The sequence below is a fragment of the Schistocerca nitens genome, chromosome 8 (assembly GCF_023898315.1).
Source record: "Schistocerca nitens isolate TAMUIC-IGC-003100 chromosome 8, iqSchNite1.1, whole genome shotgun sequence".
NCBI lineage: Eukaryota > Metazoa > Arthropoda > Insecta > Orthoptera > Acrididae > Schistocerca > Schistocerca nitens.
In genome coordinates, this window is record NC_064621.1 from 108,285,947 (window position 1) to 109,324,918 (window position 1,038,972).

The 1,038,972-nt window shown below is 40.5% G+C and overlaps 3 protein-coding genes and 1 non-coding gene across 22 annotated transcripts; 2 read left to right on the top strand and 2 right to left on the bottom strand.

The window, feature by feature from the left end:
- Positions 1 to 279,999: 279,999 nt before the first annotated feature.
- LOC126199076 (cytoplasmic dynein 1 intermediate chain) lies at positions 280,000 to 484,989 on the top strand. 15 transcript variants are annotated; one of them, XM_049935797.1, is made up of 15 exons: positions 280,000 to 280,162; positions 318,638 to 318,742; positions 320,988 to 321,208; positions 370,806 to 370,921; positions 384,465 to 384,527; positions 385,472 to 385,492; positions 421,011 to 421,058; positions 433,079 to 433,237; positions 435,612 to 435,768; positions 437,188 to 437,442; positions 439,104 to 439,221; positions 439,388 to 439,619; positions 451,502 to 451,827; positions 472,007 to 472,132; positions 484,262 to 484,989. In XM_049935797.1, the coding sequence occupies exons 2-15, from the start codon at positions 318,644 to 318,646 to the stop codon at positions 484,412 to 484,414; spliced, it is 2,094 nt and encodes a 697-aa protein (XP_049791754.1). In that variant the 5' UTR covers positions 280,000 to 280,162; positions 318,638 to 318,643; the 3' UTR covers positions 484,415 to 484,989. The 15 variants fall into 15 exon arrangements, with proteins under 15 accessions (XP_049791754.1, XP_049791757.1, XP_049791752.1 ...); XM_049935800.1 differs by having other exon boundaries at positions 384,495 to 384,527; XM_049935795.1 differs by lacking the exon at positions 385,472 to 385,492 and adding an exon at positions 411,679 to 411,744 and having other exon boundaries at positions 384,495 to 384,527.
- A 2,676-nt stretch (positions 484,990 to 487,665) lies between these two features.
- Positions 487,666 to 973,643, bottom strand: LOC126198697 (phosphatidylinositol phosphatase PTPRQ-like). 5 transcript variants are annotated; one of them, XM_049935193.1, is made up of 19 exons: positions 973,239 to 973,643; positions 904,901 to 905,209; positions 859,381 to 859,692; positions 798,024 to 798,335; positions 773,138 to 773,449; positions 725,634 to 725,945; positions 701,129 to 701,434; positions 686,994 to 687,290; positions 669,102 to 669,422; positions 661,630 to 661,785; positions 661,274 to 661,379; positions 660,950 to 661,182; positions 639,753 to 639,829; positions 619,017 to 619,151; positions 585,508 to 585,630; positions 550,275 to 550,426; positions 523,028 to 523,163; positions 489,369 to 489,435; positions 487,667 to 489,282 (listed from the first exon to the last, which is right to left on the bottom strand). In XM_049935193.1, exons 1-19 carry the CDS (start codon positions 973,396 to 973,398, stop codon positions 489,152 to 489,154), a joined length of 3,957 nt encoding a protein of 1,318 aa, XP_049791150.1. In that variant the 5' UTR covers positions 973,399 to 973,643; the 3' UTR covers positions 487,667 to 489,151. The 5 variants fall into 5 exon arrangements, with proteins under 5 accessions (XP_049791152.1, XP_049791153.1, XP_049791150.1 ...); XM_049935195.1 differs by lacking the exon at positions 725,634 to 725,945 and having other exon boundaries at positions 487,666 to 489,282; XM_049935196.1 differs by lacking the exon at positions 669,102 to 669,422 and having other exon boundaries at positions 487,666 to 489,282.
- Positions 776,319 to 776,393, bottom strand: Trnat-ugu (transfer RNA threonine (anticodon UGU)). The gene has a single exon. It is a non-coding gene; the product is annotated as a tRNA-Thr (tRNA).
- A 62,675-nt stretch (positions 973,644 to 1,036,318) lies between the features above and the next one.
- Positions 1,036,319 to 1,036,954, top strand: LOC126199430 (RNA-binding protein 25-like). Its single transcript, XM_049936347.1, has one exon. The coding sequence runs from the start codon at positions 1,036,319 to 1,036,321 to the stop codon at positions 1,036,952 to 1,036,954; it is 636 nt and encodes a 211-aa protein (XP_049792304.1).
- Positions 1,036,955 to 1,038,972: the final 2,018 nt, after the last annotated feature.

Here is a 1,038,972-nt window from a genome sequence, read left to right on the forward strand (position 1 = left end):
GACTCAGATCACAATATAGTAGTGATGAAGAGTAGGCTGAAGTTCAAGATATTAGTCAGGAAAAATCAATACGCAAAGAAGTGGGATACGGAAGTACTAAGGAATGACGAGATACGTTTGAAGTTCTCTAACGTTATAGATACAGCAATAAGGAATAGCGCAGTAGGCATTACAGTTGAAGAGGAATGGACATCTCTAAAAAGGGCCATCACAGAAGTTGGGAAGGAAAACATAGGTACAAAGAAGGTAGCTGTGAAGAAACCATGGGTAACAGAAGAAATACTTCAGATGATTGATGAAAGGAGGAAGTACAAACATGTTCCGGGAAAATCAGGAATACAGAAATAAAAGTCGCTGAGGAATTAAATAAATAGGAAGTGCAGGGAAGCTAAGACGAAATGGCTGCAGGAAAAATGTGAAGACATCGAAAAAGATATGATTGTCGGAAGGACAGACTCAGCATACAGGAAAGTCAAAACAACCTTTGGTGACATTAAAAGCAACGGTGGTAACATTAAGAGTGCAATGGGAATTCCACTGTTAAATGCATAGGAGAGAGCAGTTAGGTGGAAAGAATAAATTGAAAGCCTCTATGAGGGTGAAAATTGTCTGATGTGATAGAAGAAGAAACAGGAGTCGATTTAGAAGAGATAGGGGTTCCAGTATTAGAATCGGAATTTAAAAGAGCTTTGGAGAACTTACGGTCAAATAAAGCAGAAGGGATAGATAACATTCCATCAGAATTTCTAAAATCATTGGGGGAAGTGGCAACAAAACGATTATTCACGTTGGTGTGTAGAATATGAGTCTGGCGATATACCATCTGACTTTCGGAAAAGCATCATCCACACAATTCCGAAGACGGCAAGAGCTGACAAGTGCGAGAATTATCGCACAATCAGCTTAACAGCTCATGCATCGAAGCTGCTTACAAGAATAATATACAGAAGAATGGAAAAGAAAATTGAGAATGCGCTAGGTGACGATCAGTTTGGCTTTAGGAAAAGTAAAGGGACGAGAGAGGCAATTCTGACGTTACGGCTAATAATGGAAGCAAGGCTAAAGGAAAATCAAAACACTTTCATAGGATTTGTCGACCTGGAAAAAGCGTTCGACAATATAAAATGGTGCAAGCTGTTCGAGATTCAGAAAAAAGTAGGGGTAAGCTATAGGGACAGACGGGTCATATACAATATGTACAACAACCAAGAGGGAATAATAAGAGTGGACGATCAAGAACGAAGTGCTCCTATTAAGAACGGTGTAAGACAAGGCTGTAGCCTTTCGCCCCTACTCTTCAATCTGTACATTGAGGAAGCAATGATGGAAATAAAAGAAAGGTTCAGGATTGGAATTAAAATACAAGGTGAAAGGATATCAATGATACGATTCGCTGATGACATTGCTATCCTGAGTGAAAGTGAAGAAGAATTAAACGGAATGAACAGTCTAATGAGTACACAATATGGTTTGAGAGTAAATCGGAGAAAGACGAAGGTAATGAGAAGTAGTAGAAATGTGAACAGCGAGAAACTTAACATTAGGCTTGATGGTCACGAAGTCAATGAAGTTAAGGAATTCTGCTACCTAGGCAGTAAAATAACCAATGACGGACGGAGCAAGGCGGACATCAAAAGCAGACTCGCTATGGCAAAAAAGGCATTTCTAGCCAAGAGAAGTCTATTAATATCAAATACCGGCGTTAATTTGAGGAAGAAATTTCTGAGGATGTACGTCTCGAGTACAGCATTGTATGGTAGTGAAACATGGACTGTGGGAAAACCGGAACAGAAGAGAATCGAAGCATTTGAGATGTGGTGCTATAGAATGTTGAAAATTAGGTGGACTGATAAGGTATGGAATGAGGAGGTTCTACGCAGAATCGGAGAGGAAAGGAATATGTGGAAAACACTGATAAGGAGAAGGGACAGGATGATAGGTCATCTGCTAAGACATGAGGGAATGACTTCCATGGTACTAGAGGGAGCTGTAGAGGGCAAAAACTGTGGAGGAAGACAGAGATTGGAATACGTCAAGCAAATAATTGAGGACGTAGGTTGCAAGTGCTACTCTGAGATGAAGAGGTTAGCACAGTCAGTAGACAGTTGACCAAAAAAAGAAAAGAAAAGAAATCGAATGTCTCGCCAATATGCTGCTGATATGTTTGCACTATCGGTCGGAGGATGGCATTCACGTATCGTGCAGACCACCAACGGCCCCACATACTGCCACCCCGAAACAGCAGGGAACCTCGACCTTGCTGCACTCGCTGGACAGTGTGTCTAAGGCGTTGCGCCTGTCCGGGTTGCCTCCAAACACGTCTCCGACGATCGTCTGGTTGAAGGCATATGCGACATTCAATGGTGAAGAGAACGTGATGCCAATCCTGAGCGGTCCATTCGGCATGTTGCTGAGCCCATCTGTACCACGCTGCATGGTGTCGTGGTTGTAAAGATGGACTTCGCCACGAACTTGTGTATCATGCAGCCTACTGCGCACAGTTTGAGTCGCAACACGGCGTCCGGTGACCGCACGAAAAGCGTGCCGTCTGCAACGTGGCCTGAGAGAGGCATGTCATCGACAGTTCCTGTCTCTGTAGTCCTCCGTCCGAACGTCATCACTTTGGTTCACTCAGAGACACCTGGACACTTCCCTTGTTGATAGCTCTTCCTGGCACAAAGTAACAATGCGGACGCGATCGAACCGCGGTATTGACCGTCTAGGCGTGGCTGAACTACAGACAACACGAGCCTTGTACCTCCTTTCTGGTGGAATGACTGGAACTGATCGGCTGTCGGACCCCCTCCGTCTAATAGGCACTGCTCATGAGTGGTCGTTTACATCTTTGGGCGGGTTTAGTGACATTGCTGAACAGTCAAAGGGATTGCGTCTGTGATACAATATCCACAGTCAACGTCTATCTTCAGGAGTTCGGGGACCTGGTGTGAAGCAAAACTTTTTTTAATGTGTGTATTAACTCAGTCACTCGGTACTAAATTGTCACCCACATATGCATTACGTAACATTAGGGTCCTCTTTGCACTACAATTTGCGTCCTTACAAACACTGAATTATCTCCCTGTTCGACATTAACCCTCTATTGGATGACATTTTCCTTAGGAAACAAATGACAGTGAAAATAGTATCTGGGGGAATGGTCTGACACACAAAATAGTATGTAAGGGGTTGAACATCGAAGTTTTAATTTAATTTTGATTTGTTCAATATTTTAGGATTGTACCCACACGGCAACAAACAGAAAATATTAACTGACTATTAATCGTTCAGTTACAGAGACATGGAACATAACCTACTCTTTTATTGAACATCATTTTACATACCTTAAAAATCTAACTAAAAGTGATATAAGTGGCAGAAAAAATTCACTGTTTCAGCTGCTTTCACGAACGTTTACATACACATGACATTCAGCAAAGATTGTCGATTATCAACTGATTCTGATAACATACACTGAGGTGATAAAAATCATGGGATTCCTCCTAATACCGTGTCGGACTTGGTTCCTGGTGTAGAGCAACAACTCCACGTGGCATGAATTCAACAAATCGTTGGAAATCCACTGCAGGAATACCGATCCATGCTGCCTCTATAGCCGTCCATAACTGCGAAAGTGCTGCTGGTGCAGCATCCTGCGCACACACCGACCTCTCCATTATGAACCGTAAATGTTGAATGTGATTCATGCCGAGCTATCCAGGTGGCCAAACCAACTGCGAACTATTGGTGGCCCAGTGACAAGGCGCACTGTCTTCCGTAAAAATTCCGTCGTTTTCTGGACACATGAAGTCCATGAATGGCTGCAAATGGTCCCCAAGTAGCCGAACATAACCATTTCTGGTCAATCATAGGTTCAGATACACCAGATGGCCCAGTGTATTCGATGTAGTAGAGGTGGATCCCCTCCACGCCCACGCCGGCATGGTGGCCAACTCAATAGGTCAACTGCCATCTCTGCATAAGGGTTAGTTTTCACCAAAGTGAGGTGACACAGGATGTGGGTACTGCGATGTTTGCGTACGTCTGGTTAAGGTTAACCATTAATACGCGCTCATCTGGAGACAGATTGGGTCGAAGTCGAACGCAGGGTAGCGGTTTGAAGTGTGTGGTGTGCGTGCTGTAAGACCTTCGGTACACACACCATCAGATTATTTGACTTGTCGCTCTAACGAAGTAGGCGAGTGTCAGCAATATGTCTCGTAGTCTTATCGTGGCGTGTTTATCTTCTGCCGTCAGGTCAGATGATAGAAATGCCACTTGCACGCTTTGAGTAACAGAGTGACCAACTTTAAACAGAACTTGATTAATTTTTACACACATTGATTCAAATAATAAAAAGCATAGACATTACGTAACTTGATTCTGGATGCTGTTTACAACTGACAATCTGAAGTTCCTTTGGTCTTGGTACGTTAATCTTATTCTCACATATCTCTGATACTTGACAAAGTGTCTATTCATTTATCTTCATGGCTATGTACAGGAATATGGTAATCTTATTAGGTGCAGAACGAAACTTGGCTATAGACTGGTACAGACTAATGCAGACTGGTACAGACTGGTGCAGACAAATGCAGACTGACTAACCGGAGGTCTGTACACTCGTTATAATACCTCGTGCGTTCATGTATCACTGCACGAGTGTGATCCAGGAGGAGAAAAGGGTCTACGTTAGCGGCGATCTCATTGGCTGCGTTACATATAAATACGCGGATCGGCGGAAGCAGAATTTGCTCCGTCTCTAAGGCAGCGCCATATCGTAGTTTGGAGACGGCCGAGCGCTGCGCCTGCGCTGTTGTGCTTAGCGGGGCGCGCTCTAGTGGGAAAGTTGTGTACGTGCTGACTACGTGGAACTATGTACATAACAAAGAGCAGAGGAAAAAAAAGGTCAAAGGCAAGAGTCAAGGGAAAAAAACTTCTGCAATGGTTATGTCGGGTGGTAAGAGCAGTAGCGGATGTCTTGCTGCCTGCAATAGGTCGTGCAAGGGCAGGCTTTGTTAGTAGTGGGTATCATGCATGTCGAAACCTAAGACGTTGAGCAGTGGTGTTGGGGCTGCCGGTGTAGAGCTCTTGTTCAGCGTCAGCAACCTGCAACAGTTAGGTTTATTATCGTTTTTGTGTCCGATAGGTAATATATCAGATCGCATTGTAGGGTGATGTTGGCGAATTGTTTGTGCGTCAGTGGGCGAGCGCATCGGTTTCCCTGCTGTGTCTGTTGGTCGGCTCTAATAGCAGCTGGTAATTACCAGTCAGTGTTGCTGATATGCAGGGGCTTGCCGACGTTTATCGCTTGTTAGTGTATGTTAGTTTACTATAGGTGGCTATGCCCTAGCTAGTAGTGTCTAGCAGTGTCTATTCCATGTAATCATAGCCCACACAATTATGGAGCCACTACAAACTTACACAGTGCCTTGTTGAAAACTTAGGTTCATTGCTTCGTGGGTCTCCGCCACACTCGAACCCTTCCCTCACCAGGCCACGAATTTCCAGTCGTCTGGAGTCCAGCCGCTATGGTCACGAACCCAGCAGAGGGGCTACCGGCGATGTGCTCTTCGCAAAAGCACTCGCATCGGTCGTCTGCCGCCACAGCCCATGAAAGCCTAATTAAACATCGTATGTCCGGCATTGATTTCTGAGGTTGCAAACACTGGCAAACACTGCGGCTCTCAATCCTTAGGTGAAGTCCGTCGGCCACTGCGTTGTCCATAGTGAAAAATAGTGCCTGAAAATTGGTATTCTCGGTACACCCTTGACGCTGTAAATCTCGGAATACTAAATTCTTAACGATTTCAGAAACGTAATGTCTCATGAGTCTAGCTTCAAGAATCATTCCATGTTCGAGATCTGTTAATTGTCGTCGTGCGGCTGTAATCGCGTAGGGCACTTTCTCACATGAGTCACCTCAGTACAAATGACGGCTCCGTGAATGCACTGCCTTCTTATACCTTGTGTATGCGATAGTACCACCATCTGTTTATGTGGATATAGTTATCCGCTGACCCTTGTCACCTCAGCCTAATGAAGCTTGACACAGTCTAGCTCGATACAGCCAGACTGGGCTTCCAGACGGCAACATCCTGCACCTACAAGTAAGTAAGTGGTTTCCTTCACAATATACGTAAACTAGCGCTTTCTTGCCAAATGGAAAAACAATTCAATACAGGGTTAAGTTACTCGCAAACATCACTACGACAGTTATATAATGTACTCTGTTTGTACTTACACATTCTCTAGGACAGCCGGCCACCCAGGCTTCATGTATGACTTCCCTCTGGGTATAATTTTTCTGTTCTTCGAGTTGGAATTAACCAAAATTGTTTGCATCGTAGCTAATATTTACTTCAAAATACGATAACGAACGTGAGCCTTTGCTTGGCTCATGTTCCCGCCATCATGTATTTTACACCCTGTTTTAAATGTACTTCCACCTCACTTAATCTAAATTACTGGTGTCACTCAAAAAAACAATGGTCCAAATGGCTCTGAACACTATGTGACTTAACTTCTGAGGTCATCAGTCCCCTAGAACTTAGAACTACTTAAACCTAACTAACCTAAGGACATCACACACATCCATGCCAGAGGCAGGATTCGAACCTGCGACCGTAGCGGTCGCGCGGTTCCAGAGTGTAGCGCCTAGAACCGCTCGGCCACCTCTGCCGGCGGTGTCATTGAGTTGCTGTTTTGCCTGACCATGAGCGGCGCTAGCAGCGCCTATCAATATATCCCCTCTCGTAGTACCTTTGCTCGACTGCTATTACTTCCTGGTCGTTGTCTATCATAAGCCAGTTCGGGTCGCGAATTCGGGCTGCCAGTCAGTTGGAATATATCTGGAGCGCGGTCTGGACCTGCCAGTCGGGGAGTTGCCATGCGACACCAGTGCAGTCGGGTTGGAGCAGTGAGGTCTGCGTCGACATGGCTCGCCCGACCATTGCCGCCACGCATCACTTAAGCCGGGCCACCATCTTGGTGGATCGTCGGTCGGTCGTCCTACCGCGTTTTGGCTCGCCAATCGTTCATGAGTTGGCTGTGTGTGTGTGCATCGACTCCCGATTTGTCTTTGTGCGTGCTTAGTTATTGATGGGTATCGTTCAGGTCTTCGTGCAAGTGTTTGTTAGGTTGTGTGTGTAGTTGACGTTATTTCCACTGACGACTATTTTAGATGTTGTCGGCATTCTGAGGGCAGTCGGTCTGTTGGTGCTGACCAGGGAGGATATCTCCGTGCGGTGCAGTCGGCTGGGTCCTCTGGCGGTCCCTGCGCAGTGTCTGAGCGTATGTGGAGCTGTCCGATCGCTACGAGCTTCGTGGCTCACCGACCCAGGACATCAGTGGTGTGTTAAGTACCCAAGCCACGTCCGTTCATGTTGTGTCGTTCATTTCGGTGGTTCGCTGTTGGGGAGATTTTCCTGTGAGGAACACAAAGTGTTTGTAGTAGTGAAGTCGAGCCGCCGTGCGGTGGAATTAACTATATTGGTTCACTACAATTCAAGTGTACCAGCGGAATTTTCTGGGTTGTGGCCGTTAGTGTTCCGGTTACCTGCCCTGGCCACTAACGTAATTTCAGGCAGCGTCCTTTCCTCGCCTGTTGTCGCTGTCCAACATGGTGTGTAGTTTGGACAGCTTAATGTATATTTCATTGTGAATAATCACGCCCGTAACAGTTTGGTCTTTGAGTTTTTATGTACCGATTGGTGGCTAGCAAGTCGTTTGGTCGGTCGATCCGTGACTGTCTCTTGGTTGGGTTACCGACGGATCAAGTGTACATGGGCCCACCACCTGTCTCAGTTAATGTTTCGAGGGCAGCCCCCCCCCCCCCACCTCCCCTTTGGATGCGTCTGTGCCGTTTTCTATACTGTCCTTTTCATGTGTTTTTAATGGTCTGTTGGTAATCTATTATAGCCAATGCTTTAAAAGAATAAAAATTTTATTGTGTTTTATGTAAATCAATTAATATAAATCAATTGTCGGCTTTCAGCCGCCTAGAAACGTATTCTTAAATTTAGTTATTGTCGTTGCAATGCTTTTTAATTTAGTGTGCGTTTGGCAATTGAAAACTTAAAGTATAAGGTATTTTTTAATTTTTGGAAAATCAGCTGTAGGCCTCCAGCCGCTTAAAGCCTTATTCTCATTATTTCCCCTTAAGCGAAAACATTGCGGCCTTCTGCCTTAAAAGATTATGGTGATATATCTTAAAATTTTGAAATTTAATTGTGGCCTTCAGCCGTTTGTATTGAACCTTGTATATGTCTGTTCTTTCCACTTTTGCCGTGAGGCTTTCCGCCTAGCTGTGATATATTTGCAATTTTAACTGCATGTCTTCAGTCACTTGAAATTTATCTTGTTGCTTTTAAGATTTCTTGTTTGGTGGCCTTCAGCCGTGCAACAATTGGACTTTGAAACTCGTAGTTGATAAGGTTCGGCTGTGTGCCGTTTTGGTTTAAGGGTGTTATTAAATTACAATAAATTACAATTTTGAAGTGAAACTCACCGCCATCTTCTTTGGCCCTTTTCACAATCCTAATCACCTGTTCTACTCAGCGGGTTAGCGGGCGTCTCAGAACGCAAAATGGAAGACCTTACGGAACGCACGTCCGGTAACGCCATTACGTTAGTTACAAATACCGGGAAAGACACACGCAGATCCGGTTGCGCAAACTGGGCGCTATTAGCTAGGTGCTCACGAAAAATTGCCGGCCGCGGTGGTCTAGCGGTTCTGGCGCTGCAGTCCGGAACCGCGGGATTGCTACGGTCGCAGGTTCGAATCCTGCCTCGGGCATGGGTGTGTGTGACGTCCTTGGGTTAGTTAGGTTTAAGTAGTTCTAAGTTCTAGGGGACTTATGACCTAAGATGTTGAGTCCCATAGTGCTCAGAGCCATTTGAACCATCACGAAAAATTTTCGAGAAGCCGTCCCTTTTGGCTCATGCTCTGTGGATGTCCTTTTTTCCGCTCGAACGCGAGCGCGCCGTACGCCAGAGAATGCCGACTCTCGCCACTGGCGTCGAGATCAAAGGCGGGCCGTGGAGTCTGGCGCCTGCGTGTGCGTCTGCGTGCCGGACCCACTCAGGGGGTAAATTAATCCGCGCTGATGACAATCTAACAGCCCACCTAGCGGCCGCTCGCTGCAGCCACGCGGCCAATTAGAGGGGCGGCGCGAGCCACCCAGCCCACGCGGCGGCAGCTGGACCAACGCACAACGCACGCACGCACGCACATATACTAAAACTGTGCTCTCAGAGACTCACACACCTGCACGAACGCAGCGCTCCCGCACTGATTTACGTCGAGTCCGTAAACTTTCCCATGCATAAGGGAGCCTTAAACTGGACATTTGTTTATGCACAGCGTGTTCAAAAAAAGTGTCGAATACTTGGAGAGGTAGTGGTACTCATCGAAACAAGAAAAATAAGTCCAATAAACATGGGTCAGGAAACGCATACTCTCCGATATAAACACATGTTTATAGGAAAGGTTTTTGGCGCTCCGTCAAATGCGTCGTCAGGTTGTTATGATATCTTCTCACGGTACTCTATCTACCATTAGGTGAAACTTCCTGACAGATTAAAACCGTGTGCCGGACCGAGACTCGAACTCGGGACCAGGTCCCAGTTCCCGAGTTCGAGTCTCGGTCCGGCACACAGTTTTAATATTCCAGGAAGTTTCATATCAGCGTACACTCCGCTCCAGAGTGAAAATCTCATTCTGGTACCATTAGGTGGTCTGCAGTCAGTTGCATGGTTCGAGTCGTGTTGTAGGCTACGTCAGTTTTCGTCGTGTTTGTATGCTTTATTGTACAGAAATGTCAACACTGGCGGCGTATCGTGGTGTTTTACCTTCTTCCAAACGCTGATCCACTTAGGAGTTTATTGTTATTTGTCTACGTACAAAGTGGTGTAGTACCTTTACATTTTCTCTCTTCCACCACTTGTTAGCTATGGAATCCTACTGCTCGACGAGTGAAATGGCGGATCTGATATTCTGCTATGATTCAGCAAATGGACAAAGCCTGAGAGCTCGTGTCTTCTAGGCTGAAAAACATGCACAGCGCAGAGTCTCCTTCAGTAAGCTGTTCGGCAGCCTTTTCCACCGTCTGACGGACACAGGTTCCTTTGTACCCCGGAAGACATAGTAGAAGGCCCCGCTCAGCCCGCACGCCTGGTTGGAGGAGCATAAGCAATGGTCAGTGGAATAAATCCCTCGGCCCAGTTTGCGACAGTTATCAGCAGCAGAAGCCACGTCTCATTGCCTTATCTGTTGGGTACTTCGTGAACAATTTCCTGCATCTATGTCATCTACAGCGTGTTCAGTCCCTAAGGCTACAGCATCATCATGGCAGATGGCTGTTGCAGTAGTGTGCCGCAGATCCAACGTTACATGCAAGATTTTATTTACCGGTGAGGCAGGGTTGACAAGAGATTTGTTGTGAATTTCCATAACCAGCATGTATGGGCAGACGAAAATCCCCAAGTAATCCAGGTCAGAGGGCATAGCAGCGATTTTCAGTCAAGGCATGGGCAGGCGTACTTGGCGACACCTTAAAAGTGCTATGCTAACACCCCCGCCCCCCTCTGAACGATGGACCTTGTCGTTGGTGGGGAGAGGCTTGCATGTCTCAGCGATATAGATAGCCACATCGTAGGTACAGCCACAACAGAGGAGTATGTGTTGAGAGGCCAGACAAACGTGTGGCTCCTGAAGAGGCGCCACACCCTTCCCAGTAGATGCAGGGGCGACACTCTGCATGCTTCACTGATCTTGTCCTGCAAAACCAATCAAAATGGCCTTGCTGTCTGGCACTGCGAACAGCTGAAAGCAAGGGGAAACTACAGCTGTAATTTTTCGCGATGGCATACAGCTTTACTGCATAGTTAAATGACGATGGCGTCCTCTTGGGTAAAATATTCCGGAGGTAAAATAGTTCCCCATTTGGATCTCCGGGCGGGGACTCTGGAGGACGTCATTATCAGGAGAAACAAAACTGGCGTTCTACGGATCGGAGTGTGGCATGTCAGATCCCTTAATCGGGCGGGTAGGTAAGATAATTTAAAAAGGGAAATGAATAGGTTAAAGTTAGATATAGTGGGAATTAGGAAGTTTGGTGGCTGGAAGAACTTCTGGTCGTGTCAATACAGGGTTATAATAACAAAATCAGATATGGGTAATACAGGAGCAGGTTTAGTAATGTATAAAAAAATAGGAACACGGATAAGCTACTGCGAACAGCATAATGAACGCATTATTGTAGCCAAGATAGACACAAAGCCCACACGCACCACAATAGTACAATTTTATACGTCAACTAGTTCCGCAGATGAAGAGGAGATTGAGGAACTGAATGATGAGATGAAACAAATTATTCATGCAGTTAAAGGAGACGACTGGCGACAGGAAGGGCATCCGGTCACCCCATAAATTAACCTTGCCAAATCAAACATAACCATGCTCCGACCCTGCGGAAGTGCGGGACAGAGGCACAAGGACAGAGAGAGTTAAGGGAGACGAAAATTTAATACTGATCAAGGAATGGAATTCGATAGTAGGAAAAGAAAGAGAAGGAAAAGTAATAGGGGACTAATGGACTGGGGGGAAAGGAATGAAAGAGAAAGCCGCCTGGTAGAATTTTGCACAGAGCACAACTTAATCGTAACTAACACTTGTTTTAAGAATCACGAAAGAAGATTGTATACGGGAAGAGATATGGAGCAACTGGAAAGTTTCAGATAGATTATATAATGGTGAGACAGAGATTTAGGAAACAGGTTTTATATTGCAAGACATTTCCAGGGGCAGACGTCGTCTCTGACCACAATATATTGCTTATGAACTGTAGACTAAAATTGAAGAGGCTGCAAAACGGTAGGAATTTAAGGAGATGGGACCTGGATGAACTGAAAGAAGCATAGATTGTAGAGTTTCAGAGGGAACATTAGGAAACGATTGACAAAAACAGTGGAAAGGAATACATTAGAAGTAGAATGGGTAGCTTTAAGAGATGAAACAGTGAAGGCAGCAGGGATTAAGTAGGTAAAAAGACGAGGGCTAGTAGAAATCCTCCGGTAACACAAGAGATACTGAATTTAATTGATAAAAGAAGAAAATATAAAAATGCAGTATATCAAGCAGGCGAAAAGGAATACAATCTTCTAAAAAATGAGATTGACAGGAAGTGCAAAATGGCTAAGCAGCAATGGCTAGAGGACAAATGTAAGGATTTAGAAGCATATAACTCTAGGGGTAAGTTAGATGCCACCTACAGAAAAATTAGAGAGACCTTTGGAGAAAAGAGAACCACTTATATGAATATCAAGAGCACATATGGAACACCAGTTCCAACCAAAGAACGGAAAGCACAAAGGTGGAAGGAGTATATAGAGAGTATATACAAGGGCGATGTTTTTATGTAAATGGAAGAGGACGTAGATGAACGTGAGATGGGATATGTGATGCTGCTTGAAGAATTTGACAGAGCACTGAAAGACCTAAGTCGAAACAAATCCACGGGAGTAGATAACATTCCATTAGAGCTACTGATAGCGTTGGGAGAGCCAGCCACGACAGAACTCTTCAATCTGGTGAGCAATATGTATGAGGCAGGCGAAATAATAATTCCAATTCAAAAGAAAGCAGGTGCTGAAAGGTGTGAAAATTACGCAACTATCAGTTCAATAAGTCACAGTTGCAAATACTAACACGAATTCTTTACGGACGAATGGAAAAGCAGGTTGGAACCGACTTTGGGGAAGATCCATTTGGAGTCCATTGAAATGTAGGAACACGCGAGGCAGTACTGACCCTACGACTTATCTTAGATATTTTCAGGAAAGGCAAACCATCGTTTATAGAATTTGTGCACTTTGAGAAAGCTTTTGACAATTTTGACTGGAATACTCCCTTTCAAATTCTGAAGGTGCAGGGGTAAAATACAGGAAGCGACAGGCTATCTACAACTTGTACAGAAATCAGATGGCAGATATAAGAGTCGAGGAGCACGAAAGAGAAGCAATGATTGAGAAGGGAGTGAGACAGGGTTGTAGCCTATTCCCAATGTTATTCAATCAGTATATTGAGCAAGCAGTAAAGGAAACCAAAAAAAAAAATGCAGTAGAAATTAAAATCCACGGAGAAGAAATAAAAACCTTGAGGTTTGACAATGAGATTGTAATTCTTTCAGACACAGCAAAAGACTAGGAAGAGCAGTTGAACGGAATGGACAGTGTCTTGAAAAGAGGATATAAGAAGAACATCAACAAAAGCGAAACGAGGTTATGCTGAGGAAATTAGAGTAGGAAATGAGACACTTAATGTAGTATATGAGTTTTGCTATTTGGGCAGCAAAATAACTGATGTTGGTCGAAGTAGAGAGGATATAAAATGTAGGCTGGCTATGGCAAGTAAAGCATTTTACATAGAAAAAGAATTTTTTTAACATCGAATATAGATGTAAGTGATGGGAATGATGGGAAGTCTTTTCTGAAGATATTTGTCTGGAGTGTGGCGATGTACGGAAGTGAAGGATGGGCGACAGTTAGGCAAAAAGAGAATAGAAGCTTTTGAAATGTAGTGCTACAGAAGAATGCTGAAGGTTATATGGGTAGATCACATAAGTAACGAGGAGGCACTGAATAGAACTGGGGAGAAGAGGAATTTGTTGGCTCTGAGCACTATGCGACTTAACTTCAGAGGTCATCAGTCGCCTAGAACTTAGAAGAGGAATTTGTGGCACAATTTGACTAGGAGAAGGGATCGGTTGGTAGGACACATCCTGAGGCATCAAGGGATTACCAATTTAGTACTGGAGGGAAGCGCAGAGGGTAAAAATCTTACAAAAAGACCAAGAGATGAATACCCCAAGCAAATTCAGAGGGATGTAGGTTCCAGTAGTTAGTCGGAGATGGAGAGGCACGTACAGGATAGAGTAGCATGGATTGATGTATAAAACCAGTCACTGGACTGAAGACCACAATAACAACACGTGATACCACAAAAGTTAAGTGGGACACATTATCTGGACTTTCTCATTAATGTATTGGCTATCTTGCTGGAGTCTGTGCCACTGCAGCAACGAATACAAATGTGGTTCATGCATGATGGCGCACCAACACACGTTCGTCATAATGTGCGCGAACGCCTAATGCAGACATTTCAGGACGATTGAATTGGTTGTGGTGGTGAGGGAGGGGGGGGGCACACCTCTCCGTGCTCGTTCCCCAGACCTCAATCCCCTAGACTTTTGGCTATCGGAACACTTGAAGGAATTAGTCTACGGCACGCTAATCAACAATAGACGGACACTCTAGGATCGCGTCTTCTATTCGTGACAGCAGGTATTACAACAACCGGGTATACTTTAAATGGTGTATCATTCCTTATGCCAAAGAGCAGAGGGGCGCACTGTCATGAATGGACGCCTCGTTGAACACCTCCTGTAAGCACGTGTTTGTTGTAGAAAGTGTGCATTTTCGGACTGTGTTTATTGGTATTATTTTGATTGTTTCGATGAGCACTACCATCTCGCATGGTGGTTGACACCTGTTTGATCAGCCTGTATAGGGGAAAGTGGAGCAAAACCGAGTTCCTTAACTTCTTATACATTACTATCAGTGAGTGAAAATTTTGCGAATCAAGTTGTTCACATCGCTTATACTTCGAAAGCATGGTACTAGTTCTCTTTCAGGTTAAAATAAAATACCTCAGCATTAAAATTAAAACCTCGTTTGGAGCAAGATATTCACATTTCCTTCACCTTTGTGGTAAAATGATATACCCATATAAATGCATGGTAAAAACTTAAAAACAAGAAAAAGTTTTATTCTACTGCAAAAAATATATGAGAATATTTAGATATCCTTAAAAATACTACCAAGGAATATCGTAAATCTATTTTGTTGTGACCAAACGAAACTACTTTCTATAAATATGAAGATGGTATCTGTTCTTTCGGACAGATGCCATCTTCTTATATATATATATATATATATATATATATATATATATATATATATATATATATATATATATATATAATCTTCTTCTGTGCGGATGCACAAACAGATCCCGAACTCTTATGGGTAATGAGTATAATGGGCAGGGGCACTGTGAATATAGTGCGGGACAATAAATTGGGAATGTAGGTCTGATGGGGGGCGTGGCAGAGAGAAGACCCTGCAGTCGCACTATCCTCTGTGTCCTCGGTGGCTAAGATAGAGCGTCTGCTATGTAAGCAGAAGATCCCAGCTTCGAGTCCCCGTCGGGGCACACATTTTCAACTGTACCTGTTGACATATCAACGACAGCTAGGGGTACTCATTTCATTGTAATTTCAGAAACTACTTACGTCCGTCCATAACTGTCGGTTCTTTGATTGCTCTGAAAGATGGCTTATCAAGCTGGAACACACTATAGACCGGCAGCACACCCGTGGATATTTTGATTATCAAATACGCCGGGAGAGACTCAAGAATCGTGCCCGTTGGACACTATAGACCGGCAGCACACCCGTGGATATTTTGACTATCAAATACGCCGGGAGAAACTCAAGAATCACAGCTACCATATAGTTTCATTTGATTGACCTATGTCTGGGTTTTAGGCAGGATCTCCCATTTCATACGATGCTGAGGTGTTATTTCAGTACAGTTGGAGAGCCTTTCCAGTTTTGTTTGTGTTTAGTGGAAACACCAGTCAGGATGAAGCGTGAATGGGATCTGGATTGAGGAGGGAAGTGCTGTAGTCCACGCAGTTGTGCAATGCCACTATGGCAGTGTGGTGTAGTGGTTACCGAATCTGCCTCGTGAGCGAGAGGTTACATACATGTATATCGTAGCTATTTGAAACCTTGTGAAACCTTAGTTTCATTTGATTAAAGCACCAATACCTGGACTTCAGGCAGGATCCCTCGTTTCATTCGAAGCTGAGGTGCTATTGCAAAACAGCTGGAGAACCTCTGCAATGCTGTTCGAGTTTTGGGGAGTAAGGAGTGGGATGAGGAGCGAATGGGAATTTGAACTGAGTAGGGAGGCGTGCTATGGCAGTACGTGTGGTGTGTTCAAAGCTACTGCGCCAGATCGTCGTAGCGGTTAACACGTCTGCTGAGTGAGCAGGAGATCCAGCCTTGGTACAACTTTACATTTGTCGCTTCAGCCTGCATATACAAAACTGCAACGCGATATGTGACAGGTTACAGGTTTTAATCATCACGTCTAGAAATTCAAGGCGCAGTCATCAATCTGGGTGTGGCGTAATTCCTTATATACTCGCCCTTCAATGTCACGTTTTTCTCAACGATGGATGACTTTGTTGTAGAAGCTTGAATATTGACTGGTTAGGAAACGTTTCTCTTTGAAAATTATCTCGTTGTATATTTTTGAATTCGGAGAATTTTGGTCGACGGAGAAGTGTATCAGGATGGCCGAGGATTTTAAAGCTAACGTTCTAGAGAAGAGAGCATCCAGTTTCGAGCTGCAATCCGGCACAAATTTCCAAATCGCATCATAGATTAATTTCAGTGCTCTCATGTGGCCACCGTCCGAAAAATTTCCCTGCATATTGACATTCGCGGTCACTGTATCATAATAGTGCGTGGTGCCTGTACTGTTCTACAGAACAGACACCACAAACATGTACAGGGTGTTTCAGTAAGAGCGTGCAAAAATTTAACAGCACATACAGGATGCTCCACTGAACAGTTTCAGGTAGGGAACCTGGAGTCGAAGATGACAGCTTACGGAGATAATAAGAATACGACTAAAAGCACATTACTGTGTACTTTTTTATTTACATTAGTTACAGTTAACTGCAAATACCATCAGTGACACAATGAACGTACCATTTCTACTGTACCTTACAAAATGTGCAGAGTCTGACGGCCATCAACCTCAATGCAAGCATGACATGGGCAAATAAGAATCTGACGAGCCCTGACAAATGTCCTTCGTGTGTTTTTCCAATCACATCACAGGCAGCTACAATTCTGGCAGCTAATTCAATCTCTGTATCAAATGGGGTCTCATACACCAGTGCCTTTTGTTATCCCCTTAGCAAATAATCAAGGAGATTCAGGTCAGGTGACCTCGAAGGCCATGGAATAGGACCCCCCCTTCCAATCCAACGACCGGGAAATGCAGGACTGAAATGGTTGCGGGCATCCACACTGAAGTGAATCGGTGCACCGTCACAAGGAATCCACATCCTCTCATGAACAGCCAAGAGCACGTTCTCCAACAGCTCAGGTAGAACTCTTTGCACGTACCCCAAGTACAGGCAGCCATTCAGACTTCCTAGTAATGAGGCGCGTCCACTTTGTTTTCTTGCAGGAAATAAAAATTTTACATGTAAATAAACAGCACAGTACATGTAAACCTCTACGCATGTTAGTTGTAAGCCGGCCGCTGTGGACGAGCGGTTCTAGGCGCTTCAGTCCTGAACCGCGCTGCTGCTACGGTCGCAGGTTCGAATCCTTCCTCGGGCATGGATGTGTGTGATGTCCTTAGGTTAGTTAGGTTTAAGTAGTTCTAAATCTAGGGGACTGATGACCTCCTTAGATGTTAAGTTATATAGTGCTTAGAGCCTTTTGAACCATTTGTTACCTGTAAATAAGCTGGAAAACAGTATTGTTAGGCAAAGCGATAGACAAGTTTACCTCCATATCTCCTTAAGGTGGCTTCTCCGACCCCAGGTTCTCTACCTCAAATTGTTCGGTGGAGCATTCTATATGTCCTGTTTCATTTTTGCACGCTCTTACAGAAACACCCTGTATATGTTAGATTCTGAATTGCCTGCCACGCAAAGGTTTTCTCATGCGACGAATGATGAGGAAGTTACTGAGTGCCATATCACGAGAATACGGGGAGGGCCGAGAGAGGAACTATAACCAAAAATTTAATAGCCCAAATACTCAGATGGGAAATTGTTTAGAAGCGTAGTAGGTATTGGTGGCGAGGTACAGTGAGCAGCAGGTTGGTATAGCGCATGCGCATCCTGTGATAGTGATGTGGTGCTGGGCGTAGTGTAGAGGTGTCGTCTCATGATCGAACCCTCTGCCGGTTCCACTGGCGCGTTAGTGTTTCTCCTGGTCCACGGCATAGACAATCTTATCCCTCAAGTGAGGTTGGGTTCAGGGTCCATCTGGACCTGGTCCCCAAATCCGCATTGCAGCTCAGAAAATGACTTCTTCATACGTTTCACAGTAGGTGCAGGGCGCAAGGGTGCAGCAGGGAGCGATGGCGGCAGTTGATGGAAATCTCCGCCAGGCGGCATCTGTTGTTGGAGGGCAGCGGCATGGGCGGCGGAGGGGGTGGGGAGGGGGGTGCAGGAGGGGCAAGAAGTCTGTCAACGCTTTATCCTTTGCTGTCATATGCAATTACTTCTGCAGCTGCAGTTTAAACGTCCTCTTGAACGGTTCACCTACAGTTCGGATGTAAGATGAAACGGTGAAGTCGCAGGTGTTGCTTTCTGTTCTTGCAGCAGGAAAATATAATTTGGGTAGACGTAGATTGTGGGCTGTGATATGAAACAATGTTACGATGTGTATTTCAGCTGTGTTGGACGCTTTGAAGGACACAAATAAAAGTTAGTCCAGGTTCGAGTGGGTCTTGCGCACTGAGGCTTCCCTACAAACTTAATTATTTATGCAGACAGTTAATCCATTCCGGGAATAGAGAATCTCGACGTTTTATGTCAGTTATCGACATCGAGACTGGCAAGGTATCCGTACCAGAGATTTTAGTACTGTCGAGAATGTTTTAATTCCAAGTTTAAAGTTGGAGAACAAATGACAAAACAACTTTTTTTCGTGTAATATTGTTACAAATTAATTATTTTCTGATTTTTTACTTTAATTGTACTAGGAAACTGTTCTTCTTGCCAAATTTCATTATTGTAGATCAAGAGGAAGTAACCTACAGGTTGTGGTGACAGTTTGAGAATATTGAAATATGTCACGTAAATGGATGTAACTTTTGATTGCGGTTACATAGAAGCTTCACTTTTTTACACCTTAGATCTTGATATGTTGCATAAATTTCAACTTGATATGTCTACCCCACCGTAGACCTTAATATGTGCCATAAATTTCAACTTGATATGTCTACCCCACCGTAGACCTTAATATGTGACTTAAATTTCAACTTGATATGTCTACCCCACCGTAGACCTTAATATGTGACATAAATTTCAACTTGATATGTCTACCCCACCGTAGACCTTAATATGTGACATAAGTTTCAACTTGATATGTCTACCCATTCCTGACAAAAATGGGGTCTTAACAGACGAACGGACGGACGGACGGACTGACATGCAGACAGAAGGATAACAAAGTGATGATATAAGGGGTCCGTTTTTATCGACTGAGATGGGACCCTAAAAACCGACCGAGGGTTATTGGCTTACAGTGTTTGCGTTCACCTATCGACCATTTCACAATTACTTATTTTATTTTCGCTTCTGCCAACAATTCAGATTTTTCTACAATTTATCTAGTGGACTGGAAATTTACTTCCACTGCTTATCATGTCGTGTCTGATGTTAGGGCTGGGCAGTTCTTTTTATGTTGTGATCTTTGGACCTGTACATTTGTGTAAAATCTGCTTAAGGTAAAATTCAGAATAAATCCTCCAAGGTGGGCACTACTAATTCCCTGGACCATCCTCCCCAAATTCGAACGTAAGTTTCACCTTTAATGAAGCAGTTGACGATGGGACGTTAAAATCTAACATATTCCCTTTCTGTTGTGCTCCATATCTCAACATTCGGGATTATACTGAGTAATGATAACTGTAATAAGACAATATTTCAGATATTAGCTTACCCATATGTTCTGATTGTTACAGTAACTTGAATGTACTCTAGGCTGTATGTTATATGACATTATTTCGAATACTACCAATAAACTCCACAAACCATAGACCTTGCTGCTATGAGTGGCTTGTACCTGAAAGATACAGATGGCTGTACCATAGGTGCAACTTCTTAGGAACGAAGTGGGGATGTTTATCGAGAGCTCAGGCTGACATATGGTTCCTGAAGAGCCGCAGCAGCCTATTCAATAGTTGCATGGACAACAATCTGGGAGATTGACTGATCTCGCCTTGTTATGTTAAGCAGTATGTCCATGGAGTATTAGTACTGTGAAAGGCTGCAACCAAGGGTACATGGAGCTCTGCTGTGTCCCTTACTGACGGTGGCACCCTCTTGGGTAAAGACTTCACTAAAAAAAAAAAAGCACTTCCTGAGACACTGAGGAATGATCATTTTGGTAACAGAGGGAAGTGTAGAGGGTAGGAACTAAAGAGAGAGACCAAGTCTAGACTACAGTTAGCAGGTGTTTATAGTGACCCTAATTCAGTAGTTATGCAGAGATAGACAGGTTTGCACAGGATAGACGAATGTGGGGATCTGCATTAAACCAGTCATCCGACGAAAGATAATAGAAACAACGCCACCAAAATCTCTACTATTTTTTTTTCTTTTTGTGACTGGTTCCATGTCACACAACACGAATTTCTTTATAATGTAACCTCCTCATCTCAGAGCAGAACTTGCACCATACATCGTCCTCAGTTATTTGTTGGCCTACTCCAAGCTCTGTCTTCCGCTACAGTTTCACCCCCTACACTTCCCTCTAGTACTATGGAAGTTCTTAACATATTTTTCTATCATCCTACCCCTTCTTGTTGTTAGTGTTCCCCATAAGTTCTCTTCTCTGCCGACTGCGTGGAGAACCTCTTCACTCATTATCTTATCTGTCATTTAATTTTCAACATTCTTCTGTAGTACCACATCTCAAACGCTTCGACTCTCTTCTCTTCCAGTTTCTCCAAGGACCATGATTAACAACTGTAGAATATTGTGCTCCAGATGTACTTTCTCAGAAATTTCTTCCTCAGATCAAGGCCGATGTTTGATGCAAGTAGTCTTCCCTTGGCCAGGAATTCCCTGCTAGCCTATTTCACGGGCTCGCTTTTCTTCTTAGCGGTCGACGATCTGCCACATACCATGAGCTATTGCAACAATGTTAAATTCGCAGCACAGGCCCACACCACTGAACAGTTCCACAGACAAATTTTAATCAATTTCCAGGTCCAATTCTAGCGGTCTGTCAATGGCGTAAGCTTGTTGGTATCAATACCTTTTGAAATATTTGTGACTATAAAATCGCCTTATCACGGTCTTTTTGATATCTTTGTTGATATAGTAACCCACCGACATTCACTTCATGTGAAAAATGCGCTGTAATTATCTCTGGTCTATCAGTATTTATTTGTGGAAAAGTTCATAATAAATCTGCTAATAATGATTACAATTGGGCTGCGCTATTTGTCTTAGTTAATGCTTTAACTTTTGAATATTATTGATCAGAGTTCTTTACTTAATGCGATACCATTTTTATATTAATATTGTATGCAGCGTAAGTTATTACATTCAGAGATATTAGCATTGTCGCCAGTATCACAGACATACATTAGTAGACTGGCAGTACCGTGTTCGGTATCATTGACGTCACGATAAGGACTGCTGGCTGCAGCTGCGCCGCAGCACGGAGCGTCATTCGCTCTGCGAACGTCGAGGAGTGCAGACGCATAGCGCTGGGTGTCTCGCTGGGCGTTGGCTTGCTACGTTTACCTGTATTAACGTGCCACTTTAGAATCGCAATATGGCGACGAGCGCAAAGGACGTGTCAACAGCTGTTTGCTTACTGATAAAATAGTCGTAAGAAATGGGGATAATCTGATATAGCTACGCTGCCGTTAGAATTTCTACTTAATGGTCAATACATGCGTCGTGTTTGGCAGTAATTTTTCGTGCAGCAGAAATAAGATACGAGTAAAGGAACATCCCTCATTGCAAACATAACTAGAAACATCTTCCATATTTTTTTGCTTTTTACTGTATGTAAGCCTAAATAATTACATTACAGTTTGTCTTATCTGAAAAGCCGACAACATTTGAATAGTTCACATATATTTTACGGGATTTAATCAGTGTAGTATTAACACACGTAGGTTAATAACGTGATTTTAACATGTCGGTGCCGGCCAGAGCGGCCGAGCGGTTCTAGGCGCTTCAGTCCGGAACCGGGTGACCGCTACGGTCGCAGGTTCGAATTCTGCTTCGGGCATGGATGTGTGTGATGTCCTTAGGTAAGTTAGGTTTAAGTAGCTCTAAGTTCTAGGGAACTGATGACCTCAGGTGTTAAGTCCCATAATGCTCAGAGCCATTTAACCTGTTGGTCAACTTCAGATTTTCTTCGAATCGCATATTCATTGTGAAAGGCTCCTATAAGTAGAACGTGCTATTTGTGGTTGATAACAAGTGTCTTTATTCAGCTGAATGTTATTACTATAATTACAGTCTGCTTTAAATGTGTGTATATGCAACCTGATGTTCTTCTCTCGATACGATTCTAACCTGTACGCAAATATTTGCTTAGCTGCAGAACTTATTAAGACCATCTCGTGAAGTTTAAAAAGTCTTTTCGTTCCAGAAAATCGCAGTGGTACTATTAGCAAACTCCCTGTCGCCACTATCTTACCTCACCAAGCGTCATGCATCAGTAAAAGATGCATCTTTACCAGCCTAGTAATGTATATCTGTGGTCAGTATTAGCTTCGCGATTATGGCAAAGATTGTTTCTGTCTTGTGAATACGAACTGTAACTCGAATACTGGGTTTAACATTTACCTTATAATTATCCACATCGGAAGGGATATAAAGTTCGTTTAGTCTTAGAAAGATTTTAAGTAGCTCAGTTTTGTTCAAACTGCCATGAAATAAAGTTCACAAATCTCAAGTACGTAATATCGGTACACCAGAGATGTTACTATCTTTTATTTAAGCTTGAAATGCGTAATAAACGAAAATTCAACGCTTCAACGCTTCGTATGACTGACATACAACTTACTTTTCAAATCATTCAGTCACAAACAATCTTAAAGTAAAGCTCCAAAAATCTTCAAAATTATAATGTTATTTAAGAGCTTTATTACAACAATCGTTACACCTCAGCAGTATTTCCGCGCATTAAGTGTGAACCACTAACATGTACAGATCTCATCTGGTTGTGGCTAAATCTGAACGTGAACTGTTTCCTTTCGTTACAATTTACAATGATTTATTTCATTTGTTTCAATTATGACGTAGGGTCGTGCTAGTCGCTTCAGGAGGTCTTCTTTGGAAACAGGCTGTCGTTCTGACGTCAGCGGTGACCAGCAGAGAGGGCATCTGGACGACTGGAAGACTGATCCTTCCGCTACTGTCACGTGCCACGCCCGAACCATGAAGCAGAAAAGGGAACAAACATCTCTTACAGTATCATATTACAAAACACAATACATAAGATCTTTTCATTTCAACATCATTAGGAAACTTATGGCTACCTACAAGCCATGTGTTGCATGGCAGAGATTGCTCGATAGTACAGTGCACTAACCAATGTATTATCACACCATGCTGATCTCTTTTCTGTACTTCTTTCAACACCCGACACGTGTTATTTTGTTTCCAGGGTAGCAGGTTTCCTTAACTTCGTGCTGCATAATTTTGAAGTTAATTTTGTCACTAATATCACTTCTACCACTCCACACCACTTTCCTCTTTCATTGGTTTACTCTCAATGCATATTCTGTTCTTATTTATTTTTCGTGACATTCAATACGTTCTGTAATTCTTCTTCACTTTAGCTGATAATAACTTAGTCATAGACTCATCTTATCATTGACATCCTTTCAACCTGAATCTTCATCCTATTGTTGAACCTTTAATTTATCTCCATTGTATCTTGAAACTTCCTGGCAGATTAAAATTGTGTGCCGGACCGAGACTCGAACTCGGGAACTTTGCCTTCCGCGGGCAAGAGCTCTACCATCAGAGCTACCCAAGCACAACTAACGCCCCGTCCTCACAGCCTCACTAGAGCACTGGCCGCGGAAGGCAAAGGTCCTGAGTTCGAGTCTCGGTCCGGCACACAGTTTTAATCTGCCAGGAAGTTTCATATCAGCGCACACTCCGCTGCAGAGTGAAAATCTCATTCTGGAAACATCCGCTATTTCTTCTTATATGGAGAGATTCAACATTAGGGCAAAAAGATTCTTGTTTATTGTTATATTAACCGTCTTTCGATATTGCTTAACCCTATTTCTCTCAATATTTAGAACATCTTGTATCATTTTACATTGTCGAACGCTTTCTCCGGAGCAGGAGATCCTATGAACATGTCTTGCTTCCATTGTCAACTGAAAAGTCAGAAATGCGTCTATTCTGCCCTTATTTTTCCGAGAGACAAGCTGAGCGTCATATAACATCCTCTGTTCCTTTCTCATTCTTATGTTTATTACTCTTGTGAGCAACATGGATGCGTTAACCATTGATCTGATTGTACGACAGTTCTCGCGGTAATCTGCCGTCGCTCATCTTGTTGGTATGTCCCCCCAGACTCACACAATCTGTATATCTAAAAGCTGCTATAACACTGTAGTTCCGACCATTTAGTAATCGTCTGGTCTAAAAGCTGTGTGGCACAACTGAAAGAATCTTTTGTGGTATACGACGGCGACGGTCTCGTAACCTCTATCTCTAGCCGTATTCCTCGGAGCAGCAGCAGCTGGCTGCCGCCACGTCGCCGCCGTCTACGTCGCTCTAGCCAGCGCTAATGAGGACTCCCGCACGCCCCAGGCGTGTCGGATCTCACTTCTAAGCCGTCCTCTCACAGGACGTGTAGATGTACGTGGGCGAGGAGCTGGTGACGTCATAGCGTGCAGTTCTACTCCACTACATCTCGAAGCGTGAAACGAACAATCTGGTATGTCAGATTTTTGCCACGTGGAGGAGAATACGGCCAATGAGATGCAGCGTCGGATTTAAGTCACAAGCAGTACTTATACGACGCCATATTGTATTTAGTTGCTCTACATTTGGTGGCTTTTATTATTATAGAGCATGTGGTAAGAACATAAACTGCTTCAGAGCATCAGCATATTGAGGATCACAGGAAACTGTGTCATTTTAGGCACGATTTGTTACAATAAAATGAAAGAAAACTAGTAGTTTAAATTTCCCATATTTGATGCTTTTAGTATTATAACTTGTGTGCTATGACTGTATATCGTTTCATTGCTAAAACACAACATAATCTATCACATGCACATCCTTCTAGCTGCAGTTTGTCATAGTTAAATTTCAAACAATGACATTTTAAAGTATAGCCATTACGCAGTCTACACCATATGAGTGAGGGGCTCCAGCTGTGACAAAGCTATAGCGTAGTTAACAGAATCGTGGAAAGTAAAGAAAAGATAGCAGGTTTGTGTGAAGATATTTCCAAATTTTTTCACATGTTTTCTAAAAGTTTCTAGGTCTTCCTTATTAATGTAATAGTCCACCTGCAGCTGAGAGGTGCAAGCACAGTAGCTGAGCGTGTTTTGTCAGAGAACTGACCATCCTCTGTAATAGAAAAAGAGTCAAGTTTTTATTGACAGAACGAAATAGCTGTCATGTAACATCTGCACAGAACTTCTATCGACAAAGATACTGGCAAATACACGTGGTCAGCACGGCTGACTGCTATGCGGGTGAGCTGGGTTCGATTGCCAGTACGGCTAGGGATTTTTCCTTTGTGGAAGGACAGGTACGGAGTGTACTCAGCGCGTGAGGCCAACTGGGGAGCTACCTGACCGATCAGAAGCGGTTTCAAGGTCGAGGAGTCAGACAACAACTGGGAGTGTGGTGAGCTGACCACGTGTCCCACCATACAGCATCTGATGACGCCATTAGCAGAGGATGACACGATGGTCAGCTGAGCCCAATTGGCCCATCTAGAGCCAGAACGCGGAATTTTACCTCGTTAACGTTATTAAATTAACATAAGTATCACGACAGTCCAACGTTATTTATTACAAATAACGTATTTGCTGAAATTATTGTCAAGTGAGCCAACGACTGGTATGCTTTCCCAGTGGCCACATATCTTGACCGCCGTTTTCTGTCAGAAGGCAAACACAAGCTACAAACAGAAAGCTTTCATATTATGGAACTTTGTGTAAAACATACGGGGTTATTCAGCTGCCCCTATCAGTGGGTTTTATGCATCCCTCAAAGCTTTCAAATATCACGTACACGACTTCCATACTCTCCTACTAGCTATGTGCGAACTGTTAGTCCTAGAGAAAAAATGAACTGGACTTTTTTGTAGGAAGTTTAGTGTGGTTTAATTTTATGCTGGGATGCGAATTCGCTGGAGGCCACAATTTTCGAGTTATTCAGGAAAGACGTTTCTTGAAAGTTATCTTTGTACGTTTTCCTTGAGTAACTGGAAAACTATGGCCTCTAGGAGAAACGCATTCCATACAACGCTAATTACAATGAATTTCCTTCAAAAAGGGCCTGTTCATTTTTTTCTGTGAGCTAATAGTTTGTGCACAGCGCGCGACAAAATATGAAAATCTTGCATGCGATATTTGAACTCACTGCTGGTTGCACAAAACCCAGCTGCAGGGGCCGCTGAATCACGCTGTACACTGACGTGTCAAAAATCATAGGATACCTCCTAATATTGTGTCGGATCTCATTTTGCTCCGTGTAGAGCAACAGTTCGGTGTGGCATGGACTCAACAAGTCGTTGGAAGCCCCTGCAAAAATACTGATCCATGACGCACTTACAGCCGACCATAACTGCGAGAGAGTTGCCAGTGCAGGATTTTGTGGATGAACTGACCTCTAGATTATATCTTATAAATGTTCGATGGAATTCATGTCGGGCGATCTGGAAGGCCAAATCGTTCGCTCGCATTGTCCAGAATGTTCTTCAAAAGTAATTGCGAACAATTGTGGTCTGACGACATGTTGGATTGTCAGTCATAAAAATTCCATCGTAGTTTGCGAGCATGTAGTCTATGAATACCTGAAAATGGTCTCTAAGTAGCCGGACATAACCATTCCCAGTGAATGATCAATTCTTTTGGAACAGAGGGACTAGCCCATTTCATGTAAACTCACCCCTGCTTACACAGTGCCTTGTCAACAACTTGAGCCCATGTCTTCGCGGGGTCTGCGCCACGCTCGAACAATACCATCAGCTCTTACCAACTGAAACCGAGACTCATCTGATCTGACTAGGCCACGATTTTCCAGTAATTTAGGGTCCACTCGATATGGCCACGAGTCCAAGAGAGATGCTGCAGACGATGTCGTGCTTTTAGCAGAGGCATTCTCGTAGGGCGTCTGCTGCCATAGCCCATTGATATCAAATCTCACCGCGCTGTCCTAGTGGATACGTTCGTCGCACGTCCCACGTTGATTTTTGTAGTGTTCCTGGTCTGTTAGCAGTGAGAACGTTATGCAAAACGCTACTCTCGGTCGTTAAGCGTGGGCCGTCGGTTACTGCGTTGCCCGTGGTGAGAGGTAACGCCTGGTATTCTCGGCACACTCTTGACACAATGGATCTCGGACTACTGAATTCGCAAACGACTTCCGAAATGGAATGTTCCATGCGTCTAGCTCCAACTTCCATTATGCGTTCCAAGTCTGTTAACTCCTGTCGTGTGATCATAATCACGGACACCTTTTGAAATGAATCACCTAAGTACAAGCGACAGCCCCGCCAATGACTGCGCTTTCATACCTTGTGTATGCTAGATTTCTAGCATATGTATATGTACGTGTCGCTATCCCATGACTTCTATCTCTCTATCTCCGTCTCTCTCTCTCTTTTCCACCTCAGAGTGCATACCTATCTGTTGATTTCTATAGACTGCCTCAAGTTTGTGTCTCACCGTTAAATATCTTTTTCAGTGATGGTGAGCGATTTAGAAAAAAAATTCTTCTTCTATTCGAATGAAATTACGAAATGAATCCCAGTACTGAGATCTGTTTGAAATACGCTACCTTAGAGTGGTGGTAGTTCGTACAACATCGAGAATATGAATATTACGCATGCGAAAACTGATATTACACACAATATTTTAACTGTATTAAATTTAGAAGCGATAATGAATTGGAGATTCAACTGAATTAACGAATATCTCCTAAGACTACTTCTCCAAGTTAGTTGCAGACCATTTTGTAGTACTAGTAACTTGCTGTTCAAGCCATCAGCGAGTTGAGAATCATCTTGGTTATCTTTTCCGCCCTTCTTCGACCACCACTAATGGGTTAATGCAGCTAATTCTGGTCCTCAAACTTCCACTTTTCATTTTTTTAAAGAAACGAAAGCAGCTGTACTTCATAGATTTAACTACCGCGAACACAAATATCAAGGTTAAAATTGTCTCCTTGCTCGGGTTTACAAGTAAATAAGGTGTTTACATTTCACACTTATGGTACTCCATAAGAGCTACACGCAAAGGCATTATGACAAGGGATCAAATGGTTCCAATGGCGCTAAGCACTATGGGGCTTAACATCTCAGAACTACTTAGAACTACTTAAACCTAACTAACCTGAGGACATCACACACATCCATGCCCGAGGTAGGATTCGAACCTGCGACTGCAGCAGCAGCGCGCTTCCGGACTGAAGTGCCTAGAACCGCTCGGCCACAGCTGCCGGCGACAAGGGATCCTCTGCCGTAAGTGAGTGAAGTCGTGCTCCCAGTACAATGTGGTAATACCGCTTTACACCACGAGTCATGTACGCAACATCCAATCAAGTGAGCATTGTCGAATGTAGAAGCCAGAAACTAAACTAAAGCCCTCCAGAACAGCCTATGAAGGCCCAACGGTACCGACTGGCCACCGTGTCATCCTCAGCCCACAGGCGTCACTAGATGTGGATAGGGAGTGGCATGTGGTCAGCACACCGCTCTCCCAGCCGTATGTCAGTTTCAGAGGGCGGACCCGCACCTTCTCTGTGAAGCAGCCTGGGAAGCGCTGAGTGCAGCCCGCTTGCCAACAGCGCTCGGCAGACCGGATCGTCACTCATCAGGACTTTGCGCTGGAAATTTTCTGGCTACGGGCGTAAACAGAATATGGTAATTGGAGTGCTATATGTGGAGCCGTTCTGTCGGCTATTCCGTGGAGTTCACCAACCATTTCTCCAAAATGTCCCAAACAATAGCACAGCCATGGCACCAAGCTGGCGCATTCCTGCCCGATATATGAGGCTTTAGAGAGAAAACCACACCCAGCCATTGTAAGAATAGTGATCGTCCGTCGCTCTGGCTCCTGAGACATAACATCAGAAGAGAAAGCCTCCAGTCATGGACGAGGACTGCTTCCCCAATTCCCAGCTACCGAATATTCCTCCCGCCTCCTGACCGTTAGCTGATCTTGTGAGCGGTTGGCCTCCTCACAGTCCAAAACTCCCCGTTCATCTCCAACGTAAAACGAACAGAATTATGATATGCATGCAACCTACACCTAATCATGTACATGCCGGTACATAGAACCTGGTTACCTAGTTTGGATGACAATGTACCAGGGTAGTGAAAGGATATTAACTTGCATCTACACAAATTCAAATTTCTGAAATGCAAGATAGGCTGGTTTAGTGGCCCTTAATAAGTTACGAAGATTGCAGAAAGTCTGCCGTCTTGCATTTCATTCCACTACTCGAATTTTGTTCACTAGCAAGAGCGCAGCTACCTTGAAGGTGCCTTCTAGATTTTGTGGACAAACGCAGTGGCATCTTCCACACGATCTCTACTTTTGCAATTCATGTTGATTCCTACACTCTGATGAGCCAAAACGTTGTGACCTCCTCCGTAATAACTCACTGGTAGACCTTTCGATCGCAGTAGAGGAGTGGTTCTGCGTTCCCTGGATATCCTCTGTATATTTCCTGATGTATCTGGCACTAGAAGTGCACGCAAAGGTCGCGCATTTCCCGTAAATTACGTGCCGGTAATCTGTGGGCGCGAACCTTCCGCCGGATAGCGTCCCAGATATACTCGTATTCTATTGGTTTCTGTTCAGTCCAATCTGGTGGCCAAGATCCCAACGTGGGTTGAGTATCATGCTCCTAAAGATCTGGTAGTCTTCCTAAGCCCTTTCCGATATGCTAGAAGTTAACACATGCACTGGTCTCCAAAATTAAAGCAACAAAACCGAAATTTTGCAAGGTTGCATTTGTTTTGCCACAAAACAGTATACACAGGTGATACTAAAGCAGAAACAATGTAAAGAGTGCAAAACGTAAACAACTGCAGCAGGCATAACGGAAGACAAAAATGTTTCTCGTTTTTTTTTTCCAACATAATGGAGTTGCACACACATTCAGACAACTGATAAATGTGCTCAGTATGGGGTATCTTCGGTCTTCGGTCCTGGGTTCGATCCCCGCCACTGCCTAAATTTTGATAATCAGCATTGGTGGCCGAAGACTTCCGGCATAAGAAGTCAACCTCATTCTGCCAACGGCCTTGTCAAAGAGGGCGGAGGAGCGGATAGAGGTTCAGGGCACTCTCTTGTCCTAGGGGTGGGAAATTGCCCGGATAGAGGTTCAGGGCACTCTCTTGTCCTAGGGGTGGGAAATTGCCCCTAAAGGCGGAAGAATCAGCAATGATCAACGACATGAGGATGCAGAAGGCAATGGAAACCACAGCATTAAAGACACTTAACGTGTATCCATAGGACATGTGGCCTGTAATTGAAGAAGTGTCATGATGATCTCTCCATTGGCAAAAGATTCCGGAATAGTCCCCCATTCGGATCTCCGGGACTGCCAAGGGGGAGGTTACCATGAGAAAAAGATTGAATAATCAACGAAAGGATAACGTTCTACGAGTCGGGGCGTGGAATGTCAGAAGCTTGAACGTGGTGGGGAAACTAGAAAATGTGAAAAGGGAAATGCAAAGGATCAATCTAGATATAGTAGGGGTCAGTGAAGTGAAGTGGAAGGAAGACAAGGATTTCTGGTCAGATGAGTAGCGGGTAATATCAACAGCAGCAGAAAATTGTATAACAGGTGTAGGATTCGTTATGAATAGGAAGGTAGGGCAGAGGGTGTGTTACTGTGAACAGTTCAGTGACCGGGTTGTTCTAATCAGAATCGACAGCAGACCAACACCGACAACGATAGTTCAGGTATACATGCCGACGTCGCAAGCTGAAGATGAACAGATAGAGAAAGTCTATGAGGATATTGGAAGGGTAATGCAGTATGTAAAGGGGGATGAAAATCTAATAGTCATGGGCGACTGGAATGCGGTTGTAGGGGAAGGAGTAGAAGAAAAGGTTACAGGAGAATATGGGCTTGGGACAAGGAATGAAAGAGGAGAAAGACTAATTGAGTTCTGTAACAAGTTTCAGCTAGTAATAGCGAATACCCTGTTCAAGAATCACAAGAGGAGGACGTATACTTGGAAAAGGCCGGGAGATACGGGAAGATTTCAATTAGATTACATTATGGTCAGACAGAGATTCCGAAATCAGATACTGGATTGTAAGGCGTACCCAGGAGCAGATATAGACTCAGATCACAATATAGTAGTGATGAAGAACAGGCTTAAGTTCAAGACATTAGTCAGGAAGAATCAATACGCAAAGAAGTGGGATACGGAAGTACTAAGGAATGACGAGATACGTTTGAAGTTCTCTAAAGCTATAGATACAGCAATAAGGAATAGCGCAGTAGGCAGTACAGTTGAAGAGGAATGGACATCTCTAAAAAGAGCCATCGCAGAAGTTGGGAAGGAAAACATAGGTACAAAGAAGGTAGCTGCGAAGAAACCATGGGTAACAGAAGAAATACTTCAGTTGATTGATGAAAGGAGGAAGTACAAACATGTTCCGGGAAAATCAGGAATACAGAAATAAAAGTCGCTGAGGAATTAAATAAATAGGAAGTGCAGGGAAGCTAAGACGAAATGGCTGCAGGAAAAATGTGAAGACATCGAAAAAGATATGATTGTCGGAAGGACAGACTCAGCATACAGGAAAGTCAAAACAACCTTTGGTGACATTAAAAGCAACGGTGGTAACATTAAGAGTGCAACGGGAATTCCACTGTTAAATGCAAAGGAGAGAGCAGATAGGTGGAAAGAATACATTGAAAGCCTCTATGAGGGTGAAGATTTGTCTGATGTGATAGAAGAAGAAACAGGAGTCGATTTAGAAGAGATAGGGGTTCCAGTATTAGAATCGGAATTTAAAAGAGCTTTGGAGAACTTACGGTCAAATAAGGCAGAAGGGATAGATAACATTCCATCAGAATTTCTAAAATCATTGGGGGAAGTGGCAACAAAACGACTATTCACGTTGGTGTGTAGAATGTATGAGTCTGGCGATATACCATCTGACTTTCGGAAAAGCATCATCCACACAATTCCGAAGACGGCAAGAGCTGTCAAGTGCGAGAATTATCGCACAATCAACTTAACAGCTCATGCATCGAAGCTGCTTACAAGAATAATATAAAGAAGAATGGAAAAGAAAATTGAGAATGCGCTAGGTGACGATCAGTTTGGCTTTAGGAAAAGTAAAGGGACGAGAGAGGTAATTCTGACGTTACGGCTAATAATGGAAGCAAGGCTAAAGAAAAATCAAGACACTTTCGTAGGATTTGTCGACCTGGAAAAAGCGTTCGACAATATAAAATGGTGCAAGCTGTTCGAGATTCTGAAAAAAGTAGGAGTAAGCTATAGGGAGAGACGGGTCATATACAATATGTACAACAACCAAGAGGGAATAATAAGAGTGGACGATCAAGAACGAAGTGATCGTATTAAGAAGGGTGTAAGACAAGGCTGTAGCCTTTCGCCCCTACTCTTCAATCTGTACATCGAGGAAGCAATGATGGAAATAAAAGAAAGGTTCAGGAGTGGAATTAAAACACAAGGTGAAAGGATATCAATGATACGATTCGCTGATGACATTGCTATCCTGAGTGAAAGTGAAGAAGAATTAAATGATCTGCTGAACGGAATGAACAGTCTAATGAGTACACAGTATGGTTTGAGAGTAAATCGGAGAAAGACGAAGGTAATGAGAAGTAGTAGAAATGAGAACAGTGAGAAACTTAACATCAGGATTGATGGTCACGAAGTCAATGTAGTTAAGGAATTCTGCTACCTAGGCAGTAAAATAATCAATGACGAACGGAACAAGGAGGACATCAAAAGCAGACTCGCTATGGCAAAAAAGGCATTTCTGGCCAAGAGAAGTCTATTAATATCAAATACCGGCATTAATTTGAGGAAGAAATTTCTGAGGATGTACGTCTGGAGTACAGCATAGTATGGTAGTGAAACATGGACTGTGGGAAAACAGGAACAGAAGAGAATCGAAGAATTTGAGGTGGTGCTATAGACGAATATTGAAAATTAGGTGGACTGATAAGGTCAGGAATGAGGAGGTTCTACGCAGAATCGGAGAGGAAAGGAATATGTGGAAAACACTGATAAGGAGAAGGGACAGGATGATAGGACATCTGCTAAGACATGAGGGAATGACTTCCATGGTACTAGAGGGAGCTGTAGAGGGCAAAAACTGTAGAGGAAGACAGAGATTGGAATACGTCAAGCAAATAATTGAGGACGTAGGTTGCAAGTGCTACTCTGAGATGAAGAGGTTAGCACAGGAAAGGAATTCGTGGCGGGCCGCATCAAACCAGTCAGTAGACTGATGACCAAAAAAAATAAAATGGGGTGTGACCACCTCTGGCAGCAACACAGTCCTGACAATAACGTGAGAATGATGTCATCAATCTCATGTTGAGGCAATGACGCCCATTCTTCCTGCAGAGCTACTCGCAAGTCTTATGGAGTGGTTGGTGGATGCTGACGTGATTAAACGCATCTCCGGAGTGCATGTCAGACGTGCTCTATGGGATTCAAATAGAAAGAGCGAGCAGGCCACACCATGCGTTCAATATCTTCTGTTTCGAAGAAAACAAAACCATCCGTGCTCTATGATGTCGAGCATTATTGTCCAACAATACAAAGTCTGGGCCCACAGCAGCTCGCAACAACCACATTGAGGCCCCAAGATCGCTTTACGATACCTCACAGCAGTTAAACTTCAGTGATTCAGCCGTACGATTTCATGAAGAGCTGTCCGAGTGGTCATCACAATCCCAGCACATACCATTAGGGATTCTCCTTGATACCGCTCTCTTATCACAGTGTTTGGGTCCCGAAACGCTATTCCATTTTCCCTCCGGTTGAGAATCCGTCGAGAATCTCTGTACAGACCAAATCGGGACTCATCTGTGAAAACAACATTGGCCGACTGTTCGACCGTCCAGATGCCATGTTGACGACTCCATTCTAGACGCTCTCCTCTGTGAAGATGCGTCGGAGGCAAACATACAGAAAGTCTCCGACAATAAAGGCTACTTTGCCGACGCCTTCACTACACCGTTTGCCTCGATACAACGCGTCCAGTGGATGCTGCGAGGTCAGGTCCCAGTTGATATGCAGTACTAAGGCGGTACCGTCGTTCCCTTACAGCCACATAACGGTCCTCTCTTCCTGATTTCACCTGGATCTTTGGGACACAGTTTCGGTCTCTGCAAACTGTCGCCACATCTGAGAAAAAACAGAACGATTCACATTAAGCAATAGGGCCACATCAGTTTGCGACAGTCCTGGTTCATTATTCCTATGGCTTACCACTGCAGAGAGTCTTCTCTGTGTCATGCTGCACGTCTGACTGCGTACACAGTGATTGTGGATGTGGGAGTATCCAACATATACTACCCTTTTTACCTTGGCTGAATTTGTTTTTTTGTCCTATGAAGTAGGACCAAGTGGAATTACATTTAACCTTACTAGCACTGGCGGAGTCTCATACGAAGGCCACATTTGGCGGCGTTTACACTGTAACAGCTCATTCCGGCTGCCCACTTTTAACTTGGGTATCTGGCTACTAACATTGAAGCCGGCCGAAGTGGCCGTGCGGTTAAAGGCGCTGCAGTCTGGAACCGCAAGACCGCTACGGTCGCAGGTTCGAATCCTGCCTCGGACGTGGATGTTTGTGATGTCCTTAGGTTAGTTAGGTTTAACTTGTTCTAAGTTCTAGGGGACTAATGACCTCAGCAGTTGAGTCCCATAGTGCTCAGAGCCATTACTAACATTGAAACCTTCCCGTCTCCTCTATATCTCTTTTATTACGCAACCTTCCCTTCTACAATAACCTATGAAACCTTCCCTTAGGATTTCTATCTCTTGCTTAATAATAACAAATGAAATCTTCCCTTTGAAATTAATCCTCTTTCTCAATTTTCGCATACAAATTTAAATGCTGCTTATTGAAAGTGATTTTCTGATTATTTCGACGAAACATAGAATGTGTCGTCGTCGTGAGCCTCAGTCGTTACCTGCAATAACCCAAAACTGTTCCTTACCTTTTTTACTGTTACTGTATCGCCATCTGACTGCTACATCGAACTGCGACACGAATACACTTACACTGTTTTACTGTACTCTATTAGCTGCTCGTGGGCTGTAATGATAAGTGGCTGTATTTATTACCAAAGCTGACATTATTCTTTAATAGCAAAGCTGACGTTATTCTTTAATTAATTTGACTGAAGTTACATAATTCATAGTTAAACTTTTTCTTGACAACAATAAAATTTTAAAAATTTTACGTCGATGGTTTTTGGGATGGATTATAATCAGTAATGCAATATTGCTGGCAAAAATTAATTATATTCTGTATAAAATGATTTTACAAACGTTCAAATGGGACTTACTCTTTACAATAATCTTACAACTAGCATTGAGCAAACATACCTTCAGTAGTCTTCAGTTTCTCAAAAAAATAATTCAATAATATTAGTTCCTCTTATGATAATAGTTAGCTAATGTCTCTGTACATCCGTTTACAATCTCTTGTAAATCATAGCTGGTGGCTGGCAGGCACACCGCTCCTCTCAACCTCTCGCTTCAGACCTGCTACCGACTCGCTTCACTTCTCGCCTACTACTGACTTCCTACGAATACTGAAGTACGGCCACTCCCGCCAACAATGCTTTCTGGTGCAGACAATCCCTGCTACCGTTACAAAATGTATCAATGCGTGGTCTTTCCCGCTCTTTTCTTAAAATGTATCCATACGCGGTCTCTCCCGCCCTTTTTAAAATTATATCAATGTGCGGTCTCTCCTGCCAACAATACTTTGGTTCAGACATTCCCCGCTACCACAATTATTTCCAACATGACTAATATTAATTATTCCTACTTAATCCTATTAATAAAATCTAAAAATCTTTCATAAATTGTGGTTTGACAATAGACAATAGAAATATACACGTCTTACAACATGTTCCGAAAACGTCGTTTGTATATCCAACTGTTTGTCACGTAAAAGACGTGTGGGTTTTAACACTGTACCGCGCTTTCTGTTAGTTTATCACTGCTGTTGATGACGAGTGCTAACAGAAGGCTTGCCATATCTTCAACCGAATATTTTGGTACATATATTATTCGTTTGTTAACGAATACAAAATCTCTCACAATCGCCTAGTATTTCTCAATTTCTTTTATCTCACCTAAATATTAATAAAAAACTACTTAAGTAATTGTATAACTTGTACACAACATTTTTTTTCTCCCGGTTTATACGTATTTTGTTTGGTTGTGTCGTATCCAAAGGCAACGTCATCTGCAGAGCACTAATAAATTTTCCTCTGCAACCGCACGCGTCCAGCAAACATGAAATCGGATTCCCACCATTACGTCTTTATTTACGAGACTCCATTCGGTCTCTACGAGCAGCTCTCGTCGCAGTTTCTTCCAGGAGTTTGCACTCCTCGAGAAGGCCCGCGAAGGAAAACCAGCGCTGCGAAATCGCACGCATGCTGCGTATACATCATTGTTTACTGCCTCAGGAGGGCTTTCCGCCGCACAGAGGCATCACTGTGTCTGCACCTATACTCCTCGCCAAGGAGCGGTGGAGAATATCCTTTCCCTTCTCGCTTGTCGAAACACTTCCGCGTCGAATTCATTTGACATTTTCTCGAAATTTCGATGATGGCACGTGTTTCACAAAAATTCGACGATGTCGTTAGTTGCAATATTAATTTATTAGCGTGAGCTACACTCCTGGTAGAGGATAAATATTCAGAGTTTTATTACTAAGTAGTTTTCATTCTTACTGGGACAGTATGATATCCTGGAATTTGTCCAATGTACTGAGAAAAACACTAAAGCCTCTCTCAGAGCCAGGTCTAATTCTAACTTTGTTTTTGCGTTAACTATATTCCTATTTTCTGTTCTAAGAATTATTGCATTCTATTAATTTTCCATGTTATGTTCTTTCAGATACTGGGGAGCTATACCTTGTCGTTATTTCTGTTTGCGTTTTCTTTAGAAAACCGCATGTAATGAGTGAAGCAGGCTTTGAGAATGTGAAGAGACGGAAATATTGTATTGTGGTGCCCTCCTCCAGTACTTTTTTAGTGAAATTTGGGTGATCAGTCCTAGTTTGCCCTGTTCTGGCGATTAATTTAATAAATATTGTTGAGCGGGGATTTCAACAGGATGGCTGTAGTTCACTTCGTTTCCTTTTCCGGATCCCAGTCGACCTGATACGGTTAGGTATACTCTTGGATTCAATTTATATAATTTCAAATACTTCCTTGCTACCTGGTACATGTGCGTAGATTTCGTTGTAAAATTTTTAGACCTTTTGGCAGATTCAATAAGTAAGAAGCTGTTAGCTTATTCAATACATTCAGTCTTCTCTTATTTCTGTTACGTTTCCGCATTTGTTAGCACTTTTTACCGAACTTTTTGCCTCAGGTTTTGTTACTCTATAATGTTTCTGTAATGGTAACCGAGTTGTTGCAGAATCATAATCTGATACAAATTTTGCAATCCTTTTTGGTCAAAGGAGACCATTCGCCGAAAAGCAGACGTGTTGAATCGTCGATAGGCACACACAAAAAGACAGACAACATGCTTACCTCCCACATCAAAGAAACTAACCACTTCCTTCACAGACCCTCCATCATTCCCATCCCATTACCTCCTGGATCTCTGCTCCCCACTGTTGATGCCACCGCCCTATACACCAACACCCCTCAAGCCTAATGCCTGCCACTATCTGACTACTTCTCACACATCTTTCGGACTCTAAACCCATTACCTAGTTCTTTATACATCTTACTAACTTTCTCCTGATTCAAATCTACTTTTCCTTTGAAGGTAAGGTATACAAACAAACCCGTGGTACAGTGATGGGCAACCATACGGCACCCTCCTATGGCAACCCGTTTATGGGCCATATAGACACAAAATTCCATACCCTTGGTCTGGTTAAAGATGATTGATGATATCTTCATGCTACGGATTCAGGGCCTTGGCATCCTATTTTCATTCTTTCATAACCGTAACACCTTCTTTCCTATCTTCTTAACCTGGTCCTAGAACCAATGTGCCGCCTTCTTGACGTTGACCTCCAGCTCTCTGATGACTCCATCCACACCTCTGTCCAAATTAAAGCCACTAACCATCAGCAGTACCTGAATTTCGACAGTTACCATACCAAAAAAGTCCCTCGCACACAGTCATGGACTATGAATCTGCAGTGACGAGAATATCCTTGCCCACTAGCTGAAAATTCAATGAAGGTCTTTACAGACAGGACCTACCAACTAAACACACTCCACAAACAGATTTCCCATGACATGTCCTCACACACACATAATCGTCCCACTGCCCCATTCCCCATTCAAGAATCAGCTACGTAGAAGTGCCATCCTTGGCACCCAGTGTCACATTGAACTGGACCAACTGAACCATCATGGCCTGAAATGAGGGACATCCTACCCAATATCCTCTTCACCCCTCTAAAAGTGGTGTTCCGCCACCCTCCCAACCTACACAACATTCTAGTCAATCCTTTTGCTAGTCCCACTCATAACCTCTTGCTACGCCGGCCGAAGTGGCCGTGCGGTTAAAGGCGCTGCAGTCTGGAACCGCGAGACCGCTACGGTCGCAGGTTCGAATCCTGCCTCGGGCATGGATGTTTGTGATGTCCTTAGGTTAGTTAGGTTTAACTAGTTCTAAGTTCTAGGGGACTAATGACCTCAGCAGTTGAGTCCCATAGTGCTCAGAGCCATTTGAACCATTTGAACCTCTTGCTACAGGGATCATATCCTTGTGGTAGACCAACGTGCAAGACTTGACCAGTCCAGACACCCAGCACTTTCTACTCCAGTCCTGTCACTGCATCTGATGCCAAGCAACCTATGAAAGCAGCCATATCATATATCAAGTGCGTTGCAAACAATGTCGGTATGCCTATCAATCAATGTCCAGCAGGTGAATGGCCACTGCCATACTGTTGCCGAGAATAAAGTTGACCACCCAATGCCACAACGTGCAGCTGAGCACAAAAAGCTGAATTTCAGTGGCTGCTTCACAACTTGAGTCATCTAGATCAACCCCTCCACCAGCAGCTTCTCTGAACTGCACAGATGGGAGTTATCCTTGCAACATATCCTTCACTCTCGTAATCGTCCTGGTGTCCATCCCGGGATCCCACTGTCGTCACACTCTGCACCCAGCAGTTTCGCCTTCCTCTGTCCTGTAACCCTCTCCTAATTCACGTTCCCACGTTACTGTCACCGTGCACCATTCCAAATCGTCTTTGACAACAGTGCTTCTCATATGCCTAACCAGGAACCTGTCACCCCTCCCTCTTGCATTCCTAACTGAAAAAACGACTCCCTCCGAGCCAGTAGCCACTGATCCCTAATCTCTTTCCCTGCTTTCCGTCATTCTCTCCATCTACTCATACCCGACACAGCCCCCACCACAAACCCCACCACAACCCAGTCCACGAGCCAAAATGTAGCACTGGCGTCGTTCGAGCAGCTGGCTCGACGTAAGGGCATTGGTGTGTGTGCGAGCGTTTTTTACCCTAGCTCGGAAAAGGATACTGTGAAAGCTAGGAAGCTTTCTTATTTTTTGTTTGTGCCTGTCAACGATTTACCACTTCTTTTTCTCAGTGAGTGGTCTCCCTTATTCCGAAAATCTATCAAACTTTTGATTGTTTCAGCATGTTTGAAGGCATCAGAACCGGTGTGTAGCAAGGACGTAACCAGGATTTTGCCAAAGGGAAAGCGGGCGAGGGGAAGGGGGGGGGGGGGGGGCAGGCGTGCGATTTATTAAAGAGGACCTTAAAAAAGTTAAAAAGATGACCAAAAACGATCTCGGAGTTTTTCCCAAGCGGAGATATAAATTGTTGCTTAGAAGTGCTGTATTTTAACAAACCGCTAAGAAGCAATAACGTTTCACCCTCCAAGGTCAGGCTACACTCTTCTTCCTTCGGTCCGGATTTGAGCTGAGGAAGTGATAAGGAACGGACGAGCTCTAGTTTTTGAGACACCTTGATTATTACCGACAGGGCTTTTGGAATAAACACATGGTGGCAAAAATGCAAAGGTTCAGAACTATTCAACCTTACACTTTCCCAAATTTCTTCATTTAAGTAAGCATATCTCATTTCTTGCCATGTAATAAAGATCATTTCTTGCATTAAAGAATATCCTGGCAGACAAATGCGTATCCTAAATGAGAAGAGTTTAGATTACTGGTACTACTTATTTATCATATGGCTTTTAGTGCTCGTAGTCTCCAAAGAGATGCTCGGCACACCTTCGATGTAGCTTTTTCCATTTAAGCAGAATTTAAGGGAAAGGAAATATTACAGGAGAGAAAGGTATTCGAAAGGAATTTCCTGTGGCTGTAGTAACTGACTATCCCCAGAATTCATCTAAACTGAAAATGGAAGACCACAGAAAACCATGTTCACTGTTGGTGGTGGATGGATTCAAACCACCTCAGCGGCCCAACACGCAGGACTGTCCCAAGTCGGCGGGGAATTTGGAAAAACTAGTAGTTGTATATTGTTTTGAAAAAAGACAAAATACATCACAGCAAGAGGCTGGATTCGGACATTGCATGTTTTTCCTTTAATTGTGCATGTTTAGTCATTTGATGGTGCACAAATGCATGCACATTTTAGGATTTAGTTGTTCATGGAATTGTTCGCTTTAGTTATTGTAGTATTTCAAGATCATAAATAGATTTAGGACAAATTCAGGCAGCCCACTGAAAAAATCTCTTTGAAACGAACGAACTGAAGAATGTGCTGTCATCGCATACCCCTCCGCTCCAATAAATCTATCCCCATCGTTCCGTGTTGTTACTGGTTCTCATAACTGAGTGTCGCCCGGGACATTCAGAGTGGGCGATATTTTGTCGTTTGGGCTGCTAATTGTAGGATATTGAGAAATTTTTTTTAAAGAAATGTAACCATCCCCATTTGGGCGATATTTTTGTTGATCACAAATCCAACTGTATTTTTATGCACTGGTTTTAATTTAATATTATTTGCAATGATATTCATTGCTCTGCTGCCTTGTTAAATACTGCAACCCCAAAGTTGCACCAACCTCCAAATCACTAATACAGTGCTAAAGGTACCTAGGCAATTACTGTCGTGCTTACATATTTTTAACTTACAATAATGGTAGCGGATGAATCAAAATCGGTTTTCCTTTTCTTTCTTGTTGCAAACTTATCCGTAATTAGAAACTATCATAGCAGCACACAGCACAGAAACAAACGGAAGCACTTACATTAAATTTAACTGCGAGTAAGAGCTGAACTAATTAACAATACAACAACTGAGACTGAACAAGACCAACAACAGGTCATGGTAAGAATAGGTATGAATGTATAGATAGTTTAAACCTATCGTTGGCCTTGCTGAGTATCGACAGTGAGCATTCCTTTTTCATTGTATGACTAAAAATGAAAAAGCCTTTAATTTTCACTGCACAGCCAATAAGTCGTGTTTCATTACATTTAGGTTACAGGGAGGTCCAGACACCCTGGAACCTCCCCCCGCCCTTTCCTTTGGCTACAGCCTGGCATGTACGTAGATATAAAAATGACATGCAACCTATGTACACCTGCAGTCACAGTGTTTATCAAATGAATAATTGAACATAAATTTCTTATCTTTCAAACTGAGGAAAATGGTGCAGCATTGGAGCAGCTGCGCTCGTATTGAGGAGGAGCGAGTTTCAAATCGCCCGTGTGGATAGGCAGGTTCACATTGTCTGTGGTTAAGCTGAATCACTTAAGATGACTTCCAGGATGGTTCCTTTGATAAGATCGCGGACGCTTATCCGCTCCATCTTTACCCAGTCCCAGCTAGTGCTTTCTACTGAGGTACCTCACCGTCGAGAATGTACGACCCTTATCCTTCTTCATTTCTTCGTGTCTTTCAAAAAACTTGAAGACATTTCTAAAACAAGTTCTAAGCGATGTAAAAAATTTTGAATAACCAGTTGTTTCTAAGCTATGTTAAAGTTCTCCCCCTAGGAGCCATGGACCTTGCTGTCAGTGGGGTGGTTTGCGTGCCTCAGCGATACAGACAGCCATACTGTAAGTACAACTACGTTGGAGGGTTTTTTGTTGAGAGGCCAGACAAACGTGTGGTTTCTGTACAGCAGCAACAGTCTTTTAAGTAGTTTCACGGGAAACAGGCTGGATGACTGACTGATCGGGCCTTGCAACATCAACTAAACCGGCCCTGCTGTGCTGGTACTGCGAACGGTTGAAAGCAAGGGGAAGCTACAGCCGTAATTTTTCCCGAGGGCATGCAGCTCTACTGGATAGTTAAATGATGACAGCGTCTACTTCGATAAAACATTACAGATATAAACTAGTCCCCCAATCAGATCTCCAGATGGGGACTACTCAGGAGGATGTCGTCATAAAGAGGAACAAAACTGGCATTCTACGGATCGGAGCGTGGAATGTCACATCCTTTAATTGGTCAGGTAGGTTAGGAAATTTGAAAAGGGAAATGCGTAGGCTGCAGTCATATACTGTGGGAATTTGTGAAGTTCTTGGAGGCAGGAACAGGACTTTTGGTCATGTGAATACAGGGTTTTAAATATAAAATTAAATGGGTGTAATGCAGGCGTGATTGTAATAATGAATAAGGAATTACAAATGCGGATAAGCTACCACAGCCAATGTATTATCGTAGCCAAGATAGACACCAAGCACATGCTTACCACAGTAGCACAAGTTTATATGTTCCGGAGACGATAAACAGGTTGAAGAAATGTAGGATAAGTAGTTAAAGGAGACGAAAATTTAATTATGATGGAGGACTGGAATTCGACAGTAGGAAAAGGAAGAGAAGGAAAAATAGTAAGTGACTGGGGGAAAGGGATGGAAGACGAACCCGCCTAATAGAATTTTGTACAGAGCGTATTTTAATCTTCGCTAAACCTTGTTTTAAGAATCATAAAAGAAGGTTATATGTGTTGAAGAGACCTGGAGACACCAAAAGGCTTCAGATTGGTTATAGAATGGTTAGACAAAGACTTAGGAAGCAGATTTTAAATTGTAAGATATTTCCAGCGGCAGATGTGGAATCTGAACACAGTTTATTGGTTATGGACTCTAGATTAAAACTGAAGAAACTGCAAAAAGTTAGGAAATGAAGGAGATGGGATATGGACAATTTGAAAGAACCAGAGGCTGTCGAGACTTTCAGAGAGATCATCAAACAACAGCTGACTAGAACAGGAGAAAGTAATACAGTACAAGACGAATGGGTAGCCTTAACAGATGAAATACCGATTGCAGCAAAGGATCAAATTGGTAAAGATGACAAGGCTTAGTACAAAACCATAGTTGACACAAGGGATATTGAATTTAATTGATGAAAGGAGGATAATTAAAAATACAGAAAATGAAGCAGGCGAAAGGAGATACAAACGTTTAAAAAAAGAGATTGACAGGAAGTGCAAAATGGCTAAGCAGGGATAGCCAGAGGACAAATGTGGGGATTTAGAAGCATATTTCACCACTAGGGGAAAGACAGATACCGCTTACAGGAAGATTAAGGAGACCTTTGGAGAAAACATATTCAGCTGTATGAATATCAAGGGCTCAGATGGAAAACTACGAGGGCTATTCCGAAAGTAAGGTCCGATCGGTCACGAAATGGAAACAACTATGAAAATCCGATAAAGCTTTGCACAGATGTGTTGGGTAGTGTCTCTAGTATAACCCCAGTTAGCATCACGTCGCTCTTCTCATTTCTGAGCTCGCAGTGAGTGCGTAAAGATGTCTAGAAAATAGTGTCTGCCGCCAAGTACGGGGGCCTGGTGAGAAATTTTCCCTGAAGCTATGCAGCTAACATTACATAACTGTCGTGCTGTTTCGTCTTCAAGACAATTCTCAGCCGCATTCTGCAGGGGCAATGAAGATGCTCCTGCATCGTTTTCAAATGGAAATGTGAGATTACCCACAATACAGCCCGTAATTGTCTCCCTCTGAGTTTCAGCTCAGTTCACATGAACCGCTGGTTATGAAGACAACATTTCGGCACAAGACAACGAGCCGTAGGCCAGCGTAGAGAATTGGCGGAGAGCACTGGCGGCTGTCTTCTATAGCGAGGGTATGGGAAAGTTGGTACAACGCTACGATACACGTCTAAGTCGGGTCGGCGACTATGGAGATAAGTAGCTGCAAGGTGTATCTAACTGTTGCAAATAAAACATTTTTGATTTTTACCGTGGTTTCCATTTCGCGACCTATCGGACCTTACTTTCGGAATAGCCCTCGTAGTTCTAAGCTAAGAAGGGAAAGCTGAAAGATTAAAGGAATTATAGAGGGTCTATACAAGGGGAACAAACTTGAAGGCAATATTATAGGAAGGGAAGTGGGCGTAGCTGAAGATGGGGTGGGATATATGATACTGCCAGAAGAATTTGACAGACCTCAGAAAGATATGACTCGAAACAAGGCCGCAGCGATAAACTATATTTAGTCAGCACTACTGATAGCCTTGCGAGAGCCTGCTATGACAAAACTTTTCCATCTGACGTGCAAGATGTATGAAACAAGCGAAACAACATGACTTGAAGAAGAATGTAGTATAATTTCAATTCGAAAGAAAGCAATTGCTTACAGGTGTGAAAATTATGGAACCATCAGTTTAATAAGTCATGCCTGCAAAATACTAACACGAATTCTTTTCAGAATAATCGAAAAACACATAGAAGCCGACCTCAGGGAAGGTCAGTTTTCTGGTACCGCGCGCCGCGTAATTTGAATCCGCGCCAGACGTCATGGACGTCGAAGACCCATTGAGGTCGCTGCACCGCAAGCAGTAAGCAGTGGCGGCGCGCGCCTTCTGGCCCGCTTTTAGTGTGGGGGCGCCACAGTGGGTCCGAGCGACCAATAGCGGCGCCCCCGAGAGCGTACTTAAGCGCCGGCCACTCGCTCAGCCAGCCCCACCTCCCCTCTCTTTGCCCCCTTCTCTCCCCCGAGTGCCGGCCGAAGTGGCCGTGCGGTTAAAGGCGCTGCAGTCTGGAACCGCAAGACCGCTACGGTCGCAGGTTCGAATCCTGCCTCGGGCATGGATGTTTGTGATGTCCTTAGGTTAGTTAGGTTTAACTAGTTCAAAGTTCTAGGGGACTAATGACCTCAGCAGTTGAGTCCCATAGTGCTCAGAGCCATTTGAACCATTTTTTTTCTCCCCCGAGTCCTTTTACATTTCCCTCCTCTGCCTCCTCTGCCTCCTCTCATTCCCTCTCGCGTCTGCCCTTCTCCCCTTTTTATTAGTCCTCTCCCTCCTTGGTTCCCCCCCCCCTTTTTCGTTTTTTCCTCTCCTCCCTCCTTGTTTTTCCCCCTACTCCAGGTCCCCCCCCTTCTGCCTTGGATTGGGAGTGCCATCTTTGTGCCGCCATTTTCGTGCAGTGTTTTACGGTGTGGTTTTCCAGTTAGTGCTCCGTGTTGTGTCTTTTGGGAAGTGTAGCGAACAGCCATCATACTGTCGCTGGGTGTGCTTTTTTATCTCTTGCGAACAGAAACCAGACTGTCGCCATGTTTTTTAATGGTGTGTCTACTATGTTACTTGTCTGATTCCTGTGTATTTTAACATTGCCAACCCTTTTTGCTTTCTGTTTTAACTTTCCGCATTTTTACGCCATTTTACACTTTAAGTCACGATTTTATCGCCTGTTTTTCCTTGTTTCTTTCTTCTTCTTCTTCCTTTTTTTAAAAAAAAGTCTGTAGGCTGTAGAACAGCGTAGTAAGCTGCTGCCAGCCCGCCCCATTCGGGGGGAACTGAAAATCAATAAAGAAAAAGAAAAAAAAATCTCAGCCAATACACCGATATCCTTTCCCGCATCCCCGTCACCCGCTTTGGCCCTAATGGCTCCCTCCCGCCAACCCCAACCCCCGCGTCGCCCGCCGACCCTCACCGCCGTGATCACTACTCGACTTAGTCCGACGATCATGGAGGAGGAGGTGTTGGCGGGGCTCAAGGTGCATCCCCATCTGGAGGTGCGTGCAGTTCGTCGCATCCACAAGTCCGCCGGTCCCACCCGCCTTATGCAGGTTTTTTCCGAACACGCCCCCTCCATAGACCATCTCCTGAAGCAGGGTGCTCTCCTCTTTAACCAACGTTACAAAGTTGAACCCTCCCATTCCCCTCCTCAATCCCACCACTGCCAGAGGTGTTTGCGGTACAACGCACACCCAACATCTGAGTGCTGCGAGGCCCCTGCCTGCTTCACTGTGAGAAAGCACACTTCCTATGGCAGTACCCCAACCTCCAGTCCCCTCCTATAACACCTGTAACCTCCCTCATCCTACATACTCCCAAAAATGTAAGGCCTGACCCCCTCCTACCACTCCTGAACTCACCGTCCCTGTCCACCCTCTGGACGCCCCCACCCCTCCTGGCAATTCGCCCCCCCCCCTCCTACCGCTGAGGACATCATCAGATTTCTTACCATCGTACTCCAAAATGTTCACCATTTCCAGCGCCCCCACACCCTCCAACAGATATCCCTCGCCACCCATTCTGTCTTCCACCTTAAAATGTATGCCACCTACTCCCACAACCCGGCCCATTTCACCTTTTCCCATCGTTTAAATCCTTCTCATGGTGCAACAGCACCGTATCCTGTTCAACAACATCCCCTCCCTTCCCTTCCTGCACACCCTTGCCACCCACCACGTGCATTCCTCCAACCCCACCACACCATCCACACTTCACCCTACCTCCTTCACCGCTCTGATAATCCCCTCCCGATAGCATGTGGCGGAGTTGCCATTGGTCACCACCGCCAGATCCCAGTTCGCTCCAACCTCTCCTTCCCGACCCTACTGAACACCTCATCCTTAGTCTCTTCTTCCCTGACCTTACCGTCACCTGCGCCAGCATCTATGTCCGCCCTCACGCCCCTATTCCTTTTGACTTCCACTCCCTCACTGTCCGTACCTTCTCCTCCTACGTGATCGCCGCTGACCTCAACATCCATAGTCATTCCACCACCCAGTTATGGCGGTGGCATCGGTTCCTCTCCTCCCTCCAAGGTGACCTCGTCCCCATTCCCCAGCTCACCCGCCCCGAATCCAACTCCCGATGTCATCCTCTCCTCCCCTAACCTCCTTGGCCGCATAGCGGTGGATGTCCTGGACCCCATTGGTAGCGACCATCTCCCTGTCCTCCTCACCGCTTCAGACGCTCGTCGCACCCGCCCCGACCCTCGTAATGACCCTCCCCCGAAGTATGTCCATGATTATTCCCGTGCCGACTGGAATGTCTACCGGGATACCCTCTCCACCCAGGTCACCCCTTCACCTACCACCACCCTGATGATATTACCCATGCCGCCTCCTTTCTCCAGCAGACCTTGACTGAGGCCGTGGAGGCCACGTCCCTACTGTCACCATCTACCCCCACCATCCTACCTTACCCCCACAGGCCGTCCTCCTCCTCCATGAGTCCCGCCGTCTCTACCGTGCCTTCCTCCACACGCGTGACCTGGACACATTACGACGCCACCGGCAACTCCAGCGACACATCCAAAACTTGCTCGCGGCTAAGAAGTGCCGGGACTGGCGACAGACATGCACCTGTTTAAATGCTACCCTTCCTATAAACTCGTCAAAGTTCTGGTCAGCCTTCCGTCGCCTTGCCGGAACTAAACCCTCCCCCTACTATCCTCTTCTCCATGATGATCACCCCTTCCCTGACACCCTTAGTAAGGCAAATCACTTTGCCTCCTACCTCTCTGATGTCTTTTCCATCCCCAACGATCCCCAGTTCGATTACTCCCTCTTCCCGGATGTCCGCGATCGAACTGACACCTCTGTCCCTCCCCTCGTACCTGGTTTCCAGTACTTGGACAACATTGCAGACATGGAACTCAATGCCCCTATCACTACACAGGATCTCATTGCTACACTCCGCACAAAACGCAACACCGCTCCTGGTCACGATCGTGTCACCTACCGCCACCTTCGTGAAGCTGCTGTCTCTTTCCTCTCCACCCTGGCCAGGCTCTACAATGTAGTCCTCTCCACCGGCTACTACCCCAACCTGTGGAAAACCTCCCATATCCTGATGTTCCTTAAACCCGGTAAACCGCTGTCCGCCGTCTCCTCCTACCATCCCATCACCCTTACCTCGGTCTTCAGCAAGGTCCTGGAATCCATCCTCACCCGACACATCCACCAGCATCTCCGCCAGGACCGCCTCCTTCCCATTACCCAGTGTGGCTTTCGGCCGTTCTTCTCTTCCAATGACCTTCTCCTTCACCTCACTCATCTCCTTTCCGAACAGCACAATTCCTGTCGCTCCCCTATCTTCCTCTCCCCGGACCTCGAACGTGCCTATGATCGTGTATGGCATTCCGGCCTCCTCTTCAAGCTCCAAACCTTCGCCCTTCCCATTAACTACGTCCGTCTGATCGGCTCCTTTCTCTCCCAACATCCTTCCTACGTCACCATCCATAACACAGATTCCTACACCTATTTTCCCTCCGCCGGTGTGCCCCAAGGCTCGGTCGTCTCCCCCCTTCTGTACCTTTTGTATACGGCGGACATGCCGCCGCCGTCAACCCCCGTCCACCTTCTCCAGTTTGCCGTTGACACCGCCTTCCTTGCCCTTGCCCCCACACTGCAGCGTTCCCAACACCTTCTCCAATCCCATCTTGACAGGTTCACTGCTTGGTGCAACCAGTGGTTGCTTAAGGTCAATCCCTCCAAAACCCAGGCGATCATTGTAGGCAAACCTACCCCTTCCTTCCACCCCCTCGATTTCTATCTAACCATCTATGGCCGTCCTATCTCCCTCAGCCCCACCCTTAAGTACCTTGGCGTCACCCTCGACCGTCGCCTCTCCTGGACCCCCATCTCCCGACAATGCAAGCCAAGGCACGCTCCTGACTCCATCTCCTCAAGCTCCTTTCCGGCCGTACATGGGCTCTGGACCCCTCCACCATACTCCACACCTATAAATCCCTCATCCGCCCTATCCTCTGTTACGCCCATCCTGCCTGGATCTCCGCCCCCCTACCTTTTACAAATCCTTTCAGATCCTTGAACGCCATGCTCTCCGCCTCACGTATCGCATCCGTCTCCCCTCCCCCACGCGGATCCTGTACGACCTAATTCCGTTCCCCCACCTACTCCTTTTCCTCGAACGGAAATGAATCCTCTACACCTTCCGTAAACTCGATCCTCCTCACCCGCTTGTCTCACCCTTCCTCTCCCACCCCCGCCCACTGCCGCACCTGTATTCCCACGTCCCACCTGCTCTCCATCTCTCCACCCTCCTTATCCTCTCCCAAGGTAGCTTCCGCCAGCTCCCCCTCCCTGATGATGCCCACCTCCCCTCCATATACCCCTCCTACCAACTTTGATCCTCCCCTCCCACTTTCTGTGTTTTTTCCTTTGGGCACCCACCCTCCCTTCTCTCCTCCTTCCCTCCCTCCTCCCTTTCTTCTCACTCTTCCCCCGGGCTTCCCCTACCCCTGTCCCTCTACTCCTTCTCCCATCTCCTCTGACATTGGCATCTTTGCTCTCCCCTCTCCCTCTCCCTCTCCCTCCCCCTCTTGGCAGGTCCCCGGACTCGCACACGTGAACATTCGCGCGCCGGAGATCATCGCCAACTGTTTCTCGCGTGTGCCGTTGTGTTTTGTGTTTAGTGTTCACCATCACACTCCATCGTTCACATGTGCCATCGACATCATCAGTGTTTGTGCGTCGTGTCAACAGTTTGTAGTGTGGATTATCGTAGAGTGTGAACGGCTCCGTGGTTTTGTGTTTATGTGTCTACCGTTTTATTACCCGCCATTCTGTAAATCATGTGTATTCCTTATGTTTTTTCTCATTGTCTATTCTACGGCAGAAGAGCAGCGTAGAATGCTGCTGCCAGCCTGCCTGTTGTACAGGTTTTAAAATCACAATAAAGAAAAAAAAAGTTCAGCCAGTCAGTCTAATCTCGCTTACGTCGGTTTACACCTCACTTGCGCAAGACTGCTTTCTTCCTGGTTCGTGTACGAGTTTGTTTCCTTGTGATTCTGTTGTTCGGTCTTGTCGTATTCGTTCTGTCCTACGTTGCCCGTGTCCGTCCTCTTTCGTTGTGTTGTTGTCTGCGGGCCTCTCCGCGGATCCCGCCGCGCCGTCGTCAGTGCTACCCCGCGACCGTCCTGGTCGCAGTTACAAGTTTAGATTCAGGAGAAATGTAGGAACACGCGAGTCAATACTGACCCTAAGACTTATCTTCGAAGACAGGTTAAGAAGCCTGCAGCACTTGCTGTGACACCGCTGGCTGTAGTCCCCTCACAAGTGTCGCTCGTCGCTATCCCGGAATGAAAAATGGTTCAAATGGCTCTGAGAACTATGGGACTTAACAGCTATGGTCATCAGTCCCCTAGAACTTAGAACTACTTAAACCTAACTAACCTAAGAACAACACACAACACCCAGTCATCACGAGAACGCTACCGCGAGACCTATCCCGGAATGAGTGACAAAATAAAGCACACTAAGGCATTCAAAGTCTTCTCTGGTTTCGACAGTCGCCTTGTTGTTTAACTGGTGTAGTTCTTGTTTACTATCTCACTGTATAGCCGCTTCGTCTGTCGTGCCATTCGTACTGGTGAGGCCTTGTCATTCGTAAGCTCTGTGAAAACTTGCACAGTTGCTTAATGTTTTGCAGTAAAACATATGGACTGTCTCGAGAAGCTATTACAATACCATTATGCCATATTTTCGAAATAACATCTGACTATACCGAAGTTTCTATGTCGAGCATATTACAAGCGCAGAAAGAAAATCAGAACACGGGTATACTGTCTGCCCCCTGGCAAAATGCGTGGGTCACAACAACGTGTGAGGCGCAACATGAGTATTAGATGAATAAGTTTTTCAGTTTGAAGTACAATTAAGACAGAAAAACGAGAATAATTACGATAGCTACTCAAAAAGATAGCCGCCCAATTAATTCCCCTCGCTCTTAGTTTGTTGTAATCCGTTTGGCGCCAATGCATCCGCATATTATTTACAACTAATCTTCAATCTCAAATATTAGTTAGAGGAATGGGATGGAAGCTCATTAGTATATACTTTCGGTATATGAGCCTTTTGTCAATTCAGCGGCTGCCTGTGCTGTAGCTTCGAAGCACAAGCTCTCTTCTCGTAATGTGAGCCCACTCAAGAAACTTATCAGCTTTGGAAATACATTCTCCCCGTAGGCTAGTTTAGTTGTCCCAATTGTAGCAACAACACAGAATACGTTTAGCAATTCGGTAATTGTCAACTTACTTTCTGGTGTGGAATAGAATTATCTTGCTAAATTGTCTTATATTTCTTGCGATTTTACATGTACCTAATTACATTTATTTAAAGTGTGACATCGAATTACCAAATTTATGTTTTTGAAAAAATTATTTTTTTGTACCAGTAGTTGTACAGTTGTAATTCTTCTCCACCGATTTCGATACTGGCTACTATCTCCACAGGAGGTAATAATTTACGTCAGTTGGTGTACATCAGTTCATTATTATCTCCTGCGAAAATGGTAGCCAGTAGCGAAGCAGGTGGAAAATAAATAAAACTGTGCAACTGTTCGAAATACATATCAGCTGCACATAACCACTCAAAGGAATCTTTAAGTTTTTGAGTTCAGGAAGTTCATACGATGAAAAACCTATCTAATTTCGTTTTTTATGTTATGAATTAAGTCTCAGATATCATTCAGGCCTTCAGACAGCAGTGACTGACACAGTTCACCCTGTAAAATGGTGGCTGCATTATCAGCCGGCTCCAGTCTCGAACGAGACAAGCTTTTTACATCTGCTGTGACAGAGCTACAAGGAACTAGATAAAAACAAAAAAGGAAACCTTCTCCATCGAATGATTTCTCACTACATTCACTAACCAGCAGATCTAAAGGTGAGGAACCTGTGGTATTGCAGAACTGATAACTTGGTAAGCAGTTTTTTTTTTTTTTTTTGCTTCTGTCAACATAATCTTAGTTTTTTCTTTAATACGTAATTTTATAGGCGAAACTGTGACACTAGTTAAATTGTAAATGGGTTTCTTTGTTTATAGTATCACATTTTCATCGATACGACGTGGACCAACAATGCTACTTCAGTGTGACACAGGACTGCATATGATATTTTACTTATTCATGACAATTGTGACATGGTCATGTTACAGATATTTTATTTTCAATTAAGAGAGTCTGTATTCATTTGGTTATCACGTGGTAATTGCCGGCCGAAGTGGCCGTGCGGTTAAAGGCGCTGCAGTCTGGAACCGCAAGACCGCTCCGGTCGCAGGTTCGAATCCTGCCTCGGGCATGGATGTTTGTGATGTCCTTAGGTTAGTTAGGTTTAACTAGTTCTAAGTTCTAGGGGACTAATGACCTCAGCAGTTGAGTCCCATAGTGCTCAGAGCCATTTGAACCATTTTTGACGTGGTAATTAATTTGTATTAATATATCACTTATTTTATACCTTTTTCTGTGGTCTGCTGAACACACCAGATAAACATAAAACAAATATCAATCAACGGTATATGAATCACATTATTTAAAACCCTCTGACAATGCTCGGGTGAAACCTGCTAGATCATAGTTAAAACTGTCTTCAAGCCAAGTTTAAAGCGCATTTTCGTCAGCGAAAGAATTTTCTCGATGGCGATACTGGTACAATATTAGAAGAGTAAGTGTGGTGGGAGATGACTTCCCAACCCAGCTTCTGCATAGCTTCATTTGACAAATCAGGTAAGTGAAGGTGGGTCTTATATCCGGTAGGAAAACTTGATGCAGTCGTCTTGCTTTTCTTATACTGCGACCATAAGGCGTAAAAGTTGTTGGCAACAAATTCCAAGTGCGACAGAAGCGCATTTGGTATGTAGCTCATTAGAAAAAACACTTACTTTCTGTCACCACACCATTAGTCTTTTTGTTCCAGCTCCGAAGAAATGTGATCAGCCTACAGAATGCCTTCCTCCCTTTCTTTGGAATTAGGAAAAATAAAATATACCGAGTTTGGGCTGACACAGTATTCAATACATTTTCTGACCAGCCAATAAAATTAGACTCTTTCTGTGCCCAGTGAAAAGACAGCCCTCACCTCGGAGTTCCAAAAATGTATAAAAAAGGTTTTGTGATTGTAATAGAAGCTACAGTGGTCACTCAATACGAACGGTTTCAGAACGCTGCACAGAGCAATGACTCCACATAACATATCGTGATTTCCAAAATCTGCTGTTGAAAAAACGCAGATTCCTGAACAAACATACGATTATATTTGAAGAAACGGAGAAGCAGGGGCTTTAGATACGTATTGCAACACATTTCTTTTCTCGGACAGTTTCAGTTGAAAAAAATTCATAATTTGTCGTGGGATACCATGGAACATTCCTGCTTGAGGTACTATAGTTTCATGATGTTCCGATAGGCAGCGCGTCATACACAGGCTTCAAAATGACGTCTGTTATGGTTGTGCGTTCCAAGCAGAGACCTGTCATTGAGCTTCTTTCGACGGAAAACCAGAGCATTTTGAAGATATTCGTAGGTGCTTGCAGACTAAGCAGAGAACAAAAGCACGGTGAGTCGCTGGGCGAGACGTCTGTCATCATCGCAACAAGGTCGCGCAAACCAGTCTGATCTCCCGCGTGCCGGTGGGCCGCGCGTAGCTGTTACTTCTGCAGTGTTGGAACGTGTGGACATTATCATCCGAGTTGATCAATGGATCACAAACAGATGCCTCGCTGCTCAACTGGAGGTCTCTGTTGTAATGCTGACACACTCATTCACTAGTTGAGGTACTCAAATGTGTGTGCATACGAGTACTGTGTTCCTCGCTGCCTAGCAAAAGACCATAAGGACCAACGAAGGACCATCTGTGCGGAATTACTAGAGCGTTATTAGGCTGATTAAGACAGTTTTATGTCGAACATAGGCACAGGCGATGACACAGGGATTCTTCAATTCGAGCCGGAAATAAAAAGGGCAGTCTATGGAGTGGCGCCACATCACCTCTCCTCCGAAGTAGAAGTTCAAAGATGCACCCTCACCTGGTAAAGTTGCACTGAAGCGCCAAACAAATTGGCATAGTCATGCGTATTCAAATACAGAGATACGTAACAGGCAGAATACGGCGCTGCGGTCGGCAACGCCTTTATAAGAAAAGTGTCTGGCGGAATTGTTAAATCGGTCACTGCTGCTACAATGGCAAGTTATCAAGATTTAAGTGAGTTTGAACGTGGTGTTATAGTCGGCGTACGAACGATGGGACATAGCATCTCCGACGTGGCGATGAGGTGGGGATTTTCCCATACGACCATTTCACGAGTGTACCGTGTATATCAGGTTCAAAAATGGTTCAAATGGCTCTGAGCACTATGGGACTCAACTGCTGACGTCATCAGTCCCCTATAACTTAGAACTACTTAAACCTAACCAACCTAAGGACATCACACACATCCATGCCCGAGGAAGGATTCGAACATGCGACCGTAGCGGTCTTGCGGTTCGAGACTGTAGCGCCTAGAACCACTCGGCCACTCCGACAGGCTGTATATCAGGAATCCGGTAAATGTAAATGTTGTGTGACTAGGGCCTCCCGTCGGGTAGACGGTTCGCCGGATGCAAGTCTTCCGAGTTGACGCCACTTCGGCGACTTGCGCGTCGTAGGAATGCGGAAAAACATCAAATCTCCGACATCGCTGCGGCCGGAAAAATATCTTGCAATAACGGGACCAACGACGACTGAAGAGAATCGTTCACCATGACAGAACTGCAACTCTACCGCAAATAACTGCAGATTTCAATGCTGAGCCATCAACAAGTGTCAGCATGAAAAACATTCAACGAAACATCATCGACATGGGCTTTCGGAGCCGAAGGCCCACTCGTGTACCCTTGATGAAGGCTTTACGCCTCGCCTGGGCCCGTCAACATCGACTCTGGATTGTTGATGACCGGAAACATGTTGCTTGGTCGGACGAGTCTCATTTCAAATTGCATCAAGCAATTGGACGTGAACGGGTATGGAGACAAGCTCATGAATCGATGGACCCTGCGTGTCAGCAGTGGACTGTTCAGGCTGGTGGAGGCTCTTTAATGGTGTGGGGCGTGAACAGCTGGAGTAATATGGGACCCATGATACGTCTAGATACAGCTGTGACAGTAGACACGTGCGTAAACATCCTGTCTCATCACCTGCATCTATTCATGTCCATTGTGCATTCCGACGGACTTGAGCAATTCTAGCAGGACAGTGCGACACCCCACGTCCAGAATTGCTACAGTGTTTCCGGGAGCACTCTTCTGAGTTTAAACACTTCCGCTGGCCACCAAACTCCCCAGACATAAACATTATTGAGCATATCTGGGATGCCTTGCAACGTGCTGTTCAGAAGAGATATCCATCCCCTCGAACTCTTACGGATTTATGAACAGGATTCGTGGTGTCAGTTCCCTCCAGCACTACTTCAGACATTAGTCGAGTGCATGAGACGTCGTGTTGCGGCACTTCTGCGTGCGCACGATATTAGGCAGATGTACCACTTTCTTCGGCTGTTGAGAGTATGACAGTCTTCTGGGTCTGAACGGGTTATACTGTCTGATATCCTCCCTCATGGTGCAACGACGAATTGTTAGGCGTAGGGGACTGTACTTCATCATCCGACCTACAGGCCGGACCCTCACCTTTGGGAACCCTGAATAAAAACAACTTGCTTTCGGAAAACAAAGTCCTGTATGACATATTGAACGCCCCTCGCATTATCGCAGCCCTTTACTTATAGGGATTCTGTCATCAAAGAAGCCGATGAGATCAAAGTGTGTAAAAAAAAAAGACTTCAACTGGAACAGTTTCTGCACCCTTTGTCGTGCTTGCTGCTTGAAGTCAACAGAAAAATCTGCTAAGTCATCCACCAACCAACGAAATCTGCATTGCAATTAATGATATTTAGTCACAGACATGTACATAAACTCTGCTGACATATCGAAGTTCTATAACTTCTTCCCTAATCTTTTATTGTGTCGTTACTTTATGGATTTCAGATTACAAGTTGCGACTGCTGAACGTGAAAAAATCGGCTACGAAATTTATTTTCATAGAATTCCCTCAAACAAAACAAAAACAACAAAAGTATTATGTGGCAATGATAGAGAAAGAACTGAGTTTCAGATGAACGTTACTGGCGTTCACAAAATTCCAGCTAGTAATTGACAGCAGAGCTTCTAACCCACGTGTGTGACGACTTCAGCACTCGAAAAACTCGCTCAAGCTCACTGTCAGGACTCCGGCATACCCAGCGGCTCAAAGTAGTTTCCCGTGTTTTGACATCCCCTGATGCCCGTCAGAGAGTTGGGGATTTGCATTACGGCAGGCGTGTGCAAATGCGCCACTGCCGGTGCGGGCGCCCGTGAGTGCCCACACTGCTTGCTGTCAGCCAGCACTTCCCCCTCCACCTCTCTGCTGACGTCAGTCGTTTGCTAGCGACGCGCACGCGACAAAACTAAAATCGATCTAATCCCTGCGCTTCAATCCGCAGTGAGAAAAAGATTTTGATTGAAACACATGCGCCGGCCGGACTGGCCGAGCGGTTCTGGCGCTACAGTGTGGAGCCGCGAGACCGCTGCGGTCGCAGGTTCGAATCCTGCCTCGGGCAGGGATGTGTGTGATGTCCTTAGGTTAGTTAGGTTTAAGTAGTTCTAAGTTCTAGGGGACTGATGATCTCAGAAGTTAAGTCCCATAGTGCTCAGAACCATTTGAAACACATACCGGCGATCAGTGTCTGTTTTATAATGCTCTTTTATCGGCGTGGAAGTAGTACAATGTGAAGCGACATTTTGAACTGCTTAAGAAGAAATTTATGATCACTTTGCGTACTGAGGAAAGGAAGACCATACTCCTAGCGTCAAAACAGGAAAGAGAGAAAGATAAAAGTTCGTATAGTTATACGTCATTTCATGGAAATATTTCTCTCATTATTTATAGACAATTACGCAATTTTGCCCTCGATTTTGCCTCTTCCTTGTAACGTATCTACAGGAAGAGAACCACGTCATCTGCAGTGATGCTACAGTAAGAATAAGCTATCACATAGCTCTTAAAGTAGCCAAAACACATCGTCCCTTCAGCGATCTAGAATTTGTGAAATCGTGTTTTGTTGATGCCGCAACGATCTTGTGTCCTGAGACTCTTCCAGCGCTGGAAACAGTTCTTCTTTTACGGAGAACCGTTTGCAGACGCATCGAAGACGAAGCACACTACGTGGAAACGCCACTGAAAGATAAGACTAAACACGATTCTTTTTTTATGAAAGCGTGCATGTGACGGATGTTTGCTTCGATTGCTGTTCTCGCGAGAGATGTTGACGCTGAGTTCAACTTGATGGAGCAGCTGCTTGATTAAGTGCCAACGCACGATACAGCTACAGTCGACGACTTAATTTCTTGCTTAGGAAACGTTATTAACACAATGACCTTTGTTGGGAAAACTTTCGTTGAATGCAACACATCGAGCTGCTACAAGAGTTGGTCAAAGCACTGGTGAAAATAGAAATTAACACTTTTCAGTAAATTTACTTGCATTAGGGTAGTAGATGTCTGATAAAAAAAGTATCTACTCTGCTTATTACTTTATGTCTTTGTAGCATTTGTGAGCAGAAAATTCCGTATTTTTTTCCTTTTCTGTTGATCGCTGTACTGCCCTTCTTCCCCCTCCCCGTGCCCCGTTCTCTGCTGAACTGAATGGCAGTATTTGGAATGTTTAGTAGCGCTTATAATTGCTATCAAACTATACAATGGATTACTCAGAGGCGGTGCAAAACTCATTACTACATTAGGCTGTGAAAAGATTATTTTTTCTTTCTTTCTTTATCACTGTGATGTGTCTCTATCGAACTGTATGCAGACATTCGCCTTTCTGTTGTTGTGATCTGAACGTATGTACCTGCCTTTAGTTTTTCGAACGAAGGTGGAATGATACACTCAAGCTCAGAAGAAAGCGGATCATTAAGTACGAGCTGGTGAAAAAGAAAAAAAAGTTGAAAGTAAATTTCAGTCAGAGAGGAACATAGGCACACAACTCGCGTGTTTTGGAATGTAATAACTAGGTACCGTGCAACAGGCGAGGCCTTGTGCTACGAAATGGCGCATAAAAGCATACGCACTAGCGTAAGTTTATTTACTGTTCTTCACGACAGCATCATCATTATAAGCTAACTATTTTTACTTTTTCATTCGATGGCATTTTTGTGTGACACACGATCGGTCTTTAAGAATACTGTCGTTGAATGCAACAAATGCAACTCCTACAATGATTGCTCAAATACTTTGCACACATATTGTAAGTATAAAAGCGTCGTCGTACTGAAATAATTACGACGCCGCAAAAAACACGAACGTGGCTCCAAACTCGGGCGTCAGCTGCCGGTTGTCTATTATCGGCGGCCTTAAGTCCTGTTCGCGAGAAAGAGAATGCGAGCTGCCCGTGCATCGTGTCCGCAGAGCAATACTCATGGCGGCGAGAAGCTCGCGCGCCCAGCCCTGCACTGAGGGCTCGCGAAAGCGTAGCGGGTAGCGTTCCGCTTACCGGAGACGACCTACAGATGCTGGTATTCCTTATCTGCTCAAAACGTGTCGTTTAAACGCAATCACTCCGTAATTTTGTTAGCAAATCGTAGATATACTGAGCGCTGCCTATATGTGGCGAGAGCACAGAACAGTATCGATAGGCGAGTACATATCAAGAATGTGTAAATGATTGGCAACCACCCGCCAGGTTAGCCGAGAGCGCTAACGGGCTGCTTCCTGGACTCGGGTAGGCGCGCCGGCCTTGGATCGCATCCGCCCAGCGGATTAAATGACGACGGCCGGTGTGTTGGCCAGACTGGATGTAGTTTTTAGGCGGTTTTCCCTATCCCCCTAGGTGAATACCGGGCTGGTCCCCACGTCCCACCTCAGTTACACGTCTCGCAGACATCTGACCACTTTCGCATTATTCCCTGCATTACACTAGTCAGACGCTTGGGGAACACTAATTTCGTCCTGGGGGGTACGGGGTGGCTGCGCTAAGGGCATCTGGCCACCCCTTCCACTAACATTGCCACATCCGATTAACCATGCGGACCCCCAGCGTATCTGTGGGAAAAAAGGCACAAGCAAAAGAAAAGAAAGGACTGGCAACCCCTATTGTGCCAAAACTACAGAAAATTATTGATTCAGGGTAGAAAAAATATAAAATTCCTCAGTTGGTGAAAAACAAACTCGAAAGTCAGCTATTTTAGTTATTTACAGCATTTCAATTTAAACTGTTAAATTCCACACAGCAATAGTACACTATGTTACAAACAGTTATATGTATTGAACATCATCATGCACAGTTTCTGGTTGGTCATCTTTGCCTATTCTGAAACCAACCAATTTAAAGTTAACTGCAGCATATTCTTAGTGGTCGTCCTGTTCTTATTCTGCTCGTACACTTGGGCCTGTAATTTTAGGTTTTCCTTAGTAATCATACGTAAAAGATGGTCATCCCATTGCTTTCTGTACAGTGTAACCTTTCACACTCTTCCTAATATATATAGGTTTTCTCTTATCTCACTGTTACTCTTATTATGTTCTAATTTGTAGCCTGCCAAAGGTTTTAGAATTCTGATTTCTGCTGCTTCAATTCTCTATAATTGTTTGGTGTTTAAAGTCCCTACTTTGGATCCGTAGGGAGGTAGAGTCACAGTATTATAGAATTTAAGTACTGTCTTTTCTCCATGAGCGTTCTCTTGGTCGTTTCTAAGATGCGTAAGGACGTTTGTAGTTACTTTCCAGGATCGTTATTATGAATGCAAGGTATATCACAGCCTAGGTACACTGAAGAGAAAAAAATCTAGCACAGTTACCTAATATCGTGTAGAGCCACCGCGAACACGCAGAAGTGCTGCAGTACGTCGTGGCATCGACTAGAGTAATGTCTGAAGTAGTGCTGGGGGGAACAGGCACCATGAATCCTGTAGGTCTGTCCATAAGCGTACGAGGGGGTGGAGATCTTTTCCGAACAGCTCGTTGCAAGCATCCCAGATGTGCTCATGTATGGGGAATTTGGTGTCCAGCGGAAGCGTTTAAATTCAGAAGAGTGTTCCTGGAGCCACTCTGTAGCAATTATCCACGTGTGGGACGTTGCATTGTCCTGCTGGAATTGACCCATTCTGTCGGAATGGACGATGGACATGAATGGATGCAGGTGATCAGTCAGGATGTTTACGTACGTATCACCTGTCAGCGTCGTACCTAGACGTATCAGAGGTCCCATATCATTCGAACTGCACATGTCCCACACCATCACAGAGCCTCCACCAACTTGAACAGTCTTCTGCTGACATGCAGGATCCATGGACTCATGAGGTTGTCTCCATACCCGTACACGTCCATCCGCTCGATACAATTTGAAACGAGACTTGTCTGACCAGGCAACATCTTTCCAGCCATCAACTGTCCAATGATGGGCCCAGGCGAGGCGTAAAGTCTTGTGAGGTTCTGTCATCAAGGGTACACGAGCGGACCTTAAAACGTAACCAGTTCGAGAAGTCCAGCTCCAACGTCAAATCTAACCTAACTTCTCATACCATCTCCATTCACCAGATCTAACGTAACAATCCCACCAATTCAGCTTTACGTTTCTGGAGGTGATAACTTCGCTGCATAGTCTTGGGTCACTACCAAATGTACACAAATTAATCTGTTGACAACACTTGTTTATCTGTCACAAGTTTACAGGCACCGGAACACACCAGCTACTCCTCCAACTGCACTCCGCCCTCTTATCCTTTGGACAAGGTGTATTTATACATCTTTTAACAATTATGTTCTTTGACATTATGATGTTATTTCATGTTTGATGTTACAATTGCAATAAGTTAATCCAACAAAAACTAACATTACACAGTTTAGTAGAAAATATAACGAGTATAATGATAATATGTGTTTCAGAAATTAACGATCTTTTACAAGTGCAATTTCGAAATATACGTACAGTTATCAATTAAGTTCTTAATCAAAATATCCACGAGTGTACTGCCGGTCTACAGTGTACAACGGGCACAATATTTCGGCGATCATCAGGTGAACTGACGGACTGAGCTCCGGTGAACGTGCCGACACGGAGATCCGTACACTATGGCTGCTCAGGGGGAACTGGGTTCGGTCGCGGCGGCGGCCGATTTAAATACCCTCCGCCCGCGGCGCGCTCACTCCGCCGTCCGCGTCCCGCGCCACGGTCGCGCGGTGAAACAGATTGCGACGGCGTATGAGATGACGTCGGTGTGATGGCTCTGTCCGCCGTGGTCGTCACAACTATATATTTGCACGATTTACTCTTGATTAACCCAATCGCTGGTTCCTAAGCCTTGCTAAGATTATAGCCACAGTCACGGTTTATGAGGTCGTCATTGGTGCGAATTTCGATGGCCTCTCTAACAACGCTGTCCCAGTATCTCGACGTCTGTACCAGAATCCTCGTGCGTTCATACTCCATAGCGTGATTTTCCGGCAAACAATGTTCAGCGACCGCCGACTTGGTCGGATACATCAGTCGAGTGTGCCTCTGGTGTTCACGGCATCGATCCTCGACGGTACGCATCGTCTGACCAATATACGACTTGCCACATTGACACGGAATCTGGTACACGCCGCCCTTCCTCAAACCGAGGTCATCTTTGGCGCTCCCCACCAGTGCACGAGTTTTATTCGGAGGACAAAACACAGTTCCGACCCGGTGTTTCTTCAAAATGCGGGCGATTTTCCCCGAGAGTGCGCCTGTATATGGGATAAACGCAGTGCCTACCTCCTCCCTCGTGATTTCATCCATCTCCACAGGTTGTGCTGTAGTGGGTGGGCAGAGAGCACGTTGAATCTGCCACTCTGAGTGTGGTGTCACCGCTAGACACCACACTTGCTAGGTGGTAACTTAAATCGGCCGCGGTCCTGTAGTACATGTCGGACCCGCGTGTCGCCACTGTGTATTCGCAAACGTAGCGCCACCACAGGGCAGGTCACAAGACACGGACTTGACCTCGCCCCAGTTGTACGGACGACATAGCTTGCGACAAGACGTATCACGTCTTCCTCTCATTTGCCGAGAGACAGATTAAATAGCCTTCAGCTAGTCCATCGCTACTACCTAGCAAGGCGCCATGTATATCATTGCTAATTGCTTACTACTATGCAAGAGATGTATTTCAACAAGAAGAACATCATTAAAAGTTAAGTAGATGACAATCTCTCTTCTTTTCTTTATAGTTTTTCATCCAGTCTCCTGTTTCAGAATTTACGCCCGTCTGCGTTAGTTTCGCGTGCACCTAGCCACTCATTGTGTCGAGACCTTAGGGAATCGACACAACACTGAGTACCCATTTTTTCGAAATACAGTTCTCAGATGTTCCAATTCCTCGGGTAGACTCTCTGCGTCAGAGATAGTGCGCGCCCCATGTACTAGAGTTTTAAGCACCCCATTCCTCTGTGAAGGGTGGTGGCAGCTGTCTGCGTGCAAATACAGATCAGTGTGCGTTGTCTTCGGATACACCCCATGGCCTAGGGTGCCGTCAGGCCTTCTCTTGACCAAGACGTCAAGGAAAGGTAGTTTACCCTCCGTTTCAGTCTCCATAGTGAATTTGATGTTGGGGTGTGTGGAGTTTAGATGTGTAAGGAAGTCAAGGAGTTTATCCATACCATGTGGCCAGATGACGAACGTGTATGGATACACTCCACACAAATACTTTCAGAAACGACTTCCTGACACTTAAATCTATACTCGATGTTAACAAATTTCTCTTCTTCAGAAACGCTTTCCTCGCCATTGACAGTCCACGTTTAATATCCTCTCTACTTCGACCATCATCAGTTATTTTGCTCCCCAAATAGCAAAACTCCTTTACTACTTTAAGTGTCTCATTTCCTAATCTAATTCCCTCAGCATAGCCCGATTTAATTTGACTACATTCCATTATCCTCGTTTTGCTTTTGTTGATGTTCATCTTATATCCTCCTTTCAAGACATTCCATTCAACTGCTCTTCGAAGTCCTTTGGTGTCTCTGACAGAATTACAATGTCATCGGCGAACCTTAAAATTTTTATTTCCTCTCCATGGATTTTAATACCTACTCCGAATTTTTCTTTTGTTTCCTTTACTGCTTGCTCAATATACAGATTGAATAACATCGGGGAGAGGCTACAACCCTCACTCCCTTCCCCAACCACTGCTACCCTTTCATGTCCCTCGACTCTTATAACTGCCATCTGCTTTCTGTACAAATTGTAAATAGCCTTTCGCTCCCTGTATTTTACCCCTGCCACCTTTAGAATTTGAAAGAGAGTATTCCAGTCAACATTGTCAAAAGCTTTCTCTAAGTCTACAAATGCTAAAAACGTAGGTTTGCGTTTCCTTAATCTAGCTTCTAAGATAAGTCGTAGGGTCAGTATTGCCCCACGTGATCCCATATTTCTACGGAATCCAAACTGATCTTCCCCGAGGTCGGCTTCTACCAGTTTCTCCATTCGTCTCTAAAGAATTCGCGTTAGTGTTTTGCAGCCGTGACTTATTAAACTGATAGTTCGCTAATTTTCACATCTGTCAACAACTGCTTTCTTTGGGATTGGAATTATTATATTCTTCTTGATGTAGGAGGGTATTTCGCCTGTTTCATACATTTTGCTCACCAGATGGTAGAGATTTCTCAGGACTGGCTCTCCCAAGGTTGTCAGTAGTCCTAATGAAATGTTGTTTACTCCTGGGACCTTGTTTCGACTCAGGTCTTTCAGTTCTCTGTCAAACTCATCACGCAGTATCATATCTCCCATTTCATCTTCATCTACATCCTCTTCCATTTCCATAATATTGTCCTCAAGTACATCACCCTGGTATATATATACCCTATATACTCCTTCCACCTTTCTGCTTTCCCTTCTTTGGTTAGAACTGGGTTTCCATCTGAGCTCTTGATATTGATACAACTGGTTCTCTTTTCTCCAAAGGCCTCTTTAATTTTCCTGTAGGCAGTATCTATCTTATCCCTAGTGATATAAGCCTCTACATCCTTACATTTGTTCTCTAGCCATGCCTGCATAGCCATTTTGCACTTCCTGTCGACCTCATTTTTGAGACGTTTGTATTCCTTTTTGCCTGATTCATTTACTGAATTTGAATATCTTTACGTAGTTTAATTAACTATGCGATTTTATGAATCAATTTTGAGCTGGTAATATTTCTACAATATCAAAATTACAATTCAAATGTTCAAATTGACTTTTTACAGCATTTGAAGGCTGAAATGCGGAATAATTACGTTCATCACAAAATCTTTAGATCATGTTACAAAAGATGAATGAATCGTCTTTCTGAATAAAGTTATGTCTCCAGTTTAAACGAATCTTCTCTAGTTTTCGTAATATGTGGACATTGCACTGAATTTCTCTGTAGAATGTTCCGGAAATATTAATTACTAGTTTAATTACTGATTTTTAGTTGGTGATTTCCATTAGAATATGTTGTCCTGACTTGCAAAGACACATAAATGTTAAGCTTTTCCAAAATTAATTAGCGTTATGGAAAACAATGAATTTCCCTAATTGAATTATAATTGCAAAAGTGAATGAAAAAGGTTGCTAACGTTTATACACTGTTGACACTAATTCCTGAAGTTATTCTTTCTCTTTAAAACATCCCTAAATTCATATCAAAGTGATAATGACTTATCCAAACTGTACATTACTTTACCTGATTACGAACATACATTAATTGGTCTGTGACACAGTTTAACATTTTCGTTACAACTATTTCACTCTGTTGCACTAAGTGACCTTAGTCACTAAGTGTCCTTATACACTACCCACATCTGTTTTAGCGTGTATCGCATACTACGAAACCTGCTGTATTGGGTTCTCCACATGATCCAATACAGCCTGTTTCGTTACAACTTTCGGCTCCGAAAGCCCATATCGATGGCGTTCCGTTGAAAGGTTTGCACGCTGACACTTGTTACTGGCCCAGCGTTGAAATCTGCAGTAATTTGCGGGAGAGTTGCACTTCTGTCAAGTTGAACGATTCGCTTCAATCGTCGTTGGTCCCATTCTTGCAGGATCTTTTTCCGGCCGCAGCGACGTCGGAGATCTTATGTTTTACCGAATTCGTGATATTCACGGTACACTCGTGAAATGGTCGAACGGGAAAATCCCCACTTCAGCGCTACCTCGGAGATAATGTGGCCCATCACTCGTGCACCGACAGGAACATCACGATCACACTCACTTAAATCTTGATAACCTGCCACTGAATCAGCAGTAACCGATCTAACAACTGCGCCAGACACTTTTTGTCTTATATAGGCGTTGCCGACCGCAGCGCTGGTGTTTTGCCAGTTCACATATCTCTGTATTTTAATACCCATAAATATAACAATTTCTTTTGCGCTGCAATATATTGGAGTAAATGGACTTGTTCCAATATGTTATTCTCAGTTGTGATATTACGTGTAAGATGTTCTTTTCTACAAAAGGCCTTAACTTTAATTTCCTTTGTTCATGCGGTTAAATTACATTGTTTCGCCGTCACACATAAAGACAATACAGCTCGTTGTAGATTGTGTTACGTATCCGCCAATTTAACCTGGTCATCCGAAAAGGAAGTGTACAGCTGGGCAGGCAGGAATCTATGTGTACTGACAAGCAATTTTATTATATTATAGACGGTTTTTTCAAGAAGGGTGCTTTTACGTCCAAGATACTTGCTTACGTCATTGCCAACGGCATTATCTCGTTCCATATAATGTTTACCGTCAAATGAAAGAAGTCAAGTAGCGCCTAGCGAAGCTGGTACATGGTGGATAGCCCCCCCGCCCCGTACGACACGTGCTTTTGGTAATTTTCCTTTCACATTTCCGGCAAAGGAAGGAGGGGTTGTCAAGTTCCGTATCACTAGTGCTGGCGCCAATGTGCTGCATTAAATTCCTCGGCAGTGTCTCATGGAGTTTGAACATGTGACTCTGTTGTGGTGATCCCCCTGCCGGATGGGAACGTTAAGCTCTGCGGCTCCCTTGACAGTATTCGAGAGGAGTACGTGTCGGCACCAGGTTTCACCCTCTCCATTCTCTCAATATTATACACCTCAAGCACGACACCACGGTACACTCACACACACACACACACACACACACACACACACATTACAGTCATCTGCATGTATCAGGTGTACTTATCACACAAGTATCATACTTTGCGAAGGAATGGTGCCAGCATACTCGAAGAATAGAAAACATCTTCCCAATTAGTTAGCTGAGCATATCCCTCGGGGTTTCCCAGCCATTCATGCCATACGACTTAACTGTTTTTTCACTTTGGACATTATAAACGTTTTACGTATGAGGAATAAAAGCAAAGCAATTATCATGGAGATGGGTTTAAACATCACAAAGCATCATTACATACGCCCTGTATGGTGAAACTAAATAAGGCTAAAGATTGTTCTTAGATGTATTTGTGATTTACATTTTGTAAAAAATGAGTAAGACAGATCAACTATTTACAATGTGTGTACTCTACATTTTATAACTGTAATATAGAAACCTAAAGATATAGGTGAGAAACTTAACATTGGAATCACCATCCGGAATAGCAACCATCACATAGAGCGCAAAAAAATAAAAAAGTAGAAGAAGTCAGCAGGTTCTAGCTTAGTTTTTTAAAAGAAAACAAGTGTGCGAGTGACATTCCCTCACTCGTTTTCTTTAAAAATATTTATCCAAATCGTGATGATTTCTTCTACTATCGTCCAAATTTCATATCTAGCTTATTTTTATTAAAAAACGTGTATTTTATTATGAAATACATAAAAAATTAAGAGGAAAGAATAGTTTTCTTATTGTGTTCACTTATCATAAAAATTATCTTCCTTATAATAAAGGTGAATAAATAAGAATGGGTTTAAGTGTTCTATTCCTTATTCAAAATTTTCCTAATTCTTTCTCCTTTATCAGCCATGAGATTGTTAAGAATTGTCGATTGTTAACGATTATTTGATACACTCTTACATACAATTCTACCACATTCACATAAAACTTTCATTTTCATTTATTTAGTTTTACATTCCTTACAAACGCTGCATTATCCACTTATTCGGTGTTTTATCTTTATAAAATATAGAGAGATTTGTAATCTATTAAAATTCTCGCTTAAAATTCTGTGCAGTGTCTTGTATGTCAAATTCTTTCTACCATACATCACTGTATACACAAGTGTGCCATTTGGAATTTTATCATTAAAAGTGGCACAAAGTTTCATAGTTGTCTTCTGGCTTGAAACAATATTTTTTTCTAGGAATCATGCTAATCACAAATATAAGGTAGTTCATTGCGAAATTATAAGGAGTTATGTCAGTGTCTGCTTTGGGTAGTATAACTTGCTTGAAATCGAGATTTGCATCATAAGCTTTCAGAAAATTATTTTGAAGATTAAAATTTCCTTTGGGTATATATTCTGTAACTTAACATGACTGAATAATGAAGAGTCAAGTAAAGACTGAATAATGAAGAATCAAGTAACTAATTATAATTTTTATTTTTACGATTTGTCTGAAATGTAACAAGTACGAAATATGGCATATTTGAATTCTGTAGAGGTACAGAAATTTGTAGTATATAACTGAAAAATCTTATTACCACTTAGTCCTTTAACTTATACCTCAAGAAAATGATCAGTATGCATTATAAACATTCCATCAGGTAGAATAAAATTTATATTAATTAACTCAAATGGAATAATTTCAGGAACGTCTTTACCAACAGTCATTTTATTGGCTTCAACAGTTTATCCACACTATCCAAGCATGGGCCCATAGCTATAATTTATATCCATATATAACTTTACATAACTCTGAATAGTAACTCTGTTTAAAATTACATCTGCTGTGATGTTTATATTAGGTTTTTTTGTATGAACAACTTTTTCTAAATTTTTTAAACTACACTGACCAAAAAGGAATTTTGATTGTTTCTCCATCACACTATAATTTATTATTTTTCAATGTAATATTTGCAGTTAAAAAGATGAATAAAAACCAACAAAACATTACTATAGCTGTCTTGTTTGGGTACAGAATCTTTTCTTCAGAACACATAATTTACCATTCAAGTGAAATAGATGACTCATTTATATGAATGAAATTTATTTAATTAAATGAAATCTGATTCAGAGCCAAAAATTATAATTCCTGAAAAGTAATCAAGACATAAGCACAAAAAACCTTTACCAAATTCTATTTGATGTGGAATCATATAACCAAGCGGTTGTGGGAAAATGACATTGATGATTGGAAGTTATATTCTAGCACCCAAACGGTTGAGTTGGAATAAAATTAATCATTTGTACATTTATTCCAAAAGCTTAGATCAACCGAAATACTCGGAATATATGCAAATTTGTTAAAAAATTTAAGATAAGCATAAAGAAAAAATTGCTACTTTTACTGAAAATAATGATCAAATTATTCCATTAGATCGATGTCAAAACAATTCAGTTGTTTTTGATGACTTCATGCTTGAAAATCAAGATAGAGAATATTTTGCAAGAGGTAAACATAAAGGCCTACCCCCATGAACCATGGACCTAGCCGTTGGTGGGGAGGCTTGCATGCCTCAGTGATTCAGATGGCTGTACCGTAGGTGCAACCACAATGGAGTGGTATCTGTTGAGAGGCCAGACAAATGTGTGGTTCATGAAGAGGGGCAGCAGCTTTTTCAGTAGTTGCAGGGGCAACAGTCTGGATGATTGACTGATCTGGCCTTCTAACGCAAACCAAAACGGCCTTGCTGTGCTGATACTGTGAACAGCTGAAAGCAAGGGGAAACTACAGCCGTAATTTTTTCCGAGCGCATGCAGCTTTACTGTATGGTCCTCTTCGGTAAAATATTCTGGAGGGTAAAATAGTCCCCCATTCAGTCTCCGGGCGGGGACTATTCAGGATGACGTCGTTATCAGGAGAAAGAAAACTGGCGTTCTACGAATTGTAGCGTGGAATGTAAGATCCCTTAATCGGGCAGGTAGGTTAGAAAATTTAAAAAGGGAAATTGATAGGTTAAAGTTAGATATAGTGGAAATTAGTGAAGTTCGGTGGCAGGAGGAACAAGACTTTTGGTCAGGTGAATACAGGGTTATAAATACAAAATCAAATAGGGGTAATGCAGGAGTAGGTTTAATAATGAATAAAAAAATAGGAGTGCGGGTAAGCTACTACAAACAGCATAGTGAACACATTATTATGGCCAAGATAGACACGAAGCCCATGCCTACTACAGTAGTACAAGTTCATATGCCAACTGGCTCTGCAGATGAAGAAATTGAAGAAATGTATGATGAGATAAAAGAAATTATTCAGGCAGTGAAGGGAGACGAAAAGTTAATAGAAATTCGAGAGTATGAAAATGGAGAGAAGGAAACATAGTGGGCGAATATGCATTGGGGGAGAGAAATGAAAGAGGAAGCCATCTGGTAGATTTTTGCACAGAGCATAACTTAATCATAGCTAACACTTGGTTCAAGAATCATAAAAGAAGGTTGTGTACATGGAAGAATCCTGGAGATATTAGAAGTTATCAGATAGATTATATAATGGTAAGACAGAGATTTAGGAACCAGGCTTTAAACTGTAAGACATTTCCAGGGGCAGATGTGGACTCTGACCGCAATCTATTGGTTAGGAACTGTAGATTAAAACTGAAGAAACTGCAAAAAGGTGGGAATTTAAGGAGATGGGACCTGGATAAACTGACTAAACCAGAGGTTGTACAGAGTTTCAGGGAGATCATAAGGGAACAATTGACAGGAATGGGGGAAAGAAATACAGTAGAAGAGGAATGGGTAGCTTTGAGGGATGAAGTAGTGAAGGCGGCAGAGAATCAAGTAGGTAAAAAGACAATGTCTAGTAGAAATCCTTGAGTAACAGAAGAAATATTGAATTTAATTGATGAAAGGAGAAAATATAAAAACGCAGTAAATGAACCAGGCAAAAAGGAATACAAACGTCTCAAAAATGAGATTGGCAGGAAGTGCAAAATAGCTAAGCAGGAATGGCTGGAGGACAAATGTAAGGATGTAGAGGATTATATCACTAGGGGTAAGATAGATACTGCCTACAGGAAAATTAAAGAGACCTTTGGAGAAAAGAGAGCCACTTGTATGAATATCAAGAGCTCAGATGGAAACCCAGTCCTAACCAAAGAAGGGAAAGCGGAAAGGTGGAAGGAGTATATAGAGGGTCTATACAAGGGCGATGTACTTGAGGACAATATTATGGAAATTGAAGAGGATGTAGATGAAATGGGAGACACGATACTCCGTGAAGTGTTTGACAGAGCACTGAAAGACCTTAGTCGAAACAAGGCCCCGGGAGTAGACAGCATTCCGTTGGAACTACTGACGGCCTTGGGAGAGCCAGTCCTGACAAAACTCTACCATCTGGTGAGCAAGATGTATGAGACAGGTGAAATACCCTCAGACTTCAAGAAGAATATAATAATTCCAATCCCAAACAAAGCAGGTGTTGACAGATGTGAAAATTACCAAACTATCAGTTTAATAAGTCACTGCTGCAAAATACTAACGCGAATTCTTTACAGACGAATGGAAAAACTGGTAGAAGCCAACCTCAGGGAAGATCAGTTTGGATTCCATAGAAATGTTGGAACACATGAGGCAATACTGACCCTATGAATTATCTTAGAAGCTAGATTAAGGAAAGGCAAACCTACGTTTCTAGCATTTGTAGACTTAGAGAAAGCTTTTGACAATGTTGACTGGAATACTCTCTTTCAAATTCTAAAGATGGCAGGGGTAGAATACAGGAAGTGAAAGGCTATTTACAATTTGAACAGAAACCAGATGGCAGTTATAAGAGTCGAGGGGCATCAAAGGGAAGCAGCGGTTGGGAAGGGAGTGAGACAGGGTTGTAGCCTGTCCCTGATGTTATTCAATCTGTATATTGAGCAAGCAGTAAAGGAAACAAAAGAAAAATTCGTAGGTGTTAAAATCCATGGAGAAGAAATAAAAATGTTGAGGTTCGCCGAAGAGATTGTAATTCTGTCAGGGACAGCAAAGGATTTGGAAGAGCAGTTGAATGGAATGGATAGTGTCTTGAAAGGAGGATATAAGATGAACATCAACAAAAGCAAAAAGAGGATAATGGAATGTAGTCGAATTAAGTCAGGTGATGCTGAGGGAATTAGATTAGGAAATGAGACACTTAAAGTAGTAAAGGAGTTTTGCTATTTTGGGACCAAAATAACTGATGATGGTCGAAGTAGAGAGGATAATCTGTAGACTGGCAATGGCAAGGAAAGCGTTTCTGAAGAAGAGAAATTTGTTAACATCGAGTATAGATTTAAGTGTAAGGAAGTCATTTCTGAAAGTATTTGTATGGAGTGCAGCCATGTATGAAAGTGAAACATGGACGATAAATAGTTTGGACAAGAAGAGAATAGAAGCATTCGAAATGTGGTGCTACAGAAGAATGCTGAAGATTAGATTGGTGGATCACATAACTAATGAGGAGGTATTGAATAGAAGTGGGGAGGAGTTTGTGGCACAACTTGACAAGAAGAAGGGAACGGTTGGTAGGACATGTTCTGAGGCATTAGGGCATCACAAATTTAGCATTGGAGGGCAGTGTGGAGAGTAAAAATCGTAGAGGGAGACCAAGAGATCAATACACTAAGCAGATTCAGAAGGATGTAGGTTGCAGTAAGTACTGGGAGATGAAGAAGCTTGCACAGGATAGAGTATGATGGAGAGCTACATCAAACCAGTCTCAGGACTGAAGACAACAACAACAGGGATGGCAAGTAAGAAACTTGTTGTAACATTGCCAGAGAACAACGCATTGATTCAGTTGTCAACCTGAGTAGATTTTATCAACTAGCAATTTATTTCCAAAGAAATTTAAAATTAGAAATAGTTGATAAGGAACAACTTGCTATACAATTAGAAGAAGAGAAATCTAAGAACATATAATTAAGATAGAAAATGGGTAAATGTAACTGTCAGTTTCATATACAATATGTCATCTGAAAATTTCTATATAGACATGAAACTGATGATTGATTACTTTGATATGAGTGATTATCCAACAGATAATATTTACGGTATTCCACAAGTAAACAAGTGTTCTAGGAAAAATGTAAGACAAATGTAATGGAAGAATTATGCAGTTTGAGATCAAAAAAATATGCTTAAAAACTGGGTTACAATGAATAGGAAATCAAAAGGGGTGAAAAAATGTTGTGAAAAATAGAATAAGCATAGAAGATTATTTGTTTAACAACAGAGAACAATGCAAAACTATTAATTTGACTGGAAGTGAAAAATTTGAAAGCTACAAAGAAAGAATTGATTTCTCATGATAATAAATGATAATATCTGGAAAATATAATCGATACATTACCATGCGAAGATTACACAGTCTAAGACAGCATAAGCAATAGCTTTACACATTGTAAAAAATTTAATAAAATTTTTCTTATATAAATGGAAAGATTTCTGAGAAAGTCCCACAATGTAAGATATATTAACTTGTTTAGAAACATTATGCTTTATATAGTATTACTGGTTGTGAATATTCACCTATCAAATATCGATAAAAATATGTTTGTAACTCAATAATGAATCTAAAATTAATTTACCTAATAGATATTTAAAAATAATTAATAAGTGGGGTCTACAATTTTATGAGGAAGAGAATGTTGGAATGAGATATACAAATAACGATAAAGAATTTCATGATTTGGAATGACTGTGAAATTTTTTTAAAAAAATTATTTATTCTTGTTAAATTTTTTAATCATTAAATTGACATTACCATAAGCTGAAGCAGTATCGTAATGGTTCAAACAAAAATGTTATTGAATTTTTTTATCCTTAGAAAATTGCAACCATTCATAGAGAACAACATACAGGAGTACCCAGCTGGCTTTTGCCCAAACTGATCGGCAATATATCACTGCCACGCGGGATTAGCTGAGCGGTCTTCGGCGCTGCAGTCATGGACTGTGCGGTTGGCCCCAGTGGAGGTTCGAGTCCTCCATCGGGCATGGGTGTGCGTGTTTGTCCTTAAGATAATTTAGGTTAAGTAGTGTGTAAGCTTAGGGACTGATGAGCTTAGTAGTTAAGTCCCATAAGACTTCACACACACATTTGAACAATTCATCACGTTTTCACACTAAGACAATTGTTTGAAAAACACTGGGAATATGATAAAGATATCTACAGCCCATTTGTCGACTTTCATCATGCATATGACAGCATCCACAGGAATAGCCTATACAATGCAATGCATGACTTCAGAATCCCTGAGAAGCTGGTGAAAATGGTGCAAGCTTGTGTGGAAGTGTCAAAGGCAGCAGTACATTTCCAAGGAGCCACATCAGAAAAATTCCAGATTGAGACAGGCCTCAGACAAGGGGATACTCTCTCATGTGATCTGTTCAGTGTCATTTTGGAGAAAGTAATGAAAGAGTGTAGGGAACGGGAGTGGGCTGGAGTACAGATGGATGGTAACTTGAATTGTCTCGCATATGCAGATGACACAGTACTACTAAGTGAATCAAAGCATGAGTTTAAAGGAATGTACCAGAAAATGGACAGTTATGCACAGAGGGTAGAGCTCAAAGTGAATCAAGGCAAAACAAAGTTAATACAATTAGGAAGAAGACAAGAGCAGGAAGAATATCTTGAGATAGGTAGCAAGAGATTCAAGAGAATACACCACTTCAAATACTTGGGATATTGGTTTGCCATAGACAACAACATAAAAATAGACATCAAGGAAAGTATAGCAGTGGGAATAAAATGCATGCATTCCCTCAGAGAGACGCTCGGATCTAAATCGATCTCAGTGAACACTAAGATGAAAATTTACAACACAGTGATATGCCTAGCACTAATGTACAGTTCTGAAACATGGAGCATGACTAAGCAAGAAAAGGAAAAACCATTCATATTTGAAACAAGAGTAATCAGAAATACACTCCTGGAAATGGAAAAAAGAACACATTGACACCGGTGTGTCAGACCCACCATACTTGCTCCGGACACTGCGAGAGGGCTGTACAAGCAATGATCACACGGAGGCACAGCGGACACACCAGGAACCGCGGTGTTGGCCGTCGAATGGCGCTAGCTGCGCAGCATTTGTGCACCGCCGCCGTCAGTGTCAGCCAGTTTGCCGTGGCATACGGAGCTCCATCGCAGTCTTTAACACTGGTAGCATGCCGCGACAGCGTGGACGTGAACCGTATGTGCAGTTGACGGACTTTGAGCGAGGGCGTATAGTGGGCATGCGGGAGGCCGGGTGGACGTACCGCCGAATTGCTCAACACGTGGGGCGTGAGGTCTCCACAGTACATCGATGTTGTCGCCAGTGGTCGGCGGAAGGTGCACGTGCCCGTCGACCTGAGACCGGACTGCAGCGACGCACGGATGCACGCCAAGACCATAGGATCCTACGCAGTGCCGTAGGGGACCGCACCGCCACTTCCCAGCAAATTAGGGACACTGTTGCTCCTGGGGTATCGGCGAGGACCATTCGCAACCGTCTCCATGAAGCTGGGCTACGGTCCCGCACACCGTTAGGCCGTCTTCCGCTCACGCCCCAACATCGTGCAGCCCGCCTCCAGTGGTGTCGCGACAGGCGTGAATGGAGGGACGAATGGAGACGTGTCGTCTTCAGCGATGAGAGTCGCTTCTGCCTTGGTGCCAATGATGGTCGTATGCGTGTTTGGCGCCGTGCAGGTGAGCGCCACAATCAGGACTGCATACGACCGAGGCACACAGGGCCAACACCCGGCATCATGGTGTGGGGAGCGATCTCATACACTGGCCGTACACCACTGGAGATCGTCGAGGGGACACTGAATAGTGCACGGTACATCCAAACCGTCATCGAACCCATCGTTCTACCATTCCTAGACCGGCAAGGGAACTTGCTGTTCCAACAGGACAATGCACGTCCGCATGTATCCCGTGCCACCCAACGTGCTCTAGAAGGTGTAAGTCGACTACCCTGGCCAGCAAGATCTCCGGATCTGTCCCCCATTGAGCATGTTTGGGACTGGATGAAGCGTCGTCTCACGCGGTCTGCACGTCCAGCACGAACGCTGGTCCAACTGAGGCGCCAGGTGGAAATGGCATGGCAAGCCGTTCCACAGGACTACATCCAGCATCTCTACGATCGTCTCCATGGGAGAATAGCAGCCTGCATTGCTGCGAAAGGTGGATATACACTGTACTAGTGCCGACATTGTGCATGCTCTGTTGCCTGTGTCTATGTGCCTGTGGTTCTGTCAGTGTGATCATGTGCTGTATCTGACCCCAGGAATGTTTCAATAAAGTTTCCCCTTCCTGGGACAATGAATTCACGGTGTTCTTATTTCAATTTCCAGGAGTGTATATGGGCACCAGTTTTAGATAACGGAGAATGGAGGAGGAGGAAAAACGAGGAAATTTACTATCTGATGCGACAACCAACTATCCTACAGAAGATAAAGAGCAAAAGAATACAATGGGTGGGCCATGTAGCCCATATGCCAGATGGAAGGCAGGCGAAGACGGCACGAGAGGGGAAAGCAAACACCAAACGCCCCATTGGACGACCAAGGCAGCCCTGGGGATTGAAGACACTGGGAGGAACCGAGCATAAAACAGGAAGGAATAGAGGCAGTTTGTGGAAGCTGCACGTGGTCTGCAGGGCCTGTGCTGGCTGGATATCTGTTTATCTATAAAGATAAATATAAGACACATGGATATTGTACTACATGTAAAGAATTTAAAAATAAATACATGAAAATGAAAATTATATGTGAATATATATGTGAGCATGTAAAAGTACGCTGAAAGAATGTGAGCAATAAATAATTCATAAAATTCCTGATTCCTTCTTCTTGTCTGATAAAGAAGGAATCGGGAAAACAATGGGTAAAGAATAGAACATACAAAAACTGTTTTTATTTATTTTCACCTTTTTATAAAACGATAATTTCGTTCATAATAAGTGAATGTAATGAGAAGAGTATTAATTCCTGAGAATGCAGCCTTTCTCGGCGTATTCCACTGATGCATTTTCTCGTGTTATCAGCCTAGTGGTGGCGTCGGCTTGTTGTAACGTTTCGATGAGTTTTGTGCCCATCATCTTCTGAAGATGATGGGTATGAAACTCATCGAAACGTTCCTACAAGACGACGCCACAAGTTGGCTGATAACCCGAGAAGAATTCATCAATATTAATTCCTCATAATTTTCTATGTGTTTTATAACAAAATATACGTTTTTTAATGAAAATAAGTGAATGAGATCTGAAATTTGAACGATAAGCGAATAAATCAGCAGGTTCTGGGAATTTTTTAAAAGAAAACGAGTGAGCTACTTGCTCACTTTCTTTTAAAAAATTAGACTCGAACCTGATGATTTCTACTTCCTAAAAAGTACCATAAACTCTATTTTATTTTATATGTCTGGGAACAAAGCCTGTAGAATTATAATACAGGATGGGGCAAATACAAGTGGCTCAGAGAAAAGGTCCAGGTGGCGGATTCGTCCGCATGGATGACATGATATGCCGGCCTCTTGCAACAAGTGACATGTTGATTCGGTAGGATGAAACAGACACATTTTCTGGCGTTCGGCCACATCTGAAAATGTGGTTTTTGACTTGTGCAAACAGATCCTGTCTGACACTATTTTCGGACTAAGCATTCCAAGACACTCTTTGCTGGCACTTTGACACCATCAAACTTCTCAGTGAGCAACTAACCACGCCTTTTCCACAACTTTGTTGTCACGTAGCTTTCCACAGCGAACACACAATGCTCAGCTGTGAGTACCATGGGCCTCTTTGGATTGCTCCACTCCCACTGACACAGCTTGCACCATGCTCTGTAATGGCATGGATCACATGCCATGTATCCATGTGATATGCACATCAAGGGTGTGGTTGTATGCATACATACACATTCAGTCATATCAATTTCTCTCAGTCACTTTCCTTTGCTCCATCCTGTATCAGTTTCGTAACCTTAGTACAAGACAGTAGATGTTATTAACATTATTTTATTGAAATTATCAATAACATTGGAGTTTATTTCATTTGAAAGTTTTCTTTCAGTTGTTAAAATGGACAGACTGGCTACTCGTTCTTGAGACATCACAGAGGAAAGATGATTTTTTATTACTTTCAGTTTATAAAAACGTCTGTCGCATGGAGCGACTGAGACACAGATGGTCAAAAAGTGTTGGGTTATAAGCAGAACTTAAAACTACCATAGGCTAAAGTAGACTATCAAAAGTAAGCATAGACTACAGAAGTTTTCCTAGTAGCTTTTGTCAGTTAAAATCGTATCTGTGCATTAGGGGTGTTACACCATAACCATCACATTCGTTATGCATACGATTAGTGTCTTACCAGATTCCTGTAAAAATGGAAGCGTTGAACTACCTGGAAACGAGTGAGGATTTGTAAAGCACCGAATACATTTGTTCTATGTAGTTATCCTCCTGTCTGTTACTTAAAACTAGACAGTATATGTAGCAAACTGGAACTGCCGATGTTTGTCAGTTTTTGTTCGAAAATTGTTGATTTGTAGCATGAAACAGAAGTATGTTGTAGTAAAAAAGAACAAAACAATACACATTTATCATAGGCGTAGAATAAGATATGTCCTCAACAAAATGTTTAGAAAAAACTCAAAACAAAAATATATTATTCATCACTTCAATATTTTCTCGAACTTATGTAAGACATGTTTCTGTTATTCATAAACAATTTTCATTGTGCATGTGAACTGAACTTGCACCAAAAGTAATTGCTTTGTTCCTCCAAGAGTGCAGATGTTACTTGATCAACTAATTTTTAATAATTATAAAACGTGATTTATATTCTGTTAGGGATGTAGAATGTAGAATGTATAATGGACTAACACTGAATGATGTGCTGTTCTAATTATGTACAAAACAAAACAAAAAACAGACATCGTCAGCTTCCAGTTTCTCTCTTACACGTTCATATATGTTTCTTTCCCTAACAATGTTACTGATAATACTAGTAATCCTACCATTTATTACGCCATTTATGTAGTGTTCCAAAACTGCTGAACTGTATTTTTCGCAGAGCGCAATCCTAAGTAATGTACAGAGTAATGATTCATAGATTCCCACTTAATTACAAATTGAAGGATTTCTTCCACTTTTCGTCTAATAGTAACGTACACTCTCGTGTCAGCTGCATGTAGAGGCCTATGTTACCTTTCTACTTCCTGCAACATCTGCTCTTTATCAAACTCATACATTTTTACCAGATTTTCTAGTAATACAGCAAGAGCGTCATCAGAAGGTTCAAGCATAAACTTCGTTTCATCAATTTGTAAAATTCGGTTGTATCCTTCATGACCTTGTATCACTGTGACAACGTCCGCCTCGATATGTGAGTGGTCAGTGCAATGCAATACCATGCAAAGGGGCCCAGTTTCGATTCCCGGTTGGGTCGAAGATTTTCTATGCTCGGGGAGTGGGTGTTGTGTTGTCTTCATCATATCATCCTCATCGACACGCAAGTCGCCGAAGTGGCGTCAACTAAAAAGACTTGCACCAGGTGAATGGTCTACCCGATGGGAGGCCCTAGTCACATGACTTTTTTTTTAATTGTGACAATTCTTATCCAGTTTTATGAGGTAGTTCGCGTATTATTGTTTTTTTACCCTCTTTCTTTCTCACTGGTCAGTACTAATATTCATATGATTGTATTTTACAGTGCCAAAAGTAACATTTTCTGTAACTGTAGTTCGTTCCACCACTAAAACCCCATTCAGGGTTTTTAAGTGGAGATTCCTTAATACAGAGTCATTTCTGGAAACTGTAGATATTGCTGGACTAAACTTAGTTCCTCCAGTATCATGTGCCAAAAGTTGATGTAGGTCAAAAAGTTAGTCACATATAGCTGGAAGGAGCAAACTTGTCGTAGACTTAGCATCACAGTTTACCATGGATGTATCTTGCATATCTACCAAAGCGATCACCATAACTTCCACGTTTTCTTTTATGATTGTAGATGAATTCTGCTACTCCAGTATCAGACAATCATTGTAAACGTTTTCCTGTTTTTTTTTTCTCTCAAGTTATTTCCATCTATATGCAGAAGACGAGAAAAATGAATATAAACTTCAACACAGTTCCAAAACTGGTGATGCTAGGTGGTGCTAGGGGGAGCACATTAGAATGCATTAACTCCATAATAATTTGTGGAATGACTAGCAGAGGGGCTGAACAGAGCTGTTGGACTGACGTTTTCAAATTTTTCATTGTACTCCTCCATGTACTCCTCCATTGTACTGACGTGGTATTGTCGAACCTCTGAGCTCCAAACAGCGCAGTGTCACCCATATTTTTCCAGCTCTTGTTGTGTATCCGCTGCAGCCTTTCCTGGCATAATAAAAAATCTAAGAACGATTTTTGAACTTTCACAGTGTTATCCTCAGTACAGAGTGTGCGAAAATTTCTGTTACAAACTCTTAGAAATTTTAGAGGGGAGTAAGTACATAATATCTTGAACAGGAACCCATGTCTGGAAATGTACTGTTTCTGTTCTACGATGGTTTCAATTCAGATGTTTAACTCATTCACTTCTGCTTGAGGAATTCAATTAGGCGTGACGCAGTACACCTATTTGGTAACAATTCGGAAAGAAACATAATGAGACATCCATTTATCATTTAAGCAAATTTGTTTGTATTAATACTTAAACATTATGTGTTTACATTATTCCAAAACGAAAAGAACTCAGCATACTGCACATATAGAATTGTAATGTTGCATTACACCAGCTCCTCGATGTGGCGACCACTAACGTTGTTACAGATATTGAACCTACGGAACATGTTCTGGTACACACGCTCCATCCCACCTTGTATTTCTTGTTACCAGTGCAGCTGACAGAACTCGTCCCAGCAGACCTTCCTCTGTCTCTACAGGAACCTCGGAAATTAAACGTTGCATATGAGCCCAGCAGAAGCAGTCTATAGGAGTTAAAACCGGCTATCGCGGAGGCCAAGCAGTTGGACCAGCTGGGTCTATCCATACCATCTGCTGAGGTGACTCTGAACCGCACGCGAGGTGGTTAACCATCGTACCGGCGGACGTTCAGTGGCACAGCTTCCAAGAGTGGATCCAATACGTTTTGTTGGAATGTCAGATGTGCAGAACCCGTTAGCGTGAGTGGAAGCAGACGTGGATGCATTACACAACTGAACTGAAACCGTCATAGAACAGAAACGGAACGTTTCCAGGCGATGGTTGCTATTCAAAATATTATGTACTGACTCCCCTCTACAAGTCCAAGAAGTTTATAACGGTTATTTCCGAACACCCTGCGGTTACGTAAATGTACTTATAATACACCTCTGTACGTGGTACAGGTATCTAAATATAGAATAATTGCGCCTAGCTGACAAATAGTTATCTTCATCAACACACGTGCTCCACAAACTGCGTATGGTGTATGGCACATCGTACAGCTACTAGTCATTTCCTTTCCTGTTGAATTCGTACACAGAGCGAGAGAAAAAGGATTGCCTACATGTTTCTGTACAAGCCCCGATTTCTCTTGTCTTCATGGACTTTACGCGAAATGTACGTCAGCTTCAAATTCTTATCGTTCTACAATTTTTAAATTTCGTACAACATTTTACAAAAATTTTTAAAATTCTGATCACACCCATTGACTGTTGCCATGGGCTGATGAACACTGGACACATTTTTTCCTTGTTTGGAATTTTATTAAAAATAGTGTGGTTCAGGTGGGCCTGGAGGCTACACATGGCCCACCCCACAAAGCGTCCCATCCCCCTCCACCCCCGCCCCCCACCCCGCAACCTCCATGACAGGTCCGCAACTGGGAGTCACCGAAAGAAGATTCCACTAGTTGAGTATCGCCCAGACTACTACATGTGTAGATTAGCCTTCCTGCATTGTTTGTACTAGGCGTGCCTACGGTTTTGTACTATATTTTGATGTACACTTAGATGACAAAAGTAATGGGTCATCTCCTAATATCGTGCCAGACCTGCTTTAACCCAGCGTAGTGCAGCAGCTTGATGTGGCATGGACACAACAAGTCGTTGGAAGTCCTATGCAGAAATACTGAGCCATGTTGCCTCTATAGCCGTCTATAACTGTGAAAGTGTGGCCAATGCAGGACTCTGTACTAACTGACATCTCGATTACGTTCGATAAATATTCTATAAGGTTCATGTCGAGCAATCTAAGTGACCAAATCAATCGCCTTAACTGTCCATAATATTCTTCAAACCAATTGTGAACAACTGTGACACGGGCGGGGTATTGTCATATTATAAAAATTCCATCGTGGTTTCGAAAAATGAAGTCCATGAATGGGTCAGGTGGTCTTCAAGCAACTGAACATAACCATTTGCACTCAGTGATCTGTTCAGCTGCACCAGAGGACCTACTCCATTTCATGCAAACATAGCCCACACCATTATGGAGCCACCACCAGTTTGTACAGTGCCCTCCATGCCTTCGTCGGGACTGCACAACACTTGATCAAGTCAGGTGGCGCACGACTGTTCAAACCCGCGGCCGGGCATCCTGATTTACGTTTTCCGTGATTTCCCAAAACCGCTTCTGGCAAATGGCGGGATGGTTCTTTCTAAGGACACTGCTGACTTCCTACCCCATCCTTCCCTAATCGATGGGACCGATTACCTCGCTGTTTCGTTCCTTCCTCCCAAACAACCAACCAACCAACTGCGACACTCGAACCCTACCATCAGCTATTACCAATTGAAATCGGGACTCCGGTTTTCCAGTTGTCTAGGGTCAAGCCGATATGGTAAATGGTCCAGGAGAGGGGCTGTGGCCCATTTAGTGCTGTTAGCAAAGGCACTCGCGCCAGTCGTTTGCTGCTGTAGCCCATAACGCCAAATTTCGCCGCACTACCCTAACGGATACTTTCGTCGTACTCCCACATTGATTTGAGCGTTTATTTCAAGTAGTGTTGTTTGTCTGTCAACACTGACAACTCTACGCCAAACGCCGCCGCTCTCGGTCGTTAAGTGAAGTTCGTTGGCCACTGTGGTAAATGTGGTGAGAGGTAATGGCTGAAATTTGGTAGTCTCGGCACACTCTTGACACCGTCGATCTCGGATTATTGAATTCACTAACGATTTCCGAATTGGTATGTCCCATTCGTCTAGCTCCAATTATCATCCCGCATTAAAAGACTGTTAATTCCCTTCGTATGGACATAATCACGTTGGAAACCTTTTCACATGAATCACCTGAGTACAAATGACAGCTCCAGAAATGCACTGCCCTTCTATACCTTGTCTACACGATACTACCCCCAGCTGTGCATACCGCTGTCCCAGAACTTTTGTCACCTCAGTGTAATTCTCTGGGTTCTATCAACTTAGCGGACGTCACAAAATTGAAGTAAATATTAAAGATGAGAGACGGCAAACAGAAAGCGAATTCTGCAATGTTGTCATACATGAGTTCGTTGGGTTGAAGCCTGTTTCACAGTGCGATGTGCTCACAGGAAGAACAAACAAAAATTGACTTAAGGTTTTCAGAATGTCCTCATCAGTGTTGCCTATATAATCTGTGAAACATATGAAAAATAAACAAGCAAACAATCATACTTTTTTTAGATTTTATTCATCTTCCCATCTATGGGCTCTAAATGTCATAGAGCCATTTTTATTGTCCAAGTACCAATCCCTCCCAGGAAGGGTTTGAATTTTTCATCGTAATTACAATCAGAATTTGCCTGAAGCTGTCACTAAGACCCTGACAGATCTGCTTCCTATTAATTTGGGTAGTCATTCTGCTTGACTCTCTTCTGAGAACAAGAGAAAGTGTTTGAAGCGTCCTTCTGAAGTAGCTTTGTTTGCTTTCTTCATATAAACACCTGGTATTTCCTTTAGTTGTTCAGTGCCTCTTACTGATCTCGTAATTGCCATATATGATGTGGGAATATTATCACTGTCTTTTGGAGATATTCTGAGGGGATACTAATGTCCTCAAGTAGATCAGAAAGCAGTGTAACGTTGCGCACCAACTCGGCACTTGACAGTCTTTTCTGCAATCCCCTAAACTCTTCCCTTGCATTGGATTTTCTAATCATGTCATTAGAATATGAATTAAAATGAGTATTGAAAGCCTGGTAGGACTTCTATGCTGCTTGCACTGATCTAAAATTTGAGGTCACACAATCCACTCAGAATACTTTAGGATGCCTTCTGAAGTTCTGCATCTAATTTTTGTGCAACAGTTGACAGCTCATGTTGATTCCTTGAAGACTGATGATACAATGCACACAGCTCTTTAAAAAAAAAAAATGATTCACACCAGGAAACTCTTCATCTGCATCTGCATCAGCAACATATAATTCAATTCTGTGCTACAAACAGCGCCATTTGAACAGTTCATTGCACTTGTTCTTGTGTCTTCTAAAACATCTGAATTCCTACATAGCCTTACAATAGCACCATCACTGCATGCACAAATCAAATTATCAAAAAAACAGTGCTTTGGGAGATATTTTTTAGTGAGTGATATCCAATAAGTTGCATCATTAATGGCCTGAAATACATTAAGAAAAAAGTGACTGTGAAGCCATGTATGTAGATTCATCAATGAATATAGAGATCCTAGAATTCTTTAATATTATGCACGAACAGAGCTATATCGTCATAGTATCTCAAGTCCACAATGCTTTCTATCATTTTACTATGCAGTACTTTGCCGATTTCGAGACCATTTTGAATTCGCAAATTCACAAGATTGTGAAATTGTAAATATGCTTTGTTAAGTTTTGCTATAAAACATGTAGTAGTAGTATATTCATGTAGGTTCTGGTGCAAAGAGCATCCTTGAGTCAAATTTCAGGTTCACAAACCCAGAACTTCATTTTGCAGTTACCCCAACTAAAAATACAAGTTCCCCATATCGAAAAATTTTAAAAAAGTTAAAAAGTACAATGGAGAAAAACATGATGAACAAAGTTGAGCTGTTTAAGAACAGAAAATTATTGTAAAGAAAATCCAAATTTCTTTAAAAGAAAAATCAAAATTTTTAAAAACTTATTCAAACTTGATAACATGAATTGGGTGATCTTTATTTACGTTTTACCTAGATAAACAAAATGTAATTTTACAAGATTATCTAATTTATCATCATCATTTTTAAAGTTTTAATATACTGAATGAGCAGAGTAATTTTATATTTCTCATCTAAAAGTGATTAAATTTTTTCTCCAAGTTTTGATGGTAAAATTTCAGCTTTTCAAGTAATATAAGATTTATGTTTTTTTTTTAATTCTGATAACTTAGTGAACACTTCTGAACATCCGTTATTGTAGTTGTTAACTTCACTTAATAGATTTTCAGGGCTACCATTCACTGATATTTTTATTTATATAGAAAAAGATTTAAAGAATGAAAAAATTTAAAAAAAACAAGTACGAAAAGCAAAGAACATGTTCACCAAACGCTTCCATTTGGAAAACATTTTCATTTTTTGACGAACTCAAACTTTCAGTTTAACAATTTTCAGTATGAATTCTATGTTGTGAATCGTACATTAAATTCTTTTTGCCATACATAATAACAAATGCAGTTGTATCATTTGGAATATTTTCATTAAAGAATGCACATTATTCCATTATTATTTTTTGAGTTCTTATAGATATATTAATTATATAAATTGGATAATTTTGAACAAAATTGAAAAGTCTTACAGTTACATAAATATGTAATCGAGTTATTCTTTTAAAATCGTGGAAAGCATCATAAGCCTTCAAAAAGTTATTTGGCGGATCAAGAATCCACAATTTTTGTGGAAAACCCTCGTTTCTTCCATTGTTAACATCGATATTTTGTAATTTTACATGATGGAACAAAGAAGAAACAAGCATTTGATTATTTTTTTCGATTAGTTAGGAAAGCAATAAAAATAAAGTAAGGTGTATCAAATTCTGTTGAGTTATAGTAATTAGTGATATCTAGCTCGAAATTACTTTCTTCCTTGTAATCCTGCAAATTCATTTGTTTGAAGTATGAAGAAAGAAGTTGGAGTTTATGGATTTTTAAGTCTTTCTTCTTCTAGTTCTAGTGAAAATTCTGGTTCATATTTAACATCAGGAACACGAATTTCCATACTTTTCTCGACGATTTTACCTTCTTTTAGAAGAGTAGAATTATCATTTCAGCAATCCAACGAAGAACAGAATCTTCTTGGTCTTTCCTTGAACTCTAGGTAAAAATTACAATTACATTACCTTCAAACATAATTTCTTTATAATCTTTACGAAAACCACCAAATAATACTAGTGGATAAAGAACATCATTTTGTTTACTTTTAATTTTTCCATTGTTAAAAATATGACCTTCCATATTAAATTTATTCAAAAGAGAAAAAGTGAAGTGAATAAGAGCTGAAGAAGAAATAAAAGGGTGTTCAACTCTAGACAAATAATTGTTTCCTTTTTTGATTGTAATAACATCAAACAACTTTAAGACACAATTGTCAATCATTTTAATGTTTGATTTTCCATCATGTGCAGGAAAATCAGTTCCATATGTATGAACAACATCAAAAGTCATATAAAGCTGCGACCAATTAGGATGAACAAGGCCATCACCAATATTAATAATAATTTCAGTCTCCTTTTTGGGGAGATTTAGATTATTTTTAGTCTTCTCATCCTTAGGAAGTAGGTAAAATTGATAACTCTCGATTTGGTTTGTGATTTATAAAAGAAAAAATTTATTAGTTCATTTTTAAAACAACCATTACGAAAGCACCATTGAAGTCCATCAAGTTATCATTTTCATCACTTACAGTTATCTCTAAATTTTGAATTTTATTGGAAATTGGAAACTTCATAGGATGATTTTGGTCATAAATTATTGCACCTCCTCCAACTTCAGAATTTATTTAAATGAAGAAAGAATATTAGTTACTCAATGAAAATGATCATTGTGTTCAACAAATATAACATCAGCGAAATTAAAATTTACATTTGTTAACTCAAATGAATTATTGTACAGCATCTTTAGTGACAATTTTGATTAGGCTCAATAACTTGATTATTATATCCTAGCACACTTGCAATATTATTTTCTTTTATATGTTATATTTTCTTATCACATTCGGACATGTCCGAAAGAACTGATATCATCTTAGTATATATATAGTTAAGGCTCACCGGCTACTTGACCATCTTCTTCTTATGTGCAAATGCACAAACAGTGCCCGAACTCTTATGGGAATTGGCAACGTGCGATGAGTAATGAGTATAATGAAGGGTGCACTACAAATGTAGTGCGAGACAATATGTTGAGAATGTGGGTTTCGTGGGAGGTGTGTCAGAGATAAATCTCTGAAGTCGCACTATCCTTTGTGTCCTCGGTGGCTCAGATGGATAGAGTGTCTGCCATGTAAGCAGGAGATCCCGGGTTCGAATCTCGGTCAGGGCAGACGTTTTTATCTGTCGCCGTTGATGTATGTCAATGCCTGTAAGCAGCTAAGGGTGTTCATTTCATTGTAACTCATTAAGTATTCCGCAAAAATGATATGTGCTATTTTTAAATTTACTAAGTGTACGTTTTTGAAAATAAACTTGTTAAGGATTTTCAGTCATTAGAGCCACAAATTAACAGTGAATTAACTGCACTAATTGAAGATCTTCAGTCAAAAATCATAGATTTTTAATCTTCAGTAGATCGAAAAATAAATAATGTAACCAAACAATTTCATAAACAGTTCAATAAAATTTTTAAAGTAGCTATATAACATATTAATTTTAAAAATAGAATAATTGTTAATATCAATGATCCAGTTGATGTTATGAATTCAGTTAGCAAAAGATATTGGAAACAAGGCTTTTAGGACCTAAACAACGATATGTAATTGGCTAACTATTGAGCAGTGGTAAAAAAAAAGCTGTTTGAAGAGCACGCCGCAGTTCGTTGTGTGAAGCAGTCGCCCTCTGTTTCTGGCAGTGGCGCTGCTGTGGCAATTGCAGCTTTGGTGTCTTCCTCTGGTGGGAAAGCGGAAAGGTTGCCTGTTCACGTGCATTTAAGGGGCGCTATGAGCTCGCCAGTCGGTCTGTCAGAGTGAGGCTAGGTCAGTCTCCCGTCACCAGTTGCTGGTCTGTCTCTCGTTTGCATTTGTGGGGCAGTTAGTGTCTGTCTGTCGTCGGAGTGCGAGTATGTCTGTAGTTTGGATCAAACTTTAAGCCAGAAAATGAGAGTCTTGCCACTCCGCCAGTAACAGAACTCAGCTAATGGTCGCCCGGTCACGGCTGAGTTCCTGCGCCTGAGTCTGTGCGTTAGGCTGCCAGTCTGCTGGAGTTGCTCGGGCAACGGTCATTGGCGGTTTGATCGGTCGGTGATTAAATGTGTTAATGTTCTTGATGAATCGCTAGTAAATCAATTCTTTAAGAAAAAATTTTGAAAGTAAATTCACAGTTCAACTACGTTTTAAAATTATTATTCCAAGAAAGATATTGAGAATGTGTTATGAGATTATTTTTCCAAAACAGATTTAAATCCATACTTGAACTATGTAAGTAATCTTAAAGAGGAAGTATATGATAAACAAATAATTGAATTTACTTTTATGACTGGAGGTGAACAAAAAAAGCCGACTTTACAAAGGGATATATACCAGCAATAGATAAGCTGACAGAGAGCGTTATTAAGAACAATAGTAAACACAGAGTTATTTTATTTTACATTCACACATCGACTCTCAGTCGCTGTCGAATATTTAGCAGTATCGTCTAGTTTATGTAAAGTAATTCTGACCCATAATGTAAGAGATTGACAATCAAATCTGTTTTCCTTAATTATTTGTTACTGTAAATTCATGTTTTTGTACATTACTGTAAACTGAGTCATTCACATCGACTTATTTCAATGTACACTGCACTGGACAAATTCGCACTCATGCACAAGTGCAGTAACCTGATGCGAGACATTTCGCATTACACTTTCTGTCCAGTCATTACTTTATGATCAGATTGTTCAGTGATTTCAGTGAATTTATAACCATTTAATCACTCTTATTGTCTTAATTTAGTATAGCTACATTGAACACAGATCTCCTGATGAAATCGAGACGTAACTTGTTGTATTAATATTATTGTAATTTTATAGCTGTCAATGTTTTTTGTTAAGTGTGTCTGCACGTATGTGTGCAGATTTAGGTCATCTCCTGTCAGCATGGCAGCAGTAAGACAAAGCCACATATTAGGTCAGTGTAAACATTCCTCCATACCTGAATTACTTTGATGTAACAGTATCAGGTATGGAGGTAATATTTGCCGGCCGAAGTGGCCGTGCGGTTAAAGGCGCTTCAGTCTGGAACCGCGTGACCGCTACGGTCGCAGGTTCGAATCCTGCCTCGGGCATGGATGTTTGTGATGTCCTTAGGTTAGTTAGGTTTAACTAGTTCTAAGTTCTAGGGGACTAATGACCTCAGCAGTTGAGTCCCATAGTGCTCAGAGCCATTTGAACCATTTGGAGGTAATATTTCAAGACAGTTAGAACTTCGTTAATCAATCCTTCATACGTGTATCGACGAAGTCGCTACGGAGATAACAAGGAGTGTCCCACTAACGTACGTAAGGTGGTCATAGCTACATATGCTTTGTTGAATCACGCCATACGGAGACACGTCTTGCAACGAACACGACTCGGAACACACTGCAGTCTTTGGTCAAGCCACAGATATTCCACTTACAGTACGTAAGCGATATGTATCGTGTGAGTGGTTAGAACAGTATCAAAACGCGCAACAGCTGTATTCCAGAGTATGTAAGACGAGAGGTAAATTCAAACATCTTAAGTCGATCAAATCTGACCACCACAAGCGTGGATCCCCAAATCGTGTACCAAGCACGTCGTAACTCTTCACATCTGTGCCTGCCATCAGAGAAGAAGTAATGGACTTCCAACGGCATTCTATGTTATCCCGCAGCACTCGTAGGTGACAGCAGACAGACTAGAGAATTACAATCCCAAGCGTAGGCTGCCATTATCACCACAAATCAAGCGGCTTCGTATGGGCCATGCAGCGTCCGTGGAGAACGGATTTCCGATTAATGGCATCGCATTGTGATTAGTGACAAATCAGTATTCTGCCCTACCATGTATGATCTTCGCCGCAGCATACGACGGTTACTTGGGCACAGGTTCCACCTTTCCAATGTTTTGGACAGGCACAACGGCGTTACTGGTGGCGTTGTAGTTTTCCGCCCCTGGTAGCTGAGTGGTCAGCGCGACAGACTGTCAATCCTACGGGCCGGGATCGATTCCCAGCTGGGTTGGAGATTTTCTCCGCTCAGGGACTGGGTGTTGTGTTGTCCTAATCATCATCGTTTCATCCCCATCGACGCGCAAGCCGCCAAATTGGCGTCAGATCGAAAGACTTCGTCACACATTTTTTTTATTTTAACAGGCCAATACTATTCTTCATAAGGGACATGTGTCTACAAAAAGTTAGCGTGATGGTGAAGTACTTCTGTGGCCAGCGACAATGCCACATCTGTCTCCGATAGAATATGAATGGAACCAGCTCGGACGTGAAGCCTGTCTCAGTGCCATCGACCAGGATATCATGGATCAGTCACAGCAGTCGTGAGCTAAGTTGCTTCAAAAGAGACTACAACATCGTTACGACACCCTCCATAACCGAATCAGTACGTGTACCCAGTCCAGAGAGGGTGTAACGTCATACATTATTGGGCTACTAACGCCTAATTCTTTATAAATTTGACTGTATTTTGTAGTCACTGTAATACCGCTGCACAACCTCTGAAACTGCGAGATTCCAGTTTGTTTCCCCCTTGCCTTCTGCGTGCTTCACTATTTCTGTCAGACTGTGTAGCTAGGAAGTACTCTCCGCCATGCGCTGTACAGAGCCTTGTTGTACAAGATTGTGAGTCACGTGCCTCATCTGCTTTTCCTCCTCGGTGAAAAGCTCCACGTTTTTAAACTGTATCTGTAATCATAAATAAAGCACGTGTGTACCAGTTACTGGACACGTACTGGGCTATGAAATGACAAATCTTAGTGGTAAAGTCTACAAGGACGAGCAGGTTTAAGGTGTAACACAACACATTATCCTGTACAATGACATTCCACTATTGCTGGAGCGGTTTCCGTTACGCACTGTTGGTTGATTAAAAGTCAGTAATTATCAGGGCCATAGTAAGAAACGCCTGGTATCATTGCTGAAAGATCTTTATAACAGTCACACTGCAACCATTAAGGTGGATGGTGTAGTCTTAGAGTTTATCGATGTGACAAATGCAGCCAGGCAAGGTTGTATACCGCCACTACGGCTGTACAACATCTACGCGGAGTATGTCGTCAGAGAGGAACTGGATGGCTGGGACGGCAAAATTTCATTTGGTGGCAGGAAAATAACAATCTTCGCTTTGCAGACGATACTAACTTCATTGCAGGAAATAAGGAGGAACTTAGTGATATGGTCTCCAGAATGATAACTAATACACTCCTGTAATTGAAATAAGAACACCGTGAATTCATTGTCCCAGGAAGGGGAAACTTTATTGACACATTCCTGGGGTCAGATACATCACATGATCACACTGACAGAACCACAGGCACATAGACACAGGCAACAGAGCATGCACAATGTCGGCACTAGTACAGTGTATATCCACCTTTCGCAGCAATGCAGGCTGCTATTCTCCCATGGAGACGATCGTAGAGATGCTGGATGTAGTCCTGTGGAACGGCTTGCCATGCCATTTCCACCTGGCGCCTCAGTTGGACCAGCGTTCGTGCTGGACGTGCAGACCGCGTGAGACGACGCTTCATCCAGTCCCAAACATGCTCAATGGGGGACAGATCCGGAGATCTTGCTGGCCAGGGTAGTTGACTTACACCTTCTAGAGCACGTTTGGTGGCACGGGATACATGCGGACGTGCATTGTCCTGTTGGAACAGCAAGTTCCCTTGCCGGTCTAGGAATGGTAGAACGATGGGTTCGATGACGGTTTGGATGTACCGTGCACTATTCAGTGTCCCCTCGACGATCACCAGTGGTGTACGGCCAGTGTAGGAGATCGCTCCCCACACCATGATGCCGGGTGTTGGCCCTGTGTGCCTCGGTCGTATGCAGTCCTGATTGTGGCGCTCACCTGCACGGCGCCAAACACGCATACGACCATCATTGGCACCAAGGCAGAAGCGACTCTCATCGCTGAAGACGACACGTCTCCATTCGTCCCTCCATTCACGCCTGTCGCGACACCACTGGAGGCGGGCTGCACGATGTTGGGGCGTGAGCGGAAGACGGCCTAACGGTGTGCGGGACCGTAGCCCAGCGAATGGTCCTCGCCGATACCCCAGGAGCAACAGTGTCCCTAATTTGCTGGGAAATGGCGGTGCGGTCCCCTACGGCACTGCGTAGGATCCTACGGTCTTGGCGTGCATCCGTGCGTCGCTGCGGTCCGGTCCCAGGTCGACGGGCACGTGCACCTTCCGCCGACCACTGGCGACAACATCGATGTACTGTGGAGACCTCACGCCCCACGTGTTGAGCAATTCGGCGGTACGTCCACCCGGCCTCCCGCATGCCCACTATACGCCCTCGCTCAAAGTCCGTCATCTGCACATACGGTTCACGTCCACGCTGTCGCGGCATGCTACCAGTGTTAAAGACTGCGATGGAGCTCCGTATGCCACGGCAAACTGGCTGACACTGACGGCGGCGGTGCACAAATGCTGCGCAGCTAGCGCAATTCGACAGCCAACACCGCGGTTCCTGGTGTGTCCGCTGTGCCGTGCGTGTGATCATTGCTTGTACAGCCCTCTCGCAGTGTCCGGAGCAAGTATGGTGGGTCTGACACACCGGTGTCAATGTGTTCTTTTTTCCATTTCCAGGAGTGTAGTTACGTTTCGATCTAGAGGTAAATATGAAGAAAAGCAAACTAATGGTTATTAATCGCCAAGGTTTAGATCAAATTCAAATTACAGGATGCTTAAAGGATATGAAAATCGTGAATGATTGTGTATATCAACGATCTCTATCAGTAACACAAAAAATAAATAAAACGAAGAATCGTCCTTGGCCGGGCCGCAAACTCACTAAAATCTGGCAGAACTGGGCAGTATCGAAAACAGTCAAGATGCACCTGGTGCAATCGTCAGTGTTTCCTGTGTACGACTGCGATACCTGGACTGTGAAAGCTGGTGACAAGAGCCGAACTGACGCCTTCGAGATGTGGTGTTGGCGGAAGATGTTACGTGCACCATGCACATAAAAAAGGACCAATGCTTCCATTATAGAAGAACTTAGCATCGCAAGAACTCTTTCCGTGTCAGCCAAACATACTTCCAGTTCGTTGGGCACATTTTCAGAACAGAAGAGAGTAATTTAGAAAAAAAAGAAATTAATCTGACAAGGCAATATCGAAGGCAGAAGCCCACGAGAGGGAGCAGCAAGCAGATGGTTGGATCAAGGAAAGAAGACTGTCAGACTACCCCTTCATATTACATTAAGAAGAGCTGAAGATCGCTGTGGACGGAGACGTCTAGTCGATGATTCAGTTAGTTAAGAAATTAATGAAGAAATACATTAAGTGACTAATGACGATGAGTGTGTTAGGGGAATACAAAACTTTACAACTTCAATTGTGTACGAAGCTAAATGTGAAATCTGAACAACACTCTTAGTTCTACCATCTACAGATAATAATGATGTTGAAAGCATGCAGTAAGTGAATAGAGTAGGGAAGAAAAAAATTAACTGTACCAGATTGCGACACCACCCGTGAGTTTGTTAATTGGGAATTTTGATTTATTCAATTGGAAATCAGATCTTGCGCGAGTAAATCGCAGTGATACGTAGCAGACTTAAGATTCAGAGACTTGCTAACAATTTATTCAACAAATACCAAGAAAAGAATTTTTATATAACTCTAAATTTTGAAAGTCGGATAAGAAATAGCATGTGCTAGTGCTCCAATGCTATCATATGAACGAATGGAGGTACCGTTCTCTCCAACAGCTCAGAATTTACTTAATGGTAGGGTTTGGACTGGCGTGGGCACACCAAGAGGAAGCTGCACTAACACAGCCGACTACACATCAGCCAGAATCTCACGCTCTAATCAAAATAAGAAATAGGTAACATTACGAAACGAATCAATAACACGACCCTAAATTGTGTCACCTGTATCACTAAACAGCTAAAACGGTGATCCGGTCCCAGTTCCAGGAAGCCTATATAATAGTTTCCAGGAACAACCAGGTTTATTTTCAGTGCTCGACATAATATTGACCCGAATTTGAAAATTTAAAATGGTTTCATAATCCCCTCATATTAAGAAATATAATGTTACTCCAAAAGTTTAACACAATAACTCAACTATTAAAGCTGGAAACTATGTATCTGTCTTAAGGTAGCGTAATCCACAGTGTGCAAATTTCGCAGACTATATTCATCCAGTAATAGAGTCTGAAGGCATCTAGCAACTTGGAACGAACTTCAGACATGGCTTCAAATCTTTTCGAACATTTTTATTGCCCCCTCCTCACGATAATAAATGGAAAGAAGTTTATCACTTACTACATTTTGACTGTTCATGCAGTACAACTTCGGCGTCAAGAATGACATTTTAATTGTTACATCTTTATTATTAATTCTATTAGCGACACATTTTGCAGCCTGTATTCACTTACACCACTGAAAGTACCTGCAAAGTACGACGTCTCGTTCAGGAGATACGAACTCAGAAACATTCAGATCTGGGGGGAAACTAACTTTTCTCAGAACGGAACGCCAATTAATTACGGTTTACGCCTCCCACCGTAAGGGTTTTACTTGCGGAACGTGAAATATTTACTACACTGACTCATTTGTAAAGCAATCAGACGCTTGAAGCAGTATTATACGAGGTGTTCAAAAAGTCTCTCCGCAGTACCGTATGATTGTTAACCGCGCGTGCCGTAAGCTGCAGTGAATATACGGAAATGAAACTCAGTGAAATACAAGTTATTAATTTATTGAATATTCATTTTTACTTAAAATTTTTCACATTAAATGTTGAGAGTGTCCCTCCTGTTATTGAATACACAATTCAATTCGTCTAAACTTGTTTCCAAACACAAGCTGTAACATTTCCTCTGTAACAGAAGCAGTGAAAGTGGATATTGTAGTTTTCAATTCATCGATGGATTTTGGACGGTTTTTATAGGCAGTTGCTTTCGCTGCACCCCAGAAGAAAAAAAATCAGGTGGTGTTAGGTCAGGCGATCGTAGAGACGAAAGTCCCCGTGAAATCATGCCCTCACCAAAAACATCAGCAAGCAGTGACACTGAATCGCTTGTTGTATGCGCGATTTCACCATCTTGTCGAAAATAACCTTTCAGTATTTCACGTAACACAAGTTCTCCTGTGAATGGGTACAGAATATCACTGCAGTATCGTTGTGCGTTTACTGATCCGTTGAAAAATATGAGACCCACAATCCGACGTCTAGAAACTGCAATCCAAACTCCTATTTTCACAGAATGAAGTGGTTCCTCATGAATACACAATGGATATGCAGTACTCCACATACGAGAATTTTGCGAGTTCATGTACCCGGATAAATGAAACCAAGCCTCATCAGTGAAAATCGTTTCATTAAGAATATCCCTTCCGTTTTGTTGAACGAAATTTTTGAACCATTGACAAGAATGCAGTCTCTTGCCATGATCAGTATTTTTCAGTTCTTGCACCACTGTCACTTTGTACGGGCAGTTCTAATTTTTTCCGTACAGCTGTGTGGGCCGTTCCGACACTAACATCGATTTCCTGGGCGAGTTTTCTTACTAACTTGTTCGAACTCATGGACATTTTATCGGAAATATCGAGTAGTTTGTCCTCAGACAAAACGCTAGGACGACCACTTCTCGGTGCATCTGTCACTGAACCTGTACTTCGAAATTCGTTAGTTAAATCTCGCACAGTATCGCGGTGTGGGAGTGTTGTCTCCTGCAAAACAGAATTAAATGTTTGACGAACTGAAACTGTGTATATACCGCCGCTTTGAACACTTGTTCGACTAAAAACACACGTTCTTCAATGGTTAGCATTTTAATAGTGACAAAAACGAAACAAACGAACAAAGGAACTAAACTTAAACGTTCACGTCAGCCAACTTACTATCTAGAAATAAATACAGGGGATGTAACAACCAGCGACCTCGTATTGGATGGAGCTCATAAAGTCGAGAGAAAAAGGGGAAGGAAAAATGAACAGATAGAGAGGAGGAAGGAGGAGATGGACACAGGTATGGTGAGAAAGGAGCAGATGGGCACAAAGGCCAGAATATGGACAGAAAGTGGAGGAGATGGCGAGAGAGAGAGGGAAGCGGAAAAGATGGACAGAGACAAGGGGGAAGGGGGTGACAGACAGAGAGAGGGGGTGGAGGAAATGGACAGAGAAAGGAAAGAGAAGGAGCTGGACAAAAGGAGGAGAAGACGGACAGCGATATGGAGAGGAGAAGATGTAAAGAGAAAGGAGGAGGAAATAAAGGGGGGGAGGAGGAAACAGAAATCGAGGGGTTGAGGTGATTATACAGGGGGAAGGATGAGATGGACTTAAAGGAGGAGGAGAAGGACGAGATAGAGCAGAAGGAGAAGATGGACAGTGTGTGAGAAGCATACGGATGGAGCAAAAGTAGATGAACAGAGAAAGGGAAAAGGAGATGGACGGAGAGAGGGAGAGGACGAGATGAACAGAGAGATGGTAGGAGGAGGGGATAGACAGAGAGAGAGAGACTAGAAAATAGAGAAAGGAAAGAGATGGCCAGAGAGGGGGGACAGGAGGAGATGGACAGAGAAAAGATAGAGGAGGCGGACAGAGAGTGGAGGGAAAAGGAAATGGACAGTGAGTCAGGGAGCAGGGCAGAGATTGGGAAGGATTAGGTGGACACACTGAGGGAGAAAAGAAGGATAGGGAGGGGGTGAGAAGGAGAGGGATAGAGAAGGGAGCGATGAGTAGATGAACGAGTAATAGATCAGAACCTGGGCAACACCATGTTGCTATACAATGACACACACCAAGGATACTACTGACGGTGGCTGAGATAAACGAAACAGTGGAATGTTGGGAGAGTCCACTTGAATGGAAGTAACCCAGGCAGGCGAACAATCATACAGCATGGGCGGCTAACAATCATACGGCACTGTGGAGAGACTTTTTGAACAGCCCGTACATGGGAGTGCGCATCTTTAAAGAACCAGTCGTCGTTTTTAGCAAATTATTAATTACTTAAAAATGAATAGCGCCTTTCATCAAGCTTGGGACACATTTAAGTTTTCTGTGGTTTTCCTAAATCGCTTAAGTCGGGTGTCGGGATGGTTCCTTTGAAAACGACTGATCATTTTGCTTATCCCCGTCCTGTCTCATTTTATGCTCCGTTTCTAACGACGTCTTTGTCGACGGTGAGTCCTGCCCAAATCTACTTCTCTCTTTTTTTTTATTTATTTCCCAGCGATAAGAAAGCCTGTAGGGAGAGGAGACCAGATACATCGCGAGCTCTTTGTGACCGACACCCATTATCTCTTCCTCGCTCGTGGGGAGCGAGTGAGCTGTACACGGCCAGCAGGTTGACCCCTGAGGCCGGGTCGTGGCCGCCGCCGTAATCACACGGGCGCCCGGTTGGCTGGTTACCTGCCCTGCCGGTAACGCCGCAGCTGATTGGCGGGCACCGCGGCGTGATACGCGCTGATTGGTAACGTGACCATATTCGTGGAACACCGCGCCTTCGCCAATATAGCGAGTCTTAATTATGTGCAAACATAACGGTGTTGACATCAGATGCTCCGTGGCGATATCCGCCGCGTCTTTCATAACGACGTGTTTCGGTAGCGTCTACACCAACACTATACCAAACAAATTTCATGCTTTGAAACGTGGATGAAATTAATGGCTTGATTAACAAATACTTTGGACACCAGCTACCAGAATCGCTTGTTGGTCAAAAATACTTTCGGAAACGACCATGCTTATATGACATTAATTAGCGTGAAAAGCTTAGAAGGTGTTGCAATTTGTGAACATAAAAATTCGATTAAATAAAAACAAAAAAATCTCTGCAGGACTTACGGTCTGCGCGAACGATGCAGGGGGCTCTACGCTAGTGTAGATATAAATGTAGAAGTAGGTGAAGTGTACCAGGATTTAATTGGCAGTTTTTCTGAATCTGTGAAAAAGGGCACGTCCGCTTCCCCACTTCTTCCTTGTTCAGCTACACTTGTAATCCGTCATTAATGATTTTTGACGCCACGAAACGCTTATTTCTTTTCATTTCTTTCTTGTGTAACGTAGTCAAACTGCATAAACTTCGTCGTTTGGATCTGTCGTTAGCCTCTACCACAAAGGCAGAAAAATACCGCTGCGATTAGAAATAACGTACAGAGTGTAATGTTGTGAAATCGGTGAGTGATACCGCCACGCAGTAACCGGACTGCAGAACAGCAGAGCGCAGCGCCCGTGGTGGACCGTAAGTTCTTTAAATGACTTTGGCAACCTCTCAGCGCTCTGAAATGCCCCTTCGGACAGGCGTAAGAGCTTTCAGGCAAACTTTACCTGTCTCCCTTTTCGTACCAGCTACGCAGAACTCTGTCTACAGGATCAAGTAAAAATATAATAACAACGCAAAGAAAAAGGGTATTGTGGAAGCGATTCAGCTTTATGAGCGAGGTAGTACTCCCCTAGTTAATGGTTCCTTATGCCAGATGACAGAGGTTAAAGGCTGCTTTAGGTTTCTCTTAGATCTTCTACACTACCTCTGAGAAAATCTGGTCTTTTACACTTTACAAAACTGTCTTCAGTCTCCGTTCCTCTCGATGTCCACTGTAATTATCGCTTCGTCTATAGTAGCGCTGCGGCTTAATGTTACATCCATACATATTGTACAAATTATAAATGTTGATGTATGCGTGTATGAATGTTCCACATCTCCTCCTAAACCAGCGGATTGATTACAGCCGAATTTGGTACATATATCATTTACTGTCTGGAAGGAGCTAATGTGGAGGTAAGAACCATCAACCTCTCAAAAGGTCGTAGATGGTCCTGAAAAAGATGCACACATCACGACGCTCAAACAGCCAGATTGTATCAATCCACTATTTGAGAGTGAGAGCACTTAAGGAGTTACAACCAACTTTACGCATAATTTATACCTTTACAAGACTTTTTCTCGTTGACGCCCCCCCCCCCCCCACACACACACACACACACACAAAACAATAAAAACTCTCTTACTACTTTTTCGCTGTTTACGTAGTAAAACTGCCGCGTCGGAGATGATCTTTTAATTTATTACTCCTTCACTGCTAACTCTATTCGCAGCACATTCCGCATTAGGTATCCACATATACCACTGGATGTACCTCCAAAATTTGCCATTGTAGAACACATAGTTTAGCAGATATAGCGTCATTAACATTGAGCGGCGTGGAAACGATATTGCACGGCCGAATTCGCTCGAGATTCAGGTGAAATGCGTGTACAAGTATTGGCGAAACATCTTAATTATATGTGGAACATACACACATCAAAAAACGTTTTGCATCACCACGGTTCCCAGAACTCCTGAAGATAGACGTTGACTGTGGATATTGTATCACAGACACAGTTCCTTCGGCTGTTCAGAGATGTCACTAAACCCACCCAACGATGTAAACAACCATGCATGAGCAGCGCCTATTACACGGAGGGGGTCCGACAGCTGATCCGTTCGTAATTCCACCGGGAAGGAAATACGCGGTTCGTGTTGTCTGTACTTCAACCATGCCTAGATGGTCAATACCGCAGTTCTATTGCGTCCGCATTGTTACTTTTTGCCAGGAAGCGCTCCCAACAAGGGAATTGTCCAGGCGTCTCGGAGTGAACCAAAGCGATGTTGTTCGGACATGGAGGAGATACAGAGAGACAGGAACTGTCGATGACATGCCTGGCTCAGGTCGCCCAAGGGCTACTACTGCAGTGGATGACCTCTACCTACGGATTATGGCTTGGAGGAAACCTGACAGCAACGCCACCATGTTGAATAATGCTTTTCGTGCAGCCACAGGACGTCGTGTTACGTCTAAAACTGTGCGCAATAGGCTGCATGATGCGCAACTTCACTCCCGACGTCCATGGCGAGGTCCATCTTTGCAGCCACGACACCATGATGCGCGGTACAGATGTATGCAACAACATGCCGAATGGACCGCTCAGGATTGGGATCTCGGTTTCTTCACCGATGAGTGTCGCATATACCTTCAACCAGACAATCGTCGGAGACGTGTTTGGAGGCAACCCGGTCAGGCTGAACGCCTTAGACACAATGCCCAGCGAGTGCAGCAAGGTGGAGGAGGTTCCCTACTGTTTTGGGGTGGCATTATATGGGCCCGACGTACGCCGCTGGTGGTCATGGAAGGCGCCGTAACGGCTGTTCGATACGTAAATGCCATCCTCCGATCGACAGTGCAACCGTATCGGCAACATATTGGAGAGGCATTCGTCTTTATGGATGACCATTTGCGCCCCCATCGTGCACATATTGTGAATGACTACCTTCAGGATAACGACATCGCTCGACTAGGGTTGCCAGCATGTTCTCCAGACATGAACCCTATCGCACACGCCTGGGATCGATTGAAAAGAGTTGTTTATGGACGGCATGACCCACCAGCCACTCTGAGGGATCTACGCCGAATCGCAGTTGATGAGTGGGACAATCTGGACCAACAGTGCCTTGATGAGCTTTTGGATAATATGCCATGACGATAACAGGTATGCATCAATGAAGAGGACGTGCTACAGCATATTAGAAGTACCAGTGTGTACAGCAATCTGGACCACCACTTGGTACAAGATGCAATGTGTGGTTTTTATGAGCAATAGAAAGGGTGTATATGATGTTTATGTTGTACCTCTACTCGAGTTTTCCGTACACTCTCGGAAACGAGGTGATGCAAAACTTCGTTCGTGTATATGACATGAGAGAAGGGGGTAACGCCACGAGTACAAAGTTCCTTCTAAATCCCTGGATCAATTTCAGCCAACTTACTATCTCAAAACAAATACTAGGGAAGTAACAACCAGCGACTTCGTATGCGATGGGGCTCATAAAGTCGAGAGAGACAGGGGGAGGAAGAAATGGACAGATAGAGGAAAAAGATGGGGCAGATGGGCAGAGAGAGAAATGGAGGAATATGGACAGAAAGTGAAGAGGAGGAGATGGCAAGAGAGAGGGGAGCGAAAAAGATGGACAGAGAAAGGGGGAAGGAGGTGACAGAGAGAGGGGGTGGAGGAAATGGACAGAGAAAGGAAAGAGGAGGAGCTGGACAGAGGGACGAGAAGACAGATAGCGAGAAGGGGAGGAGAAGATGTAAAGAGGAAGGAGGAGTAAATAGAGGGGGGAGGAGGAAACATGTGAGGGATTGAGGTGATGATAGAGGGGGAAGGATGAGATGGACTTAAAGGAGGAGAAGGAGGAGATAGAGCAGAAGGATAAGACGGACAGAGTGTGAGGAACATATGGACAGAGGGAGGAAAAGTAGATGAACAGAGAAAGGGAAGAGGAGATGGACGGAGTGAGAGGACGAGATGAACAGAGATATGGTAGGAGGAGGGGATAGACAGACAGAGAGAGAGACTAGAAAATGAACAGAGAAAGGGAAGAGATGGACAGAGAGTGGGGAGAGGAGGAGATGGACAGAGAAAAGATAGATGAGGTGGGCAAAGTGGAGGGAAAAATAAATGGACAGTGAGATGGGGAATAGGGCAGGGAAGGATTAGGTGGATAAGAAGATGGATAGGGAGAGGGTGAGAAGGTGAGGGACAGAGAGAGGAGCGATGAGTAGGTGAACGAGTAATAGAAGATCAGAATGAATACATATCTGGGCAACACCATGTTGCTATAAAATAAAGGCCGCGCGGCTCCCCCGTCGGAGGTTCGAATCCTCCCTCGGGCATGGGTGTGTGTGTTGTCCTAAGCGTAACTTAGTTTAAGTTAGATTAATTAGTGCATAAGACTAGGGACCGATGACCTTAGCAGTTTGGTCCCATAGTCCTTACCACAAATTACCAACTTTTATAAAACAAAAATCTGCCTCGTGAGAACAGTACAGCAGTCAATCTTACCGTGCTACACATTTAATTAAAGAACAAAGAGAACACACGAATATCTGCTAAAGTTCTGAATGGTTTGCCGTGCAGTCGACTCTGCAGAATCGCATTCATTAGCTGACGCTAAGCGATGCGTTCACGAGTAATTTAACCACAAGGATGTGGCCGCTATCAGCTAACAGCGCTCGGCTTAACGGAACATTAAGTCATAATAGCGACACCAAGTAGTTCCCAACGAAAACTCCTATTAAGGTCAATACCGATCGTAACAATACACACGTAAGTTGATAAAAACAGTAAATGAATAAAAGATAAGCGGCATTGTTAGTCTGTCAGGCTTCTGATACACTCAAGTTTATTACGCAACACTGTTATTAGTGTACATTAATCTCTTATCTGCGTGATGTACAATCGTCGTTGATGACCAGTCATTCAGTTGCATCATGTTAGTAGCTATTGACCCTACATCCTGAGATAACTCAGCAGCGCCCTCTTCATCCCCGTGTGGTATATGTCTCCGTCTTGCGGTTCCTATGGATGAGTAATTCTGCAGCATAGTGCAGCTATGGATGATGATTCAAATGAAAGGAAGGTAAAAACAATGCTTGCACTTTCTTAGCTATCACGAATATCGCGAATGTCTCGTTCAGTTTAATATGATACTCGTCTTTTTTTTCTTGTGCAAAGGTTTTATTTTTGTTGCAGTTGCTTGATTACATATTGCTACCAAAATATAAATGAGATATACTCGTAAATAAAATAATTAAATAAAAACGATAGAAGGCGGAGCTCTAAGAAGAATAATTTCGAGGAGGCAGGATACGATCCTAGGACTCTCTGCACGCAAGGCACAAACAGTCCAATTACGTCCGTTTCCATGATATCCCATGAAGTACTAAATTATATCAAAGGTGGGTGTATGAATCCGTTGCTGAGCGATGGATTTTTTTTTATCAATCCAAGTGTTCCAAAACGTTTGATATTTCAGGTTAGCAACGAATATCCGGGCCGTCAGCCATAATCGCATACCTTAGGACTGACTACCCTAAAAACTGGTGCAGATGAGACGGAGGTGATGACGAATGTGAAGACGATACTGTGAGGCAACTTTCACAGCCAGCGGTTACTTTAAAAAATAGCTGACACTGCACTGTAATGAAGTCAGTCATTGCTTTGCATTTGAACTGAAATGAATTGTTTTGGTTGCTAGGCTAGAAATACTTCACTTACTGCAATGTTAGGAATACAGCGAATCACACTGTGTACGTATTTAATCATATATATTTGGTGTGACGTCGCGTGTGCTGGACTGCTGTTGAAATGGCTCGTCAATATTTTATAAAGTTTTAGTCTTCATTTACTTACTTCAAAGTTTATTTGTGTTAATATTTGTAGTTTGTTGTTGTTGTGGTCTTCAGTCCTGAGACTGGTTTGATGCAGCTCTCCATGCTACTCTATCCTGTCCAAGCTTCTTCATCTCCCAGTACTTACTGCAACCTACATCCTTCTGAATCTGCTTAGTGTATTCATCTCTTGGTCTCCCTCTACGATTTTTACCCTCCACGCTGCCCTCCAATGCTAAATTTGTGATGCCTCAAAACATGTCCTACCAACCGATCCCTTCTTCTAGTCAAGTTGTGCCACAAACTTCTCTTCTCCCCAATCCTATTCAATACCTCCTCATTAGTTATGTGATCTACCCATCTAATCATCAGCATTCTTCTGTAGCACCACATTTCGAAAGCTTCTATTCTCCGCCGGCCGCGGTGGTCTCGCGGTTCTAGGCGCGCAGTCCGGAACCGTGGGACTGCTACGGTCGCAGGTTCGAATCCTGCCTCGGGCATGGATGTGTGTGATGTCCTTAGGTTAGTTAGGTTTAAGTAGTTCTAAGTTCTAGGGGACTGATGACCTTAGAAGTTAAGTCCCATAATGCTCAGAGCCTTCTATTCTCTTATTGTCCAAACTAGTTATCGTCCATGTTTCACTTCCATACATGGCTACACTCCATACAAATACTTTCAGAAACGACTTCCTGACGCTTAAATCTATACTCGATGTTAACAAATTTTTCTTCTTCAGAAACGCTTTCCTTGCTATTGCTAGTCTACATTTTATATCCTCTCCACTTCGACCATCATCAGTTATTTGTAGTAAAAGTACCTTATTACTGGAATTTCATTAATCTCAGTCTTTCTTCCTGTGTTATTGACTCGAGCGGTCTGTTATTCGTGAGTGTGCTTACGTCGTTCGTCCAAGCCTCACGTCTCAGTAGTGTGTTTACATTTTGTGGTGTGCAGTTGCAGCTGCAGCGATTATGAAGCTAAATACTGAGGAAGTTATTTGTGCTTTATAATACAGTTATTAAATTTAATAGTTTTCAGCGGTGTTTCATGCTGTTTGTGGCGAAATGACGATTTAATAAACTTTCGGAAACGTTCGCTCGCTGTGTTTTTTAGAGTTTTCTGTGCGATGAAGTCGTTTAGTAATTTTCGTGCTTTAGTTTTCAGCTGACGTTTCTTATTCTTTATAGTGAAATATTTCAGTAAAATTTTCATTCAGTTTTTTAACTTCGTTGAGTCTTCCAGTGGCTGCTTGAATTTGTGGTTTTAGCTAATAATTTTGTGAAGTCTTGTTGGTATTGGTATTAGTTGTGGTAAAGTAGTATTAATACAAGTAGTTGCTTTCTTAGTAGACAGAGAACTTCGAGACTGCTATTGTTAGTCATATAAATGGTTCCACTGGTGTAACCGAACTTAGATAACGTGTACAGTTTTTATTTTTTTTTCTTCAGCGACTGTAAAATTTTACCATGAGTGAGAAGTTTGGGCTCTATCGTAAATTTGTGAGTAGTGGGTTACGGTGTGAGATTTGTTCAAAGCATTTTCATTGAGGGGAATGCAGTTGGGAAGCCAGTGGGCATTCTAGCGAGATCCTCTCCTGGGAATGCAGAGTCTGTAGTAGAAAGAGGAGCAGGAGCGTAAGATCCATGCCCATCAGGTGCAGTTACAACGTGCAAAGGAGGAATTATATAGGTTGATGGTGAAGGGTGCTGGGGAATGGGAACTGGCAGTTGGCAAGAAGGCTGCTAGGGGGATGAGGTATTCCGAGAGTTATACTTTGCGTATATGCAATAGATTTGGCCAACTGACAGAGGTGAGTGGAGAGGGCCTTCTTGTAGGTGTAGGGAACATGCAGCAGTCCTCAGCAGTTAGGAGTCCTAGGTCAGTTGCAAAATCTAACAGAAAGAAGAATGTTCTGCTGCTAGGTAGTTCGCACGTAGAGGTGTGGGCCAGCAGTTACAGGAAGTGTTGGGAAGTGGATACCAGGTCACCAGCATTGTGAAGCCTAGTGCACGGCTGGCTCAGGTGACTGTAAGCATAGGAGAGTTATGCAGGAATTTTACGAAGGAGGATCAGATAGAGATAGTGGATGGGGCAGGGAACGGTCTTGAGAGGGAAGGAGAAGTTATGTAGGTGGTGACCTACTAAAGGTAGCTACTTAAACTAATGTGCATTTCGTGCAACTGTTTCAGCGTCATGATCGGCCTCATCTTAATGCGTCTGTCAGGTGCGTTGACATGAGGATGGAGAAGGGCCGCGCGGGGTTAGCCGAGCAGTCTAAGGCGCGGCTGGTCCCGGCGAAGGTTCGAGTCGTTTCCTCGGGCATGGGTGTGTGTGTTTGTCCTTAGGATAATTTAGGTTATGTAGTGTGTAAGCTTAGGGACTGATGACTTTAGCAGCTAAGTCCCATAAGATTTCACACATACATTTTTGATGGAGAAGGCGCTGATGGCAGAGGGCATGGGTCACATTTCAGTGGTGCCAGCTGGGTCTATCAGTATATCGGGTTTCACTAGGCATGGCCTGCACCTCAATAGGTATGGGAAGGGGAGACTGTGTGACAGTGTAGTGGGTGGTGGTGGGGTCACTCATGGAAAAATTCCTGCAGTAGTTGGCGTTAGAGCTACACCTTTTATAGATTGAAGTCAGCTGATTGGTATACCTGCTTAAAGGAAGTCCCTGTAATTAAGGGCTCACCTTCAAAGGATGATATGTTTCCAAGTAGAGAAGGAATTAGTATATTTCATCCAAATATAAGAGGTATTAGAGATAAAGTTAGTGAACTGCTCACAGATGCTGACTGTGAAATTATTGGTATATCGGAGCACCACATAAATAATTTTACAATTCAGAGGCTTCCTCTACAAGGATACAGATTAGCTGGCTGTTTTTCAAGGAGTTCCTTATGTGGTGGGTGAGTGACTATGTACGTAAAAAGCAGTATTCCATTTGAGTCCATAGACATATCACAGCACTGCACTGAACAGATAATTGAATTGATTGGCGACTCCATAGTGTCCTGTGCACTACGACCAGATAATGGGTATACTTGGAAGGATAGACAGCATTGGTCGTATATTTTTGTTTATTATCGCGAAATCGAATTTCGGTCACTTAGTGACCATCTTCAGTGCTGTAATATATAACTTAAATTAGTAAGCACTGGTGTCAATAAGCTTACGGCGATCACATAGACTCATAGTCTATGTGATCGCCGTAAGCTTATTGACACCAGTGCTTACTAATTTAAGTTATATATTACAGCACTAGACTATGAGTCTATGTGATCGCCGTAAGCTTATTGAAACCAGTGCTTACTAATTTAAGTTATATATTACAGCACTGAAGATGGTCAATAAGTGACCGAAAATCGATTTTGCGATAATAAACAAAAATATACGACCAATGCTGTCTATCCTTCCAAGATAATTGAATGTTGTGCAGGGGCTGTTGAATTTAGTGAAACTAAACTTCTAATTGTTGTTGTTTATAGGTCCCCTAACTCTAACATCAGAGCATTTCTGCTCAAGCTAGAGAGGATTCTTGATTCACTTATAGGAAGTACCAGAAATAAGTTGTGTGTGGTGACTTCAATATAAATTTTACATATGATGGTGCAAGAAAAAGGATGTTGATTGATCTCCTAAATTCATATGATCTGATGCAGACTGTGTTTTTTACCAACTAGAGTGCAGGGGAACAGTAGCATAGCCATAGACCATTTTTTTATTCATTCTTCATTACTAGATAGGCATTCTGCTAGCAAAAGGGTGAATGGCTTTCAGACCTTGATGCAAAAAATTTTAACACTAAAAGGCTTTTGTATTCAAACAAATGTCACATACAATTACAAACTATGAAGGAAAGTTAATCCAACAGCAACAGAGAGTTTTTTAAACCTCGAAAAGGAACAAGAGTGGCAGGGTGTTTATAGTGCCGATAACATAGATGATAAATATAATGCTTTCCTTAACACATTTCTGATACTCTTTAATAGTTGCTACCAATTAGAACGTTCTAAACGGGGTACTAGCAGTAAAAGGCAGCCCGGGTGTTTGACTAGTGGGATAAGAATATCATGTACAAAGCGGGAATTATATTAAAATGTTAGAAGAAGTCACAATCAAGCTATACAAGCTACAGTAGACGATTACAAACAGTACTGTAAGGTGCTTAAAAATGTTATTAGGAAGGCAGAGAGTATGTGGTATGCAAATAGAATAGCTAATTCACAGGATAAAATTAAAACCATACAGTCAGTTGTGAAGGAAGTGTCTGGTCAGCAGCACAAGGTCGGCTACATAAAGTCAGTTCGTAGTAAAAATATTTCTGTTACTGATAAATCGGATATATGTACAGTATTTAACAATAATTTTCTGAGCATTGCTGGTGAATTAAATAAAAATTTAGTTTCTACAGGGAATCATAAAACTCTCTTGGCAAATGCCTTTCCGAGATTGAAATACTCCTCTATGATACAGACAAGGGGGAGATTAAATCAATAATTAAATCACTGAAGACTAAGGATTCTCGTGGATATTATGGAGTGCCTAGCTGAATATTAAAGTACCGTGCTGCACATGTTAGCCCTGTATTTAGCCATATTTGTAATTTTTCCCTTAGGAATGGTCAGTTTCCTGAACAATTAAAGTACTCAGTAGTAAAGCCACTTTATAAAAAGGGAAAAAGGGACAATTTTAGACCTAGTCCTATGCCATCAGTGTTTGCTAAAGTTATTGAAAAGGCTGTGTATGTAAGGATAATTAATAATTTTATATCACACGATTTGCTATCAAATGTATATTTCGGCTTTAGAAGTAATTTAACACCTCAAAATGCTATATTCTCTTTTCTCTGTGAGGTACTGGATGGGCTAAACAAAAGGTTTCGAACGCTTGGCATATTTTTTTATTTAACTAGGGCATTTGATTGTGTTGATCAGAAAATATTGCTCCAGAAGTTGGACCATTACAGAACACGGGGAGTAGCTCACAATTGGTTCACCTCTTACTTTAGCAACAGACTGGAAAAGTTCATCATTCACAGCGTTGAGAATGGCTGTGATATGGGGTCTAAGTAGGACAAGGTTAGTGGAGGCCACTCCTGTTCCTTGTTTATATAAATGATATGCCCTCTAGTGTTACGATAACTCTAAAATATTTCTGTTCGCTGATGACACCAGCTTGGTAGTAAAGGACGTTGTGTGCAACATTGGCTCGGTTTCAAATAGTGCAGTTCATGATCTGTTCATGGCTTGTACAAAATAAACTAACGCTAGATCATAGTAAGAGTTTTTTACAGTTTCTAACACACAATCCAACAAAACCTGACGCTTTAATTTCACAGAATGGACGTATGATTAGTGAAACTGAACATTTCAAATTTCTAGGTGTTCAGATAGATAGTAAGCTGTTGTGGAAAGCCCACGTTCAGGATCCTGTTCAAAGACTTAATGCTGCCATTTTTTCTATTCGGACAGTATCTGAAGTGAGTGGTCGTTCGACACGAAAATTAGTCTACGTTGCTTATTTTCATTCCCTTATGTCGTATGGTTTTATAGTTTGGAGTAAGTCTTCCCAGTGTAAAAGGATATTTTTGGCTCAGGAACGGGTGGTTCGGGCAATAAGTGGTGTAAGTTCACGAACCTCGTGTCGACCCTTATTGTCATTTCTTGTTAACAGTATCAGCTTATTCCCAAGAATAAGCAGCTTTCACTCAATAAATACTAGGCAGAAATCAAACATGTATTTGGATCGGACTTCCTTAACTCTTGTGCAGAAAGGTGTGCAATATACTGCTGCATCCAGTTTCAATAAGTTACCACTAGAATTCAAAAATCTTAACAGTAATCCACGCGCTTTCAAATCGAAACTGAAGAGTTTCCTCATGGGTTACTCCTTCTATTATGTCGAGGAGTTCCTTGAAAAATTAAGCTGATTCTTGTTGTATTATTGATCGCGTTTACTTAAACTTATGCCTTGACTTTTTTCGGGTTTATGAACATTTTATTTTTATTTGTTATTATTTTTATGCTGTAATTTCATGTATTGACATGTTCCACGACCTTGGAGATTTGCTCCTCAATTAGGTCCTACGGAACTTGACGTGTAAATGAATGAAACCAACTGTTTCGATTTTTCTAACTTTTAAGATTTTATGAAGTATGCGCAAAATGATAAAGGAATTGTGGTTACATAATATACATTAACTGTTCAGTGAGGCGAAGTTTCAAACCGAAGAGTTATAATCGATCGTTACACTGTGGATGCCTGAACTCGGAAACGTCTGAAGCGCATTCTTGTGAGGCACTTGTAACACTTTACCTTAGTTTGTGCTTTCCGTGTGTCATGTTCAAAGGTAGGGGGGTCGCAGAACTCGCATACAGACAAATCTTCCTGCCAGTGGGCGATTAACACACACTTTCATGTTATGGTAGGGTGTGCTGCTCTTTCGTAATACCATACGAATGTTGTAGTTCATCTCTTCACCGGGAGATCGTAGCAGACATAAGCCACCAACCTGCAGCATGCACGCAGTATTTCTCTCTGTGAACATTCGCGACAGTATTTTGTTTAACTTCAAGGCATCTGGACGTCTTTTAACTCACCTCATCAAAAGCAGTCATTGGTTGTCGCTTTCCTTCGCCCCACCCGTTCTTTCTTTCTCTCTCTCTCTCTCTCTCTCTCTCTCTCTCTCGCTCTCGCTCTTTCTCTCTCTCCCTTGGAAAAATATACAATATGTCATAAGTGTATATGGCATCACAAAATATTAACACTTTGCTTTAATTTTCTCAGCTCACTTTCGCTGCTAGCTTCAGACAGTCTGTGGCGAAAGGTAGACACACCCGACGGAAGAAAATCACTAAATGAGAACTGAGAACAAGAGTTACGTTACAAGTCACACTCATTGTCCGTAAATTACTGTAGCGACCTGTACATGACATAGCAGAGAGCTATCGGGTGAGAGAAGAAGGAAGACGGAAAACAAAGACTGTACAGAAGTAGGTTGAATCGATATTTAGGTGTGCGTCCCAGTAGCTTTTGTATAGACCCGGACTGGAAATCTGCTTTCAACAGATAGCATGAAAAACTAATTTAGAAGCATAACTTAGACAAAGAAATATTGCTGTAAAAGAAAAATAGAAAGCCTTTGTAAAATCTTGAAATACCACGCCAGACGAGGACAAAGTCGCCGATGCTGGACTGCCTGAAGATGTAACAGGAAAAGTAATTACATACGATACAGCGTTGCCAAAATAACGCTGGCCCAGAAAATATTTCATGCACCTAAGATGGATAATCCATCATCAGCCAATTTCACGAATTATTAACACGCTAGAGCGGACTGGCTGCTTGAACATCAAAAAGAGGGCAAGAAAGAAGACTGCAACTCACAGAGAACACGAAGGAGAACACGTGCTCTAAATGGACATTATGCTGGTTCTTTTAGAAAAGGTACCACTGGATATCGACAGTATGTGTGGCTGCAAGACGACGGTTGTCCAGCTCACTTAACCAACCTTGCAAAGAAAATACTGAATGAGAACTTCCCTGGATGTTGGACAGAACGAAATCCTGTTGTTAAATGGCCTGCGAGATCCCCCGATTTGACTCCTCTCTGTTTCTTTCTTTGGGAAGCAATCAAAGATGCAGTCTATGAGGATACCCCAACGCCACCACAAAATACGTGTCGTCGAAACGTTAGAGCTTGGTGTACCATATCACCAACTGTGGACACATATAGTCATCGTTCTTTCGAACGGCGATTGCAAAATTGCCTTTCAGTCCAGGGTCAACAGTTTGAACTCATGCTTAAATAAAGGATAAAGTTATCTTTTTTGGAAGACAATATTCATTTTACGTGATTTGGTTGGTTACCAAATCATTGTTTGTAAATTGTTTATTTCATTTGCGTGTGTACGAAACCGCATTGCAATGTCAAGTAAGTCGACAGTGAGTATTGGACGTAGGTGGTAATACTGTCGTTACGCTCTTTCGTTCAGCGTGAAACGACGTATCGTTAAGAAGAATATTTATTTAGCGGTGTACAGGTGGTCACCAAAGTATTTTTAATAAAATATTTAGTTCAACGAATATATACCATATGATATAATTTAGAGCAGTGTAGATAGTTATCCGACAGCATGTATTTTATCTCGAAGATGCACACAGCAAAAGATAGGTCAAATCTTCATTCTAATATTTGCATATGTAATACAGCAGTTGCTTTTTGCAGTGTATAATACCTCTTTGTTTTTGAAGAATGAACAGTTGATTTCTCCTTTTCAGCTCAAGTAAATCTGGGAAGACATATAAATGTATAATAGTTTTCCGAAACCCTTTGTGATACGCTAGTTTCTAGACTATGTTGTATTTCAATATATAACATTCGTAGGTGAACCTGCATCTAGACCGTAAGTTGGTTCAAGGGGAAGTAAGGCTTTACTCCCGTAGTGCAGGTCTTCCTTATTGCATACAACAGCGCAGCCCGGTCCGAGACGCCTGCTCGGCAGTGTTTGCAGCGCGAATGCTGTTCCCGGCTACCGTGTTCTCACATCCTAGGACATTTCTCGAATTTTTTACGACAACTTTCAATTTCAACATTAATAAACACTGTATCATTGGAATTGTCTTCTCAAGAGCCATAAAATGCAGGTACCAAAAGTAAAAGTTTCATTAGAAAAAACGTAGTTCCTTCAATATCTCCGTTAATACCAGCGAGACAGAAATATACGTGCCCCTCAACATTCTACCATTTCCCGAAAACCGCGTTTGCTTATGTATAACCGTTCACGAAATAAAAGGAGAGTTACGTCTTACGTGACTCACTCTGTTTGTACACTACTGGCCTCTAAAATTGCTACACCAAGAAGAAATGCAGATGATAAACGGGTATTCATTGGACAGATATATTGTACTAGAACTGACATGTGATTACATTTGAACGCAATTTGGGTGCATAGATCCTGAGAAATCAGTACCCAGAACAACCATCTCTGGCCATAATAACAGCCCTGATACGCCTGGGCATTGAGTCAAACAGAGCTTGGATGGCGTGTACAGGTATAGCTGCGCATGCAGCTTCAACACGATACCACAGTTCATCGAGAATAGTGACTGGCGTATTGTGACGAGCCAGCTGCTCGGCCACCATTGACCAGACGTTTTCAATTGGTGAGAGATCTGGAGAATGTGCTGGCCAGGGCAGCAGTAGAACATTTTCTGTATCCAGAAAGGCCAGTACAGGACCTGCAACATGCTCGCGCATTATCCTGCTGAAATGTATGGTTTAGCAGGGATCTAATGAAGGGTACAGCCACGGGTCGTAACACATCTGAAATGTAACGTCCACTGTTCAAAGTGCCGTCAATGCGAACAAGAGGTGACCGAGACGTGTAACCACTGCCACCCCACACCATCACGCCGGGTGAAACGCCAGTATGGTAATGACGAATACACGCTTCCAATGTGCGTTCACCGCGATGTCGCCAAACACGGATGCGACCATCATGATGCTGTAAACAGAACCTGGATTCATCCGAAAAAATGACTTTTTGCCATTCGTGCACCCAGGTTCGTCGTTGAGTACTCCATCGCAGGCGCTCCTGTCTGTGATGCAGCGTCAAGGGTAATAGCAGCCATGGTCTCAGAGCTGATAGTCCATGCTGCTGCAAACGTCGTCGAACTGTACGTGCAGATGGTTGTTGTCTTGCAAACGTCCCCATCTGTTGACTCATGGATCGAGACGTGGCTGCACGATGCGTTACAGCCATGCGGATAAGATACCTGTCACCTCGACTGCTAGTGATACGAGGCCGTTGGGATCCAGCACGGCGTTCCGTATTACCCTCCTGAACCTACCGATTCCATATTCTGCTAACAGTCATTGGATCTCGACCAACGCGAACAGCAATGTCGCGATACGATAAACCGCCATCACGATAGGCTACAATCCGACTTACACGAGGCATCACAACAACGTTTCACCAGGCAACGCCGGTCAACTGCTTTCTGTGTATGAGAAATCGGTTGGAAACTTTCCTCATGTCAGCACGTTGTAGGTGTCACCACCGGCGCCAACCTTGTGTGAATGCTCTGAAAAGCTAATCATTTGGATATCACAGCATCTTTTTCCTGTCGGTTAAATTTCGCGTCTATAGCACGTCATCTTCGTGGTGTAGCAATTTTAATGGCCAGTAGTGTATATTCAAATTTCCCATCTAAGTTTCGTACAATGAAATATCACTAACACGTTCCAAAATGGCACGGATTTCTAGCAAATTACTCGCTACTTACGAGTTTGTTGCCCACGTGGACGGGCCTGCGTCCTGACCGACTGCGGGGAACAGTGCGGCCAGCTAGAGGTTCCCACACAGTCACAGGTTGACTGCTCTATCTGCGGCAGTCCCACTAAGAAAAAAAGATTACAGAAATCGGTAGCAATGACTGAAGTAAACAGGCCGGTGTGGCCGAACGGTTCTAGGCGCTTCAGTCTGGAACCGTGCGACCGCTACGGTCGCAGGTTCGAATCCTGCCACGGCATGGATGTGTGTGGTGTCCTTAGGTTAGTTAGGTTTAAGTAGTTCTAAGTTCTAGGGGACGGATGATCTCATATGTTAAGTCCCACAGTGCTCAGATCCATTTGAACATTTTTTTTATTTTTTTTATTTTTTTACTTAAGTAAACAGCAGTCCTCTCACTTACGCGATGGTTCGCATAGTCGCACTATGCAAATCTCCGTTTATAATCGCTGTACTACATGAATGAACGTTTTCATTGTATGTTTTGTCAGTATTGATGCTGTGAAATTATGAGAGTTTTTTGGTGTTGTAGTTCTTAAATCAATGGCAATTTTTGGACGAATGCTTTCCAAATGATGTATTCTTCCGAAATGTAATTTTTTGAATGTTACGTTAATTAAATTAACTCACTAATGTATACAAATTATTATTAGTATTATTAGTATTTTAAAACAGGTTATATATTTTCTTCTTCTTCATATTATTATTATTATTACAATTATTATTGACTTCGTCATCGTAAATATCTGTGGCACGCTAAAGTGGTGGTGACGCTAAATTACTTATGGGTGGGCGCGGGGGAGGGGGGGGGGGGTGAAGGAGGGCACGGACGAAGGGAGATTGTAACTGGGGCTCCCCCTCCTGCAGAACTTAACTCTGGATTCACGCATGAGAATGCACCAATCAACCAGAACACTATGACCGCCTGTCTAATAACCGGCGTGTCCACATTTCGTGCGGATAACAGCGGCGACGCGTCGTCGCATGGAACCAGTGGGGCCTTCTAAGGTCGCTGGACGGAGTTGGCACCACATCTGCTCACAAAAGTCACCTAATTACCGTAAATTCTGGGGAGGGGGTGATGAGATGTGACGGCATGTTAAATCACATCCCAGATGTGTTGGATCCGATTCATATCTGGTGTGTTGGTGGCCCATCGTCCCCTGGAAGACGACGGATTCGCGCCCTCCGTCGACTTTATGAAGAACTTATAGGGATTCATTAGATCATGCAAGACTCTGCCATTGCGCCAAGGTCCAGTACCGACGGTCACGTGTCCATTCCAGTTATAGTTGACGATGTAGTGGTGTTAATATTGGCACATGTATGGGTCTTCGACTGCGGAAACCCATCGTTAGGAGTGTTCGGTGCACTGTGTACTCTGCCCAGCATCAAAGTCTGACGTTAGGCCCGCCACAGTTCGCCGCCTCTCCTGTTTCACCTGTCTGGCCAGCCTACGGCGTCCGACATCTGTAGTGAAGGACGGCCGGCCAACCCAGTGATGTCTGGACGTGGTTTCACATTCGTTTCGCCACGGATAAGACATACACCACAGAGCCCCTCGAACAGCCAACAAATCGCGCAGTTTCCGACATGTGCGAGCCGAGCTCCGGGCCATCACTCACTGTCTGCCGTCGGTCAGACTTCAATAGATCGCGCACCTTCCCCATTCTCCGCACGGACAGCACGCTCACTGATGCTACAACCACCGTGCGTGTGCCTGACTACAAGTCAGGTGACGCTGCTGTCGCCTGGACGCGTTTATATCGATAGTAGGCTGGTGGTGATAATGTTCCCGTTGATCAGTACATACGGGAAGCAAATGCCTGCAGCGTTAGAGACGTCTTCTGTTTAGTCGTTCTGAATAAGAAAAAAATCCACAGACCACAGCAATCAAAGAGTTAGACTTGGTGCTAAAATCAAATCTAAACAAGAGGAGCTCTGGTATTTCTACTTTCAGTATTGACCTTTTGAACTCTTCACAGCAGTTATTCTGTGTGTATGCTAGCAAGACACGCCGAGTGTCACAGCTATCCAAAGAAGACATAGTCCTTGTGATATTCAGTACAGGGTACCGTAATGATTCCAATAACTACAGATGTATAAATCTGCTCAACGTATTTTAGAAAATATATGGTAAAATACCAGAGACAAAGGCTGAAGCACGGTAGCGTTGGAATGACTTATCATTGACGAACAGCACAGTTTCAAGAAATGTAAGTCTTGAACAAATTTCGAATTCTTCTTAGAATATCGTCTCTTTGAGGCTCCATTAGTTTATTGGCGGTTCCTCGGAAAACTAAAGAAAAAGTATTTTTACTGCATTTTCACCATCACCAGCGGACCAAAACCCAACCAAGCTTTCCAAGATAGCTATGCACAGCAATAGGCTGAAATTTTTGCGATGTATTCCGAAGACCTCAATCTCGAGAAACCTTGAAATTTTTCTTGGTGTTCTTACCCTTTCCCAGGTACAGAGGTTCAAAGCTACCCTATTCGTACACATAAAATATTCACCTAAAAATTAAATGAATTGATTAATAACGATTGCATCCGTGATCACCCTGTGAATTACTTAAAATGACGGGTATGGCCGTGAATGAATGAATGAATGATGCATTTACATAAATACATTCCTGAGAAAACCCCAAAAAAGAGTTTTACAACATTTTTCGTCTTCAGTAGCGGACCAAATCCCAGCTGCGGTTTCCAAGAGTGCTGTGCAGAGCAAATAACTGAAATTTTTACGGTACATACCTAAGATCCAGATTTCGAGCTACCTTGAGAACTTTTGTGATATTTTATACGTTGCCAAGATACAGGGGTACAAAGTTACGCTAGCTGTACAAGTAAAATACACACGTAAAAATTATGAAATAAAACTTTTATCCATTATGGGTGAAATAAACTGAAGATTGATGATGAAGTCTACATCTGTGATATCCCTTGATGTAAACTGTTGTGTATGCGCATGATGAACGAATGAATGATGCATTTGCGTAAATAGTGCGGCTGCAAGTCGCCAAAATGGTACTACCCGTAGGTTTAAATAATTGTTGAAAACATAATGTTTTGGTACCAAATCCCAGTCGTGGATTCCAAGATGCCTATGCACAGTAAATGGATAAACTTCTTGCGATATATTCCTAAGATTCAAATCTCGAACAGACTTGAAAATTTTCTCGATGTCTTATGTCCGATTCCGAGATACAAGGTTTGAAGTAACCCTCCTTGTGCACTTAAAATACTCAAGTAACTTGCGGTGTGAGGCCTAAACGTAGTTTATAAAGTGACACAGGGTGGAAAAATATGATGTAAAGTGTGTCCGGCATCCTAAGCACAAAAAGAAAAATATGATGTAAAGTGTGTCCGGTATCCTCAGCACAAAAAAGATATTACTTTCCCTTTTTTAAAATTCTCTGACTGAATATTGGAGAACCAGCTGCCCCATTTTACTTTCCTCCGAAACTTTAAAATTTTTCGCAAATATATTGGAACGCGCACATATTCGCGGTTTTTATGCTGAGAGAGAGATACGCAAAATAGCAGGAGAAAGACAGAGATGTTATACACACATCAAAAAAAAAAAAAAAAATAATGCATCACTCCAGTTCCAGAACTCCTGAAGATAGACGTTGACTGTGGTTATTGTACCACAGACCCAGTCCCTTTGACTGTTCACCAATGTCACTAAACCCGCCCAAAGATGTAAACAACCATGCATGAGCAGCGCCTATTATACGGAGGGGGTCCATCAGCCGATCAGTTCCAGTCATTCCACCGGGAAGGACGTATGCAGCTCGTGTTGCCTGTAGTGCAACTATGCCTAGACGGTCAATAGCGCGGTTCGATCGCGTCCGCATTATTACTTTGTGCCAGGAGGGGCTCTCAACAAGGGAAGTGTTCAGGCGTCTCGGAGTGCACCAAAGCGATGTTGTTCGGACATGGAGGAGATACAGAGAGACAGGAACTGTCGATGACATGCCTCGTTCTGGTCGCCCAAGGGCTACTACTGCAGTGGATGACCGCTACATACGGATTATAATGCAGCCACAGGAAGTCGTGTTACGACTCAAACGGTGCGCAACAGGCTGCATGCTGCGCAACTTCGCTTCCGACTTCCATTGCGAGGTCCATCTTTGCAACCACGACACCATGAAGCGCGGTACAAATAGGCCCAATAACATGCCGAATGGACCGCTCAGGATTGGAATAACTTTCTCTTTACCGATGAGTGTCCCATATGCCTTCAACCAGACAATCGTCGTGTTTGTAGGCAACCCGGTCAGGTTGAACGCCTTAGACACACCGTCCAGCCAGTGCAGCAACATGGAGGTTCCCTACTGTTTTGGGGTGGCATTATGTAGGGCCGACGTTCGCGCTGGTGGTCATGGGAGGCACCCTAATGGCTGTACGATACGTAAATGCCATCCTCCGATCGATAGTGCAACCATATCGGTAGCATATTAGCGAGGCGTTCGTCTTCATGGACGACAATTCGCGCCCCCATCGTCCACATCTTGTGAATGACTTCCTTCAGGATAACGACATCGCTCGACTAGAGTGGTCAGCATGTTCTCTAGACGTGAACCCTATCGAACATGCCTGGGATGGATTGAAAAGGGCTGTTTAAGGACGACGTGACCTACCAACCACTCTGAGGGATCTACGCCGAATCGCCGTTGAGGAGTGGGACAATCTGGACCAACAGTGCCTTGATGAACCTGTGGATAGTATGCCACGACGAATACAGGCATGCATCAATGCAAGAGGACGTGCTACTGCGTATTACAGGTACCGGCGTGTACAGCAATCTGGACCACCACCTCTGAAGGTCTCGCTGTATGGTGGTACAATATGCAATGTGTGGTTTTCATGGGCAATAAAAATGGTGTAAATGATGTTTATATTGATCTCTATTCCAATTCTGGAACTCTCGGAACCGATATGACGCAAAACTTTTTTTGATGTGTGTATATACTTGAAGATAGTAGATAGTGGTTGTGATATAGAAAGAGCGAATGAGACAATGGCAGTGTGAGAGAAACAGAGGGACACAGTGGCAGTGGAACATAGTAGACAGCGAGAGAACAGCGCTGACATAAGAATGAAGGAGACAGTGCCAGTGGGAGAGGAACAGAGAGAAGGAGAAAGTGGAAGAGGGTGAGAGCCATTGATAAAGAGAGACAGAGTCTAAGACAATGACAGCGAGGAAGAGAGAGATAGTGACAGTAAGAAAAAAACAGCAGCAGTGGGAAGGAAGAAATGAGACGGTGGCAATAAGAGAGAACAAGAGGGAGACAGTGATAGTAAAGCAGACAGTAGTAGTAGGACGGAACGAATTCGATTGTGGCTGTGAGACAGGAGACAGAACCACAAAGAAATAATGACAATGAGCTGAGCCCAATGAGTGAATGAGAATGGGCAATGGGGCATGGATGGGCATGAGAGACTTCAGCCATGTCTACTGAGTGTGAGAGAGTTACAGGTAGGACAGCTTGCGGGAGTGAAGTAAACTTCATTTTAAAAAGAGCGCGAATATGTTCGCATGGCAAAACTTTTGTAAAATTTTTAAAGACGCTGATGAAGGTAGAATGAGGCAGTTGACAACCCACTTTTCACTCAGAGTCTTTTAATGAAGAGGAGCATATTCGCCTTTCCTGTGCTGCGATAGGAACATCTTTCCGCTGATCAAAAAAATGCCCAGCCGAATAACTGCTTGCATAAGCGTTATTGACTTGCTCAATTTGTGAAGCTCTTTCTCTTGAATAAATCATCCACTTTTTCTGAAGTTGTAATCATTTTTTGTCTGTGATAACTCCTTTGTGGTGCACCGTTTCACTTAAGAGTGTACTTTACCTTGCATAATACGAGTAAGCCTAATTACGTGTTTTGAAAACCATGCATTTTCTTTGCCTCATCTCACAACTCGTTCTCGGCGTCGTCTTTCCATTCACATCGCAGTTATTCTTACTGTAATGTGACACTTTTCAACAAAATACTTCTCTCAGATCTCGAGGAACTCCTCGTTAAGAAAGAAGAAGTGCTATTTTCAATTGTATTTCTTTTTTCATGCCCCAAGTTCCTTTGTCTGAGGAGAGTGAGCTGAATGCCTTAAGAAGACTCAGTGCAATACTCTCCAGCAACTGTACTCATTTCCTTTTTCTCGAGTCCAGTGTCGAGTATTAGAAATTGTACCTGAGAAAATTTTGTGCTTATTTTCGGTGTGAAATGTCTTCTATTGTTTTGGTGCTTATTCGGTGTGAGCTATGTTCAGTTCATAGACCACATTTCGCCGCGCCGGTTCTCGTAATTTGTCCCACAAACTACATTATCTCTTCCCAGCTTAACACCGAATTTAATTAGCGAAGCAATTACGGCTGCAGGGTCCGTAGCGGATAGTTAAAACAGCCTAGTGGCGATCTCTGCTGCCGTCACCTCACCGCGCTCAGCGCATTTAACACAACCAATCACAGTGCAGTAGGTGGAACAAATGCAACGTGCTTGTTTATACACGCAGCTAAGTCGATAAGGCAGCTCCCTGAAGCGGCGAAAATGTCTTGTGGACCTCAGAGCATTGGAAACGTTGCCTAGGAAAATCTACTATTGTGAATATACTACAAACAAGAGTTTTCACCAAAGGCATTTACCTCCCTTCCACAAGTCCTTCAGTCCCGCGTAACTTCCCTCCGCAACTCAGCTAAGCTTCGTCTTTAATGCTCTCGATGCCGACGATACGTTCAACCCAACTTCTCTGTTCGCAAAACTCCTCTGCAGCGCCTGGTTCCTCTCGGTCCCTGAATGCGCCACTCTTCACAATCGAGCAAATAATAGGATTGTGTTATTTATAGCTCTACTAAGTCCGTATTTCACAGTATTTTTACATCGCCCAGGCAGAGTTAGCCGTTACTATCAAATTATTATTAAATATGATTTTTAATTTTTATTATTTTAATTATATTCCACTTAGTTACTGTTGCTTTACAACCATTGTTCCTATACAGGGTGAGTCACCTAACGTTACCGCTGGATATATTTCGTAAACCACATCAAATACTGACGAACCGATTCCACAGACCGAACGTGAGGAGAGGGGCTAGTGTAATTGTTCAATACAAACCATACAAAAATGCACGGAAGTATGTTTTTTAACACAAACCTATGTTTTTTAAATGGAACATATAAACAAATACGTAATCAGTGCCGTTTGTTGCATTGTAAAATGTTAATTACATCCGGAGATATTGTAACCTAAAGTTGACGCTTGAAACCTCCGACGTTCAGTTGCGTGTTGTAACAAACACGGGCCACGGTCGGCGAGCAGCATCTGCAGGGACATGTTTACGACGACGACCGTGTTTACGAGTGTGGCTGTAGTGCACTGTTGTGGTTTGGTCTAGTTGTCGCAGTGTCCGCCTGTAGCACTTGCTGCTATTGTTATTCTGCATTCGTCTCCGCACGCAGACCAGCTGTAGTACATTGTGTTACCAGACGTCTGTGATAGCGTAGTGTTGTAGGAACTGTGACCATGGTGTATTCGAACTCTGAAAAGGCGGAGATGGTACTCATCTATGGCGCGTGTCGACGAAATGCAGCTGAAGCCCGCAGGGTGTATGCAGAACGGTACCCGGACAGAGAGCATCCAACGTGCCGCACATTGCAAAACATCTACCGCCAACTGTATGCAACAGGTATGGTCATAGCACGCGAACGGGTCCGTAACAGGCCCGTCACAGGAGAAGCTGGTGCAGTTGGTGTGTTAGGTGCTGTCGCCATGAACCCACACATGAGTACACGGGACATTGCGAGAGCCGGTGGACTGAGTCAAAGTAGTGTCATGCGCATACTGCATCGTCACCGCTTTCACCCGTTTCATGTGTCGCTACATCAGCAATTACATGGTGATGACTTTAATCATCGAGTGCAATTCTGTCAATGGGCATTAACAGAGAATGCGTTGCAGTTCTACCTGTTTACCGATGAAGCGGGTTTCACAAATCACGGGGCAGTGAATCTACGGAACATGTATTACTGGTCCGTGGACAATCCTCGCTGGCTCAGACAGGTAGAGCGACAGCGACCGTGGACTGTAAATGTATGGTGCGGAATCATTGGCGACCACCTCATTGGTCCTCACTTCATTGCAGGGGCCCAAACAGCTGCAACATACATCGCGTTTCTACAGAATGATCTGCCAACGTTGCTCGAAAATGTCCCACTAGACACGCGTCGACGTTGAAAGGTGGCTACACCGAGCCACAGCGCCAGAGATCGCGCTAGAGAGTATTGTTCCGCCGCCTCCACTGGCAGTGATTATTGAGATGTCGTAGTGGGCAGTGCTTGGGGAAAGCTCGTGGTAGTCAGTGCTTGTTCAGAACTCGTGGTAGGCAGTGATTATTGAGAACTCGTAGTGGGCAGTGCTTTGGGAGAACTCGTGGTAGTCAGTGCTGAGATGTCGTAGTGAGGAGTGTTTGTTGAGATGAGCTAGTAGGCAGTGCTTGCTGAGATGTGATACTGAAAAGTTCTTGTTGAGATGTGATAGTAGCGAGTCGGTGTGGAGAGATTGTAATGTCTAGAGTGCTTTTCATCAATATAAATTAAGGTAACAAACTACTTTTCTTTTCTTTCTCATTATTTCAATGTCCTGAATAATGCGTCATTACAGGTTCAGTCAACAAAGCATCTGGCGTGTGTTCTTGTATTAGAGTGTAATTCTGGGTTTTTTGCGCAATTATAGTATTTCTAATTTTCTTTTATCACGTCAGTATAATTGGTATTTAAAAATTCTTGTCTTGTTGAAGAAGAACCGTGCCAGATGTGCGTTGAGTCATACTTCCACATACAGAACAGTTACACTTGTGCTTTGGTTTCGTAGGTTTTATAGTTGCTGGGGACTTAATTAATTAATTGTGTTAATGAAAATTTCCATTTCATTCTTTGTTGTTGTTCTATGCAGTCATATTGCGCAATAATACTAGTCAGGGCCAACCGTTTACGAGACTTCGTAATCGGACAGTCAGCTACAAAAAATTAAAATTATTTTCATTTCATTTAATTAAGCCCCCATGCACGTGGCGACCGCTGCTTCGGATCGTCCCTTGGAATTCTTCTGATTGTAAAAATAGTGGACAGTATTGTTGTAGTAATTTGTAGTTTAGTAATTGTAGTCTATTTTGCATGTGTAGATTTGGTAATTGTCATTCTTCTAATGGTATTTATTTTGCAAAATTTCATTTCTGTTGTCTTGTCTACGGGTTTGACAATTAGTGAAATTATTTCAATTGTTCGATTAATCGTGTTTGAGGGAAACATTTCGTGTGAATGGTATTGTTGGAGATAAAGTGTCATTGTGTGTAATTTTCATATAGTGACGAGTTTTGTATGTTTTGTAAATGATTACGTGGTCAATGAAAAAGGCAAAAATGATGGATAGTCAGAATGACGAAATTGTTGACATGGCGAACTCGCCAACACAGGACAACAGTATGATGGATAATGAAGTTGAAAACAATTTAAGAAGTCGGGAAAATAGTCCGGAACCATTTCAAAATTTTTCTCAATCAGAAAATTCACAGAATACGAGATTAACGATAGAAGATTCTGAAATAGTATCGAACACAGATAGCTTTACAGCTATGACGAAGGAAACTGGTTTTGCGGGAAATGTTAGGGGCGAAAAGAATTTTGAAACAGTTAATATGGAGCAGTTGATGAGTGCAATATTAAATTTGGGATCTCGGTTAGACTCACAAGGATCTGAATTAAAAACACGGTTAGACTCACAGGGATCACAATTAGGAACAATTACAGCTGGTATGGGAACAATGGAAACACGGTTAGACTCACTGGGATCACAAATAGGAACAATTAAAACCGAGATGGGAACTTTGGGATCTGAACTAAAAACAGTGGGATCACAAATAGGAACATGTTTTGTGTTCTCGTATTATGACGTTCTTAGATAATACAAATCTCCTTCATCATAACCAACATGGATTCCGCAAACAGAGATCATGTGAAACCCAGCTCGCCCTATTTGCCCAAGAAATTCACAGTGCCGTAGACACTGGCGAGCAGATTGATGCCGTATTCCTGGACTTCAGGAAGGCATTTGATACGGTTCCGCACTTACGTTTAGTGAAAAAAATACGTGCTTACGGAATATCGGACCAGGTTTGTGATTGGATTCAGGATTTCCTAGAAGAAAGAACACAACATGTCATTCTTAACGGTTCAAAATCTGCAGATGTAGAGGTAATTTCGGGAGTACCGCAAGGAAGCGTGATAGGACCTTTATTGTTTACAATATACATAAATGACTTAGTTGACAACATCGGTAGCTCCGTGAGGCTATTTGCAGATGACACGGTTGTCTACAAGAAAGTAGCAACATCAGAAGACTCGTACGTACTCCAGGAAGACCTGCAGAGGATTAATGAATGGTGCGACAGCTGGCAGCTTTCCCTAAATGTAGATAAATGTAATATAATGCGCATACATAGGGGCAGAAATCCATTCCAGTACGATTATGCCATAGGTGGTAAATCATTGGAAGCGGTAACGACCGTAAAATACTTAGGAGTTACTATCCGGAGCGATCTGAAGTGGAATGATCACATAAAACAAATAGTGGGAAAAGCAGGCGCCAGGTTGAGATTCATAGGAAGAATTCTAAGAAAATGTGACTCATCGACGAAAGAAGTAGCTTACAAAACGCTTGTTCGTCCGATTCTTGAGTATTGCTCATCAGTATGGGACCCTTACCAGGTTGGATTAATAGAAGAGATAGAAATGATCCAGCGAAAAGCAGCGCGATTCGTCATGGGGACATTTAGTCAGCGCGAGAGCGTTACGGAGATGCTGAACAAGGTCCAGTGGCAGACACTTCAAGAAAGGCGTTACGCAATACGGAGAGGTTTATTATCGAAATTACGAGAGAGCACATTCCGGGAAGAGATGGGCAACATATTACTACCGCCCACATATATCTCGCGTAATGATCACAACGAAAAGATCCGAGAAATTAGAGCAAATACGGAGACTTACAAGCAGTCGTTCTTCCCACGCACAATTCGTGAATGGAACAGGGAAGGGGGGATCAGATAGTGGTACAATAAGTACCCTCCGCCACACACCGTAAGGTGGCTCGCGGAGTATAGATGTAGATGTAGAATTAAAACAGAGATGGAAACAATGGAAACACGGTTAGACTCACGAATAGGGACATGTTTCAAAAATATGAAAGATGAGTTAAAGAAAGAAATCAGAGAAGAAGTGCAACCGATTTTGAATTCTCACAATAATAGATTAATTGCAGTAGAGATTAGGCAAAGGGAACAGGATAGAGAACAGGAAGAAAGAGATCGCGCGATAGTACAAAAATTTTCAGAGTTAAATTTACAACGTGCACACGATAAGGAAGAAATATTTGAGAGAATCGAGGAATCCGTACCAAATGACAGAATAAATAACCTAACACAACAATATGAACAGTTAACTACCAAATGTGTTAATACTGAAACCCGAGTCGCGACACTTACGGAAGACGTAAATAAACAGAAAGAAAAAATAGGTGACTTATCGGAAAGAGTTGAGGAGATTTCAGATAAATTGACAAGTCTTAGTTTACATGGGGACAGAGATTCGGATGATACAGCTCCATTACCATTTGCAGAAACCGAAGAGTACCAGAACATAAATAAGCATGTTGAAAATCAGGGAAAATTTAATGAACGCGTTAAAAAGGAATTTGAGGCATTACGAATGCAAGTCAAACAAACTGAAGGCGAAATCGTAGGAAAAGACAGTAGAAGAAATTTAGAATCACAGATAGCAGAGGGGTTTCAAGAAAGTAATTTGTTTCATTTACGGGATGCAACAAGAGAGCGCCAGGCGCGCGAACTTGACAATAATCGACATTGGGACAGGGACAGACGCGGTAGGTCTTTGTCGCCACGAGGAGAAAACTTTGACTATAACCACTTTTTGACTGTTCGGAAACTTAAGATCTTTCGCAATTCTAAGAATGACATACTTCCATGTTCATGGCTAGATCAATTTACGTACGCACTTCCGCCAAATTTGCCACTAAGTCACAAACTGAAATTTATGTGCAGCTATTAATGTCCTCAGGGGATTCACTACACTAAGTGAATATGTGCCGTAGCGAGCATAGGGCCCCGAGCTGTAGTGGTGCTATTTCCCTTTTAGTTTTCTGCACCGCTGCCTACTCTTTCACTATTCTTTGCATCGATAAAAACAACTCTTCTACTATCCATCTATCTAGACAGTAAGTAAACAATAACTGGATATGACGATTTTACCCAAAAGTGACTTCGGACATTACTATTTGGACTTACTGTACCTTCAGCAGCATTCATTCGTAGTTTAAAAGAAATTTTACCTGTTTATCTTCGTGACAATATTACTTCATATGTTGACGACATTCTTATTGCTAAACGTTCTTGGAGTGAGCACAACAAAATTTTGGATTCATTATTACGTATTTTTGCAAGAGTTGGCATTACTGAGAACTTGGAAAAATCTGAATTTGGTCGTTCTCAGGTGAAATTTCTCGGTCACATTATTTCTACAGAAGGTATTCTTCCCGATCCAGAGAAGTTAGACGCTATTCGTAATTATGCTGTTCCTACCACAAAACGTGATGTTCGTAGTTTCCTTGGTGTCTGTAATTTTCTTAGACGCTTTGTTAGATTGGATGATTTGGCCACACCTCGTTTACACATTTCAGTTATGCACATTTTGGTCCCAGAAAATGCTTTCATAAATTACGAGAAAATTGCTACTTCAGTAATATGGAAAAACGTATTCGATCTGTTCTTGCCAAATGCAAATTATGTCAAAAGGCTAAGCCTCCAACGATTTCTCACAGAGCACCGTTGTTTCCTATCATTCCAGCGAAATTAAAGGACATGGCTGCAGTCGATTTGTTCGGTCCAGTGGTTCGTTCTACTAATGGTTTTGCGTACATTTTCGTAGCAGTGGAATTAACATAAAAATATGTGTGTTTTACACCTTTACGCAAAGCAACAGCTCGTTCAGTATCTAATGCTTTCATCAAACATTTTCTTAAAGAAGTTGGTCATGTTGATAAGGTTATATCAGATAATGGATCACAGTTTCTCTCTAAAATTTGGCTTCGTACTCTACGGCGTCGTAAGATTAAACCAATTTTTATTTCACTTTTTCACCCTCAATCTAATGCTTCAGAGAGATGGATGAAGGAAATCAATAAATTGTGTCGACTTTATTGTCATCAGAATCACAGAACTTGGGATCAGTATCTTCATATTTTTCAAAACATTCTGAATGAACTTCCTAATGACTCAACTTCTTTACCGCCTCTATTGATATTAAAAAATAAAGTACCAACAAATCGCATTTCTGAAATCGTTCCTTTTCCGCCTTCACGGAAACTGCGGCATTCTGAAGTTGTCAACCTGGCTCTACGAAATATTGCGTCTGCGGCTGCAAGAAGAGAGAAATCAGCTAAACGTCCTGGTCGTTTAAAAATCTTGTCAGTTGGTCAAAAGGTGTTAATTAAGTCTCACCGTTTGTCTCATAAAGGAAAAGGCTTATGTCGCAAATTTTTTCTGCTTTATAACGGTCCATATAGGATTCGCAAAATTATTCATGATAACACTGTTGAAGTAGAAACTCTTAAATCTCGGCGCTCTAAGGGAATACATCATATATCGAACGTAAAAATTTTTGTGGAATGACATACTTTAGAGAAACTAACAGCTACATGTAAACATGCAGAGAATACAAGGATACCGCGCCGTGTTCTGGCGGCGGCGCGTACTCAAAGCAACAGTGAAGTCTGCGCGCCGCGCAAGGCAGTCGTTGACCGCAAACAATCACTTTCTACGTCACGCGCCTACAGCTGATCGAGCGCTCAGTGCGAATGCACTGACAGACGTAAACAAATACACAGTCTAATTTCTCCGACTAAATTCTGTATAAAGCTATGGTGACTTTATAAATTATGTTATTAACGTTCAGTATTTTTCAGGATACGGTTGTGTAAAATATTTAAGACCTTCAGGTAAATTCTGTGCGTGTCCGACGTTAAGACGACTTGCTATGGAGAAAATTTCAGGAAGAATGTAATTTCGAAGAAAAAAAAGTAATAAACTAAAAAGGGTAACTATTAATTGAGTTTATTTTTCAGGTAACATATTTCCACTTAGGTACGTACTTTAGACGTAATTTGATGCTTGCGATTACGTGACTCATACTTTGTGCTAAATTTCATGTTCTATGAATTTACTTGTGAAGCGACGTGCTTGTGTACATTTACTGATTTTGACGATGATTGATTAATGAACAGGCTTGTTATTTGTATATATTATGCATCGCTTGGCTGCACTGCTTTTTCACTGATGTCATATTTTTCTATTATGTGCCTGCTGTGCTTATTTATTTAAATTATAATTGTCACCTGATTAATTGTGCTGACTGTAGTTAGGTATGTAGGTTACACTTTGTGATTTATCTGCTTGGGCCTTCATGTTTACTTATTAAGATTACATATGAACATTTATTTGCTTATGCTGAATGATGCTAATGACTTGTTTATTACGTAAGATATATGTTTGCTGCTGTGCGTATGGATTGCATATTTACACACTTCTGTTTTGTTGTCATAACTACTCTTTAATTTAGAATATAGAAATGCTGATATACTGTGTACGAACATAGAGTTTAGGTTACACTGTGGTATTAATTATAGATTGTTTGCTTGGCAGAGCCTCGTTGTAGGGATTGTGCTGCATCCACTTGTTGACATTCTGTTCTCTACTGGTATATTGTCGCGCTATTGCATGTTTTGCTTACGCTCAGTGCCTTATATTTTTAAGATAAGAAAATGAACTGCTATAATTCTACGAACGACATTAGTACGAGAAACTTCATAGAAGTCACATGAGCCGGAGGTTTTATGGAAGCTGTATAAATTTATGCTAATAGGAAGGAAGCTAACGACATGACATACCAAAACTAGGTTTAGACCATTGAGAGTTATTACACTGCATTCTTCGTGAGCAATTGAAATAGGAAATGACACTTGACACAAAAAATACTCCACATGTTTGCTTCTGCCATGATTCTTGAAGTGGTGTACACACTGTGAAATATTATGATCATTAACACTTCGTAATCGTACTTAATTACTGAGAGTTATTCGAACTAAGTCTGTTAGAGGTCATGTACGCATTTCTTTTATTTAATGATGGACAAGGTAACCAAAATGTATTTTATGAGGCATAATGAGTAGAAGATTTGGGTCAGATGAATTACACAGAGGTTGTGTGTGGAACCTGTGTCTTCGGATTGTATGGGATGCTGAATTGAAGTTGCACTAGGATTTTGTCTGTACTTGTTCGAGGAGACTGACTAGAGGAAAGAGTTGTTATGGAAGTGAAATGATATTGGCAATGAGGTTTATATATATCGACGTATTGAAGAGGTATGATTGAGGTATTGAGATTATGTGAAGTTGATGATTATTGGAGTTTTCGTGGACAAGAGGTAAGGTAAATGATATTGATGATCGACGTATTGAAGAGGTATTATTGAAGTATTGAGATTATGTGATGCTGATGATTATTGGAGTTTTGGTGGATAAGAGGTGAAGTAAGTGAGGAGCATATTTTTTTGTTGGTCTATATGGAACAAGGAGGATAAAGATGGCAGACTAGAACACTCAAGTAGAAGGAAGATTGTCTACACACACACTTTGTTAAATCACTAAGCAGTATATACTTTTTTTTTTTTTTTGGAGAGAGGAAGTAATTGCATATCTTGGCTCACTGACAGTTGTTCAGCAACCGTACAATTTGATCTGGCTTGGCAAACATTGGTCTTGACATGATGACTATGACGCTGACTAACTATTATTGACTGTTATACATTGCTGCCACTACTACTTGATACACATGATGAACATAAAATTTTGACAGAATTGCATTTACACAGTTAACACTATTCAATTACACAGTAGCACTAATGTGGATGAAATATGAGTGAGTGTTTTTTGTGTGTTTTCCTTTCCCTATCCCAAATTGGTACCAACCTATCTCCTAAATAATATTTTACTTGTTGTTGTGGCTTGCACTGACACCCATAAAAATTATAGGTTTACTGATATTTGTGTATTTGTAATATTTAATATGACAATTATCTGATATCATTTGTGTGTTTATTATGATTTGTATGTTTAGTGTAAAAGCATTGTATGTGTATTCAAACTATTGTTCATGCCTGAACTGTCTGATTAGTGATGGTGCTGCACTTTTCAACATGATGTGTGACATTTAGTCATGTTTAATTTCTGCTGATGAACAGTGTGATTAGTGAAACTGAATATTATGGACTGCAGTCAGCACCTGTTGAACATTGCTGGGTGCCACTGATGGACTGTTTCTACTGAAAAGATGTCACCTGTTGCTGACTGCACCTGCTCAACATTGCTGGGTGCCACTGATGGACTGCTTCTACTGAAAAGATGTCACCTGTTGATGTCTGCACCTGCTCAACATTGCTGGGTGCCACTAATGGAACTGCTTATACTGTAATGGTGTTACTTGTTGATGTCTGCACCTGCTCAACATTGCTGGGTGCCACTGATGGACTGCTTCTACTGAAAAGATGTCACCTGTTGATGTCTGCACCTGCTCAACATTACTGGGTGCCACTGATGGACTGCTTCTACTGAAATAATGTTACTTGTTGGTATTTGCACCTGTTGACCATTGCTGGGTGCTACTGCTGGAACTGTCAACTGCTTATTCTTGAGCTATGGAAAGCGTTTATGTGAATATTTGTATAAACTGATTTTTTGTGTATTACTGTTGTGAAAAGTTATGAGACTCTTACCTGCACATATTCGTCATTGCTGACGCTATTGATTGAACTGTTTAACCACATAATACTTGTGTAAACTATTATGTAAAGTCACATGTATGAAAGAATTTGTATTGCTTACTGTATTCTATATATTAGGTTATTGAAAGGTCAGTGCAAAGCCAAAATTTTATCTAGTTATATGATATTTACGCATTAATATTATCTTTTATTTTTGTCTGTATTTTTTTTGACGAATTTGGTGGTATTTTCACCACCAATGCTGGCAAAAATACCATCAAATTCTAGCCCGTGGAGGAAGGGCATATGAAAGGTGGCTACACTGAACCACAGCGCCAGAGATCGCGTTAGAGAGTATTGTTCCGCCGCCTCCACTGGCAGTGATTATTGAGATGTCGTAGTGGGCAGTGCTTGGGGAGAGCTCGTGGTAGTCAGTGCTTGTTCAGAACTCGTGGTAGGCAGTGATTATTGAGAACTCGTAGTGGGCAGTGCTTTGGGAGAACTCGTGGTAGTCAGTGCTGAGATGTCGTAGTGAGGAGTGTTTGTTGAGATGAGCTAGTAGGCAGTGCTTGCTGAGATGTGATACTGAAAAGTTCTTGTTGAGATGTGATAGTAGCGAGTCGGTGTGGAGAGATCGTAATGTCTAGAGTGCTTTTCATCAATATAAATTAAGGTAACAAACTACTTTTCTTTTCTTTCTCATTATTTCAATGTCCTGAATAATGCGTCATTACAGGTTCAGTCAACAAAGCATCTGGCATGTGTTCTTGTATTAGAGTGTAATTCTGGGTTTTTTGCGCAATTATAGTATTTCTAATTTTCTTTTATCACGTCAGTATAATTGGTATTTAAAAATTCTTGTCTTGTTGAAGAAGAACCGTGCCAGATGTGCGTTGAGTCATACTTCCACATACAGAACAGTTACACTTGTGCTTTGGTTTCGTAGGTTTTATAGTTGCTGGGGACTTAATTAATTAATTGTGTTAATGAAAATTTCCATTTCATTCTTTGTTGTTGTTCTATGCAGTCAGATTGCGCAATAATACTAGTCAGGGCCAACCGTTTACGAGACTTCGTAATCGGACAGACAGCTACAAAAAATTAAAATTATTTTCATTTCATTTAATTAAGCCCCCATGCAACGTATGTGGTATCAGCATGATGGTGCACCTGCACATTCCGCAATTAACACTAGGATGATCCTTGACAGGATGTTCGACGGGCGTTTCATAGGACGTGGAGGACGCATAAATTGGCCAGCACGTTCTCCTGATCTTACACCTCAGGACTTCTTTCTGTGGGGTACGTTAAAGGAGAATGTGTACCGTGATGTGCCTACAACCCCAGAGGATATGAAACAACGTACTGTGGCAGCCTGCAGCGACATTACACCAGATGTACTGCGGCGTGTACGACATTCATTACGCCAGAGATTCCAATTGTGTGCAGCAAATGATGGCCACCACATTGAACGTCTATTGGCCTGACATGTCGGGACACACTCTATTCCACTCCGTAATTGAAAACGGAAACCACGTGTGTACGTGTATCTCACCCCTCATGGTAATGTACATGTGCGTCAGTGAAAAAGACCAATAAAAAGGTGTTAGCATGTGGACGTAATGTGCTGTTCCAGTCTCTTCTGTACCTAAGGTCCATCACCGTTCCCTTTGGATCCCTACGTAATTCGGTGCTCTCCGATACACACGATTGAACAGCAGAGGAGTGGTACTCAAGCGTCAACTTTAGGTTACAATATCTCCGGATGTAATTAACATTTTACAATGCAACAATCGACACTGATTACGTATTTGTTTATATGTTCAGATGTGCAAACAAAACTACCGGGGTTCCGTTTAAAAAAACGTAGGTTTGTGTTAAAAAACATACTTCCGTGCATTTTTTTATGGTTTGTATTAACCAATTACTCTAGCCCCTCTCCTCACGTTCGGCCTGTGGAATCGATTCGTCAGTATTTGATATGGTTTACGAAATATATCCAGCGGTAATGTTCGGTCACTCACCCTGTATACAGGGCGTGGTGAGTAACTTTTTCACCTCAAGTTACTCTTCACTCGTTAAATACATTTGCAATCTTTTTTTCACCTGGATTAGCAATGAGCAGGGACCCATGGAACAAACGGCGATGCCTTCTTGCAATTTCTTTGACAACCGAGATAAAGTCATCAAATTTATTTTTTCTAGGTACTACGCTATTTTTGCAGCCAAGGTAGCAGCTCTCGACGAAACAAATTCAGTGATACAACTTTTGTAGACATAAGAAGAAATCACGGAGTAAAAATGCACTGAATAAAGGAATTTACTACTGTCATTTGCAGACACTAAAAGGCCCACCATCCAGAAGTGTGCGCCGCTCTCCAAGGAAACTTGCGCCGCCGAGGCGATAGGTACGTGATGTTTATGCTACTCTCGAAGCTTTTTCTTCGTTCTTGCTCTCCGTTTCTATCTACCATCTTATTTTTATATGATTTTGTTTGAGGCCATGTGAACAATCTTAAGTTTTGGCGTTTTAGTGACAAAAGAGTAGGATATCAGTGAGAGTTCCTGCCAACTTTGACGTTGAGTTACATGTTACACTGATAAAGACAGCTGGTATCAGCTTACCCACTTGGTTCCTTGGTGCCCCCATAACCTCTGCCTCTCGAGAACCATCAGGGACTAACGGAGGCAATCATCCAGGCAACTGTGTCACATGAAATAAGAACGACAGTAGTCCCCTCTCCCCCTCCCCTCCGCTTCTTTCTGGACCAATGAGAAACAAGCACCCCTCCACACCTTCATCTTCTATAACGAGGACACTTGAGTGGGAGAGGTTCCCCTGGAGCTGGACAGCATGGGGAGAGGTTGTAGGCTGTATCCATATGCTAATAACAATTACGTTAAGTCACATCACTTTGGTTCTGTTTGATAGTACAAGTTTAATATTATGTCATTTGAGACACCAGCAGAGACCACACCCAAGCAGACATCTGTTTGTTAATAACTATTTAGTATTATATTGGACTGGCAGAGAACATATCAAGGCTGATATTTAAGTACCCTCAATTTTGCGTACTTTCCCCAATTTTATACATTTTGCTCAAGATCTACACCACTGTCGCTGACGTTAAATAGAAATCATGATACCTTCAGGCAATGGCAAGGCAGCATGTTACTGAATTAGTTATCACTAACATTTAAGCTCACCTCCAGAACTCAGTTTTTTAAAACTGGGACACCCGGGAGGTGGGCAGAAAAGGTAGATGTTGTGGGCTGTGTCTGTTTGTTAATAACAATTTCATATTGCAGCACTAGAGACACCTGCAGACTCAACGCCCAGGCAGACATGTAGGTACTCTTATTCTTTCAAATTTTATGTATTTTTCCATATTTTTTACACATTTTCCTCAATTATACGTATTTTTCACCCACTTTCATATTTTTAGCTAGTTTTCCACAACTTCACATGTTTTTTCCAAATACACAAGATCTGCCGTACTCTTCCCGACGTCACGTCGACATCTGATGCTCTCAGCCAACCACAGTGCAGCATTGTCATGACTGATGTATCACTTCTAAGACACCACTCTATTACTAGAATGTGTGTGACATCGTAGTGTTAGAAATTAAAACAGTCGTAGTAATAATGATGTCAGTTCTATAAACGATACCCATTTCTAACCAAAGTTATTGTAAACCCCCACTGCTTTACTACATTGTGTGACATCATAGTAAAATTCTGATGCTTCCATCACAGGATACTGTATTTGCAGCACAGCACTAGAAAGCAGACCTCCATAGAGGTGAGCGGTAACTGGAACAACCCCGTGCAGGGTGGCGCTCCCCTCAGACTCCAACATGCTGGAGTGTAGATGCGAACAACGATGCTTGGATGAAGGTTGCGGACACATTACCCAGCAATGGATAAAAAAGTTGCTGTATAATCATCTCCAGCCAGGTGGCTAACATTGCTGCTATATCAGTTCTGCCTGAGAGGTCTCCCACCCACAGTATTAACAGCAAAAAGGTCCCAAGTCAACAGTGGAAATGTCACAGTGTGCTGCAAATACACACCTAGATTACGAGGAACTCCTCCTTTGCATTGGCTGGATAATATTGCTAGGGTATGGAACTCATCATGCAGCTGTGGCCACCAGGTAATTCCCCTGGGCAACCTTGATCAATTCCCAGTGGTTCCGCAGGGGAGAGGGAGTGGAGGCACCAAGGATATTCCAAGTGTGTTACCTGTCACCAGGTGGCCTGGCCTTATCAGTGTAATCTGACACTCAAGGTCAAGGTGCGCATAACTCTCACTGATAGTCTACTAGTGCTGAAATAATTATTGCTGAAATAATATTGATGTATCTTGCCTTACATGTATTTGAGGATCGAAATGTGTAGAATATAGGATCTACAATTTTCTGTTTTGGAACATTTATGAATATTCTGTGTTACTTATGCACCGAACTTAGCCTTATATATCTTCGAAAATCGTAATTTATAGAACATATTGCCAGAACATTCATAAAAAAATCTAGAAAATTTTGTCTTACTCGTCTACACAGCTTCTACTCACATTTTCAAACGCTCTCGGTCTTCTCCTAAGTTTACACTGTGTGACTAATAGATTATATTTCGCCACACACTGTCGCCAACCGCACCCAGCTACACACAGCCACTGCTGCTGAACCTTATTAGCGATAAGAGACCAAATGCTATTAATCACCACAGTCACGAATGGGTCGCTGCAGGTGATTGGGAGAAAGTTGTTATCGAACACATATTCCACGTTTATACATTGACGAGCGAAATATTACGACCGCTGCCCACCGAAATACTCAGTGCCACCTTGTGGGTTCGTGGCGTGGCGTGGAAAGTATATAACTGGAGCAGAGACGAATGGGGAATCTTTCCAGCGACAGTACGTGTCGCGAACAGGGAAGTTCCCTGCGATAAACGACTTTGGTGAAAGGTAGATTGTTATGGCCCAGCACCTGGAAACGAACATCTCGTAGACGGCAAGGCTGATCGTCTGTTTGTGTGCAGCTGTCGTGCGCATATACGCATCTGTGGAACGTGGTTGAAGGACTGCGAAACCGCGAGCGAGAGACGAGGTGTTGGACGTCCAAGACGTATCACAGAACGTGCAAGTCAAAGCTTGTCCACTCTGTGAAGCAGGATAGGCGACCATATGTGGCAGATCTGACGAGAGAGGGCAGTGCTGGTGCTGGTACAAGTGTTTCGGAGCACACCGTTCAGGGTATATTGTTGAACTTGGTGATCCGCAACAGAAGGCTCTTCGTGTTTCCAAGTTGACACAGCGACATCGCCGATCACGACTGCAATGAGCAGCTGATTTTCAAGATTGAACCGCGTATCGATGGAAACTTGTCCCTTTGTTGGGTGAACCACATTTATTGTTACACTAGATCGATGGTCGTGCCCGCATACGCCGCCATCTGAGCGAACGGCTGTAGAAAATTGCACCGCTTAGAGGATTCCGGAAGGAAGAAGCAGTGTTATGCTGTGGGAGACATTCACACGGCTTCCATAAGACCCGTGGTGGTAATCAAATGCTCCTCACAGCTGTGGATTACGTGTACATTATTGCGAAGCATCTTCGTCCCTTCACGCTTTAATGTCTTCCCAGATGGTGACAGCACCTTCTAGCAGGATAACTGCCAGTGTCATAAGGTCAGTAGCATGATACAGTTTCTAGAGTGACAGGAGTGAACGCACGGTGATGTGTTGGCCACCGATTCCGCCCGATCTGATCCCAATGCGACGCAACTGGGACGTTACTGGGCGCCAGCCTCGCACACAACAACCGCTGTCCAGTAATGTACGGGAAGTGAGTGACCTAAGCGTGGACAGCTGGTGTCGCATGTCTCCGGAAACATGTTAAGTACTTCTCGAATTCCTGCCACGCAAAACCACGACGTGTTGCTTTCCAAAGCTGGACTAACAGGCTACTAAGAAGAGCTGATAGGCCGTGGTCTCCAGAAGGATCTATGAAGATTTTAAGAATGGTGAAAGCGTCTTCATTCACCCCCCCCCCCCCCCATGATAAGAAGCTGCTTTGTAAAACAGAAGCGAACCCACCTAGACTTCATCGATTACCCAAAGTGCATAAACCTGAGGTTCCGTTGAGGCCAATTGTCAGCGCTATAAGCGGACCAACACACGAGTTGCCTCATTGCTGCAACCTTATGTTGGTAGAACGGAGAGTCATATCAAAAATTCAGCTCGTTTCACTGACAAAGGAAATGAGCGTGGGCCCGGATGGTATCTTCGTCAGTTTTGATATTGTTATTTACCATGATTCCGGTAAACGAAGCTATCTTATGCATAGCGGATACTTTTTCTACCGATACTGTGGCATTATTCCGACACTGCCTCACCACAACCTACTTTCAATACAATAGTGACTTTTATGAACAGATTGACGGGGTGGCGATGGGCAGTCCTCTTAGTCCTGCTGTGGCTAACTTGTTTATGGAGACTTTTGAACAACGGGCGTTGCAGACTGCCAGTAAGAGACCAGCCAGATGGTATCGCTATGCCGATGACACGTTCGTAGTATGGACACACGGAGTAGAGGAGTTGGATGCCTTCCTGACACATTTAAACAGCGTTAATCCGAAAATCCGATTTACTATGGAGAGGGAGAGTAATGGGCAATTGAATTTCCTGGATGTGTCAGTGATTAAACGACAGGACGGCACGTTGGCCATAAGGTGTATAGGAAGCCCTCACATACTGATCGTTATCTGCATAAAGATTCAAACGACCACCCTAGACAAAAAAGAGGTGTAATGGAAACTTTGATAGACAGGGCGTACAAAACTTGTGAACCTGTTTATTTAAAAGATGAGACTGGACATCTACGGCCAACTTTCGTGAAGAATGGCTATTCCAGCAAGGATACAGATCGAGCACTTCGCTGTAGGCAGAGAATCAGGAGCAACGATGAACAACAGTCGCCCAATGGCAAAGTTTTTCTTCCGTTCATTAGTAAGGTCACAGATCGTATTGGGTAAGTTTTAAGCAAGTATGGGATGGAAACTATTTTCATACCCACCAGGAAAATAAAAGAATATTTAAGATCGGCTAAAGATGCACGACACTGGGGGTATATAAAATTCTTTGTAGTTGTGTACAGCTTTATATCGGCACCACAAAGGAAAGTCTGAACACCCGTCTTGTTGAACATAAGAGGAATTGCCGCCTAGGTCACACGGATAAATCGGCCGTAGCGGAAAATGTTTATCAGGAAGGTGATCATGAAATAAAATTCAGCGAGACGAGCGTCATATCTAAAACCTCGCATTATTATGCACGCATGTAGAGAGAGTCTATCGAGACTGATAAACACCGTAATAATTTTAACAGAAAAGGCGAAGGTGTATAAAATTTGGATAGCGTTGCACCGCAGGCGTGACGATCGATTACATTCAATGGAGAATGTTGGCATTACCAGAGACAATCTCATAGCCGACGTCACGTCATGGACAGTGGCGCCCTCTGTACTGCCTATATAATTAGCGCTTCCACGAGTTCTCTTCGCAGTTCGCCACTTTATCTCGGAGGATGTTTCCCGTAGTCGGAGATGAAACGTGATGGGAAAGTTTTATACATCGACCACGGCCTATCAGCCCGGAAGTTTTAAGTGAAGACAAAACCCGCCCTGAAAGATTACATTGTATACTAAGAGGGTTGTTAAAATGTTTTGGGACGTCTGCGTATTACAATGTGAAGAAAAATGTACTGAGTGGTGCATGTTGTTATTGAAACGTGCCAATGACCATTGTCACTTTTTGCTCTTTGACTTATTGCTTGTAACACAAATTAAAAACTTGGACCATTTGATGAGTCACTTAAAACAGTAATATTTGTCAATATTATCTTTCACAGCTGCATCACGTAATACACAAAAGCTCTGATTTATGCCAACCACTGTTAAAAAATACAGGGGAAACTTACTTCTTCGTACAGTAGATGGCACCATATAAGTACTTTCGAATTAAATTATGGCAAAAGCGACGTATTATAGAGTGTTTCGTGTGACGTCTGGGCTGTAAAAGTAAGGAACGGCCAATGGCTCAAACAGAAATAGGTCCCACTGTTTACCACTGCTCTAGCTGATACGCGATGCGTCGACGGCTGCTTATGGAAGCTTCCCCCCGTTACTACCAAATGGGTATATACAAAATAGGCTCTGAGCACTATGGGACTCAACTGCCGAGGTCATAAGTCCCCTAGAACTTAGAACTACTTAAACCTAACTAACCTAAGGACAACACGCACATCCATGCCCGAGACAGGATTCGAACCTGCGACCGTAGCGGTCGCGCGGTTCCAGACTGTAGCGCCAGAAGCGCTCGGCCACCAGCGGCCGGCATACAAAATAGGTTCGACCACATAAAATTCGTGATAAGAGCACAAGTCATACGACGCGTTTCGAGAGCAGGCTGTCATCTCCAGATGAGATACAGAAAACCTTTAAAACCTATTAATAATTTCACTATGTAATAAATAGTAAAACCGTCGGACTGAGCAGTTCCCGCCTTACTACAGACTCAGTTCTCTTCATATTCTGCTCACATTGCTGTGTCCTTCATCGGCATGCTCACTGCAAAACTTTGCTCGGCTTCCTTCAAATGCCGTGGCGCTACTAAGCACTGCACTGGATTGTGTGCCGTATCTTGGCAATGATTTACATTATTTTTGCAGAAATAATCTTTAGGGAGAGACTCTGACGCTAGCGGGCTGTGAAAAACAGTTGTTAGGAAGGCACTTTTATATTATTTTGGTTTCAAAACAAATAGTGTGTTTGTAAAGGACTTGGCCGTTGTGAATGTTATTGAAGCGTTTCCAGAATAGATTCGTTTTACTGCGGAAATATGTCACAATATCTGATAGACATTGTTTCCCTTTCTTTAAAGAAATTATGTTAGAGAGCCGCGTCGAAGAAGAAGATTCAGTCGTGGTGAAAACACCTGAACGGAATATGAATTCGTACGGGGACTCTGCTTTTCCAACACTTTTCAGGTGTCGTTGCCAACCGTGTGTATTGGAACTGTGCAGTGGGAAGCAGTAGGTAGTTCGCAGCCTTACAGCGGTAAGCTGACAGGTAACGGGCAGAAAGAGAGAGCCGAACGTCGCTTGGCGGGGATGTGAAAAAAAAGTACTTCGTCTTCCGTTTCTCGAAAAATCTGGCTTTTCGAGCATTTGCTGAGGCATGCATTTCACAATTATTGATGTAGGTATTAGTGATCACGCAGGAGAATCGTACGAACATACCGTCGTTGAGCAATCGCACAAACTTCCATGTCTAGAACATAGAAATAAGCATTCTTGCTGTAGAGAAACAGGTGAAAGAGTTGATAGCAAGTAAGTCGCTAGGCCCTGATGGAATGGTTTTACAAACAGAATTTCCCCTTGCTTAGTTTGGATTTAACGTGGCTCTATCGCCCAGAGCAATGTCCCAAGCGGCTGGAAAAAAGAGCAGGTGAGTCCTGTATATTCTACAGAATTCTTGACGGTATTCTCAGTTCGAATACAATAAATTTCCTTGAGAGGGAAAAGCTTCTGTCCACAAATCAGGACTGTTTTAGAAAGTATCGGTCGTGAGAAACCCTGCGCTTTTCCCACATGGGATCCTGCGAATCACAGATGAAAGGCAACAGGCGGATTCCATATTCCTAGATTTCCATAAATCACATGACACGGTTCACAATGGAGACTGTTAACGAAGGTACAAGCACGCAGAATAAGTTGCCAAGTATGTGAGTGGCTCGAAGACTCTTTAAGTAACAGCACCTACCTACTACGTTGCCCTCGATGGCAAGTGTTCATCAGAGACAAGGGTGTCGTCAGGTGTGCCCCAGGAAAGTGTGACAGGACCGCTGTATACGTAAATGATCTGGCGGACACAGTAAGCAGCAGTCTTCGGGGTTGTTTGCTGATGGTGTAATATATGGGAAGGACTGTGGCCGTTGAGTGTTTGTAGGAGAAGACAAGATGACGTAGACAAAAATTCTAGTTGGTACTATAAATGTCAGCTAGCTCTAAATGTAGAAAACTGCAAGTTAATGCATATGAGTAGGAAAGATAAACCCGTAATGTTCGCTTACAGCATTAGTAGCTTTCTGCTCGACAGTCACGTCGATTAAATATCGAGGCGTAACGTAGCAAAGCAATATGAAATTTAAAGGAGTTCAGTAAGACAATAGCGCGACCAGCTGCTGAATACTGCTCAAATGTTTGGGATATGCACCATGTTGGATTAAAGCAAGACATCGAAGCAGTCCTAAGGCATAAGGACCACGAAGTTAAGATTAGAGACATCAGGGCTTGTACAGAGGCGTATAGACAGTCGTTATTCTCTCTCTCTCTATTTGCGAATGGAACAGGAGAAGAAATGGCTCGTAGTGGTGGCTTCCGCAGTAAATATTAGATGTAGATGTATTACTGTTAGCGATGTTAGGATACGCTTGGCAGTGACATTTCGTTATTTTCTCGGAGCTGGCATATTCGTTGAATGGTCCTGATATTTCAGGCACTGTCTTAAGGGGGCTTCCAACAATCCTCAGCAGATTTCCTCGTTTTTTCTTCTAGAGTTCTTTGACACGTGTCTCTAGAATATTACAGAATACTAACGGTACCGGGGAACTTAATGATATGCGCTTTAATTGCTTCTGCGTGCTAACCCTACACACGTGACCATAAATTCTCTAAGAGGAGTTAGAACGGAAATTTTTTTTTCACATTTTCGGATTTTTATCTCATTTCAAAATTTGCAATTTTTCGAATAAAATGTCATATATATCACTTATAAACTCACATGGGAAGTATTTTATTTTTTAAATATAATCTACACCAGTTGAAAATGCTAACATTTTTACGTGCATTACTTCAAGATCTAAGAAAGTCGGTAGCTTTTTATATAGAAGGCTGCAGATTGCTGTGTTATAAAGGTTAAATTACGTGTCTGTATTGGTAGCACTGTCAAAAACAGCATCGTATCGTTTCATAGTATCTCGAAGTGCTAACGTTTTTCCGAGGAAAAGTGTCGAATAGATTGGTACATCTCTCAAAAAGTAAAGTATGACGACAAAACGGTTTTTAAGAAACGTGGGTTTCATGGTAATAGATTTTCGAATAAAGGGAAACAGTGCGTTCAGCATGTGGCTTCTGAAGTTATAGACAATGAAATACAGGCAAACTCGTGCTTCGAAGATTAAGATAAAACGTTGTGATACACAGTTTTCTCAAAACGGAAATGATGTAAATGGTAGGGTAGGCTATATTTATATAGATTTACACATCCTAACAAGTGTTAGGTGAATAAGTGAGTTGTGAAATACGTGGAGGGCATTAGCTAGTTTACATGAAGACAGTGAGGTATCAAATGATCTAGCCAGGAAACTTATCATTAATTGTGCCAGTTGTAAATATTGTCACATAGAAGAATGTGTAATTAGATGAATGACGACCACTAACTTATCTTAACGAAGGCTTATTCAGCACTTGGACATACAACAGCGCGGAGCGAACTGCCTCCGGCCAGAACACGTACAGTATATATACGGCTACAGAACATTCCAGTGCAATGATTCTTGACATTTGTGGATACTTCTAGAATGTACTCGAACCTAATATAGAAATTAAAATTGCACAGTCCAGGTTATAATGTCGTGTGACTAGGGCCTCCTAACGGGCAGACCGTTCGCTGGGTGTAAGTCTTTCGACTTGACCCCACTTCGGTGTGGATGAAATGATGATGATTAGGGCAACACAATACCCAGTCCCTGAGCGGAGAAAATCTCCGACCCAGCCGGGAATCGAACCCGGGCCCTTAGGATAGACATTCTGTCGCGCTGACCACTCAGCTACCGGGGGCGGACACAGTCCAGGTGAGTTCTGAACTCACGACCCTCCATGCAACAGTTTAGTATCATAACCACTACACCACGGTGCTACTCAGCTTCTTCTGCGACATTGCTCCCTCCTTTAGAGAACGGCGTCTCGGTGTTGCGTCCTCCTAGTCCGGGAACGACTCATCGGTCCTGCATACTCCGACTCCTATCGACTGATTCTCGCGCAGGCGGTGATCTTCTTAGAACTTCTTTTGCCGCTACGCTCTTCGTCACCTTTCCGCTTGTTGCCTGTCGCTGGAGCTTCGAATTTACCCTGGGTTGCAGGATCCTTATAGGGCTTCATTCGAAGAACGTGGACCGTAACTCTTATCTTTCGTCGTCTTGTGTCGAGGTCGAAATCTTCACCTTAATAAGTAACATCAGACAACTGTCTTACAACTTTATAAGGTCCAAAGTAGCGCCTGAGGAGCTTCTCAGAGAGACCAACCTTCGGAACAGGAGTGAAGATCCAGACGAGGTCACCAGGCTGGTAGACAACAGGGCGGTGGCTCGCGTCATACCTTCGGCGATCGTTTTCTTGAGCCTGCAGCGTGCGGAGTCGAGCTAACTGCCGAGCTTCCTCAGCTCTGGTTAACACCTGGCCGATGTAGTCGTCGTCCAAATCATCAGAATGTAACGGAAACACGGTGTCTATCGTCGTAGTCGCCTCACACCCATGCACCAGGAAAAATGGCGTAAATCCTGTGGTGTCCTGTTGGCGGTGTTGTAGGCAAACGTCACGAAAGGTAGCACCCCATCCCAGTTGCTCTGCTCAACATTGACGAACATTGATAGCATGTCGGCCAAAGTCTTATTAAGGCGTTCAGTAACCCCGTTAGTGTGCGGATGGTAGGCAGTCGTCATGTGATGAGTAATGTTGCACCGACGGTTTATCTCTGTGACAAGATTCGATTGAAAAACTTTCCCTCGATCCGTAAATAACGACCTTGGGGCACCGTGTTTTAATACCGTATCTTCCACGGTGAATTTGGCTACCTCCGATGCTTTGGCTGATTTCACGGCTTTTGTTATGGCATAGCGTGCCAGATAATCAAATTGCTCTGAGCACTATGCGACTTAACTTCTGAGGTCATCAGTCGCCTAGAACTAATTAAACCTAACTAATCTAAAGACATCACACACATCCATGGTCGAGGCAGGATTCGAACCTGCGACCATAGCGGTCGCTCGGCTCCAGACTGTAGCGCCTAGAACCGCACGGCCACTCGGGCCGGCGTCAGATAATCAGTGCAAACAATAATCCATTTATTGCCACTAGCAGACGGATATCGTCTGAGGAGGTCAATCCCAACACGCTGGAAAGGCGTTTCGGCTGGTGGAATTGGTATGAGTCGGCCAGGTGGTTTCTGAGGAACTGCCTTTCTCCTCTGGCACTCTGGACAGTGCAACACATAGTGACAGATACTCCTAAATAAACCTGGCCAGAAAAATCTCTTGCGGATTCTATCGTATGTCTTAATAAATCCTAAATGTCCTTCCTCAGGTGTGTCATGGAATTTCAGTAGAACATTTAAACGCATGTGTTTAGGAATCACTGGTAGCCACCTCTTTCCAAACGGATCAAAGTTTTTCTTGCAAAGTAATCCATTAACTACCTTAAATTGTCCGTTCACATCCTCTGACCGATTTAAGGCACGCATAATTTGAGATATAGGCGTCCTTCTTCTGCTCAGCAGACAGATCCTGGAGTGCAGCGAGAGAGTCACTACCTTCATCGAAGTCTTGATGTCTTGCACAGGGCTTCTTGAGAGACAGTCGGCATCTTTGTGTCTTCTTCCACTTTTGTACACTATGATAATGTCATGCTCTTGAAGACGTAGTGCCCACATGGCGAGTCGTCCTGTTGGGTCATCAGGACCTATCAACCAACAAAGTGAATAATGGTCTGCAACAACTGTGAATGGCCTTCCATAGAGATACTGTCGAAATATGCACGTGGCCCAGATCACAACAAGACATTCTGTAGCAGAGTAGTTTCTTGCGGCTTTTGAAGTGACCTAAAAGCATAGGCTATAACCTTTTCTTTTCCATCCGAAATCTGCAGCAGAACAGCACCGATCCCATACCCGCTGGCATCTGTGTGTGGTTCTGTAGGTGCTCTCTCATCATACAGACCAAGTACAGGGTAAGTTGTAAGAGTTTTTCACAGCACATCGAAAGGATCTTGTTGAGCACCACCCCAGATAAATTTAGCATCAGCTTTTAACTACTCTTGGAGTGGCCTGGTTTTGATACAAAAGTCTTTAATAAAACGACGGCAATAAGAACATAATCCGAGGAAGCTTCTCACATCTCTAATACTTTTAGGAATAGGAAATTCCATTATAGATACCTTTTCTGGGTCTGACCGCACACGTTCGTTTGACACAAGGTGCCCAAGTATTTTGATTTCCTTTGCTCCAAAGAGACACTTGGATTGAGTTTCAGTCCGCCTTGTTGGAGACACTTAAGAACGGCCCTCGTATTTTTATATGTTCATCAAATGTCATCTGAATAACAAAGACACATCGTCCACTTCATGTGCCTTAGAAGATTATCCACCATCCGTTCAAAAGTTGCTGGTGCATTATACAAACCAAACGGCGTTACCTTAAACTCATACAGGCCGTCAGGGGTGATGAACGCAGTTTTCTCACGATCATCCTCATCTACTTCGATTTGCCAGTATCCTCAGTACATGTCCGTGGTTGAGGAAAACTTAGCCCCCTTCAGACAATCTAGTGTATCGACAATTCGTGGATGAGGGTAAACGTGCCTTTTAGTTATCTTATTAAGTTTCCTGTAATCAACACAAAAGCGCCAACTGCCATCCTTCTTCCAGACGAGGACCACTGGTGACGACCATGGGCTCTACGAAGGCTGATGATGTCTTTCTTCTTCATTTTCTCTACCTGGTCGCGAATTATTCAACGTTCTGTTACTGACACACTGTATGCTCTCTGGCTTCTTGGTTGATGGTCCCCAGTGCTAATCCGGTGCTTCACCGTCGATTTGCCTAATCTGCTCTTCACCTGTGGATCGAAGCATTCAGAGAACTCTTGAAGAATGGCAAGTAGCTTCTTCAGTGAGATCTGGTGATAGTCGAGCTAGAAGATCTTGTCACGTAGTGGTAGCGCTAATTTTGCCCACAGACTCGGCATGGGAGGTTTCTACGCTCTGTTCTTCAATTAACAACTCAGCGTTTGCTACGCACATGCGTCTTGGAAGGATATGCTGTTCTCGGCGACAATTAACTATCCACAATACACCGACTCCGTTCTTAAATGAGATGACAGAGGCTGGGATGACCAAGCTATTCTTCAGTGGTATGCTTCTCTTACATTCCACTACAAGATCCATGGGTTGATGCATGGCATGACACATGACAGTTACCTTTCTAGCGCTGACTGCAGGAATTATCACTTCATCCATCACACACAGTCTCCACACACTTGGAGGCGCATCTTCCTGTCCACAGTATATCATCTCGTCTAGCATAATCTACGAGCGACCACAAATTGCCTGAGAAGCTTTCAAGAACTCCCATCCGAGAATGACATCATGACTATTGTAAGACGATGAATTCTAAGAGCTGTGTATGGCCACTTATACCCACACGAATGGTACATCTTCCTGTAGGTTTTACATATTTCCCATTACTCCAGCAGAGATATTTTGCTATCGACGAATACGGTTTTCTGCAACTGGCGACGGTACTTCACCGAAATGACTGACCATGATGCTCCAGAGTCCACAAGAGCTTGGGCTGGTCGGCCATCCATGAGGATATCGACGTAGTTTGCTATCATTTTGTAGTGATCGAAGGCGGATGATTTTTCTCTTCGGCGGCCAAACCCCCAAGGAATGTCCCACCCTTTAGTTTTCCAGGTTGCAGCGGCTAGGTGATCAATAGGAGCTTCTAAACGGCGATGGAGACCTCGATCGGCGTGTTGGGGAGCGTCCTCTCCAGCGGCTAGCTTGCGGCGACGGTGGCCTACGTCGTCCTGCACCCACATCTTCTTGTTCATTTTCGTCGCCTCGGAGTTGGCGTCGGCTAACTTCGGTCTGCTGTCTTCTGGCGCGGCCGTCATCAAATATCCGCCACCTTTCTCGACAATAGCGCACCTCATGTCCTGGTGGTCCGTAGTGGAAACATACTGGTTGGTTATCCTGGGTCCTCCAGACGTCAGTCTTCCTTGGTGCCCAAACAGGTTCCTCATGCGGCATTGTAGGAACGTAACACCACCTGGGTCTCGACTTTTTCACAGTTTTTAAGGGAAATGAAGGACGAGAGATTGGGTTCAATGTCTGTTCCACTTCCTCCCTTATGACCTCTTGAAGCGTCTCGGTTTTCTGCTCGCCGTGCAATCCAAGTGCCTTCTGAGCGTCCTCTCTCACTATCTGAAGAAGAACACTTGTGAAATCAGTTGCTTCCTCCATCACACACATCGATACGACGTTTGGAAGCCGCTCAAACTTCTTGCGTGTAATTTTTTTTAGATGCATTGTCTCAATATACTGGCACCATTTTATAAAGTCGTCTGTTGTCGAAACCTCCTTCAGGAGTAGGGCTTGATACAAGTCCTCCGCAACACCCTTCATGAGATATGCAATCTTATCTTCCTCCTTCATTATAAGATGCACTACTTTACACAGCTCCAAGACGTCTTGAATGTAGAATGCTGTAGTTTCTCCTGGACGCTGTGCCCTGCACTTTAATTTATCTTCTACCTCGCACTTCTGTCGTTGTGCGTCGCCGAAATACTTGCGCAGTTCCGCCTGGAATACTTCCCAGCTTGTGAACTTCTCCTCGTTGTTCTCATACCATTGCTTGGCACTGCCCCCTAAATAGAAAAATACGTTAGCCAAACACACGGTGTCATCCCATTTGTTGTCCGCCCCGATAGCTGAGTAGTCAGCGTGACGGATTGCCGTCATACGGGTCCTAGTTCGATTCCCGGCTGGGTCAGGGAATTTTCTCCGGTCAAGGACTTGTGTTGTCTGCATCATCATTTCATCCCCATTCGGCGCGCAGGTCGCCCAATAAAATAAAGCCTGCACCAAGGCGGCCGGACCTGCCCCGCAAGGGGCATCCCGGCCAATGACGCCAAACGCACATTTCCATTTCCATCCCATTTGTTAAATTTGGCTATACGCTCATATACCATCAGCCACTTGTCTGGATCTTGGCCATCGTCACCAGAGAACCTGGACGGATGTCTCATGTGGTATCACACAGTTGCTATCATCGTAACGTTCTCTTCTTCTTCTGTCTCCGACAGATTGCGATCTGTTGAATATGGCTCGAATTTGGGTTTCTCGCCACGTAAACGGCGGCTCTGTCGTGGCCTCAGAGGAGCCACAGTGTCGTCGATAATGTGCGCTATCACAATTTCCAATACCCAGCGTCTCCACCAGAATAATGTCACGAAGAAGAAGGTGTAATTAGATGACTGATGAACACAAACTCCACTTAACAGAACTGTCTCCGACCAGAACACATACGGTATATACATAGTTACAGAACATTCCAATACAATAATTCTTGACATTTTAGGATACTTCTAGAATGTACTCCAATCGAATATAGAAATTAAAACTGTACGGTCCAAGTGAGTTTTGAACTCACGACCCTCCATGCCACAGTTTAGTATCATAACCACTACACCACGGTGCTGGTCAGCTTATTCTGTGAGATATACTCATTCATTTTGGAATTACGATAAGTGTAAAGATAATTATTTTGAAGTAAATGTTAGGTCGTTTTATGGATTGAGATCTATCGACAAAGGACACATTGCAACAGAAACATTGTGTGCCGTTATAAATGTGCCACGCACACCTTGTAAAATCGACAAGTATGCAGGATTTATCGGAGCTGCTGTGGAATCTGTTGCATGTGAGACAACGAAGTGCGCTGCAAACGAAGTTGTTGAAATAAATTGTGGTATGACTTACATACCGGTAGATTCTGCTGGCACTTGGCAGAAGCGCGGCTACAGTTCTAAGAATTCTGTTGCTATGTTGACCAGTGTGCACACGGCAAAGGTAATAGATTTCCAGATTTTAACAAAACATTGTTATAAGTGTAAATCAGGGAATGAAGAAGGGCATATCTGTGACAGAAATTATGAAGGAACAAGAGGTGGTATGGAGGCCTCTGCAGCTATTGAAATTTTTAGTCGATCTGTGAACGAAATGGGAGTGTGTTACACTAAGTTCTTAGATGATGGAGAGTGAAGAGCGTATAACAGTGTAGTAGCCACTCAGCCTTATGGCGAGAAGATTACCACAAGACTACAATGTGTTGGTCATGTTCAGAAGAGGGTGGGCACCAGGTTGAGAAAGTTGAAACGAAGTTTGAGAGACAAGAAACTTTCTTATGGTAAAACCATAAGAGGCAGGCTGATGGACAAAATGACTGATGAACTACAGCAGTATTATCGGATGGCCATTAGAAATAATATTGACTATTTGTTGCAAATGAAGCAGGCAGTATGGGCTACCTTCTTCCACAGGCCGTCAACTGATGAAAAACTAGTACACCACCTTTGCCCTCCTGGACCTGATTCATGGTGCAATTACCGCAATGCCCAGTACTCAAACAGTTCATACAGCCATAAACATTCCATGGATATCATAAAATCTATTTACAGAGACCTGGCAAATCCTGAATTACTGAATAAGTGTCTGCATGGTCAGACTCAAAATCCCAATGAGTCGTTGTATATGGACTCGCTTACCTAAAAGTGTTTTTGTTGGAATGAAGACACTAAAGTGGTGGGTCGTTGATGCTGTTATTGCTTTTAATGATGGAAACATTGGTAGGATGAAAGTGCTACAGCATATGGGAATTATGCATCAGAGAATTTTAACGGATGGACAAGGTTCTCATTGAGCAGCAGATTATGCAGCACAGTTGGCCACTAAGGAGTCCAGAAAGAAGAAAAGAAGAAAAAACTTGTAAAAAGATCAAGAGGATGATACACAGTATGGTGTAGGGTGCTTCTGAGTGACTAAAATTAAAAAATGAAGCATATATTAAGTGAGTTACAGTCTGTTGAAACTTTAGAAGCCGTTCCTGAAAATGTACATTTTCTGTTGCATTTTTCCATAAATCTCAGAGACCACTTCGATTAGAGAATTCAAATTTTCAGGGAGTAATAACATACATATCCTGAGTCTACTGAACTAAAAGAACATAACGTTATGTGTAATTAAAATTATTTAGGATAACGTATAAAAAATAAATAAAATTTTAACCGTGTAATTACAAATTGTATTTCAGAAAGCAGTGACTTAAATGCAATTATTGTATTTCAATTTTCCTTCTTCCCTTACCTAATATACTGATGGAAAAAAAGCGCAACACCAAAAACTAATTAATGGAGAGTAATAAAATTTCTGAAATACATTTCACTAGGTAACATATTTAAGTGATTACCATGCAAGAGCCGGCCGCTGTGGCGGAGCGGAGCGGTTCTAGGCGTTCGAGTCCGGAACCGCGCTGCTGCTACGGTCGCAGGTTCGAATCCTGCCTCGGACATGGATGTATGTGATGTCCTTAGGTTAGGTTTAAGTAATTCTAAGTCTAGGGGGACTGATGACCTCAGATATTAAGTCCTATAGAGCTTAGAGCCATTTGAACAATTTTACCATGCAAGATCACAGATTAATGTAAGCGTGGTACATTAATTACAGGTCTAACAGCCAGAATTTTGAGTGCAAACATGCAGACGTGCATCGATTGTGTTACACAGTTATAGGATGTTAGTTTGTGGAATGGAGTTTCATGCCTGTTGCATTTGGTCGATCAATACAGGTACAGTAAATGCTGGATGTGGACGACGGTGGAGTTGTCGTCCGATGATGTCCAACATGCGCTCGATTGGACACAGATCTGGTAATCTAGCAAGCCAATACGACATATCTGTAGTCTGTGGAGCATATTGGGTTACAACAGTGGTATGTGGATGAGCGTCATCCTGCTGTAAAACACCTCCTGGAAAGCAAGAATGGAAACACAACACGTCGAATCATCAGACTGACGTACAAATTTGCAGTCAGGGTGCGTGGGATAAGTACGAGAGTGCTCTGTCCTGCTGTCATTCGAAATCGCGCCCCAGACCTTACTCCTGGTGTATGTCCAGTGTGTCCAGCATGCGAGCAGGTTTGTGCAGGCCTTCAACTGGCCTCCTTCTGATCGACACACGGCAGTCACTGGTACTGAGGTGGAACCAAATTTCATTAGAAAAAAAAAACACAGACCTCCACCCTGCCCTCCACTGAGCCCTCTATTATGGCGGTCGTTTGGGGCCAGTGGAGTACAAACCACAGGGCGTCTCGAAGCAACTGATTTGCAACACTTCGTTGTGTCACTGTGGTGTCAAGTGCTGCTCAGAACACGGTGGGTTTCCCTGTCGGCAATAACACGTGACCGTCTGCATCACGGTCTTCTTGTGACTGTACATGCTCGTGACGACCGCTGCCAGCAATAGTGAACAGTGGCTACACTTCTGCTAAGTTTTTCTGCAGAACCACAGAACGAACATCCAGATTCTCGTAGCCCTATTACACGACCTCATACAAACTCAGTGAGGTGTTGACAATGGCGTCTTTGTCGCCTTAAAGGCATTCTTGACTGACATCAGCTCACCGCGTTCAGTCTGAAAGGTAACCATTGCCCACGACGGTTATAGTGTGTATTTAAAGGAAACCTGCTTTGAATTCTCAAAGCCGGGCGAAGTGGCCGTGCGGTTAAAGGCGCTGCAGTCTGGAACCGCAAGACCGCTACGGTTGCAGGTTCGAATCCTGCCTCGGGCATGGATGTTTGTGATGATGTCCTTAGGTTAGTTAGGTTTAACTAGTTCTAAGTTCTAGGGGACTAATGACCTCAGCAGTTGAGTCCCATAGTGCTCAGAGCCATTTGAACCATTTTTTGAATTCTCAAAGTGGTGCTGCTAGCGCCACTCATATGCGACTTGTGCGAAATCTGAATAGACATCGTCTTTCAGATGCAGAAACACGCCACCAACTTTGCACAACTCCTTTTTGATGTTGCAATTCTTTTTCGTCAGTCTACAACAGCAACGTAAAATATTCAGATAAATTACCTCTCACTGAATCCACTGATATGGGTACTTTTAAAATCGTGCAGGTCTCTGAAATGCAATTTATTTGAAGGTGTGCTGTAGTGATGAACTGGACACTGATGTAAAAAATGTTTTATTTATTGCTATAACATTAAAATATTTCTGAAAAAGAGGAATTCGTTAACATCTAATATAAATTTAAATGATGGAGGAGGGGGGGGGGGTCTGGGCACTAACGTAAACAAATGTTTTATTTATTGCTATTACATTAAGATATTTCTGAAAAAGAGGAATTTGTTAACATCTAATATAAATTTAAATGATAGGAAGTCTTTTTAAGTTGTTTTTCTAGAGTATAATTTTGAATGGAAATGAAATGTGGACGATAGTCAATTCCAGTAAGAAGAGAATAGAAGCTTTTGAATTGTGGTGCTATAGAAGAATGTTGAAGATTAGATGGCCAGAGCAAATAGCAGATGGCAAGGTACTGAGCCGAATTAGGCAAAAAAGAAATTTGTGACACCAGTTGACTAAAGGAAGGTATCAGTTGAAAGAAAATTTCCTGAGGCATCAAGGACTTGTCAGTTTACTAATGGAAGTAAGCTCAGGAAATAAAAAATGTAGAGAGAGATCAAGGCTTGAATACAGTAACCAGATTCAGGTGGACATAGACTAAAATTATTATTCAGAGATCAAGAGGTTAGCACAGTGTAGAGTAGTGTGGAGAGATGCATGAAACCATTCTTCGGATTTGAGACAACAGCTACAACACATTATTATTATTATTATTATTATTATTATTATTATTAAAATCCTAAACGTCTGTAACAAGTTAAAATTGGATATAATGCCAGGAGGCAGGGAGGGGATAGGAAGTCTGTGAACATGTATAACATACAGTGTAAGTAGCCTACATACTGAATGACGACTGCAAAAACTGTGGAGACATCGCCGTGATGCCCCTCCCCATCCTTCCAACAGAGACCACAAGAATGAAGCAGATTTTGAAAATCATTTCAAATCACAAACACGGTGTGACCTCTCCCGGCATCAAACTCGAGACCGCATCTGTGTAATTAGTCATACAGTATGGCGACAGTGTGAAAATCCACTATTGCTTTCGCAGGTAAGCTCCTAGCAGAGAGGTAGCCGTCGTTCTTCTGCAACATGTTATGAAGTGATATGTATGTATTCAGTGTGAGGCAGCTGATAGGATACAATCGGTGCGAGAAAATACGTGGAAGTGTAGTTGAAAAGCGGCAAGCCATTCAGCTCGTCTCTTCGCATTTATTTACTTTGTGTAATGCGACTGGAAGGGAGGAGAGTTACTTTAATTGGATTACTGAGATTTCAGTGACTGTAAACCGGAAATATTTCCACAATCCAATAAATTAGAAGTGATGAAGGAAACAAATTGCATTCATAGTAATTGAAACATTACAACTTTGCCATTTACGAAACATTCATGGCATTTATCATCTTTAAAAAATTACATCTTTTAAATGGCGTCCTCTTGTACGAATACATTCGTGAAATCTACTGGTGAGATTCCTCATTGACCGCTGCAACATCTCAGCTGGAATACTGTGAGCTGCATCCCGAATTCTCTGTTGTAACACATCCAGCGTTCTTTGCTCTTGACGTAGCCCCACAAGAAAACGTCATAAACGGATAAATCTGGCGATCTAGGGGGCCAGGGAATTTTACCGAATCGTGAGATCACACGGTTGCCAAACTTCTCGAACATATGCGCTTGATTGCCGTATAGTGTGTGATACCGCTCCGTCATGTTGAAATCAGGCTTCTTGAACGTTTGGAAACTTATTCATGCAGTTGTAACGAAAGTTCGTAAAATCTCCACGTAACGATCGGCATTGACAGTTATTGTGTTTCCCTGTTCATTTGCGAAAAAGTACTGTCCGATAATCCCATGTGATGAAACACCACACCATGCTGTCACTTTACTAGAGTGTAAAGGACGTTCATGGACGTCATTAGGATTTCTGTTCGCCCAGTAACGGTAGTTCTGTTTAATCACAAAAACCGTGACATGAAAATGTGCTTCATCTGACATCCACAACTATCTTATAAATTCATCGTCATTGTTTATTTTTGTTATCATTTGTTGACATAACCCTAATCGTAACTGGTAATCGTTGTTGCACCATCTGTAGTTTGTACGGATGAAATTTTAAATGAAGATGAAGAATTCTGCGAACACTCTCCCGGGACATTCCAACCACTGCTGCTTTCTTATGAACTGAAAGCCTCGGGCTCCGTAAGACAGACTTGCGTACAACATCAAATGTTCGCTGGAGAACGCACACTTCTTGGTCGTCCTGTTGGTTTCTTCTTGAGGGCAGATTCATTCTCTTCAAAGTATTTAATCCAACATTTTACCGCTCACTTATTTGTTACATAGTTTAATTCTTAATTTCTTTGCGTGTTTTCGGTACTTGCAATGTTTAATTCATAAATTCGGGCATATTATAGTATTTGAGAGTGCAGCATCGCGTTTTAGTACCTGAATAGTGTAAAATCGCGTAGTCGTCTGTCTTCTGTTTTTCTTTTGAACGGCCAGTGTCGGTTGGTCACAGCCAGTGTGCTCCCTGCCGCCGTTGGATAAGCAGCTGCAGCAGCAAGTCGTATACTCTTAGCTCACTTATTTGTTACATAGTTTAATTCTTAATTTCTTTGCGTGTTTTTGGTACTTGCATTGTTTAATTCATAAATTTCTGGCGTATTATAGTATTTGAGAGTGTAGCATCGCGTTTTAGTACCTGAATAGTGCAAAATCGCGTAGTCTCCTTCCACCGCCGAGGAGTGTGTCAGCAGTGCGCAAGTAACAGCATTACTGCATCTATTAGCCAATCTTGTATTTTCATAACCCACTAAATTTTGTGTCGAATTGTTTGTGCTCTCTGTAGATTAGTTCAGACGTTCTTTGCACAACAGTTTTTAGCATGGATAGGGACTGCAAGCGGTTTCAGGCTCTGTCTCCGGCTGATACTGATCTTCGGCCGGACATGGCTGCTTGTCCTGTTCCAGAGGTTGCCCCTCAGTCTGCAAGATACGGGCGGTCGCAGAGGGTGGGCTTACTGGTAGTTGGGAGCTCCAACGTCAGGCGCGTAATGGGGCCCCTTAGGGATATGGCAGCAAGAGAGGGGAAGAAAACCAATGTGCACTCCGTGTGCATGCCGGGGGGAGTCATTCCAGATGTGGAAAGGGTCCTTCCAGATGCCATGAAGGGTACAGGGTGCACCGATCTGCAGGTGGTCGCTCATGTCAGCACCAATGATGTGTGTCACTATGGACTGGAGGAAATCCTCTCTGGCTTCCGGCGGCTATCTGATTTGGTGAAGACTGCCAGTCTCGCTAGCGGGATGAAAGCAGAGCTCAACATCTGCAGGATCGTCGACAGGACTGACTGCGGACCTTTGGAACAGAGCCGAGTGGAGGGTCTGAATCAGAGGCTGAGACGGTTCTGCGACCGTGTGGGCTGCAGATTCCTCGACTTGCGCCATAGGGTGGTGGGGTTTCGGGTTCCGCTGGATAGGTCAGGAGTCCACTACACGCAGCAAGCGGCTACACGGGTAGCAGGGGTTGTGTGGCGTGGACTGGAAGGTTTTTTACGTTAGATGCCATGGGCAAGTACAGAAAGGGCAACAGTCACAAAGAGTGCGGGGCAAAGTCAGGACATGCGGGGACCAAGCAGCAATCGGTATTGTAATTATAAACTGTCGAAGCTGCATTGGTAAAGTACTGGAACTTTAAGCGCTGATAGAAAGCACCGAAGCTGAAATCGTTAAAGGTACAGAAAGCTTGCTGAAGCCAGAGATAAATTCTGCCGAAATTTTTACAAAGGCGCAGACGGTGTTTAGAAAGGATAGATTGCATGCAACCGGTGGTGGAGTGTTCGTCGCTGTTAGTAGTAGTTTATCCTGTAGTGAAGTAGAAGTGGATAGTTCCTGTGAATTATTATGGGTGGAGGTTACACTTAACAACCGAGCTAGGTTAATAGTTGGCTCCTTTTACCGACCTCCCGACTCAGCAGCATTAGTGGCAGAACAACTGAAAGAAAATTTGGAATACATTTCACACAAATTTTCTCAGCATGTTATACTCTTAGGTGGAGATTTCAATTTACCACATATAGACTGGGACACTCAGATGTTTAGGACGGGTGGTAGGGACAGAGGATCGAGTGACATTATACTGAGTGCACAGTCCGAAAATTACCTCGAGCAATTAAACAGAGAACCGACTCATGGAGATAACATCTTGGACCTACTGATAACAAACAGACCCGAACTTTTCGACTCTGTAAGTGCAGAACAGGGAATCAGTGATCATAAGGCCGTTGCAGCATCCCTGAATATGGAAGTTAATAGGAATATAAAAAAAGGGAGGAAGGTTTATCTGTTTAGCAAGAGTAATAGAAGGCAGATTTCAGACTACCTAACAGATCAAAACGAACATTTCTGTTCCGACACTGACAATGTTGAGTGTTTATGGAAAAAGTTCAAGGCAATCGTAAAATGCGATTTGGACAGGTACGTGCCGAGTAAAACTGTGAGGGACGGGAAAAACCCACCGTGGTTCAACAACAAAGTTAGGAAACTACTGCGAAAGCAAAGAGAGCTTCACTCCAAGTTTAAACGCAGCCAAAACCTCTCAGACACACAGAAGCTAAACGATGTCAAAGTTAGCGTAAGGAGGGCTATGCGTGAAGCGTTCAGTGAATTCGAAAGTAAAATTCTATGTACCGACTTGACGGAAAATCCTAGAAAGTTCTGGTCTTACGTTAAATCAGTAAGTGTCTCGAAACAGCATATCCAGACACTCCGGGATGATGATGGCATTGAAACAGAGGATGACACGCGTAAAGCTGAAATACTAAACACCTTTTTCCAAAGCTGTTTCACAGAGGAAGACTGCACTGCAGTTCCTTCTCTAAATCCTCGCACAAACGAAAAAATGGCTGACATCCAAATAAGTGTCCAAGGAATAGAAAAACAACTGAAATCACTCAACAGAGGAAAGTCCACTGGACCTGACGGGATACCAATTCGATTCTACACAGAGTACGCGAAAGAACTTACCCACCATCGAACAGCCGTGTACCGCAAGCCTCTAGAGGAACGTAAGGTTCCAAATGATTGGAAAAGAGCACAGGTAGTCCCAGTCTTCAAGAAGGGTCGTCGAGCAGATGCGCAAAACTATAGACCTATATCACTGACGTTGATCTGTTGTAGAATACTAGAACATGTTTTTTGCTCGAGTATCATGTCGTTTTTGGAAACCCAAAATCTACTCTGTAGGAATCAACATGGATTCCGGAAACAGCGATCGTGTGAGACCCAACTCGCTTTATTTGTTCATGAGACTCAGAAAATATTAGATACAGGGTCCCAGGTAGATGCTATTTTCTTTGACTTCCGGAAGGCGTGCGATACAGTTCCGCACTGTCGCCCGATGAACAAAGTAAGAGCCTACGGAATATCAGACAAGCTTTGTGGCTGGATTGAAGAGTTTTTAGCAAACAGAACACAGCATGTTGTTATCAATGGAGAGACGTCTACAGACGTTAAGGTAACCTCTGGCGTGCCACAGGGGAGTGTTATGGGACCATTGCTTTTCACAATATATATAAATGACCTAGTAGATAGTGTCGGAAGTTCCATGCGGCTTTTCGCGGATGATGCTGTAGTATACAGAGAAGTTGCAGCATTAGAAAATTGTAGCGAAATGCAGGAATATCTGCAGCGGATAGGCACTTGGTGCAGGGAGAGGCAACTGACCCTTAACATAGACAAATGTAATGTATTGCGAATACATAGAAAGAAGATCCTTTATTGTATGATTATATGATAGCGGAACAAACACTGGTAGCAGTTACTTCTGTAAAATATCTGGGAGTATGCGTGCGGAACGATTTGAAGTGGAATGATCATATAAAATTAATTGTTGGTAAGGCGGGTACCAGGATGAGATTCATTGGGAGAGTGCTTAGAAAATGTAGTCCATCAACAAAGGAGGTGGCTTACAAAACACTCGTTCGACCTATACTTGAGTATTGCTCATCAGTGTGGGATCCGTACCAGATCGGGTTGACGGAGGAGATAGAGAAGATCCAAAGAAGAGCGGCGCGTTTCGTCACAGGGTTATTTGGTAACCGTGATAGCGTTACGGAGATGTTTAGCAAACTCAAGTGGCAGACTCTGCAAGAGAGGCGCTCTGCATCGCGGTGTAGCTTGCTCGCCAGGTTTTCGAGAGGTTGCGTTTCTGGATGAGGTATCGAATATATTGCTTCCCCCTACTTATACCTCCCGAGGAGATCACGAATGTAAAATTAGAGAGATTCGAGCGCGCACGGAGGCTTTCCGGCAGTCGTTCTTCCCACGAACCATACGCGACTGGAACAGGAAACGGAGGTAATGACAATGGCACGTAAAGTGCCCTCCGCCACACACCGTTGGGTGGCTTGCGGAGTATAAATGTAGATGTAGATGTGTTTCGACGGAACGACATCATGACGACCTAAATTATAAAAACTTCGAAACTCCCTCTGCGTCGCTACGAAACTCATTGTTTTTATAAAACATTTTTATGTCTAACGCACGCTGTTGTCCATTCACTGATCCATTATTACTGAAATGGCGGAGTATTTACTGACTAACTGTCACGCACCCGCAGAGCTGCGATCTGACCATTGCTGCCACTACTCATTTCAAACATTCCCGTTATCTGGCACTGACTATATACATTTGCTTTTATGAGCAAGCTTTGGATATTAGGAATGCTATGGATATGAGACAGATAACTTTTAGCGAGGCTGAACAGAATGATCCCTGGAGTTGAGGGCATGCAGGTTTTCACAGAACTCTGGGTAGGAGAGCAGCAGGAGAAGCCATCTGGCCTTGTCGAGGAGAAAGACGCATCGCCGAGTGGTGTGCTGGCACAGGGTCTATTCTGCGATTTATAGCATGGCTCCACTGTGGATGGCTGAGATAAGAGCACTAGTTCTACAGGATGGAAGTCTGTCAGCGAGTGGTAGGTGCAAAGATGATGTTAGGAGAAATACCTCAGCAGAGTAAAATCTCCCAGATTTCCAAAAAAACAAGGGAAAAGAGCTCTGACGTACTATAGATTCAGAGGTTACAGCATAGTTGTCTATTAGCCTCATGGACATTTTTTTAACATTTCTCAGTTTCTGTAATATGGTGCTAGCCGGTAGTTGTGAGAGCACCGATTTGTGTGATGGGAGTGATGTCAGAAGGACGTAACATTTAGCGGCAAGTTTTTTTCTCTTTTTTCTTTTTTTATGGAGAAGAAAAGGAAATTCGATTCATTAGCTTATTGACGTTTCGCCCTTTCTTGGTGGGATATTTTGTTAAAGACTCGTGGTTCGACGTTCGAGTTTTGTTGGCAGGGAGAACGGAACAAGCAGTTTTCTACACATTGAAAAAAAAAAAAAACGTTGAGACTTCATCGTGGGACTTGGAGGTGAACGGATTGGCGCTTCCGGGCCGCCCTCTCAACTGGCGGAGCTACCTGGTGTCCCATGTCCCAGTCCTCAGCCGACCGACAGTAACGCCGAATTTCAAGGCTGCGCAGTGCGTTGTCTCACTCTGGCGTATTAGGAGGATGAAGAGTTTTTAATTCAGATTCATGATATGTTTCACTGTCTCATGTTCGCCAGTGCATCGTCATATCTTTGGTTCTTGATTCAGACAATGCTCTGTTTTCGTTGTGTTCTTCAGTCCTAAGGCTGGTTTGATGTAGCTCTCCTTAATACTCTAGCCTGTGCTAGTCTCTTCATCCCCGAATAATTACTGGAGCCTACATCTTTCTGTATCTACTTACTGTATTCATCTATTGTTCTCCGCACTAGCCCTCCAGTACTAAATTGGAGAGCCCTTGATGCCTTAGAATGTGTTCAGCCAACTGATCCCTTCTGTTTGGTCAAGTAGTACCACAAATCCCTTGTCTCCTCAGTTGTATTCAGTGCCTCCTCATTAGTTACGTGGTCAACCCATTTAACTTTCAGAATTCTTCCGTAGCAACATAATTCGAAAGCTTCTGTTCTCTTTTTATTTCAACTGTTTATCGTCCATGTTTCGTTTCCATTCATGGCTACAAAATCAAAATGTTCAAACGTGTTTGAAATCTTATGGGATTTAACTGCTAATGTCATCAGTCCCTAAGCTTACACACTAACTAACCTAAATTATCCTAAGGACAAACACACACACCCATGCCCGAGGGAGGACTCGAACCTCCGCCGGGACCAGCCGCATCATGGCTACACTCCACACAAATACCTTAAGAGAAGACTTCTTAGCCCTTGCATCTATATTCGATGTTAACAAATTTCTCTTCTTGCCATAGCCAGCCTACATTTTATATCCTCCCAACGTTTCTAACAATGATTGTCAGTGATTCTTCTACACCACAGACTTATCGTTTCGGAAAACCTTGTGAAATGCTGTAGCTATAGGCATCTTTATATAACTTAGGCTTCTTCGGTTGCCAGTCTGTTCATGGGAAATTGCAGTTTTCTTGGCGCGGCAGCGGCTTCTGAATTGCGCTGGAGAACACACTGGTGAGTATTAGCATTTTTTGCTGATTATTTGTGTTCCCATCCAAAATAATTTTCTCAGTCTATCGAAACCATGTTTGTAATTTTCAGAGTCAACCTAAAGATAATGTTATATGAATCAAAAAAATTTTGCGAATAAATCATTGCAGACCCTGGATTTTATCGTAAGAAATATTTAATTCCAGGTTTTTGTGTCAAAAATGTGTCAGTCATACTAATACCAACAACAACAAAAATGTATTTTGTGCATACTAGCGAAATATATATGCAATTTAGGCATTAAACTAAGCTAACTTTGAAACATTGAGCGGCTGTCTGTAAAATAAGTGGTTTGCTTCCTGACAAATTTAATTCCTGGGGCTCTGAACTCTCTGAAATTCAACCTATCAGTTTTATTAAAGTGGCAGTTTTAGAATCTTGCACCTTCTTGGATGCATTTTTGCAGTCAAATCAGTCGTCTGACGTGAAAATTCACGGTGGCTGAGAGAAGTGTATAGACAACAAACTTGGTCTGTCAACCTGTTGTGAGAGTTTTTCTAGAACTCACCCTTATTAAAATGTCCCAGGCAGTTATGCCATGGTCGCATGAATTCCAGGAGATGGAAAGTGCCTCCCCAACCTCCCTTGTTCGTCCTCCCCCCTCCGCTCCTTGCCTATTCCTTGTGGGCGCCTATGAAGCGGCCCCATCTGCGGAGGATATTTTCGAAGACAGCTGTAGATGTTTTGAAGGTCCAGTGAACAGCCCGGCTTGCCTCTGACTGAAGTAAAATTCGTTTCCGTATTCTGCCGCGCAGGGGCGTGACGTCATATGTTTTGAAAACTCGAGCGCATTTGACAGCTGTCGGTTACTGTCGTCCGCTGCTGTTGCCTCGTCACAGTGCTAGACTGGTACACATGTCCTCCGGCACCGGAATGCAGATAGGGTTCATTTTCACACACTCCTCCTTCCGATTAAAATTACTGAGGTGTTAAATAAACTCTATGGCCGCTCTACAGAGCCTTTTATAGTATCCGCTTGTGACTGGCAGTGTATAAGTGTTACCATATCGAATCTGTTAGTCTCCTGGCTGATCAATCTGTTTCTTCCCTTCCGCAGTTTCCTTTCTGCTATTCTGGTTGTTTCTCGATTGTTCGTTTAGCAGTACCCACGTACATGTATTCGACCTACAAGGAGAACAATAAATTCCAGCTTTTTCCATAAGCTGCGGACATCCTTGGCCATCTTTAGATGGTTCTGCATCTTCCAGGTGGGTTTGTAGATTATAGCGATATTCCCTTTCATTAAAATTTTTCTTATGCGGGCAGTAACATCCTCAATAAGCGGCAGGAAACCTTTGGATTGCACTGACGCCTGTACAACGCTACGATCGTTTCGTGCCTGTCGTAAAGCTCTATTTATTTTAGTGGATAAATATCCACTCTTCAACAATACGTTGGAAAGTTCTTTCAATTACTCGTCGAGCGGCTTCGGTTCACAGGTGTTCCTCGGTCCATCCGCTAAAATTTTTGTAACATCTCGCTTTTGTCGTCGGTGGTGATTTGAATCACGTTGTAGGGAACAGCCGCGGGTGTGGGTTCCCCTAAGAACCGTGTGGTTCTAGTTACAATTTTCTTTTCTGAAGACTAACACACTAGGAAAATGTAATCATGGCCTACTTCCTCTGGCTGAAGTCAACCTGTGGATTAATCTCATAGAGATGTCCATGAAAACGACCTAGTTCCTCTACGCCATGTCTCAAAACACAAATGTATCACCTATTCCGTTTTTTGTTGGCAGTTACTAATGCCTGTTCTTCGAATTTCGATTTTAATAAGAAACTTATCCAACTACGTCACAATAGCCCGGAATAGCTTAATAAGTGTGACATTTCCGACCGTGAAATCTTAGATTTTACGTATTTCAATTCCACCATTGGTCCTTGTCTTATTTAAGAAACTGTAAATAACCACAAATATCTACACTTCCTAAAAGATATGCTGCAGCAGTTATTGAAAGACATACCACTTGATCTAACGAAACCAAAATGGTATCAAAATGACCGGCGCTACACCCATTTCGCATCTTAAAACATTTGCACATCTGTGGAGCAGTCGCTCGGGAAACACAAATTAGGCAGCATGTTCGCCAGACTTAGAACACGTCGTCGTCTAAAATTAAAACAAAAGGCAAAGGAAAATACCGACGATTCCCAAAAGGCATGGAATAGTACGGATCTGTGTTGCGCTAAGTCCAGGAGATATTCGGTTTGCAGTATTCTGTGTGGAATCTCAATATACTAAGTACCACTGCTCAAGGTCAACATTTCGATCACATGATTTGACAGTCATTCATGAGTCATGTATTTGCTTGTTTTTGGAGCAGTAGAGAAGACAACGGTAACACCTCTTCTCCTTGTATCGGGACAGTAGTTAGCAGTGCTGTTACCCGATCCGATCAGAATGATTGGGACACCTCTATGTAACGCGGAATTGACCGTTAGGTATCACGAGAGACGAACCCGCAATTATAAAAGGAGGCGAGGAGTGTTGTGTTGTCAACACAGAAGCAGCGACAGAAGAACAGGTATGGCAGGAGAGCTCAGTGGGCTAGCCACTGCGCGTCACGAGAGGAACAGATACCTTAGGGAACTTTCAACCCTTCAAAAGCGGGCCAAGTAGACTGTTGCTTATGTGCTTATGAAATGGAAATGCGAAGGATCAGCCACAACTAAAACGAGACCAGGAAGACTCCATGTATTTACGGCAAGGGACCGTCGAGGTTTGCGGAAGGTGGTTGCAAAAAGTCGTATGAAATCAGCGGAAGGAATCGCCTCGAGTTTGAAATCCCTGTCAGCAGTACAGATGGCACAATGACTGAGCGTGGGGATTGAAAAAGAATGGGGGACAGCGGTCCAGTACCTCCTTATAAGCCACACATTTCTGTTTCTTTTTTTTTTTATTTATTTTGTGGTAAGTTCCTATGGGACTAAACTGCTGAGGTCATCGTTCCCTAGGCTTACACACATCTTAATGTAACTTAAACTAACTTACGCTAAGGGCAGCATACACACCCATGCCCGAGGGAGGACTCGAACCTCCGACAGGGGGAGCCAAGCGAACCGTGGCAAGACCCCCAAACCACGCGGCTACCCCGCGCGGCACATTTATGTAGTGAATGTTGCGTGACGCTTGAGATGGTGTAAAGAGCGACGCTAATTAACAGTAGATGACTGAAATGCGTGATTTGGAGTGATGAACCAAGCTGTACCTGTGGCAATGCGATGAAAGAGTTTGGGTTTGGCAAAATCCGGGAGTACGTTACCTGCCGTCGTATGGTTAGAACACAGTATGTTGTCCTCGACGACGACTGTTCATTAGAAAGTAGGGTATCGCCAGGAATGATCCAGGAAACTGTGGTAGGACCGCTGTTATTTTCTGCACACGTTAATGGTCTGGTGGACAGGATAAGCTGCAGTCCGCTGCTGCTTGCTGGTGATGCTGTGGTATGGGAAGGTGTCGTCGGTGAGGTACTGTAGGAGGATACAAGATGACTTAGACAAAATTTCTAGTTGGTGTCATGAATGGCAGCTAGGTCTAAACGTAGAAAAGAAGTAATGCAAATGAATAGATAAACAAACCCATTATATTGGAATACATGTTAGCAGCGTGCTGCTTGCACGATCACGTTGATTAAACATCTGGGCGTAACGTTTCAAAGTATTAGGTCTACAACTTTGCTTCCGCCGTTTTGCAATAGACGGCAGTAGCGGCAAGTGGGGTCCAGGTGGTTGGTCATAGGTGTGATACAATAAGCTTAGGCATCTGTAAACATAATGCCATAAAATATTAGTCGATTTCTGATTGCATCATGAGGTTATTCTCGATTGCGTCAGCTTACGTACCCATTTCTCGCCATTTGAGGGAAGTTTCAATTTTCTGCTTTAACATGAATAAATCTGCTGGTGTGGCTCTTAAAATGCTGGGTAAGACCAATGGTGAGGGAACTATTAGTGGAAGAACGCGAGAACGTTTTCGTAGTTACTGAAACAGACGAAGACAGTCACAGGACATCATTATCGAGAGCAATTGATGCGTTCGAGCCCAGTACTGAAACACAAACGGCCACAGTACAGCAATAGACACGTAAAGGTAATTTTGCAGAAGGTTAGTGCTCGACCCCATGTCGCAAAACCCGTCAAAATATACATGGAAACGTTGAAATGAGAAGTCCTATCCCTCCCGCCGTATCCTCCATACGTTGCTCTCTCTGACTACCACCTTTCTCGATCAGTGGCATACAGTCTGGCTGACCAGCACTTTCAATCATATGAACAAGTGCAAAACTGAATCGATTCCTGGAATCCCCACAAAAGACGCCCAGTTCTTCCGCCACAGGATTCATATGGTATCCGACAGATGGGAGAATGCAGTGGCCAGCGATGGGCACTACTATGAATCATAATTTTTTTGTAAGTTTTTCACAATAAAGCCCCGAAATTCTAGAAAAAACGGCGGAAACAAAGTTGTAGACCTAGTAATATGAAATGGAGTGATCATGTAAGGACTGAGGTAAGGAAGATGAATGCCAGACTTCAGTTTCTTGGGACAATTTTAGGAAAATTTGATTCATCTGTAAAGGAGGTTGCTCATAGGACACTAGTGCGACCCATTGTTGGGTACTGTTCGAATATTTGGGTTAAGCACCAGGTCGGAGTAAAGGGAGACGTTTAAACAATTCAGAGGCGGACTGCTACATTTGTTACCGGTAGATTTAAACTACATGCAAGTATTACGGAGATGCTGCGGAAACTCAGATGGGAGTTACTGGGGGGGAAAGCGAAATTCTTTTCAAGAAACACTATTGAGGTAATTTAGAGTATTGGCATTTGAGGCTGACTGCAGAACGATTCTACTGCCGCCATAGTACGTTTCACGTAAGATTCATCAGTACAAGATTAGATAGATTAGGGCTTGTACGGAGGCATATAGACAGTCGTTTCTCCCTCTGTTTGCGAGTGGAACAGAAAAGGAAACGAGTAGCAGTGTACAGGGTTCCCTCCACCATGCACCGTACGGTGCAGGTGTAGGTGTGTAGTGCCAACAAGGACGTACTAAGAACATGGTGTTACGGCATGAGGGGCTTTTTCGTTGGTAGGGCGTGGTCCCCATCTTGTGCTGGAGAAAACGTTACCAGCAGAAGGATACGAAAACATGTTATAGCATAGTGTACTGCGTACAGTAGAGTAGCAGTTCGAACACGCTCATTTCGTGTATCAGCATGGCAATTCACCCTGTCATAAAACTGCATCTGTGAGGCAATGGTTTGTGGACAATAACGTTCCTGAAATTTACTGGCTTGCCTTCAGTGCTGACATGAACCCAATGGAATAACTTTGAGATCAGTCAGAACGTCCTCTTATCTCCAGACCCCCCACAGCTCTTTAGAAATAATGTGAAGGAATCCTGTAGGAATCACAAACAATTCCAGAGATTCTTCAAAAAGTTTATTAACAAAATCAAGAAACACTGCTTGTCTACTCCGACGAATAATAATACAAACTGACAGGTGAAAGTCGCTGGCTGATGGCCATAGTTTAGAAACAAAGAAGTAGGTCTCACAGAAGGTAGGTCTCGTCGAAGTTACCTTGAAGCAAAGTTCAACTAAACATTCAGTTCTTCCACCAAGGCGCAGAGTTAAAGTAACACAAAAATTTTTTAAGTTTTCCGTCTAGGCATGGTCTTACGGATTCCTTGGAAAAGTCTCTGTCACTGTACTACAAGAACAATTTGAGCCAAGTTTTACGACATCCACAGCCATGTAGACAAAACCGTCAGCAGCGACACGGCAACGCAGGACGTTGTCTGTAGCTCTGGAAACTGATCGGCTGTGGAGACGGTGGTGTCTGCATGGACTGGATGTCCAAACTGGAGTCCTGGCTCAGAGACAGCTGGTGGTCGATGGACGCGCGCCTTCCTAAATGCTCTACAGCGGCAAGACATCTTGGGATCTATTTTCGACCACGTGTATTGCGGAAGCAAGTAGGTTCCCGAGACCCGCCAAGTTGAAACCCAGGAAATCTGCTTTTCGGTCAATATTACCTGCAAGCGGTCAGCTCCTGAAGCTGCGACTTATGATGTGTTGTCGACATTGCAGGTGTAACATCACATGTCGACCTTCACCCGCACCTCCGCACCCCTGGAATGGCCACAGAGGCGAAAGCTAATCTTGATGTCTCCCATCCGCTCTGGGTCCTAGTGGGTGGGTGGAGAGGGGTCCAGAATGACGTCCACTTCCACTGGCGTTAGTTCTGCAGGTGTGGGCTGTCCGTGGAACTGGATGATGATTATAGTTGAGGTGAACTTGTGTTGATTCGGTGTGGCTTATCCTCGGTCTCCACGTCTGGAAAAAATGTGAAATCCTTCCATGTCTGGAGTTTTTCGTTTGAGGGGTCGCTTTGGGTTTTTATGTTTTCGGCAGACCATACAAGTCGTCATGGTGATATCGGCCATGTTCCTGCCGAGGAATTTTGTTACCGTTGCAGAGAGCCACTGTTGGCGTCCCTGAGAAAAAACAAGGGCCCAAACAAGATCTTGAAACAGTGGTAATTGGTCTTTCAGGACAGTTGCTCATTGAGTGACAAATGGCTAAAAGTTGTGACCTATGAGGTCGACCATATATGTTATCTCATGGCGAGCCTCCATCTTGCAGAGAGGTACGAAATGGAGCTAGGAACAAGTTCAGGGATTCGTCTAGAGAGTGATTACGAAGTTTTTATGTTTGATTCTTGAACTTGTGGTTCCCTTAGGACATTGGAAGACGGATGGAACGGTGCTGTATGTTTTAACTGTATGCCACTCTTTTCACAAAAGGACGTAAATTTGCCTGAAGTGAGTTGTGACCCATCGTCAGTTAAGATCTCTGGAAGCCCTGAAAATCTTTTTGTCAGGAAAACCTGAACTTGCATCAATAGCTATGAGACAGGTAAGACCCAAGAAAGGTCCAGTAAAGTCTAGGTGTAGTCTCGCCCATGGTGTGTAAGTGTCTGACCATGGGAAGAATTGGTGTAGTGATTTGGTCTCCTTGCTCTGGCAGGTGGCACAAACCACAACCATCTGCACAATAGCGGTATTGATACCCCACTAGTACACATGCTGGGGAGCCAACCGTATGGTAAGGACCACCCCCAGTGCCCCTCATGGAGTAAGGTCAGCATCCATTGTCGTGTAGTTACGACGGAGTAGCCACCATGACAATCAGCATCCATGGTCTAGGGTTGATGTCTTTGATTAGTAATCAAAACTTCCTGAGTTCTAATCCTGCCATCGCTTAGATTTGGAATAAAAATAATCAGCATTGGTGGCCAGAGACTTCCAGAGTAAGAAGTCGCCTTCATTCTCCCAATTGCCTTGTCAAAGAGGGCAGAGGAGCGGAGTGTGTTTCAGAGCCATGTCTTGCCTGTGGGGTGGGAAACTGCCATGTGGATGAATCAGCGATGATCAACGACATGAGAATTCAGAATTCAGAATACTTGTAGGGGAACCTGCGTCTATTTGCAGTCTGAGTGGCACGTTATCAATGTGGATCGTCAGGGAGATACTGTTTGCGGTGGTTGGGAACACCGATTCTATATATGTCTGGGGGAAATTCGTCTCTGGTCACCATTTCACTTTCTATTCGATCAGTCATGTTTTAGTCCAGCAAAATTTTTGTGCGGCAAGTGACAGACTTCTTTTAGTTCAATTATTCTGAGCCGTAAGGGGCGATCTGTGAGACTTCTTTTAGTTCAATTATTCTGAGCCGTAAGGGGCGATCTGTGGTAATACACTACAGAAGATAAACTTCTTTGCCAAGATCGTTAATAATACGCTTTACTCTCAAGAACAGCTTTTTGTAATATGTGTTACAATCTTAGATCTGGGAAACATTTACACATTGTGAACACATGCAAAACAATTGTAAAAATGTAAAAGAAAAAACCAGAAACACAACATACCTTGATAGACAGGTTATTGCATATTTCTTAAAATAGCAGTAACAGACCAGAAGACTCATGCATCAGCGTGTCAAAAGTAAAAAAGTATATACGCAGCTATTCACAACACACATCTGTCTTATGTCACTCACAACATAGCACGTCATTGCAGCCAGGGCACCACTAGATTGGTAGGTGGTAATAAGTAAAGGATAGACGTCGACGACGGGACCGAAATGTGTCGCTAGTGTAACAAGTACATTCATTCTTACAATAATTTATGTGATTACATTCCAGTGTGCTACATAAAACGAGGACGAAAATAAATATAACCACATGTTTACAAAATTATTGGTAATAACTAATTATGGCACACTCTAGAAAATTAATATTATAGTGTGAATTACACAATGTACCTATGAAAAAGTTCACTGTATATTTGGAACGGTTACCGCAAACTGATAAAAAATACATTATTTAACACAGGATTTATCAGTTCACAAAATACACAGACACATACATACAAAGCTACCATATTATTTGTAAAAAAAAAAACTTTAAAAAATTACAAATCTTAAAAAAGGAGGGGTAGAAATTACAATCTTGGGCTTCTACAATGCCATTAAAGTAGCGGTGTAAGCTGTGTTTACATCTAAATTAATGCCAATGTACTCACATGTTAACACAGCGAAAATTTTATTACAAAGTGCGAAACGTAATTATTAGCAGGGCCACACAAAGTCATTGGGGTCATTTGGGTTTCTATCATGCCATTTATGTAGTGGTGTAAACTATGGTTACGTCAAAAGTAACAATGCTGTACTAAGTAGTAACACAGTAAAAGATTTAAGTTTTTTTAACGATGCGGAGATATAGTTATCATTAGGTCCTACACATGCGTTCTGGGTAAACCATCCACGCTGCAGAAAAAGCCTGAGTGAAACCATGTGAGCCCAAAAGAAATAATTACAGCAATAATGGTAACACCGTTAGTTCAGCGTGGTGCCAGTAGATCGAGGATGTGATCACCTACAGTTTGTCCATGGGCTGTAGTTACATGACGGTGTGAAAGGTGATAACGTCGAAGACCTCTGAAGGCAGGTTTTAAAAAATTATCGCCAAATAATTACTGTTTGCAGAAGCAAAAATTATTGTTATTCTTCTAAAAGTTTATTAACAAAATCAAGAAACACTGTTTGTCTACTCCGACGAATAGTAATACAAACTGTTAGATGAAAGTATCTGGCTGAAGGCACTAGTTTAAAAACAAACAAGTTGGTCACAGAGAATGCAAAAGCTAGGTCTCATTGATACTATTTTGAAGCAGTTCAGCTACACGTTCGGTTCTTCCTACAAGGCACGGACGAAGTTAAAGTTCAACAAAAAGCTTTAACTTTTCGATCTAGAACAGTGTTAAAGTTTCCTTGAAACAGTCCACAGTCAACGTACTACAAGAATAATTTGCGCCAAGTTTTACGACATCCACAACCACGAAGAAGGTCTACCAGCGGCATTGCTGCGATCTAGTAGGTAGTCCGCAGTAGTGGCGGCTGGTTGGCGGTGGAGACGGTGGTGCCTGCATGGCCTGGACCTCTAAACTGGAGTCCAGGCTAGCAGCCAATCGGTGACGGAGGGCTGTGCGCCGGCCTAAACAATGTCCAGCAGCAGATTATCTTGGGATCTGGAAAATTGGAAATTGGTGGTCAGATCTTATGGGACCAAACTGCTGAGGTCATCAGTCCCTAAGCTTACACACTACTTAATCTAAGTTAAACTAACGCTCGCTAGCGCCAAAGAAACTAGTATAACCGTGAGTATTCAAATACAGAGATACGTAAACTGGCAGAGTACGGCACTGAGGTCGGAAACGCCTATATAAGACAACAAGTGTTTGGCGCAGCTGTTAGATCGGTTACTGCTGCTACAATGGCACGTTATCAAGATTTAAGTGAGTTTGAACGTGGTGTTATAGTCGGCGGCCGAGCGATGGGACACAGTATCTCCGAGGTAGCGATAAGGTGGGGATTTTCCTGTAAGACCATTTGACGAGTGTACCGTGAATATCAGGAATCTGGTAAAACATCAAATCTCCAACATCGTTGTGGCCGGAAAAAGATCCTAAGAGAACGGGGTGACTGTGCATTATGTGTGAAATCGGGTGACAACAGTGTTTATCTAACACATGCCTCAGTTATGAAGTTATACGATCTGAACACTCCCATACGTCTTGCACCCCAGAAAGAATCTTTGGCTGCCTAGCATAGACTCTGCATACAATGATGTTGTAAACTCCCTACGTGTGCATAGTGTACATGTTGAAGATCTGAAGCAACACCCTTGTTGGCACATGAATGCTGAACCTAAAGAGAAACAGATTAAATGTGTGTGTGAAAACCCCCTGAGTACTGTGAGGCATCTAGTGGCTTGAGTGAGATGCGTGCTGAATTTATTGCATGTCAAAAAGCTTTATTTGGCAAATACAGTACAGGTGCGAAGAAGAAGATACATACAGATTGTAATCATATTCCTGAAAAACTGCACCCTATTTATGATATTTAAATAAATAAATAATTTATGTATATATAACCTCAAACCGTGTTTGTGTTTTGTTTCATACCTCTCTCATTATAGTCAAAGTATTACAATTATTAATTTTTTTAATGCTATACCAGTTATTGAGATGATGATTGATCAAGTTACTCTTCATGGGTAAAATACATAGCTGTTTTCTCTGTGTATTAAGTATAGCTCAGTCGGTTAAGTGATGAAACTAAGGTGGTTACACATTTATTATTATCCTTTCCAATGTATCATTCTATATATGTCAACTACTTGCCTGTACCTGGCGTAGTTAATATCATGGCAGGGTGGGTGAAACATCCTCATCAAAAGGACTTTGTTGTCGATGACTGGTCCTGTGAACACGCGAAAGACGACCTGAAGAAGGACAAGAGGAACGGAATTCTCCTTCCTGATAATATACGAGCAATTATTGTAAGTCCACCCAATTGTGGGAAGACTAATGTCGTCATGACTCTGCTAACACATGTAGATGGAGTCCGATTTGAGCATGTTTGTGTATTCTCAAAAACACTGTTTCAACCCGAGTATCAGCTATTACAGGAGGTATGGTGCGGTGTAGATGGCGTTACATACACGTCATTCAGTGAAATCGGTGATATACCTCCACCTGAAAATTCAAAGCCAAACATAGTCTTTATAACTGACGATGTTGCTGTTGGAAACCAAGACCAAATTCGAAAATATTTCTGTTTCGGCCGTCATATGGGTGCTGATGTATTTTATCTATGCCAAACATATTCCAGAATCCCGAAGCAGTTGGTCAGGGATAATGCAAACCTCATTATAGCCTTCAAACAAGACAATCTGAATTTAAAACACATTTACCAGGCACATGTCGGTACTGACATGTCGTTCCATGATTTTGTAAAGATATGTGCTGATTGCTGGAATCATTCACAGTATGGGTTTCTCGTTATTGATAAAACAAGAAAACTCAGTGATAGTAGGTACAGACGAAACTTTCAAGAGTTTTTGCATATATAGCACGGTAAGAGAGGTTAGTACATCAGTATATGCTGCACCATGGACAAATTCGCGCTTATGTCTAGCTCTCAACCCGAGAGAATGGGAGTTAGTTGTTGTTGAGAAGAGGGAGCAGGTACATAGTAAGAGGGAGAAGAAAATGACCGGATATATAAAGCCTCACGCCGTCGAGATGTCTGATAAGTATACACCGAGATGTCGACGAAGCAGAAAGTTATTCAAGGGCGGGAAGCAGTTCGTGAGAAATTACGGTTGCTGAGGTTAGGGCATATGGATCGACAGCAAACACTAAGAGAGACCTTCAAGCCGGTTACTGAATCTCTCCGACAGCTCTCAGCAAAAACAAAAACACACGATAACGAGGGTGTTGCCACTGACGAATTCATTATCCGTCACAATCCCGGTCAGATAGATAGAACATTCGGCGTTAGCAGGCGAAGACCGTACATGTTGGGTAACCATCCTATAACTGTAATTGATGACACAACACAGATTGGTGAAAGACGGTTTGAGAGAACACCCAGCTTAATGAATCTTATTTTCCTAAGACCTACCAAAAAACCTATAAATTATTCAGTTAATGATAGGGAAACATACCGTGAAATACTGCACATGACTGATGTACATAAGATCACGAAAAGCCTGAGCAACAAGAAATATAAAACCAATACTTGAAGGCGAAAACAACAACAGCAGCAGCAGCAACGGTGATGGCGTTGACATTGAGCATAAAGCAGTGAACAATCGAATCCTGCAGTATATATATATATATATTATGACGACCCCAACGAGCTAATAGATCGACTACGGCTGCTCATGGCATCAGCTGCTGCAGATAATACAGCTCATTCGAATGAGGTTGTTTCAATAATCTCTGAGCTTAGAGAGAGAGAGGCATCATCGAATAAGTATGGATACAGTAGTTCGAGAACCACACGAACCAGCAGGCAAAACATACCGTCGCAGGCATTTTATGATTAAAGGTTTGGATGACTTATGGCAAGCTGATCTTGTAGATATGAGAGAATATTCATATGAGAATAATGGATTCAAATATATTTTAATGGTTATTGATACATGCTCCAAATTTTCCTGGGCATTACCTGCCAAAACAAAAACGAGCAGAAATGTCGCTGATGTTTTTGGGAATTTGCTACAGACAGGGACGAAACGATTGCCAGATAACCTCCAAACCGACCACGGTGGGGAGTTCTACAATAGGTATTTCAAGACCGTGATGCAGCGGTACGGAATACATCACTACTCAACATTCATTCACCTGAAGGCAATTATCGTGGAGCGTCTGAACAGAACAATAAAAGGTCGAATGTGGATGAGTTTCAACCTTCGCGGCTCATACATATAGACAGATATCCTCCCAGAAATAATTGCTCAGTATAATCGAACCAAACATACCACAATAAAAATGAGACCAACCGATGTTCGTGATAATGGACTCATGGATACGGTGTACTACCGCATTAAGATGCTGGATCCACGCAGGCAAAAATTTAATGTAAGTGATTTGGTGCTTATCTCAAAACGCAAGACGGCATTTGAGAAATCATACCTACCGAACTGGTCAACTGAGATATTTACAGTTTCAAAGGTGCAAACAACGAATCCTAGAACTTATATATTGAAGCTTAGTAAAGGTGAAATATTGCAGACTGCTTCTACACCAAGGAGTTGCAGAAAAGCTCAGAACCGGATGTTTTCCTCGTGGAGAGAGTCATAGGCCATCGTGGAAATAAAGCACTAGTCAAATGGCTTGGTTTTCCTGCTACTGATGCCGACGATTTGCTATATAATGGGCGCGAATAGTCCACAATCATCGCAGTAGCATAACATGCGTGCTAGGAGACGCATTAGAGGTGGTGGTGGTATTGTAGACACACTACCAGTGGCATTACACATCCCAGGGTATAACTACTGTGGACCTGGGACAAGGCTTCAGAAACGCTTGGCGTGAGGTGATACAGGGGCTAATCTGCTCGACGAAGCATGTATGGAACACGACACTGCATACGCTGCAAATAAAGATCTGTCAAGTCGTCACATTGCAGATAGAATTTTAGCCGATAAGGTTAAGGCGATACGGAGAAGAAAGGATATTGGTATAGGTCAACGTATCGCAACAACTGCAGTTGATACAATCATGCGTGGAAAAATTAAGTTGTGTTTAGGAGTGACGAATTTCAAGCAAGTTATGAATGCTGCACGTTGTGCACTTAACAAGAAGAAGGACAAGGTCGAGAAGCAGGGCTGTTTGAAGAACTGTATCCTGACGGCAATGTATGCAGCTAAAAATGCACAGAAGCAGAAAGATGCAGGAAGGAGAAGAATAAGAAGAAGAGGACCTCGTGGTGAACACTGGATGGCTGTACTGAATCAAACTGTTTAAATAAAAACTTATGTCCAACACTGGTGGAGTCCAACAAATCCCTTGGAGGAGGTGGCGGTCAGGTGACTTAGTTTAGTGGAGGTGATCCAACTACCCTTTCTTTCCTGCCATTTTCTTAGGTTAGTAGAGGTGTGTTGCGTTATCATGATGGAATTTGAACTTCCCACCATTTTCTGGGGGAGGGGAGGGGAGGGGAGGGGAGGGGAGGGAGGTTGGGTTAGTGGAGGTACTCCAGTTGACCTATCTTCCCACAAAAATCCGCCATCTTGAATGACGTCATGACCGCAATCTTGGATGACGTCACAGACGCCATTTTGGATGACGTCATCAGATGACGTCAGTTTATAACGTCATCGCCGCCATCTTGGTACTTTGGGACCATACCCCCCTTGCCCCAATACTAACCTCATGAATCCATGGACCCTGCATGTCACTAGGGGACTATTCAACCTGGTGGAGGGCGTGTGCAGTTGGAGTGATGTGGGACCCCTTATACGTCTAGATATGACCCTAACATGTGACATGTACGTAAGCATCCTGTCTGATCACCTGCATCCATTCATGTCCATTATGCATTCCGACGGACTTGGGTGATTCCAGCAGGGCAATGCGATATCGCACACGTCCAGAATTGCTACAGAGTGGCTCCAGGAACGTTCTTCTGAGTTTAAACACTTCCGCTGGCCACCAAACTCCCCAGATATGAACATTATTGAGCATATCTGCGATGCCTTGCAACATGTTGTTCGGAAGAGACCTCCACCCACTCGTACTCTGACGGATTTATGGACAGCCTTGCAGGATACATGGTGTCTATTTCTTTCAGCACTACTTTAGACTTTAGTCGAGTCCATGCCATGTCGTGCTGCGGCACTTCTGCTTGCTCACGGGGGCCCTTCACGATATTAGGTAGGTGTACTAGTTTCTTTGACTTTTCAGTGCAGTAGTTATTCGTTCCGTTTGTATTTTGTGTGGTCTATCGAGCTGCTTAACCCATATAAACTATGTGAATGGCTGTGACAAGTGTTTCTATTGAACCGTGCTATGCTAGCGCCTGTGATGTGAGTACAGAATGAAGAGGGAGGGGTGAAACGTAAAAATCTTTAGAGTAATATGCGGTGCTTAGAGCTATTGTTCCATTGGCGTATCGCCATCAGCAGTGCCACATGCTCTTTCCTTATGAGATCCTCATAATAAGTTTGTTATTTAATCTGGATGCAATGTGCAGTTTGTAAACAAGAGCCACCACGCCACCATCCGCCCCCCTCCCCTCTTCCTACACTGGTTGTGACCCTAAATATAAAAACAAAAAGTCTTTTTGCAATTCAGCACCCCTAACCTGATTTGATATTTTGACACAGTTATTACTGATTATAAACTGTCTCATAAAAAGTATACAGACACCCTAGTGGAGATTAACATGCCATATGTCCATCCTTCACATTTATGATGGCTTGAACTTCAATGAACTGTGTGCGTATGGAGGAATGGCAGCCCATTCTTCCTCAAGAGCCGCAACCAGAGAAGATAGTGATGTTGGAAATTGGGGCCTGGAGCGAAGCACACTTTCTGACTCACCCCACTAGGTTCAGGTCGGTCCTCCGGGCATGCAAGTCAATTTCAGCAATGTGGTTGTCCACAAACCACTGCCTCGCAGGTACTGCTTGATGACATGGAGTACTGTCACGCTGATACAGTTATCGTCTTCGAACAGTTCCTCTACCGCACGCAGAACACAGTGCTGTAACATGTCTTCATGTCCCTCTGCATTTCCTAAGTGCAATTAAGGAATCGCGCCCTAACAACACCCGCTTACTGTAACACTGCCTCCTCCATACTTCGCTGTTGGCACTATACACGATGCCAAGTAATGTTCCCCAGACATTCGCCAATCTCAGAGCCTTCTGTCCGACTGCCACAGGGTGCAGTGCGGTTCATCATTACAAGTCAATAGTTTACAGTCGTCCGCTCAACATCGATTACAGAAAGGCGCAGCATACGAGGAGCTGCCCGACCATTATCCCCCGTTCTTCTCAACTCCCTACGCACAGTCATTGTCCCAGCTGGACGTCTGTCTGGTCTTGTTCCTTTGCGATTCCACTTCAAAACCAGATCGCCGACAGTCGTCTGGGAAAGCTCTAGAAGAGTTGGATCATCCCTTATGAATTCATTACTCAGGTGACAGGCCTCTCTACTGACAAAACAGTATCCCCCGTTTCCTTTTATTCGGGCGGTTTCGCTTCTTGTGACGTCTAATGGTAAGTTCTGCATTACATAGTAGTATCCAGATAGTTCTGATCAGAGAATGCACTTAGGGGTCGTGTCACAAAATATTCTTAAATTTTCAAATGATTTCAGCTGCAGCAGTATGGAACTCCAATGACCTATTTGTGTCACCGCCATTGATGTTATAAATTTTTCTTTGCTCTCACGAGAGCTTAATACTTTTACAGCTTCTTCTCCTGTTGTAAACAAAAGAATACACCACTCGAAAGTTATGGAGAATAAAATCGCAACTTTTGGCTGGAATACAGAAGCGGAATAAGAGGGAAAGATGGGCGAGCAGCGGCTGCCGCGTCCACATTCGCTTTCGGGCTGCCTGGAGTTCGTCTCCCGTCCCCCTAGTGCGGCGATATTGCATTCTGTTGTCTGAGAGTCGGATCCCTGCTGTTCTTTTCACGATCTCCAGACGCGGGCGGCGGCCCTGCGTCCGCAATTGTCTTCGCGTCTGCCCACTGCTTTCCGCATCACTGTGAGCCAGCATCCTGATGACTGTCAAACGTATATGGTTCGGAACTGTTGCTACTCTTGCGTAACTCTTGTGTTCTGTTGCACTACTGCAAATGAATTACCGTCGCCAATGATCGAAGCTGCCACGGCAGTCACTATTCAGTTCTTCTTCACAAAGTTCTTCTCGGTTTTACTTGGTGACATTCTTCATTTCTGCCTATTTTGCTCCTTTATTTTTACCCAGTGTTATGATCCGTACACGCATGCGGCAACAGCTTACTCTAATGTTTTCGAAAAACCATCTGCTTCTTATGTTTTCTGTTTGTTTGTTATGACTTTAGCATTCTAAACAGTTAAAATACAATAGATATATATTATACTACACTATTAATTTTTCATAATTCTTTCTGGATTAATTTCAAATATTAAAGTAGGCACTACACCACATACATTCACAACGCTTCAGCAAAGTTAAAAACACACTAAAATTTTTCTTTATGCTGTTAAAAGTGTCTTTGAAATTCTCTTGCAGTTTTGTACTGATGTTTAAAAAGTCTAGTTACTTAAGCTGATTTCTGATAAATATACACATGTATATGAAGATAACGATAAAACGTAATATGTAATAGAGTGTACTGTTTCTTTAAAACTTCAATTAAAATTTTTGTATTTATATATCGATAAAAGAATCAAATACCGATTATTACCAGTATCATCCTTTCGATTCTAGTAATTTTGCAGACGGTGCTTTTAACTCTCCCTGCAGCAACATAAATAAACCTTAAAACATAAACGTTCCATTGTTTGTTTCATATTTTTCCCATCCCTCGAAGATCAGAGCGAATAAAGCGCAAAACATTGCTTGTAATTATGGTTCAATGAAATATTACCCTGTTTCTTCTTAACTAATTTGGATTTATTTCTGAGAGTTTTCTCTGCTGACCACCACAATTTGCTGCAGGGCACAGTAATCTACATATAAGAATAAAGTTCTTCCATTTACTCGTAACAAACAGTAATCTTAAATATTTCAGCCAATGGATACCATGGCCGATTGTCAAATATGATGACTGGATAGATCTCGAATATTTCAGCCTTAATTTTCAAGTATAAATTACATTTTGCGAGAAAGACTTAACTGTTGTGATCAAGCATTCAATGGTTAGTAAACCATCTTTAGAGCTGAGCTTTCCATTTTCATATACAGCGATCTTCAGATTTATAAAGTACAATGACCTTGAAAGAGATCAAAAGTTTTTCGTTGTGCTCTTTAGTTCGAAGATTGTGCCGGCCGGTGTGGCCGTGAGGTTCTAGGCGCTTCAGTTTGGAACCGCGTGACCGCTACGTTCGCAGGTTCGAATCCTGCCTCAGGCATGGATGTGTGTGATGTCCTTAGGTTAGTTAGGTTTAAGTAGTTCTAAGTTCTAGGGGACTGATGACCATAGATGTTAAGTCCCATAGTGCTCAGAGCCGTTTCAACCATTTCGAAGATTGTTTTGCTGCAGGTCTGCACATCAGTCTCTTCATATCTGCGTACCTGCTGCACCCTACAAAAACTTGAACCTGCTTACAGTACTGAAGCTTTGGTCTCTATACACAAGTTTTACTTCGCACACTTCCTTACATTAGTATACTAACTGTTAATGCGTCAAATTGTGTCCCATCAATCAATACTCTTATTTACATGTAAAGTGTGCCACAAATATTTTTTTTCTCAGGCATTTGATTCAGTACCTCCTCACTAGTTACTCGAGCTACACACGTAATCTTCAACATCCTCCATTAGACCACATTTCAAAAGCTTCTATTCTCTCGTCGCCAGCGTTGTTTACTATCTACGTTATACTCCCACATACTGCCACATCTCTCGTTCAGAAAAGTATTTCTTACTATTTCTAATAGCATTTTTTTATTCTTATGCCACCTGCTGTCATTTTTCTGCTTATAAATCAAAATAGCTCTAGTCCTGAGAATGTCTCATGTCCTTATCTAATTCTCTTCGCATCGTCTGATTTTTAATTAGACTATGTTCCATTAGCCTAGTTTTACTGCTGTTGGTGTTTATCTTGTAGCTTCTTGCTATGACACTATCCATTTCATTCATTTGCCAACTATGAAAGAAAAAAGCCTTCAAGTTTTTGTTTTTTCTGCCCAATCTTTAGTTCCATTTCCCAATTTATCCTTGATTTTCTTTACTGGTTGCTCTGTGAGCAGATATAATAACTTGGCAGGTATGTTACAATATTGTGTGATGGAATTATTTTTGCTGTGAAACCAGGACTTCGTAGTTTGTATCAAACACATTCTTCAAGAATGTATCGGATCCATAGCGATATCGAGAGTAAAAAAAGACTTAGCAACGATATCTATGGGATAGAAATAAGAATGCTTTAAAAAATAATTCCGAGATTTCAGTTGATTGTGCCATCTAGCGTGTATACCTATAAGACAATAGTTCATGTACGACCTGAGTAACTGAATTAATTAATAATAACTGAATTTACTTTAAGTCATTTTATTTGTCTGTAGCAATGCTTGTAAATTTGATTGAAAAGCCATTCAACGTTAACATTAGTACACGGTAATTTTAAAGTATGTCAACACTTTACCTTTTCTGATTGACCACTATTTGATTATTCATTGTTTTTGCATACGTGCCGTAATGGAGGGCTAGGAAGTGAAAAAATGTTCTCAAAAAGTTTCGTTGATTTTTCTATACGCAGCGTCTATTTTTCCCGTAGCTGTACATGGTTCAACAACTTTGCATCTCTCCTTAACCCATTCCTGTTTTACCATTTCTCAGCCATTTTTTTTAGATATCTGTATTCTCTTTCGAAAGGAAATTAAATTAGGGTTAAAATTTCGAAGTCCGGACAGGGGCTTAGAACCGCTATCCTCCCGAGTGCTAGTCGGGTGCCTCACCTCTACAACAATCATCTCGTTCGCTCACCTGCTGTTGGGAAATGAGTCAGCGGACCGTGCAGCTCTCTTCCAATCGTTCCTGAAAGTTCTCGGTACCATTTCAAAGATTAGTTTTGTTGTGTCTAGACCATACAGCCTAGACACAATGCTGTAGCCGATAGGGCACGCAATGCTAACGCAGACGGGCGTGAAGTCTGGAACATGAGACTTATAAATGAATAAGAAGAAAAGTACGTAGATGCTTGTTACTTAACTTTTAATTAGTCCTTGGAATACATCTCTCTTGAATATTAGTAAGCTATAGGCACTGATACAAATGGCGCCTTGCTAGGTGGTCGCCAGTTAACTTAGCAGAGGGCTATTCTACTGTCTATCTCTCGGCAAATGAGAGCAAGGCTTAGCACGTCCAATCGCTAGCTATGTTGTCCGTACAACTGGGGACGAGGTCTCCTCAGTCTCTCGAGACCTGCCTTGTGGTGGCGCTAGGTTTGCAATCCCACAGTGGCGACACGCGGGTCCGACATGTACTACAGGACCGCGGCCGATTTAAGTTACCACCTAGCAAGTGTGGTGTCTAGCGGTGACACCACAAGTTTCATGACAATTTAACTTTAGCAGTTGCTGTTTTGCAGCCCCGTACAAAGAAAAAGCATCACGAGTTTTATTGTAAAACAGAGCGTTTTAAAAACAAAAAGTGACACATATTCCTATAAGAGGCAATATTGGTCAAAACTAGAAGAAAAGTTCCTATAATTATATGACCAGAAACTAACACCTAGTCAGATATGAGCCCGCTTTACTTGTGACGAGTAATGTGTAGTATTCGGTGGTGTAGGCAGTCTTACGGCTGCAGTTCACTGCGTATCTCTGAATGACTGTAATTTGCAGCCCACTGATGGTGGCGCTGATACGAGTCACAGCAGTGCAACGACCTGCTGCATCAAGCAGCTGAGGCTGTGGTGCTCGTGCGTCACGTCAGCAGAACGAGGCTGAGGACTCTGTCCAGTGACCAACAGTGCACTGCAGGCCTAGTACTCCACGAAGGAAATTACAGACACAGTATTCTGTTATGGGTTACCGCCGGCACTAAGCGCCAGACCCGTGAACTTTATGCCGAATGACATCCACAACGTGCCATCCCATCTGCAAGAACGTTCAGCAAGCTGTTGCAGCAGTTTCAGACACTGGATTGGTCGCAGCAAGCACAACAGACCGTGGTAAGCCTCACACAGTTCTCACGCTGGGGAAGATGGAGAACCAGATATTGCTACGTGCAGAAGATGATCCTGAAACAAGTGCGAAAATAACTGGAGTTGTTGTAGATATCGACCATACTCTTATGTGGCCAGTCCTGCACGGGCTGTTGTCTTATCGGTATCACAGTATACAACGTGTGCGAGTAGGTCAGCAGAGCACCATGCGCAGTGGCTTCTACAACAGATTGCTGAAGATACACAGTTCATAACCCGCATTTTATTTAGGATGTGGTTGGATTCACAAGAGATGACATAGTAAGTCAACATCGGTTTAGAAAACATCGTTCCTGTGAAACACAACTAGCTCTTTATTCACATGAAGTGTTGAGTGCTACTGACAAGGGATTTCAGATCGATTCCGTATTTCTGGATTTCCGGAAGGCTTTTGGCACCGTACCACACAAGCGGCTCGTAGTGAAATTGCGTGCTTATGGAATATCGTCTCAGTTATGTGACTATGTGACTGGATTTCTGATTTCCTGTCAGAGAGCTCACAATTCGTAGTAATTGACGGAAAGGCATCGAGTAAAACAGAAGTGATTTCTGGCGTTCCCCAAGGTAGTGTTATAGGTCCTTTGCTGTTCCTTATCTATATAAACGATTTGGGATACAATATGAGCAGCCGTCTTCGGTTCTTTGCAGATGATGCCTTCGTTTATCGACTAATAAAGTCATCACAAGATGAAAACAAACTGCAAAACGATTTAGAAGATATATCGGAATGGTGCGAAAAGTGGAAGTTGATCCTAAATAACGAAAAGTGTGAGGTCGTCCACATGAGTGCTAAAACGAACTCGTTAAACTTCGGTTACACGTTATTCAGTCTAATCTAAAAGCCGTAAATTCAACTTAATACCTAGGTATTACAATTACGAACAATTTAAATTGGAAGGAACACACAGAAAATGTTGTGGGGAAGGCTAACCAAAGACTTCGTTTTACTGGCAGGACACTTAGAAAAGGTAACAGAGCTACTAAGGAGACTGCCTACACTACGCTTATCCGTCCTCTTTTAGAATACTGCTGCGCGGTGTGGGATCCTTACCAGATAGGACTGACGGAGTACATCGAAAAAGTTCAAAGAAAGGCGGCACGTTTTGTATTATCGCGAAATATGGGAGAGAGTGTCACAGAAATGATACAGGATTTGGGCTGGACATCATTAAAAGAAAGGGGTTTTTCGTTGCGACGGAATCTTCTCACGAAATTCCAGTCACCAACTTTCTCCTCCGATATTTTGTTGACACCGACCTACATAGGGAGGAACGATCACCACGATAAAATGGAAATCAGAGCTTTACGGAAAGATATAGGTGTTCATTCTTTTCGCGCGCTATACGAGATTGGAATAATAGAGAATTGTGAAGGTGGTTAGATGAACCCTATGCCAGGCACTCAAATGTGATTTGTAGAGTATCCATGTAGATGTAGATGTAGTTGTAGAAGTTACCACGATACGCTGATGTGGGCAGCCGAAAATGCTCCAACAACCATGATGGTAAGGCATCAGGGTCACTTCAGCATTTACGTATGAGCAGTGATTGTCGGTGACAGACTCAAAGGCCCATACATTTTACCGAACAGATTAGTATTATGATGACGACGAACGAATCGTCGCCATTGTGAATGGCTGGTGACCAATGCTAAATAGAAACACACACATCTCTTCTTTGCATATACAGCAGGTCTGTCAGTGAAGTCCTTAAGGAGCTGGCTGCATGGTCTGGATATACAACGACTAAAATAATTAGAAGTCGTTGGTAAAAAATAGTATATTGTACTTAACTGGTGGTACAGGAGTCTTCATAGTCAGGAGGAATATAATTACAAACAGAGAGCTATAGAGGCATCATATAGGCCATACTTTAACTAAACGCCTTGTTAGAGGTTGCTTCCTGTCAGCTGAAGGCTATACTACTTTCCTACTTGACGTTCCGAGCAAGAGTGGACGAGCGCACGCTAGAGACTTGCAAGCCGCGGAGCGGCGCTAGTCTCGACTCGCGGGTCCAGCGATACTAGTACGGTCCGCGGTCGATAACTGCAACCCCTAACGAGTGTGGTATCGAACGTTGATACCACAATTAGTAGGTGCTGTGTATCAACAATTTCTGCACGATTAATTACCAGCACTATTAAAGGACTCTGCCCTGACACAAAGACGACTGTGGTTTATGCACGGAATATCTCGCCATTTTCTGCGGATCGCGCTACGGTACTTGACCGCAACGTTTCGTGGGCAATGGTCTGGTCGAGGAGGTCTGCTGATGCGGCCTCTCAATTCATCGAACCTGAATCCATTGGACTTCTGGCAGTGGGAACATTTGAAGGTACTGGTGTATGCACGGGCGTGTGACTTGCACATTTGATGCAATCCTAAAGGAGCCAGGAATATTTAAAAGAGTGTGATGAAGGGCTTCTGTAGCACTACTTAACATTCTTTTCTAAACATTTTCTGTATACGTTTCTGACAGTCATTTAGAATAAAACATGTGCATGTTGTGCAACATAAAGTTGAGTTAACTTGAGTGGATCAGGCTTAATAAGCATGCTATGGCGACGCTGTCTGCAAACAGTTCCAGTGGCAGTTACCACTTCCGGTGAGATGCAGATGTTCTTGTCTGCACCTCTGACGCTCTTACTATTAGCAAACCCACGCTCGCTCAGCGGGCACAGGCGCGATTCATATTAACCGAGTAGTCCTGCGCCTGTACGAACCACTTCTGCTGTTGCGGGGTTGCCATGTTGTAGCGATAGCAGCCGGCCTCTCTCTGACCTCCTTCGGCGCTGTCGTCCCCCTTTCTGTTTCTTCACCTCTTAGTCCGCAAAAAGTCTTTGTATTCCACCAACTTCCTTTATATGGCACGTCTAGACCAATCAGCCAAAACATTATGATCTCTGCGCAACGCGATGCCGCTTGGTGGCGTTGCGGGCACATGACGTGATAACAAAAGTATGTAAGAGGAGCAGACACGGACAGGAGAGCACCCTTTCGAAAGTATGGGCTGCAAACGGTGAAATCAATTGAGATAAGCAATTTTGGCACCGGGAAGATTACTATCATTCAGATCCTGTGAAGGAGTATCTCAAAAACGGCAAAGGTGGTCGAATGTTCACATGCTACTGTCGTGAGGTAGAAGGACAATGAAATTACCACTATGGACTAAATAGTTGGACGTCCACAACTCTTCACACGATGTGGGGAGTAGGATAGATAGTGATCTGTGGCATCTCTGCCAAAAGACCACAATGCTGGTGCACACACAGGTATTTCGGAGCACACCTTTCATCATACATCACTGAACACGGAGCTCCGTAGCAGACCGCCCCCACGCATTCACATGTTGACACAGCGACATCGTCAGTTACGATCACAATGGGCTTGTCGCCATCGGGATATGACCGTCGATCAATGGAAACTTGTCGGCTCTTCGGGTGAATCACCATTTTGGTCGTCGGCCAGAGTGGCCGAGCGGTTCTAGGCGCTACAGTCTGGAACCGCGAGACCACTACGGTCGCAAGTTCGAATCCTGCTTCGGGCATGGATGTGTGTGATGTCCTTAGGTTAGTTAGATTTAAGTAGTTCTACGTTCTAGGGTACTGATGACCTCAGAAGTTCCATAGTGCTCAGAGCCATTTCAACCATTGTGGTCATCTCCACAAACGCCGTCATCAAGATGCAGCACGAAATGGACGCAGGCTGGTTGGAGCAGTATAATGCTACGGGAGACATTCTCCTGCCCTTACATGGGACCTGTGGTAGTAATCGAAGACACGCTGACAAAAAAATGGCTCTGAGCACTATGGGACTCAACTTCTGAGCTCATCAGTCCCCTAGACTTAGAACTACTTAAACCTAAGGACATCACAAACAACCATGCCCGAGGCAGGATTCGAACCTGCGACCGTAGCAGCAGAGCTGTTCCGGACTGGAGCGCCTAGAACCGCTCGGCCACCACGGCCGGCACACGCTGACAGCAGTGGACCACCTGTATCCCTACTTGCTTGATGTCTTCCCCGACGCTGATGTCGCCTTTCAACAGTATAATTGTCCATGTCTTGGGGCCAGAACCGTGCTACAGTGGTTTGGGGAGCATTTTAGTGAACTCGTGTTGATGTCTCGGCAACCAAATTCAGCCGATGTACGTCCTACAGAACCCATCTGGGTCGCTATCGTGCACTGTCACCGCGAACACAAATCAGTGACCGATTATTTACGCGAATAACATGACCTGTGCGTAGAAATCTAATGCCACATACCTTCACAAACCTACAAGAAACTGTCATATCCTTGATATTCAGAATCAGTGATGAATTTCGTTCCAAAGATGGACAAATAAGCTATTAAGCTAGTGGTCATAATGTTTTGGCTCATCAGTGTTTATGATTAACCCATTAAATCGGGGTACAATCCCAGTTGCAGATTGCCTGTCTAATGGCTTTCAGAGACAATAAAAACATAATTTTCTATATTTTTATAATTATTGACCGAATTAAAAAATTACCATCATGTTATAATCTACTCATAGAGAGGCACAGCATTATGTTAACATAGTAATTACAGTTACAAACTTTATTTACATTTTGAGGCAGCGCAAATTACGGCGCGCAAATTACCCAGATTATATTCATCTACTATTTGAGATAAGATGACTTAGCGACTTGCAACTAACTTCACGCAAATTTCAAACCTTTTCATAACTTTTCCTCAGTGACTTCTCTTATAAAATAATGAAAAATACATTTTATCACTTACTATGTTTACGTGTCCATGTAGTAGTAGAACTTCAGCATCCGGAACAACTTCGTTACTTCTATCTCAATGCGCAACACATTTTACAGCCGGTAACAGCATACACCACTGAATGCACAGGTCGGCTAGAATTAAACTATCGCTACTAGAGTGTGTCCCCAAGTCAAACGAGTGATCGTAGAACAACGAAACTTTGTGGTAACATTTGTAATGACATGAGCGAGAGAAATAACGAATAAATCATCGAAAGAAACACACTTTAATTTCCACATGAGACTGTAACATTTGTTAATTGGTGCCATGCTGACGCTCCAGGTTGCACATGTTGCTCGGTGTGACGACCATCTACACCCACGATACACTAGAGATTCGTCCACTGCTGCCCGAGGCAACAATGGACCGTGGAACGTTCAATTGTCGTGGCACAGCTCGTGCACTGCTTGAACATTGCACATCGTGTCCAGCGTTCTCATTCTTGGCAACAGTAACTTCTTCGAACAGTTTGTGGCGCATGTGGGTGACAGTCTCTCCCAGTAGTGATTTCCAAGTCGCTAGTTAATTCAAACTTCCCAATCATGTTCTCCAATCCCGGCGCGGAGAGAGAACCTCTCAACATTCCTTTAATGCATCCATACTCGAAAAAGCAACAGCGCTATTGCTGTTGTTTTCATGAAACAAATGAACGAGTAAAGCCCTGCTCACCTTGTCCAGATACATGTTGACTGCCTGCAGCTGTGAAGCACACTGGTGCTTGTGCTTCGACCTCACGTCCCCTAGAGAGCCTGCATAGGGAGAGAGTGGCCATAGGTGAAGTTGCTCGTGGTTGGTTGATTAGCTTTGGCGCCATTTTTCTGCCAAACGTCTCTCGCGCTTCCTATGTTCGCCGTGCTTTTGAGTTGAACTGAAGTTCAGAGGACTTTTGGAAACGATTAAAAGGTATTTGAATTATTGAGAGACTTGTTATGCGTTGTGCATGAGTGTTCGATTTAGTTGTACATCGTTTTTAGTACGCAATTAGCGTTTGCGATCTTAAATACGAGTTGAAATAATGAAGTGTTTTGTGATGAAATCGCTAGGCCTATTCGTAGTAAATAATTGTAGGTACTCTTGAAGACAGCTTTTAATAGGCCTACTTACTGTGGGGTAGAAGGGATACGATAGTTTTATTATTTGGTCGTTATTACAGTAGCCTACATTTAACATTATCTGATTTTTGTAATCTTTTTCGTTTGTTATCTACGATAGGTATTCAATATATATATGAAAGAAAGTCGTAAGCAGTTGTTCACTTGTGACACGCAAAAAGTTTGAAGACGTGACAAGAAGTACTAATATGTCTCACACTTTTTGCATGTACAGGTAAACAACTGCTTACGACTTTCATTCATCTGACTTAATACAGGTACGTTAAATCTTTAGCGTTATGCACTTCCGATACAACACAAATGCTATACACTATATTTTTTTATATTTACGTTTCTTTCATTGCAATATGTCTAGTAAACGAACTTTAAAGGAGATAAATGCAAGCAACGAATAATTTTTACAGCCACTGTATCAAATTTTCCTGTGCTGTACGTAGTAGGCTACTATGAGTATATTATAGCTGTAAAGAAAGACATTTACCGAATGATTCCGCCATATTGTCTTGTGCTTTTGATTCGGTGAGTGTGTACTCTACTACTGGCCATTCAAAAGTCCCGCCCCCAGTTTGGCATAAAAATGGCCGCCGTATCGTCCGGTTGGCCACACTCTCCCTATACAGGCTCTCTAACGTCCTCGTACAAGTACCAACACCTAACAGCAAGTCATGACACTAACAACGCTAACAACGCAAATATTGCAGCGCACAGTCTGAACGCGATTCCTGTTAAGTTGGGTACAGATGGGGTAAAATACTTGTCCATCTACACTCGCTGAAGTAAAGGAAGTTTAATTCTAACCTCCAAAATTATGCCACTGTACGACACATTTGAGGGCGTGATGAAAAGTAATGCCTCCGAAATTTTTATGCGAATACTGTAAAAGCCTTTTAAATAGAACAAACGTTGTTAACAATCTACATATTTATTCTTGACGTCTACATATTTGAAGCGCTCTGCCACTGGAGGACTACGAACTGTAGCATGTAACGTAATTGTGTCGGTACTTGAAAAAGAGAGTGCCGTAATCGTGTTTCAAATTTGAAGAGTCCGTTTACACATGGAGCATCCTCTCCTTCAGCAGGAGAATGCCAGGCTACACACGAGCGCTGCGACATCTTCAAAAATACAGGCATCCTCCATACAGTCCAGACTCGGTCAATCCGATTTTCATTCGTTTTCAGAACATAAAGAACACCCTCGAGGAAATCACAGAGGTAAGATAGGCGCTCTGTTAACAAACTCAAACACACTACGGTGACGGTGTCAATAAATTTGTCTCTCATTGGGAGTAATTTGTTCATTGCCTGAGTGACCATGATGAGACATAAATATGTAGACATAAAGAATAAAAATGTAATATTTGTTTTATTCAAAATGCAGTAAGAGGATTAACGTAAGATATTCGGAGGCGTTACTTTTCATCACGCCTTCGTACTTCAAGAGATATGACATAATAAATAATGAGATGGGTGAAAAACTAGCTTTTCATACTTATTAAAATGCTAAATTCTCATAAGTTCATGAGTGAATAATACAAAACGAATAAAAGCAACATAATTCGGGTTTTACATTGTCAGCCGTGAAAGGTGGGAAGTCATGAGGGCTTGCCTCCTTTCATTTTAATTACAGTTATGACTTTTAATAAAGTGGATTAACACAGACTGCTGTCCGATTTCTTTACGAGATGTAAATAAACTTCCTCTTCCTATATTTTATCGATGGTACCTCCACAGTTTGAAAGACTGACAAAAGCTTTCTTTAAATCTATAATTCTATAAATGTAGCCTTTCTTTAGTGGATCTTCTAAGTAACGTCGTGATATCACCATTGCCTCACATATTCCCAAATTTATCCAGAACCACAACCGAACTTCCTCGAGATCGGATTGTATTAGTTTAAACATTCTTCTGTAATTCATCCGTAGTAGTATTTTTCAGCCATCACGTGTTAGTCTGACCCTGTAATATTCATACCTGTCGGCATCTGCCTACTTTGGAATTATAATTATAAGACTGGGCGTATTTCGCCTGTCTCATACATCTTGCATAACAGGTGGCATAGCTTGTCATGATTTGTTCTCTCAAGGATTTCATAAATTGTGAATTATTTTCGTTAGCTCCAGAGCATTTATTTTTAATGAAGTCTTTGAGGGCTAAATCAGATTATTCTCGCAGTATCATACCTCCCACCTCATCTTCCCTTTCCATAAACTTGCGCCGGCCAGTGTGCCCGAGCGGTTCTAGGCGCTTCAGTCTGGAACCACGCGACTGCTATGGTCGCAAGTTCGAATCCTGCATCGCGCATGAATGTGTGTGATGTCCTTAGGTTAGTTAGGTTTAAATAGGCCTAAGTTCTAGGGGACTGATGACCTCAGATGTTAAGTCCCATAGTGCTTAGGGCTATTTGAACCATAATATTGCCTTCAAGTTCGTTTCCATAGTGTAGCCCTTGTATACATATCTTCCACATTTCAGCGTTTCCTTCTTTATGGTAACTCTGTTAATTTGAGCAATGCGACTGCCGCTTATGGAAATTAATTCCCATTAAACCAAGTGGTAGATTCGTCTTCGTCTATGGAAACGGCTAGACGCAAGTTTCTTGCGCAATATTGTGTTATATAAACGTGATCGATGATCAATGTATGCAACAGGAGTTATTCCCCATGCTGAATTCCCTGTAACAGCCGCAGTATACTGACTTATTCTTATGGTTTTTTCTGCTCTTCTGTTTATGTACTTTTATTTTAACAGTACATTGAAAAACAAATAACGTATTATCAATGTTCGTTCTTGCCCAGGAGAGGATTAACATGTATGGACTCCAGATCCTGACTAGAGGGAGAGATATAAATTTTATACTATCAGTTTTTAAGTTTGTGAAAACTTCACCACATTTATCGTGAAATTTTCTAGTAAGTACGCTAATAAAAGCGCTGTTGAGCATTTACAACCACTTATTTCGTGCTGCCTCCTTTTCGAAACGCTTCAACATCAAACATGCAATACATCAAAAAACGACTGTCTTTCTGCACAACAGAGAGCCTAAGTACATATATAATCGTAACTAACATAAAAAGACTCATGCGGATAAAATAAACGTAATTTATAATTACATGAATTTTTTTCTCCTTCTTGAAGGCAAACGTTCACTAATACTGTCAAATACACTCCAACTCGAAGAAATTCCTGTGAGTTTCTCTGTATAATTTCCTTTATAATGAATATTCATCTACTCTGTCACACTTCTCAAGTGACGCAATTAAATTTCGCGCTGTTGGTTTAAATCCGTAGACCTTGGACGCCATGCCAGTGAAACCCCATACCAAACTAGACACTAAAGAATAAATCTCAATTTCCCACTGACGCCAAGTCTTTAAAGGGTGATTCCTTGTTAACTTGAATGGGGAGGGAACCAGACGTGCCCTTTTCATAAGACTATCCTGGCAGTCGATTTTCCTTCTTCAACGCTCAGGAAACTTAAAACCGCTGGCTGGGGGAGATTTGACACCATTCCTCCAGAAACCAAACCAATTGGCTCTGAATGGCTCTGAGCACTATGGGACTTAACTTCTGAGGTCATCATTCCCCTAGAACTTAGAACTACTTAAACCTAACTAACCTAAGGCCATCACACACATCCATGCCCGAGGCAGGGTTCGAACTTGCGACCGTAGCGGTCGCGCGGTTCCAGACTGAAGCGCCTAGAACCGCTCGGCCACACAGGCCGGCCCCAAACCAATTCTTTCAGTCTCTGTGTCACAACATTTGATTCAATCCAGTTGTTTACAGTCATAGATTTAATACGATGCTTCACTTTGTAATGCGCTCACGGTATCTTTATAAGGAATTTGTCAGCCGTGCCCTGATCTGAGTGTATAAACATCGTATTAAGTCCAGCATAGCCGTATGGACCGCTAATAAGCACGTAGTCATTATAGAAGTTAATTTGATTACAGAAATAGTTCTAAACTCTAGGAACACGTCATGATTTCTCTATACGCAGAGGAATTAAGGTCGTAGCGTTACTGAATGCCTGAGGTGTGACGGCGGTCTTTCTATGCACAGCGACACTAGTCTTAACGTATAGTACAATTGCAACTCTTTAAGATTTTTCTGAGACGCATAAAGATGTGGCGAAGCCTCTGCAGTTGCCCAGTCCAATCTAGCCCCGCACAAAAGAAGAGAGTTTCATTAGAGAAAAATCTTGTTTTCAATCAAAGATGCGCACTGCATACGTAATGTTAACTTCATCGATAGTATTACTCAGCCCCGGATCTACGATGTTTCCGAACAGGGCAAATACATGCTAATGGCGCAACCTCTCCCCAACCCCCCCCCCCCCCCCCCCCGAAATATGACGCAAAAGACTTAAAAAACATTAATTTTTCTTAAAAATATTCATTTCGTAGCCAAATCTTTCTGAGATAAGTTTGATGTGTAAAAACATATATGTTCGAAGGAATGTAAGACATATTATTTCGTCTTAAGTGTGACAAAGTGCAGTGCCACGCCCTCTTCACATAGCATTCTTCTATAGCACCTCACTGTATTTCGCTCTGTGGAATTCAAACGTGAATATTTTGTAATGGAAGTCAACAAAACTATACTCAGGACAGCGGAAATTAAAATGTCCTATGGTGCCTCTCGTGCTCCCAGTCGGCCAGTTTGACATCCCATCGCCCCCTTCAAAAAAATCAGAATTCATACTGGGTGGAGTTATTTGTGACCGAGAGAATAAGAACTCTACAGAAAATTTACACTCTTTATTGCGTATTAGCTAATAACTTTCTCTGTTTTGTGACACAAAATTCAATATAGGAAACATAAGAGCAGTAAAGACAAGATACAAGCAAGACAGCACACATTTCTTCAATCCTTAGGTCCAAACATTTTTTTCTCTCTAGTCTTCCTACAGCTTTACTAACTATGGTTTCCTTTCTGCGAAAGAATCTGTTACCCCATCACAGTTCGTCAAACGGCTTGCAACACGAAAATCAAAATGTCGTGGTCTAATACTGAAAAAGCTGTTAATACAAATAGTACCACAGGCTGGAGTGGTTTCTCGATTTGATTACGTCTATTTTGTCACTGCCTGCAACATACATCGAAACAGGCCTTTCTAGTATGGCGGCAATTGCAACACATGCCAAATAAGCGAGACTGTTTTGGCACAAATGGTAATTTTTATCTACCTCGTTAATATATTAGTAAATAACACGATAGAATATAATTTACTAAGTATCAATGCCTATTAGCCCTATTACGAGGTGCATTCAAGTTTTAAGGCCTCCGATTTTTTTTCTAATTAACTACTCACCCGAAATCGATGAAACTGGCGTTACTTCTCGACGTAATCGCCCTGCAGACGTACACATTTTCACAACGCTGACGCCATGATTCCATGGCAGCGGCGAAGGCTTCTTTAGGAGTCTGTTTTGACCACTGGAAAATCGCTGAGGCAATAGCAGCACGGCTGGTGAATGTGCGGCCACGGAAAGCGTCTTTCATTGTTGGAAAAAGCCAAAAGTCACTAGGAGCCAGGTCAGGTGAGTAGGGAGCATGAGGAATCACTTCAAAGTTGTTATCACGAAGAAACTGTTGCGTAACGTTAGCTCGATGTGCGGGTGCGTTGTCTTGGTGAAACAGCACACGGGCAGCCCTTCCTGGACGTTTTTGTTGCAGTGCAGGAAGGAATTTGTTCTTCAAAGCACCTGTTACCGTAGTGCCCTTTGGAACGCAATGGGTCAGGATTACGCCCTCGCTGTCGCAGAACATGGACACCATCATTTTTTCAGCAATGGCGGTTACCCGAAATTTTTTTGGTGGCGGTGAATCTGTGTGTTTCCATTGAGCTGACTGGCGCTTTGTTTCTGGATTGAAAAATGGCATCCACGTCTCATAAATTGTCACAACCGACGAAAAGAAAGTCCCATTCATGCTGTCGTTGCGCGTCAACATTGCTTGGCAACATGCCACACTGGCAGCTGTGTGGTCGTCCGTCAGCATTCGTGGCACCCACCTGGATGACACTTTTCGCATTTTCAGGTCGTCATGCAGGATTGTGTGCACACAACCCACAGGAATGCCAACTCTGGAGGCGATCTGTTCAACAGTCATTCGGCGATCCCCCAAAACAATTCTCTCCACTTTCTCGATCATGTCGTCAGACCGGCTTGTGCGAGCCCGAGGTTGTTTTGGTTTGTTGTCACACGATGTTCTGCCTTCATTAAACTGTTGTACCCACGAATGCACTTTCGACACATCCATAACTCCATCACAACATGTCTCCTTCTATTGTCGATGAATTTCAATTCGTTTCACAACATGCAAATTCAGAAAACGAATGATTGCACGCTGTTCAAGTAAGGAAAACGTCGCCATTTTAAGTATTTAAAACAGTTCTCATTCTCGCCGCTGGCGGTAAAATTCCATCTGCCGTACGGTGCTGCCATCTCTGGGACGTATTGACAATGAACGCGGCCTCATTTTAAAACAATGCGCATGTTTCTATCTCTTCCCCATCCGGAGAAAAAAAATCGGAGGCCTTAGAACTTGAATGCACCTTGTACAACTAATAAGTTTTATGTTAAGCAACAGTTTGAGATTTAATTCATACACTCCAGTTTCTCAAACATAAGACCGAAAAGTAATAGTACGAAATTTTTATACAAATTTGGAATAGTCATATTCTTTCATATAATTTTTGTGATGTACCTATTTCTTCTCTTTCCTCATTGTGACAAAGAATATTGTCATCACTAATTCTGTAACTATTCCTGCCATGGTAAAAACTTATTCTCCCATTAACTTCACTAATCCTGCCAGAATCACCAGTTTAGTTATCCTGCATTTATTCTACAGTTAGGCATTATTATGTGTTCTACGTGTTTTCCGCGCTATTCCTAGAATAGGACTTAAACGTCTACCAACTTGGGACTGTACAACTGGCCCTTAGTAGTGTAGAGATCCTGTAAAAATTTTCTGTCAAAATTTCATTTTCTTCGATACACTGAGAAGACTGATATGTCTTTCTTATTTGTTATTCCTGTTAGTCGTTTCTGGTAGTCTGAATCTATTGATTTCGCTTGTAATTATAACAACGCTGATCATTCGCACACCCAGTCACCTTCATAAACAAACAATGAGTGATTGGCATTCACCCGTTCGGGTTTCTTCGGCTCACCCCAAATAGCCCCGTCCCCCTTTTGTTTTTGGAAAAGGTTTTTTATTTCTAGATGCGACGGGAATTGCCGTGACAGAGATATGATGTAAACTATGCACGCATTCAAAAATCAACTTATGATTCAAAAATCAACTTACGATTCAAAAATCAACTTATGATCAACTTCAAAAATCAACTTCTTTCTGAAATCAACCTAGAATGTGTTCAGAAATGTTCAAAAATCATTAGGTATGCGTTTCAAAATCAGTTGAATAATGCTGGTAGACAGACCAACGTGCGTTGGATACTCTCGACGCTTTGTGAAACAAGGTTTTCCTCTTCAAGAATATGAATTTGTCGCTTCCTGAAATTGCCACTCGGGGCAAATACCACGGTTTGCCACCCACCCCCCACCCACCCCCCCACCCCCCTAATCCGGGCCTGGTATTACTTTGTATAAGTAACTTGTTAAAGCTGTTAAATATTTTAAGAAAAGCATTTTCATAGACATCCGTCTTTATTCCTCACCGGTTTCGGTTTTTAAAATTATCATCACTGAAAGACTGAAAAACAGAAAACAGCAAAACATACGTACTTTACATAGACGAAAGGAACGAAAAACATATGAACTGTGCTTATCTCCATCAAAATCATGCCCATCACTTACAAACCAGTACACCCGGGGGGGGGGGGGGGGTGTCATGAATGCATATTACTCGAGTAAGGCTTATTAGCATGCCAAGTACATCGATATCTCACAGTGGTACGTAAAATACACATACAGTATGTGATCAAAAGTATTCGGACACCTGGCTGAAAATGACTTACAAGTTCGTGGCGCTCTCCGTCGGTAATGCTGGAATTCAAAATGTTGTTGGCCCACCCTTAGCCTTGATGACAGCTTCCACTCTCGCAGGCATACGTTCAAACAGGTGCTGGAAGGTTTCTTGGGGAATGGCAGCTCATTCTTCACGGAGTGCTGCACTGAGGAGAGGTACCGATGTCGGTCGGTGAGGTCTGGCACGAAGTCGGCGTTCCAAAACATCCCAAAGGTGTTCCATAGAATTCAGGTCAGGACTGTGTGCAGGTCAGTCCATTACAGGGATGTTATTGTCGTGTAACCACTCTGCCACACCCGTGACAGGGCGTGAATTGTTAACAGCTCGATCGTGTTGAAAGATGCAATCGCCATCCCCGAATTGCTCTTCAACAGTGGGAAGCAAGAACGTGCTTAAAACATCAATGTAGGCCTGTGCTGTGACAGTGCCACGCAAGACAGCATGGGGTGCAAGCCCCTCCATGAAAGACACGACGACACCATAACACCACCGCCACGCTGGCAGATGACGTTCACGTTGCATTCGCCATAGCCACACCCTGCCATCGGATCGGCACATTGTGTATCGTGATTCGTCACTCCACACAACGTTTTTCCACCATTCAGTCGTCCAAATGTTTACGCAGCTTGCACCAAGAGAGGCGTTCTTTGACACCGGTGTGATGTGTGGCTTATGAGCAGCCGCTCGGCCATGAAATCCAAATTTTCTCACTTCCAGTTTAACTGTCACAATACTTGCCGTGGATCGTGATGCAGTTTGGAATTCCTGTATGATGGTCTGGATAGATGTCTGCCTATTACACATTACGACCCTCTTCAACTGTCGGCGGTCTCTGTCAGTCAACAGACGAGTCCGCAGCTCGTGGTCGTGTGGTAGCGTTCTCGCTTCCCACGCCCGGGGTCCCGGGTTCGATTCCCGGCGGGGTCAGGGATTTTCTCTGCCTCGTGATGACTGGATGTTGTGCGATGTCCTTAGGTTAGTTAGGTTTAAGTAGTTCTAAGTTCTAGGGGACTGATGACCATAGATGTTAAGTCCCATAGTGCTCAGAGCCATTTGAACCATTTTCAACAGACGAGGTCGGCCTGTACGCTTTTGTGCTGTACGCGTCCCTTCAAGTTTCCACTTCACTATCATATCGGAAACAGTGGACCTAGGGAGTTTTAGGAGTGTGGAAATCTCGCGTACTGACGTATGGCACAAGTGGCACCCAATCACCTGACCACGTTCGAAGTCCGTGAGTTCCGCGGAGCGCCCAATTCTGCTCTCTCACGATGTCTAACTAATGACTACTGAGGTCGCTGATATGGAGTACCTGGCAGTAGGTGGCAGCTCAATGCACCTAATATGAAAAACGTATGTTTTTTTGGGGTGTCCGGATACTTTTGATCACACAGTTTAATATAGGTAATGTTATAAATCACACTGTCAGATTACGTAAAGACCATTGACAGTTAACAGATGAATATCGTCAAAGGCACATGTAAGCTAATTTCACCGAAGAGTCCAGTATTAAAGAGTAAAAGCGATGAAGTTCTCTAATGCAGTCATTGAAAGAAGTTAGAGAGTACAACTGAAACAAGACTAGTTGAAAATTGGCAATATGTTGTGGTTACTATCAACAAACGATACATCCACTGGATCAGTTTATACAGGGTGAGACAACTAACGTTACCGCTGGATATATTTCGTAAACCACATCAAATACTGACCGATTCCACAAACCGAAAGTGAGTAGAGGGGCTAGTGTAATTGTTTAATACAAACCATACAAAAATGCACGGAAGTATGCTTTTTAACACAAACCTACGTTTTTTTTAATGGAACCACGTTAGTTTTGTTAGCACATCTGAACATATAAACAAATACGTAATCAGTGCCGTTTGTTGCATATTAAAATGTTAATTACATCCGGAGATATTGTAACCTAAAGTTGACGCTTGAAACCTCCGACGTTCAGTTGCGCGTTGTAACAAACACGAGCAAAGGTCGGCGAGTAGCATCTCCAGGGACATGTTTACGATGACGACCATGTTTACGGGTGTGGCTGTAGTGCACTGTTGTGGTTTGGTGTAGCTGTCGCAGTGTCCGCATGTAGCGCTTGCTGCTATTGTTATTCTGCATTCGCCTCCGCAATCAGACCAACTGTAGTACACCGTGTTACCAGACGTCTGTGGCAGTGTAGTGTTGTAGGAACTGTGACCATGGTGTATTCGAACTCTGAAAAGGCGGAGATGATACTCATCTATGGCGAGTGTCGACGAAATGCAGCTGAAGCCTGCAGGGTGTATGCAGAACGGTACCCGGACAGAGAGCATCCAACGTGCCGCACATTGCAAAACATCTACCGCCAACTGTATGCAACAGATATGGTCATAGCACGCGAACGGGTCCGTAACAGGCCCCTCACAGGAGGAGCGGGTGCAGTTGGTGTGTTAGGTGCTGTCGCCATGAACCCACACATGAGTACACGGGACATTGCGAGAGCCGGTGGACTGGGTCAAAGTAGTGTCATGCGCATACTGCATCGGCACCGCTTTCACCCGTTTCATGTGTCACTACATCAGCAATTACATGGTGGTGACTTTAATCATCGAGTGCAATTCTGTCAATTGGCATTAACAGAGAATTCGTTGCAGTTCTGCCTGTTTACCGATGAAGCGGGTTTCACAAACCACGGGGCAGTGAATCTACGGAACATGCATTACTGGTCCGTGGACAATCCTCGCTGGCTCAGACAGGTAGAGCGACAGCGACCATGGACTGTAAATGTATGGTGCGGAATCATTGGCGACCACCTCATTGGTCCTCACTTCATTGCAGGGGCCCAAACAGCTGCAACATACATCGCGTTTCTACAGAATGGTGCACCTGCACATTCCACAATTAACACTAGGCTGACCCTTGACAGGATGTTCTACGGACGTTTCATAGGGCGTGGAGGACGCATAAATTGGCCAGCACGTTCTCCTGATCTTACACCTCTGGACTTCTTTTTGTGGGGTACGTTAAAGGAGAATGTGTACCGTGATGTGCCTACAACCCCAGAGGATATGAAACAACGTATTGTGGCAGCCTGCGTCGACATTACACCAGATGTACTGCGGCGTGTACGCCAGATATTGCAATTGTGTGCAGCAAATGATGGCCACCACATTGAACATCTATTGTCCTGACATGTCGGGACACACTCTATTCCACTCCGTAATTGAAAACGGAAACCACGTGTGTACGTGTACCTCACCCCTCATGGTAATGTACATGTGCGTCAGTGAAAAAGACCAATAAAATGGGTGTTAGCATGTGGACGTAATGTGCTGTTCCAGTCTTTTCTGTACCTAAGGTCCATCACTGTTCCCTTTGGATCCCTACGTAATTCGGTGCTCTCCGATACCGATACACACGATCGAACAGCGGAGGAGTGGTACTCAAGCGTCAACTTTAGGTTACAATATCTCCGGATGTAATTAACATTTTACAATGCAACAAACGGCACTGATTACGTATTTGTTTATATGTTCAGATGTGCTAACAAAACTACCGGGGTTCCATTAAAAAAAACGTAGGTTTGTGTTAAAAAACATACTTCCGTGCATTTTTTAATGGTTTGTATTAACCAATTACACTAGCCCCTCTCCTCACGTTCGGTCTGTGGAATAGATTCGTTAGTATTTGATGTGGTTTACGAAATATATCCAGCGGTAATGTTAGGTAACTCACCCTGTGTATTTCTAAGTGCAAGCTCTCCCATTGAGTATATCATAAGGAGTACAATCCTAAATGAGGAATCATCCTAAAAGTGACAACCAAAGAGATCGTAAATCGTAAAAATACATATACATATACGAATACATATTTTTGGTATAATAATAAAATTATATAAAACACGTTTGTAGACAGTAATTACAATCAGTTATAGTAATGATTCTAAAGATTGTGAAAATCAATAAAGTTCGGAACCATTCTGTTAAATTTCAGCTGCCGACACGCCATTGCGACACTAGTTTCTGGTGTGCTAGTTGATCTGGCGCCACAACAGGTAGTCGCACCACGCCACTGGCTGCAAGAAGCAGGAACTATCTTCAAAGCCACCTCCAGTAAACTTGACTATAGGAAGATATTTCACTTGGAGTCGTGCGAGTTTACAAAACCACGGAGAAGGTGTAGTTGGTAGCAGTGCGGGAGTTACCGCCATTTTGTAGTAAGTTGTAAGTAGGCTGTTTAAGTTTTTATGTTGGTAACGCCACGTAGCGCTCTGTATGAAAATCACTGACTGTACTGCTTGCAGTCTGTGGCTAGTTGGCACTGTTGGAATATTTACTATTGTAGTGGTGGGCAGTTGGATGTGAACAGCGCGTAGCATTGCGCAGTTGGAGGTGAGCCGCCAGCAGTGGTGGATGTGGGGAGAGAGATGGCAGAATTTTGAGAGCGGACGATCTGGACGTGTGAATAGTTTGTTCTCCATAAAAAGCTTTCATTTGCTAACTATGCCTATCAGTAGTTAGTGCCTTCGTAGTTAGAATCTTTTATTTAGCTGGCAGTATTGGCGCTCGCTGTATTGCAGTAGTTCGAGTAACGAAGATTTTTGTGAGGTAAGTGATTTATGAAAGGTATAGGTTATTGTCAGTCAGGGCCATTCTTTTGTGGGGATTGTTGAAAGTCAGACTGCGTTGCGCTAAAACTATTGTGTGTCAGTTTAGTGTTGATCAGAATAAGTAAAGAGAGAAATGTCTGAGTACGTTCAGTTTTGCTCGGCTATTTGAAAAACAAATAACGTAAGAGATTTACCAGCACTGTCATTCTTAATTTTTCTAAAGAGATGTTTCAAAGTTAACTGGCTCCCGTCATCTTGGAAGCGACCTTGTGCTTCAGCCAGTCACTTTTAGTTAGGATGCTCGGAATAGGTCCCTCATGGCAACTTCGGTAGTTCTTATTACGAGATTACTCCGCTTCTTCCGAGAGCAGCCGGTTCCATGATTTCATCAATGCTGACTTAGTAAGTATTGTTGCGCTGCCTCTGGCTTTGCTTTTCATCATCAACTTCTCGTGGCTAATCACGTTCTTTCTAATTATTTAATACCAACATTCATCCTCAATCCCCCAAATACCACTCTCGAAGGACTGAACGAGTTATCGTTCGTTCCTTGTAGTTTTTCCATATATTTTTCTTGTCCTACAACAGGAACGCTTGGTGCCAGGTAATCCTAGACTGTGGACTGATTTCTTCCCAGCTGTGTAACAACAATACCTGGCATTTATTCTGTTGTAGATGAATAATATACTTAGATTTATTTAAATTTGATGCCTATTACAGATCCGTAGTTTTCCCACTGCCCCTTTATTCACTAGGTTAGTAATTCTGGCAGTTAAAAAATTTTCATTAAGTGATTGATGTGATATCTCCATGGTCATAGGACAGAAGACTGTCAGGTGTGGATTCCTCTATCCGCTTGACACATGGCTGACCTATTCTTTTAAAAAATAAAAATAAGAAAATTCCTTGTATCATTCTTCCCAAAACATTTGTTCCAACACTTTAAGTAACTCAGTTTACAGCATGAGGAAGAACCAGCTCAATACTCAGTTCTGCAACATAATATCGAACAACCTGCATCTGACGGTAAGCGGTGATATAACCCCGGATGCCGGACTTAATTTCGACACAGACCTGCCTTCCAATACTGTGTGAAGTCCGGCCGCACAGTCTCGATCTGTTAAACCCCTCGCCTATATTACATCTGCAAATGCTCTGCACTCCCATTTGTAAGCCGACTGAACCCTACATCACTACAATCACACTTCGAAATGCGTCGGTACACCAATAAGTAAAGAACAAACTAGTCTGGTAAAACCAGCAATATTATCGAGGCTTTATGTCCTCCTGTTACGCTAGTGCACAGAATTCACAGTATTTATGCAACATGGACAACAGCACTCATCAGAATTCTGGAAGTTTGCGTGACTGAAACTAATTCCGGCTGACAACACAATTTCTTTACAGACGAGTGGAAAAACTAGTAGAAGCCGACCTTGGGGAAGATCAGTTTGGATTCCGTAGAAATATTGGAACACGTGAGGCAATACTGACCTTACGACTTATCTTAGAAGCTAGATTAAGGAAAGGCATTTGTAGACTTAGAGAAAGCTTTTGACAATGTTGACTGGAATACTCTCTTTCAAATTCTAAAGATGGCAGGGGTAGAATACAGGACGTGAAAGGCTATTTACAATTTGAACAGAAACCAGATGGCAGTTATAAGAGTCGAGGGGCATCAAAGGGAAGCAGCGGTTGGGAAGGGAGTGAGACAGGGTTGTAGCATGTCCCCGATGTTATTCAATCTGTATATTGAGCAAGCAGTAAAGGAAACAAAAGAAAAATTCGGAGTAGGTATTAAAATCCATGGAGAAGAAATAAAAACTTTGAGGTTTGCCGATGACATTGTAATTCTGTCAGAGACAGAAAAGGACTTGGAAGAGCAGTTGATCGGAATGGATAGTGTCTTGAAAGGAGGATGTAAGATGAACATCAACAAAAGCAAAACGAGGATCATGGAATGTAGTCGAATTAAGTCGGGTGATGCTGAGGAAATTAGATTAGGAAATGAGACACTTAAAGTAGTAAAAGAGTTTTGCTATTTGGGGAGCAAAATTACTGATGATGGTAGAAGTAGAGAGGATATAAAATGTAGACTGGCAATGGCAAGGAAAGCGTTTCTGAAGAAGAGAAATTTGTTAACATCGAGTATAGATTTAACTGTCAGGAAGTCGTTTCTGAAAGTATTTGTATGGAGTGTAGCCATTGTTGTGTCTAGACAAGACAGCCTACACACAACGAGAGGAAGCCGAAAGGCACGCGCTTAAACTCACGCAGGCTGGCGTGAGGTCTGAAACAGGATACGTAATGAATGCTATAAAGAAAAGTAGGTAGCTTCTGGAATACTTAACTTTAATCCACATTTGTAGAACATCGCTCTTGATGATACATTAATAGAATCTCAATATCAATTGAATACGGCGCCTTGCTAGGTCGTAGCAAATGTAGCTGAAGGCTATGCTAACTATCGTCTCGGCAAATGAGAGCGTATTTGTCAGTGAACCATTCCTTGCAAAGTCGGCTGTACAACTGGGGCGAGTGCCAGGACGTCTCTCTAGACCTGTCGTGTGGTGGCGCTTGGTCTGGTATCACTGACTGGCGACACGCGGGTCCGGCGTATACTAATGGACCGCGGCCGATTTAAAGGCTACCACCTAGCAAGTGTGGTGTCTGGCGGTGACACCACAGCCATGTATGGAAGTGAAACATGGACGATAAATAGTTTGGACAAGAAGAGAATGGAAGCTTTTGAAATGTGGTGCTACAGAAGAATGCTGAAGATTAGATGGGTAGATCACATAACTAATGAGGAGGTATTGAATAGGACTGGGGAGAAGAGAAAATTGTGGCACAACTTGACTAGAAGAAGGGATTGGTTGGTAGGACATGTTCTGAGACATCAAGGGATCACCAATTTAGTATTGGAGGGCAGCGTGGAGGGTAAAAATCGTAGAGGGAGACCAAGAGATGAATACACTAAGCAGATTCAGAAGGATGTAGGTTGCAGTAGTTACTGGGAGATGAAGAAGCTTGCACAGGATAGAGTAGCATGGAGAGCTGCATCAAACCAGTCTCAGGACTGAAGACCACAACAACAACAACATATATCAATAGCATTACTTTGCTACTATGTTTGACGGGACTTATACACGTTCCGCCAGGATAGTTCTGGAATCCGCCGGCAATAAGACACACGATTTCTCCAGAACGCAATCTACACTAACCCCTTCAAATTTGAAGTACGCGGGACAGTACGATTTTTGCGGGCAAAACGTCTGAATTGCTTGTAAATTCACCGTTAAGTTCTGGCTTCGCAAATTCAATATTGTGTCCAGTTGTAGTGAAATTGTGCCAACAATTCAACCTGTCCTCAAGCCTGTAGCGAAAGGATATCATCTTTAATGTGAATCTGGAACCATGGTGCAATTGCACGTTCTTTACTTGGTGTAACGAGAGGTGTATATATGTTTGCGACAAAAACCTTCGTCTGCAGTGGCTATCGAACCGATACCTTAAGTATAACAAGGTACCATCAGTCCACTTGACCATCGGGCTACATAAGCGTCCATGGAACTATTTTGATTCGATGCAGATGGGCCACTGTTGTTGTTGTTGTTGTTGTTGTCGTGGTGGTGGTGGTCTTCAGTCCAGAGACTGGTTTGATGCACCTCTCCATGTTACTCTATTCTGTGCAAGCCACTTCATCTCCGAGTAACTACTGCAACGTACATCCTTCTGAATCTGCTCTACGATTTTAACCGCCCACGCTTTCCTGCAGTACTAAACTGGTGATCCCTTCATGTGTGTGTCCTACCAACCGATCGCTTCTTCTAGTCAGGTTGTACTATCTATTTCTCTTTTCCCCAATACTATTCAGCAGCTCCTCATTGGTTACGTGATCTTCAGGATTCTTCCGTAGCACCACATTTCTAAAGCCTCAAAGCCTCTATTCTCTTCTTGTCTAAACTGCTTATCGTCAATGTTTCACTGCCACACAAATACTTTCAGTCCATATTTTATACACTCCCTGCTTCAACCACTATTTTGCTTGCCGAATAGCAAAACTCATTTACTACTCTGTGTCTCATTCCTAATCTAATTCCCTCAGCATCGCCTGATTTAATTCGACTACATTCCATTATCTCGTTTTCCTTTTGTTGATGTTCATCTTATATCCTCCTTTCAAGACCTTGTCCATTCCATTCAACTGCTGTTCCAAGTCCTTAGCTGTCTCTGACAGAATTACAATGTCATCCGCAAACCTCAAAGTATTTATTTCTTCTCCCTGTGCTTTAGTTTCTACTCCAATTTTTTTCTTTTGTTTCCTTTACTGCTTCCTCAACATACAGATCGAATAACATCGTGGATAGGCTACAACCTTGTCTCACTCCCTTGTCAACTACTGCATCCCTTTCATGTCCCTCGACTCTTATAACTGCCATCTGGTTCCTGTACAAATTGTACGTAAATAGCACTTCGCTCCCTGTATTTTACCCCTGCCACCTTTAGAATTTGAAAGAGAGTATTCCAGTCAACATTGCCAAAATCTTTCTCTAAGTCTACAAAGGCTATAAACCTAGGTTTATCTTTCCTTAAGCTATCTTCTATGAGAAGTCGTAGGGTCAGAATTGCCTCGCGTGTTCCTACATTTCTCCGGAATCCAAACTGATCTTCCCTGAGGTCGGCTTCTACCAGTTTTTCCATTCTTCTGTAAAGGATTCGTGTTAGTATTGTGCAACCGTCACTTATTAAATGGGTGGAAATTCTGCCTCCCTGACTCCATGAAACGGATTCCAAACTGCTCAATACATTCATTTCCTTGTTCGATCGAATCATCGCTGACCAGTTGTCTCAGCTGCCCTGAGCGCACATTTGACTTGATTTTGTAACCACTGAAATAAAATCAGATAACAGCCACATACACAAACCGGCAACTCTGTAAAACATGGAAGATTCCACAGGAAGTGTTGGCTACCACGTAAGCTACTCATGGTAAATGCCACATAGTGCAGAACAAAAGCTGAGTTACTTAATCCACTTCTTCCGTAACTTTTTAAACCACAACTTCTCTTTCTTTTAACAGTATCAGTCAGAGATATCACTCTTTTAACAGCTCAGAGATAATTTACTTTATTTTCTAACCCGCCAGGAATAGCAAAACCTTGGAAAAACATTTCCGTGGAAGAGCTCGTGGCGGCCTATCCCGTGCGCAACGATTTCTGCTCCTCTGGCCTATGGCCGCCTGGCGAAAGCCGGTGTCAGCCCAGGTGATTGCGACGCGTCGAGCCTTGAGCCTATGGTCTACAGCGCACGTTTCTTCAGTTACGTTGGCAAACATATGATTATTTAACAATGTAATTTGGTTTTCGCGCGAATATCTTGGATAAATCGAGTGTACACCATGCAGTAACAACAACGCTAGAAACACTGAATCGCCAAAAAAACTGGTATAGGCATACGTTTTCAAATACAGATACATGTAAACAGCAGAATACGGTGCTGCGGTCATCAACGCCTATATAATACAGCAAGTGTCTGGCGCAGTTGTTAGATCGGTTACTGCTGCTACAATGGCAGGTTATCAAGATTCAAGTGAGTTTGGACGTGGTGTTATAGTCGGCGTATGAGCGATGGGACATAGCATGGAGACAACCTCATGAATCCATGCACCCTGCATGTCAGCAGGGTGGCACATACGTGAGCATCCTGCCTGACCACCTACATCCATTCATGTGTATTATGCATTCCGACGGGCAATTCCAGCAGGACACTGCGACACCCCAAATGTCCAGAATTGCTACAGAGTGGCTCCAGGAATACTCTTCTGAGCTTAAACTCTTCCGCTGGCCACCAAACGCTCCAGATTAGAACATTATTGAGCATATCTGCGGTGCCTTGCTGTTCAGAAGAGATCTACACCCCCTCGTACTCTTACGGATTTATGGACAGACCTGCAGGATTCATGGTGTCAGTTCCCTCCAGCACTACTTCAGACATTAGTCGAGTCCATGCCACGTTGTGGTGCGGCACTTCTGCCTTCTCGCGGGGGCGCTACACGATAATACGAAGGTGTAGCAGTGTCTTTGGGTCTTCAGTGCAGTATTCACGCAGCATGTGACATGGGGACAATAAGCATGTAATCTACGATTTACCCAACAAGAGTGGGTTGGTGCATAACTTCGGGGTTATTTTGTTTGGCGTGCTGGTACGCTGGTTGCTGTGAATGTTTTCATCAATATAATTTTGATTTATAGTATTGTTCTTGCGATAACATCTTGAATGTTACATATTTGAAAGTTGTGAGAAGCGTTGCTTATGGTTTAGAAAATTGAGTGTTAAACGAAAAACGTTTAACATTTGTGACATTTTATTTCACTTTGTATTTAATATAGGCGTGGTGGCAGCGGAGGAAGATTGGACACTTGGGCTGTGTGTATGGTTGGTGCTATCGAAGAAATCGCGTCATAAAATAGCCCTTTTCGCCAGTGCTAGTCTGCTTTTCATGTCACCTTGTTCCGTCCATCATGGGTTCTTTCACACCTTACTTTACATCTTCTCTGTGACCATCAATCCTAATGTTACGTTTCTCACTGTTCTCATTTCTGCTGCTTCTCATCACTTTCGTCTTTCTTCGATTTACTCTCGATCCATAACCTGTACTAAGTAGACTGTCCATTCCATTCAGTAGATCTTGTAATTCTTCCCCATTTTCACTCAGGATAGCAATATCATCAGTAGTCATCAGTAGATCTTATCATTGTCGTCCTTTCACCTTGAATTTTAATCCACTCCTGAACCCTTCTTTTACTTCTATCACTACTTCTTCGACATATGCACTTATCAGTAGGGGAGAAAGGCTACATCCCTGTCATGCACCCTCGAGTTTTAGCGAATTGCAATGCTCATGTGGGTATTACTGACTAGGGTATGACCAATTATGGATGCCGGACTTGAAGTACAACAGCAAGCCCTCTTACTTGGTTGTGTAGTGGTAGGTACAACTATTTCTGATCTTTCCTATCTTCGTTTTGCTCTTTTCTTAAAGTTTAACACACGTTTGCAATTTGCTACTTCTAATTTCGTGTATTTTTGTTATTATATATGAGTTCACAGATTCCAGGTAAAACAAACAGTAATGGAGCGGACAAAAAGAATTCCACATAGCCCCACGTTCAAGTAGTGCTGCATGGGTAACAGTGCCTGTGGTCTCAAATGAGTGGCACAAGCTTCTTGCACGTTGGGGGCCGTGAGTACCAGCAAAGAGGACTGTGTGGAACACGGCGACCTGAATAAGCTTTATCAAACGGCAGGCCCTAGGGCACAACGCAACTTTCAGAAAAAAAGTGTCTAGTGATCATATTAGTGCTCTCTCAACAGATAGTAACTTAAGCAAATTAAGAATTACAATTAAAAAGTTTTATAATTGTTATTTAATAAAAATTCTAAATACCACGTAATGTTACAGTGTATCTGCACATTAGTATTTCGTGTCACAGGCCGTCTCATATATCCCAGTCTTTGGCCTGAGCGTAAATTGTGATGGTTAATTTTAGATGAGATTTCTCGGGAATTTCGTGTGATTAACATATCTTTCATAGAAGCTTTTTCCATTTGACGTAGTTGGCTCCACACTATATTTCAAGGGTTCCTAGCAACTAACACAGCATGTGGTACATAGATTGACGACATAGTAGTCACTAAGACGTCTGCCTGGTGTACCTGCAGAACTTGAATTCTCTTTTCAATTTTGCATTTATCTCATTTTCTTTCCGTCCAAATGCAGTAAAAAAAGTAACAAACGGCAGCACATAGCTTGGAAACAAGAAGGACTTCGTCAGAAGTTATGCAGTTTAATATTCTACTTACACCTTCTATAATTAAATGACGATGCGAGTGCAAGTATAAATGGTTTTGAAGCTAGGGACAGTGAACAAATTTTGTGCCAGTGAGATGAGTTGTTTCATTTTCCTTCGTCATAGTTCTCAGCAAAGTTCCGAGATTTCATGTCTGTGTGTGTCTTTATTTAACAGAAGAACTGACTGCATCATTTGAAAGGTTATAATAATAATAACTGTTTCTATCAACTAATTAGGAATGTTGTTGCCATGCTGCTGCAGATAATATGATTTCTTTCTCTCAGCGCTAAATATATCGCTGTGTTTATGACGTTAATCTTTCTAAAGCTTAAGCAGTTGGCATGTGAATAGTTACTTGCTTAGTTTTAACTTGTCGTAAGGTATTGACTGATGTGTCTCATTTTCTAACGGGGAATCTAACCATAAATGTGAAGAATTTCGCATGTAGACTAGATGCCACCTGAAATGACTTGGGCGGCCCTTGTTAGCTAATCAATTTCATAATTTATTGCGTTATCAGAGATTCATTTGAAGTTAAGGTTATAATAGTCATTAACACTCCGTTTAAGCAAGCACCACTTTATATCTGAAGGGCTCGTGAAATTAAGCAATCAGTCGTTGCTGTTGTCAAAAGACGACGTGGAATTTTACTGAGTTGAATGTCTGTGGAGACGAAGAAGGGAAGCTGCATGTCGACGTCACAACTCGTCTCAGACGCCACCCTCTTCAGAGCAGAACGCCTGAGAAAAGAAACGCTGGTCATTGTTGTGAGTGCAATCTAAATGATAAACTGCGGTCGCCCGCATCTCGTGGTCGTGCGGTAGCGTTCTCGCTTCCCACGCCCGGGTTCCCGGGTTCGATTCCCGGCGGGGTCAGGGATTTTCTCTGCCTCGTGATGGCTGGGTGTTGTGTGATGTCCTTAGGTTAGTTAGGGTTAAGTAGTTCTAAGTTCTAGGGGACTGATGACCTTAGATGTTAAGTCCCATAGTGCTCAGAGCCATAAACTGCGGTCAGAGTTAACACAGTGGTCTCTAGAGAGCAGTTACATAACTCGTGAATCACGCAATGCACAGCACTCGCTGTAACGCGTAAATAACATTAAAACGGTCAGCTGGAGAGAAATATGCGAGATGAAAAATGGTTACCTGGTGGTAACACAACATTTACAAGTGCATTCTACGACAGCTGAATTAGTGCTAAAACGTATTCCGTAGCAAAATGACAAAATCTGACATAGTAATTACTTCCTCTTTTTTTCTCCAGATATACGACTTAAAAATGACCCGCCTCCAGTGACTGGCTTTTGTGTCTGGTTCTACCACCCTTGGTCCCTCGTTGTGCACTATAGTGGTTGTGTGGTGGAAGCTGTTGTGACTGTGAAGATATGGTTGTTTGAAATGGTGATGGTCACCCGAATATCTTCTATCTCTTTCGCATGAATATAATTGTTCTATAAAGTTTTTGAGACTGTACGAACTTTGTCGAATGTAAACTAATGTCTTCTAATGTTCTAGAATATTCTCGAATGTTCTAGAAACGGCACGTATCGAACTGATCCGCACTCCGAGAAAATCACCAGAACCGATGAGATGTGCAACGTGGTGAAAACAGAGGGACAACTCAGTGGAAGATTGTTCACGCTTATAGCGAGAAACTACGTAAAGAAAGAGAGGATGAGTGAGCCAGCAAATTTAGCAAAAAAAAAAAAAAGTCGACGAATGCAAAATAGATATTGCCTTACCGTAGCAGTGTCCGTGCGGGCGGAGAGGTTTGTGTGTTCATGGGGAAGCTGACGGCTATGCCGGATGTAGCGTAACTGCTGAGGGAGTCTGCCAAGACGGGCAGGTCTCAGCAGATGAACCAGGCGAAGTACGTCCCACAATGCCACATCTCTTGTCTCATCTCTTTCCATAGTCCCTGACACCCTAGGACCCAACGGCGAAGCGGACGTACAGGACTGTTTCACACCTGAGATTCCCGACTGTCGCATACCAGACAAACTAGGTGTGAGGGCGCTCCTCTACTGCCCTTGAGCTCTCGGCTGTTCGTTGCAGTTCTGGCGTCTGAGATCACATGCCTCATACTCGTGTGCTGTGATGAAGGGTTACAGAATCGTAGTGACTTTGCTATTTCCTCGCAGGTTGAGATCCAAGTCACACGAATGTCAATTTCTCCTGCCATTTTCCTTAAAGTCTAGCGGCGTTGGGGAAAGGACGGCGGTAGCACGCTTGAGTGAGGCTGCAAACTACTACTCTGGGCTTCCACACCGGTGGCAGGTATGTGACGGCCGCCTTCCTGAGAAAGCGTGTGACTATTCTGGCATCCGGTCCTGCGCCTGCGACTGGGCAGGTCTATTTAGGAAGCACCGTCCACCCTGAATAGGGGACGCCTTAGAAAAAGTGCTAGTAACACTTATACCTGTCTGGGATTACGTACCCAGGAGGTCACTCCTAATTTGTGGTCGAAAACAAAGAAAGAACAACACACTGTGATATTGGAGAGTGGAATATCAGGATTCTTCGGGACTTAAATGCTAACTGACCAGAAAGAAGAACAGGTCTCTTCGCCCACGAACTAGCTGGATTTGATATAGTCGTTGCTGACTTAAGCGAAACCAGACTATCTGGTGAAGAACACATCAGTGGGGCTAGTTTGGGTACACCTATTTCAAGAAAGGATAGGATACAGGAGAACCACGCACCCATGGTGTAGGATTTACAGCAAAAACAAAAATAATGAAACAACACCGATTAACGCCTATCGCTGGCAATGAAAGATTTATGATTCTTCTAATCCCCCTCGCTGGAGATAGCTTCGTCACCCTCGTCTCTGCCTATGCTCCCACTTTAGACAGCGAGCATAATAGACAGTTCTACCACTGAGCGATGTTCTCGTAATGATACCTACTGAAGATAATTGTTGTTACTTGGTTACTTGGCGACCTCAGTGCTATAGTGGGAAGAGATAATCGTTTTTTGGAGAAACGTCAATCAAGTTGTTGAAAATTGCAATGCAATGGGCTGCTGCATCTGGGACTCTGTGCTAATCACGAGCTTTCTACGCTGAGATGATAAAAGTCATGGGACACCTCCTAATATCGTGTCGGATCTCCTTTTTTCCTCCCTAGTGTAACAACTCGACGTGGCACGGACTCACCAAGCCTTTGGCAGTACCCTTAACAAGTATTCAGTCGTACTTCCTCCGCAGCCATCCATAACTGCGAAAGTGATGCCGGTGCTGGATTTTGTGCACGAACTGACTGTCGATTATATCCCATAAATGCTGATGTGTCGGCAGCTGGGCCAACACCTTGTAGATAGAGGTGGCTTAAAGGGCACGCGACATTAACGCAGACGGGCGTGGAGTACTGGAACAGGATACGTAATTAATGCTATGAAGAAAAGACGGAGCTTCTCATATACTTATCTTTAATGTCTTCTTGTACATCTCTATGGTGAACACAAGTGAGACTCTAATTACTAATGGCGCCTTGCTAGTTCGTAGCCATTAACTTAGCTGAAGGCTATTCTGTCTCTCGGCTAATGAGAGAGAAAGGCTTCGTACGTCTAGTCGCTAGCGCTGTCGTCCATACAACTGGGGTGAGTTCGAGTCAGTCTCTCGAGACCTGCCTTGTGGTGGCGCTAGGTTTGCGATCACACAGTGGCGACACGCGGGTCCGACATGTACTACAGGACCGCGGCCGATTTAAGCTACCACCTAGCACGTGTGGTGTCTGGCTGTGACACCACATTCCTCCCCCGCAAATCGGCGAACGGTCGTGAGATAAGGCTTCCGCCCGCCGTGGGGAGGACCCCATGTTGACGTATGCGATGAGGTGGGGAGCCTAACAACAGGCGAGTCTGTGCCACCCGCACCCGGCCATTCGGTCCGAGGGGAGCTAGGAAACGCCTGAAAACCTAGTCCAGGGTGCACGTCAACATGCGGTGTATGCGCCCGTAAAGAGACAGGAGGGGCCGAAGGGTCGACCTCCATGTGGTCGGAGAATCCGACGCGCGATGACGACATCTGGTCCGGAGCGGGCAAGAGTTCCATGGCGGAGGACAGCTGGTCACGGGAAGCGATCGGCGGCGCGTGACCCAGGGAGGCGCTTGGCGGCTGCAGCGAAGCGTCCACTGCGGGCGGCGCCGGAGGCGGCAGGGGCGGCTGCGGCGACTGCGGCGGCGGCGCGACGCCATGAGGCAAAATGGAAGGCAGCGTCGGTAACACCTGGGGATGAGGCGAGCCAGTAGATGGGTCCCCAGGGTGCTGACCTGACGGCTCCGTCGCTGACAGCAGACGGGGAGCGGCAGAACCCGGGCGACGACAGAGGCGCAGCTGATTGAGATGCCGACGCACCTCACCAGAGGCCCCCAAAACCAAATACATCGCGCGGCCGAGGCAGCGAAGAATGCGCCCTGCGAGCCAACGCCGTGAACCGCGATAGGTGCGATAGAAAACAACGTCGCCAGGAGCAAAAGTAGGAGTCTGCCGCTGCACAGGAACCTGATGCGGCGGATGCAGCAAAGACATCAAGGTTCGATGAGAACGACCATGGAGCAACTCAGCCGGCGAGCGACCATCGCGGGGCTGAGAGTGATACGAGGACAAAAAGAGCAATAATGCGTCCTCCCGAGAATGCGACTCTTTCAATTTCAACATCTGTGACTTGAAAGTCCGGACCAATCGTTCCGCGGCACCGTTTGACTGAGGCGAAAACGGCGCGGACGTCAGATGTTGAATACCATTGGCCTTGCAGAAGGACTGAAATTCTGCAGACGTGAATTGTGGGCCATTGTCGGAAACAATAGTCTGCGGAAGACCTTCAATGCAAAAGATAGCAGACAAGGCTTGGATTGTGGCAGAAGACGTCGTGGAAGACATCCGGACAACAAAAGGAAAATTACTGAAAGCATCGACCACAACCAACCAATGAGCATTCCAGAATGGACCAGCAAAATCGATGTGCAAGCGTTGCCAAGGGGAAGTGGCTTTCGGCCATGCAAAGAATTTCCGCGGCGGTGCGGATTGTTGTTCAGCACACGCCACACAAGAGGAGCACATATTCGTAACCGCAGCATCGATTCCAAACCACGTACAGTGCTGACGAGCAAGTTATTTCGTACGCACTATACCCCAATGTCCGTGGTGAAGAAGCCCGAAGACAGAGGACTGTAACGAACGTGGGACCACGACTCGGGACTGATCATTATCAGAACGCAACAACAAAACACCACGTCGTACAAAAAGTCTCTCCTTGTGAGCAAAAAATCGGCGAACCAGCGGATCCTCGATCCGCGACTTGGACAAGGGCCATTGCGTAGCAACAAAACGCAAAACAGTAGCAAGGACAGGGTCAGCAGCTGTGGCTGTAGCTACACGACGAAAATCAATCGGAAACGATGCGACCACGTCATCGGTTTCCGCATCAATGAACATGCAAGCAAGTTCGGAAGAATCGAATGCTTTATCCGCAGCAACAGGCAAACGGGACAACGCATCAGCGTTTCCGTGCTTAGCAGTGGACCGATACAAGATATCGTAGCGGTACTGCGAGAGGAAAAGAGACCAGCGAATGAATTTCTGCGCCGTACGCGGAGGTACCGGCTTGTTCGGATGAAAAAGCGATGTCAAAGGTTTGTGGTCCGTGATGATGGTAAAGTGACGACCATACAAGAAATCGTGAAACTTAGTAACACCAAACACGAGAGGTAAAGCCTCTTTCTCTATCTGGGAATAATTTCTTTGCGCAGATGAGAGCAATTTTGACGCAAAGGCAATAGGGCGATCATGCAATCCATCTTTGTGCGCAAGCACAGCACCGATCCCGAAATCCGATGCATCTACCATCAACAAAAGGGGTTTGCGGGGATAGAATGGCGTAAGGCAAGTATTTGAAAGTAACGCCGATTTCAACTGGCGAAAGGCGCGTTCGCATTCCGTCGTCCAGACGAACGGAACACCTTTACAGCGTAAGCGATGAAGCGGAGCTGAAATGGAAGAAGCATTGCGCAGAAATTTATGATAATAATTTATTTTACCCAGCACACTCTGCAGTTGCTTCAAGTTCTGTGGTGACGGCAAATCCTGTATGGCACGGAGGTGCTCTGGACTCGGATGGATGCCCTGGGCATTTATGACATGTCCCAGGTACTGTAAGTCACGAGCAAAAAACACACATTTGTCCTGCCTCAAGCGAAGACCATTTTGTCGCAAGACCTGAAATAATGTTCGGAGATTTTGCAAATGTTCGGCTTCTGTCTTTCCGGAGATCACAATATCGTCCAGATAGTTCGCAGCAGTAGGGACCGACGCACAAACAGTTTGTAAATGTTGCTGAAACAATGCAGGGGCGGATGCACACCCGAAAGGCAGTCTTTTGAAGCGATACAAGCCAAGATGCGTGTTTACCACCAAGACGCGCTGGGATTCTTTGTCCACAGGTATTTGCAAGTACGCATCTGCTAGGTCCAACTTTGAAAAATATTTTCCCGGGCACAGTTTGTCAAAAAGATCTTCCGGGCGGGGCAAAGGAAAAGTAGCAGTTACTAGTTGTGGATTCACAGTTGCCTTGAAGTCCACACAAAGTCTCAATTTTCCGGAAGGTTTTGGCAAAATTACTAAGGGTGAGGCCCAGAGAGAAGCCTGCACACGTTCAATGACACCTTGAGATTCTAAATCGTGTAATGTTCTCGCGACCTCATCACGCAATGCGTGGGGAACATTGCGCGCTCTGAAAAACTTCGGTTGCGCGTTTGCTTTCAGTTCCAAATGTGCTTCATAGTTCTTAGCGCAACCAAGGCCCGGTGCAAAAACGTCCGCAAATTCCTCACATAGACTAGAAACACTGGCGGAAGGCACAGTCTGATTCACTGATAGGACCTGATTTACGATTGACATGTTAAACAACTGAAATAAATCTAAACCAAACAAGTTCACTGCAGTAGAAGAACGAAGAACGTAAAATGACACAAGTTTTGTTTGTCCCTTGTATGTTTCAAGAAGGCTGCACTGTCCTAACACTGGTATTTTCTGGCCTGAGTAACTACTGAGCTGAACATTTGCGGCACGCAACGGAGGTTTGCCCAGTTGGTTGTACGTGTCGTGATTGAGCAATGAAACTGCAGCTCCGGTATCGAGCTGTAATGGTATCACTTTGCCTGCAAAGTCTAAGTCTACAAAAAGTTTATTGTCCTGCTGACGACAAAAGCGACTGTTTTGTGCAACTGGAACAGACACTGGGACAGAATCACGTGCGACGTGACGGGACTTCTGTCGACGTCGACGCACACTTTTTGTGGAATGAACACTGTCACCGGACGGGGTGGAATGAACTACATGAATATCCATGGGCGAAGGTTCACGAGCCTGAGTTTCCTTGGTTCGATTCCGGCGCGAAGCAAAGGGCCTGGAATTGGTGTGAGTGTCTGATCTGAGCTTTTTCTGGCAAACACTTTGGACATGTCCTTTCTTATGACAGTAAAAGCAAATAGCTTGGCGTGACGGGCAATTTTCACGCGAATGTCTAGTTGCACACCGCGGGCATGATTTCACTGCATTAGCTTGCTTACGCGGCGCACGTGTTTGCGAGCTAGGCTGCCGCTGCGCTGACTGGCGCGAGGGCCGCCTAGCGTCCCGTGCAGCGGGCCCGGCGGGCCGGTTAATGTGACACACTGCTGGCGAAGTTTCAAACGAGGCCTGAGCAAAGTCAAGTGTGTCTTGCCTGTCCAATATTTCTATCACCTGTTGAAGGGAGGGATTAACTAGTTTCAAAATCTGTTCCCGTATGCGAACATCAGAAACGTTCTGTGCAATGGCATCACGCACCATAGTATCTGAATAAGGAAGTCCACATTCGCATTCAAACGCACACTCCCTAGTAAGTCCTTGCAATGTTGCAACCCACTCCCTATTAGTCTGACCGGCCGTACGTTTTGTACCAAAGAACGTATACCTTTTTGCAACGACATTTACTGTTTCCTTGAAATAGGCATCTAAAGCAGACAAAAGTTCTTCGTAGGACAGAGTTGCGACGTCGCGCCGGGGAAACAACTTCACTATCACTCGGTAGGTGGACACACCGACACAAGAAAGCAAAAACGGCTGCCGCTCATTAACTTGAATTCTGTAGGCGGCGAGGTGGAAGCTGAACTGGCGGGACCACTCCTGCCAGGACTCTTGGGTTGCGTCAAAGGGTCTGAATTGAGGTGCAACAGCATGTTGTGGCGGCGGTAGCGATGAAGCGGCGGCGGCCGCATCGGTGTGCAGCGCACGTTGACCCTTGACGAGCTGTCCAAGAGCATCCAATAACGCCTGCGTCTGCTGATTCTGCAAGCGATAAAATTCGGACAGTACATCTGGAGATTGTGGCGAAGCCATGACACAAAGAAATTAGGGCAAAGTAAAACACAAGATCCGTTGTAGACTCGTCGCCATGTGATGTGTCGGCAGCTGGGCCAACACCTTGTAGATAGAGGTGGCTTAAAGGGCACGCGAGACTAACGCAGACGGGCGTGAAGTACTGGAACAGGATACGTAATTAATGCTATGAAGAAAAGACGGAGCTTCTCATATACTTATCTTTAATGTCTTCTTGTACATCTCTATGGTGAACACAAGTGAGACTCTAATTACAATCACTGTAAGGCTAATGGCGCCTTGCTAGTTCGTAGCCATTAACTTAGCTGAAGGCTATTCTGTCTCTCGGCTAATGAGAGAGAAAGGCTTCGTACGTCTAGTCGCTAGCGCTGTCGTCCGTACAACTGGGCTGAGTTCGAGTCAGTCTCTTGAGACCTGCCTTGTGGTGGCGCTAGGTTTGCGATCACACAGTGGCGACACGCGGGTCCGACATGTACTACAGGACCGCGGCCGATTTAAGCTACCACCTAGCACGTGTGGTGTCTGGCTGTGACACCACAAATGCTCTACGCGGTTCATGTGGGGCGATCTGGGTGACTAAATCATTCGCTCTAATTGTCGAGAAAGTTCTTCAAACCAATCGCTAACAATTGTGGCCCAGTGACGTGGAGCATTGCCATCCATCAGACTTCCATCGTTGTTTGGGAACATGAATGTCAGCAAGTGGTCCCCAAGTAACTGAATATGGACCAGAGGATCCAGCGCATTCCGTTATGGAGCCACCACCAGCTTGCACAGTGCCATGTTGACAACCCGTGTCCATGTCTTTGTGGGGTCTGCGCCACACTCGGACGCTACCATCAGTTCTTACAAACTGAAATCGGGACTCATCTGACCAAGTCACGGTTTTCCAGTCGTCTAGGGTCAAACTTATAAGGACACGAGCCCAGGAGAGGCGTTGCAGCCGATATCGTGCTGTTAGCAAAGGCACTCGCGTCGGTCGTCTGCCAAATTTCGTCGTATTGTCGTAACAGACACGTTCCTCTTACGTCCCACGTTGATTTCTGAGTTATTTCGCGCAGTGTTGCTTGTCTGTTGACACTGACAACTCTATGCAAACGCCGCTTCTCTCGTTCGTTGAGTGAATGCCGTCGGCCCTTGTCTGTGATGAGAGGTAATGCCTCAGATTTGGTATTCTCGGTACACTCTTGACAATGTGTGAATTCCCTTGTGGTGGTCAATCCACCCTAATCAGGCAATTGCTGTTGAGCGGGAAGGCCGGGCCACATAAGCAACATTCACAGTTGATAACAACAACACTTTTATTAAACTTTTCTTTAGGAAATAAAATTTTATCTTTAAAATTTTTATCATAAGGTAAGTTAGCAAAGAATCCTTACAAGTACGGGAAAGCGCCCTATTCAAACAACAACATTAATCTTTAAACAGGCATTAAGTGATTCACAAGTAAATTAAATTCTGTACACAGTGAAGCTCGCAAAAGGAGACTACAATAATGAGATAAAGTTTAACCAATCATGGATATCACAAAATATTTTTTTAGATAAAATACAAACAGATACACCCCTTCGTTACAGATTTTCAAAACAAGTGACGCCACATAGGTACGGGCTAATTCAAGTAGCAGAAGGCGGGCCCACTGGACCCAGACCAGAGGCGGCCAGACCCAGAACCTACAACAAGCGGGCGAGCTGGACAGGGTGCCTTACACAGTACACTATAACACACTGGAAAAAAGGTCTTAGAGCCCGTGCTACTATACAATTTCATAGAAATGGGGGGTGGGGACGAACATTGAAATAAAATAGTCAAGGGTGAATCATTAACTAATGCCCTTGACGTAACGTTAAAGGACGAGGGCGAATAGCATAATACCAAGTCAGCTTAGGAATTTAAACTACACTAGTAGGTTAACATATGCTCACTGAAACTGGGGAGCTCATTTAAATTACCCCTCAACAGGATACTGATAAACAATCAAGTAAGGCTACCATTTCACTGTTTATGAGTGAACAAGTAATGCAATTAGATAACACAGAACGTACAAAAAAATGGCTCTGAGCACTATGGGACTCAACTGCTGAGGTCATTAGTCCCCTAGAACTTAGAACTAGTTAAACCTAACTAACCTAAGGACATCACAAACATCCATGTCCGAGGCAGGATTCGAACTGCGACCGTAGCGGTCTTGCGGTTCCAGGCTGCAGCGCCTTTAACCGCACGGCCACTTCGGCCGGCTCAGAACGTACAGATTCAATGTTAAGCCTGTGCTTTGAACCAACTATAACAACGTCCACACAGCTCAGGCTACCAGGAAAAACATTACAGTTTCATCATACTGGCTTATGCCGTCCGTCACTCCGAACAGCAATAGTACCAATTAATACACCTCGCTTACTCGGACTGTATCACATCACAAAATCCAGATAAACCTTTAACCAAACACAATAACACGTTTTTACTTAAACAGCACTAAATAGAGGGGACCTTTTGGTTGGCAAGACAACAGTTTCCAGTCATGGTGCCGATACTTGGGAAGCAAGGATCAGTATAAGATGCGCACCAATAATATGACAAGCAATTCTCACCAAATCTTTTATGAAATCCTTTACAGATACAAATCAGGGCCGCACGACTCGATTCGGATAATGTGGCCGAGTCCAGTTCCCCACTACAAGCCAGGTTCGGTTTTGCAAACGTGTCAAACACACCGCAACCTCTGCGTCGTGCCCCGGCCTGCTCAACCACGCTCTGCAGCTGTCCCTCTCGAGCGCCACACGCCCGTCGCGGCCAAAAGCCACGTCAAACTGCCGAGCCCAAAGATAACACCATGCTGACCCGATCGATCAATCGATATGAGTCGACACGGCTCATCCCTAACGATTTCCAAAACGGAATGTCCCATGTGTCTATCTCCAACTACCATTCTGCGTCCAGTGTCTGTTAAGTCCCGTCGTGAGGCCACAATCACGGCCGGAAGCTTTTCACATGAAGCACCGGAGTGCATATGACAGCTCTGCCGATGCACTGTACTTTTATACCCTGTGTACGCGACACTACCGCCATCTGTATATGAGCGTATCACTATCCTATGTCTTCTCAGTGTATCACCAACACACAATTTCGCTTATATAATCGTTATAACACTATATGGATGCATCTGCGCTCCAAACCCTGGCATCTCATTGGCTATTTCATCACACTGCAGCGTGACAAGAAAGAAGTTCTCATCACAAAACCGGCTCGAAATATTTACGATTGCTGGACTGGTCACAGACTGCTGTTCAGCCATATGAGGATCCTTATCCATCGTAAACCACGATCCTACTCCTCAAATCCTACCAGCAGAAAATTCAACATCAACAGCCTGCAGAATGAAACTGTTCGCTCTCTCTTGAAAACATCGACTTGACACAACAGATGTTAAACAAGAACCGACCACTTCAAAAAACAACATCAAAAAGACTGCTGAGGAGCTCACTGGTTTCGACTTAAAGAAAACTAATGACTGGCTTGATGACAATAATGAAATGATTAAGAATCTCATAAGTGTTAAAAGGGATGCCTAGCCTTGCTCGAGGTCCAGACTCCAAAGAAGAGAAACACGCTTTCAAGGGATAAAGCAAAAATGTCAAACAAATAAGAATAATCAGGAACAACTGGTGGCAACCAAAAGTAAGGAACTCCAGTTTCTCAGATGCCAGGTACTCGTGGAGTGTTTACGTTGGAATGAAAGAAATATATGGACATGTTCATTCCTGATTAAGAACCCTAACAGTCGCCGATAGTACGACCAGGCTCACTGACGGTCAGGACGTCTTGAATCACTGGTAAGAGCACTTTAGCTCACTCTATCCTTACTGACAGTCAGGACATACTGAATCGCCGGAAAGAGCATTTCAACTCAAACTGTAGATCCACTGCTACAGGTGACGACTTTTCCACAACGTCCAACCAAGTTCCGATAGCAGTCTGACTGATATTTCATGAGTTCAGCAAGGCTCTAGATAGTATGAAACCTAGAATAGCATCGAGATCTGATAACATCCTCCTTAAGATCATTCAGAGTGGTGGGTTGCCTCTAAAAACAAGACTCTTCTTCCTATTTGTGGAAAACCTGTAAGGTGCCAACTGGCATGAAGAACTCCACAGCCGTCATCATCTTTTAAAAAGGCGACCGAAGCATATGTGGTAATTAGCGTGACATATTCCTGCTCTCCATGGCTGGTAAAATTCTAGCTAGAATGCTGCTGAATCGCCACCAGACTCTTTCCGAGAGTGTACTTCTTGAATCTCAGTGCGGATTTCCCCCTCCAGGAGAACGATTGATATGATCTTCCGTATAGGACAACTGCAGGAGAAGTGCAGGGAACAACAAACCTTTACTGTTTGTGTTCTATGACGTAGAAAAGGGTTTCGATACAGTGCCCCGGCAAGCTATGTGGAAGGTCTTGAAAGGTTTTGGTTGCCCTGAACACTATGTTCGACTGACACGTCCATGATGACATGTCTTGGCAATGAAAGATCTGACGAATTCCTTACTACTGATGGGTCCAAACAACGATATGTCCTCGCGCCAACGTTTTTTGCTCTGCATCTAGCAACTATGATTTATGAGGCATCTCTGTAAACAATGCAAGAACAGTTCTGACGTGCAGATTTGGCGGAGGGTCATCTAATCAGTCCAGAATGCTTTCTAAGAGGTTCACAAGTCTCACTTAGGTATCTGTACTGTGGTACCCCGACGACAATTCTTCTTCAGCTCACACACCCGCAGAGCTTCAGCTGCCCGTAAACTGTTTCAGTACCGCATACAAACGGATTGGCCTCACCACCAACATCCAACAAACAAGGGTACTCGCACAGCCAGCTCCCGGAGCAGCCTTCCCAGATTCCAATACCTCTGTTTCCAGCGCGCCTTTTGAACAAGTAGGTCACCACCTCTACCTAGGAACTATATTACCAACTAACTGTTCATCGGAAAAGAACGATGAGGACAATATTCATGCTACACATGTTGCTTGTGGACGTCTCCTACAGCGGGTCTTCGTGAATAAAGATACGAATCCTATCAACAAAAATGGTGGTATTGCTTCTATGGTTGCGAAACCTGGACGCTATATCGTCGTGTACTTCGGAAACTAGAACATTATGAACATCAAATAGAATGGCTACGTGACAAACACTACTGTTCTTGAGAAGACAAAGATGTACAGTATAGATGACACAGTTAGTGGTCCCAACTTATATGGACTGGACATGTCCAGAGGATGCAAAACAACAGACTTCTTGGTTCAAATGGCTCTGAGCACAGTGCGACTTAACTTCTGAGGTCATCAGTCGCCTAGAACTTAGAACTAATTAAACCTAACTAACCGAAGGACATCACACACAACCATGCCCGAGGCAGGATTCGAACCTGCGACCGTAGCGGTCGCTCGGCTCCAGACTGTAGCGCCTAGAACCGCACGGCCACTCCGGCCGGCCACAGACTTCTTCAACAAACTTTTTGCGGTTAAGTGAGCACAGGAAGAAGCCCCAGTGGTATTCCTCTGAAGCGCTATAAGTACCAATTCAAGAAGAATCTTAAGAGTCGAAGCATTGAGCCGAGTAATAGGAGCCCGGCACAGAAGATCGCAATCGCTGGCGCACTACTACTTCAGGTGCTGTCTAACAGTTTCAGCAGAAACGTCGGAGGCAGGAAAATGAAAAACGTCAGAGATACCAACTTCGGCAGGTTCAGCAACGCCGTCCACCTTCTCTTATGTGTAACCTATGACGCTGCATCTTTCGTACCATGATTGGTCTGCTAAGCCATCAAATGCATCTCCATACCTGAAGTGCGAAGCAGTAACATAAATGAAGGATAAGAATTAAAACTCGAATACGAGTATCAACCGACGACGAGGACCAGGAGAAGAAGAAATATTTAAATCCATTGATATGATGTTGAACCAATGCGAAAGCGTAAACTACTCATAATAATCCCTAAGTTCCATTAATGTTCTCGGTATTTTGTTGGAGAAAAGTTCATAATGGCGTCAGAAATATCATCTGGAAAAGAAAATGGCTAGCCTGTATTCATATCACGAGTTTCGCTCTTTTCAAGTAACGATTCAGCTTTAAAAGCCTCCAATTTCAGACAAGATTAAGGTACAGTTTGACAGGGAAAGAATTTAGGACGACGCAAATAGTCGGTCATTAAGACAAACAGTGTGGACTGTCTTGCTTTGACTTATATACATACTTTGGTGTGCTTTCCGTTCCCCGCTTTGTCTTTATGTACTTAATTCGCATAACGTGTGCTTTTTTGTGCTGTATGCGCTCCATCCATAATTTAATAGTGTTTTGTGTTATTTAATTGTGGCTCGACGTTCCCACAAGTGGTGATCCCGACAGGACCATGGCAGACGACAAACACATAACACTGCCTCTTCAGGGCAGTTGTGCACATCAGAGGCTGCTATTACCGTTCCACGGTGTGTGTTAAATTTCGGGCACGCCGGGCAGTTCGAGTAATATGCAGATCGCGGACAATGCACTAACAAGCTGCATCGCGTCTTCTGCGCAGCATGGAAAATTCGTCGCCCCACCCACACGCCTCGAGAACCCGATCTACGGTTCCAGTTCATAGAACTCTCTTTTGAAGCCTACAATGTCTCGACGACAATTTGCAAGTTCTAGGGGACTGATGACCTCAGAAGTTAAGTCCCATAGTGCTCAGAGCCATTTGAACCATTTTGTTATTGTCCGACGTTCTGCCCAACACGCCACAACAGAAATAATATACACACATTAAGAACACAGTGCTTCGCCTGTTGTGCAAACGGACACACCTTCACATACAAGTTTTACAGCGTAGAAAATGAGGAAGAGATTGCACGAAAGAACTAATCAGTTTGAGTTTTACTTTCGGTAAGTTGAGGTGCATTGATTCTACTCCACTTACCACAAAGTACACTCTGTAACCTGAAGAAGGTGGGTCCACAATTCTTGCATCATTTGTCCTTTGAATGATTACATTTATTTATAATACAAGTGACAGCACAAAATGTAATACAGTAACCACCAAATATCTCTGAACACAAGAGGTTATTAGATGGAAATAAGCCTTTGAAAATTTAACCACAGATTGACATGACTAAACTTGTAATTCTTGCTGCCCCAAGGAATCAGTGCCAGCAACAAATAAAAAATGAATCATAATAAAACCTTCTTAATCAATAAAAAAGAAAGAGAAAACTTATGCACCATCTTCTTCAACAGTCACATTTATTTAGGTAAGAATTGGTCATTTAGAATAAACATGCAATCATGGCAGATGTGACAGACTTTCTTACGTTCGTAGAACGGATACAATGACAAACTGAGCACAAACAAAGAATAGCGAGCTATAATTAAAAATAGAAATCTAAGGAAATGGCTACCGGAAAGGAAATTACATTGACTCAAATGGCTCTGAGCACTATGGGACTTAACATCTATGGTCATCAGTCCTCTAGAACTTAGAACTACTTAAACCTAACTAACCTAAAGACAACACACATCCATGCCTGCGGCAGAATTTGAACCTGCGGCCGTAGCGGTCGCGCGGTTCCAGACTGTAGCGCCTAGAACTGGTCGGCCACACCGGCTGGCCGGAAATTACATTAAAATTTTCAGCGCACCAAGTATGTACGCAAATATTTGAACAGGCAAAGGAACTACCTCAAACTTTGATTAGAACATCGCCCACATATAGCCCTTTAGGCAGAATATTTACAAGCTAATGCAAGTACATCAGAGCCATAAAAACGAAAAGGCGAGACTTAACTTAAAGAAGGGCAAGCTGCTAAGGTGAACAGCCCCGCTATAGCAATAGCGGCGGACGCGCCTCAAACACAGCCGGGTGGCACGTACAGGGTCGCAACAGCAACAGGACCTCGTGGCCGGAAGCCGCCGAAATGTCGGGCTCGCACTTCGCAAGGCTGAGGCGACGCTAAAACACACCACAGAAATACAAATTACGCGAACAGCAATCGCCACCTTCTTAAGAGATCTGTAATGTCTCTTTCTGCTATAAGTTATATGCACTCCGTCTTCAGGCCACAAGTGGCCCATCGGGACCATCCGACCGCCGTATCATCCTCAGATGAGGATGCGGATAGGAGGGCCGTGTGGTCAGCACACCGCTCTCCCGGTCGTTATGATGGTTTTATTTGACCGGAGTCGCTACTATTCGGTCGATTAGCTCCTCAATTGGCATCACGAGGCTGAGTGCACCCCGAAAAATGGCAACAGCGCATGGCGGCTGGATGGTCACCCATCCAAGCGCCGGCCACGCCCGACAGTGCTTAACTTCGGTGATCTCACGGGAACCGGTGTATCCACTGCGGCAAGGCCGTTGCCATAAGTTATATGAGGATTCTATTAAGTTCGTGAAGTTAAATTTCGTAACGCTTTCTTTCATAAAACCTCGTAAGAAACAATTACAAATAAGCAATACTATATTTGCAGGTTGCCAAATTAAACTTTAAATGCTGAATGAAAACGAGCGCCAGACTCGCTACAAATAATATCAGATGGGTTAGCGTAGTAAAATTTATGCAAAGACGCTCCTGACCTATAATAAATTGCATCACTGAAAATAGGCACTTTATGATAAAATAAATCTTGTGATTTCATGCTAATTAATTTTGATAGTATTTTTAAATAAGTTCTTCTGCTCCGGATTAGTCGTATTTCCTGTGGAAATAAAAAGTTTAAATGCGCCGCGTAATGGCGGCCAACTTTCTCAGTCAAAGATGATCGCAGCTAGGTCCGCAGCAGCTGCAAAAAATGCTACACAAACTCTTGCGTTATAACAAATGTGGCCTGGGTTCCTTGAAGGATTACTCTGCACTCCAGATTAGCTTATTATATTTTTGTAACTCTTTCACACATCAATTACGTTCTAGTAATTAAACGAGAGCAACACAAAAGCTGTCGCAATACAATCGAACCTTCTGCGCTCAAACAATAGCTAAGACACAATAAAACATCAGAAGACTAAGTTCATTGTCTTCCAGTCCCTTTATAATGTACCAAAGATTATAGTGTTCAGTTCTTTAGTTTACACATATGATCTTCAATCACGGAGAATAATATCTTTTTTCTACTATCAGAATCCATAAATTGTCTTTAAAGTTATTTCATCACTTTGTCCGTATTACAATTTAGGCATTTAAGTTCACACAATATTATGCATGTATAGTTCTTTTGTCGTTATTTATATTGTTAACGTCAAATATATGGAAAGGGACACTATAGATCACGGCTATAAGCCCAAAAAATCGGTAACAAAATAAGTAGCAAATATTACTCCCAAGAAATTGCCTAAAGGAACAGATCTTACATCACTGGCAAGGGAATATAGAAATATAATAGTTAACGTCTCCTCAAACAAATTAGGTAAACTTAATACAAAAGCCGTCCGTTGTGGCCGAGCGGTTCTAGGCCCTTCAGTTCGGAACCGTGCTTTGGTAGCTCAGATGGTAGAGCACTTGCACGCGAAAGGCAAAGGTCCCGAGTTCGAGTCTTGGTCCAGCACACAGTTTTAATCTGCCAGGAAGTTTCATATCAGTGCACACTCCGCTGCAGACTGAAAATCTCATTCTGGCAACATGCCCCCGGCTGTGGCTAAACCATGTCTCCGCAATATCCTTTCTTCCAGGACTGCTAGTTCTGCAGGGTTCGCAGAAGAGTTTGCAACACCATATCTCTAATACTCTACTGATTTATTTTGCTTTTGTTTTATTTAATGTTACATCGATGAGCTTCTGTAAATGTTGTTTGATTGAATCGATAACACAAAATTGTATACTCTTTTCCTTGTAAAAACGTTGATGTCATGGTTGATTCTATGCAATGTAGTATATCTGTCATTTAAATTCTTTGCCTCAATTGGAGGGAGACAAAACTTACTGTATACATTTGGAATGTGGGTGAATAATTTTTTTGTAGAAATACTAATATGTGCAAATGTTCTGTTTTATATAAATTTTCGTTTGCTGTTATGTACATTGCTGACCTTCACTTAGGGTTCTTAGTTATTTTGTATGTTAAAGGTATAGTGGTTCCACTTGGGAACAGAACTGTGTAGCGCGCGCAAATTGTGGTTGGCCTAGGTAGAAAAGGTGGAACCAACAGTCAGTCGGGGACGAGCTACCAAACTGTGCACTACCATGTAAAAGTTGTATATTGTGCTAGTTCCGAGAGAGGCTTTTTCTGCCACTTTCCAATGCCTCGGATGGATGGATAAATAGCTGGAACGATTCTGGAATTGGTATCCATCATCGCCACCAAGGAGGGACAGAGTCCAGCAATTCTGCCTGCATATCCACCTACCAAGATACAGTTGCCACCACATTGCGCAATCACTGTAACGTAATACTATAATAATGTACAGTGAAGGATCAGCTTCTTGGATGTGTTAGTGTGCTCAAATATAATATAAGGTAACTTATAATTGAATTTATGTAACTACCTTGATTTTTTCCCTATCACAACACCTCTCAGGTTCCTCTCCATTTGAACTATGATTACCGAGTGTCCTAGTTTGTGGAAAAATTGAAAGCCTCCCAGTAATGGAAACAGTCTAATTTAAAGTTTTGTGGAGTATCAAAGTCATCTATTTAATCATTTGCTTGAAAGTAGAAGACTGTGGTAATAAAGACAATTTGCTGTTTCTTTTAAAGATTAAAAGTTCTTAAAACTGAGGCTTATAAAGTTTTGCTTAGTTAATGATCATAGTGCTGCCTGTAGTAAATTTTAAAAAGGTGAGTCAGGTTCTTGTAAATTTGTCAACATTGTGTCTCACTGTAGCAAAAGTCGTGAAATGCATTTACGGAAGGTTATATACTCGTTTGCTATGTGTTTATCTCTCTTGTGTATTGGAAGTGCATATTAATAGTATAACAGGATCCGCAGTTTGTCTATTGTGTTAATGCAAGGTAACAGGTAACGGGAAGACCACTATCTATGAAAACATTAATTTCTTTATTCAAAAGACAGTGAGAAGTAACATGTTAGTGAATTTCATCAAACTTTCATTTTAAATAGTAAAGTATGTAACTGAGAGAGACTTAACCTGTGACCAGCTCATAATTTTGCAATGAACTACATTTACAATTTTATGTCAGCTAGGAAAATGTTTGAAAGGTAGTACTGAACCTATGTCCAATTTGTGATTCTACAGTGTGTATTAACAGTAATGTTATAAAGACCATACAGTTTGAATAAGCCCTGAAAGTAATAGTGTGTTTCGTCATCTGTTATATTTATACAAATAGTCTGTCCTGCTCTGTCAGCTTCCAATCTTAACCGTGAACATATGCAGGTGTCAGTGTTCATTGCACTCGCGTGTGGCAAAATATAAGTTGTGTTTATCCGTTAAAGTTACTCATACCTACTTTCTTAAACAAGAACGTTAATCTTTTTCTTGCCTAATTAGGCTGGCGACCGTTTTCATTATTCTTTAAACAGTGTAGCTAGGTAAAACATTATTTGTTACTTTTGAACAATTACGTAATTCCGACTTTCACTTCCGATAAGCCACCTTCGTTAGGTACAACGCGGTCAATATAACAAAATTCCTCTCAGAGGGTAACACCTCTGCTTCTTCATACTATAATTACTAGAATAAGAATAATTTCTTCATACGAACTGCCTTAGGCTTTGAGATTATGCTATAGTAGTAGCAGAAGGTAGTGTTATAAGTTTCTGTGAAGTTTGGAAGATAGGAGACGAGGTACTGGCAGAAATGAAGCTGTGACGACGGGTCGTGAGTCGTGCTTGGGTAGCTCAGATGGCACAGTCACCTTTCGGCACGCTAGCGGCACGGGCGTCTGGTTTACGTCCTCGCCACGCAGCGCGCTCGCGGAGTTGTTTACGTGATTCTGCCGTCTTAGCGCGCTATATTTCTTTCGACAGAGAATGGCTTATGCCCGAACAAAAGCACTAGAGATCGAACAGTTTATCAGAGATGAAGTCAAGATTGATGGCAACGATCTAGTTGGCATCCACCTGTCTACAGTGAGCAGCTTGGTATACGTGAAATTGGTTAGCGAAGACGTATGTGACAAAATTCTAAGTGCAACTCGAAGTGGTCGTAAGTTCCGTTACTCTGATGGACACATCGGTGGAACATGTGGGACCGGGATTGCGGGTGATACGTGTATTTGAACTCCCTTTCGAGGTGCCTTCAGAGGTAGTGGTATCTGCATTCCGCCCATATGGCAAGGTGATTAGTCATAGAGCTGAAAAGTGGGTTCAGTTCACTACCTAAGCGGTTCTCAATGGAGTACGACAGATCCGCATAGAGCTAACCAAACATGTGCCGTCCTACTTAATTATTATTTATGATGGCCAGCCGAAGACATGCTCGGGATGTGGCAAAGAAGGACACATCCGTTCCAGCTGTCTGCAACGCAGAATCACACAGTTACCGCCTGGGGAACTGCCGGCCACGACCGCTTCGACAACGCTACCGCTGACGTATATCGAAGTTGTCCATAACGACCCCCGACCGCGGTCACTACTGGCTCCTACTACTGCCACATCGTCGTCTCCGGTAATGCCTCAGGCTGTTGCGGAAGGACCGAAGCCTTTGCCTCCTCCTCCCGACATCTGCATTGGTGTGCAATCTCTAGGACAGGGGACGGCCCTTGACTCCATGGTTGTGCCTACCGACGCTTTTGTACCAGAACATCTGGATCCCCAGGTGTCTTCGGACACTGAAGATACGTGCGCAAGCAACGGTCGCCGAAGAGACGTCGGAAACGGCGGATCGCTCCGTCTGACACCTGCAGGACGCAGTCTCAAGACGATGAGGATCTCACCTATCAAGATGTTGCCCCGATGGACGACTCCGTGGTGGATGCACCTGTCTGCACCCCGTCGGAGGTACAACCATCTTTGCATTCACCAGACGCTGTACCTATGGACGTTGAACAGCAGCTGAGCCAGCAGCACTCTTCCACCGCCGACGTGACGCCGCCTTCGGACTCCATAGGTACTCCACCGGACACACACCATCCACGCACATTTGCGTGGTCTGACGATGTAGAGGACGAAACACCCACCGTTGAGACAGCAGCGAATGCTGCTGCTCCAGCCCACGACTGCTAATCGACAAGGTTGCTGGATGGGGATGTGCAGCCTACTGAGACAACAGTCCTGTTCGCTGCTGCTCTTCGTGCCTCCATGAGCGTCCCAGTAGTCCCACTTCCACGACAAGCTTACAGGATTGGCTCCATCACTGTCAACACCACTGGCACCCCTGTAAAACTACAATTGCTCCGTGAAATGTTGTGGGGGTCGGACCTCGATGTTGTCCTTTTGCAGGAAGTTCGCATGGTGACGTTTCCTAATATCTATGGCTATGTGTCCTACCCCACGCCGTGTGCTGACGGAGGCAGTGAGACAGCTATTCTTTTAAAGGAAGGCATTGAGGTAGACGACGTGATTTACCTACCATCGGCTAGGGGTCTTGCTGTGACTTTCCACGGTGTCCGAGTCATCAATGTTTACGCTCCCTCGGGCATGGTCAAGCGACGGGAACAATCGCGATTATATTCAGAACAGATCGCTCCTTTGTTTGTAGGCCGCTACGACCATGTTATTCTTGGCGGCGACTTCAATTGTCCCAGGACCAACATCCCCATTTCACCACACGCCAGGAACTCAAGCTTCTCGTGCATGAACTGAACCTCAGTGATACTAGGTTCCGCGTGCATGGTGATCGGCCTGGATATACGTAAGTCACCAGCCACTCAGCAGGACGTATTGACCGTGTCTACGTTTCCCAAGGAATCGTAACTGCCACGCTTGACGCTGAGTTATGGCCTACCGCCTTTCCCACCATATCGCCTACATTTGCACTGTTTCACTCCAGGGGCAGAAGGTGTGGCGCGGTCGAGGCCTGTGGAAGCGGAATGTCCCCCATCTCAAGGATCCGGGACGCAGGCAGGTCGTAGAAACGACGTGGAACAACTGTGTGAGCCGCCTTCCAGCGTATTCTTCAACACTCCGGTGTTGGCTCGACTGCACCAAGCCTGCTTTACGTCCTTCGATGATGAATTACGGTCGTGACAAAATGCTGCGGCAACGACATACCATGGACTACTATTTCACAATTCTCCGGGAGCTCTCAAGCCATGCCCCCTCTGTTCAAAGTCAGGTTGAAATTTAACGTATTAAGGCGAAGATAATTTCTCTTATGCGTCACCACTTTGAAGGCGCAATAGTACGCGCGAGATGTCTCGATTCTGTACTAGGAGAGCCCCCGTCCATGCATCATACTATCCGAGAGAAGCAGCGGTGTCGGAGAAAGCTGGTCAACGTCCTCGACATGCCAGATGGTCGTCGATTGACGTCCCAGAATGACATCGTAAAAGCCTTTGTGGATCACTACAACCATTTCTATGCAGCAGAGGACCAGAACATAGCGGTAACGACTGATGTCCTCTGTTCCTTGACGGTTACCCTGGATGAGGCTGCTGCGGAGATTCTCACAGCGACAATTACGGCTGATGACGTCGCCAATGCTCTTCATAAAAGTGCGGCAAATAAAGCCCCAGGTCCAGATGAGTTCCCGCTGGAGTTTTACCGCACATTCCACGGCATCATGTGCTCATGCTGGACTGCGATGTATGAAGAATTGATGAACCCTGACCTTCCCCTTCCATCCGAATTCGTAGAAGACTTGCTTATCCAGGTCCCCAAGCCACCGAGAGGTTGGGGAGGTGGGCATTATCGGCCGTTGACCATATTAAATTTTGACTTCAAGATTTTTACCCGGATTCTTGCCACTCGCCTTCAGCACGTCATTCCTCAAGTCATCTCTCTGGATCAAACGTGCTTTGGTGGTGACAGTAACATTCAGGTGGCACTCAGCCATTACCGTGACGTCATAGCACTGGCCACGACCTGCCGCCGTCGTGGTGCCTTAGTGACAGTGGACTTCGACCACGCCTTTGACAGTCATGCCTTTCTAGAAAACGTACTCCGAAGGATGGCCTTTCCCCACAGGTTTATACACATCGTCTTGCGGCTCCTCCGACGTGCCACGTCGCGAGTGCTGGTCAATGGGCGTGAGGCGGGCCCTATTAATGTCATGCGGTCGCTCCGTCAAGGATGTCAGCTGCCGATGTTGCTTTGCACCATCGCCCTTGAGCTACTGTTACACGGTTTGAAGGGGCGGCTCACAGGGATACTGATGAGGGGGAATGCTTTCATCTGCCATGCCATTGCAGATGACGTGGTGTTTTTGGTTCTATCGGTGGATGAAGTGCGAGAGGCACTGGCATGAATCAACCTGTACGGGACTGCTGTGGGCAGCCGTGTGAACCTAACGAAATCTAGTGCTATGTCCGTCGGTAGAGGTCTTCCAGCAGAGAGTATGAGAGCTCAAATGTTTGGGGATCGCCTTCACGCGTGATATACAGCGCACGATCTCATTCAACTATAAACACCTGCTTCAAGCTATCCGCACGAACGTTCGTGGCAACCTCCTGAGAGCATTGGACATGTTACAAAGGGTGGATTTTGCTAACACTGATCCAGTCTCGCGACTACCCCATTTACCACAGATTTTACCGATGCCAAAGACAATGGCACACAGACTTCAGGCGGCGATCAGCTACTTTGTAAGCACGGGTCTTATCTTCAAAGTCCGCTACGACACGCTGATACTTCCTCCTCGAGATGGCGGCCTCAGCCTTGTCAACGTCCAAGCGGGAGCAGCTGCCCTTTATGTAAGTACGACGGTTAAATCATGGACCCGCCGACGAACCGGATTATCGAGAAGCCTGATTGACGAACTGGCCCCTCCCTCTCGAGTGGCACCTGTTGCAGTAGCCCATATTTCTTCCTCGCTCTCACATGTTAGGACCTTTTTCATCGAAAACAGTTATGTCCATGCCAACTTGCCTAGTACCAGAACCCCTACCGCACGTGATGTTTACCACTTCATGATGAGAAATCATACTCGGAATGTTGTGGAAAGTCGACATCCTGCGATCGCATGGCTGAGGTTTGGCGTTCTGTGCACCACATCCTCCTCGACACGAGCGCTCGAGCCGCCTGGTTGAGCCGTGGAAAAAAAAATCCTGTTTTCAAGAGCGCGCCGCAGCGCGTTGTGTGAAGCAGTCGCCCTCCGTTCCTGGTGGTGGTGGCACTGTGTCAATCGCAGCTTTGGTGTCTCCTTCTGGCGGAAAAGGGGAAAGGTTGCCTGTTCACGTGCATTTAAGGGGCGCTATCACCTCGCCAGGCGGTCAGTCTGTCAGTCGCGAAGAGTCTGGTCAGTTGATCAGCCAAGTCAGTCTGGGTCTGTCTCTCGTCCGCATTGGTGAGGCGGTTAGTGTCTGTCTCTCGTCCGGAGTGCTAGTATGTGTTAGGCCGCCAGTCTGCTCGAGTTTGCTCAGGCAATGGGCATTGGCGGTTGGATCGATCGGTTGGTCGGTCGTGCACTGGGACACAAGATGACTTGTCCGTCTTGAGCGTCGGCGCGTGTGAGGTCGCCACGTCAGTCCAGTGGGTCGCGCCGTGTAGAGAGGGGTGGTGGCTTCGCGGCCCACATGAGAGCAACAGGAGCCAACCCACGACATCGGGCTGGCCGGTGCGAGCTGCGGCGACGTGAGACGGGAGATCGGCGCACCTTCCTGCGTCCGTTGAAATGGCTGGCAGCGGACGGTTTGGGAGAGCGTTTTGGGGGTGCTGCGCCAGGTCTTCGCCAGAAATCGCAGTTATTAGAAGTTAAGTGATTCGTGATATGTTGTTTCAGTGACTTGTTAAATTCTACTTGTTTTCTTGGATAGTCTCTCGTCCCCAGCTTGCTCGTTTGTCTCTCGTCCGCATTTGGTAGGCAGTTAGTGTCTGTCTGTCTGTCTGTCTGTCGGTCTGCCGTACGTTAATAAATGCCTCTGTCACGTTTGTCGGATTCGGTGTTAACGAATTTATTGCTTAAGGTGTAAAGGCCGAATTCCTTAAATATGTTTTTATCTTGCCTATCATCTTGAATGGTGGTATATGTGTAATGTAGAGCATGTTTGTACATTTTATGTAAGACTGCATTTCATGGGTTTTTATTTAAATGGTCATTTTAGTATATAAAGTTGCCAACCTTCCACCGTAAGAGTTCTTTTAAAAACAAGTTGCACTTTCGGTGTCAAATAATTTTTAATGTGGGTGTTTCCTACATTCTCCATCCCTTTTACGGGGTGCATAGTTTATGTGTTTGTGTGAGTTGTTAAAATTGTTAGTTTAAAGTAATCTGGTGTGTTGCAGATTTGCACCAGTGTAGTCTTTCAGAGGTTGTTGTGAGCGGTCGTGACTACGGCCGTGTTAAAAGGGAGCGGCAAGTCCTCGGCCCGAAAGCTCATACTATTTAAAAAAATGTTATTTCTGCCTCTGAATAAATTGTAACTTGATATTTACAAGGTGCTTTCTGATTATAATTTTAAATCTGTTTTAAAAAAAAGGGGCTTTTAGGAATAAAATTTCCATTTACTAAAAAAAATTTAATTTGTTTCATCAGTTACCAATTGGCAACTACTTCCACGCTTACATAGTGTGATTAAATGTGTTAATGTTCTTGATGAATCGCTAGTAAGTAAGGTAAATTCTTAAGAAAAGGCTTTGAAAGTAAATTCACGGTTCACTGGTCTCTGGTCATTAATGGAAAATACATGACACAGCTTCGTCTACATTCCATAAAAATGACAGATTCGCCGCTGTGTCCTCGTTGTCATACACTTGATAGGGACGAACATCGACCGATGTGTAGATCTTCTGCAGAGGTGTGGCAGCTGATGCAGAAGATGCTTGACTTTCTTCTACGTACGGCTCCTCATGTCATTACAACGATATCTCTTCTGTTCCCAGATGAGACAAATGTCCCATGTACGAAGACCAGTGCTGTGATCTGGATAAAAGGTCTCTCGATCTCTTATTTGTTCTGTGAATGTGATAAGAGTGTTCTTGAGTTTTGGACGTTCCTGCAAGATCGCTTTACTTTTCTCGTGCACTATCCGTGATACCGTCAGTACTATACCAACTTTTTGGGTAGTGCCTTCTTCGATCCCCCCCTGCAGCTGGAGTGTCCCAGGTATGAGAAGGTGATTTCAGAGAGATTGTTTAATACCAGGACTCGGTCCAGTGTACCGGCAAATGCAATATTCTTAGTGAAGACGTGCCTGGAACATGCCTGACTGCCTTGGGATTCAGAGTGCGTCTGCCCACAAGTTGACGGGACGTGGATACCATTTTTTCTGTTCTGCCAGGAGGGCGTTTTCTTTAATTTCTATAATTCCGTTTTTATTTTGTTTGTTATTGATGGTAATTGCACATAACTGTTTTTCGCCTGGAGGGCGTTCTATGTGATCTCAACAAATACGTATAAAAAACAATAAAAAATAGTAAATAAATAAATTAGTATGATACATGATCTGAAAACAGAAAAAACCCTGATATCGAAAAAGTATGCTTATTTACATTTTCAATAAATATTTTTATTTTATTTTATGCAGAAGGCCCTCATTTATTTTAGATTTTAGAACACCAGAGACTAAAAAAAAAGATGGTGGAGCACTTGACCGCAAAAGGTAAAGGTCCGGAGTTCGAGTCTTGGTCCACCACACAGTTTTAATCTGCCAGGATGTTTCATATCAGCACACATTCCGCTGCCGAGTGAAAATCTCATTCTGGAGGAAGAAACAGGTTTGCAACAAATTGTTAAGTGTTTAATCTCTTATGAACCAACGCTACGCAACCTAGGCCACACCGAAAGCTTTCGTGCTCTATGAGACATGAAACGGATACTTATTGCATCACAGGAAGAATTAATAAGCTTTGCAGACGCCATATCACTCCGTCGCGCGAAACGAGACTGGTTTAATGCAGTTGGCACCGCATGAAAACAATATTCGATACCCCTGACCAGACTGGCGCTGCTCGTTGGGACAACACTTTAAACCGAGCCACAGCTCTTTCCAAGCCAAATCACAAGAGTCTCATACGTCAACAGGTCCATCTTGAACACAAAACATGTATCCAGCGGCCGACCTCTACTTCACTATACTGGAAAGTTCTATGGAGCGCCGCTTCTCTACGGCGCTACCATCTGCTGATTATTAAATAAACCTGGTCATTGTACCCATTCTTCAACCCTTATTACGACCTAAGTCATTTTTGTGGCTCAAATGGCTCTGAGCACTATAGGACTTAACATCTGTGGTCATCAGTCCCCTAGAACCTAGATCTACTTAAACCGAACTAACCTAAGGACAGCACACACATCCATGCCCGAGGCAGGATTCGAACCTGCGACCGTAGCAGTCGCACGGTTCCGGACTGCGCGCCTAGAACCGCTAGACCACCGCGGCCGGCAGTCATTTTTGTGGAAAATTTTATACGCTTGATTAACACGTGATTTAAGGTCTTAATGGTGTTTCATTTCTTGAAGACTGATGTACAGGTTCCTTTGACTTCTGTTATAGACAAGAGCGCCCTCCTTCTGCTTAGACTTTGTGAGCCTCTAGGCACGCTAGCGCTCGCTGCTTCTTACTAAGTGAAATCTTTTGTAGTCAACCTATCAATCTGTTGGTGTTAGTCATAATATGTCTCGTGGGTTTTTAATATGCTACTCATGATGCGAATCTTCGCATTTTTACGTTACTTTTTAACTGCATGACAATAGTATTTAAAATTTTAAAGTTTATAGTCTGTTTATTACTTTACATTTATTGTTACTAATCTGCTGTTAATTGTGATCCTAACCTGGTAATCACTAAATTCTTCCCCTGAGGAGCTCGGCATTCGTTTGCCGAGTACGGGCTTGGCGACCCGCGAGTTCCTGAGTTAGGGAGTGGTAAGCGCCGCTAGTCCTCTGTCACTGTAAGCTCTGGGCATGCTTCAGCGACCACATTTCAGTGCATCAGTAGCACGTTGTGTGTCACAGGGAAAGAGAATCTTGACAGCCCAGATGGCGAGGACAGTAAAAGCCTGTATAAAAAATCCCGCAATCTCAAGGTGTGCTGCTCGCTGATGAGATGCACGGACGTTGAGGAGGAACAGTCGTTAGCGGGCAACTTTTGGAGGACCTGCTGCACCCGAGTTGTGTAATGCTTACCTAGGCACGCGGGGCTCTGTCTAGGTGCACTTTTATGTCCTTAGCAGCTTGTGAGACCAGCATGGATCCTTCAAAATCTTCTCTTCCTTCTCCCAGCGGAAAGGGTGGGCCGCTTGTAGGTACCAATATCCAGTCAAACCAGGGGGCTCATGTAGCCAGTCCTCCAGACTTGAGCATTACACAGACTCTGTCAGTACCGACTAACAGAACGCACGCTGTTGACCAGAATGTGTTTCTCATAATGAATCATAAAGAGGAGAGTTTCGGGAAAGTTTCACCTTTTTATATACAGAAAGGTTTAGGGAGAATACCTGGAAGTTTAAAATCTGTCAAACGCTTGCGGAATGGTACCCTGTTGGTAGAAACATCCAATTCCCAACATATGAAGAACGTACTGAAAGCTCAGTACCTCGGGGAGTTCGCAATAGAAAGTGAACTGCACAACCCCTTAAACTACAGCACAGGTATTGTGACTTGCATGGATCTTGTTGACATTCTCAAAAAGTACTGAAAGCTGAGTGATCACAGGAAGGTATCGTTGATATACAGAACGTAAGGAAATAGGTGGATGACGATCTCGTGAAATCGGACTCATTTATACAGACTTTCAGTAGCTCAAAACTTCCAGAAAATGCAAGGCTGGTTTCCTTCACATCTGCGTGCGGCATTATTTTCCTAACCTAATGCGCTGTTTACATGCCAGGTCTTTGGGTAACACCTCAAGTTGGAAAGGGAGCAGCCACTTGTTGTCAAGTATGGTAATCCCAACCATGAAGGTGTTGGTTGTTTATCTCCAAAGTGTGTAAACTGCTCTGGCAATCACCGTGTCTGGAGTAGAGACTGCAGTGTCTTTCTCGAAGAAAGGAAGATACAGGAAATGAAAGTAACTAAATGTGTGTCGTATGGAGAGGCCATGCAACCCCCCAAGTTTGCTATCTCACTTGTGTCTGCTCTTAAACAACCAGTTCAGAAGACTGAGGCTACTACTCAAATGGAGGATGCTAGTTTTAGCAGTAGCACCTGCGTTTACCAGTACACTTGTCCTGCTGAAATTCCTTCAAAGCCTACATTTCCTCCCAAAACATCAGAGAAGTCTGGCCCGACCACGGCAAAAAATGTAAGACCAAGCGTCCACCACTGACGGGTTTGGGAAGAAAATAGTCTGACGATGTCGACGTGATACTATCTGACGTCTTCCTTGACTCTTTGGTAGAGCTAATGGACCTTGATGTCGGACTGAACCATTTATCTCGCCCCAAGACTGAGCCCCAACCCATTACGAGCTCCCCTCCCCAGCAGAAAGACAGGGTGAAAGCGCAACCCTAGTGACAGATGGCTCCCATATTACAGAGAAATGTTAATGGGTTCAGGACACATGTGGACGACCTGAAACAGCTAGTGCAGGAACGCCCCTGTGCCTCTGTTTACAAGAAACACATATTAAGCTACTGATATTCCTGTGCTATGTGGTTATACCCTTCAATGAAAGGATGACCTGACTGGGGACAGACCCAAGGGAGGTGCTGCTGTGTTTGTCAGTAATGTACATCACTTCTCCGCTCTCCCGCTTTCTGACCTGCAAGCAGTTGCTGTCGAAATTCACGGATGTCGGAGGTCCACTGCTTGCTCTCTGTATCTTCCTCTGCGAGATGCAGTGGCTTCTGAGGCTCTGATAGATCTTGTGGAACAACTCCCATGACTATTCCTCCTGCTGGGAGACTTCAGTTCCCATCATGTTTAGTGGGAACAAACCTTTAATTGTTCTCAATGTACGTTTTGGAGAGCCTGATGACGTCTCACGGGCTGTGCATCCTCAACACAGGTATTCAGACTCATTTCTATACTGCTACAGGGGTATTCTCGGCCATCGAGCTGGCGGGTGTGGCGAGTGGTTCTAGGAGCTTCAGTCTGGAACCGCGCGACCGCTGCAGTCGCAGGTTCGAATCCTGCCTCGGGAATGGATGTGTGTGATGTCCTTAGGTTAGTTAGGTTTAAGTACTTCTAAGTTCTAGGGGACTGATGACCTCAGATGTTAAGTCCCATAGTGATCAGAGCCGTTTGAACCATTTTCGGCCATCGACCTCTCTTTCTGGTCTCTAGCCCTCACAGACTCTATTCAATGGCAGTTCATTAATGACCTACATTCCAGTGACTACTTCCCAATCCGCACTGACCTATTGGAGCGTTACCTGAAAAGAAGCCACCAACATGGATGGTCAATAGGGCTAACTGGACACTGTTCAGCCAGCTGCCTGTGTTTGAACATCGCAACAGCGTCCAGAAATGGGAGGACCACATCATTATAGTGATCCATCATGCCGCTGACTTATCAATCCTAAATTCTTTGGGTCATCTTAGAAGGCTACCTGTAGCTTGGTGGACGTAAGAGTGCCATTTAGCAATCTGGGACTGGAGCGTGGTTCTTTGACGATTTAAATGCCACCCTGCAGCAGACAACCTCATAGCCTTTCGAGTCGTGAGGGCCAAGGCTCGATGTGTAATTAAGGTGAGCAAGAAAAGGTCATGGCAACCGCTCCTGGACTCTGTCAACTGTTCCACTTGTTCTACAAAAGTATGGGAAGCCATCTGAAGGATTTCCAGTAAACACAGTCGTTTACCAATATAGCAGTGCAGAAACAGTGGTGTCTCCAGACAACGCCCAGAGACAACGCTCAGTCGCTGGCAGAGCATTTTTCATATACGATTGCCTATTCCAGCCAGGATCTGGCGTTTCGTCTTTACTGTTGCTGTGGAGAGGGGCAAATTGGACTGCAGATCCAACAGTTCTGAGGCCTACAACTTCCCTTTCTCTGTGTGGGAGCTGGAATCTGCCCAGTCTAAGACTCGTGACAATGCAACTAGTCACGACCAAATCAGGTAACGAATGCTTTGACATCTGCTAGCAGTGTCGAAAAAAATCCTTCTCGACGGTTTTAATCTTATATAGCAGGCAGGTCACTTTCGCAGCTCCTGGAGAGAGGCAATTTTGATACCTCTCCTCAAACCAGGAAAGGACTGCACATGTCCCAGTAGTTATCCGAATGTTGCTTAACGAGCTATGTAGGAAAGACACTGGAGCAACAGGTTATCTATCGTCTGGTCTGGCTGTTAGAGACCAGGCAACTCCTTAGCCGTTCTCGGCGTGGATCCCTGGGACTTCGGTCCACTGTCGACATTCTGACCCTGCTAGAGGCTGCTGTTCAGCAGGGTTTTTCTACATAAACATCATTGTATCAGCATAATGTTCGATATCAGTACAACTTACGATGCTACTTGGAGACATAGTATTCTTGCACAATTGCATCAGAGAGGCTGTCGTGGCCACCTCCTCATCTTCATACGATCTTTCCTGTCTCAGCAGTTTTTTAGAACCAGAGATGGTGACACGCTGTCCCATCGTTTTGAACAGAATAATGGTGTCCCTATGGGCAGCATTTTTAGTATTATCTTCTTTGCCACAACCATAAACGGTATTATGTCTACGGTAACGAGTCCTTTACAGTGCTCCTTATTTGTGGACGATTTTACTGTTTTCTGTTCCTCCTCCAGCGTTGCAACAACGAGCCGTCAGATGAAACTTAATTACGAAGGTTAGAGGAGTGGACCACACAGACGGATCTTCAGATTTCTGCAGGTAAGTGAGTATGTGTTCATTTTAATCGATGCCGTCGTATTTTTAATTTATCTGCCTTGCTTATGAAGGACACCTTTCTACATTTTAGTGACTCGGTGAGGTTCCTGGGCCTCATTTGTGGCTCAACATTGTCGTGGTTCCCACACCTGAGAGACCTGAAAGTCAGATCTCTCAGAAAACTAAACATCATCAAGCGCCTTATCCACAGGTCTTGGGCATTGTACAGGGCGCGTCTGCTCAGGTTTTATAGGGCTTTCGTGGGTTCGCAACTTGAGTATGGGTGCACGGCATATGGATCGGCGAGGCCTTCTTATTTGAAAATAACTGACGCTGTCCACTATGAAGAGATTGGACTGACCATGGATGAAAATCAGTCCTATATCAAGTCTCTGTGCTGAGGCTGGGGAACCGTCACTCGCCATACGGCAGCAGCTCTCCATGGTGCGTCAGGCATGTAAGTCCCCTCGCAGCTCCAACTTCACTCGCGTACCATACTGTTGATCATCTGCCTCTGGAACACCTTTTCTCCAATCGTCCACGAGCCATAATGCCTTTTTGCGATCCGTGTGCTATGTGTGCTGGAGTCACTCGGTGTGGTGCAAGTACGACCTCAAATCCAGAGTTTTAATCGCTTGCCACCCTGCTTATTCGAGAGGCCCAGAGTAATTTTAGATTTGGTGCAGTACAGGAGACATTGCACTCCTGCTTCTGTTTTCCGTATGATACTATTTGACATTTTATCTGAGCACCACAACTATGTAGCTGTCTGTACGGATGGGTTGAAACAAGGGGACTCTGTGGGTTGCTCTGTTGTTTTTCCAGATTGTGTCCTCCAGATCCGGCTGCCTTTACGCAGAATTATATGCTGTTTTTCGGGCTCTGGAGCAGATGAGACGTTCTTCCAGTGGTAAATTTCTTAGCTCTTCCGATTCTCTGAGTGACCACCACTCTCTGCAACGTTTGTATTCAGCGGATAAAGTAGTCCAGAATATTCAGGATGCCCTCCTCCAACTACAACGACTGGGGAAGGAGGTGTCTTTCTGCTGGGTACCAGGGCACATGGGTATTGTGGGGAATGAAAGGGCGGACCTAGCTCTCAGGGAGGTGGGTCGTGATAGCTATTTCAGTGTGCCATCCCCCTGTATGCTATCACCTCGCTATTGAGGTACAAAATCATGCATCGATGGGAAGACGAGTCGCTGGAAGTTACTTAAAGTCACATCGACGCGACGAGGTCCTCCTAATTCGTTTACACCTAGGCCAGAGAACTATAACGCATGGCATCTTGCTTCAGTCAAAGGACCGTCGAATGTGTGAATCTAGTGGCGTACATGTCACAGTGGGTCATATTTTATTGGACTATGTTTTGTTTTCCGGCTACCGAGTCGCGGTGTATTTGCAGCCGTATCTGCCCTCTATTTTAGGTAACGTTCAAACTAATGTGGTTCGAGTTTTAAAGTTTTGTGAACTATCCGACATTCGTTCCAAGATTTAAGTGGAATGGTTTTAATGTGTTCACACGGTGACTGGCTCACCCATGTTTTTTGTACGTGGTCAGCCAGTCACATTTCCCTGTGCCTATCATTTTGCTCCTCTGTCGTTCTGCTCGTCTCTTCATGTCCCATATAGCTCATTTTAGTATTTCTTCGTTGTCTTGGCGCATATATTAACATTTTCGCTATTTTATCCAAATTAGTTTTCTTAAATGTCTGTAAGGACGCTGATAACCTCGCCGTTGAGCACCCATAGGCTCCAAACACAACAGAAACAACTAAGTTCTTATTCTGTACCAATTTTTTGTAGGACTCTATTGTCCAGAGTTTGCTTGACGATTGCTTTCTGAAGATGGCAAATTAATTTGTGGCAACTAATCAAGAAGTTAATTTAGTAAAAATCTGTTCAGCTGACGACTGATTATTTCTATTCTTACAATGTGCTTCACAGCTGCTGACTGACAGAAATGAATAAAAATACAGTATGACTTAGTCACTGTACACGAAGACTTAATGACAATAACATCCTTTTCTAAAATGATCAGAACTCTGCAAATCTTACTATACAATACACATGAGCTTCTGCTGCATATCAATACTCTACATACCATTATTCAGTTAGGCCTACAACAAAACTCAGTCCTAACATACCATCCATCCAAATGATTTATCTCATTTGGGAATTCACTTTATGTCATTTTTATTTAGTTACTCAATTACATTTGTCGCGTTCCACAGGCATGCTGCATACATAGTTATCATTATCAGTTACTTGTACCAGCTGCTAATGTGAGTGTTACCTGTTACATGCGTTCCCAGTTGCTTGGTCTACAACTCAGAAATACGTTCAAATGGTTCAAATGGATCTTGAGTACCATGAGATTTAACATCTGAGGCCATCAGTCCCCTAGAACTTAGAACTACTTAAACCTAACCAATCTAAGGACATCGCACACATTCGTGCCCGAGGCAGGATTCGAACCTGCGACCGTAGAGGTCGCGCGGTTCCAGACTGAAGCGCCTAGAACCGCTCAGCCACAGCGGCTGGCCAGAAATACGTACTCTGGCAAACTTGTGACATTGTAATACTCGGCTAAGATCGCCAAACGCACAGCACCATGCATTTTAATGAATTTCAATTCTGTATACATAACAGTTACTACATGTGTCCTACATTATCACTCAACACTGGGATGAGGAACTGTAAACTTCCATTATTCCTAGAGAAAACTCTTAATCCTCCTTGTTCTCGTATTGTTCTGACAGTGCACGAACCTTGGTTCGTCCCTATCAACTTGCTGTATTACGTTCACCAGCCCACTACAGTGTTTTTGATTTGTTATCAACCCATTGTCACGTCTCAGACGTTTTAGGTCGCTTTAGTGGAGAGTGGTCTTTTGTTCAACACTTCTTTGTGCGATATTATCGCCCCTACTATTAAGCTCTCAACAAATTTAGTTTATACCCATAACGATAGCCTTTTGTACCTACCTGAAGCGCCACCCTTGCCACAACTACATAATTTTCTGACGTTATGCAACACGTCTCCGAGTTACCTCTTAGAATCCATCAATACACTCCTAGCCGAGAAGCAGGGACAAATTTATCTTGATCGTGTTACCGCACACCTTGCCGAATGGCACACTCAAAATTATTCCAATTGTGTGGTCATTCCGAGCGTTACGTCTGTGCCTTTATCTCTACTTGTCATTGGCTTTATTGTATTGATCTTATACAAATACGGCTACCGTAAATCACGTGAGCCAGCAGTGCTGATGAATATCTGGGTTAAAAATGTCACTTCATAGGCATGGGTCTCCTTTAGGTTGGGATACGAATTATGTTTCTAGTAATTAGTCCAGTTCTGCTGCAGGTCTAATCAGACGAGATTTGTCATGTGAAAACCTTCATCTATTTGTTAACTTTAAATATCAAGTATTTAATAACTAACATGAGTTAATTCATTTCTTTTTAATCACGCCCTTAATGGCAAAGTGATGTACTTCCGCACACCCACACCTCGGTGACAACTGGCCAGTGCGCTAACTCTGACAACGTCGCACATTTGGGAAGTAGCTTTTTAAACAAAATTGTTAAGGAAGACGCTTCAAGAAGTAATGCTTGTGAACATGATTTATTGCAGTACTGAAACTCTGTACTGCTTCCCCTAATATGTTTTTAACATTTGATTTACACAGTCCATTAGGGTAAGTCCCCTTTTCTTAAAACATTAAATGTTGACCAACTTCCATGGAGCTACATCAACAGTTATACATTTCTTGATCATCAAAGTTGATGTAAATCAATTAACGATCCGTACATGACTCTCACGGAAGGGGGAGGTAATTGTGCAGCCCAAAGTGGTGTTAAGTGGACCACACCCCGCCTATCTAACCCATGTTAATTTAGGTCAGTATTTGACCGATTTCTGAAAAAACTATTTGATGCAGGACCTTAATATTTTTACTGTATGTTACATGATGCTAATAGAGTCAACTGTACTAAAATCTACTTTATCGATTTTATAGTTTTTGAGAAATCCTTTTTTAAATTTATTAACAAAAAATATTAAGTTTTTATGCAGAAAATATTTTTTGTGAACTTCCTAATCGGGGAATATTAATGAATGTAGTACCAGAGGTGGCTTTTTATGTTATGCAGAGTCTCCGAAAATTTGATTCATTTATCTACGATAGTTTCTGATATAATGAGGCATATATAGTGAAAATTTTAGTTTGCGGAAAATTGACTTTAAAGAAAAACTTTTTAAATTTGTTACTTACAGTTAATTAAAACTGTCCTGCTGCATATGATGGCCCTTCTTTGGCCTCTAGCAGGTCTTCCAGCTTCTTTTTCACCTTCCTGGATGTTTGTCTTGCTTTCTTGGCCATATTAGATGCAGACCTGAATGAGATTTTCACTCTGCAGCGTAGTGTGCGCTGATGTGAAACTTCCTGGCAGTTTAAAACTGTGTGCCGGACCGAACCTCGAACTCGGGACCTTTGCCATTCGCGGGCAAGTGCTCTACCATCTGAGCTACCCAAGCACGACTCACGCCCCCTCCTCACAGCTTTACTTCTGCCAGTACCTCGTCTCGTTTAAGTTTGAAAGGTAGGAGACGAGGTACTGGCAGAAGTAAATCTGTGAGGACGGGGCATTAGAGACGTGCTTGGGTAGCTTCGATGGTAGCCGGCACGGTATCTCAGCGTGTTCGGTCAGAGGGCTGTGTGCTCTCTGTAATAAAAAAAAACTGAGTCAAGGATTCAACGATCAACTTGAACGGATGTCTTGTGACATCCGCCCAGACCAAACGCAACGAACTATATCGAAAAAAAAGAAGAAGATGGTAGAACACTTGCCCGCGAAAGGCAAAAGTCCCGAGCTCGAGTCTCGGTCCGGCACACCGTTTTAATCTGCCAGGAAGTTTCAGATGCTGACCTGACTGCATCGGCTATTCCCATTTTACTGCAGTGTTGCAGACCAGTGATCATATTTTCACCAGGATTAATTCCCAGTTTTTTCAGTACCCAACACTTTCCAATATTACCACAATTGAATGTAATAACAGCATCATGAACTCCTAGTTTCATTGTATGCATGCCTACAAATACAGTTTTAGGAAGGCGGTTCCAAATTATGCTGTTGAAATATTCATTTGGGTTCTGTTTCTGCCCATGCAGACATTTCCTAAGAAGGTCAGGATGAGCCAAGTCTCTGAAAACAGGTTTAATTGCTGTAATAACAGCAGCAGGAAGAGAATGCTGGTGAGAATAAGATTCTCCACTTGCCTGAGCCCTATTGTATTTGCACCACGAATTTTCTCCTGATGGACACAATCCATGCCATGCCTTATCATCTGTAGATGACTTACGGAAGAATATGGCCCAAACATCTCTCTTCATTGCCTCCAGATTTTCTTTATTTCTTCTAATTGCCTGCCCATAGTATACCTGCAAGTTTTCTATAACAACTACTGGCAATCACACTTGAACAAAACTAACCGCATGTTGAAAGCGTGTTGTTTACAAACAGCGGAAACAAAAGAATACCGACCGTTGAGTTCCAAGGGTAGGCAACACACTCGGGAGTAAAAACAAAATCCCTAACGTGCAATGTAGGGGATGCAAAGATCTAAAATATATGCAAAAAATTGGGTGACAGAAAAGTGGGCGTGGCACATAAACATACGTGGTAGGAAAATGCTCTTTAAATGTTCTAAAAAATTTTTTTCAGCAAAATCCTTTTCAGAATACTTAAATAAAACCTTAATCTAACGAAATATGATGAAAATCGAAAATCGATTTTTTTCGACCTGAACCACCGTGTGGTCCCCTTAAGGGTAAGAAAGAGAATTATTTTCTTTTTCAAGTTTTGCGATATTTTTCTTGTGACTACCATTGCGTCTCAGTGGTGTGGTGTTACATACGCAGCTCTGCAACATTGGGGATGGATCCCACGGTCGGTTCCGCTGAGCTAGGGACCTGTCCACGGAGCTGCTGAGCGAGTAACGCTTTCAGAAGGTTCAAAGCCGATGGCAGAGCAGAGATAAGTGGCGTGGCGTATGCAGGTTGGCCGGCCATACAGCGGCCACAGCTCTCTTGTCTACCAGCAGCCCTCCTACCCTACGGACGTCTTCGCCTGCTGCTCCTATTGAGGGCGGAATCCTCTCCACCATTATGCGCGGTTCTCTCTGCGATCGTAACAGACGATAGATCAAATGTACCCCGTGGAATAGGAGAAGGAGGATAAATCTTCATTTTTTGGGATCTCTCTTTTTCATTCCAAATGCTTAACTGAACAGGATCAGTCCTGTTCAAATAACTTACGGGTTTGCTACCGGGTGACGTCGTCGACCATCGCCGATATTTCGACAGGAGCACACCCTGTCATCCTCAAGGCACAACTGCAAGGAGGAAGCAGTGTGCCTGGAAATTTAATACCTCGGTTCACAGAGGAGAAACAAGGAAGATACCACACACAGAACAAGTAACCGCAGATTCAACACACAACCAAAGACGACCAAAATCAAAAATATCGATAGTGACTAATTAATCAACAGGTGAGGTAGCACATCTGTTTTTTGATGAGAGACAGAGCCGGATTCCAAGCAGTATTTAAACAAAATCCACCATCTATGTTTATAAGGTTGCTTGATAGTTTGAGTTCAACTGCTTCCTTAATAACACTATCCCAATAGCTGGACGTGCAAGCCGGAATCTCCGTGTTGTTGTATTCCATAGGATGACTGGTGTCGAGGCAATATTCTGCAGTAGCGGCTTTGCTCGGCTGTTGTAAGCGTGTGTGACGCTTATGTTCAATACACCGGTTTTCCACAGTCCTGATTGTCTGACCAATATATGACGTACCACAACTGCAAGGAATACGATAGACACCAGCCTTGCGCAAACCAAGATCATCTTTTACGGACGCCAACAGGGCCTTAATCTTAGATGGTGGTCGAAAAACACGTAAGACTTCGAGTGAATTATTTGGCCATCCACATCGCCCGGCATGAATCCCATCGAACAATTATGGGACACAATCGAGGAGTCAATTCCCGTACGAAATCCTGCTCCGGCAACACTTTCTCAATTATGGAGAGATAGCATGGCTCAATATTTCTGGGGTGGACTTCCAACGACTTGTTGAGTCCGTGCTACGTCGAGTTGCTGCGCAACGCCTGGCAAGAAGAGCTCCAACACGATATTGAGAGGTATTCCATGACTTTTGACACCTTACTGGTAGTGTACATCAGGTCTCATTTCCACGACAAACAATGTCCTAAGATACGGCACATTTGCGTTGGCTGTGACTAAAATTACATTTTTTCAGAGGAGACATTCCTTTTTCTTCTGGAATATTCTTGACCTTGGGAGTTTATCGCATTGGAGCACTGGGCATCATCGGAATAAAAAACGTCCTTAGGTCACATATTTTTATCCATTATTTTATCTGTTGACTCGAAATTAACATCAGTTTTTATGCTGTTATTTAAGCCCGTCGTTTCCGGTTTTTCACTGTAAATATGTTGTGTTTTTTTAAGCAGTTAATTACAGTTTCAGTTGTGATGCCACCTTTTAGTTTGCTCCAACTTTTCCATTTTGTAGCACTGTCTTTTATGACAGTTTATTTTCTTTTACTATGTCTGCAGTGGTTTTAGTCAGTTCGTTTTTTGTTTCGTTACAGTAGAATTCCTTCTGCCTCGCCGCTTGTTCGCTTCCTTCCAGTCTCTATTTATGCATTCTGTAGAGTTTACATCTATCAGCTTGTTTACGCCTGTATTTGGTTTGGTTTCAATGATGGATTTTGTTTCACTGAGGCACTCGTTGAGCTGGATGCCATTGCAGCGATATTTGGATCTTCACCAAAGTTATTTCTCGTTAGAAAATTACCGCTTCGTGGTTTCGAAGCCTGTTTACAACTGTCTTGATTGGTGATAGTGGTAGGTGCTGCTTCTCTGATGCACTCCAGTCTAGCGTTTGGATTTTGCCTCAGATAAGCGATATTTGCGTGTTCAGTGTTGGCCATAATACACGACACATTATTGTCAACAACTTCTGTTGTTGTTGTGGTCTTCAGTCCTGAGACTGATTTGATGCAGCTCTCCATCCTACTCTATACTGTGCAAGCTGCTTCATCTCCCAGTACGTACTGCAGCCTACATCCTTTTGAATCTGCTTAGTGTATTCAGCTCTTGGTCTCCCTCTACGATTATTACCCTCCACGCTGCCCTCCAATGCTAAACTGGTGATCCCTTGATGCCTCAGAACATGTCCTACCAACCGATCCCTTCTTCTAGTCAAGTTGTACCACAAACTCCTCTTCTCCCCAATTCTATTCAATACCTCCTCATTAGTTATGTGATCTACCCATCTCATCTTCAGCATTCTTCTGTAACACCACATTTCGAAAGCTTCTATTCTCTTCTTTTCCAAACTATTTATCGTCCATGTTTCACTTACATACATGGCTACACTCCATAAAAATACTTTCAAAAATGACTTCCTGACAATTAAATCTATACTCGATTTTAACAAATTTCTCTTCTTCAGAAACGCTTTCCTTGCCATTGCCATTCTACATTTTATATCCTCTCTACTTCGACCATCATCAGTTATTTTGTTCCCCAAATAGAAAAACTCATTTACTACTTTAAGTGTCTCATTTCCTAATCTAATTCCCTCAGCATCACCCGATTTAATTCGACTACATTCCATTATCCTCGTTTTGCTTTTGTTGATGTTCATCTTATACCCTCCTTTCAAGACACTGTCCATTCCGTTAAACTCCTCTTCCAAGTCCTTTGCTGTCTCTGACAGACCTCATAGTTTTTATTTCTTCTTCGTGGATTTTAATACCTACTCCGAATTTTTCTTTTGTTTCCTTTACTGCTTGCTCAATATACAGATTGAATAACATTTGGAAGAGGCTACGACCCTGTCTCACTCCCTTCCCAACCACTGCTTCCCTTTCGTGCCCCTCGATTCTTATAACTGCCATCTGCTTTCTGTAAAAATTGTAAATAGCCTTTCGCTCGCTGTATTTTACCCCTGCCACCTTCAGAATTTGAAAGAGAGTATTCCAGTCAACATTGTCAAAAGCTTTCTCTAAGTCTGCAAGTGCTATAAATGTAGGTTTGCCTTTTCTTAATCTAGCTTCTAAGATAAGTCGTAAGGTCAGTATTGCCTCACGTGTTCCAATATTTATACGAAATCCAAACTGATCTCCCCCGAGGTCGGCTCCTACCAGGTTTACCATTCGTCTGTAAAGAATTCGTGTTAGTATTTTGCAGCCGTGACTTATTAAACTGATAGTTCGGTAATTTTCACATCTGTCAACACCTGCTTTCTTTGGGATTGGAATTATTATATTCTTCTTGAAGTCTGAGGGTATTTCGCCTGTTTCATACATTTTGCTCACCAGATGGTAGAGTTTTGTCAGGACTGGCTCTCCCAAGGCCGTCAGTAGTTCTAATGGAATATTGTCTACACCCGGGGTCTTGTTCCGACTTAGGTCTTTCAGTGCTCTGTCAAACTCTTCGCGCAGTATCATATCTCCCATTTCATCTTCATCTACCTCCTCTTCCATTTCCATAATATTGCCCTGATGTACATCGCCCTTGTATAGACCCTCTATATACTCCTTCCACCTTTCTGCTTTCCCTTCTTTGCTTAGAGCTGGGTTTCCATCTGAGCTGTTGATATTCATGCAAGTGGTTCTCTTTTCTCCAAAGGTCTCTCTAATTTTCCTGTAGGCATTGTCTATCTTACCCCTAGTGAGATAAGTCTCTACATCCTTACATTTGTCCTCTAGCCAACCCTGCTTAGCCATTTTGCACTTCCTGTCGATCTCATTTTTGAGACGCTTGTATTCCTTTTTGCCTGCTTCATTTACTGCATTTTTATATTTTCTTCTTTCATCAATTAAATTCAATATTTCTTCTGTTACCCAAGGATTTCTACTAGTCCTTGTCTTTTTACCTACTTGATCCTCTGCTGCCTTCACTACTTCATCCCTCAAAGCTACCCACTCTTCTTCTACTGTATTTCTTTCCCCCATTCTTGTCAATTGTTCCCTTATGCTCTCCCTGAAACTCTGTTCAACCTCTGGTTTAGTCAGTGTATCCAGGTCCGATCTCCTTAAATTTCCACCTTTTTGTAGTTTCTTCAATTTTAATCTACAGTTCATAACCAATAGATTGTGGTCAGAGTCCACATCTGCCCCTGGAAATGTCTTACAATTTAAAACCTGGTTCCTAAATCTCTGTCCTACCATTGTATAATCTGTCTGAAACCTGTCAGTATCTCCATGCTTCTTCCATGTAAACAATCTTCTTTTATGATTCTTGAACCAAGTGTTAGCTATGATTAAGTTATGCTCTGTGCAAAATTCTACCAGGCGGCTTCCTCTTTCATTTCTTCCCCCCAATCCATATTCACCTACTACGTTTCCTTCTCTCCCTTTTCCTACTACCGAATTCCAGTCACCCATGACTACTAAATTTTCGTCTCCCTTCACTTTCTGAATAATTTCTTTTATCTCATCATACATTTCTTCAATTTCTTCGTCATCTGCAGAGCTAGTTGGCATATAAACTTGTACTACCGTAGTAGGCGTGGGCTTCGTGTCTATCTTGGCCACAATAAGGCGTTCATTATGCTGTTTGTACTAGCTTACCCGCACTCCTATTTTTTTATTCATTATTAAACCTACTCCTGCCTTATTCCTATTTGATTTTGTATTTATAACCCTGTATTCACCTGACCAAAAGTCTTGTTCCTCCTGCCACCGGCCCGCATCTCGTGGTCGTGCGGTAGCGTTCTCGCTTCCCACGCCCGGGTTCCCGGGTTCGATTCCCGGCGGGGTCAGGGATTTTCTCTGCCTCGTGATGGCTGGGTGTTGTGTGCTGTCCTTAGGTTAGTTAGGTTTAAGTAGTTCTAAGTTCTAGGGGACTTATGACCACAGCAGTTGGGTCCCATAGTGCTCAGAGCCATTTGAACCATTTGAACCTCCTGCCACCAAACTTCACTAATTCCCACTATATCTAACTTTAACCTATCCATTTCCCTTTTTAAATTTTCTAATCTACTTGCCCGATTAAGGGATCTGACATTCCACGCTCGGGTTCGTAGAACGCAGTTTTCTTTCTCCTGATAATGACGTCCTCCTGAGTAGTCCCCGCCCGGAGATCCGCATGGGGGACTATTTTACCTCCGGAATATTTTTGTCTTTCCACGTTCTTCGGAGGTTGAGACGCTTCTTCAGTTTGCGGTAACATTTGTGACCTATAGTTTATAACAGTCACAGTATCTACTTTTCGTTTTGTTTGTTTGTCATGACAGGTAAGTTATTCACTATTTTAGTAACGTTACTCACTAACGCAACTAAATCAGTGTCATCTTGTCGTCGAGCGCATTAAATTTGGTTATGTTTTTTTTTGTATTAGCGCCTTCTGAGATTTCATCATCTAACCTTAGTTCATAGTTTCCACAATTGTACTATATTTTAATCGAATTTTTCAGCATTTTACAACGCGATATTTACTGTTGATGAGGTCTACACATTCAGTGTGAAACGATTTACCGCATCAGGGACGACAACAAACTCTAAATTCCTTAGCTCTAACATACTTTCACTGCACGCCATCAAAAGCAGACCAAAAAGCAACACAGAGTCGGATTCCGTATTACCACAATATCTATCTCCTTACACAGTGATACGAGTCAATTTCTGCTCTCTCTCCAACCACCGATATCGGAACAATCTCAGCTTGACTCCATACCGTCTCGCACGTAGCCACTCGTGCACCTGAGACGGATGACCTCGAGTCCCACGTCACTTCAAACTAATTGTGAGATTTAAAGTAAGTACAATGCTTGACAATTGCTAAAGAGCAACTTACACTTGCTAAGCAACAATTGCAAACAGTCGACAATTGCCACGGAACACATGTCGAATGACAGTAAAAGGAAATGTACAGGATGGGACAGCGAAGCCAGTGCACGAACGCTGTGTATGCATTCGTTGGTTCATTTAGTACAGTATCCGACGAAGGTTGTTGTGGAACCAACAAGTGCGACATTTCGTGTGACATGACAGCATATATGCAAAACATCATTCAAGTGATTACGATCGTGGATGAGCAGTTGGGCTGCTAGAAGCTGGTCGGAGTGTCACTACTGTGGCCATAGTAATAGGTGCGTCCAAAACTGCCATCTCGCGACTGAAAAAAGCCACTGAAGGTGAAAGTGCTAGGCGAAAGCATCCCGGTAGCCGTAGACTCGCCGCCACACCGCACAGGGTCGATACGTAGCCCTAGTGGTGAAAAGTAACAGTGCAATGTAGACTAGCCTCCCCGTGGTGCACCCTGGGCAACGTGATTTTTTATCACGGCTATATAGTCTACAAATCTGGCTGCTGGACCTGTGAGGATTTCCCAGCTTTACATAATCAGCACAGACATGAACGCGAATACCCGAAACAACGGTTCCTCTCAGAACCCGTTGACCAAGGACATTGGAGATGTCCTTAAAATCCTACAACTCAACGTAGAAGGAATGAGTAGAGCTAAATCTGACTACCTAATTAAAGTCCTGGACAACCATTCAGTGGATGCTGTCTTGCTCCAGGAAACACATTGCGCCGACGAAAAGCAGTTGAAAAATAGATGTAAACTTCCAGGCTATTCCCTTGCTGCAGCAACTTACCACGCTAACTATGGCACTGCCACCTACTTTAAAAACAACACTGACCAGGTCCACGATATAAAAACACACACTGACCCAAGCGCCTACGTCATAAGAACGTAAATTGCTGATATTGAAGTCATCAACCTCTATAAACCCCCAACTCAGTCATGGAATGACTCTGCTATTTCCAACATACAACATCCTACAGTGATAATGGGCGATTTCAACAGCCACAGTACCCAGTGGGGATATAACAACACCAATGAGGATGGGGAGGAAGTAATGAAATGGGCGGACATAGAAGACGTCTTCTTGATCCATGATCTAAAGGATAAAGGGACTTTCCACTCGGCTAGATGGAAAAGAGACTACAACCCCGATCTGTGCTTTGTTTCCAGAGACGCCAAAAAGCTACTATTACGATGCAATAAACAGATCTTGCCTGATTTTCGTCGTAGCCAGCACAGGCCCGTCCTGCTGCATGTCGGTATACAGATTCCAATAGTGAGATCTACACCTAAACCTCGATGGAATTTTGGCAAAGCCAACTGGGAAGCCTTTACCGCCGAAATGGACCACAACATCCAATGGATCCCACCCGCATCGAAGAACTACAACCGCTTTGTGGGATTACTCCTAGCCATTGCCAAAAAACACATTCCCAGAGGCTACAGGAAAACTTATATTCCCGGCTGCAGCCAAGAATGCATAGACCTATATAATGCATATTCGCAAAACAACGATCCTGAAATTGCGGACGAGCTTCTTCAATGCCTGGACTCAGCAAGACGAGAAAAGTGGCACACTCTCAAGCACTCCAGCAAGAAAGCCTGATGCCTTCTTAAAAACCTAGGTGAAAGCTCCATTAAAACCTGTATGGGTGGCAACATACACCCCAAAGAGGTAGCAAACAGAATAGTTAACCTTACGAGAAAAACACCACGCAGCAACAAGGATAAGACTATGAAAGTAAAGAAAGAACTGAGAACCAAGCTCCGACAATCCACACCCGAAAACAATTTCTCAAAAACCTTTACCATCCTAGAGATCACAGAAGCACTGAAAGAAATGAAAATGGGTAAAGCGGCTGGTTTAGATGATGTCTACCGCGAGTTCTTACGGCACCTAGGACCTCGAGCCCTACTGTGGCTAACTCAGTTTTACAATGACATCCAACGATCGGAAACACTACCACCACTATTTAAACAAACCAAGATCGTCGCCATTCTTAAGCCTGGCAAAGATGGAAAGCTCCCAGAGGACTATAGACCTATAGCTCTTCTAAGTGTATGCTACAAACTATTGGAGAGACTTATTCTCAACAGAATAAAACCCATTGCCGAGAATTTCATTCCTATTGAACAAGCCGGATTTAGACCCGGTCGGAGCTGCTGTGATCAAGTATTATCTCTTACCACACATATTGAGAGTGGATTTCAAAGGAAGGAAAAGGCAGCCGCCGTGTTCATAGATCTATCGTCAGCATATGACACAGTGTGGAGGGAGGCAATGATTCTTAAACTCCAACGCATTATTCCTTGCAAGAAAACGGCTACCCTAATCAACAATATCCTTTCAAATAGATTTTTTGAAGTACACCTAGATGGAGAGATAAGCAAGAAATATAGGTTAAATGATGGCCTGCCCCAAGGATCCGTGCTAGCTCCATTACTTTTTAATATATATACATCAGACCTACCAGAGACATCTTCTAAGAAGTTTATCTATGCAGACGATATTGCTCTCACATATCAACATCAAGACTTCCTCAATTCCGAAAGAATCATTGAGGAAGACCTTATCAAAATGGATGAATATTTCGAAACATGGAGGCTCAGACCTAATACTTCTAAAACCCAAGTCTCCTGTTTCCACCTCAACAACAGACAGGCAAACTATGCACCCCACATAGAGTTCAGAGGCCAGCTGCTTAACTACAATCCCCTCCCAAAGTATCTGGGAATTGCATTGGACCGATCTCTGACGTACAAGGAGCACTTATACAAATGCGCATCAAAAATCAAAACCAGAAATAATGTCCTACACAAACTCACTGGAAGTAGCTGGGGAGCAAGCGCCACAGTTCTCAGAACATCTGCTCTCGCACTAGTATATTCGGTGGCTGAATACTGCGCTCCGGTCTGACTAAACAGCACTCATACAGCAACGGTGGACACCCAGCTAAACGACACCATGAGGCTCATCTCAGGCACTATTAAACCGACGCCCCACCAATGGCTCCCGGTACTGGCTAACATAGCCCCACCTCATCAAGGCGAAGATCTGCACTGAAAAGGGAATGGCAAAAGTGCGCTAACAACCGTGACCTACCCTTACACGAAGACTGCAAGAATCCCAGCCACAGGCTCAAGTCCCGTAAGCCATCATGGAGATTAGGGCAACAGCTGATCGAGGACAACTATGATATCGACGAAGCCTGGCGTCGGGAATGGGATATGTCTAACCCTGATCACCTTAACTTAGTCTCGGACCCAACCGTACGGCCCGAGGGCTTCGGTCTTCCCAGAAAATCTTGGACAACTTTAAATCGTAGCCGAACAGGCTATGGTAGATGTAATTACTGGAAGCACAAATGGGGACAGACTGACTCACCCAACTGCGACTGTGGGAATCCACAAACTGTACATCATATCGCAATGGACTGCCCTACAAGGAGATTCCCTGGCACAATGCAGGAGCTGCACCTCCTGGAGGGAGATGCTTCTGGCTGGCTGAGGGGCTTGGACATACAACCATGAGTCTGGTCTTCTCTTCTCCTTCTGAAAAACCTATTACTAGATACTATTACTATAATTTCTATGTATTTTTGTGTATTTTGTGTTTTACTTCCTTTTTTAGATCTAATAATTGTTTGTTGCCTGTAACATTGACCATTCATTGGTTTTATACGTTGTTTGTGTTACTACTTACTTACTGCTGTATTCTATTAGCCATACGAAATATATATATCTCCCAGAAGATCGCTGCAGACTTTGCAGTCACTATCAGTACACGTGTCCCTGCCAGAACCATCTCATGGCGATTAAATCAGGCTGCATTGTAAGCTCGGAAGTCTGTTAAATGCATCCCACTTCAACCAACCCATCATCGAGAAAGAGTTTGTTAGTGTAGCAAGCATATTGGTTGCGATCAGCAGCAGTGGCCCAGAGTGGTGGTCTCCAAGATAAGTGACTTTGGCCACCAGTTAGTGGGGGAAGAGAGGGGAACTTGTTACACACAACAGAATGTTAATGAATGTCATCAGTATGACCTAGGCGTTATGATGTGAGCAGGCAATAGGCACAATGGCCGAACACCGCTTCGTATCTTTGCATAAAGTACCATTACAGCACAGCAGTATTGTAGGGTGTTTCTTCTGGATAATGTCAATTTGTTTAGGGGTGTGGTAGGTGCCGACTTCCTGTTTATGGACAACAATGCCCGCCCATATAAGACCGCTGATGCGTCGGACATACTGTAAAGTGAAGATACTGAATGTATGGGATGGCTTGCGTATTTCATGGACGTAAACATAGCGCGTGTCTGGGGTGTTCCTGGCAGACGTGTTTCTCAACAAATACCACCTCCACAGAACTGCAAGAACTGAAAACCGCCTTGAGAGAGAAATGGGACAATGTCCACTAACGGTTCCCCAACAGTTTGGTAGCCATCATTAATAATAGGTGCAAAATGTGCATTAGTGACGAGGGAGAGCATCTTCCTTACAGATAGTCCCTTAATTATCTTTAAGCTGGTAGTATGACCTGCGTCTAACATGAACGTTATTTATGTATATCTTTCTCCCATATAGTGAAATCTGCACCATTTTTCGTTATAAATTTACCGCTCCACCTCTGTTACATATGTCATTTCCATCAATCCCTGTGATTATTCCTGTCCTACAATGTCTCTGTTCCTTAGCAATTTTCAAGCCGTGTACGTTGTGACCCACATCGGGGTATGACAAATAACACAATAAATTCCAGACCACAACTGATACCTAATGAACAGTCTGTGTTACAGAGTTACCAGTACAACATATTTTTGGACAAGTTTGTGAAGTTGTATCAGCAGTTATCCCACTGAAGGAAGTGCTAATAACTACCGAATGGAATCGAGTACCATGCCAGAACTATGAGTACCCTAGGATTATAGCGAAGAGGATTTTGACATCGAGTCTTTTTAAAAAGAACGTCAAGTTGAAAAACCTTATAGCTTACAACAAGATGAACGCAATCGCTAATCACTTTCTCAGAACACAATAAAGAAACACTTATAAGTCTCACTGAAAGAAATACACCACATAGAATGGTTTTGTCCTTGGTCAATGCACTGAAAAATAAGAAAACCTATGTGTCCTAAGACTCCACAGAACTGGACTGATGAATTCACTAACCTCTCTTTCTCTGCCAGAATAAGAAAACACCTCCACAACACGAAGTACATCTGGCACATCAACAGATCATGATACAATTCACCACGCCATGATTGCCAACATCTCCCATCAGTACATGATTTTCTGGTTAAGCCTTTCAACATCGTCTGGATAGAAATAAAGTTCTGAGAACATTGGTCGGTACTATCATTATGCCATTTGTTTAGAAAAAAGAAAAAAAGAAAAGTTCAGTCAGACTACACTGTACAAATCGATTGCACTGTGGTCCAGAATGACCAAAACGTTTAAATTCTCCTGAAACAAAGCCAGGTAAGACGGCCAGAACTCAACAAACTGTTACTACAAACATAATTCGGCTTTTGGAAATCTAGTTGCACTCTTGATAAATTGATCATATTAACTACAGACATACAAAGCACCTTTCGGCTAAAGAGTGGTCTAACTGCCCTACCTAGACATATCTGGGGATAATTATAATGACATCATGCCAGTCATAATCCACATACTGAACAATCTAACTGTTTCAAATCTGTTCCTCTCATACACAAACAAGATTACTTCATCATTGAACTCTGTACACCAGTAAGCAGAATAATGAAATATATGGACCTTGCACTGAAACAAACGGTCTACCTGAAAGAGGAACACAAGCTATTTATATTTATAGAAATATTCAGCACAAATATTAACGTTTTGTGGTATATGCGCAATAAACATATTACAGGATCGGGAAGGTGACTGAGGTAGTTTAAATAACCTCTTCATGGAAAATGAATAGTGGACTCTCTTTACTCCAGGAAAGTCAGTATTAGTGGTTTTAACAAGGAAGCAAAGGACCTATGATCATCCAGAACTGCTAATTTGTCCATCTGACTTTCCCGTTCACTCATTTGCTACATTTTTAGGGCTGTGTTTTGACAGTAGACCCCACATTTAATACAAATCAGACAAGGCTGAAATAGGCATGAATAGACCTTGGTCATTTAAATGACTGTGATAGGTCCCAATGACTTTAAAAAGAACAATGATAAGTTTTTATTGCACTTATGTAATAATTTATGGAAATACTCTGAATAATGTGTTAAAGTAATTAGATAGCACAAAATGTACATTAATTCGAATAAAACAAGGGGAATGATGTCAAGACACAATAAAGCTTGTGTCTCGTAAAAACAATGAAATCGTAGGCCAACAGAAAAGAGGGACATCACAGAAGTCATTTTGTTCCACCATCGATTCACTATACAGATTTTATCGCCATAATCCAAAAAAACTGCATATCAAGAATGGAACTTAGAATAGGATATAAAACATCGACACAAAGGGAGACAGTATGATGGTGTACAACCAATAGGTTTATAATTGCAATGAGACTCGCTCATGGCTGTCATCTGGATCATTTACACAGAATAAGAACCAGAAACTTAATAAGACATATGTAAATCGATAGTAACAAAGCTGACCTGAATCATGTGATATTATCATGCAACAAGCTGCATCAAGCATGATTGCCAACATCTCCCATCAGTACATGATTTTCTGGTTAAGCCTTTCAACATCGTCTGGATAGAAATAAACTTCTGAGAACATTGGTCGGTGCTATCATTATGCGATTTGTTTTTTTTTTTTAAAAAAAAGGAAAAGTTCAGTCAGACTACACTGTACAAATCGATTGCACTGTGGTCCAGAATGACCAAAACGTTTAAATTCTCCTGAAACAAAGCCAGGTAAGATGGCCAGAACTCAACAAACTGTTACTACAAACATAATTCGGCTTTTGGAAATCTAGTTGCACTCTTGATAAATTGATCATATTAACTACAGACATACAAAGCACCTTTCGGCTACAGAGTGGTCTAACTGCCCTACCTAGACATATCAGGGGATAATTATAATGACATCATGCCAGTCATAATCCACATACTGAACAATCTAACTGTTTCAAATCTGTTCCTCTCATACACAAACAAGATTACTTCATCACTGAACTCTGTACACCAGTAAGCAGAATAATGAAATATATGGACCTTGCACTGAAACAAACGGTCTACCTGAAAGAGGAACACAAGCTATTTATATTTATAGAAATATTCAGCACAAATATTAACGTTTTGTGGTATATGCACAATAAACATATTACAGGATCGGGAAGGTGACTGAGGTAGTTTAAATAACCTCTTCATGGAAAATGAATAGTGGACTCTCTTTACTCCAGGAAAGTCAGTATTAGTGGTTTTAACAAGGAAGCAAAGGACCTATGATCATCCAGAACTGCTAATTTGTCCATCTGACTTTCCCATTCACTCATTTGCTACATTTTTAGGGCTGTGTTTTGACAGTAGACCCCACATTTAATACAAATCAGACAAGGCTGAAATAGGCATGAATAGACCTTGGTCATTTAAATGACTGTGATAGGTCCCAATGACTTTAAAAAGAGCAATGATAAGTTTTTATTGCACTTATGTAATAATTTATGGAAATACTCTGAATAATGTGTTAAAGTAATTAGATAGCACAAAATGTACATTAATTCGAATAAAACAAGGGGAATGATGTCAAGACACAATAAAGCTTGTGTCTCGTAAAAACAATGAAATCGTAGGCCAACAGAAAAGAGGGACATCACAGAAGTCATTTTGTTCCACCATCGATTCACTATACAGATTTTATCGCCATAATCCAAAAAAACTGCATATCAAGAATGGAACTTAGAATAGGATATAAAACATCGACACAAAGGGAGACAGTATGATGGTGTATAACCAATAGGTTTATAATTGCAATGAGACTGGCTCATGGCTGTCATCTGGATCATTTACACAGAATAAGAACCAGAAACTTAATAAGACATATGTAAATCGATAGTAACAAAGCTGACCTGAATCATGTGATATTATCATGCAACAAGCTGCATCAAGCATTCATTGTGTTTTATAATATACTAATTTAATTAGAAGTGTCATTGTCTGCAAGCAGCCAACCTCCTGTGCACAGTTTTCAAGCGCTAAAAAGATAGACAGTGGTGTAGTTTTTGAAAGCAGCAGATATATGCATTTGAGATGGCCAAGAGTAAAATATAAATTGACTGGCTACTGATTTTGCATGGAATGGTTTAAGTAATATGTTGTCAGTATTGTTCAAAATTCGTAAACGTATTGACTATTTTCACATACACAGATTATTGGTGTCAGATGATCTTTCTCATTATTGGGAAGGTCATCGATATATAATTCTCATATAATCAGGATTTTGTAGACCTTGTATAAAATGTCAGTACTCTCTGGTGAATCAGTACCAAACTATCTACAACCCCCACTGGACAACACTTAGTTCAACAATGTTTTTAGTACTCTCAGGTGTTTTATAAATGAATAAGTTAGATTGTTCTGTGTATTTACGTTCACTAGTGAGGTATGGAATCAATTTTTGTAGAAACTCGCCTTACAGAGACGGTATTTTCAGAATACAGAAGCATGTTGTAAGAATCATATCTAATGTTAATTCTAGAACGTCCTGGGGAAATACCTCTTACTTTGACAACTACTTCACAATATACCTATATTCTTTCATGTCCTATCTCATTACAAATATTTCTCTTTTCTCAAGAAACAACGAAAAGCAGAAATATAATGCTAAGACCAAACACAACCTACATGAAGGCTTCAAGAAGTTAACATTGGTACAAAAAGGAGCTGTACTCGTGGGTACCCACATATTCAGTAATCTACCATAACACTTGAAATGCCACATAGATAATGTGGTGGAGATTAAGGCTCAGTTACACGACTTTCTGTTGGGTAACTTCTTCTATTCCATGAAATACTGTCTTCATAGAAATTATCAAATTAAGTGCTTTAGTTTATTTCATAATTATGATTGGCAATGTAATACAACAGCCTTTCTTGAAGTCATTTAATTGTGTTGCACTAAAATTAAATGTAGGTCATCTTTGACTTTGTGAAAGTAGGATACTAAGATGTAGTGGAACCACTACTGAATGATGTACGACATGGTTATACACGAATTTTTTACTGCATAGAGCGAATTTACAGAGCTTCTATACCCTTATAACGTCAAGAACGCACTCTAGGGCAGATTGCACCAACGTCGATTAAAAGTTAACTGCAGTTGTGTCAGCATTTAACCCTGGTCAAGGTCAAATTAGATTGCATGAACGTCAGTTAAACGAGGGAGTTGATCATGGTTAATCTGACCAAGGTCGCAGGCTCACTTATCTTGAACTGATCGTGGTTAAAGTATAGTATGGTGACCGTATAATCAACTCTAACAAATGACTTCAACTGGAAAATGTGTCATATCTTTTATACTTCTGATCTCTAACGTCCCTCTGGGTCTTAGCGCCTTTTTCTGCTAACATTCCGATTTTGTGCTCTTGTAACTGTGCTTGTAATAAAAGGGTACAGTGTTATCCAGGGTGTTTTCATCAATCACGCCATTGCATTAAGCAATCATACAGTGCTGATCCTGATCAGAACAATAAATGTTGACGCTACTGGATAATGGAAGGATAAAACGAGAGGATGACGCCAACGGGCTACCTCCACACTCCAACGCCAGTATATGTACCGATGCCCCACAACAACAACAGCAACAGCATCTATTATAGCCAACAGTGCAAGCTAGGATAGCACAACACATGAAACTACCTGCGTGCTGGACGTCCAGACCAGAACTTTCGTTCTTACATGCAGAAAATCGGTAATTGTCATATCACACCTAAATGAATCGCAAATAATTATTGCTGAAGTGGTTTTTCCTTCCCGCAGCTACAGGGAATTAAAAAACTGTCTCATAAGAAACTTTATCCCCTCTCTGAAGCTCAGGTTGAAGACGTCATTGGCAGACAACTGCCTACACAACATATTATCATGTCAACTACTATGTGAACTTCGCCCACTAGCAGGGCAAGAGTTAATGCCAGAGTATGCTATGGCTTAAAAGATTCCCTGAAAACATGAGAATCATTGTGGCTGCAGACAAGAAATGTACCTTTGCACGTGCTCGCAGAAAGAGCAAAAGCAATGGTGGCATGCATGGCACTCAATGCAAGCAACGCTACAGATGGAATTATTTTGGCTACGGGCCCTGGACTAAGCATGTCGGAAATAAGTGAGTGCAGTCACCCCATATCAAGCGTCATGAGCGAGGTGCAAGCTATTATAACAGGATAGTTAGCAGAGATAGTTCACAGTTCAGCTGTACTGTTGGCATCACTGCATAACAAACAGCATCGACGAGAATCCAGGGCCAGCAACGGATGTCAGGGAGGTTACATGTAATATGACAAACGATTGCAAACAAACAGATGCTCATGGTCTTGGTTTAAACAAAAATTCGGCGATAAAGCTAGCAAATGCTCCACACCATGTCAGTACCCAAACACATTCGAAGACCTCTGAAGGATGCTCCAGGACCTCACTTACAAACATTAAGTCGCCCACAAAAGTAAGTCATTTGTTTATTTATTGCACCTTCTGCGCTACGTTTACAGGATATGTCTGCAAACGGTTATGTCCATGGAGTACACCCAAGCATGCAACGCAAAACGATGTTACGTTAATGTCGTCATCTCAGCGTCCGTCAAGCGTACATGTGGCAGAACCAAACATAATTTCTGAATGGGATATTATGCTGAGCTGAAAAAGTCATGGGATACCTCCCAATACCGTGTCGGACCTCCTTTTACCCAGTGTAGTACAGCAACTTGACATGGCATGGACTCAACAAGTCACTAGATGTCCCCTGCAGAAATATTGAGCCGTGCTGTCTCTATAGCCATACATAATTACGAAAGCATTGCCAGTGCAGGACTTTGTGCACAAACTGACTTCTCAATTAGGTCCCATAAATGTTCAATGGTTTTCATGTCAAGTGAACTGCATGGCCAAATCATTTGCACAAATTGTCCAGACTGTTCTTCAAATCAATTGCAAACGATTGAGGCCCAGTGACATGACACGTTGTCATCCATAAAAATTCTATCATCATTTGGAAACATGTAGCCAAACATAACAATTTCCAGTGAATGATGGTTTCAGTTGGCCAGAGGAGCCAGTCCATTCCATGTGAAAACAACCCACACCATTATGGAGCCACCACCAGCTTGCACATTGCCTTGTTGACAACTTGGGTCATGGCTTCATGGAATCTGTACCACCCAAGAAACCTACCGTCAGTCTTTACCAATTGAAATTTGGACTCATCTGACCTGGCCACAGTTCCAGTCATCTAGGGTCCAACTGACATGGTCATAAGCCCAGGAAAGGCGCTGCAGGCGATGTTGTGCTGTTAGCAAAGCACTTGAATCAATCGTCTGCTGCCATAGCCCATTAACGCCAATTGTGCCACAATGTCCTAATGGATATGTTCGCTGTACATCCTACACTGATATCTGCAGTTATTTCACTCAGTGTTGCCTATCTATTAGCAATGACAACTATACGCAAATTCCGCTGCTCTTGGTCGTTATGAGAAGGCTGTTAGCCACTGTGCTGTCTCTCATAAGAAGTAATGTCTGAAATTTGGTAGTCTTGGCACGCTCTTGACACTTTGGATCTTGGAATATTGGATTCCCTAACGATTTCCGAGATATAATGTCCGATGCATCTAGCTCTGATTACCATTCTGTGTTCAATGTCAGTTAATTCCCGTCATGCAGCCATAAGCACATCAGAAACTTTTTCACATGAAACACCTGAGTAAAAATTATATCTCTGGCAACATATTGCCTTTTTGTACCTTTTGTAGGTGAGACTACTGCCATCTGTATGTGTGTGTATCACTATCCTATGACTTCTGTCACTTCAGCATATGTTGCACATACTTGAAGCAACAGGCGAGGAGCTCGGCATCTCCGACCCAGTAGCTGGTATAGAAGTAATATGCACAAGGTCCCATCACATCACAGCAACACTAGCTTATGAAAACGTCAGCTTTGAGGAGCTCTTCTTTTATGGACACTATTATGATCTGAGGGTAGGATTCACAACCTTGACGGCCAGGTAAAGTAGCTGTTCATAATAGATAGTTGCTCTAAAAATAAGTTTTTGGTAGATATGGGATCAGATGTCAGTGTCTTAGCTAAAGCATTGTTCCAACTGGACATTTAACAGCAGCAAATAACTCAGTAATCAAAGGGTATGGAAGCAAATCGTTAGTGTTAAATCTTGGCTTTCAAGAGCACATGACATGCAACTTATTGAAATTGGTATAACCGAGGCAGTTCTAGGCGCTGCTTTTTTGCACAACTTTGACCTTGCAGGAGACATTAAGAGAGGTTTACTGCAGAAAGCAAAAGTCATGGCAGTGGACGAATGCGATGAATGGCACAGCATACTACAAAAATTTCGGGGCATCCTATCAAGAGCAAAGGCAGGGGCAAATGTATGACTCAATACACAACTTTTCATTTTCACCACACAAGGGCAGCAAGTAGCGGCCAAACCACGGTGTCTCACACATGGAAAATCTGTGGCAGTTTAGCAAGATGTGGAGTGGCACATGCACGAGGGTGTGACAATGACATCATATAGTCAATGGGCGTCGCCTCTACGTATGGTCAAGAAACGAGACGGCACATGGAAGTTGTGCAGAGACTATCGACTTTTAAATTCCAGAACTGTCCAGAATAGATATCCTACTCCACATTTCATGGATGTGAACAATTCAATGGCAGACGTGCATTTTTTCAGTATTATTGATTGCACACAGGTGTATTCACAGGTTCCTGTGAACCCATTGGACACTGACAAAACGGTGGTCACCACACCTTCTGCTTTATTTAAGTATTGTTACGTGTTCTTTGGGCTGACAAACACTGCTTGAACATGGCGGCGGTTTATTCATCAGGTGCTCCATGGTTAGAATTTTATTTTTGCTATATGGATGCCATTCTTATTTTTCCAGAGTCTCGGAAGGAGGAATAAAAGTCCCTCACAAAGTTTCTCACAACTCCAAGATGCTGGCATGGTGGACAATTGAGACAAATGTGTTTTTTGTCAGAACAAAGTAAAGTTCCTCAGTTTTTGAGATATCAGCAAACATGTTCAGTCTACTGACAGATCGTATCTCAGCCATACAACAGGTTCTATTTCCTACAACATTCAAAGACTTAAGGCTGTTTCTTAGAATGCTTAGTTATTATCACTGGCGCCTTCCCTAGGCAGCGATGTTATTGGAACCGTTAATAGAATTACTCAAGGCCAAACATACAGCTGGTGCAAGAAAGGTTCCTTGGAGCGATGAGCTGGTATTGGCATTCGACAGAGTAAAGAAGTATGCTACGAAGACAGTACTGCATGTATGCCATCAGATTAATGCGCCACTAGCCACTATGATAGACGCCAGCCAGAGATGTGCGCAAGTGGCATTTTAGCCACTTTTCGATTGCACTTGACAGCCTCTCTCGTCTTTGTTTTCCCTGTTGCTCACACTCATACAGAAGGCGTGGAGTATCATAGACATGGAACTTTTTGCGGTATGCGCAGCTACCTGTGACTTCAGAGATTCAATTACATGCCACACTTCCACTGTTAACATGAACCATGCACTGATAACGTCGACCCTTCACAAGGAAACTCCAAAAGGCCGAAATTCCTCAGACATGCAGATTTTCTTTCACATGTCGCCATGGATGTCCATCACATTAGTGATAGCAAGAACATTGTGGCCCATTGCTTATCATGATGATGTGCACATGCAACAGTGGTAAAATGGAACCACATTGCCCACACACAGACTCTTGACCCAGAATAAAAAATGAATAGTGAGAAAATGGACGCTCGAGTCTGACACTCAAGTGTGTAAACAAGTCAGTAGAAGATTTAATATTATGGTGTCACGCCATACACAATATGACGTGTTAATTCCCAGAAATTTACGCTGATCAGTTTTCTTGGTGTTCCCTGGCTTTTTACACCCAGGAGTGAGAGCTACAGTGCAACTGCTGAGGAGGAAGATTGTGTGGCCTGGATGGAATAAAGACAGCCACAAGTGGGCACAACACGTGAGAGACGTCAAAAGTACAAGATGAAAAGACACATTGCTGACCCCACAGGAAACATCATCATGCCTCGGCAAAACTTGGTCACATTCATGTGGATTTGGTAGCGCCAGTACCTTACTCATACAGCTACTGCTATTTAGTTACTGCAATGGATCAGTTTACGAGATGGCCGAAAGTACTTCTGGTTGCAGATATCACTGCTGCAACACTGGTCAAGACAGTACTCAGTGGATGAATAGCAAGATTTGGAGCACTGCACACTATTACAGTTGACAGAGGCAAATGGTATGAGGCGGCATTATTCTAAGAATTCCTTCAGCTCTGAGGGTGCAACCACATTCATACAGAACGGTGGAGAGATTCCATTGTGTTCTGAAGGTGGCATTGATGTGCAGTCAGGATACGTGGGTGGACAATCTACCACTGGTCCTGGTAGGATCGAGATAATCAGTCAACGAAGGCTCAGGACACACTTCCGCTAAATTAGTCTATGGTGAAAGCAGAACTGCTATCTGACCAACTGACGGATCTTTCTGCAACACCGGAAATTTCAGAGTGCCATTTACATGAAACGATCGCTCTAAGCCTCATGGGGGTGGCCCATTTTTGTGCATAATGAGTTGCTCAGCTCCTCCTATTTGTGGTTTCACGATGACTCAGTCCATCCTCCACTTACATCGCCCTATACAAGTCCATTTCCAGTTGTACAACGCCGCCTCCTCACGTTCAGGGTACAGCGCAATGACCAGGAGGTGATGGTCTCCATTGAGTGTCTTAAATCGGTGCTCCTGCAAATGGACGAGACAAACACCACTACTAGTAAACATTTTCACTGCGCTCAAATCTTTCTGCCAGTCCGCACATGGCCGACTACCAACAACAGTAGCACCAGCCCATGCAGTGAATGACAGCCACAGCCACCAGAAGTACCAATGTCGAGTGGTAAAACACCGTTTTCCTGACATTCCAGGGAATCTAGGTTTTAAATAAAGGGAGGGAGGCTGGTGTGGCGACTGAACAATCACCTGTAACAAATGACTTCATCTGGGAAGTTTGTCATCTCTATTTTATTTTTGATATCTGATGTTATTTTGGGTTTTATCATCTTTTTCTGTTAATGTTCTGATTTTGTACCCTTGTCACTGGCACTGCATCAAGCTCGCCGTTGCATTAAGCACTGCTGCAAAAGCAAATACGTATCGTATTATTATGGCAGATGGCATAGAAGATGATACATATTTTATCTTGACCACATAAATCGTCACCACAACCATATTAGTGTACTTGTGGAAAGGGTACATCCTTTCGAAGGTTACAGGGACAGGAAATTTGAAGAGACATTTCGTCTTCCAAAAGAAATGTTTGATGGCTATAAGGTCGAGTCAACGAGAGGTTGGAATTTCCTACTTATCGAAATAATCCTGCCTTGCCCATGAACAGACTTCTTATGAAATTAAGGGCATATGCAACTGGTGCATTAAATATACTCGTAGTTATTGTTGCCAGTACTAATGTACAAAGTAGAACTGTGCAAATAATAAGTGCTGTATCGGTGGTCATAGCAGCAAATATCTCCACAACACATTAAATTTCTTCTGTGATATGTAGTTTCAGAGTATTGGGTGGATTTCCTTAAGTCATTGGTACAGAGATTTCAGTGTTACTGCGCAATCATTCTATCAAAAGTGTGTGGTTTTGATACAATTTTTCGAACTTAAACATCAAACAATAACATTTCCAGATACAGCCTTTACACAGTGTATACCGATTCGGAGAGATGTCTGCCCTGTTTAAGCTGTAGCCCAACAAAGAATAAAGTTCATTCACTCTTCAAGACCAGCTTTTTCTCATGGTTTTTGAGGTAACTAGAATTTGACCTCTTTGGTAATAAAGAAATATGAACATTATAATCAAGTAACCGTAAATAGATCAATGTCAAATAACATCTGAAATACGTGAAAAAAATGATAGCAGCATGAGCTGTGACGTGGTAAGTAGCAGGTTTATGTCCACCTCCACCCAATTTTTTTTTCATCCTCAGTTTCCTAAAATATTCTGAGTCTTTCTTCTTAATGTAATAGCGGTATTACATGGACTAGTCGATGTACAGTATTGTAAATAATGCATCTGATGTAATTCTTGTTGCAAAGGCCAGCGTCTCGAATCTTACCACTGTGGGCAGAAATCTTAATGTAACAGTCAGTCTTTGTCAGAAAGTAAGCACAAGTTACACACGAAGTTTTTGTTAATGTAGAACTTCGTGTAAAATATCTATATAGTACGTATCTCTTGGTTTTATGGACCGCCTCGTGTTTGTATCTTGCCAGTAAACATCTTTTTCAGTGATGATGGGCTGTTTCGAAAAAATCTCCTCTTCCATTCAAAGGAAATTACGAATCGAAATTCGATCTTGAAATCTATGTGATAAAGTATGTTACTTCAGAGTGATGATAGTCAATCCAACAATGGGAATATAGGTATTATGCATGTACAAAGTGACATTAGACACTACACATAGTTCAACTACATTCAATTTAAAACTGATAACAGGATTAATATTCAGTTGAGCTAATGAATAACTTCTACTGCTATATATATCCCTCAGACCATTGTACATCACTATTTACAGTTCATGCCATCAATGAGAGTCTTGAATCTCCTTAACACTGCACCAGTCCACTTTTCTTTTCCTTTTCTTTTTTGCATTCTAAAATTTTTGCGTTACTGCCAACCAGCTATAAAATCATTTAAGTTTCAAATTTTGATAAATGTTATTCATAGCGCAATAACTATACCCTCGTTATGATAACAATCTGAAAAGCACACGTAAATACCACAGGCAGTAATTATCATCATCTTTGCATGTATAACAGACGATTTTCTTGGTAATGCAAGGAGTTAATCAAGGTCAAATTCCAAGTTAAGGCCGATTCACACTGGCCATCACATCACACAACGTCATCTCGCATTAAAACATTCTGCAGTGCATTTCAAATGGCGGCATTCACAATTAGATTAGATTAGTACTTGTTCCATAGATCATGAATACGACACTTCGTAATGATGAGGAACATGTCAGGTTAATAAAAGGTGTCTATACAAGATATTACATTACACAAAATATTACATGACACTTAATATTTTTAATTTTTTCTTTTTTTGTGGGGTTGGGGAAATTACCCACTTATTATATCCAAAAATTCATGTAATGAGTAGAAGGAGTTGCCATTAAGAAATTCTTTTAATTTCCTTTTAAATGCTATATGGCTATCTGTTAGACTTTTGATGCTATTAGGTAAGTGACCAAAGACTTTTGTGGCAGCATAATTTACCCCCTTCTGAGGCAAAGTTAGATTTAACCTTGAGTAGTGAATATCATCCTTTCTCCTAGTGTTGTAGCCATGTACACTGCTATTACTTTTGAATTCGTTCGGATTGTTAATAACAAATTTCATAAGTGAATATGTATATTGTGAGTCTACAGTGAAGATCTCTAGCTCTTTAAATAAGTGTCTGCAGGATGATCTTGGATGAGCTCCAGCAATTATTCTGATTACTCGCTTTTGTGCAATGAACACTCTTTTACTCAATGATGAGTTACCCCAGAATATGATGCCACAGGAAAGCAGAGAATGAAAATAGGCATGGTAAGCTAATTTACTCAGATGTATATCGCCAAAATTTGTAATGACCCTAATAGCATAAGCAGCTGAACTCAAACGTTTCAGCAGATCATCAGTGTGTTTTTTCCAGTTCAACCCCTCATCAATGCATACACCTAGAAATTTTGAATATTCTACCTTAGATACCGATTTCTGATCGAAGTCTAAATTTATCAATGGTGTCATTCCATTTATTGTGTGGAACTGTATATACTGTGTTTTGTCAAAGTTTAATGAGCCGTCCATCGCGTCACATCACATCCACATCTACATAGACAGCTATCCTCTGCAAAGCACCGTGAGATGCATGGCAGATGATATGTCCCACTATGCCAGTTATTATGGTTTCTTCCTGTTCCATTCACATATGGAGTGTGAGAACAATGTCTGAATGTCTCTGTGCATGCAGTAATTATTCTAATCTTACTTTCAAGGTTTGTATGCGAGTGATATATAGAGGATTGTAGTATATTCCTAGAGTCATCATATAAAGCCAGTTCTTGAAACTTTGTGAATAGATTTTCTCAGAATAATTTACATCTGTCTTCAAGCGTCTGCACTTCAGTATCTTCAGCATCTCTGTGACACTCTCTCAAGGATTAAACAAACCTGTGACCATTCATCCTGCCCTTCTCTGTATATGTTTATTATCCCCTGTTAGTCCTGCTTGGTATAGGTCCACACACCTTAGCAATATTCTAAAACATGTCACACGAGTGATTTGTAAGCAATCTCCTTTGTATACTGAATGTACTTCCCCCAGAAGTCTACCAATAAACCAAAGACCTGCTTTACCCACAACTGAGCCTATGTGGTCATTCCCTTTCTCATCCCTATGAAGCATTACTCCCACATATTTGTATGAGTTTGCCGATTCCAACAGTGACATTGATATTATAGTCATAGAATACTAAGTTTCTTCGTTCTGTGAAGCACACAATTTAACATTTCTGAATATTTGAAGCAAGTTGCCAATCTTTGCACCATTTTGAAATCTTATTGAGATCAGACTGAGTGTTAAGGTGGTTTCTTTCAGAGAGTACTTCATTATAAATAACTCCATCATCTGCAAAATGTCTGAGGTTACTATTAATATTGTCTACAAGGTCATTAACATACAACATGAACAGCAAGGGTCCTAATCCACTTCTGTGGAGCACACCTGAAGTTACTTCTACATCTACAAAGACTCTCCATCCAAGATAACATGCTGCGACCTTCCTTCCAAAAAGTCCTTAATCCATTCACTGATTTCACTTTGTACCTAATATATCTGTACTTTTGACAATAGGAGTGGTACTGAGTCACATGCTTTTCGGAAATCAAGAAATACTGCATCTGCCTGACTACTCTGAGCCAAAGCTCTCAGTATGTCATGTGAGAAAAGTATGAGTGAGGGTTCCACATGACCGATGTTTCTGGCACCCATGCCAGTTGGCAATAAGGAGGTCTTCTGTCCAAGATCCTTCATTATTTTTAAGCTCAGAATATGTTCTAATATTCTAAGAAAAATCAGTGTCAAGGATATTGGATGGTAGTTTTGTGAATCACTTCTACTACCCTTCTTGTAGACAGATGTGACCTGTTCCTATTTCCAAGAAGTGGGCACAATTTTTTCTTTGAGATTACAGTTAGAAGAGGGTCTAACTCAGCCACAAGTTCCCTATAGAATCTGACAGGGATTCAATAGGGCCCTGTAGCTTTGTCCAATTTCAACGATTTCAGCTTCATTTGTCTCATTACTGTTCAGGTGTTTCTCAGCACCACTGACACTAATACTTTTTTCATTAATCATTTCAGTGGTACAGGGATTAATTTGGGGCAATTCTCCTCAGTGTTTCTTTCTAAAGGAAAATTTTGAAATGGAGTTAAACATTTCAGCTTCTGCTTTGCTACTCTCAGTTTCAGTTTTTGTCTTATTCGCTAGGGACTGGGAACTTTGGTGCAACTAACACCCTTTTTGTGTGACCGTAATTTGTTTGGGTTTTGTGAAACTTCATGGCACTGACAAGGATTCTTGGGAAAAAGTTTTGAGGGCTGATATTCTGACAGACATCTCCATATTTTGTTATGTCGTATTTTTCGTGCCTGATATCAATTGTTTGTTGTTCATTATTTTTGTAATTTGTTACAAATTGTTTCATTTCGTTCTTTCTTTTGTTAAAATTTATAGTTTTCTAATGAATGACAAAATATTAACGAAGCAGTCAGGTAGCTGTCCAAATTGTACTACGTGAGGGTTTAAATTACTTGTCATCTACTACATTTATAAAGTAGATTTTTGTACATACTGCATTTAATATTTTAAAATGAAACTGATTGCATTACAGCTGCAAGTTGAAGTGAAAAGAGAAGTCTGGATAGATTCAGACTGATTAGCAAATGCAATTTATTTTTATGTCATCAGGCTTTTGTAATGTTTTATAAAAAAAAAATACACTGAATCCTTAACACACTGCAGCAGTGGAAAAATGCTTTTGTTGTGAAGTACACATCAAGTAACATATTAGAGCTGTTTGTATAAATGTGTGTTTGTGGTAGTCTTATTTATTGTTATGTAGCTCTTAGGATTGTGTTTCAAACAGTTTTGCAGGGATCAGTGATCAATATTTATGGGGTTTCACTATCTAACCCCAGTACAATTAAGACACTTGAACTATAAAAAGTCAAATACAAGATACAAAGCAAAATTTAAATCTTGAAAGGAAAAGTGTTGAGGGAGATATGACTACTGCACAAAAATTTGCACTGGACTGGCAACTAAACTCAACCTTAAACAAACAAATTTTTATGCGATATAATGGCACCTCATAGCACTATGTTTCTTTTAGTAATTCTGGATGCAATTTAATCTAACAAAGGAAAAACAACTGGTGCTTCGACTTTCTAAAATATTTATAAAATGCAGATTACTCTTCCTCGAGCTTCTTGTATATTGTGAGAAATTTCCTGGCTGTACCACATAATGACGTTTTTCAGACCTACACTCTTTTTTGCATTGTTTTGCACTTCTGTGTTCATTCTATACTATATAAGCTATTCCTAGAAGCTGCATGCCATCTCAGTCGAATAAATGTCATTTTTGTAGAAATTTGGACTCCAAAATCTGTGTATATAAGTTAATGCATTGTATATGTGCACTTCACGCATTACAAAAATTGAAAATTCCCCTGGAAACAAACGGTTGATGGTGCCATGATGGACAGTGTAAATTAACCTTTAGCTGAACACATTTTGCTACCTGGTGTTTAACATTGATACAGTGCAGAGACAGTTTAATCATAAATAAGCCTTAACAATGATCACGGGACCGTCAGATATCTTTTAATCGACGATGGTGCAGTCAGCCACTGTACTTTATTCGTCATAAGTATAAACTTGCTGTAACAGACTCAAACATGATGATTTGTAGCAGCTGTAGCACACATACACTGGTGTTACTGCACACTTGGAATTAGGTCCTACTAATGTTGTAGGTATCTACTATGTTACTGAAAGTTAAACTTTAAGATATTCTAATGAGTTAAGAGCCACTTCCTATCTATGTAGTTTTTATTTTAAAAATAGCATATGGCTGTAGCCTCTGTAAACGCTAGTAGTGAAGTGAGTGTCATAGTGTTAATACTTTCTGTTAAAACAGCTGACACTGCTTCCTGCTCTGTAGTGAAAAAGTCCATGGAATACTGTTAAAAATGGCGAGAAGCGGGGTGTTCCGAATTTTTTTCACAAATTTACACTTAAAATAACTTCTGAAATTTTCTGATGATGTTTGGAAAGTAAAACTAAGATGTTATTGTAAACAATACACTTGGCTTAATAGGTAGTGTTGAAGAATAACAAGTGGGTATTTTGCACATCACTGAATCGAATCCCAGTTTGATTCTATATTTTTTCGTGTTTTTTTTCGTTCAGTTCGAATACTTTCATAACTTAAAAACAAAAATTCTTGAATATATGCTACCTAACGTGAATCACCTAAAAGATGCACCGCAAATATTGTGAAAATGAAGCGCTATTGATGTGCAGTTTTCAAGAATGGGCTGGTAGTCAGGACTTGCAATGTTAACCAATAAACGGATTGTAATAATACTTAGAAAGTGTATTTTTTGCGCAAACATACACTTTTTTGAAATGGAGCGATGCCTACTGACATAACACACTCAAAGTAGGGTAAGTTAGAATGTCAGTGGTGTTTTTTGCAAGATTCTAGTGTGAGGCGTTTACGAAATACCGTATTTTGAAAAGGTTACATGCTGACACTCGTTTCTACCATCCAACCCGCATAGTTGCTAGGTATGATGTTGTTATGTTTGCTTATTGTCTACTTGTGTGTAATTGTGTGTTTCTTGCATTGCAACTTGCTAGTCACTTAGTGTGTGACAGCCCAGGCAGTAGTTCATGAGCTGACAGTGGGATTTCCCAATACAGAAAAAGCCGACATTCTCATGGTGTGTGAAGAGTGTAGGAAGAATGCAGTTTGTTCCTGTACGATGTATGCAGCAAGATATCCGAATAGAAGTCAACCATCTCAGCAGTTATTTATCAATCTCTAAAACCAGTTGTTTGAAAGTGATAGTGGAACACCTAGACAACGTGACAGAAGGGAACAAGTGACGACAGAAGAAGAGCAAATTAATATCCTTGCTCCTGTTGCAGTTGATACATACATTAGATCCAGCCCAATGACACAAGGAAGTGGCATGGGTTGGGCAAGTGTCCTATGCTTTCTCCATCGACATAGGTTCCATTCCTATCATATTTTTCATCTAGAGCTGCATGGAAACGATTATGAGAATCATGTTAACTTCTGTACATGGGCATTAAGGCAAGATTCTCCAGATGTATCTTGTTTAGTAATTAAGCCACATTTACCAATCATGGTCAGGTAAACGGCTGAAACATGCATTATTAGTCTGTTGAAAATCCCCATTGGCTTCGTCAGATGGAATGTCAGCATCCATGGAATGCCAACGTGTGGTGTTGTATAGTGAACTATCAGCCATAGGCCCATTTTTATAGAGGAATACTAAACACGTTCAAGTATCACAGCATCCTAACAGACCATCTTCCATGGGCGGTAGAAGACGTTCCTCTTCAGACTGGGATTAACATGTGGTATCAATGTGATGGCTGTCTAGCCCACAGTGCACGAAGTACTACAGCATATCTTCACGAATTGTTTCCAAATCGTTGGATTGGACGCAGAGGACATGTACCTCGGCCAACTCATTCCTCGCATTTGACGCCTGTAGACTTTTTTTCTGTAGCGAAAGCTGAAAGAGGCTGTCTACAACGATATACCTACTACACCCAATGGTATGCAACTATGTATTACTGTAGCTTGCTCGGACTTCTCGACTGAATATGCAGCAGTCTTCCCACACCAGGCTGGAAGCGTAAATCGCTGCTGTTGGTGGTTAATTTGTACATAACCTGTGATGGTCAGATGGTCATTTGTCTCGTTACTGGCCGGAAGCCTCATAACTTGAGTATAAAGCTATGTTGTTCTTTTGTGTGTGCTACACCAGGTATTGTACAAGTTTTAGTGTGGGAACATGAAAATACGCTATCTCGTAAACGACTCGCGCTACAAGCAAATTCAGATGGTTAAAATAGCTCTAAGCACTATGGGACTTAAAATCTGAGATCATCAGCCCCTAGACTTAGAACTACTTAAACCTAACTAACGTAAGGACAACACACACATCCATGCCCGAGGCAGGATTCGAACCTGCGACGGTAGAAGCAGCGTGGTTCTGAACTGAAACGCCTAGAACCGCTCTGCCACAGCGGCCGGCGCGCTACAATCCTGCAATAAACACCACTGATATTCTAATTTACTCTATTTTTATACTGGTAATGTCAGCAGGCATTGTTTCATTAAAAACTGTATGTTTGCACAAAAAATACCTTTTCTAAGTATTATTACAATCTGTTGATTGGCTAACAACACAAGTCCCTGATTACGAAACTATTCTGTGAAAATTGCACATCAATAACACTTTCCATTTGTGCAATATTTGCATTGCAAGTTAGAGGTGATTACCCCTGTATATCACGTGCAAAATTCTAGATTTCATTGCAAATATAAGTATCCATTTATCGATATTTTATAAAAGATTGTTGATAAAGGTAGTTTAAACTAAGAAAAGATTACCAATTAAATTTTTAGAACAAGAATGAAAAATGAAGTATCCTTTGTTTTATACCAAAGATGTGATCTCGTACAATCTAGAGTGATAAGCGTTGAAGAAACGTGTAAAACAATAATTTTCGCAGGATCGAGCAAACCGTACAAACGCTGCATTTTTGAACTAGCTACCGTACCACTGCAATATGCACCCAACAGAACTGATCTAGGGGTCATTCCATATCAAATCACCCAATAAAAAATAAATTTTACACCCACCTCTATAGATTTTCATGAAATTTGGCTCAAATGGTTCTAATACCATCCTGACAACACCTGCAAATTTTTTTTGCTGTATCTCTTATAATTTTTTTAAATAAATTTTTAAAGTTTTTATGTTTTGCTTTTTCCGAACCTTCGGAAATGGTAAATTTAATTTGTATTCAAAACTTTAAAATTGCTTATCTTAAAAACTCTTTTAGATAACATCATGAATTTTTGCAGCAAGTTTATTTATTATACATATTTGAAGATAAAAATGATACTATTAAAATATATTAATATTTTCTATGAAAAAATATATATATGTAATTTTTTCTTTTTTTTTAAATAGATGTTTTGTTTTATAAGAATTGCAATATCTAGAGTCTCAGACCTGATAGAATGCTCAAATTTGTTTTAATTTACTCTTAAACATATAGGCTACTTGATAAAACAAAAATAATGATGGTTTTTAACATGTTTATTAATTATAGTAGATTACATTAGAATTATGTGCAAAGATAGTGTACTTACGACACTTATGTATAACCCAACTTATTGCTTGAAACATTGAATTTTTTGAGTAATTTTGTCTTTTTAATAATTCAAACGGTTTTTCCACTTCATCCAAGAGCTTTCAGTTTTTTTGATACAGTCTTTTTTGAAGTAATACATTCTTCCAGTGCCACTTGATTGAGGTGCGTCTACTACACAGACTATGTGCTCCAAAGGCACTATGCAAGAATCTTCTCTTTCAGGCCAATTAAATGATCCAGCTGGTCCTGAAGGATGTAGAAATAGAATTTCTGCATCTTCTTCATCATTGAATATTGTTTTTACCAGTCCAAAGTACCAGTTACCATCATAATTTGCAGCCACATAGCTATTTATGGATGGTTCAACACGAACCCAATCAGAAGAAGAATGGAAAGAAAAGACTAAGGAGGGTTTTACACTATCTGTAGTCCTTCTAATTTCAGGGTTGTTTGTTGGAAGTGGTTTAAAGTTATGAAAACTTCTTGTTCCAGGAATGGTTCGCATTGCTGAAAAACGTTTTTCTAGTTTTAACCATAGCAAATCAGTTTCTTTGTTGTCAATAAAGTGAAAATGAATGTTTTCAATATTTTTTTCACAAAATTTGTACACATCGATTGCTGTCATTATTTGTTCTTCATCTGAAAGCTGTAGACTGGCTTTCCTTAAAATTCTTTAAATAGTTCCTCCTAGGCCATCACAAATTGACTTCCCATGACTCGTTGCAAAAAAAGAGTGTTGGGCCTTCAAATTAAAGTCTCTCAAGTGTTTAGTCAAATTTTTAAAACTGTTTCTATGTTTGTACTGCCCAGCACAACCATCTGTAAAGCAGTGAACTGAGTCAATGTCAGTATGATGTAATGACAGCCGCTTTGTAATTTCTTTTTCTACAAAGTTAACAAAACTAGTGTCATGTTCTTGGTCATCTAATAAAACAGTGGTTGGAAACAAAAACATTGTTTTCCTCATTTCTTAGAAAAACTCCAACTGGGTGTAGAGTACAACCACCTCTATTCCAGTGGTAGCTTTGGATCTCATTTTCTACAACATAGGAATAGTTTTCACTGAAATCCATCACAATAATTGCTGTTTTGGGTGGTGGGTCTTCTTTCAATCTTTTAAAGGCTGCTGATTGGGATTTTGCTATAAACGAGTGTGGGGTGAGCTTTTCCAATGACCTAACCAATAAAGAAATGTAGTCTTCAACAATGATAGACTGTTTGATCATTTCTGCCCTGTCTGTGTTAACTCACTGACTGATTACAATTTCTTCTTCTAAATCATAATCTTCACTTAGTTTTTCAGTTAAGTACTCACTTAGTGCAGTATTTGCAGGACAGCAGCCGCAATGATGTAGCATGCAGTTTTGGTGTTCTGCGTTGCACACAAGCATCTTAATTAGGTCTTTATAAGCTTCTTCAATTTTCACAGCATCCACTAATAGTTTAACATTCTGGTGGATTCTGCATACACATACAGTGTGTGTGCCTGCAGCACCATTTAGGTCTTAAGAAACAAAATTTTGAAAATCCTACTTCTACCTCGGTATTCTCCCATTTGAAAGAGTAATAGAGTTCTCTCAAGTTACACAAAATGAGTCTTTTTTGCATGTACACATTTTTTTGAACACTTACTTTGTCTTTTGTTTCAGGTAGCACTCTGGAACTTTCATCCTTTTCATAAATATCTGTTACAAGTCTTACTGTATTTTCAGAAAGAGTTTTACCTTTTTTTGGACCAGGAGTTTCCAAAATACCCTTTTCAGATTTTAGCTTTCTAGCTTGTCGCACCATGTACTCACTTACATTAAATTCTTTCATCACTTTATTTCGACTCCAAGAATCTGGAGCCAAGGTCAGAATCTGGATTTTTCTAGACCTCCCAACAGATGAAATCTTCTCTTTCATAAGAGAAATCATTACATCAAAATCCTTTGCTTTCTCAACCACACTTGTATCTTCTTCATCATCATCAGAACTTGGTGTATCATATTTTAATTCTTTTGAAACCGCCTTTTTTGTCCTTTTAAAATAAGACCCTTTACTTTGTTCCGACAAGCCATGAAGCTTTATTGGTGATAAACCTAAATTATCAAGAGCAATGTTTGTTTGTACGAGGGATTCATTTCTGGATTCCAGTGATTCTAATTCAACCATGACTTCATCATCTGTTTCACTTTCATTGACTCCAACTCTTAACTTTTCCCCACAAAAGTTATGTCATGTTGAGCAAAGCTTTTGTCCAGGTTTCATGCTAATATTTTTTGTCAGTAATTGTTTAGAAAGATCCAAGCCTACACTTCTTAACGATTTTTGATGGGCTTTTTGTGTTTTTTTAGTGGGTCTACACATGTTGTTTGATACTTTTCAAAAACATTTATAAAGTAGTAGCTGTGGTGTGATTAATTCCAGATCCTAAGTGGATCAAATCTTTTTCTTCCTCACTCAATTCAGATATCGGTTGTAACTTTTTTGAAGGTGTGTAGGTTGTTTGGAAACAGTCAGATTTTTTAAATAACCCTACGCTACAGGTTTGAATATCTGACATACTGATTTCACTTATGGTCTGATTACTGTTCTGGTTACTTTTATAGGATATTGGAAAAGAATCTCTGTAAACTAAGTAACAGTACTTACTGAAAGTTCGAATAAACTTAATAAAATACTATCCAAGCAGTATTTAACACTGTAATAATTTTTTACTTCAAAACACAGGAGTAACAAAACAAAATCCAAGCGTACATTGTTACTCCAAGAAGACAAAAACTTATTTTCGGTGTCTAAGTCACTTGGTACTTTTTATTTTTAAAATATAATTAATATTATTTTAAAAATTTGATAACTATTAAACACCACATAATTTTTCTTTTATCTAATAGCCTATACAATTAAGGGTATTTTAAAACAAATTTGAGCTTTCTATCAGGTCTGAGACTCTAGATATTGCAGTTTTTGTAAAACTAAACATCCGTTAGCTAAAAAAATTGTAATTTTTTTCATTTGGAAGATTTTAATATATCTTTATGGTATTTTTTTAAACATTTAGATATAATACACAAACTTATTCCAAAATTTCATACTGATATCTTGAGTATTCTTTAGTATACAGATTTTTTTTAGTTGTGAGGACACGTTTAAGTTACGATTTCCGACTGCTGAAACAACGCCAAATCTAAAAACTTTAAAAATTTATAAAAAAACTATAAGAGATAAGGCAAAAAATTGTTACAAGTGCTTTCAGGATGATAAAAGAAGTAATTGTACCAAGTTTCATCAAAATCTGACATGGTTGGTGTCAAGGCCTGGGTGACTTGACATGGAATGACCCCTAGATCCAAGTTACAGAAGTTGTCGCGAGAAATAACAAGACATTTAAGCTGCCAAACTTACTTGAACTAATGCATCAAGCTTCGCACTCGTCAAGTCTGAATGCTCAAGGGATGAAGAACAGCACTTAATAAAACAAGAGCAGAAAATGTAGCGCTTGGGCGGCTTTATGGATTCTGTTGTTGGTCACCTCGTTATCAACATAGCAAATGACAGTTCCAGTACTTAAATGGATTCTTTGGATTCGAATATGGAAGAACTTCAGAGATTACCAGATGACTAATTGTCCCTAAGAAACATATTGCCGAAGTCTTACCGTATGTTCTTTCATTCTTCTACTTACAAACTGAATGGCATTCGAAGTTATATTATTTCGCTGCTCGTCTGTCTCTGCTTCTTTTTTTTTTTTTTCAGGGCTCCTCTCCCTGGGACGTCAGAGAGGTTTCGACCTCTCCATGTTCCCACAACTTTTTCCTTATCCCAGAACTCTTGTCCAGGATCCATGGAATATAACTAATGTAACGTACTGTCGGTTGCTTCATTGATCATTGATTCCTTTGATCCATGCGAGAGCGTCAAGGAAATCTGAAAAATTTGAACTTGCAAACGCTTGAAGATTGCCGTCAGCGAAAATATATTTACAGATTATCATATATTTAAAAAGTATTAAGCATCCTATCTAGGAACGTACTACAGCACCCCCAACGTATCCCGTCCATAGATTGCAAAGACGATGTTAGACCATTGACACAGTGCACAGACTTAAGTAATTATTCATCCCGCACACCTTAAGCCAATAGAACAGGACGAACGCTCATATGTGTGACAAGGGGAAAAACCCTTCGCCATGCATGTCACAGTGGTTTTCAGCTGTGGTTGTAGATGTAAATTTCCTTGACCTGCCTCAATCGGAAAACCGCAAGTCTATACCTATATACGACACCACATACTGCATGCGTAATCCAAAGATGTTTCCATTACCAAAGATAATGATGTCTATAGGCATGGGCGTAGAGTATTGATTTCCGAGCGTGACAGGTTGCGAAGTACGTATATGAACTAAGTTTTTGCGTGGTGTGTTGCAGAAGATATTTAAAACACAAGAAGCAGTTTTTCAATATAACGAACTGGACGACAGGGGTATCTTACTTAAAAAGGTAATATTAATTTTGTTACGGTTTTTTAACAGGCACTGACCATGATGAGAAATTGTTTGTGACAGATACATCCATTATAATAGCTGTTGTGTCACTGGTGTGAACATTGGGAACCCTTCTGGCGTTTTTGATTTATTCGCATTTCAGTAGATTCAGCTATGTTATTTTCGAGTGATACTTTCAGGACACGTGTATCTCGAGGATAGCCAACAGTGAATACTGCTTCCCTACTACAAAGGCCTATGTCAGTCTTGAAAATCAAGTTTCGTGTTTTATAGGAAAAATATTGTATTTTATTTGTCGTGTACATCATCAACACCTTATGATGTATCTGCCTTAAAAAAAATGCGGAGCTAGGTTCATCAACTTATATGGTCTGTGTTGTGTTATTAAAATAACTTTCATTAATATTTTTTCAAATTTGTAAAAGCTACTAGTAGTGAAATACGTAGCACCCAATTTTCATTAGAAATATGCAATTGAGGGGGGCTTTGGACAACCATTGATTAGTTTGCAGACCACTGACTCTCTGTACAAATGGGTTTTGCAATTCTGTTAGAATTTTCCACAATACCTATATTTCTAAACATTGAAGATTCATTGTTTATTTGTGAGATTAGGAATGCAAAACTTCTATCAGCATAGGGCCTATAGTTTGTAACATTTTATGTAGCTTTTCCAGAAGCCGATGCAGACTCTGATTATGATTTATTGGATATGAAATGGAGATTAAAGATGAATTTCAGTAAGGTAGGAAACTAAGAAAATGGGACCTAGATACATTGAATCCAGAGAACGACTGAAATTCTTGAAGTTATCAGAGATAAAACACAGAGAGCGAAATTTATAAAACTGAGCAGAAACCAGATATCAGTAAAAAGATACAACGCGAAAAAATGTTAATACAAAATCCTTGGTTTGGTAACATACTGATCTATAACATACACTTCGAGGTCTAGGGTACAATGAAAAACGATAGTTTGATAGGGTTTTGACAAAGCAACGTCAAACACTTAAGTTGATCTGGTAGTAGTTGAGAATGTAGTGAGACTAGATTGCAGCCTATCCCCCATATTATTCAAAGTGTGCACAGAGCAAACAGTAAAGGAGTAGAGGAAGCCAAGGAAAATTTGGGAACGAAATTAAAGTTCATGGAGAATAAATAAGTTTTAAGGCTTTCCAATGACATAATTCTGTCAGTGATGGCAAAAGATTCAGAACATCTGTTGAATGGAATGCATAGTGTCGTGAAGGGAGATTACAAGATAGGAGATTCCATGGTGACTGAAGTTACATTCACAAATCGGTGTTTTATGACGTTGACATGTAGTAAAAAAGTTCCATTAGATTTCCATATTGTGGAACGATTGAAGTTGAGGTGCAGCAGCAGTAAAGTATTGGTTTTTAAATTGTGAGGCAGGTTCATCTGACCAGATCTAAACTACGTTCACATTTTCAGGTAGAGTTGACAGTATCTTGCTAATGTATGCAATCATGGTATCTTTGGAATGGGTTATGTTGTCTGAAACACCCAATGGGGTGATGGGAACCTGAATGCCACAGTGACAGTGAAAAACTAACTGGTGCTTGTGCCCAATGTGCACTTTCCACCTCATCTTGATAAACACGTGTAATTTTCAGCAAAATCATTATGCAGCAATGCAAAATCTTTAGAATCTTTGCTCAAAACCATTTCTTTTTTTCTGATAACAAGGTGCAAACTGAGCTCTTTTTGTAGCAGTGAAGGAGAAAATGAGGAAATGATGTATTTCACTATATCAGCTGTACAGCCTTCTTCTTGGGCTTTAATAATTTTAGAGCTGTTTCCTTCCATCTTCCAAACATACCATAAATACACAAATTCCAGCTCGTCAATTTTATATGATGTGTTGAAACTCCACAATTCTGACATGTGTTACATTCATTCTGCCAACAAAGCTCACTGGGTCGCTGGAATATTATCATTTTTCTTATAAAGGCTACTGATAGGTAATTTTTGTGATATTTACACTAACATATGTTGTGGGGTAGTTTGCTACTGGTGGCCATACTTCTACAAACTTAAATTTTCCAATTTCAACTTAAGGGTGTTTCTGTTTGAATGCCTCATGTGTTTCCATGATGGAGATAAGTGACAGATACGAACTGTCTTTCTCATTATTTTCTCTAATCACTGTTGTGTCCTTCCTGCCAGGTGACTGGTGACTAATGCCATCACAACAGTGGAAACCAGTTACCAAGTCTGTAGTTTCAGAACTAAGGCCTCGATTTTGGGAGTGCTGCCATGAGTGGGTCTTTCAGACTTTCCATCTGATGGATTTCCACACAAGTCAATGAACAGCTCACAACCATGACTTTGCGTCATGGTGAAGATGGCAAGAAACGATTGGCTTGAGCCATTGTTTTACCTAGAGCACTATGTTTATTTTTACTAAGTTTTTACTAGATTGCTGATCTTGCATGTCAGTATGTTTTCTAACTCCCCCCCCCCCCCTAGTTTTAGCTCTTCTTTCTTCTAATAAGTCATTGCTTACGTTGACACAACTTTGGAAATTTTTGTTTCTGCTCCTGTTGACTTTTCTAGCATCTTCCAGGTGCTTCTTCATAAATTCTCCATATTTTGTTTCACTCTGTAACTCTTCCTATCTCCTTTTGTCTTTGTGCTGCTGTTAAGGTCATCCTATTCTTTTGACCTTAAAAAAATATATATATATATATAAACACAGATGTTGTGACTTACCGAACGAAAGTGCTGGCAGGTCGATAGACACACAAACATACACACGAAATTCAAGCTTTCGCAACAAACTGTTGCCTCATCAGGAAAGAGGGAAGGAGAGGGAAAGACAAAAGGATGTGGGTTTTAAGGGAGAGGGTAAGGAGTCATTCCAATCCCGGGAGCGGAAAGACTTACCTTAGGGGGAAAAAAAGGACAGGTATACACTCGCACACACGCACATATACAGACACAAGCAGACATATTTAAAGACAAAGGGTTTGGGCAGAGATGTCAGTCGAGGCGGAAGTGAAGAGGCAAAGATGATGTTGAATGACAGGTGAGGTATGAGTGGCGGAAACTTGAAATTAGCGGAGATTGAGGCCTGGTGGGTAACGGGAAGAGAGGATATATTGAAGAGCAAGTTCCCATCTCCGGAGTTCGGATAGGTTGGTGTTGGTGGGAAGTATCCAGATAACCCGGACGGTGTAACACTGTGCCAAGATGTGCTGGCCGTGCACCAAGGCATGTTTAGCCACAGGGTGATTCTCATTACCAACAAACACTGTCTGCCTGTGTCCATTCATGCGAATGGACAGTTTGTTGCTGGTCATTCCCACATAGAATGCATCACAGTGTAGGCAGGTCAGTTGGTAAATCACGTGGGTGCTTTCACATGTGGCTCTGCCTTTGATCGTGTACTCCTTCCGGGTTACAGGACTGGAGTAGGTGGTGGTGGGAGGGTGCATGGGACAGGTTTTACACCGGGGGCGGTTACAAGGATAGGAGCCAGAGGGTAGGGAAGGTAGTTTGGGGATTTCATAGGGATGAACTAACAGGTTACGAAGGTTAGGTGGACGGCGGAAAGACACTCTTGGTGGAGTGGGGAGGATTTCATGAAGGATGGATCTCATTTCAGGGCAGGAACCTCAAATCCTGAGGATTTCATGAAGGATGGATCTCATTTCAGGGCAGGAACCTCAAATCCTGCCCTGAAATGAGATCCATCCTTCATGAAATCCTCCCCACTCCACCAAGAGTGTCTTTCCGCCGTCCACTTAACCTTCGTAACCTGTTAGTTCATCCCTATGAAATCCCCAAACTACCTTCCCTACCCTCTGGCTCCTATCCTTGTAACCGCCCCCGGTGTAAAACCTGTCCCATGCACCCTCCCACCACCACCTACTCCAGTCCTGTAACCCGGAAGGAGTACACGATCAAAGGCAGAGCCACATGTGAAAGCACCCACGTGATTTACCAACTGACCTGCCTACACTGTGATGCATTCTATGTGGGAATGACCAGCAACAAACTGTCCATTCGCATGAATGGACACAGGCAGACAGTGTTTGTTGGTAATGAGGATCACCCTGTGGCTAAACATGCCTTGGTGCACGGCCAGCACATCTTGGCACAGTGTTACACCGTCCGGGTTATCTGGATACTTCCCACCAACACCAACCTATCCGAACTCCGGAGATGGGAACTTGCTCTTCAATATATCCTCTCTTCCCGTTACCCACCAGGCCTCAATCTCCGCTAATTTCAAGTTGCCGCCACTCATACCTCACCTGTCATTCAACATCATCTTTGCCTCTTCACTTCCGCCTCGACTGACATCTCTGCCCAAACCCTTTGTCTTTAAATATGTCTGCTTGTGTCTGTATATGTGTGGATGGATATGTGCGTGTGTGCGAGTGTATACCTGTCCTTTTTTTCCCCCTAAGGTAAGTCTTTCCGCTCCCGGGATTGGAATGACTCCTTACCCTCTCCCTTAAAACCCACATCCTTTCATCTTTCACTCTCCTTCCCCTCTTTCCTGATGAGGCAACAGTTTATTGCGAAAGCTTGAATTTTGTGTGTGTGTTTGTGTCTGTTTGTGTGTCTATCGACCTGCCAGCGCTTTCGTTTGGTAAGTCACATCATCTTTGTTTTTAGAGAGATTATATATGTAATAGAGGGAAACATTCCACGTATATATTATTTATATTATTATATATTATTTATTTATTTCCCACGTGGAATGTTCCCCTCTATTACATAGATAGTCTGTCTTATATAAGACTCAGATTACGTGACTCACATTACACATTTAATTTTCTGTTTTTACAATATTGGTTGAAATTGAAAAAAATTTAATACTGAAATTAGCTACACATTCACACAAAGAAATAAATTACTGAATGAGGTAAAGTTAGCTCTAACATTCCTCTTAATATAAAAACTTAATTACGTGAAAGTGACTCATGTTACACGAAAGTTCATGCTGTTGTATTATATTATCATAAACTATGATTTACCTACTTCAGTTTTATGCTTTTTATGCTATGCATTAGGGTATGTAACTATAATAAAAATGATATACTAATTCTTACCTGCAAATTAGTTGAAACATAGGTCCAGAATCTCGCCTAATTCAGACTCTAGTCACATGGAAAATAAGTGACATAATAAAAATGGCTACAAATTATTGAGGGAAAGCAATGATGGGCAACGAACTGTTTTTGCCATACAGTAAAAAGTCTAGCCTTTTCAACAATTTGTAAGAAATAGCTAATTTTAAACTTATAAAAAAATCATAAGTGTGTCCTACTTTACATGATGTATCCCAGATGATAAACAAAATTAAAATTAGGTAATGAAAGCTGAATTAAATCGGAAGATATTGAAGAGATGACATTAGAAAATGAAACACTAAAGGTAATAGATAAGTTTAGCTATTTGTGCAACAAAATAATTGATGATGACTGAAATGAATAGGATATAAAACACACATGTGACTACAAGCTGCGTTACTGAAAACAGATTTCAATTAACATTAAACATAAATGCAAAGTGGCAGAAAGTATTTTCTAAAGTGGAGAAAAATTGTCACAAAATTTTTTACCCTGGATAGTTGATGCCAGTAGAAACCAAAATTACTAATGCTATGTAGGTCAAAAATGCACAATTTTTAAACTACGGAAACTTGGCGCCATGCAATCCAATTGGCCACGGGATTGCCCTGTTACTGGATGCTCTGGACGACACGGATGCTTTCCTGCTGGAGATCGCAATGTATCCAAGGCGGCCTGCATGCTCAGTGGTAGTGTGCCAACTTTCCACTCTGGGGGCCTGGAAGTGAATACGCTGGGGTCCTGGCACATTCATTGTAGTTTCTGTTAGTGTGCATACAGAAAGTGTTTTACAAATTGTCGGTCTTGAAAAGGACCTTTTTTGTAGCTACAACGTTGTTTACTTACAGCAGGTACTCAAATTGGCGACCCTCTGTCGCGACACAACCTTGGTAATGTCAAATTGTGTTCTGCCGCACTCTTTAAAAGATTCCTGGCATTGCCCTGATGTGATTGGTGACATGTTGATTGCAATCCATTAATTCCTCTTCGCTTCTAGGTGCTTTGTGTCTGGGTGGGTGAAGTAGAACCTTGAAGAATCCCCACAGGAAAAAGTCCCATGGCATGAGGTCTGGTGATCGCAGGCACCATGTCCTATGAGCATCTCTGCCAATTACCGGACCATTGAATTGTTTAGTTAAATATCTGCGCACAGCATGACTGTTATGTGTGGGTGCCCCATCATGCTGCAACCACATGCGTAGCTGTATGTCCAGCAGCCCGGGTAGAGTTTCTTGCAAAAAGTGAAGGTAATTTGCCCCAGTAAGTCGACAAGGTAAATGGACTGGTCCAATCAGATGATCACCCACAATGTCTGCCAAAATGTTGAGGGGAAAATCATTCCTGGTGTCCGTGGACATATGTGACGTGAGGACTTCCCCTTGCTCAGTAAAGAATGTTTAGAGTGTTGTAAAGGCTGTCCCAATGGAAGGTGCACTCATCGGTAAACAACAAAATGGCAGGGAAGTCCGGATCTTGTGCAACGTGTTGCAGAAACCACTGGCAAAACCCTAGCCTGTGTTCATAGTCCGCCATAGGACTTAGGTCTTGGACAGGGTGGAAACTACTAAATTGATGCTCTCTGTCATCCCTCAGAACCTCCCAGACTAACTGAAGAGTGACCCCCATGTCATGTCCAACTGCTCAAGTACTTGTCGTAGGTGCTTCCTCAAAGTGCCCAAGCACCTCTTCAAATGCAGCATCTCGTCGTGTTTGAGGTCTTCCAGAATCACCATGACATCCTGCTAATGAGCCTGTTTCACCAAGTCACTGGTGAATTGCTGTAAACGTTTGTGGGTGTGGGTGGCATGTTGCTGGGTACCGTTCCTCATACAATGGCCAATTTTCATGCGCATTATTGTTGGCTAGTCCATAAACAAAAACCATATCTCGTTGTTCTTCAGACGAATACTGTGCCACCATGCTTACTGTACGACTAAATTGCAGGAGATGTGAGTGTGCTCCGGATGTCATTTAATTATTGTTGTTGGTAGTTTAGACCATTTTTATATTAGACATATGTATGTCTAGTGGAAATGGTGAGGTTACTGTTCTGGTTAATACTTCTTAAAAATGGCAATTGTGGTGACAGACTGATGTGTAGCATAGCCTGAGATCGAGATTAAGATGGAAGGTGATTGTGATTTGGCGAGACTACTGTTTTGCTAATATTTTCATTTTGTTAGTGATACCCTCAATCCAGCATTTATTGTGATTCATACCTCTATGTCGATGTCATTGGTCTGTCAGAATATATCGTGTATGTTATTAACCATATTTTTCCTACATTGAGACTTTTAGTACTAAAAGATAAAAAAATTGGAACATCAGTGTTTCTAATATTTAGCCTTCTGAATGTAATACAATCTTCTTAGTTTGATGGTAAAGAATTAAATACTACTTTTTCCTTGGTTAAATATTTCTTGTGTTCCAGACTTGGAGTTCGTGTGTGACTCTACTCTACTTGTTGCATTTGGTAAAAGTTACATAGTGGTCCCTCATTGTATTTTATTTTTAGTAGTTCTTGAGCCGTATATGTATATAATATCCATAAAAGTACTTTTGGGACTGTCTCGTTGTCCAAATTAGTTTTATGAATTTACATTAGCTACAATTTTAGCTTGAATAATGAAAAATACATTAAATATTGCACAGACTTAGACACCAGGCTACTGTACATATCACTCTGTTACCAATAACATTTCACATTCTCTAGCTTTGCCAATTCAACCAAGTAATCACTTTACAACATAACCTATAACTCGGGCACACTACACCCTAGTGTGTCACTGGAGCTAATATTTCAGGGCACATCCACTGTCAGTCATTAACTGTGCTGTGTTTCTGATTACCATCACTGAAATTTACTGTAGGTTTGACAGTTGTGTAATGTGAGTGAGGGAAAGAGTCAAATTTACAAAACCTTTTCGGCCTGTATCAAATTTTTGAAAAAAAAAGAAAAAAAAAAAGACAAAAATGGGCTAAGAAAGGTCAGTGGGGTTGGAAAAGTAATTAAATAGTATGAAGTGACTGGATGGATAGCAAAAGAATCAGAGGAGTGAAAATGATGTGGAGAATTTCGATAAACTAAGTAGTTCAAAACCAAGCTTCCAGTTTACCAAAACTGGAAGTTTACAGTCATTGTCTACTACCAATTTTTATATAATGGCAGTGAGACATGTATCTATAATGCAAAAACTACTGTATTTAGTAACTGAGGGTCGCAGTGAAGAGATGTGTACTGCAAATTGTTCAGAAAGGCAAGAAAACAGCAAAAGTATTGAATAGACTTGAGTGGAAGACATATTTATTGCTGAAATGAAACAAAGTGGAGTTGAGCAGGGCATGTAGTTGATGAATAATGGATTGTTGAGGAGCCAAGAAAGTGTATTTGGTTGAGTCCATGAAATGAAAAAAAAAAAAGGCTGAAGCAACTACCTAATGGAATATGGGTGGATGCTATGAGGAAATATACAGGTACATATGTTGCAGATAATAATGCATGAAGTAGTCCTTAATCATACTGTGGCTTACAATGATGAAAGTATTGACTCATTTGCTCAAGTAAATGTGTCTGTAATGTCATGAAGAACCTACTAGCAAAATTCGTGGATCCAGTGGGATCCCTTTAGCGCCAGCTTTACCACAGAGTTGGTGCTAGAACAGAGAATATCATAAGTCGATGTATAATCACAGTTATCTAAGAGTAGTTTCTCTTTGTGAAACTGTGTGTATGATAGTTGAAGGAATTAGAAGAGATTGCTCACTGACCTAACCGTATTACTGGCCATGAGTGAAGCATTAACAGAATTGGTTAAAGTCGTTAAATTATGATAAAATGCAGTGTGTGGAGGAATATTATATGGTGTCTAAGACACTACTGAACCCACATTCAAGAGCAGCACATGTAATATTTATTTATTTTCCATGTCCATATTAACTAAAAGTTAATAGATAATTTTACAGTAAATATTAAAGAGAATATCAGTGAATTGGTTCAATGGTTATGTAGACCAAATGTGGTAATTATCATTCATCTGTGTCTTCCTTCTTTCCTAGGAATTAGATAATGAATCCAGAGTTCAGTTGTAGTTGCCATTGAAACGGGTCAGACGCATTCACTTTCTAGTCCACCATTAGCGTATCCGATGTATGGAAGCTTTAATCTGTCATTACAAGCAAATCTATACAGTGGTATATGCAATTATAATGTAAATATGATGGGGAAATTATCATTCAAGGTCACATAACAGGGAACTGTTGTGAGAAAAAAGATATTCAACAAATCAAAGCAAAATGGGAAACTCTTCAGTGCTTTGTCAGTTTTGTCAAAATATGAGCTTTCTTTTCTCAGACCTCTAAGGTAGGCAAAATTATTTACAGGGACTTAATTAAACAAAATTTGCTATAAATGTTTGTCTCCGTGATATGGTTCTCCCTGTGATAAGAACAAAACTAATTTTCTCCCCGTATTCAAGGTATTGACCAGTCTCCACCAACCTCATCATTGATGGGATGTTAAGCTCAGATTTTTCTTCTTATCTACCTTCCTAAATATGCAATGAAAATGGAGGTTTGTGTATTGTTATATTTATTACAATTTATATTCTCTGTAGAGGCTCGTGCAACATCCAAGTGACCTGCTCGCACTAATAGATCTAAGGAATGTGTGTGCCATACGTAAAAAAGTAGATTAATTGTACCAAGAATTGAAATGGTGTTGAGTCCTAAACTGTTTTAAAGTATTTTGTAGGTGATATAAATGTGGTTTTTGATTTTATGGTGATAGTGCCCTCCTGCCTGCCCAAAATCTTGATTGTGGCTGCAGTCTAGCTCAAGGTCTGTTGCTTTTGGAGGTAACAGTCTGGTCATGAGTAAACAGTCAACGAATGTGGATGTGAAATATAGATACAGATTCACTCATAGAGTAGTCAGAAGTCTATGCAGCAACATTTGCTTCAAATTTAATGTCGTTCTGCTGAAGTCTGAAGCATATTTTGTTACTGCTTCAGTCATTTCTGATATCAAAAAGCATCTGACTTCATATTTTACACTTTTATTTATCAATGTAACCAAAATTATTAAATTTAAAATTATGGTATTATGTAATAGAGAAATCCCCAGTGAGTGTCTTGGTACATGTGGGGTACATATGTTGTACATCAAAATTTTTAATGTCATTGACAACTCTGAAAAGTATTTTGTATTATTTTTTTTATTGTACATTTTTGGCAGGCCTTTGTTCTTAACATCCATTTCAGATATTGTTGGTGACTTTTGTGTCAGCAGAAGAGAACTTTATTTTTCCATTGAGAGTATAGAGTCACTTTTTTTAGTCTCACTGGGTTTTTGTTCATACTATAATACCATGAGCTGTAAAGTGAAACATTTTTCAGTGAATGAAAGAGCTCATCCCTCTTTGTGGCACTTGGCACTTACTCATTATTGCAACTGAACAAATAACACAGCATGAGATGTGCCTATTTTAAGATTTGACTCTAGTTTTCAAATGCCGTGACAGAGCACTTACGCATGTCATTTGAAACTTGAGTACTTTGTAATTACATACCAGTATCATTAAGCAGGTGGGACATAGTTGATGATCAAATATGTAACTAAACTGTACATTGTGAGTTCTAAAATTTTGGGTAAGTATGCATCAATTTGTATGTTACCTGCTAAGATACCTGCTAAGACCTTCTGATCAGTTGGAAATTGTCATTTCTCCCCAGATTTGCTTTCAGTAGCGCATTATAGCCATCTCATTATGAAATAATAGTATTTTACTTTTTTATGCCCACATGTAATTATCTACATAAGACTACATTTTTGACACTGTTACAACATTAAATTATAAACAACTTGTGGGATTACACTTCGGTATGCGTATGGAGGTCAGTCTTTTTACAGATGAATCCATGAGTGTCTTTAAGTATGGTTGTGTAAATCTTGCACCTATTTCCCTGTTTACATTTTCCTGTAGGTATTTTCACTCAGATGCATGTATAGTATAGTAGTGCTGTATGGCATCATACATGCGTAAACAGAAGCAGAACACTGACTGTAATTCTTTTGTGTCAAAATTACTTTCAAGAGTACCGGTTATGGTGAGAGACTGATCTGTAGTGCAATGTGAGGTCTAGGTTATGTTAGGTAACAGTGCGGTTACAAAATGGCAAAGCCAAAGTGAATACAAACTTTTCAATGTGGTTACACATATCTGTAGTGTAAGTCGAGATCTAGGTTAAGTTGAAGGGTGATAGTTGGCTTGTGGTTTGGCGAAACAGTGTTGAACATTTCAGTTAAACCAGGTTTTTTTACCTTTGATAAACCAGAGTCCCAATGCCACAGAATTATATATTATCTTGTAAATATATCAAGCAAGCAGTAAATGTTGTTGGATCTCAGCTGCTTGTTAACTGTGTAATTGTTTATCCCCGTAACACCAAATTTAGTATCAATACTTTGATAATAGTGTAACAATCAGTTAGTTCAAACTTACAAACATTTGAAATGGCAGTTTTCATTTTTCTAAGACTGGAATATTATCAGCATTAAAGGAAAAATTGAATATGTTCTGCAGATATTTGGGTCATCATCATTATGCTGTAGCTCTGTCAACATTTAAGTGTAGAATGTCAGGGTAAGAATTGTGATACGCACTCTCTTCTTATATTTTTCATGTGCAGTATTTATATAATATATACTAAAATTCTCATTGGAGATGATGTTTTATATAACACACGCATTTATAAATTTGCACAACAATTACTGTTATTGGATGAGGAATTCTGTCTTGTGCAAGACACCTTTGGAGTTTTGTTTTACCCGGACATGTTTCAGCTCATTTAGTGCTGGCTTCAGGGGTTACTTTATTTAATTTCTGTAAAATGTTATTACATATTAACTTTTAGCGAAAACATTTGGTGCAAAATATTTACATTTGTGAATGAAGTGGCTGTTGTCAAATATTATACATGGTTTGTTTACAGATCATATTCGAAATATGTATCACTGGGCTGATGCATTTTATGTTTTTTACAAATCTCTAAAGTTCTAGTTTTATAGCTTACTGGGAAAAAGTGGCATTAGTTTACATCCCTTGCATGAAGCTATTGGCTACTGAATGTTCATGTTGCTAGCTGTAAGTCTGCTACACAAGGAGCCGGACACAATAACATCAAAGCCGTAAGAAACGCGCAAAATAACACAACACACATTCATTTTTGTTCAGAAATGCGTAGTAAACAAATATAAAAATAACATTTTGCAGTTTGACAATGACAAGTTGTAGATTGTAATATGTAATAACAATTTTACAGGAAGGATAGCCACAGAAGAAAGCACAAAAACTGCGGAAACATGTCTGGGTAAAACAAAACTTCAACCTTTGAACTGACTTCATCCAGTTTTCTTAGCAAGCATGGAAATAAGAACTGCAACACCACAAGATGATGATTATTATGATTATTTATTTAAACAATTTTGTTAAATATGGAGCAAATGTTATCAACAATGGACTTGGATCTCAGATAACACTGTTTATCAGTTGGTTATCACAGTATTTATTTCATATTCTCAATTATTGGCTTCACCAACTCGCAACCAGATTGTCACCTTCCAAACGATCTCTGACGTGGGTTATGCTGACTGTCTTAAAACAAGGGTTTGAAGGATAGCAGCAACACTTAATGCTCTCCAACCAGTAAGATCATTTAAAGAAGCACCTGGGACAGAATTTCTTAAATTCCATGTAAAACTGTATTCATTTTATTACTTCTGCAGATAAGTAAAGTTTTCCTGAATCTTAAGATAGGTACAAGCACTGTTGTGCTGTACGAGGAATGATCCTATTGGAGGTGGTATGCCGTTGCTCTCCCCCAACCTTTGAACTGACTTACCCAGCTGGTCATAGGGGGACCCACAGTTTACATTAAACTCTGAAACCTATTGCCTCTTGGCATCTTTGCTGTGTACAAATCATTGTCAGAGGTGACAAACAATTAGTGACTATGTGAGGATTGAATTGTAGACTTTGATTCATAGTCTATCACTTTACACTTAGCTGCCAACTACTTTTGGAAAAAATAGCTCCACAAATAGTCTTGACATTTGTAATATTATGCTAAACTATAAAAATTTGTTGACTCAGTCCTTCTAATGTGTTGTAAACGATTTTCCCTATATGAACACACATTATCATATATGATATTTCAGGCAACTTCCTCATATGAGTGTAATATTTACTGCTGCAGCAAAAGAATGTAAAAGTTCAAACCAAAGGCCATAAAGTAAGGAACATGTGTATTGTGCAAACCTTCGTAATTTAAAGACTGGGTACTGTAACTTGTGCAGCTGTGTGCTTGGTTTTCTAGCAGCATTGCTTTACAATCTGTGTATAAATTCATTAAAAGAACGCCTTTACTGCTGCAATATATTACTACTATAATTTGTTGCAGACTCGGTGTTCTCTGATTTTGGGCTTTGCATTCGCTACTTTTCCACTTTTTCCACACATTTCTTTGTCCTACTTTATTTTCAAAACTGAAAAGTCTTATTCTCAGTGTAAATACTGTTTCCCAGTGTCATTTGTTGCTTGTGTTTGTGATTCAGATGCTAAAACAAGCACTAAAAGGAAATATTTTAACTTTCAAAAAGCTTTTAGGTTATTGACAGTGGTGTGCAGAGTGAACTGATAGGGCATTGTTTGCATGTAATTGTAGTGTTTATTTCTTTTCTTTTTTTTCTTTTTACCATGAGAAGTCATAACTCGTGATACTTCATGTTATTTTCCAAAAGTAAAATGCTACAGTGTAACAGACAAAGATTACTTCTACGTCTCCTTTTTTACCATCTGTTGTTCAGATCCACATGGAACCATTATTTTTTATTTCATTTGTTTACTTTACCTATAAATTACATCCCTCATTGGGCTAAGAATTCTTTTGTAAGTGCCTGCTGAGTATGGAGCTTCAAGCAATTGCAGTGAGCACAGGTCCCCAACCTATTGCAGCACCTACTTCCTTCCTTGCAGTGCAAGCTCACATCTCAGACTACCCTTCCTACTTCTATTTCTTTCTCTTGCTGGCAGCTTTTGATATTGACTGGCTATTTCCACAGGTTCCGCTTTATTTCATTGACAACTTCGTTCATTTCTCTTGCAACACTTTTTGGGGAAATAATTTTGGTCCACTTCTGGCTTTCACATCCATGTTCAAATTTTTTGCTGTAGTGTGGACTGACTATGGAAGAACATATTAAATAGTGCCCAGTGCCTACAGTGTGAACTACTCTCAGCACACAGTAACTGTGTAGACTCATATATGCATTTACAAGCCAGTGTGGTAGCCAGTCTAATGTTCTGGGGTCTTATTTACCCTTTAAGTTTAACCCCCTGACAGTACAGGGATTACACTTGTTGCATGTGCTGCTATCTCCCCACACATACCAGGAGGAGATGGCCATCTTTCTGGGGCATCAGAACTCCTGGCTGTGGTCATCCGGCCAGATGACCTTTCGCTGCAGTTGGATCCCCTTCTTGTCATCTGGGCCTGTGGGGAGAACCCTTGGTCAGAGTAGATGGTGTCAGGGTGACATTACGTAGATGAAACACATCAATTGAACCAACACAAGGCCATTTGGATTTGGAGTCGTAGCCTCTGTGTTTCAGGGCTGCTCAATCTTCATCCAACCCATGCCTACAGCAGACATGCCATCGCAAGAATTTCGGCCATAAAAAGTTGCGAAGGAGGAGGAGGAGGAGGAGGAGGAGGAGGAGGAGGAGGAGAACAGTTGGGAGGAGGCTACTCTGGTGACCCTGTAATTGCCAGACCCCCCCCCCACACACACACACACACACACATTCTGAGCCATAGTCTGGTGACAGGCAGTGGTCCTGGGACTTAACCAGTCATCTCAGGGCCAGGTCACCTGTAATATGATGACCCAATGGAACTATAATAGACATTACCACCACCTGCCAGAACTGCAACAACTGGTTTCCTCTTATTCTGCAGCCTGTATTGCCCCCCAAGAAACTCTCTGTGGTGACCATTCCCCATTTCTTTGTAGTTAATGTGCATTCTATCGGAATTGTACTGGCCCTGGGCAGGCAACTGCAAAGGGCTGTACATTGATTCACGCAGATGACATCAGTGAGTGGGTTCCCCTACATGCCACACTGAAAATAATAGTGGTGTGAGTGCAAAATACCACAGCAATCACAATTTGCAATATTTATTTACCTCCAGGCAGGGCACTTACTCCCATTTAGATGACCACCTGAATCCAACAGCTGTCCCTGCCACTTGGGGATTTGTGCACATCACTCCCTGTGGGGAAGTAACAGTTGGTCTGATAGGGGCCTTCTAATTGACCAGCTTCTTTCCAATCTAAATCTCTGTCACCTCAGTGCCACACATGCCATCTTTTCAGCTATTGATTTAATGCTCTTTGTGACAGTGGCCACTTCCTGATATCGTAACTTTATCACAGCAAGACAAACCAATTACCTCAATGGGCTCTTCGAAGAGTCAACTGGCAGTTATATACATGTCATCTTTACTCGCTGTCTGTCAAATTGCATATACGAGATTGTGGGAGACATCTCCTGATGTAATCACCCGTGCCACTAGAACTGCTTTTTCTTTTCCCACAGGAATGCAATACTACCGGCCAGTCCCATAGTGAACCCAGTACACTGCGACAGCTTTCAGCATTGCTGTAGGGTCTGGCAACATTTCAAGCAGCATCCTTCACAGGCTGCCCTCATCATAAAAGAGTGCTGGAAGTGCTATGTCTCCTCCTTACGAATGTGTACTGAGATGACTATTAGTCATGGGATATCAGTATGCACATACACTGCTCGTGATAGAATCGTGTACATGAGGTATAAAAGGTGAGTGCCTTGGCAGAGGTATCATTCGTAAAAAGGTTTCAGATGCAATTATGGCTGTATATCAGGAATTAACAGACTTTGAATGTGGAATGGTAGTTTGAGCTAGACATAGAGGACATTCCATTTCAGATACTTAGGGAATTCAGTACTTTGAGATCCACGGTTTCAAGAGTGAGCTTAGAACACCTGTCATCATGGACAACACAGTGGCTTACTGCCTTCACTTAATGACCGAGAACAGTGGTGTTTGTGCAGAGTTGTCAGTCCTAACAAACAAGCAGCATTGCATGAAGTAACCATAGAAATCAATGTGGGAAATACAGTGAATGTATCAATTAGGACATTGCTGCGAAATTTGATGTACGATCAACTTATCAGTTAGGAGACTGCTGCAAAATTTGGTGTGAATGGGCTACAGTAGCTAATGACTTACACGAGTGCCTTTGCTAACAGTAAAACATCACCTGCAGTGCTTCTCCAGGACTCATGACCATATTGGTTGTGCCCTAGATGATGGGAAAACCATGGCCTGGTCAGATGAGTAATGATTTCAGGTGGTAAGAGCTGATGGTAGGGTTGAAGTGTGGCGCACACCCCACGAAGCCATGGACCTGAGTTGTCAACAAGCACTGTGCAAGCCAGTGATGGCTCCATGATGATGATGGCTGTGTTTACATGGAATAGACTGGGTCTTCTGGTCCAACTGAACCAACCATTGATTGGACCCCTTTTTTTGGTGGCGATTAATGGTCTTGCAGCTGCGGTGGGCTCATCGGTCTGTTCCTCTCTATATGCCGATGACTTTTGTCTTTATTACAGTTCCCCAAGCATCAGTGACACTGAATGGCAGCTGCAGGGAGCTATCCGTAAGGCACGTTTTTGGGCATCCAACCATGGTTTTCAGTTCTCATCCTCTAAGACCCGAGTGATGTATTTCTGTCGTCGTCGAATGGTCCACCTCCATCCAGAGCTCTACCTTGCCAATGAACTCCTTTGTATTGAGGAGATGCATCGCTTTCTTGACATGCTGTTTGAAGCTCAGCTCACTTGGACACCTCATCATCATGAGCTTAAACAATGGTGCTGGCGGCACCTCAACCTACTTCGCTGCTTCAGCCGCACCATTTGGGGGGGCTGCATGAACAAACCTCCTACAGCTCTATAAGGCCTTAGTCCAGTTCCGTCTCGACTACGGGAGCGTGGTGTACGACTCAGCAGCACCTTCAACGTTGCAGATCCTCGACCCGATTCTCCATTGTGGCGTCAGACTGGCGACAGGTGCCTTCCGCACTAGTCCGTTGACTAGCCTTCTTGTAGAAGCCGGAATCCCTCCCCTACGATTCCACTGACAACAGTTGCTTGCGTCATACATCGCCCGCATCCATGCCTTGCCCGACCACCCAAACCGCAGGTTCCTTTCTCCACCTTCTGCACTCCCCTCCCCACGGCAGCGGCCTAGGTCGGGTCTCCCAATTGCAGTCCACATTCGTTACCTTCTCTCGTCACTAGAGTCCTTTCCCCTTCCTCCATCCTTCCGGCCCTCTTCTTCTACCCCTCCTTGGTCCCTCCCTCGCTTGCGGCTTTGCTTGGATTTGTCCTGTGACTCAAAGTCCTCCGTTCCACCTGCCAGTGTTCGTCAACAATTCATGGCTCTTTTTGCCTCGTTTCGCAATGCAGATGTAGTTTACACCGATGGTTCTGTGGTCGATGGACACACTGGGTTTTCTTTCATCCACGGCGATTACATTGAGCAGCATTCCCTAGGGTCATTCCATGTTAAAGAGACTTTGTGACAAAAAAATTAAAATGACAATATTACAAATATAACCTTAAAAATGCCAAGTTAAAAGTACATTTGTTCATTACAAAATAATCATGAACATGAAAAAATTAAATTTCTACCTTCACTAAGCGTTTAAAGTGCACTACTCTATGGCACCACAGAGAGGTATGTTTTATGCTATTTCCAGATGAGTATTAGTTGTGTTATCTATGGCTGATTGTTCTATTGTTGCAAAGAATATTGAAGTCAACATTGTTATAGCTCATAATAATTCGTTTTGTTGAAGTAAGCTAATTGCATTTCTTTATTTTGTTAGTTTTATAATATATATGCAGCTTGTAACTCCCGTAACAAAAAAGATACAAAAGTTTAATTTGTAATCTAGTAAATTTGTTCTGTACAATACCTTTCTGTAAAAGTGAGGTTATGCACATGTTTTACAATATCATACCATTACATGGCATTTTGAAATCTTATTTAACACTCTTAGAGCTGTTACGGGTGTTACTAATTTTTGTTTCGGATGTTACTTAACACACGTAACTTGAATTGAAAGGTTTAATGCCACCTTCATCTTTAGTAGGTCTAGGCCCTACATTTAAATTATAACCAAAGGGTATTATTATGAATGAAAAAAATTTTTTTAATTATGTTTATTACATATGAAAACAGTTTTAAGCATGAAAACTAAAATTTTTATTCCTCTGCATACATTTCTTTAAGCACTACACCTACATTATAAAAGTTAATTAGAGCATTAACCTGACTCAACTGACATTCTCCTAAAATGTTAATTAAGCCCAAAATTCTTTAGATTACATATAGTTTATGTTTTCCATTCTAACTTTTCCAAGAACAACAATATTTCTAACCTAAGTTTTAAATTTTATATAGGCCCAGTAAACTGCTTATTGAGGCAAATTCTAGTCATTCATAAGAGCCTATGTTTAACAATGTACTGTGCTGGGCAGTTCAAAAACAAATATACTCTGTCCAATCTATGTTATTTTGAGAGAGACTTTGGACTGACAGTTCAGTGGAATTTTTTGCCAGTTCACATGGTAAAGGAGCCATGGATGGCATTGGAGGTGCACTGAAGAGGAGCATGTGTACAGCTGTTAGATCTAGGAAAATTATTATTAACAACACAATTGACTGTTATGACTACACTCTGAAGAATTTTTCTAAAATTAAGGTATTATGGGTTGATAACATAACAGTGGAGCATAACAGTCCTATTTTGGATGAAAGGTGGAAAATTTTACAAGGGATTCCTCAAATTCAGGGCTGCCGTCACTTGTGGCCTTATAACACAACTGATTTGCTGGTTTCAAAAACAGCAGAAACATTAATGACAAGGGTGTCAGTATTTATTACTGAGGAGGCCAAAGTTAAAACATTACATGCAAAAAGATGCATAAACTTCTATGAAGTGTGCAGTTCTGATGATTCTGATCAGGAGACTGTTTCACTATCTGAATCACAAGACAATATTGGAAGTGCTTGTGAGTTAAGCCTAACTAATAACATTGAAAAGTCTGATTTAAAATTTGGGTTATTTGTCTTGGTTGACATTCCAAGTGACAAAAAGAAGCCAACCCTATCCAAAATTCAATACTGTTACTTGGGAATCTGCCAGTTTTTAAACCTATCAATAATAAGAAAACATTTTTGTCATAAATTTGTTAGGCCTACAAAATGAGGTAAATGTAAGTAACGATATCTTGGCCTAGTTGTGCTTTAAAACTGTAACAACATTTTTTGTGTAATAAATAGCTTTATCCTTCAAATATGTTTTCTTAAGTACATTCTTTTATTCCAAATAAACTATAATAATTCTTTTCTTTTTATGCAATTGTAAGAGGTAGATTTATTCCTTTAAGAATGAAATCTGATGCATCTATGTAACACCCGTAACATTTAATGTAACACCCGTAACAGCAAAAAATATATAAATACTGAGTTATGATGTCCAAAAAAATAAAAATTTATAATTCAAAATAAAATCTGGGGCAATACCTCTTAACTATATGTGACGGTAGTATCTGTTCCCGAAACAACAGTTACCGTGGATGACCATGCAGCTTTGCTAGAAACGAAATGATAATTAAATGGACACCCTAGCTGCAAACAGGCGTTGATGTACTTCATTGGGGACATGTTGAAAATGTGTGCCCCGACCAGGACTCGAACCCGGGATCTCCTGCTTACATGGCAGACGCTCTATCCATCTGAGCCACCGCGGACACAGAGGATAGTGCGTCTGCAGGGACTTATCCCTTGCACGCTCCCCGTGAGATCCACATTCCCAACATGTTCACACCACTAGTGCGTGGATGACCATGCAGCTTTGCTAGAAACGAAATGATAATTAAATGGACACTACGAATGTAGTGGTGTGGACATGTTGGGAATGTGGATCTCACGGGGAGCGTGCAAGGGATAAGTCCCTGCAGACGCACTATCCTCTGTGCCCGTGGTGGCTCAGATGGATAGAGCGTCTGCCATGTAAGCAGGAGATCCCGGGTTCGAGTCCCGGTCGGGGCACACATTTTCAACATGTCCCCAATGAAGTACATCAACGCCTGTTTGCAGATAGGGTGTCCAATTAATTATCATTTCGTTTCTAGGAAAGCTGCATGGTCATCCACGGTAACTGTTGTTTCGGGAACAGATACTACCGTCATGTATAGTTAAAATATGGCTTCCCGGCCATTGACCTTCTTGTGCGAACGCACACGCTATGCCCGAACTCGTACGGGACTTGGTGGATTAATCTGCCACGAGTAACGAGTATGATGGGCAAACATCTATTAGGCGCACTACGAATGTAGTGGTGTGGACATGTTGGGAATGTGGATCTCACGGGGAGCGTGCAAGGGATAAGTCCCTGCAGACGCACTATCCTCTGTGCCCGTGGTGGCTCAGATGGATAGAGCGTCTGCCATGTAAGCAGGAGATCCCGGGTTCGAGTCCCGGTCGGGGCACACATTTTCAACATGTCCCCAATGAAGTACATCAACGCCTGTTTGCAGATAGGGTGTCCAATTAATTATCATTTCGTTTCTAGGAAAGCTGCATGGTCATCCACGGTAACTGTTGTTTCGGGAACAGATACTACCGTCATGTATAGTTAAAATATGGCTTCCCGGCCATTGACCTTCTTGTGCGAACGCACACGCTATGCCCGAACTCGTACGGGACTTGGTGGATTAATCTGCCACGAGTAACGAGTATGATGGGCAAACATCTATTAGGCGCACTACGAATGTAGTGGTGTGGACATGTTGGGAATGTGGATCTCACGGGGAGCGTGCAAGGGATAAGTCCCTGCAGACGCACTATCCTCTGTGCCCGTGGTGGCTCAGATGGATAGATCGTCTGCCATGTAAGCAGGAGATCCCGGGTTCGAGTCCCGGTCGGGGCACACATTTTCAACATGTCCCCAATGAAGTACATCAACACCTGTTTGCAGCTAGGGTGTCCATTTAATTATCATTTCATACCTCTTAAGTTGTTTTACAAGAATAAAAGCTTCATCAAGTTTGCAGAAATTAGAGAATTCCCTAACTTATAAAAGGGGCCACGTCTACTTTTGGTAACACCCGTAACACTACTTTTTTGATTAATAATCAGGAGAACAATAAAACAATTCCAGTATCAACATTTATAACATGAAATATTATGTAAGCCTTAAGTTTTCAATATTAAATCCAATAAATATTTTTCCTTACATTATTTTTCCTGATTTTAAGGTGTGTACATGTAACTATGGAATTGCCCCCTACCTTGTGGGAGCAGTGTTTTCACTGTGGAACTGGTTGCTCTTTATCGTGCACTTGCTCACCTTTCCTCCTGTCCTGGGGAGTCATTTGTCACATGCAGTGACTCCCTGAGTGGATTGCAAGCACTCAACCAGTGTTTTTCTCGGGACCCTTTGGTGTGCGGTATTCAAGATGCTGTTTTTGCTGTCGCCGAGTGTTGTCGTTCAGTGACATTTGTGTAGACCCCAGGCCACATCGGCATTCCAGGAAACGAATGTCTCAATCGGTTGACCAAGCAGGCCACCACTTCACCACCCCTGGAACTTGGTCTCGTGGAAAGAGACCTCTGGTCAGCACTACATCGCAAGGTCCGCGATGTCTGGAGCTCTGAATGGTCTGTCTTGAACATGCAAAATAAGCTCCGTATGGTAAAGTTGTCCACGGCCATATGGAACTCATCCTTGAGGAGCACGTGTAGGGGCTCAGTTGTTCTCTGCCGTCGTTGAATTGGACATATGCAGTTGACCCACAGCTATCTCCTTCGCCGTGAGAACCCGCCCAAGTGTCGCTGTGATGCAGGGCTGACAATGGTCCATCTTCTGATGGACTGCCCCCTTTTAGCCCCCTTCCGGCAGTCCTTTAATTTACCAGCTGCACTTCCTTTAATTCTAGGTGACGATGCCTCTATAACTGACTCAGTTTTACGTTTTATCTGTGCAGCTGGGTTTTATCACTCACTCTAGTGTGGGCGCTCTCGCATGATTTCTCAGGCTACACCCACTCCAGCAACTTCTAATTTTGACGTGGATACCAAAATAGTGTCTTTTATGGTAACAAATTGTGTTGGTACCTCTATCAACACTTTCCAGCTGGAGGGTCTTCATTTGTAGTTGAGTGGTTGACCTTTTACCTGATTCATTAACCACTGTAGTCTGTTTTACTCTAGTCAACTATTTGCTCTGTTCCTTTTAAGTGTCCTCTATTTTGTGTTATTGCGGTTTTCATTTTAGCTCTGTACCCCTTGGTGTTCCTTCCCTCTGGGTGCAGAGGTTACGCTTTTACTGTATAGGCCTTTTACAAGTATGTGTGTTTGGAACAGGGGAATGATGACCTCGATGTTGAGCCCCCATAAAACCCCAAAACCAACCAACCAACCATTGATTGGAATTTTTATGAATGACAGTCCTCCATGTCCGTCTTTTGCGATTACTTTGAAGAACGTTCTGTACTGTTTGAGTGAGTGATTTGGCCATGCAGATCACCCAATACAAATCCCATCAAACGTTTATGGGACATAATTGAGAGGTCACTTGGTGCACAGAATCCTGCACCGGCAACACTTCTGTAATTATGGGCGGCTATGGAGGTGGCATGGCTCAGTATTTCTACAGGGGATTTCCAACAACTTGCTGATTCCATGTCACATAGTTTCTGCACTACACTGGACAAATGGATGTCTGACTCACTAGGGGATATTCCATGAATTTTGGCACACCGTACAAATGGATGTGTGACTCACTAGGGGATATTCCATGAATTTTGGCACCTCAGTGTATGCCTCTTTCTGACAGTTGTTTGCCAGTCTGTAGTCTTCTGGGCTACTAAAGATAAACAACTGTTGCACATCTCATCCTTCTGAGTGATCTTGTATCAAAGCATCATTTCTGACTGAGCATCTTGTGACCCACCATCTCACTTCCCGATAGTGAGTGTCCACATTTCCTATTCACCATCGATGGGCTAGTGACCTCTGTCAGGTCGCTGAAGTCATCCCTGCACCGTATATCAATAAGTTTTACATTTGGTATAGCTCCCACTCTGTAGCATCCTTTTCGTACCCGGCTACCTTTCTAATGCAGAAACAACAGGTTGACTGCACTCTTCTATATTTCACTCCCCCCCCCCCCCCCCCCCAACCTAGTTGTGTTACGTAATGAACCTTTCACTGACAGGGGACTGCTTGTGACTCTTGCCTCATCTCAGGATATGGCCCAAGGCACTGATTCAGTTCATAATCAGATGATCTAGCATCTGAATGTTACTAAAAGGCTTCATCTACTCGGGGTCTTCAATCGTAATTGTCTCCAAGGTGTTTTCCCTTCACAGTGGGGAGATACTATTATCGTCCAAATCCGTAAGCCAGGCAAAAACCCAACATCTGTTGACAGCTAATGATTGATTAGCCTCACTAGTGTTCTCTGCTACTAGCTTGAAAAGATGGTTGTCTGCAGACAATCCTGGGTTCTTGAACTTTGGGGCCTTTTGTCCCGCTATTAGTGTGATTTGCAGGGGTGGGGGCGGGGGGGTGGGGAGGAATATCCACAACTGACCGTTTAGGTAGGTTGGAAATGGCAAGCCGACAGGCGTTTTGTAAGCACCAACCCCTCATTGTAGTTTTGTGACCTACATAAAGCATAATGCACAGCCTGACACCGTTGCATTTTACGTACCTCCATGACAGGCTTTCGAGGCTCCGTGCCGATTTTTGTCATTTTTGTCCCACCAATTGTTCCAGGTTAGCGTTGGTACTTCACTCAGCATTACGCAGAACACCATGCTGAGTGTCCACATTTCCTATTCACCATCGATGGGTTAGTGACCTCTGTCAGGTCGCTGAAGTCATCCCTGCACCGTATATCAATGAGTTTTACATTTGGTATAGCTCCCACTCTGTAGCATTGGCTGAATGCCAGATTCAAGGTGTGACTGAACAGCAACTCCTAGGCGCCATGCAAAGGACCTCTGCTTGAGCCCTCTGCTGTGGTTTCCAACTGTCTCCTGCAAAAATGTGGGTCATCCATTTGGTGTCATAACACAGTCCACAATGATCTGGAATTCTACTTGTGTAACCAGCACAGGGATTTTGTTACCCAGTCCTGATGTTTGGGCCTCCTTTTTGATAAAAATCTGACTTGTTTGCCTTACATTAGTCAACTAAAGAGTAGCTGCACACGGAAGCTTAATGCCCTCTGTTCATTGCACACACCTCTTGGACTGCAAAATGTGCTACTCTCCTCTGTATGTACTAGGTCCCAATCACTGATGGAAGCTTCCCTCTTCAGCTCTGACAATACCAACTGTTGCTCACTTACAAGTGCCATCCGAGAACCTGCCCCTGATCTTTTCACATTCTTTATGTATAAAATGGTCGTTGACCCTCTAATACCCCGAATGGGATTACTAATTGGTATGTGCCTCACATGCCTCTGCCGGGACATCCATCTAACCTCCTTAGAATGTGTTGTTGCGGTTGCACCGCATTTTGAAAGCTTCTATTCTCCTTTTGTCTAAACTGTTTATCCTCCATGTTTCACTTCCATACATGGCTACACTCCAAATACCTTCAAAAAAGACTTACATCTATATTTGATGTTAAAAAATATCTCTTCTTCAGAAGTGCCTTTCTTGCCATTGCCTGTCCACATTTTGTATCCTCTCTACTTTGGCCATTGTCAGTTATTTTGCTGCCTAAATAGTGAAACCTACCTACTGCTTTGAGTGTCTTGTTTCCTATCTAATTCACTTAGCATTACCTTATACAATTCTGCTACATTCCATTATCATTTCAGTACACTACCCATTGCATTCAACTGCTCCTTCAAGTCTTTCGTTGTCTCTAACAGAATTGCAATCTCATTGGCAAACCTCGAAGTTCTTAATTATTCTCCCTGGACTTTAATTCCTACTCCAAATTTTTCTTCGGCTTCCTTTACTGCTTGCTCAGTGTACAGATTGAATAACATCGACGGTAGATTACAACCCTGTTTCACTCCCCTCTCAGCCACTGCTTCCCTTTCTTACCCCTCGGCTCATATAACTGCTGTCTGATTTCTACACAAGTTGTAAATAGCCTTTCACAACTTGTATTTTACCTCTGCTATTTTCACAATTTGAAAGACTGTTCCAGCCAATAATGTCAAAAGGTTTCTCTAAGTCTACAAATGCTATAAATGTAGATTTGCCTTTCCTTAACCTATCTCTTAAGATATGTCATGGGGTCAGTATTGCCTCACATGTTCCTACATTTCTCCAGAATCCAAACTGATCTTCCCCGAGGTCGGCGTCTACAAGTCTTTCCATTCTTGTGTAAAGAATTCGTGTTAGGATCTTGAAACCATGATTTACTAAACTGATAGTTTGGTAATTTTCACACCTGTAGGCAATTGCTTTTTTGGAATTGGAATTATTACATTCTTCTTGAAGACTGAGGGTAACTCGCCTGTTTGATACATCTTGCACATCAGATGGAAGAGTTTTGTCATGGCTGGTGCTCTCAAGGCTTTCAATAATTCTGATGGAATGTCATCTACTCCTTGGGTCTTGCTTTGACTTAGAGCTCTGAAAGTTCTGTCAAATTCTTCTCACAGTATATCATCTCCCATCTGATCTTCATCTACATCCTCTTTCCTTTCTATAATATTGCCTTCAAGTTCATCTCTCATGTAGAGACCCTCTATATACTGCTTCCACCATTCTCTACTACCTGCGGGTCCTGGGGTTAGAATATTCCTGCCTGACGTAAGAGGTGACTAAAAGGAGTCTCACACATTTCGGCCTTTATGTGATGGTCCCCTGTAGCGTTTGACATCCATTCTTCAAAATTTCCTCGAAGAACGAGCCAGTTGGGGAAGGGTGCTTCACATGGTGCATCTTGTCCATCATGCTCTGAGACCTATCGCATCCTTCGTCAACATGGATCTGCACTTCTGCTCATTCTCAACTGTTGGGCGAGGTCACCCTCCTGGGTGCGTATTTTTCCATCAGCTGTGCAGTACAGTTTTCTACACTGACAATGATAATGGACTTGTTTGGTTGGTTGCACCTGATATCCAGCATGGTAGCCAGTCTGTTGTGGTGGGGCCTCCATGTACCCTGTTGGTTGTAGCCCCTGACCACACACGGATCGCTCTGCTGATGACTGTGCCATTAACTCCCCATGTATGCAGCAGAGTAGATGCCCTTCACCCTGGGGCATTGGGACTCCCGGCAATGGCCATCCTGCCAGGTGGCGTTTGCTGCGGCTGGGTGGCGCCCATGGGGAGGGCTCCTGGTCAGAGTGGGTGGCATCAGAGTGGATGACATGTGATGAAACATAGTACATCCACCCTTGCTGGTGGTCAAACACCAGCAGTCTCTTAAGCGTTCATGGGCCCATTTCAACACAGAAGTGCGACCCTAAATCGGTCGCATCCCTGGCCACACCATGAGGGGAAAGTCAGGCTAAGGATGGCAGCAGCACTTATTCGGCCTGTTACCTCATATGTTCAAGAGCTGATGGGGAATCTTTCATGTCAATGAATTCTCAGTTTTTTGTTCAGCATTTATAGGACAAGTTTGGGGAGGTGGAGGGCTTGTCCAAAATGAGATCTGGGTCAGTCTTGATCAAAACAGCATCCTCTGCCCAGTCCCAGGCATTACTTGCTTGTGACAAGCTGGGGGATGGTTCTATAACTATCACGCCCCATAAGAGCTTAAATATGGTCCAGGGTGTCATATTTCACAGGGACCTTCTTTTGCAGTCTGACGATGAGCTGCGCACCAATTTAGTGGCGAGGTGTACATTTCATTCAGCGTGTCTACTGGGACCCGAGGGATAATCAGTTTGCCACTGGTGCCTTTATCTTGGCCTTAGAGGGTGATACATTACCCGAGAAGGTCAAGGTGATGGTCTACTGGTGTGATGTAAAACCCTCTATCCCTCCCCCAATGCAATGCTTTAAATGGTCGAAGTTCGGCCATATGTCTTCCTGCTGTACTTCCAGCACTGTCAGTCGAGATTGTGGATGCCCATCACATCCCAATACTCCATGTTCCCCGCCTCCCATCTGTGCCAACTGTGGAGAGCACCATTTGCCTTGCTAACCTGACTGCATGATTCTCCAGAAACAAAGAAAAATCATGGAGTACAAGACCCTGGACCAACTGACCTACACTGAGTCTAAGAAGAAATTTGAACGCCTACATCCTGTACAAATGACATCATCTTATGCTGCTGCTACAACAGTTCTAGCCCCATCAGCTCTGTCAACCCCAGTCACCTCTCAGAGCCAGAAGACTACACCTGCCCTCTTGATGGTGGTGGCACTTCCCTCCTTGTTGCTCCGGCACCACCTGCTTTGGGGGCAACAACCCCCACTCAACCTTCAGGGATATCAGTCCCCACTTCGGCACAAGAGAAGTGTAAGTCTTCTTCGGCTTCTCTCACTAGGAAGGGGTCCCTTGGGTCACTCCCTTCCCAGGTGTTTCTGCTAGTGGGAAAGATGGCACCCGCCAATGGCTGAAGAGCCCAAAAGCAGCTGGTCATAGAACTTCATGCTCGTCCTCAGTCCCGGATACTGAATCAGTGAAGTCCTCCCAGCCAGGGAAACCCAAGGAGCAGCGAGAGAAATCCAAAAAGATCATCTCCAAGACAAAGGGAATTGCGGTAGCACCCACTCCACCGCTACCAACAAGCTTTGCATCTGTGGATGAGGTGGAGATCTGGCGTCCGCTGAGGACCTAGGTCTCGCCGGACCCTCACACAATGGATATGGACTCTTCAGGCAATAAGTTGGTGGCAGCAGGTGACCCTGAAGTGTAAATTGCCTCATTGAATCTTCTATGCCTTCCCAGTCTCACGATGACATCATCCTCCAGTGGAATTGCGGCAGTTTTTCCACTGCCTAGCTGAGCTACGGCAACTGGTTAAGCTTTACACCTGCTTTCTGCATTGTCCTCCAGGAAACCTGGTTCCCAGCAATGCGGACCTGTGCCCTCCGTGGCTATAGGGGATATTACAGGAACTGTAGCGACTATAATTGAGTGTCAGGTGGAGTTTGCGTTAATGCCCTAAACTCAGTCTGTAGTGAAACTGTGCCCCTTCAAACCCCGCTTGAAGCAGTGGCTGTCAGAATGACGACGCAGGAAATAACTGTCTGCAATGTATATCTTCCTCCAGATGGTGCAGTACACCTGAATGTATTAGCTGCACTGATTGATCAGCTCCCTAAACCTTCCCTACTTTTGGGAGATTTTAATGCCCATAACCTGTTGTCAGGTGGCACCTTGCTTAATGGCCGAGGCAAAGATGTTGCAACTTAATTGCCTCAGTTCAACCTCTGCCTCTTAAATACTAGGGCCGTCACACATTTCAGTGTGGCTCATTGTAGTTACTCAGCCATTGATTTATCAATTTGCAGCCCAGGACTTCTCCCATGTATCCACTGGAGAGCACATGACAACCTGTGTGGTTGTGACTGCTTCCCCATCTTCCTGTCACTTCCCCGGAGTCAGCCACACAGATGCATGCCCAGATGGGTTTTAAACAAGGTGGACTGGGAAACTTTCACCTCTGCTGTCACCATTGAATCTCCCCCTTAGGGGAATGTTGATGTTATGGTTGAGCAGGTGACTACAACAATCCTTTCTGCGGCAGAAAATGTGATCCCTCGTTTTTTGGGGTGCCTCCGGCGAAAGGCAGTCCCTTGGTGGTTGCTGGAAGTCGCTGAAGCAATTAAGGAGCATCGGCGAGCTCTACAGTGCCAACCCTGGAGCACTTCATAGCCTTTAAATGACTCCGTGCCCGCGTTCGCCAACTTATCAGACGACGGAAGCAGGAGTGTTGCTAGAGATAAGTCTTCACCATTGGGTACCATACGTCGCCTTCCCAAGTCTGGACAAGGATCAAACATGTTTTCGGGTACCAGACCAACAGATGTTCGTGGTGTTAACATAAATGGCATGTTATCTACTGACACACTTCGCCTGGGCACTTCGCCCGGGCACTTTGCATCGTAGAATTACTCCCCAGCATTTTGCACTCTCAAACTGCGGCTGGAAGGAAAAGTCCTTGTTTACTGCATGCCACAGTGAATCCTATAATAATTTACAGAGTGGGAGCTCCTCAGTGCTCTTATTCATTGCCCCAACACTGCTCCTGGGCCAGATTGAATCCACAGTCAGATGATTAAACGTCTCATCTGACTATAAGCAACATCTCCTCATCATCTTCAACCGGATCTGGTGTGATGGCTTCTTTCCATCACAGTGGTGGGAGAGCAACATCATTCTGGTGCTCAAATCCAGTAAAAAGCCGCTTGATGTGGAAAGCTATCGGCCCATTAGCCTCACCAATGTTCTTTGTAAGCTGCTGTAACGTATGGTGTGTCGGCAGTTGGTTTGGGTCCTGGAGTCACGTGCCCTGCTGGCTCCATGTCAGAGCGGCTTCTGCCAGGGTCACTCTACCACTGATAATCTTGTGTCCCCTGAATCTGCCATCTAAACAGTCGTTTCCAAATGCCAACACCTGTTTGCCGTATTTTTTGATTTACATAAAGTGTATGACACTACCCGACGACGACATATCTTTGCCACATTATACGAGTGGGGTCCTCGAGGCCCACTCCAGATTTTTATCAAAATTTCCTGTTGCTTTATACTTTCAGTGTCCAAGTTGGTACCTCTCATAGTTCCCCACATATCCAGGGGAATGGGGTCCTTCAGAGCTCTGTATTGAGTGTATCTCTATTTTTAGTGGCTATTAATGGTCTAGCAGCAGCTGTAGGGCCATCCGTCTCACCTTCTCTGTATGCAGACGACTTTGCATATCGTACTGTTCCACCAGTACTGGTGTTGCTGAGCAGCGCCTTCAGGGAGCCATCAACAAGGCGCAGTCATGGGCTCTAGCCCCCGGTTTCCAGTTTTCAGCTGCAAAGTCATGTGTTATGCACTTCTGTCGGTGTCTTAGGGATGAGTCCGGTGACCAGTGTCCTGGTGGAGGCCGGAGTCCCTCCATTGCAGGTTAGGTGTACATAACTGCTGGTCAGTTTCGTTGCACTCGTTCGTAGTTCATCTGCACATCCGAATCACCGTCTCCTTTTCCCACCCACGGCGGTTCATCTCCCGCATCGGTCGCCCAGTTCAGGGCTTCCAATTGAAGTTCGTGTCCAATCCCTTCTTTTCGAACTGGAGTTCTTGCGTTTACCACCTCTATTTGAGGTTCATTTATGTACACCTCCATAGTGTACTGGAGCTACTTCTGAACCATTCACATGTTCACAAGGACTCAGTTAACCCCGCAGCTCTCTGCTGCCACTTCCTCTCGATTCTTGACATGTACCGAGGTCGTGAAGTGGTTTACACCGATGGCGCGATGGCTAATGATCATGTTGGCTTCGCATATGTCCATGGAGGACATATTGAACAGCTTTCCTTGCCCGATGGCTGCATTGTTGAACTGCCGAGCTGGTGGCTATATCTCGTGCTCTTGAGAACATCCTTTCATACCCGGGGGAGTCATTTCTTCTGTGTACTGACTCCTTGAGCAGCCTACAAGCTATCGACTAGTGTTAACCTCGTCATCCTTTGGTAGCGACCATCCGGGAGTCCATCTATGCCCTGGAACGGTCCAGTCATTCAGTGGTGTTTGTCTGGACCCCAGGTCATGTCGGAATCCCAGGCTACAAACTTGCTGACAGGCTTGCCAGTCAGGCTACAAGGAAACTGCTTATGGAGATTGGTTTCTCTGCAACTGATCTGTGTTCAGTACTATGCCACAAGGTTTTGCGGCTTTGGGATACAGAGTGGGATAACCTCAGTATGCACAACAAACTGTGTGCCATTAAGGAGACTACGAATGTGTTGAATACCTCCACGCGAGCCTCTCGGAGGGACTGTATGGTAATCTGTCGGCTCAGCATTGGCCACGCTTGGGTGACATACGGCTACGTCCTGCGCCATGATGACCCACCTCAGTGTCAGTGCGGCACCTGGCTGACAGTGGCCCATATCTTGGTGAGCTGTTCTTCTTTGGCTGCCCTGCGACGGACTCTTCAGTTAAGTTTTCGTGCATGTCTTTCGTCCCTTTGTGTTCTCCACTCCAATGCTTTTAGGCTGGATGTTTTAATGCATTGTAGGCCTGATGTTTTAATGTGTCACAGATTGGCTGGCTTTTCCTTTTTATTCTCATGGTCGACCAGCCACGTGTGTCTACTGCTAACAAAGGTCTTCATGGCCGAAAGCTTTAATTGTGTGAATCTTTTTATTGTGCCTATCACGACTCAGCATCTCCGCTATATGGTGAGTAGCAACTTTCCTTCTCTGGTATTGTTACATTCCATCTTGGATTTTCCATTGTTTGAACTAGCACTAAAGTAATAAATGTTCTTAATTTTTTCAATCTTTGTCTTTAAATATGCTATTAATTTTATTTGAAAGGCATGAACAGCAGTGGTTTCATGTTGGAGACAGTTGCTGGTCATACAAATGCTAATACTCTGACATTCTTCGTCCCCAAAATAGACATCAAATGGATGTGATGTGGCCTGCCTATTCTCCCAATGAAATCCTTGCACAGCATCTTGAACAACAAGAAAAATTCTCATCAAAGTCCATCAATATAATTAATTCATTTTCTGCAAGATTTCTTTTTAGCTGCTTGAGGTGTAAACTTCGGTGTTTTGACACAAAGTGATGGCTTCTTGAATTGGTAATTTTCAAAATTAGGGCCTCCATGAAATCAACAGTAATCTGACATGTCTCTAATGTATCTCTGTCAGTATGGACCCATTGCTTGTATTCTACTGATTCTTCAGGATTATAGTCTTTAAAAGCATCTTCATGAAAAGCCTCTAGTTGCATTTTTCCTGGACATTCCTCACAACCTGACATTGTTGCAGCATACAATCTTTTGATTCCAAACTGCATACAGCTTTTTTCATCAAATCCTTGTAGTCAAATTGGTTAGATGTTGCTTAAGCCATGATTAATTTGATGAATTGCTCATACACAACTGAATGTGATCCAGATGCACCAATTGTAGTACACCATTTCGGCCTGAGCTCACAATATTTTGAGAAGCTTAGTTGATTTCCATATTGTTTACTTTAAGCAATGAACATTTCTTTCAGGTTACAAGGGAGCAGGCGTTTCTGCTTGTGAATCTTTTCCCCATTTATTCTTACTGCAACACAATCCTTTTTGCTGGCACATAAATGAGAAAACTCATCATCTTCAAAAAAAGTGAGGACATTTTGTTTTACTTCCACACTGAGCTTTTTTCTTTTCAGTTTGCAGGTGTTGCCAAAATCCTATCTTTAGTTTCCTAGCCTTCTTCACCATTTTAGTTGAAACAGCAAATTCTTTAGCCGTTTTTTCAATAGTCCAGCTATTTCGGACCAGGGTCAAAATTTGAACTTTACTGCAATTATTTGAAGTCTGAAGCTTAATCTTAAGTTCTTCAATTAAGATGTCCATATCTTTACAGTTTTGGCACTCTTCTGTTTGTATTTGTGCAATATCTACTTGGCTCACACCAACAGCTGTGGCATTACCTTAGTAATGCTGTTTTGGGCTTTCAGAACTTTGCACTTTATGTATCCCATTGAATCCCTTTTGCTGATCCATTGAAGCTTTAATGGTGACTCACCAAGTGATGATAATGAAGTATTAGCAGTAAAGGAAGCATCAACAACATCTATATCTTCAGTGGATGATGATTCTTGCTTATCCTGGTGGGATGATTCTTTTTGGGCCACTTCATGTCTACATTAGGTACAAATTTTCTGGCCAGGTTTAAAAATTTCATTAGTCAGTAACTTCAGCCTATCTTACATAGCAATGGTTACTAGTGTTAAAGCCTTCTTGATTACAGGTTTTTCTTTACCAATCGGGTTGCAGCAAGTTTTCTGTAGGAATTAAAATTTTGTCATCATAAGGCATTATGGTAGGGACAAATTTGGGCAAATTCAGTAAAATCAACTCCAGACCTACATTGTAGAAGCTCTTTGTCCACCGGTGACTTTTCCATAACTGATTGTAGTTGACTTTTCCCGCAATAGAATAGTGATGACTTATGATATTAACTCCATCTGATCCACCAGAGTAGCAGAGTGCAAGGGTCTCGTGGTTCATTTTATACAATAGTTAATTACCCTATAGCAAGCATTTTTGAAAGCTCATGAATATTCTGGTTTGAAGAATAGCAGATTCAGATTTCTTTGTGTAAAAAATATCAAAACATATTGTTTTAGAGCTTACCTTCAGCTACAACGATTATTGATTATTCAATCACTCAGTATACAGCACTAAGATTGAACAATGTCAACACCAGCAATTACACTGCTCAGAAGACTGACACTGCGAAAACTGCCAATAATGAAAGCAGCAATTGAAAGTGGTGATTCAGCAATGTATCACTGCTGCAAGAATATAGCCGTACAAAAATATTGCTGCTTTATAATGTGAATGGAAAGTGGCTGACAATGCATATATGCACCACCATGCCTTGTAGGAGTAAAACATTCTAAAGCAAGATAGCTTTCCATCAAGATCTTCTAGATCTTATAATCTGAAGAGCATTTTCTAAGGTTTAACTATATTTGTATTCTATACTGGAAAATAATGTAAAAACACTTCTTATTAGCATAGTTACAACCCATAAACCAATGGCAAATCTTACTATTAAAAGACACTACAATTACACTTTTTTTAAAAAAATTTACTACTTCAAACTGTGTTAATTTTTGTATTTGTTGATAATTCATTTTCCCTACTTTTGATAGGTATTCTTACTCATCAATATGCAAGATCCAGAAATTAAACAATATAGCTTGGAATGCTTAAGCATGATCTTTCAAGCTGTTGCAAGGAGAAAGGATTGAACAAGACACAGTTGAGATACTGCCTCCCAAAAATACCCTAAAATTTGCACTTGGATAATTTTGACAAACTTTGCAGATGCATATCTTTTCATCTAGGCATCCAATCTTAATTCTGATCCAAGACATCAAAGGTAGGAATAACCCTTAGAAGTTATGATGTGATTGGTTCATATGAAAAGTAGCAGTGGTCGGTCAAACCTTAGCTCTCGGAATAGCATGATGAATTTTTTTTAGCCACTTTAGAGACTTGTATCTATATTTAGGTGTGGCTAAATCCCTAATTTTTGCCAAGGTGTGATTCAGTATAAAAAGTTGTCTATGTATATTAAAGCAAATGATCAAATGTCTGCTAGAACTTTTAGAAAAGCTTAGCAAACTTGGCACATTCGCACCTTTGTATGTGATGTGAAGATTAGTAGCCTCTTTAAAAGCCCCCAAAAATTCAACCACTGAAGATACTGGGTGAAAGTTGCTATATAACCATCAAAGACAATATAGAACCTTCACACCAAATTTAATTTGATTCGGAGAGGGTCGAGTTGGGATACTTTTTAATATTAGTCCCCTTGGCATGGAATGACCCCATAGGCTTTCGTGGGATAGTTTACGCCTATCCTAAAGAGTCTTCCAGTTCGGTTCCTTGCAGTATCTCTGTGACACTCTCCCATGGATTAAACAAACCTGTGACTATTTGTGCTGCCCTTCTCTGTATACGTTAAATATACCCTGTTAGTCCTATCTGGTGTGGGCCTCATACAGTTGAGCTATATTCTAGAACCGGTCGCACAAGTGATGTAATCAGTCTCCTTAATATATTGATTGCAGTTCCCCAATAGTCTAACAAAAATCTGAAGTCTACAATCTGCTTTATCCATGACTCAGCCAATGTGATCAACCCATTTCATATCCCTACAAAGTGTTACTGTAAGGTATTTGTATGAGTTGGCCAATTCCAGCAGTGACTAATTGTCATAGGATACTACATTTTCTTGTATTGTGAAGTGCACAATTTCACGTTTCTGAACATGGAAAGCAATTTGTTAGCCTCTGCACCATTTTGAATTCTTATGAAGAACTCACTGAATGTTTATGCAGTTTCTATAATATTGTCTGCGAAGTCATTAATACACTACATGTACAGCAAGGGTCCCAACACACTTCCCCGGGGTGCACCCAAAGTTACTTCTACATCTGATGATGAATCTCCATTGAAGATAACGTGCTGTGCCTTCCCTACCAAAAAGTTCTCAGTCTAGTCACAAATTTCACTTATTACCTCATATGATCATACTTTGGACAGTAAGTGTAGGTGTGGTACTGAGTAAAATGCTTTTCGGAAAACAAGAAATACAGCACCTACCTGATTGCCCTAATCCAAATCTTTCAGTTTGTCATGTGAGAAAGGTGTGAATTGGGTTTCACATGATCGATGTTTCTGAAATCCATGCTGGCTGGCATTGAGGAGGTCATTCCATTCAAGATAGCTCATTATGTTTGAGCTCGAATATTTTCTAAGATTCTACAACAAATCGATGTCAAGGATATAGAACGGTAGTTTAATGGATCACTTCTACTATCCATCTTACAGATGGGTGTGACGTGTGCCTTTTTCCAAGAACTGGGCACAGTTTTTTGTTCAAGGGATCTGCAACAGATTACATTTAGAAGAGGGGCTAACTCAGCCACAAATTCAGTATGGAATCTGACAGGGATTCTCTTCATGGACTAGCCGTAGATGAGTCCTGGGGTACAACTCTTTGGGCTCAATCCATATACAATACTTCTCCATACATTATTTCTCTGTTATGGCATCAGCATTGTCTTCAAAGTGCCATAGCCTCAATTCTACCACTCCTATGTACTTTTCATCGTCAGATGATGTTCCTAGCAGATGTCAGTAACTCCAAATGAACTACCCCTGGACTGAGAACCTTCTTGTTTAGTCCCTTAAACTTCCAATGAGCAGCAAACAAACAACTGTGAATTACTTACAGTGAGTGAGAGTATTGTTCCATTTGAGACCAAAGCTAATTCTTTTTCCCATTCTTGTGCGAAAGAGATTGGGGGAGGGGGGGTTCTTAATGATGTCACGTGATACAAGATGTTGAAAAGCCCTAACCCAAATCTAATCTTATTTTTAAATCTGACAAACAATTCAATTATAAAAGCAACAATTAATGTTTGTACTGATAATGATTGTCACAGGTGACAATATCCTGGTCAGTTATAGATTGCAAAAAACCTACTGTAGCAATCTAATTCATCTAGAAATTCTGATATATCGGGTGACCAAAAGCTGTGAGGCACATCTAGGTAACTCAGCGCGTCAGAGGAAAGCAAGAGTTTGGATTATTTCCTCAATGTATCAAATAATTTTGATCTGCTAGGGCCAGCATGCAGTCTGATCACATGTGAGAATGTTCATTCTGGAAATAATGCTTAGGCTCTGCCTGTGTCATTTCTCCAGTGTATTATTTCTTCCTGGTGTGCTAGTTCAGTGTAGTGTGCTGGAGAGCTTCTGAGGAGTTTGGACATCAGGCAATAAGTACTTACAGGTTTGAAGGTGGAAGGCATGACAGAATTCCTCTTTTTGGTAAGAGTATATTCTGCAGAAGGCAAGACTCCAGCTATGAGTAATGGTCTGGCAATCAATTTTAATTATTTGGAAGTTTCTGTAAGAAAATTTCTGTTGACCCAGTTGTTGTTGTACTCAAGCAAGGTGTTAAATTATCAGAAGAAATTCCCCCTCCCTCCCTCCCTCCCTCCCCCCCCCCCCCCCCACACACACACACACCTCCTTTCCCATATACTAGGACATGATGTACTGCAAAGTGAAAATTAAGATTCATACTTTCTCCAACAATGGGCAATGATTGAAAGAGAGAAAATTTTCTTCACATGTTCTTAAATAAATGTGCTTTACTTCATATATGAAAACAGTACATAGCAGTGTAGTATCTTTGTCTTCTCCTTACTTCCTGTGTAAAATGATTCCAACACATGGATGCCATCCAAAAAATGCAGTCATGCCCATTTTGTCCAAAATCTCTTACATTGTGTTGACTTGCAGGTGGCATGGCTAGCATTCTTTCTTCAATAGTCTTAAATGCTATAACTTCCAGAACAATACAGTTAAGATAAAAAACTCTTCTACTGAAGCACGCATCAAAAATATTATTTAAAGTTGACAAACAAGTATCTTGCAGAATCTGTTTCTGGTATCGCACTCGTCTGTCAGTACATTTACTCTAGTGGTGTTTGTGGTTAATAACAGGAGTGAATTTTAATAGATCTGCAATTCACAATACTAAAAGTATGAATAATGTCCAAATAGGTTATGTATCCCTATCTGTGATTGAGAATGGACGTTTATATTGTGATGCAAAAGTCAATAACAGGTTGCCACTAGACAACTAAGTAAAACTATTCCTCCTCCTAATTTAACAAAATATTTGGACTCAGTGATGTAAATTCATCTTATCTCTAATGTTAGTATAAAACAGGTTCTTTGATGGTGTAGACAGCTGCTGGCGGTCTTTCTACTGTTAGATAAATGTTTGGTATGAGGTATTAGATAAAATAAGTTGAGCTATAGAAGTGGAGGAGCAGTGGTTCCTTCAAACAATGCTGCTGGTAACTATAAATGTAAAACTTTGCCCATTCCACACTCTGAAGCCTCTTCAAGGTAGGATTTATGGAACATGATGTATGTACGTATGTATGTATGAATGAATGAATGAATGAATGAATGAATGAATGAATGAATGAATGAATGAATCATTACAACATGTGATAAGCTACTGATTTATTTAGGACACAGTTCCATATGCTAATGTTGTCTCAAAACATTTTGCTCTATCCCTGAAATGTCATTCTGTTGGTGGCAATAAAGCTGTACACCTCAGTGTACTTCAGACTCCACACCTTTTAGTGACCTCTATAGGTCTTAATAGTCTGTAATACTAAGTGGCAGCATTATATCCTTGGTAAGTGCCACAGTTAAAACTTAGATGTCTTTCAGTCTTCAGATTGTTTTTCAAAATTTTTCCAAACGTATTTAGTGAGGCACATCCTGTCTTGATCACTGTGTGATAGAGTATTTGACACTAGTGATTGATTTGGAGCGTCACAGTAATTGAATTAGCCGCCCACACTGTATTCACCCATAATTATGATTTATGTTTGTTGTTTGTACACTCATTGTGTTTTAGCATAAAAAAATAATTGCTGCTATTTGGAAAGTATCTAATTTATTTTATTCTTGCATATTATTTTTTGTTGTAGATCACAATGTCAGATCGTAAGGCGGAACTTGAGAGGAAGAAAGAGAAGCTGAGACTGATACGTGAAGAAAAAGAACGACGTCGGAGAGAAAAGGAACAAAAAGATGTAATTATTTGGGTTTTTTGCCTTTTCTGTTATATTTTTCTTAAACCACGATTCTGAGACATGTTGGAGTATAGTCATTAAAAAAATCAGGACATCTTATTGTATTTAAAATAACATGTACCTTTAGTAAATTACAAAGTTCTGAAAATAAATATAATATGTAAAGATAGTGATGTTAGAAAGGAAGCTTTGTTAAAGTTCATAGTCAGTATGTTACTATGTCACATTTTAAAAAACAAATTTCTGCAAATTCTCACAAGTTGTGATCAAGCCATTACAAGTGAACTGTTGTGTTGGTATCACGTTAAATATCTCATAGTTGAGGATCAGTTACAACAACACTACTGAAGACAGTTGTTATACTGAAGACGGTTTTTAAAAAATAAATGACAATAAACATATATCCTTTGCACATAAATACAATGAATTCTGATGCTACGTTGTTTGTTACTCCAGCCAAATTATGCTATCACATGCAACACCTAGCGATCTCCTTGCTGCCTTCTTTCAGTGTCCAATATTCTAATAAGGGTATGTGAGTTGGAATTGATATCTTCACAATTTTGTTCATTCATATGAGAATTCCTTTTAAAATAATTCATCATAGATTTGTCCTCATTCTTAATGTCTCTTCCCCTCACCCACCTGCTTCCAGATTTGTTCAGACAGTGGACTGAGTAAACAGAACATTCTGAAGAGTACTACCAGACTGTGACACCACCGAAAATGTTTTCTTGGAGATGAAAATATAAAGTGTGACTCAGTGACTTGACCCACAGCCCGAATCTATGATGACCTTGGAACACACTTATTTTTGTATGGTAGCAAGTGGCAGTAAATTGGGGGTCTGTTTTCCAGCTTGCAGAGTGAAAATGGTCATTGAAGTCTTGGGTGTCTCGGCAGTACATTAGGTGCTGAAGCCATGACACGCTATGTTGTTTCTGGGGCCCAAAACATTGTGAGAGATATATTCTCTTTACTGTTATTTTTTCTCTACAAATGAAACAAATCATTCCATAAAATTTTACTCAGTCTTTCAGCATTATTAGTATTTACAAATTCTCAGAGAATGGTGTAAGCTATTGGGAAGGATGGGTAATATACCAGTGCAACATATATGAACACCAAAAAGGAACAATAAGAATAGAATACAGAGAATGAGCAGCTCTTATTAAAAAGGATGCAAAAAAGGGATGCAGTCTTTATTCTCTACTCCTCAATCTCTACTTCGGAGAAGCAGTGATGAATTTAAAAGAAAGATTCAGGAATGGGATTAAAATTCAGGGTAAAAAGATATCAATGCTAAGATTCACTGATGACCTTACTGTTCTCAGTGAAAGTAAGGAGGAATTGCAGGACATAGTAAATGGAATGAACAGTTTACTGAGCACGGAATATGGATTGAGAGTGAAGAAAGAGGAGAGTAATGAGGAGTAGCAGAAATGACCTTAGAAACTTGCCATTGATATGGGGACCAGGAAGTAGATGAAGTTAAGAAATTATGCTACCTAGGAAATAAATTTAACACTTGATGGAGAGTGCAAGGAGGATATAAAAAGCAGACTAGCACAGACAAGAAGGAATTCCTGGCCAAAAGATGCCTCCTAGTATAGACCATCGGCCTTAATATGATGAAAACATTTATGAGGATGTACGTTTGGAGCACAGCATTGTTTGGAAGGAATCATGGACACTGGGAAAACCAGAGAAGAGGAGGATAGAAGTGTTTGGGATGTGGTGCTATAGAAGGATGTTTATAATTTAGCGGCCTGATTAGCAGTCCAGGTTCTCTGCAGAATCGGCAAGGAGAGAAACATGATAAGATGAGGGGTCAGAACGACAGTACATGTTAAGACATTGGGGAGTAACTTTCATGGTACTAGAGGGAGCTGTAGAGGGTAAAAACAGTAAGAGAAGACAGGTATTGGAATATGTCCATCAAATAACTGTGGGCATTGGGTGCAGGTGCCTCTGTGACATGAAGTGGTTGGCACAGGAGAGGAATTCAGGAATTCGTAAAGAGCTACATCAAACTAGTCAGAAGATGACACTCTTGAGCAGTAAATGAAGCTACATAATATGAAAATATCCTTATTACCTTGTATTCTTTAGTTTTCTCTTTTATGACCTAGTTAACAAGAGAGTCTGGCCTTGGTAGCCAGAGACAGTTGTCTGACCTTAAAGATGATGGTTTGCTTGATTACACCAAAGTAATTCAGGGTGAATTTTTATTTTTTTTTCTCAGGTCGAGGAAGCTGCTCTACGGACTGCTGTTGGAGGCCTGGGAATCGAAAAGGACCAACGAAAGGAACTGGATCAAATGTTGTCTTCACTAGGAGTGGCACCTGTCTCTGATGTTCTTTCCAGCCTTTCAAGCATCTCAAGCCTTACTTCTGAAACAGGAGGCTCCAACAATGCTCAAGACTCCTCCCAGCAAAATACAGCACCACCACCCACTTCTCACAGGTATCTCTCTCTCTCTCTCTCTCTCTCTCTCTATCTCTCTCTCTCTTTCTCTCTCTCTCTCCTCTCCCTCCCTCCCACCCTCCCTCCATGACTTAAGTCCTCAAGTCCCTATAGGTAAACTTTCAGAAACAACAAAGAACTACTGGCATTTGTTATATTACTGAAGTGAATATTGCACTAAATTATTGTATAGTACCTACAAGTAAATTACATAAAATTGTTGTTAAAGTACATGGATGACCTGGTATCCCTGTTCATGATCTTTTATAAAAAAGCAGGGTTTAGGTAATTTTTCAGATTAAGTTCAGTTGTGTATCTTATATAACAACATTCTGATATACACTGATGAGCCAAAACATTATGACCACCTACTCAAAAGTATGTTGATCCACCACTGGAATTTAATTCAGCAGTGATTCTTTGTCTGTGTGGCATGGATTTGACAAGTATTTCATAGGTTTCCAGAGGTTTGTGGCACCAGATGCCTACTCGCTTTCCATAATTTTTGGGTGGTTGGTTTGTGGATGTGCCTGATAGCATCCCAGTTTGGTTTCATTGGATTCAGATAAGCTGAATTTGATGCCAAAGACATCAGTGTGAGTACACTATAATGTTTATCAAATTATAGCAGCACGATTCTGGCCTTGTGGCATGGACAGTTATCATAATGGAAGATGCTATCACTGTTAAGGAACCCCCCAGGGGTCTTGCCACTCTTTGGCAGGTTTGTGCTTGGCTACCACGGGGCCCCAGCCTTTGCAGCACTTTTTCCCTTCTGCGCTGTATGTGTATCCTCTTGCTATTCTTCTTCCCCTTCCTTGGGAAACATGCCTTGGGGTATTATTGGGAATGTTCTGCATTCTGTTGCTGACCTGCGAACAGTCTTAACTTTCTTTTTGGTTCCCTTCCCCTTTCTTTGTTTCCCTTCTCCTCTCGTTCCTCCGCTTTGGCGTTTGAGGATCCTCTTTTTTCTTCTTCCTCCCTGCACGCTCCTGAAGGCTCTGAAGGTGACTGGGTAACGCGTAATTCCCAGCCCTGGGTCAACAGGTAGGGTTCGCACATACCCCTGGTACAGGCCAGGCCCGGGGAGGGGTGATTTCCTGAGCTGCAACCTTCCCAGATTGGCCATTGGTCCCTCTGTCAGGTGTTTGGGAGGTGTGGCCTGAGGTGTGAACAGTCACCAAAGGTGGGTGTGTCCCCCTTGTGAATGGGGCCCCAGTTGGAAGGAGCGCGCCATTGGAGACATTGGCAGTCATGGGGGATTTCCTCCTAATGAGTCAATCATCCTCTCCATCGATGTTGACGTATGAGGCTACTGATTAGAAGACCCTTCCCGCTGCACCGCGGTTGTGTGTGGTATCATGTACTGAAGACGGTTAGTCCTTCCCAGGTCAATCCATTTATTATTCAGAAAGGTGTTGATGCCATTGCTGGCCCTGTGAAATCCTGCTCTCATTTACGGAATGGCACTTTGCTTTTGGAGACGGCTTCTGATTCTCAAGCACAACTACTACTTTCTGCTTCGCTTGTCTACAGCTACCCTGTTCGTGTCGAGGCGCATAGAACTTTGAATTCTTCCTGTGGTGTAATTTACACCAGGCTGCTTGACCATCTAACCAAGGCTGAAATACAATCTTACCTCTCTGATGATGGGTGACATAGCTGTCCATTGTGTAATGAAAAGGCCGATTCCTCCTTGGTGCCCACCCGCACTCTTTTCCTCACCTTTAGTAGTGTGGTGCTGCTGTCCAAGATTAAAGCAGGCTATGAAATCATCACACTCTGGCCATAAATTCCGAATTCGATGCATTGCTACCAGTGTCATTGGTTCAGTCACACAAGAATGTCTTGTTGACACCCAGCCACATGCATAATCTGTGCCAGGGATTCACACGAGGGCAAATGTCCGCCTCCTCCCCATTGTATCAACTGCAATGGCGGACACGCCACCTCCTCCCGGGATTGTCTTGTGTGTCTAGATGAGCAGGCTGTTCAAGAGATTCGGGTAAAGGAAAAAGTGCCTTATGCAGTAGCTCGCAAGTTACTGGCTAGTCGCAAACCCTTTGTTCTTCCATCCTGCACCTATAGTTCAGTTCTTGTTACCCCTCGCTCCATGAAGGACATGGCCACACAGGCGCGCGCTCAAATTTGACTCTGAGGTTGTGAAGTCGCCCGGTGTCAAGGTAGCATCACCGTCCACCCTGTCATGCTGTCCAACAAACTGTCAAACTCTTGTCTAAAGGGGCGAAGCTACCCACTACACAACCGACAGGCAGGAAAGGACAAAATGAATACTCCCGAGAAGACTTCCTCCGTCCCTCCAGCCAAACAACACCCAAGTCTTCCTCTAACCAGAAGGGCTCAAAGAAGTCTGCTAAACACAAACGGTCTTCTCCTTCACCAACTCGAAGATCCTGCTCAACGGTGTCGCCACGTGGTCACTTAGTCCGGTTGGCCTCTGTCTCACTGGTGCGCACCACTAACCATTTTTCAGCGTTGGACTCTACAGACTGACCACACAAGCACAAGAGGATTTACGGCTGCTTCTAGCATCACTGCATCCCCTTGTACTCTGCCTTCAGGAAACAAAATTGCGCCTTCAAGACCACATTGAGCTTTCACATTACTTACCAATTGGTTTTGACCTTCCCCCTGAGGTCGGCATCCCATGTCATGGGGGCATTATGCTGCTCGTACAGGGTGACCTTCATAGTCAACCCATCTCCCTGACTACCCGTCTTCAAGCTGTTGTCGTTCACCTTTTCCTTCCCCACCTGACTTTCTCCCTCTGTACCATTTATGTACCTCCATCCTTCTATGTCACCAGGGCAGAATTCCTTCAGCTTATTGGGCAGCTACCTCCCCCACATTTTGCTGCTCGGTGACTTTAATGCACATCATCCCCTTTGGGGTTCTCCCAGGACTTGCCAGAGAGGTGCCCTGTTGGCTGACCTTCTTAACCAACTCAACCTCTTCTGCCTTAACATTGGAGCACCACTTTCCTTTCTGAGTCTTCGCTCACCTATTCCCATTTGGAACTATCCTTTTGCATGACCCAGCGTGCCCATCGTCTTGAGTGGCCCGTTCTTTCTGACACCGACTCGAGTGACCATTGCCCGTGTGCTGTCCTTTTGCTGACTCTTACCCCATCCATGTGCATGCCCAAATGGCAGCTTACTAAGGCTGACTGGCAGCATTACCCCTCCCTGGCAGCCTTCGCAGAACAAGATTTCCTCAGTTGTGATGACCAGGTGGACTACCTCACCAACATTATCCTTACTGCTGCAGAATGTTCCATTCCTCACACTTCCTCTTTATCACGTCATTTCCCAGTCCCTTGGTGGACTGAGGCATGCCGCGACACAATTCGTACACTGATATGTGCCCTCCATGTTTTTAACCGCCGCCCTAAGCTGTCAAACTGCATTCATTATAAACAGATAGGTGCAAAGTGTTGTCGAGTTCTTCGGGATAGCAAAAGAGCTAGTTGAATTTCATTCACTAGTTCTTTTAACAGTTCCACATCTTCCTTTGTCGTGTGGGCCAACCTCTGATGGCTCTCTGGAACCAAGGTCCATTCCCCCATTTCTGGCCTGACAGTAGGTGCTGATGTCATCGTGGATCCTGTCGCAATCTCCAACACCTTGGGCCACCATTTTGCGGAAGTTTAGAGTTCTTCCCACTATCAGCCTCCCTTCATCCATCGGAAACGAGTGGAGGAGGCTTGGGCAATCTCTCAGTTCATCCCGGTCCTCCGCCCCAGGGCCAGATGCTACCCACATTCAGATGTTGCAGTACCTCTCTCTTGCAGGCAAGCACTTTTTGCTTAACACATACAACCACATCTGGGCTGAGGGCACATTTCCTGGACCCTGGCATGAAGCCACCATCATACCCATACCTAAGCCCGGTAAGGACAAAAACCTTCCTTCTGGCTACTGCCCAATCTCTTGTACCAGCTGCGTTTGCAAGGTGATGGAACGTATGATTCATGTCCGGCTGGTATGGTGGCTCGAGTCTCGCCATTTACTTACGAATGCACAATGTGGATTTAGAGTGCAGCGTTCTGCAGTTGACCATCTCGTTACTCTGTCCACCCATGTCATGAATGGTTTTCTGTGGAAATCCCAGACTGTGGCTGTGTTTTTCGATTTGGAGAAGGCCTAAGACTCGTGCTGGAGAACTGGTATCTTCAATACTCTTTACATGTGGGTCTTCCATGGGCACCTGCCCTGTTTTCGTCGGGCATTTTTACAAGACCGAGTTTTCAAGGTGCATTTGGGTTCTGCCTTGTTGGACACCTTTATTCAGGAAAATGGTGTGCCTCATAGTTCCATCCTGAGTATCATCCTCTTTTCTATCGCCATTAACCCTATAAAGGCCTACCTCCCGCCGGGCGTCTCCGGCTCCCTTTTTGTCAATGATTTTTGCCATGTATTGCAATTCTCCACGTACCTGTCTCACTGAGCGGTGTCTTTAGTGCTGTCTTGATCATCTTCACTCCTGGAGATTCGATTATGGCTTTCACTTTTCTACTGATAAAACAGTCTGTATGAATTTCTGGTGGTGCAAATGGTTTCTCCCACGATCTCTACATCTTGGGCCTGTTGCCCTTCCATTCATTGACACTATGAAATCCCTGGGGATTATGCTCGATAGGAAACTCTCATGGTCCTCCCATGTCTCTTACCTGGCAGCCCATTATTCACAGTCTGTGTGTCCTACACAGCCTTCCCAATTGTGTCCTCTGCTCAGACTCTCAGCGCCCTCCAAAGTCTCTGTACGCTGCTCATCCCTTAGTGCAGCAGGTCCAGGAAAACTGTCACTTGCTCATCCTTGGTGGAGCCAATGTCATGTTTCTGTGGATCCGTGGTCATGTCGGTCTGCCACGAAATGAGGCTGCCGACACTGCTGCCAAGGCTGCAGTCCTCATACCTCAGACCGCAAGTACCTCTATTCCCTCCGATGATCTCTGCATTGCCATCTGTCAGGAAGTGGTGTCTCTTTGGCATCACCAGTGGTCCTCCCTTCACGGGAATAAGCTTCAGCTTATTAAGCCTCTCCCGGTGCCTTGAACAACCTCCTCTCACTCCTCCCGCTGGGAGGAGATTATTTTAACTCAGCTGCATATTGGGCACTGCCTTTTTAGCCATCGTCATTTGCTCAGTGGTGCTGCTCCACCACTTTGTACGCATTGTGCCCAAATTTTAACTGTCCACTACTTCCTGCTGGAATGCCCTTTTTTTTTTACCACTTTACGTTCTAGCTTGGGTTTTCCGTCTGATTTATCAGCCGTTTTATCGAATGACGCACAGGCTGTCAACCGCGTTTTACTTTTTATCTGCAGAAGCAATATGGTGAAGGCCATTTAATTTTTAGTTTTGGACTTCCATTTCTACATGGTGATTTTGTAAGCCCTTTTTCCACATGCATTGTTTAGCTGTCTCCTATTCTGTCCATTGGGACTGACATATTGTCGTTTCCCTTGTCTCTGTGTTTGTGTTCTATAGTTTTGACTTGGGCACAAATTACTGCAGTTGTTTTTTGGACACTAAAACAAAACAAAAATGTTGAGGAAGACATAAAGCATAAGGGGTTACAGGGGGTCCCCAGTAATGTTCATGTAGACCACAACTGTCAAGGTGCCTTCAATTACTACTGCATGCCCCATGAAATCTGATATGTTGGTGACTGTGCCAACACCTTGTAGATAGAGGAGGCCGAAATGCACGCTATCTAACGCAGACGGGCGTGAATTCTGGAACAGGATAAGTAGTGAATTCTAATAAGAAAAGTATGCAGCTCCTCTAATACTTAACTTTTATTTATCCTTGTTGCGAATACAGCATTCTTGATGAGACATTTCATACGATAACTATCAAACTATGTAAGGCTAATGGCGCCTTGCTAAGTCGTAGCCATTAACTTAGCTGAAGGCTATTCTACTGTCTCTCGGCAAATGAGAGCAAAGGCTTCGTCCGTATAGTCGCTAGCAACGTCGTCGTACAACTGGGGTGAGTTCTCGTACGCCTCTCGAGACCTGCCGTGTGGTGGCGCTCGGTCTGCGATCACACAGTGGCGACACGCGGGTCCGACATGTACTAATGGACCGCGGCCGATTTAAGCTACCACCTAGCAAGTGTGGTGTCTGGCTGTGACACCACATTCCTCCCCCGCAAATCGGCGAACGGTCATGTTATAAGGCTTCCGTCCGCCGTGGGGAGGACCCCATGTTGACGTATGCGATGAGGTGGGGAGCCTAACAACAGGCGAGGCTGTGCCACCCGCACCCGGCCATTCTGTCCGAGGGGAGCTAGGAAACGCCTGAAAACCTAGTCCAGGGTGCACGTCAACATGCGGTGTATGCGCCCGTAGAGAGACAGGAGGGGCCGAAGGGTCGACCTCCATGTGGTCGGGGCACCCGACGGGCTAAGACATCTGGTCCGGAGCGGGCAAGAGTTCCATGGTGGAGGACAGCTGGTCACGGGAAGCAAGCGGCGGCGCGTGACCCAGGGAGGCGCTGGGCTGCTGCAGCGAAGCGTCCACTGCGGGCAGCGCCGGCGGGAGAACAGGCGACGGCGGCGGCGCGTCGCCATGAGGCAAAATGGAAGGCAGCGTCGGTAACACCTGGGGATGAGGCGAGCCAGTAGATGGGTCCCCAGGGCGCTGACCGGACGGCACCGTCGCTGAAAGCAGACGGGGAGCGGCAGAACCCAGGCGACGACAGAGGCGCAGCTGATTGAGATGCCGACGCACCTCACCAGAGGCCCCCAAAACCAAATACATCGCGCGGCCGAGGCAGCGAAGAATGCGCCCTGCGAGCCAACGCCGTGAACCGCGATAGTTGCGATAGAAAGCAACGTCGCCAGGAGCAAAAGCAGTAGTCTGCCGCTGCACTGGAACCTGATGCGGCGGATGCAGCAAAGACATCAAGGTTCGATGAGGACGACCATGGAGCAACTCAGCCGGCGAGCGACCATCGCGGGGCTGAGAGCGATACGAAGACAAAAAGAGCAACAATGCGTCCTCCCTAGAATGCGACTCTTTCAACTTCAACATCTGTGACTTGAAAGTCCGGACCAACCGTTCAGCGGCACCGTTTGACTGAGGCGAAAACGGCGCGGATGTCAGATGTTGAATACCATTGGCCTTGCAGAATGACTGAAATTCTGCGGACATGAATTGTGGGCCATTGTCGGAAACAATAGTCTGGGGAAGACCTTCAATGCAAAAAATAGCGGACAACGCTTGGATGGTGGCAGATGACGTCGTGGAAGACATCCGGACAACAAATGGAAAATTACTGAAAGAATCGACAACAACCAACCATCGAGCATTCCAAAACGGACCAGCAAAATCGATGTGCAAGCGTTGCCAAGGGGAAGTGGCTGTCGGCCATGCAAAGAATTTCCGTGGCGGGGCGGATTGTTGTTCGGCACACGCCACGCAAGAAGAGCACATATTCGCAATCGCAGCATCGATTCCGAACCAAGTACAGTGCTGACGAGCAAGTTGTTTCGTACGCACTATACCCCAATGTCCATGGTGAACAAGCCGTAAGACAGAGGACTGTAACGAACGTGGGACCACGACTCTGGATTGATCATTATCCGAACGCAACAACAAAACACCACGTCGTACAAAAAGTCTCTCCTTGTGAGCAAAAAATCGGCGAACCAGCGGATCCTCGATCCGTGACTTTGACAAGGGCCATTGCGTAGCAACAAAACGCAAAACAGAAGCAAGGACAGGGTCAGCCGCTGTGGCTGTAGCGACACGACGAAAATCAATCGGAAACGATTCGACCACGTCATCGGTATCCGAATCAATGAACATGCAAGCAAGTTCGGAAGAATCGAATGCTTTATCCTCAGCAACAGGCAAACGGGACAACGCATCAGCGTTTCCGTGCTTAGCAGTGGACCGATACAAGATATCGTAGCGGTACTGCGAGAGGAAAAGAGACCAGCGAATGAATTTCTGCGCTGTACGTGGAGGTACAGGCGTGTTCGGATGAAAAAGCGATGTCAAAGGTTTGTGGTCTGTGATGATGGTAAAGTGACGACCATACAAGAAATCATGGAACTTAGTAACACCAAACACGAGAGCTAAAGCTTCTTTCTCTATCTGGGAATAATTGCGTTGCGCAGACGAGAGCAATTTGGAAGCAAAGGCAATAGGACGATCATGCGATCCATCTTTGTGCGCAAGCACAGCACCGATCCCGAAATCCGATGCATCGACCATCAACAAAAGGGGTTTCTGGGGATCGAATGGCGTAAGGCAAGTATTTGAAAGCAACGCCGATTTCAACTGGCGAAAGGCGCGTTCGCATTCCGTCGTCCAGACGAACGGAACACCTTTACGGCGTAAGCGATGAAGCGGAGCTGAAATGGAAGAGGCATGGGGAACATATTTATGGTAGTAATTAATTTTTCCTAACACACTCTGTAGCTGTTTCAAGTTCTGTGGCGAAGGCAAGTCCTGTATGGCAAGGAGGTGCTCCGGACTCGGATGTATGCCTTGGGCATTGATTACATGGCCCAGATACGGTAAGTCACGAGCAAAAAACACACATTTGTCCTTCCTCAAGCGAAGACCATTTTGTCGCAATACCTGAAATAACGTTCGTAGGTTGGCTAAATGTTCAGCTTCTGTCTTTCCGGAGATCACAATATCGTCCAGATAGTTCGCAGCAGTAGGGACCGACGCACAAACAGTTTGTAAATATTGCTGAAACAATGCAGGGGCGGATGCACACCCGAATGGCAGTCTTTTGAATCGGTACAATCCAAGATGCGTGTTAACCACCAAGACGCGCTGGGATTCTTCGTCCACTGGTATTTGCAAGTACGCATCTGCTAGGTCCAATGTCGAAAAGTATTTACCCGGGCACAGTTTATCAAAAAGATCTTCCGGGCGGGGCAAAGGAAAAGTTGCAGTCACAAGTTGTGGATTCACAGTTGCCTTGAAGTCCACGCAAAGTCTCAATTTTCCGGAAGGTTTTGGCAAAATTACTAAGGGTGAGGCCCAGAGAGAAGCCTGCACACGTTCAATGACACCTTGAGATTCTAAATCGTGTAATGTTCTTGCAACCTCATCACGCAATGCGTGGGGAACATTGCGCGCTCTGAAAAATTTCGGTTGCGCAGTTTCTTTCAGTTCCAAATGTGCTTCATAGTTCTTAGCGCAACCAAGGCCCGGTGCAAAAATGTCTGCAAATTCTTCACAAAGACTAGCAACACTGGCGGAAGGCACAGTCTGATTCACTGATAGGACCTGATTTACGATAGACATGTTAAACAATTGAAATAAATCTAAACCAAACAAGTTCACTGCCGTAGAAGAACGAAGAACGTAAAATGACACAAGTTTTGTTTGTCCCTTGTATGTGGCAAGAAGGCTGCACTGTCCTAACACAGGTATCTGCCGTCCTAAATAACTATTGAGCTGAACATTTGCGGCACGCAACGGAGGTTTGCCCAGTTGTTTGTACGTGTTTTGATTGAGCAATGAAAGTGCAGCTCCGGTATCGAGCTGGAATGGGATCACTTTGCCTCCAAAGTCTAAGTCTACAAAAAGTTTATTGTCCTGCTGACGACAAAAGCGACTTTCACGTGCAATTTGAACTGATACAGGTACAGAAGCACATGCGACTTTACGGGATTTCCGGCGACGTCGACGCGCACTTTTTGTGGGACGAACACAGTCACTGTTAGATAAAGTGGCACTGGACGGGGTGGAATTAACGACATGAATGTCCATGGGCGAAGGTCCACGAGCCTGATTGTCCCTGGTTCGATTCCGGCGCGAAGCAAAGGGCCTGGAATGGTTGTGATTGTCTGATCTTAGCTTTGTCTGGCAAACACTTTGAACATGTCCTTTCTTATGACAGTAAAAGCAAATAGCTTGGCGTGACGGGCAATGTTCACGCGAATGTCTAGTTGCACACCGCGGGCATGATTTTAGAACTGCATTGGCAGGCTTACGAGGCACACGTGTTTGCGAGCTAGGCTGCAGCTCTGCAGACGTGCGTGAGGGCCGTTTAGCGTCCCGCGCTGCACGCCCGGCGGGCCGGTCAATGCGACACACTGCTGGCGAAGTTTCAAATGATTCCTGAGCAAAGTCAAGTGTGTCTTGCCTATCCAATATGTCTATCACTTGTTGAAGGGAGGGATTAACTAGTTTCAAAATCTGTTCCCGTATGCGAACATCAGAAACGTTCTGTGCTATTGCATCACGCAAAATAGTATCTGAATACGGAAGTCCACATTCACATGCAAAATCACAATCCCTAGTAAGTCCTTGCAACGTTGCAACCCACTCCCTATTAGTCTGACCGGCCGTACGTTTGGTACGAAAGAACGTATACCTTTTTGCAACTGCATTAACTGTTTCTTTGAAATAGGCATCTAAAGCAGACAAAATTTCTTCGTAGGACAGAGTTGCTACGTCGCGTCGGGGAAACAATTTTACTATCACATGGTAGGTGGACACACCGACACAAGAAAGCAAAAACGGCTGCCGCTCATTACCTTGAATTCTGTAGGCGGCTAGATGGAAGCCAAACTGTCGAGACCATTCTTGCCAGGTCTCGTGGGTTGAATCAAAATTACGGAAGGACGGCGCAACGGCGTGTTGTGGCTGCGGTAGCGATGAAGCGGCGGCGGCCACATCGGTTGGCAGCGCACGTTGACCCTGGACGAGCTGTCCCAGGGCATCCAATAACGCCTGCGTCTGCTGATTCTGCAAGCGATAAAATTCGGACAGTACATCTGGCGAAGCCATGACACAAGTAAATGTAAGCAATCAGAAAGAACACTTTTCCCTTGCCGCCAATGATGTGTTGGTGACTGTGCCAACACCTTGTAGATAGAGGAGGCCGAAATGCACGCTATCCAACGCGGACGGGCGTGAATTCTGGAACAGGATAAGTAGTGAATTCTAATAAGAAAAGTATGCAGCTCCTCTAATACTTAACTTTTATTTATCCTTGTTGTGAATACAGCATTCTTGATGAGACATTTCATACGATAACTATCAAACTATGTAAGGCTAATGGCGCCTTGCTAAGTCGTAGCCATTAACTTAGCTGAAGGTTATTCTACTGTCTCTCGGCAAATGAGAGCAAAGGCTTCGTCCGTATAGTCGCTAGCAACGTCGTTGTACAACTGGGGTGAGTTCTCGTACGTCTCTCGAGACCTGCCGTGTGGTGGCTCTCGGTCTGCGATCACACAGTGGCGACACGCGGGTCCGACATGTACTAATGGACCGCGGCCGATTTAAGCTACCACCTAGCAAGTGTGGTGTCTGGCTGTGACACCACAAAATCCAAGGTGAATGTTCCCCATAACATATTATTGGTCCCACCAGCCTGAGTCTCGGGCACACTGAATGTTTCAGGCAGCCATTCTCCTGCATTATGGCATATCTGGACGTGACCATTACTGTGGTTTGACAATAAACAGTACTCATCCAACAAGGTGACACAATACATTGATTCAGGGTCCCATCTCGATGATCCCGTGCCCACTGTAACCATAATTGATGATGATATTGGGGTCCTTTGCTGCAAAACACCATGTTCAACACTGTGCACTGATTGGTGTGCTCCAAAATACTTGTGGCTGCACCAGCACTGTACTCTGTCATCAGATCTGCTACAGAACATCACCTATCCTGCTTTAGAGAGCAGGCTAGTCTCTGATCTATACTTTCCATGATTAGGTATGGATGTCCAACTTCGTCGTCGACTCATGGTTTCAGCAGTCTTTAACCACTTTCTGTAGATGCTCAAGACAGTAGTACATGAACAGCCAACCAGCTTCACCATTTCCAAGTTGATCACTTCCAGGCACTGTGTCACAACAATCTGGTTTTTATCAAAGTTGCTTAAGTCAGCTGATTTCTGCAGTTGCGCCACTTATCGTTGCTAGAATGATTCCCCATTCATATCTGCTCAGCTCATATACATCTCTTTGCATATCACTTGCCCTCATTACCACCAGGCAGCATACAACCTTATTTTGGTCAGCGGTCTTTATTTTTCAGCTCATCAGTGTATAAATGAATAATTTGCTTTGTCTTTTAGAAACCACATTCAGAATACATAGGACAATAAGTAACCAGAGGAAATAAATCTTAGTAAGCTGAAGTCTCTCTCTCTCTCTCTCTCTCGCACGCGCACATGTGAAAGCCCACTTTTATTTTGAATTCTGCATTAACAAACCTGAAAATGAATTCACTGTACTTTGTTGATCTTGCAATGACACCATCACAGACATAAATAGCAATAAGCAATTTTTCTGTTTTGCACTGGCAGATGTAAATTCTAGGATCTGCTGTTGAACAGATACATCCAGTTTTCTTCATGAATTGGTGAAACTTATTATTCCAGAAATGAGTTATTGCTTGAGCCCATGAAATGATTCTTTGTTACAATAGACAGAACCTGGCTGTTATTAAAACCTTCTGGTTGAATCATATATATTTGTGTGTCAAGATCACAATGCAGAAATGCGGTTCCAAAGTTAAACTGACCAAGCTTGAAGTGTCCTTAAGTTGCAATTGCTATTAAGGTACGAATAGCATGATAATGAGCAACAGAAGTTCTAGATTTGCTTATTTAGCTGTTGGCGTCACTTCATCTGTGCAATCTTTCACTGATTGTATCAATACCCGTTTTTATTGTGATATATTGTGCAATTTCAAACATTCACCAGTGCCATGATAATCTAGAGCTGTTATTGTCAAGTGTAGGCTTAAACTAAATTGTGCTCTTTTCAAGTCTTTGAGGAGAGTTGGCCTATCCTCATTTAAAACAACCTTTCTCTAATTTAATTGTGCAATTATGAGAGAAATATTTTAGTTTCAGAATTTTCGGACACTTACAAAACTATATTTTTGTCAGTTAGCTGTACAAGTGTTTAAAATATGTAATTTAATTCGTAGCAAATCAGCATTTATGGTTCACAGTTTAGCCAAAGTATACATCACACCCTGAATTTTATTGTATATAAACGCAAATAAAGATGTGTCTCTGAGAAATTTCAGAAGCTACCACTGTCCTTTGCATAATCTAAGAGTAATTTGTAAGTAATTGGCATTTGTGGTGTAGTTACTGTAGCAGATTTGCTAAGTAACACTTTGTGTTACATCTAGTATTCCCTTAAAGAGGAGTAGCTCTATATATTATCTGCATTTATCGTATATTAACTCTGTTTTTGAGTTTGCTAACAATAAAAAAATTTTAGGAAACAGTAATTTTTACCATAGGTTTATGGGCTTCCTAATATAAATCTTGTTTTGTGTATCTGCTTCAGGTATTATTGAGAATTAACAACTTTGCTCCAAATTGGTGTGTGGGAAGGGCTCCCAAGAGTCATGTACCTGTGATACGTGTACTAGAGATATCTCAAGTACTATCCTCTCCTGTGTATCCTGTCTCATCTGCAGAAGGTACAGGATCTATCATTACCTGTCTGCTTGACTGCAAGTGCCATGTCAGTGGTAATTCTAAGTGTCCCGTACAGTGTGGATGGGGACCAGGGAAAACTCAGGGTGCTATCTCAGTTCCCCTAACCAACAAGTTTGAGGTGCTGTCTTTCACTGAATTGTTTTGTCCTGTGTCAGGAGCAGGCAAATGCAGTAGTGTAGGGGTCTATTAATGTCGGCAATTTAAATGTACGGCAAACAATGGTCCACTTAGGGAAATCACAGCAAGGGACACGAAAGGACACCAGGTGCACTCTGTGTGTGTGCCTGGGGGGCCTAATTCAACATGTTGAAGAGGCTACTCCGGCAGCCATTGAAAGAACAGGGTGTAACCATCTGAAGATTATGGCACACATTGGAACAAACAATGCCTCTCGTCTGGGCTCTGAGGTCATTCTTGGGTCATTTCAGTGACTGGCAGGGAAGGTTGAGAAGACTAGCCTTGCACGTGGAGTTTTAACAAAGCTCACGATTTGCAATATTGTCCCCAGAACTGATTGTGGCCCTTTGGTTCTGAGTCAAGTGAAAGGAGTGAACCAGAGACTTCAAAGGTTCTGTGACAAGCTATGCTGTGACTTCCTGGACATGAGTGTGGGGTTGAGAAATGTAGGGTTCCCGAAGATAGGTCAGGTGTGCACTACACATCAGAGGCTGCTTCTCACTGTGTGTGTGGGCACACAAGGGTTTTTTAGTTAGATGACTCTCCATCCAATCCTTATCACAATAGCTGTAGGAAAAACAGAAGTATTAGTGTAAGATGGAAAGAAGTGCCTCCCACAGGTGAGAGTATTAAAATCATAATGGTAAATCGCCGAAGCATTCGTAACAAAGTGCCAGAGGTTGAAGCACTCATGAAAAGCTATGAAGCTCACATAATACTAGGAACAGAAAGCTGGTTGAAACCTGAAATTGATTGCAGTGAGATTTTTGGGGAAAATTTAAATGTGTGCCGAAAGGACTAGCAAGTGGATAATGGGGGTGGTGTATTTGTCACAGTAGACGAGAAACTCATATCCACCGAGACAGAAGTAGAAGCTACATGTGAGATTGTTTGGGCAAGACTCAGTATCAGGTGTGGGCATAAAATGATAATTTTATCTTTCTATCGCCACCAGACTCGTTCCTGATTTAACTGAAAACTTTAGAGAAAACCTCAGTTCACTTGTACATGTGTTCCCCAGTCATACTGTAATCATTGGTGGAGACTTTAATCATCCAACAGTTAATTGGGGAAAATTACAGTTTTGTTAATGGTGGCTCTGATAAGACTTCCGGTGAAACTTGACTAAATGCCATCTCTGAAAATTACCCAGAACAGACAGTTAGGAACCCCACTCATGATAGAAATATATTGTATCTAATGGCAACAAACAGACCTGACATCTTCAAGGATATCTGCATTAAAAGCATCAGTGACCATGATACAGTTGTAGCAACAATTACTACCAAAGTGCAAAGGACAACTAAAACAAGCAGAAAGATATATATGTTCAGTAAACTAGGTAAAAAATCAGTAATGTTATACCTCAGTGAGGAACTTGAAACTTTCAGCACAGGGTAGGAGTATGTAGATGAACTACGGCTCAGGTTTAAAAGAATAATTGACCATGCATTGAATAGATATGTACACAGTAAAACAGTTTATAATGGGAAGGCATCTCCGTAGTATAAAGTCTCTGTCAATAAACTTCTAAAGAAACAGAATTACTGCATAATAGATGTAAAACAAGGTGTAGGGCTAAGATAGAGAGGTGCTGAATGAAATGCATTTGGCTGTCAATAGGGTAATGTGTGTGCATTTAATGACTACTGTAACAGATTGTCAAATGACATTTCACAAGATACAAAGAAATTCTAGTCTTGTGTAAAGGCTGCTAGTGGCACCACAGCTAGTGTCCAGTCCCAAGTGAATGAGAAAGGAACTGAAATTGAGGGTAGCAAAGCAAAAGCTGAAATGCTTAACTCCATTTTCAAGTGTTCCTTTACAAATGAAAACTCAGGAGAATTGCCCCAATTTAATCCTCGTACTACCAAAAAGATGAATGAAATAGGTAATAGTGTTAGTGGTGTTGAGAAATAGCTGAAATTGTTAAAACTGAACAAAGCTCCAGGCCCTGATGGAATCCTTGTCAGATTCAATACTGAATTTGCAGCTGAGTTAGCCCCTCTCGTAACTGTAATCTATCATAGACCCTTGAACAAAAAACTGTATCCAGTTCTTGGAAAAAGGCACATGTCACACCGGCCTACAAGAAGGGTAGTAGAAGTGATCCACAAAACTACTGACCAGCACCTTTGACATAGATTTGTTGCAAAATCTTAAGATGTATTCCAAGCTCAAAATAATGAGGTATGACTACCTCAGAGCCACCCAGCACGGATTTCGAAAACATTGTTCGTATGAATCCCAACTCGCAAGCTTTGGATCAAGGCAACCAGGTAGGTGCAGTGTTTCTTAATTTCTGAAAAGTGTTCGACTCAGTACCACACCTACGCTTATTGTCATCATATTGGGTATCAAGTAAAATTTGTGACTGGATTGAGTACTTTCGGGTAGGGAGAACACAGCATGTTGTCTTGGATGGAGAGTTGTCATCAGACATAGAAGTAACTTTGTGTGTACCCTGGGAAGTGTGTTGGGACCCTTGCTGGTCATGTTGTGTATTAATGACCTTGCAGACAATATTAATAATAAAGGAGGGCTTTTTCTCCCCCCCCCCCCCCCCCCCCCGGATAATGCAGTTGTCTTTAATGAAGCACTATCTGATAGAAACAGCATAAATATTCAGTCATATCTTAATAAGGTTTCAAAGTGGTGCAAAGATTGGCAACTTGCTGTAAATGTTCAGAAATGTAAAATTTTGTATTTCATGAAATGGAAAAAAAATGTAGTATCCTATGACTAAAATATCAGTGAGGCACTGTTGGAATTGGCCAACTTGTGCAAATACATGCATGTAACACTTTGTAGGTGGTGGACTTCGGTTTATTCATGGAATACTTAGGAAGTGCAAGCAGTTTACAAAAGAGAATGCTTTCAAATAATTCGTGTGACTGGTCTTAGAATATTGCTCAAGTTTGTGGGAGCCATACTAGATAGCACTAACAAGGGATGTTGAATGTGTACAGAGAATGGCCGCACGAATGGTCACAGGTTTATTTAATCCATGGGAGTATGTCACAGATTGTGAAGGAACTGAATTGGAAGACTCCTGAAGATAGACGTAAACTATTAACAAAGTTTCAAGAACCAGCTTTAAATGGTTGCTATGGGGATATACGACGACCCCAATGTATTGCTCACATAGGGATTGTGAGGATAAGATTAGAATAATTGCTGCATGCACAGAGGCATTCAATCAATAATTCTTCCCGTGCACCATACACAGATGGAATAGAAAGAAACCACAGTAGGACATACCCTGTGCCATGCACCTCGAGGTGGTTTGCAGAGTGTAGCTGTAGATGCAAAGTTTCATTATAATAGAGTGCTGGAAATTGAGGCATTCCACGAACAATGAAGCACTGGCTTGAGGTGGCAGCTGTTGGACATGTATTCGGCAGAAGAGTATTGAGTGCTTCAAACCAAAAATGTTATAATTAGGCAAGCTTTTGGAGCCAATGGCACCTTCAGGGAGAAGTGTTGGAGGATGAGGAAGAGGGATGAAGGAAAAGGACTGAAGAGGTCTAGGAAAAGGGGTAGAGATGGGAAAGGTCACACAGAACCGTACGTCAGGGGAGGCTTATTGGACAGGTCACAATTGTCATGTTGTAGAGTGTGCTTTGCAACAGGATATTGTGTGTTGCCAGTATACATCCTCTGCCTGTGCCCATTCATCCTAATTGATAATTTGGTGGTAGTCATGCCGATGCAAAAGGCCAAACATTGTTTACATAACAGCTGGGATATGTGTTGTTTCACAGGTGGCTCTCCCTTTGATAGTACATCTTTTGCCAGTTACAAGGCTGGTCTAGGTGGCAGCAGGGGTGTGCATAGCATAGGACTTGTTTCACCACAGGCGCCAATTAGGTTCTTCCCCCTGACACCAGTTTCTCAGAACTCTGCAGGTGGGAACTACCGCTACATGCCCTTGGTTCTCGCCACCCAAAAGGCCTTAATTTACATTAATTTCTTCCATTTCAACATTTCTTCACAGTAACTACTCCTTTGTTCACTCCGTTTTAGTTCCAATTCTTTCATTTTCTTACCTGCCTATTTTCTGCTGTCCCCCTCCCACCTCTGTTACATACAATGCACTTAGCTTCTAACTCTTTTTCAACTCGTACAAGATGTTTTAGCAGCAATCTGTGTTGCATATTACCCTGTCTTCCACCTCTAAGCTATCAGGTTTTCAAATCTCATGTGGTGCAGTCCCAACAATCAGTTTTTCCTTCTCATCAAGTCTGGTAAGTCTCCTCTGACCGCAGCTCCGGGTAACTGCTCCGTGTGTTCTGCCGCTGCTTAGTGAACAACTTTTTATCCATCCTATTACATTATATTGTCAAAATTTATTGTTTTTGTTATATTAAATCAAAACTGTTGTTTGACTGTGTTCAACTGATTCCTTTGTCTGTTCCAAATGTTGGGGGTAGGGACATCCAAACTGCTAATATGTTACTGCTAAAATAATTGTTGTTGTTGCTTTTAAGTCAAGTTGAAACAGTAATTTTTAAGTGGCAATCATTAGATTGAAGCATAACCAATGTCTGTCTGTATCCACTGGGGATCATCACGTGTGTTATAGCCATCTGCATCTTTCGAAGATAAGTAGTGCTGTTTGCTACTGCCACTGTGATGGGCTGCTATATGTCCAGCAAGAATACAAACAATGTAGTGCTCATTTACAATTCTTGAAGACACTGACAATAGTAAAACATGGCAGTGCTTGAGAAGTGAATCACAGTATGAAATCTTGTGGGTTGCTAGATAGGTGGTGTGACTAATGCAGTGTCCTGTGATATGGCATTTTCAGCATTCTGCAGCATTTGTATGGATCGATAATTCAGGGGGAATTCCTTGAATTATGTATCACCCTGGTCAGTGTATTCGCAGCTAATTGATGATCAGTGGCATCTAATAGGATGTGACCTGCACACCAGTGACTGCATCCCAATTGATGCATCTTAAAGAACGGTGTTAGTTTGAGCTCTACACAGTCTAATAACCAAACACTTGTTAACATACCTTCGTGGATTCCTATATATAGATACACATCTCTTTTTGATGTCATGACTGAAGAAGTGAAATGGTGTGCTATATCATTCACATTAGTTGCAATAATGAACTAACACCTCCAAGAGTTTTTCTAGATGAATCTGCTGAGGAGAAAGTTCTTAGAAGTAGTTGAGAGGAAGTAATCGTGGCATCTCTCTCTCTCTCTCTCTCTCTCTCTCTCTCTCTCTCTCTCTCACACACACACACACACACACACACACACACACACACACACACAACTTTCCAGACATGTACTGTGGACATATTATTCTTCATCTGATATTTCAGCCAAGGAGATAGAGGTATAACAGATAAAATTATAGAACTTGGAGCAGAAGTCATAGCCCATGCTGCAACAATGCCACACCCAGGCAACAGATCTGGCCACTGAACTACATGATCAGTTCCTGTGTCATCAGGCCACAAGCCACAGACATCAGCCACAACTGACTGTTGCCCATGCTGGATTAGCAGCAGCAGCAGAGGCAGCATCAGGACTTGTGTGACACCATTCCTAGTGTCAGCACCTTGGACTGGCGGCAGTACCCTGGAGCCAACCTTCGAGGAACCACTTTGGTTTCGCTGATCTCTGCGTCATTAGCATGCAGTGCTCATTACGCCAGATGTCGTCAACCACCCCAATCCAGGTGTTTCCAAGTGACACTGAGACATTGCGCCTTCCACAACTGTCAGCACGTGGAAGCAGTATTTAACCATGGCCGCACCAGCATGTAAGTGTGTTTGGCCAGCTGGGCTGTGACATCCAGTCTGTGACGTCTGTTCCATCGCCATAACTCTGCTGCCTTCAGACTGCAAAAGAGGGACATTCGTCTATCTGCCCAGCCCGAACAGCCAACACCACACCAGCTGTTGCCTCCTCGGGATTGCTTGCCATCACCAGAGTCCAGCCAGCACTTAGGAGTTGGATTCTGGACAACATTGTGAACTTGTGCTATGCTGGCCAACACCACCTGCTGCCTTTTCTGCACCACAGCCAGGCCATGTGCAGCATCCGGACCATCCCTGAGTCTGCACACCATGTCAACACCCCACTGTGTAAGCAGATCACCTGTCTGTGTCTCCTGGCATTACCTCGCTGGCAGCTACAGTGCCGAATATTACGTGAAGAAGATACTGTGCTTGACTGACTGTACTAGCAGGATGAAATAATAAAGACTCATTGTTTTCCTTCACATGCCTTTCTATGGCCACTTCTGACCAGTTTCATTGTGAAATTCCAGCAAAATACATTACCATAGAGGCAATGAACAAATATTATACCCTCAGCTGCTGTCCACATCCACTATCTTTGGCATAGAACCCAACCCATGACTGACCAGATATTTTCCATATTACAGTTGGTGTATGGGTGTGTTTCAAGCCAATGCCCATAAACATTCGTCTTGTTACAAATTGTCAGGAAGGCTGTTGAAGGTAAAGATAATGGACAGCCAGAAGACCACAGTTCATAATTACCATACCATAGTTCATAATTATGTATAAGTGCCTTTCTTCAGAGGAAACGGAAGTGAGTGGAGATTCAACAGGGACAGTAACAGAAATGTGTAACTGCATGGACTTTTTTTTTTTTTCCCACTCGTGGAAACAGTACATGTTGTAGCCTTGTATCCATGTTGTTCAATATGCTTAGAGTAGACTCATTAGTAGAATTTGGCAAAGGCCCAAGAGCTGGACCTCTTATGTCTGAAGTTGCAAGCTAACCAGAAGCATGCCTTGTGTCCTGCTGCATGCCACATCACTCTGGCCTAAGGTCTCTCATACTGCACTACGAGTGCACTCTCATCTCAGTGCAGAATGTTGTTGCCATGGATTCATTGATGTCCCTAGTATTACTTAATTTGCTGGCCAATCTTGTCTTGTATAGGAATTTCACAGAAACTTATATAAAGCTTTCCAAATTATATCTTTGTGCTTCAGCTATTTTACTGTACTCCTCATTCTTACCACAGGTGTTGATTTTCTTATAGTTTACTAGCCCTTTTGCTTTGACTACAAAATAGTCATTCCACATTCTGCACTTCTTGTGTGTTCGATTACAAATTTTCAAGTGTAATGTATAATCTATTACAGATTTTAAATTACTTGCAGGTTTCATCTAGATATGTTTATTTCTTTGTGAGGAAAGTAGTCCTACAATCTTAATGAATGTGCTCCACAAAAATCAAACCACTTTTGGGCACTTTTGTTCTGTATTTCCTCCCCATATTTATGTATGACTTCACTATTTTTAGTATTTTTTGTGTGTGCATATTAAAATCTCCCATAAGGTATATATCTTTCTATCGATTAATGTCACTTACAACATCTATCAGGTCTTTATAAAAACCCACGTTTGATTATGTTATCAGCATCATACGCTACCTCATCATGGTACCAAATTCAACTTTTGCAGATGAAGTTCAGATGACAGCTGAACAGGTTTACAAGTGGTTCACAGCTAACAAATTTGAGTCTCAATCTCACAGAGACTGGTCTTGTAAAGTTCCAAAGCTGACTGACAATATTAGTGTGTATTTTCATGTTTTTGGGGCATAATTACTGTTATAAATAACTGAGCATTAGAGTTAGTGGTGAGTAGCATGCAATACAAGTTTGTCAGAATTGATGTATTTGTGAAATATTAGAAGAAATTTAATGGATCACTAGTACTAATGATTGATGAAAACCACCACAGCTGTATTAATATACATTTTCAATAATGATATTTATTGTGTCATGACCAGTTTTGTTCTTTTAGGACATTAGGTTGCAGACTTGTGCCAGTGAGAAGTCTGTTTGTGTCTAGTGCACACTGCACGCCATGTCACATGTACTTTCTGCTCACCATGCTCCTGTCAAGGGATCAATAGAATGTTCATGTGATCGTTGTCTCCGAGACTGTCTCTGATGTTACACATAACACCCCCTCCCCTTTATATCATGATGCTGGCACAACTCTGCAACCTGCTAATGTTATAAAAGAATTAAACTGGTTACAACACAATAACTGTGTATTATTACAGCTGTCATGGTTTCCTGTAATCATTAATAATCATATTGTGAGGTTTCAGACAAGCAAAAATGACCCTTTAGCCCCAAAAGTAGACATCGGTGGTTATATATTGAATGAAGGACATGGAGTAAAATTCCTTGAGGTCCAGCTGAATAACAAGTTAAAATGGAGTCAATGCACGGACAAGCTAATCAACAACTTCAGTTCAACATGTTATGCACATAGAAGCCTCTCTCATTGTGTTGACCTAAAGACAAGAACATTTGCTTATTTTTACTCTCTGTTGTCTTACCGAAGTATCTTCTGGGGAAGAGCATGTAAATTAAATCAGCAAGAATATAATGTAATGCACATTTCGCACAAGTCTTTAAGATCTTGAAATTCTTACTCACTTTGGAATAGATTTACTCTTTAATTATTTTCCCTGTTAATTGTAAAAGTCAGTTATAGCTGAACTGTGGTATACACAGTCACAGTACAAGAGACACAAATAGTTTGCATGTGGACTTTGCATCCTCGTTCATGTTTCACAAGAATGTCACGTACTCTGGTAGTAAGATTCATTTGAGCAGTTGCCAACAGGCCATGCGCATGCGCAGAGCTGAATTCACGTATGAGTAGTGCCTTCCTCCCGCTTCTGGCTACTTGAAGCATCACTGTTTGCCATATGAGCAGTAGCAGCAAGTAGCCAGATGCTACCCAGAAAAAATTTTCCGGTGCACCCAAGCTGCCAGATTCGCGCATGCGCAGAGCAAGCTTAGTTATAGATGGGGGGGGGTCTTTCTCCATGTGACCTGTGTATATGTTTCGTGATATTGTGGGTCTCTTCATTTATGGCTCCCATGTCAAATGAAAACAATACAGATTTCTTTGGCCGGGAGTCATCGAGTGAATTAATATACATTCTCATAATCATGAAATAAGTTAGTAGTTTCAATTTTCTGATTTTATATTATTTCCGTGTTATTAGCAATCGACCATTAATGTCTTTAATGAACCTATTTCTGTCTATTTTGTAGAGAAATTTGCTTCTATTAATTTTTTTCCACTGAGGCAGTTTGTTTATTTGAAACAAAGTGTTTCATTCCGCACTATTGGTTATTTTCAATTTCTTTCAATTTCAAATGCAAATTTTCATTTTATGAGAGGAATGACATTATACCAAAATAAAGAATAAAACATGAGAATACAGTACTGGACCTCCAAGACAATTGGTATCACGAAAACCACATAGAAAAGCTGAATATCAGGTACTTCAGACTGCATCTGGATATATAAATGTGCAATTAGAGTGGAATGAAGCATTTTAGTATGGTTTATGAAACTCCAATGCTTCTGGAGTAGTCTCTGATGTCCTGTTCCTTTTATGTCACTGTAAGATCTCTTAATGCTATATACATATGAACATACATAAACATTGACTTGAATCTGACTAAGTAGGCAAATTTGGTCAGTAGTTTTGAACTAAATACTTTGTTTTAAATATATTGACAACTTTAGCAGAATTTTAGAAATCTGCCTTGTGTGAGTTTTTTGATCACAAGGCACTTGTCTAGTACTTTCTCTAGGCCTGAAGTTATTTCTTAATTTGTGTTTACATCTTAAATTTATAGAATGCCATTCTACGCTAAATTGTAGACTGGCAGCATACCGTTTTTTATTGTTTTAACTCCCCACATGGATTTATATTTATTCCTAGAGTAGAATATAAACTGTCAGTTGTACAGTTTCTTTGCCTCACAGACAATCTTGTTAATTTTTTACACATTTTGAAATAGTCATGAAATTTATTCTCTCTTATTCTGGTGTAAGCTACACAAGAAACTTTTTTCCCAAGAAATTTGTATTCCATCCTACTAGCTTGTTGCAGTGCTGTATGGATGTGAACCTGATTGGTAATGCTACACAATAATATTGCAGAGTACAAATTAAAAACTGTCAGTCACCACATTGCAAAATGTTATGGTAATTTGAGCTGTGGAGTCTAATTTTGAAATGATATGCCAAGAGCTGCTTCCTTATTTGCATCCTTTATCTGGATGGGACATGATAAAACAATTGCTCTAAGGACAACTCTGTATGTCCTCTCAACAACCTGCCGCAGGGCTGCACATGGTCACATGATGCCCCACCACACACGAAATGCCACGCAGAAAAGCGTATGAGCAGAGCAAGCACCAAGTACAGACTGCCTACGTCATCGTAGCTGCGTATGCGCAGTACAGCCTGATGTCTAGCGCAGTCTGGTAACTGCTCAAACCAACCTAAGCTGTTCAACCAGCTCGCATCTAACAAAGGAAGAAATCGTGAATCCCAACTAATTCAAAAGAGAATTGAAAATGTACATCATTAACAACTCCTTTTACAAATTATCTGAATATCAAGATTCTATTAGTTACATGGCAAGTAGCCATGTGTGTTATATAGCTGTATGACAATTAGTAAGATACTGTAAGTCAAAACCAGTGTTTTAAGATGTGAAAATACATTCTTTTAACTATTGCTGTAAGGAAGTAGATATTAACACTAGCAATTCCAATGCTCTTTCCATAATGCACATTACCCATCCTACAAAAACCTTTATTTGTTGTTGACTTATATCAACACTATAGTTTTTAAAGACATATTGATATGTAAGTAGGGCCCAGAACCTGAAAAATACCTTTTTAGCTCACTCCTAACAGCATCAACACGCTTTCAGCAACATGTACTACCAATAGGGGAAGAGGGGGGTCTACTTTATGCATACTGAAAAAATTTAAAAAATGCAAATTTGGTTAATTGTTGGCTTTTACTCACAACATACTATTTAAAGAGATGCCGATGCGTAAGTGAGGTCCTCAACATCAAAATATTGAATATGACATTAATCTGGGAAGTAACACACTCCTAAGATTTAAATTTTGGGGTTAACTTTAACTGAAAACTTTTAGGAACATTATGGAATCTGGCAGACGAATTCAGCAAAAGCAGCAAACATTTTCTTCAGGATTTTAAAATATGAAATAACTGACTAGATTACACATCAAATGAATTCGCAATTGCAAATGAGGACTCTGGCAATGATGAGTTATTGCAAGGAGTTGGCTGCTGGAGTGGTGTTGGCTGCCCATGGTAGCAAACATGGAGAGGTCCCTCCTTCATGGTTTGGTGATGGCAGAGTTACAGTGATGGCACAGAGAGACATACTGGGCATCACTTATTTCACAGCTGGCTGAGCACACTGACTGCCTGGGAGGTCTGTGGTTGAATACTGCTTCCATGTGCTGACAGTTGTGGAAAGCATGACATTTTGGTGTAACTCAGAACCATGTGGGACAGGGAAATGGCTGGGGTTTTGATGAGGAAGTCAGTCAAGCCAGACCGGCTTCTCAAAGGATGGCCCAGGGTATTGATGGTGTCACAAAAGTCTTACTTCTGCTGAGGTAACTGTATATAATTCATGTTTCCATTCCTGGTTCAGCTTATCTTTGTCACCGTTTACATCTCTTTTCCTTATTGATTGTTCCAGCACTTGGGTCACAGCTGAGTGCCTATGTCTGCATCTGGACATTTTTCACCTCAGTTCACATTTTGAATCGACTAGTAGCTACATAATGTCACATTGTGGGAAAGAAATTGGGTTCAGGAAAGGTATCCTACTTGCATAAACTTGCTAGCATTCCCACTTAATGCTTACATTGTATATATCCAGTTATTAAAAAAAGAGGAGGTGGAGGAAGAGATAAAATTCCTGTAACAGTTGCTTTTCAGTTGCTCTCCTGTGCTCATAATACATTTTACGTCTCAGCCTGAGCTATTATTTTTTGGGCTACCTTCCTGCCGATAATTCGCCTATGAAAAGCATCACAAAACTCTGCTGTCACATTCTCCCATAATAACAAATTTTTAGAGACATCAGTGGTGGATTTAGTGCTATTATGTGCCCAGTATCCTGGCGAACCTAGAGCAGTTTAGTTGATGTCACATCTGTCAATCACCTTGCATCCATGTAGTGCCTCAGCATATTGCTGCTTTGGGTCAATCATGCACAGTGTAAAGACAGAAAATCTGGATCATTCAGTTCTGTTGTGACACTTGAACAACACTGTACAGCATCAGTGCTGAGCTTCCACTGGTTCCACCTACCTTATTGCTAAAACCGCTAGGTTCCAAATATGCACATATTCCACATAACCTGAGTCTGATCGAAAAGCGTCTCTAACCTCTTACCTAAACTATTAAAGTTCTCATTTTACCGTTCAAAAACAAAGCTTGTGATTACTTCAGCCTATTCCTCTAAGTACTCATGGTTTCCCACACCTAAACCAGGCACACTCCCGGCACTAGCTCGTGTAATGATCTATTTGATGCCAAACCCAACAAATTATATCACATGACTCAATGCATGGGGAAATGTCCTTGCAAATTACACTGCACTGGAATGTACTCAGTTGCAGTCTCTACTGAACTGAAGTGACAGTTCAGTCGTGACATGCCACAACGCTACCAGATGAATACATTATGTTTCACTTTTCGCCGTGCACTGCATCTGTGCTGCTTACAGTCAACAAATTTTTCTGATTTCGTTGTAGGATTGTCTTGTACCCAGGGAAATGAGAAATGATCCTGAGTTAAATATTCATTTTTGTTGGCCTAGTGGAAAAATAGCCATGTACCATCTCAGTAGTGCTCAATATAGCACAGGGAAACTAAAAATAAAGCATAAGAAAATACTGCTAGTGAAACATCATAGACAAAAGCAGTAATTGGAGTTCATTTAATTTGTTTGTGGAATAAAATTAAGATATACAACTACACAAAATTTCATAAGGTGGTTGGCTATAAAACATGTTTGTAAACCTGATTAGCGATTTGCTGGATCTAGTATTATATCAGATCCTTTTGGTATATAGCTGTGTACATACTTAGTTCTGAAAAGACAATACTCCACTTTGACTGTGAAAGAAATTACAGAGTGGATTACTCTGTTTCATAGCATAGTTTGTGGGTCACTGTTGGTTTTCTGGTTTTTTATGTGAGTTCTTAGTAGGGTGATTCACATTGTGCTGCACAGACAACATAGAGTGTACACCATCTTAAATCCATATAAAGTTACAAACCACATGAGTAGCTTGAACTATCTCACAAATTTTATTCATGTCACAATTTATTGATGCATCCAACTACTGGATATTCACCACTAACATACAAAAAGAACATTCTACAGACTTTCTTCCACTGGATAATCCATAGTTAAGTATAGCATATGCCTTTCATTAGTTAATTTTCCTTGAGGAGATAGTTCCAGTTATGTGTTTTTTGAGAAGGAAACACAGTCCTTATTTGGCAAAGATTTAGGTTCCAGCAGTGGAGGAGTGTCTGCTAACAATGCTTTACTGAAACAGTTTTCTTTAAATACTCTCTCATCACTCTTATAGTGATACTCCCATGCATCAGCTGATAAAAAATTATCCGTCTGCATGTAAAACCAGTAAACAAGGCTACGGACTGGAATTTTAAAATGTTTATCCCATTATAGCAGGAGCTTATGTGCTTTCCGACAAAGCTACCAACACTGTTTGGCGGATACCATACTTTGTACTGATGATCAGCTGTTTCATTCCAGAATTATTGAGTTGAAGTTGGTAAATATTCAGGCTGCTTATGTCCTCATATGGCCTCTGACATGCCTGACATAGTTCTTCAAATGATAGTGGGTCCCCAGAAAAATGAAAGGAAAGCTGGATACATGTTAAAATCCTTAAACTGAAGGCTGGAAAGGGCACCCACCATACATTGCTATCTGACAGTCAAAACTTCACAGGGTGAAAGAAGGCTGAATACAGAGACAGTTATTTTGGTGTAAGTGCCGACACCTACTAGTTTCTGAGAAAATGTTGCTCGAAGTTTCTTGTATATATTGACACTGTGAAATTATTGACTAAGAAGTAAGCATTTCAAATCTTATTAACAATGTATTTTATCATCACAAATCTTACGTAATCTCATATCAGCAGCAGTAAATGAAAATGAAAAATATATAAATTCAAGTATTTCAATTCTTACTTTCATACTTAAAGAGAACCTGTGTATTCACCATCACAATATATATCACAAAAACGTTCAAAGCATAAAAATTAGGAGCATCAGAAGCAACAAGCGAAAGCTTATATGCTGCGGTAACTTTGTTTAGTGTGTATCTTCTTGGAAAAGCAAGCTCGTTAACATTGCTAAACGTGTTGTGATCTGGCAATAATTTTGTGCCAAATCACCACATATATTGAATCATTTTCTTGAAAGCTGGAGCCTTCAGTGAATGATCATTTGTGGCATGTAATTTAATTTTATCACTGTCATTTGTGATTTGCTTGCACTATGCTGTGCAATGGCAATAGGGCACTTTGTAATCAGTGAACATAATTCTTCACCTGCCTGTAAACATACATGTCATAGGGTTAACACAACAGTATACACTTTAGTGAAATTAATTTTAACGAACCTGTTGGTATTCAGATTTATTGACATACAATGCAGTGTATAAGCTGCTTGTAAACCTTTTGGGATTTGAGATCATGGTGCAAGAAACTCTTATGTTCCTGATGTTTTGTCTAGGACGGCACTGGACATCCTCAGAGGCACTCCTCTGCTGAGTCTTGCCGACTGACCGATCTGACGTCTGAAAGAGACATCAATACTGTAGGAAAGATATTGGAACTACCAAGAGGAGTGTAAATACACAGCTAAAAGAGCATAAGTCTTTGCCAAGTAGGAAAACTTGAGAAATCAGCTATAGCAGAGCATGCTCTTCAGTCAGGAAACCACAAAGTGAAGTTTTCTGAAACAGAAATTTTATCTGCAATATCAAATTATTATCCATGACTATGTAGAGAAGCCATTGAAATTTATAATCATCAGGATAATTTTAATAGGAAAAGGAGGCAATGAAACCTAGATGCATATGGACAGCAGCTCTGCAGAATTGCTAGACATTTTTATCTTTGACAAGGTGACATTCAGTAGTTAAGTTTTATCTCTGACAAGGATTATCTCTGCTCATCATGTGCTACTTTGAACACGCCCCTCTTTCCTACAGTATTTGTGTCACTCTCAGACATCAGACTGGTCAGTTGGCAAGAGGAGCGAGTCTGAGGATATCCAGTGCAGGCCTTGGTAAAACATCAGGAACAGAAGAGTTCCTTGGACCATGACCTCACTCCCGAAATGTTTACCAGCAGCTATGTCATCTGGTCATGAAAGCCTTCATTCCATGATCATTGTATAAGGAAATTGAAGTATTAGAATGTATATCTTTTCATTTTTAATTAATGTTAAAAGGGTTATATAAGATTTGTGTTGATAAAATCTATTTTTAATAAGATTGGAAATACTTGTTTATTCTGTCAATAATTCCATTCTACATCATGATGTCACAAAAGGTATTAAAGTCACATACTTCTGCAGCAACAAAAGGTAAACAAAAAAATGATTGGATTTGAACATGGGGACCAAAAATTCAAATCTGTGCTACCAGCTACTATGCCACCACCTCACTTGGTTGTAAAACATGTGAGAAAACTCATAAAGTAGCATCAAAACTCAAATCATCACTTTCTCAGAAACTATCGAGTGTCTGCACTGAAGCTAAAATAGGTGTCCCTTTGTCTTGATCCTTCTGTCACCCTGCAAAATTTCATCAGTGTTTGAGTGTGGCCTATGGTGGGTTCCCTTTGTGAATTCACATGAGTGGAGCATTTGCAGAACATCAGCTGCACGGCAAACTGTTGAGAAACTCCTACATTTCTCTTATTGTTGACATGGCAATTTACCAGTTTGTTACAAAATAAGTAGCTTTTGCTTCTGTTTCTTTTTGCCGACACATTTCTCCTCCTTTCAACCAAGTTCGTGGCAGACTTACACCCTTTTGCAGTAATGTGACTCCAACTTGGTGACATCCAGATCACAATATATTTCAGTTATATCAATAGCAAAATCCCATTTCAAATTCGTTGCCTGCTGGAACATATGCCATTAATGTAGTATGTGAACAAAACGTGTTACTGAATGTTTTGTGAATGTAATGCAAACAAGAAAAAATTATACATATAATATATAGCTAACTCTTGCCGCTTAATCTGGGGTTCTCTAGTTTTTTAATGAAAATAACTTTTAACACAATGTTAATGTAAAATTTGTGTGTAACTGACCTTAAAAACCACAAACAAAAGAGAAACATGAGCTGCAATTGTGCATAGCACACGCCCATAGTGTGAATTGTGGTGTATCGTATCTTATTGTGGCAAAACATCAAAATATATCACTTATTTAGCTGAGACTGGAATGAGATATAGCTCTCCTTCCAGTGTGTTAAAAGCAATTTTGAAATATTAACTTTCGTTTTTTATGCAGAAATGTGACCTAAAATGCACCAAACATAACTGATCACTGGTCACATTTTTCACAGCAATCTTCTTGAAATATGTGGCGGTTCTTTCTTAGTTTTGAAACATCAAAGGAACTATAAGCAATATCAAAGAGAGCCAGTTCATTATCAAGCTGCGTATCAGACTATAAAGTGTGAAAGAATCATTACTTTTTTTAAATAGTTTCTAGAAACTGAGAAAGATTGCATGACGGAGAATGCATGCAAAACCCAGAATGGTGGTTTTTAATTTTTTACTCAAAAGGTCAAAGTTTTACTGCAAAACTAACTTGAGATGGATGGAGCTTTGCTTCATCTATATAAAACATTGATTAAAGCCAGATAACTTCCATCATGTGAAATAAGACAAGCTGCCACATTACTTCTGAGTACACCAAGTCACTACTTAATTGGGTGCTCTGCCGTAGGGATAAAAGAGTTATATGAATCCAGACTGGTGGACAAAGGGTAGTGAGGAAATGATGAAAGAGAAGAAACTATTATACAAGAAGTGGTTAAGCACACAGAATAGTCAGGGTAGAAGTAGTATGCAAGATGGAACAGAGAGGTTAGAAAAGAAATTTCAAGAGCAAAGCATGTAATGTGGGACAAAGTCTAAAGAGATCAATAGGTATATGGGAGGTATCAGTGTAAGAGATGCTTGGAAAATAATAGAACTCCTTAGAGCAGATAGAGTAGAAACAGCTAATGTTTCAATAATTAGTGTCCCTCCAGGGGACGCACATCTCTTGTGAGTAAGAGCTTGGTCACCACAGGCCCCAGCCCTTGCAGCACTACTTTTGTTTCTGTGCTGTGAGTCGTCTTTCTCCTATTCTTTTTCCCTCTCTACCTTTCCGCTGGATGGTCTTCTTGGTGCCGATTGTGCTTGGATCCGGTGTGTGTTTTGGACACCCAGTTTTACCTTCCAGCCTTCTACAATTTTTCATTATTAATTATATGTTCTCCTTATTGGACTTGATTTGCTGCCACTTTTCTAAATTGTTCAGAAGTGTGGGTCATACAGTAAAGCATATAGTCCACGTTCCGTACCTTTCTTTCTTGCAACGATATATACACCCAAAATCCATTGTGGTAGCCATTCCGTTGAGGGAGTTGTCAAATACCCGCATGGTGGTAGCCCCCAAAGGGATCGCACTGTCAGTGCCCGAGATGGAAACTCCCAATGCAAGCAAAGCAGTATGTGCCTGCCATGGCTGGGCCATGGGGACCCCAGCCAACTGTTCACTGCCAGGAAACTGTTGCTATGGTGCTCGTGGGCAGAGCCCCCATTCAGAGTGGGTGGTACATGGTGGAAGATTTGCACATGTAGTGAATTAAACTTTCTTCTGCTGGTGACCGCTTGACTTCAGCAGTCTTGTCTGAAGCCAAGACATATTACAGTATGGAGAAGGTAGACCTTGAAATGTTCCCTTCTCTGGCTGTGCCATGGGAGGAACATGGAGCTCAGACAAGGTGAGAAATACTCCCACCCAATACTTGGTTTGTTCTTGGATAAACGAGAATTCCTTCTTGACTTTGAAGTAAATGAAATGAAATGTCGTGTGGCTAGGGCCTCCCGTCGGGTAGACCGACTTTGGTAGGCGACTTTGAAGTCATTGTTCCTCATTGAACACCTCAAGGATGGGTTGGGGAAGTGAGAAATGGCTCCGTTCCACTTAAAATAGTTTCTCCTGCACAGTCACAGTACCTCCACTGCGACAAGCTGGCAGACATTCCAGTCACTTTATCCACTGCTAAAGGTCTGTATATGGCACAGCATATCATTTTCCATTAAAATCTCATTTGATAGATGGATGACAAGTTGCTGCTAGTTTGGGGGCAACAAGGTGTGCATTTTGTCCTCGTGTCCAGTGGGGACCAAATGACAGCAGAGTGGGTACTGGAGCCTCCATCTTGTCCTATAAAGGTGGCTTGTTGCCTAAGAAGCTAAACGCGATGGTGTATCACTGTAATGTCGAGCCTTACATTCCTCTTCCCATATGGTGCTACAAATGCATGTGATTTGAACACACCTTGGGTTGCAACACCAGCCATAACTGTAGAGACTGTGGCCAGCAGTTGCGCATGAACACCCATTGTGCCCCTCTCTCCATCTGTGTCAACTGTAGTGAGCACCATTCCCCCTGTTCACCAGACTACAACATTTCCAAATGAAAAAAGAGAATCCAGGAATATATAAGACCCTTGATCACCTCATATAAGCCGAGAGGCAATATGATCACCGAAATCCTACACATGTGGCAGAGATGTATGGTACTGCTATGACACCTTCATCCTATTTAGTGACTGTGCCATTGCCATCTGTGTCTTCTATGTCTGGCCCTTGTGGCTGCTCATCTACATCTGGTCCCCTAGTGTTTGTGTGTCATGCTCCTACTGCTTCTCCCACAACCCCTTTGGAAGCGACTGAGAACATCAGTCCCTAACCCCTAGTCAGAGAAGCAAACCCCTCCTCTGGCACCCCTTACCAGGAAGGGGTCCCTCAGAGATTGCCTTCCTAGGAAACTGCTAACCTGCAACTGGACACCAGCCTGTGGCTGAAGGAGCCACACTTTGCTGGTCGCAGTATTTCATGTTCCTCCTTTGTCCCAGAATCTGAAGCAGACAAGCCCTGACATGAGTCTAAATTGTCTAAGAACAAGGACAAGAAGAGTCCTCCAAAAACAGGGAGATTCTGGTGGCTCCTCATGCCACTGTATCCGAAGCAGCATTTTTTGTGGCCCCTATGGTCCCGGACACCCCCACCCCCCTAATGCATGCTGATTTGGAACAAATGGGTATTGGTATTGATGGTATATCTTCACAACCAGTGGCAGCAGGCAGCCTCAAGGGAGGTATGAGTGGCCTGTCTCTGCACATCCCCACAGGATACTTATAGTGTGATCTTCCAGTGGAACTATAGGATTTTTTTTTTTTCTGCCACTTGATAACGCTACATTGCCTTTTGTACGTTTCAAGTATTTTTTGCTTCATGCTCTAGGAAATTTGTTTCCTAACAATTGGGGCCACTGTCCTAGAATGTGGCTGTCAGGGCTTTTCAAGAATTACACTGTGAAAGTCTGTCGGGTGGTGTTTGCATGTATGGTCTAGATTCGATCTACAGCAAACACATGCCATTCAGCCCAACTTTGGAGGCTGTGGCAGTTTGTGTGAAGAATCCCTGAAATTTACCTTCTGTGACATCTCTCTCCCTCCCAATGAAGAAGTGTCCTAGAACATGTTGTCTGCACTGTTTTCTCATCCCCGCCCTCTTCCTATATTGGGTGAGTTTAATGGTTGCAACCCTCTGTGGTGTGTATCTACCACAGTAAAGCTGTCGAAAACGTGCTCACATAGTTTGATCATTGCCTCTTGAATACTGGTGTTTCCACAGACTTCAGTATGGCCCGTGGGTCTTATTCAGCCATTGATCTTTCCATTTGCTGCCTGGGTCTTCTCCCATCCATTCATTGTAAACCCCAATACCTGTGCAACAGTGATCATTTTGCCTCACTTGCCTGGATATCTACCCAGATGGGCTCTTTCCGATGATGATTCAGATGTTTTTGCTTTTGCCATCACTCTTCACACCTCGCCACATTGAGGTATCAGTGTGGTTGTCCAGAGCACAACTGCTGCCATTCCATATGCAGCTGATGCGGTGATCTGCTCTTCCTTGGGATACTGTTGTAGGAAGACATTACCCTGGTGGACCCTCGAAATCTCCATGGCCATTAGAGGTCACAGACAGGCTCTCAAGTGCCGTAAGCGACACCTGTGAATGGAACACCTCATTGCCATTAAATAGCTCCGTGCCCAAGTCCAGCACCTCCTAAAATGACAGAAACAAGAATGCTGGGAGTCATAAGTTGCTACCAATGAACCACATACCCATCCTTTGCAGGTTTGGGCAAAGATTGGACATCCCTATGGACACCAGTACTTCGCAGGTGAACCTGCTATCTCTGTGAATGGCGATGTTTACACTGAAACTTTTTGCTTTTAATTATACCTGAGCATCTGCATCAGAGAATTATTAGCCTGCATTTGTCCCCTCAAACAGTGGGTAGAGTGACTTCCTTTACCATTTACTACACTTCACCTGGAACTTTATAATGCTCCGTACAGCGAGTGGAAATTCCCTAGTGGCCTAGCCCTTTGCTCTGGTATGGCTCCAGCCTAGACTGCTTCCACAGCCAAATCCTCAGACACTTATCACTTATCAGTGGATTGCCAGTGTCACCTTCTTGCCCTTTTCAACTATATCTGGAGGGAGGGCGAGTTCCCGTCTCACTGGCAAAAAGCGTGTTCGTCGCAATACTGAAACTTGGGTCAACACCCCCTTGAGATGGACAGCTATCACACAATTGGCCTCACCCATGTTCGCTACAAGTTGCTCAAACATATGGGTGAGCCGATGGCTATGTTGGTACCCATGTCTCAAAGTCTTTTGGCTTCCTCCCAGGGCAGTTTTTGCCAAGGCTGTTCCAGTTCTTACATTTTGTCTGCCTGGAGTCTGCTGTTCAGTCTGTCTTTCCCCAGCCTCAACATCATATCATTGTAGTTTTCGATTTTTATAGGTCTTCGGACATCTCATGGTGTCACCACACCTTGTTACCCCTATGAGTGGGGTCTCCAGAGCCAAGTCCCTACTTTTGTTTGGAACTTCTTGTCAGAGTACTTTCTGGGTTCAAGTTGGTGCTTCCCACAGTACTCTCCATGCATTTGAGAATAGGGCCCCACAGGGCTGTGTACTGAGTATGCCCCTTCTTCCAGAGGCTGTCAATGGTCTAGCTGTAGCTATGGAGTCTACAGTGTCAACCTCCCCCATAGGTGAGGACTCTTTACTATTGCTCCTCAACTGTGAGTGTTTCTAGATGCTGGCTTCAGGATTTGCCCATAGCTTCTGGTTTCTCACCAAAAAAATGTGTTGTGGATTTCAGTTGCCACTGTACTGTCTGTCCCCAACTAGAACTCTTCCTTGATGACCAAAGGCTCAGTGTTGTGTAGTCTCATCATTTTTGGGATTGGTCTTTGATGCTTGGTTGACGTGGCTTGCCCATCTTCACCAATTTAAGTGAATCTGCTGGTCACATGTTAATATTCTTTGCTGTCTCAGTGACACCACCTGGGTTCCAGACAACTTTACACTTTTGAGGGTCTAAAAATCTCTGATCCTTCATCATTGTGGATGCAGGGCCTGATACACAATTGAGGTCCAACTTATGGCAGGTGCCTTTTAGACCATCCCTGTGAACAATCTACTCACTGAGGTTGGTGTCCCTCCCCTACAGATCGCCCTCCAGGGGACTTGCCACTCTTTGGTGAGTTCTGTGCTTGGCTACCGTGGGGTCTCAGTCTTTGCAACACCTCTTCCCGTTTTGTGCTGCATGTCTGTCCTTCTGCTGTCCTTTTCCCCCTCCCTTGGGGATCATGTCTCAGATATTTTTGGGATGTGTTCTGAAGTTTTAAATGCTTGACATGGGAACAGCCCCTCATCAGTTCTTTCTTTCTTTCTTCACTCTCCATCTCCTACCCTTCCTCCGCTTAAGCATTTGAGGTTCCTCTGTTTCTTCTTCCTCCCTGTGCATTCATCAAGGTCAACCGATGCATTTGACGCTAACAGGTGACTGGGTAACTTGTAATTCCCAGACATGGGTTGATAGGTAGATTTCGCACGGACTCCCTGATACAGACCAGGCCCAGGGAGGGGTGATTGGCTGAACAGTTACCTCCCAAAACTGCCAATTGGTCTCCCTGCCAGCAATTCAGGAGGTGTGACCTGGTCTGAACAATCACCTACGGCAGGTGAGCTTCCTTCTAAGGGGGGACCCCAGTTGGAAGGAGTGCACCATCGGAGATGCTGGCAATCATGAGGGTGTTCTCAAAATGACATCACCATCCCAGTCTACGTCTAATAAATGTAAATGTAAGTAGAATGAGGGTAAAGCTCCAATAAATCTCCCGGCTGGACCTCAGTTCTTCTTGGTATCACATACTGAAGGAGGTCAGTTCTTCGCTACAATTAATCTGTTTATTATTCAGAAAGATGATGCAGTTGCAGACCCTGTGAAATCCTGCTCTCATTTATGTAATGGAACTTTGCTTTTGGAGACCAATTGTGATTTTCAAACCCAACAGCTGTTTGCAGCTTCACTCCTCCACTGCTATCCTGTGTGTTGAGACCCATCGAACGCTGAATTCTTAGTGTGGTGTTATTTACGTTCAGCTGCTCGATGGTCTGACTGAGGAAGAAATCCAAACTTACCTCTCTAATCAGGGTGTCACTGCAGTCCATCAGGTAATGAAAAAGATTGATGTAACCTTAGTGCCTGCATGCACTCTTTTTCTCATGTTTGATAGAGTAGTGCTTCCATCAAAGATCAAAGCAGGCTATGAAGTCGTCATGGTCTGACCGTACATTCCAAGCGTGATGCATTGCTACCAGTGTCTATGTTACTACACTTGCATGTCCTGTAAAAACATGGCCAAATATGTTATTTGTGGTAGGGATGTTCACGGGGCAATTTCTCACTTTCTCCCCACTGTATCAACTGCATATGTTTCAAGTTTTCTCGTTTTCCCAGAAGATATCCGGATTTTGGGGTAGTCTTCCAGTTTTCCGGATGAACATTGTTTTTTTTTTTTTTTCCGAATTTTCAACTTCCAGGCTTGTTCCCGCCCTCTGCATTCATATCACATTCAGTTTTGACTTTTAATAATAGTTGCTATTCTGAGATGTGAAGTTTGAAATTCAACTGAAAGTCGACTGATAATATTATCGATAATCCCTTCTCGCAGAATATTGCAGCGCTTTTGTCATTAACTCTGTGTGTTCGAAACACCACTGGTGAAAGTCAATCACACATTCTATCTTTAATCACATCCCAGAGGTTATTGCTGCATATTCTTTGTGCTTCGAGTGCATGTTAATGGGAAAGTTTTGTTTATGCTTGCTTTTATACGGTGTTTGCTGTGGTTCTGCTATTCATGCAATTGTGTGATGAGTTTTTGTGCATTATAATGTTTTCGTGTTGAGTTCAAGTAAGGAACAATATCATCAGTCTTTCAGGGATGCTTATTCTGCTGAATTTTCGTGTATTATGCAATTGCATAAAGGTGAAACATTCACATTCTGTTCCATGTGTTCGTGTGATATAATTATTGCTTATGGAGGAAGAACTAAATTAATAAATCATATTAAATCTGTTAAACACGTCTCCAATATGAAAATGAAGAATAGCAGTAGGAAAATTGATTCATTTTGTACTACTCCCAGAGCTTACCGCGACATAATAAGAGCAGAATGTTTATTCACTTCACTTTTAATTGAACAAAATGTTTATTCACTTCACTTTTAATTGAACAAAATATCCTGTTAACTGCTGCTGATCATGCTGATGCTCTTTGTAAGAATATGTTTTCTGGTTCAGAAATCACAAAAAAGGTCGGTTGTGGTCGTACAAAGGCTTCACATATTTTGAAAGAAATGGCTACAGATTCAAGAAATGAACTCATTAGTTGCAAGCAACATAAACCATTTGCAACTGAACTGTAATGGTGACCATGTAGTCTCATCTCGAGAATGTCCTGTGTTTCTCAGTGAGTGGGCCATCCAAGAGATCCGGGTGAAGGTAAAAGTACATTACCCTGTCACTTGCAAGTTGTTGGCTAGTCAAAAGCTCTGCATTTACTTCACTTAAAACTTCCGGGCTGATAGGCCGTGGTTGAAGTATAAAACTGTCTCCTGACGTTTCGTCTCCGACTGCGGGAGACATCCTCGGAGGTAAAGCGGCGAACTGCAGTTCGCCACTTTACCTCCGAGGATGTCTCCCGCAGTCGGAGACGAAACGTCAGGAGACAGTTTTATACTTCGACCACGGCCTATCAGCCCGGAAGTTTTAAGTGAAGACAATACCGGCCGTGAAAGTTTACATTGTATGATCTCTGCATTTACTGTCTGGCACTTAGAGTACCGTTCTTGCTATGCCTTGATCAATGGAGGACATGGCCACGCAGACTTCCGACCTTAAATTCAGCACTACAGTTGTAAAATGGCCCAGTATCATGGTAGCATCCACACAGCCTCCTCCTCCTCCTCCTCCTCCGCCTCCTCCAGCTGCGCAACAAGCTACCAAATCTTCGCCCCAGTGGCGAAACCACCTGCTTCACAATTGGAGACTGGACAAAAGGAACACTTCCACAAAGACTTCTTACATCCCTCCAGCCAACAACCTGAGTCTTCATTAAACAAAAAAGGTGTCGCCATGTGGTATCCTCGCCTAGCCAACCTCCATTACACCAGTGCACACCCCTACCACTTATCGTTTTTCTGCCCTGGAATCCGCAAGCTAACCTATAGAGAATGCTAAAACCTCTATGGATCTCATGGAATAGCATCCACCAACCTCTGTAGCAGAGGGTCTTCGAAGGCTGGCAATCGGCAGCTACTAAGGTGACAACCCCTCATTTGTTCCCTCTCCTTTCCCCGTAATGACTCCTCCAATAGAATGTTCGCGGCATTAGATCCAACAAGGAACAATTACACCGGCTCTTGAAATTGCAGCATCCACTTGTTTTCTATCTCTAAGAAACAAAATTGCCTCCTCGTGACCTCTTCGATCTCTCACATTTCCCCCTGTTCTGCTTTGACTCTCCCCTCCCCTGATGACAGCATTCCATTTCTCTGGGGAGTCATGCTGCTCATCTGGAATGACGTTCATAGCCAGACTATCTCACTGAACACTCGGCTGCAAGCTGTTGCAGGCCACATTTTCCTTCCTCGCTCCAACTTTCTCTTTGTGTCTGCAGCTCTTGACTAAGTGCCTAGCATCGCTGCCTCTGGATCACAGGGTCCAGGATTTGATTCCCAGTTAGGTTGGAGATTTTCTCTGTCTGGGGACTGGGTGTTGTGTTGTTGTCATTATTTTATGATCATTTGAGGAAGTGATGAGACTGGACAGTGAGAAGTTTGGGAATTTGTATGTACACTGATAATCACACAGTTGAGCACCCCACAAACCAACCACCACCACCACCACTTTTCTCTTTGAAATGTCTACATTCCTGTCATTCAGTGTCAGCAGGGCAGACTTCCCTCAGCTTATTGGTCAACTCCCTCACCCCTTTTTGCTGCTTGGTGACACTAACCCCTTTGGGGTTCTTCCAGAATCTGTCCAGAGGTGCCCTCTTAACTAACCTTCTCCATCAACTTGACCTCATATGCTTTAACACTGAAACACCCATGTTCCTTTCTGACTCCATGAACACCTATTCCCATTTGGACCTCCCGTTCTGCACTGCCCAGCTTGCCCGTCATCTCGAGTGGTCTGTTCTCAGGGTGTATACACGCTGGGACAACTGGGAAATGCAGAAAAAACCCAGGAATTTTTTCATCCGGGAGAAAATCGGGAAAAACACTGAAATTTTTTAGAATTCCAGCAATTTTTCTTTGTTTTATTTTTCAGTTAAATTTTTGTAGTTTTGACTGGTAAGAACTGATACTGTGACAAAGAATTATACTGTATCCCGCTGCTGCAGAACAATACTGCTGCCATAAAACATAAACGAGACAAAAAAATTAAAATAAAACTGAAGTTGCAAAGGATATGCGCCATTTACAACAACAAAGCACAGTGCGCACAATAGCGTCTGCCAACAGCGAAGCATGTCAAAAGCTATAGGACGAAGACTATGCAGTTCATCATCACAACAAACTGCTTCCGATCACCGTAACGTCACAACTTTTCACATGTGGTTTGTTTGAAGAGTTGTTAGTGGGCTCATGCACGTGCACTGTTGAGTCACGTATGATCAGCACCTTCTACTGCGTCTGCCTACTTTTAGGAGTGTGAGCTGTATCAGCAGTACCAACAAGCAGCTAGATTTGCACAAGAGCAGAGCGGTCTGAGTTGTAGTGGGAAGGGTGAATAGTCTCCACTTTTAGTGATTTTGCTGTTTACTTTTATTTACAGCTTTCATGTTAAATGAAAACAAAATATAATTCTGTGGCCGGGAGCTATCAAGTGAATTAAAATAATTCACATAATTACAGAAGGCTAAAATATGTTATTAGTTTCAGTTTCTAATTTTATTTTATTTCCATGTTTTTGGTGGTCAAGCATTAATCGCCTTGCAGAACAATGAAGTTATGTTTTTTTCATCTGCTAAAGAAATTTGCCTTTTATTAGTCTTTTTCGCAGAGGCAGTAAATTTATTTGAAACGAAGCGTTTCATTCCACACCATTGGCTAGTTTCAACTATTTCCTAAATTTCAAGTGCACGTTTTCATCGTCTGGCACGTATGGCATTACGCCATAATAAAGAACCAAACGTGAGATAATACAGTGCCGGTACTCAAAGAAAATTTGCATGCCGAAAACTTTATATCAGGTTTAAGCCTAAATCTTTGTGAATCTGGACACACTTTAAGCCAAATTATGTAGTTTAGTATTATTTACGAAATTCTGATGTTTTCGCAGTATCATGTGAGGTCCTGTTTCATTTATGACGTAATGTAAGATTTCTTAATGCTATGCAAGATCTGTAAATGCTATATACATACGAACATACGGGCTTCCTACGTCATCACAGTTGCGCATGGCCAGCCTGTTTTCTGGTGTTGTCTGATAATTGGTGAAACGAATTCTAATAGCTCAGAGAAAGTATTGTGAATGATGGTTTGAAAAGCGTTACTTTTAAAGTAAATTTAATTTTATGCAAGGTCAATTATGTTACGTACGAGAATGTCCTTTGAATTTCTTAAATCACAGAGTGTTTGGCTCTCGTTTAAGCTTAACAATTCAGAGACCAAACATTTACGTCATTATTTAAAATTTTACTGGCACATTTGCATGATGAATCTTAAAGTGTCACACACACAAAGAAGACAAATACTATATGTGAAAGGTTAGCTTTTCATGTAGCTATACTATGTACATCAATTTATACCATTAATTTTTCCTATTTGTGTTAACGCTTCATAATAATGATGTTGCTATTGGCTGACGTCACATGCCCTGTTCTCTGAAGATCTGCTGTCATCGCCTGGCAAGATCACGTGATGTGAACTATGACTGGCTTAAAAGCATAGCAATCTCGATTTCACCAAAGTGCTGTGATTGGTGGAACTCGAATATATACTTTCATAATATGAAAATAGGCAGCGTCCAAGTTGCTGCACATAGAAGCTTCTCCCAAAACGTGTGTGTGCTGTGTGTTCGTTTTCTAAAGCGCCCGGAAGGTCTACGCCAGTCTGTAAAACCTAAACCATTCAAAGATTTATAAGTTTTACAGTTCCGAGGGAAAGTTTACTGTCAATTAAACAGGGAACAATTGTATTTTCACCCAGGACAAAGTGTACTTTTAACCGGGGAAAACCCGGCATATTTTTTTTCCCTTGTCCCCGTATACACCCTGGTTCTCTCTGACACATACTCGAGCAACCATTTGTTGTGTACTATCACTATCTGACTCCTGCCCCACAAACCCAATTGGCAGCTTTCTAAGTCCAGATGGAGGCTTTACTCCTCTCTGGTGATCTTTGACAAACAACATTTCTTCAGCTATGACACCCAGACAAACATTATCCTTACCACCATGGAACATTCCTTACCTCACACTACATCTTTACCGAGCTGTGTCCCAGTCCCTCGGTGGTGTGAGACGTGCCGTGATGTGATTCATGCATGGAGACGTGCTCTCTGCATTTTTAACCATCATCCTATGATTGGTGAACTGTATTCATTATAAACAGTTGCATACACAGTGTCATCACATTCCTGAGGATAGCAAAAAAAAGCTAGCTGGACTTCATTTACTAGTTCTTTGAACAATTTCAGTTCCTCTTCCGTCATGTGGGGCAACCTCCAACAGCTTTCTGGGATGAAGGCCCATTCCCCAATTTCGGGCCTGACTGTAGCAGATGTCATTGTAGACCCTATTGCTATCTCCAGTACCTTAGGCTGCTATTTTGTGGAGATTTTGAGCTCCAACTGCTATCACACCGACTTCCTCAATCGAAAACGAGTGGAGGCGGCTTGTACCATACCCTTGTCCTCGCAGAATCATGAATGCTGTGATGCTGCCTTTACTATGAGGGAGGTAGATCATACTATCTTCATCCTGATCTTCTGCCCGAGGGCCGGACAACGTTAACATTCAAATGTTGCAGCACCTTTCTGCTTTCTGTTGCAGGAAAGCAGTTTCTCCATCATACATACAATTTCATATTTGCAGATGGCGTGTTTCACAGGTGCTGGCATGAAACCACTGTCATACCCATACCTAAGTCCAGTAGGGACAAACATCTTCCTTCTGGCTACTGCCACATTTCTGTCACTAGCGGTGTTTGCAAGTTGATGGAAAATATGATTCGTGGCCAGTTGATATCATAGCTCGACTCTTGCAATCTACTAACCACTGCACAGTGTGGATTTCGATCGCACCATTCTGCAGTTGACCAACTCATCACTTTGTTAACCCATGTCTTGAACATAATAAAATGGAACACTTACAGCTGTCCTTAGGATGTCATTTATTATAATGGCTACCAGTTTCAATGCTTCAGTGCACTATCTTCAGGCCTTAGCTGACTCTGACAGGTTAACGCAACCCATATACACAGTTCATCAGTGGCCACCATCTATAACTGGGTTTCGTAGGCTACCTGTAGCAGCAGTGTTGTCTCTCCAACCAGGTATGGAGTTGGTAGGTGATGGTTGGAGAGACAACATTGTTGTTACAGGTAGTCTGATGAATCATGTATGCAGATTGTGTTAACCCCCTCAGTGCCAGCTAAAGACTGAAGATGTCCACTGAAGCACCGTAACTGGTACCACATAATAAATGACATCATAAGGACAGCTGTAAGTGTTCCATTTTATTACATAAGTGAACAGCCAAAGTCTCTCAAACTTCCAATCACAAGGATGGACATTCAAAAACATGTTGTGAACAGTTTTCTGCATAAATACTGAACTGGTTTTTGAGTTGGAGAAAGGACTGGTATCCTTTGTACTGTATACACGTTGGGCATCTGAGGCCACCTGCCTGTTTCATTCAGGAATTTTTTAAAGGCAGAGTTTTCAAGGTATGTGTGGGTTCGGCCTCATTGGACACATTTACCCAGAAAAACCCAGCATGTCAGGGGGTCTTTCCTGAGTGTCATTCTGTTTGCTGTAGCCATTAACCCTATTATGGCCTGTCTCCCACTGGGCCTGTCTGGCTCCCTTTTCTTCAACGACTTCGTGATCTATTGCAGTTCCCGATGGACTTGTCTACTTGAACAGCGTCTTCAGCGATGTCTCGATCATCTTTACTAATGAAACATTGACAATGGTTTTCACTTTTTGAAGGGCAAAACTGTTTGTATGAATTTATTGGTGCAGAATGGCTTTTTTCCACTGTCTTTATATCTTGGGCCTGTTACTCTTCTGTTTGCTGAATTGTTTGATGACTCACTTGACTGTCGTATGGGACTTGTCCTTCTCTGTAATCTCCCAGTTTGGTTTTGGCTGTTGCTCTGGCAGCTTAACTTAACGCTACCTGCCACATTCCTGATGGGTGGGAACCCTTTGCCACCTTGGCTTTGTGCAGTGGCCCGTGTTCATCATAGACTTCATTTGCTTTCTAAGGAAACTACTCCGGATTCAATCCATTGCTATAAGTTTCTCAACCTTCACACTCGACTTAGTGATAATACCTTCGTGTACACCGAAGGCTCAAAGACTGACCGTGGTGTTGGATGTGCCTTCGTCATTGCCACTAACAATTTTTGGTATTGGCTTCCAGAACACTGCTCAATATTTAGAGCAGAGCTTTTTTCCCTGTATCAGGCCACGCAGTACATCCAGTGACACAGGCTTTTTAATTATGTCATGTGCTCTGATTCTCTTAGTCACTTTCAGAGCCTCTGTGTGCTGTACACCGTCTATCGTTTAGTACAATGATCCAAGAGAGCTTCCACTTGCTCACCGTTGAGGAGGCCGCTGTGATGTTTATGTGGGTTCCTGTTCACTTCTGTCTGATGGGTAATGAGGCTACCGATGCTGCTGCCAAGACTGCAGTCCTCCTACCTTGACATGCTAACTTTCCCATTTTTTAAAGTGATCTCCATATTGCCGTCTGTTGGCAGGTGATCTCATTTTGGCATCACTACTGGTCTTCTCTTCAATAAAACAAGCTCCGGGGAATTAAACCTTTCCCACTGACTCGGCCAACTTCCTCTCGGCCCTCTCACTGTGAGGAGATAATTTTAGCTAGGTTGCTTATTGGGCACTGTTGTTTTTGCCATTGTCATTTGTTAGGAGGTGATCCCCCACCCCATGTGCTCATTGTCGTCAACCTTTGACTGTTCGCCAGCTCCTATCTGAATGCCCTTTTTATAACCTCCGTATGTTCTAGTGTATGTTTGCCATCTGAGCTATCAACTGTTCTAGCGAATAACGTACAGACTGTTGATGGCATTTTACTTTTTGTCCATCGTAGCAATGTGGCGAAGGAAATTTAATCTTTAGTTTGGGACCTCCATTGTCTCTACAGCGTATTTTATGGACCTTTATCCAAGAGGAAGTTCATGTTCATAGTTCTTTCCTTCCGTCGGTTGGGCTTAATGTGTAGTCTCTTTTAACTTCTTTTTGGTTTTAGTGTTCTAAAGTTATGGCATTGGTGCGTATTACCTCAGTTGTTTTTGTGCCCCAAAACAAAACAAAACAAAACAAAACAAAACAAAGCAAAACCTCTCTACTGTTGCTGAGCTGTGCAATACACCTTCAGTGCTACTCTGTGCATCCAAACTAACATGTCCGTTTTCCTGGTAGGGAGCTCTACCTCCCACAGTAGAGGCCAAGGTCTGGAGTCATGATTGTATTTCACATTGTGAGTGTCTGCTCTGAACCTAACTTGCCCAACTGTTGCCTCTCATCAAGGAGAAATCGCGTGCACTCTGATGGTGTGTACCACATTGTCAGATCTTTCTCGACCTCTCCTTCATGCTGAAAGACTCAATAAACCCTGTGGTTTTTCACTGCCTGTTCCCAGATGTTCTCAGCACATTTCTGTGCTTGGATATGGTATACACTGACAACTTTACAGATGACGGATAAACAAGTTTTGTCTACACGCATCCCAGATGCACTGAACTACACTCCCTGCCAAATACATGCAGTGCATTCACAGCAGAATTGTTAGCCATCTCTGGGGCCCACAGTCACCTTCGTTATTGCATTGGTGAGTCATTCTTAATCGGCAATAGCTCCTCGAGTAGTCTTCAGGCTGTTGACTAGTGCTTCACACCCATCGGGTGTGACTACCCAGTATCTCCTGTATGACCTCCACCACATTGGAAGGTCATTCGTCTTTGTATGGACCCCTGGACACATCGGGATCCCAGGGAATGATTGGAACTGGAGCTTTGGTCGACTCTACACAGACAATTGTCAGAGACTTGGAATTTGAATTGATGTGACCCTGTTTCTCTAAATAAACTATGAACGAGACCAGACTGTTTCAGTCCACCCTTCGCACCTCTCACAGGGAATCTACTGTCTTGTCAGCCTCACATCAGTCACACTTGGTCAATCTGTGGCCATATCCTCTGATGTGAGGATCCGCCCCACTGTCAGTGTGCTGCCCATCTCACTGTGGTGTCTAATTTGGCCGCCTTACGGTGAAATCTTAAACTTGTTGACATGATACCTCTGGTGCTAGTGAACGATGCCAAAGAGACTGAATTTGTTTTACATTTTACCTGTGAAAGTGATTTTTACTCCTTTCTGTGCTGTAAAGAATTTAGCCTCGTCGGCCATGTAGAGGGATTGTGGGGTACCCCATCACCTGCTTCAACCCGAGGGGTCCCATGGCTGCCCCATCTGGGTGGCCTAGCCTGAACCCTTCCCTTCCCAACTTTTCAATTCCTCTTATTCTTTTGCATCTGTCATCGGTTAATAGACTTGTCATCATTGTTCTCTTTCCTGAGAGCTTATCTTGTCTGTGTATCTAATTATCTTGCAGCAGTGGAGGGTGTGCCTGCAGTCGCGTAACATGTACCGGGGGCTAGCAACTACTTTCTCCGTGGGACAGCTCTTCCACCTTTACCCTTTTACCCCTTTCTAACTTCTAATTGCTTATATTTCTTGGTTTCCTTGATTCTCAGATGCAGTAAAATCCATTTGGATTTGTCCTTTGTGTCCTCCTCTCAGGGGACTGTTCCTGGCTTGACACACAAGATTATGGGATCAGTGATCTCAGGGCTTCGCCCCTTTAACCCCATCAGTCCATCCATCCAGTAATTAGTATTCAGTAATGGGTGTAGCCTTACCAAAAGATACCAAGTGTGAACAGATATGAGTACATACAGGCAGTGTATCAGCTGAAAGATGCAGATAATGTAAATGTGGAACCAGTGACACAGAATGAAGTAGAATGGACTTTAAAATGGATGAAACATAATAAATTCACTGGACCAGAAGATGTTCCAGCACTTGAGCCAGTGAATTACGGACCAAGCATTTTATGGAAAATGCCGGCATATTTCTTTAATCAACTGATCAGAGTGAAGAGCTACCAGGGGATTTTAGTATTTCTGTAATAAATTCCATTAAATAAAAAAGGGAGGGCAGACAGACAGGATGGGTAATAATTATGAGGCATCAGTGTAACAAACTTGATAGAAAGGTTGTATGACCAGATTTTGAGAAACTAAATCAGTGCAGAAATTGTAGACATTGAAGAACAGAGTGAGTTTAGAACTGCCTGATTGTGTATTTACAGTATATTCTCCCTGTGCCAGTTCATAGAAAAAAGATCTGATTAAAATTTGGAAACCCATTTAGTGTTAATAGATCTTAAAAAAGCGTATGACATACCACCAACCAAGCTATTCTGTTGCCTAGTAGAACTGGAGAAATAAATGCAGTAAAATGGGAATTCAGTTAGAAGACCAAAGTTTATATGCCATTTTATTCACAGACAACTAGGTGATGGTTGTGATTAATGAAGACATCTCCCATATAGTGAGAAAATTAATAAAAGAATGTAGCAAATGGGGACTGAAGTTGAACATCAAGATGACACAATACTTAATCATGGGAATGCAGTTGGTAGATCTTGAAATAGCAGACAATGTAACAACTGGTAGTTGAGAAACTTACAAATACCTAGGGAGTATAATTAGTAAAGACAGATCATGTGACGATGACTTGAGAAGTAGATTGAGCTTGAAAGGAGAGCAATATAAAAATTTATCTCCCTTTTATAATCCACAAAAATTGGTTTCAAAACAAAACTTAATATATGTAAAGGTATTATGGAGCCAATTACCTGGTGAAGAACTACAAGATGATTAAAGATGTAGAAATGGACTTTCTGAGATGAGCATCAAGGATCTCTCATGTGGAACATAGAATAAATGAGGATGTGCTGAAAGTAACACACAAGCAAGGTGGTACAAAGAATGAAATAGAATGCATATTTTATGGTTTAGACACTTCATAAGAATGGGACAAGAAAGAATACCCAAAAATATATTTGAAAATATAATGTAATTGGATAGATAAAAAAATGTACTTACCAAGAGGCTGCAGGAGAACAAATATGAATGTACACTGATAGACTGAAGGTGCAGAGGAGACCATGACTTGAAATGTATTCAAGAGATAGAAAAGAGTATAAGAAACAGAAATTTGATTATTGAAGACACTCAGACTGGTTATTGTTGAGGCTGAGATGAGTGATGTAACAGGACGCTTAGGACTCTTGCCACTATATATACTGAAAGATGTTAAGACAAAACAGTGCCCCTGAAGTAGACAGTATTCCGTCAGAACTACTGATATCCATGCAAGAGCCACATGACAAAACTATTCCACATGCTGTACAAGATGAATGAGACAGAGATCTACCCTCAGGTTTCAAGGAGACTGTAGTAATTCCAATTCCAAAGAAAGGAGTCGCTAACTGGTCTGAATATTACTGAGCTATTGGTTTAATAAGTCATGGTTGCAAAATACTGATGAAAATCACTTACAGAAGAATAGGAGAAGCTGATCTTGGTGAAGATCTGTTTGGATTCCAGAAAAATGTAGGAACACATGAGGCAATACTGATCCTGCAATTTATCTTAAGAGATAGGTTAAAGAAAGGCAAACTTACATTTATAGCATTTGTAGACTTGGACAAAACTTTTGACAAAATTGACTGGAAAGTACTTGTCAGAATTCTGAGGGTAGGAGGGGCAAATTACAGGGAGAAAAAGGTTATATGCAGTTTTACGTAAATGAGATGGTGGTTATGAGAGTCTAGGGGCGTGAATGGGAAGCAGTCATCGAAAAGGGAGTGTGACAGGGTTGTAGACAATCTCCAATGTTGTTCAATCTGTACACTGAGCAGTTGTAAAGGAAACCATAGAAAAATTTGGAAAAGGAATTAAAGTATAGGGAGCAAAAATAAAGTGTTTGAGGTTTGTCAATGACATTGTAATTCTGCAGACACAGCAAAGGACATGGAAGTGCTATTGAACAGAATGTACAGTGTCTTGAAAGGTGAATTAGATTAGGAAATGAGAAACTAAAATTGAATTTCAAATTTGAACAGTAAAATTACTGATAATGACCAAAGTAGAGAGGACATAAAATTTAGACCGCCAAGGCAAGATGAGTATTTATGAAGAAGAGAAATTTGATAACATTGAGTATGGATTTAAGTATTAGGAAGTCTTCCCTTTCAGTATTCATTTGGAGTGTAGCTTTGTACAGAACCACGATGTGAACAATAAACAGTTTGGACAAGAAGAAAATGGCAGCTTTTGAAATGTGATGCTACTGAAGAATGCTGAAGATTATTGAATGGATATATTGTGTTGCTAATGAGGAAGTACTGAATAGAATTGGAGAGAGAAGAAATCTGTAGCATAACTTGACTAAAATAGGGGTTCGGTTGATAGGTCATGTTGTGAGACATCAATGAATCATCAATTTACTATTGAAGGAAGTGTATAAGCATGTTCAAAGAAATGTGGGTTCCAAGAGGTACTCGGAGATGGAGAAGCTTGCACAGGATGGAGCAACATGAGGAGCTGCATGAAATCATCATCAGACTGAAGACCACAATAAGAGCGGCCTGATATTGTAGTATTATTATATGAACTGACAGTTTTGAGTATTTTATATGAATTGATAACTACAGTTGCTCTAACTTGTGACATATATTTATGATAAGACTAGAAAAAACAGAATAATAATAATAAGTTAGGTTATAATAATAATAATAATAATACACAGGACAAAAACTGAGGCATTTGAGATTAATGTTAATCTCAAATGCCTTGGTTATTGTCCTATTGCTCACTCAATATTGTTTTTGTCCTTGTGAATTATGATCTGTTTATAATACACATATATTATACATATGTAATGGAATAGACTCATAATATTCATTATGATTTGAAGCATAGATTAATTATTGTCATTACTCTTAGGAAACGGGTGCCGCAGTTGAGTGTTGTCAGTGTACAGAGCACGAACATTCCTCCTAAAGAGATCGTCACATATGCTAAGCAGACACAGACAGCACATACAGGGCATGAAAGAGACGGTGAGTTTGTGGCTTCTCATTGCTAATTTTTTGTTGCACATGCTATATTTTTATTCATTTATTTTCATTTGGCAACTTCAATAGCTTATTGGTAAAACACATGTTGCTTGCAATAACAAGTTTTGCAACAAGATTTTGATTTTTATAATCACAGCATTTGTTTCACGAGTGTGTACTGTACAAATAAGGCTTTGTGGAAGGAAGTCAACTGAATTGTGTGAGAAGAAAGATTTTTTTTTTTTTTTTTTTTTTTTTTTTTTGTGTGATGGAACTAATATACTTATTTGCTACATAGTGTCAACAATGCCATGGATAAAACATAAAAACAAGAGTATTGTGGGTTAGATCTAAAGATAAGAGAAAACTAGAAAGTTGATCTACTGAAATATAATCAGAAGGGTTAAAAAAGACAGACTTGGAGCAAAGAGTGAGAGTGAAGTACCCAAGACTAAAATTTGATCACACTAAATAAAAACAAATAAGAGAACTCAAAGTGCACAAAACTCATTAAATCCTTAATAATTTTTAGAACTGATTCTTCTTGTTCTGAATTGTTTTGCTTTGTCAGTTCGACATGTAATTGTTTTACTATGTAACTCATAATTCATATTAAAGGTACAAGAAGGTTAACCCTCTTTTTCTCCCTATCTCCTTAAGAGCCCATACACTCCCATTCTCCCTTCCCCAACAACATATCATATACCTTCATATTCCTCCTTGCTCCCTTCATTCTCTCTCATCAGTTTCAGTTGCACAGTTGCATGTGGTGAGTCAAACTGAGTTCAGGCACTAATCAGAATAATCATACAATGAAGGTTTTCATGACCAGATGTCTTAGCTGCTGTTGATTCTTCCAGGTTGCATGGCCGTGTTCCATGAAACTTTTTTCGTTCCTAATGTTTCATCCAGAGCTGTACTGGACACATTTATGTGATCACAGAGAGAATTCTTGTCAGAGATAGAATTTAACTACAACTGCCATCTGTAAAAAGTAAAACTATTAATCAATTCTGTAGACCCACAACCATATGTCACTAAGTCTAACATGTGTAAAATATGGGAATAATTTTAATAGACAAGAAGAATCCAAGAAACTCTGTGATACATGGACAGTAGATCTACAGAATTGATAGATAAGTTTTATCTTTGACAGACAACAGTCATTAGTTAAGTTGTATCTCTGCTGATCACATGTATACTGTTCTGTATTGATGACATTGATTTATTCATCCTCCAAAACAGGAAACCAGGAGGTAGGTGCATTGGTAGTGTTTAGGTTACATGAAGAAAACAGTAACAGAAGAATTTTGTGAATTGCAGATGCTGTGGGCAGCTGCCCTAGGATAAAAGTTTGTCCAGTGAATTACCTGGTAACTCCATTTGCCACCTAGGCACTGTTGCAACTTGCCACAGCCAACTGAAAACTCAAATTGGCATGTCTTAGCATATGCAGCAAGCATGATCCTTGCTCCTTATAAGTGCTACATCAGTGGACTGATGCAGGTTAGAGTGAGGTGGGAAATGAATAAAACTGCTGAGATAGTGGTCCCTAACTGCAAGAGAGAAGTATCCACCATAAGAATGGCACAAAATGATGCGAAACACTTGTTGCTAACCTTACAAGGGAGGACAGTGGCATTTAGCTGTCAGCTGAACACCGTTTCTGCCAAACAATGAGTTTGCTAATATGTAAAGGCCAGGAACAGTCCATCTAGAGACTATGAGAAGGTGAAGGATCCAAACATGTTTGTCTGGACACACCAAGGAGATGCAAAGCCAATTGCCAGATTGGTCGATGATAGTAAAGTACCAGTAGGGTTGGCGAGTCGACTGCAGAGTGGGAGAAGCATTGGGCTTCCAGAACCATTTTACAACCCCACATTTTCGTATTCAGAGTAGTCTTTAGTAATAATGTTCAGACACCAACTAGTTGCTAAATGCCAGCTCGGATAAGCTCCGTTTAATTCTCCTTTCTGGCTTGGAATGCTACTTTCTAATGTTTGCATTTTAAGATGCTTCTAGTGATTGCTATTTTTGCTAGTCAGACACTGACTTCTGTTGTAGCAACAGTCAACCCTTTACTTTTTCTCATGTTTGTAAATAGCCTTCAGTGGAATAGTCTAGTCCAAATGTAATAATTAATTACTATTCAAACCCTCGAGTTCTTCGAGTCTCATACAAGTATTCTTATCGAGTCCCAAAACCCACCTCTAAGTAGGTGACCTGTGGCAGTGTTTGCCACTGAACCGAGAAATCACCTGCCACAACTGGAAGTTCGTCACTCTCCGTTTGCTCCCTGACTGCTTGGAAATTGTACACTGAAGCGAACCCCCTCAAGTCCTCACACACTTCCTCTATTCTATGGCAGTACTACGTGATACTTGTGCCACACCCCTTTTATGTCTTTCTCCAACACCCGACCAATCGACAAGACTCAGTGTAACCGAGAGCTGCTCTGAAAATATCCAGTACAACTCGAGACAAAATGTTAGAAACAGAAAGATTTCATGGACCACAACCACACAACCCTGAAGAATCAACAGCAGCTAAACTGAATAATACACTGATTGAAAAAATTGCAACACCAAAAAAATTATTGAAGTAGAGCATGTTTGTTTGCGTAACATATTTAAGTGATTAACATTGTAAGATCACAGGCTAATGTAAGTGCAAAATAAGCCACTGAAAAGGTAAAATGCTGGTATTTTAGCAACTGGTGTAACCACCAAAATATTGCATTCAAGAATTCAAATGTGCATTTATTGTGTTGTACAAGTGCCGGTTGTCAGTTTGTGGGATGGAGTTCAATGCCTGTCGGTCGATACGGGGACGGTTAATGCTGTTTCTGGATGATGCAGGACTTGATGTTCAATGATATATCATATGTGCTCGATTGGAAACGGATCTGATAATCAAGCAGGCCGTGGCAACATGTCAACACACTTCAGAGCATTATTGGGCTACAACAGCGGTATGGGGGTGAGCATTATTCTGTTGGGGAAACACCCCGTGGAATACTGTTCATGAATAGCAACACAACAGGTCGAAGCACCAGATTCATGTACAGATTTTCAGTCAGGGTGCGTGGGATAACCACGAGAGTGCTCCCGCTGTCATACGAAATTACACCCCGGACCGTAACTCCAGGTGTAGGTCCAGTGTGTCTAGCATGCATACAGGTTGGTCGCAGGTCCTCGACTGGCCTCGTTCTAACGAACACGCGGCACATCAGTGCCCCGAGGCAGAAACAGCTTTCATCAAAAACACAACAGACTTTCATCGTACCCTCCAACGAACTACCACTTGACACCACCAAAGTTGCAAATAGCGGTGTTTGGAGGCAGTGGAATGTGTGATGCAGGGTATCTGTCTCAGAGCTGTCCTTGAAGAAACCAATTTGTAACAGTTGGTTGTGTCACTGAGGTGCCAACTGTTACTCAAACTGCTGCTGCAGATGCAGTGCGATGCACCAGAGCCGTATGCAGAACACAATGGTCTTCCCTCTTGGTAGAGCCACGTGTCCATCTGGAACCTGGTCTTCTCGTGACTGTACATTCCCGTGTTAACCACTGCCAGCAGTCATTTACTGTGGCTACAATACGTGCCAAGTCTTCCTGCAATATCACAGAAGGAACATCCAGTTTTTGGTAGTCCTATTACACAACAACATTCAAACTTGGTGAGGTGTTGATAATGCCATCTTTGTCACCTTAAAGGCATTCTTGACAAATGTCAACTGCAATACAAGTGCTGTTGTTATGCATTTGGCACGAGATTTGAATAGACATCATCTCTGATGTATAAACATGCTACCAACTTTCGCTTAAATTGCACAGGTCCTTCTTGGTGTTGTGATTTTTTTCTGTCAATGTGTGTTATTGTATCAATCAGGTTAATGAACAGGCTTTTAACAATAATTAGTTGAAACTTAAAAGCATAGACTACATTGACAGTAGATGAGAATCTTTTGTAAACAAATTATTTCACAAACTTGATGTTACTCTTTGTGCCTCCGATTTCCCTCTCTGCTATGTGTGTGGCATGTAGCTCATTTATATCACCTACATTCCCACCTGGCTGGTTGGAAGTACTATTTTTAAATGGGATTTGTTACCAGTAGCACAGTGGCAGCTGTGCTTGCAGGCAAGCCTTTCATACTGGGCTGGAACATGTGCAGTATAAATTATTTGGCTTATTTTGTAAAAAAGGTCTCATTTGATGGGAAAACACTAGGTCTGAAACAAAAATATTATGTTGTAAGTGAACATGTCACAACACATTATGTCCAGAAAAAAACCTATCCATATGACATAAATACATAAATAACCAAACAGTAATTGCCCTTATGACCATGCAGGAATGATCTAATTTGATAGAATTTACTTTCATGCATCAGTATCAAACTGTTTGTTCATATTTGTGTGCTTAATTCAGTTTGCAAGAACTGTTTTTGACGTTTCCGTGTTTCCTGTGTGTAAAGGGATAAGGACATTTTGTCTGCAGTCAATTCTGTCTTGTGTTACTTTTTAGCTGGAATAGGATGAGATAATAACTAATACCATAAAACTATTTTAATTTTTTTTCACTAAACATTGCTGGAACTTAAATAATTATTCTACAAATTCTCAGAAAGGCTATCCTAAAGCATGTAACAAGTTTGTGTTGCATGATACAATAAATAATCTGATGGTGTTATAATGTGTTTCTGTATTTTCTCCTTACCCCTAAAACTACAGTATATAATCTAACATATTTGATCTGATTAACTGCTCATATGATTGTTTTCCAGATTCTGATCTGCATTAAGATCTGAACAGTAACACTAACATTGACTTTTATTGCTTTGCTTAGAAGGTTATAATGAAACAGTGGAAATACTCCCAATGAATATATGCCTTTATCACAGTCTGCTGTAATTTTTGAAGTACAAGTTTCCCCATACATTCCGCATTTTTTTAAATATAATTGCAAAGTATTATAAGATTGTGGCTGTATATTTGTGTCATTATTGGTGTTTCCTGTCCTACTATTGTTTCATCTGTCATGCTAATGCTTTCCTTCTGTCAATCTGTGATGTCACCTTAGGATTTCTCTCTTGTTGTGTTTGTTGCTAACATTCCTCTTTCTCTACCTATTTGTAGTGCTTCATCACTGGTTGATTTTCTTTCAGTTTTTACTTTTCTTCTGTACATTTTTGAAGTATGTTAATATGTTGGTAGGATGGCATCAACGTATTGTTGCTAAGCTCATCATACATTAGGAGTATTGTCCTCTTACCCCAGTCAGCAAAGACTAAAAAAAGGTCAACTGGAGGAAAAATAATTAGTGTAGTCACAAATTTTTGTGGAGTCTTAGGAGGGAGTACCATGAGCACATATAAAAATCCTGACTGATAGAGTGGAGCATTGAAGTGAGATAGTCGGAGGGATTTAAAGGTCACTCTCTAATGTTTTTCTTCAATAACTCGAAAACTGCGTCCTCTAGCAAAGATGTTTCCCAGTACAAAATTAAAATACATTAAATTTCCTACAACAAAGATCTTATTTATTTTTTCTCTAGGACAAATACTTTGTGTTGCAGGGGATGGGATAATCATGAATTATTAAAAATATATTTTTAACAATATTACTATTTCTTTAAATGAAATTTCTTGAAAACAAATATTAAATGAACATACCACATCTAAGTGCAAGAGCCATATTTAGGGATACATTATGTTCTGAGGGTGTAAAAGTAACAGGGTGGGAGGGGGGGGGGGGGTAGAAGTCCAAGGGAATGTAGCTCACTGGATTGTGTTCTTGCACTTCCTTCTTTCATAGGTCTGCAAACTGGAGATCAAGCAGGTCATTATCTGCTGCACTGTCACAAGAGGCAGCTACAGGGTGTTTGACAAAGTTGTACTGTCCTACACAGTGCACCTTCTCGGTCACTGGCTATGCCATGCATAGACGTGTAGGGGGGACAGGGTTGATAATTTTCCACATAGAATGCTGATATGAGTTAGTAGTAATACTAGCACAAGAAACGCATACACTTCATTAAGTGGTTACCTTTTCACAATTTAAGTGAGCTGTTGTCTAAAAAAGCTCAACAACTGGTGCTGTCAATGTATTAAACGATGTCGATTTCATTGTTAGCGCTGTCACTGGCTGGAATACTTTTGACAGCATGAGGGGTATCAAATTCATCACCCCAGCCTCATCTCTCCCAATGTTTGGAGAGACCAATGGCATAAATTGTCTCACTCTGTGACAGAAGTAGGTCATTTAGGTGTTAGAACTTCAAATATTTCACCATAAGACAGGCAATGCATTACAGCAGATTACTGTTGGAGACTTGAATGTGATCAGTCCCATTCATCAAACGTACCCACACCGTTGTAGAAGATATATTGTGGGTGTATGATAAGTGGCTCCACTTAGTGCAGCCCACTCTAAAAGTGTCAGCAGTTCCTTAATGCACTGCAGTGTATCTATAGCACAGTTACGGGTGAAAGAAATTCGATAACTTCCTGGTCATTCATTAATTCACCTCCAAGTGACTAAAACACATTTACATGGCTTTATAACACACTGCATAGAAAGCAGCATTTACCAATCAGCATCATCACAGTTTACATAAAAGCTCACTTAACAACTGCAAGTAAGTACTCATTTAATAAACTAGAAATAACTTCACCTATAAACTCATGCACAGTATGGTTATTTTGGCTATTCATGTAACAGAACTGACAGATAATGCTGAGTAGGAATAGTTTGTCTGTAAACTGAGAACTGAGCAAGCGCTCATGCTGGAGGAAGTTGCCTTTCCCGGAAGAACCTTATAGCTGCCATACAGGATGACAAAGAATCTATTTCCCCCCATAACACTGTAGAACAGTGGGCAGAAATATATGTAATTTCTGTCCGTAAGTGTTACTCGTGTTAGTATTATTAGTAACTCATATCTGCATTCCATGTAGTTTTAACATACTGTATTTACTCGAATCTAAGCCGCACTTTTTTTTCGGTTTTTGTAATCCAAAAAACCACCTGCGGCTTAGAATAGAGTGCAAAGTAAGTGGAAGTTCTGAAAAAGGTTGGTAGGTGCCGCCACAACTAACTTCTGCCGTCTAATATATGTAGCACTACACGGGCATGCTTTGCAGGCACAAAGATAAATACTGGCGCCAAAACCTATGCGTCAGTAAATAAATTAAAAGAAAAGGTAGAAGAATGTAAACATTATGCCATGTATTCTTTCGTGTTTGCTGCTATCTCATTTAAATCCTGTCTGCCTAATAAACTACGAAACTAGAGTGAGACAACAGCAAACGCGGAAGAATATACATATAATGTCATGTTTATGTTTGTATTATTCTTATGCTGAACAGTGATACAGTCAGAAATGAAGCACGAATCTAAGATGACTCTAATTTCTGTGCAGAATGTAATGTACTAAAGAGGCACCTGCAAAGATTTTCAAACGGAGAAAAACGTTGGTTAACTCTCGTTCGGAACATCTTCTATCATACGCAGTATATTATTTGGTTCTTGTTGATCATTATCAAAGAAAGCAGCAGTGTAAGTAACAACAAATAGCAGTCTCTTGCCGTTGTTTCGCTTATGAGACAATTCCTCTCTTTTTTTTTTTTTTTTTTTTTATTTATTTATTGTAAGCCGCGGTAGCGCGTAAAAAAGCAAGCCATGCCATGAGCGGCGACAGGTCGTAAACATTCATTATCAGAATGCGATAAACAATGCATGACACAGTACAATAATGCATTTTCAGCTTAGAGTGACATAAACACCTATAACAAAGAGAACGGCACATATCAAATCAAAGCAAAATAAGCAATTGATTCAAACCAGATGAAGCACGTGAAAAAGGAAGGGTACCCGTATAAAAACGGACGGTGTGCCTGACACACAGCAATGGCTACTTGGTAAAGCTTAACTGTTAAGCTTAAGACTTGAACCAAACTACTGTAGCTGTATCTTCATCCATTCGACCTCAATTGTGTCTCGTGTTGCAATGGACCAACTTTGTTTCTATTTGGAGGGGCGGTCAAAACTTTTCTCTCACCTTGAATTTCGAGTCTCATTTTTCAGGTGCAGCTTAGATTCGAGTAAATACGGTACTTTGTGGTAAATACCCCCCACCTCCCCCATATATATCTGCCCAGAGTCACCAGTGATTCATAAGGCGGTCTAGCGGTTCTGGCGCTGCAGTCCGGAACCGCGGGACTGCTACGGTCGCAGGTTCGAATCCTGCCTCGGGCATGGGTGTGTGTGATGTCCTTAGGTTAGTTAGGTTTAAGTAGTTCTAAGTTCTAGGGGACTTATGACCTAAGATGTTGAGTCCCATAGTGCTCAGAGCCATTTTTTGATTCATAAGGCATATGGTGGAGGTTTGGTATATAGTTGCTTCTTGTGACATAGTGGAGTAGGCAGTGGGGAATCATCTACTTGATCTTCAGCTTGCAGACCTTTGAAGAAGAGAAATGCAAGAACACAACGTGATGGCCTGCCTTCCATTGCACTTCTATACCCACTCCCCAAACAATTTATTCCTAAATGTGAAATATGGCTTTACTGCCCTTAGATGTGATGCACACATTCAATATTTGTTTTTAATTTAGTTTATTTAAAGAAGACCATTAACTTTACACTGTTAAATCAGTATTTTTAATAGTCTTATTCTTCCATCATCTGCAATGTGGAAACTTAATGGTCCTAGAGAAAAAAAAATAGGAACTTATTTGTAGAAAATTATATATAGCTCAATTTTCTATCAGGAAATATTTTTACTGGAGGTCACAATTTTAGAGTTATTGAAGAAAAACATAGAAAAGTTACTTTTAAACACCTGCCACCCCAATGCACACATTCCGTCGATCAGGAATTTTAGTATGTTGTTCATAGTACGCGCTTCTACCATTGTACAAGAATTTGTCACTACACAAAGTTTTCCTCTAATTTTCCTTGATTAACTGACTATATAATGTATACAATCAGTGAGCTTGTAGATATGTGTACTTGAAAGTTTAAATGTAAGGTTTATAATGCGTCTTCTCTGTGAAAAAATACTTTACTGCGAGAACTATAGAAAATGACACTAACTGCATATGTAATAACTTATCACTTCAAAATTTGGTATGTAGAAGCTAATTTGTGCCATGTCCAATATCTTTTACTGGAAAACAAATTTGAGGGCAGAGGACCAGCATACGATCCTCCATATATAGCTGAACTGGTCTGAACAGTGTAACAGATGTGAATTGTGAACATTCTTGGGTAAGGCAGCAATTGCTTTGGTGCCTGTGGAGTGGCTAGCCATGTTCTGAACAACAGTTAAATATACTGTTACAACTACAGAATAGATGAGCTTATTGAAAATAATTCGGTCTCCATTTTTAAGTACATCGAAAAGTGTGAGGAAAAATGTAATCTTTCCCTGTTCTGCAGTTACCAACCCCATAGGCATTCATGATATTTCATGTTAAGACATTGACACCGTGTGTGTTTTTATTTCAAGACAGATGCTGTCTTGTTTTAATTTACTGGGTGTGTTGGTACATTAATGAAACCACATAAAGGTTGCACATTTTTCTTAGTAGGTATAGAGCCTCACATCTGTGATTGTACCCAGTACACCTTTCAACAGGAATAAAGGATGCCATTATGTGTTGAGCTTCCCACACCACTTTGTGGCTTGTGACACCCTGACAAAATGTAATACTTGTGCAGTGTTGCTTGATAAAGTCCAAGGGGACAAAATTAGGTAATCATCAATGAAATTAAGTGCTTGTTTTAAAGAAAGAAACCTTGTACAGGAAATGACTACTTTCAAGAAATTTTCTATATTCTTTCACATCAGGAAATTGCGTTGATACAGTCCTTTTTGCTGTGCACATTCAGTGTGTGGATATCATAGTAATCAGTTTTATTCTTGGGCTTCCCATCATGTTCATCATCAATAATAGTGTCACAAATGATTTGTAGCTTCTGGGGAAAGAGAGGACAGTGAGCTAATGTGGAACAATTTACACTGATTCTCAGCAGAACTGAACAAATTTCAGGCTAGCATTGTGGAAATACCTTCACTTATAGTCGTTAATAGGAAGTTTTAAATTATGATGCTTCGTAATGAAGGCATTGCTGTTTTTGTATGTGTTTTGTCATGTTATGCTGATACCCTTGTTATGATGAACATTTTTAGTTCCTTTAATACCAAATCACTATTTTCCATTTACCTTGTTAAATTTTTTTTTAACCCGCATTCCTTTTCAGACAATATTGCAAAATGCTTTAATTTGCATTCAACTTGGAATGAATTACTTCACTTTAATTGGGTATCACATATCACCTTGCTCATCCACTCTTTGTAAACACATTTAATGATCTGCATTTAAGGTGTTTGTACTTTTCAATCCTACATAAAATCCAATTTTAGTTTCTGTGTTCGGTTTCATGACACATTACTGAAATGTTTTGAGCTAGTGGGTTGTATCATTTGTGTGTATCACTTCAGTTACATTGTCCTGAATTGAAAGCAGTTCCATTATATAATGTGTTATATTTATAACACATAAATATATAAGGTGAACGAGGGGAAACTATTGCAGGAGAAAAGGTTGTTAGTTGCCAGGAGTTAATTTAAAGTTTACTTTTCTACAACCTTATGTGGTGCAAATCAGTGGAGTTGTAAGAAACACTGTTCTGAAATTTGGACAGAGTACCAAACGATTTGAACTCGGAGAAAGGGTTGGTAATATAATATTAGAGTTGTTAAAAGTATTTGATTTGGTGTCCAGAATCTATGAAAGAAAAGACTCAACTTTTTTCAGAAAAATAATACTGTATTAAGTGACGGGTGATGTGGAAAGTATTGACTCTCATCCTGACTTCACATTCTCGCACATTGCTGGCTAGAACAACAAGAAGAAGAAAAATTGAGAAGCACTAGACAAAAATCAAGTAGCAGCTCCTTGGGCCAAAGCCAGGATACCTTTGTGGATCTAAAGAGAAACTGCAGACAGTGTAAGATGTAATAGGATATTTCAACTTCTGACAATCTTTTAAATTCAAACAGAGGTGTAATATACCAAAGGAACAAGTAAACATGAGGTTTGTATGTAATCCCCATTGGATTGAACTTGATTGTCAAAGAAACAGCAAACAATCTAAAATAAAATTTCAGAATAGATGAAAGATGCAAAAGGAATGGTACTATCATTCAATTTTGTATTCAGCATATCTGTTCTCAACAAACCTAACAAAGATTTATTGAAGGAAATGCACAGTCTGCTTAGCAAAGATTTTGGGATAAAGGTGAAGAAAGTAGAGACCAATAGTGGGAAAGTATAAAGAAGAATAGTGACATCCTAAGCATCAAAACTGGAGGAGAAACAGTAGACACACTTAAAGATTTATTATGTCGGAGGAGCAAGATTTGTGTGATGTCAAAGCAAGGAAAAGTAACAGCCCTCTTTAGATAAATTGCTCTGTGGGTGCTGTGTATTGATGTGGAACTGAAAACATTTCAGAACAATGTGTCTGAAACAGCACAGTATGGAAGTGAAACTTAGATTTTAGGAAAATGATAAATAACCTGTGATAATTTAAAACATGATGTTATAGAAGTTTACTAAAAATTATGTGGCCAGGTAAAATGAAAAATGAAGAGCTCAACGAAGATTAATGAAGAAATATGTGTAAATGTCTTACAGGAAGAAACATTGGTTACTAGAATGTCTGCTATGGCAACTAATCATAGTTAACTTGAAACTGGGAGGGACAGTGGAATGAAAAACATAGAAGCAAACGAGAAGACATAAATCAGATTTTTATGGATATTGGCAGTAAAGAGGAAAGACTAGCACGAAACAGGAAGAGGGTGAAAAGAACACATCGAGGAAATAGTGACTACATGTCTGTCTGTCTTGAAAAGTTACCATAACCACTAATGCCTTATTAAGTGGTGTGTTGCTGCAAATTAGGAACAGAATTTTAATTATGAAGAGACTTTCAGGTTGTACAGACATACAACAGTGGCTATAGCTATAAGATAACTTATTAATGTTGTCATTTGTAGTTACTATTCACTTGTGAGTTGAGGGGCTATTTCTTGTGTATAGTTTAGGTATCATGTTGTAACTTTCTTGATTTTCTTACTTAATTGTTTTTCTAAATCACCACTATCTAATACTGAAACGCATTTGTAATTTTACCTTATGTGTATTTCATCTCTTCTTTCATTTATCTGTAACACTGATTGTTATAAGAATTCGTATCATCATCCTGGAATGCAGCCATATAGCACAACTTGTAGTAAGTTGAAATCTCTGTTGCCCATTCATTTTTCAGTTGATCTTCCTCAGAATTTTGATATCCCCATTCTATTCTAGATATTTTTCTTCATTTATCATCAGTCTTGGAGCACCGAAAGCACTTGCTTCAAGTGTACATCATTTTTGAAAAGCTTCTTGCAATTTACCCTGTAGTTGATTGTGTAATCAACATCTAATCAAACATTATTCACAAAAGTTATTGGAGTAATGAGTTGTACACAGAAAACAAATATCTGTGATTGTAACTTGTTCCAGTCTTTGTAGGTATTATACTTGTTGAATGTCTTTGTTACTGTTGATATAATAATTGTTTCGATTTACCTTTTCCAATAACTGGTTAGGAAAGTGTCTGCTTTGGCTATATGGGCTTCCAAACATGTAGCAGTGATATAAACGTGTTAGAAATTTGTCATAAGTCCAATTAATGGATTGAGCTTTTATTTCAAATTTAGTCTTCCTGGTATTGAAGGAATTGGATTGGAAATTTATACTAAACCTATTTCAATTCAAACATTAGTGGCATTTCTTCAACTACTCTAAGGTTATCACATTGTCTCTCTCTCTCTCTCTCTCTCTCTCTCTCTCTCTCTCTCTCTCTCTCCCCCCTCTCTCTCCCCCCTCTCTCTCCCCCTCTCTCTCTCCCCCTCTCTCTCTCCCCCCCTCTCTCTCCCCCCCTCTCTCCCCCTCTCTCCCCCCTCTCTCTCCCCCCCTCTCTCCCCCTCTCTCCCCCCCTCTCTCCCCCCTCTCTCTCCCCCCTCTCTCCCCCCCCTCTCTCTCCCCCCCCTCTCTCCCCCCCCCTCTCTCTCGTCTCTCTCTCCCCCCCCCTCTCTCTCTTTTTCTCTGTGTGTGTCTGTGTGTGTGGGTGTGTGGGCACACGCCCGCATATGTGCTTAGAAAAGAGCGCAAAAATGTAATTTGAAAAGAAGAGGAAGTGTCATTTCAGTTTTGTATCGGTGACTTGGTTTTTCAATAGTTATTATATGTAAAGTTGATCAGGTGCTCATAAGTAATGATGAGATAAAATTGATCTTTTTAATCTGTGACATAAATCTTGCTAGGTGATTTTTCTTTCAAATATTGCATCAGCACTGACACCATCCCAAAAGTGTGTTATATGTAGCACCATGTAGCCAAAGTGGACAGTAAGAATGTTAGGGAGAACATTATCCCATTGTGTTTCCTTTTGTTGTGCTTATTGTGCGTTCCTACAAGGATGGTCTGCGTCTTCTTCCCCACTCAAAGGCTACTATGAAGACTGGTGGCGACCACGAAAAGGTGGGTGTTAATGTTGGACATTGTTGATGGAAATGTTTAAATGGCTAGATGCTTTTAGTTTTAGATAATGGCACATGATGAACTGTGTATTATTTGCCGTTACAGGTTATAAAATTAAAAAAATAAAAAATTATCTTGACAACCTTTTGTGTGATGCCCGTGTTAATTTATTGTGAGAAACTGAAAAACTGTGTTGCTTTCTTATTAAATTCTTTAAGGATCCAGATTATCATACATGATAGTCATACATGCAAATTGCTAGCCATTTAAACAATTTTAAAATAGTAATAAAATTGTAAACCTGTTCCGTCTCAAACTGTATGTTGTGGCTTCATCCTAAAACATGTTGTGTATAACATTTCTATTCTTGAACTGATGCACACTAAAATTATCATGCACACATTTAAAGCTAACAAGCTTAAGTGTACCCATACTTGATAAATAACTGTCCTACAGGTAACCTCAATCTGAACTCTGTTCCATTTTGAAGTTAAGATTAGAGATTAAAAGAAAATTAGAGCTTTCGTTTCAGACCAGCTAAGTATCTACCTGTTTGGGAATACTTATCACATTTATAGCAGTATTTACGTGTGTTAAATAAAATTTCGTTGTTTGACCCTAAGCCCACACGCATGTAGTGCTGCCATGAGCAAAATGCTGCAAGAAACAACATTTTACAAAGTAAATTTGGGAAATAATTTGTTGGGCTGTTCATATTTCTCCTTCTTCCCCTGTTCGCACAGTACTTTTTAATGAGAGCATTTAAATAAATTTTATGGTGGCGAAAATAGTGATGATGTCCATGCTTGGCTTCTATCATGGTGTGGGACTAGGATCATTCGTTACCAATTGGTTATAAAGATACAAAACACAGATGTTCATCAGTATTATAAAAAAAAATTTTAGTACACTTGTTTGTTTTCTTTTTCCTGTCCCCCATCTAGCTCACGCATTCGACTATTACGGTAAGTTTTGAGAGTTGATTTTTTTTTTTTTTTTTGCTTTGGGTATTAGTAGTTTGCAGGGAATGTCAAATTTGTGTTAAACTTTAAATTTCGCTTTTGCCCCTATACTGCTCTGACCCATATCTGAGACAAACTGCAGCTTTAAGATTGCATACTATGAATGCTTTATGCAGTTACCTTTATGCAGATTGCTAAATTTCTCTCTTGTGTAAAATGATGTGTGTACACAGTTTGGCATTCCCGTAGCAAAATTATTCCAGAATTCAGTGTTTGCTCTCCACCCAAAAAGTGTGTCTAACATTAAATTACAAACTATAAATTGCATGTGTGAAATCATTACACAGGTCATGTAGGACACACAGTTGTGCCCATTGCAAACCTGTTGTACAGTCCTAATGCAGCTTTATTGAACTTCATGAGCCAACAGTATGGAATCCGGAAAGGATGGATTCTCATGCATGTCTGTCTGCATGTAATAAGTATTAAGTGGGTTGTTCATCGTATGAATTTTGCTGATATAAAAGCTTTTGTGAAAACGGGGTTCCCAGGATGTGCTGTATTACTTATGTAGACCAGTCAACATTGAGATCAGTGCTGCACATCATCTGAGAAAGTGTGTATTGCAGACATGTCTGCCAATTGATTCTAGTATCTTAAGATGTAATGTTCATATTTTATTTAGTTTCTTCTCCATCTTTATGTACTACAGTAGACAGTTGTGCCCTGAAGTGTTACTTCATCCATTCGTATTTAAACTTTGAAGTGATAAATACAGAAAATGCAGCACTTGTCACAAAGCCTCAGCATATTTCACTCTGTGTTGCCACACAATTTACAAATAATATATAAATTGTAAGCTTAATTAACACTCTAATGAATAACACAGTATTACATTTTTATGTTTTTTATTTAAAGAACACACACACACACACACACACACACCTTCCTCTTCAATTTGTAGACTGATAGTTTGTCCGTTCATTGGGAAATAAAGTGTCATCATGTTTTTCTTAATGTCACTATTGTGTTCTTTTATTCACTGATCACTCTTGTTTACATTACTATGGTTCTTGATGTAAAATTTGCAATAATTTTCGATACCAACGTACTTATCATTTATTGTATGTTAGTTGATGTTAGGGAAATGATTTATCTTAACTTAGACCTTCTCAGTGTTGAATTCTGTAATATACGTTTCAAATATGTATCTTGCAATTACTTTTTTTAGTTAATATGACTGATATACGTATTGTAATCATTTCCATTTTTCATGTAATTGTAGAGTCCATCAGTGAAATAATCTGAAGGACTTGGTGTACATAGATGATGCAAATAGCTATTGGTTGAAGTTTTCTGTTTTGTCAGATATTTCCCATTAAGTAAATAAAATTCAGGGAAATAAATTTATTACTGCCAGATAAACTGAGCTTCACTGAAAACTATCAGTTTATCAATAAAACCACATTGTACACCAATGATTTCTTTAAGTAAATTGTGTAGTTCTTCAGAATTGTGGTAAAAAATCAGTGCATTTCTTAATCTTAGTATAAAACTTATACAAGATTTGTTCATTGTGATGTCAGCATCCTTTTGTATATTGCCGTTACTGCACACTCTATAATAAGTACACAAGAAGTGTGAATAGCATACTATATGAAATTAGTAGACTTCAGTACTGTGCAGTAAAGATGAATATAAAGTTTTGTGCATTGGGTTTGGCAATTCTTGTTGAATTAATAGTAGATATTTTGTTCCAACAGCTTATCTACAAAATCTTTGTGTATTGAAAAAAATATAGGAACTCAGTAAAAGTAGAATGATTAGAAACCTCGTTTATGCAACATCATAATAATAATAACCAAAATAATTTAAAACACAGAGCTATATCTCACTTTGTATTTACATCAAGGTATTTACTGATATTTGGAAAAATACTGAAATCATTTCTGAATTTGTCCATTGTCCTGTTTACACATTGTCAGACATATCATAATACAAAACAAGGTTTAATGATGAAATTATGAGAGACCTAAATGTGCATAGGAGAGATGATAAGCACTGTAAAAGTGGCTGTATGACAAACATTCCAAATATAGATAAGCTGTTTTGTGGCTATCAGTCTCTATAGCTGAATCTTCATGTTGCAGTTCTTCAGAGGTATATGTTTAATGCTTAAATTATTTCAAATATCTCCAAAACTTGTTGCAGTGGCAGCCACTTCCCACATAAATAAAGTATAAAAAAGTGTTATTACTACTGTAGATTCCATGTTCCTAGATCTCTGAAAAGCATTTGACACAGTGCCTCACTGCACATAGTTAATGAAGGTCGGAGCATATGTAATGTCTTCTTAGAATGTGAATGGCTTGAAGATTTATGAAGTAATCCAGTGTGTTGTCCTTGACAGTGATTGTTCATCAGACAAGGATAGCATCAAGTGTGTCCCAGGGAAGTTTAATATGACTGTTCTTGTACTCCATAAACATAAATGATCTAAAAGGCAGGGTGAGCAGCAGTGTGCGACTGTTCGCAAATGATGCTGGAGTACATGGGGTGATTGACTATATGAGTACAGGGCGAGTTGGACACAACTTCTTTTTCGTGTGGCGAATGGCAGCTTGGTCTAAATGGAGAAAAATTCAAGTTAATGCAGATGAGGAGGAAAAACAATCCTGTAATGCTCAAATACAGTATTTGTGGTGTGTTGCTCGAAACTAACATATTGATTAAATATCTAGGTGTAATGTTGCAAAGCAATATCAAAGGAAATGAGCATGTAAAAATGGTAGCAGAGAAGACGAATGGCGACTTCCGTTTGTTGTGAGGATTTTAGGAAAGTGCTGCTCATCCATAAGAGACCTATACAGCCTACTTGAGCTATCCATTCTCAAGTACTGCAAAAGTGTTTGGGATCCCCATTGGGTGGGATCACAAAAAGACATCTAAGCAGTTCAGAGGCATGTTGCTGGATTTCTTACCGGTAGGCTCAATCAACACACGAGTGTTATAGACATGCTTAATGAACTCAAATGGGGATCCTTGGAGGAGTGCTATAGAAACAATTTAGAGGAGTGGTGTTTGTAGCTAACTGCACACTGATTGTGCTGCTGCCAATGTACATTTTGTGTAGGGACTGTGAAGACTAGAGAGAGTAGGACTCGTATGGAGGCATATAGTCAGTCATTTTTCCCTAACCCTATGTGCAAGTGGAATAGGAAATGGCTGGTTGTGTTACATGGTACCCTCCACCATACGCCACACAGTTGCATGTGGAGTATTGATTTAGATGTAGAAAGTGACTATTATAGAGCCACTGGAGTGCACAGAATCCAGGATGAGTCTTAGTTGCTCCGTTTGTTTTACATCTAGTTGCATTGTGAGCAGATTGTTACGATGGCCATTTCACTTTAGTTGTAACACAGTGTGTAACTGTTAGTAGAGGTACTATCTAGTTTGGAACTGAATCACATTGCCATTGTTATCCTACAGAACACCATAGTGGCTCCAGTTAAGATGCAGTTATGAGACACTGGACACATATTGGGGAGGACGGTGGTGTAAATTCACCTCCAGTCATCTCGGTTTGGAATTTCCACAATTTCCCTAAACTGCTTGAGATGGATGCTAAGATGGTTCTTTTGAAAGGACATTTTTGGTTTACTCGCCCAATCCAAGCTTGTTCTGCCTCTTTTCCTTCCCTTTTCCAGTAACATTCACAATTTACATTTTGTAGATGGTACTCAAAAGTACTGCAGAGGTCTTTGGACTTACTGTGGCTGTTGTGATAGGTTTCACTGGAACTCAATAGTGTTCTGCTTGCTCCACTTCCCCATGAATTGTCACACATCATCCTCCATCTAGTTGATTGTGTTTCACATTTTAATAAGTATTAGAAAGTGAAACTGTGCTACTGATTAAACTGAAAGTAAACCAGATTGAAAATGCAATTGTTTCTAAAAGGCATTAAATCACTGGCATAGATATTGAACTATCACACAAAGATTAGGACTTGTTTGTAGAGCTGTGAAGAAGCCAACGTCAGACACTCTTCATACATTTGCAAAATGATTCATTAATATTGTCATTTTCCCTTTTTTTTAACATGGTATTCTTTTAGCTTCATTTTCATTCTAAAGAAGTGAAAAAATTGTAATTCTCTTAGTAACTGCTGGTCTGCTGAATAAAGTGTGCCTACTGACCGAAATTCAGAAAACCGGAAAAATGATTTGTACAATATTGTTTCTAAAACAGTGTTATGTATACCTCACAAGGTACTGTATAGCACTTGATGAACAGTATTTTCAACCAGTATTTGAGATTTTCTGTCCTACCTCACTTGTTCATTGAACAAGGGAGAGTCGCTGTCAGCCTACCTGTGATACCTCAGTGCACCAAAGGTTTCTGCAGTTTTATTTGCTGAAGTGTGTACATTGCAGAAGAATTGCAGATGTGGCTGGAGGAGTGTTGGGAATGCCTGGGGAAGTGTACACTGCTGCATGACCTGTCAAAAGTTCATTATATACTTTCCACCACAAAGACTAATCTAAAGTCTTAGGCTTGAGGAAGCATTTTCTTTATAATGAATATTGCAGTGGTAGCTTAGTATAGTTAATAATATAATACTATAATAAAAGATTTGTGTCAGATCCTTTCCTCCTAAAAACTTATCACTTGTGATGTGTTAATCCATTTATGAAATGAAATTATTCACAAAACATTTCCTAAACAATTGAGAACCCCAGGAATACGTATGTAAAGGATGACAAGAATGACGAAATGTCATGTTCAATACAAAGTGAAAGAAGTGACATGCATATTTTTGCGTTACTCTCTGCGTTCTAATATATGGTTTATTTTTCCTCAGTTATTGGTTTATTGCAGCAACTCGCACCTAGTAATTCTATTTGTACTGCTCGAAATATACCAAAAGAAATGTCATCAATAGAGGAAAGCTGCTCACTTTTATTTTTATTCAGGAAAAGTCACAGAAATTCACCCAGAACCCTCAATAGAATTTGAGGGAAAATTTTATCTGTGGGGGCGTAACTCTGTGGAGTCACCTGGTACAATATTGCTGCCCTGAGGTAGTTCAATTAACCTCTCTGGACCTGCAGTTAATTTGCTCTGATCCACGCTTGTGACAACGTGCTTTGTACGTTGTAGGACAGCAAAAGATATTTGTATGGAATCATACGACCTTTTAGTTGGTATTATACATAACTAGTATCTTGAGTACCATACTTCCTACAGATCTATCCATGGACTTAAGTCTCAGGTGACATTTCCTGTGACTTTTCCTGTATCCTGAATGGCTGGAATGGAAGTACCTCTGTGTTTGTTTCCTCTATTCTACCAGGAGCCCCTCGATCAATAAGCTGCCAGTTTTATGTTAAGTATGTTCCCATAGAGTACAATTCATGTAAACAATGCAATATAATTATTCAGGCAGAGGCTTCTGTTTGTCTGGGCAATCTAACATTGAAAAAGTAGTATTCTGCATTCTGATAGTTGTATGTTGTTTCTCTAATTCGTTTATGCTCAGTAAGTTGTGTGCAGTCCTTTGTGCACTATGAGTGTTGCAAGATGTCTTCTTGATGTAGTAAGAGGACTAGTGAACATATTGTAATGAAATGCTATTAGCTTCTTGTTTCAGCAGGTGGATACTAACTGGTCTGCTGTTGTAATAATTTACTTTTAATTATTAGATAGTCTTTTGGCTTCAAAGTGTGAGAAATGTGTGCTTTCAGAACATTCAAGTGTTTTTATTAATTGCAAATGTGAATTAACTTCCCTTAAACTACAAATTTAGATCATTTACTTTCACTTGCTGGAATCTGTTATCTGTTGGTCTTTTGGAAACTGTTACCTAGTATTATAGTCAAAAAGGGCAAATTTTGGAAAGTTACGTGACTGAATATGACAATTACATTAAAAGTTATGAAAATAAATAAAATGACAAAAATGAACTAATGATTGTGTTGTAGTGTTATTGTTATTGTTATGAAAATGTAAGTAGAATTTATGTATGTGAAGGAATGGAAATAGTTAAAGCCATGGTATTAGTTTGTAGTCTGGTACTTCTTACTTGGAGCTAATCTTAGATTGCTTTAAATCTTTTTCCAAATACTAGTGATGCCACTACTATTTCTTTGAGTATTTAGAATGAATGTAGAGCTGCAATTATAAAAAAATATTTAGATAATTAATGTTGATGCAACACTTTTCATTTAAAAGTGTAAATAAGAAGTGTGTGTTTAATGTCTTATTTAGCAATTGCTAGAAGTCAGGCCCCAGCAAATAATATCCTGAATGTTTTTAGATTGTAATATATCCACTGAATAAGCCATGTGTGGAAATAGAAGATTATCATCAAGAAACTAAATGTAAAGTTCATCTAGTATCAAAATTATAGGTGTCTACAAACTGTTACAGTATTTCATTGATTACAGAGGGTATCCAGAACATAAGTACTGTCAGTGAAATAGAACTAAAGTTTGTTATAATGATGCATCATATTTTGTATTTGCATATTGAAGCACTTTCACCTTGTATGACAAATTGTTTGACAGCATTATTGTCTGCAAATATCTTGCCAGCAAGAAGAACTGCAGTGTGAAAAAAAATGTTACATCTTGTTTCTTGTTAAGCCTAGTTTACACGATGATACTAGGTTGCAGGCAACTGTGCTACTGGCCACTGCGCATGCGCGCTGCGCGTTTGCGCATTTCGTTGGTGAAACTAAACAGTTTCGGGGTGTTCCAGCTTTGGCGACACTAGTTGCATGAGTTTTGAGGTTATGTGAGTTCGTAGAGTGTAGACAAACTGAAATATGAAGTGGCGAATGGAGAATAATGTTCGCTTTTCTATATATATGCTTTGCATAGGTGTTTGTGAGATTTCAGTGATGCTGATTACAAAAATAAGCAACGTATTGCTGCTCCTGAGACCGTCACGTGTGATCAGAACATAGAAAGTTTGACAATATCTGAGCTGCAGTGCAAAATTTATTGAATTAGGAGCACATATACAAATGCATTAAGAAAAATAAAAGCAAATGTAATTCTAGCTGTAGAAATGCTCTTGTCTACAAGGCTAAAATCCCATCATTCGATTTGGCTGGCTCTTCTTCTTCTTCTTCTTCTTCTTCTTCTTCTTCTTCTTTTTCTTTTTTAAAAAGACTATTGTTGACAGGAGGGAAGGCTACACAAATCAAGAAGCTACATTCCTTATTCAATATTCATCTATTTAAAATGTCACAGCAGTGCTCCCCATTTGCATATGTTTGAATTTTGAAATATTGCCACTACAAATCTATCTTCAAGAGAGTAGTTTGCAAACCACTCTCTTCTTATTGCGGCCTGCTTCGAATAATTACTGCAGTTGATGTTAATAATCATTACTGTTAATAATTATTGTTGTTAATGAAAAAGCGTCATCACCAACTAAAACCACATCTTATAGCATGCCGAGTGTTCTCGATTGTAATGCATGCAATGTGATATGTAATTTCAGTTCTGGCGACGGTGCTTCCTGCATTACAATATCTTTATTCCTTATCACATAATTAACTCTTATTTAGGAGAAATGTGAACAGTTCTGGTGACATTCTAAGATGATTAAAAGAACTTCTTGGGTCTTCCATTACAAATTATTTCAGCAAGGATGCTGAGCAACCAAGCTGACATCTTTTCTTCGCCCAGTCACGAATTGAAACACGTTTTCTTATTTTTTTCCTTATGCAGCGATTCCACGTAACAAGCTTCAACTTCTTCACAACTTGTGCAATGTGCAGCTGCCAAAACTTTCATTTCAGACACGACTCAGGGACCCACAAAACGACGAAACTTAAGTGTATACTGGTTTTGCCATGTCTACAGTCAAATATGAAACCATTTGTGTGCAGCTCATTCTACGCAACTAGTGGCGCAACCCAATGTCGTCGTGTAAACTTGGCTTTGATATTGTGATACAGCTATGGTGCCTTGATACAACGAGTATGTCAACATGATAGTTATGTTGAGACATATTCAGAAGGTCTCCATGTAAACTTCGTGAGCTGTCTACTTCTGTTGCATTCTGTGTTGAGCAGTGGAACTTATGTTCTGGAATTTTTTCGTACCTTGCTGGGTGATAATGACGAGCTTACAAAAAGAGAGATGAAAGTGTTCTGCTAGTAGTGCAACAGTAAAGGTGTATGAACTTATCCATCAGAGCGTACTTATAGTGATTCGAAATTAAATGAGAGACCAACTTAACCATGGTCCATAATGCAACTGTAAAATTTAACTTTTGAAAATGTTACTGCCCCACTTTGTCATTTGCTCTTTCAACAGGTGTTTTATTGTGGAAACACAGTGAACAGTTAAATGTCGTGTTTAGCCAAAAACATCTGCCCTGATCTTTTTTGTTTGAATTTTCACTCATTTTTATCAGTGTACCACAGATGTTAGAATGCAGTATCAGGATATTTGTGTTTTACTTGCTTGAGGCAGACTTGTAGGGCTGTAGGAAAGTGTGTATGCTGCTGACTAATCAGCAGTCTCTCTTTATTGATTGGCGACTCCATGTCTCTCTTTAAATCAACTGTCCCTTGTGTTGGTTCACTGATCAATGAAAAGTAGTGTGAACTTGGAACATCCAAAATATTTTTATTATATTCGATAAAATATTCTCTGTATAAGACATATGCCATGAATGTGGGAAATCCACTCAGTCCTTCACATCGTTGAGAATCGTTGGTGTAAGGATGAGTGACATACTTGACTTCTCCAGAAAGGTAAGTCTAGAAGAAGAATGATGTGATAGTACTTCTGTTTACAAAGGAGATTAGTAACAGACTGAACCTTTGATTCAGTGTGAGGCATATTGCTTGATTAGAAATTGACAATATCAGGTTTCCTTTGGCTTCATTAAAGCATTTCAGAGCAATGATAGGAGTTTTCTTCAAAACTGCAACTGGTCAGTTGCATCAGCCTTGTGTAGTATGAAATTGTTCTCTTTTTCTAAGACCTGTACGATGGGATGTGAAACTCCCCAACTTGCTTCCCCTCTCACTGGACTAGTATTGTACATAAAAGATGATTTGGATTAATGTTCACAATTTGTATGCAATGGATGTTCAAACTATTTTTTGAAATAACCAGTTTTCCACTGTTAGTAGTGTCGTTTACTGATATAACTCATGAATGTTTTGGATGCCATCAGTAACTAACTCTATACTGGGTTTCTCAGGAGAGATGGTCTACATTCAGGGATATTACAGGGATGATCATTCGAAGAAAGAAGTTTAGTAAACATTGGCTCTAAAATGCATACATTACAAGCTACGAGCACTTTTTCATCCCCACCTGCAGGTCTGGGGGTTAGAATAGACCCGAGGTATTCCTGCCTGTCGTATAAGATGACTGAAAGGAGTTTCACATGTTTCAGCCTTTATGTGATGGTCCCCTGTAGGGTTTGAACTCCGTTCTTCAAAATTTTCCTGAAGAGCGAGCCAATGGAGAAGGGCACCTTACAAGGTGCATCGTGTCCGTCATGCATTGAGATCTGTAGCCCACTTTCTTGTCGTCGCATTGCAGTCCTGCCCATTCTCCATCTCTTGGGTGAGCACACCTTCCTGGTTGTGTTTTCCACCATGCACTATGCAGTGTCGATTTCTGCATCAACAATGACCATGGACTTCTTTGTAGCTGATATCCAGCACGGTAGCCAGGCTGTTGTGGTGCGGCCGCCATGTACCCTATTGGTTGAGCCTCTTGACCACACAGGGATCACTCTGCTGATGCCTGCGCCGTTAACTCCCCACATATACCAAGGGGTAGATGCCCATCCCCATGAGGCATCGGGACTCCCGGCAATGGCCATCCTGCCTGGTGGCCTTTGCTGCGGCTGGGTGGTGCCTGTGGGAAGAGCCCCTGGTCGGAGTGGGTGTCATCAGTGCAGATGACACACGATGAAGCTTAGTCTATCATCTCTTACTGGTGGTGAAACACCAGCAGTCTCTAAGCGATCACAAGCTCAATTCAAGAACTATGACCCCAAATCATTCCCCTCCCTGGCCACACCATGGGAGGAACGTCAGGCTAAGGATGGCATCTGATCTTATTCGCCCTGGTATCTTGTATGTTCGATAGCTGATTGGGAATCTTTCATGATGATGAAGCCTCAGTTTTTTGTTGAGTATTTAGAAGACAAGTTTGGGGAGGTGGAGGGCTTGTCCAAAATGAGATCTGGGTCAGTCTTGATCAAAACAGCATCCTCTGCCCAGTCACGGGAGTTACTCGCTTGTGACAAGCTGGGGGATGTTACTGTAACCATCACGCCCCATAAGAGCTTAAATATGGTCCAGGGTATCATATTTCACAGAGACCTTCTTTTGCAGTCCAACAATGAGATGTGCGCCAATTTAGAGTGGCGAGTTGTACATTTCATCCGGCATGTCTACTGCGATCTGAAGGATAATTAGGTTGCCACCGGTGCCCTCATCTTGGCCTTTGAAGGAGATACATTGCCCAAGAAGGTCAAGGTGATAGTCTACCGGTGTGATGTAAAGCCCTATATCCCTCCCCCAATGCGGTTCTTAAAGTGCTGGAAGTTCGACCATATGCCTCCCCGCTGTATTTCCAGCATCACATGCCGAGATTGCGGATGCCCACTACATCTCAATACTCCATGTGCCCCATCTCCCATCTGTGTCAACTGCTGTTAGCACCATTCACCTTGCTCACCTGACTGCAGTATTCTCCAGAAAGATAGGAAAATCGTGGAGTACAAGACCCTAGACATATTGACCTACACTGAGGCTAAGAGAAAATTTGGATGCCTGCATCCTGTGCGTATGACATGATCTTACGCCACTGCTACAACAGTTGGCACCATCAGCTCTGCCAACACAGGTCACCTCTCAGAGCCAGAAGACTACACCTGCCCCCTTGATGGTGGGTGGCATTTCACTCACTGTTGCTCTTGCACTATCTACTTCAGGAGCAACACCCCCCCTCCCCCCCCCAAACCATCGGGGACATCTGTCCCCACTTCTAAGCCAGAGAAGTGAGGGTCTTCTTCGGTTTCTTTCGCTAGGAATGGGTCCGTTGGGTCACTCCCTTCCCAGGTTTCTTCTAGTAGAAAAGACAACACCTGCCAGTGGCTAAAGAGTCCAAAAGCAGCTGGTCCTAGGGCTTCACACTCATCCTCAGTCCCAGAGGCTGAGCCAGTGAAGTCCTCCCAGCCAGTGAGATCCAAGGAGCAGTGAGAGAAATCCAAAAAGAAATCCCCGGAGATCAAGGAAGTTGCTTTGGCAACCACACCACTATTACCTACAAGCTCTGCAGCTGAGGATAGGGTGGAGATTTTGGAGGACCTAGATCTTGCGAGACCCTCAGACACAATGGATATAGACTGCTCAGGCAATAAATTGGTGGCAGCAGGTGACTCTTGAGGCATAAACTGCCTCATTGAATGTTACATGCCTTCCCAGTCTCAGAATGTCATCCTCCGGTGGAATTCCGGTGGTTTTTTCAACCGCCTGGCTGAGCTACGGCAACTGTTAAGCTTTACACTTGCTATCTGCATTGCCCTCCAGGAAACCTGGTTCCCAGCAGTGCGAACCCCTGCCCTCTGCAGGTATAAGGGATGTTACAGGAACCATAGCGACTATAATCAAGTGTCAGGTTGAGTTTGCGTTCATGTCCTAAACTCGGTCTGTAGTGAACATGTGCCCTTCAAACCCCTCTTGAAGCCATGGCTGTCAGAATAAGGATGTCAGAGGAAGTAACTGTCTGCAATGTATATCTTCCTCCAGATGGTGCAGTACCCTGAATGTATTAGCTGCATTGAATGATCAAATCCCTAAATCTTTCCCACTTCTGGGAGATTTTAATGCCCATAACCTGTTGTGGGTTGGTACCGTGCTTGCTGGTCGAGGCAGAGATGTCGAAACTTTACTGTTGCAATTCGACCTCTGCCTCTTAAATACTGGGGCCACCAGGCATTTCAGTGTGGTTCATCGTAGTTACTCGGCCATTGATTTATCAATTTGCGGCGCAGGACTTCTCCCATCTATCCACTGGAGAGCACATGACAACCTGTGTGGTAGTGACCACTTCCCCATCTTCCTGTCACTGCCCCAGCGTCAGGCACACTGGCGCCTGCCCAGACGGGCTTTGAACAAGGCGGGCTGGGGAACTTTCACCTCTGCTGGCACCGTTGAATCTCCCCCGCAAGGTAACATCAATGTGATGGTTGAGCAGTTGACTAGCACAATTGTTTCTGCGTCAGAAAATGCGATCCCTCGCTCTTTAGGATGCCAGAGGCATTAGGCAGATCCTTGGTGGTAACCGGTAGTCGCTGATGCAATTAAGGAGCATCGGTGACCTCTACAGCAGCATAAGCAGCACCCTTCCCTGAAGCACCTCATAGCCTTTAAATGGCTCCGTGCCCGTGTTTGCTACCTTATCAAACAACAGAAGAAGGAGTGTTGGGAGAGATAAGTCTCCACCATTGGGTGCCACACGGCACCTTTGCAAGTTTGTGCAAAGATCAAACGTCTTTTCGGGTACCACGCCCCAACAGCTGTCCCCGGTGTTACCATAAATGGCGAGTTATGTATCAATGCAAACGCGATTGCCAAACACTTTGTTGACCAATTTGCTCGAGCCTCTGCATTGTAGAATTACCTCCCAGCCTTCCACACACGCAAAAAGTGGCCGGAAGTGAAGTTCCTCTCGTTCACTACATGCTGCAGTGAATCCTATTAAGGCCCCATTTACAGAGTCATAGCTCCTCAGTGCCCTTGCAAATTGCCCCGACACAGCTCCTGGGCCTGATGACATCCACAGCCAGTTGATTAAACATCTCAAATCTGACTACAAGCGACATCTCGTCGTTTTCAACCAGCTCTGGTGCAATGGCGTCTTTCCATCGCAATGGCGGGAGAGCACCATCATTCTGGTGCTCAAATCCAGTAAAGACCCACTTGATCTGGATAGCTATCAGCTCATCAGCCTCACCAGCGTTCTTTGTAAGCTGCTCGAATGTATGGTATGCCGGCAGTTGGGTTGGGTCCTGGAGTCACGTGGCTTGCTGGTTCCATGTCAGGGCGGCTTCCACCAGGGTCGCTCTACCACTGATAATCTTGTGTCCATTGAGTCTGCCATCAGAACAGCCTTTTCCAGGCGGCAATACTTGATTGGCTTCTTTTTTGACTTACGTAAAGCATACGACACGGCTTGGCGACATCAAATCCTTGCCACATTGTATGAGGAGGGTCTCTGGGCCACTCCTGATTTTTATCCGAAACTTCCTGTGGCTCCGTACTTTCCTTACCCAAGTTGGTTACTCCCATAGTTCCATCCTTATCCAGGAGAATGGAGTCCTGCAGGGCTCTGTATTGAATGTGTGTGTATTTTTAGTGACCATTAACGGTCTAGCAGCAGCTGTCGGCCTTCTGTCTCACCTTCTCTGTATGCAGACAACTTCTGCATATCGTACTGCTGCTCCTGTGCTGTTGTTGCTGAGCAGCACCTCCAGGGAGCCATCCACAAGGCACAGTCATGGGCTCTAGCCCACGGCTTCCAGTTTTCAGCCACAAAGTCGTGTGTCATGCACTTCTGTCGGCATCGTACCGTTGATCCAGAACCCGCACTTAACCTTAACGACTATCCGCTCACTGTAGTGGAGACATATCAATTCCTAGGACTAGTTTTTGACGCTCGATTGACTTGGCTCTCTCGTCTTCGTCAGCTTAAGCAGAAGTGCTGGCAGCACGTCAATGCCCTCCGTTGCCTGGGCAACACCAATTGGGGTGCAGATTGCTGTACACTGCTGCAGCTCTACAGAGCCCTTGTCCAGTCCTGCATCGACTACAGGAGTGTGGTTTATGATTTGGCAGTGCCTTCAGCATTGCATTTACTTGACCCTGTGCACCACTGTGGGGTGTGATCAGCGACAGGAGCTTTTAGGACGAGTCCGGTGATCAGCGTACTGGTGGACGCTGGTGTCCCTCCACTGCAGATCATACGTGCGCAGCTGCTTGCCAGTTATGTGGTACACATTCATAGTTCCCCTGAACATCTGAATCACTGTCTCCTTTCCCCACCTGTGGTAGTCCATCTCTCACATCGGCAGCCCAGATTGGGGCTAACGATTGCGGTTCGCGTGCGGTCCCTTCTCTCTGAACTGGAGTCCTTCCCTTTACCACCTCTACTTGCAGTCCATTCACATACGCCTCCATGGTGTATGCCTCGGCCGCAGCTTCGTTTGGAGCTTTTGCATGGCCCTAAGGACTCTGTTAACCCCACCGCTCTCCGCTGTCACTTCCTTTCGATTCTTGATGTGTTCCGGGTCTCTGAAGTGGTTTACACCGACAGCTCAATGGCTGATGGTCACGTAGGCTTTGCATATGTTCATGGAAGACACATTGAGCAGATCTCCTTGCCAGTTGGCTGCAGTGTTTTCACTGCAGAGCTGGCGGCCATATCTCGTGCTCTTGAGTACATCCGCTCATGCCCTGGCAAGTCATTTCTCCTGTTTATTGACGCATTGAACAGCCTTCAAGCTATCGACCAGTGCTACCCTCGCCAGCCTCTGGTAACATCCATTTAGGAGTCCATCTATGCCCTGGAACAGTCCCACCATTCCATGGTGTTTGTGTGGACCCCAGGACATGTCGGAATCCCCGGAAACCGCTTCTGGATATAGGTATCTCTGAAGCTGACCTGCGTTCTGTCTTACACAGCAGGGTTTTCCGGCTTTGGGAGCCGGAGTGGCATAACAGCACACATAACAAACTGCATGTCATTAAGGAGACTAAGGATGTGTAGAAGTCTTCCATGCAGGCCTCTCGCAGGGAATCAGTTGTCCTCTGCCGGCTCTGCATTGGCCATACGTGGCTAACGCATGGTTACCTCTTCCATCGCGAGGACCCACCTCAGTGTTGCTGTGGCCTCCAAATGACAGTCGTCCACCTCTTGCTGGACTGCCCACTTTTACCCACTCTGCGGAAAACTTTTAACTTTCCCAGCACCCTGCCTTTGGTGTTGGGTGACAATGGCTCCACAGCAGCTTTAGTTTTACATTTTATCCATGAGAGAATGTTTTATACTTCAATGTAGGTTTTAGCGAATGTCCATTGTCCCTCTGTGTACTCCACGATAGTGCTTTTAGGGTGGAGGTTTTAATGTATTGCAGAGTGGCTGACTTTCCCTTTTTATTCTCGTGGTTGGCCATCCACTGTAATCTGCTTTCATGTTTTACTCTCTTCTGTTTCTAGCATATCTCTGTTGTTTTGTTGTCCTCTTTTGTTCCTTTTAGTGTTTGTTGCCTCCTCTTCATTCTTGTGGCTTTTCCTTTCTTTCCGTTTTGTGTTATATGTTTCATATGTTTTCTTCTCACACTTGTGGCATTGTTTTATTAGGAACAAGGGATCGATGACCTCGTAGTTTGATCCCTTCTGTCGTCTTTTAAACCAACCAAACAACTTATTCATCTTTGCTACTGTCAAACAATCTCTTGTACCGAACAAGTGCTCATAGCTCTTAAGATATGCAGTGTAGACCCCATGTTTACTCAACTTTTTCACTTCAAACGATTGTCCCTGTCATATCCCTGAATATCGACATTCCTCCTGAGACATGCTGTAATTAGTACTCATGTCTTCTGTCTTCCTTTCCTCCCTCCCTCCCTCCCTCCAAGCAGTGGGATCAACTTTTTGAAACTATCTGTATGGTGATGTAGGGTGAGCTCCCAAGTACGCTGCAACCATTCATCCTGGTTGGCCATCGTTTGTGAGTAACTGACGAGAAACAAAATTTTGCAATTTTGTTTGATCTCCACTGCTTTCAAATAGTAGTGTTATACAAATTGGTTGTGCAGCATAATGATTATTATACTAGCCTCATATGCAAAAGGATGTAATTTTGAATCTCATTAGGGACTTTGAAATCTTTGATTCTTAAATCTCTATTGAGATGATTTTGATCATTATTTTTATTCAGTAAAGTGGTTTAAATGTAATTGTTTTCTGTTCCTTTGTTATGTCATTTTAATTTCTGTATTAACTTTTTCGATTGCTCTCATTTTTAATGTCTGTGATTTGTTTTCCAGCTGAAATCTTTGTGCATATGAAGTTAATTATTTAAATATATTTATCTTTCACAATATTTAAACACTAGAAAATGCCAAGCTATCAGTTAAAAAACGAAAGACAAATAATTTGTCTATATGCACATTTGTGTCAAGAATGTAATTTTCATTACAAGATGTTCATTTCTTGGATAGTAACCAGCATACAAACATTTAAAAACATAAATACTTATTGCACAATGGAAAAAATAACACAGATGAAGATTTGAATGGAAAAAGGGATTACAAGTGCAGCAAAATTCAAGAAAAATGGGGAATATAAATAATGAATGCAATAACATGGATGGAAAATTAGACCATTAGTTGAATAAAAATAATTATCAGTCATTTCAGTACACATTTAAAAATATAAGATTTCAAACCGTCTAATGAGATTTGAACCCATAATCTTTTGCATATGAGGCTCATGTTATAACCTTTATGCTACACAACCAATTTGTAAAGCTGTAGAGCATCACGCAACATTCTGTTTTTTTTTTTTTTTTTTTTTTTTTTTTTTTTTTTTTTTTTTTTTTTTTTTTTTTTTTCCAAATGATGATTCCCACCAGGGTAAGTGGTTGCAGGGTGTAATAACTGGGACCGACATCACTAGACAGATAGTTTCAAAAAGTCAGTTCTGCCACTGGGGGGGGCCTTTTTCTTGTTAGCATGGAATTAAAATTTCTGTTCGATTCAAGATCCTTTTATTAGTCATACAGTTGTATCTCCTCACAGTTCTACACATTGAGGCAAGACTTTTTTGCTACATGTAAGGTGATATCTGTTCTTCAAATTGAAATCCAGTTATCCAAGTTTGTAATAAAATGTAATCTGCATAATATTGATAAATAATTAACCGTATTCAACTGAGAAATGTTGGACATGTATCAAAGGCCTATGTGATAGTAGTTGTGTGCAGGAAATTGAGGGAAGTATAGTGACACAAATGAGACACATTGTAAAAACTGACTTATTACCCTATTTTCCCAAAAGGCCTCAGATCATGCAGTCTTATTATCTCTATCTCTCATTATCACCAGTTGTTCCAGGAAGCCTGATGAATACATCTAATTCACCAATTATCAGTGAGTTTCACCGGACCCATTTTAAGCACTTAAAATTTTGAAACATCTCACTTGATTTTAGTAGATTTGTGAATCTTGACTGTTTTTGCCCTGTGCTTTCGCTATTTTCTGGTTATCTTTTCCTTGACATAGTGCTGTAAAACCATAGGTGAACAAATCACCTGCTTCAAAACTCCGAAGCACTTGTTAAAGAATAAGGACAAGAATGACAGTACATGGCTTGCTGGATCCTGTTCTAGCAGCTAGCATTTTCGCTGTATACTGACACGTCAACTGGGCAGATTGTTCCTATTTACCATGTTATCACAGATTCACATTTTTTCCTTTTACTTGAGTGTTTTTCCCTCCTACATTCTCTTTGTATGGTTCTTTACTTTCTAAAAATAAATTGTCAGATTCAGAAAGCCAACTACCTTATTAGTCCTTACAACACACAATCAACTGACCTGTAAATGAGTTTTACATAATTTCCTTTTTGTTGCATTTAGCCTCTCTTAATAGTTTTGGACATGTTAAAATTAAGTTCTGCGTTTTAATTTATCCTTGAATAAATGGGTGCAGAGTGCCCTAATTTGCTAACAGCTTGATCTGTCTATTGGAAAACTCTCATTACCATTCTCTGCTGAGTAATGAAATTATGATGAGGTATTACTCCAGCTTTAATTGCTGTTAATTTGCTTTTTGTGAAAGGCACCAGACAGCTTCTTTCTTTTTTCATATGCAGCATTTATGAATTTTTCAACAGACATTCAGAGTTCAGTAGGCATGTGTACATTGTAGATGTTTGAGACTTGAAAAGGCCTCTGGTACCATATAGTTTCATTTGATTAAAGCACCTGTGCCTGGGTTTCAGGCAGGATTCCCCATTTTGTTTGGTGCTGAGGTGCTATTCCGATACAATTGGAGAGCCTGTGCAATGCTGTTTGAGTTTTGGGGTAATACAAAATGGACTGCGACATGAATGAGAATTTGGATTGAGGAGGGAGGTGTGCTAGGGTAGTCCTCCAATTATTCAGAGCCACAGTACCAGAGTGTTGTAGTGCTTAGTACATCTGCCTAGTGGACAGAAGACCGACCCAGCTTTGGTACAAATTTTCATTCATCGCTTCAGTCTACATATTTATCTTCTTATTTTCTTTCTGGTCTGTCTGTCTAATCTTCAGCATTCTTCTGTCTTATCACATTTTGAATGCTAGTCTCTTCTCGTCTGAACTATTTATCATCTGTTCGTCACTTCTGTGTAATGTTACACTCCAGACAAATTTGTTAAGAAAATAATTCTCAATGTTTAAGTTTATATTCGAAGTTAACAAATTCCTCCTTTTCATGAATGCTTTCCTCTGCTACTACCAGTCTGCATTTTATGTCCTTTCTAACTCAGTCATCAATGAGTTAAAAGTATTTTGCTGCCCACACAGCAAAATGTATTGATTACTCTTAGTGTCTCAGTTTGTAATACAATTCCCGCAGAATTGTTCCTTTAATTTGAGTAAATTCTGTTACCCTTTTATAACTTTGTTGTTGTTGTTGTTGTTGTTGTTGTTGATGATGATGATGATGATGATGATGATGATGATCTTGTCACCTCTTATCAAGACTCTATTCATTCAGCTACTCTTTCCATGTTTTTTGCCATATATGAGAGAATTACAATGACATCATCAAACCACAAAGTTTTTACTTCTTCCTCCTTAAATTTAACCCCTTACCAAATTTCTCCTTTGTTTCCTTTACTAGATGCTCAGTGTACAGATTGAAGAGCATCAGGTAAAGGCTACAACCCTGTTCACTCCCATTTCAACCACTGGTTCCATTTTGTCCTGGGTCTTACCACACCATCCTAGTTTTCATACAATTTGTAGATTACCTTTCACTCTGAGTGTGTTATCTTTGCTATCTTTAGATTTTCAAATAGTGTATTCCAGTCAACATTGCCAAATTTTTTCTTTAAATCTTCAAATGCTATAAATTGATGATTGCCTTTCTTCAACCTATCTTCTAAGATGAGTCATAGGGTCAGTACTGCGTTGCATGTTCATACGTTTCTCTGGAACCCAAACTGATCTTCCCTGACGTTGCTTTCTACCAGTTTTCCCATTGTTCTGTATATAATACAGGTCTGTATTGTGCAAACACGATCTGTTAAATTGATGGTTCAATTGTAGTTGTTGCATTCTTCTTGAAGTCTGAGGGTATTTTTCCTGACTGATTGTGATTTGCGATTGATTTGTCTCGTAACGAACCTATGCTAATTACTCGATTAGAGTACAGGAGGAACGTCAAAATTTGGTTAATACAATTTTACTCATATAAAACTATAGTTAATAAGATTGAAGTGTTTTTAAACATTAACGTAACTCTCTCTTTTTTTTTTCTTTTGAAAATATACCTTTACATGTTCACATAACAAACAACTACATCCTGCTCAGATATTCAGTTCATTGTTCATGAAATCTTCAGCTTAGTAGCAGCCTCGCTAAAGAAGAGTATCGTGTAGAATTATTTTCAGTGAATCTAGGTTCATATTCAGAAGGTTCTTTGCTTTAAGTTTGTTGTAAATTTTCATTCCCTTATACTGAGGACCCTGAACATGTAAATTTAAATGATGTGCAGGGAGCATAAAATTTTCCTTATTGTTGTGCAATAAGTTCTGCTATACAAAAAATGATAGTACCGTAAATAATTTCAGATTTTTAAATAATTGATAGCATGACATCATTGGATGCACAGCACGTTTTAATAATTCATTTCTGTAATTTCAGTATGCACATTGAGTTGCTTGAACTTTCCCCCCCCCCCCCCCCCCCAAAAAAAAAAAAAAAAAAAAAAAAAAAAATACAGTACCTTATAACTGACTGGAAGTAGCTATGGAATGCAAATTTACTTGTGTCCATGTCAGTGGCATTTGCCAGTATTTGCGTTTCAGATACAAAACTAGAATTTGTTTACTAGGTATTCCATATGTTTATTCCAATTTAAATTCTTGTGTAGGTTTGATCAAAAAAATTTCACAGAATCAACTACTTCTAGATTTATTATTTTAATTCCCTAGTATGTTGACTGTTTTGTTCTGACCCAGATCACATGGGTTTTTTGGGATACTCAGGGTTAAAACCATGCTCTTCAATTAATACAGATTTGTCATCTGCAAATAAAATGGATGGGGTATTTAAGATGATTGATACGTCCTTGATGTAAAATTGAAACAAAATGAGTCCTAGGATATAACCTTGAGGGATACCTTGTGTCTTGCCATTCAGATCTTGTTTCGTGTTTCACCTATGATTTCTTCCTTGCTGCTGCCTCAAAGAGAATTTGCCCCTCCGTGTAGGAATACAGCTTTGTAGTTCCTGTTGGATTCGTCATTTGACATTTGTTCTGACCATAATATGTTACTGAGATATTTACTCAGTTATTGGGACTTGATTCCTGGATATACGTAAATTTTTGCATTTGGTTGTTCATTGTTTTTCAGCTACTGTTGCCGATAATGAACACTCGTCTTTGACAGTATTTTCTTCACTACTGCACTGATTATTTAATATCTTGTTTTATGCCACTTTTGTCCATTTATATTTGTTCATTGATTTACAGTCTTCAGTTTGCTCCAAAACTGCTACTCATTCTCTTGAGGAATGAGACATTGTATCACTCCACTGATTTTTGCGTCCTTGTCCGTTATTAATGTATTACTCATTTTCTTGTTTATTGTCTGCAACAATTGGTATTTTCACACAACTACAGTTTGTTTGATGCTTAATAATTGTATCTCACTTTTCAAGACGGCTATGTCTCTTAATAGCACTTTTATTATTTTGTCTTTCTGCTTCACTTCTGATGCTAAACAAGCATTTTCTTGTTCTAAGCAGTCAGAAAATGACCACTGAAATCTTCACTAATGAATTTTAAACATACTTTGGTGCATTGTTCATGTGACCAGAAGTTGCATTTAACACACAGAATTCCCTTAACTAGACATTTTTGGTACTTCTTACATGATGCACTGTTTATTTTATTCTTTTTCAGGAGTGATGCGACTCTGCCCTCTACACCCGGCACCATCTTGTTGTGCACCAGATGAAACAGTTTTGCAGTGGCTGGCTTTCCCAACTAACTAAATAAATGTGAGGGTATATCATCTGCTCCAGACACCTTGTCTCAACTTAGGTGTTTCAGCAGTCTGTCAAATTCTTCGTACAGTATCATACCTCCCATTTTGTGATCTACTTTCCTTTGTTTTCGTATAATATTGGCTTGAAGTTCATTTACTTTGTATAGCCCTTTGGGCTTTCCCTTGTTTACTTAGTACTGTGTTCGCATCTGAGCTCTTGATACCGATACAGTTGTTTCTCTCTTATCCAAAGGCCTCAGATTGTCATAAAAGTGGCATCTATCTTTCCCCTAGTCATGCATGCTTCTACAGTGTAGCATTTGTCCTCGAGCCAAAGTGGGTAACATTTTGAAACAGATTTTGTGTATCTTAATTGCTTAAACTTTTTAAGATGACAAATTTTGCACACTCTGTCTGTATCATTTTTAGACATCTGTTTTTTGTCTGCTTCATTTGCCGCATTTTTCTATTCTCACATTTTTTCAGTTAAATCCAGTGTTTCAGTTCTTATCGAAGAATGTCTACTAGACCTCATCTTTTTGCCTTGTTCACCCTTGCTCTCTTCTCTATTTCATCCTTCAAAACTACCCATTCATCTTCTATTGTATTCTTTTTCCCTGTTTAATTCAAATGTTGCCCAATGTTTCAAAGAAAACTCGCAGCAACTCCTGGGTCTTCCAGTTTATCCAGGCCTAATCTTGATTTCATACATTTCTGCAGTTTCTTCAGTTTTAATCTGTAGTTCATAACCAAAAAATTAAGATCAGTTGATTATCAGCCCTTGGAAATATTTTACAGTTTAAAATTTGGTTTTGAAACATATGTCTTACCATAATGTATCTGAAACATTCTGGTGTCTCTTAGACTCTTCCATGTATACAGTCCCAGAGTTGCACCAGACAGTGTCTCCTTTCATTCCCTTCCCCCAAATATTTTCTCCCATTTTTCTTTCCATTCCCACTTTTCAGTTTCAGTTCCCCAAAACAAATTTCCAAATCCCTTAAATTTTTTTATCCTCACCTGTAGATAAAGTTGGCATATAAGCTTTAAATATCATGTTCAGTGTTGATTTCATACATATCTAGGTGATAACAATGTGTTGAACATGCTGTTCATAATAATTTTTCCGCATTTCTGTTTTCTTTTTATTAGACCTACTTCTGTATTAATGCTGTTTGATTTTGTATTTATAACACTTGTGTTATACAAAGAAAGACCAGAGATCTTCTTTTTCCTGCCGCCACACTTCAGTAATTGTATCCATTGCCACTTTTAAATTCTCTAACTTACAAAGGGATCCAACATTCCACTCTGCAACACTGTCACTAGTTTTGTTTTCTGATGACATCATCTTTCTGGCTAGTTGCTGCCCTGGGGTATGCAATTATTAATCACCCATATAGTAGGACTTCACATCCTGGGTTATATAATAGTAAATAATATTGTGTATATTATATAATAATAAATAATATTGTGTATATTATATAATAATAAATAATGTGTTTAGATTCCCCTTGCTTTCACTCATTTACAGTACCAGCACAGCAAGGCCATGTTGGCTAACATTTCGAGGCCAGATCAATTATTCATCCAGATTTTTGCCCCTGCAACTACATAAAAAGGCTGCACCCTTCATAAGGAACAGCAGTAGTTTATTGCATAAAATTCCCATAAGTGATGAAAAACGAAGTTAACATCTGATGCGGAATATGTTAGCAAATTCTGGGTATCGTAGCTTGTGGTCTAGTGGTTGGCATCACTGCCTCTGAATTACAGGGCCCCATGTTCAATTCCCAGTAGGGTCAGAGATTTTCTACACTCGTGGACTGGGTGACTGTTTCCTAATCATTTCATCTCATCTTCATTGTCGCCAAAGTGATATTGTATCGAAAGGCATGCACCAGGTCACCGAACAACCCCTGATGGGGTCTCCCCGACAGAGCCATACTGTCATTTCAGTTTTCATTGTACATTTCTCCAATTGTACCCCATATTGTTGCAGCTGTGAAATGTGTACATATATATTCATGGTTACAGGTTTAAAAAAATTATTTAATATTTTTGTGTCCTGTTGTAAAATTTTCCACCACTAAACTTAATTATCTGTCTGGGATTAGGTTGTCAACATTGTCATTTGTATGTTAAGATCTTTCTGTAAGTGCAGTTTAGTAAGTTATGCTGACCTTTCCTAAGGGAGAAATCTCCAGCAATACATTACATTGGGCTTACTTAAATATGTTCTGGGTAGTGCCATCACTGCTTTTTCAACAATGTTATGAAAAGGAGAGAGTGCTGCTCACCCTATGGAGGAGATGTTAAGTTGCAGACAGGCACAACAAAAAGACTGCTATACATTTTAGCTTTTGGCTGAGAGGCTTTCTTGTGAAGTAGAAAGCACACTCACATGAGCACTGTCCCTGCTGCTGCAGCCGCTGCCTGTCTGCGACTCATTGTGTCCTCTATGTGGTGAGTAGCAATCTATGCTTTCCGTAACGTTGTTTTTACTTCATCCTGGACTTTCCATTGTTTGATTTTGTCTAACAGCTATATTTCAATTATTCAAAGAGAAATCTGAAAATTTTCATTTTAATTTGTAACTTGCACTTTTTACTGACCACATACGTCATTGAAATTTGTGTGGCTACACTGAATGTCATTTCTGTTCCCCATATTGGATGAATTACTCGTTAAAATGTCATCATAAACTAAACCATGAATCCTCTTCTAATATGCACACTGAGTTCTGATTACTGTTACTTGTGTGACAATACTTCTTTCCTGAGTATTCTGTTTTACCTAAATACTCTGCATAAACACATCAACAGATTAATATTGTATGATGTTTATATATTAAATGATATACTGTCACAGCTGATCATTTTCTTACTCTTGATTTGTCAGGATTGACTCAATCAATTTGCACCCTAATAACATTGTCTGTCCTTCTGTATTGAGTCATACACTACACTTAGTTGTTGCTCTTTCCAGTGCGCACACTGGTTTGATGCAGCACTCCATGCTAGTCCATCCTGTAGAAGTCTCTTGATCTCTCAATCTGCATCTATTTGAACCTGCTTACTGCATTCAAACTATAATCTCCCTCCATAATCTTCATCCTGCCCTCAATCACTTCTTTCCTTAGTCAAATTGACAATTCCTTGATGCTTAAGAATGCAACTGATCCCTTCTTTTAATCAGCTTGTGCCATAAATTTCTTTTTTCACCAGTTTGATCCAGTACCTTCTCATTAGATAATCAGTTTACTCACTTAATTGTCAGTATCCTTGTGTAGCACATTTCAGAAGCTTCTATTCTCTTCTTGTCTGAACTGCTTATCAACAACATTTCACATCCCTAAAATGCTACATTCAGGACAAATGCCTTCAGGAAAAACTTCCCAACGCTTAAATTTATGTTATATGATAGATTCCTCTTTTTCAGAAATGTTTTTCTTACTATCCAGTCTACAGTTTATATCCTCTCCACTTCGTCCATCATTCGTTATTTTGCTGCCCAAATAGCTGAACTTGTCACAACCTTTAGTGTGTCATTTCCTCATAAGAATCCATCAGTGTGTCTCAATTTGACCCAACTACATTCCTTTTCTCATGTTTTACGTTTTTTGTGTTCATCTTATAGTCACCTTTCAAGGCACTATCAATTCCATTCAGTGGCCCTTCAAAGCCATCTTCTGTCGCAGACAGAATTAAAATGTCTCCAGCATACCTCAAAGTATGGAAATAAATATAATGTGTCCGTTAATCACTGTAAATGAGTTCGTTCATAGAGAATTAATACACTTCAAGTTGGTGCTGTGTCTAATGTCCCCCATCATCCAGTCTCCACCTCACACCTGCCTGCACTGTCACACCATAAGAGTAGAAAGCTACGGAAAAAATGTTTATTTATATCTGAATGAAAATCGCCACATGCCAGTAACAAACATCATCTTGAAATTTTAAAAACTATGTTTAGATTGATGAGAGAAGGTGGTGATTTGTGGTTGCAAGAATGGTTTCTGTCTGGGGAATTCAGAAACACTTTTCGTTCTTCTGTTTACACGATAGTGTAAAAACTAGCCAATAACAGATTTCCTAGAGGAGAAGAAAGAGGTGGTGGTGGTGGTGGTGGCTTCTAAGTTGGATTTTATATACTGTCTCAGGTTCTTAACAGGCAGTCATACATGATATCATAAGGAAATTCAGTTTCACATATACTATAAGCGATCCCACTAACTGATTCCTTTCATTTAAAGTTACATTAAAGCCAGAAGTAAATCAATAGATTAGTAGTATAAATTTTCAGTTTTTACTGTCATGTGAAAAAGTAGAATAGTACAGATTATAAATGCAAGTACCACTGCCCTTACACAAAAAAAAAAGTCCCTAGCAATGGATTCATTACACTGAACAGATCTCAGAGGTAATACCTGTAAGTATTCAGATATTTTGCTCCAAGCATATAATAAAAAAGTCGATGCTTTAACTTACCCTTACCAGGTGTTCTCTCTGTTGTAGTTTGTAGTTGAATTCCCTGTCTTGCACACCAAGTAAAAATTGTTCTATTGAGAAATCAGAATTTCCGATATGTTCACTGTTATTTATCCATTGCTCTCTGCATAACCTCCACCAACTATGAATATAATAACAGTTGCAATGAGCCACTGTTACTTGATTCCTACTCCCTTTAGCACCAGAAATGATGCCAGTGTTTGCAGAGTATATCTCCAGTATTACATTGTTTGCTTTCTGCTGAGCCTACACACATTAGTGTCTTTGCTTTAATTTCCAGGCATATTTTGTTTTTTAATGATGGCTTAGTCTGATGATGTCCTATGTTCCTTTTGATTGATACAACAATTTTCTTGCAAGCTGACTGTGGAGGGTCTCCCCATCATCGTTGCCCACCTGTCTACCTGCGTTCTCTCCGTCTTCTCTGTACGTACTTTCCTGTAACTCTGTGAGCTTCTACCAAAACATTTTTGGCTTCTCATGAAAATAGCTACTGCTACAGCATATCTACATTTGTTGTCATTAAACCCAATGCTAGATCTGTAATGTTAGAAGTGGTTATGTAATATATTTGTACCTAACTGCATTGGTTAAAGCTCTAGTAAAACTGCACAGTAACCCCAAAAATGTGATTTTTTTTTCCTTGAGCAATATTGTATCAAAGATATAACAAAATAATCAGAATTTGAATTTTTCTTAAGATACACAGTTTTACAATTTCCCATTTGAAATTCTTTCGTACTTTCTTTTTAAGACTGTCACAATATTTTCTTTGGTTACATAGTTGGCACATAATTGAAACAGTTGGCTTTATCAACTACAGAATGGTGTAAAGTTTCTTTCATCATCCTCCTATATATTTTTTACATAATCAAAAACTCACAGTTATGGCAGGTGTTTAGTCATGAAAATTAAGCTTCATTGCTCTGAACCTAACCCATTGGTAAAGATTCTTTCCTGTTCTTATACCACTTAACCTCAAGCTCTATAAGGCAGTTACAGTAAAAACATACATATGAGTTTACCACTTGTTCATAATTAATGTGACTAGGTAATATAATTCATTCAGCATGCTGGTATACAGTCTAAAAATTTCAAAATTTAAACTGATGTCAGTATTCATTTAGTGAGCCAACTAGTTTTTACATGCCACAGCCATCAGCTCATAGTGAAGGTGGCTTTTCACTTCTTTTCTCAGGATGTACTCAGCATTACTTCTTTGATCATTATTAGCAGAACCATATTTATTTTTGAAATATGAAACACATTTTTATCTACATAGTTAATGGTGTAAATGCAAAAGTATTACAGTAACATCTTGAACTTCTCATTTGGAAGTTTCTTTTCTTAGTGTCACTTCCTGATAGTGTTGATTAAGTAGTGGATCTGTAGTGTCAAGCTCACTTAGTACTTAACAAGAGATCTTGTTTACAATATGAAAAAAAATATATAAAATTGAGTCTCTTGTACAACCCACCTTTACCAAAAGAAATTCTGAGAGTTTTTTGAAAAATTTTCTATTTGATCTGTTTCTTCTACAAGGAATAATTAAATTTTCTATGTTTAAACAATAAACTGAATTTTTGATCCTGCAGAATTATATTGTGTATAGCAAGTGTATGTATAATATAGACCATGTCAAAAACTACCAGTATAACTTATTTCCTAAGGATCAACCATTTTCATTACACCGACATCATTGCTTACGAAGAAATATGTACAAAATTAATTTAATAGGTATTCTTTAACACTGTATAATTCCTTTTGCACCAGCTAATTTTTTAGTTTCTTTGGGACTTGAGCATTGTGTATACTATCATGTAGATTTTTGCCCAGGCTTCTTAGTAACATGGCACTCGCATCCCAAGGTCCATTTTCAGTGACTGTCAATCACTGGGATGTGCTTCAGATTTGTTTTTCCTGTGGAAAATCCGAGATGGGATAACAATAGAACAGATTGCTACTCTCCAGCCAGAGGTGGTGTTGAGCAGCAAATGAGCAAATTGAAAGGAGACTGTTAAATATTATAATCGGAGTCCTCCATCAAATATGGAAGTGCGTGCACACACACACACACACACACACACACACACACACACACACACACACACACACACACAGCCAGTGTTATCTACAGGCGCTACAGCCTGACTGCCGTGAGCAGTGATAGTGGCCAGGGGTTGGTTGTGGGGGTTCAGGAGTGGTGTAGGCATGCAGTCAGGCCTCAGTGTCCAGAGACAACAGTAGTCGCACGTGTGTGTGTGTGTGTGTGTGTGTGTGTGTGTGTGTGTGTGTTTGTTTCTACATATGGAGGAGGACTTCATCTGATAGTTTAGGAGATCCTAACACTCTACTTTTAAATATGACTCCTCTGTTTGGTGCATAGCAGTCTGTCCTAATTCATATTGTAGTTTTGTGGTTTAATGTTTGCATTATGAATGATTGGAAGGGAATCAGCTCTATATAACATACTCCTCAAAGTGCACTCAGCATATCCTCACCCAACAGACAAACCACCATTAACAACTATGATATGTGCGTGAGAGACAGGAGAGATGTGGAGAATAGTCCAGGTCATTTGCATACAGTCTTATGATTAGGCACAAGCTGTATGCCACCATCTCTCCTACCCTTGCTGATCAAATACTGATGATGGAAAATTCTGTCCACTGCAGGATTCAAACCAGTCTAAGTCTAGTTCCAGAGCAGTTGCCCTTGTAGGCAACCATTCTTCAAGGGTGCGTTGATGTCTTCGCTATGAAGAGAATTCAAACATAGTATTAGATAATTTGTTGACTCAAATATCTCAATTGCTAACTATTCATTCTTTCCACTGACAGTGTGTGTCCTCTTTTTACTTCCCCTCATTATTAAATAAGATTGTTGCCTTCATGCATATTTTTGTAATTGACAATATATTTGTATAGGTGCTTTGCAATGGTGGGAAACAGCTTTGTGTGGTGATGGAAATTCCTTGATGTTATAGTGACTAATTTTATTCATTAAAGCTCATCATGGAATGTAATCTGCAGTACTTGTGACATAAGTGTAATCTGGATAATATGGTTTAATATATGGTACTAGTAGATCCTCAATGTACCATCTCCATCTCGCCAACATTAGTGCTTTGCTTCACTAAAAGCATCATTTTCCTGCAATGTCAGTACTGTAACACATAGTATTTAATTGTGCTTTAATAACTTTCATTTCCTATTAAGTATTGCTACACTGTGCAAAAGGATTGAAGGTTCATTTTTTTGAAACCCCGTAATAATCTTCCGTTGCAACACACAAGTTGAATTTTGGCTCAAAGGTGCCAACAATCTTACTCTGTAATGGTGCAGAAATGGGGTGCCCTGTGGCATCAGCCTCTGGGCTCGGTGATGCTTTAAACAGCATGGTGTTAACACATGCGGAGAAAATGCCAGAGCTCAGAAGTTCACATGAGGTGTAAGGTGGGTTAATGATGTCGTATTGACACCAAATTGCACCTCATTTCTGCCCAATGCCACTGTGGATGTGTCACGCGAAGGGAAAGTCATCACAGCCGCTCTTAACCCCATTTCACCCCTTCTTTTGATGTCTCTGTGATGGTTCGCCTGGAATTGAAATGAAAAGGCCTCATTGTGTCATACAGGGCATCGCTGAAACCTCCATGGGACATTCATTCCCACACATTTTGCTCTCAAAAATAACAGTTCACTGTGCAATGAGCAACAGGCAGATGTTCTTGACATCATTTGATACTGCTGACACCCTCGGTCATTTAAACCCTTCTCTGAGGATATTGTGGGGTTGTATCCCCATATAATGTGATTGTAGCACTTGGGAATGCAGCACTACAATTTTTGCTCTCATGTGTAGGTTGGAATCACTAGGGACTGTTTAAACCGTTCAACAAAATTTGAAACGTGATCTGAAGCAGTAAAGGGCACTTTTGCCTTTTCAACCCATCTTTGTGTCCTCCTGTAGCATGATTGCATGGGTGTGCAACATTAACATGTGCATCAATAAAATGACAGGGGGTCCACCTAAGACCACTCAGTTTGGCATCACCCCTGGTACCACCCACAGAACTTCCTTGAGCACATTACAAATGTAGCTGTCGGAAACCTTGACACCAATTCAGCCTGGTGGCAGCTGTATTGCGTGAGGGTTAAGCAACCCCTTCAGCATTCTAGAGTGCGGTTTGCCTACTTACGGCACTAGAACAGTCGGCAGGCTGAAATGGTGTCAGTTTTTGACAGCTACATTTGTAACGCACTCAATAAAGTTGCATGGGTGGCTCCAGAACAAACTGGCAGTTCTTAAAGGAATCCTTTGTCCTTTTATTGACATGCATTTAATAATTGTACACCCGTGTGATCACGCTACAGGAGGGCAAAAAATGGATGGCTGAAAAAGCAGAAGTACCCTTTACTACTTTGGATCATGTTCAAATTTTGACAAATGGTTTTGAAAGTCCTTAGTGGTTGCAGCCTGTACTTGAGATTGAAAATTGTGGATGTGATCATGTTCAATGGGTATGCAGCCCCACAGTTTTCTTAGAGAAAGGTCTAATCATCTGAGGGTGTAAGTAGTGTGAGAGGATGTCAAGGACATATCCCTGTTGCTCATCGCACTGCAAACTGTCTTTTTTGACTGTGAAATTTGTGGGAATCAATGCTGCAGGGCAAGGGATGGTTTCATTGACACCTATTATGCCACATCCTGAGGCCTTTTCAGGTCACGTCTGAGCAGTGAGCAGTGATGTGTCTGAAATGTTTTCCTCAGCCACCCATAACAAAACCATAAGATTTCAGTGGTGGCTTCATGGTTCTCACCTCCAACACTGAGATATCAAGAGAAGGGCTGAATTGTGCATAAAAGGAGTTGTGGTGACCCTCTCATCGTGTGACACATCACCCGTGGCATTGGGCAGAATTGTGGTGCCAATGTGACAACAACAACCAATCTTATAGCTCACATGAACTTCTGATCTGTGGCCTTTTTTCTCCCCTCGTGTCTACACCTTGCTGTTTGAAGCAATACTGAGCCCAAGGGTGACATCACAAGGTGCCATGATTTTGCCACCATCACAGAGGAAGGTTGCAGGACCTTTGGAGGAAATTTTGCACTTGCATAACGCAGTGGGAAGCAGTTATGGGGTTTCGCAAAAATTATTCTTTATTTGTTTTGTAAATAAAAAACATCTTCTCTTGCTGCACTGTATTTTATTCTCGCAGATGTTTTTCGCCTTTTTTCACTTTAATGCATCATCAGTAAGATATATAATGATACAGTTATGATACACTTTCGTTCTGATATGTATTATTCGTAGCTTACGAAACAATTCACTGCTTTAATTCTGTGCGTAGTGTATCTGTGGGTAGCTGTGTGATAAGACATGTCTGTTGACTTTTTTCTCTTCGGTTCTTGTACCTCCAACGTACCAGTGTAGCAGGCCCCCAATAATTTTTCTTACCTCAGTACCATATTCTTTTTGGGCTCTGATGTCTGCTTGGCTGCCGACTGTGTTTTGCCCACCTCCTGCTGCCACTGCATTCAGTGCTGCTCCTTTTCCTGCATGTGGGTACCTTCTACAAAAATTATGAGCTCCCTAGAGACATTATTGCCTATTTTTGTTGGCATTGTTATGCATACATAATGATTGAGGAAAAACAGGCATCCTTTGGTCTTGCACTAAAATCTGATTTAGACCTGATGGAGTCCAAACATGTGCCTGGCATCTCCTCATATCAGAATTGTCATACGTTAAGTGCAAACGCTGACATTCCAGGGCATAATTCTCAAGGTGTTTTTCATTGACCTACATCATTCACAAATCCATCACAGATGGGAACAGATATGAAGGAATTGCAAAATTATTTTTATCTATTTGGCAAACAGCTCTCCTCCACATGAAGTAACTGTAAATCCCATTCTGTTGCACCGAGATATCTGAGGATGTCTTGTTCTCCAGAATGTTCAAAGTTGTTAAATAAAAATGAGTGATACTGAAGCTTACCAAAACATCACATGGAGACATCTTTATTGCTGTTGTATATGCACTGTATGTGTTGTGTCTCCCACAAATGAGTACGCCTACATGTTTCTGACTAAGTTGTTGAGATGTGCTACCTTATAAAACGGCTAACGCAGTTCGTGTGGTGCGCAGTCCCCGTTGCAGCTTGCCCATCTCTCAGCTTTCATTGGCAATAAAAATTTTGTTTTCATTATTTGTTATAATGATAGCCCAAATCTAAACATTTTAAATGCTGTCAGTTTATCACTTACTACATTTTCGCTGTTCTTGCAAAGAAAACTTCACCATCTGGCATGACATTTTCATTTAGTACATTATTATTAACTCTTTTGTAGCACATTTTGCAGACAGTGTCTACACATACCACCGAATGTACTTGCGAAATTCTATCATTGTATGACACACAGTTCTAGAGATATGCCATAAACATTGAAATGTGTGAAAAACCAACTTTTGCTTAAAAAGGAGTGCAAATTACCCAAACTATACTCATCCAGTGTTCGGTGATGAAAACACTGGCTGACTTCCAATGAACATCAAACATAATTTCATACCTTTTCTAAACTTTTCCTCACTTGCAAAGAGGATGGGACACTCAATAGCGTTAAAAGAGAAGATTTCTGTTGTCTTGTGGCATGGTGTAATTGTTAAGATAAGGCCTTTGCATGCTGAGGATTGTGGTTTGAATCTCATCAAGTACCCTATTTTTATTTTTAAATCTATATCAAAATGACTTTAATCTTTATTTTTATTCATTTTATTGGTTTTAAAGTAACTTTTCATCTCTCTTCCTTTGTCACAGTTTAATCATCATATGGATTTTAACATTTGTTCCAATTTTTCTTTATATTGTTCTTTTTCCACTGGGAACTTTTATGAATATGAACTTAACTATATTTAAATATTTGAAAATGACGATCTATCAGTTTAAAAACAAAAGAAGAAATAGTCTATTTATAGTGACAGTGCAGTGGTGTAAAAAATGTGTTTTTCATTACAAGATGTACAATTTTTTGTGGGTGGTAATCATCATACAAACATTTAAAACATAGCCTAAATTCCTATTGCACTATAGACAAAATAACACAGATGACAATTCAAGTGGAAGAAGGGATTGTAAGTAAAACGAAAATCAAGAAAAATGAGTAATAGAAATAATGACTGCAGTAACATGAACAAAAAAATGGTGTGATGAAATAAATTGAAATTAATACATAAAATTAATTAAAACCATGTGACCAAAGATTTCAAGTGGAAAAGGAATGACAGGAAGAAAAATGAGAGCAAATGAATAAGCTGAAATGATGTGACAAAGGAATAGAAATATAAAATTACGTTTAAAGCAGTCAATAATGATCAAACTAATTTCAGTAAAAATTAAAAGAAAAATTAAGTACCTGACCAGACTTGAACATAGGCTTTCTCCAAATCAATGTCTTACCCTGTCGATTACACCATGCACCCAGTCAACATGATTGTAGTGTATTAATGGTATTGAGTGTCATGCAAAAATCTGAATTTTTCTTGTCAGTAACACAATTGAGGGCCTACCATGGTGAATGGCTGGAGGATGTAATAGCTGGGATATTAACCTACGTCACAGTATAGGCAGTTTCAAAAAGTCAATCCCATTGCTGTGGATCTCTCCTTGTTAGATGTGTAATGTCAAAAATTTAAGACATTATCTCATTTGCAAAGTAATCAGATGTCTGAAGCTGTTCTGTACTTCGGAGTTTGATTCTTTAAAGAATCTGGAGTTTACTAGTGCATACTTAATAAATCAAAATACCTAATCATAGAAGAACACTACATTATTTTCAGAGATTCTGCAAATAATATGGATTTCTCCATCAAATGTAATGAAATACTTTATCATTTTTGAGAACAAATTTTTATCAAGATACCTAAGAATTACTTGGAAATGAGTAGATATATGGAATTGTTAGTGCAGAATTTAAGGTACATATGAGAGTGTGTAATTGTGATAAACAGACCATGAACATTGCCCTGTTTATGTACTTAGGAGAAAAGTACTCCTCGTGCGCACGCGCAACCCTCCCCCCCCCCCCCCTCACACACATACACACGCACACAGAGAGAGAGAGAGAGAGAGAGAGAGAGAGAGAGACTAAAATAAAAGTATAGCAAGTTATCTTCGTTACCTACATGACTGGCTTCTACTCAGTGCTTATTCTTTTTCTTAGAAAGAGTACTTTGTCCTCAGATACATAATACCGTTCATTCCAAATTTTCCATCAATTTAAATTTGGGTTATTCCATTTCGTATGTATGGATGCAGATATTACAGCACTGATTTACTATACTGTTACACACATTTTAAAAAAGGCTATTCTAATGTTATTCTTAGTGACAGAACTATGAGAGCTAAGTGAGAAACAGTCATGTCAGAACCTGATAAGAAAGTAATTTGTAAATTTATAGTAGTACAAGATCAGACAACCATTCAAAAAATAGTATACAAGCATATAAAATTAAGATCATTGTTGTAACTCAGCTTTCACACACATCCTCCACGAAGAATGCATGCACTCTGTGATGGAGAACACGGGTTTAATATTTTACCTCGAATAAACACCAGGCTTTTATTTACCTATTGGTCACTCAAATCTTATCCAGTTATACCTTTTCTTATTGTTTGCTTAGAATTTTACATATTAAGACAAAAACCATTAATATATATAACAAATTCTCTTCTGAACTGCAAGTAGTTGTAAAAGAAAGTTGAATACATCTTTGCGTTAAATTTTTTCTAAGAATCTACTAAAAAATTGCAGAGTTATTTGTATAGTCAGCTTGCTAAATATTCATTTTCTATTACATATTAAGAATTACTGTCAAGTGAATTAGCATAGTGTGAACTATCGCATTAATTTAAGAGTATAAAATATAGAAAACATTGAGAATAGGAGTAGAGCTATTAGTTTTGACTCATTTAACAGAGAAACTAGTTTGGATGTTGACAGTATGAGGTGCTTGGCACATTACCTGCTAAATTCGAAAATCTTTTCACCGATTGAATGGCTTACTTGTGTTCTTCCCACATTTGTAACAAGCGTTGAGTTGTACACTCACTTAACCAATCAGTCTGCATGTTATTCTTGCTGGATTTAAAGATACCTGTCATTCAAATTTTTGTCTGCTGGCATTCATTTCTGCAAATTTCTTTTCCTCTTATCAAGCATTGTATATTTCACTTGCCCTTTTTTTTTCATTATGAATGTCAAAGAAATAATTACATCTTCCTGATACCACTGTTATGGAGCTGTAAAAAGATTTTATTGCAATTGTTCCATTTGCACCGTATTTTTGTGGTAACTTTAATGGAAGAAGTGATAATGCAGCTTTTGTAGAATGGTGTAAGACAGGAAGAAAACCACCTTTGGAAAGAGGGCTAGACGTTACACCCCATAGATTGCTTTTCTGGTCATGGGAATATGTGGATGACTTAGCACTGCAATTACTTAATCACTTTTGTTCCAGTAATACTAATGGGAAAGCATGATTTCATGCAGTTTGACAGCATGTGGTATAGATAGTCATGAGTGGCTTTTTTACAAAAACAAATGCATTGTGTCCTACTAAATTAAATTTTAACACTTCATGTTACAGTGGTATTGATATGATTTTTCTTTTTCATCCTTTCAAGACGAGTACAATCTAAATCCTGGTTTAGAATGGGAAGACGAATTCACAGGTAGGTCCCATAGGACATGAAACAGATTCAAAGCATGTGCACGACATTATGCTGCACGTGGAAGTATCACAGGCAAGACATAAGCTCAGCTGAGCAAAGCTGTATTGCTTAGATTGCTTATGAAGTCTCCTAAGTTAACTGCTGAAAGTGGTTGATCTCTGCAAGGAAAAGTCATCCTGTGCATTACAACATCTATTTGTAGGTACAAATCAGTTTTTCTTTAGTTTTTTGTGCCTTGTAACTCTGTGTTTGTCATGCTCCTTTCTTAAGTAACACAAATTTAAAGTATGCATCTGTCAAATGACAATGGGTTACCTTTTTTAGAGCTTCATTTATAAGCCTCCAAACTTTTTTTTGTTTTTGAGAGGTAAGGATTAATTTAACTGAGAGATAAGCAGTTGTGGAACAGTTGTCGACCACAACATTATAAAATATTAGTAACCCATTGACAAAAATCTGTACATAGAAAAAAAACATTCTGTTCAACCTTGTGAGGACAATCTGTTTAATTTTGTGGGCTGCTTGTAGCTGTTTATTTCCTGGTAGCCACATCAGTAGACATCTAACTGATACAAGGAGGTTATCTCATAATTACATGCTCAACATTGTACAGAGATGGAAGATAATGTAATGTATCAAATGAGGAATGAATGTACAGATGTCCAAATATTGATGGGTTTCTTGTTAATATTTCTCTACAGTGATGTAATGGTGTCACCATATTTCGGGTGATGTCACTAAGCTCTGTGGCAACCACACGGCTAACACAAAACTTCTATATGGAAAGATCAACTCTCGTGGCTTCTTAAAGATCCTCCACTTGCCCCCCCCCACCCCCCCCCCCCACCCCACTGAAGAGGAAAAGGTGTGAGGTAGTCCTTCACCTGATCCAGCACTGAAAAATGCAAAACCATCATTGTTAGCACATGCTTGGGACAATTAAATAATAGGAGAGGTCATGCAGAACTGATAAATAATTCTGTAATAGCAGAGATGAAAGCAGTTTCTAAAGAAGTTCAACAAATTGAAAACATTGTGTTGTATTAAACTATGCTGTATTTGAACTGGTAGGACACTGAAATTACATGAAAATAAAATTTGTGGTTCATATCTATTTTCTGAGCAGTAAACATCTGTTAGACAAAAGTAAAACTTCTTTCCCTGTCTGTCTTGTAAATGGGATACTTCAAAATATAGATTTAATCTCCCTACAATATCAGTGTTTATACTTTAAATGTTTCTTTCAGAATGCTTGTGCACTCTTTTTTTACTCACAGACACATTCCAAAACAGAAATCATTAGGATTTTCCTCTTAAACGTTCAATAACTGGTGAGTCAAGTTCAGATTATGCTCACTTTAAAGCCTATGTAGTCTCGGTTTCAAAAATTTGAATATAGCTACAATCAAAAGTATATTTCATACCAGACCCTCACTTACAGAATTATTTTGAAGGTATTAACATACTAGCATTGGGCAGTATCTGAAGAAACTTTTCAAAACCAATTTTTGTTGTTAATCATTTTTCAGTCCACTCATGAACTGCAGTTTGTCATATATTGTTAATATTGTCATACTCACAGCTTCTGCTGCTGGTTTCTTAGAACTAAAACTACAATTTTTAACATGTTTTATATTTGTGAATGTTGCCTCTAGCTTCTGCAGAAACTGGGGATTCATGACTACTTTGGTGTCATGCTGGTACTATTCAGCAATGCCTCTGCTGAACACCCGCCATGTCCTTCATTTTTCTACAGCACTGCTGTGGATTTTTAGCAGTCTGAGTACTGGTCTTTGTGTGTGTGTGTGTGTGTGTGTGTGTGTGTGTGTGTGTGTGTGTGTTTGCGCGTGTGCGTGTGCGCGTGCCGGCCGGAGTGGCCAAGCTGTTCTAGGCGCTACAGTCCGGAACCGCGTGACCGCTACGGTTGCGGGTTCGAATCCTGCCTCGCGCATGGATGTGTGTGATGTCCTTAGGTTAGTTAGGTTTAAGTAGTTCTAAGTTCTAGGGGACTTATGACCTCAGCAGTTGAGTCCCATAGTGCTCAGAGCCATTTGAACCATTTGTGTGTGTGTGTGTGTGTGTGTGTGTGTGTGTGTGATAAACTTTTGATTAAATTTCCAGTTTTTCCAATAAATTTTCAGTACATCAGAGTGCTGTTGTTTCTGAACTTCTGGCCAATTTGTTTCAGTTTATATATATCTAAAACCTATGAAAATGTATCTGTGTTCAAAATTTCATATTCTTTAATCTCTCTCTCTCTTTCAGAGAGCAATTTGCACCAGGAACATTTTTTGTGGTTGACATGTTCAAAAATTCTCTTGCAAATCCTGCTTCCATTATTCGAGCCATATAGCTGAAAAACATCATTCTAAGTTTCTCGTCATTACATTTAGTTGTTCAGTTTTCTTGTGCAGATCTTCACTACACGTGCTCTTGTATTCATTGTTGTGTTTTATTGGCCCCTGTACTTGTCTTAGGATTTTCCTCCCTTTCTTTTCCATCTTTTCTATTTCTCCTGTCTTAGTCAAATAACCTTATTATTGTAACATAGTGATCAAGATATTCAAATTTATTGACATAATTAATCAGTAATTTATGTGCATGAAATTTTGGAGCATCTTTTGTTTGTCAATATATTGTTTTTGCATAAGATATTTGAAGGCCTGTTTTCTCTGTAGTTCTTTTCAAAATGTTAATTTTCCTTTTTACCATTGCAATGTCTCGAGACAGTATTGCAAGATTGTTGGCAAAAACCAAACACTAAATCCTAAGATTCTACATCTATATCTACATCTACATGTCTACTCTGCAATTCACATTTAAGTGCTTGGCAGAGGGTTCATCGAACCACAATCATACTATCTCTCTACCATTCCACTCCCGAACAGCGCGCGGGAAAAACTAACACCTAAACCTTTCTGTTCAAGCTCTGATTTCTCTTGTTTTATTTTGATGATCATTCCTACCTATGTAGGTTGGGCTCAACAAAATATTTTCGCATTTGGAAGAGAAAGTTGGTGACTGAAATTTCGTAAATAGATCTCGCCGCGATGAAAAACGTCTTTGCTTTAATGATTCCATCCCAACTCGCGTATCATATCTGCCACACTCTCCCCCCTATTATGTGATAATACAAAATGAGCTGCCCTTTTTTTCACCCTTTCGATGTCCTCCATCAATCCCACCTGGTAAGGATCCCACACGCGTGGCAATATTCTAACAGAGGACGAACGAGTGTAGTGTAAGCTGTCTCTTTAGTGGACTTGTTGCATCTTCTAAGTGTCCTGCCAATGAAAGGCAACCTTTGGCTCGCCTTCCCCACAATATTATCTATGTGGTCTTTCCAACTGAAGTTGTTTGTGATTTTAACACCCAGATACTTAGTTGAATTGACAGACTTGATAATTGTACTATTTATCAAGTAATCAAATTCCAACGGATTTCTTTTGGAACTCATGTGGATCACCTCACACTTTTTGTTATTTAGCGTCAACTGCCACCTGCCACACCATATAGCAATCTTTTCTAAATCGCTTTGCAACTGATACTGGTCTTCGGATGACATTACTAGACGGTAAATTACAGCATCATCTGCGAACAACCTAAGAGAACTGCTCAGATTCACCCAGGTCATTTATATAGATTAGGAACAGCAGAGGTCCCAGGACGCGTTCCTGGGGAACGCCTGATATCACTTCAGTTTTACTCGATGATTTGCCATCTATTACTACGAACTGCGACCTTCCTGACAGGAAATCACGAATCCAGTCACACAACTGAGATGATACCCCATAGGCCCCCAGCTTGATTAGAAGTTGCTTGTGAGGAACGATGTCAAAAGCTTTCCGGAAATCCAGAAATACGGAATCAACCTGAGATCCCCTGTCGATAGCGGCCATTACTTCGTGCGAATAAAGAGCTAGCTGTGTTGCACAAGAACGATGTTTCCTGAAACCATGCTGATTACGTATCAATAGATCATTCCCTTCGAGGTGATTCATAATGTTTGAATACACTATACACTCCAAAACCCTACTGCAAACCGACGTCAATGATATAGCTGTGTAGTTCGATGGATTACTCCTACTACCCTTCTTAAACACTGGCGCGACCTGCGCAATTTTCCAATCTGTAGGTACAGATCTATCGGTGATCGAGCGGTTGTATATGGTTGCTAAGTAGGGAGCTATTGTTTTTATAGTTGAATTGCACCTGTCCGTTTACTCCATTCTCTGTGAGTAGTTCTTCCCATACTTGGATCATCTTTTCAAGAACACACTTGAATAAAATAGGGGATAGACCATCTCCCTGCCTAACACCTGTTCACATACCAAATAACTTTCATAATTTAACTGTTGTTGTCATTGTCTTTAGCCCAAAGACTGATTTGATTTGATACAGCTCTCCACACCACTTTATCCTGTTGGAACCTCTTCATCTACAAATGTGTATTGCAACTAGCATCCGTTTGAGCCTAATTTCTGCATTCATCCCATTGTCTCTCTTTTATAGTTTGGACATCCCCCCCCCCCTTCCCCACTCCATTCCCCATGAACTTCCATCTGTTACCAAACTGATCATTCCTTCACACCTCCAGATGTGTCATATCAACTAAGCCCTACTTTTTGTCATGTTGTGCCACAAACTCCTTTTTTCCCAGTTCAATTCTGTACCCTCTCATAAGTTAATGGATCCACCTGTTCAATTTTCGGCATTACTCTGTAGCACCACAGTTCAAAACTTTTTGTTCTGTTCTCATCTGAACTATATGACCTATAGATCAACTTCTGGTCTTTAAATATTTGTTGTTCAAGATTGTGCCTCTGTTCCTAAGATTTATTAAATATGTGCTAAAGATAGCTTTCTATTAACTATCATTATCCAGATTTGGAAATTATAGTGAATGCTCTGTATTTTTAAAAGAAAATGAGTTAATATTATATGTAAATTTCTCTTAGCATGGCATAGTGCAAATAACATTACAAAATAGTTTTGAGGAATGTACTGCAATGACATCCTTAAAGTAGCAGGATACTCATTAAAATTCATTTTTAACTTTCCTTATTTGGGAGACATTGGTTTGGATCCCTAGACAGCAATTAAGTTTGCCATGCCTACTTCATTGCTTGTTCAGCTGCATGAATCTCTGTTGCCAAGAGTATTGCTGCCTGCAGAAATTAAATGACAACAACGGCAAAGTAGTAGAAAAATTTATGAACATTAATAACTGTGTTGAAAATAAGAGAAAGAAGCACAAAGTAAAAACTGCTAAAAAATCTTTTAAAGGTAGGACAGTAATGAGTCTATTACTAAGAATTATGTAGGGATTGATTTTGGATGCCTGATACATTACAAATAATCAACAGAATGGTGAAATGCAAATAAAAGGTTGGAAAGTGGGAGGAGAGGTTGGCACAAGAGACAGTGGGACAGAGGCATCTGAAGTACTGCTTTTAGTAGAAAGAGCAAAACACACACACACACACACACACACACACACACACACACAGTATACGTCCTCTTTATCATCTTAACTCCATGCAGCATTTCAGGTATCCAAGGAATTATTTTCTAAATATATAGCTTTATGTACCCTTGCAGAGATAAACACCACTGAATATATTAAAATTAATTTTGTGATAATGAGTCAATTACTGATCTGACAGCATGCATTGTATTTGCTCTGGCTTAGCTGTGCTTGCCTGTGAGTTATTTTATGCTGCTTCTGTTCCTACAAAATCGAGATTTGTGCTAGGATGTAATTGCAAAATGTTTACTTTTTTACTCAGATAGTATTCAGATGGTTACCTATATTGTGTACCTTCATTAATATGTGTGCTGATTGTTGTTGTTGTGTTCCTGTGCTATTTCAGACTGTAATTATAATTTGTTTAAATAAACCAAACAGTTATGTTAACATAATATTGAAATTTTCCGTGCTTGAATGCCAACAATTTTGAAAATATTATGTATTAGAATTGTTGTTTTATGTTATTGCTGCACTTATGTTTCTAATTTTGTTCATGGTATATGTTAATTTGTGCCAGTACTGATTTCTCTGCTAGAATGATTTCTCACATCTCATTACAATAGTTCATTATTCTTTCCATGCATACCTGGGAACCCTTACCAGGAAATTACAGCAGTACTGTGTTTCCATGGACCTGATATTCATGCATGATCACCTATTATTAATTTTTTTTTATGGAATGTTATTTTCTCTCTTTACTATCAATCATTAATGCCATGCATGAGGATTTCCTCAGTATTAAATGCCACCCCATTCTGTGTTGATTGTTATACTTTTTGTACAAGCATGGCACTGAAAAGCGGGACAATCAGATCAGTTAAGTGATGGTAACAGAAGGATAAAATGGCATTCTGGTAATAGAAACACAGAAAGTGTAAACCCAAATGTTGTTTTGTTGTAATGGAGTAAAAGGACACAGAGAAGATAACATGAATATTATGAAACATGTAAACCAGCAGACATGTAACTAAATTTGTAAACTTGCCATTCTATTCATCTTTTTCTGGTGTCTGCTCGCTTCTGCTCTTAGCTCCACAATTTGAATAAAAGAATGAATTAATTCATGAAAATTTAGAATTTGGGTTTTCATTTTTATGAACTATTATTAAACTCAGTTTTCTATGTTATCTCTGATCGAGTCAGGCTTTATAGCTCCCATTGTTATTGTGATTTGTTTCTCATTTGTTAAAGCTCTGCATGATCCCAATGGCACTAGTATTCTCTGCATGTTAAAAATATGAGAATGAATAGAGTTTTTACAGCCTTTAAAATTTTTCATTTACTATTGATGCTGTAATATTTTGTTTCAATTATCTAACCAAGTTTATCTATTTAACAAAAAATTCATTTTGTATGGTCAGAGGGCACATCATTCCTTAGATCATTATTTTTCTGTTCCTATAATTGGCACAGTTTGATGTAGCAAGGCCATGGAACATTAATTATTATACATTATTTTAATTAGAAACATTTGAAAAATCGTGTCAGAAACAGTGGCAAATGAGTTTCTCGTACTGCTGTGTTGTCTCATGTGGGTAGCTTTTGCATGAAAGAAAGGAGCACATAGCATGATCGTAGGTTCTTCCTTTTTTGTCATTCCCCCTCCCCCAATCCACTTCCTGACTGCTTTTGTGTATCCTACCACAGCTTCATCTCCTGTGCCAATTTCAGAGAAGCACTTACACCCAATATCTTTGATTATGTTTGGATGTTTTCTAGCTTCTGTCTTCTCCAACAGTTTTTGCCCATTATGGCCACCTCTGCTACCATGGGAGTTATTCCCTGATGTCTTAACATATGTCCTGTTGTCCTATCCCATCTTGCTGTTAGTGTTTTCAACATATCCCTTTCCTCACCAATTCTTTGGAGAGCCTTCTCATTTCCTACCTATCACTCAACTCCATTTTCGTCGTCCTTGTATAACACTATTCAGACATTTGGATCCTCTTTTCTAGTTTTCCCACAGTCCACAATTCACATCCATACAGTGCTGTGTTCCATATGTACATGCTCAGAAATTTCTCACTGGAACTAAGGCATATAAAGAAGAATAATGTATTTGGTATTTTATTTTTTAATTTGACCATATTTCTGCAACAGTTTACATACAAATTTGGTTTTCATGTAATTGTTTTCTGCCCAACTTAAAAGAACAGATCATGGGTTTGTGATATTACTAGCAGTCCCAAAATGTTTAAAGGGAGGCTTTGTGCATAACATTTGGTACCCTTGTCTAGAATGCCACATACAAAGTGCACATTATTAATTTGCTTTTTGCATCAGCTTTTAGCTTTTTGATGTTGCACTTTCTCTCTGTTACTTGCTGATGCTTTCCGAACTAGTTGAATGTATTCATTTACATATAATCATCTGCCTCCAATTTTTTTGCATGCCTTCCGAATGTTCAACTGGACAACTGATCTAAAAATGTAGCAACATAATTATGACTAAGTAAAAGTAGAGCAAAATTTTCCTTTACTGCAGTTCTGAAGAAAAGAATTGTGCTGTATCCAATGTTTTGATAGCAAATTATGGCTTTTCCTCCCTTGATTTTTAAAGATCTTTCCACTAGCTATTTTCTCTATTGGCATAAATAAAACAACTTATTCTAGCATTTGTGTGTGTGTGTGTGTGTGTGTTTGAGAGAGAGAGAGAGAGAGAGAGAGAGAGAGAGAGAGAGAGAGAGAGAGAGAGGGAGGGAGGGAGAGTGAGTGTTGGTGCATGCATCTTAAATATACAAACATGCAGAAGACATTGCATGTGGTTGACAATATTTTAGATTAAAACTGAATGTTCATAGAAGCTGCATTATTCTGTACTACCACACATAATGCTTAAATTTTATGCTTATTTGCACGCACAAGTGTTGCAGTTTAACACTTTTTTTTAGTTTATCAGTGAAACCAGTATAGAGTTGCAGATCCGTTATCTAATTTTGGCAGTCTAAAACACACACATTCATTATATCAGTAGTTTCAGTGTAAGTCAGTTGGAAATTGTTCAGTAATAGGAAATTTGCAGCTGAAATGTTCAAGATACTTTAATTTTTTCAACATAAGTTTTATACAGAAATAGTCTTTAAAAATATTAAACAAATCTGATCTCCTTTTGCAGTAGTTAGTTTCTTTTGTCAGATGGATATATTAACCTATATTGAGTGTGAGCACCAGTTATTCTCTTTCAAAACAGTAAGAAGATAAATGTTTCTGTTTCACATTGCAAACTCATATGTGCGGCTTACTTTGAAGATGAATGTTTCTGGCTGTTGAATTTGCAGTGTAATGGTAGTATTTTCTATTATTGTTTATATAGCTACCTAATATTGGTAAAAATAAGATACCTGGTGGCCATACAAAACAAAAATTTATGAAATGGGTGGAGAGTACATCTGGCCCATGTTTCCATATTTGTAGCTTGTGTAAGATTTAATAAATATTTATTATTAGAATGCCGCTGTCTCAGATTTTTTAGGGATGTCTATGAATATTTGTTTAATCGCAATACCTACCTCTATCAGGATAAAGTTTTTAGTGTTACAGAATATTCATTTGACAATACAATCATACAGTAAAATCTTCTTTTATTTCACCGTGACATTTCACAGTGTGTCTGCAACATTTCAGAAAGCATATATATTCTCCTTCCGTTTTCTGCTGAAGTACTTGGATTAGTGGCACTTTGCCAGAAGACCTGAGGAAAGTATGTAGCCTCTCAAATGTCACAGACGCACTGAAGATTGATGTGGCAGGATATGTGAGCAAATTGTTGCATTGACGTGCTGCAAAAAATTCATTTATTTGTGTATGATATTGTTTAAATTGCAAACTTTGAGGGTAAATATTATAGTAAACATTTCAGCATTTAGGTTTTCAGAAAATGTAAGTCATTAAACCTTGATATTATAAACAACTACTGCTGAACTGTAAGTAAGATGTAGCCCTACCAATAATCAGTCTTGCTCTTCAAAAATAAACATACGGGAAGTAATAAGTGAAGAACACATTAGAATCTCTCCAACAATGGGAACTCCAGGTAGGAATATCAACAATGTTGGAAAAGACAGATTCCAAGAAGACATGTCAAGTTCCAATGAGGCATAATCAAAAGACACTCACATATAGCTTTTGGCTACTGCCTTTGTCAGTAAAACACACACACACACACACACACACTCATGCACATACAACCACCAACTCCAGTATCTCCCAGCCCGTGGCGATCGTGTCTCTGTCTGTGTGTGTGTGTGTGTGTGTGTGTGTGTGTGTGTGTGAGAGAGAGAGAGAGAGAGAGAGAGAGAGAGAGAGAGAGATTTGCTGAGAAAGGCTGTGGCCGAATGCTATATGTGCCTTTCAGTTGTGCCTGTCTGCGACTTGGTGCGTCTTCTTTACAATAAGCAGCAATCTGTCTTTTTCCTCCATTAGAATCTCTGTATATCTTGATGGTGATTGTGTGATTATTCAAATTCATCTGAAATGTGAACGGCTATAATATTTTGGGCAGCCTGTTATTTATCAAAGTGTTTAATTAAACACCACATCATATGATGCTTGTTTACTCTAGTACTCTCTAATGTAAAGGGAAAAAATCCATGCCAATGCTATTTGACATCTGTGATTGGCTGTAAATGGTATATAGTTATAGATTGGAAACATGGGCCATTCTGTAGCATAAAGTGGTGGTGGGATATTCTCCCTCCCCCTTTCCCGCCATACGCCCCTTTCCCCCCCTCTACCCCTTTTCCCCCCTCTGCCCCTTTTCCCCCCTCTGCCCCTTTTCCCCCCTCTGCCCCTTTTCCCCCCTCTGCCCCTTTTCCCCCCTCTGCCCCTTTTCCCCCCTCTGCCCCTTTTCCCCCCTCTGCCCCTTTTCCCCCCTCTGCCCCTTTTCCCCCCTCTGCCCCTTTTCCCCCCTCTGCCCCTTTTCCCCCCTCTGCCCCTTTTCCCCCCTCTGCCCCTTTTCCCCCCTCTGCCCCTTTTCCCCCCTCTGCCCCTTTTCGCCACTCTGCCCCTTTTCCCCCCTGCCCCTTTTCCCCCCTTTTCCCCCCTGCCCCTTTTCCCCCCTCTGCCACCGTTCCCCCCCCCTCTGCCACCGTTCCCCCCCCCTCTGCCACCGTTCCCCCCCCCTCTGCCACCGTCCCCCCCCTCTGCCACCGTACCCCCCCCTCTGCCACCGTTCCCCCCTCTGCCACCGTTCCCCCCTCTGCCACCGTTCCCCCCCCTCTGCCACCGTTCCCCCCCCTCTGCCACCGTTCCCCCCCCTCTGCCACCGTTCCCCCCCCTCTGCCACCGTTCCCCCCCCTCTGCCACCGTTCCCCCCCTCTGCCACCGTTCCCCCCCCTCTGCCACCGTTCCCCCCCCTCTGCCACCGTTCCCCCCCCTCTGCCACCGTTCCCCCCCCCTCTGCCACCGTTCCCCCCCCTCTGCCACCGTTCCCCCCCCTCTGCCACCGTTCCCCCCCCTCTGCCACCGTTCCCCCCCCTCTGCCACCGTTCCCCCCCCCTCTGCCACCGTTCCCCCCTCTGCCACCGTTCCCCCCCCTCTGCCACCGTTCCCCCCCCTCTGCCACCGTTCCCCCCCCTCTGCCACCGTTCCCCCCCCTCTGCCACCGTTCCCCCCCCTCTGCCACCGTTCCCCCCCTCTGCCACCGTTCCCCCCCCTCTGCCACCGTTCCCCCCCCCTCTGCCACCGTTCCCCCCCTCTGCCACCGTTCCCCCCCCTCTGCCACCGTTCCCCCCCCCCTCTGCCACCGTTCCCCCCCCCCTCTGCCACCGTTCCCCCCCCCCCCCTCTGCCACCGTTCCCCCCCCCCCCCCTCTGCCACCGTTCCCCCCCCCTCTGCCACAGTTCCCCCCCCATCTGCCACCGTTCCCCCCCCTCTGCCACCGCCCCCCCTCTGCCACCGTCCCCCCCCTCTGCCACCGTCCCCCCCCTCTGCCACCGTCCCCTCCCTCTGCCCCCTTTCCCCCCTCCTTCCCCCTCTGCCCCCTTTCCCCCCTCCTTCCCCCTCTGCCCCCTTTCCCCCCTCCTTCCCCCTCTGCCCCCTTTCCCCCCTCCTTCCCCCTCTGCCCCCTTTCCCCCCTCCTTCCCCCTCTGCCCCCTTTCCCCCCTCCTTCCCCCTCTGCCCCCTTTCCCCCCTCCTTCCCCCTCTGCCCCCTTTCCCCCCTCCTTCCCCCTCTGCCCCCTTTCCCCCCTCCTTCCCACTTCCATCCCACTCTGTCCCCCCCTTTGCTACCCCCTCTTCTCCCCTCTTCCCCCTCTTCCCCTTCTCTTCCCCCTCTTCCCCTTCTCTTCTCCCTCTTCCCCTTCTCTTCTCCCTCTTCCCCTTCTCTTCTCCCTCTTCCCCTCTCTTCCCCCCCTCTTCCCCCCCTCTTCCCCCCCTCTTCCCCCCCTCTTCCCCCCCTCTTCCCCCTGTGTGGTTGTGTGGTGAGGGGACTAGTATGGGCTGGAGAAGGCCAGGCTTATTCACCGCAGTTCTGACCTTTGACGATCCGCAAGCGGAAGACGAGGAGGGTTCGCTGCCGCATTTGGAAGGTGGAGGACTTTTCCAGAGCAAACTTCCACCAGGCATCCTTCCACACGGTCTGCCACGAGTGAAGGAAGTGCAGCCAGCAGTGACAAGCCTTGAGCACGAGGCAACCAAGCAGCAGGAACAAGGTTAGTGGCTATGATAATTTATTATTATTATTATTATTATTGTTGTTGTTGTTGTTGTTGTTGTTGTTGTTGATTCTTCACTTTCTCCAGCCGTATTTTATGATGAAATAAATCTCGGGTGAACAGCCTGATATCAGTGTACATAGGACACAATATTTCGGCACGTTGCCATCATCAGGTTCGCTGATGTACTGACCGGCGATGGGCAGGCACCAGGTATATATAGGACAATCCCCTTCCTGCTCCTCCCTCAGTCTCCTCCCTCAGGCGCTTTCTGTGAGTCAGTGCGGTCCGCACCCCGCACGCGGTCCAGGCACAATGTCCGTTCTCCTGCTGTCTGGGCGCTCCGTCCTAGGTCTTCTCGTTCAGGAGGGTCTGCTGGCACCACTCTCGTTATTCTTCCCTCCTCCCCCGAAGTCAGTACACTTTGGAAAATATCCTTTTTCTTCTTAATCCAGGTGATCGCGGGTTCCCATGCCTTGCTAAGGATGTAACCGCTGTCATGATTTAGTTGTGGCTCCCTTACTCTGATCTCTATGGCTTCTTTGATGACACAGTCCCAGTATTTGGAAATATGTGTCAGGACTTTGGTTTGGTCATAATCTATGCTTTTGAGCTCCGACGGGCAATGCTCAGCAATTGCCGACTTACTGGGCTGTTGCAGTCGAGTGTGCCGTTGATGTTCTCGGCATCGGTCCTCAATGGTACGAATGCTTTGACCCATGTATACACTACCGCATTGGCAAGGTATCTGATAAACCCCTGATTTACATAGACCAAGGTTGTCCTTGACACTACCAAGAAGGCTCTTGGTTTTTCTAGGAGGACGGAAGATGGTTTTCACTTGGAGTTTACATTAAATGCATCCAATTTTTCTGGATAAGGCCCCACAAAACGGAATAATAGCCAAGGCCGCCGCCTCCTGAGGTTCATCCTCAGTTTCCACCAGTGCTGCAGTTGTGGGATGTAGAGCCTTCCGATTTTACCATTCCTCCGAAACATGGTCTTCAGATGGTCCAATTCTTGTTGGAGACTGTCGCTGTCGGAGATGGTGAGAGCTCTGTGTACAAGAGTTTTGAGCATGCCATTTTTTGTGCTGGGTGGTGACAGCTATCCGCACGTAGGTACAAATCGATGTGCGTCTTCTTCCTATACATGCTGTGGCCCAAAGTGCCGTCAGCTCATCTTCTAATCAAAACATCTAGGGAAGGGAGCATCCCATCCGTTTCGATCTCCGTGGTGAACTTAATATTCTAGTGTCTGGAGTTGACATGTGTGAGGAAGTCTGCCAATTTATCTCTTTCATGTGGCCAGATAACGAAGTTATCATTCACATATCTAAAGAAACAGATGGGTTTGAGATGTGCTGATTCAAGAGCTTCCTCCTCGAAATGTTCCATGTTCATATTTGTGACAACGGGTGAGAGTGGACTCCCCATGGCTACTCCTTCTGTCTGCTGGTAGTATTCACCGTCAGCGCATGTCTGAAAAGGTTGGTGGTCTCTTCGTCAAATTTCTTGGGTGAACATCCTGGTACGAGTGTGCATAGGACACACTATTGTGGCACGTTTTCACTTTCTACATACCACCCTCACTTCCCGAGTTCGAAAAATGTAATGGAATAATTTATTAATGCTGAGTGTTGATGAGTGTTACATCAGCAACATTTAAAAAATGTTCAAAGAAAAGGTAATTTTTGTGTAAGAAGCTCATTACTTCAGGATATGGTGTTCATAAAGAGCATAGTTAAAGATATAAAACAGCAAAATTTGTAAAATGCAAAGAGTGTAAAGCATTCAGTCAAAAATGTGTCTGCAGAATGTTTCTTCAATTTCAGATGACATACCTGTTGACAAATTTGCAATCCTGATTTGTGCAAGAATTCATTGGCTAAATTTACTTCTGTAATCATGGAGAAGAGTTGTCTTTGCATTATCGTAGCTAATCTTGTGGTATGATACTTCTGTGAAGTTCTAACGCATCCTGGTAGCTAAACTCTTGGTAGCGTTGGTAAAGTAACAACTACCAAAAATATCATTTGGTGCCATTAGGGGGAAAAAAAATTCAGTCACGTACAACAAAGATAAGTTATGGGAAATTCAGGATTGCAACCCGTAGTAATCTGAATCTTGAACAATTCTTTTCAGTCCTTTCAGCAGATAAAATTGTCACACTGTCCAGTCTGAGTACTTCTCACTTACTTAAAAGGACATAACAAATGACATGGCCTTTCCCTTCATTGTATTTTTGTTAATAGCCTTGAGGTTTTAGTGATAAGGTAAGTGGTTTTCAACTAATGTTTGTTTTGGTATCAGCTGTTATTCTTAATTCTGAATAGTATTCATTGGTTTATTCAAATTATTTTGGTTTTTAGTGCGTGAATTGTCAGAAGAAGAGAAGCAAATGATAATACTTTCAGAAGACTTCCAAAGATTTTTTGATCGTTCTGCTCGTATAATGGAAAGAGCATTGTGTGAATCTGTAGACATATATACAGATTACACAGGTGTCACAGATAATGAAGAAGGAACGTAAGTATTCAGTAAAACTAATTTTAAATTTTACATGTTTTATGAAGAATGTGCATTTTCGGCTGTAACTCTATGTATGGCATTCTCATTAAATGATCATTTTGTAGAAAGATAATAAAACATGTAATTTAAAAGGTAGTGTAGTATGCAGACATCAAATTTTAGGTATTAACATGAATTTTTGAAATGTTTTCATGTTTCTTGCACATTACTGTAGACAAAGTGAGAAAAAGTACATTTTTAACTCTCTTCGAGACAAATGAGTGTCTACAGGAAACTTGCAACTGAAGCTCAGCTACAATGAACCATTCCTATCATTAGCCTTGTGATACAGAATACAAGTGACTTGTACACTTTGTATCGTCTGCTGCACATCTTGCTTACAAATATTGATGTGCAGCTGAGAATGGATCAATGAGACCTTAATCTTAATCTCAAAAGCAGCTACAGGGAAAAAATGAAGGATGAAAGGTATAGTTTGAAGAAATAATGAAAAAAGTGCCAAAGTGGGACAGATGCTCACAAGGAGAGGGAAATGTTGCAAAATGTAATGAGAACATGGTAGAAAATAAGAATATTTGAAAGAATGGAAATGGACATGTATAAGAAAACCTTTTGAAATTAAGATTTTGTGAATGGCAAAAGTCATATACATACTGGGAAATTCTCTTATCTCTGAAATTTCTAGTTGTTAAAGAACAACCTAGGTAACTGGGATGGTGAAACAAATGTCCAGATCCTTTCTGTTGTATACCAAAGGGTACTCAACAGCAAATTGTTGCATAGAAAACTCAATGGCCATACATTCTTACTGAAATGGTACTGGTGACCATGGATTTTCTACTTTTCATTATTTCAGTTAACAATTTCTGAGACTATTGAATTTCTTGCTTTGTAACCTTTTGCATTGCCTGTGATTATTATTGCATTGTTGGTACCATTTGAGATATTCGGCTGATTATGAAGGCAAAATCAAACATGAAAAGAATATGTTGCAACTCCATACTTTCTCTATGTGGTGGGTAGCAGACATGCTAAATGAAAACACAGCTAAAAATTTAATCTTTCAGACAAAAAATCCTCCTTCCAAATGGAAAATGGTCACACTTTCATACAAGTACAACTTGCACACATATAGCCACTGTCTCTGGCTGTTGTGGTGCTTGGAGACAGTGGCCGTGTGTGTGTGTGTGTGTGTGTGTGTGTTCTGTTTTCAAAGAACATTTTTTTTCTGAAAGCTTAAATATGTAGGAGTCTTTACATTGTGGCTTTCTATGATTCAGTGCTTCCTCTTATGTGGTGAGTAGCAGTCTGTCCTTTTCATAATATTGTTGATTATGAAGGCATTCTTTTGTAGTGTTGTTTTTAAAAATGTTCTATATGTATATTCACCTACAAAGCAGCAATCCTCATTTACAGGGATGAAAAATCTAACGCAAGGCTCTCCCTTAATCGCTGGTTCTACGATGAGCGTTGGTCTCGTAACAGATGTGTGACTTCAATGGACTGGTCCCCACAATTTCCAGAACTTCTTGTTGCAAGCTACCACAATAATGAAGATTCACCCAATGACCCAGATGGTGTATGCCTCATATGGAATACAAAATTCAAGAAAAGAACTCCTGAATACATATTCCACTGTCAGTCTCCAGTGATGTCATCTATTTTTGCAAGGTAATTTTAACTTGACCAACAAGTACCATTTTAGATGTTCTTAAAAAAAAAGTACAATAGAAATATAAAAATGTAACTGACAGTTGAGTTCCTTGTGAGAAGTATCAAACAACAGTTGATATATATAAGTGTTGTAGATTTTCTCTGGGTGCAGTACACATAAATTATCAACTTTCATCTCATTAAAATATGTTAATAGTTTTCATTCATTTAATTGACAAGTTGACATTGGCACTGTTTCACAACTGCTGGTAAAAAATCATATTGTTGCATAAATGTCAATGTATAGTTGCAGTTTCCATAAAACAAATTCTCAAGAATTTGTGATATGGAGGGAAGTGTCATCTAATCAATGTTGTTAAAAACCTCGTGTGTTTGGATCATAATGTGAAAATTGCCATCCGTTTATTAGAATATATGAACAAGTTTCAACATTCTTGCATCAGATGTTTTAACCCACACACCATACATTTCTACTACTTTGTGGTTTGTATTTCTCCCTGTGCCCTGTTTACTAAAATTCCATAAGAGATGGATAAATTGCTAACTTGAGCTTCTTTGAGCATTTGGAAGGGAGAAAGGGTATTAATTAACGTCCTGGGATAATGCGATGCATATAGCTAAACCTGCAGTCTGTCAACATAGTGGGGAATATGCTCACTTCTACACATGCTATGAATACCTCTGAAATAATTAATATAATAGAGGGAAACATTCCACGTGGGAAAAATATATCTAAAAACAAAGATGATGTGACTTACCAAACGAAAGCGCTGGCAGGTCGATAGACACACAAACAAACACAGACATACACACAAAATTCAAGCTTTCGCAACAAACTGTTGCCTCATCAGGAAAGAGGGAAGGAGAGGGAAAGACGAAAGGATGTGGGTTTTAAGGGAGAGGGTAAGGAGTCATTCCAATCCTGGGAGCGGAAAGACTTACCTTAGGGGGAAAAAAGGACGGGTATACACTCGCGCGCGCACACACACACACACACACACACACACACACACACACACACACACACACACACACACACACACACACATATACAGACACAAGCAGACATATTTAAAGACAAATATGTCTGCTTGTGTCTGTATCTGTGTGGATGGATATGTGTGTGTGTTCGCGAGTGTATACCCGTCCTTTCTTCCCCCTAAGGTAAGTCTTTCCACTCCCGGGATTGGAATGACTCCTTACCCTCTCCCTTAAAACCCACATCCTTTCGTCATTCCCTCTCCTTCCCTCTTTCCTGATGAGGCAACAGTTTGTTGCGAAAGCTTGAATTTTGTGTGTGTGTTTGTGTTTGTTTGTGTGTCTATCGACCTGCCAGCACTTTCGTTTGCTAAGTCACATCATCTCTGAAATAATTAATGTTTATTGGTGTAAAAGGGATGGACTAACGAAAAAACTAAAAGTAATTGCGATTTGTGATTTTCTGCCCATGTTTGTGAATCATTATTTAAACTCTGAGTAAATACAAATTTTTAAATGCTACTGGTTGCATACCTCTTTATTGCACATTTGTTTACCTTCCCTACTTCTCTCGTGGATACAGTGCTCATGTTACTTTAGAGACACAGGTACATTGCTACTTTAATCTACTTGTAACCCAATATTTACAATTAAAGTGATGAAACAATGTTTGATGCCAGATTCCATCCAAATCTCATTCTTGGGGGCACCTACTCTGGACAGATTGTGCTATGGGATAATCGTGTTCAGAAGAGGACACCAATTCAACGAACCCCATTGTCATCAGCAGCTCATACAGTGAGTTAGATTTTAAGTCATACCATTCTCAAACAATATTATCCTGTGTTGTAGAAGCCTAATAAAAATGGTGTACAGCTTATTGAATTATTCTGTATTTAATCTAAAATGCTGCAAACTCATTAAAACTGGCAAATACATAGGTCATTATTGTATTTTTTTCTAGCATCCTGTGTATTGTTTGAGTGTAGTAGGCACTCAGAATGCCCACAATCTCATCAGTGTGTCTACTGATGGAAGATTATGTTCTTGGAGTCTTGACATGCTGTCGAAGCCACAAGAAACACTGGAACTGCATCATAAGCAAGGAAAACCAGTTGCAGCTACTTGCCTTGCATTCCCACATGGTGATGTCAACAACTTTGTTGTTGGCAGTGAAGAAGGAGCAGTATATTCAGGTGAATTCCATTAATGTTATATTTACTAATATGTTCAGATAATTAATGTTGGATTTAATTGAAAGAGTAATGGTTTGATAATTTCTCAGCTGTGTTGCTAGATGTATCAGACAAATTACTTTTGTCAGGCATTAAAATATGAGCTAAACACATACTTTCCCTCAAATAAATTGTTTACATATGTTCCTTGTTCAGAGGAGAGGAAGGTACAGATGGGTGACAAGACTAGAATAGCTAGCAGCATGAGATGGGAACTGTCTCTGCAACATGTCCTTTATTCACATAACCCCCGTGGCCTCAACTCTCACTATTTCCATTACTCCACCTGCCTCTGTCCCCTTCCCTGCTCCCACTATAGCCTTCTGACCCCCAGACTCACCTCTGCTTCCCTTCCCCCTCCCCCCACCACCCACCATCATGTCTCCTGATGCTGCACTTCTTTGCCCTCATCCTGTCCTCACCAAGTTCCTGCATGTTCCAACAGGCATTACAGTGTCTTCCCCACATATAGTGCTATTTGTCCCCCTCCCTGTCCACACTTTTTCTGTATCTCTACTATCCACATCAGCAGAAATTGCTGCTCGCCCCAGTGGGCCACAGCACCTGAAGATGACAGTGGCATGTATGCATTAGTTCTGCACATATGAACCTGTGGTTGTACGTTTCTTCATCTGATGAATGACTGCCATCAAATGCCTCCTCCATGTAGGGATTAGCACACTCTATTTTACAGTTCACGTGAAAAAGGAGAACTACAGACAAAGAAATGGTCCATTCAGACACATGAAAATCTATGCTGCAATCTTTTACATGGAGAGAATACGACAGAACAAATGCACCATCGACATTTTAGCTGCTAAGACACACTTTAAGTGTTTCAAAAAAGTTTCTTACTAATGAAGGACTGCTAAAAGCAGTAGCTTGTACAGCCCTTTCTGCCTTGTGCACAAATCAGCAGAAGCAACCATGACAAAAGGCTACAATGCTGTGAAGAGTAAAATCCAGAGTACGCATACAGGAAATTGAAGTACCTAAACAATACCTAAAAGTAACATAATATTAATTTTTTGAGTAATTTCCAGTTCATATTGACAGTCTCACTGTCCAGGTGTGATTCGTAGAAAGATAATGGTAGAAGGAAAAAAAATAGTATCCCATAACAGTCAGTTCCCTTCAGTTGGGATGAATTTCTTGCAATGGAATATGTCGTATTCATATATCCTTTTATAGCAGTTCTTGGAACACACTACTTATGATAATTTTTGAGGGTTGTATAATTTGCTAACAACTAAACAGTTCCTTTTCTATTCACTACAGTTGTCACAAAAAGATATCGTGTCTGTTGAATGACGAAAACAAATGTTTTTCTTACACCATGCACGCTTGAGGAAAGTTAATGCATTCAGGCACTTCACAGTAATTATTAGTTTTATTTAGATATAATGAATGAAATAAGAAATGATCCTGGTCATTGTTCTACATATTGTCCCGCATACCAAGCATACTTGATCATTCATAAAACATAGTGATAATAAATGATAATGTAAAAATGACTGAATTTTAGGAATGCTGCTCCATTGATAAACCTTATATGTCAAAGAGCTGTTGCAAATTATATTGCCTGACAATTTCCTCATAATTGCATCCACTGTGCGGAACAGTTCTTCAACAAGAGATTGAATCACATTACGTGTTGCAGGTGGAATCTGCATTATTTCAGCAGCCTTTCCATCGCCCTCCTCAAAAACAGATTGTTGTTATTTCCAAACCATAAGTACAGCAAAAGTAAAGAATTGTTTTCTGCAATTAGTCAGTTACGATTTTTTTTTTTTTTTTTTTTTTTTGAACCAAGCAGTCCTTTTACAATTTTGTGTCCTAATTTGCCCTGAAGGTCCTAAAGAAGGTATAAAGATTGGGATACACTAATCCATTCATACTTGGCACTGGTGTTACTGAATGAAAATGTGTCACAGCGTTTATAGAGGGCACAACTAACTGCTTTTTTCCCCCCTGAAAGATAAAGTACAGTTTGCATGCAGATCTTTCATGAAATCCCCCTGCAGGTTCATCATGGTTTAGAATAGGTTCGAGGTATTCCTGCCTGTCGTAAGACTACAAGGAGTCTCACATGTTTCGGCCTTTATGTGATGGTCCCCTGTTGGGTTTAACCTCCATCTTTCTCAATATTCCGAAGAAGGAACCAATTGGGATAGGGCGCCTTACGTGGTGCATAGTGTCCATCGTGCATTGAGATCTTTAACGCACTTTCTCATCGTCGCATTGCAGTCTTGCTCATTCTCCATCTCTAGGGTGAGGACCCGTTCCTGGGTGCGTTTTCCACCATGCACTATGCATTGTCTCTTTCTGCACCGACGATGACCTGGACATCTTAGCACCTCATATCCAGCACGGTAGCCAGTCTTTTGTGGTGGGGCCGCCATGTACCCTGTTGGTTGTAACCTCCTGACAACACAGGGATCGCTCTGCTGACGCCTGCGCCGTTAACTCCCCACATATGCCATGGAGTAGATGCCCGTCTCCCTGGGGCATTGGGACTCCCGACGATTGCCAGCCTGACAGGTGGCCCTTGCTGAGGCTGGGTGGCACCCATGGGGAGGGCCCCCTGGTTGGAGTGGATGGCATCAGGGCGGATGACATGGCATGATACATAGTACGTCATCTCTTGCTGGTGGTCTAACTCCAATGCTAAGAAATATGACCCCAAATCATTCCCCTCCCTGGCCACACATTGGAGGAACGTGAGGCTAAGAATGGCAGTAAAGCTTATTCGCCCCGATACCTCGTATGTACAAGAGTTGGTGGAGAATCTTTTATATCTATGAAGCCTCAGTTTTTTGTGGACCATTAGGAGGACAAGATAGGGGAGGTGAAGGGCTTGTCCAAAATGCGCTTTGGGTCAGTCTTGATAAAAACAGCATCGTCTGCCCAGTCATGGGCTTTACTTGCTTGTGCCAAGTTGGGGCATGTTTCTGTTACCATCACACCCCATAAGACCTAAAATATGGTCCAGGGTATTATATTCAATGAGAATCTTCTTTTGCAGTCTGATGATGAGCTGCACACCAGTTTAGAGTGACGAGGTGTTCATTTCGTCCGGCATGTCCATCGGGGTCCGAGGGATAAATCAGGTTGCCACCGGTGCCTTCATCTTGGCCTTTGAGGGTGACACATTGCCCAAGAAGGTCAAGGTGATGGTCTACCGCTGTGACGTCAAGCCATATATCCCTCCCCCCATGCGGTGCTTTAAGTGCTGGAAGTTCGACCATATGTCTTCCCACTATTATTCCAGTGTCATGGGTCGAGATTGCGGACGTCCTTCACATCCCAATATCCCATGTGTCCCGCCTTCCATCTGTGTCAACTGCGGAGAGCATCATTCCCCTTGCTCACCAGACTGCAGGATTTTACAGAAAGAGAGGAAAATCATGGAATATAAGACTCTGGACCGACTGACCTGCACAGAGGTTAAGAGGAAATTTGAGCGCCTACATCCTGTGGCTATGACCTCCTCTTACGCTGCCGCTACGGGAACAGTTGTCGCCCATCACTTCCTTACATTCGTGTCGCCTCTCAGAACCAGAAGACTACACCTACCCCGTTGATGGTGGGGGGCACTTCCCTCCCTGTAGCTTCCGCACGACCTACTTCGGAGCAACACACGACTCCCGCCCTCCCCCCCCCCCCCCCCTCAACCAATCATCGGGGATATCAGTCTCCTCCTCCTCTTGCTAGGAGGGGTTCCCTTGGGTCACTCCCTTCCCAGGTTCCTTCTAGTGGGAAAGACGACACCCGCCAGTGGCCGAAGAGCTCAAAAGCAGCTGGTCGTAGGGCTTCACGCTCATCCTCAATCCCACAGACTGAATCAGTGATGCCCTCCCAGCAAGGGAAACCCAAGGAACGTCAAGAGAAATCCAAAACAAAGGTCCCCAACACCAAGGGAATTGCGGTGGCACCCACACCACCGCTACCTTCAAGCTCTGTGTCTGTGGATGAGGTGGAGATTCTGGCATCTGCTGAGGACCTAGATCTAGCCGGACCCTGAGACAAAATGGATACAGACTGTTCAGGCAAAAACGTCGGTGACAGCAGGAGACTCTGAGGCATAAACTGCCTCACTGAATGTTCCATGCCTTCTTAGTCTCGTGATGACATCATCCTCCAGTGGAATCACAGTGGTTTTTTCCACCGCCTGGCTGAGCTAAGGCAACTGGTTAAGCTTTACACCTGCTTTCTGCATTTCCTAGCAATGCGGACCCCTACCCTTCGCAGCTATAAGGGATACTACAGAAACTGTAGTGACTATAATCAAGTGTCAGGTGGAGTTTGCGTGTATGTCCTAAACTCAGTCTGTAGTGAAACTGTGCACCTTCAAACCCCTCTTGAAGCTGTGGTTGTCAGAATAAGGACAACACAGGAAATAACTGTCTGCAATGTATATCTTCCTCCAGATGGTGCAGTATCCCTGAATGTATTAACTGCACTGATTGATCAACTCCCTAAACCTTTCCTACTTTTGGGAGATTTTAATACCCATAACCCCTTGTAGGATGGTACAGTGCTTATTCGCTGAGGCAGAGATGTCGAAACTGTACTGTCTCAGTTCAACCTCTGCCTCTTAAATACTGAAGCCACCACACTTTCTAGTGTGGCTCATGATAGATACTCGGCCATTGATTTACCAATTTGCAGCCCAGGAACTCCCATATATCCACTGGAGAGCACATGATGACCTGTGTGGTTTTGACCACTTCCCCATCTTCCTGTCGCTGCCCTGGCATCGGGGCCACAGACACCTGCCCAAATGGGCTTTAAACAAGGTGGACTGGGAAACTTTCACCACTGCTGTCGCTGTTGAATCTCTCCCATATGATAACATCAATGTGATGGTTGAACAAGTGACTACAACAATCGTTTCTGTGGCAGAAAACACAATCCCTCTCTCTTTAGGGCGCCCCAAAGAAAGGCAGTCCCTCGGTTGCCAGAAGTTGCTGAAGCAGTTAAGGAGCGTCTGTGAGCTCTACAGTGGCAGAAGCGGCACCCTTTCCTAGAGCACCTCATAGCATTTAATCGGCTCTGTGCCCGCGTTCACCAGCTTATCAAACAATGGAAGCAGGAGAGTTGGGAGAGAGATGTCTCAACCATTGGGTGCCACACATCACCTTCCCAAGCCTGGGGAAAGATCAAACATGTTTTCAGGTCCCAGATCCCAACTAGTGTTCCCAGTGTTAACATAAATGGCATGTTACGTAACGATGCAAACGTGATTGCCGAGCACTTTGCTGAGAACTATGACTATGCTCAAGCCTCTGCGTCAGAGAATTACCCCTCAGCCTTTTGCACTCTCAAACACCAGCTGGAAGGGAAAGTACTCTCGTTCACTACACTCCACAGTGAATCCTATAATGCCCCATTTACCGAGTAGAAGCTGCTCAGTGCCCTTGCACATTGCCCCGACACTACTCCTGGGCCATATTGAATCGACAGTCAGATTAAACGTCTCTCGTCTGACTACAAGCGACATCTTCTCGTCATCTTCAACATGATCTGGTGAGATGGCGTCTCCATCGCAATGGCGGGAGAACACCCTCATTCTGGTGCTCAAACCCAGTAAAAACCCACTTGATGTAGATAGCTATCGGTCCATCAGCCTCACCAACGTTCTTTGTAAGCTGTTGGAATGTATGGTGTGTCGGCGGTTGGGTTGGGTCCTGGAGTCATGTGGCTACTGGCTCCATGTCAGGGCAGCTTCCACCAGGGTCGCTCTACCACTGATGATCGTGTGTCCCTCGAGTCTGCCATCTGAAAAATCCTTTTCCAGATGCTAACACGTGGTTGCCGTCTTTCCTGATTTATGAAAAGCAATATGACACCACCTGGCAACATCATATCCTTGCCACATTATACGAGTTGGGTCTCTGGGGCCCGCTCCCAATTTTTATTAAAAATTTCCTGTTGCTTCATACTTCCCATGTCCAAGTCAGTGCTTCCCATAGTTCCCCCACATCTAGGAGAATGGACTCCAGCACGGCTCTGTGTTGAGTGTGTGTCTATTCTTAGTGGCCATTAATGGTCTATCAGCAGCTGTAGGGCCGTCCGTCTCACCTTCTCTGTATGTAGAAAACTTCTGCATTTCATAATGCTCCACCAGTACTGGTGTTGCTGAGTGGCTCCTGCAGGGAGCCATCCACAAGGCGCAGTCATGGGCATGGTCTCTAGCCCACGGTTTCCAGTTTGCGGCCGCAAAGTTGTGCGTTATGCACTTCTGTTGGTGTCATACCGTTCATCCGGAGCCAGAACTTCACCTTAATAATGATCCTCTCACTGTAGTGGAGACATATCGATTCTTATGACTGGTTTTCGATAACCGATTGACTTGGCGTCCTCACCTTCGTGAGCTTAAGCGGACGTGCCCTCCGCTCCCTGAGCAACACCAGCTGGGATACAGATCACTCTATGCTGCTGCAGCTCTACAGAACCCTTGTTCAATCCACCTTGACTATGGGAGTCTGGTTTATGGTTCGGCAGCACCTTCAGCATTGCATTTACTTGACCCAGTGCACCTCTGTGGCATTCGCCTTGCGACAGGAGCTTTTAGGAAGAGTGTGGTGACCAGCGTCCTTGTGGAGGCTGGAGTCCCTCCATAGCAGGTTAGCCATGCGCAACTGCTGGCCAGTTATGTTGCACACGTTCGGAGTTCTCCTGCACATCCGAATCACCGTCTCCTTTTCCCACCCACGGCGGTTCGTCTCCCACAATGGTGGCCCAGGTCAGGCCTTCCAGTTGCAGTTTGTGTCCGACCACTTCTTTCTGAACTGGAGTCCTTGCCTTAACACCTATACTTGAGATCCATTCACGTACACTTCCATGGTGTACACCTAGGCCACGGTTTCGCCTGGAGCTTTCACATAGCCCTAAGGACTCAGTTAATCCCGCGGCTCTCCGCTGCCACTTCCTCTCAATTCTTGACATGTACTGAGGCCACGAAGTGGTTTACAGTGATGGATCAATGGCTGATGCTCACCTCAGCTTTGCGGATGTCCATGAAGGACATACTAAACAGCATTCTTTGCCTGATGGCTGCAGTGTTTCCACTTCTGAGCGCTGGTGGCTAAATCTCGTGCTCTTGAGCACTTCCATTCATGCCCTGGGGAGTCGTTTCTTCTGTGTACTGACTCCTTGAGCAGCCTACAAGCTATCGACCAGTGCTACCCTTGTCTTACTTTGGTGGCGACCATCAAGGAGTCCATCTATGCCCTGGAATAGTCCAGTCGTTCAGTGGTGTTTGTCTTGACCCCAGGTCATGTTGGAATCCCAGGCCACAAACATGCCGACAAGCTGGCCTAACAGGCTACGTGGAAACTACTTATGGAGATTGGCTTCTCGCAACTGACCTGCATTCAGTACTACGCCACAAGGTTTTGCGGCTTTGGGAGACAAAATTGTATAACCTCAGCATGCACAACTAAGTGTGTGTCATTAAGGAGACTACAATTGTGTGGCAGTCCTCCATGCTGGCCTCTCGCAGGACTGTGTGGTTCTCTGCCGGCTCTGCATTGGCCGTGCTTGGGTGACACGTGGCTACCCCTGCACCATGATAGCCCACCTCAGTGTTGGTGTGGCACCCGGTTAACAGTGGCCCACATCTTGGTGAGCTGTCTTTCTTTGGCTGCCCTGTGATGGACTCTTCAGTTACCAGACTTGTTGCCATTAATTTTAGCTGACAACGCCTCATTGGCTAATTTTTTTTATGTGTTATATGTGACGATGGGTTTTATTATTCTATATAAGTTTTAGTACATGTCCTTTGTCCCTTTGTGTTCTCCACTCTAATACTTTTAGGGTTGATGTTTTTGCTCTCTTGTTTTTATCCCATGTACATGTTTCTTGCTTCTCTCTGTGGTTTTCTTTTCCTGTTTTGTCCATGGTAGTGTTGGTTGTCCTTCAATCATTCTTCTGGTTCCTTCTTTCTCCTGTTATTGTGCTGTACATCTCCTTTCTTTTCCTTGTGTAATTATTTTACAAGGAACAAGGGGCCAATGACCTCCCAGTTTGGTTCGTCCCTCCCCCATCCTTTTAAACCATCCCCACCCCCTTTCACGAAACCCAATTGATCAGCGTTATACACAGTAGTTGCAGAGATAACAGTAAGCTTCACCTTCACATCATTTGTGAATTTCTCTTTAGTATTGCTTGTTAATGGTTCTCCTCTACATGTTTATTTGAACATGTAATTTTGCAACTTCCTGTACTATATCATTTTTGAACTCTGTTTAACCAGTAATTCTCCACTGATAATGGTGTGTAGTATCTGACAAGTTCCACCCCCCCCCCCCACCACCACCACCCCCACCCCCACCCCCCCCCCCTCTCTCTCTCTCTCTCTCTCTCTCTCTCTCTCTCTCTCTCTCTCTCTCGAACAAACACACAGATTTTCATTCACGAATTTATTTTGGTGACTAATTCTTACGTCATGTAATTCTTTCTTCCATTTATACACTCCATGCTAAGACTTTATGAAATGAAGCTAGCTTTGCAAACTGCTTAACTTTAAACATTTTCTCTCTCCTTTGTTCAATCAAAAATTTGAGTTTTTGTTGTCACTGAAAGCTATTACAGTACAAGTTTTCTTTGGGCTAGTAAGGTATCCTTGTTTTGGAACCTTGATGGCAAAATTATGATTGTTTGAACCACAATTCATGGAATTACCGGAACTGTTTCCTATTTTGTCCAATGTTTCCACACTTTTAACGAAATGTCAACATTGTTAGACTGACTGTCCAAGAAGTTCAGTAGGAAATAATACCTATGTAGGTTTTCAGGAGGGATAGGTGAGTTCAATTGTGTACCACATTATCACATTTCATCTTTGCAAAATTGAATACGTTAATTTGATTGCACATTTCTTAAAACTCGGGAACTTGCACAGATACAGATGCTGATAGCAGACACACATAAAGAAAGCACAGTGTATATCAATTGAATTTTATATCCACTGTTAACACTTATCAATAGCCGCGCGGGATTAGCCGTGCGGTCTGAGGCGCTGCAGGCGCTGCAGTCGCGGACTGTGCGGCTGGTCCCGGCGGAGGTTTGAGTCCTCCCTCGGGCATGGGTGTGTGTGTTTGTCCTTAGGATAATTTAGGTTAAGTAGTGTGTAAAGCCGTCGGCACACGGACCGTGCTGTCGAACGCTAACGTTGAGCGTGCCAAGTTCAACTTGCTGCTGAACGCTCAGGAACGATGCTACTTGTGCATACGGTACGTGGGCCCCAACGTCGTATACGCGATCGCAACGCGCTCCAGCGGCAGTTGAGGGATGTTTCTAGTTCGTAAATCACACTGTTTACTCAACGGACGCGCGTAAAATTCCCACGTTAGCTCTATTAAAGCGCACATTTCCTCCATCGCCCACGAAAAGTAAATTACCATGTCCAATCAATAAGGACACAGACTTGTCAAAGTTCCATTACAAACAGTGCAGTACAAATTTGGAATACTTCTCCACATAAGATAAACATTATTTCATCATTCCCACATTTTAGTAAAACCCCAAGGTCAGCCCTACTTGATCACTACCCAGTAGCAGAATCTTTGCGACATGTGAATTACGAAGCGTAAAAGAAAAAGGAACAAAGCTGTCCTGTATATTAAGCCAATCGAACAAAATCACCCCTCAAAAAAGGTGAATTTATATTTACGTAACATCAAATTATAGCATTTACTTATATTAAACTAATAATGGAGTATCGGAACCTAATAAAAACGCGAATGTTACGAAAAAAAATTGAGAGTGTTATGACGCGAACCACCGTCCCACCTAAAACTCATTGTTCTAAGATGCTACTCATTACGCTAATCCTACCACACAATCCTTGTGTGTAATTATATCGTATTAACCGTGCTATAAACTTTAATCGAACATTATTATGTTACTAATTGAAATTTAATTGTAACAAATTGTACCAAGGATAATACGTTTTGGGTGGATCTTCAGTGTGTTGCTGTCTTCAAATAGCCTTTTCTCATAATACGCAAGTTACAATAATTCTTTTGTAACGAATATGATGTTCCTCATTATTTTATTGGAACAAATCACACAACTAACAACGGATTTTCCAGTGATTCTCAATTTGCTGGTGCTCAGAAACGGCAAATATACATACGGGCCTGAAATGAATGCCAATATGGCGCCTCACAACTCTGTACTGAAGGGTGACGGCGTGCGTGTGACGTAGATGGCGTTGTGCCATCTCATTGGTTAACGCTCAGACGCACGCTCAGAACATCTGACATGCCAGATATTGCTCTGCACGTTCGGAAAGACTCCCGAACGTGCTATTCCATGCTATGACGTCAGAAACTCGGCACGCTCAACGCTCAACGTTCAGATGCACGGTCCGTGTGCCGACGGCTTAAGCTTAGGGACTGATGACCTTAGCAGTTAAGTCCCATAAGATTTAAAAAAAAAAAAAAAAAAAAATCTTATCAATACTGCAAAAGCATATGGTATCTTGTTGACTGTGGGTAGTAAGTGAATTACAGATATGAGTGACCAGTACTCACAATTGCGTTAGAGAATCTGAATTTTGCTACTATATCTGTTCATCGATTCTCTGTCAAACAAGGATATGCTCCGGCCATTTTGTACTTGGGCAGTCTGCTAGAATGCTGGTAGTGGTGCACAGTACTCCAACCATGTAGTGGGCTAAAAATTTGACATGTTTGAATATTAGAAAATCTTATAATGCATCTTAGCAGCTAAAATTTTGCAAGTGCTTATCTTTAGGTGTATTGTTCCCAAGTAAAAAGTTTCAGGGCATGTTTCGACATGTGTGATTGGACCATTTGATTGTAAGATTAATAAGGAAAAAGCGTTAAAGGGTCCAAACTCTGCCTTATGACCCACAACTCAGATGATAGCTTAACAGGCTTACAGTTGATTCACAACATACAGTTTGTTTTAATCTCACAGAAACACATTACACGATTTTTCTGAAGAAGAAAAAGCCAAGGTAATCTTTAGTTAGCATTAATACATCATGCAAGAAGAGAAACGTTACCAGATTGTACTTGCCAAAGTGAGTTCATTCCCATAACAAAATGGAATTAAAGTTTTATGAATTTCTCTCATGTATATGTTCATGCAGCTGGCAACCGTTGCAAACTACGATCAGAAGATGGTCGTTATCCACCGACATCAATAGTCTGATGACAATATGTGACCATTGACTGGAATTAAAGAATGAGATTGAATTTTTATGGTTTAATAAGTAAAATAAGGTAAAGGTGCCAGTCACCTATATTGGACCGATGTAAGGTGCATGTAAAGACATTACAGAAAACAGTATTCACACTGGCTTTTGAGCTCTGTATAGTTATGTGTGTAAATGTTCATGACTACCTGCCATATTCACTGTATTTCGTAAATAGGCTATCGTAATTAACAATTTTGTTCCACAATGTTTTAGTTCAGTTACTGTTTAATGCTAATGTTCTTTACATGTAATTATAATTTGACTTTGAAAGATATTTTACATACATCACTAAAACATTGCATTTTTAAAACTGTCTTCATATTTGCTAATGGAAAAAGACTGCTGAATAAACTGTGGTTGTAATTTTGTATCTTCTGTCTTATATTTATGTCCATGAAAGTTGTATCTTTATCACTGAAAAGGTAATTTACTAAAAATACATATTGGGATACTATTTGCTGAATAGCAAATAATGTAGTACTGTGTTCATATGAGAAAAAACTAGGTGGGGGGGGAGCATGACGTGCTTGCTATCGTTTGACTGTAATGTAGTATGACATGAGACTGTAACTAAGGAGCGATGAATTTAAAAAAAAATTCTTTTCAGCATGTCGGCATGGCAGTAAGGCTGGAGTTACAGAGTCCTATGAGGGTCATCAAGGGCCTGTTACGGGAATCTCTACTCATTCAGTGCAAGGAGGCATAGACTTCTCACATCTATTCCTGACCTCATCTTTTGACTGGACTGTCAAGTTATGGAGCCAGCAGGCAACAGAAGGGAAGGAAGGAAAGGACAGGAGACCATTGTACTCTTTTGAAGACAATGGTGATTATGTGTACGATGTTGCGTGGTCACCTATCCATCCAGCATTGTTTGCTACTGCTGATGGTACTGGTCGGCTGGATCTTTGGAATCTCAATCAGGACACAGAGGTAACTTCAGTGCTTTCAGCTCTGAAAACAGTAAACTGTTAATACATCTTGCTGTTTGATACAGATCTACTGAGCTTAAAGGCTGTGTAATGATCCCACTAACAATGACCATTCTCTTATGTAAGAAGAAACTCATAATGGAATAAAAATATCCCTATGTTTGAGGCCACGAAAGCTAGAAACATTTTGATGTGGAGATTGATTCAGGATGATGGTTTCAGTTTCATACTTTTATGTATCATGAGCTGGACATGAAAGGGGGCTGACGTAATCTAAATTTTGATACACTGATATGGCAGTCTATGATATTCCATTGTCTCTGTTTGGTTTCGTGACTTGCATCTTGGTGATAACTGAACTAATTCCACACCTGACAGTGTGTCTCTCATGTTACTAAGTTCCTTTCAGTTGATACATATTTTTAGTTCATCCAGTACTGATTGTAGAGGGAACGTAAACAGCTACTTTGCAATTCACCCCTCCCCCCACCCACCCACCCAATCCATTCATTTACTGAGAAGTCATCAACAACAACAGTCAATGAGGAAGATGCTGTTCTCTACTCCGCTAAAACTGTTTGTGTATTAAAATGAAGTCTGTAAACTTTCTTCAGTGATATTGGGAAAACATTCATTTCCATACTGTCCTTTTTATTCTCAATTCATCATCATCATCAGCCAATTCAATCATTAGATGATTTGGCTCTTCGAGTCGTGGATTCAGGTAGGCTTTCAGAAGTCTTCTCAATTAATGCAGGGTATTTTGCAGTTTCCGGATGCAGACATTGTATCCAGTGTGAACATTTGTATCTGTTAATTTTCCCACCTTTTTGCTAAAATTTTGTGTGGCAGAGAAACAACATAGTAAGTGGTGAAATTATATACTTCTCAACTACGGAATCGAAAGCTTGAAACATTCCTTTGTTTCTTCTCTGACTCAGGAAAGGAATCACTAACATAGTAGGAAAATGATTACCTTTTTCTTTGTATTGACCAGACATATAACTACTGTTCATTCCAAACAAGCATTGTACATATGTGACTTAGTGTCCGGAGACAATTAATGTGTGTGTAAGGTGGTAACCTATTTGTAGGTCGGGGTGAGGAAAGTGGAAACATGTAAGCAATACTCTGGAATTGGAGATCAGAAATGGAGTGAGTATAAATCTAATGGTGTGGGTTACATACATTAAAAATCAAAGCATGGCTGTTACCTCAGTGCTATAACAACTTCCTTTCTGCCATAGTTCTGCAAGTATGACAAGTCTAAGAACAGTAACACTGCAGTTTCTATATACTAGTCAAGTTGTTCTCTCTTACTAAAGTGTGCAAGAGTGTAAGGTTAATCATGAATTTCTATGATCAGTTGTTGGGGTCAGATGGCCTTTAATGATACTGAATAACTTTATTCACTGTAACCTTTCAGTGATTGTATTGGTATATAATAATCAAATGCCCTGTGATTGCATATGTAGCAGCAGTGATGCGAATCCTGGGTTATATTTGCAAATTTGTGTACTTGCTCTCCATTCTACACTAGTATAGCCTTCGTGTTTCCAAAAATGGATGCAGATGAGTTTCCAGTCAATAGGCAGGAACAGAGACTTGACACTTCAGACGTGAGAGCTGAGTCACAGAGCCTAAGGGCATGATGACTTCAGAGATGTCATAGGACCTGTTGGCAAGTTTAAAGTGAGTTAATAGAGCTCACTTCTGATCACTACTCTGGAACACATGGAGAAATTTCAAACAAAATTGGTATGAATGTAATTTGTCTCAAAAATAAGGAATCAGGAAAAGAACATATTATTCTGTAAGATAGCATTCCACATTCTAGATACCTTAAGTGGGTAGGTAGGTGCATTGGAGAGTTGTGAAAAAGGAGCAACATAGTTGAAGTTAGATATAGTGGGAATTAATGAAGATCGTTTGAAGTTATAGTAGGGATTAGTGAACTCGGGTGGCTGGAAGAAAAGGAATGAATGGTGAGATACGGTCAAGGGTCAGGTCAATACAGGGTTACCAAAACAAAATCAAATAGGCATAATACAGGAGTAGATCTAATAATGAAAAAGTGAATGGGCCTGTGAGAAAACTTCTATGAATAGTGTAGTGCACAAATCTTAGTATTGAAGGTAGAGGAAGCCAACTGTGCAGATGATGAGGATATTGAAAGAATGTATGACAAGATAAAAGGAACTCATAAAGTATTAAAGAGAGATGAAAATTTAGTTTTCATTGCGGCTAGAATTCAACAGTAGGGAAAGAACAAAAAGGAAAAATAGTAGGACATCATGCACAGGGAAGAGAAATGAAAGAAGCAGGCACCAGGGGCCGAACCGCACAATAACCCTGAAAGAGTGGTTCGGTGTGGGGCGGCAGAGGGGTGAAGTGGACTGCAGTAGTCGTCATGGGGTTGTGGACCACTGCGGCTGCGGCAGGAATGGAGCCTCTCCATTGTTCCTAGGCCCCCGGTTAACATACAATACAATACAGTATGTATGTAGTACAGGGAGGCAGTATAGAAGTTCGTAGCTGTCCTCATTTACGTGTATTGAGTTATAATTTAGAAGATAATATAAGAAGGTGAGTTGATCTCACTTCTTGATTATGTGGAAGAGTGAATGATAACGAGAAGGTAATTGTCAACACGTTTATCTGCAGTTTGTAAGGAGGCAAAGTCTGAGCCAAGGCATACGGATTCAGGTTACAGACCGGCGGGACCCTGATTAATAATATGTAAAGGCAACCAAATATTAAGTAAACAACATTCATTATATGTAAAATTAGTGTTCAGCCCAAGCCAACCTGATACACTTCAATGGGAATGCTGAAAGATGGAAAGAAAATGTAGAGGGTCTGTATGAGCAAAACAAATGGGAAGACAATATCATAGAAAGAAAAAAGGAAGTAAATGAATATCAGATGGGAGGTAAGATACTGCAAGAATAATTTACATGTGTCAAAAATGTAATTATTCCTGTATCTAAAAGAGAGATGCTAACAATGTTAATATTATTAAATCATCAGTTTAATAAGTCACAGCTGTGAAATTCTAAGAAGAATTAAGTACAGAAGAATGGAAAAACTTGTAGAAGTTATCTTGGGTTCTAGAGATGAGAGGAGTGCACTAGGCCATCCTGACCCTACAACTTATCTGAGAACTGGCGTGTTCACCAATCTCTGAGTATGAACTCACTCACAATCACGCCACAGCAGTGAGGGACCTACCAGCTCACAGCAACTAAACGGTGGGGAGGGAGGGGGGCTGGAAGCGTGGGAAGAATCAGAAGGACGTAGGCAGCTGTTGTCAGTGAGTCTATTCTGTGTTAATTCTTCATAGATGTATCACTTCATGCAGGCTTTTAAGACTATTGCATTGATTATAAATGATGATGAATTGAAATGTACATTTCTTTCAATTGATGACGTGAGGAATGTGGTGCAGCTAAGTATGAAGCGTGACATTTCTTACAATCAATGCAGACTTAAGTCAGTTTTGTTTTTAGATAAAGTTTAGATAGCCATTACTTGTATTTTGTGACTCTTTTAATCACACATTAAAAATTGAAATACTGTACAACTTGTACTGGAACCAGAGTGGAGTGGCAGGAATCAGTGGCCATGCAAGGGAAGCATTAGTTAAGAAGGTAGTGAGACAGTATTGTAGCCTCCCCATTTTTATTCAGTCTGTACATTATGCAAACAGTAGAGGAAATCAAAGAGAAATTTGGAAAGGGAACTAAAGAAGAAGAAATAAAAACATTATTTACACCATTTCTTTTAATGTAATATTGTCTACATGGCCTATTTGTGCAATTCTGTACATACACTCTGTATTTCATTTTTTTTTATTTTTAGTAAAAATTCTGCAGTTTGCCTTTGACAATGTAATTCTATCAGAAGTGGTAAAGGACTTGCAAGAACAGTTGAACTGAATGGATTGTCTGTTGAAAAAGAGGTTATAAAATGGATGTCAGTGTAAAACAAGGTTAACTGAATGTAGCTGAATCAAATCAGGTGATGCAGTAGAATTAGATTATTAAATGACAATCCAAACGTAGATGGGTTTTCCTGTTTGGGCAGCAAACCAACTGATAGTGTTCAAAGTAGATACAATATAAAATACAAACTGGCAATAACAAGAAAAGTGTTTCTGAAAATAAGAAATTTAACATGAATTCTTTTATGAAGGTAATTGTGTGGAATGCAGCTATGTACCGAAGTGAAATGTGTACAGTAAGTAGTTCAGACAGGAAGAGATTAGAAACTTCTGAAATGTGGTGCTACAGAAGAATTCTGAAGGTTAGATGCATAGACTTGATGAAATAACTGATGACAAGATGTTAAATGAAATTGAGAACAAAGAAATTTTTTGCTCAATCTCAGTAAAAGAAGATACCACTTGGTAGTACACATCCTGATGCATCAAGGAATTGTCAGTTTGATAATGGAATGAAGTATGGTGTCTAAAGAGTGTTGAGGGAAGCCAAAGCTTGACTGCACAATGCAGGTTCAGATGGATGTGGATTTTAGAAGTAATGCAGGGAAGAAGAGGCTTTCACAAGATACGGTAGTGTGAAGAGCTTACATCACACCAGTTTTCGGACCGAAGATGATGCAGCTATACTACCACCACCACCACTGTGTACAACAAAGTTGTAAATATCAGACCTCAATTCTTCTTTATCGTGTGCTGAACCAATCACTGTTCTTTTGCTTTTTATTCTTTTCATGGCATGAGAAATATCCTTGCTATAATGAATAATACCACACCCCATTAAACAAGTAAATCTGTGCAGATTTCTTTGTGGGATGATGGTGAAGCAATATCATGTCAAATAATATTAGTGCTGTGTAAATTCATTCATTCCGATTGCAAAAGTGCAGATGCCTTGGAATTTTGTTTCAAGAGATTTTATTCAAAGACAGGCCACATAATGCCACCCCCTGTTATTCATTTTCTGAAGACTGGTCGTAAGTTTTGAACTCTTCTGGCTATATCACATGACCACCAATGGTGTGTTGCTCCTTGCCAGAATGTTGGAAAAGTCTATTTTATTTTGTAGTATCAACAATACAAGGAAAAGATAGATCACTACTTACCTTAAAGGTGGTATGTTATGTTGCATACAGGCACAACAAAAATACACTTCCACATCAGCTTTTGGCCAAGGCCTTCATCAGAAAAGGAAACACGCACACATTCATTCACATTAGCAAGTGCACCTCACACATGCACAACCACCATCTCTGGCAGCTCAGACCACCATGCCATTCTGACCCAAGCTGCCGCCAGAGATGGCGGTTGTGTGAGCGTGATGTGTACTTGCTTGTGTGAATGAGTTTGTTTGTGTGTGTGTGGGTGTGGGGGGGGGGGGGGGGGGTGCGTGCGTTTCCTTTTCTGATTAAGGCTTTGGTCAAAAGCTAATGTGTAAGTGTCTTTCTGTTGTGCCTCTCTGCAACGTAACATATCAACTTTACAGGAAGTAGCAATCTGTTGATATTCCAACATGGAGTTCCCATTGTTAAATTTTACTTTCATTCTGTATTTGAATGTTATGTTTTGTTAGTAACTTACACACTGTAGGGCTTGCAGCATAATATATGTCAGAGTATGAATTTTATATTAAAACTGATGACAGTTAGCTGCTGAAGGGTTTATTGATTCTGTGCTGGAGGCCTATTTTGGCATTAGTGGCCTTGTGTAGTACAACTTACCATTAATATGAGCGGTACTGATACTTCCTACTTCATGGTAGGTTAGAAGATGTTTGACAGTTTTACTTAATGTCTTGTACAATAAAGCTGGTGGATCCTTTCCATCTGTTGTGTTCTTCTTCCCCTCCCCCAATATCTTCAGTATGATCTTGTATATAGTGTGTGCACAATACCTAACGTCATTATTTGTTACATTATTTTGTTTACTTATAACCCATTAACGTGGCTTTTTACCAGGAAACTGTGCTAATTACAAAATAACACTAATTTAAAACTTTGTTACCATTGTTCATTTGTAAACACTAATCTAAAACTGTGTTACCATTGATAATGTTGGAAGCTGAAGAAGTGAATTAAAATTTGTGCTGCGGCTGAGACTCGAACCCGGATCTTCTTGCTTACTAGGCAGATATGGTGACCAATACACCACCATAGCATTATGGTCAACATAGCTGCACGAACTACCCAAGTCAAATACCCTCCCTAACACAAACTTCAATTCACATCTCCCCTTATATTGTCACTATTACCAGGGCTCTCCAACACGGAATAGCACCCCAGCATTGGACGTAATGGGGAAGTGCTGTACTACATGTGATCGTATAGATCTTAAATTAAATTTTACCTGCCAGCCGCTGTGGCCGAGCAGTTCTAGGCACTTCAGTCTGGAAGCGCGTGACCGCTATGATCGCAGGTTCGAATCCTGCCTCCGGCATGGATGTTTGTGATGTCCTTAGATTAGTTAGGTTTAAGTAGTTCTAAGTTGTAGGGGACTGATGACCTCATATGTTAAGTCCCATAGTGCTCAGATCCATTTGAGCCATTTTTAAAATTTTCCCTGAGACATTTAAGTCTCTAATTTATCTATGATAACATTCATTTGTAAAGACATACTTGATCACTAACTTTCTGATGAAGTAGATAAACCATAGCAGTTATACAGCTAATATTAGCAAGATTTGTGCTCATTTGGTTTCACAGTAATTAATGTCCTTAGTTAACACATTGTTACTGGAATAGAATTCAACATTTACGCGAATCAAACAACATAATTTAATAGAGATTATTGTTTTATCTAAAAGTCCTTGATGAGAGAAATCTTACTGTACTATTAATGTACTCAGAAACATAAATTACCACTTTTACATCTATATCTACATCTATACTCTGCAAACCACTATAAGGTGCATGGCAGAGGGTACCGTATTTACTCGAATCTAAGCTGCACTTTTTTTCCGGTTTTTGTAATCCAAAACACCACCTGCGGCTTAGAATCGAGTGCAAAGCAAGGAAGTTCTGAAAAATGTTGATAGGTGCCGCCACAACTAACTTCTGCCGTCGAATATATGTAGTGCTACACAATGTGGGCACAAAGATAAATACTGGCGCCAAAACCTCTGCATCAGTAAATAAATTTAAAAAAAAGGTAGATGACGAGCTTTTTTTTTCTCCGCCCCGCGTTTCGACCACTGCATTTTCATACATTATCCAACGAAGTAAATACAAATTCCGTATTGTTCATCTTCGAATGTAGCTGAATTTCAATGTACTACGAAAATCCGACTGGCAAGACTGTTAGGGATGTTTGTCAATATGGCCAACTCTACGTTCAGAGTTTTTTCCTACCTGTGAGAAGAGATGGTTGCTAATAGGAACCTGATGAAACATGAATCACATGCAGTATTCTCTTCACCATAAGAATAATACGAATATAAACATTTTGCCATGTATTCTTTCGTGTTTGCTGCTATCTCATTTAAATCCTGTCTGCGTAATAAACTACGAAACCAGAGTGAAACAACAGCAAACGCGGAAGAATATACGTATCGTGTCATGTTTATATTCGTATTATTCTTATGCCTAATAGTGATACAGTCAGAAATGAAGCACGGCAACTGACTAGATTTTAAATGTAAGATGACTAATTTCTGTGCAGAATTTGATGTACTAAAGAAGCGGCCGCAAAGATTTTCAAACGGAGGAAAATTTTCACAAAACTCTCGTTCAGAACATGTTCTATCATATACATGTTCTATCATACGCATTTGTTTCTTGTTGATCATTATCAAAGAAAGCAGCAGTGTAAGTAACAACAAATAGCAGTCTCTTGCCATTGTTTCGCTAATGAGACGATTCCTCTTTTTTTTTTTTTTTTTTAGCGGTGGTAGTGCGCACAAAAGCAAGTCATGCCACGAGCGGTGACAGGCCGTAAACACGCACTATCAAAATGCGACAAACAATGCATTACACAGTACAGTAATGCATTTTCAGCTTAGAGTGACGTAAACACCTATAACAAAGAAAACGGCACTTATCAGACCAAAGCAAAATAAGCAATCGATTCAAACCAGACGAAGCACGTGAAAAAGGAAGGGTACCCGTATAAATACGGACGGAGCGCCTGACGCATAGCAATGGCTACCTGGTAAAGCTTAACTGCTAAGCTTACGACTCGAACCAAACTACTGTAGCTGTATCGTCTTTCATTCGACCTAAATTGTGTCTAATATTACAATGGACCAACTTTGTTTCGATTTGGAGGTGCGGCCTTAAACTTTTCTCTCCCCTTGAATTTCGAGTCTCAAATTTCAGGTGCGGCTTAGATTCGGGAAATTGTTTTTTTTCCTTTATTTCGAGTCTCATTTTTCAGGTGCGGCTTAGATTCGAGTGCGGCTTAGATTCGAGTAAATACGGTATGTTCCATTGTACCAGTTGCGTGTTCCATTCATGTACGAAGTGCAGGAAGAATGATTGTTTGAATGCCCCTGTGTGTGTGTGTGTGTGTGTGTGTGTGTGTGTGTGTGTGCACACCTGCAGTAATTATTCTAATCTTATCCTCGTGATCCCTGTGTGAGCAATATGTAGGAGCTGTTGTATATCCCTAAAGTAATCATTTAAAGCCTGTTGAAGCATTGTTAATAGACCTTCTTGGCATAGTTTATGTATGTCTTCAAGATCTGCCATTTCAATCCCTTCAGTAGAGACACATCCTCACCATCTTTAACCGCATTTGGAGCGAAGGCGTGTTCCCGTCGCAGTGGCGAGAGGGTCTTATTGTCCCCATCTTGAAACCCGGTGCGGACCCACTGGCGGTGGACAGCTATCGTCCCATTACCCTCACCAACATTTTGTGCAAATTGCTCGTACGTATGGTGGGGCGGCATTTGTGTTGGGTCCTTGAGTCGCGCGGTCTCCTCGCTCCATCCCAGGGTGGCTTCCGTTGGGGCCGGTCTGCAGCGGACAACTTGGTGCGGCTGGAATCTGCTATCCGTACGGCCTTTGCCCGACGTCAGCATCTCGTTGCTGTCTTTTTTGATCTGCGGAAGGCGTATGACACCACATGGAGGCATCACATCCTTGCTATGTTGCACGAGTGGGGTCTTCGTGGTCAGCTCCCGTCTTTTCTTCAAACCTTTTTATTGCGCCGCTCTTTCCGGGTGCAAGTGGGTGCCGCCTCTAGTTCATCTTATATACAGGAAAATGGGGTCCTGCAGGGCTCGGTGTTGAGCGTCTCCTTATTTCTAGTGGCCATTAATGGTCTGGCTGCAGCCGTGGGGTCATCGGTGTCTCCTTCTTTGTATGCCGACGACTTCTGCATCTCATTTAGCTACACGACTACGGGAATCACCGAACGCAGGCTGCAAGTAGCCGTTCGCAAGGCAGCATCATGGGCTCTGACTCATGGTTTTCAGTTCTCTGCAGCCAAGACTCGAGTTACGCACTTCTGCAGGCGTCGGACGGTCCACCCTCATCCTGAACTTCACCTCGACGGCCACCTGCTTGACGTGGTGGACACTTGCCGCTTCTTAGGACTCGACTTTGATGCCCGGCTCACATGGGTTCCTCATATTATTCAGCTGAAGCAAAAGTGCTGGCGGCACCTCAACGCCCTCCGCTGCCTGAGCCACACATCTTGGGGGCAGATCGCTGCACGCTGTTGCGATTATACAGAGCCCTTGTGCAGTCCAGGCTTGATTATGGGAGCCTGGCCTATGGGTCTGCATCACCCTCAGTGTTGAAGTTGGTAGACCCCATACACCACTGTGGGGTTCGGCTTGCAACTGGCGCTTTTCGTACGAGCCCCATGGATAGTCTACTGGTGGAGGCCGGGGTTCCCCCGCTGCGGATTCGCCGCCATCGACTGCTCGCCGACCTTGCTGTCCACGTGCATTGCTCGCCGGGCCATCCCAATCGTCGCCTGCTTTTCCCTGCCATGGTCCTCCATCTGCCCGAACGGCGACCTAGGTCTGGGCTTTCCATAGCTGTCCGTGTCCAGTCCCTGCTGTCGGAACTGGGGTCATTCCCTCTTCTGCCTCCCTTCTGGATCCGTGCACCTACGCCTCCCTGGTGTTTGCCCTGGCCGTCCGTCCGTCTGGACTTGGCACAGGGACCCAAGGACTCGGTTCCGCCTGTGGCCTTCCGTCACCATTTTCTTGCGCTCCTCGCCTCATTTTCGGGCTGTGAGACTGTCTACACTGATGGTTCCCTGGTTGATGGTAGCACTGCCTACGCTTTTGCTCACGCCGCCCATGTTGAGCAGCGCTCCTTGCCGGCTGGCTGCAGTATTTTTACTGCAGAGCTGGTGGCCATATTGCGCGCTCTTGAGCATATGCGTTTCTGCTCAGGTACGTCCATCGTCATCTGCAGTGACTCCCTGAGCAGCCTCCAGGGCATCGACCGCTGCTATACCTCTTCTCTTCTGGTGACCTCTATTCAGGTGTCTGTTTCTGCCATTACCCGTTCTGGTAGTTCGGTGGTCTTTGTTTGGACCCCAGGTCACGTTGGCATCCCGGGGAACGAACGTGTTGACAGGCTGGCCAAAGGGGCGATCGACGCCCCAGCTTTGGAGATCGGCCTCACAGCTCGCGATCAGCAGCTGGTGTTGCGCCGTAAGGTGCTTGGGATGTGGACTGCTGAGTGGCGTGGCATGACATCCCCAAATAAACTGCGGGCTGTCAAGGAGACGACCGGGCTTCTCACAGGGACTCTGTCATCCTGTGTCGCCTCCGCATCGGCCATACCTCCCTGACGCACGGCCATCTTTTGCGTCAGGAGGATCCTCCCCTGTGTCGGTGTGGGTCCCGGCTGACGGTCGCCCACATTTTGTTGGAGTGTCCCCGACTGCGCACCCTCCGGCAGTCTTTTAATCTCCCGGGCACTTTGCCTTTGGTTTTATGTGACGATGCCTCCATGGCTGACGACGTTTTAAATTTTATCCGTGGTAGTCCTTTTTATGGTTCTATTTAGGGAGGTCCTGCACCTTTCCCTTTCTGTGTCTTTTGTCCTTGCGTCTCTCAAAATTTGTTGCTGTTTTGTTGTGTAGTCGGATGGTTGACTCTTTCCCTTTTTTTGTTCTCGTGGTCAGTCAACCAGTCTCTGGCCATCTTCTTTTCTTCTGTTTCTTTCTGTCTGGTGTTCATCTGTACTCTTCTTGTCTGTAGTGTTTGTTGCTGTATTTGTGTTCTTTTAGTGCCTGGGGGGGGGGGTGTCTCCTCCCCCCTTTGGTTTTTACCTGCTCCGCAAATTTTCGGCTCGCCTGTTTTTGGAATGCGGGACTGATGACCTTAGCTGTTTAGTCCCCCTTAAGCATCCCAACAACCACCACATCAATCCCTTCAGTATCTCTGACAATCTCTTCTGAATTAAATAAACCTGTGACCGTTTGTGCTGCCCTTCTCTGTATACGTTCAATATCCCCTGTTAGTCCTAACTGGTACGGGCCCCACACATTTGAGCAATATTCTAGGGTGGGTCGCTCGAGTGATTTGTAAGCAATCTCTTTTGGAAACTGATTACACTTCCCCAGTATTCCACCAACAAACTGGAGTCTACCACCTGCTTCACCCACGTCCAAACCTATGTGATCATTCAATTTCATATCTCTACAAATTGTTACACCTAGGTATTTGTATGAGTTGGCCGATTCCAACAGTGACTCATTGATATTATAGTTGGCATAGGATAGTACATTTTTTTCATTTTTTGAAGTGCACAGTTTTACATTTCTGAACAGTTAGAGTGAGTTGCCAATCTTTGCACCATGTTGAAATCTTATCAAGATCTGACTGAATATTTATGCAGCTTCTCTCAGATAGTACTTCATTATAGGTAACTTCATCTGCAAAAAGCCTGATTTTAGTATTAATATTAAATCTTTAATTGTAATTGGTATAAACATAGTAAACAGCAATAGCTAACTTTACATGCAATTATTGCAAACTTACAAAAGAGGCAGGGTGGAAACCATTATTAGTCAAGCTGCAAAAGGTTATGGTAAAAGCATGTTGTTGTTGTTGTTGTTGTTGTTGTGGTCTTCAGTCCTGAGACTGGTTTGATGCAGCTCTCCATGCTACTCTATCCTGTGCAAGCTTCTTCATCTCCCAGTACCTACTGCAGCCTACATCCTTCTGAATCTGCTTAGTGTATTTATCTCTTCTTCTTCAGAAACACTTTCCTTGCCATTGCCAGTCTACATTTTATATTCTCTCTACTTTGACCATCATCAGTTATTTTGCTCCCCAAATAGCAAAACTCCTTTACTACTTTAAGTGTCTCATTTCCTAATCTAATTCCCTCAGCATCACCCGAATTAATTAGACTACATTCCATTATCCTCGTTTTGCTTTTGTTGATGTTCATCTTATATCTTTGAGGGATGAAGTAGTGAAGGCAGCAGAGGATCAAATAGGTAAAAAGACGAGGGCTAGTAGAAATCCTTGGGTAACTGAAGAAATATTGAATTTAATTGATGAAAGGAGAAAATATAAAAATGCAGTAAATGAAGCAGGCAAAAAGGAATACAAACGTCTCAAAAATGAGATCGACAGGAAGTGCAAAATGGCTAAGCAGGGATGGCTAGAGGACAAATGTAAGGATGTAGAGGCTTATCTCACTAGGGGTAAGATAGATACGGCCTACAGGAAAATTAAAGAGACCTTTGGAGATAAGAGAACCACTTGTATGAACGTCAAGAGCTCAGATGGAAACCCAGTTCTAAGCAAAGAAGGGAAAGCAGAAAGGTGGAAGGAGTATATAGAGGGTCTATACAAGGGCGATGTACTTGAGGACAATATTATGGAAATGGAAGAGGATGTAGATGAAGATGAAATGGGAGATACGATACTGCGTGAAGAGTTTGACAGAGCACTGAAAGACCTGAGTTGAAACAAGGCCCCCGGAGTAGACAACATTCCATTGGAACTACTGACGGCCTTGGGAGAGCCAGTCATGACAAAACTCTACCATCTGGTGAGCAAGATGTATTAAACAGGCGAAATACCCTCAGACTTCAAGAAGAATATAATAATTCCAATCCCAAAGAAAGCAGGTGTTGACAGATGTGAGAATTACCGAACAATCAGCTTAATAAGCCACAGCTGCAAAATACTAACACGAATTCTTTACAGACGAATGGAAAAACTAGTAGAAGCCGACCTCGGGGAAGATCAGTTTGGATTCTGTAGAAATACTGGAACACGTGAGGCAATACTGACCTTACGACTTATCTTAGAAGAAAGATTAAGGAAAGGCAAACCTATGTTTCTAGCATTTGTAGACTTAGAGAAAGCTTTTGACAATGTTCACTGAAATACTCTCTTTCAAATTCTAAAGGTGGCAGGGGTAAAATACAGGGAGCGAAAGGCTATTTACAATTTGTACAGAAACCAGATGGGAGGTTTAAGAGTCGAGGGACATGAAAGGGAAGCAGTGGTTGGAAAGGGAGTAAGACAGGGTTGCAGCCTTTCCCCGATGTTATTCAATCTGTATATTGAGCAAGCAATAAAGGAAACAAAAGAAAAATTCGGAGTAGGTATTAAAATCCATGGAGAAGAAATAAAAACTTTGAGGTTCATCGATGACATTGTAATTCTGTCAGAGACAGCAAAGGACTTGGAAGAGCTGTTGAACGGAATGGATGGTGTCTTGAAGGGAGGATATAAGATGAACATCAACAAAAGCAAAACAAGGATAATGGAATGTAGTCGAATAAGTCGGGTGATGTTGAGGGTATTAGATTAGGAAATGAGACACTTAAAGTAGTAAAGGAGTTTTGCTATTTGGGGAGCAAAATAACTGATGATGGTCGAAGTAGAGAGGATATAAAATGTAGACTGGCAATGGCAAGGAAAGCGTTTCTGAAGAAGAGAAATTTGTTAACATCGAGTATAGATTTAAGTGTCAGGAAGTCATTTCTGAAAGTATTTGTGTGGAGTGTAGCCATGTATGGAAGTGAAACATGGACGGTAAATAGTTTGGACAGGAGGAGAATGGAAGCTTTCGAAATGTGGTGTTACAGAAGAATGCTGAAGATTAGATGGGTAGATCACATAACTAATGAGGAGGTACTGAATAGGATTGGGGAGAAGAGGAGTTTGTGGCACAACTTGACCAGAAGAAGGGATCGGTTGGTAGGACATGTTCTGAGGCATCAAGGAATCACCAATTTAGTATTGGAGGGCAGCGTGGAGGGTAAAAATCGTAGGGGGAGACCAAGAGATGAATACACTAAGCAGATTCAGAAGGATGTAGGTTGCAGTAGGTACTGGGAGATGAAGAAGCTTGCACAGGATAGAGTAGCATGGAGAGCTGCATCAAACCAGTCTCAGGACTGAAGACCACAACAACAACAACATCTTATATCCTCCCTTCAAGACACTGTCCTTCCATTCAACTGCTCTTCCAAGTCCTTTGCTGTCTCTGACCGAATTACAATGTCATCGGCGAACCGCAAAGTTTTTATTTCTTCTCCATGGATTTTAATACCTACTCCAAATTTTTCTTTTGTTTCCTTCACTGCCTGCTCAATATACAGATTGAATAACATCGGGGATAGGCTACAACCCTGTCTCACTCCCTTCCCAACGGCTGCTTCCCTTTCATGCCCCTCGACTCTTATAACTCCCATCTGATTTCTGTACAAATTGTAAATAGCCTTTCGCTCCCTGTATTTTACCCCTGCCACCTTCAGAATTTGAAAGAGAGTATTCCAGTCAACATTGTCAAAATCTTTCTCTAAGTCTACAAATGCTAGAAACGTAGGTTTGCCTTTTCTTAATCTTGCTTCTAAGATAAGTCGTAGGGTCAGTATTGCCTCACGTGTTCCCATATTTCTACGGAATCCAAACTGATCTTCCCCGAGGTCGGCTTCTACCATTTTTTCCATTCGTCTGTAAAGAATTCGCGTTAGTACTTTGCATCTGTGACTTATTAAACTGATAGTTTGGTAATTTTCACATCTGTCAACGCCTGCTTTCTTTGGGATTGGAATTATTATATTCTTCTTGAAGTCTGAGGGTATTTCACCTGTCTCATACATTTTACTCACCAAATGGTAGACTCTTGTCATGACTGGCTCTCCCAAGGCCGTCAGTAGTTCTAATGGAATGTTGTCTACTCCCGGGGCCTTGTGTAGACTCAGATCTTTCAGTGCTCTGTCAAACTCTTCACGCAGTATCTTATCTCCCATTTCATCTTCATCTACATCCTCTTCCATTTCCATAATATTGTCCTCAAGTACATCGCCCTTGTATAAACCCTCTATATACTCCTTCCACCTTTCTGCTTTCCCTTCTTTGCTTAGAACTGGGTTTCCATCTGAGCTCTTGATATTCATACAAGTGGTCCTCTTTTCTGCAAAGGTCTCTTTAATTTTCCTGTAGGCAGTATCTATCTTACCCCTCATGTGATAAGCCTCTACACCCTTACATTTGTCCTTTAGCCATCCCTGCTTAGCCATTTTGCACTTCCTGTCGATCTCATTTTTGAGACGTTTGTATTCCTTCTTGCCTGTTTCATTTACTGCATTTTTTATATTTTCTTCTTTCATCAATTAAATTCAATATTTCTTCTGTCACCCAAGGATTTCTACTAGCTCTCGTCTTTTTACCTACTTTATCCTCTGCTGCCTTCACTTCTTCATCCCTCAAAGCTACCCATTCTTCTTCTACTGTATTTCTTTCCCCCATTCTTGTCAATTGTTCATTTATGCTCTCCCTGAATCTCTGTGCAACCTCTGGTTTTGTCAGATTATCCTGGTCCCATCTCCTTAAATTCCCGCCTTTTTGCAGTTTCTTCAGTTTTAATCTACAGGTCAGAACCAATAGATTGTGGTCAGAGTCCACATCTGCCCCTGGAAATGTCTTACAATTTAAAACCTGGTTCCTAAATCTCTGTCTTACCATTATATAATCTATCTGATACCTTTTAGTATCTCCAGGGTTCTTCCATGTGTACAACCTTCTTTCATGATTCTTAAACCAAGTGTTAGCTATGATTATGTTGTGCTCTGCGCAGAATTCTACCAGGCGGCTTCCTCTTTCATTTCTTAGCCAAAATCCATATTGACCTACTATGTTTCCTTCTCTCCCTTTTCCTACACTCGAATTCCAGTCACCCATGACAATTAAATATTTGTCTCCCTTCACAATCTGAATAATTTCTTTTATCTCATCGTACATTTCTTCATTTTCTTCGTCATCTGCAGAGCTAGTTGGCATATAGACTTGTACTACTGTCGTAGGCGTGGGCTTCGTGTCTATCTTGGCCACAATAATGTGTTCATTATGTTGTTTGTAGTAGCTTACCCTAACTCCTATTTTTTTATTCGTTATTAAACCTACTCCTACATTACTCCTATTTGATTTTGTATTTATAACCCTGTATTCACCTGACCAGAAGTCTTGTTCCTCCTGCCACCGAACTTCACTAATTCCCACTATATCTAACTTTAATCTATCCATTTCCCTTTTTAAATTTTCTAACCTGCCTGCCCGATTAAGGGATCTGACATTCCACGCTCCGATCCGTAGAACGCCAGTTTTCTTTCTCCTGATAACGACATCCTCTTGAGTAGTCCCCGCCCGGAAATCCGAATGGGGGTCTATTTTACCTCCGGAATATTTTACCCAAGAGGACGCCATCATCATTTATCCATACAGTAAAGCTGCACGCCCTCGGGAAATATTACGGCTGTAGTTTCCCCTTGATTTCAGCCGTTCGCAGTACCAGCACAGCAAGGCCGTTTTGGTTAGTCTTACAAGGCGAGATCAGTCAATCATCCAGACTGTTGCCCCTGCAACTACTGAAAAGTCTGCTGCCCCTCTTCAGGAACCATATGTTTGTCTGGCCTCTCAACAGATACCCCTCCATTGTGGTTGCACCTACGATAAGGCTATCTGTATTGCTGAGGCACGCAAGCCTCCCCACCAACGGCAAGGTCTATGGTTCATGGTGGGGGGGGGGGGGGCATCATTTGTGCCCAAAATGACTGGAAGTGTACTGCATACTGCAGATGATTTAGTATTAGTTACGAATCACAAAATGTATCGCCTTTTTCTAAATTCTGTAACTGAGAATACATTCAGTGACTGTTTTTAATGATTACCTGTGAACTGATAATTAATTTCATGAACTGTTAATCTTCTGTAATGTATTCTGCAAGCTGTGACAATAGAATTGGTATATGAACTGTGCTACTTCCAGTAGTTGCTTGCTTTGAACATCGTTTTCATACCAGACTACCTGTTAGATGTGAAAGACGTCATTTCAAGAGTATAATTGTGGGTCTGTCTTAAGTATTCGTCTGCAACATGTGAACTGTAGTGTTACTTCAGGTTTAGGTTACTGTGCTCAGTCAAGTTTTGGGATATCTACAGAGTGTAGAATGTAGCTAGCTGTTTTATCTGTACTGTAGTTAGAATGAATGAGAGTTGATCTAGTCATAAACCACAGGTTATTCAACAACCAAATGCAAATAAAGTTTTTAAATTGCATATCTGTTCTGAATCATATCCTCACCGCCAGCTTTGTTCCCATATCTAATGGGGCGCAGCTAGCGATGGCACATTTGTATAGGTAAATACAGTTACGCTATACTAGGTTTCCTTGATGTATATATGGCACATCTTTGTATGGTCATTTTTTGCTGTCTTTGTTTATTGTGAAATGTTATTGATTTCATGTAATTGTGACAGTTGGTTTGAAGTTTGACAGCTGTTTGACGTATTTCAAAGATGCTGTATGTTTACATTTATTTATATTTATCATAGATGATGTTTAGGTTATCTGCAGTTTTGTGTAACCTATAGTTGACAACCAAACTTCATCTATGATAAATATAAATAAATGTATACATATAGCATCTTTGAAGTGTGTCATACAGCTCTCAAACGTCAAACCAACTCTCAAAATTACATTAAACACATAATGTTTCACAATAGTTAAAGACAGCAAAAGACGACCACAAAAAGATGTGATATGTATGGACATCAAGAAAACCTAGACATAAGTGAATCTGTCAAACATCAGTTACCACCAAGTGGGCAAGATCTATACAGTTCATATTAATTGGAGGTTGTGCACAGGATAAAAAAAGGCAGTGCCTTGGCATGGCTATTATTTGTACTTGGATAATTCATGTGGAAAGATTTCCAGTGTGATTGTGGTCTCACATCAGGAATTAGCAAACTTTGAATGCAGAATGGTAGTTGGAGCTAGATGTATGGGACATTCCATTCCAAAAATTGTTAGGGAATTCAATATTCTGAGATCCATAGTGTCTACAGTACACCAAGAATAACAAATTTCAGGCATTACCTCTCACCACGGACAATGCAGTGGCAAACTGCCTTCATTTAACGACTGAGCACAGTGACGTTTGCATTGAGTTTTCAGTGCTGACATAAGCAACACTGCATGAAATGAGCATAGAAATCAATGTGGGATGTATGACAAATGTATCCATTAGGAAAATGTGGCAAAATTCGGCATTAATGGGCTATGGCAGCAGGCAACTGATGCAAGTGACTTTGCTGAGAGCATGACATCGCCTACAGAGATTTTCCTGGGCTCACGACCATATCATTTGGAGCCTAGACAGCTTGAAAACCATGGCCTGGTTAGATGAATCTCAGTTTCATTTGATAAGAGCTGATCGCGGGGTTAAAGTGGAGTGGAGACAACATTAAGCCATGGACCCAAGTTGTCAACAAAGCACTGTGCAAGCTGGGTGGTGGCTCCGTAGTAATGTGAGCTTTCTTAACAGCGAATGAACTGGATCCCCTCGCCCATCTGAACCGACCATTGACCGTTTGCAGCCATTCATGTTACTGAACAATGATGGAATTTTTATGAATGACAATATGCCATGTCACAGGGCCCAGTTCAAGTGAATGATTTGGCCACCTAGATCATCCAGCATGAATCCCATCAAACATTTGTGGGACGTTGTATTTTGGTTGAAAAGAGGGGAGTAATATCCAGAAATATTTAGGAGGAAGCATGGTTTTTTGTACACTTTTGGGGAAGTGTTTGTTATAAGAGTCACAGAGACCAATTGGTACTTTGAAGAACAATTTTGTGTACACAGTTTAAAATATAACATTTATCTGTCAACTCTTTTGTCATTTTCTTTGCATCAGATTGAAATGCAAGACAAACCAATTTAGCTATTGTGGCAGAAAAAAAAATTGTTGTAAAGCTTGAACTTTCATTGGTTACATCACTTATCATTACTAATGATTAACCATGTTTGTGTGTTTTTAAGAGTTTGTGGAGCAGTTTAGTCTCTGTATTCTGTGTGAGACTGTGGCCAAGTTTGTGTCAAACATGCATGCTGCCATTGCTGTAATGCACAATGTGTGTCTCTTCACACAGCAAAGGGGGGCGATTTTTGTTTTCATTTTCCAATACAGCACTGCCATGTTCAGCGGCTGTCACATGTAAAGGACAAGAATCTAGCTTTTAAGAAGCAGTACAATGGAAGATTGCATCTGTACACTCGATGTATTGTTCATTTTTATCAGTAAATGAAAATACAAAATGTGGTTTGCAGAAATTAATTACAATAAATTTAACTAAATGGATAATAATCATGTAAACATTTTCCTGTTGTGACAATGTAACATGTACGGTTTGTCTTTTTTTCTTATGTTCAATAACTGCATGTCTAATTAGCATTTACTGCTTATTTCCTCCTTTTTAATTCAATTAATTAAAGGAAATGAAATATTGTATGGCATTACTGGCCAGGAAACGCCATCCGGGGTTGTTGACCTCCTAGTCCAAGTCTGTCTGAAGCCACTTCGGTGACTTGAAATTCAATGATGATGAAATGATGTTGAGGACACTACAACACTGAGTCACTGGGTAAAATCTCCAGCAGTGCTGGGAGTTGAATCCTGGCCTCCCGCCTGGCAGTCAGGCACAGTGGCCACCCAGCTGTGTAGACAGACCATTATTTAAAATTATGATGCATGACTAACAAATTTATGTACTGAGAACCTCTTGTTTTTTTGGAATACAGTATGACAGTTGATGCATTTAGTGGTGTAGTATGAACCCTTGAGTCAGTTTTCAGTTTGAGCTGCTGGAAACTTTTCTGAATTGTAATCGACTGATTCACAACTATTTACAGTATTACTGTAAAGTAAAGAATAACTTTCTTTTTGCTCTTTCTGCAGGTACCCACAGCCAGTATTACAGTAGATGGAAATCCTGCTCTGAATCGTGTTTCTTGGACTCCATCTGGTTTGCATGTAACTGTTGGTGATGATATGGGAAAAATTTGGGTTTTTGATGTTGGTGAGGTAGGTATTTTGCAATATTTCTTTAAAACTTTGTTTGTAATTTAGGTTGTAGCTGCTCTATCTCCTAAATAGAGGTCTTCTTGTACACCTCCCCCAGACAACAACTAGGAGAAGAATAATAGCTCAAAAGCTAGGGTGCTTTTCTGGGTTTTTAAGTTTAGTTACATGTAACCAACCAGTCATCTGTAATTGAGTAGTTGACTGGCATAATTCTAATACAGCATCCACAGCATTATCCCTCTTCCATATATCAGGAAGTAACATTTTCTTCCACTTTACGTCATTTTTCTATCGGTTCTGCAGTCACTCTTATGGTCATAATGTTAATTCACACTCCCTGTTGTGTTAACACAATTATAAACTTTCCACCATTTATGTTTAAAGAAACAATATTGATGGGTAAAAAAGAAACCTATGTACATGGCATAAAATGATGGCAAGGCTTCCTTGAATCCTAGGCTGCCTAGTTCTGAATCAGTAGAACTCATTACACGTGGAAACAATTCAGGCTGCTACTGCTTTCTCTCTTAACACTGGCAACTTAACAATAACTATACTATGTGTAGCAGTGTTCATCGCCATGTTAATGCTAGCGAACTAACCGTTGTGTTGAATGTAAGTCCAATCAGAAGGAAACTTAGCAATGATAGACAAGCAATGCTAGCACCTCTTCCGGACAGTGTTCGAAGAAGTTTGAACAATTTCACGTCTGGTGCCCTTGTTGAGATACATGAGGTTTGTTGGGAGATAATGTTGTGAGAAATAAAATAACTCTAATTTGCAGGGAGATGTTATGAAGTCGTGTAGGGAGTAAAATTACTGGGTGATTCCCTGCCCCTTCCTCCTTCACAAACTCCTTTGCTGTTGCTTTTGTCCATCGCGTTAATAAGCTGCCTTGTATTGTGTGTGCAATTCAATGCCCTACTCTTTTAAGAAGAAGCTGAAGTGCTTCTTTATGTCATCCCCATTATGTTTCCACAAAAATTAAATTATATCACCAATTTTCCATCTGTCAAATAGTAAAGCCAATGCTCCTATCTTCTCCCAGTTATGCGTCTTTCTATTTCCCTTCCTCCAAGTCACACTGCCTTCTCTTATCCTTATATTCATTAACTGTGTGTTAGCCCATCTCTCTCTCTCTCTCTCTCTCTCTCTCTCTCTCTCTCTCTCTCCCTCCCCCTCCCTCCCTCTCCCTCTCCCTCTCCCCCTCCCCCCTCCCCATCTTCCACCCTTTTCCCCATTGCTGCTAGCTCTCATAATTAAAAACGTACTTTGCCATAATTTCTAATTATTGTTGTACTTATCAGGTACTAATAGAAACTGTGTGTGTGTGGGAGGGGCGGGGTGGGGAGGGGGGAGTGGCGGTGGGGGCGCAATTTTTATTTTCTAAATGGATTATAACATGTATATCACAATATATAAGAATAATGGAAATTACTGGAAGGAACAATATGTAAAATAAGGGAAAAATAAACACTTGTTCTATGGAGCATAGAAACACATAACATAAAACAGTACTGACCCAGGCTTTCAAGCTCTTACAGACCCTTGAGTGTACGTTTGGGTGTCTTTGTTATTGTGTGTGAGAATGTGTGTACTTTTACTATAAAGGAGCAAGAGTTTGAAAGCCTGTCCTGATACATGTTACATCGAATGCCTGGTTAGATATGAGAGAGGCCTGATGGCCCTAATCTTGCCAAGTTAAATAAATAAATAAATATGTAGGCACCATATGTCAGAATCTTCTAACTGCATTGGATTTCTGCTAAATTTTTGCCAAATACAGCTGTGAATATAAGAAAGAAATATATTTCTGCAATGTAAGAACAGATATATTGCCACTTAATGTAAAGAAGACACGTCAAGTTGCAGAGAGGCACGATCAAAAGACACGCACATGAAGCGTCCAGCCATAGCTTTCATCAGTAAAGACACACACACACACACACACACACACACACACACACACACACGCAAAGCAAGCACGCCTCATGCACACATGACCGCCAACTCCAACATATGGAACCAGAATGCAACGTCATGGGGGATGCAAGCAGCAGTCGGGAGAGAACAGAGAAGGGAAAGGGATAGTAGTGTGTGTGTGTGTGTGTGTGTGTGTGTGTGTGTGTGTGTGTGTGTGTGTGTTTGTGTTTACTGACAAATGGTGTGGCTGAAAGCTTCATGTGAGTGTCTTCAATCATGCCTGTCTGCAATTTGACATGTCCTATTTACGGTAAGTAGCAATCTTATCTTTTACTACATTGTTGGTATTCCTACCTGGAGTTTGCATTGTTTCAAATATATTTCTGCTATAGATGTAACATCAAAACTTTGGAATATATTTATGAGCTAGAAAACAAGTTAGAAAGGTATTCCGCAGAAGAAATTGAAATAAGTTAACAATTCTGATTTTTTTTTTGGAAGGAAAGTGGAAACTGTAACATGTTTGTTAAATATGAAATACATATAAAACAGAGGGTTTCCAATTAAAGGTCAATACAATTACTAAAATGGCTGATGTTTTATGAAATATATATTTAAAAAGTAATTCTCCGCCATTACATTTTCAAGTTCTTAGAAAAGTGTAAAAGGATTTCTGTATTCTCATTAGTATATGATTTTCATCATAAGTAATTTGAATATAAGTGGCTTCAATATATATTAATTTTGAATGATTCGTGTAAATTGTAATTCAACTATTTTTATACCTCGATGTGACTAAAGTGAAATGTTTATTAAATGTCGTGCATATTTGAATCACATTTTGTCATTGTAGAACACAAATTTCATTTGTATAATACTCGATCAGTGAATCTGGGTGCAAAATATAAATTATTCAAAGTATTCTTGGCTGAGATATACATATTGGCGGATAAGTGCTAAATCATAAATTGCAATACATTTGGCACACAAAAATTGTCAGATTTTGTGAAGTGTGGGCATACTAACAGAAAATGAGTCCATGTCTACAGCTATCAACCTGTACACACATGTATCCTTGTAGGAGCTCACAATGCACTGAAAGGCAGAAATCTGCATCTTCGGTAGGGTCACAAACAGAAGGTACGGAGCTTGGCCAGCTTTCGAAATGCACTTCCTTTTTCTAGCATGTAGTAAAAACATGCACACAGACACCCACACAGTCACTCACATGCACACGCCTGTTGCCCTACATTGTGCTGAGCACATTGTAGTCAAGCTCCATACCTCTTGTTTATGTGCCTATCGGCGATGCAGTGCTTCTGCCTTTTGGTGAGTCATCTCCTTTATGCCTAAACCATTCATGATTTTCAATCAGAGCTTGCTAATGTTTTTGTTGAAGTTGATAAAATGTATTGCCAATGAAAAATGATAAATTACCTTTATAACAAGAACAGGGGCTTCTTTTTTCTTTCGAGTCACCAACTCTTCGTAGATCTATAACTTTTGTAATATATGTCTTATAATGGTGCTTCCCATACAGTTTGCCTTTAGGTTGATACTATGACCTTACTTAGCCCTTAATTTACCATTATCAAGTAAACTTCACATAACAAAAGTTCCAACAGCAGATGCTTTTTTGTACTGGAACTCAGTCCTTAGACTGTCCAGACAGAGGGATAAGGAACAGAACAGATTCAGAAACATCAAGATGTTAAAAAGGTAGTGCTGGAGAGAGTCCAGGGATGAGTAAGTTGACTGTACAGCACAAAAAAGATGATGATAAAGTGCAATCCATAATCTCAAGAAATTCTGTTTCTGGTGAATATGTTCAATATAATGAACAGTTTTAATGTTGCCTCCCATATTTACATCTCTCCTGTAAATGAGTTTTCCTCAGATACAAAGAGACCGAACGGCTGGGCAGTACTTATCTTTAAGAGGTAAAATTCCAGTACTTCAGTAGACATATTTAAAAGAATACTACAGCACATGAGGTCATCCATTATACACACAGTATTGTTATAATAGATCTTTGTTTCTCCTTATCCTCACAACAGATGAGTCACTTTCTTCCTGGGTTCTGTGTGGTCTCCCCCCTCCATTCCCACCTTTCCGTATGTAACACTCTCTTGCCTTTTTTTTTTTTTTTTTTTTCAGTAGTATAGTAGAACTGGAATTCACGTCCTGAAGGTAAGAACCAGTCATTCTGCCTCTTTATGATTTTGTACGCTACTCCCAAATACAAATGTCTGATGGATATGTTGTTTACATATTTTGGCAGTGTGTAGGATCTGTGAAGAAAAAATATTTGAAACTGGTTTCTACTGATTATTGTGAGGATGGATGCGTGTGCACCCACACACTTACATATACACACACCCTTCTTTATGAGACAGAACGAGCAGACTGGGTGAGACACTGGGAAGCAAGTTCAGATCATTTTTTAGTGTCATAGAATAATTTGGAAATGATAAGGGAAGTATTATTTAAAGGGTTAAATGAATTAAAAAATATTCTGGAAAATATTATCAGATAAAGGGGGGTGGCGGGTTCGGCTATCCAAACAGTCACCGTAGCTAAAGAAGAAAAAATCTAACAATAATACGTAGCTGGGATTTAATAAACCGCCTGAATTGCATTCAATCTATTTATTTGTTCTACTAAAAATTTCAAATTTTGGGGTTTGGGGTATAAATGGACCAAACTACGGGGTAAGCAGTCGTATCTGATTATTGAGCATGTGTGTATAGCATACAGAATCAGCTATATGACATGTGTTATGTGTACAATACTATTATGCTTGTAGTAGAATGTGCCATGCTGAAAAAAAAAAAAACAGAAAGGTACCACTCAAGAAGAGGTACAACAACCAATTGATCATGCAAAGATCAGCTAACTGTTAAATGCAGAATTTCCAGCTGATATGCTTTGTATGAGCAAGGCATCTAGTATTAAGAGCATAACAATACCAGATATAAGCTGTGTGCTGTATTATTAAGTTCAAGTTATATCCAGCTAACTCGAAACAGTTGGGTCTCTCCCACCCTAGCAGTCTGAGAGAACTGGTCTTCCTGTCTAACCATCACCAACCTCTCACAGTCTCCTAGGCCTTTTACAGTTTTTGTAAGTAAATTTTCCTTGTTATACATATTGTATATAAGACCGGATGACAGTCTGGAGTAGCAGTAATATCTTTTGTGGGACACTGCATAGAGTTAGGATTAAATATGAGAGAACAGATAACTTAATTTTGTTCATCGATAAATAATAAACATTAAATAACTGTATATCATCACTTTCTTATAAATTAAATGATATAAGTACCATATGCCACTTACTGACATACTGCAGTGCCTGAAGGCGTGAGTGGGGCTGCCAGACTACAACCGGCTAACAATGTGGGCCATATGTCAAACTCACTGCATCTCCACAGCCACTTGGTTTTTGGTGAGGATGTCGCACCAGTCAGCTGCGAGTATCAAAATCCTTACAGTAATTCTTGAAAATAGCCTTCATATACACACAGGAAAAATAGTTCAGCCACTTTGCACCATATATTTATGAATTAAGTAAACCAATCTTCCTTGCAAATCAATGTATGCAATAGTGGAAAAAGTAATCAAGACCTCTACAGTAGTTGTGTGAGACTACCTTCATATATAGGTAGAAGAAAGTAGTAGCGGCTTTGATAATGAGCCCACAACCTTTTGGTTCTCAGGCACACACTAGACCATCAGGACCGACTCATATTCTGCTCAAGCTTTGCTGCTGTCTGGAGTTGTGGTGACTGTAATGCTAGATGGTAATGCCATCATTTCCACAGCAGCAGCAGACTTTAATTCATGATAGTTTGGCCAATTTCGATGAAAAATTTATAAGTTATATATGTGAACCTTCCTCAAGAATCAATCGTTTGCAAAACTCAAAAAGTAATTAAAATGCCATCTCTTGGCAATATAACTTGCGACATTTTTGTATCCTGTTTTTGAATATTTGATTTTACAATAGAATTGCATCCATGGTCTAGGAATAGTGTCTTTGATTAGAAATCAAAATGTCACCAGTCCTGGGTTCAAAAATGGCCTCTGCTTAAATTTTGAATAAAAATCAGAATTGGTGGCTCAAAACTTCCAGCGTTAGAAGTCACCCTCTTTCTGACAATGGCCTTGGCAAAGAGAGTAGATGAGTGGACAAGTTAAGAGTACTCTGCTGCCCATGGGGTGTGAAACTGCCCCTAAAGGTGGAATAATCAGCAATGATCAATGGCATGAGGTCGCAGAAGGCAATGGAAACCACTGCATTAAAGGCACGTAATGTGTATACACAGAACATATGTCCTGTGATTGAAAGAGTGTCATGGCGATCCCTCTAATGGCAAAATATTCCCGAATAGTCCCCCATTCATATCTCTGGGAGGGACTGCCATGGGGGAGGTAGCTGTGAGGAAAAGATTGAATAACCAATGAAAGGATAACATATTACGAGTCAGGGTGTGGAATGTCAAATGCTTAAAAGTGGCAGGGGAGTTAGAAAATCTGAAAAGGGAAATGCAAAGGCTCGATCTAGATATAGTAGTGGTCAGTGAAGTGAAATGGAACAAAGACAAGGATTTCTGGTCAGATGAATATAGGGTAATATCAACAGCAGCAGAAAATGGTACAACAGCAGTAAGATTCATCATGAATAGGAAAGTAGGGCAGAGAGTATGTTATTGTGAACGATTCAGTGATAGGGTTGTTCTCATCAGAATCAAGAAAATGATAGTTCAGGTATACATGATGATGACTTCCCAAGCTGAAGATGACGAGATAGAGAAATTACATGAGGATACTGAACAGGTAATGCAATGCATAAAGGCAAATGAAAATCTTATGGTCTTCAGGAACTGGAATGCTGTTGTAGGGGAAGGAATAGAAAAAGGGTTTATGGGAAAATATGGGCTTGCTGCTAGCAATAAGAGAGGAGAAAGACTAATAGATTTGTGTAATAAATTTCAGCTAGTAATAGCGAATACTCTGTTTAGGAATCACAAGAGGAGGTGGTATACTTGGAAAAGGCTGAGAGGTATGAGAAGAGTTCAGTTAGATTACATCATGGTCAGACAGATTCAGAAATCAGGTACTGATTGTAAGGCATACCCACGAGCAGATATAGATCCAGATCACAATTTAGTAGTGAGGAAGAGTAGCTGAAGTTTGAGATTAGTCATGAAGAATCAATACGCAAAGAAGTGGGATATGGAAGTACTAAGGAATGAAGAGATACATTTGAAGTTCTCTGAGGCAATAAGGAATACCTCAATGGGCACTACAGATGAAGAAGAATGGACATCTCTAAAAAGGGAAGAAACAGAAGTTGGGAAGAAGAACATAGGTACAGAGAAGATAACCGCGAAAGAACCACGGGTAACTGAAGAAATACTTTAGTTGGTTGATGGAAGAAGGAAGTACAAAAATAGTCAGGGAAATTTGGGAATATAGATATGCAAGTCACAGAGAATGAATGATACATATAGGAAGTGCAGGAAGCTAAGATGAAATTGCTGCATGAAAAACATGAAGAAATTGAAAAAGAAATGGTTGTTCAAAGATCTGACTCAGCATATAGACAAGTCAAAACAAACTTCAGTGAAATTAAAAGCAAGGGTAGTAGCATTAAGAACGTAATGGAAATTCACTGTTAAATGCAGATGAGAGTGGATAGGTGGAAAGAGTACATTGAAGGCCTCTGAGGGGAAAGATTGCTCTGATGTGATAGAAGAAGAAATAAGATTAGATTTAGAAGAGATAGGGTCTCCAGTATTAGAATATGTATTTGAAAGAGCTTTTTAAGACTTTAGATCAAATAAGGCAGAACGGATAGATAGCATTGCATCAGAATTTCGAAAATCAATGGGGGAAGTAGCATCACAACAACCATCTGTGTTGGTGTATAGAACATATGAATCTGGCTATATACCACCTGACTTTTGGAAAAATATCACCTGCACAGTTCTGAAGACTGCAAGAGCTGACAAATATGAGAATCAGCGTAACAGTTCATGAACCAAAGTGGCTGACAAGAAAAATATACAGATGACTGGAAAAGACAATTGATTATGAGTTAGATGATGATCAGTTTGGCTTTAGGAAAGGTAAATGCACCAGAGAGACAATTCTGACATTTTGTTGATAATAGAAGCAAGACTAAAGTAAAATCAAGGCACCTTCATAGGATTTGTCAACCTGGAAAAAGTGTTTGACAGTGTCAAATGGCGCAAGATGTTCCAAATTCTGAGGACAATAGGGGTAAGCTATACGGGGAGAGACAGGTAATATACAATGTGTACAAGAGCCAAGAGGGAATAATAAGAGTGGAAGACCAAGAATGAAGTGCTCAGATTAAAAAGGATGTAGGACAGGAATGTAGTCTTTCGCCCCTACTGTCCAATGTATACACAGAAGAAGCAATGATGGAAATAAAAGAGAGGTCCAGGAGTGGAATTAAAATTCAAGGTGAAAGGATTCAGTGATACGATTCACTGATGACACTGTTATCCTCAGTGAAAGTGAAGAACAATTACATGGTCTGCTGAATGGAAAGAACGGTCTAATGAGTATAGAATAGTGATTAAGAGTAAATTGAAGAAAGACAAAAGTAATGAGAACAGTGAGAAACTTAACATCAGGAGTTGATGGTCACAGAGTGAATGAAGTTGAGGAATTCTGCTACCTAGGGGCAAAATAACCAATGGTGGATGGAGCAAGGAGGACATCAAAAGCAGACAAGCAATGGCAAGAAGGGTATATGTAATCAAGAGAAATCTACTGGTATCAAACTTAGGCCTTAATTTGAGGAAAAGATTTATGAGAATGTACGTTTGAAGCATGGCATTGTATGATAGTGAATCGAGGTCCGTGGGAAAACCGAAACAGAAGAGAATAAAAGCATTTGAGATGTGGTGCTACAGACAAACTTTGAAAAGTAGGTGGATGGTAAGGTGATGAATGAGGTGGTTCTGCGCACGATCAGAAAGGAGAGGAATATGTGGAAAACACTGACAAGAAAAAAGGCGGGGGTAACAGGATATCTATTAAGACATCAGGGAATATCTTCCATAATACTAGAGGGTGCTATAGAGGGTAAAAACTGTAGAGGAAGACAGAGACTGGAATACATCCAGCAAATAATTGAGGATGTAGGTTGCAAGTGTTAGACTGAGATGAAGAGGTTGGCATAAGAGAGGAATACGTGGCGGGCTGCATCAAACCAGTCAGAAGACTGGTGACTCAAAAAAAAATTGACACAAGATGTTTTAAATCAGCAAACAACGTTCTCCGAAAGCGTTTACTCTGAGTGAAGTCCACTGATTTTATTTAATTTAATAGTGTTTTGTGATAAATTAAATATGTATGTGTCTGTATCCATTTCTTCACCCAAATATTTTCTGAACTTTGTTTTTAGTGCCTACTCTGTTTTTAGCTGTGACACAGTAAGCTTCCACTTGCCTGTCTCATGATACCTCTATTGGAAACACTACTGGAAATATGCGGAGCAAATTCCTGGAATTAACTTGTTGAAGCGACTTGCAGAAGTAAACTTGTACAAGTCCTAATGTAAACATGTCAGAAAGTGCTCGTAGAAGTTACTTGTTTGTTGACACATGACTCAAGTTTCATAAAATTGAGTAGGTATGCTGTCCTAGGAAAAAAAACCAGGATTCCCATTTTACAGGTAATTATTGCATCCAACAGTACAAAACTGCTGGCACTTACCCGTGTAATTCAGGAGCGGCCAAGATTTCAGCTCATAACCCATGCCCTGCAATAAGTACCATAGTGCTCAGTCTTGCTGCACATTTCCCCCACTGCCACGCCACACTGAGAGAGTGGGAGGAGGGGGGAGGGGGGAAATTCTGAACACACTGCATTTAAATGTCAGTGCAGTCGCACTGCATATGACTTGTCCCCCTGAGGGTCTGGGGGTTAGAATAGGCACGAGATATTCCTGCCTGTTGTACGAGGAGACTAAAAGGAGTTTCACATGTTTCGGCCTTTATGTGACGGTCCCCTGTAGGGTTTTACCTCCATTCTTCAAAATTTTCCCGAAGAGCAAGCCAATTGGGGAAGGGCACCTTGCAAGGTGCATCGTGCCAATCCTGCATTGAGATGTTTAGCCCACTTTCTCATTGTTGCATTGCAGTCCTGCCCATTCTCCATCTCTTGGGCAAGGACACCTTCCTGGGTGCGTTTTCCACAATGCACTATGCAGTGTCGATTTCTGCGTCGACGATGACCATGCACTTCTTTGCAGCTGATATTCAGCACGGTAGCCAGTCCGTTGTGGTGGGGCTGCCATGTACACTCTTGGTTGTAGCCCCCTGACCACGCAGGGAATGCTCTGCTGATGCTTGCGCCTTTAACTCCCCATGTATGTCAAGGAGTAGATGCCCATCCCCCTGGGGCATTGGGACTCCCTGCAATGGCTATCCTGCCAGGTAGCCTTTGCTGCGGCTGGGTGGTGCTGTGGGGAGCCCCCCTGGTCGGAGTGGGTGGCATGAGGGCGGATGACATGTGACGAAGCATTGCCCATCATCTCTTGCTGGTGGTGAAACACCAGCAGTCTCTAAGTGATCACGAGCTCAATTCAACGCACAGAAGTACAACCCCAAATCATTCCCCTCCCTGGCCACACCGTGGGAGGAACTTCAGGCTAAGGATGGCAGCAGATCTTATTTGCCCTGGTACCTTGTATGTATGAGAGCTGATGAGGAATCTTTCATGACAATTAAGCCTCAGTTTGTTGTTGAGCATTTAGAGGACAAGTTCAGGGAGGTGGAGGGCTTGACCTAAATGAGATCTGTATCAGTCTTGATCAAAACAGCATCCTCTCCCCAGTTACGGGAGTTACTCGCTTGTGACAAGCTGGGGGATGTTTCTGCATGGTGTTGTAATATCATTTCATGTCTTATGTGACTATATAATATGTACTGAGAATCCTCATTCCCCTCTTCTGTCAGTCCCATTCATTTTTAAAGACTTGTGCAAGATACATCACGAGACTGCCTCTTTGCAAACATCTACTAGTTCAATGAACGTCCTTGATTTCACAAACAAATAGTGAAGCATAAATTGTACTGGCACCATGATTTTGCTGAACTGAAGAGAGTTGTGCTGACCAAAAAATGCCACACTGCAATAGTAAATGAAATTTCATGCTGTACTGAGTACTTCGGAGAAGGACGAGCAAAGCCAATACAGGTGGAGTCTTGGCTCAAAGCGAATAATTAGACTTTTTCTGTCACTCATATCACTCCATCACTCTCTGATAAGTGATTCAGTCCACAGATATGAGCTTTTCAAAATTATGTAATAGATAATTTGAAAAATACACATGCAGAAGATTGCTGAAATATTTTCAGTGGTTAATATACAGACCTATGTAATTGAATTCTGGAAAATCTGAAATGGGATAAAAACAATACAAAACTCTTCAATTTTGATTTGTTGCTCATAACCAATAAATTAAAGTCAGTCACTTATTTGCCTTTGTAAATATATATTTGGATTCCAAAATATGTCTGACCATTACGCAGTATACCTGAAAACTGTAGAATCTCAAGGTCTCTTCCACATATGTAGTAGTTGTTCATGGTTCTTAAACCAAGTGTTAACAGAGGTTAAATTATACTCTGTATAAAATTCTATCAGGTGGCCTCCCCTTTCTTTTCTTTCCCTCAATGAATGTTCTATTGCATAGCAAGAAAGTGGCTCTTGATGACATAGCTATCACCAGTTGTTGTTCTCCTGTGCTGAATTCACACTTATTTGCAGCATTTTAGACCCTCCATTCATTGTTAGAATCCACAATATTTGATAGTAACTCCTGTCATTGTAGTGGCACTCAGTGCAGTTTTTCCTGAACCAAGATACTTACAGTACATCCTTTACACTGCGGCATGTGAAAGACCCTGAGCTTGCAAGACTTCAGAACGAGGCATTCCTCCGTGCATCTGGTGTCTGGCGAACGGAGTCTGGCTGTGATCAAAAGCATTGATTGCATAGGGGTGTTCTCACTCCAAGATAGCATCTCTAATACAGTTGCTCATGTGGATACAAGTAGCTGGCAAATTATTTATTTATTTTGGGGGGGGGGGAGCAGATATTTTAATCACTTCCATTGTGTTAATATATAACATATTAACTAAAGACTTTTTTTCAATTACAGCAATTGGCACAACCACGTCTTGATGAATGGAGCAAATTTGTTTATACACTGCAAGAATTACGCAATAATCAAGCTGATGATGATATTGACAAATTGAGTGTCAACTCCGGTCCAGGGAGCCTGTCCTCGCTGTCATCTTCTCCACTCCGTTGAGGAAGTCGGGAGTTATTTTGTTCCCAGAATGTTTTTTAAAAAAATTCAACAAGGGGCACCTATATGTGTAATTTTCTGTCTACATTATTTGTATAATAGCTTTATTTGTAATGATTTTTGTGTTGTGTGATTGTGGGCGTAAAGCCATGGGCAGATAATGATGTCATGCTGCATTTAGCAACTATTTAATGAACATATGCACAAAGTGCAAAATTTGGCATAACACACTAAATTTAGTAGTAGCATGAAATCGCAGCCCTATCAGTCCACAGTTCAGGAAAACTTCATTGCTAAACTCATAACTTTCATTCATTTCAGTTTTTATGGTGCATCTGACAGGAAAACAGTAATTTTGGCTTTCTCAATTCAACTTTCTGGGTGGAGGGGCTGCATAATATTACTCCAGTATTTTGATATTTTGCAGTATTAAGATATAAGGTTTATGAAGGACATTCAACTAATTTGCAAGCTTAAAAGAAATGTAAGCTACTACACTTAGGGAAGAAATGAAATATGAAATTTATGTCTGTACTTACTACCAGTATGCTTGCTGCCCAGGCTTGTAAATTCCTTTTTTTTTTTTTATAAACAAAGTACCGTGAATGGGCCATTATTGTAAATATCTCGAGAATGTATATATAATGCTGTGATATTTATTGATTATAATATTTTCACCTACTCTTAAATAATTTGATACCTTAGCAATGACTATTGCTTCAATGTTTTCATATTACATAATTTATTAAATAATTTAATTTTCTTTAAGTAATTTTTGTAAATTTTCAAGACGGTAGTCTTGGCTTAAGTTGTGATTCATGTTTTTTCATTACCATAAAAGCCACGTTGCTTTTTGTATCATTTATTGATATACTTTAAACTTATTTTTCATACCTTGTCTTTCAGAAGCTATTTCTCACTCCTTGTAAAATGACATAAGTTGTAAATATTCTGTATGTATCGTGCATTTGCCCATGCTATCAGGTCTTACCAAATAAAGAGTTTGAAACAAAGAACTATTCTCCTTTATAAATTTATTTATTGGAAAATTTAGAGGAGAAAATGAAACATTAATCACAAAAGCGTTTCCCTCATAATTATATGCACTGGAAAATACACAGTTTCCTTTTTTGGAAGATATATAATGCTCTCTTCCACTGTATTCACTTGTTTCATGTGATGCTCGAGTACATTATATTATTTGGTAGCATGGAAAGTGTTTCCAATTATTAGTAATGGTATGGGTATGGTGTAAGAAAACATGAGCAGTGGTAATGTCATCACTTTCACTTTTATGTGTGTGTATCAGTAGTACTAAATGCTTCGCTTTCTGAAGGTAAGTAGTAAATTGCAGTTCTGTCTTGTATTTATTAGTTTTCTCAACAGAATTTTTCTTGTAGAAAACACACATACTGTCAATTTTTAGTGTGTTTGATAAGGACATCGGTATGGATGTAGCCATCATAGAAATGGAGATTAATGCCCAGAGAAGTGACATGTTGAGTGAGGAGGATCATGTGTAGAAGATAGGAGAGATGTTAAGGCTGTGTAGGAGTGAGGTTAGTGGTCTTGGTCTCTGGGGTCCATATCATGAAGATACCTTTAGTGAACCTAAACCAGACACGAGTTTTGGATTTATGGATTGCTACGAAGGTTTCCTGTAGATGGCCAATAAAGAAGTTGGCATAGGAGGGTACTGTAAGGGTGTGTGTGATTGTGCCATGATTTGTTTTTGTACCTTTCCCTCAGATTTGATTGTGAATAAGATATGAGGTAGTGAATATAGAATAGGAAGGACACTGAGAGAGGTTGCCTTCAATAAATGTTATGCTCTTAACATGGAACATGTTAGTGCATGGGAAGGTAGAGTAAATGGTGACAAATAGAGTCCAAGTGGTAGTGGGGTGGTGATGAATATGTTATCAGTAAATACACATTTTTTCAGGTATATAGCATTTTTAAATTAAGAGAGAGCTTTTGACAATGTTAATTGGAATACACTGATATTCTAAAAATGCCAGGGATAAAATACAGGGAGCAAAAATTATTTACCAATTGTACAGAAACAAGACTGCAAGTAAGACTCCAGTGACATGAAAGGAAGCAGTGGTTGAGAAGGAAGTGAAGTGGGGCTGTAGTCTGTCTCCAATGCTATTCAGTCTGCACATTGAGCAAGCAGTAAAAGAAACAAAGCAAAAATTTGTGGGGGGGAATTAAAGTTCAAGGGACTGAAATAAAAACTTTGAGATTTTCCAATAACATTGCAATTCTGTCTGAGGCAATGAATGTGTTGGAAGAGCAGTTGTGTGGAATATGTAGTATTCTGAGAAGAGGTTATAAGATGATAGGAAATGAGATAGTAAATGAGTTTTGCTGTTTTGTAGTGAGATAACTGATAATGGCTTAAGTACATAGAATATACAGTGCAGGCTGGCTACAGCAGTGAAACCATTTCTAGATTTCTTAATATTCTCTGCACTTTGCACACACTTTGACTATTGTCAGTTCTCTTTCAATAGCAATGAAAGCATGTCTGATAAATGGGTGTTTGTTTGCATCTAATATATATTTAACTGATAGGAACACTTTGTGAAGGTATGTATTTGGGGTTTCGCTTTGTAGGGAAGTGAAACATGAACAGTAATGAGCTGAGTCAAGAAGAGAATGCTTGTGAAATTTAGTGCTACAGAAGAATGCTGAAAATTGGATGGTTGGCCGGAGTAGCTACTGAGGAGGTACAGAATCAAACTGGAGAAAAAAGAAATTTATGATACAAGTTGCGTAAAAGAAGGAATTGATTGATTTGGCACATCCTGCAGCATCAAGAAATCATCAGTTTGTTAATAGAGGGTAGTGATTTTGTGTGTGTGTGTGTGTGTGTGTGTGTGTGTGTGTGTGTGTTGGTACAGATAAACTGTAGTGGGAGACCATGAGATGAGTGTAGTAAGCATGTTCAAATAGATGTAGGTTTCAGTAGTTATTCAGAGATGAAGAGGCTTGTCTCCAATGCTAATAAGGTAGTGTGGAGAGATGAAAACCAGCATTTATACAAGACCACAGCAAGAAAAATTAGTTGTAATCGCAACAGTTATTAATTGTGACTGCTGTCTGTTTTGTCTTGTTGCTGTTGTACTATTCACATGATTGCTGGTGTTGTTACTGTGAGTGTCTTGTGTCAAATCAGTATCTTATTAGGTTACAGCTTGTAAAGGAAGGGATGTCAAAATATCAAACATAATCCTGTAATGCAAGAATTTTAATTAACTGTAATACATGCTAGTGGCAGTCATTTCCTGTCACTGAGATTCTGGATGAAAGTCATTATTTTTTAATTGTTTCTTTGTTTCAACCAATCAGTGATACATATTCCTAAAGATACTTTCGGATAGTGAGATGTGTGTTGGTAATGGGTAAAGACCAGCACAGATGAAGATATTGGTGGGCATAATCACTTTGTAGGTGAAATACACATGGTGTTATTCATGAATCATTTGAGTACATCTTGAATAATTTCTTTGTGACTAAAGATTAAAAGATATTGCCAGAGTACTATTTTCATTTATTTACATTAGATGAAATTGATGTATATGAATGCATGAAACACTCTCAGAGTACAGTTTGAGTATCAGATATGATATAAAAATTTCAGTGGGTATCCACATTCTCCTTAAATATATTTACAAACACACTTGACACAATCATTATTATAGCGATAAAATGAGATGACATAACATTATTTATGATTAATGTACACAGGACTAATCCTGTATTTAACAGTTATTGTGCAGCATGAGATGTCGACTTGTAACACAATACAATCAACTTCACAATGTGACAAAACCCACAGCATATTTCACAAAATTTGTTGCAGTAATCATGAATATTAAAACTTGGAGTAAGTGTCAAGAACACAACATGCTGTGGTGTATTAAAATTTAGTCCACACTAATCTGTAAATTCACATTTCACAGGTTTATGTTAAGAGATACATCTGCAGAATGCGAAAAAATGGAAAATCAAAATCCTGTACTTTAAAATGCCACAATTAAAACCAAACAACAAAAAGTTGCATGTTGTTGTTAGATGCACAAAGAAATGAGTTTAAATCTGTTGTAATTAACATTCAAGTGAGACCATCTGTTAATACAAAACCAGTTATTAAATTCAATGGTGTGGACATCAAAATGTTCAAATAATTCAGGCCACATGGAAGCCTAGCCTAATAAATTTTGCATACGTAATGGTTTAAAATAGTTATCAAAATTACAATGAACACCAATACAATTCAGATACAAATCAGGAACTTTCAGATAGCATTTTATTTACATGCGAAGAATTTTTTCTACTGTATGTAAAGTGAACACAGGGTTATTTTTGAGCTGTTCTTGTTATGAGAACATAAACATCTCCAACTAACATATATCACACTGATATTTTTTTATAAATTTTGTCAGGTAGGGTGCTCTATTTCTCTAAATAACTATATTATCATCTGAGCAAGAGCTATTGAAGCCAGTTACAAATCAATTCAGTTGGGAAAAGAAATATTATCACTTCCAAATCATTTTTGTCACCTTTGTAAATTGAGGATATAGTGTGTTTCCTTTTTGCTAGCACTTGTTCATCTTAGCTCTCATTTATGATTGATGCTTGAAAATCATGAGATCAAATTTCATGTAATTAATTCAGTTCATATTTTGTAAGCACAATACACAGCATTAAATAATGTTCAACAATAAATTACAGTTCATATTCATTTTCAGTTATATTCGATTTTGCATTCAGCATCCTTGAACTGTCGTGGACTGTAGCATTTAGAGCAGGGCCTGCAGATTCATAGATTGGTTCCAGTGAACTTGTAGAAGTTTTGTCTAAACAAAATAACCGCACACACCACATTAAAAAAATTCAATTTTTTTCATAATTAACCATTATCAAACAATTTAATAATATTTACCATGTTTTGGATATGCTGTATTCGCTAACGCATCCCTCATGCACTTATAGATGTATGCATACTGAGCCTGTAAAGAAACCCAAGTAAATCTGTTAGTAACATTCCAACTAGTGCCCTACGTAAAGAAGTGACCGAAGATCATATCGAAATATGACAGTAAGACAGATATTACACTTACAGAATACAAATGCTGAAAATACAATCGTGTCGTACCTCAGTAGGCATCAACTTCTCAGAATATAGATTTTGTTCTCTGTCATCTTATTTGAAGTAAACAGAAAACACTACATATTAAGAGGCAAGGTAAATCTTGTAACATAAGATGTCAACATAGGCGCACTAGTGATACCAACATTGAAACCACTACAGGTGATTATGTATAAATTTAAATGAATCAAAGTAACACATTTGCCAAGTAAAAAGGTAGTTGCCTTGATAAACATGGTGACTGTTGTACACATTGTTGTGGACTTTTCAACAGCAGGCTGACAAGTACATGGCGTCCGGCCTCACAGCATGTTAAAAAGCTACCAACATGATCAATTTCAGTGACTAGAAATCAGTTGTAAAGCTTTGTTTCTGAGCACAAAGTTTGAGAATTAGAAATGGAAACTGATATAAGAATCACAGGGTGACAACACCAAAAATTAAACCTTGAAATTTCCAAAAGGATAGTGATAAGAGGTAATACTAAGGGTAACATCTAGAAAGAATAAATGTTATTAACAACACTTTTGTAAATGTTGTTGCAACATTAATTGGTGTGAATGTTGAAGGCGTTTCTTAAGCTTTACTAATGATGAGAAGAAATTACCTATTAGTAGGATAGGTGAATGGTTGATTTGGTTTATTGAGGGAGTTCTAGAGAAGAGAAGCTCGCCTGCAAAGGAGACCACCTTTGGAACAATAGTACAACCCATTCTTGAGTACTGCTCAAATGTTTGGGATCACCACCAGGTCAGATTAAAGGAAGCAATTCAGAAGTGTGCTGCTATGTTTCTTATTGGTTTATTCGATCAACGCAGATAACAGATGTTTCATGAACTCAAATGGGAATTCTTGGAGGAAAGGCAACTTTCTTTTTGTGAAGCTTTATTGAGAAAATTTAAATAACAAGCAATTGCAGCTGACTGCAGAAACGGAAACTGTTGTCAATGTTCATTTTGTTTAAGGGCCGTGAAGACTAAAAGAGAAATTAGGATTCAAACACAGACAGGAAAGGAAATAACTGCTAGTGCTACATGGTTCTCTCTGCCATACACCACATTGTGGCGTGTAGAGTATGTATGTAGATGTAGATTATTCAGTTGTAACTGCAAATGAATATTTTTTCCCCCTCTGGGAAATCTCTAATATTACAGTTGAATATAGCATATGACCACGCCCAGTCTAATACAGTCATTAACAAAAAAACCTACTTCTGTAGTATTGGCTGGATTATCAGTGCATTACAGATTTGTCAAAAACAGATTATCTGAATAAAATAGTGATAAAATGTTGTAAATGATTTCACCAAATGATAAAAGGCCAATACACACAAATCTGCTGCTGAATCAAAAACTAGAATATACCTTACATCTTCATCATATTGAAAAGTCATCTACAACAGACTGGTGAAATCAGTTTCTGAGTAAACAATTTCATTTTTGTAATTCTGACAGCTGCATGTAAACACAGTTACTCATAATCTCCGTTATACTATCCTCATATGCTGATGTGATATGTATAAACTGTGTACAAATTGTCCAAAACCTGCAATTATCAAAATTATACACATGTGAGGGGAATCCTATTTTGAATGCATTGAGATAAGAAAGATTGTCACAATTAAATCTTTTGACCATTGGCCTTCATCAACAATAGACACATGCATGCGCGTGCACACCGACATGCAACTGCAAATGTGTGTGTGTGTGTGTGTGTGTGTGTGTTGACAACAGCCAATGGCTGAAAAGCTTTACTTTGAGAGTCTTTTCGTTGTACCTATCTACGACTCAGCATCTCCGCTATATGGTGACTAGCAACTTTCCTTCTCATAATATTGTTACATTTCATCCTAGATTTTCCATTGTTTGAGATAAGAAACTATGATTCAAATTGAAAATTTAATTTTTTGGTTACATAACTAAACCGTATAGCAGCAAGTTAAGTTCATAGAAAATATGTGAAGTGGGGAATGCTAGTCTCAATGCATGCATTACTGTGTTGCATAAAATTTTGGCACATTCTCTGAACTTTGGAGATAAAGAATCTGAGATGGCGGGGCCAGATTAAAAGAATGAGGGAAGAGTGGCTACCAAGAAGGACTCTGAAATGGATGGAATCTAGAAGAAAACCAACTGGAAGACCATGAACAAAATGGAGAGGTCTACAAAGCGACAAAATTGTCTATAGTAGAATGTGTGTGAAAGGAGAAGATTGGAAGAGGCTTTGTAAAAACCTGCTTAAGAAAAAATGTTTTGGGAAGAAGAGGAATTAAGTTCTTGTATATTGGTAGATACATGTCTGCAGTCCTCATACACACAGATATCTCCACAGCACAGTAACAGAGCTTGCAGTTACAGAAGTCAAAACAAAATGGCACAGCCCATTGATAAAGTGGAGATGTGTTGTGCTATTTTGTATTGGTGTTACAGTAGTATGGTGTGGGGATTTCAGTATGTACCAAGACTGCAGATGTACCTACCAACAGACCAAAGAAAATGACATGCTGGCCATGGAGATGAAGTGATTGATTGACTCATATATAAAATATAAAAGGACTTAATCAATCACATGAGCATTTTATTTCACAATGCAGTATTAACTACTTTCAACCAACCAGTGGTCACCTTCTGTCTGGTAGTAGATAAAAAGAGGAGATAAAGAATCATTATAAAATCTTGCAGGTAAAATTGATATATTTAAAAAGAATAAAATAATTCCTTTTAGGCATAAGGTGTAATTTTATTCTTGGCTTTCACAGCACTACATCCTACTGCAAAATTTGCTAAATACCTGTCTGCAAGTTCCTGTGCCAAACACTTCATCACCTTTGACAGTTAGTCATGAATTATGAACAGTGAGGACACACAATGTACCATCTACAATTGTATCATTCTTTTTCAAGGTAGTGCCATCGATGCCAATATGGCAAGCAATATATGATAAATAAGCAGTTTACAAGCATACGCCTCACACACATTGCTTGTTCACAATCCCATAGGCATGTTCACAATCCCACACTGCCTGAAATACTCATTTCTGTCCATTGGTCCATGATTTCAAAACACCCAGTTTACAATAAATGATTAACAGACACACAATAATATTTAATGCCTTGAAATTGTATTTAAAGTAAGTCTGACAAGAACTTCTAATATTGCATTCATTTATTATCATTATTGTCACTGTTATGACATGTTTAATACTTGGTAATTTGTTGGATTGATGATGGACTGTGTTCACATATAGAGGTAATATCTTATTCTCGTAACATGATTTAACAGGAGCTCAGTCTTTAAATATTAAAGAACACAGCAATAACAATAACATTTTGTGAATGGACATAAACTGAAAAAATAAAGCAATTTTAATTGTAGGTATAACAAACAAAAACAGATAAAATTAAAGAAATTAATTTCTGGTTTCAGAAGGCATAACAGAAATGAGTTTTGAGACTGAATGAGAGGAAGAAAAATATTAGCAGACTTCAGTATCATCTCCAGTTTGAGAATCCTGTAAAAGAACAAATTATGACTTACAGACAACAATTATCACACACACTGCACTCTTCTGATGTTTCATTAGTCCACCCTGAAATTGATCCCATCCAGTTAAAAATTTAGGACAGATAACACAAAAGCTTAGTTCAGGATCTCTTCCACATATTTATTTCTATTTGCTTTGAACAAATTGAACTTATATAGTTGTGATATTAGACCACATAGAAAATTATAAGTGTTTTCAAGGAAAAATTCTTTTTATTTAGCTTTAAATAGTTTATTATTGTAATTTATGATTACTTGAAAGTGAGTTAAAAATTTTGGTGGTATTGTCTTTTACTCCATTCTGAACTAGAGACAAATTCTTCATATCAGAGTGTGGGTCATGTTTCTTTCTAGAGTTATGACTGTGGTATGTTTCATATGTATGGTAGTGAGATGGATTGTTAGTTATAAAGTTCGCTATTGATACATGTACTGTGAAGTTGTGGACAGTATCCTTCAAAAAGGCTATGCTAAGTAGTTTTTGGAGGCACTTCATGCATCATTTCAATGACATTTTTCTTTATGGTAAATACTTTTTTGATGCTTGTCAGTTGCCCCATGAGATGATTAAATAATAAATGAGTGACTGGAAATAGCCAAAATACTCTGATTTTGAAATAATGATATCTCTGACTGAAAATTATCCTGATGATAAATCCTGCTAAACACAACTATTTCAAGATTTGCAGTATGTGATGTTCCAGCCAAGTCTGTGAACTGTTTGGTCACCTAAGAATTTTGAACAACATATGCTCTGTACCTCCTGGCCTTTGCGTGCAATAAAAATCTGTGAGCTTTTGCGGGCAGAACTGAATTTGATGTAGTTTGTTTTGCTGAGGTTTATACCTAGTGAATGTACTGTGAACCAGTTCAGAATATATACAAGCAATTGGTAGGATAATTTATTGTCAATCACAGTGCACACATCATGTCAAATGTTGTGAAGTTGCTTGCTTTGTTGGAGGACAAAGGTAGATCATTAATGTACATAAAAAATAATAGTGGACCAATGGCAGATCTTTGTGAGACTCCATAATATACCTTTCCTGTCTATTTGGTGTTTACATAGAAAACTACCTTTTGCTACCTGCACTGTATATAAGATTTTAGCCATTTACTCACTTTTCTCCTGTTTCCTTTGTGACTCACTTTCTCAAAAAGTTTTGTGGGATCGACACAGTCAGATGCTTTTGGAAGATCACAGAAAATACCAAATGGCTATGTGTTTTTGTCAATCATTCACCGAGCGAGGTGGCACAGTGGTTAGCACCCACTGGACTCACATTCGGGAGGAAGACAGTTTAATCCCACGTCCAGCCATCCTGATTAGGTTTTCCGTGATTTCCCTAAATCACTCCAGGTAAATGCCGGGATGGTTCCTTTGAAAGGGCATGGCTGACTTCCTTCCCCATCCTTCCCTAATCCGATGAGACCAATGAGCTCACAGTTTGGTCTCTTCCCACAAACAATCCAACCCCCAACCCTCTAGGCATTCAAATCATCATCTGTGAATGTGAATATGACTTCCAGTGCAGAAATACTTTTTCGAAGTCCACATTGATTTTTTCTAATAAAGTTGAAGCTGTCATTGATACGTCTAGTGCCTGGCAAGTAACAATTTTTCAACGACTTTAGATAATGCTATCAAGAGGTAGATTGAACAATAATTTGTAACATCTGCAGCATAACAATTTTCATAAATAGGCTTACAATCTGTCAGGAAGGACACCTTGATTCCCGGAGCACTGAATATATGTGCTGGAATTTTGGTTAATAGATTACAGCAGGCTTTTACCAACATCCTCAAAATATTGGTTAAACCTATTGATCTTTTGTTTTTTAAAGTACTGATGATTTTTCTCACTTCAGTTACTGTTATGGGGGACAATTTATTTCAGGAATTACCCTTTTCTAAAGAGGCTTGTCCCTCCCTTTGTATTATATACATTGTTATTTTCAATGTTTATAAAAATGTCTTGAGTTCTATTTCGATGGGAAGCACCAGTCTCATTCCATTATTATACCCCCCCCCCCCCTCCCCACCCACCTATATATAAAGAAATGCATACTTACTGTGTTATGGACATACACAACATACATGACATAACAACAACATAGCTCATAGTAATTGTTCAAAGTGATGACTGCCAGTCTCAATGCATGTGTGGTGCCTCTGGTGTAAAGTGCTATATCTTTGGACCCAATGATCTTTGATTTGCTTTGTCTATGTCTTCTCTGCATGGTACATTTGTACAGCCATGTTGTATTTGCCTTGTTCTTTGCTTAAATAAATGTTCATTCGACAGCTAAAGTGTGTTATTACCAATCTACAACCCATGATACCCACAGTGGTGCCCCAGACATCATCGTCGTATATTCGGAAATTATTTTGTGCTTCTTTTCATCTTTAATGGACTTTGTGTGCCAGTCGACATTGTCTTCGGAACAATGGATATACCAGTGTCATTTTGTGCTAATGTTTCGCTCCCTATTAACTGTGCTTACATATTTACTAGTGTACCTAATGTGCATTTAGTTAAAAGTGAACAATTACCTGGGCCCAGCCATGCCAGCAGCCACTTAACCGTAACCGGCCCAGAATGGCCACTATCAAGTGCAACTACGCAGCAACGGCTGCTACACGGACAGTGCACACCGCTTAGTGCCATTGTGAATGATAATTGAGTGAAGGACGTTGTGGTTCACCCCTCAGCTAAGCAGTCACCTTCAGTTTGGTCTGATGTGCCAACAAAGTTCAAGAACTGTAATTTAAACATTCATGTGCATAGGGTCATACTTTCTTATATGCCTGACGTCATAGCTCTGCCCCCACACGCCATCTCAGCGAAACCGGTTGCCTTGACTGCGCCCGTTTCTGTGACCATTGCTCTGTGGTCACACCACGATCGCCTGCAGCTCACTTTCGTAATGGCAACGGCTGTTCCACCCGCGCCAGTTACCAGATCAGCCCCTCCATGACTGCACTGCGACTGCCTTCTGGCCGCTGTTACAACAGCACCAGCCGTTACACCCATGCCGTGTTCGTCTTTGGGCGTACAGTTGACACACATCATGCCGTCGGTTGCACCGCTCTCTCTCCACATTGTGTGCTGCTTGCGGCTGACCCCCCCCCCCCCCCCACACACACACAGACCGCAGACGACACATCATCCACCAATACTGCATTCCTGGTGTCAGGGGCTTCCTACCCCCCTCACACAGATCTTTGCCTCCCAGTGCTGCATCAACATGTGTAAACCAGCAGGTTTCCTAAGCTGCCTGTGTTGCTAAAGGACAACCTTAAGACTTGGTTCGGATTGGTGGATCACCTACTGGATATCTGCAGGATTTCAGATGATAACCCACGTTTCATCTGCCTGGTGAGCCACCTCCATGCTCATCCAGACCTCATCAGTGATCTGCTCCTCTCACTGCCCACCTTGCCCAAGTATTTAATGGCGAAAACGTTGCTCATCAAACACCTTTCTCACACACCAGCGGAGGTTATCCACCACATCGTCAATGATGAGCACCTCGATGACCACTCACCTTCGCAGCTTTGGTGGCATATTTGTGCATTAATTGATGATCAAGCACTACCAGACACCACACTGTGGACCTTGTGGATAGTCAAACTCCTGTTGGACCTACAACTTCACCTGCTATCTCACATAGCTGACCCTCTCGAGGTTTGTCTACGTATGGCTGATCGGGCGTACACAATCATTTCTCACCGACACCGCCTGTCATGGACAACATTGCCATCACCTTCAGTTGGCATGCCTGCACCTTCAGTTCCACATCCTGCCAGCAGGGGTCAGCGTACATGTCTCAGAAGCTCAGCGGCCTGTCAGGAGCTGCCTGCTGCCAGCCTACAGAAGGTACTGCCTGCGACCTCCCGACAGCAGCCGACCTCACCCGAGCAGCAGCCCGAGCAGTCTCAGGTAACGATGCATCCCCCACCCATTCGACGACGCCTCACGTCCAAGCTTACCCACTATACTGGTACCATGCTACTTATGGGGGTGCTGCTCGCATCTGCCGCATGCCTTGTTCATACCCAAACGATTCCGGCAGGCACATTTAGGCGCCACGTCCTGCCGTGATTGTCCATGGCGCCTACCGTCCGACACCACACTACTTGCCTCAACGGTGCGATGCCTCTACTTCTCAGATCTGTCATCGGGCACTAGCTGTCTTGTCGACACTGGTGCCGACTTCAACATTATCACAGCCAAGCATGCAGTCAACATGCTTTCTCCTGCTAACTTCGCTTTTATCACAGCAATCACTCCCCTATTGCAGTCCTTGGCTCCATCAAGATGTCACTTCACCTATCACCATACGCCACATTTCCTTGGACCTTCCACGTCGCCGATGTGGATGAACCTGTGATCAGGGTGGACTTTCTACATCATTTCAAACTTTTGCCAGACCTGCAGGCCGCAACGCTCCACCATGCATCTGGTTCTACGCATGTGCGGGGACTACAGGTCTCTTAATGCTCAGACAATTATCAATAACTATCCCATTCCTCATATCCAGCATTTCACGCAATTACTGCATGGCTCTAAGTTCCTCTCTGTCTTAGATTGTTCAAAGGTGTATCACCAAATTCCTATGCATCTGCCGGATATCCTGAAGACAGCCATCATCACACCCTTTGGCCTATTTGAATACTGTTACATGCCTTAAGGCTTGAAAAACGCTGCACAGACATGGCAACAGTTCATTGATTTAATTTTGCTTCCTCTGCCTTTCCCATTTGCTTATTTGGACAACATTCTGATTTTTTGCTCATCTGCCAAGGAGCACCAGTTTCATCTCAATACAGTTCGTTTGGCTCTCAAGGCCAATGGTGTGGTGATCAACCACGAAAAATCTCAACTCTGTTCTACATCAATTACACCCCTTGGCCATACAGTCTCAACCGATGGCCTCTGACCAACGTATTCTCATATCGAAACCATTCTCGCACTACCTCTTCCTGAGGATTATGCTCAACTCCATCGTTTTCTGGGTATGGTAAACATTTATCTACACCATATTCTCAAGCTGCCTCCATCCAATGGGTCCTTACTGACGCCCTCTCTGGTAAAAAATACCACAGGGAAGCGAAAGTTGGACTGGACTAAGCCCACACTCGATGCATTTGATAATCTGAAAACCGCCATCATGAAAGCAGTCACTCTCACCCACCACGACCACGAGGCCCATATTTCTATTATGACCGATGCTAGCGAGTCAGCTGTGGGCACTGTCTTACAACAGCACACCACGGACTCCACCCAACCACTCCGTTTTGTTTCGAAAAAACTAACCAGGAGACAGTGTAAATGGTTGGCTTTCGACCGCGAGCTTCTCATGGTTTACGAGGCAGTCAAACACTTCCAGAGCAGCCTGCAGGGGCACCCTTTCAGTATCTACTACCACAAACCTCTCGTTGACGCAATATGCAACTCAGCGAAGGACCTCCAACCACGACACTTCTGGCACGTGGGCTTTATTTACAAACATTCCTTGGATGCTTGTTACATCCACAGTGTGGAAAATGTAGCTGACTCTCTATCTCGTATCTCGGTGCTCTCCACACCCTTGAACGTAGATGACCTCGCACGACTCCAAACTGAAGACGCAGATGCACAGCGATTGCTTTCGGACAGCGAGTCGTTGTTCATTATCAAACCTCTTGCCCTGCACAGGTCAAAGACCCCTGCCCTCTGCGATGTTTCTGTGGGCTTCCACCGCCCCTTGCTGCCGTCCGCTCTTTGGCGCGGGATTTTTGATGCTTTACACAACCTGGCCCACCCTGGAATGCAAGCAATGACAAGACTAGTCACTGAACGTTTCGTCTGGCCTGACGTGCAGCATGATTGCCGCTCCTGGACCCGCACTTATGTCCCTTGCCAACATAGCAAAGTGGACAGACACATGCAGCCACCTTTAGGACAGTTTGACATCCCCAGGGGTCACTTTCGGCACGTGCACATTGATGTGATCGGTCCCCTCCCCCTTCTGAGGGGTGCAAATACATTTGTCTATGATTGACCATGTAACCCGTTGGGATGAGGCAGTCCCTCCCGTTGGGATGAGGCAGTCCCTCTGGTCAACATTACGGCAGAGGCCATAGCTCATGCTTTCTTATCGGTGTGGGTCATGAGATATGGCTGCCCCCTTTCACTTACTAGGGATCGGGGATGACAATTCTAGTCCACGCTTTTCACTCGACTGTGAGAGCTGTGTGGAGTAGCAAAATTTCACACTACTGCCTATCACCTACAGGTGATGGCACCGAACTCTAAAAGCTGCACTCATGTGCCACGCGGGCTTTGGTCTGAGGCACTTCCTTGGTCTTATTCGGCATCTGTTCTGCTCACAAGGAGGACCTGAATGCTTCGCTGGCCGAGGTCTTGTATGGAGAACCCCTTCTCCTGCCAGCTGAATTCACCGAGGGCACACCCCCGACTGGTGCAATCGATCTTCTGGCCCTTGAAGAACGAGTGCATGCACACGTCGTCCGCCTTCAACCACCTCTGCCTCATGCTCATTTCATGCCACCGGTGTCTGTACACAAAGACCTGGTTTGGTGTTTGGTTTGTGGGGGTTGAATGGACCAGACAACAAAGGCCATCGGTCCACAAAGACCTGGCATCATGCAAATTTGTAATGCTGTGCGACGACTCCGTACGAGTGGCCTTGCAACCACCTTACTCAGGTCCGCACCACATCTTATGCCGCAGAGTGAGTACTTCCGTGATACTTCTCAATGGACAACCCAATACGGTTGCAGTTAATTGATAAAAACTGGCATGGTCCCTCTCCAAACCACATTCTGACGCCTCTGGAATGCCTGCCATTGCTGCCGCCTCACCCGCTGATGCCGCTGATGTAGCCTCCAGCAATGCTCCACCACCTGTATAGCAGTCCAACACATGTGACCATGTCAGCGCGGTTCCCTAGGTGCTCACTTCTCACGCTGGACGCTGCCTTCACCTGCCATACTGCCACGAAGATTTTGTGTTCAAGAGAGAAAACTTTACCCTGCCATGCTCCGCACTGCCGAGGGAGGGTGGGGGGTGTCTCTGTGGTACCTCTGGCATAAAGCGCCATATCTTTGTTGGACCTGATGATCTTTGATTTGCTATGTCTATGTCTTTTCTGCATGCTACGTTTGTACAGCCATGCTGTATTCTCCTTGTTCTGTGCTTAAATAAATGTTCATTCGACAGCTAAAGTGTGTTATTACCAATCTAGGACCCATAACACCCACACATGTATTGCAATGCAGCATGCAGGTCTGCAGCAGTCTTGCAAAGATTCTGGGTGTCGGTTGCAACACTGGAACAGGAAGCGGGTGATAAACAGCATACACACCTGACCAACAAATGGGCATACTATACACAATGTAGCTCATAGCATTGTGTCCTGTGATGATTGCATGCATCACACCGGCACAATAACTTGTGCCTCACGCACAGCACTAACTGTGGTATCAGTTGTCTATTGCATCAGACAACTTGTGATGTGTCCACATGGTGAGATGTGTTACTGTGCACAGTGCATGATGCATAGTCAAAGATGGAACATTACTCATCACAAGAGTTGGTACACCAGCAGAAGGATGTAGTGCCTGTAAAGCAGTATGAATATATAGAGAACACATATCCAACAGTCATCATCCTAAATGGAAGAAGTTCATCTCCATTGATATCAACTTGTGAGTGATGTGGTCTTTTGCACCAGACAGAGTTGCCACCAAAGACATGTTCAAACATCAGACTTTGAGGACATGGTGTTGGGTTAGTAGCTGATCACACAGCAACAGGCACCCATCAACTCACCTGTGAAATGCACACTTCGAAGGCTACAGTGTGGGGAGTACTGGTGGAACAGGTATTACACCCCTAACATAAAGTGCGTGTGCAAGCACTGAGACCAACCGATTTTCAGTCTTCTGTTCACTTCTGTCAATGGATTTTCCACCACACTGCTGTAGTGCCAAACTTTGAACAGTTTGTATTGCACACAGATGAGGCCTCATTCATCCATGACGATGTTTTCAACGGCTGCACCAGCCATGTCGGGAGTGAGGACAATCCCCATTCCACCCACATTGGACCCCACGAACAATGATTCTCTGTCAGTGTATAGACGGACATTGTACAAGATCACCTAATAGAACCATATTTGCTGTCTTCTCTTTTGACTGGTCAACATTACCTGGTATTACTGCAAGATGTGCTTCCACAGTTCTTGGAGACTGTACTGCTAGTTGTTCATGAAAGGGTGCGGTTTCAGCATGATGGAGCTCCAGCTAACTTTGATGTTAATGTTAGTGAAAACCTGAACAGCATGTACCCTCTTCTTTGGGTTGGAAGGGGAGATCTTGCCCATTGGCAAGTGTGATTGTTGGATATCACATGTCTGAACTTTTTTTTCTCTGGGCTTACATCAAGATTATGGTGTATGAAACCCCCACAGAAATGGATTAATACCTGCTTGCTAGCGTCCAAGCTGCCCGTCTCTTGGTACAGCAGACACTAGGGATCTATGAAAGAGTGTGGGAAACTTCATGCTCTGTTGCCATGCATGCTTTGAGACTGGCGGTCATCACTTCTCAACTATTACTATGAGCTACATTGTCATTATTCAGTGTACACTGTGTATGTCTGTAACATAATAAATATGCATTTCTTAGGATTTGTTCCCTATATCAGTATAATTGATTGTGGACCCACTATCACTTATTTCTGTTTGAGCCAAAAGATTTCAGACACCCTGTATGTTTTATGTACATTTAGAGGCAGTAGGCTATTAATAGTCTTATCTTAAATCTTATTGTCATCAGACTAGATGTAACCAAAATTCTGAGTGAGCTAAGTATGTTCTTAATTTCTTTAAATGATGATACAGTACTAGTACCTTAGTGGTATACACTTTGCATAAAGGCAATTACCCCAAGCTGATGGTGCCAATCTTCTGAGCTACTTTTAATTTATTAAGTGTTTGCCACCTTACTGCAAGGCGGTTTTTCATAACTAAATCTGTATGTTATTTAACTAATTTCACAGTTTATCATTAAGCTGTAGAAACAAGTTGTGTGTAGCAGGCCATTACTAAGAATTGAAGAGATTGTGGAATCTGAGTTGAGTAGAAAAAGAAAGAGTTTAGTGCTAAGATCAGCTAATAAGCTATCTTTAGCTGATTTATACAGGAACTAAGGCACAGATTAGTTAACCAAGGTCTCCTGGATTGCTGCTTAATTTGGGTAGGATTCTCACTGATGGCGTGTCAGTTGCTGATATTGTGAGATGGGGATATGAGAGATGTGACCTACACCTTAACAGAAGGGGGACAGGTAGATTAGCTGAACTGATAGTTGAAAACATATAGGAGGAGTCGGACACCAATAGTAAAATTGTTGTCATTACAAATGTGAAAGGTAAGACTCTTTAGGCTAAAAATCTCATTCAGATTGACTACAAATATAGTACAGATAAACACTGTGTTGCACACAAAATCAGCTCGTTTACTGTGGTGCATCACAATGTTAAAGGACTAAAAAAATAAAGTTAATGAATTTCTTGTCTGTCAACATTGATGTGTTAATGTTAGATTAGATTAGATTAGATTTACTTTCATTCCAATTGATCCATAGTGAGGAGGTCCTCCAGGATGTGGAACATGTCAGAAAAACAACAATACATGACAAATATTTACAACTAAAACAAATAAGCTAATGTACCATTCCACAGGTCCCAAGTGGAATGATCGTCATTTTTTAATGAACACTAAGAGTCATTTTACAAATACTAATACACTGAATTTAAAATAAAAAAGTTTTTTATTTATTTATAAGGTAATACAACTACTGTAATACTTATTTACAATGAACACATTACTGCACTGAAATGGTGCAGAAGTTAGATTATACTAACACACACACACACACACACACACACAAATTTTCAATGAACACATGACTGCACTGAAATTGTGCAGAAGTTATGTTGTACTTATATACAAATCAGTTGGTTTTACTAAGAAATTCATCAATGGAGTAGAAGGAGTTGGCCACCAATAAATCCTTTAGGCTTCTCTTAAACTGAATTTCATTGGTTGTTAAGCTTTTTATGACTGCTGGCAAGTTATTGAAAATGTGTGTTCCTGAATAATGCACACCTTTTTGTACAAGACTAAGTGACTTTAAATCCTTGTGAAGATTATTCTTATTTCTAGTATTGTTTCCATGAATTGAGCTGTTGGTTTGAAAAAGTGATATATTTTTAATGACAAATTTCATTAAGGAATAAATATATTGGGAAGCAGTAGTTAGTATCCCTAGTTCCCTAAACAGGCTTCTGCAGGATGTTCTTGAGTTCACACCACATATAACTCTCACTGCACGTTTTTGTGCTCGGAAAACTTTAGCTTGGCTTGATGAATTACCCCAAAAAATAATCCCATATGACATTATGGAATGAAAGTAAGCATAGTATGCCAGCTTTTTCATTTTTATATCCCCTATGTCTGACAAAATTCACATTGCAAACAGAGATTTGTTAAGACGCTTCAGAAGTTCTGTGGTGTGCTCCTCCCAGTTGAATTTATTATCAAGCTGTAATCCCAAGAATTTAACACTGTCCACTTCTTCTATCTTCCTGTCATCGTATGTTAGACATATACTCTTGGGACACCCCTTACAAGTTCTGAACTGCATGTAGTGTGTTTTTTCAAAGTTTAGTGACAAAGAATTGGCTAGGAACCAGTGATTAATGTCCACAAATATTTTATTGGCTGATCTTTCTAAGACTACATTTGACTTGCTATTTATTGCAATGTTTGTATCATCGGCAAACAAAACAAACTTGGCATCTGGTAATGTTACTGATGAAAGGTCATTGATATACACAAGAAAAAGTAAGGGCCCCAAAATGGAACCTTGTGGGACCCCACATGTAATTAGTTCCCAGTTGGATGAGGCCTGATAGCTTGATACATGTCTCTTTCCTAATAACACCCTTTGTTTCCTGCCAGAGATATAAGATTTGAACCATTTTGCAGCATTTCCTGTTATACTATAATATTCTAGTTTACTTAAAAGGATATTGTGATTTGCACAGTCAAATGCCTTTGACAGATCACAAAATATACCACAAAATATACCAGTCTATGTCTATAGGAGCACTGTGTAAACAGAATAATCTGTATTTTAATCACAATGTACCATAAACTATCAGCCTACTTCTGTATGGAAACATGGAACAAATTGTAATATGTATTAAAACTAACATGGATTTCAAATCTATTGAAACTATTAGTTTCTACTTAGACCAACAATTAGAACATATGATTGTGAAATGTTGCTACCAGAAAAGTCATTTATAATTATGTTTAAAAATAAAGAAGAAAATTGAGTCATTATCATGCCACCACCTAGTGGACAAAAGAAATTAAATGAGAATCCATTGAGAATTTAGTATCAATTTACCAAAAAATTCACATGAAAGAAATTATTTGTATATATTATTAACACTTATAACTTGTTAGTTATTTGTATGCACTGTGAATGTAAGTTACACAGTTTGTTAATGTCTTCAGAAATGCCATTTTTGACAGTGTTATGTCGATTTGAAAATGGGTCTCTGCCTGAAACTAGTCATTGAAAGAAAAATAAAGTTTTTGCCACTTGGACTGGTTTTTCGTTCTGTTGACTTATAACCTGAGTCACAATGTTAGTATGGCACACAATTTCACAGGCAAGCAGTACATTAACAGACAAGATATTTTTTAGTGAATATTTACTCAATGATATAAATGTTTATCAGGTAGTGAATGGCCACTCCGATTATGCTGCACAGCTACCTGTAGTTAGTAAATTAGCTCATCACAGTGAAATGGCATCATGGAAAACAGTAAAGATTTGTCAGTCTACATCTACATACATACTCCATAAACCACAGTATGGTGCATGATGGAGGGTACCTTGTACCACTACTAATCATTTCCTTTCCTGTTCCACTAACAAATGAGGTCTAACTTCTTCATTTTTGTGGCCCTTCTGTGAAATTTAAGTTGGCAGCAGCAGAATCATTCTGGAGTCAGGTTCAGATGTCAGTTCTCTAGATTTTCTCAATAGTGTTCCATAAAAATAATGTCATCTCCCCTGCAGGGATTCCTACTTGAATTCATGAAACATCTCCATAACACTTGCATGTTGATCAAACCTACCGGTAACAAATATAGTAGCTTGCCTTCAAATTACTTCAATGTCTTCCTTTAACCTGATCTAGAAGGGATCCCAAACACCCAAGCAGTACTTAATAATGGGTCATTCTAGCATTTTATACATGGTTTCCTTTACAGATGAGCTGTACGTCCCTAAAATTCTCCCAATAAACTGAAGTCAACCCTTCACCTTCCCTACTACCATTCTTACACGCTTGTTCCATTTCATATCACTTTGCAAAGTTATGCCTTGACATTTAATTGACAAAAAATAATTGACATGACTATGTCAAGCAACACACTACTAATACTGTATTCAAACATTACAGGATTGTTTTTCCTATTCATCTGTATTAACTTACATTTTTCTACATTTAGAGTAAGTTGCTATTCATCACACCAACCAGAAATTTTGTCTAAGTCATCTTGTATCCTAGTGCATCACTCATAGATGACACCTTCCCGTCCACCACAGCGTCATTGGCAAACAGGCACAGATTGCTATGTACCCTGTCCATTAGATGATTTGTGAATACAGGCTGTCTCAAACCTACTGGATCAAATTGAAATAGGTGATAGTGAGTCCACGGCTGTTTATATTGAGATAGGGAACCAATTGTTGAAAATGGAAATTTATTGAGTTTTGACATATCAGCAATAACAACAACATAGCTCATAGTAATTGTTCAAAATGATGACTGTGATTCACATATGCATGCATGGCAACAGGACATGAAGTTCTGCCACACTGTCTCCAAGTCCCCCGGTGTCTGTTGTACCAGAAGACTGGCAGCTTGTGCCCTAGCAAGCAGAACTTCATCTGTTTCTGTGGGGGTTTCATACACCAACATCTCGATGGAACCACAGAGGAAAAAATCTAGAGGTGTGAGATCCAGCAGTCGCACTGACAATTGGACAGGACTTCCCCTTCCCATCCAATGAAGGGGGTAGGTGTTATTCAGGTGCTCATGGACATTAACCTCTAAGTCGGATAGTGCACTATCACGATGAAACCATATCTTTTCCCAGACAACGAGGGGTACAGTTTCCAAGAACTGTGGCAGCACATCTCACAGGAAAACCAGCTAATGTTGACCAGTCAAAAGAGGAGACAGCAAATATGGTCATATTAGATGATCTTGCACAATGCCTGGGCATACATTGAAAGAGAATTTTTGTAGGTGGCCACCGATGTGGGTTGAGTGGGGACTGTCTTCACTCCAGGCATGGCTGTTACAGCTGTTGAAAACACTATCGCGGAAGAATGAAGCTTCATCCATGAGCAATACAAACTGTACAAAGTTTGGCAATACAAACTCTACAAATTTCAGCTCTACAGCAATGTGATGGACAATCCATCGACAAAAGTGAACACAGGGCTCAAAATCCATTGGTCCCAGTGCTTCCACACATTCTTTATGACAGGGCATAATACCTGTTCCACTAGTATTCTGCACACTGTATCCTTCAAAGTGTGCATTTCACAGGCAAGTTGATGGGTATTGCTGGATGATCACCTGCACAATCCAACACCATGTCCTCAAAGTCTGGTGTTTCAACATGTCTTTGGTGGGAACCTTGGCTGGCTCTCTGTGGTATGAATGATCGCATCTCTCATAAGTTTGTATGTATGGAGATAAATTTCTTCTAATTAGGATGATGCCTGTTGGGAAAGTGTTCTCTGTACATTCTTATTGCTTTACATGCACTACATCCTGCTGCATCATACATTAAATCCATGTATACCAACTCTTGTGATGAGTAATGTTTTATCTTTGACTATGCATCACGCACTATACACAGAAACACACCTCACCATAGTCACATCATAAGCTGTGTGATGCAATGAACAATTGACACCAGGGATAGTGGTGTGTAAATGACATTAGTGTGATTCATACAGTCACCACATATCACGCCTGCTATGGGCCCAGTTACGTACAGTATGCCTGTTTGGTGGTCTGTTCATCACCTGCTGCCATTCCGGTGTACAACAGGCACGTGGAATATTTGTGAGAGTGCAGCAGAACTGCCTGCCCCCTACCAATTCATGCACTCAGACTGGCAGTCATTATTTTGAACAATCACTATGAGCTGTATTGTCAATATGTGGTGTAAGCTGTGTACATCCATAACATAGTAAATATGCATTTCTGACCATTGGTTCCCTATCTCAATATAATAGGTTGTGGACCTACTATCCCCTTTTTCAATTTGATTTGAAAGACTTCAGATGCCCAATCTGTCCATACACACAGTTAAATGTAAATATGCATTATCTTTTCATAGTAGTATCAGAGTGTTATTGCAGGATTCACTGTAGTCATATAACACCAATGGACATTCTGAAAGTTCTAAGACATTGGTGAAACTTTCTGAAAATTTAACCTTGAGTCTTCTGAATGCTTCAAGTAATAGGTACCACATACAAAATCACAAATATATGAGGCGTTGTTTCCATCACAACATGGTCGTGAGGACAAAGACAATGTAAGTGACATTCCATTGTTGATACCAAAGTAATCTCTGGTCACAGTACTACATGTATTAAATCTGTGTGATTCCATTACTTCTTTGACAGCAATTCACTTTCTTGATGAAGAAAGTGGTGGCCATTCATGAAAGCTCATATTTCCATTGAGAATGAATGTGACAGGTGTATGGAGAACAATTTATGCAACAATCCCTCCAGGAATGATGTCTTCGTTATAGATAGTACATTGATAGTGAAATTCAGTGTAAATCCAACAGTCCTTAGTGATAATCATAGATGTAGATAACAATGAAACTGAAGTAGTGTGTGATAACAATATTTCAATGTTGTTGTTGTGGTCTTCAGTCCTGAGACTGGTTTGATGCAGCTCTCCATGCTGCTCTATCCTGTGCAAGCTTTTTCATCTCCCAGTACCTACTGCAACCTACATCCTTCTGAATCTGCTTAGTGTATTCATCTCTTGGTCTCCCTCTACGATTTTTACCCTCCACGCTGCCCTCCAATACTAAATTGGTGATCCCTTGATGCCTCAGAACATGTCCTACCAACCGATCCCATCTTCTGGTCAAGTTGTGCCACAAACTTCTCTTCTCCCAAATCCTATTCAATACTTCCTCATTAGCTATGTGATCTACCCATCTAATCTTCAGCATTCTTCTGTAGCACCACAATTCAAAAGCTTCTATTCTCTTCTTGTCCAAACTATTTATCGTCCATGTTTCACTTCCATACATGGCTACACTCCATACAAATACTTTCAGAAATGACTTCCTGACACTTAAATCTATACTCGATGTTAACAAATTTCTCTTCTTCAGAAACGCTTTCCTTGCCATTGCCAGTCTACATTTTATATCCTCTCTACTTCGACCATCATCAGTTATTTAGCTCCCCAAATAGCAAAACTCCTTTACTACTTTAAGTGTCTCATTTCCTAATCTAATTCCCTCAGCATCACCCGACTTAATTAGATTACATTCCATTATCCTTGTTTTGCTTTTGTTGATGTTCATCTTATATCCTCCTTTCAAGACACTGTCCATTCCATTCAACTGCTCTTCCAAGTCCTTTGCTGTCTCTGACAGAATTACAATGTCATCGGCGAACCTCAAAGTTTTTATTTCTTCTCCATGGATTTTAATACCTACTCTGAATTTTTCTTTTGTTTCCTTTACTGCTTGCTCAATATACAGATTGAACAACATCGGGGAGAGGCTACAACCCTGTCTTACTCCCTTCCCAACCACTGCTTCCCTTTCATGTCCCTCGACTCTTATAACTGCCATCTGGTTTCTGTACAAATTGTAAATAGCCTTTCGCTCCCTGTATTTTACCCCTGCCACCTTTAGAATTTGAAAGAGAGTATTCCAGTCAACATTGTCAAAAGCTTTCTCTAAGTCTACAAATGCTAGAAACGTAGGTTTTCCTTTCCTTAATCTTTCTTCTAAGATAAGTCGTAAGGTCAATATTGCCTCACGTGTTCCAGTGTTTCTACGGAATCCAAACTGATCTTCCCCGAGGTTGGCTTCTACTAGTTTTTCCATTTGTCTGTAAAGAATTCGTATTAGTATTTTGCAGCTGTGACTTATTAAACTGATAGTTCGGTAATTTTCACATCTGTCAACAGCTGCTTTCTTTGGGATTGGAATTATTACATTCTTCTTGAAGTCTGAGGGTATTTCGCCTGTTTCATACAACTTGCTCACCAGATGGTAGAGTTTTGTCAGGACTGGCTCTCCCAAGGCCGTCAGTAGTTCCAATGGAATGTTGTCTACTTCGGGGGCCTTGTTTCGACTCAGGTCTTTCAGTGCTCTGTCAAACTCTTCACGCAGTATCGTATCTCCCATTTCATCTTCATCTACATCCTCTTCCATTTCCATAATATTGTCCTCAAGTACATCGCCCTTGTATAGACCCTCTATATACTCCTTCCACCTTTCTGCTTTCCCTTCTTTGCTTAGAACTGGGTTTCCACCTGAACTACATACAAGTGGTTCTCTTATCTCCAAAGGTCTCTTTAATTTTCCTGTAGGCAGTATCTATCTTACCCCTAGTGAGATAGTCCTCTACATCCTTACATTTGTCCTCTAGCCATCCCTGCTTAGCCATTTTGCACTTCCTGTCGATCTCATTTTTGAGACGTTTGTATTCCTTCTTGCCTGCTTCATTTACTGCATTTTTATATTTTCTTCTTTCATCAATTAAATTCAATATTTCTTCTGTGACCCAAGGATTTCTACTAGCCTTCGTCTTTTTACCTACTTGATCCTCTGCTGCCTTCTCTACTTCATCCCTCAAAGCTACCCATTCTTCTTCTACTGTAGTTCTTTCCCCCATTCCTGTCAATTGTTCCCTTATGCTCTCCCTGAAACTCTGTACAACCTCTGGTTCTTTCAGTTTATCCAGGTCACATCTCCTTAAATTCCCGCCTTTTTGCAGTTTCTTCAGTTTTAATCTACAGGTCAGAACCAATAGATTGTGGTCAGAGTCCACATCTGCCCCTGGAAATGTCTTACAATTTAAAACCTGGTTCCTAAATCTCTGTCTTACCATTATATAATCTATCTGATACCTTTTAGTATCTCCAGGGTTCTTCCATGTGTACAACCTTCTTTCATGATTCTTAAACCAAGTGTTAGCTATGATTATGTTGTGCTCTGCGCAGAATTCTACCAGGCGGCTTCCTCTTTCATTTCTTAGCCAAAATCCATATTGACCTACTATGTTTCCTTCTCTCCCTTTTCCTACACTCGAATTCCAGTCACCCATGACTATTAAATTTTCGTCTCCCTTCACTATCTGAATAATTTCTTTTATTTCATCATACATTTCTTCAATTTCTTCGTCATCTGCAGAGCTAGTTGGCATATAAATTTGTAATACTGTAGTAGGTGTGGGCTTCTTATCTATCTTGGCCACAATAATGCGTTCACTATGCTTACCCGCATTCCTATTTTCCTATTCATTATTAAACCTACTACTGCATTACCCCTATTTGATTTTGTGTTTATAACCCTGTAGTCACCTGACCAGAAGTCTTGTTCCTCCTGCCACCGAACTTCACTAATTCCCACTATATCTAACTTCAACCTATCCATTTCCCTTTTTAAATTTTCTAACCTACCTGCCCGATTAACGGATCTGACATTCCACGCTCCGATCCATAGAACGCCAGTTTTCTTTCTCCTGATAACGACATCCTCTTGAGTAGTCCCCGCCCGGAGATCCGAATGGGGGACTATTTTACCTCCGGAATATTTTACCCAAGAGGACGCCATCTTCATTTAATCATACAGTAAAGCTGCATGCCCTCGGGAAAAATTACGGCTGTAGTTTCCCCTTGCTTTCAGCCGTTCACTGTACCAGCACAGCAAGGCCGTTTTGGTTATTGTTACAAGGCCACATCAGTCAATCATCCAGACTGTTGCCCTTGCAACTACTGAAAAGGCTGCTGCCCCTCTTCAGGAACCACAAGCTCTTCTGGCCTCTCAACAGATACCCCTCCGTTGTGGTTGAACCTACTGTACGGCTATCTGTATTGCTGAGGCAAGCAAGCCTCCCCACCAACGGCAAGGTCCATGGTTCGGGGGGGGGGGGGGGGGGGGGGGGGAAACACAATATTTCAAAGGGGGTTAGAATTTAATCACAAAGAAAATAATGAAACTACTCTGGCTCCCTGGACATTAGGCACCAATGCACCCTGAACAACCTCTAAGTAATTTGGGTTTTCACAAGCTTTACCCCTATGAAACAGATCCCATGGGAACTTTGAACTCTGGAACTCCATGGTCAGACCAGCAGGTGGTAATAACAGCTTTCCGGCCAGGCCACCAGATGGTGTGCATGGCGACAGTGGAGGTCACTGTTGTACTGCACCTTTCCCTGCATCCAGAGTGTCACGTACTAGAAATAGGCCCGCAGAGGTCAGTAATTCCTCATTGGTCATGGTCATCAGTTGGATGTATATGACTCTCCGGACTCTGGTGTTGCAGCTGAGGAAACAGTTCCTCCCAATGTGTGTCTGTCCAATCAGTGCTTCTGTATTACAAGAAGTTGATGTCAATCATATTTACAGTTGACAGGTTTCCTGTTGATTTGCAAACTGATACAGTCTCTTCCACCTATATTATTGATTGGCTCACATATCAACAGGTGGGAGTATGTCCAATACAACTATTTGATGCATTCCTCTGCAGCTTCAGCAATGATCTCATAGACGTCACAGGCACCTTTGCAGCACAGATCAAGTATGGGTCACCAGTCCTTACTGCCAGGATCTTTGTGATAGCTGCCCTTGAGCTTCAGATTTTATTGGCCTTAACCACTTCAGTGCCTTGGGGTTGGATTTTGTTAACACTGCTTTAGAGAAATAAACTTGTGTTACTGTGACTACCTGTCTCCTTAGTGGATATCTCCATAGATCCAGAAACAATTGGGTCTCATCAAGCAAAATGAGAGTGAAGAAGATTAATAGAATTCTATTCCAAGCATGAATTAGTTCTAGTGTACCTATTTTTTGAGCATCCTTGGAGAAGAAAGTATATGTGGAAGATGTCAGCTATACATATGATTAGAGACTGCAAGAGTTATTCAGGTGCTGACACTGGATAATGACCATAGACTACTAGTAATGAAATGCCAGATGAAATTCAAGAACTTAAAGTGAAAGCAGGTGAAACATTGGGATCTAGATGAGCTGAAGTTACTAAAAGCTGAAGCGCCCTAAAAAGACATGTGATAAAAGAAATAATGACACTTGAAAGAGTTACTGGCATGGAAAACCAATGGAATGGCTTTCAAAGGGTGAAGTAAATACAGCAGGATAAAATTACAAGAATTGATAATGACAGGAAAGAGACAGCTATAGATGAAATCCATAAGGAATTACAAAAATTTAAAGACATTTTAAGTGAACAGCAGACATGAAATCATCTGAAAATGTAGAAAAATTTAAAGAAGAACAGATGGAGGAAAGATGTCATGAGGTAGATACAAGATAGGAACAGGGTAACACTTATGCTGGACCCAGACTAATAAACAACCATCTTAGGGAGCACAGAACAAGAAGTACAATGATTAGAGATTAAAAGACAATTGGTTAACAGCAGCAGAAAATAAAATGAGAAAGTGAAAACAATACATGGAGAAACTCTATAGCTGTCCAGAAGAAATTAAGCTGATTGAAAATAATGACATGTTGCAAGAAGATGACAGGAGATATTCAGTACTTATTTGTGAATTTCAAAAAGCTATGGAGGAACTCAGAAAGAATGAATATTGAAGTGTTGATGAAATATTAGTGCAATAATAGCACATATCAGTCAAGAAATCAGTGAAAGAACTGCACAAGCTCATGAATTAAATTTATGTAACTGGTGAAGTTCCATAAGATTTTTAAAAGAATATAATTTTCACCCTTCTCAAGAAAGTAAGGCTTTTGATCATGTGAAATATAATAACATGTATTCAATTCTTAGGCAGCAAATTATCAACTGAAGGATAAAAGGGTAATCCATTCTCTTAATGCAAGGTAAACTATAGTAGTAACAACTGACACTATGGTACAAGAAGCTAAAATCAGTAAAGATGCAAGGCCCTAGTTGCTCATAGTCAACAAAGATATTTAATTTGTGTATTGAAGAGAACATGAGAGGGTAAAGGACTATCTCAGTGTGAGAGTTGTTTGTCACAGGCAGACAAGGTCTGTTGGTGATATAGTAGTGATCACCAATAGTGAACACGAACTACATTGGGTGCTTACTGAAATGGACTGATTGCAACCTGATGGCTAAAATATGCACATACATGAAAAGAAAATTTGCAGTAATGGTGTGCCCAGCAGGAGGACACATTAATGGGGTAAACATTTCTACTGAGACAAGAGACTCTTTAAGATTCACAGAAGGTTATGTATGTAATAGAGCTCTGCATGGTTCCAAATTGTAGCAAACAGAAAGACAGAAGTGAAACAATTAGAAGCCTTTAAAATGTTTTGTTACTAGAGACTGTTGAAAATATCTTTCAAGGCATTAAGGTCTGACAGAATGATAGAGTAAGAAATGTTGGCATCCTATAGTGAATCAAAGAGAAAACAATAAACAAGTGAGGTAGTGTATTTTAGCAAATAATTAGGGTTGATGAATGGAATGGTCACAATTGTAGGCAAATGGAATATCAGTTTAATTCTAATAAAAATATGCACTGTAAGCTCCATCCAAACAGAAGGCCCAACAGTACCTACTTACTGCTGTATCATCCTCAGATAATAGGCATCACTGGATGCAGATATAGAGTGGCATATGATCAGTGCACTGCTCTCCTGGCCATTGTAAGCTTTCATGACTGGAGCCTCTACTTCTAAATTAAGTAGATTCTCGATTGGGCTTACAAGCACTGAGTGCATCCCTCTTCCCAGTATCACTCGGTACACCTGGACGGTCACCAATCCGGGACCAGTGGAGCTCAACAGTGCTAACTTCAGGGATCTGATGGGAACTGGTGTTACCAATGTGGCAAGGCCATTGGCCAATGAAAATGTAAAGGGTGATTGTAATTAAAGTTCCAGTTTCAAAATTCTATAAAAAAAGAACCACTGCTCAGAATGATGTCAAATTTGAGTAGAATATTATCGGATGTTATGGAAACAAAAAGAATTTAACTAAAATTTTACCACTAGATGGAGCTTTAAGTGCCAGAATATGCAAAGTAAAAGATGCAGGGTACATGGCTATTCCTCATTTGGTAACTGTGTGCTACTAGCTCTGCAGAGGTTCTGGACACTCAAGGGTATGAAAAAAGACATTGGTCCAATGTCTGCCAAGAGTCTGGAGAAAATAATTACAAAATTCAAAACAACAGGTTCTTTTGGAATGCATTGTGCTAGCAGGAGGAAAACAATTGATCTGACATCAATAAAAGATGTGGCCACAGTGTTGCAGGAGAGTTCAAGCAGCAGTGTGCAGATGGGCGGTGCATGACGAATTGCCTGAACTTTGGATATGCCTGTAAGCATGGTGCATAAAATTCTACAAAACATCCTGCACTTGTATCCATACAAAATTACCCTACATTCAGGAGTTGTTTCATGCTGATCTGCCAGTAAGACAAACCTTTGATCTATAGTTTTCTGCTCATATCGAAGTGGACAATAAATGGACACAGAACATTCTGTGTACAGACAAAGCCCAATTCCATTTCCAAGGACATGTCAATACACAGAATTGCAGATTATGGTCAATGGAATATCTACTCACACATCAACTGATACCACTTCATTCTGCTAAGGTATCTGTACAGTGCAGGTTGACAGCACTGTTTACTGTAGGGCTGTATTTTTTCTAGGAGATGGGCCCTGGGGGTTTTGTTACCTGTACCACCACTGGTAAATGTTGTGAGTGTCTTTTGTGCACCAATGTCTTTCAGCCCTTCAACAGACTGACAGCATTGTTTATTGTAGGGCCATATTTTTTCTAGGAGATGGGCCCTGGGGGTTTTGTTACCTGTACCACCACTGGTAAATGTTATCAGAGATGTTGTGCACCAATGTCTATCAGCCATTCAACAACATGGATGTGTGGGTAGATTTCAATGTTCCTTCACACACTGCAAAATCCATGAAGCAGCTGCTGCACAGGCATTTTAGAAATGCTGGAATTATCAACCATAATTTCCCTACAGCTTCGTTGTCCATATCAAGTGATCTCTGCATTTGCAATGCTAACACTAGCAAATTCTACTGACCTGATTACACAAAAAATTGCTTACCATAATTATTTTGAATCTGTTATTAGATATGGTATAATTTTCTGTGGAAGTTCAAGTAGTCTATCTCGAATACTGAAACTGCGAAATAAAATTGTCAGATACATGTGCACTGAACAGCAGAGTCTTGTTGCCCATTATTTCAGAAACTCCAAATCCTAGCTGTTCCTTTCATATATATTTATGAAATTGTAATCTTCCTACACAGAAGGCAAAAATTATTTGAGGAGAATCATTTTAACCACACATATAACACAAGAAATAAAAATAATTTTATGCTACCCACACTCCAGTTGAAGTTGTATGTACAGACTCTGCAGTGTATAGGGATGACAATATATAACGAGTTAATGGCAAAAACATATTTAATATGAAGCAAGAAATTTTAAAAACAAGACGACAGCATATTCTGTGGTAGAAACACTACAAATCAATAGAAGATTCATAGAGGATGAAATGATAATTTGAGCAAGGGTAATTAAGTGCTAGATTTCATTGTCTGTAAATATAACAAAATTGTATGTTATTATGATGCTATTTGTTAACATCAGCTGTTTTATGTTTATGGTGAAATTTTACCACAGTTTTGATGTGTCTCCTGTACCTGAATCAAATGATCTAGATTATGTACTTTATCAGACTAATAAACCATAATTCAATAATTCAGTGGTGACTTCTGGCTGTGGGCTTACCTAAAAAATGCTGTGTTCTCCAATTACAGATGTAACTGAATTAAAAACATGCATTGTGCAACACATTCTGAATGTTATCCCTGAAACACTCTGACGTATTGTGAAACATGTTGTTTTTTGATGTCAGCTTGTGGCAGGAAATGGTTGACATCATACTGAACATGTCTTGCACAAGTCTCACAACAATTAAAATTCAATCTCATTGTTGCTTTTTATGCATGTTTTGGCCTCATGACCATTAAAAACTGATTTTTCCCATCCAATGTGGAGTGACCTTGCCATGGTAGATGGGCCTACCTAATGAACAGTGTCACAATTGTTGAATTTCAAACATATGTGGTCATGCTCATTACACAGTATGGTTGGTGTAATGTGCAAGTCACACCGTAGCTCTCATCATATTGTGATTCATCTGTCATTTGTAGACAATCCCATTTACATTATGAGTTATAATGCTTAAAGCACCATCAATTCCCCCCTCCCCCCACATCTTAGATTGTATTTCATTCAAATTGGACATCTTTCTCAGTGCAGTTCTTTTTCTTTTCTTTTTCTTTAAAAACAAAAAAAGCTGGAATTTTAATTATGATCTCCCTGTACATATTGTAAAAATAATAAAAATACACTATGTTTTACTAAACTAATTACGAAAAATATATCTGTTTTCTGCTGAGCATCATGTCATGATGATGATTAAGTACAGGTTTTATTTTTTTGTAAACTGTAATGATACCTAAGGTTGTTTGCTTTTCCAAAATGTTGTATGTGTTAAATTCACTGACTGCAAATATCTTGGCATCAGCCGTGTTATACACAGATATACTACCTATTACAATATTGTAATATTCCATCCTGGACCATTGTTTTATACTACTTACTACTGAAATATAAAAATTTGTACTGGACCAGGACTTAAAACCAGATCCAGGACTTAAAACCAGATTTCCTGCTACTCATCGACAGTTACCTCAACCACTTAGAGTATCTATGAATACCTCCTGGACCAACCCAAACTTCAATATGTCACACAGTCTACATCCTATACACAGTGCCCTACATTCATTACTTAATGCTCACAGCTTCACTCTGTATTCCTGCTCAGTGAGAATGAGACTATGATATTATTGTCTTGTGCCTGTCTTGGTGTGTAATATTTGCCTTTGTGTCTGGATGAACAGACATTAATTGTGATTGACAGCCATCTGAAATTAATTCAAAATTAATTTGCTAACTGCTATTACCTTGGCATCAGCTGTGTTAGGCATAGATACACTACCGATTAGTGACATATGAAAATATGTGTGAGACCAGGACTCAAATCCATATTTCCCACTTGTTGTGAGCGGTCTATTCAACCACTTAGGACCATCTGAAACTTCCATATGTCACACAGTCTGTACCATAGTCCCTTACATTCATGGTAAAAGGGTGTAGACTGTGTGATATATGAGAGCTTGGGTCAGTCAGGGAGGCAAGCATGGACAGCCTAAGTGGTTAAGATGACTGCTCATGTTAAGTGGGAAATCCGAGTTTGAGCCCCAGTCTGGGACAACTTTTTATATGTTACTAAAAGACAGCATACCTATGCCTAACACAGCTGATAACAGTTATTTGCAATTAAACTGCCAGAGACTGTGGTCATGTGTGTGTGAGTTGCATTTGCGTGAGTGCGTGTGTGTATGTTGTGTAATTTTGATAAAGGCCTTGTTGGCCAAAACCTAACTTTCTGACAGTCTTTTTGTTATGTCTTTCTATATTCAGCATTTCTGCTGTATCATGAGTAGCAACTATCCTTTTCATTATATTGTTGTTGGAGTAATTGTTTTCAGTAATGTTTTGAAGTTGTTAAGTTATTTGATGTTGCATATCTATTATAATATGATTTTTTATTAATTTGACAGTTGTAGGAATTCAAGATTGACAGCTAGTTGGTTACTTAAAGATAGAATAAAAAGCATATTATAATATACATGCAACATTAAATCATCAAACAACTTTAAAATGTTACTGAAAAAATACTACAGTCAACAACTATGGACAGCAGTAATAGTTTACCCAAAGTTGATATATGTCCACCTACAGTGTCAGGGCAGGTAATGATGGAGGCAACAAAGCCATAATAAGCTTACATACAAAAATAAAATATCCAGCAACATATTATCTACTAATTCTCTGCATAAAGGCAATTTTATTAGCATATTTGAATAACACCTCCTGCCTCTCACTGCAAATTTGATACCCATGGATGCATGCTAAGTCTTTAGGAGTGCACCTTTTTTTAATTTTTTTAAGTGAAAGGGATGGCAATTGTTAAAAACTATTGGTGATTAGTATGTCTTATATGGAAACAGCTCTTTTTGGAGCCACCAGAAAGCTCAAAGTCAGTACAAATGCATATTGTTGAGATCTGAAGTAGCAGATGAATTTTGGATTAGGTTTCGACATTCCAGAAAAAAATTGCCAAGGTGTTCCTGCCATTGTGCAATAGCTGGCACTGTTCCAACTAGTAACCTAAGTTGGTAATACTTCTGCCGGCTGGTGTGAACCAAACCATTGGCACTCAGGCTGTTTATCTGTAGGGCAGTAAGGAGGACGTGGAGAGAGTACGGAATGAGGATGAGTGGGCCATCATTGGACAGTGGACTTTTGTGCCTTTTGCCTCTTGAACATGCTGGTGGCAGCTGGTCTGGTGGGTTGTTAGAAGTTTGGGCAGTGGCGAACTGTATATCTAGTATCAGCGCCTGTGGTATAGAAGAGTGTGCATATCTGATATACATAGCCAGCCTGGGCTGCTGAAGGTCTTCTTGTTAACAGGTACTGGTGTATTTGCTGGGTTCTGTTGCAGAAGTCAGCTAGCTGTATGAGTCCACTGGCAAACTGTGTTCTTGCGTTTGAAGCATATGGAGTGTTTCTACATGCTGTTTTCTGAATTCAAGTTGGGGTCATGTTATTGACACTCAGTTACTTGCTTGTGTATCACTGGGCCACATCTGTAGTGAACAGGGAAGTAATGAACAGCCTTGACAGTAAGAAAAAATGATTGTCAGTTATTAATTATAGCTCATTTTGCAGGTTTGATTCCATTGTACACATATTATATGAATAAATTGATGTGCTAAATGCCTGCCACATGTGGTAAAGAGGGATCTGCCAGCACAGTGCACAGTGAACAAGTGAAGCTAATGTTGTTTATATTCTTACATTAACCTAATTGTACTGTACCTCTTAGAACAGCATTTTGCACATGTTAGTTGGACACTTTGGTAAGGTACTTTTTGTGAGTAACTTAATAGCCACGAAGCAGTATCATTCCCTACATTTTTTCCTTTTATCATAATAATATATGGAGCTTTTTCTCATTGATCATAATTGTACTTTGAATATACACTGATTTTTTAAGTTAACGTTTTCCAGTTAAGTGTTATTTGCCAGTCTATTTTAAATAACTAAAGTTTACTGTTTCCTCACTTGAGTGCTGGCAAACCTGTTGGAACAACTAAAGGATATACTGGTTGATACATTTCAGTTAAGTTTTACTTGTTACTCTATTTCAAAGAACTAAAGCATAACTGTCCCTCAAGTAAGTGTTGCCGGAATGACTGTAGGATATTTTGGCTGTTGTTTTTAATCAAGTGTTATGTGCCAGTCTATTTTAAATAACTAAAAACATAACTGTTTTCTAATTAAGTGCTGCTGCAAACCTGTTTGAGTAATGGAAAGGTATATTGTACAATGATGTTTTAATGGAATGTTACTTCCTAAGCTGTTGAATAATTAAAGATTAATGTTTTCTTAACCAAGTGTTAGTTATCAACAAATGGAAATAACTGCATGATTAATGTTTCTTAAATAATCACTGCTGTGATTGGAACACTGACTGTTTATTAAGTTAATGTTTCCTTATAGTGGACTGTCAGTGCATGTCAAATTGAATTTTATTTTGTTGGATTATGGCCATGTTAAATTTTATTAAAATTTTCAATTTATGTGATTTTGCAAAATGTGAAACACCAACTCAGTCAGTCACTCCACCCTTTTATCCTAATGGCCCATTAACTTTCTACACCATTTATAAATATTGTGGAGATATCTTCAATGAATCTGAATGTTATATGAGCTGGGTGGATAGGAATAGTTTTGATTGAAGTAGAAGGGTGTCTTTTATCTCCCACGACAGTTTTGCATATTTGGCATTCAAAGTAAAAACAATTGTTTGTTCAAATGTATTTGGTAAGAAATTCATGACTGTAGTACCAAGAGAATGCTGTCAACAGTAGCATTAGCTTTGGGGATGATTGTTTTATAAACTTGTAACATGGTGTACTTAACATACTGAACTATCCTAGTGGATGTTATACTAACTTCTCTTGAAATTTAATTTTTTTCATCCATTGTAGTTTTACATTTTGTCCACTCTACTACTTAATATGCACTTGTGAGTCTGGTGACATATGTGCTTAAACTCAATTTGTTATGTTTACACAGTATGACATTTGTTTCTTATTCTCTTTATGTTACAATTAGTGAAGCACATTCCTTAAGTTTAACGCTTTGGTTACCTGTGATTTCTGTCTGAAGGCACAATTTTATTAATTTTTGTAAGCACCAGTGCCTTTATCATGAAACCACTAACTCTATTGTAAGACAGAGACATACACCCATCAGCCAGAACATTGTGACCACCTATCTAATAGCCACCTTTGGTGCAGATGAAAACAGTAATGCATCATGGCACGGAAGCAATGAGGTCTTAGGAGGCCACCATATCTGCACATACAAATCATCTAATTCCTGTAAAATCCAAGGAGGGTGACAATAAGCTCCGAAACCACATTCAATCACATGCCAGATGTGTTCAATCAGATTAAGATCTGGCAAATTGAGTTGCCAGCACATCAATCGGAACTCACCACAGTGCTCTTCAAACCAGTCCATCATGCTCCTGGGTTCACAACATGGAAATTACCTTCCTGAAAAATGTCACTGCCATAAGGAAAAATGAACATCATGAAGAGATGTATGTGGTCTGCAACCAGTGTACGATACTCTTTGGCCATCACAGTGCCTTGCAAAAGCTCCACTGGACCCATGGATGCCCACACAAATTTTCCCCAGAGCATAATGGACATGCCACCAGCTTGTCTCTATCCCACAGTAGAAGTGTCAAGGACATGTCCCCCTGGTAGACAACAATTCGTGCCCTCCCATTTGCTTGATGAATGAGGTATTGGAATTCATCAGACTATGAAATGCTCTGCCACTGTGCCAATATCCAACCCAATGATCATGTGCCCATTTCAGTCATAACATGGGCACTCACATGGGGCGTTGGCTGCAGAGGCCCACTGTTAGGAGAGTTCTGTGTACTGTGTGTTCAGACACATTTGTACTCAGCTCAGCATTAAAGTCTGATGTTAGTTCTGCCACAGTTCACTGCCTGTCCTGTTTTACCAGTCTGCCCTGCCTACGACATCTGACAGCTGTAATGACGGGTGGTCACCCAACCCCCTGTTGTCTGGATGTGGTTTCACCTTGATTTCACCACATGCTGCAGACACTTAGAATAGTTAGAACTGTGGCCCTGAAACACCCAACAAGTCGTGCTTGTGTCTGACTAGCAGTCATTCCTCATCAAGTTACACACTGCTATCGCCTGGACAGTTTTATATAGATAGTAGGTCAGTGGTCATAATGTTCTGGCTGATCAGTGTATAGTGGTACACTGAGGTACTTCTACAAATGTAGTGAACTATAGCAGTCACTTAGAGCATTCAACGCAACTGGTGGCATGGGATGGAGATTGTTCAAATGGCTTTGAGCACTATGGGACTTAACATCTGAGGCCATCAGTCTCCTAGAACTCAGAACTACTTAAACCTAACTAACCTAAGGACATCACACACATCCATGCCCAAGGCAGGATTCGAACCTGCGACCGTAGCGGTCGCACGGTCCCAGGCTGCAGCACCTAGAACCGCTTGGCCACACTGTCGGCGATGGAGATTGTGCTATGTGATTGTAGGAGATTATGGTATGCGGCCTTTTTTTAAATTTTTGTGGCCACAGAGGTCAGTGACAGGGAAAGTAAGTATATGTAATGTTATTTTGATGTAGATTTGGGTCTGAATTACTACTTTTATCTTTTGTACGTGATTTCTAAATTTAAGCACTGAGGCAGTATGTAGTTTTGATACAAAATTTATTAAATTTTAGCCCATTCTTGCTTGTTATTTAGAACTGTAAATATGAGTTCATGGAAGTTTTGAGATGTGAGATAGTGTCCAGGAAAAAAGCGAATTTTCTTTCAAATATAACACAGGAAGTGAGTGGTTCCAAAGTGAAACACATCCTTAGAATAACTGATCGTTTACTTTTTGTCAATTTTTTCTTATATTTGTTGCTTACTATGATAATGAAAGATATTTTTGTGACAATTTTAAAGTTATATTCCAAAGTGAAACCACCTCCTTAACATTATTGGTATTTACTTTTCCAATTTCATCTTGTACTCATGGCTTAATATGTTAATAAAGTTTAATTTTGTGAAAAATTTTGAAAGTATAATTTTTTCATATTGTTAGAACTCAAAGGGTTAATATGTAACACCAAAATCTCCACTGTCATTCTGATTAAGCTCACTACATTAATATGGTTATTCTAACTACTCCCATTTACATATTTGAATTTGTTTCATATTGTTTCAATATTTACAAAATATTATTGAAATTATTTTACCTCTGACTGCACCATATTTGTTCGTTGCTTTCGGAGATTGTAAACAACACCAAATATATCAATAGTTTTATTTTCTCGTATATGTTGTAGTAGAATATCGAGTGCAATTAATGTTCCTGTTCGGCCAACTCCAGCACTGAAAAAAAAAAGTTTATGAAAAAAAGGTTACTTGACAGTACAGTAGTTTTTTTAATTGATATTTCATGTGAGATACACTATTCAGTTCATTATTGCACATGTAGGTTAAAAAATACAAGCGAACAAGTTTTCTGACAAAGAACACAAATTAATATATTATAAAATTATTACTTATCCTGCTATATGAGGAATGCCTTATAAGTTTCTAAAAACATCTACTAGATGGTAGGCACTACTGAGCAGAAGTTTTACTATTGTTTTAAAATCTATCATCTGTTGTCTTCAAAACAATGACAGCTGAGCAATTAGCCAAGTAGTTTATTTACAGTGAATGCTGAAGACATAAGGTTGAGAAAAAAATATAAATTCCATGGGAAAGATTTTGTTGGACTTCCTTTTTTCTTTTATTATGATTTTTATAAAGGTCCAACTCAACAACAAAGTCTTGGATCACTTCATTCAGAAAAAAATTATTTTTTATTGGTTTGCAGAATTTCATCAAATTGTAACAAAATATGAGAAGGTCAGCTAAAAATGGTTTTGTTTCAAAAAACATTTAAGCTGTGCACACACAAAAGGATTAAGCAGAAGGCATGTGACTTACTGTATCACAGAAACAAAAACATTTAACCATGAAAAAGTTCTGTTTCCCACAATGTGACTGAAGCTCAAAATGAGACTACTCTCAGTTGGTGTAAGGAATTGCTTAAAACATCTGACCAAGGAAATATAAAATCTGTATACAACATAGTAACAGGAGACAAAAATTGAATATACCCACCCGACAAAAAAGTGAAGTACCCAGGGGACATGTTTGGATGTCAATGTAACTTTGCACGTGTGCACATCAACAAGTATGTAAATGATTAGAGTTCCAATATTCTGTGACAGGTAGAATGGATGCCAGAGTGCATGTTAATATTGTTCATGTTTAATACCATTATCAAGCCTGACAGAGTATGTAATAGATGTGTATAGCGTCATACGTTGACTGATCATTGTGAAGGACTCATAGATACCACTTATTTCCATGAGAAAATGTTATCAGGACATGACAAAATTTGAACGGGGCCTTATTGTGCATATCCATTTGTCCATCTGGCCAAATTGTGCATTGTCCAGATTTGTGGGTCACCAAGATGTGACAGTGGCCTGATGTTGGATTCATGGGAACATCAAGGGTCCAATCAACCTTGTCTGAACACCACAAGGAAGGACTGCCTTATTGTGCACTAAGCACATTGCAGCCCCTTGGCATGTTCACCTGCCATCCGAGAACAAGTAACAGGCTCCCTGTAACATTATGAGACTACAATGTTGTGGAGAGGCATAGGAGTGTCACTCTTGATATCATGGTATTGGGAGCCACCAGGTATCACATTAGGTCACAGTTGGTAGTCACTGAGGGAACTCTGATGGTTCAACACTATGTCACAGACACCCTTGATCCTCATGCAATGGTACTGTGATGCATTTTCTTTTCTTTTCTTTTTTTTCAAATACTCACAGTACTCACCAACACACATGGCATGTGTCTCTATAAGCCGTTTGCATGATATCAAGGTACCACCATGGCTAGTAAGATCACCAGATGTATCCCCAATAGAATATATAAGGGTGAGCTCAGACATCTACTCCATCTTAGCACAAGTATCCAGATATCCAAAACCAGTTATAACAGTTGTGGGCCAGATCGCCTCAGAAGGGGATAACATGGCTTTACGTACTGCCAAGTTATTTGTAAATTTGACTTAATTTTGTAATCAATGAAATAACATAACATACCCTCACCACATGTGAAGTTTCATTTCCTTTCCTCCTCCACTTCCGGGTGTTTCACTGTTTTTGTGAGGCAGTGTGTTTGCAAAAGCCAGAAATCAAGCAGCAGTCAACTGTATGGGTTTTACTAAATGAGTGGAAACACAAAGGAGGTCCCTTGGTGAAGAAAAATGATTGCTTGTTAAATTTTACATGTGAGTATTTTGAGAAATAATAAAATGAGTCATGCAAAAAAATTTAAAAGGCAGCCCTTATGGTCTTAAATATTCACCAATAATAACTTTGTGAAACTACAGGTACAACGAGGAGAAGATAAACAATTTTCTAATAACTGGAATTTTCCTTACTTAAAAATAAAAAGAGAGGCCTATAGTAGCAATATTTAAAGATCAGACATTCTGAACCTAAGTAAGGATGCAAATTCAGTGCAGAAATTATGTTTGTGTTCTTTATTACAGTAGTGTATATTGCATTTTTATTTGCAACTATCTTTTTATCATTGGGATTACATGGCATTGACGTGTAAATACAGCAGATCTCCAGGATTATTGAGGTGGCATCTGCAATATGTTCAGTTTGTTAAAAACATACTATTCCTTTGAACAATATTAAAAAAGGATGAATTACTACTCACTGATGCACTGAGTTGCAGTCAGGCACAAAAAAGACTGTTACACATTAAGCTTTTAGCCACAGCCTTCTTCAGAAAAGAAAATACAAACATATTCACACAAGCAAGCACACCTCACATGCACATGGCTGCTATCTATGGCCACTCCAGCCAGAATGTAGCTACTGTATGGAACAAATACAACCTGTAGTGGGCTGGACATGGGGAGGGATAGCAGTGTATGGATGGGGGAGAGGAGTCTGTGCTGATTGGCGGGGTGTGTAAGGAATAGATGGTAGCAGGACAAGGCTGTCAGGTGCAGCATTGTGAGGCTGGTGGGAGGGGGGAGGGGGGGGGCAAAGGGGAACAGGGAACAGAGAAGGAAAGCAGCAAAGAAGGATAAAAGATGGGTGGGTGCACTAGCAGTAATCAAGTTATGTTCAGCTGCATGGCATGCAACAGGTTGCCCACTTTGCCATTTGCCATATTTTGGTGGTGACCATTCATCCTGGCAGGCAACTGGTCAGTAGTCATACCAATATAAAAAGCTGTCCAATGGTTGCAGCAGAGCCTGGATATGACACGACTGCTTTCACAGGTGGCCCGTCCTCTAATGGGGTAGGCTAAGCCTGAGGCATGAATGGAATAGGAAGTGCTTGGTGGGTGGATTGGGCAGGTCTCACACCTAGGTTTTCCACAGGGATATGACCCCTGTGTCAAGTGTTTGGAATTGGGAATGGCTTAGGGATTGACTAGGATGTTGTGGAGGTTGAGTGGGTGACAGAACACCACTTAGGTGAGGAGGGTAGAATGTCCCTCAGTTCAGGGTATAATGATAGATGATCAAAGCCCTGACAAAGTATATGGTTCAGTTGTTCCAATCCAGGGTGATACTGAGTGACAGAAGTGGTGCTTCTTTTTTGGTGGTAGTGGGAGGATTGGAGGTGTGTGGGGATATACCATGGGAAACATGTCTCTGGACTAGGTCTGGGGGATAGTGCCTGTCTGTGAAGGCCTATGTGAGAAATTCAGCATATTTGGCAAATGAATTCTTATCACTCCACATATGCTGACCACAGACGGCCAGGCTGTACAGGAGGGATTTTTTGTATGGAAGGGATGGCAGCTGTCAAAATGCAGGTAATGTTGATGGTTGATGAGTTTAATGTGGACATAGGTATGGATGGAGCCATCAGAGAGAAGGAGGTCAGTGTCCAGGAAGGTGGCACACTGGGTTGAGGAGGACCAGGTGAAGTGGATGACTGAGAAGGTAATGAGGTTGTGAAGGACTGAGGATAAGGTGTCTTGGTCCTGAGTTCAGATCATTAAGATATAATCAACAAACATGAACAACACCAGAGGTTTTGGGTTTTGGGAGGCTAGGAAGATTTCCTGTAGATAGCCTATAAACAGGTTTGTATAGGAGGGTGCCATGCAATAAGTTAAGAAAGGCATGGTTGTGCCACTGATTTATTTGTACACCTTCCATTCAAAGTCGGATTTATTTGTACACCTTCCATTCAAAGTCTTGTGTGATTGTGTGTATGTTTTCTTTTCTGAAGAAGACACTAGCCAAAAGCTCATTGTGTAATAGTCTTTTCACTGTGCCTGTCTGCAACTCAGCATATCATCTTTATGGTGAGTAGCACTCTATCCTTTTCATAATATTGTTGATATTCAAACCTGGGCTTCTCCTCCTTTGGTATAATGTTGTGAGTGGAAGCATGCAGTTAAGTGTCAGAGAATCAAAAGCTAGAAACAGTCATTGCATCTACATGATATTCTCACATCATAGTGATGACATTGTAAAGTTGCTGTAAGAAAGTGTCAAATATAAATATTACTGCTAATACTACTACTAATGTTAATAATTAGAATTACATGAGAAAAGACAACCACTCACTGTATAGAGAGAGCGTTGAGCAAGTTCTGTCTCTCTCATATCTTAGTGGAAAATTAAGTCAGTTGTTTTTGTAATGTCTTACTAATTCACTGAATGGCAATAAATGTTCTACTACAAACTTTGGCATACAGAACATATTGTATGTATGTGCATACATACAGGGAATAAATTAATCTTAATATCAGGGGAACAAGGATGTAGATTGTGTGTTCAAAACATTAACTGAAAATAAATGTGAACAATTTTTCTGAACAACTCTATCTCTCTCACCATCCACCATCGTCCTACAGCAGTCCTTTCCTTGCTAAGGCCAATTGTGAGGTTTGATTTAAGAACAAGTTTCTTGCCAGCATGTGATTGTAATTATTCTGAGGCAATATGCAAGATATTATATATGCATAGAAAACAACATATTATATTGTAATTATTAGGTCATTATAGAACAGTGAAATATGAAGTATCTAACTATGTTCAATACAAGTAAAATTCTGATAATTGTTCATGTTCTTACAATCTATCCTTATCATAATATTGTTCTTGAATTCAAATATTTATGTTGATTAAAATTTATACTTGTTTCTTGTGTTGATGTTGTTGTTGTGGTCTTCAGTCCTGAGACTGGTTTGATGCAGCTCTCCATCCTACTCTATCCTGTGCAAGTTCCTTCATTTCCCAGTACCTACTGCAGCCTACATCCTTCTGAATCTGCTTAGTGTATTTATCTCTTCTTCTTCAGAAACGCTTTCCTTGCCATTGCCAGACTATATTTTATATCCTCTCTACTTCGACCATCACCAGTTATTTTGCTCCCCAAATAGAAAAACTCCTTTACTACTTTAAGGGTCTCATTTCCTAATCTAATTCCCTCAGCATCTTGCTTTTGTTGATGTTCATCTAATACCCTCCTTTCAAGACACTGTCCATTCCGTTCAACTGCTCTTCCAAGTCCTTTGCTGTCTCTGACAGAATTACAATGTCATCGATGAACCTCAAAGTTTTTATTTCTTCACCATGGATTTTAATACCTACTCCGAACTTTTCTTTTGTTTCCTTTATTGCTTGCTCAATATACAGATTGAATAACATCAGGGACAGACTAATATCCTGTCTCACTCCCTTCCCAACCACTGCTTTCCTTTCATACCCCTTGACTCGTATGACTGCCATCTGCTTTCTGTACAAATTGTAAATAGCCTTTCGTTCCCTGTATTTTACCCCTGCCACCTTCAGAATTTGAAAGAGAGTATTCCAGTCAACATTGTCAAAAGCTTTCTCTAAGTCTACAAATGCTAGAAACGTAGGTTTCCCTTTCCTTAATCTTTCTTCTAAGATAAGTCTTAGGATCAGTATTGCCTCACGTGTTCCAACATTTCTATGGAATCCAAACTGATCTTCCCCGAGGTCAGCTTCTACTAGTTTTTCCATTTGTCTGTAAAGAATTCGTATTAGTATTTTGTAGCTGTGACTTATTAAACTGATAGTTCGGTAATTTTCACATCTGCCAACAGCTGCTTTCTCTGGGATTGGAATTATTATATTCTTCTTGAAGTCTGAGGGTATTTCACCTGTCTCATACATCTTGCTCACCAGATGGTGGAGTTTTGTCAGGACTGGCTCTCCCAAGGCTATCAGTAGTTCTAATGGAATGTTGTCTACTACGGGGGCCTTGTTTCAACTCAGGTCTTTCAGTGCTCTGTCAAATTCTTCACGCAGTATCATATCTCCCATTTCATTTTCATCTACATCCTCTTCCATTTTCATAATATTGTCCTCAAGTACATTGCCCTTGTATAGACCATCTATATACTCCTTCCACCTTTCTGCTTTCCCTTCTTTTCTTAGAACTGTGTTTCCATGTGTGCTCTTGATATTCATGCAAGTGGCTCTCCTTTCTCCAAAGGTCTTTTTAATTTTCCTGTAGGCAGTATCTATCTTACCTCTAGTGAGATAAGCCTCTACATCCTTACATTTGTCCTCTAGCCATGCCTGCTTAGCCATTTTGCACTTCCTGTCGATCTCATTTTTGAAATGTTTGTATTCCTTTTTGCCTGCTTCATTTACTGCATTTTAATATTTTCTCCTTTCATCAATTAAATTCAATATTTCTTCTGTTACCCAAGGGTTTCTACTAGCCCTCATCTTTTTACCTATTTGATCCTCTGCTGCCTTCACTATTTCATCCCTCAAAGCTACCCATTCTTCTTCTATTGTATTACTTTCCCCCATTCCTGTCAATTGTTCCCTTATGCTCTCCCTGAAACTCTGTACAACCTCTGGTTCTTTCAATTTATCCAGGTCCCATCTCCTTAAATTCCCACCTTTTTGCAGTTTCTTCAGTTTTAATCTACAGTTCATGACCAATAGATTGTGGTCAGAGTCCACATCTGCCCCTGGAAATGTCTTACAATTTAAAACCTGGTTCCTAAATCTCTGTCTTACCATTTTATAATCTATCTGATACCTTTTAGTATCTCCAGGGTTCTTCCATGTATACAACCTTCTTTCATGATTCTTGAACCAAGTGTTAGCTATGATTAAGTTATGCTCTGCGCAGAATTCTACCAGGCGGCTTCCTCTTTCATTTCTTAGCCCCAATCCATATTGACCTACTATGTTTCCTTCTCTCCATTTTCATATTCTTGAATTCCAGTCACTCATGACTATTAAATTTTCGTCTCCCTTCACTATCTGAATAGTTTCTTTTATCTCATCATACATTTCATCAATTTCTTTGTCATCTGCAGAGCTAGTTGGCATATAAACTTGTACTACTGTAGTAGGTGTGGGCTTCGTGTCTATCTTGGCCACAATAATGCGTTCACTATGCTGTTTGTGGTAGCTTACCCATACTCGTACTTTCTTATTCATTATTAAACCTACTCCTGCATTACCCCTATTTGATTTTGTATTTATAACCCTGTATTCACCTGACCAAAAGTCTTGTTCCTCCTGCCACCGAACTTCACTAATTCCCACTATATCTAACTTTAACCTATCCATTTCCCTTTTTAAATTTTCTAACCTACTTGCCCGAATAAGGGATATGACATTCCATGCTCCGATCTGTAGAACGCGTTTTCTTTCTCCTGATAACGACGTCCTCTTGAGTAGTCCCCGCCCGGAGATCCGAATGGGGGACTATTTTACCTCTGGAATATTTTACCCAAGAGGATGCCATCATCATTTAATCATACAGTAAAGCTGCATGCCCTTGGGAAAAATTACGGCTGTAGTTTCCCCTTGCTTTCAGCCATTCACAGTACCAGAACAGCAAGGCCATTTTGGTTATTGTTACAAGGCCAGATCAGTCAGTCATCCAGACTGTTGCCCCTGCAACTACTGAAAAGGCTGCTGCCCCTCTTCAGGAACCACACGTTTGTCTGTCCTCTCAACAGATACCCCTCCATTGTGGTTGCACCTAAGGTATGGCTATCTGTATCATTGAGGCACGCAAGCCTCCCCACCAACCGCAAGGTCCATGGTTCATGGGGGGGACCTATTTCTTAACAAATATAATCATTTTCATTTCTATATTAGGAGTCAGCCACTGTGGCCAAACAGTTCTAGATGCTTCAGTCCAGAACCACGATGCTCCTACAGGTTTGAATCCTGCCTTGGGTATGGATGTGTGTGATGTCCTTAGGTTGGTTACGTTTAAGTAGTTCTAAGTCTAGGGAATTAATGACCTCAGATGTTAAGTCCCATAGTGCTTAGAGCAATTTGAACCATTCTATATTAGGATCACCATCACCAAAATGACAAAAAGAATGGAAACAGAGGAAGCATCTTTCTTAGGGGTGCCCAGTACCCAGTTGCTGTGCATTTAAGAAACCTGAATGCCTTCCATACAATATGCATCAGCTGGAGCCTCCTACTTACCATCAATTTCACTAAACTCCAGAGAAGGAAAATTGCTCTGTGACATATTCTAGAATACTGCCACCCTCCATTAACTTAACCCTTCTTTCCTTCTTCTACGTTGCTTCTCGGGATTTTAATTATTTTCTTGTTTATTCTTGTCCCTCATAGGTTCACCTCCTATTTTATGAACCTTTTTCTCAGTATCTATTATGCTTCTCTGTCTTTCTCTCTATCTATCTCTTTCTCTGCTGTCCCACTTCTTCCTCTCTTTTATCTTTTCCATTTTCTCTTATTTGCACTATTCCTTCACTTGCTGATTTCTCTACTTCTTCTCTTGGTTCATAGTCACTTCTCACTATAAAGCTCCTGTCTCTAATATCTAAATCAAGGCCATACAGTGCTTAACGTACAATCTTGAACCTTTCTCTCTCTCTCTCTCTCTCTCTCTCTCTCTCTCTCTCTCTCTATCTCTGACACCTTTCTCTCATATTTGTCTCCCTTCCTCCTCACATGAGGTGATTCCCTCTGAGCCAAGGTTTTAAGTGACTGCCTTCCCTCCACCCTCTCCATTAACCAACCACACCCAAGTAATTCTTCTTTCCTGTCTAAAGAAAGAACAAGCTAGGTGTGTTGTTTCCTATTTTTATGTGCTTCAGTAGTACTGAGAATTGTGCCTCTTGAAGCTAAGTACCTGCCAGTCTATCTATGTTTTTGTCAATTCACCAATATTATGAGAAGGAAAGTTGCTTGTCACCATATAGCGGAGATGCTGAGTCACAGATAGGCACAACGAAAAGATTTTCACACTTAAAGCTTTCAGCCAATGGCCTTTGTTAACAATAAACTCACATATGCACGTACATACTCACACAAACGGAACTCACACAAACGGAACTCACACACATGACTGCAGTCTCAGGCAAGTGTTAAAATCTTTTTGTTGTGCCTATCTGCAACTCAGCATCTCCTCTATATGGTGAGCAGCAACTTTCCTTCTCATAATATTGTTCTATTCCATCCTGGATTTTCCATTGTTTGACTTTTGTCAATTCAATAACAGATAATTATTCAGTTGTATGTTCTGTCAAATTCTCTTCTCTTTCTGTAGGAGTGCTGCAAACTGTGGGATAGTGTGTATGGTGTATTAACACGATTCACGTTGTCTGTTGCACTTCACATAATGTAGACCGGGCAGTGTCTACTAGGCATGCCCGATGTAAAACTGACTGGGCACGGCCCGTGCTACTGAGTTGTTGTTGTTCTGCCTGCAGAGGGTGCGGCCGAATTCTCACGTGCCCTCTGGTGGACAGGACTTTACTTGCGGCAACTACTGTCCGTGATGCGTCGTGCCAATGTGCACCTCCCGCGACCTTTCTGGTGGCTACTGCACTCCTCCTCCTTCAGGGGGTGAAGCCACTGTGATCCACTGCGTCAGAAGGTGGAGTGTCATGCAGTAGTGATGACATCCATGTCCATTGGAATGCTGGAGTCGGGGGGATCTGCCAACCCTCAAGCTGGAACCTTCGAATACAGTTGGAAGTGACCCACACGAAGAGGCCCCTGTCATCCCACCACCAGAGTCCGGGACAGAACGGGCGACAAGCTGTTGAACTCCGGATCCCGTTCCACCTCAGGAGGGGCAAGACACAGTGGCGGGGATGATCGGGAAGGCACGACCACAGGTGAACCAGCCATCTGAGAAACCGGGCCTGCGAAGGGGTCCGGCTCTCGCCCGGGAATCTCTAACGATGGCAATGCCGATGCTGGAGCTACTGGAGGCTGCCAAGGCTGAGAACCATCGCAGTGTGGCAGAGTCACAGGGGTGCCGGCAATGGGGAAGCCGGTGCCTGAGGGGTTGGAGGGTGGGTGCCCAAACGTGGATGTAGCTGATTTTGGCGACGACACACCTCCCGGTCCCCCGTCTGCAAGGTATAGAGCTGGCGGCCATTGCGGCGCAGGACCATCACCAGTATTGAACGTGGATTGTGACCAAATCCATGTGCCCAGACCAACACGTCCGGTGGAAAGCAGGGTACCCCGTTTTGCGAAGACTGGTGAGGACCAGGCCAGAGGAGGTGCAGCAGAGTCCTAGGTTGGCGCCCGTGGAGGAGCTCTGCGGGGCTGCATTCTCCAATCGGTGTGGTCCGGTATGCCATCAGCAGAAATATCAACACCTCCTCCACAGGAAATTCGTGCACATACTTTTTCATCTGCATCTTAAATGTGCGCACCATGCGCTCGGCTTCTCTATTAGATTTTGGATGAAAGGGGGGAGAGAAACGTGCCGAATACCGAAGCACTTACAAAAATCCTGGAAGGTCTGCGAAACAAACTGAGGCCCATTGTCCAATACCAGGGTGACTGGCAGAACTTCCACAGAAAAGATTTCTGCCAGTGCCTGGATTGCAACTTCTGAAGTGGTTGAGGAGCAGCGAACCACATATGGGAATCAGGAACAAGCATCAATGACAATGAGCCAAAAGAAATTGAGAAACGGGTCCGCAAAATGTATGTGAACACGTTCCCAGGCCTGGGTTGCAGGTGGCCATGAAGAGAACGCTGACCTGGGAGATGCCTGTTGGCTCGCACACTGGGAACAGGCAGTCACCAAGTGCTCAATTTCTCTGTCAATACTGGGCCAGTACACATGTCTGCGAGCCAAGGTTTTAGTACGGGAAACACCCCAGTGCCTCTCATGTAATAACGTGAGGACCTCCCTTCGCAAACTTGCAGGAACAACCACACGAGGAGCTGTATCAGTGGTAGCCAGAAGGAGAACTCCTTTCAAGACTGAGAGGTGGTCTTGTAGAACAAAATAATTACAAAGAGGGTCCGAGACCTGGCATGGAGGTCGGGACGACCACCCCTGCTGAACGAGGTGAACTACTTGCCGGAGAACCGGGTCAGCTGCCGTCTCCCTGGCAGCTCCAGAAATAGTGATCGGGCAGCCATCAACCACTTGGACTGCTTGGCGGGATGCCACATCCAAATGAAAACACATTATCTCCTCCCAATCGAACTTAGGATCCGGGCCCACCGGAAGACAGGAAAGGGCGTCAGTGTTGGCATGCTGTCCAGTAGAGCGAAAATGAATGTCATAATGGTACTTAGAGAGCCCAGCGCTGCAGTCTGTGCCCCCCCCCCCCCCCCCCCCCCAAATCCGGAATCTGAGAGGCGGGGCCAAATAATGATATTAATGGCTTATGGTCAGTGATTAACTGAAACTTCATGCCATACAAGAAAGGGTGAAACTTGGTAAAAGTGTAGACAATGGCCAAAGCCTCTTTTTCCACCTGGGAGTAATGGGCGTGCATGGGACTAAGAGTTTTAGACGCAAACACCAGTGGCTGCTTGGAGCCACCCGCATTGCGATGGGCCAGGTCCGCCCCCACCCCATACGGCAAAGCATCTGTAGCCAGGACCAACGGCTTATTGGGGTCAAAAGTAGCCAAACAAGGCACTGACATGAGGAGGCCCTTCAACGAGGTGAATGCTCGCTCGCATGCAGATAACCAATCAAAAGGAACACCCTTGCACAGAAGGCAGTACAGAGGGCGGGCTATGATGGAAGCCCTGGGAATGAACCGGGGACAATACCTTGGACCAAACTTCCCAGTGACTGGACACCATGCCGAGAGATGGTGTAGCCCACATACTCAATGGATGGTTGGAAGAAGTTCGACTTACGCAGGTTGCAACACAGGCCCACGGACCTGAATTTGAGAAAGAGGGTTCGAAGGTTGTGCAAGTGTTCCTTCGTGCTGTGGCCTGTGACAATTATGTTGTCCAGGTAATTAATACAATGAGGGATTGTCGACATGACATGCTCAAGATAACGCTGAAATATCACAGGGGCACTGGATATTCCGAAGGCCAACCGCTGGTATTGGTAAAGGCCAAACAGGATGTTGATGACCGCCAGCCGTTTGGAGTCCTCATCAAGTGGTAACTGATGATAAGCATCTGAAAGATCAATTTTTGAAAAATATTGGCCTCCCACCACGTCGGAGAACAATTCATAAGAACGAGGCAAGGGACAGGTGTCCACCACCAATTGGGAATTAATGGTGGCCTTGAAATCACCACAAAGTCGTAATTTTCCCGAGTGTTTCCTGACAATGACGAGGGGTGAAGCCCACTCACTAGAAGAAATGGGAAGAACGACCCCAAGGGCTGTCAGCCGGTCTAGCTCTGATTTTACGTGAGGGTGGAGAGCCAAGGGATCTGCCTCGCACATAGAAAATGCAGGCAAGCCGACGCCTTCAACGTTAAGTGAGCTTCAAAGTCTGAAACACGCCCCAGGCGTTAAAGTCAGAGGTCAAAGATTCCAATGATTGATAGGGAACGTCTTCGGAGACCAACTGTATGGTGTCTGCGATAGAAAAACTGAAAGCTTGAAAGGCATCCAATCCAAAAAGGTTAGCGGAGCTCGCGTCACTGACAACAATAAAAGTAAGAGGCCGAGTGACTGATTTGTAAGTAACGTCAGTAGTTAATTGACCCAGTAGGGAAATGAACTGTTTACCATAACCACGGAGACACTGGTAAACTGGTGCCAACAGGGGCGACACAAGGTCAGAGTAAGTTTGCGCATTCAACAAGGAAACTGCAGCGGCTGTATCTACTTGCAGTTGTAGTCGGCATGACCGAACCGACACCTCGATAAAGAGTTTCTGTGCCGATGCGTCAGGAGCCTGTCCCAATGTCCTGAATGTCAATGTCCATGTCCTCTGTACCTGCTTCCTTCGATTCTTTTGAGACTGAGCGGCAAACTTTAGCAATGTGTCCTTTTTGATTACATTTGCGACAAATGGCCCAACGCTAGGGGCACTCTGACCTATCATGATGTATATAGCATGACACACAGGATGGTAACAGGGGCCGGTGGCCAGAACTCTATTTACGCGCCATGCAGGAGCGGCCGTAATGGCCAGATTGTACCACTCACACGTCCATCCCGGACGCAGCGGATGTGGCCTCATCGCCCTGAACCGCCGCGACATCGCACCACGCTTCCAGCTGTTGACCTGCGGCGTGAGAGACTTCATACGATTGAGCAATGGACAGGACTTCCTCAAGGGAAGGGTCTTCCAACTGCAGGGCCTGTTGCCAGACCTCCCAAACAGGGGCCGAACGAACAATGACGTCTCGCACCATAATGTGGGCATACGACTCTCACGACTGCTCCATGACAAAATGACACTTGCGACTAAGACCGTGCAGGGTAGCGGCCCACGCCTGGTAAGACTGATAGGGCTGTTTCTTGCATTGGTAGAACTCGACCCTAGCTGCCACAACATGCGTGAGGCGGCGATAATATGAAGACAGCAATGAACACAATGCATCAAAGGACAAGGATTAGGGTTCCTGCAATGGCGCTAGCTGCTGCGAAACTTGATACAGCGAGGGAGATATCTAAGAAAAGAAAAGAGCACGACATACCTCTGCATCGGCAACATGAAATGCCTGGAAATGCTGCTAATGGCGATGTTCATATGCATCCCAATCCTCCGCCGTCTCGTCATACGGGGAAAGGGAGGAGGGAATGGTGCTGGAGCAGCCGTGCGTGGAGAGCAACGTTGGAAGTGCTTGTGTCATGGTTGCCATGAGCTCCTTCTGCTGCTCGACCAAAACCCACACTATATCCTCCATGCCGGGGATAAATGGCGAAACCGGAACAATGACGCAATATGTGAAAGAACGACCCTACTCATTGCCAATTGTGTATTAACACGATTCACGTTGTCCATCGCTCCTCACATAGTGTAGACTGGGAACTGTCTGCTAGGCATGCCCGATGTAAAACTGACTGGGCATGGCCCGTGCTCCTGAGTTGTTGTTCTGCCGGCAGAGGGCACGCCGAATTCTCACGTGCCCTCTGGTGGACAGGACTTTACTTGCGGCAACTACTGTCTGTGACGCGCTGTGCCAACGTGCACCTCCCACAATCTTTCTGGTGGCTACTGCATATGATTTTCAAGCAATCCTTCTTTATAAGTAATGAGAGTGTCGTATGAGAACATAGTTGTACATTTTGATCCAGATAACAGTTACATAATCTCTTTTGGATGATTTCACATAGAAGCATGTTGTTAAGCCCCTAGAATGAACATCAGGAGTTACTTGTCACTACAAGATAATTGCACCCATACCAGAAGCCACAGGTAATGCAGCAGCAGGTCTAATAGCAAATAAGACAAGGGAATATGGTTAGATACTATGAACAACTTAGTGTCCACATTACTGTAGCTAAGATAGATACAAAGCCAACATCCACCACAGTAGTACAGGTTTATAAGCGTACTAGCTCTGCACCTGAATAAATTGAAAGAATGTGTGAGGAGATAAAAAAAAATTATTCAGTGGATTAAGGGAAATGTAATGTAATTGTGATGGATGACTGGAATTTGATAGCAAAAAAAGGCAGAGAAGGAAAAATAGTGGAAGAATATGGACTAGTGGGAAGGGACGAAAGGGGGAAGGGGAAGTTGCCAGGTAAAATTTTTCACAGAGCATCCCTCATAGTAATGAATGGACATCATTTAGTTCCAATATGATGGATGTAGAGGAGTCATAGGCAAAATTTAAAAGGATTGTAGATTGTCACCAACACTCGGTTTAAGAATGAGCTCTCAGCACTATGGGACTTAACAACTGAGGTCATCAGTCCCCTAGAACGTAGAACTACTTAAACCTAACTAACCCAAGGACATCACACACATCCATGCCTGAGGCAGGATTTGAGCCTGCGACCATAGCAGTTGCGCAGCTCCAGACTGAAGTGCCTAGAACCACTCAGCCAGGCTGGCCAGCCTTGGTTTAAGAATCATGAAACAATATTGTTTATGTGGAAGAAACCTGGAGACACCAGAAGGTTTCAGATAGATTATGTATTGGTAAATTAGGTATTTGTAAATTAGATTTTACACTGGAAAAGACGTCCTGGGACAGACATGGATTCTGACCTTAATTCATTGCTTAAGTACTACAGATTAAGACTGAAGAAATTGCAGTGGGTAAGAAATTAAGGATGTGAGACTTAGATTAATTGAAAGAACCACAGGCTGGTGAGAGTTTCAAAGGGAGCATTAGGCAATTATTGACTGTATCATGGGGAATGAATAAAACAGAAGATGAATAAGTAGCTTTGAGCGATAAATAGTGAAGACATCACAGGACAAATAGTGAAAATGGGAAAGTCAATTAGAAATCATGGGATAACACACAAAATTCTGAATTTAACTGACAAAAGGAGAGACTATAAAAATTCAATGAAGTAAGCAGGCTAAAGGGATAAAATATTTCTAAAAATTGAGACTGACAGAAAGTGAGGAATTGCTAAGCAGGTATGGTTTGAGGACAGATACATAGTTGTAGAAGCATGTATGGCTATGGGAAAGATAGATGTTGCCTATAGGAAAATGGTAGAACACTTTGAAAAAAACAAGAGAAACACCTATATGACTATTACGAGCTGAGATGGTAAGCCAATGTTAAGCAAAGAAAGGAAAGCTGAAAGGTGAGAAGAATATATGGAAGAGTTATACAGGGAAAACAGACTTGAATGTTAGGGAAAGGCTGGAGGAAGTAGATGAAGATGAGGCAGGAAATTTGATGCTCAGAGAAGAATTTGACCGAATGATGAAAGACTTAACCTAAAAGAAGGGATTATCTAGATTCTTGGGAAAGCCAGTCATTACACAGTTATCACTTCCCCCCCTCTCCTGTTATGCAGCAAGATGTATGAGAGAGGCTAAATATCCTCAAATAAGTCTTGGTTGTAAAATACTGACACAAATTGCAGAAATTGGTAGAAGTCAGTCGTTGAAATGATCACCTTGGTTTTCAGAGAAATTTAGAAATGCACAAAGCAATACTGTCCTACCACTTATTTTAGAAGATAGACCAAAGTAACGCAAACCTGCATTTACAGATTGAAAGAAAGCTTTTGAAAAAGTTGATGGGAATACATTCTTTGAAATTCTGAAGGCATTAGGGATAAAATACAGGAAGCAAAATATTATATACAACTTATACAGAAACCAGATGTCAAGTATCAAAGTCAAAGGACATGAAAGGGAAGCAATGGCTGAGAAAGGAGTGAGATACGGTTGTAGCCTATCACCAGTGTTATTCAGTTTGTATAGTGAGGAAGCTGTTAAGGAAACCAAAGAGAAATTTGGAAAGGGAATCAAAATTGAGGGAGAAAAAATTAAAACTTTGAGATTTGTCAGTAGCATCATAATTCTGTCAGAGATGGCAAAGGAGTTGGAAGAGCAGTTGAACAAAATGTATAGCATAAGTAGCAATAAATTAACCAACGATTGTATTTTCATCTCCGATTTATTCCAGAGGCAACCAGCTTCAGCATTCCATTGTGCCTTTGTCAGGCCCACTATGGGAACATAGTGGCTGAGCTCATATTGCCAGTCAAAATATCATATGAAAGCAAACCAGAATCCACACCAGCATATGTATTGTGGCTATGATCTCATTAAAAATCATAGTGCAGCTTAAAAATAAATAAAAAAGAGAGGAGGGTTGGAAGATGAACATAAATGAAAGTAAAACAAAAATAATGAAATGTAGTGAACTTTAATTAGATGATGCTGTGAGGAATTACATTTGGAAGTAAGGCACTAAAAGTAGTAGATGAGGTCTGTTGTGTGTCTATGCTCTCATAAACAATCTTAGTGCAGTTTAAAAATAAATAAGTAAAAAAGAGAGGGGGGTTGGAAGATGAACATCAACAAAGGTAAAACAAAGATAATGAAATGTAGTGAATTTAAAGTAGATGATGCTGTGAGGAATGGCATTTGGAAGTAAGACACTAAGAGTAGCAGATGAGATTTAAACAATGGAAAATCCAGGATGGAATGTAACAATACCAGAGAAGGAAAGTTGTTACTCACCATATAGCAGAGATTCTGAGTCACGATAGGCACAATAAAAAGATTCACACACTCATAGCTTTCAGCCATTAAAGCCTTTATCAGCAGTAGACACACATACCCACACGCACACACACTTTCATGCAAATGTAACTTGCATACACGTCTGCAGTCTCAGAGAGCTGAAACTACACTGTGAGCAGCAACACCAGTGCACAATAGGAGTGGTGACTGGGTGGGAGTAAGGAGGAGACTGGGGCAGGGAGAGAGAGGGATAGTATGATGCGACTGGCAGACAGTGATGTGTTGCAGTTTAGACGGAGGGCAGGAGAGAAGGTGTGGAGGGGGGGGGGGGGGAAGTAGCGGAAAAGAGAGAAATAAAAATAAAAATAAATTAAAACACTGCGTGTGGCGGTGAAACGACGACTGTGTAGTGCTGGAATGGGAACAGGGAGGGGCCTGGATGGGTGAGTACAGGTACTAACGAAGGTTGAGGCCAGGAGGGTTATGGGAATGTAGGATGTATTGCAGCGAAAGTTCCCACCTGCGCAATTCAGAAAAGCTGGTGTTGGCGGGAAGGATCCATATGGCACAGGCTGTGAAGCAGTCATTGAGATGAAGGGTATCATGTTTGGCAGCGTGTTCAGCAACAGGGTGGTCCACTTGTTTTTTGGCCACAGTTTGTCGGTGGCCATTCATGCGGACAGACAGCTTGTTGGTTGTCATGCCTACATAGAATGCAGCACAATGGTTGCAGCTTAGCTTGTAAATCACATGACTGGTTTCACATGTAGCCCTGCCTTTGATGGGATAGGTGATGTTAGTGACCGAATTGGAGTAGATGGTGGTAGCAGGATGTATGGGACAGGTCTTGCATCTAGGTCTATTACAGGAGTATAAGCCATGAGGTAAGGGATAGGGAGCAGAGGTTGTGTAAGGATGGACATGTATATTCTGTAGGTTCAATGGACGGCGGAATACCACGTTAGGAGGGGTGGGAAGGATAGTGGGTAGGACATTTCTCATTTCAGAGCCCTCTGTCTAAACTGCAACACTTCACTGTCTGCCACTCCCACCATACTACCCCTCCCACTCCCCGCCCCGGCCTCCTCCTTACCCCCATCCAGTCGCCACTCCCATCATGCACTGGTGCTGTTGCTCGCAGTGTAGTTTCAGCTCTCTGAGACTGCATACATGTGTGCAAGTTGCATTTGCATGAGTGTGTGTGTGCATGTGTGTATGTGTGTCTACTGCTGACAAAGGCCTTAATGGCCAAAAGCTATGAGTTGTTGTTGTTGTTGTGGTCTGCAGTCCTGAGACTGGTTTGATGCAGCTCTCCATGCTACTCTATCCTGTGCAAGCTTCTTCATCTCCCAGTACCTACTGCAACCTACATCCTTCTGAATCTGCTTAGTGTATGCATCTCTTGGTCTCCCCCTATGATTTTTACCCTCCACGCTGCCCTCCAATACTAAATTGGTGATCCCTTGATGCCTCAGAACATGTCCTACCAACCGATCCCTTCTTCTGGTCAAGTCGTGCCACAAACTCCTCTTCTCCCCAATCCTATTCAGTACCTCCTCATTAGTTATGTGATCTACCCATCTAATCTTCAGCATTCTTCTGTAGCACCACATTTCGAAAGCTTCTATTCTCTTCTTGTCCAAACTATTTATCATCCATGTTTCACTTCCATACATGGCTACACTCCATACAAATACTTTCAGAACAGACTTCCTGACACTTAAATCTATACTCGATGTTAACAAATTTCTCTTCTTCAGAAATGCTTTCCTTGCCATTGCCAGTCTACATTTTATATCCTCTCTACTTCGACCATCATCAGTTATTTTGCTCCCCAAATAGCAAAACTCCTTTACTACTTTAAGTGTCTCATTTCCTAATCTAATACCCCCAACATCACCCGACTTAATTCGAATACATTCCATTATCCTCGTTTTGCTTTTGTTGATGTTCATCTTATATCCTCCCTTCAAGACACCATCCATTCCATTCAACTGCTCTTCCAAGTCCTTTGCTGTCTCTGACAGAATTACAATGTCATCGACGAACCTCAAAGTTTTTATTTCTTCTCCATGGATTTTAATACCTACTCCGAATTTTTCTTTTGTTTCCTTTACTGCTTGCTCAATATACAGATTGAATAACATCGGGGAGAGGCTACAACCCTGTCTTACTCCCTTCCCAACCACTGCTTCCCTTTCATGTCCCTCGACTCTTATAACTGTCATCTGGTTTCTGTACAAATTGTAAATAGCCTTTCGCTCCCTGTATTTTACCCCTGCCACCTTTAGAATTTGAAAGAGAGTATTCCAGTGAACATTGTCAAAAGCTTTCTCTATGTCTACAAATGCTAGAAACGTAGGTTTTCCTTTCCTTAATCTTTCTTCTAAGATAAGTCGTAAGGTCAGTATTGCCTCACACGTTCCAGTATTTCTACGGAATCCAAACTGATCTTCCCCGAGGTCGGCTTCTACTAGTTTTTCCATTCGTCTGTAAAGAATTCATGTTAGTATTTTGCAGCTGTGGCTTATTAAGCTGATTGTTCGGTAATTCTCACATCTGTCAACACCGGCTTTCTTTGGGATTGGAATTATTATATTCTTCTTGAAGTCTGAGGGTATTTCGCCTGTTTCATTCAACTTGCTCACCAGATGGTAGTTTTTTGTCAGGACTGGCTCTCCCAAGGCCGTCAGTAGTTCCAATGGAATGTTGTCTACTCCAGGGGCCTTGTTTCGACTCAGGTCTTTCAGTGCTCTGTCAAACTCTTCACGCAGTATCGTATCTCCCAGTTCATCTTCATCTACATCCTCTTCCATTTCCATAATATTGTCCTCAAGTACATCACCCTTGTATAGACCCTCTATATACTCCTTCCACCTTTCTGCTTTCCCTTCTTTGCTTAGAACTGGGTTTCCATCTGAGCTCTTGATGTTCATAGAAGTGGTTCTCTTATCTCCAAAGGTCTCTTTAATTTTCCTGTAGGCAGTATCTATCTTACCCCTAGAGAGATAAGGCTCTACATCCTCACATTTGTCCTCTAGCCATCCCTGCTTAGCCATTTTGCACTTCCTGTCGATCTCATTTTTGAGACGTTTGTATTCCTTTTCGCCTGCTTTATTTACTGCATTTTTATATTTTCTCCTTTCATCAATTAAATTCAATATTTCTTCTGTTACCCAAGGATTTCTACTAGCAGTCGTCTTTTTACCTACTTGATCCTCTGCTGCCTTCACTACTTCATCCCTCAAAGCTACCCATTCTTCTTCTACTGTATTTCTTTCCCCCATTCCTGTCAATTGTTCCCTTATGCTCTCCCTGAAACTCTGTACAACCTCTGGTTCTTTCAGTGTATCCAGGTTCCATCTCCTTAAATTCCCACCTTTTTGCAGTTTCTTCAGTTTTAATCTACAGGTCATAACCAATAGATTGTGGTCAGAGTTCACATCTGCCCCTGGAAATGTCTTACAATTTAAAACCTGGTTCCTAAATCTCTGTCTTACCATTATATAATCTATCTGATACCTTTTAGTATCTCCAGGTTTCTTCCATGTATACAACCTTCTATCATGATTCTTAAACCAAGTGTTAGCTATGATTAAGTTGTGCTCTGTGCAAAATTCTACCAGGCGGCTTCCTCTTTCATTTCTTAGCCCCAATCCATATTCACCTACTACGTTTCCTTCTCTCCCTTTTCCTACACTCGAATTCCAGTCACCCATGACTATTAAATTTTCGTCTCCCTTCACTATCTGAATAATTTCTTTTATTTCATCATACATTTCTTCAATTTCTTCGTCATCTGCAGAGCTAGTTGGCATATAAACTTGTACTACTGTAGTAGGTGTGGGCTTCGTATCTATCTTGGCCACAATAATGCGTTCACTAAGCTGTTTGTAGTAGCTTACCCGCGTTCCTATTTTCCTATTCATTATTAAACCTACTCCTGCATTACCCCTATTTGACTTTGTGTTTATAACCCTGTAGTCACCTGACCAGAAGTCTTGTTCCTCCTGCCACCGAACTTCACTAATTCCCACTATATCTAACTTTAACCTATCCATTTCCCTTTTCAAATTTTCTAACTTACCTGCCCGATTAAGGGACCTGACATTCCACGCTCCGATCCGTAGAACGCCAGTTTTCTTTCTCCTGATAACGACATCCTCTTGAGTAGTCCCCGCCCGGAGATCCGAATGGGGGACTATTTTACCTCCGGAATATTTTACCCAAGAGGACACCATCATCATTTAATCATACAGTAAAGCTGTATACCCTCGGGAAAAATTACGGCCATAGTTCCCCTTGCTTTCAGCCGTTCACAGTACCAGCACAGCAAGGCCATTTTGGTTATTGTTACAAGGCCACATCAGTCAATCATCCAGACTGTTGCCCTTGCAACTACTGAAAAGGCTGCTGCCCCTCTTCAGGAACCACACGTTTGTCTGGCCTCTCAACAGATACCCCTCCGTTGTGGTTGTACCCACGGTACGGCTATCTGTATCGCTGAGGCACGCAAGCCTCCCCACCAACGGCAAGGTCCATGGTTCATGGGGGGGGGGGGGGGGGGGGGGAAAGCTATGAGCACCATATAGCGGAGATGCTGAGTCATGATAGGCACAATAGAAAGATTCGCAAGCTATGAGTGTGTGAATCTTTTTATTGTGCCTATCGTGACTCAGCATCTCCGCTATATGGTGAGTAGCAACTTTCCTTCTCTGGTATTGTTGTAGGTGAGATTTGTTATTTGAGTAGTAAAAAAACTGATGATTGTTGAAGTAGAGATGATAATATGCAGAGTGGCAACAGCAAGAAAAGCTGTTCAAAATGAGAGAATTTTGCTGACAGTGAACATAAATTTAAATGTTAGGACGTCTTTCATGCAGGTATTTGTCTCAAGTGTAGTTTTGTGTGGAAGTCAGACATGGATGATAAACAGTTCAGAAAATCAGAGAATGGAAGCTTTTGAAATGTGGTGCAACACAAGAATGTGGAAGATTGGATGGGTAGATCAGAAAACAGATAAGGAGATACTTAATTGAATTGGGAGAAAATAAATGTATGGTGCAACTTAAATAAAAGAAGGGATCAGTTTATCAGACACATCCTGAGACATCAAAGAATTGTCATTTCGATAATGAATAGAAGTGTGGCTGGCAAAAATTGTATAGGGAGAGCAAGGCTTGGCTATAGTGAGAAGGTTCAGACGGATTTATGTTGCAGTAGCTATACAGAGATAAAGAGGCTCACACACCATAGACTACTGTGGGGAGCTGCATCTACCGTAAGCAGCAGCACCACACCTTGACTTGAAAGTACTTAACAACAGACCACATTATTTGAATTTAGACAGAGCATCTCTACAAATGGATTAGCTGGTCTACTTCATCTAGATTCAAATGGAATTCGTAAGTCAATATCATATGTATATCAGCACCCACAGAACAGTGTAAGCATAAGAGTGTAACTTCAAGAGATTCTGAAACTGAGCATCTGGACATAGGGAAGTTCAAGTCATATTCCATTACCCTCTGAATGTCTGAAACTTGTGCCTGTCAGTTAACTGGTATCAATTTTGAGTATGGCCTGTCTTCCAAACATTTGCCATTTATAGGACTTCTTTTCCAAATCCACTACCTCTTACACTGCAGTGATGCCTTTACACAACCTTCCTCTCCATCTACATATATACTCCACAAGCCATTATGCAGTGAACATTACAGGACACTTTGTACTGATATTATCGATTTTCTGCCTTTTCCGTTTGCATACAGAGCAAAGGAAAATGACTGTATATATGCTTCATGCATACTGAAATCTTTTCCATCTTATTCTCATGATCCCTATGTGAGAAATACAATGGTGATCACATAATGGCTGTAGAGCCTTCTTTGCATACAGGTTTTCTAAATTTATCCAACACAACTACAACATATTTTTCGAAGGATTCCAATTTCAGTTCCCCAAGCATTTCTGTTGCACTTCTGCATGGGTTATCCAGGTTTGTCACAATCTTAGGGGAGTGTCTCTGAATTTGTTGAACATTTGTTGTCATAACTGCTTAGCAAGGACTGCAAACACTGGGATAATACTTTAGAAATACTCACACTAGCATCTTCTATGTTACTGTCTTTATATATCCAATGCAAGTTACCAGAACCCTTCCAACAAATCTAAGTCTTCCATTTGCTGTCCCTAAGACTGATTTTATTTGAATGTGCCATTTTACATTGCTTCTTAGGAATTACCCATAAATACTCACAAGATGTAATGTGTTCAAGATGTTCACAACTAATCTTGTAGCAGGCTACTATTAGCTTATTTCTCTTTCTTGCATTTATCCACATTTGAGAGAGTTGCCATTCATTACACTGGCAAGGGAAAACTCCCAATCACACCCCCTCAGATTTAATGGTAAGAGGGCCCAGTGGGCAGCCCATCGAAAACTGAACATAGATCAAACATGAAAACAGGAAGAAAGTGTACTGAACTGTGAAAAAAAGTACAGTTGAAACAGTGAACAGTCAAAGCCCAACAAATGCAACATTGAGTGGAGATGAGAAGTGATGATGTTATGATTAAATGGTCATGGCATTGGAGTGCAAAGTGGGTGAGCCATATTCAAAGCTCCCTCATGACTTTTTTTCTTCTGTATTCAAATTTGTGTCTGTGTTGTGGTGTAATGTGTTTGCAATAACAAGGTGTAAGGCAAGGACCTTTAATGAAAATTGATTCTGCACAACTACCCTATCAAAAACTGAAAGGAAGTGGCTTTTGAATAGGAACCACAAACCTTTGATGTGACATGGTGACAAGTAAACAGAATCCTCCACCAGAAAACATGTTTGCTGTGTCATACACAGCTTATGATAGGACTTAGTTTGTATGCCTGGTGAGTGAATGACATATGTCTCCTTACCCAATTTTGGTGTTCATATGAATTTGAATGTGATCACTAACTAGGAAATGATGAAAACATGATAGTTTGTCACATGAGCTGCAACAAATGAATGCAACAGTTTCTCTGTGCTCTGTCAAAACATACGTTTTTAATGTTTTGAAGTTGTATTCCATTTTTGAAGTTTTGACTCTTGAACTCTATGCTGTAACATATTTCACATCTGTTTATTTTTTGTTCTCATTTCTGTGAGGTGTATATGTGGTATCTCCCCTGCTGTTGCTATTCATCACATTTACTTGTGATGGTAATGTATTCTTACCATGTGACTTATATTCTATAACCAATGTATAGTATGACAACTGCCACGAATTCAGAAAGACAACAAACATTTAAATGGTCATGCAGACAGTTCATACAGTTGTAAAAAAGAAATAAATAAATGGCATGATGGGGTTTAGAACCCAGCTTATCCTCTTTGCGCTGTAACACTGACCACTTAACCACAATGCTATGTCTGTTGCACCTTACTTAATGTTGTGCTTGTTGAGCATGGACCATTTCCTGCTTCTATTTTGCTTTTTTTCACAGTTCAGTACACCTTCTTCTTGTTTTCATGCTTGATCTGTGTTCAGTTTTTTTGATTGGCTATCCACTGGACCATCTTACCACTAAATCTGAGGGGGTCAATGCAAAGAATCCCCTGTGAGTAGAAATTTTATCCAAGTCTTTCTTCATTTTCTTACTATCGCCCAGTGGTAATACTTTAATGTAGACAAAACTGTCTTCAACAAACAAACTTACAGTGCTGCTGATCCTATCTTGTGTGCATTTTGAAAGAACCAATGTTATGTACATCCACAATGAGACCCTTTTTTTTTTTTTTTTTTTTTTTTTTTTTTTTTTTTTTTTTTTTTTGCTCCTTCTTAGAGGCATATTTCATTTCCCAATGTACTTTCATCACATATTCAATGATAATAATGACAGATCTATGTCACAATATGTCATTTTACAGCTATGACATGATGCATTTTATGTATTCTGACAAGAGCTATTGGAATACAATATTGAAGTGCATGTGGTGTTCAGAGGTATGATGCAATGTTCCTACAGACACGCACTCATATCCAAAGGAACAGGCATTCTGGTGGCTACAGCCATTATGAAGGAGATGAAATGTATTCATAGTTGTAAATACCAACAATTATCAGCTATATAACTGAATGGTGACAATGAAAATTTGTTCCGGATTGAGACTCAAACCCAGATTTCCCACTTATCACAAACCATTAGACACCCCACAGCCAGACCCAAACTTCCATATGTCATCAACCATGTGTCTACAACCTGAATGCACCCATTCACTGAAGAGCCAAAGAAACTGGTACACCTGCATAATAACATGTAGGGCCCCCACGAGCACGCAGAAGTGCAACAACATCACTTGGCATGGATTCGAGTAATGTCTGAAGTAGGAGGGAATTGTCCCCCTGAATCCTGTAGGGCTGTCCATAAATCAATAAGAATAAGGAGGGTGAAGATCTCTTCTGAACAGCATGTTGTAAGGCATCCCAGATATGCTCAATAATTTTCATTTCTGGGGAGTTTGATGGCCAGCAGAAGTGTTTAAGCTCAGAAGAGTGTTCCTGGAGCCACTCTATAGGAATTATGGACGTGTAAAAGTGTTGCATTGTCCTGCAGGAATTGCCCAAGTCTGTCAAAATGCACAATGGACATGAATGGATACAGGTGATCGGGGATGCTTATGTATGCATCACCTGTCAGAGTGATAACTAGATGTATCACCAGTCCCATGTCACTCCAATTGCATACAACTCACACCATTTCAGACTCTCCACCAGCTTCAATAATCCCCTGCTGACATGCAAGGTCCATAAATCCATGATGTGGTCTCCTTACCTGTACATATCCATCCACTTGATATAGTTTTAAACAAGACTCATCCGCCCAGGCAATGTCAGTGTTGGCAGGCCCAGGCTAGGCATAAAGCCTTGTGTTGTGCAGTCATCAAGGATACAAGTGGGCCTTCAGCTCCAAAAGACCACACTGATGATGTTTCATTGAGTGGTTCACACACTGACACTTACTGATGGCCCAGCACTGAAATCTGCAGCAATTTGCAGAATGGTTGCACTTATGTCACATTGAATGAGTCTCTGCAGTTGTCATTGGTCCCACTCTTGCTGGCCACAGCAATGTTGAGATTTGATGTTTTACCGGATTCCTTATATTCACGATACACTGGTGAAATGGTCATATGGGAAAATCCCCACTTCATCACTACTTCAGAGATGCTGTGTCTCACTGCTCATGTGCCAACTATGGCACCATGTTCAAACTCATTTAAATCTTGATAACCTGCCATTATAGCAGCAGTAACCGATCTAACAACTGCACCAGACATTTGTTGTCTTATATAGGCATTGCCAACTATAGTGCCATATTCTACCTGTTTATATATCTCTGTATTTGAATACACATGCCTATACCAGTTTCTCTGGCACTTCAGTGTATATCTATTACATATTTTCCCTTACAGGGCAGACATTTTAACTGAAAGTCACTTGCCCAGTGTCGGCAGATAATGTAGTGGCTGTGTTGGTAAGAATTACTATGTATTGCATGCATTTCTGAAGAACTATTGCATCATACTTGTGAACAACACAGGTCCTTCAATATTGCATTTATCTGCTGACACCAAGCATGTGACTTTTGATGAATAGGTCTCCCCTGTATGGTAAAATTCATAATGCATGTATATGAGTGCAGGCTGCAGACATGTGGCTGATGATACATGGAAATTTGGTTCTGGCCATAGAGCATGCTCAGATAGCCTACTGGTTAAGCAACCTCTCACAATAAACTAGAAATCTGGGTTTGAGTCCTGGTCCGGGACAAATTTTCAAGTCGTCATTCAATTATATAGCTGACAGTTGCCCATATTGGCAACTGTGCATACATTTCACCTGTTCCACTGTTGGCCAGCATGAAATTTACCCACCAAGTTTATTAATGATTCCATCAACTTCTACATACATGTCAACTACCTGGCTTTTTGATTTAACAAAAAGAAATAAAATTGGCAAAGAACAGTAAATTAAATATGTCAATTTATCTCACTTTACCTGCAGTGAACCACAGTGAGCCCTGCACTTGATAACAAGATCTGATGCCGCACAATTTGACAGAACTGTAGCATCACATCAGTTGTTGTTGGACACCCAAAATCAGGCCACTCCCGAAAATGTAAGTGCACTATTTTCTTCCTCTCTTGTCCCTTTAAAAATGTATTTTTAAATAAAGATTGTGACACAAATAACATCAATGGCATTATAGTTAAAATTTGATTACTTTTATTACAGTAAAGAAATGGTGAATAAGTGCTACCTATATAATACAAATGAATTGCTACCAGTTAAAAGTGATTCATGCTAGCAAATTATTGCAAGTTAGGGTTATAGGACAAAGGTATTGGGAAAGAAACAATGTTTTCATATGTTAAATATAAAAAGAGTTTATGTACCTGTAGCAAACAGTAGCTGAAAAGTTCAGATGATATACTTAGTGTTCTGGAAGTCAGAAAAGTGTTTTAAATGGGTTGTTAAGAAACATAAAGAGTATTTCTGCTTATAAAATATGACAAGAAACAGATTGTGTCAACAGATAGGATTCAAGAATATGGTATCATGTTGTAAAGGGACACCTTCCTCCAACATTACCTTTATTCAACAGAAGTAATCTATACCAAAGACATTTTGTATCTTGTACAGGTTAATATTACCTCAGCTGTTTAACTAAAAGAATTTCATATGGTTTTGTATACAATGTATTATATTTCAGGCTAAAATGTATAAAAAGAAATTATTTCATTTTCTTTGTCAAAATCAAAATGTACTACCACTATATGTACAGTTAAAATTACTCTTCTTTTAGAAGCATTTTAAATTAGGAAATATCTGGCACACTTAAAATTCCTATTATTAATTGAACAATCTGATGATATTTATTATGTTTACTTCTGGGTTCATTTACAAAATAATGATATAAATTAGTGAAGATTCATTTGTCAACAATATTTGCAAACTCTTTGGGATATTGTTAGTACCCAAGATGGATTATTAGTGGGGATGCCTCTGATGTGATTGGATGTGTTTTTATGTTTGGAAATAACAATGTCATTTGTGGTGATATAGGAGTGGAAATTGTAAAGATTGTGTGATACAGAAGAATGTGACATATAAAAAGGGAAAGGAGCAGGCTAACTTAAACATTATCATGTCATTTGGAACCTACAATATCAAAAATTTCAGCCTCAAGAATCAAGCCCTTGATGTGACAAACTGGAGCCAACTATAAGAAAAGATGATAAAAAAAATTAATTTTTAAATCTTACTCCTCTTGAAGCTTATGAAATGAGTCAATTATGAAAAGAGTGACAATCAACTGGTGATGTGAGGGAGGGAAAGATTACAATTGGAAGCTCAGCTGGGATCAATTAACTGATAATGAAGTTTTGTCTGTTGCAGAAGAAGAATGGATTTCTGAACACTTGAAAAGAAAGAATACTGAGGACTGCCCAATAAAGTCGTATCCACAGTAACGAGATACTACTGACAATGACTGGAACTTTATAACTATGATAAGGGACATCAAAAAAGGGAAAGATAAGTATGAACTATTTGAGAAATTAATTTGTTTGTGGACTCATGTGATTGTTTGCAAAATGAATAGAGATGAGGGTAGTAGCGATGTAGAAGTGAAAGCTGTAGGACCCATTTAGGACATGTTTGAAGTGAGTGAAAACATAATCAGCAAGCAGTTAACTGAAATAAGGATGGACAATGATATCAAATTTACTTCACTACAAGGACAATCAAATAGCCAAAAAACTGAAAACAATAGTAAAATGGAAAGGGTACAATACCAAGTAGACCAACTTAGTTATCAGGTTTTGGAGCTAAAAAATTGGTTGTCACAGGGATTAAAAAGTGTAAACAAAAAAGTAGATATCTTAGAAAATAAATTTATTATTTTGGTAAATGAGTTAGTTGCTGAATCTGCAAGATAGATGAAGAACATTAATGACATCAGAGTTGAACACAAGGCCATAGTGGAAAAAATGGAACAGAACTTTAATAGGTTAGATAAAAAAAAATTAAATGTTGAAAACAATATGGAAACTAATGTAAATGTTTTAGATAAAAAAATTTCAGCAGTTCAGAAAAACTGTATTCACAAAAATCTGTGTTTAAACAATGGTATTGTGTGGTCCAACATTCCAAAGTTCTCAATCAGACAATTTACATCCAGTGGATTTTCTACATGACTGTAGAGATAGTTTTGTGCCGGGTATGAGCGATGATCAAAGAATTAAATTTGTTAAAAGATGGCTTGTAGGTGAAGCTCTGTCATGGGTAAATCTAAATTTAAGTCAGTGGGAAATGCACCAAAGTTTCAAAAAAAGCTATCTAAATACATTTTGGTTGGAAGCTAAACAATGGAAAATTAAAAGTGAATTTTTGAATGGTCCAAATTATGGGAATAGGGATGGTACCTTGAAAGAGTTCTGTAAGAATCAACCTAAGAAACTAAGACCCCTCGACAAACCATTTGATGAAATGACATTGATTGATGCAATCAAAATGAAATTACTAGAAAGGTTGCAGTGGGATTTAGTACATGAACCTGACGATTGTCTTGGACTATTTTTATGATATGTTGACAGGCTGGATAAGACAGAAGAAAGAAGCATGTACCATAATAATTGAAATGATAGAGGTCACAATGGCAATAACTACAGGAACAGAGATAGTGGTAATTTCTATCAGGGTCAAAATGGTAATAGAGACAGAAATTTTGAACATCAGCAGAATAGCAATAATGGGGATAACCATAAGCAATTTAATAGAAGAAACAATTATAGAGGTAACTACTTGGGAAACAGCACTGCACCTCAATGAAGGTCCATAGTTTTGTGGTGAGGAAAGACAACAAGCACATGACCCCCAATTTTCATTCACAATTTGACAATAATAACAGTGTTAATAATGTGGCACAGGTATCTGAAGTTGAACAGAAGGAATATCAGATATCTCATTTATGTTTTGATCAAACATTTTGGGATACTATGTTTAATTATGGTGATGTACTAATCACAAACCAGACATAAAGTACACTTGCTAGGCACATAGTTCTTCAGACCACGATCTACAATCTGTTTAAACTTTGTCATAATACCTATTTGTCCATCTTACTGGAACTAAGTGGTGACAGTTCCCTGTCTAAGTGAAATTCTGACAGCTGCTTATCTGCTCTTTCTAGCAGAAACACTCTCCTAGACTTCTTGACTGATTTACTAACTTTCATAATCATAGTTGCTACAAGGATATCATGATTACTGTCAACAAGGTCTGGCCTGTTTCTAGCTGCATGGTCTAAGATATTTCCATTGTATGTGGGCTGCCAAATAAGCTGCTAACAATAATCTTCAGAAAACATGTTCAAAAGTACTTGGCAAGAGTGTCTGTCTGTAGCCCCCACAATGAATCCATAGATGTCCCAGTCTATATTTGGTAGGTTAAAGTTGGCTCCAGCTATTACTGCATGATCTGGGTATCTATGCACTACTGACTGTAGACTTTCTTCAGAAAATTCTAGAACTGTCACAGTGAAATGATGTTGATAGTAAAAACATCCAACAATTAACTTGGTTTTACCTAGACCTGTTATAAATGACTAGATAACGTCACTGTCACACTCAACTTCAAGCTCAATAGAGACAATAATTTTGTTAGCTGCAATAAACACTCCCCTTCCTATGGCATCTAATCTATGTTTCCAATATGTGTTCCATGAGTCACTAAATATCTCAGACTTCAGACTTCCACCAGCTCTCAGTCCCAAGAATAATTTGAGCATGAGAACTTTCCTGGAGGACATTAAATTCAGAAACATTGTTATGAATACTTTCACAATTTACTGATATAATTTTGACAGTCAAAGTATCCTTACTCTGAATGCAGTCTGGTTTTGCTGTGTGTGAATTGGTGAGTACTTCAAACTACCACCTAGCACAAAAAGCACCATGTTCACTCTCAACTGCTCTGCTACCTGAGCACCTGCTTCCTTTGTAGAGGGCACCACTGTCCTATTAAGGGGAGTCTTACAAATCCCCACCCAATAACACAGGTCTCGGAATCTGCAGCCAAGACTGTCACAGAGTTGATGAAGTCTGTGGCTGAGACCCTCCACTCACCTCTGAACCAAAGGATCCTGATTAACTCTAGGAACAATGTCACCAATTGTGAACTCTGCTTGCACCCATGTGTGAAACCAACAGCCTTCACCACCTCCACCAACTGCTTGTAGGAACTGAAGATGGCCTCAGGACCCATTCAACAGGCATCATTGGCACAGACATGAGTCACAACTTGCAGATGACTGCAAACTGCATACTTGATAGCTGCAGGGAAGTCCACTCTCAGATGAGGCTCCTGGCAGAAATGCCAAGAGTGCATTGGCTTTCTTTCTACACCTGAATGCTATCTTCCTAAGGTGCTCCACAATGTGCCTAATGTTGGAGGTCAGAGACTTGTTGATCAGACTCATATGGTTCAAATCACCGACTTCAATTTTTCATGATTTTCCTGAATCACTTCAGGCAAAAGATAGGATGATTCCTTTGTAGTACCTGGCTGTAGTCCTTCACCCCTTCAATCTCAGTCGACATCAACAGTGTCAGTATTAAGACAGGGATTACTGATCATCATATTGGCATTGTTTACTAAATGTCATAAATCCGTCAAGAAGGATAGAAGAGAATCTATACTAGAAAAAGCAGCTAAGAAATTGTCAGCATCCCATGAAGATGATGTATGGATATCATTTAGTTCCAGTACGATGAATTATGATCAAAGTTTAAACTAATTGTAAATTTCATTCTGGAGAAGAACAGAAGGGTCCAGAAAAATATAGCCAGTCTTTGATAGTCAATATTAATGGAACAAAATGACATACCATTACAATTCTTGCATGGGAGGAAGGGTTATTTTGTGTGTTCCATTGAGCCCCATTAGCAGCCAATGTCGATGCTACTGAACTGTTGACCAAACCATGGCTGTCAGTGTTGCTGGTGCGATAGCCACACAGGATAGCCTCAATGGTTTCTCATAGCTTATTCAGTGTAGATGGCTTTTGTTGACAGACTTCTTTTTCCAAGGTCTCCCTTAGGTAGAAGTCATGAGATGTAAGGTCTGGAGACCATGTGGGTACTCAACAGTTCCTCTTTGACCTATCTATCATCCAGGTAGATTTTCATCCAAGTAGGCTCTGACATCTCTGTGGTAGTGATACAGAGTGCCATCTTGTTGTAGATGAAGTCTTTCATTTCGAAACACCTCTCAGATGGCAGATAAAATCATTGTATGCAGCAAATGGAGATACACCTCACCAGTACAGTACCTCCAAATAAGAATGGGCAGTCAAATCATGTGATTATAGACCACACTGCACATTAACTCCCAGTAGATAAACATGCTTGTTCACATACCATGTGAGGATTTTCAGGAGCCCAGTACATGCAGTCATAGCATACCATTCAATTTTAAATTGCCCTTCAAACTGTTTACCCTCACAAAACATGTCTTCAAACCACCCACAGTACTACAGCCTTGGATGCAGGTCATCCTCATTTATAGCACACAGTGATCTTGGAATATATACTTTCCACTTCACAGCCTTCAGAATTAATTATATGCTGGATCAGCTAACCTTGCCTTCACGTGCACCCCACTTCACAGATATTTGAGGCAACATAGTAAAATGTTGTAACACAGCAAGACTTTTCCTTTTGCGCATCCTGAACAGTACCATCAGCCTCCAATTTATCCTGAATATGATAAACTGTTGCATGTGTTGGTGGCTGAATTACACACACATTACACCATTACTGTTGTACCTGCATCGTATTTTCACACTTCCAGTACCACTTCAATATGGCCTTGTCTTGTTCAAATGACAATCTTACTTCAATCGTTGCTGTACTGTCAGCTGCTGGAAAACATATGCCAAGATCTGTTGAGAAAACAATGGAAGATGCTACCATGCAAAATTGCAATAATATGTCATTTTGTTCAAAAGATATTAACTATGAAAGAGAATGTTCATTTTTTTGGACCCCTCTGTAGTGTTTGGCCAACCCTAATTTGTTTGATTTTCTTAATGAACCTATGAGAGTTTTTAATGTGATGTTCACAGTGGACAATTTTTTGTATCATTAACTTATGTAGATATTTGGCTAGCATATGTATGGCCACTACAGCAACAACCATAAAAGTCAGTCAGTCCCAAAAAAGGCAATGGTGGTAATTATTGAAAACTTGAGGTTAAGAAGTCCAACAATATTTCAGACAAAAGTTTAGTCACAAAAAATTCATTCTGAAGTCTTGTCATCATTGGTGAACAGTAAGTGGGCAACAGTATTCCTAATGTATAAAGCGACTGTGTATTTCCTAGATTTTAGTTTGCTGACAAGTGCGTCTGATGTCCTTCCTACACATAACATGGAGACCAATTTGCCTTCTGAGGAGGAAACAAAAGTGATGTTTTTCTCTGTCCACTCTTCCTCCTATGTATATTATTGTGTATGCAATTTCTTTAGCAATTTTTAATTCATGTTGGAAATCTGATTTAGTCTGGGTTATAAATAGAAGGTGGTACACCAGGGGATGGAAGGTTGTATGTTTGTGTGTTACGGGACACAGTGAATTGGTAGGTATTACTTTGTCTGTAGAAGTTACTTTCCTATATACATTAAGTAAATTTTTATGTTTACTAATGTCAATGATGAGCTGGAAGCAGACTCAGTCAACTTCTTAGACCTGCTCAGAGGGTTAGGAGAGAAACATATCATTTGTTGATGGAGGCACACCTACACAAGGCTAATATTACAGCAATTGAGATGGCTGCTTTGCAGTCATCCTGGGTGGATTCTGATGTTATTATCTTCCCCACAGACAAGAGCAATGTTATGGTTGTGTTAGGCATGTAAGCTCGTGTTCAAATGGCGCAGTGTTCACTGTCTGATTTAGCACATTGCAGAACTCTTTTTGTGCTGTCTCCCTAGATTATAAGGCCTTCTGAAGATCTTAACATCTGCTGTCAGTAACATCATTGCAACAACAAACCATATAGTAAAACACATTGTTCTATATATTGAGCCCAATAATAGGTTGATATGTGCATCACATTTATAACTTTGAGAGTTTCTTACATTGATTAGAGTGATTGCACTTGAATGACCAGTATTTTGGTAAGTTTTTATGTGGTCCCTCTCTATCTGATTCATTACAGTTCATTGAGGTTAGGACTGGTGTTGAATTAACAAACCTATTTTGGCATATTTTGACTTCCACTTACTTTTTATTCAATGGTGAGTTCTATGAATGGACAGATGGAGTTGCAAATGGAGCCCTTTGTCACCTATTATTGCCATTCTGTTTTGGAAGATTTTGAGGAATGTACCCTAGAGTCAGCAACACTGAAACCTCTGTGCTTTCTTAGATACGGAGGTGATACTTTTGTTGTTTGGCCTCATGGAAATGATAATTTAAACAGCTTCTTGGAACATCCAAATTCAATCCACCAAACTATTCACTTCATTATGGAGATTTAAAAGTATGGCTATCTTCCCTTTTTTGATGTGCTGGATGGGAGGAAGGTTGATGGTAAGGGACATGCCATTTGTAGGAACCAATTCACATGGATTCGTACCTTCAAGGTGATAGCTATCACTATCTAACTCAGTGTGATGGGATCACAGTTCATAGCAAGTGACAGAAAGTCATCAAGTAAAACAGAAGTGATTTCTGGCATTCCCCAAGGTAGTGTTATAGGCCCTCTGCTGTTCCTTATCCATATAAATGATTTGGGAGACAACTGGAGCAGCCATCTTAGCTTGTTTGCAGATAATAATGTCATTTATTGACTAGTAAAGTCATCAGAAGATAAAAAATTGCAAAATGATTTATAAAAGATGTATGTATGGTGTGAAAATTTGCAATTAACCCTAAATAATGAAAATCATGAGGTCATCCACATGAGTGTAAAAGGAATCCATTAAACTTCTGTTACACGATAAATCAGTCGAATCTAATGGCTGTAAATTCAACTAAATACCTAGGAATTACAATTACAAACAACTTAAATTGGCAAGAACACACAGAAAATGTTGCGGGAAGGCTAACCAAAGACTGCATTTTATTGACAGGACACTTAGAAAATGTAACACATCTACTAAGGAGACTGCCTACACTATGCTTGTCTGTCCTCTTTTAGAATGTTGCTATTTGGTCTGGGATCCTTACCAGATCAGATTGATAGAGTACATCAAAAAAGTTCAAAGGAGGGCAGCACATTTTGTATTATTGCAAAATAAGGGAGAGAGTGTCACTGACATGATACAGGATTTGGGGTGGACATAATTAAGACAAAGGTGTTTTTTGTTGCGGCAGAATCTTGTCACAAAATTCCAATCACTAACTTTCTCCTCCAAATGCAAAAATATTTTGTTGACACTGACTTACATAGGGAGAAATGATCACCATGATAAAATAAGAGAAATCAGAGTTTGTACAGAAATATATTGGTGTTCATTCTTTCTGCACACTATATAAGATTGGAATAATAGAGAATTGTGAAGATGGTTTGATGAACCCTCTGCCAGGCACATAAATGTGACTTGCAATTCATGTAGATGTACATGTACGTTGTACCTCAGTTCATAGAGCCCATGACATATGAGACCCTGAAAGATTGTTGGCTGAATTAGCCGAACTCAGAGTTGCCTGTTGCCAGAATGGTAATAGTGAAAAAATGGCTCTGAGCACTATGGGACTTAACTTCTAAAGTCATCAGTCCCCTAGAACTTAGAACTACTTAAACCTAACTAACCTAAGGACATCACACACACCCATGCCCGAGGCAGGATTCGAACCTGCGACCGTAGCGGTCGCGCGGTTCCAGACTGTAGCACCTTTAACCGCTTGGCCACCACGGCTGGCGGTAATAGTGAAAGTCGGCTCAGGCATGTGTTACACTATTGCAAACTGTGGATTGGGTGAGTTATGAAAATAAACAGAGGCCATGTAAGACAAAGCCTTTTGGCCTTGGACAGGTAACATTTCCAGCAGAATTGGTCATATTCTGTCAAAACATGGTGTCTTGTGTTTCTTGACACCATATAAGATTAGGACATTTTAAGAGTGTGATCCTGCTTTGTGCAAAGTGGCTGTCTACCACATTACCTCCAACTGAGGCATGTTGCAGCATCCTGACCGAAGGAATCATTGTATTGATCAAAAGGGAGATTGATCAAATTGTAGCAGTAAAAGACAGCTCAGGCATGTGTTGCACTATTGTGAACTGTGGATTGGGTGAGTTATGAAAATAAACAAGGGCCATGTAAGACAAAGCTGTTTGGCCTTGGACCGGTAACATTTCCAACAGTATTTTAATCTTTGACTGCAATGTTATATTTGTGTTATTGGTCTATATGTTCTTTGTGTTTGTACAGAGTTTCAAGGAGAGCATAAGGGAACAATTGACAGGAATGGGGGAAAGAAATGCAGTAGAAGAAGAATGGGTAGCTTTGAGAGATGAAGTAGTGAAGGCAGCAGAGGATCAAGTAGGTAAAAAGACGAGGGCTAGTAGAAATCCTTGGGTAACAGAAGAAATATTGAATTTAATTGATGAAAGGAGAAAATATTAAAATGCAGTAAATGAAGCAGGCAAAAAGGAATACAAACGTCTCAAAAATGAGATCGACAGGAAGTGCAAAATGGCAAGCAGGCATGGCTAGAGGACAAATGTAACAATGTAGAGGCTTATCTCACTAGGGGTAAGATAGATACTGCCTACAGGAAAATTAAAGAGACCTTTGGAGAAAAGAGAGCCACTTGTATGAATATCAAGAGCTCACATGGAAACCCAGTTCTAAGCAAAGAAGGGAAAGCAGAAAGGTGGAAGGAGTATATAGAGGGTCTATACAAGGGCGACGTACTTGAGGATAATATTATGGAAATGGAAGAGGATGTAGATGAAGATGTAATGGGAGATACAATACTGCGTGAAGAGTTTGACAGAGCACTGAAAGACCTGAGTCGAAACAAGGCCCCTGGAGTAGACTGATAGCCTTGGGAGAGTCAGTCCTGACAAAACTCTACCATCTGGTGAGCAAGATGTATGAGACAGGCAAAATACCCTCAGACTTCAAGAAGAACATAATAATTCCAATCCCAAAGAAAGCAGGTGTTGACAGATGTGAAAATTACAGAACAATCAGTTTAATAAGTCACGGATGCAAAATACTAATGCGAATTCTTTACAGACAAATGAAAAAACTGGTAGAAGCTGACCTTGGGGAAGATCAGTTTGGATTCCATAGAAATATTGGAACACATGAGGCAATACTGAGCCTACGACTTATCATAGAAGCTAGATTAAGAAAAATCAAACCTACATTTCTAGCATTTGTAGACTTAGAGAAAGCTTGTGACAATGTTGACTGGAATACTCTCTTTCAAATTCTGAAGGTGGCAGGGGTAAAATACAGGGAGTGAAAGGCTATTTACAATTTGTACAGAAACCAGATAGCAGTTCTAAGAGCCGAGGGACATGAAAGGGAAGCAGTGGTTGGGAAGGGAGTGAGACAGGGTTGTAGCCTCTCCCCAGTGCTATTCAATCTGTATATTGAGCAAGCAGTAAAGGAAACAAAAGAAAAGTTCGGAGTAGGTATTAAAATCCATGGAGAAGACATGAAAACTTTGAGGTTTGCCGATGACATTGTAATTCTGTCAGAGACAGCAAAGGACTTGGAAGAGCAGTTGAACAGAATGGATAGTGTCTTGAAAGGAGGATGTAAGATGAACATCAACAAAAGCAAAACGAGGATAATGGAATGTAGTCAGATTAAGTCGGGTGATGCTGAGAGGATTAGATTAGGAAATGAGACACTTAAAGTAGTAAAGGAGTTTTGCTATTTGGGGAGCAAAATAACTGATGATGTCTGAAGTGGAGAGGATATAAAATGTAAACTGGCAATGGCAAGGAAAGCGTTTCTGAAGAAGAGAAATTTGTTAACATCGAATATAGATTTATGTGTCAGGAAATCATTTCTGAAAGTATTTGTATGAAATGTAGCCATGTATGGAAGTGAAACATGGACAATAATTAGTTTGGACAAGAAGAGAATAGAAGCTTTCGAAATGTGGTGCTACAGAAGAATGCTTAAGATTAGATGGGTAGATCATATAACTAATGAGGAGGTATTGATTAGGATTGGGGAGAAGAGAAGTTTGTGGCACAACTTGACTAGAAGAAGGGATCGGTTGGTAGGACATGTTCTAAGGCATCAAGGGATCACCAATTTAGTATTGGAGGGCAGTGTGGAGGGTAAAAATCATAGAGGGACACCAAGCGATGAATACACTAAGCAGATTCAGAAGGATGTAGTTTGCAGTAGGTACTGGGAAATGAAGAAGCTTGCACAGGATAGAGTAGCATGGAGAGCTGCATCAAACAAGTCTCAATACTGAAGACTACAACAACAACAATAACTCACCCTAAGATGGTATGCTTGTTGTAAATTATGTAATGGTTTGACACTTCCCACAGTACATTTCCTTTCTTTGTCCCCAGCATCACCTCCTTCCATTATTAACTCTTTCTTTCCCATTTCATCACCAATTGTTGGATTTTTGTCCACATACTGCAGTAGTCTGAGGAATTACTCAATTGATGTAGGCTAATGTTTCACCCTTTATATTCATATAACTTTAATCTTTGAGTGCAATGTTATATTTGTATTATTGGTCTATACCTTCTTTGTGTTTGTTGCAATATCAATCTGAGTATAGTTCAAAGATTTAAATTAATATCTTTATAACCATTGTAGTTCAATGCATTTAGATCTGTCAAACATTGGCTTTATAGATTTATACTCACATAGTTATAGAGTCTAAAGAACTCAGTACATCACCACATAATATTTCTTGTTTTGTACCCAAGTCAAATTGGTGAAGTACAATTTTGTGTTTCTTTAATCTCATATATCTTCAGGAACAACTGCCACTGTACAACTAGAAGCTCTCATCGATGTAGTGTGGACTGTCCGTTCAGTCTTAAGTTGACTGATAAGGGGCTAGAAAGCCAAAAGGTGGTCCACAACAAAATATAAAATAAATATTACTGTGGAACATCAATACTTTGTATTTCATTGTTTAATATGTCTATGTTCCTCCAGTACCAAAGGAATATTCCATAAATATTGGAAAACGGGAAATCTGGGATTGAATGGCAAAATGAATTAGGATATTTTGCTACACACTGCATACAGGAGGCACTGAGCAATGGAAAGGCACTTTTAAAAACAGACTTCTCGGTTATCTCATCCATCCATCTCATCTCATCCATCTAATTCTGATACTTCCCCACTCCCCCAGATCACCTACTGATAACTTTGCAGAATGTTCTAACCTCGAACTTTACCTCATTATCATTCTCCAAATCCCTCAACATGGAAACAAACCACATACCCACAGAAAGAAGTGCTATTCACCACCTTAATACTGATTCTGGCCTTATTATCCTACCTGCCAACAAAGACTTCGTGACTGTGCTAATGAACCACAGGGATTTCCTGGATGAGGGGCTCCACTTGCTGCCAGCCACATCTACCTACAATTCCTGCACAAGGAACCCATTTCAGAGGTTGTGCATGCTCTCCCTGTCCCTCCTCAAATGCCTAGGTCCATGATAGAACCTCTTCCCTGAGTCTATCTCCATCCTAATTACCACTGTTCCCCACACTCCTACCTTCTACATGCCTCCTAAAATAATGAAACTCAGCAACCCCGAACACTCAGCAACCCCGAACACCCCATTGAAGCTGTAGAAGCACGCTGTAATGGGGCACCCTTTCCTAACATAACAATTTCTATGGAAGTAGCTGATACCAAGATTAATCCCGAATCTGGTACAGATGAACATTCTCGGCTGTTTCACTGAAAGAATTTCATTTGATTGTGTGTACGATGGATTATATTTCAGGCTAAAATGTATAAAAAAATAATTTGTTACAATAAATATGTACTAAATCTGTATGTGCAGTTAAAATTACCCTTCTTTTAAAAATATTTGAAATCATGAAATATCTGGCATATATAAAATTCATATTATTCATTGCACAATCTAACACTAATTATTAAATTTATTTCTGAATTCATCTATAAAATAATGATGTGGCTTAGTTAAGAATCTTCTTTTGTCAAGAAAGTATGTAAACTCTGTTGCTTTGCAAACACTTTGGAATATTGTAAGTATTGCAGAATGTAAGGAGTAGTGGGCATGCCTCTGATGAATGTGTTTTTTAATTTTGTCTACAACAATGTAATTGATTGTTTTATGAAAATGGAGATTGTAAAGTCAGAGTGATATAGAAGAATGGGATAAAATAAAATAATATCATAGCAACAGATAGTATTTTATCAGTTATTTAGTCATTGGAAGCCAATAAGTCAAAACTTCAGCCACAAGAATCTACCCCTAGGTGCAATAACTGCAGCCAACAACAACAAGAAGAGAAAGTAAAGATAAGTAAAAAGTTTTTCTTTTTGTATACCTTACAACTCTCAAAGCCTTCTAAACTTTTTGCAGAGACATAAAAATTTAATGGTGATGTGTGGGAGGGTAAGATTACAACAATCATAGAGAGAATCTCTGTTATTGTGGACCAACACTTCCAGCCTATTGTTCAGAACCTACAACAAGAGAGTAGCATAACGTATATTTTGGCAACAAGGGACTAGAAAAAGAGCACCAGGTAGAACCCCTATGTCAGATTACATCTATCACATGTACAAGACATTAGTGAGAGTCTGAGCAAGATTTTCTGCCAAGGGAGATTCAAATCCATCTACTACATCTACAACAAAATAAGAGACTTCCTAGATCCCACTAATGACTTTGTTAAGAAACTTCACATACCAGGAGTATATGAGCTCAGCTGTGATTGTGTACTGGTTTATAGTTTATATGGTAGAGACAGGATGCCTAAGTCCGCAGCCCGTGGTCGTGCGGTAGCGTTCTCGCTTCCCACGCCCGGGTTCCCGGGTTCGATTCCCGGCGGGGTCAGGGATTTTCTCTGCCTCGTGATGACTGGGTGTTGTGTGCTGTCCTTAGGTTAGTTAGGTTTAAGTAGTTCTAAGTTCTAGGGGACTGATGACCATAGATGTTAAGTCCCATAGTGCTCAGAGCCATTTGAACCAGCCAGGATGCCTAATGAACACATGTATGTCAAGCATGTGAGATATATATGGTATGGCTTGTTCAGCATACTACATTAATAGTGCCAGGACATACAGATAAGTATGATAGATAGATACAACTTAAAGAATCCCTTGTTTTAGCTCGGCAGATGCTTATCACCAAGCACAAAATCAGGGACTCTGTTAAAATGGCAAGTTGGCTGTTGAACATGAACCATGAGTTGAGCTATAGACTCTTCCCATGGTGGATGTCAATAGTTGCAAGCCTGCAGACCAGCAGTAATTGTGGAGATGTCTCAGGATGTAACACAAACATCACACTCTAAACAAAAGGAAGCACTGACAGGTCTCCACGTGGTCTAGTTAGGCAGGGTCAGGGTGCTGTGAGGGGTTGACAAGGAGGAACTTTGTGGGTAGGTTAGGGGCAGGACATATGTGCCCCAAGGCAGCTAAACGATGTCGGTAGGCCAGACAACTTATGGAGCTCATGTCCAAATCCTCTTTTAGGTGCTGGAATGCAAGAGATTCAGTTTCAGAGATGTGATGTATGTAGTATGGATTGCACAGTGGCAGTATCCTGCAAAGGGAGAATAAGTGTTTCTGAGATGCTTGTGCCCTGGAGATGTGCTTTTGCAGTATCAGGTTTGTGAGAGCATAGCTGACCTTTTCAACTTTCCACATCCCCAAAAAGTCACTACCATCACCAAAAAAATCCAGAGCCAAAACAATCCGGGCACACAGCTGTTCCCCTTTCCACCAAAATTCTCAGCCCCACAGACATTTCAGTCCCATCCAAAGGCCTTACCTTCAGCCCCACACCCAAATGTAACAATATTAGACTTGTCAAAGACTTACTCTCCTTCTCCAGATCTCTTCAATAGAAACACTTCTTTACCATCAGTACCTCCAACCAAAGCCAACTTAATCCCAACATTGAACTCTTCTTCTACTAGTTCACACCACCGAACTCTGCTTCTCCCAGTTCATGCCACCATCCAACAATGATCCTCTCCTCATCCCACCTAACCAACCCTCTGTCACCTTCCAGGAATTCTTTACCTTCAACTTGGCCTCACCATCCTCTCCTAGGCCCCATCCTAAGAACACCAGCCCTTCTGCTGAAGAAAGAACAACCATACACAGCCTAAAAATAAACAGATCCTGACATAATCACCCTACCTGTAGTCACTGTAGTGACTACCTGGCAGAAGGCCTCTGCCAATTGTCTGATTCCTCTACCTATGAACTCAGAAGACTGATCTCATCCCAGAACTCCACATAATATCTAATACCTGCTTAAAACCTTAAACCTTTTGCAAAATCCCTCCCCTGAACCCATTTTCCTCATCACCCCTATGATACCACTCACACCCTCATGATCCACAAAATCCATGAACCCAACTATCTTGGATACCCCGTTGTAGCTGGTTACTGTGCTCCCACTGAAAGAATTTTGGATCTCATTGACCATCACTTCAAACCAACTGCCCGAAATATAGACTCCCATGTCACAGATACCATCCACTTCCTTTGACGACTTTACCACCCTTTTACCTCCTGGTTCCCTATTGCTAACAGTTCACACCAGTTTCTTATACACTAACATCCAACATGTCCATGGTCTTTTACTATTAAACACTACCTCTCCCAACATACTTCAGATTCCAAACTTACTACCTCATTTCTTATAAAACTTCCTAACTTTATACTAACACACAACTACTTCTCCTTTGAAGAGAAGGTATGCAAAAAAAATCTGAAACACAGCCAAGGGCACCGTAATGATATTCCCCTATGCCAACATGTTTATGGGCCATCTTGAAGAAACCTTTTTAGTCTTCCAAAACCCCAAACCTCAAGTTCATTGATGATATATCTTCATGATGTAGACTGAGGGCCAAGTCACTCTTTCGTCATTCCTTCATAACCTCACTACCTGCTCTCCATTCTGCTTCCCCTGTTCCTCCTCAACCAAATGAGCCACCTTTCTGAACTTTAAAATCCTACTATCTGATGGCTTAATCCACACATCTGTAAACATTAAACCCACCAACCACCACCACAGTACCCGTACTTTGACAGCTGACATCCCTTACCCACCAAAAAATCCCTTCCATTCACCCTGCCCACCTGGGGCAGCATATCTACAGTGGCAACAATTCACTTTTCCAGTATGCTGAAGGTCTCACAAAGGCCTTCACAGACAGGCACTACCCCCAACCTAGCCTGCAAAGAGATTTTCTGTACCATATCCCCACACACTCTCAGTCCTCCAACCATCCCCAAGAACCAGCTACAGAGGAGCATCCCCTTCATCACCCAATACCACCCCAAACTAGAACAACTGAACCACATTCTTCATCAGGGCTTTGATTATCTATCCTCATGCCCTGAAATAAGGGGCATCCTAGCGAACACCCTTCCCACCAACTGGTGTTCTGTCACCCACCCAATGTTCACAACATCCTAGGCCATCCCTATGCCACTCCCAATTACAAACCCTTGCTGCATGAAACATATTCCTGTGGAAAGACCCAGATGCAAGACCTGCCCAGTCCACCCACTCAGTACGTGCTATTCCATTCCTGTCACAGGCTCATCCTATTCTATCAGTGACAAGGGCACCTGTTAAAGCAGCCATGTCATATACCATTTTTGCTGCAATCATTGCACAGCTTTTTATATTGGTATGACTACCAACCATTTGCCCACCAGGATGAATGGCTGCCACTAATCGGTGGCCAAGGGCAAAGTGGACCACCCTACGGCACAACATGCAGCTGAACATAAGTCTTAATTTTAATGGTTGCTTCACAACCCAGGCTATGTGGATCCTCTCCTTCACTGCCAGCTTTTCAGTATTGTGCAGATGGGAGTTTCCTTACAACAATTCTCTGCATCTAAAACTACCTTGGTCTCAACCTATGGTACCCAACAGTTTCTTCCCCTCTGTCCTATCACTTCCTCCCAATTCATGTCCCATCACCCTCATTGTGTGTGGCCCTCTGCTGGTGCACCCACCAGTCTTTACCTTTTCTTTGCTCCTCTCCTTTTCTGATCCCCATTTTCCACCACCTCTAGCCTCCTCCACAGTCTCCCGAGTCTACACCTGGCAGTGTTGTCCTGCCACCATCTAGTCCCTGCTACGTGCTCTGCCAGGCAGTGATGATTGCTCTTCCCCAACCCACACTCTACTATCCCTCCCCCTTCCCCCTACACCCTGCTTATGTTCAATGTGACACAACTGTATTCTGGCTGGAGCAGCTGGACATAGTGGCCAAATGTGCATCAGGTAGAGGCTTGCTTGTGTGTGTGTGTGTTTTCCTTTCTGAAGATCACTTTGGCTGAAAGCTCAATGTGTAACAGTCATTTCATTGTGCCTATATGCAACTCAGTGTGTCATCTTTATCATGAGTAGCAATCTCTCCTCTTTATAATATTACTGTACAAATAAATATTAAATATTTCCAGCACTAAGCATCTGATATTTCTCCTCTTTCATCCTGTCACCCAATAAAAATGTAGCATGCAACATAAAGCAGTAACTACAACTCACAAGTAGTCAACCCAATGAAAGCTGCCAGCAATAGCTGCTGAAACAGTGGCAGCATTATCATACATGATACAGTCACACACCTAGAACATTTTTTGTTGACTTGGAGAAAGTCTATGTACTTACAATAAAAATCAGTTCTAGCTAAACTGTAATTTGCACCATCACAATAAAGAAGAAGAAGAATAATTCTGATGTAGACATTGCTTTATGTAGGGTTCAAAGTATCTGTCCAACAGACAGGAATAAATTGTGAATCTCTGCAAATTCAAGGGATAAGCAAAGCACTCCTTGTTAGTCAGTCTCTCTATAAATTGCTATATGGTAGATAGAAATTTTCAACATAAAGCTTCATGACAGGTAGTAGTGTACTGAAGATAGGTCTCTGTTATTGTAGAAGTAGCTGGCTATTTTCTATGAAAAATATCAATATATACACATAAATTTTAAACTACCAGTATGACCTAAACAGCAGCTATTTAATTGAAAATGACTGAACAAGCACTGTTTCTTTTTAGTGGCTTTCTGTTTGTTTAATTAACTACAGTTAATTGATAAAGTGCATATTGTATTAAGCTGTATAATAAAATCCTGGTTATCATGTATACCATTCCTGATTCTCCTATTCAATGGAAATTATGAAAGAATGAATTATCTTCCAACAGTTTCTGAACAGGTGTTTAAAATCAGTGGAACTTAGTAATATAGACTGCAAGAAAAAATCACCTACTGATGCTAATTGTTGTGGGGCTCCTTATTTTATTTTTAAAAATTCCTGATGACACAGTGCTGTCTTATAAAATTATTTATGTGACAAACATGTAATATAGGCATTCAGTACCAAAGCAATCGCTCAATCAACAGCAATCAAAAAACAGCATGTTAACCTTCATACTTGAAAACATGTGTCATGTGATATCGCCATTATAAAAAAAAAATTTCCAACATGAAACTGGTCAGTGATCACAACTGGTTGTAAATAAAAAGTTTTATAATACATCAAATGCATATGTAGTTGTGAATTTGGACAACCTTCAGCTGTATAATGGAATGATGACAATGAAAATTTACACTGGACTGGGACTCAAGGCTGGATTTCCCATTTTACCCAAGTGGTCACCCCAACTGCTTTGGCTATCCGAGCACAATTCATGACCAGACCAAAACTTCCATATGTCATTGTTCACATGTCTACCACATGCACTCATACACACCATTAAATTCCCATATATGGAAAACATTTTAATTGAGAGTCCCTGGCCTGATATTGGGAAGTAAATACAATACTTCAGTGCCTCTGTTGGCAAGAATTATGATACAGTGTGTGCTGTGGTGACTACATCTGTAATGCAATACATGAAATGTATTTGTAATTGTGAATACTGACAACCTTCAGCTATATAATGTAATGACTATAATTAAAGTTTGTGCCAGACTGGGATTTGAAATCAGATTTTCCACTTTATGCATGCCATCACCTTAACTAGTTTGGCTACACAAGTATGACTCAGGGCTAGACCCAAACTTCCATAGGTCACCGTTCACATGTCTACAACTTGCAGTTTTATGCATAATGCTTGTAATTCCTGTACAGGGAAAACATTTTAATTGAAAGTCACTAGCCTGGTATTGGCTGGTAAACATGATATTGCAGTGGCTCTGTTGGCAAGAATTATGACACAATATTCCTTCAGATACAATTGTGTGCATATTAATTCTTGCCAACAAAGACACTGCAATATTGTATTTATTGGCCCATATCAGGCCAGTGACTTTCAATTAAAATATCTCCCCTCTATTGGAATTACATGATGTGATGATGTGTATGTGTCCAGACTGTAGACACATGGAAGTTTGGGTCTGGCTGTCAGTTATGCTTGGATAGTCAATGCAGGTAAGGTGACTGCTCATGTAAAGCGGAAAATCCAATTTTCGTTGTTGTCACTCTTTCATACAACAGATACATATTTTATATTGGCTGTAGTCATCACAGTGTGACTACATTGTTCTCCTTAAGAACACAGGCACTGTAATATATTACAAACATAGTTCTAAACACTAAGTTTTGATATTCTGTGAAAATGAGTGACATTGTCAAAATAATGAGAGTTTCAAGCAATATAATGATTTTTATGATTTCCTGAGGACCTGTGTACTAGAACTAATGGTTATTGATAGTGTAATTAGTGACTGTTAGAGTAACTCCAGCACATCTCTGTTTGGTTGTTTGTTAGAAATTTTAGTATTTGCAGCCATTCTGAAGAAGCATCAACTGAATTCACCCACAAATAATTTCAATGTATCACCATTTCCTTGCAACTAAATTCCATTTGCCTCGCTGTTTTTATTTCTTTTTTTGATAATAATGTACAAGATTTTGTTCTATGATATGAAGAGGGCTGGAGTGGGGTGATGCCAATTGAGAAGCTATTTGAGTGAGAAGCAGTAGCAATTCCAAGACCTGGGAAGCTGACAACAACCAGGAGATTACCATATTGAACCCTTGCCCCTCCATACAAAATCCACATGATGCCATATGCCAGATGATGACAAGGCAACCATTCGCTACTGAATGACCCATCAGAGCCAATATGTGGAGCTTTACTACTTGTGCTACTATTGCTTAATTTTCTCCTATGTCTCTTTTTTATAAGATAAAAACAGAACTAAAAAATACTGTAGGGATATGTTCATTAAATGTTAATTATTTTATTTACAGAATGTGTAGGTTCTGTTTTATTTACATTACATGGACATCAGGGAGAGGAATCACTGAAATTTAAAGGGATTTTTAGATGTGGAAAGAAGACAAAGATTTATATTTTATTTAAATGAAATGACTTAACAGTGTTAAATATATGTATAAGAATGCTAATGAGAATTATAGAAAAAAACCTAAATCACTCATTTTAAGAGTTAGCTCAATGGAAAGTTCTTTTGTTCAGTCTCAAATTCCATCACATTACCTACAAGATATTTAATATGCTGTCACAGGTTATCGAATAGATGTTTACACATCTATCTGACTATTTTCTACATCTACATTCTTCATATACATCCATAGTCTGCAAACCAAAGTGAAGTGTATATGAGAGGGTATTTTTTATTGTACCTTATATTAGGGATTTCAGTATCCCTGTCGACACATATTGCAATGGAGGCATATGAGATGTCCTGGATAATACCATGGAATAGTGTGGAAACTTGCCATGGAGGCTGTATGCAGCACACGATATGGCCAGACCTGCTGATGGAGGGGTGTTACCTGTGGGCAGCAGCAAGCTGAGCAGACCAGTATTTACACTGAGTTCAGCTGTTCAACTACTTGCCTTGCCTTGCACATCATTTCAAGTAGGCTACTGACTGCTCAGTTGACAGCCACCCATAACAATCACAAGGTGAGTTATCCCTGTGCACTGATTCAGACTTTGTGCTTCCCATAGATTGACTCACAAGGTGAGTTTTTATTTCCTCTCACATGGTTCTGATCCCTGGTAATAGTCAAACCACTGGCAGCCCATGCTGTACTCATGCTGACAGTGTAGTGCAGCAGTATTGTCACCACAGTGCAAATACTGAAGTGGTGATAAAGGACATTCCTTCATGTGCAGCATCCTTATTTTTTATTTCTCATTTCCTAGTGTTAATTTTGGGGCATCATGGACTCAGAATTTCAGCAATGCTGGAAGAAGCAGTTGCACCTCCAAAAGGAGCAGCAGCAGCTGTGGGAGCAGATGTAGGGCTGATGAATCAGGAGGTGAAGTTGTTTCATGCCCTTTCTGCACTAGTTTCAGTTCAGGCACCCATTGAGCAGTTTTCTTCTCCATCCCCACCCCAATTTTGATGAGTTTACGAAATGGTGGGAGAATTAGCTGCATCTATTGTTGCTCCACTGCCAAGTAAGGCATATTGTCAATCTAGTTGATATGGCTATCAGTTTTTGTCCTGAAGCACAAGTTTATACAAAGTTGCCCAAAATCTGGCAATGCTATGTTGCCCATCTTCGCCAGTGACAAGCTCAGTGGGTTTAGGTCGGTCATTTACAGCACTGTATTTTTCACCTACAATGGTTTTCAGGTCCTCAGTGTAATACTCCCTCCACCTGTTGAGCAAACCAGTAGTCCTGGCTCGTCTGTCTTTTGTTGCGTGTGCATCAAGATTGCCATACATGGAAGCCATTTGTGGGGTATGCCATCAGACAGGACGTTTGGTAACTGTTTGAGACTGATGGTGAGCCACAAATCAGCTATCAGGTGTGCCTGCATTTTTGCTGGAATGTGATGCATCCCCATTGTTCTGCACAGGTTGTTCCAGTGTATTTCACTGATGTTATTTGTGGAGGTGTGACCGGTCACATTTCAAGTTGACATGGGAGTGACAGTCATCCTCATTAATTAAGATGTCTTTCCACTACTGAGGATACATCTGTTCCACTTCCGTTTGTCACATACTTCACAGACTTTCCCCTTGGTTCCTTTCTCAAATTATCAACCGTTGGAAGTTTACAGTCTGGAATTCTGTTTCTCCTAACAGATCCCAAAGACAAAATTCCTTAAGAAGCCAAATGTATCATTAGAGATAAGGAGGTAAGGACGTGTAGTAGTTGTAAAAGTACAACTTATGACCCACCTGCTTTGAAATAGATCATGCAAATCTGACAACCACATTGCTACTGGCATCCAAGTTCGGTTCATCTTGCAAGCAGAGTGATGGATGATATTCTTTCGCAGTATAAATTTCAAAATCATAAGTGAAGTCAGATATACCACACAACATGAAAATTTATTTGTGTGGGTTATCAACATGTGTTGCTGTAGATAGTGCCTTGATTTTGTTGCAGTCATCAGATCATACATGGCAAGATTCTCTTCTATTGATAATGTGGAAAACTGCTTCAGTAGCGATATGGTGACGAGATAAATTTCATGTAGCTTATCACAATTTGGCTGATTATGAGGAATTTTCTTAGAATTGTCACTGAAATGCAAAAACTGCCTCAATTTCTCACATTTATTCACTGACGTTGTTTCATCTATCACAGATAAATCCACAGCTGGGTTTGAATATATCCTAGTGTATCTTGCAGACATGACTGACAATATGAGACAGATTCCTATGAATTTTGATAATTCTTCAGAGATGGTTTTATAAGGCTTTGTTGGGTCCTTTTAAACACTGTTTAACATTGTTTTTTCTGCAATATGATTCAGTAACTGATCTGTACACCCATATCTGAAGAACTGAAATGGCATTTCCAAAGCACAAACTTCATCTGGTAGATAGAGGTTATCCTTCAATATTTCTTTGTCAACTGGAAAATCAATACTATGCAGCTTCCATGTTACATGATCACTACTCAGCTTTTTCCTTGATGATACGTAGATTTATCTTTCATCTGAGATATATGACACAAGGAATTTGGTGTTGGAAGTGTCGAAATATGTGTAGTTTCATGATCACAGTCACCGGAGTTTGTGGGACAATACTCCTGAATACAGTCAGCTGTTGTATCTCTGTTTACTGCTTACAGAAGTCTAGGAGACACTCTGTGATGAGCAATACTGTCAACTGTTGCAGTTCTACACATTTAGTAGCAAACGACTTTCATGTAGCAAAAATGCAACATTATGCAGTGTAGGGTTAAACCATTAATGGTACCTAAATTTTGTTGCCTCCATCCAATTCCATTTGCTGTGATCAACAAGGGAAAGGCCCAGTTGCAACTTTGGCAGGATTGTGGAGTTGCTTCTCCTATTCTGTCAACTCAATGGGCCATTCCTTTGGTGACAATTCAAAAGCCTGACAGTGCTGCACACTTTTGTGGCAGTTTTAACCAGCCACTCAATGTGCAATGTGTTGTGGATTTGTATCCAATTCTGCAGCTGGGACAGTTGTTGGTGAAATCATGAAGTTGTCAGTGGGCCAGTATTTTTCATGAATCAACTTGCATGATGCTTACCTGCAGTTGCTGTTGGATGCAGTCTCTCAGACTTTCTTTGTCCTCAGCACCCTCTTTGAGCATTACCAGTTTTATTGATTGCCTTTCAGAATCTCATGTGCACCAAGAATTTATCAATGGTGTTTGCAGCAGTTGCTTCAGGACAGTTTCTGTTGTGTCAATTACCTTGATGATACCTGAGAAACAGACCCTACCAGAAAGAAGCATTTACAAAATCTTCAGACAGTTTTCCAATGCCTCCTGGAGAATGGCCTTCATTACAAGTTGGAAGAGTGCAGTTTTTTCTTCCTGAAGGTACATTTTTTGGGACATGTGCTTAGGGAAGATGGCCTTGTCCCAAAGGATGACAGTGTCAAAGCTATTATCAACCACCCAGTGCTCAAGAACTTGAAGCAGTTCCAGACTTTTTTGTGTAAGATTTCACATTATGCTCAGTTCATCTGCCTGACCCCACACATGTGCATCATCTTAACCAGCTACATCAGAAGAGCATTAAGTTTGTCTGGTCTGCAGAGTGTCATTGGAATTTTGAGTCCCTCAAGCAGTGTTTATGCTCTGCTGCCTTCTTTTGTGCCATGTAAACTTTTAACCCTGGACTGTGATGTGTCCCAGTATGGTACTGGTGCAGTGCTATCCCATAAAAATCCAGATGGCACCAAACAGCCTGTGCATAGATAATTAATTATTCAAAAGTGGAAGAGGAAGTGCTAGTTGTTAATTTTGAAGGGTATGGGATGTGGTTCCTCCTTATGACTGACCACAAGCCACAAGCTACTCAATTTCTTATTTTGTTCCAATCTATCTGGCAGCACACCCCACCAATTGCACAGGTGGGCCCTCTTTCTCAGTAACTATTGATATGATGGCATTCATTAACATTCAACTGCACAGTATACCAACATTGCTGGACTCTTGTGGCTATTGGTGGGGTCTGATCTGGCATTCAGTCAGCAATAGACTTTTCTGTTCATGCTGAATGATGCCTTGCATCAAAACCCATTGGATTTTTGACTGACAGCATGAGAGATAGCAACTGCCATGGCTGGTGACCAGCTTTTCTGGAAAATCATTTTATCAGTCCTGATGAGATGGTCAGAGCACATGTCTTTGGGTGCATATCCAGCATGGTGTACGTTTTTTCTCATATGTGATTGACTCCATTGCACCCATACAAACTCTAGTTACTGCACACAGCACACTAGGGTATGACTCATATCAACACACTGGCATGACATGATGCTTACTGGCCTGCAATCAATTGTGACACTGAATATCTGGTGTAGGCTTGCAGGGCTTGTGCACAGAATCAGGCTGCACCACCATTTCAGTTTTATTCCTGGTTGGTCCTGGAACATCCTTGGGACAAGGTACACATCAATATTGCAGGTCTGTTTTTGGTCAGCATGTGACAGTTGGCGGTCTATGCATGGTATAATTTTTTGTACACAGCCAAGCTGACCTCCACATCTTTGACTGCCACTGCTCGCACATTGTTGGTAATTTTGCCATTGAAGGGCCTCTAATAATGGAAGGCAATTTGTGTCACAAGAGTTTGAAGACTTATGCATTTGTAAAGGTATCTGGCATCTGACTGCCACCCCATTTTATCCAGCTTGTAACTTAGAGATGGAGCACTTCATGTGTAAATTCAAGACCCAAGTGAAGAAGTCAGTGTTTGCCTCTTACTGTGATGATATGTTGTTGAGTTTTCTAGCTACCCATCTGGCAACAGCAGTCAATAGGTGTAGTCTGGGGGAACATTTTCATGGACCCAGGCCATGAGGTCTCCTGCATTTGTTACACCCTGAGTAGCCTGCCGTGGACCACAGTAGCCTGCTGTGTTTATTCTCAGGGCTGCCATTTGTTGCAATCCTTTGGCTAGCAGCAGAGGTAGCTGCCAGGTATCATGGTGGGTCACAGAGATTGGCAGTTGTTTGTGGTTGATGTCAGAAGGGAGTAGGTGACCCATCATGGAAATCAGTTGCACTTGTGCCATTTTGGGGCATCACCACTGTGGTCTTCTGGTGTGTCAGGTGCCAGGATTGGTCTCATTGTTCTGGGTGTGGACTCCCACTTGCAACAGCATGCTTCCCTTATGCTGACTCCCCTCATCCTCTGTCATCGGCAGCCTTAGGCTGCAGTGAGGCTTGCACCTCCACCTGCTGATGTGGAGCCTCTGGATTTTGATCCACCATCCTCCTTCTCCTCCTTTTCCTCCTCCTCTACCCCCTCCTCCTCCTCCTCCTCCTCCTCCTCCTCCTCCTCCTCTCTTCCTCCCCATCCCAGTGACTGATGGAGGTGGCCGCATCTCCTCTGCTGCTGATGTTCCTCCCACTGCCTGAGCCTCTATGCCCTTCTGATGAAACTGACAGTGTCTGTTTTGCCACCTTTTGTGGTTGATCTGCTACCAGGTTCTCCTGTGGCCTCCGCAGTTCTGCACTGGAGGTCATGGCCCAAGCTTGGCCTCTTTTGGCCCTGCAGCCTTTTCAGGAGAAAGGGATTTAGTATCCCTGCCAGTGGACATCACAATGGAGGCTGTTGAGGTGGAATGAGCAGTGCTGCACAACAATGTGGAAACTTGCCATAGAGGGGGCACGTGGTGCTGATGGAGCTGTTTACCTGTAGATGGCAGTAAGCTTAGCAGGCCAGTGCTTATGCTGAGTTCACTACCCCACATCTCACTTTGCACAGCATGCTGAGTGTTGTTGCTGAGAGCTCAACTGACAGCCGCCTGTGCCAGCTGTGTACCGAGTTTTCCCTTTGTATGTCTCTGCGAGGGTTCAGACATTCTACTTCCCATAGATTCACTCACATGGTGAGTTTTCATTTAATCTTATGGGGTTCTGTTCCTCTGTTATTATTGAACCACCATTGGCCCATGATGTACCAATATCTACAGTGTAGTATAGTGGCACTGTCACACCAGTGTGGGGTTTCTTCCCATTTGAGTTGCATGTGGAGCACAATAAGAATAACTGCTTATATGCCTTTTTGAATGCAGTAATTAGTTTAACCTTGTCTCAACAGTCTCTATGGCACAAAACATGCGAGGCTCTAGTATATTCTTAGATTCTTTTGTACAGAATGGTTCTTCAGACGTAGTAAGTAGGCTTCTGTGAGATAGCTGGCATCTTAAAACAAGAAGAAAACTGTACCTGTCAGTCATAAACAGTTATGATGTTGATACTACAGCTCTGTACAAGACTCACAGCAAGATATTAATGATATAATACTGACATAAAAGCAAATGCATTACAGAAAAATGATAATCACGTCAAACAACAAAATAAACACAGTGTGAGATATAATGAAGGAGACTGGATCAACCAGACATGAGGAAGAGCTGATAACACTGAGAGTAAATGCAAAACTTTTTAACAAGCAGCTCACAACTGTTACCAAAAAGATGGTGTTGTCAGATTCAGTAGATGCTGCCATGGAGTAGCTCAGACCAGACATTACAGATAACTTCGCTAATATGAGTATGACCTTCACTATACCAGTAGAAGTAAATGCACCATAAAATCTTTAAAATCTAAATATTCTAGTGGTTACAATGAAATATCAACAAAGTTAATGAAAGAGTGTGCTTCTGAGCTTGGTAACATATGAAGTGATCTGTTTAACCAGCCGTTTATCAGAGGAACCTTCCTATAGGGTTTTGATATTGAGAAGGCTACCTACACGTACAACAAGAATGTATTTAATTCACCAGACAAAATGTTGATAAGGCAAAACATTATGGTCACTGCCCATTAAGATGTTGGGTGCCATCTGGTGGCACTGGGGGCGCGTGACACAGTAACAAAAGTATGTAAGTGGAGCAAACATGGATGAGGGATCACCCTAGTGAAGATATGGGCTGCAAATGGGGAAATCCACTGAGATAAGTGACTTTGACAAAGGGAAGATCATTATAATGTACGGCCTGTGAACAAGTATCTTGAAACCAGTGAAGCTAGTCAAATATTTATGTGCTACTGTTATCAGCCTCTATGGAAAGATGTAGAAGGGCAGCGAAACTATCTACAGGGGCTTAATTGTAGGACATCCAGAAATCTTCACAAAAAGTGGATTTCAGAGGCCTGCCTGCTCTGTAAAGTAGGATATATGGTGATTTGTGTCATCTCTGCCAAAAGAGCACAATGATGGGGCTCACACAAGTCTTTCAGAGCACACCATTCATCGTATATTGTTGAACTTGGAGCTCCACAGCAGACCACTCCTACTTGTTCACATGTCAACCCAATGACATTGTCAATCATGACTGCAATGGGCATGGGACCACCAAGCTTCAACTGTCAATCAATGGACACCTGTCAGCTCTTTGGGTGAATCACATTTTTGCTAACTAGGTCAATGGTCATCTTCACAAACGCTGTCATCAAGATGAACGGCAGCTTGAAACACGTAGTACACCAGGGACACTAGCTAGTGGGAGCAGTATTATACAATGGGAGACACCCTGCTTGCGAAAAGCTAATCTAATCTAATGGGACCTTTGGTAGTAATCAATGACATGCTAACAGCTGTGAACCACCTGCACCCCTTCATGCTTGATGTCTTCCCCGATGGTGATGTCATCTTTCAGCAGTATAATTGCCCATGTATTGGAGCCAAGCTACAACCAGTCTTGGTGACCAAAATTGCCTGATGTAAATCCTATGGTACCCATCTGGGTCACTATCGGGCACCATCACCACATATGCAAATCAGCAGCCTATTACTTACACAAACTACGTGAACAGTGCATAGACATCTAATGCCAAATACCTCCACAAGCCTGCCAATAAACTGTCTGATCCCTGATACACAGAATCAGTTATGTATTTTGTTCCAGAGTCAGATAAAGAAGTTACTAAGCATACGGTCATAATGTTTTGGCTCGTCAATGTATATTAGAAGCTATTGGTATATTTTGTGAACTGTCAAAGACATTTGAATGTGCAAATCACATCATCATTTTAAATAAATTTTAAATAAATTGGAATACTATGGTGTAATAGGAAATGTTGCAAAATGGATGAAATCTTGTATCTCTTACAGGAAACAAAGGATGTCAATATCAAAGAAGTGGATTAAGCTTTCAGGCATCATCCAAATGGGAACTATTATATGTGTCCCAAATGGTTTCAAATTAGAGCAATTTTTTTTCTTGCTTACATCAATGACCTTTACTCTGTAACATTACCAGATGACAAATCTATTTTGTTTGCAGATGACACAAGCATTACACTAAGTAGCAAATCAAGTACAGTCTTAGAAAGATTGGTTAAAGAAAATTTCATGCACATTAATAAATAGTTCCTAGCCAATGCTTTATCAGTAAACTTGGAAATAACATACTACATGCAGTTTAGAGCTTGTGAGAGGCTTCCCATCAGTATATGCCTAAAACATGGAAACAAACAATAGAAGAAGTTGACAATGTTAAATTCTTGGGATTACACCTTGACAATAAATTCATCTGGGAGGAGCAGAATACAGAACTACCGAATCACCTACAAAATCTATATTTACAATGTGAATGTTTTTAGACAAAGCTGATAAAAAAAATCTAGAATATTATGCTTACTTTCATTTCATAACATCATTGTTTTTTAAGGTAACTCACCAAGCCAGGCTAAAGTTTTCTGGCTCCAAAATTATGTAATAAGAATTATTTGCAGTGTGAACTCAAGAACATACTGTAGAGGCCTGGTTATGGAACTGGGGATACCAAGTACTGCTTCCTAATATATTTACTCCTTAATGAAATTTGTCATTAACAATATATCTCTTTTTTAAACCAATAGCTCAGTTCATGTAATTAATACTAGAAATAAGAACAACCTTAATAAATATTTATTTAAAGTTACCTACTTTGGTCCAGAAAGATGTCTGTTATTCAGGAACATACATTTTATAAAACTAGCCAGCAGCCAAAAATCTGAACTACAAATAAAGTTCAGTATAAATGCAGCATAAAGGATTTATTGATGACCAACTTCATCTACACCATTGATGAATTTCTTGTAGAACCAACTGATATGTATATGTCACTAAGAATACCAAATAACGCAAATATTAGTACAGTCTGATTTCTGTACAAATTAAGTACTGTGATGAAATCATTTTAAATAAGTGTTGTAAAATGATCATTCTGTTCAATGATGCATGACTACAATAGCCTAAAAATTATCATTTGCACCTCAGTGAATTGAACATTTATATGTTTTGTGACAAATTATTTATTAGCATTTAAATGAAAAAATGTATGGACGTATTTCACATTCATGAGGACAATTTGCCTTGGGATGTGTGGAAAGTACATTAGCAAATTTCTTTGTAAATATTAATTGTGTATTCTTGTTCTTCTGACATGTTTTTCATCATGATATCCTCACTCTCAATCTATTGGAACAAAAAGTATGTCTAACCTAATCTAATTTAATCCACTCTATCTTTAATTGTCTATCAGTTCAGATTTTTCAGTATTTCTGTTATGTTCTCTTGTCAGTCAAACAAACCTGTCACAATTCATGTTGCCATTCTTTGTGTATATATTCAGTGCCTCCAGTTAGTCATATTTAGCATGGGTCATATAAACTTGAGTAACATATGGTAGGTTGCACAATGTTTTGCAAACAATCTCCTTTGTAGATTTATTGTGTTTTCCCAGTAGAACACCAGTGAAATGAAGCTTACCCTCTGCTTTATCAACAGCTGAGCATATGGGTATCCCTGCAGTTATTACATCTAGGTATTTGTATGAGTTTGATGATTCCAATCATGACTCACTGTTATTTTAATCACAGTTTTTTTCTGTGTGAAGAGCATAATTTCATATTTCTGAATGTTTAAAGAAAGTTGTTAATATTTGCATGACTTTGAAATTTTTATCACATTATGACAGAATATTTGTGCAGCTTCTTTCAGACAGTACTTTATTATAGACACCTGCATCATCTCTCTAAACACCCTAGGTTACTATTAATATTGACTGCCATATCATTACTATATGACAGGAACAGCCAACACACATTTCTGGGGCACGTCTTTCCATGCTAATGTGTATTAATAGAGTTTGTTTTTGACCTTAATGTCACATTCCTGCTCCGCACTATTTTTTTGGAAAAGACAAATATCAGTATGTTAACAATAAAGCATCTTATTGAAAACATAACATTTTCTGTGAACATTTGGCAAAATAGTAGTATTATTTCTAATGGTTCTCTGCTGTATGTACTAAGAGCTAACACCAGATAATATAAAATCCTTTTATATTCTGTAAATACTATACTTATACACTGAATTAAAAATAAAGGTGAATGGATATTCACACAAGGTTCCTTTTCTTAAAATCACCTTTTGCAGAAATTTTGTATATGTGGCTGAACTTATGTGCTTCTGGGGTATTAGTTTTCTGATTAAGGCATTTCGAAAAACCTAACACTTTCTAGTTCTTATTTTTGACCATCTGGCTAGACTATTTTTATAGTTTGTGGAATTCAGTGAAGATTATTTAACTTTATCTGCTCAATCTTGACAAAAATTTAATGATTGCTAATTTGCCTTGAACAGTCTGTCAGACATTTTCAAATATTTTGTTAGTGTTTTTTCAGTAAAAGAACTGTTCCTATTTTTTTTATTTCTGTACTTATATTATACAAGGTGCTATACAAAATTTTTGGAACTGGTACTGTCATCTGTTGAAAACCTTACCTTTGGACTAATGGTCACCATCACCCTTGAAGTAGTTCCCATCCACAAGTACACACCGGTCACATTGCTTCTGCCACTGGTCAAATGTTTTCTGGAAGTCCTGTCTTTTGAGGGTGTTTATCACCATGAGCAATAGAAGAACACTCCATACAAGACATTTTATGAGTCTCTTTCTGAGTTCTCTGTCCAGACCGCTGCAGAAGATTCTCCTTTTCTTATAAAACGCCTCTTTTGCCATTGCTATCCTTGTTTTAATTTCTGTGGTGCACTTCCAGTCAGTGTCTATCCTGCTTCCAAGATACTTAAAATTTTGCACCTGTTCTAGTGTTTCTCCATTCAGCACAATTTCTGGACATGGTGGAAGATGGAAAGAATAAGTTGGATGGACAGAGTAAAAAATGAAGAGGTACTGAGAAGAGTGGGAGAGAAAAGACAGTTACTAGATGTAATAAAGATAAGAAAAAGAAATTGGATTGGGCATATATTAAGAAAGAATGACAGACTGATAAAAACAGTTTTAGAAGGTTATGTAGAAGGGAAAAGGAAGAGATTCCAGATACTGGATGACATGATGGACAGTACAACATACAGCAGCCTTAAGAAGGAAGCAATGGATCGCAGAAAATGGAGAGGCAAAGGACTTGCTAATATAGCAGATAACTGATGATGATCACCATGAGCAATGCTTCTCTAGAGTGTCAAACTGATGATTTCAACTTGAGTTTCAGGTTTGGAAATAGTGTGAAGTCACAACATGCAAAATCTGGTGAGTATGGTGGGTGGGGTACAACCACCATGTTGTTTTTTGCCAAAAAGGTCCTGGTGAGCTAGGACATGTGGCAGGGTGCATTGTCGTGAAGCAGCATCCAGTCCCCTTGACACCAAAGTTTGGGCTGATGTCACCACACGTTTTCACGGAACCATCACAAAACATCACAGTAGTATGCAGAATTCACTGTTTAGTTTTGGTGGGATGAATTCTTTGTGATCTTCGATGTCTGTACTGTCAGCCTTGAACCAAGCATGCCACTCAAACACACATGATCTGTCCCCCAAACACTTGTTGAATCATTGCAAGGGTTGCTGTAGCACTTTTCCCAAGATTCGCAGAGAACGTGATACACATGCGCTGTTCTGTTCGCAGATGCATCATAAAATTGCGACACACCAAACACAGAGTGTTACAGAAATCACTGTGGACACACAACATGTCCTCCCAGCTGAACGCCACTCGGCACACTGACTCATCAGATGTGCAGCTCTCACCACATATTGGTGCAAAGATCTACTATTCCTACTTTCCAGCACCAGTCTCAAAAATTTTGTATTCCACCTCATATGCAATAATGGCAAAATTAGTACGAGGGTAATCCCAAAAGTAAGGTCTCCTATTTTTTTTATAAGTACATAGACCTGTTATTTTTACAATGGTTTACATCAATTTACTGCTTGAACATTTAGCTATTTTTTGACATAATGATCATTTCTGTTGATGCATTTTTGTAGACACTGTGGTAGCTTTTGTATGCCCAAGTCATACCAGCTCGCTGCCATGCTGTTCAGAAAGTTATGAACCTCTTCTTTCACCTCGTCATCAGAGCTGAATTGCTTTCCGGCCAAATGTTCTTTTGACCTAGGGAACAGGTGATAGTCACTTGGTGCCAAGTCAGGACTATGGGTTGGGTGGATGATTATGTTCCACTGACACTGTTGCAGGAGAGCAACATTTTGCCAAGAGATGTGTGGGTGAGCGTTGTCATGGAGAATATGTATACCCTTGTTCAACATTCCTCTTCTCCGGTTCTGAATTGCCTGTTTGAGTTTTTTCAGAGTCTCACAGTAACTGTCACTGTTGATTGTAGTCCCAGCAATTCAGCTCTGATGATGAGGTGAAAGAAGAGGTTCATAACTTTCTTAACAGCATGATGGCTAGGTGGTATGACATGGGCATACAAAAACTGCCACAGAATCTACAAAAATGCATCGATAGAAATGGTGATAATGTTGTAAAATAGCTAAATGTTCAAGCTGTAAACTGATGTAAACCATTGTAGAAATAAACGGGTCTATGTACTTATAAAAAAATAGGAGACCTTAGTTTTGGGATTACCCTTGTATCTTCTGAGAATGCATATGAACATTGTGACACAAACCTTGGTTATGATTCTGAAATGCAATATTTTTATGAAATTGCTCCACCATAATTTGATCATTACAGTCAGATAACCATTTAACCATGTACATCACTGAAGACAGCTGGTCATCAACAACTCTAGACATTGTTGATCAGTACAACAGTAATGGAAATTCCTGGATGGAGCATTATGTAATATAAGGGAAAGGCGACCACTCACCTATAGTATGTCAATGCATAGAGGACAGTGGTACATGACAAAAGCATTAATCACAGTAGCTTTTGAGCACTATCTCTTTTTCCAGCAATAGTACACACATTCACACACACAACCACATAAGCACCCAAATGTACAATCCTGTGTAAATGGTTACTCTTGTGTATGTGTTTGTGTGTCTGCGTTGTTGTATGTGTCAATGTGTATACTATTGCTGAAAAAAGAGCTAGGGCTCAAGATGAATTGTGAATGCTGTTTTCTCTTATGTGTTACTGAGCTCCATGCATTGATATTTTATAGTTGAGTGAACGTCTCGTTATTGATCAGTTCTGTTCTTAAGTTCTCTTGTAACTTTATGTGGGATAAGTAGTTTCAACCAAATCACAGAATGAAAACAGCAGTTGTAGAATGTAATGAAAAAAATATTTGCAATACTTAGATAGTAAGTGTGTAGGTTGGGTTAATTTGTATCATTTTAACGACTTCATTATTCCAAATCACTGAACAATGTCACATAAACCTGAAATAACATAAATTATAATAGATGTAAGAAGAAGGATTGATTTTATCAGAAAGAAAATTCATCTGAGAACTCGAAAGAATTTAAAAGATGGCTTGAGTCACCTAAAAATAACAAACTGCTGTTGTTTGGTGCAACACCCACTTCATTACTTACACTAGACATAGGATTTTTATAAGATTCAGAATTTCAGGAAATTAGTTTCACGTGGAGGTTCCTAAACTGGTAGCAACAGGTGACACAAAAAACATTCAGCTTTCAGGAAGTGCATCCCAAAATGGTATATTAAAACTGTGTGCCAGACTGGGACTTGAACCCAGAACATTGCATTTTGTGGACACTGCTCTTACTATTTGAGCTGCACAGGCATGACTCAAAATTTGCCCTCATAGCTGCATGTCAGACGTTCCTCTCTCCTGCTTCCAAGGGTTCTAGGCTTGAGTCCCTGTCCAGCACACAGTTTTAATCTGCTAGGAAGTTTCACATATTAACTATTTTTGCTTTTACATGTTTTCTACATCCTTAAGAATCTCCTCACTACCTGCAAGTCACAACTGTACACAGAAATTTTGCACATGCACATATTTTGTTGCTTGCTAGTGCAACAGCCCACCTTACAAATTTGTATCCTTTTTCAGAGTTCCCAAAGTATCATATACACATAAAGGTACATTCTCTCAGGGTTGTGCACCAACTGGAGTGGAAAGTTCTTTTGGGTGAAGCAGCTGAAGAATATAACAAGTGAGGAAAGGAAGCAAAGTATATGCAAGGGCTAAGAGAGTTAGAGGAAGCAGGAGGGGCGGCGGGGGGAGGGGGGATGTGACAGCAGAGAGAGCTTATACTGTTGCAACAGCAATAGGGTGCTGCACATGGCGAAAGACTTGCATCACATATGTGATATTACAGCTAGCTAGTAATTATACAACAATAATATGAAAGTCATGATTTACCTTCTCCAGCATGATTGTACGGGATGTATATATAGAGAATTGTAGCTCTATTGAACATTTAACACTGATCTCACCATATTTTGCTGTTTCTCTTAAGTTTGGATAATACTGATGACATTTAACCTAAAAAAGAGATCTATTGGTTATTACAAGTAAGTACTTGACAGACATATTAAGATAAATATTGAAACAAATGAAGTCTATGATATAGCATATAGTTTGTATTACAGTGATCAGAAAGTGTAAAATGGCAGAAAGATATTCTATAATAAAGTTAAGCATGTCTGTACCAAGGGATCAGAAGTTCTCTAAAGTGAAATACAACTGAAAATATTATGTGGATTGTATATAAGAGACACACATAGTCTGTCAATGAAAAATTATCCCTAAACCATTCATTTCTTCAGAATCAAACTTAATATTCACTGAGTTTATATGCAGGGTGTTTCAGGAGAATTTGTGAACATTATTTTATCCATTTTGGCTAGAGAACACCATAGTTATTTTCATAAATTACACTGTAGCAAATACTACAACAAGCCACAAGTTTTTTTGAAGTGATTTTGTTGTACCATTAGTAGTTTTGGGTCTGAGGCCATCATCAGACCAGTCACATTGATTTCTTTGCTAGTTTTACATTTGTGTCATAAAGTATAACAAATATTTTGTGATTACATAGTTTTACACTTATCTTTGTAAACACTAGAACTTTGTTATGTTTTAGGATGCAAATATAAAACCTTCTGTAAACTATGCAATCACAAAAACTTTGTTATATTTTAGGACACAAATGTAAAACTTGCAAAGAAATCAACACTACCATTTTATGATGGGCTCAGCCACAAAACTAGTAATGGTACAATAAAATCATTTCAAAAAAACATTTGGTTGTTTGCAGTATTTCCTATAGTGTAATTAGTAACTATGTTAGGTGGTGGTAGTATAGGCTAACTCAGAGAAACATTCCACATAACATGTGTCCAATTTCTATGGCAGCAGAGATACAGCTGTTAGAAAGTTACCCAAACACTCACAGAAAAGGCAAACAACTGTTCAAAGTCAGTTTCCATCAATTCCACATTCAACTTCAATGCATTTTTGAATTTTTTAAAGTGTCCTTTAAATGTTCCTGCCTGCCATTCAACACCTCCTCTACGTGATAGGTAGCAACCCATCTTATTTTGTATTGTTGCTACTCTGTGCTTCATTTTCCACTGTTTGGTTCTACCACCTCATAAAATATTTATTACCCCTAAAACACACTGAATAAATGAAGGCAATTTAAATGGCCCTCTATACTGAAACTAGTAAATACCTAACATTACCCAAAAGTAACAGAAGAAAATTTGAAGTTTAAAATGATCTGATTGTTGCTTAATTGGTCTCTTCACTGACTGGTCTAAGGGGATGGATTTAATTTGGTCAACTAGTGAAACCATGGTTTATTTTCTTCATTTAATGACATAAATTAAACTAAAACAAGTACAAAATCCCATATTAGATCCCCTCTGGTACCACATTTCTTACAACTTCATTGTAAGGCCATGTCACTGGTGATTAGGCTCAAATGCACAGGAATGGGTTTACAAACTAGCTGTATTTATAAAAGTCCCTAACGCTGGACAGGTCGTGTCTTTTGTTTGCACACAGATTATGCACATAGAGGAGTTATGGAACTGCTATCAATTCAGCATCTGTAGATTAGCAGCTGATCTTTCATAACAGATATAGCAATGTCTGCTGGTCTGTGCTCTTTTTTGTGGATCGTCAACTATCAAACAGCTTCATCACTAATTGAAAACTGATAATGAATGCTTGGCATCCAACTCTGTTCATAAAAAAGTTGCAGTGTGCAAGTGACACTGTATACTATGTACAATATTCTACCTATTTGCTATTCCTCCATGATATATTACTAAAATTATACCAGTATACTAAACCACCATCATAAATATTATTGTCCACTCTACTGCAGAGAACAGCCATGTTTATTTTGTCAGTCAGAGGTGATATATGGTTGGGATGTCACCACCGAGATCCCACTGCCCCACCATGTCCTCTCCCTCCCATAGAGCAGAGCACTGGAGAAGTGGAAGCATTGTACATTGAGAGAAGGTGAGGTGTCGGTGTTGATCTGTGGTGGGGCAACAGCTGCAGTAATGCCAGAGATCGTGTAGTCTCTGAGGAGGGCAGAGGGGGTGTCCATAGTAGGATTTAGCAGGTATTGGTGCACTGCCATCAGTAGCAGCCTTGGTAGTGGGCATTGAGGGTGGAGTAGCCAATGGTGTAGTTCTATTCTCGCCTAGGACAGCCATACCATAAGTCAGGGCAGATATGATGAGGGAGCCCTTGGTAGTGAGTTGGGACATCAGTTCTGCCATGTCCATGTCAGCCAGTATAGGCAAGGTGTGGTGGCAATGATGCAAAATCATGTTGGCCCCGGACCTCTTGTCTTCATAATGCATGAAGATGACCAAATTTCATTGACGAGCATCACAGATATATCCTAGGGTAGGAAGTGGAAGAGATTGAGCTGCAGTGTGAAAGGGTAAAAGACTGTTGGTCGGGTGCAGGGCTAAATGGCAGGTATGAAGATCATTCTGCAACATACCAAGCTGGCTTCAGTCTATTAACAGATACTCTCAATTGTTTGCTGCCAGTCATGATGTCAAATGTGTTCATGCCAAGAGTAATTACTTTATGAGGGTCTGTATATGGCAGGTGCAGGGCTGGTCTCAAAGTTGGTGGAGGGGGGGGGGGGGGGGTGGAGAGGAGGGTATATGCAGGTTCTGTATGTGGTGTCTGATACAGGCAATGAAATCTGACAGGTCATGGTTATTGGGAAATGTAGCCTGTATTGACATTATCAGCAGGAAGAGATAATGTCTTGTCATACAGGATCTCGGCTAAAGATGATTCAAGATCTTTGTTATGGATGGTGTGGACACTAAGCAACAACCAGAGAAGATCTTTCAATGAGACTGTTTGACTGCAGATGACACGCAGTGGTATGGAAAAGGTGGCAGCCACAAATATGACACAGTTCATTCAATATTGTCTGCCCTGGTTGGCAGTGAGTGACAAAGAGCAGCTGAAATGTGTGATCCACTTGTTGACAAAAACTTTGGCAACAGTCTCAGTGGATATATCATCAGTAGGTGCGGCCTTGACCCACCACATAACTCCATAAATCAGTGAAACAATGTAATGCTGTCCATCTGAGACTGGAATTGGTCCTATTATGTCCATGTGCATTTGTTGGAACCTCCCCTTAGGGATCGGAAATTTGTCAAGGGGGCGCTGAGTGTGGTGACCTGTTTTGCTCTCTTAGCATGGGATGCACGTTATGGTCCATGTGACACAGTCTTTCCACATTTGGTGCCACATGAATCATTCTGTCGCTAAATTTACAGAGGGCCATACCCCAGGGTGTCCAAGATCATCGATGAGATCAAAGATTTGTTTTTGAAAAGTTTTCAGGGTGAGTGGTCAAAAAATGGTTAAAATGGCTCTGAGCACTATGGGACTCAACTGCTGTGGCCATTAGTCCCCTAGAACATAGAACTACTTAAACCTAACTAACCTAAGGACATCACACACATCCATGCCCGAGGCAGGATTCGAACCTGCGACCGTAGCAGTCACACGGTTCCGGACTGCGCGCCTAGAACCGCGAGACCACCGCGGCCGGCAGGTGAGTGGTCAAACCCAGTCACAGGACACATCACACCAAACTGGTTTGGTGAAGCCAGGAAGGGTAAGTTGCTCAAGTTTGAGGCCTGTGTCTGGGTCATGAAGTAGGTTCTGTTCATCTTGATGTGAGTCTTGCACATTGGCAATCTGCTCATGATTGAGCCGAGCAGAAGAAGATGTGATCTGCGACAAGTCATCTGTGAGAATTTTGTCAGCATTTTTGACATAGCACATGTCAGTTGTGAACTGTGAAATGAAATTAAGGTATCAAAAATGCCTGGGGGAGGGGCCCTCAGGCTGGATGCATATTGTGTCAGCCAGGGATGGAGATCCATGTAAGCTAAGATGTCTGCCCTCCACCACTTCTGGAAAGTATTGACCAGCCTCTAGATGGTGAGTAGCTCACAGTCAAAGGCTGACCACTTCCATCTTGCGTCTGAAAGTTTACAAGAGAGAAACCATTGAGGCTGGGGAATGTCACTTATCTCCTGTTGAAACATGGCACTGATAGCATGGTCACTCATATCTGCTGTTATGTAAGGTGGGTGTTGGGAAATGGATGAGTCAGTGTAGCCGCATGCAGCAAGTCATCCTTGATTTTATAAAAAGCAGACTACATGAGCCCACACAAGGCAGTGCTTTCTCACAGTATTCTTCCCACACAGGACTTTGGTCAAAGGAAAGAAAATCTCAGCTGTGTGTGGAATGTGTCTCCTGTGGAAGTTTATGACGTCTAAAAATCCACCCAACATTCTGTAGGTGGAGGGTGGTGCAAGAGTCACATCTGGTTGGTCTTCTCTGGTGTTGAGTGGATGACTGAGGGATCTATGTGAAAGGAGATGAATGTCATGCACGCTTACCATAACTGACATTTGTCTGCATTAATAACGACCCCATAGGCAGCTAGTCTGTTGAGGACTTGTTGTAGGTGAGCCTCATGCTCTTCTGTAGATGGTGAGAATACAAGGACATCATCTTTGTATGCATAACAAAATGGTAGACTGAACAAAACTTCATCAAAAAAGCATTGCTATGTTTGTAAAGTGTTTTTTAGTCTGTAAGGCATGTACAAAATCTCCAAGAGTTTGAAAGACGTAGTGATCCCTGTCTTCAGTATGTCCTCTTCCACTTTGGAAATCTGCTGGAGGTATGCTGTTCTACAGTCAATAACGCTGAATAATTTGGAGCCAGCTAACATTTGAGCGATGTCCTGGTGGTTCAGGATTGGATAAATATCTATAATAATTTGGTCACTGTGTCACTGAGTCACCACATAGGCACCATGGTTTGTCTTTCTTAAAAATGAGCTTTGTAGGGGATGCCCAGGAATTGTCCGATGGGTGGATAATGCCTGCCCCCATTAGTTTGTCCATGGTGGCCTTCGCCACTCTATGTTTGTCGGAGGTATGCATTGAGATCTACACTAGACAGGCAGGCCAGGTGTAGTGTTATACAATGAACAGCACAAACTGCATGTGGTCTGATAGTAGGGTGCACGTATGTGGCCAAAAACACGCTGCGTTGTAGAGCAGGATCACTAGGCAGAGCAGTTTGAATTGAATTGAATTTTATTTGATCCTGTAAGATTACATTGTGTACAGTAAATGTACGTGTAATATAGGACATGTCAAAGTATTAAAATTCTTTATCACTTATTTTTCTACATCTTTAGCTTACATTTTTACATAACTGATAATGAGTAACAATATATACAAATTTAATGGCATAAGTATTCTGCAACACTGTAAAACTCTTTTTCAATGAGATAGTCTTTAAGTTTCTTTGTAAAGTCATTGTGAAGTACACTATCTTGCAGGGTTTTGGGCAGACTTCTTAGTAGTCTGATACCAGAGTACTGGGGTCCTTTTTCTAGCATTGCCAGTCGGTGGGGTATGCTCCGTACTTCGTTCTTCTTTCTTGTATTGCGGGTGTGTACACTAGCATTTGTAATCCAGTCCTCACTACCTTTTGTGATGTACATTATTGTTTTGTATATATACAATGATGAAAAAGTTAAGATACCTAAATTCTTGAAACAGTTTCTGCATGTTTCAGAGGTCTTTCTTCTTAAAATGGTCCTAATTGCTTTTTTTTTTTTTGTAATTTGAACACTCGTTTTGTCTCTTGTTTGTTTGAGTTTCCCCACACCGTCACTCCATACTGTAAGTATGGTTCGAAAAGTCCATGATACACTGTACACAGAAGGTTCTTGTCTGAATACTGTGATAGCTGCATCATTAAGAATATGACAGAGCTCAGTTTATTACAGACATTATTAATATGTTTTTTCCATTTCAGTTCATTATCCACAAGAATACTTAAGAATCTAGCAGATTCTACTTCTTCCAGCCTTGTTCCATCAACCTCTAAATCCATGTCTACAGCCTTTTCCTTGTTTTTAAACACTGCATACATAGTCTTTTTTAGATTTATAACCAGTTCATTTTCCAACAGCCATTGAGCTGTGACATTTGCAGATATGTATGCTCTTCTCTCAAGCTGTTCCATATTTTGGTCACTATTTAGTTTTGTCATGTCATCAGCATACAATATTTTCTTTTCTTCCTCCTCAACACCTATATCATTAACAAATACATTAAATAACAATGGCCCCATTACCGAACCCTGCGGCACTCCATATTTGATGGATTTGGTTTCTGATTGGTACGAGTTTCCTAATGATACATACTGCTTGCGGTTGCACAAGTATGATTTTATCCATTCACCTGGTTGCCCCCGAATGCCATAGTTGCTTAATTTTTGTATCAGAATTTCATGGTCAATGGTGTCAAATGCCTTTGAAAGATCCAGAAACATTGCAGAGACAACCTTTTTCTCATCTAAGGACTGTAAAATGTATTCTGTTAGACTGACAATTGCTGATTCTGTAGATTTACCCTTTCTGAAACCATGTTGTGAGGTCATGAGAATGTTATGTTTCTCCAAATAGTTAACTAATCTGGTATACATAAGCATTTCTAGGATTTTTGAGAAACCTGATATCAGTGAAACTGGTCTGTAGTTGTTGGGATCATCCTTACACCCTTTCTTGTACACTGGCACTACCTTCGTTATCTTCAGTTTTTCTGGAAAAATTGCATCTCTGAAAGAACAGTTTGCTATGTTCAGCAGTGGTCAGAATTGTGCACTGAAGTTGGATACAGCACTTCACTACTCTGTTCAGATTCCTCAAGGATAGGCTCTGAAAGTACGTAGGTGTCCTCCAAACTGACAGACATCTGGCATGGTGGTCGTGAATGTTGTAGGGCATCAAGTTTGTACTTGACAGTGTGAAGTGACGCTGCAGTATCAGTAATGTGCTGCTGAAGATCCACATTTATGCTTGTCTTGATGTCATTTTCAGTGTGTAGTAAGAATTGTTGGACATCAAAGATCAAAATTCACTGAATAATGAAGAGGTGGTAGGTGGACAGGAATGTTCAAGGAGAACTTTGCTGAGAACTCCAGTGACTGAATGCTGATCATCATGTGGTAATAATAATCTGTAGGCAAGGTCAGGAAGCAGGTGATAGTGATGCAGAATGTCTGACCCCAGGACCAGCTCGACCATCTTGCTGATGGGGAAGGTGCAATGACTCTCTGGCCCCAAGTCCAAAGTGACTGAGGCGGTGTTGGCAACCACAACGACAGTGTTTTTTGTGGCACAGAATTGGTGTGATGATAGCAAGAAAGTAGTTGGTGCTTGAGATGGTGGGAGGGGGTTGATGTCAGCGCCCATGTCGATGAGATAATAAGTTGCATCAGGTGATCGTAAACAAATAAGCGTGAGCTGTTGGAAAGACAATGTGAGGTGGTAGAAATGTGCAGGTATGCTTGATTGAGGCACCTTGTGGTTGAAGAACAGTCTGGTGCACCTACAGAAGGCCAATGTACTTGTCTGGGTAAGCACAAAGTGCTCTGCAGCTACTAGCCTCCTGTCCAAATCTACTGTGAAACCAACAGTATCACTCAGCTGTTGAAGGGGTGCAGGCTGGTGGCATTGTTCTCTGAAGTGGCATCTGTTTGTAAACAGTGTCAGGGGGGAATTTGGTCAGCTGAGGAGGTGAGCGTATCCCTTGTATCATTCAGTGATTGTTGTCTCTTGGTAATGTGAAGGTTGCACAGCGTAGTGGTGGGACGGGGTGCTGGCTGGACTGGCCAGAGTTGGCTGACCTTGAATGTGTCCTGGCTGTGCAGCGTGGAGGCAATAGTGGCAACCGGCAGTGAGTCAGGGAGGTCAGGCTGGTGCAGCAGTAGTCATTTAGCCTTGCTTGCCTCATAGCCGAGTAGGGTGAAGGCCTTGCTGATGTCAGAGTAACTGTTGACGAGAGTATGATGCTGCCCCAGGATGTGAATTCGGTCTGCAAGGTGAAGTCTGGCATCAAGGTGGTCATCCTTATGTGACACTATTGCATTCTGGATGCGTGTGGGAAGTTTCAATAGCCAAAGTGCCCAGAGCATGTGGTCAGTCATCATTATAGGATCAACCTTCATCTGTAGGTGTCACCAGAGTGAGGATGGTGGGTTGTCTCTGAGGGTTTTTTCATGCATACCTAAATGTGGTTGCCACTATGGAGAGCATGAGAAGTGCCAGAGCAGCAAAGCCATAGTTATCTCATACTTGTTGTGAGTGGGTGATGCTGGGAATAGGTCGCTGATTATGTCCACATCATTGTCGAGATGGCTGAGTAAGATGATAAACCTTGCATCATCATTGGTGATCCCTTGGGCAGACATCAAGCACTTGCATAGAGTGAAATATACTGTTGGAAGGTCAGTACAGAATAGCGACAATGCAGCAGGCTCAGTCAATCAACTCAATGCATCCAATCTCTATGAGTGTCGTATGAAAGGTCAAAAGCACATGGAGCAGCTGGCATGGATGTAATGTCAGACAGGGGTTGGCGCAATGTAGATGGGACCTGAAGCGGTCAATGCTGCAAAAGTTGAGGTCTGCAGAGCATATTAGCACTGTATGCAGAATGCATGTGAAAGGCATGAGATACAAGATATTTGGTCATGGTTAGGTTAAACATGGTACACAGCATGGGATGATTTGCTGGGATGTGTGTGACACCAGCATTCAGTGCACTGGGATACTTCTGAGCAGAATGAATGGCGCATAAATAACTGCAACATGAGACTCAGATACTGGCCATTGTAATTTGCTGTCCACACATTGAAGCAGTAGATGAGATAATGGCAGGATTATTTGACAGAGTCTATTGCTGATGCATTGGAAAGGTACTGTTATGGCATTGGTGCTGGAGAATATTATTCAAAAAGTCACTGGAAAGGTTTTGAAGACTACAGATAGGGGTGGGAGCTGGATCAGAGGAAAAACTAGGAGCACACAATGTAACACTTGTAGGATAAACAGGGTGTCATTGTTCATTACTCCACTCAGAATTGTTTCTGTCTAAATAACTGCAGTGAAGTTCCTCTAGTCCAGTCAAACATTACGAGGGGCATTTGAAAAGTCCATGCAAAGTCTGAGAGATGGCACCCCCAGCATGTATCAAGGTCATGTTTACTTAGTAGCATCTTTGGAAAAAACGCACACCAAGTTTCAGCTATATTGGTCTCTTTCTTTGTGTTTGGCATTCGTGTGAATCAAGGAAGATGAGTGATTGTCAAAAAATGGATGAATAAGAATTTCATGGGGTGATTAAACATTACTTTATGAAAGGCAAAACGCCTCAGAAGACTAAAGAGAAGCTTGATAAACAGTATGGTGACTCTGCACCTTCGATTAGAACAGTTTATAAGTGGTTTAAAAATTTTTAGAGTTGTCATATGGGCACAAGTGATGCTGAATATTCTGGATGCCCTGTGGAGGTTATGACTCCAGAGATCATTGATAAAATCCATGATATGGTGATCGATGACAGAAGAGTTGAGTTGCATGAGATTGCTAATGCTGTGGGTATCTCAGATGAGTGGGTACATAATATTTTGCATAAACATTTGGACATGAGAAAGCTATCCTCAAGATGGGTTCCATGATTGCTCACACTTGGGGGGGGGGAAACAGAATCATGTGAAGTGTTGCAAGGATTGTTTGTAGCTGTTCAGGAAGAATCTGCAGGACTTTCAAGTGCGGTTTCATCACTGTGGATGAAACATGCATACATTAATATACTCCTGAGACCAAACAACAATCTAAACAATGGGTTACCAAAGGACAAGCTGCACCAAAAAAAGGCGAAGACCATTCCTTCGGCTGGATAGGTTATGGTGACTGTCTTTTGGGATTCACAAGGGATAATCCTCATCAACTATCTGGAAAAGGGTAAAACTATTACAGGTGCATATTATTCATTGTTATTGGACCGTTTGAAAACCGAGCTGCAAGAAAAACGTCGGCAATTGGACCGCTAAAAGACCTTTCCCATCATGACAATGCACCAGCACACAGGTCAGCAGTTGTGGTCGCAAAATTAATGGAAATAGGACTCCAACTCATTTCACATCCTCCCTATTCTCCAGACTTGGCTCCCTTGGACTACTATTTGTTCCCCAATTTGAAGAAATGGCTGGCAGGACAAAGATTTTATTCAAACGAGGAGATGATTGCACCAACTAATACATATTTTGCAGACTTGGACATTCCAATTATTCGGAAGGGATCAACAAATCAGAACAGTGTTGAATAAAGTGTATAAGTCTAAAAGGACACTATGTCAAAAAATAAAAAAAAGCTTTACCCCAAACAACATAAGTAGTTTTTATTTTTGCACAGACTTTTCAAAAGCCACTACTACTTTGAAAATTGTCACATGGAATGCTCGTATCACATTATGGAATTGTTTTTGAAGTATCCTTGGCACCAACATTGATGCTGTGAGGTGATGCAGTGAGAAATGGCAACAAGTACCCAACCGGGACACAGGTTTGCACAAAATTACAATGTGGCACAGTCCATGCAGTCACCACTGTAAGAAATGCAGTACCAGTCGGAATGGTACACAAAGTGCGGTTGACAAATCCTTACTTTATATGCTGGACAGTAGTACATCATGGTCTACACCAGTCAGAGGTGCAACACCTACTAAACCATCGAAGATGTTCTTTTTCTGTCTACTGCACAGGGCAGTCACGTTTATCTAGTCAGTCAGAGGTGGTGTATGGTTGCTAAGTCACCAGAAGTCATAGAACATGTCAAAAACTATTTATAGCTAGGACAGCTTAAGACAATGACTGAACAGACAAGAAAAGAAATAAACAGTAGGGTAAAAAAGGTCTGGAGTGCTTTTGGTTAACCAAAAACCAGTGTTCCAATGTTTTTAAAGCAGAAACTTTACAATCACTGTTTATTAAGAGTTTTAACTTATAGAAGTCAAACATAAAGTGCTAATGCAAAAACCATTTACAAATTTAGTGTGACTCAGGTGGTGAGAGATACATATTCAGAATTAATAAGATAAACATGAAACCAAACAAATGGATCTGGGTGGAAGTGGACTGGAAGATGCCATTATGATTCTAATGGAACTGAAATTTTATTTATTTATTTAACCCTCTGTAGACAGTAAATATTGTATGGGTGTTGTCCAAAAGTATGTGTAAATTTATGGGAAATATTTTATGGAAAAGGAACATACAAAATTTTACATTAAGTAGTACAAAGAATAATACATAAAAAATTGTACAAAAAACTGTATAAGACAGTAATACAACTTTTTATACAAGCATACTAACAGTATTGTAACTGCATACTCTGTTTGCCCTAAGGTTTTACTTTTGTCTTCCCTAAACTGGAAGCCATTATATTCACTACAACAATTCAGTAAAGATTTTACTATACTCAACAGCTGTCCATCAGATATACAAAATTAACAGAAACTTTATGGGATTAAAGACAGTGTTTTCAATTTTGCCTTAATATAAACATTATCAAAATTATTTATTGGCCTAAATAGCCATTTACCAAGTAAAAACATTGTTCAAGTAGAAATTTTTTAAATTCTACTTTAAACCTGTTCTCATCTTCTAATTTTCTGATGTTGGTTGGGAGTATGTTGTAGAGTTTTGTACCAATACACCTCACATGCCTTTGTGTGTGTGTGTGTGTGTGTGTGTGTGTGTGTGTGTGAGTATGGAGTTCTGTGCTATTTCCACTATTATAGTTATGCAAGTCTGCATTTGTCTGAAAAATCCTGGGAGCGGAAAGACTTACCTTAGGGGGAAAAAAGGACAGGTATACACTCACGCACACGCACATATCCATCCGCACATATACAGACACAAGCAGACATATTTTTCTCACGTGGAATGTTTCCCTAAATATGGTTATAATAGAGGGAAACATTCCACGTAGGAAAAATATATCTAAAAACAAAGATGATGTGACTTACCAAATGAAAGTGCTGGCAGGTCGACAGACACACAAATGAACACAAACACACACACAAAATTCAAGCTTTCGCAACAAACTGTTGCCTCATCAGGAAAGAGGGAAGGACAGGGAAAGACGAAAGGATGTGTGTTTTAAGGGAGAAGGTAAGGAGTCATTCCAATCCCGGGAGCGGAAAGACTTACCTTAGGGGGAAAAAGGACGGGTATACACTCGCACAAACACACATATCCATCCACACATATACAGGCACAAGCAGACATCTCACAAGCAGACAATATGTCTTGTAACCGCCCCCAGTGTAAAACCTGTCCCATGCACCCTCCCACCACCACCTACTCCAGTCCTGTAACCCGGAAGGTGTACATATGATCAAAGGCAGAGCCACATGTGAAAGCACCCACGTGATTTACCAACTGACCTGCCTACACTGTGAAGCTTTCTATGTGGTAATGACCAGCAACAAACTGTCCACTCGCATGAATGGACACAGGCACACAGTGTTTGTTGGTAATGAGGATCACCCTGTGGCTAAACATGCCTTGGTGCACGGCCCGCACATCTTGGCACAGTGTTACACTGTCCGGGTTATCTGGATACTTCCCACTAACACCAACCTATCAGAACTCCGGAGATGGTAACTTGCCCTTCAGTATATACTCTCTTCCCGTTACCCACCAGGCCTCAACCTCCACTAATTTCAAGTTGCCGCCGCTCATACCTCACCTGTCATTCAACAACATCTTTGCCTCTGTACTTCCATCTCGACTGACATCTCTGCCCAAACTCTTTGCCTTCACATATGTCTGCTTGTGTCTGTATATGTGCAGATGGACATGTGTGTGAGTGCGAGTGTATACCAGTACTTTTCTCCCCCTAAGGTAAGTCTTTCCACTCCCGGGATTGGAATGACTCCTTACCCTCTCCCTTAAAACCCACATCCTTTCGTCTTTCCCTCTCCTTCCCTCTTTGCTGATGAAGCAACCTTAGGTTGTGACATCTTGAATTTTGTGTGTGTGTTTGTGTGTCTATCAACATACCAACGCTTTCGTTTGGTAAGTTACATCATCTTTGTTCAGTATTGTTAGAACTTTAAGCTTGTTAAATAAGGGTTTGCATTGTGTCTGTGGATGACTGTGTGTTATTATTTATATAGCCCTCTTTTGTAACATAAAGATATGTTTTAGATGGTAAGTGGTGGAACCTCCCAAAATATTATTCCATATGTTGCAAGAGACTGAAAATTGTAAAATACGCCATCCTGGCACCCTCTGCTGTAACACATTTGCAACAATTCTACAGACAAAACAGGCTGAGTTAAGTTTCTACTCAAGTTTCAATACATGATCATTAAAATTAAGATTTTCACCTACATGAATCCCCAGCAATTTTGTTGATGCCACTCTGTCTATGGCCTTGTCACCCAATGACAGATCAAGATTTACATTTTGACATATTTTCCAAAACTGCACATAATTTGTTTTGTTTGCATTTAATGTCAACCGATTTGCATTGAACCAAGTGTGGACATTCTTTATTACTTTATCAGTAGTTGTTTGCAGCATTTGCTTTGGTGGACCTATTACCACATTATTATGAGAAGGAAAGCTTCTACTTGCCATATAGAGAAGATGCAGACCCACAGATAGGCACAACAAAAAGACTTTACAATTAAAGCTTTCGGCCATTGGCCTTCATCAATAATAGACACACATATGCACACACACAGACATATACATGCAAACACAAGTGAAACCAGTTGCCTGAGACTGCAGTCATGTGCATGAGATGCGTTTGTGTGTGTGTGTGTGTGTGTGTGTGTGTGTGTGTGTCTATTGTTGATGAAGGCCACTGGCCAAAAGCTTTGATTGTGAAAGTCTTTTTGTTGTGCCTATCTGCAACTCAGCATCTCCACTATATGGTGAGTAGCAACTTTCCTTCTCATAACAGTGTTACATTCCACCCTGGATTTTCCATTGTTTGATTATTATCACATCAGTTTCAGTTTTGCTGCTCCATCAGAGGTGTGAATGTCATTTATGTAGACAAGGAACAATAAGTGACCTAGAATACTGCCTTGCGGCACTCCTGTTTCCATTTTTTTTGCATCTGATACTAAATTTATTTTGTTGTTGGAGTAATTTGACATCATACCATCTCAGTTCTGTTTTGTAGGTATGAGTCAAACAACTTCTTCCCTATCCCATGAATACCTAATGTTTCAGTTTTTCTAAAAGAATGCCCTGATTGACAGTGTCAAATGCTCTGGAGAGATCTATTTATTCAGAATACACAATTGTCTTTTCCTAGATTTTTTATTATTTGTTCATTGTAGCACATTAGTGCTGTTTCTGTGCCCAGAAGCCTTGCTGATTTCTATTTGGTAACTTATGGTCATTTAGATATTTGTTGATTTATTATTTTGGAAAATGCAGAAGACTGGATATTGGCTGATAGTTTTCAACCTTATGCTTGTCGCCGTTTTTGAATAATGGCTTCACTTTTGACATTTTCATGCTTTCTGGAAACACTACATCACTAAATAATAAGTTGGCTATGTATGCCATGGGCCTTGCAATTTGTGCAGCTGTCATTGTCATGATATAAATAGGCACCTCATCTACTCCTGCTGACATTTTAGGTTTCAAGTTGTTTATTACTTTAAACACTTCATGTTCATCTGTCTGATCCATCCTCATGCTATGAGCAGCTCTTGTATATTCTAGCTTTTCTTGGTTTGTAAATTTTGAGCTCAATAAAGTTGTTGCATTTTGAAATAATTGTTGATGTAATTTGGCAAATCTTGTTTTTTTTTTAATATTGACATTTTCTGTGTTTTTGAGAATGATATCCTGGTCTTTGCAACTCTTTCCTGTTTCAGTCTTCACAATATCCCATACGGCTTTTGATTTGTTATGAGACTGTCTTATTAAGTTGTCATTACTCATAAATTTTGCCTTGGCAATTACTTTCTGATAGACAGGGTTGTAGCCTTTCCCCGATGTTATTCAATCTTTATATTGAGCAAGCAGTGAAGGAAACAAAAGAAAAATTCGGAGTAGGTATTAAAATCCATGGAGAAGTAATAAAAACTTTGAGGTTTGCTGATGACATTGTAATTCTGTCAGAGACAGCAAAGGACTTGGAAGAGCAGTTGAACAGAATGGATAGTGTCTTGAAAGGAGGATATAAGGTGAATATCAACAAAAGCAAAATGAGGATAATGGTATGTAGTCGAATTAAGTCGGGTGATGCTGAGGGAATTAGATTAGGAAATGAGACACTTAAAGTAGTAAAGGAGTTTTGCTATTTGGGGAGCAAAATAACTGATGATGGTCGAAGTAGAGAGGATATAAAATGTAGACTGGCAATGGCAAGGAAAGCGTTTCTGAAGAAGAGAAAGTTGTTAATATCGAATATAGATTTAAGTGTCAGGAAGTCATTTCTGAAAGTATTTGTATGGAGTGTAGCCATGTATGGAAGTGAAACATGGATGATAAATAGTTTGGACAAGAAGAGAATAGAAGCTTTCGAAATGTGGTGCTACAGAAGAATGCTGAAGATTAGATGGGTAGATCACATAACTAATGAGGAGGTATTGAATAGAATTGGGGAGAAGAGAAGTTTATGGCACAACTTGACTAGAAGAAGGCATTGGTTGGTAGGACTGTTCTGAGGCATCAAGGGATCATCAATTTAGTATTGGAGGGCAGCATGGAGGGTAAAAATCGTAGAGGGAGACCAAGAGATGAATAAACTAAGCAGATTCAAAAGAATGTAGGTTGCTGTAGGTAGTGGGAGATGAAGAAGCTTGCACAGGATAGAGTAGCATGGAGAGCTGCATCAAACCAGGCCCAGGACTGAAGACCACAACAACAACAGACCCTCTTGTAATTCTTAACATATTCTATGAGCTGTGGATCTGTAGATGTCTTCAATTTTGAATTTAGTCTCTTTAGAGTTCCACGATAAGTTTTTATGCCAGCTGTGATCCAAGAACTTGGCTTTGTATTGTGATGTGATGTGATTCTTGACAGCTCCTTTGGAAAGCACATTTCAAAATATCTGATGAAAACTGAAGAAAAGGTGTTATATGCATCATTCATAATTGTTAGGGACAGCACTTCTGCCCAGGACTTACTAGTTAGGATTTTTGTAAATTCTACATAGTTTTCACTGGAAAATTTTCTTTTATACATGACATACACTTCTTTTTCATGCAGTGGCATTGAAGGAATTTTGAGGACAAGAGCATTATGGTCTGATAATCCCAAATCAGTATTTCTTACCATTACTTTTGTGGATTGTAGATTTGAAAATATGTTATCTATAAGACTGCTTGCATTATATGTTATTCTAGTGGGTTCATGTATGTGTGGAAACAGACTGAAACTACATAATAGATTTATAAATTGATTTTTTAGCCTACTTTCATTCATAAGTTTTATGTTGAAATCCCCACAGGCAACTACAGTGGCTCTTTCAGTAAAAAGAATATTAAGTGGTATTTCTGATTAATGCATATGTCTGTACCTGCAGTAGGTGGTCTGTATATTGCTATGGCTACAGCTTTTCCCTGTATTTCATACAGCTGTATAGCTGCTGCTTCAAAATGATTTTCCACACTCAATGATTCTGCTGCACACCTTTTTTGGACCTGATACTTGATTTAATAAGGATACATACACCTCTGTTTCTGGCATTTTTCTACAATACTGACTTGCCAACTTATATAGCTGAATATTAAAGCTACTTAGTTCAAAACTTCTGCACTAATGCTCCATGATGCACATGCAGTCAATGTTTGCACCATTCATTGCTACCTCAAGTTATTGTTCAATGCAGTTTCCAGTGAGCCTTATGGTGTGGAGTCTTAATCCATCTTTTATTTATACAGCTACTCCCCTTTTCATCATGTATACCTACGGAAACATGAAACTAATTTGCATCCATCTTAGTGAAGCTATTCAATTTTTGTGACTTCCAGATTGTGTAGGTTCTTCAAAGGCCTAAACATATAAATAAATATTTGCAAGGTCCCTGTATGGCAAACATAACCTAGGGAGGTACGAATATCTCAGTAAGTCAAAAGAAATTTGAAGAAAGCTATCATTTTTCTTGTGTACCTCGTTTGGTTTTCTTGTTTCATCAATCCCAGTGTCTGTCAGTCTTTTGAGCTGGTATGAGAAGATGCTTGTAATTGTGTTGTCTCAATATTGTGTTAACTAAAGGTTATAATATGCAGAAGTCACAAGTTTTCATTCTACTACTGTGCTACATCTTAATTTCCTTCTCCTGATGCGACAAGGGCTCACATTTTTAAATGGAGCTTTTCAGCAATGAAGTCAACACAAAGAGATAATATCACCTGCACCCATGTCAGCATTGTTGTACATCATTGGGAGAAAAGGTAAATTACCAAGCCAGACTTCAAAACTAAAAGGGGTTAACATTTATTCAGTGCTCCAGAACTGTCACAACATTCTTAAAATCCATGCACCTATACCTGTGCACATTTCTGGGTGGACAATTTTTGGTACAGCTAAATCATAATTACTGTATAACTGGACAATCCACGTTATCTCTCTCCCGAGCCACCATATCTGGTGACCACGACATGTTGTGCATAGTGAGCTGGCGTAAGCTGTTTCCGGCACACCAGTTGTCAAAGATGTAGCAAGAAGGTCGATAGAAGGCACTGGATCAAGCATGCCTACCAGGAGAGAGGCCAAAGACAGACTGGCAGGCAACGTGCCGCCAATGCCCTCTTGACTGAAAGTATTTAGATCACCAGAGATTTCAGCCTCAATCTTAGTCGCTACCTCAGTCTCAGTCACTAGCCCAGTCACTAGCTCAGCTACTCAGTCACTGGTGCACCAACTCACACTCCAAGTTTGGCATCTCTCATTCATCACATAGTGCGACTCGTACACCACCGGCAGTGAGGCTAATGTGAACTATTACAGAAGAGCTTGTACCACAACATATGGACTCTCTTAAAGATAAGTAGCTACCTGGTCATGTAAATAAAGAACCCTGTTAATACATATGTGCATTTGTACTGTAGAAAGAGGATACCAGCCATCAAACAACATTCTCTCCCTTGATTCCTGTGGTACAAGACTCAACATATAGCACAACTTTAGAAATGCTAAGATTTTTCAGTATTGATTATTGATATGAGAAACTCATTTTTCTTATTGAGAAAGCTTCTTGTGTTTTGATGGAAGAATCCAAATATGTTATGATTAATAAGCTTCATCCTGTCTAAGCTGCCATTCTTTGTTTCGTCATTTACTGTAGCTGTTGAGTCAGTAGTTATTTAGCTGTTTTCCAGAAGACTTTTCCCACAAAGAGGCCATGAGAAAATATAGAAAATTACATTGATTAAACAAACTATGTTCTGGTTACACTGAATGGTTTTGGAAATTAGAGGTACACATAACCTGTTACTGGAAACACTCAGAACTAGACCCTGGTGTATGTGGTGTGATCATGTGAAGAGAGATGCATCAATCATGAAGCTCTGGGTTTACACATACACCATAACACTTTATCCAGTGCTTGCCACATGACTCAAAGAGTGACACAACCTTCACATTTGCATGAAAAGCATTTCCAGTGATGTACATCATGTCATCCTCAATTGTGTAGGTTATGGTACAAAATTTCTTGGCACCTCCAGTGACCAGTATATGATTTTCTTCATCGGGACCTTTTCCCAAAGAACCTAAACCACAGGTGACATGGCTGAGCCCTGGATTTGGATTAAAAATACTAGTTAATTGGTAGGCACTGTCCAAGCAGTTCTAAACTAATTCTGATATTCCTCTCTCAGTACATATCTCCATAAATGTTTTGTGAGATGTTGCAAATGTTTCTAATGCACTCAAAAACTGATATTAGTCATGTCCACTTTATTTATCAATCTTGTACTGCCTTTCACATTTCAGTCTTATGTCATTCTCAAGGGCCCAAAATATCCATTACACATTCTTAGACAAAATGAAAATACATTTGTTAAATCCCGGGTACAATGTATCGGGTCTACATTACTTGAAATCTGAGAGCAAACTGAGTGTGTTATGGATATTTTGAGCTTTGACAATGGTGTAAGGCTGAAATGTGAAAGGCTGTATAAGATTAATAAATACAGTGATCAAGATTAATGTCAGTTTTTCAATGCATTCCCCTCTCATGACTATTCCTTACTTGGTGGATCTACCTGGTCTTTTTAACCCTCCAACTACTACTAACCTTAGCTTCCACTTCTTCCCTGGTCTTTTCAGTTTGTTCCTGAATTCCTCATGTTCTCTACACACTTTTATTTATAGTCTCCACATCAGTGAAGCTGTTGGAGACATCTAGATTATAGCTAGCAGAGTTGCAGCATGAAATGTAACTGTCTGATTGAAACTCATTTAAACACGTAAATTTTAACCATAAACAGTAATTTCTGGAATAGAGTTGTATGCAAATATGTACTTCTGGAAAAGTTATGAAGAAAAAAATTATGGAATCTTAATTACAATAATGTGTAGAAGTTCCGTTAATTGGTAGGAACATTTTATATGGTATGAATCTTCTTTATTTAGTAAATATAACAAGTTTTTTGTTAACATTTGATACCTAAGCATAGGATGAGAGTTTTGATTGTAATTTTATTAAAAAACCCTTTATAACAATGCCAAGGATTGTTCAGGATTGTCTGGATTATAAACATAGGGGTAGCCATATTGCCATAAGGAAATCAGTCTGGTTTTGGTTTTTGAGCAGTGAGCATCTAGCTACTCCTTTTGTATTGTAAGTATTGTTTGCCTTTGTAATAATATTTTACTTTTGTTTTCAAAGTATAATAAATATTTTGAAACATAATACAACATTGATTTTTAACTTAACTTTTCCGAAGTTAAAATTTTACAGTTACTGAGAACTTAGGACTTCAGTTGCGACAGAGTTTCAGAAAGGATGAGTACACAAAAACCACAATATAAATGTTTAACCTAAGAATAGTTATGTTCTAAAAGTGGAGGAGTTGGGATGCAGTGTAATTCTGTAAACAAATCTTGTATTTTGTTTCAGAGTTAATTCGCTTGTTGAAATATTATTCCATATTTTTGATAACTGAACAATGAAGAATGTGAGTAACACTAAATCTTAATGATACTTATGTGAAAACGTAACTTGGAGAACTAACTGTGAGTACAAAATTTATTTAATAGTTTACTTGTGGGAAATTTTGACTGCAATTGTTAATATGGATAGGGAAGTTGACGATAATGGGGAGGCTAATGGAAACAAGCAAAATAGCATAGATACTACTGATAATAATGTAGATAAACAGGATAGTGAAATTGGAGAGGATAGTGATCACAGTAGTGTATGTTCAACTTTTCGTGGATTTGAATCAAATGTACCAGCCTTGAATTGGTTAGTTCAGTTAATTGAAGGACAGGAAAAATCAATGGAAGAACAGCAAAAGTCAATTGGAAAATCGTTTGATCAACATAAAGCTTTTTTTGACGAAAAGCTTGATTCTATCAATAAAAAATTAGACAAACATGGGAATCAAATCTGCGAGACAAAAGAGAGTTTAGAGAGGTGTTGGGAAAAAGTAGACGAGAATACCAGAAATGTGTCAACTATAGAAGGGGAAATTGTTACCTGGAAACAGGAACACCAAAATTTTGAAGAGAGGCTAGATTCCATGGAAAATTCCGAAAAAGTTGCTACTGTAGAAGTGTTACAATTGAAAAAGCTCAACAAAGATTTCATAAAGAAATTCACAGAAACAGACCAAAGTATACAACTCGCAAAGGAGAATTTTGCAGAATTGAAAGAAGATGTAGGCACTTGTTTAGGCGAAATTATAAACTTCAAATCTAAATTCCAAGAAATCAATGACTCCGTTGCTGTGAAATCTTTCTGTAGTTACAGTCCATTGTGGAACAATGTCAATATAAAAACATTTTCAGAGGTGGGAAATATACATACAGTTGATTTCATTTGCCAAATTAAAGACTACTTCAAAAATGAAATGAGGGATAGTTTGAAAATTAAATTTAAAAAAAAAAATTTTGGATGGGGAGGCTTTGTCATGGGCGAACTAAGCAATCAAACCTGAAATGTCGTTTACTGAGGTAGAATGAGCTTTCATGAACAAATTGTGGTCAGAAACTAAACAAGCCAGAATTAAGTCAGAATTTTTGAATGGGCCAAATTTCAAACTGGGTACTGGATGAATGAAAACCTTTTGTGAACAACAATTATGAACTTTGGTGCATATTGATAAACCACTGGACAAGATGATCCAAAGAGGTGCATTAAAATGTAGATTACCACACAGGGTACAGTGGAGTCTTGTCTACTGACCTGATGACACTATAAAACTGTTTATTAGATATATAGATAAATTGGATTTGGCATGGGAGAGATATGACAGATATAATAACAGACCAGATGACAGCAGGAATAACAATAACAGAGCTTTCAATGATCATTTTAACAGTAGATTCAGATATAATGACATAAGAAATGGAGAGAGAAATGATAGGCAGAGACAGAGAATAGGAATTCTGAACCAAGAAATAGGCAGTGCGGACAAAATCAGGTAAACAATAGTAACAATTTCGAAAACAGAAGAAATGGCCCAGTAAACTAAGACCTGTCTGTTTCGGAGCCTGGCGAAGTGGGGAAAATAGACATAGGGATTATAATCAGGCACACTGTGGTAATTTGAGAAGGGGAAGAGATAGAACAAATAGGACATACCAAAATTTTGTACCCAGTATAAAATCTGAAGAGAATAAAATAAAGTTTGATAGGGCATTTTGAGAAAATTTTTTATCTGGGAACAAAGATAAACAAAAAAGTAGAAGAAAATCTGAATTAAAATTAGAAGAAAACATTTTGACAAATTTCTTTGACAGCATTAATGCATTTGTAGCTATTGATAGTGTTGAAAACAGTATGGATTAGTAAGAATGTTGAGTGACTGTGAAATGAGTGAAAAAGCTGATACTGGTGCTGTATGTGTGATAGATGATGTTCATGTGCTTGGTAATGGAAATGAGAATGACAATGTAATTCCAGATGTAATTCCAGTAAACAATACACAGAAAAATGAGGATGTGGTAGAACAGAGTAGTCACAGTGTTGAGGTTGCTGAAGAACTGTGTGAAGAGAGAAATGAGTTTGGTGTTAAAAATAATATTAAGTGTGATGATAATGTTTCTGATGATTTTGATGGTAATATGTTGCTTACAGAATTGGATGGGATGGTATATTTATAAGTTGAAGTTGATGATTTGATGCTGAATGATTCTGGAAATTCTGACGTGTGTTCGAGTAATGAGTTAGAAACCAGTAGAGCAGTGCCTGATAGATTAATGTTGTCAGTCAATGTCAGTGATGTTGTGTCTGAATGTGTTGGTGAAAATGGAAAAGAAAATCTAGTTAGTTATAAAGTATTAAGTGTAATTAGTGAATATAGTAGCAAATGTCAGTATGGTGATCAAATGTTTGAAGTCATAAATGAAATTTGTCAAAATGTGCATTTAGGAAAGGAAAGTTGTTTTGGAAATTTGGAAGAAGTACCTAATAGTAATTCAATCAGTGAATGTGTAGAAATAGTGGAGGAAGGGAGTGTGTGTGTTGAAATCAGTAGCTAGCAGACAGGTTTGAGGGAGCTTTGCAAAAACAATAACCCAGTTAATGAAAGTACCACAAAACCGAATAAACAACCAGAAAATAGTAAACTTGTGTTGAAGAATATATACTCTATGCCACACAGACAAACCCATGCTGTACACCTTGTTAAGGCACGTTATGAATATTCTGACCCAATAATAATAAAAACACTAATTGAAAAAAAATTACAACTCATAAAAAGCTCAATTAATGTCCACTGCTTTTTGCAAATTCAAACACTGAGAAGTGAGAAATCAGATAACTTAACCTATTTGAAGCTAATACTGTAAAATATTTTTTGTAGTTTATATTCATATTTCTTTTGTAGTGTGAATATTTGCATATTTTTACCTATATTTTGTCTATTCATAGAGTGGGGGTTGGAAAGGGTATACTTGAATGTTTGTGTATGCTTTTACCTGGCATAGATTGGGGGCTGTTTGATTTTTATGGATTTAGGAACGTGAGACAGCTGAAATTGTGCAGACAACCTTAATCAGCCATTTAGCATCATGATATTTGTTCTGTGATATTTGACACACCATTGGAAATTTATTTGCTATACATCTTACTTTACATAGTCAAGATCATACTGTATACTTTAGCAAACTCTACAGTGAGTACTTTAACCCAGTGAAAGTGAAATAACCAATAAGAGGAAATTTATTTTTATTTTTGTTATCACGGAATATTTGATTTATATATATATATATATATATATATATATATATATATATATATATATATATATATATATATATATATATATATATATATATAAAACAAAAGCGCTGGCAGGTCGATAGACACACAAACAAACACAAATATACACACAAAATTCAAGCTTTCGCAACAAACTGTTGCCTCATCAGGAAAGAGGGAAGGGGAGGGAAAGACGAAAGGATGTGGGTTTTAAGGGAGAGGGTAAGGAGTCATTCCAATCCCGGGAGCGGAAAGACTTACCTTAGGGGGAAAAAAGGACAGGTATACACTCGCACACACACACATATCCATCCACACATACAGACACAAGCAGACATATTTAAAGGTCTTTAAATATGTCTGCTTGTGTCTGTATGTGTGGATGGATATGTGTGTGTGTGCGAGTGTATACCTGTCCTTTTTTCCCCCTAAGGTAAGTCTTTCCGCTCCCGGGATTGGAATGACTCCTTACCCTCTCCCTTAAAACCCACATCCTTTCGTCTTTCCCTCTCCTTCCCTCTTTCCTGATGAGGCAACAGTTTGTTGCGAAAGCTTGAATTTTGTGTGTATATTTGTGTTTGTTTGTGTGTCTATCGACCTGCCAGCGCTTTTGTTTGGTAAGTCTCATCATCTTTCTTTTTAGATATATTTTTTCCACGTGGAATGTTTCCCTCTGTTATATATATATATATATATATATATATATATATATATATATATATATATATATATATATATATATATATTAATGTCCATCATAAATTATGAATTACATAGTGATTTGAGGAGTTGAAATGGTTGAGAATACATTCCGTGGACTGTATAGTCAAGGCAAAGTCTGGGGGTGAACATCCTCTCAGAAACATTTTTCAGTAGTTTTGTGGTGAAATTTAACAGGTAGGGGATCTGTGATACTTTCATAGATACACCATGTGGCATATAGTGCCTTGCCCCAGACAGTGACTCCATATTTATTTTCTGGAGTCACTCCCCTTTTACTACCCTATCTCGTTAGTAAGAGCAGTTAGGATCCTTCTACTATCCTAGAGAATACAGTGTGCAATTTGTAAGACACAAGACTATATCTTAACCAAACACTTAGCTTAGAGTGTGGAAGAACAAAACAACACCAATTTCTATTTTTTTAGAAACCAGTATTTTAACAACAACAAAATGATATCCATTTTTCTTATTAGGATTCATGATGCAATGATTTGCTACTGTGTACCACTAAAATATGAACATAGTAATTTAGTATATGGTCCTTCAATGTGAAGGAACAGGATTTATTACATGAAAATTTCAATGAAAAAGAAGACGATGTGACTGACTGTTTGTGTGGTATGGATATTAAATATCTGACAGATGATGTTCAAAAATATTGTGTAAGTCTATCAGAGCTATGAATTCTGATGAAACATGTATTGACAAGGATAACAATTGTGTGAGGACAGTAAGAAAACATGCTGTTTCAAATGATGACAACCTTAAATCATTCTAATGAAATTTTCCTCAGGAGGTTGCAAGCTCTTTTTGCAATTTGGGGGTGACAAACCCAAGGCTCCAAGCTGGTGAGACTCTTTCCTTTTCAAGTCACATTTTCTCTTACCTTTCTGTACAAACTGACCCTCTTCCACTTTCAGTTTTGGACAAATAGTTAGAGACTGGATGCCAAAAGAAACTGATGCATGTATCTCATACTCAGCCAGCTGCCCTTTTCTGGTTATCTGGATACGAGTACAAACTTTGGGCAGGTTTAATAATGTGTGGTTTAATAATACAACCAGAGTATGAATTTTGAGGAGAGTGGTGTGATATTTACTTATTATGTCTGTGCAATTATAATGAAGCTCTGTTACATTACATTTTGGATATAATACTCTCATTGTGCTGATGGTTTTGTGAAAAGTTGAGAAAATGTTTAGAGTTGGTGTGAAGTTTACTTAAGATATCTGTGCAGTTATAGTGAAATTCTATCACTTTATATCTGGAATGTGATTACAATTAGGTTAGACTGTTTGTAGTCTTATATATGTGTTCTTATTTGGTTTTTTCTGCTACTATACCTATTATGTGAAAGTCACTGGATAGACGTTGATTTACTATCAAGTATGAAAATACTCGATGTCATGATCTTGTCCTTAACATGTATTAGATCTACTGTGTAATTAGCAACATTTATCAGAAAGAAATTTATTATGTTTGTATTACTTGAATGGTTCCATCTGTGGAGCATGAAGAAAATGGAATTTTATGTTGGAGATAGTTATTGAGACAGAAGTTTTTCTGATTCTCATGATTTGAGATTCACACAGTTTTAATTTCATGTTATTTCTACTGCTTCAATTACCATTATGATCAACCATTGGTAGTCGTATTTAATTATTCTTTTGCCATCTTAGTACTATAAGATAGGGATGATGTTTGTTACATGTCTGGTATCTGTACATGTCATGCTATCTCCTTAGTATAGATACGAGGTGTTCTTTGTCACAATTTCTACACAAATCTGAAAAACAGCTCAGCTATTAACTTCATGTGATACAAAATGTTTGAGTTCAATACTGCTGTATGTTTCAGCAAGTCAATCCTTTTTCTAGGCATTGTAACTTGAGATTTCCATTGACAAATGTTAGCTTACAATCTGAAATGAAAACTGGTTAAATTTCTCCATTACCTTATTGAAAATACTCTGATGACCACCAATGATTCATATGAAATGAGTAGCAAAGGAAAAACTAAAGATTGAGGGTTTGTATTCATGGTATAGTTATGGTTCTTGCAGACATCAACTTTCAATTGAAGTCTAGTTGATTCATTAATACATAACTCATGAGGAAATATATATTTATCATACCTTTAGAATGACTGAACTAACCATTTTACTCCTAATTTTGACCCATTCATATGAAACGAGTGGTACTTTACCCTTTACCTTAACCTATGTTGGAATTTACCTTACCTATGCCCAGTTTTCCGAGCTGTCGGATCTAATGACCCTGCATTATGTCAAATGTGGTGATGATCAATGAGAAATCTGTCAACTAGTTGTTGAGCAGTATGTGTTCTGGAAGTAACCTGCTGATACTCAATTTACCAATGTACACTGAACTCTACAGATACATGTGACCATGTTGACTTACAGTTACCACTGAAAAAGGGTGAAAATTTGGAGTGCCTACATCTAAGCTACGAGAACATGATGTCTTTGACAGTTGTTGTGGGCAAATCCTTCTATCCATCCTTGTGGTTTCCTGACCTGAAATGTTTATATCAATTCGTGGAACCACTGGTACATATTGCCAATTTATAATTCAGTGAAGGTGTGTTCCCCCAAAGCCTGAAAATTTCTAAGGTGAAACCATTATTCAAAAATGGGTATATACATAAGGTAGAAAACTATACACCTACATCCCTCCTTCCATCTTTATCAAAAATTTTTGAAAAACTGATGAAAATTCGACTCATAAGCTACCTTGACACCTTCAATCTTCTAAATTGTAATCAACATGGTTTTCGTACAGGTTAGAGCACAGAAACAGCTATACAGGCTTATACAGAAGAAATTATTAAAAATTTAGACAATAACAAATGTGTAGTAGGAATCAACCAAGATCTTTCCAAGGCCTTCTATACAGCAGATCATCAAATTCTCCTTAACAAACTGGAGGCAATAGGCATCAGAGGAATTGGGAGGAAATGGTTTGAATCCTATCTCCAAGATAAAACTCAGGTTGTAGAACTCACCTCATCTCAGAATAATCAAAAAATAAAGTGGGTTTCTGATGCTAAGAAAGTGGCAGTAGGTGTCCCTCAGGGTAGTGTTCTTGGCCCCCTATTATTCCCAATCTATATAAATGACATTGAAAGGCCCAACAGATCATAAAAATTATGTTATTCGCAGATGATACAAGCATAATTATAAGTGATGACAGTAAATCCTTATTCATGACAGCTGAAAAGGTTCTGAAGAGTGTGCAACAGTGGTTTTATGCTAATAAGTTAACACTCAATTTAAATAAAACAAATTACATACAGTATGGTAAAGTAAATGAGAAGGATGATCACCATTTATCATTGAGTGACCATGAAATACAGAAAGTCTGGTCTAGAAAATTTTTGGACATGTACATTGATTAGCACTTAAGCTGGAAAGATCACGTCACAGACATAACCAAAAAACTCAATTCAGCATGTTTTGCACTGAGAATAATTTCTAGAGTTTGCAGTGAAGAGTGTACAAGATTAGTGTATATTGCTTATTTTGATTTTATTATATCCTATGGAATAACATTCTGGGGTGCAACTAAATGTCACCTGAGAGAAGTTCTTAAATTACAGAAAAGGGCCATTCGAATTATTACACACAGCTCCCCACAAACAAACTGCAAGCCCTTGTTCATGCAGCAAAACATACTTACAGTACCATCTTTGTACATATTAAAAAGCATACTGCATACAAGAACACACTTGAGTAGTTTACGTGTAAATTCATATCTTCATGACTACAATATACGTATCTGTAAGAATCTGCATGTAGAAAGAACAAGAAAAACAAAAACTCAAAACCATGTGAGCCACTATGGAATAAAGCTTTATAATGCCCTGCCACTCTACATCAGGGGTGCAGAAGATGAAGAAAAATTTATGTCAGAATTAAAAAGTTTATGATAAATAAATGTTTTTATAGCATAGAGGAATATTTTGAATCCTTAAATCACTAACTGATAGTTGTATTGTCAATATCATGTTGTTCTCACTGCCAGTTCTATGTCTCAGTTATACTCCTTTAACTGTAACATTATGTGCAATATGTGTTTTCCAAAAAGTACTAAATATATATAAATCCATCACATATGGTACATGTTAAAAGAACATGTAAAAGAACAACACATTAATTCAATGTTTTGATTTTCTACATATTATATAATGTTAATTTTATGTGTTTTAATTCAGTGTTTTGAATTTCATCATAATGTTAATGTTGTGTGTTTGATAGAAATTTGTAATATTCTGCTGTGCAAATTCTGGACAGTATTTTGACAATTCATATATTATGTAAATGATGAAAAGGATGATAATAAATGAAATGAAAAAAAAATGAAATTCAGTTACTCTGAGGTATTAGTTTGACTTATAAATAAGTAAGGACATTTGATCCTGCAAATGGTAAAGTCATTATGTCTTGACGTATTTCAACAGTTGAAAACTGACTTAATTTTTCCATGAAATTAGATTTCATTTGATATGATGCACGCTATAGTCATTTTGTTTAATCTGATCTATCTAGAATTAATACAATGATATATTGTTACATGCAATATAATTCTTTTTAATCACCCATTGTCAATGTATTCTCAAGCTTACAAGAGTTTATCCATATGCACTGCTGCTTGTAATATCTTCCGCCTATACTTAATACAATAATATACTGTTACATGTTCTCAGTAACCACTCATTATCAATGCTCTTTTCCTTTGGAGAGAAAAATATTTACTTTAATTAGATCTATAACTTATGAGGACAAAGTTAGAACTAGCAATGTATTGACATATATTATACCATGATGTGTTGTCACATGGAACCTAATTCTCTGTAATCATTCATCATCCAAGAGGTAAACTACTTTCTTGTGGCATACAGCCTACCCCAGCTATTATTAACAGCAATATCATGACTACAATTGATTCTATCACTCTGCTAATGACTCTTAATATATACTGCCACTTGAAAAACAAATATATCTTTTACCTTTGTTTATATAAAATTTTGAGACACTATAAACATATGAAATATGTCCTTGAGCTTAAAGTAAGACTTACATATACCTTGTCAATTGGAAAGGGAACTTATATATCACTTGGCTGAGATTCCAGTAACTTTAATTTTATATCTCAGACCTGCCTCCTGCTTAATTTTGAAAGTGTAACAAAAATTTCTTTTGTCATTATCACACTTGACTTTGTGGTGTTTAGCAAATATATTGATGCATCTGTTGAACCTTTTGCCTCATCTGGCAGGTTTCACCATAGTCCAATCATCTGTACTATTCCTAAATTTCACCAAACGCACCTTTCAACTGTTCTACTTATACCTGGGCTACTGGTAGTTTCAAAAACAGTCGCTCTGTCTTCATGATTGATGAGCGATAGGTATAACTGCTATAGTGCCAAAGGCTACCCATGTGTTTATGCAAACTGGTAGCTTCACAGCACTCAAGATAAAAAACCATACTCAATCTTCCAACTGTCAACTATTTCTCTCTTCACACTGGCAACTGTTTCTTACTTCTCTGCAGCAGTTTCCACTTCACCTGTCAAATGTGACATGTGGGTTCCACCACCACTGCCCCCCCCCCTTTTCCCCTGGAAATAATATTTATGGGTCACTGCTCAATGAAAAATTGCAATTAGGACACTTTTTGTAGTTTCATTTAGTAAAAAATGTTACTGACTATGATACTGGTACATAATTTACAGAAGAAATCTGTGGACATTTCTGAATTAGCTAAATGTTACAGGTGAAATATTTTCAAAAAGGTGCTGTTTCCTGTATGTGATTAACTGCCATGATGGTAAAAACTGAGATTTGGTTAATTTGCATTTTCTGCACAAGCAGGAAATAAACAAACTTATTAATGAAATGTAGTAATGCAATTTTTTTATTTTTATCCCCTAAAATAATGGAAAGCTCACAACTTCTCTATATAAATAATACTTTAGAAATTATACTAAAATAATGGAAAGCTCATAACTTCTCTATATAAATAATACTTCAGAAATTATATAACAATACTACTCCAAGTACCCAGCTTTGCAGTTCTTGATAGTTTCTGTCCTAATTCTACATCTACACCTACACTGTGCAAACCACTGTGAAGTGTATGGCATAGGGTCCTACCCAATGTACCAGTTATAAGTGTAGGTGTCAACAGCATGTGGGTAAGTTAATCATAAAGCTCAGTTTACCTGGCTTTACACTCACATGCCTCTCTCACTGTGTTGATCTGCAGACAAGATTACTAGCATACTTTCACCCAGTCCTATCTTATGGCATGATCTTCTGCAACATTGCAGCTAAGATGAAGAATGTATTTATTCTACTGAATCATGTGATCTATCTAAAGCATTTGACTGTGTAGATCACAAAATTCTATTTATGCAGGCTGAGTACTACACCTTAAATGGTAAAGCAGGGATGGAGCTCGAGTCATATCTAGATGACAGAAGGTAGTATTGAATAATTCTGTAGTAGCACTGTAGCACCTGCCTGCTCCACTGGGGCACCTTGAAATGTGGAGTACCACAGGGCTTAGCACTTGGTCCCTTACTTTTCCTAATCTTTACCAATGACTTGCCATTATGTGTGACATAAAAAGAACATTTCACAGTATCTGCAGGCATCACAAAATTGGATTGACAAATTACCCAGATGGAGTCTAGTGAATACTGTGATCACTATGTTCAAAGAAGCTCTAGATTGGTTCACTTAAAATTGACTGTCCCTCGATGTTATCACGACTCAGTTCATTCAGTTTAGAACAGCAAACAAAAATGGGAAAATGTTGAAATAAAATGCAGTGACAGGGAAATATTGAGAGTTGAGTCTTCCAAATTCCTGGGATTCCATGTTATCAACAATCTAAACTGGTCAATTCACATCATTGACCTATATAAAAGGCTGAATTTGGCAGCATTTGTCATTCATTCAGTGGCAGCTGTGTGTGAGTGGGAAACAACCTAAGCTGCATACTTTGGATATTTCCAGTCAGTGGAAATATCCTAAATATGGCATGAGCAAATAAAGTCTTTATTGTAGGGAAAGAGGAGTATGGATTAGGTGGCCCATCCATAAGGCCCACTCAAGGTGGCATTAAGCTGCACTAGGGCAAGGGCTGAGGTGGAGAAAGAGAAACAGCTTGGTCATGTCACTGTGACTGCAGTTTTAGGATCTGGGGGTGTGGGAGAAGGAAGGGAAATCTGCTCCTTGCTCCAAAACATGGCTGGGGTTCAGGAAAACAGGGGTTCACATGTGGTGGTCTTTCCACTGAGCCCGTGCTTGCTTGCTCACAGCTATACTTCAGTGAGGGGCGAGGTGGAGAAGGGGAAACCATTTTATTGCACCACTGTGACTGTGCACCAGGTGTGTGGAGGGAGTGTGGGGATACAGGCCACCTGCCACTGGCCCTTGGCTTTGAATGAATGTGATGGGGAAAGAGAAATTAGTTTGTCACTGCAGAATGATACACTTTGTGTTTGTGTGCAACAGAGAAACTGCTATGATTATGTTGGGTTTCTGTCAGTCATACTACACTACAATCATGTCATACTCAAACTGTCTGATATAAAACTGAAAAAAAATATATCACAAAATTTCTGGTGGGGCCAGGCCCCTCTGGTCTGTAGAATGAACTGCTCCTGCTCTGTGAAATGTCTAGTGTAGCATCATCAGAAGGCACTACTTCTTTAGCAGATTGTGTGCTTTTCCCTCCACTTCCTGGTGGTCTCCTTTATTGTTTGGAAACAGATGTCATTGATTTGTGCTTAAGATCTGTATAGAATGGTTGGTAAATTGAAGGCACAAATGAAAGTAACTGCTGCAGGTTCTGTGCTGTTATGGGCATTTGTGACAGCATATTTAACATCATTATTGCAGAGCTCAGGTACCCTGGTTTTGATTGTCAAAATTCATGTCATCATTGATGGTAGGATCATAAAATCCTGTATATAGGAATGGCCTGAAATGAGGAACTTCTGGCCAGTGCTCTTCAGTGGGATGTGATTTATGATATCATAAAGAACTTAATGATGTTTTCATTCTTGTTCTTCCCCCTAAAGTAACATTAAAAGCAATGAGGGTTGTTACAGACTGGGAAAGTTATTGTACATGCTTCATCAAACCATCACTACTAGCACTTCCACTATCTGTCTGTTCATATTTCCATTCTTCTTAATATGTTCACCTTCTTCCATCCTTCTCTTTTAAGGCTTTGAATGCAAGAACAGCTTCTAATATGCCAGATTATTATGTATCAAATCACCTGACCACAATAGTTTACAAAACGTTTGGAGCTAAAGAGATGCATGTGGACTTGCATCTCTTTGCAGCCAAAAAGAAAATATTTTTTGTTAAACAGTTCTTCAGACAACCACTAGCAAGCAGCTCAAATCAACTCATACACCTATATCCTTCCACTACATTATGGTGCACATGTTTCCAAATATTCAGTTTTGTAAATTACAGTTCTTTGCTTCTAATCACCTCCACTGACAATTAACATCAACACTCAGATAGGTTCGTATTGTATGTGGGACAGATATAGGTCTAAATAAATACAATACACTCAGCAAAAAGACAACCACTCTAAAGGGAAAAAATATATAAAAGTAAGAAAAGTCAATGTAATAGTATTGTGAAAAGGAAAGTTGCTACTCACCATATAGCAAAGATGCTGAGTCACACATGGGCACAACGAAAAGACTTTCACAAATACAGCCTTTGGCCAGTAAGACCTTCATCAGAATTAGATGACAAACACTCATACACACACAAATGCAACTTACACACACATGACTGCCAATGTAGTATGTGTTTTGTCTAGTATTTATATGAGTACACTAACAATTTATAAAAAAGATAAGCTACCTACATGGAATGATGCTGAACCCTAATCTGCAATGGGCACCATTACTTCAGAAGTAATGGGGATTTCCATTATACTACCCTAGGAAATCAAGCAATTGCATAAACAGCTTTCATTCTGTGCAATGCCTTACTCAACTATACACATTTAATTTGAGTGATGCTGTTTCGTTTCTGCATTTAGCAAATCTTTTTTATCCTAGAGCAATGAATTACAAATGTAAAGATGGGTCATAAAGATTATTTAGTCTAAGATGTCCACATATTTTAAATGCTCTATGACTGGCATGCATTGAGAAGACCTTATTTCTAGTGAATAAACAGAACCATATATATATATATATATATATATATATATATATATATATATATATATATATATATATATATATAAGCTAAATAGTAATAATAATTTAAGGATTCTAACCTTTCCTTGTTCTTCCAACTGAGTCACCATCACTATTATGGTCACATCATACTGGTAGACCATGAGCCAGAAATCCTTTACAGTTTCTTCCTTAGGACCTTGTGTTGCTATGTACTCAATGTTTTTACTATACCCCTGCAAGGAAAAATATCATGATTGGTATTAACTCGGTAGTAGGTGTTCTATTCCAGGAAATGAAGAACCAAACACATGACATTGCATTTTTATTGACATTTTACTAATCCATTCATATTATAAAAATGTAAGTATGTCTGTATGTATGGACAGATGATGTGTGGCTATAAATTAATGGGACTAGTGCTGTCACTCATCTGTCAAAGATGGACAACCAATAGCTGGTAGCGTAAAACCTTCTCAGTCGAATATTCCATCTCTGGTATCAAAATTAAATATCTCAAAACTAAGACTGGCAGATGAGAGCAGCAAATTGTATGTTTATTGTGAAAGCTGTAGGAATTTTATGTAGATGTTGTACAGAAGTTTTGAAATAGCTCAAAAAGCTGCAAACAGATGGTGCTATAATCATGATTCATAGTTTCTATAAGTAGTGTGTCACAGATCACAGCAAGCAGTTGAAATATGAAAGGAGGTTAGTGTAGTCAAGGAAGAGGTTGAAGCCATGTATTCCATTGAAAAATATGCTTTTCTAGTAATGGAATATCACAGCTTAGACCACAGTCCTACAACAACAAGGTACCATTTTCAAACTTGATTTAATGTCACAAAGCAATGTGACATGAAAAACATTCACAAGCTGTTCACCAAATTCCAATGCACGGGCAGTATGGCTGATGATGTAATGGGAAATGTTGGCTCCGGGTAAACTAGTTATTCCTCAAAATGTTGGCATGGTTTCTAAAGTTATTCAGAAAAATGAAAGGAAATACCTCTGAAGAATTGCAGTACAGACTGGTTTGAAGTGTTCCAGCACACAGAAAATACTGAAATAGAGCTACACCTTTCCATTCAAAATCCAAAGCCACCGAGCCATACCTATATAAGCTGTGCAACAGATAGCTGAATCTGTAAAGCAGATTCTCATAATGACTGATAAAGAAGGATTTGATGTAGGCTGCATCTAGTTCACAGATGCACACTTGAGTCATGAATCAACAAAACTTGTGATTGTGTGGTTCTGAAAATCTCCATTTGTGTGAATCAAAACCATTGTACCACAGTATTCTCCCAAAGTTAGTGTTATGGCTGCAGTATGCAGCAGAGGCATTATTGGCCCTTTTTGTGCAAAAAATAATTACTAGTGAACAATTTGTGAACAATTTCTAGGATTGACCAGACACTAAGTGGTTCCCGCAAAATGAGGCCAGACCTCATCACACCAAACAGGTGTTTCAATTTCTTAATGCGTACTTTGGGAGTAGTTGTTACATTGGATTATCACAGATTTACTGGTGCAGGTATGACCTGGCTTCCCGAGTCCTTGTGACTTCTTTTTGTGGGACACATTGAAAGTCACTGTCTACCAGAACCATCTCACCACAAAGTATGAGCTTCAATCAGCAATCTCTGTGACATCTGAATTCATTTCCATTGAGACATCACATTATGTGGTGTCAAATTTCATTGCTAACTACATGAACTTCATACCACTAGTGGTGGACATTTTGAAAGGAGTGTGATGTGATTGCAAAGACTGCTTGCAGAGGATGAGTTTCATTGTGTACACCGATACTCAATGAGCTGTTCAGCATACAATGCTATGTGTCAACAGCTTTTCAAATTATTTTGATCCTTTTGCATAGCTTTTTTGTAAAATTTCTATAGATTTTACAATAAACATACCATTTGATGAACTCACCTATTGGTCTTAGTTTATGATATATTTAATCCTGAAATCAGGGACTCCTTCACTGGATACCCTGAATAATAAATGAGAGTTTATATACCAGTAACACATACAGCACATGCCAGTTTTATTCCAGTTATAAATAACAAACTGATCCCTTTAAAATAAAATAGGTATATTCCATGATGCACAACAGTTATTTAAGTCAAGAGCAGTGTATGCAGAACAAGAAATTTGCAGACATTGCCACTAATATCTATAATGTAAGTATAGTAAGAAAAGTTCTGATAGGCTAGAATTTAAATAATTTACGAGTAAAGGCATTGGTAGGCACACACAGAAAAGAATGAAAGCTTGTTAGCTTTCAGAAGAAAGCCTTTGACAAGTTACAACACATCCACACAAACACACACACACACACACACACACACACACACACACACACACAAGAAACCCTGGCTTGACACAGTGTATGATGAGATGGCACAATTTAGGGGCAAAACTCTCTCCTTCTCTCTCTCTCTCTTTGTGTGTGTGTGTGTGTGTGTGTGTGTGTGTGTGTGTGTGTGTGTGTTTGTGTGTGCCCTGCTTGATTCCTAAATTATTACCATTTATAACGCAAAAGATTTCAAAATGAAATTACAATAACAAAGAGATAATCTTGTTGCTGGTTGATGGATACCAACAGAGTTTTCATAAGAGCAAAAATGAGAAAGGGATTAGAAGAAACAGGAATATTTAGAGACAAAGTGAATACATGCCCAAATCACTGGATCAAAAGGCACGCAGGAGACCAGCAAGCTAAGACAATAAAAATATATAAATCAAACTAACCAACAAATGAGAAGCATAGATAAATGCCATAGAAAAAATACCAAAATAAATAAAAAGATGAAAAGACAATACAGAAAGGCAAAAACCAGCAGACAATTGGAAGCAAATGTCAGAAGTGATAAAAGAGGAGGCAGGAACTTGATGTAAGATATACAGTACAGAAGTGAAAGGGTGAACACAACAAGAGGAGTATGGTAATTAACATAAAATGACGTCAGATAGGTATTAAGAACCAGGCATTTACTGTAAAATATGTTCCAATCTGCAATGTTTCAATGCAGTAACATAAAGGAACGAAATTACCAACAGTGAGAAACAGACACTAAGTGCTTGGCTGAAATGTTTCAGAACAACAAGATAACATATGTTATCAGTAGATATACTGTCAATTTGTCCTTCGCAACTGCTTGGTTGTCATTCCATTTGGTTGTCATTCTATACCCATTTTTTTTAATTCAGATCAATTCATAGGTGATCTCCCTTTGATGAAATAGATCTTCCGAATCATTAAAATGATGGTGGTAGAAAGGAGCATGGACTGTTGTCAAAAAAGCTGAACATTATTTGGATATCAGTTTATTAATGGAGAAGATTCATGAAAACTGATCAGTGCCTATACTAGCTATGTGGAACCACTTCTTGACTTTCTGCCTCAGGAAAGTTACTCTAACTTCTTGTGTAAAACTTGCGTTAGTCAGACTTCTATACCACATACTTCCTGGCAACACATGATAAGCTTCCATTGCACACATACTAAGCACACAATAATGTGACAAACAATTTAAGTAATTTAATGTACTCAAAATGCAAAATAACCTGAATGTAAATAAGTGAGGAAAATGATTAAATTAGTAACTTGTTGCTATCTGCATCAGCTACTGTTACTGATATGACAGAACTGTTGAAAGACAGTTGGTGGTACAACTTCTGTTAATGTGTGTATGTGTGTGTGTGTGTGTGTGTGTGTGTGTGTTTATATATTTTAGTAATTTCAATGTTTTAATGAATGAATGAGACTTGCATGCATGTACTAAATGTTTCCTGTCCAAATTATTTATGTCATTTAGTCAGATAATCCACTAATAACTGTAATATCACAGTTCTGCTGGTTAGCAATCTGCTTAGCCTTTTGACCCAATTAACAAAATATGTGATCTTTGTGCTATTATGATATCAACAGCTTTCACAGCTTAAAAAATAATACAAATTGTCAGTAGAAACAACCATTCTTCCCATGCTCCATACCTGAATGGAATGGCAAGAAATCTTAATAACTGGTGCAATTGGATGTACCCTGTGATACATCAGCTTCCTGTACATCCTTCCAACAACATTGTGGAAAACAAAATGAACAAGAAAGAAGAACAAAAATACAATGCCACTGATGATTCTAATTTAAACTAAAGGTATATGATACTGTAAATATGACTCCCAATTATAAAATCATGAATATACCTGATCTAAAAATTTAACACCATAATGTACAATCCCTGTGTAATAAGATCGATGAAATTAACATACTGTTAACAGAGGAACTTAAAGATATCTCAGTGTTATTCATTTCTGAGCACTGGCTTAACTCAGAATTTATCCAGAATATGAAAATAAACAAATTCATTTTGTATTCTTACTACTGCAGGTAAAACAGCGCGCAGGGTGGGGTGGCAATCTACACAAAGGAAAAATGTAGATTTTATAACCCTATCTGACTTAACTAGAACAAATGTTGAAAAGGATTGTGAAATTGCAGCTACAAAAATTACTCACTTCAACCTGGTTATTGCTACAGTTTACTGATCACCATCTGGAAATATTGAACTTTTCTTAAACAAAATGGAGTCATTGCTAAATAAAGTAAATAAAATGGATTGTGTGTTGATAATCTGTGGTGACTTCAATATTGATTTCCTCACAAGTAGTGGAAATAGAGAGACCCTTTTGAATCTTGCAACATCCTATAATGTAAGGGCTGAAGTAAAAGCTGCTACCCAAGTAACAGAAACTTGCCAAACAGCTCTAGATCAGTTTCTAGTCTAGAAGAGTTTATACAACACTCACCAAAAATTTTCAGTGCTGGTTTTAGTGACCATCTTGCTCAAATATTAAGCACAAAAGTAAAATGCAGTATTATTAGCAACATGTTTTTAAGAACCTCATGTAGAAGTTATAATGAGGATAATGTAAACTACTTCAACAACTTATTACAGAAAGAAAAACGGTCAGAAGTGTACAAAATTAATGACACAAATGAAAAATTCAGCACTTTCATTGACACATTAACTCAGTTGTTTCAAATTGCATTCCCACTGAAAACTGTAACAATACAGGGGAACTCTAGAACAAACAGCTGGATCACAAGGGGAATGGGGGTTCATGCCAGCAGAAAAGACGACTTCATGAAATATGTAACTCAAAAGATTCCTTACCTCAAGTATGTGTATACTATAAAAAATACTCCAAAATATTAAGGAAAGTAATAAAAGCAGCAAAACTAATGCATAATGATGAATACATTTATAATTCAACTAATAAATCAAAGGCTATGTTGAGTGTTATAAAAAAAAAGAATCTGGAAATACAGACAATCTTGCAAAAAGTAACAAACCCCTTAGAAGTAGCCAACACATTTAACAATTTTTTCACTTGTGTTGCTGATAATATGTCACAATCAAACTTTAAGATCACCCAGGCAAATGAATATAAATAAGTGCATGTTGAGGATCAATGTACATCAGTTCTGTTTCACAAAATGAAGTAGCTAAAGCAATGAAAGGACTAAAAAATTCCAACCCTGCAGGCAGTGATGGTTTACCTGCAATAATATTAATGAAGAGTGCATCAAACCTAATTGAAATACTCACTCACTTATGTGACTGCTCACTTCAGGCAGGCACTTTCCCTGATGTATTGAAAACATCAAAAGTTGTTCCAGTATATTAAAAAGGTGAGAAAGCTAATGTAAATAACTACAGGCCCATCACAATTTCCTCTTGCATCTCTGATGTATTTAAAATGGTTGTGTATTACAAACTTGTGAAATTTATAAATAAAAACAGCATCCTATGCCATGAAAAACATGGATTCAGAAATAAGGCATCAATGGCACATGTTATTTACAACTGCAATTCCATCCTAAACCTGATGGACAGAAACCAGGAATGAACAGGAGTATTTATTTACTTGTCAAAAGCTTTTGACATGGTGGATCATAAAATTCTGCTATAAGAGTTTGAAAGATATGGTACTTGAGGTCTGTCCAACAAATGGATCAGCTCCTTCCTGACTAATCATAAGTAAACAGTATGCATCAAGCACACAAATAACGAACTAAAAACTGTGTCTGAACACTTATCTGACTATAAACAAATTAAAAGTGGTGTACCACAATGATCAGTAATGGGACCCCTTCTGTTCCTGCTGTACATAAATGATCTAAACTTAAATGTTAATGCACATAAAACAATCATATTTGCAGATGATACCACAATTCTACTAAAAGGTGACAGTAATGAATAGTTACAGCAGTCAGTAACTGGGCAAAAAATAATAAGGTTGTAATAAACAGTAAGAAAACATTTCACTAAAAGTCCACTATTCTCCTAACAAGGACATATTTATCGCATTGGTCTCTATCAATGACGAATTAGTTGGTAACAATACTGAAACCAAATTCTTAGGACTTTGGCTGCATAGCAATGTCAAATGGAATAAGTATATTGAATATCTCAATGCAGAACTGAGCAAAACATGTTACCTTCTTTGCTCACTAACATCATGATGTAGTGAGAAAAAAGCAATGAATGCATATCATGCCTACTTTCATTCTCATCTTAGATATGGGGTCACTTTCTGGGAAAATGCTAAAACAGCTAATAGCACTTTTAAACTACAGAAAAGGGCCATTAGAATCTTGTTTGGGTGCAAGACTTGTAAACCTCTGTTTAAGAAATCTGGTATTCCTCCACTACCATGTGTATACATTATGAAAACCCTTTTATTCTTTGTAATAAATGTAATAGGTAAGGACTGCAGACTGCAAAAAACTGTGATATACAAGATCATTTTACCAGACAAAACAGAAACTTACATATAACCCAAATCAGCACAGATCTGTGACAAAAAGGTACTTTTCACATGGTAGTTAAGCTTTATAAGAAACTTCCTGACAACATAAAAGATGTTACTGAGGTCAGTACCTTTGGAAAATCCCTAAAGTCATATTTACAGCATCACTGCTTTTACTCCATTGAAGAATATATAAATTTGTGAAGTGTGTTATATAGGCCTAAATACTTATGTACAAAGTTTATTACTTTAACCTTAAATACTTATGCCTAGAAATGACTTTCAGCTGTATGTTTATAATTGACATTTCCAATGTCTTATGCATAAGCTGCTTTGTAGGCAACAGGACCAATAAATACAACAACATCAACAACCTCAACAACAACAGCCTCCTCATGGTGGTTTGCAGTGTATAGATGTAGTTTTCTGAAGGTGTAAGCATAACGTGGCAATAAACTGACTGTTAATTTTCAACACAGACAAAAATGTAGAGAAGCTATCAATCTAATATTACTAATATAATGTAATTTTTTATCTATCCAATTACATTATGTTATCGAAAATAGATTATTTTTGTTGTTATTAATCTAATATTTTTCAAGAAATGTAACAGATTTTATTGCTGCCAGCTGACATCACTACTGAAATAAAATAACTGGCATGATATTACTGCTGAATGATATTGTGCCACTACCCATAGGATGCTGGTCATCAGGAGTGCCCTCTGATGGGACTACACCAAAATTCACCACATAAGCTGGCCCAGGGCCAGTCTGAGTCAGATGCTACACAATATGCGGAGTATGCAGCAAGTGTGTTACTGGTTTGACACTGGTGTCAATATTGTGGACTTTATCTGACATAGGTGGAACTTTGATATGATGTGGACTGGATTTTGCTCTGGAATACAGATTTAAGCTAGCTTGTACTCTTTCTGAGGAGCATCCTTTATTTACCTCCTGAAGTACATAAATCGGGCCAAGTACCCATCAGCATGTGTGTAACTTGCTGTTACTGAACAGATAATTATGAATCATACAACATTATAATGGATGGGAAATATGTGACATGGTTCAACGAAAACATTAGAAAATTCTTAACAAACCAAAGAAAGCTCCATCACAGATTTAAATAATCTATAGTCTTACTGGAAAACAGAACTAAACAGAAACCAAATAAGGTTATGTCCCTTAGTTCAATATTATCTGAAGATTGAGGCTTGTGATAAGTGCCTGAAAATAACCAATGGTCAAAATTAGCTAATAGTACAGACAATAAATTGATTACAGTCTGCATGGACCATTTTTTTTCATTCTTATGAGAGAAGTGGCCAATGTAAAAAAAGTATATATTTTTTATCTTTAGCGTTCTATACCATTACATTGTAAGGTAAAAAACTTATCATTTTATGAAAGAATATGTGATACTACCAACTTGCACAAAGCCAAAAGTCTTGAAATGATTTGTGTGGAAGGAACTTAAAGTAGATTTCTTGCCCCAGAACTTCTTTTAATTCTCATAAATGCTAGTAACCTTTGATTTTACACAAACTCAGTTAATGAATAGAAACTGTATATGCATGCATTCATTGAACATGCAGGTAAGAAAATCAGGTAATGTAGATAGAAGTGGGTCATTGATCACAAAAACTAATTAATTGGTGAGCAGTACTAATATGGCAATTAGGAAAAATATGTATATCACAATGGTGATACTTGTGCTTTCATGACAACACCAATGTGGAAAAAAAGAAAGAAAGTTACTAGCTGCTTATAATATAAGGGGCATTCAAAAAGAAACAAGCCGGGGGCATAATTACAGAAACTAGTACCTGTATGTTAGAAGTATTGATCCTGGCTGTTGAGACACTTGTCCCACTGTGACACAAGGCAGTTAATGGCTGTCTCATAAAATTCCCGGGGCTGCAATGTTAAACAGTTACGCAAGTACAGCTGGATGTCGACGTCCGAGATGAATCATTTGCCCCTCAGAGCCTTTTTAAGGGGACCAAAAATGATATAATGACGGAGAGAGAGGTCTGTACTGTATAGTGGGCGGCCAAGAACCTCCCATTAGAATTTCTGCTGGAGTGCCACGACTGTGTGCCTGTATGAGGCTTTGCATTGTCGTGAAGCAGAATGACCCCACGGGTGAGACTGCCAGGTCATTTTGATTTGTTCGCTTGTTGAAGTATGGTCAAGGTTTGTGAGTAATTCTGGGCATTCACTGTTGTCCTGTGCTGCAGGAAGTGAATCAGAAGGGGCCATCTTGACCAAACAAGAACGTCAGCATTGGGACAAATGATTCACCTCGGAAGATGACATCCAGCTGTACGTACGGAACTGGTTAACAACGCAGCCCCGGGAATATTATGAGACAGCCATTCACCACCATGTCTCAAAGTGGGACAAGTGTCTCAACAGCCAGGGTTGATACTTCTAACATACAGGGAACGGCTTCCATACTATTGCCTCCGGCTTGTTTCTTTTTGAATGCCCCATATAACTGATGGTGAATTTAATTTATCTATTAAAGTTGTTCAAATCTGTTCACCAAGCAGGAGAAGCAATCACACATAAAAGAGGGTTATAGTTAGCCAAGACTTCAGAGCCAGTTGCTCCTTCTTCAGGCAGAAGGGTTGAAGGGGAAGGAAGAGGGCTGAAGGAAAAGAACTGGAAAGTTCTAGGAAAATGGGTACATTCTGGGAAAGTCACGCAGAACTGCAGGTCAGGGGAGACTTATTGGACAGGATGAGTCACATCCCATCTGGTAAGTCTCCCCTCACCTGCAGTTCTGGGTGACTTTCCCATAATGTACCCATTTTCCTAGAACTTTCCAGTTCTCTTCCTTCAGCCCTCTTCCTACCCCTTCAACCCTTCTGCCTGAAGAAGGAGCCGCTGGCTCCAAAGGCTTACCTAACTATAACCTTCTTTTATGTGTGTGTTCTGTCGACACTTCATGAGTACATTCTTTTATTTTTCCAATTTCATGATATTGTCAAAAATTGATTGTTTTGTTGTTATAAAGTTGTTCACATGCTACTCACAAGATATGGAAGGTAACACACACATAGTGACAACTACATTTCAAATTAGAATGTGATATGTTCTTGAATTTTCAGTGAGTATGATTACAATTACTGTTCATATGTATCCTTCATGATGCAAGAAAACTTATTTTCTATATTACATCATAGGCATATATGTATGATGAGATAAAAGAAATTATTCAGATAGTCAAGGGAGACGAAAATTTAATAGTCATGAGTGACTGGAATTCGGTAGTAGTCAAAGGGAGAGAAGGAAACTTAGTAGGTGAATATGGGCTGGGGGGAAGAAATGACAGAGGAAGCCGCCTGGTAGAATTTTGCACAGAGCACAACTTAATCATAGCTAACACTTGGTTCAAGAATCACAAAAGAAGGTTCTATACATGGAAGAAGCCTGGAGATACTGACAGGTTTCAGATAGATTATATAATGGTAAGACAGAGATTTAGGAACCAGGTTTTAAATTGTATGACATTTTCAGGGGCAGATGTGGACACTGACCACAATCTATTGGTTATGATCTGTAGATTAAAACTAAAGAAACTGCAAAAAGGTGGAAATTTAAGAAGATGGGACCTGGATAAACTGACTAAACCAGAGGTTGTACAGAGTTTCAGGGAGAGCATAAGGGAACAATTGACAGGAATGGGGGAAAGAAATACAGTAGAAGAAGAATGGGTAGCTTTGAGGGATGAAGTAGTGAAGGCAGCAGAGGATAAAGTAGGTAAAGAGATGAGGGCTACTAGAAATCCTTGGGTAACAGAAGAAATATTGAACTTAATTGATGAAAGGAGAAAATATAAAAATGCAGTAAATGAAGCAGGCAAAAAGGAGTACAAACGTCTCAAAAATGAGATCGACAGGAAGTGCAAAACGGCTAAGCAGGGTTGGCCAGAGGACAAATGTAAGGATGTAGAGGCTTATCTCACTAGGGGTAAGATAGAAACTGCCTACAGGAAAATTAAAAAGACCTTTGGAGAAAAGAGAACAACTTGTATGAATATCAAGAGCTCAGATGGAAACCCAGTTCTAAGCAAAGAAGGGAAAGCAGAAAGGTGGAAGGAGTATATAAAGGGTCTGTACAAGGGTGATATACTTGAGGACAATATTATGGAAATGGAAGAGGATGTAGATGAAGATGAAATGGGAGATACGATACTGCGTGAAGAGTTTGACAGAGCACTGAAAGACCTGAGTCAAAAGAAGGCCCCAGGCATAGACAACATTCCATTAGAACTACTGACAGCCTTGGGAGAGCCAGTCCTGACAAAATTCTACCATCTGGTGAGCAAGATATATGAGACAGGCGAAATTCCCTCAGACTTCAAGAAGAATATAATAATTCCAATCCCAAAGATAGTAGGTGTTGACAGTTGTGAAAATTATCGAGCTATCAGTTTAATAAGTCACAACTGCAAAATACTAATGCGAATTCTTTACAGAGGAATGGAAAAACTAGTAAAACCAACGTCGGGGAAGATCAAGGAAAGGCAAACCTACATTTCTAGCATTTGTAGACTTAGAGAAAGCTTTTGATAATGTTGACTGGAATACTCTCTTTCAAATTCTGAAGGTGGCGAGGGTAAAATACAGGGAGCGAAAGGCTATTTACAATTTGTACAGAAACCAGATGGCAGTTATAAGAGTCGAGGGACATGAAAGGGAAGCAGTGGATGGGAAGGGAGTGAGACAGGGTTGTAGCCTCTCCCTGATGTTATTCAATCTGTATATTGAGCAGGCAGTGAAGGAAACAAAAGAAAAATTTGGAGTAGGTATTAAAATCCATAAAGAAGAAATAAAAACTTTGAGGTTTGCCAATGACATTGTAATTCTGTCAGAGACAGCAACATACTTGGAAGAGCAGTTGAACGGAATGGATAGTGTCTTGAAAGGAGGATATAAGATGAACATCAACAAAAGCAAGACGAGGATAATGGAATTTAGTCAAATTAAGTCGGGTAATGCTCAGGGAATTAGATTAGGAAATGAGACACTTAAAATAGTAAAGGAGTTTTGCTATTTGGGGAGCAAAATAACTGATGATGGTCGAAGTAGAGAGGATATAAAATGTAGACTGGCAATGGCAAGGAAGGCATTTCTGAAGAAGAGAAATTTGTTAACATCGAGTATAGATTTAAGTGTCAGGAAGTCATTTCTGAAAGTATTTGTATGGAGTGTAGCCATGTATGGAAGTGAAACATGGATGATAAATAGTTTGGACAAGAAGAGAATAGAATCTTTTGAGATGTGGTGCTACAGAAGAATGCTGAAGATTAGATGGGTAGATCACATAACTAATGAGGAGGTACTGAATAGGATTGGGGAGAAGAGAAGTTTGTGGCACAACTTGACTAGAAGAAGGGATCGGTTGGTAGGACATGTTCTGAGGCATCAAGGGATCACCAATTTAGTACTGGATGGCAGCGTGGAGGGTAAAAATTGTAAAGGGAGACCAAGATATGAATACACTAAGCAGATTCAGAAGGATGTAGTTTGCAGTAGTTACTGGGAGATGAAGAAGCTTGCACAGGATAGAGTAGCATGGAGAGCTGCATCAAACCAGTCTCAGGCCCTGAAGACCACAACAACAACAACAGGCATGTTTGGGTGCAAGAGGTGAATCAGTTAAGAATTGTGACAGGGCTGGAGAGGGGGGTGGGGGGAACAGGTGGAAGATTTAAGCTAATTGGTAGAATACTAAGAAAATGCAGTCCATCCTCCACTCCCAAATGATATGCTAGACCTGAGTTTCTATGTTATTTCCTGTAGTAATTTACTTGTTGACAGGTTTCCAGAATGTTGTTGGACAGGAGAGAAAGGCCATCAGTGAATACCAGGCAGTTTAAAATCATACATATTTGAAGGTTTGTATTGATTTTCAAAAGTTTCCTGAGTTCTTGAAAGTTAAAAGCTTATTGAAAGATTCTGTCATTTCTCTGTCCTCAGTTGTCAACATTAATGTAAAGTTGGAGGGGGTGGAAGACAGCTGTATTGTCTTCCGAAAGTATTATATTAGCCCCTGAGATTTCTTCAGCGGAATTGGTCATCTTTTTCTGATATTGTCTTTTGATTATTATGATCAAATACTATAGAATATGATGATGGTCCTAAACCCATTTAGAATTGCAAGTGATTATAGACTTGTAAGATATAGAGTAAAATTTGAAACAATGCTAGAAGGAAGAGAGTCATAAGAGAGGATTTCAGAAAGGTACACTATGAGTATTTACTTCAGTATAGTGAAGTATAAATGATCAAATTAAGCAGCATGTTCAGCATTTCATTAATGCAGAATTTAGAGGAAAGGGATAATTATTTATCAAACATACTAATACATACAACAAAAGGTTTTCATGACTAATTTATTACAAATCTGTTATAGTTGCAGAACAAACTGAAACAATGATAAATCCAGGATAGAATGCAGCAATACTAGGAAATTGTCCAGGAACCTGATCAACATGCTCAATGTCACCTTAAAAAACTCTCTACCCTTTTCCTATACCCACCATGAACTACCACTATCCACCACCTCCACAACAACCGCCAATCATCCCCCACATCTCCTCATAGCTGACAAACCCTGTCTCACAGACTTTCTACATTCACCCCCCCCCCCCCTCTCAAAAACTCCTTCCCACCACTATACAAAATCCAGAACCTAAACAGTCCCAAAACACACTCACGAACATTTCCTCCAACAACCTTAGCGTCACATATGTGTAAGCCCTTTCCTAAGATCTCACATTCTGCCCCACTCCCAAATTCAGCCAAAGACCAATGCTGAACAATTCCTGACTCAGTCCACTCCTCCATCCAACTGTGAACCATTCCTACTGCGCTCAATATCACCCCCTGTTAACTTTCCAGAATTTCGTAACCTCAAACCTAGCCTCACCACCATTCCCCAGATCCCTAAGTAAGCAAACTAACAGAAAGAACTGCAATCCACCAAGTAAAAACTGATTCCAACATAATCCTACCTGTTGACACAGACTCCACTACTGTTGTTTTGAACTGCTAGGACCACCTGACAGAAGGTCTCCACCAGCTGTCAGATTCATTCACCTACAAACCCTGCCACAGTGACCCAATTCCAGAAATCCAGCAGGATCTCCAATCTCTCCTCAAATCCTTAGGCCCATCCCAGAACCTTTCCCTGGAGTCCATCTCTCACCTCACCCCTACTACACCCCACACTACATTCTACATACTTTGTGAAGTCCATAAACGCAACCACTTAGGACACCCCACTGTGGCCAGTTACTGTACCCCCACTGAAAGAATCTCTACTCTCGTAGACCAACACCTTCAGCATATTACTGACAACTTACCCTCCTATATAAAAGATACCAACCATCTCCTCCATTTATTCCCCACAGTTGCTGTTCCTTTACTACATGGTGCCTTGTTCACTGCTGTTGATGCCACCTCCCTTTACACTATCATCTCTAATGCCCAAGGCCTTACTGCTATTGAACATTGTCTTTCCCAATTTCTGACAGATTCCAAACCTACAACCTCCTTCCTAGTCACTGTGACCAACTATATCCTCACCCATAACTACTTCTTCTTTGAAGCTATTATGTACAAACAAATCCAGGGTATGGCTATGGGCACCCACATGGCACCATCCTATGCCAACCTATTCGCAGACTGTAATTACTCTCTCAACTTTGTAAAAAAGCACATCTGAGCCTTATCTCTCCAGTCACTCACCACCTCCCAAAGTCCCACCATCTGGCCACAGAGGAACATTCCCCTCTTGACTCAGTACCACCCAGGACTGGACAACTGAATCATATTATCTGCCAGGATTTCGACTACCATTCATCATGCCCTGAAATGAGGAATGTCCTATCCACTATCAATCCCACCTCTCCAACAGTGACATTCCACCACCTATCAAACATATGCAATATCCTTGTCCATCTCTAGACAACCCCTTCTCCCAACCCCTTGCCTCATATCCCTGTAATAAACCTAGATGCAAGACCTGTCCCATACATCCTCTCACCACCACCAACTCCAGTCCAGTCAAAAGCATCATCTATCTCATCAAAGGCAAGGTTACCTGTAAAACCAGTCATGTAATCTACAAGCTAAGCTGCAACCACTGTGTTGCATTCGTGGGCATGAGACACAACAAGTTCTCTGTCTGCATGAAAGGCCATCGACAAACTGTGGCCAAGGAACAGTTGAACCACCATGTTGCTGAGCATGCCACCCAACATGATATTCTTCATTTCAATGACTGCTTCACAGTATTTTCCATCTGGATCCTTCCCACCAACACCAACTTTTCTGAAATGTGCCCAGCGGAACTCTTCCTGCAATATATCCTATGTTCCCGTAACCTTCCTGGCCTCAACCTTCATTGGTCATTGTCTTTACCCAACTAGCCCCTTCTCTGTTCCAATTCTGGCACTGCACAGCCCTCTGTTCCACCAGTTCACCCACAATCTTTTTACTTCTCTCCTTTTCTACTAACCCCCCAATTTTACCCTCTGTCCAACATCCCCACTACACTTAGCTGCCCTGTCCTCTCTCCACCTCGCCCCTGTATGCTCCCACAAGCAGCACTTTACCATTCCCACCCCTACTTTCTATCCCTCCCCCTACCAGTCCCAGCCTCCTTCTTACCCCCACCACCTGGTTGCTTCTCCAAATATGCACTGCTGTCAGGCTTCAGCAGCTAGAGACTGTGTTTATATGTGTGTGAGTTGCATTTGCATAAGTGTTTGTGTATGTTTTCTATTTCCAACAAAGGCCTTGCTGTCTGAAAGCTCACTTTCTGACATTCTTTTTGTTGTGCCTACCTGTAACTCAGCATCTCCACTGCATCGTGAGTAGCAACTATCATTTCTTAACATTTTTACAGTTGCAGTACGTATATTTTGGTGATTAGCTTCAAACCACTGCAGTGCTGCCTCAGTAGCTCAGACTTGAGGATGGCCCAGTCAGTTTGAAACTAGCCATTAAAATACATGTACTACAACTGTGACAGAAGTAATAAACTCTTAATTTAAAAAAAATGGTTGCTGGCCCTACATCAACAAAATGTCAAAACTGCACAAAAGGTTTTGTGTATATGAGGGAAGCAAAACACAAGAAAAATCTAAAGTAGAACAAAGAAGCTATTAAAGACAAAGTTGGAGTTTCAAGCAAATGTTACAGTAAAAATGCAAAATATCTCAAACTAACTAACTTATTTGGAAATGATTTCAAGAGTATGTGAGAAGATAAGAATGAAAGGGTGATATAAAAGATGATTTAAAACAATATACAAGCCACAACAGTAGTTGCCCCCCCCATGAACCATGGACCTTGCCGTTGGTGGGGAGGCTTGCGTGCCTCAGCGATACAGATAGCCGTACCGTGGGTACAACCACAACGGAGGGGTATCTGTTGAGAGGCCAGACAAACGTGTGGTTCCTGAAGAGGGGCAGCAGCCTTTTCAGTAGTTGCAAGGGCAACAGTCTGGATGATTGACTGATCTGGCCTTGTAACAATAACCAAAACGGCCTTGCTGTGCTGGTACTGCGAACGGCTGAAAGCAAGGGGAAACTACGGCCGTAATTTTTCCCGAGGGCATGCAGCTTTACTGTATGATTAAATGATGATGGCGTCCTCTTGGGTAAAATATTCCGGAGGTAAAATAGTCCCCCATTCGGATCTCCGGGCGGGGACTACTCAAGAGGATGTCGTTATCAGGAGAAAGAAAACTGGCGTTCTACGGATCGGAGCGTGGAATGTCAGGTCCCTTAATCGGGCAGGTAAGTTAGAAAATTTGAAAAGGGAAATGGATAGGTTAAAGTTAGATATAGTGGGAATTAGTGAAGTTCGGTGGCGGGAGGAACAAGACTTCTGGTCAGGCGACTACAGGGTTATAAACACAAAGTCAAATATGGGTAATGCAGGAGTAGGTTTAATAATGAATAGGAAAATAGCAACGCGGGTAAGCTACTACAAACAGCTTAGTGAACGCATTATTGTGGCCAAGATAGATACGAAGCCCACACCTACTACAGTAGTACAAGTTTATATGCCAACTAGCTCTGCTGATGACGAAGAAATTGAAGAAATGTATGATGAAATAAAAGAAATTATTCAGATAGTGAAGGGAGACGAAAATTTAATAGTCATGGGTGACTGGAATTCGAGTGTAGGAAAAGGGAGAGAAGGAAACGTAGTAGGTGAATATGGATTGGGGCTAAGAAATGAAAGAGGAAGCCGCCTGGTAGAATTTTGCACAGAGCACAACTTAATCATAGCTAACACTTGGTTTAAGAATCATGATAGAAGGTTGTATACATGGAAGAACCCTGGAGATACTAAAAGGTATCAGATAGATTATATAATGGTAAGACAGAGATTTAGGAACCAGGTTTTAAATTGTAAGACATTTCCAGGGGCAGATGTGGACTCTGACCACAATCTATTGGTTATGACCTGTAGATTAAAACTGAAGAAACTGCAAAAAGGTGGGAATTTAAGGAGATGGGACCTGGATAAACTGAAAGAACCAGAGGTTGTACAGAGTTTCAGGGAGAGCATAAGGGAACAATTGACTGGAATGGGGGAAAGAAACACAGTAGAAGAAGAATGGGTAGCTTTGAGGGATGAAGTAGTGAAGGCAGCAGAGGATAAAGTAGGTAAAAAGACGAGGGCTAGTAGAAATCCTTGGGTAACAGAAGAAATATTGAGTTTAATTGATGAAAGGAGAAAATATAAAAATGCAGTAAATGAAGCAGGCAAAAAGGAATACAAACGTCTCAAAAATGAGATTGACAGGAAGTGCAAAATGGCTAAGCAGGGATGGCTAGAGGACAAATGTAAGGATGTAGAGGCTTATCTCACTAGGGGTAAGATAGATACTGCCTACAGGAAAATTAAAGAGACCTTTGGAGATAAGAGAACCACTTCTATGAACATCAAGAGCTCAGATGGGAACCCAGTTCTAAGCAAAGAAGGGAAAGCAGAAAGGTGGAAGGAGTATATAGAGGGTCTATACAAGGGCGATGTACTTGAGGACAATATTATGGAAATGGAAGAGGATGTAGATGAAGATCAAATGGGAGATAAGATACTGCGTGAAGAGTTTGACAGAGCACTGAAAGACCTGAGTCGAAACAAGGCCCCCGGAGTAGACAACATTCCATTGGAACTACTGACGGCCTTGGGAGAGCCAGTCCTGACAAAGCTCTACCATCTGGTGAGCAAGATGTATGAAACAGGCGAAATACCCTCAGACTTCAAGAAGAATATAATAATTCCAATACCAAAGAAAGCAGGTGTTGACAGATGTGAGAATTACCGAACAATCAGTTTAATAAGCCACAGCTGCAAAATACTAACACGAATTCTTTACAGACGAATGGAAAAACTGGTAGAAGCCGACCTCGGGGAAGATCAGTTTGGATTCCGTAGAAATACTGGAACACGTGAGGCAATACTGACCTTACGACTTATCTTAGAAGAAAGATTAAGAAAAGGCAAGCCTACGTTTCTAGCATTTGTAGACTTAGAGAAAGCTTTTGACAATGTTGACTGGAACACTCTCTTTCAAATTCTAAAGGTGGCAGGGGTAAAATACAGGGAGCGAAAGGCTATTTACAATTTGTACAGAAACCAGATGGCAGTTATAAGAGTCGAGGGACACGAAAGGGAAGCAGCAGTTGGGAAGGGAGTAAGACAGGGTTGTAGCCTCTCCCCGATGTTATTCAATCTGTATATTGAGCAAGCAGTGAAGGAAACAAAAGAAAAATTCGGAGTAGGTATTAAAATCCATGGAGAAGAAATAAAAACTTTGAGGTTCGCCGATGACATTGTAATTCTGTCAGAGACAGCAAAGGACTTGGAAGAGCAGTTGAACGGAATGGATGGTGTCTTGAAGGGAGGATATAAGATGAACATCAACAAAAGCAAAACGAGGATAATGGAATGTAGTCGAAGTAAGTCGGGTGATGTTGAGGGTATTAGATTAGGAAATGAGACACTTAAAGTAGTAAAGGAGTTTTGCTATTTGGGGAGCAAAATAACCGATGATGGTCGAAGTAGAGAGGATATAAAATGTAGACTGGCAATGGCAAGGAAAGCGTTTCTGAAGAAGAGAAATTTGTTAACATCGAGTATAGATTTAAGTGTCAGGAAGTCTTTTCTGAAAGTATTTGTATGGAGTGTAGCCATGTATGGAAGTGAAACATGGACGATAAATAGTTTGGACAAGAAGAGAATAGAAGCTTTCGAAATGTGGTGCTACAGAAGAATGCTGAAGATTAGATGGGTAGATCACATAACTAATGAGGAGGTACTGAATCGGATTGGGGAGAAGAGGAGTTTGTGGCACAACTTGACCAGAAGAAGGGATCGGTTGGTAGGACATGTTCTGAGGCATCAAGGGATCACCAATTTAGTATTGGAGGGCAGCGTGGAGGGTAAAAATCGTAGGGGGAGACCAAGAGATGCATACACTAAGCAGATTCAGAAGGATGTAGGTTGCAGTAGGTACTGGGAGATGAAGAAGCTTGCACAGGATAGAGTAGCATGGAGAGCTGCATCAAACCAGTCTCAGGACTGAAGACCACAACAACAACAACAACAGTAGTTGATGTGTGGACACACATTTCATCAGCTATGACGACGGATGATACAGTAAGAAACAAGAGGAGTAAGTTTTTCAAACATAATAAGACTTATATACAAGTTTATATAACTTAAGAGAAGGACAGTTGCTAGTCACCATACAGCAGAGATGCTAAGTCACGATAGGAACAATAAAAAGATTCACACAATCATAGCTTTCGGTTATTAAGGCCTTTGTCAGCAGTAGACACACACACACACACACACACACACACACACACACACACACACACTCACTCACACAAGCGCAACTTGCACACACGTCTGCAGTCTCAGAGAGCTGGTAGTTTCAGCTCTCTGAGACTGCAGATGTGTGTGCAAGTTGCACTTGTGTGAGTGTGTGTGTGCGTGTGGGTATGTGTGCCTACTGCTGCAGTTTTTTTAGCCCAGTTTTTTATCTTAGTGTTTTTATATCAGTGTTTTGTCTTGATGTGCTTTGAACAGTCAGTCTTTTGGAAATGCTGTTTATATCCTGTGAAGAACAAATAAATGATGATAAAATTGAAAATACACCTGAATCTTTTATTTACATAGTTTCCACATGCAAATACAGAATCACACAAACTTTTAAAGAAGAATTCAACAAGGTGGAGGCAGCAACAAAAACAACAAGTAATGTATAATTTTTTGGTGTAACTTCCACTCATCACAATACTGCACAGAGTATTAAAAACTATGTTTATTACAGTAGAAACACTGCTTAGATCATATCAGTTTGACTTTTGGATTCATTATTAAAGAGAGGTTGGTAGAGTTACAAGTGGCAGCTGGAGGAGTGCATTACTTTGGTTATGAGCCACCAATATTCATTCAGATTTTTCTAGTCTTCAGTTCCTCTCCCTAGATGTCAGTTCAGGGATTTATAGAAGTCCTTCATACTTATGCCATTTCTACCTTGATATCTTCTTCCTGTTAAGATACGTATTTCTGGACATTTTACAATTGTTTTAAAAGTCAAACACAATATCTGGGTAATGTCTTGTGTTAAATACAACATAGCCACTTTATTCATATTATTATCCCAACTGCTTGTTTCAGTTTATATGTCTCTATCTCTTAATTGAAAGCCACAGCCTCTTTGGCCACACACAATGGTGAGTGTATGCAAGTTGTTTTTGCATGAATGTGTGTACATATTCTACGTTAAAAGAAGGCCTTTTGGCCAGAAGCTCGTATTTACAGCAGTCTCTTTGTGTGCCTGTCTGTGATTCAGCATCTCCTCTATTGGTAAGTAGCAGTCTACCCTTTTCATAATATTGTCATCAAATATTAAATAATTTATTTATGGTAGTTTCTTGTTGAAATAACAGAAAATTACCTGAATAAAAGATGCATTTATATAGTCGGATGATGGATCGCCATCAACGATATCCAACTTTACACGATTAGCATCAACTGAAATACAACAGCAAAACTTCTGCATGAGTGCACACATATGGAATATAATTACATAGTTGATTCTTACAAATACATAACACATCTTGAAACAAAGCAAAATATGCAGTTCGCAAAGAACTTTCCTTCTAATGAGTTCTCGTTTATAACTGGTGATCAGTTCTTAGTACATCACTTTTATCCACTCCATCAAACACTCCTGTAGTTATTTTCTTACATAAATTGGTTTGAATTATCCAACCAATGAAAATTTTCACTGAATAAATGTCATCACATTTTTATGTATGTAAAATTTATCATTTTAATATAAATAATTAAGACAATTCTCACTTGCACAATTTTTTAATTTCATTACATGTTTTGATCACTCTGGATCATCTTCAGGCCTACATAATGGCATCAACAACACATCTTGTCTACTCAAAACACCATATCAGAGTACACAGAGTGAACAAGACATGTTGCTGAAGCAATTACTTAGACTTGAAGATGATCTAGAGTGATTATCACAAATATCTGAGTGTAAAAGTTATATAATGTACTGTAATGGAATTACCATAAGCCATAAAAAATCTATATCCAAGTACATACTCAGAATATGTTATAAAATTCCAAAACAAACAATAGAATATCCAGGATGGAATAATGACAATATTGGTATTCACCATATAGAGGAGATGCTGAATCACAGACAGACACACAAAAAGACTGCTATACAAGTGAGCTTGGTGGCCAGAGGCAATGGTCATGTGTGTGTGATTTGTGTTTGCATGAATGTGTGTGTGTGTGTGTGTGTGTGTGTGTGTGTGTGTGTGTGTATGCTGCTTACCTTAGAAGATGGTCTTTAGGCCAAAAGACCACATCTTTAGCAATACTTTGGTTGTGCCAATGAGGCCAGAGACAGCAGTCATATGTGTGTGTGTGTGTGTGTGTGAGTTGTGCTTGCATGAATGTGTGTGCTTTGTCTACTTTAAAAGAATGCCTTTTACCAAAAGCTCACATTTTTAGCTATCTTTTTCTTGTGGCTGTCTGTGACTCAACATCTCCTCAGTATGGTGAGTAGCAATCAGGAAGTCAGGGTAATATGCAAGATAGAGATTACACTGCAGTGACCTCTGTCTTGCATATTTCCCTGTCTTCCACCTTTAAGCTCTCAGGTTTTCAAATATCATCCAATGCAGTTCCCAACAATCAATCTTTTCTTCTCATCCCATGCTGTAACTCTCCCCTGACCTGTGGTTCTGGGTGACTTTCCCAAAATCTACCCCTTTTCCTAGACCTCTCCAATTCTTTTCCTTCACTCCTCTTCCTTCCCCTTCAACCTTTCTGCCTGAAGAAGGAGCCACTGGCTCCAAAAGATTGTCAAATTACAACCTTCTAACCTTCTTTTATGTGTGTGTTCTACCACCACTAGCTGATTAGTTTCTTCATCTATCCAATTAAATTATGTATATATGAGAGTTTTGAATTAGTGATTTTTTTAGCTCCAGCTGACACAACAATGAGGTAGTGGAACGTATGATGCCACCACAATTGTCTGATACCTGTGCATCTCCAATCAAGAATATTGCTTCTTCTTAAATAAAGAGATAATTATCTATTTTTGTATGTTAACTGCTGGTAATTCATGTATGTGGACATAAATGAGACATTATCAGTTCAATTTGTGATGTGTAAAAGAATGTTTTTTCATAACACTCATAGTTAATAATGTATCTCTACCACTGTATAGTTTGTTATTATTTAACCCTCTGGCTGCTACAGTTATGCTTGCTACATACCGAGCTGAGCACTATGTCATTATTGCCCATTGTGTCTACCTGATCTAAGCAGTCTGTACCTAGACTTCTACCTGGACTCACCTTTCTCACCCTCTGCTGAATATTTGTCAAATGCTTTCTGTGATGTCTCCTTATGTCACTTTAAGTTTTTGCCTCAAAGAGGAACACTATTGTAGATGTAATAATTAGTTTCTGACTTTGAAGTTCGTCTGCAATTAACAGATGTTACAAATCTGCAGAGTTTTCTTTCACTACTTTCTGATGTGATTTTGGAAACACATTCTGATAGTTGCATGTTGCTTTAAAAATACATAATTACTTCAGCATCGCTCCATAGCTATGTGTTAATAATACTGACCATACTCACATGTGATTTGTTCTATTAAACAAAGAAACATACAAATTTTATATTAGTTCATAAGATATATTTGGATTACTTTCAGTACCTGTGCAGATTATGAATACTGTTTCTTTGTGTGTGAGGGATGACAACCATCAATTTATAGTTATTCTGTATGTTATTATTGTTACCAAAGGCAGCCTGTTACTTAATATGGTGAACAAAATGCACTGATCGCCTCTCACATGTTGTCATACTCTGTGAACCACATTTAAAAGTTTTTAACTTTACTTTTGTTTTACCATGACACTTTTGGCAGCTTGAAGAACAATTTTTGTGAGTCTAATTGAGTCTTATCCCTTTCAGACCCTTTGTGTACATTGTGTACATTGCTTTTTACTGTGCCACAGTTGCAGCAGAAGTATTTTTTCCCCAATGGAAATTTGAGGTACACGTTTTTGAATGTTCACCCTTTTCATGATGTGCAAGTGATGCCAATGTTGGGCATCATATGAAAATATCAGCAAGTCAGTGTAGCAGTGCTCAGCAGCTCATGATGACCAGAATACACAGATGTGGTTGGTTTGCTACATTCCACTGTATAATTGAATACTGTTATTTTGCATGGTATTTATTGAATGATCATTTTACTATTTATTACAACAGAGAATATTTTATAACTAGTTATCACAGTATGTGGGGACATAGCTCCATGGAGTTGCCCGAAACAATAAGTTGTCCTGAGGTAGCTCAACTCAGCTCTCTGGACATACAGTTAGTTTGCTCTGATTAATGTTAGTGACAACATGCTTTGTACCTCACAGGACAATAAAATATATTCATATGGAATTGTATGACCTGTTAGATGTTATCATACATAACTATCATCCTGAGTACACTTCCTATAAGTCCATAAAATAATACCCAGAGCACAAAGTAGGTTTTGAAAATGGATACATATTTTTGTATAGAGCTCACATCTAAAATAATTAATAAATCACCTAAGAGTGTTACCACATAAAGATAAAATTTCCTTACACCAGAAAAAATTTCAGCTCTGAAAGGGTTAATTGCTGGAGGAGGTCAGATTGTCTATCTGTAATAAGTAGAGCATGTAAAAAGTATATATACAGAACCATACAAACATTTGCCAGTGCTTTTCTTAAATTTTTGGTAACTTCTTGTCCACAGGAAATGGACAGCATAGTTCTCTGTCACATAGCTCATGACATTTCTTAACTTTAATGTAACTATCAAAACAAGACATTTGTAATTTGAAATATTCATCTTTTTCTGTGTGTTTTATGGCATGACAATTTTTCCATAGACAGCCACAAAGGACAAGACATGTGTGGGCCTGAAATGTTTATGGAAATGTGCAAAAAATGATATTTTTTGTGTGCAGTTGTGCAATAAAACCTTCAGGATAACAGAAAGGTGTTGTTGTTGTTGTGGTCTTCAGTCCTGAGACTGGTTTGATGCAGCTCTCCATGCTACTCTATCCTGTGCAAGCTTCTTCATCTCCCAGTATCTACTGCAACCTACATCCTTCTGAATCTGCTTAGTGTATTGATCTCTTGGTCTCCCTCTATGATTTTTACCCTCCACGCTGCCCTCCAATGCTAAATTTGTGATCCCTTGATGCCTCAAAACATGTCCTACCAACCGATCCCTTCTTCTAGTCAAGTTGTGCCACAAACTTCTCTTCTCCCCAATCCTATTCAATACCTCCTCATTAGTTACGTGATCTACCCACCTTATCTTCAGCATTCTTCTGTAGCACCACATTTCAAAAGCTTCTATTCTCTTCTTGTCCAAACTGGTTATCGTCCATGTTTCACTTCCATACATGGCTACACTCCATACAAATACTTTCAGAAACGACTTCCTGACACTTAAATCTGTACTCGATGTTAACAAATTTCTCTTCTTCAGAAACGATTTCCCTGTCATTGCCAGTCTACATTTTATATCCTCTCTACTTCGACCATCATCAGTTATTTTACTCCCTAAATAGCAAAACTCCTTTACTACTTTAAGTGTCTCATTTTCTAATCTAATCCCCTCAGCATCACCCGATTTAATCTGACTACATTCCATTATCCTCGTTTTGCTTTTGTTGATGTTCATCTTATATCCTCCTTTCAAGACACTGTCCATTCCGTTCAACTGCTCTTCCAAGTCCTTTGCTGTCTCTGACAGAATTACAATGTCATCGGCGAACCTCAAAGTTTTTACTCCTTTTCCATGAATTTTAATACCTACTCCGAATTTTTCTTTTGTTTCCTTTACTGCTTGCTCGATATACAGATTGAATAACATCGGGGAGAGGCTACAACCCTGTCTCACTCCTTTCCCAACCACTGCTTCCCTTTCATGCCCCTCAACTCTTATAACTGCCATCTGGTTTCTGTACAAATTGTAAATAGCCTTTCGCTCCCTGTATTTTACCCCTGCCACCTTCAGAATTTGAAAGAGAGTATTCCAGTTAACGTTGTCAAAAGCTTTCTCTAAGTCTACAAATGCTAGAAATGTAGGTTTGCCTTTCCTTAATCTTTCTTCTAAGATAAGTCGTAAGGTTAGTATTGCATCACGTGTTCCAACATTTCTACGGAATCCAAACTGATCTTCCCCGAGGTTCGCTTCTACCAGTTTTTCCATTCGTCTGTAAAGAATTCGCGTTAGTATTTTGCAGCTGTGACTTATTAAACTGATAGTTCGGTAATTTTCACATCTGTCAACACCTGCTTTCTTTGGTATTGGAATTATTATATTCTTCTTGAAGTCTGTGGGTATTTCGCCTGTCTCATACATCTTGCTCACCAGATGGTAGAGTTTTGTCATGACTGGCTCTCCCAGGGCCATCAGTAGTTCCAATGGAATGTTGTCTACTCCGGGGGCCTTGTTTCGACTCAGGTCTTTCAGTGCTCTGTCAAACTCTTCACGCAGTATCTTATCTCCCATTTCATCTTCATCTACATCCTCTTCCATTTCCATAATACTGTCCTCAAGTACATCGCCCTTGTATAAACCCTCTATATACTCCTTCCACCTTTCTGCCTTCCCTTCTTTGCTTAGAACTGGGTTGCCATCTGAGCTCTTGATATTCATACAAATGGTTCTCTTCTCTCCAAAGGTCTCTTTAATTTTCCTGTAGGCAGTATCTATCTTACCCCTAGTGAGACAAGCCTCTACATCCTTAGATTTGTCCTCTAGCCATCCCTGCTTAGCCATTTTGCACTTCCTGTCGATCTCATTTTTGAGGCGTTTGTATTCCCTTTTGCCTGCTTCATTTACTGCATTTTTATATTTTCTCCTTTCATCAATTAAATTCAATATTTCTTCTGTTACCCAAGGATTTCTATTAGCCCTCGTCTTTTTACCTACTTGATCCTCTGCTGCCTTCACTACTTCATCCCTCAGAGCTACCCATTCTTCTTCTACTGTATTTCTTTCCCCCATTCCTGTCAATTGTTCCCTTGTGCTCTCCCTGGTGTATGATAATTTTTTGTTCATATAGGAATAGTTCAGTATCGCAAATAAATGATCTTTTATTGTTTTTGTGTATCTGATGTAATGTGTGCTATATTTTTATTGTTATGTACTTCACAAACAAAATAGACATCACACATACACACTGTGTAAATCATGCCGTTATGCATGCAAATGCAGGTGGCCTACCAAGATGGTGTCGCCAAATGTTTTCTTCGTTTGGTTTCCTAAAATCAAACAAGAGAACAATACACAACTTGGTCATGGGATAGTACTAAGAACTGAACCCAAGCAAAAAACTGAGCAGTCTGCTGCACTACCATCTATGGTATGAGAACAAATGACAGTAATGACTTTGGTGGGCCACTTGACTTTGTGCACATAATGTCCTGATTAGCTAACTTCAATAATGAAGCCAGAAACAGCACAACACATCATTTTTCCTAAACAATTATTTCTCAGAACAACCTACCATAAAACATCCTCACAAGCTTTTCGGATTGCTTCTTGACACCCTGTGTGTGTGTGTGTGTGTGTGTGTGTGTGTGTGTGTGTGTGTGTGTGACAAAAAATATTAAGTTCATAAGAAGTTGCAATATTGTTAATTATAAGTAGAAATCAAGAATTATAACATAAAAAAGCTTTTAAAAGAGCTACAATGTAATGAATTTATATGGGCCTGAATTTTGTAATAATGAGAAACACTGAAGCAATTTTCATCTTATCAGTTTTATATGGAAGATCTTGTTGGGGGCTGTCTGTTTAGCATTTCTTTAGCATAGACTAATTGAATAACCAGACTGTGTAATTTTGTTTTGCACATAACTTCAACAAAATGAATGGTTGTAAAAGAAGTGTCAAGTTATACTGATGAAAATGTGAAGTATTACTCCATGAACACCTTGATCAAACACTACCAAGCTCACACTGCAGTATTTCCATGCCTGTTGAGTATATTGATTACAATTTCATACCTACACAAGCTTACTTTCAATCTGAAAAAATAATTATTCTTACAGATGAAGAATTGTGTTGGTACATGATGGCTACTGGATGTGTCTAGTATTGCTGTAACTTTTCAGTTGGATATCACAACACAGTGCAGCCAGCAGACATGCACATGCAGCTTATGACCATCTTTCAGGTTTTGAGGAAGGTTGAATCATTAGAGTGAGACACATTATGGAGCATGGTACCAACGGAGAGACCATTGACAGATAGAAAAGTGCAATTGGTGCAAGATGAGTGGTGGCAATATGGACTCTGGACTGCAATGTGGCAAGAAGTGTATGCACATCTCCACTCAGAAAGACCACACAATGAGAAGATCATAAGATTATTTGACTGGCTTTGGTGAATAGAAAGCTAGCAACAGTACAAATCATAGTGCAGGCTAGAGGTAGAGCAATCTCACAAACCGTCAGGAACAGATTACTGGAAGCTGGGTTGAGATCTCAAGCTGCCACGCATTGTTTACTGCTGACATCATACAACACATCCCCTGCCCTATGCTTTACCACCATGCTGGATTAGCCAAGCAGTCTAAGGCACTGCTGTCATGTAGTGTGCGGCTGGTCCCAGCTGAGGTTCGAGTCCTCCCTTGGGCATGGGTGTATGTGTTTGTCCTTAGGATAATTTAGCTTAAGTAGTATGTGAGCTTAGGGACTGATGACCTTAGCAGTTAAGTCCCATAAGATTTCACACACATTCGAACATTTTTTATGCTTTACCACACAGCCCACAAACACACCCAATGAGGTATGCTACAGAGACCTAGCCAAATTCTTAAACTGTCAGCATTATCCAATCATTCTCATGTAAAAAATCAAAATAGAACTCCAAAAAAGCCAAATGGTCTCAATTTTCCAAGCAAATGGATGTCAATATGATGTTCACTAACTATGACAGGTTCATTGGAGTACTGAAAAGTGCAGAAAAATGATGCATACTGAGAGATTACCACAAATAATACATTTCCAGCTGGAATGGAGACAGTTACAGGCCTCTTAGGAATTTGAAGATAGTGGGAAGACAGTACAGTTCCTACTACATCATCAGCTCCACAAATAGCTGAGTTTTGCCAGGTCTTGCTGGAATTCCAGATTGGTTTTACAAATAGTACTCTACAGCAATGTGTCTTTACTTAGCTCACATATCACAAAGTCCCAAGCAACTGGAAAAGAGTGCATGTGACTCCCATATAAAAGAAATGTTAAAGGAAGGGTACCCACAAAACTACAGACCAATATCATTAACATAGGTTTGCTGTAGAATCCTTGAACACATTCTCTCTTTGAATATAATAAATTTCCTTGAGAGGGAAAATCTTCTGTCCACAAATTGGCACATTTTTAGAAAACATCACTTGTGCAAAAACTCAACTTGCCCTTTTCTCACAGGAGATTCTGCAAACCATGAAGGAAGGGCAACAGGCAGATTCCATGTTTCTAGATTTCCATAAAGTATCTGACATGGTGCTACACTGCCAACTGTTAACAAAGGTATAAGTATACAGAATATGTTCCCACTGTGTGAGTGTCTTGAAGCCCTCATAAGAAACAGAACCCAGTGTGTTGATGTCAACGGTGAACATTCATCAGAGACAAAGGTATAATGAGGAGTGCCCCAGAGAAGTGTGACAGAAATGATCTGGCAGGCAGGGTAAGCAGCAGCTCTTTTCTGATAATGCTGCGGTGTATGGGAAGGTGTCATTGTTGAGTGGCTGTAGGAAGATACAAGATGACTTACAAGGGGACCATCAGAAGCATAAATAATGGATTTGCTGTGTCTCAGATGTTACAGAGGGAGATGCCCTGAGTAAGAGGCTACCCACATTTTTAGTGATGGGCCTTGGTTTTTGAGAAAATTGATTTTGAAATTCACTGCATGCTCAAAACAAAAAGAGTACACTGTGTGAAATTATTAAAAAATATTCACTTTTGCCATAGTAATTTAATTTTGATGTCATTATTACAAAATCTTACTTGCTATCGACTGCATCACTTGCTATTCCACAACAGAAATCTGGATGATATTTGTCATAAAAGCAACTGAAACACAAGCTACTGTCTTACAGGATCACAGGGTTTTTGAGAGTGATACCGGAAAACATTGCTCATTTACATTCAAAGAGGTTTCTCTTTCATCCATTAACTTTGATGCTGGCTCGTGTGCAAATTCATTGTCTATGAAATTACCATCTCCCTCTGCTCCCATGTACTGCTTTATATTATGTCGATTCATCTGCAAGATACAGAACATTCACACAAAAGAGAAACTTACCATCTCATATTCGTGCACCTCATTTTCTTCATTGATGTTCATTAATTCATTGCCACCTATCTCCTGGCCAACAGGTCTTGTATTGCAATACATACCTCACTGCCAATTGCAACTGAATTTTCAGAGATCATGCTGGATGGTACATTTGTTAGAAGATTTAAATTGCGAAGCAGCTTTTTGGTGTATTTGATGGTGTTAGTGATTTCGTCCCTTGATTGTTCATTCAACTTCTCTACCAATGATGTATCTTCTTCTGGCTGCACTTCTGTAGACACACTTGGGTTGTCCATTTCACTGTATTCTTTGGACACACACGGCACTATCAACATGTTGGGAGCAACGGACATTGATGACAAATGCAAACCAGCAGTTGAGGAGTTAGGTCACTGCCGTTTGCATGACCATGGCAGCACATGTTCATAATACACAGAGGACTGTCCATGGAAACTCTGTTTATTATGAAATTATATCGCCATAGCCAAAAAAAGACAGTGACTAGGGTGATACACAGTCACAGTACACAGAGTTCGCACAGGATGTCTGCATGGACAGTCCACTTTCTGTTTGACAAATGTACACAATTTAAACTTCTTAATAATTTCACACAATTTACACTGTTTGTTGATATTCTGTAAAATAAAATAGAAAAGTGTCACACTATTCTGATTTTAAAAAAAGCAAAAATACAGAAAGAACCCAAACACAGTATCTCCAGCATGGTAGCTGTAGACCTTAACCTATGTGCCATGCTCCCTTGATTGGAACATGGCTAATGTTAGGCATACTAAAGTGCACAGTGAACTTCAAAATCAATTTTCTTGAAAAGCAAGGCCCATCACTAAAAATGCGGATAGCCTCAAACTCAGGATATGTCCCTCTACAACATATCCGTGACCCATCAAGATCTGTTATTAACACTTCTGATGGTCCCCTTGTTAGACAAAGTTTCCAGTTGGTGTGATGAAACACAGCTAGCTTTAAATGTAGAAAAATGTAAGTTAATGCCAATGGGTAGGAAAAACAAACTCATAATGTTCGAATACAGCATTAGTAGTGTGCTGCTTGACAGAGTCACATTGATTAAATATCTAGGTGTAACACTGCAAAGAAATATGACTTGGAATGAGCATGTAAGGATTGTAGTAGGGAACGTGAAAGGTTGACTTCAGTTTATTGGAGAATTTTAGGAAAGTGTGGTTCATTTGTAAAGAACTCTGCTTATAGGACGTGAGTGCAACCCATTGTTGGATACTGCTCAATTGTTTGGGATCTGTACCAGGTCAGATTAAAGGAAGATATAAAAGAAATTCAGAGGCAGGCTGCTAGATTTGTTTCTGAAGGGTTCAAACAATATTCAAGTATTATGGAGATGCTCAAATGCAGAACACTGGAGCAAAGGCAACAGTCTTTTCAAGGAGCACTATTGACAAAATTTAGAGAACTGGCATTTGAGGCTGACTACAGAATGATTTTGCTGCTGCCAATGTACATTTCACATAATGACCATTAATATAAGATTAGAAAGATCAGAGTTTGTGCAGAGGCTTATAGACAGTCATTTTGCCCTCAATCTCTTTGCAAGTGGAACAGGAAAAGAAATGACTAGTAGTGGTGCGGGTACCCCCTACCATGCTCCACATGGTGTTTTGGATAGTATGTATGTAGATGTAGATGTAGTTTCCCATCCCTTTTCAATTGGAAGTGACCATGGAAGGTATGAACAATGTGAAATCTAAAAAGGCAGCAGCTGTTGATGACATTTACCATGGGCTTCTATTTCATTGTGGTCCTGCTACTGTCAAATAGCTGAGCACCTTTTCAACCATCATGATAGGTCATCTGCCACTTCTCTTCTGGAAAACTAAGATCATTGTTGTACTGAAGCCAAATTAATATTTCTCAAAAGTTGAAAACTAACACCCAGTTGCTGTCCTTGGCATCATGTTCAAACTTCTGGAGAGGCTCATTTGTAACCAAATCTGCTCAGCCATGAACAAACACTTCCTTATAGAGCAAACAGGGTTAGACAAGAAAGAGGATGGGCTAAAAATAGCAACTCATATCAAAAACTGCTTTTGGAAGCAGAAAACAGACATGCAGATCTTCTTAGACCTAACTGCAGCCTGTGATGCCACCTGGTGTGACAGTCCCCTACTCAGCTTGATCACGGTCATTCCACATTGGAAACTAGCCATTTTAATTGGCAACATGCTAAGCAATAGATACTTTCAGGTCTCCGCAGAGTTCTAAAAGTATAGTTCAGAAAGTAAGTGAGGGTAACACCAAGGTTCTGTTTTGGCCTTGCCCTTTTAATTTGTATTGATATGCTCTTCCAGAAACAAAGTTAAGTAATTTTACATGGGTTGGATAAAAAGTAGTGGCAACATAGTTATAATTCATACCCAACTTTATTGACAGACATATATCATATAACATGCCCTCAGTATGACTGCCCCACATCATTATCACCTTTCCCCACAGAGATGGATTTGGTTGGTTGTTTGGGGAAGGAGACCAGACAGCATGGTCATCGGTCTCATCAGATTAGGGAAGGATGGGGAAGGAAACCGGCCGTGCCCTTTCAGAGGAACCACCCCGGCATTTGCCTGGAGTGATTTAGGGAAATCACGGAAAACCTAAATCAGGATGGCCGGACACGGGATTGAACCGTCGTCCTCCCGAATGCGAGTCCAGTGTCTAACCACTGCGCCACCTCGCTCGGTCACAGAGATGGAAGGCATCATATTACCATCAGCTGATGTCTCACAACAACCATCCTATGACACAGGTGATATGTTCTCTTGTGTTGTAGCATGTGCCATGAAGAGGTTACTCCATGTTGGCCAACAGGTCATAACCTCACAGACTCATCAGACAGCAGAAATGCTATATGATGAACATCCTCCACGTTACAGCAGTGTTATCATTACTTTCTTCCAACCCATGTATTACAAATGTCTGCTTGTGTCTGTGTATATGCGGATGGATATGTGTGTGTGTGTGTGTGTGTGAGTGTATACCTGTCCTTTTTTCCCCCAAGGTAAGTCTTTCCGCTCCCGGGATTGAAATGACTCCTTACCCTCTCCCTTAAAACCCACATCCTTTCGTCTTTCCCTCTCCTTCCCTCTTTCCTGATAAGGCAACAGTTTGTTGCGAAATCTTGAATTTCGTATATATATATATATATATATATATATATATATATATATATATATATATATATATATATATATATATATACAAAGATGATGTGACTTACCAAATGAAAGTGCTGGCAGGTCGACAGAGACACAAACGAACACAAACATACACACAAAATTCAAGCTTTCGCAACAAACTGTTGCCTCATCAGGAGAGAGGGAAGGAGAGGGAAAGACGAAAGGATGTGAGTTTTAAGGGAGAGGGTAAGGAGTCATTCCAATCCTGGGAGCGGAAAGACTTACCTTAGGGCGAAAAAAGGACGGGTAGACACTCGCACACACACACACACACACACATATATCCATCCACACATATACAGACATGTGTGTGTGTGCACGAGTGCACACCCGTCCCCCCCGTCCCCCCCCAAGGCAAGTCCCTCCGCTCCCGGGACCGGAACGACCCCCCACCCCCCACCCCCAAAAAACTCACATACCCCTCCCCCCCCCCCCCCTCCCGACGAGGCAACAGTTTGTCGCGAAAGCCCGAACCCCGTGTGCATGTTTGTATCCGTCTGTGTGTCTATCGACGTGCCAGCGCTCTCGCCCGGCAAGCCACACCATTTTTGTTTTTAGATATATATATATATATAGTTATAATAGAGGGAAACATTCCACGTAGGAAAAATATATCTGAAAACAAAGATGATGCGACCCACCAAACGAAAGCGCCGGCAGGCTGACAGAGACACAAACGAACACAAACACACACACAAAATTCAAGCCTTCGCAACAAACCGCTGCCCCACCAGGAAAGAGGGAAGGAGAGGGAAAGACGAAAGGATGCGGGTTCCAAGGGAGAGGGCAAGGAGCCACCCCAATCCCGGGAGTGGAAAGACCCACCTTAGGGGGAAAAAAGGACAGGTACACACTCGCACACACACACATATCCATCCACACATATACAGACCCAAGCAGACATATTTAAAGTTTGGGCAGAGATGTCAGTCGAGGCGGAAGTGAAGAGGCAAAGATGATGTTGAATGACAGGTGAGGTATGAGTGGCGGCAACTTGAAATTAGCGGAGATTGAGGCCTGGTGGGTAACAGGAAGAGAGGATATATTGAAGAGCAAGTTCCCATCTCCGGAGTTCGGATAGGTTGGTGTTGGTGGGAAGTATCCAGATAACCCGGATGGTGTAACACTGTGCCAAGATGTACTGGCCGTGCACCAAGGCATTTTTAGCCACAGGGTTATCCTCATTACCAACAAAAACTGTCTGCCTGTGTCCATTCATGCGAATGGACAGTTTGTTGGTAGTCATTCCCACATAGAATGCATCACAGTGTAGGCAGGTCAGTTGGTAGATCACGTGGGTGCTTTCACACGTGGCATTGCCTTTGATCGTGTACACCCTCCGGGTTGCAGGACTGGAGTAGGTGGTGGTGGGAGGGTGCATGGGACAGGTTTTACACTGGGGGCGGTTACAAGGGTAGGAGCCAGAGGGTAGGGAAGGTGGTTTGGGGATTTCGTAGGGATGAACTAAGAGGTTATGAAGGTTAGGTGGACGGCGGAAAGACACTCTTGGTGGAGTGGGGAGGATTTCATGAAGGATGGATCTCATTTCAGGGCAGGATTTGAGGAAGTCGTATCCCTGCTGGAGAGCCACATTCAGAATCTGATCCAGTCCCGGAAAGTATCCTGTCACAAGTGGGGCACTTTTGTGGTTCTTCTGTGGGAGGTTCTGGGTTTGAGAGGATGAGGAAGTGGCTCTGGTTATTTGCTTCTGTACCAGGTCGGGAGGGTAGTTGCGGGATGCGAAAGCTGTTGTCAGGTTGTTGGTGTAATGCTTCAGGGATTCCGGACTGGAGCAGATTCGTTTGCCACGAAGACCTAGGCTGTAGGGAAGGGACCGTTTGATGTGGAATGCGTGGCAGCTGTCGTAATGGAGGTACTGTTGCTTGTTGGTGGGTTTGATGTGGACGGACGTGTGAAGCTGGCCATTGGACAGGTGGAGGTCAACATCAAGGAAAGTGGCATGGGATTTGGAGTAGGACCAGGTGAATCTAATGGTTCAAATGGTTCTGAGCACTATGGGACTCAACTGCTGAGGTCATTAGTCCCCTAGAACTTAGAACTAGTTAAACCTAACTAACCTAATGACATCACAAACATCCATGCCCGAGGCAGGATTCGAACCTGCGACCGTAGCGGTCTCACGGTTCCAGGCTGCAGCACCTTTAACCGCACGGCCACTTCGGCCGGCTTCAGGTGAATCTGATGGAACCAAAGGAGTTGAGGTTGGAGAGGAAATTCTGGAGTTCTTCTTCACTGTGAGTCCAGATCATGAAGATGTCATCAATAAATCTGTACCAAACTTTGGGTTGGCAGGCCTGGGTAACCAAGAAGGCTTCCTCTAAGCAACCCATGAATAGGTTGGCGTACGAAGGGGCCATCCTGGTACCCATGGCTGTTCCCTTTAATTGTTGGTATGTCTGGTCTTCAAAAGTGAAGAAGTTGTGGGTCAGGATGAAGCTGGCTAAGGTAATGAGGAAAGAGGTTTTAGGTAGGGTGGCAGGTGATCGGCGTGAAAGGAAGTGCTCCGTCGCAGCGAGGCCCTGGACGTGCGGGATATTTGTGTATAAGGAAGTGGCATCAATGGTTACAAGGATGGTTTCTGGGGGTAACGGGTTGGGTAAGGATTCCAGGCGTTCGAGAAAGTGGTTGGTGTCTTTGATGAAGGATGGGAGACTGCATGTAATGGGTTGAAGGTGTTGATCTACGTAGGCAGAGATACGTTCTGTGGGGGCTTGGTAACCAGCTACAATGGGGCAGCCGGGATGATTGGGTTTGTGAATTTTAGGAAGAAGGTAGAAGGTAGGGGTGCGGGGTGTCGGTGGGGTCAGGAGGTTGATGGAGTCAGGTGAAAGGTTTTGTAGGGGGCCTAAGGTTCTGAGGATTCCTTGAAGCTCCGCCTGGACATCAGGAATGAGATTACCTTGGCAAACTTTGTATGTGGTGTTGTCTGAAAGCTGACGCAGTCCCTCAGCCACATACTCCCGACGATCAAGTACCACAGTCGTGGAACCCTTGTCCGCCGGAAGAATGACGATGGACCGGTCAGCCTTCAGATCACGGATAGCCTGGGCTTCAGCAGTGGTGATGTTGGGAGTAGGATTAAGGTTTTTTAAGAAGGACTGAGAGGCAAGGCTGGAAGTCAGAAATTCCTGGAAGGTTTGGAGAGGGTGATTTTGAAGGAGAGGAGGTGGGTCCCGCTGTGATGGAGGACGGAACTGTTCCAGGCAGGGTTCAGTTTGGATAGTGTCTTGGGGAGTTGGATCATTAGGGGTAGGATTAGGATCATTTTTCTTCGTGGCAAAGTGATACTTCCAGCAGAGAGTACGAGTGTAGGACAGTAAATCTTTGACGAGGGCTGTTTGGTTGAATCTGGGAGTGGGGCTGAAGGTGAGGCCTTTGGATAGGACAGAGGTTTCGGATTGGGAGAGAGGTTTGGAGGAAAGGTTAACTACTGAATTAGGGTGTTGTGGTACCAGATTGTGTTTATTGGAATTTTGAGGTTTTGGAGGGAGTGGAGCTGAAAGTGGGAGATTGAGTAGATGGGAGAGACTGGGTTTGTGCGCAATGAGAGGTGGTTGAGGTTTGCTGGAAAGGTTGTGAAGGGTGAGTGAGTTGCCTTTCCGGAGGTGGGAAACCAGGAGATTGGATAGTTTTTTGAGGTGAAGGGTGGCATGCTGCTCTAATTTGCGGTTGGCCTGTAGGAGGATGCTCTGAATAGCCGGTGTGGATGTGGGAGAGGAAAGATTGAGGACTTTTAAGGATAGGAGTTGACGGGTGTGTTCATTGGCTGAGTTGATGTGTAGGTGAAGGATTAGGTGGGTGAGGGCAATGGATTGTTCAGTTTGGAACCGGTATAGGGACTGATGGAAAGAAGGGCTGCAGCCAGAGATGGGAACTTTAAGTGTGAGGCCTTTGGGGGTTATGCCAAATGTCAGACAAGCCTGGGAAAATAAAATATGCGAGCGTAATCTGGCTAGGGTGAAGGCATGTTTGCGGAGGGAATGTAAATAAAACTTAATGGGGTTGTTGTGGGGGTGTTGTGAGGGTGACATGGTATTGAAGGTGGAAAGTTTAACATGAGGTTGAAATGAAAATGGAAGATAAAAATATATGGGGAGAGATAAAGGTGAACAAGAAAGCAACTGGAGATCTGGTATGAAAAAAGGCGAAAAAGTGTTGGTTGAGTTGATCCTGTGGTGAACTTGGGTTGGTAGACAGCGATGTGCATAAAGGTTAGGTGGTTGTGTTGCCGCTAAAACACGTTAAAGGACGGAGAAATTCGGGAAAATTTCGAAAAAACGTATTAAAAGGAGTGGTGTTGTGGTGAAAGATTACGAAAATGGGGCTAAAATTGTCTGACGAAGAAATAATGACGTTACAACCTGTGGGGAGCGGCTAAAATGATCATTGATGTGCGAAAAACGGAAGTGGAAATAAAGTGAAAGTTATTATAACTGGCCGAAATGGTTGTTTAATACGTGAAAGCAGCTGTTATTGAACTAGAAACGGTGGATTTTATAGCAGCGGTAGTGTTGAAAGCGGAAAATAAATTTTTTTTGGTTATGGTTTGGAAGTGGGTTACGTATTATTGAGTATATATAGTCGGGATAAAATTGTATAGTAGATTACGGTGAAAAGCGGAAGGTGAATACAAAGTGAGATTACTGGAAAAACAGAAAGAGAAAATAAAGAGAAAATAAGACGACAGGAAGATTTCGAAATGCAACAGCGACAATAACAAACGTAATTGTTGGGTTCAAATTAATGATATGGTTATAATAGAGGGAAACATTCCACGTAGGAAAACTATATCTAAAAACAAAGATGATGTGACCCCGTTTTTCGCACATCACTGATCATTTTAGCCGCTCCCCACAGGTTGTAACGTCATTATTTCTTCGTCAGACAATTTTAGCCCCATTTTCGTAATCTTTCACCACAACACCACTCCTTTTAATACGTTTTTTCGAAATTTTCCCGAATTTCTCCGTCCTTTAACGTGTTTTAGCGGCAACACAACCACCTAACCTTTATGCACATCGCTGTCTACCAACCCAAGTTCACCACAGGATCAACTCAACCAACACTTTTTCGCCTTTTTTCATACCAGATCTCCAGTTGCTTTCTTGTTCACCTTTATCTCTCCCCATATATTTTTATCTTCCATTTTCATTTCAACCTCATGTTAAACTTTCCACCTTCAATACCATGTCACCCTCACAACACCCCCACAACAACCCCATTAAGTTTTATTTACATTCCCTCCGCAAACATGCCTTCACCCTAGCCAGATTACGCTCGCATATTTTATTTTCCCAGGCTTGTCTGACATTTGGCATAACCCCCAAAGGCCTCACACTTAAAGTTCCCATCTCTGGCTGCAGCCCTTCTTTCCATCAGTCCCTATACCGGTTCCAAACTGAACAATCCATTGCCCTCACCCACCTAATCCTTCACCTACACATCAACTCAGCCAATGAACACACCCGTCAACTCCTATTCTTAAAAGTCCTCAATCTTTCCTCTCCCACATCCACACCGGCTATTCAGAGCATCCTCCTACAGGCCAACCGCAAATTAGAGCAGCATGCCACCCTTCACCTCAAAAAACTATCCAATCTCCTGGTTTCCCACCTCCGGAAAGGCAACTCACTCACCCTTCACAACCTTTCCAGCAAACCTCAACCACCTCTCATTGCGCACAAACCCAGTCTCTCCCATCTACTCAATCTCCCACTTTCAGCTCCACTCCCTCCAAAACCTCAAAATTCCAATAAACACAATCTGGTACCACAACACCCTAATTCAGTAGTTAACCTTTCCTCCAAACCTCTCTCCCAATCCGAAACCTCTTCAATATGTCTGCTTGTGTCTGTATATGTGTGGATGGATATGTGTGTGTGTGTGCGAGTGTATACCCGTCCTTTTTTCCCCCTAAGGTAAGTCTTTCCGCTCCCGGGATTGGAATTTTATATATATATATATATATATATATATATATATATATATATATATATATATATATATATATATATATATATATATAGAAGGAAACATTCCACGTGGGAAAAAAAACATATCTAAAAACAAAGATGATGTGACTTACCAAACGAAAGCGCTGGCACGTCGATAGACACACAAACAAACACAAACATACACACAAAATTCAAGCTTCCGCAACAAACTGTTGCCTCATCAGGAAAGAGGGAAGGAGAGGGAAAGACGAAAGGATGTGGGTTTTAAGGGAGAGGGTAAGGAGTCATTCCAATCCCGGGAGCGGAAAGACTTACCTTAGGGGGAAAAGGACGGGTATACACTCGCACACACACACATATCCATCCACACATATACAGACACAAGCAGACATAATTTTATCCATGGGAGCATGGGCAGTTTGTCTCTACCAGTAGCATTAGCACAAGCTATAGCAGTTATACAATCCTTGCTTATTTTAGGACCAGGTGCTGCTATTTCATGATGTGAAGCAAGAGTTTTTCTTGGCTAAGCTTTCCAATTGAGCCCAGTTTCATTAGCATTGTAAACATTTTTGAGAGCATAGGCTTCTTCCTTCAATACATCTCTTAATCATATTTTGAAAGGATCAGCTGATGAAGATTCAGCAGACAGTTTTTCTCCTTGTATTTGAAGCTTACAAATGCTGTGTCTTGACTTGAAGCATATTAACCAGCCTGTGATTGCTTTGACGTTCAGCAGCCCTCCAACATTTTAATGAAACTGAACTGCATTTTCACATAGAATGGGACCACAGAAAGGTTCTCCTGGTGATATTTTTTCTGTAAACCACTTGTAAACAGCATCTTCTAGATCTGTGTTCATGGTGAGCTTAATAGTTTGACACCTTGTTGATCCATCAGCAGAATCAAGCTGAGGTACAGAACTGATGATTCGTGTCTTTTGTTTTTTTTATATTCAAAATTCTTGTCTTACCAACCTTGTACTAATTATGTAACTTGGTTGCAGATTGGTTCACTGACACTCCACATCTGACCCAGTGTTTCACTGTATAACACTCCTCCAATCTTTTATTAATCTTGTATTTATCTCTCACAGAGAGGACAATATTTTTACGTTTAAGCTATTTATAATAGAAGTTTCCTTTATGCACCATAGTTAACACAAGTTACTGTAACAGAGTGCAAACTATTAATATTGTTGGCAACTCAGCATTGATGAAGAGGGGAGCCATGCCCTCAGTGGAGGGCATGCACGAGTGAGAAACAATTCAGTTACATGGTTGGTCAGTTGGCCAATATTCAGATACTCAAGGTTCTACTGTACCTCAATGATACTGGTGCATAATGAATTGGATCAGAACTGACTGGGTCAGATGTGGAGCATCAGAGAACTAGCATATAACACTGAACATAGAGACTTGCATGGTGTAGACCTAGACTCAACTGGGACACCGGGTGGCATTCTGTGCTGATCAATGAGGGGTCTTGCTTATGTCTAAGGAAGAATCTATAGAATATGATGAACAAATAAATGGACAAATAAATCTGATCGACAACAACATTTAAATAAATGCCTAATGAAATTTCACAGGAATTATCGACTCTCAAGATCCATACCTCTCCAACACTTGGAACCATGACATGGAGAGTTACTGAGCTATTGGATATGACAATAGGACTGACTTGGTAATTGTTGTAGGGAGGCTGAATGCTTGTAAGTATATAAACAGAATAGTAAACCATGTTGCTGCAACCTTCAGAACCAGGATAGCAAATGACAGTATGTTCAAGAAGGATAAAGGAAAACCCCACATTGCAGTTCACGCCAGTAACAGGCTGAAGGAAGTACAGATCATTTACTGACCTGCTAGGATAAAGGAAAACCCCACATTGCAGTTCTCACCAGTAACAGGCTGAAGGAAGTTCAGATCATTTACTGACCTGCTACATCTGCTGGTTCTGTCTGGGATGCAATATATAGATGTATACCTTCATACCAGCCAGCAGCCAGCAATCTTTACCAGATGAGAAAGCTAATGTCTCAAGTGTGGAAAGAATTCCTCAAGCTGTCATTCAGCAGCTGTAAGCATTCAGGCCACCTCGAATGCAAGGGTGTAGCCTACTTGTTCCAGTGGGATTCACAGCTCATAGTGATGCTGATAATTGACATCAGTCCCGAATGGAAATGAAAGTATAATAATTTAGTACCAATTATGTGATGAAATCTTCACAGAGTTTGATAAATGTCAGACTGATGTTTCATGGTATAACACTTTTCATTTTCATTGGTGTACTTGTGTGGAGACAATTTGCACCTGGCCATCCTACATAAATGGATGAGTATTTACCACATACTGAAAATTAATAATTTAATATTACTATATCCATTGTAGGCATGTGATACCATTCTACTAGTCAGAAAGCATAAAAATTTGTCAAATTATTATTTTTAGATATATCAGATGGGACAGAATGTCAAACTCTAAAGGACATTATCAAAAAACTTAACAGTTTCAAACTTATGTATGTGACTGTCAGGAATTAATGCCTAATCTTCATTCTTTCCATAATTTGAAAACTATTAATTCAAGTTTGGTTTTAAATTTGTGTATTCATCAGCCCACTGCGCTCATTCAAAAATATCAGGAGTATTCATTTATTCTTTTGACTTTTTGAAAAAAGGTGAACTAAAGGGCACAAATCACTGTTTTCATACTCATAGCCATTCGTTAAAAAATCTAACATACATACAGTGGAAAGAACAAAATTGGAGATGGCATTTATCTACTATTATTTTATGAATATACAGTGAGATGTAGTGCTAAAGAAGGATGCTGAAAATCGGTGGACAAATAAGATAATAAAGAAGTAGTTAATCTGTAGATTCAGCAAAGAGAGGAACATGTGGAAAACACTGATATGAAGAATGGACAGAATGACAGGAGATGTGTTAAGATGTGATAGTTCATTTAATGGTTCCTGCATCCCTCTTGAAAAACAGGTTATATTTTAAGTGATATTGGTATACTTACATGGCAGGATGTTGATATAGCGATTTTTGCGTTTATTATCAGGTAGTCGACCAACAGAAAATGTATTTGTATCATTGATATCAACACATAATGTAGAAAGTAACTGGAATTCACTGCTTAATCGTCCAGGTATGTCTAACAACAGCTCACAATGCTTTGGAAAATTTTTGAGAGGAATGGGCCGAGGACAAACATCTCTTGTGTCATTATTATTAAGGATGGTTGCCAGAGAGCTACAAAAAATCAGATATATATTAGCATTTTAGTATAACATAATAATGGGAATTTGTTCACTCAAAACTAAAAACAGTTTCAAATATTCACCAAGATATCTGGCCATTCCGGTACATGACAAATCCAAATAAAACAGTCCCTGCCATTAAAAACCCAAACACAAGGCCCAAGGTTAGTCCAACTGCAACTTCACTGTCTGCAAGAAAAAATTACAAACAAATGGAAATTAACTAAACATTTTTATTATATCTGTGCATGAAGCATAGAACTAAATGAAACATTTGTACAATACAGGAAAGATATAAATGGTAAGCTGACTCTGTCATGAAGTACATATATTAATTAATTAAATACCACAGCATTGTAGTAAATAAAAGACTTCATTAATACTGGTGATTTCAAAAAAAATATTGTCTTTATTTGGAATTAGAGTGAAATAAACAGACCTGTGTGGAATGGAACAACATATGAATCTTGATAGCCGTGAGAGGTATAAGCCCGTACTTTGAAAGTGTATTCCGTACGAGGGTGCAGGGGTCCATTACAATACTGATGAGTGCTACAAGACTCATCAGTACCAAGTACAAAAGTAAAAACTCCACCTGGAAGCAAAATAAATAGAAAATACGTTGTTCAAATCCTTAAGAATAACTTTTGATAACCTTCCTACATTAAAAGATTTCTTATATCAGAATCAGTGAAAATAATACAATTACCTATACTGATCATATTGAGGAATATTTTAACTAAGAGCTACACATAAAATAATGTAAGGTGATAAGAAAACTAACAAAAACATGAGAAAGACAGTAACCAACATAACAAATGGCAAGCTAATGTGCCAGTGGAATATTCAATCAAGGAAACTAATAGATTGTTGGGTACTGATTACCATCACGAGGCAAAATTTATAGTAATGTCAACAGACACATATAGAAACAAAAATTATGCACTAACTTGCATTCACAAACAATAGTTCCACACTTGGGGAGGAGAGGAATGAGCTGAGGGGGTAAGAAGGAAGTACAAGTCACTCAACCCCATTCATGAGGAGTAGATAAAGATGAAGAGGGAGATTTTAGAAGGACTACATTCATCACCAGAGGCAATAAGGAGAGAGAGAGAGAAGTGAAGATGCACAAGAGAGCAGAGACGAATAATGTTTTTAGGTAAAGGAAAAAAAAAGAGCTCATGTATATGGAGTTGAGGGAAATTACAAGGGTTCTGACTGCATGGCATAAATGCCAGACAAGTATCAGGCAGGGAAGAAGGCAATCGTGCATCTCCTGTACCTTGCACTCTGTCACTGCTGACTTCAAGACGTCAGTCTGTGCAGGGCTACAGTCACATAAACATGGCCATCTCAATTGATTCTCCCACCAAATGTGAATTGTGAAGTCTTACTCATTTCCTACAAGTAGATGGGGGTAGCATAGCACAAACTGATGAGGAATGAGTTGCATTTATGGAGAAAACTTTACAAGTGATAGTGTTGCAAACAAATGGTGTAGAAAATTTAAAGGTGGCCAAGGTGACGTGTGAGATGAAGGGGTACAAGGATGCAAGTCTGTGGCTACAGATGACCTTGTTTAATGAGTTGATGAAGTGCTTAAAGAAAACTATAGTTTCAATATATGGGCTTTCTTTATGGAATTCCCAAAGGTTACAAGATCTTCTCTGTACTCTACCACTTTAGGTCAAAAAGGGAGTTCAAGCTGTCAGCAACCACAATTAATTTGACTGCATGAAACTTTATGGTGTCTGCAAAGTGCCATTCAAAACGAAAGAAGAGACACGCTGATTTCTTTAATTGTTCTGATCCGTGACAGTGTCTGAACCTCTCAGTACTGATGCAACCCAATGGCTCATTTATCAGTTTCAGCAGGACATTTTCCATCACCTGCCCTACAGTTCTGATCTAGCATCAAGTGACTTCCATCATTTCCTTGAACTGAAGAAGTGGGTAGAAGGGCAGTGCTTCCTGACTAACAAGGAGCTTCAGGACCATGTCAAGATTCATTTCAGTTCAGTGGTGGCAACATTTTCTGAAGTGAGTACTGGAAAACTCGACCACAGATACCACAGATACCTCAATCAGTTTGGTGATTATATCAAAAAGCGAATATAAATGTGTGTAACATATAGTAATAAAACAATTTTTATATGCACATCTCTCTTATTTATGACCTTTAGGATGTTGAAAAAAACAGCTCATGTAGTTTTGGGTGAAAGAATCCAAATAGCCCATATAGAGTAACAAGCACCCAGATCACTCACATCATGCTGCAGAGCATATTCAGCATTGGGATAATGGGTGTCCCCAAGGGGGATAGTTCTTCTATGCCAGTTAATCTTCTTAACCAATTTAGTGGCAGGCAGGCCTATATAGTTACTTGGTAAACAACATCCACGATTTTGCAAGTCACGCTGATTAGGATTTACCAGTAGGGTGGCTGGAGTAAGTGGTAATAGGTTGTGCATGAGGCAAGTTGTACAGTAGGAACAATTGAACAGGTAGGAACTTTAGGTCAATGGCTTGGAAATATCACAAGGGTTTGGCCAGGATGTTACAGAGGTTAGGATGGTGATGGAAAGTGGCAGCTTGTGGTGTGAGGAGGACATCAAGGAGAGAGGATCTCACCTCATGGCTTGACTTGACAATGTATTAGTTTCAAAAGTTATGTAATGTGCCACTTTTACTTTTGTATGTGTGCTGGATGGGATGGGATACCCACTAAAGTGATTAAAATAGTGTGTGGCATGATAGCACCTCCCCTAACTAAAATATTCAACCAGTCTTTTGAACAGGGATGCTTTCCCAATGTTATGAAGTATGGCAAAGTTAGACCTCTGTTCAAGACAGGGTCAAGGGAAGACATAGGAAACTATTGGCCTATTTCTATTCTTACAGACCTGTCAAAAGTGTCAGAGAAAGCAGCTGCAAACCAGATCAAAAACTTTATTGTAAAAAATGATATTAGAAAGTGTAGAACTTTCCCCAACATTTGAGGCTTTAATGAAACAAATTGGTTAAACATGTATCATTCAAAGTATTTTCCATCACTAGCCACTACTTTCTCCCATCTTTTGGGCAGTGTATGAATCCCATGTTGAAAAAAATTGTTCATCTTCTGAAGTAATCCACGAATCGATCCAATCTGTGACTTCTTCAGGAGATCGGAAGTGTCGGTCAGCCAGGCCATGCACCATTGATCTAAATAGGTGATAGTCAGAGGGAGGAATGTCTGGAGAATACAGCAGGTGGGGGAGGACTTCCCATTTTAATGCTTCCAAGTATGTTTTTACCTCTTTCGCAACGTGGAGTAAGGTGTTGTTGTGCTGCAAAATCACTTTATCGTGCCTCTCACAGTGTTGTGGCCATTTGTCTTTTAATGCTTTGCTCAAATGCATAAACTGCATTTGATAACAAGCACCTGTGATTGTTTCACTTGGTTTTAATACCTCATAGTACATGACACCGAACTGTTCCCACCAAATGCAGAGCACGATCTTGGAGCCGTGAAAATTGGGTTTGGCCATCGACGTGGAAGCATGGCCACGATATCCCCATGATTTTTTGCATTTAGGGTTATTGTAATTAACCCATTTTTGTCCCCAGTGACAATGTGATGCAGAAATCCCTTCGGTTTTTGCCACTGAAGAAACTGTTCATAAACAAACAAATGCCGTTCAACGTCTCTTGGTTTCAGCTCACAAGGGACACAAGTTCCTTCTTTCTGAATTATACCCATAGCCTTCAGATGTTTGAAATAGCTTGCTGTGTCACTCTCACTAATTGTGCCAAATCTTCTTGAGTTTGATGCGAGTCTTCACTCAGCAATGTCTCCAATTATGCATCTTTGAAAACACTATGCCAGTCTACGACGTTAAAATCACTGTTCTTGAAATGTTGAAACCACTCACGACACATTCTTTCACTAATAGCGTCCTTACCCTGTATACTTGAGACCATTCAATGAGACTCAGCCACTGTTTACTTCATATTGAAACATAACAGTAACACCTCCCACAAATGATGAGAATTAGTCTTGTAAACTGACTTTTCAGTCAAGAACAACTTTATGATGCAGACACAAATTGACTAATGTTTGAATGAGGTTATGTTGACCGAGGTCCAAGCCAACTGCCTGATGTCTGTGATCTGTTTCTTTTGACCGTTATTTACCGTTGTCACCACCTACTGGCAAACAGTGGAAGCATTGTTATACACCTTGTATTACAAGTAAGCAGTTTGGATTTCAACCAGGAAAAAACACTCTAGATGCAGTGAATAACTTTATTGAAACAACAGGCAAATCTTTGGATCAGAGGAATAAAGCTGCAGGTATCTTATGTGATCTCACAAAAGCATTTCACTCCATGAACCACAACTTGCTCATCTACAAATTAGACAAATACAGAATTAAAGACAATATTCTAAATTGGCTGACATCATCCTTACACAACAGAAAACATGGGGTAACTATCACTTCAGATGCAGTGAATTATTATTCTAAAAGGAGTATAGTATCACAAGGTGTGCCTTAAGGCCCCATTTTGGGGCCAAGTCTGTTCCTTTTCTACATAAATGCCTTACCCATAAATATATTCTTCAATCAACAAACAAAGGAAGAACTTAAGCTTATAATTGAGCACATCAATAACATCTTTCTCATTCAATAATTAATTCATTGATTTCATTCATTCATTCATTCCTTTACACAACACATTATATAAATTCTACCATGGATGACAGATTTCAGAAATTTGGAATGCTCAAGTCAAACTTTACATTGACAGGCAGAGTGAGGAGCTGCTGGCTGCTTCTATAGAGTATACTGATCACACATTATGATGCACACTAATCCACTCACTTTGATAATTATTGGAATAAATTTCATCTTACTTTACTTATGTACACAGGGTGTCCCAGGAGGAATGGTCAATATTCAGGGATATGACAGGAATGATCACTTGAAGCAAGGAAGTCTAGTAAACATGGGCTCAAAAATGCAAACCTTAAGAGCTGTGAGCACTTCTCCACATTTGATACTGCAAACTCTTTGCTTTCCATATTTTTAGAAGAGGTAATATGGACCAAAAATGAAGTAAAAATTATCTAGTAAACATGGACTCTAAAGTGCGTACTTTAAGAGCTATGATCACTTGTTCAGTAGAAGAGACATATATCAAAATGAACAGGTGCTCATAGGTCTTAAGGTATGGAGTTTAGAGCCCATATTTACTGGACTTTTTTTCTTCTTTTGGTCAATTCTAATGTCTCTCAAAATATGGAAAGCAAAGACCTTGCACTAGAAAAGATTTATTTCACAGTATCAGAGATGAAGAAGTGCTAATAGCTTTTAAGGAATGGTTTTTAGAGCACACGTTTACTAGACTTTTTTGTTTTGAATGAACATTCCTGTTATATCCTGAATATCTACCATTCCTCCTGGGACATGCATATTAGCATATAACAGCTACTCTGCAAAAAAAGCTACTGCTTCTCCCCTTCTCACAATTGGGTGGTGTTTATATCTAATATTTAAAAGAAAGCATTTATGTAATTTTACACAGAACACTATTAGCTATGTATACAATGGTAAAACCATTATCTGTTTAACACAAACCTTAGAGCTATATGGAATTTACATCCCAGAGTCTTAACATTCTGATAAATTGTAGATTCAATAGCTAATATGATATTCTTTTACTTTGTTTTTAAATATTTGGGTATTTCAAGTTTCCAGCTCGATGTCCTCTGCCAATCCATTATAGATATATGCACATGAACACAAAACTCAACTCTGGACTGTGGGTGAGATTTACAGTCTACATTGACATTATTTTTACTTCAAGAATTTTGGTTGTGAACTTTGTAGTTCATCCTAAATTCACTCTTGTTATTAACCAAAAAAACTCTTAGGTCATACGTGTATTGGTGCATAAGTGTAAGAAACTCTACATCCATGAAGAGGCTTCTGCAGTACACTCAGTTATTAACTTTACACAATATTCTCAAGGTATGTTTCCACAAAATAAATACTTTTTTGAACTTAGCTGCATTATCCCAGAAGATTACACCATGGCATTGAATGAAAGTGTGTGAAGCAAGCTAGCAATACTGCTTGCAGTTCAACATGATCACACAGGTTTCTAAGTACAAAGAAGACAGTATGGAAGTTTTTGGTAACCCATACAATGATGGTACCGCCTTAGTTTATTACCATTCTGAAAGTATATGAACTTCATGCATGGAACCTCATCTAATGTGCACCTATCTGCTTTTAGGATTTAAAAGCATTTTTATTTGTTTCTGGATTTCATAATATGAGCCTTTGCAAGATTAAGGCTTAAGCAGTTTGCTGTGAAACAGTTGTAAGCCTATCACAGTCCTCATTGTCTCTTGCATAGCTTTGCTTGGGTCCTTATCAGTACACTTTTCTAATCTCTAAAGAGCACAATTTTTAATAAATCATTTATGTTGGTCAAGAATTGGAGCAAGCCAAGCACCAAATGAGGAAGGAGATGAATAGAGGACATCAAAGGAAGCAATGGAATGACTCTGGAAGACCTGAGGACCAAAATAACACCCAGGAGTGAATGGAGGGACATCATTCATTAAGTCACCATTAGTAAGAGATGACTTGATGGATCATAACAACAACAAAAAAATGAGTACAGATGTTGGATGTTTCTCAGTGGTTTCAAGAGTAATTTGGACACTGAAGTAGTGGATCAGGATCCTTCAGCTCATTGTCCAGCCCCACAATCAACATTCTTGTGATGGTTTTGTCTTCCAAGATGATAATGCATGAGTATACTAAGCGTCTTTCTCAGTAGGTAGAAATAAACCAAATGGGATCACCTTAGGCATCTGCTGACATGAACTCGACTGAACATGCTTGGAACCAGTTGAAACTACAGTGTATTATCATAGAAACCAGCATCACACATTTGATGTCATCAAGAGGGCTGCCACAGAAGAGTGCAGCAGACTCGAGCAATGACATCTCGACCATATCATGAACAGCATGCCAAGGAGCATCCAAGGGCACTGCTGTGCATGGGATGGAGCATGTAATATTGAATGCGACCAAGCAGCAGAATTTGATTTTGCAGATGTGTGAAGATTTGAAATTTTGTATACTCTGCCTTTATTTCGGATATTGTATTGTTTTAATTTTACTGTGAAACTTTTTTATGTTTCATTTTCAGCTTACTTGGAACTAAGACCCACACACATTTTCAGATATGCATGTTAGGCAAAACTTTCTTGTATTATTTATATTATGTATGACATTACATCATGTGAAATCTGTGTAAAATTTTACTCTTAAACATCTCAGGTAAACATCAGAGTAAATAAACACTATAAACTCTTTTCTTTTGAGAATTGTCCCAGAAAAAACTTTATGTGCTTTTTTATGTGTAGACTTATATGTTTATTATAATTACTGTATTAATACGTAAATGTAATGTGTTCCAATTTTTTGAACACTGATAAGAACTGCTGAACTTGTGGTCTGAGTAATTAACACTAAATCAAAGTATATAATATCAACTGTGTAAAACATGTAGTATGTATTTAGTATTTTTGACATGTTCTATACCTGCATAAACTTTTAGCTGTGAGTTAATGAGAGTTGCATGTAAAGTTCGAATGATTCAACCATTATTTACATCCTGGCAGATGTGAACTACACTACTGAATGCTATTTCAATATTTTATGTATGATGTATAGCTGTCACAATTTGAATTACTAAACACAATCATAATAAGGACCCAAAATTTCATCAAAATGAAGTATTTGTTGGTGCAGGTAGATCAACTAGGGAATCCCACTTTTCTGCAAATTACTATTTATAAACCATGAACAATATCTGATAAAAAGTACATAAATACATAAAATAGTACCTGCAGTAGGTGGATACCAGCAGTCAGGTGTAGCTTGGTATTCACTGGATGGTATTCCATTTACAGTAACATCACCCCAGTAGCTATTATCAGGCCATGTTATGTTACAGTTTGACAGTTGTATTGGTGTTTCTAGATATCCACTTGTTGAATTCTGATCTGAAGAGTATAGTGCCACAAAAATTGCAAAGTACACTATATTACCATTTGCTGAATCAAATATATGGGTAGGCACAGATATAAGTGCCTGTCTTGTTGGATCATGTGTGTCCAATGGACTTGATCTAAGTTCATTAGAAACATTTTGTAGCACACCAGGAACTGTAAAGAGAGAAAGACACTAGCATCAGGAGTGGAGTAACATGATGAGAAAATGTGAAACAAATGAACAACAAAGAAATTCATATATGAAAGTTTCTTGTGGATTAAAACTGTGTATTGGGTTGGAACTTGAACAAGGGACCTTTGCATTTTACTGGCAAGTGCTCTACTTCTGAGAAGTTTGGAAAGTTGGAGAGAAAGTAATGGTGGATATAAAGCTGTGATGGCAAGTCACAATTAGTGCTTGAATAGCTCAGTCTGTGGAGTAATGGCATCTGAATGGCAAAGATTCCACATTTGATTTTTAGTCTGGCACAAAGCTTTAATCTGCCAGAAGGTTTCAGATCAACACACAATCCACTGCATAGTGAAAATTCATTCTGGAAAGTTCACAAGTATTTTCTGAATAATATGCTCACTCAAACATTAAACTGTTTAAAAGGAAACTTCCATTCAGAACTTTATTAAGTTCATGAAGATACAGATAGATGTCTAGTATTTACCTTCATGGGGTACATACCCTGTACAGTTAATGGAGGAGTAAAAAAACAATAATGAAAGTGTTATCTAGGGTATATCTCTTGTGTACAAAACTGCAGTTTCCTGGTATCCTGTCAAAGAATTGAAGCTGGCTTTGCTTTATTTACAAATGAACCTAGATAATTCTTGCACGTCATATCTCTATGTATGAGCATTGATTTAAGCCTCTCAGTATTCAAGCTGCATAAATTGAGTTAAAATATTAGCAGTAGAATTTTAACTCAATTGCTGTGGCTTGAAAATGATAGGATTCCAAAGACTTAACCTCACATTCTGTACTCCCAAGTATTTTTATGACTCTTGTGGCTCAATAAGGCTTTGACTTCTCCAGCAATTCCACACTGATGTCCCCATGAAATGGTCAATAATTTCAGAGGCTTTGAGATGTACCCTGTTAGTCCAAATAGTTTCAAGACTGGATTAATAAAAAATAAATAAAAGTTAACTGATGATTCCAATGAGTCAGATGTTTTACATAGTCTCCTCCTCCCACCTGTCCCCCACTTGAGTTCACTGATTAGAACATTCATTCAACAACGAGAAACTGTCATAAGTGTCCTTCTTTGGGACACTGTTAAAGTTGTGAGTCATGATGGCTTGAATTTTGGATAAGTCCTCAAAGCATTGACCTTTCATGTGAATTTCCACACTTTGTCATTTTATTGTACATTCATTTTGATACACCAAGTCTCATCACCCATGATGTCTTTTCCATTTCAATCAAGTCACAGAAGGCATCCATGCATCATTATTTTCCTTCAGGAGTCAGTGTGTGAGAGACAAACTTTGCATATACTTTCCTCTTCTTCATAACATTCTGGACAATATCTTGAACAATCAGTTTAGAGATGGAATTCCATTGTGATTTGTAACACAACAACATTGACACTCTATGGCTGCATGTCCACTAGTTAACATTGTCAGCTCACAGCTGACTGGTTGAACGTGCAGCTGTTGTTAGTTCAATCTGCCACCCACCACAGTTACTGTACTGACATCACCTAATTCGCAGGAATAAAATAATTCTCAAACTTTTTGACTGATGGCATATGCTTGTATTTCATTTAGCTGTGGTTTTATTTATTTATTTATTATCATCCCAATGATCACATTTGTGATATAGGATTTGTCAGGGTACATTTTAACAACTATACAATATCTTTACAAAATTTGTATCTGTGCTGAATTCATATTAATCTATCTTATGTTTAATACAATATACAACTAATAAGTGTTTTTATAACATAATTTATTATGCACTGATGTAATTTCATTTGTCACATTTACTTAAACATATATTTTATACAGTTGCGCAGAGATATTCACTTATGCTGTAATAGCATTTGTCAAGCATGTGGTTCTTTAGAACAGTTTTCAATTTATCCTCATTTTCCAGCTCTTTGTTATGTTTTGGTAGTGCATTAAAAAGTTTGATGCCCTGATTACATACTTGTTTCTGGCTTCGGGTCCTTGCTACAGCTTGTATGTGGAGATCTTTACATTGCCGTGTATCGTAATTATGGAAGTCTGTATTGGTTTTCATTTTCTCCTGATTTCTTTTGATCACCAACAGACATTTCAGAATGTATAATGATGGAATTGTTAAAATTTTCAATGCTTTAAAAAGGGGCCTACAATGTGTTTGAGGTGGGCTGTGGGTCATTATCCGAATAGCACGTTTTTGTAATTTGAAAATCTCATTTAGACGACAATTTGTTTTTCCCCAGAATACTATCCCATAGGATGCAATGGACTGAAAATAGCCAAAATATACTAATCTGGTACAGTCATTACTACAAACTCTTGAAATTATTCTAAGCACAAAACATGCTGAATTTAGTTTTAGTGCTACGTTCACCACATGGTCCTTCCAATTAATCTTCTCATCAATGTGCATACCCAGGAATTTTGCACACTGTACTCTTTCAAGTTGTTTGCCCTCCATGGTGGGATTTAGGTCATCCTGTTCACTTATTTTTCCATATTGCACATAATTAGTTTTTTTTTTTTTTTTTTTTTTTTTTTGCATTCAGTGTTAGCTTGTTAGCACTAAACCATTTTTGTATATCTTGTAGGACCTGGTCCACAGTACTGTGCAATGAGTGCTTCATATCACTAACTATTAAAGTAGTATCATCAGCAAATAACATGATTCTAGCTTTTCTCTCTGACACCTGAATATCATTAATGGAAATGAGGAACAGCAAGGGGCCTAATACACTTCCTTGGGGTACTCCTACTGTGACCTCCCTTGGATCTGATCTTAGTTTAATTTTTTGATTAATATTTGGTGCTGTAATTTCAACCACCTGCATCCTCTTTTCCAGATAAGACTCAAACCACTTTTTTACCGGTCCTCTGATATCTATAGCTTCAAGCTTTTTCAAAAGTATGCTGTGGTCAATAGTGTCAAAGGCTTTTGACAAATCTAGATTTATCCCAACTACACTATTTCCCTCTTCCAATTTAGTGATTATTTCTTTTGTGTATTCCAGTACAGCTGTTTCGGTACTTCTCCCAGCTTGAAATCCATGCTGATTACTGTTTATCAGGTTGTGAATATTAAGATAATGTGTGACTCTATATTTCATTAGTATCTCTAAAACTTTAGAGAAAGTTGGGAGGAGTGAGACAGGTCTGTAGTTTTCTATTTTAAGTTTATCACCCTTTTTCAACAGGGGAATGACTTTAGAAATTTTCAGTTTTTGTGGAAGGAAGAAGTCTCCAGAATTTAGCTCACTAACTTTATCATCAGCTTCGAGTGGACCTGGGCCACAAAGAGGTTGCTTTATTGATGAACCCTCCTGTGCACCATTGTAGGATCTTCAGAACTGAACAACATGACCCATCTCTTGTTGCAGGAAAAGCTCCTTCATTGGCTGAATTGCATCAAAAGGAGAAAGATTTATTCAGGCTGCAGAAATATGGCTCAATAAATGGTCAGGAATTTCAGCACATGGCTTACTGGTACTAAAGACCATATTATAGTCACTCTCTGTATAAGAGTGACCTCTAACAGGAAATATGACTGAAACTGAGTTCAGTCTTCTTGTAGTGTGGACAACATAATGCAAGACTCTGATAATAGTACAGTTATTATTCTGCCTGCTGCATGTGCCACACAACATGTCCAGATGCCTAACATTTGGTGCCAACTTTGTGAATATAAAGTGGTGCAACGTAGATGCAACTTTGATGGATCCATTCAGTCCAATGGTCTCATCATAACAGTGGAAAACTGAGTTATTATGAGACAGAACATGAATGCTAAACAAAACGAGAGATAATTGGCACCTATAAAACACATCAATGGTGGAAATGTTTGGTATAATGAGATTTTTCTGAAAATCTATGACAATACCAACACAATCTTTCTATTTAATATTCTTAATTTTTCCAGCTTTCTTTCTTCTGTGGAATGTTTCTGCTTTTGTATTGTGTACATCATTTTCTGTCTTTAACTACATTTGCTCTCTTTGAAGTTTCATTCATGTTTCTTCATTTGTAGTGCTCTTCAGTCTCTGGGTAATGACTTGCATTTCTGTTTGAAATTTGTCACAAGTAGTGCAGGTATTACATCTACGAAAACCAAATTTTATATTGAACCATGGATTAAATACATTTCTGTAATACTGATAAGATATAATACAGAACCCTTTTTCTTTGTACATGTTATGCAATTTCCTAACATTAAACTCTGTGGGGAGGCACAGCTCCTTACTGTTGAAATGGCTTGACCTACATCTGAAAGATTCAATGTGCTGCTTAATTGCTTCAAACACCTCAGGACCTTTCCTATTATGTAAATGATCATATTTCCCAAGCATATCTTTAGGTGTTGCACCTAGAGTCTTTCCTGATATTTGCCAAGTCTGTACTCTGCACAATGTGATACCCCGAATAGCAATAAAGGCATTAATACAGACAGATATCTCAGTCATGTTTTGACCATCTGAGACACAAACATTATAAGAATACAAATTGTCATGGAACATTGCATAGTCCCATTCTTGTCTAGGCCTACATTGTTTTATTGGGTTTATAGAAATCAGTCCAAATAAGCAGGAATTCTGATCATCTTAACTTTATTTGATTAAAATCTGTAAGAATTTGTGAAATCTGTGAAGCAGAGACAGTTTCAAAATATTTTAATCTTTTACACTTATAATCTGCACCAGGCTCATGAGATGATAAAAGCAGTGTCTCCATTACCTCAAACATTCTGCCATAGCTTTTTCTCTTCTTAGAAGTCTTCTCTGTGCTAGATACATTTTGAATGTCATCTACATCATCTTCCACACTTTCTATATTATCGTCTTGCAAATAAATAACATCCACAGAACAATAATAGTGAAAACAAAAGTCTGAGAACAATAAAAGCAGGGTTGCCAACAGAGTTTGCAGGGAATACACAATAAAAGAAACAGATTTGGAAAAAAGCAAGAATGACAGTCATCGTTTTTTCCTATGCCACAATTGTTATCTAGCATTGTTTCTGTTCATAGATAATTTTCAGACCATTACTACAGAATGACTAGCAGTATCTTAGAGTGTAACACTCTATATGCATTCTACATATCCTCAGCTATACAATGCCACTCCTAACTCATTTTCAACAAAAATGTGACATCCATCATTTTTCTTGTTGCCTCTTCAAATTTATATATATTACAAACAGCAATGGTTACATTGCATTGTTTTGACACACAACATATACAAGTATTGTTTCAGTGCCTGCAGACGACTCTGCACCACAAATAAATTGCTGTATCCTGCAGGGATTCCATCACATTCTGGAGCCTTTTTAAGTTCTAGCAACTTAAGCCACTTTTAAACACCTATAACACAGATTACTGTTAATGGAAATTTTAGCATGGAAAAAAAATACACAAAAATTTTGAAAGGCTGCAACTTTCCCATAGCTGTGTAGACTCAGTAGCAGCACCGGGAAAAGAAAAGAGGAACAGGTTGGTCAGACTGCAGGTTGAGAGGTAACAAATTGTTGTTCAGTCAAGGGGAGACAAGGTTTGAAGGGGAAGCTGTCAGGCACAATAGGAGGACAAAACAGTGTACTGATGGAAAATGACAGTTTCTCAAGTGAGTTTCCCTTTCCTACTAAAGGATTCTAAGCTCTTGTGATGAGCTCACATGTTGCCTTCAAATGCTCCAATCTTGTGCTACTTCCTGCCAGTTATTTAACTCCTTCAGGTTCCATATTGTTTTAATTTCCTTCACCCATACACTCTGGGGTCTCCCCATTGGTCTCTTACCAAATTACCTCTCCATGAATATTCCCAAAACCACTTCATTCTCATCAGTTGGATTGATGAGTCATTCTAATTTACCATGTTCATTATTGTTACCATTATGACAGCATGTGGATTTCTGTTGTGTCTTTCTTACAGCTTTGTGGTTCATTATGATCAATAGACCAAAGGAAAGGTGCCCATACTCATGGGCAAGAGAGGAAGGTGTTGCACGCTCCCCCTCCCCCTACCCTTAGCTCTCAGAGAAAGGAAGAAACATAGTGTTATCAGGAGATTTATGTTTTTCAAGAAAATTATTTAAAGGCTGGTATTCCACAGATTTTAACTGGGTCAGAACTGAAGCTTTTTTATGCCTACTTACAATTCACCATTCATGCTCCAAAACATTAAAAAATTATATCCTTCTAGGTCTAGGATGCTCTACACACTATCATAAGGGCACCCTTGGACCAAAAATTTTCCTACAAACTTTGTTTCAAAATATTTGTATCTGGTGTTTTTCAGTTTTAGTTAAACTCCATGTTTCTGCTCAATATGGTAGGACTCATCTGATGATTGTATTATATAGTTTCATTTTAGTTTTCCTTGTTAGTGGTTTACAGCCTAGAGTTTTCTGTATGGAGTAGTAGGTTCTATTATCATTTTGCACTCTAATTTTCATGTGTACTTCTCTCTGATTTTGTTCATCTATCACTGCTCCCAGAAATTTGAACTGTTAAAAGCATCCAAATTTATGTTTACCATTTATTAGATGTGACTGTTGTCTTGTTCATCTCTACATATTTGAACATTCATTTATTTTGTTTTCTTATCATTTCATTTTAGGCTAAGTTTGAGCATCATAAATAACTGTCAAATCACTGCGCCACCTGCAGACATTAAAGCCTTAAGTTAGTTCTTAGGATGGCCCCAGCAGATACTAGTTTGAGTTTCCTCACAAGTTCCTTCATGCTACATTAAAGTGGGGGGTGGGGGTGGGGGTGGGGGGGGGGGGAGAGGGGTAGAGCCTCTCCCTTAAACCAGTTTTACTTTTAAAATGGTCAGGTTTCATTCCATTTAGCTCGACACTGCTTACATTATTATCCATGCACATTTTACAAAGACTTATAAATTTAATTGGAAACAACAACTCTGTCATTACATCTACAGGCTTTGCCTTTGAACAGAGACATAAGCTTTCATATCAATGAATTTTCAAACATTGTATTTTTTGTTTACATTCCCATATTTTTTCATTTATTGTTCTGATTACAAATACATTCTCAGTAGTGGATCTATTTCTGTGAAAGCCATTTCGATAATTTATTTTCTGTGTTTTGTTTCAAGCATTCTAGCAATAAACAAGATAAAATCTTAGAGGATTTATACACTAGCAATATTTCACTATAGTTTCTGAAATATTCCTTGACTCTTATACATAAAATATATATTATCTGTCGATTGTCTATGAATAAATAAATAAAATAAAACTTTTTTCTTGGTGGTGTGCTGTTTCCAGTATACTACAAAGTTTAAAATGAGTATGGTTGCAATTTCCACACTGCAGTCAATTCCTGGAGATTCCTTGATGTTTCACATGTATGCTACCTATGTTTTTAGCAAAGTTTAGCTAACAAATGAGTGTTTAAACTACAGTAAAACATTGATTAATTATTCAGGATATGGAAATATCTTTAACAATTACTACCATTGTCACAGAGTTCACAGTTATATTAACATATCTAGCATCATTAAGGTACTGTGTACTTGAGGCATAGAAAGAGTGAAGTGAAAGTAACTGAGTTAAAATCTTGTTAGTACATATTTAGAAGTTTTTTCAACCACAGATGAGGTGAGAAAGATCTAGATAAGGTCTTAATAAGTTTAAATAGTGACATCCTGCCACAACCTTTTATTATCAAAAACCATCAAGAGTGATAACTCTGCCTGAAGTCCTTTAAGTACTCTATCAGAAATGGCATCATTGATGTTACTGTGGAAACTGAGTGGCTAACGCAGCATTACTACTGTCCACAGTGGGGCACTATTCAGACGAGGCTGGTGCTCAGACATGCCATCCAATAGAATCACACCAGACTCTGACATATAAGCCAGCACAGGACTGACCTAAACAGTTATGACGTGAGCAGTGGAGTGTGCACAGCAAGTATTTTTGCGCAGGATATGGTATTATTCTGGTGGACTCTATTTGTACATATATGGAACTCTGATATGGCCTGTACTGGATTTTACTTGGGAATATATATTTAACATTCTGAGTGTAATGCCAATAATATTCAATTGTTTTCAATGTTGGAAAGAATGGCATGCCCATAATAATATGGGCACAACATCTCAGTGAGGCTTCCTATGCCTGTAAAATATGGGCAGAACTCCCCAATCAAAAAGGGCAGCACTCTTAATTTATTTGTTAGCTCTTTTGAGTAATATTTGTCATACAACAGATAAATACTTTACACTTTTCTGCCAGTTTTTTTCACTATAGTGCAGCATGGTAATTTAAACAGTTAAACTATTCAGCCGAGTGCAAGACACAACTGTTAGCACACTGTATATTCAAAGCAATATGCCTAACAATAGCTTACCCAGTGGTGCAGAGATTTTTCACATCTTCAAAGAATCTGAAGATTATCTTAGTGATAATTTTGTCACTGATTACACACATGAAGCTCTGACTTCACAATTATATGATTCACACAAGAAAGTTTCTGTAGTTTATTGTGCAGCATAGATATTTCGTTAGCATAATGTATCTGATAAAGTAATATAATACAAAAGTTTTTGTTGGTACTTCTTTACTGTTATGTTATATGGGTACAAATGTTCATGCATAATTCATTATTATTTTAGCATTGAGAAAATCTGATGCCAGCTGCTACTGGGTCTTGCAAACAGAAAATGGCAGATAGAAAAATGGGCAAGACACAGGACAGTTGAGGAAAATGATGACTGGGATGACAGGGATTATATGCAAATCACCACTTGGTGATAATGGGAATATACAAACTGAAATTAACTTCAAGGGTGCCAGCAGTCTGGCAGATTTCTTTTACAAACAAGAAAATTATTACTAGACAACCCATTATTTCTGTTTGCAAAGAACATCGAAAGCATGCAGTGCTCATACTCTACTTCCCAAAAGCGATGCTGAGATTTCATAGCTGGCTAAGAATCATTTCCTGGAGATAGTACCAATACAACCAGGACAGAAAAAATCACAAAAAACATGTAGACAGTGCTCAGAAAGAGGCAAGAGAGAAGGAGTAGCCAAAAGAAAGGATACATTGTTTCAGTGTGGTGCATGCAAAGTGTGGTTATGTTTGCGACTATGTTTCAGCTCCACCATAAAAAAAAACTATTTGAAATACTGAACCATTTTTGTAATATTCATATTTATTGCATATAGAGGCTTAAACTCATATGTTTTACTCATAAATTTTAAACAAGATGCTAAAATAAATTTTCATTGCACCTGAAAAAGGCAATCTTTCTCATGCCCTGCAGTGATAAGAGGTTTAACAAAAGGATATTTATTTAAAAACCAGTCAACAAGCTTCATTTCAAATTAAGAAAAGTAGCTTCACATTGTTTCTTGAGTTTGTACCAGAAAGTCAAACTATAGTAAAAATTCCTGGTACTGGATGAATGAGTTGGAGAAATAACTTGGATTAGGGTATACAGATTTATGTGAGTAACTGGCACTCAAAGTGTTAAGATAGCTTGCACTGTTCCTAGTAGCACCCTGTATATATAATCATCATCATTGTCATAATCAGCCAATCCCATCACTTGGTGGTGTAGTCTCTTTGAGTTAGTGGCAACATAGAATCTCATCAGGTTCTTTCATTCCTGATGATCTAGATCTTCTTGTTGTCAGTTCCATCCAGCTGTCTTCTTTAAGTCTCTGTCACATATGTATGATGGTCTCCCCCTTGACCTTTTTTGGTAAATTGGGCTCCAATCTAGTACTTGTCTGACTACCTACCATCTTTTCTTCAAGTGTCATGACAAGCTCACTTCCATTTCAAAATATTCACTCTTTCCATTATGTCACTGATATTTGTTGTTTGTCTGACATCAGCTGCTTTCTTTCTATCTTTATATAGCCAAACACTGATCTTTCCATTCCTCTTTGGGTCACTATTAGTTTTCTGACAATTAATTCATTTAATATCAATGTCTCACAGCCATAAGTCAATACTGGCAATATACATTGGGATAAAACTGTTTTCTTCAGCTCAGCAAACATCTTAGACTTCAAAATTGAAGAGTATATTCCATAAGATTGACAGCCTAATTTAATACATTGAAATATTTCTGCTTTTAGGTGTCCTTTCATATGTACAAACTGACCCAGATAGACATATTCTATGACCTTTGTACTTCTGTACATCCAACAAATATATTTGCCTCCAATGCCACGCATTCATCATGATCTTGATTTTATCATAGTTCATTTTTAGACCAACTTAATAGCATAGTAGCACAAGTTTGCTGACCAGTATTTGAAATTCTTCTATATTATTTGCAAATAGAACAATAGCATCAGCAAACCTCGGGTTATTTAACCTATTTCCCAGAACCTGGATTCTCTTTGTTTTCCAATTCAATTCAAACATTGTATTACACCATTTTCAACAGGAAATTCAATGGTTTTTCAATAACATTCACAAACACTATGGAGATTTTGCATATGTTAAATAAGACATGAATGTAGCCAGATTCCCTTCCTTTCTCTGTCAGAGCCTCAAACACAGCTGGGTGACTAATCAAAGTGAATCCCTTTTCAAAATCTATAAAGGCATGCCAGAAAAGGATATGGTACTCATTTGTTCCTCCAATAATTTTGTGTAGAGTGAGGAAATGACCAATTGCACTAAAACCTGTGTGGAACCCAGCTTGTTCTGTGTGTTGAGCCAGGTGAAGAGTGTGTGCACAAGTGTGTGATTTGCTGCAAGTAAACTGCATTGTTTGAGTGTGTGTATTATTTAATGAAGAGTGGGATGCATCCCATTGATGACTGTAGTTATATTTTTTGGCTTGTCAAATTTCTAGTATGGAAAGACTAGGGATCATGTTTTTGTCAGGAAATCCCAAATTGTATCTCCTAAGACAAAAATTAATGCTAATATGTCAGAACATTAGTTGCTTAGAATGTTCTCTGTGCTGCAAGCACATTTTTTTCAATAAAGAGACATACAATTTTAGCCTGGTTAGAATTTTGGCAATTGAAAAAAGCGCCCTAATCAATCATGTGCAGACTGGGTGATCAACCTACAGGATTCATCTACATATACATGGTTACTCTGCAATTCACACTTAAGTGCCTGACAGAGAGTTCATCGAACCATTTTCATAGTACTTCTCTACCATTCCACTCTCGAATGGTGCATGGGAAAAGGAACACCTAAATCTTTCCATTCAAGCTCTGATATCTCTTATTTTATTATGATGATCATTGCTCCCTACATAGGTGGGTGTCTACAAAATATTTTCGCATTCAGAAGAGAAAGCTGGTGATAGAAATTTCATAAATAGATCTCACCACAAAGAAAACTGCCTTTGTTTCAGTGACTGCCACCCCCAACTCGTGTACCATATCAGTGACACTCTCACCCCTATTGCGTGATAACACAAAACAAGCTGCCCTTCTTTGCACTTTCTTGATGTCCTCCATCAATCCTACCTGGTAAGGATCCCATACCGCACAGCAATATTCCAGCAGAGGATGGACAAGTGTAATGTAGGCTGTCTCTTTTGGTTTGTCGCATCTTCTAAGTGTTCTGCCAACAAAGCGCAGTCTTTGTTTCGCCTTCCCCACTATATTATCTATGTGGTCTTTCCAATTTAAGTTGCTCATAATTGTAGTTCCTAGACAGTTAGTCAAATTGGCAGCCCTTAGATTTGTGTGATTTATCATGTACCCAAAATTTATTGGATTTCTTTTAGTACCCATGTGGATGACCTCACATTTTTCTTTGTTTAGTGCCAATTGCCACTTTTCACGCCATACTGAAATTCTCTCTAGATCATTTTGTAATTGGAATTGATCATCTGATGATTTTACTAGAAGGTAAATTACAGCGTCATCTGCAAACAATTTAAGGGGGCTGCTCAAATTATCACCTAGATCATTTATGTAAATCAGGAACAGCAGAGGGCCTATGACACTACCTTGCGGAATGCCAGATATCACTTCTGTTCTGCTTGATGATTTACCATGTATCACTATGAACTGTGACCTCTCTGAGAGGAAATCATGAATCTAGTCACACAACTGAGATGATACTCCATATGCATGTAATTTGATTAATAGTTGCCTGTGAGGAACGGTATCAAAAGTCTTCTGGAAATTTAGGAATATAGAATCTATCGGAGATCCCTTGTTAACAGCACTCATTACTTCATGGGAATAAAGAGCTAGCTGTGTTGCACAAGAATGATATTTTCTGAATCCATGTTGGTTATGTATCAATAATTCATTTTCTTCAAGGTGATTTATAATGTTCGAGTACAGTATATGCTCCAAAATCCTACTGCAAATTGAGGTCAGTGATATGTGTCTGTAATTCAATGGGTTACTCTAATTTCCTTTCTTGAATATTGGTGTGACCTGTGTTACTTTCCAGTCTTTAGGAACAGACCTTTCATCAAGTGAGCGGTTGTATATGATTGCTAAGAAAGGAGCTATTGTGTCTGCATACTCTGAAAGGAACCTGATTGGTATACCATCTGGACCAGAAGACTTGCCTTTCTTAAGTGATTTGAGTTATTTTGCAACACCTAAGATATCTACTTTTATGTCACTCATGCTAACAGCGGTTCTGGTTTTGAATTCTGGAATATTTACTTCATCTTCTTTTGTGAAGGAATTACGGAAAACTGTATTTAGTAACTTGGGTTTAGTGACACCATCATCAGTAACATTTCCATTGCTATTGCACAGTGATGGTATTGACTGTTTTTTGCCACTGGTGTACTTTACATACAACCAGAATCTCTTAGGGTTTTCCACCATCTTTCGAGACAATATTTCATTGTGGAAACTATTAAAAACATCTCGTATTGACATCCGCATTAACTTTCGAGCTTCCGTGAAACTTAGCCAGTCTTGGGGATTTTACATTCTTATGAGTTTGGCATGATTTTTTCATTGCTTCTGCAAAAGTGTTCTGATGTGTTTTGTGTACCATGGTGGATCAGTCCCATCTCTTAATAACTTATGCTGTATGAATCTATCTATTGCTATCAATACTGTATCTTTGAATTTGAGTCATATCTGGTCTACACTTACATAATTAGCTTGGAAGGGATGGAGACTCTCTTAGGAAGGCATCAAGTGAATTTTTATCTGCTGTTTTAAATAGATATATTTTGCATTTATTTTTAGTGGGTTTGGTTGATATGGTTTTAAGCCTCACTACAGTGACCCTGTCTTCACTAATCCCTGTATCCATCATGATGCTCTCTATTAGATCAAGATTATTTGTTGCTAAGAGGTCAAGTGTGTTTTCACAACCATTTAAAATTCGTGTGGGCTCATGAACTAATTGTTCAAAGTAATTCTCAGTGAAAGCATTTAGTACAATTTTGGAAGATGTTTTCTGTCTTCCACCAGCTTTGAACATGTATTTTCACCAACAAATCGAGGGTAGATTGAAGTCTCCATCAATTATAACTGTATTAGAGGGGTACTTATTTGTAATGAGATTCAAGTTTTCTTTGAACTGTTCAGCTATTATATCATCTGAGTCGGGGGTTCGGTAAAAGGAGCCAATCATTTTGGAACAGCTGTTGAGTATAACCTCTACCCATAGTAATTCACAGGAACTATCTATTTCAACTTCACTACAAGATAAACTACTAGCAACAGACACAAACACACCACCATCTACTCTATTTAATCTCTCCTTTCTGAACACGGTTCACGCCTCCGTAAAAATTTTGGCAGAATTTATTTCTGGCTTTAGCCAGCTTTCTGTTCCTATAACGATTTCAGCTTCAATGATTTCTATCAGTGCTTTAAGCTCTGGTACTTTTCCAACACAACTACGACAATTTATAACTACAATACCAACTGTTGCTTGGTCGATTCTCGTCGTTTCTTTGCCCAGTACCCTTTGAGACTGGAGACCTTTTTGATCTTTCCCAAGAGTGTCTGCCCTAAATAACCGCCCAGTCCATGTCACACAGCCCCTGCTACCCATGTAGCTGCCTCCTGTGTGTAGTGGACACATGACCTATTTAGCAGAACCTGAAGTCGAGGAATCTGCAGCCTACATGGTCGCAGAACCATCTGAGCCTCTGATTCAGACCCTCCACTCGGCTCTGTACCAAAGGTCCGCAATCGGTCATATCGACAATGCTGTAGATGGTGAGCTCTGCCTTCATCTTGCTAGCAAGACTGGCAGTCTTCACCAAGTCAGATAGCCACTGGAAACCAGAGAGAATCTCTTCGAATCCATAGTGACACACATCATTAGTGCCAACATGAGCCACCACCTGCAGTTGGCTGCACCCTGTACCCTTCATGGCATCTGGAAGGACCCTTTCCACATCTTGGATGACTCCCCCCAGTATGCACACGGAGTGCATATTGGCTTTCTTCCCATCTTTAGCTGCCATATCCCTAAGGGGCTCCATCACCTGCCTAACATTGGAGATCCCAATGACAAGCAATCCCACCCTCTGCGCTTGTCCGGACCTCTCAGGAAGACCGGCCACTGCTGCAACAGGTGAGGCCACCCTTGCTGGCTGAGAAGTACTTTCAGCAGTGGGCAGTACCTCAAACCTGTTACGGAGGCGTAAGGGTACAGCCTTGTGGCCAGCACCAACTTTCACCTTCCGCCCAGGGATTTGCGACCCCACCACGGTTTGCCAGTCACCATCAGGCAAGTGACAACTGACAGGGATGTCCAAATCTGAGGGCGCAGAGGCATCAGAGATCCCAGGCGATGCTACAGGTTCCAGAGGTGTCAAAGCACTCGCCTTGGGTGTCCCAATGTCACTGCGGCCCAGGGCAACAGCCTGAAGCCTGTTGACTATGGCCATCACAGCTTCCAGCTGTTTACGGATGGTGGCCAATTCCCCCTGAATCCGTACTCAACAGGAGCAGTCCCTATCCATCTGTAACAATTTTTTTCCCCTCTCTTTTATCTCACAAGCTGTTCAAAACAAACAGATGACTGACGACTACACAAATTTATACTATACAGGTACTAAAACGCAATGCTACAACTCTCAAATACTATAATATGCCTGAAATTTGTGAAATAAACTATGCAAGTATCCAAAAGCATGCAAAGAAATTAAGAATTAAACTATAATACAAATAAGTGAGCTAAGAGTGTGACTTGCTGCTGGATTATGCCCAACTCAGAAGTGAGGAAGCATGCACTAAAGAAATCAGACCCATTTCTAATGGAAGTTACACATATAGCTCAAGTCTATGAAACTGTCCAAGCAGTCCTGAATTTGTATGTGATGGAAGAAGCTGTCACTGCAGTCATCTCTCTGGCACCAGTTGCAGAGGACAAGACACAACTCCTGGTAAGACTCCTGTCTGCTCCTTGGCTTGGACAGCATTGTAAACACCCAAACCAGTGATGTCAGGGTGCATCTACAACAGAGCCATTATCTGGCTGTTAACATTACTTTCTTTGCCATGCACATAGCACATGTTCCCACACGAAATAGGTCAGGAAAAAAGGGATACTTGAAAGAGGTATGTTTTAGCAGTTCTAATGCAGTAGTTCTGTGTGTGGAAGTGTATCGAGAGTGTCACAGAGATGCTGAGGAACTGAACTGGCAAACACTTGAAGACAGATACAAACTAACTAGAGAAAGACTACTTTCAAAATTTCAAAAACTAGCTTTAAATGATTATAAATATATTATAGCCCCTAAGTGTCACAGCTTTAGGGATTGTGAAGACAAGACTAGATTTTGGATAAACTAATTCTGGGTATTGGACAACGTCATTGTAAGCTACTAAAATAACTAAATTTCAAATGTTTTGAGTGACTTCCTGTGGTATTCTTCAAGTCACTGCAGTATATTGGCAAATTTCTTTCTTTATATACTGTCATTTACAGTTATCTAGTGGCTATTGATGCACATATCTGAGATGCCATTGGATAATTTGAAGAGGTTGTTGTGGAAGTAGGATTAATTACAGCATATACTTAGGCATTTAAACAACCATTCTTCACATGCACAATATATGAAGGGAATGGGAAAAAGACATAATAACTGGGACAATGGTAAATACCCTCCGCCATGAAATTCACAGTGTTATCTAGAGTATAGCTGCAGATGTAGGTATAAGCCAGCAAAGAGTCGGCCTAAGCATTTATGAATCAAGCAGTGGAGTGCACACCAAGAGTGTTGTAATGGCTATGCTGTTCTTCTGATGAACTGTATATTTAATAGACAGAGCTTTGATATGACTCGCACTGGGCTTTATTTGGAAATATGAACTTAAGATAGCTTTCATTGTTCCTAGGTGCATGTTGTAACCTCACTGGACAAAAAATTATTTACCCCAGGGTAAACGCACAAATGAATTGTTAAGCCTTTACAACTGGCACAAAAATCAAGTCACATGCTCAACCATTCATGCACTACCTCTATATGAGCATGAAACAGTAGTGTTCAGTGAGACATTAATGTTCCAAGTGGACATTGCACAGAAACTTGGCTAAATGTGAGGATTGACTGAGTGGCAAAAAGAAGCAATCATATTTGGCTGTGCCCATGACCATATGGTGTGTGAAATTGCTGGATTTGTTGATTTTTCATGGTTGACTGTTCAGTGTGTCTACAAGTAGTGGTGTAACACACATGGCAACAAAATATGACATCAGAATTTTGGTCAGAAATAGATCCTGACTGAGAGAGACAAGAGACATGTTTCATAGGTTGTGAATCAAAATTGCTCCTAACCCTACAGAAAGTGCTGCAGTCAGTCAGTCAATGAAAGTCCCCCCACATTAGAGAACATTGTGACAGGAACTGTATGCAATGAACACCTGTAGTTGGTAACTTCACAAGAGGCCATTTCCCACACAGGAGCACAAAGACTAAACAGGAAAAGTTCATCAGGCTGAAGGAATACATGGCTGATTTCTGAACATTCCCCCACCCTATTACATCTCTTTTGCCCTGCAAGATTACCTGACTTGAATCCCACAGAAAAATCTGTTGGGCATGTTGGAACAGCATATAAAATGCTAAAATCAGTATCCCCACAATTTGGTGGATTTGTGCAGTCAAATCCTCAGCAAGTGGCTTAACTTGGATGTGAAAATCTGCACAGCCCTGTTAACTCACTTCCTAACTGAATCCAGATGGTTGTTAAGTCCAGTGGAGGGATTACATGGTATTAAATAATGCTTGTAATGATTTCTCTAGGGGTGATTAACTTTTGTCCAGTAAAATTAAATGTATCTCTTTTTATGAATAAACTACATCTTATGTGTAAGTAGATTGATTTCTTTTTACAAAAGTAACAATCAAATCACAAATTTAAGTTCAGTACCTGTTCAGATTGTGAGCAACTAGCAATATGTCACAGTGAGATATTCTCAGAATGACATGAATGATTGACTAGCAAAATATGAATGTTTGTTAAATTGTCCTTGCCAAGCAACCATTAATGATAACTTTGGAAAATATGTTCTATTCGACTTTCCACAGCACTACAACAGTTAATGAAACATTAAAAATTATATCATGTTTTACTTTTCATGATGAGTACTCTTACTTCCTGCTGGCTGTTGGAAGTATGTGATGGTTTTGTTTCCTTTACCAAGCATCTTTCCATATGCATGCATCACCAATGAATATCTATACTCAGGCTTCAGGTCCTCTATGGTATAATAAAGCAACTGGCCCTCTTGCTCAAACCATGTTGCATGATATTCAAATCCTGGCCTGTATCCACTAAAATGACCTGAGAATTTAACTATTTCATCAGTTATTGGGCAAGGATTTTTCCATGTGATATTTGCAGCTCTTGGATTTAATGATTCCACTTCCAGAACTCTTGGTCCATCAAGCACTGAAACAATTAAAAAAATAAGTTTGACACACAAATGATCCTAGAAATTTGCTTTTCGGTAGTCTTAAGAACAAAATTGTCAAAGTATTAAAGTCACCGTAAAAAAGATTTAAATAAAACAGTGTGTTCTAATAACAGCAGAGCAATTAATAAAGAGAAGCAGAAGAAATTGTAATTTTCTCACAAAAGCGTGATCACAGAAAAGTAGAGGAGATATAAAAATTTACCTATTGCCATAAGCTATTGCACACACATTGTGGCATAGTGGTTAGTCTTGCAAGTTTGTGTGGTGGAGGTCCCTTGTTTAAACATGAGCACCAGCAGTAATTTGTTATTTAGTATTTATCATTTCTGGAATTTTCTTGAATTATCTTATGTTTGTAATGTCTGTGTATTCTGGATTATTTGAGGCTTGTACAGTCACCTGCAGTCTCCATCCAGGAGTTCAGTTCTGTTTTGCTTTGTATAATATCATTCACAATAAACATGCTTTCAGTTATAATTGTTGTAGTTCATTTATGGCCCTGCCTTCAAATACAGGATTGACTGTAGTTTCAAAATGATGTTTTGTTGAGACACTGGGTACCTCACAACTTCTACATCACTGTTGCTTCAATTGGGCAACATAAAATCCATCAGCCACATGGACAGAAATTAAAATACAAGCAGTACATAATTTCTAAGAACCATCTATTCATGTGACAGATGAATTCCGAAACAGCAGCAATTTTGCTGTACCTCAGGCATTCATCAGTGTTTTCCAAAGGCACAGGCAACTGAGGTGCAGATATAACAAGTGGGATATTATTATGTGCAGTATATAGCAAATGTGTACTTTTACTTGGATAGCACAGCCCATAGTGATTTGAGAACAGCAAAGAGAAGGGCAATATCAGGTATAAATACCTGGCTAAACTGAAGAAACCCTAAGACAACAATCATCAGCAAGTCCGCTTACCAGAATAGATGAAGAACAGCACTTACCATCATTGGAAAACAACACAGTTGTACGTACAGAATGTTTTGGCCCTATGCCACTTCATGACAGAAGCTGACAAAATCTCACACTTGATGAAAGGAGTTGAGTTGGACAAGACATATATGTTGCAATGACAGAAGAACTCATCAAGTGGTGCCAGTGAATTCGGAGAGACACAGACAGAGAGAGAGAGAGGGAGAGGGGGAGAGAGAGAGAGAGAGAGAGAGAGAGAGAGAGAGAGTTAGAGGTATGACTTCTTCTCAAATATGGTCCCTATGGCAGTTGAGGAAGACCCCCATGAGGAGAGCTGTCTCATATGCCAGGTAGTAAGGGAATGATACAGCAGTGTATTGTGTCCAGAAATGTTGATCCGAGTACACAAGAGATAGCAGCCATGGATGTTGACTCCTTACATAAGGGGGTAGTATAGAATGTCAAAGAACAGGTGTACAGATCTTCAGCACTGATCTCTGCCAGTAATCAAACATGCCATAAAGAATAGATTTGGCTGACTCCAATAAATGCTGTAACCATCAAACAACTCAGCATGGTAAGAATGCAGGTACAACAAACTCCTTCACCAAGTACAACACATCATAGAAAAGTAGACATTTGGAGAATAATATGTCAGTATGTTGTCACTGTAGCTGCCCAAGACATGTTGCATGCTACTGCAGAGAGAGAAGATGACTGTTTGAAAAATATCATGCCACAGGACTTCAACAAAGACAACAGTCCTATTCATGCCAGTTGACTGGAGATCTACATCTACATCTACATCTCCATAGACACTTCATAAACCACCGTATGGTGCATGGTGGAAGGTACCCTGTACTGCTACCCTGTACTGCTACTAGAACAAGGGAAAAACAACTGTCCATAGGCCTCCACATGAGCCATAATTTCTCATATTTTATCTTCATGGTCATAATGTGAAATGTATGTTAGTGGCAGTAGAATCATTTTGCAGTCAGCTTCAAATGCCAGTTCTCTAAATTTTCTCAATCAGATGATTATCCCATCACTGTAACCTGGATGACATCACTCCCCAACACCTCATAACAACTGTACAGAGGCACCAAGCCTTGAAACCAAGTAGAAGGGCTGAGAGCACTACAATGCCTAGCATTAATTAGTGAAATACAGCCCAGGTTGTCACAAATAATGTTGATGATTGTGACCTTCATCAGGAAGAGAAAAGCACAGAGACATCATCCAGTCCTCCATATGAAGCTCTGCTACAATCCAAAAGTGCAGGTCAATGATGGGACATTCAAGGGACTTGAAGACTGACTTGACAGTTGTGAAGCTTTGGTGGGAGGGGCTACCTCTGATGCTCATCACATTGAGGAGGGTGTAAAAACATGACCAGAAATGAAGATCCATAGAGGACAGAGGACCACTGACAAGATCTATATCTAGGATGCTGTAATACCCTGCAATTAGAATTTCTCAAACAGTCAATTTCTGCTTCTCCAGGAGAGGGAGCAATGCTGCAAGCTATGGGGCACACAGTGTGGTGTAGTGGTCCCTATTTGGCTGGGTGGCCATGTAGCTGCAGGCAATCTAATAAGTTTCTTCATAGAGTCAACATGTCTGTTACAGCTGTGCATGTAGTACTTAAATTTTACATGAATACAAAGAAGCTTGTGTGGCTCATTATTGTGACTGTACAATTTTTACATGTGTTGACTCAATATGATTAGCAAACTGTGTGTACTCAGGTCTAAAGATGGCCATTACTGACAGAATTAATTAACAGGAATAAAAAATAAATAAATACCTTCCTGAACGAGTGAAAAACATTACTGTGACTATGCAACAACACATAAAGATATAAAAATGTTAAGCATGATGTAAGAGGACAATTAAAACACAAAAGTGAAAATACAATGGTTGGAACTTTAATAGTGGCAACTATTTATTTACAGCTCATGCTAAATAGATAATTGTTTCAAAGTTTTACTGACCTTCAAAGTAGTCACCAGCATTGTGTATAACCTGTTGCCAGTGATGTGGAAATCATAGGATACTCTTATCAGTGCCAGTTGTGTTGACAATTTGAGTGGCAAGGTCTAACGTCCAACAAATTTGTAGCATTTCTGAAGTGAATGCTGTGAAGTGTTTCCTGCAGTTTAGGTGGTATAGCACTTAACAGCCCCATCAGTCAAACAAATCAGTAACAGCTTGCACTGTATGTGCTTGAGCATTGTCATGTAAAATGATGGTCAGGTCCTACAGAAAGTGTCATCACTTCTGTCTCTATGCTGTTCATTTTTGGAACACAACCTATGACCAGCATGACAATGCTCAACCATGTACAGTGCAAACTGTTACTGATTTGTTTGACTGATGGGGCTGCTAAATGCAATACCACCTACTGCACTCCCATGACTTAAGCCCTTGTGAGTTCAACTCGATTTCTAAACTGAAGGAAACACTTCATGGCATTCACTTCACAACTGCTACAAATTTGTAGGGCAATAGACCGTGCCACTTGAACTGTCAACACAACTGGCACTGCTAAGAATATCCTATGACTTCCACATCACTGTCAGCAGGTAATACACAATGCTGGTGACTACTTTGAAGGTCAGTAAAACTTTGAAACACATATCTATTTAGTACAAGCTGTAAATAAATAGTTGCCACTATTAAAGTTCCAAGCCTCGTAGTTTATGTGGAATAGAAAATTGAGTGGTGTAAGACATGGAAGAAGAGAAAGGAGGAGAAAGTGTGCTTACGGACTCCCCATTCAGGAGTGGCCAGTTGTAACACAGAAAGACGCCCCTTTCCTGATATTAACTTTTTACCTAGAACATTGTTTCCATATGGTGCATCATTTTCAAAATACTTAGTTGTCTCAAGTTAAAATAAATACCATGTATGTATGTATATATTGTATGCTGTAGACTATAATAAGTATTTGTGTAGCTGTATCTCAGAAATATATATAAAATATCTTAAATATTCGCTTGTATTCTGTACATCAAATCAATTGATTAGAAAACTACATGTAATGAGATCAATAAATCATATATCACTATAGGCTCATCATTGCATGGAGGTATTACACGAACACTGCTTTCTGGACCATTTGCAAGCAGATGCTATGGTCATGGTGATTGCATGGCATCTCAGTATCCATGAGAAGTTCAATTTTAGTCATCTTACACACACACACACACACACACACACACACACACACACACACTGTATTTAGATGTACTTGGTTTTAAAGTAAATAAACACTCGACTTAAGAAAGCTTTAAAAAGAGACACAAGCTGAGCTTTAGATTGTGGAAACATGGCAACATAAACTATAAGGGTTGTTCAGAAAGTAAGCATATTGTGACCATAACAGACTGTGATTTTTTTGTTTTTGGTTAGTTGGTAACACTGATTGGCACAGAGGGATCCCCTGACTAGAAAAAGTATCACAGGAAAATGGTAGCACATAAACATACTCTGTAGTGTCCAGTTGCATGAAACATGTTGGTAAGAAATTCCACCAAATGCGAGTCACATGCTGTGATCCACATCCTACTTGCAGAAGAAATAACACCTATCAAAATTTTTTGCGAATCAGAAGTGTTTACGCCGGGTGGAGTGGCCGAGCGGTTCTAGGCACTACAGTCTGGAGCTGCACAACTGCTACAGTCACAGGTTTGAATCCTGCCTCGGGCATGGATGTGTGTGATGTCCTTAGGTTGTTAGGTTTAAATAGTTCTAAGTTCTAGGGGACTGATGACCTCAGAAGTTAACTCCCATAGTGCTCAGAGCCATTTGAAACAAAACTGTTTACAGTAAAGGCATTATGAACAGAATGAGTGTGTTTAAGTGCAGACAGAACGAATGTTCATGATGAACAGAGGAGTGGAAGACCTTCCATTTTGAGTGAGGAGTTGGTGCAAAAAACACAGGAAATTGTCTGTGAAGACCACTGATTAACAGTGAATGAAATTGCTGTGATGTTTCCACAACTCTTGAGAATTCTCTTATTTGTGACTCTCATATAAATGCTGGGATACTGGAATCAGTGTTTAAGATGGGTCCCAAAACTGCTGACAGAGCAGCCAAAGAAAAATCAACCTAGTAGCATCCGCAAGTTTCTTGAGTAACTTGAACTAGAAGGTGAGGATTTCCTGAGCTCTATTGTGACTGGATATGAAACACATGTGGATCATTATAGGCCTGAGACAAAAGGACGGTCATCACAGGGGCATCACACTGAATCCCCACCTGCCAAAAATTCAAAACCACAATTTTGTGCAAAAAAACTGTAGCCTCAGAGGTTTTGGAGCTAAAACTCTCTTAACTCATTTGGGTGGGACATTTCAGACCACCTCCTGTATTCCCTTGTCTTGGCACCTTTGGATTATCATCTTCACCTCCCTGACAGTACACATGTGTGGAATTAAATTTTCAATTGACAAGCAGGTGCAGAAAGAGGTTCTGAAATGGGGGAAGGATGTGGAAGGAGAGTTCTTCAAATAGGGCATAAGGAAGCTTGTGCCACAGCTCAAATCAAATGGCTCTAAGCACTATGGGACTTAACATCTGAGGTCATCAGTCACCTAGACATCTGAGGTCATCAGTCACCTAGACTTAGAACTAAGTAAACCTAACTAGCCTAAGGACATCACACACACATCCATGCCCGAGGCAGGATTTTAACCTGTGACCATAGCAGCAGTGCGGTTCCAGACTGAAGTGCCTAGATCCACTCGGCCACAGCGGCTGGCTGCCACGGCTCTCTACATGCACTGAATAGGTTGGTGACTGTGTAAAAAAATAGTCAACAAGTGTATCAACAATAATCTGTAACTTTGTTTAAGTATAATTTCTACAGGAAAATTTAAAAAATCTAGTACACTTACTTTATGGACATGCCTTGTAGTAAAGAACAAATTAGTTACAGAAAAACTAACAGAGTCCATATGGAGCCCTGCTACATCTATCTGCATCATTTCAGAAAATGATCCCTATCCCTGGCTAAACCCCAGCATCCCGTACATTAAATGCTGCCTAAGCCACCGAATCCCCATTAATGGGCTAGTTATAAAAATTCCCTTGTCTGGATCCCATCCCAACTTTCACAATGACCTCCACTTTTTAAGACTCTGCCAATCTCTGTCCCTTACAAACTTGGTACTGCAGAAACATATCTCGAAGGCAAGGGCATCCCAGAACCAACTATTCTCCCTCTGAAAGATATTTTTACTGTGCAATTCCAACTACATACGCCAGACCTCCAAATTGAAACCCTTGTGCTCCAACATTTGGAAGATCACTCCAGGCATCACCACCACAAATTTTCAAACTTATTGACATCCTACTCCCATCTTAGAGCACCAATACCCGTCAAAACCCCACCAACCCACAGTGAACCCCATCATCAATCTCTCATACCACTCAGGTTCTGCCTTGCTGATCTTTTAAATTTGCCACATTCTGTAAAACACCTTCCCAACACCCCACAAAATCCGGAAACCAGAAAAACCCAAAATGCTGTTGTTAACCTTTCTGCCAAAAACCTCAATTCTCCAGGTTCTATTGAAATACCTTGCCTTCAGCACCACACCCAAGTTTAACAATGATGGACTCATCAAGGACTTACTCTCTCCTCCTGATCCCTACAGTGGAAACACTTCCTTGCTACCAACCCCTCCAACCAAAGCCACCCTAACCCCAACACTGAACTTTGCCTACCCCAGTTCATACCACCATCCAATCAGATCCTCCCTCCTCTTCCCTTCTAACTATGCTCCCCACTATCACCAGCCAGGAATTCCTCACCTCCAACCTGGCATAACCATCCTTCCCCAGGTCCCTTTTCAAGAATACTAATGTCTCCACAGAAGAAAGGACAGACATCCACAATCTCTGACCAGATCTTGCAGACAAAACCTCCACCACTGTCCTGATGTATCACAGTGACTATCTGGTAGAAGGCATACTCCAAGTGTCTGAGTCTTCCACCGACAAGATCTGCCATAGTGACCCTATCCCAGAAGTCCAATGTAACCTCCAATCTCTGCTGAAATCCCTAGGCTCATACCAGAATCTCTCACCTGAGGCCATCTCACTCATCCCTATGATGCTCTGCAAACCCACCTTCTACAAGCTCCTCAGAATCTACAAACTCAACAGTCCTCAATGCCCCATTATAGCTGGTTTTGTGCTCCCAGTGAATTAATTTCCACTCTCACCAAACAGTACATCCAACCATTTGCCTGAAGCCTAGATACTCACATCAGTGATACTCCTACACTGACTCTCGACCCACTCCACCACATTACCACCTGGATCCCTACCCATTATTGTTGATGCCACCTTCTTATAAACCATCTCCCATGTCCATGGCCCTGTCACTATCAGACACTATGTTTCCCAATGTCCTTCTGACTCCAGACTCACTACCTTATTCCTCATACCACCTTACTAACTTTATCCTCACACACAACAAATGCTCCTTTGTGGTGAAGGTATATAAACAAATCTGTGACAAAGCCATGATCACCTGCAAGATACCCTCATTTTCCTATGCATTTATGTACAATCTAGAGGAAATCTTCCTAGCCTTTGAAAACCATGAACCACTTGTCTGATTCAGGTTCACTGATGATATCTCCATGACCTGTGGTCAAGGCCAGATACCCTATCCTCATTCTTCTACAGCCTCAACACTTCCTCTCCCATCCACTTCACCTGGTGCTCCTCAACCCCATGTGGCAACACCACAGACATTGGCATCCATCTCTCTGATGGCTCCATCCACCCTCTGTCCACATTACACCCACTAAGCCATACATACCTGTTTATTGACAGCTGACACTCCTTACATACCAAAAAATTACCTCACCACTATACCTGCAGTAGCGAGAATTGCCTTGCCTAACAGCTTAAGGTGTCACAAACACATTGACAGACATTAGCCCCCAAACAAAGATCACAAACAGATTTTCCATGCCATATTCTCACATACCCCTAATCCTTTCACTACACCCTAGAATCAGCTAAAAAGGAGCACCCCCCCTCATCACCCAATATTCCCTCAAGTGGAAAAGGCTTTGATTATGTATTATCATGAGGGGGTATCCTACCCAAGATGCTTCCTAACCCTCTTAAAACATTAGTCCATCGCCCACCCAGTCTACACAACATCCTATTCCATCCCCATGTCACTCACACTCCCAGTCCCTTGCCACAGGGTGCATAATCCTGTGGAAGACTCAGGTGCAAGACCCCACTTCAGCCATGTGGCACATACTGCTACAGACTTGTCAGAAGCTTATCCTATCCCAACAGAGGCAGTGCCAGCTATGAAAGCTGCCATGCCATATACCAGGTCTGCTGCAATCACTGCATAGCATTTTATGGGGGCATGGCCACAAACCATCTGATCATCAGAAGGGTTAGCCACTGCTAGTCTGTGGTCAAGAATACAGTTGACCAGCCAGTGGTACAAGACACTGCTGAGTACATTAAGACAGAGTTCAATGGCTGCTTCACAACCCATGCCACCTAGATCTCAGTACCAGTTATTCTGAACTACACAGATCATTGTTATACTTGCAACACATTGTACCCTCCTGTAATCCCCCTGGCTTTGATCTCTGTTAACCCTGCTAACCCACTGTACCCACACCCTCGACATAACTTTTTACCCTTCCTCTGTCCCATCACCCCTTCCCTATCCATGCCTCCATGTCATATTCATCACAAGCCGCATCTCACCAGCTCTGATACCTGTACATCAAATGCCCAACCTGTGCACCTGTCAGTCCTCCCTCCCAAATTCCCAGCCTGCACACCCACTACCTCCCTCCACACTGTTAGCACCTGTTCCCAATTCTTCCTCCTACTTCGCACTTCTGTTTTCTGTATTGACTCAGTTTGTTCATTAAGGATTTTATGAGGTGACTTTAGCTTGTGACTCTCTAACTATTCAAGGAGGTACATCTGTATACCCTCATCAGCTAGTGTAACACAGAAATATTGTCACTGATAGCCTTAGTAAAGCACTTTGTCTTCTTTTGGAAATCTGTTTCCCAAGGAGGAAAGAAAAAAATTAAGCGCCATGTTAAAACTACAGCATAAGGTAATATATAGACTAAGTGAAAAACTGTGTTTCTGATGCTGTGCACTGATGCAAATGTGGTAAAATATAATTTTTCAAGATGTATAAATATCATGGTATTTTTCTTTAGTATAGCGTATGTACAATATTGTCTACTGTCCTTATTTCTGTAAACCTGTGTGTTAATTGACATAGGTTATTAGTGTGTATCACTATTATTACATCAAATTTTGTTTTCTCTGTGTTTGAGTTTATCTGCAACATATGGTTACTTTGATTATCTCTTATCTTTCGCATAATTGCACCGTTTATGCATAAGGGTGCCATCAGAGTTGCATACTTTGAATATTTCCCTGCACAGTTGCCTTATTGCTTCATCTTTTGGGGTAACCAGCATCTGGCAAAAAAATTATTTCATAACTCATAAGAAAGTTATATGCATTATAATTGGTGTTCATCCAAGACACTCCTGCAGAAATTTGTTTCATAAATTGCAGGTTTTTACACTGATGTCCCAGTATATCTTCTGCTTTATGTGTTACATTAATAAAAACCACTCATGTCTCAAAACCAATAGTGAATATCATGGTCACAATACCAAATCATAAAAGTGCTTATATAGTAACCAGACAAACATTACCTTTGACAATGTCAGAAAAAAGGATAGATTACTACTCACCATAAAGATGGCACATTGAGCTGCAGACAGGCACAATGAAAATACTGTTACACATTAATCTTTCTGCCAAGCCTTTATCAAAAATGAAAAGCACACATGCATTCACACAAAAAAGCACACCTGACAAGCATGTGACTGCTATCTCTGGCTGATCAGGCAAGACTGAAACAGAAAAGTATTAAACAGGAGCAACAATCCAGAGTAGAGTGGGCAAGGAGAAGGACAGCGGGGTATGGGTGGGAGAAGAGGAAACAGCACTGCCTGGCAGAGTGTGCCGGGGCTGGATGGACAGTGGCAAGACAAGGCTTCCAAGTGCAGTGCTGGGAGGCTGTGCAGGAGTAGCATGGGGGGGGGGCGGGGGGGGGGGGGGGGGCAGGACTGGAAAAGAAGAGAAGGGGGAAAGATTGGTGTGTGCACTGGCAGAGAGCAGGGCACAATGAGGCTGAGGCGATATGAGTTGGGAGGGGGGGGGGGGGCATGATAGGATAGAGGGGGAGGAAACCATCGGGCGGAGTGGGTGAGGGCATACCATATTTACTCGAATCTATGCCACACTTTTTTTTGGTTTTTGTAAACCAAAAAACCGCCTGCGGCTTAGAATTGAGTGCAAAGTAAGCAGAAGTTCTGAAAAACGTTGGTAGGTGCCACCACAACTAACTTCTGCCGTTGAATATATGTAGTGCTACACAGGCATGCTTTGCAGGCACAAAGATAAATACTGGTGCCAAAACCTCTGCGTCAGTAAATAAATTTAAAAAAAAGGTGGAAGGCGAGCTTTTTTTATCTGCCCCAAGTTTCGACCACTGCATTTTCATACTTTGTCCAACAAAGTAAATACAAATTCCATATTTTTCATCTTCAAATGTAGCAGCATTTCAATGTACAACAAAAATCCGACTGGCAAGACTGTTTGGGATGTTTGACAATATGGCCAACTCTACATTCTGAATTTTTTCTTACCTGTGAAAAGAGATGGTTGCTAATAGGAACTTTTATGAATTGTGAATCACATGCAGTATTCCCTTCACCATAAGAATGATATGAATATAAACATTTTGCCATGTATTCTTTCGTGTTTGCTGCTATCTCATTTAAATCCTGTATGCCTAATAAACTACAAAACTAGAGTGAGACAACAGCAAACGCAGAAGAATATACATACCATGTCATGTTTATATTAGTATTATTCTTATGCCTAATAGTGATACAGTCAGAAATGAAGCATGGCAATTGACTAGATTTTTAAATCTAAGATGACTCTAATTTCTGTGCAGAATGTAATGTACTAAAGAGGCGTCTGCAAAGATTTTCAAATGGAGAAAAATTTTCGCTAAACTCTCATTCAGAACATCTTCTATCATACACAGTCTATTATTTGGTTGTTGTTGATCATTATCAAAGAAAGCAGCATTGTAAGTAACAACAAATAGCAGTCTCTTGCCATTGTTTTGCTAATGAGACAATTCCTCTTTTCTTCTTTATAAATATGGACGGAGCGCCTGAGACATAGCAAATGCTACCTGGTAAAGCTTAACTGCTAAGCTTACGACTCCATCCAAACTACTGTAGCTGTATCATGATTCATTCGACCTAAATTGTGTCTCAAATTACAATGGACCAAGTTTGTTTCGATTTGGAGGTGGGCCTAAAACTTTTCTCTCCCCTTGAATTTCGAGTCTCATTTTTCAGGTGTGGCTTAGATTCGAGTAAATATGGTAGGTTGAGGCCAGGATGATTTCAGGATGAAGAATATGTTGCAAGGAAACTCTCATCTGCACAGCTCAGAAAAGCCAGAGCTGTGAAGCAGCCACTGAAATCAAACATGTTATGTACAGCCGATTGTTGTGCAATAAGGTGGTTCACTTTGCTCTTGGCCACAGTTTAGCAGTGGCCATTCATACTGCTGGATAGCTGGTTGACAGACATATCAATATAAAAGGCTGAACAATGATTGCAAGGCTGGTTTCACAGAAGGCCTGCCATTGACAGGTAGAACAAGACTGTGACAGGACTGGAAAAAGAAGTGATTGTTGGGTTAAATGGGCAGGTTTGCACCTGGGACTTCCACAGGGATATATGGCAATGGCAATGGGTTGGGACTGGGAGCTGCAGAGGGATGGACTAGGATGTTGTGGAGCTTGGGTGGACAATAGAGCACCAGTTTATACTGCTATCTTCCCTTTTCCTCAAACAATTACAGATTGTTGCTCCTGCTCGACGTGTTTCAGTTTCAGTCTCTGAGCAGCCAGCAACAGTGGTCATGTGTGTGTGTGTGTGTGTGTGTGTGTGTGTGTGTGTGTGTGTGTGTGTGTGTGTGTGTTGTGTGTATGTATGTGTGTGGTGGGAGGTGGGGGGGGGGGGGGGGGGTAACCATTATATAACTGAGATGTTGAGATGTCCCATTTAGTGCAAGCATAAATATAAACTATTTTTGTTGTCAATGACATACTGATTTTCAAGTATTATGACATTACTAAAATCAATGTCAGTGTCTCATAGCGTACATGTAAATCTTAATTCTGGCATCTTGTTGTATCATGTATCTTATTTATTTTCATGTATAATGATGTTCAATAATGCATCTATCATATTGGACTCTCCTGCACCTATTATTGTAAATTTTATGAAAAAATTGATGTTTGTAAATATTGTAAAAACACTGACTCATTCCATACCCTAGTGACATTAATGCTATTGGGATCATCAAAAATCATAATAAAATAAAATAATTATTACTTAAAATTGTGGGTTTTGGTGTCAATTGTAAATTTGTAAGAAATTTTGACTATTCTGTATAAATTATGTCTAACATCACAATAAAGTATGACCTTTGCTCAAATATAAACCAAACAAGCATACTCATACAATGTAAACTTTCACGGCCGGTATTGTCTTCACTTAAAACTTCCGGGCTGATAGACCGTGGTCGAAGTATAAAACTGTCTCCTGACGTTTCATCTCCGACTGCAGGAGACATCCTCAGAGGTAAAGCAGTTCACCGCTTTACCTCCGAGGATGTCTCCCACAGTCGGAGACGAAACATCAGGAGACAGTTTTATACTTCGACCATGGCCTATCAGCCCGGAAGTTTTAAGTGAAAACAAGCATACTGTTCATGACGAGCAATATGAGAGTATGTTTACTGTAAACCTAAGTGCACATAAATACTGTTTGTGTATGTGTGAGAGAGAGAGAGAGAGAGAGAGAGAGAGAGAGAGAGAGAGTGTGTGTGTGTGTGTGTGTGTGTGTGTGTGTGTGTGTGTGTGTGTGTGTGTGTGTGTGTGGATGGGTGTAAAATATCATTCAATCACCATGACCTTAGCATCTAGCTGCACATGGTTCATAAATTAATGTTCCTATAAATTTCCTCATCTGATGGTGAGCCTGTACTGGTACAAAAACTATTTAATGCTGCAGTAAATTATATTAAATTGAAAAATAACTTGGTTGCAGAAAATACCTCCGTAAACTTCTTTCACACTCATTCTACCTACTACTGTGCCTAAGTTAATTATTCACTTAATTTGGACTCCTTTGCCAGCACAAATTGTCTTTTTGTAAGTGCTCTCAAGAAGAAAGCTAGTTCATAAGCCGAGGTATTATGTTTAACACCTGGTTTGTATGCTAATCCAACATTACACAGATTCAATAGATGAATTGCCTTTACATATTCGAATATCCAATTACAAATCCAAGAAATTGTATAATTATCACATGCTTAGACACTGTCACTGTTATCATTTCTGATCAGATTTATTGATACTTAGATCTGAAATATTTTAGTTTCTCCCAAGCAATTTTTTTTTTTTTTTTTTTTGCTAAATTAAGAGGCCCCTGCTTACAAAAGTGTCATTTCTTCATTTGTATTTCTGTTTACCACAGATTGATAAGCATAAATTTATTTTATCAAATTCTAAAATTGGTTCCTCCACACTATAAACGAAATGTATGTCACACACAAAAGGACACAACTATAAATACCCATAATATCCAGAAAAATAACATAATAAATGTTGTCTACTATAAGATCATGCCATTTTATGTTTCCATATTAGTATTACAGTTGCTTCAATAATCCAAGTTTATTTTTTCCTTACCAACTGCTTTTGACCGAAAATTGGTACAGATGTCACTGCCATTGCCAGCGTTTGTTGCTGCAAGTACACACACTGAGTACACAGAATAAGGCTTCTCTTCTGTAAAATGGTAATCCACTGTATTTGGAGATATACTGAAGCTATATATTTTGCTCTCTTCCTTAGGGCAATCATCTGAAATTTCTACTGGTCTCCAGAATGTAATGATCACATAATACACCTGCAATATACCATTTGTGCATAGGGGTTGTTTCCATGTTATATTGAAATCAGGTGAAACAGTCAAATCCTCTGGTATACCTGGAACTGATCAATTCAGGATGTAAGCTTTTTTTTTTATTTTAAAGTGGTTCAGAATTTCAGATGATCATAGATTAGTAAGATCCAAAATAAAACAGACATAATACTAGAAAGAAATTAACTAATCAATGAAGATATCAGGAATGTATAGTACAAGCATTTATTTAATAAAAACAACATGTACAACATGTATGAAATTCCATTAAGCAACAAATCTGGCAACTTAAAAAAGTTAAGGTTTTGCAGATTGACAGTAATAGATGAAAGGAACAGTTATTCAATAAAGATTTTTATGTAATCAGCAAAATACATGATAGCACACCTGAAAAGCAGTGACGGTCACGTAACACTAACTACAGAAAGGAGGTTAAAATCCAGAGTTGATAGCAGTGAGAGTTTTGGGGAAAAGTTAAGAGTGTATTGAAATGATAGACTAATAGGAAATGGAGGTGATGTACTGCATATATGATTGTTTGTCCATGACTCAGTATCAGGTGTGGGCAAAAAATTATAACTGGACCATTCTATCAACCACCAGACATACTTCCTTATGTGGGGGGGGGGGGGGGGGGGGGGAATTTACAGAAAATCTCAGTTCACTAGCATATAAATTCCTCAATCATACTGTAATCTTCAAAGGAGATTTTAATTATCCAAAAAAGTGAATTGCAATAATTATAGTCTTGTTGTTGATGGCTGTGACAAGATATCCCATGAAATGTTACTAAATGTCTTCTCTGGGAAAAACCTAGAGCAGATAGTTCAGAACCCCACTCATGGTGGACATACATTAGATTTAATGGTAACAAATGGAGATGACCTCATTGAGGATGTCCGTATCAAAACTGGTGTCAGTGACAATGAGGAAGTTACAGCAATGATGATTATCAAAGTACAAAGAGCAACTGAAACAAGGAGAAAGATTTATACGTTCAGTAAACAAAACAATACACTGTAGTTTCATATCTCAATGAGAAACTTGAAACTTTTAGTTCAATACAGGAGCATGTAGAGAAGCTATGGCTTAATTTTACAAGAATAGTTGACCATCCACAGGACAACTTAAGTATTTAATTGGATAGATAAAAAATCAACTCAACAAGCTATGGCAGAACACACACATAAAATACTGTTGTAATTGGAAAGCTTTCAGAGCCAGTGGCTCCTTCTTCAGGCAGAAGAGTTGAAAGGGGAGGGAGAAGGGTGAAGGAAAATGCATGGACAGGTCTCAGAAAGCGGGTAGATTTCAGGAAAGGCACCCAGAACCGCAGGTCAGGGGAGACTTACCGTACGGAATGACAAGGAAAGACTGATTGTTGGAGAATGCATCAGACAAGATTTGAAAACCTGAGAGCTTAAAAGTGGAAGACAGAGTAATATGCAGACAGAGATTACTGCTTAAACATCATGATGAGTTAATAATAGTGAAAAGCTAAGTGCATTGTACATTACAAAGGTGGAAGGGGGCAGTGAAAAATAGACGGGAAAGACAATGAAAGATGTAGAAAACTAAAACAGAGTGAAGCAAAGAGTAGTTGTAGTGAAAAAATGCTGAGCCAGAAGAAATTAACATAAATTAAGTCCAGGTGGGTGGTGTGAATCAAGGACATGTTATAGTGCTAGTTCCCACCAGCAGAGTTCTGAGAGACTGGTGTCTGAGGAAAGAATCCAGATGGCATGTGTGGAGAAACAGGTGCCAACGTCACAAATGTCATGTTGAGGAGCATGCTCTGCAACAGGCTATTTTGAGTTGACAGTATACACCCTCTGCCTATGCCCGTTCATCCTAATCAATAATTTGGTGGTATACATGCCAATGTAGAAAGCCAAACAGTGTTTACATAATTGCTAGCATAACATGTGTCATCCTGCAGGTGGCTCTCCATTTGACAGTATATGTTTTGCCAGTTACAGGGCTGTTATTGTTGACAGTAGGAGTACAACTTTATGTGATATGATGAAGGACACAGTCACTCTTGTAGTACACATAAAGAAATAGAGACTATTGCATAAGTGATGTAAAACAGATCAGAGGGCTATAGGTAAAGAGATGTTGAATGAAACGCATTTGGTTGTCAAGAGAGCAATGAGTGAAGCCTTCAGTTACTATCATAGCAGTATATTGTTGAAAGATCTTTCAGAAACTAAAATAAACTCTGATCATATGCTTGAACATAATGTGGTGTCTTGAACAGCATGCTAATCCCTGTGGACTCAAAAAACAGATAATGTGTTTCCCAACTTGTACTTCTCTCATATGACTTTGAATCATGGCAGCCAGATAGATGCAGCATTCTTTGGTTTCTGAAGAGCAATTGACTCAGTACCATATGGATGTTTGCTATCAAAAATATTATTGCATAGAATATGAAACAAAACTTATGAATGGGCTGAGGATATTTTGGTGAGGAGTATGTAGTAAGTTACCTTCAATGGAGAGTTATCAACAAATGTAGAAGTAGCTTTGAGTGCATGCCAGGGAACTGTGTTGGGCCCCTCGATGTTTGTCTTGTATATAAATGATCTTGCTGACAATATTAATAGAAATCTCAGTCTTTTTGTAGGCAATGCAGTGATCTATAAAGAAGTACTGTCTGAAAAAATCTGAGCAAATATTCAGTCAGATCTAGATAAGAATTCAAAAGGGTTTAATGTTTTGCAGCTTGTTTTAAATGTTCAGAAATGGAAAATTGTGCACTTCACAAATTGAAAAATCCAATGTATATAATATCAATGAGATACAACTGGAATTGCTCAACTCATACAAATACCTGTGTGTAATAGCTTGGAGGGATATCAAATGGAATGTTCACAAAGTCTCAGTCATAAGTAAAGCAGGCAGCAAACTGCATTTTGTTGGTAAATACTAGGGAAATTTACTCAGTCTACAAAGAATACTGAATACAAAACACTCATATGACCCAACCTAGAATGCTGCTCAAGTGCATGGGACCCATACTAAATAGGACTAACAGAGGGTATTGAATGGATACAAAGAAGGGCAGCATTAATGGTCATAAATTTGTTCAACCCATGTGAGAGCATCATGAAGAAGTTGAAAGAACAGAACTGGCAGACATTTGAAGATGGAAGTAAACTGTCACATGAAAACCTCCCCATAAAGTTTCTAGCACCAACTTGAAGTGATGAATCTAGGAATATATTAACCCCCCCCCCCTCCCCCCCTACCTACATATCACTCCCATAGGGTTCACAAAGACAAGTTTAGAATAATTACACTGTACACAGAGACATTACAGCAATCACACTTCCTCCAAAATCCATATGTGAACAGAATGCTTGAAATCCCTAATAATGTGTACAATGGAAAGTAACCCTCTGTCTCAGCAAGCAATATCAGGTCAATGATGGATAATGCTGAATTAAACAAAAATAAAGTTAATTCCTTCAAGAGAATGTCAGTAGATAAACTGCAAGTATGACAAGAGAGACACTTCTAAATAATAAGAATATGAACAGAACAAAACACAAACATGCACTGGGTAGACAAAAGGATACACAGTACATGTAGCAGCAAAAGTCAGCGACTCAAGAACTGAAGACTACTATGGGCTATCCAACTGTATTTTAAAACAAATTATAGACATAATAAGCCATCTCCTATGCTATCTTATAAACTTGATGTTTCAGGAAAGTACATTTACTGACTGCTTAAAGAATCTGTTGTTACATTGGAGTATAAAAAGGCTGATACAGAATCAGCATAAAATTATAAACCTATTCCTGTATTAGCAATACTATCTAAATTCAATGTAATGATCATGAAGGAATGACTAAATCCCTGTTTTGAGAGCAGTAATGTCTTTCACCAGACCCAATATGGATTTTGTGATGGTCAGCCCATAAAAAAAGCAGTGCTGGATATTTGAATAATATCATTTTAAGTTAAAGTCACATCATTATGAAGCACTAAGATACCTAAAATGCCAGTATTCTGATTACCTAAAATGATTTTATCCAACTTGATTCTGGCTGCGAAGGTCTATGCGTTTATATTAGTTCAGGTAATTGTTTTATCTGTCTTAAAATAATCTGCACAAAGGAAGCATATGTGGTCACTGATTTGATCAAAGACTTTGACACAGTATTGTGTTATATTCTTGTAAATAAACTTAAGCAATATGGAATAACAAAGACACTGGCACTATTAAAATATTATTTATCTGATAGGGAATAAACAATCATAATTAAGTCAAACCAAAAAATTGGGGTTGTCACAAAGTGGAAGGTATGGAACATGTGGTATGCAAATGGAATAGCTAATTCACAGGATAAATTAAAACTATATGGTCAATTGTGAAGTAAGTGTCTCATCATCAGCATAAGGTCGACAATATAAAGTCAGTTTGCAGTAAAAATATTTCTGTTACTGATAAATCAGATATATGTGCAGTATTTAAAAATCATTTTCTGAGCATTGCTGGTGAATTAAATAAAAATTTAGATTCTATAGGAAATCATATAACTTTCTTGGCAAATGCCTTTCCGAGATTGATGTCTGAAATACTCCTCTGTTATACAGACAAGAGGGATATTGAATCAATAACCAAATGACTGGAGACTAAGGACTCCCATGGTTATGATGGAGTGTCTAGCAGAATATTAAAGTACTGTGCTGCACATGTTAGCCCTGTATTTAGCTATATTTGTAATTTTTCCTTTGGGAATGGTCAGTTTCCTGAGAGATTAAAGTACTCATTAGTGAAAGCTCTTTATAAAATGGGAGAAAGGAATAATGCAGATAGTTTTAGATTTCTATGCCATCAGTGTTTGCTAAAGTTATTGAAAAGGCTGTGTATGTAAGGATAATTAATCATTTTATTTCACACGATTTGCTATCAAATGTATATTTTGGCTTTAGAAGTCATTTAACAACTGAAAATGCTATATTCTCTTTTCTCTATGAGGTACTGGATAGGCTAAACAAAAGGTTTTGAATGCTTAGCATATTTTTTTATTTAACTAGGGCATTTGATTGTGTTGATCACACAGTATTGCTCCAGAAGTTGGAGCATTATGGAATACAGGGAGTACCTCACAATTGGTTCACCTCTTACTTTAGCAACAGGTAGCAAAAGCTCATTATACACTATGTTGATAACTGCTGTGATGTGTGGTCTGAATGGGGTACTGTCATGTGGGGTATGCCCCAGTGATCAGTGTTTGGGCCACTCCTTTTCCTTATTTATATAAATGATATGCCCGCTAGTATTACAGGTAACTCTAAAATATTTCTGTTTGCTAATGACATTAGGTTGGCAGTAAAGGATGTTGTGTGCAACACTGGTTCAGTTTTAAATAGTGCAGTACATGACCTAAGTTCACGGCTTTTAGAAAATAAACTAACGCTAAATCACAGTAAGGCTCAGTTTTTACAGTTTCTAACACACAGTTCAACAAAACCTGATGTTTTAATTTCACAGAACTGGAATATAATTTGTGAAACTAAACAGTTCAAATTTCTAGGTGTTCAGATAGATAGTAAGCTGTTGTGGAAAGCCCACATTCAGGATCTTGTTCAAATACTTAATACTGTCATTTTTACTAGTCGAATGGTATTAGAAGTGAGTGATCATTCAGCATGAAAATTAATCTACTTTGCTTATTTTCATTCACTTATGTAATATGGTATTATATTTTGGGGTAACTCTTCCCATTCTAAAATGATATTTTTGGCTCAGAAACAGGCAGTTCGGGCAATAAGTGGTGTAAGTTCATGAGCCTCTTGTCGACCCCTGTTCACAAGTCTGGAATTTTGACATTAGCCTCTCAACATATATATTCCTTACTGTCATTTCTTGTTAACAATATTAGCTTATTCCCAAGAATAAGCACCTTTCACTTAGTTAATACTTGGCAGAAATCAAACCTGCATTTGGATCTGACTTCCTTAACTCTTGTGCAAAAAGGTGTGCAGTATACTGCTGTTTCCATTTTCAGTAAGCTACCACTTGAATTCAAAAATCTTAGCAGTAATCCATGTGCTTTCAGATCGAAACTGAAGAGTTTCCTCATGAGTCACTCCTTCTATTCTCTTGAGGAGTTCCTTGAAAAATAAGCTGATTCTTATTGTACTGTTGATTGCGTTTACTTAAGCCTATGGACTGACTTTTTTCATGTTCATAAACATTTATTTTTATCTGTTATTACTTTTATGCTGTAATTTCATTTACTGACACGTTCCATGACCTTGGAGATTTGCTCCTCAATTTGGTCCTATGGAACTTGACGTGTAAATAAATAAATGAGTATTTCAGAGATTAGTGCTCAGACCATTTTTGGTCTTCCCCCCCCCCCCCCCCCTGCTCTGCCTACAACTTATAACTTCTTATAATGGCATAAATATTATGGAGCAAATGAATGAACTCATTATGGACAAGGCATCATCCTGATTTCAAGTAAATGAGTTAATATTTAGCCACAGCAAATATGAGAGTGTAGTATTCTTCTTAAAAGGGAAAGTAATGACTGTAATGGGAAAGAATCTGTCAAATTATTGGGTGTCCACGTTAACATCAAACTGAACTGGAACACACATACAAATAACTTATACAGCAAACTATCATGTGTGTTGTACCTGAATCATAAATCAAAAACCCGTGTTACTGGAAAACAACTACTCTTCACATATTATGGCTTTTTCCATGTGAATCTTAACTGTAGTGAATGATGTGAGGTATTTCTGCTGGAGGCAGAACAGTTTCTTTGGCTGGAAAAAAAAACATCTGTTGCATGTATTATCTGTGAGTCAATACTTCCTGCAAAATGTCTTCATTAATAACAAAATATTCACTATTCTGAGTCTATACATATTGCACACCCTTCTGCATGCCAGTGTCAGTTGGGATGAACATGCCATAAGTACACATATTCAGTCTTATATAGCCAGGAATCCACTTGTCATAGACCATAGAAATTGCCAGACTGGCACTGGCTTGAATTTGAATGTGTTCATCTTCAAACATTTTACATGTTATTGGTGCAATTATTTATGCATAAAACTAAGAGACATAAAGAACATAAAAATTTCATGATGTTTACATCAGTGACACATTGCCATATATGTAGCAATCACAATTAGCAGCGCAGCACAATGCAGTGCAGTGGAGTGCAGTGCAGTTTGGTTCACAGGTGCATCACCCATGTGTCACACCACAAGTATTTTATTTTGCAAGGATAAATTAGTTCCACACCAGCCACCAGGAACACTGTGTTATATCCATTACTCTGTGCCATTTATTTTTAGAATATAGTTTTTTCCATGTTCTTGTTTTCCCCATGTTAATTCTTAAGAACCTTTTTTGTACTTAGTTGTTTAGTAATCAGTCAACAAGTCACTTATTCATTTTTGCGTGAGTCTTGTCTTGATGTATTCTGTGCCTAAAAGATGTCCTGTATTAATTGCCAAACAAACAAATAAAGATCTTGTCATCCATCTCCTCTCAGTATATTTACTCATTAATGAAATTTGTCCTAAATAATACATCTCTTTTTCCAACAAACAGCTCAGTTCATATATACAATACCAGGAACAAAAATGATCTGCACAAGGACTTAAAAGCACTTACTTTAGTTCAAAAAGGGGTCCACTACTCAGGAACACTCATCTTCAATAATTTGCCAGTAAACATAAAAAATTTAGTTACAAATAAAGATCAGTTTAAAAGGAGCCTGAAAGACTTACTAGTGGCCAACTCCTTCTACTCCATTGACGAATTTTTTAATAGAGACAAATGATGTATTGTATATATTCATACTATTAGTATTGTTATTTCAGCTAAAAAAAATTAAAAAAAATAAATAAATAAAAATTTACATGTTCCACATCCACGAGGATCACCTCAGCATGGATCTATGGAACGAAAAACTAATCTAATCTAATCTAATCTAATCTAATCTAATCCCAGTATTGCAGATATTGTTGTGTGTTATTTATCACAAACTAGCTGGCTAACTGGTTGAATGGAAGACAACCTAGCCCTATGGCCAAACTGGTGACCCCAACATGAATTATCACCTGCCTGATGCACAAAATAAAGTGATACTGTAAGCTGATGGAAAATCTGACCACAACTGACCCAGCTGTGTCCAGACTTGTCATTAGACTACCACCCTTTTGGCCTCACAATCCAGTGCTATGGTTTGCGCAAGTTGAAGCTAGTTTCTTTTACTCTGTAATAGCTGCTAAGTTCTGATGCAGAAGGACATCAGAGATCATAAACCATGACAGTACTTGTGGCACCTGGTACTGTGTCTGACAGCCTGCTGAGAACCATCTGGAGCAATCGGTTGCCACCAGCCATCAAAGCAATAACAGCGTTGCAGTCAGAAACCCCTTTAGACATGGTGGTGGAACTAGAAGACAAGGTACAGGATGCTATCTCACCTGCGCCAATTAACATAGCAACTGTGCAATGCAAGAGCATGTCAGCCACAGTTTTGCATACCGACTATGATACTCTGATGGCAAAGGTCAATATGTTGACACAACAGATTAGCCAATTGATGTCTCAGTGTAACACCAACATGATTGTGGCTGACTGAGATACCAGAAGCGCTCACGCAGCATATCATCAACTGCCTCCTCTGTGCCTGTGGCTGAAATGCAGCAGGGGATATGGTTGTATCATAGAAGATTTGGTGATTAAACTGGTCGCTGTACTGAACCCTGCACATACACAAATGCCAGCAGTGATCGAGTGTAGACGCTTCATCTGATTCCCCATCTGCAACACAGCATCCGTTTGTGAGTGACCAGTGCACAGGCAAGAAATATTTTATTGACACTGGCTCTGATCTGTGTATTTTCCCATGAATAATGTTACACTGGTGTAGGCTTCATACGTAATTCTGTCTAGCTGCTGCAAACATTTCTTCTATTGAGACGTATGGTAAACATCATTTTGAACTAGTTTTAGGCCTGCACCGATTGTTTGCATGGAATTTCATGATCACTAACATCGCCAAGGCAATAACAGGAGTGGACTTCCTGGCAAATTACAACCTCCTATCTGACATTGCCAACACATGCCTGGCCAACCAAACCACTGGACTGACAGCTGCAGGATTCGGGCGCCACGCAACCATCTAACCCACCAAGCTGATTGAAACAGTAGACAGCGAGTATGCCACCTTACTTTGGGATTTTACAGTGCTGACAAAACCTCCAGGTATGCCTAGGGTAGTGAAGCATACACGATTTACTCTACTTTATTTATTTGTTTGTATATCTCCGTTATCAGAGAATCTTTTTAGAGTTATAATTCTCAAGATTTATAATTATAAAGTATTTCAGGTCAAGGTGCAGCTTATAGTTAAGAGGAGGTAACACAGTGCAATATTTAAAGACCACCAAGGGGCTGCCATTATTCTGTAGACCTTGACAGTTATCCCTTGATCGGTTAGCTATCACCAAGGTCGAGTTTGACAGTACGATTCAAGAGGGTATCATGCAACCATCCAGTAGCCCTTGGTCATCACCTTTACATCTCATGCCTAAGAAGTGCGGTGTGTGGCGTCCGTGCAGGGACAATAGAGCACTTAACACCCTTACACTGTCCAATCGTTACCCAGTTCCATTGCTCCACAATTATAACTATGCTCTGAGTGGTGCCCACCTGTACAGTGTGTTGAACTGTGTGAAGGCCCATCACCAAAAAAGACTTCCTGAAGATGGCCATAATTATGCCATTCATGACTTTCAGCCCCAGAAACGCTGCGCAGACATGACTGAGATTTATCGACTCAGTGTTGCAAGGTCTGCCATTCTGTTTTGCCTACCTTGAAAACAGTCTCGCCAGAAGAACATTGCCAGCATCTTATACAAGTTTAGACGAATATGGTGTCATTCTCAACACAGAAAAATGTATTTTGGTCAACCACAAGTAGATTTCCCTGGCCACCAAATCTCTCTGTCTGGCTCACTACCATTACCTGACAAAGTGGAAGCCATCCTACAGATCTCAAGGCCACCCACAATGAAGGAGCTGTGACGGTTTTTGAGGATGTGTAATTTTTATGGCATTTACCTCTCACAGCAGATATTCAGGAACCCTTTACAGTTGTGCTGGCAGGTCCAAAAGGTAAAGGGAATGCAACAATACAGTGGACAGGCCACATGACAGCTGCATTTGAACTGGCTAAACAAGCAACAGCAGACACTGCATTGTTGGCACATCCTGAGCCAAGTGCACCATTAGCATTGGTTATAGATGCAAGCCAGACAGCAGTGGGTGCAGTGTTGCAACAATACAACAATGATGTGTGGCAACCTCTAGCCTTACTTTCAAAGGAACTGTCACAGTCTCAATGTAAGTGGAGCGCCTATGAGTGAGAACTGTTAGTGATATACAAGGCAATCAAATACTTCTGTCCTCAGCCGGAGGCCTGTGAGTTCACCATATCCACATATCTTAAGCTGCTGACATATGGCTTTCAACAGAACAATATTAACTGTTCAGAAAGAGCAGCACAACCAATTACTGTACATCATGCAGCTCAGCACGAACATCCAGCATGAATCTGAGATCAAGAAAGTAGTAGCAGATTGTCTCTCCTGTGTCAGCAGCATCTTCACCATTGACTACATGGAACTCACAGAAGCACAACTTACAGACCCGTAACTACAACAGCTGTTTCAGGAAAAAAAAGTCTGCATTGGATCTGCAGCCAACACTCCTGGCACAGGCATCAAGTCATACTGTGATGTGGCCGCAGCCAAACCATGACTGTTTTTTACCCACAAAATTCAGGAAAAATGCTTTTACATCTTTGAATAAACTGTGCCATCCTGGAGCATGAACTACAATATACCTAATCTCAGATTGCTTTGTGTGACCAGGGATGAAGAGAGACTGTCATGAGTGGACCTGATGTTGTATACAGTGTCAGCATAATAAGGTTGGCCAGCACGTGAACACACCTATTGTAAACATTCCTGAAGCCACCACCCATTTTACGCATGTACACATCAACGTCATGGGACCATTTCCACCTTCAAATGTCCATCGATATTTGCTAACAATGATCAACCATTCACCTGTTGGCCAAAGCGGCCCCAGTGGACAATGTCTTGGCAGAACCTTGGTGTATGTCTTCATATTACACTGGGCATCACAATTTGGCTGTCCTTTGCATATCACCACAGATCATGGTAAACAATGTGAATCTTCTTTGCTTGCAAAGCTAACAGCGTTCTGTGGGATGAGCCACTACAACACAACCAGCTACCACCTGGCCAGTAATGGCATGATATAGCATTGGGGCCACACTTTGAAAGCAGTCCTGAAGTGACAATGTCTTGGCAGAACCTTGGTGTATGTCTTCATATTACACTGGGCATCACAATTTGGTGGTCCTTTGCATATGACCACAGATCATGGTAAACAATTTGAATCTTCTTTGCTTGCAAAGCTAACAGCATTCTGTGGGATGAGCCACTACAACACAACCAGCTACCACCTGGTCAGTAATGGCATGATATAGAATTGGGGCCACACTTTGAAAGCAGTCCTGAAGTGCCATGGTGGAGGATGAACAGAGGCTCTCCCGATGGTCCTGCTTGGCTTACAAAACTCATACAAGCCAGATATAGACAGTTCCTCTGCAGAATTAGTGTATGGAGAGTTGTTACAACTGTCTGGCAGATTTGTAGACGTGACTCCACAGCCTGATATAAACCTGTCTACCTTCGTCAGTCGCCTTCATCATCATGTCAGAAAAATCCGACCTCCACAACCGTCTAGGCATGGAACTGTTGCCACCTTTGTACACAAAGACATCAGGACATGCACTCACCTTATGTTATGAACTGATGGCATCAAATGGCCCTCCAGGCACCTTACACTGGGCCACATCAAATTATCAGTAGGGGAGATATTCTTGTGAATGGAAAACGAGCCACTGTTACAATTGACAGGGTCAAATCAGCCTACATCTTCAATGAGCCACACCCCCACTGAGACTCAGCGAACACAACTTTTCCAAAAGCTTGATCTGGCAACACCAGCTCCGGCACCGTCACTGACAAGGACGTCAGCTCCAGGGGATCAGCATACCACAGCTCCAGGGGACCAGTGCACCATGAGGTCTGGTCGGCATGTCCACTTCTCGGTGTGCTTCCTGTATGGAACTCCGCTCCAGCCAAGGGGACTGTTGTACCACAATTAGCAGTGCAATGCAGTGCAGTTTGGTTCATGAGTGCATCACCCTTGAGTCACACCACAAGTATTTTATTTTGCATGGATAAATTAGTTCCACGCCAGCTGCCAGGAGTGCTGTGTTGTGTCCATTATCCATGCCATTTATTCTTAGCATATAGTTTTATCATGTTCTTGTTTTCTCCATGTTAATTCTAAAGAACCTTTTTTTATAATTAGTCAATAAGTCACTTATTTGTTTTTGCATGAGTCTTGCCTTGTATATTGTGTCTAAAAGATGTCCTGTATTAATTGCCGAATGAATGAATAAAGATCTTGTCATCTCAGCATTTGAGATATCATTGTGCATTATTTATCACAAACTAGCAGGCTAACCAGTCAGATGGGCCAGAACCTAGCCCTCTGGCCAAACATATAATGTGAAAATTATGTATGTAGGAAACTTTTAACTAATTATTTATTACAACTTAGTATGACTGTAGTCAGGACTTGAGGTCACTTAAATCTTATTTCTCATACTCTTATATGGAGTAGTATGCTTCATTCTTGAACCACTCAGCTAGAACATTTTTAAATGTATTGTAGGGAACAAACTGGGCAACTTTTAGGAGTCTATTAAAAAATCTGTGGCTTAGTCATTTGTGACTGTTGTGAACATTAGCTAGCCTAATGTAGTGTACATCAATCGATTGTCAAGTTCTTGTGTTATGTTCATGTAGAGACATCTTAAGGTTAAAATTATTTAAATTCTCTTTAACACTGGTAAGGCAACTACACATAAGGAGGCTTGGGACTGTCATAATATTGAGCTCTCGGACGTGACCTTTACAAGATTCTCTTGGAGTCAGGGGTGTTATACATTTGATAGCTTCCCCAGGAGCCACCTGGTAGAATATAGCATAGAGAATCATTGCTGACATTTGGTTTAAGATCCATGAAAGAAGTCTGTATACATGGAAAACATATGGAGTCACTGGACGGTTTCTAACTGATTATATAATGGTGAAACACAGATTTTGAAGTGGAAAACATTTCCAGGGGCAGATGTGAATGCTGACCATAATTTACTGTTCATGTACTGCAAATGGCAACTGAGGAAATTGTAAAAAGGTAGAAAATTTGGATTTTGGATAAGTTGAAAGAAACAGATGATGTTGGCAGTTCCAGAGGGAGCATTAGGCAATGACTGACTGAAACAAAGGAAGGGTACACAATAGAAGACAAATGCTTAGAGAAATGAAATAGTGAAGGAGACTAGTCTCAAATAGGTAAAAAGCCAAAGCCTAGAAGAAATCCTCAAGATAACACAGGAAATACTGAGTTTAACTGAAAAAGAGAAAATATAAAAATTAAGCAGGTGAAAGAAATACCGAAGTTTAAAAATGAGACTGACAGAAAATGCAAAATACCAAAGCATGATGGCTAGAGGACAAGGACAAATGTAAGTCAGCAGAAGCACATACATCTAGAGTCAAGTTAAGTGCTGCCTATAGAAGAATTGAAGAAAAGAGAAGAGTGTGAATATCAATAGGATAGGTGACAAGTCAGAGTCAGTACTAAGCAAGGAAGGGAAAGGCTGAAAGACCAAAGTGGAAACAAGATTGCTGGAGCAAACAACATTCCATCAGAACTATTGGAAGCCCTTGGAGAGCCAGCCATGACAAAACTCTTCCACATAGTGTATGTTGTTTGAGACATTTGAGATACCCTCAGACTTCAAGAATAATGTAATAACTCCAACTCCAAAAAGGCAGGTGCTGACAGATATCAATACTAACTATCCCTCACTTTAATAAGTAATGGTTTTGAAATACTGACAAAAAATTTATTACAGAACAATGAAATTACTGGCAGAAGCTGACCTCAGGGACAAGCAGTATGGGTTCAGGAGAAATGTAGGAACACAGAAGGTGACATAAAAACTATGATTTATCTTCAAAGATTTATCAATGTTAACTGGGCTGCACTCTCCAACATTATGAAGGTATTGTGGACAAATACAGGGAATGAAAGGGTATTTACAACTTGTACAGAAACTAGACAATAGTTATTCAAGTTGAGAGGCATGAAAGTGGTTGAGAAGGAGTGCAACAGGGTTGTACATTATCCAAAACATTCTCCAGTCTGTAAATTGCACAAGCAGTAAAGGAAAGTAAGGAGAAATTTGGAAAAGGAATTAAAGTTAAGGGAGAAGAAGTAAAAACTTTGAGGTTTGTCAATGATATTGCAATTCTGCCAGAGTTAGCATAAGTCTTGGAGGAGCACTCAAACAAAATGGGTAGTGTCTTGTAGAGAGTTGGCCACAACAGGCAGAAGATATGTTCTGTTGGTGCTGCACATTTTAGTGTAACTCATGTTACAGAGTTCTTCTTCAGAAAGCCATTGTAGCAGTGTGTGCAGAAACAGCTAAGTGAAAAATCCATGAAATACACACATTTATTTATATATGAAAGCTGAATTCAGTAAGTTCCTTTGTATGAGACAGCATGTACAAGATTCATGTGGTGATTTCAAGTTTTAGACTTGCATATTTATGTTCATGTCACTTCTGCACAATATTTCATTGAGTTTATCAACACCTGTTTGTGTTGTAAAATATATTGGAATTTTGAACATTTCCAAGTGCTGCAATAAACTCACACTGCTTTCATCAATTTTAGGCTCACACTTAATTGTGCTCCTTTAAAATTTTTGAGAAGAGTAGGCCTATCATCATATCAAACAACAATTCTCTAATGTCATTGTTTAACTACTTTAGAAAAATATTATTTTTGAAAATTTGTGACCACTTACAAAACTTACTGGTACAAGTGTTTTGGATGCAAACTTGTTTCATAGCAAATTAGTATTTGTGGCTCACAGTTACTGCCAAAGAATACATCAACCACAAATTTCATTGTATATCAACACATATAAAAATACATTTTTGAGAACTTTCAGAAGCTACCATTTTCCTTTGCATAATCTACAAGTAATTTCTAGTAAACCATTGTTTGTGATTTAGTTACAGGAGCAGATATTCTAAGTAACATATTCTGTAGCAACTAGCTTTCCCTCAAAGAGGTGAGACCCTATAATTTATAACAACGACAATTAACCTCAAAACATTTTAGGAAACTAGTAATTTATACCACAGGTTTTTGTGTTGCCTTAATAGAAATCTTGTTTTATGTATTTGCTATTATTATTATAGGGAATTAGCCACATTTTAGCTCAAAAGATTTAAATATAATCAGAGGGCTTAATTTACAATTATTTGTTCACTACCCTATAATACGTTGCACCAGCCAAAATGCAGCCCCGCTGTTCTCAAACACGAGATGAGTTGGTTCATGTTCATAAGCAGCTGGAAATCACACTGACTACTGTCAAACAATTGGCAACTGCTGCAAATTGGTGTGTTGAAACAGCTCCTGAGAGTTGTGTATGTGTGATACCATTACCAGAGGTACGTCAAGTACCATCCTCTCCTGTGGAGCCTGTCTTCTCTGCAGAAAGTACAGGAGCTGTTGTTACTCATCCACTTGACTGCAAGTGCATGTCAATAGTAGATCTAGGCATTCTGTACAGGGTGGGACCAGGGGGATTCAGGGTGTTAAATGATCCCCATAACCAACAAATTTGAGATGCTGTTTTTCACTGAAACTGAGCCAGTTTTGGAGAAACCTGTTCTGCTTGGTGTCAAGAGCAGACAAATGCAAGAGGGTAGGGGTCTATTAATCATCAGCAATTCAAACATATGGCAAATGATTGTGCTCCTTAGGGAAATGGCAGCAAGGAACAGGAAAGGACATCAGGTCACTCAGTATGTATGCCTGGGGGCTGCATTCAACATGTTGAAGAGACTATTCCAGCAGCCATTGAGAGAACAAAGTGCAACCAAGCAGACGGTGGTGCACATTGGAACAAATAACACCTGTCATCTTGGCTCTGAGGTCATACTTGTGTCATTCCAGTGACTGGCAGAGAAGGCTGAGAAGACCAGTATTGTGGATGGAGTTTCAATGAAGCTCCCAATCTTCAGTGTTATCCCTAGAACTGATCATGAACCCTTGGTTCTGAGCCAAGTGGAAGGACTGAACCAGAGACTTCAAAGTTCTGTGACAAGTTGGGCTGTGACTCCCTGGACTTGCACCATAGTGTTGAGATCTGTAAGGTCCGTCTAAAGGGGTCAGGGGTGCAATAGATGTCTAAGGCTGGTACTCATGTAGCTGACAGTGTGTGGGGTGCACACAAGGGTTTCTTAGATAAGGTGACTTTCCATCCAATACAGATAATGATAGCAGTAGGAAACCCAAAGTAATAGTGTAAGATCAAAAGAAATGCCTCCCACAGGTGAGAGTATTAAAATCCTAATGGTTAACTGCTAAAGCATTTGCAAGAAAGTGTCAGAGTTTGAAGCACTCCTGAAAGGCAGTGAAGCTCACATAATATTAGGTACAGAAAGCTGGTTCAAACGTGATAATGATAGCAGTGGCAATTCTTGGGGAAATTTTGAGGGTATATTGAAAGGATAGGCAAATGGGAAATGGAGGTGGTGTATTTGTCACAGTATATGAGAAACTCAAATTCACCAAGATAACAATTGACACTGCATGTTAGACTGTTTGGGCAAGACTCAGTATCAGGTTTGGGCATAAAATGATAATCTGTCTTTCCATCACCCAACAGATGCATTTCCTAAGGTAACCAAAAAATTTAAAGAAAACCTCAGTTCACTTGCACGTAAGTTCCTCAATAATACTCTAATCATTGTCTGAGACTTTGATCATCCAACAATTAGTTTGGAAATTACAGTTTTGTTAGTGGTGGGAATGATAACACATCCTGTGAAACATTAATAAATATCTTTTCTGAAAACTGCCTAGAACAGACAGTTATGTACTCCACTATTGATGAAAATATATTGTATCTAATGGTAAACAAGAGATCTGACCTCTTTGAGGGTGCCCACAGTGAAACTGGTATCAGTGACTATGATGCAAATGTGACAACAATGATTAGAAAAATACAAAGGGCAACCACAATTAGCAGAAAGATGTTCAATAAACTACACAAAAATCCAGTGTCATACCTCAATAAGGAACTTGAAGCTTTCAGCATAGGGCATGAGAATGTAGAGGAACTATGGCTCAAGTTCAAAAGAACAGTTGACAATGCACTACATAGATATGTACCCAGTAGAACAGTTAATAATGGGAGGGAACCTCCATGGTATGCAGTCACTTTAAAGAAACATCTAAAGAAAGAGAGATTATCTCAAAATTGGTGTAAAACAAAGTGTAGAGTTGTAGATAGAGAGATAACCAATGAAATGCATTTAGCTGTCAGCAGATCAATGTGTGATGCCTTCAGTGATTACTGTAGCACAATATTGTCAAATGATATTTCACAGAATACAAAGAAATTTGGGTCATATGTAAAGGCTGTTAGTGGCACCTAAGTTAATATTCAGTCCCTAGCAACTGCGACAGGAACTGAAATTTAGGGTGGCAAAGCAAAAGCTGAAATGCATAACTCCATTTTCAGATGTTCCTTTAAAAAGGAAAACCCAAGAGAATTGCCCCAATTTAATCCTTGTAACACTGAAAATATGAATGAAATAAGTATTAGTGTCAGTGGCTTTGAGAAACAGTAGAAATCATTACAACTGAACAAAGCTCCAGAGTCTGATGGAATCCCTGTCAGATTCTACACTGAATTTGCAGCTGAGTTAGCCCCTCTTCTAACTATAACCTACATTGGCCCCATGTATTGCCACCCCAAAATAGCAGGGAACCGCCATCATGCTGCACTCACTGGACAATGTGTCTAAGGCGTTCAGTGTGACTGGGTTGCCTCGAAACACGTCTCTGACGATTGTTGGGTTGAGGGCATATGCAACACTCATCAGTGAAGAGAACATGATGCCAATCATGAGCGGTCCATTTGGCATGTTGTTGGGCCCATCTGTACCGTGCTGCATGATGTTGTGGTTGCAAAGATGGACCTTGCCATGGATGTCAAGAGTGAAGTTGCACATCATGCAGCCTATTACGCACAGTTTGCGTCATAACATGACATCCTGTGGCTGCGTGAAAAGAATTATTCAACATGGTGGCATTCCTGTCATATTTCCTCTGAGCCATAATCCATACATAGTCGTCATCCACTGCAGTAGTAGCTGTTAGGTGGCCTGAGCGAGATATGTCATCGACAGTTCTTGTCTCTCTGTATCTCCTCCACATCCAAACAACATTGCTTTGGTTCATTCCGAGATGCCTGGACACTTTCCTTGTTGAGAGCCCTTCCTGACACAAAGTAACAATGTGGACATGATTGAACTGTGGTATTGACTGTCTAGGCATGGCTAAACTGCAAAAAACATGAGTCATGTACCTCCTTCCTGGTGGAATTACTGGAACTGATTGGCTGTCGGACCCCCTCTGTCTAATAGGCACTGCTGATGCATGGTTGTTTACATCTTTGGGCAGGTTTAGTGTCATCTCTGAACAAAGTGAATGTGTCTGCGATACAATATCCACAGTCAACATCTATCTTTAGGAGCTCTGGGAACTGGTGTGATGCAAAACTTTTTTTGATGTGTTTATATTCAAATGTTAGGAGAACTTTTCTGGAGCTATATGTATGGAGTGTAGCCTTGTACACAAGTGAAGCATGGTCAATAAGCACTTCAGATAAGAAGAGAACTGAAGTTTTTGAAATCCAATGCTGAAAATCGGATAGGTAAATCAAATAACTAATGAGGAGACACTGAAGTGAATTGCAGAAAAAAGAAGTTCATGGCACAAGCTGACCAAAGGAAGGAATCAGTAGACAGAACACATCCCACAGTAGTCAGTTCAGTAAAGGAATGAAATGTGGGAATAAAAACTGTACAAAGAGACCTAGACATGAACACATTAAGCAAGTTCAAATGGACAGTAGTTCTACAAGATGAAAATGACTGTATACGATGGATTAACAAGCACAGCTGTATAAAACCAGTCTTCAGACTGAATATTACAACAAAAACAGAACTAGGAAGAAGAATTCCTTAAACACTTGCTGGAGTATGACAACATAATTAAAAAAGAGTATTCTGCACAAAGGAAATATTTTTATTAAAAAATTACAAATTAGGATGAAACAGTTGAAATTAACAAGTTTAGAAAGGCATTAGAATGCTGACTGAAAGAAATAGCTTTCTACACTGTGGATGAATTTGTAAATACAAATGTAAGTGACGTATTAATTTAACTGTAAATGAAAAGCTTCCGTCCTTGTTATTCTTAAGCAATATTATTAATAGTATAACAAACTTCAGCCTACTGAACAATGGGAGGTCCAGGATGGAATAAGAATGATGTGAAAAGGATAGATTGATACTCACCACATTGAGGAGGCACTGAGATGGAGATAGGCACTATGAAGAGAATACTAGAAATATATAAGCTTTCACAGAACAAAACAACAACAGCTCTCTCACACATGGCCATTGTCTCTGGAGACTAAGGTGTGACTGCCACTGTATTCAATATGAACATCAATTTTTTGGGTTGAGTGGTGCAGGTACAGTTGAGGTGTGGGATGCAGAAGGGGAGGGATAGCAGGGTATAGGTTGGGGATGGTGCTAGTGCTGTCGGTGTGTGCGTCCATGGACAGTGTGGAAACATGGCAGGGGAGATAGGGCTGCTAGATGTAGTATCATGAATCTGTGCTGAAGGTGAAGGGGAGGGAGGGGGGGGCAACAAGGGGGGAAGCAGCAGAGTGTAGGTAGGAATAATCTAGATAGCACAGGGAGTGAAGCAGTCATTAATGAGGAGCACGTTGTTTTGGTGGTATTTTCAGCATCTGGGTGGTCCATCTGCCCCTCCCCACAGTCTGGCAGTGGCCATTCATGTGGACAAACAACTAATAAGGTATTGTGCCCCTGCAGAAAGGGGCTGCAGCTTAGTTGACAGAAGGCATGACCACTTTCACAGGTGGCCCTAACTTTGATAGAGTAGGAGATGCCTGTGACAGGACGGGGGTAGGTGGTAAGGAGACAATGTATGGGGCAGACCTTGCATCTAGGTGTACTTCTGGGATATGAGCCATGGGGCAAGGGGTTTGGAGCAAGGGTGGAATAGGGACAGGCAATGCTATATTGTGGGTTGGGTGGGCAGTGGACTACACATGTGGGAGACATGAGAAGGATAGTAGAGAGGTTATTTCTCATTTAAGAGACCTTTTAATTTTTCAGAAAGATATTTGGGCACTGAAGGAGGAGGAAAACTGGAAAATAAAAACAAAAGCAGACCTACAAACACTTTTTGGACATATGAATATTGTAGTGAAAATTAAGTAAGGAAGAATAATGTGGGCTGATGATGCACAGCCAATGCCAGAAACAGGGAATGTTAAGAAAGTATTTATAGGTAAGCCTGAGGGGAGAAGGCAAAGAGGAAGAGCCAGAAAAAGATGGCCTGAAAATATGGAAGAGGATCTAAAAGCAATGAGAATCAGAGAGTGGAGAAGAAAAGCAATGGACAGAGATGAAAGGGGCAGGTGATAAAGAAGGCCCAGTTTCTACAAGGGCTGTTGTACTGATCAATAAGTAAGTGAGCCCTATACTGCCCTATCACATCCCTGCATGCTCCCACTGGCAGAACCAGTATCTTCTGCCAATCCCAACCCTGCTATAATTCCCTCTCCCCACCTCATGCCTCTTCCTTGACACCAGTACCCAACCAAATAGATTGCTGCTCTTGTCAGATTGTAGTTGCAGTCAGGCCTAGGTGCCCAGAGACAGCGGTCATGTCATGCATGCATAAGTAATAGTAGTAGTAGTAGTAGTAGTAGTAGTAGTAGTAGTGGTGGTGGTGGTGGTTGTTACTGTATGAATGTGTATGTGTTTTCTACTTTTGAAGAAGGACTTCGTCTGAAATATTTCTAGCATTCTTTTTCATCATGCCTATCTGCAACACTGTCTCATCTTTGTTGTGAGTAGCAATCTATCCTACCATATTTCTGAAAAAAATGAAAAGCATTAGACATATCATCAGACACAGTGCTTCCATCATTAATATTTTTAAAGGATAAAGTGATGGGAAAGAAAGGAAAAGGAAGGCAGAGGAAGAAGTATATCGAAGGCATCAAGAAGAGGGCAGGATGTGACATTTACATGGAACTGAAATGAACAACCAATGATGAAAGAGAGTGGTTGCATTGACAATACATTAGCCTTTAGAATATGTATTTTTGTAAGTATGTACATATGTTGTCATGTCAACATATTCTGGGATAACTCATCTCTTAGGCTAACAGTATCATTGCCCAAAATAAAGTAATTAAATTTATGTGTGGGGTTCACAAAACTATCTCACTAAGCATTTATTTAAGTGGCTGTTATTATTAACCTCAGACTCACATTACATTTATTCACCTACAAAATTTCTCATCAGTTATTTACCTGAATTTGAGAGAAACACCAATATTCACCAATAGAGCACTAGAAGACAAAATGATCTGCATTATACATTAATAATCCTGGTTCTGGTACTAAAAGGAGTGATGTAAACAACTATGAATCTGTGACAATCTATCCATGAAAATAAAGTGTGTGACAGATAGCAGATGTGTTTTCAAAAATAGAGTAAAAATGTTTCTGCTTATAACTCATTCTATACAACAATGGAGTTCTTGACTATAACTAATAGTCATTATAACAGAAAAACAACTGTGAATGGTTAGCATGTAGATTTTAAAAAAATATGTTTTCTATATTTGTTCAGTTGGCACATCCCACATCATAGCGTTTATCATGAACATAATCTATGAAAAACATAACTAAATAAATTATGATTTTTCTTTGTAAACACTAGATTTAAGAGAAGCCAATACTATCTAAGTATTGTACAGCACAAACATGTGGATAAAACATTTCTCTGCTTGTGAAGTAGTTACTCCTGATGAAATTCATATATAAAAAGTGGATACAGAGAAACAGATGACAGATATTTTGACTAAACCATTTTTGGCATTTAGATTTCAGACCTTCCTCAATATCATGTGAATCTGTAATGTATTAAACAATGGAAACTCCAGGTTGGAATATCAACAATATTGGGCAAGGGATAGATTACTACTCCTTGTAAAGATCACCTGTTGAGTTGCAGACAGGTACAATGATGGAAGTTTGCTGCATTTGATTGGAAGGAAGCCATATTACATCCTCACATGAAATTTAACATTTTGTACTTATGTAGTGAAGCTATAACTTGTAACAGGCTTTTGTTGCACCTGCCTGCAGCTCAATGGGTTACCTTTATGGTGAGTAGCAATTTATTCCTGTAATGTATTAAACACATTTATTTTGTTTAACAGCTGTAATATATTCACAAAATCTGTACATAATGTTTACTCTACATGTGTTGTCCACTTTGTACTCCACAGCTGGCATTTTACCTTAAATTCGTGTTATGCTATGCCTTACAGAAATTGTGTTTAAATAAACAGTTAGGTGTTTATGAAAACCTCACATTCTCTGAGCAAATACAATATATACAGGGTGTACATAAAGTCTGGGAACACTTTCAATAATTTAATGCTCAAGAACCAAACATTGTACAGATATCACACATATGTCATTTTGAAGAGAAATCCTGAAAGTTTTTTTGTGGGGTATACCACCACATCATAGTTTGGTAATTTGCCGATACTCAGTGCTGGTCACAAACATGGTGAGTTCAGGTGTGGATCGAGCTTTCTGTGTGTTGGAGTTCGACAAAAACAAGTGTGCTACAGCTGTTCAATGGATGTTTAGAACCAAGTACCATAAGAGGCCACCAACAAGGAAGGCCATTTACCACAGGCACAACAAATTCGTTATGACAGGTTGCTTGTGCCTGGCAAAGAGAAGTGGATGTCCCAGTGCGAGTGAAGTGAATGTGGAGCACATACGAGAGACATTCATAAAGAATCTAAAGAAATTGGTGTGTCATGCATCCCATGAACTCAAAATGGCTCCAATGACAGTGTGGAAAGTCCTGCGACAGGAACTGTCTATGAAACCATTCAAATTGGAGCTAGTGCAGAAGCTCAATGATGATGACAAAAAACAAGCATTTTGAGATTTGTTCGCAGTTGCAGAAACTGAATGAGGGTGGCGATGGCATTGTTGATTGCTTAATTTTTAGTGACGAAGCAACTTTTCACACTAATGGGAAAGTGAACAGCCAACAGGCATAATTGCTGAATCTGGGGTACAAAGCATCCACATGAATGCATTGAATTTGAGCATGATTCACCAAAGGTAAATGTTTTTTGTGCCTTTTCACGTCGAAAATGTACGGGCCATTCTTCTTTGCCCAGAGTATTGTGACTGGATATTCCTACTTGGACATGTTGCAGCAATGGCTGATGCCTCAAATGCAATCAAACTCTCTGTTCATCTTTCAGCAGGAAGGGGCTCCACCCCAATTCCAGCCTGAAGTTCTCAGGTACCTGAACACGGAGCTGCCGCATCAATGGATCAGCCGTGCTACAGAAGGGGACAGCTGTTTCATGAAGTGGCCTCCCCAGTCACCAGATCTCACTCTGTGTAACTTTTTTCTGTGGGGACGCTTTAAAGATCTGGTGTATGTACCGTCTCTACCATGTGATGTAGCAGAGCTCCAGGGGAATATACGGGAAGTGACTGCCACAGTCGACGATGCCATGATGGGATGGGTACGGCAACAATTCGATTACCGTATTGATGTCTGCCAGGTCACTCATGGTTTGCATATCGAATGTTTGTTAAAAAAACTTTCAGACTTTCTCTTCAAAATGCAATATGTATGGCATCTGTACAATGTTTAGTTCTTGTGCAATAAATAATTGAAAGTGTTCCCAAACTTTATGTACACCCTGTATTATTATGTGTAACTCCACATTTACCATTACAAACAACTTGTAATGAAAGTCATTTCAACACATGTAATAAGCAAATATAAGCTTTTATATTACATTCCTAGGTTATTAGTTGCAGCTGTTAAATTATTTATGATAGTAGATCAACTCACTGTCTTCCAGTGTCTTAGCCTCCTGTGGATATGAACTACTATTTCCACCTGATGCCACAGATATCACACTCACATTATATTTAGAGAAAGGCCATCCATAAGGAAATGTATATTCTGTGACATTTTCATCAAACACTGAGCTCCAATAGTGATGTGATGGTGGCTGGCAATTGATTTCCTCTTCAGAAATATATTCCACAGTAACAACATAGTTCCACAGTTCTCCATTAACACAGGTAGGAGGATACCACACAACAGTAAATTCCCTGGGTAAAATATTTCTTATGGAAACATTAACTGGACTATCTGGAACTGAAAAATTTTATTTTTGTCAGATGTATCTCCAGTGTACCTCATAATGTTCATTAAATTCAATGTTTTTGTGACATCAAGTTAAAGAAATCCTTCTCATTTTTGTGATCTGAGACTTAGGTTACTACGTGAATCGTACCCACACTCAACAATCTGTTGTATCAGACAGCTACAGTATTCTATCAAAAAGTTAAAAGGCCATACAATGATCTATAGGCTCCATTACCAATATTTCAACTACAAATCAACAGGTGAATTCTTCCAGCCACTTACTTTTTTAATAAAGTGTGATCTACCTACTTTAATTTTTTACAATTTCTAAGGGAAACAACACCCCTAGAGTAGACAACATCTGTCAGAACTATTGATATCCTCAGGAGAGCCAGCCATGACTAAAACTATTCTGCTTGGTATACAAGATATATGAAACAAGGGAAATATGCTAAGACTTCAAGAAGAATGTAATAATTCAATAATGTAGGAAAAGACAGATTGCTACTTACCATGAAGAAGACACATCAAGATGCAGACAGGCACAATTAAAAGACACTCACGTATAGCTTTTGGCCACAGCCTTTGTCGTAAAAGAGACACACATAAGCACCATTCACACACACAAGCAAGCATACCTCACATACACACGACTGCCAACTCCAGCATCTCAAGCTGGCGGCCGTGTGTGCTTGCTCATGCATGTGTGTGAACAGTGCATGCGTGTGTGTCTTTTACTAATAAAGGCCATGGCTGAAAGCTATATTTGAATGTTTTTTTATTGTGCCTGTCTACAACTCGATATGTCTTCTTCATTGTAAGTAGCAATCTGTCTTTACCTACATTGTTGATATAGCTATCTGGAGCTTGCATTGTTTGAGAATATAATAATTCCCATTCCAAGGAAAGTAGATGTGGACAAGCATGAATAATTCCCATTCTAAGGAAAGTAGGTGTGGACAAGCATGAATATTACTAAACTATCAGTTTAATAAATCACAGTAGCAAAATACTAACGTGAATTATTTACAGAAGAATGGGAAATCTGGTAAAAGATGACCTTGAGGAAGATCAGTTTGGATACAGAGAAATATAGGAATACACAAGGCAATATTGACCTTATGACATATCTTAGAAGGCAGGCTAAGGAAAGGAAAATCTATGTGTATAGCTTTAGTAGATTTGGGAAAAGCTTTTGACAATGTTAACCTGAATACATTCTTTGAAATTCTGAAGGTAGCAGGGCAAAAAACAGGGAGTGAAGTGTTATATACTATTTGTACAGAAAACAGACAACAGTTATAAGTTGAGAGTCATGAAAGGGAAGCAGTGGTTAAAAACAGAGTGAGATACAATTGCAGCCTATTGCCAGTGTTAGTCAATCTGTAATTTGAGTAAGTAGTAAAGGAAACCAAAGAAAAATTTGGATAAGGACCTTTGAGGTTTGGTAATGACATTGTTGTTCTGTGAGAGACAGCAAAGAACTTGGAAGAGCAGTTGAATGGAACAAACGGTCTCTTGAATGGAAGATATAAGATGAACACTAACAAAAGAAAAAACAAAGATAATGGAATGTAGTCAAATTAAATCATATGATTCTGAGTGAATTAGATTAGGAAATGAGACACGAAAAGTAGTGGATGAGTTTTGATATTTGGGCAGCAAAATAAGTGATGGTTCCCAATGTACAGAAGATATAAAATGTAGAATGCCAATGACAAAGAAAGTGGTTTTGAATAGAAGAAATTTGTTAACAAATATAATTTTAAGCAGTAAGAAGTCTGTACTGAAGATATTTGTCTGGAATGTAGCCTTGTACAGAAGTGAAATGTGGCCAATAAACTGTTCAGATGAGAAGAAAATAGAAGCTTTTCATATATGATGCTACATAAGAATGCTGGAGGTTAGACTGGTAGATCAGGTAACCAATGAGAAGGTACTGGATAGAACTGGAAAGAAAGGAAATCTATGGCATAATTTGACTAAAAGATGCCATAGGTTGACAGGACACATTATGAGACATCAAGGAATTGTCAATTTAGTATTGGAGGGAACTGTGAAGGATAAAAACTGTAGAGAGAGACCAAGGGATGAATGTAGTAAGAAAGTTCAAAAGAATGTATGCTGCAGTAATTATTCAGGGATAAAGATGCTTCCTCGCGATAGAGTAGTGTGGAGAACTGCATCAAACCAGTCTTAGGACTGAGGACCACAACAACAGCAAGATTGCATTCATTTTATCTAAATCCTGTTGGTTGTTCTTGGCAAGCTCAACCAGTAGCAGATTGTGTTAAATAATGGATTCAGATTGTAGTAACATTGTCTTTCATATATTTGGCTATCACATGTGTGATTGTTTATGAGTAATCTTAACTAAATCAAATCTACTTTGAAGTAGATTACTGAAAAGAAGCACAACAAAATTTTTACACTAACTGTTTGCAAGACAATAGCATGAAACTCTACAACCACTTTATGTTTTGGAATTATCACATAATTTCAGTTCCATCTTCATAACACTTTATTCTAAAGTTGTTATCATATTCATGTGGATTGCACACTTATACTGTAAGCCCAAAACAAAAACATATTCTGAAGTATTACAAAAAATATTATAGTGAAAATTGCATTATAAGAGTATCACATGTATCCTTAATAAGCTGTATGACAAAAACATGTTGAAATGTTATTTTTTTAGTCTTAGCATTAGATCAAGAGTGTACATTTTAAAATTTTGATGTAATAAAAGCCTCCACTGAAACATAGCAGAAAAAAGATAAAAGAGGAAGAAGAAAAAAACAAGGCACATGGAGCTCGGTAAGAAAGACAAGAAGAAGTGGATCGAGATGTAGCAAACTGGAATAGCTCTACTTGCACTGATGTCACCCCTAATGTAAATATTTCCATTTTTAATACTTAATTTATACACTGTATTTACCTGTAATGTCAAGATTATTTTACCAAAGGTATTTTTCTGATCCATCTCTATAGTGTAAGTAACATGTAATTTATTACAGTGACATGAATATTCTGTATGCAAATATTTTACTCAAGGACACAGTCAAGATTTAAGATTCAATGAAACCAAATGCAATCAAAATTCCATGATTAATTTATCTAACTCCTATTTCTCTATGTTTCAAAGAATATTTTGTCACATTTCAAAATTTTGTAGCTTACAAAATATTATTCTCAAATTTTATTGTCATAAGAAACACACAATTATAAAACAGTAACATTTAATTCTTGGAAAATTTCATTATTACCTTTCTGTACATCTGAGTTTGATGTGCTGAAAATAGTACAGTATTACTTGGCAAACTTGTTCATAATGTTGCACTCTAGAATGGTATACCAGGAAGATATGAAACAAATTTAAAGTTTTCCCTGGCTGGCAAGAGTGCCAGAGCTGAAGCCAAGGCAGACTAACACACAATATCAAGATCAAATGCAAACAAGAAAAGACAGCCAGTATTGTGTGTAGCATGGACACACCACTGTGTTATCTGCCACACACCACCTAAGCTGGATGACCAAACTGGCAGTGGAGAAGGAAGCAGAACATCAGTCTCTTGACCAAGCACAGTGAAGTAACAACACAGGTCATACACAAGAGTGGCTTTACAGCATGAAGTTGTTGCAGATATAATCAAACTGAATGACCAAAGTGAAGAGTTGGGGCACAACAGTGTGGTGTGGAGCACTGACAGGTTCAGAGAAATAGACCACAATCAGTCATGCTTGCCACACGATAACATCGTCAGCATAGGCCAACTGGAACAAGTGCTCCGACTTCCAAATGCCAGATCTCAATTTGTTTCTAACCAGTTGTAAGGTGGGAGCTGCAATGCTCCATCTGTGATCCATCTAGATGACTTCAATGTAAACTGCAACAGCCAGCCAGCCTGACCGACTTGGTTGCTGTGGGCTGCTGCCATCTTGTCTTCACCTTTGCTGATGAAAAGACTTGAGTGGGCAACCCATATAACCAGGCACCCTGTAGGCCTTGCTGATGGTACATGGTGAGCTTCCATATTAGAATCATCCTGGGGGAATGAAGCCAGCTGCTGCCCCAGACCTGCTTTTATGAGCATTCTCTAGTCTCACTGGCCATTCTCTCACTGAAGGGTTGTGATGTAACTCTTTATGACTATAGCCATCTTGTGCAAAACAGCTGAGTGCCTTTTCAGAATACTGTCTATTATGTCTATGAGAATGCCCTGATAATATGCTAATCTGTTAGCCATGCTGCTGGCCACTGGAACCGTGCTGACAGTGTATGCAGTGAGTCTGGTCAGCAACCTCCTATGATGTAGCAGCTCACTGTGTGTACCACTGTAGCATTTGAGACTGCAAGGTGTGCAGGTGTCAGCACATACCATCGATGTGTGAGTTTCACTTGCTTGCATGGCTACACACCTCAAAGAAAATAACTGTATATCCAAGGGCAATGAATGTGCATTCTGTTAACAATGCCTTAATATTGTCTTTCAATGTGTGATAGATCCCGTCCTCACACTCCCCATCTCCCACCCCACATTGCCTGCAGTCTGAAACACAATATCATGACAACCATAGAGGCCATGGCTCCAACCCTCTATATTTGGTATCAGAAATGGTTGCCATTTGTTGAGATGTCTACACCTGGTACCATACCTGCACATCTACAGCATCAATAGCTGATATTGCCTGTCAAGTTTCTCATCAAGCTTTACTGCTACAGATTCCGGTTCAGTACTATGTTGTGTTGTGAGTAGCGGTCTTTTGTTGATTTTTTTCCTCTTTTATGTGTGGTCATGTAGGGCCACAGGAACATCCACAGAAATTGGAAGGTTACTTTTGTTTAATAGTGGGAGCATGTGGATCTCTCCCAGTATCATAGCAGTTCTAGAGAAGTCTGCTGTAAATTATCTTAGGTGCTGGACAGCAAAATGTCAGTGACTGTGCATGACAATCGTGTATAAAAGGAGCTGTAATGAGAGAGAGAATCAGATGCGCCAGCAGTCGCAGCATGTTGACGTTACCTGAAAAGGTACTTTTAGTGAATCTGTATTATCAGAGTGGGGAATGTGCTAGTTCAGCATTATGATCCTATCACCATAGGAAGGGGATTCAAATGGGTAAAGGTCCATTGACAAATGCAGCTGTGGTGAGAATGATTTTGAAGTTCGAAGCCACAGGTTGTTTAGACAATAGACCCCACAGTGGCCAACCGAGCACAAGCCATAATGCTGCTGAGACAGTTCAGGAAGAAATGGAGACCGTAGTAGGTTCATCTATGCATGGGGAAGTCAGCACTCGTTCAGTCGCATGTCACACTTGTGTTCCATACACTACTGTTTGGTTGGCACTTAGGCGTACCCTCCGATGCTATCCGTGCAAAATCTATTGGCATCATGAACTGTTACCTGGTGATTTAGTGAAGCGGAGGGCATTTGCAGTGTGGGGACTTCAAAAGATGGCGGAAGATGACAGTTGGTTGAGTAACGTGTTGTGACCAACGAAGCTCATTTCACGCTCCGCGGGTCTGTCAAAGCCCACAACTGCAGAATTTGGGCTACCGAAAATCCTAGAACTGTCGTGGAAACTCCATTGCATGATGAAAAAGTCACGATATTGGTTGGATCTACCACATCTACCATTATCAGGCCTTTTTTATTTGAGGAAATGTGTGATTCTGGTTTTGTAACTGCTACCGTGATGGCTGAGACGTATGCCGATATGTTACAGAATCGCATCATCCCTAACCTGGCTGATAAACACCTGCTGGAATGTACAATGTTTATGCAGGATGGCACTCCACACCATACTGCTAGATGTGTGAAAGATCTCTTGCGCGCATTGTTCAGTGATGATTGTGTGCTCAGCCACCACTTTCATCATGCTTGGCATCCCAGGTCCCCAGACCTCAGTCCGTACAATAATTGGCTTTGGGGTTACCTGAGATTGCAAGTGTATCATAATCGACCAATATCTCTGGGGATGCTGAAAGACAACATCCGACGCCAATGCCTCACCATAACTCCGGACATGCTTTACAGTGCTGTACACAACATTATTCCTCAACTACAGCTATTGTTGAGGAATGATGGTGGACATATTGAGCATTTCCTGTAAAGAACATCATCTTTGCTTTGTCTTATTTTGTTATGCTAATTATTGCTATTCTGATCAGATGAAGTGCCATCTGTCGGACATTTTTTGAACTTTTGTATTGTTTTGGTTCTAATAAAACCCCTATGTCATTCCAAGCATGTGTGTCAATTTGTACCTCTCTATCTACATTATTCCGTGATTTATTCAGTTTTCAAATTTATACTGACTTTTTGATCACCCGGTATATTAATTACCAATCAGATTAACACCTGACTCACAAACCTACATTGACCATGTGTTCACATATTTACGTAGGGAAGAATTAGTGGTAAGAACTATTGAAAACTATCTCTTGGGCCATAGTGCTGTATCAACAGAGATTAAGACAGACCACAAAATAGTTTTGCATAGTGACCTACTCATTTATAAAAGAAAAACTGACCACAATAAACTTTGAGAAAATCTTCCAAACAGAGGCTGGCAGAAGACATACAAATAAGATGATCTTAATGAGAAGTGAGGTCACTTCCATAAAATATATAACCAGTGTTTTAATTGGGTGTGTCCAATAGTAAAGAAACTAAGAAAATCATGGTAGGCAAAGATTCTTAAAACTTCTCCACTGATCCACAAATTATGGTAAAATATGAAGGACTTATATGTGTTGTTCCAAGATATAAAATTACCATTCTTTCTAACGAAAAATAAATACACCAGGAAAACAAACAGGGAATGCCTGAAGACTCTAAAAGCATACTATTATGCTGAACAGATATGTGAATCCAGTAATACTGGTAAAGCAGCTTGGAATAGGGAACACAAAGAGAAGAAATTGAACTAACACTACAAACAAACTTAGTTAAAATGTGTAATTCATTTGTCATAATGAGTGAAACAGAATATGAGGTAATGGAAATAATCTCAAAACTCAAAATAAAAACATCTGTGGCTGGGGTGACATATAATCTACATTACTTAATAAACTGTTCAATTGGCCAAGAGACCTTTTCTGAACTTTTAACAATTATGTAGATGCAACCAGTGTATAAAAAGGGAGCAACCACTGACATAAAGAATCTAGGCCAATTTCATTAACCTCGGCACTTGGCAAGTTCCTTGAGTGTAATTCTGTACCAACTGGAGTGGTTTTCACTAAATGCAACACATTAAACACCTTGCAGCATGGGTTCCAAAAAGAAAGATCCACATCCATTAACTGTTAAAGAGTTTGTATGAAGGAGACAAAGTCATTAGAATTTTTCTAGATTAGTCTAAGGCCTTTGATTCAGTGCATCGTGCAGTATTATTGTCCAAATTAGAAACTTACCATCTAAAAGAATTGCACTAAACTCCTTGGGTTTGTAGCTCTCAGATAGAAGATAGTGTACTAAACTGTGCAATAAGAATGAAAATAAAATCCTAATAGTAAAACCAGCAAACAAAACTCTTAACTCTGGATTTCCCCACGAAATATTCTTGGGTCATTTTTGTTTACTGTATATATTAATTACATAACACAGTCACAAAAATCAAAGATAGTGATCCATGCTGATGACACATCATTTATTATCCAGGGATTTACTGATTAGCCAGCTTTACAAAGCAGTAAAGAGAATTCTGAACTGATGACAGAATATCTAATAGTGAATAAGGGTAAAATGAATAAGGCTACGACTGTTGTAATGAAGTTCTTGATGAATTGTAACCAATATCATACTCAGTCACTGTCTACATTTGAAACATCCAGTTAACATAAGCTTTTAGGCATTGTTCTTAATGGACATCTTACATGGGAAGAGCACACACACACATACACACACACACACACACACACACACACACATACACACTATAAACACTAGTGCTACCACACAACCAAAGATGATCGACGCCAAACATTTTCAATAGTGAAAAATACTAAATGACAGGTTAGCTGCAATATTTACTTACTGAAACATCGCTCAAATGTAATAAATTCTCCTACCATTAAATAAGAGTTATGGATTAATTCACTCACATTTGCAATATGGCATTGAGTTTTGGAGTGGAGTACCCACTATCTACATGGATAGGGTGTTCAGGCTTTAAAAGAGAGCAGTTAGGATAATTGCCATTATGAGTAAAAACCAATCCTGTAGAGACAACTTCAAAAATTATAATCTACTGAGAGTGATGAATCAAATGTAATGAACAGAGATATTCAAAATTACAATACATGAATCAGATGAGATTACCATGGGGTACTGACATAAAAGAGCTATAGATCACAGTCCACATGAAGCTGGAAGACAATTCTATAATAGATTGCCAACTAATATAAAACAACTCCATTAAAATCTTTTTAAAGGAAAATTGAAACAGATGCTAAACAAAAAAGTGTTTATACTCTCTCAAAGATTTCTGAACTCCATTATTGACTGTATATTAATGGTGTAAACATTTATATAAAGTGCTCTTGTTGTATATATTCATTATTCTGTATGTATGGCGTGATGTCTTTATTAATGTAGAAAATCTGATGATGTCCAAGACTGTAAAGATATTATGGACAAATAAGTATTATTTCTTTCCTTTCTTAGATGTTATGTCTGGTTAAAAATGGAAAATGATGTGGATCTTGATCAAGCGTGACTTCCTTTTAACTGTACGGTATGTTACATTGCATTTAGGAACTTTTGGGTAATTGAACATGCATCAATAATTACATATTTCTGTACTTGTATATATATGTTTGGATGTAGCTGTATAGTGTTGATGTACTGGTGGATATTGTGTGGTATGACTCCTGTAGTTGATAGTATAATGTCCTTGACTTCCTCAGCCAGTTGGATGTATTTTTCAATTTTTTCTCCTCTTTTCTTCTGTATATTTGTTGTATTGGGTACGGATATTTTGATTAGTTGTGTTAATTTCTTCTTTTTATTGGTGATTATGATGTCAGGTTTGTTATGTGGTGTTGTTTTATCTGTTATAATGGTTCTGTTCCAGGTTTCAATTTTAAATTTTATCTACGCATGAGTTGTCAAGTACTAAGGCAGTAGTGGATCCATGTAATACTTGTAGATGGTTAACCATGAGGCATAATATTGTACAGAATTCTCCTGAGCCAAGATATGGCACACAGATTAATATAATTTGTTTCTTGTTTTGCATTTTAGGTAAAGTCCCCTCATTTTTTCTAGTATAATGGCAGATCGAGATTACAAAAATGCCAGAAACAGGTGGGGCAACTTTGCAAGATGTTGTTGAAGTTTAGAAACGTAAATATCATTTACCCTACCTTTAATAAGGTGTTTGAGATGGTTATCATTTCTCAGTACTCTGCTTGTCTTACAAAGAACAAATCGGTAACAGACACATAGTGTGGCTTTCAGAAAGATCAGTGCACAACAACTGCAATTTCTGAATTCCTCCATAATGTGTATTCCCTCCTAGACCAAGGTATGAAGACAGCAGGAACATTCTTAGATCTAATCAACTCAGTCAACCATGGGTTGCTCATCAAGAAATTGAAGGCTTACAACTTTAAGGACTCATCTATGCAATCACTCACCACAGACTTGTCATCTCGCAAAAAGTGTACAAAACTTTCATGTAAAATAGATAGTAAGATAATAGATTTTCAGTCTTCTAAAGATATAGTAATCCAGGGGGTACCACAGGGATCAATTCTTTGTCCCTTTTTCTTCTTGGTTTATGTTAATGACATCACACAACCCTTCAACTCACATCTAGCAATCTATGCTGATGACACCTCCCTCTTATTTTATGAAAAAGACTTTGAGGCATTACATTCAGTTGCAACTAAGGGGGTTACAGGAGTAACCACTAATTTTCTACACCAGGGTCTAAACACCAACATTAGTAAATCCCAGCTACAAAAATTTAAAACATCTGATTCTCATGAAGTTGAAATAAACAAGATTTGTGGTCTTACATCAGCAGAAATAGATAACATTAAATGCCTTCGTGTCCACCTGGACAAAAGTCTACATTTGGTAAACCACATTAATTCGGCATGTGAGAAAATCAGCAGTAGCTTGCATCTGATAAGTCAGCTGGCAGAAATGTTAAAAATTGTTTACTATGGAAGAGATGTCCATTGATTAATTATGGTATAGAACTGTGGGTTGCTGTGCAGCAGACCTGCGCATAAATAGAATATTAGTACTGCAGAAAAGAGCCATTAGGTTAATGCAAGGACGAAAGTCCAGAGAATCCTATCGTGAAACCTTTGTCCAACATGAATATTTATCAGAGTATCCATTGTACTTGTATAATCAATGTAGGTAAAGATAGATTGCTACTTACCATAAAAAAGACATATCTGGTTGCAGACAGGCATGATGAAAACATGCTCACATGTAGCTTATGGCCACAGTCTTCATCAGTAATGAAAGATATGCACGCAACATTCACACACAGACACACACACACAAACACACACACACACACACACACAAGCAAGCACACCTCATGCACACATGACCAAAAACTCTAGCATCTTGGGCCGGAATGCTTGAGTTGATGGTCGTGTGTGATTATTATATTTTTTATGAATATTAAAAACAATGTAAATAAGTGCAGTGATATGCACAATTAAGATACTGGAAGTAAGGGTGACTACTTCAGGCAGAAGACAAAGTTAAGAACAACTGACAATAGTCCTTATATTAATTGGCAGATATGGTTCAACAAGCTGCCACTTGCTTTGAAAACTTGCAAACCACAGCTGTTCTGCAGGGAGTTCACAGCCTTTTTTATATTCACTCTGTGGATTCTAATCTACTTGTCCTCTGTTGTAACATGTAATATCATTTAGAATATTAAGAGGAATGTATGTACCACTGTTGTAAGTAAGTGTTATATATATTAATCTACTCAACCTACATATGACATTTGCAAAGTCATCAGCTTGATGAACTACACACACAAAATGTAAATAATTAAATAAATTGTTAGAGTCTAATGCTGAACAGAAGGAGAATAAAGATGTATTAAGAAGAAAGTACAGGCCACTAGCAGGCAAGTACAGTCTGATTCAGGAGAGATGAAAACATTTTGAGTATACCCATTCCTTCCATTAATCATCAAAGATGTGCCTGTCTTTATTAGTGACATAATGGCTATTACTAAACTGGGCAACTGGAGAGACTAAAATGTGTGTAAATATGCCTAGGTTATGGTTAGTCAGTGACACAAAGATATATATTATGTACCATGAGATTCTTAATAAAGTGCAAAAGTTTGGCCAGCTGTCTAATGAACTTGTCCAGCATACAGGAAAGCTAGTCTGGGTTATTGTAGGTGCAGATTCACCAAAGGAAGTATTGTGCATTGTAGAATCTTTAGAAAGTAGTGATAAGTTGGATAAGTCACACTGTTTTGCATGCAGAAATGTAGTGTTTGTCAGTGAAATAGATGGAAATTTTATGGTTCTGCTTGGTCTTAATAATTTTGGAATGGATAAGGTGAATATACCAAAATGTTTACTGACTGCTAATTTAGATGTCTGAGATGAGGATGATATAGATCAATCAAGAGAGAAACTTTACAGCAAGCAAACTGTCAATGAATCTGCATTACATGAGAAAGCGAAGAACTTACAAGGGAATAATAGGAAACCAATGGAAACTTTGTTACTGCAGTTTAAAGATTTACTTAATCTGAATGATTCACTACCAACAACACCAGTCATGCAGCACAGAATACCGACAGCAATAATGCACTAGTAATTAGGAAACCATGTAGGGTCCTAAGATATCTGTAACCTTTGATCAACAGCTGGCTGATGGGATTATTGAACATGGTGACAGTCCATGGGGTGCACCTATGGTTCTTGTCCCCAAAAAGTCATTAGATGGCACTAGGAAGTACAGATTTTTCTGTGACCGTCGATATCTTAATGTGAGAACTGTTACTGATGCTTGTCCTATACCAAACATGACAGAGGCTTTACACAATTTGCATCATGCAAATATTTCTGAACAATGTATTTGAAGAATGGCTATCACCAGATAGAAGTAGTGCCACGGGAATCTCCAAAAACTGCTTTTACCATTCCATGGGGTCACTACCAGAACTGTTGAATTAGAATTAGCAGTTTTGGACTCAGTTTCATTTTTGTCTTGCTAAGAGGCACATGTGGATTATTACATACATTCTGCAAACATTTTATAAAGCATGTGTTGTCATTTTGATGTTTCTTGTTAAGATCAGGCACTGTTAGTGCTTGCTCAATAGGCCAGGCTTGAAAATGAACCTGTATGGTTTGAAAATAGTCATCTAACATAAGTACTGCAATTGTTGACAGGACTTTAATGAAGATGGTGATGATGATCAGAAAGAATTCTGAGCTTTATCATGAAAAGTTCCCTCTCATCTGGCCTTGATGGTCTACCTGCCTATGTAATAAAACAGATTGCCAATGAAATAATACAACCACTCTGCAACATAATCAACTGCTCAATGAATACTGGCATTTTCCCTCAAACTCTAAAAACCTCCAAGACAGTTCCATTACACAAGAAAGGGGACAAACATGAAGTCAACAACTATTGACCCATATCCCTTATCCCAAATGTGTCCGAAATAATTGAAAAATTGTATATACCCATATAATGTCCTTTCTTGTAAACAACTCCCTACTAACAGCACAGCAGTTTGGTTTTCGTAAAAATAAATCAATCAATGATGCTCTCTTTTCATTTACTGATGAAGCATTTAATGAAAAACATTATGCTTCTGGACTTTTTATTGATCTGACAAAAGCATTTGATCTGGGAAATTTTCAAAGAATTTCAAATAATGTCATTTCCATCTTTATATATCTACAAAAGTATCTGCTTTTCCAAATCTCACCCCCAATTTTCTTCTTTAAATAGTGAGTGCCATGGCTACCCAACAAAACACAGTAATGATTTCCACAGAGAAACACACAAAACAGCTCAATATCACAAAAGTGCAATATATCACCCAAAATCCTATTTGGTGCTCTTCCCTTAAGCATCAAAAAGATAGAAAAGTTTTACTTTTTTAAAAAGGAGCTTAAAAAAAATGTTATCAAGAGAATGTTATTACAGTGTTACAAAGTATATGGATTTTCAGAACATAGTGACATAGTGGTCAATGATAATGATAATTCATATTTCAACAAATGTATGAAAATAGTCTGCCTGTACACACTATAATTAATTAATTCTTGCTTGTTCTATTATTCATAGTGGTCAATGATAATGATAACTCATATCTGAAAAACAAATGTATGAAATTAGTATGCACTATAAATAATTAATTATTGTTTGTTTTGTTATTCTCTGCTATATGCTGCACAAGATATATATTTATATATGTTTTAACACTGTAGGCCAATGTTATTAATTTACTGTATAATTACAAACTCATATAATGTAACATGACAACTCCTATATCATTGTATATGATAAAATGGATGCTCAATAAATAACAAATAACAAAAAAAAGTCAACCACACACTACTACTCCGCAAACTGGATGCATATGGTATAAGAGGAGTCTGTAATAACTGGTTCCAGTCATATCTATGAAACAGAGGGCAGCTGGTAGAAATAGCAACAAATGACGGAAGAACAGCCCATTCAGATATAATACCAGTCACATCAGGAGTCCCACAGGGTTCAACCTTAGGCCCCCTCCTCTTCCTTATCTTCATTAATGACCTCGCAGAACACCTACCCTCAACAGTACCTGTGTTATTCGCCGATGATACAAACCTCCTCTCTTGCAACATTTCTCCACACCAGGTGAGAGCTGACCTAGTTGACAGCAGTGAAAGGCTCCTATACTGGCTCTATGAGAACAAACTCCTACTTAATATGGAAAAAACGACTCATATGGTCTTCTGCCCATCAAAAAACCATACAACACATATAGAACCACTAATTATGGACAATAAAGTTATTTAACAAGTCAGTGAGACTAAATTCTTAGGTCTCTGGATAGATAACACACTGCAGTGGAATATCCACAGAGAGAAACTACTGTGTAAATTGAGTAGCCTGTGCTATGCCTTCAGAATTCTCAGCCAAAGCTGTGATGTGACTACCATTAAAACTGTATGCTTTGCACTAGTGAACTCAGTCCTCTTATATGGCATTACATTCTGGGGGTCAATAAATAGGAAAATATTCGTTATGCAAAAGCGAATTGTCAAGGTCATGTTAAGATTGCCACTGCACACACCTACCAAACCAGTCTTTAAAGAACTCAGAATTTTCTTGTGCCATGTATATACATCGTAGAGACTGTTTCACTTGTCAGTAAGAATATTCATCTCTTCAAAACAAATAGTGACATTCATGATCATAACACCCACGGTGTAAGCAACATTCATCTAAATAATCAGAGACTCAGTAAATGCCATGATGGTGAGAGGCACATAGGCAGCATACTTTATAATAAACTACCTTGCTCAGTCAAGAATAATAAAAACTCTTTCAGGAAGAAAGTTAACAGTATATTGCTCCAGCATTGTTTTTATTCTGTTGCTGAATTTATGGAGACCAATTAATGTCACGTGCAGCTTTAATTTAGTCTAATATGTCAATCTTGAATGACTGTAAGGTAGATATGTATTTTATGTATTCTGTCATATAGTCAATGTAAGAAAAAGTATTATGCTTCAACAATTCATTGCTGTAACTTGTATCCCATGTCATGAACATGATTTTGTGGATAAATAAAATAAATAAATACCATATGAAACTGGTACCAGTTAATGGGTTGAAAGTGAACATTGCAAAAACCCTTATGGTGCATTCAAAACCAAATATTTAAAATCAGTGGCACTTAAAACACAACATAACAATCAATTTGTGGAAGAAGTTGACAGGGTCAAATTCCCTGGACTAAAAGTATGCTCAAACTGATTTTCTGTCAAATAAATTAAGCAGTTCTGTATTTGCAATGAAAATCCTAGCAAATTATACTGATACAAGTACACAAATAGTACATTATAGTTATTCTGACTCGGTCATTAGGTGTGGTACAGTTTTGTGGTGAAGTTCAAATAGTGTATCTTGAAAAGCAAACCTGAAGAAGAAAATTATTGGATACATGAGTACTGTGGAGCAAAAACCAACTTGTCACCCATTATTGCAGAAACTACATTTCCTGTTTCCTTCATATATATTTATGAAATTATAATCTTCCTACACAACAGAAAAAAAAATTAATGAGAATCATTTCAACTACTCATACAACACAATAAATAAAAAGAATTTTATGGTACCCAGACACCAGCTGAAATTATACACACAGAGTCCATAGTATCTGAGGATGACAATATATAATAAGTTAATAAATAAAACCATATTTAATACAAAGTCAGATTATGTATGTTATGAAATTAATATACCACAGTTCACAATATTCTCTCAGAGTTAACAAATAACACTTAATAAATTATGCATTAAAATTGTGGATGAGATTGTGAATTTATGAGAGATTGCATTAATGTGTAAGAGATAATTTCAACAAAATATGTGGCTTTAAGAAGATAACAGTAATGGGCTGAACATGAAACAGAGTGTTATAGGATTAAGGGTCAAAACATGAGCCATGAGCTCCATGGGAGCAGGAAGATACCCAGAATATATAGAATATGATGTTGATGTAAAATATTTGTGATGACACCCAAGTTTGAGGATCAGCATGCTCATGCAGCAGAGTGCAGAGAAGGGAGCATAACATCATTCTGTTGACCATGCACAGTGAAGTAACAATGCATAGGTTGTAAGCAAGAGTGGCCTTACAGAACAAAGATGTTGCACAAATAACCAAATTTAAAGCCTGAAAAGATGAGTTGGGACATAAACACAAAGGCACAGTGCAGAGCACTGATGGGTCCATAAAACTAGGCCACATTCAGTCATACTTGCCACATGATAATCTCATTGGCATAAAGCAACCAGTAAAAATACTCTCACTGCCAAAGCCCAGTTCTCACTTTTATGCTAACCAGATTCAAGGTGAGACCTGTGACACTCCACTGATGGCCTACCTAGATGGCATTGATCTATGACAGAACAGCCAGCCTGACCTAAAGAACTTGGTTGCCTTGGGCTGCTGTCACTTTTTTCTCAGCTTCACTGATGAGAACACTTGGGCAGGTGACCCACGCCACCAGCCCCTGGAGACTTAGCTGATGGTTGATACCTGGGGAGCTGGCACACTACCACCATTGTGGGGAAGCATATTCAGCTGCTTCCCCAGACCAGCTTCTATGAGCAGACACAGGTGTTGTTGGTCATTCTCTCGCTTAGAGGCCATGATGTAACTGTTTATGCCTACAGCCACCTTGTGCAGAGCTGCTAGATACCTTTTCAAGGAACTGTCTATGAAGTCTTTGAGAGTGCCCTGAGGCCACTAACTGTGAGAGAACACTATGATTTTGTGGTCCTGGTGCACCTATAAAAATGCTATGAATAGTAGCATAGCTGGTTCCCTTAACTCTTGCTGTAAATCATACAAGGGGAACTGGATTACATGAAACGGCAAGAGGCTCGAGTAGGTATAACACTACAATACAAATTATCTACGAAATTTAAATTTAAACCTCCACTTAATATTATGACATTTTACTTCAAAGTAAAAAAGTTTAATAATGTGTCAAGTTATTTCATAAATAAATGAAAATCACCATGAGGAGCCTCGTATATCGTGACGTTTGTTATCGACTTTCCACAAAAATGTTTTTCTGCAGCACAAGCTTCAAAATCCTGATAATATAAAAATTTGTGTATATCAATGTTATTATATTTATATCCCTTCCTAATGTAAGTGGCAACTCCTCCTTTCTCCGTATCTGACCTTCAGTAACTAGATGCTAAGTTAAATCCATCCATAGTCACCATTGCTATTAGGACTGTCAACAAAATGTCAATATAGTGATACTTTTTCCAATATATCGGTGATATTTCTTTTGCTGATATAGCAATCTATCAATATTGAAATGACAATACCAAGATCTGATATTTTTATTTTATATTATATTTTTTCAGAATTTTCAGTAAATATTTGAATTTTTTTTAAATCGTAGTTTTCACTGCATGAAGGATTCTTACTACTTTTTGAGCTTTCATCATATCCAGGAGTCTTTCCCTTTGAGTATGTGAAGCAAGAGCAGGTGGTACAAAGAAGAAGTCTGATTGCATGTGGGGAATTGGCAGTGTGAATGGAATACCAAGATTTCTGATGTGAAGAAACTGTATGTGATTTGCATTAAAAAATAAATAAAAAATAAAAATAAAACTTATAATGGAACTAGTGGACTGTTTCTTCACATCAGCATTCTTCAAAAACAGTTGCTGAAAATTGAACAAAACTCTAAGTGACAAGATTGGTCATTGCAGTTGGCAGAGATGTGTGAGGGGAAATGCTAACATAATTGGCACTCACTGCTGCCAGTAGAAATGGCAGCATTTAACTTCATCATGCAATTTTGGCATTACAACCACTAGTTTGCTGGTGTTTGCAGAAATGAAAGCCAAAAAAAGGAAGTTGACATGAAGTGTTCTGGACAAATCCAGTATGTGATGAAACTGAAAGACGGACACTTGTTAGTAAAGTGTTTATCACCAAGCATGAAAGTGTATCATTTTACTATCAATGCTTGCTCTAAGGGAGATAAGCAGGCTGATAGCTTGTTGATGTACAGAATATTTAATAATAAACCAATACTTAAATACACAGCTCTAAAACTGGCAGTATATTTACAATGTGCAGCTGATATTTTTATAGACTGGTACATAGATTTTTTCCATTGATATATTGATACTTTTTTTCAATATATCGAGGGCTGATAATGATTTTTTTTTAAATGTCAATAATATTTCATATTTCAATATTTTTAAAAATTTCACAGCCCTAATTCCTATATATGTTGTCAAAGATATACAGTGTGAAAATTAATAAAACTGACAAATTGCAGTGATAGACTGGAAAAGGAGGAAAAATTGTTCTTTGAACATGTGTCCAGAAATGCATCATTGCCATGGCAGATGGTGCTGATGAGTGGAAGTTCCTCTGAGCACATGCAATTTGCTCCTTGTGCGTTGCAGGCTGTGTGACTGACTCAACATACTGTAAGCAGGAGAATGGTTTGGTATTCATGTCAGGAACAACCTGAGATGGTGTTTGTGTATGGCCAAGTGAATGGAAATGGTTGAGAGGCAGCACGGTTCCACCAAAACAAGTACCCTCACAGAAAACAACCACATCACACAACATTTCAAGCCTTCTTTTGTGTGCTTGTGTGATCATGGGTGCTTTCAGACAGACAAACAGGCAGGGAGGCAGCAGACTGTGCATACACCAGATTTGGAAGACTGGGTTCTGCAGTTTTGTGAAAACCTGTTTTGTCCAGTGTCAGGGGAAGGCAAACACCAAAGGGTAGGAGTCTATTAATCATCAGCAGTTTAATGGCTGATGATGGTACTCCTTAGGGGAACGTCACTAAGGACAGGAAAGGACACCAGGAGTACTCAGTGTATATGCCTGAGGGCCTCATTCAACATGTTGAAGAGGCTATTTCAGCAGTCATTGAGGGCATGAGTTGCAACCAGCTTCAGATTTTGGTGCACATTGGAACAAATGATGCCTGTTGTCTGCACTCTGAGATCATGCTTGGCCATTCCAGTGACTGCACAGACAGAAAATGTTGAGAAGACCAGTGTGGTGCATAGAGTTTCAGCAAAGCTCACAATATACAGGACTATCCCTAGAACTGATGATGGCCCCTTGGATCTGAATCAAGTGGAAGGACTGAACCAGAGACTTCAGAGGTTCTGTGACAAGCTAGGCTGTGACTTGCTGGACTTGCACCATAGGATTGAGATCTGTAGGGTCCCTCTAAATGGGTCAGGTGTGCAGTGTATGTCAGAGGCTGCTACTCATGTAGCTTCCTGTATGTGTGGTGCACGCAAGGGCTTTTTAGGTTAGACAACTCTCCATCCAATCCAGGTAATGATATCTGTAGGAAACCCAGAAGTGTCAGTGTTAGATCAAAAGAAATGCCTCCCATAGTTGAGGGTGTTAAAAACCTAATGATAAACTGCTGAAGCATTCGCAACAAAGTGCCAGAGTTTTAAACACTCATGAAAAGCAGTGAAGCTCATATAACACTAGGTACAGAAAGCTGGTTGAAGCCTGAAATTGATAGCAGTGAGATTTTTGCGTAAAATTTAAGTGTATATCAAAAGGACAGGCAAATGGGACATGGGGCTGGTGTATTTGTTGCAGTAGACAAGAAACTCAAATCCACCAACACAGAAATTAAAGCTACATGTGAGACTGTTCGAGCAAGACTCAGTATCAGGTGTGGGCATAAAATGATAATTGGATCATTATATCACCCACCAGACACATTTCCTTATGCATTTGAAAACTTTAGAGCAAACCTTAGTTCCCCAATCACACTGGAATCATTTGTGGAGACTTTAATCATCCAACAAATAATTGGGAAAATTACAGTTTTTTTAGTAGTGGGCATGATAAGACATCCTGTGAAACATTACCAAATGCCTACTCAGAAAATTACCTGGAATAGATTGAAACTTTCAGCAGAGGGCAGGATCATGTAGAGGAACTATAGCTGAAGTTTAAAAGAATAGTTGACCATGCCTTGGATAGATATGTATCCAGTAGAACAGTTCATAATGGGAGGGAACCTCCATGGTATGCAGTCACTGTAAAGAAACTTCTAAATTAACAGAGATTACTGCATAATAGGTGTAGATAGAGATACACTGAGTGAAACACATTTGGGTGCCAAGAGAGCAATGTTTGATGTCCTCAATGACAACCTTAGCAATACATTGTCAAATAATATTTCATAAAACCCAAATAAATTCTGGTCATATGTAAAGGCTGTTAGGGGCACCAAAGTTAGTGTCAGTACTTAGTGAATGAGGCATGAACTGAAACTGAGGGTTGCAAAGCAAGAGCTAAATTGTTTAATTCCATTTTCAAATGTCCCTTTACAAAGGTAAACCCATGAGAATTGGCCTAATTTGATTCTTATACCACTGAAAGGATGAATGGAAATAAATATTAGTGTCAGTGGAGTTGAGAGACAGCTAAAATCATTAGACTTGAACTCCTCAATGCTAACCAACATGGACTCTGAAAACACTGATCGTGTGAAACCCAACATACACTTTTCTCATAAGATATATTGAAAGTTTTGGATAAAGGCAGTAAGGTATATATAGTATTTCTTAATTTCTGAAAAGCATTTGACTCAGTGGCACATCTATGCTTATTGTCAAAATTATAACTGTATGGGGTGTCAACTGAAATTTGTGACTGAACTGATGACTGTCTGGTAGGAAATATGCAGCATGTTATCATGGATGGAGTGCGATTATCAGATGTAGAAGTAACATCAGGTGTGCTCCAAGGAAGTGTGATAGAGCCACCCATGTTGTATCTACATCTACATGGATATTCTGCAATTCATATTTAAGTGCCTAGCAGAGGGTTCATCGAACCACCTTCAAAATTCTCTATTTTTCCAATCTTGTATAGCACACAGAAAGAATGAACACCTATATCTTTCTGTATAAGCTCTGATTTCCCTTATTTTATTGTGGTAATTGTTCTTCCCTATGAAGGTCAGTGTCAACAAAATATTTTCACATTCAGATGAGAAAGTTGGTGATTGGAATTTCTGGAGAAGATTCCGTCACAACGAAAAATGCCTTTCTTTTAATGATGTCCAGCCCAAATCCTGTATAATTTCTGTGACACTCTCTCCCATATTTTGTGATAATACAAAACATGCTGCCTTTCTTTGAACTTTTTCAATGAACTCCATCAGTCCTATCTGGTAAGGATCCCAAACCGCACAGCAGTATTCTAAAAGAGGACGGACAAGTGTAGTATAGGCAGTCTCCTTGTAGGTCTGTTACATTTTCTAAGTGTCCTGCCCATAAAACACAATCTTTGGTTAGCCTTCCCCACAACATTTTCATTGTTCCTTCCAATTTAAGTTGTTTGTAATTGTAATACCTCAGTATTTAGTTGAATTTATGGATTTTAGATTAGATTGATTTATCGTGTAACCAAATCCAGTCACATAACTGAAACAATATTCCATAAGCATGCAATTTCATTACAAGCTGCTTGTGTGGTACAGTATCAAAAGCCTTCTGGAAATCAAGAAATATGGAACTGATCTGAAATCCCTTGTCAATAGCACTCAACACTTTATGTGAATGTGACAGAAATGATGTTTTCTAAACCCATGTTGACCATGTATCAATAGACCATTTTCTTTGAGATAATTCATAATGTTCAAACACAATATATGTTCCAAAATCCTGCTGCATATCGGCGTTAACAATATGGGCTTGTAGTTTAGTGGATTACTCCTACTTCCTTTCTTGAATACTGTTGTGACCTGTGCAACTTTCCAGTCTTTGGGTACGGATCTTTCATCAAGCGTACAGTTGTATATGACTGTTAAGTATGGAGCTAATGCATCAGCATACTCTGAAAGGAACCTAATTGGTATACAGTCTGCACCAGAAGACTTGCTTTTATTAAGTGATTTAAGTTGCTTCACTGCTCCAAGAATATTTACATTACTCATGTTGGCAGCTGTTCTCAATTCGAATTCTGGAATATTTACTTCATCTTATTTTGTGAAGGCATTTCAGAAGGCTGTGTTTAGTAACTCTCCTTTGGTAGCACTGTCTTTGATAGTATATCCACTGCTATAGAACAGAGAAGGCATTGATTTTTTCTTGCTGCTAACATACTTCACATACGACCTTGCTGACAATATTAATAGTAACCTCAGACTTTTAGCACATGATGTAGTTATCTAGACTTTAATATCAATGAGCCACTGTTGGAATTGGCCAACTCATACAAACAACTGGGTATAATCCTTGTAGGGATATGAAATGGAATGGTCACATAGGCTCAGTTGTGGGAAAGGCAGGTGGTAGACTTTGGTTTATTGGTAGAATATTGGGGAAGTGCAATCAGTCTACAAAGGAGATTGCTTACAAATCACCCATGTGGTCCATTCTAGAATATTGTGGGACCTGTACCAAAGAGGACTAACAGGGTATATTGAACATATACAGGGAAGGGCAGCATGAATGGTCACAGGTTTGTTTGGCACCTGTGAGAGTGTCACAGAGATACCGAAGGAAGTGAAGTAAAAGACTCTTGGAGATAGACATAAACTATCCTGACAAAGGCTCTTAACAAAGTTTCAAGAACTGGCATTACATGATGATGCTAGGAATTTGCTACACTCCTGTATGTATCGCTCACTTTGGGGTCATGAGGATAAGATTAGAATTGTTACTGCATACACAGAGGCATTCAAAGATCATTCTTCCCACATTCCATAGGTGAATGGAATGGGAATAAACCCTAATAACTGGTAAAATGGGACATACACTCTGCTATGCACCTCATGATGGTTTGCAGATTATGTATGTAAATGCAGATGTAAAAAACACTGTTACAATCAACCAAAAACTAGGGCCCCTTCACCTTTAAGCTGGTTTCACAGAACAGAAGTTTTCAATGTTAGAGACCAGTTTCTAGATTACTTAACAAATAAAGGTTCTGTTTCAAGGCAATATAAATGTAAACTATAACTGTGATAAAACTGTGATAAAACTATCAACAGTAATTCAATTTCTAAAGTATAATTAACTTGTTTTCTTTAGATAGGTTATTTAATAACGTACTTGTCTTTGTTGGTTTATATTATCATATATAAAACAACAGCGTGAGATAGGATTGTAGGTTTTGCTCTATTTTTTTTTTATTTTAGTTTTTTGCTCATGTAATTCACTGCATTTTTCTGAACTGCAGTAAAGGAATAATTCCAATTTCTTATAGCTGCACACCTCATGATAACACTATGATCAAAGCCTCAGTTGCTCTGTCACAATATTGCTCACTGGTATAGTACTGCAACAGGAGCCATGTCACACACTCACCACATTCCAGTCTCAAAGTGCATGTGTGGGACTCTACAGCTCTTGTCACAGCTGCCGGCATGACATGCATCTCGGGAAACACATATTAAGCAATCATTCCTCCCACAATTCATACATGCATGGAGTGAGAAGAAGCCTTAATAAGTGGTACAATGGGAAATAACCTCTTTTATGCACTTTACAGGGGTTTACAGAGTGCAGTTGTCAATGTACATGTAGATGTAGAATGTTTGCTCAGAGTCCAAGATTCCTGATTTCTGCTTGAAACACTTCAAACAATTATCTTGGTGAACTTCTTTCTTGTTATGATATTTTGGTCACTATCACTCTTTTTAATATCAATTAGACTTCTGACATAATTACTTAAAGTTGTGTCCAAATGTGAAAATTCACTTATTTGCTTTGATTTATGTTTTATATCTTAATGTTTTTACTTGTCCAGTTTATCATTCACCATTATTTTTTACTTTATTTATGTTATGGTTGGCCAGGGCATGAGTCAAAAGCCTTTATATATAATTGGTGATCTTCACTGGATCTGCTAAGATTACTCCATCAGCAAATCTGCTGTAATGTTTAAAGTCAACTGAAAATAGACTGCTTTCAAAAACTTATAAAAATCAATATCTAGAAAGCTCCAAATACCTTTGTTACCATGCTTGTGTATCCTAAAGCTAACAACATACTTAAAGAAAATTACAAGTTAATGGTATACTTCCTGGTGAACACAATATATGCAGTCTCATTTGAGTCCAAGCCGTGAGTACACACAGCAGCAAAACTCACAGTACCTGAAGATGATGACTGGATTGGTCATTGAAGTATTGTGCAAAAATATACACAACAACTCTTCTGTTCATCCAAAAGCACACTATTAATCAACCACACCAAGAAACACTAGGCAATCAAGATTGTGGATATTGAAAACAGCTCAGTATGCTCTCCACTGAAATGGTATTAGAAATCTCTCATCTAGCAGAGCTTGTTCTCTGACTCTTGAGGAGTGTGTATGTTGTAGTGGACCAACTGATATTCACCGCTTGTGCCATATAATACAACGGATTACTAAAGATCATGATACTCAGTAATTTCATTACATATAGCTGTCTCTGCACCATAATTTCACTCCAGGATGGCCCCAGGTCTGCTCAGCTTGTTATAAAATGAGTACCAGGTATTTTTCATGGGCTTGCATCACAGACTTTACTTTACTTTTACCAATGTTGTGTAACAACATTAGGAATAATAATTAACCTACAGAAGAAAGTATATTAAATGGATTTTATAAGGTAACAAAACCAGTCAGCAAATTGTTTTCTGCTCCAAAAAATTTATCATCTGCAGATGACTCAACATAGTAGAGAGTACAGTGAAATACATAAGATGAACTTTCAATTAATATTCATCATATATGTAGGCAGGAATGTTTCAAGTGGTGGAGGTCCTGGGACATGTATGGAATCTGCATCATATCATAATTTTTGTGCACTTTCAGATAATATGAAAGAATAAAACAATTAGATTACAGAAACATGTTATGTAGTGCCAAGCATTGGATATTAACCAAAAATATGGACTTCGTAGATACTGGATTCAGTGCTGTGGACCACATTGATTGCTGTCTTATGAAGAATTAAAAATATAGGTACTTATTTTTTTTTCTTTTTTTTTTTTTTCTTTTTTTTTTTTTTCTTCCCCCTATTGGGCTGTGATCAGCAAAGTGCAAATATTTTGGGAATCAATTCACATAACATTTCATTATTTTATCATGTAAATTAAAGACAAGTGAAAATTATGAATGCAGAAATTAAACCAGAAGCATATCTGGAAACAACTAAGGGAAATGGTTCATGTTTTTATCAAAGTTTTGGGAGAGGGAGGAACTCAATTTTTGAACAATTGTTTGGGGAAGTAAAACATCCAATGACAAACCCAAAAATGAACAGAAAATTGAACTAGATAGCCCAATAATTGAAAATGGCAATTACAACTACATAAACAATCAATTTTTGACAGTGTAAAGTAATTGGATAGATAAAAAAATCTACTCGCCAAGTGGTGGCAGAACATGCACATAAAAGAAAGTTACAATCATGCAAGCTTTCAGATCCAGTGGCTCCTTCTTCTGGCAGAAGGGTTGAAGTGTAAGGAAGAGGGGTGAAGGAGAAGGTCTAGGAAAAGGGGTATGTTTTGGAAGAGTCACCCAGAAATGCAGGTCAGGGGAGACTTACCTGACCCTTCAATCCTTCTGCCAGAAAAAGGAGCCACTGGCTTGCATAATTGTAACCGTCTTTCATGTGCATGTTCTTTCGGTACTTGGGGAGTAAATTTTTTATCTAACCAATTACATAGTGAAAATGGTAACTGATGAGCCAAAAGTGAAACAAATGACAAGTAGATGATGAATTGGATAGTGAGGTAGCAAAAAAATAACAAAAATTGAGGTCAAACAATGAATTAAAAAATGAGCTGAGGGTCAGCATTGCAGAGTCATATAATGAAAGTGAACTTCAGATCAGTAGAGTTCAACTTGTGGAAATCAAATCAGAAATCTATAATATAACAGTTACTGTTGAGTCATGGCAGAAACATTTAACTGTTTGGATGGAATTTGGTTGGGAGATTGAGTAAAATGCTGTAGTTAATGTTGAAAGCTCTGATGTACTTGATGTAGTTAAGATTGACAATGATTTAACTGATTAACATAATGATTATGTGGAAGTCAATGTTCTAAGTGAAGTCATGATGCTGACGAGGAGATAAAATGTTTCTTGTTTTGAAGGATGATTATTTCTGAGAGGAAAGTGAAAGTGTTGTATCTGAATTACCGAAAGTAGATGAATTTTCAACATTACTAAACAAAATCTATTGCGTGTAAAGAATCTGTTTGGGAAAGATTTTCAAAATTTCATAAACAATTGTAGCTTGACTGGCGGAGAAGTAGCTGAACGAATTTTTCTAAACAGTTGAAAAGTAATTTGATAGAACTTATGTAGTAATGTAGTCAATGATGTAAGTGTGAAAAGAATAGACTGCTATTCACCACACAGAGCAGGCACTGAGTGACAGGTAGGCACAATGTAAATGTCTACTAGATGTATTCAGCTCTCAGACTAAGTATAGAAGATAAAACTCACATTCACACAAGTACAATTCACGGACACACATGCCCACTGTCATCTCTGTCCAACAACATCTCTATTTTGACAGCTGAAAATATTCCACACCATGAAGTCCATTCTATACTGCTTAGCCACCCATGGTCATTGCATCTGTAGTGATCAGCAGTCCTCTCCAAATATTCCAAGAGTCTTATTGAGGCCTTCACTGACCAAAATTACCCTCCCAAACCCCTCTTGTGATTCATTACAACCCAGTACTGGAATAACTGAATCATATGGTCCACTATCTTCCCTATCACTCTCACAGAGATTTTCAGTCACCCACCTAATGCACACTATATCCCTGTTCATCCACCCCTGCTCCCAAACCCTTGCCTCATGGTTCATATTCCTGTAGCAGACCTGGATGCAAGACCTGCACCATACATTATCCCACTACCACCTACTACAGGCATTTCCTACCCCGTCAAGAGCAGGGCCACCTGTAAAAGCAGTCATGTGACCTACAAACTTAGATGCAACTACTGTGCTACATTCTTTATGAGCACTAAAGTTAACTAGTTAACTAGCCATCTATTTCCAAGAATGGCCATTGTAAAACTGGCAAAGAGAAAGATGGACTACCCAGTTGCTGAGAATGTTACCCAATAGAATGTGCTTGACTTCAATGACTGCTTCCACCAATACACCAGATTTTTTGAATAGCACAAGTGATAACTCTACCTGTAACACATCCTTTGTTCCCATTACCCCATGGCCTTGACTTTCGCTAGACACTATCCTACACCTGCCTACCCTGTCCTGCTCCCACTCGAGCTCTGACATGCATTTTATCCCACTAGCACACCCATATAGCCCTCCAACCTCCTCCCTACTTTTCTCCTCTCCCCTTTCCCTCCCACTTCCACCCAACACAGCCTCCTGATGCAGCACCTAATCTGCAATCACTCCCCTTCCCTGCCTGACACCTCATGCTATGTTTGTTGCTTTAAAAATTTACTTAGCTTTGTTTTGATAAGTGACTTAATGGGGAGACTGGCTGTAAAACATAAGAAGGATTGTGTACAGTTATGGAATTCTAATGAAAAAACAATGGATTGTACTAATTAACAGAATCAAAAAACCACCAGATAGGTTAAAGCATGATGGTAAGACAATTATGATGTAAATAAATTTGTCTCCAAGGGAGATCTGAAAGACTTTTTTATCTTATTTTGTTAAATGAACTTTGTAATGTTGTGACCCATGCTAAAATTTAAGCTGTGGTATTAATATTGATAACTGATCAATTTTCTAGTGGTTGCACAATCTATTTAGTGCAAGGTTTGCTGTTATCCTTTGCTCATTTAATGCTTTTGTTTACACTATATTTTTCTTGAGGGACTATATTGTATTACACTAACATGATTTACTCACTCTGCTATGCACAGTTTTATGCTAGGAATTGTAATGTAATATGATGATTTCACGAGGTGATGACTACAGTGAATTCCATACTAGGTTTTGAAACAAATTAATTTTGTGTTTACTTTGGAATTATGTCACATTTAATTTTGCTATAGACTTGGGGGTATATTTCCTGAATGTTGTCAGGAAAATATAAACTGTTTGTGTATGATTAGTGTGCACAGGTTCCTGAGATATGTTGGACTGTGCTGCAACTCTCTTCTTCTATCCTGTCATTCTATCAAGACAACCTCTTACAGTCATAGCTGGCCGCTCTGTTAGTTTCTAGTCAAGGGTAAATTATGTTACACTTCACACTGATTGATACAATAGGATCTTACACACTATTTTAAGAAATCAAAGGCACTATGATTAGTATGAATAAAGTAATGAAACCTAACTTGTAGCTTTTAAAATTAATTCCACTTCTATGCTATCTTACTTACTATTGTTCAGGGTGAAATAGAAATGCACTGACAAACACAAAAAGTGAGGCTTCCAGGAGACATGGTCAGAGGTCAGTGTAACATTGAATAGTTACCTACACACCACTGGTGAGTATGAATATGATTATAGAGCTTCAATTCTTTGTGACGGGTAGACAAAACACGAGAGTGCATTAGCAGTTTGTCACCAAGACTTGAAGGGCATATAAAGGCATGCACAGCATCAGATATTCAGTGATCACTGTGAAGGACACTGAAATGCTGTGTGCTTTTGTGAGGCAGTGGCATCAGATGATCATCATCTGTGAGTATGGAAGTCACCTGGAGAGTGGTTCCAAATCTCTAACATTTTGGAGAGGCACAGTGATATTATTTCTGGCATCACAGTATGGGGAGCCATTAGGTACATCTTCAGGTAGTAACTGAGGGAACACTTATGGCAGAATGTTATGTCATGGATGCCCTGATCCTCATTTGTCAACTCTCGTGTGACAGTATCTCAGTACCATTTTTCAATAGGACAATGTTTATCCACACACAGCACTTGTCTCTATCAACCGTCTGAATTGCATTGAGGTATTCCCATGATGAGCAAGTTCCCCAAATCTGTCCCCAATATAACATGTGAGGGACCAACCTGGATATCAATTGCAATACAGCACCAGTATACAGGATATCAAGGATCAATTGCAACAGTTGTGGGCCAACTTGCCTCAGGAGAGAATACAATGGTCCTGTGACAAACTTCGCAACCAAATCAGTGAATGCATCCAGGCCACATGAGATGGAACAGTATACTGACAAGAATGCTCATACTGCTGAATTTTTCATAGATTTGACTTGATTTTGTAATCACTTTAATAACGTCACATACCTTCTCAGCTCATTAAGTTGATTTCTTTTGCTTCTCCCCTTTTAGGTGCTTCACTTTTTTTATAAGGCAGTTTATGTTTGCACTGCGGTGTTGTTGTGTGGTTTGTCAGTTAATTTTGTTGAGTTTTTGGGTTGCAGTTAAATAATTATTATATTGTATCTTATGTAACTGCAATTATGATAAAATTATCTAATGAAACAATGGAAAATCTAGGACAGAATAAGCAATATTATGAAAAGGATAGATTACTACTCACCATATATGGAGATGCTGAGTCACAGATAGGCACAACAAAAAGACTGTCAAACAAGTAAGCTTTTGGCCAGAAGGGCCTTCATCGGAACACTCACGCAAATGCAACTCACACACACATGACCACAGTGTCTGGCTGCCAAGAGCATACTCTGCACTATGTTCTGTACTCATCAGCCAGAGATTGTGGTCATGTGTGTGTGAGTTGTATTTGCATGAGTGTATGTTTGTGTATGTTGCCTGATTCCAACAAAGGCCTTTTTGGTGGAAAGCTTACTTTTTTGATAGTCTCTTTGTTTTACCAATCTGTGACTCAGCATCTCTGCTACACAGTGAGTAGTAAACCATCCTTTTCATAATATTGTAGAATTTTCAAATGGGAAGAGAATGGGTCAAATTTATTGTTTCCACAATCATGTTATAGTTGTTAAGTTAATAGATAATGATCATTCTTTTTGTAAAGAGATTTTCATTGAGCTTCCTACTCAAAATGGAAATCTGTGTGGCTTAATGTTATGTAGGACAACTTCTATTAATTATCCTGCTCATACTTCAGAATAATTGTTAACGAAAATGAATAATCTTGAGAGAAGTACTGCATGTTGTTGTCATGATCAGAGGAAAATAATGCTGAATACACACTATTAATGTTGTTGGGAAGATTTTGCCCATAATTAAATTGTGATTAAGTGGATATTGATTTGATATTTTCATGATATTGCAGTTAAGAGAGCTGTAACTGTGAGCTAAAGAACTGCAGTTTTTTTATGAAGCATTGAGGTTTTATTACGATATGATATGAGTATTATGATGTGTTGGGGTTCTTTTTGGATAATAATGTTGATAGTTATGTTGCATTATGGAAGATTTTGAAGTATTATGAGAAGTATTAAGATAGTGTGAGGAACATTATAATGAAGTTAGGGTTATGCAGTGCCATGAAATGTAGAGGATTGTATTCATTTAGTCATTTACATTGAAATATAGATAATTTGTGAGAATTCATTAAAATTATAATCAATGACAAGATGAAATGTAATGTGACATTTATTGATCTGTTAGATTTTTCATAACAAATAGTAATAATTATTAGTAGTATGTAGGATTATGAATTAATGATGATTTATTGATCCATTTTCATCTACAGCTGCACAATGTGCAAGTGATATTTGGATTTTTTTGTTAATATTAACAGTTTTCCATACTATATACCTTTGTACATAATAACACACATTAATATATCAATTAATGATGAATACTTAAATAAATGTTGTTATGCTATATACAGAGAGATAAAATACAAATGTTCTTCTGAATGAGACTACATTGGGTAAACACACAAAAATTTAGTTTTGTAGGTATTCATTTACTGTGTAAAAGCAGTGATCAACCACGTATGAGTTCAGTTTAGATTTCAGCAATGTGTTGTATGTGTTTAATGGTATCTGGTAAGGCATTGTATAGTTTGATACTAGGATGGATAAGGCTGTTTTGAAATAACTTTGTGTTGGCAATTTGAACATGTACATCCAATTTTTGTCTTGTATCATAGCTGTGTATTGTGTGATTTTGAGTGATGAGTGGTCTTTTTGTACATAAGTTTTTTCTTTAAATACATTATATTTTCAAGTATTTATATGCAAGGAAGTGGCAGGATAATCCTATTTTGAAACAATGGTCCAGAATTTCCCCAGAACATGATAAAAAGAGTAAATAATAAAGTAACACTGATGTAGCAATGTTGTTAATTATAATGTAGATGTATCAATCACTTCATTAATTAACATTTTAAAGCATATATTGTGAGGTTGTTTCTAATTTTGTTGTAGTCTCCTGTCATGTCTTATACAATGGGTGGTCATAATTAAACTTTCCCTATTTAACACATTATAACATGGCAACTAACTACCATACAAGTACCACTAACTACCATACACGTACCAAATTTGGTAGCATTAATGTCATGGACATGGAGAAGAGAAATAACACAGAATCAGTTCAACTGAAACACTTTTAATGTGCTACTACAGTACATCATACCATTACATACCAGTACCATTACTGCTACAAAAGGGGCTGAATAAGGCACCCAACAGTCTCCAGAAGAGTCTAAAAGTGCATGATTCCATTCTGCATGGCAGAACAAAGCACTTCCATAGGTGAACTAGCTACCTCTCTTAATATACTGTGCTCCAGACCAGCACTTGTGTGAATGTTTCCCTGGTAAATCTTGCCCTTCAGGTAGCCCCACAACCAGAAATCATAGGGAGTGAGAACAGGTGATCATTGTGGCCAAGCATTTGGAAATGATCAGTTGATAATTTGATAATTTCCAAATGTATTTCTAAGAAGCAGATGAACTTCAAGAGAAATATGTGATGAGATCCCATCTTGCATGAAAACTGTTGATTTCTCTCCTGAAGGGTGGTTATGACATGCTGACGAGGTATATCGCAATAACCTTGGCCAGTCACACTGCACATCTTTGGTCCTTGAGCACCAACCTGTTCAAAAAAGAATGGGCCAATGGTGAATATAGCCATGAAGCAACATGGTGACATGTTCACCATACAAAGGAACTTCACGCACAGTGACTGGAGGTGAAGATCCCCACACTCGACAATTCTGTGTGTTCATCTCACCTGTCAGAAAAAAATGAGCTTTATCTGTCCATAGGATGGTCAAAGGCCAGCCCTTGTCAACTTCAATTCTTGTGAGAAAGTGGAGAGCAAAGTCAAAATGTCATCGTGCGTCCTGTGGTGCAAGCTGCTGTACAATATGGATCTTGTATGGATACCATTTGAGAATGGATTGAAGCACCTTCCATACAGTGGACCATGGGATGTTCAACTGTAATGACACAGCACGCACACTGCCTGATGATCAGGTATTGTATGCAACATTGTCTGCCATAGCATCAGTGATTTCATCAACAACCTGTGGTGAAACTGGTCATCGGCCTCTTCTCGGAGTGACTCCCAGTTCTCCAGCTGACTCAAACTTCTTCATCACGCTCCACACAGCAGGTAGAGAAAGAGGACCCTTCCATAATCCTTTCAGCCAATGATATTCTCAAAGTGCATCTGCAGCATTACTGTTGTTTTGATAATAAGTTATCAATAATGCTCTGCTCCTTTTGTCCAAGTTCATGTTGAAACGTCAAAAAGTGCACTGTGACTGGTCAGGTGTTTGGGACTGTGAATCACGATGACTGATCACGGCAACTGGTGGCCACAGTTGGAACTGTACAGTGGCACTTCGATGCATGGAAATCATGCACCCCATACTCTGGACACTAATGCTACCAAGTATGATACTTGTACGGTTATTAGTTCACATTTCATAACATGTTAAATAGGGAAAGTTGGATTATAACTACCTGGTATATTTCAACTTAGTTGGCATGTATAGGAAAGTCTTGTGCAAACATGTTTGAGTTTGTTGGTACCATATGTGCATAAGAAGCATATGAAAATTTTGTGATTGTTTTTTAAAGTATCACTGAACCATTATCATTGGTAAAGATCAACTTTTATATGTGATGATTGACCTAGAAGTAATCCTGAGAGCAATGTATAAAGTAGGAAGGAGTGTTACCCAATTTAATATCTAATAAGTAATGAACCTTGTCCTCTCTTTGTTGCTAGTGAACATTATAATTAATTGTTTTGTTCCAGTAGGAAACTTTGTGATGAAGACACTTCATAATTTTTTTAGTAATTATGGATCTATTCCAACAATATACTGGTAGTGAGAATGCTTATGTGTAGTAGAGGTGCTGTCTTACTTACAAGGAGACCACATAGCAACCAGATATTTGTATTTTTTTATATTTATGGTATGTGAAGTTCAGAACTCAAATGTGAATTTTCCAAACAGTTTGAGGCAACCCACAAAACTTATCATGAAAACTGATTTTGAAGTTTTCTGGTCTTCCTTAATACTCTATAGTAAGGTCATTTTTGCTGTTGTGCCAAGTGGCTCTATGGTAGAATGCTTATCCATCACATGGGTGGCCCAGATTCAATTCTCATTCATGGTAAAATTGTAAATGAGGCTGCATTTTCCATGTACATTTCCGTGAAGCATAAAATACAGTATGACAATAAATAAATAAACAAATTTTAATTTTTTGAATTTAAATACCTGTTAATTTGCATGTACTTGACAAATTTTATATTTAAATGATGCAGATATTCAAATTAAATGAAACAAAAAGAATGAAATATGTAATGACTGACGGAAGATTCAAACATACAGTTGCCATTCTGGACATCTACTGATTTATTTCCATCTTTATGTATTGCATGTTTGATAGAAATGCTAGTGGAACATGCACCTCTCTTTAAAAACATCCATCAGTCAGGAATCAAACTGAAGACCACTATGTGGAAGGAAAACATTCTACCACAGAGCCATGGTGCCTGTTGAGAAAAACTGCATAGTATTACAGGTGGGCAGAGAAGTTCACAATCATTTTTCTTGAGAATTTTTGAGAGTTTCATTGAATTTATGTATGATAAATACAAAAATTACAAAAACCAGATCGCTGTGTGGTCTCCTTGTTAGTGATATCAATTGCCAAATGTCTTAAAGATGATGTGTGTATCTTCCATGAAAAATGTAATTTGTTTATGCACATATGCTACCCACAGTTGGTTATAAACAGTGTAGTTACAGTACAGTATAGTCACAGTACAGATTACAAATAGAGATGGTGGTTATCTTTGAAACTACTGGTTTTCAATTACACTGTTTTTTTTTCTTTCTTTTTTTTCTTTCTTTTTTTTCTTTCTTTTTTTTCCATCTCAGTTTAACTTGTCTGGTAAAACTGCTCAAAAATAACCGTATTCTGAAACAACAGATTTTTGTTTTTTATTACTGGAATTTTGAGCAATAAACATAGGCTCTAAACAAAAATTGTAATTAAGGTGAAAAAGTAGATCTCAGTCACTGTGGCATTGAAGCTGTGGCAGAAATTTGTTACATTCTCCCTAGCAAAGATTAAAAAGGTAAAGGAGACAGGCATGGTGACTGCAAGAGTGAAAGGTCACAAGTTGATTATTTTCCTGAGTCATCCATTTTGAATGGTATCAGTGTTTCTCCCTGAAGCAATCACAAAAGGGGTCATTTATCATCCCAAGTTTACTGCATGTCAATACAATTATAGGTATATCAATTCAATTTATTTTCTCTTCCAATGAACATACATCATGCGTGTTTTCTCCTTGTAAGATGTCACAAGTTGATGGCCCCTCCTCCCATTAATGCTTTAAAGCAAATTGTGCACTGTACTTCATTACTGCTGCACTTTGTAAAATACTTCCAAACTAGGTACAGCACCATTCTGCAACACATCTGGTGTCCCAGGATGACAGCACAAAACTACTGTAGAGAGAACGTGTGGGCAAGTCTTGCACACTGCACATACTTGCATACCATCTAACAGGCCATGCCACACAGTAACAGGTTCATTATCACCTCAGGAACTCAATACCAATGCTTATGTCATGTGTTTATTGTTCATTTCTAACTGTTAGGTTTGTTATTAAAAATCACTGATCACTTTTCCTATTTTCCATAAGAACCTAACATTCTGAAGCAATGGAAATGTTATGAATAAACATACTTGTTTCTTTAAAAAGTTTTATTTAAAAACCAAAAAGTTTAGCACTGCTGCTATGGCAAGTGCTGGGTTCTTTTATCCAGTTATTTGTATGATATGAAAAACCTGTTACAATCCAGACCAAACAAATACTGAAAAATACATTATTCAGAACCAAAATACAGGTATCAGTTTTAATCACTTGGTTTTGCCCATTTCTAGTTACAAATACAACTATATTTGTAGCCTGCACTGTAATCAAGCAGATAATAAGGTTAGAGTCATACTACTGAAAGAAATTCTGAGGTAATGTTTACCTGAGCTGTTCAGCTCATTCTGCCAGAACTGTACTTGTATTTGTGTATTTAATGATATATGTATGTATATAGTAACATCTGTGCAGATATTTTAAGTTATTAATTACTGCGTTACCCAAATATGCAAATTATGATTTCACATTTCTGAATACATAAACACAGTCCAGTCACATTAATATTATCACCATCTAGGTTCAGTGTCAATGTGCAATAACTGCTCAGAGCACCAGCAGTGGAGGGCATATAGAGCATGACAAGGGGATGTCGAAAACGGTGCAATCATTGTCATAATATGGAAATGGAGTGGCCCAGTGATTGAAGTATTTATAAACTGTGTATACTTGTGAATAGATGTGCAACTGTTGAGCAACTGACTGTGCAGATGAACCAAGCAGCTACCAACAGTGTCTCCACAATGACCATTCAGTGAACGTAGCTGTGTGTGGGCCTCCACAGCAGAAGCCTCATTCATGCACCCATGCTAACTACTATTCATTGGTGATGCTGGAATTTGCACACCAGTAGTACAACTGTACATTTGCTGAGTGATGAATAACTTTTTATACTCTTTAAGACAGATGGCCATGGGCATATACAGCCCTGCATGATTGTTGGAAGGGAAAAGCCAGAGGAGGGAGTGTTACAGTCTGGGTAATGTTTTTGAGGCATTCTCTGGGTGACCTCATCATTCTCAAAGGCACAGTGAGTCAGCACAAGCATGCATCTATCCTTGGGGCCATGTACACACCTACATCTACTTTATAAATCAGTTAGATAACTAAACACTCTACTCAAAAGCAGCGGCAGGAGAACACACATATAAAAAAGATTCTGGGTATGCAAGCTTTCAGAGCCAATGGCTCCTTCTTCCAGCAGAATGGTTGAAGGGTAAGGGAGAGGGGTGAAGGGAAAGGACTGGAGAAGCTTAGGAAAAGGGGCAGAGTGGTTTTCTGAACTCTGCCCTTTTCCTAAACCTCTCCAGTCCTTTTCCTTAATCCCTTTTCCTTAACCTTCAACCATTCCATGGGAAGAAGGAGCCACTGGCTCTGAAAGCTTGTGTAGGTAAATCCTTTTTCTGTGTGTATGTTCTACTGTTGCCACTTGGTGAGTAGAGTTTTTATCTATACAATTGCTTTACATTACCAGAAACTGGTTATTTTCGTTATTATTTTGGCCCATGTGGCTATCATTTCTTCTTATGTAACCCTCTTGTCAGTCTTTGTTGTCATCTCTCTTGTTCGAATAGTCATCCCTTTTTCCTTATGTCCTAGTCCGTTTGTTTATTTATCTGTACCACCAAGATTAATAAACACTTTGCCCCTATATATTTCCTAGTACTGATTTCTGTGCATGTAGATGGGTAACTTGTTATTTATGAATTTGCATATAACAGTTCGATTGTTTTTTATGAATTGCTGTTTCCATTCAATGCAGTTGCATTCTGGCTGGAGTAGCCAGAGATAACTGTCGTGTGCCATAAGGTGTGCTTTATTTTAATTACCCCATGTTCTGCCAAACATATTAACACCATTATCTCTTTCAAAACCAGTATCACTAATGAAGCTGATAGTATCTTGTGTAAAGTACTTAAGGGGAGTCAGAATGGAAAAAACTTTTTATCACATTTTCAGATTTTTATCTCATTATAAAATTTACAATTTTTCGAATAATATGATATATATTTTATATAGAAGGCTGTGGATTGCTGTGTTATAAAGGTTAAATTATGTGTTTGTATTAGTAGCACTGTCAAAAACAGTATTGTATCATTTCATAGTATAAACACGTGTTGCATGTTGAAGTGCTAACAACTAACAGAGGCAGGCTGACATACAAAAATGGTTGATGAACTACAGCAGTATCATGGGATGTCCATTAGAAATAATATTGAGGATTTGTTGAAAATGAAGCAGGCAGTATGGGCTACCTTCTTCCACAAACTGTCAACTGATGAAAAACCGGTACACCACCTTTGCCCTCCTGGACCTGATTCATGGTGCAATTACCGCAATGCCCAGTACTCAAACATTTCATACAGCCATAAATATTCCATCCCAGCAGCAGTCATGGATATAATAAAACCTGGCAAATCCTGAATTACTGAAGAAGTGTGTGCATGATCAGACTCAAAATCCCAATGAATCGTTCAATAATCTTGTATGGACTTGCTGGCCAAAAAATATTTTTGTTGGAATGAAGACGCTAAAGTGGGTGGTCAGTGATGCTGTTATTGCTTTTAATGATGGCAGCATTGGTAGGGTGAAAGTTCTACAGCATATGGGAATTAATTCTGGAGCAAACTGCATCAGAGAACTTGAATGGATGGTCAAACTTCACATTGATAAAGCAGAGTATGCAGCACAGTTGGCCGCTAAGGAGTCCAGAAAGAAGAAAAGAAGAAAAAACTTGGAAAAAGATCTAGAGGATGATATACAGTATGGTGCAGGGTGCTTCTGAGTGACTAAAAATAAAAAATTAAGCATATATTGAGTTACAGATTTTTGAAACTTTAGAAGCCATTCCTGAAAATTTACATCTTCTGTTGCATTTTTCCCTAAATCTCAGAAAACACTCTGAGTAGAGTATTCAAATTTTCAGGGAGTAATACCATACATATTCTGAGTCTACTGAACTAAAAGAAGGACATGTATAATTAAAATAGGATAACATACAAAAAAAGTATACAAAATTTTAAATGTGTACTTAAAAAATTGTATTTCTGAAAGCAGTGGCTGAAAGGCAATTATTGTAGTTCAGTAGAATCAGAACATACTAAATTTAACATTGTTGGGATAGAACATTCCAACTCCCTTTAAATTCTGTTTTTCACAACTGTGCAATGCTTTAATCTCATATGGAATAAATCATTATAATAGGGGATATTTCCAGATAGACTGAAATGTGCCGCTGTCAGAAGCACTTACAAGAAAGGTAGTAAGACAGATATTAATAATTACTGATCAGTCTCACCACTTACCTTCTGCAAAAAGCTATTTGAAAATATTTTGTATCCAACAACTGTAAGATACCACTCTCAAAATAAGATACTGAGTCAGTGACAGTTTGGATTTCAAAAGGATCTCTTCATGGAACAGAGTGTTTTTCACCTCCTCAATAATTTTATACAAAATTTAAAGAACAAAATAATGCCACCTGGAATCTTCTGTTACTTGTCGAAAGTGCTGATTGAGAAGTTTGCAGAATTTCCTAGAGAAGCCCAGATATCAAAGTAACAGAGTTCTGGCCGGTAACTGGTTTTGATCAAATGTAACTATAAGGATACAGAATGTTGTGTTAAGAAATTCAGGGAATGTACACAATGAAATAGCATCTTCAGAATGGAGAATAATCACTACAGGTGCACCACAGTGATTGATATTGCATATATTCTTATTCCTGTTATTTGCAGAGTGTCTATAATTCAAATTCCAAATTTTAAATGCTGTAGGAAGAGAACCATTGTTCAGAATGACATCAAATTTGAACAGCATATTGTTGGCACAGGGGAAAATGTCATGGAACAAAAAAAATTAATGAAAATTGGACCAATAGATGGCATTCTAAGCATCAGCACATGCACACCAACAGAAGTGTGCCACACGGCTGTTTCTCAGTTTGTGTCCAAGATGCCCATCTCTCCATGAAGGATCTTGCACTGCTGGTAAAGTTCTTTTACAAGAATGGTAACTGTGTGCTAGTAGCCCTGCAGAAGTTCCAGGAATTCAAGTGTATGAAAAAAGGCATTGGTCTTATGTCTGCTAAGAGTCTGGAGAAAATGATTACAAAATTCAAAAAGACAGGTTCTTTTGTATTGCAGTGGGGCAGAAGGAGGAAAGCAGCTGATCCAACACATGTTGAAGATGTGGCCACAGCATTGCATGAGGAGTTGATGGTGGTGTACAAACATGCAATGCATGGGGAATTGCTTGATCATTGGATATGCCTGTGAGCATGGTGCATAAATTCCTACGAAACATCCTGTGTTGCTATCCACACAAAATTACCTATGTTTAGAAGTTGCTTCCTGGTGATTTGCCAGCTAGAAAATATTTGCTCCAGAATTTCTTGCTCACATAGAAGTGGACAATGAATGAATGGCTGTGGGACGTTATGTGAACATTTACATTTCCTAGGACACTTCGCTGCTAAGAATTGCATAATATTGGCAATAAAAAATTCATAAACACACCAGTCAGTACTACTTTATTCTGAAAAGGTGACTGTGTGGTGTGGGTAGACAGCATCATTTATCAAAGGGTAATACTTTTTTAAGTAGATGAGTCATGTGGGTCCTGTTATTTGTACCGTTACTGGTAACTGCTGTGAGAGTCGCACACTAGCATTGTACCACCCCTTCAACAGTATGGATGTGTGGGTAGGATCATTTTCATGCAACGTGGCACTTCTCTGACTACTGCACAACCAGTGAGGCAGCTGCTACAGAGGCATTTTGTAAATGCTAGAATTATCAGCCATAAGTTCTCTACAGCCTGGCAATCCAGATCACCTGATCTTTTTCCATATGACTTATCACTTTATGGTTATTGGAAAGACATTGTGTTCAGTGCTCCAATTACAACTGAAGGCACACATTGTGCAAGACATTCTGAACATTACTCCCAACGCTCACCAATCTGTTCTGAAACATGCTCTTTCTCAGTTTCAACTTGTGGCAGAGAACGGCTGACAGTATACTGAACACTTCTGGCACTAGTCTCATGACAATAAAAAACCATTGTCATTTTGGTTTTTGTATAGTTTTTGGTCCCAGAATCATTAAAAACTGATGTCATTTTGTTTTTTATGTGGTTGCTGGCTTCAGGACAATTTAAAACCAATTTTTCCCATGTGGTGCGGTATGATCTTGCCATGGTGAATGAGCTTACCTAACTAACAGTGCCACAACTGTTGACTGTCAAACTTTTGCAGTCATGCACCTTGAACAGTATGGATGATGTAATGTGAAAATCAAATGATAGCCATCTTATTACAGTTCATCTATTATTTGCAGCAGACCCCATTTACATTAAGATGCTTACTTTGCCATCTATGTATTGGTAAAATTTTCATTATTTTTCCCCATGATGTTTGACCTTGCATCAATAATATGCTGTTCAAATTTGATGTCATTCCTCTTTCTACAAGGTTTTGAAACTGGAACTTTAATTATGAGCACCCTGCATAAACTAACTTATGTCATATACCTAAAAAGCAAATATAGTTCTCTATGCCAATGATGCAAGTATTGTAATCATACCTAATGGCCATTGAATTGTCATTCATTCAGCACTTGAAGGAATGAAACTTTTTTTAATTAATCTGAAAATGAACTGTCACTTAATTTAAATTAATAAAACACTTCAGTATTGCACAAGTTCTGAACACACCATTACAACTAATGTGTGAGCATAATCAATAAATGAAACACAGTATTATAAATTCTTAGTTGTTAGTGTTTATACAGATAAGAAGCTGAAATGGAAGTCATATGTTACAAATATTCTTTTACATCTAAGCTCTGCACCTTTTTTGTTATGTATAATGTAGGATTTTGGAGACAAAAAAATGTCAAGAAGTTGACTTACTTTTTTTACTTTCATTCGCCAATTTTTATAGAATCATTTTCTGGAGTAACTCTTCAAGGAAGAAAGTGTTTCTTGCACAGAAGTATATAACAAATATAACACATGATGGCTCTAGAATCTCTTTCAAATAGCTTTTCAGACTATTAGGGCATACTGACAATACGTCATAGTATGTTTACTACCTTATGAAGTTTGTTGTCAACAATCAATCATGGTTTGAAAACAACAGTAACATTTATGAATATAATAGTAGAAGCAGAAATTATTTATATTATCCATCACTCAGCCTCAGTGTGGCACAGTAAGGGCTGAGGTATTAGACCACTAAAATATTTTGCCACCACCCAGTTACATAAGCAATTCAATGCATAATAAAGTTAACTTCAAACAAAATTTAAATCCTATCTGTTTGACGACTCCTTGTGCTCCACAGAAGAATTTCAAATTTGTAGTAGTTGTGTGGTAGAAGTGGTGGTGGTGGTGGTGGTGGTGGTGGTGGTGGTGGTGGTGGTGTGTGTGTGTGTGTGTGTGTGTGTGTGTGTGTGTTTGCATTTGAGAGAGAGAGAGAGACAGAATCACTGCTGAATTTAAAAAATAATAATAATAATAAAATCATAAAACAAAGTTCTTAAGAACTCATATGAATGATCAGCATGTTATTTATATATCCTGCTGTAAAAATGCACTATGATTGTGAAACTGACTTGGTCCACATCATAGTGAGAGGTAGTAGTTATGACCCACAGAATAAGCAAATAACTAACATTCACACAAACCACATGTCTTTATAGCACTGCCATTTGTATTTATGTGTGATTAATTATATGGACATCAGGTGACTGCAGAAGAAGCAACAACCTGTGTGACTGAATTACTATGATGTGCTGCTGCCAGGTGAGTACTGGGAGCTCATAAGCCCAAGTGCAAAGATTGAGTGTGGGGCTGATCCTATAGGCCTCTGTCACCAACCTAATCTTTGCATGTCAGGCAGCACTAATGATAGAGTAGCAGGTGACTTTTAAAATTTTCCTGACAGATTCAATGTTCAAACAAATTCCAGGCTTGCAGTCAGTTGCTGATAAATTCATCATATGATATTTTGACTGGGCACCTGCCAGTCATCTACAGCTGACTCATCACAGACTGACAAAGACTTGCTTCATTCTAAAATATATAGCATGCTGTAAGTATTCCACACATGCATCAAAAACATGTTGACAGACGATCCACACTTACTGATGGCAGTGCTCTTGCTGGTAGAATCATGGAACTCAGCTGTCCTCTGCATTACTGGTTGCTGCACCCACTTGCACACTCTGTCATATTTGATTCAAACAAATCGTGGAGGTGATGGGGCTGCATCCACTGTCTAACTAGTAACCACTATCATGACTGATCAGCTTTTACAACATGCAAATTTTGATGGATTCTTTAATAATTGAGTCTAAATAATAATGGTCAAAGATTTATCATACTCTTTTGAATGTCCAGTGGAAACACAATGTTCAGAAACAGCAGATTTGCTTGGTTGCAAAAGGCAAGTCCAGCATTGATGCTCAGTGCCACGTTCTTTCACAGTGTTTCTGGGATGTCCTATATAAACCATATGACACTGATAAGGTATTTGGTAAATTTCAGTCTTCTGCAATAACAAGTTGTTCTTTACTGATCCCAAAAGGTCTGAAATCTTATATATTGGATGGAAAATCACTTTACCTGAAATTTACAGAGGATTTTTGCTACTTTAAATTAAATGTTGCCCACAAAGGGAAGAACAGCTGAAGGCTTTTCTAGCATATTCTCCTCTTTATCCACTATCTGATTCTTGGTTTTAACTGACAGTACCCTGTTTATCTGCTGGGTGGAATATCCATTTTTAACTCTGTCTTTGACTGGAGAAGCTCTTTATGCAAATTATCTACATCTGAGAGACTGTGAGTTCTGTGTATGAGTGTTTTAAGCATTATTATATTTTCTGATGGGTGATGACAACTTGATGCTTGCAAATACAAATCAGTATGAGTGAGCTTATCATAAACTGAATGCCCCAGAGAGCAATCATTCTTTCATCTAACCAAGACATCCAAGAAAGGCAGGCAATTGTCTCTCTGTATTTCCATAACGAACCAAATGTTGTTATGAAAGGAGCTGAGGTGGTGAAGAAACTCCATTAATTTATCTTCTCCATGAGGCCACACTATGAAAATACCATCCAGATGCCAGCAAAATATAGTTGGCTTAAGGGCAACTGATTCAAGCACTCTCTTCTCAAAATTCTCCATAAAAAGATTGTCCACCAAGAGAAACAGAGGACAGCCTATGGCAATGTCATCAGTCTGTTCAAAACATTCCTGGTTGGACTTAAAATAGATTGAGGATAGCACATGCTGAAACAAAACAGTAATGTCCACTTGACACCTTTTGCCAGTTAGTGCCAAAGGACATGTGAGAGGTAATGCAACTGTTTTGTTACCCCATAGTATCTACTATGATAAGATCATCATACATGATGGTCTGCTAAATGACTCTACTTATAGGAGGACTACTGAAAACTTCCTCATTACCTCTAAAGATCATCAAGAGGTCAAGACAACATGGTTTTCCTCCAAAACTATATGGCCTTCAAAACATACATAAGGAAAGTATCCTATTACATTCAACAGTGAGCAACAATGGAGCTCCTACATAATATTTAGCCAAACATCTCACTTTTTTGCTGAGACTATTGGTGGGCACATGCTTAAAACACATCTGTAACTCAGCAAACTTTATCAATAGACTGGGGGCTCTCCATCTAAGCAGTTCTGATCATTAGCTTTTTACAAAAGTCCCTCTCACAAATTCTTTGATACTAATTGGCAAAAACTTTCAAGGGGACATCACTGCCTTGCTTTGGGATGCTTTATCCTCAACCAATTTTAAGTTCAACCAAGAATATTTTGGACAGACTGGTGGCATCACTATGTGTGATGAAGCAAGCTGGGATATTTTTTTTTTACTTCCCCTCTTGTTTTGCCATCTGCCTAGTTAAATTCGTTTTTTTTCCAATTTTAACTAATTACCATTAACATACATGAGTGTAATCTGTATTTTCATAAAAGAGAAAGGTTGGCCATCAGTTTTAAATAATATAACACCAGATCTAATTTTATGCTTAGTTTTATGTATGTAATTGATTTTCTAATTTATTCTGACTATGCCTAGTTAGTATCTTTTGTTATAGGGTGAAATTAGTGATTGTTTCGTAACTTAAATTCTACTGTTGATGTATAAACAAATATGAATTCTGTACTAATGATAAACATTTGGAGGAACAACTAATAGTATTCTTGAAGGATCTGTTTGGATCTAATTGAAAACATGTTAGCATAATTAATTAATTCCAAAGTAATTAACAGTTTTGTCAAAGGTATTGTTTGTATAAGGATATCTTTTAATTTTATCATTTAAATAAATAATTCAGCCTAAACCTGGTAGTAGAAGAGACTGTTAAAAGGAATGAATTTTTGTATTCAGTTAATTTAATGAATTAATTTTTAATTGTAATTTCTGTAAATTTAACTTTGAACAATGTGTAGTTTTGGCACCTATTATTGTGAGGATATATAAGGGCCCAGTTTTTGGTCCTGAGACAGTCAGTGCACAGCCAAGTTTCAGATGAGAAACCTTTATTGGTTAGATCAACAACAATGCATCTGTGAAATAAGTGTTACACAATTAGGCCATGTGTTAAAACAATGACAGTGTCTGCTCCATATGTACCTTTCTATTATTCAAGAACTGTGAACTTTGTGGTTAGGTTTTTACTGCTCGTAGATATTCAACAGTAAACTAATGTAGCAGCATGTGGATGTTTGCCTGTAACCTATTAATAAGGCTTATCGAAAGTTAAACAATAGTGTATTGGCTATATAACTGTGTAAGTGGGAGGTTGTGAAAAGTGAAAGTAAATGACTGAGAAACACAAATGTGTACCTGTTGGCTATGTCATTTGCAGTAGACAGTACTGCACTTCCATCCCTCATTTTTTCAGCCAGTGCGTCAACACTGACGACAACAAATGAAGAAATAAAGCAAGGAACATCATCATACATGGGCAGCCTTCTGTCTCCCTTGGTGTGCAACCTTTTTTGGAGGATTTTGAGGAGAGAGTGCTTGAATCAGCTGCCCTTCAACCACCTGTCTTTAGGAAGCATGTGAACAATCCTTTCATAGTCTGATCTCATGGAGAAGATAAACTGGTGGAGTTTTTTCACCACCTCAGCTCCATTCATAACACCATCTATGGAAATACAGTAAGATGGTCAAAATATCATGTGATGAATTAAACAATGATCAGCTGCAAGCCCCAAATTTTTGTAAAGATACAGTAACACTAACCAGAGGAGCAAAAATAATGCAGTACATCTCAACTTTATCAATGTGATGCACCATTTTGTTTTTACTCGTCTAGCTGTGTGCCACGGTACTGTGATGAGGAGATTTCAAGACTACCAGGATTGCATTCATGTATCACAAACAAACAAAAATTTAATTATATAACTTTACTTTTTTTGAGATTTTAATGAGATTTTATGACAACCTCTCACAGTATTAGCTTTCTGTGTACTATAAAAATTCAAATTTAATATGAGTGTTAGTGTAATATGGAATTTACATCCTTACATCAAAGTATTCTGATAAATTATATGTGGTGACTATCAACCACAAGAAACATCATATCCAAATTTGACTTGTAGACTCATTGATCAAGGATCTATGATGTATCTGTCTTTGCATGGTTTCTCTCTCGAATGTTCACACTTTGTGTATTTGTGCTACAGTTATTTAATAAAAGTGTCCTTCAATGTACATTGTGTTGGTGATTGTTATCCTTTCACCATACAGCTACAGAAAGAAAATCACCACATATCTATTACTTTTATTACACAATGCAGAGTCAAAGAAACTGGTACACCTGAATAATATCATGCAGGGCCCCTGTGACCACACAGAAGTGCCACAACATGATGTGGCATGGACACTACTAATGTCTGAAGTAGTGCTGGAGGGAACTGACACCATGGATCCTGCAGGGCTGTCCATAAATCCATAAGAGTACGAGGGGATGGAGATCTCTTCTGAACATTACATTGCAAGGGATCCCAGATATGCTCAATAATGTTCATGTCTGGAGAGATTGGTGGCCAGCGGAAGTGTTTAACCTCAGAAGAGTATTCCTGAAGCCAGTCTGAAGCAATTCTGGATGTGTGGGGTGTCGCATTGTCCTCCTGGAATTTCCCAAGTCCATCGGAATGCACAGTGAACATCAATGAATGCAGGTGATCCAACAGGATGCTTATGAACTTGTCACCTGTCAGCATTGAATCTAGATGTATCAGTGGTCCCACATTACTCCAACTGCACACATCCCACACCATTACAGAGCCTCCACCTGCTGTCATGATGGGTCCATGAATTCATGAGTTGTCTCCATACCCATACATGTCCATCTGCTTGATACAGTTTGAAATGAGACTTGTCCAACCAGGCAACATGTTTCCAGTGTTGTCAGGACCAGTTGAGGACTAAAGCTTTGTGTTGTGCAGTCATGAAGGGTACACAAGAGGGCCTTCAGCTCCAAAAGCCCATATCAATGATGTTTCATTGAATGGTTCACACACTGACACTTGTTGACGGCTCAGCATTTAAATCTGCAGCAATTTGAAGAAGGGTTGCACTTCTGCCACGTTGAATGATTCTCTTCAGTCATCATTGGTCCCGTTCTTGCAGGATCTTTTTCTGGCTGCAGCGATGTCAGAGATTTGATGTTTTACCACATTCCTGATATTCCCAGTACACTTTTGAAATGGTCATACAGGAAAATCCCCACTTCATCGTTACATCAGAGATGCTGTGTCACACCGCTCATGTGTCAACTATACCGACTAGAGCACCACATTCAAACTCACTTAAATCTTGATAATCTGCCATTGTAGTAGCAGTAACCAGTCTAACAATAGCACCAGACACTTTTTGCCTCATATAGGCGTTGCCAACCACAGCACCATATTCTGTCTATTTACATATCTCTGTATTTGAGTACATATGCCTATACCAGTTTCTTTGGCCCTTCGGTGTATATGTTCTTTTTAAGTATGGCAAGATTTTCAATTTCCAGTGTGATGTCTTCTGACAACCTGTTAAACCATTTTGCAACAGAATCTGAAACACCATTCTGAGCCCCAGACAAGTATACTCTTCCATGAACCACAGTTGTGAATATGAATATGTCAGCTAGTTTACAAATTTACCAGATGTTTCTAGACAGCAGTTAGGATTATATGTGATGCACATCTTCAAACCTCAACTGACAAATGCTTAAGAAAATGAGTATATAACATTATAATTTCTTCAGTAATATGTTGAAATCCACATTATGCCAGAAAAAAATGAAACACTTTATAACTCACCATCCTCTGCAGTATTAAAAGGTACTTCTTTTGAGTTTCCAACACCTATCTTTGTTTCAGCAGCAACAGCAACATTGTATTCTGAATATGGATGAACTCCCACAAACTTTGTTTGTGTAACAGATTGAGGTTCTTTGATACTGGCAGAGCTGTTCTGTGGGCATGGACAGTCTGGCCCATTTCTTGGACCTTTGCAAGTGATTGTAACATGATAGTACAACAATATTCCTCGGCTACATGTTGGTGGCTCCCATTGTAGTGAAAGTGTACCATTACTTTCACTTACTGATAAACTTTTGGGTTCATCTGGAACTGTAAAACAAGTGTTTCATGGCAAAAAGCAGATACTATCAAAAAGACTGTCAAAGTAATTATTAAACTTTATAAAAATCTGGAGATGAATTTGCTAGTCAATACAGAGGTTATATGCAGAATACCAGAGGATTTTGACATTGCAAAGCCTAAAACAACACTTGCAGTATGTAATTTCCTTATCAAAAATTGCAAGTGCTATTTTTCTATAAATTCCTTGCTAAGAGTTTTTCTGCCATTAAAATTATATAGTTCTTTATTATATTCAACTTCATGGATGCTGCAGCAACATACCACCACATTTGTTTTACTTAGGAGTACACATTGATTCCACAGATGAAATCACAAGCCAATTTTAATAGATAACGTAATTCTTGTGCATACCTAAAAAGACCAACATTGTCTTCCTATTGCAATTTCTCACTTTCTAACATTCCCTTATATTCTTCAGTAATTTGGCCACAGACAACTAGCACTAACAGTTTGTATTTGTAACAATGATTTCCAACAGATAGCCAGTCACATAGATTCAGAGTATTGTTTAATTGAATCACACAAAATATCTCCATTAGAACACTGAGAATAAGGTTATACAAAGATATAAATATGGTAATCAAATATCCTAAGTGAAATATGATTAATAAAAGCCATGAAAGCAACAAATCACCAAATATTGGAAGCACTGAATCATTGACAGGCACATAATCAAGAGTGAGGCTATTGTTATCTTTCACAAGACTCCTTCTCCAGAGCTATAGTGCATATATATGCCTCCACTGCTGCAATGTCCCAGCTGACTACATTGGCTGTTACTGCAGACCCCAGTCTGAACCTTTGCAAGCCTCTGCCTCATAGCAACTTACATCCTTGCTCCATGACTCTAACTCCACTCAACTTGTGCTCATACTTATCTCTCCAAAGTCTCTACCTCCCTCTGTTCTAATGCATCACTCAATCCACTATTCCACGTTACTGTGCACTGTGCACCACACTCTGTACCCAGAACAAGCTCACAAGTACTCCATTCCTATCACATGCATCTTCTGCTTGTCCCTTCCAGCCATAAGCCACCCTTCTCCAACCCTGCTCCTCCTTCAAACCTCCTTTCTCCCCTTGTACACACCACCTGCACAACACTACACCCCAACTGAGCTACAACATCACCACAATGAAGTTAGCCAGGCAAGGTAGCTGTGAATGTAGCTGTGAATGTAGCTGTGAATGTAGCTGTGAATATGTGGTGTGTGTGTGTGTGTGTGTGTGTGTGTGTGTGTGTGTGTGTGTGTGTGTGTGTGTGTGTGTGTGTGTGTGTGTGTCTGTCTGTCTGTACTCTGTTACTCCGTACCTCTGAAGTTTCAGCATGAAGCTTGCAACATTCCCATCGCGTTTGTGTGTCTGTCGATGTGTTAACACAAGTTCAAGTATATGACGAGTGTTGTTACCTTTGTTCTTCTATTAAATTTATCATTAGTATTGTTGAAAACAGTCTGATTTATACACTCGCATCCATCACCCCCTCCCCCTTCCTGCCCCTCACCGAATCTATCCAATACTGTTCAGTTACACAGTGTTTACCAAAAACTTTATCTAAAGAGCACCTCACAGTTAATACGGTGCAGTGACAAATTACATACACTGACCAAAAAAATCACCTCAAAAAATAATTAATGTAGAGTAATGAAACCAACAAAAGGATAACATTATACGAGTTTGATCACAGAATGTCAAAAGCTTGAATGTGGTAAGCTTGAATGGGTTAGGGAAGCTAGAAAACCTGGAAGGGGAAATGCAAAGGCTCATTCTAGATATAGTATGAGTCAGTAAGGTGAAACAGAATGGAGTCAATGATTTCTGGTCAGATGAGTATAGGGTAATATCAGCAGCAGCAGAAAATAATATAAGGGGAGTAGGATTCGTTATGAATAGGAAGGTAGGCAGAGAGTGTGTTACTGTGAACAGTTCAGTGATGGGGTTGTTCTTATCAGAATCAACAGCAAACCATCACTGACAATGATAGTTTGGGTATACCTGCCAGTGTCACAAGCCTGAGATGAGGAAACAAAGGAAGTATATGAGCATATTGAATGGGTAATGCAGTATTCAAAGGGAGATGAAAATCTAATAGTCAAGGGAGACTGGAATGCAGTTGTGGGGGAACAAGCAGAAGAAATGGTTACAGGAGAATATGGGTTTGGGACAAGGAATGAAAGAGGGGAAAGACTAATTGAGTTCTGTAATAAATTTCAGCTAGTAATAGAGAATACTCTGTCCAAGAAACACAAGAGGAGGAGGTATACTTGGAAAATGCCAGGTAATATGGGAAGATTTCAGTTAGATTACATTATGGTCAGACAGAGATTCTGAATTGTAAGACATACCCAGGAGCAGATATAGACTCAGATCACACTTTAGTAGTGATGAAGAGTATGCTGAAGTTTAAGAGATTAGTCAGGAAGAACCAATTCACAAAGAAGTGGGATATGTAAGTACTAAGTAATGATTAGATATGCTTAAGGTTCTCTGGGGTTATAGATACAGCAATAAGGAATAGCTCAGTAGGCAGTATAGTTGAAAAGGGATGGATAGCTCTAAAAAGGTCAATCACAGAAGATGGAAAGAAAAACATAGGTACAAAGAAGATAACTGTGAAGAAACCATGGGTAGCAGAAGAAATACTCCAGTTGATCAATGAAAGAAGGAAGAACAAAAATGTTAAGGGAAATTCAGGAACACAGAAATACAAGTTGCTGAGGAATGAAATAAGTAGAAAGTGCAGCAAAGCTAATACAAAATTGAAATGATAATTAAATGGACACCCTAGCTGCAAACAGGCATTGATGTACTTCATTGGGGACATGTTGAAAAATTGTGCCCCGACCGGGACTCGAACCCGGGATCTCCTACTTACATGGCAGACGCTCTAACCATCTGAGCCACCGCGGGCACAGAGGATAGTGCATCTGCAGGGACTTATCCCTTGCACGCTCCCCGTGAGGTCCACATTCCCAACATGTCCACACCACTACATTCGTAGTGCGCCTAATAGATGTTTGCCCATCATACTCATTACTCGTGGCAGATTAATCTACCAAGTCCCGTACGAGTTTGGGCATAGCGTGTGCGTTCGCACAAGAAGGTCAATGGCCGGGAAGCCATATTTTAACTATCTATATGACGGTAGTATCTGTTCCCGAAAGAACAGTTACCGTTGATGACCATGCAGCTTTGCTAGAAATGAAATGATAATTAAATGGACACCCTAGCTGCAAACAGGCGTTGATGTACTTTATTGGGGTTCGAGTCCCGGTGGGGCACACATTTTCAACATGTCCCCAATGAAGTACATCAATGCCTGTTTGCAGCTAGGGTGTCCATTTAATTATCATTTCATTTCTAACAAAGCTGCATGGTCATCAACGGTAACTATTCTTTCGGGAACAGATACTACCGTCATATATATAGTTAAAATATGGCTTCCTAGCCATTGACCTTCTTGTGCGAACGCACACGCTATGCCCGAACTCGTACGGGACTTGGTAGATTAATCTGCCACGAGTAATGAGTATGATGGCAAACATCTATTAGGCGCACTACGAATGTAGTGGTGTGGACATGTTGGGAATGTGGACCTCACGGGGAGCGTGGAAGGGATAAGTCCCTGCAGACGCACTATCCTCTGTGCCTGCGGTGGCTCAGATGGTTAGAGCGTCTGCCATGTAAGTAGGAGATCCTGGGTTCGAGTCCCGGTCGGGGCACACATTTTCAACATGTCCCCAATGAAGTACATCAACGCCTGTTTGCAGCTAGGGTGTCCATTTAATTATCATTTCATTTCTAGCAAAGCTGCATGGTCATCAACGGTAACTGTTCTTTCGGGAACAGATACTACCGTCATATATATAATACAAAATTGCTGCAGGAAAAATGTGAAGAAATCAAAAAGGAAATTATTGTCAGAAGGACTGACTCAGCATGTAGATAAGTCAAAACAATATTTGGTGAAATTAAAAGCAAGGGTGGTAACATTAAGAGTGCAGCTGGAATTCCACTGTTAAATGCAGAGGAGAGATCTGATAGGTGGAAAGAGTACATTGAAGGCCTCTATGAGGGGGAAGATACGTCTGATGTGATAGAAGACGAAACAGGATTTGAGTTAGAAGGGATAGGGGATCCAGTATTAGAATCAGAATTTAAGAGAGCTTTGGAAGACTTCAGATCAAATAAGGCAGAAGAGCTAGATAACATTCCATCAGAATTTCCAAAATCATTGGCAACAAAATGACTATTCAAGTTGGTATGTAGAATGTATGAGTCTGGAGACATACAACCTGACTTTTGGAAAAATATCATCCACACAATTCTGAAGACTGCAAGAACTGACAAGTGCTTAACAGCTCATGCATACAAGTTGCTGACAAGAATAATATACAGAAGAAGGAAAAAGAAAATTGAGGATGTGTTAGATGATGATCAGTTTTTCTTGGTTTTAGGAAAGGTAAAGACACCAGAGAGGCAATTCTGACATTATGGTTGATAGTGGAGGCTACACTAAAGAAAAATCAACACACATTCATAGGATTTATTAACCTTGAAAAAGTGTTCAACTGAGTAAAATAGTGCAAGATGTCCAAAATTCTGAGGAAAATAGTAATCTATAGGGAGAGAAGGGTAAATACAACATGTACAAGAGCCAAGTAAGAATATTAAGAGTGTATGACCAAGAATGAAGTGCTCAGAGTAAAAAGGGTGTAAGACAGGGATGTAGTCTTTTACCCCTACTTTTCAATCTGTACATCAAAGAAGCAATGATGGAAATAAAAGAATGGTTCAGTAGTGGGATTAAAGTTCAAGGTTGAAGGATATCAATGATATGATTTGCAGTCTAATGAAGAAAGAATATGGACTGAAAGTAAATCAAAGAAAGACGAAAGTAATGAGATGTAGCAGAAATGAGAACAGCAAGAAACTTAACATCAGGATTGATGATCACAAAGTAGATGAAGTTAAGGAATTCTGCCACCAAGACAGCAAAATAACCTACAACAGATGGAGCAAGGAGGACATCAAAAGCACACTAGAACTGGCAAAAAGGGCATTCCTGATCCAGAGAAGTCTACTAGTATCAAGCATAGGCCTTAATTTGAGAAAGAAAATTCTGAGGATGTACGTTTGGAGTACAGAATTGTATGGTAGTGAAACATGGACTGTGGGGAATCCAGAACAGAAGGGAATGAAAGCATTTGAGATGTGGTGCTACAGATGAATGTTGAAAATTTGGTGGACTGGTAGGGTAAGGAATGAGGAAGTTCTGCTCGGAATTGGTGAGAAAGGAATATGTGGAAAACACTGACAAGGAGAAGGGACAGGATGACAGGATATCTGTTGAGACATAAGGGAATGACTTTCATGGTATTACAGGGAGCTGTAGAGGGTGAAAACTGTAGAGGAAGGCAGAGATTGGAATACATCCAGCAAATAATTGAGGACATAGGCTCCAAGTGCCACTCAGAGATGAAGAATTTGTCACAGGAGGGAAATTAATGGTGGGCCACATCAGACCAGTCAGAATACATTTGTCTAGGTAACACATTTAAGGGATCAACATCATAAGACCAAACGTTAATGTAAGCACAAAATAAGTGACTCCAAATATGAACTGGTGGTACATTAATAACAGGTATAACCAACAGAATGTTGGAATGCAAGCATACAAATACGTATACATTGTGTTGTACAGGAGCCAGATGTCAGTTTGTGGGATGGGATCCCATGCCTGTTGCACTTGGCTGGGCAATACAGGGACAGTTAATGCTGTTTGGGATGAAGCTGGAGTTGTCTGCTGATGGTGTCTTACATGTGTCCTCCATTGGAGAAAGATTTGGTTATTGAGCAGGCCAAGGCAACATGTGAGCACTCTGTAGAACACATAGGGTTACAACTGCAGTATGTGGGCCAGGATATTACTGTTGGAAAACATCCCCTGGAAGGCTGCTAATGAATGGCACCACAACAGGGTGAATCACCAGATTGACATACAAATTGGAAGTCAGGGTGCATGGGATAACTACGAGAGTGCTCCTGCTGTCATACAAAATTCATCTGAGACTGTAACTCCAGGTGAAGGTTCAGTGTGTCTAGCACACAAATAGATAGGTTGCAGACTGTCAACTGGCCTCCTTCTAACCAACACATGGCCATTACTGGCACCAAGACAGAGCCAGCTTTCATCAGAAAACACAACAGACCTCTACCCTGCCCTCCAGTGAGCTCTTGTTTGATACCAATGAAGTCACAAATAGTGCTGGTTTGGGGTCAGTGGAAAGCACACTACAGGGCATCTCACTTGGAGCTTTCCTTGAAGTAACCAATTTGTAACAGTTCATTGTGTCACTGTGGTCTCAAGTGCTGCTCAGACTGCTGCTACAGATGCAGTAGGTTGAGATAGAGCCATATGTCAAACACAATGGTTTTCCCTTTTGGTAGTGCCATGTGGCTGTTGGGAGTCTGGCCTTCTTGTGATCAAACATTCTCATGACCACCACTGCCAGTAATCAGGTACAGAGGTTACATTCCTTCCATGTCTTTTGCAATATCACAGAAGGAAAATCCAGCTTCTCATAGTCCTATTATATGACCTAGTTCAAACTCAGTGAGGTGCTGATAATGGTGTCTTTGTCACCTTAAAGGCATTCTTGACTAACATCAACTCACCGCATCCAATCTCAAATGTGATCAATGCTCATGATCATAACAGTATTGCATTTAAAGCAAACCTGATTTGCATCCTCTTAGAGGAACTACTAGTGCCACTCTTATGTGACTGGTGCAAAATGTGAATAGACATCATCTTTCATATGTAGAAACATGCCTATGAACTTTTGTTTATGTTGCATGGCTCCTTCTCGATGTTGTGACCTTTTCTTTCTGTCAGTGTATATAACCTGTAATCTGAACCAGCTGTTACACTGTAAATATTTCATATCAACATTCAATTTCATTTTTCTATACTAAAAGAGCTCAATAAATTTTGAAGTATCACAAACTGTCTGATAGTTGTAGACTTTGTTTTATCAAACATTAGACGACATTAATAATATCTTCAAAACAGCAACATTAGAAAAATAGAACTGGAACCCAAATCCTGGGACATGTAAAATAAAAAAATTGTGAAACACAAACAAGAAATTTGTTTCATATTTAATAATTACAATATTTCATTATGAATTCCTTCAATTTCATATGTGTTGTTCACTAAATTTATGGAAATGGTAATTTTCTCAAGAATGATCGGTTATATGAGGATCATTCAAATGAAACATGGTCAGGGTGTGTACCTTTTCCTTACACGTAAGGTGGCACCACATAACTGCAGGTATGGTGGCACCATCTATTGTTAGAGAGACTGATGCATGCGCACTGTTTGATGTTGCATAGCGCCAGAGTGGTTTCACAATGAAGATAAGGTGGTCACACAAGTTAACGTCTACTACCGTACATTCAGGCAAGTAAGCAGGAATGACGAGGAGGGATTCGATTTTTGGCAGCAGAGGGAGTTGGAGGCCATCAAATGTATCAAGGGATGAAAGCTGTGTACAGTGAGTACAGTCTGAGTTGTTCAAGTGTTGTGGAATGGCACAAATGATTCCTTGAGGGGTGCGAGTCACTGAAAGATGATGTTCATTCTGGAAAGGCTCATTGTGTCATCACACCAGAAATGGTTGCAGAAGTGAATGCTTTAGTCTTGGACAACCACAGAATTACTATGGACGAGATCCATTGGTTACTAGATATTAGCATGGGCAATGGATGATGGAATGTGTGACTGGGTCCAGGCCTGGATCAGACAGCAGCCTACTAGCTTCTTCAAGGATGGAATCATCCGGCTAGTGTCAGAATGGGATGAATGTGCCAACAGTTTTGGTGACTGTTTTTGAGTATGTGTACTGTGTCTAACTACATTTTTGAGTTAGTTTATGAGTGAATTCGAGAAGTGAGCACCACACGAATAGTAATAGGCATTGAGGGCCAAAATCCACAACTCTGAATCATTTGTCCAAGGTTCTGAGGTAAATCAAGGTTATTATACTGTTAATTTTATAATGCATGATGATCACCTTTATAGTTTATCAGCAATTGCCTTGTTGCTGCATGGAAGTTGAGTTTATAGAGTGCTGTGAGTAACTATGAGAGCCAAATTATGTGCTTGTAGTGTTGTTTCTGAACCAGCAGAGAATTACATCTGTTTGAAAGCAGGTTTGCTCCTGACCCACTGTCATGTTTGATGTGTTGTGATAGTAGACTCATTCCACCTTTAAACAATGCAAAGGGCCAATGATTCCCTTGGCACAGGTGAGGGTGGTGGGGTGGTATGAGATGGGTGTTGGAACACCTACTATTTGGTCCAATGACAAATACAACACTGAAACCAGATGGTGGTTACTGTTGCCTACTCACCTTTAAATTACACATAGCACCAATAACAATCTGGGCAGTAGCATGGGTGGTGAGGATGGGGTGAGGAGCACGTCCAACCACCTACAAGTTGGTCAAGTGGCAAATCAATGCTGAGCCAAACCGGTGGTTGTTTTAGGACAGGTAGTTCCAGTCAGAATCATAACTTGTCAACCAACATTGTGCCACAAGAAGGAACAATAGATCTTCTCTAAATAATAGATGTTATCTAAATCTATTGATTACTTTTATGTAGAGGCAGGCCCAGCTCTGGTATGTCAAGTGCTGGGGAGAGGCTTGGGAATGTATGAAAGTTCTACCTTTGTGGGTAACCACAGCTGTGTGAATGGGCCTACAGTCTCATGTGGCTTGTTGCCTGGCCTGAAGTGATCCTAGTGATGTGACAGGGGCATGAGAGAAGGTTGCACCACCTTCTCTCATGCCCCTGGGGTCATAGCAGATTTTGGGTTCTGATCTGTTGATAGGCCTACAGTCATGGCTGCATAGGTCTCTGTGAGATCTGAGAGGGAGGGCAGGTTGTGCAATATTGTCACAGCTGAAGCTGTGCTCCATTGGGAGACCATTCACTCTTTTCCAGTCATTACATCAAAACATTGACACCCACTTGGACCCACTACAATACCTTGTGTTCACACAGTGTGCAGCCAAAGATGAAAGCCCAAATGTGAAAGCCTTCACAATATTAGGGGCAAAAAGTGGACTGGGTGCTCATTGAGACAGACACATAGAGATGAACAGTGTGCGAGATTTACGCCCATGCAAAATTCCAGTCAGACTGCAACTGTTGATGGGTTTGTTGTGTGTAGGGTGAGAAGTTTTTAGCCATTGCCATTTGTTAAGTGGCACTCCCACACCACTTTGTGCACATTGCACCCAAGTTTTAACTATCTGCCATTCCCTGATGGAACGTCCATTTTTAAACCATTTATGTTCCCACATGGGTTTCCTGCCTGAGTTATCGGCCACTTTAGAGAACGATGCACAGGTTGTCAACCGCAATTCACTTTCTATCTGTCATAGCAACATGGCGAAGGCCATTTAATTTTTAGTTCTGGTCCTCTGTTCTCTATGGTGCATTTTATAGCCCTTTCTCCACATCCCTGTTTTTAGCTGTTTTCTTTGATTGGGCTTGATGTGTAGCTATTTTTATCTCCTCTCTGTCTTTGTATCCTATAGTTTTGACTTGGGCACATATGACCTCAGTTGTTTTTGTGCCCTAAAACAAAACATAACAAAACAAATAACAATCTGTCCTTCGTCAAAATCAAACAATGGAAAATCCAGGATGGAATAATTACAGTATTATTAAAAGGTAGATTGCTGCTCACCATGTAGTGGAGATGTTGAGTCACAAACAGACACAATGAAAAGACTGCTAAACAAGTAAGCTTTCAGCCAAAAAAAACCTTCTTTCAAATTAGACAACACACACACACACACACACACACACACACACACCTCAGCAGCCAGAAACAGTGGTCATGTGTGAGTTATGTTTGTGTAAATGTGTGTGTGTGTGTGTGTGTGTGTGTGTGTGTGTGTGTGTGTGTGTCTTGTCTAATTCAAGCTTTTGGCCAAAAGCTTGCTTATTTAGCAGTCTTTTCATTGTACCTGTCTGTGACTCAGTGTCTCCACTATACAGTGAGCAGCAATCTATCCTTTCATAATACTGTGTCAAAGTTGCTTATTTAGTACATTTTTTCATTTGCAATTCGTAACATCACTACACTCATTCCTTATTTGTCTGTGCTCCACTTATATAATATCTTTACTGCCCTTAGTGCCTCATATCCCCTCAGTGCCATCATATGGTATCCACCTTGTATTAAATGCCCTTGTATTAAATGCCCTACACACACATATATTGCTTGCATGCTAGCTACACCAAAAGGTAAATGATTATAAAAGAACATTCAAAAATGTATACTGAGTGCCAAGAGCTGTCATGTTTGCTCATCTGATGACAACTTTGAGGATGCAACCATGAATTCAATCCTAGAAAACTAATGCTCACCAACAATTTTTGCCAGTAATTCTTCCAGGTGTGGCACTGGATAAAAGTCAGATTGTGACTGTGTCTAAATGATGGTTTAAAATCATCCTTTTTAGCCACTCACTTGTTGATATGGGCATAATGAGACCAAATTTGTGCAGTCTCTCTAGTTCTGATTTAGCTGCATCTTGCAAAGCAAAGACTGAGATTGAGAGTAGTGAGGGTGAACAGATTGTTTTAAATATATGTGCCTGAAAATTTGTGGTGCTGTCGAGTGCTGGTTCAAATAATTGAAGCCATGACAAGTCCACCAACCTTACTTCTGAGAAAATCAGTTATTTTTAGATACTTTTGAAATCCTTTAGTATGTATGATATTGGTATTTCAAGTGCCACTAACTAATCTCTATATTATAAAAGACAATGCCCCAACTAACTGACTCACTCATTAACTCATCATTGCCCAAGTCAAATCTCTAACAATAGAAACTTGAATTTTGCACAGGGTGTTCATCTTGTAGTATAGGTATTGTTTAAGAGGGGATTTTTTGAATTTTCGTACCTAATGGCATGAAACAGAGGATAAATAGGTTTTTTTTTTTATGTCACTATTAAGGTAATTTTGAGGCTAGACCTATGAAAAGCAGTACTTGGTTTCTTGGTCATAAATAGTGCCCAGCTCAACATTATTCCTTTTAATGACTGTTTTACTGCCCATGCCATCTGGGTTCTTCCTACCAACACCTTCTTTTCTGAATTTCACAGGTGGGAACTCTCCCTGCAATGTATCCTACATTCACATAACTCTCCTTGCCTCAGCCTTTGCTAGTCATTGTCCTTCACTTACCTATTCCCTTCCCTGTTCTCACTTCATAGCCTTCTATTCCACAAATGCATCCACAGTCTTTTTAGTTTCCTCTTTTTCCACCCCCTGCCATCTAACCTCCTGACTGCACCAGTTGCCCTACCCTCTCTGCATCTCATCCCTGTACACTCCCACAAAGAGCACTTTACTGTAGTGCTAATCACAAACCAGAATGTGAGAGTAGTGAGAATTTTGATGTAGTATGTACTAATGATTTCTTCTCTTGGACAGAAAACAGTGTTATTGATGTATGTAAATCAGGTGATGACTGTATTGACTCTGAACTAGGTGGTGTTTTTGATGTAGATGTGAATGAGAGCTGTGAAATAACTGAGGTTGGTAAGTCTGAGACTGGTAGCTTATTGCAAATGAATGTAAGTGAGGTAACAATATTATGAGAAGGAAAATTGCTACTCACCATATAGTGGAGATTCTGAGTCGCAGACAGGCAAAACAAAAAGATTTTCACATTTAAAGCTTTTGGTCAATGGTCTTTGTCAACAATAGACACACATACACGTGCACACACACACACACACACACACACACACACACACACACACACACACACACACACACACACACAGGCAAATGCAACTCACACACATGACTGCAGTCTGAGGCAACTGAAACCACACTGCCAAGTGATTTTGATGGAGATAAGACTTGTGTTGTTAATGATGTTGTTGATGAAGTAATTTTGGAAGACTATGATGATGATGAGTATCAGGTATATGTGGGATTTACGAATAATGAAGTTTTAGAGTTATTTGTGAATGATGTTGACAATACAGGTAAGGTAAGTGGTATACGTGATGATGTAAGTGAAAGTCATGGTATACCAGTCCAGTCAAAGCAGTTTTTCTTTGATGTCATGCAGAGTAATGATCCAAACAGTAAAGGTGAGTTATCTGTAAGCCTAGAGAATAAAGGTGAAAACTTTTTAAAGTTTGTTTGGGACCAGATTGATGATAACATAGATAAATGTGAATTCTGGACTAAGTTAGCTGTGGTTAGTTAAAAATTTTATCCAAACTGATGGAATGAAGTGAAAGAAGACCTAAGTAGGAAATGTAATTTCAATAGTAATATATTTTGTGTTCCTTCTGTAATAAGTGATGTTAGTTGTGCTATGGAATCCATTCATTGTGTTCAATCTTTAGCTGCCAACATGAGTAACTAAAGAAATGCTATGATACCAGTAAAGTTGATAAAACCATGTAAATACAGAGTGGATGTAGCATTTGATGAAACTGTAAGTGATCTTTTACATGAAGTGTCAAATAACAGAGATGATGATTCAGATTTTGGGTGCCCTTACATGAAGATTAAGATTGATCAGTAGGAAAGGCACTGTTTGATTGATACACATAGCCTGTCTGTATTAGGTATAGTAAGAATTTTGCGGAAATGTCCATTGAAGGTGTAAAGATAAGAGGAGCTACAAGTAAGCAAAGCAAGTATGTAACATGTCAAGCACTTTTAACCTTTAGTATTGAAGTTAAGACCTCTGAATATGGATGCTTAGTAACCCTTAGTCTGGAAGAAAATATACACTACATTTGCAGATTCATAAGACTATATAATTGTGTTTTGTTCATCATGAATGTAGTATGTAAGATGATGTGATTTTTAAAGTTCTATCTTAGCTGTTGACTGAGTTAAAATCTCTGATACACTATATAATTATGTTTTTTAATAGATCTGACCCCCCATGAAACATGGACCTTGCCGTTGGTGGGGAGGCTTGCGTGCCTCAGCGATACAGATGGCCGTACAGTAGGTGCAACCACAATGGAGGGGTATCTGTTGAGAGGCCAGACAAACGTGTGGTTCCTGAAGAGGGGCAGAAACCTTTTCAGTAGTTGCAGGGGCAACAGTCTGGATGATTGACTGATCTGGCCTTGTAACACTAACCAAAACGGCCTTGCTGTGCTGGTACTGCGAACGGCTGAAAGCAAGGGGAAACTACAGCCATAATTTTTCCCGAGGACATGCAGCTTTACTGTATGATTAAATGATGATGGCGTCCTCTTGGGTAAAATATTCTGGAGGTAAAATAGTCCCCCATTCGGATCTCCGGGTGGGGACTACTCAAGAGGACGCTGCTATCAAGAGAAAGAAAACTGGCATTCTATGGATCGGAGCGTGGAATGTCAGATCCCTTAATCGGGCAGGTAGATTAGAAAATTTAAAAAGGGAAATGGATAGGTTAAAGTTAGATATAGTGGAAATTAGTGAAGTTCGGTGGCAGGAGGAACAAGACTTTTGGTCAGGTGATTACAGGGTTATAAATACAAAATCAAATAGGGGTAATGCAGGAGTAGGTTTAATAATGAATAAAAAAATAGGAGTGCGGGTAAGCTACTACAAACAGCATAGCGAACTCATTATTGTGGCCAAGATAGACACAAAGCCCATGCCTACTACAGTAGTACAAGTTTATATGCCAACTAGCTCTGCAGATGATGAAGAAATAGATGAAATGTATGACGAGATAAAAGAAATTATTCAGGTAGTGAAGGGAGACGAAAATTTAATAGTCATGGGTGACTGGAATTTGTCAGTAGGAAAGGGGAGAGAAGGAAACATAGTAGGTGAATATGGATTGGGGGGGAAGAAATGAAAGAGGAAGCCGCCCTGTAGAATTTTGCACAGAGCATAACTTAATCATAGCTAACACTTGGTTCAAGAATCATAAAAGAAGTTTGTATACCTGGAAGAATCCTGGAGATACTAAAAGGTATCAGATAGATTATATAATGGTAAGACAGAGATTTAGGAACCAGGTTTTAAATTGTAAGACATTTCCAGGGGCAGATGTGGATTCTGACCACAATCTATTGGTTATGAACTGCAGATTGAAACTGAAGAAACTGCAAAAAGGTGGGAATTTAAGGAGATTGGACCTGGATAAACTGAAAGAACCAGAGGTTGTAGAGAGTTTCAGGGAGAGCATAAGGGAACAATTGACAGGAATGGGGGAAAGAAATACAGTAGAAGAAGAATGGGTAGCTCTGAGGGATGAAGTAGTGAAGGCAGCAGACGATCAAGTAGGTAAAAAGATGAGGGCTAATAGAAATCCTTGGGTAACAGAAGAAATATTGAATTTAATTGATGAAAGGAGAAAATATAAAAATGCATTAAATGAAGCAGGCAAAAAGGAATACAAACGTCTCAAAAATGAGATCGACAGGAAGTGCAAAATGGCTAAGCAGGGATGGCTAGAGAACAAATGTAAGGATGTAGAGGCTTGTCTCACTAGGGGTAAGATAGATACTGCCTACAGGAAAATTAAAGAGACCTTTGGAGAGAAGAGAACCACTTGTATGAATATCAAGAGCTCAGATGGCAACCCAGTTCTAAGCAAAGAAGGGAAGGCAGAAAGGTGGAAGGAGTATATGGAGGGTTTATACAAGGGCGATGTACTTGAGGACAATATTATGGAAATGGAAGAGGATGTAGATGAAGACGAAATGGGAGATAAGATACTGCGTGAAGAGTTTGACAGAGCACTGAAAGACCTGAGTCGAAACAACATTCCATTAGAACAACTGATGGCCTTGGGAGAGCCAGTCATGATAAAACTCTACCATCTGGTGAGCAAGATGTATGAGACAGGCGACATACCCTCAGACTTCAAGAAGAATATAATAATTCCAATATCAAAGAAAGCAGGTGTTGACAGATGTGAAAATTACCGAACTATCAGTTTAATAAGTCACAGCTGCAAAATACTAACGCGAATTCTTTACAGACGAATGGAAAAACTGCTAGAAGCAGACCTCGGGGAAGATCAGTTTGGATTCCGTAGAAATGTTGGAACACGTGAGGCAATACTAACCTTACGACTTATCTTAGAAGAAAGATTAAGAAAAGCCAAACCTACGTTTCTAGCATTTGTAGACCTAGAGAAAGCTTTTGACAATGTTAACTGGAATACTCTCTTTCAAATTTTGAAGGTAGCAGGGGTAAAATACAGGGAGCGAAAGGATATTTACAATTTGTACAGAAACCAGATGGCAGTTATAAGAGTCGAGAGGCATGAAAGGGTAACAGTCGTTGGGAAAGGAGTGAGACAGGGTTGTAGCCTCTCCCCAATGTTATTCAATCTGTATATTGAGCAAGCAGTAAAGGAAACAAAAGAAAAATTCGGAGTAGGTATTAAAATTCATGGAGAAGAAGTAAAAACTTTGAGGTTCGCCAGTGACATTGTAATTCTATCAGAGACAGCAAAGGACTTGGGAGAGCAGTTGAATGGAATGGACAGTGTCTTGAAAGGAGGATATAAGATGAACATCAACAAAAGCAAAACAAGGATAATGGAATGCAGTCAAATTAAATCGGGTGATGCTGAGGGAATTAGATTAGGAAATGAGACACTTAAAGTAGTAAAGGAGTTTTGCTATTTAGGGAGTAGAATAACTGATGATGGTCAAAGTAGAGAGGATATAAAATGTAGACTGGCAATGGCAAGGAAATCGTTTCTGAAGAAGAGAAATTTGTTAACATCGAGTATAGATTTAAGTGTCAGGAAGTCGTTTCTGAAAGTATTTGTATGGAGTGTAGCCATGTATGGAAGTGAAACATGGACGATAACTAGTTTGGACAAGAAGAGAATAGAAACTTTCGAAATGTGGTGCTACAGAAGAATGCTGAAAGAAAGGTGGGTAGATCACGTAACTAATGAGGAGGTATTGAATAGGATTGGGGAGAAGAGAAGTTTGTGGCACAACTTGACTAGAAGAAGGGATCAGTTGGTAGGCCATGTTTTGAGGCATCTAGGGATCACAGATTTAGCATTGGAGGGCAGCATGGAGGGTAAAAATCGTAGAGGGAGACCAAGAGATGCATACACTAAGCAGGTTCAGAAAGATGTAGGTTGCAGTAGGTACTGGGAGATGAAGAAGCTTGCACAGGGTAGAGTAGCATGGAGAGCTGCATCAAACCAGTCTCAGGACTGAAGACCACAACAACAATAGATCTGTGCTTTATAATTTTATACATATATGTCATGAGACTAAATGAGTAGTTCCTTTCCAATTTTGAAATGAAACAATGTTCATAATTTGTACTGTAAAAATTAGGAACAGTATCTTAGTATATCTGTGTGTATCACCTAGTTAGTTCATTTTTTTCTTCATTGTGATTAATTCTGCTTATTAAAGTTTCATATGTAAACACTTTTTAATCTCATATGATGAAATCCTACATAACTGCTTTTGTGATATAAATAGGAGAGCATATGTCATGTAATGTGATGAACGTATTGAACATCATATTTAGTACACAAAACAATTTTTCAGGATTTGAAGTGAATGCTAGACAGGAAGTTATCTATCCACTGGAGTGTGCTATGAGAACTCTATGGAGGAAATTGAAAGATGTGGGTGGATCCACTCCCCACACTGCTGTATGGCTGTATCCTGCTGGTCCAGTCAACTTACAAGAGATCACAGGTGCTGGGTAATGAACTCAAGCATCTGTCAAAAACATCAGTGTTGTGACTGGGATTTGTTAATTGTTAGTCAAGAATGGCAACAACAGTGTTATTCCACATAAATGTATGTTTTTTCAAGTAGGGGGATTGACTTTCCAATACATTTACTTTAAATCAATATGTATGTTTTTATATCAGTTGTAAATGAATTGTTTAGGCCTTTATGTATGCTGGTTAGTTTGTATGGACAATTAGCAAATAGTGTGGAAGACATTTACTAGTATAGATGATAAACAAGATGCATACGTGTGTGCTTTCATACGCTTATTTTGGTCCTCCAGTTACTCAATTATGTCAGCATTCAAAGCTATTTATAACTCTGTTTACCTGTATTTACCGTGAGTACTGTAATATCGTACCTGACTGGAACTTGAGTTGTGGGCAGACGCATGATTAACTCTGTTTTGGGTACCCCTGGTCATCAAAACTGTGTGTGTACTCAAGGAAATTGTGCAACTATTCATTGAGGCTAGATGCTCCTTATAATTACTCTTTACATATGATTGAACTAATAGGAGGTATTGAATAGAATTGGTGAGAAGAGAAGTTTGTGGCACAACTTGACTAGAAGAAGGGATCGGTTGGTGGGACATGTTCTGAGGCATCAAGGGATCATCAATTTAGTACTGGAGGGCAGCGTGGAGGGTAAAAATCATAGAGGGAGACCAAGAGATGAATACTCTAAGCAGATTCAAAAGGATGTAGGTTGCAGTAGGTACTGGGAGATGAAGAACCTTGCGCAGGATAGAGTAGCATGGAGAGCTGCATCAAACCAGTCTCAGGACTGAAGACCACAACAACAACAACATGAACTTTATTCATTTTGTTTTGTCGAAACATTTTTTGCTGGTTTGTACCTGGTGTGGTTTGGATTCATGGGTCAGTCCCTACATCATAAGCTTAGGCCCTAATATTTTTTCATTACTTTGTCCTTTCATGAGTAAACATATCCTTAAATACTTCAATTTATGTGGCTGATTGATATTGTGCTATAATCCTACTCATGATTGAGTATATTATTTTGGTCTGTTCCCATCATTGTGAGTTTTCCAAGTTGGCTCACTCGTCATACACTTAGGCAATGAATTTTTTTCTCTTCTTTTTTGAAGACTTTGAAGGTTTGAGTTTATATATATGAACTTGCAATTTGTAATTCTAGTAATATACCTTGTCTCTGTACTAACTTCTATAGTTTAGTGTTGTAATGTTTAAGTCTTGAGTTTGTATTACTTGTCTTGTGACAGTATGTTCCACAGATCTGGAAATCTGAATGCCATGTCCTAATATATGTATAGACTATGACTTGTACAGTAGATATTTTTCTTATGTTTTCTGTAATATGTTATGAATCAGATCCTTCTATAAATCTGTATTCTATTTTCTGGTGTCATTTTGTAGACCATTTGGCAAAAATTATAGTCTGTCATAAAATATTGTAAACACATTGTTTCCAAATTATGTGAGGGGTATATTGTAAAGGGACACCCTCCTCTAGCATTACTTTTCTTCAACAGAAGTTATTGATGCCAAAAATATTTTCTACTTTTTAAACAGGTTAATATTATCTCAGCTGTTTTTATAAAAGAATTTCATATGATTTTGTATATGATGTGGTATATTTAAGGCTAAAATGTATAAAAATAAATTACTTTACTTTTATTTTTGTTGTTACAATTATTAAGTACTAGCTCTGTATGTACAGTTAAAATTACTTTTTTTAATGAATATTTCAAATTACAGAATATCTGGCACACTTAAAATTCCTATCAATAATTTCACCATCTGAGAATATTGTCATGTAGAAGAAGGTGTAAGTAGATGAATGACGAACATTAAATTCACTTAAAGAAAGTTTATTCAGCACTTACACATACAAGAGCATGGAGCGAACTGCCTCCAGCCAGAACACATATGGTATACACACAGCTACAGATCATTCCAGTACTATGATTCATGCAGTCTGTGGATACTTCTAGAATGTGGTCAAACCGAATATAGAAATTAAAATTTTAGAGTTCAGGTGGGTTTTGAAATCACAAACCTCCATGCAACAACCTACTATCATAACCACTACACTACGGTGACTGTGCTACTCAGCTTCTTCTGCAACATTGCTCCCTCCTTAAGAGAACAGTGTCTTGGTGTTACGTCCTCCTAGCGCAATAATGAGTCATCGGTCCTGCATACTCCGACTCCCCATGACTGATGTTCGCCCTGGTGGTGAAATTCTTAGAACTTCCTTTGACACTACATTCTTTGTCACCTTTCCACTTGTTGCCTGTCGCTGGAGCTTCAGATTTACCCTGGGTTGCAGGATCCTTATAGGGTTTTATTTGAAGTATGTGGACCGTATCTCTGATCTTTTGTTGTCTTGTGTCAGGGTCAAAATCTATAACTTCGTAAGTAACACCAGGCAACTGTCTTACAACCTTATAAGGTCCAAAGTAGCACCTGAGGAGCTTCTCAGAGAGACCAACATTCCGAACAGGAGTGAAGATCCAGATGAGGTCAGCACGCTGGTAAACAACAGGGTGGTGGCTCGCATCATACCTTCAGCGATCGTTTTCTTGAGCCTGCAGCGTGTGGAGTCGAGCTAACTGCCGAGCTTCCTCAGCTCTAGTTAACACCTGGCCATTGTAGTCATCGTCCACATCATCACGATGTAATGGAAACACAGTGTCCATCATCGTCGTCACCTCACACCCATGTACCAGGAAAAATGGTGTAAATCCTGTGGTGTCTTTGTTGTAGGTAAACGTCACAAAAGGTAACACCTCATCCTAGTTGCTCTGCTCAATATTGACGAACATTGATAGCATGTCAGCCAGGGTCTTATTAAGGCATTCAGTAAGGCCGTTAGTTTGCGGATAGTAGGCAGTCTTAATGTGATGAGTAATGTTGCACCAATGATTTATCTCTGCCACAAGATTCGATTGAAAAACTTTCCCTCAATTGATAATTAATGACCTTGGGACACAGTGTTTTAATACAATGTCTTCCACGATGAATTTGGCTACCTCAAATGCTTCGGCTGTTTTAACGGCTTTTCTAATAGCATATCATGTCAGATAATCAGTGCATCTATTGCCACAAGCAGACATTGGAAATCGTCTGAGGAGGTCAATCCTGAAATGCTGGAAAGGTGTATCAGCTGGTGGAATTGGTATGAGTTGGCCAGGTGGTTTCTGAGAAACTGTGGATCCTATCATATGTCTTAATAAATCCTAAAAGTCCATCCTCAGGTGCGTCATGGAATTTCTGTAGAACATCTAAGCGCATGTGTTTAGGAATCACTGGTAGCCACCTCTTTCCAAATGGATCAAAGTTTTTCTTGCAAAGTAATCCATTAACTACCTTAAATTGTCCTTTCACATCCTCTGACCAATTCAAGGCAAGCATAATTTGAAATATCTTGGCGTCCTTCTGCTCAGCAGACAGATCCTGGAGTGCAGCAAGACAGTCACTACTTCATCAAAGTCTTGATGGTCTTGCACAGGGTTTCTTGAGAGACAGTTGGCATCTTGGTGTTTTCTTCCACTTTTGTACACTATGGTAATGTCATACTCTTGAAGACATAGTGCCCACCTGGTGAGTTGTCCTGTTGGATCCTTAAGACCTGTCAACCAACAAAGTGAATGATGGTCTGTAACAACTGTGAATGGCCTTCCATAGAGATACTGTCAAAATGTGCACATGGCCCAGATGACAGCAAGACATTCTCTTTCTTTAATTGAAGAGTTTCTCTCAGCTTTTGTAAGTATCCTAGAAACATAGGTTCTCTGTTCCATTCAAAATCTGCAGCAGAACAGCACCAATCCCATACCCACTGGCATCTGTGTGTAGTTCTGTTCTCTCATCATACAGACCAAGTACAGGGTCAGTCGTCAGAGGTTTTTGCAGCACATTGAAAGCACATCAAAACAATCTTGTTGAGCACCATCCCAGATAAATTTAGCATCGGCTTTCAACAACACTTGGAGTGGCCTGGCTTTGATACAAAAGTCTTTGATAAAATGACGGTAATAAGAATGTAATCTGAGGAAGCTTCTCACATCTCTAATACTTTTAGGAATAGGAAATTCCATTATAGATCTCACCTTTTCTGCGTCTGGTCACACACCTTCATTTGGCACAATGTGTCTAAGTATTTTGATTTCTTTTGCTGCAAGGAGACACTTTCTTGGATTAAGTTTCAGTCCGCCTTGTTGGTAACACTTAAGAACGGCCCTCAGTCTTTCAATGTGTTCATCTCATATCTCTGAGAACACTATAATGTCATCTAAATAACAAAGACACATAGTCTACTTCAGGTGACTTAGAAGATTATTCATCATCATTCAAAAGTTGCTGGTACATTACACAAATCAAACGGCACTACCTTAAACTCATACAGGCCCTCAGAGGTGATGAATGCAGTCTTCTGACAATCAGCCTCATCTACTTTGATTTGCCAGTACATGTCCATGGTTGAGAAAAACTTAGCCCCCTTCAGACAATCTAGTGTATCGTCAATTCGTGGAAGAGGGTAAATGTACTTTTTAGTTCTTATTTATCTTCCTGTAATCAACACAAAAGCACCAACTGCCATCCTTCTTCCTGACGAGAACCACTGGTGATGACCATGGGCTCTGCAAAGGCTGAATGATATCATTCTTCACCATTTTCTCTGCCTCATCATGAGTTATTCGATGTTCTGTTGCTGACACATGGTACACTCTCTGGCTCATTGGTTGATGGTCTCCAATACTAATCTGATGCTTCACTGTTGATTTTTCTATTTGCTCTTCACTTGTGGATTGAAGCATTCAGAGAACTCTTGAAGAATGGAAAGTAGCTTCTTCTATTGTTTCTTAGTGAGATCCAGTGATAGTTGAGGTAGACAATCTTGTCTCAAAGTGGCAGCACTAATTTCGCCCACAGACTCGACATGGGAGGTTTCTATGACACTCATCTGCTTTGCAATTAATGACTCAGTGTTTGCTATGCACATACATCTTGGAAGGATCTCAGTGACAGTTAACTATCCACAATTGACCAAATCCGTTCTTAAATGAGATAACAAAGTCTGGGATGACGAAGTTATTCTTCAGTGGTATGCTTCTCTTACATTCCACTAGAAGATCCATGGGTTGGTGACATAGTCTCCACACACTGGGATGCGCATCTTCCTGTCCACAGTACCTCATCTCATCTAGCATAATCTTCTAGTGATCACAATTTATAATTGCCTGAAAAGCTTTCAAAAAGTCCCATACGAGAATGACATCATGACTAAATTCTTGTAAGATGATGAATTCTAAGTTCTGTGTATGGCCACTTATACCACATGAATTACACATCTTCCTCTAGGTTTTACATATTTCCCATCAGCCACCTTCAGCAGAGATGTTTTGTTCTCGATGAATACGACCGTCTGCAACTGGCAACGGTACTTCTCCAAAATGACTGAATATGATGCCCAGAGTCCACAAGAGCTTGGTCTGGTTGGCCATCCATGAGGATATCGAAGTAGTTTCCTATCATTTTTGTAATGGTCGACAGAGGAGGATTTTTCTCTTCAGTGGCGTCACCTCCAAGGGAGGTCGCATCCTTTAGTTTTCCAGGTTGCAGTGGCTAGGTGATCAGCTGGAGCTTCTAAGCGGCATGTTGGGGAGCGTCCTCTCCATCAGCCAGCTTGCAGCGATGGTGACATACGTCATCCTGCACCCACATCTTCTTGTTCATCTTCATCATCCTGGAGTTGGCGATGACTAAGATCATTCTGTTGTCTTCTGGCTTGGGTGTCATCAAATATCTGCCGCCTTTCTTGACAATAGTGCACTACACATCTCAGTCATCCACAGTGAAAACATACTGGATGGTTATCCTGGGTCCTCCAAACATCAGTCTTCCTTGGTGCCCAAACAGGTTCCTCATGTGGCATTGTAGGAACGTAATTTCACCTGGGTCTCAACTTTTTTACATTTTTAAAGGGAGATGAAGGACGAGAGATTAGGTTCAATGTCTGTTCCACTTCCTCCCTTATGACCTCTTGAAATGTCTTGGTGTTTTGCTCACCATGCAATCCAAGTGCCTTCTGAATTTCCTCTCTCACTGTCTGACGAAGAACACTTGTGAAATCAGTTTCTTCCTCCATCACAAACATCGATATGATGTTTGGAATCCATTCAGACTTTTTGCATGTAATTCTTTTTTGATGCATTGTCTCGATAAACTGGCACCATTTTATGAAGTTGTCTGTTGTCGAAACCTTCTTCCAAGGTAGGGCTTGATATATGTCCTCAGCAACACCCTTCATGATATATGCAACCTTATCTTCCTCCTTCATTCTAGGATCCACTATGTTACACAGCTCCAAGATGTCTTGAATGTAGGATGCTGTCATTTGCCCTGGATGCTGTGCCCTGCACTTTAATTTATCTTCAGCCTTACACTTCTGTCATTGTGTGTCACCAAAATACTTGCACAGTTCTGCCTGGAATACTTCCAAGCTTGTGAACTTCTCCTCGTTGTTCTCATACCATTGCTTGGCAATGCCCTCCAAGTAGAAAAATACGTTAGCCAAACACACGGTCTCATCTCATTTGTTAAACTTGGCTATATGCTAATATACCTTCAGCCACTTGTTGGGATCTTGGTCATCATCACTATAGAACCCAGAAGGATGTCTCTTGTGGTGGCATACAGTTGCTGTCATCGTAACATCCTCTTCTTCTTCTGTTTCCGATAGACGGGATCTATTGAATATGGCTTGAACTCGTGTTTCTCACCACGTAAATGGCGGCTTTGTCATGGCCTGGTGGGAGCCACTGTGTCACCGATAATGTGTGGCATCACAAATACCAATACCCAGCATCTCCACCAGAATAATGTCACGTAGAATAAGGTGTAAGTACATGAATGACAAATACTATCTTCATTTAATGAAGATTTATTTAGCACTTGCATATAGAAGAGCTTGGAGCGAATTGCCTCCAGCCAGAACATATAGGGTATATATACATCTACAAAACATTCCAGTACAATGATTCTTGCCGCTTGTGGGTACTTCTAGAATGTACTTGAACCAGATATAGAGATTAAAATACTACAGCTCAGGTGAGTTTTGAACTCACAACTCTCCATGCAGCAGCTTAGTATCACAACCACTACACTGCAGTGACTGTTCTACTCAGCTTCTAATGTGACAGCATTTATTATATTTACTTCTGAGTCATTTATAAAATAATGATATAAATTGGTGAAGATTCATTTTTCAAGAAAATTTGTAAACTCTTTGGAATATTGTCAGTACCATAGAATGGATTAATAGTGGGTATGCTTCTGATGTGATTGGACGTGTTTTTATTTCTGGCAATAACAATGTAGTTTTTGTTTTTGTTGTGGAACTTGTAAAGACAGTGTGATACAGAAAAAATGTGAGAGAATAAAATTAACTGTTCAGGCAATTCTTCAGATGTTATTATGCCAATTGGAACCATGAGAACCTATGATATCAAAAATTTCTGCTTCAAGAATCAACCCCTACATGTGAAGAACTGAAGCCAATTATGAGAAAAGAAGGTAAGTAAAAAAGTTTATTATAAATCTTACTCCTCTTTAAGCTTATTAAAAAAGTTTATTATGAAGTCAGTGACAATAAACAAATGAGGGAGGGGTAGATTAGAATATACTATTACAATTTCTTCAGAAATATGTTGAAATCCACAGTATGTTAGAAAAAGATGAAACACATTATGACTCACCATCCTCTGTAGTGTTAAAAGATGCTTCTTTTGAATTCCCAACACCTATCTTGGTTACAGCGGCAACAGCAACACTGTATTCTGAATATGGATGAAGTCCCACAAACGTTGTTTGTGTTTCAGATGGAGGTTCTTTGATACTGATAGAGCTGTTCTGTGGGCACGGACAGTCTGGCCCATTTCTTGAAACTTTGCAAGTGATTATAACATGATAGTACAACAGTACTCCTTGGATACATGTCGGTGGCTCCCATTGTAGTGAAAGTGTACCATTACTTTCGCTCACAAATAAACTTTTGGGTTTTTCTGGAACTGTAAAACCAGCTGTGCTTTGGATTCCATGGTAAAAAGCAGAAACTATCAAAAGTAAGTACAGTCAAACCTCAACAGGACAATACTCATGGGACCATGAAAATGATATTGTTATAATAGGGTTAATGTTACAATGAGGTTTTGTTAATAGTGACTACTACAGTGCTATACCTTAAAGGTCAGCACATACAGTACTGTAGTATGTTTCTGATGAGAAATAACAATAAAAGACAGATAATAAAACACATTTTGTTCACTCCATTTATTAGTACAGTACCTATCTCTTGTGTACAGAAGGATTCACATACTTCACTTTTTTTTTTAAAAATGACTCTCTTGTAAATATTTTCTTTATCTATTTCAATGCAATCAATTGTTCCACTGAAACATTTGGGATTGAGGGTGCTGCTTGCTAAATATTTCCAGCTGACCTATTAGCTCCATTAGAGAAGGAGCAGGTCTTGCACAGTCTTATCACATCACTATCATCATCAGAATTTTCAACAGGCTAATTACTCCTTAACTCTTTGATCATAGATTCATTGGTGCTTTCTTCAAACACCAATGTCTCATCATCCACTGACACCACAATCCTTTTTTTTTTTTTTTTTTTTTTTGCCCCCAGGAGTTCACAATCACATTTGGCTTTACACCATTCCAGGAACTATCAATCATGTCACACACTGAACTAGAGGTGAATGGTATTTTGTCTTGAAGTTCTTAACTATCCCCATGTCTAAAGGCTGAAGGACTGGAGTGAAGTTCAGGGGTAGTATCATAGTCTGGCATGTTGTTATGCACACTACAATTATTCACTAGCAATGCGATTTTCTTATTTTTCCTTGCCATCTCTTTATCAAGCAAAAGCAGCCACTCACTAAGAACATGATGCATCATACAAGCTTAAAAAATACAAAATTGATCTGGTAGGATACTGGAGTATATGTACACCTCATGCATATTCATAGCATTACAGCTGAAGGTACTGGGTCAACCTATAAATTAAAGGACAGTAAAATAAAATGTATGTACTCTTACCTGTTACTCTTGTTACATTTTTTTAAGCAATAGGGATGTATCCCTGATGCATTGCTCCACAAAAGAACCATAGGCATATTTTAGATTACTTCTCTCTTTTACATTTTTCCCCTCTAAAGGCCATTGCCTCTTCTGGCATCAGCTGGTAAAACAATCCCATCTCATCTGCATTGTACATGCTTTCAGGTCTGTATTTTTCCACCAGTTCACACATGCTGGTTTTTCCTTCCAAGAAATCACTTCAAAAATTATTCCATGTCTCTCCTTAAATCTCTGCAACCATCCCTTTCTTACCTTAAAATTAGAAATGCCAAGAAACTTATTGAAATCTAAGGCTTTTTGGCATATCAACAAGCCATTAGTATATTCTGTGCACACATCTCATTAGACCACTGCAGTGTAGCATTGTCCACATCATCAGCAACATTCATCGTCATTCTTTTTCTTCAAGACTTATACTTGTCACTTAGAAAATTTTCTCCAGCTCTTTTCAAGGAATCTAGCTAACATTGATTGTGCAAGTCCATATTTCCTTGCCATGTCTGCCAGTTTCATTCCACTGTTGATGTCTTTTAAAAACCTCCATTCAAGCCCTTGTTCAGATCTTATTAACAAAGTCCAAAGCATATTTACATCAACTTATGAACATTCATAGATCACAAAAATCACAGAAATAAACTGTGTACAAGCCCAACACAACATGCCCAACTGCATTTCAGGCTCAACAATATACAGACTAAAACAGTTAACACTGGTTCAGACAAAGGAGCTCTATGACTCTTTCTATTTGCCATTTAGCACAGGTCTCCCATGGTTATATGCTATTTGATACCTGCTTACTGACATGAAAGTATGGGACAAAGCTTCAGAAAATACAGTGCTGAAGGTTAAGAGATTTATCAAACAATTATCGTCAGATTCTCAGTAGCAGAAAATAGTAAGATCCCCAAACCTTTGTCTTCATTATAACAGGGTGTGCTTAAATTACTTCATCATTGTAATATTGTAATGATGGATAATTAACATAGTACTTATAGGGAATCTGCTGGGACAATTGTTTTTTAACATTGTTTTAGTAATTGTTGTAAGGAGGCTTGACTGTATTAAATTTCATAAAACTCTGAAACAGACTTTTTTTATCATTAGACAGGCTATACACAAAATAATGGAGAATTTTGATATTGCAAAGCCTAAAACAACAACTTTAGTATGTAATTACACTATTAAAAGCTCTGAGTTCTCACACACACATACGTGCATGTGCATGGCTATATTCAGATGAAGCTGTACAGCTGTATGTGTGTGTGTGTGTGTGTGTGTGTGTGTGTGTAGCTTGAAAAAGAATTTGTTCAAAAGCTAGCAAAGCTCTCATTCTGATTTATGTGCCTTATAACAGTTCAATGCCTTTACAATTCATTGAGTTTTTACCTCTATCCCCTGAATTATTTACATTCCACCACGCCTTTCCATTAGGATATCAGAGTCCTGATTTTTTTACCAACTGCTTACTATCACTTACACTTCTATTCAAATTATACAATTCTCTCTTACATTCAGTGTCATGGATGCTGCAGTAAACCTGTCAACCTGTTTCATTTATATGTGATGGCTTCCAAACATATGACTATCATTCATTGTCTGGTAAACACTCACAAATTTCAATTCCGCATATAAAAATACATCCCATTTCCAACAGATCATGTATATCCTCTGTACACCTAAGAATACCTATGTTCTCTTCCTGCAGTAATTAATCATCTTCAGTACCAGCAGTACAAGCCCCACACCATGGAGCATAGTCTTCAATCAATGATCATATTATCAATTTAATTTCATTCTTGTTTATGATCACCATACACTTTCATCTGTCTTACTCTCATTTCCTACCTATATTTCACTTACATGTGTTTTTTCTTTAAAAGTATTTTATATTCCAACAGAACTTTCCATTACCATACTTGTAATTTTCCTTTCTTGTTCCTGTTATTATTATCCTTAAATTTATTGATAAAACCCTATCCCATGTAAATATTTATTCTTAGGCTCAACACAAATTTCAATTTCCTAAAATGCCATTTATCTGTATTATTGTTGAATAAGTTCCCAAATGATCTCTTATACCTCAGCTGTCTACAACCAGTGTTTCTATTTTATTTACTTCCATTATGATTTTGTACCATTATTATTGTTTGATGAGACAGTGATCTGAATTAAATTCAGAAAATCAAGTATTATTCTCTCTAGTCTGAATTGCCGGTGTTGGCAGGGTGCTAGCCAGCAATGCTTTGTAAAATATAATTTGGTTTAAGTTTTGCGAGTTGTGTTTAAGGAACTATCTAGCCATGCATTTTTTTTTTTTTTAAACCAGGTGATTTGAAGTTTGATTCCTGAATAATTGTATTTTACTGTTGCCCATATTGGCTGAGAACAAAGCTTGCACTGAGCGAGGTGGCACAGTGGTTAGACACTGGACTTGCATTCGGAAGGACGGCGGTTCAATCCCGCGTCCGGCCATCCTGATTTAGGTTTTCCTTGATTTCCCTAAATCGCTCCAGGCAAATGCTGGGATGGTTCCTTTCAAAGGGTACGGCCGCCTTCCTTCCCGGTCCTTCCCTAATCCGATGAGACCGATGACCTTGATGTCTGGTCTCCTTCCCCAAAACAACCAACCAACCAACAAAGCTTGCAAGTGGTCACCATGCTGTCTTAATTACAGTTCCACACATATTTTCACAAATTAGTTTAAAGTTACAATAAGGTAATTTGCCTATTTCACATACAACAACGGTGCTTGTTGTCAGTTGTTACAACACAACTTGTTGTCAGTGTATGTCATACGTGAGTTGCAGTTTTGCCATTTGTAAGTGCTAATTGTGTTAACCTTAGCTATGGGCTTTAGCCCAAGACATGGGAAGTGAACATTAGTAGACCCATTTACAGGTTCTCATCTTAGTAGAGAGGGTGGTGGTTTCTTTTTTTTTTTTTTTTTTTTCCTCAAATCATTCAGAACTTTGTTGAAAAGGCTAGAGTTCACTTTGAAACAGACAGCTTAATGGTAAACATAGAGAAATCAAGTACTATTCATTCTAAAATGAGTGATGCAAATAGGAAAATATTGTGATTGATGAAATTGTGTCAAAAACGTGTTCAGAATGTAAATTTTTGGACTTGTAAACTACTGGCCATTAAAATTGCTACACCATGAAGATGACATGCTACAAACGCAAAATTTAACCATCAGGAAGAAGATGCTGTGATATGCAAATGATTAGCTTTTCAGAGGATTCACACAAGGTTGCCACCGGTGGCGACACCTACAACGTGCTGACATGAGGAAAGTTTCCAACCAATTTCTCATACACACGCAGCAGTTGACCAGTGTTGCCTGGTGAAACATTACTGTGATGCATTGTGTAAGGAGGAGAAATGCATACCATCACATTTCTGACTGTAATAAAGGTCGGATTGTAACCTATCGTGAGTGTGGTTTATCGTATTACGACATTGCTGCTCGTGTTGGTCGAGATCCAATGACTGTTAGCAGAATATGGAATCGGTGGTTTCAGGAAGTTAATACAGAACACCGTGCTGGATCCCAACAGCCTTGTATCACTAGTAGTTGAGATGACAGGCATCTTATCTGCATGGCTGTAATGAATCGTGCAGCCATGTCTCAATCCCTGAGTCAACAGATGGGGACGTTTGCAAGACAAACAGTTTGATGACATTTGCAGCAGCATGGACCATCAGCTCGGAGACCATGGCTGCAGTTACCCTTGACACTGCAGCACAGACAGGAGCACCTGCGATGGTGTACTCAACAATGAACCTGGGTGTATGAATGGCAAAACGTCATTTTTTTTCGGATGAATCCAGGTTCTGTTGACAGCATCATGATGGTCGCATCCGTGTTTGATGACATCGCAGTGAACACACATTGGAAGCATTTATTCATCATCACTATACTGGCGTATAAACCGGCGTGATGGTATGGAGTGCCATTGGTTACACGTCTCAGTCACCTCTTGTTTTCATTGATGGCACTTTGAACAGTGGACATTACATTTCAGATGTGTTATGGCCCATGGCTCTACCCTTCATTCAATCCTTGCAAAACCCTACATTTCAACAGGATAATGCACGACCGCATGTTGCAGGTCCTGTACGGGCCTTTCTGGATACAGAAAATGTTCAACTGCTGCCCTGGACAGCACGTTCTCCAGATCCCTCACCAATTGAAAATGTCTTCTGGTCAATGGTGGTCGAGCAACTGGCTCATCAAAATACTCCAGACACTACTCTTGATGAACTGTGGTATTGTGTTGAAGCTGCATGGGCAGCTGTACCTGTACACGCCATCCAAGCTCTGTTTGACTCAATTCCCAGGTGTATCAAGGCCATTATTACAGCCAGAGGTGGTTGTTCTGCGTACTGATATCTCAGGATCGATGCACCCAAATTGCTTGAAAATGTAATCACATGTCAGTTCTAGTATAATATATTTGTCCAATGAATACCTGTTTATCATCTGCATTTCTTCTTGGTGTAGCAATTTTTATGGCTAGTAGTGTACATAGAGGACCAACTTCCGTGGAAGCAGTAAGTTGACCAAGTCTGCAAAAACATAACGCTGAACCATGGAAATTACAGGTTAGAATATCAACAATACATGGAAATTATACATTGCCACTCACTGTAAAGATGACACATTGAGATACAGACAGGCACAACAAAAAGATACTTACACATTAAATTTTGGCCAAAGCCTTCTTCAGAAAAGGACACACATTCACATTCATTCACACAAGAAAGTTCACCTCACATGCTCATGAACATCATCTCCAGCTACTTGAACCACAATACAACTGTCACATAGAATGGAAGTAGCAATTTGGAGGGGGCATAGAAGGGGAAGGAATAGCAGCAAATGGGTGGGGGGAGAGAAGAGTACTGTCTGGCAGAGTGTGCAGGGACTAAACTGCTGAAAAGCACAGTGTCGGCAGGCTGCACGGCAGGTAGGTTGGGGGGGGGGGGGGGGGGGAGGAGACAACAGGGAGCAAAAAAAGGAGAAGAGCAGCTAAGGGGTGCTTGACAGAGAGCAGCACACAAAGAAAGCAGGATAAGGGGGGGGGGGGGGGGGGGGGGGGGGGGGTGGAGGGGGGGGGGGGGGGGGGGGGGGGGGGGGGAGAAAAGTGCTGTCTGGTGGAGCATGCAGGCAATCAGGAGGCTGTGGCACTGGGTTCACATTAAACTCACCAAACACTAGTAATACTTGCATTTCAACAACTGTCTTCCCTTCCAAATCAAAAAATCCCTCCCATTCATTCTGTCCCACCCAGAGATGGTGTATCTGCTGTGACAACAACTTCTTTACCAAATATGTTGAGGGTCTCTAAGGCCTTCACAGAAATGGACTACTCCCAGATCATGTTTGCAAACAGATAACCTGTGCCATCCCTCCCTCCCAAATACACACACACACACACACACACACACACACACACACACACACACACATTCAGCATAATCCCAGATTGGAACAATTGAACCACATCCTTCCTCAGGTCTTTCATTACCTATCATCATGACTTGAAGTGAGGGTCATCTTACCCAGAATCCTCCTCACTCCTTCCAAAGTGGTATTCTGACATCCACACAACATCTAAAACATCCCTATGCTATTTCCAATACCAAACCCTTGCCACAGAGTTCATATGCAAGACCTGCTCTATTCACCCACCAAGCACAACTTTTTATATATTTTATGACTATCAACCAGCCATTCACCAGGATGAACAGCCACTGCCAAACTATGGACACGAGCAAAGTAGACCACCCCGTGGCACAACACGCAGCTGAACATTAACACACTTGATTTCAATATTTCAATGGCTGTTTCACTATCCGAGCCACCTGGATCCCGCACTCCACCACCAACTGTTCTGAACCATGCAGATGGGAGTTGTCCTCACAAACCATTCTCTACTCCTGGAATTATCCTGGCATCAACCTACAATAACCTACTGGCCCCACACCCTTCATGTTTCCAACCACTTTGTCCTATCACCTCCTCCCTATTCTCATCCCCTCACCCTCTTTGCATGCTCCCATATGTCAAAGCACCCACCCACCTTTCCCCTTCCCCCCTCCAATTCTTTTTGTCCCCCACCCCTCCCCCCAGTTAGCTGCTCCTCAACCTCTCAATGTTGTGCCTGTTGGTTCTCTAGTCTCTGAACACTCTGTTAGACAGCACTCATATCCCCTCACCCATACCCTGCTATCCCTTCCCCTTCCCTGCCTGCTCGAGTTTGCTGCTTCCATTCTACATGACAGTTGCATTCCAGTCTGGTCTGTCAGAGAAAGCAGCCATGTGTGTGTGTGTGTGTGTGTGTGTGTGTGTGTGTGTGTGTGTGTGTGTGTGTGTGTGTTTGTGTGTGTGTGTGTGTGTGTGTGTGTGTGGGCGCGCGCGCGCCCGCATCTCGTGGTCGTGCGGTAGCGTTCTCGCTTCCCACGCCCGGGTTCGATTCCCGGCAGGGTCAGGGATTTTCTCTGCCTCGTGATGGCTGGGTGTTGTGTGCTGTCCTTAGGTTAGTTAGGTTTAAGTAGTTTTAAGTTCTAGGGGACTTATGACCACAGCAGTTGAGTCCCATAGTGCTCAGAGCCATTTGAACCATTTGTGTGTGTGTGTGTGTGTGTGTGTGTGTGTGTGTGTGTGTGTGTGTGTGAGGTGCCATAGCTTGTGCGAATGAATGCATGTTTGTTTTCTGTTCTGAATAAGGATTTGGCCAAAATCTAACGTGTAAATGTCATTTCATTGTGCCTGTCTATAACTCAAGGTGTCATCTTTATGATGAGTGACAAATTATCTTTTCTTTATATTGCTGATATTCCAATCCAGAGTTTCCATTGTAGGATTCTGCCTAACAGCTTTTGTTCCACCCTATATCCCTGTGATGTTTCCCTTTATTACTATTCTCTGTAGCATTACTCTTTTCAGTGTTTATTCTTTCATTTCTTCCCTGTGTTTATTCATTGCCTTCCAAGCCACATATACTATCGAGCCACACTGTATCAATGATCTCATCTGTGCACAACACTCAGCTATGTGACATGCAGCTTGTTAGTGCAGCATCTGATGCCCCAAATTATTCCCACCTACAATTATAATTATTCCTATTGCTCAGATTTTCTCCCTCATTCTCATATACTTTCATGTTTCACTTTCCACACCTACATGTGCTGCACCAACTCTAATACTATACCTCATCCATAACTTTTTCCCCACATTTTTGTATGTTTCTCATGTACTTGTGCATACTTTTACAAATCTGCACACAGTTGTCATTATTTTCGCATATTATAGCATATTTTTAAGTATCTGAGCATGTTTTTATATAATTGCACATGTGTTTGCATGCAAAATCAAACAATGGAAAATCCAGGATGGAATGTGTTAATATAATGAAGAAGATAGTTGCTACTCAATGTATAGCAGAGATACTGAGTCACAGAAAAGCACAACAAAAAGACTGTCACACAATTAGCTTTTGGCCAACAAGTCCTAGTAGACAACATACACACATGCACACACACACACACACACACACACACACACACACACACACACAAATACAATTCACACACATTTGTGTTTGCCTGAATGTGTGCATGTGTGTATGTTGTCTAATTCTGACAAACACTTTATTGGTTGAAAGCCAATTGTGTTGTGGCTTTCTGTGAATCAGCATCCCTGCTTCTGCATACATGTACATAATTTTACATGCCTTTTACTGTTATCCATCTCCCCTCACAATCGCTTAATGTTTTATTTCCCCATTTCCAATGACATTACCCATTTCCTCAGTGTCATAACTGCCACAATGGACACCTTGCTCCATCTTTCTGCACCAGTTCAGAAAAGATTATTGATGATATCTTTATGATCAGGACTCAGGGCAAAGACACCCTATCCTCATTCCTTCACAATCTCAACACTTTCTTTTCTATTTTCCATTTGGACATGGAGCTCTTCCTCTCTGATGGCTCCATCTGCACCTCTGTCCACACAGAACCATCAGTCATTAATAGTACCTGCATTTTGACAGCTGTCATCCCTTTCATACCAAAAAATCCCTTCCTAACAGTCTGGCCACCATGGGATGGCATATCTGCAGTGACTAGAACTCCCTTGCCCATTGCGCTGAGGGTCTCACCAAGTCCATCACGGACAAGTACTATCCCCCTGACCTATCCACAAATAGATCTCCCTTGTCATTTCCCCACCCATGCCCAATCCTCCCACCAACACCAAGTATGAGCTACAAAGGAGTATCCCCTTCATCACCCGATACCATCCCAGACTGGAAGAACTGAATTGTATTCTTTGACAGAGTTTTGATTACCTATCATCATGCCCTGAAATGAGGGACATTCTACCCAAGATCCTTCCCACTCCTCCTAAAGAGGTGTTCTGTTGCCCACTAAACCTCCACAACATTGTAGTCCACCCCTATGCCACTCCCAGTCCCAACCCCTTGCCACAGGAGTCATATTCCTGGGGAATGCCAAATGCAAGACCTCTTCAAACCACACACTCAGCACTTCCTATTCCAGTCCTGTCAAAGGCTTATCCTACCCCATCAGAGGCTGGGCCATCTGTGAAAGCAGCCATGTCACATAACATCTCTGCTGCAACCATTGCACAGCTTTTTATATTGGTATGACTACCAACCAGCTGTCCACGAGGATGAACAGCCACTTCCAAACTGTGGCTGAGAGCACAGTAGACCAGCGTGTGGCACAACACGCAGATGAACATAATATGCTTAATTTCAATGGCTGCTTCACTACCAAAGCCATCTGGATCCTCCCCTCCACCAACAGGTTTTCAGAGTTAATGCATTGTCTGATTTCAGTATTATCGTGGCTGCAAACTGCAGTAACCTACTGTTCCCACACCCTAAACGCGACAGGTTCTACCCCCTCTGTCCTCTCACCTTCTCCCTGTTCTTGTCCCCTTGCTCTCTTTGTGTACCACACTCTGCCAATGCACCTACTTGTCTTTGCCATTTTCTGTTCCTCTTCCTCTCATTTTTTGCTCCTCATCCCCCCCCTCAGCAGTTCAACATCTATAGCCTTACTCTGCAAACCATCATGAGGTGCATTACACAGGATGTGCCCCATTGTACTACCAGGGTTTCTTCTCATTCTATCTACATATGGAGTGTGGGAAGAATGGTTATTTGAATTCCTCTGTGTGTGCAATAATTATTCTAATTTCATCCTCATGACCCCTACAAGAGTGATACATAGGGGACTGCAGTATATTCCTAGAGTAATCATATGCAGCCATTTCTTGAAACTTTGTTAACAGACTTTCTCAAGATAGTTTACACCCATCTTCAAGGTCTTCCAGTTCAGTTCCTTCAGTTTCCCTGTGACACTGTCCCACAGATTAAACAAACCTGTGACCATTCATGCTACCATTCTCTGTACACGTTCAATATCCCCTGTTAGTCCTATCTGGTATGGGTCCCACACACTTGAGCAATATTCTAGAACTGGTCACATGAGTGATTTGAAAGCAATCTCCTTTGTAAATTGATTGTACTTCCCCAGCATTCTACCAACAAACTGACGTCTGTCACCTGCTTTACCCATGACTGAGCCTACGTGATCATTCCATTTCATATCCCTACAAAGTGTTACACCCAGGTATTTGTATGAGTTGGCCAATTCCAACAGAGACTTATTGATGTTATAGTCATAGGAAACTAGTTTTTTTTTTTTTTTTTCATTCTGTGAAGCACAAAATTTTACATTTCTGAACATTTGAAGTAAGCTGCCAATCTCTGCACCACTCTGGAATCTCATCAAGATCTGACTGAATATTTATGCAGCTTCTTTTAGATAGTAACTAGATAACAGTATAATCTGCAAAAAGCCTGATTTTACTGCTAATATTGTCTGCATTGTGTGCATTCATACACAACATGAAAAGTGAGGGTTCCAACACATTTCTCTGGACCACACCGGAAGTTACTTCTACATCTGGCAATGACTCTCCATCCAAGATAGTGTGCTGCATCCTCCCTACCATTCAGTCATAAATTTCACTTGATACCCCGTATGATCCTACTTTTCACACGTGTGGTACTGAGCCAAATGCTTTTCCAAAATCAAGAAATTCAGAATCTACCTGATTGTCTTGATCTGAAGCTTCAGTATGTCATATGAGAAAAGTGCAAGTTGGGTTTTGCATGATTGATGTTTTCAAAATCCATTCTGCTTGGCATTGAGGAGGTCATTCTGTTCCGTATTCCTGATTATGTTTGCGCTCAGAAGACTCTATAACAAAGATTCTACAACAAATATGTTCTAAGATTCTACAACAAATCCATATCAAGGATATTGGGGGTAGTTTTGCAGATCACTTCTACTACCCTTCTTGTAGAAGGGTGTGAAGAATTGGGCATGGTCTTTTGTTCAAGGACTCTACAATAGATCATAGTTAAGAGAGGGGCTAACTCAGCTGCAAATTCAATATAGAATCAGACAGGAATTCCATCGGGCCCTGGATCTCCAAACAGTTTTAACAATTTCAGCTGTTTCTCAACATTACTGACACTAGTCAGTGGTATGAGGATTAAATTGGGACAGTTTTCCTGGGTTTTCCTTTGTAAACAAACTTTTGAAAATGAAGTTAAGCATTTCAACTTTTGCTTTGCTACCCTCACTTTCAGTTCCTGTCTCATTCACTAGGGACTGGACACTAACTTTGGTGTCACTAACAGTCTTTACATATGACCAGAATATCTGTGGCTTCTCTGAAAGATCACTTCACAACATTTTGTTACAGTAGCCATAGAATGCATCATGCATTGCTCTCTTGACAAGTAAATGTGTTTCATTGAGCATCTCTCTTATTATAGCCTTATATTTTGTTTTACACCAATTATGTGGTAATCTCTGTTTCTTTAGAAGTTTCTTTTCAATGACTGTATATCATGGAGGTTCCCTCCCATTATGAACTGTTCTACAAGGTACATATCTATCTAATGCATGGTCAACTACTCTTTTAAATTTGAACCAGAGTTCCTCTACATACTCCAGCCCTGTACTGAAACTTTCAACACTGAGATATGACATTACTGATTTTTTATCTAGCTTACTGACCATATATATCTTTTTGCTTGTTTTAGTTGTCCTTAATGCTTTGGTAACCATAGCTGCCACAACTGCATCATGGTCACTGATACCAGTTTCAATGCGGACATCCTCAAAGTGCTCAGGTCTATTTGTTGTCATTACATTCAATATATTTCCAACATGAGTGGGGTTCCTACTATCTGTTGTAGGTAGTTTTCAGAATTTAGTAATGTGTCACAGGATGTCTTATTATGCCTACCATTAACAAAACTGTAATTTTCCCAGTTAACTGTTGGATGATCAAAGTCTCCACCAATGATTACAGTATAATTAGGGAACTTATGTGCAAGTTAACTGAGGTTGTCTCTAAAGTTTTTGGTAACATTAGAAGATGAGTAGGGTGGGCAATAGAATGATCCACTTATCATTTTATGGCCACTGTTGTTACTGAGTCTTGCCCAAACAGTTCATCTTCTACTTCAATTTCTACATTGATGGATTTGAGTTTCTTGTCTACTGCGACAAACACGCCACCTCCATTTCTCATTTGCCGATCCTTTTCATATACACTTAAATTTTTCCTGCCCTGAGCCACCCAACACTGTGCCTGTTGACTGTCTTGTCCCTACACACTTTGTCAGTGTTCTTCTCTTCTCCCCCCCCCCCCCAAACACACACACCCCCCAATCCATTTCTTGCTATCCCTTTCCCCTTCCCTTGTCTGCCCCTCCAGATTGCTGCTTCCATTCTACGTGATAATTGATTTCAGGCCTGATCTGGCAGAGATAGCATTCATGTGTGCTTGAGATGTGCTTGCTGGTGTGAATGAATGTGTGTGTGTGTGTGTGTGTGTGTGTGTGTGTGTGTGTGTGTGTGTGCGCGCGCGCGCGCGGGTGTGTGTGTGTGTGTGTGTGTGTGTGTGTGTGTGTGTGTGTGTGTGTGTGTGTTTCTTTTTCTGAAGATAGCTTTAGCCAAAAGCAAATGTGTAATTGTCTTTTCATTGTACCTATCAACAGCTCAATGGGTATCTTTTTATTATATTGTTGAAAAAATAACATCCTGTCTATATATATTAAGGGGATCATCAAAATACCTCAATTTTGAGATCCTAAGGACTGTATAGTTTACATTAATATACCCTTTCCTGTCTTAATGAACAGCATTGTTGGGTGGGACTTGCTACACTAACATGAAAAGTGTTTTCATAATGCAGAAGAGGGCATTGATAATCATAGCAAAAGTAAATCAAGGAACAACCTGCAAAAGCCTATTAAAAAGATTCTCACAGTTTGTGGCACATATATTCTAGTGAAAGAAGGTACTAAGGTCACAAGTAGGAACATGAAAATTCACAATCTTGATACAAGACAGAAAAAAAATCATGCAGTTAAAAGAAGATTAACTTTAACAATAAAAAAAAACCATATCTCAAAGGAGCTATTTTTCCTAACTTGTTACCAAATAAAATTGAGATATTGACATGGGATACATTTTAAAAATGACCTGGATTTAATATGAATAATAACACTAGAAACTATCCTGTACTAGAAACAAGTACAATAATACACAGAAGAGCCAAAGAAACCAGTACACAAATAATACCACATAGGGCCGCCGCGAGCACACAGAAGTGCCGCAACATGACATGACATTGAATCGACTAATGTCCAAAGTAGTGCTGGAGGGAATTGACACCATGAATCCTGCAGGGCTATCCATAAATCTGTAAGCGTATGAGGGAGATCTCTTCTGAACAGCACGATGCAAGGCATCCCAGGTATGCTCAATAATGTTCATGCCTGGGGAGTCTGGTGGCCAGTGGAAATGTTTAAACTCAGAAAAGTGTTCCCGGAGCCACTCTGTAGCATTCAGGACATGTGGAGTGTTGCATTGTCCTGCTGGAATTGTCCAAGTCAGTCGGAATGCACAATGGACATGAATGGACACAAGTGGCCAGGCAGGGTGCTTTGATATGTGTCACCTGTCAAAGTCACATCTAGACATATCAGGGGTCCCATATCACTCCAATTGCACACACCCCACACAATTACAGAGCCTCCACCAGCTTGAACAGTCTCCTGCTGACATGCATTGTCATGGATTAATGAGGTTGTCTCCATACCCGTACACATCCATCCACTTGATACAATTTGAAATGAGGCTCATCTGACCAGGCAACATGTTTCCAGTCATCAACAGTCCAATTCCAGTATTCACACCCCTAGGTAAGGCATAAAGCTTTGTGTCATGCAGTCATCAAGGGTACATGAGTGGGCCTTCGGCTCCAAATGCCCTGGTTGATGATGTTTCATTGAATGGTTTACACAGTGACACTTGTTGATGGCCCAGGGTTGAATTCTGCAGCAATATCTGGAAGGGCTGCACTTCTGTCACACTGAATGTTCTCTTCAGCCATCATGGGTCCCATTCCTGCAGGATCTTTTTCTGGCCTCAGTGACATCACAGATTTGATATTTTACCAGATTCCTGATATTCACAGTATACTCATGAAATGGTCATACTGGAAAATCCTTACTTCATCGCTACCTAAGAAATGCTGTGTCTCATTTTTCATGTGCCGACTATAACACCACTTTCAAACTCACTTAAATCTTGATAACTTGCCACTGTAGCAGCAGTAACCAGTCTAACAACTGTGCTAGACACATGTGTTTTATATAGGCATTGGCAACTGTTTAGATACCTCTGTATTTGAATACGAATGCCTATACCAGTCACTCTGGCATTTCAGTGTAGTAGCAGATAGTAAAATATTTATACATTGTTAGTAATGCCATGAATGTGAAATTATATATTATGAGCAGAGAATAAATAATCTTTTTAAAAATAGAATCTTGTATGGTAAGGTATTAGAAGCTATCTTGGGGAGTTTGAAATTTAAATTGGTCTGGCCACACTAAAATCTTTTCTTTTTCTTTCTTTTTTTTAAAAAAAAAAGCTGTGTATCTTTTTACCATAAAGCATGGAGTATCACTTTCACTATCAATTAATGTAATTTTAATGGTTCAGTGTCTTACTTGTGATGGTAAGATATTTAATTTGGAGTTCTTTCAGAGAATGTTAATGTATGTAACATCCTCTATCTTGGCCCAATGCTAATGTAATCTGATTTTCAGATCGCCTAATTTATTCACTTTTGGATATTTATTTATTGGTCCAAGAATCAGTTTCATACATTGTTTGTACATGTGATATAGGACAGTGGTAAACCTAGTTAGTTTACAATACAATAGTCATTTGGATTACATTGTTGACATAATAAAAATGCATAATAATGTACATTGGTGTACTACATTGCTTCTACATGTGATAATAGTAGTTATTAAGTGAGATGACATGATAAGCACAATGTAAACTATATTATGAATTGACAATTAGTGAAATCTGGTAAATGAGGTTTTCTTATTATGATGTTCCATAAACTCAGACAAAGAATAGAGGCAGCAGTCAAGCAAGACCTGTTTTAACTTTATTTTAAATGCATTTAATGTTGGGATGCATTTTAAGTAAAAAGGCGTATGGTTATGTAACTTAGCTCCAGAATGATACACTCCTCTTTTGCATAAGCTTGTATTTACTGCATTCCTGTATAGGTTCATCTTCTGTCTAGTTTGATATGTGTGTATATCATAGGTGTGTTTGAAGATATTTTCCTTTTTTAAGATGCTCCATTTTGTGAAAATTAGTATTTCGTATACATACAAGCAAGGCAGTGGTAATATTTTTAGAGTTTCAAAAAGGGGTCTACAGGAATCCTTACATTTAGATTTTTTTATCACCTTGATAATCTTTTTCTGCATTTTAAATGTTTTTGTAGTATTTGTGGAATTTCCCCAAAAAATTATTCCATACATAATTAATGACTGTATACTGCAATGATACATTGTCAGCACTGATGAGCAGCTTGTATTTTGAGTGAGGATCCTAACAGCATATGTTAGTGAATTCAGTCTCTTGTTTAAATTGTTTTGGTGTACCTCTCACTTCAGATCTGCCTGAACATGTACACACAGAAATTTTGTATGACCGACCTTCAACACATTTTTTTCCTTTGATAGTGAAAACAAGGTTTGCAGAATGGGGGTTTTGTGTGGTATGAAAGTTAACTGCCACAGTTTTTTCAAAATTTATGATGAACCTATTGGTCTTGAACCAGTGTGTTAAGGTATGCATAACTGATACTGCAGCCTCCTGCAGATTTTCCTCATTCTGTGATCTAATTAGAATATTAGTGTCATCTGCAAACAGTACAGTGGTTCCATCATGTATTTTACTTGCCAAGTCATTTACATACAGCAGAAATAGGACAGGTCCTAGAACTGACCCTCGTGAGACTCCATACTTGATTTTCTGCTCATCACTATAAAAACTAGAATTTTTTTATGTTTCACTATCTTTGTGTTTTATTTCTGTAATCTGCTGATGATTACTGAGGAACGACTGGATCCACTTTTCAGGCTGGCCTCTAATTCCATAATTACTTAGTTTACACAAGAGAATGCCATGATCAATTACATCAAAGGCTTTACTTAGATCCAGAAATATCCAAGGTATATGTTGTTTATCATCCACTGCTTTTAATACTTCATTTAAGATGGCAAAAATTGCTGACTGAGTTGATTTTCCAGCTCTGAACCCATGTTGGGAGCCTCTCTTTATTTAAGAAAACTGTTAATCTTCTAAGGAACATTTTTTCTATAATTTTGCTGAAGCCTGACAAAACTGAAATTGGTCTATAATTAGCAATATCACTTTTTGCACCCTTCTTATGCAAAGGTGTAACTTTTGCAGTTTTTAGATTATTTGGAAATACAGCACTCTCAAAAGATGAATTTACTATGTCTGTTAATAGTTCCACAATAAATGTTGCACTAACTTTAATAATAGCATCTGGTATCTCATCAACACCCACTGAATATTTATTAGGTAATTCTTTTAGGATTCTTGACAGTTCCTCAGGTGTTGCTGGATACAGGAATAATGTGCTTGCATGAATTTTTTGATCTCAGTGACTGGTTGGCTGTTTATCATGGTGTGTGTTTATTAACTGCTGTGCAATATTTGAGAAATAATTGTTGAAAGCACTACCAACATGTTTGGGGTCAGTTAGTTTATTATTATTCATAATCAGCTCTATATTACTGTGATTAACTGGCCTGGTACCCATTTGGCTCTGAGCACTAAGGGACTTAACATCTGTGGTCATCAGTCCCCTAGAACTTAGAACTACTTAAACCTAACTAACCTAAGGACATCACACACATCCATGCCCGAGGCAGGATTCGAACCTGTGACCGTAGCAGTCACACTGTTCCGGACTGTGCGCCTAGAACCGCTAGACCACCGCGGCCGGCGGTACCCATTTCTTTCCTTATAATTTGTCAGGCTGCTTTAGTTTTATTCTTGGAATCACACAATATTTTGTAATTTTCTAGTTTTTTTGCTTTTGAAATAACTTGTGTTAGTATTCTTTTGTATCTTTTGAAATATGCAATAAAGTCAGGACTGGTATTACGCTTGGAGCACTCATACAATCTCCCAATCTCCTTTTATTTTGACATGATATCCTTATCCCTTTTGTATTTTTTTTTTTTACTAGAGTTCAACATAGTTGTTTTCTTGGGAAAAGCTATTACAAAAAAAGTTTGAATGTAGCCATAAACTTATCATATTTCTCATTGGTCTCATTACAGTCATATACGTCTTTCCAACTTTCACCCTCTAGGAGAGAAAAAAATATTCCACATTTTTATACTGAAATTCCTTACAGTTTATTGTATTCAACTGGGAATTTGGTGTCCTGAAACATTCATTGCAAGAATTTGAGCATAGTGATCACTAAAACCCATGTTTACAACTTGTGTGTTATAGACGTATTTACACGTATTTATCAAGTTATGATCAATAATAGATGCAGAGGTAGGTATTTCTCGAGTTGGTTCGGTTACCATTGGACTGATGTTGAATGATTGTAGTAAATTTATAATGTCATCTCTAAATTTATTGGATTTCAAGAAATCAATATTAAAGTCACCACACATTATTATATTTTTCTTGGGAGAGTGAATTTCTTCCAAGAGTTCCTCCATGTAAATGTATAACACTTTTTTGTCTCCGTCTGGGGACCTGTATACACAAATAATAACTGTATTTTGCCTTGGTAGTTCAGCAATAGAGAGTTCTATATCTTTTTCACAGGACAGTTTATGGTATTTAGTTACACTATTGAATTCAATATTTTCTTTAAGATATGTACAAGCTCCCCCCATGAACCATGGACCTTGCCATTGGTGGGGAGGCTTGCATGCCTCAGCGATACAGATGGCCGTACCGTAGGTGCAACCACAACGGAGGGGTATCTGTTGAGAGGCCAGACAAACATGTGGTTCCTGAAGAGGGGCAACAGCCTTTTCAGTAGTTGCAGGGGCAACAGTCTGGATGATTGACTGATCTGGCCTTGTAACACTAACCAAAACGGCCTTGCTGTGCTGGTACTGCGAACGGCTGAAAGCAAGGGGAAACTACAGACGTAATTTTTCCCGAGGACATGCAGCTTTACTGTATGATTAAATGATGATGGCGTCCTCTTGGGTAAAATATTCTGGAGGTAAAATAGTCCCCCATTCGGATCTCCGGGTGGGGACTACTCAAGAGGACGCTGCTATCAAGAGAAAGAAAACTGGCATTCTATGGATCGGAGCGTGGAATGTCAGATCCCTTAATCTGGCAGGTAGGTTAGAAAATTTAAAAAGGGAAATGGATAGGTTAAAGTTAGATATAGTGGGAATTAGTGAAGTTCGGTGGCAGGAGGAACAAGACTTCTGGTCAGGTGACTACAGGGTTATAAATACAAAATCAAATAGGGGTAATGCAGGAGTAGGTTTAATAATGAATAAAAAAAATAGGAGTGCGGGTTAGCTACTACAAACAGCATAGTGAACGCATTATTGTGGCCAAGATAGACACAAAGCCCATGCCTACTACAGTAGTACAAGTTTATATGCCAACTAGCTCTGCAGATGATGAAGAAATTGATGAAATGTATGACGAGATAAAAGAAATTATTCAGGTAGTGAAGGGAGACGAAAATTTAATAGTCATGGGTGACTGGAATTCGTCAGTAGGAAAAGGGAGAGAAGGAAACATAGTAGGTGAATATGGATTGTGGGGAAGAAATGAAAGAGGAATCCGCCTTGTAGAATTTTGCACAGAGCATAACTTAATCATAGCTAACACTAGGTTCAAGAATCATAAAAGAAGGTTGTATACCTGGAAGAATCCTGGAGATACTAAAAGGTATCAGATAGATTATATAATGGTAAGACAGAGATTTAGGAACCAGGTTTTAAATTGTAAGACATTTCCAGGGGCAGATGTGGATTCTGACCACAATCTATTGGTTATGAACTGCAGATTGAAACTGAAGAAACTGCAAAAAGGTGGGAATTTAAGGAGATTGGACCTGGATAAACTGAAAGAACCAGAGGTTGTAGAGAGTTTCAGGGAGAGCATAAGGGAACAATTGACAGGAATGGGGGAAAGAAATACAGTAGAAGAAGAATGGGTAGCTCTGAGGGATGAAGTAGTGAAGGCAGCAGACGATCAAGTAGGTAAAAAGATGAGGGCTAATAGAAATCCTTGGGTAACAGAAGAAATATTGAATTTAATTGATGAAAGGAGAAAATATAAAAATGCATTAAATGAAGCAGGCAAAAAGGAATACAAACGTCTCAAAAATGAGATCGACAGGAAGTGCAAAATGGCTAAGCAGGGATGGCTAGAGAACAAATGTAAGGATGTAGAGGCTTGTCTCACTAGGGGTAAGATAGATACTGCCTACAGGAAAATTAAAGAGACCTTTGGAGAGAAGAGAACCACTTGTATGAATATCAAGAGCTCAGATGGCAACCCAGTTCTAAGCAAAGAAGGGAAGGCAGAAAGGTGGAAGGAGTATATGGAGGGTTTATACAAGGGCGATGTACTTGAGGACAATATTATGGAAATGGAAGAGGATGTAGATGAAGACGAAATGGGAGATAAGATACTGCGTGAAGAGTTTGACAGAGCACTGAAAGACCTGAGTCGAAACAACATTCCATTAGAACAACTGATGGCCTTGGGAGAGCCAGTCATGATAAAACTCTACCATCTGGTGAGCAAGATGTATGAGACAGGCGACATACCCTCAGACTTCAAGAAGAATATAATAATTCCAATATCAAAGAAAGCAGGTGTTGACAGATGTGAAAATTACCGAACTATCAGTTTAATAAGTCACAGCTACAAAATACGAATGCGAATTCTTTACAGACGAATGGAAAAACACCTAGAAGCGGACCTCGGGGAAGATCAGTTTGGATTCCGTAGAAATGTAGGAACACGTGAGGCAATACTAACCTTACGACTTATCTTAGAAGAAAGATTAAGAAAAGGCAAACCTACGTTTCTAGCATTTGTAGACTTAGAGAAAGCTTTTGACAACGTTAACTGGAATACTCTCTTTCAAATTCTGAAGGTGGCAGGGGTAAAATACAGGGAGCGAAAGGCTATTTACAATTTGTACAGAAACCAGATGGCAGTTATAAGAGTCGAGGGGCATGAAAGGGAAGCAGTGGTTGGGAAAGGAGTGAGACAGGGTTGTAGCCTCTCCCCGATGTTCAATCTGTATATTGAGCAAGCAGTAAAGGAAACAAAAGAAAAATTCGGAGTAGGTATTAAAATTCATGGAGAAGAAGTAAAAACTTTGAGGTTCGCCAGTGACATTGTAATTCTGTCAGAGACAGCAAAGGACCTGGAAGAGCAGTTGAACGGAATGGACAGTGTCTTGAAAGGAGGATATAAGATGAACATCAACAAAAGCAAAACGAGTAAAATGGAATGCAGTCAAATTAAATCGGGTGATGCTGAGGGGATTAGATTAGGAAATGATACACTTAAAGTAGTAAAGGAGTTTTGCTATTTAGGGAGTAGAATAACTGATGATGGTCGAAGTAGAGAGGATATAAAATGTAGACTGGCAATGGCAAGGAAATCGTTTCTGAAGAAGAGAAATTTGTTAACATCGAGTATAGATTTAAGTGTCAGGAAGTCATTTCTGAAAGTATTTGTATGGAGTGTAGCCATGCATGGAAGTGAAACATGGACGATAACCAGTTTGGACAAGAAGAGAATAGAAACTTTCGAAATGTGGTGCTACAGAAGAATGCTGAAGATAAGGTGGGTAGATCACGTAACTAATGAGGAGGTATTGAATAGGATTGGGGAGAAGAGAAGTTTGTGGCACAACTTGACTAGAAGAAGGGATCAGTTGGTAGGACATGTTTTGAGGCATCAAGGGATCACAAATTTAGCATTGGAGGACATCATGGAGGGTAAAAATCGTAGAGGGAGACCAAGAGATGAATACACTTAGCAGATTCAGAAGGATGTAGGTTGCAGTAGGTACTGGGAGATGAAGAAGCTTGCACAGGATAGAGTAGCATGGAGAGCTGCATCAAACCAGTCTCAGGACTGAAGACCACAACAACAAAACAATGTACAAGTACCCCCAAGACTCGACATGTTCCTACAAAACATGCTTGCAAGTTTGAACTCAGGAAGGTATGTTTGCTCTAACATATCTTGTTTGAGCCAGTGTTCTGTAAAGCATAGTACAGAAATATCATTTAGATCATTTAATATTATTTCTATTTCATTTAGTTTATTTGGAAGTGACTGAACATTTTGATGGAATAGTTTAAAATTAGGGACAAGGAGAAAATCTTTTCTTGCTTGACCACTTACCTCACTATTTGAGCTAGTGTACTTAGTGGTAAAAAATCCTCATGTTTTCCAGGGATGGTATTCATAATGTTTGCTGAGTGGCTTGCTGGTTCACTGTTTGTGGGTTCCTGCCTTTCTTCTGTCAAAATGTTCCAAATTTTCACTTTTTTTCCATCCTGTTTCACCCATCTGTCCATTAACGACTGCCTTGTTGCTGCATTTGATGGCTTGAAATTATACGTAGTAAATGTGCTGTTATGACTTTCATTGGGCTTATTTTTTGTTATAAAATGGTCCATAACTGTCTGTCTTTTCGTGGGTGGCACTTTCACATCGAGACTGGCACTTTCTATATGATTGTCCGTTTGCATATGCTTTTTTCCTGTACCGGTACTTGGTTTTTCAGTTTTCGCCATGTGCATGAAAGAAGCAAGCCTATTACAAAGGTGAATCTTACCATGTTTGTTTAGATGTAAACCATGAGTTGTATATTCATTTCTTTTCAGGCATTCTAAATTCACAGATAATTGCCAAAACAAATATTGTTTAAGCTGATTGTGAAAAGGAACAATATATAGACATATGTATGAGATTCAATAGTACTACCAAGGAGAGAACCTAGTTAGGTATTCTCATTATAGCAAGGTCACATAATTGCTAACTGTGTTAATGAAAACTGCTGAAGGAGACTGTAGTTAACATAAGAATATTATGCTGTGGCAACATAGTTATCAGATACTGGTTTATAGAAATTGTAATATCAATATATAATTGTTAATTTTACACATTTATTACTCAGCTTATCACTCCTACTACCTACCAGTATAAAAATGTCTGTGAAGAGTGACAAAATTAAAGGTACTGTTCTTGACAACACTGTTTCAGGATGGCCAGTTTTTTTGTGAGAGATCTGTCTTATCTGCAGAAAGACAAACTGGTGTACGAACTTCACAAGAGAGTCATTGAACTGCAAGGAAATTCTTACAAGTTACTACAGCAATTACACCAGAATTTAAGTGAACGTATCACAATTAAATTATGCAGAGACAGAAAGGTAAGGCTGGCTGTCACTACTGTTCACAATGTAGCAGTGAGTTATTTGTTGATTCTGATATAATAAGTAACCAGGTTATGAGGTTGGTAGTCTGTTCTGATCATTATATGGGAAGGTTGGAAGACTTGACATGCCTGGCTGTTGGTAACGCAAATACAGATATCTGAACACAGTCAGTGGTTAAGTGAGTTTGGCGTATCAAGCATGGAAGTGAGTAGCGGCAGCAAACCAGGCCATTTGGCAATATGGCAGCCCTCAATGTAAATGTGTCTGCTAAATTATCAAATACCTTGTAGGTGTATTTGTCAGTGATACAGCAGCAGAAATGGTAAAGTAACTCAATGTATTAGTTGACCTGCAATACTAAACATGAATAATGGGAATGGTTGAGCATGGCCTACTAAGTGTTTTGGTCACTGAAATCCAGGGAACATCATCAGCTTGGAAATTAGAATCTAATAAGCAGGAGTGAGTGGTGATGGTTTGAGATTAATGTTTTGCAGTACTATGATACCACTTAGAACAATATAAAAATTATTATAATCCAAATATAAAAGACTGTCATACAATTAGCTTTCGGCCAATGAGACCTTTGTCAAAATCAGGCAACATATACATATACATATACACACACACACACACACACACACACACACACAAGTGCATGAGTGCGTGTGCGTGTGCGTGTGCGCGCGAACGCGCAAATGCAGCTCTTGCACAAATGACCACAGTCTCAGGAAACTGGAGCCAGACTGTGAGCAGCACAGCATTGTGGGACAGGCGACCAGGTGAGAGTAAGGAGAATTCTGGGGTGGGGAGTGGAAGGGATAGCAGGGTAGGGGAGGGGGACAGTAACTTGCACAGCAACAGCTCAAAAAACTCTCCAACCTGCTCACTTCCTACTCCTGCCTTGGACTACGACTGTCCACCACCTCTACAACAAGTTCCAAAGCTCCCTCACATTGCCTCGTAGCTGACAAACACTGTCTCAAAGACCTACTACAATTACCCCACCTCCCAAAACTCCCTCTCAACACCGCACAGAATCCAGAACCTAAACAGACCCAAAACACAGTCATGAATCTTTCCTCTGAAAGCCTTAGCCCCACAGAAGTAGCAGTCTTCTCCAGAGGTCTCACTTTTTGCCCCAGCTCCAAATTTAATCATGCAGGACTTGTTCAAGACCTTATCTCCTTTTGCCAGTTCCTACACTTTTTTCCACTGATCCTACCACTCAGAATCAGCCAAAGATCAATGTTGAACCCTGCCTGACTCAGTTCACTCCTCCATCTAACTGTGATTCACCCCCAATACCCCCAAATCAGTCCCTGTTAGCTTTCCAGAATTTCCTAACCTCAACCTTACCTCACCATCATTCGCCAAGTCCCTCAACATGCAAAGAAATCTTACAGCTGCAGAAAGATATGCAATTCACCACCTAAAAACTGATCCTGATCTTATAACCTTACCTGCTGACAAAGGTTCCACCACTGTTGTTTTGAACTGCAAGGATTACCTGGCAGAAGGACTCTGCGAGCTATCAGATTCATCAACACAGTGACCCCTTTTCAGAAATTCAGCAGGGTCTCCAGTCTCTCCTCAAAACCTTAGGATCATCCCAACACCTCTACCCGTAGTCTCTCTCTCCCAACACCCCTACCATCCCACACATTTCTACCTTCTACATGCTTCCTAAAGTCCATAAACCCAATCACCCAGGATGCCCCATTGTGGCCAGTTATTGTGCCTCCACTGAGAGAATCTCTGCTCTCATAGACCAACACCTTCAGCCCATTACCCACAACCTGCCCTCTTACATAAAAGATAACAACTATTTCCTCCACCAACTCTCCAAAGACCCTATCCCTTTACCACATGGTGCCCTGCTCATCACTTCTCCTTTGAAAGCATTACCTAGAAACAAATCCACGGTATGGCTATGGGCACCCGCATGGCACCATCCCAAGCCAAAGTAGTCATGGGCCATCTAGAAAAATCCTTCCGAAACACCCAGAATCCCAAACCCCTCACCTGGTTCAGATTCATTGATAACAACTTTGCAATTTGGATTGAGAGTGAGGGCACCCTCCAGGACCTCAACAACTTCTCCCCCATTAATTTTGCCTGGTCCTACTCAACACAACAAGCCACCTTCCCAGATGTTGACCTCCACCTCAAAGATGGCTATATAAGTACCTCCGTCCATATCAAACCTACTAAACACCAGAAACACCCCCATTTCAACGGCTGCCACCCGTTCCATACCAAGAAGTCCCTTCCATACAGCCTAGCCACATGTAATTGTCACATCTTCAGTGACAAGTGGTCCATCTTGAAATATACCGAGGGTCTCACTGTAGCCATCACAATCCAAATTATTCTCCCAACCTGTACAAAAACAAATCTCCAGTGCCTTATCTTTCTAGTCTCCTACCACCTCCCAATGTCCCACTATCCAGCCACAGAGGAGCATTCCCCTTGCCCTTGTCACTCATTATCACCCAAGACAAGAGGAACTGAATTATATTTTCTGCCAGGGTTTCGACTACCTCTTGTTGTGCCCTGAAATGAGAAATGCCCTGCCCACTATCCTCCCCACCCTTCCCGCAGTGGTATTCTGCCGTCAACCAAACCTACACAATGTACTCATCCATCCCTACACAACCCTGCTGCCAACTCTTTACCTCATGGTTCATACCCCTGTATTTGCAAGGCCTGTCCCATACATCCTCCCACAACCACCTACTCCAGTCCTGTCACAAACATCACCTGTCCCATCAAAGGCAGGACTACCTGTGAAACCAGTCATGTGATCTACAAGCTAAGCTGCAACCACTGTGCTGCGTTCTATGTGGGCATGACAAACAACAACCTGTCCGTCTGCATGAATGACCACCAACAAACTGTGGCCAAGAAACAACTAGACCACACCCCATTGCTGAATATGCTGCCCAACACATCCTTCATTTCAATGACTGCTTCATAGCCTCTGCCATCTGGATCCTTCCTACCTACACCAGATTCCCTCAACTGTGCAGGTGGAACTCTCCCTGCAATATGTCTTGCAGTCTCGTAACCATCCTGGTCTCAACCTTCGTTAGACATTGTCCTTACCCATCTAGCCCCTTTCCTGTTCTCATTCCAGCACTACACAGCCTTCTATTCCACCAATGCATGCATTCTTTTTACTTTTCTCCTTTTCCACTAACCTCTGCCCCTCCCCCTCCCCCCCCCCCCCCTTCCTCTCTCTCTCCTCTCTCTCCCGCCCTCTGTCAAATCTCCCAGCTGCACCTAGCTGTCCCACTCCCCATCTCAACCCCACATGCACCCAGCAGCATTTTACCACCTCGCTCCCCTACCCTGCTATCCCTCCGACTCACCATACCAGCACCCTCCTTACCCCCACCTGGCTCCCTCACTCATAATGCCGTACTGCTCATAGTCTGGCTCCAGTTGCCAGAGACTGTGGTCATGTGTGAGTTGCGTCTGTGTGAGTGTGTGCATTATGTATGTTGTCTAATTTTGACAAAGGCCTTGTTGGCTAAAAGCTAATTGTGTGACAGTCTCTATGTTGTGCCTTTCTGCGATTCAGAATCTCTGGTATATGGTGAGTAACAACTATACCTTTGATTATGTTGTTGCATTCCATCCTGGATTTTCCATTGTTTGTTATATTGCAAATAAGATTCTCAGCAGGGCTGGGAGGAAATGGTTGCTAATTATACTGACATGTCACAAAGAGAGCACATGCATTTTGTCTACTGCCTACAGAGACAGAGACTGTACAACACCTAGTCAATGGGCTGGATGGGATGATAGGCACAGGCAGTCATTTGTAAAGGACCAGAGACATTCAAAGAGTTAAAAGGTTTAATACCTTGTATTCAGAGGATATTATATGTTGATGGTCAATAAAAAGAAAAAGATGTAAAATAGTATTGCCATCATACATCGGCAAGAGAGCAGACTGACAGTGTGGTTTCAGACTGCAAATGAAAGAAATTAACATGACATTTAACTCCAAGAAGGGTAATGATGGAACTTGCAGTGTTATGGTTGTGGGAAAGGAGTTGTAGAAAAAGTGAAACACAAAATAAAGAAGATAGATGGAATGGGGGGGGGGGGGGGGGGGATGTTCAAGGTAAAAAAGGAAAGGTCATTCCAATTAACATAATTATGCTCTGATAGCAAAATACTAATGTGTGATGAAGTGGATGATGCAGCCCTGTTACAGTGACACATAATACTTGGTTCATGAGTGACAGGATCCATGATGTGGCCTTTTATTTAGATATAATGAAAGCCAGTTACCAACCAGAACTTTGATAACATCATATCTGGCCTTCTCTAGGAAAACCTGTGAACTGCACAAACAACACTTCTGACAAGTCACAGGAGATATCAGCTGACAATATTCTGACCTTTAAATTTTGTATAAACTGATTTATGAAGTGAAATGTACTATGTTTTGTGAAGAGATGCTTTTGAAATCAAAATTGAAACTATCTTATTTTGAGGCAAGTGTTTAGTCGTTCTTTGTGATGCAATCGTTTCCATCACCTTAGAGCAGGAGGTAAGTAGTCAGACTCATCAGCAATCATTAAATCTGTCTTACTACCTGTCTTACTACCTGTCAGTCTCTTTCAATATACTTTTTGATAATTTATTCCATTCTGCATAGTTGAGAAGAAAATAATTTTAGTACCTTACTTGAAATTGTTAAAGTTTTGCATTGTGAACAGTTTTATTTAATAACTTCATTGACATTTAAATATCTCTATCTTACCAGACATGGATTGTTTTTTAGTTCTTTGCTGCAATAGAAGTATCATTGTTAAGCATTATTCTGTAGAGTTCTAATAAACCAGCTTTTTTTTTTCCTATGATAAACTTGTGTCATTCCTAAATAACCAGATGGGTTACGGTCCCAGGTGTACTACAGAATAATTATTTAAAAGAATTGAAGAGATGCAAGTTGTAAGTTTCATATGTAAATGAAGGGTAAATTTTGAAATTCGCATATTGTGACTTTCATGCATCAGCGTAACTTCTAGAGTGAAGTTCGACTATGTATTTGACAAGAATAATAAGCATTGGTGTACTGGAAGGGCAATATAATTGGAATACATAGAAATACAAACCAAATGTCTGTCTATGTAGTATTTCTGGAGTGCTTGATCTTAATGAAGGTAGGTTAGTTAAACCCATAGAACCTATGGAACATGCTACTGCTGAGGTATAAGAGACATATAGGAATGCACTATATTTTTATCTTAAGACTGACAACAATGCTTTCATTGTATTGACTACAAATATGACAGATGAAACTTTGCAGAAAATAATGCATCTTAATACATCTCAAGAAGTATGAGTGAATTGCATAAATTATTTGATGGTGTTTCTGAACATAAAGACCTTTGTTTGCAGTTTTTTATATATGTAAAACATTCTATTGATGATGTAGCAACTCATATATCAAAACTGAAAAATGTATGGAATGATATGAAGCAAGAAATGGCCAAAGATACAGAAAATAATCTACAATCACTTGATTTATTTCTTATCTGTAAAATTTTAGGCATACTACCAGATGAGTATTTTTCATTTAAATCAGGTTGGATGCTTGTGCCAACAAGTGATAGGACTGTTGATAACTTGACAACTCAACTTTGTGCTTAGTAGAAAGCTTTGTTGACTGACGGAGGAGCTTCTACATCTCAAGAGGCTGTTATAAGGAACCCACTAAAACAGTCTTCTAAACAACAACAATGAAAAAAGAAAGTTGTCTGTCAGTACTGTAAGAAGCCAAATCACGTGATCAAGAAATGCTGAAAGTGGATTGCAGATGGTCGACCACAAAAACTTCAGAAAAGTGATGTGTCAGAAGTTGCTGAAATTTCAAATACGAACATGGTTCTCTTTGATGAAACGTCTATTGTTATGTTGTCTTAGTGTGATACTGGTAGCTCATTTGTAGATAATGATCAACAAGTCATATCACAAATACTGACAATTTTTTCAAGACATTTGAACCATTTTCTATGATGCACTCAGCTACATCAGCAGGTGGTGATACTTTTGAGGCTGTTGGCAAGGGCATAATGGAAATGGAAGCAGCAGTGAATGGAAAGTGTCACAAAATCACTATGAGTGATGTGTGGTATATACCACTGAAGTAAATGAAATCAGACAAGAAAATATACTACAAATGTACTTTGTGTTATTCAAAGATGATTACAGTAAATTTTGAGCTGTTTACTTTGTCAAGGAAAAATCAGAAGTTCCTAATAAACTAAGACAGTTTATAACTGAGACAAAGAGTGCTGGGCATACAATTAAAAACCTGTTAAGTGATAATGAAGGAGAATTCAGCAATAAACAGACAATGGAGATTTTGCAAAAGGAGTGCATAATCCGGTGTTTTACTATGCCATAGACTCAACAACAAAATGGATGCAGTGAAAGAGAGAATCATGCTCTTGTTGAAACGACCAGGGCTATGATGCATGCTCATGGAAACATTCCTTAGTCATTTCATACTGAAATGATAAATTCTGCAGTGTACATCCTGAATTGAATGAGACCATCCAGTATTTTAGGGACATCTCCAAATGAAATACGGTATATAAAGAAGCCTGGTGTGAAGCACCTACATATAATAGTATCTAAATGTTGTGTTCATGTTCCAAAACAATTAAGAGTGAAAATGGATTTAAAAGCAGTAAAACTGGATTCTGATTGGCTGTGATCATGATGGTGGTTATCAGATGAAAGTCATCAGTTAATGAGATCACGGGATGTTATTGTTGAAGAGAAAATTATATGAAAGGAAAGTCAAATAGTTCCTGTGGATCTTGATCTACCTCATTGGAAGTCTCAAGAGTCATGAGAAGAGAAATTAGAACAAAATGAGGTTGATAAATATGGCGATTTACAGAATGAAATTGAAGAGAGGTTAGAACAATCTGATGATGAAAGAATTAGGCCACAACTGCATGAACATTTTATGCTGAAACGTCCAAAATGACTTCAAGACTACATAATACAGTTATCAATGCAGGTATCAATATGGCGGCAAGTGTACACGTAACTTTAAACCGCTCTGCAGTTTTTGAGGACTTAATTTCAATCAAGTGTATTATTTATGACGAAACAGTGCTAAATGGAATTAGAATATGCGTGTTTAAACATAAATGGTGCCATTCACACTGCTATGCTCAAGAAGATTTACAAATACAGTGTAAATGTGACATAGAGTGTAACGGCCGCGAGATCGCGAGTGAAAAGTGCTACGCGGGAATAGAAGACAGCGTGCATGACGAACTTCAAAAAGAACTTGATATTATAAAAAAATATATATAAACAATGGAAAATTTGGTACTAACCATATGGGAACTGTCTGAATCGTCAAGGCAACAAGATCTCATTAATGCTAGCCATAAAATTCGTAGGTCTGCACAACCAAATGTACAAAGTGTAAACAGTACGACTGTAACTAGAAATATGAATGAACTGATCACTCAAAAAGACACAAGTGAATTAAACCCAAGAAAAGAAAGTGTTAATAGTGCATCTATGGATAAAAATATGAACAAACTATCCACACAAAAATATACAAGTGGATTAAACAGAGAAAAACACCAGGTAAATATTCGTAAAGAAAAAAAAGTAAACAACCACGTTATGCATAAGCAAGGATACAAGCAACAGACATATATTTTTGCAGATAGTCATGGGAGAGGAGTTACGGATATTATGAGAAGAAATCACCCAGACCTTAATGTAACAGGCATCATCAAACCAGGCGCGCCATTACGCGAAATTCTGAGAAACAGTGACAACATATTAACGTCGGGTAACAGCTGCATCATAATAGGAGGCGCAAATGATGTTTACTGTAATGAAACTTGGCGTGCAACGAGAATCCTAAAGGAAACAATCAAAAGGATGCCTCGAGTGCATTTCTACATTGTTAGTATCCCCAGGAGACACGATCTGATGGAAAACTCGTGCGTAAACATCGAGATTGTTACAGCAATCAGGCTATTTGAGAAAATATGTAGAGGTTTCCAGAATACGACTTTCGTAGAGATAAACAGTGTTCACAGAGAGCACTTCACAAGACATGGTCTCCACATGAACGTAAAAGGGAAAAAGATTATTAGTACCGAAATACTTAAATTTATTAATGAGTCATCTGTAATGGAAGTGTCTCCAATCCCAATTCTGCCAAAACAAGAGTTGTCTGTAACAGTGGAACCATCATTATCTGCGGTAGAGCTACAACAAACACCAGGAGCAGCAGCAAAGATATTCTCAGTAGCAGTGTCAGATAAACCAATAGCAGCAGAATCACCACAATCATCAGCAGAGCTGCCGTCATCAGCAACAGCATGCAGAACAGCAGACCCCATAATTCTACCTCAAGGCAATGAAAATGCATGTGAGGAAAACATACAAAGGTCATTAGCCGCAGCAGCTAACAAAGAAGGGCAGTCACCAAGTCGGAGAGCACAGGAGCCACCAGCAACAGAAACCACACAGAAGAGGTACCTGAGGCCTGGGAAATCAACAGCAGAAGCAGCTTCCAATCAAGACAGATGCCTGAGAACTAGGAGACCTGCTACACTAAGTGAGGATTTTTTTATGGTACCAAGTAAGCAGAAAGAGAATATGGAAAAAGATGTAAGTAAAACTGTGCATCTTAAATACCAGTGTGACAATAGTGAGAGGAATATAAACACCGGACAAAGATACGATCCATGTTTAATGACACAAACTGAAAAAAATCACTGCATAGTACCAGAAGCAAAGGGAGCAAGTGAAGTGCTTAGTATATTACAGGAAGGGGAACTATTACATTTAAAGACAACTGTTAGAATACTTCACCAAAATGTTCAATACATAAACAATAAAACAGAGGAACTAGAGGTAATATTACAGGAGTATAGGCCAAACATTCTAGTAGTTACAGAACATGGGCTAAAAGAGAATCACATAGGAATGTACAACTTGAAGAATTATGTGAAAGTAGCCAGTTTTTGCAGAACTTCCTATAAAGGTGGTGGGGTTGCCATTTTTTCTAACTATAAATCAACTAAAGCCATAAATATAACAAAATATGCTATAGAATTGAGCTTTGAAGCTACAGCACTGGAAACTAAAATTGCTGGGAATTTATGTTGTGTATTAGGTTTGTATCGATCACCAAATGGTATAATCAAAACCTTCTTTGAACAGCTGGAAGATATAATCCAACACCTCTCAAAAACATATGCTTATTTGATCATAATAGGAGATCTGAACATAGACATGAGTAAAAATACAGACAATACTAAGACCCTACTGGACTTATTGTGCATATACAATCTAAAAATAAAAATAGATAAACCAACCAGATTAACAAAGCATAGTGAAACTATTATTGATCATGTAATAACAAATATTCCTACATGCTATTGTGACACACAGGTAATAAACTCCACATTAGGAGACCATTTTGCAATCATGATAGACATAAATATAAAGACTAGTGATTCAGTGCAGAAGATATGGGAGATGAGAAGACAGAACTACCCACATAACATAAATCTGCTAAAAAAGATGTTAGAGGCAGAAAACTGGGAAACAATATATGCAGCTAAAGATGCAAACACCAAATGGAACCAGTTTTATTCTATATTCAATTATTATGATGATGTTACATGTCCTGTTAGTAAAAGGCTTGTCAAACAGCAACAAAAAATAATCTGAGAGTGTATTATGACCTCTCCAAACAAAAAAATACTGAGGCCTACAACACACTGTATAAAATAAAAAAGAAAGAGTACTGTAGTTTTATCAGAGAAACTAAAGCATCATTCATCAGGATGTCTATAGATAAGGGAAAGAACTACTAAAAAGGTTTATGGTCGTTCATTAATGAAGAGAGAGGAAAAGTAACAAATCAGGCAGAGGACATCTGCGCTCTGATGAGTGGGAAAAGCAACGCAAACCCTCTCAAAGTAGCCAATACTTTTAACAGATATTATATTACTGTAGCAGATGAATTAATAAGTCAAAATAAAACAAATGCAGTAAGTAAATTGTTAAACCCCCCACATACAAATCATACTATGGTTTTCATACCTACAATAGATGCAGAAGTGTCAAACCTAATAAAACAACTTAAAATTAAACATTCATCTGGCTTGGATGGTGTCACATCACATTTCATAAAGGAATGCAGGGAATGTATATTAAAACCATTGACACACGTGCTGAATGCTGCAATAGAAGAAGGTATATTTCCAGATTCACTGAAAGTAAGTAAAGTGAAGCCAATATTTAAGAAAGGGAACAGGGATGAATTAGGAAATTACAGGCCAATATCATTGATCTCAACATTTGCTAAAATCTATGAAATGATAATAAAGAATAGAATTGTAAGTTTTATAACAAAGTACAGTATACTGCATTCATCACAACATGGTTTCAGAGAAGGGAAGTCAACAAAAACAGCATCAACAGATATAATTGAGCACATTCTTAATTTACTTGACAGGCAACAAAAGACTTGTGGGATTTTTATGGATTTGATTGTGTGAACCACTCAAAATTAATGATGAAATTATATTAGTATGGAATTAGAGGAAAATGCTATGACATAATTAAATCATACATTACAAATAGGAAACAATGCACAGAAATCAGACATACTAGTGAGGGAAATATAACAAACTACAGATCAGAATTACAAACAGTTAAACACGGTGTGCCGCAAGGGTCTGTGCTTGGGCCAATACTATTTATACTCTACGTAAATGACTTCCCTAGCTATATAAATCAGAAACTTATAATGTATGCTGATGACACAACAATCATTTGCACAGCTGACACAAAGGAGGAGCTTGAGAAGGAAGCACTCCTGACTATTGAAAATGCAAATAAATATTTAACACAAAACAACCTGTTTATGAATCAGTCTAAAACAGTGAAAGTAGTATTTCAGACCAAGCATAGTGAAAATTATAATATAAATGTTAATATAAATGGAAAGACTATTAAAGAAGTAACCAGCACAAATTTTCTAGGAACTATAATAGACAAACATTTGGCATGGGGGGGAGCACATAGATGCACTGTGTAAAAAGATAAACAAACAGATCTTCATCATGCATAAAACAGCTAAGACTGTGGATGATAAAGTCCTCAGATCAATGTATTATGGACTTGTCTTCCCACATTTGTCTTATTCAGTTCATATATGGGGAAATGCACAAGCTGGCTACCTAAAAAGAATATTCACAATTCAGAAAAGGGCAGTGAGATGCATTGCAAAAATACCACCAAGACAGACTTGTAGACAAGCTTTTGTACACTATAATATTATGACAGTATATTATTCACTGTACATATACCAAAGCATAATGGCGGTTAGGTCAAGTGATAAACACCTCCTAAATAAAGATGTACACAAACACGGTACAAGAGGAAATGAAAATTACTACATGATAAACAGAAAAACAAAACTGTCTATGACTGCCCCAGAAGAAGCAGGCAAAAGGTTTTTTAATAAACTCCCCAAAATCATTAAAAAAGAAACAGATCTAAAATGTTTTAAAAATCATTTGAAACTATATCTCACAGAGAAATGTATATACAGTTTGAGTGAATACTAAGATGGTGTTGAAATATATCATTACTGAAATGTACCTTTAAAAATTATCATTTCTGTATGTTGTTTGGATTTGTGTGTACATATAATGTGAAACATGTAAAACCTTTGTATGATTATGGACTATTTCTGTTTAATTATTTGTTTCATTTATATATAATGAAATCAAGTTTGATGTTAATAGACTATTGTATGACACACCCAATACTCTCAGCTGGATTTTCAGCTGGAGTCCATGGGCAAAGAATAAATAAATAAATAAAATAAAATAAATGACCTGTGAGGAACCAGAATATCATTGTGATGCCATAAATTTGAGTTGACAAGACAACTGGAAAGTAGCAATTGATCAAGAAATGGCAGCACATCAAGAAAATGGAACTTGGACTTTGGAAGATTTACCTCCTGGAAGTGTATCTATAAACTGAAGACAAATGCTTATGGATCATTTGACAGATTCAAAGTAAGACTGGTTATCAAAGGATTTTCTCAAAAGAAAGGAATAGATTGTGGACCAACTTCCAGCCCTGTGGCAAAGATGTCGACTATTCAAACATTACTCAGCATTGCAGCCAAAGAGAAGATGAAAATTGCACAAATAGATGTGACTACTGCCTGTCTTTATGGTGACCTGAAGGAAACAATATTTATGGTACAACCTGGGGGTTATATTGATGGTTCTAGAAAAGTTCGTTGATTACTGAGAAGCTTATGTGGTCTGAAACAGGCACCCTGCTGCTGGAATGAGAGATTCATTAATTATGTGATGGAATGAAGATTTAAGACAACCTGATCCTTGTCTCTATATGAGGCAGAAAGGTTCTTATAAGATTTTCTTCATACTCTACGTTGATGATGGACTGACTGGGGCAAATGATGGCATTGAACGTAAAGAACTTATTGAAGATCTTGAAAGAGAATTCAAAATAAAATCAAAGCCAGCATCATATTTCTTAGGCTTGGAAACTGATAGACATGAAGACAGGTCCATTCAAATCAATCATGTTCACTACACTGAGAAGATTTTGGAGTGCTTTGGCAGGGCGATTTCAGAGGTGTAATAACACCAATAATCAAGGATGGTGGCACAGAATAGAACCCTATCAACAATAAATATTCTTATAGACAAGTAGTTGGATCTTTGATGTACTGGATGTGTAGAACAAGACCAGACATAGCATATGTTGTTGGAGTAGTATCTAGATATCTTGAAAATCCAACAGTGTGTGATGTAATAAGGATAAAAAGAATTTTTGCTATTTGAGAGGCACATATGACTATGGATTTATTTACAAAAGCAGAGAAGACAAAGCCATTCTTCAATATTACAGCAATGACAATTATGGAGGTGATTTAGGGATTGTACAATCTACCTCAGGTGCTCCCTGCTTGTACTGCAGTGCACTTGTCAGTTGGATGAGTCAGCGACAAACTTCAGTTGCAATATCCACTACTGCTGAAGTTGTAGTAGCTAGTGAAGCAGCATGAAAAATGGTCTGGGTGAAGAGATTTTTAACTTAACTTTGCCAACTAAAGGATTTGAAACCTTGCCTATGAGTGGTCAATGAAGCTGCTGTTCAACTCACAAGGAAACCTGAGTTTCACCAACAGAAAATACATATTTGTACCAGACTCTTCTTTGTTCAGTAATTAGTTACAGCTGGTGAAATTACCATTTCAAGAGTAGATACAGAAAATCAGCTTTATGATTTACTAACAAAACAATTATTTGCTGTGCAGCTAAGACATTTGTGCGAAAATATGAAAGTGTGTAAGATATTAAGTTAAGGGATATTGTCAAAGTTTTTGTTGTGGTCAAGTTCATTGACATTTAAATATCTCTATCTTACATGACATGGATTGTTTTCCAGTTTTTTGTCACAATGGAAATATTAGTAACATTGTTATTCTGTAGACTTCTAATAAACCAGTGTCCCCCCCCCCCCTTATGAAAAACTTGTCATTCCTAAATAATCAAATGGGGCTACTACCAAATTTCTTTGGCAGGGAATGGATCAATTATAATTTGCTAGTATAAATGAGGCTTTCCTTCTTGCCTATTTCTGGTCCTTTTGCCCTGGGCTGACCATGCCAATTTTTTGAGGTACTTGAAGAAAGTAATTACAGTGAAACTCCACTTTTACACTTTTCAAGGGAATTCATAGAAATGGTGGAAAATTTTGGAAAATATAAAATGCAGAAAATAATGTTTTAAACTGTAAAAGTTAAGTATAGGATACCCATAGCATTTTCACTCTTTTGGTGTGATATATGTACATAATAGGCATCAAAATACTTGCCAGGGACTTGTTAATTATCTGATATAAACCTCTTATGTAACTGTAACTGATAACTGTCTGGGAAGTAGAAACATTTGACTCAGTTTCATACATCATAATCGATGTTTTTGGAAACCCTGCAGCACCATTCATTATTTCAATAATGAAACATTGCACCAGTTATGTGTGTTTTCATGATTAGCATGATGTGTTTCAACAATTTATTCTCATTGCCAAGAGTAAATAAGCATTTTGTGTGGTGTTTGCATATGTGTTGTTTTGTGTCTCTTGCACTGTATGTTCTTTTTGAGGTTATCAGGTATTATGGCTCCTCTCAGTTATGTAGAAAACCACATGCACACTATCAACTTTTGTGCAACATCACAAAAAATTCATATGTAAATACTGCACTTGACAATGTGAATAAGTTCTCAAAACAAGTTATACTCAGTGTGAAAAAAATTGTGATTGGTGTTGTATTTCAATCAAAAAAATTTGAGCAATTCAGAATGAGTGAAGGTGTCAATTAGTGCTACAAGTGGTCTAATCATGAAACACACTCAATATGGGTTGACAAAGGTGCCATGATGATCACAAAAACCACACCAACTGTGCATGCGCCGAGTAGAGCTTGCCAGTGGCAGGAAATATGGCGTGAACTGTTCCGACTGGTGATGGTCCAACTTAGGTTTATGCAAAACCAAGTGAACTGAGTTGAAAGTTCACAAAACCAAGTTGGGACAAAAAAAACTGAGATAACATTCAATGCCATCTCTTTCACCATGATGGATATGGTATATGGTGCAATTTTTGGTCTTTTGGCCTGAAATTTTGTAGACAGACTTGAGAAAACATTCGGTTTGTGAGCATTAATGAAGGTATAGACACATTACTCTGATAAACCCAGGTTTGGTCGGTGCGAAAGTGGTGGTGAGCTCTGAACTAGAGCAAACTCAGCACCACCTGTAGAGCAGCATGTTCAACTAGACGTAGTAATAATCAAACCCAAGGTTAGCCAATATCAAAAACAGATTTGGTAGAAAAAGCTAAATTAATGTTTGATGTCGTTTGCCATGTCCATGTCTGGTCAGGTTGTAACTTCTCTTATGATACAGTAACCAAACCTAATTGGTAAAGAAAGTCTTCTAGCACTCATTTCACTTGTTAGCATCTGCACAATTTGCATATCTCTTTTTTTTTGTGAAATCAGTGATCAAACTGAAAACTCTTTTTTATTGCCTGACATCCAAACATCTAATGTCAAAGCATTATGTTCCATCTATTGCAATTTATTTCTTACAGGCTGTACTCTCAATATTATTATAAATCTTCTAACATACCAGTCAATTTTTTGCTTGAGGACAGTTGATAATTGGTGATTTTGTTGCCTAATACCCCACCACAAGCACAAATGGCTGCTGTGCTTTAACCCAAAAATTTAAGTCTTAATAGTTATGTCCCTTTCTACAATAAATGTAATCTCTGTCTATAAAAGGCAATGTCCCAACTGACTCACTCACTCACAAATTCATCATCATCCAGCCCAAACCACTGAGGATTGAAACTTGAAATTTGCAGAGGATGTGGATCTTATACTGTAGGCATAGTTCATGAAGACATTTTTCGAAATTCCACTCCTGAGAGGGTGAGACAGGCGATGGGAGGTTTTTGGAATACATGTTCCTATTAAGGCAATTTTGATGTAGGCCTGCAAAAATTGGTATTTGGTTTCTCAGTCAGAAATAAAGAAATACAGGTTTAAGACTTTTTTTCAAAATTTAGCCACTATGCGGGTAAAATAGTGGGCGAAAGGTCTTTTTTTTTCCAAGCAGGTCATTATTAAAGAATTATTAGAGTACTTTAAAGCCAGATCTATGAAAGCTGATATTTGACATCTTGGTTAGAAATAAATACTTGTTATAGTATCTTTGGTAATTCAAGGGGTGGAATAAGGCCAGACTGGTTCACTGACTCATCATCACCCAGCCCAAACCACTAAGATAAGAGCTTGAAATTTATATATGGTGTGTGTCTTACACTGTAGGCATCATTCAAGAAGAGATTGTTAAAAATTACACTCCTAAGGGGGTGAAATAGGGGCTAAAGACTTTTTGTGAGTATGTTGCTATCAAGGCAATTTTGAAGCTAGAACTATGAAAATTGGTATATGGTTTCTCAGTCACAAATAAAAAAAATGGTGTTTCAGCATTTTTGGAAATTCACCAGCTGAGGGAGTAAAATAGGGGATGAAAATTTTTAAGAAAATATTTCGTTATATTAAAATTTTATATTACAATTATAACCTTAATAGTTTCTGATTCAATGTACAGTAAATTTGTAGCTTACACAACCAACTAGCTAATCTCATTATTGCAAAAAACAAGCATTATAGTGCTCTCTATATTTCAAAGTGTACAACACATAGACATCAAATACAAAAAATACCATCAATAGAAAAACCAAAGTTCACAGAAAAAAAACCTTTAAAATCATATGACAATTTTTTTACCATCAGAAGCCACAGCAAAACTTTAAAAATGCAGTACAGGAATAATAAGAAAACACAATAAAGCATGCCCTCAGACATAAAGTATAGGATAACATTTTACAGTAAAATACCTAACATAAAGCACATAGTAATTTCTTAAAAACAAATATAGAAAAGTTAATATCAGAAACCGCTTTTTACATTTTCAAAAACATTGATTAAATGTAAAAACATTAACCTTTCACAAGGGACATTATGCCCTCCCTTACCATACTCAAAGACTTGGCCAACTTAATGACTGATATTATCAGCATACATTCTTAACAGTTGTTTATAAAAAAGTAAAAATTCTGGTTGATGTTTTTATTAATTACTTTGAAGAGAAATTTTTCCATGATCATTCTGAGCTAGTTAGCAAGTAGTTTATTACTACAGATATTTTGATGACAGACTTTGATTAATCAAGGGAGACAATACTGTAATTGATGAAATAGTGACCAAGTTTAGCAGCTTACATGAGATAATTGCATTTACAGTTGAGATAGGGATGGAGGACTCTGTAAATGTTTTAGAGCTAGTTATAAGAAATGAAACTGGTAGGCCCACCTTCAGGATACTTAGGAAGAGTACATGTACTGAGACAGACTTAGACTATCTCTAACCATCCAGATCAGCATGAAATGCATTTTTCACTTTTGCTGTCAATAGTTTGCTTAGATTGCTATTATAAGAAGCTGATTTCAAAATTGAATTCCAAACTAAATTGTACATAGCTAGAGTGAATAACTATTCTGATGATTATGTGAGAATTATTTATAAATAAAAGATAAAGACCAATGAGCAGGACTGTGTGCCACTTACGAATAACAATGGGCAGAAAAAATTCATTACTCTACCTTCATGTGGGAGTTTTAGTACTAGAATTGCTATGATTTTCAAAGAAATATGTATGGGGCATGTTTTTTCAACTGAAAAAAGATAAGCTCCATAAACCATTAATTAGAAATATATACAAATTCAATTTTTTGCATGAATCAGGGGTTTACAGATTACAGTGTGCTTATTGTAATGCTATTTATGTGGGGAAGACAGGGAGAAAATTCGAAGTAAGATATTATGAGCATGTTGTGTCTGATAGGAGGGATTTTGCTGATAAATCAAATTTTGTGGCACATTTCTCTGATACAGATCATGCTAATCCTGACTTGACATGGCAGTTTAAATTGCTGCATAGGGGACAAAAAGGCAGATATCTTGGTCTCCTTCAGTAGATGGAGACTTTCTGCAATTTGAAATCTCATAACTGCACATTGCTTAATAATCACATCGCAAGAAAGCCATCCACAAGGCCACCAACAATACACTCTTAACACAGTGCAACACACTGATTCTTGATATGATCGTAAACTTGGTGCATATTTAGGCAAGCCTCTTCTTCAGTAATTTTTTGCTATGAGGCATTTAACAGGATTCCTAATAACGAATGGTAGATATTTCAGAATGGTAGATCTTTCAGACCATCTGAAAGGTAAGTCTTCATAATCCTGTTGGGAAGAGGGTAGTTCTGAGTAAGTAATCCACTATATACTACAATTGTTAGCGTCACCTTTTCCAAAATGGCTAGCAATGATATGTACGAAAATTTGAACCCGACAAATCTATTAATAGTCCATGAACAATGGACCTTGCCATTGGTGGGGAGGCTTGCATGCCATAGCGATACAGATGGCCGTACCGTAGGTGCAACCACAATGGAGGGGTATCTGTTGAGAGGCCAGACAAACATGTGGTTCCTGAAGAGGGGCAGCAGCCTTTTCAGTAGTTGCAGGGGCAACAGTCTGGATGATTGACTGATCTGGCGTTGTAACAATAACCAAAACGGCCTTGCTGTTCTGGTACTGCGAACGGCTGAAAGCAAGGGGAAACTACAGACGTAATTTTTCCCGAGGGCATGCAGCTTTACTGTATGGTTAAATGATGATGGCGTCCTCTTGGGTAAAATATTCCGGAGGTAAAATAGTCCCCCATTCGGATCTCCGGGCGGGGACTACTCAAGAGAACGTCGTTATCAGGAGAAAGAAAACTGGCGTTCTACGGATCGGAGCATGGAATGTCAGATCCCTTAATGGGGCAGGTAGGCTAGAAAATTTAAAAAGGGAAATGGATAGGTTAAAGTTAGATATAGTGGGAATTAGTGAAGTTCGGTGGCAGGAGGAACAAGACTTTTGGTCAGGTGATTACAGGGTTATAAATACAAAATCAAATAGGGGTAATGCAGGAGAAGTTTTATAATGAATAAAAAAATAGGAGTGCGGGTTAGCTACTACAAACAGCATAGTGAACGCATTATTGTGGCCAAGATAGACACAAAGCCCATGCCTACTACAGTAGTACAAGTTTATATGCCAACTAGCTCTGCAGATGATGAAGAAATAGATGAAATGTATGATGAGATAAAAGAAATTATTCAGGTAGTGAAGGGTGACGAAAATTTAATAGTCATGGGTGACTGGAATTCGTCAGTAGGAAAAGGGAGAGAAGGGAACATAGTAGGTGAATATGAATTGGGGAGAAGAAATGAAAGAGGAAGCCGCCTTGTACAATTTTGCACAGAGCATAACTTAATCATAGCTAACACTTGGTTCAAGAATCATAAAAGAAGGTTGTATACCTGGAAGAATCCTGGAGATACTAAAAGGTATCAGATAGATTATATAATGTTAAGACAGAGATTTAGGAACCAGGTTTTAAATTGTAAGACATTTCCAGGGGCAGATGTGGATTCTGACCACAATCTATTGGTTATGAACTGCAGATTGAAACTGAAGAAACTGCAAAAAGGTGGGAATTTAAGGAGATTGGACCTGGATAAACTGAAAGAACCAGAGGTTGTAGAGAGTTTCAGGGAGAGCATAAGGGAACAATTGACAGGAATGGGGGAAAGAAATACAGTAGAAGAAGAATGGGCAGCTCTGAGGGATGAAATAGTGAAGGCAGCAGACAATTAAGTAGGTAAAAAGACGAGGGCTAATAGAAATCCTTGGGTAACAGAAGAAATATTGAATTTAATTGATGAAAGGAGAAAATATAAAAATGCAGTAAATGAGGCAGGCAAAAAGGAATACAAACGTCTCAAAAATGATATTGACAGGAAGTGCAAAATGGCTAAGCAGGGATGGCTAGAGGACAAATGTAAGGATGTAGAGGCTTGTCTCACTAGGGGTAAGATAGATACTGCCTACAGGAAAATTAAAGAGACCTTTGGAGAGAAGAGAACCACTTGTATGAATATCAAGAGCTCAGATGGCAACCCAGTTCTAAGCAAAGAAGGGAAGGCAGAAAGGTGGAAGGAGTATATAGAGAGTTTATAGAATGGCGATGTACTTGAGGACAGTATTATGGAAATGGAAGAGGATGTAGATGAAGACGAAATGGGAGTTAAGATACTGCGTGAAGAGTTTGACAGAGCACTGAAAGACCTGAGTCGAAACAAGGCCCCGGGAGTAACCAACATTCCATTAGAACTACTGATGGCCTTGGGAGAGCCGTTCATGACAAAACTCTACCACCTGGTGAGCAAGATGTATGAGACAGGCGAAATACCCTCAGACTTCAAGAAGATTATAATAATTCCAATCCCAAAGAAAGCAGGTGTTGACAGATGTGAAAATTACCTAACTATCAGTTTAATAAGTCACAGCTACAAAATACTAATGCGAATTCTTTACAGACGAATGGAAAAACTGCTAGAAGTGGACCTCAGGGAAGATCAGTTTGGATTCCGTAGAAATGTTGGAACACGTGAGGCAATACTAACCTTACGACTTATCTTAGAAGAAAGATTAAGAAAAGGCAAACCTACATTTCTAGCATTTGTAGACTTAGAGAAAGCTTTTGACAATGTTAACTGGAATACTCTCTTTCAAATTCTGAAGGTGGCAGGGGTAAAATACAGGGAGCGAAAGGATATTTACAATTTGTACAGAAACCAGATGGTAGTTATAAGTGTCGAGGGGCATGAAAGGGAAGCAGTGGTTGGGAAAGGAGTGAGACAGGGTTGTAGCCTCTCCCCGATGTTATTCAATCTGTATATTGAGCAAGCAGTAAGGGAAACAAAAGAAAAATTCGGAGTAGGTATTAAAATCCATGGAGAAGAAGTAAAAACTTTGATGTTCGCCGATGACATTGTAATTCTGTCAGAGACAGCAAAGGACTTGGAAGAGCAGTTGAACGGAATGGATAGTGTCTTGAAAGGAGGATATAAGATGAACATCAAGAAAAGCAAAAGGAGGATAATGGAATGTAGTCAAATTAAATCAGGTGATGCTGAGGGAATTAGATTAGGAAATGAGACACTTAAAGTAGTAAAGGAGTTTTGCTATTTAGGGAGCAAAATAACTGATGATGGTCGAAGTAGAGAGGATGTAAAATGTAGACTGGCAATGGGAAGGAAAGCGTTTCTGAAGAAGAGAAATTTGTTAACATCGAGTATAGATTTAAGTGTCAGGAAGTCGTTTCTGAAAGTATTTGTATGGAGTGTAGCCATGTATGGAAGTGAAACATGGACGATAACCAGTTTGGACAAGAAGAGAATAGAAGCTTTCGAAATGTGGTGCTACAGAAGAATGCTGAAGATAAGGTGGGTAGATCACGTAACTAATGAGGAGGTATTGAATAGGATTGGGGAGAAGAGAAGTTTGTGGCACAACTTGACTAGAAGAAGGGATCGGTTGGTAGGACATGTTTTGAGGCATCAAGGGATCACAAATTTAGCATTGGAGGGCAGTGTGGAGGGTAAAAATCGTAGAGGGAGACCAAGAGATGAATACACTTCGCAGATTCAGAAGGATGTAGGTTGCAGTAGGTACTGGGAGATGAAGAAGCTTGCACAGGATAGAGTAACATGGAGAGCTGCATCAAACCAGTCTCAGGACTGAAGACCACAACAACAACAGATATTAATTTCACTTTTGGACCCTATTTGCATTGTATTCATTAAAGTTACCACAGTCGTCCACTTTGTCATTACTGAAATTTAACGTCAGTTGATCACATGAAAAATATCACTGTTACAGGTCTGGTACATCATATAGGAGATTATTGTATTTTTGCTAATGTCTTTTTATTACTTTTTGTAAATGCCTGTTAAGAATTTACACTGGTAATGTCAATCATTAGGCTGGTCAAGTCTTCGAGTATGATAAGAGAGAACGTAAAGTCCCACTGAAAAGAGTTAATGTTTTTACATTTAATCAATGCTTTTGTAAATATGAAAAGACTGTCCCTGATATTAAGATTTCTGTATTTGTTTTTAACAAATTACTATGTGCTAGACATTTTCCTATAAAATTTTATCTCATACTTTATGTCTGCAGGTGTAATTTTATTTTATTTTTTTATTATTCCTGCACTGCATTTTTAAAGTTTTGTTGTGACTTCTGATGACAAACAATCAACAGGTGATTTTAAAGGTTATTTTTTATGTAAGCTTTGGTTTTTCTACTGATGTTATTTATGGAATTTGATGTCTACGTGTTGTACACTTTGGAATATAGAGGGCACTATGATGCTTGTTTTTGCAATGCTGAGCTTAGCTAGTTGGCTATGTAAGCTACACGCTTAATGTACATTGGATCAGCCACCGTTAACAATACAATATAGGCTCTTCAGGAAATTTAAAAATTATTGTATGCAGTAAAAGTGAAGTTATCTGTTGAAAGTAATCATCACAGTACATGTTACACCTTGTAGAAAAAATGTTGTGCTATTATGATATGGGCATATAAGGTTCAAATAATTTCATATGTATGAGAATCTGTATATTTGTATATATTTTTCTGTTTCTGTATTTGTTGCTGGTGGTTCTAAATAGGGCCCCATTTGTGTTAAGATCCTTATGTCTAATGGTTCCTGTGTATTTTTACACTGAAGATGGTCACACGGTGACCAAATTTGATCTGTAAAATAAAGGATTTCCATATTTATGACTGATGCTGACATATATCCAAATATTTTGACAATAATACCAACATGGTGCACATTGTCCTTGATGGAATAAGACATCAAGCTTATTCATAGAGTCACAGGAACACTGTATCTGAAAAGTGCTGACTCAGGATGACATAGATGACAGAAAACCATCCCAGTATCTGCATCACCTTCTCAGCAATGTGGACACCCAACAGTATCCATGTCACCAGCTTAGCAACGTGAACACTGCAACAGTTCCTCACAGTCTCTTCTTGCACACTCTATGGAGTGGCCGTCTGCCAACACATGTAAAGGTGATTGTCATACGACAGATAGAGTTGTTCCTGGATGCTGTTGCACAACTGGCTGACCACATCCAAGAAGCTATCACACCAAACTAACAAGTTAGTGCTGTGACAATGTCTATTAGTGGCATATCCATGACCCTTCCCATCTCACATGCAGATTACTATGCTCTGTCCACTGAGGGCACAGATTGGCACTTTGATGTTCCCGGGTGGTCCTAGTCACTACAGAGGATGTAGCTGCAAGCATCTAGGAGCCATTCTTCAACTCAGTCCATATCAGATGCTGGTCCACCAACTCACTGATACCACAGAAGAATCGGAGAGCAGGCTAGAAAGTGTGCTAGGCCCTGTACCAACCAAAATGCAAATGGTGGTCAGTTTTAGGCACCACCAACTGCCCAGCTACAACATGGCACCTATTCATTACCAACAGGATATCAAGCCGGAAGTAATTAACAGACACAGAGTCCAACTATAGTAACCTGCCCAGTGCATCATTGCACTGTTGTAGATTGTGGTGTAAAGAGTTGAATTTAAGATTCCACTGTCAGTTCACATGAGATTTTGCTGTAGCAGATATGTCCAAAACAATTATAGGCACTGATTTCCTAGATCTTTACCAGTTCCTGCCAGACATAGTGAATACCTGCCTAGTAGACACCATTATTAGATTTACTTTCACTGAGTACCATCACAATGCCAGAACGCATGACATTAAAGTCGTACAGGTAGAGGATGAGGAGTCCTGCACACTGCTGCATGAGTTCCTGACTTCAACGACACCTCCAGGCGTGGCACAGCAAGTCTTGCACGATATGGCCCACAACACAAAAGCCACAGATGGATCACCTGTGTCTTACCAGGCTAGAAGAATTCGCATTTAGTACCCACAAGGGTGGAGCCTGGCATCTGTGGGACAACTGCAGAGCACTCAACTCGCGACTTGTTCCTGATCACTACCTGAAGCCACTGTTAAGAGATTATAACCACACACTGCAGGAAGCCATCATATTCAGTGTTATAGACTGTGTGAAGACATACATCCAGAGTCCCATGACAATAGAGGGGATTCCAAAGACCACAATTATTATGCCATTTGGGTTATATGAGAATAAGTTTATAACATTTGGTCTACGTATTGCTGTACAAACCTGGCAATGGTTCATTGACTCTGTCTTGCATAGGTTGACCTTTCATTTTACCTATTTGGATGACACGTTAGTGTATTCATTGCCCCATGTTCAAGAACATCAGCTCCTGAGAGAAGTTTTTAAGCATTTTAAAAAGTATGGATTGGTGTTGAACATGGCTAAATGAGTGTTTGGACAGCCTGAAGGTGAATTTCTGTGTCATTGAATTCTTCAGCAGTCTCATTACCACTCACTGAAAAAGTTGAAGCCATGTTGCAGCTACCAGAGCCACCTACAATAAAATAGCTATGTAGAGGCTTAGGAATATTCTGTTTTCACCACTGGCATTTACCATGCACTGCAGAACAACAGGCATCATTGAATGCAGCACTGGCTGGTCCCAAAGTTAAGAGCAATTCTCCTGTGCAGTGGACTAAGGAGTTAAATGTGACTTTTGAAATGACAAAAAAGAACCCAACACAAGCCACTCTGCTGGCAGACCACAAGCTCAAAGCTCCACCAGCATTAGTGATGGACACCAGTCAGTTAGCCATTGGTGCAGCTCTCCAACAAAAGGTGCACAATACATGGCAACTGCTGGCTTGTTTTTTTAAACAAGCCATCACCCTACCAGCAAAGATGAAGCACAAACAATTGTGAACTTTTTACGATACATCAAGCAATCAAGTACTTTTGACAACATGTTGAGGTGAGAAAGTTCATGACTGACCACAGGGCTTTAACATATGCTTTCAAAAGAAACAGCAATATGTGTTTTTCATGGCAGTACAGCCAATTGGAATACATTAGCAAGTATAGTATGGATATTTGCCACATATCAGGCATCACTAATGTGTTTATGGACTGTCTCTCTCAAGTGGCCAGTGACTCACAGTCCAATGTGCCACAAGAAAATCCTGAGCTGCACACCATATTGCATCATGACAATGCAGCACTCAAGTTATAGTTAGTTGACATACCCGATGAGAACATGAAATTGTAAAGTGAGATGTCCTTTTCACCTTGATTGCATTTTGCAGGCCAGTGTTTGAGGCCTTACATAATCTTTGTCATCCTAAAATCCAATAGACAATCGAGGTAGCATCTCAGCAGTTCATGTAGCCAGTGATGGAAAGAGACTGCTACAAGTGGGCAAGAACTTGCCAGGATTGCCAACTTTGCAAAATCACTCACCATGTTCATCCCGCAATCAGAGAGTTCTCAGATGCTTTCTCATGCTTCACCCACATTCACCTTCATGTAGTGGGACCATTTCTTCCATCAGATGGCCAAAATTATCTATTCACAATGATTGATAGATATATGTGGTGGCCTGAGGCAACACCTAAAAACAACATCTCTGAAGAAACATTAGCTACTGCTTTCACATTGACCTGGCTGGCAAGGTTTGGCTGTCTGCTCCATATACTTAGTGACAGAGACTGATTGTTCAGACATGTTCACATAGCTGGGAAAGATCTGTGGCAATGCTCTGCATCTGCCAGAAACAGATGAGCATTCGGAGTTCCTTTGCAACATAGGGGAACATGTAAACCACATCAAACCTATAAAGTCCTACATAGACGGTTGTCCAACAACTTTTGTGCACAATGAGCCTTACAGCTGTTACATAAAGACTGTATCAAGTCACCACCACAGCCACCTTATACTGGACCCTACAATGTCCTGTGCAGATACGCACACATATGATGGTCATCATAGTGAATGGAAAAGACGTCACTGTGTCTCTCAACGGAGTGAAACCCACTTAAATTTTCAATGAGGCATCACCCACCTCATGGTCAAGAGCTGCACACCAGGTAGATGGGACACCCCGACTTCCAGCCCTGCTGACATAACAAGTCAATGCAGAACTTATGCAGCACACCACCCCCTCTGGATGGCATATCCACTTCTTGGCCTGGTTCAGACAAGATGTTCCACACTCTGCTTTCACCAAGGGTGCTCCTGTAGTGAGCACTACAGCCATTCGCTGGTATGGTCATGTGTGTTAGCTCTGTTCACTCCATCCAGAGATGCTGTTGTGGTGCAGGTTGAGTGACTGTGTCATGACAAATGACTGGCGTCAGTCACGAAGCGTGTGTCCACCACTTGGAGTACTTTTTTAATGTTTATTACTTGTTCTTTGGGGTTGTAACTCTTTTACTTTATGTTTGTTCTGTGATCTGCTTGCTGTGTCTTGGCAAGTCACCTACAGCAATTGATTCTTGCTGTTCTATCATTTCAAGTTAATAATATTCCCATTGACATCATGGTCATATAGTTCCCTCACCTTATAAAATCCAATTAAAGTACTTTCCCCTGTAGGTTACTAATTGTTCCTAGTGTTATTGCATGATGGTTAGTGTAAATTTAAAATTAAGATATGACTTCCAATATATGTTTACATAATAAAAGGATTATTGTGGTATTTAGTAATCATTTGTATCATATTATACAGGTGATGAATTTCAGTCTGTTACGTTACACACATTCCCAGAATTTCATACATAAAAATTATGAATGAGATCCTCTCAGTGCATAAATGTAACAGAATTTTAAGAAATATATCTAAAAACAAAGATGATGTGACTTACCGAACGAAAGCGCTGGCAGGTCGATAGACACACAAACAAACACAAACACACACACAAAATTCAAGCTTTCGCAACAAACTGTTGCTTCATCAGGAAAGAGGGGAAGGAGAGGGAAAGAAGAAAGCATGTGGGTTTTAAGGGAGAAGGTAAGGAGTCATTCCAATCCCGGGAGCTGAAAGACTTACCTTAGGGGGAAAAAAGGACAGGTATACACTCGCACACACACACACATCCATCCACACATATACAGACACAAGCAGACATATTTAAAGACAAAGAGTTTGGGCAAAGATGTCAGTCGAGGCGGAAGTGAAGAGGCAAAGATGATGTTGAATGACAGGTGAGGTATGAGTGGCGGCAACTTGAAATTAGCGGAGATTGAGGCCTGGTGGGTAACGGGAAGAGAGGATATATTGAAGAGCAAGTTCCCATCTCCGGAGTTCAGATAGGTTGGTGTTGGTGGGAAGTATCCAGATAACCCGGACGGTGTAACACTGTGCCAAGATGTGCTGGCCATGCACCAAGGCATGTGTTAGCCACAGGGTGATCCTCATTACCAACAAACACTGTCTGCCTGTGTCCATTCATGCGAATGGACAGTTTGTCGCTGGTCATTCCCACATAGAATGCATCACAGTGTAGGCAGGTCAGTTGGTAAATCATGTGGGTGCTTTCACATGTGGCTCTGCCTTTGATCGTGTACACCTTCCGGGTTACAGGACTGGAGTAGGTGGTGGTGGAAGGGTGCATGGGACAGGTTTTACACCGGGGGTGGTTACAAGGATAGGAGCCAGAGGGTAGGGAAGGTGGTTTGGGAATTTCATAGGGATGAACTAACAGGTTACGAAGGTTAGGTGGACGGCGGAAAGACACTCTTGGTGGAGTGGGGAGGATTTCATGAAGGATGGATCTCATTTCAGGGCAGGATTTGAGGATGTCGTATCCCTGCTGGAGAGCCACATGCAGTGTCTGGTCCAGTCCTGGAAAGTATCCTGACACAAGTGGGGCACTTTTGTGGTTCTTCTGTGGGGGATTCTGGGTTTGAGGGGATGAGGAAGTGGCTCTGGTTATTTGCTTCTGTACCAGGTCAGGAGGGTAGTTGCGAGTTGCGAAAGCTGTTGTCAGATTGTTGGTGTAATGGTTCAGGGATTCCGGACTGGAGCAGATTCGTTTGCCACAAAGACCTAGGCTGTAGGGAAGGGACCGTTTGATGTGGAATGGGTGGCAGCTGTCATAATGCAGGTACTGTTGCTTGTTGGTGGGTTTGATGTGGACGGACGTGTGAAGCTGGCCATTGGACAGGTGGAGGTCAACGTCAAGGAAAGTGGCATGGGATTTGGAGTAGGACCAGGTGAATCTGACGGAACCAAAGGAGTTGAGGTTGGAGAGGAAATTCTGAAGTTCTTCTTCACTGTGAGTCCAGATCATGAAGATGTCATGAATAAATCCGTACCAAACTTTGGGTTGGCAGGCCTGGGTAACCAAGAAGGCTTCCTCTAAGTGACCCATGAATAGGTTGGCGTACGAGGGGGCCATCCTGGTACCCATGGCTGTTCCCTTTAATTGTTGGTATGTCTGGCCTTCAAAAGTGAAGAAGTTGTGGGTCAGGATGAAGCTGGCTAAGGTGATGAGGAAAGAGGTTTTAGGTAGGGTGGCAGGTGATCGGCGTGAAAGGAAGTGCTCCATTGCAGCGAGGCCCTGGACGTGCGGAATATTTGTGTATAAGGAAGTGGCATCAGTGGTTACAAGGATGGTTTCCGGGGGTAACAGATTGGGTAAGGATTCTAGGCGTTTGAGAAAGTGGTTGGTGTCTTTGATGAAGGATGGGAGACTGCATGTAATGGGTTGAAGGTGTTGATCTATGTAGGCAGAGATCCGTTCTGTGGGGGCTTGGTAACCAGCTACAATGGGGCGGCCGGGATGATTGGGTTTGTGGATTTTAGGAAGAAGGTAGAAGGTAGGGGTGTGGGGTGTCGGTGGGGTCAGGAGGTTGATGGAGTCAGGTGATAGGTTTTGCAGGGGGCCTAAGGTTCTGAGGATTCCTTGAAGCTCCGCCTGGACATCGGGAATGGGGTTACCTTGGCAAACTTTGTATGTGGTGGTGTCTGAAAGCTGACGCAGTCCCTCAGCCACATACTCCCGACGATCAAGTACCACGGTCGTGGAACCCTTGTCCGCCGGAAGAATGACGATGGATCGGTCAGCCTTCAGATCACGGATAGCCTGGGCTTCAGCAGTGGTGATGTTGGGAGTAGGATTAAGGTTTTTTAAGAAGGATTGAGATGCAAGGCTGGAAGTCAGAAATTCCTGGAAGGTTTGGAGAGGGTGATTTTGAGGAAGAGGAGGTGGGTCCCGCTGCGATGGAGGACGGAACTGTTCCAGGCAGGGTTCAATTTAGATGGTGTCTTGGGGAGTTGGATCATTAGGAGTAGGATTAGGATCATTTTTCTTCGTGGAAAAGTGATATTTCCAGCAGAGAGTATGAGTGTAGGACAGTAAATCTTTGACGAGGGCTGTTTGGTTGAATCTGGGAGTGGGGCTGAAGGTGAGGCCTTTGGATAGGACAGAGGTTTCGCATTGGGAGAGAGGATTGGAGGAAAGGTTAACTACTGAATTAGGGTGTTGTGGTTCCAGGTTGTGTTGATTGGAATTTTGAGGTTTTGGAGGGAGTGGAGCTGGAAGTGGGAGATTGAGTAGATGGGAGAGACTGGGTTGGTGTGCAATGAGAGGAGGTTGAGGTTTGCTGGAAAGGTTGTGAAGGGTGAGTGAGTTGCCTTTCCGGAGGTGGGAAACCAGGAGATTGGATAGTTTTTTGAGGTGGAGGGTGGCATGCTGTTCTAATTTACGGTTGGCCTGTAGGAGGATGCTCTGAACAGCCGGTGTGGATGTGGGAGAGGAAAGATTAAGGAATTTTATTAAGGATAGGAGTTGACGGGTGTGTTCAATGAACACACCCGTTAATTTTATTAAGGATAGGAGTGTGTGTTGTGGTTCCAGGTTGTGTTGATTGGAATTTTGAGGTTTTGGAGGGAGTGGAGCTGGAAGTGGGAGATTGAGTAGATGGGAGAGACTGGGTTGGTGTGCAATGAGAGGAGGTTGAGGTTTGCTGGAAAGGTTGTGAAGGGTGAGTGAGTTGCCTTTCCGGAGGTGGGAAACCAGGAGATTGGATAGTTTTTTGAGGTGGAGGGTGGCATGCTGTTCTAATTTACGGTTGGCCTGTAGGAGGATGCTCTGAACAGCCGGTGTGGATGTGGGAGAGGAAAGATTAAGGAATTTTATTAAGGATAGGAGTTGACGGGTGTGTTCAATGAACACACCCGTTAATTTTATTAAGGATAGGAGTCGACGGGTGTGTTCATTGAACACACCCGTCAACTCCTATCCTTAATAAAAGTCCTTAATCTTTCCTCTCCCACATCCACACCGGCTGTTCAGAGCATCCTCCTACAGGCCAACCGTAAATTAGAACAGCATGCCACCCTCCACCTCAAAAAACTATCCAATCTCCTGGTTTCCCACCTCCGGAAAGGCAACTCACTCACCCTTCACAACCTTTCCAGCAAACCTCAACCTCCTCTCATTGCACACCAACCCAGTCTCTCCCATCTACTCAATCTCCCACTTCCAGCTCCACTCCCTCCAAAACCTCAAAATTCCAATCAACACAACCTGGAACCACAACACCCTAATTCAGTAGTTAACCTTTCCTCCAATCCTCTCTCCCAATGCGAAACCTCTGTCCTATCCAAAGGCCTCACCTTCAGCCCCACTCCCAGATTCAACCAAACAGCCCTCGTCAAAGATTTACTGTCCTACACTCATACTCTCTGCTGGAAATATCACTTTTCCACGAAGAAAAATTATCCTAAACCTATTCCTAATGATCAAACTCCCCAAGACACCATCTAAATTGAACCCTGCCTGGAACAGTTCCGTCCTCCGTCGCAGCGGGACCCACCTCCTCTTCCTCAAAATCACCCTCTCCAAACCTTCCAGGAATTTCTGACTTCCAGCCTTGCATCTCAATCCTTCTTAAAAAACCTTAATCCTACTCCCAACATCACCACTGCTGAAGCCCAGGCTATCCGTGATCTGAAGGCTGACCGATCCATCGTCATTCTTCCGGCGGACAAGGGTTCCACGACCGTGGTACTTGATCGTCGGGAGTATGTGGCTGAGGGACTGCGTCAGCTTTCAGACACCACCACATACAAAGTTTGCCAAGGTAACCCCATTCCCGATGTCCAGGCGGAGCTTCAAGGAATCCTCAGAACCTTAGGCCCCCTGCAAAACCTATCACCTGACTCCATCAACCTCCTGACCCCACCGACACCCCACACCCCTACCTTCTACCTTCTTCCTAAAATCCACAAACCCAATCATCCCGGCCGCCCCATTGTAGCTGGTTACCAAGCCCCCACAGAACGGATCTCTGCCTACATAGATCAACACCTTCAACCCATTACATGCAGTCTCCCATCCTTCATCAAAGACACCAACCACTTTCTCAAACGCCTAGAATCCTTACCCAATCTGTTACCCCCGGAAACCATCCTTGTAACCACTGATGCCACTTCCTTATACACAAATATTCCGCACGTCCAGGGCCTCGCTGCAATGGAGCACTTCCTTTCACGCCGATCACCTGCCACCCTACCTAAAACCTCTTTCCTCATCACCTTAGCCAGCTTCATCCTGACCCACAACTTCTTCACTTTTGAAGGCCAGACATACCAACAATTAAAGGGAACAGCCATGGGTACCAGGATGGCCCCCTCGTACGCCAACCTATTCATGGGTCACTTAGAGGAAGCCTTCTTGGTTACCCAGGCCTGCCAACCCAAAGTTTGGTACGGATTTATTCATGACATCTTCATGATCTGGACTCACAGTGAAGAAGAACTTCAGAATTTCCTCTCCAACCTCAACTCCTTTGGTTCCATCAGATTCACCTGGTCCTACTCCAAATCCCATGCCACTTTCCTTGACGTTGACCTCCACCTGTCCAATGGCCAGCTTCACACGTCCGTCCACATCAAACCCACCAACAAGCAACAGTACCTGCATTATGACAGCTGCCACCCATTCCACATCAAACGGTCCCTTCCCTACAGCCTAGGTCTTTGTGGCAAACGAATCTGCTCCAGTCCAGAATCCCTGAACCATTACACCAACAATCTGACAACAGCTTTCGCAACTCGCAACTACCCTCCTGACCTGGTACAGAAGCAAATAACCAGAGCCACTTCCTCATCCCCTCAAACCCAGAATCCCCCACAGAAGAACCACAAAAGTGCCCCACTTGTGTCAGGATACTTTCCAGGACTGGACCAGACACTGCATGTGGCTCTCCAGCAGGGATACGACATCCTCAAATCCTGCCCTGAAATGAGATCCATCCTTCATGAAATCCTCCCCACTCCACCAAGAGTGTCTTTCCGCCGTCCACCTAACCTTCGTAACCTGTTAGTTCATCCCTATGAAATTCCCAAACCACCTTCCCTACCCTCTGGCTCCTATCCTTGTAACCACCCCCGGTGTAAAACCTGTCCCATGCACCCTTCCACCACCACCTACTCCAGTCCTGTAACCCGGAAGGTGTACACGATCAAAGGCAGAGCCACATGTGAAAGCACCCACATGATTTACCAACTGACCTGCCTACACTGTGATGCATTCTATGTGGGAATGACCAGCGACAAACTGTCCATTCGCATGAATGGACACAGGCAGACAGTGTTTGTTGGTAATGAGGATCACCCTGTGGCTAACACATGCCTTGGTGCATGGCCAGCACATCTTGGCACAGTGTTACACCGTCCGGGTTATCTGGATACTTCCCACCAACACCAACCTATCTGAACTCCGGAGATGGGAACTTGCTCTTCAATATATCCTCTCTTCCCGTTACCCACCAGGCCTCAATCTCCGCTAATTTCAAGTTGCCGCCACTCATACCTCACCTGTCATTCAACATCATCTTTGCCTCTTCACTTCCGCCTCGACTGACATCTCTGCCCAAACTCTTTGTCTTTAAATATGTCTGCTTGTGTCTGTATATGTGTGGATGGATATGTGTGTGTGTGTGCGAGTGTATACCTGTCCTTTTTTCCCCCTAAGGTAAGTCTTTCAGCTCCCGGGATTGGAATGACTCCTTACCCTCTCCCTCAAACCCACATCCTTTCGTCTTTCCCTCTCCTTCCCCTCTTTCCTGATGAGGCAACAGTTTGTTGCGAAAGCTTGAATTTTGTGTGTGTGTTTGTGTTTGTTTGTGTGTCTATCGACCTGCCAGCGCTTTCGTTCGGTAAGTCACATCATCTTTGTTTTTAGATATACTTTTCCCATGTGGAATGTTTCCCTCTATTATATATAATTTTAAGAAAGGTTGTTTAGTGTTGTGTTCCAAGCCACTTTCTCAATAATTTTTGAGAACAGCACATAAAGTGGAGGAACTATCTCAAATACATGAGGTAGTATCTGTTCCTCAGATTAGAGGAGGCTACCAACAGTGTTGGTTGTCTATGTTAAGGGCAGCTAAAGTAATCTCCAAAGCTGGCCCAGAAGCCCTGTCACTGGACTTGCTTCCTTGCCAGCAACCTACTGGAAGTACATAACTTAATGGTTTCAAGTATCAACCAGAAAATAATCAGATTGCCTGACATGATGACTCAGCGATACAAAAGGATAATGCATGGAAAAAAATTCAAAATATCAAGACACGGAATGTAAAAGGCATTGCCCATAAAGAAGACCAATTATGTGACATACTGACAAGAAGGATTTTCAATCATATAAATTTCCTAAAAAATAAAATGAAATATAATTTTTAAAAAAAAGAGGTTTCCAATGAGACTTGGAATTACTTACATTTCTTCAACAGAGTTGATTGGTAAACAAGAGCAAAATCTGGTGTCATACTGACAGTACAGATGCGCTTCAGATCAGTAATCAACAACTACACTTTCTGAAGCTAAATGATCATTCAATTGCAATTAAAACTATTGAGAGGCTACACTGCAGTCATTGGTGTCTATGCACCAGTTGAAGCAGAGCAGATCATTTGCAAAATCAATAAGTCTAATATTATTATAGTAATGGAGGACTTTAGTGCTCTTGTAGGTTATGCCCAAATCAACCAGTGTGTAGGCTCTCACAGGGAAAGAAACATGCAATAGTTATGGTTATAGCTTAATTGATTTTACTGTATGTAATGAAATCAAAATTATGAACACAGTGCTCAAACATAAAGCAAGCCACAAATTCATTTGTGAAGCAAAGGACCTCAGATCAATAATACATTATATTCTTTGTAATAACAAAGTGACTGATATAGTATTGGGTGCAAGAGTGTTTTGAGGTCCTGAAATTGAATCTTATCATAATTGCCCAGTAAGCACCATATGAACAAGAACAAGGTGGCATAAAAAGAAGTACAAGAAACTGACAATGAATAAAGAACTACTGTCCCTGTAAGCCTTCTGAGAGACCCTCAGTATAGTTTGATTACACCAAAAACAACTTGATGAGCCAGTGAAAATATCACCAATGAAAGAAATAGCAATAGAAGAATGGGAGGTTCTCCAATGCATTCTAAGAGAAGCTGAAAATCAGAGCCTTGTCAGAGAAGTAGTGGCACAGGGAAAAAGGACAGAGAAAATGGGATGATTATTCCAAAAAAGGCTATAAAAGACAAATGAGAAGCATTTGTGAAATATCCATCTAGAAGGAAAGAAGAAGATAAAATACAATATCATAAGAAAAGAGGAATTACTACAAGAGAAAACTAAAACAGAAATACACAGAAAATATATACAGAGGTGGGAAGAATCTGTGGCAAATTTAGAACATGATTTTTATGGACCCCAAACACAGATATTTAAAATTATTAAAAATCTAAGTAGTGAAATAATAAAGAATGTGAAATTGAGGAAGGGATCCAGATGACTGGGATAGTGAAGCAGCCATTGAAATAAAGTGTGTTGTGTTCAGCTGTATGTTGTGCCACAGGGTGGTCTAGGCTCTTGGCCATAGTTTGGTGATGGCTCCCATAATTATCCTGGCCTCTGCCTACATTAATATACTGTCCCCACACCATCCACCCAACAGTTTCCACTCCCTCTGTCCTGTCATCTTCTTCACATTCTCATCTCCCACCTGTTTACTTGCAGCACTTTTCCAATGCATCTGCCCATCTTTTCCCACTCCCATTTTTTTTGCTGCTTTTTTACCAAACACACTGCTGCACAACCTCATGACACTGTGCCTATTGGATGTCTAGTTCCCTCACTCACCACCGGACAGCGTTCATCTCTCTCCCCACCCCTAATTACTATCCCTTACCCTTCCCTGCCCCCTCCAGATTGCTGCTTGCATCCCATGTGGTAGCTGCATTCCAGCCTGAGATGCTGGAGTTGGCAGTCATGTGAGTGTGTGAGGTATGCTTGCTTGTGCATGTGAATGGTGTGTGTGTGTCTCCTTTACTGATGAAGGCTGTGGCTGAAAGCTTTATGTAAGTGTCTTTTAATTGTGCCTGTCTGCAGCTTGACATGTCTTCTTAATGATAAGTATCAGTCTGTCTTCTCCAACATTAAAATATATTTTGGTTGGGACGCGATATACTTGAGAGCTGGAATAATTCAGTTGTCATTCCTGTGTTTGAAAAAGGAGACTTGGAAAACTGTGGTAGCTACTGAGGAATAAGTTTATTGAATACAGAATATGAAATGTAGGGCCAATATCATCAAAATGCCTTCAACAAAGTCAACAGAAACAAATTATTACAGATTTGCAGATAATAATGTACCCAGCAACTTATCACTAATACACAAAATTTATCAAACAAATTTAATCTGTGTCAAGAAAGAGGACAAAGTATCAGGGTGGGGCAGAATACATGCAGGAGTATCACAGAGATGCAGACTTTCACCACTCTTGCTTACTATTCATATGAATAAAATCCTCCAAGAGTGGAGATGAAGGCCGAACTGCTTCATTCAATAGAAACACAAAACTAGAGCTTTACTTTTTGCACATGATTTAGCTTTTGTAACATCTTCAGAGGATGACCTTCAACATTCTGTACACAGTTTACAGATTTTATCCAAGAAGAACAACAGTGGCATCAACACTGAAAAAACAAAGTCTAGTACAAAATAAGATCTATTTGAAAAATAAAATTCTAAAAAAGAGTGAACATATTCACATATTTAGGCTATAAACTATCCTTTATGGGAGAAACAGACCTAGCTGAAAAAGCCTCCAGGTACATAACAGCAATGGGATCATTAATTATGTAATTAAACATTCCTTAGTCCAGAAGTAGACCAGAACATGGCATTGTAAAACATTAGGGAGACCTGTGCTCTGTGATGACAGTGAAGCCCAGATAATAAAACCTAAAAATTCAAAAACACTGACAGCCAGTGAAATAAAATTCTTGCGATGAGTAGCTGGTTAAACCAAATAAGATCACAAAAGGAACAGAGATGTGTTGAAGGAACCTGAAATGGGACCCATCACACATTTTGTTCAGAACTATTAAAACAACTTGAGAAAACATCTGCAATGAATGAGCTCAAAGAGAATCCCAGAATGCATACTACACTACCAATCAAACAGTACAAGCTCATTAGGTCAATCAATGAAAAGATGGCAGGAGAACTTCTTGACAAGATCGTAATAGGTCAAGAAGTATAATACTTGGAAACAAGAAGTTTCACTGGTAACATTAACAAGTCAGCATGGGAATTTTCTAAGGTTTTGTCCACTTTTAGTCACCTGCTGATTTTAGTGATCTCTCTAGCAGACTTTTTTTTTTTTTTCAAATGAATGAATTACCACACAAGCTATTCAGTGCTGACTGGCTGCCATCTTTGCAGTATGGCACCATTTGGATGCCATTTGGAGGGCAATAATGTCAGCATATCACTCTCCCAGCCACTGCCAGCTTCCCAGTCCTCAGAGTCACTATTTCTCATTCAGTTAGCTCTTCAGTATGCATTAGTGGCCCCATTCCAGCTCCCCTTCCCCCCTCCTTCCCCCACCACCACCCTCCCCACTCCCCCTGGCATTGCTGGGAATTGAATCTTGGTTCTCAATATGGCAGTCAGAACAGTCCCTCTAACAGATAAGTTGTCAGAACAGGCATTTGGAGATAGAGTATGCATTGCCTGTCTAAATAAGGGTATTTGATCTGCTTTCAATGGACTCTTTTTTTGCCCTTGCTTTGTCTGGTATTTTCAGGAAGAATACAGCAAACCTAGTAGCCAATAATTTGAATTTCATGTCATCTGTCTCACTGCAACTTTTATCTGGGAGTTCAGTATAATTTCTTTGCTGAGTTTATTCATTTTGGACCTACAATTTTCCACATTGGCCTTGTCTTGTTCTTGAAATTCTGAACTTTTTGTGCATAATACATGATTTTTGCATTTTTGATGCTAAAAAATTCTGCTAGTTGACTTATGATGTTGTCACAAGCTTTGACTAACCTTTTGCTTTAAATAAAAAAAGTCCAAGATATTTTGATCCCAAATGTCAGCCACCTTTTTCCTTGGCCTCCATTGTAAATTTCTCTGATCCTTTGTAAAGAAAACTGTATTCATAATGTTGTAAGAATATTTTATTGAAAGCTAAATTTCTAGTCTGGTGTGTTTCCTTGACAAATTTATTCCCAACTTTTAGCCTGTAAATTCTATGTGAATAGCATAACTGAGTCAGCAGTCATAAACCTGTTAATTTTTACCTTTCTTTTCATAGTTAAACCTGATTGGTGTGAATGCTTTATTGCTCCATTTGACTGTCATAGTCAGATAAACCATTTATTATGGAGCTCACATCCATTATATTAAACTGAACTGGGTGTTCAAACAGATTATCAGTGTTGTTGCATAGTGTTATATTCTTGTTGAAGCTATTACTATATGAGTCAAATCAAAGCTGGACATCAGCAACTCAGGGTGCCTTTGATCAGATCCACAGATCCATCCAAGATGTAATCTGTATTCAAATCTCCACATACAATCACTTCTCCATTATTTCTGTGACTTATTATTAGCCACTACAACTGTGCCTGATGAAATGTAAATCATTTCTTGTTGAGAACCTATAAGTGTTTCATTGTAAATGACATAGTATGTGCAACAGTTTGTGCTGTACTGAATGTCATGGCTACAGCATTTAATCCCTGCCAATCATGGACAGCCAACGTAAATGACTGTAACCCAAAACAAAAGTAGTTAATGGGTTAATCATTTTACTTGAAATGGCTACACAGCCAAAACACTCTATTACCTAAAATAAAAATAAATTGGAGATAAATAACAGCCATTGCATGAAACTTATTTTTTTTAAGTACTCGTGACAACATTGTTTTACAGTATAGGCTTGCATGGCCATGGACTAGCTGAAATTATTTGTCATAATTCTGACCAGTTCACTGCTTCTTGTGTTTTAATGTCATATTTGCAACTTCTGATAATGAGACTAATGCAGTTGTAAATGGGCACCAAACCACAGATCTAACAGAAAATCAATATTATGTGAAAAAATAAATAATAACAATAATAATAACAAAATTTTGAGTACATACTCACCACCTTCTGTTGTGCTGAATATTTTTTCAGCAGAATCTCCAGCACCTTTCTTTGTTTCAGCAGAAACAGAAACTCTGTATATAGAAAATGCTTTTATTCCATAGAATGTTCCATTTGACAATGATGCTGATATTGTGGAATTCATGCTGCTGTTATCTTGGCATGGACAGCTGGGTCCATCTTTTGATTTTATGCAACTAACATGAATGTTGTAGAATATCAGCAGTCCTCGTTTGCATTTTGGTGGGTCCCAGCTCACAATAACCACCCCATTATTTTCTTCAACTGACAAATTCTCAGGTTCATCTGGCACTGCAAAATAAACACTGCCTTGTATTTCTTTATAAAATTATCTTACTTTCTGAAAGAAGAATCTCACAAGAGATCTAAATAACTACTAGTATGAACAGATTTGCATATAAATAATGTTTCAAATAAAGATAAAGCTAAATATAAAAATAAAAACAAAGTTTTTTTCAATTCATAAATAAAAAATACACACACTAACTAACACTCTGAAATGTAATAAGAGTGTAGATTACTCATACACTACATGAATAATGTAGCAGACAAAGCACCATTAATACGTTGCTATCAGGTGAAATCTTTCAGGAACCCGAGAGAGAAGGCCAAAGGGACACACAGTGCTCAATGTCCATTGTGTCATCCTCTGCCATATGGTATTATTTGTATCTGATAAAAAGGACAATGGGACCACCATACTGTCTTACTGGAAATTATCAGTTTCCAACACATTGAAGTCACTACTTCTCAATCAAGTATCACATTCAGAGCAGACCATGACATGTGTGGTGTGACCATGTGAGTAACATACATGTGTGGGTCCTCACTCTGTTGAGCAACTCCTGAAGCTCCATGTTTGACTCCATGTTTCATCATAAGTTTGTCATATCACTCTAACAGTGTGAAGAGTATTCCCAGGAATGAGTGCAATTCCATCCTCAATTGCATAGTTGAAGTTACAGTCCAAACTGACCCCATCACAAACAATAATCATAATATCATCTTTCCTCCAGAGAGGCTAAATTATAGGTGGCATTGCTGAGCCCTGCACTTGGCTTAAAACTGCTAGTTACCTGGAATTATCTACCCAGGGAGTTCAGCACTAATTAGAACATTTCCCACCTTTGAATACTCCCTAGCTCATACTGTTCCAAAGTACTGCCTCACGGGGTGCCTTGCCACAGTTTCTACGGCTGCCCCCCTTCAGAGGTTCAAATCCTCCCTCAGGCATGGATGTGTGTTTTGTCCTTAGCATGAGATAGTTTAAGTTAGATTAAGTAGTGTGTAAGCCTTGGGACTGATGACCTCAGCAGTTTGGTCCCATAGGATGTTACCACAAATTTCCAAAATTTTTTCCAAACTGCCTTTGGAATTGCAATTAGAAGCAGTTGATTTACATAATTGTACTATGCTTAAGGACATGTGTTACAGCAGCATGAATTTGTTTGGATGGTGCCATTATATACATGTAGAGGGGCTTGACAAGCTACACAGAAACATGGCTGAGATTATTTCTATCCTTGGACTGACATTTTGTTGTCAATAGTTTCTTTCAGTGTTGTTTAATAAATGCATGAAAGTCCTAGCCTCACAATTGAGCCCTGAAGAATGTTCTGTGTTTGTGGAAACATTGGGTCAGGTACCAGTTATTTTATCATTCAGAATACAAAAGAATTTAATGTACCAAAATTGTAACAAGCTCTTAATATTTTTTATTCATGTTGTTCTTTGTGTTAAACATGTGGTCTCACAAACATATTTGCTTCGTCAATGTTATCTCACTAACTAACATTGTTACATGTAAGGCACTGACTGACTGTGCATTTGCTGTTCTCCACTTCTGCTCACAGATGCCTTGTCTACTGCTTCACTGTCCACCTAGCAGCTGTAAAATTTCCTGCCTCTGCCTCTGGGAGCCCATTTGCCCATGTGCAGGCACTTGAGCTGGAACAGTCTACTTTAACAGAAAGAAATTCATGGTTGTTTAAGCCTTCTGACCACTCACTTTAATTTCCACTTTTTCACTCCCTCATCAGCATGTTCCTGAACACCATGGACTGTCTGCAAACTTTTTTCCACAGTCTCCAGAGCTACAAAGCTGTTAGGCACATCTATACCAAGGTCAGCAGACTTACAGCTTTTCTTAACTCTCTTGGATGACTAGGCATGTTTGACCATAGGTTAGTTATCTACCCTACTCTTAACCTTACAGCTGGCAACTCTAGCTGTCAGTGGCTCTACTCTTGTTTGTTCTACTTCTAGACTAAATGCTCCTTCTTCATAATCTTGGAGTAATAAGCTCATTAAATACAGTGCCAAAGATTATCAACATCTCCATTCAAGCTGGTTGCTCCACAGCATCCAACAATGAAAAATACATAGACAGTCTTCTTGAGTTTCTTTCCGTGCTGTTCTTCTATGGAGCTTCTATGTATTCTGCTATTAGTTCAGTCTTGTCTTTGCTGTTGCTATGGGAGCAACACATAGAGGGCTGTAGTATAATACTAGATTCTCTTCTGGTTCTTGAAACTTTACAAGGAGGCTTTTGTGGTACAACTGCCACTTTCTAAGGTGCCTTCCATTTCAGACTTTTCATCATCTCTGAAATGCTCTCCCTTGAGCCTTTCTGTGCTGAACTTTATTGTATTCAGTATATCCTATAACTCCCTTTTGTTATGGATCCCAAATATTTTAGCAGTACCGGCATTTTAGGACAAGACACATGGATGTTTTGTAAGCAGGCTCCTTTGTACACTGACTGCATTTTCCCCGTATCCTACTGAGACACTGGGGTCCACAACCTACTATACCTACAACTGAGTATATGTGAACACTCCATTTCAAAATCCTGCAAATTGGTACATCAGACACTTGTAAGAGTTTACTGATCACATTTGTGACTCACATGTATACTGGTTACACCTTTCTTGGTTCTGTGAAGTGCAAAATTTTCCATTTCTGGACATTTAAAGCAGGTTTGCCAGTCTTTGCACCACTGCAAACTCTCATCAGGAAATAATAGGATATTTGTGCAACTTTTTTGGATAGTACTCAATTATAGACATCTGATCATTTGTGGAAAGTCAGAGGCTACTATTAATAGTGTCAGCCTGGTCATTAACATACAACACAAGCATCTGAGTTCCCAACACATGCCCATGGAGTATGCCAGAAGCTCCTTCTACATCTGGGAAATAATATCACCACACAAGTATCAGGTACATGCTGATCAGTGGCATCTCTATTACTGAAGACAATGTATCTTTCAAAATACATCTGCATTGTATAGTGTTTTGTATTACTTATTGTGACTGCTACTTTATCATATAATTTAACTTGCCTTATACAGGGTGAATCACCTAAAACATGCATCAGAAATGCAATGTGGAAATGGAAATGCTGTTGATATGCAGTTTGCACAGAACAGATTGGCAGTCAGGGGCTTGTATTGTTAGCTGACAGACAGACTGTAATAATATTTAGAAAGTGTTTTTTGTGCAAACATACTTTTTTAGATGGAATGATGACTATTAATAGTAACAAAATAAAATTAGGGACAATTAGAATGTCAATTGTGTTTGTTGCAGGGTTCTAGTGCAAGTCTTTACAAGATATATAACAATATTATGGAAAAGTAAGTTGCTACTCACCATTATAGTAGAGATGCAGAATTGCAGATAGGCACAACAAAGACAGTCACAAATAAACTTTGTGGCCAGTAAGGCATGCATCAAAAACACACACACAGACACACACACACACACAACTCACACACACATGACTGCAGTCTCAGATAACTGAAGCCCCACTGCAAGCAGCAGCACCAGTGCGTGATGGGGCTGGCAACTGGGTATGGTAAGGAGGAGATTGGGGTGGGGAGGGGGAGGATAGTAGGGTAGGGGTGGCAGACAGTGGCATGCTGCTGGCGAGCACAGGGAGAGAAGTAAAAAACTGGGTGTGATAGTGGAATGAGGACTGTGTAGTGCTGGAATGGGAACAGGGAAGGGGCTAGATGGGAGAGGACAATGACGAATGTAGGTTTAGGCCAGCAGGATTATGGGAACATAGGATATATGGCAGGCATTACGTACAACCAGGAATTACCTACAAACAAACAGGCATTACCTACAAACAAATCTGGGGAACAGCTACTGGCTCCCACATGGCACCATCCTATGCAAAAATACTCATGGGCAATCTAGAGGTATCCTTCCTAAACAACAAGAATCCTAAACCCCTCATCCGGTTCAGATTCATTGATGACATCTTTGCAGTCTGGATCAGTGGTGAGAACTTCAACAACTTCTCCACCATTTGCTTCTACTGGGCCTACTCAACCCAACAAGCCACATCCCTAGATGTTGACCTCCACCTCAAACATGGTTATATCAGTACCTCCATCCATATCAAACCTACTAACCACCATCAATACCTCCATTTCAACAGCTGCCACCTGTTCCATACTAAGAAGTCCCTTCCATACAGCCTAGCCACCCATGACCATCACATCTGCACTGACAAGCAGTCCCTCTCGAAATATACCAAGGGTCTCACTGAAGCCTTGTACAAAATCAAATCTTCCGTGCCTTATCTTTCCAGTGTCCCACCACCTCCCAAAGTCCCATTGTCTGGCCACAGAGGGGCATTCCCCTTCCCCTCATAACTCAGTACCACTCAGGACTGGAGCAACTGAATTACATTCTCTGCCAGGGTTTCAACTACCTCTCTTTGTTCCCTGAAATGAGAAATGTCCTGCCCACTATCCTCCCCACCCCTCCAACAGTGGTATTCTGCTGTCCACCAAACCTACATAATATACACATCCAGCCCTACACAGCGCCCACTTGCAACCCTTTACCACATGGTTTATGCCCTTGTAATAGACCTAGATGCAAGACGTGTACCATACATCCTCCCACAACCACCTACTCCAGTCCTGTCACAAACATCACCTGCCCATCAAAGGCAGGGCTACCTGTGTAACCAGTCATGTAATCTACAAGCAAAACTGCAACCACTGTGTTGCATTCTATGTGGGCATGACAACCAACAAGCTGTATGGCCACATGAATGGCCACCGACAAACTGTGGCCAAGAAACAAGTGGCACCCTGTTGCTGAGCACATTGCCAAACATGACATCATTCATTCCAATGACTGCTTCAAGCCTGTGCCATATGGATCCTTCCCACTAACACCAGCTTTTCTAAATTGTGCAGATGGGAACATTCCCTGCAATATATTCTAAGTTCCCATAATCTTCCTGGCCTCAACCTTCGTTAGTCATTGTTCTCTCTCATCCAGGCCCTTCCCTGTTCCCATTCCAGCACTACACAGTCCTCATCTCACCATTGCACACAGTCTTTTACTTCTCTCCCTTTCCGGTAACACACCCCCCCTCCCCTCCACACTTCTCACCTGCCACCGGTCTAACCGCCTGACTGCACATAGTTGCCCTATCCTCTCTCCACCTCGTCCCTGTGCTCTCCAGCAGCATGTCACTGTCTGCCACCCCTACCCTACTATCCTTCCACCTCCCCACCCCAGCCTCCTCCTTACCCTACCCAGTTGCCAGTCCCATCACGCACTGGTGCTGCTGCTTGCAGCGGGGCTTCAGTTGTCCGAGACTGCAGTCGTGTGTGTGTGTGTGTGTGTGTGTGTGTGTGTGTGTGTGTGTCTGTGTGTGTGTGTGTGTGTGTCTGTGTCTATTGTCTATTTTTGGTGAAGGCCTTACTGGCCGAAAGCTTTATTTGTGACAGTCTTTTTGTTATGTCTATGTGCAACTTAGCATCTCCGCTATATGGTGAGTAGGAACTTTCCTTTTCATGATATCATTAAATTCCATCCCAGATTTTTCACTGTTTGATTTTTGCCTGACAGCTTTTCTTTGATCCTAAGCCAGTGATGTTTTCCTTTGTTACTCTTTTCTAATGCATCACTATACTCAATGTACATCCTTCTTTCTCTTCTTTCCTGTGTTTCTTTTGTCAACTTGCAAACTGCAGTGCATGCTCTACTTATGAGCCTCACTGTATCAACCATCTTGGCCATGCACAACAGACGGTTACAAGACCATGCTGATTGTTGGTGCTGCATCTTATGTCCCACATTACCCCCACTGATATTATTAATCCTTTACTGTCAAATTGATCACTCTTCCTGCGCCACTTTCCTGTGTTTTCGCGTGTTATTTCCTCACCTTTCTGGTGCCACAATATCTTGCACCTCATCCTGTGAACCCCTCCCCACTCCCCGCCCCCAACTCTTTCTCCATTCTATCCCAGTTCACACCCACTAATTCCACCTCATCCAGTCACATCTGCTGTCCCCCTTCTTCACACTTATTCATTCTCAGACCTCCTATCCACAGTATATGTATATATACTTTTTATTATTTATACCTTTTCTTTGATCTCATTGTGACTTCATTCCAATTTTAGTGAGTTTTCGCCTTTCACTATCGTCAACTCCCCCAGATTTCATCTTCTTTCCCCCTGTTGCATCCATTACATCCTTCTCATGATTTTTCACATATATTTGGATGTATGTTTGCAAATTTTTTCAGACATAATTCTCCATTATTTACGTAATTTTTTGCATTTTTTCCACCATCGTGGATCCTTGCTCCTTCCCTCTGTGTCAATACAGAAAAGTTTCCTTATCCTGATCCAGAACCCAGTTCCACATACTGTTTCTATGTTGTTGCTTGGCTCATGGAATCCCCCCAAATGGCCTTACCTTCAAATTACCCATCTCCAGCTGCCACCCCTCCTTCCACAATGATCTCCATCTATTCACATTATGCCAATCCTTAGCCCTCACGAACATATTCCTGCAAAACCATATTAACCAAACCCAGACCTTCTTGCAGTACCTTCTCTCCAACCACAAAATTCTCCTGCTGTGCAATCCCAAATTCCTGGAACCCATGAACTAGAGCAACATGCACAATACCACCTCAAAAACCTTTCCACCCTGCTCCCTTCCTACTCCTACCTTGAGGACCACTGTCCATCCCCTTTACAACAACTTCCAAACCTCCTCCACATCCCCTCATAGCTGACAAACCCTGTCTCGCAGACCTACTATATTTACCCCCCTCCAAAACTCCTTCCCACCACCACACAGAATCCAGAATCTAAACAGACCCACAATACAGTCATGAACCTTTCCTCAAGAAGCCTTAGCCCCACAGAAATATCAGTCCTTTCCAAAGGCCTCACCTTTTGCCCCATTCCCAAATTCAATCATGCAGGACTTGTTAAAGACCTTCTCTCCTTCTTCCGGTTTCTACAGTGGAAACACTTTTTCACCATCAACCCTACCAATCAGATTCAACCAAAGACTAATGTTGAACCCTGCATAACTCTGTACACTCCGCCATCCAACCATGATCCACATCCACTGCCCCCAAATCACACCTTGTTAACTTTCCAGAATTTATTAACCTTGAATCTTGCCTCACCATCATTCCCCAAATCACTCAACATACAAACTAACCTTACATCCACAGAAAGAACCACAGTCTGCCATCTAAAAACTGATCCTGACCTGTGGATAAAGGCTCCACCACTATTGTTTTGAACCACAAGGATTAGCTGGCAGAAGGACTCCATCAGCTGTCAGATACATCCACCTACAAACCTTGCCACAGTGACCTCATTTCAGAAAACCAGCAGGATGTCCAATCACTCCTCGAATCCTTAGGCCCATCTCTCTGCTCGCCCCTACCACTCGCTGAACTTCTACCTTCTACATGCTTCCTAAAGTCCATAAACCCCACCACCCAGGATGCCCCACTGTGGCCAGTTATTGTGCCCCCACTGAGAGAATCTCTGCCCTATGGACCAACACCTCCAATCTATTACCCAGAACCTACCCACCTATATAAAATATACCAACCATTTCTTCCAGCAACCCTCTACAATTCCTGTCCCCTTACCACACGCTGCCCTGCTCGTCACTATTGATGCCACCTTCCTTTACACTAACATCCGTAAAGCCCATGGCTTTACCGCTATTAACACTACCCTTCCCAATGCCCAATGGATAACAAACAACCTTCCTAGTCACCATGGCCGACTATATCCTCACCGACACTCAATTAGTTCTCCTGTGGAGGCATTACCTACAAACAAATCCAGGGTACGGCTAAAGGCACTGAAATGGCATCCTATGCAAACATACTCATGGGCCATCTAGAGGTATCCTTCCTAAACAACCAGAATCCTAAACCCCTCATCTGGTTCAGATTCATTGATGACATCTTTACGATCTGGATCAATGGTGAGCACATCAACAACTTCTCTACCATTTGCTTCTCCTGGGCCTACTCAACCCAACAAGACACTTTCCTAGATGTTGACCTCCACCTCAAACATGGTTATATCAGTACCTCCATCAATATCAAACCTCCATTTCGACAGCTGCTACTGGTACCATACCAAGAAGTCCCTTCCATAAAGTCTAGCCACTCATGGTTGTCGCATCTGCAGTCACAAGTGGTCCCTCTCAAAATATACCGAGGGTCTCACTGAACTCTTGTACAAAAACAAATCTTCCGTGCCTTATTTTTCCAGTCTCGCACCACCTCCCACAGCCCCACTGTCCAGCCACAGAGGGGCATTCCCCTTCCCCTCATAACTCAGTACCGCCCATGACTGGAGCAACTGAATTACATTCTCCGCCAGGGTTTCAACTACCTCTTGTTGTGCCCTGAAAAGAGAAATGTCCTGCCCACTATCCTTCCCACCCCTCCAACAGTGGTATCCTGCCAACCACTAAACCTATAAAATATACTCATCCCTCCCTACACAAACCCTACTCCCCACCCTTTACCTCATGGTTTATACCCCTGTAATAGACCTAGATGCAAGACATGTCCCATACATCCTCCCACCACCACCTACTCGAGTCCTGTCACAATCATCACCTACCGCATCAAAGGCAGGGCTACCTGTGAAACCAGTCATGTGATCTAAAGCTAAACTGCAACCACTGTGCTGCATTCTATGTGGGCATAACAACCAACAAGCTGTCTGTCCACATGAATGGCCACTAACAAATTGTGGCCAAAAAACAAGTGGGCCACCCTGTTGCTAAGCACGCTGCCAAACATGACATCCTTCATTCCAATGACTGCTTCAAGCCTGAGCCATATGGATCCTTCCCACCAACCTCAACTTCTCTAAATTGAGCAGGTGGGAACTTTCCCTGCAATATATCCTAAGTTCCCATAATCTTCCTGACCTCAATGTTCATTAGTCAATGTCCTAGCGCTAGTACTTCAGAAGAGATGTCAAGTAGGCTGCAGTAATATGTCACTGCATATCATCAGGTGTAGTTGGTATGTCCTTGTACACAGCATCTTTCAGCTTTCACCACAGAAAGAAAAGTGTACAGGTGTCATATCCAGGGAATGGGCCGGTCAAGGTACAGGTCCTCTGTGTGCAATCCAACGATTTGGAAATGTTTCATGAAGACCTGCTGTAGTACTTAGTACAGCCATCTTGTTGGCAACACAGGTTCTTTCTATTCTGCAAAGGAATGTCTTTAAGCATCTGTGGAAGATGGTAGTTAGGAGGTTGCAATATTTGTGAACATACAGTGTTACATCTATGAAAAACAGGCCTATGAGCTGATGATTCACTATCCCACACCACGTGTTTACACTCCATGGACACTTAGGTTTCACCTGATAAAGCCAATGTGGATTATCAACGGAACAACAGTGCATGTTTTGGCTGTTTATCTGGCCACGAATGGTAAATATGAGTTCATAATTAAGCAAGATACATGATACAACTGGAGTATTCTGTCTTAATGTCCATGTACAGAAGTTGACATGATTCTCTTAATTATTTCCATCCAGCTCTTTATGGAGAGAGATGTGATAGGGGGAACCTATGTCCATGGAGAATGCATAAGAGACTTGTCTGACTTGTGCCACTTCCTCATGCGTTTGTGCAGGAGCTAAGGTGTGGATCAACTGCAACAGCTGCAAGCATTAAATTCCCACTCTTCTGTCATCCCTTGTTTCCTTCTGTTACATTGTCTAGGTGTTACACTACCACTTTCATGTAACTAGTTGAAGAGGTTGATATATAATTGCTGAAATAGTTGACGTATATTGGGATATCTTGCTGCATACACCATACAAGAATGAACTTCATCTCCATACACCATGAACATGTTGGCCTTTTCTGCATTGGTAAATCCCATCATCCACTCGTGACCTACTGCTTGGACTGTCAAGCACTAACTGACTAGCAAGTCACAATTCACTCAAAGAATACACAAGCACACCATACGAAAACATAACAAAATTGTACTCAGCAACTATGCAAGTTGAATAGTACAATATAAGTGTTCAAAATATGATATTTCATAAATGACTTGCACTGTAATACTGCAACAAAAACCAGTGTCATTCTGATTTATGCTACTTTTTGTTTTGTTAGATTCAATAGGCATTTTTCCATTTAAAAATCACATGTTTCACAAAAAATACACTTTATAAGTATTATTACAATATATTTATTGGCTAACAATATGAGCCTCTGACTATCAACCCATTCTGTGAAAATCACACAACAGTAGTGGTTTCCATTTCCACAATATTTTCAGTGCAAGTTTTAGGTGATTCATCCTTGTCTGTGATGTATAGTGTTCTGAATTACTTGTTGCAACTGGTACTTTTTCATATACACTGCTGGCCACCGTAAATGCAACACCAAGAAAGACAAGAGGTAGCACAACAAGATTTATTTTGTAGATAACATGTTGACCAAGTATCAAATGATTACGTTTACAGACGTTTGTGACATGTGGTTCCTGCCAGAATCAGTAGCCAGAGTAGCCGCCATTGTTGGAGATCACCGCTGCCACACGTCTCGGCATTGGGTCAAAGAGACGTTGGATGTGTTCCTGGGGTACAGCAGCCCAAGCAGCTTCCACACGTTGCCAAAGATCATCTGGTGTGGCAGCTGGGGATGTAATCTGGGTCACTCGTTGAGCAAACATGGACCACATGTTTTCTATCGGCGAAAGATCTGGAGAGCGAGCCGGCCAGGGAAGCAATTCAATCTGGTTATTGACGAAGAACCTTCGGACAATGCGTGCCACATGTGGTCGCGCATTATCCTGTTGAAATATGGCTGTGGCTGAGCCCTGAAGGTAAGGAAGGACAACTGGCTCCAGCACCTCGGATATGTAGCGCCGGCTATTTAAAGTACCAGCAATGCGTACTAGAGGCGTGCGAGAGTAATATCCAATACCGCCCCATACCATAATACCTGGTGCAAGACCAGTGTGGCGGTGCATAATGCAGCTGTCCAGCATCCTCTCTCCACGGTGTCTCCACACTCAAATCCGACCATCGTGGTGCTGCAGACAGAAGCGTGCCTCGTCAGTAAAGACAACGTCATTCCATTCTGCCGTCCACATCCTTCTGTCGTGACACCATTGGCGAAGGAGACGTCTGTGGTTCTGCGTCAATGGTAGACGAAGCAGTGGACGTCTTGCGGACAGACCACTCTGCTGTAAACGGCGTCGAATGGTACGCGTAGACACTGGATGATGCATTACAGATGCAATGTGGTGTGCTACGGTTCTGGATGTCAATGAGCGATCCGTCACTGCCATGCGCACAATTTGCTTATCAGCACATGCAGTGGTGCACCGAGGTAAATGCGATCGACCACGTCGGTCCGTCGTACCCTCCTGCATCCAACGGTCACATATCCGCATTACAGTTGTTTGGTTTCGTCCAACACGACTAGCGATTTCTCTGTATGATAATGCACAATCTCGGTAAGCCACTATCCTTCCTCTGTCGAACTCGGATACTTGATCAAAAGATGTTCGCTGTTGTCTACGAGGCATAACTGATCGTTTTGTGAAACAACCACAAGGTAAACACACGTGCTGAACGTACACTCGTCGAAATCGCCAAGCCTTAAATGGCGCTATGAGGTGGCGCCACAGGCGCGCGTGATGTGCGTCTGCGCTGAAATTTTAATCAGTTGCATATCTCATCGCTGCAAACCCATGGTGTAAATTTCACTTGATTCGGATGCTTCCTTCAGGGTGTTGCATTTACGGTGGCCAGCAGTGTAATTTAACCTGCCTTACATACTAGTTTCTTAGCACGTGCCGGTAGTGTTTGCCAATAAGCCATTAATTAGCTAATTATATGACATATTTAGTGAGCATACTAATTTTTGGCATTAACTACTTGTCATTGGCAACATGCTTAGCATCCAAAGATTTGTTTATTTCATATGTTACATAATTTCATTTCTAAAATATGTTATCTGTATTAATAGAATTTATGAACAAAGGCATGTGTTTCAGCAGTAAACATTTGTGAGAATATTGGTAAAATTTTGGATGATATTTTTTGTCTTTTAGGTCAATCTGTATGTTCAAATTAATGTCAGAATGATTTGCGTAATATGCAAAAATTTCTATTTCTTCTGACATATTTAACACACTAACTTTTTAGTAGTGTGAAGGATTGACAGGTATAGTGTTATGTCAAAGACTGTGTGTTTTTGTTCTTTCTGGTGTGAGCTACATGAAAATAATGAAATACTTTTGTTGGACATGTTCTACAGCATTTACAAATTGTACACATGAATCATGTAACAGCTTACGCTGCTGTTCAATTTATTCTTTATTGTGAAACCATTTCCAGTCAAAGGCCATTATACAGCATTTTTTGTGCATGTCATGGACACAGGAAAAATTCAGGTGAAAACGATGGATGACAATTGTAGTAACAATATAAGCAATACTTACAGATTTTTGTTAACAGCTAGAGTTACATACAAATATAAAAATAGTGTCAAAAATGTAATACTGATAAATATTGTTCAGTCATTCAAAGTTAAATGCATGGCATGTCAATTACAGGCAATTATCCAAGGAATCCACAAAATAAAATGGCAAAGAATCATCCACTACCACTAGTGTAAAACCTTGATAATCTACAAATGCCTTAGATTTAGTTCTAACAATACCAGAGAAGGAAAGTTGCTACTCACCATATAGCAGAGATGCTGAGTCGTGATAGGCACAACAAAAAGATTCACACAATTATAGCTTTCGGCCATTAATGCCTTTGTCAACAGTAGACACACATATGCACACACAGACACTCATGTAAACACAACTTGCACATACATCTGCAGTCTCAGAGAGCTGAAACCACACTGCGAGCAGCAGCACCAGTGCAAGATGGGAATGGTGACTGGGTGGGGGTAAGGAGGAGGGTGGGGCAGGGAGGGGGAGGGATAGTATGGTGGGAGTGCACAGTGAAGTGTTGCAGTTTAGATGGAGGGCAGGAGAGAAGGTGCGGAGGGGGGAGAGGGTAAATAGCAGAAAGGAGAGAAATAAAAAGAAATTAAAAGACTGGGTGTGGTGGTGAGATGATGGCTGTGTAGTACTGGAATTGGAACAGGGAGGGGGCTGTATGGGTGAGAACGGTGACTAACAAATGTTGAAGCCAGGAGGGTTATGGGAATGTAGGATGTATTGCAGGGAAAATCAGAAAAGCTGGTGTTTTCTGAATTGCACAGGTGGTAACTTTCCCTGCAATACATCCTACATTCCTGTAATCCTCCTGGCCTCAACCTTCGTTAGTCACTGTCCTCTCCCATCCAGCCCCCTCCCTGTTCCCATTCCAGCACTACATAACCGTCATTTCACCGCCACACCCAGTCTTTTAATTTCTTTTTATCTCCTTTCCGCTATTTACCCCCACCCCCCTCCGCACCTTCTCTCCTGCCCTCCATCTAAACTGCAACACTTCACTGTCCACCACTCCCACCATACTATCCCTCCCCCTCCCCACCCCAGCCTCCTCATTACCACCACCCAGTCGCCACTCCCATCATGCACTGGTGCTGCTGCTTGCAGTGTGGTTTCAGCTCTCTGAGACTGCAGATGTGTGTGCAAGTTGCATTTGCATGAGTCTGTGTATGTGCATGTGTGTACATGTGTCTACTGCTGAATCTTTTTGTTATGCCTATCGCAACTCAGCATCTTTACTATATAGTGAGTAGCAACTTTCCTTCTCTGGTATTGTTACATTCCATCCTGAATTTTCCATTGTTTGATTAGATTTAGTTCTAATTAGTTGGCCTTCACCTTTCTAATAACATATCACGAAACCTGATACCTACTTTTCTATGCTTTGTGTAAAATATTAACCCTATTTTCAGTTTTATCTACTACATGCTTTTAATCTCTTAAATTCACAATGAATCAGTGAAAGGATTATCATAGCCAAGATAAAGAGCAAATTATCCACAACAGTAGTACAACTATAAATATATCTACCAATGCTGCAGATAATAAAGAGATTTATATAAGGTATGATGTGATAAGAGAAACTAATTTGTATGTGAAGTGAGACAAAAATATTATTGTGATTAGAGACTGAAATTCAGCGAAATGTAAAGAAAATGGACTAGAGAATATTCCCTCAGATTTATGAATATCTTTGGGATAAACACCAATTATTCTAACTGTTATCAAGGATACATGAGACAGCCAAAATATACTCAATATTCAAGAAGAATCTAATAACTGCAATCCCAAAGAAAGCAGCTACTGACAGGTGAGAATATTACAGAACCTTCAGTTTAAGAATACATAGTTGCTATATAAAGCTGTGATGATCATAGGTGGCTACACTATATGAAAGGCTCTTCTTGGTATGGAATGGTCAGCAGCTGTCACAGTGGAGGTACTGTCAGTGGTTGGTCAATTTGATGTGGACAGAGGAAATGACATAGCCATCCTTGAGGAGGACATGAAAATCAAGGAATGTGGCTCCATGGGTTGAGGAGGACCTGGTGAAGTGAATGAGGCATATGTTGTTGAGGTTCTGGAGGAATGTGGATAGCGTGTCTTCACACTGAGTTTAGATCACAAACGTGTCATGAATTAATCTCAACCAGGTAAGCAGCTGAGAATTCTGGGTGGTAAAGATCCCTCTTGATGCCCCATGAATAGATTATCCATGAGCCTTGCTATGCAGGTGCCCATTACTATACCATGGTTTAGTTTGTAAGTGATGCCTTGAAAGAAAAAGTGACCGTGGGTGATGATACAGTTGGTCACGGTGATGAGGAACATGGGCAAAGTATTGGAGTCAGTAGGGCATTGGTAAAGGTAGTGTTCAATAGCAGCAAAGCCATGGGCATTTGGGATGTTAGTTTAAATGGAGGTGGCATTGACACTGACAAGCAGGGCACTGAGTCATAAAAGTGTACAGGCACTGTGGAGAGTAGGTAAATGAAATAGTTGGTGTCTTTTATGTAGTATGGTAGGGTATGGGTAATAGACTGAAGGTATTAGTCCTTGTGAACATTGAATCTCTCTGTGTAGGCACAGTAACTGCCTACAATGGGGCATCCTGGGCAGTTAGGTTAATGGACATGTAGAATGTAGGAGTGTAGTGAGTGGCCAGAGGCTGAGGGGGGAGAGAGAGAGAGAGAGAGAGAGAGAGAGAGAGAGGGAGGGAGAGACTCAGGGAAGAGATTCTGGGATGGACCTAAATGTTTGAGTAGCGACTGGAGATCCTACCAGGTTTCTGAAATGGGGTCACTGTGACAGGGTTTGTAGGTGGATGTAGCTGACAGCTGATGCAGTCACTCTGCCACATAAGGTCTGTAGTTCATAAGCACAGTGGTGCAAACTTTTTCAGCAGGTAAATTTATGAGGGTGGAATAAGTTTTTCAGTAGTGGATTGCAATTCTCTCTGCAGACATAAAGCTGGTTTCCATATTGAGGGATTTGGGGAATGATGATGATGCAAGGTTCAAGGTTAAATTCTGGAAAGGTAACAGGTGGTCATTTTGGTGCAGTGGGTGTGGATCGTGGTTGGATGGAGGAATGAACAGAGTCAGGCAGGTTTCGATATTGGTTATGGATTGAGCCTGCCTGTTGGGTTAGTGATGAAAAAGTGCTTCCACTGTACAGCCCAGGAGATGGAGAGAAGGTCTTAATAAGTAAAGCATGATTGAATTTGGGAGTTGGGTGAAAGGCAAGGCCTGGACTGACACTCCTATGAGACTGAGGTTTTTGGAGGACAAGTTCGTGACTGTGTTTTGGGTCTGTTAAGGTTCTGGATTCTGTATCATGACTGGATACAGTTTCTGAGGGTGCAGTAAATGTAATAGGTCTGTGAGTTAGAGTTTGTTGGCTATGAGGTGGCGTGATGAAGGTTAGATGGATTCTATTGTAGGGATGGTGGATAGTAGTAGCCCATGGCAGGCATAGGAGGTGAACAGTTGGAGAGTTTTTTGAGGTAGTGTTGGGCTTGCTGCTGTTGTTCCTGGAGGACAAGAGTTGCAACTTGGGAATGGGGCTACAGGAATTTGGCACTGCAGAACAGGAGAATTTTATGGATCAAGAGGAGGCTTGGACCTGATTTATATGGGTTTGCAGGACTAGGTTGACGAGTGCTATGTGCTGACAGAGTCACTGTGGACATAAGTGCTGCAGCCAGAGATGGATAATTTCATGGTTCTACATATATATCTACATTTATACCCTGAAAACCACTGTGAGGTGCATGGCACAGGGTGCATCCTATTATGTCAGTGATAAGGGTTTCCTCCAGGTCCATTCACATATGGAGCACAGGAAGAATGATTGTTTGGATGGCCCAATGTATTATTCTCTCCAGTATTATTCTAATCTTATCTTCACAAACCCTATGTGGGCGATATATACTCCTAGAGTAATCATTTAAAGCCAATTCTTAAAACTTTGTTAATAGACTTTCTCGGGATAGTTAAGTCATATGAAGGGATTCCATGTGTTAGACAACAATTCAGGAACAGTACATGGAACTGGGTTCTGGAAAGAGATAGGGAAACTTTTCTGTACTGGTGCAGGTGAAAGAAACAAGGTTCCATAATGCAGGATGAAAAACACATAAAATGGTAGGAAAAAATCACAAACAAGACAAAATAGATGACTTATGGGAAACAAAGGTAAAACTTGAGAGATACTGCTCATAAAGAAAGACAAAAACAAACTAAATTCACAATGAAAACATAGTGAGATCAATAAGAAAAATAAACAAAAAGACGAAAACAGTGGGATGGTGATCCATGGGTGGATATGTGTGAAGAGAAGGGGCTGCAGATGTAAATGGATTATGTAAGGGTCAGTATGTGTGTGCTGGATAAAGGTAAGACAGAGAATGGGAGGGCTGCTCCTTCCTGTGTGACACAGGAAGGTGCTGAAAGTAACATGTGAAACTACATTAGGGTGATGGAGGACGTGTGGTCAATTTGAAGGTCTAGGAATAATTGTATTGACAGGAAGAATGTGGGACATGAGATGCTCAATCAGTGATTTTCAACATCATGTAAACATGTGTTGTGTGGGCACTAGAAAGTTTATACAGAATGGCTCAGTAGTCAGAGGTTGTACAATTTGGAATGCAACAGTAAAACACAGGAGAGAAGAATGGATGAGAGAATAGTAATAAGGGAAAGAGCACTGCGGTTTGAGATGGAAGGAAAGCCATTAGGTGAAATAAAACATTGGAAAGTCCAGGACAGAATAACAATAATATTGTGAAAAGGACAGGTTGCTAGGTACAACATAGAGGAGTCACTGAGTGTCAGAGATATGGACAATGAAAAGACTGCTAAACATTTAAGCTTTAAACAACAAAGACTGCCTTTGGAAATAGAAAATGTATATACACATTGATATGTGCACGAGCCACACACATGGCCAAGCTTGGTCATGGTTGCCCACTAATGTGGTCCAACTGCAGTCTGCAGCTACGTCTTATAGTGAGCTGTAATCTGGGGTAGCCTGGTAACAGAGAGGGGGAGAGACAGCAGGGTAGGTGTGGGGGAAGATGTTACGCTTCCTATATGAGCTTGTAGGGGAATGGTGGTCAAGACTGCTAGGTACAGAGTCGTGAGGCTGGGGTGGGGAGGGGAGAGGATAGAGCAGAAAAGAAAAAGAGAGAGGAGAGAAGAGACAGGGGGAAAAGATGGTAGGTGCATTAGCAGAATAGAAGGCTTTTGTATTGCTGGAGTGGGAGCAGAAGGGAAGGGCACAGGTAGGTGGAGGACAGGGAGTAGCGAAGGTTGAGGCCAGGGGCATTATGTGAATGAAGGATATGTTGTAGGGAGAGTTCCCACAAGCACAATCCACAAACCCTGCTGTTGGTAGGAAGGATCCAAAAAGCACAGTTGGTGAATCAGTCACTGAAGTGAAACACATGATGCTGGGCAGCATGTTCAGCAACTACGGTGGTTCAGCTGTCTCTTTGCCACAGTTTGGCTTGGGTCATTCACATGGACAGACAGTTTGTTAGTTCTCATGATGATGTAGAACACAGTACAATGATTGGAGCTTTTTTTAGGTAACTTGGCTGCTTTCACAGGCAGCTCTGACTTTGATGGGGTAAGAGATGTCTGTGACAGGAGTGGAGTAAGTGGGTGTGGGAGGATTTATCTGGACAGGCCTTGAAGCTACATGCATTGCAGGGATATGAGCCATCAGGCAGGGAGCAGGGGTGGAGAAGGGATATGCAAGGATATTTAGTATGTTTTGTGGGAGTGGAATGACACTCTTGGAGGAGTGGAGAGGACAGTGGGTAGGATATTCCTCATTTCAGGGAATGAAAGGAAGTAGTCGAAACCCTGGCAGAGAATGTGATTCAGCTGCTCCAGCCCTGGTTGGTCCTGAGTCATGAAAGAAAGATCCCTTGTGGCCAGGCAGTTGGATATGTGGCAGGTGATAAGTGACTGGAGAGACAAGGTAAGAGAGATCTGTTTCTGAATAAGGTTTGGAGGGTAATTTTAGTCTGTGAAAGCATTAGTGAGGCCAGTTTTGTATTTGGAGATGGACTGTTTGTCACTAGAGATATGATGACCACAGGTGGAGAGGCAGTACGGAAGGCACTTGTTTGTATGCAGCTGTCGAACTGGAGGTATTGTTGGTGGTTGGTAGATATGATGTGGATGGAGGTACTTACGAAATCATCCTTGAGGTGGAAGTCAACTTCCAGGAAAGTGGGTTCTTGGGTTGAAGAGAATCAGGTAAAGTGAATGGGGAGGGGGGGGGGGGGGGGAAGGGGGAGTGCTGAGTTTCTGGAGGAATGTGGATAGGGTATCTTTACTGTTGGTCCAGATCTCGAAGATGTCATCAATGAAACTGAACCAGGTGAGGGGTTTGGGATTCTGGGTGGTTAAGAAGGATTCCTCTAGAAAGGCAATGAATAGGTTGGCATAGGATGGTATGATGCAGGCACCCATTGCTGTACTATGCATTTGTTTGGAGGTGATGCCTTCAAAGGAAAAGTAAAAGTGGGTGACAACAGAGTTGGTCATGGCAGCCAGGAAGGAGGTTGTAGTCTGGAGTCAGATGGGCATTAGAAAGGTAGTGTTCAACATCAGCAAGATCCTCATCATTGTGGATTTTAGTGTAGAGGGAGGTGGCATCAACAGTGATGGGTTGGGTGTTAAGGGAACAGGATCCATGGAGAGACAGTGAATCAAATGGTTGGTGTATCTTATATAGAAGGATAGGATACAGATAATAGGCTGATGGTGTTGGTCCATGAGAGCAGAGATTCTCTCCGTACAGGTGCAGTAACTGGCCATGGTGGGGTTTCCTTGGTGGTTGGGTTTATTGACTTAAGAAACCATGCAGAAGGTAAGAATGTGGGGAGTGGTAGGAGTGAGGAGAGTAAGGGACTGGCGGGGAGGGGGGGGAATGTTCTGGGATGGGCCTAAGGGTTTGTGGGAGGGACTAATGATCCTGCTGGATTAGTCGAATGGGATCACTGTGGAAGGATATCTATATGGACATATCTTAAAGCTGACTGAGTCCTTCTGCCAGATAATCCCTGCAGATCATAACAACAGTGGTGAAGCCTTTGACAGCAGGTAAGACTATATAGTTGGGATGAGGTTTTAGGTGGTGACTTGTGGTTCTTTCTGCAGATGTAAGGTTGGTTTCCATATTGAGGGATTTTGGGGTCAATGGTGAGACAAGGTTCAAGTTTAAGAAATTCTGGAAAATTAACAGTGATGATTTCAGGGCATGGGGGTGGATCACAGTTGATGGAGGAGTAAACTGACTTGGGCAGGGTTTAGTATTGAACCCTGTGTGAGTGACTGAGTCTGATCAGTGGAGTTACTGATGAAAAATTGTTTCCACTGTAGTGACTGAGGGAAGTAAAGAAGGTCCAGCAAGAGTGAATTTGGGAGGGAGGGCTAAAAATAAGACCTTTGGTAAGAGTGGGTACTTCTGTGAGACTGAGGATTTTGTAGGACAGATTGATGAGTGTGTTTCAAGTCTGCATAGGTTCTGGATTATGTATGATGGTGAAGGAGTTTCTGGGTGTGATAAATATATTAGGTCTGCAAGGCAGGGTTGGTCAATCATGAGGGGATGTGGGGACATTTGATAAGGGCTCTTATAGAAGTGGTGGAAATTGGCAGTGCAGTGCAAGAGTGGGAGGTGCACAGATTGGAGAGCTTTTTGAAGTGAGTTTGTACATGCTGCTCTAGTTCTTAGAGGGCGAGAGTTTCAGTCTGGAAGATGGGATGCAGGAATTTGAGAATACAGAGGAGAAGAGTTTTATATATGAAGAGGCATTGTTGCAAGGAGGTTTGGGCCTGTTTTATATGGTTTTTTAGGTCTAGGTTGGTGAGGGCTGTGGACTCAACCTTTGCTAGTCCCAGTCCTAAATCTACTTGTCCCCTTCTCTGCTCCCACTCCAACACCATTCCCCTTTTCTACATCTCTCCTTTCCCTCTTCCTCTCCCCCATGCCTTCCCCTTCCATTCACTGACCCACCCCAGACACAGCCTGTTAACCTGCACCCAGAAATCCTATCCTGTCCCGACTATATCCCTACATGCTTTCAGAGGCAGCGTCATATCTTCTTCCATCCCAACCCTGCTATCTCTCCCCCTACCCACCCATCCCTCCTCTGTACCCCCACCATCCATAACGAATTGCTTCTCATGTCAGACACTGTTTCAGTCTGCAGTTGGGCTACAGCAGCCGGAGAAAATGGCTGTGTGTGTGTGTGTGTGTGTGTGAATTGTGCTTGTGTGAATGTGTATGTGTTTTTTATTTCTGAAGACTTTTTTGTCTAAAGGCTTAAATGTCTAGCTGTGTTTTCATTGTGTCTGTCTGTAACTCAACACCTCTATGTGCTGAGTAGCAATCTATCCTTTCCATAATATTACAGTTTTTACACACATGTTTTATGACACTGACATGACTTATTTATAGAAGACTGTAGAAGCTGACTTCAAGAAAGATCAGTTTGTTTTCAGGAGACATATAGGAATACACAAGGCAATATTGACCCTCTGCTATATCTTAGAAATGTATTTTCAAGAAGTAGTCAGGACAGGACCAGAAAGTTGGATAACACAAATTCCTTATTGTAATTCCATAACAGTTGTATTTAATTATGCTGGTGATCAGTTTTGAACTACCAAATTCATTTTCAAACCAGGCCTATTAAAACTAAAATGCAGAACATTTATAAAAAATAACAATTAGAAAACTCAAAATTGCTGTTCTTAAAATCTCAATAGTTCTTGACTGAATTGTAACATACCTGCACTACAAGTGCTTGGTCAGAACAACCCTTGGTTAAATACAGGAAATTTGCAGATAATACATAGCCACATGGAGTGTAGAACCAGTTTCACAATTGATAACGCCCAACTGAACTAGACTAAGGACTAGCGCTGAAGCGAGTTCCGTACAAAAACAGTTGATGTCACTAGCGTTTCAATTAGTATCCATGCATGTACGTACAGCCAATGGCATGTTGAATCCCAAATCTAAATTGTCCTTGCACATCTGTATTTAGTGCATCACAAATTTTACGTGGCAGGAGGATGGAGTTGGTGGTGGTGGTGGTGAGGATGGGAGGGGGGGGGGGGGGGGGGGGGGAAGAGAGGAGACAAGTGAAGAGGAAAGAAGTAGAGAAGGAAAAAGTACTATGCAAGTATGCTGGCAGGGTAGAAGGCATGTGTAGGGATGCAGTGTGAACAGCGAAGGGGATACACAGGCGGAGGATGATGGCGAATAGTGAAAGTTGAAGCCAGGGCTTTTTTGGGAACAAAGGATATGGTGCTGGGAGTGTTCCCTCCTGTGCAATTCAGAACAGAGTCACTGAAGCCAAGCATATTACGTTGGGTGGTATCCTCAACAACTGGATAGTCCAGCTGTCTGCTTGTCACAGTTCTATCCAAGTGGACAGACAGCTTGTTAATTAATGTGCCCTTGGGGGATGTGGCACAGTGGTTGCTGCTAAGTTGATAGATTATATGGTTGCATTCCCAGGTGGCCTGTCTTGCATGGAGTCTCAGAAGTCTGCGACAGGACTGGAGTAGTTTGTTGTGGGAGCATGAATGGGACAGGACTTCCGTCTATGCCTATTGCAGGGAAAGGCCTTGGGGGCCAGAGTGACATAGGGGCAGAAAATGATATAGCATATGTTGGCAGAACATCACTTTAAGAGGGGTGGGTAGAATAGTGGGGAGAATATTTCTCATTTCAGGGCATGATGAAAGATAATCAAAACCCTGGCGGACAATGTGATAGAGTTGCTCCAGTTCTACATGGTACTGAGTCATGAGTGGGATGCTGCCTTGTGGCATGACATTGTGTGTGGGTGGTAATAGGTTGTTGGTGAAATAAGGCATAGGAGATCTGTTTCTGGACAAGGTGCAGTCTGTGAAGGCCTCAATGAGACACTTGGCAGTTTTGGAACTGGGGTGCTGGATCATAACATTTAGTACCCCTACCAGCAGATATCGAGTTGGAGGCAGAACAGTTGGCACAAGTGCCACAGAGGAGTAGTCCAGGATGCTGTCACAGAGGCTGTGCATAAATGTTGCAAGGGCAGAGCCACTGACCCAGGTGTTTACCTATCTGCAGCAGTAGGATCGGCACTGCAGTTCTTATGCAGACATCAGTTGCCTCAAACCTGGACTTTGCCTCAAGCCAAGCTCTGTTTACCATGTGCTTAGTTTATTCAGTCATTCATGCTATTTGCATTGAGTTTATTCCATGCTCATCTCTAACCACTGTTCATACTCTCCACTCTCCCATAAATTGGCTCTCATGTTGAGTTTTGTTGCCTCTTCCCAGGTTCAGCTCACTGGGCTTGTAGTCAAGCCACCAAAGCTAGTATACTAATATTTGTGCTAACAGTGGTGGTTTTGTGTTATTGTCACACCTGTGCAGGTACAAAAATGGCAAAATAGGATGTATGACACTTTTCTTTATCATAGCGTTCATTTGTGGTCACATTGGACCAGCATTTTTGCAATGTTGGCGGGAGCAGTTGTGCCTCCAGGAGCAACAACAAAAGCTACAGCAGGAGCAGATGCAAAAAACTGCTGAAACAGAATGTGGGATTGCTCCATATGCATATCAGGCAGGTTGCAAGCCATGACCCTTCAGAAAAGCCTTCTCCCTGCCATCTCTGATGCTGTTCACTGGCTTTGCCTAGACTATGGAAAGATAGAAGAATTACCTTCACCAGTTCTTGCTGCACTACCGCATACAGTGTATCCTCAATCCATCACTGTAGCATTGTACAAGATCTTACAGAATTTGAAGCCCTCTGCCAAGCCTTAGAAACTTAACTTTGAGGTTCTATGTCAGTTACTCATGCAGTATTTTAGTCATCAAACCCATGTAGTGGCAGCACGGTTGCAGTTTAACCAGCATCACAAGTGTCCTGAGAAGTCGTATGTGCCATGGGTCACTGACCTGCATGGTGTCTCATGCAAGCATTAGTTCGGATGTTCTCAATGTACTGCCTTATATGTGGACTCTCTCAGAAGGGATGTGATCATCCAGTTAAGGATCAACCCAAGGTCCTGGCTAGGGTACTGGCATTGTCTGACCCTTCATTAGCTCAAACTGCCAAGATTGCAGAATCACATGATCTTACAGCAGCCACAAAAGATATATTGTCTGCCTATTGTCAGGTGACAAAGTTAGAAGTGCATGGTAAACAGACACCAGTGCCCTTTGGAGTGTGCCAGGTGGCCTTGCTTTGTGTGAAACTGCCATTTATTGACACTGTTAATAATTTGAATACAGTGACATGACAGTGCTCCCTGTGTTTGCTCGCATTTGCTCGCATTGGGTTCAGTGGGTTCAAGTCAATCAAAGCATCATAATCCATGGGTGTGGTATATTTCAGGTTTTTGGTGTTGCTCTCCTTCCACATCTGTAACTCGGTACTGCCCCAATCTTTATTTTGTGCGTATTCAATGGGACTGCCCCCTGCAGGTAGATGCACTGTGTGGGGTATGCCGCAAGAAAGACCTCTAAAACATGCAGAAACTGTTTCAAGAATTTAGGTATCTTAACTTTTTCATCGTTGTATATATACAAAACAATAATGTACATCACAAAAGGTAGTGAGGACTGGATTACAAATGCTAGTGTACACACCCACAATACAAGAAAGAAGAATGAAGTACGGAGCATACCCCACCGACTGGCAATGCTAGAAAAAGGACCCCAGTACTCTGGTATCAGACTACTAAGAAATCTGCCCAAAACCCTGCAAGATAGTGTACTTCACGATGACTTTGCAAAGAAACTTAAAGACTATCTCATTGAAAAAGAGTTTTACAGTGTTGCAGAATACTTATGCCATTAAATTTGTATATACTGTTACTCATTATCAGTGATGTAAAAATGTAAGCTAAAGGTGTAGAAAAATAAGTGATAAAGAATTTTAATACTTTGACATGTCCTATATTACACGTACATTTACTGTACACAATGTAATCTTACAGGATCAAATAAAATTCAGATCAATTCAATTCAATTCAATTCAATTCAAAGGTAAGCCACATGGCAAGAGCTTTTGACAGCCAATGAGCCATGGGACAATTTTCAGAGGCCTCATTATTTTCCCCTTACCTGTAGGCTCTGTCTGAAGCCTCACAAGGATTGCCCTCGCATATTCTGCTAATGTTGGTAATGGATGGGTGACACCAATTGAGTTTCAGGTAGACAGTATAATTAACTTACATGAAATGTATTAACTGTTGTGAATACAGACAACCATCAGTTGTTAAGGGGATGATGATAATGAAAATTCATTATGGGCCAGGACTCAAATCCAGATTACCTGCTTTACATGAGTGGTCACTTTAACCACCTTAGCTATTTGTGCATGATCCACAGCCAGAGCCAAACTTCCTTATGTCAACATCCCTGTATTTCAACCCATACTCATACACACATTATGATTCAATCTCATTCTTACTATCCATAGTTTCTCCTTCAGTGTAATTCATTCATCAGTTCACTGAGAATCACAGTAATTTGCTCAGATGTAATGCTATGCAAAGTATTTGGCTGCATCATTTCATGTTCAAGAGCGTCACTCAGACTGTAAGAAAAAACTTTTGATTTTGTCCAACTTGCACATTTTCAGAAAAAGATCTCAAACACAGCTCAGCACAGATATGTCTACAGTTAGCTGATGGAGTAGTATTGCCACTGTCAATAAATGGCAGAGCAAACAGTTTAACCTATTAGATTGCAGCTAGTGAATAAGTGATCAGGATACCAACAGTGAGGACACTTACATTATGCAAGTACATATTCATGCCCTTGGCTTGAGGGGTTAATTAGTTGCAAAGTAGCTGGTTCATCTTATATGGTACAAGTGTTGACCAACTAGGATTTTAGGTATGTCTGTGCCTGAGGGTGTGAGTATGTGTGTGTGTGTGTGTGTGTGTGTGTGTGAGAGAGAGAGAGAGAGAGAGAGAGAGAGAGATGGAATATGCTGGGGATATATGAACAACAATTTTGTATGTGAATATGTATGCGACAAAGTGTACTGCATGAGAGTGTAATGGACCTCTACAACTGTGTTTTGTATACTCTGTGATGTAGCATTAACTATGGACTGAAATGCATTGTTCTATGTAATGGATGTTAAAATGGATCTTGCCTTATTCCAGCACTGTTTATACTCAGAATTTCTTATTTTTCTGTGCTAGTTCCAACAGGTTATGGGCACAAGCACAAGCAAATGCATTCACAGTAAGTATTCAGACATATAGAAGGAAATATCACTGCAATAGTCCTGGAAGTGCCTAGTGAAACTATCACGATGAGCTGATTGTGGTGTAGTTTAATATTGCCATTACTACCAGTAAAAATAATTGTGAAAATGAGTGTGGCACAAATACCATGAACAGAGAGACATGGGGGTTGTGAAAACAATGCTACTTGGAAATTTGTTGTGGAAGAATATTTACACTTGGATAACTTATGAGACATAGTCAATGGTACACTGAAGCCCAATGAGCAAAATTACACAAATAAGGACCAGAAGAAAAGATCAAAGCTGATATTATTGATTGATTCATTAAAATATGTACACATAGAGGAAAGCTGTCATGGCAAAAGAAGTTTGGGACAAGTTACAGTGTACACTGGAAGATGGTGGTCTTACAAGAAAAGTTGGATTACTCTGTGAACTTATAATCACTCAACTGATAACTGCAAAAATGCGGATGAATATGTCAACAAGATAATATCTACATCGAATCAATTAAGGATCATTAGGTTGGAGATTGACGATGAATGGGTCAGTACATTATTGTTAGCAGAAATGCCCGAATAACAGGCATCCACAATTATGGTGTTAGAAAGCTCAGGCATACCGATTATGGGAGAGAGCATAAAAGTGAAGATCCTACAGGATGTGAAAAGTAGTCATTGTGACAATTCAGAGAAGAAAACAAGTTTATTCTAAGACAAAAAGAAGAAACCAGCCAAGAGCTACAACTGTCAGCAGTTGGGTAACATCACATCCCCATGCTGCAAAGGCCAAGTATAAAGGAAGAAAGGTTGTTGTTGTTGTTGTTGTGGCCTTCAGTCCTGAGACTGGTTTGATGCAGCTCTCCATGCTACTCTATCCTGTGCAAGCTTTTTCATCTCCCAGTACCTACTGCAACCTACATCCTTCTGAATCTGCTTAGTGTATCCATCTCTTGGTCTCCCTCTACGATTTTTACCCTCCACGCTGCCCTCCAATGCTAAATTTGTGATCCCTTGATGCCTCAAAACATGTCCTACCAACCGATCCCTTCTTCTAGTCAAGTTGTGCCACAAACTTCTCTTCTCCCCAATCCTATTCAATACCTCCTCATTAGTTACGTGATCTACCCACCTTATCTTCAGCATTCTTCTGTAGCACCACATTTCAAAAGCTTCTGAAAGGTAGGACGCAAATAGTCCAGAGAGGAGAATTGCTGATGAGGTAAGGCTTACCCTTTTGGAGAAATTAGTAATAGAGAACCAGAATGGATATTAGATTCAGGAGCATCAGTGCATATTATTAGAGACAAAACAGCTCTTTATGATGTTGCTAAAAAATGCATATTGGTATACCCACAGATGTGGATGGTTCCAGGCACAGTCTGAGCTTGCTGGGAAAATTTATCTTAAGAACAAGAAAATATTATAGCACATGATGTTTGCTATGTAAAAGATGTTGCAGTTATGTTATTACCTGTAAGTGAAATAGCCAAGAAGGGAAACAGAGTAACCTTTGATGTAAATGTAGCAAAATAGTTAGCCAATATGGGGAAGTTACAGCTAAGGCAACAAATGAAAGGGGAATTTTCAACTAAGATACTGCTAAAGGCAGAGATGAAGCTGCAAACCATTATGTGTACTCTGCAAAATGTAGGTTTCTTATGGCATAGATGACTGAGCACCTAAACAGAAAATGCATGTCATTGAATGGAAGATTGCAATAAATGTGAAGAAATATGCAAAATATGTATACAAGGGGAACAGACTAAACTACCCTTTAAGTCAACCATAGCAGAAGTACAGACGTCTTGCAGTTAATACATTTATTTATTTATTTATTTATTTATTTATTCATCCTGTGGATCACATATTGTACAAAGTACACATGATATAGGATAAGTCATTTTTCTTAACAAATATGTAGTTTGGAGAAAAAAAAAATAGGCAATGGACTGCCATTTAAAAAAATGTACACAAAATTGTTCATTGATGAATATAGTAACTTCACATACAGAGAATACAAACAATTTACATGGGGAACTAAGAAACATGTAGGCAATGTAGTGCTACTTTAAATTTACACAAATAATCACTGAGATTACAGAATAGTGAAAATGTCAACTGGAAACACAACAGAAGGACAATGTCATTTAAAAACTACATTAAACATGAAATTAACATTGAGATTTCACAGACAATTAAGTTTTAATACTAATAGAATGTGTACTTGTACATTCAAAAGCGAGTTGAAAAATTTTGGGAAGTGAAACTGAAACATAGTTGTGTATAGTAGAAATTAGGTTATTATTTTGCCTACAGAATGTTTTACTCTAATCACAGTATTTTACAAAGGAACTTTATAATTTTTCATTTCCAGGAATTCTTGTACTGAATAGAAACAGTGCTTTGTCAGAAATGCCTTTAGTTTATTTTTAAATATTGGATCTGGAGCAGTTTTTATTTGTTCTGGAATTTTATTGTGTAATACGACACCCAGATGCGTTATATATTTTTGGTATGATGATGTCCTTGAAAAAAATTGATGGATATTAGATTGCCCTCTGGTATAATGAGCGTGTATATCATTGTTTCGGATTAATTTGCCTGTTCTTGAGATGTATTCCCTGGTGAATAGGATTGTTTCTTGAATGAATAGGGATGGGATGCTTAGAACATTAAGTTTTATAAATTGACATTTACAGGATTACAGCTTTTTGAGGCCACAGATTATCCTCAGTGCTCTTTTTTGTAGTTTAAATATATTTGTGCTGTGAGTTGAATTTCCCCAAAAGATGATTCCATAGCGGAGCAATGAGTGGAACTGCGCATGGTATGCTTGCATTAGTGTGGATTTACTTGTAGTAGATTTTAGTATTCTTAGTCCATAGCACAATGATGAGAGTTTCTTTGATAAGTTGTTTATATGTGTGTCCCATTTTAAATTTTGTTGGACCCATAGACCCAAAAATTTTGTTGCATTTACATTTTCAATTTTATCGTTATTTAACTTTACTTGGATAGTTTTTTGACTGGATGTGGGAATTAGGTGGAAGTTGATACATACAGTTTTCCCACTATTAACAATTAGGCTGCTGAGCTGCAGGATGAAATCCGGCGTACTTTAACTAATTCCGTCAGCCTGTTTAATAAGTTTCAAAAGAAAGAGCTTATAAATATGAACCCGAAACCACCCGTACTGAGAAGCCAGTTTAAACTGCATAAACGAAACCACCCTATCCGCCCCATAGTGAATGGTATAGGCAGTCCACATCATACACTTGCAAGACGCCTTCATTATAAAATTAAAGATGCTTTCATATTTGAAAATAATTTTTCTATAAAAAACAGTAAGGAATTAATTAACAATATTCAGCCGGTACATTGTACATCTGACACTAGACTGGTGTCCTTTGACATCGTCAGTCTTTACACAAATGTTCCGGTGGATGAAACCATAGACCTTATAAAAGAGAATCTTCTAAAGCATAAAAAATTAAGTGAAACACAGATTGCGGAACTCATTAGTTTGCTTAGGGTCGTTTTAAAATACAATTATTTCACATTTAATGGGAAAATGTATATACAACCGGATGGTCTAGCAATGGGTAGCCCCCTTGCCGGTATTCTAGCAGAAATTTTCATCAACGCCCTTGAAACAACGTTCTTCAATTCTAATTCAGAATTACGCCAAAAAATCCGCTATTATGCACGTTATGTTGACGACATTTTCATTGCTTTTGATGGCACTGATCTTGAGCTAGAGCATCTCTTTAACACTTTCAACGGTTTTCATGAAAAAATTTCCTTCACTAAAGAGGTTCAAAATGATAAACGCGAACTAAATTTTCTAGATTTAACAATTTTTATACAAGATAACACCTTCCATTTCAATATCTTCCGTAAAGAAACTTTTTCAGATAATATCATTCCTGCTGACTCAACTCATCCAAAAGCTCATAAACTGGCATTTTTTCATTCCGCCATTCATCGAATGGTAACCACTCCTTTATCGCCTGAGGCCCAAAAAAAGGAATTGAATGTCATTAAAACTATTGCGGTCAATAATGGGTACAACCCGAATATGATCGATTACCTGCTCAATAAGAAAATTTCCAAAAATTGTTCGACCTTGAGAAATAACCTCCCCACAGATGTCTTAGAAACTAAAAAATTTATTTCCATCCCCTTCTTAGGTAACATATCTTATAGGATCAAACGTCTTCTAAATAAAAAATATAACTGTAACGTCTCTTTCTCTACAGGTAACAGTTTAAAAAGAAATCTTGTACAATCAATAGAGATCGCCAGGGATTGGTTTTCTAATTCAGGTATTTACAAACTAACCTGTAACAATTGCTCCTCATACTACATTGGTCAAACAGGCAGAGCCGTGAAAACACGATATAAAGAACATTTATTAGGTAAAAAAGGAACGAATATTCGCAACTCTACTTTTGCTGAGCACCTCTTGATCGCCGGCCATACGCCTAAACAATTAGAAGACACGGTTATCCTACACAGACAAGCCAAAGGACGTAGACTAGATCTGTGGGAAGAGTTATTTATTTTCAAACATCTAGAGCTTAAAGACGGCAATATACTGAATGATCAGTTGAACCTCGCCTGTAGACAATTTTTTGAAGGCTTTAAACCCGTACTGTTTAATATATAACATTATCGCTAGTAACCTCGGTAGTCTGTTTCCTCAGGAAGCTATAATGCACTTTCTACTCCTCTAGCTCACTACCAGTTATATAATGTGTCTATCTCACGATGTATGGTTGCCACTACATTGGCCCTCATGTAAATTTTCTCTTTTCTTAAATGTGTATTAACTGGACTGTCACCCAGGTTTCGTAATTATAATTTAAGAGCCATCACTGTTTGTCTTACAATTTTCTGACTTATATACTACTTATGCGCTTCACTATTATGATAATACAACTTTTATGTTCTGGCCGTACAGGCCACTGCATGTTATTCACGGCGGAAGCGCCACATGTCTGTTTGATGATCGTCTCTTTGATATTGCTCCTTTAACTCCCACAATGTCATAACGGGAGTGGTAATTGATTTCCATTATTTTTGGTACTCTATCTAAGGATGCATTTAATTTGATATTTTACATGTTATTTCAGTACGCCATTCGGCACATAGTTCGCGACTTGAGCGACACCTGCCCTGGCTGCAGTGCTACTACGCCGGCCGATTTTACTCAGTCGGCCGTACGCTCTTTAGCCACTATGTTCTTATTTGTGTGTCTGACTAACCCTGTACTCAGGGCTATGTTTTATATATATTAACTGAGTTACGTAGATGGTTGTAAAAACGACTAAGATATAATACTCCATGTCAATTTAACACTGTAAGTATCAGCAGTTCTTCTCACATGTTATAATACAAGACTCTCCTAATATATGTTACATTTTATTCTTGACTCACGTTTATACCTTTAAGATACTAATGATGTTCATTGTCTCCAGGCCATCTTCTGAAGAAGATAGTTTTATAACTATTGAAACCTAGGTAAAGATTACTTTATCTTTCGCAACTGGTTGGCTGTTATTTATTCTTACGACGTGGAACTGTTGCTGTAGCGCAGCTATGTTTAAAATACTGAAATTCCTGCCTGCCAAGGTATCAAAAGCTGCATCCAGGTATATGAACATCAAATTAAAAATTGTAAAAGCAAGTATGGCTATTGACTTTAATCACCAGTGCCTAGAGAAAGACATTATTCCTGATTATGTGAAGGCGTACGTAAACTTTAAACAGTGTAACAGAGTTCCTTCTATTAAAAAGAAGCTAGTGCATTTAACTATTTCGGAGAGCACAATAAATTTGTATAAGAAAAAAGATGTTCTTAATAGTGAAGCATACTGTATACACCTGTTTTAACTAAAGCTTTTAAAGATCTTTGTAACTTTCAAATTGATCACTTATGGAATAGTATTAATGAATGGCTCTCTAATCGTAAAGAAATAATCAAAGCTAGACATGAAAAAAAGCTTTTGAAATTTAGTAACAGGACCTCAAGTGAAAGTGCTAATATAGCAGACAATAGTGTTAAGCGCCTATTTTATGATAGAGTATTAAATAAAACCAATATTTCTTTTACGCAGGCCGAAAATGACTTGTTGCGTAAAGGCCTTAAATATAATTTGCCTACTAAACTCGATAAACATCATGCTGTTTGTAATCTTATTGTAGATCTAAAAATTGGTTTAGAATCTCTGAAATTAGAGAAAACAGAGCAAGTCAAATGTGCCTACGAATGTAACAACATAATAGAAAAAGAAATTAAATTATCCCCTAATGCGCAATCAGATGAATATAGTATTGTAAAAAGCATTAATCACAAACTTAGAGAGCACGAGGCCTTAATCACTAAGAGTGACAAAGGGAACACTACTGTCGTGTCGTATAAAAATGAATACATAGAAAAAACTGTAAAGTTTTTTGAGGAAAACGATATCACCGAGGTTACTGTAGATCCTACTGCTGAGCTGCAGGATGAAATCCGGCGTACTTTAACTAATTCCGTCAGCCTGTTTAATAAGTTTCAAAAGAAAGAGCTTATAAATATGAACCCGAAACCACCCGTACTGAGAAGCCAGTTTAAACTGCATAAACGAAACCACCCTATCCGCCCCATAGTGAATGGTATAGGCAGTCCACATCATACACTTGCAAGACGCCTTCATTATAAAATTAAAGATGCTTTCATATTTGAAAATAATTTTTCTATAAAAAACAGTAAGGAATTAATTAACAATATTCAGCCGGTACATTGTACATCTGACACTAGACTGGTGTCCTTTGACATCGTCAGTCTTTACACAAATGTTCCGGTGGATGAAACCATAGACCTTATAAAAGAGAATCTTCTAAAGCATAAAAAATTAAGTGAAACACAGATTGCGGAACTCATTAGTTTGCTTAGGGTCGTTTTAAAATACAATTATTTCACATTTAATGGGAAAATGTATATACAACCGGATGGTCTAGCAATGGGTAGCCCCCTTGCCGGTATTCTAGCAGAAATTTTCATCAACGCCCTTGAAACAACGTTCTTCAATTCTAATTCAGAATTACGCCAAAAAATCCGCTATTATGCACGTTATGTTGACGACATTTTCATTGCTTTTGATGGCACTGATCTTGAGCTAGAGCATCTCTTTAAAACTTTCAACGGTTTTCATGAAAAAATTTCCTTCACTAAAGAGGTTCAAAATGATAAACGCGAACTAAATTTTCTAGATTTAACAATTTTTATACAAGATAACACCTTCCATTTCAATATCTTCCGTAAAGAAACTTTTTCAGATAATGTCATTCCTGCTGACTCAACTCATCCAAAAGCTCATAAACTGGCATTTTTTCATTCCGCCATTCATCGAATGGTAACCACTCCTTTATCGCCTGAGGCCCAAAAAAAGGAATTGAATGTCATTAAAACTATTGCGGTCAATAATGGGTACAACCCGAATATGATCGATTACCTGCTCAATAAGAAAATTTCCAAAAATTGTTCGACCTTGAGAAATAACCTCCCCACAGATGTCTTAGAAACTAAAAAATTTATTTCCATCCCCTTCTTAGGTAACATATCTTATAGGATCAAACGTCTTCTAAATAAAAAATATAACTGTAACGTCTCTTTCTCTACAGGTAACAGTTTAAAAAGAAATCTTGTACAATCAATAGAGATCGCCAGGGATTGGTTTTCTAATTCAGGTATTTACAAACTAACCTGTAACAATTGCTCCTCATACTACATTGGTCAAACAGGCAGAGCCGTGAAAACACGATATAAAGAACATTTATTAGGTAAAAAAGGAACGAATATTCGCAACTCTACTTTTGCTGAGCACCTCTTGATCGCCGGCCATACGCCTAAACAATTAGAAGACACGGTTATCCTACACAGACAAGCCAAAGGACGTAGACTAGATCTGTGGGAAGAGTTATTTATTTTCAAACATCTAGAGCTTAAAGACGGCAATATACTGAATGATCAGTTGAACCTCGCCTGTAGACAATTTTTTGAAGGCTTTAAACCCGTACTGTTTAATATATAACATTATCGCTAGTAACCTCGGTAGTCTGTTTCCTCAGGAAGCTATAATGCACTTTCTACTCCTCTAGCTCACTACCAGTTATATAATGTGTCTATCTCACGATGTATGGTTGCCACTACATTGGCCCTCATGTAAATTTTCTCTTTTCTTAAATGTGTATTAACTGGACTGTCACCCAGGTTTCGTAATTATAATTTAAGAGCCATCACTGTTTGTCTTACAATTTTCTGACTTATATACTACTTATGCGCTTCACTATTATGATAATACAACTTTTATGTTCTGGCCGTACAGGCCACTGCATGTTATTCACGGCGGAAACGCCACATGTCTTTTTGATGATCGTCTCTATGATATTGCTCCTATAACTCCCACAATGTCATAACGGGAGTGGTAATTGATTTCCATTATTTTTGGTACTCTATCTAAGGATGCATTTAATTTGATATTTTACATGTTATTTCAGTACGCCATTCGGCACATAGTTCGCGACTTGAGCGACACCTGCCCTGGCTGCAGTGCTACTACGCCGGCCGATTTTACTCAGTCGGCCGTACGCTCTTTAGCCACTATGTTCTTATTTGTGTGTCTGACTAACCCTGTACTCAGGGCTATGTTTTATATATATTAACTGAGTTACGTAGATGGTTGTAAAAACGACTAAGATATAATACTCCATGTCAATTTAACACTGTAAGTATCAGCAGTTCTTCTCACATGTTATAATACAAGACTCTCCTAATATATGTTACATTTTATTCTTGACTCACGTTTATACCTTTAAGATACTAATGATGTTCATTGTCTCCAGGCCATCTTCTGAAGAAGATAGTTTTATAACTATTGAAACCTAGGTAAAGATTACTTTATCTTTCGCAACTGGTTGGCTGTTATTTATTCTTATGACGTGGAACTGTTGCTGTAGCGCAGCTATGTTTAAAATACAAAAATAGGCCATTTTTGTTAAACCACTCAGAAAGTTTTTCCATAGAGTTATCAGATATTGTCTGAAGGGATTCAGGGTTAGATCCAGTCAACACTATGCTTGTATCATCAGCAAACAGGATAGTTTTTTGTGGGCTCATACGTTCAACAAGATCATCTATGTAAATGAGGAAAAGTAATGGCCCTAGAACAGAACCCTGGGGAACACCATATCTTATTGTTCTTTCCTCCGAGAGGAAAACTGTGTTATTTATTTTATTCTGTACATTAATATCGTATTGAAGTGATACCTTCTGTCTGCGGTTTTGTAGGTAAGAGCATAGCCACTTGTGAGCCACACCTCTTATTCCTCTTCTTTCCAATTTAGCAAGCAGTATTTTATGATCTAGTACGTCAAAGGCTTTAGAGAGATCTAAGAAGATACCTGCAGCTATATTATGTTGGTCAATTGATTTCAGTATGTGGTCCAACAGTTCAAAAATTGCTGTCTGGGTGGATAAAGATTTACTAAAACCATGTTGTTTAATGCTGATTGGTGCGTGGTTTTTTATGAATTTTATAAGTCTGTCATAAAAAAGTTTTTCCAGGATTTTTGAAAAGATGCTTAATATGGATAATGGTCTATAATTGGATACTAAATCAGGGGAACCTTTCTTTAGTAATGGTGAGACTTTAGCTATTTTGAGAGCATCTGGAAAAATGCCAGTTTTTAATGATTGGTTGTAGATGGTTGATAATGGCTTTACTATATGGGGAGCACACACCTTTAATATGAGGTCAGGTACTTCATCATAGCCACTAGAGATTTTATTGCGTAACAATTTTATTATGTTCATAATTTCATCAGGGTTTGTTTCATAAACAAACATTGTAGCATTAGTGCTGTTTGACGTATTGGTGGAATTGAAGAACGATACCTTGCAGTTTGCCTGAATGAGATCTTCTGCTAGTGAGGTGAAATATTCATTGAACTTGTTTACAACTGTGTATGGATCTGTGACCTTAGAGTCATTAAGTGTTAGAGAAATGTTTTCCTTTTTAGGTGTTGAACTACAAGTTTCTTTTTTAATAACTTTCCACATAGCTTTCATTTTGTTTGAAGAGTTTCTTATGAAATTGTCATTCCATAAAAGTTTTGCCTGTCTAATCACTCTAAGATAAGTTTTTTTGTAGGTTTTACAATAGTCAGAAAATTCTTCAGTGACTATGTATTTTTTGGAGCAATATTGGAGAAATCTTTTTCTCTCACTAGAAATTTTGATTCCTTTTGTTATCCACGACTTTCTATTTTGATTGCTTGAAGTTTTTGTTTCAAAAGGAAATGCTGTATTAAAGTAATAAAGGAAGGTGTTATGGAAGCTTAAGAACATATTATCAACAGTTGTTTGCATGTAAACACTGTCCCAATTTTCCTTAGCTAATAGGAAGTTAAAAATCCTAATATTGCCATCTGAAAAGTTTCTTCTTTGAAATACTTTTTTGGGGCTGATTTTACTATTTTCCATGTCAACGCTCAGTAGCTGAGCATCATGGTCACTGTATCCCATGCTCAGTACTTCGCCAGTGAATTTGTAACCAGTATCAGTTATGAAGATCTGATCAATTATTGAATCAGTATGCTCTGTTGATCTTGTTGGAGAGTGTATTGTGGGGATCATATTAAAGGATTTGGTCATGTTTAACAAATCAAGTTTAGCATTACTGTTTTTTGATAAATCAATGTTAAAATCGCCACAAAGTATTATTCTCATATTTAATGAGCTGACACTATTCAGCAGAACTTCTAATTTGGTCATAAAATTTGCAATATTACTACTTGGTGCTCTGTATACATTTATAATTATATAGTTTAGTTCAGGCAGCTTAACCATAGAAACCTCAAATTCCTTATCTTCAGATAATGCAATCTGTTCATTTAGGCCTACCTCACTGAATTTTATCTGGTCCTTTATAAATATAGCAGTACCACCATGTGTGGAGAAATTCCTACAATAGAAGCTTATTAATGAGTACCTTGGAATAGAGGTTGACTGAATTTCTTCTTTAGACAGCCAGTGTTCGGTAATACATATTACATCTGGATTTATTTGAGACTGAAGTAACACTTCCAGCATTTGAATCTTATTTCTGAATGACTGGACGTTATGGTGTAATACAAGAAATGATGAACTTTGTGACTTTTCGTTTAAGGGTTTAATTAATTTCTTTTCTAAAGGTATTTCTGACACAGCACTTACCCTAAAAAATTAGCCGAGATTTTATTTTTCTGTGTGGCTTCTTGCATGCAATTTTCAGTAGCAGAGATGGTTTTGAGTTGTTGACACAGTTCTGCTTCCATCAAATCTTCTGTTTTTGGCCTAAACCATTTTGTAATTTGTGGTTGTTTGGCGATCTTGATATTTGGGGCTGATTTCTTCAGGATATGATTTCGGAGTTTTTCTACTATTTGGTCTTTTCCTAACATATTTAAATGTAGTCCATGAGTGGTATGATATCTTCTTCCTAAATTGTATGTATCAATCATCTCTACGTTATGAAATGTAGAACATACTTCTGATATCAGTTTGTTTGCAATGCAAATTTCTTGGTTGACACAGGACCAGGAAGGCAAATCATAACGATGAGGAATGTTAACAACGAGTACATTTGTATGTAATAGGTTGTTTAAGCATTCCTTCATTTCTTTTGCAAACCCTTTTGTTTCATTCCTATATATATCGTTTGAACCACCTAGAAGCACGACAAAATCACAATTACTTAAGTGAGATACATCAGTAGAGTTTGTTAGTTTATTTACCTCACAAAACTGCGCTCCTGGCTTCACAAAACCTGTTACCATTAAATTACATTTATCTTTCAGATGTTTGTGGATAGATTGAGTGTGAATCTATAGGAGGAAGTCATTGTTTTGTTACCTTTATAGACAACTGTTCTAGATTTAACTATGTTTATTTTCTAAGTTCTCAAGATCAAGTGAGTGATAGTTTTTTAGAACTTTCATAATATGGTAGAGAGAGAAATAGAAAAGAAGATTAAAAACTGTGAGATCTGATAATGGGACAGAGTATACCAATCAAAAATTCAAGAAACATATGAAGGAGTTATGATTTAGCCATCAAACCATCACCAGATACAGTCCAGCCAAGAATGAAGTAGCAGAGAGAGCAAATAGGACTACATTTGAAAAAGCAAGAAGTATGTTGATATGTTGATTGATGCTGGGTTACCGTAATGCTTTTGGGCAGAGATTGTGTCAACAGTTGTGTATTTGATTGCTTACCAAAGTGGTAAAACATAGAACCCCGTACAAAGTGTGGATAGGGAAGAAGCCAAATCTAAGTAAGTTAAAAGTTTTTGAATGCAAAGCTGTGGTACAGATCCTGAAACAATTGATGGGAAAATGGGACCCAAAGTCTATGAAATATATTTTTGTAGGCTATTGTGAAGACTCACAGGGTACTGACTCATGAATCCTACGAATAAAGAGATACTGACTAGAAGAGTTGTTGTATTCCTTGGGAATGATAAAAACAAAATGAAAGAGTACAGTCAAGAGAGTACAGCCACTTCTTTAACATCATCAAGTTCAAGAAATACCAATTCTGGATAAGAAACAGAAAATGAAGAAGAGGAAGAAGAAGATGGCAATGAATACATACATACATTCTATGAGGATGAAGTTCTAGAGGATCAAGAAGAGAAAGAAAATATTTTGAGATGTTCTTCTCATGTATCTAAATCTAAAGAATACCCTGATTATGAAATGTATGTATCAGCCCAATCTTTTAATAATGAACCTACAACAGTTGAAGAGTGGTCCTAACTCTCAGTGATGGCGAGAAGTTGTGGAAAGAGAATTAGAGTCATTTTATCAAAATGAAACTTTCGAGTGGGTTGAAATGTCAGGAAGTAAAAAACCATTACCATCACTGTGGGTGTTTAGTGTAAAAAATCATGAGAGTGCAGCACCAAAATATAAAGCATGACTTGTAGTCAAGGGATGTTCACAAAAAGAAGGGATAGACTACGGAGCAATATTTGCACCAATTGTAAAATATGAATCACTGAGATACCTTTTTTGCCTTGGCAATAAAACAAGAAGTACTATTTCACCAAATGAATGTGATAACAGCTTACTTAAATGAGAAATTAGATGAAGAAATATGTGTGATCCCGCCAGAAGAAGCTAGAAAAACTCGTATAGAAAAAGAGAAGATTTGATGATTAAAGAAAAGTATTTATGGACTGAAACAGAGTGGCCATTGCTGGAATGGGTGTTTTCATGAAAACCTTGCTAAAGATGGGTATGAAACAATCTAAGGCAGAGCCTGGTCTCTGTTGTAGAAGAAGAAAGAAGAGGTCACAATACTGGCTGCATGGATGGATGATTTCTTCATTCTAACTAAAGATGAAGAACAGATGAACAATTTTGAAAGACAGTTAAAAACCAAGATTAACATGCATGACTTGGGAGAGGTTAAAATATTATTCAGATGTGAGGATTTTTAAAAATAAGAAGACAGAAGAGTTACACATAACCAATTGTCACACACAAAGAAAATTTTGAAACTGTTTGGCCTGAATGACTGTAAACCCATTTCTACACCTATGGAATCAGGAACCCAGTTAATGACCAATGAAGAACAAGTGTAGCACCATGAAAATTAACCACATTTAGAGGCAGTAGGGAGCCTTTTATATTTGTCATAAATATGAAAGCCTGATATTGCTTTCTGAACAAGTGTTGTAAGCAGATTCTGCAAAAGCCCAAGACAGAAACACTGGAGAGCTGTTAAATGGATAGTTAGATATCTAAAGGAAATAACAGACTATAAATTAAGACACTGTAAAAAGATAAATATAAAGCTTGAGAGCTGTAGTCAAGCAGCTAGGGGAAGTGAGTAGGAGAGCAGACATTCCATTACTGGATGTTGTTTTAGATTAATGGGAGGACTTATACCTTGGTCGTGTAGAAGACAGAAATCAGTAGCCTTGAGCACTGCAGAAGCTGAGTATATAGCTCTGTCACACACAATTCAAGAAGCACTGTGGATCATGACTCTATTGTGATATAGGGCATAATATTAGTATGGAAAGCACCAAGATAATCTGTGACAACAAGGGAGCCATAAACATAGCTGGAAACAATTTACCAGTGCCAGAACCAAATACATCAATATAAAGCACTATTTTATAGGGGATCACAAAGAGAAAGGGAATACTGAAGTATTTATGCACAGAAGAGACATACTAACCAAACCCTTGAAAAAGGAGAAATTTTTGAAAATAGTGAGACAATATGGTTTGACTTGTGAAAGTGACATTTGAAATATCTGTTCAAAGGGGAAGGGGGGTTAATTTTGTGAGTGTGTATGTGGCAAAGTGTATTGGAAGGAGTGTAATGGACCTCTATGACAGTGCTTTGTATACTCTAATGCATTACCTTAACTATGGGCTGCAATTAACTGTTCTATGTAGTTTAATAGATGTTAAAATATAGCTTGCCTTATTCCTGCATTTTGCATATTCAGAATTACTTATTTCACTGTTCTAGTTCCAATAGAATACATCACTATTACAGGGGGTATTTCCAGACAAACTGAAATGTTTCTGGTTGGAGCTGTTGGTGATGGCAGTCATGATGCATGACATGTGCTTGCTTGTGTGGATGTATGTGTGTTTTCTTTGCTGAAGAAGGCTTTGGCCAAAAGTTATAATGTGAACCTGCATTTTGTTGTCTTCCTGCAACTCAACAGGGCATGTTTACAATGAGTATCAATCTAGGCTTTTCCTACTACTGTTGAAATGTGCTACTGTCAGACATGTTTACAAGAAAGGTAGCAAGATAGATGTTAATAACTACTGACAAATCTCACTTCTTACCTACCACTCAAACATACTAGAGAAGATTACATATGCATGAACCATATCACATCTCTCTCATACCATTCTTAGTTTGAGTTTGGAATTGGAAAAGGGTCAATCCATGAAACATGCTATTTGCTCAGTTCATGAATCAGATTACATAAGATTTTATTGACCCATATGTATCTTCTCAAGAGCACCCACACAGTAGTTTTTGGGGGGAGGGTGGGACAAGACCGGGGGGTATGGAGTGTTTGACCCATATGTATCTCCTCAAGAGCATCCACACAGTAGTTTTTGGGGGGAGGGTGGGAAAAGACCTGGGGGTATGGAGTGTTTTCAATATTTTCAAAGATTAATGGTGACTTTTAGTACCCATTAAAAAGTACCAGTTCCTGCACTATTATAAACCTGAATAATACCAGCTTTTAAATTATTCTCTTGAAAGAAAGACAACCGGCTATGCCATTTTTGCTTTTACTGATAGCTAGATAGTGGCCTCATCCCTCACCTCCCATCCCACCCCCACTCCTACCACCCTTGCCCTGGATGATATGGGCACCCTTGTATCTTCTATGACTCGACAAAACTATTTGATTGCACCGTTCATTGTACTGTCCTAAAGAATCTCATATATTGTGGTAGAGATCTTGCTAGATACTGGTTTTCATAATATCTAACTAAAAGTATGCAGTATGTCACATAAAGAATCACAGAAAGTGTACACAATGAAACAGGATCTTCAGAATGTGGTATCATTACTATAAGCTAGATCTAGCAAAGGGATCAATAATGGGTCTGTTTATATTCTTGTTGCATATAAATGATATGTCACCATATATCAAAGAAGCAGAAATAGTTCTCTTTGATGATGATGCAAGTATTATAGTCAAGCCTAATGGAGAAACTTCAACACTTGTAAATAAAATTTTCTTGAAAATTAATAACTGAGCCTCTGAAAATGGCCTGTCCCTGAACTGTAAGTCATATGTTACAATCTTTCAGAATTTGAAAACAAGAGCAACATTCATGAACATAATACTAGAAGGAGAAATGAGTTACACTATCCTTTACTCAGCCTTATCGTAACACAGGAAGGACTGTGGAAGTCAGCCATTGCAAATCTGAGCAACTGCTCAATGATAAAAAGATAATAAATTAATTTCAAACACAATCTGGAATCATGTCTGCTTGGCAACTCCCATGACTCCACAGAAGAATTTCTAAATATGTAATAATACAGTCTAATTGTGGTGTGTGTGTGTGTGTGTGTGTGTGTGTGTGTGTGTATGTGTGTGTGTAGATTAGATTAGTTTTTCGTTCCATAGATCCGTGCCGAGGAGATCCTCGTGGATGTGGAACATGTCAATTTTTTTTTATTTTTTTAAAAGCTGAAATAACGATACTAATAGTATGAGTATATACAATACATCATTTGTTTCTATTAAAAAATTCGTCAATGGAGTAGGAGTTGGCCACTAGTAAGTCTTTCAGGCTCCTTTTAAACTGATCTTTATTTGTAACTAAATTTTTTATGTTTGCTGGCAAATTATTGAAGATGAGTGTTCCTGAATAGTGGACCCCTTTTTGAACTAAAATAAGTGCATTTAAGTCCTTGTGCAGATCATTTTTGTTCCTGGTGGTGTATTTATGAACTGAGCTGTTTGTTGGAAAAAGAGATATATTATTTAGGACAAATTTCATTAAGGAGTAAATATACTGAGAGACAGTAGTTAGTATACCCAGTTCTTTGAAGAGGTTTCTACAGGACGTCCATGAATTTACTCCACAAATAACACGTATTACACGCTTTAGGACTCTGTAAACTTCTTTTTGACTTGAAGAGTTACCCCAAACTATTATACATACCGTATGGCATTATGCAATGAAAGTAGGCAAAGTATGCAAGCTTTTTCATTTTTATGTCACCTATGTCTGCTAACACTCGAATTGCAAATATAGATTTGTTAAGGAATTTCTGCAGTTCTGTGGTGTGCTCCTCCCAACTGAATTTATTATTAAGTTGTAATCCTAGGAATTTAAGACTGTCAACTTCTTCTACCTGCTCTTCCTCATACTTTATGCATATGCTGGGTGGAAACCTCTTACAGGTTCTGAATTGCATATAGTGAGTCTTTTCGAAGTTTAATGTCAGTGAGTTGGCTTTAAACCATTTATTAATATCCATGAAACTATCATTAGCAGAGCTTTCTAGAACTACACTCAACATACTATTTATTGCAATACTTGTGTCATCTGCAAACAAAATGAAATCTGCATCTGGCAGTGTAACTGATGAGAGGTCATTAATGTACACAAGAAAAAGCAATGGCCCTAAGATGTATCCTTGTGGGACACCACATGTAATTTCTTTCCATTCTGATGATGGCTGAGGACTTAATTCACTAGTCCCTTGCACTGACACCATTTGTTTCCTGTCAGCGAAGTATATATTGAACCATTTTGCAGCACTGCCCGTGACACCACAGAATTCTAATTTATTTAAAAGGATGTTGTGATTCACACAATCAAATGCCTTTTACAAATCACAGATTTGTTATTTAATGAATTAAGTACATTTTCACTGTAGGTGTAAATAGCATTCTCGATATCAGAAACCTTCAGAAATCCAAACTGTGTTCTTGATAATATATTATTTGTGGTCAGATGGTTGAGAAGCTGCCTGTACTTTACTTTTTCTAAAATTTTTGAGAATGCTGGCAAAAGTGAAATCAGTCTGTAGTTTGATGGTATCTCTTTATCCCCTTTCTTGAATACAGGCTTCACATCTGCATATTTTAGCCAGTTAGGAAATGTCCCAGTTATAATTGACTGGTTACACAAGTAACTTAGAATTGTACTAAACTCAGAAGAACATGCCTTAATTAACTTTGCTGATATTTCATCATAACCACTAGAATGCTTTGTTTTTAAAGATTTTATTATGGAAGTTATTTATTGTGGTGAAGTGAGTGACATATTCATGTACCTGAAGCTATTTGTAAAGGCTAGTTTCAGAAATTGAAAGGCATTATTTACTGATGCTGACAATCCCATTCTATCAGTAACAGATATAAAGTACTTGTTAAATAGATTTGCGACACTATGCCCATTGGTTACCAATGTGTCACCCACTATTAATGCTATTTGCTCCTGTTCCTTTCTGGTTCTACCAGTCTCTTCTTTCACTATATCCCATATTGTTTTTATTTTGTTCCCTGACATTGCTATCTTCTTCTCGTAGTGCATTTTTTTAGATGTCTGAATTACTTTTTTTAATATTTTCCAGTATTCCTTGTATTTAGCTAAATCATCAGCATTGGAGCTGTTCTTGATCAATAGATACATTTTCCTTTTTGTCTTAGATTCCTTGTGTAATCCATGGTTTTATTTAGACTTCTGTTTAATTTGAGTAACTTTTAGAGGAAAACAGTTTTCAAACATGCTACTGACATTGTTCATGAATCTGTTATATTTTTCATTCATGTCATGAGCACTATAAACATCGTTCCAGTTCATGTGTGTGTGTGTGTGTGTGTGTGTGTGTGTGTGTGTGTGTGTGTGTGTGTGTGTGTGTGTGTGTGCATTAGAGAGAGAGAGCCTGAATGTAAGTAAGTACAAATCAATGCATATATGTATGGAATAAAAATAAAAACTTACAACAGTGCTGTAAATGGTCAACATGTTGGCATATTTTCAGTGAGGAAATGTAGAATAACTGTTAAACTGATTCATTTCATATCATAGCAATAGATCAAAATAATGCCATTGTATCAAACAACTAAATCACTTCCTGGTTGCAGTCATTACAGTAATAGCTAAAATTACTACCATCAACATTTTTTTGTGTATTTATGAACACTACTTACCCCAGAAAATACAGTAGGGATTTTATACAGTTATCAATAATAGACAGATGGGTGCTTGAGGAAAATTTGTGTATCTATTTTTTTACCACTGCGCCAAACAAGCTGTGCAGCTGTAAATCCTTAGTGATACCTGTGCAATGACAATGCAGCTTGCTAGTTAATACCTAAGCTGTATTGACAACCACAGAGTTCAGCATAAATGCCTAATGAATATAGGAAATAGAGAGAGTGGCTGAGTACAGTACTCACTAATTCATAGACCACAGAAGTTAGTTATGATTATCATGTGTAGGCACCCCTCTTTTCCTTTTATATTTCTTAGTAGTACAATATTAATTTGTATCCATCTAGAAGTTCAATTTCAGTGATTTCTGGCTGATATTCTCAAAGATGCAGCATTTCTCCTGATATTCTATTTGCTCTGCCATTTTCCTGTGTTGATAATTCATGTTCATCCTTTTTGTATATGAGCCTTACATTTTAAGGGAATGTGCTGATTAACTGTTCTTTCTTGCACATGGTCCACACTATTATATTTATTTTATAACAAATTCAAAAATTATGTTTAAAAATTCTCCAAACCTTATTGTGACAAAAAGGAAAATGTTCCATATTTGTGATATATACTTACAGTCTTCATCAGTACGTAGCCTTGTAGTAGCTGGCAACCAACTTCCTAAATTAGATTCTGGTTGGACTGTCACCTCATATGTGGTGAAAGGTGTAGCATTTTGGAAGATATAAACAGTCTGATCTGCATCTACACTGTCTATAATTAGTGAACAGTCCATCTCACAAGAATCTTCTGAGGTTTCATTTGAACAATTTATGTAAACTACATATCTTTCAATAAAAGATTCAGTCCCATAGACTGGTGGCTCCCAAGAAACAATAAAAGATGATGATGTCACATCTGACACAGTAAGATTCTGCACAGAGTCTGAAACAAAATACAGTCTTGGAATGAAACGATAGCTTTTACATTCTATTGACTATGATTAATCACGACAACATGGTCAGAGAACTATGTTCAATGACTAATTACAAATATGGCAACAATACAAGCAACAAAAGTATATATGTAATGAGAGGGGCACTGTTGAGAAATGCATATTAAATATTACATCTGGAGGCTTATAGGCTCAAAACGAGGAGAAATGTGAATGCAGAGAAAGGCTGTTAAGGTTGAAAGCAAGTTGGCATTCCTACCATGTGGCTGCATGGTGGCAGACAGTTTCTGCCAACATGCTGTGTTGGAGTTCTTGCACTGACTGGTCTGATTGCATGTTATATGTTACCAGATACAATAATTCCATAACCTGAAGATGCGATTTTAAAATAACTAGTACAAATGAAGTGGACTCCCTAAATTAAATTTTGGCAAGAATGGTTATAAAAATGCACCTATGCATGTACACATCAATACTGCACAAACAACTGTAAAGTGTGTGGGAACAGGTATTTCCTATTATACCACATGTGAGGATGCCTTCCCAGTCTATTTATCTACAGAGCATGGGAAAAAATGTCTGGGTTCTATAAACTATGTAAGTGCACCTTTGCAGTAGGCTGTCTTCAAGCATGTATCACTTCAGATTTTCAGTGGTTTAGTGACTCACTGTCACAACTCAAACAAACACGAGAGCATTTGTTTTGCCCTATTTTATATAAATTCAAAATACCCTGTTAGTCCTATCTGGTATGAGTCCTACACACTTGAGCAGTATTTTAAGATTGGTCAAACAAGTTTTTGTAAGGGATCTGCTTTGTAGATTGACTGCATTTTCCACTCTCCTATCAGTGAATTAAACTTCAAAACAAACATTTGGCAACAAAGTCCAGCATTTGGTTAGTTTGCTTAGATCCTGTCAATTTAAGTACCTGTGTCATCCAAAACAGTCTGAACACTACTTACTGTTACACATATCAATTTGCAATGAAACATGTCTGTTTACAAGTACACCTACAACATCCTGCTTCTATAAACATTTTCTGACCTTTCTTCTAACTTCCTACATAACTTTCTAATAGTACCTACCATTTATTTCTGTTATAACACTTCAATCACAAGTTTTCACATACTTATTCTTAACCTTATTTAACATTTTTCTATCATTCCTTTTGTCTCTTTACCATCGAACCATGAATCTCTGTTTCTTCTACTCCACCAATTCCAAAAACTCCCCTTTGCTGTACCAAAACTCCAATCACACATCCTCTTTCTGAAATCCTGTATGGCACATGGGCTACCACCTAATGGGTTTACCACTGAAATTGGCATTTCAGGCTGTCATCTATCCAGCTGCAACAACCTTCACCTTTTCCAGTTCCATCAGTCACTCACCTTCACCAATATGATCCTTTATAATAATATATTCCAACCTCAAACCATACATGACAGTCTCTACTCCTCTCACAAAATCCTTTTACTCTGAGATCACAAGTTTCTGAATGCTATAACTGAAATAGAAACTTTTGTACTTCAACAATTGAAACAACATTGTCAGTACTATCTGAGGAAGCTGTCCAGCTACTGCTGTCTTATGATCACTCTGATCCATCCCCTGCCCAAAATCAACCCCTAAGAGCTCCCCAATCACACCTTGCTGACTTTACCCATCTTTCACATCCCCAGAAACTTCCTCCATCCTCCATGAAACATGCTGCTCTTGAACGTCCTTCCCATAATGCTATTGTCAAACTTTCCACCAAAACTCTGACCCCTGAAGATATCTCAGTACTTCCTAAAGACCTCACTTTCAGCTCAAAACCTAAGTTCAGCCTTGATGGACTAGTAAAGGACCTATTTTCCTTTACTCATTCTTTTGCAGTGGAAACATTTCTTTGCCATGCACTTCACTAATAACATCCAACCAAAACCCCACATAGAAGATTGTTTAAAACAGTTACAACATCCCTCCAATTATGCCCCTTCTCCCCTTCCATCTCTCAGGAATTCCGCACTTCTAATATGGCCTTGTCTTCTTTTCCTAAACCCCTTGTCAGTGAGTGCAACACCATCCCTATGTAACTCACAGCTTTCCATAGTCTGAAAAACCAATCCAGACTTTCCCGCTGTAAAACCAAAAACCACAACCCTTTTGGGACCCTGTATCCATTTTCCAGTCTCATCCCCACTCTCCCAAAGAGGGCATTTCTGTAATATCAGTAATTTACACCAATTTAAACTGCTGCTTTGATTTTGTCTTTTCTGGTTATCTGGATTCAAATACACTGAAGATTTTCTTTTGCAGCAAATTAGTCATTTGCTCTAATTTAAGCTATTGTTTTGACATTGTTTCCATTGGGCCTCACCAATATGCAGAAGGAAGGAAACAAGTTGGATGAAAACCTGATGTACCATCACAATTTGTACATAATACAAACTTCAGGCACATGGTAGGAATAATTTTGCTATTGTAATTATGGAGTAATTAACAATTAAAGTTCCAATATTTCTAGTCATCAAGAGACAGCTGTTTTCATTTATTCAAACTAAAAACAAATTGTATCTCTAATAGAAGTATGACATGATAATTTTTCTCTCAGAATTAAGAATACTCATGTATTTTATTGGTGTTAGTTAATGGAATTGTAATTACTAATATATAGAAATGTAAAGTTTTACTCATACAGTGGAATGTCAGGTCTTAAATGGCTACACAGGATAATTGAAATGGCATGGGAGTCAGGACAGGTTCCATCAGACTGGACGAAAGCAGTAATCACACCAATCTTTAAACATGGAAACAGAAAAGATTGTAACAACTACAGAGGTATCTCTTTAATCAGCGTTGTGGGTAAAATCTTCTCAGGTATTGTCGAAAGGAAAGTGCGAGTATTAGTTGAGGACAAATTGGTTGAAAATCAGTGTGGGTTTAGGCCTCTTAGAGGTTGTCAGGATCAGATCTTTAGCTTACGGCAAATAATGGAGAAGTGTTACGAGTGAAACAGGGAATTGTATCTATGCTTTATAGATCTAGAAAAGGCATATGACCAGGTTCCTAGAAGGAAGTTATTGTCTGTTCTATGAGATTATGGAATAGGAGGCAAACTTTTGCAAGCAATTAAAGGTCTTTACATAGATCGTCAGGCAGCAGTTAGAGTTGACAGTAAATTGAGTTCATGGTTCAGAGTAGTTTCAGGGGTAAGACAAGGCTGCAACCTGTCTCCACTGTTGTTCATATTATTTATGGATCGTATGTTGAAAACAATAAACTGGCTGGGTGAGATTAAGATATGTGAACACAAAATAAGCAATCTCGCATATGCGGATGACTTAGTTGTGATGGCAGATTTGATTGAAAGTTTGCAAAGTAATATTTCAGAGCTAGATCAGAAATGTAAGAACTATGGTATAAAGATTAACATCTCCAAAACGAAAGTAATGGCAGTGGGAAAGAGAGATAAACAGATTGAGTGCCAAATAGGAGGAACAAAGTTAGAACAGGTAGACAGTTTCAAGTACTTAGGATGCATATTCTCACAGGATGGCAACATAGTGAAAGAACTGGAAGCGAGGTGTAGCAAAGCTAATGCAGTGAGTGCTCAGCTATGATCTACTCTCTTCTGCAAGAAGGAAGTCAGTACCAAGACTAAGTTATCTGTGCACCGTTCAATCTTTCGACCAACTTTGTTGTATGGGAGCGAAAGCTGGGTGGATTCAGGTTACCTTATCAAGAAGGTTGAGGTTACGGATATGAAAGTAGCTAGGATGATTGCAGGTACTAGTAGATGGGAACAATGGTAGGAGGGTGTCCACAATGAGGAAATCAAAGAAAAACTGGGATTGAACTCTATAGATGTAGCAGTCAGGGCGAACAGGCTTAGATGGTGGGGGCAGGTTACACGCATTGGAGCAGCAAGGTTACCCAAGAGACTCAGCAGTAGAGGGTAGGAGGAGTCGGGGCAGACCAAGGAGAAGGTACCTGGGTTCGGTTAAGAATGATTTTGAAGTAATAGGCTTAACATCAGAAGAGGCAGCAATGTTAGCACTGAATAGGGAATCATGGAGGAATTTTATAAGGGGGACTATGCTCCAGACTGAACGCTAAAGGCATAATCAGTCTTAAATGATGATGATGATGATGATGAATATTTAATTAGTTGAATCTAGGCCTTTCATTCAATAAAACTAATTCCTCTGTTCACCTGAAAATGATTGGGAGATTATCCTTTAAGTAAGTAAAACAATATATGAAAATTAACAAAATATATTGTTGTATCTAAAAACAAAGATGATGTGACTTACCAAACGAAAGTGCTGGCAGGTCGATAGACACACAAACAAACACAAACATACACACAAAATTCAAGCTTTTGCAACCAACGGTTGCTTCATCAGGAAAGAGGGAAGGAGAGGGAAAGACGAAAGGATGTGGGTTTTAAGGGAGAGGGTAAGGAGTCATTCCAATCCCGGGAGCGGAAAGACTTACCTTATGGGGAAAAAAGGACAGGTATACACTTGCACACACACACACACACACACACACATATCCATCCGCACATACACAGACACAAGCAGACATTTGTAAAGGCAAAGAGTTTGGGCAGAGATGTCAGTCGAGGCGGAAGTACAGAGGCAAAGATGTTGTTGAAAGACAGGTGAGGTATGAGTGGCGGCAACTTGAAATTAGCAGAGGTTGAGGCCTGGTGGATAATGAGAGGAGAGGATATACTGAAGGGCAAGTTCCCATCTCCAGAGTTCTGATAGGTTGGTGTTAGTGGGAAGTATCCAAATAACCCGGATGGTGTAACACTGTGCCAAGATGTGCTGGCCGTGCACCAAGGCATGTTTAGCCACAGGGTGATCCTCATTACCAACAAACACTGTCTGCCTGTGTCCATTCATGTGAATGGACAGTTTGTTGCTGGTCATTCCCACATAGAAAGCTTCACAGTGTAGGCAGGTCAGTTGGTAAATCACGTGGGTGCTTTCACACGTGGCTCTGCCTTTGATTGTGTACACCTTCCGGGTTACAGGACTGGAGTAGGTGGTGGTGGGAGGGTGCATGGGACAGGTTTTACACCGGGGGCGGTTACAAGGATAGGAGCCAGAGGGCAGGGAAGGTGGTTTGGGGATTTCATAGGGATGAACTAACAGGTTACGAAGGTTTGGTGGACGGCGGAAAGACACTCTTGGTGGAGTGGGAAGGATTTCATGAAGGATGGATCTCATTTCAGGGCAGGATTTGAGGAAGTCGTATCCCTGCTGGAGAGCCACATTCAGAGTCTGATCCAGTCCCGGAAAGTATCCTGTCACAAGTGGGGCACTTTTGTGGTTCTTCTGTGGGAGGTTCTGGGTTTGAGGGGATGAGGAAGTGGCTCTGGTTATTTGCTTCTGTACCAGGTCGGGAGGGTAGTTGCGGGAGGCGAAAGTTGTTTTCAGGTTGTTGGTGTAATGGTTCAGGGATTCCGGACTGGAGCAGATTCGTTTGCCACGAAGACCTAGGCTGTAGGGAAGGGACCGTTTGATGTGGTATGGGTGGCAGCTGTCATAATGCAGGTACTGTTGCTTGTTGGTGGGTTTGATGTGGACGGACGTGTGAAGCTGGCCATTGGACATATGGAGGTCAATGTCAAGGAAAGTGGCATGGGATTTGGAGTAGGACCAGGTGAATCAGATGGAACCAAAGGAGTTTAGGCTGGAGAGGAAATTCTGGAGTTCTTCTTCACTGTGAGTCCAGGTCATGGAGATGTCATCAATAAAATTGTACCAAACTTTGGGTTTGCAGACCTGGGTAACCAAGAAGGCTTCCTCTAAGTGACCCATGAATAGGTTGGCGTACGGGAGGGCCATCCTGGTACCCATAGCTGTTCCCTTTAAATGTTGTTATGTCTGGCCTTCAAAAGTGAAGAAGTTGTGGGTCAGGATGAAGCTGGATAAGGTAATGAGGAAAGAGGTTTTAGGTAGTGTGGCAGCTGATCAGCATGAAAGGAAGTGCTCGATTGCAGCGAGGCCCTGGATGTGCGGAATATTTGTGCATAAGGAAGTGGCATCAATGGTTAGGAGGATGGTTTCCGGGGGTAACAGATTGGATAAGGGTCGCATAGAGAAAGCCTTCTTGGTTACCCAGGCCTGCAAACCCAAAGTGTTGTACAGATTTATTGACGACATCTTCATGATCAGGACTCACAGTGAAGAAGAACTCCAGAATTTCCTCTCCAACCTAAACTCCTTTGGTTCCATCAGATTCACCTGGTCCTACTCCAAATCCCATGCCACTTTCCTTGACATTGACCTCCATCTGTCCAATGGCCAGCTTCACATGTCCGACCACATCAAACCCACCAACAAGCAACAGTACCTCCATTATGACAGCTGCCACCCATTCCACATCAAACAGTCCCTTCCCTACAGCCTAGGTCTTCGTGGCAAACGAATCTGCTCCAGTCCGGAATCCCTTAACCTTTACACCAACAACCTGAAAACAGCTTTCGCATCCCGCAACTACCCTCCCAACCTGGTACAGAAGCAAATAACCAAAGCCAATTCCTCATTCCCTCAAACCCAGAACCTCCCACAGAAGAACCACAAAAGTGCCCCACTTGTGACAGGATACTTTCCGGGACTGGATCAGACTCTGAATGTGGCTCTCCAGCAGGGATACGACTTCCTCAAATCCTGCCCTGAAATGAGATCCATCCTTCATGAAATCCTCCCCACTCCACCAAGAGTGTCTTTCCGCCATCCACCAAACCTTCATAACCTGTTAGTTCATCCCTATGAAATCCCCAAACCACCTTCCCTGCCCTCTGGCTCCTATCCTTGTAACCGCCCCCGGTGTAAAACCTGTCCCATGCACCCTCCCACCACCACCTACTCCAGTCCTGTAACCCGGAAGGTGTACACAATCAAAGGCAGAGCCACGTGTGAAAGCACCCACGCGATTTACCAACTGACCTGCCTACACTGTGAAGCTTTCTATGTGGGAATGACCAGCAACAAACTGTCCATTCACATGAATGGACACAGGCAGACAGTGTTTGTTGGTAATGAGGATCACCCTGTGGCTAAACATGCCTTGGTGCACAGCCAGCACATCTTGGCACAGTGTTACACCATCCGGGTAATCTGGATACTTCCCACTAACACCAACCTGTCAGAACTCCGGAAATGGGAACTTGCCCTTCAGTATATCCTCTCCTCTCGTTATCCGCCAGGCGTCAACCTTCGCTAATTTCAAGTTGCCGCCACTCATACCTCACCTGTCTTTCAACATCTTTGTCTCTGTACTTCCGCCACGACTGACATCTCTGCTCAAACTCTTTGCCTTTACAAATGTCTGCTTGTGTCTGTGTATGTGCGGACGGATGTGTGTGTGTGTGTGTGTGTGTGTGTGTGTGTGTGTACCTGTATCTTTTTCCCCCCAAGGTAAGTCTTTCCGCTCCTGGGATTGGAATGACTCCTTACCCTCTCCCTTAAAACCCACATCCTTTCGTCTTTCCCTCTCCTTCCCTCTTTCCTGATGAAGCAACCATTGGTTGTGAAAGCTTGAATTTTGTGTGTATGTTTGTGTTTGTTTGTGTGCCTATCGACCTGTCAGCACTTTCATTTGGTAAATCACATCATCTTTGTTTTTAGATATATTTTTCCTACGTGGAATGTTTCCCTTTATTATAAAAATATATTGTTGCAATGACAAAACAAGTAATTTATAGATTCTTTCCTGTCTTTGTACAAAATTATTCATGTTTATTTTATGTAAATTTCTATGTAATTTGGGTATATGTATGTAAAAGTCTTAATTGTTAAATATGCAGATTTAATGTGTAACAGTGTGTGATTGTTTAAAATCATCTAAATGTAGGTGATTTGTATACCAGCATAGTTTCTCAGTTTTGAGGCCAGTCTTAGTCAGTCTAAGTTAGTCTGAAGTCAGTCTTACATCAGTCATGAGACAGTGTTAAGTCAATTTTACACATGTAGTTTGCCGCTGAACATCTAGTGTGGAAAATGAAACTGTTTATGAACAAGTAATACTGGAATTTTTGTAACCATTTCATGATTCCAAAATGGCAATGCAGTAACATGAAGATGAACCTATGGCAGCATTAAGAAGCAGCACCACAGACTGCACAAGATACTTATTATTTATTTGGTGGAGGATATCCGTAATGTGACATGGTATTCTGTTTGTCTTGTGTTAAGCAACAATACACATCCCAAACTTCACCACACAAAATCATTTTTGCCACATTATATTACACCACCTTGCTGCAGAGAAAGGCTTCGCCACAATGCTCACGAATCGTAGTGACAATGTGGCTGAGGGTCTCTGTCAACTTTCCAACACCTCCGCTTAGAAACCTTATGACAATGATTCCACCCCAGAAGTTCAACATGAACTCCAGGATCTCCTCAATGCCTTAAGTCCATCCCAAAACCTGATTCCTGAATCCATCTCCCTCATCACACTAGAAACCCCCCTGTACACTCCTACCTTCTACCTATTCTACCTACTTCCCAAACTGCAGGTGTGCAACCCCACAGGTCTCCCTATTGGTTGTCCCATTGTGGCTGGGTACAATGCTCCCAAAGAACAAACATCTGCCTTTGTTGACCAATGCCTCTAATCCGTTCTCCATAACCTCCCATCCTACATTCAAGACACTGTTCACTTCTTTCCCTGCCTTTCTACAGCTCCTGTCCCATTACTACCAGGCTCCTTGTTGGTCACTGTGGACACAACATCCTTAGACACCAACATTCCCCATGCCCATCACCTTGCATTCATGAAACACACCCGTACCTGACATCCTCTTGATACTGAACCACTACCTCTTTCCTAATACTCCTAGCAAACCACATCCTGATTCACAAATATTTCACTTTCAAAAGCCAAGTCAGTATATAAATTTATTGTACTGCCATGGGTACTTGCATGGCACTACCATATGCCCACTTATTTATGGGCCATCCAAAGGAGTCCTTCCTATCCAAGCAACACCTAAAGCCCATTGTCTTGTTCAGATTCATTGATGACATTTTCATGAGCTGGGCTCATGGCAGAGAAACCTTTGATCTTTCCTCCATAACTTCAACACCAATTCACAAGTCTGCTTCAACTTCTCCCTCTCAACTCAGTAAGTAATCTTCCTAGATGTTGATCCCCATCTCACTCACAGTGGCTCCATAAATACATGTATACACATTGTCGCAGAGGAATCTGTCTAGCACAGTTGCCATAATGTAGTGCTTATGATAGCAGACTGTTGCATGGAGGGACATGAGTTCAAAACTCACCTGAACTGGGCTCATGGCAGAGAAACCTTTGATCTTTCCTCCATAACTTCAACACAATTCACAAGTCTGCTTCAACTTCTCCCTCTCAACTCAGTAAGTAATCTTCCTAGATGTTGATCCCCATCTCACTCACAGTGGCTCCATAAATACATGTATACATATTGTCGCAGAGGAATCTGACTAGCACAGTTGCCATAATGTAGTGCTTATGATAGCAGACTGTTGCATGGAGGGACATGAGTTCAAAACTCACCTGAACTGTAAAATTTTAATTTCTATAATCAGTTTGAGTACATTCTAGAAGCTTCCACAAATGGCAAGAATCACTGTACTGGAATGTTCTGTAGCTGTATATATACTATATGTGTTCTGGCCGGAGGCAGTTCGCTCCGCTCTCTTGTATGTGCAAGTGTTGAATAAACCTTTGTTAGGTGAAGTTAGTGTTCATCACTCATGTACTTACACCTTTTTCTACTTGACATTATTCTGGTGGAGGCACCAGGTATTGGAACTTGTGATACCACACATTATCGATGACACAGTGGCTCCCAGCAGGCCACGACAGAGCCGCCATTTACGTGGCGAGAAACATGAGTTATAGCCATATTCAACAGATTGCAATCTAACAGAGACAGAAGAAGAGAACGTTATGATGACAGCAACTGTGCGCCACCACATGAGACATCCTTCCAGGTTCTCTGGTGACGATGACAAGATCCAAACAAGTGGCTGAAGGTATAAGAGTGTACAGCCAAATTTAACAAATGGGATGACACTGTGTGTTTGGCTAACATATTTTTCTACTTGGAGGTCACTGCCAAGCACTGGTATGAGAACAATGAGGAGAAGTTCACAACCTGGAAAGTATTCCAGGTGGAACTGCACAAGTATTTCGGTGGCACACAACGACAGAAGTGCAAGGCTGAAGATAAATTAAAGTACAGGGCACAGCATCCAGGAGAAACGACAGCATCCTATATTCAAGACGTCTTGAAGCTGTGTAAAATGGTGGATCCTAGAATGAAGGAGGGAGACAAGGTTGCACATCTCATGAAGGGTGTTGCTGAGGACATGTATCAAGCCCTACTCCTGAAGGAGGTTTTGACAGCAGATGACTTCATAAAATGGTGCTAGTATATCGAGACAATGCACCAAAAAAGAATTACATGAAAGAAGTTTGAAGGGCTTCCAAACATCAATGTGCATCCAAGAGTGTGGAGACTATGTGTGCTGGATGAAGTGATCATTCCTGCAGTCAGAGCTAGAAAGGTAACTGTCATGTGTCATGCCATGCATCAACCCATGGATCTTGTAATGGAATGTAAGAATCATTTAAGAATGGATTCACTTAATTGTGGATAGATAACTGTCACTGATAACCACAGATCCTTCCAAAACACATTTGCTTAGCAAACACTGAGCCGTTAATTGTAGAACAGCTGAGCATCATAGAAACCTCCCATGCCATGTCTGTGGGGGTTTTTATAACATTTTTTATAACATGACAGAATATAATCATGTGGCGCAGTGGTTAGACACTGGACTCGCATTCGGGAGGACGACGGTTCAATCCCGCGTCCGGCCATCCTGATTTAGGTTTTCCGTGATTTCCCTAAATCACTCCAGGCAAATGCCGGGATGGTTCCTCTGAAAGGGCACGGCCGACTTCCTTCCCCATCCTTCCCTAATCCAATGAGACCGATGACCACGCTGTCTAGTCTCCTTCCTCAAACCAACCAAGAATATAATCATGGAGTAGCAATATCAAATACTAATTAGGTCTATTACTAGCAAAATGTTTCTCATGTTAGGAAATAGTTTTACATTTCATTCATACGCTCTAGCTTCTGGAGCATGAGATCGAAAAGTAGTAGTACGAAATTTTTATATAAATTTGAAATCGTCATTTTCTTCCATAATTTGTGGGATGTCCCCATTGCTTCTCCTTCCTCATTCTAACAAACAATCTTGTCATCACTCATTCTGTAACTATTCCTGTGAGGGCTAAAACTTATTCTCCAGTTAACTTGACTAACACTGCCACAATCACCATTTTAGTTATGCTGTGTTTATTCTCTGGTTAGGCATTAGGCATTATTACATGTTCATGTTTTCTGCGCTACTCCCAGAATAGAACTTTAGCAGCTGCTAGCCGGGTACTGTACAAATAGCTCTTACCAGTGTAGCGTTCTGGCAAAAAAAAATTCTATCAAAATTTCATTATCTTGGATACACCGAGAAGATAATACGTAATCTTTATTACCTGTTATTCAATGGGGATGCATTTCAAAATCATGTGAATCATCGATAGACTAATGTGTGCTGGATGCTAGGCACTTTGTGAAACAAAGTCTCCCCCCCCCCCCCCCCCCCCCGGAAATTGCTGTCCAGGACAGACACCCCGGTTTGCCCCCTGCCCCCTATATCCAGACCTGTTCCACATGCATAAATCTGATAGCTTGGGTGCACAAGTAAAATTTTTTCCGGTTGGTATTTGTCTGCTGCTTATACAGCTAACTGCCACACTTCTGTAGCCACTGCTCAAACGAATCTAATGCAAGCTAGTTGTGACGTCACGCTCATCCCAGGCAATTTACTGTTATGAAGCATTACATAGTCTTCCTAAAGCCATAGACACATTTTGCTGTTGACAGACGCTTGTGTGAGCACTGTGTTTTGTTGCTGTACATGGCGCATTTCCTTGGCAGCCTAGTTTTATTTCGTTTTCTCTCTCTCTCTCTCTCTCTCTCTCTCTCTCATGTTTTATTGCTGCAGTATTACTCTGCAGTAATGAGATACATTACAATCCTTTGTTCAAGTGTTGGTTCTTACCAGTCAATGTTACAAAAATATAACTGAAAAGTAAAACAATGAGAAATTCCCTGAATTCTAAAAAATTACTGGCTTTTTCCCATTTTTCTCCTGGATGAAAAAATTCCCAGGTTTTTCCCGGATCTCCTGGTTGTCCCAGGTTGTATACACCTTGTAAAAGTATTACAGATGTGAGAAGCTTCCTCGGATGATGTTCTTATTACCATCGTTTTATTAAAGACTTTTGTATCAAAGCCAGGCCAGTCCAAGAGTTGTTAAAAGCCGATGCTAAATTTATCTGGGGTGCTGCTCAACAAGATTCTTTTGATGTGCTGTGAAAAGCTCTGACAACTGACCCTGTACTTGGTCTGTATGATGAGAGAGCACCTAAAGGACTACACACAGAAGCCAGTGGGTATGGGATTGGTGCGTTTCTGGTGCAGTTTTCAGATGGAAAAGAGAAGGTTATAGCCTATGCTTCTAGGACACTTACAAAAGCCAAGAGAAACTACTCAACTACAGAATGTCTTGCTGTGATCTGGGCAATGTGCAAATTTTGACAGTATCTCTATGGAAGGCCTTCCACAGTTGTTACAGACCATTATTCACTTTGTTGGTTGATAGGTCTTAAGGATCCAACAGGATGACTCACCGGGTGGGCACTATGTCTTCAGGAGTATGATATTACCATAGTGTACAAAAGTGTAAGAAAACACCAAGATGTCGACTGTCTGTCAAGAAACCCTGTGAAGGACCACCAAGACTTTGATGAAGATAGTGACTGTCTTGCTGCACTCCAGAATTTCTCTGCTGAGCAGAAGGACGGCAAGATATCTCAAATTATGCTTGCCTTAAATTGGTCAGATGATGTGAAAAGACAATTTAAGATAGTTAATGGATTACTTTCCACGAAAAACTTTGATCCATTTGGAAACAGGTGGCTACCAGTGATTCCTAAATGCATGCCCTTAGATGTTCTACAGAAATTCCATGACACACCTGAGGCCAGATATTTAGAATTTATCAAGACATATGATAGGATCCGCAAGAGAATTTTCTGGCCAGGTTTATTTAGGAGTGTGCGTCACTATGTGTCGCACTGTCAAGAGTGCCAGAGGAGAAAGGCAGTTCCACAGAAACCACCTAGCCGACTACCGAGCGAGGTGGCGCAGTGGTTAGACACTGGACTCGCATTCGGGAGGACGACAGTTCAATCCCGCATCCGGCCATCCTGATTTAGGTTTTCCATGATTTCCCTAAATCGCTCCAGGCAAATGCCGGGATGGTTCCTTTCAAAGGGCATGGCCGACTTCCTTCCCCGTCCTTCCCTAATCCGATGAGACCGATGACCTCGCTGTCTGGTCTCCTTCCCCAAACCAACCAACCACCTAGCCGACTCATACCAATTCCACCAGCCGAAATGCCTTTCCAGCGTGTTGGGATTGACCTTCTCAGATGATTTCCAATGTCTGCTAGTGGCAATAGATGGATTATTGTTTCCACTGATTATCTGACACACTATGCCATTACAAAAGCCATGAAAACAACTGAAGCATTTGAGGTAGCCAAATGCATCCTGGAAGACGTTGTATTAAAACATGGTGCCCCAAGGCCATTAATTAAGGATTGAGGGAAAGTTTTTCAGTCGAATCTTGCGACAGAGATAAACCGTCAGTGCAACATTACTCATCACATGACGACTGCCTACCATCCACAAACTAACAGGCTTACTGAGTGCCTTAATAAGACCTTGGCCGATGTGCTATCAATGTTCTTCAGTGTTGAGCAGAGCAACTGGGATGAGGTGCTACCTTTCGTGAAATTTGCCTACAACACCGCCAAACAAGACACCACAGGATTTATGCCATTTTTCCTAGTGCATGGGTGTGAGGCGATGACGACGATGCACACTGTGTTTCTGTTACTTCATGATGATGTGGATGATGATTACATCAGCCAGGTGTTAACGAGAGCTGAGGAAGCTCGGCAGTTAGCTCGATTCCGCACGCTGCGAGCTCAAGAAAACAATCGCCAAAGGTATGATGCGAGCCACCACCCAGTTGTCTACCAGCCTGGAGACCTCGTCTGGATCTTCACTCCTGGTTGGCGGGTTTGTCTCTCTGAGGAGCTCCTCAGGCGCAACTTTGGACCTTATAAGGTTGTAAGACAGTTGTCTGATGTTAATTATGAAGTTGAAGATTTCGACCCGAACATTAGACGACGAAAGATCAGAGATAAGGTCCATGTCCTTCAAATGAAGCCCTATAAGGATCCTGAAACCTAGGGTAAATTCGAAGCTCCAGCAACAGGCAACAAGGGGAAAGGTGACAAAGAATGAAGTGGCAAGGGAAGTTCTAAGAAGATCACTGCCAGAACGAACATCAGTCATCGGAAGTCAGAGTATGCAGGACCGATGACTCATTACTGGTTTAGGAGAATGTAACACTGAGAGGTTGTTCTCTTAAGGAGTGAGCAATGTCACAGAAGAAGCTGAGTAGCCGTAGTGTAATGGTGATGATAGTAGACTGTTGCAGGGAGGGTTGTGAGTTCAAAACTCCCCTGAACTGTAAAATTTTAATTTCTATATTCGGTTCAAGTACATTCAAGAAGTATCTACAAATGGCAAGAAGCATTGTACTGGAATGTTCTGTAGCTGTATATATACTGTATGTGTTCTGGCTGAAGGCAGTTCACTCTGTGTTCTTGTATATGAAGGGCTGAATAAACCTTCATTAAGTGAAGTTAGTGTTCGTCATTCATCTACTTACACCTTCTTCTACATGACATAATATCAGACACACCAATCACCAACAGCACTTCCACTTTGACAGCTGTGATGTGTTCCATGTCAAAAAGTCTCTGTCTTACAGCTTTACCATCTACAGATGCTGCATTTGCAGTGGAAAGCAGGAGTTGTTGAAATATGCCATTAACTTTACCAGAGCCTTTATTGAGAGACAGTATCCTATCCAGCTCATGAAAGAAAGATCTCCTATGCCATCTCCTCTTCTGATACCAGTAAACCTATTAAACAGCCACTGACCAGATCTCCTCTGAAAATGAAATTTTAAATGTTTATTGCTCCAGCCAGGAACTGCCACTATTCTTTAGCTCCAGCCAGGAATTTCCATTATTATTTTGCTGCAGCCAGGAATTTCCATCATTCTTACATTTGGATACAAACTTCGTTCACAGATATTCTTAACGTATGATCAAAATTTCATTGGATTATGCACTGCATTACCTAACACTACCTGTTCATACCAGTATTATACATGTCTTGTTAATCATACATGACTTCTTCATAGGGATTTGTAACTAGAAAATACAGAAAACAGTTTTGTTATTCCAAATGAGAATTTCACACTCTTCAGGAAAGCTACCTTTTTCTTAAAGAAAGTTACTATTTCTTTTTTTGTCTTTCTTTCTTCTCCCCCCCCCCCCCCCCCCACTCAAAACTGCTCTTTATTTGCTAAAGTAATTCCCTATATAAACACAAAAGTGTACACATTTAAGCCAAAAAAGGATCATTAATGACTAATTGAAAAACCATAATCATTTTTTCCATTATTCATATTTAACAAATGAAACTGGTAACCATTTTATAAATACCCTGTCTTTATTCCCTAAAATGGATTAAATAACATCAGAGTTGGTGGTTCTGACTGATGACACATTGGGTTATGGATGTCTAGTTTTGCTGTGATATCCAGTTCTCAGTTGTATTGCCAGTACAAATAGAAGAACACAGTGCAACAGCAGCTGATAATTTATTCATAAATCCAGCTGTTATTCATGAAATAGATGTGAGCTGTCATGATGATCACAAGTGCAATAAAGCATTCTCATCAGTAAGGCTTAAGTACAATGGAAAATACAAAATTTAACACAACTGTAAATGTTGACTTAGTTACACTATTTAGCATAATTTACCTGAGCAAAACAACACTTCACCATAGTACATATTGATCAAAGTCATCTGAGCAAAACTGACAAACTTATTGCAAAAAGCTCACCAATCATGAAGAAAAAGTGTCAATTTGCATGAAGAAAGAAAACCTTTCTGATCTAGGTAGCAACGATTAAAAATGGTATAAAGTTTGTCAAAAACACAAAGTAGATGATAAATTTAATTATCCCACCAAAAATTCTTATTCTATGAATATAACAATGGAAACTCCAGGTAGGAATATTAACAATGTAGGAAAAGAAAGATTGCTACTTGCCATAAAGAAGACACATCAAGTTGGTGACAGGCACAATGAGAAGCCACTCATATATAGCTTTCGGCCACTGCCTTTGTCAGTAAGAGAGAGAGACACACACAAACACCATCAACACACACACAAGCAGGACCACCAACTCCAGAATCTCTGGCTGGAATGCAACATCATGGAAGATGCAAGCAGCAGTCTCAAGAGGGCAGGTGAGGGGTAGAGATAGTAGTGTACAGGTGGGGAGAAAGACAAATGCTGCAGGGAATAGAATGTCAACAGATGAATCATCAGGGGGTTTGGGCAGGGAAATAGGGAAAAAAAGGAGAACAAAGGGAGCGGAGTGCAGAAAGACAGGCAGATACACTGGCAGGAGGCTGCAAACAAACAGGGTGGGAGATGAAAATGGGGAGGAGATGAGAGGATAGAGGGGATGGAAACTGTTGGGCAGATGGTGTGGGCACAGTATATTACTGTAGGTTGAGGCCAGGATAATTATGGGAGCAGAGAATGTGCTGTAAGGATTACTTCCATATGACCAGTTCAGAAAAGCTGGTGGTGGAAGGAAGGATCCAGATGGCTTGGGTAGTGAAGGAGTCAGCTTTTCTTAACTGCACAGATTGGTGTTATCCTTACCACACTTTCTCCATTCCTGTAATTATACTGGCCTTGACCCACAGTAACATACTGTCCCCAGGGCCTCCATCCAACAGTTTCCATGCCACTGTCCTCTCATCTCCTCCCCCTTTCTCATCTCCCACCCTGTTTATTTGCAGTTCTCTGTAAACACATCCACCCATCTTTCCCCACTCCTCTTCCTTTTTTCACCTTTTTTCCCCACATATCTAACCCACAACTTCCTGATGCTGTGTCTGTTGGCAGTCTAGTCACTGAACACTTCAACAGACAGCGTTTGTCTCCCCCCCCCCCCCTACTACTATAACTTCCCATTACCATCCCCCCCCTCCACATTCCTGCTTGTATCCCACTTGATGCTGTATTCTGGCCGAAGAAGCTGAAGTTGTGGTCGTGTGTGCACAAGGAGTGCTTGCTTGTGTGTGTGTGTGTGTGTGTGTGTGTGTGTGATTGATTGATTGATTCCTTTATTAATCCATGAAACAATTTACATTGTGTGGATTTCATCAGCAAAATCATATACAATACAATATACCTACAATTTATACACATAAAATTAATATTTACACACGTTTTTAAAGTATCTTACATTAGTTTTATATCCTTATGTAATTTTCTTATAGTACTGTACAACTCTGGATTTCATATTATAATTATTTACTCATGTATTACAATGCAGGCTACTTTAATTACAGTACATTTTTTAATTCAGGTAGTCCATTACTGCATTGTTGTTGTGGTTGTTGTCTTCAGTCCTGAGACTGGTTTGATGCAGCTCTCCATGCTACTCTATCCTGTGCAAGTTTCTTCATCTCCCAGTACTTACTGCAACCTACATCCTTCTGAATCTGCTTAGTGTATTCATCTCTTGGTCTCCCTCTATGATTTTTACCATCCACGCTGCCCTCCAATGCTAAATTTGTCTTCCCTTGATGCCTCAGAACATGTCCTACCAACCGGTCCCTTCTTCTTGTCAAGCTGTGCCACAAACTCCTCTTCCCCCCAATTCTATTCAATACCTCCTCATTAGTTATGTGATCTACCCATCTAATCTTCAGCATTCTTCTGTAGTACCACATTTCAAAAGCTTCTATTCTCTTCTTGTCCAAACTATTTATCGTCCATGTTTCACTTCCATACATGGCTACACTCCATACAAATACTTTCAGAAATGACTTCCTGACACTTAAATCTATATACGATGTTTCCTTGCCATTGCCAGTCTACATTTTATAACCTCTCTACTTTGACCATCATCAGTTATTTTGTTCCCCAAGTAGCAAAACTCCTTTACTACTTTAAGTGTCTCATTTCCTAATCTAATTCCCTCAGCATCACCCGACTTAATTCGACTACGTTCCATTATCCTCGTTTTGCTTTTATTGGGGTTCATCTTATATCCTCCTTTCAAGACACTGTCCATTCTGTTCAACTGCTCTCCCAAGTCCTTTGCTGTCTCTGATAGAATTACAATGTCATTGGCGAACCTCAACGTTTTTATTTCTTCTCCATGGATTTTAATACCTACTCCAAATTTTTCTTTTGTTTCCTTTACTGCTTGCTCAATATACAGATTGAATAACATCGGGGACAGGCTACAACCCTGCCTCACTCCCTTCCCAACCACTGCTTCCCTTTCATGTCCCTCGACTGTTATAACTGCCATCTGGTTTCTGTACAAATTGTAAATAGCCTTTCGCTCCCTGTATTTTACCCCTGCCACCTTTAGAATTTGAAAGAGAGTATTCCGGTCAACATTGTCAAAAGCTTTCTCTAAGTCCACAAAAGCAAGAAATGTAGGTTTGCCTTTCCTTAATCAATTTTCTAAGATAAGTCATAGGGTCAGTATTGCCTCACGTGTTCCAACATTTCTGTGGAAGCCAAACTGATCTTCGCCGAGGTCAGCTTCTACCAGTTTTTCCATTTGTCTTTAAAGAATTCGTGTTAGTATTTTGCATCTGTGACTTATTAAACTGATATTTCGGTAATTTTCACATCTGTCAACACCTGCTTTCTTTGGGATTGGAATTATTATATTCTTCTTGAAGTCTGAGGGCATTTTGCCTGTCTCATACATCTTGCTCACCAGATGGTAGAGTTTTGTCAGGACTGGCTCTCCCAAGGCCGTCAGTAGTTCCAATGGAATGTTGTCTACTTCCGGGGCCTTGTTTCGACTCAGGTCTTTCAGTGCTTTCCATAATATTGTCCTCAAGTACATCGCCCTTGTATAGACCCTCTATATACTCCTTCCACCTTTCTGCTTTCCCTTCTTTGCTTAGAACTGGGTTTCCATCTGAGCTCTTGATATTCATATAAGTGGCTCTCTTTTCTCCAAAGGTCTCTTTAATTTTCCTGTAGGAAGTATGTATCTTACCTGTAGTGAGATAAGCCTCTACATCCTTACATTTGTCCTCTAGCCAACCCTGCTTAGCCATTTTGCACTTCCTGTCGATCTCATTTTTGAGAAGTTTGTATTCCCTTTTGCCAGCTTCATTTACTGCGTTTTTATATTTTCTCCTTCCATCAATTAAATTCAATATTTCTTCTGTTACCCAAGGATTTCTACTAGCCCTCGTCTTTTTACCTACTTGATCCTCTGCTGCCTTCACTACTTCATCCCTCAGAGCTACCCATTCTTCTTGTACTGTATTTCTTTCCCCCATTCCTGTCAATTGTTCCCTTATGCTCTCCCTGAAACTCTCTACAACCTCTGGTTCTTTCAGTTTATCCAGGTCCCATCTCCTTAAATTCCCACCTTTTTGCAGTTTCTTCAGTTTTAATCTACAGTTCATAACCAATAGATTGTGGTCAGAGTCCACATCTGCCCCTGGAAATGTCTTACAATTTAAAACCTGGTTCCTAAATCTCTGTCTTACCATTATATAATCTATCTGGTACCTTCTAGTATCTCCAGAATTCTTGCATGTATACAACCTTCTTTCATGATTCTTGAACCAAGTGTTAGCTATGATTAAGTTACGCTCTGTGCAAAATTCTACCAGACGGCTTCCTCTTTCATTTCTCTCCCCCAATCCATATTCACCCACTATGTTTCCTTCTCTCCCTTTTCCTACTCTCGAATTCCAGTCACCCATGACTATTAAATTTTCATCTCTCTTCACTACCTGAATAATTTCTTTTATCTCATCATAATTTCATCAATTTCTTCATCATCTGCAGAGCTAGTTGGCATATAAACTTGTACTATTGTAGTAGGCGTGGGCTTCGTGTCTATCTTGGCCACAATAATGCGTTCACTATGCTGTTGGTAGTATCTTACCCGCACTCCTATTTTTTTATTCATTATTAAACGTACTCCTGCATTACCCCTATCTGATTTTGTATTTAGAACCCTGTATGCACCTGAACAAAAGTCTTGTTCCTCCTGCCATCAAACTTCACTAATTCCCACTATATCTAACTTCAACCTATCCATTTCCCTTTTTAAATTTTCTAACCTACCTGCCTGATTAAGGGATCCGACATTCCACGCTCCGATCCGTAGAACGCCAGTTTTCTTTCTCCTGATAACGATGTCCTCCTGAGTAGTCCCCGCCCGGAGATCCGAATGGGGGACTATTTTACCTTCGGAATATTTTATCCAAGAGGATGCCATCATCATTTAACCATACAGTAAAGCTACATGCCCTCGGGAAAAATTATGGCTGTAGATTCCCCTTGCTTTCAGCCGTTTGCAGTACCAGCACAGTAAGGCCGTTTTGGTTAGTGTTGCAAGGCCAGATCAGTCAACTGCAACTACTGGAAAGGCTGCTGCCCCTCTTCAGGGACCACACGTTTGTCTGGCCTCTCAACAGATACCCCTCCGTAAGCCTCCCCACCAACGGCAAGGTCCATGGTTCATGGGGGTAGGTTGTTACTGCGTAATAACTTTTATTTAATAAAAAATTTTTTAGTTTTGTTTTGAACTGTTCAATTTATCAATATCTTTTATATTTTGGGGTAATTTATTATATAATTTAATGGCATTGTACAACAAGCTCCGCTGAGTTTTAACTTTATTTTTCCTCTCTAGATGCAGATTGTATTGGTTTCTAGTTTCATAGCTGTGCACTAAAGAATTTTTAACATAGCAGTCAATATTTTTTGTGTGTGTGTGTGTGTGTGTGTGTGTGTGTGTGTGTGTGTGTGTGTGTGTGTGTGTGTGTGTGTGTGTTTTACTGATGAAGGTAGTGGCCAAAACCTATAAGTGAGTACCTTTTAATTGTGCCTGACTGCAAGCTGATGAGCCTTCTTTATGGTAAGTAGCAGTCTGTCTTTTCCTTCATTGTTGTTACTCTATGAATCTGGGTTTCTCTGTGCAATGGGTCATGGGCAACTACAGGAGCAACTGAATGAACGGGCGGCTAACATTTAAAGCAGGTAACTAGATGAAGACTTAAAATTGCAGTGTAGCTGTGTAACGGAGAAAAAGAAACTGCGAAAACCGTGTACTATGCACAAAAAAATACCAAATTCCAAGGGCAATTTTGAGCATTATTAGCATGAAACAAATAAACTCAACTAGACAAATAGTATTTATTTCTCTAATGACAGCCCAAAGAGGCAAATGATATTAAATTCAAATCATTGATCACTAAATTCAATTAATTCTTTCCTATAGTAACTATAGATGCAGGGACAAAAAATGATCTCTCAAAGGCAGACCCATTATATTTACTTAGACAGACATAGCTTACTCCACCATCAGACATCAGCTTTACCAAATCGTCTGTTAGAGGGATCATAAAAAACATTATGTACTTACAAATAATAACTCTTCTGTCCCTGATGGTATTTCAGCTAAAGTAATAAAATCTTGTGCAGACTAGGTAGCACTATCTTGAGTTAACTTTGTAACTAGTTGATGAGTTGTAGTGTATTTCCTGAAACACTGAAATACACACTAGCAACACCCATTTAAGAAAGTGATCTTTAACCCTTGTGTGGGCATGCCTGTGTATAAAGTGTGTCAATCGCAAATAACATTGTTGTGCACAGTCCCATTGTTGTTTTACAATAGCAAGCCCTTACCTATTCCTGCACTATTGTTTCAGCTAGCATAGTGCCTTACCTATCCCTGCACTATTGTTTCAGCTAGCATAGTGAGAAGTTGTGCTGTCACAGGCTCAAGCGAGTCAAAATAAACTGCGAGTGTGTCATCTCAGTGTAAAAAGCACGCCATGCCCCCAGACATGTAAGTAATTTTTCCTTCACTTTTATTTCATTCCTTTTTAAACAAATCAAAAGATAACACATAACATGTGGATATATCACTGGGCAGGGCGAGATCAAAGTTGACAGACAACGAGTTTGATTAGTTACTCAACGAGGACCTGGAGTTCAACTCTGTACCAGGTAACAAAAATGATGACCACTCTGAAGAAGAGAAATTTATCACACAAAGTGACCATGATTCAGATTCTGATCAAGTCCACAATCAGATGATGACTGTGAAGAGACACTCTCCACTGGTGGAATTTTTATTGGGAGGGACAAAATGTGTAACTGGGACTACACGTGTTGCCAGAGGGGTTACATGTGAAAGAGAGGCTTTATGGACAATACTTAGCATGGAAATGATTGATGAAACTGTACAATGCACAAACATATACACTCAATCTAAGAAAGAATTTTTACAATATTCCAGGGAAAGGGATGCTAAGGAAACCACAAGGTGTGAAATAATGGCATTGTTGGGATTGCTGTATCTCACCGAGACTAAGAAAACAAACCACACAAATGTCACTGAACTGTGGACACCAGATAGTAGTGGTATGGAGATTACAAGAGCTGTGATGAGCTACAGAAGATTTCTGTTCCTTTTATGATGTATCTGTTTTGATGACAAGGGTACAAGGTAAGAACGAGGAGTAACTGATATACATGCTGCATAAGGCAAATATTGGACGCCTTTGTGGTACGAAGAACGCTTATAGTGTAAGACAATTTGTGGCAGTAGACAAAAAGTTGCAAGCTTTCCGTGGTTGCTGTTCTTTTGTTCAGTATATCCCAAACAAACCAGCAAAGTACGGGATAAAGATTTTTGTTTTTGCAGATGCTAAAACATTCTTCACTAGTAATGTTGAAGTACATTGTGGAAAACAGGCTAAAGGACCATACAATGTTTGTAATTCTCCCTGTGATACTGTAGGAAGGCTAGTTACCCACACTGAAGGCTCAGGAAGAAACAGTACAATGGATAATTGGTACACTAGCTATTTCATAGCTAACTCCCTTTTGAAAAAGAGACTAACATGCATTGCCACATCGAGAGAAAACAAACGTGAGATCTCACAAGAATTTTTACCTGGGAAATGTAGGGCTATCCCCTCCTCTTTATTTGGTTTTAAGAATGAAATGATGCTAGTTTTGTATGCGCCAAAACAAAACAAGGCATTTATACTACTTGCGACTATGCACGATTTTCGAACCATTGTCAAAGTTACAGGTAAACCAGACATCATTTTGGATTACAATATAACAAATGGAGGAGTCGACATAGTTGAGCAACTGGAAGGTACATATTCCATCACACAGGTTCTATTCTTTGCTCTAATGGATGTAGCAGGAATCAATGCTCAAATGACTCCTTCCCTCTTTCCTGATGAGGCCGAAAGCTTGAATTTTGTGTGTATGTTTGTGTTTGTTTGCGTGTCTATCGACCTGCCAGCGCTTTATATCTAAAAACAAAGATGATGTGACTTACCAAGCGAAAGTGCTGGCAGGTTGATAGATACACAAACAAACACAAACATACACACAAAATTCAAGCTTTCGCAACCAATGGTTGCTTCATCAGGAAAGAGGGAAGGAGAGGGAAAGACGAAAGGATGTGGGTTTTAAGGGAGTGGGTAAGGAGTCACTCCAATCCCGGGAGCGGAAAGACTTACCTTAGGGGGAAAAAAGGACAGGTATACACTCGCACACACACACACATATCCATCCGCACATACACAGACACAAGCAGACATTTGTAAAGGCAAAGAGTTAGACTCTTTGCCTTCCGTCTTTCCCTGTCCTTCCCTCTCTCCTGATGAAGCAACCATTGGTTGCGAAAGCTTGAATTTTGTGTGTATGTTTATATTTGTTTGTGTATCTATCTACCTGCCAGCGCTTTCGTTTGGTAAGTTATATATATATATATATATATATATATATATATATATATATATATATATATATATATAGGAATGTTTCCCTCTGTTATCATCATCTTTCTTTATATATATATATATATATATATATATATATATATATATATATATATATATATATATATATATGAATGTTTCCCTCTGTTATATATATATATATATATATATATATATATATATATATATATATATATATATATATATATATATATATATATATATATATATAAAGAAAGATGATGAGACTTACCAAACAAAAGCGCTGGCAGGTCGATAGACACACAAACAAACACAAATATACACACAAAATTCAAGCTTTCGCAACAAACTGTTGCCTCATCAGGAAAGAGGGAAGGAGAGGGAAAGACGAAAGGATGTGGGTTTTAAGGGAGAGGGTAAGGAGTCATTCCAATCCCAGGAGCGGAAAGACTTACCTTAGGGGGAAAAAAGGACAGGTATACACTCGCACACACACACATATCCATCCACACATACAGACACAATATGTCTGCTTGTGTCTGTATGTGTGGATGGATATGTGTGTGTGTGCGAGTGTATACCTGTCCTTTTTTCCCCCCTAAGGTAAGTCTTTCCGCTCCCGGGATTGGAATGACTCCTTACCCTCTCCCTTAAAACCCACATCCTTTCGTCTTTCCCTCTCCTTCCCTCTTTCCTGATGATGCAACAGTTTGTTGCGAAAGCTTGAATTTTGTGTGTATATTTGTGTTTGTTTGTGTGTCTATCGACCTGCCAGCGCTTTTGTTTGGTAAGTCTCATCATCTTTCTTTTTAGATATATTGTTTCCACGTGGAATGTTTCCCTCTGTTATATATAACCTACCAAACGAAAGTGCTGGCACGTCGATAGACACACAAACAAATACAAACATACACACAAAATTCAAGTTTTCACAACAAACTGTTGCCTCATCAGGAAAGAGGGAGGGAGAGGAATGTCCGAACGAAAGCGCTGGCAGGTCGATAGACACACAAACAAACACAAACACACACACAAAATTCAAGCTTTCGCAACAAACTGTTGCCTCATCAGGAAAGAGGGAAGGAGAGGGAAAGACAAGAGGATGTGGGTTTTAAGGGAGAGGGTAAGGAGTCATTCCAATCCCGGGAGCGGAAAGACTTACCTTAGGGGGAAAAAAGGACGGGTATACACTCGCACACACACACATATCCATCCACACATATACAGACACAAGCAGACATATTTAAAGACAAAGAGTTTGGGCAAAGATGTCAGTCGAGGCGGAAGTGAAGAGGCAAAGATGATGTTGAATGACAGGTGAGGTATGAGTGGCGGCAACTTGAAATTAGCGGAGATTGAGGCCTGGTGGGTAACGGGAAGAGAGGATATATTGAAGAGCAAGTTCCCATCTCCGGAGTTTGGATAGGTTGGTGTTGGTGGGAAGTATCCAGATAACCCGGACGGTGTAACACTGTGCCAAGATATGCTGGCCGTGCACCAAGGCATGTTTAGCCACAGGGTGATCCTCATTACTAACAAACACTGTCTGCCTGTGTCCATTCATGCGAATGGACAGTTTGTTGCTGGTCATTCCCACATAGAATGCATCACAGTGTAGGCAGGTCAGTTGGTAAATCACATGGGTGCTTTCACATGTGGCTCTGCCTTTGATCGTGTACACCTTCCGGGTTACAGGACTGGAGTAGGTGGTGGTGGGAGGGTGCATGGGACAGGTTTTACACCGGGGGCAGTTACAAGGATGGGAGCCAGAGGGTAGGGAAGGTGGTTTGGGGATTTCATAGGGATGAACTAACAGGTTACGAAGGTTAGGTGGACGGCGGAAAGACACTCTTGGTGGAGTGGGGAGGATTTCATGAAGGATGGATCTTATTTCAGGGCAGGATTTGAGGAAGTTGTATCCCTGCTGGAGAGCCACATTCAGAGTCTGGTCCAATCCCGGAAAGTATCCTGTCACAAGTGGGGCACTTTTGTGGTTCTTCTGTGGGGGATTCTGGGTTCGAGGGGATGAGGTAGTGGCTCTGGTTTTTTGCTTCTGTACCAGGTTGGGAGGGTAGTTGCGAGATGCGAAGGCTGTTGTCAGGTTGTTGGTGTAATGGTTCAGGGATTCCAGACTGGAGCAGATTCGTTTGCAACGAAGACCTAGGCTGTAGGGAAGGGACCGTTTGATGTGGAATGGGTGGCAGCTGTCATAATGAAGGTACTGTTGCTTGTTGGTGGGTTTGATGTGGACGGACGTGTGAAGCTGGCCATTGGACAGATGGTGGTCAACGTCAAGGAAAGTGGCGTGGGATTTGGAGTAGGAGGACTAGGTGAATCTGATGGAACCAAAGGAGTTGAGGTTGGAGAGGAAATTCTGGAGTTCTTCTTCACTGTGAGTCCAGATCATGAAGATGTCATCAATAAAACTTTGGGTTGGCAGGCCTGGGTAACCAAGAATTCTTCCTCTAAGCAACCCATGAATAGGTTGGCGTACGAGGGGGCCATCCTGGTACCCATAGCTGTTCCCTTTAATTGTTGGTATGTCTGGCATTCAAAAGTGAAGAAGTTGTGGGTCAAGATGAAGCTGGCTAAGGTGATGAGGAAAGAGGTTTTAGGTAGGGTGGCAGGTGATCGGCGTGAAAGGAAATGCTCCATCGCAGCAAGGCCCTGGATGTGCGGAATATTTGTGTATAAGGAAGTGGCATCAATGGTTACAAGGATGGTTTCCGAGGGTAACAGATTGGGTAAGGATTCCAGGCATTCAAGAAAGTGGTTGGTGTCTTTGATGAAGGATGGGAGACTGCATGTAATGGGTTGAAGGTGTTGATCTACGTAAGCAGAGATACGTTCTGTGGGGGCTTGGTAACCAGCTACAATGGGGCAGCTGGGATGATTGGGTTTGTGGATTTTAGGAAGAAGGTAGAAGGTAGGGGTGTGGGGTGTCGGTGGGGTCAGGAGGTTGATGGAGTCAGGTGAAAGGTTTTGCAGGGGGCCTAAGGTTCTGAGGATTCCTTGAAGCTCTGCCTGGACATCGGGAATGGGGTTACCTTGGCAAACTTTGTATGTGGTGTTGTCTGAAAGCTGACGCAGTCCGTCAGCCACATACTCCCGACGATCAAGTACCACGGTCGTGGAACCCTTGTCCGCTGGAAGAATGACGATGGATCAGTCAGCCTTCAGATCACGGATAGCCTGGGCTTCAGCAGTGGTGATGTTGGGAGTAGGATTAAGGTTTTTTAAGAAGGATTGAGATGCAAGGCTGGAAGTCAGAAATTCCTGGAAGGTTTGGAGAGGGTGATTTTGAGGAAGAGGAGGTGGGTCCCGCTGCGACGGAGGATGGAACTGTTCCAGGCAGGGTTCAATTTGGATGGTGTCTTGGGGAGTTGGATCATTAGGAGTAGGATTAGGATCATTTTTCTTCGTGGCAAAGTGATATTTCCAGCAGAGAGTACGTGTGTAGGACAGTAAATCTTTGACGAGGGCTGTTTGGTTGAATCTGGGAGTGGGGCTGAAGGTGAGGCCTTTGGATAGGACAGAGGTTTCAGATTGGGAGAGAGGTTTGGAGGAAAGGTTAACTACTGAATTAGGGTGTTGTGGTTCCAGATTGTGTTGATTGGAATTTTGAGGTTTTGGAGGGAGTGGAGATGGAAGTGGGAGATTGAGTAGATGGGAGAGACTGGGATTGTGTGCAATGAGAGGAGGTTGAGGTTTGCTGGAAAGGTTGTGAAGGGGGAGTGAGTTGCCTTTCCGGAGGTGGGAAACCAGGAGATTGGATAGTTTTTTGAGGTGGAGGGTGGCATGCTGTTCTAATTTACGGTTGGCCTGTAGGAGGATGCTCTGAACAGCCGGTGTGGATGTGGGAGAGGAAAGATTAAGGACTTTTATTAAGGATAGGAGTTGACGGGTGTGTTCATTGGCTGAGTTGATGTGTAGGTGAAGGATTAGGTGGGTGAGGGCAATGGATTGTTCACCAACCTATCCAAACTCCGGAGATGGGAACTTGCTCTTCAATATATCTATCCTCTCTTCCCGTTACCCACCAAGCCTCAATCTCCGCTAATTTCAAGTTGCCGCCACTCATACCTCACCTGTCATTCAACATCATCTTTGCCTCTTCACTTCCGCCTCAACTGACATCTTTGCCCAAACTCTTTGTCTTTAAGCATTGGTATGTTGAAGAGTATATTACTCTTCAATTTTTTAATTGAAAATGTGTCTATACATGATAGCAGGTGACATATTACAAGCTCCGCCAAGTTAATATTGTTGAAAAGTCTGTTCGTCTCAATAAGAGATAGTGGGCGGGGATATTGCGAGTTCATCCAAGTTGACATTGTTAAAAAATGTGTGTTCCAATTGTACATTAGAAAGGGTTATCAAGATAACAGAGTTTATTCATGTTTTCATGGCGATGATACCCGTCTGTTCGTCTCTCCGTAAAGCACGGAGAATACTGCATCAAGAGGATCGAAGGTGACAAGAAGAATTCATGTGAGCAGAGGAGGGCCTATCCGGAACCAGTATTGTCATACCAATCTCCATGCACAATAGCGGTAACAAGAAAAGAGTGTATGTAAATTTATGTATGTTAAATCCTGAATATATGTATTGAATATTGAAGGTCTGTTTATACGAGGGCTATCCACAAAGTACATTACGTTTTGGAATTAAAAATAAATAAAGTATTCGAATTTTTTTTTTATTATATACAGATGAAAGCCACACTTAAATACTACTTTTCCACATAGTTGCCATTTAAATTAAGGCACTTATCGTAGCGATGGACGAGCTTGGAAATTCCTTCATCGTAAAATTCGGCCACCTGCACCTTCAACCATGTAATGACTGTCTTTTGGGACAGAAAAGGTGTGATTTTTGTGGATTTCCTGGAAAGAGGCACTACAATAAACTCTAAAAGGTATTGCCAAACTCTGCACAACCTCAGAAGAGCAATACAAAACAAGTGCAGTGGAAAGTTGGGCTCAAAGATCTTGCTGTTTCACGACAATGCCTGGGCCCACATGGTAAATGCCACCCGTGAAGTTCTCGAATCTTTTAAGTGGGAGTTCTTTCCTAATCCGCCGTACAGTCCCGACCTGGCACCGAGCGACTTCCACTTATTCCCAGCAATGAAGAAGTGGTTGGCTATGCAGCATTTTGATGACGATGCACAGCTTCAAGAAGAGGTAAGCATGTGGTTGAAGGTGCAGGCGGCCGAATTTTTCGATGAAGGAATTTCCAAGCTCGTCCATCACTACGATAAGTGCCTTAATTTAAATGGCAACTATGTAGAAAAGTCATATTTAAGTGTGGCTTTCATCTGTATATAATAAAAAAATTCCAATACTTTATTTATTTTTAATTCCAAAACGTAATGTACTTTGTGGATAGCCCTCGTATTAGAGCCAGTTAAAGTTCACTCAGGATAGATGTACCTTACAATTTTTTTTTCAATCATTGTTTCAAAATTTTCCTTTTATGTTAAATACTGTTCACAATGGAGTCAAAGGAAATGGCCATTGTTGAAAATTCATTACAAAATGCAAATTGGCAACATGTCGGAAATACGCACTTGGCAGCAGTTGGAGGTAATGGCGCGAACTCATGAACTGGCCGATGGCTGCCAAAACAACCAAGTTGGCATCCCATTATTAAAAAATGATGACACTGGTAATATAACTAGTCATGATGCCACTTTATGACACTCGATGAGACAATTTCTCAGGTCTCACTGAGAAACATTTTCTCGTGGAACTCGACAGCGAAAATTCCTTCGATTATCTGTTCACTACATCACGAACACAAGCACAGGAAGTAGTTCACAAAACCAATGCAAATACTAGTGTGACCCACACACTTTAACATAGCTAATGCAACTAATAGCACAACAGTTTGCACAGTAAAACAAGGCGTTTAACCATTTCAAGAATAGTACAACAGTGAGGTGAGGTGAGCAAAACTATACGCACTGAATTATCTCTGATGAATTATCCAGTAAGTTCACAGAGCTTGGTAAACAACTAAAGCACTAAATAATTACTGACAATACCCGCAATATAAACATGTTAACGTAAAAGGTAACATCCATAGACTATAAACAGGAACAACTTGCAGGTGAGTTACAAAACCTTAGTGCAGCATATTCCCAAATTCAGGAGACACACTTCCAAGTTGATGCATCAGTAAAAAATGTGACAAATGCAGTTGATGAGCTGAAAGATCTATTCAAAAACCTACCTACAGAAACACACAAGTTGTGCCTGAGAGTAGATCAGTTAAGTTTAGAGTCAGAATTTTCCAAAAAACAGATATAAATTATGTGCAGATGTAAAGGAAATATATAGAAAAGCTGACACCAGGATGCTGGATAAGGGCAGCACCCTTTCTGAAAAGGTAGTGTCAGAATGCAATATTTATATAGATACTGCAGAAGAACCTCTAAAAGAGAATGAAAGTTAACTTATACCTAAAACAGACTTGTGTTTAAAGGAAGCAGAGGAAAGGTTGCGAGGCAGTGTTGCTAAAACTACTGACATTCCAAAATTAACATATGAGAGAAAACAAACCTTTGCTCTTAAAGAAGTTACATACCTTCACTGGTTATGCACAATGCAGGGTTAGCCCATCGAAGGGAAATACCGAATGTTGCACAATACAACACTTGCCGGCAGTTGCACCTGTTGGGCAAGCGCAGTTGCCATGCGCTGCCCCACAAGAGAATATAAACATGCCTGACACTGACAGTGTGGAGTTTTTGTCAACATTACTTGTAGATGAGAGATTATTTAGGCATTGACAATTCCCGGTATTTACTTCTGAAAGGAAAAAGAACACAACCTGTGGTCTTTACCAGAGCATTTCGAAATTTTTATCCCTTACCTGGACCAAAGCCCAGAAAATTAGATTTGTTGTTGTATACACACAGGGTGACATTCTGCTATGGGCTACGGACATGATGGAACATTGCCACTATTATGAACAGTTTGAGAGAGCATTTCTGGATAAGTATTGGTCTGAGGCCATGGAGCATTCAACCCAGCTCCATTCAACAGCAAGTATGGACACCTAAGGGGCTATTTTGAAAAATATTTGAATAAAGCCAGATACTGGACAAACCCTGTATTTCAAGTAGACATGCGGAAAATTTTAAGAGCTGTTCCTGACCACATTAGGGAAAGACTCATTACCATCCCAGAACACGACACCGAATACTTTCTATCTGTACTGAACTCAACAGATTTAATATATGAAGTCCAGTGCAACAGAAGCCTGTTAATATGCCATGGACCAACAAGTAAACAACAGATTCGTAGTACCACATGGATGGCAACCTTACCGCACATAGACCTATGTTAATGGTAACGGTAGTCACAATGGCAATGGAGAAAGCCATAAATACAAAGGTGGGTATAAAGTAAATAGGCAAAATTTAGCAAAAACAATTACAATGGGCAGTAGTGAATGGCCAGCCTGTACAATATGTACAGACACAAGCTACTGGCAATAATCAGCCGATTGCTTGGCAAACACAAAACAATAACGGATAACCGAATAACCCACAGACAGTGGAATTCACCCAGAAAGGTAACACACATATGCCAAATAACATGCAGAAGCAAAGAGAATTTCAGTCAAGGGCCTCTTAGGACACTAGTTGGTGTAATCAAACACAAACCTAGAGATCGATGCCACCGCAACACCGGAAAACTTGAACCGGACACGGTAGGATCCTGTTCTGTGACCTTGGAAGGGACTGGTGGCATGAGCTTGATCAACAGTTGATTTATCAGATACGATCATAGTAGGTATACCCTCTAAGTTGTATAAATGTGTAATAACATTAGATCTAGGATGCTGGAAAATCACATTCCAGAATTCATGTTGTTAGTTGATTAGGAAAATTTTGTTTGTGTTTTTTTTTTTTCTTTTTCTCATATGTCAAATGTGTAAATGCTAAGGTGAGTGGATGTAACAAGGAAGAATTTTACTTTTGTGTGTCTAGGGATGATGATACTTTAAACACAGTGCTTTGCCTTGTGCATAGCACAGTTGTAAATGAATAAACAAACTTGTGAAACACACGGTAGCACGCACTCCAATACACACCTCGCTGCGACAACAGTGGTAACAGAGCAAAGCAGTGCATGCGCATTGGGGAGAAAGCTAGTCAACAAACTGCAGGCGCATGCATGCCAAATGTAGTTGAAAGTGTATGAGCACCCAATACAAACAAACCTATGAGCTACTGCGTGCACTAGCATTTATAAAGGCTATTGCATAAACTGGGACATAGAAAATTAGGAGAGAGTCTATACCACAACTACAATTATCTACACAATACACACAAACAAAGATAAGCTAAGGGATTATATACATGGTAAGGGGTCCTAAACTACAAAATATTTACTGAAGTTACGTTAGTATGTACATTATATCTATATATTTACAAATTTAAGTATTGAAAGTACACACACTAATTAGTATTGAGGGACCAGAAAACTCTTGCCGCAGGTAAACAAGCGAGTACAATATAAGTAAAAAGCTGAATAAGAGGTCACATCATGCCTATAATACACTTTATCTTTCAGGTTTATAAGGTAAGTAGAGAGGCACACATGACATTAAATGAGTTTGTGATAGCATGACTGCACACTAGAGTAGATGTGTACATGGTTGAACATATGAAAGAGATATCAGTGGCCAGAGAACCATTGTATACTTATCTATTAAGATTTAGTTTTCAGTTAGTAGTAAGTTTTTTCTTCCAGGGAACAATGCATCGACATTTCCTAAAGTGAAGAAAGATAAATGCTTGTTTAGTGTTACGTACCATGTAAACTTAAGAAAGGACCGCACCACAAGTAAATATAGTTGTAAGTTTATGATATGTATGAATGTGATAGTGTGAAAATATGTAGAAGAATACAGCTGCAATATGTCGCATGTCGCAATGCTGAACTAAGGTGGAGCACTACCAGATAATCAAGGGGTCGAAACCTAACTACTGTGAGTGTTGACTACTCATGAAAGTGTCAATCACCTGATTTACAATGAACATTTTTGACTTATATAAACACTGTTTTTCGCTCATTGGACATGACATATAATATTGATGATACAACTCTGTATACCTTGGCATATACACTACTGGCGATTAAAATTGCTACACCATGAAGATGGCATGCTACAGATGCTAAATTTAACCGACAGGAAGAAGATGCTGTGATATGCAAATGAGTAGCTTTTCAGAGCATTCACACAAGGTTGGCGCCGGTAGTGTCACCTACAATGTGCTGACATGAGGTAAGTTTCCAACCGATTTCTCATACACAAACAGCAGTTGATCGGCATTGCCTGGTGAAACATTGTTGTGATGTCTCACGTAAGGAGGAGGAATGTGTACCATCACATTTACGACTTTGATAAAGGTTGGATTGTAGCATATCGCGATTGCGGTTTATCGTATCGTGACATTGCTGCTTGCGTTGGTCGAGATCCAATGATTGTTAGCAGAATATGGAATTGGTGGGTTCAGGAGGGTAATACGGAATGCTGTGCTGGATCCCAATGGCCTCATATCACTAGCAGTTGAGAAGACAGCCATCTTATCCTCATGGCTGTAATGGATCGTGCAGCCACGTCTTGCTCCCTGTGTCAACAGATGGGAACGTCTGCAAGACAACAACCATCTGCATGAACAGTTCTACGATGTTTGCAGCAGCATGAACTATCAGCTTGGAGACCATGGCTGCAGTTACCCTTGACGCTGCATCACAGACAGAAGCGCCTGCAATTGTGTACTCAATGATGAACCTGGGTACATGAATGGCAAAACGTCATTTTTTCGGATGAATCCAGGTTCTGTTTACAGCATCATGATGGTCGCATCTGTGTTTGGCGACATCATGGTGAACGCACATTGGAAGCATGTATTCATCATTGCCATACTGGCATATCACCCGGCATGATGGTATGCGGTGCCATTGGTTAACGTCTCAGTAACCTCTTGTTCGCATTGACGGCACTTTGAAAAGTGGACGTTACATTTCAGATGTGTTATGACCCGTGGCTCTACCCTTCATTCGAACCCTGCAAAACCCTACATTTTTGAAGAATAATGCATGACCACATGTTGCAGGTCCTGTACGGGCCTTTCTGGATACAGAAAATGTTCGACTGCTGCCCTGGCCAGCACATTCTCCAGGTCTCTCACCAATTGAAAACATCTGGTCAATGGTGGCCGAGCAACTGGCTCGTCACAATACACCAGTCACTACTCCTGATGAACTGTGGTATCGTGTTGAAGCTGCATGGGCAGCTGTACCTGTACATGCTATCGAAGCTCTATTTGACTCAATGCCCAGGCGTATCAAGGCCGCTATTATGGCCACAGGTGGTTGTTCTGGGTACTGATTTCTCAAGATCTGTGCACCCAAATTGCGTGAAAATGTAATCACATGTCAGTTCCAGTATAATATATATGTCCAATGAATACATGTTTATCATCTGCATTTCATCTTGGTGTAGCAATTTTAATGGCCAGTAGTGTAAAATGGTTATCCTTTATACGATGAACATAACAAGTAAATATGAGGTGCACCTTAAACACTGAATAAGTATTTGATATGACTGGTATCATCAGGTTTGCATTAAACAACAAACTATTTTTGTACTGGGACTCACAATTAATTCTAGTAAAGACGGGTAACTGAGCACGTAATGCCTTTCCGTGAAATTTCCTCAACCCTGTAATGTGTAGATCTTTCCTGGAGAATGCTAGAGAGGCGAGGCCATGCATAGTTATTTAAGCAGCGTGTAGCATCTGTTTAAACAACTATTGTTTACTTCTTTAATTCATTTAACTTGATAAATATTCTCTGACAAGAGTCACTCTAAATTGAAATGAAATGTATGTCAATTTATGCCATAAAGGAAAAATGAATCCATTATTATATGAATGTTATGTACAGAATGTAAAACCAAATGAGGGCAAAAAGTGTACTCATACAATTGGAATTGAGCAATGTAACAAAATTATAATTTAACAAAATGTACTAAATAAAATGACAATCAGACTGTAATGTGTATAAGCAATGATAATGGCATGTCGGCAAATGAACAGGATAAGTTTATTTTTCTTAGTTTTATTCTTTTATTGTTGTTGTTTTATGAATAGTATGTGGAAAGGACACTATAAAATCAGAAAATTACCTTGTTGGCGGTTGTCGGATGTATGGTTGATATCCCCACTGTATAAGTGTGAGTGACAAGGTGGAATACTTTCCTCGGGCCACTGATATGAAACCAGTTGTCACCACATCAAAGATTTCACAAAGGATCACACCACTGAACATGAATTTGTGCAGTAAAGCTATGTGGATGCACGACACATGCATTCTGACTTTGTATTAAACACATGAAGCCGAGCACGAATGGTAACAGACGTCGAACTGCCCGCACATGCTTCGCAATCTGAACACTGGGCAGGTACTGACTGACAATAATGGGACTATGCACTTACAGCAAGCACTTTGTTAGGAAGGAAAACTTATGTATATATGTGTTAAGGGAGCTGACATGCCTATATAAATTGATAATCATAGAGGATAACTCCAATGGCCGAAAAATAAAGGCTATGCCCATACTGGCCAACCGGCCGGAGTGGCCGAGCAGTTCTAGGCCCTACAGTCTGGAACCGCGTGACCACTATGGTCGCAGGTTCGAATCCTGCCTCAGGCATGGATGTGTGTGATGTCCTTAGGTTAGTTAGGTTTAAGTAGTTCTAAGTTCTAGGGGACTGATGACCTGAGAAGTTGAGTCCCATAGCGCTCAGAGCCATACTGGCCGGGGTTATCATCCCATAAAAAGAGAAATAAGCTCAGTCATAGATAACTTTGACATAAAAACAAAAGAGGTAAAGATATGCTCTTCAATTTTTTAATTGCTTTAGATCTATATGTGTCTATAAGTGTGTCTATACGTGATAGCGGGTGGACGTATTACGAGCTCCACTGAGTTAATATTGTTAAAAAGTCTGTTCGTCTCAATAAGTGATAGTGGCGGATGTATTGTGAGTTCTGCAGAGTTGATATTGATAAGAAATTGGTATTCCAATAGCACATTAAAAAGTGTTATCAAGATAGCAGAGTTTATTCACATTTTCTCAGCGATGATACCCGTCTGTTCATCTCTCTGTAACGCACCGAGAATACTGCATCAAGAGGATTGAAGCTAACAAAAGAACTTGTGTGAGCAGAGGAGGGGCTATCTGGAACCAGTACTGTCATACCAATGCACAATACCATGCACAATAGCGGTAACAAGAAAAGGATGTACGCAATTTACAAATGTTAAATGCTGAATATATGTACTGAATACTAAGGCCTGTTTATATTAGAGCCAGTTAAAGTTCACTCATCATAGATGTACCTTACAATTTTTTTTTCAATCGTTCTTTCAAAATTTTCCTTTTCCAAGTACATTGAAGAAAGACTGAAACTGTGTAAGGAAGTTTGAATGCCAGAAGAGAATTATGGCAATATGATGAGCATCATTGTAGCACAACAGAGATCACTATACCACATAAACCAGAAGCCTACATCAGGAGAATCACCCCAAGTGTGTTGTGGGAAACAGAATGACAGACAGCTGTGAGGTAGTTTTCTGTCCATATGAAGAAAGATTTTCACTAACAAACTACAAGGGTGGTTTGAAAAGCTCTTGGAACGGAATAGAAAAAAGTACTTACAACAGTGAAACTTTTTTTTTATTTTTCAATGTAGTCTCCTTGTAGGTTAATGAACTTAGTCCAATGATGTCCCAGTACCTTGATCCCAACTCAAAAATGAGTTTCCTTCAGGCCTGCAAAATACACTCCTGGAAATGGAAAAAAGAACACATTGACACCGGTGTGTCAGACCCACCATACTTGCTCTGGACACTGCGAGAGGGCTGTACAAACAATGATCACACGCACGGCACAGCGGACACACCAGGAACCGTGGTGTTGGCCGTCGAATGGCGCTAGCTGCGCAGCATTTGTGCACCGCCGCCGTCAGTGTCAGCCAGTTTGCCGTGGCATACGGAGCTCCATCACAGTCTTTAACACTGGTAGCATGCTGCGACAGCGTGGACGTGAACCGTATGTGCAGTTGACGGACTTTGAGCGAGGGCGTATAGTGGGCATGCGGGAGGCCGGGTGGACGTACCGCCGAATTGCTCAACACGTGGGGCGTGAGGTCTCCACAGTACATCGATGTTGTCGCCAGTGGTCGGCGGAAGGTGCACGTGCCCGTCGACCTGGGACCGGACCACAGCAACGCACGGATGCACGCCAAGACCGTAGGATCCTACGCAGTGCCGTAGGGGACCGCACCACCACTTCCCAGCAAATTGGGGACACTGTTGCTCCTGGGGTATAGGCGAGGACCATTCGCAACCGTCTCCATGAAGCTGGGCTACGGTCCCGCACACTGTTAGGCCGTCTACCGCTCACGCCCCAACATCGTGCAGCCCGCCTCCAGTGGTGTCGCGACAGGCGTGAATGGAGGGACGAATGGAGACGTGTCGTCTTCAGCGATGAGAGTCACTTCTGCCTTGGTGCCAATGATGGTCCTATGCATGTTTGGCGCCGTGCAGGTGAGCGCCACAATCAGGACTGCATACGACCGAGGCACACAGGGCCAACACCCGGCATCATGGTGTGGGGAGCGATCTCCTACACTGGCCGTACACCACTGGTGATCGTCGAGGGAACACTGAATAGTGCATGGTACATCCAAACTGTCATTGAACCCATCGTTCTACCATTCCTAGACCGGCAAGGGAACTTGCTGTTCCAACAGGACAATGCACGTCCGCATGTATCCCGTGCCACCCAACGTGCTCTAGAAGGTGTAAGTCAACTACCCTGGCCAGCAAGATCTCTGGATCTGTCCCCCATTGAGCATGTTTGGGACTGGATGAAGCGTCGTCTCACGCGGTCTGCACGTCCAGCACGAACGCTGGTCCAACTGAGGCGCCAGGTGGAAATGGCATGGCAAGCCGTTCCACAGGACTACATCCAGCATCTCTACGATCGTCTCCATGGGAGAATAGCAGCCTGCATTGCTGCGAAAGGTGGGTATACACTGTACTAGTGCCGACATTCTGCATGCTCTGTTGCCTGTGTCTATGTGCCTGTGGTTCTGTCAGTGTGATCATGTGATGTATCTGACCCCAGGAATGTGTCAATAAAGTTTCCCCTTCCTGGGACAATGAATTCATGGTGTTCTTATTTCAATTTCCAGGAGTGTAGTTGTCAACTCGGGTTATCAATTTTTCATTTGAAGTGAATCTTCGTCCACCAAGAAAAATTTCAGTTTTGGGAAGAGATGAAAGTCTGATGGAGCCATATCAGTTGAATAAGGCAGGTGTGGCAACAATTCATACCTTAGTTCATGTAATTTTGCCGTGCCATTCTCATGCGTTTTTGATCCAGTGTCAAGAGTCGCACCACCCATCTTGCAGATAATTTTTTCATTTCTAATTCTTAAGTTAAAAAGTGATATACCCTTTCAGATGACATCTGCAAAGTGTGAGCAATTTCATGCACTTTCAATTGCCAATCCTCCATGACCATTTTGTGCACTTTTCAATGATTTCTGAAGTAGTGGCACATCTTGGCCTTTTACTGCAAGCATCATCATCTAAGCTCTCCCGACCAAATTTAAATTTATTTGTCCACTTGGCAACAGTTGAATATGAAGGATCATAATCCCCCTGTATATTCTGGAAATCAGCATAACTGTCCTTTGCTTTCATACCTTTCTTTATTATTTACTTAATCACTGCTCCAATCTCGATTTTTTTCCATCTCCGGAAATTACTACTCAGGAACAACAACAGAGCCACATCACTGCCACAGCTCTCTTCTAAGAGCACTGATGTGTCATGTGTTTAGAGGCAATATTCCAATGAACATCATGCGAACTGACTTCTCGTGGTGATTCCGAGAACTTTTCAAACCACCTTCATATCTTAATCTGAAATGCACTGTGTATAGAACAAAACAGCAAGACAGAAGTGGGTAGGCTTTTTTGCTATGCTGAACAACAAAATCCCAGAGAAATAGATATGATGGATACTTATGTTTTGCAAAAACAAGTGCATTCCTAACAAAAAACTTTCAGAATTTAGCAACACTCAAGATTAGAGGCTATTCTCATGAGGATGATGCCACCAATGGAGAATCCTGATCTTCAAATCTGCAATGAAGAAATTAAGTATAAGCTATTGGAAACCTATCAGATCATAAAATTGGAAAAGGGCTTACTATATTGCAGTTACAGGAAAAACAGCACCCACTCGATGTGCACAATGCCATATGTGTTGAGCACATACATATTAAATTTATGAAAACAGTAAAGTTAGTTCAGATCAAGAAACTGGAGACTGAAGATAATAAAGTTGAATCCATAGGTCAATTATACTATTTCCCTGCCTGTACAAATTGTTAGAAATTAGTGTATGAGGAAAGGTTTTCACTAACAAACTAAACAGATTTTGATAGTGAGCTGAAAACAAAGGCTGGCTGCCACACAGACACAAATCAGATTTCAAAAGTGGTTGGACACCATCACAATATCAGTGCATTTAATTACAGATATACAAAATTGCTTTAGTAGAAATAATTATTTTTTTAGCCTGCCCAGAGCATTTGCGATTCACTTTTCACAACTATTGTCAAATAAGCAAATAGGCTTGTAGATACACTCTAAGGCAAAAAAATATACACTTCATGAATCAGTTGTCAAATGGGATGGAAATCAATAGACGTGATGTACATATAGACACAAACAAACAATTACAGTTCAGAAAAATTGGATGACTTATTCAAGAGAAAGAGCTTTACAAACTGAATAAGTCAGTAATGTGATGGTATAATTTTAGCCATTATGTAAGCATTTATTCGGCTTGACATTGATTGACAGAGTTCTCAGATGTCCTGTTGAGGAATTTCATGCCAAATTCTGTTTAAACTATCACATTAGACTGTCAAAATCCCTACCTGGTTGATGGTGGGCATGAGCACAGGTGGAGGTGAGGGGTGGGGGGGTGGCCTGCTCTTAATGCTCCAAATGTTTTCAATTGGGGAGAGATCCAGTGACGTTGCTGAGCAAGCCAAATAACTGTGTATTGATCCATGCCATTCATGGAAGGGCATGTATCACTTACATCAAATACAGAACTCAGATAAAGATGTGTGTGATCTCAGTTGGCTTGCAAACGTAGGGCCACATGCTGTGGGAAAGTATTACTCAACAGGTGTAGAGTCTACCTCCTAAAAAGCATTCATAATCTCCATGGAACAATGAAGAAAGGAGGAGCTCTGGTACCATGGAAGTTCTCTGACACAAAGGAAGACCAATATGATGTATGTAAGCGATTGTTGTTATATACTATTCACAGAATGTTAACAAGAGGTCTGAGACAGTAATATTATTTGTTTCCCATGTAACGTGTAACCTTTTGTGAAAGTTTGTGACAATATGCAGAGTTACCTGGAACCAGTCTACACTTTATATAAGTAGAGAAGCAGTGTTTTGTTTAAATAGCCACATAGCTTATAGAAATCTGCATGGAAGAAAGACGTTTGATGCCAAGGAAAAACATGGCATGACATAGCTGGACCTTGAGGTAAATCACAAGATCTGCAAGGCTGAATATCTACACTCACCTAATAAGGAAGTGTAAAGTTGGTGGTGTTAGGTGTAGCTGCTCAAGCACTCAAAACATCACCACAGCAGTCATCAACCACTAAATAAACATTCCATGTGCTGACCGTATGATGACAAGTGGAAAGTGGCAGATAAAAAACAAATGACAGGAAGAAATTCTGTAACAAATCAGCAAAGAGAAGACGTGTTGCTGAGGGCAACAGGGATCTTAAACAACATTGACAATATGCCAACGCGGACTCTTTGAGTATTTGCTGCAATAAATAATTATAAAAAGCGTTGTTATTAAGCTGTTTTTAAACATTTACAGTTGTTATAAACATAATCTAAGTGTTGTTACATTAGTGGAAGTGTTAAAGAAGATTAAATGGGGTAAGAAGTTTATTTTCCTTCTCGCGCCTATACCACAGTTTTTAGGCTTAATTTCACATGCGCGTATCGTAAGTAAACAGTGACTTAAACTTATATGTAATCACCAGTTTTTTTATTCAGTACTCTTTCAATTTATTTATATCTGCCTGAATAGTTTCTAGGGTCCTTTTTTTACGTTTTAGTCAGTACTTAAATCAGTTTATACAAATTCTGTTTTTACCATGAGTGAGAAGTGTGTGACATGCCATAGGATCGTTAGTTCTGGGGTGTGGTGTGATGGGTGCTGTAGTTTCTTTCATTGGGTGAATGTAGTGGCGTGGGAAATGGGGACATAAATGAGGCTCACCAGTGGTATTGTAGGATCCGCAGTAGAGATAGGAAAATACTGGAACAGGAAGGAAAAATTGCAGGTCTTCAAGCTGACCTAGACAGGGCAAGGGAGGATCTGGACAGGTTAAAGAGGGAGAAGGGTGAGCCGAGGTAGGAAGTGGCAACAGGTAATAGGGGGAATAGGCAAAGGAGAGCATCAGACAGCTTTGTCATAAATCTTGAAAATAGATTTGACCTGTTGCCTCAGTGAGAATCGGATGAGCCTCATGTAGCTGAAGCTATAGAAAGGACACAACAAACTTTCAAGTACTTGAAAAAGGTAGGAAAATTTGTAAAGAGAAAGAAAGTTCTGTTGTTAGGTAGTTCCCATGGTAGAGGTGTTGGTCAACTACTGCAGGAAAATCTAGGTCCAGAGTACCAGGTCACAAACTTTTTCTAGCCTAGTGCAGATCTGGGTCAGGTAACAGAGGATGTAGGTTCTTTATGCAAGGATTTCACAAAGGAGGATGCTGTGGTTATAGTGGGTGGTCCAGGAAATAGCATTGACAGAGACTCTGAATATTCCATAGATAGTGACCTGGTGATGATAGCATCAGCAACGAAGCATAAGAGGGTGGAAATTGTGTCTGTGTTGAGACGCCATGATCGGCCTCATTTGAACTCTTCCATCGGGAGAGTGAACTTGGAGTTGGAGTGGCTGCTTAGGATGGATATAGGGACCCATATTGGTTCGATTCCCATGGATGCTATCAATAGGTGGGACTACACTAGGCATGGCCTTCACCTCAATAGGAAAGGGAAGGGAAAACTGTCTGGATTGATTGCAGAAAACTTAAGGGGGGACACTGTCATAAGTGGTAAAATACCAGTGGTCACAGGTGTCAGAGGGATGCCTTTTTTAGGATAGGGAAGGGGGAAAGAAAATGAGTTTTAAGAGAGATTGGCAGACACGCTCAGTTTGAGAAAACAGATGAACAGGAGTCAGATTTTAGCATACAGCCTCCATTTAAATGATATTTAACAGAATGTAATCAGAAACTGCCAGTTCATCTTCACCAAATCAGATATAATCCCATTAGTATGCAGTATCAATTATCTTTATTACACCAGAACATTCCGGGACTCAGAAATAAAGTTGATGAACTACTCATTTGTATTGATGAAATGAGTTCATCTAACCAAATTGACATAATCTGCTCCTCTGAACATCAAGTGACCACTGGTATACATATGTTAGACATTTCAGGATACTTCTGCAGAATAGATATGGATGGAGGAGGAGTTGCCACATTTATTAAAAACTGCCATAAATTCAAGAACTTTGACATTAATAAATTCTGTTTAGAGCAGCATCTAGAAGCATGTGCAACAGAAATAGAGTTACATAACAGATCCTATATAATAGTAACTATTTACCGAGCACCTGCAGGAAATTATAATCTATTCATAAATCATCTAGAAGCTCTTTTGGGTTATTTAACAGGAAGAAACAAAGAAATTTTGATTGCTGGTGACTTTAATACAGATTTTCTAATGCAGTCTTCCAGTAAACATTTATTGCAGTTAGTAATGTTGTCTTTCAATCTAACTGACAATGTGAAGTTTCCAACTAGGATCACTAAATCCTCAAGGACAGCCATTGATAACATTTTTATAGACAAATCAAAGGAACAAAATCATATAATAAAATCTGTAATAAATGGACTATCAGATCATGACATGCAGCTCACTGTTTTAGATGTAAATTCTAAGCAGATTATCAAGACTGCTAAATCTGAGTACAGGACAGCAGTCAATCAACCAAAAATTGAGTATTTTAGAAAACTGCGCAAAGATATGAACTGGAAAGATATTTATAGCGCTCATGATATGAATGAAAAATATAACACATTCATGAACAATGTCAGTACCATGTTTGAATACTGTTTTCCTCTAAAAGTTACTCAAATTAAACATAAGTCTATAATAAAACCATGGATTACACAAGGAATAAAGATTTCCTATAAGACAAAAAGGAAAATGTATCTGTCGACCAAGAATAGCTCCAATGCTGATGATTTAGCTAAATACAAGGAATACTGTAAAATATTAAAAAATTAATTCACACATCTAAACAAATGCACTACGAGAAAAAGATAGCAATGTCAGGGAACAAAATAAAAACAATATGGGATATAATGAAAGAGGATACTGGTAGAACCAGAAAGGAACAGGAGCAAATAGCATTAAGGGTAGATGACACATTAGTAACCGATGGGCATAATGTGGCAAATCTATTTAACAAGTACTTTATATCCGTTACTGATAGAATGGGATTGTCAGGATCAGTAAATAATGCCCTTGAATATCTGAAACTAGCCTTTACAAATAGTTTCAGATACATGAATATGTCACTCACTTCACCAAAAGAAATAACATCCATAATAAAATCTTTAAAAACAAAGCATTCTAGTGCTTATGATGAAATATCAACAAAGTTAATTAAGGCATGTTCTTCTGAGTTTAGTACAATTCTAAGTTACTTGTGTAACCAGTCAATCATAACTGGGACATTTCCTGATTGGCTAAAATATGCAGACATTAAGCCTCTATTGAAGAAAGTGGATAAAGAGATACCATCAAACTACAGACTGATTTCACTTTTGCCAGCATTCTCAAAAATTTTAGAAAAAGTAATGTACAGGCAGCTTCTCAACCATCTGATCACAAGTAACATATTATCAAGAAACAATTTGGATTTCTGAATGTTTCTGATATCGAGAATGCTATTTACACCTACAGTGAAAATGTACTTAATTCATTAAATAACAAATTACAAGCAGCAGGTATTTTCTGTGATTTGTCAAAGGCATTTGATTGTGTGAACCACAACATCCTTTTAAATAAATTAGAATTCTATGGTGTCACGGGCAGTGCTGCAAAATGGTTCAAGTCATACCTCGCTAACAGGAAACAAAGGGTGTCAGTGCAAGGGACTAGTGAATTAAATCCTCAGTCATCATCAGAATGGGAAGAAATTACATGTGGTGTCCCACAAGGATACATCTTAGGGCCATTGCTTTTTCTTGTGTACATTAATGATCTCTCATCAGTTACACTGCCAGATGCAGATTTCATTTTGTTTGCAGATGACACAAGTATTGCAATAAAGAGTATGCTGAGTGTTGTTCTAAAAAGCTCTGCTAATGATAGTTTCATGGATATTAATAAATGGTTTAAAGCCAACTCACTGACATTAAACTTCGAAAAGACTCACTATATGCAATTCAGAACCTGTAAGAGGTTTCCACCTAGCATATGCATAAAGTATGAAGAAGAGCAGGTAGAAGAAGTTGACAGTCTTAAATTCCTAGGATTACAACTTAATAATAAATTCAGTTGGGAGGAGCACACCACAGAACTGCAGAAATTCCTTAACAAATCTGTATTTGCAATTCGAGTGTTAGCAGACATAGGTGACATAAAAATGAAAAAGCTTGCATACTTTGCCTACTTTCATTCCATAATGTCATATGGTATATATAATAGTTTGGGGTAACTCTTCAAGTCAAATAAAAGTTTACAGAGTCCAAAAGCGTGTAATACGTGTTAGTTGTGGAGTAAATTCACGGACGTCCTGTAGAAACCTCTTCAAAGAACTGGGTATAATAACTACTGTCTCTCAGTATATTTACTCCTTAATGAAATTTGTCCTAAATAATATATCTCTTTTTCCAACAAAAAACTCAGTTCATACATACAACACCAGGAACAAAAATGATCTGCACAAGGTTTTAAAAGCACTTACTTTAGTTCAAAAAGGGGTCCACCACTCAGGAACACTCATCTTCAATAATTTGCCAGCAAACATAAAAAATTTTGTTACAAATAAAGATCAGTTTAAAAGGAGCCTGAAAGACTTACTAGTGGCCAACTCCTTCCACTCCATTGATGAATTTTTTAATAGTGACAAATTATGTATTGTATATATTCATACTATTAGTATTGTTATTGCAGCTTAAAAAATGCCAGGAAGGAGATAAAGTTAACCCTAAACACCAAAAAACAAGAGGTTAATTATTGTCAGGTAAATAAAAGTCAGAATAGTAAATCTAAACACCAAAGAGAGGGAGAATAAGCATTCATATGCAAATGTGTGCAAATGGTGGCTTAAAGGATGGTAATAGAATAGTGCAGCCTTTTTTGGCAACAAAACAACAATAGCAACAGAAAACAAAGAATGTCCTGGACAAGGGGCCATGATTCAGGACATGTCCAAATAAGTGAAGTCCCATATGAAAAAATATTGGTTGCCTTCACTGAGGTAACACCACTACAAAATTGGTTACATGCTGAAGGAGACAAAGAAACAGGTATCGAGTTCACTAAACTAATAATTTTAGGAATGACTGATGATCAGGAACTGAGTGTGTACATAGATCCAGGAAGTGAAATTTTTATTGTGTCTGAGTCTTTGTTGGAGGTATTAAAATGTAAGAAAGTGTATCAAATACTGACGGTTACTGGGGTTTATGTAGTAGGAATAACTGAAAGCAAAGCAAGATCAAGCAAAAGAAGGCAAATTAAACATGAAGTGTGGTTACTGATAGCTTTAAACAATTTTATGTTTATGCAGACATTCTTAGTAGGGTCTAATTAAAATTTGCAGTTGTTACTAGGTATTGATTAGCTGACCAGGTATTTGTAGTGCCATTTAATGGGAACATTACTGGTTATACCAAGACATATAACATCCACATTGTAGCAACGAGCACTATGACGGATTTAGAGGACATTTTGGATACACAAAGTACGCTGTAAGCACTAATCAGGATGAAAGCTTATGAATCTCATCTGTTAATTGAATAACAGAAAAATGATCTATATCAGATATTGATGAAGTACAGTGAAGTTTTCTCAGATACACCTGGAGTACTTCTTAACTATGTACACAACTGCTGAACTGCAACATTCAGCCCACTCAGATTTGCGTTCCTCCCCCAAGGGCACTGTGTCTTCCATACCACATGTGAATGTGCCCAACCTGTCTTTCATGCTGCTCACTGCCCAGACTTCAGACATCGGCGCCATGCCATGAATGAATATAGAACATACACAATTTTACCCAGATCGCCCTCTAGCCTTGCCCCCGATGGAAGCAATTCATTTGTAACTATCAGCATTGCAAAAGAACAATCACATCAATAACATTCCATGGACCATTGACATGGTTTCACATTGTTGATGACAATGTGGGCAGCCATGCACTGCAGCAACAACCTTGGCTTGCTACCAGGAAACAGATTCTAAGAATTTAGTTGAAAAGGCACAACAAAGAGTAAGTAAACATAATGAAGAAGCTGTTGAACCTCAGTACAATGTTGATGACCTAGTTCTTGTAAAACAACATCTTCAAAACTCTGCCCTGAAGAAAGAGAGACATAAGTTTTTCCAAAAATATGAAGGACCATACCGAGTACGAACGGTATCCTTCCCAAGACATTATTTTTTGTGGATCCTACAACTGGATCAGAAAAGGGAAAGTACAATGTAAAGGATGTAAAGTTGTATATCCCCAGGGATGTTAACATTCTGATGTAACGGGCGGAGTGACGACCGTCGAATCCCAAGTTGTTTTTGGTGTTTCTTCCAAAATAGTTTTCCCACACTGAATTCCCTTCAAATCTTAAACTATTCTGTCATCTATTCTTAAACTCTTAAACTATCCCATAATCTTATTACCTATAAAAGTCGATATGACTACAACTTAGGAGAATCACAGAATAAGAAAGAAAGTGATCTCTAGACATGAAATAAATGGAATAAGAATATTATGTCTGTGGAAAATATAATACAACGTGATGAACTGAAAAACTGTTAGACTGTAGTATATAATTTTCTGTTTTGTATAAAATATCTTATACCTTTTATGAGATGATCGTAGATGGGAAGGTTTGTATCAGTTTTTAAAGGGGTGGATATTGTGGATAAAAGCATGGTTTATGAGAACACATAAATCATGACTAATACAAAACACACACCACACCTTTCAAACAACCCAACAACCCTCACAAATAAGTGTGCATCTTCTTTCTCTTCTTCAATCTTAGCAACTTAGGAATCATCTCTATTTATTTCCTTTCTTACTTCTCATTTGAGGACCTATCTATTTTTTTCTTCTTTCCATATTCATCTGCTTCTATCACAGACGTCCTTCCTGGTTTCCATGGTCTCCAATAACCTACATCTTATCTTCAGATAAGAAGGCCGAAGAATCAGACTACATGAACACACATCCGCATACACACAAAATTACATTTATACGCAAACAATGAGATTACTGACTAGAAAACTATGATGGTTCTACATCGTGTGTGTGTGTGTGTGTGTGTGTGTGTGTGTGTGTGTGTGTGTGTGTGTGTGTGTGTGTGTGTGTGTGTGTGTGTGTGGGTGGGTGGGTGGGTGGGTTTTTTTTACGAAGAGGTTGTAACAATTCATGTGGAATGTTACTTAACTTACGTTTCTCTTTGACTTCCAAAAGTAACTTTAAAACAGACTGACAAAACAACAACTCGACAACTAACTCACAGCCTCACTGCATCACTTTATATAGAATTTTAACAATAATTTCCAAAATAAAGCATTATTAATTTTTTACAATTTAGATGTTACAATTAAAATTTACAAAATGTAAAGAAACTGATGTTACAGCTGAATAAGGCATAAAATACAATATTGAATGACAAATATTTTATAGGGATACCTCTAGTTTTCCATAAGAAAATCATACTGAGCTTTAATTACAATAATGTGTCTCATATTATTTTAGTTATGTAATTAATTACAGTTTGGATTTGGTTACTAATATTTAATGGTAGTACAGAGCTCGTGCTTTATCTGCTTACATACATAGAACATACAAATTAGACATCAAATTCTGAAAATTGGAAAACTGTGAGATGTAAACAGTTGGAGAGTTAATTAGAAATGTAATTACAAAGAATATTAATGACAGAGGAATACATAAAAATAAATAACAAATGAAAATACATTGCTTGGTTATAACTTTTAAGCTGTTTCTCAAGATGGTGAGATCTAAGGTTACTGGATTTTTAGACTGCAATTTTGTTAATTAGAAGCATTGATTTTTCATGTTAACATCTCTGCAGTCTCTAGTTATTTATTTCTAAGGACTTATTACCTCAATTTCTTGATTAGTTATTTAATTTAGTAAATGTACACAATTTTATTGATGACAACAATCCACTGATAATTATGACAATGCATGTCCTTCCAGAACATTCCACATGCCTTTGCAATTAATATCAAGGTTTTTTTATCAAATAGTACAGAATGATATATGTATAGATACACATAGAAGGCTTTAGGAAGCACTGAATTGTCTGATAACTATCCAGATGCATATGAAAAAAGGTGGTATTGGACATATGAGTCCTGGGTGAGGCTGTACCATTATAAGGTATATATAAAGAAAGAATGGTGGTGATCAACTCATGCACAAAGAGAGACGAAAACATGTGAGAAGCAGTAATGAGCAGGGGATAGACAAGGAAGAGGTGTGAGCCAAGAAAGGAAAAGAAAGTAGGAGTGGAAGTAATTGCGATAGCTGCTTAAGAAAAGTCAGTTTAATAAATACTCTGATGAATTGTAGGTCAGTGGGACTCAAATAGACTAAGTAAACATATTATCTACTGAATAGTGAATATACACATGGTATCTACTGGAAGTATAGATACTGATAAGTAGAGGAGGACTCTAGGGAGCTGATGATGTACTAAAGAATGAATGTAAAGTTTTAAGTAGATTTATATCTTGACCAGAAATTACTTAATTATAGTATACATAGGAACATATACTGGGGTAATGAAATGTGAGGCCTACTCAAAAAGGATAAGGGGCGTGTACCCAGCATTTGTTAAGTGTATAGGGCAGGCGTACCTACATGGAGATAGGGTGACCTATGGCCTAAAAAATAGGAATGTTTTATAAAGGGGTGTATTTACCAGAATGGAAAGAGGAAGTGCACTCATAGGGTCAACCCACAAGCAAGATATAGGTACTGATCCTAGGGGAAAGGGACAGTATCATGACTGAAGTCACACATTTTATAGGAATTATTCTGGAAAGTATAAATTTCTTACAAAACTAGCATTATTATGTTTCATATAAATAAATAAGTGCCAAAAAACACTTTCATTTCACCCAGAGTTCCTCCAAACTACAAGCTACAAACTAATACAAAGAATGAGAACAGAAAATAGAACACTCGAATGTCATGAACACCTGAAGTTTACAATTGGAAATAAAGAAAAAGTCTCACGATGCCTAAATACTAGTCAAGCTTACTAAATCATGAATGAATACTCAGGTCTTGATATCAAAGTAAAGTGAGAATAAAATAAAGAAACGCTTAGCTAAAGATTGTTCTAGAGAAAACAAAGGGTTGTTATTGAAGTGGAATATGTATATAGGAACCTATGTAAGAAATGTATACTGCTAAAATGTAAAATGTTATCATGTGAGATATTATGTACATAATGACTATGTATAAAATATAGCGTGTTCTATCTGAGGGGGGAGGGGGGGACGGGGGATATGTAGTGTTTCTAGAATTTCTGCATAAATTCTAGAACCACTCGGCCCTCTACCATCTCAAACACATAATATTTTAGATGTGAGAGTGGGATGATAGAATTCTACCTACTGCACATACATGTTTGTGTGTACAGGTTTGAAGTTTGCATGAGAAGATGTAGACATGGCAGTCGAACGGCACCGACAAGTACTTGTCGGTCAATCCATGGAAGTCGTAGTGAAAGAGCAAGGAAGAACTATGGAACTTCTGGGTTATTCTGTGCTGTTTTGTAATTGACTATTGTTAGTGACAAGGAACAATGACTTGAGGAAGATTTTTAAGTAACTCTTATCTTGGACTTGCTGGAGGTAAGACATATTTTACAATATGTTTGGAATAGAGACACGGTTGTTAAGCCAGCTCTTTTCTAAATGGACTTAAATCTGTTTTAATGTGAGATGATATGAGTTACTTACAATAAGTTAAATGTTTATGTGAAAAGAGTGAATTTTGTTCTTATGAATCTCAGATATACCAGTAATTATCAAAAAGTATTCTTCGAGTACCGAATTATTTTGCAAGTAGTGAGAAAGTCTTTAAGGTTCCTGTAACTAGCATCATTCTTTGGAGAAGAAGTTTATAGAGATTCCAGAAGATGGCTATCCAGAGAAGAAGATTGACTGTGTACACCAAGTAAGTCGACTCGTAGAAGAGGAGTTGGAAGTTTGTACATACACTTCACACACTCTTAGTCGTCAAAAATGTTAGACCTTCAGGCACCTGTCAAAAATAATTTTGTTCTTCAAACAGTCCTGATGTACAGTTATGGTTTCAGTAATGTAAATCTGTTTCACAGAAGCCTGAAGAAGAGGACTAATCATCCATAACTGATAACATTTAATAAAGGACTTGTCACAGAGGTGAGATTGTATTTGGTATAATTAATTGCTGCCACTAAACCAGAGAAAGCCAAACATATCCTACCAATGACCACACAACAATGGACAGAAGCCTACTCAGAAGAGAGAAGAGCAGCTCTCACCCACCTGATTATAGATCATCGTCCAGCGCTGACTTAGACAGGGAACATCAGTTAGTGAACTCTTAGAAGTGAACAGATGGTTTTTGTAAATTGTATTTGCTATGTCCTGTGAAGTTTACCCACCCCAGCCTCCTTCTTACCCCCACCCAGTTGCCTCTTCCATCATGTACTGCTGCTGCTGCTCGTAGTGTAACTTCAGCTATACCTATGAGTGAGTTGTGTTTGTGCAAGTGTGTTTTTATGTGTGTGCTGGTCATCTATTTTTGACAATGGCCTTGTTGGCTGAAAGCTTATATTGCAACAGTCTATTTGTTGTGCCTATTTGCGACTCAGAATCTCCGCTATATAGTTTGTTACTAATTTTGTTCTCCTATCCTGTTACCAGACCCTGGGGTATAGCTGTGTAATAGTGGCAGGATTATATCATCTTAGTGGTGTACTGAGTCAGAAGCCATTTCACAAATTCGGCCTACCATAACAAAAGTGGCAACTCGGTCTCCGCAGCAGTAGCAATGAGGAATTTGCAAAACTGGTGATGAGGGTTTACAAAAGACCCTAATAAAATAGCTATCACAGGCAAGTCACAATATTATGAAAAAGATAATTGCTACTCACCATGTAGCAAGATACTGAGTCGCAGGTAGGCACAACAAAAATATGTCAGAAAGTGAACTTTTGGCCAACAAGGCCTTCATTGGAAATGGACAACATACACACACGCACTAATGCAAATGCAACTCATACACACATGACCACAGTCTCTGGCTGCTGATGCCATGCTGCAAGCAGCAGCACATGATGGGAGGGGCAAATGGATGGAGGTGGTAAGGAGGAGGCTGGGGTGAGGAGGGCAGGGATAGCAGGGTAGGGGTGGGTGACAGTAAGGTGCTACTTGTGGGATTGCAGGGACAAGGTGGAGAGAAAGTATGGCAGCTAGGTGCAGTCGTTAGGGACAGGGGGTTGTGGATAAGGAGGGACTTTGGGTGCATTGGGGGAACAGAGGGCTGGAATGGGAACAGGGAAGGATCTGATGGGTAAGGACAATGGCTAACACAGGTTGTGGCCAGCAGGGTTATGGAAATGGAGGATATATTGCAGGGAGAGTTCCCACCTGTGCAATTCTGAGAAACTGGTGTTGGTGGGAAGGATCCAAAGGACACAGGCTGTGAAGAAGTCACTGAAATCAATAATGTCATGTTGAGCAGCATGCTCAGCAACAGGTGGTCCAGTTGTTTCTTGGTCACAGTTTGCCATTGGCCATTCATGTGGACAGACAGTTTGTTCATGACAACCAACTGCTGCATGAAGTGTAGGCCCAGCAGCCAGAGACTGTGGTCATGTGTGTGAGTTGTGTTTGCATGTGTGTGTCTGTGTATATGTGTGGTTTTGTGTGTGTGTAAAGCTCAGCTTCTGCAGTCTCTTTGTTGTGCTTATCTGCGACTCAGTGTCTCCACTGTATGGTGAGTAGCAACTATCCTTTTCATAATATTGTTACATTAGATCCTGGATTTTCCATTGACAGACAAGTTACAAATAGATACAATAATCATAAAAATTGTTACTTGACTGACAAGCAATAACAGTTCTAGCTGGTTTAAATATATATCTAGCAAAAAATCAAAATATTGTGCTGATGTGATAGAGTCACTCATGAGGAGCTTTTGAGACTGAAATATGCAGTACTAACATCAGCTTATGAAAATAGACCTATAATGTGCCTTCAGAATTTTTAAATGTTTTGGAGAAAGTAAAACGTCATTGAACAGAAATGTCTTATTCAAGAAATAACTTGCTAATTGACATGTCAACATTATTTCTGTGGTGGATTCTCTATAAAGGTAACTATTAATGTTACCATTAATTACATTTTATTAAAACAAAAGACATTGTTATAACAATTTCTGTAATTTTTGAGTTTGCCCATCAATCATTAGAATGAGATACACTTCAACACTACAGGATAACTATTGTAGTTAGAATTTAAAATCTATCTCAGACTACAGTTCACATTAGTGTATTCACTCATCTGGGAGATTTTAAGCAAACTTTAAACATTTGAGCACAATGTATATCATCTCTCAAGGTTTTATACTTTGTATGCTTCTATATTAATGTATATTAATTGTTTACTTAAGACATTAGAGTCATCTGTAATATTTGCTACAGAGTAAGCATGCCAGTGGAGAGTCAATATTCAGCCTTTCCAAACACTATTAAGATGTCATCTAAAAGTTTAAAATGATAAATTGTAAATACCTTATACTAAGTTTACAAAAACATATGTTGTGCAATCCTGCACAAAAAATAATGCCCATAAATTCAACATACAGATGTTTTACAAAACTGGTGTTCCAATGAATAGCAACCTACAGTGCAAGGAGCATTCTGATTAGCTAATAAAATAATAGCTTCTTCAATTCTGCAAACATGGATCATAAAAGTTATGAGGTTGCCTATAGCAAACCAATATAAAGGAGAAGTGGTAGAAGATCTTTTAAAAAAAACTTGGGTCAGCTAGCCCAGCTGACAACACTGCTTAAGGCCCTCTTGCCAGGGTTGTGGTGAAGACCTCAACAGCAATGAAGATGAAGAAGATGGGTTTCAGTATGGTGAAGCTGGCAAAAATGGCAGCCTCTTGTTCACATCTAAAGTGGACATAGGGCACAATAGTTCCACAAGTTAGTGGCAGTACCCAGACAGTGTCATTTCCACTTGTTAGTGATGGCTGAATCAGTAATATTCCAGGCTAACAACCTCGTCTTATTTTTGGAATTCATGTATGACCCTGTATTCCCAGATCTCTATAATTTATAAATGAAAATCTCAAAACCCAAAATTGACAAAAGGAATACACTACCAAGATGGTAACTCTAATGAGGAACCCATCATCACATCTTGTAATGGACTTGGACATAGGATTCCGAGGAGTCTCAACATTTTCATTGAAGAAGAGATGGAATATACTGAAAAGCCTTCTGACAAGGATCTGACTTGTGGGTCAGCTGTTTTGATAAAGTTTTGCAATAACATTTTGTTCTGAAAACAAAAAAAGAGACACATGTTTTGGCTTTTTGCTAGAAAGTTTCTAATTTTTTTGAAAGTTTTCCATCTTAAATATTGAAAGATTGTCTAAAACACAAAGACTTTTTATTAATATAATATGGGGTTCAAAGTTAACAATGTTCAATTTGTTAGCATTTTTATGTTTTCATCCTGCAGTCTGGGTATCCAGCATTTAGTCTGTCTAGCAAAGTGAGGTCAACAGTCAAGTTATCAGCATTATATTACCGAGCTGCTGGTCCATGTTTGATTCTTGGTCATGGCTTTTCTTTTTCATTCAATATTTTTTCAGTCTATCTGATAATAGTCAGAATACTTTCTTTGACTCCTTTCAAGTAAAACATTGGGAGGTGTGATTAATAATCAAACAAGTATATATAATGTATTGACAGTTATTTTGATCATGATACATAGTATAAAAATACACCAAATTTATATTATTGCATAATCCTAACTGATTGTCACTTCATGAGTGTTCTCACAATCAGTGAGGTGAAACTTATTGTAGAAACAGGCAAAACATAAATATTTCTGACACCGTCCACAGAACACGAACAAAATCTCATCACATTGTCATGTTCACCGATACATTGTCCATAGAAAAATATCTGATTCACATTGCTACAAACAGATGTAACAGATATCAATCTGGATGTGTACCAAGAATATAAAAGCATGTTATGGAAGAGAGGCATTGAACAACTGGTTACGGAATAACACATGAGTTATGATAGCCTTGCAAACAGGCAAAACATAAATATTTCTGACACCATCCACAGAACACGAACAAAATCTCATCACATTGTCATGTTCACCGATACATTGTCCATAGAAAAATATCTGATTCACATTGCTACAAACAGATGTAACAGATATCAATCTGGATGTGTACCAAGAATATAAAAGCATGTTATGGAAGAGAGGCATTGAACAACTGGTTACGGAATAACACATGAGTTATGATAGCCTCCATCCTGTCTTGTAATACTCTGCTTTGCTGTCATAGCATATGATTTTGAAGTCATGCAGTGAAATTATTTACCTGTCAGAAAAAGTAAACATGACATGGCTGACAAAGAGAGGTACATTTTCGAGGTATCACTTTCATACTGCAGGTCCGATGAATATCATCATCTATGAAAGTCCAATCTAGTGCATCATATATCACAATGAAAATAACTGTCAATACTTTATATATACTTATTTGATTATTAATCATACCTCTCAAAATTTTACTTCAAAGGAGGGAAGAAAGGCATTCCCATTCTCAAAATAATATCAGATACACCAAGCAGAATATCAAATGAAAAAAATTCACAAGCAAGAATCAAACACAGAGAAGCAGCTTGGTAATCTAAAGCCATGACCACTTGACTGTTGACCTCACTCTGCTAGATGGACAGAATGACGGGTACCCAAGCAACAGAATAAAATATAAAAACATTAATAATTCAAATGTTATTAAATTTGGACCCCATATTACATGAAAAAATTGTTTATAGATGATCTTTCAATGTATAACATTGAAAATATCATTTTTCATCATCAACTTTGACCTCAGTTTTTTCAAAAATTAGAGTGTCCATCAAAAGGTCAAACACATATTTTTTTTACATAGAATGTCCTTGCAAAACTTGATCAAAATAGGTAACTCATATGTCAGACCATTTCCTCTTAAGTTTGAGCTCAAGAAGAGGTACTTCATTGGAAAATTAAATGCAAATTCTCTTCAGAAAACTGGGAAACAGAAGGAATTTGAATTATTGCTACAGAAGAACATTTGACTAGTGGACAATGGCCGCGACCAGTTCGGAAAATTTGAATTCTATTTACGAAATAAGTGAGGAAGCGTGGAATAAACCGTGTTCCTGTAACAAAACAGCAAGAAAAGGCGTGTGTTGTGTAAAGTGTAACAGGAAATTCCATTACTCGTGTGTAAATTCAACGAATAGAGTGAAAAGCTGGAAATGCAGTGATTGTTTTCGTACTGACGGTGACGATATGGACGGAAGCAAAACAGACCCGTTAAAAACGTGTGTGTGCGAAAAGTTACAGAATGAACTCAGAATAGTAAGAAAGGAACTTAAGTATTCGAAAACAATTATATGTTTGCTAACAAACGAACTACAGAAGCGAGAATCAGGCAAGATAGAAATGTGCAAAAACTACCGATTTGATGCACCCAACATAAATCACGATTCACAACACAGTGTGCATACCATAACACAGAACAAAGTTCAAAAAGGAAATCAATCTATGGGTGCACCAATGAAAATGCAAACCTTTGCTCCTGAGAGTCAGTCAGTGAATAGGAGACCCAAAATATTCGTTGCCTCAGATAGCCATGGCAGAGACTGTGCAAGAAACATTTTAAACTTAGCTTCAAATAAATATGATGTTGAAGGGAAGGTGATACCAGGTGCTCCCACTAGTGCAATACTAAAAAAATGCAATGACCTCCATAAGTTGACAAGTGAAGATTTTGCAGTTATCTGGGCAGGGGCTAACGATGTGGCAAAGAATGAAACCAAGTTGGCAATTCGTTCACTACATAAAGCCTTGTCAGCATTACAAAATACAAATACAAAAGTGATTGTAGTTGGTGTACCACATAGACATGACCTGCCTGAATGGTCTTGTGTAAACCAAGAAATTCAATCTGCAAACAGAAAGCTAAAAAAAATAGTGAAAGGCTTCCATAACACTTGTTTTATTGATACTCCTAGTAACAAGGAACTTTATACAGCACATGGACAACACCTTAATGCAACTGGTAAAGAACAAATTGCCACAAGGATTTATGAATCAGTGGAAACAAACAGGAAAGTGTACAAAACAGCAATAGAACTTAAATGGAAGGATACTGAAGTCTCAGATAAAGAATCAGTGAGAATTGTTATTGATACAACTCCAGCACAAATAACAACAGAATCCTTAAAAGTGAACCCTGTTTGTGGGGAGAGGACAATTACTCAAGCAATAAACTTACCCAAGAGGACAGTGCAAACGTTTGAAGAAGCAGCAAATGAGGTGGCAGGAAAGAAGGCACCATATAAGAAGAGAGACCTACTTGCAAAAAGAAGAACAGCAAATCAAGCTCAAGGGATGAGAATACCAACACGTGGAGTACGGCAGTCAACCCGAAAAAAGAAACCACAACCGAGGGACCAGGATTTTTGGTGGGATCAGCAGTGGTTTCACAGACGAAAGCAGTTAACAAAGTGAGTCATCAAGTGGATGAACAGGTATGTGACTATCATAACACACATGATCACAGTGCATCAAGATTAAAGACATTAATGGAACCTACAACTTCAAATATAAAGTCAAATTGCTCTCAGAGGAATACAGACAGAGACAAACTACTTACTTTTCTACAAGTTAACATACGTTGTATTAGAAATAAAATTTCAGAATTAGAACATTTATGTAACACTGAGCATGTAGATGTTATATGTGTATCTGAGCACTGGTTAACACAAGAACAAGTAAATATGTTCATTCCCCAAGGGTATGTTGTGGGAGACATGATATGTAGAAAACAGAGAAAGAATGGTGGGGCGGGAATTTTTATCAAAGAAGGAATAATGTTTTCCAGAATTGACGTATCTACATACTCCTCAGAGCTAGATGGGGAGTTTAGTTGTGTAAAACTAATGAATGAAAATATAGTGGTAGTTAGTCTATATAGGTCGCCAGATGGTGATGTAAATTTGTTTATTGAAAAATGTGAATTAATAATTAAAAAAATATTGAAGAGTAAAACGAGAATTGCTATATGTGGTGATTTCAACATAGAAATGGTAAACACACAAAGACCAGTTACTAGGACATTTTTGAATATGCTAAGATCATTAGACCTCTATTGCACAAATAACTGTGCCACACGTAAGAATGCCTGTATAGACAATATTATTGTGAATTTCCATAGGGAGGATTTTACAGTTAGACTTGCAGGAAGTGGACTTGCAGATCATGAGCCACTACTCCTTACCCTCTGTAAGAGGCAGCCAGTTAAGACTGAAGAATCTAAAGTAGTAGTGGTACGAAGACAGAAGGAAGAGTACATAAATATGTTTGTTGATAGATTAGGAAGTGCAGATTGGGACTTTATATATAATTGTCAATCTGGAAAAGGGGAAGCTGAAATTAGCTTTGGTAACTTCTTTAAAAAGTACACAGACTTATGGTATTCCTGCTCACCAGTAAAAAAAATAAGATATCCAAATGAAATGAAAAAGAAAAGTCTGAACTGGTTCACACAAGAGCTAGTAGAAATTAGAGGAAACTTGCATATGCTGTACCAGATGCATAAACAAGCCTCTGACCAAGGGGCAGAACAGAGTGTGAACATTCATAGGTCGTATCTGAAATGCAAAAAATACTATAAAGCTAAACTACTTCTGGCAAAAAAGCAAGCAGTGGAGAACTATATAGAAAGAGCTCCCAATAAATGCAAGGCAGCCTGGCAAATAATAAAACAAGAGAATACACCGAAACGCACAGAAACAGCTCTGCTTGATCCTGAAGAATTAAACGAGTACTTTTTAAACTCAGTTAAAGAAATAAGTAACAGTATCAAAGCAACAAATTCATCTGCAATGAACCTTGTTGGAACACCACTGCCTGTTAACCTGGCATTTCAATGGAGGGCTGTCACACCTGCTGATGTTATAAAAGCTGTATCCAAATTTTCAGGTTCTAAAAGTATGGACTGTTATTGGTTATCAAATAACATAATTAAAAAGACAATACACTCAATCGCCAAACCATTAGCTTATAATTTTAATAAATGTGTAGAATTTGGAGTTTTTCCGGATGCACTCAAGGTATCAAAAGTTGTCCCAGTTTTTAAAAAAGGAGACAAGCATCTCCCCCAAAGCTACAGACCAGTCTCCATTGTTCCAATATTCTCAAAGGTATTTGAGGCGCTGATACACACACAAATAAGCAACTTCTTTGAAAAACACAATATCCTATGTAACAATCAGTTTGGCTTTCGAAAGGGGAAGAACACAACAGGGGCCATCTTGGAAATCATTGACCAAACCTTAACAGCTTTTGAAAATAATAACATGGTATCACTGGTATTATGTGACCTAAGCAAAGCTTTCGATTGCATTCCTGTTGACATACTACTGGGGAAACTAGAGTTTTATGGGGTGAGAGGGAGAACTTTATCTGTGATAAATTCTTATTTAAGTAACCGAAAACAATTCGTTTCAGTCAGAAATTTAAATTCTTCCATCATGGAAATCAGCACAGGTGTACCACAAGGGTCTATCCTTGGACCCTTCTTCTTCATTGTCGCTATTAACGATTTACCTAAAAATATAGCTCACCCTGTTGTGTGTTATGCTGACGATACAACACTACTTACCACACATCAGAACATTTCAGATCTGAATAACCTAACAAAAGAAACACTAGATAAGGCCCTGGACTGGTTTGCAGCCAATAAGCTCCTATGCAACCCTGACAAAACACAACAACTTTTAATGGGAACATCAAATGAAGTAGGCAATAAGTCAGTAAAACTCTTAGGTATTCACATTGACTCAAAACTATATTGGGAGGAACATGTCAATCATGTATGTGAAAAAATATCTCGGGTGGCATATCTTCTCTTGAAACTAAGGGAGGTAGTGAGCATGGAGTACCTCAGGGTGACATACTTTGGGCTATTCCAGTCACATATTTCATATGGTCTTATTATATGGGGGCACTCCCCTCACATCAAAAACGTATTGAAATTACAAAAAAAAGTCATACGCATAATATGTAAAAGAGGTCATAGGGAGCACTGTCGTCCTCTTTTCTCCAGACTCAGAATACTTACAGTTATAAATTTATACATCTATGTGTCTGTACTCTATATTAAAAATAATGTTTCAGAATTTATTGCCAGAAAGGAAATACACGAACACAACACCCGGGCGAACGGTAATTTAGACATACCGCGCCACAGATTAGTGAGAACAGGAAATTCCCACAAAGTTAACCCACTCAAAATGTTCAATAAACTGCCAATTCATGTTCAGTCTATGGATACAAATTCTTTTAAGATTAAGTGGTACAGCTGGCTGTCAGATCATCCATTCTATGACATTAAAGAATTCTTTGAGATGCCTGAGGAGTATATAAGCATTTAAAAGTTGTCTGTAGTTAAACATATTATTTTGTGCTGTGGTTAATAGTGTGTAATTACAAAGTTTATACTATAAACAATAAAATACCTTATTATATTAGATTATAAGATAGCTTGTTGCGTTAGCTTTTAAAATCTATCCTTTGTAATTTGGTACACTGCAATGCTTCAAATGTATTTATAATGTATTGACAGAAGTTTATTTTGTTATTCTGTATGTACTAGTACATCTTGTATGACGAAGCCAATATCATTGTAAAATGATCTATGGTGAATAAAATTCTTGAAATCTTGAAATCTTGAAATCTTGAAATGTACAATTTTTAGCAGTGCAGGAAACAAGATTCTTAAATGAGAATGTAGTTGACACATGACACTATAGAATTTATAAAGAGAGACCAGCAGTAGGTATAATGCAAAACACACCAATGTTTTAATAGCAATTTATCTAAACAAAAAATCATAAATTGTGTAACAGATTTTAAGCTGATATCAGAAGGAATGTCCATGTTAACAATAAAATATAAGAATAAACACTACACCCTTACAAACTGCCATCCACCTATAAAAGATGACAACAGAAGACATCAGCAATCTGTTTTGGTTTCCTTTAGAATCTGCACTCTCCAACATACCTTCAAAAATGTTAAAATGCTTCTCAGTGACTTCAGTGCTAATTCGGGAAGGAAAATAAATTTAAGGATATTGTAGGTGAATATTCAACACAATTAAGAACAATCAGAGATGGTGAAAGAGTGATCAATATGTGTAAAATGTTCCAGTTAAACTGATGTCCACACATTTTTGTGATGTCCACACATTTTTGCAAATGACAAGCAAATACCAAAACTTTGATATCTCCAAATCCAAACCTAGAAGAATTTCAAATGGATCGCATAACTATATCTAAAAGCAATATGATGGAAATTATGGATGTTAAAGCAATCAGAAATAGAGAATTTGATTCATGTCATTATCCCTCTAATATTAAAATATGATTTCTCCCATCTAAAATAAGAAATACAACCAAAACAGTACTCAGATACATCTCCTCTACAGCTAATATTACAATATAAATTATAGAATAATTTAGAGAAGAAACTGAGACAACAAAAAAGGTGATTGGCATGTACTCAAATACGTAATACTAAATCAGCTGAGAAAACTTTGGGATTGGCCAAGAATAAAAAGAAGACAGAGTAAAATGAAGTGTGTGAAGAAGTAGAACAAAGAGCATTCTGGAAATACAAGCAAATTTCATCAAAAATAATACTCGAAATTTTTAAACCAAATTTTCAACCAAGTAGTTACAGGATATCAAGCACCAAGTATTTCTTACAAAGATGAAACTGAAAACAGGCATTAAACAATAAAGACTATTATCAAGTAACGGCAGAATTTTTGTCAGGCCCTTCAACTGTCAGTTCTAGCAGTTAAATTGGAATTTCCAGCTATAGCACAAAATCTGGATGCAGACTCCCCACCAACAGAGCTAGAAACTCAAGAGACCATCAAAACACTTAATAACAACAGAGCAAGTGGTGAACACTACTCCACAGCAGAATTATTGAAATGGTCAGAACCAAAAATTATAAATGGTCTACAATTGCTTTTTGAGAACATTTTGTAAACTGAAAATATTCCAGAAGATTGGAAAATAGCATTAATCCGCCCGTTACATAAAAAGGGAGACAAACGAAATGTCAATAATTTCAGAGGAGTGTCACTTCTACCAGTTAATACAAAATATTATCAAAAATCCTCCTGGACAGAGTTGTAGAAACTTCAAACAAACAACTGGGAGCATATCAGGATGGTTTTTGAAAGGGAAGATACTGCATAGAATAGATTTTCTACTCAAAATCAATAATTCACCACAGAACATTAACCAACAAACCTGTAATAGTCTCATTTACTGATTTCAAGAAAGCATCTGATTTGGTAGACATAGAAACAAAGATAAAATATTGAGAATTTGGTGTTAAAACAAAACTGGTAAACATAATTCCTGAGGCTCTAACTAATATGACATCTAAAATTAACCATTTGGAATAAAAACTGGTTTATCATTTTGACTGTTTATCTGCATTCTAGAAAAAATTGTAACAATCTGGAATTTGGAGATAAAAGATCATAAAATTGAACCAATAACTCTGGGAAGGAAAACAAGTGGAATTATTGTAAACAGACTGGCTTTTGCAGACAATTTTGCAATACTTAGATAAAATCTGAGAGAAGCAGTTATTCATATAAATCTTCTGGAAAAAATAGGAAATGGGACAGGTCTCAAAATTTCAGCTGATGAAACAAATCTATGGCAAATATAAAAATTGTACCAAAACCCACAGCAATACAAATGCTAAAAATAGAGTGAGTAAGCAAATTTAAATATTTTGGAGAAATTATACAAAACATTGGACTAGAAAAATTTGCATTAAATGCAAGAGCTAACAAAATGGAGAGCATATGATTCAATAAAGAATATTTACAACAAGAAAGGTATATCTAGAAAAACAAAACTAATACACTGTACCATGACCCTAACTCTGACTCCAGAGCATTTCTGCTCAAGCTAGAGAGGGTTCTTGAGTCACTTTGTAGGAAGTACCAGAAATTAATTATATGTGGTTGCTTCAATATAAATCTTGTATATGATGGCACAAGAAAAAGATGTTGGTAGATCTCGTAAATTCATATGATCTGATGCAGATTTTTTTTTCCAGCTAGGGTGCAGGGGAACAGTAGCACAGCCATAGACAATATTTTTATTCATTCTTCATTACTACACGAGCATTCTGTTTGCAAAACGGTGAATGGCCTTTCAGACCATGATGCACAAATTTTAATACTAAAAGGCTTTAGTACTCAAACAAATGTCACATTTACTTACAAACTACGTAGGAAAGTTAATCCAACAGCAATAGAGAGTTTTTTTAAACCTTATCACGGAACAAGAGTGGCAGGATGTTTATAGTGCTGATAACATAGATGATAAATATAATGCTTTCCATAGCACATTTCTCATGCTCTTTGAGAGTTGCTATCCATTAGAGCATTCTAAATGGGGTACTAGAAGTAATAGGCAGCTGGGTGGCTGACTAGTGGGATAAGGATATCATGTAGAACAAAGTGGGAATTATTTCAAAATGTTAGAAGTAATGGCAATCAAGCTACAGTGGCACATTACAAAAAGTATTGTAAGGTGCTTAAAAATGTTATTAGGAAGGCAAAGAGTATGTGGTACACAAACGGAATAGGTAATGCACAGGATAAAATTAAAATCATATGGTTAGTTGTGAAGGAAGTGTCTGGTCAGCAGCACAAGTTTGTTGATATAAAGTCAATTTGCAGTAAAAATACTTCTGTTACTGGTAAATCAGATATATGTTCAGTATTTAACAATCATTTTCTGAGCATTGCTGGTGAATTAAATAAAAATTTAATTTCTACAGGGAATCATATAACTTTCTTGGTAAACGCCTTTCCGAGATTGATGTCTGAAATACTCCTCTGTGATACAGACAAGAGGGAGATTGGGTCAGTAATTAAATCACTGAAGACTAAGGACTCTCATGGTATGATGGAGTGCCTAGCAGAATTTTAAAGTACTGTGCTGCACTTGTTAGCCCTGTATTTAGCCATATTTGTAATTTTTCCTTTATGAATGGTCAGTTTCCTGAACGATTCAAGTACTCAGTGGTAAAGTAGCTTTATAAAAAGGGAGAAAGGGATAATGTAGATAATTTTAGACCTATTTCTATGCCATCAGCATTTGCTATATTTATTGAAAAGGCTGTGTATGTACGGATAATTGATCATTTTATATCACACGATTTGCTATCAAATTTACATTTCAGCTTTAGAATTTGTTTAACAACTGAAAAGGCTGTATTCTATTTTCTCTGAGAGGTACTGGGTGGGTTAAACAAAGGTTTTCGAATGCTTCACATATTTTTTGATGTAACTAAGGCATTTAATTGTGTTGATCACAAAATATTGCTCCAGAAGTTGTACCATTACTGAATACGTGGAGTAGCTCACAATTGGTTCACCTCTTACTTTAGCAACAGATAGCAAAAGGTCACTATTCACAATGTTGAGAATGGCTGTAATGTGGGGTCTGAGTGGGGTACGGTAAAGTGGGGGGTGCTCCAAGGATCAGTGTTGGGGTCACTCCTGTTCCTTATTTATATACATGATATGCCCTCTAGTATTATGGGTAACTCTCAAATATTTCTGTTTGTTGATGACACTAGCTTGGTAGTAAAGGATGTTGTATGCAACATTGGCATGGTTTCAAATAGTGCAGTTCACGACCTAAGTTCATGGCTTGTATAAAATAAACTAATGCTAAATCACAGTAAGACTGAGTTTTTACAGTTTCTGACACACAATTGAAACAAACCTGACGTTTTAATTTCACAGAATGGGCATATGATTAGTAAAACTAAACAGTTCAAATTTCTAGGAAAGCCCACATTCAGGATCTTGTTCAAAGACTTAATGCTGCCATTTTTACTATTCGAATGGTATCTGAAGTGAGTGAGCATTCAACACGAAAATTAGTGTACTTTGCTTATTTTCATTCACTTATGTTGTGTGGTATTATATTTTGGGGTAACTCTTCCTATTCTAAAAGAATATTTTTGGCTCAGAAATGGGCAGTTCAGGCAATAAGTGGTGTAAGTTCACAAACCTCTTGTCAACCCCTGTTCACAAGTCTGGGTATTTTGACATTGGCCTCTCAATATACATATTCCTTACTGTCATTTCTTGTGAACAAGCTTATTTCCAAGAATAAGCAGCTTTCACTCAGTTAATACTTGGCGGAAATCAAATCTGCATTTCGATCAGATTTCCTCAAGTCTTGTGCAACTGAAGAGTTTCTTCATGGGTCACTCCTTCTATTCTTTCGAGAAGTTCCTTGAGAGATTAAGCTGATACTTGTTGTATTGATGATTGCATTTACTTAAACTTATGGACTGACTTTTTTTCAGATTCATATACGTTTATTCTTATCTGTTATTACTTTTATGTTGTAATTTCATGTACTGACACATTCCATGATCTTGGAGATTTGTTCCTCAATTTGGTCCTACGGAACTTGATGTGTAAATACACTCCTGGAAATGGAAAAAAGAACACATTGACACCGGTGTGTCAGACCCACCATACTTGCTCCGGACACTGCGAGAGGGCTATACAAGCAATGATCACACGCACGGCACAGCGGACACACCAGGAACCGCGGTGTTGGCCGTCGAATGGCGCTAGCTGCGCAGCATTTGTGCACCGCCGCCGTCAGTGTCAGCCAGTTTGCCGTGGCATACGGAGCTCCATCGCAGTCTTTAACACTGGTAGCATGCCGCGACAGCGTGGACGTGAACCGTATGTGCAGTTGACGGACTTTGAGCGAGGGCGTATAGTGGGCATGCGGGAGGCCGGGTGGACGTACCGCCGAATTACTCAACACGTGGGGCGTGAGGTCTCCACAGTACATCGATGTTGTCGCCAGTGGTCGGCGGAAGGTGCACGTGCCCGTCGACCTGGGACCGGACCGCAGCGACGCACGGATGCACGCCAAGACCGTAGGATCCTACGCAATGCCGTAGGGGACCGCACCGCCACTTCCCAGCAAATTAGGGACACTGTTGCTCCTGGGGTATCGGCGAGGACCATTCGCAACCGTCTCCATGAAGCTGGGCTACGGTCCCGCACACCGTTAGGCCGTCTTCCGCTCACGCCCCAACATCGTGCAGCCCGCCTCCAGTGGTGTCGCGACAGGCGTGAATGGAGGGACGAATGGAGACGCGTCGTCTTCGGCGATGAGAGTCGCTTCTGCCTTGGTGCCAATGATGGTCGTATGCGTGTTTGGCGCCGTGCAGGTGAGCGCCACAATCAGGACTGCATACGACTGAGGCACACAGGGCCAACACCCAGCATCATGGTGTGGGGAGCGATCTCCTACACTGGCCGTACACCACTGGTGATCGTCGAGGGGACACTGAATAGTGCACGGTACATCCAAACCGTCATCGAACCCATCGTTCTACCATTCCTAGACCGGCAAGGGAACTTGCTGTTCCAACAGGACAATGCACGTCCGCATGTATCCCGTGCCACCCAACGTGCTCTAGAAGGTGTAAGTCAACTACCCTGGCCAGCAAGATCTCCGGATCTGTCTCCCATTGAGCATGTTTGGGATTGGATGAAGCGTCGTCTCACGCGGTCTGCACGTCCAGCACGAACGCTGGTCCAACTGAGGCGCCAGGTGGAAATGGCATGGCAAGCCGTTCCACAGGACTACATCCAGCATCTCTACGATCGTCTCCATGGGAGAATAGCAACCTGCATTGCTGCGAAAGGTGGATATACACTGTACTAGTGCCGACATTGTGCATGCTCTGTTGCCTGTGTCTATGTGCCTGTGGTTCTGTCAGTGTGATCATGTGATGTATCTGACCCCAGGAATGGGTCAATAAAGTTTCCCCTTCCTGGGACAATGAATTCACGGTGTTCTTATTTCAGTTTCCAGGAGTGTAGATAAAATAAAAAAAAAAAAACGTAAATGAAAAACTAGATAGAAACAACATCATACAATAATAAATAACAGAAAGATACCTTTTTAAGAATAAAATATTGAATTCAGAATGCTTTTAAAGTGAAGAAATAAGAAATCAGGAACAACATCGGCAGAATAATGGAAATGCCAACATGGGGATAAAAGGAGGAGTACTGTAAAAATTGGAAACAACAATAGTAAATAAGAGGAACTGAAGTCCTTAAGTGATCCTAGTTGGTCAATACAAAGGTGAAAATAATAAATAAATAATAAATAAAAGAACAACTTCTTCTAGGGTACTTTGCATACTTTCACACAATTCTGGGACAGAGTAAGTGTTGGGACAAATATTTAAAAAAATCAATCAAGAGCTAACTACCACATATAAAAATACATAAATTATCTTAGCTTTCAGAACTAATAGTTATTTCTGCAGGAAGGAGAAAGGTACAGGTTGGCAAAGGTTAAAAGGTAATGGAACGTCACTCATACCCTAGCATGAGAGCATCCACCTGTTGTCATGGCTAATAATAAAACTGAATTATGTATTAATTCTGGTACATACACTCATTATACCAATTTTAAAAATAGACCAATAGATTTGTTCAGTGGAGTTCTGAATTATGATAAAAAAAATTTATGGCGTTCACCAAAGCTGTTTCTGTGTACTTCATTGAAATTTTACTGTCATGAAGGACCTCCTCCATGATTTAGTGAAAAAAACAAGAACAAACCACACACATCATAAAATAAAAATATTGTTAAAGTATAGCTTATCTGTATTGCCTATAAAAGAGAGTGTTTGATTGCAAGTTTTATAACAACACACATTATTATCAGAAATAACTACTTCAGCTTGAAAAGAATAGTGTTAACAGAGAACTTGCCACTGGCTCTGGAAACAGATACGCTTACCAGCAACATATTAAATAGTTTTCTTGAGTTTCTTAAAATTATTATACTTGCAAAACAATTTCAGTAAACTGTCAGTTAAAAGTAAAAATATTAAAAATTAATTATGTAAATGAAACAATTGTTTTCCTTTTTCCAATAGGAGATAAATATTTCTCAGGTGCAAAAATTTTTTACAAAGCACATATTTGCCTGAATACTGAGGATTACCTGCAAACACAGCAGTTGTAGCAGGCTCAGTAGAAACTGACTCAGTTGTAGGATATCCTTTTGTAGTTATTGAAGAACTCTTGCCACTAGGAGTTACTTTCACACAACACACACAGTTAACTATGAGTAAAATCAGCATTAATAAAAGGGATGTGTCCATTCTGTCAACCAATGTTTGGCGTGAACACAACTGACTCTTCTAGGAAGTTCCTTCCACACTTCCTTGATTGCAGCAACATAATCATTCATTCGGTATCTGGGTGTGGTTTACAATCAAGCATCATATTCAAAATGGTGTCAACTAAATGAAACTGTTCAAAACATACACATTTCCCATGTACCTTTTATTTAAAATATCAATAGGGAAATAAGAAAGCACACTCATATGCACATAACAATATAAACGCCAGTTTATCAGGTTCAACCAAAGAAACTTAAGAGTTAAAAACTTATCTTTGATCCTATCTTTAGATAATAGTCAAGTAAATAATCTACAAATGACTCATGATAGTAAGAACAAACAGGTCCCAGCTGAGAAGCAAATCTTATCACAGGAAGAGATAAACAGTTATGGCTGGAGGGGAAAGCTGCTTGTGATTACAAAAGCACACAGGCATCATCGAGTACATGATTTACACTATGGAGTTCTTGCCTTAGCTCTAAGCAATATCTCTTGCCTTGGCTCTAAGCAATATCTAAAAAATAGCAGTACCTATGTTGTATACTGGATGCACCATACTAAGTATTCTCAGACACTATCTTTCTAATTTTAGGCTTTATTGTCCCTCTTTCTTTTACATTCATAGAGAAATTTTGCTTGTAAACTATAATAGACCATTGTGTAATTAAAATTAAGATTGAAAAATTTCATATGCTTCCTTCAAATACCAGGTGTTTCAAAATGAATATCGGGGTTTTAAGGCTTTACATTCAACTTAAAATTATAAAAAATACATCAAATGAAAGGGCAGCTCAAAGAGTTTTGTTTGTATCATGCTGGAAGCTCTAAAGCCTAGAGACTACAGTTTACATGCCAACTTTGAAAACAAAATGTTGTTGCATGATGGTAAACATTTTCTGGATTGTGTTGTCTTCAGTAGTGAATCAACATTTCACATATGAACACACTTAATGTGAGCATCAGGGCTCAGCAAATCCCCATAAGATCATACAGTTGCAATGACATTCCTCTAATTTGAATGTTTTTTGTGCCATATGCCAGTGTATTTCAGTGGAGCAACCGTAACTGGTATTTCATATCTTGATGCACTAGAACTATGGCTCTTTCCTCAATTTGAAGAAGTTTATTCAGCAGCAAGGTTGTCCACCTCACTCGACTAACTCAGTAGACTACTGGTTAAATGACATTATACCCAAATGCTGGATTGGCCACCAAGAGGGCAAATGAAGAGCTGGTTTCATAAGATCTCCAATTTCACTCGATTTGATGCCATGCGATTTTTACCTTTTGGAGTTAATAAAGTACCATGTGAATGTGTCTCCAGTACCAGCTGATCTACCTAAGAAACCAGATTGAAACAGTTGTTGCAACAATTACTCCAGACACACTGATCTAGGTTTGGGAAGAACACGTCTTTCAACTCAATGTGTTCTAAATGATGAATGGTGCTCACACTGAAAACCTGTAAGAAAAACTGTTTGAATTGCTATTTCAGTTTAAGTATTATTTATAACTCTAAGTTGAATGTGATAAATGCTTTAAAACAATAAAATTTTGATATTTATTTTGAAATGCCAGGTATATGCAACAGTTGATAAATAATTCTGTTGTACTTGTCTCGAATGCATAAACTTTAGAAGAGAGACTGCATTGGTTTTCTGAGTTATTCAAGGAATAAACAAATATAAAATTAAAAAGTAAAACAAAATATAAAAATTAAGAGAAAAATATGGGATCAGAATTCTTGGGGTCTATATAATTTAAAATGTCTGTGGAGTTGAGTGTAAGTAATGTGAACGATTCCATAGTTTTCAGAACATTGACTGTTCTTTACAGTTCAGACACAATTATTATGGCACTTTCATGTATGAGACAGTACCTAATCTCCTCTTTATAACATTTTACAGTAAATTATGAAAAAACAAAGCCATCAATCAACATAATGATCATAAATTGCACAAAAATCAAATTAATGAAAGCCTTTTAGGCTATGTAGAAAAGAGTACAAAGAGGGAAACATAATGACAAAGAGAGTTGTACCAAAAAAGATGGAAAACATAACATTTTTAACAACTGTGCAACTAATGGCAAAGCAAGCAACACTGGGTAAATTAAAGAAGGTGAAACTGAACTGGAATCTGCAATAAAGATAAAAATATGTTTCCTGTTAGAATCGAAGACTGCCTTCTGTTTTATCATAGTGTTTCTTATGTACAGCTCTTAACATTACAACACACAGGGAGATACAATGAAGCTAGTAAGGAAAAATTTTGGTGTAATCTGGATGAATAAATGTCAATATTTAATTAGGGTAAAAGCAACAATTGACAGATATGCATATGTTCAGGGTGACAGTTATTGGGCTATATGAAATAAAATTGTCATAACTTCTGAACAGTTTGCATTAGGATGTTGAAACTGTAGTGTTGGCTGCAGGGCATAATGGGAATTAATATGCGCATGTATGATTTTGTTTGGCGGTGAAGCCAACTTTCTTTAGCATGGGTTCATCAATAAGCAAAACTGGTGCATTTGGGGGACTGAGAATTCACATTTCACGATCAACAAGTGTCTTCACCCTCAATGGGAGATTGTGTGGTGCACAATTTCCAGTCACAGAAAATAATCAGTATGATATTCCTTGATGGAACAGTGACTACCAAACAGTACGTGAAGGTTTTGGAAGATGATTTCATCCCTATTATCCAAAGTGATCCTGATTTTGACAATATGTGGTCAATGCAAGACAGAGCTCAACCTCATCAAAGCAGGAGAGTGTTTGATATCCTGCAGGAGCACCTTGGGACCGCATTCTGGCTCTGGGGTACCCAGAGGACCCTGCCATGGGCCTCGATTGGCCACCATATTCTCCCAAGTACAACTCTTTTTTGTGGGGCTATATTAGAGACAAGGTGAGCAGCAATAATTGCAAAACCATTGCTGAGCTAAAAACAGCCATTCAGGAGATCATCAACCGCATCAATGTTCCAACACTTCAGCAGGTCATGCAGAATTTCGCTATTTGTCTGTGCCCCATCATAGTCAATAATGGCAGGCATATCAAACATTTCATAACCTAAAACTGAATATCAGTACTGATGTTTACATTTTGAATGAAGTGTGTGCAAGCTGCAGTTTGTAACTAATTTACATTTTCTTCTTATAGTTCAATAAATGTCACCCTGTATATAAGTGGAAGCAGATATCACAATGCATTCAATAAACTTGACAGTAAGTGGGAATAATTCTAATAAAAAAAGAAAAGAAAAGAAATCCATACAAAAATTTGGTAACTACAACAGCTGATGTCATAATGATGCAGCTTTTAGGTTATCTGAGATTTTGGATATGGCAGCACTTAAAAAAATATGCACCGATTTGTGGAAAGAGAGTTCATGTTAAGACCCATGACAAACAAAACTTCTACCAATTAAATATCTTTGCTTGGTGGGAAGGGGGGTGGTAAAGAGAAGCAGATAGTAAGTATGAGTACCCCATTTCAGATAGCTTTCTTGTACTAAATATCCTGTTTCAAGTACCACAGTTTGCATTTCATAGTTGTTAAAGAAAGTAAAATAGCATCTATCCATTATGCTACTGAACCAACCAGTTATAAAGTAGTCCTCCTTTTTGTATTTTCTTTTCAATAAAACCATAACTTTGAGCAACAATCAGTAAATACTCAGGTGAGGATGGATGGAAGATTAGGCAATGAGAGGAGAGAGAGGGGGAGGGCGAGGAGTGAAGGAAACTTGGAGCTGGGGAGAAAATTGAAAGTTTTCTTTCCAATGGTACCATTTCAGCACTTGCTGTAATGGATTTAGGGGAAGCGTGGAAAATCTAAATCTGAATGATTGGAGGAGTGAACCATCACCCTCCTACATGTCATTCCAAGATGAACCTGAGGTCTTCTGATCCCACTAACTGAGGATGGCAGAGATGGGTTCCAATATCTGATGGAAGGAGGCTTTGTCCAGCCTGAAGATGATTGGTCAGTCTTCTCATTATCCATCTAAAGTAGTTTGTGATCAGAAACATTACAGTTATGTATGAACTACTGAGTTTTCATGAAGGTAGGTGCTTTCCAGCACCTGTTGAAAATACATTTCTGAAATTGCTGGCAGAAAAATTCATTTTGCAAAGGAATGCTACTATCTGGAGTAGGAAATAGCTGACAAACATGCTGATACTCTGCTCCAAGGGTTGACAGGGTGACAGGCGTGAATGTAAAACAGTTTCACATAACTGCTTGGAGTCCACAAAAACAAGAAGTCATCAGGCAGTCATCATGAGTATAGCAGAAGTTGTGGACCCTGTGGAGACGGAGGTGGATTTTTAAGAGTATCAAGTATATTGAGCCACGAGTAAGTGCTTCTGAGCAACCGATAAGGTGGTAGAAAAAGCTTTGAAAGAGGTCAAGAGAATGTTCTCACCTATGGGTATGGAATTCTGCTTGATCTTATGATTTTTGAAGTGAGTGAGCAATGCATAAGCTCAGTAGGAAGAGCCCTCATGGTAGAGAATGGGGCCAGTAGCTATCTGGTGGTTGTGTTTAATAAAAGTGAAAGACTTGGCAGAGTTTATTTGTAGCCAATATATTACATTTGTTTTTGTGGAGACTTGAAGTAAGGGTTATTGTGTGTGATCTGTTACCTACTGACTTTGAACTGTTATCGTATTTTATCTTTATGGTAATTATAAGCATAAGTTTCAGGCAGGAGGTAGGATAGTGGTTGTTTATGGTGTACATTTCCCAATCTAGTCCTTGGTCAGGGAGCCTTTCTGTAAATCATTTAAATGCTAAAGGGAACTTATTAGTGGTATAGGACTGGTGACAATTTAAACCTTGTCTCATTGTGAACAGATACATTGGTGACCTTATTTAGATTGATTTAGAAATGCAGCAAGCAACCACCAATTCTGGGTTTCGAACTTGTGGTGGGGAATGAGTCAAAGAATGTTAGTCTCCTCTCCTCCTCCTCCACTCCCCTCCTCGCCCCCCCCCCTCCCTCCCCCCCCAAAAAAGGGGGGGGGGGTCATCTAAACATTTCCATTCTAAAGCCATGCAGTCCAGAATCAGTACATCAATCAGGCAAAATTGCCACAAACATTGAGGAAATAATCCCACCAATGCATCAGGTTGAAGATACCCTTTTGGTAAAACACAATATTCTGCTGCTTGAAGAAGTCCATACCTGCCAGCTGCATATCCTCATCCGACTGGAATTGTTGACCCTTCAAGACCTTGCTTAAGGGACCAAAGGCATGATACTCACATGGGGAGAGATCAGGACTACAGGGCAGGTGCTCAAGTGTCTCCAACTTGAGTTGGTGTAACTTCTGTGTTACAACATTTGCAGTATGGAGACATGTGTTATCATGAAGCAGCAGTACCTCATGTTGCAGTTTTCCCAGGCATTTTCCCTTAACTGACACAGTAATTGCTCCAGCATTGTGCAGTACTGGTCCCCAGAGATGGAGACACCAGATTCCTTGAAATCAATAAATAATGGTCCCCAGTAATCAATGAATAGGGTGATCATCCCTTTTCCAGCAGACATCTGGCTCTTGAACTTCTCCGGATGAGTGGATGATGGATTATACCACTACATCATCAACACTTTCAACTCCTGTTCCCAGTGGTGGTACCACACATCACCTGCAACAGTGCACACAAGGTGTGTTGCCTTCAACATTGAAATGCATCAGATGCTTCAGGCAAACAGCCATCTGGTTTGCTTTTCGTTCAGCATTTAATGCCCAGGATATCCATTGGCTGCATATCTTACAATTAGCCTGACTACTGCCAGCTGATGTGTTGCACACTACCAGAGCTGATGTTGAGATCCTTCACTAGCTCTGAAATGGGTGTGCTGGTCTGCATTAATCGCATCATCAACTGGCGACTTGTTATTATCCATAATGGATGAGACCAGCCTCCCAGATCAAGCAGTGTCTTGTGTTGATTGTGGTGCACCATTGCACAAATGTGATTTCTGACAAACATGCTGCCCTACACATGTTCTTCATTCTCTGATGTATGACTATTGCTGTGTGTCCCAGCTAACATGAAAAGAATAACAGCACATTAGTCCTGTTTGGATGCATTTGCTAATATCATCACCATAATTCACATTTCTACATATACCACATGCACATTGGAAAGACACAAATGCCACAGAAATCTTTTGCCTACATGCTGGTCCTTGTATACGTGCATCAGAGTTGTGCTACATTGTGTATATTGTGCACTGTATATATATCATAAAGACTACACATATTCTGGAAGTGGCCTAGAGTGGGCCCTTACACAATACAACAGAAGCTTATAGCATGAGGTGGAAGGAACATTTCAAAGTGTCTTAACCATTGCAACACCTCAACAAGTGTGTGCATAAATAATGCTAAAAATAATATTTCAACACTGCTTTCATGAAGCCTTGATCTCACCCTTAAAACTGCAGGAAGAATCTCTGTCTTTCAAAATAAAATGCTGCTAATGACATTTCCTTTTCATTTCATGAAAACTAATACATATGATGGAGTAGTGTAAATATAAGAAAAACTAAGTTAATGTACCTCTGAGTCTACAAACATCCCATACCTCTATGGTAAATCGAGCTGGAAACATGGCTATTACAGTATACCAAAAAAGGAGTTCATATAATGTTCATTCATTCAGAAGTTTTGAGAAAGTAATTCGAATTCCTGCTTTGCTTTAACTTAATTTCCCAGCATCTTGAAGTACTCTGCTCCAAAATATACACACCAATGCAGCCTTGATTTTAGACAGTATATGCTTCAAGCTACATCCCACTGACTGTCATTCATACACATTTCATAGGCCTCTTCAGAGATTCAAAATGATGCCTGTGGCATCTCTGGCACAGAGTGCCCTATCTTTGGGTCTTTTTCTTAGGATTATCAAGTCTGATGTGAACTTTCTGCTTGTGATATGTGAAACAGCCATAACTGTCATATGTACAAGTGTTCAATAAATGTATATTTCATATCAAAGTGAGTTATCTCTCGACTAATCTCCCGTGAACCACAGTGGTGACCCCGACATCATCGACATCTCATCCAGCATTATTTGTGCTTGTTTTCATCATTAAGTCACATCACATGCCAGACTGCATCTATCTGTGACTTTCTATCTGTGACTTTCTATCTGTGACTTTCAGTGCAAATGTAATGGGCCCCTTTAACTCTGCCAATTGCAACCATGAGTGAACAAGTGTAGCTCCTTTGAACTTGGTTAAAAGTGAACAGTTATTTACGCCCAGCCATGCCGGCAGCCACCTAACCTTACCCACTACATCATCGCCTTCAGGTGCAATGCGTGGGGTAGCACATTCTCATTTACATAGTGTCAAGCACCCCCCTCTACCCCCTCCCCCTACGCACGCCATTTCCGTGACACCAGTCACCTCAAATGCGCCAGGTTCTGCAACCATTGCACTGTGGTTGCACCACGACCGCCTTCTGATCACTTTTGTGACGGCACCAGCCATTCCACCTGCGCTGGTTTCCGGATCCGCCACCCCGTGGCTCCACCATGACTGCCCCCAGCCCGCTTTTGCAATGGCACCAGCTGTTACACCCACACCACGTTCTTCATCAGCTTTGCCGGATGGACACACCTTGCCGGCTTATACACCCACCGCCACCTCTGCTCCCTCCATATTGTGTGCTGCATTTGGCCAACACTCACCCAGTCCTCGGGAAACGCACCATTCACCGCTACCGCACTTTCCATGTTGGAAGCATCCTGCTCCACCCACACCGATCTCCAGCTGCTGGTGCAGACTCAATATGTGTTACCAGGCAGGTTCCCTAAACTACATGCATTGCAAAAAGACAACACAAAAACTTCGTTTGCCGTAGTTGACCACCTCCTGGACATCCACGGCATTTCCAACAACGGTGCCCATTTTGTCTGCATTGTGAGCCATCTCCACCCACATACAGACCTCATCAGAGACTTGCTCCTTTCACCAGCTGCCTTGCACAAAAATTCAACAGCCAAATCACTGCTCATTGAGCATACTTCCAACTCTCTGGTGGAGGCTATCCAGCACATCTTGATGACTGCACCCTTTTGCAAATTTGGTGGCATCTACCTGCTTTCATCAAAGACCACGCATTGCCTGATGTCACTCTTTGGATATGGATGGTCAAAATAAATTTGGATCTGCAGCTTCATCTCCTGTCTCATGTTGCTGACCCCCCGAGGTTTGATTACGTATGGCAAATCAGGCTTACGCCATCATGATCACTGACACTACCTGTCATGAATGACATCTCCACCATCCTAACACACTTGTACCTCCAGTTCTGCACCCAGCTGGCAGAGGCTGGTGCTCTTGCCTCAGCACCTCAGCTGTCCATCAGTAGCTGCCACCTAGCAGCCTACAGGATGTACTGCCAGTGGATTCCTGACAGCCGCCGATCTCATCCAAGCAGCGACCTGATCGGCTACCAGCCCTGCCGCAGTCAGCCGCTACCCCCACCTGCACCGCACCAGCCCACCACCAGGCCTACCCGCTGTGCTGGTTCCACGCTACTTATGAGGATGCTGCTTGCAATTGCCGCGAGCCTTGCATCCACCCAAATGAGTCTGGCTGGCACATTTAAGCACCATGTCCCATCACGTACCTTCATGGCACCTATCTACCTACATATGCTGCACCACCTGCTTCAGCAACATGACGCCTCTATCACACAGATATCTTGACCGGCATTTGCTTTCTCATCGACACTGGTGCCATCGTTAGCGTCATTCAAGCCATTCTGTAAATGTGCTATCCCCCACAACCCTCACCTTGATCACCGCCAACCATTCTCCCATTGTGGCCTAATGTTCCAACAAGATGTTGCTTCACCTCTCACCAGTTCACACCTTCCCTTGGACCTTTCATGCTGCAGACATTGATGAACCTGTGATTGGGTTGAATTTTCTACACCATTACAAACTTTCACCAGACTTGCAGGCCACCACGCTCCACCATGCATCTGGCTCTACAGTTCCGTGCACAACCGAGTTCAGCATCACTTCGCTCTCTGCCTCCTTGGCTGCACCTTCTACGTGTGCTTCCCTGGTCGAGCGCGTAACCTCATGTTTCTCTGATTTGTTGTACATGCACTCCCAGATCGACGAACTCCGCACCCAGAACAATGACTTATGTGCCCACATCACCTCTGCCTCTGCCGAATTATCACATGCACAGTGTACCCTACATCACCTATCTGCAGCCCCACTGTGAGGTGGCCCAGCACACGCTTCTACAGAGCTTTCTTACCAACCTGCTCTAGTGTCGAGCGTTCCACCACCTGCTGTTTTTTTCGCATCATTGCAGATGAATCTCCAAGATGCACTTGCATGTGCCTCTCCAGGTTCTTCGCACCACTTCACTCCTGCATCATGCCTTCTGTCACTGACTACAGTCGACGCCTCACCTATGTTACCCCAGTTCATCAAGGTCAGTAAAAACCGACATTGCGTGTGGATACCTTCTTGACCCCTCATGCTGACTCCCCTACATGATTATAAGCCATCAGTAATGGCACTTGCCATACAATTCACACCACCTGTTCGTTATAAGGCCAGGCACATTAATACTTCCAAACTTCTACGCGCCAAGGAGATCGTTCAGGATCTGTTGGCTTCGGGCATCCTCCGCCCCTCTGATAGCAACTGGTCTTACCCCAGTTCACCTTGTTCCCAAAAAGGACAGCACCTTATGCAAGTGCAGGGACTACAGGTCCCTTAACCCCTGCACCATTATCAATAACTACCCCGTACTACATATCCAAGATTTCACGCAGTTGCTTCATGGTTCTACCTTTTCATCTCTATTAGATTGTTCCAAAGTATATTACCAGATTCTTATGCATCCACCAGTTGTTCCAAAGACGGCCATCATCACACCCTTCGGTGTATGTGAATACTGTTACATGCCTTATGAACTGAAAAATGCTGTGCAGACAAGGTAGCGGTTCATTGATTCCATTTTGCTTCCTCTGTCTTTCGTTTACACTGACTTAGACAATATCATTATCTTTTATTCCGCCACTGAGAAACATCAAGTTCACCTTGCTTCAGTCAGTTTGCTGCCAACAATGTGCTGATCAACCATGATAAATCTCAACTATGTTCCACATCCGTTACCTTCCTTAGCCATTCCGTCTGTCGACAGCCTCTGGCCGACACGTCCTCTTATCAAAACCATACTTAAACTTCCTCTCCCTGAGGATTATGGCCAGCCGGAGTGGCCGAACAGTTCTAGGCACTACAGTCTGGAACTACGAGACTGCTACAGTCGCAGGTTCGAATCCTGCCTCGGGCATGGATGTGTGTGATGTCCTTAGGTTAGTTAGGTTTAAGTAGTTCTAAGTTCTAGGGGACTGATGACCTCAGAAGTTAAGTCCCATAGTGCTCAGAGCCATTTGAACCTGAAGATTATGCTCAGCTCTGTCATTTTCTGGATATGGGAAACCTTTACCGCCAGCATATTCCTCAAGCTACCTCTGTCCAAATGGCCCTCACCAATGCTCTCTCTGGCAACCAATGTTCGATGCTTTTGGTAACCTTAAAACTGCCCTATCCAAAGCTGTTACACTCAACCACCCAGATCTGAGGTCTGTGTCTCGATCACAACTGATGCCAGTCATACAGCTGTAGGCGCTGTTTTACACCAGCAGACCGCCAACTCCACCCAGCCCCTCTGCTTCTTTTCCAAGAAACTGACTAAGAGCCAGTGCAAGTAGTTGGCATTTGACCATGAGCTACTTGCAGTGTACAAGGCAATTAAACAGTTTTGTAGTGACCTCGAGGGGCGACCCTTCATATTCTATACCGATCACAAGCCAGTCATGGAAGCTATTCATAACCCAGCTAAAGACCTTCCGCTCAGGCGTTTCTGCCATCTGGACTGTGTCTGTCAGCATTCTTCCGATGCATGCTATATCCATGACACGGAGAACATTGTGGCAGACTACCTTTCCCGCACCTGCATGCTAACCACACCACTGGATCTGGACGAGCTCACCCAGCTACAAGCCGATGACGACGATATACAGCAACTAAGATCAGACAATGGTTCATCGCTCTCTGTCCAGCCCCATATACTACCTGGTTCAGCAATCCCTGTCCTTTGTGACACCTCTACGGTCACACTTCACCCCCGGGTCCCGCCACCCTTTGCCATAGGGTCTTTACTGTCTTGCATGGATTATCTCACCCCGGGACATGAGCCACAATGCGGCTAGTTACAGAGTGCTTTGTCTGGCCTGGTGTCAAGCACAACTGTTGCACTTGGAGCCTTGCATGCATTCCATGCCAGCGCAGCAAGGTCAGCAGGCATTCCCAACCTCCTCTGGCAAGTTTGACATCCCTAAGGGGCATTTCTGGCACGTCCATATCAATGCCATTGGTCCCCTTCCGCCATCAGAGAGCTACAGATATATCTTGTCAATCATCATGGCTGAGACTATCACCCATTCCTTCATCTTGGCATGGGTTGCTTGCCTTGGCTGCCACTATCTCTCACCACTGAACAGGGATGCCAATTAGAGTCCGCACTCTTCGCACGACTGTGGCATCACCAAGTTTCATACCAAAGCTTACCACCTGCAGATGAATGGCCTCATCGAGCAGTGGTATGTCACATTCCAGACCACCCTAATGTGCCACCAAGGCCTATGGTCAGAAGCTCTCCCATGGGTCCTGCTGGGTATTTGCTTGGCTCATAAGGACTGTCTTAACGCCTCACCCACCAAGGTTCTGTACGGCGAGCCACTCCTTCTCCGTGCCGAGTTGGTCGAGGATTCACCTCCTGCCGCATCCGAGGATCTCCCCGACCTGGTTGAGCACGTCCGCATGCGCTCACACACCTCCACACGCTCCCCCCTCATGCCCTGCTCCCACACCACACCCCCTGTGTTCGTTCAGGAGGACCTAGCTACGTGTGACTTTATTATCCTGTGGGACGACACTGTGTGGGAAGCCCTTCAGCCAATCTATTCAGACCCTCACCATGCACTACGCTGTGGTGCCAACACATTTGTCATCCATTTCCAATGACGGCCCCAGATAGCCTCAGTTAATAGACTTAAACTGGCGTGGTCTCTCAACAATGACCTTCCTCCTGACGCAGCCGCCCTGACTTTGGCTGACCCGTTTCCGCCCGCCGACACCTCTCACGTGCAGCCGTTGGAACTACCAGGCTGCAGCACCACCGACACCGCCGCAACCACTTCCCATGCCGGCTACCACCAACACCGGTCGCATTGGCACCGAAATTACAACTTCATCCGGTGAGCCTTCCCTCCACCATGCGCCTCACTACCAGGGCGAGGGGGTGGCAGTTCCTCTGTGATGTCTTTGGTGCAGAGCGCCCTAATTTTGGGAACCTTTTTCTTTGAACTAGTGAGTCTGCTGTGAACTTTCTGCGTGTGATATGTGTAACAGCCATAATTGTCATATGTACTAGTGTTCAATAAATGTATATTTCATATCAAAGTGAGTTATCTCTTGACTAATCTCCTGTGATAATCACAATGTGCATAATGGTTTAAAAAGTCCACAACATGGTTAAAGTAATATCTGTATTTTTTTTTCAGTTCATTCATACAGTATGTACATCTTTCAATCAAAGCATTATCTATAAGTTCCAACACTTTTGGGTTGCAGTTTTGGTTACAACAATGTTGCCTGTATATTCAATAATTTGAACTGTGGATAAAGTGTCTAACATTTATTTAACTTCTTTGTTTCTGAACAATCAAAACATGAAAGCATACTGGTAAAGATGACTGATTATTGGGATGCTAGGAACAATTTGGACTGTAACCTCTGCTATATAACTGAGAATGACATCATGCACACAACTGGAAATGCACCTCATGCAAATGTGAAGAATGTCTCACTCTTTGAGCAATGAAACAAGCCCTATGAGTAGCATTCAAAAAATATGTAAATGTGTATCTTGATGAACTGCTCAACAGATTAGCATAATTACACGTGAGTGTGATTGGTGAGTCATCCCTAACATGGTTGTACCACATCTGGTGTTGTCTACATCCAAATATTTCCAGTAAGAAGTTACACTACTGGCCATTAAAATTGCTACACCAAGAACAAATTCAGATGATAAACAGGTATTCATTGGACAAATATATTATACTAGAACTGACATGTGATTACATTTTCATGCAATTTGGGTGCATAGATCTTGAGAAATCAGTACCCAGAACCTCTGGCCGTAATAGCGGCCTTGATACGCCTGGGCATTGAGTCAAACAGAGCTTCGATAGCATGTACAGGTACAGCTGCCCATGCAGCTTCAACACGATACCACAGTTCATCAGGAGTAGTGACTGGCGTATTGTGATGAGCCAGTTGCTCGGCCACCATTGATCAGATGTTTTCAATTGGTGAGAGACGAGGAGAATGTGCTGGCCAGGGCAGCAGTCGAACATTTTCTGTATCCAGAAAGGCCCATACAGGACCTGCAACATAGGGTCATGCATTATTCTGCAAAAATGTAGGGTTTCGCAGGGTTTGAATGAAGGGTAGAGCCACGGGTCATAACACATCTGAAATGTAACGTCCACTGTTCAAAGTGCCATCAATGCGAACAAGAAGTGACTGAGACGTTAACCAATGGCACCGCATACCATCATGCCGGGTGGTATGCCAGTATGGCAATGATGAATACATGCTTCCAATGTGCGTTCACCACGATGTCGCCAAACACGGATGCGACCATCATGATAATGTAAACAGAACCTGGATTCATCCGAAAAAATGATTTTTTGCCATTCGTGCACCCAGGTTCATCGTTGATTACACCATTCCAGGCACTCCTGTCTGTGATGCAGCGTCAAGGGTAACCACAGCCATGGTCTCCGAACTGACAGTCCATGCTGCTGCAAACATTATCAAACTGTTTGTGCAGATGGTTGTTGTCTTGCAAACATCCCCATCTGTTGACTCAGGGATCGAGACATGGCTGCACGATCTGTTACAGCCATGTGGATAAGATGCCTGTCATCTCAACTGCTAGTGATATGAGGCCGTTGGGATCCAGCACGGCATTCTGTATTACCCTCCCAAACCCACCGATTCCATATTCTGCTAACAATCATTGGATCTCTACCAACATGAGCAGCAATGTCGCGATACCATAAACCGCAATTGCGATAGGCTGCAATCCGACCTTTATCAAAGTCGGAAACATGATGGTACGCATTTCTCCTCCTTACACAAGGCATCACAACAACGTTTCACCAGGCAACACCGGTCAGCTGCTGTTTGTGTATGAGAAATCAGTTGGAAACTTTCCTCATGTCAGCATGTTGTATGTGACACTACCGGTGCCAACATTGTGCGAATGCTCAGAAAAGCTAATCATTTGCATATCACAGCATCTTCTTCTTGTCAGTTAAATTTCACATCTGTAGCATGTTATCTTTGTGGTGTAGCAATTTTAATGGCCAGTAGTGTACTTACATAATTTATTTCGAGAAGAATTTGGTGTAACCAAAATTCTGTCTGTCCCAATTTCACTAGGCCTTTCTGAGGATAAATGTTTCCAAAAGATGGAGCTGAATAACTACTGCAATGTAATGTACCAGTAAGGGCATTTTAAACTATTCAACCCCAGATTAAATTCACTACCCAAACCACATTTTGTCACATTTGTACATACTTTGACAAATGACTTTATTTTTTTATTTTTTGTTTATTTATACAATTTTCTGATCATTGTGTCATTCTTAAACACAAACTAGTTTATTTTCTGTCAAATATGTAAAAGTTCTATCAGTCTGCAATGTAAACATTCACATATTTCATATTTACACATAACTTCTGACAAAAACAAGCACATCATATAAAAATATCATATGTTGTATTCTGAAATTACTACACCAAAGAAGATGAAGTAAATATTCCAGAATCTGAACCAAGAACAACTGCCAAGATGAGTAATGCACAAGCAGATAACCTCAGTGCAGCAAAGCAGTTTAAATCACTTAATAAAGGCAAGGCCTGGCCTCTGGTCCTGATTGTATAACAGTGAGGTTCCTCTCAGAGTATGCTGATACAATAAATTCATTTTTAGCAATGATATACAACTGATCACATGTTGAAAGATCCATACCTAAAGACTGGAAAGTTGCACAAGTCACACCAATACTCGAGAAAGGAAATAGGAGTAATCCGTTGAATTACAGACCCATATTGCTAAAACTGACTTGGAGCAGGGTTTTGGAACATATACTGTGTTTGAACATTGTGAGTTATCTTGAAGAAAATGATTTGTTGACAGACATCCAACACAGATTCTTAAAATATTGTTCTTGTGAAACACAGCTCGCTCTTTATTCTCATGAAGTAATGAGTGCTACTGATAGGGGATGTAAAATGTATTCGATATTTTTAGATTTCCAGAAGGCTTTTGACATCATAGCTCATAAGCAACTTCTAATCATATTGCATGCCTATGGACTACCATCTCAGTTGTGTGACTGGATTCGTGATCTCCTGTCAGAAAGGTCACAGTTCATAGTAATTGACAGAAAGTCATCAAGTAAAGCAGAAGTAATATCTGGCATTCTCCAAGGAAGTGTTACAGGGCCTCTGCTGTTTCTGATCTATATAAACAATTTAGGAGACAGTCTGAGTAGCACTCTTTGAGTATCTGCAGATGAAAATGTCATTTACCATCTTATAAAGTCATACAATAACCGGAACAAATTGCAAAATGACTTAGACAAGATGGAAAGGTATGGTGTGGAAAGTAGCAAGTGACTCTAAATAATGAAAAGCTTGAAGTCATCCATATGAGAACCAACAGGAATCCACTTCATTCTGGTTACATGGTAAATCACACAAATCTAAAGGCTGTAAATTCAACTAAATATGTAACAATTAAAATTATGAATAACTTAAGTTGGAACAATCACAGAGATAATGTTGTGGATAAAGCAAGCCAGAGACTATGATTTATTGCCAGAAAACTGAGAAAATGCAACAGATCAACTAAAGAGACTGCCTACACTATGCTTGTGTCTTCTTATGGATTATTGCAGGGCTGTGAGGGATCGAGTGAGATAGGTTGAATGGAGGTCATCAAAAAAGGTCAAACAAGGGCAGTTAAACTTTGTACTGTACCAAAATAGGGGAGAGAGCACAGGGCAGGTGCATGTAGATGAACTATGGTTCAAGTTTCAAACAATAACTGACCATGCACTGGCTAGGTATGTACCCAGTAGAACAGTTCATAATGGGAGGGACCCTCCATGGCTTACAGACACTATAAACAAACTTCTAAAGAAACAGAGATTACTGCATATTAGGCGTAAAACAAAGAGTAGGCTTAGAGGCAGATACATGCTGAATGAACCGTGTTTGGCTGTCACGAGAGCAATGCATGATGCCTCAATGACTACTGTAGAAGAATATTATCAAAGGATCTTTCACAAAACCCAAAGAAATTCTGTACGTATGTAAAGTCTGTTAGTGACACCAAAGTTAGTGTCCAGTCCATGGTGAACGTGACAGGACCTGAAATTGAGGGCAGCGAAGCAAAAGCCTCAATGCTTAACTCCATTTTCAAATATTCCTTTACAAAGGAAAACCAGGAGAACTGCTCCAATTTAATCCTTGTACCACTGAAAAGATGAGTGAGATAAGTATTATGAAAGTGGTGTTGAGAAACAACTGAAATGGTTAAAACTGAACAAAGCTCCAGGACCTGATGGAATCCCTATCAGATTCTATACTGAATTTGTGGCACATTTAGCTCCTCTTTAACTATATTATATCACAAATCCCTTGAACAAAAACCTGTGCCCAGTTCCTGGAAAAAACACAGGTCACTCCTCTCTACAAGAATGGTGGTCGAAGTGATCCACAAAACTACCACACAATATCATTGACATCGAGTTGTAGAATCTTAGAACATATTCTAAGTTCAAACATAATGAGGTACCTTGAACAGAATGACCTCCTCTGTGCCAACCAGCATGGATTCTGAAAACAATGATCATGTGAAACCCTATTCACACTTTTCTCACAGGATGCACCAAAAGCTTTGGATAAAGGCAGTCTGGTAGGTGTAGTATTAAAAGTACAGTCATATGGGGTATCAAGTGAAATTTGTGACTGGATTTACGACTTTTTGGTAGGGAGGTTGCAGCTGTTATCTTGGATGGAGAGTCATCAACAGATGTATAAGTAACTTCAAGTATGCCCCAGGGAAGTGTGTTGGGACCCTTGCTCTTCATGCAGTATATTAATGACTTCCCAGACTATATTAATAGTAACTTCAGACTTTTTGCAGATGATGCAGTTACCTATAATGAAGTATAGTCTGAAAGTAGCTGCATAAATATTCAGTCTGATCTTGATAAGATTTCAAAGCAGTGCAAAGACTGGCAACTTGCTTTATATGTTCAGAAATGTAAAACTGTGCACTTCACAAAACAAAAACAAAAAACTTGGTATCCTATGAGTATAATATCAATGAGTCACAGATGGAATTGGCCAACTCTTACAAATACCTGGATGTAACACTTTGTAGGGATACGAGATGGAATGATCACATAGGCTCAGTAATGGATAAAGCAGGTGGTAGACTTTGTTTTATTGCTAGAATACTTAGGAGTACAAGAAGCCTACAAAAGAGATTGTTTATAAATCACTAGTGATCAGTTCTAGAATATTGCTCAAGTTCATGGGACCCATACCAAAGAAGACGAACAGGAGATATTGAACTTACCCAAAGAGGGGCAGCATGAACGGTCACAGGTTAATTCGACTCCTGCAAGAGTATCACAGAGGTATTGGAGGAACTGAACTGGAACACTTTTGAACATAGACATAAACTGTCCTGAGAAAGTCTACTAACAATGTTTCAAGAACCAGCTTTAATTGATGACTCTATGAATATACTACAACTTCCTATGTATTGCTCACATAGGGATCGTGAGGATAAGATTATAATAATGACAGTATGCATAGAGACATTCAAACCATCATTCTTCCCAGACTCCATATGTGAATGGAATGGGAAGAAACCCTAATAACTGGTAGGATGGGATGTACCCTATGCCTTTCACTTCATGGTGGTTTGGAGAGTATGGATGTAGAGGCAGGATATAATACATGAACTGGGGTGTCAATCATAAAAATAAAGGTGTTTTTTGTTGTGGCAGGTTCTTCTCATGAAATTTAAGTCACCAGCCTTCTCCACAGAGAGTGAAAACATTTTGTTGGCACCACCTGAATAGGTAGAAATGATGATTATAATAGAATAACAGAAATCAGAGCTTGCACAGAAAGATTTAGGTGTTCATTTTTCCTGTAGACAATTTGAGAGTGGAATGGTAGAGAAATAGCTTGAAGGTGGTTCAATGAACTCTCTGCTAGGCACTTAATTGTGAATTTCAGAGTGATATGTAGATGTAGATGTACTATAATTGGTGTAGATGTATTGTAATTGGTAGCAAAGGAATCAAAATAATAAATGTGCTTAGTTAAGATTTGTTGGCTTCATATTGTTAAAATTAGATACATCATAAATCTTAAACTAAAATGTAACATTGGTAAATACACACACACACACACACACACACACACACACACATGCCTATCTGCAACTCAGCATCTCTGTTGTTTGGTGAGTAGCAACTTTCCTTTTAACATTATTGAAGATAAAATGTTAAATATTTTGTTGTTCTAAATAACCAATCTGATTTGCACTTTATTATACAGGGTGATTCAAAAAGAATACCACAACTTTAGGAATTTAAAACTCTGCAACGACAAAAGGCAGAACTAATCACTATCTGTCAGCGAATTAAGGGAGCTATAAAGTTTCATTTAGTTGTACATTTGTTCGCTTGAGGCGCTGTTGACTAGGCATCAGCGCCAGTTGATGCTAAAATGGCGACCGCTCAACAGAAAGCTTTTTGTGTTATTGAGTATGGCAGAGTGAATCGACGACAGTTGTTCAGCGTGCATTTCGAACGAAGTATGGTGTTAAACCTCCTGATAGGTGGTGTATTAAACGTTGGTATAAACAGTTTACAGAGAATGGGTGTTTGTGCAAAGGGAAAAAGTTCTGGACAGCCGAGAACGAGTGATGAAAATGTAGCATGCATCCAACAAGCATTTGTTCGCAGCCCAGGAAAATCGACTCGCAGAGCTAGCAGAGAGCTGCAAATTCCACAGTCAACTGTATGGAGAGTCCTACGAAAAAGGTTAGTTATGAAACCTGAACGTCAACTACCCAAGGCGATGGATCAGCCGCCAGGCAGCCCGTGACAGAGCACTTCATCACTGGCCTCCAAGAAGCCCTGATCTTACCCCCTGCAATTTTTTCTTATGGGGGTATGTTAAGGATATGGTGTTTCTGCCACCTCTCCCAGCCACCATTGATGATTTGAAACGAAAAATAACAGCAGCTATCCAAACTGTTACGCCTGATATGCTACAGAGAGTGTGGAACGAGTTGGAGTATCGGGTTGATATTGCTCGTGTGTCTGGAGGGGGCCATATTGAACATCTCTGGACTTGTTTTTGAGTGAAAAAAAACCTTTTTAAATACTCTTTGTAATGATGTATAACAGAAGGTTATATTATGTTTATTTCATTAAATACACATTTTTAAAGTTGTGGTATTCTTTTTGAATCACCCTGTATATGCCATGGTGCATCCTATAGAAATTATAATAAGTTTTCATGATTATAATTTCATTAAAATTGTTATGTCAGCAATAAGTATTCTAGTTTTAATTGTTAGAAATATACAAATTCTTCTTTGGGTGCATTCACACAAAACCAGTTCAGAGCATGCTACTTTTGAGTTCAGTTGTGAATGTCTGGCAGTACTGTAGATTGTTTTGGAAAAAGTACTCGATGTTGATTAAACTTCAGTTGAAGTTAAAAATTATGTGTTTGTCTTTTCACTGGAATGTTGTATCAATGTTCACTGTATTTAAAACCCAAAAGGACAGAAACTGCTGGGAAGTGGTATCCATCTCCACTGTCGATATATTTACGATAATGCAAGATGAGTATTTATAACTTGAAGCTATAACTGTTTTATTTAATGTTTGATACACCTCATTTAACTCATTCTACAGAAACATCACACAACATTATGAACTCTGATTTTTGCTGTTGAACTCATAATGTGAATCAAGTTGCAACAACAAATGAAGAAACAATAAAACAGCATCTTGTTCAGCACAAAGCTTAACATTGATAATACATTTGAACTTTTCCATCAAAACAATGGAAGCTTGTTTAATCAGAAAAAGGAGCTCATATCAATAAAGGCCCACATAAATCTGAAAAGATTTCTACAGATATACAACACATAGCAGAGAAACATCTGGGAGCTACAGGAATTGAACAATGCATTTACATAGATACAAGTTAGTATCACATTACCGTAGGTTTAACATAAGAAAAGGTGGCAGGGGGCTACATACATAATAAAGGAAAAAAGTCCCTGACCATAGACCTCATTGAATACTCTACTGAAGAGCTATTCAAGTGATGTACTTGTGAATATACAAGATCGCAGTCCTGACGTTCTACAGGCCCCCAACTTTAGTAATGTTTTTAACTTCATTTATGATGGATTGTATATGCAGATTTCAATATGGATTCCATCTCAGTTCTGATCACGTGCACCTAGTGTCACTGATGTCCAACTTTGGTTTGACCCCCATTAACATTCTCAATAATAATAGGACAGCAACTGATAATTTTTTTGCAAATCCAACTGACTTTATTGGAAGAGATGTGAATCCCATAATAAATGGTTTAATGACCATCATGATCAAATGATAACAATAAAGATTCCCCATCAAACATAAGTAAGAAAGGAAGTAAAGGAAAATTTCCACATAATTTCAAATGTTGCCTCCATTATGTTATTCAGAGAGAGGTTAAAAGGATGAAAATGGAATGCACCATACCAAGAAAACAAAGTAGATGATAAATTTAATTCTTTTCTGATAATATTCGTACAACATTATGAATCCAGTTTTCCTAAACAACAGTTGTGGAACATTTACAGTGGAAGTAGAGCTTTATTTAATGCAAAGATTTAAAAATGCAAAGACTTAAAAATGGAAAATTCTTCAGGTTGAAAACACCATTTACTACTTAGAAACAGGAAAGAACAATTTGAAGCATTACTAGGCACAAAATGAATACTCTCAGTAAGGCAAATGATATTGAACTTGAAGACAACAGCAGTATTGAGATATGAAATGAAATTCAAATCACTCATTACTAAATTCAATGAATTCTTCCTACTGTTAACTGAAAATGTGGTGGCAAAAAATTGCGATTTAAAGCAGATAAAATAAACTAAGACAAGAAATGCATACTCCACCAAAATACATCAGTTTTGCCTACTCATCTGTGGGAGACATCAAAAAAATCATTAGATCACTTATAAGTACTACCTCGTTTGGCTATGACAATATCACAGACAAAGTACTAAAACCTTGTGCTGACTTAGTAGCATCAGCCTTGAGTTATCTTTGTAACCAGTCAATGAGTCAAGATGTATTTCCTCAAAGAATGAAGTATGCAGTAGTAACACCAATATACAGAAGTGGAGATATGCAACTGACATGTAACTGCGTACCGCTCTCCATCCCTCCATTGTTCTCAAATTTCTTTGAGAAAGTAACTTAACATCAGAATAAAGATCCCTCCTTCTGAGAATAACCTCTCAACAACTGCTCAGTTTGTCTTCTTCAAAGGTTTCTCTACTGAGAATGCAATGTAAGCTCTCACAAACTCAATTCTAGTAGAACTAGACAGCAAAAATTACCCTGTAAGTATATTCTGTGAGCTTGCCAAGGTGTTTAATTATGTGCATCATAAAATTCTGCTAGGAAACTAAAATGGTACAGAATTAAAGATCTTCCTCTTCCATCAATGAAGATGTATCTCAACAATAGAAAACAGAGTGTTACATCAGTAAATTATATTAGAGGAATCAGATTAAATGCAGAATTTAAAAATATTAAACATAGTGTATCACAAGTTACAATGCTTTGCCTGCTCCTGTTCTTAGTATACACAAATGGGACATTGAATGACTCTTAAATTTAGTAAGGTTTGCTGATGACCCAAGTATATGGTGCAGCAAATAAAAGTGGCCTGGAGAACAGAGTTCCAGGATACAAAGAAACACAGCAGAGGAAAAGAAATACAGTACTTACCTGACAATAGCAGATGTTGAAAGCGACCACCATCATCTCTTGCCACTTTTGCGCCCTAGTCAGCAAGTTGCTGAAGGCATATCAGAGCTGGACTGCTGGAATTTCTGCAGTCTCATCTGAAATGTCCTGATGCAGTTCTCAAAGACTATAAGGGTTGTTGCAATGCACTTTTGACTTTAGGTTTCCCCACACAATGTAATCACACATTGACAGATCAGGTGACCTGTGTGGCCAGCTATGGCCATGACCAGACTGACTACTGCTAACAACTCTGTCACACATGAAAATTGTGTAAATATGCTCCAATGTTTGGCCAGTTACATGGTTAGTTGCTCCATCCTGTTGGAAGTAACTGTGGTCTTTTCCTCCTCCATTATGCTGTCCCAAATTCACATCCAATCATATCCACTAATCCAGGCCACTTTTATTTGCCCCATCCTGTATACTGATAATGGGCCCTAACACAGGTATACCAGACTCAGTCACAAGAATAAGGGAACATGGTTATAACTGGTCACAACCAACAGCTTAACATTAATCTTGCCAAAACATATATTATACAATTCCAATCAAATAACAATTACTTACAGGGTGCAGAAGCAGAGATCAATGGGCATATGCTGGATGATGCTCCATGTATCTCTGGGCATCCAGGCAGATATAAATTGAAGTGGTGTCAGCACATGAATAAGTTAACCATAAAGTTCAATTCTGCATGATTTGCATTCGGAATTCCCTCTCGCAGTGTAGGCCTACATGAAGGACTGCTAGCATTCTACCATTCAGTTCTGTCCTAAGATATAATCATCTGTGGCACTGCAGTTAATGTGGACCAAATTGTTTACTCTACAAAAGCCAGCCTTGAGAATATCATGCAAAGATGGTGACAGAACATCATTCAGATGCCTCTTCAGGGGCCTAGAGATTCTTACATTTACATGTCAAAATGTATATTCCTTAATTATGTTTATAGTTAATAACAAGAATGATATTAAATTAAATGATCATGTGGCATTGATGGCTGGGAGGCCCTATCCAGGGAAATTGAGCCGCTGGGTGTAAGTTCATTTCAGGTGATGCCACAATGGGCAACTTGCACGTCGGTGATGATGAGATGATGATGAGGATAACACTACACCCAGTCCATGAGCAGAGAAAATCTCCAACACGGCGAAGCAGACAGACTAACATGAGTGAATTGAATAGCAATTCAGCAATGCACAACCACAATACTAGAACCAGAAATAATTTCCATATAGACTATGGATCCCTCTCTAAGGATGAGAATAGAGTTTCATCTGCTGCAAAAACCTGTAGTAGCTTGCTAATGGACATCAGTCAGGAAACATAATCCCAAACATAAAGTTTGAGTATACACCATTAAAAATACAAATTCTGTATAACTCTAATGTTTGTATTTGATAGATCCTGATTTTACCTGTGTATAGACAGCTAATAATGGTCTGTGTAAAATAAATATAAATGTTTTGTTCAAAAACAGTGGCTTTTTTCAAAGCAGCTGTTTTTTTCCTAATATACATACACCATCTGCTCAAAACTATCTGGACACCCTTATGTAATGCAGAACTGACAACTAGATCTCACGTGATGTGGGTCCACCAGCATAGAAGGAGGTGAGGAGTACTGTGTGTCAGTAGAGAAGCAGGAGCAGCATAATGAGTCAGTCAGGAGAGCTCAGTGGCTTCAAACATGGACTCAATTGATTCTCAAGTTGACTGTCAGTGATGTGAGTGTGAAGTGAAAATGTGAAGAAACAATTTCAACTAAGCCAAATCCAGGGAGATCTTATTTACTGACAGACAGGACTGTCGAACAATGATGAGAGTGATGGATGGGGGTCCCACTCCTCCTGGGGTCCTTGTGACCTGCACTTCCTTTTTAACACATTTCACCTCCTGGAGGTAAGTCACTGGTCAGCAGTTCTCTCATAATTTGTTTTTCTCAACTAAATTTTTCTTTGATGCTAGTAAACTACTATGTTATTTCTTACATGACTTGTTTTAGTGTTTTAATTTTATTTTACTTTCATGTTATTAGCAGAGGAAGCATTAATCGTCTTGCAGAACATCAAAGTTATTTTTGTCAGTTTTCTACATGAATTCAGTTTTTATAAATCTGATTCCTTGCATGTTTGAGTTCACATCCACTATTAATCAACTGAAATGGACAGTTATACTCTGCTAAAGCTGTTCATTTATTTGAAACATAATGTTTCATTTTACACTACTGGCTAGTTTCAACTGGTTGTTTAATTTCAAGTATCCATTGTCATTTCTTCATTCTTCTCTCCACTGTTAAATTGCCTCAGGACATGTTTTATCAACTAATCCCTTCTTTTAGATGGACCAGGTATTTCTGATTTCTCCAGTTCAGTACCCCCTCATAAGTTACTCAGTTTATCCAACTGCCCTTACACATTTTTCTGTAACACCACATTTCAAAACCTTCTATTTACTTCTTGTCTGAACTGCTTATTGTTCACTTTTCACTTATGTATAAGGTTAAATTCCAGATACATACATACCTTCAGAAAAGACTTCCTAATATTTAAATTTATAATACATATTAACAAGTTTCTCATCTTCTGGAATGTTTTACTTTCCATCACCAGTGTCAATTTAGATCCTCTTTGCTTTGGATATTATTAGTTCTAGCTAATCTAATTCAGTAAGTACTGCTTGATTTAATTTGACAACATTCCATTATCTCTGTTTTACTTTGGTTGATGTTCACCTTACAACCTCTTTTCAATACACTATTCATTCCATTCAATTGCTATTTTAACTCTTTTGCTGTCTCTGACAGAATTGCAATTTCATTCAGCAAATCTCAAAGTTTTTATTTCTTCTTCCTGAACCTTAATTCCCTCTACAAATTTCTTCTTGGTTTCCTTTACTGCTTGCTCAGTGTATGAACTGAACAACATCTGGGCTATGCTACAACCTTTTCTCATTCCCTTCTCAATAGTTGTTTCTCTTTTACATCTATTTTCTCTATTTTTCCTCTGACTAGTATAACTGCAGCCCAGTTTCTGTACAAGTTGTAAATAATGTTTCATTACATGTAATTTAACCCTGCTACCTTGATAAAATCAAAGAGTGTCCCCAGTCAATACTGTTAAAAGCTTTCTCTAAATCTACAAATGCTAGAAATAAAGGTTTGTCATTTGACTTTCTTTAACCTATGTTTCAAGATAAGTCGTATGCATATTCATACATTTATCCAGATAAATGATGACCAGAGTGGCTTCTAGTAGTTTTTTCATTCTTCTGTACATAATTCATATCAGTATTATTCAAATGTGACATTAAACTGATAGTTCAGTAATATTCACACCTCAGTAACAGCTTTCTTTGGAAATGGAATTATTACATTTTTGTGGAAGTCTGAGGGTATCTCCCATGTCTCATACATCTTGCACACCAGGTGGAATAGTTTCATCATGGCTGGCTTTCCCAAGGATAATTCTGAGGGAATGTAGTAAACTCCAGAGGCCTTAGTTCTTTCAGCACTCTGTTAAACTCTGCTCACAGTACCATATCTCCAACCTCATTTTCATCTGCTTCTGTCATTTCCTATAATATTAGCTTCAAGTCTGTTTCCCTTGTGTAGCCCTTCTATGTCTTCCTTCCACTATTAATAGTAAACTATAGCTGTCATATTTCCCAACAATATACCACTTTAATGTGAGGCTTAATGGTAATGCCATCCTCTTGTATATGATAGTACAGAAATGAAGTAATACTCCACTGGGATCTACCAGCATGGACTACTCAGGAGATAATTTTCATTAGGAAAAAACTGGCATTCTATGGATTGGAGCACAGAATCTTATATCACTTAAGATTTTGAAAACAGATTTTAAATTACAAAACATTACCAGGGGCAGATGTGAGCTGTGACTACTGTATACTTTATTGGATACAATCAGCATATTAAAACTGAAGAAATTGCAAAATACTAGAACATTAAGGAGGTGGTACCTGCATAAATTAAAAGACCCAAAGGTTTCTGAGAGTTTCAAGGTGAGCATTAGGCAACAACTGATTGAAACAGAGGCAGGAATTACAGTAGAAGAAGAATGGGTAGCTCTAAGAGACAAAATAATGAAGACAGTGAGGATCAGATAGTCAAGAAAGAAAAGGTACGTAATTTGCTTTGTAAAACTCAGAGGTATCTATTGCAAAATGACATATGATTTTGCAGTGATCATTTTGGTCTGACTTTTTGTGTTTTCATTTTATTTTAGCACTGAACATGATCATTCTGTGACTGAAATAAACATGCAGTAATAAAAAAACAGTTTCAAATTTATATGACCAATGCTTGTTTACAATACCTGCTGTGTGGTGATGGTGCACAAACTTCCTAATGGAATCCAATCTCAAGAAACCCATGAATAATACATAGGAATGTGTATCTACTTGATGAAAGGAGAAAACATAGAACTGCAGCAAATGTAGCAGGTAAAAGGAAATACAGATTTCAAAAAATGAAATTGGCAGGATGTGCATAAAGGCAAAGCAGGAATAACTACATAAGAAATGCAAGGATGTAGAAACATGCACAGTTATGGAAAAGATAAATGCCATATATACAGAAATTAAAGAGGTCTTTGAGAAAAGAGAAGCACCTATTTGAATACCAAGAGCTCAGATGGAAAGTCCATAATGAGCAAAGAAGGGAAACTTGAAAGGTGAAAGAAATATTTAGAGTTCTGACAAAGATACTAGAAGACAATATTATAGAAAGGGAAGAGGAAGTAAAAGAAGATGAGTTGGGAGAAGAGTTTGGCATAATACTGAAATATCTAAGTCAGCTTAAGTGCCGTAGAGTAGATGAAATTCCCTCAGAACTGTTGAGATCCTTGGGAGAGCTAACCATGACAAAATTATTCCACCTTGTGTGCAAGATATACTAGGCTGGTGGAATACCCTCAAACTTTTAGAATAATGTAACAATTGCAACTCCAAATAAAGCTGTTGCTGACAGCTGTGAACATTACTGAGCTATCAGTTTAATAAATTATGCTCACAAAGTACTGACATGAATTATTTACAGAAGAACAGAAAATCCGGTAGAAGCCACTGAGGGTGATCAGTTTAAGTTCTGGAGAAATGAGGAACATGTGAAGCAATACTGACCCAGCGACCTATCTTAGAAGACATGTGAAAGACAGGCAAATTTACATTTACAGCATCTGTAGGTTTACAGAAAGCTTTTGAAACCTTCACTGGAATACACTCTTTGAGATTCTGAAGTTAGTTGGGACAAATACAGTGAGTGAAAGATTATATACAGCTTGTACAGAAACCAAACAGCAGTTATAACAGTCAATGGACATGAAAGGGAAATATTAACTGAGAAGGACATGGGACAGAATTGTAGCCTCTCCCCAGTGTTGTACATTGAGCAAGCAATAAAGGAAACTAAGGACCAATTTGGAAGGGAAACTGAAGTTCAGGAAGAACTAAAAACTTTGAGATTTGCCAATCACATTAGAAACCTGCCAAAGATGGTAAATCACTTGGAATACCAGTTTTACGGAATGGATAGTGTCTTGAAAAGAGGTCACATTATAAACATCAATCAAAGTAATACGAGGGTAATGTAATGTAGTCAAATTAAATCAGGTAGATAAAATTAGATTAGGAAATAAGACAGTACAAGTGCTACATGGGTTTTGCTATTTTAGCAGAAAAAGTTTGATGATGGCCAAAGTAGAGAGGGTATGAAATGTAGACCAGCAACAGCAAGAAAAGAATTTCTGAAGAAGATGAAAAAAAGAACTTTGTCAACATCAAATATAATTTTGAATTTATGAATTCTTTTCTGAAGGAATTTGAATGAAATGCAGAAAATAAGCAGTTCAGACAAGAAGAGAATAGAAACTTTTGAAATGTGGTGCTATAGAAGAAAGCTGTAGATTAAATGGATATAGCCAATAACTAATTGAGGGTACTGAAACAAATAATGAAAAATGACATTTGTGGCAGAACATGGTTTAAAGAAGGGATCTGTTGATGAGAAGTAGCCCAAGGCATCAAGGAATTATCAATTAAGTAACACAACAAAGTGTGGGAGAAAAAATTGTAGCATGATATCAAGGTTTGTATACAGTAAGTAGGTTCAAATGGATGCAGGTTGCAGTAGTTATGCAGAGATGGAGAGGCTTGCATAGCATAGACTAGCATGGAGAGCTGCAGCATCTAATCTGTCTTCAAAATGAAGACCACAAGAACAATAAATACTTTGGAGCACACATTCTAACATCACTGGTCTGCAAAACTGACTATAAGGCAGCAGATCAGATTCAACTTGAACCTATGCAGAACCAATTTCCTGAAGTTTAAGATCTCAGAGCAAGAATTTAATGTGTTGAGAAAACTATTAGTTCTCAAATACAACCAACATTGAAACTAGATTTTTCGTACTTGTGGGTCCAGATTAATCTAAAGTGGCAGGTGCACCTCAATAAATTACAACATGAAGAAAGTGTGGTACATTTAAGGCATAAAACACCACAGGCCCAGAGAGTGTTCAAAGTATACTTTGTCTGGTTTAATAGAATAATACATTTTGTGATCCCAGTTGTGTGGGGTAGTTTGTTGTCCTGATTATTTTTTAATGTCTGCAGACATGTATATAATGTTTTAGTGTGTTTGCTGTACTTTAATTTTTTTTTCATCTTTGGCACTTGTGGCCAACACACTGACTTTCAATTCATCTGTGTACCCTTTTCCTGTCACTATTGTCAATTTCAAGTGTTCTGTGCATTGTGTTTTAACTTGTTCTCATCAAACAAGTCTCTGAAATGTGTTTAGTTACACTGAGGGTTTACATTTGTAAAGTGAAAGAGGAAATGATAGACTGAACAAAGATTTTCGGTATCCAGAAATATGATGGACATAATTTTCAGTTCGAGACATAACAAATGGAAATTGTCTTCCCTGATGAGAAATTACTGGATGTTGTTAATAGAAGTAGGGTAAGACCATGGCCAGTTGAAGCTGTACATGCACTGAAGTTGTGGGATGAGCCTAATGCAAATGCAACACTTTTTTATTTTATCTGGCACAGAATTTGATCAACTGCAAATTGTTACCTGATGTGCTAAAGCAAACAATAAAGATAATTCATAAACAGCAATCTGCGATCAATAAAGTTACATTCAAACAGCATGTTGCACTGTGATACCATTATCCAACATATCAGTAAAATTGAAGGATTAGAAGTCTCTTACATATTCTGGTGAACCAGTGCAAGATACAGACACAATTACCAAAGCCAAAAGAGGGTTCATTTATGATGGCTTCGAACTTGGTAAAGAAAGTCTGCAGACTTTCAATGGTTTAACAGCAAGGTTACTGAAAGAACAGCAACATTTGTCACAGATTGAAGAAACTATAACTGCAGTCACTACTGTTAAGGTTAATCACAAAAAGAGTAAAAGTCAGAGTTCTAAAAGCAATTTAACTGAAAGATTTGTGAACATGAAGAACGTTGAGTACTACTATTGTCACAAGAAAGGTCATTATAAGGCTAAGTGCAACAAAAGATGCTTTAAATCATCAAGAGAGAGTCATGAACCTAACCATCAAGGTCTAAATGCCTTTAAAAATGGGTAGTAATTGTGATAATGAAACTTCCTAGCAGATTAAAACTGTGTGCCACACAGAGACTTGAGCTTGGGACTTTTGTCTTTCATGGGCAAGTGCTCTACCACCTGAGCTACCCAAGCACGACTCACAATCCATTTTCACAGCTTTAATTCTGCCAGTACCTCATCTCCTACCTACCAAACTTCACAGAAGCTCTCCTGGACACCTTTCAGAACTAGCACTCCTGGAAGAAAGGATATTGCAGATACATGGCTTAGCCACAGCCTGGGGGTTGTTTACAGAATGAACTTTTCACTCTGCAGTGGAGTGTGTGCTGATATGAAACTTCCTGCAGATGGTAGAGCACTTGCCCACGAAAGGCAAAGGACCCGAGTTCGAGTCTCAATACGGCACATAGTTTTCATCCAGCAGAAAGTTTCATATCAGTGCACACTCCACTGCAGAGTGAAAACTTCATTCTGGGGTTGTGATAATGTTTGACTTGCTGATAGTGCTGCATCAAACAAGACTTCACACAAGGAATTGTTTTCAATTCTTAAAACACTATGGAAATTCAAAGTTTCTGACTAGATACTGTATAATTCAGTTGTCAGCCCCGAAGGTATTGGATGAGTTAAGTTATATGCACTAGTACATGATATATGGAAACCTCATACACTTGAGAATATGTTATACATAACCGGCTTGGGGAAAAAGAACTTTTTTCAGTGGGAGCAGCAGCCAGTAAAATATTAAAAATCACATTTAACAACAATCAGTGTGAAGTACTTAATGAGAGGCCAGTGGAAACTGGTATAAAAGGTGAATGTCTGTGTTACAGAATGTTTTGAGAGGAAATATTCAACAAGCAAATTTTGCACGACTTGACTAAGCCCTCTTATAGCACAAGAGGTTGGGACAGACAAACTTCAAGAATTTGAAAAATGGCAGATTGCAGTTCGATTCCAAATTTGAAATCAGTTGTTTTCTTAATCATGTCATTCTGGCAAACTGTGTAGGAAGAGACTTAGATCAAATCTGAAGCATAAGTCAGTGCCCCAGAAGAATTTGTTCACATTGCTAAATGTGGTAGGATTTCACACAAATTGCTAGGTTGATAAAACTATTCTGCTGTTTTTAAAATGATTGTGCATCAAACAAATTTATATATTTTCCTAGGACAGGCACAGCTTGTAGGCAGAGCAGTCCCAAAATATGTATTACAATACATTCTTCAATTAAGGATTACAGAATTGAAATTATCAGAATACATTTCAAATATTTCCAACACAAATTTACATAAAGACAGTCAATGATTTTGGAACTGTTGGCATCTGATATCAAGTATGTTTTTCAAAGAGGTCATACCTAGTGTTAAGGCTGCACCTTCAAATCCCATTTAGCTCTCTGTAGAAGAGGTTTTGGGTGCAGCTTCTACATAGCACAACACAAAATGTCATGGAACTCTCACCATTTTTCTACAGCTTCACTATTGCAGCAACACCAAGTGCCTGGCATGTATAAACACACAGCAAAATGACTGTGTAATGTGTATAGAGAGTGCAAAAGTACATTCAGAATGCAAATAAGGCTGTATTTCAGACATTATTGTGTTGCTATAAGTATAGAAAGTCATTTTATAACGAGTGGCAAAACAAGTTTTTTTTTTCTTTTTTAGACAGTGTGGTATCGATAACAGAGAGATGGAAACACTCTCTCTTTCTTCAAACTGAGTTAGAATAGTCTGCACTGACAGATCTGTAAAAGAAGTCAAAACCAGGAGAGGTGTAAGCCTATTTCATTGTCCCCACTGATGTTTATTCATTCACTGTAAAGTAAATGAGGGAATTAAAGCCCTGTTCTTGTTTGTCAAGGACAGAAAATTATCACAATATAAGTCACTAATGATCCACTAATTTAGCTAAAAGTGAACAGGAATTGGGTTTTGTCCTAAATTTAATGGAACATGTGCTAATTGTAGGCCAAGGCATGAATATAAATAAGAAAAAAGTATCATAGGTGGACACAATGAAGGACTAAATGTTGCAGCTGGAAAAGAGAACCTTGAAGTGATACACATATTTTGAACCCTGGGAAGCAGAACAGATAAACTTAATACATACACACAAAGCATAGAAGCAATGACAAGGCCAAAATAGGGACTTATCCACAAACATAAAAATTGTGCCCACTGTAAAGAGGGGCTAATTTGCCCTGAAAGGGGTAAATTTGTTCCATCTTTTGAAAAAGATTCAGTTCTTCCTAGCACCTACTCTAATGAACATTTTGAAATAGTTTCAGTACTGTCCAACAGTTGACAGCTTCTCCTACCTCATATTCTGCCGCTCACCATCTTGGACGTTTTCTGCTAACAAAATCTGCTCTACTGTATCTTTGGAGTAATTTTTGTCAAGGAAAACTAATATTTTGCTACCAGAAAACTATTTAACCAGAAGGCAAATGACATTCACTTATGTGTAGAAATTAGTCATTGTTTAAATCATACCCTCACAATTGTAATAAACAAGTTATTTGTCATTGTGCAATCAAAACCAGCTGTGAAGGTTATTTTCTGGGAAACTTGCTGAAATTTTGCACCTCTGACAAAGAGCACCAAAGTAGCTTCACAGTATTTTCATTACTGTATTTTAGATCTGATTCACTTTAGGATGAATCTTATTTTATTGACAATAAGTACTGCTAAGAGGTTAATGTTGTTATAGTATGGTAACAAGTGTAAACAGAAGGTAGTATCTTGCTGTTATGCAGATTACAACACTGAAAATCTGATAGAATGCCTGAAATCCTTAAGAAATTGAACATTTGTTTGAAATGTCACAAAACGCTTTGAAAGCAGTGCCAGATACTAATAAACAATGTAAGAGAAAAAACCAAACAGTGCTTCATTCTAGTGATGAAGAACTAATAGAAGAATGAATTCTTCACAAAAATTTAGGTGAAGACTGGAGATCATACAGAAGAAATCAAATGGAAGTGTTAGCAACATCTACAGAGTATGAAGATGCCTTATCAAAACCAGAGAAAAACTGAAGAAAGTTGGTATAGTTAAAGTTACACAGTATGAAAATAAACATTACTCTGGTGTTAAAGAATCTTTTAATGAAGATGGTGCAACCATAAACACCATGAATGCAGCTCTCTTGATGACTGGTAATGGCCCATAAATAAAGGTGTACATTTCCAAAAATGGGAGGATATAGCTGAAGTTATAAACTTCTCGAAATGGTTAAGCGAAAGATGCATTTTTTCCATGTCAGAGTTTGTTAATGGCAGGAAATTTGTGCAAAATATTTTCATGGTGTAATCATTGACATTTTGGCACACCAACATACACTGATCAGCCAGAACATTATTACCATCTAATAGCCAGTATGTCAAACTCTGGCATGGATAACAGTGGTGATGCATTGTGCCATGGAAGAAATGAGGCCTTGGTTGGTCACTGGAGGTAGCTGGCACTATATTTGCATACACCAGTCACCCAATTCTCATAAATTCCAGGGAAAAGGGCCATGAACTCTGGTGCCACATCCCAGATGTGTTCAATCATGTTCAGATCTGAGGCGAGTTGGGGGGGGGGGGGGGGGGGCAGCATATAAAGTGAAACTCGCCACTGTGTTCCTTGGACCACTATATCACACACCTGGCCTTGTGACATGGAGTATTATTTTACTGAAAAAAACCACTGCCATCAGGAAACATGACTGTCATCAAGGGATGTATGTGCTCTGGAACCATTGTACAACACTCCTTGGTCATCATGGTGCCGTGCATGAGCTTCATTGGACGTATAGATGTCCACATGAATGCTCCCCAGAGCATAATGGAGCTGCCGCCAGCTTGTCTCTGTCCTGCAGCACACGTGCCAAGGAGCTGTTCCCCTGGAAGACACCCTCCCATTGGCATGATGAAAAAGGTATCAGGATTCATCAGACCCTGCAACATTCTGCCACTGGCCAACATCCTACACTGATGGTCATGTGGCCATTTCAGTTGTAGTTGCCGATGTCGTGGTGTTAATATTGGCACGTGCTTGGGTCACTGGCTGTGAAGGCCTATCGTTAGGACTGTTCGTTGCACTGTGTGTTCAGACACACTTGTACTCTGCCCAGCATTAAAGTCTGATGTTAGTTCCACCACAGTTCACTGCCTGTCATGTTTTAACAATCTGCCCAGTCTATGAAGTCCAACATCTGTAACAAGGTGGGGCTGCCCAACCCCACATCTGGATGTGGTTTCACCTTGATTTTGTCACGTGTTGAAGACACTCACCACAGATCTCTTGAACGCCCAACAAGTTGTGCAGTTTCCAGCCCATCACAATCTGCCCTTGATCAACTCAGATAGATCACACACCTTCCCCATTCTATACATGGACAGCACGCTCACTGATACTAAATGCACCATGCATGTGTCTGACTAGTAGTTATTCCTCACCTGAGGATGCTGCTGTTGCTTGGACAGGTTTGTATCGATAGTAGGGTGGTGGTCATAATGCTCTGGTTGATCAGTGTACCTAATGAAACACTGATGTTTTCTTCATGTTTTTTGCTACACTTTTTACATCTTAAATTCAAAAATGTTGCATTACACTGAATTTTTATTATTTTTGACCCTTTAATACCAAAAGTCAGTTAACAACTTATCAATGATGAATGCTTTTAAGAGAGCACTTCATAACATAAAATAAGCAAGAGCAGAATAGTATGGTAGCCTTATGGATAATGTGAGGGAGAGGTGTCTCAAAGTGGAGATAGGTATGAAGACAGCTTCGAACCATCTTTCCACACTTGTCTGTCTTGTGCAAGCCTCCTCACCTCTACATAACTATCGCAACCTAAACCCCTTTGAATCTGCTTACTGTATTCACTCCTTGATCACCATCTACAAATTTTATCTGCTCAGGCTTTCCTCCATTACCAAACTGACAATTTCTTGATGTCTCAAGATGCTCTATCGAACCAATCCCTTCAAATAGCCAAGTTGAGCCCTAAATATATTTCTTCCTGACTTCAATTCAGTGTCTCCTTATCTAATCTTCATCATTTTTCTGTAGTACCACATATCAAAACCCTGCTAGTCTCTTATTGTCTCAGTTGCTTATCATTGACATTTTGTTTCAGTATGAGGCCATGCCCCAGAGACATACCTTCAGAAAAAAACTTCCTAATATCTTATTTTACATTTTACAATATTATGAGGAGGAATGTTACTACTCACCATATAGTACGGATGCAGAGTCATGGATAGTCACAACAAAAAGACTCTCACAATTATAACTTCCGGCCATTGGCCTTTGTCAACAATAGACAGACATATGCACAACAAACATACTCATGCAAATGCGACACACACACACAGGCAGTCGTGTGTGAGAGTTGCATTTGTGTGTGTGTGTGTGTGTGTGTGTGTGTATTGTTGACAAAGGCCTTATTGGCTGAAAACTATAATTGTGACAGTCTTTTTGTTGTGCCTATCTGCGACTCAGCATCTCGACTATACTGTGAGTAGCAACTTTCCTTCTCATAATATTGTTACATTCCTTCCTGGATTTTCCATTGTTTGATTTTACATTTTATGTTGACAAGTTTCTCTTTTTCATAAATTTTTTTCATAATATAGACAGTCTACATCCCCTCTGCTTCAGTCATCACCATTTATCTTGCTGTTCAAACAGCAAAAATTATCTACTACTTTTAGTGTGTCATTCCCTAATCTAATTCCTGCAGCTTTGCCTGATTTCATTCTGTAACATTCCATTGCCCTTGTTTTATTTTTTTATGTTCATTTTACAGTCTCTTTACTACACAATATCCACTCTTCAGATAAACTTCCAGGCTGAGAGGCTGTAGTCGATGTATAAAACTGTTTCCTAATGTTTCATCCCCAGCTGAGGGAGACATGTTCTGAGGTACAACTGGCTTGAGGGGCTCCCACATTTATAGAGGAGACCGATATACATCACACGGTGCCAACTGTGTGACTATCTCTGGGTGGCGTCATCATTCTCGATTAAAAATTATTGATAGTCATTCTTTTGGCACAGAGTCAACATCCATATTTTATCCAACTTCAAATCTTCTTTCCTATTAAAATTCTTATGGCATTTGTTCCTTCTCTATATGTACATGCATGATGATGCTACATCCTTGCTAAAACACTCATCTCACTGAATTTTATTTAATGGTTCCCGTCTCAAAAAACACGTACTGTTATGGCTGACTTTTTGGATTCTCCCAGATAACAGTTCCTCTTGTGTTCGGCTATGCATATGTTGACACTTCTTTTCGAAGTTCCAGTATACACTTGTCAGCAACTGTATGGAATTTTACATACCCCAGGTGTTGTCAGGAGCTGCCAAGCATCTTCTGCCGTTCTTAAATATTCATTAATCTTCTTGGTGTGTCTAAAGATCATTTCAATGCCATACTTGGCCACAACTTGCCTGACACAATGCGTAATTTTATTGCTGAATGGAATAAAAACTTTTCCAAATGGTTGCCATTATTGCCCAGTACGGCATGTAATGGCAGTTGTGGGGAAGGCAGATAGTCGTCTTCGGTTCATTGGTAGAATTTTGGGAAGATGTGGTTCATCTGTAAAGGAGACCGCTTACAAAACACTAACAAGACCTATTCTTGAGTACTGCTTGAGCGTTTGGGATCCCTATCAGGTCGTATTGAGGGAGAACATAGGAGCAATTCAGAGGCGGGCTGCTAGATTTATTACTGGTAGGTTTGATCATCACGTGAGTGTTACGGAAATGCTTCAGGAACTCAGGTGCGAGTTTCTAGAGGAAAGGAGGCGTTCTTTTCGTGAATCGCTACTGAGGAAATTTAGAGAACCAGCATTTGAGGCTGACTGCAGTACAATTTTACTGCTGCCAACTGACATTTCGCGGAAAGACCACAAAGTTAATATAAGAGAGATTAGGGCTCGTACAGAGGAACATGGGCAGTCATTTTTCCCTCGTTCTGTTTGGGAGTGGAACAGGGAGAGAAGATGCTAGTTGTGGTACAAGGTACCCTCTGCCACGCACCGTATGGTGGATTGCGGAGTATGTATGTAGATGTAGATGTACTTCACCTTCTTCTCTTCTTTGATGGAGTGCTCAATCAATCTCCTTAGTAGCATATAGATTTTTCTTGAAGGTCAATTGTAAGTGATTTAGTTCTACTGAATTCAATCAAAAGTATTTGAATTTTGTGAGTATTTCACTTCAGAAGGCTCTCTTGTTTATGTAAGAACATTGAAGGTGCATTATCAAGATATGGTGTTAGAAACAACATGAATGAATGGAGGCTGTTTATAGATTCTAATGAGAAAAACTTCAAGGCCATTCCTCTACACATTGCAAATAAGTATGGCTCCATCCCATAGCGTATTCTGTGCACTTAACAACATCTATGAAAATATGGAGATGCTGCTGAAGGCAATAAACTATTCAAAATACCAATGGGTTGTATGTGGAGACCTGAAAGTTATAGGAATGCTGCCGGTATGAAGTTTCCTTGTTTCCTGCGCCTCTGGGATACTCATGCCCTTGAATTGTACTGAAGCAGAATTGAAGGGCCTACCAGAACAACAATGAGTCCTGGAGAGAAAAATGTGATAAGACAATCCCTGGTGAAATGAGAGAAAATCATCCTACCACCTCGTCATATTAAACTGGGAATAATGAAACAGTTCAATGCATTGCCTAAAGATATTGATTTTTTTTTTTTTTTTTTTTTTTTTTGAGTAAGGAAGTTCCAAATTTTCTTTTCTTTCTGAGGCTAAAGTTAAAGGAGGTATATTTGTGGGACCAAATATTAGAAGTCTGATGAAAGACTAAGTTTTTGAAAATGTACTGACATAATAATGACTGGCTTGGACAGGATTTAAGAGTGTGGCTGACAATTTGTTATGGAATAGGGAACATATATTCGGATCTCCGGGCGGGGACTATTCAAGAGGACGTCGTTATCAGGAGAAAGAAAACTGGTGTTCTACAATTCGGAGCGTGGAATGTCAGATCCCTTAATCGGGCAGGTAGGTTAGAAAATTTGAAAAGGGAAATGGATAGGTTAAAGTAAGATATAGTGGGAATTAGTGAAGTTCGGTGGCAGGAGGAACAAGACTTTTGGTCAGGTGAATACAGGGTTATAAATACAAAATCAAATAGGGGTAATGCAGGAGTAGGTTTAATAATGAATTAAAAAAATAGGAGTGCGGGTAAGCTACTACAAACAGCATAGTGAACGCATTATTGTGGCCAAGATTGACACGAAGCCCATGCCTACTACAGTAGTACAGGTTTATATGCCAACTAGCTCTGCAGATGATGAAGAAATTGATGAAATGTATGACGTGATAAAAGAAATTATTCAGGTAGTGAAGGGAGATGAAAATTTAATAGTCATGGGTGACTGGAATTCGATAGTAGGAAAAGGAAGAGAAGGAAACGTAGTAGGTGAATATGGATTGGGACCAAGAAATGAAAGAGGAAGCCGCCTGGTAGAATTTTGCACAGAGCATAACTTAATCATAGCTAACACTTGGTTCAAGAATCATGAAAGAAGGTTGTATACATGGATGAACCCTGGAGATATTAGAAGGTTTCAGACAGATTATATAATGGTAAGACAGAGATTTAGGAACCAGATTTTAAATTGTAAGACATTTCCAGGGGCAGATGTGGACTCTGACCACGATCTATTGGTTATGAACTGTAGATTAAAACTGAAGAAACTGCAAAAAAGGTGAGAATTTAAGGAGATGCGACCTAGATAAACTGAAAGAACCAGAGGTTGTACAGAGTTTCAGGGAGAGCATAAGGGAACAATTGACAGGAATGGGGGAAAGAAATACAGTAGAAGAAGAATGGGTAGCTTTGCGGAATGAAATAGAGAAGGCAGCAGAGGATCAAGTAGGTAAAAAGAAGAGGGCTAGTAGAAATACTGGGGTAACAGAAGAGATACTGAAGTTGATTGATGGAAGGAGAAAATACAAAAATGCAGTAAGTGAAGCAGGCAAAAAGGAATACAAATCTCTCAAAAATGAGATCGACAGGAAGTGCAAAATGGCTAAACAGGGATGGCTAGAGGACAAATGTAAGGATGTAGAGGCTTATCTCATGAGGGGTAAGATAGATACTGCTTACAGGAAAATTAAAGAGACCTTTGGAGAAAGGAGAGCCACTTGCATGAATATCAAGAGCTCAGAGGGAAACCCAGTCCTAAGCAAAGAAGGAAAATATAAATGACCTAGTAGATAGTGTCGGAAGTTCCATGCGGCTTTTCACGGATGATGCTGTAGTATACAGAGAAGTTGAAGCATTAGAAAATTGTAGCGAAATGCAGGAAGATCTGCAGCGGATAGGCACTTGGTGCAGGGAGTGGCAACTGTCCCTTAACATAGACAAATACATAGAAAGAAGGATCCTTTATTGTATGATTATATGATAGCGGAAGAAACACTGGTAGCAGTTACTTCTGTAAAATATCTGGGACTATGCGTGCAGAACGATTTGAAGTGGAATGATCATATAAAATTAACTGTTGGTAAGGCGGGTACCAGGTTGAGATTCATTGGGAGAGTACTTAGAAAATGTAGTCCATCAACAAAGGAGGTGGCTTACAAAACACTCGTTCGACCTATACTCGAGTATTGCTCATCAGTGTGGGATCCGTACCAGATCGGGTTGACGGAGGAGATAGAGAAGATCCAAAGAAGAGCGGCGCATTTCATCACAGGGTTATTTGGTAACCATGATAGCGTTACGGAGATATTTAATAAACTCAAGTGGCAGACTATGCAAGAGAGGCGCTCTGCATCGCGGTGTAGCTTGCTCGCCAGGTTTCGAGAGGGTGCGTTTCTGGATGAGGTATCGAATATATTGCTTCCCCCTACTTATACCTCCCGAGGAGATCACGAATGTAAAATTAGAGAGATTAGAGCGCGCACGGAGGCTTTCAGACAGTCGTTCTTCCCGCGAACCATACGCGACTGGAACAGGAAAGGGAGGTAATGACAGTGGCACGTAAAGTGCCCTCCGCCACACACCGTTGGGTGGCTTGCGGAGTATAAATGTAGATGTAGATGTAGAAGGTGGAAGTAGTATATAGAGGGTCTATACAGGGGCGATGTTCTTGAGGACAATATTATGGAAATGGAAGAGGAGGTAGATGAAGATGAAATGGGAGATATGATACTACGTGAGGAGTTTGACAGAGCACTGAAAGACCTAAGTCAAAACAAGGCCCCCAGAGTAGACAACATTCCATTAGAACTACTGACGGCCTTGGGAGAGCCAGTCCTGACAAAACTCTACCATCTGGTGTGCAAGATGTATGAGACAGGCAAAATACCCTCAGACTTCAAGAAGAATATAATAATTCCAATCCCAAAGAAAGCAGGTGTTGACAGATGTGAAAGATTACCGAACTATCAGTTTAATAATTCACAGCTGCAAAATACTAACAAGAATTCTTTACACACAAATGGAAAAAACTGGTAGAAGCCGACCTCGGGGAAGATCAGTTTGGATTCCATAGAAATATTGGAACACGTGAGGCAATACTGACCCTACGACTTATCTTAGAAGAAAGATTAAGGAAAGGCAAACCTACGTTTCTAGCATTTGTAGAGAAAGCTTTTGACAATGTTGACTGGAATACCCTCTTTCAAATTCTGAAGGCGGCAGGGGTAAAATACAGGAAGCGAAAGGCTATTTCCAATTTGTACAGAAAGCAGATGGCAGTTATAAGAGTCGACGGACATGAAAGGGAAGCAGTGGTTGGGAAGGGAGTGAGACAGGGTTGTAACCTCTCCCTGATGCTATTCAATCTGTCTATTGAGCAAGCATTAAAGGAAACGAAAGAAAAGTTCGGAGTAGGTATTAAAATCCATGGAGAAGAAATAAAAACTTTGAGGTTCGCCGATGACATTGTAATTCTGTCAGAGACGGCAAAGGACTTGGAAGAGCAGTTGAACGGAATGGATAGTGTCTTGAAAGGAGGATATAAGATGAACATCAACAGAAGCAAAACGAGGATAATGGAATGTAGTCGATTTAAGTTGGGTGATGCTGAGGGAATTAGATTAGGAAATGAGACACTTAAAGTAGTAAAGGAGTTTTGCTATTTGGGGAGCAAAATAACTGATGATGGTCGAAGTAGAGAGGATATAAAATGTAGACTGGCAATGGCAAGGAAAGCGTTTCTGAAGAAGAGAAATTTGTTAACATCGAGTATAGATTTAAGTGTCAGGAAGTCGTTTCTGAAAGTATTTGTATGGAGTGTAGCCATGTATGGAAGTGAAGCATGGACGATAAATAGTTTAGACGAGAAGAGAATAGAAGCTTTCGAAACGTGGTGCTACAGAAGAATGCTGAAGATAAGATGGGTAGATCACATAACTAATGAGGAGGTGTTGAATAGAATTGGGGAAAAGAGGAGTTTGTGGCACAACTTGACTAGAAGAGGGATCGGTTGGTAGGACATGTTCTGAGGCATCAAGGGATCACCAATTTAGTACTGGAGGGCCGTGTGGAGGGTAAAAATCATAGAGGGAGACCAAAAGATGAAGACACTAAGCAGATTCAGAAGGATGTAGGCAGCAGTAGGTACTGGAAGATGAAGAAGCTTGCACAGGATAGAGTAGCATGGAGAGCTGCATCAAACTAGTCTCAGGTCTGAAGACCACAACAACAACAACAGGGAACACTCTAATTTATATGCCATGGTGGAAAATATGTTAGCTCTGAAAATTTTAGGATGCAGTGTGATCCTTTTAATCCATTTTCTTCAATGCCATCTCGACTTCTTCCTTGACAATCCTGGAGATGTTAGCAAAGCATCAGCATAAAATCAAAAGAAATACCTCCCACAGGTGAGAATATTAGAATCCTAATGGCTAACTGCCAAAGCATTCACAACAAAGTGCCAGAGTTTGAACCACTCCTGAAAAGCAATGAAGCTGACATAATACTAGGTACAGAAAGATGATCGAAACCTGAAATTGATAACAGTGAGATTTTTGGGGAAAATTTAAGTATACATCAAAAAGATATGCATATGGGAAACGGAGGTGCTGTATTTGTTCCAGCAGACAAGAAACTCAAATCTATCGAGATAAAAACAGAAGTTGCATGTGAGATTGTAGGGGCAAGAATATATCAGTGGCGGGCATAAAATGATGGTTGGAGCCTACTATCACCCACCATGCTCATCTCTTTATGTAATCGAAAGCTTTAGAGTAAACCTCAGTTCACTTGTACGTAAGTTCCCCCATCATATTGTAATCATGGGTGGAAACTTTTATCAACCAACAGTCAATTTGGGAAAATTAGTTTGTTATTAGTGGGCATGTTAAGGCATCCTCTGAAACATTACTAAATGCCTTCTCTGAAAATATCTAGAACAGATAGTTTGGGACCCCAACCATGATGGAAATATATTGGATCTAATGGCAACAAACAGACCTGACTTCTTTTGGGATTTCCACATCGAAACTGTTATCAGTGACCATGTCATGGTTGTGGCAACTGTGATTACCAAACTACAAAGGACAGCTAAAACAACTGGGAAGATACAAGTCCAATGACCAGGGAAAAGGACTATATAACACAAAGATGGTAAAGAGAAGCATAGTTAGAACCTTAAGAGTGTCTGTGGGGAAATGACCGTCAAGCTCCAAGTTAGCTACTACACTGAAGAGCCAAAGAAACTGGTACACCTGCCTAATATTGTGTAGGGAACCCGCGAGCATGCAGAAGTGCCACAACATGATGTGACATGGACTCGACTAATGTCTGAACTAGTGCTGAAGGGAACTGACACCACAAATCCTGCAGGGTTGTCCATAAATCTGTAAGAGTATGAGGGGATGGAGATCTCTTCTGAACAGCATGTTGTAAGGTATCCCAGATATGCTCAATAAGGTTCATCTCCGGGGAGTTTAGTGCCCAGCAGATGTGTTGAAACTCAGAAGCGTGTTCCTAGAGCCACTTGGTAGCAATTCTGGGTGTGTGGGGTGTCGCACTGTGCTGTAATTGCCCAAGTCCGTCGGGATGCACAATGGACATGAATGGATGCAGGTGATCAGAAAGGAGGCTTACGTACGTGTTACCTGTCAGAGCCTTATCTATACATATCAAGGGTCCCATATCACTCCAACCCCACACAACCCCACACCATTACAGAGCCCCCACCACCTTGAACAGTCCTCAGCTTCTCAACCTCATGAATCCATAGATTCATGAGGTTGCCTCCACACCCATACACATTGATCCGCTCCATACAATTTGAAATGAGACTTGTCCAACTAGGTAACATGTTTCCGGTCATCAAATCCCAATGTCGGTGTTGACGGGCCCAGGCAAGATGTAAAGGTTTTGAATAGTGGCATGTATGTGGGTGGACAAATAATGGAAACTGATTAATAATTTCTGCTTGAATAATTGAAAAAAATTGAGCGGAAAGAACAGTTGAAAGACATTGGGAGGTAATTTATAAATCTGTACACATATCCTGGGTGAACTTTAACTGGTACTAATATCAACAGACCATCAGTGTTAATACACTTAAGTTCAATATCCCTACTTTAGAGTTACGTACTGCTGCCACTGTGTGTAGTCCTGATTATAATAATGCTGCTCGTGCTATTTCCTCTTGTCTGCTCTGAACCTCCTGATGCAGGATTCTCAGCGCGGGTGAAATGATGAACATACAGGTGTGTTTGATGTGAATAAATGAATAAAACTTTACTTTTCTAATAACTTTTTCTAACAATTTTAATGTACACTTGAAATACACATTTTTAAACAATACTGGTATGATAGATCTCATCATATGTCTGCCCGCTATGACTTAAATAAACAAACAGGTGAAGATACACAAATTAATCAATTGAAAAGCTTATCTCTTCTCTTTTTTGTATCAAAACATTATCTCTGCCACAAAGCAACTCATTAATTTACCTTTGGCTTTGTGTGTGTATAGCTTACATATTTTATAAAAAGAAAAGAACGAAGAGAGAAAAAATATGATTCATCATAATTGCCTCCCACTGCGCACTGATGTCATACGGATGTGCACAGGGTCTGAGCTTATTTCCTTATTCCCCTTTTTGAAGGTTGATAATCCTGGCTGGTATGGGCATAGCCTTTATTTTCAGCCATTGGAGTTATATTGTATGGTTATCAATTTATATGGGCATGTCTGCTTCTTTTAACACATACATACATACATACATACGTTTTTTCTCCTAACAAAGTGCTTGCTGCAACCACAAAGTCCCATTGTTGTCAGTCAGCATCTGCACAGTGTTTAGCCTGTGAAGCACGCGCACGCAGGCTCTGACAGGTAACACGTCATCCTAGCTCGCACTCACATGTTTAGTACAAGGCCAGAGTGTCCATGTCATGCGTATACAGTAGCTTCCACTGAACAAATTTGTGAAGCTCATGTTCAACGGCATGATCCTTTGTGAAATCTTCGATCCCATGACAACTGGTTTCCATATCAGCAGCCCAAGGAATTTGTATCACCTTGTCGCTCTCACTTATTCAGTGGGGACACCAGCCGTACATCTGACATCTGTCGACAATGTAGGTTTTTTGCCACTTTTATAAGGTTGTCAAGCACAGAAAATTCATGTTTTTATGATAGTCTGTAATATATTTTCTCCCCTTTTTATATATATTTTCACTGCTTGTCATTTTGTTTTAGTACATTTTGTTAAATTACAATTTCATTACATTATTAGATTCCAATTATATGAGTACACATTTTACTCTCGTTTGGTTATACATTCTTCATATAACATTCATACAATAATACACTCCTGGAAATTGAAATAAGAACACCGTGAATTCATTGTCCCAGGAAGGGGAAACTTTATTGACACATTCCTGGGGTCAGATACATCACATGATCACACTGACAGAACCACAGGCACATAGACACAGGCAACAGAGCATGCACAGTGTCGGCACTAGTACAGTGTATATCCACCTTTCGCAGCAATGCAGGCTGCTATTCTCCCATGGAGACGATCGTAGAGATGCTGGAAGTAATCCTGTGGAACGGCCGGCCATGCCATTTCCACCTGGCGCCTCAGTTGGACCAGCGTTCGTGCTGGACGTGCAGACCGCGTGAGACGACGCTTCATCCAGTCCCAAACATGCTCAATGGGGGACAGATCCGGAGATCTTGCTGGCCAGGGTCGTTGACTTACACCTTCTAGAGCACGTTGGGTGGCACGGGATACATGCGGACGTGCATTGTCCTGTTGGAACAGCAAGTTCCCTTGCCGGTCTAGGAATGGTAGAACGATGGGTTCGATGACGGTTTTGATGTACCGTGCACTATTCAGTGTCCCCTCGACGATCACCAGTGGTGTACGGCCAGTGTAGGAGATCGCTCCCCACACCATGATGCCGGGTGTTGGCCCTGTGTGCCTCGGTCGTATGCAGTCCTGATTGTGGCGCTCACCTGCACGGCGCCAAACACGCATACGACCATCATTGGCACCAAGGCAGAAGCGACTCTCATCGCTGAAGACGACACGTCTCCATTCGTCCCTCCATTCACGCCTGTCGCGACACCACTGGAGGCGGGCTGCACGATGTTGGGGCGTGAGCGGAAGACGGCCTAACGGTGTGCGGGACCGTAGCCCAGCTTCATGGAGACGGTTGCGAATGGTCCTCGCCGATACCCCAGGAGCAACAGTGTCCCTAATTTGCTGGGAAGTGGCGGTGCGGTCCCCTACGGCACTGCGTAGGATCCTACGGTCTTGGCGTGCATCCGTGCGTCACTGCGGTCCGGTCCCAGGTCGACGGGCACGTGCACCTTCCGCCGACCACTGGCGACAACATCGATGTACTGTGGAGACCTCACGCCCCACGTGTTGAGCAATTCGGCGGTACGTCCACCCGGCCTCCCGCATGCCCACTATACGCCCTCGCTCAAAGTCCGTCAATTGCACATACGGTTCACGTCCACGCTGTCGCGGCATGCTACCAGTGTTAAAGACTGCGATGGAGCTGCGTATGCCACGGCAAACTGGCTGACACTGACGGCGGCGGTGCACAAATGCTGCGCAGCTAGCGCCATTCGACGGCCAACACCGCGGTTCCTGGTGTGTCCGCTGTGCCGTGCGTGTGATCATTGCTTGTACAGCCCTCTCGCAGTGTCCGGAGCAAGTGTGGTGGGTCTGACACACCGGTGTCGATGTGTTCTTTTTTCCATTTCCAGGAGTGTAGATTCTGTTTTCATTTATGGCATAAATTGATATGCATTTCATTTCAATTCACAGTGACTTCTTGTCAGAGCATATTTATCAATTCTAAAGAATTAAAGAAGTAAACAATAGTTACTATAACAGAAACTACACGCCACTCAGATAACTGCGCATGGCTTTGCCTCTCTAGCCTTCTTCAGGAAGGATCTACTTACTACAGGGTTGAGGAAATTCCATGGAAAAGCATTTATGTGTTCAGTTACATCTCATTGATAGACTTAACTGTGATTCAAAGAACAAAATAGTTTGGTGTTTACATACACTACTCAAATCTGATGATACCAGTCATATCAAATACTTGACCAGTGTTTCAAAGTGCAGGTCAATATTTTCTTGTTATGTTCATTCAGGGGCAATTCTAGAAGTTGATCAAGGGGAGGGGGGGACCTTATTGGGGAGGGGGGGGGGGGGTTGTTGGGGAATGGAATATCGATTAACAAAAGGAGAGTTGGGGTCTTCCACCGAGAAATTCATACAATTTGGTGTTGCTTAAAGTAGTTTTTGGTAACTGTTTTGGAGTTCAGGGTGATAAAAAACTTATTTTAACATGGGAGATTTTATAAATTACATAAACCATTAAAAAAGGTCAACTTACACCAAACAAGTTTTCATTAATTTTCTGGATACAGAAGATGACATGAAGGAGAACTAAATACCCAAGCTTTACTAGTTTCTTTCTGCGTTGGTTTCACGACTACTTGAAAGTTCATCAAGCAAGTTCACAACCAGGACAAATACTTCCTTGAAAGTAGTAAGGGTATCGTGTTCGTCCACCCACCTTGTTGGACACATTGGCTTCAACTTTGTTTTCTTTGACTCTGTGGTTGGCAGTCGAGATATAGCTTCCTGTAGGGAATTTTTTCTGAGTCGATAGTTTTTTTGTCCAGTCAGTTTATTGACTCAGTTGCAGCCATTGTATGAATGTTTACACTCAGTTTTTGGGTTTTTATTTTATTTGTATTCTCTTTCAGCCTTTTCAGTTATCAATTTGTGGTTGGTTTTTGAAGCTTAATATTGGATGCTGCGTTGTAAATTTATGTATATGTAAATGATCTATCACTTTTTAACACATTTCTGAAATATCTATGATCAAAGTTGTAAAGATCATTTTGGAACACCCTGTATTTTCCGTACTTCTTTATTGAGACAATGAGAAGCTGCCAACAATTGGTGATCATGTGCACCGCGATGTCACCTCACCTGCCAGACAACTGAATAATTTAAATATCATTTGCCTTCCACTCATTGAGTTGTATTAAAACGGAGTTAATTTACATTCATATTCCTTACTACAAACGCATGCTACATTTGAACAAGAATGTCTCTGTAATGCACTTTCTCAAATTCCTGTTACTCTTGTGTGTAGTTTATATCTACTGGTCGGTAGGTGGCACACGCCCACTGGCATTGCCAGCACTGTAATGCATCTACAGAATGTGTATGCCCGGGAAAATAATATGATTTGACCCACATGTCTGGTGATTTCAAAGTTTTTGTCTGGGGACAGCAATTTAAGTGTTGGTAGGCATACCCAGGATATTTAGCTTTCTTGATTATTGTAAGTGGTACATTAATGCACAACCAATGTATATTAATAAATAATAACTCATTTTAAGTTAATTGATTTTCATTGGTTTATATAGTAAGCTATTTGATGCTCTTATTCTTTTGTTAAAATGTGACTGATGACCATAGATGTTAAGTCCCATAATGCTCAGAGCCATTTGTTAAAATGTGTTTGCAATGCATTGCAACCTATATTGCCACATAATTATTAAAAATGATTGAATCTGTTGAAGTAATATATTCACTGATTTCTGAAGTCATTTTATCCAGTGTAATGATACTCCATGGGTGGCGGGGGGGGGGGGGGGGGGGGGGGGGGGGAGCGGCGGCATGTGTTCAGTGCATAAAGGATAACCATTTCATATGCTGATGTATACAGAGTTGTATCATCAATATGATATGTTACATACAATGAGCATAAAACAGTGTTTACATAAGTGACAAATGTTCATAAAAATTTCAATGTAAACCAGGTGTTTGACACTTTCATGGGTAGTCGACACTCACAGTAGTTAGGTTCTGACCCATTGATCATTTGGTAGTGCTCAACCTTAGTTCAACATCATGATATATGATGTATTGCAACTGTTTTCATCTTCACATATTTTTACACTATCAACTTCATAAAAATTATAAACTTATAACTGTATTATCATGTGTGGCAGTTCTTTCTTATGTTTGTATGGTACCTAACACAAGCATTTACCTTTCTTCACTTTCGAATGTATCAATGCATTGTTCCCTGGAAGAAAAAAAATGAATACTAACTTAAAACTAAATCTTCATAGATAAGTGAATAGCGGCTCGATGGCTACTAATACCTTTTTCATATATTCATTCACTGCAGTGTGTAGTTGTGCTATCACAACATGTATTTAATGTCATGTGTACATCTCTACTTACTTTATAAATCTGAAAGATAAAGTGTATTAGAGGTGTAGTGCGACCTCTTATTCAGTTTGCCACTTATACTGTACTCGCTTGTTTACCTACAACAAGACTTTTCTCGTTCATCAAGTATAATCAGTGCACGCACTTCCAATACTTAAATTTGTAAATATTGTACATATATAGATGTAATGTACATAGTAGCATACCTTAAGTAAATATCTCATAGTTAAATGGCCCTTTCCTACGTATACAATCCCTTAACTTATTTTTGTATGTCTGTATTGGGTAGATAGTCGTAATTGTAGTATAGACTCTCCCTTAATTTTCTATGTCCCTGTATATTCAATAGGCTTTATAAATGCTAGTACAGTCTGTAACTCATCGGGTTTGTTTGTTTTGGGTGCTCCAACACTCTCAGCTGTGCCTGTCTGGCATGCACATGCCTCCAGTTTGTTGATTAGCATGCTCCCCAATGTGCATGTGCTGCATCACTCTGATACCACTTACAATGCAGCGAGTTGTGTATTGCATTGTGCCCTACTGTGTGTTTCACAAGTTCTTTTATTTGTTTACAAATGGGCTATGCGCAAGGTGAAGTGTGGTATTTAGAGTACCGTCTTCTCTAGACACATGAAAGTAAAATTCTTCCTTGTTATGACCAATCATCTTATCATTTAAACATTTGACATATAAGAATAAACACAAACAAAAATTTTCCTTCATCAACTAACAACATAAATTCTGGAACGTGATTTTCCAGCATTGTAAATCTAATATTACTATGCATATATACAACTTAGAAGGTATACAGCCCTTCTTCAATATATAAACGTTTTCAAGTCTTTGTGTGGGTAAAGGCCCTTGTCTTTACCTGTGTTCGTGTGTACCAATCTGTATGCTCCCGGGTAGAGGATTTTAGTAATTATGTTTGGTCTGGTATATAGTAATTGCCACTTATGGTTCAGTTTTCCAATTTTTGTGAATTCGAGATGTGTTCAAGTAACACCTTTCGTCCTATATAAAATTGTGTTGTATGTTTCAGCTTTCTGTCATGAATACCTTTCCTATATTTAGCCCAGGTTTCAAGGTTGGTTACTGCTTGTCTTATTTTGTCATCCACTGATAATTCCTGTATCAGTATCTTGGGCAAAGGTTTCTCCCACTCATCTACTTGTTTGCAATTAAACATCAGCTCATTTGTTGTAAATCCAGTTGATGTATGGGGAAGGTTGTTAACAACTTGTAAGAAAGGAGTGACATATTCAATACAATTTGTATGTTTATGAGGTATATAGGTCCTCACAAACCCACTGAATTCCTTAAACACTCTTTCTATGGGAGATGCTTCAGGATGAAATTTGGATACTAAAATGTGTTTGATTTGGTTGGAATCTACAAATTCTTTCCATTTACATCTAACAAAATATGATGCATTATCTGTTAACATGACTTCTGGTTTTCCTACTCTTGCAAAATAATGCTCTTTGATTTGTCTTATAATTGAACTGGCTGTAATGTTCTGTATAGCATACAGTTTTACGTATTTGGTGAAAATATCATACAGACCTACTATATATTTTACTCCCACCTTACCTCTAGGAAAGGGTCCAGCCACATTAAACTATATCTTTTGTAGAGATTTTTTAGCCACAACGGGATCTAGTTCTCTCTGTTTGGAGACGTTAGAATGTTTTGCTTTCTGACAGACAATACACTTTCTTACCACTTGTAGTACTCTTCGTCTAAGGTTGGGGAAATAACAATATTTACCTATTTTGTTAGTGCATTTTTCAATGCCATAATGGCCCCAAGTATTGTGTGTGTATAACATAAAATCATCCACATATTCCTCTGGCAAACACACGCATCATTTTCTTGATCGGGATGGTTCCTATGGAACAGAACACCTCTGTGAATAATGAAAAACCTTTCTACCTTTTCATCATCTTTTGTGTAAGTTTCGCTCTTACCTTACTCCAGCATTTATCTTCCTGCTGCAATTTCTCAATGTGTTTACACATGTGGACATAGTATGCTCAGAGTGTTTTGTCTTCCATCAACATAGCTCTTATTTTGCCTTCTTGCTCTGAAAGATCATTGAATTCCTCTAAGCCTTATGGTAATCAAGAAAGAACATCAGCAATTATGTTCTGGTTTCCCTTGATGTACACTATTTTAAAATCGATTTCTTGAAGATACATATACCACCTGGCTATTCGTCGGTGTAGCAATTTACAAGTTAATAAAAACGATAGGGACTGATGGTCACAGTACACTTTTGTATGTTTACCCCAAAGGAAATATTCAAACTTTTTAAGGGACCAAATTACAGCCAAACCCTCCAACTCTGTATCTGAATATGATAGTTCAGCTTTGGATAAGATGCAGCTGGCAAAGCTAATTACTTTAGGGATGAGTTTTCCCTCTTCTTCTAGCACTTGAAAAAGACATGCACCCAGACCTTGAGAAGGTGCGTCAGTGCAAAAAAAATTCTTCTTCGTGTCTGGTTGAGATGAAATGTTAGCATTCAATAAGGCTTGCTTGATGTTCTCGAAATTGGTTTGACATTGCTTGTCCCATAACCAAGGTCTGTTTTAAAGTAGAAGATTGAGTAAAGCATCACCGTTCGTAAGTTGGTTAGGGATGAATTTCCTGATAAATGAGACTAGGCCTAAGTAGGCCTTTAATTGTCTCTTGTTTTGAGGAACAGGGTAGTTCCTAACGGCATCAATTTCTTAGGATCTGGCAGTATGCCTCCCAAAGAGATTAGGTGGCCTAAAAATTTTACCTTTTCTTGTCCAACACTAAATTTCTTGAGATTCACTGTTGCTCCATATTCATAAAAGCAGCTCAATACTTGTTCAATTAATCTTAAATGTTCAACCCAAGCAGGTGTAGTGACAAAAAAGTCATCCATGTGTACTGTTACCTTACTCAAAAGTTCAGGCCCTAGCACTTTATCCAGTGCAGAGATAAATACACCTTCACTTATGTTCAATCTACATGGTAATACTTGGAATTTGAAGCTCCTGCCGCCAGATACAAAGGCAGTATACTTCCAACTTTCTTCATGTAGTGTTATTTGACAATATAAAGACCAGAGTTCAATTATAGTAAGAAATTTAGCATCATGGAATTTCATAAGCTGCTCCTCTAAATTGTCTGGACATGTTCGGACTGGTACAATAATGTTATTAATGTTATGTGCATCAAGGACCAAGCACACCTTGCCATCTGGCTTCCTCATGGCCAAAACAGGACTACAATAAGGGGAAGATGATGGTTGTATTATGCCACATTCAAGCATCCCGTTAATCTTTTTTCTTACTGCTTCCCTCTTTGTCCATGGTATAGAGTACGAAGCAGAACAAAAAGTTTCATGAGGATATACTTCCATTTTGTACACAAAATACTTAATGATACCAGGCCTTTTTCAAATACATGTATATAAGCAAGTATCAGTTCCCTAAATTCTGCTTGCCGTTCTTGAGACAAGCACTTTGATTCACTTACCTTTGTGTTTATTATTGTATGTCTTGACAAACATAACTATGGGATTTACCAACTGAACCTCAAAGTTGTGAGTAACTTCAGTTTTACATCCATTAGTACTTTCCCTGATTAGGTCTATTGTAAATAATTGGTTATTTACAGTGAAATGACATTGTCCCTTTCCTACATCAATTTGTACTTGGTATGTCCTAAATGTATCCATTCCAATGAAACAATCAACTACTAATTTCTCAACTATCAAAAAATTGCATCATACAGAAAACTGTCCTAATTGGACAGGAATTAAGGCTTGTATTTTGACTCCTTTCGATTTCTGACCAGTGGCAGTTTGTACCTTGCAATTTTGCACTGGCAGTGTAGGTATACACCCATGTTTCTTCAGTTCTTGAAAGAAACCCTGTGACATCAAATTAGTCATAGCACCTGTGTCAAGCACAATGGATACATCAAGGTCAAATATTTTGGCTTTAATAATAGCTTGTACCTTGCCCTCTGTCCAGTTTTTCTGTGAATCATCATTACTTTGATATAGATCATCTTTCACATCACTACCTTGACCATATCAGATAAAGCAAGTGTAGATCAAGCTCGTGCCCTCACTCTTCTCCCATGTCACAGAATGGGGGCGTACCATGACCAGTTCAAGTTTTCCGACATCGTGGTGGCGTCAGTCTCTGGATTAGGCATAACTTCTACTATATGGACTGTTGGTGTTTGATTTTGCCAATTAGTATACTGTGAGGCTCTCAAATGAAATTCTCTTTGCCTTTGTTCATTATTCTGCATATGTGCATTACTTTGCTGGCTAAACTCTGCTGTCTGTGGATTACTCGGCTGTCTGGTATTGTTTTGTATTTGCCAAGTGATCAGCTGATTATTGCCAGTAGCTTGTATCTGTACATATTGTATAGGCTGGCCATATGCTACTTGCCCATTGTTGTTTTGTAAATTTTTGCCCATTTCTTTTATATCTGCCCTTGAATTTACAGCTTTGCCCATTGCCATTGTGATTGCTGTTACCGTTAGCATAGGTCTGTGTGGGATAAGGTTGTACTATGAATCCGTTGTACACTTGTTGTTCTGTAAAGCTCTGTGGCACTATCTCTGTATTAACAGACTTGGGTTGTACTGGTCTCTCTTCGTATACCATGTCTATTGAGTCCAGAACAGAAAGAAAGTATTCAGTGTTGTGTTCTTATGGTAATGAGTTTTTCCCTAATGTGGGCAGGAAGATAGATATTTAAAATTTTCATCACATCTATTTGAGATACCGGGTTCATCCAGAATCTGTTTTTTTATTCAAATATTTTTCAAAATAGCCCCTTAAGCTTCCATGTTAGCTTCTGAATGGAGCTGGGTTAAATACTTCACATCTGAGCCTCTCTTGTATGGCCTCAGGTCAATATTTATCCAGAACGGCTCTCTCAAACTGTTCATAGTAGTGGCAACATTCTGCCATGTCAGTAGCCCATAGCAGGATATCACCCTGTGTGCATCCAACAACAAACCTAATTTTCTGGGCTTTGGTCCAGGTACGAGGTTAAACATTTTGAAATGCTCTGAAAAAGTCATGGGGTTTGTTCCTTCCCCTTCAGAGGTAGCACTGGAAATTGTCGATGCCTAACTAATCCCTCATCTGCAGGTAATGTTGAGAAACACGCTGCGCTGTCAGTGACAGGTGTGTTTATGCTCGTTTGTGCCATAACACAAAGGAACTGTGTTTGCTCAACAGGTACAGCTGCCGTTAAGTGTTGTTGCATTCTCCAACCTTCGCTATTTTCCTTCGACGGGCTAACCACATATTGTGGGTAACCAGTGAAAGTATCTAACTCCTCTATAAGCATGGGTTTGTTTTCTGTCAAATGTTGTTTTGGAATGTCAATAGTTTTACCTGCCTCGGAACCTTTCTTCTGCTTCCTTTAAACCTGAATCTATTGAGGTAGAAGTTGACTTTCTTTCTCTTTTAGAGCTTCTTCTATAGTATCTACATACATTTTGCACCCCAACACTACCTTTCCAGCAAGGGTATTGCCTTTATCCAGCATCCCGGCTTCAGCTTTTTCAGTTACTTCCTTTACATCTGCACATATCGTATCTCTCCATTTTTTGGCAAATTTTGACTCTAAACTTAACTGGTCTACTCTTAGAGTTAACTTTTGTACTTCTGTAGCTAAGTTTTTGCACACATCTTGTAGCTCACTGACTGCGTCCGTCACAATTTTTACTAACACATCTATTTGGGATTGCGTCTCCTGAATTTGAGAATATGCTTCACCAAGGTTTTGTAACTAACCCGCAAGTTGTTCCTGTTTATCATCTATGAATGATATTTTTTCCATTATCATATTTGTATTATGGGATATGTTGGGAATTATTTTTTGTTTTAGTGGTTTACCTAGCTCTGTCAACTTCCTGGATAGTTCGTCAGATAATTCAGTGCATATATTTTTGTGCATGTCAATGAACTGTTGACTAATACTATTCTTGAAGTCATTAAATGCCTGATTTTGCTGTGTAAACTGTTGTCCTGTATTTTCCTTGAGCTGTTGTATTACATTTTCCTGAAATTCCTGTTGTTTTGCAAACTGTTGTGTTATTAGTTGCACGAGGTTTTGTCAGATTGTGTGTGTCACTAGCATTTACATTGTTTCACAAACTGTTTCCTGTTCTTGCATTTGCAATGTCATGAGCAAATAATCAAAGGAATTTTCGTTGTCCGCCCTTTGGTTTCACTACTTGAAAAAATGTTTCCCAGTGAGAACTGAGAAATTGTCTCATTGATAGTCATAAAAGTGACATCATGATTAGCTATATTACCAGTGTCACAATTTTTTGATAGTGGGCTGCCAACCTTGTTGTTTTGGTTGCCATCGGCCAGTTCACGAGTTGGCGCATTACCTTCAACTATTGCCAAGCTCGGATTTCCAACATTTTGGCATATTGCATTTTGTAATGAATTTTCTACAATGGCCATTTCCTTTGGCTCCATTGTATATAGTGTTTAACAAAAATATGAATTTTTTTTTTTTTTCAAAAATGAAATTTTGTCTATATCAGCACTTTTCAATTAAAGTAGGTTTTGCTACATATTCATTAATAAACCTTATTATTGTCTAACACAGTCTTATAGAATGTGAATCACTCATCACGCACTTTAATGACGACTTTGTACAAATTTTCGTCTTTTGTAGAAATGCACTTAAAAAGAGATTACCTACTGCCATAGAGATGGTGCCAAGTGCACCCGTATAAGCATACAGCATAGCAGCTTCCTACCTTTACTGCTGAAATCAGCATTCCCGATGCGTCACGTTTGTAGGCAGAATTTAATTTTAATTTGCTCCTTCAATTTTTTTCTTATTCCCAATCCCATGGACATGTAAAAAATACAATGAAAGTTTCATTAGTTACTGGTAACAATAAAATGAATCATTTACCTCAAAAATTTTTATCTCAAGAATTGAAAAGTCTGTTCACATTTCACTCGATGCTGTCCTTTAAACGGACTCCACTGAATAGTGGCATATATGCGGTCGAACAAATAATGGAAACTGATTAATAATTGCTGATCAAATAACTGAAAAGAAATTGAGTGGAAAGAATAGTTGAAAGAAATTGAGAGCTCATTTATAAATCTGTACACATATCCTGGGTGAACTTTAACTGACACTAATATCAACAGACCTTCAGTGTCAATACAGGGTGATTCAAAAAGAATACCACAACTTTAGGAATTTAAAACTCTGCAACGACAAAAGGCAGAGCTAAGCACTATCTGTCGGCGAATTAAGGGAGCTATAAAGTTTCATTTAGTTGTACATTTGTTCGCTTGAGGCGCTGTTGACTAGGCGTCAGCGTCAGTTGATGCTAAGATGGCGACCGCTCAACAGAAAGCTTTTTGTGTTATTGAGTACGGCAGAAGTGAATCGACGACAGTTGTTCAGCGTGCATTTCGAACGAAGTATGGTGTTTAACCTCCTGATAGGTGGTGTATTAAACGTTGGTATAAACAGTTTACAGAGAATGGGTGTTTGTGCAAAGGGAAAAAGTTCTGGACGGCCGAGAACGAGTGATGAAAATGTAGCATGCATCCAACAAGCATTTGTTCGCAGCCCAGGAAAATCGACTCGCAGAGCTAGCAGAGAGCTGCAAATTCCACAATCAACTGTATGGAGAGTCCTACGAAAAAGGTTAGTTATGAAACCTGAACGTCAACTACCCGAGGCGATGGATCCGCCGCCAGGCAGCCCGTGACAGAGCACTTCATCACTGGCTTCCAAGAAGCCCTGATCTTACCCCCTGCGATTTTTTCTTATGGGGGTATGTTAAGGATATGGTGTTTCAGCCACCTCTCCCAGCCACCATTGATGATTTGAAACGAGAAATAACAGCAGCTATCCAAACTGTTACACCTGATATGCTATAGAGTGTGTGGAACGAGTTGGAGTATCGGGTTGATATTGCTCGTGTGTCTGGAGAGGGCCATATTGAACATCTCTGAACTTGTTTTTGAGTGAAAAAAAAAACCTTTTTAAATACTCTTTGTAATGATGTATAACAGAAGGTTATATTATGTTTATTTCATTAAATACACATTTTTAAAGTTGTGGTATTCTTTTTGAATCACCCTGTATAGTATTCATACTTTTGAGTTGCATACTGCTTCACATTAATTCCACTGTGTGTAGTCCTGATTGTAACAATGCAGATGCAGGAGTGCTCCTCCACTGCTCGCGCCAATTCCTCTTGTCTGCTCCAAAACTCCTGACACACTATTCTTGGCACGGGCGAAATGATGAACAAGCGGGTGTGGTCTATTTGAATAAATGAATAAAATTTTACTTTCCGAATAAATTTTTCTAACACTTTTAAAGTACACTTGAAACACACATTTTTAAACAATACTGGTATGACAGATCTCGTCATATGGCCACCCACTACCACTTATAGAAAAAAAAAAAAACAATGAAGATAGAGAAATTAATCAATTGAAAAGCATCTCTCTTTTTTTGTATCAAAACATTATCTCTGCCACAAAGCAAACACATTAATTTACCTTTGGCTTTGTGTATATATAGCTTACATGTATATAAAAGAAAAGTATGAAGAAAGAAAAAATAATATGATTCATCATACTTTGTGTCATGCAGTCAGTAAGGCTACACGAATGGGCCTTCGGTTCCGAAACCCCATATTATTGATGTTCTGTTGAATGGTTCGCACACTGACGGCCCAACATTGAAATCTGTAGCAATTTGTGAGAGGGGCACTTCTGTCACACTCAATTCTCTTCAGCCGTTGTTGGGCCCACTCTTGCAGGATCTTTCTCTGGCCACAGTGATATTGGAGATTTGAAGTTTTACCAGATTCCTGATATTCACAGGACACTTGTGAAGTTGTCATACGGAAAAATCTCCACTTCATTGCTACCTAGGAAATTTTGTCCCCCATCGCTCATGTGTTGACTATAACACCACATTCAAACTCACTTAACTCTTGATAGCCTGCCATTGTAACAGCAGTAACCGATCTAACAACTGCACCAGGCACTTGTCTTATACAGGCGTTGCCGACCGCAGTGCCATATACCACCTGTTTACATATCTCTGTATTTGAATACACATGCCTATACCAGTTTCTTTGGTGCTTCAGTGTATATTGCTTCATATTTCGATTTTTTATGTAGTGGTTTTCTTTCCTCCTACCATCCTGTTGTCCATAAATTATATTCTCTTTGACTATTGTACCTTAAATATTTCTATGAGGGGAAATTTTGTAGGACTAACGAATAGTGTACCTGGAGGTTAATAAAAGAGGAAATAACCTCTCTGTATTATCTTGAATTTGTTTTCAAAATTAAATCCCATAACCGACATAATTACTGCAGTTACTACCCATAGTCATGCTACATTCACAAATGTAGATTAGAGAAGCGGTACGTTAACAATACACATACAAAGTTAACTACACATTAAGGTCTTGTATTTTACCAAGAATTTTAAAGATGATACAATTCTGTCTAATACTTTTGACATGAAGGAGAAGCACTACATAAATTATGTTAAGCATATACATATTCCCATTTCTTCCTTGTTTCAACATGTTGCTTATGTCCAGCATCATAGGAAAATATTTGTTAATGCAGTGTACCCTTTTTCCATGTCCTCATAGCTTACTTGTTTATCGTAATTTGTTAATTTAACAATTTAAACTTAAAGTGCTAGAATTTCATAACCAAAAGTAATTTCAGCTGTTGTATCTTCATTAAAACTATCAGTAAAATACAAGCTCTTAAAGTGCAGTGAACTTGGTATTTGTATTGTTAACATATGACTAATTACATTTTACATCTAGGCCTAGTCTACATCTACATCCATAATCCGCAAGCCACCTGACGGTGAGTGGCGGAGGGTTCTCTCTTCTATTCCAGTTTCGTACTGTTCGTGGAAAAAAAGATTGTCGGTATGCCTCTGTGTGGGCTCTAATCTCTCTGATTTTATCCTCACGGTCTCTTCACGAGATATATGTAGGATGGGCGCAATATACTGCTTGACTCCTCAGTGAACGTATGTTCTCGAAACTTCAACAAAAGCCAGTACCGAGCTACTGAGCGTCTCTCCTGCAGAGTCTTCCACTGGAGTTTATCTATTATCTCCGTAACGCTTTCACGATTACTAAATGATCCTGTAATGAAACGTGCAGCTCTCCGTTGGATGTTCTCTATCTCTTCTATCAACCCTATCTGGTACAGATTCCACACTGGTGAGCAATATTCAAGCAGTGGGCTAACAAGTTGCATGACAATATGTATGCTGAATGCTAACATCCCAACTACCCTCAGGTGGAATCTACTTAATGATATTTTCAGTTACTGCAGCACAGTAATAGAAAAAAAAAAGCCCTGTATAGAGGAGTACATACAAGATATAGTAGACGAGTGAGCTCAGCGAGCAGGTACAGAGTCTAGTCAGGAGGAGTGAGCCATTCAAAATATACTGTAAATGGAGGAGAGTTGGAAGAGTATAATAAGTAAGTTTTCCGTACCAATGAAATTGTGTTTTTATTATGTTGGGTGGACCCAAGGCAGGATAGCCCACACCAAGAATGGGAGTAAAATGATATATACAGGGCACTGTATGTATAAGGGGTGTTCAAAAACAAAGAAGCCGGAGGCACAATTACAGAAACCACTACCAGTAGGTTAGAAGTACTGATCCTGTCCTTTGAGACACCTGTCCCATTGTGACACAAGGTGGTTAATGGCTGTCTCATAAAATTCCCAGGGCTGCGATGTTAACCAGTTCCGCACATACAGCTGCATGTCATCGTCTGAGGTGAATCATTTGCCTCACATAGCCTTTTTAAGGGGAACAAAAATGGCCCCCTTCTGATCCACTTCCTGCAGCATGGGACAACAGTGAATGCCCAGAATTATTCGCAAACCTTGACCCCCCTTCGCCAGGCAATCAAATGAAAACAACCAGGCAGTCTCCCCTTTTAACACTTTCTTGGACGACAAGAGACAGTACGGTGTTAGGCTGCACGACACACGTCTCTTCCAGTTGACTTACACATTGTGCGTGCAGCTGATCCTCTTCTCTGGGTTATCAGTTATGTTGCTCTCACCGTTTAATTCATCTCCGAAGACTGTATCAGGTTCATCTACATTTATACTCCGCAAGCCACCCAACGGTGTGTGGCGGAGGGCACTTTACGTGCCACTGTCATTACCTCCCTTTCCTGTTCCAGTCGCGTATGGTTCACGGGAAGAATGACTGTCTGAAAGCCTCCGTGCGCGCTCTAATCTCTCTAATTTTACATTCGTGATCTCCTCGGGAGGTATAAGTAGGGGGAAGCAATATATTCGATACCTCATCCAGAAACGCACCCTCTCGAAACCTGGCGAGCAAGCTACACCGCGATGCAGAGCGCCTCTCTTGCAGAGTCTGCCACTTGAGTTTATTAAACATCTCCGTAACGCTATCACGGTTACCAAATAACCCTGTGATGAAACGCGCCGCTCTTCTTTGGATCTTCTCTATCTCCTCCGTCAACCCGATCTGGTACGGATCCCACACTGATGAGCAATACTCAAGTATAGGTCGAACGAGTGTTTTGCAAGCCACCTCCTTTGTTGATGGACTACATTTTCTAAGCACTCTCCCAATGAATCTCAACCTGGTACCCGCCTTACCAACAATTAATTTTATATGATCATTCCACTTCAAATCGTTCTGCACGCATACTCCCAGATATTTTACAGAAGTAACTGCTACCAGTGTTTGTTCCGCTATCTTATAATCATACAATAAAGGATCCTTCTTTCTATGTATTCGCAATACATTAGATTTGTCTATGTTAAGGGACAGTTGCCACTCCCTGCACCAAGTGCCTATCCGCTGCAGATCTTCCTGCATTTCGCTACAATTTTCTAATGCTGCAACTTCTCTGTATACTACAGCATCATCCGCGAAAGGCGCATGGAACTTCCGACACTATCTACTAGGTCATTTATATATATTGTGAAAAGCAATGGTCCCATAACACACCCATGTGGCACGCCAGAGGTTACTTTAACGTCTGTAGACGTCTCTCCATTGATAACAACATGCTGTGTTCTGTTTGCTAAAAACTCTTCAATCCAGCCACACAGCTGGTCTGATATTCCGTAGGCTCTTACTTTGTTTATCAGGCGACAGTGCGGAACTGTATCGAACGCCTTCCGGAAGTCAATAAAAATAGCATCTACCTGGGAGCCTGTATCTAATATTTTCTGGGTCTCGTGAACAAATAACGCGAGTTGGGTCTCACACGATCCCTGTTTCCGGAATGATGCAGAAAAAATTAAGAATAGTAGTAAGCAAGGCAGCAAAAAGTTGGTAATACTTTGAAACACTAACTTATCTGGTTTAATGGAACAGCCATAATAAACTAATATTGGAGTCCCACCTTAAGGGGAATATTATGAACCAGATCTATATTCTTGAAATAAATTATGTACTCGTAGGCTCTTGTCAGTTCAGCAACCATATATTTTCAACTCTCATCCCAAAGTAACAATTATTCTGTACAAACTCCAGCAAGCCAACTGGTTCTGAGATAAATGTCAGAATCTACTAACCATTCATACAGTTACATATGTTCTGCCTCATGCAGAGCCGAGTCAAAGTAAGAGTCTCTATATAACACACGTCATCTGTCTCTGTAACACTCCTCATGACACCACACACCATGGAACATTACTCAAATACTCTTTGACTTTTTGATATAACTTCTAGGGCGCTGCTTGTAACCACTTGCCAGGGCCGCTCGTCTGACAGCTCCTGGCTCCTCGTGACAGCTGTCCTCCCTGCACACAGAGACGTGTGGCACAGTAAAAAGGCTCTCTCACCCTTGTCATTAAAAAATCATGTGTTTGATATGGTGGAGGGCCAAGTGTTTCTAGAATTTACCCCGAAATTCTCAAAGCACTACAGCCTGTGAAGTCATTCCGCTTCACAACAGTGCAAAGCCTCATACAGCCAACTCAGTCATGGCACTCTTGTAGAAATTCTAATGGGAGGTCCTCAGCCACCCTTCACACAGCCCAGACCTCTCTCCCTGTGATTAAGTCATTTGTGGTCCCCTTAAAAAGGCTCCGAGGGCCAAACAATTAACCACGGACAATAACGTCCAGCTATATGTGCGGAACTGGTTAACATCACAGCCCCGGGAATTTTATGAGACAGCTGTTCACCACCTTGTGTCACAGTGGGACAAGTATCTCAACATCCAGGGTCAATACTTCTAATATACAGGTACTGGTTTCTGTATTTATGCCTCTGGCTCGTTTCTTTTTGAAGTCCCCTTGGTAAATGGTATTTTAGGAAGCCGCCCTCTCCAGAGTAAGGTGTACTTCACATTCCCTACAAAGGCAGGATATGGATGGTTTTGCAGCTTACTCCAAAGCTGCAAAGTAGATTAATCCACCTGAGTTTTGTAGTCCATTTAATGTGGTTCAAATAAATGAATAACAAGCATGCAAGTGTCAGATCAGTAGGCTACTCATGATGCAGAAAAAATTAAGAATAGTAGTAAGCAAGGCAGCAAAAAGTTGGTAATACTTTGAAACACTAACTTATCTGGTTTAATGGAACAGCCATAATAAACTAATATTGGAGTCCCACCTTTTTGTACTGTACTGTAGATGGGTTGGGGATAAATAAGGGTTTAGGGGGGAGGGGAGAGGAGGAAGAGGGACATGAGAAAGGAGGAAACAGGAGAGGGGAAACCAGGAGAGGGGAAACCAGGAGAGGGGGAGATGGTGAGAGGGAGAAGACACTGAGAGGGGAAGATGAAGAGTGGGCGAAGAGAGGTAGATGGGGTGAAGATGAGAGGGGGAGACACTGAGAAGGTAAAAGGGAGAGAGGATGAGAAGGGGTGAGGGGGAGACAGAGAGGGGGAGATGGTGACAGGGCCAAACTGTGAGAGGGGGAGACAGTGAGAGGAGAGATGAGAAGGATGACAGACAGAGGGGGCGGGAGACAGGAGAGGGGGCGGTGGGAAGGGGGTTGATGGAGGTAGTGGGAGATGGAAAGACGGGAAACAGTGAGAGAGGGGAAGAGGGATAGAGCGGAGAAAGTGAGACTGGATAGGATGAGAAAGCGAGATACGGAGAGAGGGGGAGATAAGAGAAAAGTGAGAGTGGGTGGCAGGGGAGACTGGAGATAGGGAGGTGAAAGAGGGAGTGAGAGCGGAAGATGGTGGAGACGGGACAAGGGGGAGATGGGAGAAGGGAGAGAGGGGGTGGGGGGGAAGGAGAGAGTGGGAAATGGAGAGATGGGGGAAACAGAGAGGGCGAGAGGGACAGAGAGGGCGAGAGGGACAGAGAGGGCGAGAGGGACAGAGAGGGCGAGAGGGACAGAGAGGGCGAGAGGGACAGAGAGGGCGAGAGGGACAGAGAGGGCGAGAGGGACAGAGAGGGCGAGAGGGACAGAGAGGGCGAGAGGGACAGAGAGGGCGAGAGGGACAGAGAGGGCGAGAGGGACAGAGAGGGCGAGAGGGACAGAGAGGGCGAGAGGGACAGAGAGGGCGAGAGGGACAGAGAGGGCGAGAGGGACAGAGAGGGCGAGAGGGACAGAGAGGGCGAGAGGGACAGAGAGGGCGAGAGGGACAGAGAGGGCGAGAGGGACAGAGAGGGCGAGAGGGACAGAGAGGGCGAGAGGGACAGAGAGGGCGAGAGGGACAGAGAGGGCGAGAGGGACAGAGAGGGCGAGAGGGACAGAGAGGGCGAGAGGGACAGAGAGGGCGAGAGGGACAGAGAGGGCGAGAGGGACAGAGAGGGCGAGAGGGACAGAGAGGGCGAGAGGGACTGGGAGAAAATGGAGAATATATAAAGGGGGAGAGGGGAGTAAGTGAGAGGCTGTGCAGATGAGAGAGGGTGTGGGAATACAGGGGGGGAGGGCAGAGGGGAAGAGGGGGGGAGACAACAGAGAAGAGAAGGGAGAGGACAGAGGGAGTGACGGAACAGAGGGGAGAAGAGAAACTGAAAGAGGGGATAGAGGAAAAGATGTGAGATGGGTGACAAGGAGACAGGAAAGGAGTAGAGGAGGAAACAGGGGAGATGGAGAAAACAGAGAGGGGGAAAATGGTGAGAATGGGAAATGGGGCAACGGTAACAGGGGGAGGAGGAGATGGAGAGAGGGGGAGAGATGTTGTTGTTGTGGTCTTCAGTCCTGAGGCTGGTTTGATGCAGCTCTCCATGCTACTCTATCCTGTGCAAGCTTCTTCATCTCCCAGTACTTATTGCAAACTACATCCTTCTGAATCTGCTTAATGTATTCATCTTTTGGTCTCCCTCTACGATTTTTACCCTCCACGCTGCCCTCCAATTCTAAATTTGTGATTCCTTGATGCCTCAGAACATGTCCTATCAACTGGTCCCTTCTTTTCAAGTTGTGCCACAAACTCCTCTTTTCCCCAATTCTATTCAACACCTCCTCATTAGTTATGTGATCTACCCATCTTATCTTCAGCATTCTTCTGTAGCACCACATTTCGAAAGCTTCTATTCTCTTCTTGTCTAAACTATTTATCGTCCATGCTTCACTTCCATACGTGGCTACACTCCATACAAATACTTTCAGAAACGACTTCCTGACACTTAAATCTATACTCGATGTTAACAAATTTCTGTTCTTCAGAAATGCTTTGCTTGCCAGTGCCAGTCTACATTTTATATCCTCTCTACTTTGACCATCATCAGTTATTTTGCTCCCCAAATAGCAAAACTCCTTTACTACTTTAAGTGTCTCATTTCCTAATCTAATTCCCTCAGCATCACCCAACTTAAATCGACTACATTCCATTAGCCTCGTTTTGCTTTTATTGATGTTCATCTTATACCCTCCTGTCCATTCTGTTCAACTGCTCTTCCAAATCCTTTGCTGTCTCTGACAGAATTACAATGTCATCGCCGAACCTCAAAGTTTTTATTTCTTCCCCATGGATTTTAATACCTACTCCGAACTTTTCTTTCGTTTCCTTTACTGCTTGCTCAATATACAGATTGAATAGCATAGGGGAGAGGCTACAACCCTGTCTCACTCCCTTCCCAACCACTGCTTCCCTTTCATGTCCGTCGATTCTTACAACTGCCATTTGCTTTCTGTACAAATTGTAAATAGCCTTTCGCTCCTTGTATTTTATCCCTGCCACCTTCAGAATTTGAAAGAGAGTATTCCAGTCAACATTCTCAAAAGCTTTCTCTAAGTCTATAAATGCTAGAAACGTAGGTTTGCCTTTCCTTAATCTTTCTTCTAAGGTAAGTCGTAGGGTCAGTATTGCCTCATGTGTTCCAACATTTCTACGGAATCCAAACTGATCTTCCCCGAGGTCGGCTTCTACCAGTTTTTTCCATTCGTCTGTAAAGAATTCTTGTTAGTATTTTGCAGCTGTGACTTATTAAACTGATAGTTCGGTAATTTTTCACATCTGTCAACACCTTCTTTCTTTGGGATTGGAATTATTATGTTCTTCTTTAAGTCTGAGGGTATTTCGCCTGTCTCATACATCTTGCTCACCAGATGGTAGAGTTGTCAGGACTGGCTCTCCCAAGGCCGTCAGTAGTTCTAATGGAATGTTGTCTACTCTGGGGGCCTTGTTTCAACTCGGGTATTTCAGTGCTCTGTCAAACTCTTCACGCAGTATCAAATCTCCCATTTAATTTTCATCTACATCCTCTTCCATTTCCATAATATTGTCCTCAATTACATCGCCCTTGTATAGACCCTCTATATACTCCTTCCACCTTTCTGCTTTTCCTTCTTTGCTTAGAACTGGGTTTCCATCTGAGCTCTTGATATTCATGCAAGTGGCTCTCCTTTCTCCAAAGGTCTCAATTTTCCTGTAGGCA

Bases quoted from the DNA above. Each gene is read 5' to 3' on its own strand.
- LOC126199076 (XM_049935795.1), top strand. From the start codon at position 318,644: ATGTCAGATCGTAAGGCGGAACTTGAGAGGAAGAAAGAGAAGCTGAGA. The intron at 439,620-451,501 runs GTGAATTCCATT...AATTCTTTTCAG, and splicing joins AGAAGGAGCAGTATATTCAG to CATGTCGGCATGGCAGTAAG. The intron at 451,828-472,006 runs GTAACTTCAGTG...CTCTTTCTGCAG, and splicing joins ATCTCAATCAGGACACAGAG to GTACCCACAGCCAGTATTAC.
- LOC126199430 (XM_049936347.1), top strand. From the start codon at position 1,036,319: ATGGTGGAGACGGGACAAGGGGGAGATGGGAGAAGGGAGAGAGGGGGT.
- LOC126198697 (XM_049935193.1), bottom strand. From the start codon at position 973,398: ATGGACACATCCCTTTTATTAATGCTGATTTTACTCATAGTTAACTGT. The intron at 859,693-904,900 runs GTAAGTATATAT...TTTATTTTGCAG, and splicing joins GCTACGTACTGATGAAGACT to TGCCAGATGAACCTGAGAAT. The intron at 661,380-661,629 runs GTCTGTTTATTT...TTTTTCTTGCAG, and splicing joins TGTTGTTCCATTCCACACAG to ACAGTGAAGTTGCAGTTGGA.